Raw genomic sequence first — 1,081,801 nt, 5'->3', positions numbered from 1 at the left:
TTGTGGAAGGCGAAAGATAAGTTGTTAACAATAGGGCAAAGTCTTGTTGAACAGCAAAAATTATAAACTGCTTTAAATTTTTTGTCAAAAATGTTTACAACTTTGGTGTTAGGAGATTTGAGAATGTTTTGGAATTAACAAATTCAGCCTGGAAGATTTGACTTTCTCTGTGTCTAGCAGCTAAATATTTTTACTCCTGTAGAAAGATAATTACCTTTAAAACCATTGAAAATGAATCAGTGATGTGCTGGTGAGTGTTTAACAACAAACTCTATAGGGAAAATAAAAAAAGAGCACCCTGATTTGTAGCACTTACCCATTTCCATAGTTAAAATATGCTTACCATGGCTAAGTTCAAGCTATCAACATACTATTACTAAACATGGAGATACAAAGGGATGCATTATTTATATATTATTTCCGTATAAATAAAGGAGTATAGATACTAAGATGCTATAAATGCTTAGGAAGTGATAAATTCTGAGTATTTATGAACTTTGTTTTTAATGCAATTTTTGTGTTATATAATTTAATTTTTAATAATGGCCATGCTTACAAATTTGCTTTCAAAACTTCTGAAAATTTATGCTGGGCACGGTGGCTCACGCCTGTAATCCCAGCACTTTGAGAGGCCGAGCGGGGCGGATCATGAGGTCAGGAGATCGAGACCATCCTGGCTAACACAGTGAAACCCTGTCTCTACTAAAAATACAAAAAAATTAGCCGGGCATGGTGGCGGGCACCTGTAGTCCCAGCTACTCGGGAGGCTGAGGCAGGAGAATGGCATGAACCTGGGAGGTGGAGGTTGCAGTGAGCCAAGATTGCGCCACTGCACTCCAGCCTGGGCAACAGAGCGAGACTCCATCTCAAAAAAAAAAAAAAAAAAAAAAAAAAACTTCTGAAAATTTAACAATTAGTTCTCACAAGCTGGCACAAAACCTCTCCAGCACCACGCTTGATACCTTCATTCTACTTTTGGCTTCTCTGAGTTCACTTCCTCTCAGTTTGTTCACATCAATGTTACATGCTATTGATCTGTCTGCTTTGAGTACATCAAGATTGATTTGGACAGTGTCCCATTCTTTCATTGTCCCGAGTGATAGATAAGTTTGAAAATTCTCTAATAGACTAACTATATGAAAGACATTCATATGTTTACATTCATAAGAATAATTTCTTAATTAAAATTAATGGAAGGCTAGTGATAGAAATTTTAGGGATCATAGCAGAACAGTATGTAAATATTTTAGGCTGATGCAATTTCTTAGTAACCTGAAAACTACAATGACCACTTGGTCCTGAATCCAGAATCCAGATATCCTAATGCCATTGTCATATGACAGTCAAGTCATCCAATTTTTCTTCTGACATAAAACCAGATCTGAATTTATAATAGTCCAAACTCAATACTTATGATGATCGTACTGGGATTTCTTAAGTAAAGTGGTCTTTTAATAGATATATTATTTATTTGATTGAACTGATAAACTGAAAATGTCATCAAGGCTTTAAACATATAAAAGGTCTAATCTTAGATCTAGAAGGAATGTTGTTAGGTTATGGAGGTGAGTTGAGCTCTTTCTTTGGAAAAGACCGTGCTTTTATCATTACAGACATAGGAGGATATCTTTCTTTAACGTTGTCCAGAGGAAAATATTTAACAGTGTCTCTTGTTCAAGTTCAGGTAGTGAGCTTTATAAACTTTAGAAACCTATTTTTTTAATCATACCTTAGTCTGTCTTGCTACGTCTTATATTTCATAGCTTTCTGTCATTGGCAGAACTGACAAGCACTGGACACCACTATCCATGGTCCTAAAGCAAAGCCATTTCTTGAAGATTAATTAAGCTGCCCCCTACCCTTCCCTTTTCATGTTTAAAATAATTCAATCACTTCAACTTTTCCACAGAAATTTTATTTGCAACTTTCCCTCTGTGTAAACATTTTAATCTCTTTCCAACTAATTACATGGTGGGGTTTTATCAACCACCTCCACTCACCAACCCATATCAATTTATTTTGATGGCTGTAGTGGCATTTTACATTCGGGATTTCATGACTGGTAGCAACCTGCCGCCATAAAAAAATCTAAATCATCCCTTGAAGTGATTTATAACTGCATCTCCTCTTTTTTGCCTTTAAAACCTGAAAAGGAAACCTGGATCCTTGATGCTAGGATGCATCCGTCAGTAAAAAAATAACAGAAATAAGATTACTGGCAATAAACCCCAAAAGAGAATCTGCAGATTCCCTTACAATAATGGTAGTGATGATAATATCACCCAGGAAATGTTCTAATCCTATTGTTATTATAAATAATGATGCCATTTAATAAAGCAAGCTCTTAAATGAGCTTAGTCATTTATTAGCAACATATTTAATAGGATGATTCCTGTATTACAGGTCAGATTTGGTTTAATCTTGGCTCTGTCTTGATTGATAACTTGAACAACTCAATTCCATAAATGTTATTGAGCAACATATTAGGTAGAACAATATATGTGTACTACCAATAAAAAAGAAATATCTCCTGCCTTAAATGTATTCATGGTGCAGTAGGGCAGCTCAGTTAATTTCATTTCAAAGATTTGTAAAATGGGACTATGACTTTAGATTGCATGACCCCCTAGAGTCACTTTGAGCTTTACAAGTATTCAAGTTGAATAATATTGAACATCACTTATTCAATTTAATTTTATTATTTTTCACTGTTTACAAAGTATTATAGAAATGCACAAGTGTCTTTCACCAGCAATCTCATAACTGATAAGCTTGTGTCAACTTAAAATTTTTTCTAACCCTCAAAATCCTCGTGTCCCTCATTAGCAAAGTCAGAATGGTAATATCTGCTTGTCAGAGATGAAAATACCAGTGGAAATAATTTAGGCAAGCCCTGGCACATAGGAAAAGCAAAATAAACAAATAAAATAAATAAAGCCATTCTTTTCAGAAGAATGAAATAAGATAATTTATATAAACTACTTAGTACAGTGTTTGGTGCAAAGAAAGCTCTCAAATACAGGAGCTAAAATTAGTGAATTAGTATTGTTTTTATTTTAAACCACATACATTATCTAGTTTTCATGCATTTACTGAAGTTCATGAGGTAGAATTTTAATATATATTAAGTATTAGACTCATATAGGATAAGCTACATTTTCAAAATCACACAAATTCTCCTCTAAAAACACCTAAAATATAAGAAGACAAAAGGAAAAGTCAGGTTTAGGAAGAATATGACACTCCAATTATTGAGATGCAAAATCAGCTTGCTAATTAACCTCTAGACTCTGGACAACAAGAGTTTCATATGTAGTTACAGGCATGTGAGTATTATTATCGTCACTCCTTCAACAAATTTGTAAACACTAGCATGGACCATGTATTCTGCTGCTGGTGGAGATATAGTTAGCAATAACAAATCTATTTTCTACCTCCATTAAGCTGAAAGTCTAGTGAAGGAGAAATTTATTTGCCAAATGATTACTTCCAAATTACAACTGGGATCCAAGAAATGGTGTGTTAACAAAAGCAAAGGGGATTTGGCCAGCAGATGAAGAAATTTTCCCATGAGGAAGTGATGATTGGACGCCAAATTCAGTACAATGAATAGGAGCTGCTTTGATGGAGGGAGTTGCAGAGTTGTTTATGTCAAGCCGAGAGGACATAGTAGAAGGGAGCATATATGTGTACTAGCAAAAGGAAAATATGGCTAGAACAAGAAGGCAGAGGGTAAAGTGATGCAAAAAGAAACAGAGAATGTAAAGGGCCTAAAGGAATTCAGAGTACAAAATACATGCCTCTTGTTAAAAACCAGGGTTTAACATAAAAGCAATGAGAAACCACCTCCTATGGACTGAACTGTGTATCCTCAGATCATTTACTGAAGCCCTACCCCTTATTGTGATGGTACTTGGGGCCTTTAGGAGGTAGAGTTAGATGTGGTCATGAATGTGAGACCCTGATATGGTTTAGATCTGTGTTCCCGTTAAATTTCATGTTGACTTGTAGTCTTCACTTTGGAGGCAGTGCCTGGTGATTGGATCATGGAGGTGGATTTCTCATGAATGGCTTAACACCATTTCCTTGGTACTCTTCTAATAATTGTGAGTGAGTTCTCATTAGCTTTGGTTTTTTAAAAGCTTATAGCACCTCCCCCATTGATCTCTCTTACTCCTGATCTGGGCATGTAAAGTGTCTGCTCCTTTTTCACCTTCTGCAGTGATTGTAAATTTCCTGAGGCCTCCCCAGAAGCTGAGCAGATGCTAGCATCATGCTTCCTTTACAGCCTGCAGATCCATGAACCAATTAAACTAATTTTCTTTATAAATTATCCAGGCTCAGGTATTTCTTTATAGCAATGTGAGAATAAACTATTATAATGCAGAAAATCGGTATCGAGCAGTGGGGCATTGCTGTAAAGATACATGAAAATGTGGAAGAAATTTTAGAACTAGGTAATGGACAGAGGTAGAAAGAGTTTGGACAGCTCAAAAGAAGAAAGGAAGATGAGGGAAAGTCTGGAACTTCATAGAGCCTGGTTGAATGGTTGTGACCAAAATGCTAATAGTAATATTGACAGCAAAGGCCAAGCTGACTAAGTCTCAAATGGAAATGAGACACTTACTGGAAACTGCAGCAAAGTTCACTTTTGTTATGCCTTAGCAAAGAACTTGGCATCATTGAGCCCATGCCATAGCAATCTCTGGAACTTTCAACTGGAGAATGATGAATTAGGCTACCTGTTGGAAGAAATTCCTTTTTATATTTTATCTTTTTTTTTTTTTTTTGGGACAGAGTCTCACTCTGTTGCCGGGCTAGAGTGCAGTGGCATGATCTTGGCTCACTGCAACATCTGCCTCCCAGGTTCAAGCAATTCTCCTGCCTCAGCCTCCTGAGTAACTGGGACTACAGGTGCATGCCACCATGCCCAGCTAATTTTTGTATTTTTAGTAGAGACAGGGTTTCACCATGTTGGCCAGGATGATCTCAATCTCCTGACCTCGTGATCCACCTGCCTTGGCCTCCCAAAGTGCTGGGATTACGGGCATGAACCACTGCACCTCGCCAAATTTCTAAGCAGCAAAGCATTAAAGATTTGGCCTGGCTGCTTCTAACAACCTATGTCCATATGCATGAGCAAAGAAATTATCTGAAGTTGGAACTTATATTTAAAGGGGAAGCAGGGTATAAAAGTTTGAAAAATTTGCAGCACGGTCATGTGGTAGAAAGGAAAAGCCCATTTTCAGGAGAACTCAAGCCAGCTGCTGAGCATCCACTTGCTAGACAAATTTGCATAACTAAAGGATAGGGAAGTGCTGATAGTAAAAAAATTGGGAAAAAACCTTGAAGGCATTTCAGAGACATTCGTGGTAGCCCCTCCCATTACAGGCCAAGAGGCCTAGTGGGGAAGAATGGATTCTTGGGCCAGGGCCAGGCCCAGGGCTTCAAGGTCCTGTGCAGCTTCAGGACATGGCTCCTTGCATCCCAGATGCTCTAGCTCCAGCCATGGCTCAAAAGTTCCCAGGTACAGCTTGGGTTGCTGCTCCAGAGGGTGCAAGTGGTAAGCTTCGGCAGCTTCCACATGGTGTTAAGCTTGTGAGTGCACAGAGTATAAGAAGTGAAACTTGGGAGTTTCAGCCTAGATTTCAGAGGGTTTATGGAAAAGCCTGGGTGCCCAGACAGAAGCCTGCTGCAGGGGCAGAGCCCTCAGAACCTCTACCAGGATAGTTGTGAGGAGAAATGTATGCGATGTTGTTTGGCTCTGTGTCCCCACCCAAATCTCATGTTACATTGTAATTACCAAGGTTAGAAGAGGAACCTGGTGTGAAGTGATTGGATCATGGGGGCAGATTTCTCCTTTACTGTTCTCATAATAGTGAGTGAGTTCTCATAATATCTGATAGTTCAAAAGCGTGTGGCACTTCCCCCTTCCCCCTTTGCGTCCCTCTCTCTCTCTCCTGCCACCATGTAAATACATGCTATCTTCCCCTTCACACTTCCACCATGATTGTAAGTTTCCTGAGGTCTCCCAGCCATACTTCCCGTACAGCCTTCAGAACTGTAAGTCGATTAATCCTCTTTTCTTCATAAATTACCCAGTCTCAGTTAGTTATTTATAACAGTGTGAAAATAGACTAATACAGTGGGGTTGGAGCCCCCACACAGAGTCCCCATTGGGGAACTGCCTAGTGGAGCTGTGAGAAGAGGCCACTGTCCTCCAGACCCCAGAATGGTAAATCTATTGACAACTTGCACTATGCACCTGGAAAAGCTGCAAGCACTCAATGCTTTTAATTTTCATGCTCATAGGTGGAAAAGACTAGCCTTATCTCAGATGAGATTTTTGACTTCAGACTTTTCAATTAATGCTGAAATGATTTAAGCTTTGGAGGGATTATTGGAAAGACATGATACTGTTTTGCAATGTGAAAAGGACATGAGATTTGGGAGGGGCCAAGGATGGAATGATATGGTTTGGATCTCTGTCTCTACCAAATTTTATGTTGAATTATAATCCCCAGTGTTGGAGCTGGGGCCTGGTGGGAGGTGATTGAATGGTGGAAGTGTTTCTTATAAGTGGTTTATTACCATTCCCTTAATGCTGTTCTCATAATGAAATCTGGTTGTTTAAGAGCCTGTAGCACCTCCCCTTTCACTGTATTTCTTGCTCCTGCTCCAACCATGTGAAGTGTCTGCTCCCCCTTTACCTTCTGCCATGAATGTGAGTGTCCTGAGGCCTCCCCAGAAACAAAACAGATGCCAGCACCATGCTTCCTATATAGCCTGTGGAACCATGAGCCAATCAAATCTCTTTTCTTTTTAAATTACCCAGTCTCAGGTATTTCTTTGTAGCAATGCAAGAGTGAACAAATATAGACCCTAATGATGAGTTTATATGCTTTATAAGAAAAAGAAGAGAGAGAGAGAGATTGCTCTCCTTCTGTATTGGATATAGCAAGAAGGCAGCTATCTGCAAACCAGGAAGAAGATTATCACCAAGAACTGAACTGATTGGCATGTTGATCTTGGACTTTCCAGCCTCAAGAATTGGGAGAAATAAATGTCTGTTGTTTAAGCCATCAGGTCTATGGTATTTTATTATAGCAGCCCATGCAGACTACTATACCATCAAAAACTTTAATTGCTGGACATAAAAGGGATATGATCAACTTTGTATTTTGAAAAGTTCAAATTGGCTGGGAAGGGAAGAACAAGTTGGCATTTTTAATTGTATCATTCAGTGGAATCACTCCAACTACTATATTTGACCTTGTAAGTGATAGCATTGAAAATTACAAATGAGGACATTACCAGTGCTGATATTCTTCTCCCATCCTTAGAGCCTCTTATGACCCTAGTAATATAAAGAAAATAAAGGTCTTTATAGTTTGTTAATTCTTTTATTAACCTGTTGTATGGTAGGATTTTTCTCAAATTGGCTTCAAGGAAGATCTCAATGCCATAATATCTTTCCAAATTGTCTTGCAGTTCTCTCTACTGCCATCACCATCATTCATTTATTCATTCATCCAGCAAATGCATATTGAGTATCTATTATATGAACAATGTTCTAGGTGATGAGAATTTATTAGTAAATAAGAGACTGAATCTCTTCCTTCAATCAGATTACATTTTCATGAGAGTAAGGAGGCAATAAATAAAGAAAATAAGGTGAATCTCCGATTATAAATCTGTTAGATTATGGTTGGTACTGTGGATAAAAATGGAGGCGTGCCAGAGAGAAAGTATGTCAGAGAAACTTCACTAAGAAGATGGTATTTAAGCAAAGAGGAAAGGAGGATATCTTGAGAGAGTGTATTTTAGGGAAAAGAAAAAAACAATTAGAAAGGGCACCAGGTTGGGAAAATGTCAGAGGGGGCTAGTGTGACTGGAACAGAGTGAGTAAAACTTAGAATATAGAAGATGAGATCAGAGAGGTAATATAGGGTGGGGAATAGATTGCATAGATCTTAGAAAACACCCTTTCAGCTTCAGATTTCATAACTTACAGGCAAAGTCATGGAAGATTTTTAAGTAAATGTGTAGCATGAAGATTGGAATTTAATGTCATAACAGTTACTCTGGCTGCCAGATAAAGCAAAGAATGGGCTGGGTGCAGTGGCTCATGCCTGTAAACACAAAACTTTGGGGGGCTTATGTGGGAGAATCGCTTGAGCTCAGAGTTCAAAACCAGCAAGGACAGCATAGTGATACCCTGTCTCCACAAAATGTAAAAATGTAGCTGAGCATGCTAGTACACGCCTATAGTTGCAGCTACTTGGGAGGCTGAGGTGGGTGGATCATTTGATCTCAGGAGGTCAAGACTGCAGTGCACCATGACTGCACACTGCACTCCAGCCTGGGTGACAGAGTGGGACCCTGTCTCAAAAAAAAAATAAGTAAATGAAGCAAAGAATGGAATAAGTGCAATTATTTAGAAGGTGATTGCTATAATCCAGGTAACAGAAAATGGTTGCCTGAATTAGAGTGGGAGCAGCAGAATGGAAAGAATATTCACATTTGGAAATATTTTGACCATAGAGCCAACAGGATGTGCTGAGATTAGAAATAGAAGTTGAGATTTTAAAAAAATAATAATCTAAAATTTTTGACCTAAGCAACTAAAAAAAAAAATGGAGCTTCTATACAGAAATGGAGAAGATGTTGGAAAAACACACTCTATATGGGAAAGTTGAAGTTTGGTTTTGGACATATTAAGTCTGTGTGGTCAAAGTGGTGATTTTGAATAGATGATTGAATATATGAGCCTGGAGTTCAGAGAAGAAACTCATGTCAGAGATAAGAATTTGGGGATCCTCAGCTTTCGTAACTAACTGAGATTTCCAAGGGTGTGGGTGCAAACAAAGGAGAGGCCCTAAGCCTGAGTGATACATCATTTTGTGTTTTGTGAATAGGGAGATAATGAGGAATAAACAAAGAGTGTGGATGGGTTATCATTGTTTTTGGAGAATAATTAAGGAAGTGTTTTGCATTACATTCAAATGAAGAGTTTTAATCAAAAAGGAAAGAGTAATCAACTCTGTTAAAAATATATCAAAAAAGATAAGGGCAGAGAATTGACTTACCATACCCTGCAGTGAACCGGAGAGAAAGGCTTTAGAAATTTTTTCCTCAAGGAATTTGTTTATTTCTAGTGTTGTGGCCCTAGCCATTCCAGAATTCCCAGTAACTCTCACAAGAATAATTATGTCCTGATGTGTATGTTTCCAGAGTCCAACAATTAAATATTAAAAATGCCAGTAGTGGAACATATGCATTATTTGCCTTTATCTTATCTACACTGCTATTCAAAATGGGTTATAACTATTCTTCAACAAGAATGTGTTCAGACTCTCTCCTTGAGATAAGGACTCTCCATTATGTATTTTTTTTAACTTAGAGTGCAGAAGATAGTCATTATGATAAAAAACACTGAGTTTTAGGGGGAAAATGTCAGATTTGTAATTATATTACCAAGAAAGAGTAGAGAGGCAATGGTTAGAAATCCCGTACTATTCAAGCTCAAAATCCAGGAGAGTTGACCCTAATTGTATTTAAAGAGTCTCCTTTCAAAATAAACTAAACAGAGAGAACTCTAACAAAATGGGTTTAAAAAGATGCTTGCTTCTTTGCTTTCAAGTGAGGTGATATCTTAATTACCTAAATGGTGGATGTCAAGAATCTACTCTATGAGCACAAGCATAGAGTTACTACATTTACAGTGGAACCCATTCTTTTTGCTCCTTTAAGAGTTAGTTGCCTTTCAATCATGGAATCAAGGTGCTTGATCCATATCTCTGACTAGACCACATTGTAACTCTGAAATCTTGAGCATTATTTCTTAAACCACATGCACTCTAGTTTCCTTATGGATAAAAAGAGGATAATGTAATATCTATACTATCAGAATTTTATGAGGATCAAATACATGCAAAGCATGTAGAGCAATGCTTGGCCTAAGAAGTGGCTTATTGGAAGAGGACGCCAGAAATACACTGGAGGGTTCATGATTAGTACTTGGAAAGGTAAGGTTAGATAGGAAAAACAAAAATTACTGATGCTTTCACTGATGCTTAAACTGATGTTTTACACTGGCACTTAATCATACCGACCTCTCTTCAGTTGTGGTTAAGGAACTTACTGCATTTGGCCTGGTTTGGTGCGCACTAGGATGAGGCAGTTACTGGCAATAGTAAGATATTGCTACTAACTAGAAAGGCTCATTAGCAAATGATAGTATTCAAGGTAATAACAATCTTAACTTATATAATAGTCAAAAACCAGGAATCTGAGAAAACATGGGAGCTCAGAAGCTGGGCAAAGAACAGTACTAAGTAATAGGATATGAGTTATTTGAAAGACCGTGAAGACAGGTTTTTCTTTTTTTTTTTTTATTATACTTTAAGTTTTAGGGTACGTGTGCACAACGTGCAGGTTTGTTACATATGTATATATGTGCCATGTTGGTGTGCTGCACCCAGTAACTCGTTATTTAACATTAGGTATATCTCCAAATGCTATCCCTCCCACCTCCCCCCACCCCACAACAGGCCCTGGTGTGTGATGTTCCCCTTCCTGTGTCCATGTGTTCTCATTGTTCAATTCCCACCTATAAGTGAGAACATTCGGTGTTTGGTTTTTTGTCCTTGCGATAGTTTGCTGAGAATGATGGTTTCCAGCTTTCTCATGTCCCTACAAAGGACATGAACTCATCATTTTTTATGGCTGCATAGTATTCCATGGTGTTTATATGCCATATTTTCTTAATCCAGTCTATCATTGTTGGACATTTGGGTTGGTTCCAAGTCTTTGCTATTGTGAATAGTGCCGCAATAAACATACGTGTGCATGTGTCTTTATAGCAGCATGTTTTACAATCCTTTTTCTAACGTGTTGTAAGGTCTCAGCTGTAGGATTTTGGTTTAGAGGTATCACTGAAGCTTTTAAATGGTGGATGAAGAAGAGCAAGGCAGGGCTTTAAATTCTTTAACCGTCAAGACCTTGCTTCTGTTTTCCCATAGTTCTGGATACACAGTATTTAGCTTAAAAGACCCATCTTCCTTTTGTAAGCTACCGTTGCTCTATCAGCATCCTGGGTAACTTCAAAGAACATAGAAGAGGCTCAGTTTATTTTGTTTATTTGGAGCCATATGGTGTTTAGGATAAAATATGAGATTCAAATAAGACCACTGGAAGAAAATCTTAGAGAAAGGTCTAAGGTCAAACAAAACACAGCCATCTGAAATAAGACACTCTTTATGGGTTTCAGGTAAGAAAAACTCAGAAGTTCAGAAGGCACAAAGGCATCATCTCCCAAGAATAGTCTAACACAAGTGTGAGAGTGAATACACAGAATACACTGCTGAAGCTGATAGTGACTAACTCAACTGAGACTAAGTGCATAGTTAAGAAAAACATGGTTCTGCTGAAAGGAAAAATCTCCAGAAGGTAAGTGGAAGTAATCACGTCTTTGGTATGAGTGCGACATATTTTTAATCCACTATTTCAGGAAAAGAGATGTCTCTCCTTAATTTAACAATGTTTTTGTTATTGGATTAAATAATTTTTATTTTTAGGCATTTTTAATTACACAGAAACACCTATTTATATGCATAGTAACCTATACATTCTGCTAAAATTTAAAACTAGTATTAGTAAACTTTCCCAAGCAAATCATTATATAGGTAGAATAAGTATATATCTCTGCTTCACAGACGGTGAAAAAAAAGAAAGAATATAGTAGTAACAGTTTTATATTAATCTAGAGTCTTTTAACTGGTTTAAATATATTATACAAATTAACTCATTAAATCTGTAATATACCTTCAAATAAGGAAGCCAAGATTATTGTCACTCTTCTACAGCCAAAGTTACAAAGAGGCCAAATGCATCATCTAAGGTCATGTAATAAAATAAAACAGATTCCAGCTTAGTTGAATCATTCAATTAAGGTTACAAGAGATGGTGGTACTATTATTTAACAAAATGTCTTCTTTTCTTTTTCTTCCAAAATGATTACTTTTTGGGAGATTGATTTATTTTTCTTTATTATTCCAACAATCATGGCATGGCTGTTGCTTCATAGATATTTTCTAAAAGTCCTAGTGTGTGTGTGTGTGTGTGTGTGTGTGTGTGTGTGTAGTAGGAAGGAGAAACCCCTTATAAAAGTGAAATCAAAAATCATCATCTCTTTGTTATGCATCTGTACTATCTGCACAGATCTTCATGAGGTTCTTACAAGTTACTTTCAATAATGAGGAAATAAGAACATTAACCCAACTAGACACTTTATCTGCAAAGATGAGAGAACTGGTTTATTGGCATCAGTGATAGTGTCCGTTGGATAAATTTTTTGTCAAGGTTGAAAATATTGTTTATTTTTTAAAGTACTATATTGTAAACATATATAGGAATAAATAATGGTTTTTATTACTTTAAGTTCTAGGGTACATGTGCACAATGTACAGGTTTGTTACATATGTATACATGTGCCATGTTGGTGCGCTGCACCCATTAATTCGTCATTTACATTAGGTATATCTCCTAATGCTATCCCTCCTCTCTCCCCCCACCCCATGACAGGCCCCAGTGTGTGATGTTCCTCAATTTTAAAATGAAGTTATATGTATGAGATTTAATATCTAGAAAGATTATAAAACTAGCAAAAATTAAGAGCACATAATCAAGTATAGTTTTCAAAATATAATTGTGCTATTAAAATTTGGAAAGGTAAAATTCTGAACAATCCAGGAGAAAAGTGAAAAGTTGTTAGGTCAGAGCTTCATCCAGTGACACAGGGATACTCTAGGACCATCTCAGGCATCATCTATGATATTAACACGTCTTTTTTCCCTTGCTGAGTTCTTCGGTACCTGAGAGATTTCTTCTACTTTCTCACATTTCTAGATACAGAGGATTTAGCTTAAAGGCCCCATCCTCCTTTACTGAGTTGCCATGTTTCTATCAACATCCTTGAACAACTTCAAAAAATATGGAAGAATCTTAGGTGATTTTGGAGCCACATACTGTTCTTTATAAAATGAGAATCTGATTGCATACACATCCAAGATCATCCCATAGAGACACAAGCCGTAATAATGTTTCATTGATTTCCCAAATCCCCAACCAACTTTTGCATTTTTAATGGAAAAGCAGGTAGAGTTTCAGGTTTTGTTTATTCAGTTCCCTTATATAATCGCAATCACATTATCATCACAAAATCTATCATTATGGTAGTGAACAAACATATAATATATTAATAAATTACCTTGTGACTGGAGTGGTACAAAGCATTTTTCATCAAATATGTAATTTAATCCTTACCAATAATTCAAATGCATATGTTATTGTTACCATTTAACAGCTAAGCAAACTGAAGCTTTGAGAAATTAGATAACATGTCCAAGTTTACACAGTATAATGGCCAACACTTAGATATGACTCAGGCTGTTCCTATGTGCCATGCTCTATTCTAAGCACTTTATATATATATTAACTGATTTAATTCTCCCCTAAAATATGGAAAGATGAATCTAATGGCATAAAAATAATAGAAATAATATACTCATTTTAATATACTGATAGTAATAGTATTCAGGCTATCTATTCCCAGAGCCCATGGTCAGTTATGAATATTAATCATCATTGAATAGGCCATAATTGTAGATACACTGTAGGTTTTATGCCAAATTTATTAGATTTGAGACCCAATGAAGTGAAAAACTTATAGAAGAGGGGCCCTTAGTTATGCATGATTCTGATCCCAGTGCAGATCAAGAAAAGCATCCCTTTGGGAAGAACTTAGCTTCCAACACAGAGGAATATCCAGGAGTCCCAGGCACCAAGCACCACAGAAAAGAGCCTTTATATTCTATGGAGCTTATGAGGAACAGAGCACAAAATTTAAAAACATAACAGGACTCTAGCACCCCTGTGCTAGAACTCTTTAGGAGAATCTAGTGCCTGATGATCTGAGATAGAACACTTTCATCCCAAAACCATCCCCCACACCCCCATCCATGGAAAAATTGTCTTCCACAAAGCTGGTCCCTGGTGCCAAAAAGGTTGGGAACCACTGCTCTCGATTATATCATCACAGCATAAACTACATAATTTTTATCAGCATGCAACATATGGTAGGCACTGTCAACAACTTTATTCTAATTTAAGAATGGATACAACTTACACATGAACTTCCACAGAATGTCCAGTGGCTATCATTACACACAGAAAGTTATGTGGCCTCATCTGGCATCAGTGGGAAAAATCTCTGAGGCTTACCATAACCACAGCTAACAGGTATGGTAGAAGGATCTAGAAGAATCACTATTCCCATACCATATGTTACCATCTCTTCTTTAAACCCCAATGCTGCACAAATCATTGATTTTTAAAACTTTGCACATGGTTAGTGCAGAGATTAATCTCTGCACATGCCATTTTATTCTCTATACTCTGTCTCAAAGGAGTAGCTTCATGGACCTCTTAATGTTTTCATCAGTCTAGTTCAAAGAAATTTCCTTACTCACAGAAATCTTTCCACTGTTTGAAATTTTCATACTTTTTATTCTGGTTACTGGCCTAAGGAACATAACTCAAATTCCCAGAGTTGAGATGATTGAATCATTAGATTATGAGCCTGGTTAGGTGATTTCCTATAATCACTCAAATAAGCTCCTGAATCTCATTTCATCCCCTCATGGCCACCACAGCTAGGCTTGGAAGCTGACCCAAGAACTGCAAAAAACAGTCAATTGTGCTACTACTAGATTTATTAGATTATCAACATAAAAACCTCTTTAGTGTTGGCACTATGTGTTAATTGCTTAGTACATAAGCCTTAATGTCAAAAACAGATGGATAGATAGATGAAAGATAGATAGAATTAATAAGAAATCATAGGACTAGAGTAGATGCAGCATAGAAGCATAGAACGTTTAGGAAAGAATCAATATGGAATACTTTTCATATCCAAAACAAAGTCTTCTAGATTCTTTATACATCCTATTCAATGCTCATGTCAATGCTGTGAAGTCAGGAGTCAAGAGCCTGGTCATTGAATCATAGGACCAATACTTACTAGTGCTATGACTTTAAGCACGTTAACTAATCTCATTGTGCTTTCATTTCTTCCCCCTGGAAAATAAAGATAATAATGATACCTATCTCACAGGGTTATTACAATAGTACCTGGTTCATAGTAAGCATTATATATAAACATTAGTAACTTTAATTATGCTGAACTTAGCCAGTGATCACATAGAAAACGGTGATAAATCCTAGCCTAATTCCAAAGAACTAAATCTATAATGATCCAAAACCATTTTTCAAATTTAAGAATTTCCATTATCTTGCCTTATGCTATTCACTGACTATTTTTTCAACAAATATCAATAAGCACCTGTTATGTGCTAGGAACTGGAGACACATCACTTTAAAAAGAGAGGCAAATATTCCTTACCTTGGAAGGTGGTATATTCTAGCCAGTGTCCTCATAAAGGCAAACAATAATCATAATAAATAAATTAATTACATATTATATTGAACAGTGTGATAATTATAGAAAAAAGTAGAGCTAGGTGTGGAGTGGATAGGGTACAACTAACAATTTTAAATAGCATTATTAAGGAGTGTAATGTCAAAAAGATGGCAAAATAAGCGATCCTCCACTCATATCCCCCAGTAGCAATAATAATTTGACAGCCATCCATCAGTAAAAGTGCCTTTGTGGGAGGTTTAAGATCCAAGTAGGAGACTGCAAAACCCAGCAAATCCCAAGATCAAAAAGGGCTGTTTTGAGAGAGCAGATCTGCACCTAGGTGGTGAGCTCACCAGTCATAGTTCTGGCTATAGGTCCAGAAATGGTCTCCTCTACCTGTGGACTTTGCCACCGCACCATTTGGCCTTGATTTTTCCACGAGAATCATCTGCCAAGTGTTCTAAGAAGATATCTGCTCACCTTTGTCTTCAGTGACAGGCCTGCTAACTTCTATCTCCACTGTGGACCGTAAAGCATCTTGTGACCCAGCTTTAGCCCCTCTCATCTGTGGCCTAAAGTCAGTCCTTCCTGCTCAGGGACCCACCCAGTGACCCAGCAGGTGCTTACCCAGGGAAAATAGAGGGATCCTCACCCATCCATGCACATGGTGATAGGCTCACCCTCTGCAGATCCAATTGTGGGCCCTTAAGCAGATCCTTGTCCCACCATTAGCCCTACTAACCAAGGTCCTGGAGGCAGTCCAATCTGCCCGGGTACCAGATGGGATCAACACCTTCTTGATTTCATAGTTACAGGCCTGCCAACTATTGACACCACTGCAAACTCAATAGCAGCCACCTAGCTCCGTTCCTAGTAGACTGTGATCCAGAGGCAATCCCATTACCCTGGGGACCTGAAGAGGTCCCCAGACTGGCTTTGCCAGGTAAAAATCTCTTACAGACTGGATTTGGCAGATAAAGATCCAGTCTGTAAAGGTTGTAAGGGGAATTTGTTTTTTAAAATGCACAGACATCAATACATGGATCATGAAGAACAAAACAAATGATACTACCAGAGGAAACTGGTAAAGCTCCAGTAACTAAACCCAATGAAATGGAGATCTACAAATTGCCTGCAAAATAATAAAAAAAATTATTTTAAAGTAGCTCAATGAAATGCAAGCGAACACAGAAAACTAAACAAAATCAGAAAACAATGTGTTAGACAACTAAACAAAATCAGGAAACAATGTATGAATGAAATGACATGTTTAGTGAAGATATAGGAACCATACAAAATAACTAAAATAGAAATCCTAGAGCTGAAGAATACAATAATAGAACTAAATAATGTAACAGAGAGATTCAACAGAAGAGTCAGTCATGCAGACGAATCAGTTAACCCAAAGACAGGTCATTTGAAATTAGCCAATCAGAGGAGCAAAACTAAAAAAAAAGCATGAAAAGAGAGAAGAAAGCATAAGGGAGCTATGGGACACCATTAAGCAAAAAAATGTATGAATTATTAGAATTTCAAAAAGAGACGACAGAGAGTATGAGTAATAAAGCTTACTTAAAGAAATGAAGACAAAAAATGTGACAAATCTAGGGAGGAATATGGACATCAAGATTCATAAAGCACAAAGTATCTCAAGTAAGATTAACCCAAAGGAGGTACTCTGAGGTATATTATAATCAAATTTTCAAAGGTATAAGAAACAATATTAAAAGCAGCAAGAGAAAAGAGATTTATTACATACAAGGAAACTTGCATAAGGCAATCAGTGAATTTGTCAATAGAAACTGTGCAGACCAAAAAGAAGTAGAATGAGATATTCAAAGTGCTAGAAGAAAAGGAAACTATTCTAACCAAAGATACTCTACTCAGCAAAGCTGTTATTCAGAAATGGAGAGGTGAAGACATTCCTAAATTTAAAAAGAAAAGCTGAGGGAGTTCATCATCACTTGACCAACCTTACAAGAAATACTAAAGAGAGTTATTCAAATTAAAATCAAAGGACACTAAGTAACAACATGAAAATATAAAACTTACTGCTAAAGGTAAACATGTAGTCAAATTCAGAATACTTTCATACTGTAATAGTGGTACATAAATTATTTTAAACTCTAATTTAAAAATCAGAAGACAAAAGTACTAAACATAACTGTATCTACAATAATTTGTTAATGGATACACACTATAAAAATCAAATTGTGACATCAAAAACACAAAATGGTGTGAGAAGTAAAAGTGTAGATTTTTATATGCAATCAAAGTTATTATTGGCTTAAAAACTGTTAGAAATAGTAGACAAAATCAGTAAAGTGCAGAAATAATTCAATATACAAAAGCCAATTATATTTTATATACTAAAACGCTATTTGAAAATTTAATTAAAAAATGATGTAATCTACAATAGCATCAAAAATTCTTAGGAATAAATTTAACCAAGGACATGAAAGATCTGTATATTAAAACCCATAATACATTAATGAAAGAAACTGAAGAAGATACAAATAAATGGAAAGACATTCTGTATTCATGAATTTGAAAAATTAATATTGTTAAAATGTCCATACTATCCAAAGCTGTCTACAAATTCAATGCAATCCCTATCAAAATCCCAGTGACATTTTACACAGAAAAAGAAAAATCATTTCTAAAATTCATATAGAACCACAAAAGACTCTGAATAGAAAGGCCATCCTGAGAAACAACAAAGCTATTTTCCAACTTTATTTACAAAGCTATAGAACAGCATAATAGTGGCATGAAACAGACAGACACATAGTCCAACAGAACGGACCAGAGAACCTAGAAATAAACCCACACATATATAGTAAACTAATCACTGATGAAATTTTCCAGAATACACAATTGGGAAAGAATATTCTCTTTAATACATACTCTTGGGAAAACTGAATATTCACATGCAAAATAATAAAACCAGATTCTATCTTAGTCCATTATGTGTTGCCATAAAAGAATACCTGAGGCTGGAAAATTTATAAAGAAAATAGGTTTATTTGGCTCACAGTTCTGTAGGCTGCACAAGAGGCATGGTGCCAGCATCTGCTTAGCGTCTGGTAAGGGACTTTGGGTGGTTCCACTCATGGCAGAAGGTGAAGAGGAGCTGGCTTGTGTAGAGATCACATGGCGAGAAAAGAAGCCAGAGAGTGAGGGAAGGTGCTAGACTCTTTTTAACAACTCAGCTCTGTAGAGAATTTCCATGGGAACTAATAAAGCAAGAACTGAGTCCCCCTCCTCCCAGGGAGGGCATTAATCTATTCATGGAGAATCCACCCCCATTACCCAAACACCTTCCATTAGGCCTCACTTCCAACAGTGGAGATCAAATTTCAATAGGACATTTGAAGGGAACACACATCCAAATTATAGCAGACTCTATCTTACACTCTGTACAAAAAAAATAAAATAAAATAACTAGAAATGGCTTACAGACTTAAATGTAAGATCTGAAATTATAACCCTCCTAGAAGAAAACATAGGGGTAAGATTCTTTGACATTAGTGTTGGCAATAATTTTTTGGATATGACACCAGAAGCATAGGCAAGAAAAGAAAAAATAAAAAAGAATGAGACTACATCAATTTAAAATGTTTTTGCACAGAAAAGGAAATAATCAATAAAATACAAAGGCAACCTACAGAGTGATAGAAAATATTTTCAAACCAGATATCTGATAAGGGGCTAATATTCAAAATATACAAAGAACTCATGTAATTCAACAGCAAAAAACCTAACAACACAATAATAAATTGGTCAAAGAACCTGAATACACATGTTTCCAAGGAAGACATACAAATGGTCAACAGATGTAAGAAAAGGTGTCTAACATCACTAATCATCAGAGAAATGCAGGTCAATACCTCAATGAGATATAACCTCACACCTGTTAACAAGGCTACTCTCAGAAAGACAAGGGATAAGGGCCGAGTGCGGTGGCTCACGCCTGTAATCCCAGCACTTTGGGAGACTGAGGCAGGAAGATCACAAGGTCAGGAGTTCGAGACCAGCCTGGCCAATATGGTGAAACTCCAGTCTCTATTAAAAATACAAAAAAAAAATTGCTTGAACCCAGGAGGTGGAGATTGCAGTGAGCCAAGATCACTCTAGCCTGGGAGACAGAGCAAGACTCTGTTTCCAAAAAAAAAAGCGATAACAAGTGCCAGGGGTGATATGAAAAGAAGGGAAACCTTGCATACTGATAGTGAGAATGCAAATTTGTACAGCCATTATGGAAAATAGTATGGAGGTTCCACAAGAAATTAAAACTAGAACTGTCCACAATTGGACAATCCTATTTCAGGTTTATATCCAAAAGAAATTAAATCAGTATCTTGAAGAGATGTCTGTTCTCCCATGTTCATTGCAGCATTATTCACAATAGACAAAAGATGAGAACAACCTGTGTTCGTCAATGGATGAATGGATACAGAAAAAGGGGTGTGTGTGTGTGTGTGTGTGTGTGTGTGTGTGTACACATATATATTGAATATTATTCAGCCATAAAGAAGAAAATAAATCCTGTAATTTTGGACATCACAGATGAAACCGGAAGACATTACACTAAGTGAAGTAAGCCAATTGCAGAAAGACAAATATTGTAGGATCTCACTTATATGTGAAATCTTAAAAAATGGAACTTATAGAAGCAGAGAGTGGAATAGTGGTTGCCAAGAGCTGGGGTGAGGGAAATGGGGAGATGTTTGTCAAAGAATATAAATTTTCCATTGTAATATAGGATGTATAAGTTCTGGGGATCTAAGGTACAGCATGACAACTATGGTTAAGAATACTGTAGTTTATAGTTAAGAATATGTGAAATTTGCTAAAAGAATAGATCTTAAGTGTCCTCACCAAATACACACACACACACACAAACACACAAACACACACACACACACACACTGGAAACTATATCAGGTGAGGGGTGTGTTCATTAACTTGATTGTGGTAAATGTTTCACAATGTATACTTATGTAAAATCACTTTGCATATATATAATTTTTGTCAATTATACTTCAATAAAGCTGGCTGGAACAAGTACACACACACACAGACACACACACATACACACACACACACACACACACATCTCCAATGCTGGAAAAAACACTGTGATGAAGATAATTTTTTTTCAGTGAAGCTTATTTTTCATTCAAACTTCTGTGTAGCAAATAATAAGAGCTCCAATTAATGATGTTATCTAAAATTTGAAGAAGCAAAAGATATCTGTCTGCCTGTTATAGCTGTAATTTAGAATTAAATGATTCTGAATTTGAGTGCTAGCTCCAAAACTGCTGTAGTGTGAGGCCTTGGGGAAGTCTTTGAACCTCAGTTCTTTCGTCCATAAAGGGAGATAATAACATCTACAGTGAGGAGTTGCTAAGAGGATTAAATAAGATAATTTATATGAAGTGATTTTCTCAGTGCTCATTAAGTGCTTTCTCACTGACTACACTTAATGATACCTTGTGTAGGATGCTCACAATGGTGTATTTTATGATCTCTAAATTTAGGGAATTTAGAGTTTATTATTTAAAGCCCAGTGTCTCATGTGTGAGAGTATATTACTTGCCTTTACACATTAATGAAAAGAAAAGATGTATTTACTTCTGGACAAAGGATTAGAGTCTGAAATCCAGCTTAAAGCTCTTGTAGAAAGAACATGTTGTGACTCTTACCCCATCCCCAAGAGCCTGACACTTTGCAACAAAAACTCAAGAGTAGGAATCCATGAGCTGAACCCTTCTTATAAGCCATGCATTGGTGTATCCTTTGCATACATATTTGCATTCCTAAATTTAGGCTTTGTTTTAATGTAGAGCCCATCCAACGGAGGACTGGTTTTATCATGGCCACCATTTACAGTAGTTTTCACTGTGTCCTACACTTTCCTTTGGAAAAAGTGCAACTTGATTTCTATAGAGAACAACAGAGAAAATGAAGTTTGCTTATATGAAATCTGAAACATATGCCTTGTGTGCTCACTGTGTGGGGAGATTGGGCACTAAAGGCTTTCTTCTAAAAGCTCTCTAATAAAAATATAAAGTCCTTTACTCACCTGGGGATACAAACCACAGCTAATAAATGGAATTGGATTCGAGTACTCTACTCGAGACAGAGGATAGTGACCGTCTCCAAATGACTCTACATTGTATCCTTTATTACCTAAATTACACACCAGTTAACTCCCAAATGAAACAATATTTGTTGTAAGGTGGGGCATCCAGATCCTATTTGTGCACCAAGTTTTAATTTTGGTTGAGATTTTAATTAGATTTCTTAGGCATCTCTATTTTACCATAGACATTTTAATCAAAGTACTTTTCCTTCCTCATTTATTTGTAGTAGGTCTTCAGTGTTTTCTCACTACAATAAATAATTATTGTAGAATGGCCACAAATAGTGAACATGCAATATACCTGACAAATTGCTACTCTGGAAATCCAGCAGGACATCCCCACTCTAAGTCATGTGTTAATTTCCTCAATGTAAGAGAGATATTTGTATTTTATGTTGTCATGTGCAATTAAAGATTATGTATCACAGGAGGGTGGCAGGCTTGTTGAAGAGGCAAAACATTACATTTGTTAAGCAGTCATTATGCCTCAGGCATTATGCTTGGCACTTTATAAATACAGACTCCTTCAATATTGTGAGGTAAATAACATGAGCCTAATGTCAATTTAGAGAGGTTAAACTTTTACACAGAGCAACAAATTGCTTATCCTGAGTTTTGAACTACTTGGACTGGCTCCAATAAATTCGTCTTGTACTGTAAGAGAATAACTCTGCCACTCTGACTTGTGTATATAGTTTTATTTTTTTAGTTAAAATATTGAACAATTGTGACAGAGCTAACTTTTTTTTAGTGTTTGAAGGATTTGAGTTTAACTATAATGTGCTCAGGAGTTAGGTAGACTACACATTACATATGTGCACATACATACTTTTGTTTTAGGGATCCTAAGGCAACAGCCTGCCACTCACACAATGGTAAGTCACATCATTTGCTGGTTTTAAATTCTCATCAATTGCATATCACACCATTAATAATACACTTTTTAAAATCACTTCTACCTCATTTTTTTATTGTGATAAAATACATATCATATAAAATTTATTATTTTAACCATTTAAAGTTTTTAATTCAGTGGCATTATGTACATTCAAAATATTGTGTAACCATCACCACTGTCTGGTTCCAGAACTTCTTCATTTCCCCAGAAAGAAATCTCACATCCATTAAGCAGTCACTCCCCATTTTCCTAACTCCTCAGCTCCTGGAAACCACTAATCTACTTTCTGTTTCTATTGATTTGCCAACCCTGGATATTTCATATAAATGAAATCGTAAAAAACATGGCTTCTGTGGCTAGCTTCTTTCACTTAGTATAGTGTTTTCAAGGATTATCCATGTTGTACCATGTATTGGCATTTCATTCTTTTTTATTGATGAAGAATATTCCATTTGTATTAGTAAGATTTCGTTGCTATAAAAAAACCTGAGACTGGGTGATTTATAAAGAAAAGACATTTATTTGCCTCACAGTCCTGTAGGCTGTACAAGCAGCATGGTGTCAGCATCTGCTTCTGAGGCCTTCAGAAACTTACACTCATGTTGGAAAGCAAAATGAGAGCTGACATACCACATGGCAAGAGAGGGAGCAAGAGGCAGAGGAAGAGGTCCCAGACTCCCTTTAAACAACCAACTCTTGCAGAACATACTCATCACCAAGAGGATGGTGCTAAGCCATTCATGAGGGATCCAGCCCCATGGACCAACATCTCCCACTAGGCCACACCTCCAACACTAAGGGTCATATTTCAACATGAGATTTGGAGAGGGTGCACATTCAAACATTATCGCCATTGTGTAGATATACCATTTTGTTTATTCATTTATCATTTGATGGGCATTTAAGAAGGAAAATATAAAAACTGTACATTAAATTTGTATATCAACTGAAAGATTCATCCACCTCTTCGAAAGGCTGAAATATGGTAAAACATAAATCTCAAAATTGAAGAAGTGGGGTCATTTACTAAAAACATTCTGTTCAAGCTGTGTCCTTCTGTATGTTATTTTACAGGATTGAATCAGAAACTAAGCTTAGTGGCTCCTCTAATAAGTTTTGGGTTTATTGGTTAAACAACACTGTATTTGTTTTTGTGTAAAAAAAAAAACTTTAAGGAAAAGTTAGCAAATAAATGAGATAAGTTTCTGCTTTCTTGTCATCTCTAACAAGATTTTAATAATTATAGGAAAGACAAAGACTTGTATGTTCATTCTAGATGTCAGAAAAATGCTGATTTAGTCTGCATTCCTGATACAAATTATAAAGTATATAAAATTAAAATGGACATCCTACTTACACATGAATGTTCATAGCAGCATTCTTCATAATAGTCCAACCTGGAAACCATCCAAATATTCATCAACAGGGGAATGGATGAACGAATTGTGCTATGTCCATACAATACACTACTCAGAAATAAGAATGCCCAAGCTATTGACACATGCATGGATGGATCTCAAAATAATTATGCTGAATAAAGATAGTCAGATAAGTGCACACTATATGATTCCATTCATACATAACTCTGGAAAATACAAGCTAATCTATAGTAGCACAAAGTAGATCAATGGTTGTTTGCTAAGGAAGCAGGAGGAGCAAGAGGGAGGGATTACTAAAAAGAACAAGAAAATGTTGGGAGTGATGACTATTTTCTATCCTGATTGTGGTAACAGTTTCACAGAAATATAAATAAGTCAAAATTAGAAAATTTTATGTTTTAAATATGTACAGTTTATCATAACTCAATTATACCTCAAGGCTATTTTTAAATGCATGTTACTAAATAATTGTATAAATTAATGAGTGCAAGTACCAAATTCATGCCTACTAATGACATTCAGGCAGAAAAAAATTAAAATAAGTCATTACTATTAGCAATAAAAGGGGTCAGGATGGCTAGCATTTAGTATTTTTAATACTTGGCAACAGGGCTCCATCCTACTAGCTATGCTGAGGGAAACAGTTTCAGTTATACACAATCTGGTAATAGGATCATCTAGTAATGACTAAGAGCCTATGTTTTGGCCCTCAAATTTTAACCATAACCTTACCAAAAACATACACACACTTGGTTCCTCCACAGAGATATGAAAAAAATGGCAAGACAGATAGGTATGTATTCATTTCATAAGCAGATTAAAGCTAGCAAGCACTCCGAAGCTGGAAGCAGTCCTATTGTTACACTGCTAAACATGTCACACACCTGGCTAAGTCATGTGGGTGTCGACAACTCGGTTAATGCCAATTCTTTATGGACAGGCTGACCAGGAAGAAAATGCATAATCTCTATGTATAATGACAGAAAAGTGATCAACAAAACAAATTAACACTAAACATAGGCCTAAAATTTTCTGGTTTTGTCTATCCTAAGCCATAGTATCTCAAATATAATAGTCAAGTATGCAGATTACATAGATAACTAAAAGGTTTCCTTGGCATGTGACTTTGGCAGGAACACAAAAGCATTTCCTGAAAGTGGAGACATTCTATTTAGAATCATATATACTTAGAATCATATTCTATTTAGAATCATGTGTACTTAGAATCACTGTTTATGGGACAGAGCCTCAGACAAGAAACTTAAGCCAACTTTATGTGTTCCTACCCAAAATTCCAGTTATTTATCACATAGAAAAGTGGGTTATTAACACTCGTAGCAAATGATACAAGTCTGACCAATATAAAATAATGTTTTGTGTCCCATTCATTTGGATACCCTGGTACCTAGTTCCTTTTATGATGTCTGCTTATGCATTAGAACCTCTAGTATGGTCATTTGTTTTTAGTTATTTCCTGTTAATTCACAGAACGACTGTGTGCTGTTACAGCACTGTTTCTTCAATTTGAGTATTTTAAACCCATGCTGACTTCAATGCCTTAATTCTCTTTCATGATTAGAATTACCTTCACATTCCATGATCTCTCACCTCAGTTTCCTCTGCATGTGTGTGTGCACACACACACAGGCACACAACTTCAAAGTGAATATTCACTTTTTGCTTCAAGTCTTCATGCAAACCCATTGCCTATTGGACAGAAACATGGAAATATTGATGCACAATACCTGTTTGTACAACTTCATTAACTGTTCCCCATGCAATAATAGCTCAGGGAGTTTCTGCTTAATCACTTCATGCCTAAGATGATGTGAATTTTTCAAGGCTGAGCAGAAATCTCCACTACATAGTAGAGATGAGGATGCTGAATGTGCTCATGTGCATCTTCCAGAGAGTAATTTTCTCTCAGTGCTGGATCCCAATCTTCTGATTGTGTCTCACAGATAAATTTTCTCTCAGTGCTGGGTCCCAATCTTCTGATTGTGTCTCACAGATAGAAAGTGTGCTTCTTCCTACGTGTTCCAAAGGGAATTTTTAAAACCCATGTCAACCAAAAGACATAATAAATGGAAAATATTATCTCGGGTTTCCAATGGCATTGCCTTTTTATTTCCATTTGCTTTGGTAATTGGAAGGTAGAACAGATGGTGACAATCTCATTGAATATGTTGTGCCCATTATAATAGCCCATTCTGCCAAGTGATTGTTCATGAGCAAAGGATGTATTATAAAGGACTGTTGCTTTCAGAAACATGATGAGCTCAGTGGGATGGACGATTATGCAGGGGGTAGAGTGGGTGGTTTATGGCCCTTAGATAGAGCTGTTTTGTAAAATTAATGACACCTGTTGCAATTCACAGATGAGCAAATGGAGACATAAAAGTGAGCAAGTGGATTTGACTAGGTTGTTAGCACCAACTCTAGCATGAAAAAGCTCTCAGGCGCTTCGCCAATGAGGCTAACCTTTCCCAAAATAGTGCCCTATTTCTGGCCCTGCCTGAAGCCCAAGAAGAACAACTGCAAACTATGTATATGCCTCATATTTGGAAAGGCCTTGCCAGGCGTGGTGGCTCACGCCTGTAATCCCAGCACTTTGGGAGGCCAAGGCAGGCACATCACCTGAGGTCAGGAGTTCGAGACCAGCCTGGCCAGCATGGTGAAACTCCATCTCTACTAAATTACAAAAATTAGCTGGGCATGATGGTGTGTGCCTGTAATCCCAGCTGCCCAGGAGGCTGAGACAGGAGAACCTCTGGAACCGGGGAGGCAGAGACTGCAGTGAGCAGAGATTATGCCACTGCACTCCAGCCTGGGTGACAGAGCAAGGCTCAATCTCAAAAAAGGAACAAAAAACAAAAAAACAAGAAAAGCCATGAGAAGCAAGTTCAACCATAGGCAGCATCTGTACAAAATATAAATGGAAATGGTTTTGTTCTGAATAATGCAATCACTTCAGAATCAGACAACAGGTAGTTGCTGAAATAGCTCTCATTCTACAGCTTTCTAGATCTACTAACTCTTTGTAAAAATCATCTGCAATTATTTTAGCAAAGACAATAACTTCAGATGAAATTGATATAATACATAAAATGCCACAGGTAAATGAAAATCAAGGTGCGTGTAAATACTATGCCTCTGTACAATTTCCAGTTTGTTGGGAGTCTTATAGAGACTTAATCAAGCATTCAGGTTCTATTCAGTAATGTGGCATTCATTATCAATTTATAGTTTTGAATTTTCAAGACAGGCAATCAAGAAGCTGCTTATTCCCTTCTGGATGTTTTGCACATCATTGGAATAAGCAAAAACAAAACGAGAGAGAGAGAGGCTTAACAGAATTCTGCTGGTGTGTGTAAAAGAAACCAGACCTTTTAAGAAAATACCATTCAAATCCTAAAAAACAACAAAATAACAATAAGATTCTACTTCTCAGTAAATATTTGCTTGAAACTTATTTGTATTGTTTATGTTTCCATTAAATGTAAGCTGTGATTCTCTGCATTTTTTTAGCCTGTCTTTTCTTAATGAAATCAAATCTTTTTTCCATTACATATCCAAGCTTACAAGAAGTTCCTCTTTTTAAATAGAACTGAACACATATTTAATTTGTATTTATTTTTATTATACAAACAGTGCATGCCTACTAAATAAACATGAGACCACAAAGAAAAAGAAAACACAGGCAAGAATTTATGGAAATCTGTCCATGTTAATATTTTGATGTAGCTTTCCGGTTTTAAAATCACTATATAATATTTTAAAATCACAACGGGGATACAACTCTGAATGCTTTATTTTGTAATTAATTGATAACACACTTTGTAAATTAATTTTTTAAATGGTTGGATATTTTATTGATTACCAAAATGTTTAAAACATTCCCTATATTTGTGAACATTCAGGTTGTTTCTAAATGTTTTGATATTATAAATAATATTCTGATAGAGAATTTTCTACAGTCATTTATAGCACAACTATTTATTTAGAAAAAATTTCAAATTTAGACTCTATATTAACAAGCATGGTTTCATTTTACACCATATTAGCAGTTTAGGAAAGCTATTATGGGTATTACAGGGTTTGTTAAATACTTGTTAATTTGATAGGCAAAAATATTATCTCATTTAATTTAAATTTCTTTGATTACTATGAGATGGAGTATTTTTTCATTTATTTGTAATGTACTTTTATTTCCTCTTTTATGAATTGTTCAGGTCCTTTGTATATGTATCTATTAGAGACTTTCAACTCTATTCCTTTTGTGAGTCTTCTCTACAGTGGAAATGGACTGTCATACTTCATGTATTTTTTATTCCTAACTTATTGTCTTCTTTTTGTTTATTTTTTTCTGGGAAAAGCTTTAACCTCCATGTACATAAATGTTAGTCTTTTCTTTTGTCACCTATTCTGTGGCTTTAAAGCTTAGGAAGTCTTTGCTAGTGCCCATATTCAGAAGCTCAATAGTTGTTGAAAAGATCATGTGCATTATTTTCATGTATTTAATGCTTTAATCCATTCAAAATTTATATTTTGTAATAAGGTATAGAAACCGAAATTGATTAACTTTCCTATAAATGTTAACCAACTTCTCTATCACCAGCTATTGGATAATTTTTTTTCTTTGTCACTGACTGGACATCCATAAAAATATGCACATACATATACACACACATAAAACATGCACATACATACATCCATTATGAAGGTAATTTATTTATGTTTCCTTCACGCAATGAGAATCGCTCCAACAGAAGGTTTATCTTATCATATCTTAAGGTATTACCAGAGCTGAGACTTCTGTCAGAGTGCTGTATATACTTAGTCAGCCTGCTCAATACCACCTAAGTGAATTTTATCAGAGGTCATCACTTCCTTTTAGGCCCTGCATATTAGAACTGCTCACTACCTAACCCACTTGAGTCAGTTCCTTAGTCCCAACCATGTTATGTGTGTTCTCAGCTATCTCCCATTAATTTTCAGCAATGTTTGCCTCTGAAGTAGTGTCACACCTTCCAAATGACTCCCCCAAAACAACATACAGACTCAGAGACTTAGAAACACAAATATAGACAGCCATTGACTCCAGAAAGAAACCCAAGACTATTTATTTTCCCGTTCATCCATCACAATGTGTCTCTATTTTCTATTCCCTTATAGCAAGACTTCACTTTCTACTTTCCCAATTATCTGTTACCATATCAAACCAAACTGCTTTGAGGCTGACCCTACACATGCTATCAGAGGCTGCTATATCTGGCATATTATTTTTCAATTGCTGTTTGAACAAATTTCCACAAACTGTAGGCTTACTGACCTAAAACAAAATAAATGTATTCTCTCACAGTTCTGGAAGACAGACGTCTGAACTGGGTTTCACTAGTCTTAAATCAAGGTGTCAAAAATGGCTGCTTTCCTTTGAAGCTCTAGAAAAAAAAATTCATTTTCTTTCTTTTCCCAGCTTTAGAGACTACTTGGTTCCTTGGTTCATATTACCTGGCTTCATGTTCAGAGGCAGCTCTGTAGCATCTTCAAATCTCTCTCTGACTCTCCTGCCTACTTTTACTTAAAAGGACCCTGTGAATCAATTGGACCTACCTGGCTAGTGGAGAATAATCTTTCCACCTCAGTATCTTAAATAACCCTTTTGTCATGCAAAATAACATATTCTCAGGTTCCATGGTATATTAGTCTGTTCTTACTTTGCTGTAAAGAAATACCTGAGACTGTGTCATTTACAAAGAAAAGAGGTTTTTTGCACTTGCGATAGTTTGCTGAGAATGATGGTTTCCAGCTTCATCCATGTCCCTACAAAGGACATGAACTCATCTTTTTTATGGCTGCATAGTATTCCATGGTGTATATGTGCCACATTTTCTTAATCCAGTCTATCATTGTTGAACATTTGGATTGGTTCCAAGTCTTTGCTATTGTGAATAGTGCCATAATAAACATACGAGTGCATGTCTTCACAGCAGCATGATTTATATTCCTTTGGGTATATACTCAGCAATGGGATTGCTGGGTCAAATGGTATTTCTAGTTCTAGATCCCTGACCAAACACCTCATGTTCTCACTCATAGGTGGGAATTGAACAATGAGAACACCTGGACACAGGAAGGGGAACTTCACACACCAGGGCCTGGTGTGGGGTGGGAGGAGCAGGGAGGGATAGCATTAGAAGATATACCTAATGTAAATGACGAGTTAATGGGTGCAGCACACCAACATGGCACATGTATACATATGTAACAAACCTGCAAGTGCACATGTACCCTAGAACTTAAAGTATAATAAAAAAAATAAAAAATAAATAAAAAAAGAGGTTTAATCAGTTCACAGTTCCAAGTCTATGCAGGAAGCATGATGCTGGCCTCTGCTTAGCTTCTGAGGAGGCCTCATGAAACTTGCAATCATGGTGGAAGATGAAAGAGGAGCAAACCATCTCACATGACTGGAGCAGGAGCAGGAGAGTAAGGGGGGAGGCACCACAAACTTTTAAACAACCAGATCTTGTGAGACTCACTCACTATCATGAGGTTAGTACCAAGAGAGGATGGTACCAAACCATTCATGAGAAATCTGTCCCCATGATCAAATCACTTCCCACCAGGCTGATATGGTTTGGCTCTGTGTCCCCATCCAAATCTCATCTTGAATTATGTTCCCATAATTCCCACCTGTTGTGGGAGGGACATGATGGGAGATAATTTGAATCATGAGGGCAGTTTCCCCCATATTGTTCTTGTGGTAACGAATAAGTCTCACAACATCTGATGGTTTTATCAGGAGTTTCCACTTTTAAATCTTCTTCATTCTTCTCTTGCTGCCACCATGTAAGAAGTGCATTTCACCTCCTGCCATGATTCTGAGGCCTCTCCAGTCATGTGGAACTGTAGGTCCAATTAAACTTCTTTTTGTTCCCAGTTTCAGGTATTTCTCTATCAGCAGCGTGAAAATGAACTAACACACAGGCCCACCTACAATATGGGGGATTACAATTTGACATGAAATTTGGTGGTGACACAGGTCTAAACCATATCACAGGGTTTGTGATGTGCAAATTTTAGGGGCCATTAGGGTTACTAATTGAGGCAAATAATGACCCCATAGAGTTGGAGATTTCAGTGCTAAGATAGGATCGGATAGGATCAGTGTGGTAATAATTAAGTGTGTATGTGTGTGCTGCATGGGTGTTTTGGCCCAAGTTATTTATTTATTTATTTATTTTGAGACAAAGTCTCACTCGTTCACCCAGGCTGGAGTGCAGTGGCACGATCTGGACTCACTGCAACCTCTGCCTCCTGGATTCAAGTCATTCTCGAGCCCCAGTTTCCCAAAGAGTAGCTGGGATTATAGGCGTGTACCACTATGCCTGACTAATTTTTGTATTTTTAGTAGAGACGGGGTTTCTCCCTGCTGGTTGGGCTGTTCTTGACCTCCTGGCTTCATGTGATCTGCGCCCCCCTCAGCCTTCCAAAGTGTTGGGATTATAGGCGTGAGCCACCATGCCCAGCCTTCCCAACTCATTCTTTCATAATTCTTCATTTCCTTATTCAGGGGAGAGAACATAAAATGTGTTTAATCAACTGTTCACTGAGAACAAAGTGTCTGATTTCCATCCCTGACTGAGTCTTAGTGCCTAGCAAGCTGTTTAATAACAACTCTGTGCCTCTGTTTTCTCATATATAAAATGGTGACAATAATAGTGTCTATCTCATAGGCTCATTGTGTCCATAAAGTAAACTAATACATATAGAGAGCTTAGAGAAAATTCCTAATATGTAGAAATGTTCAAGAAAAATTAACCCTATCATCATCATTGTCCTTATTGTTATTTGCTCGTTTCACTTAATACATATCTTGAGTCCCAGGTTACATGCATTTTGTTTTAAATATCTCAAAATCTAGAAAAAGAAACAGACACATAAATAAATAACTCAGTAACAAACTATATTTTGCTAAAGTTGAAACATTTACAGACACACAGAAAGCTGAGCAACCTATTCTTCTATAGAGGCTCCTATAGTGGTGAGGGTGAGGGATAGAGGAAATCTTCAATAAAGATGTGCCACTTTAGTTATATATTGAGTAACATGTAGGAGTCTGAAGGATGAAGAATTTAATATATGGTTAAGTCTTCTTCCTCAGCATAATCAATTTGAATCTTCACTGGCTTACAAAACACTTGGATTTTTTTTAGCCTTGATGCTGATACTGTATGCAGTGGGAGAGAGACATAATATATAACATAATAAAAGTGCTGTGTGAGACAAAGTTTACATCCTCAAAACAATGACGGTATATATGCCAGGACACTTATTTGGGAATAATAAAAGATAATCTGGGGGAACAAGCTTTAATTTGCATAGAATGTTAAAAGAACTATTTCACAGTATCCAGATGAAGTCTTTCATTCTATAGATAAAGAGATTGAGAGCTAGGTTTATTTAAGCCCACAGCTGTTAGGAGGAGAATGAGGAATCAAATTCTGATCATGTGACAAATGATAAGAACTCTTTGGGAAAGATTTGTACCTTAAGCTTTAACAAGTTTTCTTCCCTTCTTTCCATTTTTGAGCTATATAATACATGCCTCTGATGCAACTTTATTTATCAGTTAAGAATAACTACTTTTCTGATGGCCTAATGAGGAGTTCTGTACTTTCAATATTGAGAATTTTTGTCTCATAACTTAATGACTGATAATAAGTATTGGGTGTGCATGCTCAAAGAATGAAACATTCTTTGATTCACATCTCACAAGAGACTGTGTGGTATTATCAACATCTTATTATAAATTTTATTTAAAATAACATTTTATCAAGATATTTTTTAAGAAAAAACAAACTTAAAACAATTAAATAACTTGTTCAAAATTATGTTACTAGTAACTAGGGGAGCCAGGATTTGAACACATTTGCTTGTTTGAAGCACTGTGACCTTACTACTTTTGTGTGTTTTTTTTGTTTGTTTGTTTGTTTTACAGCGTCTCACTCTGTCGCCAGGCTGGAGTGCAGTGGTGCTATCTCAGCTCACTGCAACCTCCGCCTCATAGGTTCAAGCAATTCTCCCACCTCAGCATCCCAAGTAGCTGCAACTACAGGCATGCACCACCACACCCAGCTAATTTTTGTATTTTTAGTAGAGACTGGGTTTCACCATGTTGGCCAGGATGGTCTTGATCTCTTGACCTTGTGATCCACCTGCCTCGGCCTCCCAAAGTGCTGGGATTACAGATGTGAACCACCACGCCAGGCCGGTCTTATTTTTTAAATTCACATTCTTCCAACGTTTACTTGGATTCTGGAGATAAGAACACCATTAACTAAACTTTGTTGATTCTCTGAAAAAGTGGCCACATTTTTCAGCAATTTCCAAGACAGAAGCACTCCTCAGAAGAAATTTAAGTCAAGTGAGAGACCAAGGAAAACAATGATTAATATACTCTTCATTTGAAGATGCAATCAGTATCTTCTACCAATCTGCACTCTAGAGAGATATAGTTGGAGGAACATGGTGCAGACTGGCCAACAAAAGCCCTCGTGGAACAAAAGTCATGTCACCAACCATCTCCAACAGCTTTTCAAATAGGTTCACCTTTGAGAACTAATTGAAGTTTTGTTTGGGCTTGGAATTGGGGGCAACAAAAACCTTTCTAGATTTGCTGATAATTTTTAAGGCACAATGCTTGCTAAAGACTTTCAGTGGAATTTAATTATCACTTCCCCTGAGCCCCTTAGTAATATTTGCCCCCAAAAGGCACAATAAGAGCAGTATTATTTCACATTAATTCATTATATTTCTTTCTGTAGTTAGTTCTGTTTTTCCCAAGCCATTCTTTTTTATGGTCTCTCAGTTTGATCTGGAAAATTACTAAGAATACTGGTAAAATTTCTGTATTTATTGTAACTTTTCTTCTTAGAGCAGGTATATCCTAAATTATTATGTCTGTATATGTTAGAATATTTATCATTGCAGTTAGGGAAAGACCAAAGAGGAGTGTGATTGCTGCCATTCAATATTTGAAGGTCTGTCGTATGAAAAGGAAACATATACCAGTTCTTAAATTGGTAGCAAAATAGGTGGGAGAATAGAATCTTAAGAGGTCAGGCAGTGAGGCTGTGCAATGTGGAGGCAGATTTCAGGTCAAGTGAAGAAAGTACTTTCTAACAAGAAACACTAATCTAAAATCAAATGGACTTCTTTATAAGGTAGGCAATGAGCCTTTCTTCATAAGATGTGTGCAGGCATAGGAGGAAAGATTGCTTGCTGGGAATGATACAGACGGTATTCCTACACTGGTAAGAGATTAGAACAAGTGACATTTAGAGTTCTTTCGGCTCTGGGATTATGAATCTATGTAATAAAATATTTATAGTAAAAAGACATTGATATCTAAAATGTAACTAGCATATCCAAAATATGGATGATAATATATAGATGGTAAGTTACTGAATTAAGGATTTGCTGATTAAGGAATAAATAGACAATTGATAATTTCTCATATGATGGCTTTAAAGGATATAGGCATAAATGAGTAACTTTTAGAAAAGTGGTTTTTATTTTCCTCCTTTCTAAGTAATAGAGCCAGGCAATATGTTGAGAAACTTTTTGATTTTTATTTTTAAATCCCTTTGTTTGTTCCTGGAAGCTCCCTTGGAAATAGTGAAAAGGAAGAAGACAAATCTAAGTGGTCACTGAATTTACCATACCAAGTTTTTATGTTGCTACCAGCCAGTTATTCATACCAAAGCTATTTAGAAAAAATTTAGAATTGGAAACTAGGCCCTCTCCACTGCTCTTCCTAACACACAATAAGCTATCTATTGCTGTATAATAAAACACCCCAAAACTTCATGGCTTAAAAAATAGGTGTATTTAACTCACACTACAATTTGAATTGGACTTAGCTAGTTTATATTAGACTCTCTCGCTAAGGTCAGCTGCCAACCAGCTAAGTTTCTCTGCTTATGGAAGTTGGCTGACTGTCAATTTGTCATGGAAGCAATAGGCCATGTGTCTCTTATTATCCAGCAGACTAGTCCAAGCTTGTTCACATGGTGGTGGTGGCAGATTTCTAAAGGCAGCAAGAGAACACAAACACCAAAGTCCATGCACTTCTAAATCCTCTGCTTCACCACAGTTGCTATTATCTCATTGGTTAAAGCAAGTTTTGTGGGTTGAATTATGCCCCCTCACCAAAATTCATATGCTGAAGTTCTAATGCCTGAGTACTTCAGAATGTGACTTTATTTGGAAGTAAGGTCATTGAAGATATAATTAATTAAGATGAGGTCATACTGGAATAGGGTAGGCCCTTAATCCAATATGATTAGCATCCTAATGGAAAGGGGAAATTTGAAGACATATGTGCATACAGAGAGAATACTATGTTAAAATTATAGTAATGCTGCCATGAATCAAGGAACTACCTGAAGCTGTGAGCCAGGCCTGGAAGAGATTCTTCCCTAAGCCCCTTTAGAGAGAGCACGGCCCTGCTGACATCTTGATCTCAAAATTCTAGGCTCCAGAATAGTGCAATAATAAATTTCTGGTGTTTAAACCACTCAGTTTGTGGTACCCTCTTACAACAGTCCTAGGAAACTAATGCAGCAAGTCACATACCAAGCCCAGAGTCAGGATGGGAGTTGACTATCTAAGGGCATGGATACAGGAAAGCGTAAGAAAATTGGGAACCAATTCACAATAAAAAACCACACAGAGTAAGTAGGTAAGACAATAGAAGACCATCCCCAGTATATACAACTAAAAATGTACATTTAAATTGCCGAGTTTTTAAATAATTATCAGTCCTGGGCAACAAGAGCAAAACTCCGTCTCAAATAATAATAATAATAATAATAATTATCAGTCATTACTCTGTGTTGCTATGCTATCAATTTGACACACAGGTTCATTTGTTCATTATCCTTTTGAATTTTAGAGATCAGGTTTTAAAAATTTTGTTTCAGAATTATGTAAATTATTTACACTGTCCCAAATTTAAATATAGAAAACAAAGTACATTCATAGAATTTTAACTTTTCTGGCTGTTCCTACTCTGGAGGCGGATTTGATCTATAGATTGTTAACATACAAGAATTCTTTCCTTCTTTATACCTAACTTGATAATAGCCCATATCATACTGAATTGTAATTTTTTAATGTGTTTGTGTATCTTTTCTTATAGGCTCTTCAATAGCAGAAATAGTGTCTTATTTTTCTCTCTGTCCTCAGTACGTAGCTCAAATTTTTATTCATTTCATTATTTATAAGTTAAGAAAATGTTTATTTAGTCCCTGCAATATGCTAGATCTTGGGGATATGATCATGAAAAAGACAGACAATGCTCTTGTACTTTCAAAGCCTAAATTCTCACAGGAAAGGCAGACCTTAACAGGATAACCATGATAAAGTGTGATAAATATTACAGAAGAGAACAAATGTGCTCTATAAATGTTTATTCAAATTAATATTGCTTTGCTGCCAAAATATTGCTTGGATAATTCTCATTATTTTACTTCTATAAGCCTATTATTTGACCTGGAACTTGAAATTATGAGTCTGGCTGAATTTGTGTGTGCCAAATTTCCTAATTTTTTTTCTCCCTATTGAACTGACGATGACCAATCACACAATTGTTGTTGTGAGGAGCAGAGCAAATGACACTTTCTGCAGTGTTGCTACACAGGTCAATCACATGTAAGCAGCAGAAGGAATGTCAGATTAGATGGCAACAAGGGGCGAGAGTAATAAACATAGACATTAACCAAAAAAGCCTGTACCATTCAACCGATTAAGTCTGTTTATTTCATGTAGGAGGAGCCCAAGTGCCTTCAGTCACAGGAGTTAATTGCGAATGAGAGCTAAGCGAGATTCTTCCATTATTCATGGACACACATCAGTAACAAGCAATTATTGCACTGGGTTATAGGGGTGCAGTTGACATTGAACATGAAAGCAGATGTCTTTATATGAACCTATACAATATCCAAAAGAAGATAACATAAGTGTCTAATTACCAGCCATTGCATTCAATCTGCATACCCCAGCAGTGTAATCCAGCATTTCTCAATTCTGGCTGCACATTAAAATCACCTGGAATGCTTGAAAGAAAATCATGGCCCACCCTGCAAAGACTCTGATTTAATTGGCCTCAGGTAGGGCCAGAGCGTCATGTTTTTTAAAAGCGCTCAGCGAGACCCTCCCATGTGCAACCAAGGAGAACAACCAGCAGGCATTTGAAATCACCTTTAGATAAAAACGAGTGGAATCTTATTAATATGTATTTAACCTCTTTGTCATTTGTATTACAATGATAGTAAACCAAAAATCCCACTGGGGGTCTTTGCTGGAGTCAGGACTCATGAATAGGAACAGGACTTTTATTGTTAACTGATTCTGCAACTTCATGGAAGTTATTCTGCCTATAAGCTTCTTAATTTCCTTGTCTGTAAAAAGGAGTCTTTGGTCTAGATCAGAGAGACAAAGATAAATGTTTACAGAGAGTACAACAGCGAAACACAAAGATTAAGAGTATGGGCTTCAGAGTTAGGTGGTCTGTATTCAAATGCCTACTTGCTTTGATACTTACTACCTATATGAGCTTGGTCAAGTGACTTAATTTCTTTCCACCTTAGTTTTCACTTCTATAAAATGGAAATATTTATACTACCTCACAGTGTGAATGTTAAATGAGTTGATATATGTGAAGTACTCAGAACAAAGCTTAGCTATTGTTGGTTTTGTCATTTGCCCAGTAGTATATACAGCTTGTAAGCACAAGCTATAGATATAAATTTCTGTTGTGCCAAGCCATGATGGTTTAAGGTGGTTTAAGATGGTTTAATTGTTTTATTCATTCCCTCAACATAACTTTCTGTTTTTATATATATATAAATATATATATTTAAATATATAAAAATATATAAAATATATATATAAATATATATAATATATAACTGTAAAAATATAAATATATTTTTATATATACACACATATAAACACACATACACACACACTTCTCAGCAGATTATGATGATTATGATGATTAAACAGTATAGGTAAAACACTTAGAACACTGGCAAATAGCAAAAATTGCTTAATAATTGAGCTTAATAACTCAATAAATAGCACCTATATTATTATTAATTGTAAGGCAAAGCAGGTAAAATTACTATTTCAAATGGCAGGAAGGTTCACAAGCTATCTAAAAAGGGGAGCTAATACTCAGCTTTAATTAATTTTTGCCATATCAGATCTTATGATCTTTTTCCAAAATAGAAAAGACTTACTGAAATACCTGGATTTAAAAATTGGCAACTAAATAAAAAATTGTAAACTAGTGTGAAACCAACATGTCTGATGTTATCAGTTTGCAATGTCTAGTCTAAATTGTTTATGCAACCCTTTTAGCTGCAGCAACACTTGGTTTCAGTTCTTAAATCTTTTCAAATTGCATACACAGTGATTCTCAAAGTGTGGTCCCTGGGACAGCATTACTTAAGAACTTGTTAGAAATGCAAAATCGTGGGCTTCACTCCAGACCTTCTGAATCAGAAACTCTGGGGGTGGGGCCCAATAATCTCTTTTTTAACAAGCTCTCGGGAAAATTCAGATACTTATTCAACCACTGAATCACTAGTGTTGTAGAAAGAGCATGGACTTTGAAAGAAATTCAAACTCTGTAACACATCTATGTAACTCAGTAATTATGCAACCTTGGTCAAGTTGGATGAGATAAACTTGAGGTCAGCTTTATAATAAACCACAAAATCATTAGGAAGAATAAACAAATTGATCCTTTCAATTTGGCCCCTTGTTTCTATTTCCATGAAGAAAAGTTTCAATATTTCCTCCTCTTATTTGCTTACTTTTAGGAGAATAATTCTGTCAAATAAAATGTTCAACTGTAGCATTCTAGGAGTCCAGTTCAATGCAGTTCACACTACATCGACAGAATCTCTCTAAAAAAAGAAACTTTATCCTGTGACAAATAGGTAGGGATAGTTAGACATCAAATGTATCCTGGAAAACTGTCAAGACTCCACAGTAGTTAAGTGCTGGTACTTTGGCTTGTCTCATTCCAGACTCTTATTTATAGTGGATTTCCACCTGTGATTATTAGACTTTTTATCTGTGGACGCACACATCACTTTTCCTCTTTTCTCTTCTTACTTTGTGGAAAAAATCTTGTTTTGTTTTATTTTGTTTCAAACTCTAAAGTAGTAAACCAGTGAACTTATTCAGCTAGTAATTTAGACCTTTATATTGGCACATAAAGAAAGATAAAGACAAAAAATAACTGTGAAAGCCTAGACCATATAGATGATACAAGTAAAATGGAAGAAATCACACTAATTTTCCCTTTCAGTCCTGACTTCCCTCAGCCTGCTGCTTTTGAGAGAAGAGACACACAATGAGTTAGAGGGCAATGAAGGAATTAGGAACACAGATACTTAGGGTTGCAAAAAGCTAGGAGTCATCTAGTCCTATCATTTCCAAATGTAAATATACTATCAGAATGAACTGAAAAGAGGTCTATTTTTAAGAAAAAATACAGATCTGATTAACAGTTCAAATCTACAAAATCATAGACTATTAAATTGGAACTTTAGAATCTGAATATTGTTTTTGAGCTCTGATACAATGGGTTCATATTTAGAAACCAACAGTCTAGTTATTCGTGCTTACTTAATGCTTGAACTCCAGCAAGCAGTTTTCCAATTATCATTTTAATTGTCTCAGGGAGAACTAACTACCAAGATGGCAACGTGATTTTATGCTTATAAATGTTGGTTCTAAGCCAGACTGCCTGGTTCTACATCCTGGCTTTGCCACTGTAGCTGCATTTGTTTATCTCTCTCGTTAATTTTTTTTGCATATCTAATATCCAATCATCTATTAACATCAGGTGAAATTTGAAGAGGTAGAATTCTGGGCCTCTCCCTACTGTGGAAGTTGATGGAAGGCCAGGAAGTCCTGTAAGCAAGGTCATGTGACCTAAGTTTAGGTAATCAGTCAGATGTTCCTTCCTGAGATTGCCAATAAAAACGAGGTAAGGATACTCCTACAGCTGGCATCCCATGGAATTACAGTGAAATCAGTGGTGATGACTCCAGTATGAGTTCTATCCACTGATTCAGTGGCCTGACTTTAGCTGTTTCAGCTGCTGCCCCATTTTCCAAACTCATTTTCTAGTCTTCTCATGTGTTCTTTGTGTTATCTCATGCCTTTCAATAAACTCTTTTTCAGCTTAAGTTGGCTAGAATTAGAATGTAAGTATGTCATTTGGAATAGTAAATAAAAATTGTTATTCACAAAGAGAGAAAAAGGAGGGGGGCTTCTGGTTTAATTCCTTCTGTTATCATTCAGAAAGAATTAATTTTTAATGACTATTCCATTAGCAATTGTCCTCCCATTGGGAATTTGCATATATGGAGTTTCAGGAAACTCTGTCTAAAACCCCACCAGGAAAAAGGAGACTCAGTTCAAATGGCTCTCTACCAATCTCTTTCACCATTTTTAAGAAGCTTAATTCTGTAGGACAGGCCTGTTATTCCCACCAGAGTTTCTCTATATTAAATTTATAGTGCCTCATACTTTGAAATACAAATTTGAGACTGTACTGCTTTGAGCACTGCAATAAAGTTTAGGTTATAGTGCTGAAGCCTATCAGTAAAAATTATAGCCGGTCCACCTTCCTGTAGCAAGTCAGGGACAATATAAACTATGAAACAACACAGTAAAGCCTCAATGTACATAGCTTTGATAAGCCACAAATGCATGTAGAGGGCCTGATGATGTGGGTAGAATAAAATGGTGACAATAGAAATATGTTCAGGCTTCCTAAAATTAACTCGTCTATATTCTAGGACAATACTGTGTATGTGAAGAAGTTTAGTATTTACTGTCTGAGAGTCAGTTATTTATTGAGGTTGGGATAAAGTGAGAATATTTGTCCCCTAAAGGAATAAAGGGTATCATAAAACCATCTCTCACCCCATGCAATACCTAATTTGTCCCTGGTAGTCAATGAAAACATAGCTGAGTCTACTGCATTTTAGTTAATTCCCTTAGTAAATTCAAGGTCATTGCTTGGGTTATGGGAAATATTTATTTTTTTACTGACAATGTGGCACAGAATAAGTTCTTCACTAGATGCTGCTTGAACTCTTTAGCAAAAGCTTCACTTTGGCATCAGGACTCGGGTGCTGAGTCTCATTAAGATAGTCAAGAATTGTTCTGGCAGTTCAGGATAACAGTGAGATTCGAGGCATCATGAGGATGGACCCTGCTGTGCAAACAGCAAGCAGGACCAATTCAGCTCTTCCAAAAAGCCTATAGTAAAATTGAAAGTGCAAGATAAGAGCATTCTAGCCTTTCAGAGTAGAAGTTCAAATAGGGTTGGAAGTCAAAGAAAGTCAAAGAAAAAAGCTCATTATAAAAATCTATACCCCTTAGGTGATGCTTTTGTATACATTCATCAGCTGCATACAATATTTAATTAAATGTGTTCTCTCACCTCTAGCTATTTTTATACTAAATTAAAACTGCAGTAGGAGAGTAAAACCTGTGGAATTAATTTAGGACCCTTATTCAGGGAACTATGTGTTACATAAAGTTAAGTACTGGTAAGACATTCTGATACAGAAAGTCCTTGTCATATGGAAGAACTCATGGGCAGTTCAGAAATCTGTGGGGCTACTAGAGATCACAGTCCAGAATATGATAAAAGGATTCAGCCCTAGGGTAAGGACAAACATAAGGAGAGGGGTATAGCCTCACATAATGATGAAAATAGTGTCAATGAGCCTAACTCTTGCTGCACTTGTCCCTCAGGGACAATTTCCCATCTCACCTGAGCTACATATTATGTTCTTGCTATGTATCACCTTAGCAAATTGTAATTCCCAGATAACTCAGATTATTTTGTTATTTTAAAAATTTTATCTCAACTTCCTCTAATGAAGGTAGGGATTACATATACAGTATTCCGCTCTCGTATTCCTAGTGTTTATCACAATTTCTTGTCCTTCATAGATACTCAGAAAACTACTGAAGAAAGGAAAGGCAAAAAAGAAGGAAGGGAGGAAGGAAGGAAGAGAAAGAGGAAGAGGAAGAGGAAAAGGAAAAGGGAAAGGAAAAGGAAAGGGAAAGGGGGAATTTAGACCATATCTAGGTCTGGAGTCAGCATCAGAAAAGCCCAGAAATCAGTAGGTTTTAAAGAGGCAAGATAAGTAGGTGCATGTAGCAATACATAGAAAGGCAGCCTACAATATAGTGATTTGGTTGCAGAATATGGTCATTGCTAAGATTAAAAAAGAATATTTTCAGGGCCTGTCAAGGATAATGAGAAAGAAATTCAATCTTCAAAAGCAAAATGGGTAAGACAATGCCTGTAAGTGACATAAACAATAAGATAGAAGAACAAATATTTGAATAAGAACATGGGGGTAGGATGCAGAATAAGACAAAGGTAAAGGATAATGTTTTCATTTCCAAGATATTTTATTTTTCATATCATTGAATCAACTCACTCCATTTTCAGTTATTAAAGGCATTAGTTACACATAATAAAATTCACAATTGAGAACGTCTGTTCTTCAAGATATTCTCTTAAGAAAATGATAAGATCAGACAATGATCAGAGAATTTACTTGAGAATCACTTACTTGATAAAGGCTTGGTATTCAGAATATATATAAAAAAATTTCTAAAATTAAGAAATAAAAAATGATCCAATGAACAATGGTCAAAATTTGCACAGACACTTCTTCAAAGATATATTGATAGCAAACAAGCACATGACAAGAGGTCCGTCATCATCAAGTCATATAATGCAAAACAGAAACACAATGAAATGCCATTATACAACTACTGGATTGTCTGAAACTAAAAAAATTGACCATACCATGTACTGACTAGGCTGTAGAACAATTAGAATTCTCATACAATACTGGTGTTAATATATCTCACAAAAATTTGAAAACCTATTTGATAATTTCTTTTTTTTTTTTTTTTTTTTTTTGGAGACAGAGTCTCGCTCTGTCACCCAGGCTGGAGCACAGTGGCACAATCTTGGCTTACTGCAAGCTCCGCCTCTCGGGTTCACATTATTCTCCTGCCTCAGCCTCCCGAGTAGCTGGGACTACAGGTGCCCACCACCATGCCCGGCTAATTTTTTTGTATTTTTAGTAGAGACAGGGTTTGACTGTGTTAGCCAGGATGGTCTCGATCTCCTGACCTCGTGATCCGCCCGCCTCAGCCTCCCAAAGTGCTGGGATTATAGGCGTGAGCTACCATACCCGGCATGACAATTTCTTAAAAGGTTAAACAGACATATGACTTAGCCATTCCACTTTTAGGTATTTACCTATAAGAGATCAACATATACATAAATATCCATAGCAACTTTATTTGTAATCATCAAACAGTGGAAACAATCAAATGTCCTCTAACTGGTGAATGAGAATAATAATCCTGATAAATCTATTTAAAGGATTATTACTGAGTGATAAAAATAAACTATTGATACACAATACAAATCTCAAAATAATTGTGCTGAGTAGAAAAGCTCAGCAAAAATAATATGTATTGTATAATTTCATTTTTATAAAGCTCTAGAAAATGCAATGTAGTCTATAGTGATAGAAAGATCAGTATTTGTCTGAAGATGGGGGAAGGGGCAGGAAGAGCCATGGGTGGGTCTGTTGGAGGGATGGGGGTGGGGTGCAGTGATGGATATATTTGTTATCTTGACCATATTGATGATTTTATGAAGATACACACATATATATAAAAAACATCAAATTGGACACTTTAAATATTTACAGTTTATTTTATGTCAATTATACCTCAATGAAGGTGTTAGAAAATACAAATAACAGGAAACAAATTAAAGGAAGAAATACGTTAAGTAATAAATACGTTTTTTACCACTGCTTCTTATGAATACTAAGGGTTTGATCTATTGTCCCTCTGCTGTTCAAAAGAATTGTGTTTTCTCAACTTACATGCTGCTTTGATTGTCAGGGCATGTAGTACCTCAGTGAATACTGGCAATTGTATCTATTCCTGCTATAAGGCTATGGCTATTATAACCTCTTATTGACTGAAATGTCAGGTCTCTACTTATTTTAAAATTTTTACAATACTTCTGATTAGTTTGTTCTGATATCCCTATATAGAAATACTAAAATATATTTGGTCATAATCTTAAATATGTTTCTTTGCAATGTGTTAGAGGAAAATGAAATCAGATTTATTACTCTAATAAGTATTAATTTATTCTAGGTTGTAAAATACGTTATAATATACTTTGCATTAATAGGGATATAGATTCATTTGTCTACAGTAATTAAGAGTAAAAAGAGTAGAAATTAACACTAAAGTGTTGGTCCATTTTGTGCTGCTGTAACAGAATATCATGGGCTGGTTAATTTATAAAGAATAGGATTTTTTTTTCTTCTCACAGTTCTGGGGACTGAAAGTCCAAGATCAAGTCACTAGCATCTTATCAAGATGCCTTGATCTTGCTGTGTCCTCACATGGTGGAAGGCAGAAGGGATGAAAGGTGTCAAACTCTGTGTAGTCACGCAGTAAACGAACAGAAGAGAAAGAATACATGCTCTCAAGTCCCTTTTATACCCTAATTAATTCATTCTTAAGCACCTCCTATTAAGCCTCGCCTCCTAACACTGTTGCACTGGGGATTGAGTTTCCAACACATTAATTTTGGGAATACATTCAAACCATAGCAGTAAGTAACAGATTCTTGGGCTAATAGCATTTAAACAGTAAAAGTTAGGGTCTTTAAATAATAATAGAAGGGTGTTAATACTTTCTGATGAATAGTAAAGTTTTTAGTTACTTAATTTTGCAAACTAAAAAATGTAATGAGATTAAATTCCAAAGGCAAGGACCCTTATATTAACATAAAGCTGAGCTGTAAAAGACTGCAGTACAACTTTTTCAGTCTCTCCTTCATTGTCCTGTTTCTTTAAAGAAGGCAGCAGCTTGATTGTGGAAGGGTGTGTTTATGTTTTGCTTACTTCAGAGTGTTAACTTTTTGTTGAACTCTAGATCCCATCATATGTGCCTACACTGGTGAGAAAAATGCAAATACTTTTAATCCCATTCCTCCAAGAAAGAGAATAAATTATGCTAAAGCAAACATAAAATGTTGTGGAACTAGACAATCAGTTCAGATACAACCACCAGGAGTGAATTGGAGGGCACAACTTAGATCAATTAAATTTGTGGTGGTGAAGAATACAGAATTAAAGATAACTGCCTGGATTTGAATCCTGATATTAGTATGTATTAGCAGTGTAAGCTTTGAGAAGTTAACTAAGCCTTCTATTTTCTTAATTTTCTCATTTAAATGATGTTAATATTTCCTACCTTATAAAGGTTTTGTGAAAATTAAGTGACATGACCCTATTATTTTATTTAACAAACACTTGTATGCCTATTATGTACTAAAAGGTGTTTATGCACTTTATGAATATGAACTTATATCAGCCTCATACTGCTTATAAAGCACGTACAATAGTGCATGACATAAACTACTTAATAAATAGCATCTTGTATCTTTTTGAGTGCACAGACTCATTTCAGAAAATTCAGAAAGTACATAAACTTGTAAGGAAGGACAAAAAAATTCATACAATCATAAATTCAAAGAAGCCATTGTACATATTTAGGCATATTTTCTTAATCTTTTCCTTTATTGTTAAAAGAAATTCTGCTCATACATTTTTTAACATTTTATCATGCATTTGATCATTACTTTTTTTTAATACTTTTAGTTAATTTTAATATACTTTATTTTTAAAAGCAGTTTTAGGTTTACAGAATAATTGAGCAGATGGCACAGAGATTTCCCACGTACTCCTTCTCTCATAGGAACTGCCTCCCATATGAGAGGGTTTTATCTGTTACAATCTAGGAATCTAAATTGACAAATTATTGCCCAAAGTCCATGGTTTACATTAGGGTTCACGCTTGGTGTTTTACATTCTATGTATTGTGATAAATATATTTTGACATTTATCCACCATTAGAGTATCATTTAGAATAGTTTCACTGCCCTAAATTGCTATGTAGTATTGCATGGTATAGATACCAGGTGTGGTTTTTTTTTTTTTTTTTTTTTTTTTTTTAACCACTCATCTGTGAACAACATCTGGATTGTTTTCAGTTTGGGGCTATGATGAATAAATCTGCTATGAACAATTGTACACGTTTTATTTACATAAGATTACATTTATCTGGATAAGTGCCCATAATCATAATCACTGGATTGTATAGAAGTTATGTATTTAGTTTTTTAAGAAATTGTCAAACTGTTTTTCACATAGTGATTGTATCATTTTTACATTTCCATCAGGAATATATGAGTTATCCAGTTTCTCTGCATCATCACCAGCACTTGGTGTTTTCACTATTCTAAAAACTTTTTCATCATTCTGATATGTATGTAGTGATATCTTATTATTGTTTTACTTTACATTTGTCTAATGGCTAATTTAGATAAATGGTGTGTGTGTCTGTGTGTGTGTGTGTGTGTGTGTGTGTGTGTGTGTTTCCACCTATAAATCTATGAACTCTTCAATTGAGTTGCTTGCCTGTTTTTTATGATTTGTTTGCTTTTTCTATAGTTGAGCCTTGAGTAGTATATATATTCAAGATTCTAATTCATTGTCAAGTATGTGATTTAGGAATATTTTCTCCTCAACTATGTAGTTTGTATTTTAAAATTGGGTCTTTCATATAGCAAATCTTTTTAATATTTCTAGAGTCAAATTTGTCCATTTTTTTCTATTATGGATTGCAATTTTGGTCTCAAGTCTTATTAATCCTTGCATAACCTAAGTTCCTGACAATTTTCTTCTGCCTTTGTGTTTTTTTTTCTTTAAGTTTTACAGTATGTATGACTTAGGTCAAGGCTGAACACACAGTCTTGATTATTATAGCTATATAATAGTTCTTGAAATCGCTTAGGCTGATTTCTTCTACTTTATTCTTTTTTCAAAATTAATGCAGCTATTCTAGTTTATTTAATTTTCATATAAATTTTAAAGTAATATTCATAGTCACAACAGACTTTCTGGGATTTCAATAGGATTTGAACTACATCTGTATATCAGTTAGGGGTGATTTCACATCTATACTATGTTGAGTCTTCAAATCCATGAACATGGTCTACACCTAAATTTTTTTTAGAACTCATTTGATTTCTCTCATCAGCATTTAGCAGTTTTCAGCATCAAAGTCCTACATATGATTTGTTAGTTTTACATCTAAGTATTTCTCTCTCTGATTTTTAGCAACTGTATTTTTAGTTTTTGTGTGCACATGTTCATTGCCAGTATATAGAAATGCAATTGATTTTATCTTGTATCATGGATCTTGGGGAATTTTGGAGATTCCTTGGGATTTTATATGTCGACAATCCTGTCATCTGCAAATAAGAACAATTTATTTCCTCCTTTTTAAAATGAATACCTTTTCCCCTCTCTGTTCTTACCCTTTTAAAGTGGTTAGAAGTTTCAGCACTTTGCAGAATAACAGTGGTTGGAGTGGACATCCTTGCCTTTTCCAGATATTAGAGAGAAATTATTCAGTCTTTTGCCATTTAGTACAATTTTAGCTTTAGCTACTCATTATCACGTTGAAGAATTTCCCTGTTTCTAGTTTCCAGGGATTTTTTTTTAAATCATGAATATGCATTGAGTTTTATCTAATGCTTTTACTGCATTGATTGATATAATCATGCCTATTAATATGGTGGATTACACTGATTGATTTTCAAATGTTACCACACTTGTATCTCTGTAATAAACACTACTCCATCATAATATATATTTTCTTTATATATTGATAAATCCTGTTTGCTAATATATATATGTGTATATATATATGTGTGTATATATATATGTGTGTGTATATATATGTGTGTGTGTATATATATATGTGTGTGTATATATATGTGTGTGTGTGTGTGTGTATATATATATATATATATATATATATATATAATTTTTTTTTTGAGACGGAGTCTAACTCTGTTGCCCAGGCTGGAGTGCAGTGGCGCGATCTCAGCTCACTTTAAGCTCCGCCTCCCGGGTTCCCGCCATTCTCCTGCCCCAGCCTCCGGAGTAGCTGGGACTGCAGGCACCTGCCACTACGCCTGGCTAATTTTTTTTTATATTTTTAGTAGAGACGGGGTGTCGACTGTGTTAGCCAGGATGATCTCGATCTCCTGACTTCGTGATCCTCCTGCCTCAGCCTCCCAAAGTGCTGGGATTATAGGCGTGAGCCACCATGCCTGGCCTGCTAATATTTATAATTTTTGAATCTATATTTGAGAGGAATATTGTTATATATTTTTCTTTCATTTTGTTTTGTTGTACTGCCGCTGTTTTGGTGTTGGGCTAATAATAGCTTCATAAGATAGAACTGGAAAAGAGTGTAAAATTTGTGTTTTCCTTTTTTTTTTTTTGAGACATGGTCTCACTCTGTTGCCCAGGCTGGGATGGAGTGGCATGATTTCCTCCTTTATAAAGTTTGTAAGTGTAACCATCTGGGCCTGGAGAGTTCTCTTTTTTAAAAAAAGAAAACTGTCTATATTTTCTGCTCATTGATTTGTCTAATATTGACAGTGGGGTATTAAAGTCTCCCACTATTATTGTGTGGGAGTCTAAGTCTCTTTGTAGGTCTCTAAGAACTTGTTTTATGAATGTGGGTGCTCCTGTATTGGGTGTATATATATTTAGGATAGTTAGCTCTTCTTCTTGCATTGATCCCTTTACCATCATGTAAAGCCCTTCTTTATATCTTTTGATCTTTGTCGGTTTAAAGTTTGTTTTATCAGAGACTAAGATTGCAACCCCTGTTTTTTTTTTTTTTGCTTTTCATTTGCTTGGTAAATATTCCTCCATCCCTTTATTTTGAGCCTATGCATGTCTTTGCACGTGAGATGGGTCTCCTGAATACAGCACACCGATAGGTCTTGACACTTTATCCAATTTGCCAGTCTGCCTTTTATTTGGGGCATTTAGCCCATTTACATTTAAGGTTAATATTGTTATGTGTGAATTGGATCCTGTCGTTATGATGCTAGGTGGTTATTTTGCCTGTTAGTTGATGCAGTTTCTTTGTAGTGTCAATGGTCTTTACAATTTGGTATGTTTTTGCATGGCTGGTACCAGTTGTTGCTTTCCATGATTAGTGCTTCCTCCAGGAGCTCTTGTAAGGCAGGCCTGATGGTTACAAAATCTCTCAGCATTTGCTTGTCTGTAAAGAATTTTATTTCTCCTTCACTTATGAATCTTAGTTTGGCTGGATATGAAATTCTGGGTTGAAAATTCTTTTCTTTAAGAATGTTTAATATTGGCACTGACTCTCTTCTGGCTTGTAGGGATTTTGCAGAGAAATCCGCTGTTAGTCTGATGGGCTTCCCTTTGTGGGTAACCCAACCTTTCTCTCTGGCTACCCTTAACATTTTTTCCCTCATTTCAACCTTGGTGAATCTGATGATTATGTGCCTTGGGGTTGCTCTTCTCAAGGATTGTATTTGTGGTATGTGTATTTCCGGTATCTGTATTTCCTGAATTTGAATGTTGGCCTACCTTGCTAGGTTGGGGAAGTTCTCCTGGATAATATCCTGAAGTGTGTTTCCAACTTGGTTCCATTCTCCCCGTCACTATCAGGTATACCAATCAAACATAGATTTGGTCTTTTCACATAGTCCTAGATTTCTTGGAAGCTTTGTTCATTCCTTTTCATTCTTTTTTCTCTAATCTTGTCTTCACACTTTATTTCATTAAGTTGATCTTCAATCTCTGATATCCTTTCTTCCACTCGATTGATTCAGCTATTGATACTTGTGTATGCTTCACAAAGTTCTCGTGCTGTGTTTTTCAGTTCCTTCAGGTCATACTCAGCTCTGGACCAAGCAGACCTAATAGACATCTACAGAACTCTCTACCCTAAATCAACAGAATATGCATTCTTCTCAGTACTACATTGCACTTATTCTAAAATTGACCACATAATTGGAAGTAAAACACTCCTCAGCCAATGCTAAAGAACGGAAATCATAGCAAACTGTCTCTCAGACTACAGTGCAATCAAATTAGAACTCAGGATTAAGAAACTCATTCAAAACCTCACAAGTACATGGAAACTGAACAACCTGGTCCTGAATGACTACTGGGTAAATAACAAAATGAAGGCAGAAATAAAGATGTTCCTTGAAACCAATGAAAAGAAAGACACAACATACCAGAATCTCTGGGACACATTTAAAGCAGCGTGGAGAGGGAGATTTATAGCACCAAATTCCCACAAGAGAAAGCAGGAAAGATATAAAATCAACACGCTAACATCACAATATAAAGAACTACAGAAGCAAGAGCAAACAAATTCAAAAGCTAGCAGAAGGCAAGAAATAACTAAGATCAGAGCAGAACTCAAGGAAATAGAGATACGAAAAACCCTTCAAAAAATCAATGAATCCAGGAGCTGTTTTTTTTTTAAAAGATCAACAAAATACATAGACCACTAGCCAGACTAATAAAGAAGAAAAGAGAGAAGAATCAAATAGATGCAATAAAAAGTGATAAAGGGGATAGCACCACCCATCCCACAGAAATACAAACTATAATCGGAGAATTCTATGAACACCTCTACACAAATAAACTAGAAAACTCTAGAAGAAATGGATAAATTCCTGGACACATACACCCTCCCAAGGCTAAACCAGGAAGAAGTTGAATCCCTGAATAGACCAATAACAAGTTCATAAATTGAGCCAGGGCAGCAATTAATAGCCTACCAACCAAAAAAGTCCAGGACCAGATGAATTCAAGGCTGAATTCTACCAGAGCTACAAAGAGGAACTGTTACCATTCCTTCTGAAACTATTCTAAACAATGGAGAAAGAAAGAATCCTTCCAATTCATTTTATGAGGCCTGCATCATCCTGATACCAAAACATGGCAGAGACACAGTAAAAAAAGAAAATTTCAGGCCAGTATCCCTGATGAACCCCGATGTGAAAAGCCTCAATAAAATACTGGCAAACTGAATCCAGCAGCACATCAAAATCTTATCCACCACTATCAAGTCGGCTTCATCCCTAGGATGCAAGGCTGGCTTAACATATGAAAATCAATAAATGTAATCCATCACATAAACAGAACAAATGACAAAAACCACATGATTATCTCAGCAGATGCAGAAAAGGCCTTCAACAAAATTCAACACCCCTTCATGCTAAAAACTCTCAATAAACTAGGCATTGATGGAATGCATTTCAAAATAATAAGAGCTATTTATGACAGACCCACAGCCAGTATCATACTGAATGGGCAAAAGATGGAAGCATTCTCTTTGAAAACTGGCACAAGACAAGGACGCCCTCTCTCACTGCTCCTATTCAACATAGTATTGAAAGTTCTGGCCAGGGTGATCAGGCAAAAGAAATAAATAAAGGGTATTCAGTTAGGAAAGGAGGAAGTCAAATTGTCTCTGTTTGCAGATGACATGTTTGTTGATTTAGAAAACCCCATTGACTCAGCCCAAAATCTCCTTCAGCTGATAAGCAACTTCAGCATAGTCTCAGGATACAAAATCAATGTGCAAAAATCACAAGCATTCCTATATAGCAATAACAGACAAACAGAAAGCCAAATCATGAGTGAACTCCCATTCACAATTGCTACAAAGATAATAAAATACCTAGGAATACAACTTAAAAGGGATGTGAAGGACCTCCTCAAGGAGAACTACAAACCACTGCTCAGGGAAATAAGAAAGGCCACAACCAAACGAAAAAACATTCCATGCTCATGGATAGGAAGAATCAATATGGTGAAAATGGCCATACTGCCCAAAGTAATTTATAGATTCAGTGATGTCCCTATCAAGCTACCATTGACTCTCTTCACAGAATTAGAAAACCCTACTTTAAATTTCATATGGAAACAAAAAAGGGCCCACAATCCTAATCAAAATAACAAAGCTGGAGGCATCACACTACCTGACTTCAAATTACACTACAAGGCTACAGTAACCAAAATAGCATAGTACTGGTATCAAAACAGATATATAGATCAATGGAACAGAACAGAGGTCTCAGCAATAACACCACACATCTAAAACCACCTGATTTTTGACAAACCTGACAAAAACAAGGAATGGGGAAAGGATCCCCTATTTAATAAATGGTGTTGGGAAAAGTGGCTAGCCATATGCAGAAAACTGAAACTGGACCACTTCCATACATCTTATACAAAAATCAACTCAAGATGGATTAAAGGGTTAAATGTAAGACCTGAAAAACCCTGGAAGAAAACCTAGGCAATACTGTTCAGGACATGAGCATGGGCAAAGACTTCATGACTAAAACATAAAAAGCAATGGGAACAAAAGCCAAAATTGACCAATGGGCTCTAAATAAACTAAAGAGCTTCTGCACAGCAAAAGAAACTATCATCAGTGTGAAAAGGCAACCTACAGAATGGGAGAAAATTTTTGCAATCTATCCATCTGACAAAAGGCTAATATCCAGAATCTACAGAGAACTTAAACAAATTTACAAGAAAAAAACCAACAACCCCATCAAAAAATGGATGAATGATATGATCAGACTCTTCTCAAAAGAATACATTTATGGAGCCAACAAACATATCAAAAAAGCTCATCATTACTGGTCATTAGAGAAGTGGAAGTCAAAACCGCAATGAGATACCATCTCAAGCCAGTCAGAATGGCGATCATTAAAAAGTCAAGAAACAACAGATGCTGGAGAGGATGTGGAGAAATAGGAATGCTTTTATACTGTTGATGGGAGTGTAAATTAGTTCAACAATTGTGAAAGACAGTGTGGCAATTCCTCAAGGATCTAGAACCAGAAATACCATTTGACCCAGAAATCCCATTACTGGGTATATACCCAAAGGATTATAAATCATTCTACTATAAAGACACATGCAAACTTACGTTTATTGTGGCACTCTTCACAATAGCAAAGACTTGGAACCAACCCAAATGCAATGACAGGCTGGATAAAGAAAATGTGGCACATATACACCTTAGTATACTATGCAGCCATAAAAAGGACGAGTTCATGTCCTTTGCAGGGATATGGATGAAGCTGGAAACCATCATTCTCAGCAAACTAACACAAGAACAGAAAACAAAACATCACATGTTCTCACTCATAAGTGGGAGCTGAACAATGAGAATACATGGACACAGGAAGGGGAACATCACTCACCAGGGCCTGTCGGGGGTGGGGGGCTAGGGGATGGATAGCATTAGGAGAAATACCTAATTTAGATGACAGGTTGATGGGTGCAGCAAACCACCATGGCACGTGTATACCTATGTAACAAACCTTCATGTTCTGCACATGTACCCCAGAACTTAAAGTATAATAATCAAAACAATTAAAATAAATAAATATTGTAGAAGACATTGGCTTGGGGCCTACATTGTTCATTCAAGAAAACAGTAAATTTCAGCTCAAGGCTAGAGATAATTAACAAAAACAACAAGAGAAAACTCTGTCATTTCAGTTCAGTGATGGGCAATTTGTGATTTCCAAGGTTTGATCAGTTTCATCCAAGTTTTCAAACGTACTTTTTATTCTTTTTTATTCTTGTCACCTTTTAGATCTGGGCAAGGCCCATAGTAATATCACCTATTTCAATCCTGATATTGGTAAATTGTATCTTCTCTCTTTTTCTTTTACCAGTCTTGCTAGAGGTTTGCCAATTTTATTGATATTTTCAAATTAACAGCTTCTCATTTCACTTATTTTCTCTATGTTTTTGTTTTAAATTTCATTGAATTCTGCTCTTATTATTCTTTTTTTCTGTCTGCCCGCTTTAGGTTTATTTGTTCTTTATTTCCAGGTTCTATAGGTAGAAATTCGGATTATTCGTTTGAGCCTTTTCTCTTTTTCTAATGTAAGCCTTTGGTGTTATAAATTTCATTCTTGTTATTGTTTTAGACAAGCTCCACAACTGTGATTATGTTTGCTTTTTCCACATAAGATTTCATTATTCTATCACTGATTTCAAAATATTTTCTTTGTGTTTAGTTTTCAGAAGTTTGTCTTACTGTATCCTGGTGTAGGTTTCTTTGGCTTATCTAATTTGGATTTATGTCAGTTTTTTAGTGTCTGAGCCTTTTTTACATTGTTTTAGTTTAGTTTTTTATTTTTATTTTTTCTCTTTTCTTTGTATGCTCAGATTGGCTAATTTTTACTCTGTTTTTAAATTTACTTATTATTTTCCCTGTCTTCTGTCTACTGCTATTGAGCCCATCCATTGAATTTTTTATTTTGGTAGTTATATTTTTCAGTTCTAGTATTTCATAATTTTTAAAAAAATATGTTTTCTATACACTTATTGAGACTTTCTATTTCTTCGCTAAGGTTTTCTGTTTGTCTTTTGTTTCTTTTTACTTGCTTCAAACATATTTGTAAAGCTTATTAAAATATATTTTATGATGGTATATTTAAAATATTTGTCAGACAATTCTAACACCTTTGTGTTGGCATCTATTGTTTATCTTTTTTCATTCAGATTGAGATTTTTCTGGTTCTTGGTATAAGAAATTTTTTAAATTAAAACATGGGCATTGGGGTATTATATTATGAGGCTTTGTATATTATTTAAACATTCTGCTTTAGCTGGTCTCTTTTGCCCTGCTTCACCATAGGAATAAAGTACCACTTTGTTACTGCCAGGTGGGGTTAAAGTACAAGTTCTTCACCTGGCCTTTATGAACACCTAAGGAGAGTTGGAGCTTCTCAGTACTAGTGGGCAGGGATGGGAGCTCCAGCTCACCACTATGCCTTTGCTGATATCACCCTGGCTGTGAGAGGTAGAAGTGCCTCATTACTCCTTCTCAAATCTCATCTTCTGATAACACAGTGGGAGTGACCTTGTTACCACCAAGCATTGCTGAAAATTTTGATTTTCCATTATACCTTCTTACACCACCCCAGCGGTCCAGAGAGGGTATGGAAGTCCAGGCTCCCCACACTGTTTCCACTAATATTATAGGACAAAGGTGTCCTCCTTGTTGACCATCAGGGATGAAAGTACATTCCCACTGGACTTCCCTGAGACCATCCTAGCAGTGGGAAGGTGGCATTTCATGATATGTTAGCAAAGTTGGAAGTCTACACTCTTCACCCAGCTTTTGCTCATTGGGCTGAGGGTAGGGCCATAGATTTTGTTATTTTAAGGGTGTATATTGTTTTTTCCTTATTTTTTAAATATAATGCATACAAATGGTTGAAAATACAATCATTTATATTTTCAACCATTTGTATGCATTATATTTAAAAATTAATTCATAGTCCCACCATTCATAGACAATATACAACACTTCCATTATATCTTGTCTGCCTGTTCCTGTTTGTATACATTTGTTTTCACATATTGTTAAGAAACTGATGAGATTTTAATAATATTAATGCAGCATTACAATGCCCCAAATATTTAAAGCAACAGAGTCTCACACTAGGATAACACCCAACTAACAAGTGTAGTCCAATCACTGTCTGCATCTCTGTGCTAGCACAATTGAAAATTGATATATGGTGAGAGAAGTAGGAGAAAAGGAAAAGAAGAAAAGATTTGCCTCTTATGCAGAAGGAGATAAATGCCTTCCCATTGTCAGTACCCTACATATAACTAAGATGATATTATTTATTCAATATCATGTTCTCCTTATTCACATACCATTATAGCACATATTTTTCTACATCAATAAAACTGTTTATAACATAATTTTAATAGGTACATAATATTTTAATGTACAAGTACATTAATTTTTATATTCTATTATTAGTATAGTTTGTTATGAGATTTGTCTATTGTTTATAATACTATAATAAACATTCTTATAACTATATATTTTTCCCCAATTTGGGAATACTTTATGATAATCATTTGGAAGTGGAATTACTGGGTCAAAGAGTAGGAATTTTGTCATGATTTTTCATGTTTGCCAAATTATATTTCATAAACATTCCACCATTTTATAGTCTCACAAATAGCATCTGACAGCATGTTTTAAGCTATATTTTTTTTTACCAGAAATGAATGTTGTCATTTTTTTAAAAAAAATAGCTAATTTGTTAGGCAAAAAGCAAATGTTTCTTATCTATGTGGCATTTATTAAATCAAAAGCAAGATTGTGAGAGTGGGAGAATATGATTGTGTGTGTGTGTGCGTGTGTTCCTTTTATCTTATTTCTACTTCTCTGAGCTATCCTTTACATGTTTTCATGTTGTGATTTTTTTTGTTTGATATATACAGGATCTTTTTCTATTAAATATTAATCTTAAATTTTGGCAAATAGTATCTCTTATGATTTGTTTTTTAGTGAGACTCAAACTTTTAAAGATATTTTCTTATTCATGGACATTTCACTTTTGTGTTTTGAAAGACTCATTTTTTTTTCTTTGGTAGTTCTTCCATTGCTTGTCTGCATGCAGAATTCTCCATATGGAAAAAAAAAACCTAAATCATTTTTTATTTTTTCAAATGTTTAATGATTTTTTTAAATGAAAATTTTGAAGTACTGAATTTCAAATGTTTTGTCACTAGGATCATTTTGCCCTTTAAAAGTTATTGAGGACTTCAGAGAGCCTATGTTTATATGAGTTATACCTTGCCATGTATATTATATTAGAAATTAAAGGTGAGACATTTTACAATTACATTTTGGCAATACTTTTAAAATAATTTTGTTGTTAAACTGTTTTAAAAGTATTGCTAAATAATAATAACTTACTACATTAACATAATTAATGTATTTGTAAGGAAAAATAGCTACATTTTTAAAACAAAAACAATTTTTGAGACAGGGAATATTACTTTACCTTTTTGCAAATCTCTTCAATATCTAACTTAATAGAAAACAGCTGGATTTTCATACTGTTTCTGCATTCAATTTGTCATGATAGCTTGTTTTGATCAAAGTCAGTGAAACATATCTGGTTTCACAAAGATACGTAGTTGGAAAAGTGCGCAGTATTCGTATGGCCTTTTCAGAAAATGTTGGATATTTTTCTTGATGCTACAGCAAAACTCGGCAAGTCAGTTTTTCTTTTTCTTTTTTCTTTTTTTTTTTTTTTTTGAGATGGAGTCTCGCTCTGCCCTGTCACCTAGGCTGGAGTGCAGTGGCGTGATCTTGGCTCACTTCAATCTCCACCTCCCAGGTTCAAGCTATTCTCCTGCCTCAGCCTCCCGAGTAGCTGGGATTACAGGCATGTGCCACCATGCCTGTCTAATTTTTGTATTTTTAGTAGAGACAGGGTTTCACCATGTTGGCCAGGCTGGTCTCAAACTCCTGACCTCATGATCTGCCTGTCTCGGCCTCCCAAAGTGCTGGGATTACAGACATGAGCAACCGCACCCGGCCAGGATCTGAAGCCATATCAATTAACTTTCCATATTGTTACATTAAAAGCTATTAGTTTTTCTTGCACTTTTAATGAATTATTCACTCACGCATGATTTGGAAACATAATGCATTACTTATTTGGAAAAATATTGATCACTGAACTATCCAGATCTTCCAAGTTTTGACACCATTAATTACACAATATTAAAAGATCACAATCACTAAATTATCATGGATCTCAGAAAAATCTTTAGGTGTCTGGGCACTATCAGGCTTATGTTGGTAGATAACAAGTTTTCCAAAATTCTAATTTTTGCTTGAAAGCTCAGATTTTTTAATTGGCAAAACACATGGCCAGTTGTTTTCCTTGATGTGACAGGCTCAATTTATTCATTAGCCATAGTTTGTCTGCCATTTTTTCTTAGAAGTAAAAATGGTGTTTTGTGAAAAAAGCAGCTAGTTCCACCTCCAACTCAGATATACAATTTTCTTCAAAATCAACATTATACTTCTACATGGGACAGAGCATTTTTTGCATATTTTCCATTTTGTCACACAGGATATTAGAAAGTTTTATTAAAAGGTCAATATCAAAGAAAATTAACAATTTTTATGGTTTTGTCAAGGACATTCTTAGGTAAAGCTGGTTTTATTTTCCTGATGGCATATGGCAGTAATGATCACAATGAATACTAGTGTAGCATACCAGCCTTTTTGCCTGCTATTGTTTTTGCACCATCAGCACAAATGTCAACTTAGTGGGAAAAATTCTACAACAATCTTTATCATTGTAATATTTTTTTAATCTCATTGACTCCTCAAAAGAGTTTTAGAGACCTCCACGTTTCAAATAACCACAATTTGAGAACTGCTGCTTTAAACTACTTGAATTTTTTTATTCTATTATTTTCTTGGAAGAGTGCAATATTTTTCTTTTTTTCAGAATACTTTACCAGTTTTTTGTGCATTACAAGTAATTTATTAAATATATATAGAGAGAGGGAGTTAGAGAGTTTTTTTATTCATCACTAATTGATTTGCTCACTATTCTACTAGCAGTATTACACTTTTGATTATTTACCTATTAATATGTTTTAAAATCTAGTGAGGCAAGAATTTATTAATAATTTTTATTTTTAAAAATGCCAAAAGTGGTTTATCATGCTTAATCACCCAAGAAAAATTAAAAGTTTTTTAATGCCCACAAAACAATTCAAATTGAGTTAAATTGATTTTTGCATAAGAAAATATTTCAACCTTATAGTTTTCCATAGGTATAGTTTTTATTAATTAAGTATAAATAAACTTAAAAATTAGCTTGACATTAATTTGAAATGTTGTAATACTTGATTCTTTCCTAGGATGATTGCTTTCTCTTTGTATAAGTCTATCATTATACCTTTTAATAAGTAGCTGTAGTTTTCAACATACAATTCTTACATAATTTATATTGCTGTTATTATTTGGATTTTTCTGTGCTATTTTTATGATTATCATTATTTCTTTTATTTCTCTACTGCTAGTGTGTAATAAAGACTTTTTGGTTTTGTTCCTGATTTTTAAATGTAGATTCTGTTTCAGTCATGATATTGAAAATCTTACTATTTGTCCTCATATTGGTTTTATTAAGTTTTATAAGAAGGCAATTAAATCTACAAGGCTAATGCTGTTATTTTAGAAAAGTTATTTGAGAAAAAAAGATAATTTTGTCTGCTACTTGTTTCATACCTTACTTGACTTTTTAAAGCATATAACCGTCTTTTTGTTTGTTTGTTTGTTTGTTTGTGATTGTCTTTTTTTTATTATACTTTCAGTTTTAGGGTACATGTGCACAACATGCAGGTTAGTTACATATGTATACATGTGCCATGTTGGTGTGCTGCACCCAGTAACTCGACATTTAACATTAGGTATATCTCCAAATGCTATCCCTCCCCCCTCCCCCCACCCCACAACAGGCCCCGGTGTGTGATGTTCCCCTTCCTGTGTCCATGTGTTCTCATTGTTCAGTTCCCACCTATGAGTGAGAACATGCGGTGTTTGGTTTTTTGTCCTTGTGATAGTTTGCTGAGAATGATGGTTTCCAGCTTCATCCATGTCCCTACAAAGGACATGAAATCATCATTTTTTATGGCTCCATAGTATTCCATGGTGTATTTGTGCCATGTTTTCTTAATCCAGTCTATCATTGTTGGATATTTGGGTTGGTTCCAAGTCTTTGCTATTGTGAATAGTGCCGCAATAAACATACGTGTGCATGTGTCTTTATAGCAGCATGATTTATAATCCTTTGGGTATATACCCAGTAATGGGATGGCTGGGTCAAATGGTATTTCTAGTTCTAGATCCCTGAGGAATCTGACTTCCACAATGGTTGGACTAGTTTACAGTCCCGCCAACAGTGTAAAAGTGTTCCTATTTCTCTACATCCTCTCCAGCACCTGTTGTTTCCTGACTTTTTAATGATCGCCATTCTAACTGGTGTGAGATGGTATCTCATTGTGGTTTTGATTTGCATTTCTCTGATGGCCAGTGATGATGAGCATTTTTTCATGTGTCTTTTGGCTGCATAAATGTCTCCTTTTGAGAAGTGTCTGTTCATATCCTTTGCCCACTTTTTGATGGGGTTGTTTTTTCTTGTGAATTTGTTTGAGTTCATTGTAGATTCTGGATATTAGCCCTTTGTCAGATGAGTAGATTGCAAAAATTTTCTCCCATTCTGTAGGTTTCCTGTTCACTCTGATGGTAGTTTCTTTTGCTGTGCAGAAGCTCTTTAGTTTAATTAGATCCATAAGATTGTTGTTCTGTGTGATTTTACTGAGAGACTCTCTAGGGTGCCATTATTAACTATGAGATTGATAGTTTGATAAAAAAATTAAACACTTTATTTCACTGTGGAAGTGTCTTCTGTCTAAAAGTAAAGATTTATATTGTTTTTAAAAATAATAAACAAAAAGAGTAAAGTATGTTTCTTGATACAGCCTGGTTAAATATTTACACTTTAAAGATAAAGAATCCCCCAAATATCCAAAGAAAAATAGGTTAATGTTAGATGAATCTCACATTTTTTCAATGCAACATAGTCTGAAGATGAAGAAGTTCCACTTTTAAAGCTACACAGCAAAATATGTGTGACTCCACAATTCTATACCTAGCTAAAAGGCTGCTTATGCCATTAGCAATGTCTTCTGAAAATGCAGCAGATATTTTCTAAATATCTTTTTAAATGTTTCTATTTTTAAATTTTATGATATATGTCTATTTCAGTGTAACACTACTTCTTTGCAAGTTTAGAGAAAATTATTTGAACTGTAGACTCTTTTTATGTTTCTGTAATTTTTTCCCTTCTGTATATAGTTACAAATCTCTGTTTGCCTTATAGTAGCTTACAGTGAACTAGAAGCTGAATTGTTTCTTGTATATAAGTCTGCTAAAATCTTTCACCTGCTGGATTCAGGTCAAAAGGGACATTTAGTCAATTATTAATGTGGAGAACCAACAACTTCAGAAGTAGAATAGCATGAATAATTTTCAAACAGGACCTTAACACTGGCCCCTACTCTGCTTAGAGTGGCTCTTTGTACCAAAAGCAAAGGCAAGTGCTCCTTCATGCCACTGGCAATATCCCAGTAAGAATAAGACAAGCAACGTGAAATCTAAGAGATGGATGAGATACAGCAATACCAAAGTCTACTTTCAACTTGAGTTCACACCTCTCTATTTAAGTGATGTCATTGAAGATGTGCCATGGCTGCTTACTATATACATCTTAGAAACACTCTACCTTGGGAGAGGAATCATGGACTAGTCTCCAGTGGATTTCTTCATTATTTTTATTGATACTACATTTAGCAATTTTTCATGTCTGGAATGAGCTCATCTCTGACTGTAAGCATTCTTGGTACAATATTTCTTCCAAGTGTAAGTATTATGTTTAATTAATTAGAACTATGATTGGAAAAGAGGCTGTAGAAAAAAATGTCATATTGTCCACAACTTTATATTTGACTTTTTGTACTGGAAACATATACCTTTCCTATGTTATTAAAATCTCTTTGTATATATCATTTCCATGTATATTTAAAGTTCCTTTCTACATGTAACAATAGGTGACTAATACTGCAACTTCTTTAGTTAAAATTCATCATAAGTTAAACAGAAATAGGAGCTGCAGGTAGAGGAATGACAACATAGTGATGAGTATATAACTTCTCAAAAAGAGACTGATATTGTTTTCATTTAATTTCTTTGTATATTTGTTTGCTTTGCTTTGTTTACCAGTGACATTGAATTCATCCCTGCAACTGTAGGATCTCCAGGGTTAGAGGCCTTGATTTCCAAATGAGTCCTGAGGCACCAGTGTCCTGTTGAATTATTAGCTATGGCTTCTGCCTACACACTGTACCCCCTTGTGTTCATGGACAAGCAGACAAGAATAGTCACTGTTTGGGCAAGTGTTATTGGCTTCGATTTTCAGAAGTTTGGGATACTGTTACACAATGGAGATAAGAGTGAATTTGTGAGGAATGCAGATGGTCTACTTGTTTGTCTCTTATGTTCCTTTGTCCAGTTTTTATTATAAATGCACTGTCACAGGAGCCCCAGGCTGAGAAAGGCATGATGACCAGGGGCTCAGGCCACTTAGGAATAGCAATAAGTGATCATAGCTAATAGAGCTAGTAGTTGAGAGTGAGGTACATTCAGACTAGTTGGCGGTGGAAAAGATGAAGGTATCAGTTGTGGTCTCAAGACCAAGTGCAGTTTCTTGGTTTGTTCTACTAACCTACCTCTTCTCAGTTTCCCCTCAATAAGAGAGGCTCATGGGAATCCTGGAGGAGCTAACTCCCCAAATACATGTGGAAAAACAGATCTGAGCAGTACAAAGTGTGGATTGTGGGAGAGATGCAGGATGTAACCCAGATCTCTCTTTAAACAAGGACCTGCTGCCAGCCTCAGGAACTATGGTCAACACAGAGTCTTCAGCTCTCAGCTCCTCCTCTTTAGCTTCAGAGAGTGATGCACCCCCAAATCACACCTTTCCTGTAGCAGCCTACATCTAGTGACTGCTGTAACTACTTACCATGAGTCAACTCTGAAAGGCAGGATTTATTCCAGGACTCCACGTTGGGATGACCAAGCTTTGTCTGGCTTGTATTGCAGTTTATAACTTCTCCCTTTGCTCAATGCTAATTCCGGCACTTTCCTTTCACAGTTATGGATTCCTAGTGAACAACTTGCACACGATTCCATCTCAATATACGCTTCTAGAAAACTCAGCCCTCAGTATCTTGTGCTGCCAAAGATATTTTCCATGCATTTTATCTTTGGCTACACTAATAGCTCTGTTTTTGTGAGAAGATTTGAGTGTATTAAAAAGCAATGCTTTTGCACAACTGCCATCTTGCCTCCTAGATTACCTGCCTTTGAATCCTTGCTCTTTCACTTGTTTTGGGATCACAGAGAATTTTGTTTGTTTTTCTAACATAGATGGAACATTTAAAAAAAAATATCGGCTGGGCGTGGTGGCTCACACTTGTAATCCCAGCACTTTGGGAGGCCAAGGCGGGTGGATTGGCTGAGGTCAGGAGTTCGAGACCAGTCTGGCCAACATGGTGAAACCCCGTCTCTACTAAAAATACAAAAAAATTAGCTGGGCATGGTGGCAGGCACCTGTAACCCCAGCTACTCAGGAGGCTGAGGCAGGAGAATTGCTTGAACCAGGGAGGAGTTTGCAGTGAGTCACAATCGTGCCACTGCACTCCAGCCTGGGCAACAGAGCGAGACTCCATCTAAAGAAAAAAAAAGCTAACACAAGGCCTTTGGGTAAACTAAATGAAATTGTGCATCTAAAGCACTTAGCTCAATCCTGGTAACTAGTAAACAATGAATCAGAATTATATCAGCAGTAGTAAGATAGCTGCAGTAGCAGCATGATCTTTCTGAGTTTCTATTACTTAACAAGTGCTTTATTTATTTATTTAGAGACAGGATCTTGCTCTATTATCCAGGCTGGAATGTAGTGACATCCTCATAGCTTACTGCAGCCTCTAACTCCTGGGTTTAAGAAATCCTCTCCTCCTCAGCCTTCTGATTAGCTGGAACTACAGATGTGTGCCAACATGTCTAGCCTAACAAGTGCTTTGGATACACTTACTCAGTTTTAAAGAGTCCTGTAAGACTTCAGATTTGGTTAATTGTCTATGATTATAGGTCTCTCTTATAAGTGGGAAAATTTGAAATCATATCTTTTTGACCCCAAGGTTAAGATTTTCTATTATACCAGGGATTGGCAAACTTTCTGTAAAGGGCCATATAGGAAATGTTTTAAGCTTTGTGTGCCAGAAGATCTGTCTTGTAAATAAGTACTCTACTAGGCTTTTAGAGAAGAATAGTAGTGATAAGACAACACATAAATAAATGAAGATGGCAGTCCTCCCATTAAACTTTATACCAACAAGCAACAGGCCATGTCTGCTTTATATTCTGATTCTTTTATAGGTACTTAGTTACCTAAGAACTTTGAGAATTTCCATAGAAAGAGAATGTCTCCATAAAAAGAGAGCTTATGATCTCTTAAAGAAATAAATGCAATTATATGTCACAATGAAATAATATCATAGTGTTGAGTAATGTTTGCTGATTCTAAATGTTGTAGAAGATTTCTGAAATAAATGATCCATGTAGAATAGTCATTACTGTTGAGATAGATTAATTGAGTATCAAAAAGAGTTGTTTGAAATAGGGAGAAAACAAAATATAAAGCAAGAGTTTGTATCTTGGGAAGAGGGAAAGAAAAAAAAGTTTACGTATGAGATTCAGAGAGACATAGATTACATCTTTGTTTTTGGGCTTCTTAGCTCTATGACACTGGATAAGTTATTCAGTCTTTTCAATTACCTCATCCATAAAGTTTGTGTAAATGCATTTAGGTCATAGAGTTGTAGTATGAAAGAAAAAAACATATTTCAGTAACTGGTTCAAATAGTTTTATTGATAAATTCCACACATCTTTTCTGAGTGTGTGTAATATGTCATACATTCTTAGTTGTTGGAGATATAGTAGTCAGCAAGAGAGAAAAATTCTGTATGGAGTATACATTCTAGGCCTCAATAAATGATTATATTTATGATCATCCAATTATTCTACTTTTACATTGAGATATAAAGCTAACGTGTTTAGCTTTATGTATAAGTACAAGAGTAGGAGTTTGGGATAAACAAACAATATAGAATCAGATATGAAATTGAGTGTTTTTGTGTAAGAAGTATAAAAATATGTTGGAATTAGCAGCTTAAACAGCATTATCAAACATACCCATATAAGCTATACAATATAAAAGAAGTTGTTTAGTACGACAGCCCTAATAATTTGTTGGAAACATTTGAGAATTAACATTGCATTATCAGAGAGATTAACATAGAAGTCTTGTTAACGTCATCCAGCCTGATGAGTTTTAGCTAAAAATGTCAAGAAATCTCAGAGATTATTGAGTAGAATGGTATGCTGTGAGCGTGCTTGTAACCTTTATAGGTGTCACAGTATAAGTGGGAAGACTTCAGGCAGAGTGTCTAATACCTTTTTCCAAAGCAGACATGCTATTCTGCCATCAGATGTTGTTGAGCATTAAACTACAAGATGCAGTTCTATTCAATTATGAATAGTAGCCATTCCCAGGGACAAGCTGATTTCTGTTCTTATCCCAATCTCTCTAAAAATCTACATGGGGGCAATTATTATTCAAATGATTATGCAACTAGTGAATACAACCAGAATTAGAATAGTTCTACCTAAACTGAGATTACACATCTAACCAAGCGTATTCTTTAATTTGCTTTTAACTTTGGAGGGACAGGGGCCGATGGGAGTGGTAAAAGTTGTAGTCATTCATGAACAAGTTTAGAAGTGCTCCTCCATAATATATTCCCATTAATTGTTTCATTTTAGACCTGAAAAGTATCAACTATTCAGGCCTAATTTACTATTTATTCATTTCTTTACTCATACATTTATTAAGCAACTGCTTATTGAGTACTTTTTATATACCAGTTCAGTTGTAGAGACTTGGATAAAGCAATGAACAAAATGGACAAAAATCCCTGCTCTTACTGAGCTGACATTTCCTTCCTTTCTCCTCTTCTTTACCCTTCTTCCTTTCTTCTTTTTTTCTTCATAGTTTTTTGTCTTCCCTATTAAAAAGCAATGCAGTTACTAAAATGAATACAAATAATATGGACATATTTAAATAAGTATATGAATAAAACATCTGCTTCCATTTAGGATATAGAAAACCAAAGAAGACCTTCACTCCTGTGTCAACCAAAAAAGCCTTGCAAAGGGAATACTTGCCAATTCATTCTATGAGGCTAGAATTGCCTTTATATTAAAGCCAGACAAAAACAATGTAGAAAAATAAACTACAAGCCAGTGTCCCTGATTAACATCATCAACAAAATATTAGCAAACCAAATACAATAGCTCATTAAAAGCATCATACACCATGACCAAGTAAGATTTATCCCTGGGATGCAAGGATGTTTCAACATATGCGGATTAGTCAATGTAATAAACCTCGTTAACTGAATGAATGATAAAAATTACATGTTCACTTCAATTAATGCAGAAAAAGCATTTAACAACATCAGCACTCTTTTATGATAAAACTCTCAACAAATTATAGAGGAAATTACCTCAACACAGTAAAGTTCATTTGTAAAAAAAAAAAAAAAAACCCACACAGCTAGCATCATATTCAATGATTTAAAGCTGAAAGCTTTTCCTCTAAGATCTTGAACAAGGCAAGAGTGCCCACTCTCACCTTTCATAGTCAACATAGTGCTAGAGGTCATAGCTAAATAATTTAGGCAAGAAAAAAAAGGCATCCAAATTAGAAAGGAAGAGGTAAAACTATCTTTGGTAGCAGATGACATACTTTAGAAAAATCAACATATTCCACACAAAAAACTAAACAAAAGCAAAACCTGTTAGAACTAAGAGCTGAACTCAGTAAAGTCATACAGTACAAAATCCAAATACAAAATCACTTTATTTCTGTACACTAACAATTACCTGTCCAAAAAGAAAATAAGAAAACAATTCAATTTGTAATAGTGTAATAGCATCAAAAATAATAAAATACTTAAGGATAAACTTAACTAAGGAGGTAGAAAGATTTGTACACTGGAAACTATAAAACATTGACCAAAAAAATTTAAAAGACATAAATAAATGGAAGACCATCCCAAGTTCATGGATTGAAAGAATAAATGTTGTTAAAATGTCTATCCTTCCTGTAGATTTGACAATCTGTAGATTTAACTTTAATAGTATTTTTTACAAAAATAGGAAAAAATATTAAATTCACTTGGAACTATAAAAATGCCCCAAATGGCCAAGGCAATTTCGAGCAAGAACAAAGCTAGAGGTGTCACACACCCGATTTTAAAACATATTATAAAGCTGCAGTAATTAAACTGGTATGGTACTGGTATAAAATAAAATACAATGCAATAAAACAAAATGAACCAGACATATAGACTAATGGAATAGTGGGTCTGGAAATAAACCTATGTGTGCATATAAGGTCAACTGATTTTCAAGAAGTATGTCAAGAATACAAAATAGTGGAAAAACCTGTCTCTTTCAAAAATGGTGTTGAGAGCCAGGCACTATGGCTTATACCTGTAATCCCAGCTACTTGGGAGGCTGAGGCAGGAGGATCATTGAAGTCCAGGAGTTCAAGATAGCAGTGAGCTATGATTGCACCACTGTACTTCAGCTTAGATGACAGAGTGAGACTTCATCTCTAAAAGTAAAAATAATGAATGATGTTGGGAAAGTTGGATATTTACATGCAAAAAAATATGGAATTGAAACTTACTGTCACACCACATACAAGAATCAACTCAAAATGAATTAAAGACTTAAAAATATAAAATCTGAAACAAAGAAACTCTTAGAAAAAAACATAGGGAATGAGCTTTTAGTCACTGAATTGGGCAATAATTTTTCAGGTATGATACCAAAAGTATGGGCAAGAACCCAAAAATAGACAAATAAGATTGCATCAAATTAAAAAGCTTCCACACACATATTGTTTTGTTTAACAAGCATTAAACAATTAATAAAACGAAAGGTAAACGTATGAAATGGGAGATAATATTTGCAGACCATAATCTGATAAGGAGTTGATATCCAAAACGTAAAAGAAACTGAAACAACTCAATAGCAAAAAACAAGCAAAATAGAAAAACAACCAGGTTAAAAAAAGGCAAAGTAACTAAATAGACATTTCTTCTAAAAAACATACAAATGGCCAAAGGGTATATTAAAAAGTGCTCAACATCATTAATTATCAGATAAATACATATCATATCCACAGTGAGATATCACTTCACATCTGTTAGGTTGGCTATTATTTTAATAAAGGACAAATATTGGAGAAGATACGGAAAAAAGAGAACTCTTGCACACTGTTGGTGGAAATAAATTAGTGCAACTACTATATGCAAAGTACTATATGGAGTTTCCTTTAAAAATTAAAGATTGAATTATGATTTGATCCAGCAATCCCTCTTCTCGGTATATATCCAAAGGAATTGAAGGATGGATCTTAAAACATATCTGCACTCCTGTGTTCATTGTAACATTATTCACTAGTCAAGATATGGAAACAACAAATGACTAAATGTCTATTGAAGAACAAATAAAGAAAATATGGTATATACATACAATGGAATATTATTCAGATTTTTTAAAGGAAATTTTGCCAGTTACAACAACACGGATGAAACTGTAAGACATTATATTAAGTGAAATAAGCTAGACACAAAAACACAAATACCACCTGATCTTACTTATAAGTAAAGAGTACAATAATCAAACACATAGAAGCAAAGGGTAGAATGGTGGTTGCCACAGGCTGGAGGAAGATGAAATCAGGAGATGTTAACCCAGGGTAAAAAGTTTCAGTTATGCAAAATAAATAAGTTCTGGAGATCTGTATAACATAAGGCAGAAAAAAGAGAAAAGTACAACAAAATAGAAAATATTTTTGTATGGGGTTAGTGAAGAGTGGTAGATGCAAAGAAGTTTGATGAACTAAATTCCCATGAGAAATAAGCTTCTCTTTGGTATGCTGGAAGTCCTTCAGCATTCATACTGGTAGTAGTGAATTCCTGGGTGGGTTCAGATTGGCAGATGAGTGAACCTGCCAAGATAAAGAGACTGAGCATGAGATTACAGAGTGGGCTATTGGGATGGACCAGTCCCTGGAAAATACCCAAACACAAAAATTAATCACTTAGCTCAACAATTCTTCCCTCAACAAACAAACACATCTTAACAAAATTTTGTTGGAGAAGTGGCTGTGAAAAGGGTTAAGGAAATCAGAAAGAAACCAGGTGCTTCGGCATATGTTTATAGTGCTTAGATTCAGATTCCCTGCCAGAACTGAATTTTAAAAGCACCAAAACTATCTGAAACTGAAGCTTATTTAATCCTTGCTAATGGCAGGTGTCCTCCAGGTGATTAAAACTGTGACCCAGCCCAGCTTGACTCAGTTCTAAGAAAAACCAGAATGAACAGACCCTCACCCTAACTATCACAAATCACAGGCTTACAGTCTCTTTGAAATAAAACAAAACAAAATGTCATACTCCAATCTTCACAATTATTTAATAAAAATAATGCCCATAATATAATAATGATAATATATACAAAGAAGCAGAAAAATTTGATCTATCATCAAAAGAAACACGGTAAGTGGAATCAGAAATTGGAAACCCAAATATACATCAACAGAATAAGGAAACAAACATAGTACATTTTCCCAATAGGATATTGCTAGCATTAAAAGGGAAAAACTAGGGTACCTATTTTATCATACATATAAAAACATTAATATACCTCAAAAACATTGTATTGAGCAAAACAAGCCACACACAGAAGAATACTTGCTGCATGGTTACATCCATGTAAAGTTTTAGAATAGGGTCTATTTTTGTTTCTGGAAATCAGAATAGTGGCTACTTCTTTGGGTAGAGGAGGATAGACTTACAGAAAAGTGACATGCAAGAACTTTCTGGGAAGATAGAAATATTATTTATCTTGCTTGGAATGTAGACTAGTGATGTTTATAAATTTGGCAAACTTTGCTAAAATGTGTATTAATGGAAGTTCCTTTCATTGTTTTTAAATGCCATTTCAATTTAGAATTTTAAATAAATCATATAGATATTAAACATAATTTAGAAATCAGTGCAAGTAAAATAGGTTTAGAAGAGCAGAAGCATAATACTGGAAAAAGATAGAATTCAGTTCACTCATAGGCTTTATCCTATCTAGTTGCTAAAGTTAAGTCACAAATTATTTTGAAAGTTGTGCTTCAACTCTGCCAACTCCTACTTAGAATACTACATTATGACTTGTAGATCTGAGAAAAGGCAGTACACACTTGACTGGCCTTGTTGGTGTACTCATGGGCATGCTCTGAATCTGAGGAATCTCCTCTCATTCCCATCATATCCTAAGTCTACATGGACTATAAGAGGTGGCCTCTCATCTGAATGGTCTTTCTCCTATGCTCTAATAGATACTTAATCATTTTCCCAAGGATGTCTCCATCCTCTTACATGTAATTCATTTTTTTTTCCAAAGCTCTTGCTGTTTCCAGGAACCACTGATAAAACAAGTTAAAAACGTGAACACTTCCACAGACTTTTCTTAGACTAGCTTTATCTATGGGTTCAAAAGAACAGTCCACAAATTGACTGAAAAATGGCAGAGAAAGGTTTTCATGTATGCAGATGGAAAACAAAAGTAAATTTTTACAAACTCGGTTTCCTCCAATGATAGAGGCAAGAGAAATAACATTGATGAAGCCTGTCTGGGCATCATGAACTACTCTACTAAATGTTTTAATACTGAAATTGCTATAGTTTTTAGTAGCAAGTAATAGAATCAATTTTTCTAGGTTGAGGAAAAATAAATATATTAATGGGCATTATTAGTTCATAAAATTATTAAAAGAGTTGGTGAAAAACACTCAAGTCTAACTTTTCAAGAATGATACTGCAGGATGAGGAAGCTGCCACCTCCTCAAACCGATGTAGAACTAAACTTCCTCTGATATTTTTTCGTGTTGGTCTGTAACCAACCGATTTCCTCCTGTAGTTCATCTCTAAATAAAAATCCTGAGTCAGAACTTTTCAAGGTATCTGATGTCTCTTTATGTTCTTAAAAAGCTTCTTTTTAAAAGTTTCGATTCAAGGCTGGTGGCAGCTTTTTACAGGCTGCCAATAGGAGTGTGGTGGCAGCAACTTATGGGTATGCCAAAGAAAATGGGACCATATGCCAAACTCTGGCGTGTGCAGCACCTACAGCTTGCCAGGGCAATGGCATAGGCTCTAGACAGAATTTTAATGTCCTGTCCCAGAAAGTAAGCAGCCCATTCCCACTTATTCCACGACATTGATTAGAAAAGAAGGGAGAGAGAAATTTAAAACCTTGAGGGGAGGAGCCAAGATGGCCAAATAGGAACAGCTCCCGTCTGCAGCTCCCAGCGCGAGTGACGCAGAAGATGGGTGATTTCTGCATTTCCATCTGAGGTACCGGGTTCATCTCACTAGGGAGTGCCAGACAGTGGGCGCAGGTCAGTGGGTGCACGCACCGTGTGCGAGCCGAAGCAGGGCGAGGCATTGCCTCACTCGGGAAACACAAAGGGGTCAGGGAGTTCCCTTTCCTAGTCAAAGAAAGGGGTGACAGATGGCACCTGGAAAATCGGGTCACTCCCACCCGAATACTGCACTTTTCCGACGGGCTTAAAAAACGGCGCACCACGAGATTATATCCCGCACCTGGCTCGAGGGGACCTACGCCCACGGAGTCTCGCTGATTGCTAGCACAGCAGTCTGAGATCAAACTGCAAGGTGGCAGCGAGGCTAGGGGAGGGGCGCCCGCCATTGCCCAGGCTTGCTTAGGTAAACAAAGCAGCCAGGAAGCTCCAACTGGGTGGAGCCCACCAGAGCTCAAGGAGGCCTGCCTGCCTCTGTAGACTCCACCTCTGGGGGCAGGGCACAGACAAACAAAAAGACAGCAGTAACCTCTGCAGACTTAAATGTCCCTGTCTGACAGCTTTGAAGAGAGCAGTGGTTCTCCCAGCATGCAGCTGGAGATCTGAGAACCGGCAGACTGCCTCCTCAAGTGGGTCCCTGATTCCTGACCCCCGAGCAGCCTAACTGGGAGGCACCCCCCAGCAGGGGCACACTGACACCTCACACCGCCGGGTACTCCAACAGACATGCAGCTGAGGGTCCTGTCTGTTAGAAGGAAAAGTAACAAACAGAAAGGACATCCACACCAAAAACCCATCTGTACATCACCATCATCAAAGACCAAAAGTAAAACCACAAAGATGGGGAAAAAACAGAACAGAAAAACTGGAAACTCTAAAAAGCAGAGCGCCTCTCCTCCTCCAAAGGAACGCAGTTCCTCACCAGCAATGGAACAAAGCTGGATGGAGAATGACTTTGACGAGCTGAGAGAAGAAGGCTTCAGAAGATCAAATTACTCTGAGCTATGAGAGGACGTTCAAACCAAAGGCAAAGAAGTTGAAAACTTTGAAAAAAATTTAGAAGAATGTATAACTAGAATAACCAATACAGAGAAGTGCTTAAAGGACCTGATGGAGCTGAAAGCCAAGGCTCGAGAACTACTTGAAGAATGCAGAAGCCTCAGGAGCCAATGCGATCAACTGGAAGAAAGGGTATCAGCAATGGAAGATGAAATGAATGAAATGAAGCGAGAAGGGAAGTTTAGAGAAATAAGAATAAAAAGAAATGAGCAAAGCCTCCAAGAAATATGGGACTATGTGAAAAGACCAAATCTACGTCTGATTGGTGTACCTGAAAGTGATGGGGAGAAAAGAACCAAGTTGGAAAACACTCTGCAGGATATTATCCAGGAGAACTTCCCCAATCTAGCAAGGCAGGCCAACGTTCAGATTCAGGAAATACAGAGAACGCCACAAAGATACTCCTCGAGAAGAGCAACTCCAAGACACATAATTGTCAGATTCACCAAAGTTGAAATGAAGGAAAAAATGTTAAGGGCAGCCAGAGAGAAAGGTCGGGTTACCCTCAAAGGGAAGCCCATCAGACTAACAGCGGATCTCTTGGCAGAAACCCTACAAGCCAGAAGAGAGTGAGGGCCACTATTCAACATTCGTAAAGAAAAGAATTTTCAATCCAGAATTTCATATCCAGCCAAACTAAGCTTCATAAGTGAAGGAGAAATAAAATACTTTACAGACAAGCAAATGCTGAGAGATTTTGTCACCACCAGGCCTGCCCTAAAAGAGCTCCTGAAGGAAGCACTAAACATGGAAAGGAACAACCGGTACCAGCCACTGCAAATCATGCCAAAATGTAAAGACCATCGAGACTAGGAAGAAACTGCATCAACTAACGAGCAAAATAACCAGCTAACATCATAATGACAGGATCAAATTCACACATAACATATTGACTTTAAATGTAAATGGACTAAATGCTCCAATTAAAAGACACAGACTGGCAAATTGGATAAAGAGTCAAGACCCATCAGTGTGCTGTATTCAGGAAACCCATCTCATGTGCAGAGACACACATAGGCTCACAATAAAAGGATGGAGGAAGATCTACCAAGCAAATGAAAACAAAAAAAGGCAGGGGTTGCAATCCTAGTCTCTGATAAAACAGACTTTAAACCAACAAAGATCAAAAGAGACAAAGAAGGCCATTACATAATGGTAAAGGGATCAATTCAACAAGAAGAGCTAACTATCCTAAATATATATGCACCTAATACAGGAGCACCCAGATTCATAAAGCAAGTCCTGAGTGACCTACAAAGAGACTTAGACTCCCACACATTAATAATGGGAGACTTTAACACCCCACTGTCAACATTAGACAGATCAACGAGACAGAAAGTCAACAAGGATACCCAGGAATTGAACTCAGCTCTGCACCAAGCGGATCTAATAGACATCTACAGAGCTCTCCACCCCAAATCAACAGAATATACATTTTTTTCAGCACCACACCACGCCTATTCCAGAATTGACCACATACTTGGAAGTAAAGATCTCCTCAGCAAATGTAAAAGAACAGAAATTATAACAAACTATCTCTCAGACCACAGTGCAATCAAACCAGAACTCAGGATTAAGAATCTCACTCAAAACCGCTCAACTACATGGAAACTGAACAACCTGCTCCTGAATGACTACTGGGTACATAACAAAATCAAGGCAGAAATAAAGATGTTCTTTGAAACCAATGAGAACAAAGACACAACATACCAGAATCTCTGGGACACATTCAAAGCAGTGTGTAGAGGGAAATTTATAGCACTAAATGCCCACAAGAGAAAGCAGGAAAGATCCAAAATTGACACCCTAACATCACAATTAAAAGAACTAGAAAAGCAAGACCAAACACATTCAAAATCTAGCAGAAGGCAAGAAATAATTAAAATCAGCACAGAACTGAAGGAAATAGAGACACAAAAAACCCTTCAAAAAATTAATGAATCCAGGAGCTGGTTTTTTGAAAGGATCAACAAAATAGATAGACTGCTAGCAAGACTAATAAAGAAAAAAAGAGAGAAGAATCAAATAGACACAATAAAAAATGATAAAGGGGATGTCACCACCGATCCCACAGAAATACAAACTACCATCAGAGAATACTAAAAACACCTCTACGCAAATAAACTAGAAAATCTAGAAGAAATGGATACATTCCTCCACACATACACTCTCCCAAGACTAAACCAGGAAGAAGTTGAGTCTCTGAATAGACCAATAACAGGATCTGAAATTGTGGCAATAATCAATAGCTTACCAACCAAAAAGAGTCCAGGACCAGATGGATTCACAGCCAAATTCTACCAGAGGTACAAGGAGGAACTGGTACCATTCCTTCTGAAATTATTCCAATCAATAGAAAAAGAGGGAATCCTCCCTAACTCATTTTATGAGGCCAGCATCATTCTGATACCAAAGCCTGGCAGAGACACAACCAAAAAAGAGAATTTTAGACCAATATCCTTGATGAACATTGATGCAAAAATCCTCAATAAAATACTGGCAAAACGAATGCAGCAGCACATCAGAAATTTATCCACCATGATCAAGTGGGCTTCATCCCTGGGATGAAAGGCTGGTTCAATATACGCAAATTAATAAATGTAATCCAGCATATAAACAGAGCCAAGGACAAAAACCACATGATTATCTCAATAGATGCAGAAAAGGCCTTTGACAAAATTCAACAACCTTTCAAGCTAAGAACTCTCAATAAATTAGGTATTGATGGGACGTATTTCAAAATAATAAGAGCTATCTATGACAAACCCACAGCCAATATCATACTGAATGGGCAAAAACTGGAAGCATTCCCTTTGAAAACTGGCACAAGACAGGGATGCCCTCTCCCACCACTCCTATTCAACATAGTGTTGGAAGTTCTGGCCAGGGCAATTAGGCAGGAGAAGGAAATAAAGGGTATTCAATTAAGAAAAGAGGAAGTCAAATTGTCCCTGTTTGCAGACGACATGATTGTATATCTAGAAAACCCCATTGTCTCAGCCCAAAATCTCCTTTAGCTGATAAGCAACTTCAGCAAAGTCTCAGGATACAAAATCAATGTACAAAAATCACAAGCATTCTTATACACCAACAACAGACAAACAGAGATCAAATCATGAGTGAAATCCCATTCACAATTGCTTCAAAGAGAATAAAATACCTAGGAATCCAACTTACAAGGGACGTGAAGGACCTCTTCAAGGAGAACTACAAACCACTGCTCAAGGAAATAAAAGAGGATACAAACAAATGGAAGAACATTCCATGCTCATGGGTAGGAAGAATCAATATCGTGAAAATGGCCATACTGCCCAAGGTAATTTACAGATTCAGTGCCATCCCCATCAAGCTACCAATGCCTTTCTTCACAGAATTGGAAAAAACTACTTTAAAGTTCATATGGAACCAAAAAAGAGCCCACATCACCGAGTCAATCCTAAGCCAAAAGAACAAAGCCGGAGGCATCACACTACCAGACTTCAAACTATACTACAAGGCTACAGTAACCAAAACAGCATGGTACTGGTACCAAAACAGAGATATAGATCAATGGAACAGAACAGAGCCCTCAGAAATAACACCACATATCTACATCTATCTGATCTTTGACAAACCTGAGAAAAACAAGCAATGGGGAAAGGATTCCCTATTTAATAAATGGTGCTGGGAAAACTGGCTAGCCATATGTAGAAAGCTGAAACTGGATCCCTCCCTTACACCTTGTACAAAAATCAATTCAAGATGGATTAAAGACTTAAACGTTAGACCTAAAGCCATAAAAACCCTAGAAGAAAACCTAGGCATTACCATTCAGGACATAGGCATGGGCAAGGACTTCATGTGTAAAACACCAAAAGCAATGGCAACAAAAGCCAAAATTGACAAATGGGATCTAATTAAACTAAAGAGCTTCTGCACAGCAAAAGAAACTACCATCAGAGTGAACAGGCAACCTACAAAATGGGAGAAAATTTTCACAACCTCCTCATCTGACAAAGGGCTAATATCCAGAATCTACAATGAACTCAAACAAATTTACAAGAAAAAAAAACAACCCCATCAAAAAGTGGGCAAAGGACATGAACAGACACTTCTCAAAAGAAGACATTTATGCAGCCAAAAAACACGTGAAAAAATGCTCATCATCACTGGCCATCAGAGAAATGCAAATCAAAACCACAATGAGATACCATCTCACACCAGTTAGAATGGCAATCATTAAAAAGTCAGGAAACAACAGGTGCTGGAGAGGATGTGGAGAAATAGGAACACTTTTACCCTGTTGGTGGGACTGTAAACTAGTTCAACCATTGTGGAAGTCAGTGTGGCGATTCCTCAGGGATCTAGAACTAGAAATACCATTTGACCCAGCCATCCCATTACTGGGTATATACCCAAACGACTATAAATCATGCTGCTATAAAGACACATGCACACGTATGTTTATTGCGGCACTATTCACAATAGCAAAGACTTGGAACCAACCCAAATGTCCAACAATGATAGACTGGATTAAGAAAATGTGGCACATATACACCATGGAATACTATGCAGCCATAAAAAATGATGAGTTCATGTCCTTTGTAGGGACATGGATGAAATTGGAAATCATCATTCTCAGTGAACTATGGCAAGAACTAAAAACCAAACACCGCATATTCTCACTCATAGGTGGGAATTGAACAATGAGATCACATGGACACAGGAAGGGGAACATCACACTCTGGGGACTGTTGTGGGGTTGTGGGGGTGGGGAGGGATAGCATTGGGAGATATACCTAATGCTAGATGACGAGTTAGTGGGTGCAGCGCACCAGCATGGCACATGTATACATATGTAACTAACCTGCACATTGTGCACATGTACCCTAAAACTTAAAGTATAATAATAAAAAAAAAGAAAATTAAAAAAAATAAATAAAAGTTTCACTATGTTTATTACTGTTATATATAGAAATAGAATTACTTTATATAAGTCTTGTATCTAATAACTTCGCTAAATACATTTATTTGTTTATAGATTGTTTTGAGTTTTCTAAATATGAAATCATATTGTCTACAACAAATCCTGGATGATTGTACCTTATGCTCACATGCTTGCATCCTAGTTTACAGGTAACCCAGGGAATATAATTTTGCTTTTCTTTTAATTCACCCTTGGAACGTGAGGATACATCGTGTATTAAAAGTACTAAAATATACAGAGCATGTTCAAAAGTCTCTGGGAAGATACATGTCTACTACAAATTGACTCTGAGGTTAAAATTAATATGCTGCAGAGCACACAGCTAGAAATGAATGAGAAAATATTTGAACTTAGGTCTGTTTATCTTGAAAGTTTATGTTCTTCTTGCGTTGTCTCCAGTTCATGTATGACTGAACTCTTTACTAACACACAATCCTGTGAGAAGAGCCAAAGGATTTCATCCTGCTCTTAAACGATGACATCTCTTTCAGATTTTCATCTATTGCTTATTGTCGTTAAAAAAAATGTTTTTTAATTAAAAGAAAGAACTGGTTTATGAATATTGGGGTCACTTTTTATTTTATTTCAAAGGCTCAAGCCCTAATAACTCAACAGAGTCTAGATGTACTAACTTTTCCCGTCCAAATTGAGACCTAATTGGGGCCTTTTTATCTATCTTCACTCTTAAAATGATTTTATTTCTTCAGTGGAGAAAGTAATGTTCATTTTCTAGACACATAATTGGACTGGCATAGTTCACACTAATGAGCTATTATAATCGAAAATTACCTTCTACACGACTGGTATTTCTGATTTTTTTTTTCAACTTTAACTCAAGTGTTGCAAAAACACTCTTTGGTATTATTTTAGTAACTAATAAGACTTCATTCGGAATTGGAACAAAGATCTAATTACTCAGTAAGCTACTTTCCTTTAATACTGATGCTTGATATCCCAAGCATATTTTGTTACCTAGAAAATATTTATATTATTGCATTGATTAAAAATAAAAATATATTCAAAATATTTACACAGAAACTCCTCACATGGGTCATTGTGTAAAACTCATGCATTAAAGAGCCTCATAATTTTTCTGAAAACAACTCTTTTCTTCAAGAGGGTTTGGTATCAGGTTTCTCCATATTAGGTAGAGTAAAATGTACAAAGAAAGATGGAGCAGGCCACTTCGGGGATGATCTTTGTATTTTATCTACTTTATGATGTGAATGATGTCTAGAAAGAAAAAGCTGAACTTCAGTCATAAGACAGAATTCATTTTATAGCTATACCACTTGTGTTCCTTTGAATAAGATGCTTAAAGTCCCCAAGTGTGTTTACTCATCTGGTAAATGAATGGCCTAAATCTATTCTCACTGTGAAGTTGGAGCAAAAGTGATTGTGCATATGAAAGTACTTTCTGGACTATAGAGAAAACATTGTGGATTGGAAGCGTGTGCTCCTAAAATTTTCTTCTCTCCAATATCATCTGGTTTTCCTGCTCCACTAGATCTTCAGAGAATGGGAGAGGGAAGGAAAATGGAAGGAAGGAAAGAAGGAAGGAAGGAAGGAAGCAAGCAAGCAAGGGAGGGCAGGCCCCATATTGACCTCATATTCCTCATCAGCTAACACTCATCACTGGCTACAACACCCTGGCCTGTTTGATATTTCGAACACACTGAGCATGATCTTCTTCTCAAAGTCATTGTTCCTAATAGCCCATCTTCCTGGATGTTTTTTTCTCACTACAATTTTCTGGCTAACGTTTCATCTAATTTAGGTTTCTGATTAATACTATTTCTTCATAGATACCTCCTGACAGTCAAATTTTAAAAAGCTCAACCCCATCACTCTCTACCAATTCTGCTTTATTTTACCTTCATACTTGTATCACCACCAGATATTGCATTATATATTATTATTTTTTTATTTTCTGTTTCCTCCATTAGACACTAAGCTCCACAGGTCATGGTATTTTTAAAAATTTTGTTTATTATTATATCTCTCAGTAGCTCAAATAACACTTGGCACATAGTTGGTACTTAATAAGCATTTATTGTTCATAGACCAAATTAATAGACTTTAAATACTGTAAGTTTTATATCACATTTTAGTTAGTGCCCTTGGTAAATGCTGGATATAGTTCAGTGTCAATTTATTTACTTATCTTTTTAAAACTTGATAATGAATACAATAATTGCAGTTTACTTAAAATGTCATGTAACAATGACAATTTGAATCTTGCTATGAGACTGCGTATAAAAATCACACAGTAGGAAAAAATCTTTCTCTCTGATTTTCAAAGGTGTTTGTTTGCTTGAGCACACTCAAAATTTGACTGTCTAGTTTCCCATCCTTCCCTGATTTGCTTAAATAACTAATTGATTGCTCCATGCCGAGGTGTTAATTCAGGGAGAGGTTAATGTCACCTCTCTTAGGAAACTATCTGTCTTTGGTAATGTTACCTCTCTTAGGTAACTAGCCAGCTAGCTAGGTAACTACCTCTCTTGAGTAACTAGGTAACTAGTTAGTTTCCTAAGAGAGGTAAAATTGCTGTGCCTTAATTTATTGCTCTATTCAGTGGTCCTCAACTTCACTACAAAGTGGAAACATTTAGAAAACTCTAATTAATTTTTTTATTTTTTAATTTCCCACACTACACTGATGTATATCTAGGGCACTTTAAAAAAATCTTCATTCCCAGGTTCTACCCCATACCAACTAAATCAGAATGTCTGAGAGTGGTGGCCATGTATCACCATTTTTTTTAATCCCCACATGAGTCTAAGGTACAGCCAAAGTTTGGGGGCCACTGTCTTCACCTAAATGAGTTGGGCGTTTCCATTGCCAAGAATTTGATGATCTGTGTTTCTGTTTTCTCCTAGAAATGTCAACTCTTCGACATATTCATGGTTTTCAAATAGCCAAACTCTTTCTCCTAGAAAGCACAGTGTTCACACAGAATATCCTGTGTTTCACTAAAATAAGATTTTATGGGCACACTCTGTTAGCTCTTGACTTCAGGCCTTAGTTCCCTGAATGGAGTCTCCTTCAAACCTCCACCTGTTTTTACCCATCTTTTAAAGCCTTGTACAAATGATACTTCTTTGATGTCTTCTTTGTCTATCAGAATTGATCTACCACATTTGATGCTGCCATTAATCTTTCTCTTGTTCCTCATTTATCACAATCTGGTACCCATTGCTAATTTGGATAGGTAACATTCCCTGGGCTGTGATTTAATCATGTTTTAAATCAGGGAGTTGAGATTTGAAGTTTCAAGATCCGAAGCTCTCTTCTGGCTCTAAACTGCTATTAGTTCTTATGTCCTGCACACTCTCCTAGGAAAAGCAGCTTTTGTCATCACCATGTATCTTGAGTTGTCACAGCACACCAGTTCTCAGCTGATAATTGCTTTTTGGTTTCTGAGCTGTGAAGAGTAGAACAATTCCACATATGTTTCATTTATCTTGAAAAATAGCAATAGTAATTGTGATAATATCTAATTTATGTATATAGGTATTCTCATATACACTACAGGAAAATTCACATGTATACACACACACACTAGTTATAGATATGTATATAGATATGTATACATAAACACACACACAAACACATACATCATATATTTACCATAAATATATATACACACCACTTGGCAACTCACGTGTGTGTGAAAGTGTATCACACACAAACACACAGGTATAACACATGGCAATCCACAAAGGATTTTTACCTGTGTTTTTTGTTTTATTCTACCCATCTCAACAACATAGTTAAGTAGGTGTACATTACACTGTCTTCCAGAAAAGCAAACTAAAATTCAAAAAACTCAAGTGATTTCCCAAGGCCTCATATTGACATGACAAGGCTTTGTCTAGAATGGATGTCATCTGCTTCCTTGGTTGAGGTTTCTTTCTATTCCACTAGAAGTGCCTCTGTATTTATAATACTATTAGAGAGTTAATGAGACATCCCCATGTTGTGGTCTACTGTACTTTATATTTTCTGTGGGTTTTTCTCAGAATTGGGAACCTAAAACTCAAGGTTTTAGAGCTCTGCTTATGTGTGACCAGTTGGAAGAAACGAAAGTCATTTTGCTCTCTGTGACCTCCATTTACTGATGAATAACTGAGCCAGGGGAAAGTGTCCTTCAGTGTTCTCGGACATATCAAGCATATCTGACACTAACTATTCTTCTTTGTCAGGCATTTCACAGCTTTGTGTCTCGGGAATACAAATTCTGTCATCCCTCACAGTGTCCCAACTGGGCAGTTTGTTTTCAAGTCGGCAGTAATGTAGATGTTTCCTAAAAGGATTTTGGGTAGGTACTGCTAATGGGAGGATATAAAACAGGAGGATATAATCCCTTGAACAATCAATTATTCTAATATTGGCTTGTAACACTTATCAATTGATCTTATATCTATTATTGCCACTCAGTAAAGGAGGATACTGAGGCCTCAGGGGTTAAATATCAGTCATAAGATCAATAATGGTAGAGTTAGGACAATTTCCCACATTTTCTTCAATTCAGTTGAAAAAAGAACAGTTAATTGCTCATTGCACCCTATTCCAATGGTGAAGAGGAACTCCTCCCCACCACCACCACTTTGCTATCTTTTGGGCTTAGAATTAAGTCTTTCAAGCAAGAACCTGGGCCACTCTAGATCTAAACACAACCCCAAATTCTCCCAAATCAAGAAATCTCAGTATAAGCAAGTGCTTTTGCATAATCTTAACTGCCATTTTTGTAATTTCCTTATTTTTTAAAGCTTTTTCTTTTGGGCAACGACTGGGTATAGGTGCATAGGCATTGTCTAAATGTTTATTGTTAAATATAGATGAGGATGAAGATGAGGATGTTACATGTGAATTTAAAGGGGTCAAATGAGAGAGGCTTGTGGTGATGGAACAGTTTTATGTCCCGATTGTGATTGTGATGATTACATGAATCTACATCTCTGATGAAAATGCATAGAATATAGACACACACACACACACACACACACATAAATAAATGAGTGCATATAAAACTTGTAAAATCTGAATAAAGGCAATGGATTACACCAATGTTAATTTTCTGGTTTGATATTGTAGTATAGTTATACAAAATGCTGCCACTGGAGGACATTGACTGACAAGTGCATAGGAACTCCCTGTACATTATTTTTATATCCTTCTGTGAATCTATAAATATTCCAGATTTAAAGTTTTAAAACATAGATGATAAACTAGAATTTTCAATGTAAAAAAATAAAATACAAGGAAACTGGATTGTCCTATTAAAGTGACATTTTTGCAGCACAACTTTCTGAGAAGGAAACCATGCAGACCTCAGTGATGTCTCCTTGTCATTAGGAGAATGGAGTTGATCTGTAGGGGATGGAGTTTTCAGCTTGAAAACTACTTTCAGTGTTGGGTTTTTTTGTTTGTTTGTTTTTGTCTTTGTTTTTGGCTCTGCTCAATAGTATAGAGCGTCATAACCAAACTGGCTAGGTTCAAATCCAGGCTGCTTATAAGCTATGCAACTTCAGGGAATTTTTGTTGCTTCCTTGCACTTCCATTTCTCCAACCATAAAATGAGGTTATAAATGTATACGTCTTATAGAGTTTTTGTGTGGTGTAAATAAGTTATATGTAAGATACTTGAGAGAATAACAAATGCATGTATATGTAAATATATGTAATGTGTTGAATGAAAGCTGTGATTATCGTTGTGTTAACTGTGTTCTACTGAGTAAAATGATATCATAGCATTTTAAATAGAAGAGTTAAGAAATTTTCTTTAGTGTTCAAGGAGTGTTCCTCTAACTTTACTGATACAGGAGATCTTCACTCCTGCATAGTCCTTCTAAGGCACTCTGGAGCTAAAACACATATTAAGGTAGAACATGTATTCAGATTTAAGAAGTGTCGGCTGGGCGCAGTGGCTCACTCCTGTAATCTCAGCACTTTGGGAGGCCAAGGCAGGCAGATCATGAGGTCAGGAGATTGAGACCATCCTGGCTAACATGGTGAAACCTCATCTCTACTAAAAAAAAAAAAAATACAAAATATTAGCCAGATGTGGTGGCACGCGCCTGTAGTCCCAGCTACTCAGGAGGCTGAGGCAGGATAATCACTTGAAACCAGGAGGCAGAAATTGCAGTGAGCCGAGGTCGAACCACTGCACTCCAGCCTGAGTAACAGAGGGAGCGAGACTCTGTCTTTAAAAAAAAAAAAAAAAAAAAAAAAAAAAGAAGTGCCAATTGGAAGTTGAACTTATCGGAAGACACCTACTTCATTTGCCCCTTTTTCTAGATAAAAGCATCTAAGTCTTTTTTAGGAGAACACTAAACATTGTCTTTATTTCCAATGAGATAATTTATAGAAATAATATGCATAAATAATTATATTCAAATTATAAAAGTATATATGTAATATTTTATTACAAAAATGAAAAATGTTAACACTTAATCAGGAAATAGTTGGTCTTGTATTAGCGAATGCTATTGAATAATACCTCTTTGGAAGAGGATATTGATTTATAAAGAAAAGCAATTGGAATTGAAAAATTTTCTTGGAGTATAGGCCTGGTAGAGGATAGAGAGATGCTGAAGTGCCCTGGAATGTTGCTGGGCATCCAGATGTGTTAAGGGGAGAATGTTGATATGCAAATTAATGGGCTTTGGATGGTAGAAGTCATATTTTTGGTGCAGAAGCATTGGCCTAAGACTCAAGGAATATGTTTTCAAATCCTCTATGCTGTCTATCCTTGATAAGAGACCTTAGATAAGTTATGTAACAACTTTCTGACTCAGTATTATTATCTGCATCATGGGAGCAATACCTAATCTACCTACCACATCTTGTTGTAAAATTCAAATAAAGCAATGAATTTGAATATGCTTCTTGGACTGTTGAGTATTTCTTTATAAGCTGGAACTTTAAAAAATTTTATTATAGATTCAGAAGGCATATGTGTAGGTTTATTACATGGGTATATTGCATAATGATGGGATTGGGCTTCTAGTGTACCACTCACCCAAATAGCAAACATTATACCTAAGAGGAAATATTTTTATCTTCACCTCTCTCCTATTCTTCCCACTTTTGAAGTCCCCAGTGTTTATTATGTCCATCTTTATGTCCATGTGTACCCATTGTTTAGGTCTTACCTATAGGTGAAAACCTACAGTATTTGATGTTCCATTTCTGAAATATTTCACCTAGATTAATGGCCTCCAGCTCAATCAGTGCTGCAAAGGACATGATTTTATTTTTTATTGCTGCATAGTATTCCATGGTGTACATATACCATATTTTATTTATTCAATCAATTGTTGATGAGGTTGGTTTCATGACTTTGCTATTGTGAACAGTACTGTAATAAGTATACAAGTGCAGCACTATTTTACATAAAGATTTCTTTTCCTTTGGGTAGATATCCAGAGGTGGGATTTCTGGGTGGAATGGCAGTTCTATTTTTCGTTCTTTGAGAAATCTCCATACTGTTACCATAGAGGTTGAACTAATTTACTTTCCTACCAATAGTGTATAAGAGTTGCCTTTTCTCCACATCCACTTAATCACTCACAGAAGTTTTCCTTCATATAACAGCTTAGGTGCCTGCATTACTCTGTGTGAGGACCCTTAATATTTATTTTCTTTATAAGTGACTTTAAAGATCTGTTCCTAATGATAATTACCTTATATTGCCAATTGGCTATATCAAGTGAATATTATCTACATGTATGTTCCAAATATATAAGCGAAAGATTTTATTTTGTAATCTCTTTTAACTTTCTCCAAGTCAGATAATGCTTATTCCCATTTCACAGACAGTGAAACCGATGTTCAGACACAGCAAGTTACCAATACTCATAGCTAATAAATGGTTCATTTGTGTTCTCATTAATCTGGCTGAAAATCCCATTACCTTCCCACTGTTCAATAAAGTAGAGGACATGTAGCTTTCCCTAGAGTCCCATCTTCGCTCAAGTTATCTCAAATCAAGCAATGATATCCTAGGGTACAATGGTACCTTCAAATATTACAAATATTATAATTAACAGACAGAATATAAAACAAATGCTTCACATGCCTAAAGGACTAAAATTCAGTTATGGTGCAAATTTAAAAAGAACCATGTAGGCAGACATCATCCTAAACAAATGTTAAATTACTATCACCAATAATAAGATATATCAATATCATGTACCCCTGATAAGCACTGAGAAGATCACAACACTACTTCTTTAGATTGTGCCAAAAATGTAAAAACTGAATCTAATCATGAGAAAACCTACACGTTGATAATATTCTACAAAATAGCTGACTATTACTCCTCAGAAGTGTCAGGTCATGAAAGACCAGGAAAGACTGACAAGCTGTCGCAGATTTCAATACATAAAAACTAAATGCAATGGGAATCTTAGATGGGATGCTAAAACATCAAAGGGAAATTAAAGGTAAACTAGTTTCAAAGATTTGAGTAAAGACTGTAGTTCTGTTAATACTCGTTTATCAATGTTAATTTTTTGGTTTCAGTAATTGTTCTCTTAATATGTAAAATGTTAATATTAGGGGAAGCTGGGTAAGGGATATATGAGAACTCTCTGGTACTTTCTCGACTTTTCTTTAAATCTATAATTATTTCAAAATAAGATTTAATACAAAGTATTAAAAATAAATTTAAATTATTGCCCTCATAAAAGAGGCCCAGAAGAGACCTCTGCCTCTTCCACCCTTTAAGGACACAACAAAAAGATGATTGTCTATGAACTAGGAAGAAGGCATTCACTAGACAATGGCACCTTATTTTGAACTTCCCAGTCTTCAGAACTGTGAAAAGGTTTCTTGTTTATAACTCACTCCATTTGTGGTATTTTCTTACAGCAGCCCAAACAGACTATGACTAAGATTAAACAAAGGAAGAAGGAAAAGAAAAGCTAGTGTGCATCTAGTGAAAATTCAGAAAACCCAAGAAAAAAAGAATAGATTTTAAAAAACAGCCAGAGGTTAAAAAACAAAAAACCATCATTCTCAGTAAACTATCGCAAGAACAAAAAACCAAACACCGCATATTCTCACTCATAGGTGGGAATTGAACAATGAGATCACATGGACACAGGAAGGGGAATATCACACTCTGGGGATTGGGGTGGGGAGGGTGGAGCGGGGAGGGATAGCATTGGGAGATATACCTAATGCTAGATGACGAGTTAGTGGGTGCAGCGCACCAGCATGGCACATGTATACATATGTAACTAACCTGCACAATGTGCACATGTACCCTAAAACTTAAAGTATAATTAAAATAATAATAATAATAATAGTAATAATAATTAAAAAAAATAAAATAAAATAAAATAAAATAAAAAACACCAGATAATAAATATTTTTCATTTTGTGGACCATAAAAAAATAAAATAAATAAATAAAATAAAATAAAATAAAAATAAAAATAAAGCAAAACAAAAAGATCACTTTCAAATAGACTGAGAGCTGATTTCCCAATAGTAAGAGTGGATGTGGATGTCACATAATATTTTAAAATATTTAATTGACAAATAAAAATCGATATATTTAAGGTGTACAATATAATCATTTGATATACATTATATAATGATAACCACAATCAAGTTAATTAACACATCTATCACCACCCAGTTAGCATTTTTGTCTTTGTGGTGAGGACACTTAAAATCTGCTCTTATTAAGTTTCAAGTAAACAGTACAGTATTATTAACTATAGCCACTATGCTGTACATTAGATCTCCAGAACGTATTCATCTTATTATTGAATATTTTTACCCTTTGACCAACATCTCTCCATTTCCCCACCCTCGAGTCCCTAGAAACCACTTACTCTCTACTTCTATGAATTCTGCATTTTTAGTTTTCATTTAACTCTTGCTTCATAATAAACTATCCCAAAACATAGTGATTTGAGAAACAACCACCATTTGATTATAGCACATAGTTGTTGTGGGTTAGGAACAGGAAGTTTGTGGGTTAGCAATAGTCTTCGATCTTTATGGTCCAGATGACTTCTCTCACATTCTTGATTTTTTTTTTTGAGTGAAGGTAGAACTGGAAAGCTGAGCTCATCCAGACCATACCTCACTCCATGTGGTCCTCGACTCTTTCCATGTGGTCTTTCTGGCAGGGTCGGAATATGTCCTCACATAAGCCCAGTGCTCAGAGACCATGACAGAGCCTCCAGTTTTATTAACTGCTCAGAACTGGAATGTCACTTCTACCATACTCTACTGAACAGAGCCATGCACAGACCAGCACACATTCAAAAAGAAAAATAAAATTTACTTCTCCATAGAATGAATATGAAAGAATTTGCAGCCATCTTCATTCTACCGCAGACTTCATCAAGCAAAAGTAATTTGATTCCGGATGGAAAGTCAAAGTTGTGAAAAGAAATCATGAACAAAAAACCTGATAACTGGATAAGTCTATAGGTATAACAATAATATGAAACAATGATAGTGTTGTTATGCATGTAGAAAAAGAAATAAAACTAAAATATATAACAAAAGACTATATAGCTAGGGAGGAGAGGAAAAGACTTAAAATATTTTGGAGTATTCTGTTTTATTCAAAAGAAAGAAAAACTTCAGATTAACAGGAGGTTTTTGTAAGTGAAGTATGTATATTAAAGATATCAGAGTAACTCCTAAAATTTAAAAAAACAGTTTGTATAGTTTCCAATAAGTAGATTGGAAAAGAAAAGGAATAAGAAGACTTCAAAAGAAAAGAAGAAAAAAGAGGAAATAGTAAAGATGGGACAAATAGAAAGCAGAAAGTAAGATAAAAAATAAATTCAACCATATCAATAATTACAATGAATGTAAATTAACTAGTTATGTTACTTTCCAAAATCTAACTACACGTTGTTTGTAAGAAACACAAATAAAACATAATAAAAATTGTAAAATAAAGACAAATAGCAATTTCATTTCCTCGTAATTGCAACATGCAGATAGAAAAATATACTTTCCAAAAAGATACAATTTATATTAACAATAAATATGTAAGCATTTTAGGAATAAGCCTAACAAAAGATGTGTAAAATGTTTACCAGGGTTCCACCATAAATTTTTAAAGACTTCAAAGAAGACCTAAATAATTGGAGAGCTTTATTATGTTGTTAAAATGTAAATCTCAAAATTTTGAATGTACAATTCTCCCGAATTGATTCCATATATCCCAATAAAAATTCCAAGATATTTGTTCTTGTTTGCTTATTTGTTTAACTTTCCAGGCAATCCTAAAATGTAAGTAAAAAATTAAAAGGCCAGGAAGAACCAAAAGACTTCTGAAAAAGAAGGAAAAGGTTATGGTTCAGAAAGTTATTCTTCCAAATATCACAACCTATAAAACATTAGTAATTATGACAATATGGCTGCACTAAGATAAGCCATAAAACACTACCAATAAAGTCTGATAGCAGATCCGCCATGCATGGAAACTTGATTTGTAATTTGCAGCCATCAAGCCGCAGCCGTAGATTTGCTTGCCTTAAGGGCTTAAGAAACCCAGGTGCTCTGAGCGTAACAGTCCTCAGGCCTCCACCTCTCCATTGGTTGGACCGAAAATGAGGCCATAGAATTTTGGGTGCTCCTGGGAAGACAATTCCACCTCCACTCCCCAATACTTATGCCCTAAGTATCAATCAGGGACCAGTCATTAAGACCAAACCTCCCTAGACGTTTAAAAAGAGGAAATTTAACAGAAGTGCTTACAAAGACATTAGAAGGACTGAAAGAGTCCAAATCTCAAACTATAATTTCTCCACAATAGCAAAAACAAAACAACATCAAAAAGGTTTGTGTGTCCTGAAACATTGTCCATCATAGTAAGTGGCACCTGACCATCCAGCTGCTGAGGCCAAAATCCTCAGAGTCATCCTTGCCTCCTCTTGTTCTTTCATGCCTCACATCACATCCATGGCAGACAGCTGTTGAGGTTCCTACAGAATTTTTCCAGAATTCACACAATTCTCCCCATGTCCTCTGCTACCTCCCTCACTGACTTTCACCATCTTTTTCACTCACTGTATTCCCTGCCTCTGCCCCGCCCACCTATGCTGTGTTCCCCACACTGCACCCAGAGAGACTGAGTAGCGTAGATATTAACGCTATCTACTCAATACTTTCAGTTCTCCCTCCAGCATATGGTGGGATTGTTCATCCCGCCCCGTCGAAGCCTACATAGCCATTCATTTATGTTGACCAACGGAATGTGAATGGAAGAGATATGATCACTTCTAGATGGATGGAAGCTCTAATGGCTGGCACAGGTTTGACCAGTCTTTCTATTTTCTGCCTGTCATGGGAACAAGTAGCATTCCCAACGGTATCTACTCTGTCACTGGATTATGAAGGAAAGAGAATGTGGAGCAGAGTCCCCAGCTGACTTGCAATGAATGTGTAACATCGGGAAAAATAACCTTCATGGTTTTAGGCCACAGAGACTTCGTGATTATTTACTGCTAAATTATAACATACGTGATTGACACAAATTGATCAATAGAGTGATCCTTTGAAAATGTAATTCATATTATGTCATACTTTGGATGCCTTCTGTCCAATATGTTCGGCCCCATATTCCCGAACTCACCTTCTATCTGCTGTTTCTGAACTCACCTTCTATCTGCTGTTTGTTCACCCTCTCCGGATAGGCTAGCCTTCTCAACACCTCAGGCACATTTCTGACTCAGCGATTTTGCTGTTACTCTTCCCTCTAGCTGAATTTTTTTCCCAGATATTCACATAATGAACATAATAATAATTAACTTGCTTCAAATTTTTGCTCTAATGGTAGGTACCTTCTTGGTAAGGCTTTTCATAATAATACTGTTTTTAAAAATGCCACCCCAACCCCACATTTCATATTCTGCTTCTCTTTTTGTTTTCTGATCCCCATTTGACATTTAAATTTTGTTTGTATTTTTTTGGTGTTATCTTTCTCCCGCAACTAAAGTGAATGAATGATCTATTAGAGTAGAAATTTTAATCTAGTTTGTTTCCTCCAGATCCCTAGCCCGTTTCATGGTGCCAGCTACATATTAGCCACTCAGTAAATATTAGCTGAATGAATGAATGGCATAGATGGCCCTGGAGGTAAGGGAAGAAATATGCATTTATAATGAATGATGCTAGGTCAAATGATTGTGCATATGAACTAGAAAATGAAATTGGACCCATACTTCATATGACATACAAAATCATTTCTAAGCAGATAAAAAATTAAATCTGAAAGGCAAAAGTATTCCATTTTAGAAGTCAGTATCAAAGAAATTTTATGGGAAATATTTTATATACATGATAAAGAACAAAGCATAAAGAAATTACTGAAAAATTTATTTATGACAAAAAGCCTCTGTCAAATATAATACCACACAAAACATAAGCAGATAAGTGAAAAATAGAAAGAATTTTGTCATTGTCATGTTAAACTAATAAGAATAACATGAACAACTTAGTAGAAAAATAGTTAAATAGCAGGCACTTCAATAAAGTGGAAACTCAAATAAATAACATGCAAAGGTGTACTCCTCTTCATAAGTAATCAGGCAAATGCAAATTAAAGCCGCAGTATTATTCCCTTTTACATACTCTAGATGTGCAAAATATCAATATCTGACAATATCAAGCATCAGTAACAGTGTAGAAAACTTGAAATAGTGCACACTTTAAAAATAATTTGGCAATATCTAGAAAAGTTAAAGATGTAAATACTGTATGATTCCACAATTCCACATATATAACCGATAATATATTAATATATTTTACACAAATATATAAATATAACTAATAATCTATCAATATCTCTACCTACATTGATAGGTAAACTCATATATAGAGATCCATGTAGAAGTTTATATATAGTAAGATTATTCACAACAAAACTGTAGAGAAATAGGAACAATCCAAATGTCCGTTGACTGGAAATGATAAATAAATTGTGGCACGTTTATGTAACAGAATCATACACAGTAATGAAAATAAATAAATTATAGCTATAAGTATCAACATGGATAAATATTACAAATATGCTATAGAGGAAAATACATAAATCACTAAAAATCCACATAGTATTATTTCATTTACACATGATACAAAAACATTTAAAGTAAACAATACGTTGTTTAAACACAAAACTGAGTATACCGATTACTTCTGATGGGAGAGAAAATAGGACAAAACATGGGAGGAGCAGACAGGAAATTTCAAGATAAATGTTTTTGTTTCTGTGGATTTTTTTTCCTTAAAATATGTGGCTGGTATATGGGTATTTTGTTGTTACTTTCTAGAATATCCATATATATTTTTTTTAAATATTATTTCATATCTACTTAACATTTAATAAAAATATTTTAAAATATCTTTGCAGTGAAGCTTTTTGAGAATCCTATATGTATTTGCCATGCTAACAAACAAAACGCCATTTGATTATCCATTTGTTTCATATCTCTTTGGGCAGCTTGAAACTGTGCCACTCAGCATTATAAACTGCAAGTAAAGCCCTTTTGAGAAAGGCAACAAATCAGAAATGCAAAATGCCATCACTGATTAATTTATGAAAACGAAGTTTTCAGTCTACAGGAACCAGGGGCAAAATGAAACAATAACTCACCAGGGGGCTGTGAGCCCTGAAGTGTAGTGCTTGGCCATGTGTAACTCTTTATCACTCCAGGTCTCAAATCTGAATGATATCAATCATCCTGCTTGCCAGGGCACCAACTGAATATAAATTGGCCTTTCTGGGCATCAATAGGCCTCCTTCTGCCAAGTAATTTGATAGTTCTTTTATTTTAAAACACTTAGAACGGATTATAGAATGAAAGCACACACTTCGGAGCCATTTAGAAAAATCAATTCAAGCCACACTTAACGACAAAGAAAAATCCTTCTGTTCTTTCTGGTGACATATTACTCAATAGAATAGTCCCATGGAGATGCAAATACTTACACAAGGTAAATTTAGACAGCAATGTAATTGTTAATGCGTGTGTCATGACTTAATATTTGTACACGCTGAACCTTCACATTTACTGCGAATGCTCAAAATGTTTTTGTAACCCTGGTTTAGATGTAGGTCCTCAAATCTTTGAGTAAATTTCTAAAGTTTAGGGGTGAATTTTTCTGTTTTTTAGAAAATGTCAAATGTCTTTTGAATCCAAAGTTCACAGAATTAGGTGAGTTTTCAAGGGCAGGAAGTCCTGATTTGGCATGCAAGAGATAGCTTTGGGGAGAAATCAGTCTTGTCTCTCTGAATGGATCATGAAGTGTCACTGATACCAGTTCCCTGCAACAGGGTAGAAAATCTAGACTTCAGATTCAAGTTTCTTTGGGAATCGAGACTTATTTACAAGATTCACTTACTAGCTCTGGAAAAACAAAGTTACTGAACTCCTCTAGATCTCAACTAACTCTCCTGAAAGGATAGTCACAACTACCTTAAAAGGTTGTTACAACAATTAAAAAATATATATGGTTTCTAATATTTTCAGTAAGTGGCAAGTAAATGTAAAATAAAAACATTAAGAGCAAATCAAATTCTGAGATCTCAGATTTAGACAATATTGAGTAAGTACATGAACTTTGGAGTCAGATACACCTAAATCACAGATTCTCTATTTCCTAGATATATAATTTTTATCATTTTCAGAAAACTATTTAACATGATAAAGATTTCTCAACTGAAACATGGAGAAATGATAGTATTTCCTCATGCACTTTACTAATAATCATGTAGATGTTTAGTATTAAAATTTAATTGGCAGTAAATTTAAATGACATAGAAATTTTTTCAAATTTAGCTCTTACCTCAATATAAATAAGGTAAATGACTTCAAGCAGAATGACGTCGGAGCCCCAGGCATGAACATGCAGGCTTTCCTTCATAGCTTTACTAGAGCACACAACACAGAAGTTAAAGAGTGTGTTCTCTGGATTCAAACCACCCAGGATTGAATCTCTGCTCTGTTACCTTTACAAGCTGTATGAACTCAGGCAAGATATTTAAATTCTCTGTGGGTTTTCTTACCCTGAAGGGTACATATGGGTGTTGAGGGCCTAAAGCTTAAAAAATTTGGAAGGTATCTTTTAAGAAAATGAATACAAAATTACAACTATGAAAATAGGTCTCTGATTTTGATATTTCAATTTTATTAATTCTAGATTAAATTTGCCTCTGAAATCTTACAGGGTTGTTGAGGAATCAGATATATGTAAATTATTTTTTTGAAAAACTTTTGCTTGAAAAAAAAGCTGATGCTATTTATTCTTTTTTCCCCCAGGTTTATTTGGCATAATTGACAAATTAAAATAGTATATTGTTACGATGTACAACGTGATATTTTGATATATGTATACATTGTGATTACCACAATAAACCTATTTAACATATCGAACGTATCACCTCACATAGTCATTCATTTCTGTGTGAGAGTGTGTGTGTGTGTGTGTGTGTGTGGTGAGAATGTTTATGATATAATCTTTTAACGAATTTCAAATATAGAATACATTATTATTAACTACAGTCACCATACTGTATAATAAATCTCCAGAATTTATTCTAACTGAAACTTTGTATACCCTTTGACCAATGCATCCTCAACCTCCTCTTTCCCCAGATCCTGGCAACCACTATCCTACTTTCTACTGCTATGAGTTAGACTTTTAGATTCCATATATATGTAAGATGAGGAAATATTTATCTTTCTGTGGCTGGCTAATTTCACATAGCATAATTCCCTCCAGGTTTATCCATTTTGTCACAAATGACAGAATTTATGTAAAATGTTTTGAACAGTGCCTGGCACAGTGATCACTATGTAAGTGCTTGTAATTTTTTCTGTCTCAGTTCCATAGATATATATCCTTCACTCCATAAAAAAAGCTCATAAGTAGAAAAGAGGAAATAAGTCTGTTTTTTCTTACCTATTTTATAAATCTCAGATTATCATGGAGTGTTAAACAGCTGGTTAAGTCCAGGATATTACTAATCATGGCCAGATGCTGAAGACATAAAAAACATGTGCACACAAGAATAAGAAAAAATTCAAGAACATCCCGGGGCAAGTGCCATTGTGAAGACTCTCCCTTTTCCCATTATGGTTATGGTGTTTGGTGGAAAGTCCAGGGAAAGTATTGTGCCTCACTCAGACTAGCCTAGTCTGTGCTCAGTGGAAAAAAAGTGAGTTCACTTTTTGGTTTCACACCTCTCCTCACCCCAACTCATCCCCAACCTGGCCCCACTCCCATGGTTAATCAGCACACCTAAGGTGCAGATTTGACCAAATAAATTTGTCTCACAATGTCCTGCTTATCATTAACTTCATGCTTTCTTCTATTAATTGCACTTTATTTACACAGAGGCAACTAGAAGTGATGATTAATACATAACCCCTCGTTGCATAATTAACAGCACTAAAGAAGAGAGTAAACTTCTATGTCAAGGCTTTGTAAAACCATTAGGTCATGTGTTTTTATCATTTTTATCTAACTAGAATAAAAGTGCCCCATCTGTTTATCAAAATATTGAGGCTAAAAAGCAAAATAATAATAATCATCATCATCTAATTTGCCTCTATCAGCTTTCAAGTACAAAATCTATAACTGAATGGATACACGTTTTTTAGATGTTCCTGAGATTTACCAAAATTTTTGGTCTATCAGAACTGACATTCTTTACTAACTATAACTCCAAAGCACAGGATAGAGACTGGACCAGTTTTCTGAATGGGCTTTGTAAGCATTCTTTTCACAGAAGCTCAGTCCTCATTCAGGAATAACAGGGTTGTCCAATCTAATTAAATGCAATTTACTCTCCCATGTGACATTTCTGGCATGGTCATGGCTATTAAATTGGATTATCCAATTAGATCTTGGTGAAAATGAAGATAGATTTTTTTAATTGAAACTTTACAAATAACCACATTATTATGGAAAGTAAATTGATTTAATAAAGGCCCAGATAGTTTTGTAGACAGGGCCAATCAAAATGTGCTTTTATTTTCTACAGAATTATCATTCTGAAGTTCTCTTAAATTAATTAGCTGAGAATATGCATTACAATTCCTAATAGAACATTTTTTTTCTGAATTCCGAGGGATCCGTTGAAATAAGTTTCAAGGAATTTTATTTGTTTGCACAAGTATATTCAGCTATATTGAGGTTCAAAGATAAGTAAAGATGAATAAAAAGAGATTTTTCTCTTAGGTCTATCAAACAATAGAACCATACTACACTACAAACCATATGCAAAATTAAGAATACAACTGTATTTCTTTCATTAGTTTACCTCAGTTCAACAAAATTAATGCCAATTTGTGAAGGCATATTAAAACACTAAATTGAATACAAAAATACCAAATGAAAAAAATGTAAAGCTGGAATAGGGTAATCAGAGTTAAAATACTCTTACATCATTTAATGCTTAGATGTATAGAAAAGATATTAATTTTAGGCTGTAAAATCAAGTATAAGTAAAATTTCAAAGATAACTTCTTAAAACAAAAGCAGAGATAGTAGGAAGACAGGAAAGAAAAATAAATAAAGAAAAGTCATTAAAACAATACATAGCAAGAAATAGAAAAAAAACACAGAAAAGGCAAGACAAAAAAATAGTCAAAATGCTGTCTATGAATTAGGGGTTAAGACATGGGAACTCGAATGAGAAGACTTAATACAAATCTAATTACAGTCTTAGAATTAAAAGACAGAGAAAAATCATCCAGATATGCATATAATGATAATATATAATTGCTCTAACTTTTCTTAGACAGTGCTGATTGACAGAACATTTCATCATGTCAGAAAATTTTATTGGACAGCATTGGGTCTAGTCAGAAATACTTGCTGTACCAAGTATGTGTACCAAGAAGTTTACACAAAATTGTTTGTAGTAAAGCTATCAAACATACATCAGAAGCAAATAACCTCAAATATCCATCTGCAGAAGGGATATATATTGTGGATGATACAAACAATATAATAGTAAACAAATATTGAAAATGAAAGATAATCAGCTACAAGTATCAGTATGAGAGACTCCCATGATAATATTGAGTTAAAAAGTGCATTGCAAATAATATATACAGTATGATATAATTTATATAAAGCTAGAACACATACAAAACTAACCAGCACATAGTTCAGTGATTTCTCAAAGTAATAATAAATACAAAACCCAGAATAGCATCTCATAACTTGATAAGAAAGGGTGATCAAAAAGGGAAATCAAATCAGAAAAGGATATTCAATGTAAATAGTTTTCTTTTTCTTATTCTGTATTGTGTGCACAGTGTTTATGATTCTTTGTACCTTATGTATACAACATTATGAATAGTTACCTATAGAATATTTTATTATTAAAAATGGTGCTTGTTTTAGTCTTTTTAGTGAGTATGCCTTGAATATATCTTATTTAACTTTGATGTGAGCTTTTTCAAACAGATGTTATAAATAAAATATTTTAGAGTAGTTTTTATACTTTTAACTTTTAAAAAATCAGAGCAAGAGTTAAAACTTACCAAATTATTTTTTAATAATCAATTGGGATATTTATTGCTTGACCTATTTTCATGATTTAGATTCCAAAATAATAAGTCATATTTGCAATTCAGTGGTTAATCCTACTTTTTTTTGGTAAATTATTCTCTTGATGCACTGTTGGATTTGATCCACTAGCATTTTATTCTGAATACTCATAAGTCTCTTTGATCCACAGTTTTCTTTTATGTGCCATCTTTATAATGTTTTGAAATTATTTATACTTGCTTCATGAAGTGAATTGAGTGGCTTTACATCTCTCATATTTTCTGGAAAAAATAGATTTATATAGCATGGAAATTGGCTATCACAAGTCTGAAAGACTGCAAAATAAAAACATCTTACCCCAAAAGGCTTTTAGAAATAATTCTTCGATAACCTTCGAAATATTGTGCATGAGTATTCAAAGATTCAGTTTTCAACTTGACCCTATTTTGTTAATTTATATGAATAGATTAATGGGAAAAATATCACTTAGTTGAGATTCATTCAGTCATAATGCACAGATTAAATAATTTTACCTCCTTTTTATAGCTTCATTCCCCTATCAGTGATTTATTTTTATTTGTGTATTATTTTTTCTTTTCTTTTTTAGATTTGCCAGAAGTATATATATTTGAATATTGTCTCCAAAGAGCCAGATCTCAAATATGTTTAACAGTTCAGCTATTTTAGTAGTCTGTTTTATAAGGAATATAGTTCTCCTTTTGTCTTTATTTCCTTTTATTTAATATTGGCAAACTAGACCAAGATCATGTGAATAGTGGACCTGAGCAGACTTGTGTTGAACTAGTATTTGTAAAAGAACCAAGCTGAAGAAAAAAACTGAGATAGAAAGCTATATTTGGACAATTAAAGCCAATACCCAGAAATAGGTACCAATTCTAGGGGTGCCGGCAGAATCTGGGGAAACTTATGACAGGAGGCTAAGGCAGCAGCTAGTGAGGTGGGTATACTAAAGCCCTATCTGCAGCACCAAATTCCGATGTGGTGCTATGTGGAGAAATTTGGAGTAGAGAGGCTTCTACCTTCTTTCCTCTTTGGGACTCCGAAGGTTGATAATTTTTTTCTTTTGAATATTTGGGGGCAACTGCTTCAGAATAAATACAAAGTCATTAGACACAGAAAGAAACAATATTAATACTTTTTATTTGCTCCCATATGGCATAAATTTTAATGTGTGGCTTCTCAGACTTTAATGTGTATACAGATCACCTTAGCCTCTTGTTAAAATGCAAGTTCTGATTCAGTTGTTCTAGGTAGGGAGCTTCAATTTCTACATTTCACACAAGTTCCTACATGATGTGAGTGAATCTGGAAGCACACCTTTTGAGTTGCAAGGGCAACTCAAAGGGCATTATCTTAGTGTATTTGTGCTGATATAACAAAATTTGAGACTATGTAATATATAAATAATATAAATTATTTTTCACAGTTCTGGAGACTGACAAATCGAAGATCAAGCCACCAGCAAGTTCAACATCTGGTGAAGGCCCTGTCTCCATTTCCAAAATGGTGCTTTGAATGCTGTGTCCCTCACATGGCAAAGAAGATGGAAGAGTGAACAAGGGACCTAGCTGGTTCCCTTCAGGCCTTTTATCGGGCACTAATCACAACCATGACGGTGAAGCTCTTAGGGATTAGTCACCTCCAAAGGCCCCAGCTTTTAATACTGATGCATTAGGGATTAAGTTTCATCATGGATTTTGGAAGGGACACAATCATTCAAGCCATAGCCCACATAGATGTGATTTCAACATTCCTGTACGCCTCATGGTGGAAGTCAAAGACAGCTGAGGGCCTGGGTGGGACAACCTTCCTTCTTGGTGGCCACAGTGAGAGTGAAATGAGCCAATGCTGAGAGCTACCAGTTGTGCCCTTCAAGTTAGAAACCAAATGAGAGTCACTGGCAAACTTCAAGGGTCTGAATTGCCAGTGAATCCTGAGGGGAGGTGGGCCATGAAGGAGAGATGGTGGAGCATCCAAGGAGTGCTTATCCTAGAAGAGAGAATGGACAAAGACTGCCATCATCTTCTGGCTTTAGAAAAACGCAACAATAATAATAGAATTTCTCAAGAAATATCTCAAGATGTCAGAGAGAGTAAGGGTGGGGAAGAGCTCATTTGAGAAAAATTTTGTCATTGATAGAGTATTTATGAAAAAGAGACTCTTCTGTCAAATGAGATCATTGGTAGGTTTAAAGTTCAAGTATTCTCACTGCTCCTCAGCAGCCTGTATATGTGTGTTTGCAGGTGGGCAGGGCTGATGAGAAGGACCATTAGATCAGCTGCAGAAAACGAAGAAGTCAGGGCTGATATGTTCACTAGGCATCATGGACAGAGTGCTTGGGACCTAGAGGACATTGAGTCTCACAAAAAAGTTTATTTTTAATAATAAGAGAAACATTAACCTGTAAGGTCAAAGATTACATTTGTCTTTATACCAATGAAGTTATAAAATATAATTTTCAATATGTGTTTATAGAAGAAGGGGGTAACAAAGGCAAAAGCACGTACAGCATACGAAAGTCACAGTGTGGCCCTCAAAGAAGTTACATTGTCTTTACGTACATAGGTTGTAATGTGACAAAAAGTGGGTGGTAATGGAGAAATGGTTCATGTCATTCTCACAATTTACAAAAATATTATTTTACTACCCCATTTTATAAATCATGTCTTGGAAAGGGTCATACATCCAGTAAGTTGTGAAGCTAAGATTTGGTTCTGATTCTCTACAACTAAGCCTAAGCACAGAAGCACAGAGAGAAACCTCTTGTTTCTGAGAGGCTTCTATCAGGCCTGGGGTAAGGTAACTGACACTAATTATGTGCATCACTTTGAACATCTGCATACAGCTGCCAGCTGCTCCTGACCCTTGTCAAATGCTCCTAAGAAGGACTTAATTAAGTGGATTTGTGGTTCTTCTAGCTTAATCTCTGGCCTGAATCTGCCACCAACTTGCTCCTAACAGTTGCGTTTTGCTTTTTAATACTTTAGCTTCTGCTTCCAGTTTGATATCCCCCAAAAGCCCTTTATCTCTATATTATTAGGAAATGTTCATTTGATGAATTCATTATTATTTATTGTACGGTAGCAAAGAGTTTCTTTCTAACTTTCTGAAAGAACCAAAATGAAAGTTTCAGTCCTTCAACCTATTTGTTGAAGAAAACTGAAGCTCAGAGTGAACGTTGTTATAATTAATCAAACTCACCTATTCCAAACTCTCTATCTTTACTTACCCAGCCTTCCCACAACCTTCCCCCCCAACACATCCTTACCACCAGCTTCTAAGGTTCTAGGGTAACACAAATTAAGAGAGAAAGCTTGAGAAACATTTTACTGTTTTTTTTGCTTCCTTGATAGAAAAAAGGTAAAGTGACAAACTAAACTTGTATTGAAGTTTCACAAGGATTTTAGTAAGTATTAAAATTACAGTGAATTTCAGTATCAAATATTTACATCTGTATAATCAGTGAATTCAAAACTTAGAAGCATACAACTACAGCCAGTTATTTGACTTTTAATTCTCCTAGGCACATCTGGTGTGGCCAAGGACTGAATCTGGGCTTGCTCATGTGACTGGTCAACTTATGGGATAGATAGAAGCTGGCTGGTTCCAAACGTCCCCACTCACACATCTGCCAGTTGACTTGCTCTCAGCAGAGATGATGGGTGTAACTGGGTCACAGATCACATGACTCTCATCATCTCACCAGCTAGCCCATACTTGTTTACATGGTGGCATGAAGCTCAAAAGGCAGCAAAAGAGGAAAAGCCTAAGTGTAAAAATGTCAGACATCTGCTTGCATCTTATTTGCTAAACCGCTGCTTGCATCCTATTTGCTATTGTCCCATTGCAGTAAACAAGTCACGTAGCCAAACCAGAGCTGGCAAATCTGTGAATTCTGTAAGGTCATGGGTATTAGCAGGAATTAACAAATTAAAGGCTGACATACAACAAAGTATCATATTTTCCAAGCAACCCTCCCATTCTTGCTCTTCCCAACATAACAGTACCCATCCCAGGGCCATGGGTAGTGACAACATTGTCAAAGGGGCTTGGAATCTTACACCTTCATAGAGCCAATGATTCTTCCTCTTGGCTCATATATAAAATCAGAAATATCTAAAATTCTGTAATAGAAATAGTGGAGATATGTGTTCACATTTTCAGTTCACCTACTTTTCAGAAACTTTCATTGATTTTATGTTTGAATGCATGTTTGTTTAACAGAGATTTTAAATCAATCATGCTGAGTGAGTATGTGTGAGTGACTAGAGAGTAAACACTCTGTCCAGAATAGTTTTATTGTTGGAAATTCAGTGACATAGGAGCAGTAGCAGATAAAAGGGTTTTTATGCTGTTCATTGCATATTGGGTCAACATATATAGATGTAGTGAGACTGGATTAAGTATCAATCCCTTCTCTGACATAAGCAAGAGCTGTAGCCCAAGGTTTGTGGTTTCAGAAGGCACTAACCCATTGACTCCCAGCCCTGAATGACCATTTCAGCACTATATCTGGATTAATTGTCTTAGACCAGTGGTTCTCAAATTTTTTGGTAACTGGACCCCTTGAAATTCTTAAAAGTTATTAAAAATCATAAAAATAAATTTATTATTATACCAGAAAAAATTAAATACTTTTTAAATATTTATTAATTCATTTAAGAAATTATAAAACCTTTACATGTTAACATAAACAATATCAAACATTTTTATTAAAATATATTTTCCAAAACTAAAAAAATTAGCAAAAATTAGTGGCATTGTTTTACATTTTTTCAAATATCTTTAATGTCTGACTTATTGGAAGACCCAGATTCTCATATCTGCTTCTGTATTCCATCTGTTGTGATATCACTTGCCATGCAGTATCTGGAAAATTCCACTGTGTACTTGTAAGAGGATGAAAGTAAACAAGACAAATAACATATGAACATTATTATGAAAGTAATACTGATGGTGCAGACCCCTTGAGAAGATTTGAGACACCCAGGGGTCCAGGACCACACTTTGCACACTATGGATGTGTGGCAGGTTTCCTAGGAACTCTGTAGGAGGCTAACTTCTGTTTCTCCAGGAAGGCTGCCTGAGATCAGTCTTGGACAAATTAATCCTGAATAGAAGAAAGGCTAGTGTATTAGTCTGTTCTCAAGCTGCTAATAAAGACATACCAGTGACTGGGTAATTTATAAAGGAAAGGCGGTTGAATTGACTCATACTTCCACATGGCTGAGAGGCCTCACAATGATGGAGGAAGCAAAGGAGGAGCAAGAACACATCTTACATGGTGGCAGGCAAGAAAGCTTGAGTAGAGGAACTCTACTTTATGAAACCAGCAGATCTTGTAAGACTTATTCACTACCACAAGAGCAGCATGGGAAAGACCCACCCCCATGATTCAATTACCTCCCACTGGGTCCATCCAGTGACATGTGGGAATTATAGGAGCTACAATTCAAGATGAGATTTGGGTGGGGTATACAGCTGAATCATATCATTCTGCCCCTGGCCCCTCCCAAATCTCATTTCCTCACATTTCAAAACCACCCATGCCTTCCCAACAGTCCCCCAAAGTCTTAACACATTTCAGCATTAACTCAAAAGTCCACAGTCCAAAGTTTCATCTAAGACAAGGCAAGTCCTTTCTGCCTATGAGACTGAAAAATCAAAAGCAAGTTAGTTATTTTCTAGATACAATGGGGGTGCAGACATTGGGTAAATAAACCCTTTCCAAATGGGAGAAATTGGCCAAAGCAAGGGGGGAACAGGCCCCATGAAAGTCCAAAATCTAGCAGGGCAGTCAAATCTTAAAGCTCCAAAATGATCTCCCTTGACTCTGTGTCTCACATGCAGGGCACACTGATGCAAAAGGTGGGTTCTCATGGTCTTGGGCACCTCCACACCTGTGGCTTTGCAAGGCACAACCTCCCTCCTGGCTGCTTTCATGGGCTGACATTAAGTGTCTGTGGCTTTTCCAGGTGCACGGTGCAAGCTGTTGGTGGATCTACCATTTTTGGGTCTGGAGGACGATGGCCCTCTTCTCACAGCTCCACTAGGCAGTGCCCCAGTGGGGACTCTGTGTGGGGGCTTGCACCCACATTTTCCTTCCTCACTGCCCTAGCACAGGTTCTCCATGAGGACTCAGCCCTGCAGCACACCTCTGCCTGGACATCCAGGCATTTTCATACATCCTCTGAAATTTGGGCTGATGTTCCCAAATCTCAGTTCTTGACTTCTGTGTACCCACAGGCCCAATGCCATTTGTAAGCCACCAAGGCTTGGGGTTTGCACTCTCTGAAGCAATGGCCTGAACTCTATGTTGGCCCTTTTAGCCACAGCTGGAATGCAGGAAACCAAGTCCCAAGTTGGTACAAAGCAGCAACTCCCTGGGCCTGGCCCACAAAACTGTTTTTTCCTCCTAGGCCACCTGGCTTGTGATGGGAGGGGCTGCTGTGAAGACCTATGACATGTCCTGGAGAAATTTTCCCCATTGTCTTGGCAATTAACATTTGGCTCCTCGTTACTTATGCAAATTTCTACAGTGGGCTTGAATTTCTTCTCAGAAAATGGGTTTTTCTTTTCTAATGCATTGTCAGTCTGCAAAGTTTCTGAACTTTTATGCTTTGCTCCCCTTTTAAACACAAGTTCCCATTCCAAACCATATCTTTGTGAATACATAAAACTAAATACTCTTAACAGTACCCGAGTTACCTCTTGAATACTTTGCTGCTTAGAAATTTCTTTTGCCAGATTCCCTAACTCATCTCTTTCAAGTTCAATATTCCACAAATCTCTAGGGCAGGGGCAAAATGCACCAGTCTGTTTGCTAAAACATAGCAAGAGTCACCTTTCCTACAGTTTCCAACAAGTTCCTCATCTCATCTCCATCTGAGACCACCTCAGTTTGGACTTTATTATCCATATCGCTATCAGCATTTTGGTCAAAGTCATTCAACAAGTCTCTAGGAAGTTCCAAACTTTCCCACATCTTTCTATCTTCTTCTGAGCCCTCCAAATTGGTCCAACCTCTGCCTGTTACTGAGTTCCAAAGTCGCTTCCATATTTTCAGGTATCTTTACAGCAGCCACACTCTACTGGTACCAATTTATTGTATTAGTCCATTCTCACACTGCTAATAAAGACATATCTGGGACTCGGTAATTTATAAAGGAAAGGTGGTATAATTGACTCATAATTCCACATGTCTGAGAGGCCTCGCAATGATGGCAAAAGGCAAAGAAGGAGCGAGGACACATCTTACACAGTAGCTGGCAAGAGAGCTTCTGTAGGGGAACTCCCCTATAAAACCATCAGATCCCATGAGACTTACTCATTATCACAAGAACAGCATGGAAAAGACCTGCCATCATGATTCACTTAGCTCCCACCAGGTCTCTCCCCCAGCACATAAGAATTATGGGAGCTGCAATTCAAGATGAGATATGAGTGGGGACACAGCCAAACCATATCAGATAAATTATGCAGATGTATGGTTTTTCAATGTCACCCATTACAAAAAAATATAGGTAGAGATAGAGGTGGAAAGATATAGAATATTTGAAGGTTTTTTTAAAAAAAAATATGTTTCACTTAAAATCCTACATAGTGAATGCTTTCTATATAACTGTTAGTATTATTTTACAAAAGTAGTGACTTGATCAGGATCCCACAGTCATTTAGTGGCATGGCCAGAATTACGACTTAGATTTCCTGATTGGCTAAACAAGCACTCATTTATTTATTTTATTTTTCTTTCCTGTAAAGGCAATCAAACCATAACAATCATGTTTAGGAGTTTTCCTGAGCCCAATCTTAATTGTTACATAAAGTTGGAATAATTGCTACCCACGTCTGCTACTGCAGCATGCAATCGAGAGGAAACCTCTGGAGATAGAATGGCATAATTTATTAGAGCCTCTCTACTTCTCAGACCCTCTTTTTTTTTATATTTAAGATGCAGATAATAATAGTAAATGCTTAGGATTGTTGTGAGGAAAGTACTGAGCACAATGGTCATATTCACTGAACCTGCTTTAAAAGATTATTTTCTTCCTATCCCTAAAAATTTAATACTATCATGCCTGAATATCCTGAATTATATCCAAGCTCATTAGCACTATTATGTATCTAGAATAAATTCATGTCCATGACAAAATAGAAGCAAGAACAATCAAGAAAACAAATTCAAAACACAAGTTCTCTGTAGGGTTGAAAGGAATTCAGAGAGAAGTTGTCTCTGTTCCTGAGGCACATGAGTGAGTTTTAGTTTTTTTGCAAAATGAGAATTTCTTACATATAGCCAGAGGAGGGAAGGGTATATGTTCAGCTTATGTGGGAGACAAATATTGTGAATTCCAAGCAAATCAGGCTTCCTAAATCTCTATGAGGTCAGAGAAATCTCCTCTGCTTATTTCTTAGTTGGGTCTAAACTTATAGATCATGCATTGTTTGCACATTTTATTTAAAATCATGTTACATTACAGATCATTGGACTAGCTGGAAAGTTTATTGGATACAAGGAGAAGCAAATGATAGTGAAGAGGAGGGAACTAATGTTTTAGAACACCTATCTTCCACTAGGCACTTTTTTAAAAAAAGAAGCTACCCAACAAATTTCATTTAGAATTCTGCAAGGTAGATGTTATTTTTGTCAAATTGCAGATGTGAAAGTGAAACTCAGATGTTAAGTAATTTGCCCAAGGCCCCAGATACAGCCTTTCTGGATTATATTCTTGTGCTTATTCCATCTTACCTCTTTGCTTCTGGGCATGATAGATACTTGCAAATCAGTGAAGGGTAGTCATGAAAGGAGAAATACGATTCATCTGTTGGCCTTAAGGGATGAAAAACTGAGGCACTCAAGTTTCAACATATTGAGAAAGAGATTTCTACTTAATATAAGGAAGAGCTTTCTCACAGACTAGTTAAAAACAGAATGGAACATTTTAAGAGGTAAACATGAGCCACTAAATAGTCCACTGGTGACAGGGATATAAATTAACACCTTCTGATAATGAGTCAGGAGAGAATAAATAGGAAAAATAATGTATTTTTTTAAAACCTTCTAATTCAGAGATTTTATTTCTAAAAATAGCTAATTTTTCCATGAAACTTTTTTTTCACTCCTTCCACTCATATTCTGTTAATGTCCTCTCTTTTTGTTCTGAATTATTTGAGAACAACAGGATTCACCCTTAAGATATGGAAATGCAGGTATAGTCCCATGCTTTGGAGGCTGAGAAATTAAGAAGTGGTATTATTTCTGAGGGACAATTGGTCTTAAAATGTAAAGCAAACCAATAATGACGAAATCTGCATAGTATTACTATTTGTTTCAAATTGGCTAAACTTACATTTTAAAAATAATTGCATTGACATATAATTCACTTATCATACAATTCATCCATTTAAAGGAAACACTTCAGTGCCTTTTAGTATATTCACAAGAATTGTTCATCCATCATCACAATCAATTTAGAACATTTCATTAGCTCAAGAAGAACCCTGCAGTCATTAGCCGTCACCCATGAATTCCTTCATCCCAGCAAACATAAACAATACATAGTCTACTTTCTATCTTTATAGATTTGCCTATTCTGGAAATTTCATAGAAATGAAATCAATAAAATAGATAGTCCTTTGTGACTGTTTTTTTTCACTTGGCCTATTCTTTTTAGTTTATCCATGTTGTAGCATGCATCAGTGCTTCATTTCTTTTTTATTGCTGAGTAAAATTCCATTGTATGGAATTATATGTTATTTATCCATTCATCAATTGACACAATTGAGTTGTTTTCAGATTTTGGTCTTTATGAATAATGCTGCCATAAACATTTGTGCCAGGTTTTTGTATGAACATGTACCTTCGTTTATCTTGTGTATATTTATATGAGAGGATTCACTGGCCATACAGTAGCTCTATGTTTAACCACTTGAGGAACTCCCAGAAGTTTTCCAAAGAAGCTGCTTCATTTTACACTCCACCAACAATGTTTGAGGATTTCAGTTCCTTCATGTTCTCACCAACACATGTTATTATCTGTCTTTTTTATTACGGCTCTGCCAGTGAGTGGGAAGTCGCATCTCACAGTTTGGATTTATATTTCCCTGATGGCTAATGATGTTGAGCATTTTTTTTTTTTTTTTTGAGATAGAGTCTTGCTCTGTCACCGAGGCTGGAGTACAGTGGTGCAACCTCAGCTCACTGCAACCTCCGCCTCCTCGGTTCAAGCAATTCTCCTGCCTCAGCCCCTTGAGTAGCTGGGATTACAGGTGCCCGCCACCAAGCCTGGCTAATTTTTGAATTTTTAATAGAGGCCAGGTTTCACCATGTTGGCCATGCTGGACTTGAGCTGCTGGCCTCAAGTGATCCTGTTGAGCATAATTTTATGCACATATTTTTATGCATATATTGGCCACTTGTATATCTTCTTTGGAGAAATATCTATCCAAGCCCTTTGTTCATTTTTAATTGGGTTGTCTTTTGATTATTGAAGTATAATAGTTCTTTATATATTCTAGATCCAAACCCTTATAAAATACATGACAACCAATTTCATCCATTCTGTGAATTGTTTTTTTCCTTTATTAATGGTGTCCTTTAAGGCATAGAAGCTTTTAATTTAGCACTGTCAAGTTTATCTAATCCTTTTGTTGCTTGTGTTTTTGGTCATATCAAGAAATCTTTGCTTACTCTAGAGTCACAAAGATTTAATCTATGATGTTTTCTAAGAGTTGCATAGTTTTAGATATTAAAATTAGGCATTTGATTCATTTTTAGTTAATTTCTGTATGTGTTGTGGTATATAGATTTAAGTTCATTCTTTTGCAAATAGGCATTGTCCCAGCATCTTTTGTTGAAACAAATGTTCTTTTCTCATTAAATTTTCTTGGCACCTTTATTAAAAATAAATTGAGTTCAGGCACTGTGGCTCATGCATATAATCTCACCATTTTGGGAGGCTGAGGTGAGAGGATCACTTGAGCTGAAGCATTTAAAACTAGCCTGGCCAACATAGCGAGGCCTCATCTCTACTAATAAATTTTTAAAAAAATTATCCAGGTGTGGTGATGCACAACTGTAGTCTCAGCTATTTGAGAGTCTGAGGCAGGATCACTTGAGCTGAGGAGATCAAGGCTGCAGTTAGCTATGATCATGGCACTGCACTCCAGCCTGGACAACAGAGTAAGTCCTGTATAAAAAAAAGGAAAAAATAAAAAAAAGAAGAAGAAGAAAGAAGAAAAGGAAGGAAGAAGAGAGAGGAAGAAAGAAAGGAGAGAAAGGAGGAGGAAAGAAAGAGAGAAAGGGAAGGCAAGGAAATGAAAGGAAAATCAATTGATTGTAAATGTTAGAGTTTATTTTTTGGTTCTGAATTCTCTGCCAGTGCCACACTGTCTTGATTACTGTAGTTTTGTAGTAAGTTTTGAAAACAGAAAGTGTAGTGCTACATCTTTGTTTCTTCTTTTCCAAGATTGTTTGGCTATTCTGGGTCCCTGGAATTCCCCTATTAATTTCAGGATCAGCTTGTCAATTCTTGTAAAGAAGTCATCTGGGACTTTGACAGGAATTAAATTGAACCTTTAGATCAGTTTTAGGGAGTATTGCTGTCTTAACAAGACTGAGTCTTCTAATCCATGTACAGAGGGTGTCTTTCCATTTCTTTAGGTCTTCCTTCATTTCTTCAACAATGTCCACACTTTTTTTGTTAATCTTATTTCTAAGTATTTTATTCTTTTTAACACAATTCTAAATGGAATTTCATTTCTTAATTTCAATTCTGGTCTGCTGCTGTTTGCCAATGTATAAAAGTGTAAATGATTTTGTATATTTAACTTTTATCCTGCAATCTTGCTGAACTCATTTATTCTACTTTTTTCAGTGAAGTTTAATAATTTTCTGTATACAATATTTGCCATTTTAAAATACAGATAGTTTTATTAATTTCTTTCTAACCTTGATGCTTTTTATTCCATTTTATTGCTTATCTTCCCTGGCTTGAACCTATAATACAATGTAATAGAAATGGTGAGTAGATATCCTTATCTTGTTCCTGATCTCAGGGAAACAGCAACCTTTTACTATTAAGTATGTTGTTAGCTCTGGTTTTCTTGTAGATACCTTTTATCAGATTGGGGAATTTTTTTTTTTCTGTTCCAAGATTGTTAAGTGTTTTTATTAGGCTAAATTTTGTCAGATACTTATTCTGTATCTTTTGAGATGACCACATAGTTCTTGTCCTTTATTCTACCGACGTGGTATGTTACACTGATTTATTTTGTGATATTACATCAACCTTGCATTCCTAAGACAGAACTCACATGATCATGGTGTATAATCCTTTTTATATATTGCTAGGTTCAATTTTCTGGCATTTTTTGAGGGCTTTTGCATCTGTATTCATAAGAGTAAACTTATAATACACATTGTGACACTGAAGAAAATTATAGATGGAAAATTATCATATCATATCATATCATATCATTATCTTTGGCATATGGTCTAAGCTGATTCAGTTTATACAAATGAAACTCAAGTCACTTCATAAAGCTAGTCCTCAAGAATGATTTAGAGGGGACTTTTTCTAAGATAATTAACTAAATTGCACCCCAGCCCCATGGCCTATGTTTTAGGATTCTTTAGAATGAGAAACTGCTCTGCAGATAGATATGGGGTATAGCCATCTGGTGATGACAAAGACAGAGAAGGAAAATAATTAAAAGCACAAACTCTTTGACTAAAACATCTAGATTAGAATCCTGGAGTTTATAACTAATAGTTATCTAACACTGGGAAATTTACTCAGCCTTTAAGTTTTCAGTTTCCTTACTTGTAATCTGAGGATAATAATTAAACTCAATTCATGGTTTTGTTGAAAAGAATTAAACTTTTAAGAACAGTGCCATATATATTAAGAATTTAATAACTCCTAGTGCATATATGACACAAGTCAAACTACCTGGATCACTTGTGACCTTTTAATCTCAAATAACCTGGGAACTAGATTTGGGAGACTTGGAAGTACATGGAAGAATTACGGAATATGTATCCAGAAAGGGTCCTTGTAGTTAGGCAAATTCAATCCCATTATAATAAATATGGGGAGACTGAGGCCTAAAACAGGAAATAATATGCCCCAGATAACACAAGCTTGTCACAGAGCTGGGATAAAGATTCACAGTCTTTGACTTTTGGGATGCCCCATTTATTAATATCTTTATATCTGTGGTCTCTAATTGTGTATCTTAAGCCAAACTATCCTTCCTAATTTTAATACACTCATTAAAAATTAAAATAAATCATATTTAAGCAGTGTTGTTGGAAATTTCTTAGGGTCTCCTGGCTTGACAGATAGTAGAAAATATGTGCTTTCTTATGAAATAAATCTAGACAGGAAGCCTGGTTTTGCTACGTAAGAACTGTATGACATTTTAGCAATTTATCTAGCTTCTCTAATTCCTGATTTCCTCAGCTATAAATTAGTAAACCCTAATATATATGTTCCTCAAATATTTCCTCAGAGGATTAACACATACTAATATAAGTATTTAACACAATGACTAACATGAAAAAATTGCTTTTTGTTTTGTTACTTTTGCTATTTTTTAATCTATTCCTACATTTGCTATTTTTAATCTATCTCTTTTTTTGTTGTTGTTTTGTTTCATAGTCCTTTTTTTTTACAATCCCAATCTGCCTTTTAGACACAGTGCTTGCTATTAATCTCCCCTCTCAATTTCTCAACTTTCCTTCAAAATTTTGGGGAAGCTTCACTTTTTCTACTGTCTTCACTCTGGTTAATCTTCCAGCCTCCCTAAGATGATTCATACTGTGAGATGACCAACTGACTGGTGCTTTGACTAACCACTTTCAGCATTTTATAGTAAAATGTCAATGTCATGGAGAAAGTAAGACACCAGTCATAAAATTAAGCACCTTTGTTTTACCTCGGCTAAGTCTATGAAAGGAGAGATAATTATATCATTGGGTGGTCTCTATTCAATTTATTAATAAAGGTGGTTCTTCACAATGCTTCTGCTTCCATGGTAATCTTGTAAAAATAAATTGAATTTTACTCCTTTTCTTCAATCAGCTATGGTGCAGATGGTTATTTAATTCCAATTATTTTTTTTCCAGGGAGATGATCCAGTTAGATCTCAGCTGTTTCCTGTGTCATTAAAAGAACCTCTACCTTTTTCATGCCTCTCTTTTGCATAACTGCCTTGAGCATGATCAAGGGTCATTCTGTCTAACACTTCACCTGCATTGCATTGAGGGGTGATGTAATTCTCAGGCTTATAGACTTGCTTGCTCAGGGCTTCCTTTTTTGGCTGTGGTTATTGAAGTTGGGGTATGCTGGAGATGGATATATATATATATAGACACACACACATATATACTAAAATTTATTTTAAAATTATGTATTAAAATTTATGTTCAAATTATATATACATCTATATATATGTAAAATTTTAAAATAAAACTCAAGTAACGTGATCTCTAATTCAGAACTGTTCCATTCCTGACTAGGTGAACTGATAAAACTTCAAAGATCAGTCGAAGTTGAAAAAAGAAAAAAAAAAAAAAAAAAAAAACTTCATTTTGCCGGGTCAGGTTTCCCAGAAAGTGACTTCCAGACATCAAGTTGTAGAAAGCAAAGAGAAACATTAATGAGCAGGCCTGAAGCCCACATGCTGCTGATTGGGATCTCATGCAGTATCAACTTAATTGCACACATCTGGTTTGCTACCGGATCCCACAAGCCTTTCCAAATTAAATAAAGATGATGATTTACTTTAATCATAAATAGCTAAATATGTAAATAATTGTGGAAGGATTCTTGATGGTAATGGAGGTAAAATCACCAGAGAAGCAGAAAAGACTTAGTAATAACTGAGAGTTTTAAGAGAATTAAACCTTTATCTAGCGAAATTTAAAATTTGGCTGAATACACAATTGACTTCCTTCACTGGAGAGATAAAATCCACAAAGAAAGGGCAAGAAAATCCACAAAGAAAGGTTCAAAAGCAAATGCAAAGATATTTTATCTTTGGGAATATTTTGTTCAAAGCGATAGCTGACTTAGAATAAGCATCAGTTCACAGCCGCATCTGCGACCTAGGAGAAAGGGTAAGGGCTTTGCCACTGTCACAGCTCTGGCTGTGTGACTGCAGACAATTCCCTGAACCCTCTGAGACTGAGCTGTCTCATGTTTTACCTGGACACAAATAATTCCTAGCTCAAGTGATTATTTTTGAGACCTGCACAATTAAGACAGCAAGTCTTCAACAAATGTTTGCTTCTTCCATCTTATCTCATTAACCTCCTTCGAGACCAATCTTCTCCAAAGAAAATACAGCAACTTCTTCAGGTCAACACAGCATTCTCTCCTTCATTTATGCCCAAAATATTATAAAGGTCCCACTGAGAGTGAGGCCCTGTGCTCAGTGCTGTTTAAAAGAATAAAATAAAATATATCTGTGTTGGAAGCACATGTAATTGTAGACAGATATGCTGGCAACCAAATTTCATTTAATTCATCATTCATTTAGAATTTATAGAGTTGCTGCTATATATCATCACTTTTCTAAGCATTAAATATTGAGCAGTGAGCAAACAGCCCAACGACCCTGCCTTCATGGAGTTTACATTCTAACTTGGGGACAGACAAAAAATAAAATACGTAAGTAAATAATATACAGAAGGTGACAAATGCTAGGGAGAAGGAAGGATAAGGCAGGGAAGGGAAATAAAGACACAGTTTTTAAATAGTCAAGGAAGGCCACCTTGAAGTGTTGAGACTTAAGGAGAATTAAAGGAGGTGAGGAGACAGGTCATGCTGATCTGAGGAGAAGCATTCCAGGCAGTGGGATAAATCTATGGAAGGAACTTGAGTAGAAATGTGCCTGAAGCATTCTAGGAATAGCAGGAGTTCAGTGTGGCTGGAGCAGAATAAACAGGGTTTAGAGTGGAGGAATAATAGGAGAAAACACCTGAGCCATGACTGGGGTCCAGAATATCTACAGCCTTAAAGACCATTATTGGGGGTTTGGCTGCTACTCTGAGTGAAATGGTGACCCACTGAAGAATTTTCAGGATAAAAATGTCTGACTTATGTTTTAACAGTCTCATTCTGGCTGCTGTGTGACAAACAGACTATAAATAAACCAGGATGAAAACAGAGAGACCAGTTAGGAGGCTGTTGCAGTAATTCTGGTGGTGGCTTAAAAGCATCACTATCATGAGATTAAAAGGTTTGGTTAGATTACAGATGAAATTAATGTGGAGAGTGAGAGAATTGAGGAAGAATTTAAATGCTTTGGTCTAAACAACTTCTAAGCATTGGATTGTCATTGATTGAAATAGGGAAGACTGTAGGGAAAATGGGTAAAAACAAAAAGAGGGTAACTATGATGAGTTCAGTTTTTAACCTATTAACTAATGTTAAAATATTTATATATATATATATATATATACAGTGATATGTGTAGGATGTATAAGGATGCAAGCAAAAAAATAAAGTAAACTTTTTGGGTCAGAAAAAGCAAACTTTTATTGAGTAGTTTTCTTAATGAAAGTCATTCTAAATTAAATCCACTCTTAGTTTTAGATTTCATCAAACACATTCTTTTTCTTTTAGAACCCCACCTCCCAGCCAATCTGACCTTACATTTAATTCAAGGTCTTCAGCATAAAGCCATCCTATATCTCCTCTTTTTCTAAATTCCTATACAATTGCCCTTCACTCTGCACTCCTAGAACACATAACCCAGAAATTGATTTAAATCTTCTTTGCTAGTATTTATTTTCTTAGAGCCTTCACTAGTAATTTCTTGTATCCAATATTACCCTCCGACCTAAGGCTTCTTGAGAGCCAGAGCATGTATTCCATATCTTTTCCAACTTTTTGGTGTCCCCTTGCAGTCCTCTTGTCAATGGTTTTGTTTTATACCAGGCATGTAGCATATATCACAGAGGAAAAGGGAGTCAAACAGGACACCACTTTCTGCAATTATCTGGCCTCTCCTCATGTTTCTCTCGCTCAGGTCTTGGTTGGGCATCGTGGCTGCCGTTGTGCGTCAGTAGTGAAAGCTGCACACTGGCCATGCTCTTCAGTCATCCTTAGCCAACAGCTGCAGAGTAGCAACTCCAGTAGAGCCATCATACTATACCACAGGGTATAGGATCTGGCTGCCACTTACCATCTGGCTGGAATGCAGGACAAACAACTCGCTGGGATAAGTATTTTGATCAACGGGAGACAGCAGATGGGAGGAATCCGGAAAGATACACTCTCTATTTCTTCCTGCCTCTAATGACCTGTTTTGAAGCAGCTTCTCAGCACAACAGTCCAGAAATCATTCCAAATGACCTGGATATAGGCACTGGCCAAGAAACCAGCTGATTTTCTGAGAGTACTGAAGTATAATACATGTCAATGCATGACAGGCTCTGAGGAATTCTACCATTGTAAGACTTCTTTAATCTTAAATAACCCAGAATTTTCCAAACTTATAGGACTACTGGACTGTGAAAAGCATTTACACAACATCTAATATTACCCTGAAACACACATTTTGGAAAATGTTGCATTAAATTACTCCCGAGAGTCACAGCCTAACCATATGAGAGGAATAGTCTGGAGCCTCCACCACATTCCTGGGTCCTAGACTCCCCTTGTTCCTTGCTGCCTGACAGCCACTCTGCAGGAAGAGACAGCTGGGCAGGAAAAGTATGGGCCGGCCTCGGCCATGCTGAGAGATGACCAATGATGACTTTGTATGGGAGACACAGAATGGTGTATAATGCTCATCCTGGGTGGCAAAAAAAGGAAGAAGAGTGAAACATTCTATATGAGAGCTTATATTCCCCATGCTGGGATTCCAGACCATGATATCTTGGCCATGTGTCCTCCCAATCTTGTAATTAGACTACTCACTGTGGTTCAAATCACCCTCACACTTCTTGGTCTCAAAAACTGGGGCAGCTCTGTATGTGGCTGTAAATGTGGCAACTGCAGATGAAACAGACAGCAACATTTTTCGGCAGGCAAAATCTGCCAGTTTGGGTCATGGATCATAACCCTCACAATGGTATAATAATTAGCCTCTTGGTGTTTCACTTAAGTAGTCCCTTTCTCTTTGTGTGTTAAGCATTATTTCATATTCTATTATCAGTATCTGTTTGCATTTGGTGCAGTTGTTTCATTATTAATGTAAAGGAGCAACTCAGAATGTCATGATTAATTTTAATGTAGAACTTCCTTCTGTAAATAATTGATGAGAAAGATGATCAGAGCAGTACCAAGTCAAGAACTGATATTTTTTCTGTCAACTCTTATCTTCTCAGTTGCACTCATTTTGAAATCCCCTCTGAGAACCTTCATTTAGTTGCAGATGTTTTGTATTCCCCAACTTCTTGTCACTTAGTTCTTTGGTTATAAGGCTACAAATCCTGTGATCACTTCATAAAGAAAAGAAAACACTACTTTCTCCATTTTTCTCCAACTATTTATAGGAAGAAAACCTGAGGCAGCAGAAATAAAGTTATTTCTATCCTCCTGGGATGCTGAGACCAGTGACAAATGAGTTAGGAGAAATCTAAGGAAGGAAAAACAACTTACTTGTATATAACACATTACACAGAGATTTTAAAATTAAAAACTAAAATGCCAGATCTCATATCTCAGTAAATCGTAAAATACATCTTTTACTCTTCCTCTCTTCTTGGCCATCCCCCTTTTTCTGCTGAATTCGTAATCACTGACACATGTTCTTCTTCTAGGATGTCTAGTATAGGATCTGGGCATCACTGTAAAAAGAAAAAAGGAGATTGTCAGCTTCTCAGTGACACTTGGCGTGACATCCTACAAGTGCATAATTTCACGTTTCTGATAGAAGAGCGAAGTGGGTAAGGAGTCAGGAGCCACACTCTTCAGGAGCCAGTGATGGGAATGGCCCAAGAGGCTGTAAAAGACAACTGCAATAGCCTTGCCCGGGCTTCCTGGTACACATATGTCTCACTTGCCATTGGATCTTTCAGTTTGGTCAGGGCCTCCTTGGGGCTCCCTTGGTCCTCATCTTGGAAATTAGCCCTTCTTGGCTATCCAAACTTCCTTGTCCACAGAGCTTCTAAAATCCTTGAAATTTCCAATGTGATAACACAACAAAAGTGAAAGGAGCATGAGCATCTTTTGTTATTTATAACAAGCCATTTCCAATGACATTAGAATTAATGTTAATGTGTTGACTATTGGAAAGTCCCTAGACAACCGTAAAATGTGGGCTGGTTGCCAGGGAAACCAACAATGTGATTAGAGAGTTGGAACTATTATCCCCCAATCTCCTCCTACCAAGGAAGCAAGAGGGATGGGACATTGACTTGGTTATTACTGGGTACTGATTTATCAATCATGTCTACATTATAAAGCCTCTTTAGAAACCCCAAATGGCAGGGTTTGGAGAGCTTCTGAGTTGATGGTAAACGTGTGGAGATGCTGGAAGAGTGACGAGCCTGGAGAGGGCATGGAAACTCTGCACCTTGTCCCATATACTTTGCCTGTTCCATCTTGCTGTTCCTGAGCTATATTCTTTTATAAAAATCAGGTAAATAAATATGAGAAAAGTGTTTCCTTCATTTCTGTGAGCAATTCTAGCCAATGATCAAACCTGAGAAGAAGGTCATGGGAACCTCTGATTTATAGCCCATCAGTCAGAAGTACAGATGGCAACCTGCACTTGGAACTGGCATCTGAAGTAGAAGCAGCTTTGTGGGATTGAGCCCTTCACCTGTGTGATCCAATGTTCTTGTCAGGTAGCTAGTGTCAGTCAGAATTGATTTAAATTGCGGGACACTCTCTGTCTTCAAGAAGTGGAGTATCCCTCAGTGTGGGAAAAACCCGGTGTCAGAAGTGAAGTATTGAGAATAGTCATAGAGAGAAAATAGAAGTTTTCCTTTCACAGGAATAAAAGAGAAAAATTAGGTTCATAGTAATTATACACTGATGTTGATGTTGAACAGAGGAAATTACTTACCAGGTAGGGATTAAACCTCACTTTTCTTTGGCCTTGGATCTGTGTGCAAAGATTAATTCTCCCTTGCATCTTCATCCTTGCCTCAGCATTCTTCTAGACCTATTCATATTATCTGTGAGGAGCCCAGCTCTAGGCCAGAATCTTATGTGCCATCCTTCAGGGCTGACCACAGGCGATCACAAAGACTTTGCCTGGCAGGCCTCATGAGGGGAAGCTGCCCTCCCCACACCAAACTCCATACCACACAGTCAGTGCATTGCAGCTTTCTGAAGGGAGTTTCTCAGGCCCCCAGGCCAGTTCTGCTGGTATAAATTGCTACATTTCTAAGCCAGGTGCCTTCATTTTGAGGTCTCCTCACTAGGGGTCTTGGCTATAGTGCTTCTAAGGCATCTCCACCAAGATCACCATATCAGGGGCCTTGACCTAGACATTTTTCTTCACTCTGACTCAGTCCTGCTCCTAGACCTTTATCCTGTCCTTCCCCGGGCCTCCTGAGTCTCTAGAAAAACAGAAGCCTTTTGTTTGGTGCCCTTGGCAGTGAGATGAGTCCCTTCCAGCCCCCCACACACTTCATGTCCTCTGACCATTACTCAGTTCCTTTTCATGGGGAAAAATTGAATGCTGAAGAGTCAGTAAGTTTTTCTTTGTCTTCTGCCTTTATTCACAGTAAGTAAATAAAGCTTAATTGTTACATTCTGTTGGATTCTTGTCCTAATTGACCACGTTTACACCGTGACAAATTAGCACAGTAAGCAAGATGGTAATTCACCGCCATGTCTTTGTTTCTTAAGAGACAGGATCTTCCTATGTCACCCAGGCTGGAGTGCAGTCGTTATTCACAGGTGTGATCATGGGTCACTGCAGCCTCAAACTCCTGGGCTCAAGCAATCCTCCTACCTCAGCCTCCTGAGTAGCTGGGACTACAGGAGTGTGCTACTATGCCCAGTTTCATGTCATTTTGAAAGAGAAAAATGCCACAGTATTCCACAAAACATTTCACCAAAGGGTCTTGGGAGTGCTAGTGGATTCCATGGCCACCATGCCAGCCATGCCAGTGGGTCTTGGGGAGTGCTAGCAAATTGTTTACAGACACTTTTCAGTTCAGAGGGAACCAGTGGTCCTTCAGCGAGTCAAATTAGAAATCCAGCAAAAGAGCTCTAAGAAAACTAGGAAAGCAGATCGATCATCACTGCTCATGGTTCTCAGACAGAGACCAGAAACTGTTACGCTAAGTTGTGTACAGTAACTATTGTTAACTCTAAGCCAGTGCCTGGTGCTGATAACAATGCCCTGCAGCTCAGAAGGTTGTCAAGACTCATGCCTTCAGTGAAAAATAGATAAATAAATAAAAGAGAGCTTTAGAATTGCTTTGCTTAGTGCCCCAGAGACCTTGGAAATGTGGTTAGTTCACCTACGGAGATATTTTATTAAATTTAGTGAAAGAAAGTGGCACCTTGTGTGTTATGTTTGTACATATCCCCTCCTCAGAATGCCTTGATAGCAGCCATTATCAAGACAGCAGAATTTGAGCAGCAGCAGCAGTGGCAGTGACCAGGGTAGCACAATCTCTGTGTTGTCCAGCAACTGGAAGGACCCTTGGTGTGCTCACTCAAGCTCCATGGTATGATGGAGAGGATGCTCCCCTTGAGGCTCCCAGTGCATTTCTCCTCAAAGATTGACCAGCAGAGAGAGGGGAGAGAGAGAGAGAGAGAGAAATGTAAGAGAGACAACTGGGCTCTCCCCACCCAAACTCCAGTTCCACCATAGTGCCAGCAGTGCTAGTTTTGGGCAGGAAATTTCCACTGTCCAGCCACGGGCTCCTGGGTGCCACCACCCCTTGTGGAAGCTGGGGCTGCACCCAAACCAGCCCACCCTGAAGTACCCTGGGAGTCTCATGTGACAAACAGCTCTCTGCCTCAAGCCTGCTGGTCCTCCTAGTTCTTCATTCCCCCATTCCAGAAAATTAATGTTCAGATACTGGGCCATAGGTGTGGGAGTTCCAATGGGCAGCCATGTCAGAGTCTGCATGGTGATGGCCTCTGTGATTGACACAAGTTCTAGTCCTTTTGTTCCACCAAATGAGCCTGGAGATAAGTCAGAGAGTCTGCCAACCTTGAAATGGACCTCTCAGCCTCCACAAATAAACAAGACTAGGGGTTAGGCTGAGGTCCCTCTTTCCCCAGATGGGAAACCACATGCCCTGTGCCAGGGTCAGAGTTCAATGGGGAGGTGGAGGAGAATGCACTTCTTTAGTTTTTGGGATGCTGGTGCTCAAGTTTACTGTAATTGCCACATCCCCTGGCACTAGGATGAGAAGAAAAGTGTTCTTGGGTGTTGGATCTGAGATCACCACCACCAGGACCCTTGCCCAGGCTCAGCTATTCATGAGTTTCTTTGGGCCCCTGTAAACCTCCATTGTGGTCCCCTTTGCTGAATGGTTTATTGGTTCAGATGTATTATCTATGTGCATTCTTGTTTACCTTCACCTCTAAGCCCTGATAGAAATAGCTGTCATTAGGGCCATTTTGCTGGGGCATGTGGAAAACCATGAACCTACCTGACTCATAGTCTGTGGCTAATGGATTGGAAAAAAAAATAATAAACCTCTCTGTGGGGATAAGACATTTGGATGAAAATGGGCTCTACTCCTAATAGGCTTATTGTTACATATGTGGATGCTCAATATGAAGGTTCCTATGCTAACGGGAATATAACCACTGAGGAGATTGTGTGTGTCAGTAAAGCTTAGAGACTGAATTGTTTTCCATGGTTGAGCAAGTAGATTTGAAAACAGTTGCCTCCTGGATACACAAGAGGATGGGACATGGAAATATAGACACTGTCCTAGACTGGACCTACATCCATAGACTGTCATTGTCATCAGAAAATGTCAAAACAGCATGGGAAAGCTATCCTATTTGCCAGACCCTGGCCGAGGTGAAAAATACTGCCCATGGATAGATCCCTTGAGCCAACGGGTCAATACCCTAATGTTCAGCTCATGTGAGTCTATAAAGGGGTAGCCCATGCATCTCACTTGGACCATCTCTAAAGTATCACAGTATAGAGATGAAGGTCCTTCAGTCCTCACCATAAACAATACAAAGCTTTGCCTTGGCAGGCCTCATGGGAGGAAGCTGCCTCCTCACCCTAGAGTTGGTACACAGCCAATGATTGCAGCTTTCTGGAGGAAGTTGTGGTTAAGGACTCATCTCTCCAAGCCAGCTGTGTTCATTTGCACATTCACACTCTAGCCTGGGCCCTTCCTTTTGCAGCGCTCCTCATCAGAGGCCCTTTCTGAGACACTTTTCTCACTCCGACTCAGTACTTTTTCACTCCTACCCCTTCCCCATCTTCCCTCTACCGCGATTCTAGGTTCGTGAAAAGACAAGAGCTTTTTTGGTGCTCCTCAACAGTGAGACCATCCGCGTCCCACACCAGTCTGTGCTCCATGTCATCTGACCCCCTCTCAGTGTTGTTCTGTAGGGAAAAAGTGTTTTGAGGAGCAAGTGTTCTTTTTCTTTTGCCTCTTGCCTATGCTGTAGATGTGAGTAAAGGCATGATTGTTACTCTCAGTTTGCCTTGTTCTAATTTACCACCACAATACACCTGATTGCACAACAATTTGTTCCTGGTTTACAGCCCCTACTAGTCAAGATGAGAAAGTATTTTATTTGAAGGGATAAATGTAAACAAATTTTTTTAAATAAACATAAATTTATCGAGTAACTATAATTGTCCAGACACTGAAAAATACTGTGAATTTATCAGTGACAAATTAGACATTACCAGAGTGATACAAGACGAGGAAAGAGTCAATTATAACCAAAGCAAATAAGCCATCTGGCAAGGAAAAATAGGGACTCTGCAGTGGGATACAAAATGGACTTGGGGGATAAAAATGCCTCCAGGATAAAGTAATATCTGCTTAAAGCTGAGAGAAGAGGGAGGTAGGGTGGCATAGTGAGAAGATGGTTAGTTTTCTGGGCAGGGAGAAAAGTGGGTGTGTAAAGTGCAACACGAAAACATGACATTTTATAGAACTAAAATATGTGTTTTGTACCTTTGTTGATTTTATTTATTATAAAATATCCTTTTATCTTGATGTGTATAGCTGGAACATAAAATACAAGAAAGAAATCAATGAAAGCTAAAAGAACTGAATATGAACAGATAGGGTCTATATGAGGAAACATTAAACGGAATTCAAGATTTTAGTGTGATATTTCAATCCATACTGTCACAAAGCCACAGAATCAAAGACACTAAATATTTTAGAATATGTTATCTTATTTGAGCCTCACAACTTCTTTTAAAGAATGATAATATAGGAAATTGTGTGACACATTCTTACAGAGACAAAAAATTAGGAATCCAACAAAATGCGTGACCCACATGCCCTACCCACAGTCACACAACTTGTAAATATTTGAGCTGGGAATCCAGCTCAAAACTCCATATTTCAAAGCTAGTTTTTATCAACTGATTTACATTAGGTTGAGTTCCCAAAGTCTGATACTAGCCTGGGGAGATCCTCTGATTTCTGAGAGAAAAGGACAATTTTGCCAGATTCATTTAATGTCACTAATTCCAAAGGAAACACATAACACTATTATGAAAACTGTGGATTATCTTCTGATGAGGGTAGATAAGACATACTCAAAGTCTCAATCATCCCATCTCATGTCCAGTGCCACAGTTGGTTACATTCTCTACATTTTTGCAAAATCTCAGGAGTTCCCATTGGACTATTAGGAATAGACTTGATTACCCGAGTACTGCTTACACCTCCTCTTCCCCAATAGCTGGGCTACTAGAGTGTGATTACTTAATCTCTCTGGGTCTACAAGAATAGAGTTAAAATTAATAATGTGTTATCAAAAAGTCATCAGCTATTTGCAAATTCAGTAAGACCTACTTAGAAGGCAGGCAGAACAGTCAAGGGCAGTGGCCTTCAAATTTTTGTCTATGACTTATAGTAAGAAAGTTATCTTAAATCCAATAGGCACACATAATTATAATGCTAGTAGTAGTAGTAGCAGAAAAAATGAAAAATAGCAATGATAACGGTAACTTATATGTAGAAAAACGTATGAGTATTTATGTGTCAGGCACCATACTAAGTGCTTTGTATACATTAACTCCTTAAATTTTCTCGATAACTTCATGTGGTTTGTCACTATTATTAACTCTAATTTACAGATAATGAACAGGTTTGAGCCACGGAGAAGTAAAGTAAGTTACAAAAGCACAAGCAGATGGCTAATGGCAGATGCAGCATTAGAAGCCATTTAATCTGGCTCCAAAGTTTGTGTTCTCAGCATTTATGTGATGTTGTTTCCAACCATACCCTCTCTACATACACCAAATTTTATAGAAAACAACTTATACTACTACGTGTAATGCATTTGATATTTGATATTTTCTACCTAGAATTTTTTAATGCAAGTTGAAATGCACTGAATTAATTTCATAACCAATCAGGTTCCCTGTACAATGCATGCAAATGAATAGTGCTCTCTGGAATTGTGCAGTGCACTGCAGTGACCCTGGCACAAATGAGTGGACACTTGAAGTTTATACAATTCTTGCTTTATATTTCAAAAGTTCAGCTTCAGAATAATACAGATCTCATGTACACTACCAATTTAACTATGTCATATTTCTATGACCTTAAGACATTCATTGTTAAGTCACATTTTTATGAGAATTTATCCCATAGGTTTAAGATAATTAAATAAAATAATGCAGTTTAAAAATCTAGTAGAAAACCTCAGCTATATTAATTCTTTAAAATGGGAGTGGATTTTATATTCTTTTTTACCTTTATGTGACATGATCTTGATTTAATTAATTCCAACAGGCAATTCTGAGATTAGAAAAGGCAAAAGATAGAAGGGGCTACCTTGGGATCTGCTCTAACATGTTTTGAAGCACAGATTGTACAGCTACACGATGAGCTATTTTTGGTGAATTCAAGCATTAGGTGAGGGTGGATTTGGACTAGAGACTCTGAAGGTATCAGTAAATTAGTGATTACTCTAACTGGCCCAACGTCCACCGGCATCCTCAGCCATTAGTGACATTTGATGCAAATTGTGCAGTATTCTGTGTCCTCTTGTCTTGCTGAATGTTGGACAGCTCCACTAGCACAAGAATGAACTGGATCCATCAGGCAATGTTAAGAGATGGGAGCTATTTTTAGACTTGATTATGTGATCCAAGTGCAAGTTCAGCCACTACAGTGTTTAGTGGGTGAGACTGAGAAGATCTTTAGCAAATATCAGATTCCGTTTTCTCATATGTAATGTAAGATATGTCAAAACTCCACAGGGCTTTTATAGGAATTTACAGGTAGTAATTATTAAACACAAGGAAACTGAGATAACAAGAGATTAATTAGTCTTCCAAGATTAGAGAGCTTGTAAAACAACAGTTCTTTAGAAAATATTTATTGAATACCTGGTAGGTATCAGCCACTGTGCCTGCCAAATAGTAGCTAGTTAATAAAGTTTCTTCTCCTCCCCTTCATTGGAACAATCCTCTAAATTGCAGCAGGGATGTGAGCTTTTTAAGTGTCTTATGCTTAAAAGACCTTATGCAGTGGAAAATCAGGTGGCAGACTTCCAAACTTCAGGCTCTGGACTGCATTTATATCAGAATGTTCCTGGAGTTCTAATTAGAAGGAAACTTTTTCATCGGTCATTATTCTGCTTAGTTAAAAAACATAGAGGATTGTGCTTCAATGTGGATTTTATATAAAATGACCCTATGGAATTTTTCTAAAATAATTGTCAGATTTTTTTTAGGTAGATGGCAAAATTTTGTAACTTAAGATTCCACTCAGGTTTATTTTTCCCTTTTCAAAAACCGTATGTATCTAAACAAAGAGTGATACAGTGTGTGAAAATTAAGCCTTTCATAACATTTTGTGCAAAGAAATGTTCATCACATCTGCATTGATAATGGCAAAGCACTGGAATAATTTATGTGTCCAACAATAAATGATTAATTAAATAATGGTATGTTTTATTATGCTCCTGGTACATTCAAGATAATCACTAAATATTAGTTGAATAAACATATAAATACTTAAAGACACATAAAAGTTGCTTTTCATGTCTGATTTTTTTTTTTTCTTTCTTTCAGGACGGAGCCTCGTTCTGTCTCCCAGGCTGGAGTGCAGTGGCCTGATCTGGGCTAACTGAAACCTCCGCCTTCCAGGTTCAATCGATTCTCCCGCCTCAGCCTCCCAAGTAGCTGGGATTACAGGCACCCACCACCATGCCCGGCTAATTTTTTGTATTTTTAGTGGAGATGAAGTTTCACCAAGTTGGCCAGGCTGGTTTCAAACTCCTGACCTCAAATGATGTTCCTGCTTTGGCCTCCCAAAATGCTGGAATTACAGGTGTAAGCCACTGTGCCCAGACTCATGTCTGAATTTTTAAAGGAAAACAGAACTATCTAAAACTGAAATTTGTTTTACATTATGTATTGTCGAATGTGTCTGTGTATGTATGTATATATATATATATATATATATATATACTATAATATGCAGGTGTATATAGGTCTAGGTGGTAAGTATTATGGGTGCTTTTATATCTTTATTTGGGCTTTGCAGATTTTTAATTTTCCTACCATGAATATTTATATTTGATATAAAGAAAAATTGCAGTATAAAAAAAGGGTACCTTCAAAAAAAAATCCACTGAAAGGTCTCACCAGCTTGTTTATTCTACACAGTATTTTATAAAGCATTAAAAAATGGCTTAACTTTACATTATAAAACATATTTATGGACTTTCCCCCCAGCTTTATTGAGATAAAGTTGACAGAAAAAATGTATGTATTTGTTGTGTACAACATGATATTTTGGTATATGTACACATTATGAAACTTTTCGTTTTAAGGCATAAGATGTGACAACATTAGACCTATTTTACCACCCTCTGTAACACTCTTCTGTGCCTTAAGCCAGCTCCTTTACCTTATTTGTCTGGCACCTATAGGTCATGACCCCCACTGACCTTCAATAACTATTCGGAGATCCAGAAATTATGCTATTTGAATCCCGCGGTTCAAATTTATCTACAGCAACAACAAAAAATAGTATTTCAGCTTACAAATATGCTACTTGGCTTAGGTTATTAAATACTTAATGAATGCCTACTATGAGCTAAGTAGTGAACTAGAGGGCATTGCTATGGTGAATAAATGAGGACTTCTACCTTTGAGAGAATTAAGGTCTAATCAAAGAGATAAAAAGACATATAGGCAATTTTAATTTAATGTGATAAGTGAATGTAATTAGGGTACACAGGATGCTACACGAACATAGCAGAAGTCCATGGTAGGGATTCAAAATAGTCTTACTAAAAGAGAAGATGCTGAAGTTAAATCTTGAATAATCATACACAACCAAGTGAAAATAAGTGGGAAAACATTTTGCAACCAAGAGGGCTTCAAAATGTATTATTCAACATAAACAACCATCCCATGGCAGGCATGCGGTTTAGAGGGAAAAACTAAACTTTGTGAGACTCCTGACCCATTAATGTTTTATTCCCATTTAATGTGAAATATCAGGATCAGCCACAGAATTCAGAAGGAAAAGAAGATACAGACAGCCACAAGGTGCCTAGACAGTCTACATGAGAAAGAAGATGGGGTGTTGTCATCTCAGAGCCCGACTTCCCCACATAGAAGTGAGATAAGAGCATTAGTTACTGATGCCACCCAGGTTATTTCTATCCACTATTTTCTGAGGTTTGCAGAATCATCAATGATGGGATATGTAATTAAACCCCAGTTTCACATGGCTGAGGGTGGCTCCACCAAGTCATGATCATACTGGACACTGCAGCCTTCAGAGAAAAAGTTCCAAAGTAGGAAGAGCTTTGACTCACCTTGCTTTATCTCTCATACATAGGAGGCTGTCTTGCACAGGGTAGGTTCTATGTAGAGTAGTAAACGTTTGTTAAATAAATGGGTGACTGAACAAATGAATTATAAGGCTGATACCAAACAATAATGATTGAGAAATTATCAGGCACTGTGTTTCTCAGTGAAATGGAATGGAATTCCCAATAGATGTTAATAAATGCTAACTAGGAGAGAAATGCCAGGTAGGGTGGAGAGGCGCTAAGAAAGAGAAACTCAACTTCATGGTCCTATGAATTAGCTGGTTTGGGGGAAAAAAAAAACTCTATTAAACAGATTTCAATACATTTTTATTGTAGGAAAATTTGAAAATCTAAATTATGCTTTACACAGTGTTTTGAAAAGTTATTAAACAAACAAACCCTATTTTAAAGAGCAGCTTGAGGGGATGCTGATCTTCAAAACACAAATGCTTACTGTCTATGGAATTTTGTCCTCTAGGTCAGTGCTTCCCATGCATAATTTTGTATATGAATCAACTAGGAATTTTGTTAAAATGCAAATTCTTGTTAAGTAGGTCTGGTGTGAGACCTAAAATTCTTCTTGTCTAACAACTTCTTCAGTTACGCACATGCTGTCATGCTCAAAGAGTCAATTAGCCCTCTGAATAGCCAAAGAAGACAGAAAGAGAATCAAAGATCTCTCCCAATTGGGCCAATGTTGGTGCTGTTTACTGAGATGGAAAGTTCTAATTGAGATATAGGCATGAGGGGAGAAACAGCTTTACTTTAAGCATATTGACTTTGAGCCTTAGATGCCCATAGGAGACTTTGTGGTAGTGGTTAGATATAGGACCTAGTCCAGTGAGACTAAGACTGGAGCTACGTATTCAAAAGTCAATGGCCTTACGATTATATTAAACCATAGTTCTGGATATAAACTATGAATAGAGGGTAGATTAAGAAGGGGTTTGCAAATTAACAGCTTAGGCACTCTGACTTTTATAGAGCGAGGAGAGCAGGAGGTGGCAGCAATGAAGAATAAGAACAGATCAATGAGAATGAAGGAAAACTAAGAGATTTGTTGTGGTGTCCTGAAATCTAAGACCATGGAAGCATTTCAAGTAAGGTATGATCTACTATCTCAAATACTGCTGAAGACAAATGATTGTTGCATTTGGCAAGATTGAAGATGTTGCTGATCACATTAGTTATTTATTGCTGCCTACAAAGTACCTTAAAATCGACTTGTCTAAAACAAGAAGCATTTATTATTTTGCATAGTTTCTGAGGGTCAGACACTTGGGAGCGGTTCAGTTGGGTGCTTCTGACTCAGGGTCTGTCATTACGTTGCAATTTAGTTATTGGCTGGAGCTGTAGCCTTGTGAAGTTTCTCCAAGGAGGGTCTCATATGATGCTCACTTGCATGGCTATTGGCAAGCCTTTGTTCCTTGCTGCCTGTGGACCTGAATCTTCAGTTCCTCACTATATGAGTAGCTTTCCATGGGCTGTCTGAATGTTCTCTCAGTGTGGTATCTCAGAATGAGAAAATCCAAGAGAGAAAGAGAGAACACAAGTGCCGAAAATGGAAACTGCAGTCTTTATAATCCAATCTCAGAAGCGGCATGCCATCACTTCCACCATGTGCTGTTAATCACACAGAACAAACTTAGTACAGTACAGAAGAGAACATGGGGATACACAATAGCAGGATGTAGGGATCATGAAGGACCATTGTGCAGGCTGCTGGCTACCACAGTGACTTTCCCAGACCTCTTTGGTGTGATATTGGATACTAAAACCTAACTAGGTTATGATGAATAGAGAATGAGAAGTGAGGCAGTAGAGATAAATAATATGAATCTTATGATAAATAAATCTTATGAAGTTCTACAGAACTGGGAAGTGGAATAAAGGAGGGTAGCTGGAAGAGGACATGGAATCAAGGGGGATATGTTTTCTCTTTCTTTAGTGTCCTTAGTGGTGTTTATCCTGTAGAGCAAATTTTGGAGGTTTGAAATTCGAAGAATGAATAGACGTTTCAGAGAGTGCTGGATTTGGACATAAAAGTGCTTTTCCAATGTGAAAGAAATCAGCAGCTTTTCATCCATTAGGTTTTACTACTATTCATTCCCAAAGAGAAAATTTAGTTTTGTCCATAGATGCTTCTTCTGTACAGAAGATCTACGTCTGTCTTGGCAGGCATAGCCTTGCCATGATCATCAGTTTTAGATGAGAACATTAATCGTACCCTCAGCAGTATTAGTTGCCATAGCACATGGCTTTTTATTTATCTTGCAATACAACCTCCCACTTATTTATCTTCCAATGTTTTTTCATAAGTGCATTTCAGACCTACTATGGCTCAGTTTCCAAAATGTGACAAAAAGCACAATTTATGATGTGTTGATAAAATGCTATGCAGTTCATCCATTCTCTTCAATCATTGACAGAAACACATTAAACTCATCTGAAAAGCTTTTAAAAACATCTTTTTTGTGTGGGATTCACCCATAGAGGTTATGATTTAACTTGTATGGGATCCTGTGTGCTCATCAGTATTTTTAAAAACACCTCAAATCTTTCTAATGTTCATTCAGAGCAATAACCACTGGTCTAAATCATGTATTATCTACCTCTGTTCTGAGATGAATCCTCACAGTCTTATTCTTTGGCTGCATCATGTCATTCAACCGCAATTTCTCTTGGATTAGAACTATGTGTTTTAATGTGTTTATAACTAGCATGATAGCTGATAGCCTATAGTGAGAAGCATTACGTGAAACAATCCTTTGAAACTTATCCTGTGATTAGAATAGACATTCCTTTTGTATTTGGAAAAGATAACTGTTGGGTACTGAGCTTAATACCTGGATGATGTAATAATACGTACAACAAACCCCCATGACAATGTTTATCTATGTAACAAACCTTCACATCTACCTCCAAACCTAAAAAAAATAATAAAAAAATAAAAACCTCATGGGAGAAATTATGTCCTCTTTGATATCAGGTAAAAGTTGCTTTACTGGCCTAACTGGTTCATATTCTATTTTGGCCACTGTGAGCCATGTGAATAATAATGTTTCTTTATGACCACTACTTGCTAGAAAGCTTGGAGCCAACTTTGCTATCCATCTAATGCAAGTGAAGAGTAAACTATTACTGTATTAAATTCATTTTTGATCCCACCATAATTTTTCATCTTCCATTTCCTTGTTTCATTTCATTTTTCTATTTGAAAGTTCCTGCATCCACTAAACTGCTTGCACTATTTTACCTATCTTAAGTCCTTTGAGAACAAGGTGGGCTATTGCTTGATTTTAATTCAAACAAATTGATAAATGAACTAAAGGCATATTAATCTAAATAGAAGGTTCTATTTTGGGCATTATGAGTTAAACTATCTGATTTGACATTCTTCTTTTCATATGAATAATAGCTATCCTTTGACCTCAGAAAGAAACTTGGATGACTTAGGTGTCTCTAAATTTTCAAGTCTCTAGTTGCTTTGAAAGCTCAACTACACCAGCATTGCAGAAAAAAGAGAAAACATGTGACCCAAGATAGTCTACTTCAAAATTTTTTTGACCCTTATCTTTCCTTTGTGCCGTTCCATGGATGTTTCTACATTAGAAAATCTATTTTCCATTTTTAATAGGATGGAATATTATAAGCAAGAAATAAGCCTAGTAGAGATATAAATCTTTTCTATTTTATGAATGCTTAACATATCTGCTGTTTCCTTTTGCTCAGGGGAGTTTTCTCTCAGAAGCTAATTTTTTAATCTGATCCTAATCCAATTTAATCAGACTATCTGGAATGAAGACTTTGGTTTAAATCTGTTTCATATTAATGTGATGAAATAACTGGCTTATCATCAGGTTTCCAAGCAAAGTAGCCAATATGGATGGAGAGCACTGAGTTGCTTTAGATAATTTAATTATAAAGCATAGCAAGTGTGTATGTACATGGTAGTGGGGAGTGGCTGGTGGAGCACTTAGGCCAGCATTTTCTGTGTTCTGACAGTATGTTAACACGGATCACTGAAAAAGTCTACACTCTCAAGGTAAACAAAATAACATCGTATTCCAGGAAGTTTTAACATCTGTGTTTATATAACATGTCTCTGAGATATGCCTAGTTGAATATAAGGAGTCATGGGAAAAGCAAGCCACAGTCTTATGTCCTAAAAATCTTCCAGAATTGAGGAACAAATTTCTCACCCTGAATTCCATTCTGGCTTTTTGGCAGAATCAAAGGTTGCCTGGCTGGGCAGTTGAGTTTAGCGAATGAGGAGGGAATCTCTTACCGTGTATCATCTGACTAGTACCTGCCAAGAAAGCTGTGTTTTCCTTTTCTAATTGCCAACCTTTCCTCGTTTCTCCCTGCTTTTGTTGCTCCCAGCTTTCCCCAGCTGTGCCTATTGCAAGATTCCAAGTGCTCTCAACCATTGTGATATTTGGTGTGTGATGAACATTTATAAAGGCTGCCAAGTACTTCTGGAGAATGCTGAGAGCTTCCAGAGGGTGTCAGAAGCTTCCAGAACTATGAAGCAAGGAGACACTCTAACTTAAAATTTCATCCTCTATCTTATCCAGGAGTGGGCAAATTTCTTCTATTAATATTAAAATGACATCCGCAAGCTTATCTATGTTTTCATATTTGTCCTGTAACAAAGAGGAGTAGTTAGTTCCCTGTGTTTTCTGTTAACGATTTACCATTTTAATGCCCATTTCAACTTTGCCTGTCCAAATGTCTCATTTTCCATACATTTTATGTGTTTATTAATTATGTATACTTTTTCAATTCACTTTTGAAATTGTACAATTCTTTTATAGTTATAACCTATGCTACTTTTACACATTTTTATATGCAATTAACATCCCCAATGAGCGCAATTCCATTTTGGAAAAATGGCCAGGGCAAAAATCAGTAGATATATGTTAAGTTGGTAATGATCTTATAATCATGGCTCATCTTATAATAACTATCTATTAATTTCCTTTCCCCCTTAAGAAGTATTTTCTATTTGCAAAAAATAAAGTTAAAGGACACATGTGGAACTAAGTAGTAGAGTTTTGATTACTTAAACAATGATATACAACTGTATCCTCCCTTGAATATAACTCACTGGAAATACAATTAACGTTATTCTATTTATTTTCTTAGTTAATATGAGTGATATTCAAGTGTCAAGGTAATGACCAACTTTCCCAGATAGACGTGGTAATTTTTTGGTCAGGGAATGACTTTTTGCTAAGGCAGCATTTGACCTACATCCTGAATAATGGACAGAAGCCAGCCGTACAAAATCTGGGTAAAGAGCATTCCAACTGGATGGAACCATTACGTCAAAGGCCATTAGATGGGTCAGAGTTTTCTTCCAGGTGGTCTGGGAGGAAGATTGGAGGTTTGCAAACAAGGACAGATGGGTAGATGACATTGGAAGGGGACCAGATGTTATAGAGAAGTAAAAGCCATGGGAATAAGTTTTTATTTTATCCTACTAGCCAAGGAAAGCCACAGGCAGTTACGGTTTTCTCTCCAAGAGACTCAAAATATGAACCCATTATTTAGAGTCCCATCAGAAGACAGAAATATTAAGTAAGTATATCATCACCATTTAGCTCAGGTGACAGTTTTGTTAATTGTGATGCCACTGCATGCCATGCATTACTGGCACCCATTTTCCATTGGCAAAGGCTCAGCTCTACATTCAAATTCAAAGATATTCCCAAACAAATCTGCAAGTCTGGTCTTGCATTATCTGTTTTTTGGTACCAATTTCTATAGCTGTGAGGGGAGATAGAAATCACACCAGCAATTTTAATGAAAATGATTTACTACAAAGAATTGTTAACTAGTTATAACGTTAACCAGATGACTAACGTTAAAAGTTAATTTTAAGGCAACAATTACCAGAAGAAGCTATCCTGATTGGACTGGGCAACAAAGGCCAAAGGTTGCACTTTGTAAAGCCTGGAAGAGGGACCACTTGGAGCTGAAACTCAGAACTCTGAGGAGGCTCTATTGCATGACTGGTGCTTGGAGAAGAGTGATTTCAAGAGGGGCTCTGTGGGCCTGAAACCGTGACCTCTGAGGATGGAAGTCCAGATATCTGGTATGGACATTTTTGAAAAGGATCACTAAGGTGATTTCTGTGAGTGTTGGAAATACCACAAACTGGTCTCAGTGGCTCCTATGAGAAACAACTGCTGCTGCGCAGGTGAAGAAGCATTGATGGGGTGATGACCACAAGAACAGAAAGCAGAAAGAAACCCTGTAGGAAATAAAACAGACAGGAGCAAATCTATTCTTCCTTCAGCTTTGCAGTATCTCTCCTGCAGAAATGTGGTTTTCAGAGTCTAAGTTCCACAATCACAAAGCAGAGTACAGAAGGTGCTGAATGACAGAAATGTATTAACTGCCCCAGGAGTGCAGTGCAGGACAAATCAGTGCAGCAGATGAGAGATGTCCACTGTGGTCCTTCACTGCCGAAGCTAAGAGTCTAGATATCTCACCCCACATTACTTGACTACTGTCCTTTTAAGCCTCCCAAGCCCCAGAGACTTCAGAGTTATGGATTGACCCACCCCAACAATTCATATCTTTTTCAAAGGCATTTCTACTTATGCTGAGCTTTCTCCCAGCACTATGGAAACCAGGTCATCCAGACAAAGAAAGCCTGAGCAATGACTGGTCACAGAGTGGCCCTAACACCAAAGAAGGGTCTTCCCTCCTGTCTAGCAGCTCCCATTACCGCTGATTGTCAGTTTATTAGATTAGAGCTGTTGTACTGACTGCTAATCAGAAAATATTTGATTAAGCCTCAGGTGGTATTTTTATGTAATTAACTCAGGCACCTAACAACTGACTCTTCTTTACCTTTGAAGAAAATCTGATAATACATGTTTCCTTACAGGAGGCCTGGGGGCTGCTGGGAATTTCAGTTCTGACCAAAGCCAATTTGCATGCTTATAGGTGCATGTATTACAATTAGCACAACGTGCTCTGTCTTTGGTCGACATTTAATATCGGCACACATGGATACAGCTATAAGAGCTCTAACTGTTCTAAACCTAGATTGACTTTGTCTTGAGGGGCCAGAGGATCAGATGCAACAGTGTCCGTAAGAAATTTCTCAGAGGTCCCTGTGGCATTATAAAGTACAAGCCAATTACTGATTTACAAAATTGGTATCTCTATATACAGCTTCCTAAGTGGAAATAAAAGAGAGGAGGCAAACATATACAGGGCCCTTACTCTTTATCAGAATATAAGCCTGTTATTTTACATATGTTTTTTATCTTTAAAGAAACTCAAAAATAGGCAATGTTTTCCAAAAGAAAAGCCTAAGTTAGTTTACCCTTAGGTTTACCCAGAAAAGACGTGTGGAGCCAGGAATTCAAGTTCGACTGACCAAAGAATCTCACAGTTTTGTTTTGTTTACAACATCATGCTACCTACCCTGAATGGTGAGGTGAGCATGGGCATACAAATTGTTAAGAGATATCACACACAGTGTGGATACTTGTCTTGGGTATTATTTTTCTTCAGACCTCAACAACTTTTTAAGGAAAAAACCCCAGCAGACCAGATAAAAGTCCTTGGCTACGTGTGAGATGACTCAGTAGTTTACCTATTTTCTTTGTTATTTTTTTTGAACCACAACAGAACTTTCACTATAAGTGATTTTCCTCTATTAGTTATTTCAACCTGATATGTTGCTAAATTCTTAATTTAGAGGAGGCACAATTGCATTCTGAATGCAGGTGTGAGCTGTGGTTGGAGAAACACCTGGACCAACAATGCCTGTTACTTGCAATGATGCACTAGTTTCAGCTGATTTTCCATGCTGCTCACAGGTAAAGTCTATATTCAATTTGCAAGGCTTCTCTCCACTCTGCACTGATAAGGAGGCCTGTGATTTAATCTAACGGGATAAGCAAAAGGTCTTCATGCCACAGATTAGAAATACAGCTTCTTTAAAGGATTGGGGAACTCAAAAGATAACCACCCTGAAATCTCCCTCTGCACAAGGTGCCAAGACAGCAGCAAGCTTTCCGAGGATTTGCAAAGGTAAGCCCAGCCCAAAGCTTTCATCAGGATAGGGGTGGACATAGACAGAGTGGGGGTAGGTGGACGTAACAAGCTTACTTTTTCAATGTTTTCAAAAGGAAACCACTAAACATGAAGTGATACAATAACAAAGCTTCATTTCTGTTTGTAGATTATGTTTTGCACACATTTTTCTTGTGTCTCCTTCAAAATCTCCCTGTATTTTGGAGATTTTACAGTTAGAGACTTAACTGTGGAAAACAGGAAACCAAACTGCTCTCAAAAGCAGTGTGCGATAACCGACAGAGCTCAAACCCACGGACCAGGAGACACAGCTTCTTGTGTTTTCTAAATATCTTAACTATTAAAAAAAAAAAAACCTTCAGATATATGATTTTATTTGATCTTCACAGAAATCCTGAGACGTAGTCAGAGAATAGATGATTATCATCATCTATAGATTAAAAAAAACCATGAAATTCACAGATTATGACTAGAGCAGATCTATTCAATGGCAAAACTAAATTGAATCCAGAACCCCTGACCCATGCCTTTTCCCTTTTGCTAAGCTTCCTGAAGGTGAAAAATATTGTCATCAAAAACATCATTACATCGATAGCTACAAGGTGTTCAGAGCTCACAAGCAAAGGATTATTCAAAGCACTTTCTATAGGGCCTCATTTAAGCTTTACAACAGTATATACATATAGGGTTGCTTAATTACAAAAACATACAAAAGAAAACTGGTTAAAATATGGCAATGCAGAGCTGGAACCAGAAAGCTCTTGAAGCAGAGAGGCTTATTCTTATAGAACAGTGGTAAAAGAAATAGAGTTTGGGCCGGGTGTGGTGGCTCACGTCTGCAACCCCAGCACTTTGTGGGGCCAAGGTAGGCAGATCACAAGGTCAGGAGTTCAAGACCAGCCTGGCCAACTTAGTGAAACCCCGTCTCTACTAAAAATACAAAAATTAGCCGGACATGGTGGTGTGTGCCTGTAATCCCAACTACTCGGGAGGCTGACGCAGGAGAATTGGTTGAACCTGGGAGGCGGAGATTGCAGTGAGCTGAGATAGCGCCATTGCACTCCAGCCTGAGCGACAGTGCGAGACTCTGGCTCGGAAAAAAAAAAAAAAGAAATAGAGTTTGGCATCAGACAGTAAGGGTAGTGACCATAAGTATCTCTGTTTGAATATGCTTCATATGTTGCCTATGTACTGTTAATACACACAATCCAAAAGATACCAACAAGAAATGTAAATATGTATGTGACTATTGGGCAGTGGTGTACCAAAGGTAGGAATGGGAGATTTGGTGGAAACAGTTTTCTCTGGAGGAAAGGAATATTTTATCACTGACTTTGAATTTGTTTAGGATGTCTGGTATATTGTGATAATGAAAAGTACTTTTAGTCAATTTTATTGTCATTTGTAAATGATCTATAAACAAAGCATCCTCTTATTGCGCTGGGGTGCAACACTTTCCCACCTCCCTTTGGTGTAACACTGTGGTCAGGTGTCCCTCAGCTCCTTCTTCAGACATCCATTTTTGGAATTGCTTGTCATCCAGTTATCTCAGCTGTGGTCATGATCACATAATATCAACACATATATTTAAGAGAGAGGGACTGTATCTGAGTCTTTAGAAAAAAGTGTAGCTAGACTAAAAATAATCAGCATCTCTACAAAGCTTTCTGGTGAGGAAAAGACAATTGGCTCAGGTAAGTTCACAACTGCGCATCATCAAGCAAAGTACTTAAAACAGAATTCAGGTTCTAAGTCTGTATTCCTAAGGCCTAGGCTGCATGGTATTCATTAAGTACCAGTTGCTTGTGAGATTCCTCAATTTCCTTAATTTTTCAGGGTCTTAGTTTTCACCCATATAAGGCAATATTATTATTAATACCAAGTGTCTTACATGTCTCACAAAAATTAGGTAAAATAAAGGAAAAATTCCAACATGAGGAATGAAATTTTTAATGGTTCTTGACCAAGAGACTTTTTTTCTTTAGTTTGTGCATTCTTAGGTCAATGGCTGGATCAAGAGACCAAGAGACTTTTTTCCTTTAGTTTGTGCATTCTTAGGTCAATGGCTGGATTGATGGAACTGATGGGACAAGGCTGATGTCTCACCACTGCCGAGGTCATTTGCTACTTCTATACACATTTGCAAATTAATACTTCAACGTTTCTCTATTTTCTGAGCAGGTATATAACACAAAGAAATATTGGGTCTCTTTAATTAAAATAACTTTCCAGAAATACATTCATAAAGCATTAGAAATCTAGATAAGTATTTTTAAGCCAATACATATATACCCTTTTATTCCCCATACTAGGGTAGAGAGATAGGAAATTCGCTAATGCTAAGGAGAAGAAACGTATTCACATTCAACTCATTTATAAATGATTTTTAGAAATTTTTAGAACTCATTGAATTTGAAAAGACAGGACACATTTATACGTCATTTTTTTCACTTACTCCACAGAGCCTGCCCGAATAGTAACTAAAAACTACCTTTAGAGAAAGAGAGAGCATCACTCCAAAAAAACAAAGAAACAAAATAATACACATTGCCCTGTGCACTCCAGTACATTGGAAATGATTAAGTTACAAAAATGGACACCACTGACTTATTCCCAAATTCAAGAGGAAAGTGTATACTATTTCTCCGTTAAGTGTGATATTAACTGCAGTTTTTTTAGAGACAGAGTCTCACTCCTCACTCTGTTGCCCAGGCTGGAGTGAAGTGGCACTATCTCAGCTCACTGCAACCTCGGCATCCCGGGTTCTAGCAATTCTCCTGCCTCAGCCTCCTGAGTAGCTGGGACTACAAGCGCTTGCTGCCATGCCTGGCTAATTTTTTGTGTTGTCTATTTTAGCAGAGATGGGGTTTCACTGTGTTGCCCAGGCTGGTCCCGAATTCCTGAGCTCTGGCAATCCGCCTGCCTCGGCCTTCCAAAGTGCTAGGATTACAGGCGTGAGCCACCGCACCCGGCCCTGCTGTAGGTTTTTAAAATACGTATTTTTAATCAGATTAAAGAACTTCCCATTTAGTTCAAGCTTCCTGAGAGTTGGTTTTTTTCGTTTGTTGGTTTGTTTGTCTGTTTTTAGTTATGAAAGTGTATTGAATTTTATGTTCAAAGTTTCTTCTGAGTAGACTGAGATGACAATATACTTTTTCCCATTTCTTTTGCTATTAATATAGTAAATTGTGCTATTTTAAAATGTTACACTAATCTTACATTCTGGGAATAAACGAGTCTTAGTCATTATGTATAAGTCCTTTTACATATTCCAGAATTTCATATGTAACATTTTAAGACTTTTGTCTAAGTTTTAACTTAGATAAATAATTTTTTTATTTTTATGTTTTAGTATACTTTAAGTTCTAGTGTACAGGTGCACAACGTGCAGGTTTGTTACATATGTATAAATGTGCCATGTTGGTGTGCTGCACCCATTAACTCGTCATTTACATTGGGTATATCTCCTAATGCTATCCCTCCCCACTCCCCCCACCCCAAGACAGGCCCCAGTGTGTGATGTTCCCCACCCCGTGTCCAGTATTCTCACTGTTCAATTCCCACCTATGAGTGAGAACATGTGGTGGTTGGTTTTCTGTCCTTGAGATTGTTTGCTGAGAATGATGGTTTCCAGCTTCATCCATGTCCCTACAAAGGACACGAACTCATCCTTTTTTATGGCTGCATAGTATTCCATGGTGTATATGTGCCACATTTTCTTAATCCAGTCTATCATTGATGGACATTTGGGTTGCTTCCAAGTCTTTGCCATTGTGAGTAGTGCTGCAATAGACATACATGCGTGTGTCTTTATAGCAGCATGATCTATAATCCTTTGGGTATATACCCAGTAATGGGATGGCTGGGTCAAATGGTATTTCTAGTTCTAGATCCTTGAGGAATCACCACACTGACTTCCACAATGGTTGAACTAGTTTACAGTCCCACAACAGTGTAAGTGTTCCTATTTCTCCACATCCTCTGTAGCACCTGTTGTTTCCTGACTTTTTAATGATCACCGTTCTAACTGGTGTGAGATGGTATCTCATTGTGGTTTTGATTTGCATTTCTCTGATGGCCAGTGATGGTGAGCATTTTTTCATGTGTCTGTTGGCTGCATAAATGTCTTCTTTTGAGAAGTGTCTGTTCATATCCTTTGCCCACTTTTTGATGGGGTGGTTTGATTTTTTTCTTGTAAATTTGTTTAAGTTCTTTGTAAATTCTCGATACTAGCCCTTTGTCAGATGAGTAGATTGCAAAAATTTTCTCCCATTCTGTAGGTTACCTGTTCACTCTGACGGTAGTTTCCTTTGCTGTGCAGAAGCTCTTTTAGTTTAATTAGATCCAATTTCTCAATTTTGACTTTTGTTGCCATTGCTTTGGTGTTTTAGGCATAAATGAAGTCCTTGCCCATGCCTATGTCCTGAATGGTATGCCTAGGTTTTCTTCTAGGGTTTTTATGGTTTTAGGTCTAACATTTAAGTCTTTAATCCATCTTGAATTAATTTTTGTGTAAGGTATAAGGAAGGGATCCAGTTTCAGCTTTCTACCTATGGCTAGCCAGTTTTCCCAGCACCATTGATTAAATAGGGAATCCTTTCCCCATTTCTTGTTTTTGTCAGGTTTGTCAAAGATCAGATGGTTATAGATGTGTGGTATTATTTCTGAGGGCTCTGTTGTGTTCCATTGGTCTATATCTCTGTTTTGGGACCGGTACTGTGCTGTTTTGGTTACTGTAGTCTTGTAGTATAGTTTGAAGTCAGGTAGCATGATGCCTCCAGCTTTGTTCTTTTGGCTTAGGATTGTCTTGGCAATGTGGGCTCTTTTTTGGTTCCATATGAACTTTAAAGTAGTTTTTTCCAATTCTGTGAAGAAAGTCATTGGTAGCTTGATGGGGATGGCATTGAATCTATAAATTACCTTGGGCAGTATGGCCATTTTCATGATATTGATTCTTCCTACCCATGAGCATGGAATGTTCTTCCATTTGTTCGTGTCCTCTTTTATTTCATTGAGCAGTGGTTTGTAATTCTCCTTGAAGAGGTCCTTCACATCCCTTGTAAGTTGGATTCCCAGGTATTTTATTTTCTTTGAAGCAATTGTGAATGGGAGTTCACTCATGATTTGGCTCTCTGTCTGTTACTGGTGTATAAGAATGCTTGTGATTTTTGCACATTGATTTTGTATCCTGAGACTTTGCTGAAGTTGCTTATCAACTTAAGGAGATTTTGGGCTGAGATGATGGGGTTTTCTAAATATACAATCATGTCATCTGCAAACAGGGACAATTTGACTTCCTCTTTTCCTAATTGAATATCCTTTATTTCTTTCTCCTGCCTGATTGCCCTGGCCAGAACTTCCAATACTATGTTGAATAGGAGTGGTAAGAGAGGGCATCCCTGTCTTGTCCCAGTTTTCAAAGGGAATGCTTCCACTTTTTGCCCAATCAGTATGATATTGGCTGTGGGTTTGTCATAAATAGCTCTTATTATTTTGAGATATGTCCCATTAATACCTAATTTATTGAGAGTTTTTAGCATGAAGTGCTGTTGAATTTTGTCCAAGGCCTGCATTTATTGAGATAATCATGTAGTTTTTGTCTTTGGTTCTGTTTATATGATGGATTACATTTTTTGATTTGCATATGTTGAACCGGCCTTGCTTCTCAGGGATGAAGCCCACTTGATCATGGTGGATAAGCTTTTTGATATGCTGCTGGATTCGTTTTGCCAGTATTTTACTGAGGATTTTTGCGTCGATGTTCATCAGGGATATCCTGGCAATATAGGTTCATGATGATATGTCATATTTTGATCGTTTCTTTAAAAATATTTTACAATTCTTTATTATTTTCTTCCATTTTGTTATTTCTTGGGCAATTTAAAAGTATTTTTGCTTTAATTTTAAAGTTTTGAAACTTTTTTCTTTCTCATTAATTTCTAGTTTCATTTCACTGTGATCAGAAAACATATTCTATTATTTCATCCTGAAAATCTCTTAAGGGTTTATTTGTCACATTTTAGTCTATTTTAATAAATATTCGCTATAATGATTATTGAACACCTAAATTTATAATGATAAATTTCATAAGTGATATATGGCTGTTTCAGACTCTTGTGCTCCTCAATTAGGTTATTAAGCAGAAAATCAGTCAAAATGTGTAGCACTATAACTTACAAGATGAGTCTTTATACCAAGAGTTACAGCAGTTCTCTCAATCTTGAATAATTCTTTGTTGTCAGTGTTGTCCTGTGTTTTTAGAGGCCGTTCTTGTCCTCTGCCCATTAAGGGGCAGTGGCAGTCCCCCAGGTGCTAGTGTATAAACTAAAAATGTCTTCAGATATTGGCAAATATTCCCTAAGGAATGAAATCACCTCCAACTGAGACCACTGAGCTATAAAAAGAAACATATTCATTTATAAAACCAGTGTACCTATTCAGATATGTATTTATTATGAAATAGTTTTGGTTTCATTGTACAAGTATGGCTGAATACTGTTTCTGGCTGAAGACATTTACAATAATATTTGCATGATGGGGCAAAGTAATAAAATAAACATTAATTAAAAGCATTTTTCATCATAAACAAGCTTTATTTAGAATTCAAAATAAAGTAAAAAGTTTCATAGGAATAGCTCTTGATCTCCAAATAAAAATGAATGCTATAAAATAAGACTCCCGAGAGAGAGAAAGAGGACTTTGTTGAAACTAAACATTAGAATAAACCTGAATGTGCAGTGCATTTCTCTATTTCAAGTTTTCCTGAAGGATTTGGCCCTCTGTAAGCAAAACATTCATAGTAAGTTTATGAACAAATTAAAAGCCTGATTGTACTAGCATATATTGAATTGCAAGGAATATAAGCAATCTCTAAACTACTAAGCAATGTCTGTATCACTTTGGTAATATGTCTTAAGCCTCCTTCTTGTGGTCCAGTGTTTAAAAAAAAAAAAAGAAAGCATCTGATTTATATTCAAATGCTGATTAGATGATATACAACATTTGAAAATGCTCCAATAGCTATGACACTTCAAACAAATGCAAGAAATTCATGTGTCATGAGTGGGAACCATGTGATACGTACTATTCCATATTCCATGCCAATGCAGATATCAGTGTTCAACATGGCACTGCTTTCCCACTGAACCTAGATGTATCTTCAGAATATTTTCCATGGAAGAATTCAGGAAGCTACCGCCAGTAAATCAGAGCAAGAAAATTTGTCCTTCATAAATCCCTGCATAAAGCCCTTGGATTCTTCTCTTCATATTTTACCTTTAATCATTTATCCAGTGGTATTCAAGAGGAATCAAGGAGAAAGGAAGGGCATCTCTTTACTGTTTTCAACGACATGGATTATCTACATGAAGACACAAAGTGGACCTCCAGGTTGGTATGACTGTGTTTAGGAACTCTGTTCTGAACATACAGCTACCACAACTGGGGAGTAAACTATCCACTCTCCTGGTGAGAGGCTAAAATATTTCCAAAATCCAAAATAACCTTCCTAGCTGTTTCAGTTGTGGATGCCCAGCCATGGAGACACCTGTTTATCTTGGCACAAGTGGATTGTATAGTCCAGATCACACAAAATAATCCATTTTATAAATAGAATCAACGGCAAAATGTATGCAGACTCAGAGCACCTCCCGAAGGAAGAAAGAAAAATGCTGTTGGAGGAGTGACTCAGACATGAGTACATCTAGGTAGCTTCTCCTGACAGAATGTCAACTCTATGAAAGGAAGGAGTGGGAGGAAAATCATAATTAAAGAAGAGAGACAAAGCGAAAATTGAAGTTTTGCTCCAAAATCAGCACTGTCTTTATTCAAGAACCATTTTAAAGTAACATTCTTGTATCTTGATATTTCCTTCTATTATTTTTCTATGGATAATTTTCCTTTTTCAAGAAATACAAGCCCAGAAAATAGCTTATATTTTTTCACTGAAATGACAAATTGATAAGAACCCCAGAGTGTTCTTCAATGTTGTGAGGTAAAAAACAATTATGCATTATTCCAAAATAACTGCAGCAGCTAAAAATTGGGGACGCAATACCCAAATGACTGTGGAAAATAAACGGAGAGAATTGAGAACTTTTTAATGTGGAGTTTGTAGCCTGAGCTCAAGTTGTAAATATCAGCAAATGTTCTACCATGCTTCACAGCGTTCCTCTAGTGCAATTTGTTTAGTGCTTCGAGATATGAGACAGCCATATATTTTACTCTCACTGCTAGTAGCCAATTTGCAAGAAAGCAAGTAATATAAAAATGGCTATTTACTCTGTTCAAAGTGGTACAGTCCATTATCACTCTCCACTGATGTCGTTACAAGGATAGCAAATCAATAATCAGTTCTCATTCCCTAACTCAGTAAACCAGCTGCTTCCATTATTGTAAACCATGCTCAGTTTGGATACAACCTTTACTGCCATGCTAGCAGCTGATTCATTTGACAAGACCACAGGCATCACCACAGGAAAATTATTCCTTAATTACCTTTCTCTAACATTTAAATGGTTAAGTGCTAGGGAATTTCTTTGCAATGGGAGAAACCAAAATAGCAAGATGTTGTAAATATATCAACCAAGTGAAAGACTTTGTCTAAATTGTTAAATTACAGAGTCCATCTTGCACAGCTTTTCTTGAATTAAGATTGCTCAAGTAAACATTGGCTCTATCTGGGAAACCTGAGTTAGATATTTCATCACAGCCTTTAAAAAACATTGCTTTCAGAGCAAACATTGAGATCCACTGCAAAATCCTGAAAAGTGAGATGGAAATTGTGGACATGTTGCAGGTTAAAAATTCAATGGCCCCAAGCTCAAGTGTATGCAGTATAACTCTTTGTTTTAAATGTCAGTTTAATTGTTAATTCCAAGCCTCCATTGCACCTGATATAGAAAATGTCATATATTAACTTCCAAGTAGATTCACTAAAATTCTATTTTCTTAATTTACATTTTAAATTTTGTCACTCTCTCTCCCCAAGCCCGATCTTCCCCCTTTTCTCCCAGCATTGTATAGTAAGTTCTGGAGAGGCGAACACAAATGTTGAAGGATGATGTCTATTCCAATCTTATCTATTTCTGTTTTATGCTAGGATCTTTTGAGATTTTTATTTGCCCTTATTTTGTTTCAAGTGTGTTCCCTTTAAGCAGGCAATGCACAAAGATAAAGATACAGAGGCACAGAATGGGCCAACCTTTGTTATTTCTTTTAAAGTTCCATATTTTATTTCAGGTTCTCTTTCTGGCCTGCGGGTTTCCTCTTTCTGCTAACTTCTGTGCTCCCTTCCATAGGCACGGGAAGAATTGGCTGCTATTTTGTGTTGCTTTGGGACTGCAGGTGGTTCCAGAACAGAGCAAACCTTCACCCTGTCTTTATCAGCCCTTGCAGCCATCTCTGCTCTATTGCTTTCACATTAGTGTGACACAAGAGACATTGGAAAAGCTTCTGACTGCCAGAGTTCCAGACATGACCAGGGAGGCACAAGTACTCTTTTTACTAAGATTCGCAGGCTATCTTTGGAATACAGACAGACCAACTAGCACTTGCCTCTTATCCAGTTGCTTTTCTATTTCCAGCTCATGGAATCTATTCCTGGTTAGGTATGGAGCAGGAAAAAAAAGGACAAAACCTAAGTTTGTATGACCATGTGTCCATCTTAATATTTCCTGATTTATAACTGGCCCAAGGCTTTTGTCTTGGAAATCAAGAAGTTGCAATATTTATTCTAAAACTAATAATATTTAGATACTAGGTGCTCTTCTACCTTGTTACATTAAAGGGTCAGAGAAGCACTCGGTATATAGGGAATGTGAGAAAGAGAAAGCTATTTGATACTTAGATTCCTGCCTCAGGGAGAGTAAGATATAGTTGGTCACTTCTGTGTGACTTTGCAGAACAATGAATAGACCTATCTTACAGTATTTATTATACTCAATCAGAACCAAATATTTTTTCTTTCAATTTTGTCCCTGATGAGATTTTAACTACTTTTTTACTACAGTAATGCATACATTTAATTTACATATAAATTACTCCAAAGCTGTCATTTATTTTGGGGGAGGATAAAACATAATCTTTATTTACAATAAAAATATACGCTGAGATCATAGCATAAAAATGTATAGTTGAATGATTATAGAATGAATCTTTAATAACCACTACCAAATCAAGATTAGAATGACACAATTATCCTAGAGACCCTAATGTCCCCCTGAGTACCCTTCCTGAACACAATCACCTCCCTCAATTTATAAGCATATTAGGGTCAGGCATGGTGGCTAATTCCTGTAATCTCAGCACTTTGGGAGACTGAGGCAGATGGATCACTTGAGCCCAGGAGTTTGAGACCAGCCTGGGCAACATAGGGAGACCTCGTCTCTACAAAAAATACAAAAATTAGCCAGGCATAGTGGTGTGTGCCCATAGTCCCAGCTACTTGGGAGGCTAATGTAGGAGAATCACCTTAGCCCAGGAAGGTCAAGGCTGCAGTGAGCCGTTAAAGCAGGCACTGCACTTCAGCCTGTGCAACAGAGTGAGACCCTGTTTTTTAATATACCTATATATATATTAAATTTATATATCCATATTGATTTTATATATGTATATATGCATTCATATATGCATATTGATTTTAAAGATAATTTTATCTCAGTACACACACAGTAATTTCAGTTTTGCGTATTTTGAACTTTATGTAGATAGAATAATTCTGTATGTTTCATTTTAAGTCTTTTGTTCAAATTTATGTTCTTAAGCATAACTATGTTGTGTGCAGCTGCATTCATTCATTTTTGTTGATGTGTAGAATTTCACTTTATAAAACCATATTACATTGATTTTTATCCACTCTAGTCTTGATGGACCGTCATTGCATTTCCAGCAATGCTGCTATTAATATTCCTGTACAGGTACTTTGGTCTACATAAGCACACATTTCTCTAGCATAAATATCTAATACTAAAATGTCTTGATCATTGAGTATATAGATTGTGAATACCACAAGATAATGCCAAATGAATTTTTATGAAGTTGTAAAAATTTAGACTCCCAGCTGGAGTGTATGATTGTTTCTATAACCTCAAACATCTCTTGGTATTTGTCAGGTCGTAAAGTTTTGCCAATCTGGTGGGGCAAAGTTATCACTTTATGTGGCTTTAATCTGAAATTTTCTGATTACTAATCATGTTGAGTCCCCTTTTATATGTGTAAAGGTCATTGACTTTCATCATAAGTAAAATCCCTGTTCAACGTTCTTACTTTTTCTTTTGGGTTTCCTTTTCTTAATGGATTATAAAATGTCTATGAATTTTGAGTACAGGCCCTTTTGCTGATTATAAGTATTGCTACCTGTCTTTTCACATTGTTATCATGTCTTACAATGAGGAAAATTTTATTTGTAATATGGCCATGTGTATTCATTTCTTTTTCTATGGGTGGTGTTTTTATAGCTTGTCTCCTAAGATATTAAGATATTCTCATATAGTCACATTTGCTTTTTGATCTATCTGGAATTTACCTTTGTTTATGATGTATGGTGGTAGATCAATTTTGTCTTTTTTTCCATACAAATTCCAATTTCTTCAACACTGTATGTTGAGAGTTCATGTCTGCCATTTCTATGTAATGTCATCTTTGTGAAAATTTGGATCCATCTATAAGTGTGTCAATTTCTGGGCTTGCTATTTTCTATTAGCTTATTTATCAGCATCACATTGTCTTTATTACTATTGCTTTATAATAATGGCATCTGAGAAAGCAAGTCTCTCACTTTATTATTTTCATTAGCTATAATTATTATATTCTTGAGCCGTATACTTTATTTTTTGAATCATACTCAAAAAATTAGAATTATCTTGCCAATATACTAAAATATTTGCAGAGTCTGAATGGGATAACATAGATGTCTTATACTAATTTGGGCAAAAACAATAACATTAAAATACTGGCTCTTTATATCTGTGAACGTAGTATATCTCTAACTTTGGGTCTTTTTTCAGTAAAATTGTATTATTACCCCTGGAAAATTTTCACAACTTTTGTTGTCCTTATTACTAGCTAATTCATAAGTTTTGATGGTGCAATAAGTTGTTTTTATTTATTTATTATGTATTTGTGGCTGGACAGTAGGATTAAAATTTATTTTTTATTTTGATTTAATATTCAGCAACTGTGAATAACTCTCAATCAATAATTTCACTAATCTTCTAATAATTTATAACAACTTGGCTGGGCGTGGCGGCTCACACCTGTCATCCCAGTGCTTTGGAAGACTGAAGTGGGCAAATTACTTGAGCCCAGGAGTTCAAGACCAGCCTGGGCAACATAGCAAAACCCCTTCTCTACAAAAATTCGCCAGGTGCAATGGTGTGCATCTGCAGTCCCAGCTACAGGGAGGCTTAGGTGGGAGGACTACTTGAGGCTTCAGTGAGCCATGATTAGGCCACTGCATTTCAGCCTGGGTGACATTATTTCCAAAAAAGTAACAATTTATTTAATGATTTATCTCTTTCAATAATTTACAGGTTCTTTAGGATTTTCCATGACCACAATCATATTAACTAAAATTATAATTTATTTATTTATTTTTTATTTCTTTGAGACAGAGTCTCACTCTGTCACCCAAGCTGGAGTGCAGTGGTGTGATCTCAACTCACTGCAACCTCCACCTCCCAGGTTCAAGCGATTCTCCTACCTCAGCCTCCTGAGTAGCTGGGATTACAGAAGTGTACCACCATGCCTGGATAATTTTTGTATTTTTAGTAGAGATGGGGTTTCACCATGTTGACCAGTCTGGTGTCGAACTCCTGGCATCAAGGGATCCATCTACCTCAGTCTCCCAAAGTGCTGGGATTATAGCCATGAGCCACTATGCTTGGCCTGATAATAATTTTGTGTACTTTTTTTCTAATTCTTATACTTTAATATCATCTTAATGATTTATATCTTCTAACAGTTTATCTTCAGATCCTTTTGGATTTTGTATGAATACAATCATATCAAAAATTTTGATAATTTTATGTATGTTTTTTCTAATTCTTATACTTTAATGTTATTTTCTCCCTAGTTTGAGTCTAAGACTTTAGATTAAAAAAACATGAAAAAATGCTCACCATCACTGGCCATCAGAGAAATGCAACTCAAAACCACAATGAGATACCATCTCACACCAGTTAGAATGGCAATCATTAAAAAGTCAGGAAACAGGTGCTGGAGAGGATGTGGAGAAATAGGAACACTTTTACACTGTTGGTGGGACTGTCAACTAGTTCAACCATTGTGGAAGTCAGCGTGGTGATTCCTCAGGGATCTAGAACTAGAAATACCATTTGACCCAGCCATCCCATTACTGGGCATATACCCGAAGGACTATAAATCATGCTGCTATAAAGACACATGCACATGTATGTTTGTTGTGGCACTATTCACAATAGCAAAGGCTTAGAACCAACCCAAATGTCCAACAATGATAGACTGGATTAAGAAAATGTGGCACATATACACCATGGAATACTATGCAACCATAAAAAATGATGAGTTCATGTCCTTTGTAGGGACATGGATGAAACTGGAAATCATCATTCTCAGTAAACCATCGCAAAGACAAAAAACCAAACACCACATGTTCTCACTCATAGGTGGGAATTGAACAATGAGAACACATGGACACAGGAAGGGGAACATCACACTCTGGGGACTGTTGTGGGGTGGGGGGAGAGGGGAGGGATAGCATTAGGAGATATACCTAATGCTAAATGACAATTTAATGGGTGCAGCACACCAGCATGGCACATGTATACATATGTAACTAACCTGCACATTGTGCACATGTACCCTAAAACTTAAAGTATAAAAAAAAAAACTAAATAGAAGTGATAATCGTAGATATCATTGCCATGTTCTTGGTCCCAAAGGGAAACAAATTCCAATATTTCACCTTTTAATATTATGTCTGCTGTACTTCTTTTACCAAAAATCTTTATCAGATTAGTGAAATTCCCTTTTATTCTTAGTTTCATGCTTTCTTTTAATGTGAAGGAATCTTTACTGTTTTCAAGCAATTTTTCTGCCTCTATTAAGATAGTTTTTCTCCTTTATTTTTTAATTTTCTTTATTTTTTATTTTTATTTCAACAGTTTTTGAGGTACAGGTGGTTTATAGTTACATAGATAAGTTGTTTTGTGGTGATTTCTGAGATTTTTGGTGCATCCCTGACCCAAGCAGTGTACACTGTACCCAATATGTAGCTTTTTATTCCTCGTCCCTCTCCCAGCCTTCTCCTCCAAGTCCCCAAAGTCCATTATATCATTCTTATGCCTTTGCATCCTCATAGCTTAGCTACCACTCATGAATGAGAAACTATGATATTTGGTTTTCCATTCCGGAGTTACTTCACTTAGAATAATGGCCTCTAACTCCATCCAAGTTGCTGTATAAAACATTATTTTGTTTCTTTTTATGGCTGAATAGTAGTCCATGGTTTATAATACACCACAATTTCTTTATCCACTTACTGGTTGATGTGCACTTAGGTTGGTTTCATATCTTTGCTATTTGCAAATTGTGCTGCTATAAACATGCCCATGCATGTGTCTTTTTCATATAGTGACTTCTTTGCCTTTGGGTGGATACCCTGTAGTGGGATTGCTAGATTGAATAGTAGTTCTATTTTTAGTTCTTTAAGGAATCTCTATACTATTTTCCATAGTAGTTGTACTAATTTACATTCCCACCAGCAATGGCAATGTAAAAGCGTTCGCTTCTTGCCACATCCACACCAACATCTGTTGATTTTTGATATTTTAATTATAGTCATTCTTGCAGGAGTAAGTTAGTAATCTCATTGTGGTTTTAACTATCTCCCTGGTAATTAGTGATATTGAGCAATTTTTTCCTATGTTTGTTGGCTATTTGTATATCTTCTTTTGAGAATTTTCTATTCATGTCCTTAGTCCACTTTTTGATGGGATTATTCGTTTTTATCTTGCTGACTTATTTGCGTTCCTTGTAGATTCTGGATATTAGTCCTTTGTTGGATGCATAGTTTGCAAATATTTTCTGCTATTCTGTGAGTTGTCTGTTGATTATTTTTTTTGCTGTGCAAAAACTTCTTAGTTTAGTTAGGTCTCATTTTTTAATTTTTGTTTTTGTTGCATTTGCTTTGGGGGTCTTAGTTATGAATTCTTTGCTTCAGCCAATGTCTAGAAGAGTTTTTCAGATGTTATCTTCTAGGATTTTTGTGGTCCCAGGGCTTAGCTTTTAAGTCTTTTATCCATCTTGACTTGATTTTTGTATAGGGTGAGATACGAGGATCCAGTTTCATCCTTCTATATCTAACTTGCCAGTTATCCCAGCACAATTTATTGAATAATGTGTCCTTTCCCCAGTTTATGTTTTTGTGTCCTTTGTCCAAGTTGGCTGTAAGTATTTGGCTTTAGGTCTGGGTTCTCTATTCTGTTCCCTTGGTCTACGTGCCTATTTTTATACTAGTGCCATGCTGTTTTGGTAACTATAGCCTTGTAGTATAATACCAAGTCATGTAATGTGATGCCTCCAGATTTGTTACTTTTGCTTTAGTATTTCTTTGGGTATGTAGGCTCTTTTTGATTCCATATGAATTTTATGATTGCTTTTTCTAGTTCTGTGGAAAAATCATGGTGGTATTTTGATGGGAATTGCATTGAAAATGTAGGTTGCTTTTGGCAGTGTCGCCATTTTCACAATATTGATTCTTCCCATCCATGAGCATGAGATGTGTTTCCATTTGTTTGTGTCATCTGTGGTTTATCTTAACAGTGTTTTGTAGTTTTTCTTGTAGAGATCTTTCACATTTTTGGTTAAGTATATTCCTAAGTTTTTTTCTTTTGTTTTTGCAGCTGTTGTCAAAGGGATTGAGTTCTTGATTTTTTTCACAGCTTGGTCATTGTTGGTGTATAGCAGTGATACTGATTTTTGTACCTTGATTTTGTATACTGAGACTTTACTGAATTCATTTTTCAGATCTAGGAGCTATATGGATGAGTGTTTAGGATTTTCTAGGTATACGATCATATCATCAGTGAACAGTGACAGTTTGACTTCCTCTTTTCCAGTTTGGATGCCATTTATTTCTTTCTCTTGTCTGATTGCTCTGGCCAGGACTTCCAGTACTATGTTGAATAGAAGTGGTGAAAGTGGGCATCCTTGCTTGTTCCAGTTATCAGGGAGAATGCTTTCAACTTTTCTGCATTCAATATAATGTTGGCTGTGGTTTTTTAACAGATGGCTTTTATTACTTTGAGCTAAGTCACTACTATGTCTATTTTACTGAGGGTTTTTATTATAAAGGGATGCTGGATTTATCAAATGCTCTTTCTGTACCTAAGTTTTTCTCCTTTAATCTGTAAATATAATTATTTATATCAATATATCTGTTGCAGTCAAATGTGTTTCACTGTTGAGAAATTAATCTTAGATATGATCTATTATTATTTTCACATTTCTGGATTCTGTTTGCTAATGTTATGTTTACAATTGTTTATGAGTGAGCATGTCCCTTTAAATTTTTATAATGTCAATATTGGGTTTCAATGTCACTATACTAGTCTCACACACTTTCTGGGATTATTTTTTAAAGAATTTATATATGATTAAAATTATTTCTCTCTTGAATGCTTTGGAGAGTTTCCTAATGAAACCAAGTAGGCTTAGAGTTAGTTTTAGTTTTAGAAATAATTTTAACATGAATTCTACATTTTAAGAAAATATAAAATACTTACATAATATTTTTAATGTAGGCTCATTTTATCTAAATTTTTAATTTAATAGTTTATAGGACTTTGTAATAGACTTTTCTTACTGTACCATCTTTTCTGATGTCATTTCTTTTTCTTTTCTGATGACAACTACATGTGCCTTTTCAACTCTTCCCTGTCCCTACCATAGTCAATCTAATCAGAGATTTAACGATTTCATTAGCCTTTTAAAATAGCTGTTCACTGCACTGATCCTTTCAAGTAAATGTTTATTTTATTTTTGTTTGCTTGTTTTCAACATTTTGATTATTATTTCCTTCCTTCTGATTTTCACAAGTTTGCTTCGATATTGTTTCTAACTTCTCGAGATGGGGTCTTACCTTGTTGTACTAGTTTGTTTTCATGCTGCCAATAAAGACATACCCAAGACTGGGTAATTTATAAAGAAAAAGTGGTTTGATGGACTCACAGTTTCACATGGCTGGTGAGGCCTCACAATCATGGCAGAAAATGAAGGAGGAACAAAGGCATGTCTTACATGGCAGCAGACAAGAGAGAGCTATGCAAGGGAACTCCCATTTATAAAACCATCAGATATCATGAGACTTATTCATTACCACAGGAACAATATGGAGGAACTGTCCCCATGATTCAATTATCTCTACCTGGCCCCTCCCTTGACACACAGGGATTATTACAATTCAAGTTGAGATTTGGGTGGGGACACAGCTAAACCATATCGTTCTGCCCTTGACTGTTCCCAAATCTCATGTCCTCACATTTCAAAACCAATCATGCCTTCTCAACAGTCCCCCAAAATCTTAACTCATTTCAGCATTAACTCAAAAGTCCACAGTTCAAAGTCTCATCTGAGACCAGGCAAATCACTTCCCCTTATGAGCCTTTAAAATCAAAAGCAAGTTAGTTACTTCCTAGATACAATGGGGATATAGGCATTGGGTAAATATACCCATTCAAAATGGGAGAAATTTGCCAAAATGAAGGGGCTACCGGCCCCATGAAATTCTGAAATCCAATAGGGCAGTCATTAAACTATAAAGTTCCAAAATGATCTCCTTTGACTCCAAGTCTCACATCCAGGTCATGCTGATGTGAAAGGTGGGTTCCTATGGTTTTGGGAAGCTCTGCCCCTGTGGCTTTGCAGGGTACAACCCCCCTCCTGGCTGCTTTCCCAGGCTGGTGTCAAGTCTTTGCAGCTTTTCCGGGCACATGGTGCAAGCTGTTGGTGGATCTGCCATTCTGGAGTCTGGAGGATGGTGGCCCTCTTCTCACAACTCCACCAGGCAGTTCCCTAGTAGGGACTCTGTGTGGGGACTCCAACCCCACATTTCCCTTCTGCACCACCCTAGCAAAGTTCTCCATGAGGGCTGTGCCCCTGCAGCAGACTTTTGCCTGGACATCCAGGAGTTTTCATACATCCTCTGAAATCTAGGTGGAGGTTCTCAAACCTCAATTCTTGACTTCTGTGCACCCACAGTCCCAACACCACATGTAAACATGTAAATGTCCAAGGCTTGAGGCTTATACTTTCTGAAGCAATGACCTGAGCTGTACTTTGGCCCATTTTAGCCATGGCTGGAGCATCTGGGATGCAGGGCACCAAATCCAAAGGTTGCACACAGCAGGGGGTACCTGGATCCAGCCCAGAAACCCATTTTTCCCCTCTAGGCCTCCAGGCCTATGATGGGAGCAGCTGCTGGCAAGGTCCCTGACATGCCCTGGAAACATTTTCCCCATTGTCTTGGTGATTAGCATTTGGCTCCTCATTACTTATGCCAATTTCTGTAGCTGGCTTGAATATTCTTCCCTAGAAAATGGGTTTTCTTTTCTACTGCACTGTCTATCTGCAAATTTTTCAAACTTTTACACTCTGTCACCTCTTGAATGCTTTGCCACTTAGAAATTTCTTCCACCAGATACCCCAAATCATCTCTCTCAAGTTCAAAGTTCCACAGATCTCTAGGCCAGGGGCAAAACGCCACCAGCCTCTTTGCACAGCAAGAGTGACCTTTACTCCAGTTCCCAACAAGTTCCTCATCTCCACCTGAGACCACCTCAGCCTGGATTTTATTGTTCATATCACTACCAGCATTTTGGTTAAACCCATTCAACAAGTCTCTAGAAAGTTCCAAACTTTTTCACATCTTCCTGTCTTCTGAGACCTCCAAGTCTCTAGGAACTTCCACAAATTTTCCACATTTTTCTGTCTTCTTCAGAGACCTCCAAACTGTTCCAGTGTCTGCCTTTTACCCAGTTCCAAATTTGCTTCCACATTTTCAGGTATCTTTACAAGCAGCACTCCACTACCTGGTACCAATTTACTGTAATTAATAATCTGTTTTCATGCTGCCAGTAGACATACCCAAGCCTGGGTAATTTATAAAGAAAAAGAGGTTTAATGGACTCACAGTTTCACATTTCTGGGGAGGCCTCATAATCATCGTGGAAAGTGCAGGAGGAACAAAGGCATGTTTTACGTGGCAGCAGGCAAGAGAAAGCTTGTGCAAGGGTACTCCCATTTATAAAACCATCAGATCTCATGAGACTTATTCACTACCATGAGAACAGTATGGGGAAACCACCCCCATGATTCGATTAGCTCCACCTTGCCCCACCCTTGACACATGGGGATTATTACAATTCAAGGTGAGATGGAGACACAGCCAATCCATATCACTTGTTAAATTTAGTATTTTTCCTTTTAATGTATAAAAGTGTGGTTACAATTTTTTCTCTACTACAATTGCTACATCCCACAAATCTTAAGATGCAGTTTTTTCTTTAAGTTCAGATTTTTTAAATAATATTTTAACCTATGTGCTATTTAGAAATATCTCTCTCTCTCTCTCTCTCTTTTTTTTTTTTTTTTTTTTTTTTTTTTTTTTTTTTTTTTTTTTTAAGACGGAGTCTCGCTCTGTTGCCAGGCTGGAGTGCAGTGGCACGATGTTGGCTCACTGCAATCTCCGCTTCCCAGGTTCAAGCCATTCTCCTGCCTCAGACTCCTGAGTAGCTGGGATTACAGGCACGTGCCACCATGCCCAGCTGATTTGTATATTTTTAGTAGAGACGGGGTTTCACCAAGTTGGCCAGGATGGTCTCAATCTCCGGACCTTGTGATCCGCCCACCTTGGCCTCCCAGAGTGCTGGAATTACAGGCATGAACCACTGCGCCTGGCCTAGATAATTTACCAACACACAGGACTGCTTTATAAGTTGATTTTTAATTTAATTACATGGTGTTCAGATGATATACCATGTATGCATCTAATCTTTTCAAAACCTGTTGTCACTCGATTTACATATCAGACTATGGTCTATTTTCATAAATACCTTGTGTGTTCTTAAAAAAATATGCAATGTGAGGTTTTGGGTTAGATGTTTTGGGGAATGATGTTTTAAAAACGCCCTTCATTTAGGTCATTTTTTTGTCTAACCTAAGCCTTTTGTGCTTGTTGCTGCATCTAATTTAAATGTTCTTCCCTCACACATTTGCATGACTGACTACCTCACTTCACTCTGGCCTCTCCTTAAAGATGGTCACCTTAGAAAGATCATCCCTTACCATCCCATCCAAAGATACATCTCCTCTCTCATCTCCCTTTACTCTGTGTTATTTTCCTGAATGCACTTATTTATACCTGAGATTACATTATATATCTATTTGTTTATTTTGTTAATTTTCCTGAAAGGTAACCATCTAGAGGTAAGAACTGGTCTTGCTTACTGTGCTATCCTTAGCACTTAGAAGAATATCACATATTACTACAGTGCCCAATAAATATGGGTTAAATTATTAAACCAATTATTTAAATATAATGCTCAAAAGAGAACTCAGCAAATGTATATGTAGGACCCTTACTGTCATTGTTTTCTTCCAATAAATTCAGCAGTGCCCATGTAGGCCACTGGTAGGCCTAGAGGATGGATAAGAATGGAACAAGAACTGGAAAATAAGAGGACCCCTGAAGAAACCTGCTTAAAGCAGGTATTCAATCAATAGTTGCTGTCTGAATTAAACAAAATTAGGGGAAAAAAGTGTAAAACCAAAAGGAAAGAAAGGGAGAACAACAGGAAAGATTAAGTTGTAAATTGAACAGGAGGTGACTGATAGAGAACACGTGTCTCTACTCTTTTTTTTTTTTTTTTTCCTGGCCTGGCTCTGTCATTCAGACTGGAGCACAGTGGTGCAATCATATTCACTGTACCCTTGAACTCATGGGCTCAAGGGATGCTCCCACCTCAGCCTCCTGGGTAGCTAGGACCACAGGCATGTTATTTTTATTTTTGCTTTTTATTTTTTGGTGGAGGAACCTGAATTATTTCTTCCCATTTACCTGCTACCTCCCAAGAAAGAATAAATTACTTATTATTAGCCAATACAGAAAAAAAGCTGGGTGCTTGCAGAACTCAGCTCCTTCTCTCCTCCTTGAATTTTGACATTGGTCTTCCCACAGAGGATGTGCCTCTTACCCTCCTCCTCTATGTGTTACATTTCACAGTGGCAGGCACTACTTTTGTAGGAGGAGAGCTGCTATTGTCCAATGCTAGGTGGATAAATCTATTTAATTCTGGAGATCTATTTTATGAAGTCCACTGTTGCTGCACGCCCAAGTCGCATTCTCTACATCGCTCTATCTATAATAATATAACTTTTTAAAAAATCTCTATTTTCTTAATTTCTTTGTTATCTCTGTTGCTTCTAAAATAAGGCACAGAAGAGATATGTCCAATTATTACAGATACCTATAACATAGTTTCACTGATATAAGGTATTTCTTTCAAGCAAGACTTTTACAATGACAGAAACTATGGGTTTTTATAGAAAGAAAACCAGTCTGAGGAAACTGAGGGAGAAAAGAAAGTTTAGAAATTAATCCAATTTGCCATGTAAGATTTTTGTCATTCCATTATTCAATTATGTCAAATGTCCTCAAGCTTTCTAGACAGGCAAAAGGAAATGTAGAGATGCAGCAATTGCTCAGCAAATTTTGAATGAAAGGGAAAAAGATGTCATGCTAAAGGTGTCAGAAGGATTTACTGGAACAAATTACTGCTGAGGCTTGAGCTCAAAGTTGTCTTCAGAGATAGCCTATATTCTTAAATAAGTGTGATATCCTTCAGAGAAGCTTATGACCAGCTGCACTGGAGAAGACCCTAGTGAACTCAGAGCCATTAAAGAAAGGCTGATCTATAACAGTTTAGATGAACACAACTAGAATTGAAAGGTCCTGAAAGTAAAATGAGAAAGGACAACATCAGGTCATGGTCCAGGGTAATGCAATGCTAATGAGGAAATTGGGTAGGAAGTCTACTTCATGCAGATTTTTTGAATTGAGGCAATTCGTGGCAACACCAAAGGTGACAATCAAAAGTGTAAAAGTAGCCAAATACTATTTTTTTTTTCAGGGATAAGATGGGTTCCCTTTATGGGAATATTATCTTAGACATTCTGGGGTCTTTGAAATACGGCAGAAATTGTTGAAGTGGTAGCAAACCCTGTGTCTAAATATGTAAATAAATCATCAATCATCCAATAACAGACACTTCTCACTCTTACTGTGTGCCATAGTTTTCTTACTAAATATATGCTTAACTGAAATGTTGCATGGATTGTCTTTTTTTCAATAAGATAAAACAAATCAATTCTACAATAAATAATGATGCTTCGGGGGAGTCTAATTTAGAAGTTATTGAGGGAAAATACATAAAGACCTTATGGACACAGAGTATCTAACTGTGGTATTAAAAGTGAGATTTAACTTCCTTAGGTCATTAAGTTCTAACAAAGGTACTTTGTCCATTAGAGCTTCTATAAGAAAATATCATAAACTCAGTGGCTTATCAACCACAGACATTTCTCACAGATGTGGAATCTGGGAAGTCCAAAATCAGGGCACTGGCCAACTCAGTGTCCAGTGAGTTCCTGGTTCATGGGTGGCACCTTCTTGTTGTGTTCTCATTTGGTGGAAGGGGCAAACAAGCTCTCTTGAGCGTATTTTATAAGGACTATAGGACGCTATCCAATTTATGAGGTCTCTGCTCTCTTGGCCTACTGACCTCTCAAAAGGCCCCATCCCCTAATCCCATCACCTTGGGGGTTAGGGCTTCAACATATGAATTTTATGGGGAAACAAACATTCAGACCTTAACAGCTACCATTTCCCTTTTCTCTTTTTTTTAACTTACATCAATGCCACATGTTACCAGCTGTTATCCAAGGGACAGGTGATCCTATCTCTTTCAAGAGTATGCATATCTGTATTCTGTTGCCAATCAGATCTCCTAAAATAGATGTTTGATTTTTAGGAGTTGTGGGCAATATCTGCAGTTTAATTACAAATCAGTCTAAGAATAGAAAATGGAATTGCAGATCAATCAAATAGAGAATGAGCTTCTGGGGCAAACTGGCCTATGAGCTATTTGTAAAACCAGTCCTTGAATTTTCCAAGAATGCTTTTTCTCCTGGCTCCTAGGAAGGTTGAAATAAAGGGAGAAGTTAGTAGAAGATTGAAAAGTAGAGGGAGGGTAGAAATTATTGTCCCTCTGCCTTGAGCAATGTTCTTAATAATGGTTGTGCTTCCCCTGTGGCTCGAGCTCCCACCCTGCTTCAGCCTTGGCCATGACTCTGGTTTCTGTGCTTTGATAGCACTACCTCCTTGTCATTCCTCTCAAGACTTCCAGCTGCAGCTTATCTCTGGATTAGCTCCTTCTGTTTAGCATCAGAGCTCTTCCAACACGTGTGGTACTAATCCCTTGTATTAAATTCCCTCTGCTTGATTATATCTAACATTGTTCTGTTTTTTCTCACTAGACCCAACCCCAAACATTCAGTGATGAGAATAAAAGGCAGAAGTGTAGTTGAGTAACTTAGTAAACAAACAGGTGAACAGAAAAAAAAAACCCCATAATTTAAAAATTATATTCTAGTACAAACAGTAAATGCATGATTAGCTCAGTTGGGGAGTTGGAGGTTAACTCACCAGCAGGGTCAAATCCCAGCCCTGCCTCTTAAGAACTCTGCAACCCTAGGGAAATTATCAATAGTTAAACTCTCTGCTTCAGTTTCCTCATTAGAAGAATGGTATTTAAAATAGTAACATTGTCATATGCTTATTCTGCACATTAAGGAAATTATAACTATCATAAAGGAAATTATCAGTAATGCCTAGGTCACAGAAAGTAACAAGTGTTCTAATAACCCCTCTACTTCTTTAGTGTCTTGGTAATACTTAGAATTTTCTTGACCATTCTAGGGTTATTTAAGCTGTTTACAGACTTAAAAGTTATCTTCTAAAGTAAGGAACTTCTACTGAACTGATAGATGAAGATATGGATGAGTAAATTAAATAATTATATGAATGAATAGAACAGTGCAGAAAAGAATGAATGAATAAACGAATGCCTAAAACTTACACATTAAAGGTGAAATAAATGGATGAATTCCCTGTCCACAGAGACTATGTTAAGAGTCCAATTATTTCATACAATTCACTCTTTTTCTTAATCCTCAGAGGGAGACTGGAAAGAGGATTATATGCACCCAATCTACTCACACTTTTTTTGGATATTTAAACTTTTGCTCTTTTTTCCAGTTATTCCACTCCCTTAAAGATACACCCTCTAAATTCACTGACACCATTCTATTGCAGCCTTAATAGCTTTCAAAACCAAAAGTAGCAAGAACAGGAGGATAGAAGCCAATGTAGGAAAAATGTATCGTAAGGATTGTAATCAGAGAAGTTCTTGGTCAATGTTTTTTCTGGGATCACCTGTTCTCTGTGCCACCCCTGCCCCACCCCCAATAATGCTGCTATTTCTCCAAGTATATTTGACTCGCCGCTCTGTAGATGTCTTGGTTCCTTTATTCCAGAAGACCTAACACAAAATTGCAGAGTTTCTAAAACCTCTGTGGCAGGTGCTAAAGGATCAGGAGTTGTCAATGCTGAAATATTTTTTTCCTATGTTTAACTTCAGAATTGGATTATCAAAATATTTTCTCTGCTCATTATTTCATTGTTTCATGCTTTGCCCTACAGGACCCTTTAAAACTTGGCCCCAACTCCCTCATTAAACTACTTCTTACTATTTTCCCCTAGCTCTTATTTCACCAGGATATCAGTATGAAATTACCTACAGGCATCATACCGTATCACTCCTCCATGAATTTCTTAAGCTTTTCTCATTTTCTGGAACACTATTTACCACAGCCTTCCTTTAAATATTTCCATCTCAATTTAGGCCTCCTGAGGCTTTCTCTAACAACTTTTCCCTTCAAAGTGTGGGTCACGTGCTTTTCCTTTTTACTTTCTTAGCATCTTATAGTGAACTCTATCACAAATTTTAACACATTATCCTAAAATTCATAGTCTATAACCCCTTATAAATGTTAAGCTCCTCAAGGACAAGGACTAGTATTATTTCATTCTCATTTTTTAACTTTTAAGTTTAGGGGTATAATTGCAGATTTGTTACACAAGTAAACTTGTGTCATGGGGATTTGTGGTACAGATTATTTGATCACCTAGGTATGAAGACTAATACCCATTCGTTATTTTTTCTGATCCCCTCCCTTCTCTGAAAGGCCCCTGTGTATGTTCCCCTCTATGTGTCCATGCATTCTCATCATTTAGCTCCCACTTACAAGTGAGAACATGTGGTATTTGGTATTTGGTATTCTCTTCCCTGACTGACACACAGTGGGTGCATAAGAAATACTTTTGTCCTGAAACCAGTTCAACATGTATGCTATATAATTTAACCTGAGAGATTCATTCTAGAATTTTTTTCTTATAATATATATAATTTAAGCAATTGTTTTTGTTTTTATTCTACATTGGTTTTGGTATAAATCATCTAGATAATTGTATCTGGAAAAGATAATTGCAGCATCTCATACCTGCTGTTTTAATGTTATGTTAGTTCCTTCCTCTCCCTAAAAATCAAATTATAATGTCTATACTTTATCTAATTGGATTCTTGATGTTTCCCTTCCCTGGGAATAGGCAGAAGAATCATTTGTCTATTCTTCGGCATAAGACAGTAAGTGTTAGTATCCGGGTGAAGAAGAGATGGCCCACCTGTTTCAGTCACTCACAGGGATCTTTTTTAGTAAGATTTCATTCTGAACACCCGGATTTGTTTTTTTTTTAGTATTTCTATGAGATATAGTTCAGTCATGGGCAGTGAGTAAATACTGATTGATTTGTCTTGACTGGGCAACTACAAAAAAGACCACTTGACAGCTCACATGGCTGGGACCAGTTGTAGATTTGGGGAAGCCATGCAAGAAGGGGACATGTGAGCCACTCTACTCCAAGTCTTCTCTATGGTTTGAAAAGTTCGTTTTGTCTCCCTCTCTTTTTTTAAGTGAATTTTATTGTGTATAGTGGAGGTTTACAACATGATGTTATAGAATACATATAGATTGCAAAATGGTTACTATATTGAAGCAGATTAACAAATCCATCATCTCACACAGTTTTTTGGTGACAAGAGCAGCTAAAATCTACTTATCTAACAAAAATTTCTAATGTAATACAATTTTTTAACCATAGTTCTCATGTTGCACATTAGATCTCTAGACCTGTTCACTCTACATATCTGTTTGTTTCCTTTGACTTACATCTCCCCATTTCATGCCCACCCCCACTTCGTAACCACTGTTTTATGATTTGTGTGTATTCGATCTTCTTTAAAACACATTCCACATATAAGTGAGATCATGCAATATATTTCTTCTATATCTAGTTTATTTCACTTAACACAATGTCCTCTAGGTCCACTCATGTTGTGGCAAATGGCAAGATCTGCTTTTTTTAAGGCTGAATAATATTTTATTATATAATATATATATAATACCTAAATATATATTATATTTTCTTTATTCATTCATCTATTGATGGGCACTTAGGTTGTTTTCATATCTTGACTATTGTGAAAATGCTGCTGTGAGCATGGAAGTGCAGATACCTTTACAAAATAATGATTTTTATATCCTTTGGATATAAATCCAGAAGTAGGACTGCTGAGTCATTTAGTAGTTCTATTTTTAATTTCTTTAAGTAACTGCATACTATTTTCCATAATTCTGTGCTAGTCTACATTCCTACCAACCATATACTAACTTTCTGTTTTCTCCACTCCCTTGCCAACATTTGTTAACTCTTATCTTGTATGTAATAGTCATTCAGATGGGTGTGAGGTGATATTTCAGAGTGGTTTTAATTTGTATTTACCTATGATTAGTGATATTGATCACTTTTACATATATCTGTTGGCCATTTTTATGTATTCTTTGGAGAAATGTCTGTTCAGGTCCTCTGCCCATTTTTAAATCAAGTTATTTGCCTTTTATTATTTTAATAATGCCACCAAATATATTGTTTATCCAGACATTCCCTCCATTTCTTAACTCTGCAGAGGAATAGGGTATTCTGCATGTACATTTTATGGTAAAGTGTTTCTTCTCTTGCAGGTTTTCCAAGGGAAACAATACCCAGCCTTTTTAGCCACCTAATATTTTATTTATTAGAGCAAATGACTTCAAATTACCTGACTTGTATTTGCCACTGAATTTCAGTCTTTTAGCCAGTAGATAATAATTACCTACTTGCATGCAACTACGTACCTATAACATAACTTTTTATCATCATTCCACTTGCCTATACAGCCTGACAGCAGAATTCAAGTGCTGAACAATTACATAATTTACCCAGCTTGTTAGAAGTTCTTTTATCTTTTTAAAACTACCTGCCACACCCTAAGTGCCCTCATATGTTGCTCATTCATCTCCTTGGAGGGAAACAAAAGCATAAGATATGTGTTTGTTTGATGGCTCATCAATACAGCTAAGATATTAAGATATTTTGGATTCTGAAGAAGAGCAGAGCCCAATCCTTTGCCAGCTACTTATGTAGCTGCTTTAGGAAATGAGACAAGAGGGAGTAGAGCATCTTAAGAGGTAAAAACATCAAAAAAGACTCCTAATAATAACCCATTCATTTAGCATCTGTAAGGCTTATGTACTTAATAAAGTATCTCTTTTTAAAAAAATTCCATTTTAAAAAATGGTACATGTGCAGGTTTTTGATAAAGATGTATTGCATAGTGCTGAGGTTTGGGGCTTCTATTGATCTGGTTACTCAGATAGTGAACATAGTGCCCAATGGGAAGCTTTTCAGCCCTTGCCTCTCTCCTTCCCTCCATTGGAGTCGCCAGTGCCTACTATTCTCATTTCATAAAGTATCTCTTAATTTTGTAAAAGCCCCTCAAGATACATAGTTTTTACTGCTTGTTTTAATAAACAAAAATTTTGACACTCTAGCAGGTTAGTAACTTGTTCACAGTTGACCCAACTAAGAGGTAATGTAACTGAGATTCAAACCCAGGTCTGTCTGGCTCCAAGACTTGTGCTCTTTCCACTTTAAGTTTGTTCTCATTCTTCTTCCCCTTGCCACTGTATTCTCCAGCCTCTATGGTACATGTGACTTTATTCATATGGTACAAGTGGCTTTATTCATATGCCACACTGTGGCATCAAAATAATATCCTGTGACCTCATCCCATGCTCCAAACTCTCCTATTACACACCTATTACATTAAAACTGTGCAAAACAGTTAACTCAGCACCAACAGTCAAATCACAACCAATGTCATTTATTCATTTCTGAGATTGAGGACCCCCAACCTCCTACAGACCTGCTGACTGCCCCTGACGATGCTCCTAGATCTCCAGGACTGTTGAGCGAGTCTGCTTCCAATTGCATTGATACCACAATCAGTCACTGTTCATATGCTGCTTCACAGAGATCTTTCAAAGTAGCTTATAGAGTCTTTGTCCTAAAAATTAGCAACATGAATCCCTAGCCTTCAGAGTTGCTTTTTTTTTTTAATGGAAATGTGTTGTATTAAATCAGTGCAATGCTGTGTATTGTATCCTTTCATATGGAAAGAATGTCATTCCTCCAAATGCCTGGAAAATTGTTTTCTGTACCTTGGTGCTCTTAAATAACATTGTCAAAAAGAAATGCTCAGTAAAATAAGCATTCAATATCTAGCATAAAGATAAGTTAGTAAGTCATTGAAGAAATAAGCATGATCCATAGGCAGTTGGTTTCTTCACATTGAAGAAAGTTCATTGAAAAAGAAATGCGCAGGTGCTTAGACAGGAAGTTCTCAGGACAGTCTCCATAAATCCAACCATCTTTTGGTGTTGTGCTCCAAAGCTTGAGCTAAATACAGGGGTTTGTTTTACTAGCTTGAAGCCACTGCATACTGTCTGTTCCTCACTTTTGCTATTTCACATTACGTGGGCTGTTCACAAAGGCCAGTAAGGCCCTTTTTCTTTATCCTAGTTCTGTAGATTCACTCCTAAATTTTGTCTTTTTTATAATATATAATTTTTTCATGCTCTAAACTGTGGACATTTTTAGTAGTTATGTCCATTATGGAGTCGGAGTGATTTCTCATATTTTCTAAGACTGCTATGTAAAGCGACTAGAAAGATAAATCTCTCCATTGAAAAGCAGTGTAATTGAACCATCTAGATCCAGAGTAGGGAGGCAGATGATGAACAAGCTTCTGCCAGGCACTGGACAGCTGGATGCATTTCACAGCTCACAGTGCAACCCTGTTCCTGAGAACAAAGGAAGAGTCACAAGTCTGTGAGAAAGCAGTAGCAGGATGGCTTCAGACAGCTGAATATAATTACCCATCTTATCCAGAATGTGAAAGTGAAAATTAACAGCTGTTGAATCATGAACTAAGAGAATCCTTCTAGCCATGCATGTGCCAGGCACATACTATTTCATCAAATGCAACATAGCAAAGTCCTATCTAGAATTATAGTAAAAATGGTGGTCCCTCAAGAACCAGAATGTATCTCAGATCTTCTGCAACCCAGTCCAGACCACTTATCTTGACAAAAAGACCTGCTCTAATCTTCACTCATGCTACCTTATTCACCATGCATACTCTCTTCTTTAGCCTAGTTCTTCCATTTCTCTGCCTTCTTATTTCAAGGAAAGTCTTCTTGTTTGTAGTATTTTAAGGCAACCTCAAGTCTTCCTCTTGAAATCTTTTCTGGCTATTCCATATAGCTTTAGCTTCAGAATCGCAAAACCTCTGCCCGCAGCTGTATAAGGCAAGGTCATTTGCCCATTTCCTCATCAGTAAAATGTGGACTATTGTCTCCAACTTTTAGAATTGCTGTAGGCATGGATTGATGCAACATTTGTGTAATGTTAAGTACAATTTCTGTCAAGTAGTAGAGTAGTTCTATATTAGCTTTTTCCCCTCAGCTCTTAGAACACAGAACCGGGGTGAGTTGCCCATTAAACATTGATTTGATAATTAATTGAAATGTAGTTGTTAGCCTAGGGTCTGTTTCCTGAATACAAAATTACCACATTTCTTCAAAATGCCCAGAGATGAATTATTTGCAACTCTTTTTGCATGAAATGAAGGGAGTCATGAGTAAATCTAAATGATAAACTATAGTAATAAATCTAATTGTACAATTAAGAGATGACAACTGATATGGTATAATACCATCAGGTATGCTAGGGAAATTTATTCTTATCTTGGTAGGCAAAGGGAGATATTTGCAACATATACATAATGCTAAAAGAGCATCCATCTCAAGCTTTGTTTGGAATACTGTTAAGTATGAGGCCAGCTTGAAATCGACTTTCAAAGTAGAATTCATAAAGTTGTATGGGTCTCATTGAAATTCCAGATAAATATTTGATTGACTATTTTTCTGTTGTGTAGTCAGAATCTGTTTTTTTGTTTTTTGTTTTTTGTTTTTTTTTGCTGTGTGTATATGTGTTTAAGACAGAGTCTTGTTCTGTCACTCAGGCTGGAGTGTGGTGGCACAATCACTGCTCACTGTAACCTCCAATTCCTAGCCCCAGAGATCTTCCCACCTTAGCCTTCAGAGTAGCTGGAGCATAGGTGTGCACCACCACCACCGGTTATTTATTTATTCATTCATTCATTCATTCATTCATTCTTTGGTAAAGACAAGTTCTCACTATGTTGCCCAGGCTGGTCTCCACCTCCTGGTCTCAAGAGATCCTCCAGCCTCAGCCTTCTGAAGTAAAAAACACCTTGTTTGAAATGAAGTGGTATTCGCTTCTTAATTTTTTATAATTCCCTCCTAACTCCATCCAGGGTTTTAATCCTTTGAGACCTTCAATTCAATTTTTTTTCTAGAGAAAAATTCAGTATTTAGAAGTTATTGTATATGTGTGTTTTGTACACTTTGAATATCAGGGCATCTTTTCTATATGAGAATGAGAATTATATAGACATGTATCTAGTCCAGTGTATAAGTAAGGCTTATATTGTAGAGAAAAGAAGAATTAGAACTCTTTATTACATAATCGCATTAAATTAAGATTTTTTAGGCTTTCTTGATCAATCAATGTTTTGTCAGCTAAATGATGCCCCCTGACATAAATTTATAAGTCCGTGTCCAAATCCCCAGAACCTGTGAATGTTACCTTATTTGGAAAAAGTGTCTTTACAGATATAATTAAGTTAAGCATATTGAAATGAGGAGGTAATATTGGATTATTTAGTGGGCCCCAAATCCCATAGCAATTGTCCTTATAGGAGACACACAGAGAAGAGAAGCAGACAATGTGACCACAGTGGCAGAAATCAGAGTAATGGGGCCACAAGCCAAGGATTACCTGGAGCCATCTGAAGCTGAAAGATGTAAGGAAGTATTTTTCCCTAGAGCCTCTTGGAGGGATCATAGCCCTGCTGACACCTTGATTTCAGACTTCCAGACTCCAGAACTGTGAGAGAATAAATCTCTTGTTTTAAGACACCAGGTGTATTATAATATGTTAACAGCAGCCACAGGAAACACAAGCTACTCTTAATTTTGATGCTCTCCACATTACATAGGGAGTCTGTTTTCACTCTCTTTAATCACAAATTTTTTTAGGTCTGCTGTACCTGTATTTATTCTCTGCATCTTTTCTTATATGCTGAATAACAAAAATGAATGATGAGCACTCCTTTCTCAGTTGGACTGCAGCTACCAAGATGCTCTGTTATTGTTATGAAGAGGGTATTCTGGGCTTTTCTTTCTTTACCTCTCCAGGTGATGCCCCAAGAGCCTGCCAGCAGCTCCTTATGCTTTCCATTGACTCTGTCTACCTGGACTTCCCCGGTCTCCTTTGCTTTGTCTGGTTGTGAATCAGAGTGAGGCTGGAGCGGGGAAGATCTTGGGTCCAACTGTCATGTTCTTTCAACAAACTGCCATAAAATTTAATCATCATCAGTACACCTATGACAATTAATCCATAGTTGTTGTCTGGACAATGCACAGTTCAGGTAACAAATAAGACATTTCAATCTTAAACCTTTTGAATGAGTACATCCTACAAACATATCATTTGTTTCAGAAATGGAAATATTTATGGTGGCTGATGATGCCTTCTAACAGTAAGGTAGGATGCTGATGTTCCACTCACTTGAGAAGCAAGTGTTCTCCTTCTGGTAGAAATGAACTAATTACTAGAAATACCCACATTCATACTTTGCTGAAAACACAAAACACTGAATAAATTCTGGGGATTAGGTACCAGTAAGTGCCATATAATTACAGTGAATGAAAAATGGGGGAAGAGTGCAGTTAGGATAAGGAGCAGAGCAATTGATCTATTGACCTATAAAATTTGGAGTATTAGGTATCTTCTAGACTTTCCAGTGGCCCTAAACCAGGTCTGTGACAAATTGATCCCATGGGTCATATCAATCCATAGATGTGTTTTGTATGGTATGAATTTATTCTTTCAAACCTGGATGAAAAATGTAAAACTCATATCACACATTAAAATTCAAATTTATGCCTTTTTTTGAAAAATTAGAAAGTGCAGGAATACTGAGTCCACATTCTCAACTGGCAATAATCAGCTAACAATCAATGGAGACCTTTGAGGTATGCATTCTTATTGATGTTGCAGTTTTCATCACTCCCTCCATTAGGGACTTCTTTAAATCGCATTGTCCCCTATAATTTGGTATGTTAAAATCTGTTCAAAGCCTCTGTAACTCTGATTTCTAGTTTAGTTGCCTATTCATTAAATAAGTCATTTTCAAATGTCATATATGAAATTAGGTAAAAAAAAAAAATCCCTAGGAATGCCTTGTACACAAGGAATCAGTTCTTTTTCCAATATTATTGAAGGTGATTTGATTTTGCATTTAAAAGAAACATTACCATTTCCCACACTTAAATTCATTTTGCTCATTACATTATTGAAACAACAGTGCTAAAATATTATAAAAGTATGTAAATGTCCCTCTTAACGTTGTGCATTTTTTTATCATATGAGATTGGCATATCAACTGCCATTTAATCTAGATAAATGTTAATTTCCATGTGTTTAAATGTTTCTGATATTTGGCTTCTCAGTTCCTAAAATATTGATTTGCTGCCTCAAAAATAAACCTTTTATTTTTTAAAAAATTAATAACTCCATGTATTGAAAGGTTGCTGGAAATTATATAAATATCTTTTTTTTTCTGGTAACCTAAATTATTTCCACCCAAAAGCTTTGCATTATATGGTGGACCCCAACTTGGAGAGCTGACTACTACATTCTAGTGCTGTTGTAATAGTGGGGGTAGTTGTTACTGTCTCTAGACTAATGAAACAGATTCTCTTCTTCCTCTCTGTTTCCTTATCCCAGTTTGAAACTATAGTATAGGATGACATCACAGTATTGAACTAGACAACTGATTATGATTGCAAAGGGCAAGAACTAAGAAATCAAATGAGGGTACTGAAGAGGCAGCAAATAAGTGTAAAGGCTCTATTTTTTGGTAAGCATTCTTTGAATTTATTTATGGGCATATTATGTCATCTTTTTATTGCTTTATGATAACTCAATCTAGATATTAAATTTCTAATGGAAAAGATGATGTATTTTTCTTCTTATATTCTTGCTAGGTACGTAACAGGAATTCTGTAATGTTTACTGAATAGTAATTAAATATGAATTAATTCAAAGCTAAAAAGCAGATTGTATAAACATGTAAGTCCCTGAAAGAGTGGGTAAATAAATGTATAATTGTTTAATAGGTTCCCATTGATCTCAGAATGAACATGGGACTGGCTATATTAGGACTATGGGCTGCAACATCTGCTCCAGCCTTCCTCTTCAGCCTTGTATCATTTGTCCCTTCACTTACTGGCTTCTGGCTCCACTGATGACCTTCAACACACCATACTTCTTTCCACCTTGCAGTCCTTATGCACTTATTTCTCTTGCCTGGAAAAGTATTTCCATAGCACTTTGTATGTATGGCTCTTTCCCATTCTCCTGGTCGCAGCTTGCCTATTACCCCCTTAGAAAGCTCTTCCTTGGTCACCTCACCCTATATCTAGTGAGATTATCCAGTTCCTCCCCAATTTATCACTTCACAATTTTTTTCCTATTATTAATATAGTAGTTATATTTCTCAATTATTTTCTAGCTTATTGTCAGTCTTTTACATACGAGGCTGCAAAAGCCATAAAGAGTAATTTTTGTCTTATTCATCTCTGAATTTGCAGAGCCTGCCACACTACCACTGAATTAATAAATAGTAAAGGGTGAATGAACAACAAAATCATAAAACAGGCTATACATATTACCTCTTAATGCCAGATTCTATTGTATTCTGAGGAGTGTGTGTGTGTGTGTTTTCTAATCCTAAGAAAAGAAATAGTTGCCTTTGGAAAATGTTTTTATTTTCCCTCAGTTATTTTCCTATAAAGCATAAAGTTGGGTGATTGGGTAGATGGCTCATTGCTATTATGGGTTTAGATATGCTATATGGTCTTTAAATACAAATGTTTCACATAACCCGTTACCAGAATTTTAATAAAGCAAAGTCACAGTCAGATGGGACATAGAACAAAGACAATAACAAATACTACACCTCATCCAAGATTGTCTTTTAATGTCATCCATTCAAAAGGAGTTTAAAAAGCTCACTTGGGATTGAAATGTGGAAACACATTTGGAATTCTTAGCAGAATGGCACAGGGAAAAAAGGTGTGGGTTGGGTGGTAGTTATAGGTCATCTATGACTAATTAGTTGTTAACTCTGGGCAAGTCACTTAACCACTCTGAGTGCTGATTTCCTTTTTTGTAGAAGTTAAGGTGAAGAAATAGGTCAGTGGCTTTCCAGCTGTGCGCCGTTGAAAGTTGTGAGCTGTGGTGGAGTGTGTGAAGGTATTCCAGTTCCAACACCCACACCAATCAGAAAAACTCTGCTTTTAGCCAATTTCCACATTGAAGGACTGAATACATTCTGATTTTTAAAATGAGTCTCATGCTTAAGAATATTTGAAAACCACTAGAGTGGGTTTCCAATATCATAAATTTTTGATACTATGAAAAATTATGAATTCAATATTTGAAAGACTTAATTGAAAACCCACTATATGGAAGGCACTATGCTAAATACTGGTAGATGAAGACTGTACCCAATTAGTATATAATCTAACCTATAGCCTGCAGCCATATGTTTGTAACCACAATTCAAAGAAAATGTATTTTAAAAGTTCATATCAGTACATAAGCACAGATCTATAAAGTTCAGAATTGGGGAAGTTCTGGGAATGAGTGTATATGTGTGTGTGTGTGTGTGTGTGTGTGTGTGTGTGTGTGTATTTACATATATATGTTATGTATGAGTAGATTTAAATATAAATGTATTGTAGGATGCATGAATATAGATTCATATGTAGTATATATAACAAATATACAATGTTATATATAACATATATATACACACATATATTCATATGCAACCTGGCTGTAACAAATGAGGCAAAATTGTGTTCATTAGATATGTGTCTAGTTAATGTGTGGAACTTTCATCTTTCCTCATATTCCACTGAATCACAATGCTTTTATGCTATTAATAATGAGATTTAACACGAGGTCATAGTTCACCAATCCCTGACATATTCAGTCACAAATAATTCTTGTAAATGTCTTTGTTTTTTTCCAACAAAAATTGAAAAGATTTTTTTTAATTGTTGTAAATTTTTCAAAAAATATTATTAAAATTCTCTTCAAGGTTTCATTTAGGGAATTAAAACAGAGATGTGTTCCAATTTACCATATTAGTCTTTGTCAAATGTAGTATTTAAACTGCTGTTATCATAATTCAATACATAAAATTGATTTTATGTAATGAACTTCATCTTCACAAAAAAAATTGGGTATCATTTCCACTGGACAAATACCAATGAATAATAGTTGTCTAAGCATGTAATTTTAAATTAATAATTTGGCTAAAATTTGATATTTAAATTTTTTTAGCATGACTGACTTAACTAGTCAGGTCTTTTTTTAAGTTGTGGAGTGAATGAGAATCCAAAAACCAACTTAATTCAGAGTAATGATGAATTCAAGAGCTGTGGGTATCACAAACCACTGAGATGTGATTTACCTGAAACTATAACCAAGCTTGAATTCTCAGCTCAGATATAATGTCATTTGAGCATTTATTCATTTTGTAAAACTTAATAACTGCCAATTCTTAAAAATATGGTATTGGCTCAAGTGGAAACATTCACTGTTCCAAAATAACTTCTGAGCATACAAATAGATTATCTTAAAGGTGTCTCCTTCATGTATATGAGAGGCAATGTAGTTTAGTAGAAAAAAGCACGGAACAGGAATTAGGAGACTTGATTACCAATCCCAACACACTGTAAATCAACAAATTAGTTGACTGGAACTCCTTAATTCACACTTCTGTAATATAGGGACAATACTTCTGACATGTACTATGATTATAACTTTATTAGTAACTAACTGGGATGCTTTATAAAGGATCAAGTACTACATAAATCTGACACAAAGGTAATTTTGCTTTCAAAGCCAAGAAAAGCTTTAAACATTGCTGCTTCTAAATTGCAGGTTAAATTTTTTGTATTTTTATTTTTTTATTTTTGCAAGAGAGACAAGAATTCTCTTTAAAATTATTCTTTGATTATGTTTTTGGCCCTTCCCCTCTTTGTCATACTTGGCTTCAGCCTGTTTAAGCTGAATGAGTAGGCATTTAAGAAGGTTCAGCACTATGAAATGTATGTATAATGCGACTGGACTCTACATACATATTTTCATCAAAACATTTTACAGGGATCTCAGCACTAAGTATGCAGTAGATGGGACAAAAGTCACAACAGGCAACTTTATTTTAGAATTTGATCCATAAATCAACAAAATAAATAAAAGGAGCTGAGTCTCTCTCTATTATGTTAGTACACAAAATAAACCAAAAAATACATCAACATTTACCATGAGATCATTTAAATGTATTTGCAAATGATCTGATAAGGGAAACATGATTTACAACACGGGAAACTTCTTTTAACAACCATTGACTTAAATGCACGGCACTGTAGGTCACCTAGACTAGGTTAGCAAGAATGAGCAAAGTGGTAGGTCCAAAAGGCAACCTCCAAACACCGTCCTCAGGTGGAAACTTTGGCAATTATCTGTGGTTAAAAAAACAAAACAAACAAAAAAACCAAACTACCGATTCCTATCCTTAATCACGTTGGATGGTCATTTCGTCCATTCTTCTGCGTTGAGTCCACTGTAAATACTTCAATTATTTTGAAGACACTCAAAATCCACAGAACAACAGACTCTTCCATTCTGTACATCAAAGAAACATGTGTTAGCCAGTTGAGACATGGAATATAAATTAGCAGTCTGCAATTTTTATACTCAAAACAACTTTCAGCATTTTGAGACAAACTTCAAGAAGGCTATAAAAAATGACTAGAAAAAAATGCTAGGAAAAAAACTAGAGAAAGAGTAGAAAGAAAGGAAGGACTGACAGACCCTCCAGGGTACTGCTCACTGGGATTCTGCTAGCAGTTCAATTTCACACATCACCTGCACTCAATCCCTGCTTGGGAGGCCTCCCTGGGATTTCCAACTTTTCACATGACCTGTTTGCTGTACTTATTCCAAGCGAGATTCTTTCCAAAAATAAATCCCTAAAAGATAGCAATTTGTCATTTAAGAAGCTATTTGAAAGTACCCCCAACAATCTTCAGGCAAGTCCAAGATGGGGTCCAGTAAGGTTTGCATAAAATCTCTCATGGTGACTATGAAGGGGATAGTGCATAGTTAGGTATATAAATACTTATAAATTCATTAAAAATTTTATGTACTAATGTAAATATACCTTTATAATTCCACATAATTATCAAATAAGTAACAGAGGTCTCCCTGTGTCCTGGTCATTTAGTTCTCTGGGACTGAAGGTACAGATGGGACCATGGACCTTTTTCTATATGAGGTCTGATAGTATCCTTTTTCTACTGGGGCTACATCTTAAGATGATACTTTCCCAGAAAAAAAAAATCTACATTTATAACAGCATAAAGAGGCAAGTTGGGAAGCTTCCACTGATGCTTGAAGCTGAGCCAGGGTTTGATGGGACCAAGTAGGCTCCTAGTTTTAACATGTTTAATCATGGGAATCTTAAACAGATATTTTGGCAGATATTTGACACTAACTAATGATTGTTCCAAATCAGCTACCACTCCAGCTCTTCATGAGCTTTGAAGGGAGAGAATGGTCAGTTTTTTAGTCTTAATGACACATGAGGATGTCTCATGAAAACCCCTCCAAAAAGACAGGGAAATAATCACTGTTAATGAAATGCTGTAGCAAGAGCTGCAGGTCCCCACCTTAGGCACTCTGATAATTAAACAAAGCAAAACAACTTGAGAGGACTTTTTTCCCCTAACATTGACAGTTTAATAAAAGAACTTAGAAACTTTTCCAGGATGAAAGGAAGTTGACTGGTTTCCTTCCTTCCTCCCTCTTTCCCTCCCTCCCTTCCTTCCTTCTTTTCTTTCTACTTCCCTTCCTTGTTCTTTCCCTTTCTTTCTTTTCTTTTTATTTAATATGCATGTCAAAAGAGCCTAAGTTAGTCATAATTAAGCCAAGAATCACTTGTCAAAATTATGTAGTTCAAAGGCAGGAGCAATTCTTTTATTTCATGCTCATTTGGAATTTGCCTTTTTACAGGGTGCAGCTATGATAATATTCATACATATTAAATTCCTATGAGAAGTAAATGTATGCCAGAGTTTCCACCATGTCCATTGAACCTGTGTATTCAGAAACATCAGGAGTGGACCTCCTGCAAGTGTTCTCTGGCAATTGTTCAAGGCTTCAATATCCGCAGAACATCCAATTACCTTGCATTTACAGGTTGTGCAGGGAGATCCAGCCATCGTCCACACTGAGCCACTAAGCCGTGAAACACCATAGCTGTCCAGGCAAGTTTTTCTGATGTCATAGGTGATGTTATCAGCTAGGCAGGGGTCACTGACACAGCGGGGACAACATTCCCCTTCTAAGATAGCTGTATACTCACAGCTCAAGTTGGGGCAAGTGAGTGGCCAGCAATCTACCTCTCCTTCCTGTAGAGGAAAAGCAAAAAATGTCTCATTATTGTTCCTATGCATAATTTTATTCCCAAAGTCATAGAAGGGGAAAGAGAGCACAGTAATTCTCATCACTGAATATTTCTAGTTGACACCATTGAGGATAAAGTACACTTCCTCCTTGAAGACCTACTACAGGTCTCACTTCTTTCAGAATGCTTTTGCTGATCATCTATACTGCAGGACATAGAAAGAGCTAGGTGAGCTTCTTTGTGTGCCAAGCACAGCCTATAATTATTTTAACATGATACTTATATCATAATTAGCACAATTCCACATTAAGTTTTGAGCTTTCAGACTTTCTGCTTGTTACTTTCTCTCCATCATGTTTAGCACAGTTTTGGTCAATAAAGGCTAATAAATAAATTATAAGGTACTGTCTAGTATATAAAGAGCAATTAATTTCTCTTAAGTTCAAAAGCAGAACCTGAAGCACTGTAATATTTCAATCAAATTTAAAGTTAAGATTGGGCAATGTCAAGATAACCATTTCAGAATGGTTTTGAATATAACATGTGACCACTGAACTTTCTAGATTGCAGTTCAAATGGAGCTTTTGTGTGTCTCAGCATCTGGCATCTGTGGCTTCATTGAGCTGCCCACAATAAAACTATTTCACTATGCATCCTCTTCCTCTGCTATCATGAATTATAATCTATGGCATAATACCTTACAATATATGGCAACTTATTTAATTGTTCAGTCATCTCCATAAGACTGTGGGCTTTGTGTAGGTATAGGCCATGTTTATCTTGCTCACTGTTACGTCATACAAAGTTTGGCACATGAAAAGTCTTGAATATTTATTAAGTATGACCCACAGTATTCTCAAGTAATTCATAAGTTATGTGTTTAACAGCTTCAATTTTCCTGAGAAATATTCATCTTAGGGGCTAGGATGGAAGAGGATACACTTTTGAAATTCTATCTATGAAAATTTCATGCATCAAATTAATACTAATTCTTCTGGATGCCTGATGATTAGCTTCTTGGAAAAGAAATGCAATTTGCCAGTCTCATAGGGAAACTAATTCTACAGTTGTATTGACTTTTTTTGTCCTTGGGTGGGAGTTTTAAAAAATGACTACAATTTTTATTTATCTGAGTCATGCTTCTCAGTCATAGGAGTGATTAAGAAAGACATATTCTGTTAAGATTATCTGCACATTCACCTGAAGATTTAAAAAAATCTGATGGAAATTTAGAGCATAATTTATCTGAATACTTGTTTTCATACAGTACCCATAAAATGAGAATCATTCATGTCAGCAAATGTTAAATTACGGACACACAGCTAATAGTTTCCATTACCAATCAACTCAGAATGTTCCATAGTTGTGACTTTACATATGGGACATCACATTCCATGACAATGTGTCCTAGAAGTCTTCCCACTGCTAGAAATCTTTGTGATATAATTTGAAACTGAAAGAACCAGGTCAAGAAATTAAGCCTTTTCTCTGGACTTTCTCAAATCTAATTATACCATTAGTAGCCCTATATTAATATTTATAACAACCTTCATTTTTTCCTTTTTAAACATGTAGTATCTGAAAAGATTTTTCAAGGTAGGAAGTATTAACAATAGTTACTACCATACACTAAGTACCTTCTCTAAGCCAAGTACTGTATTTGTCCTTCTTACATATCTTGTAATCTTTGTAACAGCCCATTCTTTCCCTCAGAGGTACTCACATACCTGTGTCCACTTGAGGGCCAGAATAGTCAGTAAAATGCTAGGACTTGCCCAAGGTAATCATTTTAAGCTAGTATGTGGGAGGACCACATTTAGATTCTAGGTCTCTATGATTAAATCTCTGATATTTCTACTATGTTTTGTTACCTCTTATATTGAAATCTTTAAGGGTTATGGCACAGAAATGAGAGATTTAGCTCTGTCAGGACTACAAGCACTAGTCAAGGTTTTGAAAGCTTCCTTTCTTGCAGAGATTTTTCTTGATCTTGATTTCTTTTTAGTAATAGCTGTAAACTGTCATTGTTTGGGTCAAATCTGTCCCATAAATATGTGCTTTTTACTTTGTACAGTATTTCAAATACAACCTGAATATCTTTAGGAAGAGAACATGACCCTTAGCCACAGGCCCCACAGAGCTCCCTGTATAGTATTATGAAAAACTGGGAACTAGGTCCCACAGACAACTGAATTTGTAACCTCTTTCAGAGTAAAGGCTCAACACCTTATAAAGGAAGCCAACATACCAGACACCGACACTGCTGACAGCTATGGGTCCAATTGTCTCCACTTCGATACAGCTTGTGACCATTTTGGTCTAAACATTGACTTGTGACTCTGGTGTCACATTCTGGGCAACAGAATAGGTCAGCACTTGGATTCTGGCAATCACAAGCTGTCCGTCGGCAGAATATCTTGCCATCCTGTTTAGAAATGAAGTTAAGGAGGTTTCATCATTTAGGACATGATGGACAGCTACACTAAGAGAAATGAACTTCTTGGATGTTTGGTCACCCCCTGGCCACCTCTCATTCTGTTCAAAACTGAAGCACACATGTGTGTTCACACAAACACACCCTTTCTTTCCCTGATTTTGCTTGCAGAGCAGAAAAAATAAAAATAGGAACATTTTTAAGTTTAACAAAAAGTCAACATGTTTTTTGAAAATCTTTTTCAAAGGGGTTCTTAAAAATCGTATTTCTAAGTAAGAATTATAAGTAAGCAGCTAAAAATGCATATATGATCAATAAGTCATTTGAGTGGAAAATCATGCTCCTGTATTTCCATGCTACCACTTAACATATTCAAATACATTCATCTAACTATATCCCTGTCCCAACCGTGAAAGGAAGTCTGATTATGCCCTTTATACAGAAAATTAACGTAGACCCAGAGAGGCTAAACCACTTATCCAAGATGACATAGTTAGGTAGTGGTTCTCCAAGCAGCACCACCAATTGTTATGGTCTCAAAATATTCTTTGGCAAGATCGCCTTAAAGTTGTGTACTACAGGGGTGTATAATAAGGTGCCTCTTTCCACCTTATGGCAGTTCCCCATATTGTAAGCACAGTACAATTTTTGAAGTATTGTCTTTGAGGATTCATAGCTATAAAAAATTGAAAGTCAGCAGCACTTAAGCAGTAAGAGTAAACATTTTGCAGCATGTCTTTTTTTTATGTCTGTTGCTTACAGTAATTTCTTAAACAATGTTCTTCATTGCTGAAAATTTAAGGTAAGACCTGTCTGTCATCACCATTCATGCTAATAACTAATTTGCTGAATATTTTAAAAAACCAAAGAGTCTCAGGGCTGCAAGTTACCTTAAAGAACATATAACCAAGCCTCCTGACCTACAGTTGAGGTCATATTCAACTGCTGAAGTGCTTGAGGCTCTCAGTCTTGGATTCATCACTATGGAGAGAATTCAGTGTGCATCTCTGTACATGTTATAATGTAAAAAATCAGACTTCTCATTACTTCTATCCATTGACCCGAATCCATACCTTCAGTAATAACAGAACTCCAAACACTTTGTCATGTTTCAATTCTTCAGTTTTTAGAAGACAGCTCTTATGTACTCACTGAGATGTTTCATCTCTGGGTAAACACCTCTAACTTCTTGACCAGTCCCCATCATTTATAATCCTTTCACTGTCATAGTTGCCTTCTCTTTCAATGGTTTTAAGTATATATCATCATCATCATCATCATCATCATCATCATCATCATATTCTACCATGTATTTAATACTTATCTTGTGTCATGCATTGTGCAGAGGCATTTACATGCATGATCACATTTAATCCTGATAATTTGTGGAATGCGAATGTATCTCTCTATTTCTCAAATGAGGTAGCTGAGAGAGAACTAAATAGAATTATTCAGCAATGGTCTTTGAAGAAAGAGTGAATTGAATTTAATGCTCACCTTGTTTTAAGTGTTGTAGTTTCTTTAATGCAGGCTTTTTTTTCAATAAAGTCATGTGCCACACAATGAAATTTTGGTCACTGACATACTACACATACAAAAGGTGGTCTTATATAATTTTAATGAAGCTGAAAAATTCCTGTCACCTAGTGACATCGCAGCCATTATGTAATGCACTGTATTACTCATGCATGTGTTTGTAATGATGCCTGTATAAACAAGCCTACTGAGCTGCCAGTTGTATAAAAATATACACCTACAGTCATTTATAGTACATACTGCTTGATAATGATAATAAATGGCTAGGTTACTGGTTTATGTATTTAGTATACTATCTTTTTTAATCATTATTTTAGAATGTATTCTTCCTACTTATAAAAAAAAAAAAGAGATAACTAAAACAGCCTCAGGCAAGTCCTCAGGAGGTATTCCAGAAGAAGGCATTGTTATCATAAGAGATGATAGCTCTGTGCGTGTTATTGTCCCTGAAGACCTTCAAGTGGGACAAGACATGGAGGAAAATATGGAGGTGAAAGACAGTGATATTGATAATCCTGACCCTGTGGAGACCTAGGTTAAGGTGTGTTTTTGTGTGCCGGTTTGAAAAAAATGTTTAATAAGTTTTAAAAAATTAGAAAAAGCTTATAGAATAAGAATATAAAGAAAGTATTTTGTACTGCTGTACAATGTGTTTGTGTTTTAAACTAAGTGTTATTACACAAGAGTCAAAAAGTTACAAAAATTAAAAAGTTTATAAAGTAAAAAGTTACAATAAGCTAAGGTTAATTTATTGAAGAAAAAAAATCTTTTTCAAAATTTAGTGTAGCCTAAGTATACAAGGTTCATAAAGGTACAGAAGTGCACAGTAATATCCTAGGCCTTCACATGCACCCAACATTCACTCACTGACTCACCTACCATAACTGCTAGTCCCGTAAGCTCCATTCATGGTAAGTGTTCTATACAGGTATACCATTTTTTGTCTTTTATATGTATTGTTATTGTACCTTTTCTACGTTTGGATATACAAATACTCACCACTGTGTTACAATTGCCTACAATACTAAATATAGTATCATGCTGTCCAGGTTTATAGCCTAGAAGCAATAGACTATACCAAATAGCCTAGGTGTGTAGCAAGCTATTCCATCTAGGTTTGTTTAAATATACTCTATGATGTTGATACAGTGATGAAAAAGCCTAATGACTCATTTCTTAGAATGTATCCCTGTCATTAAGTGATGCATGACTGTATTTACTTCTTTGACTATGCCATAGTGTTGGCTAATATTGAGCTTAATGAAGACTAAAACCTCATTAAGCCTTATCTCATCTTGGGCAGTTGGCTGTTTAGGGGCAGCAAGTATACAACTTGATGTTTATCTCTGTTGCATTTCATATTGTTAGATCTATTTCATCTCTTCTTCCTGTCACAATGCTTTGCAAATGTTATTTATGTCATTTACTATAGCTCACCGTCCTTCACAGCTTAGTGACATCTGAAAACTTGATGGACTTGCCCTCAGGGTCTTTATCTACTTTATCCACAACAACGCTGAATAATCAGACAGGACTTGCTGAGATGTTTTGTGTCAGCTAAAGTGGAAACCTTAAAAGCTTTATATTCTTTAAGGAGAATGGAAAGGAGACATGCCAGCTACATATATAACAACAGGTTGAAAAATGTATCGTGTGCATTGGCTCTTTTACTATACAAATAACAAGAAATCATAGTGTTCCAAAAATATCAAGAGATGAAAGATTATACACACACACATATACATTTGCATGTGTATGCAAACATGTGTATATAGAGAGCAAGCAAGAGACTCTATATTTTAGCAAGTGAATTCAATCAGAGAATCCAGCTAGTCAGGACAAGGAAGTGTCCTGATCCTAGGAATTTCCCAACAATAGGCCTTTGGTTTACAGCTCATATACCATTATTTTAACTCAGTAATATATTTTGCTTGTGTCACCATGGCCCCAAATGACTCCCTGAAGACTTACTTTAACCAACAAAAACTAAGCAAAGTAATGATAGCTACAACACAAAACCATTTGATCAGCTCAGCTTCCAATGGCACACTATCACTCTTCCCAAGTGTAGAAGGATCATGCCTTAGGAACCAGCATGTCTGTGTCTGTGGCTGGCATCAAACAAAAGGATAAATTCTTTCAGAAAAGGTCGCTGCACAACAGGCTATGAGACTCAATAAGAATGTCAGTTTTCTTCCTATGTGCTGATTAAAAGAATGAATAAGAATAAATGGATAGCCTCCAGGGTTAGTGCAAAATAAAGCAATTTCATATCTCATCAATTATGTGAAAATGCCAAATAGGCCCCTCTTAGCTTCTAACGTGTTTCAGAACAATGGCAATGTTCACTTTGCCTTTGAATTACAGGGTAACTGTCAAGAAAATCATTTTTAATAATGAAAATGTCACAGGTGACTCCATTAATACAATGAGAATGCCATTATAAAACATCAGCTCACAGAGCACAATCACACTAGAAACTAAATTTGGGGAGAGTATGGAGCTCACTGATGATAAGTAATCCTTTTATCAGAGATCTTTGAGGCTGTTTCCAGAGCTTGATCTCTATCCTAACTTGGGTGGTTTGAACAATCCCTACTTATATGCCAAAGATGTATTTTTGCAATCTTCTGCCACAGAAGCTGTTTTGATGCAATTTTATACTGCAAGTTCAATGATAAGCAATTAATAATTATTCTAATATTTAAATTGCTTCTGAATTTTAAAAAGCAGGGAAATAAAGTTTCCTATCTGGTAAAAAAAATACATTTTTTCTTATGCCATAAAAATATTATAGGTTTTTTGCTATTAATTACAAATTTTAATATGGAATAGTCAGTATTTCAGTAATATTTCAGTATTTCAGTCAATATATCAGTAAATACTGATATATTTACTCCAGATTACATAATATCACTCATTTTTTTTCTGCCATAGAGTTTTGAAACTTTTAAATCAAGAAGGTGGACGTAGGTCAGATTATTTCTGTAAAACAGTAATATAAACTTTGGGTTGGAAAACGGATGCCCACGGTACAAATTCAACCTGATGCCTGTTTTTGTAAATGAAGTGTTATTGGAACACAAGTTCCCTTGTTCATTTACATTTTGTCTGTGGGTCTTTTTCACACTGCAATGGCAGAATTGAGTATTTGGGACAGAAGCTTTATGGTCTACAAAACATGAAATATTTACAACATGACTCTTTAAAGAAAAAAACCTTGCTGATGCCTGATATAGACTATGAAATTAGGGTTGGTAATCTAGACGCACCTATTCTACTTTCTCACACACAAATTGAGCTGTGATTTCCAATCTTTTTACAAAGTATTAATTTTGCCTTCAGGTCACAGCCCACAAACTGGTCTCTTAGTCCTAACACCTGGGGTAGAAACACATTTAGCAGTCATTTTATCCAGTTATCTCATTTTAATGAAGAGGAAACCAAGCCCAGAGAGGCAAATGCCTTTTCCATGTAGAAAACTAATAACAAAACAGAAACTTATCCCTAACCTGAACTTTCATAACAATGATTTTCCACTGTGATGCACCTTTTGTATCGTGAGGAGGCTAGGGGATAGGAAAAACTAATTTTAGATAAAGTGATATCAGAAGTATTCTTGGGGCAAAAGTTTTCAAAGTGGCAGTCCTCAAACCAGCAGCATTACCATCTCCTGGGAACTACTGAAAAATGCAAATTCTTGCACCCCACCCCAGATCTACTGAACCAGAAAATACTGAGGGTAGAGCCAGTGATCAAAGTTTCACAAGCCCTGCAGGTGATTCTGGTGCAAAGCTTCAAAATCATGGAGAAAAAACATCACCCAGTCAGATGGGGAGGTAGCATGGTGTAACGTTCAAGCTCCTGCAAGGTCAAAACAGGGTTTTGAACACTACCACAGGGGAAAGAGTCAGGGAAATAGAAAGAGACGCCCTGTTCCTTTACAGGACCCCTAGAGTTTTGAGTGCCAAATGAAACCTACCAATAAGTTCCTCTTTCCAAGGAAAAGAAACACAATCTTACAGCTTGCACAGCTAACTCCAACCATCAAAACCACCACAGACAGGAAAATATTTATAATGCTGCTAGTTGGGTTCAAAGAGCAAGGCAAAGCATTTTTATGAGCAGTTTGCTGGAATTCAGAAAGTTTGCTTCTATCCTGGCCCCAGGCACAGACCAGACTGTTCCCTGGCTTCTTCCTGTGAGTAAGTCCTATTCTTAGGAAGGCAGAACCAGTATGCTGACTGCTCCTTGTGGATCAGATTCTTTCCTCCTTGCCAGAAAGAGATACATGAGTTCTTGAGAGTGTCGCTGGCATGACCATCTTCAGTTTCTGGGAATAGGTTTACATAAACCAGATCAGATGGCCATGATTCCAGACAATCTCATGAAAAAGGTCTTCTTCACTTTGACTTTCCTTTCCACGGTAATTCATCCCTGACTTTATTATAACATGGAATACTGTTATACCATAAATACTGGCTATTTATGGTATCCCTTTCCCTACTCATCTCTAAACCCCAGAAAAACTCAAGAACTAACACTGCTCAAGTCTTTAGTATTACTTTGTTTTCACGATGAAGGCTACTCACATTTTTTAACTGCAAGAAATCATAGAAACACTATCTGGCCTTCATAGTTCGCTCTCTTCCTCCCACTAGATTATCCAGTTACTACTCAAAATAGTATAGGTATAAGTGTACATGTAGGTATAGATGTAGTAGTATACAAGCCCAACTTGCAGACCCTGGTTCTTACTCTTATGTAATGGCACCTGAATCCTGTTCACCTGAGAAAATGGGCAGCTATGTCTCAAACATGCTACTCAGGAGCTTTTTTTTGCCCAGAGAATAGGGAAGACATTACCACAGACACTAAGTCTCTAGCATCATCAGTCATCAGGACCCATTTTTCACTTCTGCATTTTCTCCCATTAGATGTTACTTCTCTATCCCTCTTTCAGGTTTTCATCTTTACTCCTCTGAACCTTTACCTCAGCCTAAGTGATTTCTTTCTAGTTAGCTTCTATCTGCTCAGGTCATCCATCATGCTGTCAATCAGACCTTGACTGGGCCCTGCCAATTCCAAACGTAAAATCTCTTACGATCATTTGCTGCCCACAGGATGAAGTCTAAATCCCGTGGCCTGGCTCTGTCTTCAGCCTTAATCTCCTGGCTCATCATAATCTCCTGGCTCATCAGTGACTATACCCTTCTTATACTCTTTTTGTTCCTGATATTTTGAGCTCATGATTCACTTCATATTTCTAACACAACATATATTCTTACACTTCCTCATCTTTGTTCTTACAGTTCCCTCTTGTTTGGGATTCACCTTCCCCTACATCTCTACTTGATTAAATTCCTCATCCTTTAAGGGCCCCTTCAAAGATCACCTCCTCTGTGAAAGGCTTTCCGTATTCACTTCTGCATCTTCCCAGAGTAGAGCATTCAGTCGTCCCTCAGTATCTCTGGGGGATTGGTTCAAGGACCTCTGCACAGATACCAGGATCTGCAGATGTTCAAGTCCCTTATAAAATGGCATAGTATTTGCATATAACTGCATAGTATTGCAAACCACCTATGCATATCCTCCCATATACTTTAAATCATCTCTAGATTACTAATAATACCTAATAGGGTAAAAATGAAATATTTATATTTTTAATTTAAATTTGCATTATCTTTGTTTTTTAAATACTTTTGATCTGGGGTTGGTTGAATCCAAGAATGTGGAACCAACAAATACAGAGGGCAGACTATGCTTCCCCTTTCTGTGTTCCCACAGCAAATTGTTCATAGCTCTACCATATATGACAAGTGGTTAGTTGTTTGTGTATCCATTTTCATCTTCATCTCCATGATCTGCAACATAAACACAACTACTCACACTAAAATACTACATTTCCTAGAAACGAATAAGCTGGGGACGTCTCTACCTTCCCATGTAGCACAGGCTGAAAATAAAGATGTCTTCCTAAAGTCCTAGACAAATTTATGAATGGAAGAGCCACAGATGGGTATCTATGAAAAGACGCTGGGCTGTAACCAAGATTTATGGATCAATCCCAGAGAGACAACCACTTTTCATCTGGGTTCCTGTGGTCTAAATAATGCTGGAGGGACATAAGTTTTAAGCTGTGCAGCAATCTTTCTGTACCTAATTAACTAGGTGTCTAAAGATGCACAAAAACATTGTCACTGCCAAGGAAGTACATAGAATCTAAACAAAAGCCCAAATCCATTTATGCTAGCCTAGCTTCATCATTGAACTCTATTCATCTGTGGACATGTTTCAAGGCCTTTTTATCAATTACCATGAAACACTAGCAGCTAAGCTGGTGTACTGACTCTCAAAGGGGAAAGTAGCCTTTTAAAAATTTTAACTCTATTTCCTTCAGCAGTAAGTCTTGACCTTTTGTTGGTTTGTGTAATTCTGCTGTTGCATAATTTGACGGCATTTAAATCTGAAACATCAAGGATATGATTGAAAAGATAGTACTTTATATCCCAACCTTGATTTTATTACTTAGCTTCCAAGATGATGCCATTATAGTCACCCATTTGGATGTGTAAGTATTGGAGGTATTTCTTATCAAATTGAATTGAAACAGAGCATTTTCAACTTCAAATAATAGAAACAAGGAGGGCCACAAACAGTTCATTTTATAATGGTGACTTACAGAATCTGATTTAGGATGCTTAATTCAGCTCCTAAACCAGGCTGTCTTCCCCCTCCACAACCTCTGGGAAACTGTGCTATAAATGGGCAATGAGTACATGTAGAACACAAACAAACAAAAGATTTATGTACAGAAATCTGCCTGTACTTTATTCAGAAATTGCAGTGCTTTGCAGTGAAGGTGCATCATATTAACAAAATTAGATTACAAGAATTGCTCATCCCCTGTGGAAATTTCAGTCTAATTCTCATAAGACTTTGGAAACACTTCAGGATTCAAAACAGAAGAAATCAATATACGTTGCTTGGATTATTAATACAGTTAATTAAAGAAGCTCTGGGAAATTTTCAATGATTAGTAAGTTCCCTGCTTCATCATGGCTTAAATAAAACAAAAACTGAAAGAAGAATTTTACTCTCATACTAATCAAGACTCCACTAATGTCCTTTGCCTATTCCAGGGACTGGGGACCTAGAAAGCCCAAAAAGGATGTGAGGATATGTAATGATCATCCTCAAAAGTTTAATAACACAATAGTTTCTTGAAATGACCTAGCAAAGAATTCACCCCCATTCTGCTGGCTGAATGGGAGACCTAATTACCATCCTCTTCCATGAGGAATTATGGAAATATTCTAACCCACAATGAGATTTGTCTTCTCTTAAAAATTTTTGCCCTTTGAGTCAGCACCATGTGGTTAAATATTATACTTAATAACTTCAAAACCCCTTGAAGGAATGTCTCACCAGTCACTTACATACAAGGAAGTACATGGAATCTAGTTGAAAGTCAAAAGTCTGAGTTGAAAGTCTGAGCTCAGTCAAGTTAGATTACCAGTTACCTAACTGGTTTTAAATATACCAATAAATATCATCGTAGAGTGTTACAAGACATCTGACAAGATGGAAAAACTATGAACTTTGAGCCAAGCAAGTGGAGTTCAAGTCACAGCTTAGACATTTATATCTTTAACATTTAGGGCAAGTTACTTTATCCCATGGAAATTCAGTTTCATTGTCTTTCAAAGTAGTGCTGTAAGAAGTAAACATGATGCAGCTTTTTTGAATTATAGGGTGGCTGAAATATAGCAGGTGCTCCAATAAGGGAAAACAAACCTAGATTGGAGTGTGGGAAACTAGGTTTATGTGAAAGGGGAAAAAATAGGTGTTGGGGGTAATGATCTAGCACTTGATAATGTGGCCCTCCTAACTAGGTGGCCCCAGGTCTGTGGATGTGTGGCAGATGAAGGCAAGTGGATGAACTGGATGATTTCTTAAGGCTCATTTCAGCTCTGTTTCAGCAGACTGGGAATTTATCAGGAGACTTGGCTAAGAGGCTACTAAGCAAGTAATTTATCTTGGTTCCCATGCACATAAAGCTCAAGATTAAATAGTCCCATCCCAACAGACATAGACATACCAGGCAAGAGCTACAGTAGAGCAATAACAAAGGAAAATAAATAGGCAAGATCAATAAAAGAAGAAATAAAGCACAAAGAGATCAAACAGTTTAATAGACCCATTTTGCAAAGCATAAAGCAAAACCAAATGATGACAGAATTTTATTTTCATAAGCATTAAGCTCACTTTCCAACAACTTAATATAAGGAATGGCCCAGCACTGAGAATAACAAAGAAGACATCAATTTCTAAGAGGCCTCATACTATCATTATCATTTGTTCAAAATGAAAATCCACCTGTCTCAGCACTGGATGCAAGTCTGTTGGCCTTGCTTTTCTAGATGATGTCATAAAGTGAGCAAGTTCATGCAGGTGGTTATTTTAGGCAAAGAGTAGTTTTAATCAGCAAGTTTGTATAAGCGTGGGATGAGGGCTCATTAAAACTCTCACCCAACCAACCTTAAAAGCACTGTAGGCTTTCAGTGGGAGGACTATCATTGGCTTTTCTACCCTGCTTCGCCTTCCCTGCAGTTCCTTCTCAATCTCATACCTCACTTTCCACTAAGAACACAATCAATTCAAAGCAGGCTTCCCTACCCCTTAGCATCATCATTAGCTGTAATGTAGATAAGAACAGGAGAAGCCTGTTCAGGAACTACAGTCAACAGCAAGAGGGAGAGAGCTGGGGAGGTAGAAAAGTGAGGGAAGAAGAGAAAGAACAGTTTCAATTTCTGCTGCACCACATCAGCCTCACCTTGCAGGAGCAGACAGAACACCTGTCTTCTTTCAAGGTCCACACCTGGCCATTGTGCTTCAGCCCCCCTTCATGAGGACAGTCACCAGAGCAGGAGGGCCCAGAGGGGCAGAGACAGTCAAAGCCCCCTGCCAGGTTGATGCAGGCAGAATCGTTCCAACAGGTGTGAGTTCTTAAGGCACATTCATCAATGTCTGCAATATAGGAAGCACAGAAGCTTAGAATCTAGCCAAGGGAACTTAGAGAACAAACAACCATCATTTGCAGTAGCATTAACTAACATCATCGACCATTTACCTTGTGCTAGGTACTGCCAAGCTGTTCACATGTATTATCTCATTTACACTGCAAGTCAGTTCTGCTCTGTGTGGGAGATCTGTCCTTATTCCTATTCTGCAAATAATGAAGCTGAGGTTCATAACTTAAATAACATGACCACTGTCATAGAGCTAGTAAGTGGCTGATCTGAGACCCAAATCTACAGCTAGCTCCCAGACTCTAATTACTAAAATATCCAGTAGCAGTTAGCAAGTTCTTTTAGGATATTCTTAAGAACGATTTCATCCAGAGGCCATAAACACTGTTAATTCATTAACAGTATGCACACACCACCATGGAGATCTGAGTCTTTTAGAAAAGATGTGAATGTATTAGCCACTGAGTAGGAACAAGTGGGCAATTTGGGCAACCTTGAGACAATCAGATTGCTCCTAGATCCTACCACCAAAGTTGAAGGAAGTGGGAACAATTCTTGATAGGTGTCTTTTATAGTCAAAGTCTTACTATCCTTATGGCCAGCAGAATATTTGCCCGTGCATAAAAAATAATTGCTATATGGATGGATGCTGATGAAAGACATAAATATATTGTCCTGCTCTTTATTGACAGCCAACAATGGAATAAAAACATAAATCCAGTCGGCCGATTCTGACATTTAAAGCTTGAGCGACCTTAACAACATCTCAAACACAAACCTGTCCAACCCTGGCTTAAGTCCTTCCCCAAAAGGCAATCCATTACCTTGCAAAATACCTGACTCCACCTTTGGATAACTCTTTTGGAAATGTCTCCCTTAAATTGAGATGAAATATACTACCGAGTAACTTCTACTCATTTGTAGAAGTACTGATACTTAGTGTCTGAGGCCATTGAATAAGTGTCTACTAGTCTACTTGGTTTTGGTTTACCTGCTATGCACAAGTTTCTTTGCACATGGTGCAATACAAAGCAGATGACATTAAGAAATTCTAATAATATTTCTAGAAGTTACTTTTTTCCAAGATCTAATTTTTGGCTTTGTCTTACCAATTTTAGCTTTAGTCAAGACATTTCATTAGTGAACAATGATTTCTCCTTTGAAAATTATAGAAAAGATCCCAAATTATGATGCCTGTATGGTAAGTCAACTAAAATCAAGCCTCACTATATCTCCTCACTGTTACTAGTCATGCCCATCCCATTCTCAGTGTATTTCTATTTGAACATATGGTGCTCCTTTCATATAGCCTCTCTTATCTCTTCAATCTTCTTTCAATTCTCTTATTCTTCTCAACTAAAAGGAGTTTTAAATGTGGGAGTCTGGTGACCAATGTTTGAAACCAAGCTCTTACTTTTTAGTTGAGTGCTTACCATGTATTAGTCATTTTACACGTAACAGTTATATATTCTTTGACATGTTACTTTGTTTTTCTCTCATTTATCTTCTATATACACTATACCCACTCAATGTATGGTCTTCCAAAAATTTTAAACCCAGCATAGCATATAAATGCCATCTAATACTGCAATTGTTATCTCTTGTCCCCTCCCTTTTCATTCAAAAGCAGTGAATACAAAATTTCAGTTAAATAGAAGGAATAAATTCAAGAAGCTCTATTGTCAAACATGATGACTGTAGTTAATAACAAGGTATTGTATGCTTGAAAATTGAGAATATTTTTGTCACAAAAAAGTAAGTGTATAAGGTAATATATATATATATATTATGTAGCTTGATTATTTAGCCATTCCAGAATGTATTCCTATTTCAAAACATCATGTTGTACACCATAAATATATATAAAATGTATTTGTCAACTGATTTTTTTTTAAAAAGCAACGGGAGATCCACAAAGAGGCCATATTGTTTCCTATGAAACAACTGTGTCTTAGAACATGCTTTCTTTTATTATGAGAGTACTCTCTCTCTTTCCCTACTTTTTCTTGTCCTATAGGGAATGAGGTGAGGTATCAATCAATTAATTGATAAGCACTTTCCTTCCTGTACTACTTTCACTCCTACGCAGTCTTAAAAATTCAGGTTAAGCCTCACCATCTCTTATATGGCAAGACAGTCACTACAGATTTTTTGCTTTCTCTGTACCTTATACACAATTCTATCCTGCATTCCTCTCTCAGGAGTTACGTGTTTAACTTGTCTACCTCCAGAGAGAGTGAGCTCATTGAGGGCAGACACTAAATTTTATTTTTCTTTCTCTTCCCAGTGCTGAGTATAACAGAATACTATATGGATATTCGATGTATTTATTCCATTTAACTTTCTTAGGAAATCCACAGACTGAGACTATTATAATGCCTACTTTGCCAAAACTCGGTCTTTAGAGTGTTCAACAAGCATAAGGCATAATCACAACCCTGCCCTTCAGGGAACACATTTTGTTGTTGAGTTCTCATCTGTGAAGGCCCTTGGGTCTAATTTAAAGTAGAAAAAATACAGCAAATTAGCAACCACATTGAAGAAGGGGCAATGCCCTGCCCCTTCCCCAGGAAAAAACTTTTATTTTCTGTCAAATGCTTGAGAACAAGGGCAGAGGAAGCATTAACAAATGGCTCCAGAAATTGTCTGGAAGTATAACTTCAACCCATCCACCACCAGTGGCTACAAAAGGGTTGGTAATTTATGGCTTTCTCTAAAAAATATCTACATTGACAACTAATGCCCAGCTATATTATGCTTTTAAAATATTTGGTTATTTTGCATTTACAAAGTTGCAAATATATTGGTAGTGATTTTCTCTCATAAATTAAGAAGGCTGAGCATAAAGATAAACATACCTATTGTGCACAATAAAAGCAGGGCGCAAAACCAGGATTTGCTTTCACTTCTCCAGAATGAAAAGATTTCACAGTTGAATATAGGACCATATTGCCTACAGAGTTCCATGTAATTGCTTTACTTATGACACAGAAATCTAATTCTGTTTCCATGCAATTTAGCAGATTTATGGAAAGCCAGATGTTAGCAATTATGGAAACCAACATTATTCATATTCTTAGTAATACAGACCTGTTTGCTCTGCACAAAGCCAACTTAATCTATTATACATATCCCAAGGCAGCCAACGGGAAGAGGCACCCTATTTACATATTGCAACTGTTGTTCTCTGCTGAGCAAACACAAAGTTATTCACCCGTGAGACTTACCCAAATCATCAGACAGGCCTCCCAATGACAAACAGGCAATGAAAGAAAAATTACACGAAGTATTTGAGTATTTCGTACTCAAATCTATTATCATTAGAATGTACTTGTTTTTCTTATTGTAAATAATGGCTGGCTGTGATCTCTCTGTGTTTCTTCTTATAAATTCATTATTTAAATGCTTCATGCTCGAATGAAATATTTTTTCAATAAAATTCCATGGCTAAGCTTGCATTAGAACTAATTTTCTTGCATTAACATTTTCACAATTTCTGAAAGCTGTTATTATTGTACTCAGTTTTGCTCTTTAAAACAATCTAGTTGTGCCAAGTCAATCTGCTTTCATCTTTGATGTGAGGTTTTTAGGTTACTTGGGCATGTAAGAAAATAGAATTCAGAGATGTTTATAACAGCAGCAATCAAACCAATCCTAAACTAGCTGCAAACAATTTTCCTACCCTTCAAGCCAAATGGCTCTGCAGAAATTTTTAATAGCATAACCACTGTATTAGTACTTGCCTCAGGAGCTAATACTTCTACAGGTTGATTTCAGAAATCAAAGTAAACATTTTACCAACAGTTTGGTAACAGGTCAAAGCAGTGAACTTTTTCATTACCCCATATTCCTCTTTCTTGAATAACTTTGACAGCACATCTAGTCTTATTTTCAAACTCAAAACAGGTGATGTGTCAGAAACAAAAGTTTACCCAGCGTTTGAATATACAGCTGTGTGTGTGTGTTCCTACCTGGAAATCATTATGAGTGGCTCAGAAATGAGAACAGAGCTTGGGGGTTCATTAATGACAGACAGTCTAGAGAACAGATCCCTCTCCAATATCTAAAGCAGTATTGCTTTTTTTACAGTGGCAGAGAGAAAATTATGGGGGAAAATATACACACTACACGTTAGCAAAATAAGTAAAATAAGTAGCGAATCTGAAGTCTGATGTAACTTGCAAAATAAAAGGCTAATGAAATTTTAACCTGCACAATAAATTTCAAATCCAGGCTAAGCGGTGGCAGCCATGCTCTATCATGTGCTGGCCATACCACACTTGGATATTGTGTTCCCTTTAGCACACAGACTATGAAGAATGAGGTTGACACAGTTAGAACACATCAGAAGAGATCCATTAGCGTGATGAGGAGCTCAAACTCATCTCACTTTGGCAAAACACAGGATGTTCAGCCTGAAAAGACAAAGACTAAAGGAAGAGATAAGTTAGAGATAGCTTCATCTATTTGAGATGCTGCTATGTATCTTTTAGGAAGAATTTTCAATACCCCTTTAGCATTAACTCTTCACTCACTGTTCCAGCCCCAAACCTTTCCTGAGTCAGGAAGAAACCCTTTCCTATGGTGTTCCCTTGTTTGGTGTATAATTTTCTTACTCTGCAATGACTCTTCCCCTTTCTTTTAATTAAGGAGACTCTCTTTTGACAAAGGAAAAATATAACACTGTTTTGGCTCACTATTTCCTTGATCCAGATTTTATTTCCTAGTATCTACAATTAGCAACTATCCGCATTTACTCATTTTCATTCTCTCCTGAATGTGTGCAAGCTTCCGTGGGACCCTCTTCTCGAAGGCTAAATCTTGAAGTCTCTCATAACCACTAGTTTGCAAAATCATCACCCTTGCTTAAAAAGTATTATAACAAATATTGTTATTGATTATTTCAGTCTAAGAGCTCTCTCTGTGACCCTTCTGGAATATAATATTGCCCTCTTCATCCTATTATCTCTTCATTATCTAGTCACTAGTACTCATCAATGAATAAATGAATTCCCTGCATATTTATTTAACATCTACTCTATGCCATTAACATCTACTCTATGCCAGATACACTGCTAAGTGCTGGAGATACAATGGGCAAAGAAGCCAGATATGGCCCTGTAAGTATTGACTTTATAGTTGTCTCTCATTTTAAAAAAATATTTGTATATCCTAAGTTTCCACGTCTGGTCCTTGTTTCTCTTTCTCCTTAGTGGAAGAAGTATAGCATACCAATTGAAAGCTTAACCTTTGTAATCCAGAAACTGCGGATACCAGTTTGCCTGGCACTGAGGGAGTTCCTGAGATAGCTGACTTTCAGTGCTAAAACTGAGAAAGTTCCAGCCCCATAGGGACAAGTGAGTCAACTCTGTCCCAGTCCATCCCTGCAATTTATTAGTTGTACGACTCTAAAAATTTACCTAACATCTCTGAGTCTTGGTCCCATTATGTAGAAAAATGTAGATAAAAATATACTCCATAGAATCATTTGGGTAAATACATAACGATATGCTTGTCATGTAATAATTGCTCAAAAATGATTAGTCACTATTATTGTTGGTCTTGTTCCTATTGTTTCTATAATTTTTCTCTCATACATTTAATCTCATTTAATGAATTTCACTCTCCCATCTCTTCAGGACAGATACTCAAATATACTCAAATCTGTACCACCACTCCTGATCTCTTATGATGCAACCAGCCCACACATTCATCGATTTGCCAAGGATTTCCACGTGAATTCTGATTCTCACATGAATTCACATGGTTTTGATTAGTACATTGGCTAGCCATACCCAGAAATGTTAACATTAAAAGCTTTCTCTGAGCCTTAATCTGATGTTAAGTGAAACATGTTGAAAAACATAATTTTCTTACACTCCATGAACTTGCTTTGGTCACTAATTACATTTTATTTATAGGATGTACAAATTTAGGTGTTTTACTGTAGACGAAGAAAAGTTTCTTCTAAATTAATCAAGTTGGTTTACTTTCTGCTATGAACAAGTCATACTTCTTTAACCAGTGATTAAATCTGCTTAAAATCAATACAGTTCTGACCAGCAGAGAGAATAAATAAAAAATCCATAAATACTGAAATACTTGCTGTTTAAACAGAGTTTTACTGCACAGAGGCTACAGTATTGATGTCAACAACCCACGATTTATATGTTTTTACATATCTGCTTATGAGTAGGAGGGTGGTTTGTATTATTGCTGCAGTCTACTAAATGACTAATACCCAGCTATACACACTGTATTGTTATAGCCATTATATTGTTTAATGTCTTTAACAAAATTTCATCCTTTGCTGAAAAGAATTACTTTCCCTGTATTTTAATTTTATGCTGCCTATGTTGGCTTTATGTTTTCTTGTATGCTTAGCTGTAAGCATTCTATCTTTTCTATCTTCCTTACCCATTCACATTTGTAAGATTCTGGTCTTATCTTTATGTCTCTCATAGCAGCTTTTACAGTGTCTTTCACCTAATAAGAAATGCATAAACATTTGTTAAGTTTAGATTTGGTGGAGCTGTGGTTGAAAAAGAACCCTTGCTTTTGGATGGCCCCAGGCTTCTCTTTGGTAAAATTTAGGAGCTATATAAAATGTTTTCTAAGATCTTGTCCATTTCCAATTTGATATGATTACTTTTCACCTCTGTAAGGCTGAGCTTGTAATTCAAGTTTTAGAATATGAGTGGTGACAGAATAAGAGCAGGTTAGAGGTGAAGGAAAGAACTAGTTTTGGGATAACAAATGCATTTCTTAGAATTAAACAGTTCTCTTGGACATTCCATAATTATTGAAACATTTCTGCTCTCCCTTAATGAGTATTTACAAGCAAGTGCCAATGAGAGGAAGCAACAAAGGAAGAAGTATGTTTTTCCTGTCTGCACTGAAGCCTTGGCAATGTAATCCTCGGTGACAAATACACATGGGGAATCCAGCCAAGGTGAAAACCAAAACTAACTCTCTATTTTGACAGATCATTCTCTCAAGCAAGTTCTCAGATGAGGAATTATTTCTTCTCTCTTCTGTGCCAAGGAAAGGTCTTAGTCACAGGGAGGTTACAAAGTAATTTCATTCACTACAAGAAGCATTCTGCAATTTACACAGAAGTCAAAGGTCTAAAAACATTGTCAATACAGCAATTCTCAAACCAGGTTTTAATGTAAACAAAGGAGGGTCAGATTACAGGAGCTAAGAATTCCAAGTCCTTTCATGCATATTATTTATTATTTCCTTTCACTGCCCTGTGTATTGTAGTTCCAAACTTCTAAGGGGAAGTCAAGGCTTTTCCAAAAACTATGCCCTAGTAGGGGAGTTAAGACATTGATCAAGGACAGTAATTTGAACCACCATTCCAAGAAGGGCAGCATCTGCAGAGAAGAAAAACAAGCTAATTAATGAAGCTTTATTTGATCTCATGGTGTCTTTTCTTGGAAGATTTTATCCCTTTGAATCTTGATCCTCTCTTCATATTTCTTCTATAAAATGCTAAACAAACAACTGGTTCGGTAAAATAGCTCTGGGGCTGCCCCCTAATTTGAAAGGAAGATTCTCTGAAAAGATCTGTAAGGCTTTTCTGGGGACAAGGGAAAAGGAAGCACAGAGTAGGAGACTTGAGTCCACTGCTCTAGACTTTGGAGGATCAAATTCTCTTTATTTTAAATTTGTCTTTTTTTTCTGTGTTTCTTACCCTAAGGGAGGTAAAATCATATAAGCCAAACTAAGTTGGTTTCCAAGGAAAACCAAAGTAGGTCACTAACAAAGATCCTATCCATGACTGAACACTAGTCAGACTCCTCTGAGCAGACTCTCTGATAAATGATTTTGTCTACTCCATTCACCAACCCTCATTAAAAGACTCAAACAAACATTAACTTTTTTATTATTATTATTATACTTTAAGTTTTAGGGTACATGTGCACAATGTGCAGGTTAGTTACATATGTATACATGTGCAATGCTGGTGTGCTGTACCCATTAACTCGTCATTTAGCATTAGGTATATCTCCTAATGCTATCCCTCCCCCCTCCCCCCACCCCACAACAGTCCCCAGAGAGTGATGTTCCCCTTCCTGTGTCCATGTGTTCTCATTGTTCAATTCCCACCTATGAGTGAGAATATGCAGTGTTTGGTTTTTTGTTCTTGCGATAGTTTACTGAGAATGATGATTTCCAATTTCATCCATGTCCCTACAAAGGACATGAACTCATCATTTTTTATGGCTGCATAGTATTCCATGGTGTATATGTGCCACATTTTCTTAATCCAGTCTATCATTGTTGGACATTTGGGTTGGTTCCAAGTCTTTGCTATTGTGAATAGTGCCGCAATAAACATACGTGTGCATGTGTCTTTAAAGCAGCATGATTTATGGTCCTTTGGGTATATACCCAGTAATGGGATGGCTGGGTCAAATGGTATTTCTAGTTCTAGATCCCTGAGGAATCACCACACTGACTTCCACAATGGTTGAACTGGTTTACAGTCCCACCAACAGTGTAAAAGTGTTCCTATTTCTCCACATCCTTTCCAGCACCTGTTGTTTGCTGACTTTTTAATGATTGCCATTCTAACTGGTGTGAGATGGTATCTCATTGCGGTTTTGATTTGCATTTCTCTGATGGCCAGTGATGGTGAGCATTTTTTCATGTGTTTTTTGGCTGCATAAATGTCTTCTTTTGAGAAGTGTCTGTTCATGTCCTTACAGCCAATATCATACTGAATGGGCAAAAACTGGAAGCATTCCCTTTGAAAACTGGCACAAGACAGGGATGCCTTCTCTCACCATTCCTATTCAACATAGTGTTGGAAATTCTGGCCAAGGCAATTAGGCAGGAGAATGAAATAAAGGGTATTCAATTAGGAAAAGAGGAAGTCAAATTGTCCCTGTTTGCAGATGACATGATTGTATATGTAGAAAACCCTATGGTCTCAGTCCAAAATCTCCTTAAGCTGATAAGCAACTTCAGCAAAGTCTCAGGATACAAAATCAATGTGCAAAAATCACAAGCATTCTTATACACCAATAACAGACAAACAGAGAGCCAAATCATGAGTGAACTCCCATTCACAATTGCTTCAAAGAGAATAAAATACCTAGGAATCCAACTTACAAGGGATGTGAAGGACCTGTTCAAGGAGAACTACAAACCACTGCTCCATGAAATAAAAGAGGATAAAACCAAATGGAAGAACATTCCATGCTCATGGGTAGGAAGAATCAACATCGTGAAAATGGCCATACTGCCCAAGGTAATTTATAGATTCAATGCCATCCCCATCAAGCTACCAATGACTTTCTTCACAGAATTGGAAAAAACTACTTTAAAGTTCATATGGAACCAAAAAAGAGCCTGCATTGCCAAGACAATCCTAAGCCAAAAGAACAAAGCTGGAGGCATCACGCTACCTGACTTCAAACTACACTACAAGGCTACAGTAACCAAAACAGCATGGTACTGGTACCAAAACAGACATATAGATCAATGGAACAGAACAGAGCCCTCAGAAATAATGCCTCATATCTACAACTATCTGATCTTTGACAAACCTAAGAAAAACAAGCAATGGGGAAAGGATTCCCTATTTAATAAATGGTGCTGGGAAAACTGGCTAGCCATATGTAGAAAGCTGAAACTGGATCCCTTCCTTACACCTTATACAAAAATGAATTCAAGATGGATTAAAGACTTAAACATTAGACCTAAAAGCATAAAAACCCTAGAAGAAAACCTAGGTATTACCATTCAGGACATAGGCACGGGCAAGGACTTCAGGTCTAAAACACCAAAAGCAATGGCAACAAAAGCCAAAATTGACAAACGGGACCTAATTAAAATAAAGAGCTTCTGCACAGCAAAAGAAACTACCATCAGAGTGAACAGGCAACCTACAAAATGGGAGAAAATTTTTGCAACCTACTCATCTGACAAAGGGCTAATATCCAGAATCTACAATGAACTCAAACACTAACATTTTTTCTAATGACTCAAGGTCACATCACTAGGATGGGAATTCCAAACCCCAAAAGTTTCTGCCTGGAAAAGGTAAAGGCTGCCAAAATAATTTACTGTTTATTTCAGCCAACACTTGAAAATAGGACCCCTCTCCTAGTCTCTGTGGAGGAGTTGAGTCTAACTTCCCTAAGTGCCACTTAACAAATTCAGATGGGCTTCATGGGAAAAACCTACCCTTTCAGCTTTTTGTAAATTCCACTTTCCTGACTCATGTTGAAGCCCCTGCCTCACTCTTTTTCCACTCTTTTATTCACCCTCTAAAACACCCAGTCATTTCTGCACAAATTGAAGTTCATTTCTGTTTACATTGGGCCCTCTTCCCTATTGCAATAATTTATTAGGGATTAAAATCTGTTCTTAACACTTTAGTGTCCACCTTTGGCAATCTTTCATATTACGTTTTTAAAATCTTTAATACTGCTGGTATCTTTAATGCCACTCAGGGTGCCAGATTACAAATAAAAAGATTCTGGCAGTTCATCCCTGGTTGAGCCCAGCTTATTAGGATAAATTACAGATGGGGGCCAATGTACTCATTAATAAGAAAAATGACTGCACTGAGAGTCTCTTTATAAATTCACTTTTCAGCAAATGTTGATTTGCTGTGTCAGACACCGTTCTAGGAATTGGGAATATGACAGCAAGTAAAACAGACACAATTCGTTCTCTTGGAAGGTTAAGACAATAGGAGGAAACAAACAACAGAATCATGTATCTTTCATGTATCTTCCTCAAGAACCTGCAGATGGTTTGCTATCCTGGCCACCCTAGGTACTTTTATTGAGTTATGATTGATTAACACATTTTGATATAACAGAGATTTATCTTTTTGTTATGCATAATAACAATACCTTAGTAAACTCTTATACATTATACTCTTTAGAATTTTCAAAACCATTTCAAACTCATGATCTAATTTGTCCTTGCAAAATACTCAGAATGTTTGTATCAACATCATTGCCACTTAACCAAACTGAGAGTCACTTAAATGATCACTGCTTCTCAAACATTTCTACCAAAGTTATCTCCATGGCAAAAAGAGTGAACACTCACTTGGAATCTTGGATATTCATAAACCCTGTTATGTATTAGTATAGAATATATTTGAAGTTTTATATTTCTATTTTAAAAATTATTTTTGTCTTCTAGTTAATAATATAGTCAGGATTGTTTATATAGAAATCATATTTTCCTGAAACCATGGAGTACAGTAAAATTCCTTTCCTGCTTTTGTGTTATCTTGTATGCAGCAGCATGCTTTCAGCAATGCTAGGACCCCAGTGTAAGAGGTATAGAAAGAGTAACAAAGGGTCAAGTAACTTGCCCTGGGCCAGCCACACAACTAGAATTCTTTTGTCAGGACACAAATGCAGGCATCCTAACTTAAAGCCAGGCTTGTCCCACCTCATAACCAATGGTTGACTCCCAATTCTGTAGAATACAAACACAGTAACCTTATGCAAAGACTAGATGGTAAATCTCTGATATGGTTTGGCTCTGGGTCCCTACCCAAATCTCGTCTTGTAGCTCCCATAATTCCCACATGTTGTGGGAGATAAATGAATCATGGAGATGGTTTCCCCCAGACTGTTCTCATGGTAGTGAATAGGTCTCACAAGAACTGATGGTTTTATAAGGGGTTTCCGCTTTCACTTCTCTCTCATTCTCTCTCTCACCTATTGAGAAGTAAGATGTGCCTTCTGCCTTCCACCGTGATTTTGAGGCCTCCCCAGCCATGTGGAACTGTGAGTTCTCCATTAAACCTCTGTCTTTTGGAATTGCCCCAGTCTTGGGTATGTCTTTATCAGCAGTGTGAAAACAAACTAATACAATCTCCAACATGACAACCTATACATTGATTCTCCAAATATTAATGATACTTAATATTTATAAAAGGCAATGATAAAATGATTAAATCATGCCTCTATCTAAAAACCATTACAATTTATTGGAGTAGATAGACTCTTTGCCATTTACCCCATAATGCCACTTATTCACTCCTCTGCATTTCCACTACCTGGACCATTTATTACAATGGCACCATACTGTTTGCTCTGCCATGGTCTCTTCCTCAAAGAGAAGCTAAATGAATAGTTTGATAATGCTACTCTCATTATCTTGAGGATTTTTTTTTAGCAGGAAAATGATCCAGTTTCAGTTGCGCCATGATTGTATATTTAGGAATCGGTAGAAACTTGTATTTGAATCCAACTCTTACTTACATGTGTCCCCAAACAGTTTTAGGCAGTCATTTTCACAATTTCTCAGCTGAGAAATTGCTACTCACTACGTGGCAATGAGAAAATTCAGACCTCACTGTTCTTCAGTTTGTCTATCTATAAAGCAGGAAGTCATACCAAACTTGAAGGTTCATTATGAGAATTTTAGGACAAATTTAACACATAGTAGTTGCTTGATAATGATTATGTTCAATAGCTGGCTAATTCTGAGGGCCTCACTTTTTCAGAAGAAAGTCATTTGAAGCAAAAGGAACAGCAGAAACAGGTGCAGAAAATCACATTGATAGACTTATGATAGAGTATCTGAAATTTTATGGGAAGTACTACTACATTTGCGTAATTATGTGTCATATTAAAAATTGTGACTTCTTTACAAATGATCACATTTTCACAACAATATTATATAACACTGATATTATGAAACAAAATTCAAAACTTGCAACTCCTCAGCTTAGAACACACTACCCTTCACAATCTGGTCTCCACCTCTATTGAAAGGCTGTGGTCTAATTATTCCTCACCTAAGTCAAACCCATATAGGGTTTGTGGATGAAGCACGTGCTTCATCTACACTGGAAATCTCACCATCCTTGGAACGCAATTAGATTCCTTTCATGACCACATCTATAATCAGGCTGCTGTCACGTCCTGGAACAGATCCTTTAATGAGTAGTTCGCCTGGAAAAAATCCTTCTCATTCAATAGACCTGGTGCAAATATATTTTCTGTGAAAGATTACCATATACATTGCCATCCCCAAATATCCCCACTCCATGAGAAGTTAGTTGCTTTTTTCTTAGAGTCTTTTATGTTTTACTGATTTATAATGTAGCTGGTCCACAATACAACCTCCCCAAATCCTTGTCCACTTCCACTGTCCCCACTCCAGACTGGAAAGACTGTGTCATATTCCTCTCTGTATGCCTAAGACTTAGTACAGGAACTAACACTGACCAGACCCTCTCAATGAATGTTCCTTTAACAAATGACTAGTGATTTTATGCTGACACTGCTTTAATTGGTCTGAATACTATAGTTTAATATTCCCTGCTCATAAACCCACAGGTAAATATTTCACAGCAGCTTGAGTAATCTCAGGGTAAGAACAAAAAACTATTCAATATTCATTTCAAAGAAATTGTAGATAATTGTATTAGTCCATTTTCATGCCACTAATAAAGAAATACCTGAAACTGCGTAATTTACAAAGAAAAGAGGTTTAATTGACTCACAGTTCCACATGGCTGGGGAGGCCTCACCATCATGATGAAGGCAAAGGAAGAGCAAAGGCACCTCTTACATGGCGGCAGGCAATAGAGTGTGTGCAGGGGAACTGCCCTTTATAAAACCGTCAGATCTTGTGAGACTGATTCTATATTATGAGAGTAGCAGGGAAAACCCTCCCCCATGATTCAGTTACCTCCCACTGGTTCCCTCCCATGACACATGGGGATTATTGAAGCTACAATTCAAAATGAGATTTGGGTGGGGACATGGCCAAACCATATCAATGATGATCTCTGAATTGCTGTTTAGACATGATCTTTGGCTCTAACACATTCAAGCCAGGAGTTTCTGTAATGAAACAATTGCTCACACTGAGCCTCAAAAAGGCAGGAAGCTGAAACTACATGGAATTCAATATCAAGGAGTGCTCAGAAACTGACAAAGGAAAGCAGTGAATCTCCCCTGAGACTGAATTATAAATCTTCAGGAAGAAAATACTTATAAGTTAAATCAGAGTCAGAGTGGTAACTGGAAACATTGAGGCCGGATCCTGGTATTTCAACAGTGGTTCTCACATTGTTAGTGGCCAAGATCCCAGGAAAAACTATGGTTCCATTTCCTCCAGAAGATGTAGGCACAGATGTATACACAAGCTTGCATACAGTTTCAGAGTGTTCTGAGGGCTTTCAGTGAAAACCCCAAGGCAGTATTTTCAAAATTCAGTGAGCTTCAGAATCAACCAATGAGAGCTCTCATTAAAACACAGATCACTAGGCCCTTACCCACAGAGCTGCTGATTCAGAAGGTCTAGAGAGTGTGGTACAGAATTTGCATTTCTAACAAGTTCCCAGGCGACTCCCATGATGCTGGTCTGAGGATCATACTTCTAAAATTACTGCCTGAAGCTACAAGGGGCACTGAGTTCACAGGAAGTAATAGGATCTGAGGAAAACCTATTTTTCAGAAATGCCCCCTCTCATTCTGTTTTCACTCAGTTGAGACTGCCAGCTATTCAGGAAGAAAGAAAAAAGACATTTAAAACTTATGAAGAACAATTTGCTTATCAACTTCAAGGTCTTGTTCAGAAAACTAAAAAGCTTCTCCTGTTGCTTGTTTTCCAAAAAATGTCAGGTTCACAGTGAGGAAAGGACCCTAAAACCATAACCACACTACAAAGCACCTTTTTAGGGGAACGTATTAATCTTTTCCTTGTGTATTACCCAACTCTTACTCTTCAAGTTCCAGCTCTCCAATAAAGTCTCAAAGTCCCCAACCCATGTCTTCCTTTCTCAGCACTCCCACCAGGCCAATTCACAGAATACAAAATTGTCATCCAGCACTTGTGAAATCCTGCTTCACAATCCTTTTTTATCCCCAAAGGCTTCTGGGACTTTGAGGTCCTGTCGTCTGAGACATCACATAACCAACTCTTTAGTTTATCAGAGTGGAAAGGAGAGCAACCTCGTAAATGTCATTTTAAAAAATAGAGATTAGCTTGACAATGTGGAAAGAAGACAAAATATCTGTGTAAAAAAGAAATATGTTTGTCAAAAACATTATGACTGGGAACATTTAACTTAGGGACCAACCAGCTATACCTCAATAAACCACTAGAACGTCACTCAATAATCAACAGTTGTTTTGAGTAATTCACATTTTTAGTGACCACATTTTAAAAAAGTAATACACAAATAGACATATATTGGAAGGATATCCTTACACCAAAGTTAAGATAGTAGAAACATTCTGATAGTTATAGAGCAAGTAGTGTATGCAATCATTTTTTGCCACAGAACGGAAAAAAAAAACCTCATCTGAAACAGCTCATTATTCAATGATACTGAGCAAATAAGGTTTTCTATAAATTCCTAGAATAGGAATTTATATTCATTCTCAAGTTTTCAATTAGTGTGTTTTATAATAATAGAAACCAAATCCATAAGATGCCCAGGAGAGGAAAGGGTTATATGACCAAATACATTTAGAACATTCATAATATAAAGTACAGGCTCTTTGTCCATTAAATAGAGATCATAAATATTTCTACCTGGTGGAGTTGTTTTGAGGATAAAGTGAGTAAAGAAATGTCAAGCTCTTAGAAGAGCACCTAGAACATGAAGTAATTAATCTTAGATATTAATATTTACTTTTATTATTATACCTATAAAATACCTAAACCCTTCCATCCTTCAGGTCGAATCAGCCCCAAGAATTCTGTTATGACTGTTCTTTGATATTCTCTAATCACTTTCTTCCCTAATTACCTATATATTTTATAGCATTGACCCCATATTTTAAAGTATAACCTATATCAGAAGGCTGTTGGTTGTTTTATGTAAGCTGATTATTTTTGTCTTCAACATGGAATTTAAAAGTCCCTATGGTATAAATTTTCTGCATCCTACCTACCACCTAGCTTAGTGCTAAAACCACTGTAGGATATTTTTAAGGATATAATACTTATAATAACATCCCAATACTTGTGAAGGTTTTTGTAAGTTTTCTAATTTTTCTCCTTATCATTACTGCCCATGTGAACTTCACCTGAACTAGAATTGCAATTCCCCTGGCTCCCCATATGCCTGTATTGCTTCATGTCATGGTCCAAAGTTGTAGTTTTTTTCTTTTTCTTTATGACTAGTCATAGTTGCCATTAGGAAGATATTCAAAAGACTGAGAATGAAAAGATAATAGACAGGTTCATAATGGCTTACAGGACAGACCCTACTGCTCATCTGAGGTTCTGTTAGACTAACTCCCAGAAATGTTTAGAAACTCCTAGAAAGTACACATAGAAAACAACTTATAGGCTTGCTCTGTCAGCCCAGCTAGGCTGTGGGTAATGAATGAACCTTGGGTTCATGCCCGAGTCTAGTGTAATGCACTCTATTTTGATGTTACTTTGTGAAGTGATTATCATCGAAACGGAGGAGGTGCGCTTGTCTTCCCAGAGAAGTCTCTAAAATGTATCCAATTTAGCCCACATGCTAAATAGCTTCAGGCTTATCTATGTATGGCAGGACTAGAAAAGGAGCAGGCAAGCTTCCAGAGGGTCTGATGAGATTCATTTCTCACCTGATTTATCATCTGCCACTGTGTGTCCACTGTAAGGTCCTTTCTGGGGGACCCAGAAGAGCTTTCTTTTCTATTAGATGTTGCAAAATGTTCTTAACCTCTCCATTCTGCACCCTGATAATACTGATCTTTTTCCATATCCATTCCATACTGAGGTGGTGTCTGGGTCTTGGTCTCTCTGTCCATCTGAAACTTTTAATGACATGTGGCAATTTTGTGTCATGCAACTGAGGCCCTCTGATTCCCAAAATCATGCTTGCATTTACTTCATATTGATTCCTTACAGTTCCATGGTTAAGTGGCATCTGCCTTAAGCAAGGCTCTTCAATAATACAGAATTTAGTACTTTGATAAAACTGTGTGTAAAGCTCTTTGGAAACAACAATTTTGAAGTAATGAGACCACACTAAATATTATCAAAGAAAGGTGGCATGCTATTTAACCAAAAAATATCTTATGTGTAGGGTGGGTCTTATTGTTTAGCATAGAGAGAAAATCCATGAGTGTTCTGGGATTAGTGTCTCTGCCTTGTCTCTTAAACTTTCTTAGTCTGAAATACCCTGGTCCACTAAGGTGCTTTTCCACCCTGACATGTCTCTTCCCTGGAATAGAAAAAACAGCACACTTGAGACTTTACTTCTTGACGATTATGAATGAAACCTCCTTTTAAATTAGAATAATTTATATACTCATGTTTCCCATTTTGCTCTGACTGCCAGGATATTTATGAACATCTTTGATAACTATCATTGGTTAATATAATTTCTTTATTTTTCAAATATTTGTATTTTAAATAACTCTTGAACATGTGATCTTTGTATATACTATTCTAATTGCTTTTAAGAGGCAGTGCATAATAAATAAGTACATTTAAAAAATTGGTTTAAAAATCTGCCGATCATTTTCTCATTCTCTTTATCACCCACCCTTTCTTTCCTTTTTCTTCTCTGGATTTACATCACCAGAAATGCAAAGAAGGTAATGACATCAGTGGATATCCCAGTAGTAGTATTATCAAGGCTGAGGTGCTTTCACATTAACTGTCAAAAACATGTCGCGTAGTTATCCTGCCCATCGCTCAGAAGGATGGCCCCAGAACACATCCCTTGAGTCCAGTGAATAAAATAAGTCCCTAGTGCTCATCACACAGAGATAATATTGTAACTGTCCATCTGGGTCTCATCTGTTTTCTCTCATGCTCCCTTTTTTTGTATTTTCAATCTCCAACTGCTCTGGCTAACATCTCCTCTACCTATGAGCCCATCACTGTTCTCCTCCCTTCCAGAAAGCAGTGCAGTGTGAACATATTAAGAACAGAAGCTTTGGGATCAAACACACCTGGATTATGGCTTCTGTGTGCCATTTATCAGCTGCGGAATTTGGGACAAGTTCTCTTCGTCCTCGAGCTCACATTTTCTTCACCTTTACAATGGGGATAGTAAGAGGGCTTTCCTCCTATGGTCATTGTGAAATTAAATTAGAAAATACATGAAATTTCCTGGTTCTGTGTCTAGCACATCATGTAGTTGTTCGGTTAATGAAAATAACATCTATTGCCTGCTTAAAACCTAAGTGCTGAATGCTTCTTTCCCTTGTTTGCTCACTTAATTGTCACGATTACTCCACAGCAACCCGTATGAGGTTGATGCTTTTGTAAATTGCTGAGAGCAGTGTCTGGCACAAAGTAAAACTCTCAATAAATGTTATCTCTTATTAGTATTACTGTTATTGTTTTCATGTGACAGGTGAGGGAACTGAGGTGAAGGGAGGTTAAATGTTGACTATCATATAATACTTGTCAGGAAATTTGCATATAAAAACACATATTAGAAAAAGTTCCATTGTAAGTATTATCTTAATGCACACTAAGAAAACTAAGGCTTTGAAAGGTTAAATATCTTTCTAAATGCTGCTCAGCTAGAAAGAGGCCGATTTCGGACTGAATCTAGGCTTAATGTCCTTAAAACCCCTCTCCATTACATCACAGTATTGCCTGCAAAGGCTTCATAGCTCCCCTCCCCTTCAGTGAGGTTTGTCACTGAGAGCATTTTTACAGATAGAGCACCTCCAGGTTCTACCCCTTTTTATCGCCACTCCTATGAAAAACAGGCACTGAGCAGAAGCAGTCAAAGCAAAATCATTCTTAGGCCATTTCAATTATTCCTGACACATCCACCAGATAAAATGGAAATTTCTTTCCCAAGGGATTTCAGCGGAACATTTTTGGTTGTTTCATATTGCTTTGCATGGTGACCATGGTTTCAGCAGTACTCTGAGAAGTAAATCCTCACTGTGCCATTTACAGTGGCCTGAGAGCAGGCTCCAGAGTCTAGGAAACTGCTTCACCCAACTAAGTGCTATAAAGCAGATAACAATGGAAGGCCAACAGGTATTCAGTCCCGTAAGAATAGCTGTATGTCATCTTGGAGTGTGTCTCCAGCAACAACATGGGCTTTCTTGTGAATGAAACATTTTATATGATAGGTAAAAATAACACAACCAATACAATTTAATTCAACATTAATTGATAAAAATCTATCAAAAAACACCTAAATTGTACTGTAGGTGATAAAGACGTAATTAAGAACACAAGTCTAATCTGCTAAAGTCTATAAAAGAATGGCAAATAAACGGCTATGAAGACAAATAAGAGGGGAGAAATTTTTATTCTTATTATTAGAAGAACTGAATGTCAGTAGTTCTCTACATTGGCCAAATTGTCTCTCTAATAATCACTTGTAGTCTTTTTTTAAATGACTTCATGAAATAAGCCAGTGATATGGTTTGGATTTGTGTCTCCACCCAAAGCTCATGTCAAATTGTAATCTCCAGTGTTGGAGGAGGGGCCTGGTAGGATGTGATTCAATCATGGGAGTAGATGTTCCCCTGGCTGTTCTCATGATGGTGAGTGGGTTCTCATGAGATCTGGTTGTTGAAAAGTACATAGTACCTCCCCCCTTCACTCTCTTCCTCCAGCTCCAGCCATGTAGGACATGTCTGGTTCCCCTTTACCTTCCCCCATGATTGTAAGTTTCCTGAGGCCTCCCCAGCCATGCTTCCTGTACAGCCTGTAGAACCATGAACCAGTTAAATCTCTTTTCTTTATAAATTACCCAGTCTCAGGAAGTTCCTTATAGTAGTGCGAGAACAGACTAATACAGCCAGGCACCGAAAGGTAAATATTTCATGTTCTCACTCATGTGTAGGAGCTAAAAAAATTGATTTGATGGAGGTAGGGAAAATGATCAATACCAGCGACTGGGAAGGGTGTGCAGGTTGGGGAATGAGTGTTAAAGAGAGGTTGGTCAATGGGTTCAAACATACAGTTAGATAGAAGGAGTAAGTTACAATGTTTGAGAGCAGAGTAGGGTGATTATAATTAACAACAATGTACTATATATTTCAAAATAGCTGGAAAACAGGACTCGTATTTTTCCCAACACATAGAAATGATAAATACTCAAGGTGATAGACACCTCAAATACCCTGACTTGATCATTACACATTCTGTGGTTGTAACAAAATATCACATATACCCCATAAATATGCAAAAATATTATGAATTTATAAAAAATACACTTAAACAAATTTTAGAAAATGGTGTCAATCTAGGTCCCACACCAGACCAACTGAATATGAATCTTCAGGATGTGTGATGTCCCGTCACAGGCATTTTTAAAAAGCTACTGATATGGACAGGAGACAGGGAAATACTGGGTAGAAGAGGGCAGCTCCCTGGCAAAGGGAGCCCTAAATGGGCTAAATGGCCCTAAATGGCCCTAAATGGGAACAGGCATTCCTGTTTTCGCAACCAAAAGTTGCCTTTTGGCCCACCACACCCTATCGGTATCCTGTACCCAGGATTCTGTACACCCTATGGGCTATCTATGGGTATCCTGTACCCATAGAAACCCCAAACCCCAGGCTCCACAAGCAGATGAGCAGACGAACAGAAGAGCAGCAGAGGAGAGAAGAGAAGGAGCATCTGAATGTCTAGAGGAGTTTGGCTGGGGACACTCAGAGAGGAGTGTCTGGCTGCTGGACAGTCAAACTCCAGGGGAAGATCGTCTTCCCAGTCCATCCCCTTTCCAGCTCCGCATCCATCCCACTGAGAGCCACCTCCACCACTCAATAAAATCCCACATTCACCATCCTTCAAGTCCGTGTGTAATATGATTTTTCCTGGACACCAGACAAGAGCTTGAGATACAGAAAGCCGTCACACTGGCCCTCTGTCCTTGTGAAAAGGCAGAGGGTACAATGAGCCATTTACTGCCTGTACACAGCAAAGCTAACAGAACATAGTGTAACACACACCCACTTGGGCTTTAGGAGTTTCAGGCACCCATCCCTAGATATTATTGTGGGGCCAGAGCCCAAAAGTGCTTGCCCCAGCTCCTGCACATCTGTATACTCTCCCTCCCATAAGGAGTTTGGGAGCACATGGCAGGTGATCAGACAAGCCACATCTTTGTCACAAGTCCTACTAAGGGGGTCAGGGAACTCTGCCGTTTCACTACTCCAGTGAATCTACCATGACACAGTTTTGAGAATCCCTGCTTTACAGAGTAAGACTTCATCAGGATTTTAACTAATGGAAATGGGGCTATGGGGATAGTCAGGGAAAAGCACACAAGCAAAGGAGTAGAGGAAAGAGAATGCAGGATTTAGGAAGAGCAGAATAAGAATTTGAGTAGTCTCCAGTATCCATGCAAAGTATATGAGAGAACAAAGGAAAATAAAGTTTCATTTGTGGGAGCAATATTGTGGAAACTGATTGACATTCCGAGGAGTCTGAATCTTATTTTTAAAATATGCAAAGTACTGCTGCTTATACATGCCATTGTTAATTATATATTAGTTCTTCTCATTTCTAAATGACCCAGATAACTATGCCTAGACAAAAAAGCAATTGCTCACAACTTCTATATTAAAACTGAGAATCACTGACTCCTACCACTGCATCAAAACACAGAGTGCATTGTACCCTACAGTGCCAACAAATCACTGTCATTATCATCTTCTGCAAATATTAATTTACAAATTTTTGTGTACTATTTTCTCCTGGCATTATAAAGATATACAAGTTAAAGAGAGACAGACAAAGAGAGAGACAGAGAGAGAGACAGAAGAGACTAACTCTGATAAGCTCTTCAAGAATAGTGACTCTATCTGCCTCTGCAATACTAGGACTGGCCATTTCTTCAATCATATGTTACACTTTAAGAGAAAAAGGCAAATCTTAAACATTTCTTCTCATAAAATAAGAAATCTTGCAAGCATGCTGTTCTTTATGATATCAATATTATTCAAGCTTACAATAATGGATAAAATCAGTAGTGAAGGTGCTATTATCCTCATCTGACAAAAAGTGACATAGAGTGACATGAGACTATTCTTCTAAAAGCCTAAACTGATACATTTTAGATGATAACATATGCCATTGTCTGAAGAAAAAAACATAGCTGAGTATATGCTACAAACCACTTTTAAAAAAAATTGTAAGGGTTATTTTAGATGCTGATATTTCTTTTAAATGTAAGCATTAGTGGTTGATATTATTTAGGGTTTATTCAGATGTGCTCATTTTCAGTGCTATTAAGCTATGTTATTAAGATCCAGAGTACGTCAGGTCATTAATCCTTCAAGAACTGACATCTTAACTTGTTCATAACCATATTCCCAGAAGACTCAAGGCAGTGCTGGTATGATGGTTGTTCTCAATAAACATTTTTTTAAATAAAAGACTCATGGTTTTGTGATATTTAACATCTCATGTCATGCACCACAATCTACACCACACAACTAGTTATATCAAACAAAATAGAAAATAAATCTGATTTGATACAGTTTTGAACATCCATGCCTTCAATCATTTGACATACATGCATTGAATGCCTTCTCTTTGACTATATTATCTTAGGGGCTGCGAGTACAGTAGTAAAAGGCAAACAAGGTCTCTGCCCTCAAACAACTTGTTTGAGGCAAGAGAATATTACACACATGTGCATGTGAATACAAATGCTAAAAAGATATAAAAGTATTATAACAAAGTGAGTAGGGAAGGATTATTTCAGAGAAAAGCCAGGGAGGGTCTCCATGAAGAAGCAACATTTGTCTGAGACCTAATAACATGGCAGCCATACAACAAGAGAGGTGTTGAGAGCTCCAGACAGAGAGAACAGTAAAGGCAAAGGCCCTGAAATTGGAATGAGCTTTTTGTCATGTTCAAGGCATGAAAAGATCAAAAAGCCTTATATATATAGGAAATGAGTCCAAGAAGCAGGCAGGAACAATATCATCTAAAACCATGAAGGCCATATAAAGTTAGAAATTTATTTTACACTCATTGGGAAGGCATTAGAAGGCCATAAGAAGAAAGTGTCATTATCTGACTTACATAGTTGTTTGCCCAAGAAATATTCTGAACCAACAGAGTACTCCCAACTACCACAGAAATAACTAAGTGAGGGTCAGATTTCTGTCCTGATGAAGGATCATTTACAAATGTTTTCCCAAAAGTGTGGAAATAAAAAGAAATTCAGACTACTACCCAAATTAAAAATGCCACTAATCCAATGACTCCAACTCCAAGGAGTCCAGTTCACTGACATTTTCCTTTGCAAAACAGGGATCAGGTTGTAGATGAAGAAAGACGCTCCTTGAGAGTGCAGGAATTTTACCGCATCCTTCAGACATGCCACTCAGCATGTTAGAGAGAAATGAGCACCAGGACAGGTGCCAGAGACATTTATGAGGGTGATAGGGCTCTACAGGTAACATTGAAACAAGAGGCATAAACTGAAACTATTCCTACATGTTCTCTTGACCTAGGTCTGATCCTCAACTTGTATCCAAACCAGTTATGTGGCTGGGAATGAGGTGTCACCTTTCTGAGAGTGAGTGTCTTTATTGATCACATGATATGATTGAATTTTCACATTTATTAAACAACAACCACCAAAGGGCCTCACTGAAGAAACAGAAGAAAAAAGCCCATTCGCTGCTCAATAGTCTAGTCAGAGAGCAAATATATTGTACAAGTGAAGCTACTGAAACATACACCAAGGAAAAAGATAGATCTAGAGTTAGCAGAAGAAAGGAGTGACAAGTCTTTGGAAGGCATCAAAGAATACTTCATGGGGACTTGGTGAAACGTGAGCTAAATTTAGGAAAATGAAATTCATATGTGAATCATCATGTTTCATCCCAGCCAGAGGGACAACGTATATAAAGGCAGAGAAGTGTGCAGTCCCATGGCAGGTCCAAACAGTTATAAAATTGGTTTAACTATATTGAATACACATAGACACAAAGATAGGAACAAAAGATACTGAGGACTGCCTGAGGAGGGAAGAAAGGGGAAGGGTATGGTTTGGAAGGCTACCTATTGTGTACTATGCTCACTACCTTGGTGACAGGATCATCTGTACACCAAGCCTCAGCAATGTGCAGTTTACCCAGGGAAGAAACCTGCACATGAATCCCTTGAACTTAAAAGTAGAAAAAATAATAAATAAAATTGGCTTAACTAGCTGGTCTCTAAGGTCCTTTGTGCACTAAAAAATCTAAGAGTCTCCCCTTTTAATGATGTCAAATATTATCTGTAAAAATTAAAATTTTCTTTTAGCCACCATGCTTAATGTCATATGTTAATATTCCATTTTCATTCCTCAACAATAGCCATTTGACCTGTTCCTATTCATATAACATTGATTTACAATGAGCTGCATATGTACAGAAGTACCTGGCAGTATGTAAAGGAAAAGAAATATGAACAGAGTATGGGGTAGAATGCTGAATACACAGTGACATTTAAAATAATAGCTAACATTTCTTGAACATTTAACAGATATTAACTCAATTATCACAACACTCATCTCAAAAACATATAAACATTATTTCAATTTCACAGATGAGATAGCTGAAATACAGACTGGATAAAAATGTACCCATGGTAAATGACTTAGAAGCAGCAGAGCTAGAATTTGACTGCCAACATCTGGTCCAAAAGTCCATACTTTTAGTAACTATACTGCATGCCTCTCAACAATAATGTCAAGACTATGGGGGATAATTCATGCCACGTGGCCATTGTTCTGTAATTCATCTTTGCTTTACATCAACATCAGTGGAGAAGTTGAAAAAACACTGACTATATCTCAGCAGCAGCCTTTAGAAAAAAAACAATATACCCTAAGCAGAGAAAACAAATATTCAAAATCAAATTCCCACTTTCTAATTCAGCAAGCTAAACTTTGGGAGCCCAAGGTCAGAATGCTTGGCCCCTAGGTTGGTCCAAATCAGCATTAAGAATTCAACTGAGGTGACACAACATGAAAGAATTGGATTGGCTAAGGTTCTCATGGAAACAGTTATGTTTTTGATCAGTTGTTCGGATTTCATGAAAGTTGTAAGGTCTTGAAGGTGAATAACTCCATCTGCTAATTTCCCGTGTTCAGTATTTAACAGAACCACAAGAAGAGACCCAATAAAGCAGACTTTTCAAGAGATGATGGTGGCGGTAATAGCAACAATAATGTTAATGCAACTATATCATATATGTGCATCAATTCAAATCTTGCAATTTTTAAATAGGTGGTATTCTTGTTTAATCTTAATATATGTATCTTGTTATCCTCATTTTTACATATACACAGATGAAGGATTAGAGACTATAGTGACTCTTGCAGTATAAGAGATGAGATTCAAACTAAACTTTCTTAATCTAAATCCAGTATCCAGTATTATTTAACATTTCCTCATCTCTACAGTTGCCTCCCAAACTGTCAAAAATTTCAGCAAGTCATCACGGTTTTCCTTAGAAAGAATTAAGAAGACTAAGGTTTTCCTTAGAACAAAGCCATAACATATAGACCCAGGTTTTGTTCCTCTGTCACAGTTTCTATATAAAAATTCTAGCACCCCACTTTGCATGATCCCTGGCCTAATCCCTGAATTGTAGAGGGAGAAAATTTGAAAACTGATGCATTTAACCAATGAATGGTCATATTTTAACACTGGGAGCTGAACAGAGTACCAAAGCAAGCCACACCTCCTGCAAAGGTCCAAGCAGTTGGAGGGCATGCCTGAAAGCTGCTTACCAATACAGGACTCCCCGGACAGTGAATAGGTCCCATCGTCATGGAAACCGCTTCTGCACTCACAGTGGTACCACCCTGGCAGGTTAACGCAGCGGGAATGGTTGTGGCACTCAATGATTCCCTCTGAACATTCATCAATATCTGCCTCAGAGAAAAACACAAGCCCACCAGGATATTAATTTCTTTTGACACTAACCTTTCAGGAAATGCCTAAAACATGCTCATGTCAACATATCAATTAAAACTGTTTAGTCACCTACAATGAAAGTCACTGGAAGAAGCAAATCCCATATTTTCCAGAATTCAAATGAATTGAAAGCTTCATTCTTGGATGTTTTCTCTCATATTGAACAATGAATGAGAGCTTATGGTCACAAAAAAATCCTAACTCAAAAGCTGTGTTGTCTCTGAATAACTAGGTTGAGGGTGTTTGGCACAGTTTTGGTATTGGGTGTATATGACTTTTTTTTTGGATTAAAAATTTCTAAATTGGCAATTCCAGATTTTATGGTGTGTCCTTTGAAAATTTTTATGAACAAATAAGTTCAGGACACTCTGGATTAAATATTATTAAACTGATTTTTTTAAATGACAGCCCCAGAGACTTGTCATAATTATATGTCCTGCAAAGCTTTGAGATAAGATTGATAATACACACTGTTTCCGAAATTTATTTAGCTAATAATTACCTTTTCTTGGGATACCTTTAATATCTTGCAAAACTAGTGTTGTGGGGAACACAGTTTGGGAACTATCGTTCTATTTCTTTTAAAACTATGGATTGATTATGCTAGTCCATCAGAGATTCTCATTCTTCAATCATTCTTGAGGAAAGGAAGTCTCCTAGGCTTTTTTTGTTTATTTGTTTGTTTTTGTCTAGGCTCTGGCTTTTTAGAATCACCAAATACCCGGTTCATGTATAGATTTTCTAGCACAAAGCCTTGCCTCTGCACTGAAGGAGATTGACACCATTGCAGAAAACAGAGTTGCCAATTTTTAAACCGGGTTCAGTTCATTGTAACAGAATTTCTCCAAGTAATTATTTCTTAGAATGTAGCTACTGCTGCCTGGGAATCTTCTTTGACTTGTCTTGGAAATATCTGAAATATGGGACTCATATGAATATAAATTTAATTAACATTGGAATCTAACCCATAATGAACAAAATGTACTTTGCAATTTCTTTTAACAGGGCCTATAAGAAGCATCAGTTCAGGGGCAATCAGCTACCATTGGTTCTATTATCTTGACAAGTCCCATGTTGTGCACCGGGCTGTTAATTTAGTTTGAAACTGGGTAATGTCATCTCAAGGCATTCTGGCCAAGTAAAGAGAGAAAAGGTGTAGTTCCTCATACTGTGCAACTCCAACTCAATGGTCACCTTCTTCTTCTGTAGCATGTATTGTTCAGCCCATTAAATCTTTTCACATACATCATCCCTTAGACTTCTAAATGCCCTCAGTCCCTAGGGCCTAATATTTGTATAGGATCTTCAGATATTGCAGTTAGGCTGTGTGTGTTTATTATAAATTCCCAGAAAATAAATTTCCAATCACCATGTAGATTGTCATACCTCAAATTTTACAGGTCCAGGTTCTCTGGGACATATGTTGGATCACTAAAAACTTTAAAACTTCAAGTAGAGAAATGACTAAGGGCTGTGGCTCCTGGAGGGAAAGGGCTTATTCTAAATAACACAATCAGCCCACTGCTTTTTGAATACCAGGCAAGAGACACACATATAAACAGACGGCTGATTATAGAGATGACTTCTCTATGTTAGGCTGAAGGATAACTCTCTGTAACAAAGCAGCAACCAATTCTACCTCTGACATTTATTTCCAAAGCTCTCAGAAAAACCAGTCATGATTAACACAGACCCTGTTGCCTACAGGCTGTGGACAATACTTTAGGTAATAGCCATGGTTAGCGTTTTGGGAAATCAGGAGATACACAAATAGAAGCATCTCAACCAAAGCAATCATATGTCCTGGTTTGCCTGGAAAAGTCCTAGTTTATATCTACTTCCCTTTTACTCTCAAAACACCTGAGTTTGGAGGATAAATTATCTGATCAAATAAAGTAACTCCTTCAGCCCTAAATTCAATAGAACATTTCTAGGAAGAACAGAAGTGTTGAATGATGTGCAAATACTTTTTCAATTCACAGATATTTCTATTCCCAAAATGAAACGATAAGGAGTTTCCATGATTCAGCAGGGCAGAAGTTATCTGTATAGCACAGGAGTCTTTCAAAAGCAGTGAAGACAATCAGACAGTTACACATCTACAACTTCCCCAGGGACACTAGGGAATCCCTGGCTTGCATGGGAAATGAGAAAGTAGTGGAGAAGCCCATTTTGCCTGACAACTGTACTTTTCACAGACGATTCCAGAAACTCACTGGAAATAATCAGGTTCACATCACATGCTGGTGCCTAGGCTGTACATTTCTGTTCTCTGTGCAAGGTCTATAATTAAAGCCAGAAAATTCATTTTTATGTACCATATTGTACTTGAGAGGGGCTCACGTTTTCACTGTGTTCCTAACACTGGCTTTCTTCTGTGTAGGTAGTCACAGTAGTATATAAAGCAACCATCACAGACCCAAATATAGAAAACACTTGGAGGCTTTTCAGCAACACTTTGGGGAATTTACAAATTATAAATGATGGTTTCTTCCCAAGCTAGGTTGTGGCTGCCTTTGTCCTCAGAGGCAAAGATTTGTTTCTCCCAGTCAGCACTCCCTACAGGCAAACAAACAAGACAGAAGCTCTAAGTTCACTACAGAATCAACTCTCATTCAAGGAATTCTGATAAATTACTGTGAGCCTGGCTGGCTGCACTCACAATGTGTCAACCATCCCAAAGGAAACAAACAAAAAGTCACCTTTCCTCCTACAGAAAGTCCTAAAATCTTGTTTAAATCTCAGTTTAATCCAGCACAGAGCTGAAAATGTGAACAAGGAAACAAGAGAAGCTGGGGGATTGTTGAGTGAGATACTATGGAGTATTCATTTCTGTATCCTCAGAGTCAAATGTCGACAACACAATAACTAACATATGGCCTGGGTCACACAGCTTACAAATGGTGAAATACAGTTCAAAACTAGCTAGAACTAGTTTTTGTCACAACTATCATATCTTGTTGACAAATCAAGAAAGGATTATTTACAGAAAGATAATACATTTATTCAATTCTGTAAATATCTGTTGAGCTAAAAATATGTGCAAGGATTATTTTTGTGTTGTGTTCAATGCAAAAATGGATGAAACATGACTCCAAAAATCCAGGAGCTCATAATCAAAGGGAAGAACTATATACGTATATGTGTGTGTGTGTTTGTGTTTTGTATTTCATACTAATAGTTAAAGTTTCAAACAACCACCAATATCACCAACTCCCTCCCCTAGTAACTCAGTATCTGTACACACATCTATTTTAGTACTTATCTTGTCCTATCACAGTGATTTCCTTTTAGTGTCTATCACTCAAATGCAAATTTTCCAAGAAAACAGACAACATTTTATGCAGGTTTACCTTGCTAGGGATACCTGGAAGTGGGAGTACCAAGCAATTTGAAAGTGCCCAATACAAGTCCCTGGGAATGAATGTATGAAAAAATAAATGACTGGTAGATTGAATGAAAGGAAAAATTAACCAAGGCTATAATGGAGATTTTCAAAATACCCCAAGATTTCCTGGTGTTTGCAAGTCACAAACTACAATGTCAATTCATAAAACTAAAGAAAAAGTAAATTTAATATTTACATGTTATTTTCCTCTAAAAGACATTATGTAGTTTCTATTTAATACTTTGCTTCTACCTCTAATCTTTAGATATTTTAAGTGGGCAAAATAGGTAACAAAAAAGTTATAATTGCAATGGTGTTATTAGGAGTAATTTTAATCATGATTATAATTATAATAATTATAACAATTTCTATAATTGTTGCAATGAAAAGTCCTACGTGTGCCATGAATTTTTCATTTACAATGAGAAACAGACGAATACCCAAGGTTTGTTTTCATAAAATGTATCCTAAGCAATACCTTTAATCCTTTTGGGGCATATGGTGAATTTCCTAGAGAAAGCAATTTGCAAACAAATCCTTGAATTCCTGTAAAATCCATCTCTTGAGCTGGATGGATCTCTTCCTCCATCTAATCTCTTTCCTATTGGATTTGCAATTTGACAATTTATAAAACCAATAAAGGTTTTCTCAAAGCTTATTTTCAAAGAGGTACTTTCGTATTTCATACTAATAGTTAAAGCTTGCACTGAAGTAGTGGCTCAGGTTGTGGATAGATTATACCTTTCCTAAGAGTTTTTAGGGTGATATTGAGTCATGAGAAAAACTTTGATATTTTCATTCATTCAACAAAAGTTTATTGAGCACCCACCATGTGCTAGTACATTTGCCCCATATACTAAGCACTGTATTATATCCTCTGATGCAGACATAGAGAGATAAGGTCTCTGCCCTCCAGATACATAGAGTCTAGGGGGCAAATAGAATGTAAAAGAAAAATAAACTGTTGTTATAAATATAGACTTTAGAGACAAACATGACTTCAAATTCCTGCTTAATAATGCACTAATAATTATTTAGATTTCACAAGTCTTTGTTTTCTAATCTGTAGGTTGAGAATGATAAAATCAAACATCATGTGACTGTTAAACAAAAAAAGACTCTTAAGCACAGTCTGGATATTAACTTTGGACTAAATATTACTGCTATAAAACAGAAGACAGAATAAGTTGATTCTGAAAATAAAAATATATATAATAATATCAACTTGCAATCAGGAAACTGGTTAGGACTAAGAGATTATTTCTGGAACCTTAAAAATAATCATTTGGATTTTGAGACAAGTGTAACCTTGTTAAGCATTCAGGAATAGAATCTATAAATCTATAATACATGCCTCATAAAGATTTAGATTCTCTTGGTCACCAAAAAACTTCACATAAGTTTAAGGAAGTAAAATCAGCAACATAAATTGTCACAAGTACAGCAAACACAAACCTGCTTATTTTCTGCTATTTGCTGAATGCCAGAATTGTACTGAACATAACATGCAAAGACCCTGAGGCAGAAACAGGCTAGTTCTTCTATCTCTTGTTTCTCTTGGGTTCTTAGGGATGTGCCTGGAGCATGCTTCCTTTGAAGATATGTAAGGTCATGTGGCTGAGCTCTAGTTGCAGAGTTAGAAGTGATATAATTTCAATATGGGTCATAAAAATGCCTAATATGATCCTCCAGAATATTTCTACCTGCTCACTACAGGCCAATTTCCAGGAAAACCTTGGAAATCACGTATTGAAAATAGTACAACATTTTTCTGCCTGGCTTCCTGCAAGGCTATGTAGACCAGGGCCCTTCCACAGACCTGAAACTGTCATAGGCTATTTAGGTGAGTAAGAAATATATTTCTATTTTATTGAGCCATTACTGCTTGGAGTTGCTTTTTATTGCTAGCCAGCATTTCCTAATTATTATGAGAGACCCTTTTCCATATTCAGGGAAAAGACTGTGCTCAGGTTAGAACTCATACTGATGCAATATCTAAAAATAAAAACAGAAACAAGCAAACAAGGAAAAAAACCCAGCACTAATCACAGATTACGTAGGCAGCTAAAGGAGTGGAAGAAGTTTTTTGCTAAAAGTCAAGAGTCAAGATAACACATAAAACAAGACAAAGCTTTGTAGTTAGATATGTTTGAGTTTGAATTCTGATTCTGTTACATGACTTTGACTTTGAGCAAGTTATTTATCTTTTTTGAGCTTCACTTTCTTTGGCTTTTAAATGATAACATAACTGTCTTAGTCCATTCTGTGTTGCTATAACAGAATACCTGAGATTGAGTAATTTATGAAGAAAAAAGATTTATTTTGCTCATGATCCTGGTGACTGAAAAGTCCAAGATTAGGTAGCTGCATTTGGTGGTGGTCTCAGCCTGCTTCAAGTCATTGTGGAAAAAAAAAAAGGGGGGGGGGGTGGGTATGTGCAAAGAGATCACATGGCAAGAGAGGAAACAAGAGAGAGAAACTGATGAACCAGACTCCATGGGAGCTAATCGATTCCTGCCAGAGAGAACTCATTCACCCTCACGGGAGGGCATCACTCTGTGCATGAGGGCTATGCCTCCATGACCCAAACACCTCCTACTCGGCCCCCCTCCTAACACTCCACACTGGAGATCAAAATCAGCATGAATTTTGGTGGGAACAAATCACATCTAAACCACAGCAATTACCTATGCCATAATGCTGTTGTTTTAAAGATTGAATGAGATCAATCTAAAAACTACAAATCCAGGTAGACATTCATTAGGCAAGTGATATTTATCGTTCTGTAACTTATAATCCCCACATTCCAAGACAGTCCAAATCTCCAGGCTTCAGTTCCTTCTGTGTAAAATGAAAGGACTGTGCATTTATGGCCTCTATTAGTGTGATGGTTCATATTGAGTGTCAATTTGATTGGACTGAAGGATGCAAAGTATTGTTCCTGGGTGTGTCTGTGAGGGTGTTGCCAAAGGAGATTAACATTTGAGTCAATAGACTGGGAGAGGCAGACCCACCCTCAATCTGGGTGAGCACCATCTAATCAGCTTCCAGAGCAGCTAGGATAAAAGCAGGCAGAGGAACGTGGAAGGACTAGACTGGCCTGAATCTTCTGGCCTCCATCTTTCTCCTGTGCTGGATGCTTCCTGCCCTCAAATATCAGACTCCAAGCTCTTCAGCTTTTGGACTCTTGGACCTAAACCAGAGATTTGCCAGGGACTCTCAGGGTTTCAGCCATAGGCTGAAGGCTGCACTATCAAATTCCCTACTTTTGAGGTTTTGAGACTTGGACTGGCTTCTTGGCTCCTCAGTTTGCAGATGGCCTATTGTGGGACTTTAGCTTGTGATCATGTGAGTCAATTCTCCTAATAAACTCCCATTCATATATTCATCTATCCTATTAGTTCTGTCCCTTTAGAGAACCCTGACTAATACAGATTTTGGTACTGAGAGTGGGGTGCTGCTGTAAAGGTGCCCAGAAATGTGGAAATGATTTTGGAACTGGGTAACAGGCAGATGTTGTAACACTTTGGAGGGCTCAAAAGAAGATAGGAAAATGTGGGAAAGTTTGGAACTTTCTAGAGACTCGGGATGCTCAGAAGACAGGAAGATACGGGAAAGTTTGAAACTTCCTAGAGACTGATTAAAGGGCTTTGACCAAAATGCTGATAGTGATATGGACAATAAAGTCCAGGCTGAGGTGGTCTCAGATGCAGATTAGGAACTTTTGGGAACTGGATTAAAGGTCACTTTTGCTACACAAAGAGACTGGCAGCATTTTTGCCCCTGCCCTAGAGATCTGTGGAACTTTGAACTTGAGAGAGATGATTTAGGGTATCTGGTGGAAGAAATTTCTAAGCAGCAAAGTATTCAAGAGGAAGCAGAGCATAAAAGTTTGAAAAATTTGCAGCCTAATGGTGCAGTAGAAGAGAAGACCCCATTTTCTGGGAAGAAATTCAAGCAGGCAGCAGAAATTTGCATAAGTAATGAGCCAAATGCTAATCACCAAGAGAATGAAGAAAATGTTTCTGGGGCATGTCAGAGACCTTCCCAGCAGCTCCTCCCATCACAGGCCTGGAGGCCTAGGAGGGAAAAGTGGTTTTTGGGGCTGAGTCCAGGGCCCCTCTGCTGTGTGCAGCTTCAGGACTTGGTGCCCTGCATCCCAGCTGCTGTATCCCAGGCTAAAAGGGGCCAGTGTATAGCTCAGGCCATGGTTTCAGAGGGGGCAAGCTCTAACCCTTAACAGCTTCAATGTGGTGTTGAGCCTGTGGGTGCCCAGAAGTCAAGAATTGAGGTTTGGGAACCATCGCCTAGATTTCAGAGGATGTACGGAAATGCCTGGATGTCCAGGTAGAAATTTGCTACAGGGGCAGAGCCTTCATGAAGAACCTCTGCTAGGGCAGTAAAAAAGGAAAATGTGGGATTGGAGCCCCCATACAGACTCCCCACTGAGGTACTGCCTAGTAGAGCTAGCTGTGAGAAGAGGGCCACCATCCTCCAGACCCCAGAATGGTAGATCCACTGACAGCTTGCAACACACATCTGCAAAAGTTGCAGACACTCAATGCCAACCCTTGAAAGCAGCTAGTGGAGAGGGGTGTACCCTGCAAAGCCACAGTGGCGGAGTTGTCCAAGGCTGTGGGAACCCAATTCTTCCATCAGTGTGACCTGGATGTGAGACATGGAGTCAAAGGAGATTATTTTGGACCTTTAAGATTTAATTACTGCCTCATTGGATTTCAGACTTGTGTGGGGCCTGTAGTCTCTTTGTTTTGGCCATTTCTCCCACATTAGTGTATTTACCCACTACCTGTACTCCCACTGTATCTAGGAGGTAAGTAACTTGCTTTGGATTTTACAGACTCATAGGTGGAAGAGGCTTGCCTTGTGTCAGATGAGACTTTGGACTTTAGACTTCTGAGTTAATGCTGAAATGAGTTAAGACTTTGGGGGACTGTTGGAAAGGCATGATTGGTTTTGAAATGTGAGAACATGAGATTTGGGAGGGGTCAGGGCAGAATGATAGGGGCAGAAATCTCACCTTGGATTGTAGTAATCCCCATGTATCAAGGGTGGGGCCAGGTGGAGATAAAATAATCATGGAGTCAGTTTTACCATATTGTTCTTGTGGTAGTGAATAAGTCTCATGAGATCTGATGGTTTTTATAAATGGGAGTTCCCCTGCACAAGCTCTCTTCTCTCCACCATGTGAGACTTGACTTTTCTTCTCATTCACCTTCTGCCATGATTGTGAGGCCTCCCCAGCCATGTGGAACTGTGAGTCAATTAAACCTCTTTCCTTTCTAAATTACCCAGTCTCAGATATGTCTTTATTAGCAGCATGAGAAGAAACAAAAACAGCTACTTTTAATATTCTAGAATATGGGAGACCTTAGCTTTGGGCTCATAGCTTCTTCTGCTGCTAACCAGCTGAATGACTGCTAAAAGGTTTAAGGAACCTCTTTGTACCTCGGGTTCTTCATTAGGCAAATGGCAATTTTAAAAATACAAATTTTGTCTGCCTCACAAACAAGTTCCAATAAGGTATGAACAATCTCCGCAAAGTCAACTGATTGTCTCATAAAATATCTGGTGATGTCATTATTGCTGTTTCTTCTTTGTAAGTCCTTATTAGTAACTAGTTTTTGTGTATTAATCTGAAAGGTACCTGCTATTAACAGTGAAGTCAGTAGTATTGACAATATAGCTCTCTAACTTTCTTCAGTGACTCTGCACAAAACAATCCATTTCTTCCTGGATATGGCCTTCTAATTTTATCTCTGAAGCCTTTCTGTATTTTCTCTAACAAACTGTGCTCAAATTCTTCCTAAAAGAACCCATCTGTTAACATTTCAACTCTCACCTTTATTCTGGAAACTCTCTGATCTATATCTCTAAGCTGACCTCTAACACAAACTCAGAAACGCATTTACTATTGCCTATGGATTTGCAAATCTCATAGGTCTCTTCATTTCAAACTTATTCTGCCCAAAGCTTTACATGACACATGTGTTTCTATGTACCAAATTCATTTTCCTCCCCAGCACTCCTTCCTCACTGTCATTCCTCATAACCAATGAACAAAACTATTGAAATTTGACTGCTATGAAACTTGAAGATTTTAAAAACATGGAACTAAATCTTATTCACTCCAAGACTGAAAATCCTATGATTCTGTGATTTTTAAAAATATCCTGCTCCTCTAGTAATTACAAATGATTCTTATTGTAAAAATCTCCTATCAGGCATTCAAAGCACAAACAATTTGACCTCACTTTGACTATCAATTTGCCTTTATTTCTCAAAATTCTTCATCATAAAACCTTTGCACTCTCTCGAGTGGTTGCTTTACATACCCACCTATTCCATATTCCATTGAATTTGAGGCTTCCCGCCCTGCAAGTGATTGTTTTTAAATTAAAATCCAAGCACAAATCTTAATTCCACCAAGAAGTCCTCTTTCTTTTCTCTGAATTCCTATAGTGTTTAACAGTTCTACCACCCCATTTAATTCTGACATACATTCTATTTTAGAATATTCTACGATTCTTACAGTTTCTCTATTAAATAGGAAGAATTTTTGAACTTCCATATATTAATAATTTACTACGTGTCAGGTTCTCTGACAAGTGCTTTATATTCACAACTCCATTTGATCTTCAGAATGCCTCTGAGATCATTTGAATTGCTCTAATTTTACTGAAAATGGAGGTGTACATGTTTAAATAACATACCCACAGTAAAACATCTGGAAAGTGACAGAGTGGGGATTTAAACCAAGGTCTACTTAACTCCCAAATACATACATTTAATCATTATACTATACAGCCTCTTGTACACTTGGGGGAATACATAGGACTTTGAAGAAACTATTAAAAATATGTTCAAAATGTAAAGAAAAAACATACTGAGTTGAATAGTGAACAGATTTCTGCTACCAACCAAGGTATAGTAGCAGGGATTTAATTTGTTGTCTCATCTGAAACAAACAGGAACAAATGCATACATATACATATACGTATGTATATATGTTCTCATATATATATACACACACACACATATGAAAAAAGTTTTCAAGATACTGGAAATTAGATAACTAAGAAAGTGATCCCCAAGAGACATAAAACAAATGATAAGAGTGCTACAAGTATCCTAGTTTACTACCTTGAGAGAGGTCCAGGCCATGGTAGAAGGAAGAAAACCCATGAGGAGCCTAGTTAACTACCTGGTTTGAGGATACAAAGATGGGAATATAGGAAGACCAAGGCAAGCAGAGGTTATAAAGCAGAGTATTGGAGAGGAGATAGCTGAACAGAGAGGTAATTTTGAAGTTCTGCAGAGAATACCAGTCAGGTAATCAGCAAAGTGCTAATCAGAAAATAAGTGTGATGAAATTATCCAAAGCTGAAGAAAGACCACCAAAATGTATTAGAGGTAATAGAGCCTGGTGCTTACACAGGAAGAGGAACAGTGCATGCTTCCAAAAAGCAGACTGGGGAATCTCATAGGCATTGGATAATATTGGATCTACAATATATATTTAAAAAAATGCAAAATAGTAGACCCAAACCCAACCATATCAATATTTACAATAAATGTATATTTATTAAACACTTAAAGGCAAAGATTGTCAGACTAGTAAAAAGCAATACCCAATTTTTGCTGGATACAAACGATGTATTTGATACAGAAGCACAAACAAGTTAAACTAGAAGTATGGGGAAAGATATTCCATGTAGACATAAATGATAAGAAAACTAGAATAGCTATATTGGTTTCAGAAAAAAACAGGATTCAGCCGGGTGCAGTAGCTCACACCTGTAATCCCAGCTCTTTGGGATGCCGAGGCGGGCGGATCACGAGGTCAGGAGATCAAGCCCATCCTGGCTAACATGGTGAAACCCCGTTTCTACTAAAAATATACAAAAAAATCAGCCGGGCGTGGTGGTGGGCGCCTGTAGTCCCAGCTACTCGGGAGCCTGAGGTAGGAGAATGGCGTGAACCCGGGAGGCAGAGCTTGCATGAAGTGAGCCAAGATCGAGCCACTGCACTCCAGCCTGGGTGACAGAGCGAGACTCCGTCTCAAAAAAAAAAAAAAAAAAAAAAAAGAAAAGAAAAAAATAGGATTCAAGATAAAGAAAATGTGCAAAGATAAAAAAGGTATTTCATAAAAAGAATGAATTGGCCAAGAAGATATAACACTCAAATATATAGATTTGAAAATTTTCTTTGTATAAATTTATGGGGTACAAGTATAACTTTGTTACCTGGCAATATTACATAGTGGAGAAGTCAGGGCTTCTCGTGTGTCCATCACGGGATGTACATGTACCCAGTTAAGTAATTTCTCATCATCCACCTCCCCTCCCACCCCGCACACCTTCAGAGTCTCCATTTACTATCATTTCACATTGTACGTTCATGTGTACACATTATTTAGCTCCCACTTACAAGTGAGAACATGTGGCATTTGTCTTTCTATGTCTGACTTGTTTAACTTAGGACAATGGCCTCCAGTTTCATCTATGTTGCTGCAAAAGATATGACTTCATTTTTTACGGCTAAATAGCATTCCATTGTGTATATCTAACACATTTTCTTTATCTAATCACCTGTTGATGCACAGTTAGGTTGATTCCCTATTGTCATTATTGCGAATAGTACTTAAATTAAAAGATGATTGCAGGTTTGTTTGTTTTTTTTTTTTTTGAGACGGAGTCTCTCTCTGTCACCCAGGCTGGAGTGCAGTGGCACCATCTTGGCTCACTGCAAGCTCCGCCTCCCGGGTTCATGCCATTCTCCTGCCTCAGCCTCCCCAGCAGCTGGGACTACAGGCAGGTATCTTTTTGATATAATGGCTTTTTTCCTTTGGGCACAACAGAGTGAAGAGACAGTCTGCAGAATGGAAGAAAATATTTGCAAGCCATGGATCTGACAGGAAACGAATATCCGGAATTTATAAGGAACACAAACAACCCAACAACTAATCAAACAATCTCACTAATAAGTAGGCAAAAGATATGAATATACATTTTTCAAAAGTAGACATATGAATGACCAAAAGTATATGAAAAGATGCTCATGGCTATTAATCATCAGAGAAATTCAAATTAAACCACAAGATATCATTTTACACCAATCAGAATGGCTATTATTAATAAGACAAAAATTAACAAATGTTGGCAAGGATTCAGAGAAAAGGAACACTTATACACTGTTGATGGGAATGTAAATTAGAACAGCCTCTATGAAAAACACTAGAACTAAAAATAAAACTACAATTTGATCCAGCAATTGATATATAATTTTTAATGGCAAAACTTCAAAACACATGAAATGATAATAAAAGAACCAAAAGGAAAAAAATACAAATCTAGAGATTTTAACCTCTATTTCAGCAATTGATACACCAAAAAAAATCACCAATATAGAAGACATGAACAATATTGGCATTTCTTGAACATTATACCCAATCACTGTAGCATAAACAGTTTTTACAAGTGCGTGTGGAATGTTGACCAAGATGGAAAAAATCCTTGTTCATAAAACAATCCCCCCAAAATTCAAAAGCTTGAAATCTTACAGAGTGTGTTTTCTGGTCCCAACAGAATTAAACAGATATCAAATCAAAATACGATATTTAGAAAAGGTACAAATATTTGGAAATTACACCAGTTCCAAAAGCCAATGAATTAAAGAAGAAACTACAAGGAAAATATAAAATATTTAGGACTGAATGATATTATTAAACAACAGGCTACAATCTGTGGGAACCAGTTAAAGCAGTGCCTAGAAACAAATGTGTAGCTGTAATACTTACATTCAAAAGAGAGAAAAGTATAAAGCCATAACTTTAGATCTGTAAGAAACCAGTAAAAGTCAGGTACATAGATTTTTACCCTACATCTGGTCCTACCCCCAGAATAGGGTATGTGAGATAGGATTAGTACCAACATAAGGGTAACCATAGGACTCTATTGAACTGAAAGAAATATTTCTAAATTTGCCCTGAGGCAGGATAGCCAGATGCATTTATTTTTAAATTAGAAACAAATGAGAGACCAAAAAATGTTTCTGCACATCAAAACCAAAGGAAGGAGTCAAGGACAAATGTTGGAGGAGTGGTCAGGGAATACAGATCTGGGAGAATAGAAATTAGGTCAGCATGAGGTAAGGAGCAGGTGCATGGGGAGGGGCCGGGGCTGAGCACTTGAATCTTAAGCGGGTGCTGATGCACCTTTAGACACTGGGCCCTCTGTTGTAAGTGACACCTTAACCCTGCTTACCTCTCCTCTCCCAAAAGAAACATATTGGCTCACAAAATGTACAAGTGTTGGGGCTCTAGACTCTATGGGATCCATGCAACTAAGCAATATTATCAGGATTTAGGCTCCCTCTGTATCTCCACTCTTATCATCATCATATTACCACCCCTATAGGCCAGAACCTCTTCATGTAATGGCCTCCAGATGTTCTAGGCAAACATCATTTTAAATCTGTCAAAGGGAGAGATTCTTATCAATAGTACTGGCACAAATCTAGGATTTGAGCCGCATTCATCTTGATTTGGTTACATGATGAGTCCTGAAGTAGTTACTGGGTTCATGTCTGGTTACCAGCCCACCCCTAGAGCAAGAGGTAAAATCAGCACTACTTGAGATATCTTAAACTGAGAATTTAGAAGGGGTTGTTCCTCAGAAACTATTGGAATGCCCTTACTAGGATAGGAACTGAATTCTGGTGAGACAAAATCCACAGATGTCCCTTAGGCCTCTTTTTATGTCAGTCCTACGGCATATTGTGAGATGGATGTATTGGCGGAAGAAATCATGCTACTTTGACAGCGTGTGTGTTTTCCTTTGGAATGCTCCTCTGTCTAAAGGGCACCTTCCATATCTCTCTTCTCCTATTAGTGCCAGATCAAAGTTGTTGTTGTTGTTGTTTTTCCCAAAGCGATTGATATGGGTATTTATTGTTGTCAAGAAGGTAAATTAAAAAGGTGTCAATGTCATCTTATGAACTATGTATGAAAGATACCTCTGAGGATTCTGGGAAAATAGCAGAGGAGTCAGCACCAGGAATCTCTCTCCCAACCTGGACTATAATTACACTGGCAGAATCTGCCTGATATAACAATTTTAGGACTCTGGAGTCTATTTGAAGGCTTGCAACTTCCAGGGGAAGGCTTCCAGGTACGTTTCAGTCAATTTTAGCCAGTAGAGTGGTAGCGGCTGTACATTCCCCATCCTTCATCCTGGGGGCAGGCACCATACAGATTTTGTCTTTCTGCTCTACCCTGAGTGATACACCTTCCACCTCCCACACATTCACTTTCAATTAGAAGAACCTTGACTTGCTTGCATAAAGAGTATTGCCCTCTTAATCTAAAAAAAAAAACAAAAAACAAAACAAAACAAACAAACAAACAAACAAAAGGAAGCCTATCTCCTAGCCCAAGGGGTAAATCACTGTTGGTCTCAATCAGTGGTTCTCAAACAGTGGTCCTCAGACTAGCACCATTAACATCAGCAGGAAACATATTATAAATGAAAATTATCTGGTCCCACACAACATACTAAATTAGAAATTCTGGGGGTAGAACCCAGTAGTCTGTATTTAAACAAGCTTGCCAGAATCATCTGAGAACTCTACTTTGAGAACCACATATCTATAATAATAATGGAATTTTCATCCTTTTTCCCAGTGATCTGTCTAGATAAGGGCATGTGACCAAGTTCTTGCTAATGAGAAGTAAGGAGAAGTCTGCTGGAGATGGAGTGGCAGTGGGGTTGACTTTCATGGTTAAATGACAGAATTCCTACTATGTTCATTCTGTGTAGTCAGCTGGCTGGAGAACGTGAGGACTAGAGAGATACAGCCTTCTTTAGTTTATGGGAAAAATTCCAATTAAATCACAGAAATACCAAACTAGGCCTTTGATGTCATTGAGCTGCTGAACCAACCCTGGAGCTACATATTGCCAGAATTCATGTCATGAGAGAGAATTAAAGACTTTATTATTAAGTCACAATTACTTGAGATTTCTATTACTTCCAGCCAAAATAAATTCAACCAATGGAATATTTTTATCTCTATTTTACAGCTAAAGGAAACAAGTCTGAAAGATATTAAATAATTTCCATAAGGCAACATATCTAGTTACATGGTATTCTAAGTTTTAGGCTTGCTTTTCTCTGAATACAAAACTTTATGAGGCTACTCTACCTCTCAGTAGATCACACTGTCACTCCCACCAAACTACAAGCCTGGTGGTGGCCAGGGAGCAAAGGGACTACGTTTCACTTCTTCCCTTATGCCATTATATCTAATCCTTAGTTGCTTTATGAACTTAAGAATTCTATTCTGAATGATGCTTTATTTTCCGGCTTAAAAGGAGGAATACAATTTGATTTTTAATTTATTCTTCATGATGTTAAACCTATCCCTTTAAAGACAGGTCCACATTTTTTACTTTGAGTATTCCAATAGTCTGCATTATTCATATTAGAGGTATTTATGCAGACATGATCAATAAGATAATTCACCTCCAAATGAAACAAGGAGGCTTCAGCCCTGAATGAGAACTGAAGAATTTAAGTAAGTCAATCCTTTAGAGAGCTTCACCATATTTCTGTCATCATCTGATTACACCCAGAGAAAAATTCTTTCATGTTGTGTAAAGGGCAGACAAGTAACCATCATAATGAAAAAGTTATTTTGGAAAAAAAAAGCTTTTGTCAAATTCACAAAGTTTTATCATTGTGCTTCTGAAAGGGGGAAAATCAGCACCTTTTTTTTTTTTTCTTCAGTGAGTTGGGGAAGAAATTAAGATGAGAAAATTCAAGAACTCTTAACAGATAGAAGCACTAGGGTTTATGATTCCCAAAGAGCATTTATGCCGTTTTGTCTGCTTGTGGCTCCATAGCATCCTGGATGCACTTGGCTTAAAAATATCTTTACAGAACTCATGCTGCTCACCATGGATCCAGAGTCAGAGCTGGTCTCATGAAGAAGCATCTGCGACTTGAAAAGGTTGGAGCCAGGACCAAGTAACAAGTGGAAACAAAGGGACTGAATCATTTCTCACTGAATAAACCTAACCATATATCTTGAAAAACCACTTTAGTATGTAGAGAAGAAAGACTGTTGAGAGGGTAGATTATGTGATGGAGATCAATCAGAAATGACTTAAAGGATAATGTCATTGCCCATGACCATTTGCTGTATATCCCTTTTTAGTGCCCATGGAAAAACAACTCTTTTCTATGGTGTGGGTTAGCCATAGTGATACTGGTTATGACTAAGAACGTCTAAATCCCACATGCTTAGAAATCATTGAATCATAGAGGCACAGAGGATTGACATGTCTATACGCTACCATATTCAAGGTCATACATTCCGAAGATTACAGAATCCAGGCAAGCAATCTAAATGAGTGATGTAGCCCAGGTGTTGGTAAACTAGAGAGCGTACATGTTCTGCCCAAGGGGAACAGCTATTATGTAGCTCCAAAAATGTTACCATGCCTTGCTGGAATCCCAGAAAAGATCATTACTATACCCAGTCGAAGGTTTATTCACCGTCTGTCTAATTGGTTACAAGGTTGGTTTTATTTATTTGTTTGAAAATGTCATTTAGACCAACGCTGTGCAGGGCAGGACACATAAAACATAGTTTTCATTGAACTTGAGCTTTCAGTTGCAAATTCTGAGCCCAAAACCACTCTTCTACATGTAGAAAAGTTGAGGTCCCCATGAGAGAGGTGATTTGCCTAAGGTTTCCTAGGTAATAGGACAAATACTTAACAGCATATACCATGAATCAATTCAACAGCTGTTTAAAGAATACAATGGTGGCTGGGCGCGGTAGCTCATGCCTCTAATCCCAGCACTTTGGGGGCTGAGGCAGGTGGATCACTTGAGGTCAGGAGTTTGAAACCAGCCTGGCCAACATGGTGAAACCCCGTCTCTACTAAAAATACAAAAATTAGCCTGGTGTGGTGGTGGGCGCCCTGGGAGGCTGAGGTAGAAGAATTGCTTGACCCTGGGAGACGGAGGTTGCACTGGGCCGAGATCATGCCACTGCACTTCAGCCTGGGCAACAGAGCGAGACTCCGTCTCAAAAAAAAAAAAATACCAATGCCAAATCGCTAGATATATTTAAAAGAAGAGTGTGTGTGTCTGTGTGTGTGTGTGTGTGTGTATGTGTGTGTGTGTGTGATTGACAGACCATGTATACAACAGTGATCCTATAAGAGTATAATATATTTTTACTGTACCTTTTCTATCTTTAGATATGTTTAGATATACAGATACTCACAATCATGTTACAATTGCCTATAGTATTCAGTACAGTAACATGCTGTATAGGTGTGTAGCTTAGGAGCAATAGGCTGTACCACATAGCCTACGTGTGTAGTAGGGTAGACCATCTAGATTTGTGTAAGTGTACTCTCTGATGTTTGCACAAGGACGAAATGGCCTAATGATGCATTTCTTAAAATGTATCCCTGTTGTTAAGCAATGGGTAACTACACATACACACACACACAAGATACACACACGTGTACAGGCATCTATCACCTAACATATGCCCACTCAAATATTCTGCTAGATGCTAAAATTATAAATAAGGAAGAGGATGAATAGTTTTTTCAATGCCTATTAAGTACTCAGATACTATGTTTTAGTCACCATAGCAACCCTGATAAGTACAACTTACTTTCTCCATTTTATAGATTAGAACACTAGGAGTATATGTCACCCTCCCAAGGCCACAGAATGGTGCATGATGGACCTGGGATTCAAGTTCAGGTCTGTCTAATGCCAAACACTCTGTTCTTCTATAAGCAAAGTTGCCCCTTTCTTCCACCTTCTTCTGTGAGACCATAAGTAACCACACATGGCTTCTGCCCTCGGGGATCTCACAGTCTGCTGTGGGAGGAAGATGTAGAAACAAGTATGTCTCCAGGAGAAATGCAGTGTGAATAATACTGAGAAGCAACAGCATTGCTGAGAAGACACCCAGGGCCAGCTCTGCATGAAGCTACTCGTTCAGCTCATTAGAGCTTCATTTGCTCTACCTCCTCAACTTGTAGTGAGCAAAGTTCAGCTGCCAACTTCCTCCTTGCAATCTCTAGACAATGTTCTGGCTTCAAAATCAAAGTCAGATCATGGAGTCCTTAAGAGAGTCTTTTTGATGTGAAATGCTGTGCCTTGGAGGCTTAGCAATAACAACTATCCCTTAGGGCAGGTGCAGCATGGAACCGTAATGGATGTGCTATCATACAATATCTTTATTGATCCTCACATTCCACAGTGAATTAGGCACTTTAAGGTTCAAATTCTCCCTTCAAACATTATGAAACTGAGGCCCAAAGAGAAAATGGCTCAAAGTGGAGAAGTCCAGATGGGGTCTTCTGCCTCTGAGCTCTATGTTCTTTATAACATAATATGCTAGGTATTCAGGTACTGGGGGATGGAGAAGAAAGTTAGTGGCAGGTAGCAAGAGGAAGGCCCCCCACAGAGAATTAGTTAAACATGTTGCAGTGGGATTTGATTCTAGTTGATGATATCTGCTTCCTCTTCATCTGCTGAACTTTTACTTTTCCTATGTCTTTTTTCTTTCAGTAATTTTCAATAAGCTACTCCCATCTGTCCCCTCCTATCATTTTCCCATGACTTATGCCAAAGACTGAGATTTTCAGAAAGAAGTAGAAGCACAACAGTCAGAGAAGTCTACAGATTGTTTCTATTGAGGACCACATGAAGGTCTGTACTGTAAAAATCATGCACATGTTTACATATAATTAAAAGCAAATAGTAAAAGGGAATTATTAAGTACTTTGTGTCAACACAAAAGTGCCAAGAAATAGGAAAGTCATTTTCAGATACTTTCGCCATTTGTTCATTGCTTTACCCTCAATTTTACCACCTACCCGCCCTACCTGCAAGCTATAAGAAACCCCTCTAAGAAGGATTCTATCACCCATTGCCATCGCTGTGACCATTAGTATCACCTACCCCACCCAACTCCTGGCTTCTCAATAATGACATTGGCAAAGGAACAAATACATTGGAAGCCAGTCCTCAATAATACAGGACAGGACTGTACACTGTAAAAGAATAGTTTCTCAATCCATAAGGCAGGGCTTTCTTGTCACAAAGAAAACTGTCCAAACCCCTGTGACAGATGTATTCCCACAGCCTTAGCATAGATGACCCAAACAGTCTGCCCCCTGGCCAGAAACAGCCCACACACATTGTGTGATTTCGTTTGGCACAGGGGAGCTATATTTAAATATTGAATCAGATGCCAACATTAAGAATCTGGATGCCTGGCATCTCTAAAAAAAACAAAAAAGAGATTAATCTGGCAACCTTCAATTCATGTTGCCACATGGGTACAACTGGCAGAACATGAGGAGCAGGTGCTGCCTTTAGGTGGCGCATGGACTCTCCGCTGCAGAGCAGTCCATATCTGGCTCACTTTACTCATACTTGACAGATTTAGAATTCTGAATCTGTGACATCTGCCCTCATATTGACAAGGGCAACAAAATTTCTAAATTCTTTGGCTGGCACACCTCTAACATTATAATTATGTTTAGCATGGAACTCCAACATCTTCATTTTTATATGCCAAATATACACAAAATTTGGAATTAAAAATTATAAGGCAAATATTTTAAATCAATTTAAATTGACAATGTTAAATTGTTATTTGTTAATTTTACAAAACTATTTTCTTTAATGTATTATTTTGATATTTGCAAAATGATGGAATATGTTAGATTCTGAAAATCTTGCTTTGAATTGTGTAACATTTTCTGTGCTAACTAAATGACACTGCCAGGTCAATCATTTGCAATCGAGTTGTTTTGAATTAAAGATTAATCAAGTTTTATGTTTTTGCTTTTGATAAGATAAATACCAATATAGCTGGAAATGCTAATATTTCAATACCAGCATTGGTATGCTCAGTCCTAGGCACAATGCCTGGAATCCCAGGCAGGGGTGGGTGTCTCATCATCACTCTAACATACTCACCAGGGGGGCTCAGGCTCTAAGACACGTATTTTGAGTCAAATTGAACCAAACTCAAGTTCTGGCTCTGTTCCTTAATTGGCTATGGAACCATGTATTTTATATTTCAGTCTCAGTTTCTTCATCACTAAAATAAGAGAAATAATCGCTATATCTCCATGATACTTAAATTAGATAATGCCTGGAAGTTGATTATTGGTTTCAGATTTCAGAGTCCATGCTCAATACTTGACAACTTTTATTATCCTAAATATTATTAATTTCATTCTATTTTAGCTTAGTTAACAAAACAACAATCTCTGACTGACTCAGAGTTTCAAGCATGTCTTTGAGAAAACTAGGCCTATTTTGCAGTTCCTCCTTTTCCATCTGTATGTAAATATATATACTTTAATTTGAAAAAGATATATTTCCGTTAATAGAATCACAAATAATAGTTATTATAGTCTGGCAAAAGTATTTTTTTCTGATATCAAGCCACCAATGTGTCTCTCTCACACACACAGATGTACACATACACACATTCACTGAGGAATGACTTCTTTGCAAAAGAGCAAATCCATATTATTTTTGGAAAAAAATAAACACACTTATAAGAGAAGAACAGTTTGCATTTGGCTTTTCTTCCCCTTACTCAGGTATTATTTCACAGGCATTAATTTTTCCTGTGGTGTTGACTACAATTCACTGAGTAAAATGGTGCTGGAGGGTAGTGAATTACAAATCAGAACCTAATTGAACAGCAGGAATAGACTGATTGGCATTGACAAGTACCTCTTCTGTGCAACTTCAGTAGGGCTGCCTGGGGTCCCAAACCATAGCTGACTGTGGCCTTGCTGCTTAAGAATAAACTTGATGTCCAATCACCTTGACTACTGGCTTTGATTAGGGAAATAGGTGCCATTAACCCCACTCTTTAAATCCAAAATGGTCAAATGTATTTTTCATTTTTAACCCATCAAATATCTGCTGAGCATTAGCTACCTGCCAGGAAACATGTTCAAGCATTGGCGGTAATAGGTTCGGTTAGGTGGAATGTCAACAGGCTTCGTTGGTTTATATCTGTTGCATATTTCTTTTTTTTTTTCTAGTCATGTAGCTTTTATTTTCACACAATTTGGGATGGCATTTTATAGATCTGTTCTTTACTGCCTATGTGGCTTTTCATTCTTCATCCTTGTCTCCCTTGTCTTTGAAATAAAGATAATCGATCTTGCCTTGTAGACTATTTGTGACTATTAAATAAGACTTATTCTACTACTATTTGTAGTAGGTGAATATACACGTTGGTTTTCATTTCCCCCTTTCTTACTAGGGGCACAAAGTTGAATTAGACCCTCTCCTGGCTCTCAGTAGTACATTTTCCTTGAGGGAGACAAGCACATATATAATTACAATATAAGAAAATATTATAATATCACTATATATCAAGCACTGTAAGTATAAAATCAAAGCTATATTGTCATTCTCCCTAATAATAAAATATGCAATAAAATCCTTGGATGACATACTCCCTGATAACATGATTTCATTATAATGTGACTTCTGAGTGTCAGTTAGTCTCATACTCTGTCTTGTCCTAATTATCTAACAGAGGTGGGATAAGGTGTTTATCTTTGGGGGAGATAGAAAGAGAAGAAAAGGCAAGGCCAGCATTAAACAGGAGGCTGGCCTGCTTCAGGAAAGACAATGGGCCCCATGTGCTCAATATTCTCTTAGCTCACTCTTCTGGGATCATTTCAGCTAAAGAGGTACCAACTCACAAGGGTATTTCTGGAACAGCTGCCATGTTCCAGCTAAGACAGGAACAAGAGGTGTTCTCAACATGCCATTGAGGCTTGAGGACCATCGCCACCAGGTGGCACCAAATAGGCAGCAAGAATGGGGTGGATCTGGGCCCTGGATCTGACTCAAGTAGGCAGGCTCATTCCAATTATGTCCTCTTTGTTATGATGTCAGCTTGCATCTTACACAATACAGTATTTTAGTCCCGTATTGTCCATATGTGGGTTCTATTGTGTTTAGATTTTAGTAGGAGCTTTGAACAATATTATGACTCCCTATAAGATCTAGACTGTCCTCATGCTTTTTCTCATCCCATACCATTCTTCCCTGAGCTCATTACACTCCAGACATTCTGGCCTTCTCAAATCCATCATCTGTGTTGGAGCCTTTGCATGAGCCTTTGCATCTACCTGTGTTGTGTTCTTAATATATAATCCTTCTTTTATTTAGCTCGCAGTTCAAATGCCACAGTCTGAAAAAATTTTCTTTGACCACCATTTTTGAAGTAGCTTTATCTTTTCAGCCTCCCTAATCCATTACCTTGCTTCCTTTTCTTCCTAGCATTAACCAGTATTTGAGATGATCCAGCATATATCTTTATTGTCTCTCTTCCTTCACTGCACTGTAAACCCAGGAGGCCAGGGACCTTATCTTTCTCATCCAACATCATGTCTCCATAACACTCCAGATTGCCGTTGGTGAGAATGGCAGGCTTAGTGGAGGGCGCTTCTCTGGAGCATTACTTACCCCTTGCTGAGGCAAATAAAATAAGCCAAATAGTAACTCTTTCTCGAGGAAAAGTACAAATAAGAAAGTTGTAGGAAACTAGGATGGGTTAGAGGAAGTAAACATGAGATTATTACAGGAAGTAAAGAGAGATTATTACAAATGTATTATTACATTATATATTTGCTAGAATATATTGGAGATAACATCTCAGTAATAATAGTGATTAACAACAATAACACAACACCTAGCACACACTCTGCCAAGCACTCTTCTAAGTGCTTTACAAGAATTAGCTTACTTAATCCTCTCAACAACCTGATGGAATAGCTACTATTATTAGCCTTATTTTACAGATGAGGAGACAGTCTCAGAGAAGTTTGAACCTGACCAAAATCATACAGCTGGAAATTGAAGGAGCTGAGATTTTAACATTGATAATCTGTCTCCATTATCTTAAATAAAACTACAACTTCAATTTTAATCATTGAAATAACATACATATAAAAGTTATTCTTTTAAAAAGGAGAGATAAAGAATAGCCAAGGTGGTCTTAGCTAAAAGAGATAACTATGAGTGACCACTAAGGAAGAGGATGGGTCACATATTATAGAAGAAGATCATGCACAGAGTGGTCCAAAGGACAGTAAATATAGAGTAGATGTCAGTGGTGGATAAGGAACTCTTAATAGAGTTCAAAACCTCAATCTGGGAAAAAAGGGACCTCAGTCACAGGTATACCTTTTCATGCTACAGGAATTCATATCACAGTGCAAACATATACTGCCAGGCTGGATCATAACATTTTGGAAGATTTGGGTAGGAGCAAAGACATTACCATTTGTTCCCCCACATTGTATCTAGGTTCAGCTCTCAACAAATGTTTATTTTTCAGCCCAACCGGAGAATGCATGAGAGAGGAAAGACTGATACCAGGAAAAAGGACTAGACTGAACTTTCCTTCATGCTTCCACAGAATTCAAGCAGTGAACAGAAATAAAAATTTGCCCAGTTCTGCTTTAAGAAAATGCTCTACAAATTCCACAGAGCACTTCTAAATTGCATTTGGATTCTGTGCTCCCCTCCAGCATGATTATTCATGATGTTTGTTGAATACAGCCACTATTCTCTGCCTCTATGCACATTCATAAACATGATTTCTAAAAGCCATCCATTATGGATTATGATCTATACTTGGAAACAAGATGTGGCTGGCCAATCGTGCATTCACCAACATTACAGAATCATGTAAAGTCCTCCCCGCCTACCCTACAGTCCTGAAGAGGTCTTGCCATTCAACTCAAGTGCCGAAGATGTTAATTAGGCCTTAGCCCCCAGGTATTTCAGTGAGCTTTTCAGTTCGTGGGTTATCACCATGTACATGCACCTACTGCCTCTCCTAACAGATAAAACTCAAGGATTAAAAATATAAATGGTAATAGTTGGAATCCTCTGCAGTTTGGGATTAATTTTAATCATCATCAGGGCAATGATAATACTAGTAATTCTTTATTGCTCACCTACACATATATTTGTCATTTTTATGAAATGTTAAAGCAATCCAAAAAAGTGTAAAGGATACTATAATATAGGCAACAATATCTGTCATCTAGTTAAATAGATAAATAATTACTAAGTAATCAAAGACGTCTTTTCATGTCTATCTGATGACATCTTCCTAGAATTAGCCAGTATTTTGACTGTAGTTTTATCATTCCTGTGTATTTCTTTATGTATGAATCCCTAAATAACATATAGTGTAATTTTACCTTTTAAAATGATATAAATAGCATCAAGCTGCACACAAAACTTTGTAACTTTCTTATTTCATTTGTTATTTTGATATTTACCCATCTTGAAAAAAAGTAAGCCTAATTTGTTCATTTCCAGTGCTGTTTATTATTTTATCCTACCTTTGATGGAAATTTAGCTTTCTGATATTTGCAATCACAATCAACAAAGCTATGAACAATCCTGCTCATATGTTCTTTTATACATGCACAAGAGTTTCCCAAGTATATTCCTAGAAGTAGAACTGTTGGGTCAGAGATTATGTGCACAGTCAACTCTACCAAACTAGAAAATAATTCTTCAAAATGCCTATAATTTATGCCCCAACGAAAAAGTATACATTTTTTTCTGTTGCTCCATGCTTTGTCAATAGTCGCTATTGTCAGAAATTTTAGTTTTTGCCACTACAGTGGGTGTGAGATAGTAACCCTATGTAGTTTTATTCAGATATTCCTGATTACTAGTAAAACATCTTTCTATATATTTATTGATTTTCTTGTTTCTGTAATTATGTTTGTAATTTTACCCACTTAATTTGTTTTACTATTTATGTAGATTTTTAAAATGTATTTGTATATTTTATATACTCTCCAATCATGTAGCTTCTGTTTTCACTTTTGTTGGAAGGCAGCAGTTTTCTTTGAGGGACATAAGGTAATTTCTGCTAATGTTGAATAATTTTCATCATTTTTTGTTGTATATGTTTTTCAAAACAGTTATAGATTAAGCCTTTATTTAACTAAATATGATGCTTGATATAGGTGTTTGGTAGAAGTCCTATATCTAACATTTTTTTTTCTTTAACATAGTTGATTTTTTTGGAAATATTTTTCTATTTGAGATGATTCTTCATATTTTGTTCTTATATCATTAAACATAAGGAATTACACTGGTACATTAGCTACTCTTAAGACATTCTAGGAATTCCTTAGATAAAAGCAACATGTTCACAATATTTTTTTAAATAATCATTTTAGGTTGTTTTGCTAATATTTGTTCAGATAAGTTTTTAAATAACATATATTGAACTGTAATTTTCCGATTGACTTTGACTAGTTTCGTAGCTGTTTATATTAACTACATTAAGTGAAATTGAGAAATATGTCCCCTTTTTATTTTCTGCAATGTTTTGTAAATATCAATATACATTTCCTCATTGTTTCACTGACCTTGCTCATACTTATCTGCGCATCAGTTTTGAATAGCTATGTGTAGGTGAGTACTGATTTTTAACTACCTGAAAAATTTAATTGTTGTGTATCTACACAATATTTTATTTCTTTTTGACTCATTTTTGATAAATTATATTTTTCTAGTTATTTGTCTATTTCCTTAAATTTTCAAAATTTAACATACATTATTTATTTTATTTTCAGAAACATTTGTTGTATCTGTACTTTAGTCCCCCTTGTTACTACTAATAATGATAATTTGTGCCTTGTCTCTTTCTCCTATTAGTGCTACCAGGATTTTGTTTATATTATAAATATTTTCAAAGAAATAACTTCTGCAGGCCAGTTGTGGTAGCTCACACCTGTAATCCCAGCACTTTGGGAGGCTGAGGCAGGCAGGTGGATCACGAGGTCAGGAGTTCAAGACCAGCCTGGGCAATATGGTGAAACCCTCATCTCTACTAAAGATACAAAAATTAGCCAGGCGTAGTGGTGCACACCTGTAGTCTCAGCTACTTGGGAGGCTGAGGCAGGAGAATCGCTGGAACCCGGCAGGTAGAGGTTGCACTGAGCTGAGATCACGCCGCCGCACTCCAGCCTGGTGACAGAGTGAGACTCCGTCTCAAAAAAAAAAAAGAAAAGAAAAGAAAAAACTTTTGCTTTTAATAACTCTCTGGTATATTTTTATTTTTTATTTCTCATTTTCTTTACTTTCATTATCGCCTTTATTTTTTTCTTTTTTATTCAGTTTGTTTTATTCAGTGGTTCTTTTCCTAACTGCATACATTCTATGCTTTGCTCATTAAATAAAGTCTTTCTTCTATGCTCACAAAATATTTAAGGTACCTCAAAAAAGCAATGTAAGCTCTATTCAACAGATTTTGATTACTGAAGTATCTATTTGAATCCAACATTTCCATTTTCTAAAGGCTTGGACATGTTATTGTCATTTATTATATTTCTTCCACTCAAATTATTTAAAGTCTTTAAATGAAAGATTGTTTTCCATGGGGCTACATCTGTAGGATCCTGTTGAGACCTGAGTTGGTAAAAGAATAAGCTTTTGTTGCTGCCAAATGTCACAAGAGGCTAAAACCTTAAAGTCACTTATTTTCGTATTTAGGTTCTTCCAGGTCACAAAAGCAAGGTAAATGCAAAGATTATTTTCTTAATATGATTTTTATATGAAAGGAAGATATTCAATGAAGAAGAAAAAACTGTGAAACACAAAGTATGTTCAGGATGTCTCAGGCATTGTGATTTGATTGAAGGAGTTCAGCAGTCTTGAGTTTGAATTCTGACATTCCTTCTTCCAAAGTGTGATCTTGAGCAAGTTTCTAATACTTGTTTTACTCTGAGCCTCATTGTTTGTGTCTAAAATTTGGAGAACACATTACATGGATAGTGTGATGATTAAATATACAAGTATGAGCCCACAGAGTTCCTTGAAATAATATGCATCCAATATATGATGTAATAAGTCCTGTCCTTTATTTTTCTACTTTTTCCTTAGGCAAGATACAATGACAGACCAGAAATGAAAGGACTCCTAGGTCCCTTCTAGGAGGAAAGGCCCAGAAGGTCTATTGTCTCTCTGGCTATGGCCCTAAAACCATGATATTTATTCAACCAATACTATCTTCTCCATGCTAGGCAATAAAGGAGAGGGTCATATGCTCAGACACATTAGAGTGGGCCTAATAGCTCTCTAGGGGTTAAGAACATAGTGGATTTAGGCTGGTAGGTATTTTGAGATAATAATAGTAATAATAACTATTATATGTGCTTTGCACATGTTATCTTATTTATTCCCACCATAAACCACATAAATTGTTGGCCCCATGTCCCATTTTCAGATGAGGAAACTGAAGCCCCAAGTCACACAGTGAGAATATGTCAAAACTGAATGAAGGCCATTTTATTCCAGATTCTACTTCAATATTCTTAAAAGACAGCTCCAACTAAAGAGCACAGAGTCATTATACTGTATTATTTTCTTAAGTGCCTTTGGGACCAATTAGGCCATAAAGTCATAAACACATCATTACAACCATGAATGAGCACCATGACTTGGGGCAGTGGTAAGCCTGTAAATTGTTGGGTAGGTCTGAGATATTATTGTGCTGAACAGCAGCTGAACTGTGACTCTGCGGGTCTGTATCACCAAGATCGGTTGTCTTAAGTTTCTTGACAATGTCAGAATAAACTCATAAATTCAGAAAATGGTAGTCAAATTGACAATTCTTTAAAGGATAGTAATACAACCCACATTGGATGCTGGCCTTTTAACAATATCATTATTTTAAGATAGGATACTTAAATTGTGAAAATGCGTTTTTAACAAACACACTAGAATGATTTTTTAAATCAGTTTTCAGCCTGTTTTACCACATTAGGGTATCATATTATGAGACTCTGACATGCTGGTGGCTCTGAACTAAACAGATATTTTGGGTTTTGGTGTATGCACCCAGGAGAAAACTCAGAATTCCAACTTCCATTCATTCATCAATCATTTAGTGAGAGGCTCCTATAAATAAAAACTGGGCACAGAAGATATATGAAGAAAAAGCATGGGCCTACAACTGAGACTCTGTAGTCTACTGGAGAAAATGTAGACAAATAATTACAACAATATTCCAAGTGTTATAGCAGAGGGGATGATTAAAGTTGCTTTAGAAGAGCAGGGAGCTACTATTAGATAAAGATGAGAATTAAGGAAATTCCATAGGAAAGATATCTCAATTGAACCTTGAAAAGCAAGTCGAATTTTATCAGACAAAGCTAAAAGATGACTCTAGGTATAGGAAATATCACATGCAAAAAACCTTGATGCAGGATAAAATACAGTGTTCAGGAAACATTGAAGTATTTGGTGTAGCTGTAGCACAGGGCTTATGGAGGAGTAGGGTGAGGAAGAGATGAGTTTATAAAGTACAGTGGGACCACTCAATGAAAGGACTTAAGATTTAAGTCCTCCTAAAGTTTAGTCACCATCCAGTAGATAATGGGAAATCACTGTTTTTTTTCAGAAGCAGTAAGGCATAATTACATTTCTGTTTTGAAAAGATCACTCTGGAGACAAGAGTCCATGTGTTCCTCTATTCCATGTAGTTTTGATAAATTTATAGATTAGTAGCTTGTATTATATTTAGGTTAACTCTTATAGGTAGGATTACTGCATAGATAAGTAATGGTTTTCTGAGGCACTATCTTGGGAACATTCTGAGACCTAATCAGGAATTAACAGAAAATAAATGCCAAATTGGATTCATAATTTATTGTGGTAGCAGCATGGCTTTTGTAAGATATATGCCATTCCGGGCTTCACATGATACCCACAGCAATGAAGAAGTAAACATAACTTTTCTAGGGGATGATTTAAAACAAATATTTCACTTCATTCAAACTAAACAATAAAAAAGGGGGAAAATGTTTGGGGTATTTATTGTGTAGGATGTGTTGCAATGAGCTTTAAACATGACTTTTAGCTAGAATACCCTTAACTCTGAATCCACCATATTGACATAATCACAGGAAGAGATACCAAGGGTGATATCCATAGAGTGCAGGAGAAGAGGGGTTAGAGTGGCAGCAAGGATCTAGTGACAGCCTGGGGAAGAGACAAGACTGAAAATCTGAGCATGCCTTCGAATTCTCTGCTTCGAGCTAGTGAATGGATGAGTTTAAAATAAATACACTGAAATCAAATATAGAGTAGTATACATTCTCCCTGGAAGCCACAGGAAAAGCAGGAAAATTACCAAATGTATGTAATCAGGAGCAAGATAGGAATGAAGACCTTAAGAAATTTTAAAAACCAAGTTTCCCAAAGCCTATTATAGGTAAATTGTGGTAAGCATCAAGTTAATTAAGACAAAATTACAAAGGCACCCTGTGAATTTATTCAATTATGTACAAAAAAAGGAGTCAGATCATAGGAAAAGCTGTGTGAGTAGAGGGGAGTAAATAGATCTTGTAATCAAAAGACTTAAGTTCCAACTCCTCCTCCACTGTTTACTAACCTTTCTGAGCTTCCACATGTACATCCAAGAACATAAAATTATAATCTCTGCATGGTGCTAATGTGAGGATCAAATGAGATAATGAACGTGAATGGATTTGTAAACTACAAAGCCCTTGACAAATATAAGGTATTATCATGATCGTATTGTCACAATAAAAGTTAAATGCACTCAGAAAAAGCACCCTAGCTTCCAATTATTCTGTCGGAATATTTATTAGACACTTATGTGCCAGTCTGTTGCAGTAAGCCCTGGAGAGCAAACAAGGTCCCTGCTCTCGCAGACCTCTTTCATGGAGCCAGCATTCTCACCACTAGAAAGAGAGAAAGAAAATCAAAAGTTATTCACTAATTTGTGTGGTTTGGGGAAGAGAAAAATCTCTGTTGAGAATCAGCTCAATAGTTCCTGGATCTAGCACTGGACAAGGGATGCAATAGGTTTCTCCCAGTGATATCATAGTAATTATTAGATCAAGGTTGGAACTAATGAAACATTGTGTGTGAAGAGGGTTTGAGGATCAATTACTGTATTTAAAAAAAAAAAGCCAAGTGTTGCAGCTATGAAACAGCTCATAATTAGGGACTAGGCTAGGCAAGCAAAGAATAGTATATGGAGACTCAGGTACACTGCAGCACAGTCTGATGCAGCCATTATTTGCAGGGTCTTGCTGACTGAGAATAGCCTCTAAATGACTGGATTTATACCCAGCGACCCAGCTACTCAAACTGGGAAGCAATGTAAATAATTACCTATTACCTAGAGCTGCTCTGAAAGACACAGGACAAATATTATTCTCTGTACTTGGTATATGCTATATCATTGTACTTTAATAGCAACCCCAAGAAGGATTAGTATTACCATTTCAAAGATGAGGAAATTGAGGCTCACATAGATAGGAGAACTTGCCCAAGAAAAATAGCAAAAGTGAGACAGAACAAGACTCAAACCCAGAATTCTTGGTTCTTTTATTTAATGAGAAACACATTTGGCTTATTTGATTTTTGTCCTAGCGCGTCTTAACATTGGTCTAGTCACATGATTTATAGCTTACAACTGGACTGGTTGATATGTATAGATTCAATTTACTCTTTTAACAGATAGCATAACACTGAACTTCTTTTCATACTTATGCCTGCCTCTTTCAATATCCGATTTACTTATCAAGATTTACTGTGTATGTTCTGTCTTTGCGAACAAAGTATACAAAGGAAATTATTAGGCTGGGTGCAGTGGCTCACGCTTGTAGTCCCGGCACTTTGGGAGGCCAAGGCAGGCAGATTACCTGAGGTCAGGAGTTCGAGACCAGCCTGACCAACATGGAGAAACCCCGTCTCTACTAAAAATACAAAATTAGCCAGGCATGGTGGCACATGCCTGTATCCCAGCTACTCGGGAGGTTGAGGCAGGAGAATCACTTGAACCCGGGAGGCGGAAGTTGTGGTGAGCCTAGATCATGCCATTGCACTCCAGCCTGGGCAACAAGAACAAAATTCCATCTCAAAAAAGTAAATACATAAATAAAAATTTTTTAAAAAATAAAAAAGATAGGAAATTATTATTCTATAAACTTTATGTACAGTAATTAGCTTTCCATGGATCTGCCTGAGGATGAAAACCATTCACAATTGCTTCATTTGTTTTACCTTTTTGAGTAGTCACAATGATGTGTGTATAACCAGAATGGGCCACTGTGATACATCTACTTGCCACATGAATCCTAAAGCTAAAAACTGTCTGAAAGGCAGGTAGTAGGACAACCACAATGACAACTGTGAAGAACAACATACTAAAAGTCCAATAGATATATTTTTGGCACAACTTCTTTCAATATAAAGTTGAATAAAGTTGAAAAAGATTCTGATAAAATCAGAAATACCTAGAGCGCTTAGCTTCCTTAGGGCCATGGGTAAATGCTGATGGTAATGAGTTGTCTGAGTCATGCAGAGAAAGTTCCTAACAATCAGGAGTGTAATAAATGCAAACACCAAAATTGTAAAACAAATTTTTACTTTCTGCAGCATTTTGCAATGAAAAGATCACGGGTTTTGGAGCCAGAAAATCTTACTTGAACTCTGTTGCTACCTTGTCATGTGGCAACAAATCCTTAGTTTTCCCACATAAACCAGTGTCAGGCACTCAACAGAAGTCTCTCAATCAAGACTATTTATTTACTTATCCAGGTTAGGAGTCTACTACCCTATACTGCTCACTCATTCATTTGTCCATTCTGTGTGGATTTTAATCATACAATCTTTTACCTCCATTATTTATAATACTATCAAGAGAGTGGCACCTGTAGGAAATGAGTCAACCATAAATCTTCAGAGGTCACTAGGATTTGCCTTCTAAGCCTTCAGCAAATTCTGTTCCTGACAATACATATGAGCAAGGACAGAGGATTTCAAAGCTATGGTAACTACTTGCCAAAGACAGAGACAGAAGTATAGATGAGCTTTGGCCAGGGGTGGTAATAGAACAGATTAAACTTTAAGAACTTGGGAGAAAAGTGCAAAATGCCAGAGAAGGGGCAAGGCCAGCAAAAGGAACTATACAACATAAACAAATACATTGGCTCCCAGATACTTTTTTAGAAATAATGCTTGTTCTAGTTCCTCCACTTACCCCATCACAAACAGATCACTCCTGTGAATAGTGAATGAAGCCCATATAGAAGAAAACCTACTCCATTGCATTATCAGCTGCAAAGTAATAAGCTGCAAAGCGTTTTTGTCATTCATGACATATTTGTAGTAATTAGAACAGATGGGATAAACCAGTTTAAATCCCAATAATGCACATATTATTGCCCACAGTTGATTGTACATTTCTTTGTCCAGTTCATTGTTGATGACTCAAATAATGAGGTCTCCTGCTACTTTGACTCACTGCATAGGACATGCAGATGAGATGGAATAACAGTTGTCACAATGTTCTCCCCATCAATACCAAGAAAAAACATGCTAATGTGAAATCTTAAACACAGTATCCAAGGAGTGTGAGCTAAGCTTCAGATGACAAACACTGGGTCACATGTGAAACGCCTACCCCAGCAATTTACCAGTATGAACTCACACATCTTCAATTGCTTTTCAGATTGAATAAGAACAAAAAGGATAGGGTAAGAGAACAAATATCTGTTACTTGTTCAGAAAAGACAAAAGATTTGCATCCCATGGAAAAGTTTCTGAGATATCTTTAGCAGTAATAAAATTCACTGAATTAACATGGTTAGGGGCGCATACACACATACAGACACATTTAAAGACCTGTAGATTATGCATGTTGGCAAAGTCATACTTTCAGGGACAATTTACATTAAGATATTATTATGTGATAATATTCACAGACAGTAAGTACTACAAAACACACTCTCTACCACCATCAGGATAGTCACTGGCAATGGTAGCCCCCTACAATCAGTAAAATACCTAAATACTCTGGATATCAGAACACAGCATAGGGGAAAAAACAATTCTGAAATAAAAGTTGGAAAATATGAGTTTGAGTCTTACACTTAACAACGGCAAGTATGATGTTGGACATCAGTTTCCTTCCTCTTACAATGGAGAAAACAATGACTTATTTGCAGAGTAGGAATAAAGTTCAAATGAGGTAACATATCTGAAAACAGATTGTAAAACAAACTTTACGAAGGGTTTGTAAATACAATCTCTCAACTACACTTTCCATCAACACTAAAAAGCACAGTATTATGTCACTGCTAATAATAAGGATAAATTATAACAGAGACAACCTGGATAAAAAGCCATGTCACGTATAAAGCTCTGGGTGCTGAAAATAAAATGTATACAGATCTCAGAGACAAGCAAATTGAATTGTTGGGAACTGTAGGTCAAACTGATTATAAATATTGTGGTGAAATAAAATATTAAAGTCATAAAGGACAAATAATAAATTGGATGTTTCTAAATACAAGCTCACATCTTGCACGGAGAGCTAACAACCTGGAGGTACATAATCATTAGATCTCATAAACTGATTTAGTACTTACAGAGAATTTAGAAATAATCTAAGATTATTTATAAAATTTATTACAGAAAATATTTTTGGGGCCAAACAGTAAAATCCATTGTGGCATAAATAAGAACTCTCATGACAGATGAAATTCCTAATTCTATGAAGTGTTGAAAGTGTTATGTTTTTACTAAGTAGTTACAGATAATCAAGCTAGTGAACTTATCTGGTGAACTAGAGGCTACAAAAGGAAGACAAGATTTTTCTGTCATGCTGACATGGTAGTTTTTTAAAAAATTGATTCACTTAATATTTTTCAGATGATCAAAATAATAAATTCTCATTATAGAAAATTTGGAATAAAAGACTCCAGAAAGATAAAGCTTAAACGTATCCTTTTTACTGCCTCTTTCCACTCCAATCCAACTATCTATTCCTTCTCTTGAGAAAGTCTGGCTATGGCAACTTCACAGGTCCTAGAAGATGTCAGCAAGCTATGCCAGTATCTAAAGCTGAAATTTAAGTTGTTGACATATACTCTTATCCAGAGTTTGAAATGTAATAAGACTGGTGTTAGACAGCCCTGGGCTAAGGATGCAACACAGTGATTACTGGCAACCTTGGCACTCAAAAGAAGAAAGCCTTTACTAAACCTGTGAAAATGACCTTGTGCACACTTGCTATTCCTTTCCCAGAGAGTCATGACAAAACTGAATTGGATTAAATCCTCTCTCCCTAAGGGCAGAAGAATTCTTATCTTTATAGTAGAGTTGACCAATACAGAGAGCCTTCCTCCTGGAAAGAAAACTTACAACTTGCCACAACTCATAGTATCTCTGGTTATAGAAGCAGAGGCAGCTGGACATTCCAGTTGATGAATTTTAATTCTGTGAAAAGGCCAAGAAGAAACTTTGGAGGAAAAATAATATGGACAATTTTACCAAACACCAAATGACAAAGTTTTTCAAAAATATAGTAAATAAAATAATGTGTTATTGATGCATGAATAGCAAATAAACCAACAAAGCAATGTGGAAAATCTGAAAAATAGGCATATATATGAGTGTGAAAATAATAGAAGCATTATCAGTGGAGTAAAGATGGACTAGTCAAATAGATTGAACAAATAGCTCCTCTGACAGAATAATAACAAAAATAGATTCTTATTTCACACAATATATAGAAGTAAATTTTACAATGTATTACAGAGTTTAATAACATACAAAAAATTGTATAAAACTCAGGAAAAAAGTGAAATAATATCTTAATGATCCATGTAATAAAGGATGTCTGAAATATAAGGCAGACACAAAAATTAACCAAAAGAGGAAAAAAAGCATTAATAGTGTAACAAACATGTAACAAAGATATTTGCATGAATGATAAAAAAATGAATATTCAGTGTCTAATTATAAACTCTGTAATTCTACAGGAAAAATGTTAATGAATGATACAGTATAAATATGGGCAGAAAATATGCACTGGAAATAAACAGAATGATCAATAAATAAATTAAAAGATGTTTAACCTCTCTACTAATTAGGGAAAGGCAAATAAACACAAAAGAGGCCAGTTCACATAGGTCAGGTTGAAAAGTGTAAAACGTCAGCCTGCACCAAGCAGCAGTGAAAATATGTAGAAAAGCAACTCTCCTACAATGGTATAAATGGGTAAATCTCTTCACAGAATAATTTTTTGATATCTAATAAAATTGAATATAGTCCTATCCTGTGATGAAATAATTTCACCTCTTGATATATACCCTAAAGAAATTCCTGCAAATATGTACAAAGAAACTTCTGTAAGAATATTAATTGAGACATTATTTGTATTAAAAATGGAAACAATTTAAACGTTGATCACTAGAAGAATGAAAACTAAATCAATCTTGTCTTCTTCAAATAGAATACTATATAGTACTTAAAAAAATTATCAGAACTATGTATGTATCAATATGTGTCTCTTTAAGAAACACAACTGAGTGAAAAACCAATGGTAGAAAAGTACATGATTACTTATTTATAAAATTTAAATACAAACAAAAATTATATGTGTGTCTGTATATATATATATATGTATATATATATATAATATGTTTATGGATGTGTAGCAAAATAATTAAAACATGGGTGAAATGGAGGCATGTCAATTTTTATAATTATTTATGTAATTATCACCAGGGAGGAAAATGTAGAAGGAATAGAGTCAAGAAAGAATATAAAAAGAATTTAGATTTTATTCAAATCTACAATATTCCAATTATTAGTAAAAATAATTTTGGTGCAAATGTAGAGAAATATTGAATATTTACTAAAATAATTCTAGTGTAAAGGCATCTGTAATATTTTCCTGTGTACTTTTCTGCCTGGCTGTATTATTTCATTGAACTGTGAAATAAGACAAATTGAAAATAAAGAGCCAAAATGTATCAGGGAATGCAAAGTAACAGACAAAGAAGGAGTAGTAATATTGATATCAGACCAGTTGAAATTTAGGAAAAAAGACACAGGGTATAATAAAATGGAAATAATATGTCAAGGCCTGAAACAAATATATCACAGGTATAAACTTGTATACAATATACAGCAAAGCAGCTAATTACAAAGAGTGAATACTCATGAATTCAAGTAGAATCTGACATAAATTATTGTTGAAAATGTTATACCCCCTACAGAACTGGATAGATCTAAATGTATAGGAAGAAAAAAACACAAAAACTGGAGTTTATGTATAATATATGATATTTGATTTATATTTATAACCTATAAACCAAGCATATTTTTTTTCTTTGAGGGGTATGAAAGTGATCCTGCCTTTGCTCACAAACAAAATATTAAAATATTTTAAAACAGATATTTCATAATTTACATTAACTAACGCAATTAAATGATAAATAACTGACTTCATAATTATTTAATAACAATTATTCACCTGAAATTAAGAAAGACTTTCTTAATCAAGTTCTGGATCATAAGAGAGTCAAACAAAAATAATATGCTATCCAGAAAATAGTAAAAAGTTGAAGACCTTATAACAAAAACTGGGATATGACCAGAGGAAAAGATCTGCACTGAAATGACAATATTTGGTCTACTTTTTTTAAAAATATTTTTTGTAACTATACTTCAAGTTCTAGGGTACATGTGCACAACGTGCAGGTTTGTTACATATGTATACATGTGCCATGTTGGTGTGCTTCACCCATTAACTCGTCATTTACATTAGGTATATCTCCTAATGCTATCCCTCCCCCCTCCCCCCACCCCAGCCATCCCATTACTGGGTATATACCCAAAGGATTATAAATCATGCTGCTATAAAGACACATGCACACGTATGCTTATTGCGGCACTATTCACAATAGCAAAGACTTGGAAGCAACCCAAAATGTCCAACAATGATAGACTGGATTAAGAAAATGTGGCACATATACACCATGGAATACTATGCAGCCATAAAAAATGATGAGTTCATGTCCTTTGTAGGGACATAGATGAAGCTGGAAACCATCATTCTCAGCAAACTATTGCAAGGACAAAAAAACCAAACACTGCATGTCCTCACTCATAGGTGGGAATTGAACAATGAGAACGCTTAGACACAGGAATGGTTTACTTCTTAATAAGTTAAAAACAATTTGAAATGAAACAAGAAAGTAGGGAGAGAATAAATTTGAAAGCTAAAATGTATAAAGTAGAAATACAAAGAAAAGAACAGGCTGGGCGCTGTGGCTCACGCCTGTAACCCAGCACTTTGGGAGGGTGAGGCAAGTGGATCACGAGGTCAGGAGAACGAGATCATCCTGGCTAACACGGTGAAACCCCGTCTCTACTAAAAATACAAAAAATTAGCTGGGGGTGGTGGCACGCGCCTGTAGTCCCAGCTACTCGGGAGGCTGAGGCAGGAGAATCGCTTGAACCCAAGAGGCGAAGGTTGCAATGAGCTGAGACCATGCCACTGCACTCCAGCCTGGGTGACAGAGTGAGACTCCTCTCAAGAAAAAAAAAAAAAAAAACAAGAGAAGAATAAAAATATGTTTAAATTGTACCTATTGAAAAAAGAAACTCCTATAAGAATAATTAAGAAATGCAAAGGAGGAGCAAAAATCTGTTAAACAAGAAATAGAAAAAGAAACATAATTATAGACATTAAAAGATTAAAATAATTATATGGGAATGCAATGATAATATGTGGTAACTGGCTTCTAAACCTAAGGGAAATGTATAGTTTTTCAAAAAATATAAATTACTACAACTGTGCATATAAGAAGTACAAATTTTGAGAAGGACACATAATCATAAAAAAGCTCAAAAATGAAAAATTAATCTATCATTTTCAAGGTCTTCAGGGTCACGTGACCTTATAGCCAAGTCTAAATTTTGAAAAGCAATTAATATAACTTACACATTTTCAAAATAGAAAGCAATAACAAGTTCTAAATTATTTTTAAAGTGGACCCACTTGGTACAGATAATAGACAACAAAGTCACAGAGCAGCTCATATATGACAATATATTTATAATTCTAAATAAAATATTAATATAGTATGCAGAAACATCAAGAAAAGAGACAACCCGTTTTTAATGTGCAGAGAATCTAACAGACATTTCTCCAAAGAAGATGTACAAATGGCCAATAAGCATATACAAAGATATTCAACTTAATTAGTCATCAGGAAAATGCAAATCAAAAATAAAAGGAGGTACCACAGCATACCCACCAGGACAACTTGAATCAAAAAGTGAGATAATAACAAGTATAGGTAAGGATGTAGAGAAACTTGAATACTCATCCATTGCTGGTGGGCGTGTAAAATTATGCAGCCACTGTGCAAAACTGTTTGGTAGTTTCTTAGAAAGTTAAAAATAGAATTACGGTATGATCCATCAATCCCACTCCTAAGTATACACACCCAAGAGAATTACAAATATATATTCAAACAAATACTGGTACATAATATTAGTAGTGGATTTACTCATAATAGTCAAAAAGTAGAAACAACCCTAATGTCTATAAACTGATGACTGTTTAAACAAATGTGGTGTACCTGTAAAATAGAATATTATTCGGCCATAAAAAGGAATCAGGTACTGATACATGCTATAACATGAGTGAACCTGAAAAACACTACGCTCAGTGAAAGATGTCAGACACAAAAGGCCATAGATTGTATTGTTTCATTAATATAAAATATTCAAAATAGGCAAATCCATGCTGACAGAAAGTAGCTTAGTGTTGCTTGTGGTTAGGGGAAAGGGATTACGCGGAGTGATTGCTTAATGAGTACGGAGTTTCTTTGGTGGGTGATGAAATGTTTTAAAATTAGCTATTGGCAATGGTTGCAAAGATCTTTGAAAAACTGATTTACTCATATGTTTTACATGGGTTAAATGTATGATATTTGAAATATATCTCAATAAAGCTATTCATGAGAGTTTTTAAACAGAAGAATACCAAGAGAAAAACCATACTGTAACCTAGTAGGATGATCAAGTGATGAAAAAGATGGCTCTACATCACTAATTTTTCTAAAAAAGAATAAATATTGATGTATGATGGGAGAAAAGTCAATAGGAACAACTTTTTTGACTTGTTTTTTTCAATGAAAACAATGTTTATAAGATTTATCTACGTTGTTTGAACTGTTGATTTGTTTACAATACTGTATAATATTACATTGCATGAATATTTCACAATTTGTTATTTTCAAATTATTGCAGTTATAAAAATTACTGTTGATACATGTCATCCTCATGTCTCTTGGTTCATATATATATGAATATCTTTTGAGTATACATTTAGGAGTAGAATAAGTTGCTGAGTCACGCACATATATATTTCCCAAAATATATAGTATAATACCATGTTCATAAAGCTCAAAAAATAGTAAAATGTATTATAACATATTTGTTGAAATACACACATGTGTGTGCTAAAATTACATATTTTAAAATGTGAAGGAATAATAAATATGCAATTCTGGAAAAATTTTGCCTCCAAGGATAAGTGACAAAAGGGGATGAAATAAGGGAGTAGCACTAGGATAACTTCAAAATTATGAGTAATTTCTTTTATTTTGAAATTGGATGACTTGTTAGTGAGTGTTCATTTTTATGTCTCCTAATATGTGTTTATGCGTTACAAGTGCTCTTTTGAAAGAATAATACATTAAACAGTTTATAAAACAATAGATGTTTACGAAACACTTGATAAAATTTGTTAATTCTTCCAAACAAAAATTTTTTGTAAAATAGAAACATTAGATCACTACTTAACGTGCCAAGACCTACCTACTAAAAATTATTAAATACATTTTTGTTAATACTATATGTAAATGGCTTTGGTAAAAATCAATATCACACACCTGAAAATATATTGCTTAGCTACAGAAACACTGGTTATGAAAAATATATGTACAATAATGATTATTGGGGTGTTGTTTGTGCTGAGAAAAAAATAAAAAGTGAATGCCTATTAATAAGGGAAAGGAGTAAATTGTGATAGATCCACACCACGGCATATCAATATTTTACTGATACAAAATATTTTACATATTTATAGGGTATGAGTGAATGTTTGTTACATGCATAGAATGTATAATGATCAAGTTAGAATATTTGTGGTATCTATCACCTACACTATTTGTCATTTCTTTATGTTGGTAACATTTCAAGTCCTCTCTTCAAACTTCTTTTAAATACATAATACATTCTTGCTAACTATAGTCACCCTATCTGCTGTCAAATATTGGGGCATATTTCTTCTACGTAACTATATGTTTGTATTCACTAATCAACCTTTCTTAATCTGCTTCCCATCCCACCCATAGACACTTCACATCCTCTAGTATCTATCATTCTATACTCTATCTCCAGAAGATCAATTTTTTTTTTTTTAGCTCCTACACATAAGTGAGAATATGTGGTATCTAATTTTCTGTGCCTGGCTTGTCTCACTTAACATAATGACCTACAGTTCCATCCATGTTGTTTCAAATTACATGATTTCATTCTTTTCTATGGAGAAATAGTACTTCATAGTGTATACATGCCACATTTACTTTATTCATTTGTCTGTCAATGGACACTTAGGTTGATTCCCTATCTTTGCTATTGTGAATAGTTAAGTGCTAAATATGCACATGTAGGTATCTTTTTGATATCCTGATTTATTTTCTTTTGGATAAATACCCCGTAGTGGGCTGGCTGTATCATATGGTGGTTCTGCTTTTAGGTTTTTGAGGAAAGTGTACTGTTCTCCATAGTGGTTTTACTAATTTACATTCCCACCCACAGTGTATGAGTTCCCTTTTCTCTGCATACTCACTATCATCTGTTGCTTTTTGTCTTTTTAATAATAGCCATTCTAACTGGAGTAAGATAAGATGACACTTTATTGTGATTTTGATTTTCATTTCATGATGCTTAGTGATATTGAGCATTTTTTCATACATCTCTTGGCCATTTGTATGTCTTCTTTTGAGAAATGTCTATTATGGGCTTAGCCAACTTCTTTTATTATTATTATTATTATACTTTAAGTTTTAGGGTACATGTGCACAATGTGCACGTTAGTTACATATGTATACATGTGTCATGCTGGTGTGCTGTACCCATTAACTCGTCATTTAACATTAGGTATATCTCCTAATGCTATCCCTCCCCCCTCCCCCCACCCCACAACAGTCCCCAGAGTGTGATGTTCCCCTTCCTATGTCCATGTGTTCTCATTGTTCAATTCCCACCTATGAGTGAGAACATGCAGTGTTTGGTTTTTTGTCCTTGCGATAGTTTACTGAGAATGATGATTTCCAGTTTCATCCATGTCCCTACAAAGGACATGAACTCATCTTTTTTATGGCTGCATAGTATTCCATGGTGTATATGTGCCACATTTTCTTAATCCAGTCTATCATTGTTGGACATTTGGGTTGGTTCCAAGTCTTTGCTATTGTGAATAGTGCCGCAATAAACATACGTGTGCATGTGTCCTTATAGCAGCATGATTTATAGTCCTTTGGGTATATACCCAGTAAATGGGATGGCTGGGTCAAATGGTATTTCTAGTTCTAGATCCCTGAGGAATCACCACACTGACTTCCACAATGGTTGAACTAGTTTACAGTCCCACCAACAGTGTAAAAGTGTTCCTATTTCTCCACATCCTCTCCAGCACCTGTTGTTTCCTGACTTTTTAATGATTGCCATTCTAACTGGTGTGAGATGGTATCTCACTGTGGATTTGATTTGCATTTCTCTGATGGCCAGTGATGGTGAGCATTTTTTCATGTGTTTTTTGGTTGCATAAATGTCTTCTTTTGAGAAGTGTCTGTTCATTTCCTTCACCCACTTTTTGATGGGATTGTTTGTTTTTTCCTTGTAAATTAGTTTGAGTTCATTGTAGATTCTGGATATTAGCCCTTTGTCAGATGAGTAGGTTGCGAAAGTGAACTCCCATTCACAGTTGCTTCAAAGAGAATAAAATACCTAGGAATCCAACTTACAAGGGAAGTGAAGGACCTTTTCAGGGAGAACTACAAACCACTGCTCAATGAAATAAAAGAGGATACAAACAAATGGAAGAACATTCCATGCTCATGGGTAGGAAGAATCAATATCGTGAAAATGGCCATACTGCCCAAGGTAATTTATAGATTCAGTGCCATCCCCATCAAGCTACCAATGACTTTCTTCAGAGAATTGGAAAAAACTACTTTAAAGTTCATATGGAACCAAAAAAGAGCCCACATCGCCAAGACAATCCTAAGCCAAAAGAACAAAGCTGGAGACATCATGCTACCTGACTTCAAACTATACTACAAAGCTACAGTAACCCAAACAGCATGGTACTGGTACCAAAACAGAGATATAGATCAATGGAACAGAACAGAGCCCTCAGAAATAGCGCCGCTTATCTACAACTATCTGATCTTTGACAAACCTGAGAAAAACAAGCAATGGGGAAAGGATTCCCTATTTAATAAATGGTGCTGGGAAAACTGGCTAGCCATATGTAGAGAGCTGAAACTGGATCCCTTCCTTATACCTTATACAAAAATTAATTCAAGATGGATTAAAGACTTAAACGTTAGACCTAAAACCATAGAAACCCTAGAAGAAAATCTAGGCATTAGCATTCAGGACATAGGCATGGGCAAGGACTTCATGTCTAAAACACCAAAAGCAATGGCAACAAAAGCCAAAATTGACAAATGGGATCTAACTAAACTAAAGAGCTTCTGCACAGCAAAAGAAACTACCATCAGAGTGAACAGGCAACCTACAAAATGGGAGGCAACTTTTTAATGGGACTATTTGTTATATTATTGTTGAGTTGTTTGAGTTCCTTGAATATTCTGAATGTTAGTCCCTTGGATAGACAGTTTGCAAATAGTTTCTCCCATTCAACAGATTGTCTTTCACTCTGTTGATTGTTTCTTTTGCTGTATAGAAGCTTTTCAGTTTAACATAGTCCCATTTGTCTATTTTTGTTATAGTTGTCTGTGCTGTTGCGGTCTTAGCCATGAAATCTTTTCTTAGACTGACATTTTGATGTGTTTTCCTTATGTTTTTTATAGCAGTTTTATAGTTTCAGGTCTTATGTTTAAGTCCTTAATTGATCTTGAGTTTATTTTTGTATGTGGGGTGAAATGGGTATCTAGTTTCATTCTTTTGCATATGGATATCCAATTTTCCCAGCACCATTTATTGAGGACCGTGTTCTTTCCTCAGTATATATTCTTGGTGCCTTTATTAAAAATCAGTTGGCTGTAAATACATGGATTTATTTCTGGCCTTTCTATTCTGTTCCATTGTCCTATGTGTCTGTGTTTACAACAAAACCATGCTGTTTTGGTTACTATAGCCTTGTAATATATTTTGAAGTTAGGTAGTGTGATGCTTCTAGCTTTGTTCTTTTTGTTCAAGATTGCTTTGGCTATTCTGGCTTTTTTTTTTTTTTTTTTTGGTTCCATACACATTTTAGAATTGATTTTTTGAATTCTGTGAAAAATGACATTGGTATTTCGATAGGGATTGAATTGAATCTGTATATTTCTTTGGACAGTATGGCCATTATAATAATATTAATTCTTCTGATCTATAAGCATGTAATGTCTTTCAATTTGTTTGTGTCCTCTTCAATTTCTTTCATCAGTGTTTCGCAGTTTTCCTTACAGATATCTTTTCCTCATTGGTAAAATTAATTCCTGAGTATATATTTTTTGGAGCTATTGTAAATAAAATTGCTTTCTTGATTTTTTTCCTCTGCTAGTTCATCATTGTTGTATAGAAATGCTACTGATTTTTGTATATTAATTTTCTCTCCTACAGCTTTACTGAATATATCAAATGTAGGAGATTTTTTTGTGGTGTCTTTAGGTTTTTCTAGATGTTAGATCTTATCAGCAGACAGAGAAAATCTGACTTCCTCTCTTCTGATGTGGATATTTTTTTTCTTTTTCTTGTCTGATTGTTTTGCTGAGGGCTCCCAGTACTATGATAAATAGGATTGATGTAAGTGGGCATCTTTGTCTTGTTACAGATCTCGGAAGAAAAATTTTCAGCTTTTCCCCACTCACTATGATGTAAGTCAGCTGTGGGTTTGTCATATATGGCATGATTATTTTGAGGTATGTTCCTTCTATTCCTAGATGTTGAGAGTTTTTATCACAAAGGGATGTTACATTTTATCAAATGATTTTTCTGTGTCTATTGAGATGATCATTTGGTTTTTGTCCTTCATTCTGCTGATGTGATGTAACATGTTTATTGATTTGCATATGTTGAATCATCCTTGCAGTCCTGGTGTAAATCCCACTTGGTCATGGTGTATTTTCCTTTTCACGTACTGTTGGATTCAGCTTGCTAGTATTATTCTGTGGAAGATTTTTACATCTAATTTCATCAGGGATATTGGCCTATAGTTTTCTTTTTTGGATGTATCCTTGTCTGGTTTTGATATCAGGGTAATGTTGGCCTCAGATAACAAGTTAGGGAGAGTTCCCTTTTCTTCTGTTTTTTTTTTTTTTTTTTTTTTTTTTTTGAAATACTTTCAGGAAGATTGGTGTTAGTTCTCTACACATTTAGCAGACTTCAGCTGTGAATCCACCAGGTCCTGGGCTTTTGTTAGGAGACTTTATATTACTGATTCAATCTGACTACTCATTATTGGTCTGTTCAGGTTTCTATTTCTTCCTCATTCAGTCTTGGTAGGTTGTATGTTTCCAGGAATTTATCCATTTCCTCTATGTTTTGGGGTTTGTTAGTGTATAACTGTTCACAATAGTCTTTGATGATCTTTTGTATTTCTGTGCTATCACTTGTAAAGTCTCCTTTTTCATTTCTGATTTTTTTTCTTTGGATTTTCTCTTCTCTTGGTTAGTCTAGTGAGTGGTTTTTCAATTTTGTTCCTTTTTAAAGAACGAGCTATTCATTGATTCTTTATATTTAAGTCTGTATTTCATTTAGTTCTTCTCTGATCTTTATTATTTAAATGATCTAATTTCCTTCTGCTAATTTTGTGCTTGGTGTGTTCTTGCTTTTCCAGTTCCTTAAGGTGCATCATTAGGTTATTATTTGAAATCTTTCTTTTTTTTTGATGTAGGCATTTATTGCTATATAATTTTCTCTTAGCACTGCCTTTGCTGTATCCCACAGGTTTTGGTATGTTATTTTCCCATTGTCACGTTTTAAAGGCATTTTTTGATTTCCATCTTAATTTCTTCATTGACCCAATGGTTGTTTAGGAATACGTTGTTTAATTTCTTTGTATTTGTATACTTTTCAAAGTTCCTCTTGGTATTGATTTCTAGTTTTCTTCCACTGTGGTCTGCTGACTGCTGCCACCACAGGGACCCGAAGACTGGCCCACCTGGTATCCTAGTCCTCAGCAAAACTTCACCACAGCCTCCACTAGTAACCATACCCTAAGCCCCTGAGGAAATTGCAGATATCACCAATGCTGCTTATAGGCCAGGAAATCATACAAAGACTGAACTACTGCACAAATCCAGAATCAAAGCTGAAGGCCCCACCCACCAACAACATATCTACATCTTCAGCAAAAAGCCTTCTCCTATGAAAGCAAGTTCAAAAAAATAGAAGAAGTTTATTTCTTTTTTTTTTTAATTGGTTGAGAATTTTTGTGTTGCCTAACATACGGTCTATCCTGGAGAATGTTCTATTTGTTAATGAGACGAATGTATACTCTGTAGTTGTTCAATAAAATGTTCTGTAAATGTCTGTCAGATCCACTTGGTCTAAAGTCCAATTTAAATCCATGATTTCATTGTCAATTTTCTGTCTAGAGAATCTGTCTAATGGTGAGAATAGGCTTTTAAAGTATTTCTGAACTGAAGTCAGTTTCTCTCTTTAGATCTAGTAATATTTGCTTTATGAATCTGGGTGTTCCAGTGTTGTATGTATATATATTTAGAATTGTTATGTTCTATTTTTGCATTGATTCTTTTATCATTATGTAATGATATTCTCTGACTTTTTTACATTGTTTTTGATGTAAAGTCTGTTTTATCTGAAATAAGTATAGCTACTCCTCCCGGTTGTTAGCTTCTGTTTGAGTGGAATATCTTTTTTGATCCTTTTATTTTCAGTTTACTTGTGTCCTTACAGGTAAAGTGCATTTCTAATAGGTAGCATATAGTTGGATTATAGCTTTTTAAAATCCATTCAGCCAATCTATATATTTTAAGTGCAGAATTTAATCCATTTAAATTCGAGGTTATTAATGATCTGTCAGGGTTTTTGTCATATTGTTCATTGTTTTCTGGTTGTATGTTCTTTGTTCATTTCTTTTTATCTTATTATTTGTCATTGTGATTTGGTGATTTTCTGTAGTGGAACCACTTGAGCCCTTCCTCTTTCTCATTTGTGTGTATGGTTTACCTGTCAGTATTACAGTTTTATGAGTTTTCATGTTGGTAAATGTTTTTTTGCTTCCAGGTGTAGGGCTCCCTTAATCAATTTTAGTAGGGCTCATCTTGTGGTGATAAATTCCCTAAGCATTTGCTTCTCTGGGAAAGACTTTATCCCTCACTTATGAAGGGTAATTTTACTGGATATATTATCCTTCTCTGTCAGTTTATTCTTTCAGCACATTGAATATGTCATCTCATTCTCTCCTGCATTGTGCTGAGAAATCCCCAGTTAGTCTGATGGTGGTTCCTCTATAGGTGACTAGATGCTTTTCTCTTGCTGTTTTTAGAACTCTCTTTTTCTTTGGCTTTAGACAGTTTGACTATAATGTGTCACAGAGAAGACCTTTATGGAGTTTTGTCAGTTTGGTGATCTTTGATCTTCCTATATCTGGATATCTAAATCTTTTGCCTGACTTGTGGTTTCCATCCATTATTTCATTAATAGGTTTTGGAACCCCTTCATTATCTCTTTGTCCATGGAGACATTGATAATTTCAATAATCAGTTGGTTTATGGTGTCCCAAACACCACAAAGTCTTTGTTCATTCTTTTCTAGGCCTTTTTATTTTTGTCTGACTAGATTATTTCAAAAGACTTGTCTTCAACTATTGAGATTCTTTCTTCTGCTTGATCTAGACTATTATCAAAGTTTCCAAATGTATTTATTTCATTCAATGATTTCTTCAGTTCCAAGATTTCTGCTTCTTTTTAAAAATATCCATCCCTTTGGTAATTTTTAAATTCATATCCTGAATTGTTTTTTATATTCTCTGTATCATTTTTCAGAATTCTCTTGTGTCTCATTTGGGCTTCTTTAAAATCAGTATTTTGAATTCTTTATCCAAAATTTTATGAATTTCTGATTGGGATCCATTGCCAGAGAATTACTGTGTCTCTTTCCAAGTGTCATATTTCCTTTCTTTTCCATGTTTTTGGTTTCCTTATGCTGACATCTGCATAGCTTGTATAACAGTCACTTCTATTTTTTTGAACTTGCTTTCATAGGAGAAGGCTTTTTGCTGAAGATGTAGATATGTTGTTGGTGGGTGGGGCCTTCAGCTTTGATTCTGGATTTGTGCAGTAGTTCAGTCTTTGTATGATTTCCTGGCCTATAAGCAGCATTGGTGATATCTGCAATTTCCTCAGTGGCTTAGGGTATGGTTACTAGTGGAGGCTGTGGTGAAGTTTTGCTGAGGACTAGGATACCAGGTGGGCCAGTCTTCGGGTCCCTGTGGTGGCAGCAGTCAGCTGAGCATGCCTGTCTGTGAGCTCCAGAGTGGTGTATGGTGAGTCTAGTGTTCGTAAGTCCAGGCAGGTTGATTCTTGGGCTTCCAGGTAGCTTGCTTGGATGTTGGTAGTATCAGGAATGGTCCAGAAATTTGGGTGGGTTTTAGGGCCCCTGGTCTATGGGTATTTTGTGGGCAATGGCAGAAGTAGTGGTGAGGCAACCCACCGGAACCCCAGTGGTCCACGGTGATGTTGGCGGTGGCTGTGATGGGCTGGTCAGGGCATCCCTGTGGCCTGCAAGTGGCTTGTACAGGTAGGTACTAGCTGTGGCAGTATCAGCAGTTGGGTTGGCATAACCTCAAACCCTGGGAAAAGTGTTTAGGTGCCAACACATGTGGATTGGGCTGGGCAATCTGCAGGCGCCTGGATGTCATGCTTAAGTATTGTGGGGGTGGGACCAGGACAGCAGGCTTGTCCTCAGGCCTTCTGGTAGGATGTTCTGGCACTGTCTGTAATAGGCAGGAATGGGATGGTCCCCAGATTATTGGCAGAATGTTCAGGTGGGTGCAGTGGTGACTGTGCTGCAGACTGGCCTCCAGGGAGGGCGGGGCCACTCTCAGTGGGAGCAGCTTAAGCAGGCATTTGTAGAACTTGTGATTTTCTCCCACCTCGGTCCTACAGCAGCTCGCAAGCAGAGGCGGTAGTATTTGTACTTGGAATGTACGACATTGCCTAGCTTCCCTTCTCCCTTCCTGGTCTGGCAGTGGCAACAGCAGTGTTGAACCCAGTGGAGGACACAGTCCTCTAAGGGCTGTGAACTTGGACTGGTGCAGGATTGGAGGCCTGCCACTGAGGAGGATGGGGGCCACTCTCAGTGGGAGGAGAATAGGCAGACAGCTATGGGGCCTGTGATTTCCTCACATCTTGGTCCCACAACAGCTCACAGCAGTGGGAGAGGTGAGATTTGTCTTTAGGGTGGATGAAAGTGCCTGGCTTCCCCTCTTTCTCCTTGGTAGTCTTTGAGGGCTGAGCTCTCAGAATGGCACTATGTTGCAGCTGCTCAGGGTTTGGAAATCTGTGGGACTGTGTGAATTCCTTTTCTGAAGCTTGGCACAATCACTAGGCAGCTGCCTATATTAGTCTCAAGGCTGTGAGGCTTGAGGAGCTTTTCCATGGCTAGGATTATACATGGCAAGTATATGAAACCCTGACGTCACTCACTCACCCTTTCCTTATGTCCAGGAGCTTCTCCCAGTTCCTAGTCAGTCCTGGCCAACCAGCCTGCCTATTTCCCTCTCCTTTGCTTTCAGTGTTTCTGGTCACTTCTTGGTTATATTCCAGTGTTCTCTCCTAGGAAATCTATGTGAACTGTGACTGTCTACTTGCTTTTTTGTTTCCTCTCCATGGAAGACATGTGTACTAACTGCATGTAAGGAGTCATATTTCTGAAATCATTTAATACCATCAAAACAAATCAGTCTGTTGATTTGGAGAATATATCCTATGAAATTGAGATGTTTGTAAGTCAAAGCAGTTGAAAATTGACAATTTCAAATGATTTCTATAATTTTATATTTATTCATACATATATGTACATATGTAATGTACATATGTATATATAACACATATATATGTATATATGGATATGTATGCATATCATCTACTATACACAAATATACATATCCATATATGTATACATACATAAACACAAGCCTACATATATATTCTTATGAGTGTGCATTTGTAAATTTATATATTAGGTGGTTACATGGGGAGTTGGTTAAATTACATGAAGATGTGGAAGAATAAATGTAAGGGGAGAGGTAAGGAGAAAAAAAATTGAATAAAGTTGAGCACCATAAAGCAATGTAAATACCTTTATTGTAAAAGTGTATAGTATATGTCAATATTTTTTAAAAAGATGATGCATATAAGAACGGTCACCAAAATGGTGGTGGTTTCTCGGGGCATAAGGAGATGAATTTCACCTTTTTCCTTAGGTGTTTATGTTGCTTAAATTTATTGTGTCAGCAATTTTTTTTTGTTTGTTTTAGGAAAAACAGCAATAGGGACATTTCATTATAAAACAAAAACTATGGAAAGTTTGGAAATTTATACAAAAAAATATAGCATGGGAAAAAAATTATCCTTAAGTTCCGCTACTCAAGACAACCACTATTAACGCTGGCTAAATACTTAGGATATTTTATATAATGAGGTCACATTTGACATATATATATATATATATATATATATATATATATATATATATGTTAAGTAAAATAGGATACCCAAATAATGGGATATTGTTTGGTTATTGGAATATTGGGTGGTTATAACCACCCAAATAATGGAATATTTTATATATATATATATATGTGTGTGTGTGTGTGTTTGTATATGTATATATATACTATATATAATTTCATTTTTCTTTTGGATGGGTATAATAACCACACAATATTCCATTATTTGGGTATCCTATTTTACTTAATTACACCTTATGCTAAATACTTGTTTACTTCTATTTGTTCACTCTTTGAACTAATTACTAATAGCATAATTCATATTTTATATAAAAATATTTGTTTATATTTCACACTATTTTCTAGGCATCCTCTTTAAATTAAGCTTTTACACTGACTCCAAAGGTGTAAAGATTTTCAAAAATCTTGATACATATTGCAAAACTGTTTTACTAGCATTTTTAATTGCTAAACGAACAGGATAATTACTGCAGATAACATCATTCTTGATTCAGACAATGACAATATTAAAATCATTGGATTTGGGAGATCTAGACCTACATTTAACCCTGTGTAGCAGTTCATTTAGTTAGCTTGTTGAAGACGTACTTTGCAGGAAGCATATATTGACAGGTACTGCAAACAAGAAAATGTATCCTTTTTGGGGAGTATATTGTATGTGTACAGAACACATTAGCTTTACCTGGAAGCAGTTCTGTCGACTATATTCATGGTAAAGTGATTCGGTCTCTAGGTAGTTGAGCAATTGAAGTGCTTAAGCATTAACAAAAGGATAATTTTATCTTATTTTCAGACACTTAAATAATCTGGCCTTGACTTGCACCATCAATACAGAGCAGCTATACTATACTATAAGTACCTGTTGGAATTGCCTAACATACTTAATGTTGGAAAGGCAGTGCCAGGCACTCTTATACTATTAAGATTATAGAGGCCTAATGGATCACTCCACCGCACTCCAGCCTGGGCGACAGAGCAAGACTATGTCTCAAAAAAGAAAAAAAAAATTATAGAGGCCTAATGGTAATAATAGTAGAGTAAACCACTATTAATCAAATGGGCCCCATAAATCCATCACATCAATTTTCAGGTATATAAATGTTCTATGACAGTTATTTTGTTTTGTTTCAATTTTAATGCTAATCATTTACAAATACCATGTTCCTTGGGGGGAAAAACAAACAAACAAACAAACAAAAGGAAAGGCACTGTCACAGTTTTTCTTTTTTTCTTTTTTTTTTTTTTAAGCTCTCCAGGAAATTCTCATATACGGCCATGATTGAGGGCCACTGAGTTCCACCACTGGAGAGTGAGTAATCTGCCCTCAAAGAGTTCAGTGTCTAGTAAACAGAAGTCACCCAGTTCCCACTGGGAAATTTCTCCAACAACCATCACCACTACTGTAATTTTTATTAAGACAGCTAGCATTTGTCATCTATTAGTACATGTCATGTACGTCAACTCTAGCAGTAGAATATTATCTCTGCTTTGCAAAAGCTAAGAGTGAAATGTAGTCGACATGTGTAATTCTGGGTGACCAGCATCCAAATTTGGGAAAAATCCTATGATAAGTGGAGGTATGGCATGCTAACAGCCTGTTGGGAACAGATATTCCCTCTCTAGTACCATGGCCCCTAGAGTGTAGGGCATATGACTTAAGAACAACTAATCAGATACTCCTACCCAGAACTTTTGGGGAATGACATAAAAGCGTGGGGTCTGTTGGAGATTACTCAACACTACAGTGGAGTCCACAGTCCATTAGAGCAGTAAGTGTTTAATTGCAGCAAAATTGGTGTGATGCCTTATGCAAAGCATTCCTTTGCCTTGCCTACTCTGGTTTCTGCTACAGCTTAATTTTTAATCTTTCTGTCAATTCTATAAACTAGTCATCTCACTTGTTAATTCCTTTTTGCTTAAATTTATCCAAAGTAGATTTCTATTATTTATCAAAATGAACTCTGACTAGTATACAAAGAACAGGGAGGGGAATTATAAACTATGCTCAAGGTCACCCATCTAGTAAGTGGTAGATTGAATTCAAACCTGGTTCTGATTCCTATAAGAACCTAAAAGCAGGGCCTGCTTTGCCTCCAATCAAGATAACTAAGCCAATACCCGTAAAATTCTTACCTCTACCAGCGGAGCTATGGCATACTCTTTGTGTAAATGAGTTCTTTTTTTCAGATACTTGTCACACATTCAATGGGAGTCAGTTCTGTTTTGGGCATTGTGGGGCTAGCCCAGATTGCCAGGCAATCCTACAGTCAGCAGCAGATGCTGTGAAATTGCCTAAAGTCCACGAGGCACAGCAGTCTCAACAATGTCCAGCCATCAGCCATCCAGATGCTGTCTCTGACAAGTAAACATGCAGGGGCATTTTCTTCTTGACTCCAGCTTTAATATCTATTCTCATCAGCAATAGGAATCTGTTTCATTTACTTGTGCTCTTAGGAAATATCTAGCAGGTCTTGAGAGAATTATAAGGGTGTGTTTCCACTTTAATGCAACCCTTACATTACTCTCTCTGCTACTAACATCAATCATCCTTGAAGACCATTATTAAGTCATGCTGCAATCTTCACTTGCCCAGATTAAAGAATCCATCTCCTCTAACCCTTTCTCAGAGGAATGACCTCATGGAACTTTCATCATTTCACTGCTCTTTTCTGAGCTCTCCACAGTCATTAAGTTTTGTATGAATAGAAATGATGAATAATTTTATGAGCCCTTTATGAAGCTGTCTTTGTAGGCTTGCCCTATAAGCTCTTTGAATCGGGAGAGACTTTACCTGTGGGTCATTCACATTAGAGGAACATTATTTAATATTTAATACAGTTTGATTCTGCATTAAACATCATTTATTGAGCACTTATTATGTGCTACACAGTATTCTAGGAAACTTTCACATGTCCTGTCATTAAATATGTACAATGGCCTTTGGAGAAAGGCATTGTAAAGCCCTCCATTTTATTGAGGAATAAACTGAGGTAAAGTGACTAGTAATCCGGTTAAGTGACTAGTGATTTAGCCAAGACTATATACATATAGTCATAAACCAGAAAAGAAGTTGTGAGAAAGAGATAAAAGGCAAAACAGTAAAAACTAGTTCAGGGGTATTTCCCCAACCATTCAGACCACCCCACTTGGTTTATTAGGGACATATTGAGCACAAAATTAAAATGAAGCATTCTGAGGGGAACAGGATGCCATAACATTATTAACTGCCTGAAAGGCTTCTTTGCCCCTCTCTGGCACAACTGGTTAGGCACATCTACTTACTAATGAGCAGTTTCTGGTGGTGGGAAGAGCAGTCGCTTTCCCATTGCACATGCAGAGGAGCTTAAATCAAACATTCATTGAAGAAAAATCCAGTTAGTTTTCACTAGCCAAAGAGGTCTGAAAGCTATTTTAGCTTAAAGCAGAAATTACTGCCTAGGATTTTTTTGGTCAGATAAGTGTGACAATTTAGCATATCCGTGGCCGACACTGTGAAGCTGAATGAACAGCCTAATAGCTTCACTTCTGAAAGGATCTGCCAGGTTGTGAGACAGTCAGGTTCTTTTCAGACAGGGAAATTGCCCTTCTTCCCTATCCACTTTGACCAGGTCCTGCTGCTGTAACTTCTCACTTGGCTGATTTTCATTTCTACCTGAATAAGAACAGAGAGACAATTTGTGGGATAATCTGCCCTTATCCCCAATTTAATAAGAATGAAAACAAAACTAGCCCCAGGGATTACAAGTTAAAGGTTCACTGATTCCAAAGCTAATAGTAAAAGCATCAGGAAAACTTCTCATTATACTTAAACAGAGAGTCAATCATTAGACATTTCCTGTATTCCAAAGTCTCCTATGATGTCCTAGTTAAATTTGAGAGACACGAAAATAATAGAGAATTTTATATGAGAAGTTTTCAGATCAATTATATTGTTCCAATATAAATTCTGTTTACTTCTGAGCAAGAGAAAGAGAGCTTGATAAGAAGACTACTAGTCAGGGAAAGGAAAGTAGAGCAGAGTCACAGAAACCATATCAGATAAGGAAAAGATGAATGACTTAGAGCTGTTTATCTCGAGGAAAAAAAGACAAGACTGTGGACACTGGTGATGGTGCAAAACCGGAAGGAGAATTTGAAGTTTATCACTTTGTAAAGTTTTAATTTTTGTGGGTACATAGTAGTTTTGTGTATTTATATGGTACATGAGATATTTTGACACAGACATACGATGTGTAATAATCACAACAGGACAAATGGGATATTCATCACCCCAAGCATTTCTCCTTTCTTTATGTAACTAACAATCCAAATATACACTTTTAGTTATTTTTAAATGTACTGTGAATTACTGTTGACTTTAGTCACCCTTTTATGCTATCAAATTATAGATCTTATTAATTTTATCTAAATGTATTTTTGTACCCATTAACCACTTCCCTCCTACCCACTACCTTTCCCAGCCCCTGGTAACCATCCTTCTACTTTTCATCTCTATTAGTTAACTGTTTAAATTTGTAGTTCCTCAAAATAAGTGAGAATATGAGAAGTTTGCCTTTGTGTGCCTGGCTTATTTCATTTAACATAATGACCTCTAGTTCTATCCATGTTGTTGCAAATGATGGGATATTACTTTTTTTTATGGCTGAATGCTATTTCAGTATATATAGGTACCACATTTTCTTTATCCATTCATCTGTTGATGGACATTTAGGTTGCTTCCAAATCTCGGCTATTGTGAATAGTGTACAATAAACATAGGAGTGTAGATATCTCTTTGATGGACAGATTTCCTTCCTTTTGAGTATATACCCAGAAGTGGGATTGCTAGACAATATGGTAGCTCAATTTTTACTTTTTGACGAGCTTCCAAACTGTTCTTCATAGTGGTTGCACTACTTTACATTCCCACTAATGGAGAAAGAAGGTTCTCCTTTCTCCACATCCTTGCCAGGAGTTGTTATACCCTGTCTTTTGGATAAAAGCCATTTAACTGGGGTGAGATGATATATCGTTATAGTTTTGATTTGCATTATTCTGATGATCAATATTGAGCACCTTTTTACATGCCTGTTTGCTATTTGTACATCTTCTTTTGAGAAATACTTATTCAGATCTTTTGGCCATTTTTAAATCAGATTATCAGTTTTTTTTTTTCTTATAGGGTTGTTTGAGCTCCTATATATTCTATTTATTTATCCTTTGTCAGATGGATAGTTTGTAAATACTTTCTCCAGTTCTGTGGGTTCCCTATTCACTTTGTTGACTGTTTCCTTTGCTGTGCAAAAGTCCTTTTTTTTTTTTTAACTTGGTGTGACCCCATTTCTCTAATTTTACTTTGATTGTCTGTGCTTGTGGGGTATTACTCAAGAAATCTTTGCCCAGGCCAAAGTCCTGGAAAGCTTCCCCAATGTTTTCTTTTAGGAGTTTCATAATTTGAGGTCTTAGATTTAAGCCCTCAATCCATGTTGATTTTATTACCTGCATTTGATTTTACAGGCTCCCAGGGAGAAGGGACTTGCCTTGTCTCCAATGAGACTTTGTACTTAAACTATTGAGTTAATGCTGGAATAAGTTAAGACTTTGTGGGACTGTTGAGAAGGCATGATTGGTTTTGAAATGTGAAAAGGACATGAGATTTGGGAGAGACCAGGGGCAGAATGATATGGTTTGGCCTTCTGTCCCCATCCAAATCTCATCTTGAATTTTAATCCCCATGTGTCGAGGGAGGGACCTGGTGAGAGGTTATTAGATCATAGGGATCATTTTCCCCATGCTGTTCTCTTGATAGTGAGGGATTTATCAGGAGATCTGATGGTTTAAAAGTGGCAGTTTTCCCTGCACTCTTTCTCCTGCCACCTTGTGAAGAAAGTGCTTGCTTTTCCTTCACCTTCCACCATGCTTAGAATTTTCCTGGGGCCTCCCCAGCAATGAGGAACTGAGTCAATTAAACCTCTTTCTTTTATAAGTTACCCATTTTCTGGTAGTATCTTTATAGCAGTGTGAAAATGGACTAATACAGATGCATTTTTCTATATGTCAATTACATTTTTCAACTCCAGAATTTCTGCTTCTTTTTATTATAATTTCTTATAATTTTTATAATTTTATTTATTATAATTTATTTATTATTATAAATAACTTTATTATAATTTTTATTTATATAATTTATCTGATAGGAATCTTAATTCACTCTCTGTATTATCTTGAATTTCACTGAGTTTCCTCAAAACAGCTATTTTGAAATCTCTATCTGAAAGGTCACGTATCTTAGGATTTGTTCCTGGTGCCTTACTTAGTTTGTGTGGTGAGGTCATGTTTTCCTGGATAGTCTTGATGCTTGTGGATGTTCATTGTTTTTGGGCAGAGTTAGGTATTTATTATATTCTTCATAGTTTAGGCTTATTTGTACCCATCCTTCCTGAGAAGGCTTTCCAGGTATTTGAAGGGACTGGGGTGTTGTGGTCTAAGTTTTTGGTAACTGCACCTATATTTGCAATGGTAGGCACTCTAAACCCAGTAATGCTATGGCTCTTGCAGATTCATAGAGGTACCACCTTGCTTGCCTTGGATAAGATCTGAAAAAATTTCCTGAATTATAAGGCAGAGACTCTTATTCTCTTCCCTTACTTTGTCCCAAATAAATTGAGTCTCTCTCTCTCTCTGTGCTAAGCTCCCAGGAGCTGGAATGTGGGCATCAGGACTCTGCTTGGTGCCCTATCTTACTGTGGCTGAACCAGTATCCACATTACAAGGCAAAGTCCTCTTTACCTTTCCCTCTCCTTTCCTCAAGCAAAGGCAAAGAGTCTCTCCTGGAGCTGTGAGTTGTACTGTCTGGGCTTGGGGGAGGGGTGGTGCAAGCACTCCCTTGGCCACCAAGCTGGTGTCTCACTACATCACATGTCCCACTAGTCCACTTGCTCTGAGCCTAGCAAAGCACAAGAAGTTGCCCTGGAATTGCAGTCCTTGTAGCCTAGATTGCATTTCAAGTTTATTTAGGACACCAGAGATCTTTAGCCTGTGGTGGGGAGCCTTGCCAGAACTCAGGTTCTGACTGCTGGGATGGACGTTTCCCCTCTCGCTAGAGCTGCACCAAGTGTTCCCTCCATGAACACCAGCTGTGTTCTGCCTAGTGTTGCCTGCTGCTGTGACAGGGCAGCACTGTGTTTTAGTGCAAAGTCCCACAATCATTGTGCTCTCCCTTCCCTAAGTACATTCAAATTCTCTCTTTGCACTATGCCGCTACCACCTGGGGATGAGGGACGGGTGGCATTAGCAATTCAAGACTGTCTTTCCTACACTCTTCCTCTTTCAGTGCCTTTTTCAGTAATATGAAGTTAAAACTAGGTACTGTGATCACTCACAGTGATTTTTGGTTCTTATGAAGGTTCCTCCTTTTGTTCAATTTGCTATTCTTGCAGGGATGATTATTGGTGGAGGCTTCTATTCGGCTATCTTGCTCCATTTCTCTATCATTTTTAAAATCAAAGTCAGTGCCCATGATATCAACATATTATCATAAAAAGATAATTATCTTTTAGAGAAGTGACATTCCTTGTACTCCATCCAGTCTATTTTCTGGTGTGTCTTTCTAGAGGTCCATGAAAGGACAGGCACAGATTGAGCAGTGCCAAATCATTCAGTGAGTATGCTACCCTCTATTGATTTTCCTTTTCATCTTTCTGGTAATGAAGAGAATATCTCAGTTCTCTAACACTTCTTAATAATCCTTGTTAAGAAAGACAATGAGAAAGGCCCATATTAATAGGAATAAATCAGGCACAGCTAAAATTAATAAGTTTATTTTCTATAGTATATATATTTTTACAGAATAACCTTCTGTTTAATGCAAATGATATTGGTTTTCTATTTTTTGGTAATGATAACAAGTATCCTGGTTAAGTAAGTTAATTTAAGTACAAAGGTAGAGTTCAATTGAAGAAAAATTATGAGTAATTAACTGTACATGTACAACTCAGATGATGTCATGAATGTATCAGGATTTTAAGGTATCATTTGAATAAATTTCATAAATACTTGAGTAATAGAAGTACTAAGAAAGTAAAGCAAAGAATCATAAAATCTCAAAGTTGAAGATCCGTAAGAGGTCACTGAATCCTGGCTTCTATCCAGTATGAAATTCTGGATTCTACCCAAAATCATACCAAACAGCTACAAGCCACAGCTTAGACATTTCCACTTACAAAAAGCTGTCTTATCAACTACTCAACTTTTGCTATGCTAACAAACAAATCCAACATTTTTCAATGGATTTCACCAGTAACAACAAAACATTTGTTCTTGCACATATTATGTGAAGGCTTCAAGTAATCTCATTCTTTGCTCCAGATCCACTGTAAATCTGCTCTACATGACCCATTCATAACCTCACGATGAGAGAGCAGCCCCTTTGTACAATGCACTGCTTCTTGAAGCAGGGAGGAATCAAACTCAAAGCTCCTTTTTGGATGCAACCTATATCTTGTTCACTCATAGGGGATTGGCCAGAGCAAGTCACATGGCCAGTCCTGACAATGATGCCTACAGGGGGCACTATAAGTTATGTGACAAGGAATGTGGCTGTTTAATCCTCCTATAGGAGTGGAAAGGAAAACAAGAGCTATGAACAACATTACAATATACTACAGAACCGTTTAGGCTGGGGACATGTGGCACATAAATAACATTTTCTCAGCAGGGTGCAACTTCAGACATCAATACTTCCAATTAAAATGACACTGAGATAAAGCTCTGTCATGCCTCCACATAATTAAAAAAAGCATAGATAAAATAAATAAAAGTTCTTTCATGGAAGTTGTGTTATAACCAATGTTAACATAAGGCAAAGGAAAAATTTAGGGCATTAAGTTAGATTTTGCTTTTAGCTTTTTTTTCCTTTTGTTTTTCGCATATGCAGGATATAAGGCTGATGAAAATATCAGAAAGAGTATGGAGACTCACTATAGGGATTTATGTGACATTGAAAGGATCCCTTTCCACTCTGGGTCTCTCTCTAAGATGCCTTCCAGTTCTGATACGCATTGAACTAAGATAAGCGATGCAACAAAAGCTTGGTCAAATAACTAGGAAGAGAGAGACAGACAGAAAGACAGAGAACCATTGCTAGTATTATTTATACCAGTTAAAGTTAGTATATTTTATGCATTAATGATTACTATGTGTAGTAGACTCCCTGCAATTAGTCTACAGAAGATGACAACACAGATTAGGTTTTACTGAAATGGGAAGTGAGAAAAACAAATACCTAATTATAACAGAGGCATTGTGGAAAAAAAGATTGTGCTTATGTAAAACTCTCTACAATACAAGGGAAGCATTTACTAGAGCATGCTCTTCAAAGTAATTTTGGTGCAGTGAAAGGGACAGGGGTACAAATCCTCAGCTGCTTCAGTTATTAGACTGGCAACCTTGCATAAATTTTCAACCTCTCTTGAATATAATATGCTCCTCTGTAAAATGGAGATAACAATATTTTCCTCTATTTTAATAAATATTTATTAAATGCCTACTATGTGCTGAATATTGTTCTTGGCTTTGGGAATTCAGCAGCAAGCAAGATAAAAGTCCCTGTTCTCTTGATTTTTATCTTATAAAGGGAACACAGACAGCTAAAATCAGTGGTGGGAGATCTACATTAAACCAGGTAATAAGGGAAGGGCTCTCTGAGTGAAGACTCTATTAAAAGAGAGTGAGAACCACAGGGCTCTCTGGGGGATGAATTCCCCAATCAGAAAATACGGGAAATCCAAAAACTTTGAGGAAGGAATAAAGGTGTTATTTTAAGTAAAGAAAGTTAATGTGAGTAAAATAATTTAAGGAATGAGGACAGTCACAGGAGATGAGGGGAAAGAGGAAAGCAAGCAGAGGTCAGATTATGCAGAATCTCATAGGCCCAGATTGAGATCACATCTTAGTGTCAGTGAAATGATAAACCAGAAGACAGTTTTGTGCAGGAGAAATATCTTAGAAATAGTACCTCGTACGTAACAGTACTTAGGAAATATTAACTTTTCCTTCTCTTATTCCTCTTATGGTAAAGTAGTACATTATTTTAGATTATCTGAACAGACACCTTGAAGCATGAATCTGTTGGAACCTAAAGACTTGTGGAAATTTTAACGGATATTTTGTTCTCTTTAACACAGAGAGGTAGTGGAGTTATGCAATTCCCTGGTGTGACTCCAATATTGCAATATACTACGGGGTGTCCCACGTAAGCCTTAGAATTTCCTCCTATATTATTCATCTTCCAAAAAACTGAACTGATCGCATACAAATTATCTTGCCCACAATAGCTTGATCCTACCTAGATTTTATTGTGCCCAGTAACATTTCACTAAGGGAATGCCAAGTTAGCTATGGGGACAGTTATCTCTGTTCTGAGGGAATATTTGAAGTATCCCTTCCTTCCCTCAAACAAAAACAGGTGCCCTCATCATTGAAATTGTCTGTGTAGAATTAGGGTCACTTCTTAGAAACTCCTCGTTAAAATATGAACAGGTAATCTTAAATGAATGAAATAATATAAGAATGACATTTTTGTGTGTGGACAAATCAATAGATTGGCCAGTTGTTCACCTAGATGGTGGTTAAGATCCATTCAATACAGAACAAATGAGTTTGATTTGGGAAAATAGATGAAAAAAGAATCTCAAGAGGTTTAAGGGTTGCTGGCCTAGAGATCCAGAGGCTTGTAGAGGAAATAAAGGAAATGACAGAAACACAAGATTTCTCATCTTTATTTGCCTCTGCATTCTTCTACCTGGAATGTTGCCCTCACCCCTCCAACACTCCTATCTTTTTAAAGGTGGAGTACAAATGCTGCTACAGTCATGAAGCTTCCCTGATTCTCTAGCAGGAAGAATATATTTTCTGATCTTCTATAGGCTTATCTGTGCATCTTTTATAGCACTGAGCACTTCCCACCTTGGATTTTAGTTCCTACTTTCCTGTTTTCTCTCCCCTAATATTATAAAAATAGCTTGAGGTAGAGACTAGGTATGATTAATCTTTGTGTCTCCATTCTCTAAATCTGGGCACTTTAAATAATGTTTTACCTATGGTAGGCATCCAATAACTGATAATCACATAGATGGCTTAAATAGAAGGAAAGAAGGAAGGAAAGAAGAGGAAGGGAAGGAAAGGGAAGGGAAGGGAAGGCAAGGGGAGGGAAGGGGACGAGTGAGTGAATTATTAGGAACATTTCCTATTTGATTGTTTCTACCTAGACACTTGTGTCATCTCAGCAGATATCAACAGCATAGATTTCCCAGGCTGGCCAAGGAAAGAAAAGAAAAAAATAAGTATGTAGTTTTTTTCTAGGAATTGCTCCCTAATTAGTATTTTCATACTAGCCTACTTGATTTGATTCAAATATTAGACTAATCCTTCTTTCTCCCTCAGCATAATGAGATAACAAGACACGTAACAAGTAGAAAAAGGTTTTATTTTCCAAGAGGCATCTTAGAACATGCTCTCAGTAGTTAACTGCAAACCTGGTAGCGGGTAAAGGCCAGGGAGTGATTCATGACTCAATAACAATAGAATGAGTAATGTGCTTAGTGGCATGAGTTAAAATAATGTTGTAGTGCTCCAAATCTTTAAAGTTCAACAACTCAGGTTAAGAGAAAGCAAGCAAACAGCATCTCGGGTATCTGGATGTACAATCAAACAAATGATGAACTGAGCTGGAGGCAGAGGAGGGTTTGCTCATTAGAAAAGAAGAATGAATTTAATTTTTCCAGAGACTGGAGGTATTTGCTGAACAGTGAGCCACAGCTGGGTAGAGAAGTTTAAAACAAACAAACAAACAAACAAACAAACAAAACAAAACAGAAAGCAAATCTTGTGTCTTTCTTCTGGGAGCTTAGACAGCTCAAAGGTCACCAGGAAAAAGAAAAATGCCATTCTTGCTCCATATTGACTCTAATACTAAAGTCCCTCCTGAAATTGAACTCAATTGAACTTCATGATCTTCAGAAACAGGCTAAAATAATGTACTGTACCTTGTTTCTTTTTTATTTGTTGATCAGAGTCAATATGTAATGTGAAACAAATAATTTCATTTTTATATATCAGTTGCAGCTTTCTGTACACAATTAGAAGCCAAAATATACTGGCTTTTCACATGTGTATGCATGCATGTATGCATAATAAGCATGTCTGTATGTGCATGTATTTGTTCAGTGAATTGATAAAGAGCATGAACTTAGGAGTCAACAGAACTTATTTAGTATCTCATGTTTGCATCTTTATGTCTTTTGACCTTGGACAAGTCCTAAACTCTCCAAGCCTTACTTTCTTCATTTCTTTAATGGAAATAGAAGTGGCACTACTTCATCACTGAATTGTTATAATTACTAAATGGGGTAAGAAATTTAAAGTGCTTATCACAGTAAACAAACAATAAATGTTAGCTTTTATAATTATATTGTTATATAATTCACTTAATCTTTGAAACTATTTTCAGTTATTTAAAGTCTCTATCATTTAAAGAAAATATCATGCTGCTGACATTTATTTACAAAAATTTCCAGTTCATCAGCTAGAAAAGATGGCTTGTTAGGATGAATCAGAAAAGAACATATTTCTAAATAGTTTTATTAAAGCATGTTCTAGTGGTCAAGACAGAAAATGTGGCAAGCCTAATAATTTTATCTTGGGCTAAATTTTATTCCCATCCTCCAAGCTACTTTTTCTTAACCTCCTCACTTTATTTCCAAGCCTATTTTTTTTTCCAAATAGAGAAAGACTGCTGAAAAGAGGGCAAAAGAGTGAGTGGAAAACAATATGATTCATGTATGGGACCATTTCTTCTTGTCGTTTTATGACCACAAGGATTGACAAACCCTAAAAAATGGCAAAGGGATAAATCTGGAAAGAAGTCCTTTGAAGGCTTTTGCAGCCTTAAGCAGACATGCTGTGGTCTTAAAAGGATTGAGTATAATGCTTTCAAAATATGATGATAAGGATTGATGACAATATTTATAAGTGACTATTATGTAAAAAATAGCTTATTAACTATTTTATATCCATTGTTGTGTTTACCCAACAACCATGGTGAAGATACCACTATTTTTACCATTTTACAAATGAGAAAATTGATTCTCAGAGAGTTTAAATCCTTTGTCCAGAGGACATGGCAGTAAATGCTAGTGCAGGACCTGAGCTCTAGAACTGAGTTCCAAACTGCTGCACAGTGCATCCTATGAATCAGGAACTTGCAGCAAATATGTCCTGAGGTTCTACTCTGCTAGATGCTGGCAATATCAAGATGACTAAGGCATGGCTTCTGTCCTTGAGGTGTTCACAGCTTAATACAGGAGAGAAACACATGAATGTCAGTGCAATGTGGTAAGCTCTGGTTGCAGATATGCACAGACTACCAAGTGAACATACAGAAGAGGCACCATCAGTGGCTTGGAGCTATCAGGGAAATGTTCTAGAAGAGGTGATTAATGTTGGAGCTAAGTTTGCAAAGAGCAGGGGAACATGTACATATCAGGCATTTAAAATGATGAAGACAAAAATGTTTTGAAAAAGTATATTGGGAAACATGTTTGAATGGTGAAATACAAATTTAAGGTAAGAGAAGGCAAGAAATGATATTGGATAAGAGGTAAGGACCAGATCATAGAGAACCTAAAATGTTACACTAAGGATATCAGACTTTGCTCTCTCGAGTCTAAGCAAAGGGAGCCATTGATGTTTTTAATTAGAAAAGTATTTGAATTTTAGATACATTTTCTGAAGAAAGTTTGAGCTCTTAGCATGATTACTTTGTACCAATTTTGCAACCTTGATCATGTTTCTGCATATATCTTTACCTCAATTCTTTGAGAATACCTACACCTCGTAAGGTAGTGGTAAGAATTAAATGAGTTCATAAAGAAAACTACATATATAAGTACCTGGCATAGAGTAATTGTTAATTACTATTGAAGCTTGGATATCATTAATCAAGTTTCATTCTTCATTATACTTTTCAGAGAAAGAATCCAAAGAAAAAATAGTAAGTGTCATCAGCAGTAACATTTGCATTTGGTGTGTCCCAATCCAATTTAACAAGGGGAAAAAGCTAGCAATCTGAAAGTACACAAATAGAGATTTAATCTCTTTCTAAACACGTAGTGCTACTTATACTTGTACAATGTTGTGGATTCAAGATACTACAACCCACCACCCTCGACTCCATAGCATCCCTTGCTTATCTCAAACATAATACGCTTCTATTGAATTATCACCATTGTTGCATTTGCCTATACCTTTTCCTGGACTTTGAGCAATTTGAAATCACATTCCTTATCTTTGCCTCCCTAAACTTAGCAAAATTTGTGGCATATAGATGGTCTTTAATTCCTATTAATTCAATGAGTTTAATTAAATGCAAGTGAAGGAGAAGAAAAAAGGAAGTCCATTTTGATAGGCTATGTCCAAAACTGCAAAGAGCTATGGCAAAGACAATTATAGAGAGCAGAACTGGGCTAGTAAAAATCTCTCTGACTTCCCCTGAAATTATGAAATTCTAAGGCTGGAAGAAAACCCAAGAGCAATTTTCCACTGAGGCTATAGAACTTTCTGTTTAGGTGGGGATGGGTACTCCTGCAAGACTTTTTCTTGCAAGTGGAGATCAGCCCAGTCTTATTCACTTCTAGGGCTCATACAAAATCCACCAGAGAAGCAAAACAAAACAAAAAAGTCCCTCAAAACTAGAATGGTCTTGTGATTGCAAGGGATTTGGTCTTTCAGTCGTCCTACTCTACTTAGATGTTATGTTAGTCCTGAAAAACAAATGCATGTGTTTTCATAGAAAGTAGGCAGGCCCCTGAAATTTTCATATTTTTAAAAATAATCTGATGGATCTGTCTTCCTATCTCTATTAGGATAGAGGTCCTTGGCATTTCAAGGATATGTCTGTTCTTCTTGCTCATGGATGAATTGAATCTGGCAAAACAAAACAAAACAAAACAAAAAACAAACAAAAAAAACACCCAGAATTTCCAACAGAAAAATATCTCAAGTGTCTAAAGGCAGAGTAGCACTATTTCAGATCTGACTCGCCTCTTCCCTGTCATGCTAGGCAGAGTTCCTCAGGAGAACCTTGGCTCATTCTTAAGTGTGGCCTGTCTACTGTGTTCTGCAAACCTGCTTTCAGATGAAAGGCAATAAAGAACCTGTCTCTGGGTGAACATATGCCTCCTTTATCTTACCTACAAGGCATCATGGCTCCTGGCTCCTCTACACCCCATCCACTTCCCAGGTGTAACTTCTGAGCTAAAGAGGGCTTTCGAATTTTATCAATCTTGATCCCTTTAGGTATGGTCATAGGTTCTACCTAACCCACTTCATTTTTTTTCACTTTCCAGTCAGATAATAACTTGTTATTGAAATGACAAACAAAAATTTGCCACTGTAGAAGCAAATTGGAGATTGGGCAAGGCATGCTCATACCTTTTTTTAACAATAGAGGTACAGATAATTCACACTGTAATGGGAATGCAATAATTTTAAAGTCTTTTTATTGCCAACTTATTGGCTCAAAATAATACTATTAAAAATGAGAATCATTACATAACGTTAGGCAGAAAACAATCGCACAAGAAACAAAACTGATATTAATATAACTAAGGATGCATAATTAAGAATAGAAAATAACAGTAATTAAAAGCCATAAGCAACTTAAAACACTTTTAATGTTTGGGTAACAAAGCATCCTTTCCCCAAATTCTAAGAATAAATTCTAAGAATTTTGTCTGTGTCAGCTGAGTTTTTCAACATGGCCAGACCATTGATGGTAGCAAAATATCCTGTGGAATAATAAACTGAATCTTCAATAAACTTGAAGAGAATTGGTGAATTTTATAATTAAAATGCCAGATATTAGTAATCCTTAATATTTTAATACATTAATTACAAATGGCCTTTTATGCAACTGAGAATATTTCCATTGTTAGTCATTTTATTCTTAGTCTACTAAGAAGCTCACTGAGGGGGTTCAGATATATTTTGAGAATCTCAGTCCCAAAGCCATATTTACTGAAGCCCTAAAGCTTGCAAGGGGTCTTAGAGAAAAATAGAGTAGGTTGTAGAAAATTCTTGTTTCTTCTCAGCTTTTCCCAGAGCAACTATGCTTTCATCACCCACAAATTCAGGAGTTCCAAGGGATTCTCATTCACCTATTGCAGCGGTTCACCATCTAATCACACCCCATGCTCCCTGTTACGAGCACTTTGTAATACCTTCTTTAGCACCCTGAAACAACATTTTAATATAAACTTCCTATATACATAATCTTGAAAAATCATCATAAACCTTAAATATAAACTATATAAGGAAATGAATTTATATTAAAATAATGCATACTCAGTATGTAAAAGGCTGAGCATGGCTACCTTAAAAAAACATAATAAAGCAGTTAGATTCTTACCCTTGGCAAGTTTAGATTTAAGTCAATAGGACAACATTAAACTGACATAGTGCCAACACTTTTTCTTACAGTTGATATTTTTAAAGACATAAATATGCACTTCCATGTCTATATTGTAATGACCAGGAATGCAACTCCTGCAACTGCAGGACAATAAATATATAATTGTATTAGAGCCACAAATAACACAAGTAGCACTGTCAGCAGTGTATAATTTTCCTAGGTAAAACATTATTGACTCATTGAGTTCCCATAAAATTTTGAGATAGGTACTATTGCTATCTCCAATTTACAGCTGAGGAAACTGAGACACAGAGTGGCTGAGTACCTTGTCTTAAGTCATACACAGTTAGTAAGTATGGGATCTGCAATTCAAAGCCAGGCTGCCTGACTCCAGAATCCTTGCTTTTAACCTTTTTGTTCTCTCTCTTGGTAAACAAGTCCTGATGAAGCTCCTAACAACAACAATAACCAAAGTCTACTCTTCCTTCAATTATCCCAGTTGTTGCATGTCTGGAAAATACAGTGTATATCAAAACTGTGAAATTAATACTCCATGTCACATATAAAATAGAGTTGGGTTCTAGACTCAGATTTTTACAAATTTCTTTTTCACTGACATGAATGTCTGGGGAGATATTCATATCCGTCATATGAGATACGGGACAAGTCTTCAACATCTAGGCATCTAGGACCATCCTTCACATTGCAGCATACCTGACATCCCTGGCCACTGTCCACTAAATGACAATTGTACCCCCACTAGTCACTACAACCATAGCTTTCCAAAACTTCTCCTAGTGGGAGGTTCTCCTGCTGTCATTAGTACCCAAACTCTGTTGATTGGAGCCTCAGAGAACATTTTATTCTATACTCAAATTCAACAAGAGGCACTCTGCTTTTATCCATTTTATGCACTGGGGTCCCAGGCAAGATTTTGTCTGGAAAAATAAAAGCTTTTGCTATTTTTTAAAAAAAGTTTTAAAACTATTGCTCCAGAGTAGGATTCATTGCTCATCTCTTTCCACTGAGCACAATGGAAATACCTGTTTGCACTTCCTACCATCTGCTCCCACCTTGTTTCTCTCTGGGTGAGCACACTGCTAATGCCCCAGTCATCTGTCACAAGAAAGAGTTGGAGTGACAGACTGCTGGCTTAGCCAGAGAACTCTGCTCCTTGTGCTGGTAGCTGTTTCCTTGTCCTGACTGATGCCCACTCGACCTGTATGTCCCTCTAGACCTATCCCTTATGAATCCAGCTAGTAGGGTGCCATGTCTAGTCGCCAGACCTCACTAGTCCTCCGCAATGCTGAAAGACTGCCCTGTCACCAGGGCTTCAGGTAGAGGGCAATGCATTGTGCTGGAAGGAAAAATAAGTCGGCTATTGCTAATAGAGTCTTAAACTTGGAGTCAGGAGACACAATTCTCTGCCACTAATTAGCTATGTGGCCTTCAGCAAATTCCTCCCCCTCTCTAGGTTTCAGTTCCTTCATGTATAAAATGAGAAGGCTATGTTTCAGGATTCTAAGAGCGCTTTGCATCTCTGGCTCTCTTCATGTCTTGGATCCCTACAGTTGACTGCAGTTAGAAAGGTAGTGTGTATAGCTTCAAGGCAAGGTCAATTGCACAGCCAGCTGAAGACGCATAAGAAATACTTCTCTGGTGCTATGGCTTAGATTTTTTTAATGTTCAAGTAAGTTACCAGGGTTATTCTGACCTCTTTAAAGCATCAGCAGGAGATGGCAGCTCAAGGGAATGAATGGAATGGTATGAACAATAGCAGTGATAACAATGCTTTCAGGAAAATGTGTTTTAGAATGAGCTTTTGCCTGGATTTTATTGTGTACTTATCCACTACATCCTCCTTGGTCCTTTTCTCTTCAGAAAATAACTTGTCTGTGAGGTTGCCCAAGGAATAATAATTTTTAAAAAGGTGAATGAATGAGGGTCTGAGAGAAAGAGAAAAAAACTAGGGCAGAAAGAATTTTATAAGGTGACGATTGATATGCCATGTGTTGCTTCTCAGAAAGAAAATGAAAATGCTATAGTAAATTCTGGAAAGATGCCAAATGCTATTGTCAGGAAATAGATTAGAGAACTTCACACCAAATTAGGGGCCAAGCTCCCAGTGAATTATTAGCAGGTTGCATAGTAAAAAGAGCCCAGAGCTGAAAACAAGAAGCTTCCTATTTGAGTTCTAGGTTAGTCTCTTACTAATTGGGTGACTTTGTGCAAAGCTCATAATTTATTTTTAGCTGCCAATACTTTGTATCATAATTCCTTTCCCAATTTAAATATTATTAAGAGTCTAATATCTGAAATAGATAAAAGGAGAGCAACTCTAGGGCCCCTGCTTCTTCCTGCCCACTGCTTTCTGTGATGGCCCCTATATCACCTCCTCAAGAATCTTAAGGATATTTGAATACCATCAGATTACATCCTCCCTAAGGTCTCTTTCCAAGGTATTCCTTCGTGTACTCACCAAACATTTACTGGGAGCCTCATTGTATCAGACTCTCTACTAGGCATTGGGTATACAAGATAACATCATACCTGCCTTTCAAAGTTTTGTGCAATATTTACCAAATAGCTTTCTAAGTATTATCTGCTTTTTCAGCAGAGTGCTTCCAGAAAATGACTGTGAAGGCCAGTGAATGGCAGTATTTCTAAAACGTCATATTTCTTCATATAAATTATTAAACTGGTGTCTGGTTTATACATTAGTCTCCTGATACTAATGTGATCTCATCACTAAAAGAGTATGGTGACTAATAATGAATTTCAGATTTTGCAAGTCTATGAAGAACTTAGGTCATGGTGAAACCACTCTAGTAGTTAAAGGGACACAACTAGCTTAACATGGGACTTGGCAGGGTCTCAATGCAGCCAGCCTCAACATCCATATTTAATAATCTTTTATAAAGTGGTCCAGTGGTCCCCAACATTTTGTGGTGAACATTTTTAGATACAAAAAAACTATTTTTTCCTCATGAAATTTATTTCCCACAGAATTTAAGTGATCAAGATAGATAATGAAACTCAGTAATGTCATTTTGTGTCCAAAGAAAAGAATAACTACAGACTGTTATTTCCTGAGCCTCCTCAACTGGCTCTATGCTATTACTCTGAATTTTTTTTTTTTTTTTTTTGCCACGGACATATTCATAGAATAGTTGTCTAAGTAAAAAGTAGATTGTACTAAAGAAGCAATATATATTTGGAAACATATTGGGACCTGTTAAAAAGGTAGTTTAATTACTTTGTGAAATGTGTTAGTAAATGTGGCAGTTTAAAAACATAGCCACAATTTTTTGACACTTTCCAGAAAAAGAGGGGAGTATATTTTATCCACTATTGAGTCTGGGCAGGCTGTGACCACATTGACCGTTTAAATATGGTTAGAAGTGAGTATATTTGATTTCCAAAGCTAGGTCATAAAGGCCACACAGCTTCCACCTTGTTCACTGGAACATTTGAATTTGGAGCCCTGCCCACCAGGTAATAAATTCAAATACCCTTAGGCGACCATGCTTTGAGGAAGCCCAAATGACATGAGGATACCATGGATATTTGCTCTGTTCCAGAGTGTCAGCTGAGCCCAGCGCTTAAATCATCCCAGCCCAGTTTTCAGATGTGTTAGTAAAAAAGTCTTCCGAGGATTCCAGCTTCAGCCATTCAAGTCACATCCAGGTTAGAGTCTTCCAGCTGGAGTCTTTCCATCTGAGTCCCTAGATCTCATGGAAAAGAGACAAGCCACCTCTAGTTGGCCTTGTCTGAATTCTTTACCCGAAGAGCTGTGAACGTAATTCTAGGGTCATTGTCTTATGCCACTAAGTAGTGAGTGGTTTGTTATACAGCAATAGATAAAACAGGTAACCAGATACACCAGATGAGGTCTTGATTAGGTACCCTCTCAGTGACAGATGTAGTTCTTATCCTTTAGCTTAGGAATGCAGAAATCTTATTAGGGGATACTCTGTCAAACTACAGAGAGAAGACAAATCTGGTTTGGAAACAAGGAACCTTTGCAAAGTTGTCCATGAGCTAGGAATTCAGTCCCTGAAGAACAGCAAATATACTTTTAGATTTAAATAAGGAGTCTAGAGCTGAGAAACACAGATTGAGTGGTCCCACAATCATCTGCATATTCTTTGACCCTGATTGATGAGGCAGCCTGAGGTGAGGCTATAGTTCAATATGGTCGAATATTAATTTGCACAAATAAATTCATTTAAATTGAAACCATCAGATGGCCAACTCTCCAAACACCACCAGATACTTTAAACTAGATCTAAGACAGCTCACCTCTCTAATTTTACAAAGTGCTGGAGGTGGGAGCCAACAATCACCCAGACAAGAGAACAGATTTTCCTCTTTTGGCATATTGCTAATCTAGTCTCACCACTGGATAGAGACACCATAACTCAGAAGACAGAGGAGAGGCTCCTGGATCCAGTCTCTGTGGTAAAATTTAGGTATTTTTGATAGGTTTTAGAGAATGATTCAGCAAATTTATTCTTAATGAATATTTCAAGGAACCTATTTTGAAACTACGATGCTTTCCTGGCCACATTTTTTTCTTGGTGTTCCTTTTGCCTTGACAAGTCCTGCTTAAATGGTATCCAAACTGCCATTACAGTCAAACACAGGTGCTTCTGGCAACTTTTGAGAATTTATTTTTCTATGGAGATAGGAGAAGAGGAGAGGCATCCAGCAGACTACTCAAAATTTGAACAAGTTTTGGACTCAGGAAATATGCACAATTGCTTATTTTTCTACGTTAGACTCTTGGAAACCTGTGAGCAAAATAGACCTCCTTGACTCTCAGAAGTCATCACCTCCGACTGAGAAACCCATATCCTGGAGCTGCAGGATGAACAAGGGTTCAAAGAGAAACCTGTATGAGGCCAGTAAATCAACCCTGGAGAAAAAATGGGGTGATGGATTTCACAGTGGCTTGCCTTCCCATCCAAATATCCTCTCTAGATAATACAGTTTCCTCTGTTTAATAAAATATAAACCCATTGCTTAACATCATATGGTTCCCACCTCCCAATAGGGGAGACTTCTTAACCCTAAAGAAAATGCCACATTGTAGAGGGGGGAAAGAAAACAATCTATTTTAACCATCCTACCTTAAACTCCCAAAACCATAAATCCTGCTAAAATAGGACATTGCATTTAAAAGCTACTTGGGCTAAGCTAAGGAGCAAGCACTGCCCATTGGTATCCATGATGAAGTAGTTAGTATATCCCTTGACATATAAGAATTTTAAAATTTCAAATGAAATGTAGCAATGTCTGCTGCCTTCCTAGTTATATTTATTTGGCCTAGTATGCTCTTCTTTATTTAATTCTAGTTGTATGAGACTACAGTTTGAATAGATTTCCATGTCTTGATTTAATGAAAATTTCCCATTTAAACCAAAAGGTCCATCCTATTATTGGTCTTTTAAACTCAGCAGGCTTACCTACACACAAGACCATGAATGAGAGATAAAAGCAAGCCACAGACAGTATCCAGCAGTCTAGAAAAATGCTTCAGACTTCTCCCAGTTTATTTTCGGATCACTGCTCTTGCATTTGGCTCTGCTTCTTTGGTTTCCTAACTCTATTCCCTGGCTTCCACATTGGCTCCTGGACCTTTGGAATATGCCACTCCATGGGGGCTGTTTTGTAGTTTCCAGGTCTTTACTTTCCATTTGGTATTCACTGAACCACACTAGCTGATTAAACCCTAGAATAGTTAGCATTGTGACTACAGAAACTGGCTGTGGAGCCAGACTGCCTGTCTTTACAGCATCTTCCACTGCTTCTTAGCCTTGTGAGCTTAGGCAAGATGCTTAAACTCTCTGTGCCTTCATTTCCTTAACTTCAAAATGGTGTTGATGATAATACTGGCCTTCAAAGTTGTTGTAAGAATTAAGGGAGATTTTATAGTTAAAGTCTATAGTACAGAACTTAACTCATAGTGAGCACTTAATAAAAATCAGCTGCTATTGCTAATTCTGACCGACCAACAATGGGAGGGGAATTTGGAGACCTTCTGTTAATGTTTCCTAAAGTTTTCTACAGCACTCTAATTTCTTAAGGGATTAATATTTTTTATAGGGGAGAAAGACCTGGCATAAAGCATGTTAGGAAATGCTAGGTTAAAGTCAATCAAAATGATTTCTTAATATCGAACTGCTCAGAACCTTTCTTATAAAATAGGTTGTCCCTGCTCCTTGAGGTAGAAACAAGGTAGAAACTACTAATAAGTGGTGGGTCCAAAATTCAAACCCAGGGCTGTTGCCTCTACCCAGTCCTCATTCACTGACTTCTTGTATCACTGAGCGCTTCTCCTAACAATTTGGAGTGTTTTACTCTCTGAAATAATTAGTGAGCTATGAGTTGCTTCTCTGTTTCATAAGTGATTGTTATCAATTATGGAATTATTAACACCCCTTCCCATCTGCCTCTAATTTCCAGCTAAGAATGTTAATTAAAACACAAATCCATCCAAGAATTTGGGGAATTTATTACTGAAGATGTTTACCAATGACTCTAGTAAATTTATTCAGTAAATAACAGATATTGATCTCACATTTCACTACATGTCAATAATTCTTCCTGTAGAAAATTATATTACCCCAATCACAATGTGAGGGAGCTAGGGGTGTTTCCTTTCCCCAGTGATTTATCTCGTTCACCTATTTGCCTCAGAACTAATATATATTTTCAGATTTTTATATACATCTCACTGACATGCAAGCTAATGAAGAGACGGTGTACCACCTCAATGGCCTTACTAAGTTATTGGAGCAGAAAATAGAAATAGGCTAGTTACAGAACTTGAGACTTTAGGATTCTAGCAACCAGATGCCTACCTCTACACCATGGAGGGCTAAGAATTGGAGAAAATAGCCAAATTTATCCCCAGTTTATTCTTAAAATCAATGCTCTCGCATTTATAAGGAGTACTATTTAAGAGTAGTTCCCCCACACCAAGCTGCTTTATTATACCCAATTCATGTCAGAAAAGAAACCTGGCACCATAGCTACCTCAAGCCAACGATTCTTTGGCAAGTGGCAGCTAATCACCTCCAATAACCAAGGCAGAATTAGCTTCAAAAGTCATCATAAAGCTTTTTCCATGTTTTGCAATTTGAGTGCTGAGAAAAGGCTGCAGGCTCTTAACATTGCTAGGGTTCTCAGACTGCTTAGGGCTTAGTTAGCTCTGTCCCAGGGCACCTTAGGATAGTCATTATGAGTCATATCCTTTATTCCTGTCACTCTCATTCACTGGACTGAACACTAGTTCTTCCAATCAACAAACATTTACCTGATGCTTGTCCATTTATTTTTTTTCTGTGCATTTTCCCATCATGTTCTTTTGTCCATTTCTGGTCTTCTTTACAAATACTTTCCATTATACTCTCTGCAACCTATGTTCCAAAGTAAACAACCCCTATCCCATCACATCCTCCACCTCTTCACAGAATCCCTCTATCTCCTGCTCTGGCCACATTAATAAAGCCTTTTATTTGTCTATGAGGTTAGATAAGTGGGCATTCAGCATTAACTGTGCATCAGACAATGTTCTGAACATAAGAATATAACCTGCTTCTTCTCCAAGAAAATCCTTCTCTCTATACTCCAATGTCATAAAGTCCATGGCCATTATCCCTGTGCCCTTTGCTGATTGTAGATCTTTAGTTCATTGGTCTGCATACAAAGCCCTTTCATCCTTTGAAGTTGAAGTCATCCCACTTTACCACCTCTCCTCTACCTCACATTTTCATCATTTAGAGATTTTCTAGATGAAGAAGATCTTCATTTTCATCTACTAAGCAATTTGAAACATGCTTCACAGTCTTCCTCTGCTTCTGGTTTCTGTCATCATAGGAATGATTTAGTCATTCATTTTTTCACAGATGTTTAGATAGCTCATCTTACTATCTGACCATATATATAACATCAAAGTCCTCAATCTCTTCCAGGACAACAGATTGTATCAACTTTCCAATTCAGTCCTTCTCACTATGCCCCTGACCCAGCAAGTACTGCAGTTCCTCCCTCTATTCTTTTTTTTATCCTTTACTTCACCTCCCTATAAAACAAAAACCCAATGTTCCATATTAAACTTAGATCCATTCAGCTTCATTTATTGCCAACATCTTCAAAGTTTTCAAATCCTACTTTTTTTTTTTTTGCTAGTGAACACACTGTAACTTTTCATTAATGTAACCCTCTCTCTTTTTTTCTCCTGAACCATGGCAGGTTACTTCATTTATAGCACATGGTTTTGTGAACTGGTGGACCTACAAGTAAGTAATGTTAATAAGACCCTCAGTACCATTAAACCAACTCTTTCATCCTGTTTCTGGTCAAGTCCCCTCAATGTCCCCACAGTGACTACCCTATACATTTTAAGTCCCTCCTTCCCAATGTTGCTCCACTCCTCTCTCAGCAGAAGGCTCACGACTGGACTGTGAATTGGGTATGAATCTCACATCCACCATTTTCTAGAGTGTGTAAAACTTTGAGTATGGTTCTTCTTTGCTGTGCCTTGGTTTGCTTATCTAAAATACTGTGATTATTAAAAACATGGAATAAAAACTGACACAAAATTATCTCTAAATATTAATATTGTGAGTTCCTGAAAATGATGATGGTGATGGTGATGAAGGATTTGCTGTTCATTTAACAGAAAAAAATTCTCTTCATTCCTTTCCCCATATCTACAAATATCCTTCCATTTCTTCATTCATTTAGGTAGAGATGATACTGCACCTAAAACTAACCCTTCGATCACTGTAGTTATCTAGAACCCTTAAGTCAAGGCTGAGGCATTGCTCAGTTTTCTAATGTTCTTCTACTAATTTCTGTATCTTTTCTTTAAATCTTTATTTTTTAGTTTTCAACATTTAGATTACACTCTGCATTCAGCTTTTTTGTTTCTCATTTTTTCACTCAAAATATATTACAAGAACATTTTCTCCAATAATTTGAAAGTCTTTCTTTGAAAATAACATTTACAATGGTTGTGACTACTCTGTGAATACACCATAATTTATTTAATTGTGCCTTCTTTGTTCAGCATAAAGATTGTTTCCTTTTTTCCTTATTATAAATGATTCTGTGATTATTATCTTTGTACATAAATCTTTATCTACATCTCTGATTATATCTACAGGGTGGAATTCTATATGTAGACTTACAGGGTCAAACACTATATTTTTCAGGCTCTTTACACACATTATCAAATTGCTTTTCAGAAAGATTATACCAATTTATACACCCACTAGCTGTGTATGAAAGAGATAGTCTTACCATATCTACACTGTCATTAACAATATTTCCTGCTAAATTTTCAACTCTTCCCTCTCTACTGGTTCTTACAAGGAGGCTAAAAATATATTTAAGTGTTTTACCTACTAAAAACAATAATTTTCTCCCAGTGTCTCTCTTCGGATACCATCTTATCCTTCTTCTCTTCACAGCCAGATTTCCTGGAGAGTGATTAGTCTTTGGCCTTGGTCTCCATCACCTGATCTTCCTATTGTCATCTCAATTAGTCTTTTACCTCGCCACTTATCAAATGTCACCTCTGACCTTCTAACTACAAAGCCCAGCAGATTCTTCTTGTCATTTTCCACACATTACCTTTATGTATGTATCACTGTTAAATATTTCTAGAAATTCTCACTTTCTTTGGCTCCTATGACAATTTTCTTTTTGTTTTTCTCAGTCTTCTTTATTTTTTCCCCAAGGCTACTTAGTATTCCATCTTTTATTCCTTCTCACATTTCTTCTGGATTATTTAATCTGCATTAATGACTTTGGCAACAACCTGTGGTTGATAAATCTCCAAACTCTATTTTAGTACAACTTCTTCCATAAACCGTAGCAAATTATGTAAAATGTCCACTGGATTTCTCTAAGTGGATATTCTCAGGAATTAAAGGCCTAAAAATTCTGAAATTAAATTTACTCCATACCCACCAAGCCTTCTACTCTAGTATTGACAATTTTGGTGAAGAGCACTGCTATCTCTGCCTGTGTTTCAGAAAGAAATCTAGAAGTAATGCATTTACCTCACTGTTCTTAATGAACAGTCAATAAAATCTCACAAAATAATGTTTAATACCTCACAAAAAATTCTTGCAAACTTTTCAGTCCTATCTCTAACAACACCTCTTATCTCCACAACACTCTGAATTCTTTCCATTTAACTTTTCTTCTAGATTACAAAGCACAGAAACCTGACTCATGTCTCTACGACTTTTCATTTTGTTTTCCCATAATATTCCATCAACACCACACATTTCACCAACCCACCCAGCCAAGAACTATTAAATTTTTAGAATCAGAAACATGAACAATATTCTAATCAAGATTTCCTGCTTGCTCAGGTAGAACTGGCCATTCTTTCTGCTGTGCTTGAAATTCAACACTTACATATCCCTTCCTACTCAGTTCTAGAAGACTTCTTTAAATTTATTTATTTACACATTTTCCTCAGCTATATTGCCAAACCTTTAATGGAAGTATTATGTCAGGGTGGTGTGTGTGTGTGTGTATTTCCAGGGAATTTCTTAAGGGATATAGAATTTATCTCAGCTTTCTGAAATCAACATATCAAATTAAAAGTGTTTGTATCTTAGAAAAAAAACACCTCATTTATAAACTTCTCTTTTTTGGTCTGGTTACACCATCTCATGGAAAATAGTTGTTCATCTCTGTCTGCATCACATATATTTCTGTTGAAATTACCACCATGTTTCTCTTTGGTCTCCACCTGCACCCTTTCAACATTTCTGCTACAAGCCCTGCCTTATTTCGTAGTATTTTTTAATCTGTATAGTAGGCTGGCTCCTTGAGGACAAGTTCTTTAAAGCCTAGCATAATAGATTCTCAATAAATATTTGTTGAGAAAGATGAATGTTAGAAATTATAACAGAAGATCAATATAATGAAACTATTATCAAAATCTACTGAGGAAATATTTCCATTCCATCCAAAAAAAAATACTTTTTCACTAAACAAAAAAATAATAAAATCCCCAACAATTTATAAAATAACTGTTTTAGGCTATAGAAAACAGACAGTGTATGATAGTGATCCCTAAGAGATGAGAAATGAGGAAGTACATCGTGCAGTTTTGTACAGCATACTGCTTATATTCTCTGTAATGGATGAAAACCCAAGCAGGAAATTAGGCAGTTCAGATGACAGATCAGTGAAAGTGCAGACACAGCAATAGAATCTGACCACAATGAAGCAAAGAGAGGGAAAAATGAAGTCTCAGAAACATATAGAATAATATCAAGCAATACAACATACAAATAATTTGAGTCCCAAGCAAAAGAAGAAAGAGTAAAAGGGCCAGGCATCGCCTGTAATCCCAGCACTTTGGGAGGCTGAGGCAGGTGGATCACCTGAGGCCAGGAGTTCGAGACCAGACTAGCCAACATGGCAAAACCCTGTCTGTATAAAAAATACAAATAATTAGCCAGGCTTGGTGGCACGTGCCTGTAGTCCCAGCTACTCACTCGGGAGGCTGAGACAGGAGAAATGCTGGACCTGGGAGGCAGAGGTTGTAGTGAGCCGAGATCATGCCACTGCACTCCAGCATGGGCGACAAAGCGAGACTCCACCTCAAAAACAAAACAAAACTTAAAAAAAAAAAAAGAAAAGAAAGAAGAAAGTAAGAAAAGAAAAGAAAAAGTAAAAGGGGGTCAAAAAACAACTCATTTGAAGAAACAATAGCTAAATTATGGCTGGCATCTTTCCAAAGATGAGCAAAACCATAACATCATATACCTAAGAAACTCAACAAATTCCAAGAGGAAGACCATAAAGAAAACCCTAACAAAGCACATCTTAATCAAAATGGATGAAAACCAGGGATTAACAAAATAATCTCAAAAAGTTTGCTGGGCATGGTTGTCCTCGCCTATAATTCCAAACTTTGGGAAGCCAAGGTGGGAGGGTTGCTTAAGCCCAGGAGTTCAAGACCAGCCTGAGAAACATAGCTAAACTCTGTCTATACAAAAACATTTTAAAAATTAACCAAGTGTGGTGACATGCACCTGTAGTCCCAGCTACTTGGGAGGCTGAAGCAGGAGGATCACTTGCTCCCAGGAGTTCAAGGCTGCAGTGAGTCATGACCATGCCAACACACTCCAGCTTAGATGACAGGTAAGGCCGTGTCTCTCTCTCTCTCATTAAAAAAAAAAAAAAAAAGAATAAAAGAAAAAAAAAAGGAAATAGCCACCAGATAAAAAAAAGTCACATTATGTAAAATGTGATCAAATGACTATGATATTCTCCATAGAAAATATTTAAACAAGAAAGGTGAGAGAAAATTTTAAACTACTGAAAGAAAAACTGTAAAACTATAATTTGACATCCAGTGAGAATATATTTTCATAAGAAATGTGTAATAAAGACCTTTGCAAGCAAACAAAAGCTAAGAAAATTAGTCATCAACACACTTAAAGAACACTGAAAGTTTATGGAAGTTCTTCACACAGAATAAATTTGGATCTACGACAAAAAGATTAAAGAGTTCTAGAAATAGTAAATATGTGAGTAAATACAAAACACACTGTTATGGACTAAATATCTGTGTTCTCCCAAATTCATGTGTTGAAGCCTTAACTCCCATTGTGATGGTATTAGAAGATGGGGTTGTTGGGAAGTAACTAGGTTTAGATGATGTCACGAAGGTGAAGACCCCATGGTGAAATTAGTGTCCCTTTAAGAAGAGGAACAATGACCAGAGCTATTTCTCTATCATATGAGGACACAGAAAGAAGGAAACCCGCTGCAGCTGAGGAATGGGGCCTTTACAGTAATCAAATCTGCCTTAAACTTGATCTTGGACTTTCCAGCCTCTAGAATTGTGACAAATAAATGTCTGTCATTTAAACCACTCAGTCTATGGTATTTTGTTACAGCAGCCCTAGCTAAGAGATGTATTCTTTTTCATTTTTAACTTTTAAAAGATAATCTTGTATTTAAAATAAAACTAATAATATATGTTAGAGTTTATAAGATATGGAGAAATGAAATATATGAGAAAAACAGCAGAGAGGCTAGAATGGGGGAAAGATAAATTTACTGTTTTATAAAGAACCTATAAATCATGCTGCTATAAAGCCACATGCACACGTATGTTTATTGCGGCATTATTCACAATAGCAAAGACTTGGAACCAACCCAAATGTCCAACAATGATAGACTGGATTAAGAAAATGTGGCATATATACACCATGGAATACTATGCAGCCATAAAAAATGATGAGTTCATGTCCTTTGTAGGGACATGGATGAAATTGGAAATCATCATTCTCAGTAAACTATCGCAAGAACAAAAAACCAAACACCGCATATTCTCACTCATAGGTGGGAATTGAACAATGAGATCACATGGACACAGGAAGGGGAATATCACCCTCTGGGGACTGTGGTGGGGTGGGGGGAGGGGGGAAGGATAGCATTGGGAGATATACCTAATGCTAGATGACAAGTTAGTGGGTGCAGCGCACCAGCATGGCACATGTATACATATGTAACTAACCTGCACAATGTGCACATGTACCCTAAAACTTAAAGTAAAGTAAAGTATAATAATAAAAAAAAAAGAACCTATGATCAAGTTCTTACACTAAATCTAAAACAGTTTAATGTTATTTGTAGGTAGCTAAAGATGTGTATTGTAAACCCTGGCACAAAATCTAAAAAAAAAAAAAAGGGAAAGAAAACACAAAAGAGTTATAGCTAACAAGCTAATAGTGAAGATAAAATGGAATCATAAAATACAACTCTAAAGAAGGTGGGAAAAAAGGGAAAAAGAAATGAAGAACAGATGGTGTAAATAAAATTTAAGCAGCAATAAGGTAGATTTAAACCCAACTATATAAATAATTTTATTAAATGCAAATAGCCTAACCATTCCAATTAAAAGGCCTAGATTGTGAGATGGAATAAAAGAAAAAAAAACAAGACCTAATTACATGCCATTTAAGTAAGCCATGTAAATACAAAGACACGAAGTTTAAAGATATGGAGACATAAAATGTATACTAAAAATAGCAGAGAGGCTAGATGTGAAAAGATATACCATGCATACAGTAATGAAAGTAAGGCTAGAGTAACTTTAGTAATATCAAAGTAGACTTCAGGACAAGGAATAGGAATGGGTATTAGATAATTATCAGAGGTCAATTAATAAAGAAGTCATAAAAATCCTAAATGCACATGTACATAACAAAGATTCAAAGTATGTGAAGCAATAACTGATAAAACCTAAAGAAGAAATGGACAAATCTACAATTATAGTAGGATATTTTAAGACTGTTCTATCAGCAGTTGTTAGAGCAAGTAGAAAATAAATGAGCAATAATATGGAAGACTTGAACAACACTATTGACCAAAATATCCTTATTGACATTTAGAAAATCTTCCTCCAAAAATTTTCTTGAGGTGCATGTAAACAATTTTCAGTAAATATTAAATGATTTAAATCATACAGAGAATGTTCTATGACAAAAGCAAATTAAAATGAAAATTAAAAATAGAACTATAACTGGAATATTTCCAAATATTAAGAAATTTTTAAATCCTACAATATAATTCACTAATAAAAGAGAAAGCTACAAGTAAAATTATAAAATTTGTTCAAATTAAATAAAAATAAAGATATAAAATACAAACATCTGTGGGATATTGTGAGACCAGTGATTAAAAGGTAATTTATAGTACTGAGTGCTAATATAGTAAAAAAGAAATATTTTAATCAATGATCTAAGCTACTACCTTAAGGAGCTTTAAAAAGAAGAAAAACTTATACACAAAGTACACTGTAGGAAGGAAATAGTAAAGATAAGATTAGCAGTCAATAATATAGGAAATGAATAACCAATAGACAAAAATCAATGATTTCAAAATCTGCTCCCTTGAAAATGTCCATAAAATTAATAAACTTCTAGACAGAATTATAAGAAGAAAAGAAAGAGCACACAGATTACAACTACATATTTCAGACACATAAAATGAATAATCAGGGAATATAATAAAAAACTGTATGTCAATAAATTAAACAACATTGATCAAGTGAACAAACTCCTTGAAAGAATATAGCTACAAAAGTCATTCAGGGAAAAAATAGAAAACTTCAACTTCTTATCAAAAGAAAGTAATGGGACATGTTTTACCCACCTACCACAACCAAAACACCTGGGCAAAATACATGAAAGGATGCTTTTCAAGACATTAGACACCAGACAGTGAATGATAATGAGTTTGTATGCTTTGATATTTTTCATCTTTCAAAAAAAGAAATTTCTCACCTGAGAGATATTGTGAGGTGAGATTTTATATGTGAAAATCTCTAAGATAACAGGTACCACAATCAATGTTTCCTTCCTCTCTCCTTCTCTTTTCTTTTCTGACAATAATTAACTTTCATATGCCAAAATAATTTAAAGGCACTAAATTATTTGTGAGACTGCGAAAGTGTTCCCCAGAATAGTTCAGGTCTAAAACTAGTACTGAACGAAATTTAAAACAATATTTTGATTGTGTTGCCTTATTTCTTAAACACACATACACACCACAAAGCCATTCCAATTTTAATGATGTACTAGATTCCCAGGTTCATCCTTCCATCTCTTCTTCCCTCCCTCCCTCCTGTTTAAGCTAAATAAGTCAAAGTTCTTTGACCATTGTCTCGCCATGACCAACCAAACTTGGGTAATTAAGTAACTTTTAAGAATAATTTTATTTCATAGGGAAGAAAAGCAGTCTCTGAAGCCTCCATTGGTTCCAAACATTTTAGCATTTGTCAGGTTAAATCAAAATATGTGTCACTCTCTTTCAGTCTACATTTAATCATTATATTACATTAATCAGTCTACATTTAATAAATATAATTTAAAATGTAAATTCCTGATTCTATTTCTCAGGAACCTTTTTCATTTCTTTCTGGGACTGAACATAAATGAAATTATGAAATTAATTATTTGAATGCAGCCTCAGAAGAAAAGCCTCCTTGTAATCTGGCTCCAGGTATTTTATAATACTCCATATATTTGGATAATTGTCTCCAGGAAAAAACCCAGGTTTTGGAATTGTAAAGTTCTGAGACTAAATCTAACACTTAATAGTTTTCTGAATTGCTGAACCAATCCCAGTCTCAGGTCCATAATCTGCAAACAACACATCAGCCCTGCTATGTTATTCAAAAGATTAAATCAGAAGAGCCTAATGAAGTGCTTAACACAATGTGTGGCACAAAACCTCTCCTCTGTCCTTGCCTCTCAATTTCTTTTTTCTTTTTCTTTTTTCTTTTTTTTTTCTTTTTTTTTTTTTTTTTAGACGGAGTCTATCTCTGTCGCCCAGGCTGGAGTGCAGCGGCGCGATCTCGGCTTACTGCAAGCTCAGCCTGCCGGGTTCACGCCGTTCTCCTGCCTCAGCCTCCTGAGTAGCTGGGACTACAGGCGCCCACCATCACACCCGGCTTTTTTGTATTTTTAGTAGAGACGGGGTTTCACCGTGTTAGCCAGGATGGTCTCCATCTCCTGACCTCATGATCCGCCCGCCTCGGCCTCCCAAAGTGCTGGGATTACAGGCGTGAGCCACCGCACCCGGCCTGCCCCTCCATTTCTTTCTAAAAATATATGTGCAGTTATTTAATAAAATGTATGCATTTCAGTAAGCAATATATACTCATTAAAAAAACAGAAAAAAATATTATATTAATGTTAAGAAAGGGACTATTCAAAATATTTTATTAGCAATAATAGAGGTAGAAGTGAGTCATACTGTATGCAGTTCCACCCTTCCTTTCCTGTCTGTCCAGATTCGGCTTTCTTCCAAATTCATCATATACATTTCAAATGAACGTGGTGATGTTTCAGGAAGAAATCTGTATGTACAATAACTTTGTGCAACAGTATATTTTCTATTTTTAAATTGTACTTTCAAAGTTGTTAAGATTTCTAAGACATGATTCCATCATTTCTAATTTTCATCCAGATTGCAATTAGTATCATCATATGGCGTATCAATTATACAACGTTATACCTCAGCAGCATAAATCACAACTCTAGCTGCAGCTATAAATATCAGTCTTCAAACTGTGTGTACATTTTCAAAATACACTACAGCAGCCTGATTCTAGAAGGCTTTCCTTTTAAATTGTTTTGTTGTCTGTTTTCCGCTGTTTAAGACTTTGCAGAAAATTTATTGAAAATCCCCCACACATATTTCCAGAGTGATTACAATGACATTATAATAAAAAAGAGAATGACACAGATGGCTCAGTTCTTTCTGAGTTTTGCTATCAGATTAAAAGAGTTTATTTGGAAGGATGAATTTTATTTTGTAAAAATGAATGAACAATAATAAAATGACAATAAATTTCTACTTTTCTACTAATCTTTCAGAAGTAACCTAAAGCTGCATCATTACTAGCCATTTTCATTAGTGTTAACAGGTCACCAACTAGGCAAGCTAGGAATTTGTTTTGATAACTTTCAAAAGAATGAAATAATTTTTAACAAGAAAAACAAAGAGGGCTAACTCTACCTTATTCCAAGGTTATCAACCTACTGTGATACACTCATGTGGTACTAGTTTAAAGATGAACAAACAGATCAACAGAAAATAATAATCCAGAAATAGATTTACTTATATAGGGACAAGTGATGTTTGACAAGGGTGCAAAGGCAGTTCAATAGAGAAAGGTTGGTCTTCTCAACAAATCTTGGTAGAACAAGTGGTAGCCACATGCAACAGAACAATAAAACATCTTTGATCTATATCTTTCCCCAGCTGCAAAAATGAACTCAAAATGAATCATAGACTTAAACATTAAACCTAAAACTAAAATTTCTAAGGCAAAACACTGGAGAAACTCATCATGATTGTGGATTGGTCAAACATTTCTTAGATACAACACAAAAACATAATCTATAAAAGAATAAAAATAGCTTTATCAAAATTAAAACTTCTGCTCTTCAAAGAAACTGTTAAAAATAAAAAGACAAGCCACAAAGCTACAAAATCTGCAGATATTTTCATATGTCAAATATCAGAATTTTATCAAAATCTATAATAACCTCTCAAAAGTCAATAAAAAGAAAACAACTCCATTTTTATAACAATGAGAAGAGTTGCAAAGGAACTTTATAATATTAGACATATGGATGGCAAATAAGCATATGGAAGAATGTCAAACATTATTGGCCATTAGAAAAGTGTAGATTTCAGCCACAAACAAAAAATGAGATCTTACTAGGTATCTCTTAGAACAGCTAAAATTACAAAGACTGACTGTACCCCAGGTTGACATAGATAAGGAGGAAATGGAACTCATACACTGCTGGTGGGAATGCAAAATAGTGTAATCAATTTCGAAAACAGTTTGGAAGCTCCTTTAAAAGTTAAATATTCACCTGCCATATACATGATGTAGCCATTTCACTACTGGGTACCCAAGAGAGGGAATAAAAGCACATGTCAATATAAACAGTTATTAATACTCGTAGCAGATTTATTAGTAATGGACAAAAACTGGAAACAACAAATGTCTATTTAGAGGTGAATATTTTGACAAATTGATATAGCCATACAATGGAATACTATTTGGTATTAAAAAGTAATAAGCTATCGATAGAAGCAAAACATATACAATCTAGAATAATTATTCTAAATGAAAAATGTCTGATAAAATAGGAGTATACTTTGTAAGATTCCATTTATATAATACTATAAAATAGTGTAGTGAGAAAAAGGAAATCAGTGTTTGTCATTTGGAAGTGACAGGGAAGAGTGGGCGAGCAAATTATAAAAATGGATGAGGAAATTTTAGGATTGCTTGATATTTTCATCATCGTGATTGTGCTGATGGTTTCATGGGTGCATACCCACATAAAAACTTATCAAATTGTAAACCTGAAATGGGTACAGTTTTTCTATGTCAGTTAGACCTAACCAAAGTGCTAAAAATATTATATATGTACACCACATGTGTGTTTACTTAGGTGAACTTTGTACCTGTATTTAATCTATATTATGCAGCACTTAATAATTAAAAATTAATTTTATTAATGAGAAACTCTTAAGATATAATTTTAACGTAGTTAGCAAGTTGAAAATATACAGAATCACTGGGTAGAACAAAATGTGAAGAAAACACAAAGAAAATATGAGGAAAAGCAATCAGCAGTAGCATAAAAAAATTTTAATATCAGTAAGATATCAGGAGAGGGTTGCAGTAAGATGGCTGAATAGAAGTCTCCACTGATAGTCCTCCCCACAGGAACACCAAATTTGACAACTACCCACACACAAAAAAACACCTGCATAAGAACCAAAAAGCAAGTGAGAAATCACAGTACCTGATTTTAACTTAGTACTGTTGAAAGAGGCACTGAAGAGGGTAGAAAAGACAGTTTTGAATTGCTAATGCCTCCACTCATCAACTCCCTGGCAGTGGCTACGTGGTTCAGAGAGAATCTGTGCGTTTGGGAGAAGGAGAGAAAAGCGATTGTGAGAATTCAGTGCTGCCAACACTGGGCAGAACTCAGATGGCACCCATGGAAAGAGCATTTAGATTAGCCCAGCCAAAGAAGAAATGCTCATTGCAGTGGTCAGAACTGGGAAGCACTGGCACTGCAGGCTACAGTGCTCTGGGGTCCTAAATATACTTGATGTGCTGTCTAGGCCACAAGGACTGAAACTCCTGGGCAAGTCCTAGTGTTGTAATGGACTCACAGCCAGAGGACTTGGGGGGTATGCAACCTCCCAAGTAAGATACAAGCCAGGCAAGTAAGACACAAGCCAGGGTGGCTAAGGGGTTTTCTTGCATCACCCTTCCCCCAACCACAGGCAATGTAACTCGTAGCTCTGAAAGAGATCTCTTCCTTCTACTAGAGGAGAGGAGAGGGAAGAGAAAAGTCGACTTTGTCTTGCAATTTGGATACCAGCTCAGCCTCAGTAGGATAGGGCATTGGGCAGAGTTGTGTAGGCCCTATTCCAGGTGGACCCAGTCCTGGCATTATTCATCACCTGCTGATTTAAGAGCCCATGGCCCTGAATAATCAGCAGAAGTAACCAGGTAGTACATGCTATGGGCCTTGAGTGAGATTCTGAGACATGCTGGCTTCAGGTATGACTCAGCACATACACAGCTATAGTGGCTACAGAGAGAAACCCTTTCTGCTTGAGAAAAGGTGAGGGAAGAATAAAGGGGACTTTGTCCTGAAGCTTAGGAAAAAGCTCAGCCACAGTGGAAAAGAGCAAAAGGGGCTCTAGGGTTCCCCAATTCCAGTCCTTGGCTCTGGGATGACATTTCCGGACATTCCCTGGGCCAGAGGGGAGCCCACTGCTCTGAAGGGTGAATCCCAGGCATAGCAGTATTCACCATAAGCTGACTGAAGAGCCCTTGGGTCTTAAGTGAGCATCAGCAGTACTCAGCCAATACTACTTGTGGGCCTGTATTGGTGGCAGACATGGGAAGAGACACTTCTGCCTGGGTAAACAGGAGGAAAGAATAGGAAAAACTCTGTCTTGTGGTTTCAGGGTCAGCTTAAACGCAGTAGAATAGAGCAACAAGTAGAATTCTGGGGTTTCTGACTCTGGGCCCTGGCTCCCAGACGGCATCTCTGGACCAAGCTGGGACATGGTAGAACTCATCACCCTGAAAGGAAGGAACAAGACTGGCTGGCCTCACAATGTGCTGATTGTGGAGCCCCAAGGCTTTGAACCAACATAGGTGGTAGCCCAGTAGTGGTTACAGTGAGCCTTGGGCAAGACCCAGTGCTGTGCTGGCTTCAGGTATGACCCAGTGAAGTCCCAGTGGTGCTGGCTACCCCTAACTCAGCTCCAGTCAGCTCAGCAGACCCTGTTTTGTGGGGAGAAAGTAAGGGAAGAGAACTAAGTGGTTCCTTTGTGAGTCTACAAGAACTACAGCATTACTGGACTTGGGGTGATCCCTAATGCAGATATGGCTACATTGACAAAAAACTTAGATTATAATACCCAAGGCCTTGTGAATACTTCAAAAGCCTTCCCAAAAAGGATGGGTAGTAACAAGCCCAGACTGTGAAGACTACAGTAAGTACCTAACTCTTCTATGACTAGACACTGATGAACACACACAGCATAAAATGGTCCAGGAAAACATAACTTCACCAAAAGAACTGAATAAGGCACCAGGGAAAAATCCCAGAGAGACAGAGATATGTGAACTTTCTGACAGAAAATTCAAAATACCTGTTTTGAGGAAATTCAAAGAAATTCAGGATAACACAGAGAAAGTATTCAGAATCATATAAAGTAAACAAATAAATTGAAATAATTTTAAAAAATCAAGCAGAAATTCTGGAGTTGAAAAATGCAATTAACATACTGAAGAATGCATCAGAGTCTCTTAATAGCAGAATTGGTCAAGCAGAAGAAAGAATTAGCTTGAAGACAGGCTGTTTGAAAATACACACTCAGAGGAGACTAAAGAAAAAAAATTAAAAAGAAAAAAGTATACAAGATCTAGAAAATAGTCTCAAAAGGGCAAATCTAAGAGTCATTGGACATAAAGATGAAGTAGAGAGATTAATAGGGGTAGAATGTTTATTCAAAGAGATAATAACAGAGAAATTCCCAAATCTATTCAGGAGAAAGTATCATAACATATTTAAAGTGCTGAAGAAAACAACAAGACACTTTTATCTTAGAATAGTATATCCTGCAAAAATATCCTTTAAACATGAAGGAAAAATAAATGTTTTCCAGACAGCAAAAGCTGAAAACACCAGCAACACCAGACCTGTCCTACAAGAAATGCTAAAGGGAGTACTTCAGTCTGAAAGAAAAGGATATTAATAAGCAATATGAAATCACCTAAAGGTACAGAACTCACTGGTATAGGCCGGGCGCTGTGGCTCACGCCTATAATCCCAGTGCTTTCAGAGGCCAAGGTGGGTGGATCACCTGAGGTCAGGAGTTCGAGACCAGCCTCAACATGGAGAAAACACACATCTACTAAAAATACTAAAAATACAAAATTAGCCAGGCATGGTGGTGCATGCCTGTAATCCCAGCTACTCGGGAGGCTGAAGCAGGAAAATTGCTTGAACCTGGGAGGCGGAGGTTGTGGTGAGCCGAGATCACGCTATTGCACTCCAGCCTGGGCAGCAAGAGCGAAATTCCATCTCAAAAAAACCCAAAAAAACAAAAACAAAAACAAGAACAAAAACAAAAAACAAAACAAAACAAACAAAAAAAACCAACTCACTGGTATAGCAGTAAGTACAGGGAAAACACAGGATATTATAACACTGCTATTGTGGTGTGTAAACTACTAATATTTTAAGTTAAAAGATAAAGACATGAACCTATAAAATAATAACTAGAACAGTTTTTGTAGAAGACATAGACAGTACAATAAGATATGAATACAAACAATAAGACGTTAAAAAATGGGGAGACAAAGTATAGACATTTATTAGTTTTATTTTTGCTTGTTTCTTTATGTAATCAGTGTTAAGTTGTCATCAGTTTAAAATAATGGGTTATAAGGTATTATTTGTAAACCTCATGGTAATCTCAAATCTAAAAATGTACAATGTATACCTAAAATTAAAAAGCAATAAATTAAAACACACTACCAGAGAAAATCACATACACTAAAAGGAAGACAGGAAGGGAGGGAAAAGGTACAGATAATAGAAAGAACAAATAAGAGCTAGTACTGGATAGCACAACAGGGTGAGTATAATCAATAATAATTGTACATTTTAAAATAACTAGAAGAGTATAATTGGATAATTTGTAACAAAAAGGATAAATGCTTGAGATGATGAATACTCCATTTATCCTGGTGTGATTATCACACATTGTATGTCTGAATCAAAATATTCCATATACCCCGTAAGTATATATCCCTACTATGTATCCACAAAAACTAAATGTTTTAAAAAAATCAATAAGATGGATTATTTTATAGCCAGGAAAAATAATTTCTAATCTAATTTCAATTGTACTATTAGCAAAGACTCAAAATAATGCTAATATCCAAAGTTGATAATGTGTTCAAACAGGCTGGGTAGGAATATCAGTAAGTATAAATCCTGAGAAAAACAGTTTTGCTATGTATAATTATACCCTTAAACTTGTGCATATCAAGAAATAATTTCACTTCCAGAAATTGTACCTGAGAATAGTCAATAAATGTGCAAAGATGAAATATATGTATTTCATCTTTGATCATTATTTGATCATGGCAGTTCTTCTTAAAGTGGTAATCAGCCCAATTATCCTTCTGTGTTCACCAGTGAGACACTGCCTAGGATAATGACAAATGTAGGTCTATTGTCTAAAATATACATTCATAATACCCTGTTAAGTGAAAAATGTTAAAACTCTTTAGAGTATAATCTCATTTTTAATTTTAAAATGTGGTGTCAATGTATACACACTGGAAGAATATTGAGAGGAGTTTGTATACATACATACAGAGAGAAAATGTCTTAGTTATATATATAAACTGTTAACTTGAATTATCTCTAGTTAGTGGAAAAAGTGATTATTGTTTTCCTTCTTATAATGTAATAGTATCTTATTGTTTTATAATGAAACTGTAGCATATTTTATAATCAGAAAAAAAATTAACCTACTTTTCTTTTTTTTTTCTTTTTCTTTGAGACAGAGTCTCGCTCTGTCTCCAGGCTAGAGTGCAGTAGAGTGCAGGGTGTAATCTCGTCTTACTGCAACCTCTGCCTCCTGGGTTCAAGTAATTCTCCTGTCTCAGCCTCCCGAGTAGCTGGGACTACAGGCACACATACCACCACACCCAAGTGGTCAGGCTGATCTCGAACTCCTGACCTCAGGTGATCCACCTGCCTCAGCATCGCAAAGTGCTGGGATTACAGGCATGAGCCCAACAGCCAACCTACTTCCATTTTAAAGGAAATAATAAAAACAATAAACTCCCATTTCCATTTTGAAAAAAAAATAAAAGCAAAGACAAAGTAGCCTCAATTTTATGGATATTATTTTTTTTTCTCACCAGAAGCTCTTTATCTAAACATCCTGCACTCATTCAATAATATACAAATTTAAAATCATTCAAGCCTTAGCCAGTCTACTTAACTTATAGTCAGTGCACACAAAGAAAGTGCTATGGTTTAAATAAATCCACCTAAAGTTCATGTGTTGGAAACTAATCCTCAATGCAACAGAGGTGGGATCTTCAAGAGTTGACTAGGTCATGAGAGTTCTGCCCTCCTGAATGAAAATTTGCCATAATCACAGGAATGGTTGGTTATTCAGAAATTGGGCTCCTCATAAAACGATGAGTTTGGTCTAACTTTTTTTTCTCCCTTTGACCTACAAGCTTGCTTGCTCTTTTACTATGTTAAGACACAGCAAGAAAACCCTCACTGGATATGTCCCGTCAATCTTGGATCTTGGACTTCTCAGCCTCCAGAACTGTGAGCCAAATAAATGTCCTTTTTTTGTAAATTACCCTGTATGTAGTATTCTGTTATAGCAGCAAAACATGGAATAAAATAGGGAATGTAGAATGAATGCAAAAAAAAAAAAAAAAAAAAAAAAGGAAAGATAGCAAACATTTCCATTTACAAGGAATAGTAAAGCTAATTGCACCCAATTTCCATCTCAGGGTCTCAAATTGTTAATGTCATGATGCATATTCATTGTGTTTACACTTTTGGCCTTGCCCCTCACTTAGGTAAACTCTCCAAAATGGTGCTGTATTATTGTTAAGTAGTGCTTCAGCTCCAATTCCAGTCTTCATTAGATAGTGGCTCTTTCATTCCTGTGCTGACAGCATACTTTTATTATATATCTCTGAAAATGTGAGCTGCATCTACAGAACCTAGCAAAGTTCCATGCACATAAGAAGTGCTCAAGTAACATAAGTGAAATAACTTAATATGTTGAATATTTTATTGACTATATCTAAATGCCCCCTAAATTTAATTGAAATACTTGATACAAGTAAACTACCTTGAATAATTGAATTTATTATTTAATTATGGTTAATTTAGTCTGGCTTCCTTCCTGCTGACCTATCCTTTAGATCCACAAGTATTTCTTGGGTGTCTCCTCTGAAGAATTTGCAGTGCCAGGTGGTGGAAAATTAACAGTGGTTGAGATGAACAGAGACCACGTAACCATAAGCCGTATTTTCTACCGTTTAACATACACACAAACCAATATTTGGCCAAAGTTAACACAAGGTTGATATATAGAATTCCAGGAGCAGGGTTCTGAATCACAATCTTAGGCAACTGAGGTTGCTAATCTTAGGTAAATCTACTTCTTAACAATAGATTTACCTAAACTGACACCTGAGAAATGAATAGGCATTAACTGAGTAAAGAAGGTGATTAGGTAAATGCTGTAAATTATTTTAAACATCAGTCTACTATATTTCTCTATTGTACTAAATAAACAAAAGTTAATATTTTTTGATGACTTAGGATCAGAGTAAAGAACTCAAAGGTGGACTTACATCATAGGAACCTATAAGTATTTTTATTTTAGTTAGTTATTTTGATTAAGTTATTTTGCTGCATTTAAAAGTATCTATCTGGAGGATGATAAAAGTAACATATCAATATTTCTTGGGTAAATATATATTCCATGAAGTCAGGCTCTTGTTAATCAAATTTTTACCTTATCCATGAAAGAAACAAGGTCAAAATAAATTTGGTACAGGATTATCTGTTTAGCCAAGGCATTTAATATAACACCATAGTGAAGATATACTACCTACTGATGTCAGACCTTATCAACCCAACAATTTATAAAGAAAGATAATTAACATTTATAAATAAATTAAAGTGTCAAACTCTCAACATACATTTTTTTCAATTTTTCATTGCCACCCTAAGAAGCAGGTACCTTTACCTGCATTTTAGAGCTAGAAAACCATAGCTTGAGAGTTTTGTTTAAAATCTAGATCTTTCTAATGAAAGTGTTACAATATCATACAGCCTTTAATGATTATGCATATAATATTAGCACAGAATATTGTGAAAATATTGTACAAAGTAGTACAAGCCATGATCCCTACACAATAGAACTGTGCAATACAAGTGGGAAGATAAAACCCATCAAAAGACAGTTCGGAACATACCATATCATAGAACACACACACACACACACACACACACACACACACACACACACACACACACACGTCACAGCCTCAGAGTAAAGAATATATGGCTGTTCAGAATTATCCTGAAAAAATATTATAAATAGAAATGATGTCAAAGGTTGACACTTTTTAAAAAGGCAAAACAAGGAGGACATTTGAGATAGAAGAAATAAAGACAGCCAAAGTTTGGAATGGAGAATCAAATTGTGTTCTGGAGAATAGCCCCAGTTCTGTGTTGGTGTCAGAAATGATCCCAGTAGTTGAGATGTAGGAGGTAAGATTAAAGAGGTTTAATAATAAAGGAGTTTCAAACATTTGCAAAAACACAGCAGGCTCTGTAGAATTGTGAACTAAATATAAATAACACCTACATTTCTTTCTTTTCATACGTTTTACAGATATTCAATAACATACTCAGGTAAATGTAGTTGTTAGAGGTAAAAGTCTTTAATATAATTCTGGTCTATAAGCAATAAATAAAAGTTGCAGACTTTTCTCAGGCAGGTTTGCAATCATGGCATTCTAGCACTCTGCAAAAAGTACTCTCACAAATGGAATTAATATCTTTGTTCCTACCCAATACCAAGGCCTTTTATTCCTCCCCATTCTCCTTGACTATGTGGCACTGGGTGCTGATTGTCACTGCCTCCTTCTTAGCACACGAATTCTTCAGCTTCCAAGACATCTCACCAGTGAATTAATAAATGTTTTCATACCCATTTTTTCCAGACACTAACAACGCTCCTTCAGTAGGTAGTACATCTTCACTATGATGTTATATTAATGCCTTGGCTAAACTGATTGATAAGCCTGCACTAAATTTATTTTGACATTGTTTCTTTCTTGGATATAGTGAAAATTTAATTGACAAGAGCCTGACTTCACGGAATATAAATTTACCCAGAAAATATTGCTGTGTTACTTTTATCATCACCTAAATAAATACTTTTAAATGCAGATAAATACTTTAATTAACTAACTAAAATAAAAATACCTTTAGGTTGCTATGATGTAAGTCCACCTTTGAGTTATTTGCTCTGACCCTAAGTCATCAAAAAAAAAAAACTTACTTTTGTTTACTTACTACAATAAAGACAGAAAGTAGGCTGATGTTTAAAATAACTTAGAGCATTGACCCAATCACCTTCTTTACTCAGTTAGTGCCTATTCATTCCTCAGGTGTTAGTTTAGGTAAATCTACTATAAGAAGCTTTTTTTCAGTTGCCTAAGATTGTGATTCAGAACCCTGATCCTGGAATTCTATGAATTAACTTTGTATTAACCTTGGCCAAATATTGGTTTTTCTGTATGTAATAGTAGATAATATGGTTTATGGTATTCTCCTTTATTTTAGTCATGCCTTTCCTTGGTAGAATAAAAGCTCCCAAAAGGCAGGTAATATTTCTCATTATTTTCTTTATCTGCAAGAATGTCTGGCTTTGTGATCTAAATATTTTATTAGTTGGTAGATAGTGAGGCAGCTAAGCAATGTAATATAGTAAGAGTTTGGAAAAAAATGGTGCTAGAAATGGCCATCAATGAGTGTTCTCAGGTAAATTCCAGAAGGAAGATAAGATCTAGTAAAATTTGTACTTCCTTAAAGAATTAAATAGATGAAAACTCTATGCGGATCACACTCAACATCTAAAACCCTAAACTTGAAACATGGCGTGAAGCTGGGATGCTCATTGACTTGGCTGTATTACTTACTAATACAGGAAGGCACTGTATTAGTAAGAAATGATCCCAAAAGCAGAAGCCTAGGCTCTGAAGTCATGAATTAATTTTGTATGCTTTAATCCATTTAATGCTGATCAAGTCATCACAGTGACAGCTTGACCTATTATCCTTGACCCTCTAAGCCAGTTCACCTGCCTTTGCTCTTGCCATATGACTCCCATCTGTAGACACTGTTCCAGTCAGTGATCCGAGATTAATCTGCTTCTGCATAATCAGAAGACATTAAATATTTTATAATGCCCAGAACCAACTCACCCAGTTCTTGGCCCTGCATTTTCCTTGTTCTCTGGGTACAGTCTAGATTAAAATCTGTCTTGTCCTTCTCTGTGCTTTATAACATCCAAGATTTGGATTCTATCTGTATAACTGAAGACTGGAAGTTTGGTTAGCATCTTACTACCTGTGTAAATATTCACTGACTTTCTGTTTCTGTGTCCTAGTATTTCTCTGACTCTTAGGTCTAGTTATTTTTAGTTGACTTGTCTATAGCCTAGTATTCTGCTTGTGGATTGTTCCTGTTTTCTCAAACACCCACCTTCACCTTTTATGTCACACCTCTATTACCTGCAGTTTGGTCTGTGTCCTACCTCAACTCTAAGCTTTACCTGATGGGATTACCTCTAAGTTTTAATTTCACCCATTGTGGCTTGCCTCTCATGAGTCAACCTCACATGCCTATGGTATATTAGGACAAAAAAATGCATTTTTGACTTCCTTTGAATCCAGTCATTATCACTGATGTTACCAACAAAAATTTGAGTGGAACAAGTAAAAGGAAGCATCAACCAGTCATAACTTCCTCACACAAAATTATTGAGGCATAGAAAAAAACAGAAATCCCAGAACTGTAAAATTCAATGTCTGAAAATAAAAATACAATTGACAGCCTTACCAGTAGTCTAAAACAAGCAGAAGAAAGAAATTCTGAACTTGAGCCAGGGATTTTAAAATAACCCAGACAAAAAATAACTATATAAAGAAATGAAGAAAGCCTGCATGACATATGCAATATGATCAAGTGAAGAAATATTCAAATTTTGAGAGTCCTTGATGGAGAAGAAATGTGAACAGGCATAAAAAACCTATTTAATGAAATAACAGTTGAAAATTTCCCAATTCCTATAAGAGATATAGACATTCAGATACAGAAAGCTCAACAATCCCCAAGTAGTTTCAAAACAAAAAGTTCTCTCTGAGTCACAGTTCGGTCAAACTGTAACATTCAAAGAGAAAAAAGTAGCAACGAAGGCCATCAAGTCACATAGAAAACAATACCTATCAGACTAACAATGTATTTTTCAGCAGAAACCAGGAGAGGATGGTATAATATATTCAAAGTGCTGAAACAAAGAAACAAACAAACAAAAAAACTGTCATGTAAGAATACTGCACCAGTAAAGCTATCCTTCAGAAATGAAAAATAAACTCTATTCCAGATGAGCAAAACTGAGGGAAATTATTATCAATAGAGTGGCACTACAGAAAAATGCCAAAGGAAAATCTGCATCTGGAATTGAAAGGATGATATTTTCCGTCATAAATCACACAGAAAGTATAAAACTCACTGTTAGATACACAAATAGGAAAGAGAAAGGAATCGAACTTTATAAATTTTGCTCACTACCCAAATCAGAAAAATAAACATTAAGAGATAAAGCAACAAAACATACACAAAACACTTCAGAAACCAACTAGTGAAAGGACAGAAGTAACTTTTCACCTATCACTAACAACCTTGAATGCAAATAATTTAAGTTTTCCAACTAAAAGATATAGACTAGCTAAACTGATTTTAAAAAAAGACCCAAATATGCTGCCTACAAGAAACTCACTTCACTTGTAAGTATAGACTGAAAAGGAAGAAACAGAAAGAGATATACCATACAAATGGAAAACAAAATCATGCATAAAAAACAATTTTATCAGACAAAATAAACTGGATGTCAATAAACATGAAAAGAGATGAAGCTCAGCCAGGCACAGTGGCCCATGCCTGTAATCCCAGCATTTTGGGAGGCCAAGGTGAGGGGATCAATTGAGGTCGGGAGTTCGAGACCAGAGTGACCAACATGGAGAAACCCCATCTCTACTAAAAATACAAAATTAGCCAGGTGTGGTGGTGCAGGCCTGTAATTCCAGCTACTCAAGAGGCTGAGGCAGGAGAATCACTTGAACCCAGGAGGCGGAGGTTGCGGTGAGCCGAGATCGCACCATTGCACTCCAGCCTGGGTAACAAGAGTGAAACTTCATCTCAAAAAAAAGTCATTATACAATGAAAATGTGATCAATTCAGCAAGAGAATATAACAACTGTAAATATATATGAACTGAAGAATGGAGTATGCAGATAAATATTTAAAGCAAATATCATTAGAACTAAAGAGAAAGATAGAGCCCAATACAATAGTTAGAAACTTCAACATTCCACTTTGATCATTGGGCAGACCATCTAGATGAAAAATCATCCAAGAAATATTGAATTAAAACTTCACTATAGATCAAAAGGCCTTAACAGATATTTGCAGAACATTTTACCCAAAAGCTACAGAATACACATTCTTTCCATCAGCACATGGAATATTATGCATGATAGACCATATATTAGGTCATAAAACAAGACTTAAAATTTTTAAAAAATTTAAATCATATCAAGTACCTTCTCAGATCATCATGGAATAAAACTAGAAATCAATGAAAGAGTAACTCTGAAAACTGTGCAAATAAAGGGAAATTAAATAATATGCTTCCAAACAACTAGTGGCTCAGTGAAAAAATTAAGAAGCAAAAAAAATTCTTGAAATCAATAAAAATGGAAACATAACATACCAAAACCAATGGGACACAGAAAAAGCAGCACTAATAGCAATAACTGTCTATTTTATAAAAGTTGAAAGATTTCAAATAACCTAGCAATGCACCTCAAGGAACCAGAAAAGCAAGAACAAATCTGACCCAAAATAGGTAGAGGAAAAATAATGAATATCAGAGCAGAAATAAACTAAATAGATACTTAAAATATATTTAAAAATAAACAAAATGAAAATTTGTGTTTTTGAAAAGATAAATTTGACAAATCATTAGTTAAGCTAAGAAAAAAAGAGAGAAGACCCAAATAAATAAAATCAGAAATGAAATAAGAGACATTACAAATGATACTATAGAAAAACAAATGATCATTAGAGACTATTAGGAACACCTATATGCCAACAAATTAGAAAACCTATGGGGAATATATATATTCCTGGATGTGTAACTGAACAAGATTAAATAAGGAAGAAGGCTGAGCACAGTGGTTCATGCCTGTAATCCCAGCACTTCAGGAGGCTGAGGCGGGCTGACCACGAGGTCAAGATTTTGAGACCATCCTGACCAACATGGTGAAACCCCATCTCTACCAAAAATACAAAAATTAGCTGGACGTGGTGGCGCACACCTGTAGTCCCACCTACTTGGGATGCTGAGGCAGGAGAATCACTTGAACCCGAGGCAGAGGTTGCAGTGAGCCAGGATCATGCCACTGTACTCTAGCCTGGCAACAGAGTGAGACTCCGTGTCTAAATAAATAAATACATAAGAAAGAAAGAAAGAAAAAATCTGAACTTACCAATAACACATAATGAGATTGAATCAGTAATAAAAGTCTCCTAAAAAAAGAAATGCCTGGCACTGATTGCTTTACTATGAATTCTATTAAAATTTAAAAAATGAATTAACACAATTTTTCTTATACTATTCTAAAGATTGAAGAGAAGGGAATTTTTCTTAACTCATTCTATGAAGCCAGCATTACCATTATACCAACATCAGACATGGACACACATACACACACACACAAACACACACACACACAAAGTACAGACCAATATTTCTGATGAAAACACATGCAAAACATGCAACAAATTACTAGCAAACCAAACCCAGCAATACACCAACATATAATACACCATGATCAAATGGGATTTATCCCAAGAATACAAGAAGGGTTCAACTTATGCAAATCAATAATGTGATCAACAGAATGAAGAACATCACATCAACAGAATGAAGAACAAAAATCATATAATCATCTCAATTCATACAGAAAAAGCATACAATAAAAGCTAACATCTCTTCATGGTAAAAAAAAACAAAAAACAAAAAACAAAAAACGATAAAAGCTAACATCTCTTCATGGTAAAAAAAAAACAAAAAACAAAAAACAATAAAAGCTAACATCTCTTCATGGTAAAAAACAAACAAACAAACAAAAAACTCAACAAAGTGCTACTGAAGGAATGTGCACAAACACAATACAATCCATATATGACAAACCCACAACTAGTATCATCCTGAGTGTGGAAATGCTAAAAAAACCTTTCCTCTAATTGCTGGAAGAAGATAGAATGCCCACTTTCACCACTCTTATTTATCATAAGAATAAGATAGGACCAGAAGTCCTATCCAGAGAAAATAGCCTAGAGAAAAAAAATACAGTGCATGGAAACTGGAAAAGCAGAATTCCCTCTTTACTGATGACATAATCTTATACATAGAAAACCCCACAAACCCACAAAAAAACCCTCTTAGAAGTAATCAACAAATTCGGTAAAGTTACAGAGTAGAAAATCAACCCACAAATCTTAGTAGTATTTATATACACCAATAATTAACTAGGTAAAAGCATAATTTTAAAAAATTCCATACAAAAATATACAGCTACAAAAATTAAAATAACTAAGAATAAATGTAACCAAGGAAGTAAAAGACTTCTGCAATAAAAACTACAAAATGTTGATGAAATAAATTGAAGAGGACACAAAAAAATGGAATAGGACAGTTAATATTATTAAAATAACCATATTTCAGAAAGCAATCTACAAATTCAATGCAATACCCATCAAAATACCAATAACATTCTTTATGAAAGCAGAAAAAAAATCTTAAAATTCATATGGGACCAAAAAACATTTGGTTTCTTGACAATAGTCAAAGCAATGCTGAGCAAAAAGAACAAAGTTGGAGGCATCACACTACCTGACTTCAAAGTATATTACAAAGCTGTAGTAAACAAAACAGTGCAGTATTATTATAAAAATAGAAAAATAGATCAATGAAACAGAATAAAGAACCCAGAAATAAATCCATGTATTAACAATCATCTGATTTTAGACAAAGACACCAAGAATATATATTGGGTAAAGGGCACCCTGTTCAATAAATGCAGCTAGGAAAACTGAATATCCACATCAAGAACAATGAAACTAGAGCCCCATATCTCACCATATGCAAAAATCAACTAAAAATGAATTAAAGACTTAAATGTAAAACCTGAAACTATAAAACCTACTAGAAGAATTATAAGGAAATGCTTCAGAACATTGGTCTTGGTACAGATTTTATGGGTAAGATTTTAGAAGTACAGGCAACAAAAACAAAAATAGGCAAATGGGGCTATATCAATCAAAAAAATCTCCTGTATAGCAAAGGAACAATCACCAGAGTGAAGACACAACCTGTAGAATAAAAGAAAATATTTGAAAACTTAACCTGACAAGAGATTAATATCCAGAATATACAAGGACCACAAACGTCTCAACAGCAAAGACCATATAATCCCATTAAAAAATGGGCAAATGATTTGAGTAAACATGTTTCAAAATAAGACATACAAATGGCCTGCTGGGCGTGGTGGCTCACAACTGTAATCTCAGCACTTTGGGAGGCCGAGGCGGGCAGGTCACCTGAGGCCGGGAGTTCGAGACCAGCCTGATCAACATGGAGAAACCCCATCTCTACTAAAAGTTCAAAATTAGCTGGGCATGGTGGCCCATGCATGTAATCCCAACTACTACGGAGGCTGAGGCAGGAGAATCACTTGAACCTAGGAGGTGGAGGTTGTGGTGAGCCGAGATCAAGCCATTGCACTCCAGCCTGGGCAACAAGAGTGTAACTCTGTCTCAAAAACAACAACAAAAAATAAAAACAAATTCCATCAGACATATAAAAACATGCTCAACATCACTAATCATCACCAAAATAAAAACAAAAAACCATAATAAGGTCTCATCATACCCCAGTTAGAATGGCTGTTATCAAAAACACAAAAAATAACGTATACTGTTGACGGTGCAGAGAAAAGGGAACTCATACACACTGTTGGTGCAAATGTAAATTAATACAGCCATTATTGAAAACAGCATGTAGATTTCTCAAAAAACTAAAAATAAAACTACCTATGACCCAGCATTCCCAATACTGGGTATTTATCCAAAGGAAATAAAATCATTATAACAAAGAGATACCAACAACCCCATGTTTATTGCAGCACTATTTACAATAGCCACCATTACGTAATAACCCCACATGCCCATCAGCAGATGAATGGATACAGAAAATGTGGCATATATACACAATGGAATACTATTTAGCCATAACAATGAAATCCTGTCATTTGTGGCAATATGGATGAGCCTAGAGAATATTAATATGAAGTGAAATAAGTCAGGCATGGAAAGATAAGTCAGGTATGGAAAGATTAGCATCACATGTTCTCACTCATATATGGGAGCTAAAAGAATGAGTTCATAGAAGCAGAGAGTAAAATTATGGTCATTATAGGCTGGGAAAGGGAAGAGGGAGGGAAGGATAGGCAGAGGTTGGTTAATGAATGCAAAGTTACAGCTAGATGGGAGAAATAACTTCTAGTGTGTTGTACCACTGTAGGCTGAATACAGTTAGCAATCATTTAGTGTATATTTTCAAAAAGCCAGAAGACAGAATTTTGAATGTTCACAACACAAATGATTAATGTTTGAAATCATGGATATGCTAATTACCCTGATTTGATCATTACACATTGTATACATGTATCAAAATATCTCTCTATATACCATAAATAAGTATAATTATTATGTGTGAACTAAACAAATATTAAGATACTTCATAAATTTATCCCTTCCTCATAAAATTACCAAATTCAGAATAGATCTCTATTTCCTTCCAATCTCCCCAGGTCACTTAACACAAGATCCAATCCCGTGACAATCCATACCCCAAAACTTTCTTATCAAAGTACCTACTATTATCAAAAATGTACAATATCCCTTTTTGCAGGAAGTAATAAACTCAACTTTATTTGACTGTAAGTGTATCCTGGGGTCCTTTAGCTAGTGAGCATTAACATTTGTTAGGATTTCAGTCAAATTTTGTGAGGTTTAGGGTGGAGAATCAATAAATTAATGGCTTGAAGACCCAATAATGACAAGCATTTTCACTACAGGTTTCACAAAGAAAAGCTAGTATAATAAGAACTAATATTATCTTAGTATGTGATATTCATTTTGCTTTTTATTTTCATAGCTATCTTTAGGGACATCATAAAAACCTTGTCTTCACTGTCATTAAAACAAACCAAACAGCTGAAAAGTCAAAAAATCAATCAGTAAATATGTATAGTATGTGCTATTATATTCTCTAGGATACACAGAAAAAAAAAGGAATCCTGGATGGTCCTTACTCTAAAGAAATTTATGGTCCACTTGAGCCAGAACTAAAATGACTTTCATTTTAATCTTGAGAGTTTGCTATATGCTATACACTGTTATAATTGCCTCATATAAGATCTTATTCATTCATACATTTCTACACAGAAGAAGCAAGATTATCCCAATTTTCTAGCTGAGTACATTGAGTTGCAGAGCAGTAAGGAAAATAGCCCTGAATCACACATCCAGCTAGTAAAGATGAGTTCAACATAAAAACTCAAGTAGTTTGAATTCAGAGCGCACATACATGCTTAACTTTACTCCTGTTGAGAAACAGCTAACAGCACAAGGCACAACAGAGTTGAGCATAAAAAAAAGCGTAGAAGCAGGTTAAGCAAAATGGTAAAGGCAGAAAGGAGAAAGAGCAAAACAGTCGTGGCCACTCAAGGAATGGGATGAACCACTGGGGCCAACACAAACGGAGACTACTTCCAACTCTGTGAAAACTGCAGCAGATCTGAATGGTAGTGTATGGATACATTAATTTTGTGAAAACTAGACCCCTTACTTTCCAACCTTATCATGGCAAATCTACATACAATGTCAAAATTTTAACTCCTATCTTAGAAACCTAACAATTAGAGCTGACTTTTGAGTGTCTTCTATTCATATAGTCAATAAACATTTATTGAGCTCCTACAAAGTGCTAGACATTATTCAAGGTACTTGGGAAATATTAGTGAACAAAACAAATTAACAGATCTACCTTAGTGAAATTTACAAGCTGACAGCAAGAGAGAATCAGTATACAATAATGACAATAAATAGATGATATAGAACTTTGGAAAGGAAAAGGATTTTTGTAAAAAGGAAAATAAAGGAAAGGTCTTGCAGATCGTGGGTGTCTGGGATGAGGTAGAGGGACAGTTATTAAATATATCATCAGTGCAGACCTCTTTGAGAAGGTGAAATGGGACCATAAATGAAGTGAGAGAAGGGAGGAAGTGAGTAAATCAGCCAAGTAGATGTCAGCAGAAATAAAGCAGGTATCTCAAACATCCTTCTGAATCAATATCATCATAAATTATGATATGATTAGCTCCATAATGTCAAAAAATTAGGTTAGACGTGTTTTGAATTGGGAAGTCACCCAAAGATTTTTTTTCTTTGTACAGTTTTCCCCTAATCATTTGCTTGTTTTAAAATTTATTGAATATCTACTATATTCTAGACCATAATTATAAAGAATACAGAAATGAAAAGAATTTGAGAGCTATACTAAAGTTGCTTGGTCTGGTAGGGGAGGGCTGGTCATAAAAACATAGTGACAGTTAGTAAAACACAAATACGAACACATTGCTGCAGTTGGGACAAACATACTCCTGGAGTTAGGCAACATTCCTGTTGCATTATGCTACAGATCAAGGTGTTTTCTATCTTACCATTTCTGGCTGTCTAAAGTGCTTGAAGCCTGAGTGGTGAATCCATCTCACCCTGCGAATCATTTCCTATGATCTAAGAGGCCCTGCACTACATCTCAGAAGGCCAAGATTCTATTTGAGGGGATTAAATGCGTATCTGAGGTGGTACAAGAGCACTTCATCAAACAAACAAACAATAGTTCCCTAAAGCCAGTTTGCTTAGTGCTGAATTATAAAAATTAAACTAAACTAACAAATTAAAGATTTGGTATAGAGATTTTTAGATAAAATGGCTAAAGTGTCTCAGCTTTCCAATTTACATAAACTAGAAAAAAGATGCTTATAAGATTTCAAAGGATCCTTGTTATTCAGAAGATGCTACAAATTGTACATATATTATACAATCATATAGAAAGAGTCTTTAGCCAAAATAAATAAAACTTAAAACATATTCAAAATGTCAAAATATAAAATAACCAAAGGGGTGCAAACAAAATATCAAAAGGTAGATTTTAAGTAAGCTTTTAATTAGAAAGGTAAATTGAGTGTTGTCAGATTAACAGACAGAGTAGCTAGACAGGTGTTACATTTATTTGCAATACCAATAGCTTAATATCTTTGGCCTTCCATGTACTTGCTTATGGATTCACATTATTTGCTGCTAAACACAAAGGAAGACTAATATCTGTGGAAATGAATGAAAGAGGTGAACATATAACAAGTATCTGAGATGTTTCAAGTTCCGTATAGAAATTGTCTTTGTTATTTAATCTTCACCACAACCCTCTAAGATATTTAGAGGCTATTCTTATACCATTTTACATAGAGACACCAAAGGATTAAAGTAGATAAGTGCTAGGGTCCTTTCCTGCCTTTAAAGAGCTGATGTCCCTCTGAGGTTTTAGTGTTCCTGGCAAAAAAATGCTCTCTGAACTCTTGTGAACCCACATCTCAAAGAGACTAAGGTTGTCAATTTATGTTATAGACAAGGGACTTTCCTGCTCACTGCCTCTTTTAACCTGTAAATATGTAAAGGCTTTGTCATCAATCCAGCCAGGCAAGGGAGAATGCACCATAATATATTTTTCTCCTCAAAAGTGATTTCCAAATCATCTGGCATTTGAATTTCAAAGCTGATGCAGCTCAGAATGTGTGGGTTTGGAACAGCAAACTTGCTTGAAATACCAAGTCATATTTTTGTCATGCACTGCATTGAAGGTGGGGTGTTTACAGCCAAGACAGGATTGAAGCCCCTTTGCCCAACATAGCTTCTGTCTATAATAGAATATCTTCCAAATTCATACACAGATTTTAATAAAGTCAAACTTTGCCCCCAATGAGTTTAAAAGCTAAAATAGGAAATTCAGGTTCAAGCCCTTGATTGATTGAAAATCAGTTAAAACATTTGAATCATATTTCATTCCTCCCAACTTGTCAATGTTACTTTAATATTTAAGCCCATGAGTTTTACATAATTGTCTTAGAGATGTTTTAAAACACTTTTGACTTTTCAGTTTAATTTCAAGTGTTTTAAAATTACTATTTCAGTGAACAAAGCAATCAAACTATTAAACCATTTTTTACATGAATAAATTAAAAACATTTCCTGTGAATGTAAATGTAGAATTCACATTAGTGCCTTAAAAATGCTATGTCATTAGGAATTTTAGGATCAGAGAATCAAAATGAAAAGGTCTATTATTTAAAGCCTCAAGTGTTGGCTATGAATCATACACTGCAATATGGAGGCTCAAAAGGAAAGTGGCTATCAGGCCATTACTACCCACATACAAAATGCCATTAGCAATGCTAAATGGATCCTGCACACCTCGATGTGATAATTCTTAGATTATCCATAGATTATTACAACCAAGAAAGTCACTTGATGTTGCTGCCTTTCACACTTTCCAGAACTCCTAGGTCACCTAACAATACATGTGCTTTAATAGCTTTAGGGCTATATTTTATCATTTGAGAATTAGACACATTTAATTCTCTTTCTTCCTTCTTTGGCTCTTTTCTGATGATAATCACCAAGCCTCTCCTAAACAGCAGCAAGTCACCTGTGAAAGGTGGTCATTATAGTTCCTGTAGAAAAGCAAACAAACAAATTCTAAGTCATAAGCTATAAAAATGAAAACCTTGTTGAGGTTTTTCTTTTGAGTAAAGCAAGACAATAATTTCAAATTAATCTGAAACATTTTATAAAAAATAAATTGAGAGTTGCAGGGAAGTGGAAGAAATGAATATCCCCGGAATGTGTATCAGTCAATAACCAAATCCAAACCTTTTACTCAAATAAAAGTAACAATAATAACTTTATCGACACTATCTCAAATAAATTTATGATTTCAGAGTTATGAAGGCTACCAGAAAACCCTTTTGTTTTACTCCTTTTCCAGAAAATTATTTGTACTAATGCTGATTAATTTTACTTTTCATAGATGACCACACTCTGCTTATTCTGCTTAAGAACTCTAAGAAAATGGAGGCCATCAGATGTTAGCCTTGGTGTGTTCTCTCTCCACCTCAGAATATAATTAATAGCTCTCTATTAACCCTCCCTTCCTTCCCTCTTAAATAAGTTTCAACTAGAAAATCTGTCCACAGCCAGCTGATTGACATTCCCTACGTGTTCTCTGAAAAATCCATATTATTTTAACTTTGGGGCAGTTTCTTTTAGTGTGTCTTTGATCATAGGCACAAACACACTAGCCTTGTCTATTCAGCTTCAGGATCAGCTGCTTGAGAGCACAAACCAAGTTAGACTCATCAGTGAAACCTGCCATCCCTCACAGAGCACCTCACACAGAGTATTGTGCAAACTATGTATTCAGAACATTACTGGGAAGTTGCAGTGGCTTTTATTTTTCTGCAAGGCACTAGTTTTTGGGTGTGACTGAAAGTCTATTAGGTTAGGAGTGGCTGAGATCAGTAGTCAGAAACTGACCTATTTTACTTCTTGGGTTTCTTTTACCTATAAAATTATGCCATTCAACAGGAAAAGAAACCAACATTTTTGTGTGTATGTTTGTGTGTGTGGAGAATGGGGTCTCACTATGTTGCCCAAGGTGTCTCAAACTCCTGGGTTCAAGCTATCTTATCACCTCTCCCTCCCTAAGTGTTGGAGGATTACAGGTTTGAGCCACCATGTCCAGCCTTAACATTTTTTAGCACTTACTATACATATCAGAGAAAGCTGAATATCTTCATGTATGTTTAATTGTTATATTCCCTTAGAGTGAAATAGTTCTGAGGTTTTCATGATTGAAGTTTAGAGGGAGATAGCAATATCCCAAGTTTTCAAAGTTGAAGTTCGCTGTAAAAAATCTGGATTATTGTTCAGCAAATATACAACAAAGACTTTCCCCTTTCCCTGTTAGAAGTGCATCTGTCCTCATCTGTGCTACATTTTGTTACATCAACTTGATGGAGATTGAGAATTACATAGTCCAGAATCCCCTTTACTGTTAGGTTTTATGTTACAGTTGCCAAAACAAAAATGAAGTTTTGCAAGATTTGGAAGGTGGAGAAATGCAGAACCCTTATTCTTGGAAGGCTGTTGTGATGAGACATAGCGACATGAAAAAATGCAGAGATGCCTAACAGCTTGTCCTCACTCTCCCCTGTTTCATGCTGACTTTGTTTTCCACCTGCTGCCCCTACTGCCCAGCAGCATCTCCAGGCCCACGCACCACCAGCTGCCTGGCTGTGGACTGACTGAAGTGGTAATTACATGGGGGCAACAGCTTTCACAGGAATACCCTAGAGGCTTCGTCTTCATAGTTCCACTCCTGAAGCCTTCTGTGCTTGCAATTTCAGATTCTCCCATAAGCTCCATATTATTCACCCCATGCCAGTGCTCCAGATGGACTATGTCGTAATTCTCTTGGATCTTCTGACACCCCTCTTCCAGATCTTCATTGACCAAGCCCCTCCCATACGTGCACAAGATCAATTTCCTATAATAAAATCCTTATTACCATAATATTTACAATAGCTCATTTTTTTCTGACTGCACCCTGCCTGATACACACCCTATTGATGTTTGTCTTGACCATGTTGTACTTGTGACTGAGATAACCAATTCAGTGATTCAGCTGTAGAATCAACCTACCTAATGCAATAGGAAGGAGCTTGCTTAAAAGTGTGCATAATTACATAATATACATTGAAGCTTTGAAGGTAAGAGAATGTATGTGCCTATGCAGAGATATGAAATTTGTCATAGTATGTCTCCTCAAGAATATTTCAAATACCCACTTTTCATGAAAGTCTTTAAAATATCTTCTTTCTCAAATTAACCTGTGATTTATGATGCTCATAAAAGTCCTAATAATGATTATGCATTCATTCATTTTTCAGCCAGAATTTCATTTATTCAGCCACTATATATTGTATGTCAAGTATTGTATCAGGGTCTGGGATATAATGATGAATGAGACACAGAACAAACCCCAGTAGATTATGTGCCAACCACATGCTACTGAGCATGTACTGTGAATGTCAAGCTAAGGGACTAGTGCAGGAAACAATATCATAAGCAGATATTTAACATTAATATGTGTCAAGTCCAGTGAAAAACTTATAGAGTAGAATCATTTAAAAAAGGAAGAATGAATTCCACCAGTAAACAAAAGGGTTTTCTCCTCTCCAATCTCATTGTTTCTTTTTGTGTATTTCTAATCCTACACAATAGATAAACAGAGTTTAAAAATGTCAAATCTTCCCACTTCTGACTTCCAGTCCCTAAAAGCCAGCATATTTCACTCTTTTAGCTACATTTTCTTGGCATTTACCTCCACATTTATAAACAGCTTTCTTATACTGCTCGTTTCTTGATTTTTCTAATTTTTTAACATTTTCTATTGTCTCCCTTGTTTGGAAAATGAAGATACTTCTTTTTAAATTCTCTGCTACTAGTATGTCCCAACATTATCACAAACAAACTCTAAATAACGTTCCTCAAAAATATCTTTATCTTTGTATTAGTTTTCTATTGTTTTGTAGCAAATTACTACAAACTTAATACAACACAAATCTATCACCTTACAGTAGGTCAGAATTCTAAAATAGATTGGCAGGCCTGTGATACTTCTCGGGGCTCTATAGCACAATTGGTTTCCTTGCTTTTTCCAGCTTTGAAAGCCTGCCTGCATTCCTTGGTTCACTACCCTTTCTAGCAAAGGCATCACTCAGACCTTTGCTTCTGTGTTCACATTTTCTCTGACTCCAGTGCTCTTGTGTCTCACTTATAATGACCCTAAAATTACATTAGGTCCACCCTGATAATTCAGAAAAACTGTCTCATCTCAAGGTCCTGAATTAATTCAAAGTTATTTTTGCTAAGGAAGGTAATATAGTCACAGGTTTGAGGACATTTGGGGAAGAACATTAGCCTCCAACCATTTTCATAACTGATTGATACCTACCTAGGTATGGAACTGTATTTTTTTTTGGCTATTCACAGTACCTTGAAATTCTATATGAATTTTAGGATAGGCTTTTCTTTCTGCAACAAAAGACTTTGGGAATTTGTTGAGTCATTGGGATTGCTTTGAATCTGTAGATTGGGATTTTATTGAGTCATTGAGTTTGCTTTGAATCCGTAGATTGCTTTGGGTAGTATGCTTGTATTCCAGGAATAAATCCCACTTGGTCATGTTATATAATCCTTTTAATAGGCTTTTGAATTAATTTTGCTAGTATTTTTTTGAGGATGTTTGCATTAACATTCATAAGTGATACTGGTTTGTAGTTGTCTTGTAATGGCTTGGTCTGGCTTTGGTATCAAAGTACTCCTGGCCTCATAGAACAAGTTAAGAAGTTATCCCTTCTTTTCAATTTTTTGGAAAAGCTTGATTTTGTCATGTTATTTCTGTAAATGTTTGGTAGAATTCATCAGAGAAGCCATCAGGTCCAGTGCTTTACTTTGTTGGGAGATTTTTGATTACTGATTCTATCTCATTTGTTATAGGTTTATTCAGATTTTCTAATTCTTCATGATTTAGTCTTTGCAAGTTTTGTGTTTCTAGCAATTGTCCATTTTGTCCTCATTACCAAATTAGATAGCATACCGTACTCATTTTTTTGTTTTTGTTTTCTGTTTTTTGTTTGTTTGTTTTTGAGATAGAGTCTTGCTCTGTTGCCCAGGCTGGAGTTCAGTGGTGAGGTCTCAGCTCACTGCAACCTCTGTCTCCCAGGTTCAAGCGATTCTTCTGCCTCAGCCTCCCAAGTAGCTGTGATAACAGGTGCCTGACACCACATCTGGCTAATTCTTGTATTTTTAGTGGAGATGGGGTTTCACCATGTTGGCCAGGCTGGTCTTGAACTCCTGACCTCAAGTGATCCGCCGGCCTCAGCCTCCCAAAGTGCTGGTATTACAAGCGTGAGACACCGTGCCTGGCCCGCTGGCATACAGTACTCTCCTATAATCCTCTTTATTTCTATTAAATTGGTAGTAATGTCCCCACTTCCAATTCTGATTTTAGTAATTTGATTACTCTATCTTTTTCTTAGTCAATTTACTAAATGTTTGTCAATTTTGTTGATCTTTCTGAAAAATCAACTTTTGATTTCATTGATTTTTTCTATTGCTTTTCTATTCTTTATTTTATTTTTGCTCTAATCTTTATTATTTTCATCCTTTTGCTAGCCTTTGGTTTAGTTACTCTTTCTAGCTCCTGAAGTTATAAAGTTAGGTTGTTGGATTGAGATCTTTCGCACTTTTCTGTGTAAATATTAAATTTATAGCTCTAAATTTTCCCCCTAGCTTTCAGCACATGCTGTAACTTTGGGTGTGTTATGCTTTTGTTTTCATTCATCTCTAAGCATTTTCTAATCTCCCTTGTGATTTCTTCCTTGATCCAGTGATTATTTTAAAACGTCCTGTTTATCTTCTACCAATTTGTAATTTTTCCAGTTTTCCTTCTGGTATTCATTTCTGACTTCATCCTGTTGTAGACGGGAAAAATACACTGTATAGCATTTATCTCTTTAAATGTTGAGACTTAATTTGGGCATAATATATGGTCTATCCTAGAGAATATCTCATTTGCACTTGAGAAAAATGTGTATTCTTTTGTTGTTGAGTAAAGTGTCGTGCACGTGTCTTTTAAGTCTAATGTGTTTATTGTGTTATTCAAGTCTCTCTCCTTACTTATCTTCATTCTGGTGGTATTATCCTTTACTGAGAGTGGGGTATGAAAGTCTCCAATCATGATTTTAGAAATACCTATTTCTTCTTATAATTCTGTCACTTTTGTTTTATTTATTTTTGTTTTTTATTATTGTTTAAATGTTTGTAATTATTATATATTCATGTTATATTGAAACTTTTATTAACATATAATATCTTTCTTTACCTTTTATAATTTTTTTTATGAAGTCTCTCTCTGTCGCCAGGCTGGAATGCAGTGGTGCAATCTCAGCTCACTGCAACCTCCATCTCCTGGGTTCAAGCGATTCTCCTGCCTCAGCCTCCCGAGTAGCTGGGACTACAGGTGCACACCACCACACCCAGCTAATTTTTTTTTTGTATTTTTAGTGGAGATGGGGTTTCACCATGTTGGCGAGGATGGTCTCCATCTCTTGACCTCATGAACCGCCCACCTTGGCCTCCCAAAGTGCTGGGTTTACAGGCGTGAGCCACTGCGCTTGGGCACCTTTTATAAAATTTTTAAACTTAGAGTCTATTTTTTATATTAGTATAGCAACCCATGTTCACTTTTTTTTACTATGAGCGTGGAATATCTTTTTCCATATTTTCACTTTTAACCTATCTTTGGATCTATAATGAGTCTCTTGTAGACAGTGCATAGCTGGATCATGTTTTGTTTAAAAAACCCATTCTGCCCATCTCTATCTCTTGATTGGAGAGATTAATCTAGTTACATTCAATGTAATTACTGCTAAGAAGGGACTTATTTCTTTCATTCTCTTATTTGTTTCCTATATGACTTTAATTTTTTTTGTCCCTGATATTCTATATTACTGTGTTTTGTTTTAGTTACTCTTTTTGTAGTTTAGGGTATTAATTCCCTTCTTATTTCTTTTTGTGTATATGCTACAACAACTTTGTGGTTACTATAAGTATTACATTTAACATCCTAAACTTTTAGCACTCTGAGTTAAATTTACACCAGCTTCACTCCAATAACATAAAAAAACTTTTTTATTTACAGCTTCCTCCTCACTTTTTTCAATTACATCTTTGTGCATTGTGTTAATAAATATACTAATAATTGTTCTTGTTAAATTCATTAGTCTCTTAAATTGTGTAAAATAAAATTATGTATTATGTCTAAAACCAAAGTTATAATACTACCTTTTAGCTTATAATAGTTTTTCTTTTATGTATTAGTCTCTTAAATCATGTAAAATTAAAAAATGGAGTTACAAATTGTTACAATAATACTAGCTTTTATAATTGCCCATATATTTACCTTTATTGAGATCTTTATTTCTTCATGGAGTTTTGCATTACATTCTAGTATATTTTTATTTCATCATGTAAGACTTCCTTTAAGATTTCCTGCAGGGCAGGGTAGGTCTAGTGGTACTGAACTCTCTTTGTCTCTCTTCTTCTCTCTCTCTTGCACGTGTACATACACGTGCGTGTGTACACACACACACACACACACACACACACATATGTGTAAATGTCTTAATTTCCTCCTCACTTATGAAGGTTGGTTTTTTCCAGACAGTGAATTCTTGGTTGACAGTTACTTTTTTTTCTTTTAGCACTTTGAATATATCAGGCCCCTACACAATGGCCTCCAAAGTTTTGGTGAAAAATCTGCTGATAATCTTGTTGAGGATTCCTCACATGTGATGAGTCACTTCTCTCTTGCCGCTTTCCAGATTATCTTTGTTTTGGGGTTTTGACGGTTTGATTATAATGTATCTCAGTTTGGGTATGTCAGGTCATCTTACTTAGAGGTCATTAAGCTTTGTGGATATAGTTTTATTCATGTCTTTTATCAAACTTGGGGAGTTTTTGGCCATTATTGCTTTAAATAATCTCTCTGCTCCTTTTTCTCTCTCGTCTGCTTGTGGGACTCCCACAATGTGAAAGCTGGCTCTTTAAATCTCCTGGAAGTTGTTTTAGTGGGAGAAGGAGTAGCTTACAGTAATGCTGTGGGGTGGGGACGTGAGGGGGTGGTGGAGAAGGGCTTACAACAATGGCTTCCTGCCTTTGTATCTCTACCTGCAAAATCAGAAGCAGCGATAGTAATCTGAACACAAATCTCTGATATCTGGAGGACAGGATCTTTATTGCCCAGCATGGCTCCTGCAAGCTTCATCCAATATGCTCCAGGAACACATGCATGTGCCACAGAGTTGAGGTGGGTAGGGGATGGGTTGCTACCTCCAGATAAGAGCTGAAATTGGCTAAAATTAAGGGTGGTTTATTGTTCAAGGCTTCCCCTGGACACTGCAAGCCTTGGAATAGACTCCAGAGTTTCAAAATAGTTACGTCAGAAAGATTTGGCCAGTGTAATCATTGTTTAGGTGAAGAGGCAGATTCCTGGTGCTACCTATTCCACTACCTTATACCATGCTAATGTGTACCATATTTTTCTAATCTTCAAATCTTCTTCTGTATTTTTTGAATGCTTCTTTTCATGACATCCTGTTATTGTTTCATAAATACAATGTGTTTTCATTTCTGCAAATACTACGGCCTTTTCCTTGGCATTTTCTTCTGTCTACATTGTCTCTCTTTTTCTGAGTTTCTTTTATCCATTTTGATTGCTTTGTCTCATTTATCTTGTAGCCTTTACTGATTATTTTGTTGCTGAATATTCAAATTCTAGTACCTAAGGGTCTTTTATTTTGAAGTCATCAATTTCCTCAGGGAGGAATTTTCCAATCACCCTCTTGAAAAGTGCCAGACTGCCAAATAAAGGAGTGGAATGGGATACTGCCATTTTGAAGACTGTCTTACACTTACACTTCCTTATATACTCTCACCCTGCTTTTTGTTGTGTCTGGTGCTTCCATATCTGGACCCACTCTAATACAATTTTTTATAAGAGCAAACCTCCAGTCTTCTGATGACAGGGAAGATGTAGCTTCTGTCTGAAAGGGGACCTGGGAGTCTAATTACTCTTCAGAGAAATTTTCATGCCGTCTTCCTCTTTTCGTTCCTATACTTGATCTCATTTTTGGAGGTATTTTATGGTGCCAATTCCCAGGTCTTTCCAAGTTTCTTTCTCAGTAACTCTGCAGATACTTAACTTTTATTTTTCTCTAATCTACTGTCAGTTTCCATTTATTGACATGTTTTGCATTTTCCATTTTCAGCCACTATCACCTCCTTTCCTCTTCTTTTCATATTTGTACATTTACATCATTTTTACAACTCCTTTACTATCATTTATATCATTTTTGTTCCTTTTATGGGGACTTAGGAAGCAAAAGTAAGTGGATTTGTTTAATCTACCATGTTTAACTTAAGTCTTCTCTCATTTAATGTACTATTAAGTGAGTAGTGCAATATTGCAAATATACCTTCATTTGTAGAAGACTATGAGGCTTAATGACTTGTTATGCGACAAAGTTGAGATAAGCTTAATAACTACATTTTCAATAGCATGCATTTCATTGATTTATTCAACATGCACTTGAATGGACCAAGTGTGCAATATGTTTTTGTATCCATTCAAACACACGTACACACACACACACCCACACGCACCTCTAAGTATTGTATTAATATGGCAAGTGTAATATGGGAACACAGAGGCAGATAAGATGAACTCAGCAAGCAATAAAAAAATAGGATTATAACAAATTGTCAATAAGTGACCAGAAATTAAAAATAATTGGAACAGCATGGCAAATGCATGGCAGTGGAAAAGAGCTTTGTATAAGTATCAGGAATAAAAGACATGATATGATCTGTACTTCATGAAAGACAAATTTCTCCTAAACCGTATGAATTAATTTCTCTATCATATTTCAAATTTATATACTTGATATCTTCTATGTGTACTTTTACTTGAATATTGCACCTTTCTCTTCATCGAAGTGACAGCTGATGGCTTTTCTCTCAAATGGTTGGGAAAGATTATATTTTGAAGTCATATTATAAATAGTGCATTAAGCTAATTGCTACAGTGGAAACTGTTTCTCCTTGGGACCAGTAATAAGAAATATTCAAAGAAGAGTGTCATGTTCCTCAGAGAATTTTGGTACATGCCGTTGATGACAACAGTTGCTGTAAAGATTTATGAGAAAAGCTGAATTTATGACTGATTGGACTCTATTTCCGTGACCCCTAAAAGTCTCTTCTATCTACAACTTAGAAGTTTCTTTTTCCTAATGTGCAGGCTAGCATTATTACACAAAAATGTGACGGTTTCCATAATAACTGATGAGGAAACAGTTGATAGAATTTTTTTTCCAATTTAATATGGCAATTTCAGAACTTGCAACGGTTTCTTGAAGGATAAAAGATCAGTTTGGGATTTTTCATCATAGCTCCCCACTTCTCTCACTAATTTTTACCTTTACCAGGATTTGATGCCACTGTTTTATGCTTTGGGCTGAAATGCTAGCTCTCAAGTATAAGAGACTTGGTCAAAGGTCGTGCATTACAGAGCAGTGTAAGTAACCAAAGGAACACAGCCCCCAATTTTCTTCTTCACTCATCCAGACTTCCTGAAACAGGCAAATGTGAACAAGTGTCATTAAGGGGGTGGCAGAAGTGGGTGAGCGTAGAGACCCTCCCTCTCTGCTCTTGTGATTATGCATCGATAATTTTAGGCTAGTCATGCTGTAGTAATAAACAACCTCAACATCTCTGCTTTTTACAATGATAATTCTCATTCACTTTACGTGCTCATGAAGATTGGATGCAAGTGTGCTCTAAACCTCTTCACTCTGAAATCCACACATAAGGAATGGTCTGTATTTTGGACACGCTATCTTCAAGGCACAGATTTTTAAAAAGGAGGTAGCTGAACTATGCAATGGCTTTAAAGCTTCTTATCAGAAATTATACAAGTTACTTCTACTTATATTTTATTGGCCAAAGCAAGTCATTAGGCAAGCTTGATGTTATCAGGGTGGGAAGTATATTTCTTCAATGGGAAAGTATTAATAAGTGGTGGTTTAGAGACCTGAAAGGAAAAGACCCATAAAAAAGAGAAGGCAAAACTTTTGAACAGCAATTAGCACTGTGCTAATATGTGCTCAGTACACATGTGCAGTTTGATGAATGGAACTCTGCCACCCCAAATTCCATTTACATCTACACATTCTATTTTGATTTATTTATTTTAATTAATCCCTCAATTGTTACAGTGACTACATAGGCAAAGTAGTAGATACTACTATAGTTACTACTACTAAGGCAAATCAGTAGATAAGTTGACCAAGATCATATAGCCATCAAGGCCTGAAATGTTGCCTACCTGGTTTCAAAAGCCATTCTTCCACAGCTCCCTTAGCTTCTATCCAAATAACTTACTGAAGCATAAACATATTCATCTGCACGACAGCTTCATGTCTTCTACCACCATCCCCAGAAGCAGAAACCCTATTTTTCTCAGTACTGTATTTCTAGCAACCCATCCCACAGAGTATAACATAAGCCAGTGTTCAGTAAACCCCTGTTGAATAAGTGAAAGTTCAACTGACTAATTAAAGCTGAAAAAAGCATTTCTCATATATATAAAAATAATAACGCCTAGCTCATAGGACTATTTTGAGGATTCATTTAGCCAGTGTATGTAAAGAATTTGCATAGTGCTTGGGACATGGTGAGCCTCTAAATTAATGGTGATTAAAAAGAAGAAAAGTCCCCAGGTGCAGATACTGTTGAGCTGGATGGGATTTGGAGAAGATAGACTTGTTTTGTTTTGTTTCATTTTGTGTTTTTCAAAGAAAACACCATGGGTAAAGGATGTGAGGTGCGACTAATAGGGAGTGAAGTAGGACCCACCTTAGAAGTGGGACTCATAGGGAGGCCTGACCCTAGTAAAAAATCAAATATAAGAGTTAGAATAGGCTCAGGTAATGGGGATGAGAAGGAAGTTGCTTTTGACAATCATCTACTGCTGAAGATCACTAATCAAACTTTTCTAATCTATTAACTACTTTCCTGCATTTTAAATGTTGACCATATCAACTTTATGTGGTAAAATCATTCTGATTCATAACATCTCTATTAGGTACATCACAGATGATTTACTAGTAAAAAGGAAAAAAACCCACAGGGTCATGTTTGAGAGACAAACAAGCTATCCTTCTTTAAATCTGGAAACCCCTTAAACGATGAATCTGAATTGAAAAAAAAAATCAGAAACATTTTTAATACATAAATCTGTAAATACATGAAAAATATAAACAACTTTGAATAATGAATAAAAAGATTCCTAGTAACTTCTGAGTAAATACCACCAAAAAGGTAAGAAATGCAGCACCTCATTAATGGAAACTGGGATATGGTATACTGCACTATCAAAATGAAAATGACAATAATTATTATTATAAAGTAAAGAAGAAGGTAGAAATAAAAGGGAGAGGAGAAGAGGTAGACAAACAAGAGCAAGAACAAGAAGCAGCAGCAAACACTCGGATAACACAGAATACATTCTAGGTCCTGTGCTAAGTCCTTTATACATGTCCACACATTTAATAGTATATATTATACTGTTTAGGTGCATGAAGTTGTAGCCATGCTGCCTTGGTTTGTGTCCCCACTGACACCAGTTGTGGACTTCGGGCAAATTATTTAATTTTGTACTCCTCCAGTTTTCTCATCCACTAAAAAAAATAAACTTATATTTGTGAGGATTACATAGGTTAATCATCATCATGAACTTGAGACAGGATATAAATTAAATAAAATTCAATTTACCCAATTGTTTTCCTGACTCAACTAAATATTGAAGGAAAACAAAGGACCTAGAATTTTTCCATATGTGTCACTGCAAATGAAGATGGGTCAAGCTGCCCATAAGTTGCTTCTAGTGCCATTCCCTGTTAGAATAACCTGTCACCAGCTCCATCATATTAGATGTATGATTCTGAAGACCCAATTGCTGTTACATGTGTTTTTTGCATGTGTTTTAGCAGTGGTTGGAAATCCTTTAAAAATCACCATATTAACATCTTCCAGATTAAAAGTAAAGAGGAAGTAGTGAAAATAGAGAATCTATTTATCTGTCATCTCAACTTTCTTCAAAGAATTCTAGTCTTGTTTTATAGAATTTGGAAAAGATATTTGCAACCGAAGGCCAACATTTCCCCATTTCTTTCTCCTCATTTTCCTTAGTTGATGACTAATTAATGCAGGAAGCACAGGTTCAGGAGCTAAATGTCTTTGAAGGGGAAATGAATGCCCTTACAGGCTACCATTTATGAAGCCAGTCTCCTCACTAATTATTAAGGAGGCAGCCTCACCCAAGGTTACAGCATTAAATTATCCCATCCAAGGTAGTATTTAATTTAGCACATCACCCTTCTATGAATATCATTTTTAAAAACTCTGTCTTTTCTTAAATTACTCCCAAGTCTGAGCAAAGTAGATCAATTACAGTCAAGAGGTGGGTAGGAAAACAGACAACAATCTTTGCTCTCAGCACAGAATCATCAAGCACTTGAAAACACCTTATGTAGCGTTCTATTTTCTCTCTGAAGAAAGATATTTCCTTCCTAGAGTGTTACAGCAGCAGGGCCTCCAGGAGACCAAAACAATGCATACTTCAATTGTCGCAAGAGACATCATTTCTTTGCAGGCACACAGCATTAAAAGTTGTTTTATCAAGAAGCTTCCCTCCGTCCTCTCCCAACTCCTCTTGAAGATGGAGAACATGCTGAATTTTAAGGACTATGGAAATAACAGTCCCTGATGAATGGAACCTAATTAATGACAATTAAAGTGTCATTTGGCATACATCCCTGAGTTTCAAACACCTGGTTCCTGCTTCTGCTTTCTAGCACCAGTGCCAGAGAATGGAAAACCCCCAGCCCTTCTCCTTTTGCTTAACCTCTTAAGTTTAAGCAAAAGGAAGGGAAACATGGTGTAATCCTCTCTTGCAAATTAAGTGATTAAAAACCCCAGCCTGGGTACTCAGCTGTCATCAATTAAAGAGACGCCACAGTGACAGTTACTATCCAGGACAATTCCTGTAAAAATAGAAAAAATAGGGGGGAAATGAAAGGAAATGAATGATAAGCAAAACAAACAAACACAAGAAACAATGATCTATAAACTGGCATCATCACTACATTTTTAATCTAGATGCATACAGATCAACAAGAAGAGAAAGTTGTCAATCAAACTGCCAAAAATGAGATGGTCTGGTGTTATCAACCTCATACTGAGAAATTCAATCCTTTTAAGTCTGGAAAAGAGGCATTTACCCTACCCTGCCTAAATCACTAGTTTTCCTCCAAGGCAACTGGCTTCAAGGTAGTCACCACAGGCTGTGCACCTCTGGACACGGCTGACAAGCAAAGGCACAGTTACCCAGCTTTCTCTAATGGCCCTGGTCTTTCTTTTATAAGTTGCTAAGTGCAAGAGCAGGGGAAGGTGAAGGAAATGATGCTCAATTTGTGCTTTCAGAGATAAGAGTTTCTCAGACAAGTTCAGCTTCCTCAGTCAAAGCTCCAACTCACTCTAGTTTCAGGTAGTTTAACAGCCCTGCAGGAGTGAATAGCATAAACTTGGTATGGTTAACTGAGTAATTCAAGAGGTGCCTCAGGGATTATCGTGGCTCTTTAGTTGTCTTCTTTTCCTGCTTATGCTTTTTTTGGGAGGGAGGGGGGTGCATCTCTTTATTCTTTAATGCCTCATTCTAATGTTGAACAAAGCAAAGGAGATAGAAATTGTCCTAGTAAATGTAGTTGCCTATTAGAAGCTTGAGGAGGGAAGGTGGGAAGAAGGGAAGTCCTGCATTGAAACAGGTTGAAACTATTCCGGGATTATCTGGGGGTTCCCCTTACCCAAAGCAACTGACATTAGGAGATTTGATTATCAAATGCCCATTGCACATAGCCGCATTCCCCTTCCCTAAAATGTACTTAGAAACCCAAATGATGCAGTGAAAATCATAATCAGAAGAAAACATTATATTTTATAATTATGAACAATCTGAAGATTTCTTTTTATTAAAACAAGAAGAACTTAAGAGAAGAGAATGGTTTAGCAGGTATAATATAAACCCTCATGAATACAGGTAGTACACCGGAGGGAGAGTCCATTTGCCGTATCAGTGACTCTTAGGCTGTGATCCAGGAATGCCCACAAGTCAATGAAGAGACTTTCTATGGTCACTAAAAATCCCTTTCTCATTCTCAAAATGTTCATAATGTATATACACATATGCAAATATTTTTGAAGATATTATTCACAACTTCCATTAACTTCCAAAAATGCTGTGTGTATGTTTGAATAAAAAAGAGTAAAACCAAAACACCCTGCATAGCACATCATGTTGCTATAAGTACCATCAGTTCCATCAGTTCTTTCTTTCTTGACCCACCCTCTCCCCCACTCTTCTTCCATAAAAATATTGGAATTACCTTCATTTCCAAAGACCTCTTACCAGGCCCAGCAGCAGAGAACCTCTACTACATCTTTCACCTGTATCAAGCTCATTAGACATGTAATTAGCCTTTCTGGGTAATAATCACAGTAGCTCAAGTTCATGAATTCCTTTCTCCCTAGTCTTTAATTCTAGGTGAGTTTGTGTTGTAAGGCTTCAGAAATACCAGCCTGTCATTAAATGCAGGGCTGTAAAGATTTTACTACCATTGTGAACAACAAAAAAATCTTGATCATTCTATTATTTCCTCTATATGAGGAATATAAACCAGAATGTTGTTTACATGCTTCCACTGATGCCCCCTGCCTCCTGACAGCTGATGAAATATGGCCTGCATTTTACCTCTGGAAGGATTGATTCAAATTGTGACAGGTCATGGGGTGAAATTAATGTTGAGATCTTGCCATACCCTCAAAAATATTTTTCTACATCAGAGAAATTGCTTTGCTATTCCACACAGATGACATACAAGTAAGATTTGAGGAGAAGGGGTGACCATGCAGTTGGGCCACCTTGGAACAGGTGTGCAAACAGACACAGGCTAAAATAAGGACAGAACCTGAAGCCAGGTGTCAGAAGGTCTAGGTTCCTATTTCCGTATTCTTAGTAACCCATGTGAGGCCTTAGGCAAGGCACAGAACCTCTGTGGAAATCAGATTTTGTGAAAGTAAGATGAGGGAATAGGATTTGATTAGAGATTTCTTTAAGCTCGTCTTTCAAAGCAGCCACACTTTTTTTTCAAAATTATTTCTAGAACCATGAAAGTGAAGCATCTAAGATGGATAATGGGGTAGATGCTGAAGCCCACATTTACTATATCTCCCCCCCACCCCCAGCACCCTTGAGTGTCATTTTTCCACGATGCAGTTGCAAAACTACCATAAGAGGAGGTCCAGATTGTCCATCCAGATTTGACATCCTGGGTTATGGTTTATCTCGCATCTCCATCATCCCTCAGAATTCTGGATGACTCAGCAGGGCTGAACATCTGTCACATCGTGATACTGATACTGAGAACCGTGGCAGTGAGCCACAGAAAAGGTATCAGGTGCCTTCTGAATTGGCAATCAAGGGTTTTTTGTTGTTGTTGTTTAATAAAGTTTCTCATATGTTTTGCTACTGTATGAATTTCCTATTAGCCAAAGTGTTGGAATACCTAACACCACATTCCATACATGTCGTTGAGACTAGAGAGTGTGCCATAATCAGGGGCCAGAATTACTTCCCAGGATGACTGCAGAACTGGAGGCTTTCTTCAGATACCCTGGGATACCTCTGGTTGGCTAAGGGTTGCAATGTGAGGGTTGCAAATGGGACTCATGAGACTTTCTGCAGCTGGCAAGCTGCAGGCCTCTGCCTTACCCAAATGCCACCATGTCACCCTCCCTTCCCCAGGCCAGGAGTTATACTTAAGGGGTTAGATTCTATCCACTGAGTTTATAGTAGGTTATTCTCATTTCTCTATTTCTGGAATTTTCACAGCCCAAAACTTCAAAGGAGGTAAACTTCTCTGAGACTGATGTAAATTTTCTTCCTGATACTTCATGTTCCGTAGACACACTTCCCTCTAAACAAAAAGTACAAATGTTCAACATCTAACTCTGGTCTTAATGCACTAAGCATGGACATCATGATTAGAAAAACATGGGTTCAAATCTTGGTTCTGTCATTTATTAACTGGGTGATTTTGCATAATTCAGTTTCTGTAAGTTTCAGTTTCTTTGCCTATAAAATGACAAATCCTAGGAAGCTCATCTGAGTATTGAAGCAGATAGGGATGAAAACTCTTGGTTCACTGCCTGGCATTTAGTAGGCATTTATAAATTATAGCTCCTATTATTTAATTACAAAATCATTTATGTCCTATCTATAAATTTGCTAAATTCACCCCAAACAAAATCATTATCATGTTTCTAATTTCCAGACTGAGTTAAAAACAGGAAAAAATATCTCTAACAGAATTTTTTATAACTATAATTTCAGAGAAAATAACTAAATGAGGAAAATATCCTATTATTTTTCCATCAATTAATCTGTTTTGAAAACAAAGAGTGATATTTTCCTTGAATTTGAGAATGCCTAAACATTTGATACTTTATTGCAAACTTGCCAGCACTGTACTTCAAACTCTGTCATCACAAATTTATGTCTCCTACTATGGCCTGGGGTGAACAGAACTCACACACAAAAGTCTAGGATACCATGTATTATTGACAAAGCAACAGGATGAGAAAGGTCATCAGTACAAACCTCCAAATCATTCAGCAAGGTCTATCAAACTGCTTTTCAGTAAAAATCTCACAGCCAACACTTAAAGTCCTAACAAGGCACTGTCTGACTTATTCACACCTTCATTGAACCTCATAGTTGTGCCATGATTTGATCTACTGAATCAAATCTACTGAATCATTCACCTCACCTGAATCATTTATCTCACCTGAATCATACCTCATTGAATCTCGTCTTTTTAAAAAAAGTAATATTTGTCCATTGTAGATATGCTTGCATTAATTTTCTCTTTTGAAAAATACTGCATTAGAAAATCATTTATCTTGATCACTGAGTTTTTTTGGCAACCTCTTAGATTTTACCTGAGGTAAGGGTCTCACTCATCTCACTGTAGTTTCAGTGCAACTGCAGACCTCAAATAACTTTTTCACACAAACACCCACTAAATATTTTTACTCCTCCAGCCTTTCGTTAGAGTGTATTATTTATTATTATTGCCATTATTGTTATTGATAGACACACATTAATATAGAGGTGTGACCACTTAAGCCATTGCATGAAAACAAACACTCCTCCAGGTTGTAGTTTCAACACAGGATTTCCAGAGAACTGTACAACAAAGTAAAACCCACAGGCATGTTTGCAGAGCCCCAGTGAAACCACAAAGTGGTGTTTTCTCTCATTCTCTTTCTATATATGGCAGGATTCCAACACTTCCTTTTTCTTGAATGCCTACTCTATGATGGACATTACACTAGAGAACTTTATAAGTATCTCACTTAATTCTCCCAACCTTGAAAATTAGATACTACTTCTTTACTTCCAGATGAGGAAAATGAGGAGTCAAAAGTGCTATATCTCCCTTGAGGTTATGATTCAAAATTGTGTGGTTACCAGTATTTGAACTTGTGGAATCTGACTCCCAAATTGGTGCTACTTCTATCACATCTGGTATATTAAGGGAAACAAACTGGCCAGGCTATATTCTCTTCAGAAGATATCACCATATGAACCATCTGTTGGGGGTGGGGGAAGAAATTCTGAGTTTATATTAAGCTAATTCCCTTCACACCTAAATTGCCATTTATCAGCCACCAGCCATAGCGTCTAATTCCACAGAAACGGCACACGCCGTATGCTCCAGTGCAGAGTAGGCAGTTCACCAGGCACACTACACCACAGAGACTTCATGGCAGGCAACCTTGTATCAAATATTCTCTCCACTGAGATAAGGAGACGCAAATCATTTTTGTGATCAAACAGCAGGAAGCTTTTAAATAGGTAGAGATTACATATTACATCTTATTGCTGAAAATCTCAATAAAGATACCATAAACAGAAATCCACACATATAACAAATCACATTTAACTGTGGTTGGTATCTGATTTATGTTAGGTTATAAATTATTGAATTGTGTGAATATGGTGCTGGAAAGGAGCCCAGAAAAGGAAATGTAAAAAAGAATAAAAAATATAAAAGATGGGGAAAAACAATCCTCTCCTCTCCATCTTTTTCTCTTCTCTCCTCTGCTTTCCCTACTCGCCTTCCTCCTCAGAGAGTTTTAAGCAAAACCTGATGGAACTTGAAATTTACTCAGAATGTATTCCCTCAGTTGGCAATGTACTTTCGAAATAACTAAAGGTTTCTCAGTTTACAGTAGAGTGGAAATGAAATGAATGGCACAGGTAGTGAATACTTGATGCACTGTAGACATTAATCATCTTGGTCTCTCAAACAGGTTTGTTTTTTTGTGTCTACATGATGGAACAGTGAAAAAGGGAAAGTAATTTACATTTCCACTGTGTCAGGAAAAACAATGTCCCACTTAAAAAAGAAGGGGGAAAACACTGCAATGCAGAAAATAGTTAAGAACATTGAAAAGGCAAGATTGTTTTGTTTTTCAAATATTCTTCTGAAATGTGTGATTATTGTGAAAATTATTTTTAACATAAATAAAATCTTAATGAAACAATATCCTAAATTAAAAAAATTTAAACTCATTTTTGTATTGTTTCTCTTTCTTCCTGCCTTTCATTAATTATTTCTTGCATTCTTTCATTTTTTGTTTTCTCATCGTCATGCATATGTTTGTGTGTGAGAGAGTGGCAAACAATATAGTATTCCAAATGTCAAGCTATGATCTGTAAGAAGGCGACAGATTGCATCTAGACCAGTGTCTGCTCACCTAAGGTAAAATCTGACCAGTTTATATGGGGAATAAATGTGATGTCAATGTAATAGCCTTATAATTTCGAGACGGAAAATCTATACTCACGTTAAAACAGGTGTGATAGCCTGAATTTTAGGTTCTTTAACAGGGTAATTGCAATTTTTATTTTTTAATTTTTATTTATTTTTTATTTTATTATTATTATACTTTAAGTTTTAGGGTACATGTGCACAATATGCAGGATAGTTACATATGTATACATGTGCCATACTGGTGTGCTGCACCCATTAACTCGTCATTTAGCATTAGGTATATCTCCTAATGCTATCCCTCCCCGCTCCCCCAACCCCACAACAGTCCTCAGAGTGTGATGTTCCCCTTCCTGTGTCCATGTGTTCTCATTGTTCAATTCCCACCTATGAGTGAGAACATGCAGTGTTTGGTTTTTTGTCATTGTGATAGTTTACTGAGAATGATGATTTCCAATTTCATCCATGTCCCTACAAAGGACATGAACTCATCATTTTTTATGGCTATATAGTATTCCATGGTGTATATGTGCCACATTTTCTTAATCCAATCTATCATTGTTGGACATTTGGGTTGGTTCCAAGTCTTTGCTATTGATAATAGTGCCGCAATAAACATACGTGTGCATGTTTCTTTATAGCAGCATGATTTATAGTCCTTTGGGTATATGCCCAGTAATGGGATGGCTGGGTCAAATGGTATTTCTAGTTCTAGATCCCTGAGGAATCGCCACACTGACTTCCACAATGGTTGAACTAGTTTGCAGTCCCACCAACAGTGTAAATGTGTTCCTATTTCTCCACATCCTCTCCAGCACCTGTTGTTTCCTGACTTTTTAATGATTGCCATTCTAATTGGTGTGAGATGGTATCTCATTGTGGTTTTGATTTGCATTTCTCTGATGGCCAGTGATGGTGAGCATTTTTTCATGTGTTTTTTGGCTGCATAAATGTCTTCTTCTGAGAAGTGTCTGTTCATGTCCTTTGCCCACTTTTTTGGACATAGGCATGGGCAAAGACTTCATGTCTAAAACACCAAAAGCAATGGCAACAAAAGCCAAAATTGACAAATGGGATCTAATTAAACTAAAGAGCTTCTGCACAGCAAAAGAAACTACCATCAGAGTGAACAGGCAACCTACAAAATGGGAGAAAATTTTCGCAACCTACTCATCTGACAAAGGGCTAATATCCAGAATCTACAATGAACTCAAACAAATTTTCAGGTAATTGCAATTTTTAATGATCCAGTATCTATATGTCTGTAAGTAGAGCTTCTAGGAAAACTATAGCAAAAGAACTCAAAGCCCTAAAGCAATTGGCCTCCTTTTCTTTGTAGTCTGAAGCAGTGCCCTGGCCTAAGAAAATGGAGAATCAGGAGACAGGAAGATCTCAGCAAAAACTCTGGAACTCTCTCTACAGCTGTAATGGAAGAGTTATGCTGAGTCCCAGGCAAGGTATCTGGTAGGAAGAGTGGGAGTAGTTAGAAGCTCCTATGAGATGGGAGCTACTATAATGAGAATGCCAGTTGAATTTCATTTTGCATGGTAACTCCAATCACTTGGGAGTGGCTTCCTTGACTTCATGTTAAGTGAGGAAGCATTCTGGGCAAGTACCTGGGATCTCAAGAAAGAGAGCTATGATCAACTCATGCTGCTCTCCATGAGCACAATAATCATATACACACCAAGCACTTGCCACCCCTCTATGTGCAACTGACAAATCTCCATATCACAATAAAAGAAAGGGAAGCTCTATTAGAAACATATAAGAAGCATATTATAGGGGTTCCAAGGAGAAAGAGATGCCATTCAGCTGGAAGAATCAGGAAATACTTTATGGAGTATGAGAGTATTTGAAATGGACCATAGAGAGTTGATAGGATCTCAGTTGGCAAAGAAAAGGAAAATTTTTTTTAGATAAAGGATACTGTAGAAACAAAACCATAGAAGCAGCAATGTTTGAGGACTATTCGAAGAAATAATTAGTAACTTTGTTTCATCAGAGGGCAAGGGAAGTGGGTGAGAGGGATGAGAGATGAGGTAAAAAAAAAAAAAAGGTAATTTGGAGAGATACTAGATAAGGTATTGACGGCTGGTATAAAAACATATTACTGGTCTTGGTAGGTAATAGAGAGACATTGAATAATTATAAGGAGTAGAGTTAAGTAACTAGAGTTGGGCTGTGGAATAAACTTGGTAAATAATTCATATACTAAATTTGAAGGAGTTGTGTTTACAGGCAATAGGGAGACTGGCCAAATGACTATAACCTAGGGGTACTGAGAGGTGAGCTAATGTTAGAAAGATAATATTTCTTTTTGTTTGTTTGTTTTTTGAGACAGGGTCTCACTCTGGTGCCCAGGCTGGAGTGCAGTTGTGCAATCAAGGCTTACTGAAGCCTCAACCTCCCAGGCTCAAGTGATACTTCCACCTCAGCCTCCTGAGTAGTTAGGACTACAGGCATGCGCCATCATGCCTGGCTAACTTTGGTATTTTTGGTAGAGACAGGGTTTCACCATGTTGCCCAGGCTGGTCTTGAGCTCCTGGGCTCAAGTGATCTGCCCACTTTGGCCTCCCAAAGTGCTGGGATTACAGGTATGAGCCACCATGACCTGCCAGAAAGATAGTATTTCAAGACAGAATTCAGATAATTTATTGGATACTAACAATCAAACATAAATAAGTTAAACTACAGCTTCACTCAAATTCTCACTCATACGTGGAAGCTAAAAACATTGATTTCATAAAAGTAGTTTTCAGAGGCTAGGAAGGATAGGAGGGTGAAGAGAGGTTGGTTAATGAATATAAACATACAGTTGGGTAGAAGGAATAAGTTCTGGTGTTTCACAGCACAGTAGAGTGACTATAGTTAACAATAATTTACTGTATATTTCAAAATAACTAGAAGATTTTGAAATATTCTCCACACAAAGATAGGAAACATATTTGAGGTGAGGGATACCCTAAATACTCTGATATGATTATTACACACTGTATGCATGTGTCAGAATATCACATGTACCCCAGAAATCTTTATTATGTATCAATAAAAATAAATAGGAATAGAGACTCAGCTTTTGAGCCTGAATGATAAAAACTAGCACTAACAGAAATAGGAGATACATTTGTAGGATGGCTAAATGTCTAATTCTGAAGTTAGATGTAGTTCTAAATTACCTTGGACAAGAAGCTCAATTTATCTTAACTGCATTATATCACCTGTACAAAGAATATAATCCTTATTTCATTTTATGTTTTGAGATTGAAAGTTAAGGTAAAGCACTAGGTAGTATCATAACTGGGAGACAATAATCATTCAGTAATCTACTTCTTCTGGTAATTATTATTATTGGAAAATTCAGGAAAAGCAATCCCTCAATTGGGGATAATTTGGTTGTAAAGAATAAAATACCACTTAAAAATTCAAGAGACAGTATGATTAATCAAAAACACGTACAGAACTTTCAACAAGCCCAATGACTGCCCCCTAAATTCTATATAAAAGCAAGTGACTGAAGAACAGCAAGAATAAAATCATTCAGCCCAGTATTGCTAATCTGCCTAGGAACTAAACAATCATAAAGAAATTTTTTATCTCTCTCTCTCTTTCATTGTCTTCTCCCTTCTCCTGTTGAAGATTAGCTTCCTTTACAAAGTTTTTATTTCTGTTTCTCTATGAATTTTGTTTGTCTGGAATCCACTCTGTTCCTATCTGTGTATGGACTTACAAATGGAGGGGCCAATACAACCTTATTGGCTCAGTCTATGAATTGTGGTTTTAAATCCCTGGAAATCAGAATTCAGTTTCCCCAACATGTGTCCAGTGTCCATTCTGGCCTAGCAAGCATCTTCCCAGGTATCAGGACTAATGTAGTTAAAAGTTCACCATTCCTGGATATTGCAAGGGGCAGGCTTGCAAAGAAAGGAAAGGTTGGGGGAAGGAAAATAATGGCCATTTTTAGTAGAAGGAATTAATGTAGGATGAGGAAAGATGATGTGTCCATCTTTCACCAGGTCAAGGGTCTTTCAACACATTGAGAAATCAATTTTAAAGCAGCATGTGGAGCTAGAGTTTGGAAAGGATTAGTTCCAAGAATATAGACTGGTGAGTCATCTGCTTAGGAGGTGATAATTGATGCTGCAGAGGAGCTAATGAAAATGCTACAGAAGGAAATAGTACAAGAACAGAACTGTTTGTTTTGGCCAACTTTCTTATGGCCCAGAATCTGATTTCTCGTATTAACTTCATAGGAAACATTTCCATTGACCTCAGTTACCTCAGGGCACAGCCATTTGTATTCTGTTAGCACAGAACACAGTGACAAATCTGAAATAATAAACACAACAGAAAAAATTGGAATCCTGTTTCTTTTTACAACAGGTAAAACAAAACTGCAAAACAGATGAACCAAAGCCAAAATACTCTTATATTCTTTACAAAATTGGTGGAGTCATGCATTTTTGTCATTGCTGGGATGCTGAACAAGCCATCATTGAAATGCACAGTGTCAAAGCTAAGAGGAAAGAATGAAGCCAAGGAGCAGCAACAAAACCTAGTGCATCAAAGTGGCTTATGTGATTGAAAAAGAGCTTGGTGGGCCCAGGTGGTCTACAAGTGGAACCACCCAGCCATCGGAAGCCATAACCAAAAGTGCCCTTAGAGATCATAAAGCTAGGAATCTTCATAGAATTTTAACCCCAAACCTTTCTTCAAACACAGGCTTACTTGCCTTGCCTTTATTACAGATATGAAAAGACAGAGCAGCTATGCTGAAGTGGGAGTGGAGGACCTAGAATAGGTAATCTGTCCTAGTATCTCACCCTAAGTGAATAGTAAGGGGACTTCTCTGAGAAGCAGAAATTAAAAACACTGAGAGTCTGATCCCCTTGGGACCACTGAGGAAAGCCCCCAGGGCTGATATTCAGGAGACCTAGGTACAGATCCTAGCAGTAATGCTGAGCTTCAGATAACCAGCTTCAATTTGTTGTACAAGTAAAACAAATTTTAATCCCAGTTCTGGACCATATTAGTTACATGTTGAGTGCCTAAAATTTCTAATTTTCATGATTATTATTTCTATGTTACATGGGATTATTATGATGATTCAGTAGCAAAAAGTATCATTTTACAGTGCCTAGCATCACAGTAAGCCCTTTGGAAAGGGGAAGTTATAATTCCTCTTACTCCTTGAGCAAGTCACAATATCTTTAGGCTTCAGTTTTCTTGTATTTTGAGAAATCAGGACTAGGTGAACCCAAATCAAAATCTAGAAATCTATGAAGCAAAACTGGAGAAGGTAAATCAGAAAATTCAGTCTTACTTTAATTGCTTTCTTATGGGCCACATACTCTAAAGTTCCTTCTAATGCCTTTGAACTGTATTAGTCTGCCCCTAAATTCCATATAAAAGCAACTGACTGAAGGACAGCAAGAATAAAATCACTCAGCCAGTTCATTTTGAGTGTGTGACCTACTGTGGGTCCAGTAAAAGGAAAATATAAGTATAGGCAAATGTGGTAGGAAAATGAATGTACTGAGATATTGTTTGCAATCTTCCTTATATTTCCCCCTTTACTTCTTCCAAAAATAGCCAGGCTGTTTCTAAAGTGCAGGCCTGAGACACAAAGTTGCTTGACTGTCACATGTGTTTTGTGAGACTGAAGTTCAACAATGAGATTGAATTTATGAATCGGTGTGCGTGGTGGCGGGGGGAATATCCAGTGGTTTTGATTGCGGGGGGGGGGGTTCAGGAATGACAGAGATATTTTCCGCCACATTGATCAAGGGTTAGAGGAGGATACAGTCCATAAGTCACGGAACGCTCTAGCTGCTCATTCTTAACATCCCAAAAAAGGACAGAGCTGGAATTGATGGAGATAGCTAAATAGTGTGCTTCAGGAGACAGGACTCAGAAATGGGGATCCCAGCTTTGTAAAGACTCCCACTTTCTGTGTCCAGGTAGATGCTGTTGTTTCTGCATGCCCAACATCCATTCTTCCTTTTTTTTCTGATAACATTCTTGACTTTCCATCAAAGACTGCTCTCTCCTTCACTTCCTGTTGTTCATACAGAATTATCTATTACTGCTGTTTAATCCAATTAGTGCAGTGAGAGCCAATTAAAGGCACATTTTTTTTTTTTTTTGAAGAGCTACAGAGGTCTTTTATATTCACTAGAAGAACCAGGATGTAAGGATGGGTGCCTGGGATGGCAGGCAGCCAACATTTCACCATGGGGCATGAAACTCATCCAGATATGAAAGACAGGGTCATAACGTTGTTTGAGCACCTTTATCTAGCTGTGTCCTAAGATCAGGCTACTATCCAGGACTTTTCAATAATGTGAAAAATAGTTACTATTTTTGTTTAAGATAGGTTGGATTGGATTTCTGTCACTTGTAAAGCCTTCAGATTTAAGAGTCCCTGAAGGTTTGGTCTATGAGCTTCCCAGCACTGACACAGGTAGACTATATGACATGCTTAATTGCTTTGTGCCCCATGAGACCTCAGATATTAATAAAACTCCAGAAAAGAACCCCCTTCAATACAGTAAAGATTGAATTCCTACCAGTCTCTAAAATAGGGGCTCTGCATAGGGTTATAATCTAAGATAATGAAAATAGAGTATGTGGCTTTTCCTGTACATTCAAAACAATTTTATACAATGTAACATCCACCTCAGCAGCAAACAGTGCCCTCCATAGGAGGTCAGCTACCTTTTACTTGATGGTTTTTGTGGCTTCCCTACAGTTATTGACAAGAGTCACAGCCCAGTTCTTCAGGTACTGACCAATATCAAGGAGGTCAGCTAGCTCTTAGCTGCTCTCACCTTTGCAAGGTTACCCAATTAAAAGAGAATGGCAATATTCAGCTCTGTTTCAGGGCTACTTTAGCAGCAAATGGGAAGTGTTCAGACACTTCAATAGGCTTCATATGCTCCTAATAGAAGACTAAGATCTTTCTTTCTCTTAGGTTAAGGACTGTACTTCAAACTACCTTTCACATCATAGGAGATAAAGCTTATTTACTCGAATAGAATGGTAGAGACTAAGGTACCAAGGACTTGTTCTTGAACAAAAGGTGAATTTTGTTTAAAAAAAAAAAAAAAGAAAAGGATCTAGATTTCTACCAAGCATTAGTTAGAATACTCCACAGTTCTAATTTTCTTTCTTAACTCTGCTTTTCTTTCCTTATGATCATACTTGGCAATCTGGTTATGGAGTGATGATGAATGGCCATTTTATAAAAACATCTGGCTACTCAAGCAATGGCTGACACAGCATAAATTTGTGAAACTGCCTGAAATTTCACCATTGGAAAACCAGCATTTCATGCCAAAATTGTCATCTCTAAATTTCCTCTGTAAAACGCAAATATTATGGGTGGGTCTCTTGCTTTAAATCTTCAATGTTTTCCTACAGATGATAATTTCAGGTTACTTTCTTTCCCAAGTTGAGAAGAGTGTGAGGAAAAGGGTGTACTCAAAGTATAGAAAGAGATCAAAGTAGAATCATTCTAGAGTGTAATTGTCAAACTTCATCTGGATAAAAATTGTAAAATGGGTTGACGCCAGGAAAGTTAGATGCGAAACCAGGAGTTACAATGGCTGCTTCTTGACAACTGCAAGGACGGACTAGAAGGCAAGCTGAATTACCTAAGTGTGCATCTGTTCCTTGAGACTCCAGCTATAAATATTTCATGCTGATATCCAGATTTGAAGACTTTTCTAAGATTTAAATGAAAGCGGCTTTTCCTGTTTTTAATAAATTAAATCAAAGGAGAGGGGTGGAAACTGTATTTAAAAATATTCTCTGTTCAAGCACAGTTCTATATCTACATTGTTGCATTTACTCCTCACTACAATTTTGTAAAGTAGAGGTTATTATCTCATTTCATACCTTAGGCTCAGAAAAATCACATGAGTTTGCAAACATCACAGTCATTGGCAGGCAGAGACAGGATTCATATCCAGGATGCCTGGCTTGAAACTCATATTCCTGGTGCTTCCTCATGTTACCTACTGCAAGGTCAAACATGCTTTCTTATCCTATGAATAGCTTAAGCCAGAAATGCTAATGAGTCTGCCTTACTTTCTCTAACCATTAAGTTTCAGTGATACATGTTTCCACCTGCCAGATACAGTCTCACTGATCCTTGGAGCAGATCTGAGATGATGAACCAACCCTGCCTCATTTTTGTGTCAGTTTGCACTTTTTGGCTAGTGTCACTACAGGAAACGTGTTATAACTTAACTAAATTGCTGATGTTAGTAGGATGCAGGACAAATACCAAATGCCCTTCACAGTTCTCACGTGGGCTTTAGTTTGTCAAGTAAGCGATTTTCATTTAAGAATTTAGAGAAAAATGCCATTTCATATTTCTCAAAGTAACAAATAAAGTCTTCCCAATTGCTCCTTTTAATTATCTGTTTCTTACATTGTACCTGGATAGCTTTATGGTTTCCAGGAGACTTATATCACCAAGATATATATTTTTCTTCCCAAGGAACTTAGGCTGAAGAACTTATACCATAATTCAATAAAAAAAATCTTATGTTTTCATAGAAAAGACACTTTGTATGTTCTATTAAGATTGTTTTATAGCACGTGGTATTTCAGCTTTAACAGCCAACATTACAGAAAGGGTTGTATAATTTAAAGTAGCAAGAAAGGAATAGAGCCTAAATGGGGTGCTTCTCTTTGCCACATTCTTTCTATAGCTCTGTGACATTCAAATACATACTGTGAAATTTGTCTTTGCTGCCATCACTGGTGTATGAAATGTGTTATTTTCTGTGTAACTGACACAGGCCAGATCAGAGTATCCCCCTTCCCTGGCTCCTCTCTTCCATTCCCTGTCCTCCTATGCCTTCTAAGCCTAGTGCTGTGCCCTGGCACCCTGGCAATGAGCTGTGGACAAGGATCACTAACTATGAAGCAGGTGGGCATACAGAGGGAGAAGAGCCAAATTCAGTACAATCATATAGGATGAATTATGCCAAAGGGTGACGTATTCGTGAAACTGAAATTCTCTTTTATTTGTGGCACAGACAAGACATAAGCGCATGCTGATTTATCTTTTTAATGTAGTCTGGCTTGGGCAGAGCAGAAATGAAAGTTTCTCTAGGCTCAAGAAATGGGTAAAGACATTGAGAACATCACATGTTTATCAACTTTCAAGATTACGTTAAACAGGTAGGAGAACGTGAATATACAAGATGGTAGAATTATGACCCTGGCAGCCTGGAGTTGTGGGTCAAATTCAAAAGTGGAAGTTAAATGGGAATAAATGTAATGTTCCTCACTTCCTGAGAAGCTGTCACATAGCGTTTCCTAATTGGCTCTAAAATAGAGACCTAGGACCAATAGCTGAATTATAAAAAGGCAGATTTCATCAGAAAATAAGAAATGATTATAAACATTTAATAAAATTGGATGCTTCTGTGACAGTTAATTCTTTTCATAGAATGCAAACAACAACAACAGACTAGAATGAATTGATAAGAAAACAAGCTTTTGAGGAGAGTGGGGATGGGGTAGGAAACGCATCAGAGAGGATCTAATATTCATCTTCAATTCTGAGATTCTGGGAAGGATTCTGTGACACAAACTATGGTTTTGTGACGGTTGACTTTCTTGAAGAGTGAAAATTAAGGGAAAAACAGAATTAAAAGTTATTTTAAAGTGGTATACAATCATAGAGTAGTTCACCAATAATGCATAGTATACAGAAATAATCTTTTATATTTGCATACACATCCCATCTATAGATCCTAAACTAGTTAGTAATGCTACATTAAAGTAGCTAGGAGGAAAAATCGACTTTCCCAGGTCAGGGTGTCAGTAATGTTATTTTCTTGAGTTAACATCAGCGTTCTTATCAACTTCCATTATCAACATCATCATTATCTTCCATCAGCAGCATCGCCGTTATTTTCCATCATCGGTATCATAGCTTTCACAAATGAGAGATGTATTGCACAGTAAAAGACAGTAGAGTACAGGCTCTGCAGCTAGATTGCTTAAATTCAAGCCCTAGGTCTGCCGTATTCCACCCATATAAACTTGGGTTAAATTACTTAGTCTCTCTTTGTTTTAGTTCCCTTATCTGTAAAATGGAGAAATTAGTAATATATGCTTAAATCAGCAAACACATGTGAAAGCACTTAAATCTGCATCTGGTATATAATGTTCAATACATTTTGGCTATTATTTTTATTTATATTTTAAAAAATTATTTAGCAATGATTCCCTAACTTGACAGGTGAAGAAGCTAAGAACCAAACATGTTATGAAAGTTGCTTAATGATACACATTAATGTTGAAATAACAATTCAAAGGTGTTCCTGTGTCTGGTCCTAAATCTTATGCATTTCTTGGCTACTTAATTTAAGCTAACACATTGCAATACCTAAATAGCAACTGAAGCGATTGTCAACCACCGACACAACTTGACAAAATGCCTAGATACTAGTAATGAACCCAAACACCCAATTCATTGCTTCCTCCCTACTCATCAGTCACAAAGTTGAATCTACTTGTAGATATACAACTGACCTTAAATTGATATTTTATATTCCATTACCATATTCCATTACCACCCTTGTAATGCTTTATTTTCCTTGGCCCTTTGCAGCTAAACGTCAAGAGAAGTGTTTGGAGATACAGTGGGTTACATCTGCTGAGCTCGTCTAATATTTTTTTTTTCTTTCTTCAGAAGAGACATGGCTGTTCTTACCACCAAAAGACAAATCTGAATATTGTAACAACCATTCTGAGTACTGTCACTAACTGCCACTGAATAACTGGATTACCTGGGAATTGTTAGTTTCAATTAGTTCTATGAAAATCATTGACTGGCTTTAAATTCACTTAAAAGTGTAAAGAACTGGAAGCAAAGAGAAATAGGGAAATGGCCACATGAGGCAGGAATGGAATAGAAATAACCTTTTAAATCAGGAAGATATTAATATGAAGTAAAAACAAAAGTAGATTTTTAAGCATTATACAAAGGAACTTAAAATTCAATTCTGTTCAGAGGCCATTTACTGAGCATCTGCCAGACATTGTAAAGACCAGCTGATCATTGGTAGGAACAGAATCTCTGTTCTAATGAGATCTTGTGCTCCTTCTAACTGCCCTCCTCACTCAAACTCTCTGAGGTCTTATCTGGGCCCTTGCTTTTTTGCCTGGGAAGAGTCTACTTTGATCCTCCTCCTGACTTCATTCTTTCCAAACCTAATTTATGCTCCCTCTTGGATCTTTTTTCTCACCAAGACAAAAGTGTCTACTCCCATGGCTCCAGAAACTTTCTATAAAGCTGGACTCATGCACATTTATGAATCACCCAACAGAAGAGCTGACGGAGTGAATCACACAAGGTTTTCAGATTGCCAGAATAGGAGGAACAATACGTGTCATATTTTTTAATGAACATTTAAAGATACAGAGAGCCTCAGGGGACACACTTTGTACCAACGTTCAGAGAATGATGCTTGGAACTATGGTGCCCATCTATAAAGCCACCTATGGGCATGCCAGTGGAGGACACCACCCTCAGGTGAGTAAGCCAAAAAGTCCTTTATTTTCACTAGTATAATCTCGTTCATAAATTAAAAATGGTTTATGATTCATTAACAAAGTTAAAAAATACAGGTTGATTCTTGGTAATTGCAAATACATATTTTAAATTTATATAATATATAAATATACTATTTTTAATATGTAGATCTTAGTTCATTTAGCCTGATATAACAAAATATCGTAGACTAGGTAGCTTATTTCTCACAATTCTGGCGACAGAAGAGTCCAAGATCAAGGTTCAAGCAGATTCGGTATCTGGTGAGAGCTTTGTCTTCTCACTCTAACCTCACATGGTGGAAGGAAAAGAAGTCTCCCTTGGGCCTCTAATATAAGGGCAGTTGTCACAATTTCAAAGGTCTTTTTAGAAAGGCACTAATCATATCCAAAAGTGACCTATTCACTTCCCAGAGGCCTTATCTTCTAGTACTATCCCTTTGAGGGTGAAAATTTAAACACATACATTTTAGGGAAACATAAACATTCAAACCATATCAAGGTATAATTTTAAATGATTTAAAATGTGATAGAGCACACATGGCTATAAAACCTATTTGTGTAATTATAAAATATTTAATATAGATACATGTTTGTGATATAATTTATATGTGTTTTATATGACTTAAAATAATACAATATGTATTTTTCACTGACAAAAATTTAGAAGTGTACGTACACGGAAATACTAGGTGGAAGTAAATAGAGTAATATACATATTTCCTCTTTTAGTATAAAGACTGAGTAATTTTAATTTTCTTTTTTGCTTTTCCATATTTTCCCATTTTTTACAATAAAAATATACTACTTTTTAAATTAATTTTTTAAATGACAAAAATCAATGGAAGCTTTAAGAGGTACCAAAAAATTATGAATCTATTCATGCCTGATGCTCAGTCTTCACATGTTATATATTAATATGCTAATTATTTAAAGAACAATAAATCATTGATGTACTTTGCATGGCAATAAAAAGTTAGCATAGTCTTTACAGCTATATGATTCCTCGTGTGTCTTATAAAATGCTACAGCCCTGGAAAGAAGAGAACTTTTTGTAAAGAAAGTGATACATTAAAAACTTACTACAAACATAGTTAAGAAGAAACTTTTGACACATTATTTCATGATAGAAAGATGATAATGTCCTCAACTCTGCTACTATTTAATATTTTTCTCATATATACTCCTTAAAATCATCAGGGAAAAGATAGGAACTCATCCCTCTACATCTGATGTTAATACAAATAAGTACAATCCCACCTAGCTTTCAAACCAAATTAGTCAGCTTTACCACAGTGTTACGTACAGTCTCATGCTGCAATTTTTTTTTTATGGCATTCTCTCTGTCTGGAATGTCACTTCTCCAGTTTGAGTTAGATATGTCTAAATCATTCCTTAATGTTCCGTACACATGCCTTTCATTCATGACAATTTTCCTGATCCTTTCTCCAATCCTCAGAAACAGAAGCAATACTTTTTCTAAAACCCTACCAAAGATCTAAACCTCTCATACAGAGTTTATCACTTTTAAATCATGCATTAATAATTATTTATGTGCCTCTCTTATCTCCCCTAATGCTCCTAATATGCACTTGTTTTAAATTATCTTTGTACTTGGCAAGTACTCAGAAACCATTGACGTGACAAACGAATACATGTGGGTTCTGCAATTCATAAATGGCCCTGTGGCCAGATCTTGTATTTCCTTAGTCCTTCCTTTATCAATCTTCTGTCTTGCTGAGATAAAACCTGTGTCTGCTCTTGTGTCTAGCATTCTGAAACCATTTGTTATTCACTAAATTAACCATAGATTCTTTTATATTTTTTGCCACGAGTTTCCTGAGCTTCAACATATTATTTTATATGTGAATGAATTAAGAAATCATATAAATGTGGGTGAATTCAGTTGCTGGCACTGGAAAATTAGAAAATGCTTGCCTTCAAAGCTCCTGTCCTACGAGATTAGTGCCCTGTAGATTTTTTACTTTAGGAGAAAGGTAACAATGTAAGTGATGAGCAAGTTCACAGGGTATGGTTTACTCAATTATTGATGCTTTGATGACAAGGCATTGGGGCAAAAATTCATTTATTTGATGAAGGAAGTTCCATTGCCAGGTATATAGAAGTGAAAACTGCCTCAGCCAGAAGTTGCAACCACTTGCTACTGGAATTGAAGAAGGTATTGACATTTTAAGTCTGCATGAATTGACTTGGTCTCTCTAGGTTACATGTCATCCCAGCTAATGTTGATCTTTTTTTGTTTTTTTGTTTGTTTTATTTTTCTAATCAATAAATTCTCACACTTGGTTGATTTTTTTTGGATTGATGTTGCTTTTTTGTTGTTTTTTTCAGGCTCCATCTTTGAGACACAATCGAGGAGTTTTTTTCAGAGAGGCCAATGTAATTTCCACTGATGTCAAAAAGTAGAATTATGCTTTTAATATTTAATGTTTCTCAAGGTTCTACACTCTGTGGCATAACTTGTGTTATTTCCTGTATACTAGTAAATAATAGAGAAATTACTATTACTAGAATAATAGAAGCGATTCCACTGTATCATGAAGAAATTTCTTTATGATCACCAATGCCATTTTAGTGGGTGAAGTGAGCCTTGGAAACTGAATCATTTAAACAGAAGTTAGAAATATTTCTTAAGTCTTTTGCCCCAGGGACCAAAACAGGACTTTCTTTCCATGTGTTTTATTTGGCCAAATATAGATGTAAAAGTTAGAAGAAACTTGTTATGAGTTCTCTAAAATCATTTCATAATCTGCTTGATCTCTCCCAGAAGGGATACTTGACTTTCCTAAATGTGATTAAGTTTCAGTTCAAACCACCTCACCTTATTACAAACACAGAATTCTTCTTAACTCAGGATCTCATTTGGAGAAGCTTGAGAAATTCTGACTAGTTTCAAAGAGAGGGCAGATATGGTGAGGCTAAAGCTGTCAGTCACCCCAGGCAGCTCTTCTCAGTATTAATCTTCTAGATTTCTCCTTCCTAACTTGTTGCTTTCCAATACAGCTGTCCTTTTTAATCATTTTTCTATTTCTTAATGGTTTTCTGTACACTTTTCATAGGTAATTTGTCCATGCTAGCTATTAACAAATAGAACTGTGAAATTTACTTTCAGTCTCTCAAATCCATTTAATATCCCTTGTATATACCTCTCCAAGATATCCTCATCAATCTAAACAATCACATACTATCTGAGTCCCACTACAATTGGTAGCCTATTAACCTACATATAAGAAACTAGTGATTCTGGCTCCTTCTGGGTAGGAGAACTTGTAGCTCGTGGACAAATATAAAGATTTTCAATGTATATCCTTAACTAAGCTTATAGAATATCTGAATATTCTAGCATGCATAAGTGTTAACTCTTGAAGATGTTAATATTTAAATTTTAAAACATGATGACTCAGGATTCTACCCTTAGTGACACTAGTAGAGACTGACATTATGAAATTATGTAATTTCAGCTATGTGTTTATTAGCTAATGTGTCTCCCTTCCAGAGACCCATCATCAATTAACCCAGATACAATACACACCTCCTTAAGATAATGTTTTTTTTGGAAACTGTAGACAACAAATTCTGTTCACATACTTTATATACAAGGACAATTCTGCTAATAAGAGCTGCATATAAAACATGCCTCTGGGTCCAGTCTGTCTTGGACAAGCCCCTAGAACTCTAAAGAATGGAACACACACACACACGGCCATATATATACACACATATATAGGGCTATATACATACATATATATGTATACATTTATGTGTATATATACCTTACATGAGTTCTGTATATATTATTTATGGTAATATTCTATGAGAGATACTATAACATAGCTGGGGAAAATAAACATATAAATCTTAGAAGCAGGCTCCCTGGGTTTGAATCCTACTGTCCTGTGCTTATTAGCACTTAAAGTTATGTAATTTTCTTACATTTTCTAGGTTTCAGGATTTTTTAAATAGCAAATTGGAGATAAGAATAATGTCTAATCCTATAGGATGAGTGTAAGAAGTAAAGGAGTTAACTTATGTGAAGTACTTGGAGCCATCCTGGCACAGGCAATATACTCAGTAAGTGATTGACCTTTTGCCTATGTGTGCCCTTGCGTATATCTGATTTCCGTTTCTAATAATTACCATTATAACTTCATCCAGTCTGCTCTACTGCCCCCAGGCCTTGGTAGAATTCTAACTACTGATCACATTTTCAAAATTAAAGAAGCTCTTCCAATACCCAGACCTGAGAGGACTTCCCATAGTCAAAGGTACTACCAGAAAAGGATATAAAAGTACCTGCCAATCTTCTCAACCACCTAGCACGTTAACACTAACCACCCATATTTAAAAGTGGAAGTCAACTATTTCATAGTCAGTCATCTTTCAAAAGTTCCCCTCATGCTCTACTGCTCTACCCATCATTTCCCAATCTTAATCTCAGGATATATTAGAGTATTTTCATGAGTTTCTAATCTATCTACTGTACTAGAAAATAAGCACATCTGAGAGTTAGAGCAATGCTTTCCTGTCTTTTTAACACTAGCCAAATGCAGGTCACTAAATCCCTGTTTTTTGACTATTAGGCACAGAACAAATACATTATAAAGTACATTTTATTTAAAAATAACTTTATTTCTATAGTCAGAAAGCTTTGCTCTTATCTAAATAAATTGCTCATCAGCCACAGAATTTTTTTTAGCTTTACTGTTTTCTATTCAGCGTTGTTTGCAGTTTAACTACTTTTTTCATTGAACAAAGTGTATTTAATTGTAATTACCCTTCCCAAATTTAATTTTGCTCTTCTGTGCCCACAGCTATCAAAGCTTTTGACCCCCTGGTCTTTCTACACTATTTCTCAGTTCTCCCTGGTATTTGTAACTTCCACAAAGGACCATCTGCAGATTTAATTAACTTGTTGAATTCTCTTTCCAGATCATTAATGAAGTTGTTAAATAAGACTGATCTCAGAGCTCATCTCTGTGGCATCTTGATGGTCCTTCAACCCCAATTATGCACTATATTTCCCTTTACCATTTCCCATTTCCCCTTATTTACATTCCATTGGTCGTATTTTAAACCATTGAAAGCTCACGTCCAAATCACTTGAAATTATATTTCACATAAAATTTCATGTGAAATAGCTCTTGCTTAAAAAAAAAAAAATTCTGACTTAACTATCTTTAGTGGAATGGCAGTTTATAGTCCCAATTTCCCATAACATCCTGCAAATTTAAAAGAATAATTCAAACATTTAATATCTTAAATAATGCTCTATTGGTCTTTGAAATTAGATAAATACTCTACTTCCAAAGGGGAAATGTCTATCTTTGCAGAAAGTCTCTGTTGATAAATTTTTGTAAAGAGTAAATGTCATGCAGTATAAAATAAAATTGTATTCATTCCATTAACCTTTTTTCTTTGAAAGTGGATGACATTTTATATCATATGACTATCTTTATGGTCAGTTATATTATTATTGTATATAAGTTATCACAATGACCAGGACTTCTTGTGACTTTTTATCTATGGGAAAGAAACAGTTTCAGAACTAAGGGGCTAGCTTTTGGTTAAAGATACTGGCTTAAATAATCATATTTACCCCTACTTTTCCCCTCAAACTCTAACGAGATAATACTAAAGACAAATTATAAAGGATATAAACCCTCTTGGGTAAAGCACACAGGAGAAATGATAAAAGTAACATAATTTTGGAATCTAGAAAAGAGGTGGATGAATGATAACTCACTTAGAAGACAGGAGAAAATGACTCATAGCCTGGAGTGGAGAAAGCCAAGAAGCAACTTATTGCATAGGACTCAGTAATTGGTGGCATCAAGTATCTCTGAAACTATGGGGAACAGTGAAGCTAAAATAGGAAAATTAATTGGAAGCTAGATTAAAAAGCAGTTAGATTCCTCAGAGCTGTTTCCTTACCCCAGCCAGGCTACTGCCTTTCTTTTGCCCCAGCAAACACTAGAGATTTAGTCTCAGCAGAGGGTACCACAAAGGTCAGAACATAGTTGAGAGCAGAAATACTATACTGAGACAGGGGTATTAATTAAAAATTTACAAACTGAATTTTACAATCTTTTGTCTTATTCTTCCGACCTGACTCTCAGAATGCTAGCAATCAAGTTTAATTGCTCCAGAAATTTAATTAATTTATAGGATTGATTTCTAGGAAACAGAAAGACTCTTCCCTACAAGATCTGAATGGTTCAAAAGAATGAACCTAAAATCATTGACATCAGCATCCCACATAGGTAAACTGAGCTTTAAATCAACTTTTCATAAGTGGCACTCTGAAAAATCAGCAGATAACCAAGGACTACTGAATGTTTAAGAAAAGGTGAAGATAAGGGAAAAATGCATGCACCTGTATGTAGTCCCAGTTTCTCCAGAGGTTGAGGTGAGAAGATCACGTGAGCCCGGCTGCAGTGAGCCATTACTGCATTACCGCACTCCAGACTGGGTAGGGTGAGACCCTGTCTCAAAAACATTCAGAAAGCAATAATGAAACAGGGTAGCTACATTGAATGAATAACTCAATTAATTTGGAAGATAATGTTGATGAAATGTCTCCTCCATCACCCCACAAAAAGAAAAAAATAATAATAAAAAGAAAAATATGAAAAGTAAGGCAGAAGTAATAACACAATTAGAAAAGAAATCTGAAAGGTTTGACACCCAAATAATAAGAGTTCCAAAAATAAAGAACAGAGAAGATGTAGGGGACATTTTTTTAAGTCCCAGAAATGAAACCAGGGATTTTTAAGTTGAAAGGTTTTTCAAAGTCTCCAGCCCACTGATTTAACAATAGATGCTCACAAAGCCACATCATCATCAAATTTCCTGAGGATGAAAAAACGGCCACAGTTTCTCAGAGAGAGAAAGGTAGAGTTTATATAAATTAACAAGAATAGGACAATATTAAGTTTCTCAAAAGTTGTACTAAAAAATGTGACAACACACTTAATCCTACAATATTCTGATGAAAAATGTTTTATATAACCTAGAATTCTATACCCGTTCAAACTATCAATTAAGTAGAAAGGAAGAATAAAAACATTTTCAGATGTGCAACATTTGAACAACTTAGTTTCTATGCACCCTTCCTCAAGAAGTTAATTGAAAATCTGTTCTATAAAGATAGGGGTATAATCCAGAAAAGGATAAATACAAAGGATTCAGGAACAGGAGATTCAACAACAAAAAAGAGATGATGTTGAAAAAAAACCTCATGGAAACAGTTGTGTTGTAGACAGAAAGAGCTTCCAGTATAGAATGAAGTGGGCAGAATGTTCTGGAAAAATTTATTTCATGGAATTAACATTATAAAATATCAAATACATGTAAATGTATTGGGAGGACATTATTATTAGCAGAGAATCTGAGGTTGACCCAACATTGAGTGAATGAAAAACTGAACAAACAGCAATAACAAAATTAGGTAATCATTAAATCCAGAGAAAGCAAACATTTGTGTAATAAAGAAGTAATAATAGCCAACTTCATAGCTCACCTATAAATATTGCTTACATATACATAATAAGGTAAACACTGAATACTGATCTAATATACAGAATAGAGAAATGGGAAGTGTTTGGGTGCGTGCGCACGTGTGTGTGTGTGTGTGTGTGTGTGTGTTCATCCACACACACTGTGGATGAGCGGTCGAAAAAAGAACTCCTCATCTTCCATGGTGGGAAGTCAATAGGTAACATCTAAAACTGAAAAAACTCTAGAAATAGTAATGTAAATATATTATTTATTATTATTATTATTATTATCATTGTTATTATAGAGATGGGAAAGAAAATGTTTGACTCTGGAATAGAATAGGAGCAAGGAGCTATAGCCAATCTTATAGAACTATTTGACTTTTTAAAACTTTGTGCTTTCAAAAAGAACAGGTAGCACAATAAATAAAAGGGCCAAATTCTTAAATAGGTACTTTACAAGCCAGTATAACCAAATGATCAATAAGCATATATGTTCCACTAGGTAAGTCATTCAGTGAAGTACAAGTTAAAACTATAATGTAATTACCACACTACCAGTATGGCTAAAATGAAAAAGGCAGGTAATAAGTAAGTACTGACAAAATTACAATGCAATTGGAATTCTCATTTATTGTTATTAGGAATATAAATGGGTATAACAACTTTGGGAAACTGGGCAGTATCTACTAAAACTACACCTAAGCATGCCCAGCAATTCTATTCCTAGATATATAGGTATATAGAAATACATACATATGGTCACCCAAGGACATATACAAGAATAGTTATTGCAGCAAAATAGCCCAAACTGGAAACAACCCATATGTCCAACAATGAAATGGATTAATACATTTTGGGATATCCACAAAATAAAATACTATTCCACAGTGAGAAATAACAAATTACAACCAATTCACAGCATGAATAAATCTTACAAATTTAATGTTGAACAAAAGGATCTGGACACAAACAGGCCTTATAGTCTGATTCGATTTGTACAACATTTAAAAACAGGAAAACTGACCTGGAGTGTTGGAAGCCAGGAGAGTGGTTCCTCTTGGTGTGCTTTTCTATATACATATCATAGTTTTCAAAAGTTTGTTAACTTTTTGTGAGTTTTCCAGACCTGCTTTTCCCTCTTTCTGTACTCTTAGAATTATTTCAAGGCTTGAGAGCAGCCTTAAGGAAGGGAGAGCAGAATGTGACATTTACTAATCCAAAGTTTTACTGAATAATGATTCTGCTAAAGGTTATAAGAATTGAGGAGAGAAAGACAGAGTGACTTAAATTTAAAAGCATAAATTATTTTTCAGGAATACTTTCAACAATGCAGATATTTAATAACTTAGAAAACCAGAAACTGCCTATTTTGCCATAGATGGACATCCCAGTCTCAAACCTAACAAACAGCTGTGTGATTATTAACATGTTACCTCTTTCAAGCCTCAGTTTCCTCACCTATAAGAGAGAATAATAAGGGCATAGATCCTATAATCCATTTAAGTACTACAATGGTGGCTGGCACAGACCCATCTGAAAAATACTAGCTATTGATATATTGATAGACTGAAGAGTATGATAAGGTTCTCTGCTTAGATAACCAGCAAATGGGGGACTAGTAACTATTAAAACATGAAAATACGAGTGTAGTGTTCCTGTCATTGGAATGTACTTACTTGACTTAAAAATAAGTTTTCCTTGAAAAAAAGAAAGATGACAGTGTTCAACCAGGGAAGGATCTATAGGTATACATGAAACTAATTTTAGATGCCTATTCAGAAATTTCCAAACTGTTGGTACAGTAGATATCTGAGAACATCTTTCCGGAAATGTTATTTCCCTCTGGGTTTTAAAATTGTATTTCTCTGGGGATGTATTACACCATACCTTAACATGTGGGGATTTTTTAGGATAATGCATAATTATTCATCCCTGTTGAAGAAAGAGGCATCATTGAGAAGCTCATGTTGCTTTCATTCTACTTCAAGTTCAAAGCTTGGAGCAGTGGAACTGAATGATTCATATTAGAATGAACTTACATGAATTATTTAACCTATATGAATGTATTTCTTTGTGGGTAATACGGGAATTAAACTTACTTGACACTGTTTTGTTGAGATGCTGCAAAGAGAAAATGTCTTTGAAAGTGTCTGTGACTATAAAGAACTATAGAAATATTAGCTATGACTGATAAAATTGTTCTTGTTCTCAAATACAGAAGCTCTAGATAACAGTTTGTACCCTATGACTCTTCACTACCTACTAATTTATATTACCTACTGTTTGCTAATTAGACTTTCTCTAATTTTTATAACAATATTGGGAGATACAGATTGAGAAGTTATATAACTTGATCAAGGTCACATGGTGAGTGGCAAAAAATGCCCAGCTCAAAAAGGCATATTGTGACCCCACTGCCCCGATGTAGAAATGCCCTGTGGCTACAGGTATTACAATGTCATCTTTCTGACACTTTCAATATAAAACCTCCATATTAATGATTTGGCCCAAGAAAAATGAACACCTCTGTAGAAGGAAGGCTGAAGGCAGTATGGCATACCAGAAAAAAAAAAAAACATAGAATTTTAAACACCAGACAAGAATTTAAGTTCCAGCTGTCCCCTTGTTCTTAGCTTTACAAACATAAGCAATTTCTTTAACCTCTTAGCCTCAATTTTCTCATCTGTAAAATCAGGATGATGACAGTAATATAATCCTCATTAAATTGTTATGAGATTTTTTAAAAAGATAATATAGTGCCTGGAAAAATGCACTAGACACTTTAAAGATCTGCACTAATATAAAATATTACTATTATAGCAATCCCTTACAAGGAAGAGTGTATTAACCTAAGAATGATGAAGAAAGTCTCTCAGAATATCGATGTGGTGTAGATGGTATATAGGGTTACTATAGTAACACACTCAGAATTCAGAGTTCAATTGAGAAAAAACACAGAAGATATGAGCTCTTGCAGTTGTCAAAACTTTTGTTGTATTCAGCCTTGCTTTTGTGAGAAGAGTGGTAAAGGAAGTTTTTAAAAGCCTGAGCTTTGAGGCACAAAGAGCTGTTCAAATCACAGCTCTGACACCTCCTAATCCTATAATCTTGTCCGTACTACCTTACCAGTACATAATCTCAGTTTACCCAATAAATTAGAATAATCATTGATTCATTCATTCAATAAATATTTCTTGAGTGCAAACTGAGTTCCAGGGACTGTTCCAAGAGCTGGGCTGTAGCAGCAAACACTGACAAAAAAATCTCTGCATTCATGGTGGGTGACCATCAAGTGGGAGGAAGAGACAATACACAAGATAGATTAGTGATACTTTTAGTGTCTTTAATGGTGAAAAGTGCAATAGAAAAAATGAACAGCAGGGAAATTAGGTGCTATTATCTGGGAGAAGATTCAGTATTGCAATTTTAATGGAATGGTAGAAAATGCCTTACTAATGAGTGACATTTAAATAGAGACCTAAAAGCAGGTTAAGAAATGAATCCTGGATATATATGGAGGAAAAACACCCCAGAAAGAGAGAACACTAGGTGCAAACGCCCTGAGGTATTGCTGATATGTTTAAAACATGGTCGGGGGAAGGGATGTAAAAATATGTGGTGAAATTAGACGAGCAATGTGGGGTGAAGGATGTTGGTCAATGCTCACCTTCTGGATTATGAAGATTAAGTGGCATACATCAATCCTGTAGCACAAAGTCTAGCTTAAATGAAGGTCTAGCCTAAACATTAAATAAGAGCTATGTCGTTTAAATGGTTCCTTCACCATTCTGACTCTAATTTTCAGAGACTAGGGAAGTATTGGTACTGTGAAAGACACTGGGAAAAATATATGTACAAAAATAAATGTAAACATCTCCAAAAGGCGAAGGCATAGAATTTATGGAGAACATACAAGTGAATGCAGTATTTCCACATAGCTGGAGACCAAGCATCTGGAAAAATGTCAGCCTTGCCCTTCAGTGTTAGCATCATTTTACTGAAACAGAGTACCATAATAATTTGCTGACAGTAGATTTAAAAGTGCTTAATAGTGCAGTCCGCAGTTCTTTAACCATTCCAATCAGATGGTCTGCTCCAAAAGAAACTGCTGGGCAATTTAAGAACCAGGAAAATACTATATCTGGCCATGCTTATCTGATCAGGAATGTTCTATGAAAGCCTGCAGCTTTGTCTATGGAAGGAAGTGGGGACTCACTTATCTTCCTGAAATGAACCATCTAGTTTATGAATATCAAGGTTTTTTTAAAAAAAGATGTTAATGCTTCTGTCATTCAGAACATGATACGCAAATCCAACATGTCCTCATTTATGTTTCCTATAATTAACACCTTGGAATGGGAAGAATGGCACCAGCAGGAAAGGAACAAAAGAAAAATAGTGTTTCAGTTTGGAGACACTCTGGGTTAATAATTACTACATAGATTTAGTAATACTTTGAAGGGTTTTTTTTTGGCGGGGGTGGGGGTGATTAGAAAGGGAAGTTAAACAAATGTTGGTTGTAATACAGGGATGGGTGGTAAGAAGAGATGGAAGAGAAAACAAGTAAACATGAAATTAAATGTAATACATTTTATGAAGGAAAAACCAAGTTGATATGGAGTGCACTGGAGGGAACCTAATCTTGAGCAAGGAGTCTGAAAAGTATCTTGGAAGAAAAGCTTACAATCTATGTGAGAAAATAGGAAAAGATGGGGACTGGATATTATGGGAAGGAGAAGGAAACTAGAGAAAGAAAATCCAAAGAGTTCCAGCTAGAGCAATACCATGGACAGAGGCAGATTGTTGCTTTGATAAAATCTGACAATGTTTAGTGCAGGAGGAATATTGATTAAAAGTTAAAATGGAAAAGCTACTCGGAGCGAGTCATTGATGCTACTGTAAGAAGGTTGGTGTTTATAATGAAAGCACTGGAAACCATTTAAGTTTTTTCAGCAGAGAAAACATTTGATTATATTTATATTTTATAAGGATTATACCGGCTGCAATGCCGGAAGAACATTTCTGTGAGGGAGGAGTAAGACTGGGGACTTGAAGACTTGTGTTCTGAAATCATTTCAGGCGTAAAACAAATATGAGTGGTTTATACTAGGAGGTAGGATGGAGGGGAAAAAAAAGATGCACTGTAGTGATTGATTGAATGGAAAAGTGAGGGAGAAGGAGACATCAAGGATAACTCTGGCTACATATGATCCAAAAATATCAGGAATGCAGGCATGTGATTGACGACAATATTTTTTTATCCTTCCCAAGACGTATCATAACAGTATTGTGGCTTTAGAGACTAATACGAAACTAAAAGAGCTTCTTCTTGTTAAATTGTCTGCTTTTTCAGTAAATGTTTCACACAGTTCCTATGTGCTAGGTACTACCCTGGTCTCCGGAAATATAATGGCAAAGACAGAACCCCTGCCCTTCTGGAGTTTATTTTCTGGCTGGGCAGTGAAGCCATACGAAAAGTACTATTGTGTCAGAGAGTGATAAAGGCTCCGAAGAACAATAACACAGCAATGGGAAGGAGGAAATGTATTATTTTAGATAGGGGTCAGGGCCTGTCTGAGGAGGTAATGCTTGTGCAGAAACGTTTTTCATAGGAGGGAGGCGACAGTGAAAATATCTGAGGGAAGAACATTCCAAGCAAACAAAGCAGTAAGGAAAATATGATGTGAGTTAGTTGAAAGTAAATACATTAAAAAATTGTAATAAAATAATTTTTAAAAAGTAAGGAAAACATAACTGACATGTTTTATGAAAATGAAGAAGACATTGGAACCAACCCAAATGTCCAACAATGATAGACTGGATTAAGAAAATGTGTCACATATACACCATGGAATACTATGCAGCCATAAAAAATGATGAGTTCATGTCCTTTGTAGGGACATGGATGAAAATGGAAATCATCATTCTCAGTAAACTATCGCAAGAACAAAAAACCAAACACCGCATATTCTCACTCATAGGTGGGAATTGAACAATGAAAACACAAGGACACAGGAAGGGGAACATCACACTCTGGGGACTGTTGTGGGGTGGGGAGAGGCGGGAGGGATAGCACTGGGAGATATACCTAATGCTAGATGACGAGTTAGTGGGTGCAGCGCACCAGCATGGCACATGTATACCTATGTAACTAACCTGCACATTTTGCACATGTACCCTAAAACTTAAAGTATAATAATAAATAAATAAATGTAAAAAAAAAAGAAAATCAAGAAGACAATTATGGCCAGAAAAAGGGGATAAAAAGTGAGGGAGAGCACAGTGAATGGTGAGGACAAACAAATTTAATAGGCAGGTGGGCCCAGAGTAACTAGGGCCTTATAGGCCATTGTAATAATTTTGACTTTTACGCAGTGAAAATGGGGAGCTATAAAGAATGTGAAGCAGAGGAATGACAAGATATAACTTAGGTTTCAATAATGTCCCCTTGGCTACTATGTTAAAAAGAGACTACAGGTGCATAACAGTGGAAGGAGGATGAGTTAGAGGTTTTATGCCATCATCTAGATTAGAGATGATGATGTTGTCATGTAAAAGGGTGATAGCAGTGGAGATCATATGAAGTTGGGATTTAAGATATATTTTAAAAGTTAAGCCAAAGAATTTGAATGTGCAGTGCAAAATAAAGAAATCACAGATGATTTCAAGACCTCAGCCCAGAGAATGTGAAAGATTATAGTTTGCCATCAAATATAATGAAAGAAGACTTAGAAGAAGCAATATGAGTCTATGGCCATACCACCCTTAACATGCCCGATCTTGTCTGATCTTGAGAAGCCAAAGGGTCGGGCCTGGTTGGTACTGATTAGTTAGTAATATTGGGTATTGTAAAAAAAGCATTTTGAGGGGGGAAAATCAGGACTATTCTGGATTACTGGAAACACTCAATAACTAATTTTTCTATTCTTTTTATTAATATCATACTTATGTATAAATATATATACAGATATATTTATATATATATATACATATATAAATCTGTAGGTGTGTAATAGTCAGAAAGAGTATTCCAAACAAAAGCTCAGAGGTTTGAAAAATTAAGGTGCATTTCAGTGACTTGAAGTAGTTTAGAATGGGCTGCAGTTTAAGATTTCTTTAAGGAGAAGTAGGAGATAAAGCTGGAGAGGTAGGAAGAGGCCCAATTATGGAAGTCTTTAGATATTATGTAAGTTGGACTTTATCTTTTAAGCACTGAGGAGGTCCTGAAGTGTTTTTCTTAGTAAGATATTCTTTAATAAAATAATCTTCCAGGATCTCCCCTCATGGACTCAACCTATTTAGCTGAAATTGCTGCCACCCATAGATAACTTCAAGGTCTCTCTTAAACTGGAAAATGCTTTAAAACCACGTTAGCCCAAAAAAACCGAATACTGCTTATCGTTTCAGACACTACCATAATAAATGCATAGACCTTGCTGTTTGATTAATCAATTCATCATACTTTGTATCTAAGTGAATATTTTCAGGAACTACTTTTTCTGATCATTCAGTCAGTCCTACTAGGAGCAAATGATGCAAATCATAAGAGTTACATTCCTTCTGAGTTAGGCTATTGGCTTCAATTAGCCTTTTTCCACATGATTTACAGTGCAGTGCATATTCTTGGATACAAAGACTTATGGCTAGTTACTAGGGAAAGTTTGTAACTTCTGGGCTCCAGTTGCTCACGGTTTCACAGAAAGCTAGATTTTCTTCCTATTTATCCTTTGTGTTTAAAGTTACAGTGGTGTTTGTATTTCCCAGGATATAGGATTAAAAATGAGGATATGAACCAAACTCTTGACTTTCACAGTTCAGTAGTGTGTGCTTGCTTGGTGAGAAGCAGGATCTGCTTGTCATTTAGTCAAGAATTATTTTCTGCATTACTAAATAGGCAAGGTAATCTCTAACAGCTTTTATTTATTTGACAGAGAATGCCAATCTATTTAAAAGACTAGCTCCCTTCATTAATGGTAAAGTTACAAAGGGCCCTATGGAAAGGTGGACTGACAAAGCTATTTGAAATAGACCAAAATTTCTATTCTATTCTTGTTAATGACATTTCTTCCCCCATTCTTGATATAATATACTTTAACTTAGGTGTCTTTTCAATAAGGTTTGAATTGAAGTGATTACAACTTGAGATCTATAAAATCAAAAGAATGGACCATGTGAAATTGAGGGTCCTTGTCTATACTTATTCATTTATTCATTTATCAAATGTTTACTGAATTCAAATGTAATGTAACAAGATATAAAAATCTGATTTTTCCCATGCCAGAGTTTTGATAGACAATAATGTAATAGTTGTTAAGGATTTCTACGTCCCAAAGTTGGGTACTAAACTATGTTTGCAACACTTGTAAAAATCAGTTGTGCCTGCATTAACCATTAGTCACCTTCCACATATTTGGATGATTACTCCCATTTTACATGGAAAAGCTGAGGTTGTCCCTATTCACATTGCTGATGAGTAGTGGAATCGGAGAATAGAATCCAGGTTTCCTGATGCCAAATTGAGAATTAGAATGTTTGCCTTTCTTCAATTTGAGGAATCAACGAAGAACTAAGAAAATATTTGTAGAAGGATAAGTGGGTAGCCTTTTGAATGAGATCTCAACTCTTCCTATGTACAGAGTCACCCATGCTATCAATAATACAGTGAGAACTTGCTGTTAAATCTTCAATTTTAACTCCAAGAGATGAGAAGTAAACAATAGCAAAAAAAAAAAAAAAAAAAAAAAAAAAAAATCCCTTCCAGGGACCATACCCAAGTTAAACATGCCACTATTCCAGGTGCTGAATCAGCTCAGTCTTTCCCCAGAGCAGAACTCTGTTGCATAAATTAACTTTTGTTAGCTTGATAAGATGTTACATAAAATGTTTGTGGGAACAGAGAGAATAGAGCTGGAAAGATGATACAAATAAAATCACTTTACACTTGAATTGTACAGTGAGAGGTTGTAAGAACTGATAGAAGAATGAGAGAGACTTCAGTAGCAAAAGATAAATATAAGACATGGCTTTACTGTTTACCTGCTGAGTATCCTTGGGCAAGCAGCCTATTATTTCTGAGTCTCAATTTTATCCCCTGGTTAATTAAAGTTATCACTAGCTACAATTTCTAGACACTGTGTTCCAGGCTTTCTACCAGGTATTTTAAGTACAATATCTCATTTAATCTCACAATAAAATTATGAAGTAAGTAATATCAACATCTCTTTTCTTTTTTTAGTGGCAAACCGACACTTAGAAACGTTAAGTAAATCTGATCCAGTGTTACAGAGCTGGGTAAATAGTGGCAGCTTAACTAAAACTAAGGTAGTGTGACTTCAGAGATTGTGCTCTTCACCCCTTTTTTGTTTACTCTTTTCCTGTCTTAGGCACAAAAATGTTGAAAGGAATATGTAAAACAATGCAAATGATCAAATAAGAGATTATGGCTCATTACTCACAGGAAAACATAATTTACTTTACCTCCTGTATAATCTGTTAAGTTTAATTGCCCTTGGGCACAGACAAAATGATCACGAGGTAGCAGATTATAAAGCAAAGTGTATGAAATTTGGATTCAGCAATACACGGGTTAGAATCTCAACTTGACTACTGACTGGCTGAATGACACTTATACATGTCCTCATATATGTCCAAAAGGATAAAAGTAACTCCCTCACAGGAAATAATAAATGCAAAATTTGGGGCTTACAATAGATGTATAGTAGATTAATGTAAATTTCACTTCACAGAGGCAGATTTAGTATCAAAACTCAGGCCTCTGATCATCAATACAGTACTCTTTTCAGTATACTAGACTGCATCTTTATTTTCTCGTCCAAATTCTTGTTTGTGAAAAAAAGGCATTGATGTTTCCAGTTAATTGAAATGACTTGAAAATGTGCTGTTTGTCTGGACAATGAGAGTAAAAACAGCTGGAGATATTTTTCCATATGTCTGCAACCTGGAAAGATGAAAATCCTTGCAGGATCAAGGACAGGGTTGTGAAATAGCTTCAAGTGACTCTAAGAACTGTGTGTCAACCCCATTTTTCATCCAAGGGAAGTATGCTGGATCTTTAGCAGAGATGTCATTCAAGAAAGAAGAAAAACATTGAGTGGGTAGAACTGAAGAGATGAAAGGGGTTACTGAACAGGGCAAGACTTCTCAGCTGCTCCAAACATGATCACATTCTCTCAGTCTTAGCAGGTTTAAGCTCCTCTCATCTTCTAGTTTGATGCCTCTCTTCTGCCATTCTTAATTTCTGGAAACATCCAGGACAGGAAATTCTTCAAACCATATTCACATTTACCTGACTTTAATAGAATTTTAAAAGAGCATTTGCAACCCTCCTTTTACTAGTGGGTTTAACTAAATGGGCAATGCAGAGAAACCTCAAATCCTCATATTTCTCTTTTTCAATGATGCCATAGAAGCCCTGCTTACTCCTTTCTGAGCATCAGGCACAAGAAAAGAAGCAACGTTGATGATAGAAGTTGCCATTTACTGAGCAAGTAATCATGTGCCAGACAACCTGAGAAAGCTCAAATTGAGAAAAGTTAAATAATTCTCCTGTCTGCTATGGATGTAAAGATGTACTTTTGCATTCATTCTCCCCCCAGATGCCCTTGCCACAGTCCTGTGATAACTGGAGAGGAAATAGAATAAATATTGTATTCTCTGTTATGGGAGGGGAATAAGTATTCACCTTCTTAAAAATTCTTAAAATCTCCCCCAGTAACAGGGATGGGTAAAGCAGTTACCAATAGATGGATGCTGATAGGGATCTCTCAAAATACAGGCAAGATATAAAATATGAAAGAGCACAGAAGTCTTTGTTTCTGATCATTCTTTTTACCTGGTAAATTGACAATATACTTCAGGCAAACTATTACTCTCTGTCTACATACCTGCAAGTCCGCGGGGCACAGAAAAGAGAGTAGAATAAATTTTTCTGCAAAATTTTTCCTTTAGAAAAGGTTCAAAAAATCACAAGTAACTAAGAAAAATTTTGACTGTTATGTTCTCTTTATTTTAAGCTTTTAAAAATCATTTGTTATTACAAACATAATTTAAATGTATTATTTTGAAAATTGGAAAATCATATAAGCAAAACAGGAGAAAATCACTCAAAATTATATTGTGAATGAACAAAGCTGTTCAAAGTTGTTTGCTTTTTACCGATATCCCTAAATATTCTTGATCAGATACTTACTATATTTCAAAAACACTTGGATACTGTGAGAGGTTCAAAGCTTATGAGAGTTTATTTAATAATAGTTACAGTAAATGAACCTATTTCTGAACAAATGTGGAGGAGAAAGTCAAGGTCTGCTATTTTTATAGCATCAGCATATTTTTTCCAATTATTTTATACTAGACTGTGTTCTAGCCTACAACTTGGGTAGTTGTGTCCAGTTCTCAGTCTGATTCACAAATCACTGGTTATAGATACCTGATATCTACACAATTGTATTTATACACTCTATAATTCATATAATATACAATGTGGAAATGTAGTATAATTGGCAGGCTTGTCTGTACCACTATAAATAAATAACTTGATTTACAGCCCAGTCCAATTTCCTACCAAAAAAACTGATTAATTGAGTGGCTTTGTAATACAGAAAGCATTTCAGTGCAAATTCTCCTTAAAATGTACAAGTGTTGGCCGGGCACACTTTGGGAGGCTGAGGCAGGTGGATCTCATTAGGCCAGGAGTTTGAGACCCTCCTGACCAACATGGCAAAACCCCATCTCTACTAAAAATACAAAAATTAGCTGGGTGTGGTGGAGAACATCTGTAATCCCAGCTACTCGGGAGGCTGAGGCACAAGAATCGCTTGAACCCAGGAGGTGGAGGATGCTGTGAGCCAAGATCACATCACTGCACTCCAGCCAGGGCGATGGAGTGAGACTCTGTCTCAAAAAAAAAAAAAAAAAATGTACAAGTGTGTGTGTCTAAGTCTTACACCATAAGAGAAATTCTTTCATTATTACATACATTTAAATTTTTCTTCTAAGAAAGAGGATAAGTATACTATCTTCCTTTAGGAGAACACAAGGTTTGGAGTCACATGTTCCTTGGGTGGAGTTGGAGAATCATGTTTATTCCACCATTGAGAGAGGGTGAACATAGAGTAGGCTGAGTTTCCATACCAACCTGGTTCCTAAGACTGTAAGAAGGTGTGCCTCTCATAGCACATGATGGATATCATCCAGTCTCTGGCTCTTGAATGGTTAAGCATTTTCTAATCACAGTAAACCCTAAGTACTTCTAAAAATGTTCAAGAGATTATTAAGTGTTTTTCTTGTCAAAAAAAGCTTATAATTTTCATATTATTATCAAATAACACTGAGACATGATTATCTATAATATATATATATATATATATACATATATATGCATATTTTTTAAAAAGACTTTTTAAAATGCTACATCTAGACCACGAGTTCTTAATGGGATGAAATTTTGTCTCCCAGGGGATATTTGGCAACGTCTGGAGAATTTTTCCTTAATTTTACTAGAGACTTTTTAAAAGCTTTATTTAATTTTGAATGCTCTCACCACAAAGAAACGACAAAGGTTTAAGGTGATAGGTATGAAAACATTTTTGATGGTCACAGCTGGAGGTGTACTGCTAATTACATTTCATGGATAAAGTCCAGGGATGATGTTAAACATCCTACAATGCATAAGACAGCCCTCCACAATAAAGAATTATCTGAACTAAAATGTCAATAGTGTCTTCTAGGTTAAGAAATCCTGATCTATGACATTACAACCAGATCCCACAGAAATACAAAAGATCCGCACAGGCTATTATGAACACCACTACATACACAAACTAGCAAATCTAGAGGAAATGGATGAATTCCTGGAAACACATTATCTCCCAATACTGAATCAGAGAGAAATTGAAATGCTGAATAGACCAATATCAAGTTCCAAAACTGAATTTATAATAAAATTCTACCATGCAAAAATGCCCTGGACCAGATGGATTCACAGTCAAATTCTACTAGACATACAAAGAGCTGACCAATTCTACTAAAACTATTCCAAAAAATCAAAAAAAGGGACTCTTCCCTAACTCATTCTACAAAGACAGCATCACCCTAATAGCAAAACCTGACAAAGGTACAATGATAAAAGAAAACTAAAGGCCATTGTGCCTGATGAACATAGCTGCAAAAATTCTCAATAAAATACTAGCAAACTGCATTCAACAGGATATGAAAAAGTTAACTCACCATGATGAGATAAGCTTCATTCCTGGGATGTGAAGTTGGTTCAACAAATACAAATCAATAAATGTTATTCAATACATAAACAGAATTAAAAATGAAAACCATATGATTATCTCCATAGATGCAGAAAATGCTTTTGATAAAATCCAATATCTCTTCATGATGAAAACTCTCAACAGACTAGCCATTGTAGGAACACACCTCAAAATAATAGGAGCCATCTATGACAAATCCACAGCCAACATCATACTGAATGGGCAAAAACTGGAAGCATTCCCCTTGAGAACTGGAACAAGACAAAGATATTCACTCTCACCACTCCTATTCAACATAGTATTGGAGGTGCTAACCAGAGCAATATGGCAAGAGGAAGAAATAAAAGGCAACCTATTAGGAAAAGAAGAAGTCAAACTGTCTCTCTCCATGCACAATACAATCCTATATCTAGAAAGTCCTAAAGACTACCAAAAGGCTTCTGGAGTTGATAAATGACTTCAGTAAAGTTTCAGGATAGAAAATCAATGTATAAAAATTAGTATCATTTCTATACACCAATAACGTTCAAACTGACAGCCAAATCAAGAACACAATTCCATTTACAATAGCCACACAAAAATATACCTCGAAATACATCTAACCAAGGAGGTGAAATACTTCTACAAGGAGAACTACAAAGCACTGCTATAATAAATCATAGATGACACAAACAAATGGAAAAACATTCCATGCTCATGGATTGGAAGAATCAATATCATTAAAATGGCCATACTGCCCAAAGCAACCTACAAAATTCAGTGTTTTTCCTATCAAACTGCTGATACAAGTTTTCACTGAACCAGAAAAAAATATTCTAAAATTCATTTGGAACCGAAACAAAAAGACTGCATAGCAAAGCAATGCTAAGCATAAGGAACAAAGCTAGAGGCATCACACACTACCTGACAACAAACTATATTATATGGCTACAATAACCAAAACAGCATGGTACTTGTAAAAAAAGACAGAGAGACCAATGGAACAGAACAGAGAACCCAGAAATAAAGCTGCACACCCACAGCCATCTGATCTTCAATAAAGTTGACAAAAATAAGCAGTGGGAAAAAGACTCCCTATTCAATAAATGGTGCTGAGATAGCTGGCTAGCCATATGCACAAGAATAAAACTGGACTCCTACCTTTCACCATATACAAAAAATTAACTCAAGATGGATTAAAGAATTAAATATAAGACCTCAAACTGTAGAATCCTATAAAAAAATCTAGAAAACACCACTATGGACATCAGCCTTAGGAAAGAATTTATGCCTAACTCTTCATAAGCAATTGCAACAAAAACAAAAATTGACAAGTAGGACTTAATTCAACTAAAGAGCTTCTTCACAGCAAAATAAACTATCAACAGAGTAAGCAGACAACCTACAGAATGGGAGAAAATCTTCACAAACTATGCTTCCAACAAAGGCCTAATATTCAGAATATATAAGGAACATAAGCAATTCAACAAGCAAAAACAGATAACTCCATTGACAAGAGACATGAACAAACACTTCTCAAAAGATGACAGACATACAAGCAGCCAACAAATATATAAAATAATGCTCAACATTACTAATCATTGGAGAAATAAAAATCAAAATCACAGTGAAATACCATCTCACACCAGTCAGAATGGCTATTATTAAAAAGTCAAAAAACAACAGATGCTGGTGAGGCTGCAGAGAAAAGGGAACACTTATACATTGTTGGTGGGAATGTAAATTAGTTTAGCTACTGTGTAAAGCAGTTTGGAGATATCTCAAAGAACTTAAAACTACTATTTGATCCAGCAATCCCATTACTGTATATATACCCAAAATAAAACAAATCTTTCTACCAAAAAGACACATGCACTCACATGTTCGTTGCAGCACTATTCACAGTAGACATTCACAAATATATAGAATCAATCTAAGTGCTCAATAGTGGAGTGGATAAAGAAAATATGGTACATATACACCATGGAATACTAAACAGTAATAAAAGAATGAAATCATGTCCTTTGCAGACACATGGATGAAATTGGAAGCCATTATTTTAAGTCAATTAACACAGGAACAGAAAACCAAGTACCTCATGTTCTCACTAATAAGTGGGAGCGAAGCATTAGGTAAATATGGACATAAAGATGGCGATGATAGAAACTGGGAACGACTAGAGTGGGAAAGGAGGGGGCAAAGGCTGAAAAACTAACTATTGAGTACTGTTCTCAGTACCTAAGTGACAGGATTACTCATCCTATATCTAGGATTTTATTGCATCATGCAGTATACACAGGTGAGAAACCTGTTCATGTAACTCCTGAATCTAAAATAAAAGTTGAAAAAAGGATTAAGAACACACATTAGGATCAACCTACATTCACATCCATAAACTCCTGCCTTCTTCCTTCTTCTCTGTTTGGATGTGCAAGTCCACACCTGCATGTGCACACACAGAAGACCATACACACACACACACACACACACACACACACACACACACACAGACACACACAGTCAGTTCCACACAGCCTGGTAGCTGAATCCCAGTTTGTGGCTGTTCAACGTCAGATAAGTAAACAATATATCCTGTTCCATGATCAAGAGTACAAGATGTAGGGAGTCAAAGACTAAAACCAGAAAATTTCAAGGGAAGTTTGAGAGGTATGGAAAAGGTTCCAAAGCAAGGAGTTTAAAATCAGAGCCAAGGTTTGAGAATAAGTAACAGGGTTCACAGTGTGGTGGTTTTAAAATATGCCCACAAATACTTTGACAATCGTTTTTTTAAGAGGTGGTGCCTCATTCCTCTCTCCTTGAGTGTGGGCTAGAGTGAGTCTCCTCTAAGGAACAGAACGTGGCCAACGTGAACAGCATTTGATTGAGTCACAAAAAGCATTACAGCTTCCTCCTTGCTTTCACTCTCTTTCTCATCACTTGACGTGCAGGATTCCAGTGGCCATGTTATAAGGCCTCTCACGTAGCCTGTGGAGAGGCCCACAAAATGAAAAACTGAGGCCTCCTGCCAATCGCCACATGAGTGAGCCATCTTGGAAACAGACTCCCCAACCTTCAGACAATCACTGGCCCAGTCAACATCTTGACTGCAATCTCATAAAAGTCCCTGAGCTAGAACCACTCAGCTAAGCTGCTCTCAAATTTCAAACCATAGAAACTATGAGATAATAAACATTTGTTGTTTAAAGCCACTAAAAAAAAATAGAAAAAAGTACCAAATAGAAAACTTAGTCTTACATACTTCTTAGAGGGTGATTTTCTGCTGTTTTGTGGCAGTTAACATATCTCTGGATTTAGTGTAGCTCTTTGATTTTACATGTGAAAATTCTCTAGGAGGACTTTGTGTTGTTTCATGCTGTTTTGTAGGTGGCTACATTACATCCGTGTGGCATTCTGTCCTTTTAGTTCTTAGCCAGGTTGAGAAGAGAGCATTCACCAGCAGCCCTTTTCCATCCTAAGAGTGGCAAAACTACTCCTCTTACTGATTCTTCACTCATCTTTCTCTTTACACATCTCCATGCTAATTGTAAAACCAAATCAAACTAAGCACACAGAGAAGGAAGTTGAAGGGTAGGAGAAGAACTAGAATTATACGTTGTTTAGAAACCAAAGGAGGCAAAGTGTTTGCTTAAGGGGGGTTATGAAAAGTTTAAGGTTACTGAAATGTCATCAATGGAAAGTAAATGCAGAGTTGTTCATCTGTGTGTTACATACCAAACACAAGTGGGATTATTAACATCAGACAGGAATTTTCTTTAACAAATTATTTAACTGATTTTACTAAGTGTACTTGAATTTTGAAAGGCTGAATATTGCAAGCAATGAATAAAACCAGTAACTAGGGGGATAAGAGAACATGCTTCAGACTAAACATAAGTGGATTCTATATAGCTCAAATGGGACCATTTACTTAGTCTTAAAATTAAAACAAATCAAATGAAAGATTTAGTGTAATCATGCCACAAGACATTCACAATTCATTTGCATTTTTCCTTTGGCACTATGAGTCTCAAGGCATCTAGCACAACTATTTGAAGGCAAATAGACTTATTTAATGTTTATTGCTAATGATCAACATGACAAAATAACTCAGACAAGATAATGGCACAGATTTTCAGTGTTTAGCCTATAATTTATTTAGATCCCTTGCACACAACTGACTGAAAACTATGTACTCTATTCATTCCATGAAAAATCTGATAGAATTTGAGTATTGGCCAATATTAAGTGGAATGACTTTGCTACAGATGAAGTATAGCATTAAATGCAGAGAAATCTTGTTTTATTGTATTTTTTCCCTTTATGATGACTGTGCAAGAGTTCAAGAATATGCAATTCTCCATGTCAACTTTAATATTTACATAGGGACCCATGCTTGCCTATCTCTGTCTAACTTTTTCCCTGGTCTTGATTTTCTCCTTTATATTTTTCTGACTTCACATTACAAACCAGACTGTAAGCACTGATGCAATCACCCACTTACTCAGCAGAGAAAAGGACAAAGGACAAATCAAGAAGGCATGAGACACCATAATCAATTCCTCCTGGTCTGCTACTGATCACAGGCCCTGGTCTAAGGTAATGTTTCCCTCCAGTTATTTCTAATGTAAAAAAATAAGAATGTTACAGTAGTTGCTATGGTTAAATATCCTGAGGTGCTTGGTGAAAATGCAGATTCGTGAAACCACCCCCTGATATTCCATCTAGTTTGGAGAGGTGGCCCAAGAATATGTATTTTAATAAAAAATCCATCTAGTATCCTTGAAAAACCCATGCAAGGTTTGATAACACAGGCTTTGTGAGATACAACTGTGTTTTATTCTCAGTTCTAATAATTGCATAAGTTACTTACACCAGCTAAATTTTAGTTTGATTACATATAAGAGTAATAATATCTAACTCCTTTGTTTAATCTTAAAATATTCATTTAAAAATCCTAACAATTATTGCAAATAAATGACATATCATTAGTAGTAGTATTCATGATTATTGGCATCATTATTACCATTCTTTCCCCATTAATTCTGTGTATTCAGTTTAGGGAAATACAGCAGTTCTACAGGAAGCAGTAAGAATCTTTTAGTTTTTGTTTTTTTTTTCATTTTAAAAAACCTACTTAAAATTAAATGTAGTTCAGTAAAGACATGTGTCCTAAGCTACCCTTAAGTTTCTTTGCTTTTAGCAAGAATTCTTTAGCTCTATGTGGTAATTCTCTTGCGCTGCGCAAAGGTAGTACATGGTTCTTTCATATGTTTTTTTTAAGAAAAAACAGTTATTATTTGTTATATTTTTATTTGTTGATAATGTCACAAAATATAGAAACAGTGGTGCAAATATTGTTCACTGACTTCCTTACTGAACAATTTTAGTTACCTTTTGGCATGTCTTTAAAAGGATTAGACTGCCTCATAAATATACAGGCAGTGCAATATAACAGGTTGGTCAGGGTGAGAAATAATAAATGGGCACATAAAAAAATGTTATCTAAATTCAGAAGCTTCTAAACATGAAGGAAAGGAAACAAGAACTTTGCTTATATCTCTGGCACCAGATGAAGACACCTCCCCCGTCATGTAATAGTAAGGATAATAAATGCGACATCCTATTTCCATTTTTCTGTGCTATGATATGAAAAGCAGTAAGTGTGACATTCCAGAGCCAGAACAAAAACACAATGCAGTGATTTTACCCTAACAAAACACATGGAAGAACAAACTGAAATATTCACTTTTACGTGTCATAAACCCCTTGTTTGCACTGACACATACATTGGCATTGAACATCAAATTTCACTTATACACAAATAGGAGGGCTTCTCCAATCAATAAGAGTTGGATTTCACCAAACAGTGCCAAATGTAAACACAACATTTATTGCAAATAGAAAGTTGCACATAATGTAATCTTACTTACGCTAATTGGCTTATATTATCAGGTCTATGAATGATAATGTTCCTAATAAACCAATATTAGAATAAAATCTCAAGCACACCAATAAACCTGCTGCTGGAATTATTTAATGTGGTTTTACGCAAGGAGCATGTGCTGCTAATTTAGATTCCGTTGACACAGCAGATTGTTATAATTCTAATAACTGTGTGTGATGCTACCCAGTAGATGATAAGTGAGGCAGGTCAGTTCATCAGGCTTTATCTCTAATTAGCACTAAAAATGCACACTGAGCTATAGCAGAGAAAATACTTGACCTTGCTAAAATTAAATCGTTGGAGGGAAGGCGAATGAAGCTCTATTTTCAGAGAGTGGGAGGCTTTTAAGCAAGGTACCCACTTTGGGAGAGCTCCATCCACCGTCACAACACAATGTATCAAGTCAACCCACAGTATTATTTCTAAAGAAAGAGCTGTTATTCTTTCTGAATCAATCTTTCTACCAATCTTTGTCCCTATCCCCCATAAAACAAGCTAGATTACCTTTCTCGCAGTGGCTTCCTGTGAATCCAGATGGACAGACACATTTGTTGGGAGCCACACACGTTCCACCGTATCTGCAGCCCTCTTCACAGAAAGCTGTTGCAAGAGAACAAAGTATTTATCTTAGATAAAATGCAATAGATAAATTCACGGTAAACAGCAGGAGCACTGAAGCAATTCTTTCTTTGTTGCATAGGGAATACACATCTGTATTGATACATTTAAAAATTCCATACAGAAAAAGAAATAAATGTAATAATACCTATTTCACTGGTTTATATGAAATCAACTGAAATAACAGATGTAAAATGTTTAGCATAGGGCTGGCATGCGCTAAATGGTAGCTAGTAGTAACCGCTATAACTTTTACTCTCATTTATACATTTGAAATCAAATAGAATAAATTGAGTAACTAGGAAGGGTAGGGTCAGGATGAAGGTAAAGGCCTTTCTAATGTTCACTATTTTGTAACCTAATCTTTTCCACTATACATCTCTTATGACAATAAAAACTTTTATGTTCTTTAAAAAAGATTTCTGATAGTCCATATAGCTTAATATTTATAATATAAATGTAACTAATCATTTACATTTGAATATATAAGCTGTTTCCAATATTTTGGTAATAAAAACAATGCCTTGTCTTAATAGCTAAAATGCTTAGCACAACCTGAACTATTCCTTTATGAAAAATGCCTCAGTGTGGAAATGCTGGTCCCAAGGGTATGGATTTTTAGGTTTTCTTGATAAGCATTGCAAAGCTATTCTTACTCCTTCCCAGTGCTATGCTGTCAGCCTTCCCAGACCAGGTTAGTTCCCGTTAGTACATACTTGCATAGCATAAAATAGCTCCATGAACCTCTCCATTGCAATAGTAAATACAATTGTAAATTTACATATAATTTATTACCATCCCCTGCTTTATCAACTGAACTGTAAGACCCATAAGAATAAGTAGCATAATTGTTTTTACTCACCACTGTATTGTAGCCTCAGTATGTATTCACATAGCAGATGCTCAAAACTGATTTGTTAGATGAATTAATCTACATTTTACAGGTTGTTCTGATAGTAAAACTCTCATTCTAACAATTCTGCAACTCTTCCATCCAGTTAATTTAATATCAAACCTTGCTGGATAACCAAGAATTTAGAGTACTAAACGTGCAAAATTTCTCATTAATGAAGATATTGCAACTGTTAACCCTGAGTTTATTTTATTCACAAGAAAGATAGGTGAGCAAATGTTTTAAATTTTAATTGTAGTTTGAAAAAGTCACCCTAGAAAAATGTCATGGTTATATTTTGCCATGCTCACTCAAAATTAATATGAGTGTAACTTCAAAAGCCACATGATGTGTTCAGAAAGCTGAACACTATTCCAAATACGTAGAACCCCTCACAATATTGTTGTTTTCCACATTATTTAATATCCCTTGAATGATTTAACATTTCATAGCTTCAGCAATTAATTTCAACTTCCTCTGCCTCTGCCAAAGGATAGTGTGTACCTTAGAATTCAAACATCATCTCCTGTTTCTAGCATCTTAGAACACTTCGCCTATGCAAAAAAAAAAAAAAAAAAAATAGTACCTACCATGGTAAGTTCATCACAGAAAACGAAATATATAAAATACACATGTAGAGATGGAGGTAAAATCTCTTGTCCCAAAAATTATACCTTGTGGGCTGTGGTGACTGACATTTCAAAGAACAGTAAAGTGTTTTTGCAAGCTAAAAATAACAGATGGAAAGCCAGTAAGAAAAAGTTTTAAGTAGCACCAAAAGAAGGCAGGGCTTGAAAAGAGAAGGTTCAGCTTGGGTTTCTTTAGTGCAGAGTTGAAACTGCACTTCATCTAAGTTTTGCAGACCTGGTTAGGAGACTTGATGCTGTTTCATCGTAGGTATATGCGTTTGATTTACTCAGTCTTTAAGTAGAAATGATGATACAGTGGAGGGTTTTATGAGGAGAGCACGAGATGTCTGTGATGTTCTAAGGATGTGCAGATATTAGAATAAACAGAGTAGTACGATGATTAAATAAGTTAACATTTACAAAGAACTTAAAATGGTGTTCGGCACATAGTGTTATATAAATATCCTGTTAAATAAAATTAGCTGATAACAGAATTGTTATGACTGTGAAACACGGACACGGACCAGGAACAAATTGTCTAATATCCAGACAATATAAACCTGATACTAGAATACAATGTAATCATCATCATACAAGGTGTTCACCTTCACCAAGATGGGCTTAAGACATACCTTTTCATTTATGCTTGATTTGTTTCCTAACAAGGGTAGTTTTCATTCTTTTCATGGAGGTATCTGATAGGTATATTGTTCTTATTACAGAAATGGTGAACTGGAGGCTCTGAAATCAAGTGCCCTAAGGCTGCATAGGTAGAAAGTAGCAGAGACAAGATTCAAGTGAAGACATCTTTGCCTTCGAAATCTTACCCCTTCCTTGTTTGTTACAGTGTGGGTTAATCTACAATCCGGTGTTCACAAAGGCAGGTTTATTTTATTTTTAAAATAGTTCCATAAGGGCTAAGGGAACTGACTAAAAGTTAAAAGAAAAAAAAAAAAAACCAATGCCTAAATTGCACATGTCGCATTAAAGGATAGGGATGAAGAGCTATTCAAGTTCATGTACCTATTATCTAATTTCTATTTTTGCCTGAGACTAGTCACATTTCTCCCAATCTAGGCACACATTATTTTTAATGATCTTTATCTGAAATAACCAAGAAATCATTCCCTAGTTGAACCTTAGACAATATACCAAAGTAATTTCAACACAAAGCAAATAAAGAAGGGATATGTCATCAAAAACATAAAATACTTTGTGGAAATTAAGATCAATTCAAGCTTTCTTTGAATATGTAATAAAATATCAGAAATACTGATGTATCTTAGTCTAAAGATTGTGCACGGATTATTCATATATGGACAGGCTCTTCTTGATTGACTATGAACTCAGCATTTCAATGAAAAGGACTCTGATATGCAGAGGACTGGTAATTTGCACAGCATTATTTAGTTGATGGCAGAAGCAAAACAAGGAGCTGGGTCACCGCTACATTGCCTTTCCAGTTTGTGAGGAGATGGGCTGGCAGAAATTATATGGTCCTAATTCTGGCTCTATATTTATTAACTGTATGAACTACAGCAAATCATTCCACTCCTCTGTGCCTCAGTTTTCTCAAGAAAAAAAGCAGCTGAGGATAATAATAACACTCATGCTGGGGGGATTAAATTAAGTTACCAATGTATACCCACACAGCATAAGGCACAGCCAATGGAATGTGCTCACGAACTGGATGTGATTGTTGTTATTTATCACCAGGACTCTGCTTTTCCAGATAACGGTACAGTTATGAACCAGTTTATGTTCTAGATTCTAAAGATGCTGCAGTAAGACGGCAAAGATCCCTGTGCCACGGAGCTTATTCTTTAGTGAGGACTCCTCGTCACTCCTTCCTTAACTTAGTGCCCTTTGTAATATCGTGTGGTTTGCAATGCAACTTAGAATCATAGCTCCTTTGAAAACTCAGAGAAACTCAGGTACCATGGATATGTGACTTCATATGTTGGTACTTCTTCAACTGCTACCCAGATTCTGAAGTGTGGCAAAAATAGATTGTGTGTGTGTGTGTGTGTGTGTGTGTGTGTGTGTGTGTGTAGTAAGATAAACCTGAATCTGTCATTATAGTGCCATTTGTTATTAACTTGCTGCACTGGAGGAGATGTTAGATTGGATCAACTGTAAAATGGTATGCTTCTAATATTGAAAGAACTCTTTTCATTGTGCAAGAAAATAAAATCACAAAATTCATATTTGAGAGAGGTTCAATCCACAGAAAGAGTACTTTTTTTATATTAAAATATAAAATATTCTCAGCATGTAAAATAAAATGTGGGTATTAAGGGGAACAAAATGAGAAGGTGGGTTTGCAGATGCCAGGTTTGTGGATGTCCAGTACCATCACCATGTACTCAATTCAACAAAAGCAGTTCTACACTAATAAAAAGTAATAGCCCTTCACTTTCTAAACACTTCTCATAATCTTCTTAAAGTTTATTGACATATATTTAGTTCCTAGGGACACCCTGAAATCCTGAAACAGTAAGTAAACATACAAATTTCAACACCATCTGTTAGAAGGTAAACCTTTTCTTCCTTCCTAGTTTCCTTGAGGAAGAATTTTCCTTGAGGCAGCATTTTCCTGAAGCTAATTTCTGACCTCTGCCTGCTGACTTTGCTCATTCTACCCCATGGAGGTGGAGGGATTTATTTTGTTGGTAAATTTGAGAAAGATAAATATCAGGATGATGCTGCTCAAGTGGAAGAGGCAGAAGGATGGTTTGGGAAGCTCTATGTGCTTCGATGCGACAATTGTTGCATTTCCAGCTTTATTTTGGGTAGCATGTTAGTAGGTATGAATTATATTATTAAAAATAACTGTTTAAATAAATAAAAGCTGGCCCCTATAGACAGTGATTACAAGGTGTCAGGAACCAAAGGTTATAATTAATTTGACCATGTCTGCCTAAAATCCAAAATGGGAAGGAAATCATTAAAATCTGGTCATGTTCAGCAAAGGACCATGCCTGCCATTCTTCTTTCTTGAGAATGAGCTGACTTCAGACATTATCAGTTTTCCTTACTTCTTTAATGACACTTTCCTCTCTGGAACTCAGCGGATAAGTCGGCCTTCTTCTGTGTTCATTTTTATCAAGCCAGCTCAGTTTACAAACAGAAACTCATTTCTCCAACCCAGCTCTGTAAATAATAAGGGTGATATCATCACCTTTACATTTGCTTTTTGGTTTCATTCCTCACCTTGTTCAGAGCATATTTATCAAACGCCCCTCAAACATTTTTGGTTGTCACAAGATGAAGGGAGGAACAATGTGGTCCTATTACTTGGTGAGTCGAGACCATGAATGTTTAAACATCCTACAATGCACAGGACAGCCCTATATGACAAAGAATGATCTGGCCCAAAATGTCAATAGTGGTGATGTTGAGAAATTCTGCCCCAACTTTACACAATTAAGTTGATGAAGTGTCTTCAGGAGCAAAATTGTATTATTTTAATCCTGTTTTCCATTCCTCCCCCCTCAACCTCTCCCCCAAAATAGTTTAAAATATCGAGGAAAGATAAGAGTAAAAATCAGTAACATGGCCAGTTGAATATAAAAACAAACATCCAGAAGTCTACAATACTTGCTTTTCATATTATCATTCTCTTCTAAAGCACAGAGTATATTACAAAATTTAATTATTTACTTCAAAAATCACTTTTGACACTATCAGTTACTATATACGTTTGTATCAGCAGTTCCAGTAGCCATTTCCACTGTCCTTTCAACAGTAATCATAATAATAATGACAGCAATACTAATGGTAAATTCTGTTTGTTGAAAACTTATCAAATGCCAGGCACTGCAGTAAAGCCTGATATCATAATTCCATTTCATCCTTACAGTAACACTGTCGATTAATCATATTATACTCACTGCCAGATGAGAAAGCTGGCTTAGATAAGCTAAATAAGTTATCGAAGTTTGCACCACTGCACAGTGGCATCCTGGGTTTCAAGCCCAGAGTCTTAACCACATCACTAAGCTTTCTCCGTTTAGGGCTCTACCACCTACTATGCGCAGATAATGTACTGGGTGTTGGGAAGTCTACAACTAGTCATGAAAATTGTCCCCATCCCCAAGAATCTCATAGTGGAATAGCAGAGAGAAAGGCATATAAAACCAAGCATAATAAAATGTGATAAATGCTACTGCAGTAGCACGAACACAGTGTTGAAAGAACAAAGAGGAGAAAATGATTAACTATGCCCGGTGGACTGATGCAAAGCTGCGCAAAACAGCTAGCATTTGAGATGGGCCTGGAAGAATGAATGGGCTTTTTGCCAGGTGAAGTACAGGAAAAGAGACATTTCAGGTCAAAGTTTTGTCCTGAGGAAAGGTACTTAATAGAAGAAAATGAAAAGGTGTTTATAACTCACACTGAGGTGAGAGGCTGAATATTTAAAAAGAATGCAGTAAGCCATTCAGAGAAGCAGGAGCATTTTAGAATCTGTGAACCATCCCCTTCACCTTCTCATCTCCCTGCTACCTCTTGGATTTGTTGGTTACCTTAAGGCACAATCATTTACCACCTACATATCTGCATACAGACTTTTGCCCTGTCTATTATTTGAGTTAGTCAGTTTAAGACTATGCATTGCTAACTTTAGAAGAATATGAAATAAAATTTTTATTAAAGACCTTTATATGCACATATAAACAGAAACATAAAATGTATTCTTAGTATGTATAATGCATTCTGATATTTTCTACTCTATTGTACTCTATTCTATATCATTTATAAAGTGCGGCTACGATCCAATGACTTGTTTTTGCAATCCACTAAAACTGAAGTTTAAAAACCACTTGTTTACCCTTTTAGTCCATAGCATTTTGTGATAGGATAGGGGAATGAAGTCTTTTTTTTTTTTTTTTTTTTTTTTTTTGAGACAGAGTCTTGCTGTGTCTCCCAGGCTGGAATGCCATGGTGTGATCTCGGCTCACTGCAACCTCTGTCTCATGGGTTCATGCCATTCTACTGCCTCGGCCTCCCGAGTAGCTAGGATTATAGGCACCCGCCACCACGCCCAGCTAATTTTTTTGTATTTTTAGTAGAGATGGGGTTTCACCATGTTAGCCAGGATGGTCTCGATCTCCTGACCTTGTGATCCACCCACCTCGGCCTCCCAAAGTGCTGGGATTACAGGCGTGAGCCACCACGCCTGGCCTGAAGTCTTTTACATTACTCCTGAAATCTTCAAATTGAGATGTTGCTCTTAGTTTTAGAAATATTTATATAAGAAAATGTCTACAAGTGCTATCTTCCATGAATGTAGGTATAACAGAGACAATATGGCCTCCACAGGTGAAAATATTTATTATCCAGGCCTCTGCAGAAAATCTCTACTATAGAGGATAAATTAGATGGGAGAGGCATGGGTTGAGGAGACAGATAATGCATTCCTCTGCATTTCATTTTTGGCCAGTGTATATGCTTCTCTAACCAGACTGTGAGATTCTTAGGGACTAAGATCACATTTTTTGCAATTCTGAATTCCTGTATATCATCTTGAACCTGTGTGATAATAAACATGTATTTGTTATTGAAGTAAATTTATTATATGAGAAAATAAAAATTTTGAGAGGATAGTCTTATAGTAACTATATCATAATATTTGAGATAAACATTTAAAGTCAGATCAATCCAGCTTAAAATATCAAGAGATTCTGGGGAAGATGGCGGATAGGAGACAAAGCTAACATGTAGCTCCCACATGTATGGACAGAACAGCATTTGGAGACTCACACCATGATCTTTTGTTCCAAGAACCACTGCAGAAACATACCAGGAAAACTGAAGGAATTCACCAATCCTTTGAAAGAAGCAAATTCTGTGAAACAGGTGAAAAACTGTGAGTGCCCAAAATGTGAAAGGGGGAAAAACCTACCTCTGAACACACATCTCCACTTGGCAATCTGAAAATCCAGATCACCAAAGAAGGATTTTACCTTACCTAGAGATGAAATGGGTTTAGGGAGTCGCAAGAAATTTGAAAGTACAAGTAGCACAGGAAGTACCTTGAACATACTCCCAGCCTCCAACTTGAGCCCCAGGAAGCCATCCCTTCACTATATCTCACAGGGGACCTCGGGGCAGGCAACCAGTGGAATTGGGAAAGGGTCTTGGGGCAAAGGAAGCTCTCACCTGAAATTGGCAGTGGTTTTGACTGGGTACAAATTTTCTTGAGTGAAGTCTGGGGGATGTGGGAGCATCTGTAGATAGGAGCTTTCTCAGAAGAGTAGCTCATGGCCTGGGGCAAGGCCTGAGCAGAGCACTGCGGGAGTGAGACTGGTCTCGCCAACTGTATGGGAGCTGGGTGAGACCTCTCGCTATCCCCCACTTCCCTGATGAACCATATAACACAGCAGAGGTGGCCAAGATCCCCTCTGGAACATAACCCCATTGACCTGAGGACCATTCCCCCATTCTCCACTGTGGCTGCAGCAAGCCCCACCCAAGGAGAGTCTGAGCCAAGACTTGCGTAAGCCTCCCCCACCTGATAATATTTATCTACCCACCCTGGTAGCCTAACACAAAAGACAATCTCTTGGGAGTTTTATGGCCCATCCCTTTGCCTGAGAAACCAAAATACTTACCCTGGCCATCTTAGGGCAAGCTTAGAGCCCCCTACTACTACCGCAGCTAATTCTCTCTTGAAAGTACCACCTCTTGGCTGGAGGCCAACCAACTCCATTATAGCAATTCAGGACAGAATAACTCTGATCTCAGAAAGAAGAAGACGACACCTAATTCCAATGCCCACAACATCTTGGCTAACCAGAAGTCGTAAGGGTGTCTATGTGACAACTTCACTGCTAGTATAACCAGCATTCAAGAAAGCTAGCACACTAAACATATCCACAACCAAGGACCCTCATAGAGTCTACTTCACTTCCCTGTCACATCTAACAGAGTAGGTGCTGGTATCCATGGCTGGAAGATTTGAAGACCGATTACATCACAGGACTTTTGCAGACCCCCTCTACCACCAGCCTGGAGCATGGTAGCTCTGCTGGGTGGCTAGAACCAAAAGAGCCATAACAATTACTGCAGTCCAGCTCTCAGGAAGTCCCATCTCTGGGGAAAGTGGGAGAGCATTATATCAGGGGATCATCCTCTGGCACAAGAGAATCTGAACAGCAGGCCTTGAGTTTCAGACCTCTCCACTGAATTCGTCCACTCAAATGAAAAAACAAAAAAAGAAAAGTAAAATAATTCTGGTAATATGACAAAACAGGGCTCTACAACACTCCTCAAAATCACACCAGTTCCCTAGCAATGGAGCCAAACCCAGAAGAAGTCTCTGAATTGCTAGATAAAGAATTTGAAAGGTTGATTATTAAGCTACTCAAAGAAATACCAGAGAAAGGTGAAAACCAACTTAAAGAAATTAAAAAACAGTATAGGATATGGGTGAAAAATTCCTCAGATAAATAGATATCATAAAGGAAAAACAATCACAACTTCTAGAAATGAAAGGAATACTTAGAGAAATACAAAATTCAGTGGAAACATTCAACAATAGACTAGAACAAGTAGAAGAAGGAGCTTCAGAGCTAAAAGGCAAGGCTTTCAAATTAACCCACTAAGACAAAGACAAAGAAAAAAGAATAAAAACATGAACAAAGCCTCCAAGAAATGTGGGATTCTGTTAAATGGGCAAACATAAGGATAATTGGTGTTCCTGAAGAAGAAGAAAAATCTGAAAGTTTGGAAAACTTATTTGAGAGAATAATAGAGGAAAACTTCCCTGGTCTTACTAGAGATCTAGACATCCAAATGTGATAAGCTCAAAGAACACCTGGAAAATTCATCACAAAAAGACCATCACATAGGCATGCAGTCATTAGTTTATCTAATGTCAGGACAAAGGAAAGAATCTTAAGAGGTGTGAGACAAAAGTATCAGTTAACCTATAAAGGAAAATCTATCAGATTAATAGCAGACGTCTCAGCAGAAACCTTACAAGCAAGAAGGGATTGGGGTCTCATCTTCAGTTTCCTGAAACTAAAAAAAAAAAAAAAAAAAAAAAAAAATTGTCACACAAGGAATTTGTATCTAGCAAAGCTAGTTTCATAAATGAAGGAGAAATAAAACATTTTTAACACAAACAAACGCTGAGAGAATTCACCACTACCAAGCCAGCATTACAAGAAATGGTAAAAGGAGTTCTAAATCTTGAAACAAAACTTCAAAATATACAAAAAAAGAAACTCCTTAAAGCATACATTTCACAGGACTTGTAAAAGAATAACACAGTGGGGGAAAAAGAACAAGGTATAAAGGCACCAACTAGCATGATGAATAGAACAGTACCTCACATCTCAATATTAGCGTTGAATGTAAATGGCGTAAATGCCCCACTTAAAAAGATGCAGAATGGCAGAATGGATAGAAGTCCACCAAACAAGTATCTGCTGTCTTCAAGAGACTCACCTAACACATAAAGACTTAAGGGAATGGAGCAGATAAAGATATTCTGTGCAAATGGACACCAAAAGTGAGCAGGAGTAGCTATTATTATGTCAGACAAAACAGACTTTAAAGCAATAACAATTAAAACAAAGAGGAACATTATATAAAGATGAAGGATCAAACAGGAAAATACATATGCACCTAATACTGGAGCTCCCAAATTTACAAAACAATTACTACTAGACCTAAGAAATAAGGTAGATGGCAACTTAATAATAGTGGGAAACTTCAATACCCCACTAACAGCACTAGACAGATTATCAAGATGGAAAGTCAACAAAGAAAAAATAGACTTAAACTATACCCTAGAACAAATGGACTTAACAGATATTTACAGAGCATTCTACCCAACAACTGTATAATATACATTCTTTTCTTCAATACATGAAACATTGTCTAAAATAGACCATATGATAGGCCACAAAACAAGTTTCAATACATTTTTAAAAATTGAAATTATATCAAGTATCCTCTCAGACCCCAGTGGAATAAAACTGGAAGTCAACTCCAAAGGAACCCCCAAAACTATACAAATACATAGAAATTAAATAATCTGCTCTTGAATTATCTTTGGGTCAACAAAGAAATCAAGATGGAAATTTAAATTTTTTTTGAGTTGAATGATAATGGTGACACAACGTAACAGAATCTCTAGGATACAGCAAAAGCAATGCTAAGAGTAACGTTCACAGCATTAAATGCCTACATCAAAAAGTCTGAAAGAGCACAAATAGATGATCTAAGATCACACTTCAAGGAACTAGAGAAACAAGGAGAAAACCAAGCCAAAATGCAGCAGCAGAAAAGAAATAACAAAGATCAGAGCAGAACTAAATGAAATTGAAACAAAGAAATCAATACAAAAGATAAATAAAATAAAATGCTGGTTCTTGAAAAGATAAACAAAATTGATAGAACATTAGTGATATTAACCAAGAAAGAAGAGAGGAGGTCCAAATAAGCTCAATTAGAAATGAAACAAGAAATATTACGACGATACCACAGAAATACAAAAGATCATTCAAGGTTACTGTGAACACCTAATGCACACAAACTAAAAAATCTAGAGGAGATGGATAAGTTCCTGGAAATATACACCCCTCTCAGATTAAATCAGGATGAAATAGAACAAACCAATAACAATTAGTGAGATTGAAACAGTAATTTTAAAATTGCCAACAAAAAAAGTCCAGGACCAGATGGATTCACAGCTGACTTCTATTAGACATTGAAAGAAGAATTGGTACCAATCTCACTGAAACTATTCCAAAAGACAAAGAGGGAATCCTCCCTAAATTATTTTATGAAGCCAGTATTACCCTAATTCCAAAACCAGTAAAGGACATAACAAAAAAACAAAACTGCAGAACAATATCCCTGGTGAACATAGATGCATACATCTTCAATAAAATACTAGCATACATCTTCAACAAAATACTAGCTAACAGAATCCAACAGCATATCAAAAAGATAATACACCATTATCAAGTGGGTTTCATACCAAGGATGTAGGGATGGTTTAACATACACAAGTCAATAAATGTGATATATCACATAAACAGAATTAAAAGCAAAAATCATAGGATCATCTCAATAGATGCAGAAAAATTATCTGACAAAATTCAGTGTGACTTTATGATTAAAACCTTCAGCAAAATTTACATAGAAGGAACATACCTCAAGGTAATAAAAAATCAATCTATGACAAACCCATACCCAACATTACACTCAAAAGGGAAATGTTGAAAGCATTCCCCTTGAGAACTGGAACACGACAAGAATGCCCAGTTTTACCACTTCTATTCAACATAGTGCCGGAAGTCCTAGCTAGACCAATCAAACAAGAGAAAGAAATAAAGGGCATCCAAATCAGTAAAGAGGAAGTCAAATTGTTGCTGTTTGCCAATTGTATACCTAGAAAACCTTAAAAACTCATCCAAAAAGCTCCTAGATCTGATAAATGAGTTCAGTCAAGTTTAAAGATACAATGTACACAAATCAGTAGCACTGGTACATATCAACAATGCCCAAGCTGAGAAACAAATCAAGAACTCAATCCCCTTTACAACAGCTGCAACAACAACAACAACAACAACAACAAAAAGGCCGGGCACGGTGGGTCACGCCTGTAATCCCACCACTTTGGGAGGCTGAGGCAGGCGGATCACCCGAGGTCAGGAGTTCAAGACCAGCCTGACCAATATGGCAAAACCCCATCTCTACTAAAAATCCAAAAAAAAAAAAAAAAAAAAAAATTATCAGGGCATGGTGGCATGTGTCTGTAATCCCAGCTACTCAGGAGGCTGAGGCAGGAGAATCGCTTGAACCTGGGAGCAGAGGTTGCAGTGAGCGGAGATCATGCCACTGCACTCCAGCCTGGGAGACAGTGCAAGACTCTGCCTCAAAAAAAACAAAACAAAACAAAAAAAACCTTACAAATATACCACCTAGCCCCAAGGAGGTGAAAGACCTCTACAAGAAAAACTACAAAACATTGCTGAAAGAAATTATAGATGACACAAACAAATGGAGACACATCCTATGCTCATGGATGAGTAGAATCAATATTGTGAAAATCACATACTGCCAAAAGTAATCTACAGATTCAATGTGATTCCCATCGAAGGACCATCATCATTCTTCACAGAGCTAGAAAAAGCAATCCTAAAATTCATATAGAACCGAAAAAGACCCCACATAGTCAAAGCAATACTAAGCAAAAAGAACAAATCTGGAGGCATCACACTACCCAACTTCAAACTATGCTACAAGGCTATAGTTATCAAAACAGCGTGATACTAGTATAAAAATAGGCATGTAGACCAATGGAACAGAATAGAGAAAGCAGAAATAACACCAAATACTTATAGTCAAGTGATCTTCTACAAAGCAAACAAAAACATAAACTGGGGAAACGACACCCTATTCAACGAATGGTGCTGGGATAACTGGCAGGCCATGTGGAGAAGAATAAAACTGGATCCTTATCTCTCACCTTATACAAAAATCAACTCAAGATGGATCAAAGACTTAAAGCTAAGACTTGAAACCTAAAAATTCTAGAAGATAACATCAGTAAAACTCTTCTAGTTGTTGGCTTAGGCAAAGAGTTAATTACCAAGAGCGCAAAAGCAAATGCAACAATAACAAACATAAATAGATAGGACTTAATTAAACTAAAAAGCTTCTGCACAGCAAAAGAAATAATCAGCAAACAGACAACCCACAGAACAGGAGAAAATATTCACTAACTATGGACAACAAAGGACTACTATCCAGACTCTTCAAGGAACTCAAATAAGTCAGCAAGAAAAAACAAATAATCCTTTAAAAAGTGGGCTAAGGACATGAATGGACAATTCTCAAAATAAGATATACAAATGGCCAACGAATATACAAAAAAATTCTCAACATCACTAATTATCAGGGAAATGCAAATTAAAACCACAATGAGCTACCTCACTCCTGCAAGAATGGCCATAAATAAAAAGTAAAAAAACAATAAAGATGTTGGCATGGATGTGGTGAGAAGGAACACTTTTACACTGCTGGTGAGAATACAAACTATTACAACCACTATAGAAAACAGTATGGAGATTCCTTAAAGAACTAAAAGTAGAGAACTACCATTTGACCCAGCAATCCCACTACAGGGTATCTACCCGGAGGAAAAGAAGTCACTTTATGAAAAAGACACCTGCGCACACATGTTTAGAGCAGCACAATTCACAATTGCAAAAATATGGAACCAGCCTAAATGCCCATCAACCAATGTGTGAATAAAGAAAATGTGGTATATATACAGCATGGAATAATACTCAGCCATAAAAAGGAATGAAGAAATGGCATTTGCAGCAACCTACATGGAGTTGGAGACCATTATTCTAAGTGAAGTAACTCAGGAATGGAAAACCAAATATCGTATGTTCTCACTGATAAGTGGGAGCTAAGCTGTGAGGACAGAAAGGCCTAAGAATAATACAATGGACTTTGGGGATGCAGGATGAAGGAGGGAGCGGTTCAAGGGATAAAAGACTACACATTGGGTAAAGTGTACACTGCTTGGGTGATGGGTGAACCAGAACCTCAGTAATTACCACTAAAGATCGTATCCATGTAACCAAAAACCCTGTTCCCCAAAAACTATTTTAATAAACAAATTAATTGTAAAATATTATCAAGCATCTACTATGCGCTACAGTATTATTATATGCTCTAGTAATATAGATCCTGTTCTCCAGGATCTTTGAGTCTAAAACAGTGTTTGCGCGGAGGACAATGCCCCCCATTTGCAGGAGATATTTAGTAATGTCTGGTGACACTCTCAGTTATCCCAGTTGGATGTCACAACTGCTACTAGTGGGTCTACTGGTGAGCAGAAACCAGAGATGTTGCTAAATATCTTACAGGTTAGCAGTACAGGACAGTCCTGCAACAAAGAATTATCTAGCTCCCTATCTCAACAGTGTCAAAGGTGAAAAAAGGCAGACAGTCCTTCATTCAGTCATTCAATAAATATATATTGTGCACCCTCTCTGTACCAGAGATTACTCAGAACCAGGGCTCAAGTAGTTAACAGAACAGATAAAAATATTTCTGATGGGTTTACATTCTCATAGAGAAGAGACAGAATAAATAAATGTTTATATTCTTATGGAGAAGAGACAGGTAAAATAAATGTGAGACATAGGATATTAGATGATAGCAAGTGATAGGAGAAAAAGCAGACACAGTGTGGGAAGTGTGTCAGTGGGGAAGGTTGCAATTAAATAGGGTGACATATAACGGGTGATCACTGAAAAGAGATCATTTGAGTAGAGACCTAAAGGGGAAAAGAGTGAGCCATGAAATTATCAAGCAAAGAATGTTCCAGGCAAAGGTTACAGCAAGTGCAAAGGCCCCAAGGAATGAAGTGTGCAGATCACGTAGTGACTTAGAGATCCAAGCAATACTGCCTGTACAAGTCAAGAGGAGGTGCCAAGAAGGAAAACTCTTCTGACCAGAAGGTCAAGAATGGCTCCATAGAACTGATGCTGAATTTGAAAAAGTTTTTATGAATTTAAACTCTCCAGAATGTAGAAATGAAAGATTTATTAAAAGGAAGGGCAATTCAACAGATAATCACCAAGAACTTAGGAGTGAGGAGTATTTAATCCTAACCTTGTGGTCAATCATGGACACATTTTCCAAAACAACTCAAGTACCTGAGTACTTCTTCCATACAGCCTTTGGCTTAGTAAAAGCATGATTCTAGAAACAGATCTATCTTCTAGTCCTGGTTTCACTTCTTATTTGCTGACTGATTTTGCCAAATTGCTTAATCTCTATGAAGTATCACCTTCCTTATCTGTATAATCAGGTCAATAAGGGAACCTGTATCATACTGGTAAAACTGGAATTAAATGAGGTAGTGCATGTAAAGCACTTGGCATAGTGCCCACCCATAGTGAGTGCTCAAAATGGTGAGCACTTTTTAAATATATCAGCCCCGTTTTCTCTAGGTTAATTCATATAGCAGAGAATTTTCTTCTCAAATATCAAAAACTCTTTGCAGTCTGCCTCTCACTAACTGGTGCACACATCAGTGTCAGACTTTGAGAGCTTGTTGGGCACTGGAATCAACAGCAAGGAAAATGATGGGACATTAAGACAAAAAGGTATGAAGAGGAATAGAATAAAAGATGATGTTCACATTTTAACATGCAAAATTCAAGAAATTAATTCAGGACTCCCTAGGACACTAAAGCAACATCAAATTATATCTTTGCAGTAAAACCTCTGAAAGCAGTTCAAAATTTGGCATTCAACATTTACAGGAGCACTAGGAAATGGGAGCCTGAAAGGGCTATCTGTGAAAAGCAGTTGAAGAGAAAGCCCCAGGTAAGAAGGTCAGAAGGTTTCCTATTACACTGCTATATCAGAGCCAACGCTTATATTAGCCCTGGAGGTCACAGTCTAGAGACTTTTAAAGAGATAAATTCCAGCAAACTCTCCCAGGTAAAAGCATTCTGCAACTTTATATAACTGCATGGAATTACATGTTAAATCTTGAAAGAAATACGAATCCAACCTGCAGTGATAGTAGCTGGGTAATTCGGGTGGACCAGAGTTCTCAAGAGAGCTTCTTTGTTTCCCATCTCCAACCTGAAACCTGAACAACTTCTCAGATTTGTAAAGCATTTTCTGCTTTTGTTTAAAAAGCACTTCACAATAATCTTAAAAGGTAATTTGTAATTATATCTGCATTCTGGAGTTGGGGAAGCTGAAAGGAGAAAAGTTAGATAGCTAGCCCGGAGAAAGTTAATTATGAGGCTGAGACTAAATTCCAGGTGCTGGGATTCTAGTCACACCCAGGATTCAGCAGAACATCAGGTGCCTGAGAAGCAATGCCAGTTTCACCCAATGAGAGAAACCTGGTTTGAAGTTTTAACTAAGTGAAGCGGGAAGGAGAGGAGAGTAGAAAGAAGGAGGGAGGAAAAGAGGAATAATACAAACAATAAATAAAGAAAAGAAAAAACCATCATATCTCGCAACTTAGCCATCATATCCTGCAGACAATACTGTCCCTGCCCCTAACCCCACCCCTTCAAATACTTAACACATGCAGAGACTTGGTCTTTCAGACAATGGGCTCCTGGATGTGGGGAGCCTCGCACAAATCTCACATATGCCATTTTCTAGCTATGTGACATTGGGCTCATCTAGAAACTGCGGTAAGACTTATCTTCTTTTTGACAAAATAAAATGTTAAAACAGCACCTTCTTTATATAGTTGTTGTGAGGAATAATGTAACCACAGGTCCAGCGTTAAGTTTCAGCTGCTTCAAAGGTACTAATTATTGTTGACATCATTGGTTTATTAGACACATACATGTGGGGAAAGCCATCTTGGGAAAAATACACTGATGTGAGAAATTAAGGCAAATGAAACCCTAATTTATGGGGTTAACAGTCTGTCATATGTATTTTGTTGAAAATTTACTACTTTTAATTCCATGTTTGAAGAGCTCAACCAAGGAAGTAAGCATTAGAATTATTAATTATCATTTTTAGAAAATAAAGAATTCAAAAGAGCTCTGCTTGCTGTAGAATTCAAAAGCATATATTCGACCTTTCTTTGGCTGCCTTCAAAGTCAAAACCCAGGGTCCTCTTAAGCGAGCGTGTCTGATTAATAGCTGCTTTCATGCTGCACACAGCCGCTGGCACTGGAGCCCAGCGATCTGCCTTTCTAGATGTTTAGCTATATCTCATCTACAACATGGGCTGCCCTTGTTCTTGTGCTAATGTTATTTTTGAAAGGTTTAAGCTCAAATCCCTCAAAATGTATTTCTAATTTATAGGCAGCATGGTGGAGGTAAAAGCATAGTCTGTGGAAAAACAGACAAATCTGGATTTAATCACCACCTGTGTGACCTTCAGCAAGTTACCTCCTCTGTGCCTCAGTTTCCTCACTTGTGAAATGAATACCTCTTCTTCAAGTTGGGATGAAGTTTAAATGACAAGGGAAATATGAAAGTAAGTGCCTCATACCTCAAAGATTTTTACTTTCCACTGTTCACCAGTAGCAAGTTCTATAGCCTTATCCAACTAGGTATAGTTCCTCAATCATGCTGAATTTGCTTTTTTTACCCATCTGTTTAGTCCACATGATACTGGCCATGAAGGGATCAAGCAAGATGCCTTGTCTGACTATTTCCTGAGGGTGCTATAATGAAGTTTCCATAATGTTCATCTTTCTGCCCAACTGGAGAGCTATTCTCAACTCAGACTCTCAGCTGGAAAGGAATCTACTCATGTCCTCATGTTGAGATCTTTAAAGTGCTTCTCCCATATCCACAGTATGCAGAAAACATGGAATCTCATTAGTGTATTATGATCAAAACAAAGAAAGGACAGGCACAGAGTACCCAGGTAAGAGGGACAAAAAGAAGTGGCATCTCACGGCTTCATCCAACATTTGCAGAGTACACAGGAGAGAAGCAAAGTTTCCCAGAGAAATCATTTAATAACATTTGGGCCTCAAGGACTATATTCTTTCTTTCTGTAAGAGTAATAAGAATTAAGGACAAGAGAGCTCACGTAAGAAAAGCAGTTTGCAATAGAAACTAGCCTATGGGGGATAAGAACATCACTGAACAGGATCCAAAATTGATCAAACCTGTTATTAAAGCCACACCAATTAAGGGCCATCCCCAATTTATTTGTGTGTATTTTTCGTGAGAAGAAATGAGGAATTAATATCAGACCCCACTGCAGCCTTTGTAATCTGTTTTAAGTAATATTGCACTTAAAATTTATTGAGTTTTTCCTAATAAAGCATGGACCCAGAAATTCTCATCAAACATTTTGAATGCTTCTATGAATTTCCCAGTTAAAAAAAATCTTCTATGTATTGTTCATCCATCCATTCAAAAACTATCAATCAAAATACTACTATGTGCCAAGTACTCTCCTAAGCACTTAACAATAACAATGATCAAAACAGATAATGTTCCTGGTCATATGCAACTTATCCTCTAGTGGAGAAAAATATAAACTAAACAAATAAATACACAATAATCCAAATTATAGTAAGCGATACGGGAAAAACTAAAGCAGGGTAAAGGAGATAAGAAATATTGGTAGAGGGGTTACTATTTATTTAGGATGATCACAAAAGGCCTAATAAACTGACATTTTGGCACAAACATAAAGGAAGACCGAGAACAGGCCAGGCAGATGGTGTGGTGATGAGTACTCTAGACAAAGAGAATAGCTTAGCATAAAGGCTTCATGGAGGACCATACTTAGTATGTCCAGGAATTGCAAAAAGGCCAAGTGAGTCAGAGGCTGAGTTGTAGGAGACGGTAACAGAAAATTCATAAAGCATCAGTTCTCCTACGGTCATTAGGATGTTTAAAGACTTTATTTTATTGTTCTGAACGCAATTAAGAAGCATTGGAAGATTTTGTGCTACAGAATGACATTATGTTACTTAGGTTTCAATAGACGCTCTCTCTGACTAACGTGTTAAGAAAAATAGAACTTGGGCTGGCATAAGCAATGGTGAATGCAAATAAACTAGTTAAAAGCTATTACAATAATTCAGGAGAGAAATTTATGGTCCCCTCAATCAGTGTGATGGAAGTGGAGATGTGAGAGAAGACAATAATCTATGTACTACAGAGATCCACAGAAGGTAGACCACATAGTAGAGATCAGATCTTTGTCCGGAGTAGACAAAACTGGGTGAGCAGCATATCTCTTTCCTTCCACCTATAGAATTAGAAATTTAAAAAGTTTCTTTTTTTTTTTTTTACTGGAAATAATATGGACTGCATTTACACTTACTTTTTTCTGCCTGCAATTATTTTTCCCATTAGTAAATCAGGTAACTCTCACTTGACCTGCAAATCTCAGCTGAAATGTTCCCTGAACTGGGAGGCCTTGTAATTACCTGATGACCATCTCCAGTCCCAGACCTCCAGTCTAGCTTAAAGACCTGTATTAGCTTCCCAGAGTCGCCATATCCAAATTACCACAGACTTGGTGACTTAAACCAACAAAAAAAATATTCACTCAGTTTGAAATCAAGGTGTCGGCTGGATAGGTTCACATTGGAGGATCTGAAGGAAAATCTGTTCCATGTGCTCTGTCCTAGCTTCTGGTGGCTGCTAGCAGTTCTTGATATTCCTTGGCTTGTAGCATTATAACTCCAATCTCTGCCTTCATCTTTATGTGACTTTCCTCTAGGTGCTCTGTGTCGAATTGCCCTCTCATTTTCCTTATTACTGATATCATTTATACCAATCCAATTATACCAGTAATTGGATTTAGGACCCATGCTAAATCCAAGATGATACCATCTTAAGATCTTTAACTTAACTACACCGGTAAAGGTCCTATTCCCAAATAAGGTCACGTTAATAAGTAATGAGGGTTAGGACTTGGACATATTTTTTTAGGTCCACTATTCAACCCAGTACAGAGTCCCTCCTGTATTCCTCCAGGGAATCTTTGTTGTACTCATATAACATTTATCAAACTGTCCTATAATTGTCTTCCCACTGATCTGTTTAGCCTAATAGATTCTTGAGCTTCTGAAACATACAGATGGTGTCTTTCAACTCTCTGTCTCCAGTTCCAAGCAAAATTCCTGCACATAATACATAATCAATCACTCCTTATTGAATAAATTAATTACAAATCCCAGAGTAAACTTAAAAAACCAGCAGAGTTAGCGAGTCTCACCAGGCCATTTAAACCTGCCAGAAGAGTCACTCAGGTGTTTTCACCTAATGTTGGCCTTTTATAAATGCTTTGGCTTCTATTTTGTTCTTCAACAGAATGGAATGCACAGGATGAAATTATAAACATATGCATTGGGCAATGAAGTTTTTTTCCTTTTGGATTCTTAACTATATGGACAATGGTATTTGTTAAATATTAGTGGTTATTAAAGTTTTTTTTTTTTAAAAAGATCTTGCTCAGTAGTTAAATCATTTTTCTCTTCTTTTATTAGCCATTACTAGTGCTGTTAGTTTCCATTTGATGATTCTCAAAATTGGGATCAGGAACTTCCAACATCCAGAATAATACCATATCCAATAGTTATACCCAAGAATTACTGGCATTAAGAAAGACTATCAAAGCAGTGAGCATGAGAGAAAATGTCTAAATAATTAAATAAAGTGAATCAAAATATCATCCAAAAATGTTTTAATTCTGTCTCAAATCAGAAAAAAATGGATGTGATGATCACTGGATATAAAAGTTTGAAGCCTCCCAAGCATGACTGCTGAGGTGTCCTATCATCTATCAGATTTTTAAAAATTATTGGCTATGTTGGACAGCAAGTAAAAGGTCTAAGTCTTAATTATTTTAAGAGGTGCACAGTTAATTGAAATGATTACAATATAGTAGATTGTGAAACATTTAATAAAAGGCCATATCAAATTATATTCATAATATTGGCTTCATAGGGCATTATTGTAATAAGATACAGCCATATTGAGGACACATGGACCTATCTAGGATCTCAGACTTATGTTCACTACAGTAGGTCACCAAGCTAAACTATAATGCAGCAATGTACTGCAACCTACACTGTAGCATTTGCACAAGCAGCAAAGATATAAAGGTCTCTCTATCCACAGACAATATAACATATACATTCCCAAACTCAAGTGATCAAAATCAGTCTCTTCCTCTGATTCACTGCTTTAAAAAAAAAAGGACACTATTTTACTAGGAAAACACAATAGACTGAGTTCTGTATTATTTTTTCAAAATAAAGGCATTTCAGAGTGACAGAAAGCATTGTAGATTTAAAATTAAAACCAATAACCATAACACCATGAATTTTCAAAACCATTTTCTGGGGTTTTCAGCAAAGTCTTTTTTGAATGCAGTACATTCCCTGAGCAGTTTTTCATGCTGATAAAACTAAGGTTGATGCTCCCAATACTTGCCAAATAGACTCAGGCAGGTGTTTGTGAATTACATTTCCCTGCAACTATATAGACCATGGATAGGCTAACTATTGTCATACATGTTAATGCTTTTCCAGCTTCCATAAAATAATATCACTGATGAGTGGCACATTTCAACTCCTACAGCTGTCTAAGGCATCACACATATACCAGTTGCCTTAAAAGCAAGAATTTTTTTTTCCTCTTGTTATTTTCTCTTTCCATTCACCCAAGAGTTGTAGCTCTAATACAGAATCATCCTCTGTGATTCTACCCAGGCACATGGTTGCCAAATGACCTTTTGTGCTTTCCTCTACATCTCATTAGTGTTGGTTCAGACACACCTGATTTCCTGTTATTTCACTCCTCTGCATAAAGACCTGTGAAGGCTCTTCGTAATTACTTAAAGAAGTGTTTCTTGACATGATATATGAAGCCATTCATAATCTGACCCCAGCCCAACTTTCCTAAAGTTTCTCTTAATGTTTTCCATATATGTTACCTAATTGTTTGATAAACAAAATTCTCCTCCAGAAAGTTTCCTAGTATTTCACATGACTGTTCACTCTGTAATTCCTTCCCCATTTATCAATTCAGCCTTCAAGACTTAGTAGTCCTATGGGGATTTTTCCAGGCCCAGATAAAATAAGTCATTTTTTGCTCCATGCTACCACAACCCCTTGCTGGTATCAAAGCCCTTTAAAAATGCATTTAGCATGTAGCATGTGCCAGGTAATGTACTAAACATTTTAACACTGTTTTTTTTCTTTTCTTTTAACCCCACCCCAAAATGCCATAAGGTAGGTGCTATTTTTATCCAAACATTATAAATCAAGAAATAAATGCTTAAATATCTTATCAAATTTATATAGCTCATGAATGGTAAAGCACCAGACACATTTTATTAAAATTATTGGTTTACATGTACTTTACTTTTATTCCAGCTTACAAAAGAGAAAGAGCCCTAAAATCCTCATTTCTGTATCTCCCCTAGAGCTCAGCACAGGGTCCGGTACACATAAGTAAGTGAATACCACATGTTCAGTGACTAACTAAAAGGATGTCAAATTCAAAGAACATTCTTTGTTCTAATATATTCTACCATATTTTTACATTTCATCTTATATCCAAAGTCTTCACTCTACTGAGGAAATAGAAGTAAGGTTTGGGAAATAGCCTGAGCATGCCTCTACCTCCTAATGTTATCTTAATGATTCTATCTAGAAAGCCATATCTTATATTAAATAGAAAAAATTATTCTGGAAGACATTGCAACCCAAGTTGCACAACAATAATTCACCCTGTCTTGGAGCTTCTAGCCACATCAGGTCACAACACTCCTTGTCCTGTCATATCCTTGTTAGCTCAGCCTTTTCAGTTCCAAAGCTTTATCCTCCATTCTCTTTCCAGCTCCTAAGATTGGCAACCTTCTTTTGAACTACTTACTTCAAATCAGACATGCGCCCCTTTTCTGGACACAATTTGGTCCCTTGGCTCCACATACTACCAATGCCAATATAAGGCACCGGTGGTTACCTTCCACTGGCTCCCAGGACTCTGCCTGGAAAAATCTGCACTTGACTCAGCTCCAAACTTTCAAGAAGGGTGACTAAATGGATAGAAATTCTTACTAATAATAATGACTCAGTGTTTAATTTTATATATGTCCATAATTTGTTAAAAGATAAAATTGAAGATCTTAAGAAAAATGACACCTCTAGTAAATGTCCTGTTATGGTTTCTTTTGTTGTTGTTGTTTGTTTGTTTTAGGCAGAGTTTTGCTCTTGTTGCCCAGCCTGGAGTACAATGGCGCAGTCTTGGCTCACTGCAACCTCTGCCTCCCAGGTTCAAGCGATTCTCCTGCCTCAGCCTCCCAGGTAGCTGGGATTACAGGCATGCACCACCACACTCGGCTAATTTTTTGTATTTAGTAGAGATGGGGTTTCACCATGTTGGTCAGGCTGGTCTCAAACTCCCGACCTCAGGTGATCCACCTACCTCAGCCTCCCGAAGTGCTGGGATGACAGGCATGAGCCACCAAGACCAGCCCCGTTATGATTTTATTCTTCAAACAAGCCAAACTCTTTTCCACTTTAGGGCCTTTACACTTGTTGTTCCCTTTGACTAGAACACTCACCTCCAAGTTGTTCACATAGCTCATAGCATCACTTCATTCTCTTCTCCACTCAAATGTCAACTCCTCGGAAATGCCTTGCATGACCTAGGATTTCTTAAACAACACCACTGCCACTCTGTGCCTTTACCCTGCTTTGTCTTCCCTCACAGCACTTGTCTCTCCATGATGTTCAAGTGTCAGCAACAGCAGCAGCAGCATTGTTAAGTTTATAGAGCACATAACTTTTGCCAAAGATTGTCTTAAGCACTTTATATGGATCAGGCATATAATCTCCTAAACTAGCTTAACATTTGGTTATTATTATTGTATGCCACGTTATAATAAGAGGCTATAGAGGTTCTGTAAGTTACCCCAAGATCATCTACATAGTAAATGGCTTTTGAGTAGAGTTAGAAGGTGAAGTAGGAGTTTTTCAAGTAAGTGAGAGAGCAAGGCATTTTAGCAGTGAACATGGCATAGGCATTTTAGTGTGTGTAGTGAATATTTTGTGATTTTTTCCTGTTAAGCATCTATGCTTCATTAATAGTCACACATTATATATCATATATATTATATATTTAATTTGATATTATAAATTGATATTATATCATATAATTAATATATATTTGATACAGCATATATATCAAATATCATACATTATATATTATATTTATCATATATATTATTATATCAAATACCACATATTATTATATATCATATATAATAAATTATATATAATTTATTTAATATTTTAAATTTAATAATTGAATTATATTGATATAATTTATTTCAGGAATCCCTCTTACCCTTTCTCTCCATTTATATGGCTTGGGTACAGTTGGCTGCATGTCCCAGTTCCAAGAATGGAAGTATATAACTCAATCAATTCAAAGAGAATTTTTTCTTGATGCTATTGTGGGGTTGGGGCTGGTGGGAAGTACTCTTGATTCAATGGAATTCACTAGCTAATATAATTCTGGACCCAGCAGTGGCCATCTTTTCTTCTTCTTGTTAGAACCTGCCTGAGAACAAAGTCTAATGCAGAAAAATTCAGATAGAAGGAAAGAGGAGAGAGACAGAGGAAGAGAGAGATGTTTCCTCACACTAATTTGGAAGTCTTGAGTCCAGCCATGCTTGCTCTATCCCTGGATTTTTAGTTTCAGGAACCAAAAAATCCAAGGTGATCTTAAGCCAGTTTGACTTAGGTTTGCAACAGTTCTCAGAGAAACACATTTTACTAATATGGCACAAAAGCAGGCTATCATGTATTTGGGAACTTCAACTAATAGTATTGGTGGAATCTAAAGTGCTAAGAAAAAGTTATAGGACATGAGGTTTGAGGCAGAAGCACACTGTGATTGCAAGTAGGTAAAAGCTGATATGAAGGTGCCAGTTATTCCTATTGCTGGTCGTGCAGATCTCATACATAAGGCTGTAAGTTCTGTGAAAAATTCAAAGCACACAAACAGTGATATTGAAGAAACTGCTCTGGAACATGAAAAACTCATTTGGGAAAAGACATCTTCTATCTTTAGGAAGATGATTTATTTTACAGCAGTCAGCGAAGTCGTGCTACTGCAGAGGTTATGCAGCATTAATATTGCATGTTATAGTAGACAAGGCATAGTCCAATAGCATGAAACATAATGTCTTGGGATGATACTAGGACCTGTGGTCAGAAGATCTGTTTTCATGTCCCAGCATCTTTCCCTGAGCATACACCCACTAAGTGACTGAGGAAAAGTCACTTGACACTCATGAAATGGAGAGAATGGCCCCTGCTCTGTCAACTTCACAGCTTTGGAGATGTCTAAATAAGATATGGATATGCAAATGCTTTGAAAATAGTAAAGCTTTGAGAAAATGTTCATTAATGTTAATGTTGTCAGAAGGTGGGGATAGGGTACACTTAAACACTCATTTTGTGTGTGACATTGAGCAACTCATTAAACCCTTGGGATTTCAGTTTATTTCCTTCTAAGAAGGGATTGGACTTAATGGTGTTCAGTGTTCCTTCAAACTATAACATTATTTCAGTCATTCCCTAAATCTTCCTTTGCAGAAGAGGCAAATAGCCCAAATTAACAAAGTGACTAATTGGAATTTTTCCAGAAGGCTAAACCAAGCTACTTCTGGGCTCAATCACAGGTAAATCCCACAGTCAGCAGCACCTACAGCTACAACATGAATCACAGAAGCAGAAATCCCAGTGTTAACTCTGAGCCATAAATGGGTTCAATTTGCATAAACTATTCAGTTTAATAAAGCAGTTAGTTTATTGTGCATTCTTTGGGAAAGACTTCAATAAAAATTATTAAAATTAAAGGATTAAATTACAAGGAAAATTCACTTAGTGTTGACACATTTTTTTTTTTCCTGGAGAAGCAGAATAATTAAGGTGCTCATAAAACAACAACTATCATTGCAGAGCATTTTCACAGCCAAAAATTGCTTTGAAGTTCACTGAAACACTAATAAGGCAGGCAGGTATAATCCCCATTGTAAAGATAGAAAAACCGATGCGTTGGCTATCACTTGATTCACAGCCAAAACACAGAGTTAACAGGTAGAACAGCTGGAATTTGAAGGTTGAGTCTTTTGACTTCCAATTCTCTTTCTATTAGGTTATATTTCCTCTTTATACCATCTATCCCAGACTTACAATTAAATACCACTGCTATTCCTTTTATGTTATGCACATACAGGATACTGCTGAGTTTTTAAACAGAGAAAAAAAAAAGAAAATTGTTATGAGAGGCCTAGAACAGCTGAATGTTATTCAGCTGAGTTCACATGAGTTTGCTGTCTGGGTTTACACAACCAAATACACATTAAATAATACTATAGCTTCTACACCAGATTTCAAGCCCAGTGCCCACATGTATGACTGACAGAACTCAATTAGTACTGCTCTCTGCTGCCTGATTTCTTAGTGACACCAAGTTATCTCAGCATGTTATGGCTGCTGAAATCTCTCTACCAGCTCCTGCTGCAATTGAGTATTGATTGAAAAATTCTATTACTGTACTTAGTTACACAGCTTTCAATAAACAGTTCACAGACAACACTGGCTGGTTTCAAGGAAAGCCACAACATTTGAGGGCAATAGGATACCCGAGAAAATTAGAAGCCTTAGATGCTCAGACAGAATGCGCAGATCTCTGTGTTAGAATGTGACCTGGTAATTTAGTATGTACTGATTTGCTTCTGTTCTTCAAATGGGGCACATCTGCTTGGTACAAAATTAAAAATGTTCAACAGCAACCTGATTATACTTCAAATAAAAGCAAGAATAAAAACAAGAATCAGCACCTGGCACATGATGATTTGGAGGGCATAGTACACTCCCAGTTCAATTAACATTGATTGAGCCCCTCCTTTAACACAGACACTGAGCTAGGTGCTACAGAATCTAAGAAAGATAAGAGGATCCCCATCCTCAAGAGGCTTAGATTAGGGGTTGGCAACCTACAACCCACTGGAGAAATCCACCCTGCCATCTATTTTTTTGTAAGTAAACTATTGGAACCACAGTGAAGCTCATTAATTTACATATTGTCTTTGGCTGTTTTTGTGTTACAAAGGCAAAACTGGGTAATTTTGATGAAGACCATATGCTACACAAAGCTAAAATATCTAATACCTGGTTCTTTACAGAAGAAGTTTGCCCACCCATGGCCTAGACTGTTGTGGCAGCAACAGACACTAATGGATGATTTGAAGGCAATGTCCTAAATTCCTGATAATCAGATCACAGAGTAATTAAAAAAACATTAAGGAAGGGTACCTAAGCTTTCCAAAGGCTGCCAAGAGGAAGTGATGCATGAGCTGTGTCTAAGAGATTGAGCAGAGTAGGCTAGGTGAAGAAAGATAAGGAAAGAGAGGGAGGCTGCAAAGCAGATGATCCTGCACAAGCCAAAGTGCAGACTCGTTGAGCAACGAGATCATGAATCATATACATTTGTGAAAATGCATCCTGCATAGAAGCAGCTGAATTATATAAGTCTTAAGAGGAAGACAGGGCTTTGGACATGAAGAATCTTGTATGCCATGCTGGGGAGTCTGGACTTTATTTGTATGGAATGGCAATTAGAGTAAACAAAGGAATAATATAGTCAAATTTATATTTTGAATAGAGCTTTCTTGGTGCAAAGAGCAGTATCTATTGCAAGAGACAAAACCAAAAGCTGTTAGACTTAGGAGGCAGTTGAATAGTCCAAGCGACAGGTCTCTGGGGCCTAGGCTGTGGTTGTGGTGAGCTTTCCATTCAACAGTATTAAAAGAAGAACAACAAAGAGGAAGATGTGCTTCCTGGAGGAATTTCCTTATAAATGATGCTAACCAAAAACACAGTCAACATTTCTGCATCTGATATAAAGAGTAATGGAAAATCACTGTAAGGAATGTTCAGTGGATACTGAATGTAATAAGAAAAAGAAGAGAAAGGTAACCAGTAGCTCAGCATTTGTTTGGCACCAGACACAATGCTAAGTTCCTCACATGCATACTATTCTCTTTCTTTCTCTTTCTCTCTCTCTCTCTCTCTCTCTCCCTCTTCCTTCCTTTCCTATCTCTTTCTTTTCTTTTTCTTTTTCTTTTTTTTTTTTTTTTAAAGACAGTCTCTCTCTGTCATCCAGGCTGGAGTGCAGTGGCATGATCATGGCTCACTCCAGCCTCGACTACCTGGGCTCAAGTGATTCTCCCTCCTTAGTCTCCCAGGTAGCTGTAACTACAGGCACATGCCACCATGCCTGCTAATTTGTTTATAATGTGTAGAAATGTGGTCTTGCTATGTTGCCCAGGCTGGTCTCGAACTCCTGGCCTCAAGTGACCCCCCCCCCCACTTAAGCCTCTCAAAGCACTGGGATTACAGGCACAAGCCACCATGCCCAGCAGTATTTAAGTCTTTCTATTGCTATAAACAGATAAGTAAATGCTATTGCACCCATGTTAAAGTGAAAGAAGGGATATCCCTTGAGATTATGTAAAGTGCTTAGTAGGGAGCCTGGGACATGACAGGTGCTCAAAAAGTTTTGGCATCTTTCCTTACAGGAATGTTTGAAAAAATTATCCTTCCTGGATCCAACCAGGAATGAGGGTTTTATCATTCAACAGATGTTTTTTATATACCTTCTCTCACCCAGGCTTTCTGTAGGCACTCCACATACAGTGAAGACAATGGTATTACAGAAGTTACAGTCCATGGTATTGCTATCGACAACTCATTTAGGTTAGTGAAGCTATATTATGGAAGCAAAAATCATTTAGAGAGTTTGAGTCAATCCATATATTAATAACTCATACACATAAACAAGTTTATGTGAACCACTAACAGTGGAAATGTTTAGAAAACGTGAACAAGAAAAATGAGATCTCAATTGATTTCTTCTCCAAAAAAAATGTATTATTACATATAAAGATTTCTTTAAAGGAACTCTAAAAGCTCTAAGGCTCTAAATTTCAAGTGAAGTTTTCTTGCTCTTTCTTTGAAACCAGTATAGATTATACACAAGTTAAGAAAGTGAGTTTTAAGACTTGGTTCCTCATTTAGCATAGTGTGATGTGTGAATAAGCAGTTAATAAACGCCTTTTGATAGATGTAATGGCTTGGTCTGGGGAACAGTTTCAGCTACTGGCCATGCGCTCTTAGCTGGAGAAATTATCCTTCTTTACCCTCCAGTATCAATTCACTCCCGATTAATATAATTCATCACATATACTCCAGACTCCTACAGTCATAAACACTAATTACTTTGAATTACCAACATGAGGCTTTGTTTACAAATGCCTGAGTTTCCTATTTGGAATGATTCCCCTTTGCCTGCCACACACTCATGTGTAAGAATTAAAAAATATGTACAGAATACGCCAAATATGAACTCTTGCTTTTTGGTGATATGAGGAAAACACAGAGATAGAATAGAATTTCTCATAGTCAATAGTTTGTTTTGTAGTTCTGGAGGCTTATGGTGTAACTCTCCCTTTCCTGAACTCTATCACAATGTAGATGTCAAACCTGCAACATTCTGCCTTTGCTGATTTCTAGTGGTCTTACGAATTAGATTAGTCTTGCTGAACACTGTAGGCGTTTTCAAGAAGAGGACATATCATATTTCTTTTTATCAGTCAGTGCTCAACCCAGGTCTAACTACACACTTATTTTTAAATAGGAATAAAGGCTATATTAGCTTATATTTCCAGGGAAACAGAGCTGAGGACAATTTTGAATGCTTACTCATTATAGGGGGGCAGAGATGGAGTTGTCACAATCCAATGACAGCAAGAATAAGAGAATGTGAGAAGTATGGTAGAGAAATAGGTACGTTGATTTACTAGTGTTGCCATAACAAAGTACCACAAATTTGGTGCTAAACAGCATAAATTTACTGTCTCACAGTTCTAGAGGCTAGAAGTCTAAGATCAAGGTGTCAACAGGGTTGGTTCCTTCTGAAGGCTACAAAGGAGGGCCATTTTCATGCATCTCTCCCATCTTCACAATCTTTGGCATTCCTTAGCTTGTAGAAATATCACCCCAATATTTGCCTTCATCTTCAAATGGAGTGTTCTCTCTCTCTCTCATTCTCTCTCATTCTGTGTGTGTGTGTGTGTGTGTGTGTGTGTGTGTGTGTGTGTAACCCGTCATAAAGGGTTAGGTGCCCACCCTACCCTACTCCACTATGCCCTCATCTTAACTAATTATATCTGCAATGACCTTATTTCCAAGTAAAGTCCCATTCTGATACACATTGGGTTACGAGTTCAACACATAAATTTAATTCAACTCATAAAAGTAGGTAAAGCTGGCTGGGCGCGGTGGCTCACGCCTGTAATCCCAGCACTTTGGGAGGCCAAGGCAGGCGAATCACAAGGTCAGGAGATCGAGACCATCTTGGCTAACACTGTGAAACACCATCTCTACTAAAAATACAAAAAATTAGCCAGGTATGGCGGTGGGCGCCTGTAGTCCCAGCTACTCGGGAGGCTGAGGTGGGAGAATGGCATGAACCTGGGGGGCAGAGCTTGCAGTGAGCCAAGATCGCGCCATTGCACTCCAGCCTGGGCGACAGAGTGAGACTCCGTCTCAAAAACAAAAACAAAAGCAAAAACAAAAAGTAGGTAAAGCAAAAATAATAACCTTGTGTATGATGAGCTGGCTAAAGCTTTCCAAGAAAGTAGCAATGGTTTCTTGGTTAAATAGGATAACTCAGGAAAGCCACTGTAGAGCCTCTGCATCTCTGAACAGTTTCTAAGATGGGAGGAAGACAGAACAATTCATGGTCTGTCTCCTTATGACTCCTGTATTCCCTTAAAGTTTGCCTCACGGAGCATTTACTGCCCTGCAACTCCAGTTGATGTTAGCCAGCCCCTGTGGAGCTTTTGGGGAAGCTGGGGCCTCTATAGGTCTAGTCAGGTTGGACTTGGACATGGAAACTGCTGCAGCTTCTGCCAGAGCTAGCATGATGAAGGTGGCCCTAAAGCCTGGCACTTGAGCCCAGAAAGGTGGTAGAATTAGTACATTCTTATTGGTAGCTACAATTTTGATTGTGGGAATGGCAGAAGCCATTGTTCAGCAGTTCCAGCCAGGAAACAGAGCAAGTCACCAAGGACCAGCGGACCCTGATTGCCTGGAGAGGTGCCTAAACTAGGTCTGGTAAACATGAATTTTAAAAACCAGGAAACATAATTATCAGTATTGGCACTGACACGATGAAAAGAAATGTACCAGTTTGGAGAGTTAGCTATAGTGAGTGTATTTGTTTCCTTGGGCTACCATAAGAAACTTAATGTCTTAAACAACAGAAATTCATTGTCTCACAGTTCTATAGGCTGAAGTCTGAAATCAAGCTGTTGTCAGTGCTCTGTTCCCTTTGAAGGCTCTAAGGGAGAAACTTTCCTTGACTCTTCTTAGCTTCTAGTGGTGGTAAGCCATCAGTATCCTTTGGCTTTCAGTTGTGTAACTCCAATCTCTGCCTTTACCTTTATACGGTTGTCTTGCTATGTGTACCTGCCTTCACAGGGAGAATTCCTCTTCTTATAATGGATTAGGGACATCTTCATGATTTTATATGAACTTAATTACATCTGCAGTTACATCCCTATTCCACATACAGTCACATTCTTAGGTACCAAATGTTAGAACTTTGACAATATTTTTGAGGGGACACAATTTAGCCCAGAACAGTGGGGATTAGAATAGGGCTTCAGAACTGGATTCAGCGCTGATTAATTATTTGATCTTAGGTATGTATTTAAATCTATTTAGACTGGAGATTCCATCTTTTTAAAATGAGATTAGTGGCTCTTAATGTTTATAGGTGGACCCTTCTCCATAAAAATGCATAGAACCAAATACACACAAATGTTTCTGGGGATTCACAGGCTTCCTAAAGCCCATCCCTGGATCACTGAGACCAATCTCTGCTCCTCTTGAAACTTTGCAAAGTTACAGTCTTGTCATTTACTTCCATGCTTTATAAACATTTTGCTCAAGTTTTATGAGCCTTTCCAAGTCCTGCTGCAGGGATAGCTCCCTTCAGACATTGAACAAAAAAAAAGGAAATGTTTGTTTCCTCCGTGCAAGACAATTCATGCCAGTAGTTTCAAGGGATGAATGATGTTGGCTATTTTATGAGGATTCAGAGTGTCTCTGTTCCTATAAGTCTGGGGTAAATCCTCATGAAACAAAAGAGTAGTCGCCATCTGTACCCACCCTGGAAACCCTGGAAACTCTGGGGTCAATAACCTTTTCAGGAACATTTATAGATCTGGGCCTTCTCTAGAATAGAAAATCTCACACATTTTAGGCTATACAGAGAATCCCATGTCCATCCAGCAAAGTCTGAGAACCTCTGACACGATGCACATACCCAGTTAAAGTGTGTGTGATGGGCAACCATATGTATTTTCTCCAAGGTTCTCCATTTGTGATTGTCCTCTCTAAAGCAGAAGGATTACACTTTCTTTACCTGTTTAACATGTGCTCACAGTGCTCTGATTTGCATTTAGCAAGCACTGTTGAGTGTAGAACAATATTCAATCAATTCCCACAGCACAACACCTGTCGAAATTGCATGACACCGGCATTTTATTTTTACATTGCATTGTCATTATATCTGTACATCACATCTCTCTCACAGGACGGAAAGCAACTTGAAGTTAGGAATCATGTTTGACTCTTACATATTGCTCAACTTAGAAACAACCTGTCACAGAATAGCAGGACTAGGGCAAGAAAAGCACCTAGGGCACACAGTTTAGGATGCATTCACCCTTAGGGTCATGCAAGTATTCTATAGGATAGATGTATAATTTGTTAAATAGTGGCTAAATGCAAAAGAAATACAAAAAGGTGAAGAAAGACCAGCACTGAAAGAAAGAAAGAAAGAAAGAAAGAAAGAAAGAAAGAAAGAAAGAAAAGAAAGAAAGAAAGAAAGAAGGAAAGCAAGAAAGAAAGAAGGAAAGAAAGAAAGAAAGAAAGAAAGAAAGAAAGAAAGAAAGAAAGAAAGAAAGAAAGAAAGGAAAGAAAGAAAAGAATGAAAAGCGGGAAAGGGAAAAGCAGGGTGCCAGCAGGAAGGAGGGTAGAAATAATTCGTGGGTCAGAGACATCATTCTCTAAATAATCACTTGTTCTTTTACATATTTCTCAGTTTCCCTTGTAGCTGGCCTGGGCCATGTGACTAATTCTAGCCAATGGGCTATGAGCAGAAGTGACAGGGGCCATGTAAGAGCTCCTGTATGCTGTCTAGCCTTCTTTTCTGTTGTTGCAGTGATCTTGGAAGACATATTTTCCATTTGGCATAGCTATAAAATGGAAGAGCAAGATCCAAAGCATATCAGATTTTATGTGAGCAAGAAATACACTTTTATAGAATAAGCTACTGAGATTGGGTGATTTACCATTAGAACAACATAGTTTTTCTATCCTGATTAATACAAGGACATATCAAATGTGATGGATGGAATTATGTGGACTTTTGTTCCTACATTATTTTTCATCATAGAAGAAAAAACAAAAAGAACCCAGTTTATTATGATAGTAAATTATATAGACTGACTAGTACACCCCAGGCCCCTCCATTTTGGTTCCATTTTCAGGAAATACTGCACTCTGTACTCTCAAGCTAAGTACCTTGAAAACTGTCATTTCATTAAGAAAAGCCTAACTAGCTGCCTATTTCTACTTGCATGAAGAATTCTTTCCATTTCAACAATTTACAGAAAAGTTCTTTCTTACAACATCATCTGTTCAAATGGTCACATATTGTTTAACTGAGCATAATATTTGCTGAGATTTCACATGCAAAATTGGTCTCAAATTCAACCCAGGTATCTCTTTATTTAAGCATTATTCTCTCAGCATCTCAATAAGATTCTCAAAGGGAATAACTTTTATTTCCTGTGATTTCTAGAATTTAAGTTGTTCTTCCAATACTTCTTTAATATAATAACTTCAGTAATTAGAATTTTTAAAGGGCCAACTGAGTACAGCAGTGAAAAACAGACAGTAAAACTAAAAAAAGAAGAGTTCAAATACAAAGCATTTCATTCTGATTTCTGTTTAATGTGTGTGTGTGTGTGTATATATATATATATATATATATACACACACATATGAAGCAGTAAGTGTCATGCCAAGAGCAACATGTTAGAAGAAAAAGACCTGAATTCTAGTGTAGCCTTTGTCTGTTCAATTAACTTTATGATCTTGAGCAAATCCACTGTTTGGTCCTTCTTTTTTTTGTGGGGGCAGATAATTTTGAGAAAACCAGGTTAGACTGGAAAGCAAAGTGGAAACAACCTAGATTCTGAATAGAACAGTACTGGGTATAAAACCTAACTTGCCCACTTGTTGACTTTGTCTTGGGCAAGCCACAAATTTCTACAAACCTCAAGTGATTCACTGTTAACAATGGGTACAAACGTATGGAGAGTTGTGAGCTTCAATAAGATACTGTATATAAAAAGGCTTAGCACAGTTCCTGGCTAACAGTAAACACTAAGTATTTGTGTTTCTGTAAGTTCTACATAGATGCAGGATGTTGTTCTTATTACTCATATATACATAAAAAGGTTCTAGTTTAATGTCTAAGGGCAGGTTTAATGTCATAGCCTGAGAAAGTTTACGAAAAAAACACTGAGGCTTTGACATCTCAATAACAGTTTTTATAATAAACTAAGGTTGTATATAAATAATGTTGAAAAATTTTATATGTATTGAATAGTGTACCTTAATTAATGCTATATAAATGTCCATTGTTGATTTCGCATGAAATTAAGACTAAAACAGATTTGTAGTAAACTATGTTAAGGCCTAATATTTATACAGAACTAAAGCAAACTTTGCTTAAGAATGGCAGGCTTTGGTGTCTATTGCCTCTGTCTTTTGGGCTGGGCTGAACATGCAAACAGAGATGATTTATAAAACATGTTAAGGCCATCAGTCAATTGGCTCTCTCATCCATTAAGATGTACTTGGCATCATATACAAAACATAATGGCTTGACCAAAATTTTACTTGCTAACTGAATGTTGTGTACAAATGGATTTGCGTTTTTAGAGGGTGGGGAAAGGACCTAATAATGTCATAAGCTTTATTTGACTGTCTTCAGGTAGACAACTTCCCAGATGCCCTGACAGTGGGGATCCATCTGCTTCTGAAAGATCCCCTGTGAAGGGAATGTTTTAATTTCCATTGGCAGATAACAAATAAAAGGCATTGGAAATTTCACACCCAGATGAAGGGTGATGCTTAATCCAAAGTGATTTATGGCTTGAGCCACACGATTATTATTGACAATTCCTTGATTAGATCTTTGGCATTTTCCTCAGTCATAGCTTTTTCCCACTCTAAATAAAATAGGATAAGAAAAAACTCAGGTACTGACACAAGTAATAGGAAAGTGAGAAAAATAGAGAGAGAGAGAGGAAATAGTTAAAGTCAAATTGATTGCATAAGGATATTTGTCCTTTTCTAGCTCTTGATGTAACTGCAAAAAATATTTAGAAATATCTATAGGAAATATCTCAGGATAGAATTAAAATAGAATGAATAAAATTCAGAACACTTTTAAGTGATTCAGGCATTTAAAATGCTATTTTAAAACATTTCAACTTTTATGTTTTGAAATATCTTCCATATTATGAGTTTTAAAGGGTAATAAGTGGTCTTTTTTTCCTTAATTGAATTTGATTCCACTTTTGGAGCCTCTTCAAATGGCTTAATGTGTTCAGAGAGGACACCATGCCTCTAATTCTGTTGACGCAAAGAGATTTTTTTTAAACTGTGAAACAATGGATAACCAAAACAACATGTTTGCTAATCCTGCTCTGGGACAGCTAGGCATTTTATCTGTTTTTTTCTCTTCCTCTTTCTGCTCCCTCAGTACCTGCTCTCAATCTCCTTCTCCAGCTGCCTCAGCAGATACAGCATATTGACATACAATATATTGATGGATTAACCCAGCTCCTGGTAAAGCATCTACACAATTGCAGTTACTCAACGACACAGTCGCCAGAACATTGTATGAAAACTAATAAAATGGTTAAAATTCTCAGAAGACACAAATAGGCAGCCAAATTAAGATACCAGAAAATTGTAGGCGTGAGGGTATGTATTCCATACATATTTTTGAATTCTACAAAGATATAATAGAAATAGAAAGAAAGAGAGAGGGACTTAGAAATAGGGGAAAACAGAGAGACAGAGACAGGTCTCTTACACAGTCCTTTAGGAGAATAGTGACCACAGAAATTCTTTAGGTGGGGGTATTATCTTAGCATACTCTATTATGAATATAATGTTTGTCTAATCAGACAAACTGTAGCCTGTGGCCTGTTTTCGTAAGGGCTTTGTGACTTAATTTTTTTTAGATATAAAATATTTTTAAAACTTACCAACAAGGCATTTTGGTAAGAAGAATTGTTCCATTTTGCCTATTGGCTCAAAAAGCCTAAAATATTACTGTCTTTCTCTTTACCAAAATAGTTTTAGACTCCTGGCCTCCAATATTTACCACCCATAATATCTGCACTTCTCCTTTGTAGCATTCATTATACCTATGTTCTTTTTATGCTCTAATGTTTGTCTATTCTTCTACACACGTTCCTTGAAGGTAGGAATAAGTTCTATGGTTTTTACATATCAATGTCCTCAGTACCAAACACAGTGCTTAAGACATAGAAATCACTCAACAATGATTTAATTTAAAAATTAATAAATGAATGAACTCCAATGCACATGCAGAAATTTCTATGGCCCTTAAGTAATTGTGTGTTCCAACCCAAAAATGGACATTAAAGAAGAAGGGACCTGCCCCAAATCTCACGACTCAGCAGTGGAGAAAAAGGAATTTCAATTCAGTGATACCAACTCCAATTCCAGTAAAATTCTACCACAGACTTCCTTTGAGCAAACAAGAAAAGAGCCAATTTTGTGTGACCTGGTTTAAACATATGTGCATGGAGAATAGATAAGCCAGGGACAGCAGTCACTTACTGGACAAGGAAAAGTGACACAATCACTACTAGGTCTCCTTTTCCTCCTCATCACTTTCCCCAGCCAAATGCTTCAATGCTTTAGTGAATCTCTTTACAAAGTCCAGGAGCTGAATATAGACGACAACCCATGGTGACAGTAAATGGAAAGAGATGTATCGATGGGAACCATGTGATGAAACTAAATACACACATATGTGTATACATACATATGGAAGAAAGTTTGAAAGCACATAATCCACATTATGCTATTTAATTTATTACAAAGAAAGCAAAGGCTAGATCATATGACTTCATCCTTGTCTACTCAAACTGCATCTTCATCTTTTAATCTTTCTATTTCTATTTCTATAATCACAACAATGATGGTGGCCGTAGTGATGATATGGCAAGAATGGTTTACCTACATTGTCTGATTTCACCTTAACCGTAACCTAGAAAGAAAGGAAGTAAATGATAGAATTCAAAACTAGGTCTTTCTGACTGCAAGTCTGGCCATGGTATCCATTGTCTTAAATGAGAAACACCCACTTTGGATGCTGCTTTGCCCTTTAGTCTTTACATCCTAGTCCTTATGTCCTCATTTTCATTTTTATTGGTTTTAAGCAAATTTTACCTTTTAAAAGGAAGCACACAGTATTATCTGTCTTAATCTTATATCACCCAAGAATGACCTTAAGTCCATGGAACAAAATTGATATACATGAATTCTAAAATAATGAAAAATGACATTCAACCACTTTCCTGTGATATGCACTTATTGATTTATTTATACCACATCATTTTCTACAAGTTGTTTAAAGAAATTTAGAATAAAAGACACACAAAACCATCTTATAACTTATACCAAAAATAATCTCAGTAGACTGAATATTAATTATAAAAAGTGAAGCCCCTCAAACACCCATGAAAGAAATTCTAGGAAAATGTTTGTTCTCTAGTTGGAAGAAATTATTAAAAAAATAATTTCAGTTATATAAAAATTAAAATATGGAAATCATAAAACTGTAAAATAATTTAAAAGTGAATGACACAAAGGAAAATATTGTTAGCTAATACAACAGACAAAAATCAAAATTTTGAATTTTTAAGGAGCTTGGTCAAATAAGAAAAACACAAAGCCACAAAAATCAAAGACAGGACTTCCACTTCTTCCCATGAAGATTTAGTTTGTATGAGACTATACCTTCTACCATAAGCAATCATAATTGTATAAAATATATAAAACAACTGTTTTCAGACATCAAACAAGGAGTAGCAAAGGATATAATGACACATAGAAGGGATACAAATAAAGGGATCCCCAAGATTGCCTCAACTTTGTGTCTGCAGGTATATTCTAGAAAAATGGCATAGGATAAGCAACTCTAAACAGGGCACAGTACTCTTGCTGCAATCAGGAGACAATGATTAGAGTTTGAAGAAGCCAAGGTGACTGGAATTAAGGGGGCAGAGTACCTAACAGGAGGAAACTGTACAGAGAACACTTTGGAAATCTCCATAGGAGCCCCCTTGGACCTTTGAACGCAAAGCAGTGCATCCTTAGAATAATACACAGAAAAGCCAGTCAAAGAATAACCAATGGGGCATTATGACAAGAACGTATGGAAGCTTAATAAGTCTGGGAGACATTAAAGTTCTGATCAGTAAGAGCTGAGAGTCCAGTTGAATACTTGAGTAATTCAATAGAGACCTCAGAAAGACCATCTATAGAAATAGTTCTAGAACTAACTGAGCCCTAGGGTAAAGTCTATATTAGACTGACACGAACCAAACTTAGAAGGAAGCCTCAACATGCCACAAGGGGAAAGAGCGCCAAAGAGCTCCTCAAAATCACTGATTTTATTTAGAAAAGAGAGTGGGGAAGTTCAAGCTTTAGGGCATTCTCAAAAACCAGGAAGATTTCAACAATAAGCAATTAAGAGAAGGCTGATACCTCCATAAGAGCAATAAACTAAACCACAAGTCAGCTAGTTTATCAGAGTGAACTGGGAAAGAGACAGCAATAAAGAGACCTCCTGTGGTTAGAACATACTTCAAAGCCTGGCCTCAAAAAACTTCTGCAAAGAGGTCTGAAATTAATTGGATCAGATTGTAGGGTAATTTATTTCCCACAGCATTGTCCAAAACAATAAAGTGACTGACTGAAAATTAGCAAACACTAATACCTGAGTGTATTACCAGTAGAGTCAGGCAGTTTACCAGCAAGACCAAAGAAGGGAAGAGTCAAGGATAGTTCTGAGAAAACTACTGTCTCCCAGAGTGACTGTGAGCATGCCAAAGCCTGCATCCTCTGAGGAACAACATCAGAGGCTTTACACTGCTTTACACTGCCAGTGTCACTAAATTTATTCAGCCAAGTCACTAAACAAATAAGCATGCAAACAAATAAAAGATAAGAAAAAGCAGTTTTAGGGAAGGGGACACTGCTACATTATATTATCTAAAATGCCTACTGTTCTAAAAAAAAGGGAAACATGCAAATAAACAGGAAAGTATAACTCATGCACAGAAAAATAAAAATAAAAAGCAGACAACAAGAGGTGCCATGAGAAGGACTAGATATGAACATGACAAAGACTCTAAAGCAACTACAATAAATATGTTCAAAGTACTAAAGAAAAATATGCTTAGAGAGGTTAAGGAAGATATGAGGGCAATATCTCATCAAATAAAAAATAAGAATTATTTTTACAAGAATCTAATGGAAATTCTGCAGTAGGAAACTAATATAACTGAAATGAAAAATGTACTAGAGGGTCTCAAAAACTGATTTGAGTGGGTAGAAGAATCAGCTAACCTGGAGACAGACGAATAAAGATTATGCAATCTGAACAACAGAAAAGCAATGAAGAAAAATTTTAAAAGTTTCAGAGATATGAAGACCACCATTAATTGTACCAATATATGCAAAATTGGGGTGCCAGAAGAAGAGAAAAAACAGAAAGGAACAAAAATATTTTTAATAAATAATGGTTAATACTTTGCAAATTTCACAGAAAGAATTGACACATCCAAGAAGCTCAAAAAAATTCCAAGTAAGATAAACACAGATATACACCCAGACACATCATAGTAAAAATGTTGAAAGTAAAATACAAAGAGAAAATCAGGAAAACAGCAAAGGAAAAATGACTTATTATACATAAAAGAATCCCAGGCAGATTAACAACTGACATCTCACCAGAAACAGTGGAGGCCAGAATATAGTGAGATGACATGCATATTCAAAGTGCTGAAAGAATAAAACTAACAAATTTCTCATTCCCAGAAAAACTATCTTTCAAAAATGAAGAAAAAAAGAGCCATTTTCAGAGGAACAAAATTGACAGAATTTGTTGCTAGTAAAGGCACTTGCAATAACTATTAAAAGAATTTCTTCAGTCTAAAACCAACTGACCCCCAAATGGAATTCTATTCCACATGGTGTGAGGGAGGAGAAGCACAAGTAAAGGTAATTAAGCAATTTTTAAAGACAGTATAAATGCATATTTTCCTTTTTTCTCTTAACATGTTTTAAATGGAATTGCATAATATGATGTGTATGCATTTGTATTGTTAAGCCTATAACATATGTAAATATCTATACTTAACAACATATGTAAATATTTATACTTGCCACACAAAGAAGGTAGTTAGGAGCAAAGCTATATTGAAGTAGGGAGAATATATTAATTGGTTACCGAGATCCACAGGAAAAAAGGAAGAGAACCAACAATGGTAAATAAGAAGTTTACTATGACAAAATTTACAAACATATAATTTATTTTCTTCTCTCAGCTACTTTAAAAGACATTAAGCTATATATAGAAATAATTATTGTAATTCATTATTGGGTTTATAACATATAGATGTAACATGTACAGTATAACAACAGTGGCACAAAGAAGAAGAGAAAACAGAACTATGTGAGAATAACATCTCTATAGATCACTGGTATTAAATTACTATTAATCTGACATAGATTCTCATTAGGTACATATGGTAAGCCCTAGAGGAATGATTTACAAAAATTACCCAAGACATCTAGTAAAAAAGGATCATTAAAGTAATTAAAACATTACACAAAAAAGCATTTACCTAATGCCAAAGTATACAGTGTACTTTAAAAAGGCTTATATGTATACTTTAAAAAGTGGGTTTAAAAAGAAGGATAATTTATACTGTATATAGAATTCATGCTAAGTGAGTAGATTCTAGTTGCTATTACAATATTTAACTATATGAGATGATGAATATGTTAATTTGCTTCACTATAATCACCTTTTCACATCTATAGTGTTTTAGTCCATTCTCACACTGCTAATAAAGGCATACTCAAGACTGGGTAATTTATAGTGGAAAGAAGTTTAATTGACTCACAGTTCAGCATGATTAGGGAGGTCTCATGAAACTTACAACCATGGTGGAAGGGGAAACAAGCAATCCTTCTTCACATGGCAGCAGCAAGGAGAAATACTGAGCAAAAGGGGGAAAAGCCCCTTATAAAACCATCCTGTGAGAACTCACTAACTGTCATGAGAACAGCATGAGGGTAACTGCCCTCATGATTAAATTACCTCCCACTGGGTCCCTCTTACAACATGTGGAGATTATGGAAACTACAAGATGAGATTTGGGTAAGGATACAGATGAACCATATCATTCTGCTTCTGGACCCTCCCAAATCTCAAGTTCTCATGTTTTGTAACATAATCATGCCTTTCCCAATAGTTCTCCAAAGTCTTAACTCATTTCAGCATTAGCCCAAAAGTCCAAGTCCATAGTCTTATCTGATACAAGGCAAGTCTCTTCTGCCTATGAGCCTGTAAAATCAAAAGTAAGATAGTTACCTCCTAGATATAATAGAGGTATGGGCATTGGGTAAATACACCCATTAAAAATGGGAGAAATTGGCCAAAACAAAGGGGCTACAGGCCTCATGCAAGTTTGAAATCCAATAGGGCAGTCATTAAACCTTAAAGTTTCAAAATGATGTCTTTTGACTCCATGTCTCACATCCAGGTCATGCTGATGCAAGAGGTGGGCTCCCATAGTCTTGGGCAGCTCTGCCTCTGTGGCTTTGCAGGGTATAGCTCCCCTCCTGGATGCTTTCATGAGCTGGTGTTGAGTGTCTGCAGTTTTTCCAGGGGTATGGTGCAAGCTGTTGGTGGATATACCATTCTGGAGTCAGGAGAACGGTGGCCCTCTTCTCACAGCTCCACCAGGCAGTGCCCCAGTGGGAACTCTGTGTGGAGGCTCCAACCTTACATTTCTCTTCCACACTGCCATAGGAGAGGTTCTCCATGAGGGTTCTACCCCTACAGCATACTTCTGCCTGGACATCCAGGTGTTTCCATACATCCTCTGAAATCTAGGCGGAAGTTCCCAAACCTCAATTCTTGACTTCTGTGCACCTACAGGCTCAACACCACGTGTAAGCTGCCAAGGCTGAAGGCTTGCACCCTCTAAAGCAACAGCCTGAACTGTACATCGGCCCCTTTTAGCCCTGGCTACAACTGAAACATCTAGGACATAGGACAACCTGTCCCAAGCTGCATAGAGCAGTGAGGCCATAGGTCCAGCCCATAAAACAATTTTTTCCTCCTAAGCCTCCAGGCCTGTGATGGGAGGGGTTGCCATGAAGGTCTCTGATAACCCCTGGAGACATTTTCCCCATTGTCTTGCTAATTAACACTTGGGCCCTCATTACTTGTGCAAATTTCTGCAGCCAGCTTGAATTTCTCCACAGAAAATAGGGTTTTCTTTTCTAACACATCATCACATTGTAAATCATCCAAACATTTATGCTCTGCTTCCTCTTGAACACTTTCCTGCTTAGAAATTTCTTCCCCAGATACCCTAAATCATCTCTCCCGAGTTCAAAGTTCCACAGATCTCCAGGGCAGATGCAAAATGCCACCAGTCTCTTTGCATAGCAAGAGTAACCTTTACTCCAGTTCCCAACAAGTTCCTCATCTCCATCCGAGACCACCTCAGTATGGACTTCATTGTCCATATCATTACTAGCATTTTGGTCAAAGCCATTCAAGAAGTCTCTAGGAAGTTCCAAACTTTCCCACATCTTTCTATCTTCTTCTGAGACCTCCAAACTTTTCCAACCCCTTCCTGTTACCCAGTTCCAAAGTCACTTCCACATTTTTGGGTATCTTTCCAGTGGTGCCCCACTACACAGTACAAATTTACTGTATTAGTCTGTTCTCATGCTGCTAAGAAAGACACACTGGAGACTAGGTAATTTATAAAGGAAAGAGGTTTAATTGACTCACAGTTCAGCATGACTGGGGAGGCCTCAGGAAACTTACAATCATGGTGGAAGGGGAAGGAAACACATCCTTCTTCACATGGCAGCAGCAATAAGAAGTGCCAAGCAAAATGGGGAAAAGCCCCTTATAAAACCATCAGATTTTTTTTTTTATACTTTAAGTTTTAGGGTACATGTGCACAATGTGCAGGTTAGTTACATATGTATACATGTGCCATGTTGGTGTGCTGCACCCAGTAACTCGTCATTTAACATTAGGTATATCTCCAAATGCTATCCCTCCCCCCTTCCTACACCCCACAACAGTCCCCCCCACAAAAAAAAAAAAAAAACATCAGATCTCATGAGAACTCACTGTCACAAGAACAGCATAAGGGTAACTGCCTCTATGATTAAATAACCTCCCACCAGTTCCCTCCCACAACATGTCAGGATTATGGGAACCACATTCAAGATGAGATTTGGATGGGGACACAGCCAAACCATATCATATAGGTATCCATAATATCATGTCCTATACTTTAATACACACAATGAAACTCATTTAAAAACAAAAGGACACAAGACGTAGAAAACAAAAAGTAAAATGGCAGGCATAAATCCAATCCAACTATTTAAATAACATTAAATGCAAATAGATTAACCATCCAATCATAAGACAGAGATATTCAGTCTGCATTTTTTTTCAAAGCCAGAAGACAAAGAATGACATGTTTTAAGTCTTAAGAAAAAAAAGTAGTCTATAATTCTATAATCAGTGAAAATATTTAAAAATGTAGGCAAAAGACAGAATTTTTCAGACAGTAAAAACTGAGGGACATTACCACCAGCAAATTTGCACCCTATTAAATGAAGTTCTTCAGGTAGAAGGAAATGATATCAGACAGAAATTTGGATCCAAACAAAAAAATAAAGATCGCTAGGGATGGTAAATATGTGACCAAATGTAGAAGATATTTTTAACTTTTTAAAAATTAACTATTAAAATTTTTTTAAATCATGTATTTGAGAGTTTATAACATGCATAAATTTAAAATGTGTAACAATGAAGACACAGACATTGGACCAGGGAAATTAAAATTTACCCTTTTAAATATTTTAGTTTAAACATGAACAAAAATCCTATTATTTGAAGTTTGTCTCTGATGAGTTTAAGTGAAATACCGCAAATCGTTGAGCAACCATTGGAAAAACAAAAAAAGAAGACATACAGCCAATAAGCCAATAGTGTAGATAAAGTGGAATAGTAAAAACTATTCTGTTCATCCAAAAAGAAGGCAAAAAAAATGAGTAACAAAAGGAACAAGGAATAAGTGGAACAAATAGAAAAAAAAAAATAGCAAAATGGTAGATATAAAGCCAAAAAGAGAATTAGTGTAAGAGTGTTCATTTAAGCTTTACTCAAAATAGCCCAAAAAAAAAAAAAAAAAAAAAAAAAAAAAAAACTAGGATTAACACAAATATCCGTGGTGGATAAACAAATTGTGGGTCTATTCATATAATTAAATACTACTCAGCAATAAAATGGGATAAACTACTGATATACCCAACCATGAGAATAAACCTCAAAAACATACTGGATGAAAGAAACTTGTCAAAAAGAGTTTTATATTATGTTATTACATTTATATGAAGTTCTAGGACAGGAAAAATTATTGTGAAAGAAATCAGATCAGTTGTTGCCTGTGGCTGAGAATTGATGGACAGTGATTGACTGAAAAGCAGCACAAGGGAATTTTCTGAGATAATAGTAATAATTTATATCTTTATAGTGATGAGATTAAACAATTGAATACACTTTTCATAGCTTGTTTAAAAGTACACTTGTGATTTACGTATTTCACTGTATGCAATTTTGCCTCAAAAAATTAAATGAGCAAAATAAGTTAATATTAAAAAAATGCAAAGGACCAGTATAGAAATGGGGAAAAAAATCAATCTTATTAGCAATGAAAAGGTTCACCTTAAAAAATGGAATATTATTTTTGTACCCCAAAATAGGCACACAAATTTAGAAGAAAGGGTGGCAAAACAAGAATTCTCATGCCACACTGGTAAGAAACTAAATTGGTGTAGCCTTAGTGGAAATCCTTTGGTCTAAATTATTGTTTCCAATGATCTATTTAGAGGAAATAAATCAGAGATGTTGACAAAGCTTAAGGTAAAAAATCCTCTGAAGCATTATTTATAATCAGGTAACATCAGAAACAACCTAAATGTTTAATAAATTCTAACAAAAACAAGTCAGAAAACAGAATTATATATTCAGTCTGACAAAACACGATATAAGAGAGATTAAAGTAGTCATACTACAAGGGAATCAACAATAGTACTTTATCTGAGTGATGGAATTATCGGTGCATTTGTACTTTTTTGTATTTTAAGAATTTCCTCCAAGGTGTTTTATTCCAAGAAGAAAAGGAAACCCCTATTTAAGACACACAGAAGGACTAATAAGGAGAAAGTCAGAGTCAACTTGCAAAAAATAAAATACAAATATGCTATAAAACAAAGATGGGGGGAGGTTGGAAAGTAAGGATGATTCTAAAACACTCAGGAGACAGAGAAGAAAGGGGAAACACAAACACATAACTCTCTTTTTAAACAAGGAGAAAGAAATGCATTTCTCAGTGAAGAGTCAGTGTTTTCAAGACCTTACTCTATAACATCAGTTCTCTTTCCTCTTCCTTCTGGGCCTCACCTATTCTCTCTTCCCTCTTCTGTTACTTGTGGAATGAAGAGAGAACAATCATATTTTGAGTGATCTCTGTTCTCTAGCACCTTGGCAAGGAAGTACCAGTTCAATATTTCCATTGAACGGTAAGGTGCTTGAGAGCAGCCTTTGTACTTACTAAATCCTTTCTCCTAAGATTCCCATCATACTGCCTGGAACCTACAGGCACTTACAAAACATCAATGTTGACTGAAAAATCACTAATCTGTTTCAAGGAAGTTGCCACTAGGGTTTCTTTAGGAAGCAGGTATTTGTATCAGCATCACAGTATCTGAAGAAAATGTAGAACAAATATTAGAAGAAAATGTAAAATCTCTTGAGGAAAATCAACAGTACTCCTTTTATGAGAATCAAGATAGAATCTGCTAACTTTATTTTCAATTTTTATCCAATAATTTTTGAAACACTTAATAAGATAATTCTCCATGAAAGGCCCAAAGAGATGCAAATATAAGGGAAAATAAAATAGAGTCAAAAGCTCTTTTGTCCGAATCCCAGCTCTGCCATTTACTAGCTAAATGAATTGGGAAAAAAATTTCTTGAGCTTTTAAGTCTGGAATCCTCATCTTCAAAATGGGGTAATAATGACTGTCTCATAGGGTTGCAGTGAGGAAAAAATAAAACAATGCTAGCAAAGTATCCAGCACCATGACTGGCACATGGGTAGTTTATTACACTCCTAAATTAATGAAATGTTAATCCTTCCCCTTAGGAGCTTACTATTTGGCAAAAGATGTCAACATTTACATAAGAAATGGCCATCCAAAGCAGGAAGTGAGGTAAGAGCAAGTTGCTTGAGAATGAAAGAAAGGAGAGATTATTTTTAGCTTGGAGTTAGGGGGTGGACAGTAAACACCTAATATCATTCAACATATTTTTGCTCAACCCTGATTCTGTGAGGGAGCGTTATGCCTTCTGGGGTACAGTAGGGGGCAGATAGAGTCTTTATCTTCAGTGGAACCTGTATGTCACTGGAAGGTATCAGATAACAAACACAGATAAAAATAAATAAGAAAAATTCAGATGGTAAAAAGTGTTGTAAAATAAAAGAGGGTAACATGACAAAGACGGGAAGCTAGTTCAGTGAAGTGTTTCAGAAAAGGCTTTTTTTGAGGTGACATTTTAGTTAAGAGCTAGATGAAGAGGGCAGCCATCTTGGAGACATGTCAGAGGTAAAATGGAAGGTGTTATCAGAAGTAAATAACCCTGGTTAAAGTGGAAAACCCAATAGATATAAATATTTTACTACATTTATAGGTTTTCCTAGGTCACTAAGAAATGGGGCAAAAATTAAATGATGCCCATCACTAATGGAAGCAGAAGAGAACACCAGAAATTAAGTATTCATGTAGATTTGGCTAAATGACCACTTTCTTCTCCCCTGTCCTTATTATTAGCTTCCCAAGCAATAAATTAGAGTTCCTGTCAGGAAATACTTCATGAAGAGAACCATCAGCGAGCTTTAAACACACTGTTCTGTCTCACAATGTGATGTAGTCACTGTCTGAGATCCCCTAGTGTTTAGAGCTTTCAGCCTCAGTTTAAAAATTTGTTACATTCCCACAATAATTTCTCCATCAAGTGAAAGAGAGACCAACCAGATAATAATAAAGCCACTTCAAAAGCTGCAAGTACTCTACTTCATTGTTTTGTACAGACGAATATGGGTGATTATTTTTTCTCTCCAGTTAAACTCCATGCATTAGAGAATTTTAAAGAGCCCTTTGATGACTGAGTGAAGCAGTTTTATTCCAGGCTGAATTGGCCGATCACTTTTTTATACAACAATGGCTTGTGCTTCTATCCTAAGGGGGCACTTTCAATTCACTTAAAGGATAGCAGAGGGTCTAATGGCATCATGGAGGCAAAGCAGGAAATTGGGAGAAATTGCTTGCCTAGTCAAAGAGGGAGGAATGAACACCCCAGAGGGCAATGGGGCATTTGCTCAGAAGTCTGAGGAATAAATATGTATATTTTTGTTAATCTTCTAAAGCAAGCAGGAGGCAAACATGGCTTGACCTTGAGAAACTCTTCCTGGAAGTCTGGTTTCATGGAACCAGGCTCAGCTAGTGGGTTATTAAATGTATATGAAATCAATTTATTGGATCACAGTCAACACTTGCACAAAAATGAAACATAGTAGACTAGACCAGACTAGAATGGAATACCATAGAGTATTTCAGAGTATATAAGTAATAGCATTTTATACCATTTTCTGATGTGTGTGTATGTGTGTGTGCTTTTGTACTGACTCACAATGTAAAATTTATTTTTTATTATTATTGGTTATAGTCAACAAAATTAAAATCTACTCTTGTAGGAGATACCACATCTTGAAGAGGACAAATGGGTGTATGCCCTCCAATCTCAGGGCATACACCAACTAAACTCATAAACTCAGAATCACAGAGCATCTGATTTAGAAGGAACCATAGATGCCATTTAATTTTGTCTCACAGATGGGGAAATAAGCTAAAGAAGTGAAATTACATTCCCCAAATGACAAGGGGCCCAAGACATGAAGCAGGGTCTTTTAACTCATAGTCTAGTGCTCTGCATTACACTATAAAGTCAGAGCTTAAAATTGGAAAGGGATTGTTCTGAGTTGTCCACGCATTTCCTGTCATTGCAAAACAGGAGAGTTGTCTTAGACTTTAGGAGCACAGAATCCATCATTCCATGGGATCATCCTGGCCCACACATCTCCCAGAAAGTAAGCACAGTCTGATTTATTTGGAATTCATCTATTTATTTCAATCTCTCCTATCTTTCCCAGAGACTACTTCAAGATGAGACTCCAGGAGTTGGTGTTTAGAAACAATAGAGTATAGAAGTTAACAGTTCAGATATTACAGTGACATAAATCTAGATTCAAATCCTGCTGGACTATAAACCCTGTGAGGGCAGAGCCCTGCCCACTTTGTTGACTGCTGTATTCTCAATACCTTACACCATGTGTGGGACTGTGCAGGAGATTGATGCATGTTTGTTCAAAGAAAGAAGATAAAGAAAAGGAGTCCTGGTTCTGCCACTTATCAGCTGTGTGGCCTGGACAAGTGATTTCACATCTCCAGCTGCAGCTTTCTTATCTATAAAATGGAAGTAATGGAAATACTCATAGAGTTATTTATAGGATCAAGTGAGAGAGCTGGAATTTAGTACAATTTTCAGCACGTAGCAAATATCAGTGTCTGTTATTATAATAAGCTCTCTCCTATTCTATATCAGTTATTTTTTACTTTTAACCAGTAGAACTCTTATTTTTTAAGATAACATTTATATGAGATAAAAAGAGAAAACTTGTCTGGCATGCTGCTGGTTGACCTCCTCCCCTGCCCACCACTCCGCGCAGCCCCCCACCCTCTAGCAATGCCCCCACTTCAATCACCTCTGAGGGATCTCAGAGTTAATCAGAATTCTGCATGAAAATCACTCCCCTGGGCCATGATCTTTCCCTCTTCCTGGCAGGATTACTGCTGAGGGTGAGATGGATTGCTGATGCTGGGTAGGAAATGAAGGCCCACAATGAGCACCTGTCAGCACCAAGCAATTACAAATCTCCTGGGAGACAGCATCCCATTGCTCATGTACAGCACCAAAGGTGCATTTTCAGAGCCAGGGAATTTCAGAGTTGCAGAAAATATCATGTCCTGTGATGGAAGACAATGGATGAAGAAAGAGTTCTAAAACAAATCCTAGAACCTGTGGAAATTAATGTCAAAGTCATGTGCAAATCTACTAAATTTCTAGAATGTATTGATTGCCCCACATGTAACAGCTTCCTCCAGGCACACATTTGCATATGGAAATGTGCAATGCTTTTCATTCATTCTCATTTCTTTCTTAATGTTAAATTAACTTGGTCAATAAACCACAGGAAGTATTACTTGAAATTTGACTTTGATCACTATTAACATAAAATATTTAAATGTGCATAGAAAGCATATTTCAGGGGTCTCATCCTGGACAGCAGCAAGTGGAATGGAAAATCAGAATTCCCTGTCAGGTAAAGGAAATAAGCTTTTAGAGCTGATGTCTAGCTGGCAATGAGACCAAATGGAACCAAATGTGGGGGCTTTCGCTATTTGGAAGAGTCAGAGATTCTAAGAGAGCAATTAAGAGCCTCAGCCCTGATGGAATAAACAGCAATTCCAGCCAACCACTTTAGTACAGTGTCTTCATCTGTCAAATAGGAATCACACCATCCACTTTTCAGGGGCATTGTGAGGACAAGATAACATATAAGAAAGTGCATTGAGTTCCTTGCCAGGACAGCACCATATTCACACCAAATATTTTCAATATTTATTCTGATACTTCATCACTGTCTCAGTGCAGCTGTTAGTGCCTCTCTATCACGGTGATGTAAATGCACAATGTTATGTTTAAAGTATTTTAATAAAAGATTAAAGGCTTCCATCTCTTCCCATGATCTCTCGAGCAGTTTTCTGAAGAGTTTAGCATTTGATTTCCAGAGGAAAAACAAAAATAATTATTATTATTATAAACAATACACAGTGACACAGGCTCACATTCAAGTAGATCTGCTTTGAACAGGACCTGAGCCAGTGTTTTGAGCAACCATATAACTGTTATCAGCAGGAGAAGAAGAAAAAGGGATGAACCATCCCACTGAAACATGGCAGCAAGGCTCTGGCAGGCATAGAAGTAGCTGGAGTGATGTAGAAGGTATGAAGTCCCGTGATCTACTGGATAAACACTTTTGCAGGGATTTTGAGGTATATCCCCAATTCCTATACTCTCCCTCCACCCATCAGCCTTCATACTCTCCTATACTCTCTGCTTCTTGTTGAATTTCATAAGCCGGCACAAATAAAAAGGTACAGTCCTAGCTCTCATGGAGTTTAGAGTCTAAAGCAGGTCATAAGGCTGACAGATTTAACAGTTATCAGTGCTTTGATGAGCTGAACCTTCCACATTACCTATATCAATTCTGTTCAGTAAATGTATTTTTAGTAGAGACGGGGTTTCACCGTGTTAGCCAGGATGATCTCAATCTCCTGACCTCATGATCCACCTGCCTCGGCCTCCCAAAGTGCTGGGATTACAGGCATGAGCCACCGCACCTAGCCCAAGAGTTTGTTTTTGAATAGTTTCCGGCTGGGCGCGGTGACACACGCTTGTAATCCCAGCACTTTGAAAGGCAGAGGCGGGCAGATCACTTGAGTCCAGGAGTTCAAGACCAGCCTGATCAACATGTTAAAAACCTGTCTCTACTAAAAATATATATATATATATATATATAAATTTAGCTGGGCATGGTGGCTCATGCCTGTAATCCCAGCACTTTGGAAGGTCAAGGCAGGTGGATCATTTGAGGCCAGGAGTTTGAGACCAACCTGGCCAACATGGTGAAAACCTGTCTGTACTGAAAAATAAAAAATAATAAAATAAAAATTAGCCGTGCATAGTGGTGCACACCTCTAATTCCAGCTACTTGGGAGGCTGAGGCACGCAAATTGTTTGAACCCAGAAGGTGGAAGTTGCAGTGAGCCGAGATCATGTCACTGCACTCCAGCCTGGGTGACATAGCAAGACTCTGTCTCAAAAACACAAAATAAAATAATATGTATACATACATATACACACACACACACACACACACACATATTGCTGAGATGTCACTCTTAGTAGTTAAACGAGGCTCTACTTAGAATATTCTAATTTGAGGAATCATATTTACATGCATATAAGTAATAATGAAGAAACAAGTAACACAATGTTCTAAGCAAGCTCATTACAAGTATTACCTCATTTAATCCAAAGAAGAGCCTTATAAAGTAATTCCATTTCACAGATGAATACACTGAGGGACAAAAAGCCTAGCCATTTACTATGGTTAGTCACACAGCTCGGAAGAACTAGAGTCGGGATTTTAACTCACCCCATCTGACTCTAGGGCAAGTACTCTTAACGATTTTGATTTACTCCTAGCAGAAATAAAGCAAAGTAGGAACACAACAGAAAGAAAAAATGTCTTATTAGGAAAATTAACCCATCACTTATTTCTGTATCTATTTAATAAACATTTATTGAATACCTACTATGTGTTGAAAGTTGGGAAGGCTAAGATATATTACAAGCATTCTGCTCTGGAGTTTGCACACTAGTGAAGAAGATAAATAAATGTTTAATTGATAAACTGGTTATATTAAAAAATAGAGGTATTATGAGGGTGAGGTCCTTCCTGAAAGAAGGAGTTCTCGAGTGGGGCCGGAAGTATGGATAAGACATATATGGTCTGATAGAGCAATAATAACTTTGTTTCAAAGAAGTTACAAAGGTAGCAACTTTGGAAAGATGGAGAAGCCCCTAGAAATGATTTTCTGGGAAGAGGTAAACTATTCTGTGTCCTTCAAACACACAACTTCTGGAAATTACTGGCCATGGCCCCATCCTAAATCACTGCTTCCCTGACCTCAAAGGGCAGATGGTGTCTACTGGATTAAGAACATGAATTACATACTGTCCTATCTCTGCACACCAATGTCAGGTTTGACTTGATTTATGTTTCCTTAATTTTATAAGAAATTCTCTTTACAGTACAGGAGAAAGAGCATGCTATGCTATAGAATCCAGTCAAGGTCAGGGAAACAAATTAATATCCTTATAGGCTGTAGAGGGTAACAGGAACTTTGAAGTCTTAAATTGTTCACAATTGACATATACCACCATAAATCTTCCAGGATTAATAGCTGTCTTCTGGAAATGATAGCCTTCATTTGAAAGCACATAGAGGCACCATGTCTTACCCCATAAGAAATACATATTTTAGAATTCAAGCAACACATAGGATTTTTCTTTCAAGATACGGATAATTTTTACTTAACTTACATGGTTACATAATAATAATATTAGAATTCTGAGGAAGTTTATAATCAAATGATCTAATCTTTTGGATTTATAATCTATTGAGCAGAAGCCCAGAGACTATAAATGCCTTGTCCAGGGTCAGAACTCATTGTTACAGTCACACAAATCACAAACATTTAGAAAAAGTAAACTCTGTGCTCAAAAATCAAGGCCTTTACTTTTTGACATCTGGTTTTGCTAATGTTTCCTCTGCCTGAAATGCCTTCTTTCCTATACCACTCACTTTCTATGTCCATACTTATCTATATGCTGTCAAATGCCGCAAGGAAGGGTCTGCGCTGTCCTGAGGAACATATAAAATATCCTCCTTGGCAGCCAGAAGAGTGCCTTCCACCTAGAATGCTTAGTGTGAGTGCCACAGAGAGATAAAATATGTAAGGCAGAAACTCTCACCAATCCCTGGTGGCAGTGTGAATTACACAAACCTGAAAAGTAAATAGCAAAATTTGTACTAATAATCCCACCTTGATGAATATATCCTAAGGAAAAAATCTATAACAATGAAACAACAAGGAAGCTTTATGTGCCAGGATGATCACAGCAGCATTATTAATAAGTGGAAGGAGAAATAAACCCTAGAAACAGTCCTTTACTTCAGTAAGAGAAAGATTAAGTAAATTTTAATTTATGCAATCAATGGAATAGTATATAGCTACTACAATTATGTTTACGAAGAGTTTTGGAAATAGTAATGTAGTGGCTAAGAGCATAAATTCTTGCTCTAGTCTCAGCTTCTCTACTTAAAATAAACACTATATATGTGTTAATTATTATGATTCTTATTATCAATTCTAGTATTTATACTAACCTAGGACAATAAAATGTTTACATTAGATGAAATATATTAACTAGAATAAAGTGTTATGTAAGAAAATGATAATTACATTATGATCATAATCATACCTACATAATATAAAAACTCATATCAGGATAATAATGTATGTGTTCCCACCCCAGCCTTTGTGCTTATGAATCGTTTTCATTATAGTCTGAAGGCCCACCCCTTTCCCTGCCTCTTCCCCAGCTCTACCTCCAGGAGGAAGCCCTACCCACAAGAGACTCTGAGCATCATTCTCTTTGCTGTCAGTGAGGAGCAGCTGCCAGCATTTTTCCTGAGAATGACCCAGCAGAAATGCCACCTGCTAGAATCTTAAAAGTTTCCCCACTTACATCTGACCCATTTTTAGGGAGACAATTCTCTATTCAGTAATCTGGGATACTGTTGAGTCCCCAGGATCAGAGGGGGCACTCTGGACACCACAGAAGTATGATTGGAGGTGGGGACACCTGACCATGTTGAGACTAGATGAAGCCAGTTTGAGATTTCTTACTAAGACAGAGCATGGCACCCCTGTGACTGGAACTCCACCATAACTGTGACACTAAATGTGAAGAAAAGATTGGAAGGAAATATACCAACACGTAAGCAGTGATATTATCCTTTGAGTGATTTGGCTTCCTTCTTTTTAAGTGTTTTCAAAAATTGTTCAACTGACTACATTTTAATTTTAATAATGGGAGAAAAATTAACTTTTTAAATGTGTAAAAACCAAGCCTATCATCTCGTGTTTTAAAAAAGCTTTGACGGTGTGATGTCAAATAAAAGTCATAACTTGACAGTGTTTTCATGTTATAAATTTTCTTTAAAAAGTCCCCTGGGTATTAGCAGCTTTAAAAATCAGGGATTTAGCTGTGGTGATGGAAGGGATTCAAGCTGTGGATGACACAAAGGGGAGAGAAAGCTGGCATATTGAGGATATTACTATAAGTCAACATATTTTTGACAAATTGATATTCACAAACTGTCCCAAAAATACGTTCTGAGAAACACTAGACCTTATAGAAGGAGAAGAAAACTTATGGAAAGAATATAAAGTAATAGGTAAAAAGTAATATTTGTAACTAAATCTTAGCTTTTAAAACACTCCATAGCCAAAAAACAAAGCAAACACACACACACACACACACACACACACTCACACCACCACCACCACCACCACCACCAACACATTCAAATAAAGTCATTCCTTTCACTGACTCACTGGACAACAGTTTTAAAGCTCTGCAATATGTTTGGAGGGAAAATAAATCCAGCACCAAACACATTGGGGGAAAATGCTGTTGATTATATCCTAGTTTGAAAGTGACTAACTCTGCAGGGGAAACAATCACAAGGTTCTAAATATTCTCCATAAATGTGGCAATCATTCAGAAAGGAGGTATCAAGACCTTAGCAAATCTCCAAGATTCAAGAACACTTTTGAAAAAAACATAACTGAGCTTACTAATGCAGTGATCTGAGAAATTTCAGTGACCTTCATCAGACATTTGTTAAGCATTACCTTAAGCAGAGTGACTGAGAGACAAAGCCTGGCTTGTTTGCCACATCCAATCTTTCACCAAGTTCTGTCCATTCTTTAACCTAAACCCATCCTGAATCTGGTGCACTGCTTTCCTTGGCCACTGTCTCTATACTATTCCAATCGACCCTTGTGTCTTAACTGGGTCACTGAACTAAGCAAGATCATGTAGCTAGGAGCATAGATTCTGGTTCCAATCTCAGTTCACCACTTACAGTTCTGTGACACATAGTTTAATAAACTATAAAAGGTTTCTCTTATCTATTTCTGACTTTTCCACCTGTTTATGTTTGCACTATATACAAAAGTGTTTATAGTTAAGGCAGTTTGTGTACTGGTTAAGAGCTCTCAGCCAGGCATGGTGGCTCATGCCTGTAATCCCAGCACTTTGGGAGGCCAAGGCAGACGGATCACCTGAGGTCAGGAGTTCAAGACCTGCCTGGCCAACATGGAGACACGCCAACTCTACTAAAAATACAAAAATTATCTGGGTGTGGTGGTGGACTCCTGTAATCCCAGCTATTTGGGAGGCTGAGGCAGAAGAATCATTTGAACCCAGGAGGTGGAGGTTGCAGTGAGCTGATATTGCGCCACTGCACTCCAGCCTGGGCGTCAGAGTGAGATTTGTCTCAAAAAAAAAAAGCCCTCTTGCTGTATCCACTGCACTTTCTTCCAGTCCATCGAGCCATCAGCCAATAATCTTTCCAAAGGTAAATCTAAAATGTCAGCTCACCTTAACCACTTCAATGGCTTCCCATTACTCTTAAGTATAAGGCTAAATTTTATATATACAAAGTACCTGTCCTCTGCCTGTTTCACAGGCCATAATAACTTCTTCTGCTTTTCGTACTCCAGGCATGCTGAGTATTCTTTCAGATCCTCAAATACTGGCTGCATAAGGGCAGGGACCATGTCTAGGTTTGCTCATCATTTTATATCCAGCATCCTGTAGAGTACCTAAAAATGCTGCTCTTGGTAATAACAGCTAACATTTATTAAGCCTTTACTGTGTCTCAGATGTTATGCTAAAGTGCCTTATTTCTACTATCTCATTATACTCTCACCACAGTTCTATGGCATCATTACTAATAGTATTCACATTTCACAGATGAAGAGCAAGAAGTCTAAAAAGATCAATAAACTTGCTCAACATTGCAGAGTTATTAAAAGCTATGGTTTAAATATTTGTCTCCTCTGAAACTCATTTTGAAACTTAATCCCCAATGTAACAGTATTGGAAGTGGGGTATTTAAAAGTGATTGGGCCATGAATGGATCAACCCATTTGTGTTAGGTCATTCTTGCATTGCTGTAAAGAAATACCTGACACTGGGTAATTTATAAGAAAAGAGGTTTAACTGGGTCTCGGTTCTGCAGGCTGTATAGGAAGCACAGCAGCATCTGCTCCTGGGGAGGCCTCAGGGAGCTATTAATCATGGTGGAGGTAAAGCCAGAATAGGCACTTCACATGGCAAAAGCAGGAGCAAGTGGGGGTCGCGGGGGGGGGGGGGGGGGCAGAGTGTAGGTTCCATACACTTTTAAACAACCAGATCTCGCAAGAACTTACTATCACAAGAACAGCACAAAGTGGATGGTGCTAAACTGTTCACAAGATATCCACTGCCATGATGCAATCACCTCTCACCAGGCCCCTCCTCCAATACTAGGGATTACAATTCAATATGAGATTTGGAGGGGAATATATCAAGGGTTAATGAAGTAATGGATTAATGGGTTATCACAGGAGTGAGTCTTATAAAGGCCAGGTTTGGCTGTTTCTCAAAAGCCTCTTACCATGTGATGCCCTGCACTACCTAGAGCTGCTGCTGTGAGCCCCCACCAGCAAGAAGGCCCTCACCAGATGCAGCCCTTTGACCTTGGACTTCCCAGCCTCTAGAACTGTAAGAAGTATATTGGTTTCCTTTATAAACTACCTAGTATCAGGTATCCAGTCATAGAAAGAGAAAATGGACTAAGACAGTAGGTGACAGTGGGGATTTAAACCTTGGAAAGCAGACTCTGGAGCTTGTGCCTCAGTCACTGTAACAGGCGCTCTAGAAGTGTTTGTTGAATGCCTAATTGGATAACTCCCTATTTTCGGAGTGCTAATGACTTGATTCTCAAGCCTAAAAGATCCCAATCAGTGTATCATCAAAATTGAGAATTATCCCATGTCAATGGTCTTTGGATTTGCCTAAAAATAGTCAAAGCCAAAAAAGTTAAAGACATGGAAACAAAACATGCATTACAGAGAATCTAAGGTCATCTTGCTGATAGATTCAACAGATCACACTCACTCTAAGCTCTTCTATCTTTCTCATTGAATTTGATGCTTTTTAAGAGAAGAGATCATGCCTCATTCACCTTTATAAATCCTAAATGACAGCTGACAAGGGATCTGTCTCATGATTTTTATTATTTTATTATTTTATTTTATTTTATTTTATTTTATTTTGAGACGGGGAGTGCAGTGGCATGATCTTGGCTCATTGCAATCTCTTCCTCTCAGGTTCAAGGGATTCTTGCACCTCAGCCTCCCAAGTAGCTGGGATTACAGGTGGGAGACTATTGCTATAAAAGGGTTACTTATGTGGAGGAAAGACATCCCCTGATCTCCCTCTCCTCTGAGAGGTGAGTAAGAGGAGATGGCTTCATTAAATGCAGTGACATTTAGGTTTATAAAACTGCAGTGCCATACTTCATATTTTAATAAACTATAAAATGTTTTTTATCCATTCCTGTCTATTTCACTTATCCATATTTTCATTGCATGCAAAGGTATGTGTAGTTGTGGCAATTCTGTGTACTGGGCAAGAACATGTACTTGTGCATTGCTGAGACTTAATCTACAGACTTACATTTGTCACTGAAGGGACAGTTTACTTCAATCCTCTAACCTTCTGTGTGCTAGTCTGAGAAAAGAGAATACTCATACCTCCCTCAAAGATGTAAGAATGAAATGAGAAAATGTAAGGTACTGAAGCCAGTGTCTGGCAGGTAATCAGGGTGTGATTGATGGCAGTTGCTATTTTCCTCCTTCTAATCAATGTTATTAAATTATTTTTCTGGATAGTTAGTTAATTTGGAAAGCAATGTGTTAACTTAAATTTGGACAAAGTAATCATTCCAAAAATAAAGAAAAAACTATCATACAAAAAAAAAAATCCTTTCTAAAAGAGCCATCATACACTGGAATAGAGCTCTTCCGGGTAGTTGCTAAGAGTAGGGACTCACCAGTCAAACTAGCTGGATTCATACCCACGCTCTAACTCTCATTAGTTGTGTGGACTAAGCAAGTTACTTAACCAATCTACACCTCAGTTTACTTACTGCCTTAGTTCATTCACACTGTTATAACAAAATACCATACACAGAGTAACTTACAAACAATAAAAATTGAATTCTCTGGAGGCTGGGAAATCCAAAATCAAGGTGCTGGCAGATTCAGTGTCTGGTAAGGGCCTACTTTTTTGGTTCACAGATGGTGCTTTCTTGATGTGTCCTTGCATGGTGGAAGGACCTAACTAGTTCTCTTTTATGAAGGCACTAATCCCACTGTTGAAAAGGCACCAAGCTTATAACCTAATCACATCCCAAAGATCCTGCCTTCTAATACAATAATATTTGTGATTATGTTTCAACATATTTATTTTGAGAGGAGACAGGCACAGACATTCAGACAATAGTACCATGTATAAAATGAAATAATAATACCTCTGAGTTTGAGAGAATTAACTGAGACAATATGTAAAGTAGCTGGCACATATAGTAGGTGCTCAATAAATGCTAGCTGATATTTTCATGGGCATTAGAAGAAATTATTTGACCTCTTTTTATGAAAATGTTCAGCATTATCCATTATGAAGGATAGGTTCAACATGCTCTAGAGACAGTCCCAATTCTTGCATTAAAAGTTAATTGAGGCATTAATAGTCACACTTTATTTTAGAGGTTCTTAAACAGGATCCCGGCTACACAGTGGCAGGTTGTTAATATTTGTGTAAAAAGAGATAAAAATTATGTATTTGATTTTATGCAAATATAAAAAAGCAGTTCCCAAAATACATATGCCTTCAAAGCCCCAAATATACGTATGTAAACAAGAAGGACAAATTGGGCAAAATAATGCACTTATTTTCCCAGGCATGTGAAATACACACTTTAGTAAAAAGGTAATTAAACCTACCTATCAGTACAGAGTAACAAAATAATCGCCTTAAAGACATATATTCCACACAGATTTATGCTGTCTTTCTGTTCTAATATAATTTTATAACATTTAGTTTACAAAAATTGACTAAAGAGATATTTAGTATATTGCTTTGCAATGCAACATTTAATTTTATAGCATGGGTAATGCATTTCTTTTTACAAATGTATCAGTTTCCTGACAGCATCAATAAGCTGCTTCAGAGTCATTAAACACTATGAGAAGCCAGTAAAGCTACAGATTTTGTTACTGAAACGCACAGATTAATTTTCAGCTCATAAAGCCAGTACATGGGTTACTTGCTTGGTGTCTGCTGCCCATATACCGAAGCTTGAAAAGAAAGCTCAGTCAACTTGAATGACAGATTATATTCAAATTAAAACCTTTCAATGAATTCTCAGCACCCATCAGATACAGATGAATATATCTAACATGCACTCAGGTCTCTGCAGGATCTAGCCCACATTACCTTCTGAGACTTCTCCCCTTCCACTCCAACATGGAAAGTTCCTCCCATCTCTGAACCTGCATAGCATCAACAAGCTGATTCCATTCTATACATAGCCTATAACAACATTTTCTGCTTGGACACCATCTTTCCAAATCGCATCCTGTGTTAGATTTCTATAATGCAACATCAACCTCACAGATGATCAAAAGGAATGTCAGCAAATTTTGATACCTTCTTAGTTCAACCTGTGATTTCCTCATGATGGCCTTCCTTGACCCAGGAGCTAGGTCAAGTTTATAATCATACACTCAATATTACTTCACAGTATGTACCACAATTGTCCTATTATGTGAAATGATACATCTTCTGACTAGATTACCAATATTAGGAGGACCGAAACCATGTTTGTTTTTGCTTTACATTGCCAACCATGATGCTTGACACATAGCAGCCACTCAGTGAATATTTGCTGAGTGAAATTTATATTACTCCTTGCATAGCACTAAATGTCAAGGTAATACCGTAATTATCAGCATGTCTGGATATTAATCACAGTGATAGTCAATGTTAGTATTATTTATTAGGATTGATGTAAAAGAAAGCACACATGTTTCAGGGCCAGGTAGATCTGGTTTCAAATCTGAGTTCTGCCACATACTAGTTCTACATAGGCTTAACAAGTAAATAGTTATTTTGAACCTCATTCTTCTTATCTATTATTTTAAATTAAATAGCTGTTTTCTCATATAGTTCTTTTGAGGTTAAAAAATAATTCATCTAATGTACTTATCAGAACTCCCTACATATTCTATTAAGTAGAAATGCCTTTATGTGAAGACTAAGAAGTTGTATCTGCCATGCCTATCCTATCTAAAATAAACTACATCATTAAGATCATAAGTCTTATGGTTTAGCTGTGTCCCCACCAAAATCTCACCTTGAATTGTAACTCCCACAATTCCCACATCATGGGAGGAACCCAGGGGGAGGTGACTGAATTAATGGGGTGCGTCTTTCCTGCACTGTTCTCATGATAGTGAATGAGTCTCACAAGATCTGATGGTTTCAAAACTGGGACTTTCCCTGTACAAGCTCTCTCTTTGCCTGACGCCATCCATATAAGACGTGACTTACTCCTCCTTGCCTTCTGCCGTGATTGTGAGGCCTCCCCAGCCATGTGGAACTGTAACTCCATTAAGCCTCTTTTCCTTCCCAGTCTCAGGTATGTCTTTATCAGTAGCATGAAAATGGACTAATACAATAAGCAACATTAGAATACCGACTGGAATGAAGAATAAGTTAGTATTTGTAAAGTGAAAGATTAAAAATAACTTACAATTTCTAAAAGTTCCCATCCACTCATTCAATTTGGAAGGGGTAAGGTAAACTCATTTTAAGGAATATTTGTTTTCACATCATTTCTTATTGTGGAAGTAGAGTTTGAATAATAAAAAGCAGGAAAGTCAAGCATTTTAAAAATCATTCTAAGAAATGATAGAAAGTTTATTCATATTCAGGAAATATATATATATATTATATATATATACATATATATATATATATATACATATATATATATATATATACATATATATATTTAGAGTGGGTTTTTTTAATAGGCTTTAAGAGGCATACATAGAGTAATAAAACCAGCTTTGGAGTTTGACCTGAATCAAACTGCTTGTTATGTGACCTTAATAACATTAACTTTCTCTGTCCAGCTGATTCTTTAATAAAATAGGGACAATACCCTTACTATACAAAATAAATGTAAAACTTAAATGAAAGCATATGCTAAATGTCTAAAATGATGTCTGGCTCAAATAAGTGTTTCCCAAAAATGATAACTACTTGGGTTTAGCTGAAAGTTAACACCACCCAGGAACTTTGCTTTTTTTTCAAGGCATTTTAGAGCCTTCTTGCTCCTAAACTCTTTTCCTTTTGATAAAATTCCTATAATGTAATAGCAACCCCATGGGATGATCAAAAGGAACATGTTTGACATACTGTATGTGAGTGGTTCAAGGAGGAAATTAAGCACTTTACTATGTGTATAATTAGAAATAATGTCAGTGGCTTATGATCCTATCACAAGATAATGTAATAAGGAAATGGTTTCCCACAGCTAGATAAACTTCAAAGTAAAGTTGAAGAATTGATAGTGAATTGGGGGAGGAGGGAGAGAAGATGAAAGTAGAATTTTGGAGGAATGAAATTTAAAAATTGAGATCCTGATCATCCCTTCAAAAACATCTTTCTCCCTAGAACAGACAGTAATCTTGGAAATTAAACCATAAGCTCCATGATAAAAGAATAAGACACTTATTGATTATTCCTTATAGATTATGCTGCTTTCATCACATTTTCATTCCTATATACTCCTTAAACATATTTCTTTAAATTGAGAAAGAAATGCAGAGTCTTACAGTCCAGAGGAGTCCCCTCTTATGACCTATTACCCAGCCTTCTCAGAGGGAGTGGAGAGGCTAAATATGCTCTTGTTCTCAGCAGCTTGCTTCCTTGATGTCTTAGCTCAGAAACCAGATTTTCAAATCTAGTGAGTTTTCTTTAACAGTTTCTACATTTAGCAACATGGTTATCTTTAATAGCTTTCTACTATGATACACTATAGCCTCCTTCGCATACATTATCTCTCTTAAGGTTCACAGCAACCCCACGAGGTATTTCCTATTACTATCCTTATTGATAAAGACACTGAGAGTCAGAGCAGTTGAGTAATTTGCTAAAGGTTACCCAGTGATAAGTGGCAAAGCCGGCGTTCCAACCTAGAGCTATGTGATTCCACATGAGTCAGGCTTTTTCCTGTATGTAAGTAATCATACTTAGCATTTTGTTCCATATGACCAATTTAGTTTGGCTCCTATTCATGACAAATGGCCCTAAATCTTTCTGAGGTGCAATAAAAACAAAGAACTTTACTCAATAATTTTTAAAAAATTAACTCTGAGTACAAGGTTACTTGTTTTTTTACTTGCTAATTAAAATTTGACCTTGGGTTCATATTGAACTGTGGCTCAATCTGCTTGCTTAAAGTAAGGGTTCATATAGGCCTCTCTTTTGAAAGAGTATAAATAAATTTTGCCTGTTATCTTAGAATAAAGCTAGGGAGATGTGTCACTACTATATTTTGTCAAGGTAAAGACCATGGAACCAGTTTGTGTCCTGGGTCCATTTTTAAGGATCTGGTTAGATCTCTACTCCATTGGGCAGAATATCCAGAATATCCTTAACATCCTGGATATTCAGAACAAAATCCAGAAAGAAACCATGCTTGGCTGAGTTTAAAAATGATAATACATTTATTATGAGCCATTGCTCTTTGGAGAGGTATTTTCCTGTGTGTGAGTGTACCGGTAAATATGTAGGTGTGTGTTTGGGAATAAGTGTAGAATAAAGAAAGAAGAAATTGCCCTTTTTTTCTTTTTTTTCTGTTACATAAATTTACTTTTATCTTATCAATACACATGTACAAAAACATACACACACACACACAAACACACACACATCCAGGGTTAGCTGCAAATGGATTAAATTATTGGACTATTTCATCTACAGTAAATCAGATATAATCTTATTACAGCTGCATGAATACTACCATCTGTTAAATTTTAATTAGTCAAAGAGCTGTCGATGTTGACAGCCATGACACCTGCAAGAGGAAAACGGTGTCCCCTGATGCAGGGTCACCAAGGCTCATTACAGCACAGCAATAATGCAGGACAAAATTAACAGTGTCTATTTTTAGAGCAAATATCCAGACATAAATAAATTACTTAAATGAATAGGAAATCATGGAAAAAGGCACGCTATTGACTCAATACCCTAATTCTTCATAAAACAAACATATAATTCAAGAATCTAATTCCAATTAATGGCATGAGGTAAGACTGAAAGAATTCAGACCCCTTTTATGCCTGCTGACCTTAGCTCCTATTGCATCTTAAATGTTATTACATTCTATGCTCATGATGGCAAAGTTGGGAGACAGCATCCCTGCTAATGAAAAACTTTCACAAACTCAGGTGGAAAAAAATATTCTTCTCTTTCACGTACAGTGTAATAACCTTGTGCTCATAATTTTGGATAGTTTCCGTGTACCTTGATCTGGCATGAATCCAACTGCAGAGTAGAACCTATGATAAATGAGGGAATGAGCTTTCTCATTTATTAGGTGAAGTTGATGAGAGTTTCATCTGAGTAAAGGTCACTGAAAAGAGAGAACTGAGGCTGTTAATTTTAAAGGGATAATTGCTCTCAGAACACCCAATGAGAAAGAAAATAAAAACATCGACATACTGCAATTAGTGCAGAGGTTCCTAGTATATGTGGAAAACAGATGTTTCTTGAACTTTCCATCATCATTATTATTATACTTCAGTAAGAATCAGAAAAGAGGTGCTTGTGCACTCATGAGCAAGTCGTGAACTAGCTTATGCAGTTTATTCTTTTATTTTCAGCTCTACTTTCTAACATGATTTATTGGGAGCACCTTTACTCTACCAGATGTTCCATTTAATTGATCCACTCTTATAGATGAAATGACCCGTCATGTCAGTAGATTGACCAACTGTTCCAATAAATTGATTAATTGTTTCAGTATATTGACAATTTGGCTTGACTGAGACTTGGCTTTTTGTGTACGTAGAATTCTGAGTGTGATATCCAAATGAAAAACACCAGGCTCCAAAAGATAAAATATCCAATGGCATGAGCAGGCATTTCAGAGAAGAGCAAACAACTGGCTAATAAATATAATCTCAACCTCAGTAATACTAATCTATAAAAACACTAACAAGTGCCAATTTTAACCAAATTGGCATACAGAATTGATGCAAAAATAATTTATATCCTTTGATCCAGTAATTTCACTGCGAGTATGGGCTCTCTGGAGAACGATCCTTAATACAGAGAAAAAACAAACAGTGCAGAAAGATATTGATTGTAGTGGTAATTATGATTATGAAAATTTGAAATCTTAAATGTCCAAAAGTGTATAAAGCTTTTATATAGTTTTGTAATTGTTCAAAATAGAATAATATGCAGCTATTTTAAAAGGATTATGAAATGCTTGTAACAAATGTAATATATATATAGAATCTATACTGTCTAGATATGTAGTGTACATATATATAGAATCTATACTGTCTAGATATGTAGTGTACATATATATAGAATCTATACTGTCTAGATATGTAGTATACACTACTAGATATGTAGTTTGGTAGCCTCTGTTCATTCACAACATCGCCTTGTAGCATCAGTCTTTTGACTTGCTATTTATCATATTCTTTTTATGTTTTGGAAGCACACTTTTGAAAAACACACTGCTGCATTTCACTTGCTAGAATGGCAATTATGATTAATTTGGATGCATTTATGCTTGTCACCCATCAGGCATCAAACGATACTCTAAGTACCCTTAGAATCTATGTGCTTCTCAAGTCTTTTACAGTGTAACAATCCTCTAAATAGCAGACTTTTACTGCTAAATTAAATTTAAAATTCAATTACCATAAATAAGGACGAACACATCTGCATCTGCACATTTTTCTCACTGAGCTCAGAGTACAATATCACTTCTTATTTCTTTGATGGCTCTTGTCATTTCCCAAGAAAGATTGACCATACATTTGAGCATAAAGTTAAATGACACTTTCAAATACAATTAAGCCTCAAGGGTTGTTTCTTAGAATCAACCATTGCACTCCTAGAATTTTGGTCCACTAACAAGTCCTGGAGATAAAACTAGCTTTCTATCACCTAACAAAATCTGGACTCTTTCATATAACATGGAAGACCCTCTTAATTGTGCATCCTGCCTACAGTCCCATCTTCTTTTATTGTTTCCCCACAGAAATAAAAATCATTCTAATACCAGTACACCAATGTCTTCTTGTTTCTTGTTACATCATATTTTCTATCCTTACTTCCTATCTTCTCCTCCCACTCCCATCTTCCTTTAAAAAGTGTGCATCATATTATTTATTAGGAGTCTCCCATGTGCCTGGAAATTTTGGTGGCACTGGTATTTGCACCCTACTGCAGGGGAAATGGAAGAAACAATATAGAATAATTAAGTCGATGATACAGAATATTAGGTGATATATACTCTTTAAAAAAATACAACAGGGCAAGACAAAATAGGAGTGCAGAAGATTTACAATGTAAGCTGTCAGGAAAATATAAGCTCTAAATTACCATAGAAATGTAGGCTGTAGACTCCTATGCTTTAAAGGAGAGAGAGAGAAAAAAAAAAACAGACAAAAGAAGCTGATTTGTACAGGATAACATATTAGTTGGTTCAGCCCTAAGGACTGGAACTCAAGTGTCCTGAACACTATTCCAATCCTTTTCCCACTGCAATCCTTTCCCCACTGCATCACTTCTGTGTCACACAGTGGTAGAGACAATAGACTTCGGAGTCAAAGGGACCAGGGTTCAAGCCCTGTCTCTGACTCCTGAGAAAGTAACAATTCCTAAGACTTTGTTATCTAGGTAATGAAGATAATTACAGTACATATACAAAGGCATCTACAGAGATAAAAGGAAATAATACATAGGACGCATTTAGACAGTGTGTGGAATAGTCTAAGTACATGTTAAATGGCATGGTGGTTTTTCTTTGGCTTTGTATCTCATTAGAATACCCGACACTTGTATTATAACCATGATCAGTAAGTTCTGCTTAGAAATTAAAATTAAATGAGCATGTGACCATTCAAAATGGTTTGAATGATGGTTTCCCCGAAATTCATGTTGCAAATTAATCCCCAGTGCAAGAGTATTAAGAGGAGTGGCCACTGGGAGGTGATTAATTCTGCCCCATGAATAGGATTAGCACACTTATAAAAGGGCTCAAGGTTAAAGAGAGGACTCTTTTGCCCTTTTGCCTTCCACCATGTGAGGACGCAGTGATTATCCCCTCCAGTGGACTCAGCAATGAGGCACCACCTTGGAGGCAGAGATCAAGCTTTCTCCAGCACCTTGATCCTGGGTTTCCCAGCCTCCTAAACTGTAAGAAACATGTTTCTGTTTTCTTATAGTTTCAACCTGAGTGATGGACGCTTAGGTTGATTCCACAACTTTGCTATCGTGAATAGTGCTGTGATAAACATACAAGTGCATGTATCTTTTTGGTATATTGATTTCTTTTCCTTTGAGTAACTACGCAGAAGTGAGATTGCTGAATAGAATGGTAGTTCTAGTTTTAGATCTTTGAGAAATCTCCACGCTGTTTTCTATAGAGGTTGTACTAATTTACATTCCCACTAACAGTGCATAAGAGTTATATTTTCTCCACATCCTCATGGAGAGGGAATCATACATAAGGCTACAGTCAGATGGAAACCCATTAGGCTTTTTGACTTTTTAATAATAGCAATTCTGACTAGGGTAAGATAATATCTCATTGTGGTTATAATTTGCATTTCTCTGATGATTAGTGGTGACCATTTTTTCACATACCTGTTAGCAATTTGTATGTCTTCTTTTGAAAAACATCAGCCTTCTAAAAAAACAATTTGCAATATATCTTAAAGTATACATTTTATCTACAAACATGCATTCATATGTTTTAGATAACCAGCTGGTAGCATATTTTCTCCTAGACACTAAGCACCTTGAGGGAACGGCCCATGTCTTACACTGTTATTTATTTGTTTCTATTTATCTATCTATATATGTATGTATGTGTATAGATAGACAGAAGATAGATATAGATATAGATATAGATATAGATATAGATATAGATATAGAGCAAAAGAGAGATATGGGGTCTTGCTCTTGTGCCCAGGTTGGCATGAAGCAGCATGATCATGGCTTGCTCTATTCTCAAATACCAGGGCCCCAGTGATCCTCCCGCTTCAGTCTCTTGAGTTCCTAGGACCACAGGCATGTGCTGCCATGCCAAGCTATTTTTTTTTTTAATTTTTTTGTAGAGATAGGGTCTCACTATACTGCCCAGGCTGATCTCAAACTCCTCACATCAAGTGATCCTCCCACCTAGGCCTTCCAAAATGCTGAAATTCCAGGCATGAATCACTGTGCCTAGCCCCCATTCTCCTTTTTGTTTTCTCCCACAGAACCTAGAGCAGTGTTTCACTCACAGGAAAAAAACCAACAAATGTCTAATCAGCACATGAGTTAATAAATATCTGGTGCCTTAGTCTATCTTTAATTACTGAGAAGAGGGCCCTGATATTCTACAAAAGAGGAAACCATTCCCCTACATTTCTATCTAAAGGCAGAAGCCAAAATAATAATATTATAGGTATGGGTTGGTTCCATAAATGAGCCCACCTTTCATGTAGATTCTTTTTTAAGTTTAATTTCATAACTGGCCATATGAATTACTCTGAGGTAATAACATCATCAAATGTAATTCATGCTGAGCTTGATAACCATTTGCACATTAGAACATGGTTTTCTGGAAGCTTCCTTGTCAGAATCCATCTATCATTCAGTAAGAAATTCTGTCTAACATAATGGTGGTTTAGAAGTCACATGGAGGAAAACAAGAGACACCTCAGCCAAGTAGTACCAACTACTAGCCATGACAGTGAAGGCATCTGGGAGGCCTCAGGCTGTGATGGGCTTCTATCTGACTGCAACCTCACATATAATTCCAGTCAACAACATATGGAACAGAAGAACCACCCAGCTGAGCCTGGTCAACCCACGAATCATGAGAAATCATAAATTTTTGTTGTTTAAAGCCACAACACTTTGGGTTGGTTTTATATGTAGCAGTAGATAACTAAAACAGAGGAGAAGATGAGCAAGTGAACAGATCATGGGCTTAAGAGCCAAGCATGGAACCTATACTGCCTCTGCCACTTGCCAGTTTTGAGATATCTTCACCTATTGCAGAACATATTAGTACCTCAATTTCTTCATTGATGGAGTAAATAATGACACCTGCCTTACAGAATTGCTGTGAGGATTAAAAGAAATAATGCTACATTATTAAATATCCCCCAAATCCTTAGCTATCATTGTGAGCATTAGAAATAATATGGAGTTTTGTTGCCTTCTGTTGGCTTTTGTACAAAAGCAAAATTTGACAAATGGGATCTAATTAAACTAAAGAGCTTCTGCACAGCAAAAGAAACTACCATCAGAGTGAATGGTTAACCTACAGAATGGGAGAAAATTTTTACAATCTACCCATCTGACAAAGGGATAATATCCAGAAACTACCAAGAACTTAAGCAAATTTACAAGAAAAAATCAAATAACCCCATCAAAAAGTGGGCAAAGGATATGAACAGACACTTCTCAAAAGAAGACATTTGTGCAGCCAAAAGACACATGAAAAAATGCTCATCATCACTGGTCATCAGAGAAATGAAAATGAAAACCACAATGAGATACCATTGCATGCCAGTTAGAATGGCGATCATTAAAAAGTCCTGAAACAATAGGTGCTGGAGAGGATGTGGAGAAATAGGAATGCTTTTACACTGTTGGTGGGACTGTAAACTAGTTCAACCATTGTGGAAGACAGTGTGGCGATTCCTCAAGGATCTAAAACTAGAAATACCATTTGACCCAGCCATCCCATTACTGGGTATATACCCAAAGGATTATAAATCATGCTGCTATAAAGACACATGCACACGTATGTTTATTGTGGCACTATTCACAATAGCAAAGACTTGGAACCAACTCAAATGTCCATCAATGACAGACTGGATTAAGAAAATGTGGCACATATACACCATGGAATAATATGCAGTCATAAAAAAGATGAGTTCATGTTCTTTGTGGGGACGTGGATGAAGCTGGAAACCATCATTCTCAGCAAACTATCGCAAGGACAGAAAACCAAACACTGCATGTTCTCACTCATAGGTGGGAATTGAACAATGAGAACACTTGGACACAGGATGGGGAACATCACACATTGGGGCCTGTTGTGGGGTGGGGAGAGGGATAGCATTAGGAGATATACCTAATGTAAAGACAAGTTAATGGGTACAGCATGCCAACATGGGACATGTATACATATGTAACCAACCTGCACGTTGTGCCCGTGTACCCTAGAGCTTAAAGTATAATAATTAAAAAAAGAAATAATATGGAGTTAATTTGAAAATGTTATTGGTGCGAATCTCATTCAGTAGTCCAACCTGAACTGCATTGTGTCATTATTTCTCACCTTCCCCCAAGCTTCTACCAGACTCACACATGAGAAAAGTGTTAGAAGAAGAGAAAATGGAAAAGCCTCTATTTTGGACTGCTAGAGCCCACTATAGCCTCCTGAGTACCCTCCTCCTAACCTCTACTCTCATTTTCCAATGATGGTCCCTCATCCACACAGCAGCCAAAGTGATCTGTCTAAAGGTATAAACCACTTCTCATCACTCTTCAGCTTATTAAAAAACCCATGTCCTAGCCCAGAAATGTGAATAAACCTAAAGCCCTTTTTCTGGCCTCCAGGTCCTACCTCACTTGTCCCTACCTTCCTTTTTCATTTCATTACCTTCCTCCTTCTCCTCTGTAATATTCTCTCAAGCCAGAAAAGTATTCTTGCTTCTTTAAACATCCTGAGCTCATCCCTGACTCACAGCTTTGCCTTTGCTGTTCCTTCAACATTCACATGTCTCCCTGGCATCATTCAGAGAACACCTCAGATGCTATCTTAGAGAAGTCTTCTCTAAGCAGCTAATGCAGCCCATGCCCTCAGTCCTCTTACCACCAGGGGTTTTCAGTCACAACAGCTGTTTTGTTTTGTTTTGTTTTCCTTTCTTCCTAGCACTTAGAATTTGAAATAATATTCATTATTTGTGTGTTTACGTGATCATTGTCTAATTTCTCTACGAAAGTCACAAGAGGTCGGGGTTTCTGTCCTGTTTATTACTTAAGCTGCTTTGCCTATAGCAGAGGTTCACCAATTATGGCCTGCAGGCTTATTTAGTATGGCATGGGAGCAAATGATGGCTCATATTTTTGTATAGTTGAAAAACAAATTAAAGAAAATATTACATGTTATATAAAAGTATTCAAAATATAAATTACAATGTCCATAAATAAAGTCTTCTTAGAGGACAGCCACTTATTAGTCTACATATTATCTATGGCTCCTATTGCTTTCAGATGTCAAAGTTAAATAGTTGCGATGAAGACCATAAAGTCTACAGTGCCTAAAATGTTTACTATCTGACCCTTTACATATGCACAGATTGCTCACCCTGACCTAAAACAGTGTCTAACTTATTACAGGTGACCAATCTACCAATTTATATGGGTCCAAAAAATAAACACACACACACACACACACACACACACACACACACACACACACACACACACATATAAGACAATAAAATGTTGAAATTTCCCAGGACCCAGACACAGGCAATATCTAATCAGGACTACTTTTTCCCATGAAAAGTCAATTAAGCACAAGTTTCTGGCTGGGTGATTGAAGGTGTTCCAGGTTCTTTACTCTCCTCCAAATGTACTGTGATCCTGGAAGGAGCAGAATGCAATGGAAGGAGCAGAATGCGATGTCTGCATTCTCATCAAGTGATCTAATTGATCCACACACAGAGAAAAGCTAAATGAACAGGACTGAAAATGCTGCAAAAATTAAACACAGATTTCTTAATAAAGCTGAAAATAGCTTAATAAAACTGAAAATAGTCTCCTGGCATCCCAAGGCATGTTTATTTCTGTTTAAATAGATGACTTCCCATAGACTGTTATCAACTCAGTGGGGATCCTGGGAGAGAAGTACTTTCCTCCTCCTGTGAATTTTAAGCTTTTTCCAATGAAATCCAGCCACAGACTGTAAAAAGCATCTGCCAATCTGTATAAAAACTATAACCATGGTCAAGTAATGCTAGTAACTTCAGTTGCCCACTTCTGGAGTGCTCTAGACAAATACAAAATAGCCTCACAGGAGAGAGAAGATGGAGAGCAGATAATCTTTTTTCGGGGGAAAGGTGATTTCTTGGGAAAAGATGAGGAAAGTATCAGGTAGAAGAGTGACAGGGTCATTTTCACTGGAAATGTTGTTGTTGCTGCTGCTGCTGCTGTTTATTTACTTGAACCTGAGGGGCATGCAAATATTTTGACCATTTCCTGATGGCACCGAATGGTCCAGATGGTATACATCCTGCTACTACTGCAGAAAAGTGGTAATGGGAATTACCATAGACCCTGGGCAGAAACTGGCCTATTGGTGGCTTCTCAGAGCTCTTGGCAAGAGTAGATTATGCCACCTGCTCTAGGAAGGCTGACTAAGGAGGGTGATGGATAAGATTTCAGCAGAAACTCCTGCAGGCTCCTTGAAAGAAAGCACATCAATTCTCAGACCTACTACTTCCAGAAAGAGTAAGAGATCAAAACGGTGTCAGAGAGGTGAGCTCACTCTGGAGCTGAGCACCAAAGAAGGGAAGATGAGATCCATTTCACTACTAAGGAGACATCTGAGAAGAGAAGAAATAAATAAGAAGTGAACTGAAAATAACAAATTGATAAAACATGAGCTCAGAGAAACTGACATTGAGATAGAATCATGACAAAGAATAGAAAAGGTTTGCAGAGCTACTGATGGTGCTGGGAACTAGCTTAAGGAAAATAATAAATCCTAATCACAAGAATTAGAACCAACCACAGTGAGATTTTGAATCAGGTTAATTAACCAATGTAAAGAGTATCATTGAAACAAAAACATTTCATAGAAAAATCAGCTGTTCACCTTAAATCTTGAAAATCTTTCCATATAGATTAAAAACATAATCAGGGCAGACTTTTTGGGGTAAAATGAGTTCAACAATAATTATAGGGTACAAAATAAAAAATGATGGAGGAAAAAGTAAAAGGTTTGCATGTCAAGCAATGGGCAGGTGATGGCAGCCCTCTCAGCCCTATTTTGCTCTCCTCTTCTCTCCTCTCTCTTTCTCTTTCTCTACTCCCTCCCTCCTTCTGTCCCTCATCCTAAACTTTGTCAAGGCTCATCTGAGACAGGAGTTACTCTGGAGAGGTTACTATGATTTCCCTTCCCCGCCTCTGTCCTCTCATAGATCCTGCTTATACCTCCATTACAATACTTATTATGCTCCATTATAATTGCCTGATTATTGTTGATTCTCTCAGCCCTGTGGGCTCCTTGAGAGAAAGCACAACAATTTTCAGAGCTGCAGTCTCAGTGCTTGCACAGTTTATGGCTCAAAGCAAGTATTCAATGGAAGACAAAGAACATTGAGAGACAAGTAAAGGAGTCAAAGAATGAATGGATGAGGTTACTGAGTATACACAGATCTTGCTGCTGGTAAAAATAAAACAGATCAAAATAACTTAATTCTATCACAACCTGCACACTGGAAAAGGATGAATCCAGAGGCTTTTCTTACCTTGGAGAAAACAGTTCATTTAATCATGAGGTTTTTCAACATCTTTTTCTGAAGCTTATCATAAAGTGACACTGTACACCTTCAACAGAAATTACATGTTTTATAAATTTAAAATATCAAAACTAGATGAAGTACCATAGGTGTGCTCTAGTACCAGCCTTAAGTAGTTAAACATAACTTCATTTGAAATTCCTTGTCTATGACCATATCACCCTGAATGTAGCCTATCTTGTCTTAAATTCCTTTGCATTTCTTTCCATAATACTATCGATATGTCCAGAAACCCTGGCTTCTTCCTTTGCTATTATAGATTTCTTTGCAATAACTTCAAAATCTCCTTTGATCCCTTTTCCCACAGAATGCTGCAGATAGGAGAAAATGTAAATGCCTACATAGAAATAAATTCCAAATATAATTAAAATAATTATTTTTTTAAATTAATGACAACATCTAAAGAATGAAAAAAAATTCTAGACCAACTTGAATAACTTTAAGGAATATATTAAATAAATATCTGTATAATATTTGATTTATGGGTTCAGTTATTAGGCATAGCTATATTAAGTATATCATTTCATGGACTATATTATATATTAGTATAGAAATATTATCTTTTCTTTACTATAAAAATATTAAATAATTTTATTTAATTTCTTCCCATGAATCTTGACCTAAAGGATTTCCCCAACCCAGAGCCACTTTTCAAGTTCTCTCAGATTTTCCAAATTCATCACCATTCCATCTGTCTAAGTTGTTTGAGATAAAGCACTTTTTGAATCTGTATTTGATGCCTTTTCCAGCAAAGTCACACGAATCCAACTGCATAGTATCAGCGCTTCTTCCTTCCCCATTTGTCTAATAGGTCTGTATTTGTGATCTTTACAATGTAACCAAACACTGAACTGTGTTATTAAGTGTTTTGTATGGTTATCAGTATTTACATTTGTATTTTTTCAAGATTTACTGAAGTATAATTGATAATTTTAAATTCCATATATTTAAAGTATACAACTTGATGATTAGAGATATATATATATACATATAATGCAGAATTGTCATCACAATCAAGCTAATTAAACAATGACATTCAATATTTGCAATTGTGAGACTACGCTCCCAGGAATAATAACTAATTATTTGTTGAGAGGGGGTTTTTTGGTCTTTTTTTAAAATTTATTCTCCAGATAATTTCAATTAAAATCATAAGCTGGCATAGATAATGTCATTTTTTCTCCCCAAAATAGTTTCTTGTGTTCAAAATAACAGAACTGGGATAATACCCGGTATTATGAGAACATTTATAAGGATTTGAATTTAAGGCATTTCCTTTTTATGAGGGATAGAAAGGAAAAAAGTAGTAACCTTGTGTTTAGACATATACAATATTTTCTCTCTCTTTTGTGGCAACATTTATTCATTTACATCTATTGTGTATGCACTAAATTTGGCATTAACTGTAGCAAACCAGATGCTTAAACTGATCAGAGCCCATATGAGAGTCTTCATCAGTAGACTGTTTTTACTCAGGCTGAATTGGTTTTTAAGTATTTGCAAAATTGGTAACAAGACATTCCAATTTTTTAACTGCCTTTGTGAAGTTAAGTCATTTTTTTCCACTTCAAATATGTCTCTTTTCTCTTTTCCTTGCATTTCCTGGAGCAATCACAGTAGCTTCCCATATCAGTGTAAGCAAATTCATTTTGATGTGAAGAACAATTTACCACACTGAGTTCCAATGTTATGCAAGTTGTCAGGGAAACTCCAAGGACCAAGTGCCTCCCTTCAAAAAATGTCTAGCTCCTTAATCAGCTTCCTGCAGAAATTATGCGTATTCCCAACTGAGCCTTTAGTGATGTCACCTTTTCGCAACTGCTGTAATGACCCAGAACTGGCTACATTTCTTACAAATCCTCTTCTTACTTGCAAAATTCTTTGTGTCTACTCCATATCATTATTTTAGCAATTCTTTTGTTTCAATAGCACATCATTCCTGTTTTAAGTGTTCTCTCTTTTTGTCTGTCATTACTCTAAGGAAATAAGTTGACTATTTGATTTACCATTCTTGAAATGTCATCTGTCTTCAATATTTGATGCTTGGTTCTGGTACCAAATGATCTCGTTTGTCTGGATAGTCTTCCTTTTTCGTTCACAAATATCTAGTTAATCCAACATTTTGAGAGATAGCTTTAGTAGTATGGTTATACTCCAGTGCCCTGGGCTGGGTTTTAATCCTGGTTCCCTACTTACTATCTGTAATTGACCTTGAGCAAGTCAGTGAGCTGGTCTGTGCTTCAGGTTCTTTATCAACATAATGGGTGAATGTGAGAATTAAATTTATTAATATTTGTAAACCAATTACAACCATACCTGACATATGGTAAGTATTTTTAAAAGTCAGAAATGGCATTTCCTACAGGTCACATCAGGAGATAGCTGTGGAATAACAGAACGAAAACTTCATCTGAAATCAGAAGATGTGGATTCTCATTCTGTCTCAGCTATGTAGTAGTTGTGAGATTGAGGCAACTGACTTTGCCTTCTTGGGCTTCAGCTTTTGCAAAACTGAGCTTTCTTTACATTTCTTAAATTCTGTGAGTCTATAGTATTTTTTTCAAAAGCAGATATTGATCTGTCGCTGAAACCTAGTCCACTTTCACATAAATGTGTGAAAATTCACAATGTACAAACACTCATGACCATTTAAATCCTTGGGTTTTAGAGCCAAACCCTTTGACTTTTAAAGGTGGCCTCAACTCCTGTTAGTTGTGTGACCTCAGGTAAATTTCTTAACACCTTTGTCCCTCAGTTTTCTCAACCATAAAATCAGGATTACAATAATAATCATCAGATTAGGTCGATACGAAAATAAATAAATACAAATCATGTAGAACAACATATGACATCATAAACTCAATAATGCATAATAACTATAATCACTATTATCTTCAATCCAATTTGCCATGCAATTAATTACCAGATTGCACCAACCATATGTAAGGCACTGTGCTGGGTAATACAAGGTCCAGAATGTTGATTGAATATGTTTCCTACTCTCAAGGTACATATGATTCATTAAGGCTAAACTCAAGTAGATGTCCAATTAATACAAGACAAAATGTGAAATAAAGAAGTTCAAATTTGAGACTAGTTCGACAACTTTTTAAATAGTCCTTGAGATGGTATAAGCACAGAATAAACTAGATGAATGAAGGGAACCAACAAAGGGTACACTATGGGGACAGAAGTGGCAGGTAGTGAAGCTAAAGATGTAGGAGGGAAACAGTCAAGGCTGATAACAGTTGCCTCTGATTAAGCAATGCCCATGTGACTGGCACTGTGTTAACAGTTTTTTGCCATTTTTATATACTTCATTTTATTACTTTTTTAAATTATACTTTAAGTGCTAGGATACATGTGCAGAACATACCAGTTTGTTACATAAGTATACACGTGGAATAGTGGTTTGCTGCACTCATCAACTCATCTACATTAGTTATTTCTCCTATTGCTATCCCTCCCCTAGTCCCCCACTCTCCAAGAAGCTTCAGTGTGTAATGTTGCCCTCCCTGTTTCCATGTGTTTTCATTGTTCAACTTCCAATTATGAGTGAGATCATGTGGTGTTTGGTTTTCTGTTCTTGTGTTAGTTTGCTGAGAATTATGGTTTCCAGCTTTATGCATGTCCTGGCAAAGGACATGAACCCATCTTTTTCATGGCTGCATAGTATTCCATGGTGTGTATGTGCCACATTTTCTTTATCCAGTCTATCACTGATGCACAGTTGGGTTGGCTCCAAGTCTTTGCTATTGTGGACAGTGCTGCAATAAACACACATGTGCATGTGTCTTTATAGTAGAATGACTTACAAACCTTTAAGTATATACCCAGTAATGGCATTGCTGGGTCAAATGGTATTTCTGGTTCTAGATCCTTGAGGAATCACCACACTGTCTTCCACAATGGTTGAACTAGTTTACACTCCCACCAACAGTGTAAAAGCATTCCTATTTCTCCACATCCTCTCCAGCATCTGTTGTCTCCTGACTTTTTAATGATCGTCATTGTAACTGGCATGAGATAGTATCTCACTGTGATCTTGATTTGTATTTCTCTAATGACCAGTGATGATGAGTTTTTTTCATATGTTTGTTAGCTGCATGTCTTCTTTTGAGAAGTGTCTGTTGATATCCTTCACCCACTTTTTGATGGGGTTTTTTGTTGTTTGTTTTTTTTCTTGTAAATTTGTTTAAGTTCCTTGTAGATTCTGGATATTAGCCCTTTGTCAGATGGATAGATTGCAAAAATTTTCTCCCATTCTGTAGGTTGCCTGTTCACTCCGATGATAGTTTCTTATGCTGTGCAGAAGCTCTTCAGTTTATTTAGATCCCATTTGTCTATTTGGGCTTTTGTTGCCATTGTTTTTGGTGTTTGAGTCATGAAGACTTTGCCCATGCCTATGTCCTGAATGGTATTGCCTAGGTTTTCTTCTAGGGTTTTTATGGTTTTAGGTCTTATATTTAAGCCTTTAATCCATCTTAATTTTTGTATAAGGTGTAAGGAAGGGGTCCAGTTTCAGTTTTCTGCATATGGCTAGCCAGTTTTCCCAATAGCATTTATTAAATAGGGAATCCTTTCCCCATGGCTTATGTCAGGTTTGTCAAAAATCAGATGGTTGTAGATGTGTAGCATTATGAGCATTTCTGAGGCCTCTGTTCTGTTCCATTGGTCTATATATCTGTTTTGGTATCAGTACCATGATGTTTTGGTTACTGTAGGCTTGCAGTATAGTTTGAAGTCAGGTACCATGATGCCTCCAGCTTTGTTCTTTTTGCTTAGGATTGTCTTGTCTATGCAGGCTCCTTTTTGGTTCCATATAAAATTTAAATTTGTTTTTTTCTAACTCTGTGAAGAAAGTCAATGGTAGCTTTATGGGGAGAGCATTGAATCTATAAATTACTTTAGGCAGTATGGCCATTTTCACGATACTGATTCTTCCTATCCATGAGCATGGAATGTTTTTGCATTTGTTTGTGTCCTCTCTTATTTCTTTGAGCAGTAGTTTGTAGTTCTCCTGGAAGAGGTCCTTCACATCCCTCATAAGTTGTATTCCTAGGTATTTTATTCTCTTGGTAGCAATTGTGAATAGGAGTTGACTCATGATTTTGCACTGTTTGTCTATTACTGGTGTATAGTAATGCTTGTGATTTTTGCACATTGATTTTCTATCCTGAGACTTTGCTGAAGCTGATTATCAGGTAGGTTAAGGAGATTTTGGGCTGACAGGATAGGGTGTTCTAAATATACAATCATGTCATCTGCAAACAGAGACAATTTGACTTCCTCTCTTTCTATTTGAATACACTTTATTTCTTTCTCTTGCCTCATTGCCCTGGCCAGAACTTCCAATACTGTGTTGAATAGGAATGTTGAGAGAGGGCATCCTTGTCCTGTGTGGTTTTCAAAGGGAATGCTTCCGGCTTTTACCCATTCGGTATGATATTGGCTGTGGGTTTGTCATAAATAGCTCTTATTATTTTGAGACACGTTCCATCAATACCTAGTTTATTGAGAGTTTTTAGCATGAAGGGGTGTTGAGTTTTGTCAAAGGCCTTTTCTGCATCTATTGAGATAATCATGTGGTTTTTATCATCAGTTCTGTTTATCTGATGGGTTACGTTTTTTGATTTGTGTATGTTGAACCAGGCTTGCATCCCAGGGATGAAGCTGACTTGATCTTGGTGGATAAACTTTTTGATGTGCTGCTGGATTTGGTTTGCCAGTATTTTACTGAGGATTTCTGCACTGATGTTCATCAGGGAATACTGGCATGAAATATTCTTTTTTTGTTGTTGTATCTCTGCCAGGTTTTGGTATCAGGATGATGCTGGCCCCATAAAATGAGTTAGGGAGGAGTTCCTATTTTTCTATTGTTTGGAAAAGTTTCAGAAGGAATGGTACTAACTCCTCTTTGTCCCTATGGTAGAACTGGGCTGTGAATCTATCTAGTCTTGGGCTTTTTCTGGCTGGTAGTCTATTAATTATCATCTCAATTTCAGAACTTATTATTGATCTATTCTGCTTTCTTCCATGGGCATTTAGTGCTATAAATTTCCCTCTAAACACTGCTTTAGCTGTGTCCCAGAGATTCTGGTACGTTGTGTCTTTGCTCTCATTGGTTTCAAAAAACTTGTTTCTGCCTTAATTTCATTATATCGTTAATAATGATATCCTGTCTTCCACTTGATCAATTCGGCTATTGATACTTGTGTGTGCTTCACAAAGTTCTCCTGCTATGTTCTTCAGCTCCATCAGGTCATTTATGTTCTTCTCTGAACTGGTTATTCTGGTTAGCAATTCCTCTAGCCATTTTTCAATGTTCTTAGCTTCCTTGCTTTGGGTTAGAACATGCTCCTTTAGCTCAGAGAGTTTGCTGTTACCCACCTTCTGAAGAATACTTCTGTCAATTCATGAAACTCATTCTCTGTCCAGTTTCGTTCCCTTACTGGAGAGGAGCTGTGATGCTTTGGGGGAGAAGAGGCATTCTTGTTTTTGGAATTTTCAGCCTTTTTGCACTGGTTTTTCCTCATCTTCATGGATTTATCTACCTTTGGTTTTTTATGTTGGTGATCTTCGGATGGGGTTTCTGTGTGGATGTCCTTTTTGTTGATGTTGATGCTATTCCTTTCTGTTAGTTTTCCTTGTAACAGTCAGGCCCCTCTGCAGCAGGTCTGCTGGAGTTTGCTGAAGGTCCACTCCAGACCCTGTTTCCCTGGGTATCACCAGCAGAGGCTGCAGAACAGCAAAGACTGTTGCCTGTTCCTTCCTCTGGAAGCTTTGCCCCAGAGGGGCACCTGCCATATGCCAGCCAGAGCTTTCCTGTATGAGGTGTCTCTCAACCCCTCCTGGGATGTGTCTCCCAGTCTGGAGGCACAGGGGTCAGGGACCCACTTGAGGAGGCAGTCTGTCCCTTAGCAGAGGTTGAGAACTGTGCTGGGAGAACCACTGCTCTCTTCAGAGCCAGCAGGAAGGAATATTTATTTATTTATTTATTTATTTATTTATTTATCTATTTATTTTATTTATTTATTTATTTTTTGAGATGGCGTCTTGCTCTGTCACCCAGGCTGGAGTGCGGTGGCGCAATCTTGGCTCACTGCAAGCTCCACCTCCCGGGTTCACGCCATTCTCCTGCCTCAGCCTCCCAAGTAGCTGGGACTACAGGCACCCACCACCACGCCCAGCTAATTTTTTGTATTTTTAGTAGAGACGGGGTTTCACCGTGTTAGACAGGATGGTCTCGATCTCCTGACCTCGTGATCCGCCCACCTCGGCCTCCCAAAGTGCTGGGATTACAGGCGTGAGCCACCGCGTCCAGCCCGGAATATTTAAATCTGCTTAAGCTGCACCCACAGATGCCCCTTCCCCCAGGTGCTATGTCCGAGGGAGATGGGAATTTTATCTATAAACCCCTGACTGGGGCTGCTTCCTTTCTTTTAGAGATGCTACTCCCAGAGAGGAGGAATCTAGAGAGGCAGTCTGGCTAAGTGGCTTTTCGGAGCTGTGGTAGGCTCCACCCAGTTTGAACTTCCTGGCAGCTTTGTTTACACTGTGAGGGGAAAATTGCCTACTCAAGCCTCAGTAATGGCGGATGCCCCTCCCTCCACCAAGCTCAAGCATTCCAGGTTGACTTCAGACTGCTGTGCTGGCAGTGGATCTTAGCTTCTTGGGCTCCGTAGGGGTGGAATCCAATGAGCTAGACCACCTGGCTCCCTGGCTTCAGCCTTTTCCAGGAGAGTGAATGGTTCTGTCTTGCTGGCATTCCAGGTGCCACTGGAGTATGAAAAAAAACTCCTTCAGTTAGCTCCCTGTCTGCCCAAACTGCCACCCAGTTTTGTGCTTGAAACCCAGGGCCTGGTGATACAGGCACCCAAGGGAATCTCCTGGTCTGCAAGTTGCGAAGACCATGGGAAAAGCATAGTATCTGGGTCAGAATGCACTGTTCCTCACGGCACAGTCCCTCATGGCTTCCCTTGGCTAGGGGAGGGAGTTCCCTGACCCCTTGCACTTCCCAGGTGAGGAACCGCCCCACCCTGCTTTGGCTCACCCTCCGTGGGCTGCACCCACTGTCTAATCAGTCCCAATGAGATGAGCCAGGTATTTTAGTTGGAAATGCAGAAATCACCCGCCTTCTGCATTGATCTTGCTGGGAGCCACACACTGGAGCTGTTTTTATTGGGCCATCTTGCCCAAGAGTTTTAAATACATTTTCATGGTGGTAGAGCATGTTTCCAAAAATGGTCACATCAATAGTGCTCCTCACCTATGTGCCCCTTTGTAATGTGACCCTGTCATTCTCTCATCAAGAGTCAGAATTTGTTCCCCCATTCTTATATCTGGTCTACCCTATTATTGCCTAATTTGATCAACAGAATATAGTAGAAAGGGCATTAAGCAACTTTCATGTCTGAGCCTTAAGAGGTCTACAGCCTTGGTCTTCACTTCTTAGAACACTCCTTCTTAGAACCCAGGTGCCATTGCTGTGAGGAGATCAAAATACCACATACCACATACGACAACCAGGTGGAGAAAAATGGAGGCCCCCTGACTGACAATCATTAGTAGCAACTGCCAGCCATGTGAATGAGGTGATTCTGGAGCTCTTAGCCATCCTACTGCTGATAAGAAGAACCCCCCGACTAATCTACATAATCATGACAAATAATTGCTGGTCATTCGAACTCACTAATGTTTGGATAGTTTGTTTTACAGCAATAGACAACCAAAACAATCTTACTTAATTTTGACAACAATCCCATGAAGGTACACATTTACCTTTATTGCACAGATAAGCAACTAGAAATCAGAGAGGTTAAGCAACTTATCCAATGTCACACTGCTCCTGTGTGGCAGAGTTGGGATGAATGTCAGTCAGCTATTAAATCTGAATGACTGAGTAATTTGTAAGACCAGTAACCAAAACAAATCTGTAAAGAGAAGGAGTAATTTAGAGAAAAATCAGACAACTTGTTGATGCCATTTTTTATAACACCAGAATTGTAAACAAAGCACAGTAAACTGATAAAGGCTAAGATGAAATTATCCAACAAATGCAGTACAGACATTTTCTCAGGAAACAGAGGCAGCCTGCCAACCAACTGTTTTACTGACTTGAGGGCTTTAGTCTTCTTTAGAGAGGAGTAATTTTGTAAGATAGTTTCATAGACTGAAGTCAGACAAGAGCATTTTGCAATAGATTAGCTCTTCCAGTTCCCTACTCCTAAGCCATTAGGAGTAAGCCCTTCCTTCCTTTCTTTCCTTCCCTTCCTTCCTTCCTTTCATTCCTTCCCTTCCTTCCTTCCTCTTTCCTTCCCTCTTTTTTCCTTCTCCCTTCCTTATTTCCTTCTTTCCTTCCTTCCCTTATTTTTTCTTTCTTTCCTTCCTTCTTTCCTTCCCTTATTTCTTTTCTTCCTTCCTTCTATTCTCTTCTTTTCTTTAGAGTGAGTATGAACTAAGAGCCTGTCCCTATCCTAGGTTCTGATGCTATAGTGATGAATGACTTCACTCCTATTGCCAAGGGATGCATTGTACAGTAAAGTTAACGAGGGATGGTGGGGATAAAACATGTAATCACAATCAGAGAAATAAATACTAGATAGTGTATATAGAGAGCTGTGGCAGGGGACACTGAGAGTTACCCCCTCAATCTCAGCAAAAAATGGGAAGAGGGGTAAAAAGATAAGACTCCCCAAAAAAGGTGATGATTAAGTTGAGTCCTGAAGCATGAGGAGAAATTCATCTAATGAAGAAGAAAGGAACCAAGACTGTATACAAAGGCCTGATCTAGAGAGAATAGATGGTCCTTTAACAATAAATTCTGTTATAGTCTTGTTGGAATGCCACATTGCATTGATATTGGAATGAGGGTGGGGGGACAGACATGGTGAACCTGAGGAAGGGAAAATGAGGCCAGAACATTAGATGGTTTTCATGCTATGCTCCACTGCCTTTCTTTTACAGAAAAAATGAAGCCTTTGAATAAAGGTTTTAAGTAAGAAAGGGACATGATCTCTTTGCCTGTCAGAAAGATCATGCTGGATGCATTGTGAAAATAGATTGAACAGGGCTAAACTACAGGCAAGACATCAGTTAGGAAGCTATACTTGCAGTAAGAGAAATTAGGAAGTTACCAATGATAAGAAAAGCTAATGAGGAAGAAGGTGTTGGTGAAAAAAAAGAGGGGTTGCCAGATTCAAGAAATAAAAAGGAGCTAGAATAAGGAGACTTGATGAATCAGCAGATATGATTTGCTTTTCTATTTAAAAGTTGGCCGCAAACCAAAAATCTATAATGAATTAATAAAATTCACTCAGTTCTATTCAGAATTATCTTTTAGAATGGTATATTCTGTGTAATAAGGAATATAATAATTTCTAAAATACACTAAGCACTTATAGGCACAACAACACAGGTTTTACGTGAATTTTCTCCGTCTTTCCAACAACCCTATAAGGCAGGTACAGTTATCACACTTTACAGATAAAAAAGTGTAGCGGTATCAACCATAACACTCATATTTTGGTTGATTCAACAAACATGTATTCCATGCATTATGTACCAGCCATTATGTTACAGACTACAAAGGACAAGGAAAGAAAACACGTGGAGCTTACCCTAGAGATGTTCATATCTAAGTGAGAGCATCTAACAGTGGAAATGAAAAATTTTACTATGGTGTACTAGGTGTCACTGCAGCAGTCTGGTCCAAGAATTGCAATGGGATTCTGAAAATGACCATCTTTAACAGATAGAGAAATTTTAACTGAAGTGTATCATAAACCCCCATTGCTAAATAGAAGCCAACAACTGGGCCACTGTCTTTTGTTAAGCTGATTGTGCCATAAATAAATCCTTGTCATCATAAAAAAGAGTGGTACGAGTGGATAGTATGGGTTAAAGTAAGATCAGTTAGCGTGGCATTGGAGGTGCAGGGGGCCATCTGGCTAAAATCCGCCCCTTGCTCCACTTGAAAAGAACATGCCTTTGGTGCACGTCTAGATCAGCCCAGAGGTGGGCACCATTTGGGCTAGTGGCAGCCCTGGACAGTGACATGTCTAATGGCCAGTAAAGTGACTATCAGGGTCATTTTATACATAGACTCTTTCCTGTTTGCCTTATTCTTCAAGAAAGACTTCTAGATAGGGTTTCAGGTAGTCACTTTCTTTTCAGACTAAATCCTCTCAAACTAGCTTTCAGTTGTCCAAATCCTGGCCCTGACTTTATGCCCAATTAGGAAAGGTTAGACCAAGGTAATATGATTAAGGCAGAGCCTGGTGGAAACTGTAAGAAACTTTCTATGGTCTAAGTGTCTTTAACTTGTGACCTATTAACCAGGCAGAGATCCAAAGGTAATAGGCGAGACACACATTTCCACAATGTAGAATTCATTATTTTTCTCTGTCTCATTTCTATCTACAGGCCTTTCCTACTGATAAAACTACTGTAAGTTTTTACAGTCATTGTGTTTTTAATTTCCTAATTAAGTAACAATTTCCAAGCACCAATAAAGTTATTTTAGTTTGTCTCCCAACTATAACTTTAAAAAATACTACAAATAAAATAGGATAAAGTGACAGTAAACATTTAGCTCAGTGCTTTTTGTTTTCTTTTGTTTTGTTTTATACACACATTCTTTCTTTGAAAGATTGAAAGTAAACCGTAAAAGACTGTGAAACACTGACCAAAGAGTTTACAATCGATAGTTCTCTGTTTCGCAAAATGTTGTGGGTCTAGTGCCTGTTAACTGGGGTTTTGACCTCTACACTCTTGAGTCCAGCTGGAAGAATTCAAGAATCCCCTTTCCAGAAGAGCTGCAGTGCCTAAAAATGTTCATGTGTGAAACAGAACACTGGAGAAAATTCCTAACGTAAAGGTCATAAATAAGACCATAGGAAAGATGGGCTATCTAGGAAGGAGTGGAAGCATTCTATGTCAGCTCTGCTGTATGTTGTCCTATTTATTAGAAAAGTTACAATGTATATTTTTTAGGCAAAGTTTATTGCACTAATTAACTCATTAACGACCTCTAGAGAGAAGCCAGGCTTCTCTGCAGGCTGGTTTGCTGAATGTTAATGACCAAGATAAAGAGAAAATCAGTGTGCCAAGCTCTGGGAAAGCCCCAGGACTCCACAAACAGCTCTGATTTATTCAGTATATAATATCGTAGAGAAGGGAGAATTGTGGACTAAAATAGATAAGAATGTCCTCAATTCATTTAGATAAAATTGTCCTCAATTTAAACAAAAAATTTTTATGGCATTTCAATTTAATGGGAAAAAAATCAGTTTTGGTTCACACAGGCCCCCACCCTGCCCTGCTTGTGAATTAAAGGATAAGCTGGTTTCTTGTGGAGTCTGCAGTAGCTAAGCTGGCTAGGGTTTTTAAAGCAGAAAGAGTGGAGGTAACAAGTAGGACAGGACAGACTTTGAGGGATAGCTTAGCCTCCAAGGCACAGAACAATTAATTGACATTTCAAATGTGGTCTATGATGTTTTGAATGATGTCCAATGTGGTACCCTGGCCTCCAAGGTCTGCAGTGTGGACACTTTTGTTGTCCAAGGATGCCAAGACTGCAGTATTAATGTGGGTGGCATAGGAGTGGAGTTTGAGGTAATCCAGCATGATACAAATTGCCAGCAGCATGGCGGTAGGGTTTGCCAGATTTGTATTGACTAAATTGTCACATTGCCTTGAAGCTGTCTCAAACACTGCATACATATAGACATAGTTGGCTCCAGGCACAAGGCCTGCCCCACCAATCAAACCTGTGCAGACACTGTTGATAACATTGCCATAAAGACTGAGCATTACCATGACATCAAACTGTTGGGGCTGGGATACTCACTGCATTGTGGCATTCTCCACAATCATGTCTTCTAAGGTGAGCTGAGGATAGCGGGATGCCACCTCCCCCACAGCACTGGAGGAAGAGACCATCTCCCAGTTTCGTGATGTTGACCTTGTGCACAGCCATCACTTTTTTGCATCCCATCTTCTGGGCCAGCTGGAAGGCATATTCAGCAATGCACAAAGACTTGGCCTTAGTCATGATCTTTAGGCTCTCTGTCACTCCTTTCACACTCTCATGCTCCAGATTGCTATACTCACCCTCTGTGTTTTCCCAAACAACTAGGATGTCTACATCTTTGTGCCAGGTCTCCACGTTTGGCAAATTTTTTAAATGAATGACACTGGCATAGAGATCTAGGGTGGTATGCAACATGTTGTTGAAGGATTTGTATGATGGTGGCAGGGTGTCGTCAGTTTTAACGCTACTCTTCAAAGCCACACGGTTTCAATGAACTGCCATGATGGCATTATGAATTTCCTCTTCATGTGAGGCAGAGGTGGAGGTCACTGACATTCCCTCAAAGTCCACAGGCACACACACATGTCTGAACATAATCTTGACAGGCAGCATAAGTTCAGTCCCAGTGCCATCTCCAGGAATCATAGTCACTGTGTGCTGCCCACCACACTTCGCTGATGGAGGAATTGTGTGAGAAAAAGAGAAGCTTCTCAGGGGGATCTCACAGCCAAGTAAAATATCCCAGGAGTAGCCAAGAATGGTAGGTTGGAAAATTGCCTTCACAGAGCCACTGGCTACTGTCAGCATCTTCAATACCAAAATCATGAAGTTGAGATCTATTCAATTGTGTGAAAAGCTGTGCTCTTTCTCTGGCTTTGAACTAGCTTCCTTGGGTGGAATTCTGGACCCATGATTCTTGCTTGGGTCATAATTCTCTCTCCTTCCTTGTGTTCTATTTCACAGACATTCTACTTTGTGAGAGAGATAGCTAGACAGATGATGTAATGTGTTATATAGTAGAAAATACAACTATTTTGGATCTAGATAATAATTCACTAGACAAATTCAGTGTGTGAAACTCTGTATCACATGCTTTTAAAAACACAGACTTTATTTTTAGAGCAGTGTTAGGGTCACAGCGAAATTGAGTGGAGGGTACAAACATGTCCTGTTTTCTCTTGGTCCAAAATAAGCACAACCTCTTCCACTACCAAAATCCCACACGAGAGTGCTCAATTTGTTCTATCTTATTTTTTAATTTTTTAAAAAATATTTATTTTTAATTTTTGTGGGTACAATAGTGTGTGTATGTATTTATAGATTGCTATGAGACATTTCGATACAGGCATGCAATGCATAATAATCACATGAGGGTAAATGGGATATCCATCACCTCAAACATTTATCTTTTATATATAATCCAACTACACTCATTTAGTTATTTAAAAATGTACACAAATTATTATTGACTACAGTCACTCTGTTGTGCTAGTGAATACTAGGTCTTATTCATTCTTTCTAGTTTTTGTACCCATTAACCATCCCCACCTCCCCCACACTCCCCCACTATCCTTCCCAGCTTCTTTCACTATCCTTTACTTTCTATCTCCATGAGTCCAATTATTTGAATTTTTAGCTCCCACAAATAAGTAAGAACATACACAATTTGTCATTCTGTGCCTGGCTTATTTCACTTAACATAATGACCTCCAGTTCTATTCATGTTGTTGCAAATGATAGGATCTCATTCTTTTTTATGGCTGAATAGTACTCCATTGTGTATAAGTACCTCATTTTCTTTGTCTATTCATTTCTTTATGGACACTTACATTGCTTCAATATCTTGGCTATTGTGACTAGTGCTGAGACAAACATGAGAGTACACATATATTTTCTATGCACTGATTTCCTTTCTTTCAGGTATATACCTAGCAGTGGGATTGCTAGATGCTATGGTGGCTCTATTTTCAGTTTTCTGAGGAACTTCCAAACTGTTCTCCATAGTGGTCAGATTAATTTACATTCCCACCAACAGTGTTGGGTGTTCCCTTTTCTCTACACCCTTGCCGGCATCTTATTGCTGATCTTTTGCATATAAGCCTTTTTTTTTTTTTTTTTTTTGAGACAGAGTCTCACTGTGTTGCCCCTGCTGGAGTGCATGGTATGATGTCAGCTCACTACAACCTCCACCTCTCAAGCTCAAGCGATTCCCGTGCCTCAGCCTAAACGCTGTTTCTATTAAAACCACAAAAATTAGCCAGGTGTGGTGGTATATAAGTCATTTTAACTGGCCTGAGATTATATCTTATTGTAGTTTTGATTTGCATTTCTCTGATGATCAGTGATGAACACCTTTTCATATGCTTGTTTGCCATTTGTATGTCTTCTTTTGAGAAACGTCTATTCAGATCTTTTGCTCATTTTTAATTAGATTGTTAGATTTTTTTTTCCTATAGAGTTGTTTGAGATCCTTATATATTCTGGTTATTAATCTCTTGTCAGATAGATAGTTGGCAAAATATTTTCTCCCATCTGTAGGTTGTCTTTCACTTTGTGGACTATTTCCTTTGCTGTGAAGAAGCTTTTTAACTTAATGTGATCCCATTTGCCCACTTTTGCTTTTGTTGTCTATGCGTGTAAATTATTACACAAGAAGAATTTTTGCCCAGGCAAATATCCAGGAGACTTCCTCTGATGTTTTTGTGTAGTAGTTTCATAGTTTGAGGTCTTAGATTTAAGTCTAATCCATTTTTATTTATTTTTGTATATGACGAGAGATAGGCATCTCCTAGATGTAGCACCTTAATGGTCTTAGATGAGATCCGGAAGAATTATCTGGATTACCATGCAGAGACTCTTCTTCTCTTTCCTTACTTTCTCCCAAACAAATGGAGTCTCTCTCTCTCTCTGGATCTGGGGGTGGAGTGACACAAGTACCCCTGTGGCTACCACCACTGGAACTATGCTGGGTCAGTCCTTAAGCCATCAAAGCACTGGGCCTTGTCCAAGGTCTGCTGTAACCACTAACTGGCTACCCCCTAAGTTCACTCAAGGCCCTGGGTCTACAATCTGTGGATAGTGAAGCCAGCCAGGCTTGCATCCTTCTCTTCAGGGAAGCAAGTTCCTCCAGGCCCTGGTTGGGTACAGAGGTGCCATCCAGGAGCCAGGGACTGGAGTCAGAAACCTTAGAAGTCTACCTGGTATTCTATTGTATTGCAATTGAACTGGCACTCAAATCATAAGACACAGTCCCTCCAACCCTTCCCTCCCGTTTCCACAGGCAGAGGAGCCTCACCTCACAGCCACTATTACCATAAGCCTCTTTAGTCAGCAGGTGAAGGGTCTTTCTAAGACTGGGTCCTTACCTTCATGGCAGCAGGTTCCCTTCTGGCTCGGGGGGTGTCCAGAAATGATGTTCAGGAGCTGGGGCATGGCAAGGGGGCCTTATGACTCTGACTGTGACTGGTGCCTATCCTACTGTGACTGAGCTGGTATCCAAGATGGAAGACAAAGTCCTCCCCACTCTTCCCTCTCCTCAAGCAGAAGAAAGGGGTCTCCTTGGGAACTGTAAGCTGTGCAGCCTGGGGTTGGAGGAGGGACGGTGCAAGCACTCCCTTAGCTGGCCTGGCTGGTGTCTCAATAGGTTGCCTGTTCTCCAGGTCCACTGGCTCTGAGTCCAGTTCAGGACTAGGACATGCCTAGGAGTTGTAATCCCTGTGGCCTAGACTGTTTAGAGCCTAGGCTTTGGAACCTTAAATAATGTTTATTATTAACTTAAATTGTTATTTATTAAACTTAAAATTGTTACTTAATTGGAACTTAAATTGTTATTTAAGTTTATTAAACTTAAATAAACATTATTTAACGCCCCATAGCATTTTAGCCCGCTTTGCTGAGGCTTGCAGTAACTCAAGTTCTGACTGTTGGGATGGTGATTCTCCTCTGGCTAGGGCTGGTTTAAATACTCCCTCCGTGGGCTGGTGTTACTAAAGTTCAGCCCAGTTTTGTCTTCTGCTGTGACAAGGCAGAATTGAGTTCAATGCAATATCTCAGAATCACTATGCTCTCCCCCTCCCACAAATGCACAGATTCTCTCTTCATGTCACATGGCTCCTGCTGAGTGATGGGGAAAAGGTGGCATCAGTGATTCAACACTGTCTTTCCTACCCTCTTCAATACCTCTTTCAGTGGTATGAAGTTAAAATCAGGTACTGTGAATGCTCACCTGATTTTTGGTTCTTATGAAAGTGTGTTTTTGCACAGATAATTGTTAAATTGTTGACCATGTAGGTGGAACGATTGGTACAGCCTTCTATTTGGCCGTCTTGCTCTGCCATTCTCCATTTTTTATAACCAATGAACCAACACTGATGCATCAGTATCAACCAAAGTCCATAGTTTACATTAGGTTTCACTCTTGGTATTTTACATTGTACAGGTTTGGACCAATGTATAATGATAGGTATCCACCATTGTAGTATCATTACAGAGTAGTTTCACTGCCTTAAAAATCCTCTATTTGAGCACCTTTTATCTCTCCCTTCCCCCAACCTCTGGAATCCCCTGAAGATTTTACTGTCTTCATAGTTTTGCCTTTTTCATCATGTCATATAAGTGAAATCACATGTGACATTTGCAGATCGGCTTCTGTCACCTAGTATTGTGCATTTACGTTTCCTCCGTTTCTTTTCATGGCTTGATAGTTCATTTCTTTTTGGCATAGAACAATATTCCATTGTCTAGATGTAACAAAGTTTATCCTTTCAACTCCTGGAAGACATTTTTATTGCTTCCAAGTTTGGGTGGTTATGAATAAAGCTGCTCTAAACAATCTGTTTGCAGGTTTTGGTGAGGACAGAGTTTACAACTCATTTGGAAAAATACCAAGAAGCACAATTGCTGTATCGCATGGTAAGAACATGCTTAGCTTTGTGAGAAACTGCTTTTTTCCAAAGTGATGGTAGAGTTCCTGGTGCTTCATAACCTTTTGAGGATTTGGTGCTGTTAGTGTGTCAGATTTTGGCCATTCCAATAGGTGTGTAGTGTATGTCACTGTTGTTTTAGTTTGTAGTTCCTTAATAACATAAAATGTTGAGCATCTTCTCATATGTTTATTAGCTACCTAGTGAGGTGTCTGTTAGGTCTTTGCCCATTTTTTAATCAGGTTGTTCATTTGCTTTTTGTCAGTTTAAAGAGTTCTTTGTATATTTCGGACAACAGTCCTTTATCAGATGTGTCTTTTGCAACTATTTTCTCCCACTCAATGACTTGCCTTCTCACTTTCTTGACAGTGTCTTTTCTAGAACAAACGTTACAAATTTAATGAATTTCATATTATTATTCTTTCATGAACTGTTCCCTTGACTGTATCTAAAAAATAATTGCCATACTATAGGTCACCTAGAATTTCTCCTGTTATCTTCTAGGAGTTCGAGTTTTTCATTTTCATTACCATTTATGATCCATTTTGATTTATTTTTACTAGAGTTTTAAGATCTGTGTCTACATTTATCAATTTATTTTGGCATGTGGATGTAGTTTTTCTAGCACCATTTGCTGAGATGACAATTTTCCTTCATGATATTGTGTTTGCTCCTTTGTCTAAGATCAGTTGACTATATTACTATAGATCTATTTCTGGCTCTCTAGTCTCTTGCATTGACTTGTTTGTCTATTCTTCATCAGTACTACACTGTTTTGATTACTGTAGCTTCATAGTAAGTCTTCACATCTGGTAGTGTCAATTCTTCACCTTTGTTCTCCTTTAGTACTCTGTTGGTTATTCTGAGTCTTTGTCTGTCCATATAAACTTTGGAATCAGTTTATCAATATCCACAAAGTAACTCCCTACGATTTTTATTGGGATTGCATAAAATCTTGAATCAAATTTGGTAGAACTGACATCCTAACAATATTGAGTCTTCCTATCCATAAACATGGATTATCTCTCTATTTAGTTCTTTGATTTTTTTTAAACTGAGTTTTATAGTTTTCCTCTTATAGATCTCGTCCATGTTTTGTTAGATTTAAATCTAAGTATATCATTTTGGGGTTGCTAATATAACCGGCATTGTTTTTAATTTTAAATTTCACTTGTTCATTGCCAGTATACAGAAAAAACTATCGACTTTTGTACATTAACCTTATATTCTGCCACTATGCTATAGTCACTTACTAGTTTCAGAAGGGATTTTTTAATTGATTTTTTAAAAAATTTCTACTTAGATAATCATGGTATGTAAAAGCAAATGCAGTTTTATTTCTTTCTTTCCAGTAACTACACCTTTTATTTTATTTTCTTAATACATTAGCTATGATTTAGAATACTATGCTAAGAAAAAAACAGTGGTAAGAGGGGATATACTTGCCTTCTTCCTAATTTGGCAGCAAATCTTGTAGTTTCTCATTATTGTGTGACATTGCTGTAGGGTTTTTGTATATGTTCTTTATCAAGTTGAGGAAGTTCGCTTCTATTATTCCTTGTTTACTGAGGGTTTTTATCAATGATAGGTGTTGGATTTTGTCAAATGCTTTTTCTTTCTTTTTTTTTTATTATACTTCAAGTTTTAGGGTACATGTGCACAACGTGCAGGTTAGTTACATATGCATACATGTGCCATGTTGGTGTGCTGCACCCAGCAACTCGTCATTTAACATTAGGTATATCTCCTAATGCTATCCCTCCCCCTTCCCTCACCCCACAACAGGCCCCGGTGTGTGATGTTCCTATTCCTGTGTCCGTGTGTTCTCATTGTTCAATTCCCACCTATGACTGAGAACACGCAGTGTTTGGTTTTTTGTCCTTGCAACAGTTTGCTGAGGATGATGGTTTCCAGCTTCATCCACGTCCCTAAAAAGGACAAGAACTCATCCTTTTTTATGGATGCATAGTATTCCATGGTATATACGTGCCACATTTTCTTAATCCAGTCTATCACTGATGGGTATTTGGCTTGGTTCCAAGTTTTTGCTATTATGAATAGTGCCGCAATAAACATACATGTGCATGTGTCTTTATAGCAGCAAGATTTATAATCCTTTGGGTATATACCCAGTAATGGGATGGCTGGGTCAAATGGTATTTCTAGTTCTAGATCCCTGAGGAATCGCCACACTGACTTCCACAATGGTTGAACTAGTTTACAGTCCCACCAACAGGGTAAAAGTGTTCCTATTTCTCCACATCCTCTCCAGCACCTGTTGTTTCCTGACTTTTTAATGATTGCCATTCTAGCTGGTGTGAGATGGTATCTCATTGTAGTTTTGATTTGCATTTCTCTGATGGCCAGTGATGATGAGCATTTTTTCATGTGTCTTTTGGCTGCATAAATGTCTTCTTTTGAGAAGTGTCTGTTCATATCCTTCACCCACTTTTTGATGGGGCTGTTTGTTTTTTTCTTGTAGATTTGTTTGAGTTCATTGTAGATTCTGGATATTAGCCCTTTGTCAGATGAGTAGATTGCAAAAATTTTCTCCCATTCTGTAGGTTGCCTGTTCACTCTGATGGTAGTTTCTTTTGCTGTGCAGAAGCTCTTTAGTTTAATTAGATCCCATTTGTCAATTTTGGCTTTTGTTGCCATTGCTTTTGGTGTTTTAGACATGAAGTCCTTGCCCATGCCTATGTCCTGAATGGTATTGCCTAGGTTTTCTTCTAGGGTTTTTATGGTTTTAGGTCTAACATTTAAGTCTTTAATCCATCTTGAATTAATTTTTGTATAAGATGTAAGGAAGGGATCCAGTTTCAGCTTTCTACGTATGGCTAGCCAGTTTCCCCAGCGCCATTGATTAAACAGGGAATCCTTTCCCCATTGCTTGTTTTTGTCAGGTTTGTCAAAGATCAGATGGTTGTAGATATGTGGCATTATTTCTGAGGGCTCCGTTCTGTTCCATTGGTCTATATCTCTGTTTTGGCACCAGTACCATGCTGTTTTGGTTACTGTAGCCTTGTAGTATAGTTTGAAGTCAGGTAGTGTGATGCCTCCAGCTTTGTTCTTTTGGCTTAGGATTGACTTGGCAATGCAGGCTCTTTTTTGGTTCCATATGAACTTTAAAGTAGTTTTTTCCAATTCTGTGAAGAAAGTCATTGGTAGCTTGATGGTGATGGCACTGAATCTATAAATTACCTTGGGCAGTATGGCCATTTTCACGATATTGATTCTTCCTACCAATGAGCATGGAATGTTCTTCCATTTCTCTGTATCCTCTTTTATTTCATTGAGCAGTGGTTTGTAGTTCTCCTGGAAAAGGTCCTTCACGTCCCTTGCAAGTTGGATTCCTAGGTATTTTATTCTCTTTGAAGCAATTGTGAATGGGAGTTCACTCATGATTTGGCTCTCTGTCTGTTATTGGTGTATAAGAATGCTTGTGATTTTTGCACATTGATTTTGTATCCTGAGACTTTGCTGAAGTTGCCTATCAGCTTAAGGAGATTTTGGGTTGAGACGATGGGGTTTTCTAAATATACAATCATGTCATCTGCAAACAGGGACAATTTGACTTCCTCTTTTCCTAATTGAATACCCTTTATTTCCTTCTCCTGCCTGATTGCCCTGGCCAGAACTTCCAATACTATGTTGAATAGGAGTGGTGAGAGACGGCATCCCTGTCTTGTGCCAGTTTTCAAAGGGAATGCTTCCAGTTTTTGCCTATTCAGTATGATATTGGCTGTGGATTTGTCATAGATAGCTCTTATTATTTTGAGATATGTCCAATCAATACATAATTTATTGAGAGTTTCTAGGATGAAGCGTTGTTGAATTTTGTCAAAGGCCTTTTCTGCATCTACTGAGATAATCATATGGTTTTTGTCATTGGTTCTGTTTATATGCTGGATTACATTTATTGATTTGCGTATGTTGAACCAGCCTTGCATCCCAGAGATGAAGCCCACTTGATCATATTGAATAAGCTTCTTGATGTGCTGCTGGATTTGGTTTGCCAGTATTTTATTGAGGATTTTTGCATTGATGTTCATCAGGCATATTGGTCTAAAATTCTCTTTTTTTGTTGTGTCTCTGCCAGGCTTTGGTATCAGGATGATGCTGGCCTCATAAAATGAGCTAGGGAGGATTCCCTCTTTTTCTATTGATTGGAACAGTTTCAGAAGGAATGGTACCAGCTCCTCCTTGTACCTCTGGTAGAATTCGGCTGTGAATCCATCTGGTCCTGGACTTTTTTTGGTTGGTAAGCTATTAATTATTGCCTCAATTTCAGAGCCTGTTATTGGTCTATTCAGAGATTCAACTTCTTCCTGGTTTAGTCTCAGGAGGGTGTATGTGTCTAGGAATTTATCCATTTCTTCTAGATTTTCTAGTTTATTTGCGTAGAGGTGTTTATAGCATTCTCTGATGGTAGTTTGTATTTCTGTGGGTTCGGTGGTGATATCCCCTTTATCATTTTTTATTGCGTCTATTTGATTCTTCTCTCCTTTCTTCTTTATTAGTCTGCTAGCAGTCTATGAATTTTGTTGATCTTTTCAAAAAACCAGCTCCTGGATTCATTGATTTTTTGAAGGGTTTTTTTGTGTGTCCATCTCCTTCAGTTCTGCTCTGATCTTAGTTATTTCTTGCCTTCTGCTAGCTTTTGAATGTGTTCGCTCTTGCTTCCCTAGTTCTTTTAATTGTGATGTTAGGGTATCAATTTTAGATCTTTCTTGCTTTCTCTTGTGGGCATTTAGTGCTATAAATTTCCCTCTCCAAACTGCTTTGAATGTGTCCCAGAGATTCTGGTATGTTGTGTCTTTGTTCTCACTGGTTTCCAAGAACATCTTTATTTCTGCCTTCATTTCGTTACGTACCCAGTAGTCATTCAGGAACAGGTTGTTCAGTTTCCATGTAGTTGAGCGGTTTTGAGTGAGTTTCTTAATCCTGAGTTCTAGTTTGATTGCACTGTGGCCTGAGAGACAGTTTGTTATAATTTTTGTTCTTTTACATTCGCTGAGGAGTGCTTTACTTCCAACTAAGTGGTCAATTTTGGAATAAGTGCAATGTGGTGTTGAGACGAATGTATATTCTGTTGATTTGGGGTGGAAAGTTCTGTAGATGTCTATTAGGTCCGCTTGGTGCAGAGCTGAGTTCAATTCGTGGATATCGTTGTTAATTTTCTGTCTTGTTGATCTGTCTAATGTTGACAGTGGGGTGTTAAAGTCTCCCATTGTTATTGTGTGGGAGTCTAAGTCTCTTTGTAGGTCTCTAAGGACTTGCTTTGTGAATCTGGGTGCTCCTGTATTGGGTGCATATATATTTAGGATAGTTAGCTCTTCTTGTTGAATTGATCCTTTTACCATTATGTAATGGACTTGTCTCTTTTGATCTTTCTTGGTTTAAAGTCTGTTTTATCAGAGACTAGGATTGCAACCCCTGCTTTTTTTTGTTTTCCATTTGATTGGTAGATCTTCCTCCATCCTTTTATTTTGAGCCTATGTGTGTCTCTGCACGTGAGATGGGTTTCCTGAATACAGCACACTGATGGGTCTGGACTCTTTATCCAATTTGCCAGTCTGAGTCTTTTAATTGGAGCATTTAGTCCATTTACATTTAAGGTTAATATCGTTATGTGTGAATTTGATCCTGTCATTATGATGTTAGCTGGTTATTTTGCTCGTTAGTTGATGCAGTTTCTTCCTAGCCTCGATAGTCTTTACAATTTGGCATGTTTTTGCAGTGGCTGGTACTGGTTGTTCCTTTCTATGTTTAGTGCTTCCTTCAGGAGCTCTTTCAGGGCAGGCCTGGTGGTGACAAAATCTCTCAGCATTTGCTTGTCTGTAAAGGATTTTATTTCTCCTTCACTTATGAAGCTTAGTTTGGCTGGATATGAAATTCTGGGTTGAAAATTCTTTTCTTTAAGAATGTTGAATATTGGCCCCACTCTCCTCTGGCTTGTAGAGTTTCTGCCGAGAGATCAGCTGTTAGTCTGATGGGTTTCCCTTTGTGGGTAACCCGACCTTTCTCTCTGGCTGCCCTTAACATTTTTTCCTTCATTTCAACTTTGGTGAATCTGACAATTGTGTGTCTTGGAGTTGCTCTTCTCGAGGAGCATCTTTGTGGTGTTCTCTGTCTTTCCTGAATTTGAATGTTGGCCTGCCTTGCTAGATTGGGGAAGTTCTCCTGGATAATACCCTGCAAAGTGTTTTCCAACTTGGTTCCTTTCTCCCTGTCACTTTCAGATACACCAATCAGACGTAGATTTGGTCTTTTCACATAGTCCCATATTTCTTGGAGGCTTTGTTCGTTTCTTTTTATTCTTTTTTCTTTAAACTTCTCTTCTCGCTTCATTTCATTTATCTCATCTTCCATCACTGATACCCTTTCTTGCAGTTGACTGAATCAGCTACTGAGGCTTGTGCATTCATCACGTAGTTCGCATGCCTTGGTTTTCAGCTCCATCAGGTCCTTTAAGGACTTCTCTGTATTGGTTATTCTAGTTAGCCATTCGTCTAATTTTTTTTCAAGATTTTTAACTTCTTTGCCATGGGTTTGAACTTCCTCCTGTAGCTCGGAGTAGTTTGATCGTCTGAAGCCTTCTTCTCTCAACTCGTCAAAGTCATTCTCCGTCCAGCTTTGTTCCATTGCTGGTGAGGAGCTGCATTCCTTTGGAGGAGAAGAGGTGCTCTACTTTTTAGAGTTTCCAGTTTTTCTGCTCTGTTTTTTCCCCATCTTTGTGGTTTTATCTACCTTTGGTCTTTGATGATGGTGACGTACAGATGGGTTTTTGGTGTGGATGTCCTTTCTGTTTGTTAGTTTTCCTTCTAACAGTCAGGAACCTCAGCTGCAGGTCTGTTGGAGTTTGCTGGAGGTCCCCTCCAGGCCCTCTTTGCCTGAGTATCAGCAGTGGAGGCTGCAGAACAGCAGATATTGGTGAACAGCAGATGTTGCTGCCTGATCGTTCCTCTGGAAGTTTTGTGTGAGAGGAGTACCAGGCCGTGTGAGGTGTCAGTCTGCCCCTACTTGGGGGTGCCTCCCAGTTAGGCTACTCGGGTGTCAGAGACCCACTTGAGGAGGCAGTCTGTCCATTCTCAGATGTCCAGCTGCGTGCTGGGAGAACCACTACTCTCTTCAAGGCTGTCAGACAGGGACATTTAAGTCTGCAGAGGATTCTGCTGACTTTTCTTTGGCTGTGCCTTGCCCCTAGAGGTAGAGTCTACAGAGGCAGGCAGGCCTCCTTGAGCTGCGGTGGGCTCCACCCAGTTCGAGCTTCCCAGCTGCTTTGTTTATCTACTCAAGCCTTGGCAATGGCAGGCGCCCCCTCCCCCGGCCTCACTGCTGCCTTGCAGTTTGATCTCAGACTGCTGTGCTAGCAATGAGTGAGACTCCATGGGCGTAGGGCCCTCCGAGCCAGGGGTGGGATATAATCTCCTGGTGTGCCATTTGCTAAGACTGTTGGAAAAGTGCAGTATTAGGGTGGGAGTGACCTGATTTTCCAGGTGCTGTCTGTCACCCCTTTCTTTGACTAGGAAAGGGAATTCCCTGACCCCTTGCGCTTCCTGGGTGAGGCGATGCCTTGCCCTGCTTCGGCTCATGCTCGGTGCACTGCACCCACTGTCCTGCACCCACTTTCCGACACTCCCCAGTGAGATGAACCCAGTACCTCAGTTGGAAATGCAGAAATCACCCATCTTCTGCATCGCTCATGCTGGGAACTGTGGACTGGAGCTGTTCCTATTCAGCCATCTTGGCTCCACACTGTCAAATGCTTTTTCTGCATCTATTGTTATGATCATGTGATTTTTCTTCTTTAGCCTTTTGATGTGCTGAACACATCAATTCAAATGATTTTCAAATGTTGAACCAGTCTTGCCTTACCTGGGATAATATACACCGCCTGGTTATGGTGTATTTTTTTAAATAACTGTCGGAGTCAATTCACTAATATTTTGTTGAGAATTTTTGCATCTATGTTCATGAGAAATACCAGGCTATAGTTTTCTTTTCTTGTGATGTTTTTGTCTGGTTTTAGTATTAGAGTAATGTTGGCCTCACAAAGAATTTGGAAGTATTCCCAATGCTTCTGTATTCTGGAAGAGATTGTGGAGAATTTGTATAATTTCTTTCATAAATGTTTGGTAGAATTCACCAGTGAACCCATCTGGGCCTGGTGCTTCTGTTTGAAACTGTTATTAATTATTGGTTCAATTTCTGTAATAGATATAGGCCTATTCAGATAATCTATGTCTTCTTCTGTGAGAATTATCTTTCAAGAAATTGGTTCATTTTACATAGGTTATCAAATTTTGGGCATAGAGAGTTGTTCATAATATTGCTGTATAACCTTTTAATGTCCATGAGACTACAGTGATATCCTCTTTTTCATTACTGATATTAGTGATTTGTCTTCCTTCTTTTTTGTCTTAGCCTGACTGGAGGTTCATCAATTTTGTTGATCTTTTCAAAGAACTAGGTTTTATTTTTGTTAATTTTCTCTATTGATTTCCTGTTTTCAATTTCATTGATTTTGGCACTAATTTTTATTATATGTTTTCTCCTGCTTATTTTGGATCTAATTTTTTTCTAGTTTCCTAAGGTGGAAGCTTGGATCATTACTCTCCAATCTTTCTTTTGTTCTAATATGTGCATTCAATGCTAAGCACAGCCTTCCCTGCAAATTTTGAAAAATTTTATCTTATTTTTATTTAGTTTAAAATATTTTTAATTTCTTTTGAGATTTCTGTTTTGACCCATAGGTTACTTAAAAGTGTGTTGTTTAATCCCCAATAATTTTGGAGTTCTCCAGCTGTTATTGATTTCCATTTTAATTCTATTGTGGCATGAATGCAGATATTGTATGATAATTTCTGTTCTTTTAAATGTGCTAAGGTCTGCTTTATGACCCAGAACATGGTTTATTTTGATGAATGTTCCATGTGAGCTTGAGAAGAATGTGTGTTGTGCTGTCACTGAATGATGTAGTTCATAGATGTCAATTATATCCAGTTGATTAATGTGGTATTATTGCTATGTCCTTAAGAATTTTCTGCCAGCAGACTCTGTTTATTTCAGAAAGAGGAGTGTCTAATTGTCAAACTATATTAGTGAATTCATCTGTTTCTCTTTCTAGTTTGGTCAGTTTTTACTCATGTATTTTGAGGTTCTCATGTTAGGCACATACACAAAAAGATTGTGTATATCTTTTTGGAGAATTAACCCTTTTAAAATTATGTAATGCCCATTTATCCCTGATAATTTTTCTTGCTTTGAAGTCTGTTGTGTCAGAAATTAATATAGCTATTCTGATTTCATTTTAGTATTAGCATGATATATATTTCTTCTTCCATTTGCTTTTAATCTGTATATTTTTTAATAAAGTGAGTATTTTGTAGACAGCACGTAGTTGGGTCTTGTCTTTTGATCCACTCTGATATTCTGTATCTTTTAATTGGTATATTTAGACCACTGATTGTTGACACAAGTGACACTACTATATTTATTACTGCTTTCTTTTCACTACCTGTGTCCTTGCTTCTATTTTAGTCTTCCAATCTTTGTCTTCTTTTTGAGGTTTTCATTAATCATTTTATGATATTCTATTTTTCTTTTTTCTTAGCATAGCAATATACTTTTTTTTAAACAAAAAGCGATTGCCACAGAGTTTTCAATATACATTTATAATTAATCCCAGCATACCCTTAGATAATACTATACTACTTCATAGAGAGTACAAGAACCTTATGATAACAAAAGAAGCCTAATTCTCTCTCCCATCACTGTATCATTGCTGTCATTCATTTCACTTTTATATAAGAGTATATAATCGAATACATTGTTGCTATGATTTTGAACAAACTGTTATCTGTTAGATCAATTAATGATAAGGGAAAAGTTTTAATTTTAATTTTGCTAATTCTTTCGCTGATGCTCTTTCTTTCTTTATGTAGATCCATGATTTGAACTATATGATTTTCCTCTTCTATGAAGACCTTCAACATTTCTTGTAAGGTAGGTCTGCTTGGCACAAAACCCTCAATTTTTGTTGTCTGAAAATGGCTTTATGTCTCCTCTACTTTTGAAGGATAATTTCACTGGGTGCAGCATTCTAAGTTGCTTTTTTTCCCTCAACACTTACATATTTCATACCTTTCTCTTCTTGTTTGCATGATTTCTAAGAAATCAGTGGTAATTCTCTTTGGTCTTCTAGGTAAGAATTTTTTTTTCTCCTGAATTTCTTCAAGAATTTTTATCTTTGGTTTTCTGCAGTTCGAATAGGATATGCCTCTGTGTGTGTGTGTGTGAGAGAGAGAGAGAGAGAGAGAGAGAGGGATTTGGCAATTTGGCATTTATCCTGCTTGGTTTTCTCTGAGCTTCCTGAATACATGGTTTGTTGTCTGACATTAATGTTAGAAAATTCTCAGTCATTATTGTTTCCCATATTCCTATTGTTTCTTTTTGTTTTCTTCTTCTGATATTCCCACTATATGCATTTACACATTCTATGGTGGTCCCACAGTTCTTTGGCTTTTTGTTTTGTTTTGTTTTTTTCTCAGTTTTCTTTTTCTTTGTTTTTCCATTTTAGAAGTTTCCATTAATATATCTTCAAGCTCAGAGATTTTTTTTCCTCAGCCATGTAAAGTTTACTAATTAGCACAAAAAAGGCATTTTTCATGTCTGCTACAGATTTTTTCTTCTGTAGCATTTCTTTTCAATCCTTTCTTAGAATTTCCATCTCTCTGATTACATTGACCATCTGTTCTTACATTCTGTCTACTTTATCCATTAGAATCCTTTTCATGTTAACCATACCTGTTTTAAATTCCAGGTCTACTCCCAATATTCCTGCCACATCTGAGTCTGGTTTTTATACTTGCTCTATGTTTTAAAACTGTGCTTTCTCCTTTTAGTATCCCTTGCCATTTTTTCTTGATAACCAGACATGACATGATGTATTATGTAAAAGGGACTGTAATAAACAGACCTTTTGTAATGTGGTGGGAAGTTGTTGAGGGGTTAGCATTCTATATGATTAGGTCTCATTCTTTCATTAAGACTGTGCCTCTGAACTATGAATTTCACAAGTGCTTCTCCATCTCCACCCCACAAGACTCAGGTGGGACAGGTTGGTTAGAGTGGGCTGGAGCTGTGAATTTTTCTTCCCCCATGTGGAAGGCTAGGAGGTGGCTGGAGTTGGGTATTTCCTTTCCCCTAGATTGGGTAGGCTCTGATAAAAACCCCTACAGTTCAGGCTGTGCTAAATAAAATAGTTCCTCTTAAAGGCAGGTTTTGTTAAGAACAGAATGCTCTGGCATATGTCCACATGGTTTCTTCTCTTCTCCTCCTGCCAGAAGCATAGGGGAATTTTTCATTCTTAGAAGCTGGTCAAGCTCCTGGATGTAAAGCTCACAAAAGTGTGAGGGCCTCTCTATCGCCATCCTCCGACCCTATGGAGTTTTAAACACTCACATTAGTCTATAAGCCTAAAGCAATTAATCAGTTATATTTCAGGTTTCCCTACCCTGGTCCTGGTTCCCACATAAGTTTCAGTTTGGAGTTTTTCTTCCTTAAGTTCTTTGTTTCTGCCTGTCTGTCTTTCCAGTTTGGGGGGCAGCAGTTTTCCCTGTGACCTAACTTCACTAAATTTTCTAACTAAAAGACAAAGGATGGCTAAATAGATTAAAAACAAGACCTAACTATATGCTGTCTATGAGAAACTCACTTCACCTATAATGACACACATTTACTGAAAGTGAAGGAATGGAGAAAATCATTTCATGCAAATGAAAACCAAAACAGAGCAGGAGGAGCTACATTTATATCAGATAAAATAAACTTTAAGTCAGAAACTGGTAGGACATCCACATAAAGATGCCCAGTAGGTGGCTTAATAAATGACTGCAGCCCTGGATAAGTTATTGTGGGTGATGATATCGATTCAAGAGTCATCAACATATGGACAAGAGTTAAATACAAAAGAGTATATAAAATAGCCTAGAGCAGAGGTTTTCAACTTTTCTTCTGCTATGACAGATGTGAATGACATTCATATGAGACACACTCCCAGGAACATACTCAGACTGTAATGAAAACCAAACACACACACTTACAAACAAAAGTAGTTGGCCAAATAAAGCAAAGAACTCCCAAACTGTTTTTATAGATCATACTCGCAAAAGCATTTTACTACCAAAGGATCAGTAAAATCACATATTTAATTATCTTAAAACATCATTTCTTGGAGAGAAAAAAATGCATATATGGTTAATCTAACATAAAAACTATTTTGAACTATATTTTGAAGACTAAATTCAAACCCCCACAGGTAATACAAGGAAATAAAAATGTATTACTAGTAATTTTTAAATTATCATTTTATCATTAAAAAGTATAGTGAGTAGTATTTCTATTTATTCATGATATTATTATAAGTAACATTATTGCACACACTATTTGAATGATCACTTTGTCTTTGATTTGGAGATTGTAAGGACAGCCTCATTCTCATTTCTATACCATGAGGATGTAGATGCATATACATTTTCTTCATCTCTCTTTGTTATTAAAAATGTGCCCATGGATAAATCAAGAAAAGAAACATACCTATAAATCCACAGTTTATAGACTATAATATTTCAAAATTGTTATAACTCTTAATGACACATCAATAATCATAGTTCATGGATGTTTTCAGCAAATATAAAATAGGCTAAGAATTATGAGAAATTCACTTACAGCTAACTCTAATTCCATGTTTTCACACACAAGTAGGTACACACTATTGAAAAATAAATGCATAAGTGTGACATTCTTATAATGGTAAATTTGAGGTGAGTCTAATTAATTAAAAATTTAAAATTTTCACAAATCCTTATAACAATTCTTATGAGTGAGTAGTTTTGACACGTGCTATAACTGATCGTGATCCTGTAATGTGTCATGCCACTAAGATCAAGAGGACTAGGCTAGGAAGAGGACTGTAGAGAAAGCACAGAAAAATGATGATGACAAAACCGGGGACCACCAATATTTAAACTGTCAAAAGAAGATGACAAGATAATTAGCTGGAATGTAGAAAAAGAGAGAGAGAAGGGTGTCACAGAAGCCAAGAGAAGTGCAACATTCAAAGGATAAAGGGTCAACGTGTCAAAATCCTGTTGAAAGGTAAGTAAAGTTAGAAATGGCAATGATGGAGTCATTGATAAGCTTCATGGGCCCACGTAGATTACTGGTTAAAAGCATGAGCTGCAGAGCCAAATGTCTGCCATGTGCAACCTCTGTAGCCTGTGCAAGGTTCCTGATATCTTTTGGAGCTTATATTCAAGTGGGAACAAATAGCAGAGAGTAAAAATAGGTAGATAGATGATTGATGGACAGACAAGCAACACACAAGTGAACATTTTAATGTCAGGGAAAAAAATACTATGAAACAAATATAAAACCTACTGCCTTCACAGAGGTTACATTCTAAGCCGAGTTAAAAAAAAAATACCTAAATGGAATGCGAACTGCCAGTTCATGCTAAATGGTTCCAGAGTGACCTCACTGGGTTGTGGAAGTGCATAGATGAACTGACTGCGTATCTGGACTAGGAGGGTTAGGGAATCATCCAATCTTAAGGAGGGGCTAGTAGCAGGTAAGTGCAGAGGAAGGGAGAGGATTTTTGACACAGAGGCAAAACTGAAAGGTCTGTGGGGTACACTAAGCATTCCTGTTTGGCTGAAAGGAAGGATTTATGTAGAAAAATATTGACCAAAAAATAGGGAAAGTAAATTGGGGTCAGAGGGTAGAGGGCCTTGAATGAAAAACTAAGAATTTGTAGAATACCCTTAGCGTGGTACACAGACATTAAAGAATTTCTGAAATAAAAATACAAGGCTCAGAAAGATACTACCTTAAAAAGGAAAATATGAACTTCAGAAAAGAGAGAGAGACAGTAAAGTTTTAAGAACCCAAGACTATTTTATACCAAAGATTTGCCTTAATGCAAACAGAAACTTTAAAACATGCACACAGACACACATACTCTTCAAGAAAGCTCTTGAGACTTATTGGATGTTGTCCTAGAGAACCAATGATTATAAACATTGTTTTATTTACTTTTTTTTCTAAAAAGAATCAATACAGAGATACTTAATTTGTTCCATTTTCTCTATTGCACAATTAATGCAATTTCTCACCTGTCATGCCATCACTATTTAATAACCACAGAAGAGCTGACAGATGGCAGAAAACTGTGGAGAGCCAGATTTAAAGGATTCTAGAAATGTCCTTGCTGTTTTCCAAAAGAGAATACACATTATATAATACCAAATCCACTGTAGCCCTTGTTTGAGGAAGTGATACCCCTATTTTTACACTAAGAAGAGCCTTCTGAATATAGTTTTTATTTAGTAAAAGAAAAACATCTTCCTTTGCAAAGAAAGTATTAAGGAGGGGGTGAATAGTTCACATTATTCATGCTGAATTTTTTTGGTTTTTGGCTGAAATAGAGGTGTTTATAGTCTACTCACGAAAGTGATGTTTAAGCAGCAAAAGTTAGCCTTTCTTGAAAAGATGACAGGTGAAGACTCAAGATTACAGGTAAATTAGAAATTGGAAACAGCTTATCTTTTATCTTCCCTTCTAACTAAACATTACAGCCACATGAACAACTCTATTAAATACTTTTCTATTACCTAAGGCCTTTACTATGCCACTCTAAATTATCTTTCTCCCTATCTAGGAGGATTGTGTCCTTCCAAGAACTATTCATATGTTTTATTATTATTTTTCTTCAACTGCTCTCTATTTTGGAGGCTTTCTTTTTAAATAGGATAAAGCAAGAGAATCTCTTTGTGCTAATAATGAAAGGATACATGAGTCAATGAAGTGCTCTCTGGTAAAAGTATCTGTTTTAGTTCAACACACGCACGCACACACACACACACTCCACAACTGTTGTCACCAGCTCAGGCAACCATACACTGAGTTTTCCCCAAAAGTCTCTATTTCAATTAGCCCCAAATTCATAGTCTGCTATAAGGTACACTCCACATTTGTTAAACCACTGTGACCCAATTCCTATAGTAAGGTTATTATAATAACTAAAAGATCTAGAAATTAGTGGGGGCTTTCAGAAGCCAGATATTTTAGCCAAGTAGTTTAGCCCTGGTCAATATTACAAAGTAGATATAATTGTACAAACTATACATATCTGAAAATATTCTCAAAAAGATTCCCTCCAGCCTTCCCATCTCCTGCTGGCAAATGTTCTTCCTTCATTCCAGATACAACATGGCCTCCACTGGGCACCATATTCAAGGCTTGTGCAGGATGACACTTTATCTCCATCTGCAAAATGCAACTACAAGACAGCTGTTATTCTAATCACTTCATAGATAAGGAAAGTGAGATGCCAAAAAGATTAATAACTCAAAGTCAGCAGAAGATTCAATCTCGGTCTCTTCCTCCTAAGCCTGTGCTCTTTTTCCCTATATCATGCTGCTTTTCTTCTCCTGTGCTTTTATATGTCTCTAGGTGCTACATTCCCCCTCCCACCCCTATTCCTAAGGAGGGAAGGATGAGACAGACAGACACACAAACACACACACACACACACACACACACCCCATTGTAGACTTTCAGACATCTAACAGAGAAGCTGGTAATTAGGCAAAACAAAAAAATTCTCTATAAACAAGTTTCCAAATAAACATGGTTGGCTAAATGCACATAATTTCATCTGCTCCTTCTTGAAATTTCATTAAAGTTATATATTTAAGAGCTTTTTTTCCATTTTTTAAGGATTATATACCTATAAAGGCTGTGAGAATTGTAACTCAACAAAATTTTGAAAACTTAGAAGCAGATGAAGGAGTGATGACTGCTTTCTCAGATCTGAAAAAGCTGAATTCAAACACTCAGTGAGAAAAGCCAAGAAACAATTTGTTTTGCACCATGGGATTTAAGAGGCTCAGGAATTAACACCACCAGATACTTCTGACAATGGCAGCTAAATATAGGATGAAAGTCTCCTTAAAAACTAGGTATACACCTGGTTCCTCTTCCCATTCTGCCCAGTTAGATGACTGCCTCTCCACCAGCCTAGAAAAAGATGGGAGATTTATTTTCTGCACTATGGAACACCACACACAACTGAATGCAGATTCCATATTGAATACCGGGAAATCAGTGAAAGTGTATATGGCAATCAGAATGCTGAAAGATGGCTTTTATTGCCTGGGCAGGAATTTTGAAGAATATTTTCTAAGGAAACAAACAAACTAAAAATACTTAAATTGACAATCAGGTGTTTCCTGAGAGAATGAATGGCTCGCCGTTACCCCACATTGAATTTAATCATTAACAATCACATCTCCAGTTGCACAGAGCTTTCGATTAGTGTTTTATTGCAGAGCTCTTAAGTATGAGTGGAAAGCCGGGTTAAACATTTGAGGGAGGCTTCTAACATAAAAGACAAAAGCCACAGCAAATTTGTAGACAAACCCAAGAAGAAGGATGTGAGAACTCCATTAACAGAACACTTCATTATCACTATCCCTTGATTACTCACCATGATTAATGTCCTAAGAGTGAAAGGACACCATGTTCATGAAACAGAGTATGCTATGAGAAAACACAGGAAGAGAAAAAGCAGTCTTGAAACATAAAAGAGGACAACAGAAATGAAAAGGGTTACAAGATAAAGTGAACGAAGTCTCCAGATATTAGAAGAAAATGACAAATATATGTAAAATAAGAAGACAAGTATAAAAATTGAAAAATCAGAAAGTCCAGCATCAAAATAACAGGAAAGCTAGAAAAAGAAAGAGAAGACCAAGGAAAAAGGAGTAAGAGTACAGGAGAAGTCACCAAAGATATCATGTCAGAACATTTACAGACTTAAATGTTATGAATATCTAGATTGAAAAAGTCCACTGAGTGACCAACAGGATGAAGAAAATGTATACCAATATCATCATGAAATTTAAAACAATGGATTTCAAAACCAAAGATAAAAAGTCAGAATAGCATTGGGCTTCTCAAATTCCATACAGGAACCTAGGATACAATGGAACAATGCTTTCAGAATCCTGAGGAAGGAACAATGATTTACAAACAGAAATACAATACCTTTTCAAATTGCCAGTCAAGAGTGAAGGTATAATTATTTTTAAAATGTATATGTTTTGTTTGCCATGTGCCAGATAGTTTTCTTAGCAATTTGTAAATATTAACTCACTTCATAAGACAGTTATCAGAGCAGAAATTTCTCAAAACCTCATCTCCCATGTAGTCTTTCTCAGGTAATTAATGGAGAACCAAGCCAGAGCGGTCAACTAAGAAAAGTAAGCACAGTACATAGGAACGGGGCTCTCACCCGACAGAGAGGCAAAAAGGACCCCAGAGTCATGGTACAGATATATTCCCAGGACATTCACTACACAGTGAACCTGGAAATCAACCAAACTGTGGGGGAGATTTATTCCAGAACATAAAAGAGTTAATGTCTTAGAGGGTATTTATACAACTAGAGGGAGTTTGAGGATTAATTATGATAATACCATAGTAAACTAAATAATAAGATTAATAAATTAGATGATTCTTAATGACAAGAGGAACGAAGAGCTATGCAAGAAAGAAAATCAAGTATATTCCATGATTAGATTATCAATAGCACACGCACAATCGTAATAACATAAACGATACTAACCTAACGAGAAGATATGTGGAGAGGTGTGTAAAAAAATGAAAACTTAAAAATATCACAAAGTAGCAAAGAAATGTGCTATTTAAAGATCTGAACGAAAACACCAATTGAATCTGTTAAAAGCATTGAAAGTGGTTGCCTCTAGGGATAGGAAATAGGGAACTGTTTCCAAGGGATTAATCTTCCCTATAAAACTTTCTAGAACTGTTTAGTTCTTTAAACTACATGTATGTAGAGACTTGAAATTACAAAATAATTTCTCAGTGTTCATAAACAGATTTTTCCTTTGAGGCAGTACTGCATAAAGGTTAAAAATTAGCAGATTGCTTGGGTTTAATCCTGGCTCTTTCATTAATAGCTACTTGACCTTGGGCAAATTCTTTAATCGCTCTCTGCCTCTGTTTCCTCTTGTGTAAATGCAGGTAGGTAATAGTATCTTCCTCACAGAGTTTTGTGAGGGCTAAATATATGCAATTTGAACAGTGCCTAGCTCAACATGAAGTTTATGATCATAATTAGTCGTACAAATGGAATATTTGAGGGTATTTTAGGTCCATCTAAATAATAAAAGAAATAAAACTAAAGCAACAGGACATGTAGAGGGGAACAACACACTGGAGCCTTTCAAAGGATGGAAAGGGGAAGGAGGGAGAGGATCAGGAAAAATAACTAATGGGTACTATGCTTAATATCTGAGTGATGAAATAATCTTACAACAAACCTCCATGACACAAGTTTACCTATGCAACAAACCTGCACTTGTACCCCTGACCTTGAAATAAAAGTAAAAAAAAAAAAGGCCATTTCATTTTATTTTCACCCAAATTATCTATACTGGCCCAAAATTATGATTTAAAAATGTCGAGGAACCAGCAGACTAACATTCTAAGTAGCAATGATTTATTAAGCAACCCTTTGATAACTGAATACAGTTGCTAACTATGATCACTTACTGAATTTCTATTCAATAAGGTATAGAGGGTTCTTTAATATTACCTCCACTTAAAGAATATTTATAGCCCTTAATATTCTAACCTCCCTCCACTTAATAATTTCAGAAATTGATAGAAAGTATTAATATGTCTTCTAAAGGAAAAATGAATTAACTTCCATGTATAATTCTCTCCTTACCAAAAAAAAATATTTAAAAAGCTGTCTTCATATTTTGTGAGCTCTGGCTAATTTTTTAATATTTGTAAAGCCAATATGAGTATAAGTTAAAATTTATTCTTCTTCAGTATGCCAAGAAAAAAGGAGAGGCTCCTCAATAACCCTCAAGACATAATGTCATTTTCTCTCCTGTGGATGAAGACTCTCTATCTGCTGAATATTTATTAGTCTGCTGGGTCACCTGCTAGAAAACAGACAATTCTCCAGCAACTTCAAACACTCTTCTTCACTGAACTACAGTTTGGTATGAGACGTCAAAGGATAAGAATGTGCATACCTAAATGGTCAAATGAAGATGAATGTTCCATATGGCTTTTGCCCCATACTGCCCAAGACTGTGTTAAAAACTAAATACATCAGGATGCTCTAAGCCACTGAAGAGCCATGTTTGCCAGTCACATTATACTGGGCTTCTCTGGTTATACAAAGGGACACCTAATGAAGATATTCTGTTGATATAAAAGCAGTCTCATGGACAGTAATCTTTCTATATCCTTAGGCAGCCACAATACTGCCTGTCAAATATAATTACCAGCAGAAGAACAGAAAACTAACACTTACCTATTACCTTGTTAACATGTCCACAATGAGCCAATATGAAATGAACATAATAATGGTGTCATTTGTGGGGAAAAGCCTGAGAGACATGGTTTATAGTGCTCACCAAGGTCTGAATGTCAGAAAGAATATTATGTGATAAGACTATTTTAACATGCAAATATAATGGGCCAGGTTTTCCGTTTGGTTTCCTGCTATATCCACCACATCTAGAATAGTATTTGGTACTCAATAAATATCTGTTCACTTAATGAATTGAGAACTATGCTGAGTTGTACTTTAAAGGTGATTTATTAATAAAATATTTGGTGGTAATTTTGAGTGTACATAAATCACATCTCAAATTTATTGCTCACATATGACCCTACTCTAAAACATGATTAGAACAACTCTATTTAAATTCAACTTAAATGCAAATCTGCTTAACAGGGTGAATTGCTTCAGTCATAAAGACTGGGTTCCCAAAAGCTATGCAAGCTAATTCTTGAAAAAAAGTCATTTTTGAAAACACAGAATAAAAAAGAAAAAGGTCTATGGACTATAGTGGTCTAGAGAAACTCCGACTTAGTATTTTGCATCTTCTTTTTTTTCTCTGTAAAACACCAGTGTAAGCATGTCACTTTTGTGTTTTAGATGGATTTAGGTCCAAAATTCTTAGTAGGGCATTCAAGGCTTCCTGGCTACCGACCCCAGTCTGTCTATTGCAGCACTCTTCTTGGAACTCTTTTCATCTGCTGTCCACTCACATTGCAACTCAGCACCATCACATGATATCCTGTTCTCCAAAAGGCTGAAAAATTGTATTTCCATAACTTTACTCATGCTATTCCTCTGCCCCAAAAGTCTACCCCTCATATCCATTTGGCAAAGTCCCACTTGTCCTTTGAAATTCCCAAGGAAATAAGGCCACTTCTCTAAAGCCTTCCCTGACCCCCTAATTATAGCAAACCACTCCCATTATGCTTTATAATAATGGCTCCCTTAAAGCACAATAGAATTGTACAGTTATCAAACGTTTCTCCATCTAGATTATAACATCCTCAAGGGTGGAGATGGTGTCTCATTCATGCTGAGTCTCCAAAATCTAGTACAGTATTTCTTATACAATAAATGCCCAACAAGTGTTTTTAGGTGTTACCTCAGCCATTTTTGCACTGCCCCCCTCCCGCTTCTATAGGAACAATATAAAGCATTCTTTGTCAAAGACAAAATTTACCTTAGGTTTATAGTCTTCTTGTCTTAGGGACGTTCTATTTTTGCTGGTCTGACTACTGGCCTACATTTGACCCTGTGACTATACTGTTCCTGGTTCTCTATTTCCTAAGCTTGGATCCAACTCTTGCTTCTCTAAACAATTCCATTAGTAATAATTATGGCTACCATTTTCTGAACCTCTATCTCTGCCTATGCTTCACAAATTTTCTCACTTAATCTCTAAGCAACTCATGAGATTATAAAAATGGATTCATAAAGTGTAAGTATGATGGTTAATTTTATGTGTCAGCTTGACTAGGTTATGAGATGCCCGGATATTTGGTCAAACATTATTCTGAGTGTTTCTGTGAGCGTGTTTTTTTGATGAGAATAACATTTTGAATCAGTAGACTGAATAAAGCAGATTGCCCTCCATTACCTAGGTGGGCCATATCTAATCAGTTGAAGGGCTGAATAGGCAAAAAGCTAACCTTCCTACAAATAAGAAAATTCTCCTGCCTGCCTTTCTTCAAACTAGTACAACAGCTCTGCAAATTTAGGACTTGCCAGCCTTCATAATTGCATGAGACAATTTCTTATATTATGTAATAAATACATAATATCATAATTATTAACCATAAAATATGTTGATTTTATATACATTCTATTACTTCTGTTTCTCTGGAGAATCCTAATTAATACTTTACCAAGACAACAGTGCTAATTAGCTACAGAACTAGAATTTCAATTGAGGTCTGTTTCCACAGTCCATGCTTCAGCAAACACCATCCATAGGATGTTATCAAGAAACAGCTTTTCTTCTGGCTCTGACACTGGAGGAAAAGATTTTCCCTTGTCCTCAAATGAAATCTTGGCCTTCAGCAAGTCACATAACATTTTTTTCTCACTCTCAGATAACAGCAAGTCCTGTGGACAAATGTCCAGCCCCAGATAAGAATCCAAACCTTAAACTTGCTTCAACATCTGATTTTAACTTCTTCTCCACTTCGGGCGTCTCCTGTAGTTGAGCACTTACAGTGAGACAAAGAGTCATGGTCCTTTCTCTCTTCCCACCAATGTGTCTCCCTCTTCCCCACGTTGCTTTTTGTTTTCTTCTGCCAGGATCAGATTGAGGAAAAGAGACTAGGAGAAAGGGATGTATCTTGCTGGTTGGTACATTTGTCACTTAGGGTAGGATGCTCTGGTGGCAGATGAACAGTTGTGGACACTGTCATGGATAATCCCCTCCTACCATTAAACTGGCATGAGCAACAGCTCTCATTCAGGTGGCCACTTTAGCCACAACTCCTGGTTCTCTTTCAATCCATTTGTATTCTCACTGTACTATTGCTTCTTTCAAGCAACATTCTTGACAAAGAATGTTGTCAAGAATGTCCAGTCCAGCATACTGGCCATGGGGAAACATCTATGACTCCTCTAACAGTTTGTTGGAATGTTCAGGAGTTCACCTTTACTTCCCCTCCAAATCAGTTCATCAGTGTGTCTCTCTGACATACTAGGTTGTCTCAAGAGGGGCTCAGATTCCAGTTTATTGTATCACCAAACTTCATACAACATAGATGAGGCTCTCCAAGTGATCTGATTGAAGATCTCCCAGGCCTGATCAAAAGGAAGGTGCAAGTCCACTTGCAGATGAAAATGTGAGGCTCACAGGACAGATTCCTCTAGATAAAGTATTATCATAAAATCCTAACTACATTTCCTTGAAATTTCCAAATCCTTGAAATAGATGAGGAGCTCAACATCATGAAACTAGCTTTAAAATATCTACTTCAGAATGCCCACTTAGTGGTGTGGCATCTCACTTTGAAACTGCACATAAATTGTATCCCAGGGCCACACTGGAACATGAAGAGTTCTATTCTAATATATTCTTACAGTTGACACTGTTCGTCCCTCCCCTACATCTCCTTGGGTCTTACCATTTTGACACACACCTGCCTGACTTCCCACTGCCAGCAACTGCATCTCTGAGACTGAGGGGAAGCTCTAGGAACTAGTGCTAGGAAATTAATTTTCCTGTGGAGCAGCTACGTAGCAGTGACATACTGCCTGAGTGAGATAAATTTGGGTCACATTTTCCCAAAATTTCCTACCAGGATTGGGTTCCTGCTGTGCACAGCTGTAACCCACTTCACTTGAATGAAGTACCCAACACTGGATGTCTTGCCTTTCCTGTCTCACTTGCCCATTGCCCTATACCCGTGCTTCCGGTGCTCACCTCCCAGATACAATCTATGAGCTCAAATCCTTTTCTCACAGTCTTCTGGGAGAGCCAGACACTCACACTCTTAATCATTCTTCTGCATTGTCATTGTCCTTGCCTCCACAGTTGCACCCAGAGCAAGAACTTTGAAAGACAGACACTATGTGAGTAGTCACATACCTACTGTGATGGCAACAGCCTCCACATCTTAACAAAAGTGAGCATTTTTAGGTCACTGGCAGTTTGCCAACATGAACACAGCTGACCCCAAGAAGTCAGGATGAGACCTGCTATATAATTCCAGGTAAAGAAGCAGTCAAAGCACAATGATGACCTTAAGCTACTTATGACGTGAGGCCAAAGAAAAATGCCAGTGCTAGTAGATCCAAGAGCAGATCTGCCTTCCAGATCTTAATTGTTGCCACTTGATTTGTTTTCTACCTGGCTTCAGACTCAGATCAGTAGCTCTTCAGTTCTGTTAACTACACAGTGCAGAAATAAATCCACTAAATGTAGCATTTATGTGCTCAAGTCAAGTTGCCCCAATCTTTATGTCTATCTTTAGTTCTCAGAGAGAGCAAATATACATTATATAAAGATTGCTCAGTAGAGGTAAAAATTACATATCATATAGGTACAAAGTGAAAGAACCTTGGAAAAATAAATGTCACAAACATGAATGGTCGTGTTGGACATCCATTCACTGAATGCTCTTTATGGACCAGATGGTATGCTAGGCAATGAAGGTAAGAAAGATATTAGGTCTGTTCTTAAGAGAATCACAGCCTGGGAGGGGAGACAGCTACATAAAGACACAATATGATATATATACCGAGTGTTAGAATGAAGGTAAGAATTGTCTGCAATGGGAGGAGAAAGGAAGAAACATGTTTGAGCGCTAAAGGAATTTAAAAAGAAACATTTTCTTAAAAAGTTGAAACCCAGAGAAAATTCCAAGCAGAAATACCAGCAAGTACAAAAGTATGAAAATAGACAAAGCAAGAGGTGTTCCCCATTAGAAGTGGAAGTGAGAAGAGTAAAAAGTGAATCTGGATAGGTAGGCACAAGCTAATGAGACCTGAATGAATTGGGTATGTCTGAAACTTTATTTTTTCTAGCATATTTCTATAATCAAATATAAAAATAGAAGAAATATAATCTGCAATCAGGAAATGCAATAATTAAATTGTGTTAGGAAATGGAAAGGAAGAGGAGACACAGGCTGATTACTGTAGAAATGTATGACATGTAACTTCTTTAGCAGTACATCTTCATTTCCAGCTTTCGAGCTATACTGAAGTTGTTTTTTTCTCCCCCAGATGTTTGCCTGAATGCAATCTTGCCAAATTGCATTCTAATTCTTCCTCCAAAGCTAGTGCACACAAGATATTTTTCTAAGAAAGTTCTGAGTTTAGTGGTTAGCTCTGTAGTAGATGATTCAAGCAGAAAAGCCTATTTGCCTTACAATATATCCTGGGGGTTTCTTAAGGAGAGTTTCTCTGCTTTTCCATCACTAAAAGAACAACACAATTACTTTCCTGGGAAACAGAAATTTAAAGAACACAGGTTATCAACAATCTTAAGAAAGCTGAGATGTCAGATTCAGAAGTTCAGCTTCTGTGGACAGACAAGATAAATGTCAACCTCAGCTTAACCTCCGGGGGGGAAGATGTTGTCACCCGAATAGTTCTTTTAAGACCACTCCACCCAGGGTTAAGGATATTCTCACTTGGCTCCATTAAAGGCCTCAGGACAGGGCATGGGACACCTAGTCTCTTTGTTGTTAATTTGGAGAGTGCATTCTACCCTGTAAATTAGCTCATCCTAGCCCAGCATGTCTGTCATTTCAGATCATTACCATTCCCTCTGCTCCCTCTCATGTCACACAAAGGTGAAAGAATATGCTTCTGGAAGGCAATTCAATGAGTGTTTGAAGGCTGTGGGGCTTGCTCAGCTGCTCTCAAATGTCTCTGAACTCCATGCAACCACACTGTATCCCCTCAGTGGCCATCTCGGCACAGCTGGGCTTTTTCAGAAATGGCTGTGAAATGTACTGTGAAAAGAAGAGAGAGCAAAACTCTACTTAATAGCAAATAGAAAGCTCACCAACTAGATCAGTTCAGCTTGGTCTTTTCATCAATGTTCACCAGTGTATCTGCCACCTGAACCGCCAAGGACTTACTAACAAACACAAGCCTGGCCAGAGATTTTTGAAAATGGCTGGTAGACAAACACGAATTTCCAGGCAGTTCCACAGATCTCAGCTCCCTCGGGCATGTGTATGTTAACTCTCCTGCTGTCCAATTTCAAATCTCCTTTCTGACCCATCCCCTTTTCTCCATGAAGTCTTTTTTTCGTATAAATTGAGCAAATGTTACCTTAACATTAACCTTTCTCATGATACTTAATTTATGCCTTTGTTTGCTGGGCATTGAATTTTTTAAGCCACCTATTAATTCATTCTGATGGTGCAATTTCCATAATGTAATTTCTTTGGTAGAGAGGAAATGGCTTTTTTCTATCATCATATTTTCTTCAGGTACCATTATGAATGTTCTATTTAGTCTTGCAATTAGTCTTATACTTAACATATGCTGACTTCACAGAGACACATTTATTATTTTCATTGCCTAATGCTATGAAAAGAAATTCTTGGTGTAGATCAGTAGCCTATATTTTTCAGGCAATTTTGATAATTGAATGACCAGGCATATGGAGAAGGAGTAAGCTCCATATACATGCTATGCTCTTCCCTGCAACTGATCCACAGTGTTCCTTTACATGGATTTTCTTTCTCTTTTTCACCACATGTCCCTCTGCAAACCTCTGACTTTGTTTATCTGTCTCATATCTGCATCCCCTCAGTAGTCAACTTAAAAATAACTTCTTCAAACCTTCCTAGTCCTTCAAATTTAAACTAAGAGGTTGAGGTTCCTCCTTTCTCCATTGGAGTATATCCACACTACATTGTTTAATTGCCTTGATTTGCTTGTTTATAGCCCTCACAAAATTATAATCTCTTCAATGGCAGAAGCTGTGTTTTTTTGTTTTGTTTTAACCGTCACATCCCTGCCTTTAGACATCTAATATATCCTTGGCTGACTGACTATTATAGAGTGAATTATAGAATGATCACATGTTCTATCCCAATTTGTCTAATATGGAACTGGCTGTTTTGCCAATGAAACCAGTAATAGCTCACTCCCAAAAGTATCACAAGTTGGATTAATATATATGGTTGCCTTTATGAGCAATACATTGGAAGAAGAATATATTCCATATTCAGAGAATCTGCATTTGAATCTGAGCTCTAGTATGTCTTTGTAGTATGACCTTGAGCAAGTTACTTCCCTTCTTTAATCCCAGTTTCATCATCTATAAAACAAGGTTGAAGACAGTATTTACCTAAAGGGTTATTCTTAGAAACATTGGAAAATGACACAGTGGAAATTACTTTGAGAACAGGCAAATTGCTATGTAAATCATAATTACCACTCTATCACTACAGTATTAGTATATACAGCAGTATATACAGACAGATAAAAATAGCCATGAAACTAACAAAATAGTCTAGAAAGACATCATGGAATAAAGAAAAGATTTCCAAGAATTAAAGAACTTGGGTTCTCAGCCTCATTCTTTCATTAAGAGGTTATAGGTATGTCCTTCCCCCAGGGCATCCTGACCTTTAAATAGGAGAGATGATCCCTAAAGGTCATTCTAGCTCTAAAATGCCTGGTTGTCTACAAATGAGGTGTTTTCCACCATTTCTTGATAACCCTTAACCACAGAGACATTTGATTACTTACAACAATGTAAATTTTATAAATTTACTCAACTATAAATACTTCAAAGTAAAGTATAGACTAGGCTACCTCAACTATTAGCAGTTGTACACTCCAAGACCATGAATTACTAAGTTGTAAAGTTATTAATCAGGGGTAGGTGCTGAGAGGCCACAGAATGCAAAACCATGTTTAAGTTTAAGTAATAGAAAGCTGCCTTCGAAGAGATTAGAATCTAATATTTGAGACTTTTGTGTTATTCTTAATGACCTTCTTACTTATCCTGAGTGTTTTCCTTCTTTGGATAGCTCTACTAAAAGATTAAACATATAAATGAAAGCAAAACCTCAAACTCCACGTTTGATCAGAGTATGAGAAGCTTCCATTTTAGTTCCATTTCTGATTAATTCCCAATTATAAATTCATTACAGAGGGACTTGATAGCTTTTGACTAAATTTAGCAAGGGATATCAAAATATATCTGAGCTCATTTTGAGGTTCAAACTGCTATCCTAAAAAGTATAACATGCCATAATTTTTCAGATGAAAATACCTTCCTTTAGCTGCATGAGATTTGAAAGAAACTTACGCATGGTCAAACGGGAGTGTCAGGCACAACTTGGTGTCAAGTCTCTGGTCTGTGCTTCTGGATCCCTGATCTAGCTCCATTTTTTATCCCATTCCATGGATCAAACCTGACCTAAGGCACAGGTATACCTGCCCCCAAAACCAATGTTACAATAGGAAAACCAATTGGATCTACCCATTTTACTCAGTGTTTCTTCCTTGGTCCCTATTCTCAAGATCCTAGTTACCTAGCCTCTGTAACATACCAGTGAAAAGAAAATGAACTTTGAAGTCAGACCTGAGTTCGAATCTTGTTTCTGCCATTTACTAACTGTGTGACTATTGGTAGCTACTAAGTCTCTGTTGTCTCATCTATAAATAGAATAATGAATGTCCTTTGGAGATTTAGCAAGAATTAAATGGAGCAGTGTGTGTAAACATGTGACACAGTCTTGCGTGTAAACACTCCATATGTGTCCATTAATTTCTGTGTGTGCCTGTGTGCATTCAATGAACACAACCCTGTTCTTTCATGAACATTAATCTTGTTCTTGCCCTTGATTTTCCGGTAGTCTGAAGCTCTATCATTGAAGTTGTTCCAGAACTTCATCTTAGTGTATGTAACATAACTACTCACTTACAGACCATCTTGAAGCCAAAATCTGCTTGGTTCATTGAATATTTCCAACTCCAAAGTCTTCTTCATGGTGATCCATTCCATCGCCTTGAACCTCCTCATGTCATTGCCAAAGTTTACCTGGACTATGATCATTAATTATTGATTCCCTTGGACCCTGGATTTGCCCACCAGAATGAGCACTGCCTGGTGGTAACTTCAGCTTCCTTACATCCTGATCATTTGTCCCTAAATATTCCTACCTGGTGGATCTAGTGCTGCCCTGTCCCATGAAAGTGGTCTGCACTTGCTGTTGATGGCGGGTGGAGGTGGGGGGCTGGGAGAGAGTGTAGTATGTTACTGGAACTAAATTGTCTCTAACTTCATGTGATTATATTTGACTAAGGAGGGTTAGGCTAGTTAATAATGTATAAGATTATGGATTTATATGCTTGGATCTTCAATTGCATATTTGCATGATGTTCTATGCAACTATACAATGATGATTTTTAAAGAGTCTCCTTTTATATTGGGGGAATAGAGGATCTGAATGCCCTCACCTCAGAAATTCTGTGACTAATCTCTGGGTGCTTAAGTCAGACCCTGACACTGTCCATCACATACTGTCATACAGGTATCTAGATAATGTAGGCATGCTGTTTTTTAAAAAGTAAGTGTCCTTAGCAGTAATTAAACAGATCTAAGTGGTAAACTCTTATAGATGCTTTCATGCTTAAAGTCTCAGTATATCTCAAAAACCTCCATTTTTATATCTGATAATGCTTTTTTATATATGCCTGATAAATGGCATTTACATTTGAACTAGACCTCAGATTCCTCATTTAAGCATTCAGAACCGAGGACTCAAAAGGAAAAGAGAATGCCACAAGAACGTAGTGGGGCTTAGTGACTGAGCCAGGACGAAAACCCAGTCCATATGGTTTACAAATTCAAGAGCTTCCCAACCAGAGTGTCAAGAATAGGGTAAGGTATGCTGAGCTACTGATCCCCTCAAACCAGCCTGGCCACCTTTAGCAGTGAGAAGCCTCATCTATTTATTTCCATGTACCTATCAAACATTATAATTTATATGTGTATCATAATATAAAAAGGTTTGGGATTCACTTATTTCTCTTTATTCCCAACATTTATAATCTGCAATGTCAAGGAATAGAGTGTTTTGCTCAAGATAATACAATTTATGGAATGATCTGAATTAGAGTCACTGGTTTAATCTTACCCAAAGGTTGACTCTTTTGAGTTTGTTTGTGTTCTAAATTCCTATCAGCCAAAGACAAAATATGACAACTTTCCTTATCTATCTAGGTGATTAGGCTATAGGCCTTCAAATCCAGCTGGCAGCTGATAAGAAATCAAAACACCATTCTGAAGAAGAGGAAAAAGATATTTCAATTCCAACAGCCAGGAGCAAGGAAGAGCCCTGCAGGTTTTCAGGATGGTGTAAATGATGCAAAGTGGTGGCTGTGTCATAGCCCTAAACTGAAAGGCCCCCGAGTGGAGTGGAGAGGAGAAAAGTACCTAAAAAGCCCACATATGCATTCATACAATAAGTAACTGTTACTTAGAGATCACTGCAAATCAGGTTTATGTTAAATAACTGCAAATTACTCCTCTACACAGATCCCTGTCTGAATCTTTTAATATGTGAAGATGCTTTTTGAGTAGGATCTGAATTAACTTTCCCAGTACTCAAAGAATGAACCCTTATGACACTTTTAAATAGTTGCTGGTTTGTTGCCAACCACATTAGCAAAAGTACTGGTTACTAAGTAAAAAATATTTTAAGACTAAATTACAGTAAACATGAAAGCTCCACAGTTTAAACCCAATATAAATCAACCATATCCAATTATCAAGTTAAAACAAAGAATATTAACTCCTGAAAGCTGAAAGCAAGATTTTTTAAAAAACATCACCAATGGGTATTTTAGACTTTTGCAGTTTTTTGTCCAAATCTTCTTGATATTGTGAACTGTACCCCTTCCAGTTTAGTTTCTTCTGGACTTTCCTTACTTAACTGACAGTTACCTTTTAAAATTTGCACACATTATGATTAAAATTGGGCCTCTACTGTGATGATTCCTATTTCCTCTCATGTTTTAAAGTGCAAACTAACATTCAAGTGAACATTAGCATCAAGTAATGCAGACATTTGTATGCATTTCCTTGATTCAATTTGTGACCTTACCAGTTTTGAATTGGAATTGCACCATTTCGTAGATAAAGGAAACTAAGTATATTGCTGCACTTTTAAGTTTTCAAAATAGTGTTTAAAAATTGCATTGTTTTTATTTTTTTTAAACTCAGTTTAAAAAGACAAAATGTTCTTTCAAAAGAGGCATCTAAATGTGTTCCTAATTTTGTATATGGGCTTAGGTTTTGTAACCAATAAAAAAAGCTGCTATCAAATATGAAAAAAAAAATAAGTAACTGTTTTAGTGAATAAGAAAAAAAAACCTTCTTTCAAGAATATATCTGTTGAAATTGATAATAATGTGGTCATGCCTGAGGGAAAAATGCATAGGTTTTGTAGTCAAACCTACTAATTATTCTTCCATCTAAAACACTGTCTTCCCTTTGGCTTAATAATAAGAACCTTGATCACCAGATTTGCATAATCTCTACACCAAATATATCTCACCCTCATAAAAATACAATGATTTTCCCATTAGGATATGAAGGATTCTTACTGCTTTTCTTCACATAGAAGCTGAGTTACCCTACAAGCAGTTAGTGCTTTGTTAAAAAATGACAGAAACTGATTAAATGGGGTTAAGCAAAACTAGGGGGTGGTCCTGACTTCAGGCAGGGCTGGGTATAGAGGCCCCCCAGCAACAGTATCATCAGGATCTGGTTCAACCTTATCCCTTTATTCAGTTCTCTCTGTTGGCTTCCTCCTCAGACAGCCTCTTCCCTGTCATCATGTTCTTCCAGATTCCCTCCCACAGTAGAAAAATGAGACTCATTGTCCAATATTACCAGGATAAAAAACAAAAACAAACCTACTTTGATTGGCTTGTGTAACAGGACAAATCCTGAACCAGTCCTTGTGGCCAGGAAAATGCACTGTTATAATGGTCTTAAAGAAAAGTTATGAGTTCCAATGCTAAATCCATATGGACTGAAAGCGAGCACGGGTGGGTCCCAGAAGGAAATCGAGAAACATTTAGCAGCAGGGTAAAAGAACGCTGGGTGGCAAAAAGTAACAGATGTCCTATTCTCCACTTGAGCTGTCCTTGTTTCCTCACCACCTACTTTCTCCTCAATTCTCTGTAATCCAGTTTCTACAGCTATCATTCCCCAGACTCTACCTCAGGAACCACCATTTGAAGGCTGAGACTAATCTAAACAGTGGCCACAAACCTCTGATTTCTTGCCATCACCCAAAATGCAGTCCATCCCTATATCCACCTCAATTCAAACTTACAATCAGATACTGCACTTCCTCTCTCCTGCTTTGTTTTGTCTTGTTATGTTGTTTCTTTTCTTTTCTTTTCTTTTTTTTTTTTGACAGGCTCTCACTGTCACTCAGGCTGGAGTGCAGTGGCATGATCTCGGATCACTGCAGCTTCGACATCCTGGGCTTAAGCAATCCTCCCATGTCAGCCTCCTGAGTAGCTGGGACCACAAGGTGCGTGCCACCACATCCAGCTAATTTTTTGTATTTTGGTAGAGATGGAGTTTTGTCATGTTGCTCAGGTTGGTCTTGAACTCCTGAGCTCAAGCCATCCACCAGCCCTGGCCTGCCAAAAGGCTGGAATTACAGGCGTGAGCCACTGCACCCGGCCTCCTGCTCTTTTTTGTACCAGAGATACTGGCTATAACTTTTAAAATTTCTGCCAATGGGAATGAAATTTCTCTATACCTCCATCTCTTCAGAGAATGCTTCCTCCACCGTCCATATGATGGATTGCATATAAAATGGTGGTCCCATAAGATTATAAGGAAGCTGAAAAATTATAATGGAGCTGAAAAATTCCTATTGGTCATAATGTCGTAGCCCAGTGCATCAATCACATGTTTGTGGTGATGCTGGTGTAAACAAACCTACTGTGCTGCCAATCATATAACGGTATAGCATATACAATTATATACAGTACATAAGAGTTGATAGTGACAAACAGCTATGTTACTGGTTTATGTCTTTACTGTGCTATTGTTTTTAATCATTGTTGTATAGTCCCACTTACATATTTTAAAAAGTTAACCACAAAATACCCCACGTAGGTCCTTCAGGAGATATTCCAGAATAAGGCACTGTTACCATTGGAGATGACACCTCCATGCGTGCTATTGCCCCTGAAGACCCTCTAACGGGACAAAAGTTGGAGGTGGAAGACAGTGATACTGATGATTCTGACCCTGTGTGATGTGTGTGTTTTTGTCTTCATTTTAAACAAAAAACCTCAAAAGGTTAAAAAAAAATTAAAAATAGACAAAAGCTTATAGAATAAGGCTATAAAGAAATTAGTTTACAGAGATGTACAATGTGTTTTTTAAGCTAAGTGTTATTGCAAACCAGTCAAAAAGATTTTAAAATATAAAGGTTTATAAAGTAAAAAAGGTATAATAAGCTAAAGTTAATTTATTATTGAAGAAAAATATTTTAATAAATGTAGCGTTGCCAAAGTGTACAGTGTATATACAGCCTACCATAGTGTACAGCAATGTCCTAGGCCTTCACATTCACTCAACCACTCACTCACTGACTCACCCAGGGCAACTTCCAGTCCTGCAAGCTCCAGTCATGGTAAGTGCCCTATATAGGTGTACCACTCTTTATCTTTTATACCACATTTTTACTGTGTTTAGATATTGATATGGTTTGGCTGTGTCCCCACCCAAATCTCATTTTGAATTGTAGCTACCATAATTCCCACATGTTGTGGGAGGGACCCAGTAGGAGATAATTGAATCATGGGGGCGGTTCCCCCATACTGTTCTTGTGATAGTGAATAAATCTCGCAAGAGCTGATGATTTTATAAGAGATTTCTCCTCTCTGGCTTGCCACCATGTAAGGTGTGCCTTTTGCCTTTTGCCATGATTGTGAGGCCTCCTCAGCCACGTGGAATTGTGAGTCCATTAAACCTCTTTTTCTTTATAAATTACCCAGTCTCGGGTATGTCTCTATCAGCAGCATGAAAACAGACTAATACAAATATGTTCAGATAGACAAATATTACCATTGTGTTATAATTGCCTCAAATATTAAGTACAGTAACATGCTATATAGGCTTGTAGCCTAGAAAAAATAGGCCATATCGTAGAGTCTAGGTATGTAGTAAGCTATACCATCTAGGTTTGTGTAAGTACACTGTATTATATACATATAACAACAAAATCGCCTAAGGACACATTTCTCAGAACATATCTCCATCATTAAGTAATACATGACTATAATTAGATCCATGTCCATGCTCGAAATGTCTGTATCCTTTACAGCTCTTTCCATTCCATGGAAAGCTTTGGCATTCTCCAAGCTTGCTAATGCTGATATCTACACACATGACAATTTCAGTGTTACATAAACCTTTTCTTGACATCTAACCTCCACTCTAGCCTAAACTACATAGCTGATTGCCTCAGACATCCTTTCTGCACCTCAGTTTGCTCACATATAATATGGAGACAATACTTCTGCCTTCTTCATAGAAAACTGGTATGATTTAAATGAGATACATGCTGTAAAGTTCTTAGCCCAGTGCCTGACATATAGACGCTCAATATATATTAGCTGTTATTACTGTCATATGGGTGGGCTTGCAGGTATATGGTCATACTTTACTATATCTGTATTATTTCAACATTCTTTGAGTCAAAAAAAAACAATTTGTATTAAATGGAATAATTTGAATCTGGTGGACCAGATGATTGCTGTCACTATTCTGATGCCCAAAGACACATCCAAACAGAGACTGAATCTAAAGTGCCTGTGCATTGAGCAGGATCCTTATTTATTGACTCTTAATTTTCTTAGTACAGCTTAAAACCTTCCCCTTCATAACATAAATACCTAAAGGTAAGTCTAAGAGAAAGGTATTTTGTAATTACTGAGTTCCTACTATGTGCCAAGCAGTCAAAATAGGTAATTTCACTTAATCCTCACAACTATTTTATTGCATGTTTTCCTCAATGAACATTTACTAAATAACCCATACATGATAAGCTTTGGGACACAAAGATGACAAGGATACATTGTCCGCCTGCCTACGCCAGTGAGGGAAACAGATTAAGCAAATTAACAAGTACAGTGCAGTGTGAATAAATGCCAGGACAGAGAGTGATATTCTGGACACAGAGTAGAGGTGAAAACAAACTGCCTTAAGGAGGTAAAACCTGAACTTCATTTTGAACGACAAGGAAAAGCCAAATAAAAATGAGAGAAAAGATATTTCCTTCCAACTGAGGACACAACAGCTAAGAATTTACTGTGTACAAGCACTGTGCCAAGCACTTTATTTATTTCTCATCTCATTCTTATAACCTGAGGAAGCAGGTTCACAGAAGCTTGTGTAACTTCCAAGGCCACAGAAATTGCCAAGAGCTAGAGCCCAGCTTTGAATACAGGCAACTGACTCCAAAGCCTCATGCATTTAACCACTGAGCTATTTCACAGCAGGGAAGAAGGGAAGACTTGGAAAACTATGAGTAGTTTTAGTTTGACTAAAATACAGGTTTTGTGTGGGGGAAAAGGAAATGAGGCTACAGAGGCAGGTGAGAACTAAATTAGGAATGGCCTGTGTATCCCACTAAGAAGTGCTAATTCCATCCTCAATGTAACATGTAAGAAGGATGCATGGCAGGATCTTAAGCATGGAGTCATAAGGTAGATAGATAGATACCTAATGGCAACAATTTATATGCCAGGATGTGCCCTAAGCAGTACACTCCATTTAATCTTAAAAACAATCCATGGAGATAGACACAATTATTATCCCCAGTTGTAAAAGTGAGGCACAGAGAAGTTAAGTGACTAGCCCAAGATGGCACACTAGCTAAGTAGAAGAGCCAAACTTCCAACCAAGCAGTCTAGCTCCAGAAACCGTGACCTTCACCACTCAGTCACCTTGCTTGCAGGTAGAACACGGACAATCTCTCTGGCTCCACCTATGTGCTAGATGAATTTGAGAGTATCTATCCTGGAAGAGACAGGCAACATGGGAAGACAATATTCTTCAGGCAAGAGAGCAAACTCAGAGAAGTGAGGAGACTTTGCCCCAGATCAGACATGTGCCAGAGTTGGGATTTGAGTCCAAGAGTGTCATATTCAAAAGTCCTTAAATTTATAATGTTTGGGGATGTGTACTGCTAATTCAATTTCTATAAAATTATTCCAAATTCTAAATTATCTTGGTCTACATTGAGATTTTATTCTCTGTACATTCAGCATTCAAGTATGATCCCACTAAGTGCTGTGCTTAAGCATGTCAGAAAATTATCCACAAATTGCCATGTTTCCCTATCCTCAAGAATGCATGGGCTCTTCTCTGTCTAATGGCTGTAAGAGAGCCTGCAGAGCATGTCACTATTTAAAGTTAATAAGCATCAGCACAGTGAGCAGATCATTATGAAAATCATTATGTCTGCTCTCTCATGAACTGTTTTTAATATGAAATTGATCTTAAAATGCAACGAAAGTAAATGCTATAGATTTGTTGTGTTCTTTTTTCTCCTACTCTCTTATCTTAGTAAAATTTGAAGTTTAATGAATGTTACTCATTTCTATTCAATATCTGACTTTATGGTGAAGTTCCATCCAGAGACAGGAAATGTTATGCTGTAGAAGGAATGAGGTATTCTCAACCTCTGGTATATGGATTCCAGCTACCTGTCTGCTTAATAAATGCTACAATGTTGCATCCCACCAAAAGCCAGACTTGGGCTGCTCAACATAACAAAAAAAATAATGGAAAGTACCATTTCATTTTAAGGGTGCCCTGCTGCCTCTCCAGAGATCACCCCTTTGTGTGCTTAAGGGTGCAGATTAAAGAGTGTGCCTTTTTTTTTAATTAATTTAAACCTACACTGAAAGTTTTACAATGGCTATGGTAGCCACTAACCACAGGTGGCTGCTGAGCACTTGAAATGTCGCTAGTCTGAACTGAGATGTGTCTAACCTGTGTCTAGTATCTTTCTTATGGCAGCTTCTAAAAAATTTTAAATCACATATGTGGTTCACATTATCTTTCAGTTGAACAGTACTGTTCTAGAGCCTTTACGTCTTCTACTAATCTCATAGCATTCACGTGTTATGTGCATGTGCGCATTTTGCTTTGTTTTGGTAAAGATACAGCGAGTCCTCTTCCAAGAAATTCATTACAATTTGCTTTCCTTCTACAAATACAGTCTTCAAAGAGGTAACTTAAGTGAAGATACCAAGACTCAGTTTTCTTATCTGTAAAACAGAGTTTGCCCACTAGACCCCAAAGATTGTTTCCTAGCTTTAAGCAGTCTAGGAGGCTGAGTCAAAATCATTTTCTACCTCATCTAGTTACATGTGCAAAAACGGCCTATGCTTCAGAAAGATATGAAAAATTCCTCATCTACACATGCACTTATTTAAGCAAAGTATTCATTTTATGGAATTTTAATATTCTACCTACAAGAAGTATACCTTAGATTCGTTCATTATTCCTAATAAAAATCTAAAATAAATTATAAACTGTTAATAGATATGAATACTTGATTTTTTGCCATATCCCTGCCTAGTATCTTTCAGAATATACCACATTAAAAATGGCATCATCCTCAAATGAGTAGGGTGATAGAAAAACACAGCCTGAGGGAATTCACATATCATTCTCTGTTGCAAGTTTAAAAAGGACAAATTCCCAAGTTGGGGGAAAAATGATCACTAACAACAGGAAGGGAACTGTCATATGGACAAGTGGGAATCAGTTATGTAAGTAATAGGATTATGAAAGGTCCAGAGCTCAGGTGGAGTGTTATTCTATTATGTCACTAGAAGTTTCACTCAAAAGATATTTAATGATTGAGTTCCTTGTACTACTTCAAGTGACCCATAAAGCAGTTTCTCAATTTTCCTTAAAACTGGCAGCATCAGAGGCTTAGATAAAAAGCAACTGTCTTTAATTTGATTGAAGCCAGAGAAAAGTGGTGATGACACGGTTGGAAGGGATGAGTTTACTCAAACAGAGAGTTATTTAAACTCTGGATATTCACAGTAATTTTTACGTGTAGGCCTACAAGAGATCTTTACAGTGTATCAGGCAGAATCCATTTCAGAAATACATGAGGTTTATTTTCTACAAACAATAATGCAGCTAATTTTATTCATGTAGCATTTTATTTACAACAGCAGTGTAGCAGAGGCTGCTGGAACCAAACAATATCTGTGTTCTCCCCTGCTTCCTGGGCACACATAGCTTCTGTTTTATTGTTCGGTGTGGCCATGGACTGAGTTCTGGCCAATTCAATGCAAGACAAAAGTGATAGGTGCTGCTTTCATAATGGTCCCTAAAAACCTCTCGTGTTTGACCTTTTATTCTTTTCCCATCTTCTGACGGAGTGGTAAGGATTCTGAAAACCAAGAGGTTAGAGACACAAGATAGAAAGTGACTGTATTCCTGAATCACTGTGACACACAACCACTCTCACCATTAGCTGTTAATGAGAAATAAATAATATTGTGTTGGACCCACTGAAGTTTTGGAGTTTATCTGTTACAGCATCTACCATCATTTACTTATCTTTAACAAGCAGTTTCTCATGTGTTCATCATTTTACCGTAAACATTTTCTCACTTAGGAGCTGAGAGTGAGAAAAAAATTTGAAAATGCCATCATATCTATTCACAGACAAGGAAATGTGAAACAATAGGTCATTTGACTGGTTTATTCTCACAGGACAAGGTGTAACACACATGTCCTTGGAAGTAAACGTCTAGCTGTAAATGACACAATTAGGCAAAAAAAAAAAAAAAAATAGAAACAGACATCGAATTCAGTCGAACCAGAAGATGGCTGTGTTTTAAAGATGAAACACAGCTGAATGAACTCTACTATAAGCATATCTAACTTTATTGCAGAAAGCAAACAGAGTGGCATGCATAGGGCTGAAATGAAAAAAACAAACACATAATTCTGTTTGGGGTAGAAATAAGTAGAAATGTGAAAACAGGCAAGTGAGAACCACACACATTCTACTGGTCAGTCCTAGTTAAACATTCCACCAATATCTGATGGCAGAAAGACTACAGTTAGCACTACCCCCAAATTATGCTGACACTTGTACATTATTTGTAAATATTTTTAAATTTATCCTTTGTTGCCTTAAAAAAGACCTGAGTCAAGAGAAGCCTCTTGAAGCATCTGGACCAAGCAGACCCAGTAACAGTACTTGGCGTAAGCCTAAGCTAGTTTACATAACATAACAGCCATTAAAAGGTAACAGATCTATTTAAGCTAACCTTGCCTTACAATATGGCACCCAACCAGGTGAGACAGTTCTTTGGCTCTATTTAAGGCAAATACTCTGCCCATAACCTGAGCTGATGTGGACATATCAACTAGAGCTGGCTGCCATTCTATAATAGTACCAGCTGTTGAATACTGTGAATATTTTGCAAATAACTGCTACCCAAAACAGATCATAATCCAGTAGATAGCCTACATATTGACAATGAAATATTTCAGTAATGTTTCCTAAAGTCTCCTGGTCCATTGAGAATTGTTACTAAGGAAAGGAAAACAATCTTATTCTGATTGCTTGAGAGAAAGTCAATGTTTGGTAGCCTGTTTTAAAATAAAACTGACTGATATATGTATACGGCTTTGCTAATCTTATGGGTCATTTCAGATGTGACAATTATGGTTAACAAACATCTATGTAACTCAGCAAAGTGCAACCTGGAAATGCACTCAAAAGAATCAGCACTTGTCTAAGTGTCAGATTTCCACTCCCTCTGAGATACAAGCTGATCTGATTTAACATGTTTCCCTTAAGCCTCTAGGGATGTAGTTACTGTCTACTGGGCTGCAAACTTTAAAAGGTAAGCGCTGACTTTGGAAAGTGATGGAAAGTGTTTTAAGCGCATCCAATAGACTCCCCCCTCCCCCCCCCCACTAGAAAGGCACTTGAAGGAAAGGAATATTAAAGGCTAGGACAAGACTACGTCAAGGTGCACCTTGTTAAGCCAAAAGAACGCAATCCATATATTGTATCTTGTGCCACAAAAGTCCCTTTGCCTTGCCCCAATCTTGTTAATGTACTATTGCTGGGTTCAAGACTGAAAATACAGCTTCTGTGTCTACTTGCAGTCCTTTATCAAACTGATGAGCATAAATGTCTCTAGGTAACTTAGATGAGATAATTAGTTTTATTCTCTAGTTTGAGACATATTTTTCAAAGAAAACACTATCAGACCTTTAAGCGTAACCTTCTCTGGGCCTAAATACTCTTCCTTCTCTTAGAACTAAATTGGAATTAAGAAGTTCCCCCTCCCACTTCAGGATTATAACTAATACCCCCACATCTAAATTTAGTATCAGTATTTGTTGGTAAGCATTTTTATGACAGAGATTTTGCAAAACAATTTGAAGTTATTTTAACATTGCCTAACACTGCAGTTAATAATCATGTTAACAGTACTGCCAATCTACTTTTACAAACAATATGAACAGTTCATCTAAAATACGTAGCATTTCTGGGGGTGGAATAGTGAGGATGGGAGAAAGTCCTTATCATTTATCTTCTCCAGACTTCAGGAGGGAATGGTAGAGGAATGATTGCTCTGAATTTCTTTGCTTTTGTACCCAAGTAATAGCTTTTGCCCTTATGAGGAGGAATGTCTATGTGGCAAGCATGATGAAGATTGGTTCATGTTTGCCAGAGACCATGGCTCCAGCAAGGCACAAGCCATTCCTTTTCTTGGACCTCCCACACTCATATGTGATCCCCAAAACTTCCCATTTCTACATTATCAGCAGAGCAAATATCTCAATAGGTCTCTGCATCACCTGTTCCACCTTCTCCTACAACTGAGAAGTGAGAAGATGCCAGCCCTGCAGTGGGGTCTGATGGTCCCAGAGAGCCAAGAACCATCTATCTTGGTTCACTTGATTCAAGAGAACAAAGATAGATGTGGGACTGTGATTCCCACACTGTCCCATATCTATCCCCTACTGAGTCAAATGTGTAGAAGTGGAGAAAAAAGTAATGATACCTCATACCTCCAACAAGCAGTGGTAGGGTACTATTCCATTTTTCTGGAACAAAGTGATCCTGAGTTTATTTATGGCTAAAACTTAAATGGCCTACAGAGAAATGTATTCCATGCTGCTTCAGGCTACATATTAGAATACTGATCTGAGTCTCACGAATGTTTCCCACTGGTCACAACTAGGCCAGCACACATATGAAAAGACAATGTCTACTCAAGAGCACATGCCACACTTGGGTGGGTAGATGTATATGGCAGTATCTTGGATCATAAAGTTTGAATTATTGATTTTTATTTTTTCCAACAAATAGTGAGACGATCCATCCCTGTTATAGGTATGATGGGAAATATAGTAATGTATACAACATATGTTAAAAAGGCAATGAGTGCATTAAATAAGGACACAAAATGACTATCATATGCATAAATAGGTGTGTATTATATACATAATGTTTATGAAGTACCACAGAGCAAGAAACACCATAGGTTCTAAGAGAGATGTAATGATATCAGGGAAGATGGTAAGGAGAAAAATTTCAGTGGATTTTTCATCGTGCTAATAATAATATTGACAATTGCTAATGTCTACTGAGCAACTACTGTGTTCCAAACACTAACCTAAGTATCATAAGTGTATTATCTCATTTAATTTTTACAGTCACGTGAAGTAACTACCCTTATGGTTCTCCTTTAAAGATAAAGAAACTAAGGTTTAGAGAAATAAGCTTATGTGTTGAGGTATGTTCTTTTACAATCACCTTTCACAGGTGAAGAAAATTGAATTTTTCAACAATTTAGTCACTTGCTGAAGTCACATAGCTAGTAAACAGAAATATCAAAATTTGAACCCAATGTGTCTTCCTCCAAAGCCCATGCACCTAATGGTTATAATAGAATTCTCTATCAGCAACAACTCTTACAACAGCCTCTTCAGTTTTCCATCTTAGTTAAGAATTGGGTCTTCTGCCACCCACTCAGCAGAGGCCATATTTTTCTTTATAATTCTTTGAACCTCAGAAAAAGAGGGTGAATACTTTTTGTTTCCCATTTTCATTTCAAGACTACTTCCCTTTCCTCCAGCAAAGCCCCTTTCTCCTTTGAAGCTCATTTTGCCACATCCCCCAACCTGTGCCTCTCCACTACGACCTCTCATTTATTAAAGTGTCTCTTCTCTGGTCATCCTTCTCAGTGATTTCAGCATCAGTCCTAACATCATTCTTCAATATATGACTGCATTTAATATTTTATTGAGAAAATAGAAGTTATCATATTATAATATCTCATCTTTGCACCATCAAATCCACAGCCTCCAAAATTCTACATCTACTTTTTTTTAGGGCAATATTCCATGGAGAGATGATCATGGGTTAAACTAAAGCAAAGTTATGGAAATGAAAAGAAATAGTTGTATTTGTGATATTCTGAAGGGAAACATGATAGACTTGTTGATGTGTTGATGACAAATCTGAGAGAGAGAAATCAAAGAAAATACTTAAGATTGTTTTATCTGAGCAACCTGGTCAATGGTAATCCCATTGTTTAAGATGGGCAAGAAGTAGAAATGAGAAGTCTACTATGTGAAGAAGGAATCAAGGATCCTGTTTGGTTGTGCTAGGTTTGAGATACCTGTAAGGGATCCAAGTGGACATTTCAAGTACGTGATTGATTACATAACTCTGGAGAAATCAGGGAAGAGGTTGGGACTGAAGATATAAATTTAGTAGTCATTAGCATATAGATGGTATTTAAAGCTGTTATATTTGGACACAATTACCTAGGCAAAGAAAAAGAGAGAGAAAATGTTGAGCCAGTACAGCATTTACTGACTATAAAGAAGAATCCATCAAATAATCAGAGGAGGTACCTGAGACAGAAGGAAACCCAGGAGAATATAAGGATCTCTGAAATAAAATGTTTACAGAACAAAGGAAAGATTGATGATTTTAAATGCTTCAGAGAGGTTTAGTTCCATTCAGACTATAGTCTGATCATTGGACTACCTTTGTCTTTTTCCAGTTAGATAACCAGAGCCTAGCATAGTGCCTGGCCCATCATAAGTACACAATCAATATTTGTTCAATAACTTCTATGATGACTGCCTTGATTTATAAATTCATTCCGGCAAGTAAAAAATATTTAATGATATTACACGTGGGCATTCTAACAAGAGAAAAAAAGATCGAATTATAAAACTAAAGAGAAGAGGCACATGTAAGAAAGAAAGACTCATTCAGTTTTGTGGAAAAGGGATACTTGAAAATAAATCTAGAACCATGTTTTAGAGTCCTTTTGTAAAGAGCCTTGAATATCTTGGAATGTTGATCATCCCAAAGAGACTTAATCAGAAAATTAAATGCCCGGGGTACTATACAGAACTAAGTAACAAGAAGAATTACAGAAAATGTATGTTGTTTCTTTCTACCTTGATAACATTATTGCAGATCCTACAGTCTCAAGGTACAGGTAGTTGCCCAATTTGAATGTTCTGGAGAATGAGTGGGGTGGCTCAGCCATAGTCCTGTGCCTTGCCCTCCTGGGAACTAATTCCAGGTTCCCATGGACAAGAAATACATTAATAGCTGAAGGCTGTATCATAACAGATCTCAGGAAAAGGGGTAAAAAGCTATAATAAAATATTTGGCCAATATATCAGTAAAGATCAGCCTGTAGATGTTTTACAGATTTGAAGGATGTGAAATGGCCAATCTGCAGTCCCTAAGTCATGTAGTAAAACTTTGTTTACATTAGCCTTTCTTCAAATGGCAAACTATAGGCAAAAGTATGTTTCTTCCAGGTGGCTGGCAGGCCTTCTTTTATTTCTTAACGTGTGTTTAGTAACTTGTCATGTCCCCCATGTTGTCTTGACCGTCCAGCATGTTCAGTGCCTCCCAGCTCTAAACCTAGCTCATATTATAATTGCAGAATAACTGAATGAGTCTAAAAAGGGTCAATAAAGAAGATTTTCAAACAGACATTATGCAAAAAGGAAGCTAGACTTAGCCTAATTATTGCCTCTCAAATTAGGCCAAAGGATTTTATCATTTCTGGTATAACTATATTTAGTGTCTATAGGACTTTCAGCATCTATAGGCATTAAACATAAAATAGAATAAATTTTCTGTATGCAACAGACAATGTCTTTGAACTTAAATAGCAGGTCCACTGATGATTTTCCAAAACATTAAAATATGTAATACATAAAAATTTGCTTCACAATTTTAATTTGTCTTTGATTTTTCAGAATAATGGTGTAGATTCTGCAGTAATTAATACACCAAGCTACAAGAGCAGGTTGATTTGCATTAAATCAACTGGTCAATTCTCATTTTGCATCTATGTATTTACTGAGCATCCATTATGCACAAGGTTTTGTGTGGTAAAGGCTGAAATATAAACAGCTAAGTTTAACAAGACATAATACATTGAATACTACAAGCAAAATTCAGAGGACAAACAATTTATTCTGACTCAGAAGATCAAGGAAAAATGGGATTTGAGCTGGACTGTGAGGGATGAATAGGATTTCAGTTGGAAGAAGAGAGGATAGAATTAAGCACTCCAGTATAATAAATGATCCCAAGGAGAGGGAAAGGGCCCATGAAATCATCCATCTGGCCTGGTCTGTTGGGAGAATGATTAGTTAACTCTCAGGTGTGACTGGCAAGGTAATGGGGAAAGATGATATCATAAGAGATGAGGTTCAAACTATTCATATGGGACTACATGTCACAGGGCCTTGAGTGCCTTGCTAATAAGTTTAGACTTCATTCAAAAGAAAATAGATTAAGAGAAAAAAAATTGTATGTTTTTCCATTATTCTGTAGCCCACTCCTTCAGTCTATGTCCATTTAAGCATGACATTAAGGCTCTGCATACTCTTGACAAACTAATTCTTACCATTGTATGTTAAAAATTTGTATCCCTGTGTTAAGAGCACTTTGTGATAACTCCTTAAACTTAATTAAAAGGGATTTTTGTCATCCATGTTCACATCAATCTTGTCTTTACGCTTATGATTTATGGTCAAATCATCTAATAGTTCTAAAGAAATTCGAAAGTCAAATTTCTTATATAGTAACATCACCTGGTCCAGTTATTTCAATATGACCCTTAAGAGAAGCTTAAACACTACCAAAGATATACCTCCCCGCTCCATCAGTCTCTATAGGTGGGAAATTTTAACTGGCTCTAATTATAATGAGCATAGTCCACACTTGCTGCAAAGATTCTTCTGATTGATTGAGTCCGACCCTAAGCCACCTCTAATCTACCTGTTTTCTGACTTTATAAATCAATCCTATGTGGGGTACAGTCTCAAATCCTTTCTTAAACTGTTATGAAATTGCTCTATAACCAGAGGAGCACTCTTAGAAATATGCTTACAATCCTCCCGTTTTTCAATATGAATGTGTTTTTACAGATGGACCTGGCCCTAATTGAGCCAAACCATCCCCTGATATCAGACAGTCTTGCCCCTCATCATTCTTTCCAATATTTTGTCTAAATAAAGGCACCTAAGGGCAGACTTTTAGATTGGCACCTTCCTGAATTCTTCCTCATTACATTAACCATGTTTCAAAACTATGTCTAGAGTGCTGTAAGTACTTTTGCCAAAGGCTTCCTATTCCACTTGCTTCTTCAAACTCCCCAAATTTCATCTTCTCCGATTCACAGCCCAGTAGTTTATAAAGTTTATTATCCTTGGTGATACCTTACTATAATAACTTACCTTTCTATTCTCCCTCTCCCTCTCCCTTTCTCTCATATTGCCTGTGAGCCTCTGAAAAACAACTTTGTACATGTGAGATGTCTATTTGACTTATTTAATTCAGGATTGTTTACATCTTTAGCATGATCTGTCACATTACTCTTTCTGTCTATATCAAACCTCTGGCCTTCTGCTTCTGGCTTTCTGTGTTTTCCTTGTACACAGTTTATCCAGCAACTCATCAAACAGAAACTTCCAGGAAGCAGCTTGTCTGCACATGCACTCAATGCAAACATACTCATAATGAATGGTTTCAGAGCACTACAGGATTCTGGAGAGCCTTAAAATAAAGATTTCACCTATGTTCCTGGAGTTTCTACAGTGACCTGAATTTTACTGTAGTGATTTTCTTTGAAAGGCAGTCAACGTTAAAGTTGGTTTGAAGATATCTTGAGAGAAGGGGAGATACTTGATTCAACTTCCCTGTCCCACGCCCAATCATGGTGCACTGGTCAGGGAGTGAGAAACCCCAAAGTTGGTGGGCCACATGAATATACCAAGTGGCAAGATGGGCCTGAAGCTCCTACAGGGTTAACATTCACCCCAAAAATATCCCCAAGCCTAAAGAAGCAACATTAAATAGCAACTACAAAACTCCACGACAGGAGAAGAGAGAGATCATGGGAAAATTTCAAAGCTTTGTATTTCAGTATCTTTAATTTGCAAGTTTTTCCTGCTTTTCGAACTAGGAGCCCATGCTTGCATTTTTCTCTGGGTTCTGCAAGTTACATAGCCAGTTTGCCAGTGGATTTCTATTACTTGCAACCAAAGGAATCCTAACTAATGCATATGCTTTACACATAGCTCTGTATTTTGGGTAATTCTTTTCAAGCCTCTTTCACGCGAGATAATACCATTTTGTAAATGTTCCGTTGGGTTGGAAGAATTTGTTAAAATCTTTCCCCAACACTAAATGGTGAAATCCCTGGGGACTTGTCTTATTTATTTTTGCTCTTTTGGTGCCCAGACACAGAATTCACACTCACTGTATGTTTTATAAATAAATGTTAATATTATCAGTCATTAAGACAAGAATGCTTTCAAAGATCACCACATCCTATCCAGAGCTAATGACAGATAAGAGAGAAGACATAGTCTATCAGCTGCATATTGACAACTGCCTAGTGAAAGCTCACTTTCTGTTTTGGCATTAATGCAGGACTGGGAAAGCAGATAAACACTCTGCTGCTGATAAGCCTAACCTTCATGTCAGGTAATGCAAATCTGACTTGAAACTGTTTGCAAGCATTTTGTCCATTTAAACTCAAATGCCAAACTATTAAGCAAAACATATTGTATAGTTTCAGAATGACTTTAGTCTATTTATTAAATATGTGAGCAATTTTTAAAAAAATTCTAGGTTATCATTGTATGCTCTCTTCCCTTTCTATTTTCTCTTTAGTTTCTAGTTAGAATACAATGTGTGAGGGAGAGAGTTAAATGATAAACAGCCAAGAGAGGAGGAGGAAATAAAAAGAGAAGGAAAAGGAGGAGGACAAAGAAAAGGAGGAAAGGGAGGGAAAAAACTAAAAGCAGTTCCACTAGTTGAGTTAAATCAGATTCAACTACGTCTTACTTAAAATTTACTTGTGAAATAGAATAATGGCATCAACTTCTCAAGATTATGGTGGGAACTAAATGAGATAACATATATATGAATACACACATCAAGGTGTCTTGCACATACTTAATGAGAGTTTTTGTAGCTGAACAAGTATTTTCCATCCAAAAGAAGAAAAGACGCCTTACATGGGCATCGACCACCACGGAAACCCATCTGAGAGAATTCACACCAATTAGTATTGTTTCAGAAACTGATGTCTTATGTAATGCTTATAAAAAGGCATGTTAACTATTTACTTCTAACCAGATTTAGTCAAGTCTATGAACAATACCATGTCTGCCTAGAAAAGCTTTTCTATATTTAACACTTAAAAAGACTTAGTTCTGCTGAGAGCAGTGCCTCATGCCTGGAATCCCAGCCGTTTGGGAGGCTGAAGCAGGCAAATCACTTGAGGTCAGGAGTTGGAAACCAGCCTGGCCAACGTGGTGAAACCCCATCTCTATTAAAAATACAAAAATTAGCTGGGCATGGTGGGGCACATCTGCAACCCCAGCTTCTCAGTAGCTGAGGCAGGATAATCGCTTGAAGCCGGGAGGCAGAGGTTACAATGAGCTGAGATCAAGCCACTGCACTCCAGTCTGGGTGACAGAGCAAGACCCTGTCTCAAAAAAATAAAAAGTGAAAATAAAAAAGACTTAGTTCAAGTTGTCTGGTTATTCTTGTCCAACTCCCACTGTAAATGTTTCAGTTACAAGGTGGCAAAGTTAACTATAAAATATATGCCCTGAAATTGAGACACAAATTTGGTTATTTCAGGCAGAAGGCCATAAACTGCCAACCTCCTCCTCCTCTTTCTTCTTCTTTATTATAAGGCTAATACTAGTCTTTAGTTTGTATAGCATTTTACAGTTTAAAACACCAAATATAAATTCCGTTAGTGATTCTATGCAATAATACTGTTAGATAAATAGGGAAAGTAATACTAATCAATTTTTTTTTTTTTTTTTGAGATGGAGTGTTGCTCTGTCCCCCAGGCTGGAGTGCAGTAGCATGATCTCGGCTCACTGCAACCTCTGCCTCCCAGGTTCGAGCAATTCGCCTGCCTCAGCCTCCCGAGTAGCTGGGATTACAGGTGGACACCACCACGCCCAGCTAATTTATATATATATATATATATTTTTTTTTTTTTATTTTTTTTTAGTAGAGATGGAGTTTTGTCATGTTGGCCAGGCTGGTCTAGAACTCCTGACCCTCAGGTGATCCACCCGCCGCAGCCTCCCAAAGTGCTGGGATCAGGTGTGATCCACTGCGCCTGGCCTTAACCAAATTTTAATATGTAAAAATATAGAAGTTACAATTCACCAGTAATGAAAGCCAGTGTAAAGAACCAGTAGTGAAAGAAGGTGTGAAGAGTACAAGCTCTTTATCCAATTGTTCAACTATACCACATTGCTTTCCCATGCAGCATTTATAAAACACAAGACTTTTCCTTACTGAGGTCAACACAATTGATTATGACAATCACTTTAAGAAAATTATTTTCCCTAATTCATAACTTTCAAGGGAAGATATGTTTCCCCTCACAGTCTGCGGACATCAGGAACATTATTTAAACTCATATTTTTTCACAGCTGGACTTACAAAATTCTACGAAGGTGAAACCACCACTTATCACAATGGCAAGAGAGGACTCGGCAAATACAAACTCACTGGACAAGGGCAATTAATATTATTTTATGAGGTAACATAATTCTGAAAAAAAGTGCATTAAAATCCCTATGTTGCTCCTCAGATTTATAGCACTAGCATGCAGGTACCAGCAGTGGGCTTGATAATCCCTGGAATTACATTAACGTTTTTGTTTCCTTGTTTTGCTTTGGAAATTTCCTTAGCCTTTTAAAAAAGCTGAGCACTAGTTTATTTGCTTCAGGGTACTTTAGAAAAAATACGCACAAATATTCACATATAAAAGACCACTGGAAGAAGTGCAAATAACATGGAGTTCATAGCAATAAGTGAATTTTCTTTTTTCACACACACATGGGCAATAAGGTGACTAGTTTGCATGTTTCCAGTCTTTATGTATTTACATAAATATGTATATAGATATTTATAAATATTAACTTAGATATTTGATGATACTATATTGTTCTGAACTTGAATTTATTTTATTTTTTCTCAAAAATATGTAGGGTATCTTTCAATGTGATGTGTACATGTATGTATGTGTTTGTGTGTGCGTGCGTGTACATACAAATGTTTAGAGTTTTAAACCATAGCATTCTGCTCTATAAAATTCATATGCCAAGATAAATTTAATCATTCCAAGACTGATGGATATTTTGGTTGTTTCCAGTTTTCAGTGAATATAAACAGTGCTGCAAAAAAAATTCTATGCACATTTCCCCCTCTTCATGAACCTGTGCTTTTTTAGAATAAATTTCAAGAGGTAAAATTGATGGAATCAGTAGAATACGTACTTTGAATGTTGATAAATTTTGTCAAATTGCTGTTAAAAAAAAATGAGTTTTACCAATTTACACTCATAGTCATGTATTAGGCTTTCTGCTTACCTCACCTTAACCAACACAGAATAAAATTGATCTTTTAAAATTCTTCCCCAATCCAATCCATAAATATAGTGACTTAGTCGTTGTAAATTATTTTTCACTCATTACCAGCATTTCATCCCTGCAGAGGAATACTGACAATGTGTTTACTATGTATCTTTGGGCAAGTTATTTAACCTCTCTGTGTCTCAATCTTATCACTTCTAAAATAAGGATAATAATACCTACCTCATAGGATGTCTTTTGTTTTCTTGTTCATGTTGCCTATTTTTTCGTTATGATTGTGCCTTTCCTCTTTGGTGATTTGGTGAATTAACACATAGTGAACAAGCACCTACCGTGTGCAAGTCACACTCTAAATGCCAGGGACAATGGGGGGAGAAGATCAAGTGTTCACTGTCATGGAGCTTACATTCTAGTGGGGAGGCAGATAATATCTAAACACCAGGGACAGTGGGGGGACAAGACCAAGTGTTCACTGTCATGGAGCTTACATCCTAGTGGGGAGGCAGATAACACAGAGATAAGCAAACACATAAACCTGTGATGTTCTGTCAGGTTGTTTGTGAAGAAAAAAATCAAGCCTGGTGTGGGCTAAGAAGTACTAAGCGTACTATTTTAGATAGGGTGGTCAAAGAACATTTCTGTGATGAGGAGACATTTGAGTAGAGACATGAAAGAAATGAGCATTGTGGCTGAGGCAACAACAATGCTGAAGGAATAACAGGGACCCAGTAGGCTGAGGTAAAGGGATTCAGGGTGAGAGGAAAGAGAGGTGTCAGCTGTGAGGAGCCAGGGACCAGATGCTGAATGCCCTCATAAGCCAGAAGGAGGAATTTTATTTTTATTCTAAATGCTAAGGGAAGCCAGGGCGCTGGCCTCTGAATTGATAAACTGCTCCCAGACGCTGAGCAAGGCTAAAACTGTAAGTTTCCTACCCAAGCAGATACCTCAAGTGTGGACAGAAACAGTGTCCACTTGCCCTTGGGGAAAATCTCACAGGAAAGAAAAGCCAATATCCGCAATCCAAGCTTCCCTCACAAACTCATGCCAACAGGCAAAGCTGAACAGAGCCATCAAGTTATGTAACTGTGTCCCTGACCCATACCTATACCTTTTTCTTTCAACTCCAAAGCTAAACCTGAAGCATTTTTCTTTTTCCCTGACGCACAGTACCCTTGCCAGTTGATAAACCAGGAGCAGGAACCCTGGCTGTGTTCCACCAAGAGTTACCAAGAAGGTCCGACGCACAAGTGCCAAGAGCCCAGGCAGAATGGCTGCTCACAACTCAACACTAAGGCGGCAAGCCTACCTCTGCAGATGGTCCCGTTCCCCACGTAGCCCGGTTTGCAGGTGCAGCTGTGTCCCTGGACAGTGTTGGTGCAGATGGCATTCTCATCACAGTTGTGCTGGCCGCTGCCACATTCATCGTGTTCTGTTTCCAGGGTGAGAGAAAAAGAGAAATACTTTTTCTTAAGTTGGAATTACTGGTATTGGGAAATGTAGCTGGAATTCACCAAATAAGAATGACAGTGACTACCACTTGTCAGTACCTTACTATGCGCCTAAAAGTTCCTGTTGAAATCTAAACTCTGAAAGAAAGATGTTATTATCCCTACTTTGCAGGTAAAGAAACAGTATCAGAGAAGTCAAACAACTCCTGTCCGTCACACAATTGGTAAGTGCTGCACTAAGGCCGTTGTTTCTTCCACCTTCTAAAAAGGTTTTCACAGAGATTCCAAGGTAATGGTTCTTAGTAGGGGGAATTTTGCACTGCCTCATCCTGCAAACATTTGATATGTCAGAGGGTGTTTTTGGTTGCCATGATTGGGAACAGGAAGTGATACTGAAATCTAGGGAATAAAGGCCAGGAATGCTGCTAAGCATTGTACAATGTGCAGAAGAGCTCAAAACAACAAAGAACTAGCCAGCCTAAAATGTCCACAATGCTGAAAAACATCCACAATTGGAAACCTTCCCCTCAGGTTACAAAAAAGAGGAGAGGAAAGGAGGGGAGGGCAGGGGAGGGGAGGGAGGGGAGGGAAGGAGGGGTGGGAGGGGAGGGAAGGAGAGGGGAGGGGAGGGGAGAGGGGAAAAGAAACAAACCTATATGAGAGATTGCATGGCTTCTTTAGAACAAAGAGGATAAAACTGCAGAGAAAGGCTGGTGAATATAGCCTAGCAAAGGAGAATTTCCCAAAAAAATTTTTGAAGGAGTACCACTGGTCACAGGGAAGGCTGGCGAGCACAGGATTGTGCTGAGAGTAGGAAAAGGATTTACTCTGAGGCCTCTGTTTAAGGGCCTTCAGCAGTTTAATTTTCCATATAGCCCACTTTCATAGGGTTCAGAATCTAACCTCTGCGTATCTGCCTGCCATGTAGTGATATGGGTTATATATATTCAGATAGCTGTGGCATCCTTGACCCACAGGACATGGAGGGAAACCGATCTAACCCTAGAAAACAGATGAAAAGATTCCAAGTTAGAAACTAAGGTTTCATAGATAACTATAATTTCCTCTCACACTCAGCAAGTTAACGGAGTTACCCAAATGACTCCTCTATAACTAAACAATATGGCAAAGTTTATATCCTTTATTCCTTTTTAACATCTGCTAGCATAACTTCTCACAAATTTTAAGAAGAAAAATCCAGTAGGGCCATTCAAATCATAAATAGTTATAAAACAAGAATAGAAATTCCAGTTAGAAACCTCAAGGAAATAACACTAATTGGAACAAAACAAAAAATTCAATATAGTTTGTTAAGTGAATTATTCAACCAATGTACCAATCATTTGAAAAACCATCAATCTTCATTTATTTTTATTTTAAATTTCCTAATGGGGACCCAGTAATGAGAAAGGTTAAATCCTACAAAATAGGACTGTTTTCATCACACACACACAACAGAGGTAGGGCACACACATGCATCTGATTGTTGATTTAATAGTTGAATTTTCCAAATAAAATTTTTATTTAGGCCTTAAGACCAACCCAAACTGTCAGCAAGAAATGTGCACAGGTTAGCAAACGGTGAGAAAAGAAGATAAGATTTCTGAGGACACACTTCAAGTCTGTGCTTAAGTCATCTCCGGCACACTCCAGAAACAGTATACCCTTGTGCATGTCCACTCGAATTTACAAACCTATCAAGTACCTAGTATTTGCAGGTGCAATAGCAGACAAGGTTAGAAACATAAAAAAGTCTAAGGATTCAGACTTATACTCCAAGAGTTTTCAGCCTCCTTCTTTAAATTCATTTAATAAATAATTATTATGTTCTGTACTGGGAATACAAAGATGAGTAGATAATGGTCTTTGCTAGCCTGAACGTTTTAATAGGGGTAACTAACCGGAACACAGAAGATAAGTGATAAGAGTTATAAGTAGTTGACCTTTTATTTTATCATACAAAAGGAACATATTTTAGAATGAAAGGGTGCTCTACTAATAATTACACTGGGATAACAAGCATAACTCAGAATGACCCAGGCAAACTAGCATGTGTGGTCATGCTAGATAAGAGGAATAAAGATAAGCTAGACTGAGAGTTCATTGGAGGGAAGAAATTCCTTCTAATGGAGAGAAGAGAAAAGTCCTCTTGCAAAAGGTAATATTTTAAATAATCTTTCACAAATGATCAAGGTTTCTCAATTAGAGTTGCTCACGCAGACTTAAGTATGGAGAAAGGTATGGTTCTGTGCAGCATTCCAAAAGCCTGGTCTATCCTTCCCTACCAGGTCTTATCTTCCAATATTCTTGAAGTAAATCTTTTTCTCTAATGAGGTGGCATCTTTGCTGTCCTACAAATGTACGAGTTTGTTTCTACCTCTCTAGTTTTTCATGTTGTTTCGTTGACCCACAATACTCTCTCACAATGTAGTTGGTTTATCTGCCTTTGCCTGGCTTCAGACACCACTTCAAACCCATACTCTTACCATGTTCATGAAGGCTTACACACTTTTTCTCTAGACCATGAATTTCATCTATCTTAGAACTTTTATAAAATTTAATATCTTTACCTCTTTGGAGGCAATGATATCATAATATATTGTGATGATATTTGCAAATTTTGTCATTAATGCCATAATTGACTTTGAGGAGAGGAATTGTAGCATATTTTCCACAACCTTCACTTTATCTATTAATATCTTCCATAATGTTATTGAACCTAGAGAATGCCAAGCACTGAAGTCAATATTTTAGGCATATTATACCATTTAATTCTCCCAGCAATTAAATGAAGTAAGTTTGCTCATTTTACAATGAAGAAACTTAGACAACAGTACTTTATATAACTTTCCTAAGATCATAGAACTGGTAAGTAGAGAAACTCAGATTGTGAATGTAGACATTAGATGAACAAACATGTCACTACTGAGCAGTTGCAAGTTAATTTGGATGTGGCTGAAACTAAACCATGAAATGTGGAAATGATATCATAATGCCAACAACGAACTGTCTTCCTGTATTTTTGCCCCCAATTCCTACTGGGATCTCCTACATACTTACTGAGAATAGATGACCTATTCCCAAAGAACAAAGGCCATAGAACTTCCACATTTCATTTTCTTTAGTCATGCCCAAGTTTTCAAAATGACCAGCACCTTCAAAACTGTGTTTAATAGAGACAGCCAAAGAAAATACCATTTTCTTCTATAAATATCACATTCCTTTCCAGTTGCCAAGGATGCTGCAAAAGATATGACAAGTGATTGCGAAAGACGGACTGGCATAGAGGTTAAGAGTATGAACTCCAAAGTCACCGGCCTAGTTTAGAAGATCCTGGTTTGCCAATTGCAAGGTATGTCTACTTAAGTAAGTTACCCAACCTCTCTGTCTTAGATTCCTCATTGTAAAATGTGGACAATGATAGAACCTATCACTTGGGATTGTTTTGAGAATTAAATTAATTAATATAGGTAGAAAATTTATGACAGCATGTTACAGCTGGTAAGTGCTCCACAAGTGTTAGGTATTTGATTGTCATTGCTGCTGCTGCTACTATTACTACTACTACTACTAATTCTACTAATATTGCTGCGACAATTACTTGTGGGCAGACTTAATCATAGGATGGTGGTTACAACTGAATTGAGACAGATGTTATCAAGATGATTAAATAGAGGTGTCCAGCACTCACCTCCCTGACAAAGGACCACAACAACCAGTAGATAACCACAAATCAAACAGAGTATTTAAGGAAGAATACTGGGATTCAGTAGAGAAGTTATGAAGACCTTTTAGGGTACAGAAACTTAAAAAGGCATTACAGAGAGAAAAGCAAAGCACCCGGTATCAATTTGTTTCAAGCCAAGAGGAACTCCCATTGTGGGAAAAAAGAAAGTGGGAGATTGCCAGCAGCCATATTCTCACCATGGACACCAACAATTCTAGGTACAGAAGAGCCTCACAGCCCTTACAGGCCCTGATCCCAGCATAGGGAGCATTTGGAGTCCAAGCAACTTCATATTTCCTGAGAGGGAAAACACACTGAGTCCTTTGCACTCCCCTGGATCCAGGATGCTGAAGCACAATACCATTTTAAGAGCAGAGCTGCCACCAGAATGTATCCATTCATAGGATCCAGTAGTCCCTGCATGTCCATATTCCTGGGGTCCTGCTGCCATCCCACCACATACACCCAGAAGGTTGCAGCATCGTGACATGAGATGGACACAGAAATGATACCATTACCATAGCATCTGAGCCTGTGTAGCACCCTATATCCCATGGGACAGGCAATTCAGCACAGCAAAGAGGCTTACCCCAGGACAGAGGGAGCCAACACACAAAAGCAAATGAAGTCTATGAAATGACTGAAAATGAATTCAAAATAATGATCTTAAGGAGATTCAGCAAGAAACAAGAGAACACAGACATTTCAACAAAATCAGAAAAACAGTGCCTGATCTGAATGAGAAATTCAACAAAGAGATAGATATTGCAAAATAAAACCTTGCTTCAAAAGAAATCTTGAAAGAGAACAATTCAATGAATGAAATAAAACTTTAATTGAGAATGTCAATAATAGGCTAGTTCAAGCAGAATAATTTCTAAACTTGAAGACAGCTCTTTTGAAGAAACTCAGTCAGACAAAAATAAGAAGACATTTTAAAAGAATAAATTAAGCCTAAAAGGACATATGGGCCACCATTAAGTAAACAAATATGTGAATTTTGGAAGTTCTAAGAAGAAAAGATGGGAAATGGCATAGAAAACCTATTTTTAAAAAATAGCCATAGGCTGGGCATGGTGGCACATACCTATAATCCCAGCACTTTGGGAGGCTGAGACAGGAGGATAGCTTGGAGTTTGAGACCAGAGTGAGGAAGATGGTGATGTGCCATATCTACCAAAAAAAAAAAAAATCTGGGTATGGTGGCATACAACTGTGGTCATAACTTCACAGGAGGATCACTTGAGCCCAGGAGGTCAAGGTTGCAGGGAACCATGTTCATGCCACTGCACTCCAGCTTGGGCGATAGACAGAGACCTTGCCTCAAAAAATAATAATAATAAAATAAAAATATTAGCTAAAAACTTCCCAATACTTAGGAGAGATATGACCATCCAGATTTAGAAAGCTAAAAGCCCCCAAATAAATGTAACCCAAGAAGGTCCTTGCCAAGGCACATTATAGTCAAACTTTCAAAAGGCAAAGATAAAGACGGAATGCTAAAAACTGAGAGGAAAACATCAAATCACATATAAGGATATGCCATCAGACTAACAGCAGATTTTCCAGCAGAAACCTGCAGGCCAGGAAAGAATGGTATGATACATTTAAAGTGATGAAAGAAAAAACAAATGCCACCAAAGAAACCTATACACAGAAAAACTAACCTTCAGAAATGATGGAGAAACAAAGTCTATCTCAGACAAGCAAAAACTGAAGAAATTCATCACCAGTAGACCTGATCTACGAGAAAAGCTTAACAAAGTCCTACATCAGGAAGTGTAGGGCAATATATATTTTTTGAGTCATATACTTTCATGAAAGTAGTACTCATGTATAACTCACTGGTAGAGCAGATAAACAAATACAAAGAGAATGGGATCACACATTACTATTACAGAAAACCACCAAACCACAAAAATAAACAATAAGAGAAGAAGAAAGGAGCAAAGGGTATAAAAAACAACCAGAAAACAATTAACAAAATAAGAGGAGTAAGTACTCATCTATCAATATAAACCTCAAATATTAATGGTTTTGATTTCCCAGTTAAAATATATGGACGGGCTGAATGGATTTTTTGTAAGACCCAACTACCTGAAGTTCATAAGAAACTAATATTGCCTGTAAAAACACACACCATCTAAAAGTAAAGGGATAAAAAATATATTCCACACAAATAGATATCAAAAGTGAGCAGAAGTAGCTATGTTTATATCAGAAGAAATAGATATTAAGTAAAAAAAAGAAAAAAGAAAGACAAAGAATCTCATTATATAATGATAAGGGAATCAATTCAGCAAGTATATATAACAATTGTAAATACACATGCATCCAGCACTGGAGGACCCAAATTCATAAAGCAAATGTTACTACATCTGAAGAGAGAAAGAGAAAGAGAGAGAGAGAGAGAAGAGATTCCAATACAATAATGATAGGGGGCTTGAACAACCCACTCTCAGCATTAGATAGATCATCTAGACAGAACATCAACAAAAAAAGATTGGATTTGAACTGGACTTTAGGCCAAATAGACATAAAAGACATTTCCAGAACAATATATCCAACGACAAAGCATACATTCTTCTCATCAGCACATAGAACATTCTCTAGGATAGAACATATGTTAGATCACAAGAGTCTAAACAAATTTCCAAAAATTAAAATCATATCAAGTTTCTTCACAGACCACAATGGAACAAAACTAGAAATCAATACCAAGAGGAACTTTGAAAATTATATAAAAACATGGAATATAAACAAGTTTCAGGAACCCAGTGGTTCCTGAATGACCACTGGGTCAATGAAGAAATTAAGATGGAAATCATAAAAATTCTTGAAACAAAGGAAAACAGAAACACAATATACCAAAACCTCTGGGGCAAAGTAAAACCAGTATTAAAAGGCAAGTTTATAGCAATAAAAGCTGACATAAAAATAATAGAAAGATTTCAAATAAGCAATCTAATGATGCACCTCAAGTGATTTCAAAAGCAAGAGCCAACCAAACCCAAAATTAGTAGAAGGAAAGAAATAATAAAGATCAGAGCAGAACTAAACTGAATGGAGACTTAAACAATACAAAAGATCAGCCAGGTGTGGTGGCTCACGCCTGTAATCCCAGCACTTTGGGAGGCCGAGGCAGGCAGATCATGAGGTCAGGAGATCGAGACCATCCTGGCTAACATGGTGAAACCCCGTCTCTACTAAAAAAAAAAAATACAAAAAAATACAAAAAATTAGCCAGGTGTGGTGGCAGGTGCCTGTAGTCCCAGCTACTCGGGAGGCTGAGGCAGGAGAATGGTGTGAACCTGGGAGGCAGAGCTTGCAGTGAGCCAAGATCGCACCACTGCCATCCAGCCTCGGCGACAGAGCAAGACTCTCTCAAAAAACAAACAAAAACAAAACAAACAAACAAAATACAAAAGATCAAAGAAACAAAAAGCTTGTTTTTTGAAAAGATAAACAAAATCAACAAACCTTTCGCTAGACTAAGGAAAAATAAGAAAAGACCTAGGTAAATAAAATCAAGAAACTGAAAATGAGAGACATTACAACTAATACTACAGAAATATAAAGAATCATTCAACTAGGCCGGATACAGTGGTTGATGTCTGTAATCCCAGCACTTTGGGAGTTCTGAGGCAGGCAGATTGCTTGAGCCCAGGAGTTAGAGACCAGCCTGAGAAACATGGTGAAATACCACCTCTATAAAAACTACAAAAATTATCCAGGTATGGTGGCCCACACCAGCAGTTCCAACTACTCGGGAGGCTGAGGTGGGAGGATTTCTTGAGCCTGGGAGGTCAAGGCTGCAGTGAGCCCTGATCATGCCACTTCACTCCACCCTGGGCAACAGAGTGAGACCTTGCCTGAACAACAACAAAAAAATCATTAGACACTATTATGATAGCTATATGCCAACAAACTGGAAAACCTAGAGCAAATAGATGAATTTCTGGACACAGGTAACCTATCAATTTTAAAGCAGAAAGAAATAGGAAAACTGGACAGACCAATAACAAGTAAAGAGATTGAAACAGTAACAAAAAAATCTCCCAGCAAAGAAAACCCTGGGAATGGATGCCTTCACTGATGAATTCTATCAAACTTTTAGAAAATAATTAACTACCAATTCTTCTAAATTATTACAAAAACTGAAGAGGTGGTAATTCTTCCTAACTTATTGTACAAGTCCAGTATTACCCTGATACTAAAATCAGACAAAAACATTACAAAGAAAGCAAATTAAAGGCCAATATCCCTGATTAATACAGATGCAAAAATCCTCGACCAAATACTAGCAAACTGAATACAACAGTACAACACAAAGATTATACACCATGATCAAGTAGTAATTACCTTGGAGATGCAAGGATGCTTCAACATACTCAAATCAATAAATGTGAGACATAAATCACAACATTGTCCAATCAACAGAATGGACAAAAACCATATTATCATCTCAATAGATGCAGAGAAAGCATTTGGTAAAATTCAACATCACTTCATGATAAAAACTCTCAATGAATTAGGCATAGAATCAGCATACCCAGACACAATAAAGACCATATAGGCAAGCCCATAGCTGACATCATACTGAATCAGAAAAAGCCAAAATATATTTTCCCTAAGAACTAGAACAAGACAAAGATAACAACTTTTAGCACTGCTAGTCAACATAGTACTCAAAGTTCTGGCCAGAGCAATTAGACAAGGGAAATAAATAAAGGGAATCCACATAGGAAAAAAGGAAGTCAAATTGCCCTCTTTGCAGACGATATAATATTATATATTGAAAAACCCAAAAGCTCCACCAAAAAGAAATCTCAGAACTAATAAACAAATTCAGTAAAGTTGCAGGATACAAAATTAACACATAAAAATGGGTACATTTCTATACATCAGCAACAAACTAGCTGAAAAAGAAATCAAGAATGCAAATGCATTTACAATAGCTACAAAAAAAACACCTAGGAATAAATTTAACCAAGGAGGTGAGAGATCTCTATAATAAAGACTACAAAACATTGATAAAAGAAACTAAAGAGGACACACAAAAATGTAAAACTATTCCATGTTCATGAATTGAAAGAATTAATATTGTTAAACAAACCATACTCTTCAAAGTGATCTACAGATTCAATGCAATAGCTATTAATGACATGTTGATATCAATATCAATGAAATTCTTCACAGAAATAGAAAAAAAGCCTAAAACTTGAGGAACCATAAAAGATCCCAAATAGCCAAAAAGCAGAACTGAGCAAAAATGATAAAGCTGAAGACATCACACTACCTGACTTCAAAATATACTACAAAGCTATGGTAACCAAAACAGCATGATACTGGCATAAAAACAGATACCCAGGCCGATTGAACATAATAGAGAACCCAATAATAAATTCATGTATTTACAGCTGATATGGCTTGGATTTGTGTCCCTGCCCAAACCTCATGTCGAATTGTAAACCTCAGTGTTGGAGGCAGAACCTGGTGGGAGGTGACTCAATCATGGGGACAGATTTCCCAATTGCTGTTCTCATGATAGTGAGTTCTCATGACATCTGGTTGTTTAAAAGTGTGTAGCACCTCCTCTTTGCTCTCTTCCTCCTGTTCCTGTCTTGCAAGTTGTGCCTCCATCTCTTCACCTTCCACTATGACCATAAGTTTCCTAAGGTTTCTGAAGCCATGCTTCCTGTACAGCCTGCAGAACTGAGAGTCAATGAAACCTCTTTTCTTTATAAATTACCAGTCTCAGGTAGTTCTTAATAGCAATGTGAGAGCAGACTAATAAAACAGCCAACTGATTTTTGACAAAAGTGCCAGCAACTTACATTGGAGAAAGGACAACCTCTTCCTTAAATGATGCTGGGAAAACTGGATATTCATAATGCAGAAAAATGAAATTAGACCCCTATTTCTCACTATATACAAAAATCAACTCAAAGTAGATTAAATATTTAAATGTGAGACCTAAATTAATAAAACTACTAGAAGAAAACATAGGGAAAATGCTTTAGGACATTGATATGGGCAGAGATTTTAGGGTAAGACTTCAAAAGTACAGGCAACAAAACTAAAAATAGGTGAGTGGAATTATATTAAACTAAAGTGCTTCTGCACAGGGAAAGAAACAACAGAGTATAGAGACAACCTACGAAATGGGGCAATAGGTTTTCAAGCTATCATGTGACAAGGGATTAATATCCAGAATATACAAGGAACTCAAATAATTTAACAGCACAAAAGCAAATAACCCAAAATAAAAATTGGCAAATAATCTGAACACTCACTTTTTAAAAGCAGGCAGCAATATGGACAACAAAGATATTTTTAAAATGCTCAACATCATTAATCATCAAGGAAATGAAAATCAAAAGTACAGTGAGATATTATCTCACCCCAGTTAAAATGGCCTATATCGAAAAGATAGGCACTAACAGATGCCAGTGCGGACGGAGAGAAAAGAGAACTCATACAATGTTGGTGGAATATAAATTAGTACAACCCTTATCAAAAACAGTATGGGTGTTTCTTAAACTAAAAATAGAACCACTGTGTGATCCAGCAATCTCACTACTGTGTTTATCTAAAGGAATAAAAATCTATATATTGAAGAGATATTTGCACCCCCATATTTACTGCAGCATTATTCACAATAGCCAACATACGGAATCAACCTAAGTGTCCATCAATACAAGAATGGATTCAAAATGTGTCATGTATACACAATGGAATACTACAAAGTAATAAAAAGAATAAAATCCTGCCATTAGTGGCAACATCGATGAGCTTTGAAGACATTATGTTACATAAAATAAGTCATGCACAGAAAGATGAATACCATGTATTCTCACTCATACTTGGGACTTTAAAAATTTGAGTTCACAAAAGTATAGTGTAGACTTGTGGTTATGAGAAGCTGGAAAAGATAGTAGATAGAGGAGGATACAGAGAGGTTGATTAGGAGACAGAAAATTATAGCTAAAGAATAAGTTGTAGTGTTCTATAACACTGTAGGGTAATTATGGTTACCCCTGGGGTAACTTATTGCATATTTTTAAATACTGGAAAATAGAATTTTGAATTTTCCTAACACAAAGAAATGATAAATATTTGAGGTGATGGGTAAGCTAATTACTCTGATTTGATCATTACTCATTGTATTCATGTATTTAAATGTCATTCTGTATCTTATAAATATGTACACTTACTACATGTCAATTTTTAAAAAAATTTAAAAATTGATCGAGAAATCTTTCTCTTTCTTTTACAGCTAATAGTTCAGGCAGAATGGTTGTGAACAGATAGGCATTTGAAGCAAATTAAATTAGAATGCCTCTTTGCAGGTCCAAAGAAATATTTGCTTAGAATCAATTATAGTCCCCAGGAAATAAGACTATGGATTAGAAAGGTGAAAAATACACATTTAGGATGGATGTATAACCTAAGTTTGGCTATAGTATATTTGAAATATCCAACTTATCAGGACAAAAAATGATGATTGTCACACCAAGCTATTTCTTCACTGATTATAATAATAATGATCATAACAATACTTTAACTAATATTCAAGCACTAATTAAACAGTCATTATCACATAGTTCCTTTCTTCTTCCTTCTCATTTCCTGTCCATGGAAAGTCTCAGGAAGGCTCTAATAAATCCAACCCTGTAACAGTGACTCTGGCGTCAGTAGCCATGATCAATTGACACATTGCTGTCCTTAGTAAACCAATCAGGACCCAAACGACTACCTGACAAACATTTCTACTGTGGCTACAAATGCCCCACGTTTGGGGGTCTGCTGGCTTGTGGCTTTATTTTGTTCAAAGTAACCTTTTACATATCTTAAAAAATTGTAACAATGACTGGACTAGGACATGACAAGCAGATTTTATCTATCAGTAACATTTTATAGATGAAGAAATTAGGAGTTGAAGCATGTAAGGCACTTTTCCTATAAGCACATAAATATCAATAATAGGTTGTACTTCTGAAACTCAAACTACCCTCTCCTCATTCCATCTCCTACAGTCTTTCTAAAAGTCCACTTTACTATGTCATCCAAAAGAATTGCTACAATGTTGGCCACAGTGTAGGTAATTTTTTACTTAAAAAAATTACAGATTCACAGGAAGTTGCAAAAGAAGAAAGAAGACTCCTATGTACCCTTCACCCAGCTTCCCCCAATGTACCTTTCACTCAGCTTCCCACAATGTACCTTTCCCCTAGCTTCCCCCAATGTACCCTTTGCCTACCTTTCCCCAATGTATTATCTCGTTCTCACACTGCTGATAAAGACATATCTCAGACTGCATAATTGATAAAGTAAAGTAGTTTTATTGACTCACAGTTAAACGTGGCTCAGGAGGCCTCAGGAAACTTACAGTCATGGAGAAGGGGAAGCAAACATGTCCTTCTTTATATGGTGGTTGTAAGAAGTACAGGGTGAAGGAGGGGGGAATAGCCCCTTATGAAACCATCAGATCTCGTGGGAACTCACTCACTATCACAAGAGCAGCATGGAGGTAACTACCCTCATGACTAAATTACTTCCCACTGGGTCCCTCCTACAACACATAGGCATTATGGGAACTACAATTCAGGGTGAGATTTGGGTGGGAAAACAGCCAAACCATATCATTCTGCTCCTGACTTCTCCCAAATCTCATGCCTTCTCATTTCAAAATACAATCATGCCTTGCCAACAGTCCCCCAAAGTCCTAACTCATTCTAGCACTAACCCAAAACCCAAAGTCCAAGGTATCATCTGAGACAAGGCAAGTCCCTTCTGCCTATAAGCCTGCAAAATCAAAAGCAAGTTATTTATTTCTTAGATACAATGGGGGTACAGGCATTGGGCAAATATACGTGCTCCAAATGAAAGAAATTGGCCAAAACAAAGGGGCCACAGTTTCCATGCAAGTCCAAAATCCAATAGGGCAGTCATTAAAACCTTTAAGTTCCAAAATGATGTCCCTTGACTCCATGTCTCACATCCAGGGCATGCTGATGCAAGAGGTGGGCTGCCATGGTGTTGAGCAGCTCCAGCCCTGTGGCTTTGCAAGGTACAGCACCCTCTCCCAGCTGCTTTCATGAGCTGGTTTTGGGTGTCTGCAACTTTTCCAGGCACACAGTGCAAGCTGTCAGTGGATCTACCATTCTGGGATCTGAAGGATGGTGGCCCACTTCTCATAGCTCCACTAAGCAGTACCCCAGTGAGGACTCCGTGTGGGGGCTCCAACCCCACATTTCCCTTCTGCACTTCCCTAGCAGAGATTCTCCATGAGGCCTCTGCCTCTGCAGCAGACTTCTGCCTGGACAACCAAGCATTTCCATATATCCTCTGAAATCTAGGTGGAGGTTCCCAAACCTCAATTCTTGACTTCTGTGCACCTACAGGCTTAACACTACATGGAAGCTGTCAAATTTAGGGGCTTGCACCCTCAGAAGTAATGGGAAAAGCTGTACCCTGGCCTCTTTTAGCCATAGTTGGAGCATCAGGAACAAAGTCCTGAGGCTGTACACAGAGGGGAGGCCCTGGACCTGGCCCAGGAAACCATTTTTCCCTCCTAGGCCTCTGGCTCTGTGATAGGAGGGGTTGCAATGAAAGTCTCTGACATGCCCTGGAGACATTTTTCCCATTGCCTTGGTGATTAACACTCAGCCCCTTATTACTTATGCAAATTTCTGCAGTGGGCTTGAATTTCTCCCCAGAAAGTCAGTTTTCTTTTCTATTACATTGTCAGGCTGCAAATTATCCAAACTTTCATGCTCTGCTTTCTCTTGAATGCTTTGCTACTTAGAAATTCCTTCCACAAATCACCCTAAATCATCTCTCTCAAGTTCAAAGTTCCAAAGATCTCTAGGGCAGAGGCAAAATGCTGCCAGTCTCTTTGCTGAAGCATTACAAGAATCACCTTTACTCCAGCTGCCAACCAGTTCCTAATTTCCATCTGAGACCACCTCAACCTGGACTTCATTTTCTATATCACTATCAGCATTTGGTCAAAGTCATTCAACAAGTCTCTAGGAAGTTCCAAACTTTCCCATAGTTTCCAATCTTCTTCTAAGCCCTCTAAACTGTTCCAATCTCTGCCTGTTACCCAGTTCCAAAGTCACTTCCACATTTTTGGGTATCCTTATACCAGCACCTCACTCTCTACACCAATTTACTGGATTAGTTCAGTCTCACACTGCTAATAAAGAACTAGCTGGGACTAGGTAATTTATAAAGGAAAGAAGTTTAATTTACTCACAGTTCAGTATGGCTGAGAAGGCCTCAGGAAACTTATAATCATGGCAGAAGAAGAAGCAAACATGTCCTTCTTTACATGGTGGCCACAAGGAGAAGTGAGAGAAAAGGGTGGGGAAATAGCCCTTTATAAAACCATCAGATCTCATGAGAATGCACTCACTATCATGAGAACAGCATAGAGATAACCACCCTCATGATTCAATTACCTTACACTGGGTCCCTCCCACGACATGTGGAGATTATGGGAATGACAATTCAAGATGAGATTTGGGTGGGGACACAGCCAAACCATATCAGCATCCTATATACCTATAGTACAATATCAAAATCAGAAGATTGACATTAGCATGTTACTGTTAACTAGTCTACAAATATAATTTAGTTTATACCATTTTAATTTATATTCATTTATGCATGTATGTATTATGTATGTGTATAGTTCTATGCAATATTATCTCATGTAAAATTCACAAAACCACCAACACAATCTCTTTTTATTTGCACCCACTCAACCTTTCCCACCCACCCGCCCTAATACTGTCAACCACTAACCTGTTCTCCATATCTATAGTTTCTCATTTAAAGAATGTACAAGTATTTTGTGAACATACATTTTTACATTTCTAGGATAAATATCCGAAAGTGTGATTGCAGGGTCATCTGGTAAGAACATGTTTAGTTTCCAAGAAAACTACCAAATGATTTTCTAGAATGGCTGTAATTTTACATTCTCATCAGCAATGTCTGAATGATCGTTTCTCCATACCCTAACTGACACCTGATGTTGTCACTATTTTTTGTTTTAGCTATTCTGATGGGTGTATAGAAATAATGCATTATGTTTTTAATTTATATTGTGCTAACTGCCAATGGTGTTGAGTATATCTTCACTCGCCATCTGTATCTACACTTTAATAAAATATTTGTTCATGTCTTTTGCCCATTTTATAACTGGATTGATTTTTTACTGTTAAGTTTTGAGAATTCTTCATATTTACATATAGGTTGAGCATTTTAAATCTGGAAATCGAAAATCTGAATTGCTCCAAAATTCAAAACATTTTGAGTGCTGACACGATTGTCAAAGTATGCTCCCTGGAGCATTTCGGATTTCAAATTTTTGGATTTAGGATGTTCAACAGATAAGGATAATGAAAATATTCCAAATTCTGAAAAAGTCTGAAATCTGAAACTCTTCTGGTCCAGAAATTTCAGATAAAAGATACTCACCCTGTATAAGGCCTTTATTGGATATGGGATTTGCCAATATTTTCTCACAGCCTGCAGTTTGTATTTTCATTCTATCACAGTCTTTCACAATGCAAAAGTTTTAATTTTCATGACAATGAATTAATCATTTCTTAGTTTATATATAGTGCTTTTAATGTAATGTCCAAGAACTCTTCTCTAACCTTAGGTTCCAAAGATATTCTCCTAATTTTTCCAATAGTTTTATATTTTTACATTTAAACCCATGATACATTTGAGTTAATTTTTGATAAGGTATAAGGTTTAGGTTGGGATTAATTTTTTTGCCTATGCACACCCAGTGACTCCAGTGCCATGTGTTCAAAAGGCTGTTTCTCCATTGAATTGTGTTAATAACTTTGTCAAAACCAATTTGTTATATTTGTATTTGTCTGTTTCTGGGGTCTCTATTCTGTTCTATTGATCTTTGTGTCTATTCCCCTGCCAATACTACGCTGTCTTGAATATAGTATCTATAAAGAAATCCTTAATATTCAATTCAAAATTATTCAATTCAAATTTCAATTCAAAATTCAATTCAATTGATTCAATTGATTCAATTCAATTCAATTCAATTCAATTGATTCAGTCGATTCAATTCAATTGATTCAATTGATTACAGTATCTATAAAAAAATCCTTAATATTCAATTCAAAATTATTCAATTCAAAATTATTTTAGCTATTCTAGTTCTTTTGCACTTCTACCCAAATTTCAGATTAAGCTTGTTGGAATTTTTTTAGGAATTATGTTAAACTTTACAGATCAACTTATGGAGAATTGACATCTTTACTATATTGAGTCATCTAATCCATGGATACAGTATGCCTCTCCATTTACTTATATAATATTTTATTCCTTCCATTAGTGTTTTTTTAAATGTTAAGCATACAGATCCTATAAATGTTTTGTTAGACTTTTAACTAGATATTTCATTTTCTTAGGCATTTCATTTTACTTTGGAGCAATTATATATGATAGTAGGTGCTTAATTCTAGTTTCTACACATCAGTTACTAGTATATAGGAATAAAATTAATTTTCTGTATTGATCTTGTAACTTGAGACTTTGATGAACTCATTTATTAGTTCTACAACATTTTTATAATTTCTTGACATTTTCTACATAGAAAATTATGCCTTCTGTAAATAGATACAGCTTGATTTGTTCTTTTCCAATCTGCAAGCTTATTTCTTTTTGCTGCCTTATTGTTTTGGCTAAAACTTCCAGTGCTATGTTGCCCAAGAGTGGTAAGTGCAGACATCACTGCTTTGTTGCCAAATTTAGGAGAAAAGCATTCAGTCTTTCACCACGAAGTATAATGTTAGCCCCACCTTATACCACCTTGTCAATGCTGGGTGGAGGTAGAGCTCCAGTTCCCTGATGGGCTGCACTAACAATGGATTTGGGAGAAAGTGAGGGCCAAATAGCCCTGCCTTGCACTGCCTTATTGAGTCTCCATGTTTCTGCATGGAAGTGGTGGCTCAGCTCCCTGCTGAACTCCAGTGACTTTACTTCAGTAGAGGAATCTCAGCACCAACTGCTTCTACTAAGCAGTTTTTTATTGCCACAGGATTGGAGTAGGGTTATGTCCAGGCGATTTTTAGTTGTAAGAGGAAGAACCTAGAAGGACTGGGACTGCTCTAACTGAGTTGGAACCAAAAGACTCTAGTGTATTTAATTTTTCAGAAATTAGTCACTTTTCTCCTTTGCTTCTTTTCTAAACAGCAATAATAATTTGAATTTTTCATGAGTAACATTTATTATGCTCATACTATATGAGCCAGATACTGTTGAAGTGCATTATATCATCCATATCAATTAAGTATTATTGTCATCCCTATTTTCTAAATGAATAAATGGGGACAGGGAGGTTGTATATGGCCTAATATTATATTAATATGATGGTAGATTCAAACCAGGGTAGCCACTATCAAACTATGTCAGAAGAAGCAGAACCATGGTTCACACCTGTAATCCCAACACTTTGGGAGGCCAAGGTGGGTGGATAACTTGAGGTCAGGAGTTTGAGACCAGCCTGGCCAACATGGTGAAACCCCATCTCTACTAAAAATACAAAAATTAGCCAGGTGTGGTGGCATACTCTTGTAATCTCAGCTACTCAGGAAGCTGAGGCACGAGAATCATTTGAACCCAGGAGGCAGAGGTTGTAGTGAGCTGGGATCACACCACTACACTCCAGCCTAGGCGACAGAGAGAGACTCCATCTCAAAAACAAAAAAACCAAACAAACAAAAAAAATAGAAGCAGCAGAACCGTGCAGTTATTATTCATTCTTGATACCTCCTTCTCCCTTAATCTCTTGTAATCAATCCATCACCAAGTCTTGCTAATTTTTCTTCCTAAGTATCTCTCAAACTCATTTGCACATTTCCACTTCCATTGCCATTCCGCTTATCCAAGTTATCAACATCTCTCACTTGGGCTATTGCTATAGCTTCCCAATGCATCTCCTCACATTCCCCATTGCCCACCTGCAATTTATTTTTCATACTGCACTTACAGCAATCTTTTAGGAATTCAAGTCTTATCATTTTGCCACACCTGGCCAAAGCTCTTCAGATACTTCCCATTGGTCTTAAAATGCAGACAAACATTATTAACATTACTCTCAGCCCAGTATGCTCTTGCCTTTACCTACGTGCCCAGCATGATTTTGCTCCATTCCCCTTCTTGTCTGCTAAGCTGCAAGCACAATGGCTTTGTCTCCTGCCTCAAAAGTTCCTTTTTACCTCTCATCATAAGCATTTTCATATGCTCTTCCCTCTTCATCCTACGTAATATCCGCTTATCCTTGAGATCTCAAGTATGTCTTCACCTTCTCAGAGAAAGAACTTTTAATTTCCTTGAGTGAGGCAATTTCCCCTGTAACATTCTTATATAATATCCAATATATTTCCTTCATAGGACTAATCACATTTATAATTTACATTTATTAGTGTATTATGAAAGTCTTTCTTCTCACTAGAGCACAAATCTCTTAATAGAAACCACATATTTCTTTTCTTTATCTCCAGCCCATAGCTGGGCTTCTAAAATTTAGTAAGTGCCTAATACAAATACCCCTTTATAAAAGAAAGAAAGGAAAGAAGGAAGAAATGATGGAAGGCAGAAAAGAAGGTAGGACAGAGATAAAAAGCTTTGGTATCAGAAGCTGTAGACAGGTCAAGAAGAACTAAGACCCCCCAGAAAGGTAACTGAATTGGGGATCTGGAAGGAACTCTAAAGAGAAGAGCTTAAAAATGAAATACAACCAGGTAAAGACATGTTGATATCCCCATTTATTTATCACAGTGATTTTGTGGGTGGAGAAAATAATACCGAGGCTTCAGAGGCTTTCTTTGAAGCAAGGCATTTCTTTTGCAAAAAATTGTTGAAGACACACAGTAAGAGAAAACATTTGCAAATCATGTATCTTAAAAGGGACTTGAATCTAGAATATATAAAGAACTTTTAGCAAGCAATAATTAAAATATAACCCAATTAGAAAGGGGGAAAAGTATTTAAACAGTCTTTTTCCCCAAAGAAGATACAGAAATGGCTAAGAGGCACATGAAAAGATTCTCAACATCATTAACAATTAGGGAAATCTAATGCAAAGCCACAATGAGATACCACTTCACACCCACTAGAATGCCTAAAATAAAAAGGATAGATAACAATAAGTTGGCAAGAAATGGAGGAATTGGAGCCCTTGGATATTGCTCGTGGAAGTGTAAAATATTTCTGTCTCTATGGAAATTAGTTTGGCAGTTCCTCAAACAAACACAGGGTTACCACATCATCCAGCAATTCCACTTGTAGGTATACACTCAAGAGAAGTGAAAACATAAATCCACACAAAGACCTGTACACAGATACTCATAGCAGTATTATTCATAATATCCAAAAGATTAAAACAACCTAAATGTCCATGAACTAATCAATGCATGAAGAAAATGCAGCATATCCATGCAATTGAATACTATTCACCAATAAAACAAAATACTGACAGATGCTTCAACAGGTTTCATAGACGAACCTCAAAATCACTATGCTAAACAAAAGAAACCAGTCAAAAAAGATATAATTATATAATCCTATTTATATAAAATGTCCAGAATAAGCATATGTATAGAAGCAGAATGTAAATTAGTAGTTATCAAGGGTTAAGCTCAGCAGAATGGGTAATGATTATTAAGGAGTATCAGTTTCTTTGAGGTGATAGAAACATTCTACATGACCATTGCATAAAACCAAAGTTAAAACAAATAGCTTCGCTTCTTTTTTTTATTCTAGTTGTGGATATTCCTATCGGACTAGGTGACTTAAAAGAAACCTTGAAACATTGGACCACAGTTAAGAAATGTTCTAAAACCAGATTATGATAATTGCTGTGCAACTCTGAAAATACACTTAAGATAATCAAATTCTATACTTTAATGGGGTAAAACTTATACTATGTAAATTATATCTTAACAAACTGTTAAAAATTATTAAGGAGAAAGTTCTGAAATAAGTTAACACATTTGTTCTCTGTCCATATGTTAAGAAGGGGATGTAAAAACTCATCAAAAGTTATACTTAGACAAAATATTCTTCCAAGAATGGGAGTTAGAAATGGTAGTTATTTTGATAAAAATCCCAGGTATATGCCATATTTCCTTAATTGAAAAAAACCATTTATTTGATAGTAATATGGGGGTAAGAAGTAATTATGTATTTTATATATATATATATATAATATATACATATGTACCATTTATTTTATAGTTAATGTGGGGTTAAGAAGTAATTATGTATAACACATATCTAGGAACAAGATGGTTCCTAGAATGTAAAATCTGAAAATCTGTGCTTTAGGCTGAAAGACATGTTATTTATAATACAACACAGTTCTTGAGTTCAAACAGCATTTTTCTAAGTCAAAATAAATATAAATCTAAACCCGTTATGTGCCAGAATCGATAACTAAATCTCATTCATTATTGGACTCCTTTGTGCCCAGTAGGATCCCACTACAGTTCTGGGGGTATTAGACAAAAGTTTTGGGGAGGGCTATCTGGTCTTCACAATGGTTACTATCTAGCCCAAAAAGTTATTGGAGGTCAAAAGCCCTGCTGATTCTCTGCTAAGCTCAGGTGCTGAGATCTTTGCCAAGGGCAGAAACTTTAGTATTGGAGATCTGAGTCTTTGGGTATACAGAAAATTCTATTACCCTTGGTGGAACTACCCCCACTCTGGCTGTAAACCACTTTAAGAGCTTATAGATTCTTAAATCTTTCTTCGGGCTATAACTACTTCAGCTTGGACCACTTTTACATCCCCAGACATCAACCTCTGTAATCCTAACTCCCTCTAGATGATTCAGTCTCTTGGAAAGTGTGTATTAACTCTGCCCCAGTAACAGAGGGCTTGATTTTCCAGGACTGGAAGCTGCTCTTGACTCAAAACCCTAAATAAGGATATGGGAAGAAAGGATAGAGGTGCAGAGAGGAAAGTGGGGAGGAGGGGTAGAGGGGAAATAGCTTCCTCCTTTCTAGTAACTCTACAGTAGCAATAAATAAAACACAAAGTAGTAATTCAATCAAGTGCTTTTCTATTTGGATATATAAATTATGTATTAAATATGACATATTATATATAATATATATCCATCATTTATATATAATTGTGCATAAATAGAAAAAGTCTATAAAATGCATGTTAAAATATTGACAGTAATTTACACTAGTGTTGAAGAGAAGATAAACGGGAGTTATGCATACTATGTATTTTACTCATTTTGCACTTTTGAATGTTTTATAATACGTATCTTTTATTACTAAAGAATAGACGGTTTTTATTGTGTTTTGTTTTAAGAAAAAAGAAAATAAAAGGGTAGATGTAGGTCAGAGGATACAAAGTAACAAATATGTAAGATGAACAAGTCTAGAGATCTAATGTACAACATGAGGGGGACTATAGGTAATCAAATAAAATTGTACTGTATTTGAGATTCCTGCTAAATAAATAGATTTTAGCTCTTCTTGCCACAAAAACAAAACAAAAAAAAGAATGGGTAAGTATATGAGATGATGGACATGTTAAATGCTTCACTATTGTAACCTTTTTATGATCTATGTGTATCCCATAACATCATGTTGTATAACTTATACACAACAAAATTTATTTTTAAAAAAAGAAAGAAAATGGATTCCAGATGTATCTAAGACTGAATGGAAAAGACAAAGCTTTGGCAGCAGATAGACCTAGATACAAATCCCAGCACTGTCACTTAGGAGAGGTTTGGCAAACTCTTTGTGGTCCAGTTGGTGTGTGTGAGTAAAATACAGACAATGATACCATGACTAAAGAGTAAAAACTTGGCATAGTTGGCTTAGTCTTTTGTTCCTCAGATCTGAACAGATTCTGCTAAAGAGGAGATTCTCAAGACCATTGATATAATGAGTGTTCATAGGAAGAAACTTTGTAGAGCATCTAGTTTCATTATTTGTACATAAAGTAGTAGGAACTCCAAAAATGGCAGAGACTATCCCACTGACACTATTACCATCATCAACATCATCACAGTGTGATGTGGGTCTGTTTCTAATGAAGCCTTCCCTAAAACTTCCAGGAAGATTTTATTAGATTCATTACTCTCCTCTATGTGCCTTAGGAATATAGAGTTCATGGCATCCTGCAAAGAGAAAGAACCTCAGTTCAAATCCAGCTTTGTCACCTGCTCACTTTGTGACCTTAGAAAGCATACTTGATGTCTCTGAGCCTCTGAGTTGTCACCTGAAAATGTGAGCAATAAGATCCACCACACAGAGCTGCTGGGAAGATTAGCAAAAGAGACTACGCAAAAAAGTGTCCAGTAGCACACCAGGCAAGTAATACAGATTCAGTGAATCTTAGTTTTGTTCCAGAGAGATCATTTAGAAATGCATTATTAAACTACAAAATTAATGAAGAGCTTAACTGTGGTCCAATGTTTCAAGGTTTCTTTTAAGTCACCTAGTCCAATAGGAATACCCACAACTAGAATAAAAGAAAGAAGTGAAGCTGTTTGTTTTAACTTGGGTTTTATGTAATGGTCACGTAGGCATCCCCACAGTGTCCTTTTTGCTGAGGCCCTTTGTCTCTCTACTGTGAAGAGAGTGGCTTGTGATTCTTTTGGTTTCACAGATACCTAGAGGAGTTCTGAAGACAAGTGTCTAAAGATGAAACATGGTAGGAAAAATAATGCTGGGTTAATCTTTTTCTTTATCACAGAAGTTTGCCCTCTCCTTCAGGGAGTCTCAGTATGAACATGTTGTTCTTTCCCTTTCTGAAATAAGATGAGGGACAAAAAAAGCAAAAGGAACTTGAGAGAAAGACTGACAAAGGGGAAAAATCTCTTTTCCTCCCCCTTCATCAGTGGTTGTGGCTCCCTGTCCAGATGCTTTGAGGCTCAGTCAACTATGAGATTCCAAAGAAAAGGCAGTGGGGAGGGGTAGGTAGAATCAAAGAGAAACACAGAACTCTGAAAATGTGCTATCCCTATTATCCTGCTTTTCAATGTATCTTCATATTCCTATTGAATTATTCATTCCCACCCATATTTGGTTGAACAGTACCACCCCCAAATTTGTATACACCAAGAACCTCTGAATGTGACATTATTTGTGAATAAAGTCTCACCAGATATAATTTGTTAAAATGAGGTCATATGGGATTAGTATGGGCCCTAAATCCAATGACTGGTGTCTTTATAAGAGCAGAAGGCACACTGTGATACACAGAGTGGATCAGGCCATGTCAGGACATAGGCAGAGATTGGACCGATGCTACCACAAGTCAAGGCATACCAGGAGCCACCAGAAGGTGGAAGAGGCAAGGAAGTATTCTCCCTGAGAGCCTTTGGAGAGAGTATGACCTGTTGACCCCTTAATTTTTGATTCTGATCTCCAAAATTGTCAGAGAAAAAGATTCTGTTGTTTTAAGCCATGGAGTGTATGACAATTTGTTATAGAAGCCCTAGGAAAATATTATAATCAAATTTTTGTATAATTTTTCACACCATAAAGTACCGAGAGGACAGTGAGGGCCCAAGTCCTAATGACCTTTACTGTTTTCTAAAAAAGATACCCTAAAAGATAGAGGGAAGAGGCCTGGGCATATATGTCCATAATGAAATTATTTAACTATCTTTGGCAGGTAAGGGGAAGAATAAGGGTTTTAGAGACAGACACACTGCATTTAAATCAGAGCTCCAACATGAGACAGCAGTAAAATATCAGTACATTTCTCACATCTGAGCCCCCATTTCCCCATATTTAAAGCACAGAGACAACCATCTACTTTGTTGAGGAATGGTATTAAGAAAAATATAAACTGGACGGCTATTTGGGCAGACAGCGAGCTTGCTGCAGGAGTTTCTTTTTTCATATCCCAGTGGCACCTGGAACACCGGCAAGACAGAACTGTTGACTCCACTAGAAAGGGGGCTGAAGCCAGGGAGCCAAGTGCTCAGTGGATCCCACCCTCACAGAGCCCAGCAAGCTAAGGGCAACTGGGTTGAAATTCTCGCTGCCAGCACGGCGGTCTGAAGTCCACCTGGGATGCTCAAGCTTGGTGGGGGGAATGCCGTCTGCCATTACTGAGGCTTTGGTAGGTGGTTTTAGGTTTTACCCTCACGGTGTAAACAAAGCCGCAGGGAAGTTCCAACTGGGTGGAGCCCTCTGCAGCTCAGCAAAGCCACTGTAGCCAGACTGCCTCTTTAGATTCCTCCTCTCTAGGCAGGGCATCTCTGAAAAAAAGGCAGCAGCCCCAGTCGTGGGCTTAAAGATAAAACCCCCATCTCCCTGGGACAGAGCCCCTGGGAGAAGGGGTGGCTGTGGGCGCATCTTCAACAGACTTCAATGTGCCTGCCTGATGGCTGCTGAAGAGAGCAGCAAATCTCCCAGCACAGCGTTCGAGCTCTGCTAAGGGTCAGACTGCCTCCTCAAGTGGGTCCCTGACCCCCATGTCTCCTGACTGGGAGACACATCCCAGCAGGGGCTGAAAGACACCTCATACAGGAGATCTCTGGCTGGCATATGTTGGGTACCCCTCTGGGACGAAGCTTCCAGAGGAAGGAACACGCAGCAATCTTTGCTGTTCTGCAGCGTCTGCTGGTGATACCCAGGCAAACAGGGTCTGGAGTGGACCTCCAGCAAACTCTAGCAAACCTGCAGCAGAGGGGCCTGTTAGAAGGAAAATTAACAAACAGAAAGGATTAGCACCAAATCAACAAAAATGACGTCGCTCAGAAACCCCATCCAAAGGTCTCCAACATCAAAGAACAAAGGTAGATAAATACACAAAGATGGGGGAGAAACCAGCGTAAAAAGACTGAAAATTCCAGAAAAAAAGAACTCCTCTTCTTCTCCAAAGGATCACAACTCCTCACCAGCAAGGGAACAAAACTGGACAGAGAATGAGTTTGACAAATTCAGAGAAGTAGGCTTCAGAAGGTGGATAATAACAAACTCCTCCGAGCTAAAGGAGCATGTTCTACCCCAATGCAAGGAAGCTAAGAATCTTGAAAAAAGGTTAGAGGAATTGCTAACTAGAATAACCAATTTAGAGAAGAACATAAATGACCTGATGGAGCTGAAAAACACAGCATGAGAACATCCTGAAGCATACATTGGTATCAATAGCTGAATAGATCAAGCAGAAGAAAGGATATCAGAGATTGAAGATCAACTTAATGAAATAAAGCGTGAAGACAAGATTAGAGAAAAAAGAATGAAAAGGAACGAATAAAGCCTCCAAGAAATACGGGACTGTGTGAAAAAACTAAATCTACATTTGATTGGTGTACCTGAAAGTGACAGGGGAATGGAACCAAGTTGGAAAACACTCTGCAGGATATTATCCAGGAGAACTTCCCCAACCTAGCAAGACAGACCAACATTCAAATTCAGGAAATACAGAGACCACCACAAAAATACTCTTCGAGAAGAGCAACCCCAAGACACATAATTGTCAGATTCACCAAGGATGAAATGAAGGAAAAAATGTTAAGGGCAGCCAGAGAGTAAGGTCGGGTTACCCACAAAGGGAAGCCCATCAGACTAACTGTGGATCTCTCTAAAGAAACCCTACAAGCTAGAAGAGAGTGGGGGCCAATATTCAACATTCTTAGAGAAACAAATTTTCAACCCAGAAGATCATCTCCAGCCAAACTAAGCTTCATAAGCAAAGGAGAAATAAAATACTTTACAGACAGGCAAATGCTGACAGATTTTGTCACCACCAGACCGGCCTTACAAGAGTTCCTGAAGGAAGCACTAAACATGAAAAGGAACCAGTAGCAGCCACTGCAAAAACATATCAAATTGTAAAGGCCATCAACACTATGAAGAAACTACATCATCTAACAGGAAAAATACCCATCTAGCATCATAACAACAGGATCAAATTCACACATAACAGTATTATCCTTAAATGTAAATGGGCTAAATGCCCCAATTAAAAGACACAGACTGGCAAATTGGATAAAGTCAAGACCCATCAGTGTGCTGTATTCAGGAGACCCATCACATGTGCAAAGACACACATAGGCTCAAAATAAAAGGATGGAGGAATATTTACCACGCAAATTGAAAGCCAAAAAAAAAAAAAAAAAAAGCAAGGGTTGCAATTCTAGACGGATAACAAAGATCAAAAGAGACACAGAAGGGCATTACATAATGGTAATGGGATCAATGCAACAAGAAGAGCTAACTTTCCTAAATATATATGCACTCAATACAGGAGCACCCAGATTCAAAAAGCAAGTTCTCTGAGACCTACAAAGAGACTTAGACTCCCACCCAATAATAGTGGGAGACTTTAACACCTCACTGTCCATATTAGACAGATCAATGAGACAGAAAATTAACAAGGATATTCAGGACTTGAACTCAGCTCTGGACCAAGGGGACCTAAAAGACATCTACAGAACTCTCCACCTCAGATCAACAGAATATACATTTTTCTCAGCACCACATCACATTTATTCTAAAATTGACCACATAACTGGAAGTAAAACACTCCTCAGCAAATGCAAAAGAACGGAAGTCGTAACAGTCTCTCAGACCACTGTGCAATCAAACTAGAACTCAGGAATAAGAAACTCACTCAAAACTGCACGACTACATGGAGACTGAACAACCTGCTACCGAATGACTACTGGGTAAATAATGAAATTAAGGCAGAAATAAATAAGTTCTTTGAAACCAATAAGAACAAAGACACAACATACCAGAATCTCTGGGACACAGCTAAAGCAGTGTTTAGAGGGAAATTTATACCACTAAATGCCCACAAGGTAAAGCAGGAAAGATCTAAAATGACACCCTAGCATCACAATTAAATGAACTAGAGAAGCAAGAGCAAACAAATCCAAAAGCTAGCAGAAGATGAGAAATAACTAAGATCAGAGCAGAACTGAAGGAGTTAGAGACAGGAAAAACTCTTCAGAAAATCAATGAATCCAGGAGGTGGTTTTTTGAAAAGATCAACAAAATAGATATACCACTAGCCAGACTAATAAAGAAGAAATGAGAGAAGAATTAAATAGATGCAATAAGAAATGATAAAGGGGATATCACCACTGATCCCACAGAAATACAGTCTACCATCAGAGAATACTATAAACACCTCTATGCAAATAAACTAGAAAATCTAGAAGAAATAGATAAATTCCTGGACATATATACCTCCTAAGTCTAAATCAGGAAGAAGTTTAATCCCTGAATAAACCAATAACAAGTTCTGAAATTGAAGCAGTAATTAATAGCCTACCAACCAAAAAAAGTCCAGGACCAGACGGATTCACAGCCAAATTCTACCAGAGGTACAAAGAGGAGCTGGTACCATTCCTTCTGGAACTATTCCAAACAACAGAAAAAGAGGGAATCCTCTCTAACTCATTTTATGAGGCCAATGTCCTCCTGACACCAAACCTGGCAGAGATACAACAAAAAAAGAAAATTTCAGGCCAATATCTCTGACGAACATCAATGAGAAAAGCCTCAAGAAAATACTGGCAAACCGAATCCGGCAGCACATCAAAAAGCTTATCCACGACGATCAAGTCGGCTTCACCCCTGGGATACAAGGCTGGTTCAACATACACAAATCAATAAACGTAATCCATCACATAAAGAGAACCAATGACAAAAACCACGTGATTATCTCAATAGATTCAGAAAAGGCCTTCGACAAAATTCAATACCCCTTCATGCTAAAAACTCTCAATAAACTAGGTATTGACAGACTGTATCTCAAAATAATAAGAGCTATTTATGACAAACCTACAGCCAACATCATACTGAATGGGCAAAAGCTGGAAGCATTCCCTTTGAAAACTGGCACAAGACAGGGATGCCCTCTCTGACCACTCCTATTCGACATAGTATTGGAAGTTCTGGCCAGGGCAATCAGGCAAGAGAAAGAAATAAAAGGTATTCAAATAGGAAGAGAGGAAGTCAAATAGTCTCGGTTTACAGATGACATGACTGTATATTTAGAAAACCCCAACATCTCTGCCCAAAACCTCCTTAAGCTGATAAACAACTTCTGCAAAGTCTCAGAATATAAAATCAATGTGCAAAAATCACAAGCATTACTATACGCCAATAATAGACAGAGAGCCAAATCATGAGTGAACTACCATTCACAATTGCTAGAAAGAGAATAAAATACCTAGGAATACAACTTACAAGAGATGTGAAGGACCTCTTCAAGGAGAACTACAAACCGCTACTCAAGGAAATACGAGAGGACATAAACTAATGGAAAACATTTCATGGTCATGAATGGGAAAACTCAATATTGTGAAAATGGCCACACTGCCCATAGTAATTTATAGATTCAGTGCTATCCCCATCAAGCTATCATTGACTTTCTTCACAGAATTAGAAAAAACTACTTTAAATTTCATATGGAACCAAAAAACAGCCCGCATGGACAAGACAATCCTAAGCAAAAAGAACAAAGCTGGAAGCATCACGCTACCTGACCTCAAACTATACTACAAGGCTACAGTAACCAAAACAGCATGGTACTGGTACCAAAACAGATATATAGACCAATGGAACAGAACAGAGGCCTCAGAAATAATGCCACACATCTACAACCATCTGATCTTTGATAAACCTGACAAAAGCAATGGGGAAAGAATACTCTATTTAATAAATGGTGTTGGGTAAACTGGCTAGCCGTATGTAGAAAACTAAAACTGGACCCCCTTCCTTACACCTTATACAAACATTAACTCAAGATGGATTAAAGACTTAAACTTAAGACCTAAAACCATAAAAACCCTAGAAGAAAACCTAGGCAATACCATTCAAGACACAGGCATGGGCAAAGACTTCGTGACTAAAACACCAAAAGCAATGGCAACAAAAGCCAAAGTTGACAAATGGGATCTAATTAAACTAAATTGCTTCTGCACAGCAAAAGAAACTATCATCAGGGTGAACAGGCAACCTACAGAATGGGAGAAAATTTTTGCAATCTACCCATTTGATGAGGGGCTAATATCTAGAATCTATAAAGAACTTCAACAAATTTACAAGAAAAAAAATCAAAAAGTGAGCGAAGGATATGAACAGACACTTCTCAAAAGAAGACATTTATGTGGCCAACAAACATGAAAAAAAGCTCATCATCACTCGTCATTAGAGAAATGCAAATCAAAACCACAATGAGATACCATCTCATTCCAGTTAGAATGACAATCATTAAAAAGTCAGGAAACAACAGATGCTGGAGAGGATGTGGAGAAATAGGAATGCTTTTACACTGTTGATGGGAGTATAAATTAGTTCAACCATTGTGGAAGACAGTGTGGCGATTCCTCAAGGATCTAGAACTAGAAATACCATTTGATCCAGCAATCCCATTACTGGGTATATACCCAAAGGACTGTAAATCATTCTACTATAAAGATACATGCACATGTATGTTCATTGCAGCACTGTTCACAATAACAAAGACTTGGAACCAACCCAAATGCCCATCAATGATAGACTGGATAAAGAAAATGTGACACATATACACCATGGAATACTATGCGGCCATAAAACGGATGGGTTCACGTCATTTGCAGGGACATGGATGAAGCTGTAAACCGTCATTCTCAGCAAACTAACACAAGAACAGAAAACCAAACACCGCATGTTCTCACTCATAAGCGGGAGTTGAACAATGAGAACACATGGACACGGGGAAGGGAACATCACACAACAGGGCCTATTGGGGGGTGGGGGGCTGGGGAGGGATAGCATTAGGAGAAATACCTAATGTAGATGACAGGTTGATGGGTGCAGCAAACCACCATGGCACATGTATACCTATGTAACAAACCTGCACGTTCTGCACATGTACCCCAACACTTGAAGTATAATTAAAAAAAAGAAAAATATGGTTTTCAAGTTTTGCACAGTAACCAATATATCACAGATTCTTCATAATTGATAGCTTTTTTCTAACTAGCCAGACTCAAACTACAAAAGATAGAAAACTAGAAAAGATATGACAAGCCAACTACCAAAGGGAATGCCACCCTGGAAATATAAAACTATGTACTTACTGAGATTGCAAGAGTCTTAAAAGAATCTGTTTTTGCTGCCTCAAACATCTGATGAGTTTTCCTGGGAATGTGTATTAAAAATAAAGCCCCTGGAGCTTAGGAAGTTATTAGGTTTTCCCAGCCACATGTCCTGGAGGGTACTCTGTCTTGGTTGACTACCCAAAAGTTGTTGTTGCCCTTTTTCCTCTTTGTTGCTAACAGAGTCTACCTACAGAGTTGGCTAGGAGCCCAATGGATTTAAGGTAAGTGTGCTAGGAGATGTCCATGATTGATTCCTTCCATAAATGAAGAGGAAGAATAAAAGAAAGAATAAGAAGAGGGGTAGTAAGAAGAACAAGATAAATATATCATGATAATTGTATGGCCCTCTCTCTGCCCTTGAGTTTGCCTATTTTTTTCCCAGACCAGATGTAAAAAGAATAGATACAAAACTGACTTTAACCATGTACTAGTACAAGAAATACAATGGTGAAGACAGACACTGGCCCTGCCTTGCTAGATCCTACAATCTAGAGACAAAAATAGGCCATTCTAATCCCAGATAACAAATGCTAGGACAAGAGGTAGGCATGGTGCATGGTGCCATAATAATTCAAAGCAGAAGAACATAATCCAGGTGAAGGGTCAGAAGGGACTTTCTGGAGGAAGTGACCCTTCATGAAAGGATTGTATAGGAGTTAGCCAAGCAAAATGAGGCAGAGGATAGACTTTGAAAATAAATGCTGATTTCCAAATGCCAAAGCAACACCAGATCTCACACAGTGAGTCACTGCACTAAGGTGATAAATCTATGAACATTGCTCCAGTGAAACATGGGATGGAAATGCAGGACAGAGCAAATAACCCCGTTTATAAACAAAATGTGTACACTATGGGCCAATGTTGCTTTTCAAAGGAAAATTAAGCTTCCTGACAGCAGTCTGACGCACCTGTCTCTCTCTACCAGTGATTGAGCTCGTGATGTTCACAGGTAGTAACAAATATCATTTTCTTCACTGTGTCTGTGGCAGATTTTCCAAAAATGGACATCATAATATCTCCCAGTCCCTATGCTGTTTTTCAGTGTAACCTTGCCCTCCTTCATCAAGGGGTCAAATCTAATTGCCCTCCGTTTGAATCTGGACTGGCCTTAGAAATGTGTTTGTAACCGACAGAATGTGGCTGTGTTACTTCTAAGGCTAGGTGAGAAGTCTGGCAGCTTCTGAACACTCATTGTCTGGATGCTTCAGCTCGGGCCACTGCTTCTCAGAACCCAGCTTCCACACTGTAAAAAGCCAAGAACATGTGGAGAGGCACATGGAGTGCTCTAGTTGATAGCCCCAGCTGAGTCCAGCCTTGGAGGAATATCAACCCAGGAGCCTGACATATGTGGAAAGAAACCTTCAGTTGATTCCATTTCCCAGCTTTAAAAGTGCCCTCAGCACTTGAAGTTTTCCCCACTGAGGTCCGGATATCAAAGAGATACAAGCCATCCCTGCGGGGCTCTATCTGAATTATTGACCCACAGAATTTATGAGCACAGTAAAATGGCGGTTGTTTGATACCAATAAGTTTGAGGTAGTCATTACATAGCAATAGATGCAACTGATACAATCAGGATGATATCCCTAGCTCCAAGCTCAGGGTATGATATGAAACAGAAGTTCAGTGAGATCTTGTGAAACTGGGTTGAAATGAAAGTTAAAGCACCTAGAAAGACTCTCTGTTTGTTCCTCTGAGACAGTCTCCCATCGTTAAAGTGAGGTGTATTAAAGGATGCCTCACTATTTATCAGTTGCCTCACACTGCCTTTACTCAGTAGTCTTCAGTTATCACTTAATATAGACCCTAAAATAAATCCCAAGAAGGGGCAATTTTGCAGTATTCAAAATATATTTTCATCAACATCAACTCAGTAATTGCCCTGGGAACTTCAATGCATCTGTTGATAGCACTGTCAAAAGCTGTCACCAAATTCTACATCCAGTTCCTCTGGCTGAGGCTGTCTAACAGCCTATTAACAACAGAGGAAGTAGAAAATCATACCAAGAAAGCTACAGTTTTTTTTTTTTTTTTTTGGTTGTTTGTTTCTTTCTGGAGAATCTACAGGAACCCAGAAGCATAGGAAACAAGATTTTGTTCTCCCTAGAGAAAGTACAGTGATTACAAATCTGAGCTCTGGACATATAATCCTGAGTTAAAATCTCAGCTCTGCTACTTAATGACTGTGAACTTACTCATGTTTTTATGTGTTATCTGTCATACTGTTTCTCCTTTAGTTAAAAAAAAAAAAAGACTGGCTTAAGAATTAAATAAGACCGGTTGGGTGAGGTGGCTGACGCCTGTAATCCCAGCACTTTGGGAGGCTGAGGCAGGCGGATCACAAGGTCAGGAGTTTGAGACCACCCTAGCCAATATGGTGTATGGTGAAACCCCATCTCTAATAAAAATACAAAAATTAGCCGGGCATGGTGGCAGGTGCCTGTAGTCCCAGCTACTTGGGAGGCTGAGGCAGGAGAATTGCTTGAACCTGGGAGGTGGATGTTGCAGTGAGCCAAGATGGCACCACTACACTCCAGCTTGGGCAACAGAGTGAGAAAAAAAAAAAAAAAAGAAAAGAAAAGAAAGAAAAAGAATTAAATAACACCATGGGTATTTGAAGTTATTCAAATATTTGTGATGTACCTCTTAAGTGCCTGTGCTATTCTAAGTCCAGAAAACAAAATGGTGAACAAATGAAACAAATCTCCTGCTGTAATACAGCTCACATTCTAGCAGGAGAGACAAACAATAAATAAATATGTAAAGTAACATGTAATATGTAATTAAGGGTAGTGATCAGTAATATGGAAAAATAAAGCAGAGAAAGGGGATGGAGAGTGATGAGGTTACTAAAATAGATAGAGAGGCCTGGGGAAGGTTTTCTGAGGACACATAAATGAAGACTTAGATGAAATGCAGAAATAAACCATACGATTATCCTGGGGTGTTCCCAGGATAATTCTAGCAACCCTCTAGCATTCTAGCCAGAGGAATGCCAAGACAAAGGCTTAAGGTGGGAAAAAGAAGAGCAAGAAGGCCTGGGAAGCAGAAGTGGAGTGAGAAAATGGGATTAAGGTAGGAAATGGTATCTCCAAGGTGGCCATAGGTGAAATCAGGTAGGTCCTTTTAAGCCATCTGGATTATATTCTAAGTACGGTAGGAAGCCACTGGTGGACTTTCCGTCAACCTCTGTAAGAATTGCTTAGCACTGTGCCTGGCATATCACAGCACATGCTCAGCAAGTGGCTGGGCTGTCACATTATTATGGACTAGGGCCAAAACAGGACAGCAGAAACACATTCTTCACCAGCAACACTAAGTCCAACCTCCACTTATGTAGCAAATGTTAAGGTCAGAGTGTACAACTTGCAGGCTACAAGCAGGGCTGACAATTCAGATCATACACACAAGATGTAGAAACAATAAAACCAAATAACCCTAAAGAAATGTCAAGTATTCTGCTTTGACTCAGACTACATGACTTCGTTCTTCAGGAAAATCCAAGGTGGGAGGTAATAACACTTCATGCTGAAAAATAGTATTACTTGCCTATGGCTGAGCCACTGAATAAACTGTGAGCTTGTTGAGGCAATTACCAGCCCTTGCTTCGGTGCTCGGCCCCAGGACCTAGAGCTGTATTGTCCAGTATGGCAGCCACTAGCCTCATGTGGCCATTGAGCCCTTCAAATATGGCTTGCATGGATTGAGATGTGCTATGGGTATAAGATATACACTGAATTTCAAAGACTTAGTTCCAAAAAGAAGAATGTAAAATATCTCATTAATAATATTTATACTGACTACATATTGAAATAATATTTGGATATATTACATTAGGTTAAAAATACTTTAAAATTTAACTGCCCTTTTTTTTTTTTTTTTTTTTTACTTTTCTTAATGTGGCTAACAGAAAATTATATCTGTATCTTGCATTATGTATCTATTGGACTCTGCAGAGCAGGTGTGAAGTAAATGTGGGAAGGAAGAAAATGAAAGAATAGGAATATCTCTAAGATTTTTGCAATCTTAATTAGAGGTGGAAAATGGGGTTTATCTTGAAAGTCAGATCCGATTTTCTGATAGTGGTTGCCCCAGCCTACTGTATTAGAAAGGACTTGAGACCAAACTCAGGTTCACTGAAGAGACTCCTTTATGATTATAATTTATAAGGTTTGACATTGGACACCAGAGGCAACCATGACAGCCTTCGTACAATGTATTGCTTATTCTCATATGGGAATAATAATAATAGCAATAATTTCTTAAGCATGTATTTTTTACTGGGCATGTGCTGAACATTTATTCTTGCTGGACCTTTCCCATAGACAATTTTATTTTTCACAACAACCTTGAAAGGTAATAATTTTTTTCCCAGTGAAAAATGAAGCTCAGAGACATTAGTTTCCTAAATTAATAAAGAAAAGTCCAAGAATTAAACCCAGCATAACATCTCCCCGACGCTCACACTCTAGTCCTAACCTGCTATGAACAGGCATTACCTCTTGATAACAAAAATTGTTGGCTGGGATGCTCATTGCTAGCATGGACCCCTGTAATCTGCTTACTCCCCAGTGGTTGGTGTATGCCCTAGTTCTAGACTCGGGTCTGTGCTAAGCACCTTTTGCATATGATACAGTTGTATCCATGGAGTGCATCCTCAACAGTTTACCCCATCTTAGAAAGTTGATCAAATCAGTGGTTCTCAAACTTTCATATGCATGAGCATCATATGGAAGGCTTATTAAAATGCAGATTTCTGGGCCTTACCCCTAAAAAGTTGCTGATTCGGTAGGTCTTGCTTAGGGCCTGAGGATTTGGATTTCTAATAAGTTCCCAAGTGATGCTGATATTGCTGATCTAGGAGCCACACTTTGAGAATCCAGAGTGTGGACTAGCACCCCAGTCTTCTTGGCCACATATTAAATCATCTGGGGAATTTTTTAAAATGAACCAATGCCCAGCCCTAGACCAGACCAGATCAACTAAATCAGAATCTCTATGGGGGGGTCCAGACATATGCATTTTAAAAATCTCTTCCAGAAAGAAATGAAGGTTGAGGACCACTGAGCAACCCGGTCCTCCTTTCTAGCTGTTCCAAAAGATAAAATTGGGAAAAAACAACCAAGCCCATTCCAGTCAGAAGCCAAGCCTTGATTGATTCATTGTGGATAAGCACCAACTTTAGGGCTGTGTTAGAACCCGGAGGTGAAGAGGTAGATGTCAGCATGGGTGCTAGAGAGTCTGGAGGCTACAGGGTAGGCCTCCAGAAGGCAGAGACAGAGTCCCTAGAAATGCCATCTGGTAACTGATATTATGAGAATCCATGAGTCTGTCCTTTAGAGATATTTTAACAGCGACTAAAGGTCAATATGAGTTCCATCACTGTCATTTCCTTCATAGCTGGAAAATCTTCCAATGTGAAGGACACTAACATTATAATCATTATCTGGCTCAACAGAAATAAAATTTGATGGAATAAGGATGATCCACATCTGTGAGACTCCTCAAAGATGAAACCCATTGCAACTAGCATCGAATCCTCTGAAATCTACAAAGATAAGAATTTCAAGTGTAAACATTGTGAAATATTTTCTCCATCAAAGTGAGACAAACCCTAGGAATCTAAAAATCAGATACTGACTTCTCCCTTTGCAGTGCCAACAATGAAACCAGCAGACAATCTCTAAAACTTTCTTTTTATCCCTGTCACTCAAAAGGAAAAATCAAGAACATCAAATGAAATGACTTATCTGTGAAATTTTTTGGTGTTTGGTAACTTTGCAGAATCACAAATCAAAACTTCCCAGCATCTCCTAGTCACAAACTTCCCTAAGCATTTCCACTTTAAATGTACTTATAAAATTATTTTTTTCCTCTATAAATACATTTTATCCTCTTTTTCAAAGCTTCTTTATTGCCTGATGGCTATGTGAAGATGCTGACTGGTTCTAAAATGCAAATAAATTTTAAATATTTATTGATTTTATTTTTCAAGATGCCAGTGACAAAATGCCTTATATATATGCTGTTATCTCTGCATGGTCTGCATTCAGACACAGTCCTTCTCCAGTTCTTGAAAAATTACCCAGTTTCCACACATTTGCTGTATCATCTCAGGAGGTTCTTGCGTGCTTTATTTCTGATTGACCTAAGAGTATCAAAACTGCTGAACATTACAAATGTAAAGTTTTCTGTCCTATTCCAACCTCTTCGACAGGAACCGCATTCTTGGGCAAAACAGATCAACTATTTGCAACATTAAAAATTACCCCATTTACCTACTCAATCTAAATTTTTGGATTTTCGCATATTAGTAGTCAAATAACCAGATTTCCCCCCTCACCTATCCTGCAATACCTCACGTTTAAAAGAATAGGAGAAATAACAAAAAGTAAACTGTCAAGTTATGGATTAGAGTCACAGTCATTTTAACCACTACATTTTGTAAATGGTTTTCACTTCTTAGTGATAAATGGCTTTAAAACAATCATTAAAAGCTCTACAAAAACCCCAGTCATTAAAGACTCCACGATGTCCGCCTTCCTCTTTCTCTCGACACTGGAAAATGGATGAGCACATTTTGTGGTAAGTTTGCCCCAGTGGGGAGTTGAAACATCTCAAATGCTTGGTCCAGTGTGACCTCTATTGACTAGACTAATTGTATGCCCAGAAAAAAGTGGCCACATTCCTTCCTTTAGCATTCTGTTTAAGTTTCTTCTATGCCCTGGTATAGAATTTAAACAAACCTCTACTTCTTAAAATTTCCATAGGAAGCATGAATTTGAAAAATCTGTCACTACAAAACATGCCCTTTGACTGTGCCCAAGAGTCAACTGAAAAATAAGATGATGAAAACAATATATCTGTTAATATAACAGTGCATATTGCCATATGTTTATGAAAATGAAAATAGTGATAAGCAATTACAGTAATAGCCTAATGCTCACTTTTCATTGCATACACATACACTTACTGACCTCAGTAAAGGAATACTTCAAACAGTGAGACAAATAAATCTTAATTTTATCTGCCTGAATTTACTTATTTAAATGCATAATCAATCAAAATTAATGATAAATATTTGAAATGCTTAATCATTAGCATACAGAACAATAAGAACTTCGCCATCTCACTTACTAAAAATTAATACACCGTTTAAAATATTCAAAATGTGTTTTAGAGGAGCTCTGATAATTATATCCTGGCCAAATATGTGATTCTTCCACTTTATCTTTAGTTCAATTAAATAAATATTATTGTGCTTACATTCAGACATTATAAGCAAAGGCTGCAATTAAAAGATAACACACATCCCTGCCATATGAAATAAAGAACCATAATTATTACCACATAAGTAGGAAATATAAGTGCTATAAAAATAGAATATCTTAAAAGAAAGAACTTACTACTCAGTACCAGTCATTGGAATTAATATTATCTATTACCCCAACACTATTTTTCTACAATCAGCTGATGACTCAAGTGTTGAATTTTTATATCTTTCACATATTATCTAATAAGTCCATTTGGAATGTGTAAGCTAAATTATAACAAGAAGTTATATTTGAATAATGCTTTAGTTAAAATATAAAAGTTAAAACATAATTTCATTTGCTTTTCACATCAACTTTATAAGAAAGGCAGGAAGTTACTCGTGTCCTCATTTTGTCTGAAACCATAATCCAAGTTTCCTAACTTCTTGTTCAAATACCTAAATGTCTCGTCCAAAGATTGAGTCTTACCAAGAGTAGGCCAAATGCTCTGCACAAAAATGGATATCTTAAAACAATCTCCATAGGAGGAAAGTGCTGTTATAATCCTTATTTTACAAAATGAGAAAACTGAAGCATCAAGACATAAATATCGCTATTTTAGTTTCCTATTGCTGCTGTAACAAATTACCAAAAATAGTGCCTTATAGCAACATGAATTCATTGTCTTCCACTTTTGGAGGTCTGAAGTCCAAAATGGGTCTCACTGGGCTAAAAAGGTACTGGCAGTGTTGTTTTCTTTTGGCGGACTTCTAGGGAATATCTCTTTTGTTTTGTTTTTTGACTTCTCCAGCTTCTAGAGGCTGCCTGCATTCTTTGGCTTGTGACTTAATGTCTGCCTTTTCAAAGCCAGCAACATTGAGCCACGTCCTTCTCATGCTGCTATATGCGTGGTTCTCTCTTTCTTGCTTTCCTCTTTCACTTGTAAGGACTCCTGTGACTAAATTGATCCCACCCAGAAATCCAGGACAATATAACTATCTCAGGGTCAGCTGATTAGCAACCTTAATTCCATCTGAAACTTTAATTCTCCTTTTCAACCTAATATATTAACAGGTTTTAGGGATTCATATATGGAAAGGAGGAATTATTTTGCCTACCACAGTAACACATAGCTAGAAAGCAGCACAGCTAAGACTTGAACATGGCCTTGTCTGATTCCAAAGCCCACCCATGCTCTCAAACCACCCTATTACACTGCCACCTTGCAATATGCCCAACATTACATACAAAATCTTCCCTGCTAGGGAGGCAGAAAGCACCATCTCAGAACTCTATGACCTCTCTCATTGTCTACTTGAATTGGCAAGGCTGAATAAACTGAGGCAACATAATAGATAAGAGTTAATGATTGGGCTATAATCTCTTTCTCCAGCTTCTGGGAATGCTTGAGGAAAATTTGACACCCAGTTGCACTTTTTGCAATATCAAGTGAGAAAATATAATCTTTAGAGATAAATGAGGGTCTTATTAGGGTTGTCATATACTGATTACATTTCCAGGGCTGTCCCTGAGCATCCTGTATTTAGTTGTCAGAATATCTGATCACTTATGCCTGCAGCGACACTTAAGAATGGGAACTGAGCATACTCTCCTGCAACATGCTAGGAAATTCTCAAGGATTTTAAGATGAAGGAGCATAGACACTGCAGCTTCCTTGGGCTGATGTGACCCAATCTAGGGTCAGTTCCTATCCCTTGGAACTAAAACAAATACCAGACTATGAGGGGACACCAGTGTCTGGATGACTAAGGCCTTATGATGCTCCTAGTTGTGAATTCCAGTATTCCCATTTTACATTCTTTCTGTTTGCTTGTTTGTTTTTTGTTTTGGAGACAGAGTCTCACTCTATCGCCCAGGCTGGAGTGCAGTGGTGCGATCTCTGCTCACTATTACCTCCACCTCCTGGATTCAAGCAATTCTCCTGCTTCAGCCTCCAGAGTAGCTGGGATTACAGGCATCCACCAGCATGCCCAGCTAATTTTTGTATTTTAGACGAGACAGGATTTCGCCATGTTGGTCAGGCTGGTCTCAAACTCCTGACCTCAGGTGATCCACCCACCTCGGCCTCCCAAAGTGCTGGGATTACAGGCATGAGCCACCGCACCCTGCCTGCATCTTTTCTTAAATCTAAATAAACTCTCTGGGTGAAACTTGTGTCTTGTGAATTGAATTGACAAAACAAACTAGAAACCAAGACCTGTTTGTTGTCTTGTTCATCCAATGACTGAATGTCTTTCCACAATCCACAGAAAAGCCATTCTTAGGGCTCCAGTTTCAATACTGCTAAATGTGATAAGCAAACATCTGTATTAAACTCAGCAACAAAATATCTTTTTTCTTACATTTCAATAGTTACAACATCCTTTGTAGATCAATAATAAAACCAAAGGACTTAGACCTTAACTGAGGCAAACTTATAAAAACTAAAATATTTCTGTATCCCAAGTAATATTTAATTCTTATAGTACCAGAGTACATTAAATAAAAAAAAAAAAAAAAGGAAGAAACAACAGACAACTAAAATATTTCAGGGTAACTGGCACCCACTAATCTTAAGAAAGGTGATACAAGTAAATTACTCTTGCTCAACAAACTGAGTAGATATTCTCTCTATAATATATAAAAATAATTATACATGCACATGCCTTGTCTAAAGTATAGGTAACCTTGAGAGCAGGTTGCCATGTCTTTTTGATTTTTATATTTAGTACAGTGCATTGTGAAAGACTGTGTGCAATGTGTCTTAAATGAACAAAGATATGTAAATGTAGGAGTCTTAATAGTTTCTAGAGCTACTAGGTAATTATAAAATAAATAAACCTAGGAATAAACAATTTGAACAATAATGTTCCAAACTTTAGAAGCAATTTGACAATATCAAGGCAAATTAAAGATGCACATAACAGAAGGAGACTTATGCCAGTACATTAATTCCAACATTCTTTGTAATTGTAAAAACTAGTCATCAGGAAAAAGGATAAGTAAATTGTGAACTATTCATACAATGGATTACTGTATCATAATTAAAATGAAGAGCTACATATGTGAGCAGGGATAAATCTCAATGACATTGAGTGACAAATGCAAGTGGCAGTTGAATATATACATTATGATATAATTGTATAAAGTTAAAAGCATTTCAAACAATACTATACAAATTGGTTTTAAATATAGGGACATAGAGTAGCAGCATAAAACATGCGTGAAAATGATAAGTATCAAATGCAAAGAAAGGAAGACGGTATATATGACAACATGTTAAGATTTGATAGGATTCAATGATGGGTCCAATATGGTCACATTATACTTTAAATTTTCCTATATGTTTGTAAGTTTGTGAATATTATTAAAAGGAAAATGCTTATAGTGTCACAAAGATTTATACTGGAAAGAATTCTAAAAATATTCAAAATGAAGTGTCCTAGGTTACACAGCCAGACACTTCAGAGCAGGTAAATGGAAACTCTGATGCTAAAACCAAGTTTCTCTAATTTGCACATCTGTTCTTTATCCACTGTGCCTCACTGTATATTTTGCATTGCTTCTATTTTTGGTTCTTTTTAAATAAATTTTTTTTATTTAATTAGAAAAATGTCAGTACAACAATTCCTTCACTTCTAAATAACAGCCTTGTGGACTTAAGGGTTGTAAATTTCAAGACTGTGAGAATGAGTAAAGAAAAGTGAGAGAAAAAAGCCATAGGGCCCTGAAAGTCTTTACATGTCCAAGCTGGAAGGAATCATTTCACTGATATTGCCAACACATAAACCTGCTATGGGAGCCAAACACATTTGCAGAGTTGTGGATAAAGGGCTGGGGTGCAGTTATTCTTAATGGAGATGATGGCCATCTGTCTCACCCCTCAAATGTCAGCCTAAATTCCAACCAGAATCATGAGAACTGTCCCAGCCCCAGGCACAGTGACTGAGGAGAAAAAGCTAGTTCACCTGCTTCCCCAAGATGATACTGACTGTAGGAAAAGAACAGAAGCAAAAAATGTATTCATTTACCATTAGATTTCTTCAGTGATTTTTACCTTTCCCCTTCATCTTCCCCAAAGGGATGATGCAATTCTTTTTTTATAGTCCAGAACCCAAATCAGTTCTAAAAGTAAAGGGAAGGAAACTAACACATATTGAGCTCTCCTTTCAGATGTTCAAGAGGTATTTCCTTGTTTCAGTTTCATAGACACCCTTTGAAACAGGTATCATCAATTACCTGCCTATTATACAGAAAAGAAATTGAGGTTCTAAAAGTCAGATAAGATTTCCAAGTTTATACATCTACTAAAGTGCATGATATCTACCTAAAATCCTTATTTGTTTATTTTTGTTAACTACATGCTGCTCTAAAAGTCTATAATCTGTGTCAATTCATGTCCTCTTTCAGGTCCTCAGCTTTTTAATCTGAAAATTGGGTAGATTAGAATAGCCTATCTTGAACATTCTATGATTCTCTGAATAAAGTGACCCTGTAAGGGCAGACACAGGATGTCTATTCACATAGACAACTTGGACAGAAGAGGTCAGAAGAGAGCCTGAGACAAATCATAGAGTGACAATAATAGACAAGTAATAGAGTCAGCACCCTTGCCCAGAGACACTGCATGAAATTTAAAAATAAATAGGCAAAAATTTGAAAGGGAGGTATTAATTGCTTAATAGACCAGTCAATGTGGTCTTTGAGAATGGCCATGTCATTAAGGATGAATTTATCATTTTAAGTGTTACTTTGATTTTATGCCTCCTGAGTTCAGAAACCTCAAATCAAATCTCATCTTCTTAGCAATTACCTTAGCACCATCTTCCACCCTTTTCTAGCCAGCTATTCTAATTACCAAAAGGAAAACTAGTTAATCTATCTAACTTCAAACTTTCAGACATCTTGTCTCTCTTCTGTTCATGTTCTCCTGTCTTCTTTCCATAAAGTCATGTCACTTTTCTCTGTCAAAGACCAGCTTCTGGCTCGCTTCTGTCAAGTCTTCCCTTGACTAACCCCAATAGGATCCAGTGACTTTTAATTATTTCAAACTTCTCTTATCTCTTTAGTGCAAATGGACAAAAAAAAGACTTTTAAATTATATTTCTGTCATGTGCTAAATATTCCGCCAAAGCCTTAATAAGTGAAATCACGTGAGTCACACTTAATCCTGTCAAGCGGAATATTATTATTTCTATTTCACCAATGACAGAAATGACAGTCAGCAATATTAAAGTGACTTGTCCAAAGTCACACATTTGGAAAACTAGAATTGACAACCAAATCAACCTGGATCTAAATTCCAAACAAATGACTTTCTGTACTCAGAACAGATTGAGGGTTTGTAGAAATGCAGCTTTTTGTTTATTTTTCCCTTTCTCCTACATGGTATCAAACAATCCACTACTTATTCATTTCCCTCTATTTAGAAAATTTTAGACCTCCCCAGTGCCAGCAAGGCTTGCATTGCTGGATGTTCCAGTGATATAAAAATGAGACTGATTTTCCTCCAGTAAATAACATTAATGTTGATCAAGAATATTGGACATAAGACCAAACATATTAGCCTTTCCTTGAAACCAACTGCACTATGTCAAGACACAAAACTGTGCAGCTCTGGTTACCACAGCTCAATAAAGGCTTAACAAGCCTTGGAGAGGGTCCAGAGATGAGCAATTAAAATATCCTAAGAGATGGAAAGAGATGTCTTAGACGAACAAACTAAAATCAGTCAAGACCTATAAGTTTACCAATATAAAGACTGAGAACTAATGGATTCTGAGTCTGGGTAAAAACAAGTAGATAGAGAGAATATGAACACACATATACTCACTGTCACTGACATTTGCCATTTTTTGGCCATCCAGCATCCATTTCCTCTTCTAACAGGTGTCAAGGTCCCTTACAGGGAACTGCATATGCTTCACTGGTGTATATACTGTGGTGGAATCCAGAAACTCCCTCCTACTACAGGGTCTCAGTGAATGGGGCCCTTCTTTTAACATGTCCAGTAAAATAATGGAGAAGTCACATGACCTAAGATCAGCCATCATGTGACCTAAGCTCAGTGAATCAGACTTTTCCTTTCATTCAATTTTGACTCTTGAGAGACAGAGAAATAAGAAGCCAGAGGATATGGTGGTTAGATGTATCCAGCTAACCATTCCTTCTATGAGATCTTTCCTTCCTTTCTGCATCCTGGCCCTTAGGAGCCTCCTTGGTTTCAGTCCCTTTCTACACAAGTTTCATCATCCTACCAATAAGTTCTGTGAGCTCCTGATAGCCTTGCAATAAGCCCCTTTTTGTTTAAATTAGAGTCATTTGCAGATGCCTCTTTCCTAATAGATAAGAAATACTCATCAAAGGCCAGATAAGGTGCTAAAAGTCAATCCATTTTACTAGAACTTAGTAAGCAAGGTGCAGGTTAAAAGCTAGAGGAGAGAGAATTTATGTATGACAGACACTGCACTAAGAGCTTTATACCCATTATCACATTTAGTCACAACAACCCTGTGAGCTGGGAAGCAGGATCTCAATTTTGAAAACTAAAACCGAGGCTTAGGAAGGTTAACTAGCTTGCCCATGGTAAGTAGTAAAAAAACGATAGGGCCAGGTGCAGTGGCTCACGCCTGTAATCCCAGCACTTTGGGAGGCCGAGGCGGGTGGATCACCTGAGGTCAGAAGTGTAAGACCAGCCTGGTCAACATGGTGGAACTCCGTCTCTACTAAATATACAAAAATTAGCCGGGTGTGGTGGCGGGCACCTGTAATCCCAGCTATTCGAGAGGCTGAGGCAGGAGAATCGCTTCAACCTGGGAGGCAGAGGTTGCAGTGAGCTGAGATGCACCACTATGCTCCAGCCTGGGCAACAAGAGCGAAATTTCACCTCAAAAAAAAAAAAAAAAAAAGATACTGGAATTAAATACAAGTATGTTCCTAGTCAAATTATAAAGAATTCAAAATAGAAACAAATGTGATTTGGGCTGTTTATTTATAACATTAGTAGCAGACATCAAGAGAGAAAACATTCTTTTACAATATGTTTGAATTATCCTGTCAGCCCTAAGGATGGATGGATAGGTTAATGGAAGGATGGAAGTATAGATGGATGGATGGATGGGAAGATGGACAAGTGAAGAGATGGGAGGAAAACACACTAAAAGATGACAGACAATTGGTTAAGCTCAAGGAAGGGCAATTCTTATGCGATTGGCTGTTAAAGCATCAGTAATTATCGGTGCTAACAACAAAATACTGTATCTGAAGTTGCCGTTTGAAAATGTAACACATATTTACATTGCATATCAATTTTTTTAATATTATATTTAGAAGGATGAGGAAATTCACAAGTTGATTCACTATTTGATGGCTTCAAACTTTCCATTTCAATAATTAGAACTTAAGGCAAAAATCTACATTTTCTAGAAAACACGATTTCACTTCAATCAAAACTCCTCGTTAAAAACAGAGGACATTCATTTTATTATGGTAAAACATATCATAAATTAAATGCTTTTGTAGGAAAACTAGTATTCTTTTATAGTATGGGCTTTTCTTCAGAGACATTGACTTACATCTTGAAAAATGAGTCTGTTTTCGACTGACACATTTGAAACACAATTTAGCATGCCTGGCTGGGTGTGATGGCTCATGCCTGTAATCCCAGCACTTTGGGAGGCCAAGGCAGGTGGATCACTTGGGGTCAGAAGTTTGAGACCAGCCTGGCCAACATTGCGAAACCCCATCTCTACTAAAAATACAGAATTTAGCCGGTCATGGTGGGCACCTTCCTGTAATCTCAGCTACTCAGGAGGTTGAGGGAGGAGAATCGCTTGAACCCAGGAGGCGGAGGTTGCAGTGAGCTGAGATGGTGCCACTGCACTCCAGCCTGGGTGAAAAAGCAAGACTCCATCTCAAAAACAAAACAAAACAAAACAAACAATAAACAAACAATTTGCATGCCAATGAACTAAGAAAAAAGAGGAGGACATAGAATGGGGTAGGAGGGAATGTGGGATATTGATTATAACCAATCACTTCATTTTACAAAAGAGGAAACTGAAGGCCAATGAAGTTAAGTGACTTCTCCAAGCTCACACACCAGTTGCTAGCCAACTTGGGGTTCCCAGTCACACGTTCCTGGTTTAGGAATGGTGCTACTGCCTCTATATCGCATTGCCCTTCACTACACCTAGAAAACATACTATGGGCCAACATGTAAGAAAACAGGCAAATTTATTCTTTCCACCTATGAGCCCCCAAAAATGATCATAGTAACGGAAACGCAGATTTTTTTCCTTTTGTTTCAGACTAGTGAAGCTATTTCCCTTTACCCTCCCTCAATCTCACTTGTTCAGAGATGTGACTCATTTTCTAACCCTGTTCAACTCAACACTACATTCCAATCACCTGATTCCAATCACATTATTAAAATAAAGTAATATCTGTTGGGTCGGCATGGTTCCCACTAGTTATATTCATTATCCTTTGACAGGTAACACGGGGGATCAAAATGCTGCCATCCAACTGGGAAACATCCTTGAAATACGAGTGAAAATCTCAACCTGCGTTTTATAGGCCAGAGCTCTGCTGATGGAATGCTATCAAACAGATCGATGCCTGCATTTCCTTAATTAATGATAATCTCACCAGGGGAGGGGGAGTAGATATTGTTTTAATCTTTGTAAAACTTTTCTGCAAACACTGGAGCTCTCTTGAGCATTCACAGGGATAGAGCAAGCCCTTCTCCTGAATAATATTCTCATTCGCAAGCTTTATTTGTTCAGCTGACCCTATGAATAGATGTTCTGAAACCTGTAAAAGTAATTTTAAAAGAAAATCTACATTTAAATGTTTCTAATATCACTTCAGCAACAATCATTTATTATGCACCTCCTATGTGCCTTGCACTAAGCTGGCCCTTGAAAAAGGCTTAAGTCAGAACTGGTTTGAGAGAGTCCATAATTTGTTGGGAGAGACAGATCATGTTCATAAAAAACGTATAAGATTATATTATACTGAGGTAATAAAATTCTCCAATAGCACATTATTTTTTCATAAATCTTGAACATACTTTTCTATTTGGAAATTTGGTTTAAGGTCAATCCCAGCTTTGTGGTGCTGGGACTGGAACTGTAAACACCACATCTTTATTTTGCCAGCCGTTCCCTCTCAGGCTCTGCCCATATGGGTGAAAGAGGAGAACTGCAAAGCTTCAGAATGAAGACAGGACTTCATCCTTCTTGTTTGTTCCCTTTTAGCTTCTTCTTGTAAGTATCATCCTAGCAATGATTCTTCAGTCCAACAGCAACAATTTTCTTTCCAGTAGCAGTACTTGGTTCCCATTTGCCGTTTTCCCAACATTTGAAGAGCAATGTTTATGGCACCCTCAGATAACAATATCAGCTGGCCAGCCTCTCTTTACCTTCCTCTGGTAGCCCCCATCCTATTATACCATTTTTCTATGCTCAGAGACTCTAGCACCTGGGAAGCCTCTTTTCCTCTAAATATTAATAATTCCAACCTCTTCCTCCTGTTTCCCTAGCCCTAGGTAGCTGCTTCCTGAAAAGGCTATTTCTGTGATACCTGAAAAGTCTACTTCTGTGATAACTTTATGCTCTTTTCGTATTATAAGTTCTTTAATATGTAGTTATATTAAATTCTCTCTTATAAAATAATTTGTGTGGTTACTGTCTCCTGACTGAACCATGACTGATTACAAAGTTCAATGGAGCCCATTTTCTTTCTTTTTTTTTTTTTTTCTTTTTGAGACGGAGTCTCACTCTGTCACCCAGGCTGCAGTGCAGTGGCGTGATCTCGGTTCACTGCAACCTCCACCTCCCAGGATCAAGTGATTCTCCTGCCTCAGCCTCTCTGAGTAGCTGAGATTACAGACACCTGACACCACATCCGGCTAATTTTTGTATTTTTAGTAGAGACGGGGTTTCGCTATGTTGGCCAGGCTGCTCTCGAACTCATGACCTCAAGTGATCCACCTGCCTTGGCCTCCCAAAGTGCTGGGATTACAGGCAGGAGCCACCGTGCCCAGCTGGAGCTCATTTTCTTAAGAGCACAGGCTCTGGCTGGCGTCTGCTAGAATTTGAATCTCAGCTCCACCATCTGGTAGCTGTGATAAAGTTAAAAGGGAAGTTAGCTCACCTCTCTGTGTCTCTGTATTCTTATCTATTACATTGGGATAATAACAGTATTTACTTCATTAGATAGTTGTGAGAATTAAATAAGTCAATATATGTAAAGTCTTAGAATAATGCCAAATCTACAGAAACACTATTAAAAATTCAGCTACTGTTCTCACAGAGTGAACCACATATACTCAGAAGCCAGCATGTCTTCTTCAGTACACTAGTAGAAAAAATAATAATAATGACAATTAAGGTGTTGTATTTTCTATTAATTAAATGAAGATTTAAGGTTTCTGCAATTTTTCTGCAGTCCATTTAAGAAAGTGGAAAAATTTAGCCTGCGATAATAGAGAGAAAAGAAATGTTAACAAAATTAAGTGTGAACATTTCCCATCTCTAATATCATAAAAATTCAAACTTCTTACTGAATGTATAGTTCAGAGACAGCAAACAAGAGGCATAATTTCCCAGCTGTTTCCTTAAATCAGTACATATTGCTAATGTGAAATAGTGATGTAAGGAAAAGAGGAGCTTTGCAGTTGAAATGGGATTCCAATCTCATTTCTGCCATGCCCCACCTCTGAGACTGTGGCAAATTACTAACTCTTTAAAGCCATATAGCTGTTATGAAGTAGGCATTCAATAAACAGCAGCTTTTTTTTCTCCTTTCAATAAATATCCCCTGAGTAAATCCACTTGCCTAGTATCACTTTGTATTATAGGTTGGTGCAAAAGTAATAGCGATTTTCACCATGAGTAGCGGTTTTCACCATGAGTAGTGGCAAAAACTGCAATTACTTTTGCATCAACCTAAACCTGAATATTTCATCTGCTTTTCCCCCATAAATACAATATAAATGTATTACTCATCTTCACATGTCAGCCAAATGAAAGCCAGCAAAATCTCAATGATGACAAATAAATTAGGTTTCAAAGGTCTAAAAATTGTTCTAGCTCCTGCTATGTTACCTTGCAGGGAGAGAGCAAGAGTATCCAGTTCACCAAAGAAATGTGAACTTTAATGGGGAAGTATAGGCACTTCGAGCATCCTCATTTTTAGAAAAAAAATTCTTTGACATGGTGTTTACTTTGCCTAGTATATCAATGGTGAGATGGGGAAAAATAGAAATAGGATTCAGGATTCACCTAGAAAAACGTAGTTTTCTAGGCAGAGAACATTTTTTTTTTTGAAACAAGATATTAAGGAAATCCATGGAGAAAGATTTCTTTAAAAGAGTTGGATGTTCAGACAAAAAGTTTGCTGGGCTGCTTCTACATGACCTGACCAAGCCAGAGAGCCCCTAAACCTTGCCCCAGTAAAGGAACAGGGAAACTCACCAGAAACAAGAAGGCAGTACAGAATACATAGCTAAGGAACTTCTATGATAAAATGTAGAGAAAGTACGAGGCCAATGTGTTTGCTGCTCAGCTAAAGGAAGAACAAAAATCTCCCTTCAAATTGAACCCTAAATGGCTTCCAGCTGTAAATAAATAGAAATAGATGATTTATTTCTACTTTATTTGCCAACTCATTTCTCTTTCACAGAAAGAAAAATTGTCTACTCTTGATCTTAAAGCATTTTCTGATTGTTCAGAATTCATGTCACAGGCCAAAAGAGAATCTCTGTGTAAATTATCTGATAAAAATCATGAGCAGCAGCATGCCAAACAGAATCAGGCACAAATTAGTAATTCCACATCAGAACATATTTCAGTCATGTAAAAAATTTGTTTTCCAATTAACACCCGCTGATTTGCACACCAAAAGGAAGCATCAACTGTAATCTCAGCTTTGAAAGCAACCGCAGAGTTTGTTCTTCTTCCAGACGATAAGATATAAATAAAAGATTATGTAATACAGGTTAATTTAATTATATAAGAACAGCAAAATGACATTGCCTAATGTATATTTATACTAGGTTGTCTCCTAAATAATTTGTCTGCAAACTATGGCATGGGGGGCAAATCCAGAGCCCCCCGCCCACCCTGCCCCCAACTAAATTCAGTCCTCTAGCCAGCTCTTTGTGTAAGTAAAGTTTTATTGAATTACAGCCAGACCCATTTGTTTACATATATTCTGTGGCTGCCTTCCTGCTGCTAACACACTTGAGTAGTTGCTACCCAGACAGTATGACCTATGAAACCTAAAATATTTACTTGCTAGACCTTTACAAAAAAAAAAAAAAAAAAAAAAAAAGTGTGTTGATTTCTGTCCTAAACCTTTGCACAAATACTTCCCTATATTTTGGTTAAAAACATAAATCAGGTAAGACCACTCCTAACTCAAACTATGTGCAAAATGTAGCTCCAGGAAGCAAATAAAAGACTATTCACTGAGTATTCTCTTTATGTCAAGTCTCAGTATTGTCACGTGGTGTCTAGAAATTTGGATGGAGTATATTTTTCTTGCTCTTTGATTTTGTTCTTAGCCAAGTGACTTGATTTAGCCAATAGATGTTAATAGATTTGACATAAGCAAAGACTTAAAATGTGTTTTTATATATTTTGGCGCTTGTCTTGCACTTTCCTTTGCCATACTAAAAACATGCCTGTGCTCACCTGCTATCACAAGTTGGATGAGAATACACTAGCCAACTCACATCATGAAGCACAGCCACCTCTGCCAACCTGCAAATCCTTGAGAATAAATGAGTTTTTTTAAGCCATTGAGTTTTGAGATGATTTATTACATATGACTATTGTGGCAATAACTAACTAGTACATAATCAAACCACTCTCTCATTGTGTTTCAAAACCTTCCAAATATATTATTTCCTCTACACGAAATTTCTGCTAGACCACTTGCCTAAAATATTCTCTCTTCACTACTTTCTATTCAAAATATTTTATGTTTTCAGAATCTAGCTCCAGCCCAACTTTTCCATGGAGAAGCTGTCAGCTGTTTATCTGATAATGAGCAAGACTGTTACTGAACTCCTATATTTCTTGAAGGTTAGAACCCATGGACAATAAATTAATTGTTCTATAAATCAGTAGTTGCCAGTTTGGAAGAACCGAGGTCATTCGAAAAAGTTTTTTAAGTGCCAGTAATACTATGCCCCTTTCCTATCCCCTGTTCAGTCAGATTACAGATTCTCAGCTTTCACAAACCTCAGCCATGCATAATATCAAAGCCATTCTTTCCCATCTCTGAGAACCACATGGGTTACCTTCCAGTTTTTGTCTAATCATAAAAACCTCCATTTTCATTTACTCAAAAATATCCTTTAAGTTGAATCTTTTTTAAAATTTTATTTAACTAAATGCACCTAACAGAAAAACTTTTTTTTTTTTTTAAGACAAGTTCTCACTCTGTCCCCAAGGCTGGAGTGCAGTAGTGTGGTCTCGGCTCACTGCAACCTTGATCTCTTGGGCTCAGGCCATCCTCTCATCTCCGCCTCCTGAGTAGCTGGGGCTCCAGGCAGAAGTCATACCTAGCTAATTTTTAAAATTTTTGTAGAGATGAGGTTTCACTATATTGCCTGGGCTGGTCTCAAACTCCTAGGCTCAAGCAGTCCTCCAGCATCAGCCTCCCAAAGCGCTGAGATTACAGGTGTGAGCTACGATTCCCACCCAAAGAATTTTATAATTGAAAAAGAAATAAATTTCTCATTATGACTGTTGTAAAACTATTAAATAAACCCCTAGCAAAGTGTCCTTAAGATAATCCAGCACACTACCTGCACTTTTTGGGGAAGGGAAGAGTGTTCTGGGATATTCTACAGTTAATTTCATCTGTTCAATTAGATTACAAATTCCTTGAAGATGAGGATCAAGTCTCATTAAATATTTAGTGATTAGCAGCCTCAGGTGAGGCCAAGAAAACAGAAACATTGTGGAAAAAGCAAAGAAATCCCTATTAGAAAAACAGGGCCATAAAAATCTAGTAGTACTTCTTTTACTAGATCACTAATTTTAGGTAATTCATATTAGTGTCTAAGAAAGAAATAACTTTGCAAAGCAAAGAAAACAATTAACAGAGTGAAGAGACAACCGACAGATCTGGAGAAAAATATGTACAAATTGTACATCAGATATGAGAGTAATATTCAAAGTATATAAGAAACTCAAAGTACTCCATAAAAAGAAAACAAATAACCTGATTTTTAAAATGAGCAAAGCACCTGCATAGAAGTGTTTCAAAAAAGACACACAAATGGCCAAGAGATACATTTTTAAAAGTTCAACATCATGAATCACCAGAGAAATACAAATTAAAATCACAATGAGACATTACCTCACACCTGTTAGAACGATTATAAAAAAAATGAAAGGTAACATGTATTGGTGAGGATGTGAAGAAAAGGGAATGGGTGCACACTGTTGGTAGGAATGTAAATTAGTACAGCCATTATAAAAAGACAGTATGGAGGTCCCTCCAAAAACTAAGAATAAAATTACCATGTGATTCAGCAATCTCACTACTGAGCATATACCCAAAGGAATTGAAATCATTATGTCAAAGACATGTCTACACTTGCATGTGCATTTCAGTATTATTCACTGTTTATTATTTCCAAGCTATGGAAACAACCAGGGTGCCCATCAACAGACGACTAGATAAAGAAAATGTGGTACATATACACAATAGAATACTCTTCGGCCTTAAACAAGTAAGAAATGTTGTCATTTGTGACAACATGGATGAAGCTAGATGACATTATGCTAAGTGAAATAAGCCAGGCACCTAAAGGCAAATACTGCATGATCTCACATCTATGTGGAATCTAAAAAAGTCAAACTCATAGATGTAGGGAGTAAAACGGTGGTTACCAGGGGCTGAAAGATGGCAGGGGGTAGATAGAAAAAGGGGAGATATTGGTCAAAATGTACAAAGCTTCAGTTAGACAAAAAAATCAGTTCTGGTCATCTATTGCATAGCATGGCGACTATAGTTCATAATAATGTGTATTTCTAAATTCCTCAAAATAGTAGATTTTCTCTACCATTTTGTTCTCACCACAAAGAAGGGATACGTATGCGAGATGATAGATATGTTAATTAGCCTGATTTGATCATCCCATAATGTATACATGTATTGAGACATCATTGTAATCCACAAATATACACAATTATTTTTTGTAAATTAAAAATAAAAATTAAAAAAACTGAAGAACTCGACTTGACCAAATAACATGTTATCACTCCTTAAATCAGGAGTGCATTAACATCCCTTAACATCAGTTTGGGGTGCAATAACAAAATACAAAATACCACAGACTGAATGGCTTAAATAATAGATATGAAGTTTCATCAAGAACCCATATTATCAGAAATTCACATTTCTGTCACCACCTAAACTTTGATTGATGACAACATAGAGAAGAGAGGACCCATGCTCACTCTACATCTATTGGATGTGACGCAAACGTAGGCAAAGTGCATAAGGACACCTGGCTCACCTCCTTCTCTTGTGTAAAGAATCCTTCAGTTTTTCCCTTAATTTTGTGAGATAATTTCAATGGAATCAAATTTTAAGGCCTAAAAATGCTATAGTGACTATTCAATAGCAATCACTAATTGGTTCAAGCCTGCCAGTATGGCCTTAGTAGGAAACTGTCACACAATAAACCTCAGGTGGGCCAGACTGGGCTCATAGGCAGCTTTCTGTACTCCCCCTGCCCATGATGTAGAAATATAACTGCCATCACTTTCCAATAATCCCATGCGAGTAAGACAAGAGGGCTCTGGAAATAAATGTCTCCTCAATCATTACAATCTCACTACCTTGGGAACAATTTCAGCTCTCTTCATTGGAGAGACAAATTTTACTTCACTAAGGTGGAATTCAAAACAAAGTGAGGTTCTTGGTATTTTGAGCAGGATGGTTCAGAAAGTTGATGGCGACAGAAACATTCATGACATCTCCACTTAGGAAGCACTTTCTACATACCAGGTATTGCACTGTTTTATATGCATTAGCTTATTTAATCCTCACAGCAACGCATGAAGAAGATGAAGAAATCCAGAGTCTACTCTCTAAATATTTAGGCCCAGAGTTTGCAGGAAGGAAATAGTAGGGTATTCTAATAGGGGAAAAGAAGGACTTTTAGCAGAAAAGCCCCTGAACCTGGAGTAAACATGGCAGACAAGGTAAAGATTGTTTGCCATGAAGGAAAACACAGACATCTAGGTTAGATAAGCAAGAAGGATTGGTCAACTAAAGATCCTAAATGCCCACATTGTAAGGCAAAATTGGACGGCACAAAGCCTCAACTTTTTCATTGACTATGACAGCACTCATCTCAGATAGGAGGTATTTTAAAATTAGGCTCCAAAATTTAAATGTGCACAAAGACAAAACATCGTTGTTTTGATAAAAAGTGACAGTCGCATTGTCATGATGATCTGAAGCTTCTTCTATACTGTAGCATCGGAGCTGCCAATTAACATTTAATCATTCTGTTTGTAGAGTCGTGAAACAGAAAGACTGATACCTATGTAGCAACCCATTTGTACCTTAAAGATGAGAAATTCATAGATTTAAACCCAACACTGTCACACATTATTCCAGTGGATTACTATTAAGTTCTAAATTGGACCAATTAAGGATATTTTCTACCTGATTAAAATTCATCATGAATTTGAATAACAACAGGAAATATTTACAGTGATTAAGTATGCTTTGCCAGAAATCCCTTCTCATATTACTTAGTATCAAGATATAACATATGTGCATTCACAATAAAATCAAGCTCTAACATTGACTCTCGAGTTAGAAAAAAAGAGAGAGAGCAAACATGAAATTGAAGAATGGTTAGAATTGAAAATTCAGCCATGCAGAAAGGCCCAGACACCAAACAAACAAGAAGATCCCATCTATTGGTGTTAATGCGGTTACTGGCTCACAAACCCACTCAGAATGCAGAATTGACGGGAAACAGCTAAGAAAATAGGATATTTCTTTTGGAAATGAAAGAAGGTCAGAATTACGCTGCTACTAATTTTAGACAGCAATTCAGTAAATTTAAGTCTCATATTTTAGCCTGGAGTAGAATTATTTCTACTGGAGCCAGTTTTCAACATTGTTTTAGGTCATGTTTGTCCTGGCCTGCCCTGTTTGTATGGGAGATGAGCAACATGTGATTCACGACTACTCATAATTAAGGTACAGAAATTTAGAGTGCTTTACTTATTGAATGTCAATAAGAATGAACTCAAGGTTATCCCAATCATAAAGTCCCTCTCATTTGCTCATATTTCAGTTATGGAGAGGGAATGACAGAAGTGGAGTTAGATTATAGGAATTAATTACACAAAACCTGCTGCCTTTCTTATCTCTTCTGCAGCCATATTATAGCTAATCTGAGCATTCCCAGGGAATTAATGCATCATGTGAATTATGACACAAAAATGACTAAGAATAGTGGGTCTAAAGCAGTCTCAAACCAGGATGAATTATCACTTCTTCCTCCTCCTTCCCTCCTTCACAATGTCCCATACTCCCACATGTCCTTCCATAACTGTAGCAGTTTTTCTTTTTTCCACCATCCTCATTGTCTGTCCCTCACTTCTACTGTTCAAGATAGAGGATATATTTAACCAACTACCTTATCATTTGAAATGAAAAATAGTGGGCTAGACCATCTGATTATTTCAATTTTATATATCAAGGTCAATAGCTCCTTTTTAGTTATTGACTATGTACACACTCACCACTATAAGTGCTACTAGGTGCTATGGAGAATGGGGGAAAAAGCTTAAAATGTTAGAAGACATAGTTTTTTGTAAGCTACCACATATATTTTGTGGGAAATATAGAATTTAGTAAGCAGGGAGAGTTTGGTAATGTTGCCATACATCCCAGTTTGCCTGGGACAGAATCAGTTACTTGTATATTAGTTATCTAATAGCAGTATCTCTCACTTTCAGCAGTGACTCAGTTTGGATGAAAAATATATGACCACTCTACACAGTGGTGAAGGTTACATCTCTTGGATTAAAATATTGGCTCCAGTTCCTCTTGGCCAGATAACCCTGGACATGTTCCTTAACCTCTCAAACCTTCAGTTTCCTTGTCTGCAAAGCAGGGAGAACAATAGCATTTAGTTGCTACTGGAATTGTTTGTAAGGATTAAATAAATTAATGCATATAAAGCATTTAGAAAAGTACCTAGCATATAGCCACTGCCATAATTATTATTATCATTTAGGACAGAGATTAGGTATCATCTAATCTAAGAAAACTCCTGAAATCTGTCCTCAACCCAAACAAAGACCTCCACACTAGGTCAGGTCTTCCACTGAATTCCTGTAGCAACACACAGACAGTCACAGACACACACAGACACACAGACACACACACACACATACCTCTACATATCAAGCAATAATCAAGTCAATTCATACTTATGAAATGCCACCCACCATATGTCAGGCACAATGCCAAGCACTGTCCCCATCTGTTCATGTGCTTGCCTCTTCTTGAAGACAGAGATTGTGTCCTATCATTTCATTCAGTACCTAGTTTGCTCTCAAATAACTGTTGAACTAAACTGAAGGCAAGAAAGAAGGCTATCACTGCCTTTCCCTGGAGTAGTGAGGAAAGTCTTCATGAAAAAGGTGGGTATTAAAGTTTAAGAGTGTTCTGATAGGAAAGAAAAAGTATCATTCTCCCTGTGGCAAAGTACATAAGCTGTTAAATTAGAAAAAAAGAATGTGAAAGTGCTTGGTAAATCTGATAGCCCTGTGCATTCCTAATTATAAGCAAAGCAGAGAACTAGGAGTTAGATTGATATTGCCAGAAAATGTGCCAGAGTCTATAATTTGCCTCTTCCCTCACTGGCCTCTACAGTCAAGCTTGAAATTTACCCCCTTTGCCTCCTACCGTCACGTAACTCTTTTAAATGAGGATGCCTGGAGCAGTGTGTGTCTCATACCAAAGACCTGTTCTGTACATATATTTCTGAGAAGTTGTAGGTAAATCAAATTTTTGCAAGTCCAGTTGAAATTGAAATGCATAGGGAGAGCTAGCTATTTAGGGATATCCCATAGTGAGATCTATTGTAAAGTGAATTCAATATATTAATAGAGCAACTCAAACTCTTTTATTCCTATTGTTTCTAAACCTAGGTTTTCAGAGATAAAGTTCTATAAATCAAAGTAGCATCACACACATACACACACACACACACACAGACAGACACACACCTGCCAAAGAGTGAAGTCTTACAAGATCCATGAAAGGCCTACATTTAAAAAATACCCATTTTCCTCCACTTCTTTACCCAAAATATCTAGGTTAAGCTAAACTGCATTTAAAAAGGAATTATATAAGAGTTACATCTGAAAATGTGTGCAAAATGTCTCATTCCTGAAAATGCAGATAGAGTATTTGGCATAGTGTGTGGCATACGGTAAATACTCCATAAATGGTCTTATTTGTAGAAGTATCATTGTTGAATACAGAGACTAGAGAAAAAAAAATAATTAAAAATAGCCCATGGGATTAATCCCTCGGAGAAGGTAGTGGTATACACTCAGGACTAGATATGTAAACAAAACTATTTTGGGGATAATACCTGGAATAATGGCTATTTTCTCAAAGTCAGCAAAGGGGAATAGAGACTGATTTAAAGCTGGGATCAACTGCATGATCACGGAGAAGGAGCATGCTATCAACGGAAATTCAGCCCTGCAAAGTCACATTTCACTAGACCTTGGGCCTGGCTGGTTAAATGTGGGTTTAAACCCAACCAACCCACAGGCTGATACACGAAGCCAGAAATCATAGAGAAAACCACTCTGTGCTAACAAGCTTGAGCTAAAACGTAGCAATTCCTTGGTCTACTGATGTGGTTTTGTCCTGCAGAATTACTAGTAGTTAGAATCTAAAGAAGGAGACTAGAATTTTAGATTTGGAAGGAGCTGAGGAGACATATAGGCCAGATGAGATGTTAATGACCCTGTGGCGTTCAATAGGTAGATCCAAAAAATACCCTTTGCGGTGCAGTTTTTAAAACGCCCTTCTTGGATTTTCACAGTAGCTAAATGTTAGAGACAAATTTGAAACACAATTGTTTGGGCCTTTGAAAACCAGATAATCATAAGTACATTTCATCAGGTTCAAAGAAAGTTCAGAAACATGAAAATGTAATTTCAATTGCAAAAGTCATAAGAAGAATACTTTATTTTCATTACAATAAAAACATCTTACTAAGAAAAGATCAGTGCAAATGAAATAATAACAAAGAATTAAGGGCAACTGATTTAATTTGGTTCAAAAATGGGAGAAGAGACTAAGGGAGAAGCATTAGAAACCCAAATTCACACCCTGCAGCCCCAGAAGAGCACTGTAGTATTGAATTTAATATAGGGAATTTCCATTCTGGACCCTAAGAAATATCTTACAGTAATAAAGTAGGTTTCTTGAGGACAAAGTACAACAGCATCTATATCCTAATTCAGAAATGCAAAGGAGCCCAAGCTTCAGTGGCTTTAGATTATAAGACAAAAGTTAGAATAAGAAAACTAGTTGTCTGAGAGTTGTAAGCAGCTTATATAAATATCCGAAAATAGAGAAAATCCATATGGTATTAAAATGCTAATAACATAGAAACACTCGCAGTTTGTTAAGTGAAACAGCAATTTACAAAAGGGTCTATCACAGTTTCGTTAAAAAATATACAGACATGTTTATTTTGTGCATAGACAAGGATAAAAGTATATGTACCAAAATGTTAACAATTATTATTTCTTGTCGTGAGATTACAGATGAATTTTGCTCTCTTCTTCTTCTTTGTGTGTGTATGTGTGTGTGTATAATTATATATAGTACACAAGTTCCACAGTAAACTCATTTTTTGAGATAAGAAAAAATATCTAAAACAATGGGGCTAAAATGGGTACCCTTTGTTAGGAGTTCTACAGGAACTGATATCAAAGTTTAGTGAAATCATTATGTCAGCAGATGAGAAAATGTAGAAAACATGATGTTTCAGAATATTAGGAAAACATCTAGAGGACAGCCGTAAGGCAAAGGCTGGATATGTACGTATTCACTGATGAAAAACAACCTAACCTAAATCTTCATTAATAGGCTGTACCTGCATGTAGGATGGTCTCTAAAAACAGTTATGTGCCCAAAGCTTGCCATGTTTATCACAGAATCAATAATTTATATGAAGATACCTATTTTATAATGATCAGATCTACAAATGATAGATAACATGTTAGTAAAAAGAAAAAGGGTAAGTTAATAGAACATAAATCAAGAAGGATTATAGCAAGCCAAGAAAATGGAGTCAAGTGCCATGAAATGCAGTCATATATAGATAAATGTAAATTTTTTCACTTGTTTTATAAAAACAATTGTACATATACTTTATATAGAGTGACAGATATATATATATATAATACAGTATATATATAAACTACAGTATATATATAATACAGTATATATATATACTGGAAAGACACATTTGTATGTTTACATGGATGGATAGACAGCTACTGACACTCATTCAACAAAGTATTTGTAAGGAAGCTTACAAAAGTGCATATAGTTTTTTAAAAGGCAATATTATATATTAGGTAAATGTGACAGAAAACATGCTTAAATTTTTTTGGAGGAAAAATAGCAATATATTGTGGTATAAAACTGGGATACATAAAGTGGATCAGCCTTTACTCCTGGTTGGATTTTAAATTATGTCTTCAAGATGTGTGTGTCCCTGTATCTCTGTCTTGTCTCTACTTGCCACTGCTTCTAGTTGTACATCAGCCAAATTCTCTCATCACAGCCTCATAGACAAGCAATATAAGAGAGAGCTACATGAAAGAAAATATGCAGTCCAAGGCCCATACCCTTGTAGTTATGAACCAAGAGGACAAGAAATTTTCCCAACACGTTCGACAGATGAGTTTTGGGATTATTCTAATTCACCTGCTTAGATCACATCCCAGTCATGTATTGAAGGAGTCATGGAACAAAGTGGACCTGAAGGGTGGTTTTGCCTCCACATCCTTTTGTTCAAAGAACTTGGACTCCAAGAGGCTGGGTTCAGGCTCAGGGATGTGGTCTGTGCTGATGACAACCCTGTCCACATCTGAGTGCTCAAAAGCCTGAGGAGCCCGCATTGCACTGTCCCTGTCCCCTACAAAGAGAGGGCTCTTGGTCCAGCCGCACTTCCTCCTGCCATAAAAGGCATCGGTGGACGACCTGGGGACATCTGCCAGTGCTGGGTGACATGGCAACTCTTCCTGGGGGGACTCTGGGGTGCAAGCACTTGCATCGGGCTCAGCAGGCTGATTCTGTCCCACTCTCCGGGTGCCCGGCAGGAGGGACTCCACCGCCACCTCAATGCCTAGGAGTCAGACTGGTCACATGACTACTTCTGTGCCAAAAGATGACCAAGGAATTATGATTTACAGTCCCATTAGGTACATATGGAGTAAGGAAGGGGTTTGCCTAAACATACTAAGAGAAAGAATATGGGAAAGAATGCATGCAAAATAAAGCTCCAATTAGCATAGCTCATCATAGAATAGAAAATCACAAATCAAATCTTATATTTTAATGTTGAAAGGAAAATATGGGTAGGAGAATAGTCAAGCCAACAGTAACATCAGCAACAGAAATGTATACCCTGGAGTTCTGCATAGGTATTACATGTGAACAAAAAAATAGATCTAAGCTTCCTAAGAGTCAAATGAAAATGAGAAACATGGTTACCAGATACACAACATTATAAAATAAGAACATGCTGTTCTTTCTAGCAAGTTCCAGCTTTTCTTTATTTTATACTGAAACATGGGAAATACTTCTCCCTTAGGTCTTTAGAATAAAACAGGAGAGTACCCTGTGTGGAACCCTAAACAACATCCATCCTTAAACATATACCTACAAACAAATTTCACTTGGTTGTTCCCTCTTACATCCCTCCGTGTTGGTCACCATGATCCCTATAAACATTACTCCAGTTATCTGGCAAGATTAAAAGGTATAATTTACAGTATTTGGAATGATGGGTAGACTGAATATCCTTCAGGCAATCCCGGGTTTCTGATAAGAATTATGCAATAGTAGCATCAAGCTTTTATCTCTCCTTAGGGTTCAGACAGCAGATACACTGCATCACCAATACAGAATTGAGTCATATGCACTGACAAATAATTAGGAAGAAGGTAGCAATAAAGTCCTCTCGTAGGACTGAAGAAGTTTAACCAATGCAAATACCTAAATGGCCACCTGATCTCACAAAATCTTCTTCAGAGAAACAATTCTGTGCCTGTTACAACAGAGAAAGATGAGGCATTGAAAATATGCATAATTTTACAAGTTGATGGCCATGCAGCTTAACAACAGCACCTGGGGGAAAAAAAACTTATGAGCTTTAACTGGCCATAGGTTTAATCTGAATCAGTAACTCAGAGATTTTAGGAGGATTAAGAAAATTGCAATCTCTAAAATAAGGCAGGGAAGGTCTCGCCCAATGAACAGTGAATGATATTGTGTGTATCACTGAACACAACTGAAAACAGACAAACTGGACCATGTTAATGGATGAGTCACTAGGATGGTGAGGAAGTATTAGATAAAATCTTGTTAGATAAAAAATAGATGAAGAAGTTAGGGAAAGGTAAAGAGAAGAGGTGACACAGAAAGGGAGGAGGATGTGATAGCTGACTTCAACAACTTGAAAGAATATTATACATAAATTGGATTCCAAGGAATACACCTAGCATCAGCATATCTGAATTACAGTGAGATGATATTTTTTAACTCAATAAAAAAAAAGGAAGAGCATTCTAATAGTCACGGATACCCAAAGGTGGAATGGAATGCCTGGAGGAGATAGTAAATTCCATGTCACCTGGGTTGTTAAGGCAGAAATTGGATGCCCATTTATCAGAGATGACCTTTTAATTTCCTTCCAACACAGTGATTTTTATGGCTTTAGGAGACCATTCACTTATTACTTTACAAATACTTAAACACCAATTGTGTTCTAGATATTTTCTTATATAGTGAGAATCGAGTATGGAATAAGATTGACATGATCTCCCCCCACCATTCATAAAGCTTAAAATCCTTGAGAAAATAATAAATAAATGTGCAAGTCAATGAGCAAACTATTACAGATTCTGGTGAGTACTCTAAAGGAAATAAATAGAACAATGAAAAGTACCTAAGGTGAGAAAAAGGGTGCATGGAGGCATATTTGGTTTTCTGTAGGTAAGTGGTCAAAAGAAGAGCACATTAAAATGGTGATTTTAAGCTGTGATCTAAAGAAAAAGAAAGAGCTAGCCATGTGAAACAATGGGGAAAGAGACTTCCAAGCAGAGGGAATAGCTTGTGCAAATGTGGCCTGAATCAAGAAAGAGCTCAGTGTGTCCAAGGAATGAAAAGAAGACCAACATAACTGGAGAATACTGAACAAGGGAGGAGACTCATACTCCAGAAGGTCGGTGGCAGGAAGAGACACCTGGTATTCTTGAGTGCAACTATAATAAGGTATTCGTCAATTGCCAACCTCATGACTGATCCTCATGATTAGGAGGATTAAGAGAACTGCAGTATCTAAAGTAAGGCAGGAAAAGTTCCCTATTTCTTAACATATCTCAAATTTTTCATCCTTGATATTTGGGAAGAACTGACCTAATCTCCATCAGAGTGAGCCTTAACTGCTTAAGCCAACCAGGGCTCAAGCCAACCACAATGTTCCATCCCATTGTCTAAAGTTATTGCCAAAAAAAACAGTACCCAAGTCAGGTCTATATAGGCCAAGAACACAATCCTGGCACTGTGGTTTGAATTGTTCCAGGAGAAGAGTCTCTCTTGTCTCTTAGGACCTAAAACTGAAAAGTATGTGGCTTCTCACAGACATTCTCAGACCACAAATGGAGGTTATGCTTGAGACTGGGGCAACACTATATAATGAAAGCCAATACATGTAGAAAAATAATGCTGGTCCTGATAATATTGATTCACTAGGTCAATCCGCTCTGAAAATGAACCTTATGTATGTATATTATGTCTGGACTTTTCAGTTGCTTGAGTCAATGTTTTTCCTCCATTGTTTAAGGAACTTGAGTTCTTTCCTGTTACTCAGTATATAAAGAACCCTAATAAATATACAGTGTAGGGTGTTTCAACTTTATCCTACGAACAAAGAAAGCTAGTAAGGACTTTTAAGCTTGGGAAGAAGTTATCTCATTGGCATTTTTGTTTTTTGAATTACTCTAAATGTCATTGTCTTTTAATAACAAAAGGCCATGTTTTTACATTTAGTGAGTGGTCAACTAGCATTTTATTTGTTTCTTCATCTGTACATTTATTATTTGTTTTAGATTGTCACATGCTCTTTTTTCCTTTCATTTTCTTTCATTTGATCAAAAGTTTCGGCCTTAGCCTCTACATGGATTATGGTACTATTTATAGAAATAGGAAATACTAGAGAAAAGACAGATTTTTTGTGCGCTTCTAAGTCTCTTTTTTATTATTTTATTTTTTATTTTTGTGGGTACATTGTAGGTGTATATATTTATGGGTTACATGAGATAATTTTGGCATAGACAAGCAATGAGTACTAATCACATCAGGGTAAATAGGGTATCCATCATGACAAGCATTTATTCTTTGTGTTTCAAACAATCCAATTACGCTGTTTTAGTCATTTTTAACTTTTAAAATTTAGTCATTTTAAATTAATTTGTAAATGTGATTAATTTTTAAAAGTGATTTTTAAATGTAAATGTAAATTATTTTTTACTGTAGTCACTCTGTTGTGTAAGCAAATACTACATCTTATTTATTCTTTCCAACTACTTTTTTGTACCCATTAATATAACCATCCCCTTTTCTCACCCCCACTCCTCCAACTACCCTTCCCAGCCCCTGGTATCCATCCTTCTACTCCCTATCTTCATGGGTTCACTTGTTTTAATGTTTAGCTTCCACAAATTAGTGAGAATATGTCATGTTTGTCTTTCTGTGCCTGACTTATTTCACTTAACATAATGACCTCCAGCTCCATCCATGTTGTTGCAAATAACAAGATCTTGGGCCAGGCACGGTGGCTTACCCCTGTAATCCCAGCACTTTGGGAGGTCAAGGCAGGTGGCTTACTTGAGGTCAGGAATTCAACACTAGCCTGACCAATATGGTGAAACCCCGTCTCTACTAAAATTACAAAAATCAGCCGGGTGTTGTAGTGGGCACCCAGCTACTCGGGAGGCTGAGGCAGGAGAATTGCTTGAACCCAGGAGGCAGAGGTTGCAGTGACCCAAGATCATGCCATTGCATTCCAGCCTGGGTGACAGAGTGAGACTCAATCTCAAAAAAAAAAAAAAAAAAAAAAGATCTCATTGTTTTTTATGGCTAAAGAGTACTCCAGAGTGTATTTGTTCCACATTTTCTTTATCCATTTGTTTGTTGACAGACACTTAGGTATCTTCCAAATCTTGGCTATTGTGAATAGTGTAGCAATAAACATGAGAGTGAAGATATCGCTTCAATACAGCGACTTCCTTTCTTTCAGGTATACACCTAGGGGTGGGATTGCAGAATCATATAGTAACTCTGTTTTTAGTTTTTTTGAGGAACCTCCAAACTGAGAACAGAGAGATTTGAGGGCAAGTCAAGAGTTCATTTATTGAAAAGGTAACTCCGGAATGCTCATTTGATATTCAGGCAGAATTGTCAAGTTGCCTCTTAGATTCAGAAGGTTGGATCCTAAGGGGGAGTTGAAGACTAGATACAAAAATTCTGAAGTCATCAGCATGTAGAGTATTTAAAATTTGGGCCTACCTGAGATGACTAGGGTATAGACGTTTCTACTATTAATCCAAGGAATGGACAAATTCCAGGCCATAGACCTCAGCAGTTTCTAAGGAAGAACAGAAAACCATAGGACATACCATAGGCAGTCAAAGTGAAGATCACTATAGAGAAGTGTCAGCTTCCTCTGCGAATGGCACCATGAGGTCATGAGCTGGGAAATACTGTAAAACTTTCTGGATTCAACCTTTCAAGATTAATAACAATAACTCAACATGAATAATTAGACGTGTTTTATCTACAAAATGCTGTCAATCAAAACAAATTGATGGTAAATCATTTAAAATAAATAATCAAGTCTCTATGAGAAGGAATGTCAGTGAGAAAGTAATTGAATTGAAAGGAAATAAAAAGAAAATAAAGAAGATACTGGTGAAGAATATTTATTAAAAATGTTATCATCTAGAGAAAAAGCAGGCAATTAAATGTAGGTATTTACATTTAATTACTACATCTCCCATGAAGTGGCTTCATAAAGGAAACAGAGTCAAAGTCTTTAAAATGAGGCACAAATCAGAGGATTTTTGTTCTCCTTCAATCTTCTTGACAAGAATGTAACACAGGAGAAGACTCTGGGTGCTCTCAAGAAGAATTGTACTTTCCTTGACCTTACTCTATTTTTAAAAGCCAAAACAACTAATGCATTTTATAACACTATGATTTCTTTCAGAAGTGGGACAAGTGAAACTCTTTCCATAATAGATTAAAAATGTAGTATCTAGTGTGTATAACACTAAAGGCAGGAGAAAACAGGACTTAGCCAATAAATGTCACTTTGGCTAATTAGGTCAATAAAGGAACAAACACCCCACAGTTATCTAGGTACCTTAAGTGGACATTTAAAGTCTAAGATTAGCTTGTTGAGGGTGAATAGAAATGTTTGTACAGAATTGAGACTCACACAGTTGTCCTGGTATTCCACTAACTTCTTCTAACTTAGCCATCTTATCCTCTTAAATTTCACAAGGTAATTAAAGAACTTTGTTTCTCAAGCTTCCTACCAAGTCAAGAGGGTGCAGAGAAAACAATGAAAAAACCCATATATAAAAACAATGCACAGTTTACATCTATTTGAAATCAGCTACTGTAATAGTCTGCCAGAGCTGCCAAACCAAACACCACAGACTTAAACAACAGAAACTTATATTCCCACAGTTCTGGAGGCTAGACATTTAAGATCAAGGTGCGCACAGGTTTGGTTTCTGAGGCTTCTCTCCTTGACTCGCACACTGCTGCCTTCTCTCTGTTCTTATATGACTTTTTTCTCTATGGGCATACAGTCCTGGTGTATCTTCCTTTTCTTATAAACACACCAATCTTATTGCATTAGGGCCTCACCCTTATGAATGTTAGAGACTGCATCTTTACCCACCCCCCTCAAAATTCATATATTGAAGCCTTAACCCCCAATGTGATGGTATTTGGTAGCAGGGCCTTTGGGAGACAACTAGGTTTAGATGAGGTCGAGAAGCTGAAACTTTCATGATGAAATTAATGCCCTTATAAGAAGAGAAAGAGACACCAGAACTTCTAACATCTGAGGACACAGAAAAAGGCAGGCCAAGAAGAGAACCCTCATCAGAAACCAAATCTGCTGGCAGCTTTATCATGGACTTCCTGACCCCCAGAACTATGAGAAATAAATTTGTGTTAAGTCACCCAGTATACAGTATTTTATTATGACAGCCCAAGATGATGAATACAACTTCATTTAACCTTAAGTACCTCCCTAAATACTGTATCTCCAAATATAGTTACATTGGGGATTAGGGATTCAAACTATGGCTTTAGGGTAACACAATTCCACCCACTATAGCCACCAAAAGCGTAGCTGCCAAACCCATCTTAACTACCATTGATTTACTTCTGACTATCATCATCCTTCCTCCAGACTATTCTAAAAGCTTTTTAAAACAATCTGTCTCTAGATCATCTTCCCGCCATGCTCCACCCATTCTCAACAAGACTGTAAAAGCATTGTGTTTTAAACTAAATTCTGAAGGATGAGATCCTAGCACAGTGGTAAACCCCATTATGACCTGAGTCTGCCTGTCTTCCCATCTTCATTTCCTGCCACTCCCTTTTGACAGCTCATACTCCTCTGACACCAATTTACTTGAAATTACCCTAACATTCCCCATGTGAACTTGTGTTTGAATGACCAGTGTTTCCAAATTTCTCAAGCACCTGCTCTTTGTTCAAAACTCAGGCATCGGTGTCATTAACTTAGTAAAGTCTCACAGTCTCATAGACAGGTTTAATCCCTCCTTTCTCAGTGCAATCATTTAAAATTATACCAATTTTTATTATTATACTTTCACAGTATTACATGTCTCCCTTCCTAACTATAAACATCTTGGGTATATACCAGCTGTGATTTAAGTCTTTCTGCATTTCATGTTTCAATTAAATTGTTGTATTGAATTATTTAAAACATATAATTACACAAAGAGTGTATACCGAACAAATTCATAAACTAGTGATTGTTGTCCATAGTATGCAAAAGGTGGCAAATACATAAACAGTCTCCGGCTCTGTTTATTCTCTGTATGAGACACCACCCAGCCCCATCACCGCCAATAATTCTGTGAGTAATATCTAACAGGTTGAAGATCTTGAAGGTCACACTCTACCAATTTCATTTAGAAACTAATTCCAAGCCCTATGCATTCTTGGGGGCATAGCTTCATCCTTTTCTTCTATGACATAGGAACTATTCAGAATCTTAAAACCTGGTCATATCTGGAACAAGATAAATGAACACATACACTATACCACTCTAAGACAAACAAACTGACCAGTAAAATCCATTTTGCAGGGATGTATCTTCAAATACGTTAATCTAGTTAACTAATACAGTAGATTTCCTGACCTCTTGTTTCTCCCACTTATACTGAGAGGCACTCAATCCCAATCCTTGCTCCACTTAGCTGCATCCTCTCTCCACCCAACTTACATTACAGTAAAGTCAAACAACAACAAAACAAAGAAAAATGCTGAGTTAAATGTCAACATAAAGATTATGTTCCCAGGCCGGGCGCAGTGGCTCACGCCTGTAATCCCAGCACTTTGAGAGGCCAAGGAGGGCAGATCATGAGGTCAGGGGATTGAGACCATCCTGGTCAACATGGTGAAATCCCGTCTCTACTAAACATACAAAACTTAGCTGGGCCTGGTGGCTCATGCCTATAGTTCTAGCTACTCAGGAGGCTGAGGCAGGAAAATCACTTGAACCTGGGAGGTGGAGGGTGAAGTGAGCTGAGATTGCACCACTGCACTCCAGCCTGGGCAACAGAGCAAGACTCTGTCTCAAAAAAAAAAAAAAAAAAAAAAAAGATTATGTTCCCAGAGAAAAGATTGGAGAGGGAACTTTTACTGTACTATCCAATATGGCAGCCATTAGCCACATGTGAAATTAGTCATGTGAAATGGGGTTAATCCAAATTTAAGATGTGCTATAAGTATAAAATACATACCAGCTTTCAGACTTGGTGAAAAAATTATATAATATCTCAATAATTCTATATTAATAAAAAGTTGAAATGATATTTAGGATATAGTAGATTAAATAAAATGTACTATTAAAATTAATTTTACCTTTTCTTACTTTAAAAAATTTGGTTAATAAAATTTTTAAATTATACACACACATATAATTATATTTGGTCAGTCCTGTCTTACAGAACCTGATGGGACAGAGGAAAGAAGAGATGGCAGCAGTTCTATTTTTTTATTTATTTTTTGAGACAGAATCTCATTCTGTCACCCAGGCTGGAATGCAGTGGCATGATCTCGGCTCACTGAAACCTCCTCCTCCCAGGCTCAAGCAGTTCTCCTGACTCAGCCTCCCGAGTAGCTGGGATTACCGGCGTGCGCCACTACACCCAGCTAAGTTTTGTATTTTTAGTAGAGACAGGTTTTGCTATGTTGGCCAGGCTAGTCTTGAACTCCTGGCCTCAAATGATCTGCCTGTCTCAGCCTCCCAAGGTGCTGGTATTATGGACATGAGCCACCATGCCCAGCTGATGATGGCAGTTCTAAATGACAGAGAAATGATGACCAAAAGAAATAAATAATAGCCCAGATGCAAGGGAAGAGATTCTTTGATCACAGAGGGTCAGAAAGCAGAGTGGAAGGTGCTTTGAGATGAGCTCTTCGTGGTATTGTTCCTGATACTTTTTAGTTTATCTTAAATATTTCTAAATGAATTTTTAAAATGTTACTAATACTAATAAATGTGTGTGTGTGTGTGTGTGTGTGTGTGTGTGTGTGTGTGTGTATAAAGGCTAGCAAGAGGTTAAAACCATAGTTAAGGTAACAAGTCCATAAGAACTCTACATGTTTAAATTAAGTAAGTTATTTAAAATCAGAATGTTAGGACTAAAAAGACCTATATCTTAAAGAGATTGCAGTATTACATGCAGGGAGTAAAAAAAGGTGACCTTACCATTTGTAGCTGAGCTAAAACAGAATGTGAATTAGGTAACGAATACTGTGGAAATAGTAATGTATAAGTTTCCTTTGTTTCCATGAAACACATTATTAGCCTAGGTTCTTTTGCCTTGAAATAGAATATCCATTGCTCAAAACTTGCTAAAATATTCAAAAATAAATTATTTTTTATGAAAGCTCCATTTGTTTCCTTTAAACAAAAGGAAATTTCAAATGTTATGATTACACACATGCAGATATAAGCGCCAGTTGTAGAATATCAGAAAAATACAAAATGCTAATGGATTCCAGAGTCTAACATAGCTAGGAAAATCTTGTCTCCTTTTTACTATTATGCAGGAACAAAAGGGCACACAATGAAATTAAAACATACCCCACACTGAACAGGGATTTAAAATAAAAACTCCTTTCTATTCTGAATAATTAACCTAGAGAACACCATGTCGGATGGTATCTTTACAAATAGTAGACATTTCAAACAATACCCAGGCATTTTGACAGGTTCTAAAAAAAAATATTAGCTAAGAAAAATGTCTTCAAATGATGAATAGAAAATAGTTCCCAGAGGAGGACACCTCGGTGTTTCCCACATGGCACAACGCTGCAGTTTTTGATACTTTAAATTACCCCCTGAAGCTTTCACTTGTCCTCAATTTTACAAAGGCACAGAGGCAGACCTACATATGCTCTCTTTGTATTCTTTGAGTAGATAAATGTGCTTATCCTTAATAAAATCCAAATGTGGTTTTCTCTAAAAACAGAAAAGAAATGTGGTTGCTCTTTGAGTTACATGCAGATTAGCTATTGGGACAAGAGGCGCCTGGGGAAACTGTTAAAACCTTTAAGAATCACGAACGGACATTCTGGTTGTTAGGTCTTGGGACACATCTGGTCCTGAGAGTTGGTCACAGCTAAATAGAACAGATGAAGAAGGTCTGAATCCTAAAACTGAACATAGTAGGTGGCTCAGCTAAGAGGGATATGGACCCTATTACAAGCAAGGGGAGAACAGATAGTGGGTGGTGTGTTTGACTTTTGTGTTTCAACCGGTCAGCCACTACACATTCTCACTTTTTGACATTTATCTCAAGATTTGTTAGCAGTATAGCCCCACTTTGCAGTGTAGATTCCAAAGAGAACAAATATTTCCTCTCCCTACACCCAGATAGCTAGAACATGGATATGTGACTTCAGCACACAAAATCAGATGCCTTCTGCCAGGATCTTTAGCTCTTGGGAAGTGGTATGAAGGCATTGGTCAATCAGACATTATCCGCTGCAATAGACATTTGTATTTGCAACTTTGGTGACAGATGCTGATTTCCCAGAGTTGGCAAAATCAGATGCACAGTGGCAAGTATTCAAGTGCAGCAGCAGCATCCTAATAAGATCATTCCTAAGGCAGGATCTTAGATGTGCATTTATTTCCTTGTTGCATACCTCCTATCATACCTATATCAATATCCTCCAATACTTCTATTTTCTGCTTAAATTTATCATGATCAGGCATATTAAGCTAACCCCACTGGAGAACTGAGGAGGATGTATGATTTAAAGATCCAAGTAGGCAGCTTCACAGAATCTGGTCAACAAGCTCACGGATCCAAGACCTAGGTCCAAGTCTAAGATCTAAGTCCTATGATTGACTGGTTAGAAAAAGGCTGGAGTTCAGTTCTAGAGAACATGGAATAATTGATAAGTTATCGATATGGACACTCTGGCAGAGAAGCAAGGACCCAACAGAGCTAAGATTGAGTTAGGATCTTGGTCTCAATAATAAGAAAGTCATTAGAACTGAAACACGAGATCAAAAGCAGATCGGCAGCATTATGCATGCTATATTAAATAGCAGAAAAACAGGCCAATCATTATGTGACCTTAGACAAGTCAAACAACCTCTCAATTCCTCAAAAATACTCCTACAATATGTCTGAATTCAGAAAACAAAGGAGATAATATATAAAAAACTAAGCTTCTTGAAAAGAGAAAAAAAATAACAGAAAGGTAAGATTTTATTACTCTATAATAAATAACCAAATATGAATTTAATAAAGGCAGCTGAACAAAATAAAACTGCTTGCCCACTCAGTCCTACTTAAAGGAAGTCCATACTTAGAGAAATTTTGAATGAAATGTAGATATGATATGAAGGCTGAAAAATTATTTCCCAAATACAGACAAAAACTATGCTACAGTAGGATGTGTTCCCAAGTTGGAGACTCTAAGACTTCACAAGGTAAGATGAAGAATCAAAGGGTAAAGATATAGAATGTAAAAGTGGAAAGATCACATCTAACATTCAAATGATTATGTATTTATGTAAAGTAAAATTGGAAAACAATAATAGATAACACTGTCATATACAATAGCAAGGTACCATTTTAAGTACGAAATTAATCCTCTCATTTAAGCCTCACAACTTGTATTACGGTTCTCTAGAGAGACAGGACTAATAGGATAGAGGTATATATGAAAGGGAGTTTATTGAGGAGTATTGACTCACATGATCACAAAGCGAAGTCCCACAACAGACCGTCTGCAAGCTGAGGAGCAAGGAAGCCAGTCCGAGCCCCAAAATCTCAAAAGTAGGGAAGTGAAGCCTTCAGTCTCTGGCCAAAGGCCCAAGAGGCCCTGGCTAAACAATAGTGGAAGTCCAAGAGTCCAAGGCTGAAGAACTAGAAGTCTGATGTTCAAGGGCTGGAAGCATCTAGTGTGGGAGAAAGTTGGAGGCCAGAAGACTTAGCGAGTCTAGTCCTTCCACGTTCCTCTGCCTGCTTTTATCCTAGCCACACTGGCAGATGATTAGATGGTGCCCACCCAGACTGAAGATGGGTCTGCATCTCCCAGTCCACTGACTCAAATGCTAATTTCCTTTGGAAACACCCTCACAGACACACTCAGGAACAATACTTTGCATCCTTCAATCCAATGAAGCTGATACTTAATATTAACCATTATACAACTCATATAAGCTATATGCAATCTTTACAACTATGCTGTATGGTTAGACTAGTGTTATACTCATTTTACAGATAAGAAAACTGAGGCATAGAGAGGTTAAACTAATCACCAAAGGCAAGATGTTGCATGGAAGATCTATACCCTGGCAGCCTGACTCCAGAGTTTATGTTCTAAACTACTATGTCATATTGCTTCTCAAAGAAGAAAAAATATTATTGAAGAGATGCCAGAAATAGGAATTCAAAATTGAACAACTAACATATATAATCAATTTAAGACTGCAGTTTTCATTTGAGGCAGAGACAATTTGCTTTCTCATGGCTCAGCAAGAACTGCTATACCAAGAATTATAAAGATAAGTGCGTGTACTATGTCAATCATCAGGGTGTAATTCTCAAAAATGCATAGAAGCTGATGGTACACATTTTAATTCATTCAACAAATATTGAATACTTGCTTTCATACACAATGCTTGTTGTAATATGCTTGTATAATTTTCCATTACAAATAAATATATCTAATACTACATGTTCTATTTATGTGAGGAAGAAAATGAAATACTGTAGAGATAATCAGATTGAGTGAGTCAGCAAGGACAAGCATAATATCATTCTAAGGCAAATATTTAAAAATACATGGGGATGTTTCATTTCTTTAATTTGGTGTGTGTATATATATATGTACACACACACACACACACACACATATATATATATACATACACATTCATATATATGTACGTGTATATATATACACATATTTTTGAGTCAGACTCTCGCTCTGTTGCCCAGGCTAAAATTGCAGTGGCACAATCTCAGCTCACTGCAGCCTCCGCCTCCTGGGTTACAGCGATTCTCATGCCTCAGCCTCCCAAGTAGCTGAGATTACAGGTGCCTGCCACCACATCTGGCTAATTTTTTTTTTTTTTGTATTTTTAGTAGAGGCGGGGTTCCACCATGTTGTCCAGGCTAGTCTCAAACTCCTTGCCTCAAGTGATCCACTTGCCTCAGCCTCTCAAAGTGCTGGGGTTACAGGCATGAGCCACCGCATCTGGCCTAATTTGGTATATATTAATAGCTGCTCTAATGATTTTACCCTTAAGTCTCAGCATTATACTAAACGATTTCAATGTCCCTATGAATGACCTGCTGACTAATGTACTTTCAAAGTTTTGACCTCGACAAAAATAACAATCTTCACCTTCTTTCTGCTTCAGTGTCATCCTCTCATAATCACCTGCTGGGTACTGCCATCTCTTTGAAGTAATCCACATCAGGAATCTTCAATCCAGTACCCTGGTCCCTGACTACAATTTTCTCCCCTTCCAGGTGTCTACCTCCCTTACTCAAACTACACCTGCTCTTCAAACTACAGACTCCTCTCTCATCTCCTTTTTCCTTGTTTCTGACTATTTAGCCTAGATGAGCTCCACTGTCCATCACTTAAACTCTTGTCTCCCTAACCGACACACCTCCCTTTGCCCAGCCAAAGCCCAGTTCTGTTGTTAACCTTCTCTACTCTGGCAGAGGCAACTGTGCCCTGCTGGAGCAAAATCATTTCCTCAGGCAGACTGGTTTTGCTTAAAACGTATGATTTCCAATTCCATCTGGATCTTCAAAACTTCAAATTAATCTTTAAAAAAAAATTTCCTTCCTTCTAGGATGCTGTGTTTTCTGCAGCTTCAGTCACATGTTCACTCTCTTTAAATCTTCATCCTCCTTCATTTTTAACAGATGCCCTCAGGTTCCACTGGGACCCATTAATAAGTGGCTAGTAGCATAAACACCATCAGCATCCTGCCCCCTGTCCCAACTACAAACTTCCATCTCATTGGGATACCCATCATCTCCTACTTCATTATGACTCCTAGGGTGAAAAAGTCCTGTTTTATTCAAGACCTGTGCTCGCCATGTGGGCTAAGTAATCTATATGCTATTCAAGTCTTTCCTTGGTCTTCAGCCTCTGCGCTGTTAATAAAATCTTGTCTTCACCTAAAGGTATTCTCAAGTCTCTCCCTTTCCAATCAGTCACAACCTCTCCTCCCTCTCCCCAACTCCATATCCTTCCCTTGCTACCATCTATTACCTCATTTCCTTCCACCCAAGCATTTTGAAAAATTGACTTACACTTGCTATCTTCACTTCCTAATCACTCATTCACCATTTAATATAAAGCCCTCTGACTTCTGTCCCCTCTCCCCAGCATTTTCTTGGCAAGGGTCACAATGCACTCCTAAATACCAAACCAAGGGGGGTTTTACAACACTGTTACTTGATCTCTCAGTTCTGTTCTCTCCCTGTCTCTGAAAACTTGTCTCCTTCATTTCAAGAAAATAATGTTTCTGTTGTTTTTCCTACCTCTTAACTACTTCTCAGTTTCCTTGGCTACATACTTTTCCTTAAACACTGATTTACCTAGAGTTCTATTCTCTCTTCTCTTCAAAGGTAAATTCATATATTTCCAAATTTATAATTGACACTCTTATCTTCACAACATCCAAATATACATCTCTACACTCAGTGCCTCAGAGTTTCAGACACATCCATTTACCCAATCCTTAGACATTTCCATTAGGGTTTCTAAAGTTTGGACCCAATCTGTCCAAACTGAACAAATGACTTGTACCACTCCCATGACCAGATTCTCCTTTGCTTAGAAACCTCTTGGTTAGTAATACCATCATCCACCCAGCCCCCTGAGTCAAAGCCTGAAAATGATTTTCTGATGATTTTCACACATATGCTCCCAAATCCAACAATCTCTAGGAACTGCATCCTCTACCTTATATCAAATCTACCCTCTCTTTCTTCACTGTCTTCAGACCACTGTCTCTTACCAGAAGTAATGCATTCACCTTTCATGTGAGTTTTCTGCGCCTAACCTCACCCACAAAAAACCCTAGACCAACTTGCTTACAACCCAGTCCTATAAATTGTATACCACACAATACAAGCTTGTTTATGCCATGGCCTATGTTAACTCGTATTATCTATGCTCATCACGTCCTTCTTTCACATTTTGTGTACTAACAACATAGAATTCTACATATTTTTCCCAAATTAATTTTTAAAGGCCCACATGATAAATTCCATTTTCACTGCTTGGGATACCCATCTCATGATTGCCTGGTTTATTTGCTGTCATCCTACATAATCCAGCTTAATATCTCCTCCTTCCAGGAAGGCTTGCTTTGTTCCTTCTTCCTTTCTACATTAATCTCTCCTCCTTCATGACTATTTAAGAAACTTGTCTATTTTTATATTTTTGTCCTTATCACCTTAAAAGAGAATCTATAATTTAACATGTATACATCACCCATTGGACTTCTGCTCCTTAAGGGAAAAAGACTGTGGTTTATTCATCTCTGGAGTCTCATAACTTAGCATAAAGTCTGGCAGATAATAATCAATTAATAAATGTTTAATGGATTGAATGGAATTGGATTTCACAGTTCAGTTTTGCTTTTCAGAGATAGTTGCATATATAGATTTCCCCTGCCATGTCAAGTCCCAGACCAATCATTTTTCAGCCCAGATTTAATATCACCATCCTCCAGGGTAAGAAAATATTCTCTGAGATGTGTGTATTTACTTTTGATCATCATATATTTCAGTAGATCTATAAATGGGGTCTTGAAAATAATCTATCCCACTGCCACCATTAAGAGAGGTAGCAATTCATTATACAAACTTCACAAAACATCAACATTTTATCCATAACTGGTCTCAGCTCAATCAAACCTTTCAGCACAAGCCACAGAGCCACCAGGCCTGTTTCTTGGGTAGTCTAATCCCATTTTCACATCTCTTTTCATCTTGTCCATTAAATGGGAAGAGAGAAATAAAACATGAGTTTTTGCCACACATGGGCTCTTTAACGCTGCCCAGTGTATGGTTCTTAATTTTAGTGGATTTTAAAAACCTCAATTAATCAATGGCTGTCTCCAGGGGTTGGGAATAGGATTCCTCATGGGTAAGAACACGTTCTCCACTTCTAAAGAGAAATAACTAGCACAGTGTGGTAGAAAGGGCATGACTTGGAAGTCAGACAATCCTAGATATCCTTCTTATTAGTGTATAATCTTTGGTAACTGACATTAACCTCTGAGCTTCAATTTCCCTCACTGGTAAAAGGAGAATAACATCTACCTCACTGACTTCTTATAAGTGTGATAAATACACTTGATCTTAGCCAAAAGGCCAAGAGTGATAGTAAGTGTGATAAATAAAGAGATATAATGTATTAAATTATTTAGCAGAGTACTGGGAACTATAAGTGCCCTTCCTTTCCCTTAGTTCCATTTCCCCAACGCCCTCTTGATGATGAGCTCCATCACGGCAAACATTCTGTGTCTGCTTTATTCATGCTGCATCCCCAGTGCCTAGTACAGTGCCTGTTACACAGCAAGTGCTTAATAAATAATTTATTTAATGAAATAAATGATTTTTCTTACAACTCTGTTCTACACGCCCCCATAAAAGAAATCTTAGTTTACTCCCAGCCACACTGATGTCATCTCACATACACAAATACACACTCACACATGCACGCACATACACACCACTAACTCAGACACAAGGCCCCAAACTGAGCTTCTCATTTCTGAAAGCCTGTCTGCCCACCTCAGATAGGCTTAATGAATGGTCCATCTGGTTAAATCAAAAATGTCTATTTAACACACTAGCAATTTTATGATTTATAAAATGCCTGATGAAAACACAATTGCATTTTAAATGCCTAGACTAAAATCCATCTACTCTAAGAACGTTAAGAGGGACATAAAAAGACCCAACCAGCTATATGCCATCTGCATAAACAGGAAGGAAACATCTTATGAATTCCAGAAGAATAATTTTAAAAGGTTATTCTTAGGTGCTAAGAGGTGATGTAAATGAAAATTATAGAAAACAAATCTAGAATAAAATCAGACTCTTCTGTGAGAAAGTCAATGTAAATGCAGAAAAACAGGAAAACAGTTGAGATCAAATTTCTGAAATCATTCAGGATATAATTAGGAAAAAGCCTCTGGAAATAGCTCAAAAGAAAAGAATACAAAGATGAAGTATCTCCATCCTGAAATATTTCATTTTCATGGTCATTCTTAGAAAGAAAAAAAATCCATAATTTTCTATATGTATATTTTTGTTTAATTAAAAAGAAACTCATATGAGGGAATTCTCATTTTAAAGACCATCTCTACAATTGTCAATTGCAGAGACAAGAGCTGAGTATGATAAAATGAAAATGCTAATAACTTGACATCTAACAGTCTGCTGTATTATCAGGATTCATCAAGGTCAACATTATTATAGGCCTCAGCTTTGCCCTTTCCTTCCGCCCAATCCCCAATACCCGCAAAACCTTTTTGACAAGAAAACAAATGCAGACTGAATTTTTCAAAAACATACTTGAAATGATGTCTTTTGGTCAAAATTGAAGCTGTCTTTGCTGGTTCAACATTTAGTATGCACCTCATTTTAAGCAATGGAGGTGGAACTTTAATCAATGTCAAGCAAAAACATATCACCTGTCAAAATACTACGCTGGGAAAGGTTGGCAGACATGAAGGTGGCGAGGAGAGAATTGGGATCAGGAAATAGATTAAAAGTACACACTTTTCACACTCAATCACACTGATGCTACCATTGTTGGACAACAAATGCTTTGCACAAACAAAAAGCCATCAGCCCCTCCACCCCCTGCATTCCATTGCTGGAAAACATACCGAACTGTGACATGGTATAGCAGGACATTAGAAGTTGATTTGTCCATGTCCTTCAGGAGTAGCCTAAACACTCTGATATTCCAGGACTATTAAATCTAGTACTTCACCTTCAGGGAGGATTAGTGTCCATACTTACCTCTATATTGTCAGCCAGTGTTACAGTCAAGATTTGAAGAGGCAAAAGACCTCTGTTTGGAACAAAGAAATCAGACAGGCCAAATGGATGGAGATAGATGTTTCAATAAAGTGATACCTCCAGACATATCTTACTTTGTGTAATACTTCAACATGGAGTGAATGCTTGGGGCTATTCATTTGACTTTTGCCAAAACATTGTGCATTAGTAATAGTAATGGTAATTCTAAATCAACTGATACAGAAAGCACAGCTTAGAAAGGTTAAGCAAATTCATCAAGATTTCATCTTTAACCAATAACTTTTATTGAGAGCTTACTCTATGCTAGGAACTGTGCTAAGATATTTTATATGCATTATCCCATTTAATCTTTAAAGCAAACACATGAGGCAGAAACACTAATGGCATTCCAAATTTCAGATGTGGAAACTGAGGCTCACAGAAGAGAAGTAATTTAACCAAGGTCATTACATAGGATGAATGGCTGAAGTACTCCACAAGATACACTTCAAATTTACACACGTCACCACGCGCACCATCAACACGCAGCATGCACACACAAATACACACATCATTCATACCACACACACTCCATACATACATGCACACACCTATTTGTAAGTTGCGATCAGAAGTCCCTGGGATGCCACCTTCATGCTGCTTTATGAAGGGTAAGTCTTTGTAATTTGGTAAAGGATCCTGGTTTTCAAACCAAAGACATGCAGAAATGATGTAGGGAAAATAAACAAACAACAAATGAAGCAGCAATGTATGTTCCTCTAGACCAGTGAAACAGAGCCTAGCTACACAGCTAGGCCACAGGGTATTCAACCTGGGTGCTCTGGGAAAAATACCTGATATGGTTTGGCACTGTGTCCCTACCCAAATCTCACATCAAATTATGATCTTCAGTCTTGAAGAAGGGGCCTTTTGGGAGGTGACTGGATCACAGGGGTGGATTTCCCCTTGCTGATTTCATGATAGTGAGTGAGTTCTCATGAGATCTGGTTGTTTAAAAGTGGGTAGCACTTCCTCCTTTGCCCTCTCTCTCTCCAGCTTCACCATGTGAAGAAGGTGCTTATTTCCCCTTTGCCCTTCCACCATGATTATAAGTCTCCTGAGGACTCCCCCACCATGCTTCCTGTACAGCCTGTGGAAATGTGAGTTGATTAAACCTCCTTTCTTCATAAATTACCCAGTATCAGGTAGTTCTTTATAGCAGTGTGAGAATGAACTAATACAATACCTAATTCTGGGTCTCACTCCAGACAAATTAAATTAGAATATTTGGGTGAAAGAGTAGTGTGCTGTCCCTCAGCAATTAAAAAATTGCCCACCCCAGATGATTCAAATGTACAGACAAGATTGAGAACAATGCCATCTGCTTTCCAGGCATACTTTTATCTCAGTGTCCTATTGCCCAGGCCATGAACGGCATTAACCAACCAGTGCGGCAAAAGTAACAGTCAGGGCTCACCCACCCCCACTGCCTTCACATTACCAGTCCCTCATGCCCTTCTTATGGCTCTTAGCAATTGAAGAGGATTAATGAGAACTTGGCCAAGGGACACTCTGCATGGTGGCCTCCAAGCACAGCTAAAGCCATAAAACTGAAGCAAACAAGGAATCCATTACAGTCAACAGGTCAGAGCCTGAAGCCCCTCTGCCCCCCTGCCAGTCTGTGAAGCCCTTTTCTTAGCAGCACTTTGAGTAATATACGGTGGATGCTTTACAACTGTGCAACCATAGATAGAAGAAAGCAAGGCAAGACCAGATCTTGACTGTGCAGACCCACATGTGCTGACCACAAGCTTTCCTCCTTTCAGTTCAAGGAACTCCTGTGACATCTCTGTAGCCTAAGCATCCACCATTAGGCCTCACTATGCTCCAGTGAAACTCATTCCCACTGCCACAGGACTTTTGCAATTGTTGTTCCCTCTGCTTGAAATACTCTCCTCCTCGGTTTTTGCACGGCTGTTTCTTTCCAGTTCTCCAGATATCAACTCAAAAGCCACCGCCTTCAAAGAGCCTTCCCTAATCAACTAATCTAATATGGTCCCTCCCTAACCCTAGTTATTTACAGCTTCACTCTGTTTTGTTTCCGTCATAGTGTTTGTCATTCACTGGTACTTTTTAAATTATTATGGTTATTATTCCTACCTGAAATTGCCATACGTGCAGTAAACAAGAAAACCTGTTTACTTTCTCTTTTCACTACCTAGAATATAAGCTCCATGAGAACGGAAATTCTGTGCATCCCATTTATTTACGCCTATTGGGCCAGTGACAGCACCTGGTATACAGCACGTATTCAGTAAATGTTTGACTACATGAAAAAACAAATGAAGACTGTTTGATATGGTTTGGCTGTGTCCCCATCCAAATCTCACCTTGAATTACAATAATCCCCATGTGTCAACGGTGGGGTCAGGTGGAGATAAATGAATCATGTGGGGCAGGGGAGGGGATTCCCCCATACTCTTCCATGGTAGTGAATAAGTCTCACGACATCTGATGGTTTCATAAATGGGAGTTTCCCTTCACAAGCACTCTCTTGCCTGCTACCATGTAAAATGTGACTTTGCTCCTCCTTTGCCTTCCACCATGATTGTGAGGCCTCCCCAGCCACATGGAACTGTGAGCCAATTAAACATCTTTCCTTTATAAATAACCCAGTCTTGGGTATGTCTTTATTAGCAGCATGAGCCCAGACTAATACACCATTCCTTCAGATTTTAGGAAATCCAATAAAGGACTTATAAACCTACATGATACAGTTAGAGGGGATGTATCTAATACTAAGATATAGATTTAAGACTCCTCAGCAGCCAGGCCATCAACAGAGCAGAGTCAAACTCACATCCATGGGATGGCAAAGCCTGGGCTTTTAACAATAATATGGTTATATTTTGCGGTCTCCCTTCATAAATAAAACTAAAGTTAAAGACCAGAACTGCAACAAAAAACCTATAATTTTCCCTGATACTCTTTTCTGCAGGCTGTGAGTGATGTTAGAAAGAGACAGAGTAGGGAAGAAAAAACCCTAGCAAAACCCAATAGATAAACAAAGTATCAATGAGCCCTTAGTTTTCCATATGCAGAATTTATGTTCCAGGACCACAATGTGGCCCCTAAGGTAATGTAATATAACGAATTATGTTATCACTGGGCCTATCATGCATACAAATTTTAAAAAGAAAACCTTTCTGCTACAACTCAGAAACTCAAGGTCTTCTATTTTGGCAATTTCTCGGCAGAAAGAAAATATCTCAAGTAAAATTCTCCCTGGTCCCCAATCCAATTTACTGGCTCCTTACAGATGAATCAGTGTGAAAGGTGTGCAGGGGGGTTGTTTCCTCTAATTAACTTTCAGTGGGTGAAAAGTACACTAATAGCCCACAGGGAGAAGTTGATCCCACGCTGTTCATCAGCAACTCAAGGAACTGATTGAAGTAAGGCTCATAAACCCTGTTAAGTGATATCCACCAAAAGCAGAGGCAGCTTGACTTCAAAAATAAAACCATCAGTCTCGTCCTTTCCTTCCATGAATCTATCACCTGAAGGAACACATGCTTTTCCTGATAAAACCCTGCTATTCCCATTCTTCTGACTGAAATACCAGTCTCTCCCAGTATCCACCCTCCCCCCGGCGACCTCTCATGATCTATTAAAATCACTGCAGGGCCAGGTGAGGTTGTGCAATTTCTGAGAAGCCTTCTTCATTCATATGCACAACCACAACCAAATATTGAATATGCCTTGGTTCTATAATGGGTTTTGGCATTTGATCAAGAGCTATCTGGAATTATTTTTTCTGAATGGTTTATGTGTTCATATCTTTATCCCTTTACAACAGTATTTCAGGTTCTTTGACAACAGAGATGCTGTCAAGCTCTTTCTGTATTCCTCTGTGGCACACACACTTAAGATACTCGTCAAACGGTACTAGGAATGCTAACATAGCTGGCCTGCCCCAGGGAGGCCCAAGAGGGATAAATCCTTGTCAGTAGAGGCCTTAACTTGAAGACTATTGCCTGCGTAGCTTAACTTTCCATTAGGGTACCTCTGCTAATGCCAAACTAATCCAAAGCAACTACTTTTCTAAGATATCTAAAAAATAAAAAGATATCTTTTCTTTTCTTTTTTTTTTTTTTTTTTTTTTTTTTTTTGAGACGGAGTTTCACTCTTGTTGCCCAGGCTGGGGTGCAATGGTGCCATCTCAGCTCACCACAACCTCCACCTCCCGGGTTCAAGCAATTCTCCTGCCTCAGCCTCCTGAGTAGCTGGGATTACAGGCATGCACCACCACACCCGGCTAATTTTGTATTTTTAGTAGAGATGGATGGGTTTTCTCCATATTGGTCAGGCTGGTCTCGAACTCCTGACCTCAGGTGATCCACCCACCTCGGCCTCCCAAAATGCTGGGATTACAGGCGGGAGCCACCATGCCCAGCCTATATCTCATACAAAGGTATTTACCACTAAATGCAGAGCCACTTATGACAGCAGAGGGTTCTGGCTCAGGAAATCTGGGCCCCAGCTTGTGTCTTCGAAGCAGAGCTAAGATAGCTGTGTATTTCTCCTATGCTATAACCCCTAAACACAATTCCTTCAGTATATTCCCAGAAGTATTTATTCGTAAAATTCTCCAAGAAAACAAATTTGGGGAATGCGGCACATTACATCTCCCACAGAGAGATTCAAAATGTTCCTTAGCTAGCAAAGGCTCTGAGAAAACTCTCAGCAAATAAATCTGTTTAATTTTGTTCAGCTCCTCATTTCCCCATTAATTTAAGCATGAGAACTGTTTTTCAAATAACAGCTATTAAATCCCCCACGGAACTACTATCACTCTCACTAAAAGGGGTTCTAAGGAAATTTCTTCAGTACCACTTTTAGAAGCCTAATGCATCGGAATCTCTCAGTGCCATGATGTGAGAAGTGATACTTTACTCTTCTTTTGAGAAGGAGTCTGGCTCTGTCACCCACGCTGGAGCGCAGTGGTGCAATCTTGGCTCACTGCAACCTCTGCCTCCTGGGTTCAAGCAATTCTCCTGTCTCAGCCTCCCAAGTGGCTGGGACTACAGTCACACGCCACCGCACACAGCTAATTTTTGTATTTTTAGCAGAGACAGGGTTTCACTATATTGGTCAGGCTGGTCTCGAACTCCTGACCTCAGATGATCCCCCCCACCTTGGCCTGCAAAAGTGCTGGGATTACAGGCATGAGTCACCGCACCCGGCCAAAGTGATACTCATCTAGATGATAAAAGTGAGTTGCATTTTCTTCCCGTTCTGTTTACTGTTTGGTTATGGGAACTGGTGGTTCTCCATTTATTTGCCATCCACCCACCTCACTCTCATAGCTATACTCTACCTTTTCTGTCCTGCACTGTATCCCTGGAGGGCCCTGTTGGCTGGCTTCCAGATAAAGGGCAGGAGGAGAGAGAAGTAGGAGTAATTCTTCCCAGTTTCTTCCCTCCTAGTTTGGTGTCACTCTTACGACCACAGCTATGAGGTGATAAAGGCGACTATAATGACAGCTCTCACCAAGCCTCCTCAGCTCCATGACCCCGGCTCTCTCTGGCCTCTGGCACCACTATTTCTTCCCCTCATCCTTTCAGACCTAAAGATGGGAAAGGCTTCCTGATGAAATTAGCACTGTTTATCTCATCCTTCTTTTTTATATCCTTAATCCCACTTATGCCTCTGTAAGTGGCCCTTTATCATTGGTCATTTTTTTTTTTAACTATTCAGGAATAAAATGTTTTTTTTCTTCTGTCAGATTCTGATTGGTAGAGCAGAGAATGGCACTGATACTAGTGCTTTCTGTGCACCAGACACTACACAGAAGATTTTATACACATTACATAATTTAATCCTCACAACAGCCTTTGATGATAAATATTATTATCACCATTTTACCAACGAGTAGGATGAAACTTACAGGCATGAAATAGCTTCCTTCACTTATATTGTCCAAGGGAGGCAGAAGCAGATTCAGTCTGAGGGCACACAGTCTCTCAACCAATACGTCTTGCAAACCTACTTTGTTCTAGGCCCTGGGCTAAACCCTGAAGATAGAATGAGGGAAAGACATAAAAGAAGTAGAGAAGAAACAGAAGTAGACCCCTGAGGTTGTGAAAGAAAATTCCTTCACCCTTGACATTTAATGTTGGAATACAAAAATTAACACACGTGCTACTCCTGGTACTTCTGGCCCACGACCCTGATACTGACTTTGCTTCTGAGGACTAAGTTAACAGAGGGCAGGTTTCACTATAAAGGTTAAGGACGGGCCCCCAGAACCCAGTCATCTTTTTCTTGGGCATGTCTTACTAAAAATGTCTAAGACATGTGGAAGAGATCAAGCTTATTTGACTCTTTCATTGTAAATCATACAATTGGATAATCAAGAGATAGCAGCAGCAGCACCATCAGTCTATGTATCCTAAATCCAAAGGTTAATTGTGGTATTTCCTTTCTACATCTGATATCTGGTTAATTTAAACAATACCAACCCACATCTTTCTATCTCAATTATTTGAATCAGCTCTTTCCTTCTACCACATACCAATTCCATTTTAAATGATTATAATAGTAGCTATTATTTGCCAAGCCATTAGCAAATGTCAGGTACCTAATCAGTTTACATTGCTAAGAACTGGGGCTCTAGATGTGGCCTGTCTAGGTTTATAAACCAATTCTACCACTTATAAGTTGGATAAATTATTTAACCTAAGTCTTAATTTCTCCATTTGTAAAATGGGAATAATAATACCTACTCACTGAATTGTTATGACAATTAAATTAGATATTCTATACGAAACACTGCCTTGTGTGCTTGGCACACAAGAAATGATAATAGTAGTAATAATAATAAACAACACATATAGCTATATAGCACTGACTATGTACCTGGCATTTTTCCAAGCGCTTTACATGTGCCAACTCATTTAATCATCACAACAACCCTATGTGGTAGTATTGTTATTTTTAAGTTTTGTGACTGAGGAAACTGAGGTGCAAAGAGGTTAAAATGATTTGCCCCAAGGTACATGCCAATATGTGATGATTCCCATCAGATCTGCCTGATTCCAGAGCCTGAGATAAAGAGCACCATGAAACAGCATTTTAGAACTTCCTTGTCATGGGAAACCCTACCTCATCTCTGGGTTTCAGAGTCTGTCAGCCTTTCTCTCCCTGGATCTCCAATTACAGCATACCCTGCCACTCAAACTACTGTTCATGCTTAGCATTCTATTCATGCCTGTTATTCAGTGTCTTCTACCTGCAGTAACTACTACCTTCATTTCCTATCACGCTCTTGAGACAGTCACGCTAAAAGCAGCAGACTCTAGTGCAAAAATATCTACTTGTCTTCATTCCTAGGAACATTTCCCTGGGGATAAGGCCCCAGTGACAGAGTAGAAAGGAAAAACTGCCACATAAAAGATAGGGTGCTCCTGCTAACAAAACCTTTATCTCCTGTCTCTTCCTCTCTCTCTCTATTACGGACAAATTTGAAAACCTAAAGCTTTATATGCATTGTTTTGTAAGAGCTTATTCATCCAGGTTTAGCCTCCAACACAAAAACAGATGCAGGGATGTAAACATGCATGCATATTTCACATACCTCAAATTAGTTGACTCAATCAGAATGCAACTGTCCTTAGATACAAATGTGTAAGAAAAACAGTGGTTTACTTCTAACTTCCACTCAGCAGGAGCTTGTCCTAAGGTGTTCCATAGCATCATCCCCTCAGCCCATCACTTGGCCCACCTGAGGCTTCCTGCAGACAATAACATTGCAATGCACTTGACTTGCTGTTTCCCTTACACAGTCCCCATTTTCTAAACTAACACCTTCTCCCCAGAAACTCTCCAGAAACTAATGCTCCACCATCGTTCCTTTTCTCACTTGTTTTTAGGTATCATTTTGGGATGTTATGTGTGTTTTTCCTTCCAAATCAGACTTTATACTTAACCCATTCCTGTTTTTCTGGTTCTGTTCCTCATTTTTGCTTCCCTTCCTTCACCTCCTGTTACTGGTGGCCCCATGGTCCATCTCCCAGCTCCTTGTTCTTACATTAGTCTTGACACAGACTTCTTTTACCTGGTTAATAAAGCAGGTCTTTTATCTTTCAAGTCTCATCTTCTGCTCTAAGTTGAAACATTGATGGGTATTCATCTTGCCGGGACTTTATAATGGAGAATCTGTCTACAGGGAGCTTCTTGGAAAGAAAAATAACCAATGGTCACCATGAGATTTCCTGACTTACTACTGCACAACCATAGAAACCCAATGCCCCATGTAAGATTTACATAAATTCCAGTGAGTTAGGGCTCAGGTATATAATTTGAATGAATTCATTCAGCCAATGGATAGTTCTACTGTTTAATGAAGTGATATATTTATGTTTGAAGAAGAGGGCCTTACAGCCCCACTATGCCAACTTAACAAATTGAACATGGGACATCCTTGTTCCTACAAGTCCTTTGGCTACTCCACCAAGGACTTTTCGCTAGCTATTTCACCCCATATAATGCCCGAGCTTCACATCATCTCCTTGACTACCCTCTCCTTTCCCCTTTCTTTCCTCCTTCTCCATCACCTACAAACTCCTATTTATTTCTATGACAGAGTACTCTAACTATACCTTGATTCTCTCAATTTCATTCATTTGGCTTATTATTGTCCCAAGCAAAAATTCCTAAGAAGAATTCTCCTGCAAGCTATTATGATAATAAAAAGTTCATCCTGCTGCACACAGTTTAGCCAAAACTGTTCATGAATTCCAGTGAGTTACAGCAAAGTAGTCTTTGCCTCTTGCCTTTCATGGTAAACACAAACACAAAAAGGCAACTAGTAAAGGTGTAAAATGGGAGTTTGGCCTGGAGACTCACGTGCATACAGTCACTCCTTAAATCCTTACCCAGATGCACTTCTCCCTACATCCCACTTGGGTTGCCCTTTTGAGAATATTTGTTCATCAGCATATATTTCTACTTCATTTTACTTACATATAAGTTGGGACATAGAAGGAGGAGCTACACTCAGTTGCCACCTGCCTAGAAATAGTCTTAATTGTGCCATACCGTGCGTCTGTTTCATAGGGCCTATGTATCCATTAGGATTAGGTTCAGCAACACAAAATAGTGATCCTTTTAGTTATCTCATGATTCAAGATGGCTGCTGGGCTTTGATCATTGTGTCCTTTTGCAGATGAGAAGACGGAGGCAACAGAGGAAGGATGACAAAGAGACTCCAGGGTGAACTTTCAGGAACAATCCCCCAAACCACACCACAGAATTGGGATAACAAGGAAAACTCAGCTTCTGCCACCATCAGGAGGCTGTAGAATCACAAAGCTTCTATTACTTCAGAACCACACTACCTCGGCCATGATCTGGAAGGTGTCAAGTCACAAGGCCTGCAAATAAAGCAGGAAGCTGACACCATGCCTCTGCCGTGATTTAAGCCCGCAAAATGGAAACCTCTGTCCCATCCTATTTTTATATATAACTCAGTTCCTTGTCAAAGCTACCAACAATTTATCTATTTAGAAGACCCTAAGTCATACTTGGGACCCAGATAGCAAGGGAATTTGAGAAATGTGGATCTAGTCATCCCAGACTCTGTAGAACAACAGGAAGGCATGCCTGCAGGCACTGGAATCAGTATTGAATGGACCAGTCCACAGTGCCTGCCATCCCAGGATAATGCTGTGGATAGTTCATTACCACCAAGGCATGTTTCTTGAGAGGAGCAGAAAGGCTCATCCTAACAGGAAATTTCTGTTGATCAGCAGACGCCCCCAGCTGGTAGAATTTTATAGGGATGGAAGAGACAGGTCTGAAATTTGGTTTCAGAGCATATGACTTTTGAGTCATGACTTTACTCAAGATTGATAGGAGAGAGATACAGAAATAAAAAGGAGAGGCCAGGTGTGGTGGCTCATGCCTATAATCCCAGCACTTTGGGAGGCCGAAGCAGATGGATCACCTGAGGTCAGGAGTTCGAGACCAGCCTGGCCAACATGGCAAAACACCATCTGTACTAAAAATACCAAAATTAGCTGAGCATGGTGGCAGGCACCTGTAATCCCAGCTACTCCGGAGGCTTAGGAAGGAGAATTGCTTGAACCCAGGAGGTGGAGGTTGCAGTGAGCCGAGATCATGCCATTGCAATCCAGCCTGGGCGACAGGAGCAAAACTCCACCTCAAATAAATAAATAAATAAATAAATAAATAAATAAATAAATAAAAAGGATAGAGGAGGAGGGTATACAATGGTAATACCACTGTTCTCTGCGTTCCTAAGTGCTTGAAGTTTGCCCTGTGCTTTAAGCTACTGCTGTTTCCTTAATCACCTCCTTTTATCATTCCTCTTGGATTTATAAGGCTCATATACTACCATCAATTTATCTTCAGATTTCTTACTTAAAATCCACTGAAGCATAATTTATCTTGACCACATCTCTAGTAGAGATGGGACTACTAGGGTAGGGAGGAACTGGTTTTTATTATGTGAGGCACACAGAGGTTAACTGGCTCACCCAAGATCACACAGTGAAACAGAAGGATAAAAAACAAATAGGAAACGCCAATTCATTGTATGTGATTGCCAAAGAAATCTTCCAGCTCTAGATGCTTAGAGAAAACCTACAGAGCTGAGGGAAGGTGGCTTGCTTCAGATTGTGTCCTGAAGGAACAATTAACTGAATATCAAAGACTAAAAGTTTTCCAGTGAGATTCTTTCTTTTAATATTCTATTTCTTTTGCACTTGAGATCTCAAATTTGATTGTCAAGATCACTTAGTTTAATCAAGCAAGATTTCTTTCTGCAAATACATTATGTGTGCAATGGATGTGCATATGGGTACAAGCTGGAATAAAATTGAGTCTCTAATTTCTCAAAACCATAAAATTGACCATTTTTCATCTGTAAAAACTAAATCTTCCAGAGCACTTCATTTCTTGCTATACTGGGACACAGGCAGACTACTTTGCAGGGTCTATAAAAATAATCATTCAGGTATTTTCCACAATGTCAATAACCAAGATAATTCTGACACATAATTTGGAAAAAAACTCAACCAGAGTCTGATGATCAGGGTTTAATTCCCAGTACTGTCACTAACTTCATAACCTTGGAGCAAGTTAACCCCATGGGCCTGTTTATTATTCATTAAAATAAGGATGACAGCTAGATGACGATTAATTTCCTAACTTTAAAACCTCCAATTGAAGAAAGGTTTTCTATAAAGAGCTAGCAATATATTAAAAATCAGAATCTAAACAATTTTAATTCCCATTTCTCTTTTTTATGATATGACCTAAACAAAAAATATATAATTGGATAAATTTTACCATGTCAGACCTTAGAAGATAAAACAAATTGCCTTAGAGTTAATTCATTGCAGACTTTCAGAACTGTGACCAAAGCCTCATCCAAAGCTAGTGATGGTCAAGAGAGATGACCTTCAGAATACTCTTCCAAAGCTTCTGTGTACTGAAGTAATAATAAGAGCAATTTTAAAAGCAGTTATTAAACTCCAGTGCATCTAACAGTTCCAATACAATTACATATGTGATCTCATTAAACTCTCACATTTGTATTCCCATCCTATAGCACACAGCACATGATTGTAATATACATAATTAATTTCCCTCGGTAGGTATTAGGCTTTGTACAACATGTGATCTTACTGGTTTAAAAGAGTTTTGTTGTTCTCTCCCTGTTATCCATTTGGTTTTCATTTTATAAATATCCTGATTTTCATTAGGGTGCCCACACACATAGCCCAGGTGCTTTGAGATATTTCAAGTCCAACCCAGGCTCTTGGGATGGAGCATGTGATTAAGCTTCAGCGAATCAGTGTATCTGCCAGTCACGGTGTTTAGTTCAGAAGTGAGTATACAAGCTGGGGAGCTCCTGAAAAAGGAGCTTTCTAGCACTTCTGATAGAGTTTCTCAGAGATCATTATCTGTTTCCCCAGATATGAAAGATAATGTTGTTCTTGACACTCATCTCAAATCCACAGAGAGATCCCAGGAGGCTTAGCATAAAGCTGAATCATAGGAAAAAAATGGGAACAAAGGAAAGGTCTCAGGTCCTTGATGACATCCTTGTGTTGCTGTGCCAACCCAGTCCCCAAACTGCCTGACCTCCAGACTTATGTGCACATGGGCCAACAAAGCTTCCTTATTGTTTATTTTGAGCTGGATTTTTGGTTACTTGCAACTGAATATATCTTTAGCATCTACCACAGTACCCAGGACATTGAATATTTGCTGGTCATATTTACTGATCACCTACAATGTGAACAAATGTTTATCAAGTGCCTACCATGTACCAGGCACCATTCTAGTGTCTAGGATATGGATTGAAGAAAAGCAACAAACATTCATGCCCTCACAGAGCTTACAAATTTTCTAGTGGAAGAGACAGATCATGATTAAGGTAAATGAGTAAAGTATGTAATGTGGTGGATAGTGATAAGTTGTAAGAAGGGAAAACTAACAGAGAGAGGAGAAAGCAAGTGACAGTAGGGACTGAACATTTGGAAAGATGGCCAGGGAAGCTCCACTGAAATGGAGACCTTTGCCAGAGGCCTGAAGGAAGTAAGGGAGCCAGCTATGCAGATGTGAGGGGAAGTGCTTTCCAGGCACCGGGAAAAGCAAGTGTCCCTGAGTTAGGATGGATAACTAGAGACTGAATTGATGGTACTATTTTAGGCTTCACCAGTCATGGCAGCACATTTAGAAAACAGCAAAGGCAAGTGAGAAAATGGGCAGGAAAAGAAAAAGACCACACTCTTACTTTCCAAAGAAGGTCCTCTTCCCTACTTTAAGATGGTATTTTGGGTGGCAGAAGTAAGATGGACCTGCTCTCTTTGATTCTTCACAAGCCATCTCTGCATTACCTAGAGGTTATTACACACCAAACTTTTGTTAGAAGCATGAGCCCTCAATACGTTCCACTTGTATTATTCTTACAAAACTACTCCAATGAGGACATTGCATGACAAACTCCATCTTCATTAGTTGAATTAACTAAAATAGAGTCAGATATTTTATGGACTATGACGAGCTGGATGCTAGATCCATTGTAATCCAGAGCTTTGGCACAAGAGCAGACAAACAGAAATTCCTTACACTAACACTTCACAAAGAGGAAGGACCCCTCCATGAGTCACGGTTTCAAACAGAAACTATCATTCTTCCTAATTAAAATTCAGAGATTCCTGACTTGATTGTTATTTGAACAATCAAGTTATTTGATTAAAATAACTTTAATTTTAAAAATTAAAAATGTTTTTAAATTGCTGTCACTGATAAATCACACCTATTCACAGTTGGATTTCATACTTTGTTTATTGACATCTCAAACCCAGCATGACCCAAGAAGCCTTCAGGTCTCCTTTTAAATATTTTTCCAGCAAGGTAGGGGGCAGACTTTGTTTTCAGGAGAAAAATTCACAACAGGCTCTGCACCCAAAACAATATTTAGGTCAAAACAAACCATGTGTTCACTTTTTATTTTCTTGTTGACGTGTCTCTGAGTGATAGATGGTTTGTCTCAGTTTGTGCCCTGGCACAGAAAGCATATCTCTACAAATGCACAGGCTATTGCTGTGGAAATGAACATGAGGTAATAAATATATCATTATGAGTGTCATCATATCTAGTAGGTGGGTAATGATGGAACTTCACATTTAGAATCTTTCCAGAGATTTATAAAACATTAACTTAGTAATCCCCGCAATGCCCTAGGAAGGAAAAGAGGGATTTTATACCAGTTTTGCAGATGGAGAGACTGAGAGAGCAATTATGAGATTTCCCCAAGAGCACCGAGGGAATAAGAATTAAATGCCATTTTGCAGAGCTCTCAAACCCAGATTTAGCTGCACAAATAATGCCATCAGGTTCTCTCCACCCTCAGAAAACACCTTTGCCAAACAAAGTGCTGAGAATGTGAGAGAGCAATAAAGTGTACACTACATTTCAAAGGTCCCTCCAGGGAGAAACCTTACGTTTCTATTTACATAGGGTAGCGCTGGTTTTCGTGGTTTCTGAAAGATGGAGAAAGACATTATGTTACAGAAAATGTACTGAATGAAAAGATCGAGCCAGTGCATTCACAGGCATGGATCTCTCCAAGTATATTTAACTTTAACAATAGACCCCCTCTTCCGGCTTGGACCTTTTAACCCTTCCTTCTAGCCTAAGAAGAAAATGTTTCCTCTTCTTCCACAAAGCCAGCTCCTCCACCTGTATGCTGCCTGCCTGAAATGATGCCTTAAGCATCTTTATTCTGCTTTCCCATCTAGCCTTCAAGTATTCTTCATCCTAACAGTTGGCCTGAGGAGGACAAAATATCTTTCACTTGACCTTGCTGTCTTCATCAGGTTTTTCTCCAATTCTTTCTAATCCTTTGACTGCCAAAACCCTCCAAATTCTACCCGCTATCCAACTTTCTATCAAAATGTCTCTTTTTAAATCCTGTTATTAGAGACAGCAATGATTCTCCTCTTTGGAATACTGCCAATGACTCTCTTCTTGCCAAATACAATGGAATTTTCAGTGCCTTCACCCTCCTGAGCCTGTATGATCCTCTAGCAGTACCGCCAACCACCAACTCTTTCTGCCTCTTATTTCCATTTTATAATCTCTTAATTTTATTGCCACTTTTACTACTGCTTCTTCCACCTCCAGGTCTCTACATGGGGTTCTCCTCCAGGACACTGGTCGTATACCCTTTTCTCTAAACACTTTTTCATCCTTATTTACTTATCTGTATCAGGATGATTCACATCTCTATTTCAAATATCTAACTCTTCCATGTAATCCAGTCCAGTATTTCCATTCACTTATAAGATGAATTCACCATGAATTTAAAGGAAGGAAGAGAAAATCTCCACTGCTTTCTTTACCACATGCCTCCTCCTTCTCTCTTCTGTAAGAGTTGGGCATACCAATCAGATTGAGTTAGATTCCATAACAGTAATTGGTCTACATTAATACAGGTAGAATGACTGCCTTTAAGGATACGCCTAGCCAACTCACCTTCTCTTCTCTTCTTTACTGGTGAGACTGGGTATTTTGGTCCAAATCCATACAATTTCATTTGACTGGTGAAGAAAACATCCACTTAAACTTGTGACTAAATTGCTTACTGCAGACCATTTTTTACAATAGTCTTGTACTCTAAAAAAAAGTGGACACCAACCCAAATGATGATGATGATGATGAAGATGATAACAGTAACAATGACAGTCTTTTTAAATTGCTCCAAACCACAGGGGACTGTTCCTACTTTTAACTTCTTTTGCACTTAGAGATAGTAATACAGTGTAGCAAATTATTTGCAAATGACTCAGTTTGTAATAGATTTGTCTCCTCACTTAAATATTAAGTACCTTATGGACAGAGTCATTTCCTGTGCCACCTCTTTGAACTCAACAATACCCAACTACCCTTACTCTACCTCAACAATTTCTATATTGGAAATATAGGAAATGCTACTAAATACATAGATTACTGAACTACTGATGTCACCAATAGTGACTATCCTACCACTGCTATAGTTGAATAAGCTTTTAATGGCTTCTCAAAACATTCATAATTATATCTAAACCCCTTACCATGGCCCACATGGCCCTACATGACCTGGTCTCCCCTTATTACTCCAACCTCATTACCCACCCCCCTCACAACAGGCATGGCTGCCTTCTGTCTTTTCCTCACACATACCAAGCTCAGTCCTTCTTTGGCAACATAGCATTTGGTATTCCCTCTGAATGAAATGTTCTCACAGAACTTTTCAGGGCTCATACTATCCCCTTATTCAGATTTTCACTCAAATAGGCTACTGCCTCACTAGATCTTCCCCTACGGCCCTATGTAATTTAGCCCTCTGGATCACACCAATAATTTCCTAATCCTTTACCCTGTTTTGGTTTTCTTCGCAGCACTTATAACAACTGAAATAATAAGTATTTTTAAATAGCTATTTCCCCATGTAGAATATAAACTCCACAATGGCAGAGACCAAATCCTGGGGGCTCACGTGCTAGAATACAGAAACAGTTTCAGATATGAAAGTGAAACACCAAGTTTAGGGACCAAAAATTGATAAATATTCTCAAAAGAATATTTTTAATATTTTACTTCAAATCTATATAACCATATGAAAATACATAAAGTTACATGAGAGAGAAAAATGATCTAATATTTATTGAGCAACTACTATGTTGTAGGTATTACTAGATATATAGAATGTTGTTATATGTTTTAGTTGCTGATTCTATATGCTATAATTCCATTAAGCATTTTATATTTCTTAGCTCACATATCCCTCATATTATGTCATGATAAAGGAGCAGCTATTGTTATCATTCCTGTTTTTCAAATAAGGAAACAGGCTCAGATGGGTTAAAGTGACTTGCTGTAAGTCACATGAGTTGTAGAACTAAGACACAAATTCAGGTCTCTTTGGTTCCAAAGTTGGGCTCAAGTGCATCATGAATTGCATCCTCCATTTAGTTGGTAAATCTGGTCATATAAACAAAACGCCTCCTGAATCATCTTCCTCAGTTTTCTGGGTATCTGTACTGCACCAGACAATTACACACTTCTCTGCCTGAGTTCTTCATGAGTTAACATCCATAGGACATGTCTATCTATACCTAAGAAATATAATCATCATCATACCTAAGAGGATATATATTTTTTCCTTCCTAAAATGCAAGGAAGCCACAAATGGATGCTGTCATAAAAGCTATAAATAGATTGCTCTTATGATCTACATGTTCCCAACAACCAAGGAACTCTGTGAGTTTAAGAGAAAGCAGTAAATATCACAATGATAAAGGTGATAGCGTGCTTTTCCCCACTTTTAAGCAATACTGTGATTCCATGTTCAACATTAAGTGAAAAACAAAAATAACAGAAATTATAATAATAGTAACAGTGACTCTAGCATGTTTTGCACACCTATTATATGCTAGGCATTCGGTCTTTTACACTGATTATTTAATACTTAAAACCACCCTATGTTATAAATACTAATATTATGCACATTATACAAATGAGAGATTAAACTTCAGCAAAGTTAAGTAATTCATACAAGTGCATTAAGCTAGTAAACATGGTTCTGCTGGCTCCGAAATGCTATTCAGTCATACCTCCAATACTCAATCATTTGGACTTTACATTTCAAAGCACGCTCTATTTAATAGATTACTGTGGGTTGCATATACGCCTCTCTCAAATGATACTTAAAACTGTGCCAAAAGGCTTCCTCTACCCATGCCAACTGCATAGATCAGATGTTCTAACCAAGCACAAAGGACAGGGATTCTGTCTCTTCCATCTACCCTCAGTGCACAAAAGAGAATCTGAAGCACAGTAAATTAAAAAATATTTGCTGTGGAATAAGTGATTATCAGAACTGTTAAAATCAGGAATTTGAAAGCAAAGATGCCAAAGGAGCATAGACGAGTTTGGTTAAGAGTGTGTCATCCTTTCAAGAGCTCTCATCCCCAGTGAAGGCTAAAGGCCATCACACCAAAGAGAAGATGCCTAAACAGGCCTTGGATCTTTCTTCCTCTATGCTTTGACTCCTTCCTGTCCTTCCACTGAGGAAGACTCTCCTATCCTTATAGTCCCAACAACAACAACAATAAGGACAAAACCCTATTTCACAGCTCCAGAGATACCAACTCAAAGAAGCTTTCTTTGGTCATCCTAGCCTGAGTGCTGCCTTTCTTCTGACCTCCTTGGTCATTCACACCACTTAGAATCATAGACTTTCAGAAGCACTAAAACAGAAGTCTCCACTCTCACTTTGCCAAAGAAGAATGACAATAGTCATGTAAAGTGTCTTCCCCAAAGTCATAAAACTCGCCATATCAAAGCGGAGACTTGAATGCAGGTCTTCTGGCATTTAGTTCCCACTCTTTTCATGATCCTGATGGCAGCTGCGGCCTGTCTGAAAGTGGTTGCTGCAAAGACATCAGCTGCAGTGGAGGAGGCATGGCTGGGGCTACGTGCCCCATGGAGCCTGCAAGAGCTGGGAACAGGCAGAAGCCCTGCCCACTTCTGAGTTGGTGGGGTAGGAGCCCCACCCTCCAGGTGCAGCTGCAGCCACCCAGCCACAGTTGTGAACCCGGGCCTCCGTTTGCTCTCAGGGCCTAGGAAGCCCCTGTACCCCTGAAGGCTTGGAAGTGCTTGCTCTCAAAGCCCATCCCCCACCCCCCCACCAAGCCCCATCCCCCAACAACTGCCCCACACCACCCCTGCTCCCGAGTCCTGCTCTGATTTTGGAGCAAAGTTGAGGCCAAACCTGGGTGCTTTTGCATCCTGACCAGGTGAGCGAGGGCTCAGGGCAGCACTGACACACCAGTCCCATGCTACCTTGGGGCCCCTTCTGGACTTTGGGCACTGATGAGCATGGGAAGGAGGCCAGAGGGATGCTGAGGATGGCTGGGTGGGGGCCTGCAGGCACCCCTCAGCAGGAACAGCCTGGGTGCCAGGGACAGCAGGTTGATGGTGGCAAGAGGCAGACAGGCTCCTGGGTGGGAAGTGGTGGGTCCCTGGTGAAGCCTCACCTTCAAACCAGGACAGTCTGAAGCCTGGGGGCTGGGCTGTCAGTTCTGCCAACTGGAATGAAAACTTTCGGTGCTTTATCTTGGCCCATCCATGGACCTATCAGCATGTACTTCCTCCCTTCTGGAGCCTATAAAAATTCAAACTCAGCCAGACTCAAAGAGAGAGGTCAGGACTACTAGCTGTGGGAAGGAGCTACTCACTTTGGGTCTCTTCATCAAGATGACCTGCCTGAGGAAAGAAGCTACCCACCACAGGTCTTCTCTTAAGCTGGACACTTGTTGGGATGACCTGACTGTGGAAAGGTCATCTTCCATCTATCCTCACTTCCGTCTAAGACCCGCACTATGGGTCTCCTCTCCACTGAGGGCCAGATACTCATTGGGATGACCTGCCTGCAGAAAGGATCTACCTACTTCGGGTCTCCTGAGAGCTGTTCTGTCACTCAATAAAGCTCCTCTTCACCTTGCTCACCCTCCAGTTTTCTGCATACTTCATTCATCCTGGATGCGGGACAAGAAATTGGGACCCATCAAATGGCAGGACTGAAAGAGCAGCAACGCAAACAGGGTTTAAACATGCACTGAACCCCCTCTAACACTCCCCTCCCCCACCCCACTGCTCACCATGTCAAGAAGGAAAGAAGAGCTTCGACCCTTCAGGGAGCCCAGATTTAGGGGCTCCCCGAGCCAGGGCTGTAGCATCTTCTTTGGGGCTCTGTGGTTCCTGGCATTTCCAAGCTTTTGGGCACCAACGTATTCCCCTTGTTCAGGTGCCTGCAGTGGAAGCCACTTGTGGTACATCTGGTCCAGCCGCAGCCTCACACGGAGCTAGCACCTGTGCCAGCAGCTGCTTGCCCCACCAAAGCAGCCAGCATGCCTGGCTGTGTGCAGTGCCTGGACTGTGTGCTCACTTGCTCACACATCCCTCACCGCTCTGTACCTGGCTCACCCTTGACAGATGTGGGATCCAAGCCAGTAGTATAAGCTAAGCACAGCCTGCTGGGCCAAGAGGATGGAACGAGCCCAATGGGCCTGAGCAATACTTAGACGGGAGGCTCCGTCAGCCACAGAGGTTTCCAGCTGGTGAGGCAACACCCCAAGGATCCCGTGACAATCCCACATTACCCTCCCCATTGCCCTGTGTGTGTGCACGCGTGCATATACAAATACACACACAGACATGCACACACACACACACACACACAAAATACAGGCTAATCCTTGAGGAAAGGCACAACTGGAACCTGTTATCATTGCACCATGAGCCTCTATGTTACTGCCTTGGCTCTGTGGGCACCAGTTTAAACAAACAGCATAGTCAATGCCAGAGGGGTGATATTTGCCAACAAGTGTTCAAAAGCGTGTATGAAACTCAGCATGACAAGAACTTCAAAGGGGAGACCAGCTGTCCATCCTGTACCTGTGTCTCCAGTTTTCCCTCAGAAATCTCCTGATGTGCAAAGGAAGGTTCTTTGATCACTTGTGTGACAATTCCAAGTCACAAGTCAATAGTGGTTAATAAAACATCATTATGGCCTGAGTCAGTATGCAAAAGTTACATGCAATATTCAGCAAAACAAACACCACCAAAGAAATATGTCAAAATGATGTTCACACATTCTTTTAAAACATCTGTTCAAAAGTTTTAAGTGTAAAACTAAAAGGGACCCTTACAATAAAGTTTTATGAATCAAACAAAATTGCAATGCTCCAAATGATTATAGATGTATATTTAAGCCTCCCTCCCCCAAAACAAAAAAACAAAAAAGGAACAAGTAAGTACATATCATTGTAGCAAGCACTGTGGATGAAGAGATGAAAGGCCATGAATCTTGGCTTCAAAGACGTCAGCACTTAATGGTACTTCTAAAAGTCCATTTATAATCCAAAAATCTCCTGCTGCAGATGATGACTGAGGCCTAAAGAGTTAAAATGACTTGCCTGAGGCTATGTAGTATGTTAGTCTGGATTAAAATAGTCTCTCTAATACCCAATACCAAATGCTTTCCTCTCTACCGCATTTCCTTGCCAAATATTCAGCATTCATGGTGAATGCTGACACAAATGATTTGCTTAATAGGTGGATAATAACATTGCTTCTAAACATAAATAATCCAAACAACTATATCCAGAGTCTACCTTCTTAATTATTGTTATAGATAATATAAATTAAATCATTATTATTATTATCCTCATATTAGAGATGATTTTCAGAAGTGAACAAACGGGTAGGTGGCATTGTTAGGTGTGCATGCACATCCTAGTTGCAAGAGGCAAAAGTTCCAGCATTAGGCATCCTGACATCTCCCCCCACCACATCAGCATGCATGTCCCCAGATACTCAGTGTGGTAGTCTAGTCCACATCTATTTAGGTTGAAAATCAATTATATGATGTCATAAAATATCCTCAGATAATCTCGTCTTCTGAAAAAAGCTGCACAGCCCACTAATGCCCACCAGTCTATTACCTGTTGCTCAGCAGCCCAATTAGGGACCGTGACAAGATGACACCATTAGGTCTGTGCATTTCATACATGCAGTCCTCACTCTCCTTCTAGCTACAGAAACAAAGCCCATGGATTTCAAAGCCCCAAAGAACATACTGCCAACTAACAAATACAAAATACTGACCTTCGCACAAGAGCCTGTGGGTGTTTGGGGACCAATTGCAAATGTATTTGTCCTCCAAAAGGTCATGGCTCTAATATTCTTTTCTTATCTGAATTATTTATCAACAGCAGGGAAAATGTAATACCATAGATGTAACAAGAAAGAAAAAAAGCAAGCCTCTTTCAACTCCCTGGTTGCTTAGAGATATTTCTGTCCCTGACTCTAGAGTTGCCATGTTTACCCTGTAGATTTAGATGTGGAGGCCTTGTTATCAGACATGGGACATGGGTACTGAATTTCCTAAATGCTGTGTGTGAAGTGCCCCACCCAAAACTCTGTTCCTCTTCTAGAAGGGATACTGTCCAGGTAATCACCATTAAGTCCTTGCTTTCCATTTATAGAAAAAAATTAGTAAAACCTTATTAGATCCCATAGCCAGACTTCTATCGTCCTCATCTCTTAGGAAGACAGCCATGACCCAGAATCTGTGAAAGGAGTCTCTGAGGCTGTAAAACCCATGCACTTCATTCCACAAGACAGTACTAGAGATACTCACAGGATAGAGAAGGGCTGATTGGAGTTTACTGATTTAACAAGCATCCATACCTAATCCTAAGTCATCGAGCAGATGACTATTTGAAATTTTATTCCATAAACTTAAAAAAAATTAAATTAAAATAAAAAGGTGGATGCCTGACATTATCTGAAAAACTCTCCTCTGTGATCCTTTCATATACCTATGGTAGTAAAGAAATTAGACCTACTGCATTTGCATAACTTACTAATGGGAAGAGATCTTTCCCCTGGTGGCATTTTTTCCCCAATGTTTTAGTTGAAGTAAAATATAAATAATATAAACATAACATAATGGTTACTCTCTTAACCATTTTTCAGTGCACAATTCAGTGGTATTAAGCACATTTATATTGTACAGCCATCACCACCATCCATCTCCAAAACTCTTTTCATCTTGTAAAACTAATGCCCTATACCCATTAACAATAACTTTCCATGCCCCCATTGCTCCAGCCTGTGGCAACCACCATTTTACATTTTGTCTCTATGAATTTGATTACTCCAGGTACTTCATATAAGTGGAATCATGCAGTGTTTGTCTATTTCTGACTGGCTTATCTTCCTTAGGATGATGTTCTCTAGTCTCATCCACATTATAGCATGTATCAGAATTTCCTACCTTTTTAAAACGGAATAATATTCCATTATATGTCTGTATCACATTTTGCATATCCATTCATTCATTGATGGATACTTGAGTTACTTCCACACTTTATTGTCAATAATGCTGCCATGAATATGAGTGTGCAAATATCTCTTCAAGACCCTACTTTCAATTCTTTTGGGTATATACCCATAAGTGGAATCGCCAGATCATTTAATTCTATTTTCTATTTTTTTCTATTTTTAATTTTTGATGAACCACCAAACTATTTTCCATGGTGGCTACACCATGTTTACGTGCTCGCCAACAGTGCACGAGGGTTCCAGTTCCTCCACATCCTCACCAATACCTGTTATTTTCTGTTTCATGGCATTAAGTCTCTCATTTAGACCATTATTAGATTCACCCATAAATAACAACACACACACACATACACACAATAATGAAACAAATGTAAACGGTAAAGAAAACAAGATTTAAGGAGAAAAGCTATAATAATCCACCAAAGAATAGAGTCAAGAGGAAAAGGGAGCTAGAAGAATAGTCAAAATAAAATAAATCTTGTCCAAGTAGAGGTTGAATAAATTCAGAACTCCAGCTGGTTTGAGAGCTAAGCATGACAACATGTGAGTGCTACTTTGTAACTTGTCAGTTTTCTAAATCCTAAAAATAGATAGAGGGCACTAGTCTCTGGTATCCCTCCTGGGTTTGGCTCCAAAGCTGTAAGCTGTTCCAACCTGTCCTAAAAAATAAACAGTTTGCTTGAGGCCAAGAAAAGCATTACAGGGTAAATCTTGACTTGATTCCCTCCCCTGTACTGTATACCACTCAGCCTGGGTGGCCGTGATGTAACAGTCATTTACTACCACACTCCCCTGGCTGGGACAATAATTGTTCCTTCATCCCCCTCTCACACTGATAGTAAGGGATAAGGTCTGCCTCTTCTAATCAATGCCGCATTTTTATTATAACCAATTAAATGGACGATCTGCTTGAGGGTGACATAGCTCTCCTAATGAGAAAAAATACTAAAGATTTTGATGATTCACAAGTAAGATTTCTCCAGGCACATTTCTTCAACACTTCCTCAAAATTCAGAATCAAATGGCTTTAATCTGAAGATATTTCTGATGCCTTATATGTCTCTAACATCCCAGCTATTTGAAACTCCTAATACTTTAATACTTTCCCTATAGTCTGCTTATCAACGAGAATGGGAAAATAAACGCCAAAAGGGGGGAAAAATGCTAATTCATCTAGGGAATACTCTTCAAATTTTAAAGGACAAATAATTCAGTAAGAAAATACAAATATGAAAGCCACATCTCATAAATGAGGCAAAGACTCACTTTAGAGCACCACTGTCTAGTTACAACGTGCTTTTCTGTAAAATAATTATGTGGGGTCCTTAAAACATCACGATATTTATTAAGATTACAGAGCTCTTTAACCTCCTATTTTTCCCTAAAATGTCCCTAAATAGAAAACATCAGACAAACTAAGATGCTCCCCTCCAGGAGTCCGTAAGCATGCATAGTCCCTGTGTTGGGCTGGTTGAGTTTTTGTTCTGTGACGCACTCTTTGTCCAAACTGAGGAAAAACAATGATCATCATGATAATACAGAAAGAAAAAAAATGCATGCATCTGTTAAAAACAAATGAAGACAGAGAGGCAACTGGATGTTAATACTTCTCTAATGTAGTAACAGCTATGATAAGATGTCCATATGAGAGAATATTTTTAACCATAAACAAGTATATCTTTCAAATAATCTTATAATTTGGGCAATGCTTATGAAATAAGTAAAAAGAAAAAATTGAATATTGATCATTAGTGTGATTTCCACAATGTAGACTACAAATGCAGGCATTGAAAACAGACATAAGATAAATACTCCTAAATGCAAAATGTTAATAGAGGTTGTCGTCATTTTCCTCCTCCTCCCTGTCCTCCCCCTCCTCCTCTTCCTCCTCTTCTTCTTCCTCTTCCTCTTCTTCCTCTTCCTCCTCTTCCTCTTCTTCTTCTCGGATCATAGCTCACTGAATCCTTGAACTACTAGGCTCAAGCAATCCTCTTCCTCAGCTTCATGAGTAGCTGGGACTACAGGCCCATGTCATAATGCCTGGCTAATTACACCTGGCTAATTTTTTAAATTTTTTTCTTTTGTAGAGACAGATTGCTGCTATGTTGACCAGGCTGGTTTTGAATGCCTAGCCTCAATGATTCTCCCACTTAGGCCACCCAAAGTGCTGAGATTATGGGTGTGAGCCACCATATATAGCCTATTTTCTTCTTATTCTTCTAAATTTCTTAATGTTACTATAGTATTAATATACTATTTTTATAACTAGAAAAACCCTTTTTATAATTGTATTAAACTTGCTATTTTCTTTACCTGTCTCTCTGTGTGTTGCGAATTCCCTCTAAGGAAATTTCCTGAGTGCCAAAGACTCCATCCTTGTGTCCAACCTAGACCAGTCTTCTCTTGAAAACAATTTGTCCTATGACCACCCTTAAGGAATAACTAGATGCCAGCCAGCAGAACTGATAAATGCCAAAAAGTGTTTGCAGTTTAATGGGCTTCCCTTCTCAGGGAACAAAGTTAAATTTTTAAAGGGAGCTAACAGAGCACATTCCAAAGCTCTGTTCTACAGCAACTCACAAACTAATGACTCTAGGAAGGTGATATTTCTCTTGACTTAAAGGAATGTATTCCTTGGTAGTTATAAACTCTGTTTTGAAGTCCACTTTACACTACATCATCTCCTTGTTAACTCATGAGCCTAAAGCATCTGATTCTAGGCTCATCTTCCCAGTCTGAACACTGTCTACACAGCCTGGGCTTCTCAAGGCAAGCGGCTTTCCAAATGTATCTTAAGGTGCCCTGTTATTCTTTTAAGTGCTTTAAGAGCTACTTAGTAAGGTGAGGGAGAAAAAGGAAATATGGTGAACAGGTCTTAGGGCTTCAATATTGAGTACCACCTAGGACTCAGTCATTGGGTTGGGCTTTCTTTCACATGATCAAACCTTAAAACCCAATCGTCTTTCTTGGTGTTATAAACTGAGGCATGGAGCACTTAAAGAATCTGCCCAAGACTCCAAAGCTTGTAAGAGGCAGAGCTGCGGGTTAAATATGGGTTCACTTGGTCACAAGCCCAAGCTATTTCTTTCTTTCTAACAATGGCTATTGCTTGCTGAACACATCGCATTAGCATTTTATTTATTTATTTATTTATTATCTCAATAGGTTTTTGGACAACAGTAGGTGCTTGCTTACGTGAATAGGTTCTTCAGTGGTGATTTCTGAGATTTTGGTCTGAATGCACCCGATCTTGTCTGCATTCGCATTTTAAAGACATTTTCAAAAGAGCTCTGATGGAGGTTATATTTGAGCTTCTGGAGTTAACACAGCCTGCTATCCTATCCTATCTTTGAGCCTATGGAGTTACAATGTCGACTTTCCTATCTCTGCCTCACCACCAACTAGCCTACAGCTGTAGACAAGTTCCTCAACCTCCCACACCTTAACATAGATTCCTCATGTGTAGAGGTAGTAATTGCTAACAGTTATTGAGCGTTTACTCTATGCTGAGCTCTCTTCCAAGCACTTTACAAATATTCTCTCATTCACTCCTTGTAAGATTCTAGAAGGAAGATGTGCCCATTTCTCTGAAGATGATTTGAGTTGGTGCTATGAATAAATACCCTACTTGGGGCAGAAACCCAGGCCTGGCTGATTCAGAGCCCTGTGTTCTTTCCATTTCTACACAGGTAACCTCCAGTTCACATTGTAGATCAATAAAAATGGAGATGGATCTATTTCTCAAGCAACAGGCACAATTACTTCTCAATGCACTCCCACCTAACATCAAATTCAAACCCTTTCAGACACCCGTGGAAGGATAGAAAACATTTCCTCTCCACCAGTTAGTAATAAATGTCCTTTCTCCCAGTACCAATGCTCTTTCCCATAGCATTTAATGCCTGTAACTCACAATTTAGAACTCAGTTATATGCCTGATAAAATTATTCTACTTAAATGTAAATTTTATGTCTCCCAAAGAGACCACAATCTCCTAGAGGTCAGAAACCATATCTTACAGAATCATAGAATTAGAAAAGTAATAGTTTGTAAAATAATCCTTTTTTTTTAAGAAGCTGAACTCTTTCAAAAGAAAGATTATTTAGAATCCAAGTTATTCTGACTGAAAACCATTGAGCTAGTTAAACCTTAATCTTTCAAAGTCCAAGAAAAATGTTGACATGATAACTTTCAGTGAGCTGGTGGTAGGGGGAAGACCGGAATGTATGTTCCCTGATTCTCATTCAGTGGTTGCTTTCCTATGGAAATACTGGGTCTTTTCAGGCTCCCCTTAGTATCTCTCTTTGTCTTGGCCCTGATCCAGAAAAATCTGGACCAACTGCCTTGTTTCTGAAAACCCTTCATAGAAAGCTTATGAGAGGTAGTGTGGTAGGACTCCACTATCAGATCAGCTGCCAGGAAGAACACAGCATCTGAAATGTCTGAATGTTTTTATTCCCCCAAAACTCATGTTAAAATCTTAACCCCTAGGGTGATGGTATTAGGAAGTGGGGCCTTGGGAGTGATTAGGTTATTAGTGCCCTTATAAAGGAGACCCCAGGAAGATTTCTCACCCCTTTCATCATGTGAGCACACAGTAAGAAAACATCATCTGGCCAGGCACAGTGGCTCACCCCTGTAATCCCAGCACTTTGGGAGGCTGAGGCAGGCAGATCACCTGAGGTTGGGAGTTCAAGACCAACCTGACCAATATGGAGAAACCCTGTCTGTACTAAAAATACAAAATTAGCTGGGTGTGGTGGTGCATGCCTGTAATCCCAGCTACTTGGGAGGCTGAGGCAGGAGAATCGCTTGAACCCGGAAGGTGGAGGTTGCAGTGAGCCGAGATCGCACCATTGCACTCTAGCCTGGGCATCAAGAGCGAAATCTGTCTCAAAAAAAAAAAAAAAATCATCTGTGAGGAACAGGCCCTCACCAGACACCTAATCTGCAGGCACCTTGATCTTGAAATTCTTAGCTTCCAGAACTGTGAGAAAGAAATTCCTATTGTTTATAAGCTACCCAGTGTCAGGTATTTCATTACAGCTGCCTGAATTAAGACAGCACCATAATTGCAAGTGGCCTTCAGTTGCCATATTGGCCATGCAGATTCTCCAGGAACATGAAGCAAAGCCATTGCTTTTAATCACTTTAGTTCAGAACTATAATCTGTGTCATAAAAGATGAAAGACATTATCCCTACCAGGTCATAAATATATATTTTTTTAATTTACTGAGGTAACATTTAGGAGACTTCGGGGGGAAAAAAACTCAATGTCACCTTTGTCTAGCATTTTCTGCTTTCTAATATTTTAATAACACTTTTCTCATAATAATATGTATATAGGTTCATTGTCTTATATTTCTTTCTACAGAAAATTTAGAAAATATATAGAGTATAAAGAAAAAGTATCATGTTTAACCATTCACTCAGAGATACCCTCTGTTCTCTGTTTATTTGGGAAGGAGTGTGAGGATATTTCCTGTCTGTGTTTCTATGTGTCTGTGCTTGCATGTGTATGTGCATATGTATTCATACATATTTTTTATTATTTGAAGTGAAAAATAAAATACATACTTGCTTAAATCATGTTAGATGATGAGACTTTTCCATTGACACATAATATTCTTTTAAACATTATTTTAATATGCATTATGTTCCACTATATGGATTTATTGTCATTTATTTAATCGAATTTCCATGAGTTTATATTTACGCTGCTTCCAGTTTTTTTCTTACAAATAATAAATGGAATAAATGGCCACAATGAAAGTCTTCTTACATAAATAATTGTGACTGATTGTTTTCTTAGGATAAGTTACTATAAATAAACATTTCTAGGCCTTTGGCTATAAACCGTCAAGTTAGCCTCAAGAAAGGTTGTATCAATTTACATTCTCATCAGTGATATATGAAAGTGCTGAATTCCTGAACCTTCTCCAGAAAAGAGTGATTGACATATATGTCTATCTATATATGTGTATCCATATATCTACACACAGATAGTCACACACATAAATTTAGTATAACTGCTATCTAATTTTCATTTTAATTTGCATTTCTTTTTATTAATCCTAAGCTTGAAACATGTTTTCAAAGCTGTTAATATACTCTAACAATTGTGGATCTACACATACATGGAAACGCACACACACACACACACACACACACACACACACGCAGGCACACACATCTTCCTTGACAAAGAAACCCACATTTTGTTTAGATGTAAGTTATCCAAGTACTACAAAAGAAGCTGGGATCTGCCCAAGCCTCAGGGGATAAATCTTGATTCTATTTATCTTTCTAAGGTATATTTTATGAATAGGTAGGTCAAACTATTTTTGTTAATGAGACATGACAATAAATCTGTTGAGGTTTTTAATAAAGTTACTCTTATTTTTAAAAAGGGACTGTGAAAAGGGAAATCTCTTTTCCCTTCTGACTCTGGGACATGGTTAAGTCAGGATTTGATGCTTGGAGTAACTTCACCATTTTGAGATCTTGAGGGGAGCTAGATCAAGTTCCAAAACTATCATACTGAAAATAACCAAGTAAAAAGTTAGAAAGAATCTGTTCCACTGAGGATTTCATGGAGCAGCTGAATTAACTATTTCTGAAAAACCTGTCCGCACAGTCATTGTTTTATGTGAGAATTTGTCATTTAAGCCAGTTGAGTCATTTGATGTTATTCTGTTTTTTTTTAATTCTTTCAGCTAAACTCACTCAAACTGATATACGTACGCTGTGTCACTTTATCCTTTAACAACTCTGTGAGGATGTACAGTGAATACTGATGAAGAAGCAGAGAATTTAAATAGCTTTCTGATTCACAGAGTAAATAAGTGACATAATCAAAGCTTGCAACCAGTAGAATTTATACACTAGACTTTAACCATGAGAATTTATAGCTTTCATTTTGGCCAAAGAATAGTTAGTATATATTCTCAATTATCTTAGCAAAAGAAAAAATCTTAAGGCACTTCACTATACTTCTAAAAAGTACAGAAATAACAATAGACAGATAGATTAAATAGATAGATAGATAGATATGCATGTACCATGTCTTTACGATAGAAATAAAGAATATAAGATAAAACACTGGTTGTTAAAGAGAAATGTCCATTCATTGTATGACCTGAATGTGGATAGAGTGGAGCTGCAAGACCAGCCTCAACAATTTTGTAAGCGCTAAAGCATCCTTAATGAAACTCCTTTATGAGAAAGCCTTATTGTGATTCTGAATGCACAAATCTAACAATAGAGTGTACAGAAATATTAACAAGGCTTTTATGATGAATTTGGGTCAAGGGCAACACAGTACTTAATAGGTTTGTTCACAAACACCCTAGGGGCAAGCTCCATCATTGATCCTGGTTGTTCTGCAACAGCCAAAGTGGTTCAGGTCCTTTATAACACATGTAGGAATAAAAAGGAACTCCCACTTAAACCCAACAAAACAATCAAACACTAGACATGTCTTTCAGACTTATTTTCATCATGAAATTTCAAGGTAAATGAGCTTTGATAGTCTCCCTAAGATATATGTGCTGGATTTAATAAACCCTAACATTATTTTAACACTACTATCACTAAATGAAATAAATATGTGGTCTTTGGCTTTTCCAGTACTACATATGGAAAACTAAAATTGGTCTGGAAAAACAAACTTTCGATGAATTTTTATACTATAATCCCTCTTTAGAGGGACCTCTTAATTTTTTTCTGTTTCGTTCTTTTATTGACTTCATTTTTTGTGTATGTGACAGGTAGAGAAGTCCAGTCACAAAAGTGTTTGTGCAAGTGATGAAAGTTTCTATAATTTCTTCAATTCAACTTGAATGGTTGTGAGCTCCTATTCTTCTGAGATAGTGGGGTCACTGAAATGTCTCAGTCATTTTAAGTGTTCCCCACTTCCATCAGGCTCTATCATGGCTCTAGAGGACCCCCAATAACCAAGGCATTGGCACAGAAGAAGCTGCCTAATCCTCAGCCCATGGAACACAAAGTCACCATAGATATGCTCCATTTGTCTTTAGGGCGCTTTCAGGCAATGCAGCAGCAATGTCACAGTTAAAGATTCAACATCTTCCCATGAGGCCCCATCTATAGAGATACCTCACAGTCATTGTCTATCCAGCGTCTTATACATCTCAGAGTGCAGCTTTGGAAGCAGGACCCCTCCTCCAGGAACCATCCAAGTCCCTGCTTCATGACTTCCTGAACTCCACATTTCTCACCACCAGTTCTATGGAATCTTTTTTCTCATCTACAAAATACAGTGGGCAATTCATATCCCTTCCCATTTCCCTCTGATATTCTCTCCATACTCCAACCCTCTCTGTTCTTCTGCTCTATGCTAAAGCAGTGGCTCTTGACCTTGACTGGACATTAGAATTACTTTTAAACAAGCCCACCAAAGCTGGGTCCCAACCCCAGAACAGCCAAAAATCAAAATCTCTGGGGATAGATCCCAGATTCCAAGTGATTCAACCCTGAGGTGAGAATTGGGAATCTCTGCCATAAAGAATTAGGATTTTGGAATCCTGCTTTTGGTACAGTAGCATTCCTCCTCTGAGGGCGTAGGGAAGGAGGGTTACAGAGCCAATTATCTATTTATATGAAAGGAAGAAAAAAAGAGAGAAATTCCAGCCATACAAATGAAAACAACAGATAAATAACTATCATCAGACCTTCTAGGTTGGTTTTGAAATATGCAAAAGTAGTAGCACATGCTTTATTTTGACTTTTCTTGTTCAATATATCAATAAATAGTTTCTGGTTATCTTTAACAAGCAAAAAGTAGCTTTGCATTCTATAAAGCATTTCATAGAGCATATTTTTACTAAAGTAAAATAGTCTAGAGGCCTGTGACCTGTTTCATTCTTATAAATGTATCACCTCTGCTGAGACTGAAAGCCAAGCAATTGTCCTGTAACTTGTCCCTTAATGCTGCCACACAGCCTACGGTAAACAAGGACAAGCATTCTGACACAAGTACATGGTATGGGCCTGAAAGATAATGATGATCCGTGGAAAATTTGCCATTTTGCTCAATCAGGTTGCGGAATGTTCTGTTTTAGTTCCATTTCATGTGGCTCTGCTAAATGAGAAAATATCAGATATCTCATATTTGAAAATATTCTCTATTTCATCAATATAATTGACCAAAATTATAATAAAATTTCATCAAAAATATTTGTATAGTTCATCATGGGAGTAAAGCATATTCCAGAGACCTAGCCTGACATTTCTAACAACTAACTATTACTTTTAAGGCATTTAAACTGTTGTCTAATCTCTTTTCATTATAGTGTACTTAATTCAAACCATTAAATTAATAGGCTATTATATCTAAGTCTTTAAGTTTTCTCTATTTCAAACATAAACTTCCTTTAAGGTTTCTTCCATGCCAATATCAAGAAAATAAAAATCCTTTTAGCAAGGTAATAGAGATCACATGGGATATTTGTTATCTCACTTGTTCCCTTTATTTCTTACCTTCATGGGAAGCTTTTGGCATAAAAATGAATGCCTACCCGTTACTGTGAAGTATCTGTCTTATCGCTGCATGCTTTTGTTGTAAATCACAAATATCCTCCTTTAAAACTGCCTGCGTATCTAATGATAATGTCTTATCAAACAGCCAGAAACACGGGGAGTTTAGTTGGGGATAAATGAAAGTCAGAGGCCAATAAATCAAGCTGGTTGACTATTCCAAAAACCAAAAGCATACGGGGGAGAGAAGAAAAACCCCTCCTCCCTGTAACACCTCCATTTCAGGGACCTCTTCCAGTTTCAAAATTCATAAAAGAGCAAGAGCAACTAAGGGATCTCTTACAAGAAACAACGCAATTTCAATCCACACGAAAATTCCAAGGCTAAAAACTCCCCCAAGGGTCAAAGGCCAAATGTTTTAGATTTCACCCTTTCAAAGGCCAAGGGAGACTTCCCTACAAAAAAGTACAGAGCTCCATATATAACACATACTCATGTCAGGGAAACCCCAGTCCCCAGGGAGGTAAAGATTAAGTTACAGCACACTTTTAAGCTCTAGATAATTATTCTCAATGTTGAACTCTTGGAGCTTTATTATCCCATATATATAATCCTTTTTTTTTTTTTTTCAATTTTTAGCAAGAAAAATGTTGGGTAAGAGCTAAAGTTTCCTGTTCTGTGTAATGCATTGCCTTTCTCCTCCATCATGCTTAGCATCCACTGTCTCAGGTGTAGTCTTCTGAAAGGACCATGGCTGTCAGCACAGAATTGGGAAAGACTAGTTTGGTTTTCCTTCTTTAAAACTTGTCAAGTAGTAATAACTACCACAGGGTGAAACATCCAATACTAAACTAAACTACTAAGATTTCAAAGAGGGATTGATTTGGCAAGCAATATTTTTGATGGTGAATGAACATTTGAGTTTTCTCATTTGAAGATATTGCCTAATTAACAAACCATGAACCCCTTGGCACAGACATTATTTTTTAATAATCTTGGTGACTATCTTTTATAACACTTGTGACAGACACTAACTGAATATTTCATACATAGTAAAATAATTAATTAATCAATCATCCAATAAATCAATGAATCACCAAAGCTGATATATCTTCTTTAACTTTAGGCTTCCTATTTTTGGTTGAATAGAATTTTTCAGTATGACTACTGACTTCTAAAAACTGAGTAGCAAAGCTAAATGACATAAAACAGCAAAAGAAAGGAAAAAAATATGACCTTGACATGGTTATAAAACCAGCTGAACAGCGTCAGCAGGTACTGATTGATTTGAGAAGAGACTAGAATGGTCTTTGGAAATAAGGAATGTCAATAATGGAAATGCTATATCAGGATCCGGAGTCAAATAAAGGAATGCCTTTAGGCCTGTCAATTTCTCCCAACAAATAATCATCTGGCAATGAAACATTTGAAAAGACATTTTATAGTGGCAGATATCTATCATACACCTCATTTATTACACAGGCAAATGACCACTAAGGGAAGGAAGTCTTCTTTGCCTATAAAAAATGGCAGAGGTTATGGGTGGGGACATAATATATCTTGGAGAGTACAGAGCACGTTTGGTCTAACAAGCTTATTTTCAGGACACAAAATAAATGTCAGCATTCCAAAGACTCAAGCTTACTATGAAAGCGTCTAATGAAGGTCCTTGAATCTGGCCTAGAGGCTCTCCTCCTGTCTCCTGTCTCCCATCCATATTCCCCATTGTAAATCCCTAACATAGTATAGTCATTGCATGCTAGCATGCCTCAGTCAATTCCCACAGCCCCCCATTGCTTTCAGAAAACATTTCAAACACTTCATCTTGGCAATCAAGGGCCATTTTTCATTGTATTTTGCTTGCATTTCTATCATAGCACTTAATACAATGTGCCTAATATTGTAATTAATTTTTGAGAATACCTACATAGCTTATGAACTGCTGTTGAAAAAAGGTTATCCTAATCAACAGCTACTCATGTCAAAATAAACCATATTTGTTGGCAATCTGTTAGTATCACTCACTATATAGGCATGGGTACCATTTGCCAAATGTTTCTGGTCCTCTACCATTCCAGGCATGAGGTAGGACAGTATTTTCTCATCCCTTTGTGGATGGATGGAACTAGTGATTAGTTCTAGTCAATGAGTTATAAGTAGATGTGATTTGTGTCACTTCCTGGTCAGAACATTTAATGGCTGATGGAGGGCCTCCAGGATCTCTTTTCCCTGTCTTGATGATTGGAAATGTTCACTATAGTGACCATTCCAACAGCTTGCATCCCAAAGTGAATATGGTATGCAGAACGCCTCTGTTGATCAGAGATAGACAAATAGCATAAGCAAAAAATAAAATTTATCTTAAGTCACTTATATTTAGAACATCCAATAGAATGTTCTGAACATCCTACAGAACATCCTATCCTTACTGATAAAAGTGCTATGATAAATACTTTCACATATATTAGTTGACGTTCACTATAACCTGTGGGTACGACAGATGTGAGCAATATTTTATAAATGAGGTTTTCAAAAGTGAAAAATTTGCCCAAAGTCAAGTAGCTTTATGCATTATTTCATTCAACAAATGTTTATTGAGCACTGCTTTGTGCCAGGTAATGTTCTAAGTAGTCAAGGTATAGTAGAGAACAAAAGGAAAAAGGCCCCTGCTCTCAAGAGTTTACATTCTAGTGGAAAGAGACAGATAAAAGAATCATTTATACATAAGAAAATTCCAGATAATAATATGTATTACTCAGAGAACTAAAATCAGGTGGTATGACAGAAAACAACAGAGTGGCTATTTATATTGATCATGGAAAGCCTCTCTGAGGCTTAGGCTAAGAGGTAAATGAGAAGAGAGCTCAATACACAAATATCAAGAGGAAAAAGACTTCCATAAAAGGGCAATAGCTCATGCAAAGGTCTTAACAAACAGAAACAAGCTTGTTACATGGAGAAAAAGACAAAGGTCAGCATGGCCATGTCATAATGGACAAGGAAAGAAACGGTAAAAGACAGAAGGGAAAGAAGGAAAACTATATAGGGTTATATATTGAAATAAGAAACAGGGATTTGATTTTCCATGTAATGAGACACTAGATCAAAGTTTTAAGTAGAGTTGTATGATTTCTCTTTTTAAAAAAATTGCTCTGTCTGCTATGTGAAGAATGGGTTATGATGGAACAAGACTGGAACAGAAAGTCCAATGTGATGGCCATGGCTGAAGTCCACTAAGATGGTAATAGGTGATATAGACAGAAGTGGATGGACTTAGGACAAGACGTAAAGGGTAGCATCAACAAGACAGATGCATGGATTGAAATTGGAGGGGTGATCAAGTGTAACCCCTGGGGAGAGGAAGGAGTTATCTCTACATTTTTGGCTAGAAAAATTGGGTAAATGGTGCTTTTGCTGGAATGGGAGAAGTTGGGAGAGAAGGAGGTTTGTAGAAGTGGAAAGAAATCAAGTTCTGTCTTATCCATGTTAAGCATGAAATTCCTACTAAGCATCTATGTGTACATGTCAAGTTGAATATATAATTCAGAAGTTCAGAAAAAAGATTGGAACTGGAGCGATACATTTAGGAGTTGTTGACATAAAGATACTATTAAAGCTCTAAGATTGATGAAGGCATCTAAAAAGAACCTATAGGTAAACAGGGGAAGGGGACCAGGATAGAACCGGAGGGTACTCTAACCTTTCAGAAGTCAGCAGCACAAGAATAGCTGGGGACATTGGGCAAGAGTGACAAGTGACAAAGAGGGAAAACCAGGAAATAGGATGGCACAAAAGCCAAGAAAACATGTGCTTTAAAGAGCAAGGTGTGGTCAGCCCTGCTAAATGCTGCTGAGATAAGAACACTGGCTTTAGCAAAACAGAGTTCATAAATGGCCTTGATAAATGTATCCTCTGCAGAATGGTGAGTATGGAAGTCTGACTGGAGAGAGGTGAGGAGCATATGTGAGCTGAATAAATGTAAGGTGAGGACAATAACCACAGGCAAATTAAGAAGTTTTGTTGTGAGGAAAAGCAGAAAAATAGGGAAGCAGGTTGAAAGAAATCTGGGATCAAAGGAAGGCTTTTTAAAGAAAAAAAAACCTCACCTATTTTGTGACCTATGAAAATCCACAGTCCTCATCAAGATTTCTGAAATTCCTGAGAGGAGGCAGTGATGATAATGATGTGTGTGTATATTAGTAAGTGTATGTTGGTGGGGGCAGCAGAAAGAACTGTAACAATGGTTACTTGATAATGGTTACCTCTGTGGTCCCCACATCCTAAATGCACTGGTATCCTTTCTGTTGTCCACCATGTGAACTTACATTCTAATAGGGGAGGGAGGGCGGTTCTCATGAGGCATTCAGGGTGGGAAGACTTTATTGAAGATTTGAGGGTAAGAAGGAAAACTCACATAGCATACTGTATGGCAAAACAATAAAAAAAAACTCACATAAAATATTTCTTCTCTTAAAAATCCTTTCAGCTATCCTACTATTGGGTGGTTTTCACCAGCCCTCTGTCCTCCACAGCACCCAACCTTCTGTTCTCTGACTGGTTCCTCTCCCCTCCTTTCTTTCTCTCTTTTGTTCTGTCTTTTGTGTTCCCTCTTAGGCACACACACAACAAAACAAAAAAGCGTGTGTGTGTGTGTGTGTGTGTGTGTGTGTGTGTGTGTGTGTGTTTGATGTAGACTTTTCCTGCAGAGCCTTACTCTTTCCTGTGTAGGGGGGAGAAGGGCACTTGGGTGCCCACTGATACCCACACTGTTACCTTTTATTCCAAACCACATAGTTCCCTTTCTAAAAGTAATTGTGGAGCCAGTTCTTAAGATAACACATTTTCCATCTTGTTCCATATATAAACCACCAGACAGAGCGCCTATCCTATTAAGGCATTCGACAAGTGCCAGCTCTTGCCTTCCTTTCTCAGTGAGGAAATCCGAGCAAAGTCAAGCATTCTGGTAGAATTTCAACAAGGTCTTCCACACAGCAGGGCTTTAATTAATGTTTATTAAGTTGCATAATATGGTGCTCTTGGGCTAGGAGGATATTCACTGCCTTCTTCTAATCTTAGGGTTAAAAGACGTTAAGAGCCACATTTAGTATTAAGAACAGATTGATAGGCCCTGTAACTTTACAGCTTTTTAGAAAGTGTTTGTTTATTGGTCCGAAAAAGTTTTGATCCTTTAAAACACTGAAATCCTAGCGCACTATGTTTATGCAGTCTCTCTCTTCTTTTCCTAAGAGTATTAATTATAATATGTAAAAGACAGATAAGTGAGATGTGACTTTATGTGGTCCTCAGAAACCTGTGTCAATCTGAACTCTCCAGCCCTTCACCCAAAGAATAGTAACTTATAAATAGACATCACTGGCAAAGAAATTTGGACATACTAACATGTGCCCTTAACTTTTGCAACTTTTTGCACTTCTGAAAAGGTCATTCAGAAAAAAAAAGTACATTAAAAATAGCGGTATTATATTCTGAGTAAAGAATCCACTTTTTATATACCAACGTGATTGGAACAAAGAGAAAGATGCAGACATCAGGAAAAGTTACAACATGATTGAAATCTTGGGTTCAAGGGACCCTTTTCTTATAACTTACAGATTTAGTATTTAAACACATTTGGTCCAAGAGAAGAAAAACTTGGAATCTTCTACCACCCTTATCCAATTTACTGTTCATGTCTGTATGTACATGATTGAAAATATACTGGAAAGCCAAACCAAATGCCCCATAAAACCAGCGCTACTCCAACAGAGTCAGTGACCACTGTAGTGCTAAGGGATATAGAAAGAGGTGGGACACAGACAACAAGCATATATTAATTAAATACAGTTTCGACCAGCTCCCATATACCTAAACTTTGACCACCAAGTACTCCCTGTCACCTCTTTAAATTTAATCCTTGTCTTTCCCAGTGGGAACAAAGTACATTTTCTTATCTACAAAAACACCTCATCATGATGCAACGAAAATAATTGATACTTTCTATTTTTAGAACTAGTATATCTAACTCCCTCAGTGTTACTATTGGCAACTGGGACTTCAGTTTCAAATCACACACCCATGTATGCAAGCACACACACAGAGGCAGAAATATTGGGAGTGGAAATCAATTATGCAGATAATTTATTTATTATTGCTTTTTTCTCAAAAGGTGGGGTGAAGTAATAAAGAGAAGAACTATTTAGATAAAAATAGTACTTTGTGCACTAGGAATTAAACATAATAACACAGACATGGTGCAGAGAATGGATGAATTAAAAAAACAACACTGCTTCTTAAAGCTCACCTGTACAAGAGAAGTCATCCACACGAATGTATCCTGGGACACAGTCACAGCGATATAACCCAGGAAGGTTGACACACACAGTATTGGCATGACAGTAATGCATCTTAGCTGCACACTCATCAATATCTGAAGGAAAAAAAATAAGTAAGATCATGGTTAGCAAAATAATGGAACAACAGTGTAATCATTTTGCAGATAAATTAAAAAAGATAAATGTCCATAGAAGCCAAGAGAAAAAGTAACATGCATTAAACACAAAAGCTTAGGTGAAAATTCAGCTTGGTACGTTAGATCCCATCCTGAGCTGAAAGTGTTTCCAGAACGATGCATGGTGAGACAAAACAGGTAAGAGCCCAAGAAGTATGAAGAATGAATTTACAACTATTAGTTTCTTACCAAGGAGAATACTCTTTTTAAATGTCCAAATTCAAGGAGTTCTGTGTCCACTAAGTCGATATCAATGAATATTTATTAGGTGTCCACAGTACATGGTATAGCTTTTATCAGAGGGATCAAGGGAATCCAGCCCCTCTCTGCTTGTATGTCTTACTAAGACATGCTTCAATTCAAACGCTACAAAATGATGGTGTAGCTAGTTTCTCCCATGTTGTACTATGAATATAGACAACTGCTGTTGCCTGATGCAAATTAATGTCTCTCATCCTTTGACCTGGAGCTCCTCCCCATGTGATAGAATAATGGGCTGATTCAACAAAAAGTCTTGTTCTTTTTGGGATGGAGTTCAGAGCATCACCTGCTTTCTCATAAAAGTTCGTGATAGGGATTAAAATAACCTACAACCTTAAGCACAGAGTTTAGCCTTTTCTGGAGATTGTTTTCAAAAACAGATTTATGTTCCTTTTACTCAGACTGCTTGTGTGTGATGGTTAGAGAAAGAAGGACATGAGTACATCATGGGAATCCAAGACAGAAAATGTGAGCTCTAGTTCTGGTTCTGCTGATTAATAGTCTATGACTTGCATTCAACTACTCTGGGTCCAAGTATCCTCATCATTTTGTCCCAATGGTCAATTCTGAACCCAATGTTTTATATCTGTAAAGATATTATCTAATTCAATCCATATGCAATCCCATGAGCAAAATACAAACACTACTCCCGTTTTATAGTCTAGAAAACTGGGGCTTAGAGAAGTTAAATATCTGGCATAAAGTCATCCTGTTAGAACACGCTAGACCTGGGATTTGAATTCAGAAGTTATTTACTATTATTTACTTCATGAAAGCTTCTTGAAAATGGTGATTAGTCAAATACAGTATTTCTATTACAATAATCATTAGAGCTTTAATATTATTAATGTACAGAAACCGAGGATAAAAATGGCTACATTGAGTCACTAGGAAACTCATTAATCTATTTATCTTAAAAGAAAAGTAAGTTGATTTATTTCCTAATAAAATATATTGAAATAACATCAGATTCTTTTCAGAGCTAAAGATCTGACAGCCTATAAATAAAAGTTATTGCGAGGTCATTGAGATCTAAGAAGGAGACCCACAGTTAGCAAGACTTTCATAACCATGAAATAAGAACAAAACACCAGAAATCAGTGAAATAACTCAGGCAATCAACTTCCTGCAGGCCAACCACAGAGGTTGCTTCCTGGGGAACTCAACTTCCACCAAGAATCCTGATGAAGGCAAGGAATTATTACAGTCAGACCACTGGAATCCAAGAGATGGAAAACTAAAAGAAGGAGTCATAGAGTAGTATGGTGACATTAAGATTTTGGAAGTGATTTAGTTATTGTTGCTTATAAGGTCTTTGGTAGGACGATGAAAGGTTGGGTGAAAATAGGCATAACAAGTGAGAGGCTGGAAACAAGAAGAGAAGCCAGGTATTAGAGAGGGCTGCTTGACATTAGTGTGTTGTTCATAAAATATTACCAGTTTTCCACTCTCTGGGCACATAGCACAATTGTATTTCCCCATCCTTTTCAAATTTAAGCATGGTTTAAATTAATCTCATGATTGATCATGAAATCTGAGTGGAAGCATATCACTTCTAAGTGGAAAGATTAAGAGCCAGCATCCAGCTTACCACATTTTCTTGTTTCTGCCTTGTAACCCATGGAAGCAAAGACATGGAGACTCTTTCAACCTGGGCCCCCAAGTGAGGAGCAAGCCACCATATACCTGTTGCATAAGCAAGCACCATATACCTGTTGCATGAGCTAGAAATATGCCTTTGTTGACTTAAGCCACCATGCCTTCCCTGATTGGTGCAGAGAATGACTACAAAAGTTATCTCAAGAAAGGATATAATTACGCTTCATCTTGAAAGATGAGCAAGAATTCATCAGGTAGAGAATGAAGGTAGGGAAACTATAGAGGCTAAAGTTTTTGTCTGTCAAGTTAGAAATGGAAAGCATCATTTAGTCATGTACATTCAAAGAACATTAATTAGGCTTCTACTAAGCCCAGAGGCGGACTGATGAACAAAATGCCACATAGACCTCGCAGACAGGCAAGGCATTGAGCAAAATGTGTAATAAATTCTACCAAGGATGTGAGATCTTTCAACAAGAGGAATTTGACCTACTCTGAGAGAGTCAGAGAAGGATTCTCTCTGGTAGTGATGGTTCATCTGAGACATGAAACAGAAGTGAAACAGGCCAAGGGAAGAGCAATAACCTACCAGACAGAAAAGAATGTTTGAGAAGACTTAATTACAAAAAGGAGCTTTGCGTATTTGAAATGAAACTGGAAAAATAAGCTTGGGCCAGATTCTTTGTGGACATTAGTGTGCTGTTCATAAAATATTACCAGTTTTAGATTCCGGCAGGCCTTGCAGGCCGTGTGAAGGAGCTCAGACTTTCATCAGGGTAGTAACACAATTCAATTTCTCTGTTTTAAAAATATCACTCTGGCTGTAGTGAAGAGAATTGATTGGAGCAGAGTACGCTGAAGGCTAAATCACATTGGTATTTTACTCACAGAGATACAGCCACACTGAACTCCATCTCACTCTGCTGGGATGCCCAGCCATCCTTTAAGATGAGAAACTAGTCAGGACTTGCCTTAGAGGCAATTCAATCTTCAGCCCATGGGCCACAGCTGCCAGCCAGCCTGCTGACTGCAATGAATGTTTCCCTGTCATGGACCCTTGTCAACACCTTCCAGAGAAACCTCCTGGCTCATTTTTCTTAGGCCATCACCAAGCTGCTGAGAGGCCTCTGCCTCATCTAGATTTGAAGGAGTTACTTGGCTATAACAAGCTTATTTTGAGTCAAGCCAGCCAAGCTATTTCTTTGTTTCATAAGATTCCAAGGCCCTGAATAAAAATATTTTCAAAAATCAAACAAGGGATGGTTAGAAAACCCCAGTGAGAATTTTTTACATGGATTTAATCCAACCCTTGCTCTCTACATGTCATTGAGACTCTGTGCCCACACGTCCCTGATGCTCTGCTGATGTGTTTTTGAGTAGGTTTTCAGTTTATACCATTATTAATTTCAGCTCTTGCATATCTAATAATTTCCTGGTACTAGTCCAGAGAAAGCACTGAAATAAAGATGAAAAGTTGATGAATGTACCAGAAAATTAAAATGTCACAATCTTGCCTTCATTGCTTATTCTTCATCATGTAACCACCAGATATAAAAGCTATCTTGTGGTAAAAATGGTGGGGAGAAGAGAGAGAAAGTGAAGTGGAGTACTCCAGCTGATTCTCTTGAAACAAGAAGATAAAAGAAAGAAAGAAATTGGCAACTCTCACGGTTTTGGGATGGGAACAGAGGATGGAATGGCAACACGTTTGCCAAAGGATTGCCTCTCCATCCTCAGGGAAACACACAACCCAGAAGACAGTTTCAATAGGATTCAAGGGTGTATCAAAAGCAAATCTGATTATAAACGGAGTAAAAAAGGAATTAACATCTTTAGAGAGCTGGGCTATCCTGAGAAAACAATCTTCAGAAATAGCGAATGATTGAGATTTTATAAATTTTATAGATGAGTCTAGGACAAAGGCTGCTTTTTGTTCACAGAAAAAAGGCTCTGAAGGGTATTGAATAATTACAAAACAAAAATCATAACTCCCTAATGAAAGAACAAACTGACATTTAAAGAGAGAAATTGAGTTGGACCAAAGCAATTAGTATGCTAACCACAGACTTGAAATGCAGTCTGACCTTTGCCCAGGTGGTGACAGTACTCTGCCTGAAGCAGATATCTTGAGCAATGGTCATATTCATCCAGAAGCCAGGAGACAAGAAGAGGCTAAGCCTGAAGCTGAATCTCAGAGTGGAAGTTGAACATACACAAATCCATGTTCACGCTAAAAATTTGAATCAGTCCAGAAAGCTTTACTAGGAAGAACCACAGTTAACCTGACATGTACTGGAAGGACGAACTATTTTAAAAGCACATTTTTGGGCACAGGCTGATACCCATATTCTAAGAGTCTAATAGTACGTACCTTATAAAGGAAAACTAGGAACAGCCCCTGGCAATTGGTAAATACCCAAAAAATAGATGCTGTTTTTTAGGTATCAGACACTATGCTAGATACTTTATATGGAGCATCTCATCCTTCCATTTATCTTGACTCCTCGTGGTAGGTATCTCCATGCCACGAAACTGAGGCTCGGAGGTTATCAGGTGACTTCACTTGCCCAAGTACAAAATCAGTAAGCATAGAAACCTGGGTCTGGATCCAAACAATATGACCACAAAGTTGTCATTGTTCTCACTGTGCCAGTTTTAGCACTCAATAACATTTTGATGCTATGATTATGTTCGCTGTAGCTGATGTTTATGACTGTGATTATGTTAGATGCATCATGATGTGTATGGAAACAAATAGATCTCCAAATTCTATATCCGTGTGCAAGGCCATTCATGAATTTGTTCTGGCATTACATTCTCTGTTAAAATGGCAATTCTGCTCCGTGCATCACTGCTTCCTTGGCTCTTTTAAATCAAATCCTTATACTTTCACACTTTAGGCTCCAGTGACCCAAGGCCCCAAAACAGACAGAAGCATTTTGCTCCCAGCTGGAACTCACAGACTGACACAGCGTCTACTCATAACGCTTGAGACTATGGAATTAGAAAAGAGTAACAAAGAGTCCTAAGGTTTTTATTATTAACTATTGTTAGAGAAACATCTATAAACCCCATTGCAGCATATATCATCTTGAGTATAATGGGGCTTAAATTGCAATTCTTTCATATAAATTGCTTGTCGCTTTTGAAATATTAGAGCTCATTTTCTGGTGGTCTTTTGAGGTAATAAAAATACATGATTTACATCCCTCCCCAGGATGGTGAAATAGTTTGTTTTTGTTTTAAAAGGTGTACTTATGGACTGTAAAATGAAACTTGATGTGGCATAATGATTCTTCATGTATCACCAGGTTCCATCTGCATAAGAGTTCAGAACAAACACAGACTCAAATTTGGCATCATCATCATTAAATTAGAAGGCAGGGCCTGGGTAACCGATAGAAGCGATGCAAAGAATTCTCTTAATAAAATGATATGATCTACTCAGACTTCTTCCATAAACATTTACTAGAAAAAGAACCCAGGGAGGGATATACTTAGGAGGGGAAAAGGCATTCCCCACTCCCTGTGTACATTTAAAAAGGAAAGAAGATCAACAGCTCTTGAGAACATGTTTTTGGTCAAGCACTGTGTGCCTCTCATCTCATTGCTCCTAACCATCCCAGGGATTGACATCGGATACTACGTGTAGAGTGCCTAAAATTTCAACCAAGGTTCTTATGACTCCAAAGAGGATAGTTGTTCCACACTAACTGTTGGACAAAGAACACTGGATTGACAGTTAAGAGTCAAGTTCTATTCTTGCTTTTTCATTTAGCTAACTGTGGCACTGGGCAAGTCACTTTTCTTCTCAAGACCTTGGTTTTTCCCACGTATACATTCAGGGAGTTGGACCAGAAACCCTTTAGCCAACCATCACTTCTAAAGTTCTTGACACATTCAGGTATTTTGTCCACATCATACAAGCCTGCTTCTGGAGCAGCTTCTCTTGGGCCACCCCCTCTTTTTGCAAGAGGAGCTTGCAGATGTTCCAGATGCCTTTCCCAAGATACAGGTCCAGGAAAATACTATCTAGATGACCCGAGCCCCCACACTATTTCTTGATAGCTGTGTCAACTGCGTTGACATCTCCCCTGAAAACTAAGAGCAACTAGGGTGAACAAGCAGATATCCACACAAAAGCATAGCTCTTGGCAAGTTCTTCATGGACTGGTAAGATAACTTGCAGAGCAATTTTATCAGACTTGAACCTACTGACTTTGCAGAGATCATGAGCTATAAAAACACAGTGGTGTTGGCTAACTGGTTGGTATATTAGAACAATCACTACTTTCCCTTTGTGTCATACTGATTTTTTTTTAATTGGGCCTATTATCTCTGATTTGAACTTATAAAAATCCAGTGAGGTTTTAGGGCAGTGAAAATACTCTTTATGATACTGTAATGGTGGATTCAGGTTATTATATATTTGTCCAAACCCAAAAAATATACAACACCACGAGTGAACCCTAAATGTATATTACGGACTTTGTGTAATTATAACATGTCAGTGAAGGTCCATCAATTGTAACAAATGTTCCACTCAGGTGAGGGATATTGATAACGGATAACAGCAGGAGGTATATGGGCAATCTCTGTGCTTTCAGTTTTGCTATGAGCGTAGAACTGCTCTAAAAATACTTTTAAAATTAAAAACAATAAAAACATCGAGGCACACAAGATGTAAATTATTCTTCCCTTTTTCAGATGAGAAAGTAAAGACCCAGAGAAAATTTCCAACTTGCCCAAAGGAACACAGATAATCATTGCACTGGGAATAGAATCAAAGTCTTCTAATTCTGAAATTAGTGCTTTACTCAATGTTCCATGTTTTTCTATAATTATAGCGTCCTCCCTAAAGCAAGGGGGGAAAAACAAATGCCTATAGAACCTAGGAATATAAATCAAATACCTACAGAAGTCAGGTAAAAAAATATATATGCAAACCATGTCCTTTCCACAAAGAAATCAAGTCTTTCTTATTTTTCTTAACACAGAAAGCCAGCTATCTCTCTCTCTCTCTTTCTTTTCCTCTTTCTCATTTTCCTACTCCAAGAACAATGGAATGGATCTCTTTTATAAGAGAAAAAACACGATGCAAGGCCAATGGTAATAAAAAGTGACACTTAACCCCAGTGGCAGAAAAACAATAGGAAGAGTGTGGACTGTAGAAAACTGTAGCTCTAGTGAAATAGTACCAGGAAGGTGTGATAAGAAACAGTGCTTATATAGTATTTTCTATGCACCAGGAAGTTTTAAGTGCTTTAAATGGATTAACTCATTTAATATTCACACTCTATGAGGTGCATATTAGAATCATCCTCATGTTACAGATGAGGAAATAGAGGCATAGAAACATGCAGTAAATTGTCTAAGGTCACATAGCTAGGAAGCAGACCTGGACTGCCAGGAGAGGAGTTCAGGCAGCACAACTCCACAGTCTGTATTGCCTCTCAGGAATTGTGGGCTAGGTCTCTGATCTTTTTAGAGAAGGTGAAAATCTTAGCATTATTTTTTAAATATTGGCTTCATATTTTTCTCCAAACATTTTGAACCAAGCAAAACATAGCTATCTATCAGATTTAATCCATGGAGGTCTGTGCCTTAAGGCATGTTATCACAAGGAGCATTAGTGAGCCAAGAGGAGAGAGAAACAGAGAGAAAGAAGAAAGATGAAAGGAAGAAAGAGAGGGAGGGAGGAAAGAAGGGAGGGAGGGAGGGAATGAGGGAGGGAAGGAAGGGGGAAGAATAAAGAGGAGAGGAGAGGAGAGAGGAAGGGGAGGGGGAGGGGAGAGAGGGAAGGGAGGGGAGAGAGGGGAAGGGAGGGAAGGGGAGAGGAGGGAAGGGGAAGGTTGGGGAGGGGAGGGGAGGGGAGAGGTAATGATATAGGAGTTAGGAAGAAATTATTTAGGCAGATAGTGAGGGTAAGGAAGTCCTTGGTAAGATTTTCCTTTTAATGAAAAGCAGCACCAAAATCAATTTCTTTTCTAACAAAGAGCAACCCATAAAATCGAGCTGCAGACACAGATAAGCAAGCTGGAAGCTTGCACGGGCAAATGCTGGCAGCTGTGCCAATAGGAAAAGGCTATCCGGGCCCTAGGCATGTCCAACATGGTGGCTCCATCTTCTCCTTTCTTTGTCAACCACATTCACAGTAGGGAGCAGGCAACATGGCAATGGCCAGGTAGAGACCCTATTTGCATAATAAAAGATTAAGGTGGGGTGGCCAGCTTCCTTGAGTGTGACGTAAACACCACATCTGGTTCAACCAGTCTTTTGGCCCTATGTAAATCAGACACTGTCTCATCAAGCCTGTCTATAAAACACTGTGCACTTTGCCTTGGGCAGAAATTCCCACTTTGGTGGCCCTCTCTCTCTCTGCAGGAGAGAGAGCTATTTCTCTTTTCTCTTTCTTTTGCCTATTAAACCTCCACTCTTAACCCCACTCCACGTGTGTCTGTGTCCTTGATTTCCTTGGCATGAGGCAACAAACCTTGGGTATTTACCCCAGACAATGATGCTGCTTCAGTAAGACAATCTAGGGAGATGCCTAGATAACTGCTATGAACTGAACTGTGTCCCCCCCAAATTCATATGTGGAAGCCCTACCTCACAATATGTTGGTATTTAGAGATGGTGCCCTTAGGAGATAATTAGGATTAGATGAGGTCATGAGGGTGAGGCCTTCACAATGGGATTAGTGCCCTTATAAGAACAGACATATAGTGCTCTCTTTCTGAAGACACAAGGAAAAGGCAAGTCAGAGAGAGCATTCATGAGACCCTGACCATGCTGGCGCCCAGACTATCAGCCTCCAGAGATGTGAGAAAATAACATTTGTTGTGCAAGCCATCTAGTCTATGGTATTTTGTTATGGCAGCTTGAGCTGACTAATAATGATAACATAACACTTTACATTTCTCAGGTGCCCAGTGAAATGAATTTTAACATCATCTTCTAACATATGCGTCAAGCAGATGTGTTGATTACCAGATCAAATATTTTCAGATTAAAAATTCAAACGACATTTTGGTCATCCCATGTATGGTAAAGAAGTCTTCTTCAACAAGGTTACATACACCATGAAATACAAATTAGAGTGTTGGATTGCTGACATTTTTCAAGTATTTTCCACATGTAGCTATGTTAAATATTTGGGAATTCATGCTAAGTCATTTTTATTTCCCCTTGCTAGGCTCAATTTCAGAATCAAACACTGTCATAAAGTAACATATCTTTTTGTGCCCCTGGGAATCACAGCATACGAATTTCTAGCTGGCACTGGAAAGGCATCATAAGACAACACCCCATGACTTTCTTCCCAACCTGGTATTTCTGACTTTTGAGGGTGTCCATAAAACTGATGTTAAATGTCCACACGGAAAGAAACACATTGAGTGAAGGGTGATCAATTCAGTCTTGGCCTTAGGATGTGCCTCAGCCTACCTCAATCTGTCAGGGTGTGAACTCTGCTTCAACTGATGGTACCAACAAACCCAGTGAGTGCTTCCAAAAAGGTCCAATGGACTTAAGACTTTTCAGTCCATTGGGCTTATCAAAGAACACCCTAGAAATGTAAAAGCTACTATCGTCTTTTGGATTCCCTGAAATTGGAAAAGGAAATTCAAAAAATATTGAGAGGCTACCAAATGCTATAGGCCGTAAAGTTTCCAAATGTCAGTGGGATGTGGTCTCTGCCTTCACAGAAGCTGTATCAATCCAGCAGAGAGGCAGTCACAAGAACATGAACTTTGTAAAAACAATAAAATTTCTACAAGAGAAAGAAGAGGCTAATTCCGTTGAAAGAGACTGGGGAAGGAATCCCCCAGAAAATAATAATTGTTTTGAGTCTTGAAAATGCAAGAAAGATGCCTTCATAAAACATTGATGGTCTTTCCTATCTCTCTGATTCCATTAGCTAGCTACTCTTGTTTTGCAAAGATAAAGAAAATTCAGTCAAGAGTAAACAAGATGTAAGAGTGCAATACTACCAGCAAAGCTGTCTATATCCTCTTTATCTCTGATTGTACCTTTTTATATAATAATAGGTACCATTTATTAACCACCACTTTATGCCAAGCATAGTTTTAAGCATTTTGCATGTATCAATTCATTTCACCTTTACAAGTACCACACAGGTAGGTATTATTAACATTTTTACCTTATGGAGGCTCAAGAGATTAACTAGCAGGAAGGTGACCTCTGGGGAATTTTAGCCCCTGGCATCTACTCTGTTGTGCCTCTCTACAAGGCAAACTTAGCTTCCCCTTTAAAAGTATTCACATTTCTTGGTTAATTCGATAGCAATTTCCCACAGTTACTTGGTCAAATTATTCATTCACCCCTCCCCTCAAGCAGTCAAAATAGAGTGAACAGGCTTTAGGCCTTTAAAAATAAATGATTTGGTGCCAGAGGTTTAGATCTGATTCACTACAGGATCAAATTAACCAATGATTAAACACCAGACTGAATTACACAAACAAACAAGGGCCTGTGGACCTATGAGCAGGTAGTTAATGAACACAACCTCGGTTCATTAAAAACATTTTGTCCTCTACCACCTGTATGATGAATGATGATCAGCTAAATGTACTCAAGAAGACTAGTTACGTTACTTTTTCATGTATTTCGCCATGTAGAGAGTCCTTAGATGAAATAAGCTTCTTTAACTGAAATCAACCTTATTCCCAATTCCAAATTCTTATATATGTGACTATATCTATGACCTTATTATGAAAACCATAAACTACTGAAGCTGGTTCTTAAAAAATCACTAAGTCCAGACTCCTATGCAATGTGATTGTTGAGACAAAAATGAATGGATGGGGAAAGAAGAGAAAACAATTTTAAATGCATAATAATTATTCATATTATCACTGAAAACACAACCCAAAGGTGGAACGGAAAACACCATGCAAAAGGTGGGAAGTAGGAGAGAATCTGGTGCCCATAATGTCCAGTGGATTTTAAGTCATTTTTTAAGTGAAAGAACTCTGTTAAAAATAACAACAGGTAACATTTGTATAACATTTTGCAAGTGCCAGGTGCTGTCCTATATTATTAACTCATTTAATCCTCATAATAACCCTTTGAAGTAGGTATTGTTTTTTAGCATCCCAAGTCTACAGATAAAGAAATTGAGACATGGAGACTAAGCAACTAGTCTAAGGTCATACAGCAGGTAAGGGGCAGAGCCAAACAAAAATCCAGGCAGACCTGGCTCCTAATGTGGTGCTTCTAACCTCTACACCATGCAGTCTCAACTAGAGTGACATTACCTCTAAGGGGGTGAAAAACTGGGTCTAGAGGTGGTAGTAATGGTGGTGATATTAGATATTATAAAGGTCTGTGGTTCCCCAAAGGGCCATGCTCATGAACAGATAGTGTATCTCTGGTAATAAAATTTCATGGGACAGGGATAAGGTAAAAATGTTTAAAAGACTCCTTAGGGAAGCAATAATTTTTTAACAAAAAGGTTAAGAAACATTGTACTTTGGCCGGGTGTGGTGGCTCATGCCAGTCATTCCAGCACTTTGGGAGGCTGAGGTGGGTGGATCACCAGAGGTCAGAAGTTCGAGACTAGCCTGGACAACATGGTGAAACCCCGTTTCTACTAAAAACACAAAAATTAGCTGGTCACAGTGGCAAGCACCTGTAATCCCAGCCACTCAGGAGGCTGAGGCAGATTAATCGCTCAAACTCGGGAGGCCAAGATCACGCCACTGCTCTGCACTACAGCCTGGATGACAAGAGCAAAACTCCATCTCAAAAAGAAAGAAAGAAAGAAAGAAACGTGGGATCTAATTAAACTAAAGAGCTTCTGCACAGCAAAATAAACTACCATCAGAGTGAACAGGCAACCTACAGAATGGGAGAAAATTGTTGCAATCTACTCATCTGACAAAGGGCTAATATCCAGAATCTACAATGAACTCAAACAAACTTACAAGAAAAAAACAAACAACCCCATCAAAAAGTGGGCGAAGGATATGAACAGACACTTCTCAAAAGAAGACATTTATGCAGCCAAAAGACACATGAAAAAATGCTCATCATCACTGGCCATCAGAGAAATGCAAATCAAAACCACAATGAGATACCATCTCACACCAGTTAGAATGGCGATCATTAAAAAGTCAGGAAACAACAGGTGCTGGAGAGGATGTGGAGAAATAGGAACACTTTTACACTGTTGTTGGGACTGTAAACTAGTTCAACCATTGTGGAAGTCAGTGTGGCATTTCCTCAGGGATCTAGAATTAGAAATACCATTTGACCCAGCCATCCCATTACTGGGTATATACCCAAAGGATTATAAATCATGCTGCTATAAAGACACATGCACACATATGTTTATTGCGGTACTATTCACAATAGCAAAGACCTGGAACCAACCCTTATGTCCAACAATGATAGACTGGATTAAGAAAATGTGGCACATATACACCATGGAATACTATGCAGCCATAAAAAATGACGAGTTCATGTCCTTTGTAGGGACATGGATGAAGCTGGAAACCATCATTCTCAGCAAACTATCACAAGGACAAAATCCAAACACCGCATATTCTCACTCATAGGTGGGAATCGAACAATGAGAACACATGGACACAGGAAGGGGAACATCGCACACTGGGGCCTGCTGTGGGGTTGGGGGAGTGGGGAGGGATAGCATTTGGAGATATACCTAATGTTAAATAACAAGTTACTGGGTGCAGCACACCAACATGGCACATGTATACATATGTAACTAGCCTGCACGTTGTGCACATGTACTCTAAAACTTAAAGTATAATTAAAAAAAAGAAAGAAAGAAAGAAAGAAACATTGTACTTTGCTATACTGTCTCTATCTGGAATAATACCTAACTTGGAAGAACAATATATAAAATAGAATTAAGCAAAGCTGCTATGGTATAGCAGAGTCTTGGGCCCTCTATATGTGGTTGGGATTAGAACAAGCCACCTTTTGGCTGTTGTGAATAATGCTGCAACATTGGTGTACAAGTATCTCCTCAAGTGTCTGCTTTCAGTTCCTTGGAGTATATGTCTACAAATGGAATTGTTGGATCATATGGTAATTCCATGTTTAGGCTTTTGAGAAACCGCTAAGCTGTTTTCCATATTGTGGTTCCACCATAAATTTGAGGTTTCCAGGAGCTGGGAGATTTCAAGAGCTGAAGGGAGAAAAGATTGGACAGTCGATGCTTAATGAGCACAGAGTTTCTGTATCCAGTGATAAAAAAGCTTTGAAAATAGCGATGATTGTTGCACAACATTGTGAATGTAATTAATGCCACTGAACTGTACACTTAAAATGGCTAAAATGGAGGCCGAGCATGGTGGATGATGCCTGTAATCCTAGCACTTTGGGAAGCCTAGGCGGGAGGATTGCCTGAGCTCAGGATTTAGACACCAGCCTGGGCAACGTGGCGAAACCCTGTCTCTACTAAAAATACAAAAAATTATCCAGGCGTGGTGCTGCATGTCTCTAATCCCAGCTATTCAGGAGTCTGAGGCATGAGAATCAGTTGAACCCGGGAAGTGGAGGTTGCAGTGAGCCAAGACTGTGACATTGTACTCCAGCCTGGGCAACAAAGCAATACTCTGTGTCTCAAAAAAAAAAAGGGCTAAAATGGCAAATTTTATGTTCTATACATTTTAGCACAATTTGTAAAATACTGTAATATACTGAAATCCCATTGATTTGTACCCTTTAAATGGGTAAATTGCCTAGTATGTGAGTTATATCTCAGTAAAGTTGTTGAAAAATAAAAAGGGTACCAATCCCAGGCCTGTATTTCTTTTCACTCAGAGGACAAGAAAACAGGCATGCCCCTGAGTAGCTGAATGTCACATAGCTGGAAAGAAAAAAATGTGACAAATAGTTCAAATGCCAGATTTTCTACCTATTAGTGTTACTGTGGGAAAGTTCCCTAAGATTTCTGAACTTGGGTTTCCACATCTGAGGAACACAGGGTTGTTGTGAAGATCCAGTGAGCTGGTGCACATAATATACCTTGCACCACGTCTTATGCCTCAATACATGTCTCAAGCTGCTGCCTCTCATTTTTTTGGTTCAAAGGAAGCCATTCTTGACAGGTTACTGGGCTTTGCTAGCCAGCCTTGGGGACCTAAGCGAAAGCCAGCGTCTCCTCAAGTTGGTGTTGCCACCCGTCAGTGATTACCCTGACTCATCCACCGAGCCAGCCAATGCCCCTTGACTGTCCCTTCACAAGATGAGATGAGAGAGGCATTCTCTTCCTCCATGGACTGCTGCTCCCTGCTGACAACCCCAGGGCTGCTGCCTCCTGCTCAGGCAAACTGACTTTTCCTTTTCCCTGCCTGAGCCCAGCTGCTATTCCTTGGACTATGCCATGGGATGACAGCTGATCCGTGTGTGTGTGTGTGTGTTTGTGTGTGTGTGTGTGTGTGTGTGTGTGTGTGTGTGTGTGTTGTTCAGTGTCTTTTTCCAATAAATTGTGAAAGAAATTAAAACTCCTAAGTTTAAAAAAACTCAGAATTTATGCCTTTTGAGTGGAAACCTTCTTTAGGAGTAGCAAAATAAAAGAGACTTGAATAAATAAAAGGCTGATAACAAAGATGAATTGGTCGTCCTACATTAGGTAAAGGAAACGAGTTTTTGGAAAAATACAATTAAAATACACAAATATAATAATAATAATAATTTTCTGAAGGTTAAAAAATGCTGAGATCACTCCTTTTAGATATATGTTGATGTCTAACTCAGAGACATGCCTGAGAGTTACAAACAAATTTTAGAATTTTAGGATACACAAACACACACATACACGAGAGGCAGACAGAGAGAGAGAGAAGGGTAGAGGGTAGCAAAGGAATTGGGGGGTATTTATTATCAAATGCTGATCTAAAAAGTTTTACTGGGGGAAAAACCTGGAGTAAAAAAATGGGCCAGAGTTCAATCAATGACAGCTTCTTCTTCCTCACACACCTGTGACCCTGGAGCACCTGCTTCAACATAAAGACCTTCAACAAAGTGGTACCATCAGGGAAAAAGTCCCACTGGAAATTTCCACTGGTCTTTCCAAATACTACTCTACTGTTTTGGGTGGGGTAGGACAGAGCCAGGTAGGTGTTTTCACTATGAGTTTCTGAGGGTGAGAGTGTTTACCTGAGTCCTACACAAGCCCTTAGATATTCACCTGCTCTTAGGAGCTCAGCTGCCCAGGAGCTATGCTGGGCGATGAGGTTACAGAGATTAGGCAGGCTTGGCCATGCCTTTCACCGTTAATAAGAAGAGACAGAGGTAAAAATAAAGGACCCTGACATGTACGAAATATGCATGGAACTGTCACAAGAAGGTGATAAGTAATCCTATCTAGAAAAGGTCGTGACACAAGATGTCATAAAAGATGGATAAAGGAGAAGGTAAGAAATGGAAAAGAAAAGAATACCTGGAAAAATAATTACCATAGAAAAGACACAGGGCATGAAGAAGCCCCACCCATGAATGTGACTTCACAGAATTGGAAGCTGGTGTTAGGAACCAGAACTTAGCTGTGGCATAAGGAAGGTCAGATCCAGGCAGACCTTGAATGTCTTTAGAGTGTAAACTTCATCCTGAGGACAATGGGGATATATGCTCTGCATGAAACTACAAACTGATCAGGGTAGCTTTTTTTTTTTTTTTGGAGTTGGGAGGGAGATTTTTAAAAATGTTTTTCTTTCTTTCTTAAAAAACACAAATGAGATATGTGCATTTGAGAGCAGTGTTTTCTTGACTGCTTAGTTCACTGTTCTATGCCTCTGAATGAATGCATAAACTAATATACAATTATTTAAGTTTTTAAGCTAGGAAATGACATGATAACTCATGCAGTTTTAACACATTGTAAGACAAAATAAATCTTTCTGAGTTTCTCTTCAAAGGATTTAGCCTGTTAACTTCCTTATCCTTTGTTCTCAAACTCAACTTTCTTATTCTTCCTTGCCCCTAGTTGCTGTAAACAGCCTACCCTGCTTCCCGTCAGCTCTAATCAATAACTCACATCTGTTCCCTCGGCTACCTGTACCCATTGTTCCCCCGAAATTGCACATCTCACACACTCCACCTCTGTACCTCACATCCCCCTCCCCCAGTACATTTAGGAAAATATGTACAAGTAGCCAGTTGGGTCAGTTCAGATTGTGCAGTCCATCCCCAGCCCATAGGGAGGGACAAAGAGATAAGGACTGCGTCCAGGATATAAAAACCCCCTGGTGTCCTTTGTTCTCTGTGCTCTTGCAATCTTGACTGATGCGAGTGGCACCCTTCTGCAGAAATACATTGCCTTGCTGAGAGAATTAAACTTTTGCCTGAGTGCTGGTTTTACTTCACGGCACCAAGCATTTATTCCTGGAGCATTTTATATCCAACAATGTCATTTTGAAAGCAGGATGAAGGGTAAATCTGACAGTCAGCAGAGCATCGGTGACTACGTTAAGAACAGTACAAGTAGAATGAACGTAGAAATCTGGCTGCAGCGAGTTGATGAGTGGAGTGAGAGTGTGCAAAAACTTTGGGCTGAAAGATTCTACCTGGAGGTTAGTCTGAATTTATGATTTTAGGAGTAGAGTAGTTAAGCAATGGCAAGGTCAAGAGCATTAGGAAGGCCAGGGGTGGTGGCTCGTGCCTGTAATCCCAGCACTTTGGGAGGCCAAGGAAGGAGGATTACTCAAACCCAGGAGTTGAAGACCAGCCAGGACAACACAACAAAACCCGTCTCTACAAATAATAATAATACAAAAACTTAGCCAGGTGTGGTGGCGTGTACCTGTAGTCCCAGCTACCTAGGAGGCTGAGGTGGGAGAATCACTTACAGGAGGTCAAGGCTATAGTGAGCCATGATTGTGCCACTGGGTGACAGAGTGAGACCCCGTATCAAAAAAGAGAAAAAACAAACAAAAGAGCATATGGAAGTGGTATGGAGTGAAGATGATTGTAGTCCCCAAAATAGAAATCTTCAAGGCTGGACTTCTGCCTAGAATGATGGTACAGTTTATGATAGAGATAAAGCCTGAGCAGGTAGGTGCCAAAGACCTCAACAAATGAGGGGGAGTGGCCAGGAGATTTGTCACTGACAGCAATTAGAAGGGATAACAGGTGTTATAAGCAGATGGCTGGGGCTTCAGAAGAGAAAGGGTTTTGTATGAGGAAGGAAGAAATTACTCTAGATGCAGCAAAGCTGTCTTTGGAAAAGTTGATGCTGCTTCTGGGAGAAAATACAACCTCCACTCAGAGAGCTGTAGGAGAGCTGTATCCCCAAAGGAATTCAAAAAGGCTGAGAGACAGAGGGACATTCTGTGAAGAGTTCAATGAGGATGTAGGGGACGTTTTTTTACAATGCAATAAGGTTTCCAAAGAACACAGTGTGGTGGGTGGGAAAAGAACAGGCAGAGAGAAGAATCAGCTCCTAGGACACACAAAAATAGAACCGGACATTGGCGCTAGAAGAGGGTAAGTCATAAAAAGGCCTGGTGATCTGGGTAGTGGGCAAAGGCAACTGATATGGCTTGGCTATGTCCCCACCCAACTTGCATCCTCAATTCTCACATGTTGTGGGAGAGACTGTTGGGAGGTAATTGAATCATGGGGGCAAGACTTTCCCTTGCTGTTCTCATGACAGTGAATAAGTCTTATGAGATCTGATGGTTTTAAAGAGGAGTTCCCCTACACGAGCTCTCTCTTTGCCTGCTGCCATCCATGTAAGATGTGACTGCCTGGGTGCAGTGGCTCACATCTATAATCCCAGCATTTTGGGAGGCTGAGGCGGGTGGATTACCTGAGGTCAGGAGTTCAAGACCAGCCTGACCAACATGCTGAAACCTCATCTCTACTAAAAATACAAAAGTAGTTGGGCATGGTGGTGCATGCCTGTAATCCCAGCCACTTGGGAGGCTGAGGCAGGAGAATCACTTGAACCCAGGAGGTGGAGGCTGTAGTGAGCTGAGACTGTGCCATTGCACTCCAGCCTGGGCAACAAGAACAAAACTCTGTCTTGAAAAAAAAAGAAAAAAGACGTGACTTACTCCTCATTGCCTTCTGCCATGATTGTGAGGCCTCCCCAGCCATATGGAACTGTAAGTCCAATTAAACCTCTTTCTTTTTTAAATTGCCCAGTCTCTGGTATGTCTTTCTCAGCAGCATGAAAACAAACTAATACAGTAAAATGGTACCAGTAGAGTGGGGCACTGCTGAAAAGATACCCAAAAATGTGGAAGCGACTTTGGAACTGGGTTACAGGCAGAGGGTGGAACAATTTGCAGGGCTCGGAAGAAGACAGGAAAATGTAGAAAGGTCAGAACTTCCTAGGGACCTGTTGAATGGCTTTGATGAAAAGCCTGATAGCGATATGGACAATAAGGTTCAGGCTGAGGTGGTCTCAGATGGAGATGAGGAACTTGTTGGGAACTGGAGCAAAGGTGACTCTTGTTATGTTTTAGCAAAGAGACTGGGAGCATTTTGCCCCTGCCCTAGAGATGTGTGGAACTTTGAACTTGACAGAGATGATTTAGGGTATCCAGTGGAAGAAATTTCTAAGCAGCAAAGCATTCAAGAGGTGACTTGGCTGCTGCTAAAGGCATTGAGTTTTATAAGGGAAGCAGAGCATAAAAGTTCAGAAAATTTGCAGCCCGAAAATGTGATAGAAAAGAAAAACCCATTTTCTGAAGAGAAATTCAAGCCAGCTGCAGAAATTTGCATAAGTAATGAGGAGCCAAATGTTAATCCCCAAGACAATGGGGAGAATATCTCCAGGGCATGTCAGAAGTCTTCACAGCAACCCCTTCCATCACAGGCCCAGTGGCCTAGAAGAAAATGGTTTTGTGGGCCAGGCCCAGGGTCTTCGTGCTATGTGCAGCCTAGGGACTTGGTGACCTGTGTCCCAGCCTTCTTCAGCCACCGATGAAAGAAGCCAACATAGAGTTCAGGCCATGGTTTCAGAGGGTGAAAGCTCCAAGCCTTGACAGCTTCCACATGGTGTTAAGCTTGCTAGAATTGAGGTTTGGGAAACTCCACCTAGATTTCATAAGATGTATGGAAATGCCTGGATGCTCATGCAGAAGTTTGCTGCAGGGGCAGGACACTCATGGAGAGCCTCTGCTAGGGCGGTGTGGAAGGGAAATATGGGGCTGGAGCCCCCACACAGAGACCCTACTGGGGTACTGCCTAGTGGGGCTGTGAGAAGAGCGCCACACCATCCTCCAGACCCCAGAACAGTAGATCCACCAACAGCTTGCACTATGTGCCTGGAAAAGATGCAGACACTCAATGCCAGCCTGTGAAAGCAGCCTGGAGGGAGGCTGTACCCTGCAAAGCCACAGGGTCAGAGCTGCCCAAAACCATGGGAACCCACCTCTTTCATCTGCATGACCTGGATGTGAGACATGGAGTCCAAGGAGATCACTTTGGAATTTTAAGATTTGACTGCCCTGATGAATTTCAGACTTCCATGGGGCCTGTAGCCCCTTTGCTTTGGCCAATTTCTTCCATTTGGAGTGGCTGTATTTACCCAATCCCGTACCCCCATTGAATCTAGGAAGTAACTAACCTGCTTTTGATTTTACAGACTCATTAGTGAAAGGACTTGTCTTGTCTCAGATGAGACTTTCGACTGTGGACTTTTGAGTTAATGCTAAAATGAGTTAAGACTCTGGGGGACTGTTGGGAATGCATGACTGGTTTTGAAATACAAGGACATGGGATTTGGGAGGGTACAGGGGTGGAATGATATGATTTGGCTGTTTCCCCAACCAAATCTCATCTCGAATTCCCATGTGTTGTGTGAAGGACCCAGTGGGAGGTAATTGAATCATGGGGGCAAGTCTTTCCCATGCAGTTCTCATGATAGCGAATAAATCTCATGAGATCTGATGGTTTTAAAAACAGAAGTTCCACTGCACAAGCTCTCTCTTTTTGCCTGCTGCCATCCATGTAAGACGTGACTTGCTCCTCATTGCCTTCCGCTATGATTATGAGGCTTCCCCAGCTACATGGAACTGTGATTCGAATTAAATCTCTTTCTTTTGTAAATTGCCCAGTCTCTCGTATGTCTTTATCAGCAGCATGAAAGCAAACTAATACAGTAACAGAGATGGCTGTATGGCTACAGGAGGCTCAGGAGAGGATCTGAGGCAATATGAAAGGCCTGACGAACCTGGCAGTGTATGGTTCAGTTGACAAGTACAATCTTTGTTGGGGACCAAATTGAATGCTAGAGAGTTGGCCAAAGAAGAAGTACAACTAGTAGTGACTGCATCATGATAACAAAAAAATAAAAATAAAAAAAATCAATCAATCAGTAGGACTCTGCCCAAATGGCAAAGATGGACTTTGTGGGTTACCAGAATAATCCCTACAGTTTGTCATCTTGCATCTCAGTCTGGGGCCCTGGCTTCAGTGGTATGTTTCCCCAAGTTCACACAGGCTCATGAAAGCTGACTCTGCACATGTCTTCCCAAATCCACAGTCAGTGATTTCACATTGGCCTGTTGATGGAAATATTTACACCAAAGAAATCAATAAACTACAAATCGGGCTTTTCCTCCTCCCACCCCTGAACCAATGGTAAACATTCAGTAGCTCTCCACTGCCTGCCTAGCCCTGTTCCTGTTGCTCACAGAAAACAAGACTTGTATACCAGACTCCAAGCTGACTCTTCTCTGCTCTGATCCCGCCAGACCACCTAGAAGAGAATTGTCTGTTCACCTAGATTTCTGCGTTCATCTGCATCTAGATTCTCCTTTACATGCTATCATCCTAGAGCTATCCCTAGGCCTTCTAGGTCCCAAAGCCTCCCAACTACTTCCCATCAGCAAGTTCTCTAGCTCTCAGGTCTCCACATAATATTAACCATAGATAAGTAGACTTTGATGTAGATTCAGCTTCTGTACCTTGCTATGTAATAACATTGCACACATTCATTTTGTCTGTTTCCTTTTCTACAAATGGCTATTTTGTAGAAATACCCTCACTGGATTTTTTTGACAGCAAATTGATCAGGTATGTAAATTTCCTAGAGCTGTACCTAAAATGCAGATGGGCCTCAATTTTTCTCCTCTCTAGGGGGCATATATTATCATCATCATCATTATCATTTTAGGAAATACACAGTTTCTTTCTGCACATTTCCCACGTGCCAGACATTGTTCTACACCCTTTACATGTATTAACTCATTTAATTCTCACTAGAACCTCATGTAATAGTATCTTTATTCATTCCATTTTACAGATGGGAAAAACTAAGGCACAGAATAGTTAAGTAACTTGCTTAAGACTGTACAGCCAAAACCTACTAGATCCAGGTCTAATGCTAGTCAGCCAGCTACAGGGTGCTGACCCTTAACCACTGAGCTATTGTCCCTATAGACACTGTTCCCACTGTCCTTCTACTAACCATGAATATTTTCAGTCTACCTAACTTGCCCTTCTAATCCAAGCTGCTATTGACCAAAATCCTGAACTACTTACTGAGTCCTATTGACAGATTTGAACCAAGAAAATGAAAAAGCCATCCAGTAGATATTATGTGTTTTAAAAAAATCACATCACCTTGGAATACTCGGTGCCATTTCTCATCCTGTTCCTTCCATCTGGGATGCTCTACTCACCTGTTCCTTGAGCAAATATATTCTCATCCTTCAAAATCCATCTTGAGATTCACTCCACAAAAAAGTTCTGCCTTCCCATCCTCCATCCTTACACTAGGCCCCCTATGGTACCTTGTACACGTCCTTGACTTAGGGCCTACCCTGAGAGAAGAATCACCATCCCTTCTCAGTTTTTATGAAGTTAAATTCTGTAAAGTTCAATTATATTGTCATTGTCATTGTGCATGCATCTACTTCAATGGCCTGAATTTTTTTTAAACACAGGGGATGTCTTACATTTCTGTATCTTTAACCCTCAGCACACATGGAATCTAGTATCGAATGTGGGCTGAATAACATTTAAAAACAAATGACTAAGGACAAATAATTGGATGAATGGATGGATAGCTGGATAAACAAACACAGCAATGGATAAGACGTATGGTGAATATGTTATATATTAAAATCAAAATCAAAATTAGAAGCATGGTGAGATAACAGTAGACCCTAGAATGATCATTTTCCCTATTTGCCTAGTCTGTTAGTTGAAAATGCATTAAAAATTTAAAAATATCTGCTCTCTAAAGTTGAAAATGAATTTTCAGATTATCATCCATTTTATCCATGTTTCCATGCATTCGCTGTTGGCTTAGAAATAACTTTATTCGCTGAGTCCCCGTTCTCACATAACTGAGTTATTTAAACCAGAGTTATATAAAGGCCAGTTTTTAACTAGCTGGAAATTCCTCAAGGCATTCTTTATAATGCTCAAAAAATGTTCTGAGGTCTTTATCTAGGCTGTTTAAATAGAGGGGGTAAAATCTACCAGATAATGTTATATATTTCCCAGCTCCAGAAAAGATCTTCAGAGAAGGGGATATTTATCATTGAGGAGATACTGAGCCAGAAATGGACCTCCTGATGTTGCCTGAGGCAAAATCTATGTCATATAAAAATAGCTACAGTTTATTAAACACCTATTATGTGCCAGAAAATGTGTATTCATCATCTTTAATCTACATGATTCTGCAAGGCATTTTTTATTTTTCAGAAAAGGAAACTAAGGTTTGAAAAGTTAAGTTTCCTAGGCTCTTATGCTTAGCACATGGCAGAGCCAGGGTTGAAATCCAAGTCTATTTTGTTTTGACACTCCAGGCTCTTTCAGTTATATGATATCCATAAAGAGATTATATCCAATAATAGGACAGTTGATTAAGAAAAATCATATATGTCCTATATCTGGGTAAAGCTCTCATTTGCCTCCCAAGGAGCTGGAGGTTTTGCCTCAATTCAAATCTCACCTAACAGAAAGAATCCCCCATCAGCCTTACTCATGAAGGTATTTGTTAAGATCCACATAAAAATAAGTGAAAAGTAAGCAGGTCGAGGTAGCCAAAGTTTAAGCAGACCTCTCTGCATTTATGGCATTGTTCTCAACCCTCCTAATTTGTCTTGCTCAATATACCAGGTCTTTCCATGAGCTCAACGTCACACAGCTGCAAAGTGACAGAGCCGAGCCCAAATCTCAAACCCCTGACCCCAAGTTCACTGCTGCTTGTTAGAAATACATGGCCACACCATGAACATAAATGCTTTTTTTAATAGAGCCAAAATAGCTCTGTTAGAACTAGAGAAATAAACACTGAACAGGCAAATAGGGAGAACCCCAATGCCTTTTTCTATTATGTATGATCCACATCATGGCTGTACTATATTTTGCTTACCCTCCTAGAGATGAGTGTTAACCATAATTTTGTGGCTAACACCCTCACCATCAACAACAACAAATGAGGTCGTTGAATACTGGAAAGATGAACTAGCCTTTATAAACCCAGCTGAGACCAATGTTTCTGGGCCATTTAACACCCATTCTTTGACCATTCCTCTTCTTTGTAGACTCTATTTATTTTCTGTATTATTGTACATCTCAAACTACAGGAAGTGGCAAAATGGAAACTAATCTCCAATAAGAGATGAAGATAGCTCACAAATACACCATGGTCCATAGGAAGCCCTGCCTCTCTCCTCCACTATAGCTAGTAAGAAATCACTGAGAAACTGCCTGCCATGGCAGACCCTCACTTTCAAATAAGCACCATACGAAAGCCTAACCACAATAAAAGCACCTCGTTTGCCCGCACTTGTTCCAGGAAATGGCCAACCACAGAAAGTCCTCCATCCCTAAGATTGAACAATCCTTCCTCTTTTGAAATATCCCCAAATGGCTAGCTTGCTCCCTAGCCATCAACCAAGGACTACCAATATTCCTAAAGATGAATGAGAAAGTCTCCTCTGCGTCCTAAAATCGCACCCTATAGAATGATTGCCAATCAGAGACTGCCTCAATCTTTCCTCTTTTAATTCTATAAAACTTACTCTCCTTTCTGATATCTTTGCAGCTTGCAGAAACAAATAACGGCAGATGGATTACCTTGCCACAAGTTTACGAATAAACAGCCTTTGTTAATTTTGTCTTGGTCTTTGATTTGTTTCCGACAAAATTTATATAGTTAGCCGTACAAATATGCATCCTACTGAGGGGGGTTTGTTTCATTATATATAGCCCACCATTGCTGTCCATAAGAAACCATTCAAAGAGAGAAGACATGCACCACAGGGGAGAAGACATTCATCCACAATTATTTTTCCTTCTAATCTAATTGATAATTTTATGTAATGCTATTTAAATGTTTGGATGAATTTCAAGGGATTAGCACTTTGGTTAGTTTTCATAAAAGCTTTTCACTCACCTTGGAGAATGAAAAATGAGACAAATTAATGTAATTAAACCAATTTCCACTTGGCTACTACATGATTCACTTTTGTAAGCCATTACATCTGATTCCTCTATTGGCTCAGGATAGACACTGAATTATTATACTGAAAAATAAGTAATTCTTGTCTTAGCCTTGCTTTACTCTAAGCAATTATGCTAAAATAGCACTCAGCATTTTTATCTATGTCCCATCCCCCATTCATGAGGGGCCACAGTAGGGAGGCTTCACTTCTCTCTTTTTTATGTCTAATACTCTTATACTGGCTGTGTCCTGTCTCTGTGCTGTGATATTGACTAGCCTCTCTTAAAATTCACATAGATGCTATCTTCAAATGATAAATCGTAGCAGGCTACCCATATAATTGATCTCAAATTCCCCATGACCCCAACAACCTTTAGCTGTGGCATTTTGAAGGACTTCGTACCTCTTTGAAAAATTAAATGCTGATGAAAATTCTGATGGGGTATGTCTCACTCTACCTATGTTTCAAATCTCCCAAAGAGTATGAACATTGCCCTCTATAACCATTTTGAAGATACACTTTAAAAAAATTAGACGTGAGGTATGAATAGCAGTTCGTGGTAAGAAACTAATACTTTCTCACTTCGCAGCTAAAAAAAAGTCACTTGACCTGTATAGGCAGCATAAGATTACATGCAGTATAAGATGGTGTGTAAAGTTAAGAAAAAAATGATTTGTTGCTATCAATACAAATCTGTTGAATTTGTCTGACTTATGTGTATAATTTACCCAAGAAGAGCCCAAATGTGGTGATAGAAAGGACATATATGGGTTTTGGAGCCAAAGGCAGGTTTGAGTCTGGACTCACTAGATTTGTTGTTTTAAGAAAATAACTTCTCAGAGCCTCAGTTCCCTATTTTCCTCATGTGAAACTCTAACTGTACTTTGCATAGTAATTATGATAATGAGAAAAAAACCATTGTGAAACACAGATCCAGCAATACAGAGGCACTCTGTCAATATCAGTTTACTTCTATCACGATTATTATTTTGCCCAAACTGCTGCTATGTATCTTTTGAAGCACATTCTCTATGTCCCGGAGGGTATGGTCGTGGTCATCTATAAACTCCTATGGCCAGGTACATAAAATCTAGAACAATAGCCTTTATTGAAGCTACAAAATTTATTCAGTGATACACACACACACACACACACACACACACACACACACACACACACACAGAGCTACTGGGACTCACAGAAAACAAGCTGTCATCATAGAAGACTGATAGACAATTTGCTTTGGGGAATTAGGGATGGCAAACTTTAAAATCTGCACTATGACAGGGATTAGCAGTTTTCTTATAAAGGGCCAGATAGTAACAGTCTTTCTGGAACACGTCTCTGACACAACTGCCCAATTATGCCACTGTAGCATAAAAATAGCCATAGGTAATGCATAAGCAAGTAAGTGTGGCTATGTTCCAATCAAACCTGATTTACAAAAACAATCAGCTATATAACTAATACATATCAATTTTTTAAAAAACCGTCAGGAGGCCAGGTTTGGTACATGGGCCATAATTTGCTGACTCCTAATCTAAAGGGAAACAATTCGCCTGGACTCAATATCTCATACTCCCTCCTTCCTGCTGCATTTCAGCTGACCCTGGTGTTTAAAGCACCTTATGTCCCAAACAACTTCCCAGGACATCAGGTTTTGAACATTCATAAATGATATTAGAGAAAAGCAAAGAAGTTCTTACTGGCCTTAACATAATAATTTCTCATTCACATATAATAATATTTGTCAGTATGATAATAGAAAAATAGAGAATAAAGATCTCTTTCCATAAATTTTGGCATTCTGCTATAATTTGCAACTCTAGTAACTAGCAAAATATTTTTTTTTTTCTTTTCAGATCACACCAGCATTAAATTCCTTAGTCAAAACCTAAGGCGACTCAAACAAAAAAATTTTCTTAAAAAGTTCCAGGATATGAACATAAAATTTCCTCTTCCTATCTTGTTCTTCACTTGAAGTTTGGTGAAAATTTTGATTCTACTTGTTTTGCTCTTGACAATGAAATAAAAGGAACATTTTCATTCTGCTACCTCCAATGTCAAAGATAAGTTTTATATGTAGTTAAAACCATTCCACTGGGCCAGGAGTGGCGCCTTACGCCTGTAATCCCAGCACTTTGGGCGGCCGAGGCGTGCGGATCACGAGGTCAGGAGATCGAGACCATCCTGGCTAACACGGTGAAACCCTGTCTCTACTAAAAAATACGAAAAATTAGCCAGGCGTGGTGACACACGCCTGTAGTCCCAGCTACTCTGGAGGCTGAGGCAGGAGAATCACTTGAACCTTGAACTGGGGAGGGGGAGGTTGCAGTGAGCCGAGATCGTTCCACTGCACTGCAGCCTGGGCGACAGAGTGAGACTCCGTCTCAAAAAAAAAAAAAAAAAAAAAGATCCATTAAGACTCAACAGTCTACTTGTTATTCATTCTTTTTCTCTTCTATTCAAGGTTTTTTCTATCTGCCTTTCAAATCAGAAGCTCTTTATCTGAAAGTCACACTGAGTTTTATCTTCAGTTAGAACCTATTTTAGGGTAAAAGTTGATAAAGGGTTAATGAATTATTATGAAAGGAAATGAAAGCTTCTAGGATCAACAATGATGAAGTAAGAAGTTCCCACGTGTAACTGGGTACATCAAGCTTTCCGTTTAAGTTAATCCAACGACAGAAGCCAATAGGTGATTGTTGCTGGTGGTGGGTGAAGATTCCGGTATCAGACTCAGCCCAAATTTTATCTTTTAGCTACTATATTGATGACCTGAAAAGACTTCTACCAATGCTACCTACCCCACACGTAAAGATAATATTTAGTAAATGAAAATACTAGTGCTTTTAGTATCCTGCAAAAACAAAATCTTCTTATTCTAAAATAGTTCATGTGCCCAAACAGAAAGTAAAAACTTTGTTTAATGTCACTAGGTTCAATGTTTGAAAATCAAGAGGCTGAAAAAAAAAGATACAGAACACTCTCCTTTCTTTCTAAATCATTTGCCATTTTCCTTTCCTTAGGAATATTCACTCCAATTACTGAGAACAAAACAGATCTGGTCAGGTGTTAGGGTATGACACAGCCCCTGCCTACAAGGGATGAGGGCAAGGTACCTGTCATACGTGGAATTTACAGAGTTTCCTGGTTCATTCAATTTATTTATTCATCCAATAGGCAGTTACTAAGTACCTATTGCATTCTGAAAAATGGAGAATGGAGAGATGAGCCCTTCAGAAGCTCACGGGTGTGAAAACATAAACTCCAACAGCTTGATGGTGTTCCTGCTTCAACTCATTCCTCAAAGTTCACTCTTCCCACAGCCTGAGCCACTTTTGTGAAATACATAAATCAGGTCATACCCCTCTCTTCCTTAAAATGCTCCTTTGCTTTCCCGTTACATTTAGAATAAAATCCATTTTTTCTTCTGGTTCTTCTACGACCTGTCCCATGTTTCCTATCACCTTGCCTGTCCTGTCCCCTATTCTACTCTAACAATGCCAAATTTCTATCTGTTCTTTGAATGTTTCAAATTCCTTCTTGCATTGGGGCATTTGTTGTTGTCCCCTGACTAGAAAATCGTTTTTTGTTTTTTGGTTTTTTTTTAATAGACAAAGTCTCACCCAGGCTGCAGTGCAGTGGTGTGATCATGGTTCACTGTAACGTTGAACTCCTGGGCTCAAGTGATCTTCCTACCTGAGCCTTCTGAGTAGCTGAGTCTACAAATATGGGCCACCAAAACTGGCTAATTTTTTAAGATTTTTCTGTAGAGGTGGGGCCTCATTAGTTGCTCAGGCTGATCTCAAACTTGGGGCCTCAAGTGATCCTCCCAACTTAGCCTCCCAAAGTACTGGTATTATAGGTGTGAGACACTGTGCCCAGACTAAAATAAACTTTGACCAAAGCTAGTCCCTTTTATGTCTCAACTCAAAAGTCACCTCTACCTTTTACATCATCCTGAAAGTATGGAGTTCATTTATTCACTTTTTATTTGTCACCTATTTCTTCCACTAGCATGTGGGTTCCATGACAGTGTGGCTCATTGTGCCCCCCAATACTCAGAATAATGTTGAACATATTATAGGTACTCAATAAATATTTAGATGAATAGCTAAACATGTAAACACAGAAATAATAGTTAACATTTATTTAATTTTAGGTGCCAGATATTGTTATAAATATATTGTATGAATTATCACCTTTAATTCCTACACCATAAAAGATAAGTATGTCTTACCCCCATTGTATAACTGAGGAAACTACATATTATGTGGTCAAGTTCTAGTCCAGGGTCACTCTGCTAATAAATGGCAAAGCTAGGATTCAATACCAGGTAGTCTAATTCTGGAGGATGTGCGCTTAACCATTATCACACTGAAAAAGGAAAATCCTGGACAGTGTATTTTTAATGTCTCTGGGTCTATGCACAGCTTGCCACTAAGCTCTCCCAACTATAGTATTGTGAGAGGGGGTAGAAACATAAGACACAAACGCACAGTGGTTGCGCTATCAAGACAAAGGGAACTAAACACAGTAAGATGACTGGCAATTCCACTACTGATAAACCACAGACTAATAAATGGCACTCATCCGGAAATGCCCCTGGTGCCTCTATTCTCTTGGTATGCCCCTAGAGTTAGCCCTGCAAACCACCATTTCACCCAGGGCCAGAGAAGTCCTTGATCGTAATGTGGAGAGCGAGACTCTCATCTCTGACCTACTGAGCCCAGAGCCAACTTCATAAATCAATAAATCAAGCGATCACTATAAGAGTTAACATCTATTGGACAAAATACTATGTTTAGAAAGTATTCATTATCTCATTTTATGCTATCAGCAATCATATGCAGTAGGTGCCATTATAATCACTCTATTATTAGATAAAGAAATTGCTGGTTGAATGGCATATTGGTCTATTTTACAGCAATTAAACAGCCAGAAAAACTAGAAAATGGAGATGATGCATACATAAACTATCTTTGACACTAACATTGATGCACATATGTCCAGGACCTCAGTGTTCAGGAGAAGCTCAGGACATAGCATCACTATTATCTGCAACGGCAATCGTGGACAAACAAGGGAAACAAAGCATCTCTTACTTACAATATTTCAATGTCATCTGCCTGAAAATCACCATAATAACAATATAAACCTGCAGTAATTACAATGAGAACGCTCACTGTAGTCATCCACAAGAGCTCCCTGGGGTAGTGCCAAGTGCAGCCTACACCATCATGATCATGTCCCTGCCAAGTCATTTCTATTTTATAAGGCTCCTTGTATATTTCTTAATGAAATCCCAAAATACGATTACAAAAATGGTAATAACTTTTGCCTTATATAAATTAACACTTTTAACATAATAGTGCATTTTCATTTTGTCATTGGCAAGACAATAATAAAAGTATTTAATGTGTTTTAATTTATATGATACTACATGCAGTGAGGGACAGTAATAAGACCCAAGTTTAAAGTTGAATGACAGATGAACACTTTCAATACTCTCAGAATGTCTCTGTAGTTCAGGTATAAGCTGACAGGGACATATACATACTCTAAACTAAGATACAGCCCAGATCTAGTTTATTTTTTAAACTTCAATGTCTTCCCAGTGGCTGACAAGCAAAGGCTAGATGTTATTTTAGCATTCAAGATCTGTGTGAATGGTCCTTCCACTCACCCTGTGATAGGGCTTGAATCCTATCACAATTTGTATTGTAACTGCCAACAAGAATTGTTCTGAGAAGCAGTGTGTAACCTGTTAACACTGGCACCATAAGGAATACAGCTAGCAGTGTGACCTCGAGCAAGTCACTTGTTTCTCCAAGCCTCCTTTTCTTCCGTAAGGCTCTTATAAAAGGAAATTTAGCAGTAAAGTTTGGGAAGACTGGTCCTTGACTGGGCAAAACACCCCTATACCCTCTGACCTCAGACCATTTGATGCCATATGAGTAACACACACCCAGCAATCTGCTACGGGCTATCTTTTGTCTACCACACTTCTGATCATTTTCCTCCAATGGCCCCGTGGTTGACACCTTTGATATTTTTTACCTACCAATGGCCCCATAAAAACACATACTGACTTAATTCTTATGTATGGACTTGCTCCTTTCTCTCTACTTCAGCCAAGAGCTGGCCACATGCCTACTCTTGCTGACTAGCCTGGAGATTCAGAGACCTCTATCTGAATATTCATTATTCAAGCCGCAGGCTCTAGCTGACCAACATAGTCTATCCACTGTACTCTGCATTCTTATTAATCCAATTTCCTGAGCCACTTCTCTACTAAAAGTCAGGCTACAGGAAAAATAAAGAGTAGCAAATAGTAACAATAATTTAATTTCTACCTAGCACTATGCTGTATGTTTTCGCACCTTAAATAAGGATTTTTAAATGCAGACGTTGGGTAGGGTGAAGCATTTCAGTTGAAGAAGATATGAGAACAAAGAAGACTAAGACACAGAGTGAGAATATAGAGCTTGTGTAGGAAAAATTAACTGTTTTTTTGGGGGGAGGGGAATCATGTACATAAATGGAATAGACAGAGATAAGTCTGAGAAAAAATAGCATAGGAACCAGATCCTAGAGGCTTTCAAATGCTAGAGCAAGATCTGGCCTTTGTTGGGAAGAGAAGACTTTGAAGTTTAAACCACGAACTTCCTGGATTTGGGCTGTATTTTAGAAAAATGAATTTAACAGTATAGAGAGGATGGATTGGAGAGAAAGAACTAGCAGTGCTTGTTTTTATGCAGATCGTCATGGGAAAATTGTCATATAATGACACGGTCTCTCTCTGCATCTTTGATTACTATGATTAACTGATAAGAGACTAGTAGGTATTCTGCAGTTGCTGAGAAATGTATGTAAATATGCTATTTCCATAGAATCACCTTGGTGCTTTTCTAAATTAATCTGTACTTTCAGAGAAAATGATTTTTTCCTGTAGTGCATCCCCATCAACAGCATCATAAAATAGTGTGTATAAAATCCTGTTCACCTGAATGGAGCCCTCTAGGAGTTCAGGATGCAGCCCCAACAAGCATGTCCTAATTCAGCTGCCTAAACCAAGACTCCCTTTGATGCCGAGTGCCAGGAAAAGAAATGATCGCCATTGTAAAGAATTCAGCTGTAATTTTCAAGGTCCCCAGAGGCAATACAGGTGAAGTATTAAGCTACAATAGTTCAAGTTGCTGTTAGGAAGAAAATGGTACATTTTTGTGAGAGAGTATGGCGTAGTGTTTCAGAGTATAGGCTCTAAAGCCAAGTGGCCTGCGTCTAAATCTCAGTTCCCCCATCTGAGTAAATTATTTAACTTCTTTAAGGGCTATAGTAGTTCCTGTCTCATAAGATCATTTGAAAAATAAATGAGATAACCTTCATAAGTCCCTGAACACACAGTTAGTATTCACATGATTTAATTTATACTTTTTACGAAGATCACTCTGGCTGCATTAGATTGGATGAGTAGAAGGAGAGATATGGAGAGCAGAAAGGAGGGTATTTAACTAGTTCACAAAAGAGATCATAGCAGTTTGAACATGGGTAAAATTATATGAATTTGAGACACATTTTCCAGAGAAACTAGACAAGACTTGCTAGATGAAGTCAAGAATGACTCTCATGCTTCCAGTGTTCAAATTGGAGGGACGGTGCTATAATAAGCTGAGATAGTAAAGACTGCCAGAGATATATTTAGAGTAGAAAGTTAGAAGTTGAGTTTAAGACACACTATTTTGTGAGCTGAAATAGTAATTGGGCATTTGGATACAAATTCAGACCTCAAAGAAAAGATATGGGCTGGAGATGTTGATCTGTGATCACCTTCGTTTATAGGGGGGAAAAAAAGGAAAAGAGAAACCAGGTTGGAAGCCTAGAAAACTTCAACATATTTAGTTTAGATAGAACAGGAGCCTGCAAAGATTATTAAAAAAGGGTAATTAGAAAGGTGGCAAGGGAAACAATAGAATGTGTTACCACAGAAAAGAGAAGAAAGTGTCTCAAGAAGGGGGTTGGTGATTGACAAAGGTCAAATGCTACTGAGACATCAAATAAGGTGACAGCAGTGATATGTCTCCTGGAGCTGCCAACATTAAGTCAGAGAAGAGTGATAAGGCTGGAAATGGAATTGGAACAGTTTATGGAATGGATGTGGATAAAGAATTGACAACAATCTACAGAGCCAATTCTAAGAAAATGACTTGAAAGGTCATATGGATGGGAGGAGGATGTGGGTGACAGAGCAAGATCCTGTTTAAAAAAAAAGGCTCAAAGAAGAACAAGTTAAAATAATAAGGTACCATTTTATCTCTGTGTGTGTGTGCGTGTGTGTGTGTGTGTATGTAATATATATCAGATTGGCAAAGATCATATAATCCAACACTACTTTGTTGGCGAGGATGTAAAGAAAGATGTACTATCATATGTTACTATTAGAAATGTAAATTGCTACAAATTCTTTGGAAGGCAAGTTGGAAATATCTATCAAAATTTAAAATGTACATACCTTTGACATAGTAATCCACTTACAAGATTATTTTTCTACAGATAAACATATGCATGTACCATGTGCACAGATAGGTACAAGTTTATTCACTGAAATGTTCTTTTTGGAAGTAAACCTGGAAAAAACCTAAAAGATTCACCAATAGTGATCTGTTTAAATAAATCATGCCACAGCCACACTAAGAATACAATATAGGCATAGAAAGATATAATATGATTCTATATGTTGCACACATGAGACTATATCCAACATACTAAGTGAAAAAGGAGGTATTTAACAATATATAATATGCCTCTAGTTTATAAATAAAAAGGGTTATATGCATAAATCTATACGTACATATTTTCCGAATATTCATGCCAGATCATGAAAAGGACATCCAAGAAACAAGAAAAGTAATTATTTCTACACAGGGCTGTTGGTGGTCTGAGATAGCAAGAGGTAGCTATATTAACACATTTCATTCAATAATCTCTTTTACAAGTTAAATTTTTATGACGTGCTGTATTGCTTTTTAAAAATAAAGCCATTATATTTAATTGAAATGAAAAAATAAGACATAGACAAATACTTTAAAGGTATAGGAATATAATGGGAATTCATTGAGGTAATACTGTAAAGCACTTAGCACAGTGTCTAGGACATTTCAAACCCTTAATAAAAATATTTACTGTCATTATGATTGTAATTATTACCTTGTTTTAATGTAGTAATGAATCACACATCAGTATGTTCAAAACCAAGGTCATCATTTTCTCTACCAATCCTCTATTCCCCTCCTCATCCAGAAATCACTTTCAAAAAGTACCACCCACATCACTAAGAAACTTTATTATCTTCTACTGTAAGTGGCATTCATAGCACTTTAGCAACTGACAACTGCCCCTTTCAATTTTCCTTAACTTTATTTCCAATAACTTACCTTCTGTTCTAGGCAGTGCTATAGAGCACACTTCCTGGAATGACAAAATATGCAAAGATATGAATTTATTTCAAAATATAGTTTTGGCCATGTGGAAGTTTGGCATATAGTGCTGTGTTTATTCCCATATATTCTAGTAATTCTAAATAATTTGTTACTCATGTTTTATTCTTTCTTTGAACAATTTGTTATTTAGGAGGTTTACTTTACTAGACGTTTCTCAGTAGTTGTGGTTTCTTGGTTTGTGGAAACTTTTGTCATTCTTTCAGAGTTTTACTGTGTATAGCCAAATAATTCCTGGTTTACAAACATGACTAGTGTTTTCTACTATCATTGTTGGTAATATTCCATGAACACTTGAAAAATAGGAATATTCTCTATAGGGTACAAATTTTGAGATATATGTGGTAATTCACCTTTATGAATTATTTAATCCTTATTCTTGTATTTATTTTCTGTGTCGCTTGTTACAAACTGAGAACGGTGCATTAAAATCTGCCACTGCAAGTCTGTTTCTGCCAATCTTCCTTGCTTAAGATATTTGCTTTATGTGTTTTCATGTTTTATTAGTAAACACAGATTCATATCTATGATGTCTATATGATGAAGTTTACCTTTCATCAATATTAAGTGTCTAGTCACTCACAATTCTTTCAAGGTTTTTTCCCTTGAATTCTATTTTTACAGATATTAACATTACCTCCACTGCATTCTTTCTGTTCAGAATTGCTTTACATTTGCCCAATTCTGGATTTTTTTTTTTTAGTTATCAGTCTTATAACTTAATGTTGTTGATTTTTAAAATACAAATGCATAGTTTTTGCTTTATAAGTGGGAAGCTAAACCATTTATACTTAATTATACCATATAGTTAATATTTTATTATTTTATATTTGACATTCTATATTGTAGGCTGCCCTGTTATCTTTTAAAAATCTATATGTTTTATTAAGAGGACTACGATTAGTTTGCTTGTACCTGATGTGGTGATTTGGAAAACTAATCTATCTTTAATTCTACTAGAATTTACTTTTAAGATTTTCAACACCTAAATCTTATCTGCCTCCCCACCTTCTCTCATATATTGCAGGTATGACATAATATATACATACACACATACCCATGCAGTATGCATGTATATATGTGTGTATCTCTGTGTGTATGTTGGTATGTGAGAATATAGAGACATATAGATAGTTGTAGAGCAATATATCACTTCAGACTCACATGTGAAATATAAAATTTAATATGCATTCATTTTCCCTTGCGGTTGCACCATGACTGCCTATTTCCTATGGAACATTTTTCTCTTTAGATTTATATTTTCTTTTTAATGTGTTCTGCCTTAGTAGTTAATTTATGTAAAACAATTATTTTAATTCTCTTCTATGAGCAACTGGCTTTGATATTCTTTTCTGTGTCTTTAATGAAGTGATTATTCTTGGGGTCTTTATTTTAAATTACCTGCTGGTATGTGGAGTGCCTTATTCAATGTGTTTTTTGAACTCTTAAACTTTTTATTATCATCATATAGAAAGAAAAATTTGGCTGGATATGTATTTATTGAATCACATAATTTTCTCCATTAAAATGTAGTAGCATTTATCTTTTATGTTTTGATTTCTTTTGCAGAGAAAAGCTCTGGGATGCACTAGATTTTTGTTTCTTTGAGGTTATACTTTTCATTCTTTTATCCTCCTCTATAGAATTTTGTATCCTTGAAAAAAATTATCTTTGAAAAAATCATAAGGACGTAATTAGGTGTAACACTCTATTATTGTTACCTGGAGCCTTGTGTTCTACAGATGAATGTATGGTTCTGCTTTATAAAATGTTATTATATAATTTACTAATCTATATTTTGGTATGTTTCATTTGAGAAACACTGCTGTGGTTGTATCTTACCTGCTACCTTCAGACTCATCTTTTCTGTCTTTCTTTCCCTCTGCTTTCTAAGACAACTTCTTAATTTTGAATTATTTACCATTAGTTCTATTTTGTAATATGTTATTTATTTATGTTACAGTATGGGAATTTTAATTCTTCTTTTTTTTTTTTTCCTGAGACAGAGTCTCACTCTGTCGCCCAGGCTGAAGTGCGGTGATGCAATCTTGGCTCACTGCAACCTCCGTCTCCCAGGTTCAAGTGATTCTTGTGCTTCAGCCTCCCGAGTAGCTGGGATTACAGGCACGTGCCACCACGCCAGGGTAATTTTTGTATTTTTAGTAGAGACAGGGTTTCACCATGTTGGCCAGGCTGGTCTCGAACTCCTGACCTCAAGTGATCCACCTGCCTCGCCCTCCCAAAGTGCTGTGATTACAGGCGTGAGCCACCATTCCTGGCCCTAATTCTGCTCTTGAATTTTCAATATTCTTGTGGTGGTTTCTTCCTCTCAGTCAAGATGCCTATCATCTCAGATTATTGACTTTTTATGGCTTATTGGCTTTTTATAGCATTCTGATATCTCTTTGTGATATATATCTTTATTTCCTATCATAATGAGATAGCATCTTAAATTGCCTTTTGTTGCCTGTAAAGCATCATTTACAAGAGTATGCATTTCCTCTATGTCTTTAGAATAATATTGTCATGTTACTCAGGTGAATTTTTAAATTAGCTCATTTATTTTCCTTTTTATGCATCTTTAAAGAAACAGAGAGCAACTCGGTGTGAATGACCCTTTTTATCACTACTTTTATTCCCTTGCATGCTATTATTTGCCCTTTCCATACTTAAAATGGGAAGGTGGGTTGACATGTGTCTTAGTTCATTGTGTTGCTATAAAGAAATACCTGAGACTCGGTAATTTATAAAGAAAAGAGGTTTATTTGGCTCGTGGTTCTGCAGGCTATACAGAAGCATAGGTTGGCATCTGCAACTGGTGAGGATCTCAGACTGCTCCCACTCATGGCAGGAGGGGAAGGGGATTCAGCGTGTACAGAGATCACACAGTGAGAGAGAAAGAAGCAAGCAGAGAGAGAGAAAGATGGGGAGGTGCCAGGCTCTTTCTAACAACCAGCTCTCATGGAAACTAATAAAGCAAGAATTCACTCATTACCAAGAGGACAGCACCAAGGCATTCATGCGCTATCTGCCCCCTTTACCCAAACACCTCCAATTAGGCCCTACCTCCAACACTGGGGATCAAATTTCAACATGAGTTTTCAGGGCACAAGCATCCAAATTATAGCAACATGAATAAACCTTTGCTCACTCATCAAATACAGCTCCGCTGGCTAGAGATAACGTATTCTCTTACCTCCACTGCCTGGCTCTGTGAGTCTGAGAAGGATTTTTGTCCTAGGAAACTGAGAGAGTTTAACTTCCTTCTTTAACCAAATTCAGCCAATGAAAAGCCATAATTCCTAACACATGTACTATTTCCAGGTCACTTTCTCCATCAGCCTTGCCTCCACCACTGTGTGTGAAATAACCACAGATCCCAACAACGTCCCAAACCTTGTTTACAGTTACAGGCTCTAGTGGATGAAAGTGAGGGGCCAATGAAGAGGAACTGAGGGGAAACCCTGACTCCATCCACCTAGAATGTGGTATCCGTGTTACACAGGGTCAGCCCCATTTCTGGTTGATGTGGAATCTCATTCATCCTAAACACTGAAGGCGTTGAGCCTGCTTCCAATCCTTTTCTATTAACTGTGCCAATCACATACAGAGAATAAAAGACCGTTTCCACAGCTGTTTTTCAATCCAACTCAATAAAACTTCCCTCAGACTCTGGAAAACTGTTTTAGTCATCCTTAGTTAACAGTTAAAATGTCCAGTTATGTATGTGTTTGTATGTGTTTATAAAAATTTGCTCAGAATCAATAAAATTCCAAGAGATTCATAGTTAGAGGTTCTAATAGATTCCAACAATTATTCCTACTGTTCTAAGACCAGGTTTATCTCCTGACCATGCTCAATAACTATACTTCTTCTGAACTCTGTACCCCATGACCGATTATAGAAAAATAAAAGGAGAAAATTGCTGGAAATTTACATTCTTATGAATTCAAGAGTAAAGTGAGTTGAAAACACTGTAGAGCTGAGATCTTGTCAAAGACTGATCTTAGGCCAGGTCTGGTGGCTCACGCCTGTAATCCCAGCACTTTAGGAGGATCACTTGAGCATAGGTGTTTGAGACAAGCCTAAGCAAACATAATGGAACCCCATGTCTCTGCAAGAAAACAATTAAAAATTATCCAGGCTGAGGTGGGAGAATCACTTGAGCCCAGGAGTTCAAGGCAGTAGTGAGACATTATTGTACCATTGTAGTGTATCACTGCACTCCAGCCTGGGTGACAGAGTGAGACCCTGTCTCAAAAAACAAACAAACAAACAAAGACTGATCTGAGAATGAACCACTCATGGTTACCTCAAGCATGAAGCTCCTGCCTCTTCCTTGTGATATTATAGTAAAAACAGGCATGTGTAAATAAAGAGTATTCAGAGTGTAGCAATATATGTACTTCTTATCAACCCACCTTTAAGGAAGATACATGGAGGTATGAAGAAGGGTCTGTGCAACAAACAAGGGATAGATCACAACACAGATTGTCTTTAATTGCAGATTTAAAAGGTACTAAATTCCGATATTCAGGAGTTTCTTGGGTGTAGTATACCTATTGTTGCTCCTGCTGAATTTGGCTATGTTGAATTTCATAAATAATCTGAAAGTCTAAATATTTTATGCCTCTTGCCATTTCCCTAATCTCTGAATAAAAATGAGCCCTACACAGGAAAGAGGGAAGTGAGCCCACAGGTGTCACTATCCATCTAGTCGGTCAAATGAAACTGACATAATCCTAGACTATTGAATTAGTTCTCTACCCATGCAAAATTAATTTTTAAAATCTGTTAATTCAACCTCAGAGAATTCTCTGAATTTCTCTCTACATCTTAGCCTCACACATCCGTACAGACTTCATTCATTGACACTACTGAAAATCAGATCTCTTTGTTTCCCAATGGGAGTATATAAGAGCCTCCTGCTAGTCTTTCTCCAGGGGTTCTCAGGCTTGACTGCACATCAGAATTATCCTGAAACCTTTTTTAAAAAAAGTTGCTGTATGGATGAACTTTGTGGTATATAAATTATATCTAAGTAAGTCTGCTTTAAAAAAAAAACACATGTGTAAATTCCACCCAAGGCTAATTAAATCAGTATCTCTGGAGGACTGAACCTAGCATTATAATTTTTTTAAACATCACAAATGATTCTAGAGAGCAGTTAGAGTTATGAATCACTACTCTAGTCTCATACATCAGCAGCATCCAAACCTGGATTACCAGAATTGCCTGTGAAACTCTTTGAAATGTAGAAACCTCTATATTATATATAATACAGTTTCTACAACCTCTGCCTACCACAGCCCCCAACTTCTGACTCATTAGATCTGAGTTACTGTTAAAAAAATGTTTTAATTAAATTTAACAAATACCACCTAGATGATTCTGCTGATTATCAGCTGGGTACCACAGCATTACAACAGGCTGTCCATCTGAGAATTCTGCTGCCTCTCAAATGTTAAAGTGTGTACAAATGATCCAGGAGTCTCGTTAATATGCAGAATCTGATTCAGTAGGTCTGGGAGGGTACTCAGATTATGTATTTTTAATAGAATCCCAGTTTATGCTGATGTTACTGGTCCCAGAACCACATCTTGAGTCGCAAGAATCTTATTCTCTTAGAAATGTAATTTGACACGAGAACTCATCCTCAACCAATAAGGCTTAAAGACTCTGACTTTTCCAGCCTTCCTCTAGTTTTCCAGTATATAATTCCAATTTTTAAAAAATTTCTGACTACTTGACATTCAACACCTATTGGAATGAGGTAGTTTCCTATATTCTTTAGCTTAAATCTTTTTTGTTGTTGTTGTTTGCCTAAAAGAAGCCTCTTTAAAACTACCTCCATTCTCTTTGTACATTTCTAAACAGATAATTGAAAAATTTATTCATTTTCTATTTATAGCACTCGAATTAATTGGTTGAATCTAGCAACCGAAGTAACGTTTAGAAATATATTACTAAAATGTAAAATAATGAAACAACTCAACTACTTTTAATGTTTTCATTTTACTTCCTTCAAATCTCATTGCAAATGCTACTTCCTCCAGGAAGCCTTCCCTGACTGTGCTTGTTCATAATAACATTTGGTTCTGTGAGCTTGTATTACCTTCAGACCCCACCAAGTAGTCTTTGATCACATACAGCTGTGATGCCATACATGGGCTTTAAGCATCAAGGTCTTGCCCTACCCATGAAGACATGCAGATTCAAAGGTCTGGCATTTCTTTGGCTCAACACTAAGCCATTACACAAGGACTCAACTTGAAAATCAACTCATTCGTTAGATAAGTTGTACTTGCTGACGTCCATATATATCCAACCATAGATTCCCAAAATTGTCAGACCACAATGGACCCAAAATTGGTGTATACCTGTATTTTTCCTTCTTCCATTCAGCAAACTGACCCAAGCCATCCTGGAACGTGTACCCTCTGATTTTTTCTTTAAAATCTCCAGGCACTGAGACTCTAGATGGATCCCAAGTAATCTACTCAAAGATGACCCATGATGGTTACCAAAGATTATTTACAAAATGCTAGAGCTGATGAAAGTTTGTCATCTGCCTCCAAGGTAATCAGATCAAACAGACTCAACATAATTTCCAGGTTTTGAGAGGCTCTATTCCAAGACATCTTCTACCAAATTGACGAGACACCTACAATGCCAGCAACAGAGAAAAAGGAGGGAGGTGGTCTAGGAGAGGGTTCAGGGATCTTGCTATTATAAACGATGGGGAAATGAAGGAAGAAAGAGCAAGCTAGATTAAAAGGTCAGGGACACATTTCTGCGTGTTGTGTGTTCGAGCAGGAAGCAGAACACATGTTAATGAAATATGGGCTACAGCTGTATTGCTGACTAAAATGTACACATATGGCTAATGGCACATATTCTGAATAATCAACAGAAAAAGAAATGTTTTGCTTCTAAGACAACAAAATTAGGGCATGTTATTCCTTACTGATACTGCCTGAGGCAGCCAAGTCTCATTATAGCTTTGAAGCATACGTTCTTCACTTCTTTTTCAGTTCCTCTTTACTGATTTCTCTGGCATGAACAGTAGTTTTGCTTCTCTGTATAAATCTTTGCCAAGCTTTATATGCTGGGTTTTGTTACAACTTAACCACCTATCTTTAGTCTGTCATGTCTTATTTCTCCTATCCCTATAAAGAATTGTTACTGTGCTATATTCCTCATAGAAAATGCCAAGAACTTGCAGCATGAAGAATGCTCTTATACAATGAACTATTGATGTTTAAAATGAAAATGGAATTCAAGACTGAGTTCTGCAGCTGGGGAGAAAAAATAACTTATCTGAGAATTGTAAATAAAACCCAGAGATCACCTTATACAGGACAATAATAGTGAAAGAACTGTGTGGTGTGTAGCTTCCATATTTCAACTTGGATTGTTCTTTCCTTCAAATAATAATAGAGTAATTTATAAGCACTCAGCAATTCTATTTCGGGCCATTGCGCTTGTGCTTAATAATACCCACATTTATTGCTTTGATTATTATATGCCATTTGGCTATTAGCAACATAAGCTACCCAAAAGTTCACCTGCCACATTAGAAACTTGAATGGCTTGCACAACAAAGCTAAACAAGTTAATAGACCAGGTCTTGATAAATATATCTTAGTTGCTAGTTTAAATTTATTCTCTTCTGCATATATTGTTGACAAGGCAACCTAATCCCCATGATAATGAGAAAATTGTGGCTTCCAAATTTTTGCTTCTCATGGGCTTCTGCTACCAAATTGGGCAGCATAATGAAGACCCTGATCATTGTTGTGAGACAAAGTGAGTCATCAGAGATCAAAGAAACTAAGCCTGAAGGAAGGTAAATACATTCACTCAAAGATACTCTCATTATTTAAAGGAAGGAAATAGAAATGCTTCCTGGAGTGATCATCTCATTAAGACACCTATTCAGCCAAAAGGACTCAAAGAACTTTCCATCCTCTCCCCTCTTAGAGCCGAGCTTTGATTCCTGATGTCTGCATCCATGAACCACCTGCTGCTTCCAGGAGCCACTCAACAGTCTGGAAACACAGCTTGCAAGAGAGGGAGACTGGAAGTCAGATTATTCTCAAAGTTTGGCCTTGTGAAATAAGACATGGCCAGAGACTGTTTTGTCCAAAGCTACACTGATGATATGAAAAGGGCATTGAAGTTTAGGAGGCTGCCTTCGGAAATGTCATTTTAAACATATCCAGTCTTCCAGCCGCAAAATATTCTTTGTAGTTTTTCAAAATTTATTTCAAAAGATGTAGTAACTTAATGATAATGATACAACAACTACCATTATTATTATTGCCATCTTTACTATTTATTGAGAGGCCAATATGTGCCAGACATGTTGCCAACTGCTTAAGATGCATTATCCATTAATTTTCTTTTGTAATATTTACTGAGTGTATGCTATGGGCACTGGAGTTACTGCAATGTTTAAACCAGAGGTGATCCCTTCTCCAAAGAGAGTATGCAATTCTGGCTTATTAATTTATTTATCATCACAACAAACTTACTAGTGAGGTGTTACTATTTATATTTTGCAAATAATAAAACTGAGGCCCCAAATTTGCCCAAGATTACACAGCGAATGGGGCAGGATTTAAAACCAAGTCACCCTGACTGCAAAACTACACTCTTAACCTCATAGCTATGGTGATGTTCTGAGATTCTGAGGCAAACCTGGACTATATGAAGTAGGAGGGCTAAAAACAAGGTTAGCACTTAAAATGCTTAGCGTCTTTACAATGGGAGATGTGTTTGTCAGTTTTTAAGTAAGCATGATAAGTAGTGCTCCCTGTTGTCAGAATAAGGGAGAGAAAAAGTATTTTTCTGATATTTTCGATCTGGCAAGAGGGATAGTTGACCTGGCTAAGGTCACTCATACTTAAAGATGCTTTTTAAGGCATCTTTAGGCTCAAATCTCAGACAATGATTCTCAGATTTTATGAGACGCTAACTTGAATGTCATGGTTGCTCTGCAACTCATCATGAACTATTGAAACATTATACTCAAATAATACTGTGCTGAATGGTATATGCTCGGCTCACACAAGACTCTGGAAAAGGCAAGAAATAGCAGGTGCCAAAATTAAGAAAAAGCATGGATGCAAACCTAGAAAATAAGCACACTCTCTGTATTAATGTATTTTTTTGCAAATTAGGAAAAATATTGTTCAATTTCAGTAGCAGAATCCTCATGGAGCCCCTGGAACAGCAATAAGATTTACTGCTATTGAATCAGCCCCAACATCTGGTTTTCTAATTCCTTTTAGCTCTTACTTTAGTCTCTGAGAAGCCAACCTTATAATACCATTTGGAGAGTATAAAAAACTCTAGATTAAAGTTCATCCAGGATCCTCAAACACCAAGTCTACTAATTTTAAAACCTTCATTTCTTTATAAGGGCAGTTTAACTCCTGAAATTTTCTACCTCTATTAAATGAGAAAACCTCCAAGGAGACAAGATATGTATAGATACTAGTGTACATCCAGCTGCCTTTGAGTTTTCTTCTCATTTAATTTAGTACAAGGCTCCACATTGAAATCACTGTCAGCATATGTTTGGCATTAGGCTACTTCAAAAAAAAAAACAGCCTTGGAGTGACTCAGTAAGTAGGTTAGTCGAGGTGTGAGATGAGCAAACCCGTCATTTCAGGCAAGGAAACTATTTTGTCCCTCCAATATACGTTATCACATGGTTCCTGACAGCATCATTATTATCTATGAGCGTCTATCTATTTGAAAGAAGGGAAGGAATGAAAGTAAGGATTTATAGCGCACTTACTGTGTGTTGGACATTGTGTCCACACATTTCAACTATTTAAAGCTTAAAGAAGCTCAGAGAGGTTACATGGCTTTCCCAAACAGGATCACACAGATAGCAAGTGGTGAAATTGACAGGGGAGCCTGGCCTCCTGCCTGCAAAATCCATATTTTTCTAGTCTACACCACCGGCCCTTAATCAGTGATTCCCACCCTACAGTATCACAATCATTTCAGTCAAGAAAGATACTAAAATTCTACAAATAATACTTCAAACCAAAAATCTAGTTAATTTTAAACATAATTTTAAATATATATGTCACACAATGCTTTGTATGGAAGAGTAGCTTTAATTAGATGACATCAGGTCAAACAGCTTCACAAAAGGGTGGGACTTACTGGACTAAATGCATAGATTTTACTCCCCATGTTGCTTCCCTTCCATTCCTCCTCCCTCCAGAGTGCCAGTCCCTCTATTAAGTCAGGTGCCAGCCATCAGTAGTGTCCAAAGACTCTACTTATTGATGTCTTTAAGTGGTGTTGACAACTTATAGAAGCTCTCACTGTAAATGGATGATACTGTGAGTAACAATTTTCCATGCAATAAACCATTCAAAAGAGTTGAAGAACAAACATGTCTGTTTTCTTTCTTTTTTATTTTTTCTAACTTTTATGTTAAGTTCAAGGGTACATGTGCAGGACGTGCAGCTTTGTTACATAGGTAAATGTGTGTCCTGGTGGTTTGCTGCACAGATCATCCCATCACCAAGGTATTAAGCCCTGTATCCATTAGCTATTCTTCCTGTGTCCAAATTCTAAGGCCTTCTGTTCGTGCCAAATGGACACAGACATTCACTACTTTCAAATCCAAATTACAAGAGCCAAATGGAGTGTTTCCACAAGAAAGAAAATTCTGAATGAAAAGCAGTGTCTGGTTGTATTCTGTAGGATTTGAGTCCAAAGAAATGTGGACTCCAAAGGAATGTGTACATTTATGTATACACCCATGTTTAGAGCTAATCCATTCCCTTTGTCACTGCCTTAATTTAGGGGCTCCCCAGGCCCCGAAAGCCTCATTTATTTAATACATATTAAGCACTCTCCAAGGCCCTGAAGATTTCCTTCAGGCAAACTTTAGGTATTCAAAAGGTAGTTCTGCTCAATTAATTCAGCCCCAAGTATTTATTCAATGCACCTCTAGCCACACTGCACAGCTATTGGAGGCACTTGGGATCCTGAATCTAATCGTCAATAGCAAACAATCTGCATTATCGGTGGACTGGCCTTTTTGCTCAGCAGCCCCGCCCACTGGCTGCACCCATTTATCTCTGCGTACAAATGTGTTTTCAAGTATTATGTGTGTTTTCAGTGTGTATGTGTGTGTTGAAGGGCAAAGAGAAGTGAGAAGAGAGTAAGAATCAGACTAATATAGCAAGTTCCTATTCCATGTCTACATTTATTCCAGGCCACTCAGTGGATTCTAATTCTTATAGAATTATCCGTTGTTTATCTAATGAAGTGGAAAGAGTAGACTTGACTCAGATGGTCCTACTTTAAATTCTGACTCTACTATTTATTAACTCCATGGTCTTGGGCAAATTAGTTAAGCCTTTTATGTTTATTTCTAAAATGGAGAGAATGTTGTGATGATTAAATGAGGTAATATATGTAAAAGGTATAAAACTGAACATACCACATGATATGCACTCCAGAAATGTTAGCCATCATTTATATCAATAGGGCCCCTTCTTGCACAAAGACCTCCATTCATCCAGGCACAGGGTCTAGGATACATCCAAAGGCCACTAGACACCAGAATGAATACATCTCCATCTATGAGAAAAATGTACTTAAAGCAACAAATCTGTTAAAGAATATAGTTCTAGAATAGAGGTCTTTTTTTTTTTTTTTTTTTTTTTTTTTGAGATGGCATCTCACTCTGTTGCCCAGGCTGGAGTGCAGTGATGCAATCTCGGCTCACTACAACCTCCGCCTCCCGAGTTCAAGTTATTTTCCCGCCTCGACCTCCCAGGTAGCTGGGATTGCAGGTGTGTGCCACCACACCCGGCTAATTTTTATATTTTTAGTAGAGACCAGGTTTCACCATGTTGGCTAGGCTGGTCTTGAACTCCTGACCTCAAGTGATCCATCCACCTTGGCCTCCCAAAGTGCTGGGATTACAGGCGTGAGCCACCATGCCCGGCCTAGAATAGAGTTCTAAACAAAGTGACAAATCTGTTAAAGAATATAGATTATACTATTTTAGAAATATATCTTATTCATGGTATATACTAAGCCAATGCTCTCCAAAGCATTTTGCAATTCACCTGCAGTTAGTTTTCAGACTCCTTCGTTAACACATCTTTTTCCCCAAGGAAAGAGAACTTCCTCTCTGTAAAATTTCTTCATTAGTTTTTCCTTTGGTCAAAAACATTTCTGAAGATATTCCTCTGAGCACTGTGAGTTGTCTTCCTCCCAGCATACAGGCCTCGGAAGAGCAAGCCTTACTCTAATTAGAGACAGTAGTGTTACATCCCAGACTGGGCCAGTGAGATTTTTGAACACTACTTTAAAATGCAAGACTTTAAAAAAAAATCATGTTTGCAAAATTAGAAGGTTTTAACTCTCCCAAGCAGTCAGAATCTAGGACATTTGACTTCAGCGCTGTCCAGAAATTTCTCCTAATCATTTCCTTTCCTTGTACTTGTTAGGAACTCTTATGTTTAAAAGTTACAACTTCACCACAAATTCCCCTTTCAGATTTGAAAGCAAAGCAACAAAAATGAAGCACAAAAATAATAATTATAAATATACTTTCATGAAGCTAATTCCTTACTGTGAAGGGAGAAAAGGTAAAAAGAAATAGCAATATAGGAAGGAATATATGTGTCAGATGGTCTCACTTGCTGTCTCCTTCACACCTTAATAAAAGGTAACTCCAAGAGGGTAGGAACTCTATTTATTTATTTATTTATTTATTTATTTACTTTTTAAATTTTTTTGCAATGGAGTCTCGCTCTGTCGCTCAGGCTGGATTGCAGTGGTGCAATCTTGGCTCACTACAACCCCTGCCTCCTGGGTTCAAGCGACCCTCCTGCCTCAGCCTCCCAAGTAGCTGGGATTACAAGCGTGCACCATCACACCCAGCTAACTTTTGTATTTTTAGTAGAGACAAGGTTTCACCATGTTGCTGAGCCAGGCTGGTTTCTAATTCGTGACCTCAAGTGATCTGCCCACCTCAGCCTCCCAAAGTGCTGAGATTACAGTCATGAGCCACCACACTGGACCTGGAACTCTTTTATTCAGTGTTATATATACTCAGTACCTAGAATACTTCCTGAAAGATAGGCATTCTAATAAATATGCATTGAATGAATGATAGCAACCTTTATTTCACAGATTAGTGAGCTGATGAACACAGAGAGAAATAAATTAACTTGCCCAAAGTACGCAGAGAAAGGAAAAGCTGTGGATTGAAAAGTCTAAATCCCTAGTCCATATTTTTGGTTGTTTCCTTTTGTACTTTTTTATGTTGTATTTAAAACAAAAATAAAGGCCAAAAAATCATCCTGCTACCAACTCCACTAATACAGTAAGAGAAGAAAGTAAAATACTTATCACAGGCAACTATCCATGCAAAGTGTGAGATGATCACGTGAGGAAGGCAATTTCAGTGCTGACTGTTAAGATTTTCTATCACAGCAATGAAAATGGTGTACTAAGAGAACAGGGAGACACAATGTCTTTGTGAAGAGATTGGCAGCTTGAAGTAAGGTAAAGAGAAAAAGGTGTCATCATTCATCACTCAAATATCCATCTGAAAAGCCTTTTGTTTCATTACTAGCAAGGACTCCAAAGCAAATGGGCACAAAAGAACAATCAAATCTGATGAACCGTATTCATTTAAAAGTGAAACTAAGAATACCACTCAGGAATAGGCTGCAAATCAGATAAATTGTAATATTCAAAATTACAACTGAATTAGGAACATGTAGGGTAGACATGGGTGAGTTCCCCTACAAAGGAACAAGTATTTATAAATGGTCCTAGCAAGTCCATTCTGATGAACAAGGGGAAAATAACTCGATCTTTAAAAATTCTAGTTTGATTTTTCTTAACTATTTCCTCTTTCTTGTGTAGCACATACAATATCAGAACATTTAATCTCAAAAGCACTTATTCAATTGAATACAGAAAAGACATTTCTTTGCATATTCATTGCAAAATCTTTTGCCATTTTATAGTAACTAAAAGTGAATTCAGAGTTAAAATGAGCAGTGTCCCCTTAGAATTATTTACTCCACAGTTGACATCTAGCCCTGTGTAATATAGCTAGGACTAGAGTTCTCTTTGAATGCAACGCATGCAATCCAATGCCAGGTTACCAGGAAAATAAAAAGAGAATCCATTATCAAGGGTGGTAAAAACAAAATCAATGTTTTGTGTCTTTTTTTCAGCCTCTTAATAATTCTATAGACATCCTCACTGAATCAGAGTGGAAAATAGTTCCACAATGACATAAACAGACCGTATTATAGCAAATCGAGTCAAGGAGCAAAATCATCCAATCATTCTAGCAAGTTCAAGATAAGTTGTACAAGAAACAGAAGGTAACTTCTGAAAAATGAATGTAGAAATTATATAACAAACCCTAGGACATGGTAAACACTTGGATTTCTCTAAAATCCTGCCTTTATGAAGCTAGTGAAAACCAGATCCTTTTAAAGGTCCCTCTCAGACAACACAGCTTTCTAACTGTTCTCGGGGTATCCAGAGTCATTTAATCCATTAGGCTTATGAGCCTATAAGGTTTTTAGGAGCCTATAAAAACCTTAGAGACTTGTATAAAAGAAAGTATGTGCTCAAAAATGCAAAAAGAAGATGACATAATCAGACATAATCAATATTAAGATGTGTTGATTTGTCTACACAATGTACCACTGTATCATTAAACTCTACATTGTTAAAAATTACAAATTGTAAAAAATATGTTTACATCTGAAATCAACTTGTAGGTCAGATTTTCTCACTTAAGTATGCATAATGATTGCTGAGGAATCAAAGTGATTTGTGAATTAAATGGGTAATCCAGGTCAAATAATTTCACAAGCAAAATTATTAAACTGCTTTACAATTTTTATAGCAAAATTGTTATTTAATAGGAGATGTGGGTGTGTTTTAATGTCTAATATGAAATGACATGGGTCATCTAACTTAAGAGCACTTAATACCTACAAGGAGTTTAAATGCTACCTCTCCACCCCCCACCCTCCACTCTTCCCCACTTTCCCATCCTTCCTCCATAGAACCTCCAGAGTGACTTTTATAATATGCTAATATAATCAGGCCACTCAGCTTATACTCTTCAGCAGCTTTCCATTGCACACAGGATAAAATCTGAACTTTTTACCATAGCCTAGAAGACATCCAGTACCCAGTCTTACCTTGGACTACTCAACCCCTCAGTTTTCAATTTCGGAGGAAATCCTATCGGCTCTAGCTTCAAAACATATCCAAAACCTGACCGACTGTCACCCCCTCCTCTCTTAACACCCTGTTCTGAACTACTATCATCTCGCTCCTGGAAAATGACAACTGCCTCAAAACTAGTATTCCTTCTATTCTTGTTTGTTATAGTCCGTTTTTACCACAGCAGCCTGTGTAAATTTATTAAAGAGGAAGTTAGTGCCATTCTCCAAATGGAAGAGTTCACTCAGAAAAAAGTCAAAGACTACACAATGGCCTATGAGTCCCTACACCATCTGGCCCCTTGCTGCCTCTATTTCTCTCCTCTCCCACTGTCTTCCCTGGTTCTGGTTACAAGGGCCTTCTAGCTGTTTCCTGACTATGACAGAAACATACCTGCCTTCAGCCCTTTGCACTGGCTATTTCCTTGACTAAAACATTCTTCTCCATGATTGCTGCAAGGCTAACTCCATCACTTCCTTCAAGTCTTTGCTTCAGTGCCACTCTCCTAGAAGATCTACACTGAACAGTGTATTACAAATTACAACCCACAGTTTGCCAATCACACCACACCAACACTGACAATCTGTTTTATTTTTGCTTTCTCCCATAGCACCAACTTCAAATAGTTTTTATAATTGATTTATTAGTTAGTTTGTTTATTGTTGTCTGTGTCACCTGCTGGAATGTAAGGTTCAAGAACAGGAATGTTTGATATTCACTAATATATCTGAAGTGTCTAGAAAAATGCGGCACAATAAACATTAGTTAAATGGTGAATTCGTCTTTTTGCTCTTCTCACACTGCACTTTTCAGTCTGTTGTGTTACAAAGAATTTGTCTGGTCTTTGTTTCAGGCTCCTGGCACAGAGCTTCTAAAATCCTTGAAATTTCTCAAGTAATATAAGTGTGTCTTTGTTATATATGAGCCTCCTGTATCACACATGTGTTTATGCTAATGAAATAACTCATGGTGGACCCCTAGATAATGTCAGGATTGGGGCTGGTCACCAAAAAGAAGAAGCCTATAATTAGAGGGTTGGGATTTTGAAGCAATTTGACCTCCAGGGAGAGAAGGGGGACTAGAGATTGAGTTCAACTAAATGGTCAGTGATTCAATCAACCATGCCTGTGTAATAAAACTCCAATAAAACCTCTGGACACCGAAGCTCAGCAGAGCTTCCTGGTTGGTGAACACCTCAGTGTGCCAGGAGGTTGATGCGCCCTGATTCCAGGGGAAGAAGCCATGGAAGCTCTGTGCTAGGGCCTCTCCCAGAACTCACCTTCTGTGTCTCATCATTTAACTGTTCCTGATTTGTATTCTTCTTAACAAAACTATAAGCAGCTGGGCCCAGTGGCTCACATTTGTAATCCTAGCACTTCAGGAGTCTGAGGCAGGGGGATCACTGGAGCTCAGGAGTTCAAGACCAGCCTGGCCAACATGGTGAAACCTCATCTCTCCTAAAAATACATATACACATACACACACACACACATTAGCTGGGCTTGGTGGCATACGTTTGTAATCCCAGCTACTTGGAAGGCTAAGGGATGAGAATTGCTTGAACCCAGGAGGCAGAGGTTGCAGTGAGCTGAGATTGTGCCAATGCACCCCAGTCTGGGCGACAGAGTGAGACTCTGTCTAAAAAATAAATAAATAAATAAATAAATAAACAAACAAACAAAAAAGGAAAACTATAATCATAACTGTAGAACTTGCCTGAATTCTGTGATTTGTTCCCATGAATTATCAAGCCCAGGGAAGGCCATAAGAATCCCCAGATTTATAGTCAGTTAGTATGAAAGGAGGGCAGTCTTGCCGTGGAATGTGCCCTTTAGCTTGTAGGATCAATGGTAATTCCAGGGGGTTAGTGCCAGAACTGAATTGCAGTATACCAATTGATGTTGGAATATAGTCCCTCAAACACTAAAGGCAAATGAACCAAAGTTCACTCCTTCTACCTTTTGGTTTATAACTAGTTCATGAAACAGAAAAGAAAGTTTAGCCAAAAGCTTTCTAGTTAATAGATTTATTAATAACTGGATTGACAACTGTGGCTTAGATCTAAGGGAGAATGGAAGCTTCTAGTCTTCTCATACTTCTAGATCAGCACTACTCAAAAGAAATATAAGCCTCAAATCTGAACCACCTATGTAATTTTAAGTTTTTCAGTAATCACCGTTAACAAATTCAAAAGGGTAAAGCTAATGTTCATTATATATTTTATGTAACCAACTATGTCTTAGATATTAGCCTAAGTTATAATCAACACTAAAAAATTATTAATGATTTTACTTTTTCACATTAATTTATGAAAATGTAGTGTGCATTTCACACTTATAACACATCTCAAATTCGACTAACCACATTTCAAGTGCTATCAATAACCACAGTGGTAAGTGGCCACCATATTGGATGCATAGTTCTAAACATTTGAAACTACCTTGGGGAAAAATAGACCAACCAGTTGCAAGTAGACAATCTGGAGAATGTATGGTCTGAGGCAAGTCCTGCCTAACTCACTCCCTTCAAGGAGAGAGAATAGAAAGACTAAGGCTGAGTTGGAGGAAGAATGAGAGTTCAGCTAATTGAAAAGAACACAGACCATTCCTAAAGAGATTTACCTCATCTAATAAAACATGGCTCAGTTAATGTCTCAGACTCTTACCAGTCTAATTGGAGACGTGAGTGAGAAAGAAGCATAAATGCTCCCACCTCCAGTTCTCTGGAGGAGAAGCAAAAATGGACTTTTGCTTCTCTACCACCGACAGCAAAATCCGAAGTATCAGCGAAGACTATCTCCCTTTCTCTCACTCTAAGGCCTTTGCAAATGTTAATGACAGTTCATGTTTCTTGAGCACAGCACCAAATTGAGCAATGTAAGAAATACATTTTAATCTAATCCTTATAGCAAATCCCTTTTTCAGATGGGTAGACAAAAGTATAATGAGGTTAAATACCTTGTCCAAGGCTAGCTAGTCAAAAGTGGATCTGGCCCCAAAGTCTAACTTCCTAACTAAAACTTTACAGTGGAACAGCTTTCTCCTTCTTTTTTATCTGGTCAACTCCTGTGTACCCTTCAAAGTTCTACTGAAATATCACTTCCTCAGTGAAGTCTTCCCTGATCTCTTTGATAAAGCCAATCCTACTGTCACTCCACTCCAGTCAATTCTATTTCATTATTCTGGTTGATTTAGTGTTTTATCATGACTTGAAATCATTTTACACACACACATACACTCCTTACTTATGTGTTTGCCTACTGTCTGGCTCCACCAGAATATAAACTCCATGTGAACTCAGGCTTTATCTGTCTTGTTTACTGTTGTATCCCCAGGATTTAAATCTGTGGTTAATGCACAGTAGGAAGAACTAACACTTCTACCAGCAGATTTAGGCTGGTTGTTAGGCTTTGCAATATCAAAGTCCCTTTAGGCATAAAAAAGAAAGGGTGGGGCCAGGCGTGGTGGCTCACGCCTGTAATCCCAGCACTTTGGGATGCCGAGGCAGGCGGATCATGGGGTCAGGAGTTCAAGTCCTGCCTGACCAATAGGGTGAAACCCCATCTCTACTAAAAAATATAAAAATTAGCCAGGCATAGTGGTGCACACCTGTAATCCCAGCTACTCAGGAGGCTGAGCATGCCTGTAATCCCAGCTACTCAGAAGGCTGAGGCAGGAGAATCACTTGAACCTGGGAGGCGAAGGTTGCAGTGAGCGGAGATCATGCCATTGCACTCCAGCCTGGGCAACAAAGTGAGACTCTGTCTCAAAACAAAAACGAAATCAAAAACAAAAACAAAGGTGGAGGATGTCCACAAACACAAGTGCTTTCAGAGATAATGGAGCTAGTCCTAGACAATTCAAGAATTTTCTTCTTTTGTACTCTACTTCTCCCAACTCTCTGGCTCATTATTTGCTACATAATGGAATGCTGATATCAATAATATAACATTTTACCAGATGTCAGCAAGTATAATGAGAACTAGGTTGCAATGTTATATAGAAACATACACACACACAAAGACAATCCCCCATAATAATGATGGCATAGCTAAGGCACATATTCACAGGAAGCAAATGACTGAACTTATTAATTAACAACAACAGCTAACGTTTTTAAGTGTTTACAGGCTATTAACATGCATAGTTTGATTTAATAATCACAACAATCCTATGAAGGAAATAAAATTTTCATAATACAGAAGGAGAAATCGAGACTCATAGAGGTTAAGTGACTTGCCCAGTGTCCCAAAGATAATAAGTAGCAGAGTCAAGATTCAAGACCAGGCTGTGGGAGTTCAGAGCCATAGCTGTGCCAAGTGAGGCTACAGCTACAGATACAGCTTGTAGAAATGAATGGTGACAGCATGGTCTTCCTAGCAGAAGCAGAGAGTGACACCAAGGTCCTATTTACCTAATTAATGTGCCTAACCCCATGTGGTTCATTAGCATAAGGCACGCTACTATGGCTAGTGTGCTGGGTCCAGGCAGATGGGCTCTTGAGAAAATAAGAGCTTTTTAATAAATTTGACCAGTTTCTTGTTACTAGACATTGTTTCAAGACTTTCTCTAGTTTAAATAATAGAGAGAAATATATTGGCATATTTATGCACAACCATAATCACAAGATGTCATAAGATGAACTGATTTTTTTAATTTAAGGACATAGCTCCAACCTCTGACTCAGCAAAAGCCTATTCTACTTAATTCCAGTAGCAGCAAAGGAAGATGCAGTAGCGAAAGGCAAACCTGTTTACTCATCCCCATGCTCTGTTATTCCTGGGGTCCTATAGGGCATAGAAGAGATGACTACTGTCCTACAGAGTAGGGGAATTAAGTCATATTACGTTAATCACTTTCAGACCCTAGTGTATATCCGAAAGTAAAAAGCTCTTAATTTCTCCAAATTGGTAAAATACCAATTTTTCTATGGCTTGGTGAAATAAAATATTATACCAGGGTAATTAATACTTTCTTATTGGGATGCCTTTTGGTATCATCAGGACTAAAATCCAAGAGAAGAGCAAAGATTCTTCTTGGGGAGTAAGGGTGAAGGCTACATTTAAGAAAGGCTTTCTTAGAATGGATTCAGAATGAAGTATGAAAAGCAGCTGGAAAAATCCCAAGGTTCCGGTCAGCAAAGGCAGCAAATGTTCACTGAGTACTGACTATGAGTTAGGTACATTTTTTATCTGCAGATACAAATTTGAAAAAAAAAAAAACAAAACAAAACTTGTTCTGTGCCCTCAGGAAGCTTGGAAACTCAAAGTGTAGATGTAGAGATGGAGAGTTAAGAAAATGCAACTGCCATAAAAAAGGTGAAACATATGTAAACCTCTGTTCTACCATAAAGAAGGGTACCATTTGTGCTGAGCCCTGAAGGATAAGCAGGATTTCACAATTCATCCTGTGCCCAGTATATTATTAAGTGTTGAGAATGTAAAGGCCAATGGTACTCAAACAGAGAAGATCAGAAAAAAATGATGATTGGCCACCAAAGGTGGCTCTGAGTCCATATTCAATGCAATTTTATTTTCCACTTGCACAGAAATCATGAATCTCATCCTGGAACTTGACACAAAACCAAAAAGATAACAATAAAAAGATGAAAGAAATTAGGTTCTATAAATCTGTGGGAAGTCCCACAGCTAAGCTAGTCCCTCTGACACTCAATGCAAGACCAAGTGCCCTCATCAAAATTAGATGTCACATTTCCATAAGATATTCTAGAGTGCTAAAGCCCTGTTTATATAAATAATACATCACTACATGTCAGTTAATTATATCTCCCCCAAAACCCACAGAAAATGCACTTGGCACTGTGGAGAAAGAAAAAGTTCATGTTAGATCTAGAAGATCACCCTTCTTTACTAGTAGGGGATAAACACAAATATCATCACCATTAGAGTTTTGCCAATCAGGGGCTTAAGTGTCACTCTGCAAGCAAGATAAAATGCTACAAAGTCTCCCACCCCATTTCCATAATACATCTAAATGCACAGTGTGAAACAAGAAATGACATTAAGTGTGCTTACTAATAACAGCAAAGGAGAACAACGATTTAATTTAAACAAGCTAAACCAAACATTTGTTTCACTTAGAGCTTGGAATATGTCATTTCATTAAATCATGTTTTCATTTCAAAAGATGACTGTCAGACTCAAACTATTTTATTATAATTGAAGGAGGATATAAAGACAATACATTTTTAGGCAAAGTAATTCAAAATGTATTCTAATTTTAAAAAATTGTAATGAACTTATGAATCTGTATGCCTAAACCAGAAACCAAATTTGTACAGATTTGTTTCATATGCCTTCCATGGTCCCATACCCATACAATTGTCTTTCTATCCATCAGTCTATCAGTTATATATTATGAGAGCTCTGCCCACTGGTGAGTATTAAAATCTCCTTAGCCTTGTACACAGTGACATTTTTTATATTTCTGGAACTTTCTATGGCCTAGATTTCAAGCTGAAACTCAACCTCCTCTTCTGAAAGATGGCAAACAATTGACATAGCAGGTTTTAATCAACAAACTCTGCCTATAGGAGAAAGCATAAGAAAAAAATAATAACAGTTTCTTTAAACCATGTAAGCATGTTTGGAAATAATTCTAGTATTAATTTTTTCCTAGCATAAAACTAATTTATGGTCATTATAGAAAAGTTAAAAATCACAGATAGGCAAAATTTTAAAAACTATCCATAATCTATAGTCAGTTTTTATATTTTGGGGATACATTTTTAAGTACTGGTATAATTTTTTAAAATAGGAATTTAATTAAACACCCATCTGCAGCTTGTGTTTTGTATACATAATAATATACCAAATATTCATTTCTTTTCATTGCATATTTTCTATATTATTATTTTAAATACTACTTTTTAATTGTATGGATATAGACTAATACATTTGACCAGTTTCTTGTTGTTAAACATTGTTTCAAGACTTTTTCTATTTTAAATAATAGGTAGATAAATATATTGATATATTTACAAACAAGCATAATCACTCCTAAAGATAAATTCCTAAGAGTAAAATTGCTGGCTCAGAGGATATGCAACATTTTAAGACACTTGATGAAACTGACAAATTTCTCTGGTAAAAAAAGTAGTTCCCATCCACTTCCCAAAAGAAAAGTGAGAGGGTGTCCTTTTTCCTGCTGGTGTGATCTTTACCTAATCTTGTCTTATTCGATAGATGAAAAATGCATCTAATCATTTTAGTTTGCATATATTTGATTAGCAGAGAAATTTAACAGTTTTCAATGGGCCATTTATGTCTTATGAAATGCCTTCTTATGTGTTTTGTTTTGCCCCATTTTTAAAATTTACATGTTTACCTTTTTTCTTATTGATTTGACAAAGTTCTTAATATATTAAGCATACACTCACTCATATATATGGCAAGTTTGTTATCTTTTGTTTTTCAAGCCTTCAAACTTTAAAACTCATAAACCCCTTTTCTTATCCTTTTTCTCCTAGAAATTTCTTCATTTTTTTTGTTTTTGCTACCCAAATATTTTTACAGTGGAAATCACTGTCATAATACAGGCTGTAGCTAGAAGCCAAACATGGTTTTCAATCATATTTCTGCCACTTACTCCCTGTGTAATTTCAGGAAGTAATTCAGGATCCCAGAGCTTCAGTTTCCTTATCTGTGCTAGATAATCTCTAATATACTTTCATGTTCTAAAATTCAGTACTTCTATGAATTGGCAAATATGGAAGTTTTCATTTGATGTGCATTTATGTTTACAGGAACATTTATTTTAAGTTTTAATAAAAAATGAAATGTAATGTAATGGAGAAAAGAGCTTGCTAAAGTAATTGATTTGTTAAAAGAATAAGCTTTCTGTCCAGCGAGAAAACATGTGTCTCAAATGAATGTTCCTTTAAAAGGTAGATTTTCCAGAAGACTGTATTATAACAACCACAGTTTGTTAGTGTTCCTAAAATGTTCCCTGAAATTTACATAATCCTCCCTCATTTTTTTAGATGACAACACTGAGGTCAGAAAGGGAAGGTGACTTAATAAGGAGTTAGATGAAGAGTAAAACAGGGACCCAAACCTCCTCACTTCTGAGGGGAAGTCTTTCTGCTACAGTACCTCTTTACCCTGAGATCCCAACTATAATCAGTTTGACTTCTAAAAGTTAGCAAATAAGGTATCATTGTTTGCCAATATCATAATGCCATGGATAATACGATGTCATATTATTCTTGGAAGGGACTTTCATGAGGGGAATGCCCAAGAAGCAATGTAGCTCAGCCTTTAGGAGCCAGGGCTATTGAACTGCTGCCCTGCTTCATTCAGTCTGACTCTATCCCTACTGTCTCTGTGATCTGGGCAAATTACTGGACCTCTCTCACTTCAGCTTTTCTATCCTCAAATAGAGGATATCCTCATCAGCATGTTGTGAAGATTAAATGCATTAATCCATGATGAGTGTCTGGCCCAGAGCCTAGACCACTGATAGTGCTCAGTAACTGTTAGCAGTTGGTAATACATTGACCTAGATATTATAATACTCCAAAGTATACAGAGTGGAAGTCAATATTGCTGTTTAGCCCTCCTTTCCCATCCTCATTATTACCAGAAGTAAAAAAGGATTATTTGAATAACCAAAAAAGCATTTTTAAATGATTTTTACTGAGCTTCTGTGGTATGTTCAACACAGTCCTTAACTGTATAGGAATAGAAAATGAAAGGAACAGTCCATGACCCAGTGTTTTGCCTTGAGAGGCATCCCTGACCCACCTCTCCCACCTTGGCCATGTTTAACCAATCCCTCCTGGGTACTCCCTCCATTCAGTATGAGATGAGTCAAAAAATAAAACCGTCGGTCAATATCTTTCCTAAATAAAACCAACAATCAATTAGAACAGATAACAGAAGAAAGAAGGTTTCTATTCATATTAGTGAACCAGATGCTCAAAGACACAGTAACAGATTTATAAAGAATTATGTAAGGTCTATAAAAAGAAAATAAGCTTCAAAATTTTATTAAGGGATATAGAAGTTGACTTGCAAAAGAGGGATACTGTGTTCACATAAAAGCGTTAGCACTCTCAAAACTATTTATAAATCTAATGCAATTCCAATTAAAATGTATATTTGAAATTTGATACAACTATTAGGAACACCTAGAAAAATCAATAAAAAAGAAGAATAAAACAATTTTTAAAGGAAAAAGAGAGAAAAATTAAAATTGAAAATAAGCTGAGCTAAAAATATGTATAACCTGATGATAAAAACACAGCATAATGCTACAAAAACTAAAATGCTGACTTAGGTATACATAATTTTTTCCATATAATAAAAGACATTTTAAATTAGCAATAAAATTAGGATTATTTAATAAGTAGTTCTGGTACATTTGATCAACTATTTGAGAAAAAAATAATAACATTAGACACCTACCTCACACCATAAGGCAAGGTAAGCCACAACTAAACAATTAATTCTTTAAAATTAAACTATAAAATTGTATAGAAATTAAAAATAGTCTACCAGTGAGGACTGACTTTCAAATTATAAAAGCAAGGAAAGAAGCAAGATGATAAAGATTTTAAGGGTATGACATAAATCAAAAATGTCTGACAATTCATGAACACCATTAAAGAAAATTAAGAGGCAAATTATAAACTTAGGAAATAACTGACCATCTTTTAAGCCATAAAAATAAAAAAGACTAAGATGAATATACAAGTAGAAAAATGAGCAAAGGACATCAATTTGCAATTCACAGAAGAAATAAAATGCATAATATGCATACAAAAATGTTTAACATATTAGCAATAAAAATAATGTAAGTTAAAACAAAAATGGGCTCTCGCTTGTTTACCTACCAAATTAACAAAGTCAAAAACTATAATATTAGTGAAGACAATCCGGTAGGGCTAATAGCACTTATCTATGCTGTGGAATATAAATGGTTACACACTTTTTTGAGGACAAATTAGGTTTATCAGCTGAGGTTTAAGAAGAACCTTAAAATGATAGAATCCATTTTCTTTAGCCATTCCAAGTACTGTAAGAAAAATAATAAATATACTCACAAAAATATATATACAAGATAATCACAACACTGTGTTTAAACAATATTAAACATTAGATAACTATAGTACATAAAAGATAGAATGCAAGAAATCATTAAAAATTATGGTTTCAATATTTAAGGTTGAAGAATATATTATTACTATTTGAAAAAGAATGTTGGCAAATAGTAACTACACTGTTATCCTAACTTTGTAAAAAGAAAAATATTTATATTACAGAGAAAGGGTAAGAGAGAGAGAAAAAAAGAGAGGGAAACACACAGGCAGAAATTGGAAGAGTTCAAATCAAAATGTTAACTATGGTTTATCTCTAGGTAATAGGATTATGGATGGTTTTATTTCATTTTTAAGATTTTTCTACATTCCAACTTTTCTGTAATGAAAATGTATTGCTTCTGAAATCATGGAAAGCAATCATGTTTTGAAAGATACGTAGGAAGAACCTACAAAATAGTGAATGGGGAAAAAAACTAAGTTCTTTATTGCTGTTGTTATTCTTATTGTTTAGATTTCATATAAGCAGAAATTGATTTTGACCAAGAATCTGGTTTATCAGAGAGACACATTCGCTCCAGAAAGGCACCCTGCAGCCTGAAGGAGATCTAGTGTAAACATGGACACATATACAAAGAAAAGCAATTTTGCCAAACAATTATGTTTTAGGGAAACCTTCCCAGGCCTGACAATTTCTCCAGCTCCATCTGTTTTTGACTGATGGAGACTGTGGCAGGATGCTCTTGAAAGTGACAGAAAAGACTGAAAGAAAAGCTGATGGTTTTTTCCCTTCACTGTATGGGACTCAGGAAGGTTTTCCTAGCACCATCTGCTACTTCTAAGCTAACACTGAGGATGCAGTACTGAGTGCATCCCTCTGTGTTCCCTGAGGAGGGCTCCTGCCCTGAAGTCTTCAAGGCTCTTGAAGAAAGCTCAAAGCTGTAAGAGTGCAATTAAGTTCAAAATGGGTCATCCTGAGTTCATGTCCTTTGCAGAGACATGGATGAAGCTGGAAACCATCATTCTCAGCAAACTAACACAAGAACAGAAAACCAAACACCGCATGTTCTCACTTATAAGTGGGAGTTGAACAATGAAAACACATGGACACAGGGAAGGGAACATCACACACTGGGGCCTGTCACAGGGTGGGGGGCTAGGGGAGGGATAGCATTAGGAGAAATACCTAATGTAGATGACAGGTTGATGGGTGCAACAAACCACCATGGCACACGTATACCTATGTAACAAACCTGCACATTCTGTACACGTATCCCAGAACTTAAAGTATAATAATAAAAACAATGGGTCATCCTAACACAGACCAGTTCCAGCTTTACCCACTGTTCAGGTTGGGACGGGAGCCCTCCTGCAAATGGGCTCCAGACAGCTGACATTCTGCTTCAGTGGGTGGTCTAATATCAAACACAGAGTGTCTATCTCCCTTCAAGCTGCCTGGTGTCTCTGCCACAAGCCTCAGTGACCCAAACTCTCTTCCCTTATCTACAAATTCCCCACCTGATTTGGTCCTGCCTACCATTCCAACTTCATCTTTTATCTCCACCTCCCACTCCCTCGACTCACCCACAGACACTGGACTCCTTGTTTCTTCAGACAGGCCAAGCTTGTACCTGTCTTGGGGCCTTTGCATCCGTATCCCCTCTGAAGTGGATTGCTCTACTGCAAGGTTTGATGTGGGGGCTTCTCCTCACTCAGACCTCAGCAACCTCATCAGTGACCAAACTAAATGCACCAGTCCTCTCGCCCACTCACTCTCCAGAGTCCCAAATATAACCCACTTTATTTCCTTCACAGCACAGCTGGAGATTTCCTTCCTCACTATTTCTTCATACCTGGAACTGTAGCTGGCATATAGAAGATTACTCGATAAATGTTTATTGATTGACTCACTACATTCATAAATTATTGGCTATACTCCCAACATATATGAAGAATGTTACCATTCTTACCACCTCTGTTGCTACCATGTGGTCCAAGATACCATCATCTCTTCTTGGATTTTTCTAGGAGCCTCCTAAGTGATCTGCCTGCCTCCCCGCTTGCCACACTGATCCTGTTTAAATGTAAGTGAGATCATGTGACTGTTCAGTTCAGACTCTTCTGTGGTCCCAACTTCACCCAAAGCAAAAGCAAAAGGTCTTACAATGATGTACAAGACCTTGGAGATCCTGCCTACCCTAATCTCTACTTCACATCCCACTTTCCCCCATCTCACCACACTCCAGACATAATGGTCTCCTGGTTGTTCATTCTTGTCTTGTGGCATTTGTACTGGCTATTTCTTCAGCCTGAAACACCCTTCTCCAGATACCTACATAGCTCACTCACTCTATGCAGGTCTGTTTTTGGCTACCTTCTCAGTGAGGAACACCCTACTAAAAATCGTACGCTTCCCACTACCAGCATTTCCCGTCTCCCTGACTCTGCTGTATTTTTCTCATCCACACTTGTCATCTTCTAACATACTATACAATGTACTTATCTATTATGTTTATTTTCTATTTACTCTTGCTAGGATGTAATCCCCACAAAAGCAGGGATTTTTCTCAGTCTTTTGTCACTGTTACAGCCCCCTCCCTGGCCCCTAGAACCATGCCTGATGCATTGTAGGTTCTCAATTTTTGTTGAATGAATGAAAGAATGTGCCAGGAGAAGAGAGAAAACAAGTATTTATTTTGGCAGCACTGGTGCTAGACATGCAGTGAAGATCACTTCCTTATCCCCCACCACTCCTAGCCCTGGAATCTACAAATGAAAAGTGTCATGTCCCATAGATGGGAGGCCATAGTTACACGGATGCTAATAACAATCCAACCACTGGATTTCTTTTATTATTATTATTATTTTTCTCAGTTTTCTCAGGTTTTATTACTTTTCTCAAGTTTTTGGGGAACAGGTGGTGTTTAGTTACATTAATAAGTCCTTTAGTGGTAGCTTCTGAGATTTTGGTGCACATATCACCCGAGCAGTGTACACGTACCCAATGTATAGTCTTTTATCCCTGAGCCCCCTCCCACCATTTCTCCTGAGTTCCAAAAGTCCATTGTATACTTCTTATGCCTTTGTGTCCTCATAGCTTAGCTCCCATTTACAAGTGAGAACATATAGTGTTTGGTTTTCCATTCCTGAGTTACTTCACTTAAGAATAATGGTCTCCAACTCCATCCAGGTTGCTGTGAATGCTATTATTTCATTCCTTTTTATGGCTGAGTAGTATTCCATGGTATATGTATGCCACATTTTCTTTATCTACTAGTTGATTAAGGGGCATTTGGGCTGGTTCCATATTTTGTAATTGTGAATTGGGTTGCTATGAACATGTATGTCAAGTATCTTTTTTGTATAAGTACTTTCTTTCCTCTGAGTAGACAACCACCGGGTTTCGAGCATTGGGTGCAGAGTCCAGGAAGTGAGAAAGGTGTCTATATGAGGCTCCTGACCCTGGGATCCGTTTCCATTGGAAAGCCATCAACCTCAGCAGCTAGGACAACCTCGGGGAGCCAGTAAGGTGGTGAGGAATTGTAAGAAGTAGCCTCCTGAACCCCAGATCTATAGAGACACAGCCACTTGGCTATCTAGAATAGATCTCAGAATTACAGAGTATCAGAATCAGGTGGAATCTTTGTGGTCCTAGAGTCTAACCTCCTTACTATACAGATGAGAAAACTAAGTCCCAGAGAGTTTAGGAGGCTGAGGTGACCCTGGTATTTCTTCATCCTAGTTAAAGAAGAAGACAGACATTAACAGAGAAAACATTTTTAAAAATCATTTATCTTTAGAAGTAGTTCTTACTGACCCTGAACCAAGCCTTGTAGGCTGATCCAGGATATGGGTCTGAATATTTATGTGTCATAGAAGATTTAGAAATAATTTCTCTTCTCCGAGTCAGATAACACTGTATATTTTAATTCTTCCAGTCATTTCAGAGCCTGTGCTATCTAACATTCATATGACACCTTATTAAATCAACTTCCTTCAAAAAAAAAAGCCAATTTAAAATAGATTGTCTCAAAAATTACATTTATATAATTTATGAGTTTTAAGTAATCTCTATTCAGATTGTCACTTCCAGGAATCTGATTAAAATTATTAGTTTACTGAAGAAAGATTGAAGCTGTTAAAAAAAAGTGGGGGGCGGGGATGGGTTTGCAAGTTTTCCTTTTTCAGTTTCTTCACATACCTCTAATATCACAATGCTAAATAAAACCATACATATTATCTCATGTGCTAAGAAGGAGTGGGGCAAGCCAAGTTAATAATACTGCTGACAAAGGCAGATAATTATATCTTATATTTTTTATTCATCGCCTCTGAAAGCTTTTAAGATGCAGCATTAGCCATCACCAGTGATTGATGTCTACATCTGCGTTTGCTTGTGGCATCAGTTGTCAAACTAACGCTTAATTAACATATATATGTTTCCCAATTTAACTTTTAAAGCATTGAATTCAGGCCTGCAATAGGCCACAAATTAATGGCACGAATTAATTAACCTGAAGTCAGGAGTTCGGGACCAGACTGACCAATATGGTGAAACACCGTCTCTACTAAAAATACAAAAATTAGCCAGGAGTGGTGGCATGCACCTGTAGTCCCAGCTACTCAGGAGGCTGAGACAGGAGAATCGCTTGAACCTGGGAGATGGAGGTTGCAGGGAGCTGAGATGATGCCACAGCACTCCAGCCTGGGTGACAGAGAGAGACTTCATCTCAAAAAAAAAAAAAAGTTATTGAGTCAATATCTCACTCTGAGGCAGCAGACTCTAAAGATACACCCTATGGCAGTGGCCCTGGTTAGCAAAGAAGGTGTTTATGTGCAGTTCCACACATTTAATCAAATGCAATCTAGTTCTCATCTTGGGGGTAATTTGCTCTATGTTCCTTAATGACAGACCTTACAAGTTTCTGGCATCATCTAGAAGCCAAATCAACTAAAGTTGGCTAAAAGAGATGTAATTTCTTTGGGAGAGAGAAAAATTTGAAAACTCTTACAATGGGGTGGCTGCTCAGGAGAAGTTTCAAAAACAAAATCAAAAGCACGTTGAAAAGGGTAACAGTAAAGCTTCCTTTAATAACTGCAGGGGCTTTATGGCCTAGCTCCCTTATAAAGGCCTGAAACATTTATTCCTTCCGATTCTGGAAGTGTGGGTAACTGACAGCTTTCAGCTGAGTCTCTTTCTGGGAATTTCCCTTAGTGGAGAAGAGCTGCCTCTGTCGGAATAGGATTACCAGAATTATGTCTCCTTCCTAGGGGGTACATCCAATGACTAGCGTCTGCCAGGTTGATGTGATCCATTTATTTCAATGCAGGACAACTCAGCTGAGCCATACCAGCATCAGAGCTTCCTGTGGAACTGGCTGAGGGTTTTATTGTGACTGCATGGCAGTTCAACTTCTCTATTTTCCTGCTCTGTTTCTTCCATTTTTTTCACAGATATCGATCTTGAGAAGACCCCCCAATAAATTCCTGCATGCTAGTCTCCAAGTCAGAGTGTGCTTTCTGGGGAAGCACATCTTAGAGACTCTCAGCAGCACTGAGCTCTGTCTTGCCAGCTGGAACAATAAAGGGCAGCAAGCATGGAGGGAAGCCATGGCATAACAGGACAATGCCAACAGAGGAAAATGAGAGAAGCCAGCGGAGGCGTGGACATTCCATGTGCATGGAAGGGAAGGGAGGGAAGTGAGAGCCTAAGAATCGTAAGGTAGTTGGTAAACAGTGCTAAGCATGCTTATGGCTGTCTCCCTGTGGTTTGCATAGCCCCCGGAAAGCAAGAATCATCTTTGTTTACAACAAGAAAAGGTCAAGCCTAAGTCACAGGTGCCAGAAAATTAAAAGGAACCCAGCAGGTTAAAAACTCCTCTCCTGTAAGAGGGAGGATGAGAAGCAAGGGAACATGGTTACATTATCCAAGAGAGGATTGTAAAAGGAACAAAGACATCAACAGAGTGAAGGAAGCAAAGAGACAGATCATCATAATTAGGAATGCAAATGAGGATTTCACAGAAGACCCAAAGGTATGAAAAACACTTTCACTTTTTTAAATGAATATGAAAATTCTGAGGAAACAGATAACTTCCTAGGAAACATGACCATAGATTGACCCAGAAGTATAAAACGTGAGTAGATCAAAAAGTGTACAATAAATGGGAAAAGACATCTAGCAATTATTTTCAAAAAAAGCTCCAGATCTCTTTTCACCAGAAAGTTGTTTCAAACTTCAAAACTACCAATAGCTCCTATATTCTATTAGTATCCTGAGTTAAGGAAAAAAAAATGGATGTTTCCTAATAAGTCATAACTGGGTCTACTCTAGGGTGGGTAAAAGAGTCAGAAACAGAACACAGAAAGTAGTACCCAACTGTACAAGAAATGCCTTATAGGGCAATTCAGTGTGGAACTGCCATCAGCATAAGGGTGTAAAGGCAAAAGACCTCAGCTCTGGGCCTCCCTGACTTGAAGCATTCACCTTCTACGTGATGCGCTGGTTACCTAGTTTTTGGCACACTTCTCTGAAGAATTAGAGATGCTGGGGAGCAGTGTCCATTCGCTCACATCCTCAGCTGCTGTACACCTTTTAGACTGCATGTTAGCTGGTTCACGAAACAAACCAAGTAGAAGTAACATTAAACTAATTGTGAGTTATCATTCTTGAACCTAAACTAGCCCTCTGAAGTCTGGCTAAACATTTCCTGGCCCATTTTATATGTTAGCATAAACTTGGTACTAAAACCTAATACAATAACACGAAAGAATCAGAAAGATAGCTCCAAGATAAAAGCCAGTTCTGGTGTAAAATACTAGGAAACAGTATTTAAGAAATTTAGAAATTCTAGAAATTGTACATCTGAAATGTTAAATAAATTGTATACTACTACTAACTAAGTAGGCATTTGTTCAGTAATGCAAAATGGCTTGACATTAGAAAAGCTATTAGCATATTACATGACATCAAGAAGTCATTTATTAATAGCCATTAGGTTCATCTAATACATGCCTAAAGTCAATGTGGTAAAATTTGACACCAATTATTATAAAATTGTATTATAAAAAAGTATTTCCATTAAATTATAAACAAAAAAACGGGGGGATGCATACTATCATTTTTTCAAACATGAGCTACCATCAGAAAGTTCTGGCTGACAAACATATATAGCAACTGAAAAGAAAGGGATATAATTGGTAATTTTTTGCAGAAAGTAGGTGTTTTGTTTTGTTTTATCTAGACTTCCCAAGAGCAACATTTCTCATACTTAAATTCACAGAAGCCTAAAAGTTCATGGGTATGTTATCAGGGATCCTCCAGTCTCCAACAGTGATTCTATACTTGTATCTTTATTCCTCTAATCATCTGAAAAACAAATATAAGCTTTTAACAAATCTAGAGTAAATAGCCCAGGTGCTGGGGCTCACACCTGTAATCCCAACACTTTGAGGGGCCAAGGTGAGAGTATCACTTGAGCCCAAGTATTCAAGACCAGCCTGGGCAACAGAAGGAAACCCCATCTCTACAAAAAAAAAAAAAAGTTTAAAAATTAGCCAGGCATGGTGGTACATGGCTATACTCCCAGCTGCTTGGGAGGCTGAGGTGGGAGAATGCCTTGAGCCTGGGAAGTCAAAGCTGTAGTGAGCTGTATTCACACCACACCACTGCACTCCAGCCTGGGTGACAGAGTGAGACCCTGCCTCAATATAAATAAATAAATAAATAAATAAATAAATAAATAAATAATTGAGTAAATAAATGGGCAAAGCTGCATTTGGCCTGCAGGCCAAGAATAATTATAGTTGTGAATGTCACTTGATTGGGACACAATTGCTCCTAAGTATTACTGTTTTAATCACTGAGTATTGATAAGAAAAGAACAAAGTCGGACATAACATAAATTTTGCATTTTCATCAAGTAATGATATAAACGAAGGTCTTGCAGTGATGGGAAAAGAGGAAACCAGAGAGAGAATTGAGCCTGCACAGAACACATTATAGTTGAGGCATGCTAAACCCAATCTAGGCTGAAACAGTCAGTACACAGCCATACCAAAAGCACTGGTTTGAATTCAGCCAAATAATGGTAGTAAGAACATATATGATAAGTGCTGTTAACTTGATGTTGATTAGTTTTGTGGTTTATGATTAAAAGCCACCAGAATAAGAAGTGTACTCTTAGTTATAAGTTTTACATTTTAGAAATATTCTTCTTATTATCTCAAAAATAATTTAAATTGTCAGGTTGCTCAAAACATTTTTTCTCTTTAAAAATTGGTCTATACCTTACAGAGACTTAAAAACACTGCCTTAGAGAATGAATTAAAATGCCATTAATACTCACAAAAGAGTTCAGTAATAAAGACAGATATAAAGTAAATATACAGAAATCAATAGCATCCTTAAATGCCTGCAATAAAATGGTACAAAATACAATGGAAAAAGATAATCACCATATTAGCAGCACAACAAACGATAACCAGAAATAACATTAACAAGAAATATTCAGAGAGGACATATGTGTGTGTTGGGGGGATTATAAAACTTTACCTAGAGACTCAAGAGTATTTGAATACGTGGAAAGGCATTTATGACTAAACTAAAGAATGTTTAAAAGGCAGTTATTCTGAAATTTAATTATATGTTTAATTTAATTTCAATTAGAGTCCATATAGGATTATTACTGAAATGTGGCTATGTTAGTCTGGAAGACTGCAATGGTGAAAACAGCCAAGAAAATTTAGCAAAGGTAAGAAATGAGGAGGTGGTCAAGAACAGAAAAGTTCTAAAATAAAATTAACATAAATTAATTAAGTACATTAAACAGGTATCTTTCCAGCAGAGCTTCTTGGAGCTTTCTATATGCTAATATAAACTATTATGCTAATACAGATTGTGAGGAAGAAGGTGATAGAATAGTATGCAGTGTTTACCAAGTGTATTTGAACATGAAACTCTTCTCTATAAAACATTTCCTATGTATATAATTTCTGTATGCCACAGAACAATTTGAAAAACACTCAAAATACTACTATGAAAAAGTCTCCCTGGACTCTCAGTTTCTTGACCTTGTCACCTTCAACACTCTCTTCCCTCAAACCACTTCAGACATTCACAACTTTATTCACACCCTCGCCTTATCATAACCAGAAACTGTGCTAGCTCCAACCATCTCACCTAAAACCTTTTACGATTCAAAATACTATCTCTTAGGCTCTCAACTCACTTTCATTGTTTAGCCTCTGCCACATTTCTCACTCATAGAGGATACCAATCCGTTAATCTATTTACTTTCTCACTATTCATCAGCCTGCCCTCCTGCCTTTACTTGCCCTGGATAATCTTTCTTTTTAATCATTTTCCTAAGCTCAACTCCCTTGGCCATCTGTTTTCCGATGTACTTGCCCAGGCTAAACTCTAAACTTTTTTGAACTCAACTTTCTACTTTTCTGTGCTTTCACACAACTAACTGAAGCAAGTTCACACAACCAGCTGTGTAGAGTGTCAGAGGGACATTACTACATATTCCTTTTAGCCCCTCTTCCCCATCTCTGAGACTAGTCAAACCTTCTCTTACCTTCAGAGGCCGCAGATGTATACTTTACAGCTCTCATTTGATAATCCCACTTCACAGAGAAACCACACTGTCTAATATAGAAACACTCTCATCCTCCAACCATCAAATCAACACTCCTACCTGCATCCATCTTTTACTTCTTGTTAAGAAAAAAAGGCATGTCCATTCCCCTATCAGTGGGCAGTTTCCCCACTTGACCCCTAGATGTTAAGCCACTTGCTCCTAAAAGGTCCCCTCCTTCCTACTTCAAACATCTCTATTGGATCTTTCCCATTCACTTATATACATGCTCTGGTATCGCTCATCTTAAAACATCAACATGCATACACATAACCAAACAACAGCAAAACAAATTTCCATTTGTCCCCTGATCTGCCCTTTCTGATCCATTTTTCTGCTACTACGCCAAACTTCTCAAATGCGTTGCTTAACATGCTTTCTCCACATTCTTACTTTTAATTCACTCTTCCTTTCTGGCAGCTTTCTGCCCTCACCACTCCTATGAAAACTGCTTCAACAAGGTCACCAGCAACAGACCTCCTGATAAGTAAAATACAGTAGATATGTTTCTGATCTCCTAATGTATCTCAGCAGCATTTGACAGAATTAACTCCTCCTTCTTAAAATCCCTTCCTGCTGCTGCTTTCTTGCTAAAGGCACCTTCTATCACCCTGGGCACAATGTATCCATCCTCTTTGTTGGCTTCTCCATCTGCACCCTAACTCTAAACTTCAAGCATCCTCAGGATTTGATCTGAGCCCTATCATTCTCTCTGCCAATCTCAAGCATTTTTATGGTTTCAAATGTCATTTATATCCTGATAACTCCCAGGATATATCTCCAGTAGCAGATATCTTTGAACTTAAGACTTAATGTGTCCAACCTTCTACTGCTTATCTCCACTTATGTATTTCACAGATATCTGAAAAAGAACATGGTCCAAATAGAAATCTTGCAATTTCCCTTCTCAAAGTGACTCCATTATCTGCGGTTACTAAAGCCAGAAACCCTGGAGTGATCCCTGACTCCTCCCTCTCCTTTACCCTACTATATTCAATTCAGAAACGAGTACCATGCATTTAACTTCAATAAATATATCTCAAACTCATTCACTTTCCTTTATCTTCACAGCAACCACCCAATCTCCATCCTCTCTCACTGGAGAAGCTTCCCTGGCATTCCTGCTTTCGCTATTGCCTCCTCCAATAGATTCACCAAAAACCAGTCGTTGGATCACATAAAAATCTAAATCACATGTTACATCTCTGCTTAGAATCCTTTACTAGTAAACTCTTACACTTAGAAAAATTGAATATTCCTTAACATAGCCCATGGACCTTTCATAACGTGAACCCTTACATGGACATCATGGTGGAGGCACATCATGACCTGCCTCTGTCTCCCTTTCTCTCTCAGCAAAAGCCACACTCCCTAGAACACACCATGTTCTTTCTAACCTTAAGGACTTTACATCTAGCATGTATTAAAATCTGTCCATTTGTTTCTTTTCTCATTTAATATCCATCTCCCACCCAGAATATAACTTTCACAAGTTCAGAGCCAGAGCTTTTCAATCTCTTTACTGTTATATCCCCTGCAATGAACACAGATGCCTGGGCCCAGTCATAGTAGGTGCACAATAAATACTTTTAAAGTTGGTGAATGAATAGCAGTACTCTCATTGCCCACACCAGCTCTTTCTCCCCAAATGGGACTGGCAAATTTTCTTGCATCCATCTTCAGTTGTTTTAAAAATATATTTTTTCATAGCCATGCCCCCTTTTCCACCACTATGAGTTATTAATAGCACCGTAAGCAATTTTCAGTGTGCTTATTGCAATTCCAGAAGATGCTTCAATGTACAGATCTGCAATTGCTATTCATTCTATGTCCTCAATTTATGAAAAGACATGTTGATTCACTAAAAATAAAAAAAAATAGGCATTTCAAATGAAATGAAATCTCACAAAGCATATTCTGTATCATACAGCTACTGCCATGGTAATAAGCCAAATACGGTAAAATACAGTTTCAAACAGAGCTGGAACACACAGCTTGGAATTTATGTTGGAAACAGCTCCCTGACCTCCCATTTACCTCAGATGTTTTCAAACGTCATCACCTGCAAGTCCTCAGGTCAGTATGGCAAAGTACTGGCTCTCACCACCAAGAGATGACAAGAAGGTAGCTACAGTAAGGAAGCCACTGTCTCCAGAATGGGTTTCCATTTCAGGCACCTGGTGCTGAGACAACTTCTGGCTTCTCTGTCATCTGAGGCCCCAGCTTTTGGCTGGGTGATGTAGGTGATGTGCTGTTTGGACTAGCACCATAATTGACTCTTTCAATGGATACTGCTCCACAGCAATACTGTGCTCCGTAATACCTGTGAATATTCATTTTCTTAGCCCCTTGTCCTGTTGCCTCTCAAACCTTATCTTCCCTGTGGGCTGCTGCTCATGAGCATAGTAGTATGGCCCATAGCACTATGGCCCACTGCCCTGAAAATGGTTCCACAGGACATTAATAATACATAGATGTTTCCAGGATCTATGAATCCCATACAACAATATATTTTGACAATAGCCTTAACATTTTCATTTAAGCATATTCTGGATTGTTTTGATGAATTCTTTATAACTGAATACTGCCATGCAATTTTTATGCCCATTTTTGTTTTTCGTTTATAATACATTGTGTTAAGAGGTTATATTTTAAGTATTGTTAGCAAATGAGAAAAAACGTAAAAGTAGACTTGATTCATAAATGATGTATTCAAGCTAAATGAAGGCAAGATGGTATTTACAGCATGCTTCTCAAAAGAAGACTTAGCGATGGTTCAAATATAGCAAGAAGAGAAACATGAATCACCATGCCACATGTGGCGGTGCACACACCAGCCCCAAAGAACCTGTACCTTAGAATCCACGCTTCACACACACTGCCAGTGCTGACTTCACTTCAGCAAAACACCATCCTTGGTCATGTTAAATCATTGTAATTAATTTGAATTGTATTCGACTGTAGTTTTGTTTACAGTTACCTAGTAACTTTCTTTGTAGTTGTGTAAGACCCATAATTATTAGCACTATACACCTGATTTTGTTTGTACATATTTAAGGACTATTAGAATAAACATAACTAAATCAAGGTCTAGGTTTTCTTGTCCATTTTCCACTTTTAAAACTTTGTGAATAATGGTCTAGTATAAAAACCTTGAATTTTTGAATCAGACCCAGGTGAGCTCAAATCCCACTTCTGCAAGCAACTGGAACTATGGTCTTACAGAGCAACTTACACATTCTCTTGGAACCACATTTTCTCCAGAGTGGTTGTGAGCATCATGAAAGGTGATAAGGTAATATATACTAACCACCCAACCTATAGCTGGTGAGAAATAAAACTCAGTTACCTTTCACGTGACTCTCTGACTTTTTGCTATAAAAAAGTAGCCTAAAAATTGAACTCAATATCCATGGAATGTTCATCCATTAATGCCATGATATTATATTTATATTAACTATTTTTATTAACAATTAACTATGTTGTGTTAACTCAAAGCGACTACGCAAGGTAAGGCATTACCTTATTGACGTGGAAGATTAGTTTTAAAGCAGTGGAGAGACTTGCTGAGAGTCATGCAGTGATACATGATAGTGCGGCTTGGACTTTCCACCAAGCCTTCTCAGTCAAGTGCCATTGTTCTCTTCACTGTACTATGTCAAATTATGACCAAAGGAATCATTCTCTAAATTCTTTCAACATAATCGTATATTGTAGCTTGCTTATAGATGTAAGAAAGGGCCTATTTCATAAATAATGTATTAAAGATATTTATAAAATAGGAGAAAGTTGACAAAGGAAAGCTGGAAAGCCACAGCAGGTGACATTGCTTTTAAAGCAAGGACACTGATTACTGACCTTGACAATCTCATTTTTTCCTCTGCTCTCCCTTAATCATTCCTCGTACAATGGTATCCTTTTAGAATTTTAAGGTCTATTATGATTCATGCTACAAACAGGATGTGTAATAGCTTTATAAATTATATTAGGTCAGCGAACAGTTATTTTTTTCTAACAATCCAAGATAATATGAGTAATAAGTGGTTTAAACATTTGCCATGAAAACTACTGAAATTGGATGAACTACTCATTCTGGTCTTTTTAATCTAAGATTGGCTATGAGGACCAAAGAAGTCAAAGACTGGCTAATGATACTGATGGAGAAAATCCAGTGTCCAAGCAGACATAAAAAATCTCTATTAAGAGTAAACCAGCTCCTTCTTTGTGCTCATATCAGGAAGGGTCCGAGCCAGGACTACCAACAAATCCATGACTTAAAGAGCACAAGATGATAGAGGCAGGAATATAGGCACAGGTATAAATATTAGAGAGATACAAGGCTTTGATGCACGATAATACATTTGCATACAACTACTTAATTAATACAGCAATTTCCTCAAAATGTAAACAAAGATGAGTAAAAAGATGTTTATCAACTCATACATATAATAGGAAAAAATGTAAAGCAAAGTAAATGTTCAAAGAAGTAGAATATTTATATATTTTATTCTCTTTGTGATAGGATATTGTTCAACCATTCAATTGATGTTTACAAGTAATTCTAATGAAATAGTTTTTTCACATGATGCCTAGTATTAAATTTACACACACACACATATATAGTGTGTGTGTGTAATAATTTCAACCTGTAAAAAAAAATTATATGAGGGCACAAGAAAAAAAAAGCCGGGAAAAAATACCAATATTAGTGATAATTTTAGGCTGGTGAGATTAGGAGGAAATATATTTTTATTTATATTTTATCTGTATTTTCCACCATGTTCAAAATAATCATGTTACTTTTGTATTGGTAAAAAAGTTAAATTATACAATTTCTACAAAGTTATTAAGATTTATTGCATCCATTGCAACAAAATTGAGCTCCTTCAAAAGAGGGCTTTGTAACACCAAAAGCCAAGAAAGGTGTGGGTTAATAGAATAAGGGCATTAGAGATATATATCAGCTCCAGAATGACCTCAAACTGCCTTTGGGAATTCCTACCCTCCAATTTTATTCATTTTAGATAAGAATTTTTCTCTCTGTTAGTTCCTAAATGGGGACTCAATAAAGGCAAACCTGCCATATTATTGCACCTTTTTGTTTTATACAATGAAAATTGTACCAGTTGGCAATAATAATATTGAAGATGTTTACCAGAAACCTTGGTACGCATCTTCCCCAGAATACTGAATTTTGCTCCATCTAGAAAATCAATGAGCAGTGGTAACTTTTTCTTTAGGGGTCATATATAAAACTTTTCTGTGACAGAGTAAACATAAACTTTAAAAAGAAAAATTCCTGGCCAGGTGTGGTGGCTCACGCCTGTAATCCCAGCACTTTGGGAGGCCAAGGCAGGTGGATCACCTGAGGTCAGGAGTTTAAGACCAGCCTAGCCAACATGGTGAAACCCCGTCTCTACTCAAAATACAAAAATTAGCCAGGTGTTGTGATACATGCTTGTAATCCCATCTACTTGGGAGGCTGAGACAGGAGAATTGCTTGAACCCAGGAGGCAGAGGTTGCAGTGAGCCGAGATTGCACCAGTGCACTCCAGCCCGGGAGACAGCAGAGCAAGACTCTGTCTCGGAGAAAAAAAAAAGAAAAAGAAAAATTCCTGGAGTCATTCTTATCTCAAACTCTTCCCCTTTCCCTTAAACATAGCTCCTTCAAATTCACCTCTGACCTTACATTTATCTCCCACTAGTGTCACTTCAACCCCTTATCACCCCCTTGATCTTTTTGATCCTTCTTCATCCTCTAACCCAGTGTTACTCAAAGTGGTTAGTCTGAGTACTTTTTCCTACAGTCCACAGGATAAGGAGTTCACATCAGAATGTAAGTCAGCACTCACTACTTCCTTCAAAGAGAAAGTCTTGCTAGAAAGAACACAATGCAAACAGACAAATGAACAAAAAAATCATCTGAAATAAACAGCATGCTTAGTGACATAGTTGATTTACAGTCTAGAGCAAAGTCTTTTTCTTGTCATAAACTAGTAACACACATTTGCAGGCCAGCATTGGTCCACAGGCCACACTGTTGAGTTGAGCTAATCTACCCCTCCCCACTCTCTCCAAAATTATATCTCAGTGTGTTCAGATCATGATAAATGCAATGGAGAAAATAAAACAGGGCCACAGCACAGAGAGAGTAGTAAGAGACCAGGATGGTCAGGAAAGATTTCTATTGGCAGTGGCGTTTGAGTTGGTAAGAAAAACTTAGCCAAGCAAATATCAGAAAATAAGCCAGCAGTGCTAACCCTTCCCTGTTTACCTCAGTCCAAATATAGTTATATACTTCTCTTTCTAGTAGAAGTTACCCTTGGCCTTCTGTTTCTGTATCATATAGTTGTTTTTCTTGTGTTAGCATCTAATTTACATATGCATTTTTAAATGGAGAGTCATAGAAAACATATTGACTAGTTATAACCAATAGACTCATCAAACCAAGATTATCTTTCCAAATACAACCAAAAACACATAAAACAACAAAAGCATTTATGATCTATTGCCTCACTGATTGAATCTCATTATTATCTTCCAGGCCTTTTGTACAGTTGCAATAAGGCAATATGACCTTCACAACATGGACTCGTGGCTCATATATTAATAATCCTTTGTGCCCTGATGCAGCTGGGAGAATGGATGCTTGCAGTTCGCTTATAAGCCAGGTATGTTAAACCCTAACTATAAACACATAAACAGCATTCAGTTGCCAATACATAGTATCATGTTTCATCTATTTTTTTCCTGAATTTAATGGCCCATGAAAGGAACATTTTTACATTCCTGTTCTGTTATTTAACAACCAACAAACATCTCTCTTCATGCCCAGCAAGAAAATCTACCAATACCTGTCCACAATAAAGAAATTAATCAGTCAAAAAGAACTGGGGACACTTCCATTTCCAGCAATAAGGCAGAATACATGTCCTGAAAACTGCGTATTACAAAACAGTAATGTTGGATAAAATATAGCAAACCCTTCTTCAGATGACTCTCTGAGCTTGTAAGAATTTAAGGGAAGTTTGCAGGGGTCAAAAAAAGGAGGGAGGGACTGAAAAGAGAGATATAAGTGGTTGCTGCCCAAATAACTGTTTGGAGCTGTTTACCAATCTCTATAACCAGGTTTCGATGACTGTTTGGGAAAGCAGAGAAGGATTTAGATTTTCTCAAAATGGAAAATTAAATCCTTAAATAAAGCTGGGGCTCTATGCATATGCAATGTATGCATATAAAAAACTAGGCATACATCGGGGAACATGTGGACTAAAAATTTATCTGCCCACCAGAAAAGGGAGATGGATAATGAGGAATATGTCTTCCTTGTATATATAAAAATATCCCCTAGAATTGTATAAGCACAGGCCTACACTGACAGTTTCAAGGTCAAATTTATTTATTTGTGTAGAGTGAGATAGCCATTTCCAAAAAATTAACATAGAGTGGCCCAAGGTTAGCAGTTCCCAAATGCACTTAGAAGAAGCCAAAGCAAAGCTCTCTAGACCTGCACTATCCAGTAAGGTGGGTAAATTCACATTTTTAATTAATTAAAATTAAATTAAGTTACAAAATTGGCTTCTCACATTAGCCACATTTCAGGAGCTCAATAATCACATGTGGCTAGTGGCTACTATTAATGAACCCTGAAGATATAAAACATTTTCATCACCGTGGAAATTTCTATTAAACAGTACTGGTACTTGCAGGTACATCCTTAATCCAGGCTTCACAGGATCCCTATGATAATTGCTGCTGAAAATAAGTTCACAATCCAAAATTACTACTAGATGAATAAGAAAAAAAGACACTATGAGTGAAAGTAAGTAGAACATGAGTAAACAGTGAAATAAGACTAATAATAACATTAGATAATAGTATTATCTAATACGTGTCATAAAAATAAATGTTTTTCATGTTTTTAAAAATTTAACATGGACTAAAAATACAACAAAGGAAAAAGATCCTATCAAAGGAAACCAGAAAACAAAATTTTAAACTAACAGAATTTCTAGAAGTGTGTGTGTTTGTGTGTGTGAGTGTGTGTGTGTGAGACAGAGAGAGAGAGAGATCACTGAAATTATGAATTCAGTGACTAAAGGAAGAATTCATTAACTGGCAGAGAGATCTAAATAAATTTCCAAGAGTGCAGCAGAGGAAAATGGAAAGTGTGGAAATCAGGATTGAGAGACTTCAAAGGCAGAATGCAAGTCTAATTGGAGTTCCAAGGAAGAGAAAATAGAGAATATGGGAAAGAGATAATACTTGAAGAACACCATGCTGTTTTGGTTACTGTAGCCCTGTAATATAGTTTGCAGTCAGTGTGATGCCTCCAGCTTTGTCCTTTTTGCTTAGGATTGCCTTGGCTATTTGGCTGTTTTTTGGTTCCATATAAATTTTAAAATAGTTTTCTCTAGCTCTGTGAAGGATGTCGTTGGTAGTTTGATAGGAGTAGCACTGAATCTATAAACTGCTTTGGGCAGTATGACCATTTTAATGATATTAATTCTTCTATTTATGAGCATGAGATGTTTTTCCATTTGTTTATGTCATCTTTGATTTACTTGAGCAGTGTTTTGTAGTTTCCTCATAGAGATCTTTCACCTCCCTGGTTAGCTGTATTCCTAGGTATTTTATTTTTTGTGTGGCAATTGTGAATAAGACTGCATTCCTGATTTGGCTGTCAGCTTGACTGTTGTTGGTGCATAGTAACGTTAATTTTTTTGCACATTTATTTTGTATCCTGAGACTTTGCTGAAGTTGTTTATCAGCTTAAGAAGCTTTTGGGCTGAGACTACGGGGTTTTCTACTTACAAGATCATGTAGTCTGCAAACAAGGATAGTTTGACTTCCTCCCTTCCTATTTGAATGCCCTTTTATATCTTTCTCTTGCCTGATTACTCTGGCCAAGACTTCCAATACTATGTTGAATAGGAGTTGTGAGAGAGGGCATCCCTTGTCTTGTGCCAGTTTTCAAGGGAAATGCTTCCAGCTTTTGCCCATTCAGTATGATGTTGGCTGTGGGTTTGTCATAGATGGCTCCTATCATTTTGAAGTATGTTCCTTCGATACCCAGTTTATAGAGACTTTTTAACATGAGGGGTGTTGAATTTTATTGAAAGCTTTTTCTGCATCTATTGAGATAATCATGTGCCTTTTGTCTTTGGTTCTATTTATGTGATGAATCACATTTATTGATTCACATATGTTGAACCAAGCTTGCGTTCGAGGGAAAAAGCCTACTTGATCGTGGTGAATAAGCTTTCTGATGTGCTGCTGGATTCATTTGCCAGTTTTATTTTTTTTTTTTTTTTAGGATTTTTGCGTCAATGTTCATCAAGGATATTGGCCTGAAGTTTTATTTTTTTTGTTGTGTCTCTACCAGGTTTTGGTATTAGGATGATGCTGGCCTCATAGCATGTTAGAGAAGAGTCCTTCCTCCTCGATTTTTGGAATAGTTTCAGTGGGAATAGTATCAGCTCTTCTTTGTACATCTGGTAGAATTTAGCTGTGAATCTGTCTGATCCTGGGCTTGTTTCTGGTTGGTAGGCTACTTATTACTGACTCAATTTCAGAGTTCATGATTAGTCTATTCAGGGATTCAATTTCTTCCTGGGTCAGTCTTGGGAGGGTGTATGTGTCCAGGAATGTATCCAGTTCTTCTACATTTTCCAGTTTATATATATAGACTCCTCTAATGGTTGTTTGTAGTTCTGTGGGGTCAGTGGTATTATCCCCCTTATTACTTCTGATTGTGTTTATTTGAATCTTCTCTCTTTTCTTCTTTATTAGTCTAGCTAGCAGTCTATTTTCCTGAGTTTTTTCAAAGAATGAGTTTCTGGATTCATTGATCTTTTAAATTTTTTTGTGTCTCAATCTCCTTCAGTTCAGCTCTGATCTTGGTTATTTCTTGTCGTCTGCTAGCTTTGGGATTTGTTTGACCTTGGTTCTCTGGTTCTGTTTGTTGTGATGTTAGGTTAACTTGAGATCTTTCTAGCTTTTTGATGTGGGCATTTAGTGGTATAAATTTCCCTCTTAGCTCTGGTCTGTGTCCCAGAGATTCTAGTATGTTGTATCCTTATTCTCATTAGTTTCAAAGAACTTTTTAACTTTTGCCTTAATTTCATTATTTACCCAAAAGCTATTCAGGAGCATATTATTAAATTTCCATGTAACTGTATGGTTTTGAGTAAATTTCATAGTATTGATTTCTAATTTGATTGCACTGTAGTCCAAGAGATTGTTTGTTATGATTTCAGGTCTTTCGCATTTGCTCAGGAGTGTTTTACTTCCAATGATGTGATCAATTTTAGAGTATGTGCCATGTGGCAATGAGAAGAATGTATATTCTGTTATTTTTGGGTAGAGAGTTCTGTGGTTGATTTGATCCAGTGCTCAGTTCAGGTCCTGAACAGACACACAGACCAATGGAACAGAATACAGAACCCAGAAATAAGGCCACGTACCTATAACTATCTGATCTTTCACAAACGTGACAAAAACAAGCAATGGAGGAAGGATTCCCACTTCAATAAATGGTGCTGGATAACTGGGAAGCCATGGGCAGAAGAATGAAGCTAGATCCCCTCCTTACACCATATATAAAAATTAACTCAAGATTAATTAAAGACTTAAATGTAAAACCCAAATCTATAAAAACCCGCAAGGCAACGTAGGCAACACCATTCTGGACATAGGAATGGGCAAAGGTTTCATAATGAAGACACCAAAAGCAACTGCAATAAAAACAAAAATTGACAAACTGAATCTAATAAAACTAAAGTGCTCAACATCACTGATCATTAAAGAAATGCAAATCAAAACCACAATGAGATACCATCTCATGTCAGTCAAAATGGCTATCATTAAAAAGTCCAAAAAACAACAGATGCTGGCGAGGTTGTGGAGAAAAAGGAATGCTTATACAGGGTTAGTAGAAGTTAAATCAGTTTCACCATTGTGGAAGACAGTATGGTGATTCCTCAAAGACAAAAAACAGAAATACCATTCGACCCAGCAATTCTATTACTGGGTATATACCCAAAGGAATATAAATTGTTCTATATTAAAGACACATGCACGTGTATACTCATTGCAGCACTATTTTCAATAGCAAAAGACATGGAATCAACCAAAATGCCCATCGATGGTAGACTGGATTAAAAAAATATATGGTACATATACACTATGGAATACTATGCAGCCATAAAAAAAGAATGATATCATGTCCTTGGCAAAGACATGGATGCAGCTGGAGGCCACTATCCTTAGAAAACTAATAAAGAAACAGAAAATCAAATACCACATGTTTTCATTTATAAGTGAAAGCTAAATGATGAGAACAAATGGACACATAGAGGGTAACTACAGACACTAGAGCCTACTTGGAGGTGGAGGGTGGGAGGAGGGAAAGGATCAGAAAAAATAACTATTGAGTACTATATATCAAACTTGCACATTTACCCCTAAACTTAAAATAGAAGTTAAATTTAAAAAAATACTTGGAGAATAGCTGAAAATTTTCCAGATTTTATGACAATCACCAATCTTCAAATTCAAGAAATTATTACCAGGCAGAATTAATACAAAGTAACCCACACCTGGATAAATCATAATAAAGCAGCAGATCACCAAAGCAAAAGAGATGATCATCCAGGTAATCAGGGTAAAAAGCATCATCTACAAAGGAATATCAAGGTCCACATTAGCAGACTTCACACCAAGAGAGCCAAAAGACCATGGGATTATGCCTGTAATCTTAGAATTAAACACTAAGATAAATCATTATTTAAAAATAAAAGTGAAATAGTCATTTTCAAATAAAGAAAAAACAAATGTGTTCACCACTAACAGTTCTCACTAAAGAAACTTCTCACAGATGCAACAGTTATATCAAAGGAAAGCAAGCCAGGAAGAAAGATTGAGATTAGGAAAGAATGATGAGCAAAGCCTACATGGATAAATCACATCAACATGACTGTGCAGTATAATAATATAAATAACAATTGATTTCGGTAGTAACAAAACAAATTAGAACTAAAAGTCTGGAAAAAGTAACAAGAAAGACAAAGAGATGTTTGGACTTAAAACATCCTACATCGGCTGGGTACAGTGGCTCATGCCTGTATCCAAGCACTTTGAGAGGCTGGGGCGGGTGAATCACAAGTTCAGGAGTTTGAGACCAGCCTGGCCAACATGGTGAAACCCTGTCTCTACTAAAAATACAAAAAATTAGCCAGGCATGGTGCCAGGCACCTGTAATCCCAGCTACCTGGGAGGCTGAGGCAAGAGAATCAGTTGAACCCGGGAGGTGGAAGTTGCAGTGAGCTGAGACGTGCCACTGCACTCCAGCCTGGGCAACAGAGTGAGATTCTGTCTAAAAACAACAACAACAAAAACAACAACAAAAATTCTACATAAAGTCTATAAGGAAAACAAAAATATATTTAGATTTTGTTAAGGTAAGTCTGAATGTTAAAACTTGAAGGGTAGCAACCCACAATAAAGAAATAAAGGATACAACTTCAAAGCCAGTGAAGTTATAAAGACATGCTGAGAATGACAGACTCCTGGGGGAGTAGGGGCAATGCACTGGAGCCGAAGTACAATGCCTGACCTAGATTAATAATTAACACATAAAGAGGTATTTCTTAAAATAGATGGTAGCCACACGGATTGTTTTCAATTTTGTTTATTTTATCATTATTATTATTATTATTATTATTATTATTATTATTATTTTGACATGGAGTCTCACTCTGTCGCCCAGGCTGGCGTGCAGGAGCGCAATCTTGGCTCACTGCAACCTCCGCCTCCCAGGTTCAAGCGATTCTCTCACCTCAGCCTCTTAAGTAGCTGGAACTACAGGCATGCACCACAATGCTCAGCTAATTTTTGTATTTTTAGTAGAGACAGGGGTTTCTTCATGTTGGCTGATCTCGCACTCCTGACCTCAGGTGATCCGCCTGCCTCGCCCTTCCAAAGTGCTGGGATTACAGGCGTGAGCCACCATGCCCGGCCCAATTTTATTTTTTGTATCTTACCATCTGTTTAAAATCATTTATTTATAATAAATTAAAACAAAAAGTAATATGCCCCACTTAAAAAAAAATCTGCTACACTAAGAAATGTTAAGAAAAATCTTAAAAGAGTAAAGTGTTCTAAAATTTACAAAGTGCTATTATTTTCACTGCCTCACAACTGGAAAAAGAAAGACAAGTTCCATATTCTTCCTTTTGCAAATGAGGAAGGGAAACAGGCAGAGTGGTGAACCACCTTCCTTAATATCACACAACTAAGAAGTATCAGAATGTGTTCTCAATCTGTCTCCTAAACTCTGATACAATTTCTTACAGTGCACAATGCTGCTACCTTGCATCTGTCAATAAATCCAAAGAATAAATTACAGAATTAGCAAGTCTCATAGAAATGGCATTATACCTGAAAAGAATTCTGAACATTAACATAAGAATTACTCAAAGGGAACAGTCAGGGATTTAAACAAGATTTATATACAAGGATGTTCACTGAAGCATTATTTATAAGAATGGAAATTGAAAATGATCTAAATATGTAACAGCAGGGAAGTGCACAGAACGGTCTATCTGTACAGTGCAATGTTACCTAGTCATTATAATTAATTTTCTAAAAGAATATGAAATAGCTGAGAAGTATGCTAATGATAGAATATTAAGAAAGAATATTATATTGAAAGTATAATACCCTTTTTATTCAAATATAGATGGTAATGTAAAAATTAAGAAAAGCCGTGCACAATGGCACAGTCCCAGCTACTTGGGAGGCTGGGGCCAGAGAATTGCCTGAGCCCAGGAGTTAGAATCCAGCCTGGGCAACACAGCAGAACCCTGTTCCTAAACCAGAAATAAAACCTTTTTTAAAATTAAGAATGATAATAGAATACATGCATAGTAAAACCCTGGAAGGAAATATGCCAAATATCAATAGTAATTATAGCTACGATGGAGGGGTTCAAATTATTGGTGATTTTTGTCTTTATTCTCTAAATGAACACATTGCTACTGTAATCTAAATTTAAAAAAATTAACAAATAAGTTTTAGAACATCTTTTTTGCAAAAGCATTGCCAACTTTGAATATCTCCCTCCCCTACAAGGTTAAATAAGTAAAAAAAAAAAAAAAAAAAATACAAGAAAATAACATAAGAAAATAAATCAAAGATGAAAATAAAACATCTCTGAAATTGAATTATATGAGGCAATGGCCTGGTTAGTTCTCATTGTCACTGGGTCCTAATCAAATAAGTTAACTGGCCTCCAATATGTAACTGAAAATCAAATACAAGACTCCAGTTACCCAAGTTTCTGGTTTAACAGCATTAGCTGAATATCAAAAAGGCTGCCCAAGGAAGGCACCTCAGCCAAGACATTTCATGTATAACTGCTGTCTGTACGACTAAAAGGTCAAATGGCTCTCAAAAAGTGCAAACTACCCATACAGAGATATATCATATCTTCTCAATGTGACAAGGCTTTAACCTGAACCAGGAAGAATCAGGGACCCTTCCTGGCCATCTACAGTTCCTACATCCGACATGCAAGGCCAGTAACAATTTTCTCATACAAGATGCCTGTTTCACCAAGTCTTTTCTGCTGACCCCTAAAGAAATATCTAACGTAATTTTAAAGTTCAATTCACAAGCTAACATCCAATACTACAGGCTGTCACTTTCCCAAACTTGTGCAGATCTATCATCTAATATATCGTGATGAGCTTCCAATCACTTCATTTACTTCTGTACTGGCAATCTCTCAAGTACCCATTCAGCAGGTCACTCTAGAGGTCTTGCTGATGATGGAGAAATTTTAAGATCTTCAATCTTGTTTTCAGGTATAATGCGCCTGCCATCAAAATAAAAGTGGTTAATGGTTTTCCCATTTCTTTTCCATTACAGAAATAGATGAATGGAGAGAAGATTGAAAGAGGATTGGAGAGGATTGAAAGCTGGACGCTAGTACAGTAGGTGGTTCTTGCCTTTATTTAAATCAAATGTTCTTCCATGCCCTTTATTCAACCCCTCTCCTGTTCTCTTCTTCTTCTCCTGCTTGTACTTGGGACTATGAACCCAAATCCAAGACTTATGGCAGCAAATTGGTCAAGGAAAAAATGTTTGGAAAATCAGATTAATCTAGTTGAAGTCATTAAAATGGAGTTTTCAGAGACAACCCTAGCAGGTCAGGCATTTGCACAGGGATTCACACCTCAATTACGTTTTCATAGTGCATTTGTGTGATCACAGTGATGGTGACGGTGGTGGTGGTGGTGATGATAACAGGATTGTGAGGGAGAGGAGGAGATGTTGAGGAAGAAATTATGAGTTGGAAGACTCAGCAAACATAAACCTATGACACAACAAAACAAGTGTGTTACACAGACACCAAATTGACGAAAGATAAAAATCAAAGGAAGACAGTATAGACGTTGTAATGTGACGTTTAAATTAACTTCATAAATTGAACTTTATGATAGGAAATTTAAGCTTGTTAAAGTGAACTAAATATGGCCTAAGAAGAACTCCATACTTCTGTATTTGAGTCCTTGTGTCATTTGTTGAGGACAAAACCCCTTTCTCTTCCCCCTTTAATGAATACGATTAAAGTATAGCAGAGCAAGCACATCCTTACCACCCAAACAAGACGGTTACAAAGAAGCAAAAATCTGTGTACTTCTCTGCTTGGTTTCAGAAACATTAAAGTCAACACTTACAAATCTACAATACAGAGAATTGGAAAGGAGCAGTAACTGGCTCAGGTGATTCCAATTTAACTTATGTTGTAACAGCTTAGGCAGGGAATCTGTTTCTACTAAATTCCAGAAACCACCAGAGGGAAAGAGCAGAGTTAGGGGTTATAAACTTTTAAGGGCAATATACAAATAAAATAATAATAACTTGAGAGCTTTTTAAATTAAGAGAAATAAAAACTGCCCAGCTAATTTGCTTTTAAAATAAATCATTAGAGACATACAATTCCTCAATAAACACTGCAAACAGCACAAAATAAACCTTATCTCTTACTCTGGCCAAAGGGAGAAATAAGAAAAGGGAAAGAAAAAAGTAGACAAATATAAATCAAAGAAGAAAGGTAACGTTAAAAAAGAAAGAGGTAGAGAGAGCATGGATACAACTGATAGGGGAAAATGGGAGAGAAGTGCAGCAAAAGAGAATAAAATCAGACTGGGACAGTTGTAGTAGATTCTTGGGGAAATATATTAATTAAACTGCTTTGGCAATCCTAGCTTTTCATTTCGTCAGTGGGCATTACCTGTTATCACTGCACTTTGAAATGCCAATTTAGGTCTTCAGCATGGAGTCACTGATTTAAAGCCCCTGTTTTGTAAATGTTTTCTTAGCTCTGAATGGGTCAGATTTTCTCTGGCCAAAGTGCATTAAGCCTGCAAGAGGTAATTATTCTCTTCCCACCCAGCCCAGAGGTGGCTTAAAGCAGAGGTTCTCAATCCTGGCTGCATGTTAGAATCACCGGGAGAGCATTAAAATAAAATGCTGATGTGCTATTTTCTCTGGACTAATTAAATTAAAATATCCAAGGAACAGCCCCAAACAAGGACATCTTATGTGCTAGGTGACACTCTTACATCCCTTCAGAAATATAGAATGGCTTCTAGGGTGTGGGTACACAAGATTTTTACATGGTTACATTTTGTTTTTACTCTATTTTCAGCTCGTTCTTCAGCGAACAAAGTTTCTGAGAACTGAGTATGGGGACATATTCTTGCTGCAGACTTGAATACACCTAACTTTTTATAAAATGTGTGCATGAGTTAGACTCCAGAAAAAAACACACACTGCAGCAGCAGCAATTCAGCATTGCATGAAGCACAGCTCAGCTTCACTATCTTCTCCACTGCCAGGCCCACCCAGCAATACAACTCCTTGTAGTGCCTTTTAACTGAACATTTTTGTTCAACAATGAACTGTTCCAGATTGTTAAGGTTTCAGGGAAACTAAACTGCATTTTGCTAAAAATCAAAACAAGAAGAAAAAGTCCTTCAGGAACTGTAAACAGTCAGAAATTATTTTTAAAACGGCCCTTCCCCACTGGTCTTATTTGAAGAATCCCAGAACCTAAGAGGTGGTTATTGCTGAGATCTGCCAACTCTGAGAGAGCCAAAGCATTATTTGTATATAATCCCATCAACATCCTTGAGAGATACCTGCAGTGAAGAAAAACAAGCATGAAGATCAGTGTCAACTATGGCCTAATGTGAAGATTCACAAAGAGGATCTCTAGGAATGGACTTCATGTAATTATGGATTTGTTTATTCTGGCAGCTTGGAATCTTGTTTCATTTACCTTTGTTAATAATCACTAGTGTATCACTAGCTGGCAATAAAAAAACATCCAGGATCATAAAAACTAGATAGAAAACCAGAAATAGAGATGAAACCACTAAACTAAACTAAACTAAACTAAACTAAACTAAACTAAACTAAACTAAACTAAACTAGGCTTTTCCCAGATTAACCACAGGAACTCCCTTTTTGATGATCCAAGTAGAGGTGCCCTGTGAGACAGACTGGCATTCTGTCTCATGGCAGAGTTATTGCCTTGCCAGAACTAGAACAAAGTGTTTAGCACTTTTCATATAAATTTCATTTAAAATGAATTTTTGTCCTAAACCTTGCTTTATCTACTTCCTTTAATGCTCAGTGAGAGGAAAATAAATGCTAGCATTGATTCTACCCCTTCTCCCAAGGAATGCTTGTTAATCTTTCCCAGGATGCTGGGAAATGCCATGTCATAGCCCACAGGAAGGAAAAGCCCAAGAAGCCTAAAATTGCCTGTATTTCTAAGAAGGGCTGGGGTGGAAAATCTGGGCTGGCATACAAAAGCCAGCAGAATGTAATTGTTTGTGAGGTTATGCAGACCTATGTCATACTTAGCTGTGTGACCTTGAGCAAAATACTTAATCTCTCAAGCTCATGTTTCTCATCTATAAAGGATGTTTGGTAAGATTACTTAACTCAAAGGATCACGGTGAATATTTTACAATTTAATAATGAATGTAGACTGCTCAACACAATGCCTTACACAAAGTAAATACACAATTTATTCATTCATTCAACAAACACTGAATGAGTGCATAGAATATTCCAGGCAATGTTCTATAGTGACTGGGACAACCAACGCAACAGGCAAAAATCCCTGCTTTTATACTACTTGCCATCTATTGTTCATAAACTGGATAGTATTTTAGACAGTGATGATTGCTGTGGAGACTATATAAGAGAGAAGGGGGATGGCGAATGGGAATCATATGCTATTTAAACAGAGTAGCCAGCAAAGACCATACTGATTCAGTGAAATGTGAGTAAAAAACTGAAGAGGTGAGGGAATGAGCCATGCAGAGTAATTTCAAAGGCCCAAATGGAGAAGCCTGTCTGCTGTGTTGGCAGGTCAGCACAGAGGCCAGCATGGAGGCTAAGCATGGGGAGAATCAGGAGGAGACAGGATCAGGGAGGTAAGGGCATCGCTCACTAGGTAGGGCTTCCAAGCTTTGCTTTTACACTGAGTGAACTGGGAAGCAGCTGAAAAGGTCTAGGAAGAAGAATAACATGATCTGATTTACAATTTAACAGGACCATATTAGGAGTGGTTTGCAAAAGAGATTGGGCAGAAACAGAGAGAAGAGTTAAGAGACTAATGCAATAACAGAGGTGAAAGTTTATGGGGGCTTAAACAAGATGATGACAATAAAAATGCGAAGATGTGACCAGATAGAGTCTAAATGTATTTTGCAGGGAGTCAACAGGATTTACTAATGAATTGAAATTGCAATGGAAGAAACAGAAATTAAGAATGACTCCAGAGGTTTCAGCCTAAGCAACTGGAATAATTGCCTTTAATTGATGGGAAAGACTAAAGAAGATGCAGGTTTGGGGAGGGCAAGTTGTTGGGGAATAACTGGAGCTCATTTTGGGACATGTTAAATTTTGCATTCATTTTCAACGTCAAGTGGAGATATAAAGCAATCAGTAAAATATCAGTCTAGGCTGAAATCAGATGTAAACATGGGCATCACTTCTACATAGATGCTATCTAAAACCACAGAACAAGATCAGATCACGAAGGGAGTGAGTATAAACAGAAAGAAAAGTCCATGAAGAGAGTCCTGGGACATTTTAATGTTTAGAACTCAGGCAAGTGAGGAGAAACCAGCAAAGAGAGAATTAGAGGAAATCCAGGATATATACATAATGTAAACTTCCTATACATTAAATTTGTTCACCTAATTATGCAGGTAGCCATGCATCTATTCATCTAGTATAGCAAAACAAGTTAAGAAAATGGGCTCTAGAATGAGATTAACCTGAATTCAAATCCAGATTCCCTCACTTACCAGCTCTGAGACCCTGGGAAGTTACTTAACCTTGCTGTCCCTGCTTTCTTGAACTATGAAATAAGGAGAATAGCACCAACCTTACAGAATTGTGAGAATTAAGTGAAGTTTCGTATCTAAAGCATAAGGCTTGGTATACCAAAAGCTCAATAGAGAATGCTATGGTTTTTATAATTATTATTCAAGTACTTTTTGAGCACCTGTAATGGATGCACAAATAACCATGTCAGGTACAGGGAAGCGGATTCTACCTCAGAAGGATAACAACCTAACCAACAATAAAAGATACATAAAAATTTCAAAAAACATTATACAGACCATGGTCCCCAAGACAAGCTCTTTGAGGACAGTGACATTTTCTGTATGGTTTATACAATATCTTTAGGGAGTGGGACATGGCACAGAGCTGGCTTGCAAGTGTTTCATGAATGAATGAATCAGATTGAGATGAAGAAACACTTTCAGTTTGTAGCAGAAAGAGATTACTGGGAGTTGAAACGGACAGAGGACATTTCATTCACAAGACAGGAAGAAAAGTTTTAGGTAATTCTTTTTCATGCAATGAACCATAATGTACATAAATAGGAAAGGTGGAAGAATAGTCTGAATTATAAGAAACTATAGCCTTGGAAATTATTGAATAAACCCTGGAAACTAAATAGATAGAAGGAAGATCATTTTTGCTGCTGTGTCTTGTTTTAGACAAGTTTATTTTGTTTCATGTTTTTCACTGATAGAATGCAAGCCTTTTCATGAGAGATAACACAAATAAAAGCTAAATGTCACTGAGCTCTTACTATGCCAGGCATTCTTGTAAGCAATTTATATCCAGTTACTCCTCAAAATAATCCTTTAAGATAGATATTACTCCCGCTTGATAGAAGAAGTTTGAACAATAAATTTTAACTAACACTTCAAAGTGGTAGAATTGGAACTGATACATATGTGAGACCATAACTATTACAGCGCTTCCTATGGGGACCATATGAGTCCAGGAGCCAAAATACTGACAGATTTTCAAAGACTCTTTTGGGTAAACAAAGCCATAAAACAGACAATGTAGTCAAATTAATGATAAAAATAATAGTCAAGATCACTCCTCTGGCTTACTTGATTTTAAGTAAATCAATGTAGAAGGTATTTTCTAAGTTGGTTTGGTAGTTCAGATATTTGTGAATGAAGTAAATAAATGAACGAAACCAGTGCATTCCTAAAATTTCCTCAATTTCTGAATGACCTGGTGTTTCCACATTCTGGAACATCAAAACTTATCTAGGCCTTCTTTTCTTCTCTATAAAGAATAGGAATTGTTATTACTTTTGAGAAGTAAATCGCTATCTTTTTTGTAGCAAGGCTTTTGTAAGAAGCTTTCTTACAAAAGGAAGGATTTTGGAAGGATTTCTAAGAAACATTTGCATCTGTTTTGGTAGAATAGTTTCTATGCAACACTGCAATGTCTTAGAGCAATGCTTAGTGATTATTAATATATGTAAAAAATGAAAAAGTAAAATATGGTACACTGAAACCCATTGATTCAAATGAGCCAAAAGACATATGCATTTGTTTTCCCCAAAATGAAAGACCAGGACAATGACACCACACCAGGCACCTGTGCACATGCAGGTGGGGGCTGGAGCCAGTAGATGTCATACATTGTCTTTATTAGCATGTTCCACACTATATTACTCCACAAGCCAAGCAGGGCTGCACACTGCCTACTTTCTAAGTAGTAAGACATGCAGGAAGTTGTTTTCTAGGTAGGGAGTATTCCCCCACCAGTCTATTAAATTTGCAGTTTCATACACTAAAAAAAAAATTTAGCAGCATTGAATAGTTTCTGATTTGAAAAATAATAAATATGCACATTAGAATATTTAGAAAATATAAGTAAACACACACACACAAATTAAAATGAAAGTCATATTGCCGCTACCCAGTGATAACCCCTTAGATTCACATAATTTTGAATCAAAATATAAGTCATTTGGAGAGATAATAGAGCTGTGGCTGGCTGTATTGTTTCTGTTGGTACTCTTTTCGCATTACTATAAAGTCATTTTGTGACTTTTTTAAGGTACTAAGGCTTAGTCACAATTCTTCATTTTACAATGAGAAAACTAAGGTTCAAAGGAGAAGAATGGCTGGCTGAAGAACACACACTGCTTGGCTCTGGAAAGAACTTAACCGCTGACATTTTAACTCCTGTGCTAACCTTCCAAGGCAATATCCCACTGTTCTATCTCTATGGCTTTGGGTCTTTATAGTGTTTTGCTTTTCAAATTTCCCTATAAATTTGAAATACCCTATTAAGCTTTGGGTTAGAAAATTTCAGTGAGTATTCTTCCCAGATGCAGGCCCTTCGAGGGAACCATAGAGCACTAATGAGTAAGATATCACCCTAGTCCTCAGTTCAGCCCCACTCCTCATGTGGCCCTTCTTTCCTATCACAGCCCCTAGGGTCCTGCCTGTTTCCCTTTAATATCTTGAACTCTACCATCATCCCCTTTCTTTTGGAGTTAGTAATCATCATATCAACAATTGATTGACTGCTTAATATATGGCAGGTGCCATACTATACATACATAATCTAATTTAACCCTTATGATAACTTTGTGTTCAGTTTATTATCTCTATTTTCTAGAGATAGAAATATAGGAGGCATGTTGCCAAGGTCACAAAAAAGTAAATGATGAACTCAGACTTGAAACTAGGATTGTCCAACTCTCAACTCTCTCTCCTCCTGTCTGGATACTGAGAAAGATGAACTCTTCCAAGTTCTTGCCATCAAGGCTGTTCTTGAAATCCTTTTAGCGTCAAGAGTTTTACTGTAGATCACTCTGGGGAAATTGGAAAGAGAAAATTAAAGCAACTGATGCAACTTTGGACTTAGTCCCATTTTCAAGGTTTAGCAACCCAATTTAGTAGCTGTGTAACCTGACCTTTGGTAAATTACTTGAACTTCTGAGCCTAATTTCCTTTTATGCAATTACAAAGTTTTGAGCATCTCCCCCAAAACTAGAGTACCTATACAATTTACCATTAGAATCAGTAGAGTTTGAAAGTGAAACAGGGTTCTGTTAATAATTTTGGTGGTACAACAGGTGTGAAACAGGAGTTGCCTGAGCAAATCAGTACCTATGGTCCTTTAAAGGTAACGCCAAAGAACCTGCCACATGGTCCAGCATACAATTTTAGGGTTTCAACATTTTAGAATCCTTTCTTTTCCATATACATGAAGCATCAAATAGCATAGTGGTTTTCAACTAGGAATAATTTTGCCAACCAGGGGAAATTTTGCTTCCCAGGGAATATTTGGCAATACGTGGAGATATTTTTGGTTGTCACAACTGGGGCAGGGGATGTGACTGGCATCTAGTGGGAAGAGGTCAAAGATGATGCTAAACATCCTACAATGTACAGGACAAGCCCCTACAACAAGAATTATTAATGCCCAATGGCAACAATGCCAAGGTAGAGATTTGGTGAAACTGTATTCTTCAACGCCAGAGTAGAAGACATGGTAGAGAAAGTCTGCTGCCAAGGACGCAAGTTCAATTTGCTTCTCACAGTTTAATTGAGGGTCAGCCCAAACATGAAGCTAATGAAATCAGCCCATTTGGAATTCAAGAGAAATGGAACATTATTTTGATAGTTTAATTACTATAAACAGATTTGCAAATGGGCCTATCACCACCGTGAAATCATCTCACATCTCAGAGACAACTTGCTATGCAAGAAAACAAGAGGCCAAGTACCATGTACATAATGCAATTTGCATGCATTCAAAGAACAGCAGTTCATGTGCAATTTACACAGGTGCTTCTCTAAAGATATGAAACTATAATTAGCAATAATAAAGCTTTCATCTGACTTGCCTTCCCTAAGACGTGCTCTGATAATGAAAATAAGTTTAATGTTTTAAGCCCCATGCCTAAAATAAAGCAACTATTTGGGGGAACCAAAGTTCCTTGAAAGAGAATGAGCAATTATCCACAACTCTATGGGCCATAGTTAATTGATCATTCATGGCATTTTCACACTCGCAGATAAACATGAAAGAGATATTGAAGTTTTAAAGCTCTCTTCATATTCACACCCCACCCCCACCCCCAGCCCCATCAAGCCAAGCTTCAGTATTCATTGTTGCATTCAGAGTATGCAGCTTGGCTCAGGAGACTGGCTGTAAGACTGAATATGTAAACTCATATTTATCTCAACTCTTAAGGCAAATATAGTTCATAAAAATACAGTTGCAAGCAAAACATCATCTCTGTTTCTCTGTGGAAAGAACATTTGGTAGTTGTGAAAGTCTAAAAACTACAGTAAAGAGATTTTAACTCTGTGTGTGTGTGTGTGTGTGTGTGTGTGTGTGTGTGTTCTAAGTTTCTTTCTGCTCTATCAGCTGGCCCCTCCTTACCAGGAAGGATTTTTTCCTGATTATCGTGAGAGTGAACCAGTTCAAACAACTCCACAGATCACTGCTATTTGGTACAATACAATGTCCAGCTGGCCAGCTGCATGAGCTCTTAAGATTAGTGGTTGTTTATGGGCTTCCTACAGTGGTGTCTCTTCTGAGCAGGAAAGGGAATGAAAGGCACCTGTTCAGAGACCCTCCCACACAAAGATGTATTTTCTGACATAAATCTATGTATCCAGGCAGAAAAAGTGGAGAGGGGCAAGAAGGAGTGATGTCTTCCAGCTACTGCAGATGAGGGAGAGGAATACAAAGTGATACCAGTTGGGGAGACAGAGCAGCTTAGATGTGCAGAAGCTTCAAGAAATAGCACATCTTGGGTTAGGCTAATAAGGAGAAGTTTCTACTTTCAACTTTTCCTGATCTGCTTTGTCATCTTTTAAAAACTAACCTTCCAAAAAAAGAAAAAAAAACAAAACTAACTTTCTTCTCAGATGGCTTCAGATAGAATTAATCATTCCAATCTGGTGCCACCATAGTAGAGCATATACGGTTCTATTACACTCGTTGGACTATATAGTAACAAATTTACTTATTGCCTGTGAGTTCACTTAGAGCACTTGTGATTTCCCACTGCTCAACGCTGTGTCTGGCATGAAGCAAGGCATGAAATAAAGCTTTGACCAATTAAAGTAAAATGGTATGAGAACCACACAATAATGTTGTGTTGGTATGCTATTGTTCTGAAGTATAGTCAATTACGTAATGGTTAACAGCTGCTAAGCACTTACTAAGTGCCAAGTACCATTCAAGGTGCTTATTAATTGGCATATAGTATTTTTATTTGTGCATATTAATTGACATATAACCATATAAGATGAATACTCATATCTCCATTGTATAGTTTAGTTAGCTAAGGCATAGAGAATTTCCTATGGGTCACATAGCTAGTAAATGACAGGTAAGGATTCAAAGTAGACATTCTAGCTGCAAAGTCTAAATTCTTAACTATTAGCAAATATTGATAACAAGAGATTTCCAAGGAAACTGAACAGAGAAGAATCTAACAGTGGTTGATGTAAGTGCAGGGCTTATTAGGCTAGAAACCTGAAGCAGAATTCAGGTGGGCCCAGGGGCTAAGCTAAGCCATTCAGGGTGCTCATCACCTCCTCAGAGTTCTCTGCATCCTAATGCAGCTCATCCTGCTTGGCCCTGGAACTCTGGGACAGGGTTAAATAAGATACATCATTGTGTCTCAACCACAGCAGTATTGGGATTTGAGATCAGATCATTTGTTGTTGTTGGGAGCTTCTCTTGTGCTTGTAGAATGTTCAGCAGCATTGGTGGCCTCTACCCATCAGATGCCAGGAGCACTCCCTCCTTCCCCTGTGGTTGAAACAGGAAAAAATGTCTTCAGACATTTTCATATGTCCCCTGAAAGGTAAAATTGCCCCCAGTTGAGAACCAATAAGATACACATAGCCCCTAATTCGACAAGAATGCCTCGCAGAGTGCAGAATGACTCTACTCTTTTCTACCATCAGAGTATACCATACTGTGCCTGGAATGACCCTTCTTGGGCCACATATACTTGTGCATTCTTTCCCGACTGGATGTCAGCAGGATAAGATGCAGTATTAAAGTTCAGCTGTGTTTTATTCACTGCTTGGGATCCAATGTTCCTATGTAAAAGCTCACTCATTTAGAGAAAAAGAAATACTACCTCTAGGTTTGCCCTAGAATTAGGAAATTTAATCAGACTAACACACCCTAGGAGGTAAGAAGAGCAATTATAATCATTTCCATTTAAAAGAGCATGAACATGAAGCTCAGAAAGGTTAAGTATTTGTCCAAAATCACAAAGCTAGTTCATGTTAGAGCTAGAGCTCAAGCCCAGACCCTTTTATCTCAAACTCTATTATATCTCCCTGCCATCCGCAGGGGAGTAGAGCTTTCAAAAGACCAATTAAAGCAGAAAGATAGGCGAAAACTTCCCAACTGCAATCTGATGACTAAATCATCTTGAGTGGAGTGGGAGATGTCCAAACATTAGGAATACTTAAAATGAAGTAGAACACAGAGCTGAATAGGAAGCAGCCTCTGCAGATGAGAAATGAATAAGGATCCTGCCACATAGCATCCATCTCTAACTCATACCATTTGGTAAATAATAGATCTAAGCATTCCTGCAGTAAACCCACTCGCTAAAAATTTCCAAGTGCAGCTGAACAATCACTGAAAATATACATCTTCTCTTGCACCAGCTTGTGGGGAAACAACAGGACATTACCCACTGGCCTCACGTTGACATGGGCACCCAGGACCTCTTTTGCCAGCAGGAGGTCATAATCTAATGTGCCTACCACATTGAAAGAAACAGCAGTGACAACGGCCAGACTGACAGAGAGGAAAATAGCTCTGTCTCTCTCTCTGAAGAATTAGATATTCTCCTAATCAGGATGATCAAAACCAAACATCTGACACTGCTGTAGCCACAACAGCAGTAAGTTTGTTCCCAGTCACTATCAGTCTAACAGATCACTCTTCGTGCCCACTGGCCAAAATGTTGCTTGAAGTTCCATAAACTGCAGCACAGCTCTTACAGGATGACAGAATCTGTAACAGCATGGCCTCTAATTCCCACGGCTAAGTGTACTCCTTTGAAAGTTATAAGGCCTATGTTAGTATTAAAGTGTTTGATCATTCATTCATTGAACATGTATTATTGAAACCTATTCTATCCTAGTTTCCGGGCTAGAAATGCCAAGAGAAATAAGAAAGGATTCTCTTCCCAAACATCCTGCATAATTAAAGAAAATACAAATACACAAATATGTAATTGAATATGTCAATCAAGCCTGATAAATAAGGCTGAAATACAGCAGGATCAAAGAGGACTCTCCAAATGCGACAAATTGTGCCTAGGATCTCAGAGGCGTGGATGAAAGATAGAAAGTTCTCCCCAGCAGATGGAATAGCAACAGCAAAGACACAGAAGTGTGAAATACTAGAGCAAGTTTTGGGTTCCTTTTGAAGTTCAGTAGGGCTACAGCAGAGGCTGTGAGTAGATAAGTCATCAATCATGGTAGACTTCATTCTTTCATTCCAACAAGCTGATTTCCACTTCCCCTCATAGATAAGGATGATAGAAAGATGGGGAGCTCCTCGTGATAAGAAGACAGACATGATCAAGTTTGCATTTAGAAATAGTATTCCTCTAATAAAATAAGGAATGGATATATTATGCAAGCAAGACTGAGAGTAGAGAAGGCTCCCAATAAGGGTGTATAGAATAGAATGGAGCTCATATTCCAGTAGCGGACACAAAATATTAAGAAGTATATAATATGTTCAAAGAGCTTCAGGTATGTTTGTTTTTCAGTTAATTCTCTGAAGCCGGTACCATAATTCTCTGCATTAAACTGATGAGAACATTGCACCACTCAGGGTATGGCTAGAAAAACAGAAGCCACTCCATGTATTACAGGTATAAAAAATAGGTAATTAGAGATAATCATAACATTGGGAAGAACTAGGAACACAAAAGCTGGGAAGCAGCCACCAGCAATCCTAGGCTGTAGGCAGCAACAAAGTCACTTATTTTAAGAACTCACTAGCAAGCCTCTAAAAGTTTTAAGAATCTCCAGGAAGCTTCTACCACTGTTTAGAGCTACAGCAGCAAACAAGTCATTCTCAAGAGTTTCTTGGGAAATGACTGTGGCTGTCACATTTGCCCAGGTGTCTGGCTGCAACAGCTTCTGGAGAATGGTGGCTCCTCCTTTCCTGCCTCCCAACATTTGTGCCAGTGCCCGTCATTGGCTATCTCTAACACGAAATCATATAGGGAAAGAAATGCTGGGAAAGTGTTCCTGTTTCTCTGCAATATGATGCAGAAGGGACCTTTAGAAGGGAATGGTGGTGATGATGCCAGGTGGATAACATGGAATCCAGCATAAAAATTGAGGCAAAGGAAATTTAGATGACTTTCCCAAGAACACCTAGGAATTGAGACCAGAGAAATTAAATAATTTGCCCAGGGTAACATAGCTCATAAAAAGTGGAGCCAGGATTTTGGACTTTGCAGTCATATTACAATGCTTACCAATTTTACCACTATGTTGATATGGGAAGTTAGGGGGAAAAAAGAGAGTAAACTCCTGAAAGGTTTCAAGTTGGAAAATGACCTTAGGTGCTATTAAGTTTAGAATAGGTACAATCATGTACCAAGTAGAGATGTGGCCTGAAGGTGGAAATGATCAATATACAGGTGGGAAAGGGGTCACCGGAGGTTTAACAAGGATAGGACATGTGGCAGTAACCTGCATGTAGCATAGGAGTTTATCGGCTGGTGGGTGCAGAGTGGGAGACTATAGCAGGGAAAGGTAATTTGAGGTAAGAACACATTGTGTATAAAGGCACCAAGAGGTGACTGGGCATGATTTGTTACAGGAACTGTGATATCTTCACTATGGCTAGAACAAAGGGTACGTGTGGGTAAGAATGGAGAAAGAGACTAGAAAGGTGGTGGAACTAAATCATGGCAAACCTGAGGTGCCCTGCTTGGGAGTTTGGGGAGCTACTGACTGTATGAAGCATGAAAAGTTCATATTTATAAAAATCACTCAGCCAAATGCATCAGAGGCCTAAGAAAAAGTAAGTAGTATGTTCACTTATTTGATTTATCCCAAAGCTTCTCTAGTTAATTTATCTTCACCTATTGAAAGGGAGAAAGTGAATGAATTAAGCCAAAGCTGATTTGTCATTTAAAACAAAGCATGTTATTACACTCACCTTGCCCTGAATGATCCTGTCGGTCCTAACACACAAGAGAGGAAGAAAGGTAAGGCTTCGGATATATTCGTTATCTGCTATCCATCCATTAGTGTCCAATAATGCCGATAAGCACCACAATGGCAGTCGCTTCTCATTGCAGGACCCACAAGCTCACTTTCTGCCAATACCAGACGCACAAAAGGCAAACGCTACAAGACCCTACAGCTTAGCCCTCGGACACAAAAGCTCTACACATTGCATTCACACAAACCAGGACTAAATGGTCATTTATAAAGCAAAACAGTCACCCAGAAACGGTCACAATGCAAGGATGATTAGCAGGAGGCTTGTGGGAATGGAGCATATACTGTGTTGACAACAGGACGTGCCTGGCTTATGAGGGGCAATGGCATGTTTTAACTTAAATGCAATGTTAACACCTGTAAAGGAGAGTCATTTAGAGGGAAAGCACAGATGGGACTCTGGAATTGATTCTTAGTGGGAGGGAAAGGAGAAAGAACTAGAGGAGGGAAAAAAAAGTCTTGAAAATGGGCCCTACACTCCATTACCAAACAAAGGTGTTTCAGAAGCTGCTGACCTTTCCACAATGGCATTGATCCAGCCACAGGGGGAAACAAAGCTGCAAATAAAATAAAGTCACCTCAGTATAACAGCTTAAAGCAAATTGTGAAAAGAAGAAAGAAGTTGACCTTGAAAGGCAAATACATTGTCAGGCCAACACCACCTGGACAGGCATTTTTAACCAAGGTCACTCTAAGGTAGGAACCACTATGAGCACAGGGAAAAGGGTACTGATTTACAGAGCAAGTCATGAGCCCACGTATCAAGTAATCACAGCAATAATTTCAACGGCGAGGACGAATCTCTGCTTTTCCTCCCTCTTCTGGGCTTTTCATTGACAACCTTGCTTCATTCACACTTGGTTCTCTAGCGGCTTGTTCATTCTTTGTACAGGCATCCCAGTCATGTATGAAACTAATATATTCATCAAACTCCTGATGTTAAAGCTGCAAGAAAATTGAGCACTACACTCACAGAATAAGGGGAAAAGGAAGAAGAAAGAAAACAGAAAGAAGACGTGTCAAAAGACAGTTACCTTAAGAAAAAGAGAATTGACATGACAAGAAAAGATCCAGAGATCTAAAAAAATGAACAAAGTTCAAGTCAGTGAACAAGTGTGTTCAGTGATAAGTGAAAATCAAGAAAAAGAAAATATCTGATAAATACAATGGGGAAGTTCAGCTGACGAAAACAAGAGCCAAAATCAAGACTATTTTTCTCAGAAGTACTTTAAGAGGTTCATCATAATGAAATAACCACAACAAGGGCAGGGAGACTATAACTTTGCTTGAATATTAATTTCATCATATATGTTGATTATAAGATTTCAAGTTAATTAAATTGGATAAACAAACTAATTACATTCCCCATCCAATATTCTTCGTTTATTCAATCAACATTATTGGGCAGCTAACATAGCACCATGTTAGACACTGGGTTTACAAATATGTATAAAACATAGTGTCAGCCCTCCAAGAGTTCACAGTACCCTCAGATTACAGCAATTTGCAGGCAAATAATTACAGAAATATAAGTGCTGAAACCAGGAGGTAAGCAGGCATTGAGTTATGGGTTTATCAACCCTGTGAATATGAAACCTATATTCGTTTTGTAACCTAGTTTTGGTTAGGAAAAGTTCAGACTCTCTGAGGAATGCCAGCATTACTGGGCTGAGAAAGTGGTACATTCAACTACATTTCTTCATTAAGCTGTCTTAGAAAGGATCTTTCCCAGTTAGTTTTCAAACAGAATTTACAGTGTGAACAGGGAGAAAAGAAAAGGAAAAGAAAGCAAGCTTGGCTCTACCCCAAGAATTTCTATTTTAGAACATAGGAAGACCTGCAGGGCACATGGCTTGATGCAATCTGCCAAGTGGAAGCATCGAGTCATAGTCAAAGGCAGTAAGAGTGCAGGCCACCCCTACTCAGAATCCCAGTTGCCTATTACATCAAATCCAACTGAATCATTGAGTTGACTTAGTTGAGTCAAACTTAAAATCCCTGTCAGAAGAGTCAACTGAAACAGCCTCCATTTGCCAAAGCTGGAACAATTAGAGAAACAAAATAAAGCAGTATTGTATTATAACCCTAAGTGTAAAATAAATATCAATGAGTCTTCCTCCTCAATACACATAACCCCAGCCTAATTATAAGAAAAAAATCAGACAAATCCAAACTGAGGGATATTCTAAAAAAATACCTGACCAGTACTCTTCAATATTGTCAAAATCATGAAAAGCAAAGACACTGTCACAGGCAAGGAAAGCCTAAGGAAACATAATGACTAAATATAAGTGGTAGCCCGAATGGGATACCGAACAGATAAAGGACAATAGGCAAAAACTAAGGAAATCTGAATAAAGGTATAGACTTTAGTTAAACACAGTGTATTAACATTGGTTCATTAATTGTAACTAAGTACTGTACTAAGCTTATGTAAAATGTTAATAGTAAGGAAGACTGCAAGCTCTGTACACATCTTCACAATTTTTCTGTGACTCTGAAACTGTTCTAAAATAAGAAGCTCATTAAAAAAGAGAGAAAGAGGGGAAATACATCCTTAGCAGATAACGTAGGACCCATTTATTCCTCAGCAGTCCATTTAGGCAGCTGCCATAGGCAGGTGATATCTTCTGGCTGGTTACTTCCTTGGATGCCTTGTCCATAGCCCAGTGCTGCAGCTCTCCATTTTCACCACTTGCCTCAATATTTGGAGCCAAATTGGCCCCTCTCAACCATCTCCAAGCAGCTCTAATCTTCCTGGAGCACTATTTCCTATACCCTGTGGCCAGAATGAGGGCCTGACTCAAGTGTCCATTCCAACACAGGGCATAAGCCAGCAGGTCCCAGCGGGTGGCCAAAGTTCTGCTTATGAGGTCAAAAAGAGGGCCACGATGAAATTGCCTTTGCAAAAAATTAGAACAGTGATAAAATTGTGACAGTAAAAGAGATCTGACCTAACTGACTCAATCTTGCCTTTAACCTCCAAGCTGCCCTTTGTTCATTCTTGGGCTTAGGCCAAAGTAACTTGGGCAGAAATTTAATTTATAAGTTAACTTTGAAACAAAGATGATAACAGCCCTTCTCCAAAACAAATCCTTTCTTTTCTTGGAGACCAGACCACCTTTGTAAAAACAAACAAAACAGCCACAAGATTAGAAATTACGGCTCAGGATTCATGAAGCCAGAGGGCACAGGATTACTAATCCCCCCAATTGCTCCTAGAGATAACATCACTACTATAAAGCCTAAGATTGGTGTTTGAGGTATTTTTCAGACCCTGCATTCTGATGGATCAGATGGCATCATTCAGACTCGTAAATGGACTCATCTGATCTTGTGGCCCCTACCCAGGAACTGACTCTGTACAAGAGGACAGCTTCATCTCCCTATGATTTCATCCCTGACCCAACCAATTAGCATTTGCCATTCCCAACCTCTCTGCCCACCAGACTATCTTTAAAAACTCTAGCCTCCAAATTTTCAGGGAGGTTAATTTGAGTAATAATAAAACTCCAGCCTCATTTTTAGCGAACTGTATGTATATTAGACTCTTTCTCTATTGCAATTCCCCTGTCTTGATAAATTGGCATATCTGGACAGTGGGCAAGAGGTTCTCATCAGGCAGTTACAATGGGAGAGACCAAGGATCATAGCTTGTCCTAATAGATGCCAGCCACTCCCATGCAGGATGGGGGTGAGCAGGTTTCTGATGACCCTAATTTCAAGACAATGGCCCTAACTGGGGAGAAAGGGAGGTCATGAAAGAAGAAAACTGTGTGGTCTTGAATGGAAGGCTGGCAGGGAGAACAACTCTGAATGTTGAACACAGACAATATCTAACATATGCTCTCAAGGTTGGAATAAACAAAGCAAACCATATGAAGATGTGCAAGGCCAGGATGCTGTAAAAAACAGAGCATTCTGGATGGAGCAGAGCACTCTCCTTACTGTAGTGCGGCAGCAACTGAAAAGTAGAGCGGCTGCAGTGGGGCTCAACTTGGGGGTGGCCTATGTTATTCGACATTGGGTTGGACTCTTAATATGGAAGCCAGAGAAAACACAGGTCTTAACCCAAAAAGTGCTCTCAGCATGGTGCCCAGAAGCTCTTAGCGCAGTGGTTGGCACCCTAGAGGGGCACAGAAAATAGTTTTCTACACTTCACATTACGGTGATGAATACAGTGATAGAAATAACTCCAGAAGTTGAACATGAAAATAAACACTGGTTTTATGCCTATTTGTGGAATGCTTATTTAATAGTTTATTGGATGTTCATTATGCACTAAGTGGTGGAGGCGAGGAACAAAAGATCAGTGAGAGGGAGCTCACAGGCCTGTGGAAAAGGTAGACAACAATCAATTAACTATACACATGAGTGTGTTCACTAAGAACCTAAAAGAAATACTCTGCATGTGCAGTAGGCACAAAGATGGAAACCTAAGATCTCCGTTCATGGAAGGACTTGCTGCCCAACTGCAGAGAGTGTAATCAGCCGACATTCCCCAGCTGTCAGTTCTTTCAGGGTCCACTTCAGCTCCAGAGAGATGCCTGGTCTGAGGACACAATCTCCCCAGGGCAGTCTGCATCTGGCAAGGGGAGCCGGGTGGAGGTATAAAGGTGTAAGGGTCTGGTTATTTTGGTCCAACATAGGAAACTCAGGTACAGTATTTGTTACTGATCTTTGTCATGCCAGAATTATAATTTCTTCCTCTTCTCTCTCTGCTTAATCCTGCTTCCTCCCCTTTCCTTTCATAGGTGTTGATCACTAATAAATATTTTGCACCCCTAATGCCATCTCAGCCATATCTGCTTCCAGAGAATCCAACTTGTAACAGGAAGAAAGGGACTTGTCAATGAAAATGAATAACAAATAACTCTGGGCTAGACCAGGAGATCCAGAAAGACTTCATCATAGAGGATATTCTTGGGTTGATTTCTGCATTTGATTAGATTTTAAGGAAGCAAAGATAGGGGAAATAAAATTGCCAGCTGGGAATTAAATACATAAAATCCACATACAATGTGTGAGATTAACCATCTGGGGAAATAAAGCTAGAAAATGTCTGTAAATGTTTGACTGAGGAAACCAGGAACATTGAAACCCCCAATCAAGGTGATTTGGGAGTAATTTCAAGGAAGGAGAAGTGCAGTATGATTGTAATTTACTAAGCAGAAGGAAGTCTAATCAATGGCATTGTACCCTGTTTAGAGACAGACTGAACAGAAAGGGGGCTGGGCAGCCCAAGGTAGAACAGTACTTTACAAGGTGACACAGCTCAAGACTGGGGAAGCTAAGGGCAGTTTGCTGTTTTCTAATTATCTGGGGCAGGGAAAGGGAGTATTTTTGCCTGCCTTAAAAATTCCCTAGTAAAAAATGTTCCTAGTCAAGCTTTACGGCACCTCACTTTTCAAAAGAGCCCCTCAGCTTTACTCCCTATTTAGCCTATTTTTAAGGTGTATAGTTCTAGGCACTTTAAATGTATTTTATTGTTCACCCTCACTTTCTAGACAGCGAGTATTACCACTTTGATTTTGAGGAAGAAGGAAACCAGGGTCCTAAATTGTAAATTAACGTGTCTTCAGTCAGCTGTTAGGTCAAAGAATGGAGATTTTGCACACTGGTCTATTATGCCCCAGGCATTGGGGTTTATAACTGCAAGCTCATTCCTTTCAAACCTCACCTGAAGCTTCCAGTTGATCCTAGCTCTATTGTATTAGAACTTGGAAAGAGAAGGAGACAGGCAGGGAGGGTGGAGCAAGGGGTAGTTAGCAAGCTGAATCCTCACTATAAGAGAAAGGCAATAGATAATAAATAAAATTGTATAAAATATAGCAATACAAGCACATTATTAGAAGAAAAGAATGGAAGTAAACAGTAGAAGCAACTTAAGAAGAAACTTCTTAGGGGAGGAATAGGGAGGAGTGAGCAGTAGACTGCTGTTTTTCATCACAAGCCATGTAACACATATCATATTAATACATGAATTATATGAATTAAACAATGCTCTACTAAGAGAAAAATGTTTGTGTGGTACAGTCTGAGAGAGATGCAGTCAATCCATTCCTATAAATCCTTCACACCACCATTCCTGGGTTAAGCCAGAATAGCAAACAGCCACATCCCACAGCACAGGGAGAAGATTAGCAAGTTGGCAGGGCCCGTAACAGTGGGTGGGGGGAGGGGGAGGGGGTGCTGATGGTTGCTCAAAAACTGCCACCCCTTGACTCTGTTTGCATGTTGTTGTGATGTACTAACCAGCCTACCAGAACCCACTGCTATTAAACCTTCCTCTGAGCACACGCTCGTTAAGGAAGCTTCTGACCATTTTTTCCTTCCCTTCAAGGTGAGAATATCCTAGTCTGAGATAAATGTCTGACCTGCCTGACAGTTACTGTAAATTACTGAATTGACATTCTGAGATATCATATATAATCAAGTTCTACGGGCATGTCAAATATAATCCTGTCCCTAAGAGACGGAACTCTTCTCAGCAAACTGGCAAAATCAGATTTCTGAGGCAGCAAGACACAGACCCTGGGTAGTCGTGATTTCAAGCAGAAGAAATGCCACGTTGCATGTGAGCTCTGGGTAACCAATTATGCACCCTTGTGCCTGTGATACCCTCTGCCTCACTGTGAGCCACAGATGTGTCCTATGAGAACTTACAGGGTCAAATTTGGATTTGGGTTTTATTACTCTCCTCATCAGCAGTGAGCACCACGAACACAAGCAATGCATCTTTTCCTCTTTATATCCTCAGCACTTTGCATGCCATCTAACAAACAGAAGACCTTCAATTACTGTTAGCTGAATGGATGAATGAATAAATGAACAAGTGATACTAATTGCCATGAGGCTACATAGAAGTTGATGTGAAACAACATAGGGATGGATCAATGCCGAGGAGAATGCTCAATCAGGTGAATTAATGTTCCAGGAATTATGCTGGAGGCAGCCGTGAATCAGAGATGAGCATCCTTGGGTCCCATGAAAAGTGGCTGTCATGATTCCAACAGTAAATTGCAGCACAACAGTTTCACACATACCAAATAAACACAGGTCCATGGACATCAAGGTGTTTATAAACATTCATGTCCCACCAATCAAATTGCCACAGTTGCCCTCTCCCTGATGAACCTGATTGGATCCCGTTGGAGACTCTACCTTACTTGACACACTGAATGCTGCAGTTGATGGAACCTCGAAACCAACAGTATTTTAGAAGCTTCTTCTTCTCCTCCATGTTAAATTCTACTTTCCCTTACCTGTTAAATTACTTTTGTTAAATTACTCACTGTTAAATCATAATTGCATGTTAATGAGTTACTAGAAGAGCTGGTACTATGATACAAAAGAAAGTTATCTCTGCCCCAGACCCCACAGAGAAACCTCTGGACTTCACCTGCCCCTCATTCTTGCCTGGGATACATGTGAGGATGGGTATAGGTCTCCCAAAAAGCTAACCTTTCCCTATAATTATCTCTCCCACACCACACTTCTGTCCATAGCTTTTCTCCTTATTAGTTCTTTATACACATTTTTCATTACTTACCCATTCATTCATTGACTCAATAAACATGTTTTTCAGCACCTACTATGATTCTAAAAATTACTATAATACAGCGCCTGTCCCAGTCTGACTAGATCCCATATATTAGAAAGAAATCTGAAACATTCAGACATTAAGAAAAAATGTCCTAGTATCCCTTTACTTAGAATCATGCAGACAAAATACTTAGATATTTTAGTCAATAAATAAATATTCATTGAATCTTTCTACTAAATAATTAGCATCAATTTAGCCTTCATAATAGAAAGGATTTAAGATGTAGTTTGTATTCAGCTACACTTAAGGTATAGCTGAAAATACGTTAAATATTTTCAATGAAGTAGGTTAGACAAGTCTGCACATATGAAACAATAAAGAGTAATGTAAGAAGTTCCAAAATGTGTGATCAGTCTGTAATTATTTGGGGATTCAGAGATATAATTATTGTAGGAGATGAGAGCTAGCGAGTCCAACCTCTTTTACCAAGTAGTTAAAGGCAAGTTACTTCACTTCTGTAAGCAACCATTTACCCTACCATAAATTGAGGAGTCTGAATTAAATGATTTATAAAATCACTCTGAGCTCTGAATTCCTTGATATGTCTCTAGGACAAATCACAGAAAGCTTCAGGTTGAGGCATTAACTTCATCTGAGCCTTTGCAAATTAACAAATGTGGATATTTCTATTCATATTGACATCTTTAGCTATGTATCTGAGGTGTTACAAAAATCATCTTATGTAAGTGGGCCATACCTTAACTTCAAAATGTCTTTTTTGTAAGTGGGCATCTAAATCCGATTATCATTGTTCTTTGAGAATGGAAGGATGTGTTAAAATTACTCACTGTTAAGTCATAATTGCATAGCACCTACAATTGCAAGTAAGTGTGAATGTACAGGTGTCCCTCCTACACAAACCCATCACCGAGACACCAAAAGGATGGAATCTGGCTGCCTTGTTTCTAACAAAAAAAGAAATCTTAGAGTGAGAAGAGAATGCCAGTGAGGAAGGCTAACAGAGAGTGTAAGATATGCATGCAAAAAGCTCCAGGCAAGGGTTTCAGCAGTTCCTGCAGAGAGCGGCCCCAGGCTAAGACTAACTTTCATCCCAATCATTTCTGCAGTTTCTCACTGCATGCCTGATGTGCGTGTCTGTCTGTGTGTGTGTGTGTGTGTGTGTGTCTGTGTGTGTGTACATACACATACACATTGGTTGTGAATGCCCCAATCCTATCAATGTCACATGTTATTATGTCTTCTGCAGAGGAGAGATCACTAAAAACTGACATTTGTAGCAAGTTTAAAGGTTCTAGTGATTTCAGAAATGCCTACCCTCAACACTGAAAACAAAATGTATAACCAGACAATAAGAGGATAAGGGAAAGATGTGAGGTGCAGTTGACTGCTTTCTCTTGTCTCCCTACTTATGAGACAGGATGGAGGATTAAGTCTGGAATAGAATCCTTCCTTGCTCAAGAGAACAGGCCTATTCTTGTGACTGTTCTAATCATAGGAATAAAGCAGGGTCAGCCAACATTTGCTTCTAGATTGTTATATATAAATATATCAATATATCACCAGCTACCCCTCCAACAGGTAGATATCCATACAAAGTTAACTTCGATCTTTATTTTGTGCTTTGCATTCTAAGGTATTCACCATGTTAAAGGTTGCTAGAGATGATGTTTATTTCACTCTAAGACCAAAGAATTTCCTTTGGCCCAGCCTGCCCGCTTCCCTGTGGGGTTGTCAGAGACAACAGTCTTGTAAAGGGTAATACCAAGTGGAAAGTATTGTATCACAGTGGTCAAAACTCCAACGCCAAGCTCTCAGATAAACATGATGTAGTTGAAGCTTTCAACCCTGAGAGGCGTTGGGGGTCTTATCCCTCTTCAGCCAGCTGCAAAAAGAGACCGTGTCACTGAAACTTATAAGCGCCAAGGGGAAAGAAAAAACAAAAAGGGATTCGAGAGACTGACTATGCATGCTGCCATTCTGAGTCTTAGAGATTCCAGGCAAAGCATTTGATAAAAATGTTTTTTGAATACCACCAGGAAAATAACATACAGAAGAAATCCTGTCTTAATATGTTTTCTGTTGCTATAACAGAATACCACAGACTGGGTAATTAATAAGAAAAAGAAATTTACTTTTTACAGTTCTAGAGTCTGAAAAGTCCAAGGTTAAGGGACTATATCTGGGGAAGACAGCATTACTGCATTATAACGTGGCAGAAGGCATCGCATGGTGAGAGGGCAAGAGCATATCAGATCGGGTCCCTCTTCCCCTTCTTATAGAGCCACCAGTCCCATCATGGGATCCCCCATCCTAATTCTAATACCTTCCAAAGCCTCCACCTCTAAATATCATCAACATCTAAATTTGGGGATTAAGCTTTCAACACATAAAATTTGGGGGACACATTCAAATCATAGCAGACCCACACATTCAAACCATAGCAGATCTCATCCTGGAACTTCACTAGATGCTAAGTATATATTTTTTTCTCATTTAATTTCCCACTCCCCCCCCCAAATCTATGAAATTATCAATTATATCTATTTAATGGATAAGAAACTGTGATTAAAGGAGATGAAGTGAGTTGCTCAAGGCCACTAATAACTGACACAGGTGGGATTCAAACCTCAGTTGGTCTAAGTCCAAAGCCTATGTGATTGCTACTTTGCTATACCAGTGACAGAAGAGATGTTCCTAATATTTTGAAAAGGCATTAACCAAGAATAAGTATACCGTGGTGGCACCCACCACTCTGGTTTGTATTTCTAAAGAATCCATCACGGTTACGTTTGCCACTGCAAATTAAAGTCATTTGAACTGTGATGATTCAAGCAAGTGTGCACAGACAATATTAAAAATGAAATGCCATTGTGAGTTAATGAGACATCAGAAAGCTTTTAACCTCAGGCTGCAAAACTGTGTTGTTAATGCCAATGCTCATGAACACAGTCTTTATCAACAAGAGAAGAGATTGGAAATACATGCTACCCATTTATAAAGACAAGAGCCAGAAGGTAGCAAAATGCCAGCAATCAAGCAGCAGCACCCCTGTGCTGTGAGCTGGGCTCTAAATGCCACCAGTCTGGTGAACCAACAATGTTCCTTCCCTGGCAAAAACCCTGCCACTGTCCAGTCTGAACAGCCACAGGGTGGAAATGTAGCCTGAGATAAAACCACATTCACTCTGTTGCATTAGCCTCTAAGTCAAAAAGAGTGAAATCTGTGATGTTACCTAATTTGTAAACACAGAAACAAAACATGTAATTGTCTACAATGCTCTGGACATAATACAATATTAATTTTAAGTGGCTTAAATGAGAAGTAGAAGTAAACCTCACTTTAAACCATATTGTGGAAAATCATCATATCGATGTTTTTAACCACTCATGTTGGTAAATATAATAATGAAACACAAGTTGATAAGAATGACATGCCTACAGAGTTATTATTCTGAATATGAGCTCTCCCTTTTCAGGGCTATAGCTAAAACAAATATAAGAAATTAAATTTAGTACATTCTTATTCCAGGACACACCCTAAATGGTTTTTGGATGGATGTTATCCTAATTAAATTCCTGATATAAGCCTGTTTTCTCATTATTTGCTTCCAAAAGACAGGTATAGAAAAAATTAACTAGTTGAGGTGTTCCACAAAGGTAGCTATGGTTCCTAGGCTTTGAGGTTTAGCAGACTAGTAACACTTCAAAAAATTATTTTTAATAATATATGTCTTACAAATTGCAGCCAATGTTCCTTTGGACACACGATTTTTTAATATACTATATGCTGCCACTCTAATTTTATTTTAAAAGGGGACATTTTAGCACACACACACACAAGGATGGCCCTTCATCTTAACATAATCTTAGCACTATACATTAATGTATCTTAGCATTATTTAAAAAACTTCACTTTTATTACTCTTATCTCACTTAATCATGGACATATAAAATTATCCAACTACTAGCAATCCATACCTGGTATCTGAAAACCTCCCTGTGGAGACCAAGGCATGTGGACTGATGCCCGGATGGGTGGAAAACTCAATTTCTCATTAGATAACATTAAATATGGCTTCTCTGATTCTGTGCCTTCCTATAGAAACAGTGATAATCACAACTCCCTCATGGGGATGATATTAGAATCATAATCGAGCAAGACAATAAACAAAAATACTTTATAATTTAAAATATTATAAAAATGTTTATTATAATGTATAATATTAGCTAAACTAGACTGACTCTAATTAATTAGTTTTTATTAACCACTTCAATTACTGCATTTTGAACATCTACTACATGCCAGTACACATAATAAGCATTAGGGACATAAAGATGAATACAGCTATTCCCCGCCACTCAAACTCACAGCACAGCCAGGGAGAGTCACAGAAATAACTAAAATAACTAAACCTTAGTACCACAAGTACTATAAAGTGCATAGGAACACAGATGGGACAACAATCTATTCTGCAAGATGGATCAAAGGGCATTAGTGATGCATGGATGAATAAAAGTTTCCCAGGCAGAGAAGTTGAGGAAGAGATTCAAGGGCAATGGAAAGTGCAAGAAAATCTGTATGAGTCCTCTATTTTTCTCACATTCATCACTCCACAATTATCTAGAAGAATATTCATCTGTATATTATATTTAGTACTTCTCAACTTTGAGAATTTGAATCTACAAAGTTTAGAGGTACTGAACTTCAATAATTTATGGATAATGCAAAAGGTAATCTAAACTTAAAGTATAATAATAATAAAATAAAAAAATTAAAAAAAGGTAATCTAGCATTAGTGCTCACAGTTTGTTTCTTGGAGTCAGAGACCCTCAGAGAGGAGGACCTTGGATCCAACTCATCCTGCAGCTTACCAAGTGACAAAATCTCTTCCAGCTTCCCTGACACAGGTCCATAGGTCTCTGTACCAAAAACAGCAGGGCAAAACAGAGTATAGAGAAGGAGACAGGGTCCCAGCTCTTTCATTTACAGGCCCCATGACTATGGGCAAGACATTTTTTTCTCTTCAAGCTTTTGTCTCTGTACCACAAAATAAAGAGTTTGCACTAGATGACCTCTAATACTTCTGCAAGCCTAAACTTTTCAGGATGTCCAAAGCACAAGATTTATGTGACCTAGCAAAAAAACTGGCATTTTAGTAACCATTGCATTGTTGATGCACTTTGAGTTTGTTCTTTGCATTGTATATCTTGATTCAGAGGTAGTTGTTCACCAATTATTTCCCCACTCTGTCAAGAAACCAGAGATCTAATCATTAAGCTAAATGGGAAAAACAACACATTTTTTCAGAAAAGAAGTTATATGTTTATAGGCATGATTTGCAGGAAAAGCTAAAGACTGAGCATCCTGAAGTTGGAGACTATATCTAAATTAGTTTATTCCCAAATTTATTCCGCACAGATCCTGGAACATAGGAAATGCTCAGCAAATGTTTATTCAATAGAAAATGCTTATTCAATTAATTATCAATTAGATGAGAAGAGATCGCACATTTAAAAATACAAAAAAGAAATCAATTCCACTAATGGATGAAATATTAATTTAATATTAATTCTATTAGTAGTTAAAAAATATAATCATGTTAAGGATTCAGTGCAAAACCCAAGAAGAAGAGGAATTGGGGGAATTAAGATAAATTCTTAGCATTCATGGATGCTCCTAGAATAGCCAAAGTTTGCTGAAAATAATTCACTGCAAGTGAAATTGTCAGGAGACAGAGTGTGACAACTGCAGGTGGAAATAGGATTGGCAGAAGAACAAGTTTAAGGACACTGTGCCTCACCAAGGTGACTTATAAGAAGAGGAAATTTTTCCACTGGCTTAGATCCACAATACATGAGGCAATTCTCTCAGTAAAGCAGAACCCTAGACAAGAGAACCTCTTTCTGCCATATTTTTTGGATGGAGCAGGGTAGACTGTTGTTGGATGGAATGTAGAGGCAGGTTTAATGCAGGCCCATGGAGACTTTTCTGGCTGAGGAAGTCCCTAAGTGTAGCTAACCCTTGCTCTGCAGTATCCTATCTATCTTTATTTTTCTGATTAAAGCTTTCTAATAAAACAGAAAGTAGTAATCTGTCCAGACAAACAGAAAGACTTTCCAATCTACCATTCACCTACCCAAGCCCAACCCCACTAACAGCATTTCCCTGCTATAGGCATAATATTTACCAAAGACGGAATAGTCAGAATGTCCAAATATCTGCACAGACTTTCCTTTTACAAAAGGAATGTAGGTAACTGTTATAATATATTCTTGCTCAGCTTTGATATTCTTCTAGTCTAAAGCCTTTTATGGCTTCGATATGTAGATTCTCCTCTGAAATGCTAGCTGTAGAGATGCTGAAATGGCTGTGAAATATATGGAGAGGCAGTTTGCCATTCCCAGTACCCATAGAGGTACACTGCTTGAATCTCTCTTCAAGAAAGACCTTGCTACTCAGTTGTGAAAAGTATAGTTAGCCAACAGACTTCATGTGCATTAGCCCTGGAATCCACTACAGTGGCATCAGAGCTGAGGTTCTTCAACCAATGACTGAGTATTACAGGGGTACTAAGGCTGGGCCATTTTGCCCAACATGGGACTCTAACAGACACTCTTCATTCAAATGGCCCCTTAGCCTGCTGCCTACGGCTGTTTCCATCAGCTCTCACTCTTCAGATTGGCAAGTGGTGAGTCAGATAGTGAACAGTCTTCCCCTAGCTCCAGGAAATGTGCAATTTCTCCAGAGCATCCTTGAGGCTGTTCTCGCTAGGCTTAAGAGGAAGACAGAATCCACCTCTCCCCCTTCCAATGTGGGAGCTCCCCGTTGATTGCCCAAGACTTTGTAAGATTCACATTTGGTCTGAGGCTCTCTTATTTTCTCTATTTTGCTTCTTTCTTTCCTCTTCATTTTTCATAGGCATTCCCCTCTTTCTTAATAAACCATCTGCCCCTCTAGCTCGGTCTCAGCATCCGCTTCCCAGAGAACCCAAATAACACACCAGGGATATCTGGAATGTAACTCCAGTGGGGGTGCAGATCCTTTCCATTCATGCCCCTTAGCCTGCTGCCCAGGGCTGCTTCCATCAGCTGTCACTCTTCAGGTTGGCAAGTGGTGAGTCAGACATCAGTGAACGGTCTTCCCCTAGCTCTGGGAAATGCACAACTTCTCCAGAGCATCCTTGAGGCTGTTCTCACTAGGCTTAAGCGGAAGACAGAATCCACCTCTCCCCTTTCCAATGTGGGAAAAAGTGGGAACAACTTAACAACTTTGTCCAAATAAATGTTTTATTTAATCCTCAGCTCCCCTCATACCTTTCCAACCACTTAATAGAATAAAGTGAGAAGTCAGGAGTTCTTACCACAGGATAATAATAAATACAATAATAATAATGATGGGATAGGAGAAAACTTTGGAAGGTGATTGATACAGCTATGGCCTTGAAGATGCTACTCTTTTCATGAGTGTATACTCATCCCCAAAATATGGACAGTTTTACATTTCAATCACACTTTAGTTTAAGAAAAGAGAGTTCTTTGTGAGCCCTGCTTACATGGCCCAGCATTTCCAGTTTGGAATGGGGGAGTATCATCTGATCTTGGAAGCTAAGCAGGGTCAGGCCTGGTTAGTACTTGGATGGGAGACCTCCTGGGAATACCGGGTGCTGTAGGCTGTCTACGACCATAACACCCTGAATGTGCCTGATCTTGTCTGGAATGGGGGAGTAGAGTGTCCACCTGCTATTCTGTTCTACGCATGTGGGCTTCCACCCATGGGACAGAAAGAGTACTATTTTAACATCCTGCTGCATAAAGAATATTTAACTTCAGAAATGTCTATCAAAAGCCTCATCTTCTGCTGTATCTTGCAGAAAAGCAATTAATTTGATCTATATAAATCCCGGTCAAATGTACTCCATTGAGATAAATTGGAGGCATTATATCACTCTTTTCCATGGAGTCTCCTCACTTCAGGAAAATCATGAGACTTTGAAAGTGACTTAAAGCTGGCTTTGTCTTTCCTAGGTTTTCCTTTTGCTTTTTTAAAAGTGCATTATGTCATGTCCTAACTGCTAGATTGGGAATCTGATTTCGTCAGAGGATTCTGGGTAAAGATCAACAGACAACAATAGCTCTGGGAAATTTTAACTCTGGGTTCCGAAAAGATTATTTGAATGACAAAGTTCATAAAGGTTCCCTTAAGTAGGTAATACACAAACACTTTATAATGATCTTGAATCTCACCACCCTCTGACACAGTAAACTGGATTAAGATTCTTTTTTTTTTTATTATACTTTAAGTTTTAGGGTACATGTGCACATTGTGTAGGTTAGTTACATATGTATACATGTGCCGTGCTGGTGCGATTAAGATTCTTATTCAAGGTCAAACAATAGCTAAGAATGTCAGCTAAGTAGAAAAGTTTTCCAAGGCCAGATCCACATCTTTCACTGTGATTTAGTCAATCATTGCCAACACCTTTTGTTCAACTCCATTTATTTACCCTTGGTGGATCTGAGGAACATCATCTATTAGTGCTCTGAGACATCCCCATCCAAAGACACACACACACACACAACCTTCATATGACCTTTCAACTAATCAAATATAATTAGCAAACATGCTCTGGAGTATCGATGTCCTTTACAGGGCAGGTGGCAGATTAGAGCTAAAACTTTAACACCATAATGAAGAAAACAACAACAGAAGCTACCTTAATTGACTGAAGCTGAGAGACATTTCCAGTTAAAACAGCTGAAAATTCAAATCAAGAGAAGTCCATACCTTTTAAAGTTGGAAGACTCAAGCGAAGTTGGGGCTTTTTTTTTTTTGCAAGGGTACCAAAGGTTTTATATAATGAACTTTTTAGAAAACAAGGTCTGGAAGATACATATGAGGGGATAGGCTACTAATTTTGAGGGTGAATTCAATGGATGCTCCTCAACTTCCCCTAAAGACTCATACTCATGCTTTGGAAATAAAAAACAGCATGTGATCAAAGGAAATTCAAACTGGTCACACATTTTTAGTAGGAAAGTCTAAGGAATAAGTTGAGTCTCTTAGGTAGGACTCTTTCTGCCCAATGAGTGGAAGCCCACATTCACGGAACAGAACAACAGGTGGTTGTCACCATTTAAAATGTCATACACCACATAGAGTGCAGCCAGGGTCCTAAGAACTAGCATGTAGAACAAAAGCAAAGCTATGGACAGACTGAGGTGAGGATGAGACAGTAGCATCACATTAAAGCTTAATGGAGTCCCAAATCTTAGATAGGAGCCAAGAATGATGGGCAATGTGGCAAACAAAGAAGCAAAGGAACTAAACAGAAGGTTGTGGTATCTCTTTTACGTACAGAATTCTGCCATGACAGGGTTTCTGAGAGTCTTACAGGCTTGGAACCTTAACCCCAGCATTTGATATCCATCATTGACTTAGCATGGGGATGTGGCAAATAATGTAAAACATCACAAACCACCATATACACCAAACTTGGACTCTATGAGTCTTTTTTGCAAACCTGAACTTAGCCAAATGTGTGATAGAACTCTCATTTAATTTTGTCCAAGTTGCATTTGCTGCTTTTCAAGTAATGGTAGAAGTCACCCTTCGTCTGATTCCTATTGAAAATGTATATTTCATTTTAAGAAAGGCTGAGTTTACAGAAAGAAGGAAGAGCTCCATAAAAGCAATTTTTACATGAATGTAAGAGGACATGCAATTTTCATCATCCCTGGCATTATATAGATTGAATTTAATCCAATCTCATCTTCTACAGAAGCATACACAGGCAGCAGTTCTCAAGCTCACTCATTAAACTGTGGAGTTAATAATGCTGACCAGCAGGAAGATGGAAGACAGCCGATGTTTTCCTACTGGTCAACATTATTGACCAAGCCAAAGCTGTTAAATTAGCTGCTGCTTTGGCTTAACAGTTCTCAAGATGCATTTTGTGTCAAGGTGCTTACACACCTAGGAGAGATGATAAATTTGGATAATAACAGAACTGGAGGTATATAGAGATGGTGTAGGACTATTTATAAGGTGTTTAATGAAAATTGTCACCATCCTCACTGTGGAAAAAAAAATTGTAAACTAAGAGTACAAAAATATATCTTAGCAAAAGAAACTTCAGAAGGGGTAACAAACAAAATTCAGCTATGGCTAAAACAAAATGAAAAAAAGCTTATGTTATCTAAACTAAATGCAGAATATCCTGCACTCTGAGGGAAAATTAATCTATCAGGAGTGTTAGAAAATCAACATTTTTCTCTCTCTTTTGTAATATCTGCATGGCTATTTACTAAATAGCTATTTATTGAAAACAGGGCTATAAGTAAAACAATGAAAATACACATATATACATACACAAAGAAATATGAGAGTTTTTCACTTCTTAATATTCTTATAATTTTTAAAATATTCTAAAAATCTCAGGAGATGGAAAATGTTAACAATTTTAAGAAGATTGTAACAAGAAATATAATAGTTTGCATTTTGCTTGTTGCTTGTGGGCTTGTCCATAGGTACAAAGAATTTAATTTTTTATTTTTATTCATTTTTTGTTTGTTTGTTTGTTTAGAGATAGGGTCTTGGTCTATCACCCAGGCTGGAATGCAATGGTGTGATCATGGCTCACTGAAATTTAGAACTCCTGGGCTCAAGTGATTCTCCTGCTTCAGCCTGCTGAGCAGCTAAGACTACAGGCACACCATCACACCCAGCTAATTTGTTAATTTCTTGTAGAGACAGGGTCTTGCTATGTTACCCAGGCTGGTCCTGAACTCCTGGGCTCAAGCAATGCTCAAAATGCTGAGATTACAGGCGTAAGCCACCGTGCCTGATCCCAAATAATTTATTTTAAATAAACTTTCTACGTGGGAATAATTTTACACACACAAAAAAGTTGTAAAGATAGTACAGACAGCTCCTGAATACCTCTACCACAGTTTCCCCTTATATTAACATCTTATATACCATGGTGAGTTTGTCAAAACTAAGAAACCAACATTGATTGGCACATCACTATTACCTAAACTCCAAATTATATTCATATTCCACAGATTTTTTTCACTAATGCCCTTATTCTGTTCCACAATCCCCACCAATGATAACATGCTACATTTAGCATCATTCTCTTTTTCAGCCTGACTTGGGGTGATAGAATCTGATCCCAGTGCTCTGGAATGGCTGTAACATACAGACGAACCACTGAGTTACTGTATCTTGTCCTTTAGCTTTTTTATGATGCCTAATGTTTAGTCTTACCATGTCTCACCCATACTACTGACATGGTGATAGGAAACTTAAACTCTTAAATCCAAAGCACTCACCACCTTTCAATAGTCATTGAATTGGAAACCAACAAATATTATTGTACCATTTGGTTATAGTCATACATTGTATTTATTAGTAGACAAATTTTGTGAAATACACTTTGATGTGTTTTTCCTCTTAATCATCTAGTTGTTACAGTGTTGTTTTTTTCTTCCCTTATAGCTTCTCTCATCTTTAGGATAAAGTTTTTTTGCAAAAGCAAAATGGACGATATGCTCATGGGGTAGGGAAAAAGAAGAAATATGATGTAGGAGAAGTTCCTAAAATATAGGAAAAGGAAGTTGAAGCCATTCCAGTGGAGGATATGGAGGTGGGGGAGATTCAGAGAGGATGTAAGGAGAACAAAGGTGTTAAGGACCTAATACCTCCAACTGTTCAGTTTTACGGAGATGGGTAAATCGGGAAGATAAAAACCCTAGAGAGGGCAGAGGAGGATTAAAGAACAAAGAATTTGCTACTCAATTTGCTGTCTGGAAGTCTAGAAGGAGAGCCTCTAAAGATGGACTCCCATGCCCACAGAAAAAAGTTGTAATTTAACAGAAATGGGGATGTGGCATATCCAGGGTCCCTGAACTCCTGATATGGGAAGAAAGGGATCCAGAGTTTCCCATCCCCACCATGAGAAGCTTACTGAGTATCCAGCTGCTGAGGTCACCAGGGAAGAGTCACAGGGTGAGATACAGATGATTTCAAGGTGGACCGCCCAGGCAGGTGAGCAAATGGAAGCTGAAATTAGGTCCTGGAGAATCAGTAGCCCCAGTGACAGCAGAGGTGGGAGCATAGTGGTTAAGATAGAAAGGCTTCCTGGCAGCACTCATCATGCATGGAAACCCATGCTAGGCTACAGCAAGAACAAAGACTATCACCCAAAGACTGGGTAAGAGGAATTACATCAGTCACTCCAGTCCTCTGACAGAACATGCAAGTACTATCTTGAGCATAAGGGAAAGAGGAGGTCTCCAAAAGCTGTGAGGAAGCTTTAAACTTTGAATAAGCTGAATACTTAGCTTACCTAAATGAGCTGAGTCCATCCAAACAACAGTTTTAAGTTAAGTGAGATCCAAGGACCTATAATCACACAGGTCCTCCTTTTATTAAGAACAGGGAATGAGAATGAGATCATACTGAAGAAAATAAATTCTTATACATTAAATGGCAGGGTAATAATTTCAACCCTGATACCTGAAGACTAATACATTAAGTAAAAATAAACCCCTGTAGAATGAGCACAAAATGTTTCTCTTCTTTTGTCCTTTAATCCAAATCTCGTTCATTCTTCAGCCCTTGCCTTCTTCATGAAACTTCCATCTAGTTCAGTGCCCAGTGACCTAACTTTTCTCTGAATTCCTCCCTAACTTAAATTCCGTAGCATTCCAGTGAGCCAGATTAGCTCTAAGGAGGTGATTTACAGAAGATAGAGATCATGTCTTACTCTTTTTTGATATCCCACACTGCCCAGCATGAAACAGAGCAGCACATAAATATGTGTTGATTGACTTATTGATTGATACACAATAAGGCAAAGAAAGCTGGTTGAAGGGAAATAACAAAGGGGAAGAACTGAGTTGAGAACTGGAGCCACTCTTCTCTTCTGGGATGTAGAAATGTGAAGCAATTTATAGACGCTGATTTTTTTTTTTAATGGAGTCTCGCTCTGCTGCTCAGGCTGGAGTGCAGTGGTGCGATCTCTGCTCACTGTAACCTCCGCTTCCTGGGGTCAAGCAATTCTCCTGCCTCAGCCTCCGGAGTGGCTGGGATTACAGGCATGCGCCACCACGTGCGGCTAATTTTTTATATTTTTAGTAGAGACGGGGTTTCACCATGCTGGCACCATGCTCAAACTCCTGACCTCGTGATCTGCCCGCCTCAGCCTCCCAAAGTGCTGGGATTACAGGTGTGAGCCACCGCGCCCAGCCAGAAGCTGATTTTTTTATTGCTTCTTCTAACTCTTAGTTATTTACAGCTACTAAAATTAGTTAACTATTAATCACAAGAAAAGGATGAGCAAAGTTAATTCCTCTGGACAAGTCACACACACTATACCTAATGTGATCAATTTTCTCTGCAGCAATTAGGAGTAAAAAAAAAACCAGAAAATTAAGTCTGTTAGATATCTGCCTCCTTTTGAAGCTTGCAATTCTAAAACAAAATAACATCATGCAGGTGAGGAGTAGAAAGAGAAAAAAAGTTTCCACCAGGGTATCTCTCCTGTTGCCACTTGAAGACTGCAAGGTGAGGGTGGTGGAAATATGAAAATGGCTAAAATCCATGTCTAACATGGGCTGTTAAAACAAGACCTGATTGTCTCAAGGTGGAATTTGTTAGAAACAATAATTATTTATGACATTTTATTGCAACAGCCTCCAAAGCATATGGTTACCTTATTAGAAATTAAAATTCATTTTCATATAAATCTCAGCAGGATATTACACTAAAATAACTAGAGTAACTCCAGGGGACAACAAATAATTCTAGTTTAGCTCTTCTAAGGCCTGGCACTTGTAATATAAAATGTAAGTACAATGGCATATTTGGAAAATGTAAGCAATCTATCTACTGCAAGCATGAGGATAAATATTATATATTCACCACTTTGGGGACATATGTAATTTACATTTTCCCTACAAATTTCCACTCCTTGGTTTTACATTTTCCAACTTAAAAAAACTTTTTATTCATTAGCAATTTATTTGTTGTTCTTTCTTGTTTTTAATTGTGGATGTCAAAGTATAGCTTTTAGCTGATTGACTTTCTGCTCTTTGAATCATAGTAAACAATACATCAGATTATAAAAATTGGCATGCTATTGTGAGCCAGTAGAAGCACTGATCACTACAGATATTTCTAACTGTTATGTCTAACATAAGATTCATCAAATTTCTTTTACCGCAGCTTTGACTGCTCAGAGAATCTTCATGTTTTTTCATGACAATACTCAGTGCTTATTTTCAAAACTGGCCTGCTGAGTTTGTACCATGATTGTTTTTGATAGTGTGCTGTATGGGGAGGAAATAGGTGTATGTGTTTTCAAACCTGGCATTCAAATCCTAACTAATAATGGCTTAAAAGCTAATATAAGGCCCTGAACCTGTTTATGCTATAGAAATGCACAAAAGTAAAATAGATTTCTTAAAAGTTGTCCTAATTAGCTAGAACATTATTTTGTAAGCTAGATAGGGATTACATGATTACCACAGTTTATCTTTGCATTTCTATCTTTGAAAATATAAAGGAATATTAGAATCATATTTGTCATCAAATATTATTGAGGATGCATAAAATGGTAATGCCTGATTCGTACTGATTTTTTTTTTTTTTTTTTTGGCAACAAAGACAATGCAGTCAGCTCTCTGTATCCATGGGTCCCCCATCCCCCGATCCATGGATTCAACCAACTGCAGGTCAAAAATATTGGGGAAAAAAATTGATGTTTGTGTCTGTATTGAATATGTACAGACATTTTTCTTGTCATTATTCCTGAAACAATGCAGTATAATAACTATTTACAAAGTATTTACATTTTATTAAGTATTATCAGTAATCTAGAGATGATTTAAAGTACACAGGAGGATATGCATAGGTTATATGCAAATACTATCCATTTTATGTCCAAGACTTGAACATCCGTGGACTTTGGTGTCCTTGAGGGGGTCCTGAAACCAATCCCCCACAGACACTGAGGGATGAATGTACATTTTACTATATTCATTAAGACTCTGTTCACTGACCAAGCTAATGGACACTAGCCCAAATCACTCCATGGCCATCATGTCTAATTAAGAAGTGATGGGATGCTTCCAACAAAAGCCTTACCATCAAATTTACCACAGCCCATTTCTGTGTGTTCATGTAGTCAACAAACAAGTATTGAGCACCAGTGATAAACTAGTTATAGTATCCCCTGCCCACAAGGAACCCATTGTGGTGAATGATGTGTCACTCAGCAATCATGACATCATGATTATGTTAGGTGGAATTATAATGAGTAGATGATATAAAATGAAACTTAGTAGAGAAAATCTAAGTCTGCCTGGGGAGTCAAGGAAAATTTCAAGGAGATAGCTTCTAAATCGAGCCATGAATATCATGTAAGAGTTTGCCAGGCATACAAAGTAAGGATGGCATTCTAGACAGGTGGAAACTCACTTCATTAAAAGAGGAAAGTATGACAAGGCAATGATTGCCACAAACCGCCTAACACAAAGCTTCTAGAAGGTGGTCAAAAATGCCACTTTTGCACTTTGGGAGGCCAAGGCGGGCGGATCACGAGGTCAAGAGATTGAGACCATCCTGGCCAACATGGTGAAACCCCGTCTCTACTTAAAAATACAAAATTAGCCAGGTGTGGTGGCGCATGCCTGTAATCCCAGCTACTCAGGAGGCTGAGGCAGGAGAATGGTTTGAACCCAGGAGGTGGAGGTTGCAGTGAGCCAAGATCGCACCATTGCACTCCAGCCTCGGTAACAGGAGAGAAACTCTGTTTCAAAAAAAAAAAAAAAAAAAAAATGCCACTTTTGCCTAGGGAAGTAGCAGTCATTCCAATCCAATGGCAACAGCCCTGGACATTGGTTAGAAGACAAAGTTTATGCTCCAGGCAGTACCAATTACTCTTCACCTGACCTTGACCCATTCAAGGCCAGAGAAGGGAAAAGACTCTCCCAAGGCTACAGACTTATAAATGACAAAAAACTATGAACAGAACTAGAACCCACCTTCTTAACTTCTCTGGATCTCCTTTCCTAATCTACAAAACGAGCAGGTTTGAAATAATTTCCAAAGGTCCCTACAGGCTAAATTTCCACAAGCTAAAATTGAAAACAGAACCAACAACAACAACAAAATACCCAAAAACGTTCAATCCTCTGGCAGACTGCAAATCCTAGCATCCAGCATCCTGGACAGCAGTGAAATATGTAACGAATTCATTTTGAAGGACTGCACAGAAATTAAAAGCATGGATTAAGCAAGAAACTTAGAAACCCAGTCCTCTTTGTTAGGTATGCATTCAGTAATTGAGATCACATTTAAATTGAAACAGTCTCCTGGCCTGGCCTCCCCATCTTAGAAGCCCTGTTTACAGAGTTGCCCCAGAAATTGTTCTTACTTATGTATTAAGCAGCCTGTATCTCTGAATTAATAACCTTGCATGTAAATATCTTTGTCTTCCTAAAAACATTATTGAGTTAAATACAAATATTTTCAACTTTTTTTTTTTTTTTTTTTTGCATGCTACACTGGCTTTGAAAGAACCAAAGAAGGAGAGGGGTTGTTATGCCCTTTCTGTACAATACCTGTCACCTTGGGAATGTGATTCTCCTCAAGTACAACACTTCTGGGAGAATGCAGAATAAGAGATGAGTTTAATTTCCTTCTGCCAAATTAACTTCCTCTGCTGCTGCAAGTAACATGCATAATGATAAGCCTGGAGAATGGAAAGTCAGTGTGGACTAGCGAGTATCGTTCCCAGAGCAGGTTCCAGTTCAAAAGCAGCCACACCTAAAGGCAGGCAGGATCAGCGCCAGGAGGCATTGACTGAGGCATGTGCCATTTGATGCAAACAAACGACCAATCCGAGGCACGTCCCAATGTGCTGGCCTGGCCAGACATGCCTTCTCCATTGTTGTTTTATTGTTATGTAGGGGAAAGAGCAATGAATTTTGGAATCAGACCAATCTGGATTTTAATTCTAGCCCAAGATCTAGCTGAACTGAGCATGTGACTTGCCTATGGCAGGGCCTCCATTTACTCCTCCTTAAAATGGGAATAAGGTCACCTATTGCACATAATTGGTACAAAAATTAAATAAGAGCATATTATTAATTTTAGAAGGCACTCAATAAGGGTTGACATATGTTGTCTCTCCCTTTTTGAAAATCCACCTTAGAAATCTCAGTGGCAGTAAAACAGTGGACTTCTACAACTCTGCCCAGTCCCTGATCTGCTGGAACAAAGACAATGCATTACAACAAAAATCTCAGTCTCCAGAAATGTTGGTGTCAGAGGCAGGAATAATGAGACAGGGAAATGCAGTCCAGGGCATGTGTTCCCTTAGTAGGCAAGACTTTGCTCCCCTTGTGATGGCACATGGCTCTAGGCTCTCATCAGATCATGGTGTCTGAATACTTCCTTAGGATAATCCCCATCCTAGGAATCAGAGGCCATCTGAAAATGCTGGACCTGTTGGGCAAACACCAGAGTTGGTTTTCAAGATCAGGACTGGGTCAGGAGAATAGTGAGCTGTGGAATCCAGGAGTGGAAACCACCAGAAGATACCCACAGAGCATGGCTAAGGAAGCACCTGGGGTCAAGAGCCAGAGAAGCCAGTGCAATTGGATGTTGAGCAGGACTTCTCCCCAGAGCCAGAATTAGTATCAAAGCTGAGGATGAAATGAAGCCAAGTACTCAAATCCTAAAGAAAGTTAAAAAAACAATTAGGTGCCAGACACCATCTCCAAGTGTTGCTATCTAAATCATTACAACTCCATCCCCTCGCCTATGCATAGAAGCAAAAATGACAGCTCAGGGAGAAAGGATAATGTGGTATGAGTCACTAGCTCAGAAGGAATGCTTTGACCTTCTAAGAGATTGGAGGTGCCAGCAAGAACAGGCTGAGATGCCATTCCTCAGCTGGGTATCTATTATGCAATGAAACTACCAATGTCTGTGTCTGAGCATGGAGAGAAAAATGCTGGAGAAAAATGGCAGAAAAATGACAAAAAGAGTTCAACAGCAGAATAATCTCTTGGTACTGGCATGTCCTGGTACTGCCATGTCAAGAATGTATGTTTTCTATGGTCAAGTGGGCACTGTGAAAGGTAACTAGCCTTGAGCCACTTTGCCAAGGCCACATCCAAAATAGTTACCGGTTGGGTGAGGAGACTTCAGCAGTAAGAGGCTACAGAGGCACGCTATTAAGAAAAGGATCTAAAAAGGAGGAGTGATTAGATATGAGGCCAGGCCAGAATGAATCTCCCTGTTAGGGACACGTGCAAAGGGATGGTCATACAGGACCTGCCACAGACCTTACTGACCCATGAAAGGGCAAATATTTGCAGGCCCAAGGCAAGGCAAAACTGAAAAACCAAACTGTACTCCCCCCATATTGCAAGCCCTCAGGCCAAAGCTTGGACAGTGCTAAAAGGAGGAAAAAGAAAGAGCTTTAAATTGGGTATGAAACTGAAGTCGCAAACTAGACTGGAATTTCTTTTTTTTTTTTTTTGAGACGGAGTCTCACTCTGTCTCCCAGGCTGGAGTGCAGTGGCGCGATCTCGGCTCACTGCAAGCTCTGCCTCCCGGGTTCATGCCATTCTTCTGCCTCAGCCTCCTGAGTAGCTGGGACTACAGGCGCCCGCCACCATGCCCAGCTAATTTTCTTTTAAATATTTTTAGTAGAGACAGGGTTTCACCGTGTTAGCCAGGATGGTCTCCATCTCCTGACCTCGTGTTCCACCCACCTCGGCCTCCCAAAGTGCTGTGATTACAGGTGTGAGCCACCACACCCGGCCTAGACTGGAATTTCTATAAACAGAAGTCACTAAAAAGCTATGGAATCTGCCTATGATGTTGTCAAGGGAATAGTTGAGGGCAGTTATTGAAGAAAAATAAAACTGCTTCATGCTTTATACCCCAGCTAATTTCAGACTGTTCAATTAATCAGTTATGCCAAATTCTGCTGTCAAGTATGAAATGAGGTCAAGACCTGAAAAGAAAATCAAAGTCAAGAAGATAAGGTAATGGAACAGAAAGGGTAACAAGAGAATGGGAGAAGGACCTGGAGAAGTCAAAGCAGTCTCAATACCCTGGCCTTTTATGTAATGATCACCCTTTTTTGTATTCATAACCTTTCTGCGTGAATAGACAGGCCTGATTTTCCAGCCCAGAATTGGGAACATGCTAATACCCAAGAATGGAGCCCATCTGCCTTACCCACTGCAAACAAACTGCTGGGATAGAAGCCCCTATTCAGAGAACCCCAAGCCTCACGTGTTCCACAGGGGATTAGGACCAGAGATCACAAACTCTTCCTCTTCAGAAACTGAGGAAAACAGTGAAGAAAGAGCATTCTGCATCACGAAGACTTGGATTTGTACCCAACTCTGCCACTTATTGGCTATATGAGTATAGGCAAGTGGCTTAACCTTGCTGTCTTTCACCAATACCACCAAGGGACACTATTGTTACAGATGGGAAAACTGAGGTCAAGAGAGGTTAAGCACCTTGCAAGAATTAGCATCAAATAGTTAGCTAGTGGAGGAGTCAAGAGGAGAACTCAGATATGTCCAACTCTAAAGCTGTCTTTGGTACCAAGGTGAGAAAATAGCAAACCTCGGCCGGGCACGGTGGCTCATACCTATAATCTCAGCACTTTGGGAGGCTGAGGCAAGGCGGATCACGAGGTCAGGAGATCGAGACCATCCTGGCTAACATGGTGAAACCCCATCTCTACTAAAAATAAAAAAAAAATAGGTGTGGTGGCGGGCGCCTGTCGTCTCAGCTACTCAGGAGGCTGAGGCAGGAGAATGGCGTGAACCCGGGAGGCGGAGCTTGCAGTGAGTCAAGATCATGCCACTGCACTCCAGCCTGGGTGACAGCGTCTCAAAAAAAAAAAGAAAAGAACAAACCTCTCTAAAGTGTCCTGACAACCCAGTAAGAAGAAAATACTTTCAAATATATACATACATATATGTATATAGATAGATATGTATATATACACACATATATGTACATGTGTATATATAGATATATATACACACATATATGTACATGTGTATATATAGATATATATACACACATATGTACATGTGTATATATAGATATGTATATATATACACATATATATGTACGTGTGTATATATAGAGATATGTATATTTGTGCCATTATCTACAAGCAGATGGTAATAGGTCTTGTGGAATTAAATTTACACTTATTATTCACCATGATAGGTCATTCAATTCTGATTCAGATGATGAACTTCTACCCAGAAGAAGGGCTCTTAGTATATGAAGTACAGTCCATCCCTATGTGATAAAATAGCAGAAAAGGCAAAGGGGAATTTATTGCATTAAGGAAACACTATTTCCTTAAATGATATGAAATTTCAACTACCAAATAGCAGATTGAAGATACCACAACATATTTAAGTTCTGAAGTAGAAGTTGTAAGTGTAGCATGACTCAGAACGCTGAGCACAGGGATGGTTTAGTTGTTGTAAACACAGGAAAATCCCAATGTTTTTTGTGTTAGTTTTCTTTTCTATTAACTAGGAATCAATATATCACGGTTTTAAGAACCAACAAATTATTCCACAAAATACTCTGCGAGCTGAAGAAGGTAAGAATTTCATTATAATATTAAAATGTGTTAAACATTGTTTCAATCCTTTATGTATATTAATTTGTTCTCAGAGCAATGGTATGATGTAAGTACTATTGTTATCCTCATTATACTGATAGAAAAAAAATGAGGTACAACGAAATTTAAGTTTCTGATATGGTTTGGCTATGTCCCCACCCAAATCTCATCTTGAACTGTAGTTCCCATAATTTCCAGGTATTCTGGGAGGGACCCGGTGGGAGGTAATTGAATCATCGGAGTGGTTACCTCCATGCTGTTCTCGTGATAGTGAGTTCTCACAAAATATGATGGTTTTATAAGGGGTTTTTGCCTCCATTTCGCTCTGCACTTCTCCTTGCTGCCACCATGTGAAGAAGGACATGTTTGCTTCCCCTTCCATCATGATTGTAAGTTTCCTGAGGCCTCCCCAGCCGTGCAGAACTATGAGTCAATTAAAACCTCTTTCCTTTATAAATTACTCAGTCTCAGGTATTTCTTCAGAGCAGCATGAAAACAGACTAATAAAGTTCCCCAACATCCATAGCTAGTAACTTGTAGAGAAGGGATTTTAACCTGAGCAATATCTCTCCAGAGCCCATGATGTGTAGGTTTTGATTAGATAAGAATAAGTACATCCAAGGTTAAGTTAGTTAAGGATGGTTTCAAAGGGGGAATAAGAAATAAAATAGGATCAGTGTAGAGTAAAATCTACCCAAGTTAAAATGGCTTTGGCCTTTTTCAATAGAATTAGGCAATGTTTCAGCCTTATGGGGTTTCCTTCTTATCTATTAAAAAAAGCCATTTTGATTATTGGCTCCCATATGCCAGGGGTGTACCAGGCAAAATTGCATTAGATATTCTGAAGTTTTTAGTTTTCTTCTGAAATAATTCTTTAAAATATATAATTCTTCAACCCAGTTAAATAATAACAAATATTATGACTGTTGAAATTTATTTACATAGAAAATGCTTTCTTACATATTATGTAAGTGAAGATTATAAAATTGACGTAGGGGAGCGACCTGGTGATAACTGCATTCCCTAATTTTCTTAAAGAGTGCTATATTTTCCCATCATTGTAGTTGAAAGCATGTACAATGATACAAATATTGACAGTCACTTGTTTTATTCATGTGGGCTTAAGAAGGGTAAGAAAAAAAAAAGGTGCCCAAATGTCTAGAACAGTGATTCTAAAAGCATGTTCCTGACCTCAGAAATACGGGAAGGATGCTGTGTCTTCTGGGAACTTGTTAGAAATGCCAAATTATCAAGCCCTACCTGAGACCTAATGAATCAGAAACTCTAAGGGTGGGGCCCAGGCACCTGGGTCCAAGTGATTTTGATGCACATGGAAATTTGTGAACCACCAGCATCTGGTAAAACTGATCCTCTGGGGCCTTGTGCAGGTGCTAAAGATTTCAGTTGCCAAGGGTGCACAAGGAAAAGGTCAATAAGACAAGCATCTCCAAATTGGAGGTGAAGGTGACAATGGCCAGCTGAAAAATGCAATCTTTCTTAACAACGCCTTTCACTCCACATCTGGAACATGGGCAGATCTGTCATGGGAGAGAACGGGACCTGGAATACAACTGCAAATGTGAAAGGAGGGTCCTGAGGCTCTGAAAAGTCCTGATCTAACATATTCTCTTTTGAGACTAACTTGAAGTATTGCCTAGTCTGCTCTGCTGAAGGCTCCCTGGCTTGTAAAGAGGGCTGGGTGTATCACAAAAGGGAGCGGAGGGTAGCATGGCAAACTGGAGGCTGCAGACTCTGCCAACAGGCATCAAATTAAAGTCTCCAAAGTGCCTGTGAGCCAAAAAAAAACAAACTTCATATCAAGTGTAGCTCATAGCATGCCAACTTTGGGCTTCTAATTCTAACTTCTTCATTGCGAAGACAGAAACTGGTCAATGAGGTGAAGTCCATTAGTAAAGCCTCACAAGACAGTGACAGCAGTAGCCTAGCTCTGAATCCAAAAGACTCCTTCTTCCCAGGAAATGTCATAATTTTTGTGCATGGATAATGTGAATCTTGCAACTAACCAAGGTTCTTCTTCTGCTCCATAAAAAAAGTACAGCACAATTTCACTAATTATATAAGACTTGTGGCCAAGAAATTCAGATAAAAATTCTCCCCTGCTTTGACTTTTGGCCAGTTTATCTAAACTAGCATGGGTTTATTCTTCAGATAAAGGAAAAGACTCTAATCTTCTTCTAATCTTCTTCCCCCCACTTCCCAAAATACAGGAAACTGAAAAATTAGAGATTCAAAAGGGCCCAACATTCTCTGAGAGATGCCCTCAGTCCCTCATCTGTGGGTTCTTATGGCACCATACCCAACTCTGCACATTGCCCTCATCACACAGCTTTATGATTTATTTAATTAGCTGTCCATACGCCCAAGCTGAGAGCAGCAGTCATAGATTTTCCATAACTGTATATCATTTCTAAAATCTCCCTAGTTCTACTTACCACTCAGCAAAGTTGAATATAGACAGATATTCAAAAATAAAAATGATAGCTATATTTTATTGAGTACTAACTGTGGGTTAGGGTTTGTGCAGATAAACTAAGAAAACATATATAAAGTTTTATCTTTCTAGCTAGCCATGATTTCACTGACTACTGGAATTTTACCTTAAAATTCATTTCTACTGCTTTACTGTACTTGCATATTCTTGTAAATAGAGTAAAATAGTAGAAATGAATTTTCTACTATTCAAAGAATAGTAACCACTTCAAATTCTAGGAAATGAGGCGAGATATATCTAACAACAGGTAAATTAACTTGACCCAGTTTAATCATTCTGTAAGTTGACCAGGTGAATCACATCCAAAAAAATTATTTTACATATTTTTCAGCAAACAAAGTTGACCCAATCAACCTGAAACATTTTGGGAATCAATGTAACTGAGAGGAAACCACTAACTTGGTCAGACCAATGTGGATTTTTAAAATTCATTGAAACTTGGTTTAAATCAAAGAGGGTCCAAGTAGAAATGCTATTTGGGGACTCTAAGAAGAAATTTAATCATCTAGTCTTAGCGACCAAAGCGAGTTAATGTACCTTCAAAATAAGCCAATTACTCCCTTCTCTCTGCAAATGACCCATCATCATAAATGTTGGTCATTAAGGTGCCATATGATTCTGCAGAGACCACCAAGAGGACACAGGATGGTGATGACTCATCACTAATGAACTGAACAGCATCCAGTAGGAGTCATGCAGATGCCCGGCCAGGTTAAAGGAGGAGATGGCCGTAAAGGCTAGGAAAAATGTAAAGAAAGAGCTTCCCAACATTTGTGAAACATAACCTATTCTATTCTAAGTGGGGATTGGAAGGATGGGAGGAAAGAAGAAAGGGAATGAATTACATCAGACAAGCCCATACTAGGTAGTGAACTACATTATCTCATTTGATTCCAACCTATGCAGTAGAATTACTAACCCTTTTTGCAGATCAGAGAACTGAGAATCCAGACAATTCAAGTAACTGACTCAAAGTCAGGTAGCAATTAAGAAGTAAAGCCAAGATACGGACTCAGATCTGTTTGGCTTCAGAGATCTTCCATTTTCAGTAAAATAACAGCTGAGATTCAAATATTTATTACTTACATAATATATGTATCAAACAGTTTATTAGGTGCTAGAGATACAATGTTCATGGGGAAAATGTCCAGAATCATTGAGAAATCCTACAAACAAATATAAAATTAGCATTGTGAGGGTACAAAAAAGGAGAGATACATGATCCTAGGAGAATGCATATTGGAAATTACACTGGAACTGGGCAGGGAAGTTAACTGAGAAGGTGGTAACTAACCTGAGATCTGAAAAAAAAGATAGACGATAACTAAGTGAAGCTAGTAAGGAGTAGGGGAAGAATGCTGCAGGAAGAGGGACTAGAAGATATGTTACTGAGGGATGGCTAATGTGAATGGAGACAAAGAGGCAGCATGGTGCAAAATGAGATCAGAAGGCAGAGAGATCCTGAAGGTTCCTGTGGTCTGTGATAAGGATCCATCTTGTTCCTTACAGCAATGAGAAACTGTGCACCAAGGCCACGAGGGCAAAATGTTCAGTTTTGCATTGTGAAAGATTACTCTGTGTACAACATCCAAAACCAATTAAAGAGAGCTAGAATGAAGGAAGTGAAGAGGCCACCACCAACGTTGAGATGAGAAACATGAAACGCTGGGTCTAAAGGATGTCAAAACATGTGGAGGGGAGTTGATGATTTGAAAAGATACTCAGTAGATAAAAACAAGTGAGTCTGGTAATCGACTGGACTTTAGGGTGAAAAAGAGGAAAGCATTAAGAATGTCTCCTAAATATGTGACTATGTAATGGGAGGGTTGGTGCTATCACTCACAGATAGAGGAAACACTGAAAGAAGAGCAGGTGTTCAGGGCAGAGATCATACATCTTTAAAACATGAAGTTTAGACAAGTGGTCTGAGCTGGGGGGTGTAGTATATAACTGTGTTAGTAAACCACTTATCAGAGTTATGGCACTGGTATAGATGGGTTGGGGATGGGGGATGGGGAGTTAGCAGAGGCCAATGTCTGGGATCAAGCCTTAAGGCACTCCATCATCTGTTGTCTGAGGAAAGGAAAGCGAGCCAAGAGGTGGCACAAATTCCAGAGTGACATATCACAATAAAGTGTGTTTTAAGAAGGTGCAAATGGAGTGTGAATTAAGTTTAGAATGCTATTGAGGATACTGATACAGAACTATAAACAGCGAATACTTGCAGGTCCCCAGAGGCTCAATAACTTGCCACAGTCACAAAACTTAACAGGAGCCAAACCAAGATTGGAACCCAAGTCTTACTGATCTGAAGGTCTCTTTCCACTGTATTATGCTGAAAACAATGAAAATCAGATCTTAAAATAACGTAATAAATAGATCTGACCACACTCTAATAAAAGAGATATCTGAAAAATATTTACCAAAACAAAGGTAAATTTGTTGGAGGTTTTCCACAAAGATCCCAAATCATTAACCATAGAAATCATTCAAGTAGTAAGCTCTACGCTTTTAAGATTCTTTAACAAAAATTCCCTATACAAACAACTTTTTAGAAACTGTAAATCACATTGGCATAATTCTTAAACTCTCCCAGGGCACTTTTACAACTGCTATTAAAATTCTGTCTTTAATATGAGGAGAGAGAGACTTTGCTTACGGTTCTACATTTACTGACAATATGGCCTTGGCCAAGTCACTTGATCCTCCTCTTCTACAAAATGAAGGGGCTAAATAATACTGAAGACATCATATGAATAACATCCTATATCTCACTACAAGCACTGTGGCATCTCATAGCGGATGAACATCATTACTACCATTGAACAGGTGAGGCAACTAAGGAACCTGGGGTTTTGATCACATAGCCAGATAGCAGCAAATAGGGACCTAAATTGGGTCTCCTAAATCTCAGTTCAGTGTTTGCTCCACATAATCATTCTCAATCATATCATCATTTTACAGGTCCCTCATCTGCAAAACTGAAAGACGTCAGAGTAAAAGATAGCTATTGGTTTTTCCTACCCATAAACTATCCCCTCACTTCTAATACAACACCCTCAGTTTCATTTGAGCAGGCATCTCTACCCTACTCTCAGTCACATGGTTTGAGTGAACGTGAATTCTCATCCTCACTTTCCAGGCATGGGACTGTGTTTCAGGACTGGCTACTCACTATGTTACAGATTCTTGGATACCTGAGTTGTTTGGGGCCAAGACTTGGACCCCCACAGACTCATCAATTCTCTGACACTTGCTAGATCCACTGGGATTACTTAGTTAAGAAGACAAGCTTCAAGATGATGGTAGCAGTTGAACCAATCTGCCTGTGAATAAAATCAACAAAAGTCAGAAGGAGAAAGAGAGAGAAAGAGAGAGAGAGAGAGAGAGAGAGAAAGAGAGAGAGCCCTGGTGACATTGTTTGAGCCTTGGTGACATTGTTTGAGCCCTGAATCCAGCTTTGCCTGAAGGCTACTCCTGAAATTTCAGTTACTTGAAGCCATATATTTTCTCTGCTTAAGCCATGTTGAATTTGATTTTCTACCATTTGCATATCAAAGAATCCTGATCAGCACAATTGGCCCTTTTATATACCAACACGAGTTCCTTATTTTAATGAATCTACCACACATCTACACTTTCTTAGCTTATTGATATAAGAGAAATCAGAAGGTGACAAATAGAAATAGGGCCAAGGCAAATGTTTTAGGCTTAACTGCACTTGTCAAAGATCTAATGATTTTTGCAAACTATTCACAAAATTGAGAAACAGCCCCCAGTATGGCTCTGCTCTGCTCAGAAGATTAGGAGTGCATAGTGGGCACTGTTAATAATCATAGTTAAAGTAGGAACTTTACATCACTTCATATCCTACCACTGTCCTATATGTAATTTATGTTCTAGATATAGTCAACTTTTCAAATGTATTTTGCCATCATATCATCTCCTGCTCAGTCTAGAAACTCTTTTCTGTCATACCCACATACCTTTGATGGGGCCTGAGATACCAACAGACTTATGATTCCTACTAAAATTATTTAGCCAACTTCTACAAACTCTTCTAAAAGCACTTTTAAAATGAAAAAAATTAAGAATTTGATAAATAAAGTTGTCAAAATACATATGCCTTTCCTTCTGTCTGGCATCCTTTTTTCTCCCTATTTGTCTGGCAAAATACTTCAAAATTCAGTTTTAAGTGCCTTGCATGGTGGATTCCACATACAGCTGTCACAGTTTAGCTGTGATAACAAACAATCCCAACATTTCAGTAGTTTAAAACAACAAAGTCCATTTAACTCATGTTATATGACTATTACATGTCAGCAAGTGGGCTCAGATTACTGAAAGCCTCAGGAACCTAGGCTGACAAAACAGTCCTTTTCTCAGATTGCTGGCTGGAAGGAATTTTGGAGGTATTGCTCACTGACTCACTGCTCTGGCTTGGAAGCAACACACATTGCTTCTGTTCATAACTCCTTGGCCAGAACTACAAGTCCCATGGCAAACACATTAGTGCCCAGAAGGGGATAGAATCAAAAATATTTGGTGCACTGCTTAACAGCTGCACATCAGAATCCCAGGGCCTTGGACTCCCTGGGTTACCCAGTGGTCAGACTATGGGGTAGGGCATTAGCAAAGCAAAGAGAGACAGAGAGAGGAGATAGACAGAATTTTAGAGATAAATTGATATGCAATATTGTCAAGTTACTATCTTAAAAAATTCAGAACTGTATAGAACTTATTTAGGCTTATTTCTACATTTTATTTTCAAAAATACTGAATTACTTATGGGCTCTCCCAAAAGTTTGAGATACACCACAAACCTTTCAGTGGTTCAGGTCTCTAAAGATTCAACTCTGACTCTAGGTCCAGAAGAGGTCTTAGAGAAGAGTGAATTTTTGCAGAATTCATCAGGAAACTGCAGCTCACCACATTCAAGAACCACAGGGACAAAAGAATAGGTATAATGGGCCAATCTAAATTCCAATCTTAGTCCTAATTCTTCTGGAATCTATATGTTCATCTTTAAAAATGAAGATTGTGAAATCTACTGCATAGTCCCCTATGACCATTAAATAAAATAATATACGTAAACGCACCCAACACAATGTCTGCTGTGTAAGAGGGATTCAGGAAACGTTAACCTCCTTCCTCCTTTGTAGTCTTAGTACCTAGCACAGTATCTGAGAACAAGAGATGCTCGATAAATTCAGACAATAAAAGGAAAAGAGGAAGGAAAGTCAACTTTTCAAACTTTTAAAAAACTTTAGTGATTCAAATATGTCTACTTTAAGTCATTGAGTATTTAGAAAAATGCATCCTGACCAATGTACCATGTACAATACTAAGTGCTAGTATTTTACTAGCAACAGTGAATAAGATCTCATCCCTGACCTTAAGAAGGTCCTGTTCTTCCTTTGTTGCATGTCACTTCAAGGAAAAAAGCCAAAATGATAAATGGGGTACAGAAATAACCTCCAAAACCGTGCCCTGGAGCACACACAACTACAGGCAAGAAGCCTCAACCTGGTCATGTAAATCTAACATTGTAAATGAAGAGGCTCAGAAGCAATACCTACTGTTAGCCTGGTGGCCCCATGAGTATTCCTAGTCACCAAGAAGAAATTCAACAATGAACACGGCCTATCACTCTAAGAGCAGAAAGAGGATTCAAGAATTTAAAGATTTCAACAACAAAGGGGGAATTTAAGAGTTCCAAGATTTTCTCCTCAGATACTCAAAAATTCCAATTAGGCAGAATACGCCATTCTCTGAGTACATCATTAATCAGTTTGAACGTGTTTTCCATTATTTCCAACTTTACAGTGCTGGTTTAAAGCAGGTATTATTTCAGAGCAAAGATTATTTCATTGTTTTGGGAACATCATAAAACATGCTATTTACATGGAAGATAACATGGGGGTAGGCCCAGTAGCATGATTTATTCTAACATAAAACACACACGTGTGCACACACAAACACACACACACTGACATATCTTCCATTCAAGAAAAGTTTAATTTATAGTTTTTTAAGGTTTTAGCAGTTCAGGTTTCCTTTTATGATAGCATGGTTACCAAATATGCTTTGTTTTTTCATTTCTAAAAAAAAGTCACAGATTTATTATGTTCAGCTCCTTACTAAATGAGCTGAAGGGAGATTTATAAAGCAAATAAATGGAAAGATTTACAGTTTCTTCCTCACAGCAGCTAAAAATTATGGAAAAGCTCATTGACCTTTCAAGAGAAGAACTTGGTTCAGTCGACCAAAAACTAAGGGCACTTAAGAGCTTTCCAATTAATCCTTTAATTTAAACCCTTTGTCTTTCTCCAGTAAATATGCTGGGGGGCCTGCAAAATCCTATCCACTCATTTTCAAGTGTAACTACCTGTGGCCACTGCAAACAGCATGTCCCATCACACTAAGCAGTAAGCATCAATAATGTTGATAATAATTAGAAAAGGAGGGAATTGGGAGATTAGAAAGAGAGGAGACCTAGAGCAGTAACGTGGGAGAATCTGATTTTGCAGGGTAACCTAAAAAGAAAGAAAAGAAGCTGAGGGAGAGGACTCCTGCATCTTGAAGGGAGAAGGAAGGGGATGAGAATCCGAAGGTTGCTAAGGACAGGTTTATTACAGACAGGGCCAGGTTAAGTATTCTGCTAAATTCTATCCTGAAGTTCTCCATAGGGGAGAAATTTGGAAGGGGATTGTGGAAGCATGCCTGAATCTATGGGAGACTAATTCCTTATCTATGCTGACCTAAAATTGTAAAATAAGAGTTGCCCAAATGTCTTCTATCTAAGATACACAAATTATGTTCCCTCAGGACCCATAAAGAGAGTAAATATAAACAGGCAAAATCCCTCATTTAGACTCTGATATTTGGTCTTTGTTGTGTGTGTGTGCTTTTTTTTTCATGAAGACAAATATAATATTGGATTAGGATTGAAGGCATGTCATTTATTTATTAACAGTATAAACTTGGGTAAATCGTTAATTCTCTTGGATCTTTGGTTTTATGGGAATAATAGTAATACCTAGCTTCGCGGTGACTATCATAGAGTACATGCTGAGGAAATACTGGCTGTCGACAACAGCAGCAACATTGTCATCTTTTGTCAACCACGACTGAATCAGAACAAGACAAATGAGATGGTTTGTTACAGAAACAACTGGATTCAGTATAAAAAGATACAAGTTTAAGTATGTGTGAGCCTCAATTCCCTCTTACAAAGATGAAAACTAGGATTGTAGAATCAAAGCTCTAACTCTACTACTTAACTTCCTAGGTAAGCTTAGGGTGAGTCTCAATTCTCTCTTACAAAGATGAGAAATAGCATTGCAGAATCAGAGCTCTAACTCCACTACTTAACTAGCTAGATGACCTCAGGCAAGTCTCTCAACTTTCCTTAGTCTCAGTTTCCTCACATGTAGAATGAGAATAACAATATTTTACTGGAGTATAATAGCAAAAACCATGTAAGGTACTTAGAATATAAACATAGAAGTTGTACTGATAAATATTAGCAGCAACAACAACTAGGATTTATTTATTCACTTATGCACTCAACAATTATTTACCAAGTAGCTGCTATGTGCCAGGCAAGGCTGGTTATTAGAGAGTCAACAGTGAATGAAGCAGACAAAAATCTCTGACATCTTGGAGCCTGCTCTCCATGCTAATAAGAGTGTCTTATGCACTTAAGTATTTATTTAATAATTTGAGTATGTTTTAAGAGAGGACAGCATGAAAAAAGTCCTAATCTGGACTAAGATTTAATTTGCCAGCCGGGTGCAGTGGCTCACGCCTGTAATCCCAGCATTTTGGGAGGCCCAGGAGAGTGGATCATGAGGTCAGGAGATCGAGACCATCCTGGCTAACATGGTGAAACCCTGTCTCTAGTAAAATACAAAAAAATTAGCAGGGCGTGGTGGCAGATGCCTGTAGTCCCAGCTACTCAGGAGGCTGAGGCAGGAGAATGGTGTGAACCCGAGAGGCGGAGCTTGCAGTGAGGCGATATGGCACCACTGCACTCCAGCCTGGGTGACAGAGCGAGACTCTGTCTCAAAAAAAAAAAAAAAAAATAGATTTAATTTGCCTGAATCTTGGACATGTCACTTTACCTCTCTGGGCCCTAGTTTCCTCAACTATAAAATACCCTAAGGAAAAAAAATCCCTAAATTATGAGAGTTTATAGGATACTAAGGAAACAATATATATTAAAGCACTTCATAAATTAAAATGCCTTATACAAATATTTGTTATTGTCATATTTATTCTAGCTATACACGGGCTTAATGGCCACATATTCAGAAACATCATACCCAAACTTTACCCAAAGAGGAAAGCAAAATGACGAACCATTCTCTTCTTAATTATGATTCAAAAAAAAAAAATTTGCACACAGGTTCAGTAAATTATGGAAGAGAAACAACAGGTTTTGTAGGAGTTTGCGTTAAAGAAAACAAACTTTCATAACTCACTACAGTTACCATAAAAAAAATCCTGCCACTTATAATATAAATATACAGAGATTTTTAGGAATTCCCAGATTTGTAAATATTACTAAAGCTTATAATTATGTAGTAAAAGCCATTAAGGAGCATTTTTGAAAATATGATCCACAGAATTCTGGTTTTATGGAATGATATTAAGTTTCATGTGTGAATTACAATAATTCCATGTACAAGTAAGTTAAACAGATGCTATGTTAAACACAGTTTGCAGTGAGCTTTTCAAAGCCATTATATGCAAATTTGATATCTGGTATGTAAAATGTTCTAAACATATTTGAACAAGGAAACATTTTCCCTCTCTTCTTAGGAAAAATGGAATAAACTTTAAGAAATGTAAGTAAACACAGCTGAAACATTTAAGTTACCCCTTTGAATTTTCAACAAGAGGCATTCAATACTCAGTGACAGTGGAGAATCACAAAGCCCAAAGTTGGGTTGGGATCTAGATATCAAATGGTCTGCTTGTCACTCAGTAGCCAGTTACATTCTGATTGTGTTTTGGCCAATTACTACACGTCATGGGCATTCATTGTCTATACTGAAATTTATTACAAATTATGTTCAAAAGTCAAAGTAAAAAATCAACCTGAACATTACATGTATATATATACACACACATATCTGTACATATATATGTACAGATATAAACATATATATGTACAGATATAATGTGTGTATATATATACATGTGTGTACATGTGTATACATAATACATATATGTACAGATATGTGTATATATAAATGTAATGTATATAATACATATATGTACAGATATATGTATATATAAATGTAATGTATATAATACATATATGTACAGATATAATGTATATATAATACACATATATGTACAGATATAATATATATAATGTATATATAATGTACATATATGTACACATATATGTACATATATGTGTGTTTATATAATACACATATATGTATATATAATACACATGTATGTGTATATATAATACACATATATGTATATATAATACACATATGTACATATATAATACATATATAATATGTATATCATATAATACATATATAATATGTATATCATATAATACATATATAATATGTATATTATATAATACATACATTATATAATACATATATAATATGTATATTATATAATACATACATTATATAATACATATATAATATGTATATTATATAATACATACATTATATAATACATATATGTATTATATCTACATATGTGTATATATAATACATTATATCTACATATGTGTATATAATACATTATATCTGTACATATATGTATATATAATACATAATATATTGAATATATATTAAATAATATATAATATATTGAATATGTAGCTATATCCATGAAGAATAAGAAATATCTATTTTGAAGCTATACCAGAACTAATCATACAATAAACAGTGGATTTCAATGGCCTTCTCAGTGAGGGGCAAGCTGTTACCACTGGACTGGAGAAGAATGGATGATATACATTTAGATGTGTTAAAGAACACAAAAAGGAAGCCCCAGCCGGGTGCGGTGGTTCATGCCTGCAATCCCAGCACTTTGGGAGACCAAGGAGGGTGGATCATGTGAGGTCAGGAGTTCGAGACCAGCCTGACCAACATGGTGAAACCCCATCTCTACTAAAAAAAAAATAAACAAAAATTAGCCAGGCATGGTGGCGGGCACCTATAGTCCCAGCTACTTCGGAAGCTGAGGCAGGAGAATCGCTTGAACCTGGGAGGTGGAGTTTGCAGTGAGCTGAGAGCATGCACTGCACTCCAGCATGAGTGACAGAGCAAGACTCCATCTGAAAAGAGAAGAAAAAAGGCCCGGATTTTTATCACCTATGGAAATAATGTTAATGAATAACAGTGAATAACCTTTCACTAAAAATGAGTTGCAATTTGTCGAAGTTGATTTAGGAAAAAAATCCACTTCCTGGAAGTAGATTGAGGCATCAGGTTGTAGAAAGTATTAAAACCATTTATCTTTTTTAAATTTAAGCATTTCTAAGTTTACATTAAGCAGATTCCCTTTGACTGTCTATACCCCAGACCAATAGAGATACTGAAGCCTTCAGTGTAAGAGAAATCACCCAGTCTGCTATAGATTTCCAGAAGAGCAGCCCAGAAGGGAGAGCTAACTAAAGATTTTTGACAATCCTGAGAAATGCTATTCATCATAGCTTATGAGAAGTTGTGAAAGGATGCTCTGTTTACCCTCCGCACCAAAAAATGCTGAGTTGGTGTATCAGAAAAACAAATTCAGAGAAAATATTATTTCTGTGAAAGAAATCTGCAAAAGTCTAGAACTGGAGAAAATGGACAACTAACCAAATGTATCCTGGGGAAAAAAAAAAAGATAACAGGAATCAATTGGAGTTATTTTTCCTCTGGATCGTCTTATAGGGCCATGAATTATTTCTGATGTCAGACGGGCCTGAGATTAAATCCTGACTCTGTCATATAGTGTGTGACAAGCCTTGGTTTATTTATTGACCAATTACAGACAGGACTGAGCAAGATGACAGGTATTAAGACCTGATTAGCACAATGCCTGACACAAATGTTAGTTTTCCTTTTTTAGCAAGAAAAACTTATCAAACACCTCGGAGTGTCCCACCTCATACCACCAGCTGTTCATTTATTCAACGAATACTTACTGAGCACCCACTCTGTTCCAGGAACTGTCCGAGGTGCTAGGGAAAAAACAATCTGCAAAACAGGCAACAATCCCAGTCTTCATAAGGCTTACATTCTGGCACTTGTAAAGAGAATGCTCATTTCCATTCCTTCCTCCCGAGCCTAAACAAGTAAACTTATTCCTTTTTCAGTCAAATGCAACACATGACTTCACACAATGCTGGAAGCATCAACACGTGAACTATAATCTATCTGACAAACCAAGTTTCTTTAGCTGGGCTCAGAAAGTTCCCATTAGAGTTTTGAGGAGCCAGGTGTCAGCATCAAAAGACAAAATTCAGCATTCGGCAGTAGCAGGAAAAGTGATAAAGATCCAGAAATGAATGGGAAAAGTCCCTGAATCTCTATAGCAGCTCCTTAGAAACTGTTAGCTAGCACTGGGCTTTCTGTAAATCCTTTCAATCCTAAAAGGAGGACACGAGGTTTCTTATAAAGATGTGCAAGCTGTAACTGGAACACATTTCAAGGTGGCTTTTTCCAACTTAAAATTGGAAAGAAATTAACAAGATATATCTATGAGATGCCAAATGTCAGTGGGAAGAATCCATAGAGCACTAAAGTTTATCCATGGAATCACATTCTTCTACCTTCATTTATTCATCAGTTCATTCAGAAAGTAACTAGTATATTACAGGTGCTAGGCTGCGGATATAAAGATGAATCAGAAACAGCTCTGGCCTTTGAATAGCTCTTAACCTAAAAAATATGTTAAGAAAAAGTAACGAAGAGGCTGGACGCAGTGGCTCATGCCTGTAATCCCAACACTTTGGGAGGCCGAGGCAGGTGGATCACCTGAGGTCAGGAGTTTGAGACCAGCCTGGCCAACATGGAGAAACCCCATCTCTTCTAAAAATACAAAATTAGCCAGGGGTGGTGGTGCATGCCTATAATCCCAGCTACTCAGGAGGCTGAGGCCGGAGAATCATTTGAACCCAGGAGGTGGAGGTTGCAGTGAGCCGAGATTGTGCCATTGCACTCCAGCCTGGGCAACAAGAACAAAACTCTGTCTCAAAAAAAAAAAAAAAAAAAAAAAAGTAATGAAGATCCTGTTTGATAGGCACTCTAATAAGGTTTGACAAAGTGCTACTAGAACCCAGAGGAGGAAGCCTCAAAGTCAGCCATTAGAGTTTGATTTGATAAAGATGAAATAGCCAGTGATTCTAAATTCATTTTTCATACAATATCCAATCTACTCCTCACACCCAATCAATGGATCCTATGGGTTTCACCTCCTGCCCACATTTTCCATGTCCACCATTGCATCTTGTCTGGACTGCAGCAGCAGACTAACAACTGATGTCCCTGATTTGCTGCTACCTTCTGTCCCCCACTGAAACCAGAAAGATTTTTCAGAAATACAAACTGGATCTTATCACCTCTTTTAAAAATCTCATCAACATTTCATTTCCTACTGAATCCAAATTTCACAAGGCCTACAATGCCTCCCAATTCTTTTTCTCTCTGCGCTCAACACTCTCAATCTCCCACACTGAGCTCCAAACACACTAAATGCTCTTTTGCTTTTTGGTAACTCCAGGTTTTCAGTCACACTGCTCCAAACTCGTACATCAACCTCCTCCCTTCTCAGCCTCCCTCTAGTTTCTAATTCTATCTCATGCTACGGTCTCAGTGTGAATTTCCTATACCACCCCACACTTCTCCATCAGACATCCAGCATTCATCATAGTCACTGTAGTCCTGATCTTTCAACCCACCCCCTCTTGACTGGTATCTTTCCTGCTAACTCCAAGAATTAGCCCTCCCCTTCCTAACTACTCATTGACACACACCCTGAACAATATGTTTTAGGACTTACTTATATCTTATTGAACTTTATTATATTCAAATTTAACTAACACCTATTGTGTGCTGGATTCTGCCTTAAATCTTTTCATTCCCCTTAGTTCTTATAGCAATTTATTTTTATTTTAATTTTTTATTTTACTTTAAGTTCTGGGATATATGTACAGGTCGTGCAGGTTGGTTACATAGGTATACATATGCCATGGTGGTTTGCTGCATTTATCAACCCATCGTCTAGGTTTTAAGCCCTGCATGCATTAGGTATTTGTCCTAATGCTCTCCCTCCCCTTGCCCCCCACCCCGCTCCCCAGCAGGCCCCAGTGTCTGTTGTTCCCCTCCCTGTGCTCATGTGTTCTCATTGTTCAACTCCCACTTATGAGTGAGAACATGCGGTGTTTGGTTTTCTGTTCCTGTGTTAGTTTGTTGAGGATGATGGCTTCCAGCTTCATCCATGTCCCTGCAAAGGACATGCTCTCATTCTTTTATGTGGCTGCATAGTATTCCATGGGCTATATGTGCTACATTTTCTTTATAGCAATTCTTTAAAAAGACTACTTAGATAAGTATTAGCACACTAATTTTACAAAGGGAAAATGATGAGAGATGAAGTTCCCTGCTTAAGTTCACAAAACAATGATAAAGCCAGGATTTCTAAGCCAGGTACCCCAAATCTAAATCTAAACTTTCCACTAAACCTGTGTTATTCTTCTCTAATTGTTTACCCAGGCAAGCTTCGCCAGGAAGCTGAGTCACGGCAGGCAGTAACATACCAGCTGCAATAACAAGAGTACAATAAAAACTGAGTGAGTTCAATTCTCATTTCTGTCTGGATATTAGGTTTCTTAGAGATAGTTGAAAGGTATTATTTTTAAATAACCAAAAAAGTTTAAAGCGACTACATTTCTATTTCCATTTAAAGCTCTAAAACTTGGACTTGTCCCTGAAAAGCAGGGACGTTTTTCCCTTCTGTTTTTTTCTTCTTCTCTTCCTTCTTTTTGCTACATAAAAATGCTAAGCACTATAAATAACATAATTTATGCATAATGTCTTTCAAGGAGATATGCTAAAGTCCTAAAATATTATTAAGTGAGCCAAAAAAATGTCTCAGCATGATTTTTTAAGGTGAAGGTACATCACTAAAAAATAATGTAAGGCCATACACATAGGCTTGGCTTCTGGGCACCATCCAGCCACAAGCAGAGCAAGATAGATTCACCTGGAAAAATGCCAGGTATCTGAGTTATCAGAGGGAAGACATGATCAAGAATCAGATGCAGCCTGACTGCGAGAGTTTGGGGACAGACACAAAGCAAGGCCATGCAAGTTCATTCTTATGACCTCAACGATGCTTTATCTCCTTCTTACCCATCATAGCCATGTTTGAAAATTCATCGAGACAACAACTATTTCATTGAGGATGAGATGAAAATAAGCATAAATAAAAGTTCTAATTTTTTTTTCCATAACCCAATGGATCCAGTTTTGCACCCACTGTGATACCAGCATCCTATATGTGTATATACTGGCCCACAAAAAAAAAAATTTAGACTTCTTAGCACATTCAAAATGCTTTTCCCCATCCAACTATCAACCATATCTTTACTCTCATCTCCTACCAAAATCCTTTGGTCCAGCCATGTCAAACTTCTCACTTTGAGCTTTTGTATCTGCTGATCCCCCTACTGAGAATGGCCTTCCTGCATACCTCTTCTTGCAGAACATCTTATTCTTAAGAACTCCGTTCAAATGTCACTTCCTCTGGGCAGCCTGTGCTGACTCCTATTGGCAGAATGTATTGCTCTCACCATTGTATTCCTACAACACTATTTAAATCCTAGGATAGAACAAATCCTATTGTAATTTTCTTATCTGATACAAGGCTCTTTTCCCCCTTTTAAACTGTTAAGCTCCTTGAGGATACGATCTATGGCTTAATCATCTTTAGCCAACACAAGACCCAGCCACAATAGATGGTCAATTAATTTTCACTTAAAGAATGAGACAAGACTCTGGGCCTGACCCTTTCCTTTATGCCTTTCGTAGGGCTGCAGTGTACAACCTTGCAGACTTTATACTGCATAATTCCAGCAGCTGCCACTCACCTAGACAACTACATAAATGATGCCCCATGGAGTTGTACAACACAGAAGCCCCACTTTTATAAAGCCCACAATGACTCTACACAAACTATGGCTCAATATACATGTTGGTAGATATATCTCTATGTTCAGAGTACGGATGGATGGATGGATGGATGGATGGATGGATGGATGGATGGACAGAGAGATAGATTAGATATTTATATACGCCATGAAGATCTAAAGACCTGTGTTCTAGTGTTCTAGAACAAATACTGCCAATGACTAAAATAATATTGTTGGTATAATAATGCATGATAATATAATTATAAATAATGTTACAATACATAGCTATGCTGCTTTAGCCTTTGCAAAATGCTTTCACATTCAATATCTTATTTAGCTTCCACAACCAATTGGTAAAGTAAGGCCTTTATTTTGGCCTTGTTGAAAAGTCCTGTTTAGATCATGAAAGAAACCAAAACACACAAGAATTGGGTGACTCTCCAATGTTACCCGGCTGCTAAATGATAGAGTCAGGATCCATCAAAATCTTCTTGTCCCTATTTCAATGTTTTTTGCTTTGTTCTTTACTACATCACTCCCCTGAGAGTTGTCAGGGGAAAAAAATGGAGGGAAGAAAAATGTTAGAAAACAGAAATATTTGAGGATAGCTGACCACCAAGACCAACTCCCAGGCAGAGACAATCTGCTTAGTCCTCTAAGCAGTTCTATCTTCCATGTTCACATTACTTTAATTTTTACTTTCTTTTGCTATGTTGCTTGGAATTTAATGGTTTGAAGACTCTCTTAATTATAAAGCATCCTCTTTAAAGAATACATTTACCTCTGGTAGTGTTAGCTGGATATCAATCATTTACAAATGTGTGTAAGCTTGTTCCATGAATTGCTTTCTTTCTAGCACAAAACTCAGAACTGCAGCACAGGGGAAACTGTGAATTTTGCTTGGAGAGAAAGGAGATGGGTCACCTTGAGACATAAGGAATATTGAGGATAGAATAAATCCAAATGAGATGATACAGTGGGGGGCACAGGGAAGCCTGGAGATGATACAACAGGAAAGTGAAAAGGGCATGGTTAAGTAGTCAAATCCTATCTGGTCTCCAAGTGAGCAAGCTTCAGCACAATCAACTGAAGCTAGAACTCATTTATGGGAAAAAGGAAATAAATAAAAAGTAAAACGCTTATAATTAATGAGGAGATTTTTTTCATTAAATAACTGGAAAAGCTGGCAAGATCAAAAAGCCACTCACCAAAACAGATTTTTCTTTCCTCCTGGGAACACAGCTAGACGAAATTTACCAACCCCTCTTGCAGTTAGATAGAGCCACCATCTGAGTTCTGGCCAGTGAAATGTGAACAGCCCTGGCCCATAAAAACCTCCCACTGGTAACCTTCCATTCTTTTCCCCTTCCCTGGTGACCTTGAGAGGCACATACTGCCCATGCTAGGACCACAAGAGGAAAGGAGCCAGGGTCCCTGAATCATGGTTTTGAGGGGAGCCACGTGTTAAGCTGGAACATCCATTTGAAAATCTATAGAAAACCAATTTTCTATAAACAGCTGATAAAATGATTTTTTGAAAAACCATTATCTTTTTATCAAAATGAAGGGACAGCTACCCTCTTGTCATGTAGTGAAGGAAAGGCATTCCGTAGCAAATAAAGGCAGTGACGTTCATATGAAATAAAGTTAACACACAGCGTTTCACCATTACATGAACTGAGTATTAGCAAAAGTGGGCAGAAGCAGCCCCTGACCTACAGACTCTGCACTTTAAAAAGCAGCCCTTGAGCAATGCTAGTAAAATGAACTTGACATAAGAAAACAGTGTCAGATACAGAAAAGCACTGTCTTCCTTCCTTCCTTCCTTCCTTTCTTTCTTTAAGCAAATGTTTGTGTGTCTATAATGTACCATGCACTATTTTAGGTGCTAGAGATAGTGAATAAAATAAAATTGCTGCCCTCATGCAGTTTATATTCCAAAGGGTCAGATAATAAAACTTTAAACAGAAAAACACACATAAGAAAACAACACAATTTCAAAGAATAAGTGCTACAAAGAAAATACATTAAATCAAATTCAAATGGTATAGGGGGTAACTGATGATAGCAGCAGAGCTAATTTAGCCAGCGTGGTTAGGAGAGATCTTTCTAAAGAAGTGGCATTTGAACTACATATTGAACAAGGCCTGGAAAGCAGATTTGGAAAGATCTGAGTGAAGGGCCTCCCAGGTTGAGGAAAGAACTACTGCACAGGCCTATTGGAGGGATGCAAAGAATTCCAGTGTGATGGGAAAAGAGTAAACACTGGAGAGAGTGAAACAAGATGAATTTGGAGAAGTAGGCAGGTTCCAGTTCACATAGGGCCTGACACAGGACCAAATTTGGGTATTATTCTAAGAGGCATGGGAGCTATGAGACAAATTTCAACAGGAGAGTAGCATAATCTGCTTACACTTAAAAAGCTCACTTTAAATATGTTTGAAGATGGACTATGGTGGGCAAGAGTGGATGCTACTGGGATCACTAGCCAAAAGATAAAGGAAGCTTGGTCTAGGGTGGTAGTGGTGAAGACAGCAAGACATGAGTGAATTTGTGATTAATTTTGGAGGTAAAGCTAACAGGACTTTCTGATGTAGCAGATGTTGGGGATAAAGAAAAGAGTGGAATCAAGGATGATGTCTATGTCTTATGACCTGAGCAACTAAGTGGATGTACCCTTACCCGAAATTGGGAGAAAAGTACCTGATTCTCTGTTTTCAACACCCTGGAACTCAGGATATCTTTGTAGTACAATACTTCAGCTACATGAAGATCGTGGTGCTACATAGATCATGATGTTCACACATTTTATAAAATGCAAAATATTTAAATGTAAAAAATGTAAAAAAAAAAAGTTACCTAAGTATTGGAATAATTAGAAGCATAATTAAGCAAACTAGCCCATTTCTCCTATACAATCTCTTAACTAAGAATTTGCAGGGTCTTGTTTCCACAGAAGTTCATTCACACGAGTCTCTGTGTCTAGTAAATACCTATGCCCTGGGCTTCTATGAACTGGCCTGAAAACCTAATCAATGCCTACACCACTTCTGTCACAAAGAAATAACTAAAATTTCTGCATATATCTTGCAAATAAATTTTTGAAGCATGAAGCGTGGTAAAAAATAAATAAAATAAAACAAAACAAAAACAAAACAGTGCTATTTGAAGTTCCATCCTGACCATTGCCCCGGTTAGTTTGACTGGGGTTCATTCCTAAGGGCAGAGCTTAGGAATTTACCCCTTCTTTTAACCCTAGGTGAAATAACCAGGATTTGAATTTGAACTTTATTTTTCTTTGTGTTATACTTTCAAGAAGAAAATCGTGTGTGTGTCGGGGCAGGGGGCGGCAGGGGGTGGGGAGGTGATGGTTAAGAAGATTTCAAGTGGGTAGGAGAGCAGGAATAGATGCACTTTGGCTAAGTAGCCTAGGAAATAACAAAGCAGAGGCAGAGAAAAGCCAGGCCCAGGAACAAGGCTCAGCTGCATCTCCTGCTGGGAGGAAGATGACATGTTAGTTATCCAGAACAAAGCAAAGGCTAGGAATCTCTGTGCCTTGGAAAGGGGAGGTGGGGATTGACAGATACCTGGGTACTGGAAGATCTCTCCATTAGTGAGGCAGGCTAATGAGAAAACAGAAAAGAAAGATACCCCAAGGTATTCTTATCTCAAGCATTCTGAATATCTGGAAATAAATGGGAGCAGGAACTAAGAATTAAGGTTTTGCTGACAATGACCAATCAGAAGAGGCTTTTGATCTCTACTATGGTTTGAATGTTTGTCCCCTCCAAAATTCATGTTGAAATTTAGTCACCATTGTAACAATATTAAGAAGTGGAACTTTTAAGAGGTGATTAGGACATGATGGCTCTGCCCTCATATAAAAAGGCCAGTTCTGCCCCCTCTTGCCCACTTCTTGCTCTTCTGCCTTTCACCTGTGATGATGAATCAAAAGGGCCCTCACCAGATGCTGGCACCTTCATTTTGGACTTCTTAGCCTCCAGCACCATGAGAAAATAAATTTCCATTCTTTGTAAATTACCCAGCCTCAGGTGTTCTGTTACAGCGGCATGAACGAACTAAAGCAATGCTTTGCTGTCTAAAGTAGAGCTTTAGGAGACTGAAGCCCACACTTGAGAAGAAACTGGGCTATGTAGATCATGATGTTCACACATTTTATAAAATGCAAAATATTTAAATGTAAAAGAAGTTACCTAAATATTGGATAATTAGAAGTGTAATTAAGTAAACTAGCCCATTTCCTCTACACAATCTCTTAATTAAGAATTTGCAGGATCTTGTTTCTATAGAAGTGCATTTACATTAGTCTCCATGTCTAGTAAGTATCTACCCACTTAGGTATTCTGTGGGCTGCGTTCTGTTTGAACTCTGATCTCTCTACCACTTTCCCAGCCTCTTACCATTCTAAGGGTCAGACCCTTCACCACCACCTCTAGTCATATGAAAGAAGTTATAAATCACCTTGCTAATCAGCTGCTCTGTTTCAGACATGTCAGTTTTGTTACATGAAATTACTAAATTCATACCAATTCAGGTCATTTTTTTCCAAAATATTTCCTTGAATACAATTCCACTTGTGTTTTTCCAAGGAAGGAATGAGTTCACCTATACATTATTAGGCTTAGTGCCCCACTGCTAACAATATGCACCTGGAAGAATTGATGAACCCTAGTCCTTCCATCTAAATGTATTCTCCCCTGCTACCTGCCAATTTGGTCTCTTTCTCTTTCTCAAAGTATTGGTCTCAATGAGCACACACTCCTGCAAATTCCAAGAAAGATCCTCATAAACATTAATGATTTAAGTAAATAATAATGGTAATAATAACTGTGATCTATTCAATATTTAGTGAATACCAGACAATTTGCTAAATTTCTGACATGCACTGTTTCATTATCATCTTAATTGGGAAATCCATTTACCATGTTGAATTTGGCATGACAAAACATTGCTTTATAACTTGTGGTCTGTAAAAAATCTGTTGCTTGGCAGCAGTGCCAGAGCAAACTCCTGATGACTCAACAATTTGTACCTTGGTAACTCTCAATGCTTGCTCTATTAAAAACTGCTTTCAGTTGTTAGCTCTGAATTTTGGTATCCTTCTGAACCCACAAGAGTTGGATCCATTAATTCAGGGAGACATATCGTAGGCTTACGCTATTACGCACAAGGTAGCATAACTCCCCACCCCCAAATCCTACCAATGTCAGTGGCATACAAGATTATTTCTCACTCATGCCACATACCCATCACCTGTCAGTTGTCACACGGTTCCATGTCATCTTCATTCTGGGATGTCAGCTAAAGGAGAAGCCCTGACCTGGAACATTGCCAGTTTTTGTTTCAGAGAGAAAAGAGAACGATGTGGAATTCTGCAAAAGCTCCTTGAGGTTCTACTCTGAAACTACATGTCACGTCCACTCACATTTCATTAGCCAAAACTGATGTCGGCAAAATCGGGAGGGCAACCAACATTTTGAACACTAGCACAGTATTGGAACAGTGTGGGTAGTGGAAGAAGAGGGAGCATTTAAGTCAGGCAGAAAGCTCTAGAGTAGAAATGAGTTGAGGATCATCTTTTTACTTCATTTCTCTGAATCCTCTTGTCTGTACTCATAAAATGGAGTTAATGTGGCCAATGCCGCAACTTTCTCAAAGATTCATTGTAACGTTCAAAAAGTGTAACATATATAAAAGGAGTTTGAAAAATTTAAAACACTCTGCAAGTAAAAGGTATTATCATTTAATGTTAATTGTAGTGCTTTCCACACCTGACAGATGGCATGATGTGTATGATATTACATTGTTCTTTATGCTTCTAAGTAACTTTTTATCACAGAAAGAAAAAGTTTATGAGACTCTATCTAGGTAGACTCCAAATTCAAGAACTAAGATCATGAGTAGGGCCCCTATTGCTATACTTTCCTCAGACACTACTCCTAATGCATCAGAAACTACTTAAGACCAACCTGTTGAAAATGTCATTAAAAAAGGAAAAAGCCTCAGCCGACAAGATTCCTAAAACATTAAAATCCAACTAGAGCAGTTTTCAAAATGGAGAATGCTCCTCCTGGAGTCAGAAAAGGCAAAATGAAACAGCCTCCTGTGAATTGTATCATAGCTGACAAAAGGTCTTATTATCTTCTATTGATTGGCCAGGAGTTCAGCTATCTTCTCTACGGCAGTTTCTACGACAATCTCTACAGAGCAGGAGCCAATATGCCACCTCTCTGCTTCTACCTTAGGAAGTTAAGAAAATTGAAAGCCTTTGGTGCTTCCTTTTCCACTGAGAGCCTGAACAGGCTTTTCAAGATGGCCTGGACAATGTGTGTAATATTTTGTTTTAATTTGCAAGCCAGTCTTGTTCACTGTGGTTTTTATCGTATGAGTCATTTTCATCCCATTTACTCAGAGTAAAAATAACTTGCTTCAAGCAGCTCATAAGTATTTACTTCTTTCTAGGCTGTGGAGAGACAACGAATGAAGCCTCAGAGAGTCTCTGTTCCTAGGAGGGCATTTGGCCATCTGTAAGCTTGTCTACCCGATCACTTCAAAGGGCAATTCTTAGGAGAGAGCTGGGGAAATGGCCTGCATGACCATTTATCTCATTTAATTCATCTAAATGTAATCATAAAAGAATGGTTGCTAAAACCCTATTTTATTGAATAGGGTTAAAACCCTATTTTGTTGTAACCAGCAAAGCTCTTTTGGTTTCAGGAAGACAAACCTCTCCTCCAGCTCCAGGGAATAAACACAATTAGCCCAAAGCAGTGATGGCCATCTCATTCTCCTTTCTCAAACATCGGTCTAGAAGTGTGTGTGTGGTGAGGATAGAAGTGGTGTAACCTGGGTCTGAAAAATAACACAGGGGAAGTCTTCTGCATGTGGTTATGGTGGTAATAGGGGTAGAGTTGGGGAATGACTTTCTACGAAGGACTTTCTTTGAGCATAAAATGACAGAACCTCACACAGACAAGGTTTTTAAGCCCTGCCCCTTCCTCTCTTCCTTGCTTAGGATGCTGCTGTGAGGGTACCATTCTTAGAGCTATGGAAGTCATCATGCAATCACGGAAACATAGGCCCAAAGATCAAAGTTCAAATGCTGAAGATGGCAGAAGGAATGCGAGAAAGGCATCTGCTCTAAATGTTGGCATTCACTCTACTGGGTTCTCTGTGCCTCCCAGCCGGATGCCCAGTATTTGACCCCTGCTTTAACCCATGAGCTATGTTCCTACATGCTAGGAGGGGTCCAATGTTTAGCCATTTCTCCTTAGGTGCTATCCTTCTCTCCAAGAACACATCCCCTGGAGCTTATGGAAAGTCTCCATACAACAAGGAAATGACTGAAGCCCAGTCACATTGCCATTACCCAACCGCAATAGCACCACAATGCATACTGGCCTAAGGCCAGGCTCATACACTGAGCTAAACAGGAGCATGCCCAAGAAAACAGTGATTCAGACCTAAAATCCACTCAGCATTATAAAATAAGGCCTCATAGAGAAAGATCAGGTTGATACTGCAGATGGCTCCTCATGGAGCCAGTCTTTTGTAATAAAAAATGACATCAATGAGAAATGAATCAAAGAATCCCAAACAGCATTAGCACCAGCAGTTTTGTCTCATATTCTGCTGGGTCTCAATAGAGAAGTGGGGTCAGGAATGGTGGCTATGCTGATTTCAACAAACAACTAAAAGGTCTGCCAGTGGCGTAATCAGGATTCACATTGTTTTTGAGGTTTCTTCTATCATTTTTATAATTGTTCGACGTCTATCCCTGCATATAGGAAAAGGTAAGAAGGTAAATATTTTAGACCATTATGTGGCTTACAGGATTTTTCCATGGTAAATAGTGGGAATACTCACATTTTTAATTCTTAAAATTACTTAAATTTTCTGATAGAAAATAGCATAAGGGAAGATCTAAACATAAATATTAATATGAAGTATTGAAATTGATACTCCCATCACCCCAAATTAACAAATAACTAAGATGTATTAAAGGGCAGATGAAAAGGTTCATAAGCAAAGGGACAGTTTCATTCTCCCAAGTGACATGTCTCCTTAAAACTTCAAATCCATAAAACAAGCCAAAAAAACAGTGAAAAATAAGAAGACAAAATTATTATATATTATTAGAATATATTGTTAATAAAAATTATGGTAGTAACAAAGAAAGTCTTCCAGAAGAAATGAAAAAAACAGAGGGTTCCTACAAGGTACTGGTCTCTAGTAGTAATAAGATATATCCTCTTGATAACTAGAGGTCTTTAGTCAAAGCCAAAAAGTTAAGCAGGGATTAACAATATATAGTCATTCCTGGGTATATGCAGGGAATTGGTTCTAGGCCCCTGTGTATACCCAAATCTACACACACTCAAATCCCAAAGTAGGCTCTGCAGAATCCACTCTATAGGAAAAGATGGCTCTCCCATATAGGCAGGTTTTGCATCCCATGAATTCTGTATTTTTGACTTGTGTCTTGTTGAAAAAAAATCCATGTATAAGTCAGCATGCAAAGTTTAAACCCGTGTTGTTCGAGGGTCAACTATGAGATAGAGAATAGAAAGAATTTACCATTACTATCATCAGTTAATACTGTCTTTACCTTTAGAATACCTGACCTATCTGAGAGCCAGACCACTTAGAGGAAAGTGACCAGGAATTTGCAGCATTCATTGAAGACAACTACCCAAATCATCATGGTGCAAGGTATTATTAATGAAGACAGCAGGAATAATTGGAATCAGAACAAACAGAAAAATAGCCCAGCCATCACTTTGCTTATTAAAGCTTTTGCAAACTGATGGAAGGGAGCCATGAGCACGTTGGAAATGGATGGGCTCAGATATTATGGTACTATACATACAGACCAGGTCGAACTAACTCCCACTCCTCTGGCATGTTAAGGTAATAGATATATGCAATGCTCACCACTAGCAGGTTGCAGTACTAAGCCTGAAAAAACGGTGCTCTCTTAAGACGGAGGAGTTGCTTTCTCTAGAGCAGAAATGTGGGTCATTGATGCTTGAGGCCACCATCCCACTGTAATGGCATCAGCCCATGTGCCAAAGTTATGAGTCCCTCCATTACTGTGACTTTTAGTAGAGATTGGGAATTGGCAATGCATGAACCAGTCACGAAGAAACCCACTAAAAAGAATAAAAACCTGATCTTGTCAGGTCAAGGAGACAGCAGCCTAGTATGAGTTAATGTCAAAGTATCATTTGAAAACAGAAACCACCCTGTACATTTAATTAAATATGAAGATGGCAATCTCATCAAATAAGAAAACAGAATATGATGTGTCTATGGTTGATCTAGTGATTGTTATGTGCACAGCAGCAGAACATGGGATTTGATATGTCCCTGTTGCCTTTGCTTCTTTGCCGTGCTTCATAACGACCTTCAAAGGTCTTGCTTTCTCATGCTACTGAGCAGCATGGATAAACCAGGAGAACAGAGAACCCTCAGCAATTGATATGATTTCTTATAGGATTGCATAGGACCACAGCCAAGTGATAGTTTTCACTCTTTAACCACATCTACCAGGCATACACTTCTCAGTCAACCTCTCACAAGTGACTTCATTAAATAGCTTACTTACCTTCACAGTAGGCAGAGTCTCCCTGGACAGAGATGTAACCACTCTTGCACTCACAAGTAGCTTTTGTATTCCAGTTTTTGCACTCTGAGTTTTCACCACATTTAGGTCCTTCTGCACAAAAGTTATGACCTAGAAAAAACAAATAAAAACGTACATCAGAAAAGGAGGAAATAAAGTAACTCCCCAAAATAAAGTATGTAACATTTTTTATTATATGTCACTATGCAGGAAAATACACTTTGGCAGTATGCACGGATAAACTGGATAGGAAAGTGGCAGAATAGATATAGGAAACTTTGGGCTGTCCAAGGCGTAAGAGGCTTTCCCCCACCCATACTCAAATTTGCTGAGGCTGTTCCTACCTGAATGCTTTTATCCATGCTGATCCTGCATCCTCTTCTCACTACATTCTTACATGACTACTCTTTTTATAATTTTGTTTTCTTGTAAAATTTATAATACAAAGAGTAATAAAATTAATATATATGAATATATAAAATAAAATGAATACAACCAGATTATCAAAACTCCTTAATTGTACCTCCCCAATGAATCTCCCTCCCAGCCACTAGAGATAACTATCCTCAATTTTGAGCTAATCACTCCCTTGCAGCTTTTTATAGCTTTACTTCATATTTGTGTTTATGCCTAAACAATATACCATTTAGCTTTGCCCATTTTAAACTCCATATGAGGGAAATCTTACTGTATATATCTTCTATGGTATGCTTTTTTAAAAAATATTTCATATCCATAGGTTTTGGGGAACAGGTGGTGTCTTGTTACATAAGTTCTTTAGCGGTGATTTGTGAGATTTTGGTGCACATATCACCCAAGTAGTATACTCTGCATCCAATTTGTAGTCTTTTATCTTTCAACCCCAGGCACCTTTCCCCCTAAATTCCTAAAGTCTATGATGTCATTCTTATGCCTTTGCATCCTCATAGCCTAACTCCCACTTATGAATGTGAACATATGAGGGTTGGTTTTCTATTCCTGGGTTACTTCACTGAGAGTAATAGTCTCCAATCTCACCCAGCTTGCTGTGAATGCCACTAATTCATTCCTTTTTATTGCTGAGTAGTATTCCATCATCTATATCACAGTTTCTTTATCCACTCTGATTGATGGGCATTTGGGTTGGTTCCATGTCTTTGCAATTGTGAATTGTGCTGCTATCAACATGCACGTGCAAGTGTCTTTTTCGTATAATGAGTTCTTTTCCTCTAGGTAGATACCCAGTAGTGGGAATGCTGGATCAAATTCTACTTTTAGTTCTACTTTTAGTTCTTTCAGGAATCTCCACACTGTTTTCCATGGTGGTCGTGCTAGTTTACATTCCCACCAGCAGTGAAGAAGTGCTCCCTGTTCACCACATCCACGCCAACATCCATTTTATTTTTAGTATACTATGGTGTGCTTTTCTCTATTCATCCATGTGAATGCCTTTAGCTATGGGTTCATTCATTCAACAAAGGATTTAGAATATTATATAAACTTAGCTGACAAAGCAGGAGGATCAGCACCAATTTTGAAAGACATTCCAGTGAGTAAAATGCCATCGGACTGTACTTTTAAACACATTGGGAAACAAAAATAATTTGTGTGACTCATTTATTGCAATATTCGCTTAATGGCCATAGTCTGGAACCGAACCCACAATATCTCCAGGGTATGCCTATACCATGGATGGACATTTGAGCTATTTGCGGGTTTTCACTGAGAAACAAAGCTGCTAAAAAACCTTCTTAAACATGCTTCCTGGGGCATATTCTCTAGCCACATGTTCAACATTTTCTTAGCTTAACAGTCTTTCTTGTTCCCTGCTACTTCTTCCAAGAAATTTTTCTTCCTAATATAGCCTTTAGAAGTTCCTTCAGTATCTTTTGATAGTGACTGTGCTCAATTTCAATTTGTCTAAATGTGTCTTTAGACTATCTTCATACTTAAAAAATAGTTTTACTGGGTATACGGTTATTTTATCTCAACATTTTAAAAATGTCATTCCATGTTTTCTGGCTTCTATTATTGCTGCTGAGTCACTTATTAATCTAATAGTCATTCCTTTACATGTGGCAACCCCTTTCTCTGTGGATGCTTTTAAGATCTTTTTTATTTGTGTGTTAGCTTGGGTTTTGTTGTTATTTTGAGACAGAGTCTCACTCTGTTGCCCAGGTTGGAGTGCGGTGGCACAATCGTTGCTCTTTGCAGCCTCGGCCTCATGGGCTAAAGTGATCCTCCCACCTCGGCAACTGAGTAGCTGGGACTAGAGGTGCGTGCCACCAGGCCCAGCTAATTTTTTTTTTGGAGAGATGAAGTCTCACTATGTTGCCCAGGCTTGTCTCAAACTCCTAGGCTCAAGCGATTTCCCCACCTCGGCCTCCCAAAGTCCTGAGATTACAGGCATGAGCCACCACACCCAGCCTTGTTGGGGTTTGTTTGTTTTGTATTTTTCAGTTTTAATCTAAGATATGTAGGTATAAATGTATTTTTATTTAGGATTTGGGGAGATTCTTGAATCTGAAAGATGATGAAATCTTTCATCATTTTGGAAAATTCTTAGATATTCTCTCTTCAAACATTCCCTTTCCACGTTTTTCTCTATTTTGTCTTTGTGGAATTCCAATTAGATAAATGTTCTTTCTTCTCAAGCTCTCATCTGTGTTATTTAGACTTGCTTTCATATCTTCTGTTTCTTTTCCTTTATGGTGAATTCTGCATCATTTTGAGATGTATCTTTCAGTTTATTAATTCTGTCTTGAGGTGTGTTATATTCTCTTTCAGTCACCCACATCATTTTTAATTTCACTTACTGTATTTTTATTTTTAGAATCCTATTTGATTCTTTTTCAGTCTGCTTAGTCAAATTTGATAGTCTCTTATTCTTTCATTTTTTTAAATTTCCTTTTTAAAAAATGTCTTTAAACATGTTACATATAAATATTTTATATTGATAATTCTAATATCTTCAGGCTTTGCACATCTAATTTTGCCATTTGTTGTTTATGCTGAATAGCATGCATGATAGCTTATTCTCTTGTGTTTTGAGTTATTCTTTTATCTGTAAGCTCGTATTTTTTGGAATTTAATGTGTGAGATTTGAGGTTTTGGTTTTTAAACTGCATTTCTTCAGAGAGGATTTGTGTTTCCTTCTGTCAGGGGTCTGAGGGAACTATCAACCCAAGATGACTTTCAACTACATTTTTGTCTTAGTGCTTGAAGGTTGAGCCACACAGGTGGAATAAAGTCTAGCCCTAAGCTTTTAGGAATGCAAGATTTTCTCCTCTAGACCTCCATCTAGAGTCAAGACTGACAGGCAAGTCTCTTTGGGCAGAGTGGATTTTTCCTAGTTCACCCATGGAGGGATTCACCCTTTAAGGTTCTTGATTTATGTTTCTCATACTAGCCCCAGGATGTCTCCTGTCTGCTTACACAGTGTCCACTAGAAGCCATATTTTAAACCACCAGAGACTCGAAATTGCACTCAGGGCAAACGTCAACTCCACTGTACTTGCTTATTTCAATGGAATCACCCTCTTTCTATATTCTGGTCTCCAGTTGTTTTTTTTCTCCCCCTTACTGCCATCTCCACCAAATGTTCCAGAAAGTTGTTTCTATATTAGGCAGCATTTTAGATGAACTAGAAGGAATAGGTAACATCTACCATAAAATTTGAGAAGTTCAAATATGATAAAGTATATAAAGATGCTTTATCATCTTTAAATCAGTACTTTTAGTAAACAATAATTATGCTATATCACATACTGTGTTCTCACAGAAAACAATGGATCTAGAAGTCAGGAGATCGAATTTATAATTTAGGATCTGCAGCTAACAAACAGTATAAATCACTTTGCTTTTCTAGGTATGCATATGGCGAACGGATGAGATTAGTAATTTTTTTTTTTTTTTTTTGAGATGGAGTCTCGCTCTGTTGCCCAGGCTGGAGTGCAGTGGCGTGATCTCAGCTCACTGCAAGCTCTGCCTCCCGGGTTCATGCCATTCTCCTGCCTCAGCTTCCCAAGTAGCCGGGACTACGGGCGCCCGCCACCATGCCCGGCTAATTTTTTGTATTTTTAGTAGAGACGGGGTTTCACCGTGATAGCCAGGACAGTCTCAATCTCCTGACCTCGTGATCTACCCGCCTCGGCCTCCCAAAGTGCTGGGATTAGAGGCGTGAGCCACCGCACCCAGCCTGAAATTAGTAATTTTTAAACTGTGTTCCTCAGGGCCCTAGGCACAGATGAGTTGTTATACAGGGTTCAAGTCCTCTGCCTCTGATTCAAATAGAATAATCTTTTATATTTTTGACATATTGACCATGGTTGTTTTGTTTTGTTTTGAGACGAAGTCTCACTCTGTCACCCAAGCTGGAGTGCAGTGGCGTGATCTCAGCTCACTGCAAACCCCACCTCCCGGGTTCAAGCGATTCTCCTGCCTCAGCCTCCAGAGTAGCTGGGACTACAGGCGTGTACCACCATGCCGGGCTAATTTTTGTATTTTTAGTAGAGATGGGGTTTCACTATGTTGGCCAGGCTGGTCTCTAACTCCTGACCTCATGATCCAGCCACCTCAGCCTCCCAAAGTGCTGGGATTATAAGCATGAGCCATCGTGCCTGGCCCATACTGATCATGTTAATTACAGTTCCTGGCTTAAAAATATGGAAATCACTCCACTAGATAAAGTCAAGTTAATTCCTTTCAGTGATAACATTCTAGAATTATTTTTGAAATAAAATTTTAAACCAACAATATTTGGAGAATTTATTCTGAAAGATAATAATATTGTTATTAAATAATAATGATAAGTTTCATGCACTTATAATATGCCTGGCATGCTAGGTGTTTTAAATGGGAATAATAATATATACCTTTTAATATGTTGTTGAGAAACTTAAATGGGCTAATCCATGTAAGGCACTTGAAACAGTTCCTTATACCTGTTAAAGAGGTCAGTCAATGGTGGCCACTAATAATGATGATGATATTTTCAACAATCATGACTAAAGTTCAAAATAACTTAATGCTGTTATCCTCAACTTCAAGATAAAAAGTACAAATTCACAAATCTCTAGGTAGTTAGTGGAAATGCCAGGGTTCTAAATAATGTCTGGCTAACTCCAAAGCCCATGTGCTTCTCACTATGTCATATATCCTCTCAGATAGCAAAACCTGGTTATGAAAAGTGAAAGAGGTAGCCACTCCTTGGGACATTAGAGAGTAGATGCATAGGCCTAGATGAGTTACATCCAGCCTCACTACTTATGACCTGTTAACTGGTGATTGCCTCAGTCAAAAATCAGAGCAAGAGTCTAACTGGCTGGAAATCTGAAACCTCTGACAGTTGACAACACTTCTATAAGGGCTTGAGAGGCTTACAATAATCATTAAAACTAGCAGTGCTTGATGTTTTTTCCTACCAAAGGGGTACTTTTAGGCATCACGTGTCTCTCTTCCAGAGGAGGAGCCTGGACTTCACTTCCCATGTCTGAATTGATCAATAATTAGATTAAATGGTCACATTTTCCTTCATTAGGAAGCTTGACTCAACGGCACATGTGCATCCTTTATCACACGTATTCCTTGTCTGTGTTTCTTTTCTCTTTCTTTCCAGTAGACTTTAACTGTCCTTTTCTTTCCACATGCATCTGACAGCCTGGAACAAAGCCCTTCAAACAGTGTTGATTTTCCAATGCATATGTTTCTATTAAGCATGTACCATGTCAAATCATGATGCCCGGAGTTGAGTAAATTGTATTTCAAGGACAGTGAAGGGCCGGTGAGACAAACTCACCTTCAGGTCAAATCCACTTTGATTATGCCTAACCATTCTTCTCAAAAATGTGTTTTTTAAATTAATGGAGGCCTTTATTCAAGCAATATTCATTCCATGCCCACTTACCTTTCTGCACAAGTGAGTGAATAGTCATTCACTCAATATTTATGGGGCCTCTACTCTGTGGGCTGCAGCACCACATAATTATCTGGAGACACTTCAAAAATGTTTAAGATATTCTCTGCCCGCAGGGAAATTATAATCCCTAAGGGGCAATAAACCACCTATGGCCTCAATCAAGGCAATCTTTGTTAAGTCAGATGTGAGCAGGAAAAAATGTCATAGTGTTTCAGAGAAGGATAAATCATTTCAAGATAACAAAAAACTGTAATAGGTAGAAACTTGATAGGAGCAGGACACAGATCCTAGTGGGAGAAATGGAATGACAACCAAAGAGGAAGAAGAAAGAACAAGGAGTAAGTTTGGAGAACCCCAAATAATCTGCTACAGATGTAATAACAGCAATAATTAACATTTATTGAACACATACTATGTGCTAGGCACTTGGCTAAGTGTTTTACATACATTATCCCATAAAATTACATACATTATCCCATAAAATTGTTATAAGAGTTTATAACAATTATATGAAGCTGAATTATTATCCCCATTTTACAGATGTGGCAACTGAAGTTAGAGGAAGGCAGTGAACTTGTGGAAGGTACACAGAGCCATAGTCCGACTGAGGCTGGAATTCTTAATCACTGTCCTCTTCCACTGTCCTCCTAAGAACAGCAAATTTTAAGCACCTAGCACATGTGCAGGCATTATACCAGACAATAGGAATACAGCAAAAAATACCATAAACATGTCCGCATTCATCCTACATTCTAGCAGGGGTGACTGTCTTTGAGCATTGGGTTACAAGGGGATATCATGATGGAGAGGGGCAAGGTGCTCTAGGAATGTATGCAGAGAAGAAACCTAACACAATGTTTTAAAGAAGAGATTTGAAGGATGAATGAGGTTGGCTGGACAAAGAATAAGAGTTCCAAATGCTTACAGCAGCATGGGCCCGTGATATGTACAAAGAAATTAATGAAAGAAAATGTAAATGTTGGGGTCACACTTTCTCCTCTGGTTGGAAGCAGCCTAAAATTTGGATGCAGTGGTGGTCCTGTATCGAGCTCTGTTGCCATGAATGACCAGTAACACTAGTAAAATGATTTACTTTCATTAAATTCATTAGCCTAATCTGCATATAATAAGCTCTGCCTATTACACTGAGGCCCCCCCACACTGCCACTCTCCAAATCCCACTTTATGTTGTTTATAGTTATCAAGGAATCATCACTGATTCTGCTTAATCTCTTGCTTTTGCAGCCAATGATAGACATACATCGTTATGATTCACTCCCGTAACTTCTTCCACAGCAAGGAATACATGGGTCACTAATAGTTCCTCAATCTCCTGCCCCTAAAGTATACCCCAGCAGGTCAGGCAGGTTACCTTTGAAATTATATACCTGGACAATCTCAAAGTGCACTCCAGAGTCCTCTATTCTAAAATCTTAGAACGTCAATACCTCTCATATTCACTACTGCTTACCCAACCTTGAAATTCACGTAAGGAGCAATGGTATAGTGAGGGCAGCATATTCCATGTGCCTCAGATGTACAGTCAGGTCCACCCATGGACTGGTTAAGAAGGATATGGCCAAAGGGTCTTTTATGAGAACTGGATGCCTTTATGTACTCCACAATCAATACACATAACACAGGAGAAGCCTGGGCTCTTGAAAGTGAGAATAATCCTTAAGCTTTTGTGGACAGAAGGTAGGGCCATCAGGACAGGCCTAATAGAGACTGAACTCCCGACTCTCACAGGTTCTAGCTTAGAAAGCAATTGGTTTCTTCCACAGTAGTCAACATTTAAGGGTCTTCCCTTAAGGTCTGAGGCAGCCTAGCCTTAGTGTCAGGTTTTCTCTCTGGGAAAATGTGCCTCCTTTTGGAAGCTTCATAGACCTTGATCCACTGTAGCACGTTTAGGACCATGAATTCATTTACTCACTAAGACTATCCTCTGTTCCCAGCCCCAACAGTTGAGCATATAGCCCTGTCTTTCCAGTCCACTTTAGCCCACAGTTGATGGCATTTTGATCAGATCTCATCTATCAATATGCAGAGGAACTGGTCCATCTGTGAACTGCCAGTTCCTCTATTTAGGCACTAGTTTACACTCTCATTAAGTGCCTTTTTCTCAGGTCTCTTTTCTTCTCAAATTCCCTGAAATCCTTTCTCTAAAACCATTTCAATTATAAATTCACCCAAAACAATGAGGAAGACTGGGTGGGAGGAAAATCATTTGATGCCAAGACTCTTAGGGAGGGTTTAATTGAAGGACATAAAATCTTTAACAGTACAAATAATCTCAACTAATTTCCGTCCAGGCCAGATGACAAGGCAAGTGAGCCTGAATTAAAATTACAGATAAACGCATTTGGAACAGATGTCGGAAAGAACTTTTTCCCAACACTAGAAGTCATAAACATGCAGCAAAATCCTCCAACGTCATTGGCAACATTAAAGATACAATTAGAGCTGATTACCAGGGGAATAAAACCCTGAGGAGTATGTCAAGAATTCCGGGATGGGTCAAATGATGGGTCTGTTTTCCTGGAGTGGTCCTGAGAATACATGGTCAATATTGTTGACATTTTTTTTTTTTCATCCTTTAACTGAGAGCACCAGAAATTCACGAGCAGTCTTTTTCTGCTGGGTCTATATTGATGCTTTTATTACTTCTTCCCAGGCAGGAGCCCAGATGTTATTCCAGTGCACACTCCCCTTCTCCACCTAATGGCCTCACACTTCAAGTGGTCAGGCTCCTGCTACATCCATTACCTCAAGGTAAAGAGGAGGGTAAATGAATTTCATGTTGCCAGCACAAACTGTCCTGAGGTATCAGAGAAAAGCTGCAGTGGTGATTAAGGATGTTCTGGGTGGTGCTGTTGTGTGACTGAGACCATGAGTCCCACAAACTACAAAGTGGCCTCTCCCCGCCAGTATCCATCACCTTGATTCCCTTTGCGTGTTTCTTCCCTACCAATTCTATAGTTCTTCTCCTATGGGTGTCCCAGCTGCTCCAACAGCCCTGTGGATTAAACCCCCTGTTTACTTGGTTATATTCATTTTTCCCTAAAAGACAAGGGAATTAGTTACAGCATTTGACATGACACAAAATTTGAAGAGGCAAGGTATCTGAGCCCCTAGCTTGGAGACCAGTTTGTTGATACAGTGAACACCATAAGTCAGTCAGAACCTGTTCTTACTAACTTTAAAGTCTTAGGTTTAATTCAAACAAAGAAAAAAAATCAAATGTAAAGATGTAGCCTGTATCTTCCATCTTGATTAGTCAATAATTGTGGGGTGGGGGACAGTAACCATATGAGAAAATTTGGTAAGACTAAGTTAAAAAAAAATTAACTTCATAATCAAGCTAGCAAGCTATAACTTGAGGAAATAAGTTATAACTCAGAAAAATGGGTTTTAACCTTATTTCATATGTAAAATATATAAAGCCTATCAGCTAGTGCTGAAAATAATGTCATTCATTCATTAACATGACAATGACAGTGAGCAAAATCCACTCTCTGGAAGTTTTCTCAAATTCCCAGTCTAGGCCTCCCCAGGTAAGGTGACTCATCAGAGTCCTAAAGAAAATAAACCTTGGAAAACTTCAAATTCTCCAGGCAGGCATGAGAAAGGTTTTGACTTAGACTTCTGAGGAATGATACCGTCATAGGGTAATTTCTCTCAGACTAATGACCGGATGGTCACAGTAAGAGAGAGATGATAAATATGCTAATTGAAAGGCCTTCGGTGCAGGTGTTGAAAGGCCACAGCCACTTTGGTTTTTGTAATCAACAACATCAGGGTGGCAGAAGCAGTACAGCTATAGCATACCACAGTGCTCATTTCCTAAAATACACACTTCAGCTCATCTCAGTCCCACCTCTCTGCTTCCTTGCTGCCAACCAGTCTGTGGACAATCAGTCCACAAAGCAAACGATGCTGCTGCCTTTCCATATGCAGGATACAAATTACTTTACATAGAAATTGAGTGTTTCTCGACTTTTCATTACTTTCTGTTTCAGAGAAGGGGAGAAGGGGAGGAGGCAAGAAGAACCAAATAATTTGCTTTAGAAGTCCACTGGGCTTTTCAGGTCTTGTCAGAATAGTAATTGTCCAACCCCCTTCTCCTGTGAGTCCACTCAGAAATGCAGAGGAAAAGGCAAAAATAAGAAGAAAAGTATTTCTCACAAAATTGTGAGAGATGATTATGTTACTTTTAAAGACGGAATTAAGAGATGTGGAGCAAAATTCATGGGGGGCTTAGTTCAAGATGACAGACTTTTGAACTCATCTGTATTGCTCTTTGTTAATTGTCATTTAAATTGCAGGGTTTCATGAAAAAGAGACATCTCACTAAATATGCCTTTCATTTCCTGATTGCCTGATGGGAAGAGCAGGCCCTAGCATGTGGACAAGTGGGCTGGATGTTCTGGGATTCTCTCTGCTGTGGGTCAGCAAGAAGGAAGAAGGTTATGATAGTAGATGTTTCTGAAAAGGGCCTCAGTGAACAATGCTGCCTCCTTTACTTCAGAGTCTGACTCTGAGATGGGAGTAATATAGAAGAAATCCAAATGGTTAATTCACCTACCTCCCGGGAAAACACCCTCCCACCACCTCTTTTCTGAAGACATGCTCTAGTTCCTGTCCAAATGTAGAGCAGTCAAAGAGCATAAAATAACTTTCTCACACACACATACCTCCAAAGAAAACTATTAGCTTCCAAGTAAAAGAGCTGGCTGTTTCCTGGCTGAGAAGGAACTGGTATGAAAAAGAAAGCCCTTGATTTCATAGACGGGCCCTGCCTAAGATCAAATCTATGAAGTCTTCCTCCTGCCTCCCACTCTTCCCTCAAAGTTGAGTCAGGTTTGGTAAATGCCACTGCTTGCTAGCAACGGGAACCTTGTATGTCTGCTTCTTGTCAATGAGATGTCACATCTCTCAGCATCTTCATTGGTAATGGACACATTCCAGACAAGTGCTAACAGAAGCAGTGGCACCTGTTCTATTGTAAATTGGGTCAGGGCAATGAAATCCCTCCTGAATTTCTGTGGCCTAATTAATGATTCTGCTCTAATGAAACCATAAATCAGAAAGGATTTACATAAACTGAGTCTCACTTGGCACCCCAACAAATAGCAAGTGATGAATTTTGCATTAAATTATAAGACCTACCTAACCATTCTATCTAACCAATAAATGCATCACTCTGAAAATTCCACTCAATCTTTAGGTATTTCCAAAACATACCAGCTGCAGATAATATAGCCATGAAAGCAGATAAATCAAGGAAGATATTCTGATGTCATAGTTAGCCTATCACTAATTCTAGGGGCCATTTCTGGCTATCAACACACTAAATTTTCCTAAGAATTTTACCAAAGCCCAGAGCTCTCATGACCAAACACAGAAAGCCTAAGCTGAAAACATGCAATGGTGAAACATACAACATTTTCATACACCAGAAGGTGCTAAGGGAGGGGTCAACAGTTACAGGCTGCCACCTGTTTTTGTAAATAAAGTTTCATTGGAACATGGTCACACCCATTTATATACCTATGATCTATGTTGCTTTCTTGCTAACTTTCTTCTGTTAGTTGTAACAGAAACCTCTTGTCGGCAAAGTCAAAAATATTTATTTTGTAACCCTTTATAAAGAATTTTTGCCACCCCTCTGCTACAGAAAAGATAGGAAAAAAAAAGCAAAATATGAGGTTACCTGAGCTAAATTGCTATGCTGCAGGGACCTCCTTAACTCTGGAAGCTTCAAAGCTCAGATTAAAAGGATATCACTTACTGGGTATTTGAGAATCTGAAGTATTTATGGTAGATATAGTTTTAAAATAATACCTATGAGTTTAACTGTTTTTTTTTTTTTTTTTTTTTTAAGATTTTGAACAAATCCTAGGATCTCCTAATTCATCTAATTCTGCTTGGGTGAGAAGCTGCAGAGAGGAAGTGATACTTGAGCTGGGTTTTAAGACATAGGAATCAATTTAAGAGGCCGTGAAGGGAAAGGGGGAGGGAATATGAAGAGAATTTGGTTAATGGGTACAAAAATACAGTTAGATAAAAGGAATTTATTGGATAGTACAGTAAGGTAATTATACTTAACAATAAACTATTGTCTTTTTCAAAATAGATAGAAGAATTGTAATGTTCCCAACACAAAGATCAATTTTGAGGTGATGGATATCTCAATTACCCTGATTTGATTACACATTGTATACATGTATCAAAAGATCACATGTACACCCAAAATATGCACAACTATTATATAACAATTGAAAAATAAAAATAGGCTGGGCATGGTGGCTCATGCCTGTACTCCCAACACCTTGGGAGGCCAAGACAGGAGAATTGCTTGAGGCCAAGAGTTCAAGGACAACCTGGGCAACATAGCAAGACCCAGTCTCTAAAAAAAAAATAAATAAATAAAAATTAGTTGGGTGTGATGGTGTATGCCTGTGAAGTCCCAGCTACTTGGGAGGCTTAGGCAGGAGGATTGCTTGGGCCCAGGAGTTCAAGGTTACAGTGAGCTATGATCGTACCACTGCTCTCCAGCCTGAGTGACAGAGCGAGACTCTAACTCTAAACTAATAATAATAATAAATAAAAATTTAAATAAAGAATAAATTTTGGGATGAAGGCAATTCCAGGAAGATGAAGCAAAACCATTTCTGCCCAATAATTAATTAGCAACCAAGTGTTATTTATCTGATGCATTTTTCCTTGCAGGGAGTAAAAATGTTGCATAACAATCTAACCTATGAGTAAGGATTCACCATACATCATTCTCTACCAGAGTATGGGAACTGGCCCAACAAGACGGAGCTGAAAAGAATGCTTCCCAATCTCACTCATGAGAAAAATGTAATAATGATGATAATGGTTATTATTATAAGAACTAACATTAGCATTATTATAGGAACTATCATTTATTGAACATTTGTCACATGCTAGGCATGATGGTAGGTGCTTATGCATTATCCCATTTAATCTTCACAGCAGTCTTACAAAGTAGATACTATTATTATCCTCATTTTATAATTGAGGAGACTATGACTGAGAGAGGTAAATAGGATATGCAACTTTTTAAGGAGCAGCGCACAGAGTTTTGGACCCATGTTATTATCATACTATTCATTAAAATCTCATGCCCCAGAAGACCAGCCCCAGCCTCACCCCACGCATGGCCCACCACCAAGCCCACTTACCTCTACAGACACGGCAGCACTGATTCTCAGGAAGAATGTGATCCTTTTCTGAGCAGTTCAAAGGAGGACACATTTCTGTAATTTTTACTAAAACTCCACCCTGGAAGCCAAATATTAGGGAAAGAAAAAGATGTTCACATTTTTAGTCAATGGAACAAACTTATAATGTTCTTTGTTAATAGCCTGCAGTGATAACAACATACAATAATTAATACTCCCAGGGATTCCACTAAAAACGATAATGCCACAAATTAAATTAATGAGACCCCTGGAATATAAGGTAAATTTCCCTTTCTATATCCTAAAAGCCTCAAATTCAACAGTTTTGAAGTATCTTCTATGGAGCAGAAGGATTCTAACAGCAATGCACTGATAAAAGTCTAACAATCGACTCTTGGTCCGGTGGGGCCTAATTTATAACATTTCCTAATTTCTATGATGTAAATACTCCAGTGATGGCTGATTTTGAGCTACTAACATGGTATCACTGAAAGCAATGTTCAGAAGTTATGTATAATTGAGCTTATGTGAGCTCTGGCATGCCCCTGGATAACAGGCTTTGTGAACCCAGTGATAGACAGCAAATCTTCCTTGCTCTTAATGAATTCTCAGTTTGGATGGAGGGAGGAATAAAGCCTCATAAACTAGAAACCACAAAACATACAGCACAGCATAAGCCTAAAAATGGGCTCTAATAAAAGTATTATAATGTGTCATAGAATAATAATTAACTCTGCTCAGGTGGGGAGAAATTATGAAGACACCAGCTTTGAGGGAACTTGATTAGTGGAATAAAGGAAGAAGGGACTTTCCTGGCAAAGAGCTGAAAAGAGCCAAGGCATGTAGGCAGGAATGAACTGAAAGAGGATCAGTTAGCTGAGCATTAGATTTTCCCTAGATATAAAATCACTTACAATAACGTGTGTAATATTCAGAAGGTGAATCTTTATGACCTTACTTCATCCAAGGTCTTTTTGGTTGACATTACTAGCATCTGTATTTAGTATGATGCCAATTTGTAAAAATTATTCCATTAATTACTATTTTTTTAAAAATGCTGAGAGTTCCTTATTTTATCTAAAACATTTACTTTTTCTCTCCCATTTTTAAGGGGATGCTTAAGTCAACCAGGAAGCAAGCTCAAGAAGAGGCATCTCATTTAAGGCCAAAAGGTAGTTCCCAACACAGGTGGAAGAATAGGATGAAGGTGTATAGTCAAGAAGGGTGCAGGAGAGACTGAGTTTTCCGTCTTCATGAGACCGTCATCCCAGTGGTTCCACATTTCTCTGGTTTGGCAAGAACTCCCACTATATCAGGAATACCCATTCTTAAATTGGAACAGTAACATAATTGTATATGTCAAATATAAATTTCCAACTGCTCATCTTTTGGATTATTTGCACCATGGCTTCCTCTCCTTTCTCAGAATTTCCAGTCCAGACAGGCCAGCCTCTGGCATTCTTAGTCTTGTCTTTTCTTCTCCTTTTATCTTTATTCCCAATCTTTCCCAAGGTAACTCTTAACTTTCTCCTGACTATCTTACAATTGTCCCTAAGACCTGAGAATCGATCCTGCTACTCACTCTGCCCCACTTTGCAACTGCACTTCATTTTTAATCCTCAATCCAGACCATGATGGGTGGTATCTAACCTCAAAAATTAGCTCCAGTCCTAAGGCAAGTGTCCCTACCTGATGTGCCTTACTTTCTACAACAGGGAATCAAACCAGTTATTACCAATCAATGGAAGTTAGTAACCTTACTATCAGCAGCTAAATGTAGAGGAAATCACAATGCTGAATTACTTACCATTATTGCCTCTAAGTCTATCCTTCAATATTAATATATTTATTCATGATCTGCTGCCTCCTGGCATAAATAAGAGTGGCTGACACTGTTGAATCCTTTTGTCAGCTCTATGTGCGCACCTCTAGGTTTATCAATGCTTTGCTGCAACTGGCTCACCTCTGTCACTCTCAGAGCACTGCCCTTGGGCAATGGAGCCATTTTGCCCATGCAGAGAGCCGGAAGTTACATGCAAGTTCTACAACTCCCATGCGTATGACCCAAAGCCAGTGAATGAATGGTATGGGATATTCTTTACCTCGAAGAGAGACAATCTCTAGGGTAAAATGTATGCTCCAGAGCCCATGGTGGGATTACGGTATGTTTGACCTTTCATCTAAAATTGTACCTCTTCTCAGTTTCTTCCCCTTCTCCATCTGGCATCCCCCACACCCTCACTGGTTTCTCCTGGGGGCACTACCTTAATAAATCACTTGTACTGAAATCCTTAGCTCAGGGTTCGCTTCTGGGAGAACCCAAACTAAGACAATTAAAATAAATTTCACTCTTGCTGTCAAAAATCAAACTGTTAAAAGATTATCTCTAGGTGGTGAGATTCGGGAGTGATTCCCATTTTCTTCCTTACATTTTCCCCTCTATATTCCAAATTGTATAAGTATATATTTTTGTAAAAACAAAATATTAAAAATGCTACAGAAGATTTTTTAAAAATAATCATTCACAAATCTTCTATTTTTATAAAAAGGGTTTGCTTCGCTGATTAAATCAGTCACCAGTTCTAATCAACCTTTAACATATTTAATGAGTAAGATCATAATCCCAAATATTTAAATGGAGACAAACCTTTTTGCATGAATTTGAAAAATAATATGAACTGTGATTACCATTGCATAAGTGCCACCAAATCCATTTAATCCAGCTACATAATTAGGCACAAACCTTTTATAGCTTTATTTTCAAACCTATCTCTAGTAAGAAGTACCTGATAATTAACATTTTAAGTCTTTCTGATTATAGTATGTTATTTTATGACCCCTGGAGTTCTGCGCTGGTGGAAAAATACAATTCCTTTTTTCTTTCTCATTTAGAGTGGCTTTCTCCATGTCATTGGTCAAATACATACACTTTCAAGTTCTGTACTAACCATTGTGCACTAACCTGAATTTCTAACAACATATAAAACTTACAACTTCAAGTAAAAAATTGTTGCTAGGATAAAGAAATTCTGCAGAAAAGCAATAATTGGGCAAAATTAATAAGACTGCTAGGAGAGTTTATTCATGTTGATTTTTTTTTAAAAATTATGTTAATTCCTGGAAACACTTGGTGAAAATATTTGAAACAAGAGTTTGTTTTTTGACTAATTGGTGTTGCTGAAGCTTTAAAATGATCCCAGGAAAATGAAAATGGGTGGATCTCCAGGCATCCTTTTGTCAACTGAATGACAGAATATCAAAAATTATTTTAGCAATTATTTCCTTAGTCCTCCCAAGGATAATACTTCATAATACCATTTTAGATGCCTAAGAGGAAGTTTAATTTATTGCATACAACAGATTCCATAGGGCATTAGTGCTTACATCTTGAGAAAAGCTGCCTGGGAGAAATAAGAGGCCCTTTGATCCTATACCCATTACCCTCACTCTCTGCTGACAATATCCATTAACTATGTCCCAAAGCTCTTCCATGGCCTTTTATAAATGCTACCTTTATCAAGGGAATCAATGGGCCATAGCCTGACCAATCTGATATTCTCAGATAGACTGAAAAATGATCAAACAATCCTTCTCAATCTACCCCTCTAAAATTCAGAATTGAGAATTATTTCCAAGTCAGTCTAACAATAACAGGAGTGGCAGTAGACAGGCTAAGAGAGGAGACTGTGGGGCCAAACCACACAGGTTCTGATCCCAGCTGGCTCACTCACTACCTATGTGGCCTTGTTCTTCTGTGCCTCGATTTTCACATCTGGGTATTACCTTCTGCACAGAATTATTATGAGGTTTCAGTGAGATAAATATGGTTTTTTGTTTTGTTGGGTTTTTTTTTTGAAATGGGGTCTTGTACTGTCACTAGGCTGGAGTGCAGTGGCGCAATCTCAGCTCACTGCCACCTCCGCCTCCTGGGTTCAAGCGATTCCCCTGCCTCAGCCTCCCAAGTAGCTGGGATTACAGGCATGTGCCACCATGCCCGGCTAATTTTTTGTATTTTAGTAGAGACAGGGTTTTACCATGTTGGCCAAGATGGTCTCAATCTCCTGACCTCGTGATCCACCCACCTCAGCCTCCCAAAGTGCTGACCCGCATGCCCGGCCGAGATAAATATGTTTTAGATGCTTTAAATTGTGCCTGGAAGATAATAAGTGCTCAAGAAATATTAAAAATTATTGTCAATAACTCTTTCTTGTATACAAAGTAATTAGTAAATAACTATAGAAAGACAATAAATGGAAAAATAACTTTTTTGCACAGAATAAAATTATTCACATGCACTCACACATGCACACACACACTACCTGTGCAAGAGAATAATCTGTCTGCCCCAACTTCTTTCTAAATTATTAAAAAAAAAAAAAACAGTAAAAGATGAACCCAAGTGTGTAGAGCAACTGCAATGTGCCAGTAATAGTAGTAAGTGATATTTAAATAAGCTGGCATTCAAATCCATGCCCATATCTTCTAAAGGTCTCAAATGGTGTCTGCCTGGCTCCTCTTTGATAATAGACATTGAATCATAATAGTGACCCTTGCTAGAGTCACCCACAGCTTCCATTCAAAATGGAAAAGGATTTGCTAATTTTAAGTGTTATGGCTGATTCTGGGACCATCACCACAGTGAGCAAAATTGCCTTTAATCATCCCAGCTTTCCCTGAAGTCAAAGACAAAAGCAACAATTTTAGAATCCAACTGTTTTCCCTTCCTAGAAGTAAAACAATGTTCAGAGAGAATGGTATCTGTCTTAAATTCAAGAAGGACATGTATGGTCATATGGAATAACAAAAATAGCTCACATTTATTGAGGATGGTCTTTGTGGTAAGCACTCTACTAAGTTCTCCATGTGTTTTATCTCATTTAATCTACACAACATCCTTGTGTGATAATGTGCCAGCTATAGGTTATTGACCACCCCACCTGCTCCCCTACTCCCCTACTCCCCTACTCCCAACCCTGGGAGCCTCCTTGTCAGTCAAGAGATCATTAAAGCCCTTGTTGTCACACCATCCTTGCCCCTGCCACAGAGTGGAGAGCCCCTACACCCAGTACCCACTGATGCAGAGAGACCACCACACCTGCATGCCCACCAGACCACCTGGACTCATGGAATCTCTGGCATTCCCAGCAGCAGCCAAGAGGGCAAGAATGGGAATCAAAATAGGGAGGTTCAAGGAAGCTAACCTTTAGGGTACAGTCTGGCCAATGAGAGACAGAATATAGGGAATGTCTTTCCTTCCCAGCTCTCCATAAAGAACAAAATTCAAGCTCTTCTTGTATTAGTATCTCCTTGAGTGCTTCTGCAAAGTCTCTAAATGCCTCATTCTTTTCAATCTTTAAAACACATTCCTGTCTTTTTTCCAAGAGGTGTGTTGAAAAGAAAATGAAACAATGTAAGTAAGAGCACTTGCGAGGATGGTCTTTTCTGAGACACAGTGATTTCTGTCACCTTCTCAGGAGATGCCTCACAAAGCCAGCTGTGCTTTGTTGTGGGGTTCTGACTTTTCTGTGATGCACCATCTTGTACTTGCTCTCCTGCCTTTCCTTCCATACTTCCTTCTGTCTGTGCCTCACTCTTGCATTCCTAGGACTATACCCTTCCCCTTCCTCTATCCACGCCCATGACCACCAAAGAATAAATAAATAAAGCATCAACACAAATACCTAGGCCTCGCGTTCTATTTTCTAGAAATCAGGATCAGATAGGTAAGAAGTGTTGCTATTCTGACTAGTGTGTCCCAGCTAATGTTAGGCAGAAAAGGAATAGGTTTGACAGTTCGGCACAAGGCACTAGGCAAAATGTTCCACATTCCTCCAGGGCTGGTGATTATGCCTATAATTGTCTTCCGTTATGTTGCAGTGGGAATGGTGAGGAGAAAAAAAAATATCATGTAGGAGGAAGTAATAATCTCAAGTTATGTTCTCCAACCCAGCTCTTACTGGAACCCAATGGGGGAAAAGAACGCAAGGAACTCTGAACTTCACTAACAGCTAGGTAAAATTTCAGGATTTAAACCCAGATCCACCTGACTGCAGATTTTGACCTTTCAACCACAATGCTATATTGTAAGAGTAATTAGACTCACCCTCTTATCCTCCAGAGGGAAGAAGTAAAGCCACTGGACAGAAGTTACAGGGGGGTAGATTTTCACCCAATTAAAGGAATTCTCTGATTCCTAATGTTTTCCAGCCATGGAAATCCACTAACCTATTAGTTTAGTAACTTCCCATTATGATATGTTGGAGGTGGGTTTTGTTTTGTTTTGTTTTACTTTTTTTTGAGATGGCGTCTCACTCTGTCGCCCAGGCTGTAGTGCAGTGGCACAATCTCAGCTCACTGCAACCTCCGCCTCCCGGGTTCAAGCAATTCTCCTGCCTCTGCCTCCCGAGTAGCTGGGATTACAGGCATGCACCATCATGCCCAGCTAATTTTTGTATTTTTGGGAGAGACAGAGTTTCACCATGTTGTCCAGACTGGTCTTGAACTCCTGACCTCAGATGATCTGCCCACCTCAGCCTCTCAAAAGTGCTGGGATTACAGGCATAAGCCACCACGCCTGGCTGGAGGTGGGTATTTTTAAGTAGAAAATTATATCACAAAGTCTTATTATGACAGCTGGTCTCCAAAGATGCCTGTCTACCTAATGAATCATGCCTCCTGGTATTCATGCCCTTGTATTGTCTGCCTCTACAATAAATCTGGCCTGGGCCTCTATAGCCTTTAGAATGCAGAATGATGTTCCCGTTTCGGAGACCAGTTTATAAGAAATACTGGCGCTTTCACCTTGGTCTTTGGAAAGCTTATTCTGGGAGAAGCTGGCCAGCATGTGAGAAATCCCTGAGACCACCATGGTACAAAGAAGCCCAAGGGGCCAGGTGCAGTGGCTCACACCTGTAATCCCACCACTTTGGGAGGCCGAGGCAGGTGGATCATGAGATTAGGAGTTCAAGACCAGCCTGGCCAACAACCCGTCTCTACTAAAAATACAAAAATTAGCTGGGTGTGGTGGCGCAGCTCTTAATTCCAGCTACTCAGGAGGCTAAGGCAGAAGAATTGCTTGAACCTGGGAGGCAGAGGTTGCAGTGAGCCGAGATTGTGCTACTGCACTCCAGCCTGGGAGACAGAGCGAGACCCGGTCTAAAAAAAAAAAGAAGCCCAAGGTAGCCATGTCTAGGGGTTGCAGAGAACAAGGCACACTCACACACATACAGAGAGAGAGAGAGAGGGACGGAGGGAGGGAGGAAGGGAGGGAGAGAGAGAGCGAGCACACCAGACAGAGACACAGAGAGAAGTCTCTTTCTATTCATCTTTGTTGAGGTGCTAGACAGAAAAGTAAAGAAGCCATCTTTGATAGCCAGCCATGTCAAGCCTTCATAGGATTCTAGCTGCAGCAGCCACCAGATTGCAATTGCATGTGCGAACCCAAGTGAGAATCATTAAGCTGAGCCCATTCAACCCATGCAACCATGAGAAATAATCATAAAATACAGAAATAATCCTAAAATACTAAGTTTTAGAGAGTTTGTGTAGATAGCCAAAGTACAATCAAACTCAACATGCCTAAACCTGGCCCCATTTGCTCTTCACTCCCTCCTCACCCACAAAACATGTTCCTCCTCCTGAATGTTCCTCTTCCTGCACCAGTATCTCGTCATCACCTAATGAAGAGAGCATTTATCACATTTTGGCTTCTTCTGATCCAGTCTCCCTTCCCATGAGTACCACAGTGTTCTCTTGGGGAATTTTTTCTCCATTGCATGCTGTCTTAATGGGGTGATAATTCCAGGTAACTGGCTCCTTACACAGAGGATAAAGGGGTCGAATTCTTCCCCATCCTGAACAATCAGAGCTTGGACATATGATCCAAACTTTGCTAATCATATGTCCTTTCTCCAAACTTTAAATCTTGTATAAGTGACTCCAGGACAGTAGAAATGATTGAAAGTCACTCATCACAGCAGCAATGTGCTTGCCGGGATCCCCGCTACTAGGTCATTGCTATGGTTTCTGCTTCCTAACTTCTGGGACTCTTTGGTCTCTATCTAGTATCAAGCCTGGTCTGGCCTTCTGAGGATTCTGTGAGTCCCCCAATATCATTTCAATAACATTGTCATTTTTACCTACGTTAGCCAGGGGAGGTTTTGGCTACTTGGGAAAACAGAAACTGGTATTCCCTGCAACTCTACCAGGAACCTGGACATCATCTGGGTTTCTCCTCTCCATCATATTAGCCTTCCCCAAACCCAATCACTCGAGTCCTTTCAATTCCATTTTTTAAATAGCTCTTGAATCTCTTTTCCTGTACATCTTCACTATCACTGCCTTCAATCATAACCTTAGGTCATTTCTTACAATTATTCAAATTAATCTGGTGCTCCTCCAATCACTCCTCCCATTGCAATCACAGTGACCTTTGGAAATGCACAGCTGCTCGTGACATACACACGTGCATGCACACACACACACACACACACACAGAGAGAGAGAGAGAGAGAGAGAGAGAGAGAGACAGAGAGAGAAGAGAGAGCTTCAATGAATTCTCATCTCCATTAAGATCAAGTCCAAACTAGGTCCATTGTCACCTGTTCTGTCTAACTGTCCAGGTTCATCTCTCATCACTCTCCCACATGAGCTCTAGAACTTCACCCAAGTCAAATTATTTGCAGGTCCCTAAGTAAAACCTGCTCCCTTTATTGCTTTAGGCATTTATAAGTGCAATTCCTTCTGTTTGGAACGTGCCTTCTCCCTCATCTACCTAGGAAGCAATTATTGGTTAAGTAATCACTCACCCAAATACCTGCATGGCTGGCTCCCACACCTTACCCAAAATGTAATTTTGGAACAAAATTACATCTCAGAGAGATCTTCTCAGTCCACCCATCCCCAACTCAGACCTCTCTATTCCTTCAGCCTACTTCATACTTTTATAGAATTTGGCATTATATTATACGTTTGTTTAATTCTTACTGTCTCTCTCCCTCACTAGACTGCAAGTTCTATAAAGACAGTGACTTTGTTTTGTTCACTGTTGTATATCCAGAACCTACTATAATGCTGTCATACAGCATTTGCTTAATGCATTTTTGTCGAATGATTATTGAATGAGATCTATGATCTTATACATCTTATTTCAAGTAATGCATGGGAGGGGCAGGCAGGAGGAAGAGGCATTTTTAACAGTATATCAGCCCTCTGGGAGTAGAGTTAGTATTATCATAACTAGCATTACAGACTGATTCCCCTAATACCAACTCAAAACCCTTTCGCAGGGCCACCCACCAGCCTCCCTAACTAATAACAGCTGTTAGTTCTTTCTCCTCTCACATCCTTGCCTTAATAGCTTCTTCCAAGGCTACCTGATCCACAGCTGACCACAAGCTAACCACATAAATGGCCTGGCTGGATCCTCGCCATCATGTAATCCAACCCACCGCAGAGAGTTCCACCCCTCGGGGCCCTATCCAGGCCAATATGCCCCACTCAAGAACCTCATCTAAAGCCCACACATCTATCTATTCATTTTCCAGAAGTGATAGGGACCATAAAATTAACACTTACTCGGCATTCCCGACAGCTCTTGGTTAAAATCCGCTGGCCTTCTGCAAGAACTTTTCCTCCATAGATACATTTTGCTGTAATAAAACATAAAAATGGGTCAGACAGTCCTGCTGTGCCACAAAATGACCTCAGAGGTACCTTCTAACTCCAATAGATTCCACAGAAACCTAGATTCTCTGCTTCTGAGCAATACAAATCTCTTTGTCTAAAGTGAAAGGAATTGTGTGGAGGATAACCCTTAAATCTCCCAGGCAGACCTCATCATGATTGTGTTTGCCTGGCCTTTACAGCCAGGATATACAATTATTTCAATGTTACAGTTGCCAAAGGAACTAGAGAATGAACTGATGTAGTAAGAAGCTAAAACAAGAAAGAACTGGTGGCAATCGCTGTGGAGTACAGTTAGCAGTAGCTTTGATTCAGACACTCCAGCTAAAATGAACTGGGTGAAAGGGGACTCACATATATTCCATTCCTCAGAACCTCAGCCACAATGGAGAAGGACACCATTTCTTCTTCCTTGTGATCATGGGAGTGGGCGTGAGAAATACACATGTGAGACAAGTGAGAAATACAAGGAAAGCCTGTAAAGTGCTAGATCAATGCACTAGAGAGAATGCCTTTGGAAAGGTGAGTTCAAAAGGCTGCCAGGAAGGGCAGCGGGGGTGAACTTGTAGAAAATTTCAAAGAGAAACATAAACGGAGCTCCTACCACTCAATTTAGATTGCACTGAAACTCATTTCTTGACTTAACTGGCTGACTCACTTTTAAGCAAGTACAGCATATGTCAATTTGATATGATCCTAATATAACACCACCAAATTCTCCATCCACTTCAACAGGAAAAAAAGAAGCAAGTATCTGGTCACTCCCTCTCCTGCCCTGATGAGGACCCTTCTAGCCCCAGCTCTAGGAGGAACAGAAGCAATAATACGCACTCTAAGAGATCTCACCCACTAATTCGGTGTTGGTCTTATAGAACCACCTCACCTTTCAGAGCCTCTATATCTGTATCTGCTAAAAATGGGCTGATTAAATCTGGTGGTTTACTAGTTATAAAACCCTCTGATTCTCACGGGATGCTCAGTTATTCTTCATTCAAATAATATTCTAGTGTTACTAAAGGGCAGGCAACATGCTAACTGGTAATATAGTGTTGCAAGAACCAAAGCTTTCTTCTCATGGAGCTTACAATCAGGGAAATAGACAGTAATTACATAATAACATCAGTGAATGTATAATTACTAAGTGAGGCAAGTGCTGTGTTTGCAGATAAAGAACCTAGACCCCCTTCGATGTTGAGGGGCAAGATCTGAAAGGCAAAGAGGATGACCAGGTGAGAAATGGGGCTTTCATTCCTCCCTTCCAATAAAACAAACAGTAGTCATCTAGTCCATTTTAGCCACAGGAAGAAGAAAGTCCAGGGACATGCCTAAGTTAACGTCATACCCTGTAGTGGATGCTGTGGTACATGGAGATCCACTTCCATGAGCAAAGGATACATTCTTACAACTGCTGTGACAGTTGGCAACTAACGGCTCTCCCCTGAATGGAGATCTAAGACTTGTATAGGGCTGTAGAGAGCCACCTTGCCCAAGGTGAAGTTCTCTTGATGGGTGAACATGGTACACAGTCCTGGCCCCCTTTCTCCAACTGAGGACAACTCCGAAGGGCCATTCCAGCTCCAAAGCTCCCTGTAGGAATGAGTTCGGCATTTGCTGTAACCACTGCAGCTTAACTTCTCCTTCTGCCCAATTCTTCTTCCTTCACCACCTCATTCCTATCCCAGAATTGATCCTGAGAGCACTTCCTAATAAAGTACATGTAAATCTCTATGTCAAAGTCTGTTTCCCCTCAGAACCTGACCTGCAGCAACCTCACTCCCCACCCAAATATGTTCCACTCCTGTATTCTCCTCTCAGTGAATGGCAATGGCATGGGTATCCATCCCAGCTCCCACACCCTAGTGCCTGGCAACCTTCTAACCTCTCCCTCTTACACAACTCCATGTCCAATCAGTGTCCAAATCCTATCAATGTCCCCTTCTTAAGTTTCTCAAGTCAACCTCCTCCTCTCCATTCCTCACCCTCTGCCCCCAGACACTGTCTTTGTTCAGGCTGTCGTCATCCCTCTTCTTCAGTACCACCACAACTTCCTAGCTCTCTCATGTTCTAGTCTCAATCTTCACCAGTCCTTCCCCATAAAACAGTCAGACACATATTTTTTAAGTGCAAACATGAGGCCCTGCTTGAAATCAGGGTCCCTAAAGCTCTCAGAATAAAGTCCAAAATCCTTAGTTCAGCAAACAAGGCCATTCATGAGGCTTCTTATCTCCCAAGGTTCACAGCCCACCATTTCCCGTGATTTCATTCACCCTACAAAACATCCACACCTCCACATATGTTCTAGCCATGCTTTATCTCTCACTTCCGGGCCTTACATATACCGTTCTCTTTCTCAGAAACACGTGCAGAGCACCCCATCCACCTTCCACTGGCAGCCTCCCACCCTATACACCCATGAGCTTCCGCTTAGGGCTGACTTCCCTCAGAACTTGTTCTTACCCTTTAACACTGGTTAATCGTCCTCACTTTTTTATTCTATTGTACTTTGAACCTAATCCCAACAGAATATATATCACATGACATCCTAATTTCCCATTTAATTGTACACCCCACCATGTCCCTGCTGCTAATTGCAACCCCCATGAGGGTAGGGAAAATGTCTATAATTTTATCTCCAGCCCAAAGCCCCATGCCTTAGGATTTATTGAGAGTAATAATAATTTTCCAATTAATGAGCCTCTAGTAGGTGGCAAAAAACAGTCAAATTTCTTGATCCACAGATAAGAGTTATTTCTGGCATTCAATACAACTTCAAACATTAGAAGTAGAGACCAAAAAAATGGAGAATTAATATAATTGTCTGGATAGGTCCTTTCCTCCCTTCAGTAAACAAAAATCTATCCCTGATCATCTTTTATGCCTCAATTTTGTAGATAAATCAGTTGACCATGACTCGTTGGTCCTAATGAGAGCTAGATTTCCCAGTGTACTTGCATGGAGAGACCACACCTCCAAGGTCTGGAATTCCTGTCTAATAAATTCCCACACTCCCAAATGTGCCTGCTGCCAACTTGGCAAGGCAGCTTGTTCCAAAGTGACAGTTCTGCTAAGTGCACTGTTGTCAAATCTGCCATCTGCTTCTTGGCCCAAGCTGTGAAGCGAAGAAATAGACATTTTTTCTTCCTTTGCCCCTTGCCACTCCCACAATGGTATTAACACATTTGATCACCTGCCTTAAGGCACTTGTCCAAATCCTCTCTTCCCCTTTGACAGGCTCATCCCAAAACTCCTAATCTGGAGATAAAAATGCCTCATTGTTTACATTCACACCACACATGGAGACACATCCACCCCTCGAATCCACCAGTCTCTTATAAAAATTAAATGTCCACTGAACTTTATGTACTCACATAGCAGGGTGCTTTGGTGCTGGTGAATGAGATCAACATATTACTGCACGCCTCAACCATCTGCAATTTGGCACTAGTGCAGAATGTATGTATCTATGAAATTATCTTAGGATGACTTTCAGGATCACCACTGGAGGTCACAAGAATTTCTCCTGCTTTCTCATACTCATCCTCACTTCTCTGACAACAGCCCTCCTTCCCTGCCACTGCATTCCTATGCCTAATATCAGCCCTTATTATCCAACCTCTTGATCTATAGCCAAAAGGCTTATTTTTTATGTCTGAGGAAATTCAAGCATAAGGTGAGTCAGGCTCTGGTGCGTTTGGCTGGGGCATTTGGGACTCCATTCGAACATCTTTCAGGGTGATTAGAAATGTAAATGGATACCTAAAGCTCTTCATATCACACTGGTGACATGCAAACTAGAATATTTCACAGTGCCCAAACACAAAATTGAAACCTAGCACCAACACACACTTCTCCATTATGTCAGAAACAAAATGTACTGAGGATATAAAGAGTTATGCAGCTGTATCTTTTTGCACCGACAGACACCTGGCCCTTCAATTTTGACCTTGATTTTTCTGGTGCAATGATTGGACAATTTTGCCATTTGGGTGCACACTGAATAAACAATTGACAAGTACAGCTTGACATCCCTGTCAGATGTGGATACAAGGTTTCCCTATCTTTATTTAGGTATTTGTACCCTGCACACACTCCAGCCATCCCTTGGTACTCAGCGGCCTAGAATGTCAAAATCAGCACACTGTTTTACACTTTAAAGGAGAGTGGCAGATCAGAGAGACTGAACACCCAAAGATCCTTCCTCCCTCAGTGAGCTAATTCACAGCCTTGGCTTCAGATACCACCTCTATGAGCAAGACACCCACATCAAACTAGTTGTACCTCAGGCATCTCTAACTCAAACATGTCAAACGGAATGTATTGCTCCCCATACTGCTTTCTCCACCTGTCTTATTTCTGTTAATCACACCGTGAGTCTCCCACAGGCTCTTGTTCAAAACCTGGCAATTTCTCCCTTACAGACGCTCTGTCCCTGATCCATTTGTCTCATGCAAAACAATACCTGTGGAGTATCTCTAATGTGCCAGCTCCTTTGGCTGTCACCCACATCCTTCCCTTCCTTTGCATCTTCCCAGGCTGTGCCTGCCTGCCAGCCTCAACACCTCCACCTGGAATATGCCCAAGTCCCATATCCCCCACCACCTCCAGCTCTCTTGATGCAGTAGCCTTTCTAAAAGCACATCTTTGATTATGCCACAACTCTGCATTAAAACCTTGATTGCAGTACCAAAACCAACACTGGTTTATTTCCATGATTTTGTGTATGCAATTCCCTCTGGCAGTTATGTTCTTACCTACTTTGTACACTTGGAAAACTCCTCTTCATTTGTCAATACCCCGCTCAGCTGTTACCTATGACGTTTTCCTAACACACACATACATATGTACATTTCAGATGGAGTTAATCACTCCCTTCTCTGTGTGACTTCTGTGTCTTCCATAGTGTTCATGTGAAATAATATTCTTTATTGTAACAGAGATCTCTCTGGAGAACAATGGTTAGAGCCAACAGGTCAAGAGCATCCCACTGGGTTCTGAAGCCAGACTGCCAGGGCTTTATTTTGGCTCCCCCAAAACTGGGAGACCTTGGACAAGTTACTTCTCCTCTCTGTTTCACCTCCTCATGTGTAAAATGGGGATAATAGCGGACCCTACCACTTAAAGTTGTTGGAAGAATTAAATGAATACATATAAAATGGTTAAACACAGTGCCTGTCAGAGTAAATGATCCATACGTGTCCACTGTTGCCCCCAGAACTGACAAAGTGTTTGGCAGAAGGACCTCGGTAGGGATTACTGAATGGCTTCATTGGGATACAATCTTCATCATCCATCCGCAACTCACGTTTGCAGCTCTATTTCAACCTCTCACCTACATAAATCCTGTGTTATCATCAAACACACTATTCCCCTTTCCCTCTTTCACTCTTATTCCTTCACACATACTGTTTTGCATAGAAGAAATATTTTTTTCTCCATCTTCCTCCCTCCTTCCTATCTCTGGTAGATCTCAAATCTGTCTACCAAAATAATACAGATTTCAGGATGTTGATGCCTGGAGATTGTGATTATGTAGGTCTAGGTGGAGCCCTGGAAACCTCCAAGTTTAAGAAGTTCACCAAAGGATTTTAATGTGCAAATAGGTATATTAAATATGCCTTGAATAGTGCAGACACCCAACAAGTGTTTGAGGAATGAAACTCCCTCACTATTTTCGGTACCGCCATGGATGCTTAGATAAATTTCTTCCCTATTTCCAAACAGACGCCCTCATCTGTAAGTGCTGCAGTTCCCAAGGCCAAGAGAAGTCCGTGAACACTCAGTGAGTGAGCAGACAACACAATCTGCTTTTACATATTGGCTCATTTTGCCTTTGTCATAGCCCTACCTTTACCTGGTGTCCCTAGAATACTACCCCACCTAAAGTCAGAGAGAAGCTTGGGAATTTTTCTTTAAATTCACATATAAGAAATTTACTTCAGGCAGCTCCACAAAAAAAATGAAAAAAAATCAAAATAAGGAACCAAACCAAGGAAAAACATGGTATTCAGGAAACAGTAGTTTCACTTATATCCCTCACAACATTAAATGTGAATGGATTAAATGATCCAATCCAAACAATACAATCCAGACTGTCAGACTGGATTAAAAAACAAGATTTGACTATAAGTTATTCATACAAGATACAATTTTTTCTTTGTCTTTTTTTATATTTTATTATTATTTTTTAACTGACAAAAGGTATGCATATTTACGGTCTACAGCATGATATTTTGAAATACGTAGGCACTGTGGTATGGCTAAGAACTAACTAACATATGCATTACCTCACATACTTATATTTAAAAGGGACAACCAAAGTAAATATACTCTACCATGTTTCTGATGTGAAGACATTGGAAACATCTAGAAATTCCACTGATTAGTGTTAGAACTCTGCTCTAGCAATCCTCATTCTCTTCTTCTCCACCCCACTGCTTAACCCACAAAAGTCAACTTCTAGAAGGTTCAAAATATTTAACTTGGCTCCATGTCCTCCGGGAAGCATCCCAGGCCTTCCCCCGGTATTCTCCCCCTCCCTCCCAGGCCATTCTTCTGTACTCCAACACATGCCTAATGTTAGTGCACTTACAGTTCCAGACACTGTAAACCACGTCTCTACCTTGAAAGTGAGCTCCTCTAAAGCAGGGAAGGATCCCTCATCATTATTCCAGGCATCAGTACTCAGTAATCACCTAATGCATATTTCTATTAAAAACTAGTGAGAAATGAAAGCCCTCCAGCCCAGAAGTTCTCAACCTTTTAATTACCAGAGGTGCCTTGTATCATTTCTTTTTAAGTTTGTCTAGAATAGTGTTTTAATAATTTATTTGTATTCCCACTTTATTAAACTCTGAACACATCAAACTACCAATCAGAGCTGTGAGAAAATTAGTGCTACCTAACTAAATTGCTATGAATTCCATGCAAAGGGAAAAAAAAAAAAAAAACTGATGTTTTAGTTAGTGTGTGTATCAACATTTTAATAAAATTGAGTTATTTTCTGAAATAATTTTAAAAACCTAAAACTATCAAACAAATTAGCACAAAGAAAAATGACCGTCCCACACACGTCTAGTGAGAGGGCAATTTAACTGTATGTATCCAGGGCCTTGAAAATGTTCATCTTTGGCCCAGTAATTCTGGCCTGAAGAATTCTATTTTCAGGAAATATAAAATACAAAAATATACAAAAATGTGTTTTCTATACAAAACATGTTATTTAAGCGTGCTTTATAATAGTGAAAAGTGGGAAACAATCTAGATATCAATGACTTGGGACTGGTTAAAAAAAAGTTATGCAACAGCCAAACAATGGGAAACAATGAAGCTCATGAAAATGACATTTATGCAGAAGTTTTTAAAACATAATAATATATTTAAGTGACAATGGCAAGTTAACAGACTAGAATAAAAAATTGCCCACACAATACAACCTCAACTGCACACAAAATGTAATTTTTCTTAAAAAAAGGACACATCCACTAAAATTTCAAGAGTGTTTCTAAGTGGAGCTATTATGGGTGAACTTTCCATCTTGATCTTTATGATTCTCTGTGTTTTCAAAATGTTAAGCCAAAAGCACAGTGCTTTTATAATTTTAAAAAAACGTCAAAAAGTTAAGACACAAACCTGCCGAAGGACTCATTACTTCCATGTCCAAACAACAACTTTCAAGAGATGGCATTCAGAGATCTATGCAGGAACTCTAAATAATAGACTAAAACATCTCACATTTTTTAATACATCCCTAATAGCCTTTTTTTTTTTTTCTTTTTTTTTTTTGAGACAGACTCACTCTGTTGCCCAGGCTGGAGTGCAGTGGCGCGATCTCAGCTCACTGCAACCTCTGCCTCCCGGGTTCAAGCAATTCTCCTGCCTCAGCCTCCAGAATAGCTGGAATTACAGGTGCCCACCACCACACCCAGCTAATTTTTGTATTTTTAGTAGAGACGGGATTTCGCCATGTTGGCCAGGCTGGTCTCAAACTCCTGACCTCAGGTGATCCGACGGCCTCGGCCTCCCAAAGTGCTGGGATTAGAAGCGTGAGCCACTGTGCTTGGCCCCTAATAGTTTTTCAACTTCTTCTGCTGAAGAATGTCAAGAATAAAAACAAATAATCTGTACCTACTAACAACTCTCTCCATCATGGGATCAAACTATAATTCAATATCCAGACACTTGAGCTGCCTATATTGCCAGACATGACTTCCAAAAGTTCTTGAAACAGAAATAAGAAAGTTCTTCTCTTTAGAGCAACTCCAAGTACATCCCCCAGAGCAATGGGTGCAGTGTGCCAACCATAAAAAAAAAAAAAAGGAAGATTACAAAGTTCCTTTTTGAAAAGTTCAACAATTATTTGGGCTGCTGCAACCCACTTTCACTGCTATTCCCACTTTCAGTGTCATAATAGGTGACATGCTGTTCCTGGCAGAATGATAGACCACTGTGCTTTGAAGGCTACTGACATTGGTGTGTTTCTTTTGGTAAATAAATGACCTTGAAAATTATCCATAGCACACATTTCTGACCAGAACTCTCCTTTTCTGTAGAGGACCATATGGACTGATAAAAAGGCTATGGGCTTTGTAGTCAACAGAACTAGTTTTCTGTCTCACCTCTGCCACTCACCAGCCTCATGATTTTCGTAAGCTAATATCCCTAAGCCTCAGCTTCCTGTAAAATAGGGATAATAATAATACCTCCCTAAAGAGTTGCTGTGAGAATTCACTAAGCTAGTAGATTTAAAGCATCCAGCACAGTATATGGAACATACCACATGTTCTAAACGACAGCTTCAGTATTTTAACTGAATTTCATCCGGAAGTTCCTAACAAAGGCCTCTTAATAAGAGGAGAATCTAGCCAAAACCTCAGAAAGCCAAAATACAGAATTTGGCCTTTAACTTGATCATTTAGAATGAGGGGACTAAAGCCTATGGAGCTTTGGAGTTGTAAATTCACAGATCAGCCTCACCCACTTGTTGGACAAGTGACTTAATCCCTGTGAACACACGTTCCTTCCACATAGAATGAAAGAAGAATAGTAATTACAGGTGATGTGAGGATTTAAAAAAAAAAATAGCCCATGTTAAGTGTCTGCCACATTGCAAGTGATTAAAATATTGTGGCTCTTCTTACCATATATTTAATGTTACATCAACTGCCAATGTTTCATTTCATCAATGTCAATCAGTTGAGTCCAGAAAAACAGGGAAAATAAATAAATAAATCTCAAAACACAGACAGCCAGTCTGACCCTCAGTCAGTACTTACGTCGGCAGACCTTACAGCACTGGCCAGCAATGTGCACTGGGAGGGAGTCTGGGGAGCAATTGAGAGGGGGACAGGACATCCTTCGGCATTCCACGGCACCACTCTGAGGAAGGAAGGACATGGAACATAATCTCAGAAGTATCCTTTGATAGCTCCTGTTGTGGAGATCATTGAAATCTCATCCCAGAAACCTCATCAGGGAAACAGAAGCAGTATTCGAATTCCCAGTCCACTCCAGGACCACAGATGAAGTGTTTTCTCCGGCCCGAATGACCTGTACCACCTCAATTACTTTTCTGAAATACATCACTGGTTTCATCCTACCTGCCCATGTGTGCTAACTAGATTATGCAGAAAACAAAAAGTCTATTTTTATAAGAACATAAATAACACATTTGCAGACTCTGTCAATCATTTCTGAGGCTCTAACAATCTGTTTTGTATTTTCCTAGACAAACAATGGCATTCTTCAGATATTTATCAAGTAATTTCAACTGGACAGGGTTTCCATACTAATTTTTGGAGGGGGATGTTGTAATTCACTGAAACAGATGAAGGGATATACAAATAATGGATATCCTCACACTGACAGTGAGTCAGGGAGGAAATGCCTTGCAATTATTTGAAACAGGTGATGGATACACTTTGCAAAAGACAATAAAAACATGTAGAAAATAATTAAACTCCCCTTTTAAAGTTATTCTGGTTGTGAATAAGGATAACCATTAGGTTGTTTGAAAATCAAAGGAGTCCCTTCTTTCCACTATATCCCAACCTTCAAACTCCAAACATTGCCTATTAAATCAAATTAGGGTGTGTTGGCAAGGGAAAGCAGATTTTAATTTCCAAGTATTCATATAAGACATGACACTCTTCCAGCATTGCTTCACAATTGCTCGTATGGCTAGTGGGTGCTAGGTAAAAACCTAACAATTCTCAGAGTTAATATTATTTATTAAAGAACCAGGTTACACTCTAATTATCAAACCTCTCCCCTTAAAACTGTTTTTACTGTATTTATTTACAAAGAGGCTTACTTTGCAAGTGCAGTTCCTGCAATGGTCACCATCTACCCAAGAGTCTTGATCTCGATAGAGCAGTCCACTCACTTGACAAGTCTTCTCACAATGACAGTTTTCCAATTGACTAAGTCTTGTCTCTGCATAATTTAGCTGCAAACAAGAGTTACTGAATGTAATTTCTGTAATTCAATTGCATCATCCTAACAAAGCTAATAGCAACAAGAAAAAAAATCCTTCTGAGAAGAGAAAAAAATGCTCAGAGCAGTTCACTGATTCTTAGCATTATCTGTTTTTTGTTTTTTTTATTTTTTTTACACAAGGTGGAATCACTCTAAATTGAAGAAATATTGGCTGTCATGGTCTAATGAATACCAAATGAGACATTAAACTGTAACTCAGGAACCTCATGGGTGTTCATAAATGTGTGTGCTTTCCATTCAAGCCCACACAAAAACACTCATAATGAATGTGTTCTCAAGGACTCATTATGATGTTTACAGGCGATCTAATCAGGAACTCCGAGGCACTTACATTTATCTCCCACTATCCTCTCTATGTTCTTCACACACTAACTAGAATGTCGTGGTTTACAAACTAGGAAGTCACTGCCTTCTGTCTGATGAAAAATTCTGGAGAGCTGGGGTCAGAAAAAAAGAAAAGTCGTAAGCGGATCCCCCAAACAGAATGCCCCAGGAATTCACTTTTGTGCTTAGAAGAAGGACAGGAAAAGTAACCAAAACCCCAGGTAAGATCAGAATTTTGTAAAATAACCTTTTTTATTTTTCTAGGCCACCCAGTCATTGCCAATAATCACAGAGTCTTAGACTCTCCTGCTGGAAAGGGATTATAAAGCTTGAATATCCTCACAAGAAACCTCAAGTGATTATCTAGCCTTTGTACATCTCCAGTGGAGGAACATGTATTATCTTCCAAGGAAAGCCACTTTTCTCAGTTAGCTCTCTTGTTTGAAACATTTTTCATGGTTTTGGCTGTGAAATCTTTCTTTTTTTCCTGCCATACCTAGGTTTTCATTGTAATCCATCCTGAGCAAACCTAATCTTCAAGCATTTGAGGTTATCCTGTCGTCTTGACCACACTTGGCACCACCAGGTTCCCTTAACAGCTCCTCATGATATGATTCCAAGCCTCTCTTCTGATCACTTTTCATACAGCCTACTCCAGTTTACCTTCAAAAATATGGTGCAAAAAAACCCTAAATACAGCACTTTGATATGATCTGTCTACTGTCACATCCACACGAAAGAGTAACTCAACCTAGTAGTGATATTACTCTTCCTTTCCTTTCCCTTACATAGAGACCACCATGATTGAAAAACAAGTATCGTTTCCTAGAAAATTATCTGAGTTTCTCTTTTCCTTCTCAATCATGTTTATCCTTTCATGTCTTAAGTACTTTCCCCATACAGGAGATCAATTCAACCTTTGATCTAACTAAGATTATTTTGAGCCACTATTTTAGACATAATAGATAAACCTAGGGAATGACTTCCACCATCTTTCTACATTAACTATGGTTCCATTTCATACACCTTCCTCTGACTTACTCATACCAGAACTACTCTCTGGAAATGGAATCCACATGTAATTCTAACCTTTGTTTTTGTCATTTATTTCATCCTCTTCCTCCAAGCTTTTGGAATTTCTCAAGAAAATTTACCCCTTGTCTGCCTTTTGTGGGTGGTAGCAAAGGGTAGAAAAAACAAAAAATAGGATCTTAGACCAACCACCATGCACCATGAGCAGCCCCTAAAGAACTAAGAGTTGACGCTGCCTGAAATATTAGCTTCCTATCACTCCTTCTAATATGCATGATCTTCTAAAAATCCATGTTTCATTTAAAACTCCAGCCTAGGTCAAGTGCAGTGACTCACACCTATAATCCCAGCACTTTGGGAGGCCAAGACGAGCAGATGACCCAAGGTCAGGAGTTTGAGACCAACCCAGCCAACATGGCGAAACCCTGTCTCCACTACAAATACAAAAAAAAAAAAAAAAAAAGCCGGGTGTGGTAGCGGGTACCACCAGCTACTCTGGAGGCTGAGACATGAGAATCTCTTGAACCTGGGAGGCAGAGGTTGCAGCAGGCCAAGATCATGCCAGTGCACTCCAGCCTGGGCAACAGAGCGATACTCCATCTCAATAAATAAATAAATTAATACAACAAAACTCCAGCCTAATCATAGAGTTTATAGAATCTATGATAATTAAGTTATTTGGCAATGCTTTAGGAAACGGATAAAATACACTGCTGAGTTTGGTGATACTCTTGGACACTGAGGGATGATGGCATATGGTTTGGCCACTTGCAGATACCAAAATCTGAAAATCTTCAAGTCCTTTATATAAAATAGTATAGTTTGCATATAACGTATGCACATCCTCCTATACACTTTAAGTCATCTCTAGATAACTTATAATAAGTAATACAATGTCTAAACATCAATTCATTCACATGGATTCAATGCAGTACTCGGTACATGGAAAATTCAAGTTTTACTCTCTGTAACTTTTTGGAATTTTTTTCTGAGTATTGTTGGTCCATGGTTGGTTGAATCCACAGATGTGGAACCTCAATAGAAAGAAAGTAACAACTTATCACTTATCTTTACTTCATTTCCATAGCCCCAGTAGTTCCTACACAAGGCAGTAACAGATATATGACCTTGGATTGAACAACAGAGTTGAACCAGATCTGCATTCCTCCTAAAAGGGTCTCAGAATTGTGTACCTTTGTGAGAGGACCCATACGTGCCTTACTCTGAAAATCTGGAACAATTCTGGTGTCTATATCACTCCAAGAAGGGAACTTCTTAAGGACTAAATGGCCCAAAAGGCAACTCTATATCTATCTGAGCTTTCTTAAAATCCAGGAGCTTGCCTAAGGGAAATAGTGGCAATTTCTAGCACTGTCCCACAAAGCTGAGCTGTGCTCACCTACAAAACTCAATTCCAAAGAAAATGTCAGTTTTAATATAATGAATGCTATTCTCAAGGCTGATTTTGTTTCCCTTCTGAATGTGGTTTTTATTTTTAATATTTGTAGCCTTTTCTGACAACATTGAGAAGTCCTATTGTCTGTAATAATAAGAGCACACCAAATAGACACAAAGGCAAAGGGATGTTAAGGCAAAAAGCTAATTTTTCAAAGAACTTCATGTAACCTCTTGCCTTCCCTTTTACTCCTGCTAAATCCTAAAACGGCAATAAAGGAGACAAACAACTGTGAATCAAAAAATGAATTGCATTTTCTGTCACTGGTATTAGCATGCTGAATTTATACACATTCATTTTCAAAAGCTATTTCTATACTACCTGACACTTTCTCTAAGATTGTCTGCAGATTCGAAATAGATACGGTATCACATCTACATCTCTATTCTGTCTACCTCTTGTTTATGCATTTATCTAAGCAACCATGGACCAAATCATTTATTCTGAACTCTACATAATGAAAGATAGACAGCAGAGGCCTTTTTTATCATCAGAGGTCAATGAACAGATCTAAGTACATTAGTTGTGTGGTGGATTGCTTCTTTTCTTTGAAATACCATTTACTTGGCATTTGCTATATGAAAGGAAAAAAGAAGCTTCTATTGTTAAACATTTAAGCTTAATCAAAAAATCATTATTGAATTCCTCAAAACAATGAAAGTCTCAAAATTAAAGATGTCACAAGCTTAAATGCCACTCCAAGTGTCGCTTGATTTGCATACATAGATTTGTCAAATATTTAAACAGAAGTAATCAAGAAAGTCCCAGTCTTCAGTATCTCTTCTTTCTGAGATTGAAGTCAGAATGGGATTACAGTGCAGTTGGGATCTGATAGCAGGACAGAGTCTGACCCTATCACAATGTTCCCAGCAGGTAGGTAGTTCCCACAATGTCAAAACCACCTGAGAGAACCTTGAGAGTAAGCCAGGGGAGTGGCTGATGCTTGTAGATCACTAAGGGAAATGTAGGAGGACAAAAAAGGTTTATTACTTGAGGTAGCAGCCCCATCTCTTCTCTGCCTTAAAAAAAGTATAGTTTTGCCAAAATGCCAGAATTCCTCAAGAGAGCTCTTATCTACCCTGACCTCTGTCACCTGAATGTGAGTGCAGGCTGCTCCCATGATCAAGCAAGGGCACAGTCACTTGCCAGCATGCCTAACCCTAAAAGGAGAAAAGGATCAATGAGCTCTCCTACACAGACCCCTGGGCTGATCTGGTATCTACATCTGTTTGGTTCTGACTTTGACTACCAATTCCTCTCTAGCTTATACACGGAGCTTCTTCTCTGGAAGGGCTCCAGGGTTTCCACCTCGACCCAAGAGGAAGGACTTCCTGCTGTTTTCCAGGACTCCTAGACTAGGGTCTTGACAGCAATGCACAGGCTCTACCAGACTTTGTGATTTCAAGTCACTGGGGAAGATGTGCATTTTCTTAAGGACCATTTTCTCTAAGGAACCATCATCCCACCATGGTTGTCTATATTTTCTAGGTTTAAGAGTATAAACAGCAGCAGCCACCACCTATTGAATGACATTTGTGTGCCGTGCAACAAACCTCATTTGCCTGGGCTCACGGAATCTTTACAAGAGCAGGAATAATTGTCACCATTTTACATATGGGGAAACAGATGCTGAAACAAGTCGAATAACTTACTCAAAGCTATAAATATCCAAGGAAATTATAAAATAGTGACTCAGAATCATATCAGCCTGACTTTAAAGCCCATTCTCTATCTCCACTATGACCTATATGACTGTCTACCCATCTTAATCGGAACTGCTGGACAACTCAAATCAAAACTCCAAAAATTACCTCCAGCCCTATTAACTGAATTCTGCCACAATCGGCCTATTTAATTAAAAATAAAGACTGGGCCCAGATAAATTTAGTGCCATAGAATTCTTTTTGCATCTGCGAACCATATTCAACTTCAAGTTTGCCTGACATTTCCAGACTCCATCTCCTTCCACCTGCCAAAAAAGTGAGTTACATTTTCGCCTCCACCAAGACGGCAGACTACATACCCTGAAGGACTTCACCAACTGAACCAACTAAACTGCTGTATTCAATATATAAATAAAAACTTTTGAAAATTGTCACAGAGCTAATACAAAAGGAAGAAACAAAGTCACAGAGGCCAAAACAAAGTGACTGCAGGGATCCCAGGAAATAAGTGAGCACCAAAGACAACAACATCCTGAAGATTTTTGATGCAATGTAGAGCCCCTGAGCTTCCACCCTGATGGTTGCACAGGGTATAGGGGGACAGAGTTGGGGAAAAGTATCTTCCCAAGATGGGTACCTTAAAGCAAACCCCTATATAAAGATTTGGCCTAACATGAGATACCCTCAGTGTTAGAGTGAACAAAAAGAAGGAGGCTTGCTCAAGGCACAGAAAGAAAACTTTCATGTTCAGACCTTGGCACCAGCTAGAAGGAAAAAAAAATCTTCCTTGAAAATCCTTAAAGAATCCTTTCCTGAGACTTCACCTGGCCTTTCCTAGGTGTAGCAGTCTGATTCTGAGCAATCTGGTTTGAAAATACTTAAGTAAATAATGTCAAATAATTTTCACTATTTCCAAGGAAAACAAGCAGCTCATAGCCAAAAGCGTGCATTAAGAGACACTGTTCTTAAAAAAAAAAAAAAAACACACACAATAAAAAAGAGACCTTGCTCTTGCCATAACCTTCTTCTTTGAAAAGTTACTACAAGTTCTATGTTCACACATTTCATTCCAAACAGGTATGATCTGAAAACTTTAGTTCAGCTCAATAAAATGATCAAACATTCATTTCTCTTTTCCTTTCTTTTTTATTTGCTCTTTCTTGGTAATATCTCCATCCTCCTGCCAGTGGATGGTGAGGGTTAGAAAGAGTAATATTACTCCCTATTTATAGCTTTTATCTCTCTTCTTAACCCTTTCTTGTCAAACCATGAACTTTCTCAGCCATGATTCAACTTTCAGGATCTAACTACCTGAGTTTAGGTCCCAGCTCTGCCATCTACTCTCTTAGGAAAAGTTATCAGACCTTCCTGGACCTCAGTCATCTCATCTGTAAAGCAGACTAATGAATTAAAGCAAGCTCAAAGGATTGTGGTAAAGATTAAAGTGACAGGGGATATAAAAGCTTAAGCATTTTAACTAATACATAGTAAATGCTTGTATTACTGACTTTTCCATTTCTTTTAGATCAATGGTTGACAAACTAAGGCCAGTGGACCAAATCTGGCCCTCTACTTACTTTTGTATGTCCTATAAGCTAAGAATGGTTCTTATAGTTTTCAATAGTTATAATTTAAATTATTATACTTAAATGAACTAAGTCTACACATAATATCCTTGATTTTGCCTCTTGGCTTGCAAGGCCCAAAATTTACTAGCTGGTCCTTTACAGAAAAAGTTTGCCAATGCTTATTCTAGATGATCATAGATTTCAAATTACACAGCAAAGATGGAAGTACTCAGTTTTCAAATTGTAATTCTATATACTGTTTGGAAGGAACAGACCTAAAAATCTGCCAAAGTGCCAAAGGGAGGTTTAGAAGATGGATTAAAAAATTTGCTGTTTGCAACTGCCCACAATTAAATACCTACCTCACAAAGGCCCATTTTACACAATAACGTTTTGAGAATAGAGCTCTCTGTGGCTCCTAGATGATGTGTGGCTAAAAAGAGAAAAATGACATTCTCTGCAATGGGAAAGAATGAGAAAGCAAACGACGCCCTCGAAGCTGGAGAATGAAGAACCACAATCACCTGAGACAGAGTGGCATGTTTCTTGTTCCAAAACTTTGGTAGCATGCTAAAATATAATTAACAGTATTGAGATCAAGCTGCTCCAGACAATATGAAATAAAAGCCTCTCTATAACACAAGCTGGGAAGGTAAATAATCACCTGCGTTTCACATTCCCACTATACTCTGAAGCGAAAAGCTAATGCTTCAGATCTGGGCCTCAGTCTCAATTGTTTTCTTACAAAAGTTTTCCATCTCTCCTTTCCAGACAAAAAGGGGTTTGCCTTAGCCAAAAACCCAGTTTGAAATAGAAACATTGTCTTCAGCAGCACAATCCATGGGTCCAAACTATAGCCTTATCTTGCAAACACTTATCTACCCACCAATTTTTTTGCACATGCCATGGCTGATGGTAGGGAGCAGTCTTAGCTGCAGGTACAATAGGATTAATGTATCATTTTCATTGTTATTAAAATTCTTCTTTTGCAGAGTATAATGTCTCTTAGGCCCAACCTAATTCTTTCTTCGCCCTAGGCTGGAACTCATGTCCACAACTGATTGGTATCATAACAACAGCATTAGCCATATTTTCTATATTTTCAGTGTCTTTTTCAACAAGGCTCAGGGCTTTTCATTATGAATATACACTTTATGAATATATATTAAAGCCCTTAGTTGTTTACACATTTGGCTCCGCCACTCAGTATGAACATATCTAGGGTAGAAAGCGTGTCTTTTTCACTATTGCCTCTTTGTGCCTAACACAGTGCCCAGCAAACGGCAGGTCCTCAAAAGATGCTTGTTAAGTGGATGATGGAATGGAGAGGAGGAAAAGGTGCGGAATTATAAAACCGAAGGTGTTGAAAGGCAAACTTTGCCTCCTTTGCTATTTAACTCAGGACCAGCCTTGAAATAAATTATACATTAAAAATGTAATATAATGCCTTCTTTTGACAGTAATCTGTTCCTAACAATAGCTATTTTGCCCCTTCCGATTACTGGCAATTATTCTTACATCCAAAATGCATTAGCTTATAAGAGCAGTGGCTCTGACCATAGATCATCTTACAGTGTTACTACTTTAATAGCCAATAGGAAAATTCCTTTTCCACTCCCATGGAATCTACAGTGATACATATTGCCTCTTGCTTCCAAGCATTTTTCAAGTAAACATTATGATACAGCTTAATAGCATCAAAGACAGGAATGGTTATGTTTACTATTGGTAGTCCTATTTTGAGTAAGAATAAAACATTTTTGTAGTAACATATAGCAGATGCCGAGGCTAAAAATGTTTCCATTATAACATATCACTCCAAATTCCAGATAGGACAGAAAAAGAAATGAAACATCACAAATGAAATTTAGATACCTACTTTTGCAGTCATCTTGGCCAAAAGCTCTTGTAAATCCATTATTCCTTGCACCAGGCTTAAGAAATCACTGCAGGTTGGGCAAGCTCAATAAAGAAAATATAAAACATATATATTTATATTGTGCTAATATAAGAAATAAAATTTTAAAACAGTAGATACGTGACTATGTAGAAGAGTTTTTGGGGTTTTTTTGGTTGACATTGCTTTGAAATTTGAGTGAAATCACAGAGGATTTCAGGTCTGGATCTTTTCCTACTTTAATAAGCAAAAAGAAAGGAACAGGAAAAAGGCATTGTTAACTAAAAAGAAAGGCAACATGACATTTTAAAGTTAAAATTAAACTCTCATTTTTATAGGGAGGTAACTTAAAAAATGTGAAGTATCATAGAAGAAGAAAAAGTAAACTCTCATCCAGGTCAAGAATCTTAAGGAATAGTTTTTAAAAATATATATTAAACATATCTTTCTATATCCACCTATAGAATCTGCTAATGTAACCCTCTTCTTTTCAAATTTTAGTTCAATAAATGATATGGGTTGGCTGCATCCCCACTCAAATCTCATCTTGAATTGTAGCTCCCATAATTCCCACATGTGGGAGGGACCCAGTTGGAAATAATTGAATCATGAAGGCAGTTACTCCCATACTATTCTTATGGTAGTGAATAAGTCTCACAAGATCTGATGGTTTTATAAGGGGTTTCACCTTTCACTTGGCTCTCATTCTCTTTGGCTGCCACCATGTAAGATGTGACTTTGCTCCTGTTTTGCCTTCCACTATGATTGCGAGGCCTCCCCATCCATGTGGAACTGTGAGTCAATTAAACCTCTTTCCTTTATAAATTACCCAGTCTAGGGTATGTCTTTATCAGCAGTGAGAAAACGGATTAATACAATAAATGATACATATTTTTTTAAAGACACAGAATTATATAATGTAGATAATAAGTTCTCTTTCACTATCTCCAGCACCTCAGAAGTCAACACTGTAAACAATTTGGGTCTATCTTTCCAGATGTGTTTCTCTGATACAATCAACAAGTTATATAATATATCACAATGCTTTAAGTTGCTACTTACTGTGATTTAGATTTGGACACTGTGTTATATATCCATTCGGCATAAAGATGATCTTCCCATCTTGGATGATCCCCTTGATAATAGAAGAGACAGGTGGCAATCAAGATTACAGTCACCAGCTCAAATGTCCCCTATGCAATCACATACTCTTGGCAGGTCAGATTATTTTTCAACAAAATTGATTCATTCAAAGGGTGAGCTGGCCTTAGTATATACTGAACTACTCTAAAGCATCCTACTTTAGGAATCTCAAATTGTACATTTATGTGGAGAAAGCTCCAATTAGTTACCACTAGTTAATGCCAATTATAGATTATAACACCAAAGACACATCAGTAAAAAGCACTGATTCAATAAAAATTCTCCTTAATGCCCTAATCATCCTGGAATATTAAATATTGCTGATTTACAGGATTTTTTTAAAGTGGGAAGAAATATAATAGAAACATATTACGCTAAAATTTTTCTACTGATTCATTTAGCGAAGGAAATAAAATTAGACATTGGGAAAATTCCATAACAATCCTTGCTCTTCAACTAATTGAGTAACATGAGTCTTTGTTGATGAGTCTTAAGAGTAAAAGGTGGTCTTTTAATTCTGTAATTCAGTCTGGAAGAATAGCTCAAATTTAAGAAAGTCATCAGGGCTGTCATCTCTCAATGAAAATATTGACTTGACTTTTGAATTTTTCAAGTTGAATTTCAAGATTCTGTTGTTAGGGTTTTTTCTGATTTGATGGCAGAGATATTACAGAACAGATGGAAGATGTAGAAGCTGGTTCAGAATACTGAGCTTATTCTATAAATAAAATATAGACTTAAGAGAGTGCTGCAAGTCTTTCAGAGGGAGTAACATTTAACATATATGTGCTTATCTTCTAAACAGCAGAAGGCAATCAGCAAATGCAGTTTTTGGCTTATTATTTCAAGAAAAAAATATTAATTGGAAATATTAATAGAAATAACAGGATCACAGCACCTCTTCCACAGAATTATATGTTTATTAACCTCTTCCTCTTCAAGGATGATGCAGTGTTTGCGATTATGAGAGAAGACAGCCTCCCCATGGGGAAGAAGTTTCTGCCACTGCTCCTCAATATTAATTCATAATCTCTTGCAGAGGAATACCAGGGAGCAATTAATGGAGCACAATCTAAATGAATTAACTTCTCTCTGGGATGAGATTACTCAGTCTTTCAAAGCAAATTAACTCTTTGAGAGGCTATCACACCTTCAAGCACATGTGGCAATTTGAGACAAGCATGGATTAGAAGTCAGGGAACCTGGTTTCAAGTTCTGGATCTGTCTCCAGCTAACTGCACAGACTTAGGCAATAAGTTAGCCACCTTCTATGAGCCCCAGTTGCTTCATCTGGAAAAGAAGTGCTAGATGAAAAACCTAAAGATCCACCCAGCACTCATGTTCTAGGTCAATGAAACAGGCCTCCAAACTGAAATTGTCACATTTTAGACATCTATGCTTTCATTACTTTTCAAATAATAATAATAATAATAAAAGAATGTAAACAGACAAAACTATAGATTTCCATCTTATGGATTTCCTGGAACATGGAAAAATTCAGCGCTAAAACAGAGGCTCCTAGGCAAACCAGGACAGCTGGTTACCCCAGGCGATGCAGAATTGGTGGAAGTATATGTACAGAAAAGGATAGGATCCATACCTGTTCATCAGAAGACCCTAGATTATTTTTATTTTTATCATCCATGGAAAAGGGTACCCAGAATCCTGGAGCACATGTGTCATGGTGTTAAATACCTTTCCAAAACCAAACTGAAAACTCATTTTAAAATAATACCCCATCCCGCTAATCCTAAAGCAAGAAAATACAGCACACAGCAGTTTTCCTTTTCCTTTTCAAGTGATCTTACTCATTTTAGTGACATTATGATTTACAAATCACCTGCTCTCACACCTTTCCTCTATGGGCATCTCTCCTTACTTCCCTGTCTTTCCACTTTTAATCTGTGGTACCTGCGTGTGTATGTTACATAGATCATTAGGTGAAGGTCAATGATGTTGACTTGAACAAAAAACAGAAATAAAAGCTGACAGCTTCCCAATGCTCATTAACACAAAAACCCAAAGCACTTGGTATTTTTTATAAGGAAAGGTCATAGAGGTGAGCCCACATACTGGCATGAAAATGTGTTCTTACCAAATGAATCAAGATGGGAATGTTAATTTATTTGAATGGTTGTAAGTCAATGCTGGATTAAAAGAAAAGTGGTGATACCCTACAGATACCACTTATAATCTAAAGATGTCTGAGTGCATGTGTGTGTATGCATGTGACTACACACATTTATGTATATCCCAGCACCTTCCCCAGAATAAGAATCAGAAGGTCTGGCATTAAATTGCTATATGGACAATTTACTGCCAGGACATTTGCTGATAAAAGAAGCATTTGCTAAGCATGTAGTTTCCTTCATAAAACTACAAAAGGGATTTTATAATGCATAAAACTACAAAGGAGCTCAATCAGCCTTATTCCTCTCAAAAAAAAAAAAAAAAAATATATATATATATATATCATCTATGAGGATTTCCACAGATGAAAATGTGCCTTTCAGCACTACAACTTCTCCCAAAGGAGATAAGGGATAAAAAGACAAAATTTTTATTATTTCTCCTCATTTAACTCTAAATGTATCTACATTTAACTGAAAAATGCAACTCTATCTGGGCCTGTATTAGCTGACCTCATTTGATCTCCTTTTTTCAGACATATGCTTTATTTCATATTATTCATTTTGGCAGTGTTTCTCAAACTTCAAGTTCCTGAGAATCACCTTGAGTATCTGCTTAACATTCAGATTCTTGTGTCAACCCAAAGGATCCTGTTTCAGTAGGATTGGAGTGGGCCCAGGAATATTCATTTTTTAAACAAAACCTCTTCCAGATGATTCTGATGAATGGTAAAAGGACCTCACTTTGAAAAATTCTGCTTTATTGTCAACCATTTGCTTCTTTTGGAGCAAGAGCATTTACTCATTAAAAGTTCACAATGGTTAAAATTATTGCATCCAACTCATATATAAATAGAGTAAAATCTTACTGATTTGGAACTGAATAAAACCCAACAGAATTACTAGACTGTATTATAAACACCAAAGATAATAGATTTTCATCTTAGTATCCCCTGAAGTTCCTATTGTAGTAGATTTCACATAGTAAACACAATAAATATTCTAAAGCATCAAATTATTGAAAACTATGAATTATACAATACTGAACCACATAATTTTGAGCACAGTTAGGATCTGTGAAGATCATGTGGGGCAATAGTTTTTAATTTAGGGTATATATCAGAATTTTGGAAGAGGTTGAAAGAACAGTCATGACTATTTTGAAAACTGTCTGAGGTCATTTTGATACTTTCCATAAGAACTACTTATCTAGGACCAGATTACCTGGTCATATGACCTATGAGAAATTTAAGGCTTTGATACTCTAAGTAGCTTTTCTAAAGGATACCTTAATCCTAGGCTATATACTACAGGGCTACTAACTCTTGAAAACCAAAAATAAAGTTCTAAGCCCCCAACCATCTGAATGAACCCCCTTCTCTCCGCCAAGGGCATTCCAGAGTTAACCCGGAAATCTAGTTCAGACCATGATGGAAAAGGAGTTGAACATGCTTCATTAAACCTCTCCAGCATTTACATCAACACAGACCTTAAGTCTAATGATACACATTTACAATATATTCTCCCTGAAGCCTGCTATTTAGAGGCTTCATCTGCATGATAAAAGCTTCTTCTCCACAACCCCTTATCAGAACCCAGACATTCTTTACTACTGATAACGCTTTCAACCAATAGCCGATCAGAAAAATTTTAAATCTACCTATGACCTGGAAGCTGCCACCCTTCTGGTTGTCCTACCCTTCCAGATCAAACCAATGTAAATCTTACATGTACTGATGGAGGTATTATGTCTCCCTAAGATGTATAAAGCAAGGTATACATGAGGACCACCTTGGGCACATGTCCTCAGGACCTCCTGAAGTTGTGTCATGGGTGCATCCTTAACCTTGGCAAAATAAACTTTTCTAAATTGATTGAGACTTGTTTATCATTAGCTAGAGACAGATCCAGACACTTTTCGATTAACACTCCAAAACCAGTGCTGGGTCACTACAATATGCTGTAGGTAAAAATATATAATTTAAGGGATCCCCTTAACATGAACCAACAACATGTTGCTACAAAGAGGTCTTGTTATCAAAATGAGATTTTATCTTGATTGCCTTAATAGATAGATACCAATCAAACATGCAAAACTATTTGTATTAGATAATAATAATTTGCTAAGACAGTTTTTCAGTGCTAGAAAACAGAAGTCTTTTTAGGTAGCCTAATATTCTTCCCCCCATCCCCCCGCCCCCCGTAATCTTATTTACACTATTAATTTGCTAAACAATCCATTTTCTTATTGTTAGTGTAATGATGAACCTCAGCTGATCTGAGGCCTTAAATAAATCCCTAAGGTGCAGAGCCCAAAATTAATAAGCTTACTATTTAGTACGGATGGACGGCAGAAAAATGGATTTTTTTTCCTTTTGTTTAATCCACCTGTTGCCACCCTGTACCTCCTGCTGTCAGCTCACCATGCACTGAAAAATAAATTTGCACCAGGTACATTGTATATTATGGATTTTTAATGTTTAGGGAACTAATGCCCATTATTTCTATTATTCCTAGAACGTTTCTCATTTTGCATTAAGAAATATAGAAAGATGCAATTAAAAAATTAGAAAATTATCCAATTAGGTCCCTCTTGTGTATGGAATAACTAAGATTAAGCAAGCTCTTCTAAACATGCAGAGCTTTCTGATACAAACAAAAGCAGCTTCACCACCAAACAAATGCTAATTCTTTTTTAACGCTCTTATTTCCCTGCAGATCTCTGTTTACATTGAAGAAAATGGTTCTATTTTTTTGTATGCTAAAATACTGAAACAAATTGCTTTGAAAGAGAGAGGAAAAAGGGGTGGGAGAGTTTCCTGCTGGGCATGTAAATATATGGATGAAGATGTGTTCTGTTTATAAACTGGCAGGGACTCAAGCTTTGGAAACAGGCTAACAAAAAGTAGGACCTGTAAACTCACAGGGAGGGTTTTCAAAATGCAACCAATCATGTACTTCTGCCCTGAAGACGTTAATAAAATATTCCAGCATGCAAAACCGCCAAGAAAGACACTTGTCGACTTTCATTATGATCAATAAAAACTGTCAGCTCATTAGCATATCATTAGCTGTCCTGCTGTTTCCAAAGTCTTAATGCACAGAAATATTAATCTTCAAATGTGTAAGATTCCCCAGTTCTGTGACTTTGACTTTCTGCATGAAAGGAAAAATAAGAATTAAAGATGGGAGGCATCCAATATAGCTTCTTTTTCAATGTGCCTATAAACATATGTTTACCATCTGTGGAATTATGGGAAGCAGCTGAGGTAAAAACGACAGCTGTGGAATTTTTAAAAAGTTGTAATCAATTTCACTTCCCAGTGACACCTCAGCTGTTAGAGGAGACAGTGATGTCCAGGTAAGGGAAAGGTTTCAGACCCAAGTTCACCAGACAGACACAGAGACAGAGAAACAAAGACAGGAGAGCCTTGGCCTCTGTGAAAGGCTTTGGAATGAAGTCTCCCTGAGGCCTCAACTATTTAGAAACTGTCAGAACACTCAACCCCTGAAGCATCCTTATAACTTATTTTGGTTCACCTCGGCTCATTTTTTTATTTTTCACCCTCTGAAATTGTAACAGCATAATCAGCTCAGAATGCATCAAAGGGAAATTGAGTGGGTAATCAACCATCCTGATAATGAAAATCTATGACAATCAGAAGATTCAGATAAGCCTATCACTACTGGCCAGCTTTTCTCAAATGGATGCTGTTTTGAAGTGAAAAAATTCCCAGCTTGTGTTCTGTGTCTCAGACAGGAATTACCTAATGCTAGAGGCTTATGTACCAGGCACCAAGCAAGTGATTCCATCCTCTGCTATTTAATCAGCAGCACTTTTTTTTGCACTATCCACAAGGATCCACCAGGGTCCAGAAATTAGGTTTGACAAGTGAGGAGCTTTTGCTTTTACTTTGCCTATAAAGGCAACATAATAATATTTAAAATAGAGAATAATGTTATTTTAACCTGAAAGCACATCACAAGCATTTTTAGTTCTGGAGCAATTCAGCAGATGTGGTTGTTGAATCCATGAGGCAGCATGTACAAGATAAATATTAAAAGCCTGGAGCTATGCTGACTCTCACCTGAGAAGTGGCTGCCTCTTTTTCAGGGAGATTTTTGTAGTGTTGAATTGATCAAGAGGTAATTTCTGTAATGAGACACTGACATATTTCCCCTACCCCAGCCATTTCTTCTCATAAAAGGATGGCCAGAAGCACTGCCTGGCATCCAGGATTCTAAGGAGAAGATGAGTTTTGAAAGCTGCCCCATGGAAAGTATCTTTGTAATGAGCCATTCCATGAGGCCACTCCTATTAGGAAGCAAGAAGAACCGCCTTGCTCTCTAGGAAGATGGACTGGGTGAAATTGCCATCACCTTTTGATGTTTCCACTGGGATCACCTATTCTTTGAAGCTGGAAACCCAGAAAAAGACAAATTCTGTCTCCTGATGGTACTTGGTGTACCACATGTAAATATCATGTCTCCTTAATCAACACAGTGGTAACTGTGGAAACACAGGGTAAGCCCTTAATAAATATTTGTTGAATGAAGGAGCAAAGACTTTGAAATCATAAAGACCTGGGTCTAAATCCCATTTCCATCACTTCTGGGCTATATAAGGTTGGCAACTTACTTAATCTGAGTCCAATTGCCTGACCTACACAATGGGGATAAAAATCACTAACTTAGTAGGATTTCTCTGAAGGTGAAATGTAATTAACTGAGATACTATATGCAGGGCCAAAGTCTGTAACATAGGAAGTATTCAATAACTGTTGGTTCTGTCCTCTACATTCCCATAACCCACCTCTGCAGCAAAATGATTGTCCAAGTCTCTGAATGTTCTTTGTGTTATCTGTCTGTACCAGGTATTTGAGCTCAAGCACAAAGTTCTTTATATCTACAGAGAATCATACACTCATCAAGCTGGAATAGATAATAGGAAGAACTGTTCTCTCTCTCTTAATCATATCCTCATAACTAAAACAGAAATTCCTAAAAGACAGGAAGAGTGCCTTCATTTCTACAGTATACAGTTAAACATACAGGGAGCATTAAATGCCAAGAAATGCATTTTTATGTGCTTAAATACTAAAAAGGGATGGAGACATGTGTTACAAATGTACTATGTGCAAGTTGCTTTTAATACATATTCTTATATAATCTGCATTTCCTTCAGGAAAGACATCTCTGGAACTTTACAAATAAGAAGATAAATTCATAACTGGTACATTCATTCATTAACAGTATATTGTCTGCCAGTTATGTACCTGGTACTTCTAAGCACTTGCTGAATGAGAGCTAGTTCTGACCCTGGTGAAGCCTACAATCTAGAAAGACCAATGATGAACAAATAAACACCCACATAAACTATACTTAGAACCTGCTACATAATTTGCAGAGTCCCTTGTTCAAAATTTACTAAACAATTGAAGAGGGCAACAGCAGGGCAGTAATCTAATCACAGGACCTTTCTAAGCACGGCCCCCCTGGGACTGCTCAGGTTGATGGCCCATGAAGCCAGCCCTGCCTACACTCTCAAACTGTGGTGAGTGCGGGGCCGGAAATGGAGATGTTTCAGTTGGAAAGTATGTGATAGAATGATTGCAAATTGATTCCCCATTTGTACTCACACATTTTGAACAGTGACTTTGTACACCCTCACTTCAAGAGGGGGAGTCTGTTTCCCCATCCCTTAAGTCTGGGGCTAGTCTTGTGACTTGCTTTGATCAGTAAAGCACTGTGGAAGTGATGGTGTGCCAGTTCCCAGCCTAGGCCTCAAGGGTCTTGTGAACATCTACTCTACCTTGAAACATTGCCGAGCACCACGGGAACAAGCCCAGGCTGGCCTGTTAGATAATGAAAGACACATGGTCCAGTCGTCAACATTGCCCCAGCCAGGAGTTAATCACCATGGCACTGAGACTATCCCAGTTAAGTCAGCCTTTGGCCAACTCCACCAGCCAGCTACAGGCATATGAGTAAATCTAGAGGGGATCAACCAAGACCGATCCTTATCAACACAATTTTTGAGCAGACCTGTGAGCTTACTGACATAAGCCCCTGAGTTTTGGGGGTTTGTTGTGCAGCAATAGCTAACCGATATATGCAGTAATGGTGACGGACCTGCAAAGAGAGGGTGCTCCAGGAAAATATCCTGCACATGTACCCTAGCACTTAAAATACAAATTATAATTAATTTAGAAAAATAAAGAAGACAACATTTCAAACAACCGAATGAAAACTGTCCTGGGCACAAGCAGGTGAAAAGGCCCTGTTATGTTCAAGGAACTGTAAAAAGAGTAGTGTGGCTGAGGCATGGTGGGCAGAAGAGAAAATGGCATGAGAGAAGGTTGCAGAGGACAGCAAGGACCAGATCTTACGCTGGTTTGACATGCAATAGAGAGTCACTAAAAGAATTTAAGCAAGAGAGTAACTTCATTGGCTTCAAAAAGCAAAGCAACACAAGTTCAACAGCTATAATAAAGAGGTATGTTCAGGATTCAAACTCAGATCTCCATCCCTTGAAACCAAGATTCTTCTTCCCGGCCCTGGAGTTCTTGTTATGTTTCTGTCTAAAGCATGTCTCAGAACCAGCAGCATCACCATCACCTGGCAGCTTGTTAGAAATGAAAAGATTTGGGTCCCAACCTAGGTCCACTGAATCAGACTTTGGAAATAGGACCAAGCTACCTGTTTTGTTTTGTTTTTTTAAAATTTTCCATTATAAACATTTTAAGTGCACAATTCAGTGGCATTAAATACATTCACAGTGTTATGCAACCATCACCACTATTAATCAAACTTTTCTATTGCCTCAACAAAAACTCTGTAACCATTAAGCAATAACTCCCATGACTCCCGCCACCATCCCCTGTTAACCATTAATTTACTTTCTGTCTCAATAAATTTGCCTATTTTTGATATTTCATATAAGTGGAATTAAAGAATAGTTGTCCTTTTGTGCATGGTTCCTTCACATAGCATAGTTTTTAGGGCTTATCCACACTGTAGTACGTATCAGAACTTCATTCCTTTCTTATGGATGAATAATATCCCACTGGATACATATACCAAGTTTTCTTTATCCATTCATACATGGGTAGACATTTGGCTTCATTCCATCTTTTGTGTATTTTGAATAAGGCTGCAGTGAACACTGACATACAAGTGTCTGTTTGAGTCCCTGTTTTCAATTCTTTTACCTATAAACCTAGGAGAGGAATTGCTGGATTACATGTAATTCTGTGTTTAAATTTTTGAGGAACCAACAAACTGTTTTCCACAGCAGCTGCGTGATTTTATTTTTTAACTTTTTTAATCAAAATTTTATTTTTACTTTAAATTTTATTTTTAAATTTTACTTTAAGTTCCAGGATACATGTGCAGAATGTGCAGGTTTGTTACATAGGTATACGTGTGCCATGGGGGCTTGATGTATTATTGACCTGTCCTCTAAATTCCCTCCCCTTTCCCCCATCCCGCAACAGGCCCCAGTGTGTGATGTTCCCCTCTCTGTGCCCATGTGTTCTCATTGTTCAACTCCCACTTATGAGTGAGAACATGTGGTGTTTGGTTTTCTCCTTCTGTGTTAGTTTGCTGAAGATGATGGCTTCCAGCTTCATCCATGTCCCTGCAAAGAACATGATCATGTCCCTTTTTATGGCTGTGTAGTACTCCCTGGTGTATATGTACCACATTTTCTTTATCAAATAGTCTATCATTGTTGAGAATTTGGGTTAGTTCCATGTCTTTGCTATTGTGAATAGTGCTGTAATAAACATACGTGTGCATGTGTCTTTTCAGCAGATTGACTTATATTCCTTTGGCTATATACCCAGCAATGGGATTCCTGGGTCAAATGGTATTTCTGGTTTTATATCTTTGAAGAATTGCCATACTGTCTTCCACAATGGTTGAACTAATTTACATTCCCACCAATAGCATAAAAATGTTCGTATTTCTCCACAGCCTCACCAGGATCTATTGTTTCTTGCCTTTTTAATAATCGCCATTCTGACTGGCGTAAGATGGTATCTCATTATCATTTTGATTTGCATTTCTCTGATGATCAGTGATGTTTAACTCTTTTTCATACGTTTTTTGGCCGTGTAAATGTCTTCCTTTGAGAAGTGTCTGTTCATCTCTTTTGCCCACTTTGTGATGAAGTTTTTCTCATAAATATGTTTAAGTTCCTTGTAAATTCTGGATATTAGACTTTTGTCAGTAAGTAGACTGCAAAAATTTTCTCCCACTCTGTTGGATGCCTGTTCACTCTGATGATAGTTTCTTTTGCTGTGCAGAAGCTCTTTAGTTTAATTACATCCCATTTGTCAATTTTGGATTCTGTTCCAATTGCTTTTGGTATTTTCATCAAGCTACATGATTTTATATTTCCACCAGCAATATACAAGAGTTCCAAATTTTCCACAACCTCACCAACACTTATTTTCCCCTTATTTTCTAATAGGATGGGAATTTTATTTAAAAATTATAACTGGTGGGGTATGAAGTGATATATTATTGGAGGTTTAATTTGAATTTTCCTAATGACTAAAGATGTTGAGTATCTTTTCATGTGCTTATTGGCCATTTGTATATCTTCTTTGGAGAAATGTGTATTCAGATCATTTGCCCATTTTTCAGTTGGGTTGTCATTTTGTTCAGTTATAGGAGTACTTTGTATACTCTGGACATTAAATTTTTATAAGATACATAATTTAAAAATACTTTCTTCCTTTTTTTGGTTTTGTTTTCACATCCTTAATAATCTCTTTTGATGAAGAAATTTTTTTTTTTTTTTTTTGAGATGGAGTCACAGAATCCATTGTAAAATGCAAGCCCATAGATATTTACCTCTACTTTTTATTCTAAGATTTAGTGGTTGTAGCTATTATATTTAGAATGTTAGTTGATTTTGAGATCATTTTTATATGTGGTGTGAAGTAGGGGGTCTAACTTCTATACATAGAATCATGGCATCTGTGAGTAGAGATAGTTTTACTTCTTTTCCAATTTGAATGCATTTACTTATTTTTCTTGCCCATTTGCACTGGCTAGAAATTCCAGTACAGTGTTAAATAGCAGTGGTGATATCTTTGCCTTGTTCCTGATTTTAAGAGGAAAACTTTGAGTCTTTCACTATTGAGTATAATGCTAGCTCTGAGTTTTTCATTAATGCCCTTTATTACGTTAAGAAAGTTTCCACATGTTGCTCATTTTCTTAGTGTTTTTATCATGACAAGATATTGGATTTTGTCAGATGCGTTTTCTGTGTCAATTGAGATGATCCTGTAGGGCTTTTTTTCCTTTATTCTATTAATGTGGCATATAATATTGCTTGACTTTTCTTATGTTAAACCATTCTCCTGGGATAAATCCCACTTGGGCATAGTGCATAATCCTTTTAATACACTGTTGGATTCAGTTCATTTGTATTTTGTTGAGAAATGTTGCCTCTACATTCATAAGAGATACTGGTCTGTAATTTTCTTTGCTTATGATGTCCTTATCTGCTTTGGTATTATAGTAATTCTGACCTCATAGAATGAGTTAGGAAATGTTTCTCCACTTCAATTTTTTGGAAGAGTTTAAGAAGGATTGATGTTCATTCTTGTTTGAATGTTTGTTGCAATTCACCAGTGAAGCCATCTGGTCCCAGACTTTACTTGATTGAGAGATTTTTGTTACCAGTTCAAACACTTTACTTATTATAAGTCTCTTCAGATTTTCTAATTCTTCATGATCCGGTCTTCTTCATGATCCAGTCCTGGTTGGTTATGTGTTTCTAGGAATTTGTCCATTTCATCTAGGTTATCTAATTTGTTTTCATATAATTATTCATAGTCTTCTATTTTAATCCTTTTAATTTCTGTAAGGTCAGTAGTAATGACCCTACTTTAAATATGACAACCCATTGCCTTCTGGTCTCCATGGTTTCTGATGATAAATTTACTGCTAATCTCATGAAGAAGTCCTTGTATTTGACAGTCATGTCTTGCTTTCTGCTCTCAAGATTCTCTTTGCGTTTATCTTTTGATGGTTTTATCATAACGTGTCTCAGTGTGGATACCTTTGAGTTTATCTTACTTACAGTTTGCTAAACTTCTTGGATACATAGATTCATATATTTCATCAAATGTTAAAAGTTTTAACCATTATTGTTCCAAATTTTCTTTCCAGTACTTTCTATCTTCTCCATCTGAGACACCCCCGGTGCATACATTAGTCTATTTGATAATGTCCTACAGATAGATCCCTCAGGCCTTGTTCATTTTTCTTTATTCATTTTTCTTTTTGCTCCACAGCCTTGTTAATTTCAATGATCTTATCTTTAAGTTCCATTACTCATTCTTCAGCCTGCTCAAATCTTCTCTTGCATCCCTCTAGTAAGTGTTTTATTCCAGTTGTACTTCTCAGCTGCAGAGTATCTGTTTGGTTCCTTTTTATAATTTATATCTCTTCATTGATATTCTCATTTTTTTATACATCATTTTCGTGACTTATTTCTTTATCCATGTTTTCATCTAGCTCTTTAAGCACATTAGAGACAGTTATTTTAAAGTCTGTACAGTAAGTTCAACATCTGTGCTTCCTCAGGAATAGTTTCTATTCATTTATTTTGTTCCTTTGAATGACAATACTTTCCTCTTTCTTTGTTTGCCTGTGACTTTATTTGAACACTGAACATTTGGATGTTATAATGTATTAACACTGGAGAACAGATCTGCCCCTTTACTGGGGTTTGCTGAGTTTTGTTTTTCTTTGTTTTTTATTGTTGAATACTACAGTAGTCCATTTCTTTAGTGGCTTACCAAACTATTTTTGCAGAGACTGTATTTCTAGTCATGTGTAGTAACTGAAATCTCTGTTCCTAATCTTATGTTATAAAGTATTTTGGGCCAGGCAAGGTGGCTCACACCTGTAATCCCAACACTCTGATAGGCTGTGGAAAGAGGATTGCTGGAGGCCAGGAGTTTGAGACCTGCCTGGGCAACACAGTGAGACTTTGTCTCTGTGAAAAAAAAAAAAAAAAATTAAAAATTAGCCAGGCATGGTCACATGTGCCTGTAGTCCTAGCTTCTTAGGAAGCTAAAATGGGATGATTACACGAGCCCAGGAGGTCAAGGCTGCAGTGAGCCATGATCATATCATTGTCCTCCAGCTTGGGCAACAGAATGAGACCCTGTCTCAAAAGAAGAAAAAAGAAAGAAAGAAAAAAAAACTTAAAAAAAAATTTTGACAGGGATTTCCTTGAATGTCAGCAACCAAAAACAAGAAAGAGAGAGAGACTCCTCCAACCTTTGCAGATTTTCTCCGTGCTGGGACCCTCCTTCAACACTTAGCCAGGCTTACACTGATCCTAGGGATCAGCCAAAGATGAAAGCTTTGGGTGTTCTCAAGTCTTTTCTGACCTTACCTCTTGCCCTAGGCATGCATATGGCTTTCTAAATTCCTTGAACACACAGGTGATTTTGAATGTTCTAATTGTCCAAAGAAACCCTTTTTCCAGCATTTTCTCTTTGCTTTACATGATCTACTATATGTCTCAACCATACTCTTTGGCCCCAGGCAGACACATGGTGTTTGTTAGATTTGAAATGTTTTCTTAAATTAACACATAATAATTGTACCTATGTATTGGGTACATTTGATATTTGGTACGTGCATACAATATATAATGATCATATCAGGATAATTGGGATAACTGTCACTTCAAACATTAGTTATTTATTCGTGTTGGGAACATTCCAAATCTTCTCTTGTAGCTATTTTGAAATATGCAATAAATCAATGCCTGCCACTTTTTTCTTTTTTTTTTTATTTATTTATTATACTTTAAGTTTTAGGGTACATGTGCACATTGTGCAGGTTAGTTACATATGTATGCATGTGCCATGCTGGTGCGCTGCACCCACTAACTCGTTCTGAGTTACAAGTACCTTTTATCAGTTCTTCACATAGTCCCAGATAGTTAGAATAGATATGCAAAATAATTTGTGAATAAGGTCTGCTCTGCTCACTCCACAACCAGAGACTGTTGTCCTACACTAGGAACATGGGCTGAAATCTTTCAGGACTGCCACTGGGTTATAAATGGTATGGTACAAAAGGCAAGTAAACATGCCTCACAGCTTTCCTACTGTTTTAAGGTTGCCTTTTTCTTGATTCAGCATTCACTCGGTTGCTATAAACCTCTGACTATTTTCCTAAGTTCCAACAAAGTTGGTTCTGACAATTTCTGCTTGTTTTTCAGTGTTTCTGTCGAGAAACAGCAGCTTCAGGTTTTCTACTCTAACATTTTGTTGACATCCAGCTACTTGTGTTTTAACAAGCCTTCCAGGATATTTGTATGCAATCTAAAGTTAGAGAACAACTAATCTAAAAAGTCACTAATTAGAAGCTAATTACTGACCATATGTTAGATTTGTGGGCTCCTTATAGAGATAAGGCAAAACCATAATCTAGGCCATCAACACATATTTCCTGTATGTCAGTGCACTCAAATTTGAGCCTTCAAACTGAATAAATCAAAACCAATAAGAAGGTTGTGAAAAAAATGTGTCAGTTCTTAGACCCTACTGTTCAGATTCTCAATGAGGAGGTCTAAGTGTACACAATAATTTGATTTTTAAAGTCTTCTAATATGATTTTAATGTCTTTTCAGGACTGAGAACCAGTCATTGCCCTTCATTACAGATCCAGGACCCACAAGAAAAGGAGAGCTTCACCAGGAAGTAACTAGCTACAGAACAAGACACACCATTGCATTGAATGTGAGTTCAGTTTTAAACTGAGACACTTGGATGAATTTCTGTTCATTCTTGGAAACATGGCAAAATTATATACATATACATATATACACACACACATATATACATATATTCACATATATATGTGGATTATCACCCTGAAAAAGTATGCCATTTTAAACATTTTGAATATTTATGATGTACAAAACAACATATAGCAAACACTTGAGAAATAAAATATCCTCAATATAGTTGAAGTCTTCTGGGTTCACAACCCTAATAAAACTCCCATTTCCTCCTCTCAGAAGTAAACTATTCTAAATTTAGTGTTTATCACTTCTATGCATTTTTCTTTGTATATATATGGATGTATCAATAAGCTGTATATGGAATTATCTTGCATTTTGAAATATATACATGATTTAATACTGTAATTTTATCCTTCTGCTAGCTTTTTCATTTAAAATTACTTTAGCAATTCATCAATTTTTGTTCAATTTCACTGATTTTTATGTTTCTATGTCTCTACTACAACGTATTTAAACATTCTCCTATTGATGGACAATTAGGTTTTTTCCAAGTTTTTGAAATTACCAAAACAAAAAAAAAAGTCCTGTGATGATGCTTATACATATATACCTGGGTATATGACCAAGAGTTTCTTCAACGTTTATACCAAAGAGTTGGGCTCCTATGTCCAAATGTATGCACATTACAAGGATCCCCAAATTTCCCTCTCTATTGGTTCCACCAATTCAAGTTTCCAACACAATGGGTAAGAATCCATTGCTCAATGACTTCCCCTACACATAGCATTGTCAGATGGTTTTTCACTTTTGCCAGGCTAATGGGTGAAGAAATGGTTTTTCATAATGGTTTTAATTTGCATTTCCAAGATAACTAGTGAACTTGAATTACTTTCAATATGTTCACTGGTTATTTATGTTTTCTACTTTGGAAAACCATCCTTCTATATCTTTTGTCTGACTTCCTATTGAGTTAAAAAAAAAAGGTTTCTTATTGATTTGCAGCATTTCTTCAATGAATACTTTTTTTTTGCTAATTGTTGTCAAGATCTTCCTTGATGTATTGTCACACTTTTTAGAATTTTATGCAGTAAACCCATCAGTATTTTCTTTAAGGACTTGTGCATTTTTTTATCTTGTCTAAGAACTTCTCTATCCTGACTGAGATCGTGAAGATATGTTCTTATGTTGTCTTCTAAACCTTTCAACATTGAGCTTTCAGTTAGGTATTTAATTCAATTGTACTTGTAAGTGATTTTTATGTATGGGGTCCAGGTATATATTTGAAGCTTTTCCTTATACTGTACACAAAAATCAATTACATCACTCAATGTCTGTGTCTATAATATATATATAATGTTTTTAAATAACTGATTTTCCTAACCATGTATTGATGAATCCATCCTTTCCTCATTGGTCAGGAATGCCACATCAGTTATGTGTCAAGTTTCCAAGTTTCCACACATGACGAAAGGGTCATTTCTGGCCTCTCCATTCTGATCTCTTGGTTCATGTGCTGATTAATGCAGTGATATCACACTCTGCTGATTGCTATAACTTTACAATAAGCCTTCACATCTGGATGGCTAAGTCCCTTCCTTTTTCTCCCTCAGAAAATGTCTTAGTTATTCTTGGCCTCTGGTCTTCCCTAAAAATTTTAGCATCAGCTTGTCAGAGTCCATCAGGAAAAAAAAAAAAATCCTCTTGGGAACTGATTACAAGTTCATTGACCCTAGAGAGCAATGTGGAAGAAGCAGACGTTTTTATTATTTTAAGCCTTCTTCTCCAAGAACATAGCGTACTTCTCCCCAGTTAGGTCTTCAGTGGTTTTTCATAAAATTTCATAATTTTCTTTATAGGTGTCATGTATATATTTTATTTGATTTGTTCCTATTTGATTCACCTTTTGATATTATAAATAAAATATTTAATTGCAGTTTTTGTTATTGCTGTTGCAGCTGCCACTGTGCTGCTTTTGCTCAGCAATGCAATTGATCTTATCTTTGGCTTTACATCTAGTACTCTTTCTGAACTCTCTTGCTAATTCTAATAATTTGGTGATCATTTTTTATATATAGGCAATATATAAGTTAATAACTACTTTTTAAATTATAATCCTTAAGATTTTTACTTATTTTGCTGGTAAGAACCTCCAGTACAATGTTGAATAGAAACACTGATAATAGTCATTCTTGTGTGGTTCCTGATTTTAACAGGAATTCTCTTAATATTTAAACCGTAAGTATGATATTTGATGTATGTTTACTTCATGTACTTTTATCAATTTAATGAAGTTTCCTTCTATTTCTAGTTTGCTAAGAATTTTTAATGAGTCAGTATTGAATTTCTTCTAGTGCCTTTTCTGCCTCTTGAGAAGACCATTGGATTTTTTTCTCCTTTAATGTAGTCAATTTCATTAAGAAATTTTCTGAAGATAAAAACAAATTTTCACTATTGAAATAATCAACTTGTTCTCTCTCACACACCCAGACACACACGCATACATACACTCTGCTAATAAACAGGTTGCTAATAATATTTTGTTTAAATTTTTTAATCTAATCTGTTCAAAAGTAAATTGGCTTAAGCAATTCCCTTCTCATACGGTCCTTGTCTACTCTGCAAATCAAGGTGACCTATGCTCATAAAATTAGATGAGTGGTATTCTCATTTATTCTCCTCTCTGGAAGAGTTTATTTAAGATTGGAATTATTTCCTTGGATGTGTGCTACAACTCCCCTGTAAAACTGTGTGAGCCTCGTGGTTATTTGGTGGAGGGACATGGTAGACTGCCAGAATGATCCCAGTCCTTTGCTCCTCACTGTGTCCATACCTTGTGCAATGTGAATTTGTAGCATATCCCATCAAAAGGTCAAATCTATTTCCAGTACACTTGAATCTAAGCTGGGCTTGTAACTTGCTTTGGCCAATATAATGAAGCAAAGTAATCTAGTGCAAGTTTCAAGCCTAGGCCTCAAAAGGCCATGCACATTTCTGCTCTGACTCTTGAAACTTTATTCCATGATCATGTAAACTAGTTTGGGCTAGACTTCTGGAAATCGAGAGGCCACATGAAGCAGAGATGAGCCATACCAGCTAAGGCCATTCAAGGCCTAGTACAACTAGGCCCCAGAAACCCCAGCAGCTGATCAAAGATGCACAAATGAACCCATGGAGAATAAAATCCAGCAAAGTAAGCCCAGCTCAAATTGCTAATGCACAAAATTGTGAGGTAAATAAAGGCTGTTGTTTTAAGCCATTAAGCTTTGTTTTGATTTGCTGTATATCAAAAGCTAACTGGTACAATAGACTTTCAATCATAAACTCATCACTTTAATGAAGCTAAGACTACCATAGTTATTTGAAGTCCATTTTGGCGATTCATGTAGCTTTAGAAAACTGTCCATTTTTCTCTAATTTTCCATTTTATTGGCATAAAGTTGTTAACAAATGGTTACTACTGTTTTAATTTTTGCAGCATTTATTGTTATATGCTTTTTTTATTTCTAATATATTTATGCCTTCTCTCATTTTCTTCTTGCTCAAACTTCCCAGTGTATTTTCAAATGATCAAATTTTGGCTTTCTTGATCTTGCCTATTATACCCTACTCATTATTTTATGAATTTCTGTTCTTACGATTTCATGCTTACTATTTCATTCCTTTTACTTTCTTTGTATACATTCTGTTGTTCTTTTTCTAACTTCCCTATTTGGATGTTTAACTCATTAAATATCTACCTTTTCCAATACAAGCATTTAAAGATAAATACTGCTAAGAATTGCTTTAGCTGCATCTCACAAATTGTGATATTTATTATCTTTCTGAGTTAGTTATTAACTTATACTATTATTTTCCCCCAGACTGATTAGTTACTTTAAATGATACTGTTTATATTGCCAAACATACAAAGGTGGGAGGTTAGTTATCTTTTCACTATTTATTTCTAACGTAACTGCACTGTCATCAGAGAATATGGTCTATGTATCATTTTTTGTAATTTGTGGAGATTTCCTTTTTATGGACTTTTATGTAGTTAATTTTCACAAAGATTCCATGTGCTAGATGTGTTCATTGTTGGTAGAGTGTGTATGTGTGTGTGTATATATATATAGCCATTAAACTTGTTAAGTATGTTTAAATCCATACGCTTACTAACTTTTCTGCTAGCTTGATCTATAAGTTATTGCGAGAAGTATGTTAAATATCACTCAGTATGATGGCAAATGTATCCATTTTCCCTCTAATTACCTACTATGCATATATGTTTAGTAAACATTTTTATTAAAGAATAACATATATACAGATAGTTACACAAATCATAAAAGTACATATTGATGAATTAACTTGACATAAACACTGTGCAAGTGCCACCTAGATCTGTAAATAAAACTAGGAGACTTCCCTAGTTTTATTTATAGATTTGTGAAAGCAAATATTATTTACTTGTGAAAGCAAAAATATGGAATCACCCTAAGTGTTCATCAATGAATGAATGAATAAAGAAAATGTGATATATACAAATGGTAAACAAACATATGAAAAAATACTCACATCACTAATTATCAGGGAAATGCAAATTAAAACCACAGTGAAATAGCATCTTAGTCCTGCAAGAATGGTCATAATTTAAAAAAAAAAAAAATAGATGTTGACGTGGATGTGGTGAAAAGAGAACACTTTTTTTTTTATTATACTTTAAGTTTTAGGGTACATGTGCACAATGTGCAGGTTTGTTACATATATATATATGTGCCATGTTGGTGTGCTGTACCCAGTAACTCATCATTTAACATTAGGTATATCTCCTAATGCTATCCCTCCCCCTTCCCCCCACCCCATGACAGGCCCTGGTGTGTGATATTCCCCTTCCTGTGTCCATGTGTTGTCATTGTTCAATTCCCCCTTATGAGTGAGAACATGCAGTGTTTGGTTTTTTGTCCTCGCAATAGTTTACTGAGAATGATGGTTTCCAGCTTCATCCATGTCCCTACAAAGGACATGAACTCATCCTTTTTTATGGCTGCATGGTATTCCACGGTGTATATGTGCCACGTTTTCTTAATCCAGTCTATCATTGTTGGACATTTGGGGTGGTTCCAAGTCTTTGCTATTGTGAATAGTGCTGCGATAAACATATGTGTGCATGTGCCTTTATAATAGCATGATTTATAATCCTTTGGGTATATACCCAGTAATGGGATGGCTGGGTCAAATGGTATTTCTAGTTCTAGATCCCTGAGGAATCACCACACTGACTTTCACAATGGCTGAACTAGTTTACGGTCCCACCAACAGTGTAAAAGTGTTCCCATTTCTACACATCCTCTCCAGCACCTGTGTTGTTTCCTGACTTTTTAATGATCGCCATACTAACTGGTGTGAGATGGTATCTCATTGTGGTTTTGATTTGCATTTCTCTGATGGCCAGGGATGATGAGCATTTTTTCATGTGTCTTTTGGCTGCATAAATGTCTTCTTTTAAGAAGTGTCTATCCATATACTTTGCCCACTTGTTGATGGGGTTGTTTGTTTTTTTCTTGTAAATTTGTTTGAGTTCATTGTAGATTCTGGATATTAGCCCTTTGTCAGATGAGTAGATTGCAAAAATTTTCTCCCATTCTGTAGGTTTCCTGTTCACTCTGATGGTAGTTTCTTTTGCTGTGCAGAAGCTCTTTAGTTTAATTAGATCCCATTTGTCAATTTTGGCTTTTGTTGCCATTGCTTTTGGTGTTTTAGACATGAAGTCCTTGCCCATGCCTATGTCCTTCCTGAATGGTATTGCCTAGGTTTTCTTCTAGGGTTTTTATGGTTTTAGGTCTAACATTTAAATATTTAATCCATCTTGAATTAATTTTTGTATAAGGTGTAAGGAAGGGATCCAGTTTCAGCTTTCTACATATGGCTAGCCAGTTTTCCCAGCACCATTTATTAAATAGGGAATCCTTTCCCCATTTCTTATTTTTGTCAGGTTTGTCAAAAATCAGATAGTTGTAGATATGTGGCATTATTTCTGAGGGCTCTGTTCTGTTCCATTAGTCTATATCTCTGTTTTGGTAACAGTACCATGCTGTTTTGGTTACTGTAGCTTTGTAGTATAGTTTGAAGTCAGGTAGCATGATGCCTCCAGCTTTGGTCTTTTGGCTTAGGATTGACTTGGCAATGCGGGCTCTTTTTTAGTTCCATAGGAACTTTAAAGTAGTTTTTTCCAATTCTGTGAAGAAAGGCATTGGTAGCTTGATGGGGATGGCACTGAATCTATAAATTACCTTGGGCAATATGGCCATTTTCATGATATTGATTCTTCCTACCCATGAGCATGGAATGTTCTTCCATTTGTTTGTATCCTCTTTTATTTCATTGAGCAGTGGTTTGTAGTTCTCCTTGAAGAGGTCCTTCACATCCCTTGTAAGTTGGATTCCTAGGTATTTTATTCTCTTTGAAGCAATTGTGAATGGGAGTTCACTCATGATTTGGCTCTCTGTTTGTCTGTTATTGGTGTATAAGAATGCTTGTGATTTCTGCACACTGATTTTGTATCCTGAGACTTTGCTGAAGTTGTTTATCAGCTTAAGGAGATTCTGGGCTGAGATGATGGGGTTTTCTAGATATACAATCATGTCGTCTGCAAACAGGGACAATTTGACTAAAAAGGGAACACTTTTACACTGCTGGTGTGAATGTAAACTATTAACCCCTATGGAAAACAGTATGGAGATTCTTTAAAGAACCAAAAGTGGAAATACCATTTGATCCAGCAATCCCACTACTGGGTATCTACCAAGAAGAAAAGAAGTCATTATATGAAAAAGACATACACACGGTTATAGCAGCACAATTCTCAATTGCAAAGACACGGAACCAGCCTAAATGTCCATCAACCAATGAATGGATAAAGAAATTGTGGCATGTATATATAAATACTACTCAGCCATAAAAGGAAATGAAATAATGGCATTCACAGCAACCTGAATGAAACTGGAGACCATTATTCTAAGTGAAGCAACTCAGGAATGGAAAACCAAATATTGTATGTTCTCACTTATAAGTGGGAGCTAAGCTATGAGGGCACAAAGGTATAAGAATGACAGAAGGGATCCTGGGGACTTAGGTGAAAGGGTGAGAGAGGGTGAGGGATAAAAGACTACATGTTGGGTACTGTGTACACCACTCGGGTGATGAGTGCACCAAAAATCTCACAAATCACCACTAAAGAATTTATCTATGTAACAAAAAACCACCTGTGCCCCAAAAACTAGTGAAATTTTTTTAAAAATATAAAAAATAAACACCAAATCATAGAATTTAAAAAAAAGAAAATGTGGCCTATATACACAATGAAATACTATTCAGCCAAAAAAAGAAAATGAACTCATGTCATTTGCAGCAACACGGATGGAACTGGAGGTCATTATCTTAAGTGAAATAAGCCAGGCATAAAAAAGGCAAGTATCTGGCCAGGCGCAGTGGCTCAGGCCTGTAATCCCAGCACTTTGGGAGGCCGAGGTGGGTGGATCACGAGGTCAGGAGTTCAAGACCAGCCTGGCCAAGACAGTGAAACCCCGTCTCTACTAAAAATACAAAAAAATTAGCCGGGCATGGTGGCACACACCTGTAATCCCAGCTCCTCCAGAGGCTGAGGCAGAGAAATGCTTAAACCTGGAGGGGCGGAGGTTGCAGTGAGCCAAGATCGCGCCACTGCACTCCAGCCTGGGCAACAGAGCGAGACTCCGTCTCAAAAAAAAAAAAAAAAAAAGGCAAATATCACATGTTCTCACTTATATGTGGGAGCTAAAAAATTTGAATACACAGCTAGAGAGTGGAAAGATAGAGAGCGGAAAGACAGATAACAGAGACTGGGAAGGGTGAATGGGGTACATGGAGCAAGGATGAAGAGAAGCTGGTTAAAGGGTACATATACACAGTAGGACAGAAGGAATAATTTCTTTTTTTTTTTTTTTTTTTTTTTTTTTTTTTTTTTTTTTTTTTGAGACGGAGTCTCGCTCTGTCGCCCAGGCTGGAGTGCAGTGGCGGGATCTCGGCTCACTGCAAGCTCCGCCTCCCGGGTTCACGCCATTCTCCTGCCTCAGCCTCCCAAGTAGCTGGGACTACAGGCGCCCGCCACTACGCCCGGCTAATTTTTTTGTATTTTTAGTAGAGACGGGGTTTCACCGTTTTAGCCGGGATGGTCTCGATCTCCTGACCTCGTGATCCGCCCGCCTCGGCCTCCCAAAGTGCTGGGATTACAGGCGTGAGCCACCGCGCCCGGCCAGAGGGAATAATTTCAATGTTTGATAGCAGAGTAGGTTGACTATACTTAACAAAAATGTATTATACTCAGGCAATGGACACCCTAAATACGTTGACTTGATCACTATACGTTATATACATATAACAACATTTACATGTACCCCACAAATTTATGCAAATCTTAAAAATTCTGTGCATGCCTTTTAGTGTATACAAATGCATATCTCTATTAGACATTAGGTACCTAGAGTATTCTTTCTTGGTCATAGGACATATATATGTCCATTTTATTAACCATACTAACAAACAGCTTTCCTTAGTACTTAAATCAATTTCATTCCCACCAGCAGTGAATGAAGGCTCCAGTTGTTCCACATCCTTGCAAATACATGGTATGGTCTGTGTTTTTAATTTGACCCATTCTGATGGATATTCAGTAGCATCTCAGTATGGCTTTACTTTCCCTGATGACTAATCATATTGATACCATCCCCTTTGTTTACTGGCCTTTTGGACATTCCCTTTTGTGAAGTGCCTGGTAGCATTTTTCTCAAATGTTTTTATTGGATAGACTTTTCATTATTGATGTAAAGGGGTCCTTTATACAGCTTGGATAAAAGGCCTTTGTGGGACACAACTACTTTGAATAGCTCCTCCTATTCCTTGACATGCCTTTTTACTCTCTTAGTCATCTATTTTGATGAGAAAAGTTCCAAATTTTAATATATTCCAATGGATCAGTCTTTTCCTTTATAGTTATTATTTCTTACATCTTATTTAAAAAGTATTTTTCCTACATCGAGGTCATAAAGTATTCTCCTACATTATCTTTTATAAGCTTTGTCAGTTTAACTTTTTGATCTATAGCCCACTTGGAATTGATTTTGCATTATCAGTTGTGTGAAACAGGGTCAGGATTAGTGCTTTCCCCATGGGGATATTCAGTTGACCCAGCACACTGTAGTGAGTAGGCCATCCATGCCTGCTATTCTGCCAGGCTACAACATACAGTTTGAGATTATGTTATTCAGTACATACATCTTTAAAATAGCTTATTATTATGTGGTGACCTTTTTGGCCTTGCAGTTTGAAATCAGCAGTTTCTCCAGCCTTCTCATGTTTAGTTTGGCCTATTTTTCTTTTTTTTTTTTTTTTAACTACCTCACTATCAACATTTATGAGTCCTTATTTTTTATTGTTTCACTGTAAGCAATATACAACAGGCTTTGGGTTTTATGAATTCAATATAATACTCTTATTTTTCATTCTAAGTGTAAATCACTTAAATTGATAATAACAATTGTGAAATGGAATTATATATGGTATCTTATATTAAATATTTCTCTTCTTACCTTATTTTGGGTTGATGAGGCTTAAAAAAAATCCCCTTTTCTCTTATACTTAAATGTCAGAGTTTGGGAGTTAAACATGATTTCTATTATTTTGATATTGTTTTAATTCTAACATGTAGACTTAAAGTCTAAAGTTAATCAGTTTCTCCATTCTTTTTCTGACCACTTAGAACACTTGAAATCAGGCCTTAGAACACTTTAAATCAGATCACCTTTACTAACATTTTATTGCTGTCAATATTTTTTTAATTTTAATTTTAATTATTTTTTTATTTATTAAAAAAAAAAACACGGGATACATGTGCAGAGTGTGCAGGTTTGTGACATAGGACATGTGTCATGGTGGTTCGCTGCACCCATTGATCCATCCTCTAAATTCCCTCCCCTCACCCCTCACCCCCCAACAGGCCCTGGGGTATGTTGTTCCCCTCTCTGTATCCATGTGTTCTTAATGTTAAACTCCCACTTATGAGTAAGAACATGCAGTGTTTGGTTTTCTGTTCCTGTGTTGGTTTGCTGAGGATGATGGCTTCCAGCTTCACCCATGTCTCTGCAAAGGACATGATCTCATTCCTTTTCATGGCTGTGTAGTATGCCATGGTGTTTATGTACCACATTTTCTTTAGTCTAACATTGATGAGCATTTGGGTTAGTTCCACGTCTTTGCTATTGTGAATAGTGCTGCAATAAACATACATGTACATGTGTCTGTTTTTTTTTTTTTTTTTTTGAGACACAGTCTCTCTCTGTCACCCAGGCTGGAGTACAATGGCACAATCTCAGCTCACTGCAACCTCCACCTCATGGGTTCAAGCGATTCTCCTGTCTCAGCCTCCCAAGTAGCTGAGATTACTGGCGCGTGCCGCCACACCCGGCTAAGTTTTGTATTTTTAGTAGAGACAGGGTTTCACCATGTTGGTCAGGCTGGTCTTGAACTCCTGACCTCATGATCCACCCACCTCGGCCTCCCAAAGTGCTGGGATTACAGGTGTGAGCCACCGTGTCTGGCCTGAGCCACTGCGCCCGGCCGCATGTGTCTTCACAGTAGAATGATTTATATTCCTTTGTGTATACACTCAGTAATGGAACTGCTGGGTCAAATGGTGTTTCCGGTCATAGATCCTTAAGGAATCACCATACTATCGTCCACAATGGTTGAACTAATTTGCATTCCCACCAACAGTGTAAAAGGATTCCTATTTCTCCACAGCCTCACATAGGATCTATTGTTTCTTGCCTTTTTAATAATCACCATTCCGACTGGTATGAGATGGTATCTCATTGTGGTTTTGGTTTGCATTTCTCTGATAATCAGTTCTGGTACATTGTCTCTTTGTTCTCATTGGTTTCAAAGAACTTCTTGATTTCTGCCTTAATTTCATTATTTACTCAGGAGTAATTCAGGAGCACATTGTTCAGATTTCATGAAATTGTGCGGTTTTGAGCGAGTTTCTTAATCCTGAGTTCTAATTTGATCGCACCGTGATCTGAGAGACGGTTTGTTATGATTTCAGTTCTTTTGCATTTGCTGAGGAGTGTTTTATGTCCAATTATGTGGTTGATTTTAGAATAAGAGTCATGTGGCACTGAGAAGAATGTATATTCTGTTGATTTGGGGTGGAGAGTTCTGTAGACATCTACTAGGTCCACTTGATGCAAAGCGGAGTTCAAGTCCTGAATATCCTTGTTAATTTTCTGTCTCGTTGATCTGTCTAATATTGACAGTGGGGTGTTAAAGTCTCTCACTATTATTATGTGGGAGTCTAAGTCTCTTTGTAGGTCTCTAAGAACTTGCTTTATGAATCTGGGTGCTCCTGTATTGGGTGCATATATGTATTTAGGATAGTTATCTCTTCTTGTTGAATTGATCCCTTTACCATTATGTAATGCCCTTCTTTGTCTTTTTTTATCTTTGTCGGTTTAAAGTCTGTTTTGTCAGAGACTAGGATTCCAACCCCTGCCTTTTTTTGCCTTCCATTTGCTTGGTAAATTTTCCTCCATCCCTTTATTTTGAGCCTGTGTGTGTCTTTGCATGTAAGATGGATCTCCTGAATACAGCATACCGATTGGTCTTGACTCCTTATCCAATTTGCCAGTCTGTGTCTTTTAATTGGGGCACTTAGCCCATTTACATTTAAGGTTAGTATTGTTATGTGTGAATTTGATCCTGTCATCATGATGTTATTTGGTTATTTTGCACACTAGTTGATGCAGTTTCTTTGTAGTGTCATTGGTCTTTATATTTTGGTGTGTTTTTGCAGTGGCTGGTACCAGTTTTTCCTTTCCATATTTATTGTTTCTTTCAGCAGCTCTTGCAGGGCAGGCCTGGTGGTAACAAAATCCCTCAGCATTTGCTTGTCTGGAAAGAATTTTATTTCTCATTCTCTTATGAAGTTTACTTTGGCTGGATATGAAATTCTGGGTTGAAAATTCTTTTCTTTAAGAATGTTGAATATTGGCCCCCAATCTCTTCTGGCTTACAGAGTTTCTGCTAAGAGGTCCACTGTTAGTCTGATGGGCTTCCCTTTGTAGGTGACTTGGTCTTTCTCTCTGGCTGCCCTTAACAGTTTTTTTCCTTCATTTCAACCTTCGTGAAGCTGATGATCATGTGTCTTGGGGTTGATCTTCTCGTAGAGTATCTTAATGGTGTTCTTTGTATTTCCTGAATTTGCATGTTGGCCTGTCTTGCTAGGATGGGGAGGTTCTCCTGGATAATATCCTGAAGTGTGTTTTCCAGCTCGTTTCCATTCTCCCTGTCTCCTTCTGGTACTCCAGTCAATGGTAGGTTCGGTCTTTTTATGAAGTCCCATATTTCTTGGAGGCTTTGTTCATTCCTTTTCATTCTCTTTTCTTTATTCTTTTCTGCATCTTTTTTCAGTAAGGTGGTCTTCAAACTCTAATGTCCTTTTTTCTGCTTGGTCAATTCAGCTATTGATACTTGTGTATGCTTCACAAAGTTCTTCTGCCATGTTTTTCAGTTCCATCACGTTGTTCATATTCCTCTCTAAGCTGGTTATTCTGGTTAGCAATTCCTTTAACCTCTTATCAAGGTTCTTAGCTTCCTTGCATTGGGTTAGAACATGCTCCTTTAACTCAGAGGAGTTTGTTATTACCCACCTTCTGAAGCCTGCTTCTGTCAATTTGTCCATCTGATCCTCCATCCAGTTCTGTGCCCTTGATGGAGAGACATTGAAATCATTTGGAGAAGAGGCACTCTGGCCTTTTGGGTTTTCAGAATTTTTTCATTGATTCTTTCTCATCTTCGTGAGTTTGTCTAGTTTCAGTCTTTGAGGCTGCTGACCTTTGGATGGGGTTTTTGTGGGGGCCTTTTGTTGTCATTGATGATGCTGTTGCTGTTACTTTCTGCTTGTCTTTATTTCAATAGTCAGGTCTCTCTTCTGTAGGGCTGCTGCAGTTTGCTGGGGATTCACTTCAGGCCCTGTTCACCTGCTTCACTCCCATGCCTGGAGATGTCACTTAAGGAGGCTGGAGAACAGCAGAGTTGGATTCCTGCTCCTTCTGGGACCTCTGACCTCGAACGACACCAAACTGATGCCAGTAGGATTGCTCCTGTATAGGGTGCTTGACAACCCCTGTTGGAGGGTCTCACTCAGTTGGGTGGCACAGGGAGCAGGACCTGTTTAATGAGGCATTTTGGCCATTGGTGGAGCGGGTGTGCTTTGCTGGGGGGAAACCTACTCGTCTAGACTGCCCGGATTCTTCAGAATTACCAAGACAAGAGGCTAAGTCTGCTGGTCCACACAGACTGTGGCCACCTCTCCCGCTAGGGGCTCAGGCCCAGGGAAATCCGAATTCTGTCCCTGAGTCTCCGGCTGGAGTTACTGGAAATCTGCCTCCCTTGGCTGCAGGGAGGGGGCTCCCCTTTCCCGTGTGGCTCTCAGATGGGCCGTCGCACCGCACTGTTCCTCCTTCTCTCCATGAGTCACGCCAGCCTTCTAGTCAATTTTGATGACAGAACCCGGATATTTTGGTTGATGGTGAAGGATTCCATTGTCAATATTTTTAATATTATTTTTCTAAAATTAAGCATTATTATATTTTAATCAAACAAGGATAATGGCAATCATTCAGAATAATAATCACTGAGATTTGTGCATACTGTCAACATGCATTTGCTCTCCAATTCTTCTTGCACTGTATGTCTTCCTTCCAGGAAGTTTTTTAAATGAAGATCTATTGGTTATAAACTGAGAGTTTCATTTCTCTACTAATGTCTTTATGTCACACTCATTCTCAAATGACAATTAAGCTTGGTATATACTACTACATTTGAAAGTTATTTTCTCTCAAAACTTGGAAAACACTTTTTCTACTGTCTTTTGACTTCTGCTTTTACTGTTTAAAAACCAGCTGTTCAGTTTGTTATCCTTTTGTGAAAAATTTGTGTTTTGTCACTGGCTATTTTTAAGATCTTCTCTGTGTCTTTGGAGTTCTGCTATTCTGCCAGTATATCTAAGTGTGGCTGTCTATTTATCTTGATTTGTATAATAGGTTGCTGATGTGGCCAAAAAAAATTCTTCCCTCCTTGCATCCATATCCTTGCAATGTGATATCATGGAGCAGCCCTTCAAGAGATGAAGTCTATTTATTTACATTTTGACTCTGGAGTTGGCCATATGACTTGCTTTGGGCAATAAAACATTAGCAAATGTGATCAAGCAAACAAAGCCTTGAAAATATTAGTACTTTAGGGATTGCACTCTTCCGATACTTGGAATCCCAGGGATGACATGTAAATAAGCTGAGCTAGGCCATTGGAGATGAGAGACCATGTGAGGACAACTGAGGAACAAGAGTCAACAGCCAGCCAACCCCCAGAGAGGTGAAGAGGCTCTCAGATCATCCTGCCACCTGCTAGCATGCCAATTAACCACAGACATGGGAGACAGCCTAACAAGTATCAGCTTAGCCAGGTCAAAGCAGAAAAAAATTGGTTTTTGAGCTAAATAAAATGGCTGTTCTGATGCCTCTATGTTTTCTATGATTTCTATGTGAAATCAACAACATATACTTTTATTTCATTGTTCTTTCAGTAATGAGAATTAATGTCTTTTATTAAGTTTAGAAAATTCTTACCCGTTATACTTATAATAGTGCCCATAACCTTTATCTCTGTTTACTATCTGGAATTTTCAAATATATATGCATATATAGACATAATATATTCTTTATTATCTTCCTTAATTTTTAAATATATGTATATTATAATAATATACATATCTAAGAAGCTATCTATCTCAGCTATCTAAGAAGCCACTTAGAAAACATAGAGGCATCAGAACAGCCATTTTATATAGATATGCATACATATTCACACATATTAAACAGATACGTAAACTTTTTTTATATACATGTATCTGTTCTATATTTTAACCTCCTTCCTATTTTCTTCTCTTTATCTCTGAAGCACTACTATTAGTTTAATTATTTTAACAATATTTTCCATTTCACAAATGCTCTTCCTACCTGTGTCTAATCTGTTTAGCAGGTTCACTGAGGTTTTTGGTTTTTGTTTCTTTTTTAACTTCAACAACTGTATCTTTCATTTTTGGAAGTGCTTTTTAGTTCAACTATCTCTGGGCCTATTTATTATCTCTAGTCATCATACATTCTTTATTATTTTGATTCTTCAAACATTTTAAACAGAAGTTTTTTAAAAAATTAAAAAAAAATTCTTTACCTGCTAATTTCATTTTCTGTAGCCCTGTGAGGACTAACTGAGCATTTTTTTGTTTCTTTCCACTGTCATTCGTGATGGCTTTAGAGCTCCTATTTTATGGACTTAATCTGTGGGCATCCTTTGAGGTCTACATCAAAAGTGACTTTCTCCAAAGATAATTTGTATTTTCTTCATCAGGACTCCCAAGGTACCTAATCCAGGGCCACTTTAATATACTTTATTGAGCTTCATGGGTAAAGTAAATCTGGGTGTCAAGTCTGCAACCCTTCAAGTGCTGTGGTTTACTAGTTCTCTGGGAAGTATTATTTTTTCTCATCTGGAGATGAGATGCAGACAGGATAGTTTCTGGATTGCCTCCTTCTGCTAGATAGTGGACTGGCTTTACCTTAAAAATTTCCATTCCAACACTCAGTCACGCATGGGATCTAAGTAATTTCTCCCATCCCACACAGACGGTTGAAATTTAAAGCTCTAACTGAAATTTTCATAGATTGCTGGTGGGAATGCAAAAACTGGCACAGCTGCTTTGAAAAATGGTTTAGCAGTTGCCTGTGAATTTAAACATACACTTAATATACAACCCAGTAAGCCCACACCTACACACTTACCTAAGTGAAATCAAAACCGCTGTTCACACAAAAACCTGTATGCAAATGTTTATAGTGGTTCTATTCATAATTGTTCCAAACTGGAAATAACCCAGATGTCCATCAACTGAAGAATGGACAAACAAAATATGATACATTCATACAACAGAACTGGAATACTACTCAGCAATAGAAAACAATGAACCACTGATACACACAACAACTTGGTGAATCTCAACATAGAAACTTATGTAAATACACACACACACATAAATGATTCCATTTATATAACATTCTGGTAAAGACAAAACTACAGGGTCAGAAAACAGACCAGTGGTTGCTAAAGGCTTCGGGTGAGGAGAAGGGTTTAATACAAAGGGGGATGGAAATTTTTGGAGATAAAGAAATGGTTCTTTATCTCAATTACAATGATGATTATAATACAGTGTAGATTTTCCAAAACTTGTGACACTGTACATTAAATGGAATGAATTTTCCTGTATGTAAATTACATCTTACTTTTTTTTGGTATTATTTTATTATACTTTAAGTTCTAGGGTACATGTGCACAACGTGCAGGTTTGTTACCTTGGTATACATGTGCCATGTTGGTTTGCTGCACCCATCAACCCGTCATTTACATTAGTTATTTCTCCTAATGCTATCTCTCTCCCAGCCCCAGTGTATGATGTTCCCCACCCTGTGTCCATGTGTTCTCATTGTTCAACTCCCACCTGTGAGTGAGAACATGCGGAATTACACCTTAATTTTTTAAAAATAAAAAAGAAGGAACCTAAGGCTCTAAGTTCTGGTACTGATACCCCTCTGGCTTTCTCTCCCCTCCATATATTTGGTCCCCAAGGAATTCCTTTCGTATAAGTACAATGCTGAATTTTAAAATATTTTTGTGGTATTTTATCGAGCATTATAGTCATTTTGAAGCAGAAGGATTTTTAGAATATCTAGTCTGCCATATTGCCAGAAGCAAAAGTGTGTCATTCTTTCAAAGAACAAGACTGTCTTAAAATTTCATGGTATTTTTAAGTTTTTAAATTTATTTTATCACTGTATCCTTATGTTTCTGTGAAGTATAATAATGCAGTTTTTTTAAAAAAAATTTTGGATGTAGGGGGTACACACGCAGGTTTGTTACATGGGTATACTGCATGATGTTGAGGTTTAGGCTATGGATGGTCCAGTCACTCAGGTAGTGAGCATGGTACCAAATAGTTTTTCAGCCCATGGCTCCCTCTCTCCCTCCCACCTCTAGTAGTCCACAGTGTCTACTGCTCCCATCTTTGTGTCCATGTGTATTCAGTGTTTAGCTCCCACTTATAAGTGAGAATATGCAGTATTTGGTTTTCTGTTCCCAGTAATGCAATTAAACCAAAGCTCAAGGAAGCAGAGATGTATTTTTCATATCTAGACATCTACTCTAAACTGAATTAACATATAATCTGAGAAGGGAAACCAGTTTGAAGATTATCGTAAATCCTTCAGAATTGGGAGGTCAACATTTTGAGGATCATTTGCCTTCTGGATCATCCATCCCTGGCAGCAGAGTGAACTGGATAACCTTGGGCAAGTCACTTAACTCTCTGCCTGGTTTCAAAGCACCTACTTCACAAATTACTGTGACAAGTAAACCAGTTTATTCATGTCAAGCACATAAAAAAGCATGTGTCACAAAGTAAGTGTTCAATAAACATTAGTAGCTATTATGCCATGCCCTTCCCACTAATGTAATTATAAACACGGCTCCAATAAATAACACAGAAAACTGAGCATCGCCTATATATATACTTCAATAAAAAGAACGTTAGTGCTTACTTTGAATAAGCCATGCTTTTGGTTGCGCTGGCCAAGCCATAAATTGATTCCTGGGGGAAGGTTGGTATCTGGAGGGTCTATCACACGCTCATAAATCCTGTAAAGGCAAAGAACACAGTTACTAATAGAGAGGCTCAAAGCAGAACCAAAAGGTGCATATGCTGTTTGAAGTATGCATGCCATTAGCTGCTGTATGAAGAGAAGCCAATATGTGGCACACTTTACATGACAGATAACATGAATGTAGAGATCTAACACTTGGACACATCATCTGGGCCCCTCCTGCTTTTGTCTCCCTTTTGGCAGGGGAGGGAGGAAGAAGGTGACATTTTTGAGTGTCCACTCTGAGCAATGAACTGCCCACAAACTCTGTGGGGAAAGTGGTTTGATACGCATGTTATAGGTGCGAAAGCTCAGATTTAGGAATCATAAATGAGTTAACCAAGTGAAGACAGCAGTGAGTAGTAGAGTTGGGATAAGAACTCTTATCTGCCTGGCTCTAAAGCCACTGTACTTTCCTTTGCACCCTGCTATTCTCCGACTTCGGTTTCTTTAGGTCCTACTCATTTCTGCAGTAACCTGAGAGAACCCTTTAAACAAGTAGATTGCAGCTGCCTAGATGATCATGTTTTTAGTCTACAGAACTACACAGCTTAAGTCATCGTCCAACCAACAAATATTTATTGAACACTTTTTATGCTCTAAGCTCCACACTAAGCAACAGAAAATAGAGCAAGAAACCAGACACACAAGGTCCCACTCTCATGGAGGAAAAGTAAGATAAAAATTCTATATATGAAGAAAATCCTCATCTGATCCATACAGGCACATAACTAATACAGAAGATGTCAGAGCCCTACCTAGGATCTTTGAAGTTTCTAGCAGAGCCTACCGAACAATTAATGTCTCAGTTATTCCATCCTACCAAGGTCCGGTTAGTTGGTCCCAAATCTTTTTATTCGTGCCCTCTTTAGAAATAGTCCCTGCAACCACCCACTGATCACGAGCTTCCAACCTCACCCCGGGCAAGTACCTCTCAGCATTGGATGCTCAGAAGATTCTGGGTGGGATGAAACACAGTGATCTGTAAACGAGAACTATGTCCATTTCTTGCTTTCCTGAGTCCTCGCTGAGGACTGAGCAACGGCTGCGGAATCATTCCTAGGTGTGTCCAGAGGTACGGACAGCTCATCACTCCTCCCTGCTGTGATGGAGCTGACTGCCTCCTGCCAGAGGGCGATGTATTCCTCCGGTGGTTCTCACAAGGAAAGTGCAGAAGAACTGAAAGACTGTCCACTTGTGTCAAGGAAAGTGAGTGATGGTGAGCCTGCTGCAGTTGGGAGCTGTCGCGCTGCAGTCTTATATCTTAGCTGCACAGTCCATTACTCTACTATTCCCCACTGGAAACCTGCTGTTTCCTAATACATGCAAGGTTTTCAGCTGGCAAAGCTCCAAGCACATCAGGTCTTTCTCTACTAATTATCCTTCCATTATAAGTGGACACTCAAAACATAATCAGGAAAAAATAAGTTTTCCTAAAAAGAAGACAGAATGTGTTTTCTTTACAGGAATCTAACCTTTTTTGTATCTTAGAATGAACGATTTTAGACGAAACTATTTGTCAAAACTGCCTTAACACAGGAGCATGATACACACTTCCTTTAAAATTTTTTCTCCTAACATTAGTGGAAAAACTAGACACAAGGCAAATTTACAACTTAAGAGATATGCATAAGTTATAGATCAGCTTGAAAGAATTTACTACAGTCATTAAGTGTGATGAATATGCAAGTTATGAAACAAGGGAAAGTATATACAAAATATTTTTCACTGGAAAAAAGGGAATGCAAAATTATTTATGCCCTATAGAGATAATGAGGCACAAATGATGTTCAATGTTGGTAAATACCAAAAGAGGCCAGGGAGAAATGGAAATCACTGTATTTGGGTGACGAGGCAGAAGCATGATTTCTATAAGGCTATTTTACTAATAAATTGAAAATGTTGAACCATTTACCTTAAGCTCAATTTTAACAACTTTGCCTCTGTCACAGTTAGACGAGCTTTCGATTCAAAAGTTTATTTTATGTATTCAATAGGCTAGAAGATAAGCTCCAATGAGCAGAGTAGGCCCTTAATCAATATTTATTAAATGCATGAATTAATGAAGGAAAAAACAATCAAAGAGATTAACTTCCTATCCTACCTTATCTTGCAAAGCATAATAGCTCCGTGTGCCTTAGAAATAGTTGAAGAAGCAAACATCTGAGGCCCACTATCACCAGCTAAAGCAGGGTGACCCAGGGCACATGTGTCAAAGTGGTGTTCTCATTTCCCATGTCATACAGCCCCCACAAAGACACCATCCTGATGCCAAGGAAGCTCTGCCGGATGCTGCCTTCCTGGCAGCCCTGCCAAATCTGTTCCAAGAGGCAGTCTGCATTAGGGAATTCTGTGCAGCAGGTGGAATCAACAAACTGGATACAGATGTATCAACATGAAGAGAGTTTAAAAACAGTATTTTTTTTAAAAAGAAAACTTGCTGAGGAGGGAGGAGGAAATCTAATCATGAAGAAACATCAGATAAACCTCAATTGAAAGACAGTCCACAAAATAACTGCTTGTGGTCTTTAAAATGTCAATGTCATGAAAAATAAAGAAAGGCTGAACAACAGTTGGAGATTAAAAGAGAGACTTTAAAAAGACATAAAAGCTATACGCAAGATGGGATCCTGGATTAGATGCTAGGGCAGGGGGAAATAATCCCATAAAGGACATTATTGGGAAAATTGGGAAAATTTGAATAAGATCTGTAAATTATGTAATAGTATTTTATTGATACTCAATTTCCTGATTTTGCTAACTGGGCAGTATATACTTAAGTGAAAGTCTTGTTCTTAGGAAATAGGCACTGAAGTATTTAGGGGTAGAGGGTCATGATGTTTACAACTTAACTCTCAAAGGGTTCAAAATAACAATACTGTTTGTATATATAAGTATACACATCTATGAATACACGCTTTCTCTTCCTTCCAAATAATGCAGAATCTGGGCAAATATGATTGTTCCTTGTATCACTCCTATAAGTTTTCTGTGAGCTTAAAGTTATATTAACATTAACAGTTTAAAAAATAGAGAAAAAACCAACAAGGTCCATAATGTATGTAAACTAAAAATTCACACATGCAAAACAATGTTATCGATTAGCTAAGGATACGCACAGAATTTTCCTATCACAGGCCTGGTGGGAATGGTGAGGCAAGAAAAAAGTGAATGAATGAAACAAGAAATGTGCACGGCACAGACTAATGCTGATAACACAAACTAAGAAATTGAATTATCACATTCCTACACGTACCCCTATAGAAGGGGAGCTATACATGCCAGCCAAAGTAAAATCAGAATCTTAGCACAAAGGCTGCTGGTCCCTGAGGGACAGTTTGGGTGGACTGGATCATGTAAAAAGGCAGGTAGGGCACAGTGATCTGTCACTTAAATCTGGCGTCACCCAAGTCAACTAAAATGAAAGTCACAGCTAATATAGTGAACTCCTTGCTCTCCAGTGTGGTAAGGAAACTGAGCTTTCTGATATATAGGGTACTCTGGTTAACGAGGTTTCCTTCACATCAGCAAATAGCTGATTGCCTGCAATGTGTATGACACTGTGCTGTGCTGTGCTGGCTATGGGGATACATACAGGCAAATTTAGAATGGCCAATTTCTTGTCTTTAGATCTAATGCCTGAGACAGACACATGCATGGACACACCTTATAATTCAATGCATTAAATTCAATGTTTCCTGGAAGCAGAAAGGGAAAAAAAAAACAAAACAGAATTCTGCCTGCCATAGTCAGAGAAAACTTTCCAAAGGAGACACTACACTGAGTTTTGAATGAAGAATAAAGTGGAGCTGAAAGAGCAGACATAACAGCCAGCACTTATACAACACTTAATGTGTGCCGACATTGTGTATTGAGGGCTTCTATATGTTAATTTACTAAATCCTCATAACAACACCCTCAGGTGGGTGTTCTTGGCTTAGCAAGGTCAAATAACTCGTCCTTGGTTAAGCAGCTTGTGAGTGACACCGCTGGGATTTGAAATCAGATCCTATAGTCTGTACTATTGACCACCTTGCCCTACTGCCTCTCTAGACAAGCAATGAAGGGCAGTTTCAGCCACAAAAGCCCCATCCAAGCTACTATTTATCAAAGAGTTAAAATACAGGAAAACAAAAACAGTAAATAATTTGGTAGAACTTTTAAATCAACACTGAACAAAAGAGGACATGATTAATATATCCTGGGATGTCCTGCTGTCACAGACAGGTTCTTTATTTCCTAATAGAGCAACGTGAAAACCTAACTCATTCAAATAAAGTAAAATTCCTAACTAGGCTTACTTATCAGAAGGAAAAGGGGAAACAAGTTCATGTATCAAAGCTTGAAGGCAAGACTGGTCAGCTCTCCTGGAACCCACTTTGTTTTCCTCCCAGATTCACAGCTCTACTACACTTCCCAGCCTCCCTTGAAGTTGAGTGTGGCTATGGAATGGAAGTGGAAAGGTTGTGCCCCACTTCTAAGCCTGCCCCTCCACCCCACCGAAAAATAATTTAAAAACTCCCTCAGGTATCTTCCATGCTGTCTCTTTCCCTTTATCTCTTTTCTCTTTCTCCCTTTCAGCTGCCTGGAGAAAACTCTGAGGGCTAAGGGGTGGACAGAGCTACAAGACCGAGAATCTTGAATCCCTAAAGGATGACATCAAAGGCCACTTGTCAGCTAGACACACCCAACTGGACTCTATTTAAATGAGAAATAAAATTCAGCTATTTTAAGCCACTGAGATGGAGAGGATATTCTGAAGTTGTGACTAGTATAATTTACCCTAAAAAATATACCGCACTGAAAAACAGAAAGGTTACTGTTGCCTTTTTCACGCCCACAAAGCCAAGAAGTATCTTAGATAGTGTGGTGTAGCAAAAACAACATAAATTTGGGATTAAACATGTTTGGGTTCGTATCGCAGTTCCGCAGTCTACTAAATGCATGACTTTAATCAAGTAATTTAATTTCTCTGTATTTCAATTTCCTCATTTAAAACATAAGGATATTACTGTTAACTGTATGGATTGTCATGAGGATTAAACAAAATACATTACATGCCCTTGGCACTTAGTCTGTGCTGACATTGTGTAAGTCTCATGGGTACCTAAGAATGTGGAGCTGCACAGGTCATGTGACCCAGTCCAGCCTACTTGCTGTAGCTCTCACCAAATGGACCCACTGAGATGGGAAGTCTCAATATCTTAGATGCTTACTTATGCTTTGAATTTACAGTTAAAAGAAATGACATCACTGTGACAGGGAATTTAAGGGTTTGATATTTCAATGTTACAATGCAAGAACTCATTGTCTATTTTTGCCATACATTTCGACAATTATCAAAATTTAAGTCTTAGGTTTCTTTTTTCCCTTTATAAACTTTAAAGCTAGAACAAGCTAATATGTAACAGAAAAAAAAATTCATTTCTGTTGCTGTTTAATCTGATATTATGGAGAAAACTGATGATCTATTTAGATACTAAACTTTGCATTAAAACAGAATTTTTCGATAAAGTATACTTTCTATGAATCCTAAAACTTCAGTATTTTTATTATTGTTGTTTTAAAGTATCATTTTTTTCAGCTTTCTTTAACTCTTTTTGGCCATAAATCGTAAACTTTTCTATGTAAATTACTCAAAATTCTAAGTAAATATCTTATTTCTTTTACATTCTTCCAAAAATGTAATTCTTTGACATTTATAAAAGTTTTATTTTTGTGGAAAGTTAATCATAAACTCACATAAGATTGGAAATAGGCTCAGGCAACAGGAAGAGATGGAAGAAACATTTTATAAGATTGTGTGCTTAAACACACTATCACCAAACCCCCGCCCCACCTGACACCCACACACACACCTGGCCATCAGTTAGCTTTTCTGAGTAAAATACGGCAGCACACTACTCTTAACACTTTCACCCAGTCCGGTAGTAAGCATTTTCCCTAGTCAATTTGGGACATTTAATTGGATTTAGCCAATTTATGAAGAATGTTTCTGGGAAAATGAAAACAGCAGTAAGCAGAGGCCCTATTTTTAAGTTCTCATCCAGGACTACCCTTACATTATACATTCTTTCTTTATATATTATTTTTATACATTCTAACCACCCTATATGTTGGTTATTTCCTGGTCTCTCAGAACCTCCCCATTTGGACGATCCATTCAGACGCATTCCTCAGCTCTTCAGCATGTGACACGGTAGCTTCCATGACCCACAGGGGTCTTCAAGACTCTGGTAGTGGCTGGGCCTGCCTTCCTAGATCACCTGGCTAAGGAAGGAGGAAATAGCTTTCCTAGTACCCTTGGGCCCATCATATCCATCCTGAAGTTGTGTGTGTACTTCCTGACTGCTGCTACCACCAATTATCTTCCGGGTCTGGAGGAAATGGAACACTGACCACAGCATTCCTGTACCTGCTTAGATATCTCCTGCACTAGACACCCTCCCTAAGCACCCTATATAAAGTAACTCCTAACCACCTGGTCAGTCTCCATCACTTAGCTTGTTTTACCCAGCACACTGTAAGCACCTTAAGATAAGGAGCCTCGTCTGTCTTTTTCAAGTCAGCATTTCTACTATCTGGAAGAGAACCTAGCCAAATTCAGATACTGAATGAATAAATGAATGAAAGTTCCCTGACTGTATTCAGAACAGGAGAACTACAGTCAGATAGCTATAAAAGTCCTACTATGGCAAAGCTTTATGATGAGCAATTTGCAAAAATTAATAATCCTGACTGAGAAAAATAGTCAAATGTGACACTTTACATTATGCTGATAATCATGAGATCCATGAAGTCAATAAAGATGAGTGAAATGTAATAACCCTTTTCAAGTGTTCTCCTCCACCATCAATACCTTTTGAGATTTATACAAGAAGCACCAAAGAAAGAACAAGATAAACTCCTCTCACTGTCTCTCACCCGGAAAAGAGATAGAGATAGAAAATTTGAATCTATCAGGCAGACAACTCACTAACAGAGAAATCAGAGAGATGTATTTCAGAAAGAGCAGGAAAAGCAGTCGACAACTTGAAAATTAATTAGATCAAATGGCATCTTTTTTTTTTTTTTTTTTTTGAGACGGGGTCTCTCTCTGTCCCCCAGGCTGAAGTGCAGTGCCGCGATCTCGGCTCACTGCAAGCTCCACCTCACGGGTTCACACCATTTCCTGCCTCAGCCTCCCGAGTAGCTGGGACCACAGGCACCCGCCACCATGCCCAGCTAATTTTTTGTATTTTTAGTAGAGATGGGTTTTCACCGTGTTAGCCAGGATGGTCTCGATCTCCTGACCTCATGATCCACCCGCCTCAGCCTCCCAAAGTGCTGGGATTACAGGTGTGAGCCACCGCGCCCGGCCCAAATGGCATGTTTTTTGAAAAGCACATGATTTACTGCTTAATCTGATTATGTTGTAATCAGTCTAAATGTATCACATTCCTATAGGCTATCAGATGCAAACAACGCATTTACTCTCCAACCATCAAAAATTTACCCTTTCTTTGGGCTGAAGAACACCCACTTCCCATTAGACATGAGTCTCAGGCTTTGTATTCACTTGAGCCTTTACAAGGTGCTACCTATTAAGCTGTACGGGGAGAATTATAGGAATTTTGCATGCCACTAGTATCGATCAATATTTTAAAGTGTAAGTGTCTCATTTCTAATATAATACCATGTAAAATTAAACATCTAGTCAAATGTAAAACCTGCTTGAGAGGACAAGGCAAAGAGTAACTGCCACACTCCTTGTCAAAGTCAATCATTGAATCAAGGGCTCACATTAGGAATTTTCTTCCCAAGGTGTAACCTCTCTTAATTTGTGACTTTGGTTTAAAACACTCTCCCTAACAAGTGTATTGTCTGCTTAAAAGACTAGTCTATATTCTGTGAAGAACTTGATTTTCTCATTAATAGATAAAACCCTCAGAGCTAAACACAAAGCAGTGTGGTGGTTCAACAACACTACTTATGAAGAAATACTGGATTTTTATTTACCTGGATAAAGGAAGGTTTTTGAAGAGACTCCACAGTACCTTTCCTAATTATATAAAAGAATGAATTTCCAGTGTAAATCATGTGAATTGACATGTATTATGCCACTGTTCAATAAGACAATATGAAGCCCAAATGAGACAGTAAATGAAGAGATTTATCTTGGGCTTTGCCAAGAATTGAAGAGAAGCTCTCATGCTCTTGCTGAAGAGAAAAGTTGGAATGACCTTCCTTAGTTATACAGAGCCTCATCTTTACTGCCTTTTAGCTGGCATTAGTGAATATCAAGGTGCTCCTTGGAGAAATTTTCCTATACAGAACATAAGTTCATTCCCATCCATTTTTCCCTGCCCAATATGGTAATGGGTGACCTTGCACATGAAGCTAAGCCCCTCTTTTGGCCTTATGCTAAGGGGACATAACAGACCCTTTCCCCTCTTAGCCTCATAAGAAAAATGTGAGAATTGTAACTTTCTTGAGCCCCACTAGAAAAGCAAAAGTCATGATGTCATCAGCATTATTTCTGACACCAACAAATATTCAGCATTCAGTCCATAGGTTGTTATACTCTTCAGAGCAGGTCCTCAAAGTTTACTGACTGTGACAGGGGGTTTTGCCAATTGTGTACACTGATGAGCTATCTGGGTTTTTTGTTTGTTTGTTTTGTTTTGTTTTGTTTTTGAGATGGAGTCTCCCTCTGTCCCCCAGGCTGTAGTGCAGTGGCGCGATCTCAGCTCTGCAAGCTCTGCCTTCCAGGTTCACGCCATTCTCCTGCCTCAGCCTCCCAAGTAGCTGGGACTACAGGCACCCGCCACTGCGCCCAGCTAATTTTTTTGTATTTTTAGTAGAGACCGGGTTTCACCGTGTTAGCCAGGATGGTCTCAATCTCCTGACCTCGAGATCCACCGCCTCGGCCTCCCAAAGTGCTGGGATTACAGGCATGAGCCACCGTGCCCGGCGATGAACTATCTGTTGAATTCCATATCAGGCTGCCTGGATGTTGTTAATTAACTGCTCACATGGAACACACAGCACACAGGGCTGAAACCAGGACATGAAAGGAATGGCCCAAAGAGGAACTCTGTAGTCTCCTCCTGCCAATCTGTTTAACAAATCCAGATGACACTCAGAAAATGACAAAATTGAAAAATGCACCTCAGGCATTATATCAGAAAACACAGACTGTAATGGGAAGAGAGACTATGGGGATGAATACAGTATGCCCCCAACAGGTAAGGATTGAATTCCAAGCTAAATCCACATAGAGCATGGGAAGAAGGGCTATAACAAGGCTCAGCAGGTTCCTTAACAACTGTCTGTAAATACAAACGCAAACAAAAAAGAGAAGGCACACAGTTGAAGTCTGCAAGGAGATGCCTTTGCTGTGATAAATGAGAAGTCAGAAGTGTTCAAATGAGATCAGCAAACACTGTGGGAGGGGGTTTGAGAGCAGGGTGTCAACACCCTTCACAGAGAGGAGAGAGGTCTTCTCAGAGATCAAGCCTGCGTGTGACCTGCTTCATCCCCTTAGGAAACCCTTGTCACGTTCATGCTTTTTCTTGCCCAGCAACTGAATTTCACTGTTTTCTTTTTCTCTCCTCATCTGGATCTCTAATGATAATAAGGGTGCTTTTTCTTCTTAACCATATTTTATGTCCTTAATATCACTCTTTCACTACTTCTTACCAACCCTTCTCTCTGCTTAAAATTCACGATCCAGATATCATTCTGAGATGATTGTGATTATGTACCAGGGTCAAATAACCAGATCATATAAGACTGTCCTCACTAGTATTTGTATCTGTGATTTGACAAAATAATAGAAAGTATGCTTCATTGTTTATTTTTAATTTTTTAAAATTTTTGTGAGTACTTAGTAGGTGTATATATCCACGGGATACATGAGATGTTTTGATATAGGCATGCAAAGAGACAGGGTCTCAAACTCTTGGGTTCAAGCAATTCTCCCACCTCAGCCTCCCAAGTAGCTGGGACTATAGGTGCATGCTACTATACCTGGCTAGAATATAGGCTTCTTAAACATGCTGGAAAATTTGAAGCTGGTGTGATGGTTTCAATCATGACAGATTTAGCACAACACTATCAGGATTAAAAGAGATATTAATAGGCAGGAATTAGGGCCAAATCAGATGAAATTTCACACGGAAAAATGAAAAGGGTCCAAAGTTAGGGTAAATATGCTGCTTAAAAACAGAATGTGAGATCTAAGGGTAAACAGAAATACATATTAAAAAAATTAAAATAAAATAAAATAAACACCTTTTTGGTCAACAGCGAGCTAAGATCAGCTGTCAAAAAGGATGTTGTGATCTTAAAGTGTACCATGAGACGAAAGTAATTATCTCATTTTATTCTGAGTCAATCTGTCCAGAGATAATCGCATTTAGTTCTAGGAACTTCTCAGATAATAAACAGACATACTTCAGAAGGAATCAGAAAAGATTGTGAGGGCATTGTGAGACAAATCAAGTGATGAACAGTTGAAGGAACAGAGATGTTCTGTCTGAAGAAGTAAAGATTAGGGAGGCCATAATAAGGTCTTCAAGTATTTGGAAGACCATCGTGTAGAAGAGGAATTGAACTTGCTCTGTGCAGCACCAAGAGGGAAAATTGATACCAACAGGTGGAAGCTATAAGGAGGCACTTTGAGCTCAAGATAGAGAAAATTTTCTAGCAGTCAGAACTATAGTATACAGAGGGAAGGGGCACTCCTGGAAGGCAGTGAACTTCCAGTCTCTGAAGGGTGTTTCAGCAGATGATGAAGGACAATTAGCCTCAAACTCAGAGAGATGGAGAGGCACTGTCTCAAAATTTATAAGAGCTGCCTTTGAGTTAGCACCTCCTATAGGCCAAAAGTTTACAGACTTTATAATCCTTTCAATAACCCTAAAAGACAAGCATTGCTATACTCAATTGACAGATGTTCACAGAGATGAAGTGACTCGACTAAATACTATTCAGTAAATGGTGAATTCTAAATTCAAATCCAGGTGTAAACTTCTGCCATGCCACACTGGCTAAAAACCCTCAATTAATTCTGCTATTAAAAAGTCTAGGCCGGGCGAGGTGGCTCATACCTGTAATCCCACCACTTTGGGAGGCTGAGGTGGGTGGATCACCTGAGGTCAGGAGTTCAAGACCAGCCTGATCAATATGATGAAACCTCGACTCTACTAAAAATACAAAAATTAGCCGGGTGTGTTGGCATGTGCCTATAATCCCAGCTACTCGGGAGTCTGAGGCAGGAGAATCGCTTAAACCCAGGAGGCGGAGGTTGCAGTGAGCCGTGATCGTGCCATTGCACTCCAGCCTGGGCAACAAGAGGGAAACTCTGTCTCAAAAAAAAAGTCTAAACTCAGACCGGGTTCAATGGCTCATGCCTGCAATCCCAGCACTTTGGGAGGCCAAGGAGGGAGGATTGCTCGAACCCAGGAGTTCAAGACCAGCCTGGGTAACATAGGAAGACCCACATCTCTACAAAAAATAAAAAAGTTAGCTGGGCATGGTGGTGTGTGCCTGTAGCCCAAGCTACTGGGGAGGCTGAAACAGGAAGATCCCTTGAGCCTGGGGGGTCGAGGCTGCGGTGAGCTGTGACTGCACCGATGGACTGCCTGGGCAACAGAGTGAGACCCTGTCTCAAAAAAAAAAAAAAAAAGTCAAATATTCAACCAGTGGGTTACACAAACAGCATCAGCCAGGGAAAGATCATCAGACTAGAGCCAGAAAATTCCCATTTGTGTCTTACCTTTACTTTTATGTTTTGTGACTTGGGACAAGTTACTAAACCTCTCTGAGTCCTTTGTTTCTTCATCCGTAAACCTTTAATAACAACATCTACCACACAGGATTTTCCGTGTAAGCACAAAACAGATCATCTGCTCTGTAAAAGTACTTTGTAAAGTCTAAAATGCTTTTCACAAACAGAACATTATTAATGTTTTTAGGTGAGATCAATGCCTTTATCTTCACAGAATAATCTAAAAGACATTTTAGTTTGAAATATTTTCAGACAAAATACCAAAAACCTCATTGAAGCCACTTGGCTCAACTGGTTAGAACATAGTATCTAGTGTTAGCTTCACAATTTCTATAAAAGAGGTGCTTAAAAGCCACAATCTTATAGGAAGAGAGGGGAGCATTAACCTGTGAAATCACTCCCTAGATGGCGCCATTGAGGTTACATCAAGGCCACAGTCGTCGGTCCCATCTTTTCCAGAGGTTCAGAGCAAAATGTGCTGCTCCTAGTGTTCAATTATACCCCAGGCTGGCTGCCTCCAAAACACTTGCTGATGCTCACAAATGGGTGATAATTTAGTGCAAACCCATATTATTATTCACCTAGATGAAGATTTAGGTGTTAGTTTCCAGTGATAATAAATCAAAAGCCTGCTGCTCACATAAAACAGACATTGGTAACCAGGACTCTCAGGGTTGGAAAGGACATTGAAGGTCTTCTGATCCAACCACTATCTGCTACTTGTTATATTAATATGTAAGAATCCAAAAGCCATCTGTCATTCAGTGAGCATGTGTGACATCCTCATGTACTAGTTTAAAGCTTCCCAGAGCAAATGAATGTCTCTCTAAAGGCCTGATGATTGACCATTCCCAAACAACCCATACAAAATATATCAGGGACTAGCAGTTATGGTAAGGAACACAGGAATTATTTTGCTCCCTCTCCATGAAGTCTTTGTACAGCATAGACTACACACACACACACACACACACACACACACACACACACACACCTCAAACACTGGCATCTCCACATTCAAGCAGGGATTAGTATTCTTTGACTTTCTGACTCTTTCAGGACTTTGGAAACCACCAAAGGTCTCTTGGCAATTCCCAAACTTTACTAGGCAGTAGGATAGCCTCATAAGCTTTTCAAAAATACAAATTCATAAGCCCCTCACGAAATCAGACTTATAGGTGCCAGCCTGGCCCCATGTGGCTCATACCTGTAAGCCCAGCACTTTGGGAAGCCAAGGTGGGCAGATCACTTGAGCCCAGGAATTCTAGACCAGCCTGAGCAACATGGCAAAACATCATCTCTACAAGAAATATAAAAATTAGCTAGGCACGGTGGCAGGTACCTGTGGTCCCAGTAACCCAGGAGGCTGAGGTGGGAGCGGGAGAATCACCTGAGCCCAGGGAGGCTGAGGCTACAGTGAGCCCAGATTGTGCCACTGCACTCCAGCCTAGGCAACAGAGTGAGACCATGTCTCCAAAAAAAAAAAAAAAAAAATCTCTGATAGAGGACTCATTTGGTATTATCTGCCCTTGAGCAGCAGAGTCAGGCTTGGCTGGGAGCTCCTGCCCCAGCCACAGGATATAGCTCCAAGCAAGCCTATGATGGAAGTAGTTGGGCCTCTTCTTTTTTTTTTTTTTTTTTTTTTTTGAGACGGAGTCTTTCTCTGTCGCCCAGGCTGGAATGCAGTGGCACGATCTTGGCTCACTGCAAGCTCCGCCTCCCAGGTTCATGCCATTCTCCCACCTCAGCCTCCTGAGTAGCTGGGACTACAGGCACCTGCCACCACGCCCGGATAACTTTTTGTATTTTTAGTAGAGACGGGGTTTCACCATGTTAGCCAGGATGGTTTTGATCTCCTGACCTCGTGATCTGCCCGCCTCGGCCTCCCAAAGTGCTGGGATTACAGGTGTGAGCCACCACGCCCAGCAGGGCCTCTTCTTAAAGCATCTCCGAGGCAAAGTAAGAGGCATAGGGAGGGGATTTTCCTCTGCAGGACAGTTTCTAGAGGTTTTTCTACATGAATAAAAAAAAAATGAGAAAGTAGTACAAATAAAAGAAAAATTCCTGCAGTGTCCCACCATTTTGCAAAGCATTATAAAGAAATGAAAGAGTTCTCCTGACTATGACCATTAATAATAGTTGTTTGGATGATGGATGAATAGACAGATTAGATAGATTAGATAGATAGATACATAGATAGATAATATATAGGCAGACACCAGTAAATTTATTTTGAAAATAATATTATATCCCTGTCCTCTTAGAGACTGCATTATAGGGCAGATGAACAGCAAAACAAATGACTTTATTTATTATAAAATTAAGGCGAGCTGAATATTCTCCATGTGTCCCAGCCAGATACACTCTCCACCCCTCTTTGCCTGGCTTTGGGCCACAGGAGACTGACCTGTATCAAAAGTTCCTCTCCTTTTGGTTCCACTTGGTTTCAGTCAAAGGGAAGTACTAGCAGGAGGGCAGGAAGGGATTCAGGTTGGAGTACTAATTAATTAATATATTAAGGGCATAGCACAGTATTAGCTGAATAATGGTAGCTACTTCTATTAAGAACAAAAACAAAAAGTGAAGAAGGTCCCTAACTACCAAGCGGTGCTTTTTTTACTCTTTCTCTCAGCTGCTGTCTACAATCTTCCCAATATAAATGTGCCAATACAAACTTGATTGTTTTTTAATAATGTTTACAGAGAGGATAACTTGTGTGCCTTGACTTCTGCTTTGTAGCAAGCACACCGAATTATTCATTTAGTTTGGGGCTCTTTCTTTTAAAAAGCAATCATCATCTTCTTGAAAGAAATTTTTATTTTTTCCAGCTATCAGTCCTGTCAGACTTTAGAAGTTCACAATCATGGAAGAAGAGCAAAGCAATTTAGATAAAATTTCCTGTTCTGAAGGAAGACTTTTGTTATTAAATGTGAGGCATTCAATAGTAACTGCCAGCTGTTTAATCAAAAAGTTATTGTTCATTGTGGAAGAAAAATTGAAGTTTGGAAAACAATGGGCTACAAGCTCGGAAAGTGTCTGATGAAGTTCCAAATCCTTTTCAAACTCCAACTCATCATTTAAACTATAATGGCCCATGTCTGGTAAGGTACTTCATGGATGATAATAAGAAAATCACTGAGATGACTGAGATCTCCCATCCTCTCTTTAATTATCTCCTTTCTTGGTGGCCCCTTCATGTTCAGGTTACAGAATATAAATTAGTTGCCAGAGATGTCTCAAATAAGCCTATTATTAAGGACACACAGGCGACTCCTTTAATTTCCAAGACCAAATGAATGATAAAATAAAAATTAAAAAGGTGAGAGAATTCGAAGAAGGAAAAAAACTGCATAGTAGTGAGACAAAGTTTTGAAGAAAACTAATGGGTAAAGAATAAACCCAAGAGTTAGAGACTGCTATTCTAAATTCTGGACTTAACCACTGAACTTGGGATGTAGCCTTAGACAAATCATTTCCTTTTCCTGGATTATTTCCTTACCTCTTACATAAAGAAAATGATGCCTGCCCTACTTACCTATTTATGTTGAGGCTCAATGAGGCCATGAACAGTAACTGCTTTGAAAATGTCACCAATACAAACATAAACAGGCATAAGTGAAGTGATACTGAGTCACCTGAATGTTTACTGATTTTCCACATCTTTCCATTGATCCAGCTACATCCTTTTCCTTATGTCCATTCCATGAGATAATCTGGTAACCTTTTAGTAACCTCACCTTCTTTGCTCAAGGTATTCAAGTTGATTTCTGTTACTTACAACTAGAGCATCCTAACTAACACAAAAGTATGCAGGAAGATACGCTATAAGGCAAGCAATTCTAAACTCAGATGAAGCACTATGATAAGTCTTGGCATGACCACTCAGCAGTACACATAAAGATAACAATTCTGTTCTTCTCACCATACCTGGTACTTACCTTACTTACACCCTGTGATGTAATCAGCATTTTATAGATTTAGGGCAACTGAAAAGCAGAAACCAGCTCTTATTTGCCTTGGTATCCCCAGTACCTAAAGCAGCTCATGTCACAAAATATATGCTCAAGAATAGTTCTCATTTCACCTATTTTTGCACTTATGCACTCAAATTGTATCCATCTGATCAGTTCCTGTACACAGCCATCTCCCTACAACTGTACAATGTTGATCAAATGGATGAACTGGCTCAGTTGTCTCTGCCTCTTACATAGATTAATTGTCCATCAGCACTTTGAATACTAGGTTGATGAAAAGGTTGAAATGCAAATTTTCATTTGAAAGAGGATGTTTGGAATAGCTGAAGAATTACTCAAGTAAATGCCATACATTTCCATGCATAAATGAAAATTTCTATGCACATTCCCCTAGTCTCTTTAACCTCTCCTCCTCCCTTTATATAGATATCATAAACAATGCTCTCTCTCTCTCAGTAACATATAACTGACTGGGCATTACTAGGCACTTAATACTAACACACTCAAGAAACATCAGTTAAGTAAACAAATGAATAAATGAACTACTTGATGAAATCTAAGGCCTTATGAGCCTCTCCACTTCACTTTACAGAAACTGAATTGCTAATTATTTGCAATTCCCAAAAGTTTCATATACTCTTTTGCTTCCAACCGCTGGACCCTTGGTTCCAGACACCTTCCTAGCACTTCACTGGCTATATAATACACCAACACTTAACTCAGCTGTCAAACAGGGAACTGCTTCCCACTCAATCTTTCCTCGAGTTTTCTTGAAAATGCTACTTTTGCCTTGTTTTGTACATTGCTGTCAAAATGTCTGATGGCAACCTGAATTTTTTTCCTTTGTGAGGTCTTTTTGCCTTAAGATCATGAAATTTCTTCTCTTTTATATAAAATTTAATACTTTTATGAGGATATATCTCAGAGTTTATTTTACAGATTGATTTTCCCAGATTTATAATGGACCTACTCAATATGTATATTTGGGTTTTCTTTTATTTCCTTGCATTGCGATTTTTAATAGCTTTATTGAAATATAATTATTTCATTTACTCATTCATATAATTCATGTACAATTCACCCATTTAAGCTATATATTTCAATGTTTTTGATATATAACATTAATTTTTTAAATTGTGATGTTTATAACAAAAAATTACCATTTCACCATTTTTAATTGTACAATTCAGTAACATTAATTACATTCACAATGTTATGCAATTATCACCACTATCTATTTCCTTAACTTTTTATCATCCCAAACAGAAACCCTATAACCATTAAGCAATAACTTTCCATTCACCCTCCCCCCAGCACTTGAAAACCTCTAATTTACTTTCTGTCTCTATGAATGCTCCTATTCTAGATATTTCATATAGATGAAATCTTATAATATTTGTCCTTTTGTGACTGGCTTATTTCACTTAGCACGTGAGAATATGATGGCTTGGGAGTCATGGAGGTCTGGGTTTCAATCCCACCTCTAACATGCCTCCTGCTTCTAGGACCTTAAACAGGTTAAACCTCCCTGATCCTACTGTCTCAAAGTCAAAATGGAAATGAAGATGCCTTAAAAACATCTGCTCTCACATCACACAGGATTGTTCTGAAGGTCAAATGAGATGCTATATGTAAACCCCTGACACACTGTAAACAACTGATAAATATTATTCGGTCCTTTTCGACATCCTCTTTCTTCTCTTCCACCCTCCCTCTATTTCTCTGTGTTTACCTAAGTATATATGAGTGAGGGTAAAATAAATAAATGTCTCATTCACAATTTAGAAATTTTAAAAATGGAATTTTGAGACTCTTTCTAATATCCAACCAAATAAGTCAGCCAAGCAACCAACGAATATTTGATTGGTTGCTCCTCTGTATCCAAAGTGTGCAGGTACTGGAGTAGAAGGATCTCAAGAGACATGTGATTATTTTCTCTTAATTAAATAACCTTTTGGCATAGGCAGAAACAAATAAAAATAAGAAGGAAAGTTATTCCTCCATATGCACACCGTATGCTCTTAAACACAAATACTATGCATCCTTCAAGCCCAACTCTATGCAAACTAATAATAATTTGAGGATACCCAGAGATCAGCAAGTTCAAACTCCTCATTTTGCAAATGATGCCCAGAAAACGGAAGTTCTTTCAAACATCACCACAGAGTTGAATAGCAAGACAAAAGCTGGAACGCAAGTCTTCTCATCCACTGGCCAGGATTCACTGAATTTTCGTTCATAAACGTTTCCTCCTCTTTCTCCTCCTCCTTATCCTACTACTGCTGCTAACAATAATAATAATTAACATTTGCTGACTGCTTACTATGTGCCCAGCTGCTTTCCATGCATTACTTCAGTTAAACCCATGACGTAGAGTCAATCATCATCTTTTTTTTAATGAGAAAACTGTGGCCCAAATAACTGAAGCAAAAGGAAACCATTGAGAAATTAGGGATCTGAATATAAACACAGCCTTTCTCTTAAACCTCTGTTCATTCTACTTTCCCCTCATTTCCACTGGAAGTCAAGTCTCCCATTTTCTAATCCTATAACAGTTGATCTGTGCCTTTGCTTCTTTTGGGGCCCTGAGTATTTAATGTCTTGGAGTTGTGGGTTTATGTCCATTGCCCCAAAGTTGTGGAAAGATATTAGACGTTAGATGTGAGCTCCTTAAAGACCCAGAATTCTGTCTTGTGCCCAACATAGCCAGCTATGCATAGTAATCCTTCTCTCATTTATTCATTCAACAAATATTGTTGAATGTCCACTCTGTGCCAGGCATTTAGCCAAGTGCTTGGAACTCAGCATTAAAATAAGTTCGAGGAGCTGATTTCCTTATTGGAGGCAAGGGTTACAGGTAGGAAAGAATGAGAGACATCATAAAATTGTAAACAGGTAACTGATCAAGATAATTTTACACAATGAATAGTCCTTCAAAGACAATAAAAGAAGATGAGGTGATTGACGTGATAAAGAGTCATCTGCTAGAGGGGGTGCCACCTCCCTCCAGAAGCTCATGCACAAGGCCTTCCAAGGAAATTTCCAATATAAATGCCATGGCCATTTCCTTTTAGCAACAAGTGTCAGATTATCCAGACACAAATAACAGGATTTACTCTTGCCAATACTGTATTCTGTGAATGTTGAAAAACAAAAGGCCAGAAATTGGCCTTTTCATCTGTTTCTCAGCACCATTTTGACAGCTTCCTCCTTTTGGACCACATAACTTTATTTTCCAAAGGCCTTACCAGAGAGTCCATCTTACCAGAGTCTAATGTCATCCCTACATAATTTGTCTGTAATTAGAGGAGCTCTCATCTGTTTTCCAGATGAGTTGGACCTGTGGGCTAAGGTGAATAGAACAGGCGGTCCTGTGGCCTCAGCTTTGGAGGGTATTTTGTTAGGTCCTGTTCTCCTGCCAGATGTGCTTCTCATTGGCTGTGCTGAGGAGCAGGTGAGGATGCAGAGTCCCATCTGGGGACCTGAATGCTCTAGCCTCAAAGCCTTCTGCTTTCCCCAATTCCCACTTCAAGCTCCTTGCGCATCACAGAGATGGTAACTCCTCCTTTGTGCACAGTACATTACAGTTTACATAACATTTGTACACTCTTTGTCTTCTTCCTTGAAGGCAGGGGGCAGGAGGGTGGTATAGACAGAAGCAAGAATGACTGCCATCCCCATTTTACTGAAAAGAAACCCAAGATTCAAGGGAGTTGAGAAATACACCCAAGAGCACACAGCTAGGAAGTGGTGAAGCCAGAGAGTGAGCCAGGGTTTCTGACTTAGGATGTGTAACAGTCAGGGTCCTGTGGGAAACTCAGTATACTGTACTTTGGTCATTTGCAAAGAGAATAATAGATTAAACGGCATTGTTTACAGAAGTACAGGCAAGGAGTACATAAACTGTGAGGGATGGTGGCACCTCACAGTGTGTAAAAAGAAGATGGGAAAAGCTCTTCCCTTTCTGGCATTAAAGAGCAAGGAAGCCAAAAAGAACCACCTAATAGGGCCTGTGGCTTTCAGTCAAAGGTCACAGCCAGCCCAAGGTGACCCCACAGTGAAGAAGACAGGGGAATAGATACCTTCTCCTCCTCCCTTCCCCTGCCTGTTCTTCCTAATAAAATTCAAAAAAAATCCAGATGGCAAAGAAGCCCACAGATGCAGCCCATGCAGGTCAGCCTGCTCAGACACAGTAGAGTGAAGGGAGGGGAGAGAATGTTTCCCGAGAAGCCAATAGAAGATACTCAGCTCAGACTCCAAGGCTTTTCCAGCATCCCACCCGGCCTCCCACTTGAGGGATTATTGCAGGTGATACCTGAGCACACCCTCTTTTGAAGGAGGTGACATTTTGGTTAATCCTAGTGATTTTTCATCTTACAAATACTGGGTCACCTTTTTCATGTGGTGTTTAGCAGGAATGAGCTTTACAGCAAGCCTCAGTCATATAATTTGTGCATTTAACAGCTTCGTGGATCCTGCAAAAGTTGTATTCGTCTTCATCTCTAGAAACTGAAATCTAGATTTCAGAGCTCCTACAAGTGAAGCCTTAAGCTCAACTGCAGATAGAGATTTCCACTGCTGCATAGCTCTAACTCCAGAGAGGTCCAGAGCAACCCCCCAAAACTGTCATGGATCCAACTTGCAGTTAAAGGAGGGCAGGAAAATAAAAATATCAGTGTGTATCAAAAAGTCAAGGTCAAGGAGACTAGTAAAGCAAAGGTCAGAATCTCCCCTGAGGTCAGGAAGGGCTGTCCTGCCAATGAGGATGTTGTACAGGAGGACTGGCAGGAGCAGCCAGGAAGCTCTGAAGTCAGTAAACAGGGAAGGAATCCAAGCAAGTTGCCAAACTGAGTCAGTATCAAAATCTAGGGATTGGTGAACTAAAAAGGCAAGAGCTGACAGGATCAGGAGATAAAAGTAAGTGTGAAGTCAGGCTTGGGTAAAAGCTGCAATCAGGCTCTGGCTTAGCTGGGCCTGCCATGGCCCTTTATGTATAAGGAAGACCTGTGTTGAAAGGGCCTTTGAGAAGGCAGCAGCAACAGGCAGACAGGTAGAGGCCAGGTTTCCGAAAGTGAAGGCCAACAAGATTGACCCCTGCCAATTGGGACGATGGCCTATGGAGGCAGGAGGCACTCTGGCCTCTCAGACCCACTCATACTCTTTCCCCTCTTTGATCAAGGCCCTGGGTCTTTTGAAGATGCCCTGATGGCAGGAACAGCCATGTATCAAAATGATAAGGAGATGTCGGTCAAAGGATATATAATTACAGTTAGACTGTAGGAGTAAGTTCACAAGATCTATAGTATGGCATGGTGACTAGAATTAATGAAGTATCTTGCAGTCTTCGAAAAATGCAAAGAGAAGAGATGTTGTGTTCTTACCACAAAATTTATTACTATGTGAGAGAATGCATCTGTTAATTAGCTAGTTCTAACCATTCCACAATGTATATATATTTCAAACAGCCTGCTCTACACAATAAATACATACAATTTTCTATTTAAAAAATTTTTTTAATTGTTAAAAAATGACTCTCGAAATAAAAAAATTCTCTCCCTCTCCCTCTCCCCACAGTCTCCCTCTCCCTCTCTTTCCACGGTCTCCCTCTGATGCCCAGCCGAGGCTGGGCTGTGCTGCTGCCATCTCGGCTCACTGCAGCCTCCCTGCCTGATTCTCCTGCCTCAGCCTGCCGAGTGCCTGCGATTGCAGGCGCGCGCCGCCACGCCTGACTGGTTTTCGTATTTTTTTGGTGGAGACGGGGTTTCACTGTGTTGGCCGGGCTGGTCTCCAGCTCCTAACCGCGAGTGATCCGCCAGCTTCCGCCTCCTGAGGTGCCGGGATTGCAGACGGAGTCTCGTTCACTCAGTGCTCAATGTTGCCCAGGCTGGAGTGCAGTGGCGTGATCTCGGCTAGCTATGGCCTCCACCTCCCAGCCGCCTGCCTTGGCCTCCCAGAGTGCGGAGATTACAGCCTCTGCCCGGTCACCACCCCGTCTGGGAAGTGAGGAGCGTCTCTGCCTGGCTGCCCATCGTCTGGGAAGTGAGGAGCACCTCTGCCCGGCTGCCCAGTCTGGGAGGTGAGGACCGCCTCTTCCCGGCCGCCATCCCGTCTGAGAAGTGAGGAGCGTCTCTGCCCGGCTGCCCATCGTCTGGGATGTGAGGAGCACCTCTGCCCGGCCGCGACCCCGTCTGGGAGGTGAGGAGCGTCTCTGCCCGGCCGCCCCGTCTGAGAAGTGAGGAGCCCCTCCGCCCAGCAGCCACCCCTTCTGGGAAGTGAGGAGCGTCTCCGCCTGGCAGCCACCCCGTCCAGGAGGGAGGTGGGGGGCAGCCCCCGCCCGGCCAGCCGCCCCGTCCGGGAGGGAGGTGGAGAACAGCCCCTGCCTGGCCAGCTGCCCCGTCCGGGAGGGAGGTGGGGGGTCAGCCCCCGCCCAGCCAGCCGCCCCATCCGGGAGGGAGGTGGGGGGCGCCTCTGCCCGGCTGCGGCCCCGTCCGGGAGGTGAGGGGCGCCTCTGCCCGGCCACCCCTTCTGGGAAGTGAGGAGCCCCTCTGCCCGGCCACCACCCCATCTAGGAGGTGTACCCAACAGCTCACTGAGAACGGGCCATGATGACGATGGCGGTTTTTGTGAAATAGAAAAGGGGGAAAGGTGGGCAAAAGAGAAATCAGATTGTTGCTGTGTCTGTGTAGAAAGAAGTAGACATGGGAGACTTCATTTTGTTCTGTACTAAGAAAAATTCTTCTGCCTTGGGATGCTGTTGATCTATGACCTTACCCCCAACCCTGTGCTCTCTGAAACATGTGCTGTGTCCACCCAGGGTTAAATGGATTAAGGGCGGTGCAAGATGTGCTTTGTTGAACAGATGCTTGAAGGCAGCATGCTCGTTGAGAGTCATCGCCACTCCCTAATCTCAAGTACGCAGGGACACAAACACTGCGGAAGGCCAGGGTCCTCTGCCTAGGAAAGCCAGAGACCTTTGTTCACTTGTTTATCTGCTGACCTTCCCTCCACTATTGTCCTATGACCCTGCCAAATCCTCTGCGAGAAACACCCAAGAATGATCAATAAAAAAAAAAAAAAAAAAAAAAAGCAGCAGCTCAAAAGATTTTTAGGGCAGTGAAACTATTCTGTACGTTACTATGATGCTGTATAGATGACACGATACCTTTGTTAAAACCCACAAATGTACAATACCAAGAATGAACCCTAATGTAAATTATGGACTTTGGGTGGTAATAATGTGTCATAGTAGATTCATCAGTTGTAACAAAGTACCACTCTTGTGCTTTGATGTTGACAGAAAGGGAAGCTTGTGCGTGTGTAGTGACGGGGTATATGGAAACTCTCCGTACTTCCTGTTCAATTTTGCTATGCCAAAACAGAACTAAAATTGCTTAAAAAAAAATGACTCTTGAATAACCAGATACTGGTATTAGCTTCTGTATTTTGTCCTTCAGTTCACTTCTGCTTTTCTCAGATGAGAAAGAATCATAGTCAGATTTAGCATCCGAATCATCATGATGGCACATATTAAACACTTACTTACCAGACACAGTGCTAATTTTCCAGAGAAAAGCATCTAGAAACAATGCCAAGGAAGGCAGAATCAAAGGACACATAGGGTGTCCCTCCTGCATGTCACTTCTGAGCTACTGACTCATCCCAGGCACGGCTTTATCTAAACTTCTAAAGTAAACATTATATATCCTTATAGTTTCAGCCACTGTTATTAGCAACCAGGAGTGTCCTATTTGATCTAAATGCACTGTCACATTTAATTCTCACAATCACTTGAGGGAGGTACTCTGTCCCCATCTTATGATTGAGACTTAGAAAAGCTAAGTAACTTGGCAAGGGTAGCACATCTAGTGGCAGAGCCAGACTTGAAATTCAGTTCTGCCCAACTCCAAAAGCTCATGCTCGGAACCACTAAACTACACTGTCTCTCATTGTGCTCACCTGATGTCTAACCCTGGCCAGCACTAGCTCCATTTCAGCCACACAAAATAAGATTTAGCATTATGACCCTGCTCAGAGCACCTGACCCTCATCACAAACCCAGTTCAATCTTGTTACTCCCATCTCAGTGCAGGATAATTGCCGTGGTCTCACCTAGCTATGCAGCTGAGACAGGACATGCTGATTCAAGGGCAGGGGCTCTTGGCTCCCTGCCCTGTTTCTATAGTCACTGCTGTGTGACAGGAAAGAGAGATGTATTGTAGCCCAAAGCAGGAGGCTAGAGGCTTGCAGGTGAGTACTGCTCCACACACTACCAAGGGACAAAGCAGTCCCAGGCTACCCTGCAAGAAACAAAGCAGCCTCATTCCTCCTGAATATGTTCCCGCTGCAGATCAATAGTGAATCAGGCTGATATTCCGTTAAATGAAAACGCAAGTTGAAGAATAATATGTACAATGCTATATCATTATGGAGAAAAAAAATGTGTTTGTGTATGCAAAGAAAATATCTGAAGAACAGAAATAAAACTGCTAATAATGACCACTTCTGTGCAATACGATTAAGGGCAGGGCAATGGGTATTGTATATCTTTAAATACTTTGCACCTTACATAATTTTTAAAAATTAAAGAAAAACACATCCATTGATCTTCACACTAAGGCTACACCAATATAGCCTGGGAGTCATGAAACCCTGCCCAAAGAGGTTAGTCTAATGGGCTTGAATGAGGCCCTTACTGTGAGCTTCAAATTTTATGAAACAGATCCACAGAATTTAAAGATGGAGATATGTCCTGTGCAGGCAAAACACAAGTACCCAACTCTGTTTGTTCTCCAGCAGGGGCACACATCCCTTCACCCCACCTGTGATCAGTTTATGTTTGTACTCTATCTGTAAATCACCTTCTCCTCCACTCCTTCATGCCTGCCAGAGCTCCCGCTGACACAGGCCACATGTAAATTCAACTTGAGAGCAAGGCACGGTTCACCTTGTGCTGTTAATCAGACCAGGAAATCACCAAAAGCCTTATATAAATTAACTGCCTCCCTGAGAAAGAGAACAATACTCAAAAGTTCAAAGCAAAAACTGCTAGGATTACTTCGTCTTCACCTTTCCTTGTGCCTGATATTCATAAAGCACACTGAAAGTTACAGCACACATCCACATGCAGGCCCTCATTTGAACCTCATGATACCCCCTGTACAGGTGGACTGAGTAGAAATGATGCCTACACAGATGAGGAGACTGAGGCAAAGAAATAACAATTCACTAATGAAGCCATCGAGAATGTGAGGATCAGTGGCCACAAGCTAGGAATCCAGACCCCTAGAGAAGCTTTGCCATTTATTCATTCATTCAGGTATTTGCAAATATTTGCTGATTACCTATTAGGTGGCAGCTCTATGATTGGCATTTGTGAAACAATGGTGAGCTCATAGGGTGCTTACAGCCCATAGGAAAGGCAGACATCAATCAAATGATCAAAAATTACTGTGTTGAAAAGCAAACACTATTTTATGGTAAAAGTGTAAAACACAAGAGGCCCCTTTCTTTTAGCCTGAAAATTAAGGATGTATAAGAGTGAACTTGACATCCTAGAAACAGCATTGTGAAGAGAGGTTCTGTGGCTTAAGTGAATATGATACCTCTAAAGAACTCAAAATCAGAAAAAGGCAGAAACCAATGCAAGGAGAAACTACAGAAGGAAACGTGGACTAGACTATACACAATTTTTGTAAGCTATATTAAGGATTGTGACCTTTATCCTAAAGCTTATCAGAGGCTATTAAACAAGCGTAATTGTGTGTTGGAGTGGGTAGGGAATAGGATGACCAGGTTTGCAGTGTTAAGTCATTATGTATCAACCTAATGTCCATGAAAAATTGCCATCCATGAAAATTACTCAGAATTCAATATGTTCGCCTACCTCCTGTGCTCTCTTATTAGTTCCTGCAGGCTCTAGTACATATCTAATTAGGTGCCAATAAAAGAAGCAATAACGACAAATGCCCTCCTAAATGGGGGTCTCCTACTGCCCAACCCTTGATTTCACCACCAGTAGTTTATAATGAGACCTTCAATTGCAAAGTCCCCTTAAAGAATACAGAGAATTTGTCACCTTGAGGTAGCGAATATCAAAATTTATATTGGAGCAGTGTAAAACCACATACGTAACACTGGAGACTAGTGTAACGTCTACTCCACATTTGAAGAAATGGCTGAATGGCTCATTTGCAGTCAGTCGTGATGTAAGATTATGTCCCTGGCCATTACACATCAGCATCGAGACCCACACAAGGCATACAAATCTTACAAGGACAATGGGCCGTATCTCTGTAGTGTTGAAGTCATGAACCTATCAATACTTCAAATTCCAGGAAAGAGGGAGTCTTTGAATCTAAAAACAACACACATAAGCCTTCTAGCATCTAAAGACCAACTGATCAGCTATACTTGGAATTTATAACAAGGTGGATTTTGGCCTAACCAATGTCCGTGGAACCCCAAGTCTCTAGCTATGTCCAGTTCTTCACGGAAGCTGGAGGTGCATGCCAGGGCAAGCTGTCTGCAGCTGCTGTTGGAAGGGTGGTGCAGATCCAACAGTTTGAGACTTTGGTCACTTCAGTGTAGGTGTGGGCCTAGTCCACAATGCTTTGGAGCATGTCAACCTACAGCCGAAATGACGAAGCAGGCACAGGTACTAACAGGGGTAAATCACGTTCCTCAGGCAAAATGCAGGCTAATTTTTCATCTCTGGGTAATAATGCAGCCGCCAAGGCCTTCTGCCCTGGGCAATGGTACACCTTATCAGTTCCCCATGGTTCTTTTGGATCCTGTACCTGTGCCAAAGTCACAGGGGAGCTTCTAATAGGCCACACAGACAGTACACATGTGCCCTGGAGGAGGATCCCTTCCTTGGCCATTCCCCTACAAACGGTTAATTGTGGAGGCCACACATTAAATACCCAAGGAGTACCATGTAAGTTATACTGCAGTCCCTCCCCACCCCCAGGGGGCTATGATAGCCAACCATCTGCAAACAGCGGCTTGGAGAGTTTATGGATAAGATTAGGTTTTCTGTTCCCTCTGCCTTCAGGGGTGTTGGAGCAGGCAACAACAGATCATCATTGTCCTCATACCTGGTTGGAGAAGGTCATCCTTCCTGTCACAGATCCAGCCATATGGCCTGGTCCTACATGGGTTGGTGACTAACTAGCTAATTCTGTAACTCTTAGGTGATTTACCAAAAGGTTAAACCTTGATAAATTGCTCAGCTATCGGTGCAGATTACCATAGGTATTACTTCCTTGGTGATCATCATCCATATTGCCCTGAGTTCAGCTCATTAGCTACTTTGCCAACACTTGGTATCAAACTTTATAGTGTCAGTACTAGGCTGGACTGCAACAGCAGTCCAGGTAGCAGCAGTGCTCTGGCTAGACCTATCTGTATACTATGCCTCATCAGAAATAGGGGGGTGCACTTCCTTAAACGGTGATGGCTCAGGGTCTAGGGGTACCTCAGGCTCCATGGCCTTATCTTGCATTAGGACTACAGGCTTCAATATCTCTTGTAACTCTGCTGCTAAGGGACTTGTAGAGTACTTCACTGCTCTAAGTAGGTGTCCCACTTTGCTAAAGTGGATGTCTGTGCTGTCCCAGCCTGTGGGGTTGTTACCCATGAATGCACCCATCCTGCTATTGGGTAAGCTGTGCACATGACAACTGTAGCCCGTCCTGTTACGTTCTTACGAGCCTGAAGGGCAGCATATGCAGTTACTAACTGCATCTTTATCAAGGAATACTGGAGCTTGGCTCCCTTCCATAGTTGCGACCCAAAGCCTACTGGTGTATTCAGTGCTCCATGCACCGCTATAGGCCCTAACTGAAACTATCTGTGGTCACATGCACATCACGTTTAAATGGACACCCCTGGCTAACTACCCGTAGGGCTTGTGTCTGCTGAATTGCCTGCTGGCTGCCAGAAAGACTCTCTCACCTGCATCATCTCAATCCCAGGCATAAGGAGCACTGTCACTTCTAAACCTGGGCAGCGTCCTGCAGAGACTGAGCATGTACTTCCCACAGTGCAGTCAGAAACACCCATCCAACTCTGCCGGTGAAGATGCGTTCCTTCTTGGTGCTGTGTCCTTCCAGCTGCTTCAGTGCTTTCTCCACACTCACAGGAGACCTGCCCACTGCCTCTCACATTTCCACTGGGGATCATCAAAGCAGCACCACTGCCACTGGGTACCACAGCCCATGCTGAGGTCACATAGCCGAGCTGGGAGCCTCGGGGCTGAAGAACCACTCACCTTCTCCTGCCAGCTATGCCAAATGTCATGCCAGATATTAGGTTGCAGCCCATGCTGAGGTTCGAGGGGAGTGAGTGGATGGGTGGTGAATGGCTGAAAGAACACTCGGGGGGCTATAGGCAGGTGAAATACGGTTTTATTCAGCGACTCTCTCATCAGCAGCTCTCTCACACTGTTTGCCTTTATCTCGGCTGCCTGCTCTGGTTCTGCAGCTCCTGCCGCTCCCATGCTTACAGCTGCATTCCCTGGCCTGCAAGGCTGGCTCTCCCTTATACGGCCAACAGCTTCCCTCTCTCCCTCTGGATGCATGCTGTATGCACAGCATCAGCAGGGCAGTTATACCTTTTACAAACAATAATAGCGATGAGCCTTCCCATGTTATGGCTGTGATTATATAACAAGTGGAGTTATGCACCTGTACTCCAAACTCACTGAGTCACTCTGGCCCAGATGTCTGCCTCAGCCTATTCTTGACCAAAGCACATCCATGTACCTTACACTTAGCATCTCAAAACCTCCCATCTATAAGATGCAATCACATCCATCTCACAGAGCTATAAAGATCAAGTGAATGTATCAATCATCTCTAGAGAAACATAAGACACTAACCTCAACTCACTAATGATTAAGCAAAAATTCTACATTTTCCTTAGCGTGGTGTTATGCTTCTGAGGCTAAAATGTCAAAGAATACAAGAAATTTGAATCAGCATTTCCCCAGCCTCTTTCTTGCTTGTACTTCAGCCAAAAACAGCATCAGACCTGGAAAGCAGATATTAGCAAAAGTACATGGAAGGATTAGTCAGTCAACTGCTTTGCTGAGGATATACCAGGACTAATCACAGCCTAGGGCTGTTTACCTCCAATGATAATAAAATTCCATTCTGGGTAATACAGGCATTCTAGGTGTCCCAAAGAAGCCAGCTGATGGCCACAACTTGAAGCTTGTTAGTTCAAATGTGTGAAATTTGCTGTCAGAAAAGTGACACCCTCAGACTAATAGACTCTAATGAGTAGGGATGCGACATGGCATTCCTGAGGGAGAGTTAGAGACACCATTACACAAGCCCTTTAAAGAGAAGAGAAATTATTTCCACTCTAATTGCCAATGAAAACCCTCAGGTGTGGGTCCAGGCACATTAGCTGGCTGGCTCTGCAACTCTACAACCCTTGCTGGCAGAAACACTCACAACAAACTAAAAAGGATAATCTGGAGAGAAAAGTCACCTAGATTTGGGGTTTGTGCAGGAAAAAGAGTGCACAGAAACATTTTCCGTGCAAGCCTCTTCATCCTCACATCCTAACCCCAATATACCACCTAAAAGAGGAATAGCTGAGCAGATGCAGCTATAAATCTGTTTTCTTGTGTCCAACAGCTCTGGCTGCTATTATTTATAACATTAGTTTAATTAAAGTTTCCAAGGAGATAGATGAATCTTGTTACAGTAGTATAGAAAATCCGTTCTTTTCAACGACATCAGCATCCCTGATCTATCTGGAAAACTAATGCACTGTTTGGAATTCTTTGTTTTGTTTTTGTTTTTGTTTTTTCAATTAAAAAGTCCTCATGGCTCATGCATTTTTTATCCCCAATGATCTTTTCCAACAAGTGAAGCATAAAAGGAACAGAGAAAACTAATATATGAATGTGTATATGTTTTTTTCAAACAGAGTTTCACCAGGTGTATTGTTCTGGTTTACTTTCTTTCCTTGCTTTTCTCTTTAAAAAATAACCATGCATATCCATCAAAAATAGAGTAAAATTACAACAATTAAGATGCAAGCATCAATATTTTTCCTATCAGAAAATATATTTTTCTCTTGCAGCCTATTTTCCCCCTCCATTCATCTATATAGACCCATGTCCATGTAATACAATGACAACATGAGATGTGACTGAAGGCAGGTAGATGAAATCACTATGAGTTGGAAATGAAGTCTTATTTTCCTCTCTATTCTAACACATCTCAGGCCTCATGTATGCAACAAAATGCTTTCTTTTTAATCCACTCCTCGCCTCAGGTAGCCAACAAACCATCAGATAAAGGAAAGAGTCTATTGTATTTTTTCCCAGTTCTTTCTATTTGCAAACTTGAAAGCCCAGGAGTGCAAGTGGATGGAGAAAAATGCAGATCACTCTCTCATCTTCCATTTCAATTAATCCTTTCACCTTCTATCTCTCTTTGCCATTGAGGCAATCGTTAACGAAAGGCATATTTAAACCCACCAGAAAAAAAAAAAAAAGAAAAAGTTGAAGGTTCTTAAAAATTAGAAATAGGTCTGCTACTGATGTTAATAGAACATAGGACAAGGTTAACTTGGAATCCACCTAGCGAGGTTGATATGAATACGCCACAGGGTACATAGCATGAGTAGAAATGTGGGGGCTAAGTCAGAATGAGATATCCAACACTGTAATGGTCAGGCTGCCTTAGCAATTAAGCAGACACTCTCTATTTTGCCTGAAAATCTCATTTTGAAAGTATTATATTGGCCATCTATATCTTTAACATTAACTCTATTTCCTGTTATTTAAATCTCTGTGACTTAGCAGCATCCAAGGCTTCTTTTACTTCAGCATTCAGAGGATGTATGTCTTTCACAGCACAACTATCCATCATCTGCTTGCTACTGTGCACTGCCCTCTGTCTTGTAGGTCACCGAGCTACCAAGGCCTCCATGGCCAGAAAAGCCTGCATCCCACACAGGCTGTCCACTGTCACATGTCTGAGGCAGAGAACTCAGGAAGAAAGAGCACAAGGTGGAGAGAAGAAAAGGCCAGCATCCATTAGCATCCAAAAGTACATATTCAGTATCTACTCCAGCAAGTGATTTAAAAAAGAAAAAGAGAGAGTGAGCATCCAGGAGAAGTGGGCTTTGGTCTTTGCTCATCAGCAGCATGTTGCACTGCCAACTCACATATAAATTCAGATGACTGCAAACCCCTGTAGGTCCACTACAGAAGTGGCACTTTGAAAAGGACAAGCTAAGTTGCTCTCCATGGTGCTAAAGGGGGAGGGGAATGCAAGCCCTGAAATAAGACTTGTGATGAGATAGAATCAGGAGGTACACCCAGAAGGGTAGAGGTGGAAGAAGACTTAAAAGTCATCTAGTCCTAGCCCCACATTTTATACTTAGGAAGCTAAAGCCCAGAGACAGTAAAGGACTTGGACTTGCCCAGGGTAATACCAATTTCTTTCAGTTCAAGTTTTCAGTCAAGAGAATTTTTGAGCTAAAAAGCCAGACTTTCAAAGTAGAGAGGCAAATAGTACATATTTTGCTCATCCATGTGGGCTTTAGGACATCCAGAAAATTAGAGCAAATGAGTTCCCTCATTTGTAAAGTCAAAACTTTACATCCTTTCATAAAAGCCATGATAATTTTGCCTCATGAGTGGTGGGGAGTAAGTTTCTGAACCACTCCTCACAGGAATAAAAAGGGAAAGTGGGCATGTCACTTTCTCAAAGCCCTGCCAGGATCAACAAAAAATCTTACACAGGAGGAGGTGTTTCCTTCCCCACTCTGCCTCAGTTACAAATTTTTAAAGTGATTCTATTGGTGTAAAAAGCATGCAATACTGTGCTGCACTACAGACCAGAGAACTCAAAGACAAACTACTGGCAAACCTTGCTTAGGATCTGGAAAGTAGAATAACCTCAGAAATCTCACATTGTTCAGTGAATCTACATTACACATTATGTCCTGAATCCATGGGATATAAGCCACTATTTTTACAGAGGTAAAAATTTGACTAAATGTTACCCATTTTCAGTACAATATATTAAAACCTTCTCTATATGATGGTATACATCTGTTGTGCTTAATGATGTTATATGTTCATACAGAAGCTTAACATTTTCAGAGGATTTGGCCTATACCCTCTAGCTAAATTCCTACCACAACCCTATGGTAGAAGAATTCATATTACTGCCATTTTACAGATGCAAGCGCAGTTTCTGGCATATGAATGAGTGAATGAATGAATGAATGAGAAAATTAGACATAGATTTCTTGCTTTCACACTCCTGCATCGTTACATAAAAATCACATTTTATAAATGGCAAAACCAAGACTAGGGTCCAAAATATGTTTCCATCTAGATTAAACCACGGAGCGCAAATGCTTCAAATATGAAACATGGAAGACAAATCTTTCCTTTTCCTCTCCTTTCCCACACTTCCTTCTCTGTCTCTCCCTACAGACCTTCCCTCACTACCAACTCGATACTACTTACCCATACATGGTTTTCTCTCACCACACTAGAATTGGCACTGTTATGCCTGTGAGATAAACCTTGTTCTAAGCCTGACTCATGTGACTGGTACAGAATCAGATTCAGATCACATAATGGTGAAACTATAAAGCTGTAGAGATTGTCATGCATTTTCACCTAGGCTGGTAAGAAATTGAGAGGTTACTCCAAGTCCCCCAGGAGCTTCCCCTACTGTGATCTCCCAGACCTGATTGCCTCTACCAGGAATCTAGCAATACATCATATACTGACTGCCTTACCACATCTCTTACCTTGTGCTGTTACTTAAATTTACACATGAATATGTCCTATCTTCCTAGCTTGCTTCCCATCTCTTCCTAGACAACCTGAAGCTGCTTTGTTAGTTTGACATGAGGCATATGCTAGCTTCCAATTTTATTTTAATTAATTTTGATAATGAGTTGTGCTCTTGTATTTCTGTTTATGAAGCAAAGAACATATCAGTTGGAGAACCAGGAGATTGAGAGTCTCAGCCTGGCTCTCTTGAAAGCTGAGACCTTTGATAGTCATCTCTTAATTTCCCTCCGCATACTACAGCAGATATGCTTGTATAAAACCAATGTCATGCATTATACTTGTGATTTAACCACCTCAAAAAATACAAGGTTAAATAATATGTTGGTAAGTAGTTGTGGCGCTCTCTAGAAGGAAGATGCCATATCAACAGATTTCATTATGAAAAGTCTACACATATAAACAGATGCTCACATCCTGAAATTACTCTGAAATTTTAGATAGAAACCTTAAATTACTGACTCATTCATTGATTTGTAGCAAGTTTAGTTTTGGATTCTGCATGCTTTTCAAGATCAGTTGTATGCAAAAATTGGATGTGCTCTATGGATAATAAATAGCATGTGTTAAAAGTAAAAGATAAGTATGTTTAGTCTAGTCTAGACTAATCACTTGTTAACTCTCTGTCAAGGTGACAATCGGGCTGCAGATGTGTGTGTATGTGCCATACACATTTGAACAAGTCTGAAAAAATAAGAGCTAAGTTGAAATGTGATAGACTGCACTTAAGAGCTGAATTTTTCCAGCAATGAGGCATAAGGAGGTTAACACAGGGTAGGGATGCCGGCATATTACAAAAAGTGCTGGCCAAAGGCTGGGTGAATTAAAAGCCATCCATCTCTTAGCTGCTGAGGAGCTCAGCTCCACTGTCACTTCAGGACCAAGATGCTGGGAGTTCACTGTTTCCAGTTCTTTCCACTGTTCAGCTGCCATTGCGAGTTATCAAATCAGCCTGCTTACAGGGCTCCTGTCTGCATCCAGGCTTCCTCTGATACCCAGGGACTAGGCCCAATCACTGTGAGGGGCTCTGGTGGTTTCAGAACGAAGTTAAAATGACTAAATGAATAAGCCAAGAACTTCCTGGTGGCAAGGACTCTTATTTCCTTGTATCCTACACAGCCTGGCAGAGATAGTGTACCCAATAAATAAATTTGATGGGCTGAATGAAAATTAAAAGTTACAAATAAAGAGAAGGAAATAAAATTCATTTTGTTGTGAAAGGGAAAGGTTGCTTATGCACTGAATCCCAGATGTTGGTGGATTCTGTCCTTTGAGTAATAGAGACAGGCTGTAAAGTGAGCTGAGAAGGGAGAGGGTGAATCTAAGGAAGGTTTCTTCAGGTTCCATTCCAGGCTTTGTTGCCAACTCTTAATATAAAAGGTAGCCGGAGAAAAACCCAAGGCAATGGAGATAATCAGTCTCCCCACCCAACTGAATGGTTCCTTCTATGTTTCTAGCTTGAGGTAATCTGCTATCCACACATCAGGAACTTCTAACTAAGCCCAGCTAAACAGCTGAAACAAGGAGAAAAGTGTCTCCGTAGCAAGCAGAAAGTGTTGAACTACCAACTAAAATAGCGTTTGCTTTTCTTGTGACAATTTGTACAATTAGGTCTGAAAAAGCTGTTCCTCAATTCTGACCTAAAAAAATAATGTGCGAAATCCTGCCACATTAATATTCCTCAGAGCAATGGAATTATCTGGGAAATTTCTTCTCGATTTTAGAGTTCTCATGGTCCCTGAACCTTCTGTAGTATCTCTCCCTTGGGAAGACTCCCTGGTGTGGTTGTGACCTTGTCTTTGGCAGTACATGTCATTAGCACACTATGGAGGTGACCTGGAGGGTGGGTTAGACTAAGGTTTTGGAGATAGTTTCAGACTCAAAGTTTGGGTTATATGCTTATTATATTATGTGATTGACACCTAGTTATTTATCTTGAGCTTTTCTATTTCCAAATATGCAAAATGCATCTAGTAAAACTGTCCCCATATGGTTATCCTAAGGAATACTATTACTAGAACATTACCTGGCCTATAGTAGAGGCTCAATAAATGTATATCCCTTCTCCAGCACCAAAGTAAAGGGTTCCATCAATTAGATTTCACATCTTTCCAAGCAGCTCCCAGGATTAGCAATATAAGACATGTGGCAGGGAAATATTAGAAAGGAACAAACTGCTCACATTGAATCTTGGCCTTCCCTCATGTACCAAATAAAGTGTCAATGGTCCCCACTATTGGGCTAAATAGCTTAGTAGTAGCTAGATGCAGACACTCATAGGTCAAACTTGGGTCCAAATCCTGGTGCTGCCATTTATTAGTAGCAGGGTTACAGACAAATATATAACCTCAGTTTCCTCATCTTAAAAAGAGGAAAAACTAATAGAATGAGTATGGAATAAGTTAATCTATGTAAAGTACTCAGCACTGTGCCTAGCACAATCAACATCAAATGTTATCTAACATCATCTCCTTTCATACTCTAATCAGCAGAACACTACTGGGTGAGAGGTTGAGAAAAACTCTAAGAGTAACAGGGATCAAAAAATAAGAATCACAAAGTAGTAATGGATAGCTGAAATTCACTCTCTGTGAGGGTGGCTGAGACTAAAAGTGATAGAACCAGCATCTTGATATATGGGACAGAGCTTCTGCTACTGTAAAGTTGGCAAGTTCTGGCTGGGAAGAAACTTGTGAAGAAGGTAAAGTTTGTTTCGTGCATTAGACACTACCCTCTCCTTAATCCTTTTCTCCTTCTTACCCTCCTTCAGGTAACTGGTCTTCCACGACTTCATTTATTTGTTGTAGCCCAGCCTCTCCACCAAATTCCTTCCCCTCTTTCTAAACCAGTGGTTTGGAAATGCCAGTCCATTCACCAAGGGTAGACTGCCCGCATGGAACCTATATGGAGGGCTTGTTAAAAATATTGCTTCTCAGGTTCCGCCCTCGGGGAATCTAATCCAGTAGGTCAGAGGCAAAGCCTGGTTATCCATTTTTTTAATATGTTCCCCAGGTAATTCTTAGGTATAGTCAGATTTTGGAACCATGTTTCTAGCCTTTTCCTACATGAAAATCAAAATTTACTTTTCTTATGACCAGTCTTTGGGTCCATTTTTTCTCCTGACCTACCTGAAAAATGTATTTGTGTTTAGAGTCTACGAATCATTAACTAGCAGCAACTTCATAAGTTTTCCCTCCAAGATCTTACATAAAGGACATGTTATGCCACAAGCCAAAGTATGAAAAATATTAAGAAAACAGAAGGAATATTTGGAATACCCTCAGTCAATTCTTTATAAATGGCAATGACTCTAAAGAATACTGTGAACTACAGATCTCCTATCCTCTTCTCACTCTCCTGGTAGAGAGGTCATGGTTTCCATGAAGGACATACAGAGTATGAAAGTTTGAAGGCAGGGTCAAAGAGCTGCCATTGATATGCAGAGTAAATAACAACAACCACCACAAATGTAGACTGAGCACTGAAGGCCAAGCACCACCTAAGAACTGCTCCAGAGAGAAGAATGTCAGGAAACAGAGTAAAACTCTTAGAAGGAAGAAACAAAAAACTGCATAGCAAGAAAACAGCAGTATCTCCAGGACTCTTAAGTTGGAAATTACGAAACTAGGGTTTTGTGGCCTCTTTCTGTCCTGTGGCTTAGAAGGACAAGCAGGGCTCTTCCTCTGCAATCCCATTTAGACAGCATGTGGGTGGTAGGTCACAGTGGGTCATAGGAGTGTTGCCGGACAGGCCACTTTAATTCTAGAGAATTGAAGGGGGCAATGAGCTCTTGAAAGTGAAAATGGATATAGCAGCTAAGCATTGGCTTTATCCAGGCTGCCCAGCCCCAGTCTGCAGTGTACAAAGGAGCTAGTGGTTTCTATGGAAACTCTGTCCAGACATATTTATTATATCTGGTGGAAACCACAATTCTTCAGAAGTCTAAAAAGCACCTTAAATAGGTCATATCAAAATGGACCAAGACTCACCTCAAGATGGCAAACCTTCCCTTGAGCCTGACAACAGTTCCCTGCCCTTCCAACTCTTCTAAAAGAGACTGCAGAGCTAGAGTGGCAGGCATATTCAAGCATCTCCTCATGAGAAATGCGGTCTGAAGCTGACTGACCTTGGAATATCTCTCCTCTTGATGGTTTTTGGAAGGGAGGCTATCCCCAATATGCCTGTTCTTTATCCTGGGTTCAAGGGAGCAAGCCTTGTGTGGCTGAAAAGTCATTTTAACTTTGATGGCATCATTAATGAGAATCAACAATGCATGGGCACTGCTCAGAATGCAAAAAAAAACTCTGTAATTGGACTCGGGTCACTATCCATAAGGATCTTCAGTGGGTTATGGAGAGATAAAAACTTTCCCCTTGAACACCATTATCCAGCTGTCCAGCCATAAATGATCCAATAGAAACCAATGGACTCCCTCATTCTTCAATTTTCATTAAACCTGGCTCCAGTGACAGACAAGGGAGACAACATTTCCATCCCACCCCAACCCAAAACCTCCTGTGAAACCCCCTGGTCCCACCATCCCCTGACAAGCTGGAAGGCTCATTCCTCTGGAGAAAATACCTGGCATCAATTCCAAAAGGCTCAGAGAACAGCCTCTTTAAGAAGCCTCCATTTGGAAAAGATATTTAAGCAAAGGTGAGCTTGATGAAGTGAAATAGAATTAGCTGCTTCAGTGGCACAGGCTTCTCAGATTCATTCCAGGGTAGACAAGCTTATTCGCTTCCCAGTGGAACGAACTCAACAACAATACATCACCGTTAACTGTGATCACAGCTCCATGGAATTCCAGCCAGTGCCTGGAGCACACTGAGGTGCACTTACTATTTCCCAATCTGCAATCAACCTTTTGTACATTTGCTCCTAATCACGGGATACAGTTTCATCTTAATGAACTGTTTTCTTATCATATTACAGTTGGTCATTTCAGCATGCCTAAGGTCCCATTTGGTAGGTTAAATTACAATTAGGGTCCCTTGGTGTTTGTTTCCTGGCAAGTCTTGAAGGAATTTGATATTTTTTCCCCTTTTCCATTGCTTGATTTCAAGGGCAGAATCAGCAACACTCAAAGACAAAGAAATACCTGTTACAGTCGACATGGAGCAGGAGATGAGAGGCGCTAACTGACAGTGCAACCTTGTGCCATTGTCCATCTGCCATGCGGTAAGGAAGTGCCTCTGTCCTTGGCTTCCCATTGTGTATGTAGTGATACCGAATCTCATCCCTCAGGCCACTGCTCTCCAGTTCAAAATAGCTGTATGTAAAGGAACAAACATTTGTTTTATTTTAGTTCTGGATATCACAGCCATCATCAATCCCTCAACCCCTTACTACCAGGTCTCTCACAATCTAAAATTAGCTAAACATGGCACAAAGAGCCAAGACCTCAAGTCAATTCACTGTAGGACACCCAATGAATCTATTGTCTGAGAACCCTCGTGGCAACATCTTGAGCCTCTGAAACAGAGATCAATTGGTCCACCATGAGGTAACAAGCCACAGCTAATTAGCAAAACTCAGTGCAGTGTTTCTTAAATACTTCAAAGTACAAATCAGAACCCTCATTCCATGAATGTCTAAAACAGGCCATTCATGTGGAATGGATCTATTGATGGTTATTTTCAGAACTATTATCTTTACCTTTTCAAGAATTAAAGGGAAATGGAAGTCATGTTGGACATCAGGGATTGAAATACATTGTCAGAATGAAAAGATTAGTCTTTTTTCTTCTCTGTAGACAAAAAGATATAATTGAATAACAATTCCTAGATAATGAGTAGGGGAGAAAAGGTTGAAGCTAGTCACATAGGAATTAGTATTTCAAATTATCAGAGAATGAAATATGCAATTAAGTTTTTTCTTTTCCAGGATTATGATCCTGTTTTTCAAACCCATAAGAAATTCTTAGCCTTACCACTGTGGTCTGCACTTCAGTCATAAAATGCTACAAGCAACTTTGGGACACTCCTCAGGCACACAACAGGGCTAGTACTTTCACAGGTGCCAAAACTATTTTGTTTCCTATGCCTCTCTTCTGAAATGTGTCATTGTCATCAACGTTGGGCCTGATCTCACTGCCAGGGCTTGCACTAGGTATTTCACATATACTAATTTATCACTCAAAAAACCTGAGACTGGTATTATCTTTTTTAAAAAACTTAAAAACTGAGATTAAGGATTAAACATACCCAAACCAGACTTAAACTTAGATCTAAATTTGACAGTGTATGCACTTTCTGCCAGTTTGTTGCCCATCCCAGAGGCATGATGACAAAGTGGTGAGGATAGCCTCACCAGGCACTAACTCCAACAACTCATTCATATGGTCAACTCCAGAGCGATTAGCCTAGACAGGTAACTAGGCTTAACCCCTAGATTTGGAAGGGCCTGCTGCTTCTATTCTAATCCACTGAGCTGGCTAACCCCACAAGCCAAAGGGTATTTAATCTAAAAGACAAAATGCATCTTCTATGAGGAATGAAATGAATATATCAGGAAACTCAGCGTCTATTGTGCCTGAATCCCAAAAGTCATGCCAAAGAACAAATACATATTTCTTGCTCATCTTTCACAGATCTTTCCAAAGTAAACAGTGAAGGGCAAGCAGAGAGTCAAGACCAGCCTCTGACCCACCTCATTTGCACCAGTACAAAGAATCATGCCCAAGGTCATAAACTAAAAGAGGTTATTTATACCATAGCAGCCAGCTTCTAGGCCCAGGTTCATACTTATTAGTAATAATTTATGTAATACATACTTTATAAGACTGCACAAAAGGAAATGCTTTAACAAAGAAGACATTTATTTTAAGGGAATTCTCCAGTTTCTTCTAAGTTGTTAGAACACTGAAGAATCAAACAATCGGAGAACTTAGAGGTCAAGAAGATGTTACAGACTATTGGCCATTCATTAATTCATTCAATATGTCTTTACTGAACACATAATGAAAAACTAAAAAGGGGTTTAAAATATATATCCCATGTCTGAAGGTGCTTTGTGAACTAGTGAAGAAGGAAGTAAAATATGTCCCTCCCCACGGCCCCCCCAAAAAAAGGGTGAAAAATGGCCTAAAAGGAACAAATGAGGAGGCAAGAAAAGTCATTTAATGAATGATTGTCATGTGCCAGGAATATGGCAAGTGCTTTCATAGACATCATCTTTTTAATTTCTTTAAGGTAGATTTCATTATCCCTATTTTATAGATGATCAAAGATATTAAGTATCTTGCCCAAGACCATTTAGCACCTGTATAGAAATGCACCACGAGCTTATATTTGAGATCCTACCAGGATTCACACATCATGAGAAATCTCTCAATTACTTTACTTTGACCAATAAGCAATTACTTGGGGAAGGGACATGACCTTGAAAGGGCTTCAATCAATGACAATTAGAAATACTCACAGAAGTCACCTGCTGGAATCATTAAAGAGGGAGGCAAATACATTTAACCAGATTTCATCATTATTCTTGGGGTTGTGGCCTCATTGAGCAAGTGTTCAATGTATTATAAACAGATCTCTTAAAGATCACTTTATAAAGCACTGGAGTCAGTGATTACATTGGGGTAATCACAAATATATAGCTAGGAGAAAAGAAGTCTGTCCTAATGTCAGGCAAATGATACTTTTATCTTAGACTAAAGTTTCTGGCCACATCCTGCACATATTCAAAAAGTGCTGCATCTCATGCAACTTGGATGAAAATCAAGATGATATATTTTTGAAAACACATGTCAGATAACTGCTGAAGCAGCCTTAGCAATAATAAAAACACTGGATGGCTAAGTGACATCTGGATAAAATTCTTTCATGAGGGCTAGGAGGAAAATAAGGCAATATTTCCAGGCAGTAATGCTCTACAAATAAAGATGTGAGGCAACTCTGAGCAGAAAGTCATTTGGCCTGATGGGATTTGGCTGTAGCCTGGAGGGAAGACTCATGTTTTCTAGTAGAACCTTGTGACTCAGGGTGGTCTGTAGAACACCAATAGCAGCATCACCTGTGGAAATTCAGATTATTGGGATAACCCCAAGGTCTACTGCAGCAGAATCTGTATTCCAACAAAACTCCCAGATGATTCATGTTCTATGTTTACATCTGTGTTTAAGAAGCACTATAGTAGTATGCCAGGTGTTGCCTTACTTCCTGGCCAGCTGGTCTTGATGAAGGGAGCAGAAGTCTGACGCTACGAGCAAGTGAATAGGAGCCACGTGGCGCTGCCAGGTAGAAGGAGGACACTGGAAGTGACAGTAGGCTGATCTAGTGAGCAATCTACCCCTCACCAGTCCTCATTCTTCAGGACTCAGGTGTATTGGGGTCTTTTCAAGAGTCTCTGGGGAGGGCAGCTGTATAAATGATAAAATTATAAGCCAGATTTTGTAAGCAAAAGATTTTGCAAGCCCTTAGCCTTGGACCTCAGCCAAGTGTGTTGTTCCAACAAACTGCCTTCGCTCCCAGAAAAGTCTGCTCATCCTGCAAATATCGGAAAACAGCAGTGATATTCCCTCTTCTGTTTCAAGCCAAGCTTCCCTGGCTCCTTCCTTTATACTCCCATCTCCATCTAAACTATGAGCCCCTCCTGGACAAGGATTCTGCCTTCTTCCTCTTTGCAGCCTTCCCCATGTTGGTCACCATGCGCTAGGCATGGTCAAATGAATCAATTTTCCACTTAAATACAGCATCCAGGAATAAAGGCACTTGTACAGATGTGGTCTAATGCAAAGTACAGTGACACTATCACCTGCTTTGCTCTGAGCTGTGCACAACTACGCCTACACTGACTTTCCCATCAACTAACACCCCAAGACCTTGAACACAAAATGTTATGAAGGCAAATCTTTTCCAACCTGTATTTACTTAGCTGAATTCTGTAAGCCCAGGCCTTTGCTTAAGTGCAAGGTAGACCCTACCCAGAATCAACATGCATAATTCCTCAAAGGTCCACCCTTGGGTATCAGGTACAATCAGTATTATCATGAACTGAAGTCGATTTTCATGAGACTATCTGAATTCCTTAGTAGATCTGGAAATAAATTCAGGAACAATAATTCTAAAAATATAGGTAGATAAAGATCAATCAAGTTATTTTTATTAAAATTTTTATCATTTTCCCCAAAATTGATACCAAAGTATCCTATTTTGAGATTACATACATAATATTAAAATATATAATATAATTTTATATTTATATATTTATAATAAAATTTTATATTCATATATTTATATAAAATTTTATATTTATATAATATATAAAATATATTATATTTTATATATAGAACAGAAGGGCTAGATATATTCAAAATGTTAAAGTGATTATTGCTGGATGAATTAGGTGGCTTCTGTGTACAAGAGTGAAAACAGTAAAAGTTAATTTTAGATAGCATCCAGCACTAAATCACAAGTAAAGGTAAAACATTTCTTAGAAAAGGTCTCTTTTCCAGTTATTCTACAAGGATATATACTAGCTATTCAGAGAAATATATCACACCCAAAGAGCTCCAGAGTTAGTGCAGTACCTGCTTACATTCCAACAATGATTTTTCTGTGGCCCTGAACAAACCATTGCTTCCTAGGAGTCTGGGTGGGGAGGTCAAAGCAAAATGGATTTGGGAAACAAGAAGATACCCTTTCCCAGCGTGTACCCCTAGCAGGACTCTCCAGATAGAGAGAAACCCAGGCAGGTGTCCAGCTACTTTCTATAAAAGGAATAAGCCACCACATATAGAGAGAGAGTACCTGGGTAGATCATTTCCACAAATCCTGGAAAATCCTAAAGATGATGAAAAAAATAAGTTTCCCAGCATAGTGCCTACAATTTTGTAAGACCTCAATAAAGGGTAACTCTATTTTTATGGGCAATAATAATAACTATGATAACAAAAACAATATAGCTAACATTATTTATGTAATAATAGCTAATACTTAGTGAGTACTAATCATTACTAGGAGAACTGCCTTTAGGTCTGTATATTTCATATCAAAATAATTCCTACCACAAACCTGTAAGATATTTTACTTGTTTTAACAAATATTTCTATAGTAGTGACTATGGGCCAGGCACTAGTCTGCAAATATTTACTCATGTAATCCTCGTAACAACCTTAAAAATTACCAACTATTATCATCCCTATTTTATAAAAGATGAAACCAAAGTACAGAAAGATTAAATAACTTGCCCAACTTTGTATGGGTAGATAAGAACAGATTCAGGATTTAAACAAAAGCAGTCTAGTTCCAGGCTCACTAGGTACAGTGGCATGATCACATCAGAGTCAGAGGACAAAACAGTTCAAGTGAACTCAGGCAGCCTCCATTCATGGTTCTCATGATGCCCTCAGTCTAGGTATGCTGCCAAGTCAGACTACTGCAGACCCAGGTGCCAGCCCTCATTCTTTATGCTAATCTCATCACTCTGGAAAGAAATGCTACAGTTGTTCATGCTGAAGCTCTTTTTTTTTTTTTTTAAACGGAGTCTCACTCTGTTGCCCAGGCTGTAGTGGCACCATCTTGGCTCACTGCAACCTCCACCTCCCATGTTCAAGCCATTCTTCTGGCTCAGCCTCCTGAGTAGCTGGGATTACAGGCACCCCACCACCATGCCTGGTTAATTTTTGTATTTTTAGTAGAGACAGGGTTTCACCATTTTGGCCAGGCTGGTCTCGAACTCCTGACCTCAAGTGATCCGCCCACCTCGGCCTCCCAAACTGCTGGGATTAGAGGCATGAGCCACCGCACCCAGCCCATGCTGAAGCTCCTGTCTCTTTCCTGGTCCTAAGTCCACTGTTTGGCTAATAAAGAGATTAAGCCAACAACACAAGGCAGGTATACCGTGCCCCACCTTAGACCAGGGGTCTCAATGGCTATGTGTCCTGAAAAAGAGGCAGTACCACAGCTTTTAAGTAAATAGTAGTGGGACTACTGAAGCTTGAGTTGCAATCTTAAACCTGCCAGACAAACCATGTAATTTTTGGCACATCATGTCCCTGCCCCTCTGTGTCTCAGTTTTTTAATGTGTCTTAAATAAACTAATTATATCTGATCCGCAAAGCCCTAGGATTCCTCAAAAGGCTCTTAGAGTGTATGGCAGAGGGAAAAGATGAGGCCTATAACCTTTTTTAACCAGAGCAACTTCACTGCCATCTATTACATAAATTGGAGTTTCCTGTAAGATTTCCTCTGGCTAAAAGAGATCCACCTCCAAAAATAGTTTTAAACTATTGAACTAAATAATTTTTAAAGTCCAGCTCAGGTCTAAATTCCTAGAATTCTTATGCTAATTTGCATCTGATTGGTCAATTCGTTTCATTCTATTCCTGATATTATGTCAGCATTCAGGCTCCTGACTCCTTATCAGCCTGGAGGAGAGAGGAAGGAGAGGTAAGTGTAGCAGATGTAGCCAATATCTATACCCCGCCTTCTCCCTGGGCACTGGGCACATACTAAAATATATTCCCCAGTTCCCTTGAATCTAGGAGGGACCACATGAGTAGCTGTCACCAAAAAAAAAAAAAAAAAACATGAGCAGAGGTGCTGTGTATTATGTCCAGGCCAAAACAGTTAAGAGAGGATGTGCCTTATCCACACAAGTAGCAGACGTCCAGTGGAGAATTCTGAGGCCTTATTGGGTGGTGGCACCATATGGTGGAAAAAGTCTGGGTCTATAAATGACTTCATGGAGCAGAGATACCTTTCCTCACGCAGATTAACATTGAACTGGGAAGTAAACAAAAATAAACTTTTACTGATAATAACCAGTGAAATTTAGAGATTACTAGTCTACCTTGAGTCAGTAAAGAGAGGTACAGAAACATGAAACCGAAGAAAGGCAAAAAGAAGAAGTGCTGAAAAGTAACAATGGGCACAAGTTATTGCTAGTCTATAAGTAAAAAGAAATGGCAGCAGGCATGAACACTGTCATCTCCTGTCCTGTGTATCACAGATAACCTGAATTACATGGCTTAATATTCTGTTGGGAAAACTGTATTTTGAGACACAATATCTCCCATCTGGCATACTCTTCTACAATGCGAATTTCACATTCCTTACCTTGAAAGGTGGGAACTGTGTCTCCTCCCCTTGAACCTGGATGAACTTGTAAGTACTTTAAGGGCAAAAGTAATGCTTGGTGAATTCCATAAATGTAAAAATGCAGTTTCTGTCTTGTTTACCAGAACACTTGTGCTTTAATCCCTAAGTCACCTTGTAAGAAGTCCAACTACCCTGAGGCCACCTTGCTGTGAGGAAGTCCAGACCGTACTGGGGAGGTGGCATGTAGGTGCTTTAGTTGACAACCCCAACTGGGATCCCAGCCAACAGCCATTATAAACACCAGCTTTATGAGTGAAAACACCTCCAGCTGGCCTGCCCAGCTGTCCACTCTTCTCACTGAAGCCACAAAAGTGGTAGAATAGAGATAAGCCATCTTTTCTGGGCTCTGTCCAAATTCCTGATCCACAGAAACTGTGAGCAAAAGTTTTGGGGTAGTTTTTTTTATACATCAATAGAAACTGGAACACTCTAACTTCAGGTATACAGATTTTTATTATACCTTTAAAAATAAAAACTATAACTTAAGTATGTTTCTACTAAATGCCTGGGTCATTGGCCAGATAACCAAATCTCAAAATGTTGATTTTCTGCTTATAAATAGCACCACAGATATATAACTATACATTTTCTTTTAACTTATAAAAATGGAATTCTACCAAAAATGTAATTTAATATAAATAAACCATTATATGTTTTAAAATACATGGTTTTCAGAAGCTACTTAAAGAAATAAATACCTTAGGACTACTTTGATACCTTTCTCATTAATCTATTATTTTTCTTGTATCAAACCCAAACATTTTGGCCTCAAGCCTCTTGTTTACACAAATGGAAGTGGCCCCGTTGGTGGTTCTTTCACAAATCAGATATCTTTGGGTTCCAGGTCCATGTGCCCTTTAAGGCTACAGAGCTATTTGACTAAACTAAAGTCCTGATTTTCCCAGACAAACTTCTGGTACTCTCAACTTCTGTTTCCTTTATTCAGAGCAATATGGAAACAGAATATATACCAGAAAAAAATATGCCAGATGTAAAGAGGCTTCAGAACCCAGATATCTTGTGATCAATCCCTCCCCTCTGCCATTCAATCCATGTGTGAATGTGGGCAGGACACAGCATTTCCCTAAGCCTTCTTTTCTTCATCTAGTTGAAAATAAACATCTACTTCACAGATTTCTTTTGAGAATAAAATGACATACGTTTGTAAATTGCCTTACAAACTGCCTAGTATCCAACACTGATTATGATTTCCCTTCATCTTTCTATATACATGAAAATTAACTGCCTTACAAAGGTGTGATGCTGCTGAAAGCATACGCATTCTGCCTTTTCTTAGAAAGAAGTGCTTTTCTGTCTCTCCCTTTCTCTTGTTTAGACTAGACCTGGTGATTTTTACTTGTAGTTGTAAAGTTACATATTAGTTCTGTACTCAATCCTCTTAGCAAACATATAGCAAGAGATTAATCGTGACAGCAATTACAAACTGCCTTTGTTATTGAAAATAAAACACTCACTGTTAAATGAAATGTAAAATTCAGGCTCTTTATGCCCATTCAAAACTGTTCTATTACACTCTTTAAAAATCCACATGGTATTAGCCATGCTGTATTTAACAAAGTAAAGGCTGGCTTCTAAATTCCCTAGAGAACCAGGAAAAATACATGAAACTTCAGGCAAGTTAAGATAGAAAAATAAAATTAGTGGCAGAATACACTTTAAAAAAAAAATAAGCTAATTTAGCAGGACAAGGGGAGAGGAATCATTTGGTTTTGATTGTCAAGGCCTGCAAATAAAGTCAAATAAAAACATTTATTAAGCAACCAAGCCGAAGGCACTAAGCTTGGAATTGCACAACTGCATCTTAAGACTAAGGTATAACTTTGGATCTCCAGGAACTCAAAATTAAGATGTTTATGAATAGCAAGATTTAGGAAATAGGCACTAAATATATAGTGGTGGTTGTAGTTGTAGTGGTAATGGTAATTGTACTAATGACCAAAACATATGTAGCACTTTCTATACTTGTTTCTAAATTTTATCTAAAATGCTTAAAGAAGAAATATTATTGTTCCCAAACAAGAAATATAATCTTCAGTTTTCTAAATTTTTTTATTTCTATTGTTGAGAAATAAACTGATATATCTATAAAGGTACTCAGTGAAAAATTTCCCTCCCATCCTGTACCCAGTCTTCTCAGTATCCAACAACCCTCATAGGCAACTAGTGTTGGCGTCCCATGTATTTGTACAAAGTTTTTTATGATAAACTCTTTTACAATAGTTTTATATTTGCAGAAAATTACAAAAATAGAGTTTCCACATAGCCCACACCCAGTCTGCCCTATTAAGAACCAATATTAATAGATTATTAACCAAGTCTATATTTTATTTAGATTTTCTTAGTTTTCACCTAATACCCTTTTTAGGTTCCACACTCTTATCTAGGATGCTACGATACATTTGTTTGTCATGCCTCCTCAGGCTCCTTATAGCTGTGCCAGTTCAGACTTGCCTTGTTTTTTTATGACCTTGACGGTTTTGAGGAGTACTGGCCAGATATTTGGTAAAATATCTGACAATTGGGATTTGTCTAATTTTTCTCATAATTATACTAGGGTTGTCACTTTTGGGGAGGAATGCCATAGAAGTAATGTGCAATTCTCACAGTATCGTATCTAAGAATGCATTCTACTACATGACATCACTATTGATGTTACTATCAGGGTTCATCTCCCTGGCTAAGTGTTGGTCAGTTTTCTCTGTTATAAAAATACTCTTCCCCCTACCAGTTTTATACTGTCCTCTTTGGAAGGAAGACACCCTGTGGAGCTCACACTTAAGGAGTGGGGAGTTATATTCCACCTCCTTGAGGATGGAATATTGAAATGAAAAGATTCATTTTACATAAATTACTTAGAATTTTACTGCATGGGAGATTTATCTATTCTCATTTATTTATTTATTCAAACACTTATTATATCAGTGTAGACTCATGGGTTATCATTTTTTACTTTGGGTTACAATCCAACACTGTTTATTTTTTTGCTCAAATTGTTCCAGCTTTAGCTGTTGGACGTTTTTCAGCTAGTTTCTTTGATTTACTCCCATCATGTTTCTTGTTTTGTTTTATTTTGTTTTGAGCATTTCCTTACTTTCTAGTACTACAAGATGCTCAAGGCTCATCTTATATATTTCCTGACCCAATCCTAAAATCAACCATCTCTCCAAGGAAGGCTTGTTCCTTCTACTGGAGAATGGTATGCGAAATCAAGATTTGGCCACTATGTGTGCTCATGGCTACAAGGTATTGCTGCTTCTGAGCTCTCTCAGCCAACAGAACAAAGAAATATATGTGTGTGTATAACAATCAGTATATATACACATATCTATAAATATTTCTATAAATATTTCTATATGTATCTATTTGTATCTAAAGTAAGCTAAACATGAATTCATACTGATGTCTTAAACTCTAATCTGTTATCACATAGATAATTCTAGTCTCTGTCTCATGCTTATCTGTAATCTCCCATGATCTACCATCAATTTACTTAATTAATTATTCACTTTCTGTATACACGTATAGTGGTTTTAATATCATTAACCAATACCCTCAGGTAAACAACTTTATCAACTCAAGTGAAGTGTCTATATACAGTTCCTTCCGCCTTTAGTCCTACATACGCCATTAATTTCCAAAGTTCCGGAAGTCAGCTCCTATTTCCCCAATCCCCGTTGTTGAGGTTATTTCACACATTTATAATACAGTTAGATATTCTGTTACATTCTGAATTCCATCCTGGGATCTCTTAACTTCCTAAATGATTTTTTTAAATATGTACACATTGAGGTTTACTCTCTGTGCTGTAAGGTTCTGTGGCTTTTGACATATGCATAGTGTCATGTGTCCACCATTACAGAATTACACCCAATAGTTCCACTGCCTAAAAAATTCCTCTGTTTTTCACCTATTTAGCTCTCCCCTAACTCCCAAAGCCCTGGAAATCATTAATCTGTTTGTTATCTTTTTTTAATCTTTTTTTTGGCTTTTTCCAGAGTGTCATATAAATGGAATGATACAGTATTCAGCCTTTTCAGATTGGGTTCTTTCACTTAGTAACATGCATTAAAGATTCATCCAAATAGGATCAGCCATAAAAAAAAAAGTTTCACCTGTGTCTTTGCATGGCTTAATCATGCGTTGTTTTTTTTTATAGCTGAGTAATACTTCATCATATACATGTACCACAGTTTATCCATTTACTTATTGAAGGACTTGGTTGCTTCCTGTTTGCAGGATTTTTTGTGAAAATACATTTTCAAATCAACTGAGTAAATACCTAGAAGTGCAATTCCTTGATTTTGTGATAAGACTATGTTTAGCTTTGTAAGAAACTGCCAAACTGTCTTCCAAAGGGGCCGCACTACATTACACTCAGACCAGCAATAAACAAGGATTCCTGTTGCTATTCATTCCCACCAGCAATTGGTATTGTTGGGGTTTTTTTTTTTTTTTGGATTTTACCCATTCTAATTGGTGTGTAATGGTATATCATTGTTTTAATTAGCATTTCCCTAATGATAAATGATATTGAGCATTGTAATATGCTTATTTCCTATTCACATATCTTCTTTAGTAAGATGTCTATTCAGATATTTTGCCTATTTTTAAAAATTGGTTTGTTTACTTATTGTTGAGTTTACTTATTGTTGAGTTTCAATTGTTCTTATATATGTTGGATATAAATCCTTCCTCAAATGTGTGTTTTTCAAATATTTCTCCCAATCTATAACTTGTTTTTTTAATCTCTTAATAATCTTTCTGGTAGAGCAGAAGGCTTAAGGTTTAATAAAAATCTAACTTAACAACTTTTTCTTCCATGGATCATACTATTCATGTTGTACCTAAAAGCTCATCACTGAACCGAAAGTTATGTAGATTTTCTCCTATGTTTTCTTTTAGGATTTTTACAGTTTTGCATTTTACAGTAAAGTACATAATCTATTTTGAGTTAATTTATGTAAAAGGCATAGGGTCTTTGTCCAGTTAATTCTTTTGAATACGAATGTCCCATTGTGCAAGCATCATTTTTTAGGAAGAAAAGAACGTTTTTTCCAAAGGTTTCTTATGCTATGAAAGCAAGTATAAACATACTATTTTGTCCCACCTCTTTAACACAAATGGTAGCAGAGTATTCTCACTGTTCCATACTTTTTTCAATTAATGTAATAAGAAAACTTTCTTATACACAGAGCATTTTCTTTATTTTTACTGTTTTCAATTTGATACATATTCTCCCACTCAAAATTAAAATCACTCACTTATCTACAACACAAATTCAAATTACAACTAGGTAAAGGCCCATTTTCTCAAGGCTAAGCCAGGCTTACATACTGTGAAAGCAAGATTGAAAATCATATATGCAAAGAAGGCACTAAGTGTAAAGATAAGTAAGCAACAAGCACTTACTTAATACAAAGTATGCCTCTTGTCAAAGAATTTACATGTCACTCGATAAAATAAAAACTTACGGAAAGATAGACAACAATACATCCTTGACCTTTAAAACGAGGAGAGGAGATCCAATCTTGAACGGTGATGTGAGAACGTTTCAAAAAGAAGCTAGATGTAGAAGAATGACCTAAACTGGAGTGAGATGGGTAAGAGAAGTGCTTCAGGAGTGGGGAAAATGTAAAAACATGGAGGAAGAAATGTGTCTGGCATGCTCAGGCAACAAAGAAAGAAGAGGTATGAACAGCACTGACGATGTACACAAACAGATCAGAGGAGTTGTGAAGCAACAGAAAGGTAAGTTGGGGCTAGATTCATAGAACCAACCACTGACATATGGCCCTTTTCCTACAGCCTAGCAGTTCTCAAACCATTTTATGTTAGGACTGATAGGCAGGTAATGTTCAAACACTCCCACGGGTGTCACCAGTTATGCAAAATTTGTTTTCTTACCTCTAACTCCAGTCCTTTCTCCACTTCTCAGAAAGTGCATCATATCAGTGGCTCTATGGACCCTGACTCCACTCTAATAAGTTAGGGTGGGTTTTTTTTGTTTGTTTTTTGTTTTTTTTTTTGAGACGGAGTCTCTCTGTTGCCCAGGCTGGAGTTCAGTGGCGTGATCTCAGCTCACTGCAAACTCTGCCTCCTGGGTTCACACCATTCTCCTGCCTCAGCCTCCCTAGTAGCTGGGACTACAGGTGCCCGCCACCACACCCAGCTAATTTTTTTGTATGTTTAGTAGAGATGGGGTTTCACCATGTTAGCCAGGAGGGTGCTTTTTTACATAAATAAATCACAAATTTATATCTCCAGTCTAGACCTGTCTTCTGAACTGCTTACTTGCATAACCAACTACCTACTCAACATCTCTCCCGGAATACCCCAAACTCAATACTCGCAACACATAACTCCTAATTCTTTCCCCAAAACCTGGGCCTCATCCATTATATCCTATATCAGAACAGAAGCTAAAAACCTAAGCATTGTCTTTGACACCTTTCTCTCCCCAGCACCTGATGTGCACACCATCAGCAAGTTCTATCGCTTCTGTTCCAAAGTATCTACCACATTTATCCATTCCAAATCTCCTTCACAGCTATCATCCTTATCTTATCCACCAACATCTACTACTAGCAACTATATAGATTCCTATCAGGTCTCACCGAATCCACGCCGGCCCATTCCAATCTATTCTACAGACAAAGTTACCTTTTTAAAACAAGAATCCAATCATATTATCGACTTCTTCCAAGCACCCCCACTTCCAAGCTTAAAATCCATCAGTGTCTTCTTATTACTATTGAGCTCAAGCCTAGAAGTCTTAGGCATGCGCTTCAGGAAACTACATGCTTTAGCCCCTGCCTATCTTTCCAGTGTCAGCTTTCTCACTCTCTATCTTGCCCTCTACACACCAACGTTCTTTCAAGTCTTCAAACATACCACGATCCCTCCCACTACAATGCACTTGCTCCAACTACCTGGAAGGCTCTTATCCCATTATTTCCCTAGCTAACTTCTACTCATTCAGCTCTCACTTTAAATGTCACCTCCCCAGGAAGTCCATTGACTTGCACTCCCCACCACCACATAGGGTTTTTTTAAATAAGAATATGCTCCTTTCCTTCACAGCTATCTCTGTACTTAAATATTTTTCTCATTATTTTGTTAACATCTGTCTCCCACTGGATAAGCTTTAGGAACACATGGACTATATCTGTTTTTCTCACCATGTTATCTTCAGAGCCTAGCATAACACTTAGCATACTTGTAGTGACTTAATAAATATTTTTGGAATAAATGAATAAATATAGTAATATCTGGTTTGTAGTAACAGTAACAAATTACAGGTGGCATGCCTTAGTGCTGATTGTGATACAACAAAGGGTTGTGACATTGCAGTTCACAGTCACTCTTATAGAAAACAAGTTACTCATCAAGGAGATAATTCAGTAAAAGCACCATTTAAATAATAATAATAATAATAATGGCTAACATTTATCAAGTCTTACCACATACCACTTTAGTTATTACTTTATATACAATATTGAAGTAAATTCTTGGAACAACCCTCTAGAAGGAGGTACTATTATCATCTTCATTTAATTAGTGAAGAAAGCAAGTCAGAGAGAAGTTAAATGATGACCAAAGACACAAAACTAGGACAATGATGCCTAAGCCAGGCCCTCTTGGAAGAAAGAACTATAAGAATCAACACAGACCACTCTGTCCCATAACTGAAATTTCCACTACCCATAAGAGTCACTGGGAAGGCTGACATCATTAGCAGAGCGTTCAGTGGGATATGAGGCCAGCCACCATGAGCTGGAAATGAACTACCCTTAACAGAACCAACATGGAACCCTCCTTTGTTCCTGGTGCTGACGGCTCCACAGTACTGGAGGATGAGAGTGGGGGTTGTAGGAAACGTGTTCTAGTGGCTGCTTCTGTTAGGAAGACTTGAGCTCTCAATAAATATAGTAAGATAAATTTTATGGTAAAGTACTTATCATAACTAGCATGCTATAAGAACTCAATAAATGTCAGCTATTATTATTGTCATCATTATTTAAATGTTAATTTTCCTGAATTGCCTCCTTGATAAGAAACTTTTATTTTCTACAGTGATTCTCAGCTTCTATGTCAAGGCAGTTTGATGTATCACCATCATCTGTGAGATGTGCCATATGTAATTTATTACTGCTAATAAAAGCCAGAGGTTCATTAAGGTATTCATTCATTTATTTCAAAAATATTAAGTCTCTACAATTTGCTAGGTGCTTTGCTAGGTTCTAAAGACACAATGATGAACAAAAACAGATATGATCCATGTGTTCACAGAGCTTACAATCCAGTGGGAGACAGATGTTAACAAAATAATCACACTAATAAATGTAAAATTGAAAACGGATAAGTACCGCGAGAGAACAGAACATGGTTCTGTGACAAAGCCTGGTTCAGTTTAAGTCACACTGGGATAAAGCAACCCAGCATGAAAAGCCCAGGCTAAACATGAGCATTGTGAAGAGTCTCATAAAAGTGTACGGTCACTAAGAAGAACAGTGCTTAGGAATGAGCTTAGAAGATGCAGCCCAGATGGGCCTAAGTGGTAACGGTCATTCATAGTGAGACACTGAAACAGGTGAGGGCTATGTAGTAAATATCTCAGGGGGCCATTAGTAAGACCAGTGTAGCAAGCTCCCACCCAGCCCACTTGCTATTACAGGAGCCTCCTCCACACCCAGTATCACTGCTAGTGGAAATAATGACTAAACATTCCCACCCCCTACGCTGAATTCCCTGTTCCCTCCTCAGGAGAGGACACCTGGATCAGGTGAATTCATCTATAAAATCTATTTGCCTAGAGCTAATATATGTAAGTGAACATTTGCCTAAAGCAGCTCTATCTGAAACCAAATTTGACAAAAACCAATTTACCTTCCTATCACATGTGAATTCTTATAAATTTCACAAACATGAATTTTTATGTTAATAGTACTATTAGGGGAAATTACCATTAAGTAAACTGGCCGTTAGGTAAATTGATTTTAGAATCATTTATTTTGGGCAAACTTGAAACACCTAAGCCCAATCTGCAGCAGTTCAAAAAAGTAGATGAGATGGCTCTGTGTCATAGGGCTTTCTCTCACTGTCAATAAAACCCTAGAAAGCTAATATATCCAGGGTCCCCCCCACCTTCCAAAACAACTAGTGGGCTTCAAAATTAATCAACTTATCCTGTGCTACCATAATTCCTGTTATGTTCTTCATCTCCACAATGTCCACTAAGAGCTGAAAGAGCTTCCTGGCCACCATCATCATGAAGCTGCCTTTATCAAATTTTTGATAAGCTCAATTCATTCAGGTATCAAGAAGGCAGAGCCATTGTAAACACTTTAAAAGTGTTCCTCGAACGTGAAGGTGCACATGAGTCAACTTGTCAAAATGCAGGCTCTGATTCAGAAGGTCTGCTGGGGTCTGAGATATGGCATTTCTAGTAAGCCCCAGGTGATGGTCTTGCTGCTGGTTTGCAGGCCACACCATGAGCAGCAAGGTCTTACAAGATGAGTACGATTGTTAAGATGTGCAGGTTGAACTGGAGATGAAATTTCCTAGATATTAGAAGGTATTCTTCTCTGATCTTGGACATAAGAATGCAAGAAGATATCAGAAACTTACTCACATGTTCAGTGGAGTTTGAAACAGTGACGCAAACTTTCTCTGAGAGAGTTTGCCAAACAATGACTCTCAAACACTAAGAAAGCTTCAAAAGTCAAGTTCCCTAAAAAGGTGATTGCTATGATTGGATATGGTTTGTCCCCACCAAAACTCATGTTGAAATTTGATCTCCAGTGTGGTGGTGTTGGGGGGTGGGGCCTAGTGGGAAGTGTTTGGATCATATGGGTGTATCTCTCATAAATGAATGGGTGCCTTTCACATAGTAGTGAGTTCTCGCTATCCTGAGACTGGAAAAGTTCTCACAGGAACAGATTAGTGATGGATTTGTGATAGAATAATTGTTTTCCACATAAGGAATTTTACAAATCACATAAAATATATCCCTGTCTACCTTGGAAATGCATTCTTAAGAAAAGAGTTCCCCTCTTTTTATTACACCAAGAGTCTACAAAAGCTATTTCAGGAGTCAGGTGTGGTGACATGCCTGTAATCCCAGCACTTTGGGAGTCTGAGGCAGGCAGATCATCTCAGGTCATGACTTCAATACCAGCCTGGCCAACATGGTGAAACCCTGTCTCTACTAAAAATACAAAAAATTAGCCAGGAGTGTTGGCACACACCTGTAATCCCAGCTACTTGGGAGGCTGAGGCAGGAGAGTTGCTTGAACCCAGGAGGCAGAGGGCAGAAGAGAGAGCAAAAAGAAGACCAGGTATTACTGAGGTGTTGCTCTCCATTCTTTCTCCTTCTTCCATAAACAGACCCACAGGAACACACCTTCTCACTTCAGTGATTCAAAAGCAGTTTCTCAGTTGAGGGCTGGAAAAAAACTTTTTTTTTTTTTTGAGATGGTGTCTCACTCTGTCACCAGTCTGGGTCTTGGCTCACTACAACCTCCATCTCCCAAGTTCAAGCAATTCTCCTGCCTCAGCCTCCCAAGTAGCTGAGATTACAGGCACGCACCACCATACCCAGCTAATTTTTGTATTTTTAGTAGAGACAGGGTTTCACCATGTTTGCCAGGATGGTGTCGATCTCTTGACCTCGTGGTCCACCTGCCTCAGCCTCCCAAGGTGGGGGGATTACAGGCATGAGCCACTGCGCCCAGCCAAAATCCTTTACTACTAATTTCTTTAATTACAAAATGAAAAATAAGAACTTCACAGTGAAGAATCCTGGCAGGCTCCACCTTAACCAAGCAATCAAGGATAATATCATCAGTAATAAGATATATCAATATAAGGAATCCTTTCACGTGATGCACAGAGAAAAAGCAACATCATTTCTATGGTATCCTTGCCAAAAAAAAATAATAATAACTTAATCATGAGGAAATGTCAGAAACTCAAACTAAGGGCCATTCTACAAAATAACTGGCCATACTCTTCAAAAGTGTCAAAGTCATGAAGATAGGAAAGTCTGACAAATTGTAACATTTTTGAGATTAAGAAGAAATAGCAACTAAATGAAATGTGGGCTGGACAAGATCCTGAAACAGAAAAAATCCTATATTCATTAAAAAAAAACCTGGCAAAATTCAAACAAGATGTGGAATTTGATTAATAGTCCTGCAGCAGGCCAGGTGCAGTGGCTCACACCTGTAATCCCAACACTTTGAGAGGCCGAGGCAGGTGGATCATGAGGTCAGGCATTGGAGACCAGCCTGGCCAAGATAGTGAAACCTCTTCTCTACTAAAAAATACAAAAATTAGCCAGGTGTGGTGGCGGGTGCCTGTAATCTCAGCTACTCAGGAGGCTGAAGCAGGAGAATTGCTTGAACCTGAGAGGTGGAGGTTGCAGTGAGCCGCGATTGCACCACTGCACTCTAGCGTGGGCAACAGAACAAGACTCCGTCTCAAAAAAAAAAAAAAAAAAAAATAGTCCTGCAGCAAGGTCAATTTCCTGATTTTCATAATTTTATCATGGTTACGTAAGATGTTAATATTAGAGGAAACTGGGTGAGAGATATACAAGACTTGCTGTATCATTTTTGCAACTTCCTAAAATTAATGTAAAAGAAAAAGTTAAAAAAATAAATCACTGTCTTCTCTCCTAAGAGGCCTAGCCAAGGAAGCCAAACCAGTGATCGACATCCCAATGGAAAAATGTATTTTATCTTTTGGACTTGCAAAAAAGGAAAGACTGGATCCTCTGGACTTTCTCTTTTGAATCATAGTTTTTTCCCAATAAAATCTTGGCTCATGGTTCTCATCTTCCTCACGGATTGAGTTATTCTTATAATAAATTAACAGAAGCCATCCATTCACCCAGGTTAGAATTGTGAAATCCACCTTCTACCTGTCACAGTTGCAGAAAAATGAAAACTTAAGAACAGATAGAAAGTGAGACACTAAAACTGACTGAAAAGAAAAAACAAATGATGAGCATAAAACAGCATTAAAAATATTGAGTTCTCCTGTCCTACGTGAGACTGGGTGGACATCTCAGAGTGGGAAGGCCAGAAGGCAGGCAGAAGTCAGAATATAGTAGATCATGAATTACTGGGTAAGAGGAACCCCAAGACAGTTCCACAAATCCCTTACCTGCAGCGATCCCAAACAAGAATTGAGCATGAACAAGCTCCCTAGGTTAAATTTTAGAAAAGTGCTAGGAAAATGGCTCCTCATACCAATCATTAAGGTAATGACAAACTTGAGAGTTTTTTCAATTATTAACTCTCTTCTGGGTTTCTAGTGTTTGCAAGTTATATGTGGAGACTACATTTCAAATATGGCTAATTTTAATAGATATTCCAAGAGTAGAACATGCAAGATTAACAAGATATTCAGAATATCTCATTTAAATCATGCCCTTTAAACTTAGGACAGAAAGCGTGGGATCTAAATAATAATAACATTTGACAATTATTGAGTGCCTATGTGCCAGACATTGTCTTAAATCCTTAAAGTATGCCCATTGGGCAGATATGATTATACCTAGTTTACAGATGAAGAAGCTGAAGTTCAAAGATATAAAGTCATCCAAGAAAATACAACCAGTAAGTGGTAGATCCAAGATAGAAACCCAAGTTTATATAATACTAAAGATGCCCTTTCTGCTCCATGACACTATGTCTAGGATGTTGTAAAGGAAATGAAGTTTCTAGCACCAATAAAGAGATGCTGAGGCTGTTGGGAGTAGGTAGCATAGAGTCAACAGCGGTTAGCAGTCTCCCTTTGGGACTAAGATATTTTTAATCTATGGTGCCCATCACAACAGAAGGAAGTCACTTAAACAGTTTTGCACAACCTCATCACTCCCCCACAGAGAATATTGTGTTTTTAAAAATAAGATAGTACACATTAACTTAGGGTGGAAGAAAATCATAACCAATTTACTTTTCTTCTTGGCACAGAGCTAGGACTCATTTCCCAGCCTTTCTTGCTAATAATACTAGGTGTGGCCATATGCTTGAGTTCCGGACAATGAAATGTCAGCAGAAGTAATTGATACATGTGTACTGCTTCCAAGGCTGACCCTAAACCTCCTACATGCAATCCTCTTTCTGGTTGCTGGAATAAAGACAACCCTCAGAAACACCTGGAATACCACATGTTGAAGATGGAAGAATGACGAAGTGGACAGAGTCTAGGCCTCTAACTTTCCACTAGAAGAAGAGCTTCCCAGGACAGATACCTAGCCAGAAACACCTGAATTGGTCTTTTATGTGAGCAACATATAAATATGGTACATCCCTAGCTAAAACCGTCAATGAGAAATAGTTCCTAATTATAAGCCTTGAAAATCCCTCCAAGCCATACAGAAAGAAAGACTTACTTTCTCCTGCTTCATTTGATAACACAATAATGAGCACTGACAGTATCTACAGAGCTTTGGCACAAGAATAAAAACATAAGTTTACTTTGACACTGGTCACTCAGGCTCTTCCAATCATAGTATAAGGGGGTCCATGGAATTGGAAATTAGACATTAATGTTCGTGTCTTGGCAGGCACTATTAGAATCCCCATCTTAACACATGAAAATATTTCGACTCAGATAAACCAAGCCATGGTTCTTTCCGCACTCCTATTGCAAAACCAGGGCTGTGTCTTGGCAATTCCAGCATAAACCTCTCAAAGGTATTATAGTTAAACTAACTGCCAGTGAGCAATAGAGCCAGATCTGACACTCAGGTCTTCTGGGTGAATGTGTTATCGCATATCGAAAACAATTAACACACAAAAGTATACCTTCAGCAAATGTTAGTTCCCTTCCCTTCAACTCAGCTAAATATAATCTCTCTACTGACGTCCAGTCTGTCTCACTCCTCCATGCAAAGGTCTTGTTCACCTGAACAAGCAAATTTAAGATGTATCAGGCAAATACCGAGATTAGTTCCACTAAGGCTGATTCTTGCTTGGAGGGGTTTTTATGGCAATAACTTCAGGGAAGGCCAGCTTCTATAGGTCAGCCTTTGGGTGATTTTCCTGAAGGGGTGTCAATCCCCCAGCCGGTTCCTAATCCAGAATTGTGCAATAAAAAATAATTAACCAGAGAGGAGTGTCCAGAGAGGAGTTCAGGACCCTGTGAGTGAAAATCTGAAGAATGTTGGAGGCAGAGAATGCCAGCTGTCCCCTGGTGTGCACTCTCCCCTTTCCTTTAGTAATTGAATCTTAGTGAAGCACACGGCCATCTAGAATAAAGGTCACATTCACCATCTTCCTTACAGCTAGGCGTGGTCATGAGATTAAGCTCTCACCAGTGGGACATGAGTGAAAGTAATGCATGTAAGGAGAATGCTCTTGACTTCTTCTTGTTCTCCTTCATGCTGGCATAGTGAGGTAATGGGACTGAATCATCAAGGACTACAGGCAGAGGGCCATAATATAGAAGAACCTAGTTTCTCGGTCCTGTAAAGTTGTCACATAAACTCTGGACTACTATATTAGTCCATTCTCATGCTGCTAATAAAGACGTACCCGAGACTGGGTAATTTATAAAAGAAAGAGGTTTGAAACACAGTTCAGCATGGCTGGGGAGGCCTCAGGAAACTTATGATCATGATGGAAAAAGCAGCAAACACATCCTTCTTCACATGGTGGTAGGAAGAAGAAGTGCAGAGCAAAGTGGGGAAAGCCCCTTATAAAACTATCAGATCTTGTGAGAACTCACTCACTATCACAAGAACAGCATGGGGGACCACCTCCATTATCTAATCACCTCCCACAAGGTCCCTCTCCAAACACATGGGAATTACAATTCAAGATGAGATTTGGGTGGGGACATAGAGCCGGACCATATCATTCCACCCCTGGCCCCTCCCAGGTTTGAAATGTGTTTCTCACATTTCAAAACACAAATATGCCTTCCCAACAGTTCCCCAAAGTCTTAACTTATTTCAGCATTTGCCCAAAAGTCCAAGTCCATATTCTTATCTGAGATAATGTAAGTTCCTTCCACCTATGAGCCTGTACAATGAAAAGCAAGTTAGTTACTTCCTAGATACAATGGAGGTACAGGTATTGGCTTAATACACCCATTCCAAAGGGAGAAATTAGCAAAAACAAAGAGGCTGCAGGCCCATGCAAGTTCGAAATCCAATGAGGCAATAATCAAATCTTAAAGCTCCAAAATAATCTCCTTTGACTCCATGTCTCACATCCAGGTCACACAGATGCAAGAGGTGGACTCCCATGGCCTTGGGCAACTCTGCCCCTGTGGCTTTTCAGGGTACAGTTCCCTTCCCAGCTGCTTTAATGGGCAGGCATTGAGTATCTGCAACTTTTCCAGGTTCATGGCACAAGATGTCGGTAGATCTACCATTCTGGGGTCTGGAGGACAGTTGCCCTCTTCTCACATCTCTACTAGGCAGTGACCCAGTGGGGATTGTGTGTGGAGGCTCTGACTCTACATTTCCTTTCTGTACTGCCCTAGCAGAGGTTCTCTATGAGAGTTTTGTCCGTACAGCAAACTGTGCTTGGATAAGCAGGCATTGCCATACAGCCTCTGAAATCTAGGCAGAGGTTCCCAAACATCAATTTTTGACCTCTGTGGACCTACAGGCCCAACACCACATAAAGTCTGCCAAGACTTGGGGCTTGCACCCTCTGAAGCAATGGCCTGGCTCAGGGAACCATTTTTCTTTCCTAGGCCTCTGGACCTGTGATGGGAGTGGCTGCTGCTAAGGTCTCTGACATGCCCTGGAGACATTTTCCATATTGTCTTAGTGATTAACATTCGGCTGCTTGTTACTTATGCAAATGTCTGCAGCTGGTTTGAATTTCTCCCCAAAATGGATTTTTTCTATCGCATTGTCAGTCTACAAACTTTCCAAACTTTTATGTTCTGCTTCCTCTTGAATTCTTTGCTGCTTAGAAATTTCTTCTGCCAGATATCCTAAATTATCTCTTTCAAATTCAAAGTTTCACAGATCTCTAGGGCAGAGGCAAAATACCAACAGTCTATTTGCTAAAGCATAACAAGAGTCATATTTGCTCCATTTCCCAACAAGTTCCTCATCTCTGTTTGAGACCATCCCAGCCTCGACTTCATTGTCCATATTACTATCAGCATTTTGGGCAAAGCCATTCAACAATTCTCTAGGAAGTTCTAAACTTTCCCACATCTTCCTGTCTTCTGGGCCCTCCAAGTGTCTAGGAAGTTCCAAACTTTACCACATTTTCCTATCTTCTTCTGAGCCCTCCAAACTGTTCCAACCCCTGCCTGTTACTCAGTTTCAAAGTTGCTTCCACATTTTCAGGTATCCTTATGGCAGCAACCCACTCCTGGCACCAATTTACTGTAGTAGTCTGTTCTCACACTGCTAATGAAGACATACTTGAGACTGTGTAATTTATAAAGGGAAGAGGTTTAATTAATTCACAGTTCAGCTTGGCTGGGAAGTCCCCAGGAAACTTGCATTCATGGCAGAAGGAGAAGCAAATACGTCCTTCTTCACATGGCAGCAGGAATAAGAAGCACAGAGCGAAGTGGGGGAAAGCCCCTTATAAAGCCAGCAGATCTCATAGAACACATTCACTATCATGAGAACAGCATGGGGGGAATCACCTCCATGATCTAATCACCTCCCACCAGGTCCCTCTCCCAACACATGGGATTACAATTTGGATTACAGCTCAAGATGAGATTTGGGTGAGGATGCACAGCCAGACCATATTAACTACCCACATTCAAACTGCTGCATGAAAGAGTATTACCCTTCCATCTTGTTTAAATCATTGTTGTTTGAGTATTTGCTTCAGTAGTCACTCCTGTATCCTAACCAATTTAGATTGTGTGAGGCTTTCTTCGGGGCAGGTGCAGGGGCATTTCTGAAGGATTTCCATGAGCCTTGGCTCGCCTTCCACCACTGGTTGGGTGGCTGTTTCCTCTCTATGGCCTTTTTGAGAGAGGGCATACAGTATAGCTACCCTCCTGTGATTCCCACATACTTGGCAGAGTATTTGCATTAGAATCACCTGGAAACTTATTTAAAACTGACATTCCCAGACCAAATTCCCAAGCACTCAGATTCAGGAGATTTTATAACAATTTCCGAATTTTATATTTAAAAGCTCTCCAAGCAATTAAAATATTCAGCCATGTCTTCTGTGCCTTCTGAAGTCCAAGGGGATTTGGCTGCATGTGTGGAAAAAGACTCAATGTTTCCATGTGACCCTCCCTGCAGTCCTACTGCTGCTGCCCCTTCCAGACTGATATGGTTTGACCCTGTGTCCCCACCCAAATCTCACCTTGAATTGTACTCCCATATTTCCCACATGTTGTGGGAGAGACCCAGTGGGAGATCATTGAATCATGGCGACAGTTTCGCCCATACTGTTCTAGTGGTGGTAGATATAAGTCTCACGAGATCTGATGGTTTTATCAGGAGTTTCTGCTTTTGCATCTTCCTCATTCTCTCTGCCTGCTACCATTCATGTAAGATGCAGCTCGATCCTCCTTGCCTTCCACCATAATGAGAGGCTTCCCCAGCCATGTGGAACTGTAAGTCCAATTAAACTTCTTTCTTTTGTAAATTGCCCAGTCTCAGGTATGCCTTTATCAGCAGCTGGAAAACAGACTAATATACAGACCTTGTATTTTCTGCTGTTTACTGTACTGTTTTCCTTCATGGTTCATTTATGACCCTTGTCACTGGCAGAACTGTTCTCTTCAGCTTTCCAAGCCAAGCTCTTAGGTGTACCACCAGAGCTCATGCTCCCCACTGCAAACTACACTTACTTTAGACCTCTTTACTCCCCACTGCATCATTCATTCATTCAGTCTATCTTACTACAAGACCAAGGTCTTTAAGCAAAGCTGAGCACATAAGACTTCCAATGATCTTACCACCTCCAATCTTCCAGCGTTCTCTCCAACCTTTACCTCCCCATCCTGCACTGGTAACCACTGTTCCTGGTGACTGGAATGTTTTTCTACTCCTGGACACCTGGCAAATCATACCCACTCTTCAAGACTCACCTACATCATCCACATGAAGGACTGTAAGAACTACCTTGCTACCCCTGACACTGGTGAACTGTCAAAATCTGCCAAAAATCAAGCTCCACAATTTTCATTTTAAACAGATGAATCTATTAAAACATCTCTGAGGTGTTTCACCCACCCACACCTGCAGGCCCTGGGCATACCTGCCCCAAGAATGACTCTTGCTCTACAAAAGGCTTCCTGTCTCCGAAGAAAAAAAAAGTTTGTCGCATTCATTCAACCAAAATATACTAGGCATTTATGCTATATCAAGCCCTGCCAGGAAATGAAGGTAGAAAATTTGATCATCTGATTGCTAATGGCTTCCATCTGCTATACCATCTATTTGATTTCTTTCTGTGAGGACTTAATGTCTATTACCCAAGTGCTCTCTGAGTCCTGATTATGCCAGTTTACCAAGCCATTCCCTTGAGCTTACCTCTTCAACTTCTGCGTGTCTCCTGGAGTCTGTCTGCCTGGTTTCCAACCTACTATTTTGCCTATGAGTCATTCTCGTATATGCCCCCTGACCCTCAGTCTACTCTTCACTGCTAGTTATCATCTGCTCCTGTCCACTCCTAGACTGACTTGGGGACACTCAGGGACCCAGTATGAACTTAACTAAACACAGTGGCCTGATTAAGCACTTTAATATCCTTGGTAGAAGCCTTTCAGAAGAAAAGAGAAAAATGGAAAAGAACTGGACGTAGTACTACTGCCTACCCAGTGGGAACTAGAGAGAGGCCCTCAGCTAATCTCTTTGAGGGTATTAAATAAGAGCTTTCTGATGGCTCTTCTTCATTTGCTAAGCAAGTGCTCCCCAGTAACATACAAATGAACAAGAGAGAAGCCCTGGTACTCAGATTAAGCAATATGTGAATCACTACAGAACCCAGGCTGAGCCTGTTGGTATGTAAGTTATTGCTGCCCTTTTCAAAAATTTAATTAAAGTGTTTGAACATTATCTCACTTTAAAGATCTAGCTGCTGAGGCTCTATTAAAATTCCAATGTGTCAGAGTGAGAAAAAGCCCCAAGTGGAGATCTAACTTCATCCTGAGTTTTAAACATATGAAAACAGTTGGACATATTATAATCATAACAAGTCCTTTTGGAGATGGACATTATTACCCTACAATCAATTCAAGATGTTTTACAATCCCTCTGCCAGCATGTGAAATCCCTGTGTACTTCATATAAGGAGCTGGTTATGAGCTGATAATGTCACTGCAGAAGAATGAATACATCCACACCTTCCTCAACCTCATCATAATCATACTTAAGCTCAATCAGGCACTTGACACATCTTACTGTAGTGTAGGAGCCTGAGAGCAAGCTGCTCAGTGGTAAACTCTCCCAGAAATTAAGCTGGATAGTAATTTGTATTCTAGAGACAGGTAGAGGAAGGAGAAGGGTGGAGGAGGGAAAGGAGTAATGCATCGTGCCTTTGTCTTTGATATCATGACCATAATCGTTCCCTCCCTCCACCTACCTCTGCAACCCACAACTTCTCCACCTGGTAAACTCTGACTCATGCTTCAAGTCCCAGTTTAAATGCCATCTCCTCTATAAAGCCTCCCTTGACTTTCCCTGGAAGGGTTAATGGCTTCCTTCTCTTCCTGCTTCTCAATAGGGCAAATATTGATGGGGCATCTACAAGGTGCCATGCATTGTTCAAAGTGCTTGGGATATAGCAGTGAACAAGCCAAATAAAGTTTCTGCACTTGAGTTGTTTATCTAACAGAAAAGAGAAAGAAACAAAATAAATATATATTGTTAGGTGACAAGTTTATAAAACATAAATCAGGGTAATGGGGATATAGCATGGCAGGGGCAGAGAAGGGGCTACGCTAGAGACAGCTATCAAGGAAGGCTCTCTAATAAGGTGTAAATCTGTGAAAGGAGGTCTGAATAAGTAATCAATGAGTCCTATGAGGAAAAGGGTATTCTATTCTTTGACAAGAGAAATAGGTACAAAGGGCTTGGGGCAGGGTAAGAGGAAGCTGGACATGCCTGTGAACAACAGGGAGGCCACTGTGGCTGAGCTCAGTGACAATGTAGTAGGGGCAGGAGATGAAGTCAGAAGGGCAGGAAAGAGCCAGATCTCACAGAAACACAGCCTTGGTAAGGACTTTGGATTTTATTATGAATTAGTGGAGAAGAAATTTAAGAGTGCTAACCAAAGGAGTGACATGATATTACTCATTTCTTTTGTAACACATATTATGGTGTGCTGTAACTGTTGAGTGACCTGCCTCTCACAAGGGTACATCTCAATCTCCCCAGCTCCTAGCACAGCACCTAGTTTATAATAGGTATTTAATAACATTTTAGAGAAGAAAAGAGCAGAATGGGTGTAAACCGGCCACAGGCCTCCAGAGCATACAGGACTGTCTGCCTTCCACTAATATTTGTCAGGGAAGGATTAGCCTCATACATTCTGTATATACCTGTGGTTACCTTATGTCAGGCTTTCAAAACATCACTGTTCTCCAAGCACAAGAATAAGCAACTATTCTAGTCTCCCAGAAACAACAAAGCATTAAGAGTTGTCACTGAAAAATGCTGCTTAACATTCCTGTAACCAGAAATTTGGGGCCATAAAACCAGCCTTCAAAACTGATATAGGGTCCAAGTTCCATTGTCACTACAGTCTAGATTGAGAACCTTATCTCACTCTCCAGTAAGACTTACTAAAGATCCTCCTGAAGTCTGCCTGAAAGGAGCTCAAGGAATCAAGCGGATCATCTCTTTGTCCCTTAGGCACCATACAACTACAGTTAATAGTGCTTTATGTCCCCAGAGTCCTCTGAAAGATGAAAAATGAAACTATTTTTAACCCCTGGAGTTGCTGTACTTACCATATTTCAAATCCTTTGCAAAAAAGTGGGTAAAGATATTGACAAATTCTCATGGCTTTCTTCAAGTTTTAAGGTGCCTGAATTTCAACCAGATATAACCCACCCATTTCTGGGGTCTACACTGGCTTAAAGAAGGGGAACTTATCGATAAAGGCTGAATGTTATATTTTTCATTTACTGGACAGCTCAGAGGTTATTTATCTTACCCTCATCTGAAACTTTTAGACAATTTTAAAAGTCTCATGTAACAATTTAGAAACAGACATTGCAGTTGTCCAGCCCCCTTTCTGCCTCTGAATCTTGACAAGTAGAGAGCTCCCACACATTGCCCTCAGTGGACCACAGGCCCAAGTGGGCACTGGACATCTTTGCAGCATGTAAACAACGGCCTTTTTCAGGAGATGTTTTATTACTGACCTCAGAAAGACAAAGTACAGGTACCAATCATGAATGCAACACTGTAATTGGGTTAAACGCCACCAAGCCTTTCCTCTCACTGACTGTTCTCTGACAACCTCACCTGTTCCACTATGTTCAGGGGTCCAAGACTCTGCCGCTTTTATCTAGACTGAAAGTCCATCATGGCCTCGAATCAATGCTGTACATGCAGCATTTTCCAGTGTTTGTTAGCACGCTAGGTCAAATAAATGGCATTAAAAATACCACCAAAGCACTGCATGATAAAAGTAAGTTTGGGAAATGCTGGGTAAGTAAGTTTAAAGAGCCAGTAAAATATACTGTTTAAGAAAATGTGCTGAGGAGCCAGATACCTGGGTTTGACTCTGAGATCCATCACTTTACTAGCTGGGTGACTCTTGGCAAAGCAGCCAACAATCTGTGCTTCAGTTTCCTCATCTGTGATGCGAGGGTAATAATACCTTACTGTTTTGTACAGATTAAATGCCACCACACATTTGAAGTACCTAGCACAGGGACTAATACTTTATGACATGATTTGAAGAGCTCTCAATATGCTAATATTTATTGTGATTTTCCAAGAAAGAGAGTCATGCTTCCCAAATGTATTTAATCTTATAACTCTTCTTTTCTAAGGGCGGCTTACATGCCCAGTGGCCCTTGGGACCCATTTGGGAAGCTCCCCAAGCTAGACAATGATAAGTGCCCTAAGTCAGGCTAGAATTACATCAATCTCAACATATCCAACTCAGCAAAACTGTAATTACTACCATGAAGTAATACTAAAGGTAAGAGATGAGAAATGATATTTAAAGATAACTCACCAGTTCAAATATTAAATGTCTTCCCAATCTGATTTCAAAATCTTCAAATTTTGTTTTGCATTGTGGCTCTGCCATTTTCTATCTGTATGACTTTGGACAAACTACTCAATTTCTCTGAATAGCAGTTTCCTGATTCCGAAGACAAAAAAAAAAAAAAAAAAAAAAAGCAGGGGTTGCTTCTCTTATATGGGATGAAACAGACTTCAAACCAACCACATTAAAAAAGGACAAAGAAAGACGTTACGTATGCTGAAAAGTTCAATTCAACAGGAAGACTTACTTATAATAAATAGATATGCACCCAAAAATGGAGCACCCAGATTCACAAAACAAGTGCTTTTAGAGCTACAAAAAGACTTAGAAAGTCACACATAATAGTTGGGGACTTCACTCCACTGATAGTATTAGATCACTGAAAAAGAAAACTAACAAAGAAATACTAGACATAAATTCAACACTTGACTGATTGAAACTAATAGACATCTATAGAATACTCCATCCATCAAACACAGAATATACATTTTTCTCATCTGCACGTGAGACATTCTCTAAGATCAACCACATGCTTTTCCATAAAGCAAGTCATACCAATGATACTCTCGGACCACAGTGAAATAAAAATAGAAATCAATACCAAGAAGATTTCTTAAAATCATACAACTACATGGAAATTAAACAACTAGTTCCTGAATGACTTTTGAATAAACAATTAAAACAAGGCAGAAATCAAAAAAAAAATCTTTAAAACAGAGACACAACATATCAAAATATCTGGGAGGAAGCAAAAGCAGTATAAAGAGGAAATGTCTACACCAAGAAGTTAGAAAGACCTCAAATCAACAATTAACATAACAGCTAGAGGAATAGAAAAGCGACAACAAACTAACCCCAAAGCAAGCAGAAGAAAATAAGTAACTAAAATCAGGAGAGAACTAAAGGAAATTGAGATCCAGGAATCCATACAAAGGATCAACAAAACCAAAGATTGGATTTTTGAAAGGATAAAGAAGATTGATAGACTGCTAGCTACACTAACAAGGAAAAAAAAGAGAAGATCCAAATAAGCACAAACAGAAATCACAAGGGTGACATAACAACTGATATCAAAGAAATACAAAAGATCCTCAGAGACTATTATGAACACCTTTATGCACACGAACTCGAAAATCTAGAGGAAATGGATAAATTCCTGGATACACACAACTTCCCAGGATTGAATTAGGAAGAAATTGAAATCCTGAACAGACCAACATCAAGATCTGAAATTTAGTCAGTAAAAAAATTACCAAGCAAAAAAAAGCCCTAGACCAGACAGACTTACTGCCAAATTCTACCAAACATACAAAGAAGAGTTGGTACCAATTCTACTGAAACTATTCCAAAAACTAGAGTAGGAAGGACTCCTCCCTAACTCATTCTAAGAAGTCAACATCACCCTGATACCAACATCTGGCAAAGACACAACAAAAAATGAAAACTACAGGCCAATATCACTGATGAACATAGATGTAAAAATTCTCAACAAAAAACTAGTAAACTGAAACCAGAAGCACATCAAGAACTTGATTCTTCATGATCAAGTGAGCTTTAATCCTGAGATGCAGTTGTTTCAATGCATGCAAATCAACAAATGTGATTTAACACATAAACAAAACTAAAAACAAAAATCATATGATCATCTCAATAGACGTAGCAAAGGCTTTTGGTAAACTCCAATATCTCTTCATAATGAAAACCTTTAACAAGCTAGACATGGAAAAAAATATACATCAAAGTAATAAGAGCCATCTATGACAAACCAACAGCCAACAACATTCTGAACAGGTAAACACTGGAGGTATTCCCTTTAAGAACTGGAATAAGACAAGGATGCCCATGCTTACCACTCCTATTCAACATAAGACTGGAAGTTCTAGCCAGAGCAATCTAGCAACAGAAATAAATAAAAAGCATCCAAATATGAAAAGAAGGATTTAAATTCTTTGTTGACAACACGATTCCATACCTAGAAATCCCTAAAGACTCCACTAAAAGACTCCTATAACTGATAAATGACTTCAGTAAACTTTCAGGATACAAAATCAATGTACAAAAATCAGCAGCATTTCTATATACCAATAATGTTCAAACTGAGAGCCAAATCAAGAACTAAATCTCATTTACAATAGCCACAAAAATATAAAATACCTAGGAATAAGTCTAACCAAAACGAAAGATCTCTACATGGACAACTATAAAACACTGTTAAAAGAAATCATAGATGACACAAACAAACGGAAAAACATTCCATGCTCATGGATTGAAGAATCAACATTGTTTAAATGGCCACATTGCCCAAAGCAATCTACAGATTCAACGCTATTCCTAACAAACGACCAATGTCATTTTTAACAGAATTGAAAAAAATTACTAAAATTCATATGGAACCAAAAAGGCCCAAATAGCCAAAACAATACTAAGCAAAAAGAACAAAGCTGAAGGCATCACATTACCTGATTTCAAACTATGCTATAAGACTATAGTAATAAAAACAACAAGGTACTGGTACAAAAACAGACACATAAACTAATGGAACAGAATGGAGACCCTGAAAATGAAACCACACACCTACAATCATCTGATCTTTGGTAAAGTTGACAAAAATAAGCAATGGGGAAAGGGCTCCCCATTCAATAAATGTTGCCAGGAAAAATGACTAGGCATATGCTGAAGAATGACACAGGACCCCTACATTTTACCATATATAAAAATTAACTTAAGATGGATTAAGGACTTAAAAGTAGGACCTCAAATTATAAAATTCCTAGAAGAAAATCTAGGAAATACCATTCTGGACATCGACTTTGGCAAAGAATTTATGGCTAAGACCCCAAATGCAATTGTAACAAAAACAAAAATTAACAAGTGGGACCTAACTAAACTAAAGAGCATCTGCACAGCAAGATAAACTATTAACAGCGTAAAAGACAACCTACAGAATGGGAGAAAATATTTGCAAACTATGTATCTAACAATGGTCTAATAACTACAATCTACAAGGGACTTAAATCAACAAGCCAAAAACAACCCCATTTAAGAAATGGGCAAAGGACACGTACAGAAACTTCTTAAAAGAAGACATGCGAGTGGCCAAAAAACATAAGCAAAAATGCTCCACATCACTAATCATTAGAGAAATGCAAACCACAGGCAGGCACGGTGGCTTATGCTTGTAATCCCAGCACTTTGGGAGGCTGAGGCGGGTGGATCACCTGAGGTCAGGAGTTTGAGGCCAGCCTGACCAACATCAAATCTGTCTCTACTAAAACTACAAAACCCTGTCTCTACTAAAAATACAAAAATTAGCCAGGTGTGGTGGCAGGCACCTGTAATCCCAGCTACTTGGGAGGCTGAGGCAGGAGAATCACTTGAACCCGGGAGGTGGAGGTTGCAGTGAGTGGAGATTACACCACTGCACTCCAGCCTGGGCGACAGAGAGAGACTTTGTCTCAAACAAAAAAACAAACAAACAAAAAGCAGAGAGAGAAATGCAAACCAAAACCACAATGGGCCCATCTCACACTAATCAGAATGGCCACTATTAAAAAGTCAAAAAAATAATAGATGCTGGCAAGGTTGTAGAGAAAAGAGAACATTTACACACTACTGGTGAGAACGTAAAGAATGTAAATCAGTTCAGTCACTGTGTAAAGCAGTTTGGCGATTTCTCAAAAAACCTAAAACAGAACTACCATTTGACTCAGCAATCCCTTTACTGGGTATATATCCAAACAAAAACAAATCTTTCTAACAAAAAGACACATGAGCTCACAAGTTTATTACAGCACTAGTCACAACAGCAAAGACATAGAATCAATCTAGGTGCCCACCAACAGTGGACTGGATAAAGAAAATGTGGTACATAAACGCCACGGAATACTACGCAGACATAAAAAAAAGAATGAAATTACGTCCTTTATAGCAACATGGACGTAGCTGAAGGACGTTATCCTAAGTGAATTAACACAAGAATAGAAAACCAAACACTGCATGTTCTCACTTATAAGTGGGAGCCGAACATTGGGTACATATGGACACAAAGATGAGAACAATAGATAGTGGGGACTATTTAGAGCGGTGGGAGGGTGGAGGCAAGGGCTGAAAAACTTCCTAGTAGGTACTGTGCTCAGCACCTGGGTGACAGGATCAGTTGTACTCCAAACCTCAGCATCACACAATATGCCAATGTAGCACACCTGCACATATAGACCATGAACCTAAAATAAATGTTGAAATTTTAGGCTGGGTGTGGTGGCTCACGCCTGTAATCCCAGCACTTTGGGAGGCCGAGGCGGGCGGATCACGAGGTCAGGAGATCGAGACCATCCTGGCTAACACGGTGAAACCCCATCTCTACTAAAAATGCAAAAATTAGCCGGGCGTGGCGGTGTGCGCCTGTAGTCCCAACTACTCGGGAGGCTGAGGCAGGAGAATGGCATGAACCCGGGAGGTGGAGCTTGCAGTGAGCCGAGATCGCACCACTGCACTCCAGCCTGGGTGGCAGAGCAAGACTCCATCTCTACAAAAAAATAAATAAATAAATAAATAAATTTATTTATAAATAACAAAATAAATAAATTAAATTAATAAAAGTTGAAATTTTAAAAAATACCTACATATCTTGGTTGTGATAAAGACAAAATTAGAGAATGAAGGTAAAATTATTAATAGATACTAAGGATCAATCAAATTCACTTCCCTTTTCATTATGTCTCAAGAGAAGTGCAAATTCACCCTGAAAGCTGATACCACTTAAGGGTACACAGACCAACAGCTCCAGTTTTTAGCTCAAGATTCATCTGTGAACAATGCTGGAGTAAAAAGGCACAAAATGAATTCATTTTCTCTTTTTAACAAATACATAATCATGTTTTGAATGCTGGAAATAGCTAAGGAGCATTCCCACCTCTTGTTGGTTTGAATCAAGATAAACTCAAGACACTGAATATATAATACTCAGAAAGAGATAAATTATTCCATATTCCCAAAGCTGAGAGCTGAGTACCCAGAATCAAATCGGAGCAGAACTAAAAGAGACAAATGAGCCAGCAATGGTTTTTTTTTATCACGTCCTCTTCAAACTCATCATGTATATCTACTAACTATTTCTACAGGGCCAATTCTGCTAAACCTACAATGACTATACAGACTTTCAAGGAAAGTTATTCTAGGATAATGTATTGTCCTATTTTCCAGTTAGTGAACAACACATCCCAAGGATTCCATGATTTCAGAGACTAAACCCAATCTTCTGGATTAAGAATTATCTCTAACGTCAGCCTAAAATTATTTATCAGAGTATATGTTCCCCAGACTCTGACTTTAGAAAATATGGTCACCCATGGTCATAAGAAAAATGAAATGTCCTTGGAGTAACCTGCAGAAAACAATATAATGAAGCTTCAAAAATAAGCTCTGTTTTGAAGGTGTGATACATGGAATCAATTTAGCTTTCAGCTAGTTCCATCTCTTTCCTCTGCTATTTCTTTTTTTTTTTTTTTTTTTTTTTTTTTTTTTTTTTTTTTTTGAGACGGAGTCTCGCTGTCGCCCAGGCTGGAGTGCAGTGGCTCAATCCCGGCTCACTGCAGGCTCCGCCCCCTGGGGTTCACGCCATTCTCCTGCCTCAGCCTCCCGAGTAGCTGGGACTACAGGCGCCCGCCACCTCGCCCGGCTAATTTTTTGTATTTTTAGTACAGACGGGGTTTCACCGTGTTAGCCAGGATGGTCTCGATCTCCTGACCTCGTGATCCGCCCGCCTCGGCCTCCCAAAGTGCTGGGATTACAGGCGTGAGCCACCGCGCCCGGCCCCTCTGCTATTTCTTTTAGGTACAATTTGAAGAGTACCTAATCCAAACCATGATTTCTGAACTGACCTCCTCCTTTAATTAACAACATAAATGCCAGCATGCTAAATTAATTATTTGCACAACTACCTAAGAGCTCTCTCTAAAAATAACCATCTTAGCATGTTGCTTTACTGTATAAAGAAGAATTAATACCAATTCATGTCAAAATATTTTTTAAAAAACTGAATTAGAGGGAATTCTTCCAAACTCATTCTATGAGGCCAGCATTACACTGACAAAGCCAGAAAAGGATACACATATACAAAATAACAAAAGCAAAAACAATAACATAAACTACAGACCCATATCCCTGATGAATATAGACACAAAAATTCTCAACAAAATACTGTCAAAGAGAGTGCAACAGTACATCAAAAAAGATCCTTCACCATTATCAAGTAGGATTCATCCCAGGGATGCAAGGATGGTTCACCATGTGAAACACAATAAGCATAATGCAGCACATGAGCAGAATGGAGGAAAAAAAAATATGATCATCTCAATAGATGCAGAAAACGTGTTTTATAACATTTAACACTCCTTTATGTTGAAAATTCTCAACAAATTAGGTATAGAAGGTATATACCTCAACATAATAAAGGTCATATATAACAAATTCACAGCTAATATCATACACAATGAGGAAAAGCAGAAAGCTTTCTCTCTACAATCTGGAACAAGATAATCTGGACAATCTATCACCACTTTTGTTGAACATATTACTGGAAGTCCTAGCCTAAATAATAAGGCAAAATAAAGAAATAAAGAGCATCCAAGCTAAAACAGAGAAAATTAAATTGTCCTTGTTTGCAGACAACATAATTTTATATATATTATATAAAACCTCAGAGACATCACCACAAAAACTATAAGAACTAATAAATTTGATAAGGTCTCAGGCTATAAAATCAACAGGCAAAATTAGTAACACTTCCATATGCCAATAATTGATTATTTGAAAAAGAAATCAAGAAAGCAATCCAATTTACAATAACTACCAAAAATATTACCCAGAAGAAAAGTTAACCAAGGGGGTAAAAGAACTCTACAATGAAAACTATAAAACATTGATGACAGAAATTGAAAAGGACACAAAAAAATGGAAGGACAAATTTCATTAATTGGAAGACTTAATATTGTTTAAATGTCCATACTACTTAAAGTAATCTACAGATTCCATGCAATCCCTATCAAAATACTAAGGACATTCTTCACAGACATAGAAAAAAAAATCCTAAAATTAATATGGAACCTCAAAAAATCTCAAATAGCCAAAACAATCTTGAGCAAAAAGAAAGCTAGAGGCATCACACTACCTCACTTCAAAACATACTACAAAGATATGATAACCAAAACAACATGATACTGGCATAAAAACAGACATGCAACAATGGAAAAGGATTTGAAACAAAGGTGTTGAGTAAACACAATGGAGACAGGACAGTCTCTTCAATAAATGATGCTGGAAAAACTGGATACCCAAATGCAAAATAATAAAATTAGACCGTTATTTCTTAACGTATACAATAACTAACTCAAAATGGGCCAAAGACAGAAGACCCAAACTATGAAACTACTAAAAGAAAACACGTGAGAAATCTCCATGACAGTGGTCAAGGCAAGGATTTTTTGGATAAAAGCTCAAAAGCATAATCAATAAAAGCAAACAGACAAATAGGATTGTATCAAACTAAAGCCTTCTGCACATCAAAGGAAACAATCAACAGAGCAAAGAGCCTATAAAATGAAAGAATATATTTGCAAACTATACATCTGATAAGGGGTTAATATAAAAAATATATAAGAAACTACAAAAACTCATTTAAAAAAAAAACCCAGTTACTTCTACAGTGCTGGTGGGAATGGAAACTAGTAATGCTGCTATAGAAAAGAGTGTGGAGATTCCTTAAAGAACTAAAAGTAGAACTACCATTTGATCCAGCAATCCCACTACTGGGTATCTACCCAGAGGAAAAGAGGTCATTATACAAAAAAGAAACTTGCACATGCATGTTTATAGCAGCACAATTAGCAATTGCAAAATCATGGAACCAACCCAAATGCCCATCAATCAACAAATGGATAAAGAAACTATGGTATATATATTATGGAATATTACTCAGCCATAAAAAGGAATGAATTAACAGCATTTGCAGTGATCTGGATGAGATTGGAGACTATTATTCTAAGTAAAGTAACTCAGAATGGAAAACCAAACATCATACGTTCTCACTGATATGTGGGAGCTAAGCTATGAGGATGCAAAGGCATAAGAATAATACAATGGACTTTGCGGACTTGGGGAGACGAGTGAGAGGGGGTGAGGGATAAAAGACAGCAAATATGGTGCAGTGTATACTGCTCAGGTAATGGGTGCACCAAAATCTCACAAATCACCACTAAAGAACTTACTCATGTAACCAAATACCACCTGTACCCCAATAACTTATGGAAAAATAAAAATAAATAAAATAAATGAAAAATGTTTTAAAGCCCAGTTAACAAATAGGCAAAAGACCTGAGTAGACATTTCTCAAATTTGCATACAAATGGCTAACAGATATATGAAAAAAAAAAGAGCTTGACATCACTAATCATCAGGGAAATACAAATTAAAACTACAATGAGATACAATGGATACTCTCAAAAAATTAAAAGATAGCAAGTGCTGGCAAGGATGTGGAGAAAAAGGAATCCTCACACACTACTGGTGGGAATGCAAATTAGTACAGCCATCATGGAAAACAGTATGGAGGTTCCTCAAAAAACTAAAAATATAACTACCATATGATCCGGCAATCCCGCTACTGAGTACATATACAAAGGAAATGAAATCAGTATGTCAAAGAGATATCTGCACTCCCATATAGCATTATTCACAATAGCCAAGATATGGAATCAGTATAAATGTCCATCAATGAATAAATGTGTTTAAAATATGTGGTATATACACACAATGGAATAGTATTCAACCATAAAAAAAGAATAAAATTCTGTCATTTGTGGCAACTTAGAGGAACCTGAAAGACATTAAGTGAAATAAGCCTGGTAGACAGAGACAAATACAGCATGATCTCACTTACATGTAGAATCTAAAAAGCTGTTCACAGAGAAGTAGAGAGTAGAAGAGTGGTTACCAGATTATGGGAAAAGGAGAAGCAAGGAGAGAGGGAAAGAGATTGGTCAACTTTTACAAAGCTACAACTAGATACGAAGAACAAGTTCCGGTGTTCTATTTTATAGTTGGATAACTAAACTTAACAATAATGTATTGTATATTTCAAAATAGCTAGAAGAGGTTTTTGAATGTTCTCATCACAAAGAAATTATAAATGTTTAAGATGATTGATATGCTAATCACCCTGGTTTGATAATTACATAATGTATACATATATCGAAACATCACATTGTACCCCGTAAATATGTACAATTATGTGCCAACCATACTTTTTTAAAAAGGATTTTAAAAATATTTGTTGATTCAGTTAGAATATCAATAATAAAACTACTTAAACAAAAACACTTCACCAACACCCAAACCCCTATTCACTGGTAAAAATCTCCAAGTGCCCTTCCAATCCTATTTCAAATTCTTCAGGAGGAGGTGAAGCAAGATGACCGAATAGAAGCCTACAACAATTATCTTCCCTGCAGTAACACCAAATTTAATAGCTATCTACACACACACAAAAAAGCATCTTTATAAAAACCCAAAATCAGGTGACCAATCACAGTACCTGGTTTTAACTTCATATCACTGAAAGAGGCACTGAAGAAGGTAGGAAAGACAGTCTTGAATTGCTGACCCCATCCCTCCCTCAGCCCCCAGCAGCAGCCACATAGCAAAAAGAATCTGTGCACTAAGGAGAGAGGGAGTACAATGATTGTGGGACTTTGCATTGGAACTCAGCGCTGCCAACGGGCAGAATTCAGCCAATGCCCACAGTGAGAGCATTTAGTCAAGCTCTAGCTAGAAGGGAATCCCCAATCCCAATGGTCAGAATCTGAGTTTCAGCAAGCCTCACCACCATGGGTTAAAGTCTCTGGGTTCCTAAATAAACCTGAAAGGCAGTCTAAGCCACAAGGACTGCAACTCGTAGGCAAGTCCTAATACTGTGCTGCACTCAGAGCCAGCTAACCTGGGGGCCATGTGACCTAGTTAGACACCAGCTAGTGTGGCCAAGGGAGTGCTTGCACCAGCCCTCCCCCAACCCCAGGCAGTGCAGCTCACAGCTCCAAGAAAGACTGCTTCCTTCTGCTTCAGGAGAGGAAATGGAAGAGTGAAGAGGACTTTGTCTTGCAACTTGGATACCAGCTCAGTCACAGTAGGATAGGACACCAGGCAGAGTCCTGAGGCCCCCATTCCAGGCCCTAGCTCGCAGATGACATTTCTAGATATACCTTGGGCCAGAGGGGAACCTGCTGACTTGAAATAAAGGACCGAATCCAGGCAGTATTCATCACCTGCTGACTAAAGAGCCCACGGACCCTGGATGAGCCTTGGATGAGACTCTGAGACATGCTGGCTTCAGGCATGACCCAGCACATTCACAGCTATGAGGAGAGACTCCTACTACTTGAGAAAAGCAGAGGAAAGAGTAAAAAGGATTTTGTCTTACAGCTTAGGTACCAGCTTGGCCACAGTGGGATAGAGCACCAAGCAGGCTATTGGGGTCCCCAATTCCAGGCTGTGGCTCTTAGATGGCATTTCTGGAACTAAGCTGGGCCAGAGAGAAGCCCATTGCCCTGAAGGATGAGTCCCAGGCCAAGCAGCATTTACCACAAGCTGACTGAAGAGACTTTGGGCCTTAAGGGAACATCAGTGGTAGCCTGGCACTACTTCCATGGGCCTGTGGTGGTGGTGGACAGAGGAAAAGATTCCTCCACCTGGGAAAAGGGGAAGGAAAACTGGGACGATTCTTTGTCTTACATTATGGGTGCCAGCTCAGTCACAGGTAGATAATGCACTAGGTAGATTTCTAAGGTTTCTGACTCCAGGCCCTGGCTCCCAGATGGAATCTCTGGACCCACCCAGGGCCCAGGGGAACTTGCTGCACAGAAGGGAAGAACACAAACCTGGCTGGCTGCACCACCTGCTGAATGCAGAGCCCTAGGGCCTTCAGCAAACATAGGCAGCAGACAGGTAGCGGTTATAGTAGGCCTTGGGCAAGACCCAGTGTTGTGCTGGCTTCATTCTGACTCAACATAGTCCCAGTGGTGGTGACCACAGGGTGCTGTGTCTCCCCACCCACAGCCTCAGAACAGAGAGAGAGAGACTCTGTTTTTTGGGGGAGAAAATAAGGGAAGAGAACAAGAGTCTCAGCCTGGCAATCCAGAGAATTCTCCAGATCTCATCCAAAACCACCAAGGTGGTACCTCTATGAGTCTGCAAGAACTAAAGCATTACTGTGTTTAGGGTGCCTCCTAATGCAGATTCAGCTACAGTGAACAAAAACATAGATCACAACACCCAAGTCCCTTCAAATACCTGGAAAGCCTTCACAAAAGCATAGGTACAATCAAGCCCAGACTGTGAAGACTACAATAAATACCTTCAATGCCCAGGAACTGAGGAATAATCACAAGCATCAGGACCATCCATGAAAACATGACCCCAACAAAAAAAAAAAAAACTAAATAATGCACCAAGGATCAAACCCAGAGTGATAGAGATATGTGACCTTGCAGACAGAATTCGAAATAGTTGTTTTAAGGAAAGTCAAAGAAATTGAAGATAACGCAGAGAAGGAATTCAGAATCCTATCAGATTAATTTAACAAAGATTGAAATAAGAATCAAACAGAAATTCTGGAGTTGAAAAATTTAATTAACATACTGAAGAATGCATCAAAGTATTTTAATAGCAGAATTGATCAAGGAGAAGAAACAATTAGTGAACTTGAAGACAGGGTATTTGAAAAGACAGAGCCAGAGGAGACAAATAAATAAATAAATAAATAAAACACTATGAAGCACACCTACAAGATCTAGAAAATAGCTTCGAAAGGGCAAATCTATGAGTTATTGGCCTTAAAGGGGAGGTAAAGAGAAAGGTAGGGGGAGAAAGTTTACTCAAAGGGATAATAACAAGGAGCTTCCCAAATCTAGAGGAAGTTGTCAATATTTAAGTACAAGAAGGTTACAGAACACCAAGCAAATTTAACTGAAAGAAGACAACCTCAAGGCATTTAGTAATCAAACCCCCAAAGGTCAAGGATAAAGAAAGGATCCTAAAGGCAACAAGAGAAAAGAAACAAACATACAATGGAGCTCCAATACATCTGGCAGCAGACTTTTCAGTGGAAACCTTACTGGCCACGAGACAGAAGTATGACATATTTAAAGTGTTGAAGGAAAAAATCTTTTATTCTGGAATAGTATATCTGGCAAACACAAACACAAACACACACACACACACACACACACACACACACAAATGCTTCACACATGAAGGAGAAATAATGGCTTTCCCAGATAAACACTGAGGGACTTCATAAGCACCAGAACTGTCCTATAAGAAATGCTAAAGGGAGTTCTTCAATCTGATAAAAAAAAAAAAAAAGGACATTAATAAGCAGTAAGTAATCACTGAAGGTACAAAACTCTCTGGTATTAGTAAGTACACAAAAAAACACAGGATATTATAATATTGGAATTGTGGTCAGTAAACTACTTATAATTTAAGTAGAAAAACAAAAACATGAACCAAGCAAAACTAATAACTATAACAACTTTTCAAAACAGAAACAGTACAATAAGATATAAATAAAACAAAGCAAGATAAAAAGTGAGAGGATGAAGTTAAAGTGCAGTTTTTATTACTTTTCATTTGCTTGTTTGTTTATGTACTCGGTGTTAAGTTGTGATCAGCTTAAAATAATGCGTTGGCCAGGCACGGTGGCTCACGCCTGTAATCCCAGCACTTTGGGAGGCCAAGGCAGGTGGATCACGAGGTCAGGAGATCAAGACCATCCTGGCTAACACGGTGAAATGCCATCTCTACTAAAAATACAAAAAATTAGCTGGGCATGGTGGTGGGCACCTGTAGTCCCAGCTGCTCGGGAGGCATGAACCTGGGAGGCGGAGCCTGCAGCGAGCCAAGATCTCACCACTGCACCCCAGCCTGGGTAATAGAGCGAGACTCCATCTCAAAAAATAATAATAATTAAAATAAAATAATGGGTTATAAGACATTATTTGCAAATCTAAAAACACAGCAGATACACACAAAAAATTAAAAGCAAGAAATTAAAACATACCACCAGAGAAAACCACCTTCACTAAAAGGAAGACAGGAAAAAAAGAAAGATGAAAGAGAATAGCACAAAACAACTAGAAAATAAATAACAAATGGCAGGAACACAGTTAATGATGCTTATTTATCATTAACATTGAATGTGAATGGACTAAACTCTTTATTCAAAAGACATGAAGTGTCTGGCTGAGTTGTAAAAACAAAAACAGAAGCAAACAAAAACCAAGACCCAACAATCTGTTGCCTACAAGAAACACACTTCACCTATAAAGACACACATAGACTGAAAATAAAGGAATGGAAAAAGATATTCCATGCCAATGGAAACCAGAAAAGAACAGGAGCAGCTATAGTTATATCAGATAAAATACATTTTAAGGCAAAAACTATAAAAAAGACAAAGAAGTTTATTATATAATGATAAAGATTAAGCAAGAGAATATAACAATTGTAAATATACATGCACCCAACACTGGAACACCCAGATGTGTAAAGCAAATATTATTAGACCTAAAAACAAAGAGAGATCTCAATAAAATAATAATTGAAGACTTGAACACCGTACTTTCAGACAGATCATTCAGATAGAAATCAACAAAGAAAACATTGGACTTAGTCTGCTCTATAGACCAAATAGACCTAATAGATTTTTACAGAACATTTCATCCAAAGGCTGCAGAATACATATGCTTCTCCTCAGCACATGGATAATTCTTAAGGGTAGACTATATAACAGACAACAAAACAAGTCTTAAAACATTCAAAAAAGCTGAAATAACATGAAGTATCTTCTCTTCCCAAGATGGAAAAAAATTAGAAATCAGTAACAAGAGGAATTATGGAAACTATACAAACACATGGAAATTAAACAATAGGCTCCTAAATGACCAATGGATCAACAGATTAAGAATAAAATTGCCTGTATTCCCAGCACTTTGGGAGGCTGAGGCAGGTGCATCACTTGATGTCAGGAGTTCAAGACCAGCCTGGCCAACATGGCGAAACCCCATCTCTATTAAAAATACAAAAATTAGCCAGATGTGGTGGCACGTGCCTGTAGTCTCAGCTACTTGAGAGGCCAAGGCAGGAGACTTGCTTGAACTCAGGAGGCAGAGGTTGCAGTGAGCTGAAATCGCACCACTGCACTCCAGCCTGGGTGACAGAGCAAGACTCCATCTCAAAAATGGATAAACAATTAAGAATAAAATTGAAAAAAATTTTTGAAACAAATGATAATGGACACACAGCATACCAAAACCTACATGATACAGCAAAAGCAGTAGCAAAAAGGAAGTTTATAGCTATAAGCACCAATGTATTAGTAAGGGTTCTCTAGAGGGGCAGAACTAATGGAATATATATATATATGTTTATTAAATATTAACTCACACAATCATCAGGTATCACAATAGGCTGTCTGCAGGCTAAGGAGCAAGGAGAGTCAGTCCGAGTTCCAAAGCTGAAGAAACTGGGAGTCCGATGTTCGAGGGCAGGAAGCATCCAGCACAAGAGAAAGATGTAGGCTGGGAGGCTAGGCCAGTCTCTCTTTTCACATTTTTCTGCCTGCTCATATTCTAGCCATGCTGGCAGCTGATTAGACTGTGCCCACCCAGATTAAGGGTGGGTCTGCCTTTGCCACCCCACTGACTCTAATGTTAATCTCCTTTGGCAACACCCTCATAGACACACCCAGGATCAATACTTTGAATCTTTCAATCCAATCAAGTTGACACTCGGTATTAACCATCAAAACCAACATCAAAAGAAAAAAATAGAAAAATTTCAAATAAACAACTTAATGATGCATCTTAAAGAACTAGAAAAGCAAGACCAAACCAAACTCAAAGTTAGTAGATGTAAAGAAATAATAAAGGTCAGAGCAGAAACCAATGAAATTGAAACGAAGAAACAATACAAAAGATCAATGAAAGAAGAAGTTCGTTTTTGAAAGGATAAACAAAACTGACAAATCTTTAGCCAGATTAATTGAGAAAAAAGAGATAACAAATAAAATCAGAGACGAAATAGGAGACATTACAACTGATACTACAGAAATTCAAAGGATCATTAGAGGCTGCTATATGCCAATAAATTTGAACACCTAGAAGAAATGGATAAATTCCTAGACAGATACAACCTCCCAAGATTGAACCATGAAGAAACCCAAAATATGAACAGACCAATGATATGTAATGAGATACAAGATGTAATGAAAAATCTCCCAGCAGAGAAAAGTCCAGGATCCAATGGCTTCACTGCTGAATTTTGCCAAACATTTTAAAAAAAACTAATACCAATCCTACTCAAACTATCCTGAAAAATAGAGGAGGGAATTTTTCCAAACTCATTATATCAGGGCAGCATTACCCTAATACCAAAACCAAAGACATGTAAAAAAATAAAGAAAATTACAGGCCAATATCACTGATGAACATTGTTGCAAAAAATCCTCAACAAAATACTAGCAAACTAAATTCAGCAATACATTAAAAAGATCATTCATCATGACCAAATGAAATTTATCCCAAGTATGCACAGATGGTTCAGCATACATAAATCAACCAATGTGATACATCATATCAACAGAATGAAGGAAAAAATTATACAATCACTTCACTTGATGCTGAAAATAATTTGATCAAATTCAACATCCCTTCATGATAAAAACCCTCAAATAACTAGGGATAGAAGGAACATTTATCTCAACACAATAAAAGCCATGTATGAAAGACCCATAGCTATCATAGTACTGAATGGGAAAAAACTGAAAGCTTTTGCTCCAGTATCTGGAACATGAGAAGGATGTTCACCTTCACCACTGTTATTCAACATAGTACTGTAAGTCCTAGCTACAGCAATTAGACAAGAGAAAGAAACAAACGATATACAATTTGGAAAGGATTAAGTCAAATTATCCTTGTTTACAGATGATATAATCTTATATTTGGAAAAACCTAAAGGATCCACAAAAAGATTAGAACTGATAAACAAATTCAGTAAACTTGTAGGATACAAAAAAAAAAACAGCATTTCTGTACACCAACAATGAACGATCTGAAAAAGAAATCAAGAAAGTAATTTCATTTACATCAGATACAAAAAGAAAATACTTAGGAATTAACCAAAAAAGTGAAAGATCTCTATACAGAAAACTTGAAAACATTGATAAAAGAATGTGAAGAGGACAAACACACACAAATGGAAAAACATTCCACATTCATGGATTGGAAGAATTAATATTGTTAAAATGTCCACACTACCCAAAGCAATCTACAAATTCAATGTAGTAACTCCTATAAAAAATACCAATGACCCTCTTCACAGAAATAGAAAAAAAAATCCTAAACTTTATATGGAATTACAAAAGACCCAGAATAGCCAAAGCTATCCTGAGCAAAAAGAAAACTGGAGGAATCACATTACCTGACTTCAAATTATACTACAGAGCTATAGTAACCCAAATGGCATGGCACTGGCATAAAAACAGACACATAGACCAATGGAACAGAATAGAGAACACAAGAACAAATTCATACATCTACAGGAAACTCATTTTCTATGAAGGTGCCAGGAACATGCATTTGGGAAAGAAAGGACAGTCTCTTCAATAAACGATGCTGGGAAAACTGGACCAGCAGATGCAGAAGAATGAAACTAGACCCCTATCTCTTGCCATATACAATAATCAAATCAAAATGCATTAAAGACTTAAGCCTAAAACCTCAAACTATTAAACTACTAAAAGAAAACATTGGGGAAACTCTCTAGGGACATTAGACTGAGCAAATATTTCTTGAGTACTACCCTACAAGCATAGGCAACCAAAGTAAAAACGGATAAATGGGATTACATAAAGTTAAAAAACCTCTTTACGGAAAAGGGAAACAATCAACAAAGTGAAGAGACAACCCACATAAAGGGAGAAAATATTTGCAAACTACCCATCTGACAAAGGATGAATAACCAGAATATGTAAGGAGCTCAAACAACTCTATGGGGAAAAAATCTAATAATTTGATTTAAAAATGGGCAAAAGGTCTGAAAGGGCAAAATCTTCAGATGGGGCTTTGCATTCTGGCTCTGCCATTTTGTATCTGTATAACCTTGAGAGGGAGTCAAAATCTTCAGTGGCTACAGGGGCCAGGCAGCATCTTACATGACAGAAGTAGGCTAGAAGTCTAACGTATTTTTTAAAAAACAAGCTACCTTTTAAGTCCCTTTATTTTTCTTCTTTGAATAAAGAAATGAGTTTAAGAATTTCACTTTTCTCCTAACTTTACATTCATTAAAAAGGAAACCACACAGCAGCAATTGACACATGACCTTATGGTGATGGGAAGACAACTGAGAGAACTAGGGACTGTGGCAATCTGAAAAATACATACCTATTTTTGATGAGAAGGTGGAAAGCTGGATTTTTTAGACCAAATCACTTCAATTTTCAAATGTTGGAAACTAACTCATGGTTTGTTTGTTTTTTTTAATTGTGGAAGGATACTGTGGAAGCCATCACAACCAAGGAAAGCCCTTCTACAAGCCAACTATGGCCTGCAGTTTCAACATTTAGTCACTGCTTATTAACAAATCCAGACAGGATGCCTATCACTCTCAATATCATCAGCCCCATCTCTTTGCAGTTCCTGCCCTGCAGGCTGCATTTTCCAGCCACGGGCACATCCTCATCGTTTCTCATTCCCACACACCACCTACTTCCCCCACTTTTGTGCTGCACCCATCTTAGAGATGAGGCTCTCCACCTCTCAGGAGAGGCTATTATTGGCAAGACAGCCTACAAAACAGGAGAAAATATTCACAAACTCTGCATCTAACAGAGGTCTAATATCCAGAATCTACAAGGAACTTAAATACATCAACAAGCAAAAAACAAATAATCCAATTTAAAAATGGACAAAAGACAGGAATAGACAATCCCAAAAGAAGACATACAAGCAGCCAACAAATATATATTAAAAGTCAACATCACTAATAATCAGAGAAGTGAAAAATCAAAACCACAATGAAATACCATCTCATACCCTTCAGAATGCCTATTATTTTTTAAATGTCAAAAATAACAGATGCTGGTGAGACTGTGGAGAAAAGGACATGTCTATATGCTGTCAGTGGGAATGTAAATTAGTTTAATCACTTTGGAAAGCATTTTGGAGATTTCTCAAAGAACTTAGAACTACCATTTGAACCAGCAATCCCACTAGCATTCAAAGGAAAAGAATTCATTCTATCGAAAGGACACATACACTAGTATGTTCATCACAGTGCCATTCACAATAGCAAAGACATGGAATCAACCTAGGTGCCCATCAATGGTGGATTGGATAAAGAAAATCTAGTACGTATACACCATGGGATACTACGCAGCCATTGAAAAGAACAAAATCATGTCCTTGGCAGCACCATGAATACAGCTGGGGGCCATGATCCTAAGTGAATTAACACAAGAACAGAAAACCAAATATTGCATGTTCTTACTTATAAGTGGGAACAAAACATTGAATACACATAGACATAAAGGTGAGCAAAACAGACACTGGGGACTACTAGAAGGAGGAAGGAGAGAGGGGGATATGGGCTAAAAAAACTACCTATTGGATAGTATGCTCACCACATGGGTGATGGGACCATCTGTATCCCAAAGTCATTCATATCTCCATATCCCTCAGCATCATGCAGTATAACAGTGTAACAACTCTGTGCATGTACTCCCTGAATCTAAAAATAATAGTAATAATACATACATACATACATACATACACACATACATACTTCTGGCTGTCTCCAGATGAACTGATAATGCTTCAAATGGTGAACTACCAATTCACTCCTACCAAAGTATTATTATTATTTATAATCAAGTCAATCAATAAGAAGGGGGAAAGGAGAACTAAAATGTCCTTTAGAAAAAAAGTGTGTGCATTTGCTCTAAAAAATGTAATTGTTATAGTTTTATAAATTATGAAATTTGGATTTCCAAGGAACACTATGGATGGATGGGTAGACTTCCTTTGCACATAGCCTGCACTTAGTAAGTAACTGTTGTCCTGAAATAATATGGCCTTGTATAAATATCACACTTTGTCATGATACACGGTCTCTCACACTGTGAAATCATCAAGGAAGCTATTGCTGTCAGCATCTCCTCATCTAAAACCACTCCCTTTCATCACCCTCAACTAACAAAGTTTTAAATGCACTAGCTCTTGGTCTGTCTCCTAAACATACCAAACTGGATCCTTCACAGAGTCTTTGTACTTACTGTCTCAGCTATCTGGGACACTCATCTTTCTGATTTTTTCATAGCTGCCTCTTTTTTAGATTGAGGACAAACGTCCTATCTTCATAAAGCCCTCTCCAGCTTCTCTTCTCTACTGACCTATCCCTCATCCCTCTGTTTTATTTTCTTCCATGACGTTTATCATTAGGTTTAATTTTGTCCGTATTTATCATCTGACTCACCCCACTAGAATAAAAGCTCCCTGAGGACAGGCCCCTTACACACCTTCGCTGCTAAAGAATCCACCAATGTTCCTAGCCCACAGATAAGTGTCCAAAGCAGATTAGTATCTGATGAATAATTAATGAACTATAATTTGACAGAGAAGTAAACTGAGGTCCAGGGAGGACCTGTCTGGTCTCATGGATATTCATTGACAAAGCAGAGCCTTGAGTCCAGGTCTTCTGACTCCTGGCCCAGAATCACTGTCATTGCACCACCCTCACCAATGTTCTGACAGCCTGAGGTGCCTTTCACCCAGAAATCAGCAAGTCAGGAGTTAAATCTATCTTTCATCAGCAACAACATTCTGTCCACATTTCTCACCACAGAACCAAATGAACGAATGCATGTTACCCAGAAATGCAAGTGTTTCACAACTAATTCCAAAGGATGTCAAAGAAGAGTTTTTTTAAATTCTCTAGGAGAATTCCATTGAGCTTAAATGATTTTATGCAAAAATATTAATGAAATTGTGAATTTATACTAAAAAAGTAAAGGTTAATGGCTACATTAGCTGTTTTTTCATTTCTCAAACACTAGGCAATCCAAAATCTAACATGCACATATACAAGCAAGAGCAATTTGCCCAAAGTATTATATTCTATTGCTATGATACTTCTTGGCTTCAATTAAGGTCAAAAGTCATCTGAACAGCTTCATTTCTTCTGACGAAGATTTAAATTTTACTTAATTAGTGTGTTGCAGAAAACATCCTCATTTTCTGGACATCAGATCCTTCCACTCATTTTCATTTCTGCCTGAAAATTGCTACTTCCCAATGCACACCATAGCCTAACTGTCCATCCTCAAGTATACATCCTTTAAACGTTTCCTTGAAGCTATGTCTACACTGTGCTAGGCATAAAGATAAAAATGATGGAATCTCAGAATCCAGATGTCTTGTCTCCTAGCATTTGGCAGCATCTCTAGATGGCCCACATTTTCAGCTTTTAACCATTTACTGGAAAATACATCCCATCTATTATTACTCCTTTCTACTTTTCTGTATTTGTGGTAATTTATTCAACTGAAAACTTGGACAAAGTAAATGCAAAGAATTGGCCATATGACACACACAGCACAATGATTAAAGAAAAAAGCTATTCACCACCCCACTCTATCTGCCCAGGGCACACTAACTTCCAGTAGCACAAGCCAGAACCCTGGGCATCACCCTTGACTCCTCCTTCTCTATCCCCTAATATAGAACTACATCCAGTCTACTCCAGAATTAACTTCCCTCAATTGGCACCACCATTATCTGAAATAGTGCAGGATTCTGTCCTCTTATCTAGGATCTCGATTCTAGAATACTGCAGCAACCTCCTGTCTTTTTTTTTTTTTTTTTTTTTTGAGATGGAGTCTCGCTCTGTCGCCCAGGCTGGAGTGCAGTGCCGCGATCTCGGCTCACTGCAAGCTCCACCTCCCAGGTTCACGCCATTCTCCTGCCTCAGCCTCCGAAGTAGCTGGGACTACAGGCGCCCGCCACCACGCCCACCTAATTTTTTTTGTATTTTTAGTAGAGACTGGATTTCACCGTGTTAGCCAGGATGGTCTCGATCTCCTGACTTCGTGATCTACCCGCCTCAGCCTCCCAAAGTGCTGGGATTACAGGCGCGAGCCACCGCGCCCGGCCAGCAACCTCCTGTCTTTATGTCTCCAATTTTGCCCCCTCCATGCCATTCTCCACTAAGCAGCCAGTGTGGTCTTTCTAAAGTACCACCCTAATCATGCCACCAAGCCTGTGCTTATATCCTTTCCATGGCTCCCAATGCCCTGGGCCTAAAGGCTAAACCATTACGCATTGCTTACAAACCTATTCACAATCTGGCCTCTTGCCTGCCTCCCCAGGTTTATTTCTTGACACACCTTGCCTCTTCCTTACCTATGCTTTCTCCACTCTCCAATAATAAATTTTTCTTCAGTTCTTTTAATGCACTGTCATCCCTCATCTCTCACCTCTTTGCTCATGCTGCATTCAGAACCCTCTTCCATTCATCTTGGCTGATATCTGCTTATCCTTCTATTTAACATATTAAGCATAACTCTTGGTGGAAAGAATTTCTGACTCCTTTTGGTCGAGGTAGGGTGCCTTGCTCCCTGTATTCCTCCTATCAGGGCACTAACAATACTTGGCAGTGTTTCTTTGACTGTCTCCACTCTTGTATGTCTCACAATTGTAGCCCAGCATCTATGACCACACAGTATTTGATAGTTTTGCATTGTTATCTCCAGAATGATGCTGACAAGACAGCTTACGGTCTACTCGGATCATAGTCCTAACTCTAAAGACTCTCTAATCATAGACACCCAATATTTGTTTGAAGTGTGGAGACTTGCTTGCATACTTCAAAAGCAGGATAGATTTTTTAGGGCAAGTCTCCAATTTGCTCCCTTCATTCCCAAATGAAAGTAATTTAATAATTGAAAATATCTACTTTATAATAATATAAGCCAATGTTGTATCTCATTGAGGAAAGAATTACCCAAGGAGAAAGTTACATGGCTTCAACAAACCATGTAACATACTTCTGGAATTTTCTCCCCTTTCCTCCTACCCTACATTCTGATATTCTTCAATCAATTTTATAAAAGTTCAAAATAATTTAAATATGAGCTTAAGTCATCTGTAATTAAGAAGGTAAACATGCTTTTTTAGGAATTACAGAATGCATTCCATTTGGGCAATTCATTGTTTTAGATTATCTATAACAACATCTTGATGTGAAAAGCTAATTACTATTTCAAATGGTGGGACGGTCCCAACATCTACCTTCTTCCCTTATGAAGAATTTTAGGAAGAAGTAGGAAATATCTAAAGCAGCCATGAGGACAGGAAGAAAAATGACATTTACTGAGAGCCTTGATATACGAGATGTATGAGGAACTGCTCTTGTTTAATCCTTCCAATAACTCTATGATGTGGTAATCAATGGATACCTTCACTTTACCTAGAAGAACCCTGAGTCTGAGGTAAATTAAAGATAACTGCAAACGCTCAAACATCTAGCAATTGATAGATCCAGGAAATGAACCCAAGTCTACTTGGCATCACAGTAGAAAGTTATTTCCACCATGAGAGCTCAGAAAACTGAAGAGTATCTTTTGAAAAACAAAAATTTTGTTTAAAAAAAAAAGGAGATGCCTTCTTAGGAAGCCAAAAATGTCTTCTTCATCTCCTCAGAAAAGGATTCCATGGGAAGCTTTTTCTTAGAACCCTAGCTTTCAACTTCCCATCTAATTGTGCTTCAACTTAATTTTATCTATCATTTAGAAATAAAATTAAAAAACAGAAGATTTACCATTATATCTTATAGAGTTACATATACTGGCAGAGTGTTCAATTAGATTTAATCTGCATTAATTAAGCTTTCCATTTTAACAAAGCTCTATATTAACACATTTGAATCCGAAAAAATAAACATTAAATCTGCAATGTCATTAAGATAGTTCAGCAAGACAGACTCATCTTTGTTGCTCTGCTAATGCACTCTATTGCTACTGTAAAAAATAATTTTATCACATTAGAAATATACATTGGAATTAATAACAGAGTACCCATTCCATTACATAAAAGAGCCTATTTCAATTACTACCTCCAGGTACATTTTTAATAGTCTTTATATTTCAGTTTTCTGTTTCGTTTTATCTGCCCACTTAAGATATCCATGGGAACTCAATTGGCTCAGTTACCTAGGGAGTTTCCAGATACTGCTTTGCCAAGAAGTTCACTCCTCGTTTAAAGAAACACAAACTCCCAAGAGTTCTAACTCTGGCTACTGGGTTCCCACCAGGTGAGAGAGATGTCTGCCTTTGGCCAGAAGGGAACTCAGCCACTGAATGAAGTCTTCTAATTCAATAATGGCTGTGCCTGAGAGTAGCCCGAAGCCTAGCAGAGATTGGAAACAGTGATTTCCAAAACAGTAAATGAAGTTTCTCTGGTTGACAGCTTTGGAAAAGGCAGGGGCATGATTACTTCCTGTGGTGCTCATGATGATTAGGGAAGGTGATCAGATCCAGAATGCTGTTCCCTCATTGTGCTTCATCAGCAAAGATGACTTTTAACTGAAAATCGAACATTACCAGGTTTGGGTGATAGTCATTATTTTCCTTTAATCACCGAACTGGGGGTGGTGTGTGGGATGACTATTTTCTCATCTGGCCACTCCTCAGCACCCTGTCTCCCCTCAGCATCAAATTTCCATCTAGATAACATCGTCATTATCAGTATCATCAGCATCATCATCATTATGGCTTTTTTATTGAGTTTCTTTTGTATGCCAAGCACTATGCTAGGTATTTTACAAATACTAATCCTCAGAAAAATCACCAGGTATTATCAATTCAGCCTCCAGATGCCAAAACCTTTGCCCCCTTCACTATCCTGCACAGCCTCCCATGTGTAGCACACCCAGGGCAATACCTTTGTCTGGTACAATGTATTCCATGTGAACCTTTGAAACTAGTCATGAAAATTCTGAGCAGCTCTAACTGGAGATGAAGAAGACAAATCCTTTTTTCATTTAAAATGTGTTTATTGAGTGCATACTATGTGCTTGAGATTATTACCTGGAGAAACCCCTATTTGAGGCAGTCTGTTACCTATGCTATTTCCACGTATTTGGGTTCAGACTCAATAGGTAACACCTCAACCAATCAAGACAGAGACTGCCTAATGTTTCCAATATCCATGTTCTCTCATCCTTGGCACAATGCTAGGCTGAATTTCCCAGTACTGTTCAATGAAATGGGATACAGATTATACATGACATTTTCAGCCTGACCCTTAAACCTATCCAAGGAGACTATGAAAAAATGATAATTACAATACCTACGATGCTTACATAATTACAATAGGAGCCATTAACCTACTTCTCTCAGACTGTCATGGATTGAGCAATCAATCAGTTAATCAATACACATAGAAGTTAAATAACACAACTCAAAGTTGCTACATATAAAGTCATATGTCTGTATTTATCTATACATTTTCAAAAGCAATCCATTATTTTTAAATGTATCAAAAATATTGAGCATGTGAAAGATCACCAGGAAAAAAAATTCTGCAACTCAAAAATCTAAAAATCTGACGCACATATTTTATGCCCTCAATTAACAATAAAACCAGAAATCACCCATTAAGCATTTTTAATTTAATCACTTTGGAATATTTAAACACTGCTTTAACCAGGGTTAAAGAGGAAGCCAAAATGAAATTAAGAGCTATAGAAAAGTACAGAAAATAAAAACACTATATAGCAATATCAGTGGGCTGTATTCAAAGCAATATTCACAAGGAAACATAAAACCATCAGTGGTTTTACCAGTAAACAGAAAATACTGAAGACAAATGAACTAAACATGGAAGAAGCTAGTAAAAATACCAACAAGATAATCCAACATAAGGTAAGAAGTAGGAATCAATGAATTTGAAATGAAAAACAGTCCACTTGATCAATAAAACTAAGAACTGTTTCATTTAAAAGATCAATAAATTACATGATCCCATGATGAGCCTGGCCAAGAAAAGAAGAAAACACACATATCACACATTAGAAATAAAATGAGATAAAAATCACAAATATAAAAATTTTATTAAGTAAAAGAGACTATAACGTCCAACTACTTGCCAAAAAAATCCCAATATCAATGAAATATAGGATTCTTAAAAACATAAATTGATCCCAAGAAGAGCTCAAAAGTAATTAGATAGAAACCATACCACAAAAGAAGTGGAAAATGAACATTTCAATAATAAAATATTTTCCAGCTTCCCCAAGACCAAATTATCAGCCTAAATATTTTTTGTACTTTTCAGCCCAAATATTTTCTATACAAAATATTTTCTGTCCTTTTCTAATTATGTTTACATGTAATTATTTACATCTAATTACATTTGCATCTATTTTCAGGCTCATTCTATCAGAAACACTTGTAGAAAAGATACAATGTATATTTTTTAAATAGTCTAGCACATAAAAAATTCAAAAAGCCTTGAATTAACTCAAATACACAGAAAAATCTATGGCATCTCACTTATTAATGTATTAAAACATTTAAATGTTTAATAAGTTTAAAGTATTTAAAACAATGCCTATAATTCTTCAGTGCTTAAACTAATGTAGTTACTACTACTGCTTTTATTAATATTGCTATTGCTATCATTATTTAATGATACAAAGATCCTAACTAAAGCATTAGTTAATGTAAGTTTATTCAAGGATTTCAGAAATAGCTCAACATTATAGATTCTATTAATGTAATTACTTATGTTAATAGATAAAAGGGGGCAGACACAAAAGTATCTCAAAATGCACACTGAAAAGATATTTAATAAAATATAACAGCTATTCTTTTTTAATCTTTCAGTAAAATAGGAATAAAATTAGATTTCCTTTACATGATGACTAGATAGATAAAGACAGATAGAAACAGTGATAGATATTAGAAAGTACTACTAGACAGTTTATTAAACAGAGGACCTTATTAAAGTTGGAAAGAAAAAAGGATTATCTGTTGCCCTCTTCCTGACTTTAATGAACACCTTTGATTTGTTCATATATTATTTACCACTATTATGGAGATTCCAGACCATATCATAAAACAAGAAAAAGAAATCGCTAATATAAATATTGAAATTGAAGAAAGGAAAAATTTTCAATATTTTCAGCTTACACAATTATATACCTAACAAGTCAAAGGGGATCATCTAAAAAAAATTAATGTTTGGCACGTGGTATGCAATCAGCAAATGTTAGCTTAAAAAAGCTATTCAATATAGCTTAAAAATCAGCTAAAACTCAAAAGAAAGATATCAAAATCATATTAAAACATGGAAAGAAAGCAAGCTGCAGACCAATACCTCACTTATGGATATAGATACAAAAGTCCTCAACAATATACTATCAAATCGAATCCATAAAATAGAAAAAGGATTATGGAACATAGCCAAGTGGAATTTATCCCAGGAATGCAAGTTTGGTATAGCTTTCTGAAAATCAGTTAGTATAATACACTACATCAACAGAATAAAAGATTAAAACTATGTTATCATCTCAGTAGATATAGAAATAGCATGTGAAGAAATTCAACACCCTTCATAACAGAAACACTAACCAAACTAGGAATAGAAAGAGACTTCTCCAATATGATAAAGAACACCTACAAATAGAAAAAAAAAAAAAAAAACCTCCAGACTGGTGAAGAGTACCTGTGAAAATCCACACAGCTGACATACTTCAAGGTGAAAACTGAAAGCTTTCCCTTTAAAATCAGAAACAATACAAAGATATCTGCTCACCATTTCTATTCAACATTGTACTGGAAGTTCTGGCCAGGGCAATTTGGTATAAAAATGAACTAACAGGCAGCAGGTAGGACAGGAAGACATAAAACAATCTCCATTTGGAGATGACATAATCTTATATGGAAAAATTCTAAGGAATTCACTAGAAACTATTAGAACTAATCAATAAGCTTACCAAGGTTGCAGGATGCAAAGTAATAGGCAAAAATTAATTTCCTTTCTATACAGTAGCAATGAGCAACCAAAAATTGAAATTAAGAAAATTATTCCATGTATGATAGCATAAAAAAATACACCTAGGAATAAATTAACAAAAGCCACGAAAATCTTAGATTTTGAAAACAAACAAAAAAAATTGAAAGAAATGAAAGACGACCTGAGAAAGTAGAAAGACACCCCATGTTCAGGAATCAAATTATTTGACATTGTTTTGATGGCAATGCTTCCTCAGACTGACGACCTACAGATTCAATACAATCTCTATCAAAATCTCAACTGACTTATTTGCGGAAACTGACAAGCTGGTCCTAAAATTCATATGAAAATCCAAGGGAAATAGAATAACCAAAACAATCTTGAAAAGAAGAACAAACTTGGAAGATTCATCAATTTCCAAACTTACTACAAAACTGCAATAATCAAACAGCACTTCCATATGGATAAACATATAGATCAATGAAATAGAAGTAATGATAGTAGCGGCAGGCTGTCTGGAGCAGCCGCTACCATCACACCAGGTGCAGCAGGGAGGCGTGGCCAGGCCTGCAGGCTTTGTGGAGCCACTGGGAGCCTTGAAAAAGCAGAAGCCCCGCCCCTTCCAAGTTGGGGTAGAAGTTCCCCAGGCATAGCTGCAGCCGCCCACTTGCAGCTACAGACCCAGGCCTCCTGCCCCGTAGAGCAGGCAGGAGCAGGGCCCAAGTCATGGCTGCAGATCTAGACCTCCCACTCCACAGAGCAGGTAGGAGTCCTACCTCGCTGGGCTCAGCTGCAGCTGCCCAAACTGTGGCTGCAGACCCAGGCCTCCTGTTTCACCAAGCAGGCAAGAGCCCCAACCCTTCCCTTCACAGCTGCAGCTGTGGGCCCACGCATCCCTGCACTCTTGGAGACCTGGGAAGGACCCCACTGCACTTGTAGGCTCAGAAATGCCTGCTCCTACTGCCTGGCTTCTGTCTGAAATAAGCACCTGCACCAATCTTTGAGCAAAGTCGGGGCCGAGTTCCGGCACTGTCACAGCCTGGCTGGGTGTGCACATACTCAGGGCAGTGCTGACACACCAGCCCTCTGCCACCTTAGCCCTCTCTGGATTTTGGGCACCAATGAGCATAGGAGGGAAGCTGAGGTGAGGCTGAAGTCAGCTCAGCATTTGCCTGCAGGTATCCCTTGGCACCTGCAGTCTGGGCACCATGAATGTCAGCAGGAGGTAGACAGTTCCTGGGTGGAAGTGGCTGGCTCCCCAGTGAGGCTTCGCCTTCAGGCCAGGGAGGGCCTGATGGCTGCCAGTGCCACAGACAGGAATGGGAACTTGTAGTGCCTTTTCGAGGCCTATCCATGGCTGCCCATGGGCCAACTGGCATGCACTTCCTCCCCTCTGAGGCCCATATAAGCCCCAGGCTCAGCCAGAGCTGAGCAGACATCAGAAGGACCAGCTGCAGAGAGGAGCTACCCAATCCAGGGCCTCCTCTCTGCTGAAACTTAAGCAGACATCAGGATAACCCGCTGCAGAGAGAAGCCACCCACTCTAGGGCCTCCTCTCTGCTGAGAGCTGCAGAGACAACAGCAGGACCTGCCTGCAGAGAGGAGCTTCCTACTCCAGGGTCTCCTCTCTATTAGGAGCTGAACACCTGTTGGGACACCCTGGCTGAGGAAAGGAGCTACTCCTGTGGAAGACTGAACTGTTCTATTGCTCAATAAAGCTTCTCTTCATCTTGCTCACTCTCCACTTGTCTGTGTACCTCATTCTTCCTGGTTGCAGGACAAGAACTTGGGACTCACTGAATGAGGCTAAAAAAGATGTAACACAAACAGGACTGAAACATTCTCCTTGCTTGCCACATTGGGGGCAAAGAGGAGAGAAGAGAAGAGCTGCAGCCCTTTGGGGAGCACAGACCTGGGCTCCCCGAGCCAGGGCTGTGACTCCCTCTTTGGGGCCTTGCAGTTCCTGGTGTCTCCAAGCTTCCAGGTGCCACCGTGTTCCCCGGTGCTGGTGGAAGCTGCTTGAGGTGTACCTGGTCCAGCCACAACCTCACAGAGAGTTGGTAACCCTGCCGGTACCTGGAGCTGCCCACCCCGTGGCAGCAGCCGGTGTATCTGAATGTGCAGGGGCCAGACCCCTTGCTCACTCACACACCCCTTGCTGCTCCATGCCTGACTCCCATCTCCCTTGGAGGCATGACACCTAGGCCAGTACCATGAGCTGAGTGCAGCCTGCCAGGCCGAGTGGGTAGAACGAGCCCAGTGGGCCCTAGCAAAACTCGGGCAAAGGCACCACCAGCCACAGGTTTCTGGTCAGAAAAGCAACACCCCAAAGATTCCATAGCAGTAAGAGACCAGAAATAAGCCCTCATATTTATGGTCAATTGATCTTCAACAGGGTGCCAATACAATTCACTGGAAGAAAAGCAGTCTTCAACAAGTGGTGAAGAAACAATTGGATATTCATATGCAAAAGAATAAAGTTGGACCCCTACCTCACATGATATATAAAAACTAACTCAAAATACATCTAAGAGATAAATGTGAGAGCTAAGCCTATAAAACTTTTAGAAGAAAGTAACTCAAAATATATCTAAGAGATAAATGTAAGAGCTAAACCTATAAAACTTTTAGAAGAAAACATAGGAGTAACTCTTCATTACTTTGAATTAGGCAAAAATATGACATCAGAATCACAAAAAATAAAAAATAAAAAAAAATTGGACATCATCAAATTTTAAAACCTTTGTGCTTAAAGGACACCACCAAGAAAATGAAAAGATCGCCCACAGAATGGGGGAAAAAACTGTAAATCATAAGTGACTGCCTCTAAAACATACATGATTATTACAAATCAATGATAGAAAGACAAAGAATCCAATTAAATGTGGGCAAATTATCTGAATATACATTTCTCCAAAGATACACAAATCGTCAATAAGCTTATGAAAAGATACTCAACATCATTTAGCCATCAAGCAAATGCAACTCAAAACCACAGTAAGGTATCACTCCATACACATTAGAATGTCTATCATCAAAAAGAAAGATAATAACTAGTGTTGACAAGGATGTGGAAAAATCGAAACCCTCAAACGCTGCTTCGGGGAATGTAAAACAGTGTAGTCACTTTGGACAAGTCTGGCAGTTCCTCAAACAGTTAAACAGAGTTTCCATCTGATCCAGCAATTCCAGTCCTAGTCATATACCCAAGGAAATAAAAACATGTCCACACAATAGCTTGTACATAAATGTTCATAGCAGCATTATTCATAATAGCCAAGAGTGGAAACAATTCAAATGTCCACCAACTGATAAATGGATATCTATAATGTATTATATCCAAACAATGTAACATTATTCTGCAATAAAAAGAAGTGAACTACTGACATAAGCTACAATATGAATGAACCTCGAAAGCATTATTCTAAGTTAGAGAAGCCAGTCAAAAAGGGATACACAGTGTATGATTTCACTTATATGAAATAACCAAAATAGGCAAATCTACAGAGACAGAAAGTAGATTAGTGGTTGCCTAAGGCTTGGGAGCTTATGGGGAAATTGTGGGTGACAGCTAAAAGGTATGGGATTTCTTTTGAGGGTAATGAGCATTTCTAAAATTGATTGTGGTGATGAATGCACAATTCTGTGATTATACTAAAAGCTACTGAATTATAAAAATAAAAAATTATCTAGGAATCTAATAATGCCCATCACATCCCAATTGTTTCAAATACTTATTTAACTTATCTTCATCACTAGTAATACAATCAGAATCACATAAGGGAGAATCACAAAAAGAACCTGGGTGTCTGATTTTTAAGCCAACAATCTATCTACCACATACCTGGATCTTCTGCTATTGAATAAAGAAAAGCCCCAAATCCTTGGTCAACTTATATACGTGGTCAAATGTCCATGCCAAATTTCTACAGGATAATTTGCTCCTCTAGATACTTTTATCCTGGTAAATAATAAAAGTAACCTGAAAATTATGAAAGATTCTCACTTATTGCAGATGGGAACATTTGGCGAGGGGAGGAGAGTTATAATGAATAGACTAATTTCTAAATATATGCCATTATATATTCTTCTCTATTTTCTTACATTCCAGTCTCCTTAAGTAGATCTTCTCTACTAGAGTAGAAACCAGGTTTTCTCTATTACCCCCAGCCATTACATTACAAATCCACAGTCTTTCATACCTTGCCTTGTCAGACTACACACACATGGAACAGGGCATCATAAAGTCCAGAGGGAGAGGGGATCTAGTATCTACTTCTTCATATTTATTTTGTTTAGCAGTCAGGATCTGAGGTTTGAGATTTTTCGTACTTGTCTTTCATGGTGCCTGCTTGGCTCTCTTGCAAGTGTACTTTCCTTCCTTCCTTTTTTTTTTTTTTTTTTTTTTTTGAGACGGAGTCTCGCTCTTTCGCCTAGGCTGGAGTGCAGTGGCGCCATCTCGGCTCACGGCAAGCTCCACCTCCCGGGTTCATACCATTCTCCTGCCTCAGCCTCCCAAGTAGCTGGGACTACAGGCGCCCGCCACCATGCCCGGCTAATTTTTTGTATTTTTAGTAGAGACGGGGTTTCACCGTGTTAGCCAGGATGGTCTCGATCTCCTGACCTTGTGATATGCCCACCTTGGCCTCCCAAAGTGCTGGGATTACAGGTGTAAACCACCGCGCCTGGCCTCTAAAGCTTTTTAATAAACTTTCACTCCTGCTTTAAAACTTGCCTCGGTCTCTCCTTCTGCCTTATGCCCCTCAGATAAATTTTTCTTCTGAGGACACAAGAAGAAAATCCATATGGGTCTTGCTGTAGACCCATATGGATTTGCCCCCAGTAACATATTTTGGTGGCATGTAACTTGGATACCCTCCACTGCCAACACACTTTGGTGTCTTGTGACTCAGATAATTTCTACTGCTAATATACTTTGGTGCTGTGTGACTCAGATATATTCCCTAGTGGTAAGAGACCTCTATGCCTCACCTTCTTTGGCTAAAGGCATTCAACCCCTGTACACGGTTTTCTTCTCCCCCCGCCTTTTTTTTTCTTTTTTTTTTTGAGATGGGGTTTTGCTCTTGTTGCCCAGGCTGGTGTGCGATGGTGCAATCTTGGCTCACTGCAACCTCAGCCTCCTGAGTTCAAGCGATTCTCCTGCCTCAGCCTCCCGAGTAGCTGGGATTACAGGCATGCACTACCACACCCAGCTAATTTTTGTATTTTAAGTGGAGACGGGGTTTCACCATGTCGGTCAGCTGGTCTTGAACTCCTGACCTCAGGTGATCCGCCCTTCTTGGCCTCCCAAAGTGCCGGGATTACAGGCATGAGCCACAGTGCCCAGCCTCTTCTCCCTTTCTCAAAAAAAAAAAAAAAAAATTCTGAAGTTTTTCTATTACAATGAAAAATGATCAAATGACTCTCCTATCAATCATCCTTGGGCTCTATTAGAAACCTACTAGGGATATAAAAGACAGCCTCACATGGCAACAAAAAAGTTTTTTTAAAACCTTTCCTATTGAAAAAAAAATCCAAAAGAGAAACCCTGCAAATACAGTTTCAAAACACACTTAGACAAGGAGAATAAATGTATATGTGTCAAGGGATGGCCACTCACCATGCACAATCCTTTTTCTTCCTTAGAGCAGCCCGGGAAAATAGATTATTACACACATTTTACAGACAAGGAAATTGAAGTTCCAAGACATTGAAGAGCTGGTGTCACAAAGCTAGAACTGGAACTCCAGCCTCCATCAGACTGACTCTGAAACCTGTGCTCTTTCTAATATAATAGCAACTGTTTCACATGCTTCTCACCTGCTGTGGGAAGCTCTCCTCTGCATTCATTGAGAAGTATCTCAAGATCTACCTCCTACTTTGGGCATTTGTATAACCCTCATACCAAAGAAGCATTCACACCCAACCCCACAAGGCCAATAGGGCAAGGTAGGGTTGTGAAGCTGAGACTTGCCTTGACACTCAATCCTTGGAAAATGAGAACCTATACCTTTCTCCAGCATACAGAACACCTTTGAACGAACCCATATCTCTCACAGACATGTACATCACCTTGCTTTCTCTGGGCTGACCCAGAACAGCCAGATTGTAATGACAACACCCCCACAAAATGATCAGGGTCCATCACCACGCTTTGAGGCTGAGAACAAACAACCATTAAAGACAAAACTGTTGATCCTTACAACTACCAAAAGTCTGCATAGAAAGAGCCTCTGTTCCAGCCAAATTGGTCTGTTTGCTGCTCCCACTCCCAAAATTGCATTTCTCTATATTTCTTCACCTCTGTGACTGTGCACACTGTTCCTTCTGTTTGATGTAACACCCTTCTTCCCTTACCTGCTGGAATTCTGCCTGTGCTTCAAGAGCACTCTCTCTGTATGGTCTTCCTCAACCACTAACCTAATGCATTTAATTCAGTGAACTTAACACATTTATGTAATTTTGAAATTAGCTCCATACTTCATTGTAACACCAATCTACTATTTCTTTATTATTGACTCTTTTTTATTCTTCAGCTTTTTGTGTGGTTATGCCTTGTTTCCTGCATTGCCAAACTCCACCATACATGCTTAGAAGATTTTGTTCCTTTGATTTCTCCACAAAACCTCGCATGGCACCTAGAACAGAGTAGGTGCTTCATAAATATTTTCAGTGGACTAATACAGAGGAACCCAGTATTAAAAAATAAAATTGTTTAGGTTACCTAATGATTATTAATTTGAATTCAATGATTGAGTGATCTTTCTTAAACTTAAAACCCATTGCCTAGGGGACTTCAGTACAAGTTTTTAACATGGCATTGAAGCTTTGCGATGATCTGGCTTCTACCTACCTCTATAATACCAGCCCCATCGCCCACCCCAAACTCTCATCCCTTCCCCATACACACTTTTATGTTCCAACGACTTACCTACCCATGTGTTGCTTCTTAAAATCATAGCAACCTCTTTCTGAAATGTTATTCTTCCATCCCTTACTCCTTCGCATTCAGCATGTAGAATACTCACATTTTTTTCCTTATACAACTATCTTCTTTTCCAAAGCATTTCTTGGCTACCACAACACTTAGCAGAATGACTGCTCTTACCTTTATTTCCTGATTACAACCTTCTGGCATTGCATCTTCAATACTTTATTATATTTATTTGTCTATCTTCCCTACTAGCTTATGTGATCTTTGCGATGAAGATCATACACTATTCACCTTAATATTCCCAGTGTCAAGTATAATCCCCACATAAACACACTGTAAATGTTTATTGAAGGTTGTTAAACATAACTAACTAACTTGCTTGATGACTAAATATGACAGAATGTGATTTTATTCAAAGTCTACCAGAAGACAGACGAGAAAGATACTCATGATTGGTCCTTGGAGAGCAAACAAGAAAGCCACTTTGACCAAAGTAAATTCTTAATGCAAAGTAAATTCATGAATGTGTTCAACAGAAATGAGGCCTCAGTTAGATGAAAGTTTTCATGGGGCTACAAACTCTAAATCCCAAGACATTTTGTATAACCCATTAACTCTAAGGAGATTTTCAAAAGCAGAAAGAGCTTTCTTACCTGTGCTCCAGTTCTCGAATGGACAGTATCACTCCTGAAGTGGATGGCTTCTGCTGTACAGTGGCCAAAATGGTGAATTCACTCTTGTTCCGGAACAGCTGAATTAATTTCTCACTCACATGAGGAGCTGCATGGATCTCTCTTTCTATGTCTAGGAATCAAGAAGAAAAGCAGGAGGAAACAGGAGAGGAGAAGAGGAAGGAGAAGGAGTAGAGAAGAAATATAGGAGAAAGAGGAGAGGGGAGATGAGAAGGAAGAGGAAAAAAGATCCATGGTTAAAAATGTCATGTCCAAAGAATCCAGATTGCAAGTTTCATTTTCCTCTTCTGTCAATAGTTTTCATTTTCAGGCACCATTCCCCACTCCCTACAGCTGCATTCATTCAATGCAAATCCCGGAAATGCTGTCTCTGTCACCATGCCCACTTGTCACTTTGACAAGTTCCCAATTGGCCAGACAGTGATTTTCTGGCAGGAATTTTGACGGGACGCTGAGCAATTCAGTTTGCTGCAAACAGATTAGGTTGCTGTAAATAAGGTGAGAGGTAGTCGGATAAATGTGGTCCTAAATTCAGAGAATCTTGGGATAATAAGACCCAAATGCCACTCAGCATCCTCCAATTTCACTTTTTCCATGGACACAGCTTCCTTCTCCCCACAATGGATATAGGAAACCTGTCCTTGCTTTGTACCTAGCAGATATTTACTAGCACTAATAATGCCAGACAACTCTGCCTTTGCTTAACGAATAAATACAAGGCATGCTCATGCTCCACACCCGTGCCTGGAATTTCTCCATAAGCATGCAATGGATGACTTTCCTCATGAAATATTTATTGAAGTTGAGGCCGATTCAGCAGGCCTAGAGGTGTGTGATTCCAGCTAATCCTGCTCCTAGACAAGAATGTTTCTTTCTCCAATATCAGCATAACAAGAGACATCCATCACTTCATACCCAGACTCACCCTTGTCATGATAAACTGGGTGTTATCTCATTATTTTACACTACATTTTTCTGGCATCAGAAAGGGGCACTAAGGGAGCAAAGTTAGAGAAGATTATTCAGAGGATGATAAATGAACATTAGAAGTGTGTTTGGTGACCTCCTCTCACATCCTGACCATCTCCTCTGACTGCAAGATAACTACATGGTTATTTCTCCAGGACTACATGGGAAGCCCTTGAAAAACATAGAACTTCAAATGCTGCACTGCCCAAGCAATATCACAGACTGGTATACGGACCTTGAAGAATCTCATCCTAAAGAATGGCTTCTGAATAAGATATCCTTCAATTCTTGACCTCGGGCCTCAGTCCCCTCATCTGCAAAATGAGGGGGTAGACTAGGTGATCTCTTAGAACCTTCCCACCTTAGCCTTCTATAATTTTTTGAATTGCTGCTTCAATTTTATAACACAGAAAAGAACAGCACAGTCTTTCCCATCTGCAAGTATCTAGGGTATGAATCGCAGAAAGCAATGTTTGTCCTCCACCATGGAGACACCCAACCCAGGCAGACCAGTCTACCAGTATAAAACCTACCTGCACAATAGTAGCAAGGCCTTCGCTACTTAATTCTTAAGTGGCATGCTGTCAGCTTTTATCAAGTGTTGAGAAAAGAGATAGCATCTTGAAAAATGCTTCTATGCCTTCTACAAAATCCCAGCCAAAGATATTCCAGATGACATTTAAAACCTATTAAATGTGTGAGCAAATCACTCTGTAAACTAAAGAGTATTAGAAAATGTTTGTTAATATTATTTTTATTATCATTATTATTTTTTTTTTTTTGAGATGAGGGTCTCACTCTGTCACCAGGTTGAAGTGCAGTGGCATGATCTCGGCTCACTGCAACCTCCACCTCCCGGGCTCAAGCGATCTCCCACTTCAGCCTCCCAAGTAGTTGGGACCACAGGTGTGTGCCACCATGCCCGCCTTTTTTTTTTTTTTTTTTTTTGTATTTTTGGTAGAGACAGGGTTTCCCCATGTTGCCCAGGCTGGTCTTGAACTCCTGAGCTCAGGGGATCCACCCACCTTGGCCTTCCAAAGTGCTGGGATTACAAGTGTGAGCCACTGCACCCTATTATCATTACTTCTAAGCAAAGATCATCTTAATAAATTTACCTACAAGTAATGCCAAAAAAAATTCAAGTCTTAAAATTAAGTTATATGTTTACTTTTTACTTTTTTCTTCTTTACTCATCAATTAGAAATCAACTGATTGGTAGCAGATGCCTGAATTTCAGGATTGTAAAGCTTGGGCCCAAAGAAAAGACAGCCATAAGCGATCAGCAATGCCTGCTGGAGGAAATGGATATGAATATCCTATCAGCTATGGGTATCGTCATCTCTCACTCAGTTCTCCCTGAGTGATATCATCCAACCCCATGGCCAATGGCCTCCAACTTTATATCTGCAGCCCTAACCTCTCCCTTATGCAGTAAATTCAAACGTTCACCTTCAAGCATTTCAAATTGTAATGTGCCTACAGTGAAGCCTGTTCTCTTCCCGCCACTCTCAATTTTCTCACAAAGGTCCCAGTCTTAGTAAACGGTCACACCCTGTTCCTCAAGTCAAAAAACTAGAAATTGCCCTTGATTTTTCCCTTTTCTCCACTCTCCATATCCAGTCTAAAAACAAGTTAAGTGGGCTCCCATGTCTGGAATCTGTCCACTTCTTCCCAACTTCACTCTTAAAACTCTTGCCCAAGCCACTATCATTGCTCCCTAGGGCACTTCCAATGATCTCCTTCCTGCTTCCATACTGCCTTCTTTTCACCATTCTTCACACTGTAGTTAACGTGCTCTTTTTAAACCCTAAGTCCGAGTCATTTCAGCCTCCTGCTTAAAATCCTCCAATGGCTTCCCATTGCTCATAGGATAAAATCCAGTCCCTTCAGCATGCCTGCAAAGTTGCACACAAACTGATTCTTGCCTGCCTTTCCCACCCCATTCACACTCTTCTCCTTGGTTACTAGAGGAGCACACCAGGCCCACTCCCACCTCAGATCTTCATGCTTGTCCCTCTGCCCACAGTGCTCTTCTCTCTCCTTTTCACGTCCCTGACTCCTTCTCCTTCAGCTTTCACTGTAAATGCAATCTTCTGGCCTCTCCAAGGCAGACTCTGCATTAATGTCTCTCTAATGCTCCAGTCTGGGTATTTTCTTCATTTGACTTGTCATAATATATGTATTGTAATCCATTTATTATTTGCTGATATTATTTATCACAGTCTTGTTTCAAGCTTGTTACCTCATATTATTTCCTTTCTTTTCCCACTAGACTGTAAGTTCCATGAGGGCAGGCATACTTATTTATCCATTGTTTTATCCACAATTCTTAGTGCCTGGCACAAAACAGGCATCCAATAAAGGTTTACTGAATTAATTAATGTATTTTCCATTTATTTTTCTCATTTATATTGTTACTTCAAGTAACCATATATATTATAGTCAGAAAGTAATATATCTTTTGGAAAACCAGGAGATAAATGGGTCCTTCTCAAATGCTCATGGCCATGAAAATTTATTGTAATGATGTTTGGTGCTAAATAAACCCCACTTCTTTGCAGGACACCCCCACTTAACAGTCTGATCTAGTCCTACCAAACTTCTGCTCACTCAATCCTCCAAGAAAATGAAACATTTCTTATGTTGACTTTTCTTATTTCTTTTTAAAAATGATTGGCACACTGAAGTAAAGAGACCCCATTAGCACTCACTAGAGTGAAATGTAAGAAACACCTGTTTTGATACACTGAGGCTTTATGTGCATTCTCACTCTCAGAGAAGCCCTTTCAAGTAAATTTTGACCATGATCCAGATGTTAAAAAAACACCAACAAAGTAATTCTATTTCTTACAATATGCAGGCAGAAACACTGGACAGGTTTCAAAGGACTGAGATCACTTTGAGTTTTGCAGATGACTAGCTGTGTGACTTTGGATAAAGTACCTTACCTCTCTGAACCTCACACTCTACATCTGAAAATTAAGACCACTAAATTCCATGATCTCCAAGTTCTTTCCTAGTCTTGACATTTCATTTCAGTTAATCACTTGATCCTGCTCATAGCTGCATAGCAAAAGAGAGCACTGAGAGCAAATTCCATCTATTAAGAAACCTAGATTCTACAATTTTTCTCCTCTGCTGATTTTCCAAATTAACATAAAACATAAAGTTGTCAACTCTTAAAAATAGTGATATGTCACCTACTTTGCAGCAGCCTGCTTTTTTCCTGGAGTTAAAAGAGCAACCAATGAAACCCAATTAATGGGAACCTATAGTGAATATTGTACTTCCATATTCAACCACTACAGTATGTATTTGCTGTATTACTTAAGAATATTCAATTCTGCTAGAGATAACAGGAAAAACAAATGGGACAGATAAAGCCCATAAGAAGTGCTAAATATAGAGAGCAAGTTAGAAACCTGTGAAACATGCTAAACATAGATTGAATACGTGGAACATAAGTGTGTTGAACACAGATAAAAAGGATTGAATAAGAGTGTTACTTACAAGTACAATGGGATGGGAGGACCAAGTCATAATGTGCGTATCATGCCACCTTCAGAATGACAGTCATGTCATCCCTAAACCAACACCCATCATTGACATCCATTTCATTTCCATTCTGGCCCCACATATACTATCCTTGAGAAATGCTAATAAAACCCATCACTGCTCACCAAATTAACTGGTGAATTACAGTTGTAGCCAGGATTACTTGCTTCTGAGTATTTCCAATAGAGGAAGCATGTGGGCTCTGGAAACCTCCCATTTGCTGAGCCCCCTCCCTTTTCGTTAACCTCAGCTCCAGTCCTCATAATCACACCATCATCAAAGAAGCTGATGCAGCAGAGAGAGAGAGAAAAAAAACAGAATATATGAGCAATGAATAACACAGGAACTGGGTGGGCTGGTGCTTCCCACTGCTCACACTCAATCCTACATGTGTTAACCTACTCCATCTCTTTCCCCTGTTTCCTCCTAGATATTTTAAACATGATTCAAGTATTTGAATTTAGTCTGTCCGTGAGGCTTTCCATTTTGTAACCCTGGGGGTGTACTTGGAGGCTACCATTGCATAAAGGTAGTTTCGCACACAACAACCACTTAAAGTGAATATTTCACATTTTTAAAACGGGGGAAAATGGCGTTCCAAATGCTCAGGTTTTGCATGTTCTAGTTAAGAAGTGCTAACTCAGCAGCAAGAGTGAAGTGCTTTTTCTTTCCCAGGATAAGACGGCTCTACCTAGTCATTTTTAAAGAAAGACTAAAAATGCTAATATGATGATTAAACATCAGCAAAAAAAAAAAAAAAAAAAAAAAAGTGCTGGGTGAAGGGAGGAGATTGGAGAAGGAAAGAAATTAAATGAGGTAAACACACACTCTTCTCTGCCTCAAATAGAAGCAACTTCATTTCCCTCTTCCCTGATGTATAGAGTGAGGATGGTGGTGAATTTCATTGTCAACAAGCATATACCTTGCTTCCCCTATGCCAGGCACTGTGGTTGGCACTGGGGAAATAAAAGTAAAAACACAGTTTCTGCCCTAGAGGATAGACACGTAAGCAAGACAGTTTCCTTATGACAATAGTTGCAGAATAGGGCAGTGCACAAAAAAACAGAGGAGGCCCATAGAGATTGGGGATAACATCATGGAGGATATAATTGAACCTGACTCTAAAAACATGAATAAGCACTTACTAGGCAGGAGAGAGGGAGAAGAGGGCACTCACTGCAGCAGCATCGTATGGCTGTGAACTCACGTGTTATACATTACCCTGGCATTTTTCTTTTTCTGCAAGTGTATCTCTTACTACAAGTTCAGCAGAGAAAGCATCTACTTAACCTAATATTGGAGCAAATTCTCAGGCCCCTGATTGGCCAAGGGGTACCACATTAGCACAAAGCAGACCAAGAGGCAGAATCCCCACCAGTTCACAGCGAAGAATCAGCAAATCAAGGTGGGAAAAGCAGCAGCAGCCAGAAACATATAAACAAAAAATGCACCAAGGCAGCCCGCCTCAGCCTTGACTGGTAGAGAATGCAGGCAACATTTCAGTAATTACACTGTGAACCTCAAAATATAGCAAACTCCTGATATAGACAGGCCACAACCTTCTAGCCTGAGTGCCACATAAGCTCATGGTAAGAATGGCCCCAAAAGGTAAAGCAACATTTCTTAATTTGAAATGACAGTTGGCTTTTCATTTCTGAATGTAGAGGAAATTTGTCAATTCAGAACTGCCAACCATCAGTGAGGCAATTTCTGGTTTTGGAGGATGGGAGGCACATGTCCCACTATTTGGTCTTGTGACCCTTCTTTAAGGATGTCAGATGTTATTGATCCAAGCAGCTTTCAAAAAAACAGAAGTCACTAGAAGACTCCCAGTTAACGTGTAAGGGACTTTCATCTCCACTAACAAGTTCACAATAATATTCCATTAAACCTCCATTTGTTCCAGAAGCCGGAATGAGAGAAATCAAACCTGTATATCTTATTACTGTGCCAAGGGCAGGGCTAATGCCCTGCACATGTCATCGCACTTACAATAACTTTAGAAGACATTATTATTATTATTCCTACTTTACAGATGACCAAACTAAAGCTTACAGAATTTAAATAATGTTCTAAAGGACACTGGGCTAGGAAGGCTTGGTGCTGAGATTTCAACCTGGAAAGCTGGTTCCATGAGCTACACTCTTAACTGTGTTACACCTGCTATTCACCAAAATGTGTGATCTCAGTGCTTGATATAAATCAAGGGTAAATCACCATGATACACCCAGTGCCTGGCACTTTTGTGTTCACTCAGGAAATATTTATTGAATAAATGAATGAACAATCTATTTGTACAACCCTTATGAGGTAAATACCAACACATCTCCATTTTACAGGTGAAGGAACTGAGGCACAGAGAGGTTTCATGACTTGCCCAAGGTCACATGACGAGTGGAGACAAAGCTGACTCTTGCCCCAGCAGAGTCGACTGTGATATTCCATGGCATTCAACTGATGCTTCTGCTTATTTTTCATCCTCCTCCCTTTCCTCTCCCCCACAGCCCACACTCCCGCATTCTAGCACCACAAGCCTAACTAATATCCCTTCTTCCCAGGGCCACGTTCCTACCCATTTTGGTACACTCCCATCTGCAGCAACCTGTCTTCTCTCCCTCCTTTTCTGATAACAGTTTAATTGCTACTCCTCAGACCAGTTTTCTCTGACCACCCCAGGCCAACTCAGGTTCCTGTCTTTATTTATCTTCATTGTACTTATCACAATTGTCAGAGATTATGTATAGAATCATTTACATGTGTAATCATTTTATTAAGTGATATATATATATAAAATTTTATTTTATTTTTATTTATTTTTTTGAGACAGTATCTCACTCTGTCACCCAGGCTGTTGCCCAGGCTGGATCGTGGTGTGATCTTGGCTCACTGCAACCTCCACCTCCCGGGTTCAAGCGATTCTCCTGCCTCAGCCTCCCAAGTAGCTGGGACTACAGGCGCCCATCACCACACCTGGCTAATTTTTGTATTTTTGGTAGAAGATGGGGTTTCGCCATGTTGCTCAGGCTGGTCTTGAACTCCTGGGCTCAGGTGATCCACCCACCTTGGCCTCCCAAAGTGCCGGGATTACAAGCATGAGCCACGGCCCCCAGCCAAGTGCTATATTTATTCCCCACTGGACTGTAAGTTCCATGAAGAATTGCCTACCAACATGTACACTACACCAAGCACAGTGCCTGGTACCTGGTTAAGCCTCAAATCTTTGTCACATTAATAAACTACATCTTGGCTCCAAAGTCTGGAACACAATATAAGAAAAAAAGGTTTACCAAATACACACAAATATAACCCAAACCTGTTGAGAAAAAGTACATTCAAGTAATGAGCTGCCTAAGGAATAATAAAGCCAGTTCAATGTCCCTAACTCCTCCATTAGGGGACTAAACCTAAGGCATCCTGTGACACATGGTATTAACCAATTTTTTGTAATTACTGTGCCATTCGATCAAAAGAGATTCTGGTACCCCCATAATTTTGCTAATTAGGTACTATAAGGCAGATGAGCTCTTCTTAAAAACATTTGACAATACTAGTAGGAAAATCAATGCATTCCCTGTTGCTAAGAAATTAAACATGTGTAGCCACTCCTCTTTAGGCTGCCTCTCCACACTGCCACCCACCAGCAATCAAGTCCCCTTATCCCCATCCCCCTCATCCCCATACCTCCCACCGCATCTCAGTGAGAAACACAGGAATAAAGAGAGAGTTAAAGTATGAATGCCAGCTCCATCTGAATCACAAGACAGGAGAACAAAAAGCAAAAAGAGTGGTGAAAAGATTTTTATAATACGATTAAGAGTGCATTATATAGTCAAGAAGCTATCCAATGGTAGAGAATGGCTAAGTAAATTAGGATATATACACCCCATGGAAAATTATATATTGTAATATAATGATATGAAAGGCATTGAAATAACATAGGAAATGTCCAGCCAATACTCTGAAACAGGTATACAATAGTACATACAGCATCATACCAAGTCTATGGTAACATAAAATTTATTTTGTGATGCATAGCAGATAGATAGGCATGGCCTTCAATTTTGTCAGCAATTGGGAGCTAACATGGGTGAAATTTTTCCTCTTTCCACATGTCTGAATTTTCCAAATCTTCTCTGAGAGTTATTGTAAGAAAAAAAACTACAATGTTTATGCTAAAATATATGAGCTCATCATAGAAATGGGAGAAACAAGAAGGACATCCTACAAAAGAAGAAAATAAGCACCAATCACCTTGCTTTCAGTCCCACAATTGTGTATCCTTAAATCAGTGAGGACAACAGGGTTTTTTTTTCTTTTTTTTTGGCAATAACTGACCAGCAACCCTCCTCAGGTGCCATTTTAATACACACTGATTGTCAAGAATCTGAGAACCCCAAGGTGTACTCATCACATAGTGTACAAAACTCTAAGCACCAAAGGTTGCTGGGTGCAAGCAAGAACATCAGTTCCAGCAAGAGATGCTCTCGATGTTCTTATAAAGACATGAGGGCAGTCCTTGCCCTGCCCTCTGCTAACCACCCATCCGCTCATTTATTCATTTGTTCATTCATTCTTAACTTTAAAAACCCTTACTGAGCATTCCCTGAACCAGCACTGTGGACAAAAAACTAAGACACACCTTCTATTCATGAAGATCTAAAAGTCTAGTAATAAAGACACAAACAAAAGTGAATGGATCCTGCTCAGCTTTTCAGTTCAGAGATATAAGAAAAGTAGAGCCAGGCATGGTAGCATATGCCTGTAATCTCAGCTACTCAGGAAGCTGAGACGGAGGATAACATGAGCCCAGGAATTCTAGTCTATCCTGAGGAACATAGTGAGAAAGACCCTATCTCTAAGAAGAAAGAAAGGAAAAGAAAAGAAAGAGAAGGAGGAAAGAAGAGAGAGAAAGAAAGGAGAGAGAGGAGAGAAGGAAAGAAAAAAAGAAAGGAGAGGAAGGGAGGGAGGAAAAAAGGAAGGAAGGGAAAGAAAGGAAGGAGAGAAGAGAAGATGGGAGAGGGGGAGGAAAGGAAGGAAGGAAGGGAAGGAGGGAGGGAAAGTAAGTGGACTGGATGGGAGGGGAGGGGATGGGAGGGGAGGGGAGAGGGAGGGATGGAGGAAAGAAGGGAGGGACGGAGGGAGGGAGGGAGAAAGGAAGGGAGGGAGGAAGGGAGGGAAGGGGACAGGAGGGGAGGGAAGGGGACAGGAGGGGAGGGGAGGGGACAGGAGGGGAGGGGAGGGAGGAAAAAAGGAACGGAGGGAAGGAAAGGAGAGAGAGAAGAGAAGAAAGAGAGAGGGGAAAAAAAGGTCATGTTTAGGTCATGTCATCATAGGTCTGAAATCACCTGGAGCAGGACCAGAGAGTGAGTCCCTCATCAGGGACTTAATCTTCCAGGTAAGAGGCAATGTAGGGTAGTGGTTAAGAGCTCAGGCTCTGAAGCCTCACTGTTTGGTTAAGATTCCAGTTTCAAGCCGGGCGTGGTGGCTCACGCATGTAATCCCAGCACTTTGGGAGGCTGAGGCAGGCAGATCACTTAAGGTCAGGAGTTCAAGACCAGCCTGGCCAACATTGCAAAACCCCATCTCTACTAAAAATACAAAAATTAGTCAGGCCTGGTGGCATGTACCTGTAATCCCAGCAACTTGGGAGGCTAAGGCAGGAGAATCACTTGAACCTGGGAGGAGGAAGTTGTAATAAGCCAAGGTGGCGCCACTGCACTCCAGCCTGGGTGACAGAGAGCCAGACTCCATCTTAAAAAAAAAAAAGAAAAAAAAAATCCAATTTCACATCTTATCAAGTATATAACCTTGGATAATTTAATCTCTCTGTGCCTCAGCTTCCTCATTTTTACAAATGAGAATAAAACCACATCTACCCATGGGGATAGTATAAAGATTAAATCAATAAGTACATGTTAAACTCTCAAAACTGTCTTCCACATAAGCAGCACATGACATCTGTTAGCTTATTTGGTATACAGCCAGGACAGGCCCTGGGTCCTGTAGGATGGGTGGGGTACCAAGCTATGGCAGCAGCCACCATGCCAAAAGAACCCTGGTGCTGCAGCTGGGGCTGAAGTAAAGGTCACACTGATGGTTGGTTATGGTGGCCCAGCAGGAGAGCATTGAGCAGGTGAGCAGGGGTTGCCAGCCAGGGTTGGAGGCATGGTTAGTGGTCAGTTCTAACTCTTTTCTGTTAAAACAAAAATTGAAAATTGGGCAGAGACTATGGGACTTCCAGCCACTCCAATCTAAGTCCAGCCAGCCAATTTCCAAACAGTTCTGAATTTTTTATTTTTGCTAGATGTCAAGCTAAGGACTTTATATATGCTAATTTAATCCTCATAGCAGCCTAGTGGTGTCAGCATTGCTATCTCCATTTTACAGATGAGATACAAAAAGTTAAAACGTGTTCTACTAACTAGTCTAGCTGGAATTCAAACCCAGATCTGTCTAAAGCCAATCATAAGGCACCACTGTCCCTCAGCACCATCTATTGGCTCAGACAAACCAGTGTTTGAATCCCAGCTCTGCCAAGTACCTGCTGTAAGACCTTAGGTAGCTGTTTTCCTTCCTTCATCCTTGAGTTGCCTCATCTGTAACACTCACCTTCCAGGGTTCAGGAATGAATGAATGAATGAATGAATGAATGAAAAGTGCCTAATATTTAGGTAATAGGCACCTTATGACATTTCTGAGATGCTTTAAAAAAATGCCCATATCTAGACATTAAAGTCAGGACTTTAACATTTTCTAAGCATATTCATATACATGATAGTATTTCAAATTCATAAAACCAATTAAATGGGCATTAATAGCCTCACTTTAAAGATGAAGAATCTGTGGTTTATAGAAAATAAGTGACTTATCCAAGATCTCACCTCTAGCAAGTAGCAGAGATGTGTCTCTGACTCCAACTTTGTAGCTTATTGTGTATATTTCTGTTTGGCTTCCCTAGTCCCCAACACGAGAGCATCATTACTTCTCTACTCCAATGCTATGCCTCCCCTACGTAGCAACACTCCTCCTCCCAGAGTCTAAACTACTCTGTATATTAAGGGTGTCATCTCTAGCCTGCTTTAAAAGTTTGGTGGGCTGATCTAATTATAATTCATTCCCTTTTGTGCACGGTCCTAATTCTCAGGCATGAAAGAGACATTTTTAAATGCTGTATTGGCCCTGACCTTGCCACATCTACTCAGATTCAATAGTAAACAGTAGGGCATCATGTTCAACTGCCAAGCTCTGTAATTTATGATTATTCATTATAAATCATTTTTACATGTTACTTCAAATGCTGTTTTTCAAGAATAAAAATCTGCCTGCATTGAAAGGCACAGTGATTTTAATATGCAAACCTCCTACAGAGATGATGTCTCATTTTAATTATTGTTTCGGTTTAATGGGTTTTCATTAAATTAGAGGATGGAGCAATTACTAGGGTGAACAGCTAATGTTTCAAAGGTAAGCTCCTGTGGCTCCGCGGGCAAAAAGACAGTTGTGGCACACAGAAGCAGAAAGACACACTCTTCTGAATAAGCTTGTATTAAGCCTGACAGAAAACAGCACCAGATAGATTTTTCCCCAGCTTCAAAATAGAGCTGGCATCCCCTCTCTATGATACGCAAACAGCTCTAAGAGTATCTTTAGAACTTAGAGGTATCTTGGGGTATCTTAATCATATGACTTTTCTATCAGGAATCTAGGCTTCCCCGTCATCAGACTAGAAAGTGCTTTTAAAAGTCCATAGCCTGCAAAGCGATATGTCAAACCACAGGAAAATACTCCTGAAGAAATTGTCTTCTCTCACACACAAGTAATTTAGTTGGTTTAGTGGATTAATGTCTGACTTCCCACCCCTGGGAAATTGGTCCAACTTCAGCATAGGATGCAATGACCAAAATCTTATTAATTAGCAAACTGTCAGAGGCTCAGTGAGAAATGACTTTGGTGGCCTCAGCAATATTTCACCCCAGAAACTGCACAGATTTGACACTCAGGGACCAACAGGGCAGCATTACCTCAGATGGAGGCAAAGGAATTAATGAGAAGTAGGAAAGGAGTGGAGAGTGAGAAGTAAAGTTGGCTTTATTGGGGTCCCAGAGGTCAGTGGTGAGGGACATGACTCAGTACTTGGGGAGGGGGACCCTCTGCATTGCAGAAGCCTGCACTTGGGGAGATGGAGGGGGCTTAGTAAGCTTCAAATATGTAATTTCTTCTCTCCAGTTGAGCCCAAGGAGAGAGCCGGGGGGAAGCTAGAGGGGTCTTTCCAGAAACAACTGTGCAGGTTGTTTCTGGAAAGACCCCTCTGTCCAGTGCAGATCTGGCTACAATGTGTGCCAAATAAATAATACAGGAGCCTCTCACCTTGCTATCAGAAGGAGGGGAAAAATTATTTTCCACAGCAGCCAGGAGTCATGAAGCAATGTCAGTCCCTGATGAACCAGCAGGAACTAAGTGATGAATAGCTACCCTCATGCTCACCACCACCCCACCCTCCCAGCTGGTATTTCTGACAGGAATAATAATTCAGAGCTCCTCAATATAATGCTTTCTTTTCAGCTCCTTTATTTCCACTGTCCTAAAAAGCACATCATCAGCTCTTAGATCACATGCATTAATCTAATTACATGCCTTGTTAGCTAATTAGTTCCAGAGTCACTGCTGAGGAGGTCTCCCTCACTATTTATCTATCTGTGTTGGCCACAGGGTGTTTGTGCATTCAGGTTCCTGGGGAAACTATGCAATTATCAGCCTTCAACCTTGTGCTCAGGAAGGACAGTGAGGCTTTCCGGACAGGAAACAGGTCACCTGAAACTCCAGGCTTTGAACAGAAGCTCCAAGAAATGTGTGCATCTGTCCAGAAAAGGGGCTATGGATGTGGTGGATTTTTTTCCTTTGGCAGACTTGCTGTTTTTCTTTAAAAATGGACCTCCTCTTTAGAGATGTTATTCTGACTGTATTAAACATTAATGTCCCCCCTTAAAATGAATCACTGGAAATGCCACTTGCTCCTTGAGCTCACGGCCTGTTGCTATCTGGCTGCAGGATCTTTCTCAACCAATTTCCCACCTCAAACCCTTCCAAATGAGAGCCATAACTGAGGGCTAAAATGATAATCCTCATTTACTGAAGCTTTTTTAAAAGAAATGAAAATGTCAATTTGGGGGAAAATTGGTCTTTGATCATTGTTGCAAATAATTTGGTTCTTGCGTGTCCTAGGGTAAGAACATTGAATCTGTTTCGATAAATTATTCCTTCAGTGTATTAAATAAAGACTTTGTGATAATTCATTTCAAAGGATGCTGGTAGGCTCCCACGCAGTCTTTTCTACTTGGGTATCATCTAACTTAGACAACAGATATTCTTTTCAGCTCCCTGAACCACCCATACCAAGAGTAGTTGTAAGTTCATCCTTGTGCAACCCCAATTAGAGTACTTGTCAGATCTCAGAGCGCAAGACATGGGAAGGGTCTGAAGCACAGCCAGGCACAAGTGGGGGGCTCCGTGGGGACAACATCTCAACCCTTCTCCCTCCCAGAGTTCCAGCCATCTCCGTGCCTATCCAAGCCCTGCGCATCTCTCAAGGCCCAACCCAATTCCTCTAACTCCATGAAGTTCTAGCACCCCAGCTGAGGGTGATTTTCCTCCTCGAATCCAAAATTCAATCACTCACCCATTCAAAGATGTATTTGTGGAGTATGTTCTCTGTGCCAGGCTCTGTACTGTGGTGATTAAGATGGACTCAGTCTGGAGAGAAATATCTGGCCAGTATTTTTAGCTGCACTGACCAATACCACCCACTCTTACAAATCTTATTCTCTACATTGTGCCAAAGTTAATGGCCAGACGGTGGCCTGACCACTAAGTGAACCCTTGGTAACTTCCCAAACAGTCGTGCTCTGCCTCCTTTTGAAACATTCTGCCCTTTTGACACTGCATTCTTCCTGTTGTCCTCCTACCTCCGGGGCTGTCTAGAGGCTCCTTTATTGTGCACTCCTCTGCCTTCTGTCTTACTTGTCAGAGTGCCTCAAAGAACATTCATCCATCAGCAAGCCCTGAGCTCCATTTCCACTGTGACCCCCAATCTTCTTGACTAGAATATTGCATCAGCCCCTCACTGTCAGTTTGCCTCCACTTGTCTCTCCTCGCCTCCCCTCCTGTCCCCTCTCCTCATTTCCCCTTTCCTCTTAGTCTTTGTCGTTTTCTCTCTCTATCCCATGTAGCAATCAGAAAATCAGGAAGATCCTTTTCAAACTTAAATCACATTACCTCAATCCCTTACTTAAAGTCCTCAAAGAGTTGCTTTATTAGTTTCTTATGGCTGTTGTGACAAATTACTGCAACCCTAGAGGCTTAAGGCAACACAATTTTATTATATTACAGTTCTGGAGGTCAGATGTCTGAAACAGGTTTCACAGGACAAAAACCAAGATGGGGGCACGGCCATACTCCCTCTGGAAGCTCTAGGGGAGACTGTTTCCTTGCCTTTTTCAGCTTCCCTTGGGTCGTGTCTTCTTCCTCCATCTCCAACACAAGCAGCATAGAATCTTATGATCTCTCTCTGCTTCCATCTTCACATCACTTTTCTATCCGATCCTCATGTCTTTCTCTTATGAGAACCCTTGTGATTACACAGGCCCCACCTGGAATCCAGGATAATCTTCTCACCTCAAGACCCTTAACTTAATCACATCTGCAAAGTCCCTTTTACCATTTGAAGTAATATAGTCACAGGTTATGGAGATTAGAATGTGGCCATCACTGGGAAGGAGGGCAGCATTATCCAGCTCTCCACACTGCCCATTATGATTTGAATAAAACCCTAACTCCTTGCCATGGCCTGAAAGGCCCTGGCTATGCTCTCTGGCCTCCTTTGGTAGCTTCACCCACATGGGCCATCCTTGTGCCCTTTAAACTTGTTTGATCCAAGGGGCCTTTTGGCTGGCTGTTTCAAGAACAAGGGCTTCGGAGCACAACAGCCTGGATTCAACTCTCAGCTTACTGGACCTATACATAACCTTGGCCAAGTGATTTAACCTCTATTTTCCTTTCTGTGGCTCATAATACCTATCTCCTTTGCACAATTGTTATAAGGATTAAATGAGCTCATGAATATAAAGAATTTAGAATAGTACCTAGCATATGAAGTGTTCGTCATTAATAATGTGAGTGATTATTAATAATAATATTATCTTTGCATGGCTGGCTCCTTCATTTAGGCTTCAGCTCAAACGTCACCTCTGCGGGGAAGCCTTCCCCAATGTAAAGTCAACTCTCCCCCTAAGTCTCTCTCTCTCTCTTTCTCTCTCCAGTATAGCTCTTATATTTCCTTCATAGTATATATTACAATCTAAAGTTACTCATTTATTAGTATACTTGTTTACTGTGATTGGCCATTGGCCATCTTTGCTAGAATATAGGCTTCATGTAGACAGGGACTGTCTTTTCTCTGCTGCATCCTTAACACTCAGAACAGTGCCTGTCACATGATGTGCAATAAATATTTGTTGAGTGCATGAATGAATGAATGAATGAATGAATGAATATGATATATTGCTGGTTCCCTCTTCACTGTACCTAGGCCAATAGCCCCTCAAGGACAGGGTGTCTGTCATACTCTTACATAATCAAGACCCAGTGAGAGGTGAAGCCAGCTAGACTTCCTGGGTCGAGTGGGGACTTGGAGAACTTTTCTGTCTAGCTAAAGGATTGTAAATGCACCAATCAGCACTCTGTAAAAATGCACCAATCAGCGCTCTATGTCTAGCTAAAGTATTGTAAATGCACCAATCAGCACTCTGTAAAAACGTCCCAATCAGTGCTCCGTGTCTAGCTAAAGGATTGTAAACACAACCATCAGCACTCTGTAAAATGAACCAATGAGCAATCTGTAAAATGAACTAATCAGCAGGACGTGGGTGGGGACAAATAAGGAAATAAAAGCTGGCCACCCCAGCCAGCAGCAGCAACCCACTCAGCTCCCCTTCCATGCTGTGGAAGCTTTGTTCTTTCGCTCTTCACAATAAATCTTGCTGCTGCTCACTCTTTGGGTCCATGTCACCTTTAAGAGCTGTTACACTCACCGCGAAGGTCCGCAGCTTCATTCTTGAAGTCAGCAAGACCAAGAACCCACCTGAAGGAACCAACAACAGACACACCAGGACAGTGGCTGGCACACAGCAGCATAACAGACTATCGTGATTGATCAATATGTCAACAGCAGCCGTGCCCAGTGGCTCACACCTGTAATCCCAGCAGTCTGGGAGGCCAAGGCAGGCAGATCACTTGAGGCCAGGAGTTCAAGACCAGCCTGGCCAACACAGTGAAACCCCATCTTTACTAAAAATACAAAAAATTAACTGGGCGTGGTGGTGCACGCCTGTAATCCCAGCTACTTGGGAGGCTGAGGCAGGAGAATCACTTGAACCCAAGAGGCAGAGGCAGCAGTAAGCCAAGATTGTGCCACTGCACTTCAGCCTGGGCAACAGAATGAGGCTCTGTCTGAAACAAAAAAAAAAAAAAAATATGTCAATAGGAAATAGGATTTAAAGCCTCCTTTAAAGGTAAGTGCTCAAAATAAGAAATGATTTTTCTCCATCCAGTCAAAGATTGAGAGAGAAGGGATGCCAAAGTACATGTTGACAAAAGAGAGATTCAAAGCAGGACCCCAGGAAGTTGCTCTCTCAACCTTGCCCTGTCCCCATTACACACTAGAGGGTTTAGATAGTTCTTTAATCATGGTGAGATCTTCTGTTTAAATGAAATACCAAAAAAGGATGCTGTGGCAAAATTATACATAAAATATGTGGCTAAAAGCCAGTTGGTGGGGAAAACCTTGCCACGCCCTGAATGCCAACCACCTTGTGTCTTTCCTTTCCAATAAAACAAGCAGCTCATGCCCAGTCAGATGAGGACCTTCCTCTTTGAGGCACTATCTGGTTGCACTCCCTGCTTTCACCCTGCCTGCAGTTTAGAGTAGAAATGACATGACTTCACATGAAAATAGTTGCTCCTCTCACTGCTATAAAGTGCTGCACTATTACTGCCATCCAGCCCAGTGTTTGGGCTTTGACAGGGGGCCCAGGGAAGGGTCATTCTCGACATCAATCCTGAAGTATGGAGATGTCTACCTACACCTTCCTCACTCCCTTGAATAGCTTAGGTGCAGCTTACCTGTGCTTACAGCTCCTGGTACATACTTGTGTCACAACTGATTACGTATGCCACTGCCTTGTTCAAAACCCTTCAATGACCCCAATTGCCTCTAAGACAAAATCCAATCCTCCTAAAATATGGAGTTATTATTTAATGGATATAGCATTTCAGTTTTGCAAAATAAAAAAGTTCTGGAGAGCTGTTATACACCATGAATATACTTAACACTGCTGGAATGCACACTTGGAAATGGTAACAGTGGTCAATTTTATGTTGTGTGTTTTTTTATCTGCAATTAAAAATGCAAATTTAATAAAAATTGAATCCCCTTAATATGACCAACAAAACTCTACACAATGTACTCCTATAGACCTCACCAGGCCCAACTCCCACCTCACCTCTTCCCTCCTTCTTGGCCTCCTTCTTGGCCCTTCTTTAGATTCCACCAACTAATACACAAGCTCCTTCCTGCCTTAGGGTCTCCGGTCAGGCCATTATTTTGCCTGAAACACACTTTCGCCCACTCCATACCTGGTTACCTGCCATTCATCACTCAGGCTTCAGCTGAAACGTCATTTCCCTAGACCCCAGCCCCCAGCTAAAGCAGGCCTCCTGGTCTATGTTAATTACCATACCACAGCTTTTCCTTCTTTGGGCTTATCCTAGTGTGAGGCTGCATGGAAGCTCACCACTGTGCTGTGGTGTCTGGTGCCACACATAGCACAAAGAGCAGGTACTGAAGGACATTGGAGAAATGGATGGATGGATGACTGGTAATCCATTGGTAATCCTTGGTAATCCCTTCTGAACCTGTATGAACCTAGAAAATTAAGCCTTTCTGAAGCTATCTGTACGTTGTCCCTAAACCTACCATGCAAGTACAATGCCTACAGTATACAGTAGCATTAGAATTTCTCCTGTATCTGCCTCATTTTATTTTTTTTTTTTAACAAAGACAGGGTCTTGCTCTGTCACCCAGGCTAGAGTGCAATAGCATGTTCATAGCTCACTGCAGCCTTGAACTCCTGGGATTAAGCAATCCTCCTACCTCAGCCTCCGAAGTAGCTGGGACTATGGTCATCTGTCATCCTGCCTGGCTAATTTTTTAAATTTTGTAGAGACATCTTGCTATGTTGCTTAGTCTGGTGTTGAACCCCTGACCTCAAGTGATCCTCCTGCCTTGGCTTCCCAAAGTGCTGGGATTACAGGCATGAGTCATCCTTCCCAGCCCTCATTCCAATTTAAACAGCAGCCCCCAGTTCTCATTCCTTGATTGGAGATTTTGGTCAACAAGATCAACAAATACCTGACTCTCACGTGTAGTTTCCTTCCCCCTCAGCCTTTTGTGAACACAGACTCAACATCTCACCTTTTCCTCCTCCCAACTCCCTCCAGCTGAGCAGTTCTCAGCACTCACTGTGCATCAGAATCACCTGGGTAACATTTTTTAAATGTGATTTTCAGTCTGCACCCTGAGAGACTCAAAAAAAAAAAAAAAGGTCTGGGGTGTAGGCCAGGTGTCAATATTTATTTATTTGTTTCAAATAAACATGATGGGCAGTCACAGCTGAGAACTGGTGTCCCAGCCTCAGGTCTTGGTATCTTGGTGACTATCCTGGCTCCAGGTCAAAAGTAGCATACTGACCAGCCTCAGGCCAGATGCAGCCTCAGCATGTTGGTGTAGCTCCCAGTGTTACTCACCCAACCCACCATATTTCACCAAGTCCACAGTGCCATAGATTATAAAATACACCATCATTTGACATACCCTAAGAAATAAACAAAAAGCTGTTGATTATAAGAGACACCATAATTGTAACACATATGTAATTTATTACATAATTATACCAATTGCCTATAAGGCAAAATCCAATCCTACCCTAAAATATAGTTATTATTTAATGGATATAGCATTTCAGTTTGCAAAATAAAAAAGTTCTGGATAGCTGTTATGTGAATAAGTGTGTGTGCCTTGGAATCAGTGAAATACAGCATAAAAATTGAAACATTTCATATAAAAATTCAAATCTCCATTAAAAAATTAGATGACCTGGCAACGCAGAGCCCATATTCCCACAGGCAACAGTGCAGTGAATGCAGAGTTGAAGAAATGCAGCTCATGGCACAATGTTGCCAGTTGGCTGCATTACCTTGCCAGTGCACATCACTCAGCTGTTACCTGGCTGGCCCCCTATGCACCTGGGATTGAAGACCCTCCCCAGCACATCTCTAACTTATGCTAATACTACACACACTCACCCAGGCCCCACACAAACCCCCTCCATTCCTGCCCTTCCAGGTTCTTCCCAGCCCCTCTAGGCTCGCCAGCCTCACCCTGGTGCTTCTCAGCTGGCCTGCCAGGGCCTGAGTTACAGGTGTCACTGTAGTATGAGTCCCTCAGCCCTCGCTGTGGCTCGGCAGAGCACTTTTGGCATAAAAACAGTCCCTTCTCTTTCCTTCCGTGTAATGTACAAATACAGCCATTTTCCTTATGTGTCATGATATGAAAAAGGTCACAGAACGTGGTCCAGTGTTGAAGTAGAATTGGGGATCAGAAGATCTGGGATGCACCATCAGTCCTGCCACTTAGTATCTGGGTGATATTTAATACTCCAACACTAATATCTGGGTGGTCATTTAATCCCTCTGAATCTTGGTGTCTCCTTCATAAAGTGGTGACTAATGAGAATATTTCTATCCCAGAATCCACACAACAAATATTAACACATGTGATCATGCACATGACCAGTTTTGAAAATGTCGCTCTCACTTTCCTCCATGCCTGAGTGCCAGGGTAGGACAACCCCATGCAGGCTGGGTACATGCGGTGGCTACAGTGGGAGGGCTTGCTCTTACCACGCTTCTCAAATAGCTTACAACCCAGCAGTGAGAATGGGTGGATAGACCCCAGCAGGACAAAGATAAACCCTGAGTAAATAAATACCTCACGCCGAATCCCCAGGGAGGAGAGAGGCCATGAGCATATGGATGGTGTGGGTGATAGGTGTCTCCGGGTAAGTTAGTCAATAAATGAGGAGTCACTAAGCCCTGCATCCACAGAGAAAGCCATGGAACAACAGTTGGGCTTTTTTGTCTTTCCAGTAAGGTTGGCGTATCTTTTTTTAAAGTGTTTCGGCTTACTTTTAAAAATTCATGATGTAAACCAACAGGACGAGTGTCTTTCTTCAACCCCGTGCTGCTGTCCCACAACATCTGTAGGTGCAGGTATACTTTTAAGTTTTTCCTGCCACTATTCCCTCAAGTCCCCCCATACCAGGCATACCAAATGATCCAGACCCCATGTTCTCTAAAAAAGACAAAAATGTAAAAAACAGGAAAGCAATATTTTGATCAACCACAGAATAATAATGTGAGCGTGAGAAATGCAAAGATGCCTGTCAACGTTTCTATTTATGTGTAACGATGGCTGTAGCCCTCTCCTTAATTACGCTCTTATTCACCATACGCATGGAGTCTGTCACTGTGGGTATGGGTGTGACTGAGACTCCAACCAGCATAAATACATGCCACACACCCAGTCGTTCCATGCAACTTTTTCAAATGAATTATCGGGGAGATTTAAAAATTCTTCAAAAATGTCAAAATAATAACTATTTTATCTTTTTTATGCCCTAATTATGATTTGAAGCTTTGCTTTTCTTATTTCATCCAGGCACACCACAACTCATGAATAAAATATGACAAGTTTGATAGCAGCCATTGGAGAGGGTTCATCCGTAACCGCAGACGTGCTCAGTGTACAAAGAGCTTTTGTATTCCAACAGCCTTTGTTTCTGGGACAGGCTTTTATCTAAAAGAAGGACCACGTGTGTTCTCTCATCTCTCCTGTCTCCCTCGCAATACCCCACAATCCCTGCCTTCAGCACAACACCTGAACCGTGTTTACTTTGTCTTTTAATGAGCACATTTCTAAACAATTAGGGAACAAATAAAAAACCAAAGGGCACTCTGCTCCATATGAACCTGGCTTGAAACAACACATCAAACAATTGACTCTAAGAGACATGGTCAGACCACAGACTAATCCACAAAGTGGGCAACTTTACATCGGAAAAATCACTCATGTGATGGTGCCCACCTGGAAAGATATTTAAGGCACTCACAAGGTTCTCTCCCGAGAAGTTTCCTTTTCTTAGCAAAGGCTACCAGGTCCCTTCAAAGTTCAGACTCTCGTATGTCTTTCAAAGAAATAAATGTGAAAAGGAAAAGGAAATAATGTGTGGCTCTGCAAAACCATCAACATTTATCAAATGGCCCCAGGGATATCAGACTTCAAGTTTCGAGGTTTTATTTTTTTAAAGCAAACCTATAAGCATCTTGTTTTATCACACATGCAAAACCAGCTAGCTTCCAAGATCCCTTCCAAATACATTTTCTCCCAGAGTTTGTTTCAAAATATGTAAAAGCAAGAAGACATTTTAAAGTCATTCCTTCGCTAAAACTTGAAGAACTGAGTCAAGATTTAGATCTCCTGGACTGAGCATTTGCCAAACTTCCCAAGTTGTGGGTTTGTTTGTGGAGCTTTACAAACAAATCTAAGATTAAGCTGAGACTACAAAATATTTCTGACATTCCTCAAGAAAATGAACCCTGGTATTCTCAAGAAAAGCAGAATGCAAAAAGCTTGAAGCGTATGTTGTATTTTCATAAGTTTACTGTGCAGATGCACACTGGTAACTATTTCTGAAGACTGCAACTCCACATTTTTTTTCTCTTCACCCAGGTAGTGCAGGTGCTCCAAGACGCCAGGTAGCCTTGAACTGTGACTGCTTGTATCCACTAGAACAAGTCTTAAGCCCAAGTGACTGGCTACTGTATTGAGGCTATAGTTCCTGAGGGGGTGAGTTTAGTCACATTGTCTAACCTAATGTCATGTTATGTTAAACTGCACCTTACCATTGACACTTCATGACAACAGGCAACCCAACAGTGGTTATGTGCAGATGCAAAATAAAATTCTTCCTCCTCCACCACCTCACAACCTCAAACACACTCTCATGCCAGACATGCCTGCAGTTTGGACAGCAAGATGAGTCTGAATCTTTGGCAGATAAATAAGGCAGCAGCTTGAACACTCATGAAAAAGAGCTAATTTTTATACCCGCGGGACAGCACACAATAGCGGCTTTTGGCACTCTGAGAAGCTGCGCATTTAGAGATGTTGGGCCGAGTTTTCCTTCCACCAGACCCGATTTTCCAAAGGGGCCAAGTGAGACCTGGGAATCTGGCAGTGGCATTTAAATCTTTAACAGACACAGTCAAATGGGATTAGGCACCATACTTCAGATTTAGTGGTAAAAATAAAGTAGAAAGATAAAAAGATTTCCAAACTAGCTGAATGTATGCCTATACCAATCTTGCTTGAAATCCTAAGAAATCTTATTTTTATTTCAAAGAATCCCAGATGGAAATCTCAAGGTCTTGCCTGATAGATCTAGGAGCTGACATCCATCACCGTAAGCCCTAATTAATCATTCCCTCTCTGTCCTCCACTGGCTGGACACACTCCATGTGCCTTCTTCCATCCATGCCCTTGAGGACAGAGAAACTACAACAGTCATTAGATTCACTTTTCCCAGAAAAAGTCTAGGGGCTCATGGTCTGGAACATAAAACTATTAGTAATCTGCATTTGTGCCAGTACCAGTGTGTACCCAAATGTCTCTTGGGCTCTCCTTTCACAACTCTAAAGCTGGCTGATCAGTGGCATCCTGGACACAGACTGAGTAGCAGAGAATTGGACCAGCCACACTAGTTAAGTCAACCAAAAGGATGAGTTAAACACACTTGAGAACAACATTACGGCTACATACACTCCAGCTGAAATCTTTCACTGATGGTGCAAAAATGTTGGCATTTCTCCAATCTAGTGTCAATCTCCTCTTTTCATTTGCCTAAGAGGGCATGGTGGCCAGCTAAGTTGAGGCCCAGTGCTATAGCTGTAAGCAACCTACCTCCCAACCCACACCATATAGCCGCTATATGTTCTGAGACCTTTGTTTGGCATCTGGGGAGAGGAAAGGGAGTGTTTCTCTTTTTTCATTATGATAGTAGCCTGTAGGGAGAGAATGAAGTATCTCTCTCTCCTCCCCAGGCCTTTGGGCAGGGTTGGAGCCACTATGTTTAGAGGTATAAGAACACACAGGAGACAGGATAGTTCCTTAAGAGATTCTGTGGATTCTGGGCAAAGCAGGGATAGAGTCCAGGAAACAAAGTGTGGTGTAATTGGAGTAAGAGTCCTTCTGGACCCAGGAACACTCTGCTCCCCCAGAGGGCTGGATTCTGGTCAAAGTGGGGAGGACACCTCTGTCTCCAACAGTATCTCTAAAGACCTGCATCTCTGGAGGCCAATCAGGCGCAGCACCCTGGACAGAGGTGGTGATTTAGAGAGGATTCTATCAGCCCTGGCAATGACAAACCTCCTCCAGCAGCTTCTTGAACTGGCCAGAGTTGAGAAGAGAGAACAACCTGCCCAGTGGTGGATGAAGCTGTCGGACTGAGTGGTGAGATGCCCTAGAAGGAACCCCAGAAAGACTTAGATTCCTGAGATGACGCACAAAACACGAGAGGTTATGCTTGGACAGAATGATGCAAGAATAGATGTTTTATGGTTATTAGCAATACTGTAGTTCCATTGGTATTCACGGGTTTGTGAATCCTGGTGACACTGAGTCTCACAACAAACCATTAGCAGCATTAAGTAGAAGTGTACAGCATTTCAATGTGATCTTCTTCTTCCACGTGGACCATGGATCCTTTCAATGTCTGAGACTCCAGGTCAGCCCTATAGGAGAGTGTTGAGCCAAGGCTCTATGGAAAAGTTAATTACAAGAAGCAAATACCAAAATACTCCCAAATTTTAAATGTGTAGTTCATAAAGGGAGGCAGGTTAATGTAAGAGTTGAGTTAAAAGCAATGGAGATACATTTAGATAAAAGCAAGAGGAAAGTAGAGGAAGACAGAGTTTGTCAGGCAGGTCCACATTTGGGACTTAGCTACACTGCTTAACAGCTGCATAATTTTTCTGAGCCTCAAGTTCCTCATCTGTAAGATGGGATAAAATTCTCTATCTCACAGATTTTCGTGGTATATGGTAGGCTCAACGAACATCAGTTCCTTCTCATCTTTCCCTTCATTCTCCCAACCTTAGGTACTTCCACCAATTTTTTAAGTACTTATTACCTAGAAAATAGAAGAACAAAATGTTACAGATTCTTATTAATAGAAGAGACTCTAAAACAGTCATCCTCAACTGAGTTTTGCCCCCAGGGGACATCTGGCAATGTCTTGAGACATTTATCATTCCCACCACTTAGGGGCACTACTGTAATCTAGTGAGTAGCAGTCAAGAATACTGCTAAACATCTACAATGCACAGGATAGCTCCCCACAACAAAGAATTATCTAGCCTCAAATGTCAAGTACCAACACTAAGAAATCTGGCCTGAGAGGACCTCTAACCATCTTCCCACTACTTTGGGAATTCTCTCTACAATAACTCTGAGGGATTGTTTTCCTGGCTTTGGTTTGAACATTTTCAGGGACAGGCACTCACTACCCCTGATACAACCTCTCTCTATTGTCAGTTGGTTCTAACTCAAAATGCCTCTCCTTAGCTTAGCATACACTAAGGGTCAGTAGGATAGGAAGAACTTAGAATCAGGAGCGTGATGTAGTGGAAGATGAGAAAAGTGGTTTGGAGCCAGATTCATGGAAGTTCTCAAATGTCATGCTAAGGAGTTTGGATTTATTAGGCCACAGGACACATTCTGAATCAGGCGACACCATGATGGGTCTCGTGGGAGGACAATGCCTGCCACAGCTTAGAGTATGACCTGGAGAAGAGGGAGATTAGTGACAGTATAAGGGGATATCAGGGTGAAGGGATGTTTTGAATTTTAGGAGGCAGGGACAGAATTCCATCACCCCAAAATTCGTATGTTGAAGCCCTCAATATGATGGTATTTGGAGACAAGGCCTTTGGAAGGTAATTAGGTTAGACAAAGCCGTCGTGATGGAATAAGTGCCCTTACAAGAAGAGACCAGGGAGCTTGGCCCCTCTCTCTCTGCCATGTGAAGATAGAGCAAGGAGGAGGCTATCTGCAAACCAGGGGGAAGGTTCTCACCAGAACCTGACCATGCTGAAACCCTAATCTTGGACTTCTCAGCCTCTAAAACTGTTAAATTTCTGTTGTTTAAGCCATCAAGTTCTATGATTTGTTATGGCAGCCTAAGCTGACTAAGACAGCATGTTAAGAGGAAATAGAAGGAACATACCAAAATTGCAAAAAAAGGAGAACATGGCTCTCAAATCAGGTTTTGGAGGCAGGAGATTCCATGGGCTTAGGTAAAATCGGTTTAGAAAGGAAGACAATCACATGGCTCTCAGAGGCTGAGCCTAAAGGATGAGAAGAGAGGTGATGACGGTGGAATTCCAGAGGAAAAAAGAGTTAAGGAAACTCATTTCACATAACCTAAATTTTTACTGAGATAAAGGCAAGGTTATGGGCAGTAAAAGAGTGAGCCAAATAAGAAAAATGGAAAGGTTTGAAACAGATGCTCTGGTATGTATATAGGGTCAGAAAGCATTTGGGATATATAAGCACCAAAGGAAGATAATAAGAGTCCAGCTAAAGCTGGCTAATAGAAATTTGAAAGGCTGTAAGCAGCTGAGTCTCACCATTCCTACTGAGCATGGATGGTGGAATTTACCCAAGGTGGGGGATTATAGTAAGGCAGCCAGGAGAAGTCTCTCTATACCCAGTGATGGGGTAGGAAGATAAAACTGAGTGAATTCTGATTGGGGTGATAAAAAATTTTGGAAATAGTGGTGATTATTGCACAACATTGTGAATGTAATTAATGTCACTGAATGGTACATATATATATGGTATCACAATTTTAAAATTATATTTAAAAAAAAAAAACTAAGTGTAAAGGAAAATGAAGCCAGAGAAAAGAGAAAGGGGAAGAAAGAAAGGAGTTACAGAGAAAAAAAGTTGGGAGAGAAAGAAGAAAGAGAAGGAAGGATGGAGGTAAAGCTGGGATATCCTTCCCCAACATCTATCTCTATCACCACCACCAGAGTCTGTTCTCTTCCAGTCTGAACAGTCTTAGTTCCTCCAATATACTAGTGATATGGTGTTCATACATCTCACCCTGGTCCATGCAATTCCTCTGGACTTTACCAGTTTGTGAATTTTCCTCGTAAAATGCATTGCCCAGAACTGAATACGAGCTCCACTATGGAGTCTAGTGCAATGGTTCTTAACTAGAGGCATTTCCCCCCTCTCTCAGGGATATGTGGCAGTATCTGGAAATATTTTGGTTGCCACATCTGGGGGAACCTACCGGCAGTGAGTGGGTGGAGGCCCGGGATGCTGTTAATGCACAAAGCATAAGATAGACCCCATCAAAAAAGAATTTTCTGGCCTGGTGTGGTGGCTCACGCCTGTAATCCCAGCACTTTCGGAGGCCAAGGTGGGCGGATCACGAGGTCAGGAGATCCAGACCATCCTGGCTAGCATGGTGAAACCCTGTCTCTACTAAAAAAAAAAAAAAAAAAAAAAAAAATTACAAAAAATTAGCCCGGCGCCATCTCAGGTGCCTATAAGTCCCAGCTACTCAGGAGGCTGAGGCAGGAGAATGGCGTGAACCCAGGAGGCGGAGCTTTCAGTGAGCCTAGATAGCACCACTGCACTCCAGCCTGGGCGAAAGAGTGAGACTCCATCTCAAAAAAATAAATAAATAAAAAAGGAATTATCTGACCTAAAATATCAGTAACTCTGCTCTAGTGCAACTATCATCTCCCATGATCTGGACATTATGTCCCTATTCAGGTGGCCTAAGATAGATGACATAGACTCCTCTGGATCATATTGAACTTGACTCGATTAAACAATGCAGGTCTGGCCAGGCGCGGTGGCTCACGCCTGTAATCCCAGCACTTTGGGGGGCCGAGGCAGGCGGATCACGAGGTCAGGAGATCGAGACCACGGTGAAACCCCGTCTCCACTAAAAATACAAAAAATTAGCCGGGTGTGGTGGCGGGCACCTGTAGTCCCAGCTACTCGGGAGGCTGAGGCAGGAAAATGGCATGAACCCGGCAGGCAGAGCTTGCAGTGAGCCGAGATCACGCCACTGCACTCCAGCCTGGGAGACAGAGCGAGACTCCGTCTCATAAAAAAAAAAAAAAAAAAAAAAAAAAAAAAAAAAAAAAAAAAACCGCAGGTCTGGCTGGGCGTGGTGGCTCATGCCTATAATCCCAGCACTTTGGGATGCCAAGGTGGGTGGATCACCTGAGGTCAGGAGTTCAATACCAGCCTGGCCAACATGGTGAAACCCCATCTCTACTAAAAATAGAAAAATTAGCCAGGCCTGGTGGCTCATGCCTGTAATCTCAGTTACTCGGGAGGCTGAGGCAGGAGAATCGCTTGAACCCAGGAGACAGAGGTTGCAGTGAGCTGAGATCGTGCCACTGTACTCCAGCTTGGGTAACAGCCAGATTCTGTCTCAAAAAAAAAAAAACAAAAACAAAAACAAAAAAAAACAAAAACCCACACAGGTCTTTTTTACATGAAATGCTCTCAAGTTTGGCTTGTTGTTGTACAGCTGAGGTGTTAGACCCCTTGGAAGAACTTTATATTAACCCCTATGAAATTCCATCCTTTCAGTTTTGGTTTCTGGTTACAGTCCATGGAGATAATGAAATGAGAGGCTTGGTTCTAACATTCAGTGAAGGAGCAATTTCTCTCAGCTCTTCATTACTTCCAGCAGCAGCTCCCAAATAGGCGACTACAACTGGATCCAGGATGCTGGTGATTGGCAGCATTCTCTCAGCTAGTTTTCTGCCTGCTTCAGTCAAAATGAGCTGGGTTTTTACCTGAGCACTCAGGTGAGAGCAGCCCTCTAAGTAACAGCGCCCCCTATCATACTTCCCGCACATCTTACTGCCGGGTACCACAGCTTCTTCCCTCCCCTGCAGGGAAAAGGAGGGAGCAGAAACGGCTGATGATGAGTCAGGCCAGATATGTACATGTATGTGGCTTGGGGTTGGGGAAGTTGTTTCTCAACCACTCTCTGTATAATGCGAAATATTTGAATTGAATAAAACAGCATTAAGAGTGTGGTTCTTCTATTTTTGTCAGCAGAGCTATATGGACCTGAACTTTTCACTAAGTCTAAAAGACAATCAAATCCACAGGCTAACATTAAGGCTCCAGTCTATGATCTCCAAATGACAAATCTTCAGAGAGAAAATTACAGAAATGAGATTCACTGTAATTTTGAAAATTGAATTCTTATGTTACGATTGTTTGTGTTATATCCATTACATTATTTTATTTTAATGTCAGTATAAGGCAGCCAAATTTCCTTTCTTGGAACTGTCTTTTCTTATGACATCATATACTTTTTTAAATATTAAAATGTCATATCTTAGTAAAATGTTAGTGAAATGAATAGATCACAGTTAATATATGTACATCCTTCCTTGGCAAAAATAAAAAGTTGGAGACCCTGCATAATTTCCTAAATAATTTTTTCTACAATTTTCCAAGACTGTGAAACCCAAAATTCTAGGAGCAGGTGACCTAAACATTTGACAAATACAACTGTGACGTGTTCGTGCAAGTTGCTGATGAGAAATGTCAGCCCAGAAATTATATATACAAACCACATAGCATGGCCCTAGGGTTCATCCTTCAGGTCAACATCAATTCATGAATCAACATTCTTAGGATATGTTTGTTCAGTAAACTATAAATCTGCCTAACTATATTATCAACACGCTCACATTTAACTGTCTTATTTCTGAGACACTGTTAAAGGCCCTACTGAAATCAAAGTCAACTTGTCTGTGAGATAGCAATAGATAACTTAGTCCAGAACCTGGAGGTACTTGAATTTATTTTTCCTGCTTGTCATGTACTCCCTCTTTTTTGGTAGCTACACAGTGATTTTCCTCTGGAGATCCACCACTCACCCACTTTCAGCCCATATGATGCAGGTGTTCACTCCACCCTGCAACTCTATGGGTAGGCATGGGGTTCAGGTCTGGTCCATCAACACCGTCCATCCTCTTGACCACATATTTGGCTTAAGGATGTGTATATGCCCCATGACAAACCAATGAGACACAGTTCCAGAAGTTTTGTTCTGCTTATTGATGAAAACAAAACAAAACAAAACAAAGCAAACAACTTGAGTAGCATCTTCCAACTGGAATTCCTGAGAAAATATGATATAAGCCTGGGATCCTAGGGACCACTTTGCTCCTATGGGGACAGCCTGCCTAAATATAGCCAGCCCAAGACAGAGTGGAGCAAAGAGATGGAGAGAAAGTGAGATTAAGCCATGATGACATCATTGGAGCACCTTATTCCAGGAGGATGCAGGTTACATCCAACACTAACTTTAATAACAAGAGCTAATTAATTTCTCCCTTTTACTTAAGCCATTTTGAATTGGCTATTGATCTTTTAGACTTGGCCCTGGTTTTTAAAGAGGTGGTGGCCTAATGAAGGAGACCGGCACCTAAAAATACAAATTACAAGAAAATATGTAGTTAGAGCTAGACTCAAATGTGATTAATGTAGGGGCACAAAGACCAAACTGAACTGATTCCACCTTCCAGGGTTCAAAAAGCCATGAGGAAAAAAAATATGACATATGAGTGTATTCTTGAACTAGCTCCAGCAGAGTGAATCATTTCTAATGTTACCATCTGTTTAATTTCTTTAATTCAGAATTTTACCAAGAAGAGATATTAAGATCACTAGGCTCTGCTATCCTATGCTTTTTGGAATACAAAATTTCTCCATTAAAAATAATAAGGACAGATAGCATAGAAGCCATTAGCACATCCCTCACTCTCCTTGATTTTTCTAAGATTATAGCATAGAAGTTGGATGACCAAAACTAAATTTGTTCTGTTTCTTTGGATGAGATTCATCTGGGCTCAGGATTAGAAATTGTTTAAAGCACATTGAGGCCCTCTTCCTGTTATAACCAAATTAGGGCTTAATTTTTTCTTTCTCCTGTTTGCTTTATACTGTACTGTATTAAGACCATTCTTCCGGAAGGAAAAATTGAATCAAATAAGGAAAAGTGTGTGTGTGTGTCATCTGTTAATGTTATAGCTTCTATTTCAAGCACAGCACCCATTTTTTCCTTTTTCTTCTACTTCACCCAGACATAGTTAATGATAAGATCTTAAAATTATGGTAATTTCTGATACGTGGGCCATATACAAAATTTTCTGCTTCAAGGACAATAATTTGAGTGAAAAGTAATGTTGTGGTCTCACCAGTTATAACTTTATTTTACAGAGAAAATTCTCAAAGAAAAGTCAGTTTTTCTTTGCCATCTTTACAAACCATGTTTATAAATTTTTGCCCTCTTACAGCTCCTACTGTTGAAATGACTACTTCCAAAGCTGACTTGAACTAGAGTTGGTGCCAGGTTTTCTCAACAGATGCAAAAAAGACACTTGACAAAATGCACCATTCTTAAGGATTTTATGTATTTATTTATTTATTTAGAGATGGAGTTTCACTCTTGTTGCTGAGGCTGGAGTGCAATGGTGCGATCCTGGCTCACCGCAACCTCCACCTCCTGGGTTCAAGTGATTCTCCTGCCTCAGCCTCCCAAGTAGCTGGGATTACAGGCATGCACCACCACGCCCAGCTAATTTTGTATTTTTAGTAGAGATGGGGTTTCTCCATGTTGGTCAGGCTGGTCTCGAACTCCCAACCTCAGGTGATCCGCCTGCCTCGGCCTCCCAAACTGCTGGGATTATAGGTGTGAGCCACCACACCTGGCCAAGGATTTTATTTTTTAAATCTCTCAGCAAAGTAGGAATACATGACAACTCATTCTGATACAGGGCATCTACAAAAAAATCTACAGGTAACATCAGACTTGATGAAATATTGAATGCTTTCAACTAAAATTGGAATAAAAATATTCAGCATCATTTCTATTTACCACTGTACTGTAAGTACTGATCAGTGCAATAAGGCAAGAAAAGAAATAAAAGATAAAAGATGAGAAAAGTAAGACTGCTATTGTTTACAGATGACAACACTGTAAATGAAGAAAACCTTATAGAATCTGCCACATTAAAAAAGAAAAAAACTACCAAAATCAGTGGATTCAGCAGAATTTCAAGATGAATGGCCAATATATAAAAGTTAATTGCAATTCTATGAAATAGTAATAAACAATAAAAATGAAAGTTAAGTGTAATACCATTTAAATTAGCATTAAAAATCTAATATTAAAAAATAAATCCAACAAAAAGCTGGCCATGGTGATTAACGTCTGTAATCCCAATGACTCAGAAGGCTGAGGCAGGAGGATTGCTTGAGGCCAGGAGCTCAAAACCAGCCTGAGCAACACAGCAAGACTTCATCTCTAAAAAGAGTTTTTTTTTTTTTTTTTTAACTTAGCCAGGCATGGTGGCATGTGTCTGTAGTCCCAGCTACTAAGAAGGCTGGAGTGGGAGCATCACTTGAGCCCAGGAGTTCAAGGCTCCAGTAAGCCATGGTCATGCCATCACACTCCGGCCTGGGCAACAGAGTGAGACCCCAACTCCAAAAGAAAAAGAATAAATCCAACAGAAAATGTGCAACATCTCTACACTAAAAACTACAAAACAATGCTGAGAGATATTAAAGAAACCTAAATTGATGGAATGATAGACAATGTTGATGGATTGAGTCATGGAAAACTCAATATTGTATTAGTATTAAAAATATTTTTAAGATGTGCATTATCCAAAATTGATGCATAGATTTAATGCAATCCAAATCAAAATACCAGCAAAATTTTTTAAAGAAATTGACAACTTATTTTAAAATGTAAATTAAAATGAAAAGAACCTAGAAGAGAAAAGCAGTCATAAAAAAAAAAAAGTTGGAATTCTTCTACTGCCTGATTTCAGTATTTACCATAAAACTGCAGTAATAGCAAAGTGTGGTATTAGCATAAGGATAAGCTATAGATCAGCGGAATAGAAATAGATTCATATATACACACACACACACAAACACACACACACACACATAGACAAATAATTTTTGACAAAGTCAATGAAATAGGAAAAGTCTTTTCAACACATAGTGCCAGAACATCTGGGGAGCTGTGTTTTAAAAGCTGAACCCCAACCATTATTTTATATCACACACAAAAATTAATTCCAGGCTGGGCATGGTGTCTCACGCCTGTAATCCCAACACTTTGGGAGGCTAAATTAGGTGGATTCCTTGAGATCAGGAGTTAAAGACCAGCCTGAGCAACATTGTGAAACCCCATCTCTACAAAAAATACAAAAAATTAGCCAGGTGTGGTGGTGTGCACCTGTATTCCTAGCTACTGGGGAGGTTGAGACGGGAGGATCACCTGAGCCCAAGAATTCAAGGGTACAGTGAGCCATGATCTTGCCATTGCAGCCAGCCTGAGTGACGTGACAGAATGAGAACCCTGTCTCAAAATGATAAAATAATAATAATAATAATAATAATAATTCCGAGGTACATTATATACTAAACATAAAAGCCATAAATTTCTACAAGATAAAATTTCTTCATGGCTTTAAAGTAGGAAATGATGTCTTAGAAAAGACACAAAAAGCCACAAAAGAAAAAATATATATACTGGGCTTCATCAAAATTTAACATTTCTGTTCATGAGAAATACCAGCAAGAATATGAATAGATAAGCCAGAGACTGTAAGAAAAGTACCTGCAATGCATCTATCTGAAAAAGAACTTGCAGCCAGAATAAAGAACTCCTACAAGTCCATTTTTTAAATAATAATAATGAAGAAAAGACTTTAATGGACCCTGCACTGAGACATAGGAATAAAAACAAAACACACGTGAAAAGATGCTAAACATCATTAGTCATCGGGGAAATACAAATTTAAACCACAAAGAGATAATACTAAATATACGTTTGAATGGCTAAAATCAAAGGGACTGACAATACTGAATGTTGGAGAATATAGCAACTGCAACTCCTATACATTAATGATAGGATTGTAAAATAAATAACCACTTTGGAGAACTCGTTGGCGGTTTCTTATAAAGTTACATCTACTCTCTGTCCCAGCAATTCCACTCCTAAATATTTACCCAAAATAAATAATATTTTCATACAATGGAAAACTAGCTGACAATAAAAATAAGCCACTGATATATGCAACATGGCTACATCTAAAAATTTTATGTTGAGAAAAATGAAAGCAAATACAAAAAGTATAGTGAATAGTAGTATTCTATTCATCTAAAGTTCAAGGACAGGCAAAGCTAAATAGTGGGGGGTAGATGAAGTGTCAGGAAGGGATAATAAAAATATTTTTATTTAGAGGGTGATGGTTTTATGGGTGTATAAAATTATAAAAACTCATCAATAACAGTTAATATCTACTCATTTTATTGTATGCTAATTACACCTTAATTTTATGTTATTTTATTTAGTTATTTTTGAGAAAGGGTCTTTCTCTGTCACCCAAGCTGAAGCGTGGTGGCATGAACACAGCTTACTGCAGCCTCAACCTCCTAGGCTCAAGCATTCCTCCTACCTCAGCCTCCCAAGTAGCTTGGTCCACAAGCACATACCACTATGCCTGGATAATTTTTTTTAATGTTTTGTAGAGATGAGGTCTCATTGTGTTACCCAGGCTTGTCTTGAACTCCTGGGCTCAAGCATCCACCGACCTTGACCTCCCAAAGTGCTGGGATTACAGACGTGAGACACAGTACACAACCTATACCTTAATTTTTAAAAGAGAAAAAATATGAAAACATTGAACTTTTTTGCTCTTTTACAAAACGTGCTAGTAATTTCTCGCCCGCCATAGTCCCAGCTGTTCACTATACTGTGTGACATCCCCTGCTTTCTTCCATCCCTGCCCTAAAAGCTAACTGTACAAAGAATTATCACTCAACCAAGATCAAACAGCCCTAGAATAGCTGCATTACTTATAATCATTTAACGTCTGTTTCTATCACTGGATTATAAATCCCATGAGAGTAGAGGTTTTGTCTGCTTTGTTCTCCATTCTAACCCTATTGCTTAAAACAATTCCTAGGGTATAACAGCCCCTCAGTAAATATATGTCAAAATATGGATGGATGGATGGATGGATGGATGGATGGATGGATGGATGGATGGGTGGCTGGGTGGATGGATGGATGGATGGATGGATGGATGATAGAATATGCTCCAATACGCAATTGCAAAGACATGGAACCAACCTAAGTGCCCATCAACTGATGAGTGGATAAAGAAAATTATATATATACACGCATATACTATGGAATACTATTTAGCCATAAAAAGAACAAAATAATGTCTTTTACAGCAACTTGAATGGAGCCGGAGGCCAATGTTCTAAGTGAAGTAACTCAGGAATGGAAAATCAAAATACCATGAGTTCTTACTTATAAGTGAGAGATAAGCTATGGGTATGCAAAGGCATACAAAATTTATAATAAATTTTGGAGACTGAGAAGGCAGAAGGGTGGGAAGGGGAATAAGGAATTAAAAAAACTACATACTGGGTACAATGTACACTACTCAGATGATGGGTACACTAAAATCTCTGACTTTACCACTGTACAATTAATCCACGTAACCAAAAACTACTTTGTATCCCAAAAGCTACTGAAATAAATAAATTTTATAGATACTTAAGCTAATTGAGTGTTGGCAGTTACTTGCAGACAAAATATCTAAAATGTACCCAAGAGGCATGAGGGAATATGAGGTATTCAAGGAATCAAAAGGACCTCAATGTGGCTGGAGTACAGGAAGCAGGGAGGTGAGTGGTAAGACACTGCTGGACATGTAGACAGAAACCATATCACAAAGACCACCTAATGATTCTTAGGTGGTCTATCCTAGGTGCAACACTAAGTCATTAAGGGAATACTGGGTTTCCTAATTCCACTGCAGATGGAGCAAGAGGACAAAAATTTTGGCTATAGAATGAAGGTTTTGCATCTGAACTGACATGTTGGAGGGCTAACTCTTAGTAGAAGCTCACCCCTCTTTAGCTATGGCAAGGGTAAAGAAAGTAATTGGAGCTTTGCAATCCAACCCATCAGAAAGCCACTAAGAATACAAATTTCCCCACCTCCCCAGCCAGCTTTTCCTTCATTCAGTGATGCCAACAGACAGAACAAATGAAGACACATAGCTTGAGGACATGCAGTTCCCAACTATAGCTCAAGCAAGGGAAACCATACACAGCTGCCATGCTCAAGAAGGCCTAAAACTTACAAACTCAGGTTTTTCCTCTGATACTCAGATCACTTGTATCCCCATATAATCCCATGACCTCAAGTGCTGCCCTCTGCAATAAATGCCTTCTGCTATGATGTGAACATTTGTCACCTCCAAAACGCATGTTGAAATTTAATTTCCAAGATTGACATATTGAGAGGTGGGGCCTTTAGGAAGTGACTAGGTGATAAGGGTTCTGCTTTCATGAATAGATTAATCCATTTATGGATGTATAGATGCAGTCTTCAACCTTGGACTTAGCCTCCATAACTGAAGAAATAAATTACTTTTCTTTATAATTTACTCAGTTTCAGAAATTCTGTTATAATCAACAGAAAATGGACTAAGACATCTGAATTCCATCTCAGTTCCTTCTCTCTTTTGAATGAAAGGGTGCCAAACTGAATAGCTCTTCCTTTTCATCATGCCTAGATGACCTAGTTATCTTGCTGACCAAGACATGTTCCTCTTGCTGAAGAAATCATGTTTAGATGCATATTTCAAAAGATTCAGCACATTCTGTTTCCACTAATAAAATGTATCGTACAAAATATTCCCAAACATGCAAAACCATACATTGATATATCTTTATACACAGATACATTGCCCACACAGACTACTTAACATTTTCTCACTATTTAAATAATTCAATTGCCTTCCTGGTCAGCACAACCCATCACTCTGAGGCAATACTCAAAAATTATTATATGTGCCAGGTGTTCTATAAAAAGGAAGTCAGGCATGTAATTGTGAACAAGACATATCTGTGAGCCAAAGGGGAGCAGACCAATAATCAGCTAACTGCAGTCACCACCAGGGACTTCTCCTTTCGAGGGCAAAGAAAATGAAAGGGTTTTATCAGCCTGGAATAGTGTGCACAAGTTGTTAACTTCAGCCATGGGAATGGCACAAAAGTCTTTTCAAGGTTGTTTCCAGCCTTCAGGATATAATGGTGTAGAACCAGGAACAAACTACCTGGGAAGCTGTGTATCGTACACATCCTGGATTTCCACTTACCAAAACCACTACAGAGAAATAAACAATGTAAAAACTGGTGAGTGTACTGAGAAAACAGTCTAAAAATGATCTAGAACATATCTTGTAAATAAGATTTCACCTTCAATGTCCTTTATCTGAAAATCACACTTGGCAAAAACAATAGGATGAGAAAAGGGCAATGTTCAATTCCACGTGTGTGTGTGTGTGTGTGTGTGTGTGTGTGTGTGTGTGTGAAATCTGTCACAATTCCACTTTTAAATAATCATAACCACTATCTATTAAGTGGCTCTGTATGCCACATACTTCGATGCTTTTCTACATATGTGAAGGGAGGACAATATTAATATCTCCATCTTACAGATTAGAAGTCTGAGGTTGGAGTGGTTAAGTTACTTGCCTAAGATTACTGACCTAGTAAGTGGGGAGAAGGATTTGAACCCAAATCTGTCTGACTCCAAATCACATCTTTCCACTCATCCATGTCACCTTAGAGTTCTTGAAAAACTTGGAGATTTTTGTGTAATGATTCCAAAGAACTTCATTCTATGAACTATAGTAAGAAGTAAGGTCAAAGGTCCAGCAGACCCTGTGCTTCTCCCTCTGCCAACAGACACTGTCAAAAGATAGGGAGTATCTGCAACCACAGTCCAGGTGACTACAGAAGTCTTCCCTCACCCAAAAGACATGGATTCTAGTGGGGCTCTGTCACTGTTTGGCTCCTCAGTGTCTCAGTTTCCCCCCTTTTAAATAGGATAATTTCTCTCCTTGCTCACCTATCTTCTTATTAGTTAAATAATTAGAGTTAACAGACTTTAGACAGGTAAGAAATTCTTTTTCCTTGCAAAGATATTTTCACTTTACATGGAGGTCCAGCACAGAGAAGCAGAAAGAACACTAAGCTCAGAGTCAGAGGACAAGAATAAAATATTTCATAGTTCAGCCATTACTTCCTATGTGTTCTTGGACAAGTCATTTCCCTGCTTTGAGCCTCAATGTCCTCATCTAGAAGATTATGGCATTGCACCAGATCAATCACCCTTCAAATGTGGCCCACACCCAGTGGTAGACCATAAGGGTTGTCTTGATGGGTCTAAACTGGATGGAAAAACAAAGCTCCTTTTATTAATTGCATGAGTAAATGGCATCCCATTTCAAGGTGCTATTTTGTATACAGCCAAAGATTACTTACTAGTAACCTACTAAGTAGGTTACTGTAATTTGTTAACAGTCAACTAAAATTAATGTGCTTTTAGTTTATTCAGGACTCAACTACTTAGCAACATTCAAAGTTCCTACTGTGTATGAACATGTGCAGATGGTGGTAAAGCCCGCAATTTTGAGGAAGAACACACTAATGTCAGTGCTATCTTCAGTTGATCATGGCTTTCGATTGCTGTTATGATTGCTTATAAATTGATGTTAATAAGCTCCATAATTATCCATTTAGATTGTAATGGGTCATTTGGTTAATTCTACCATGTGTGGTGATACATACTTGGATCAATGTGTGAGACTTATAATTTTCAATAGTTGGGCTTTAAGGCATATAAAAATTAGATGGCTGGACAAAAAACAAATATTTACTGATCACCTATTATGTGACAAGTTCTGTTCCAGGCACTGGAACACTTCTGTGAACAAGATAACATCCTGTCGTTCAAAATTGTACATTCTAGCAGAAGACTACAGACAATAAACACATGAACAAAACAAGTAAATGAAGTGATACCTGGTTTCAAAAAAAGGGTGATGGAAAAGATAAAATAGGGTAATGTGGTAGAGAGAAGGCTTCTTCAGCCAAGGCAAAGGTCCTCAAAGATGTCTCTAAGGAGGTAACACATAAGTCATAAACTAAATAATGAGTGGCAGACTTGTGAAGATCTGGGCAACTGTATTCCAGGCAGAGGGAACAGTAAGGAAAAGAGCTTCTGAGGCAGGAACAAGCTTGGAGTATCATGGTCTGGACTGTCATTCAGCAAATATATTCCCTCCCTACTCCCACTGTGGACAGAACATATTACCATGGCCCCTGATGTTGAGTTTGACCGTATGAATTTACTTTGGCCAATGGAGCATAAATAGATGTGATATATGCAAAGGCTTAAAACATGCTGTGCAATAGGCTTGCCCTCCTGGGCTACCGCCTTGCAAAGAAAAGAGTCTGCCCTGAGTATGTGCTGCCCCATCATTCTGGGCTCCAGAAGGACCACCTATGGAGCAGATTTGAGCTTAAACTACTATAAAGAGCCAAGCCCAACAACTTAAAGCTGAACTCCCAGTCAAGCTCAGCCTAGATTAGCTGATTCCGTCAACTTGCAGTCCTATAAAAGAGAGAATAAATGCTTACCAATGTATGCTCCTGAGTTTTAGAGTAGTGTGTTATACAGCAATAGCTGACTGATATAGCATGTTCAGACAGTGAGAAGACTGGTCTGATTATGACAAGCAAGGATGATAAATAGTATAATAATATGGATGAGATAGAAAGGAGTCAGATAAGGTAAAACTTTACAACTTTAAAAGTCTTTAGTTTGCACTTCATTTTAATCATAGTGGTAAGTCACTGGACAGTTTTCAGCATAAGAGTGTTGCCTGTAGGATGGACTAGAGTGGAGCGTAAGTGGAGGACAGGATACCAGTTAGGAGGCTATTGTGATTTTCTAAGCAAGAAATGATAGTAGCTTGGAATAAGATTGTGGCTATGGACACAGTGAGATGTGATCTAATTGAAGATATATTTTTGGAGGTAGAGGAGATGGTACTAATCAATAGACTAGATGAGGAACATAAACATAACAGTGTTCAAGAATGGCCCCTAAATCTTGGGCCTGAGTAACTGAGTAGATGATGGAGCTGTTTAGTGAGATAGAAAAGGCTTAGGATTGGGGCAAGAAGATGTCCAGAGTGGTGAGGAGAGTGGATAGTTTTGGCATACCATGTTTGAGATGCTAGCTTGCCAGTTAGATATTTAACTCTGCCTTTCAGGGAAGTGGTGTGAGTTAGAAATATAAATCTAAGTGTCATCAGTGTACAGATGATATTTGGAGCCATGTGACCAGAGAGCACCTGAAGAGGTGGAGAAGATGAGACAGAGCTCAGAGCAATATTTGAAGATACAGAAGCTGAGGACAAGCCAGCAAAGGTTACAGGGAAATAAGGGTCTGTGGGGTAAGAGGAAAGCAGGCAAGGACTGAAGCAGGATACCTAGAGAAGACTCAAGGCTCAAATTTGATTCATTCCTAGCTTTAGGTGATGGCTAAAGAAGATATACAACTAATTACAAAAGAAAATAAAGAAAAGACCAGGAAAAGTAAACAGTAATCTCATTGTTACAACAACTCATGTCTAGAAAGTAGGGTTGGGTTTGGCAGATAAGCGATGAGTCTTGTTCCCTGCACAAATAGGTTTTAGTCAGAAAAGTTTCAGAGTCACTGGATTTTTTTTTTTAAGACAGAGTCTCACTCTATCACACAGGCTAGAGTACAGTGGCACGATCTTGGCTCACTGCAGCCACCACCCCCCGGGTTCAAGGATTGTCCCACCTCAGTCTCCCAAGTAGCTAGGATTACAGGTGTGCGCCATCACACCTGGCTAATCTTTGTATTTTTAGTGGAGATGGCGAGATCACCATGTTGGCCAGGCTGATCTCGAACTCCTGACCTTAAGTGATACACCTGCCTAGGCCTCCCAAAGTGCTGGGATTACAGGTGTGAGCTCCCGTGCCCACCCAGAGTCACTGGATTTAATAGTTTCTACAAGCCCTTTGAGCTTTCTAGAGTCTTTGAATACAGATTGGTTAGAAGCTACATTAGCTCAGTGTAGATTACCTGATGTATATATCTATTGAAAATGTGCACACAGAAACATTCTAGGTGAAAGAATAGAATATAAAGGAAGAGCTCTTCCCTCCCCTACCTGCCACAGCTCTTCCACCTCCAAAAAGCACTGCTATGGGTTAGGGATATCAAGGGGCAGAAGGCGGTGATATGGTTTGGCTGTGTCCTCACTCAAATCTCATCTTGAATTGTAGCTCCCATAATTCCCACATGTCATGGGAGGGACCCAGTAGGAGGTCATTGAATCACGGGGGTGGGTCTTTCCCATGCTGTTCTTGTGATAGTGAATAAGTCTCATGAGATCTGATGGTTTTACAAAGAGGAGTTCTCCTGCACACGCTCTCTTGCCTGCTGTCATGTAAGACATGACTTTGCTTCTCATTCACCTTCTGCCATGATTGTGAGGCCTCCTAGCCACATGGAACTGTGAGTCTATTAAACATCTTTTCTTTATAAATTACCCAGTCTCAGATATGTGTTTATTAGCAGTGTGAGAACAGACTACTACAGATGGAGTTTTCAGTGTGCTATAAGGGGAGGTAATGAGTAGACCCATGGGAGCCAAGATCCCTGAGTCTCGAGGAAAGGCATTATAATTTCTGCTCTTGCTTGGAAAGATTTCAGTCATTTTCCTCTTGGTTTCCCCCTACTACCTCTTTGAACTCTCCTCCTTACCTATAACCATTACAGTAAGACATAGCACAGCACTTTCCCCAGCTTGGGAGGATGTGTCCGCCACAGCACTTCATTCCCAACAGAGCCAAGCAAGAGCCTGGCTGATGCCTAGGTGTAAACAACAGTCTCCTCTTGGAAAAAGAAGCCCTTCTTACTGCAAAGTCCTCCTCAATAGAGGAATGCACCAGAGCATGGAGAAAAGCCCCAGCTAGTAATAACAATGCTCCTTCGCTGGTTTCTTGTCCTCTAACCCTTTGTTGCTCAAAGTATGGTCCATAGACCTGCAGCATCAGTGTCTTCTGGGAACTTGTTAGAAATGCAGAATGCCTAATCTCCTGAATCAGAATCCATGTGTTATCAAGATCCCCGAAAGGTTCATATACACATTAAAGTTTAAGAAGCATGACTCCATCATATATTTCCCTTAGGACTTTGCAGGAAGGGGTGGCTAACTGAGCACAGAATTACGTATTCATCAGTTCCCCTGACAAATACTCCATCTAATCTCTGTGGAAACACGGTCCCAGAATTCTGAAAATTGAGAGAAGTTTATAAAGACTTGGAGTGTTCCATCGTAGAATTAACCTTGATGGGTTTGGGTGACTCATCTACATTTTCTTTGAAGTACCCAGTACCACTAGCAATCCCTCTTTAAGGAAGGAAGCTCTAATCTCTGAAAAGTTCTTAGGATTATTCACAGAGATGAAAAGAAACACCATGATGTTCTTGGTGGCTTGACAGGGAAGATTCTAAAATGTCTCTGCCCTTTTTATCCTAATCAGGAATATTAAATAAGTCCTGATTATGCTTGTAGGCTTCAGAGACCTGGAGGTCAGTTTAATCACAATGGAAAAATGTCATCATCTGTGAGCAGTTAGAGATGAATAGAAGCCCTTCTGCCAGGTGACACAGTATGACACTTTCTTAAGTTGAGATAGGAGAAAAGACAAATGGCAATAGCATAAGCCCGGGGTCTAGGAGGGAAAGCTAAATGGTCTGTATTTGGGACGTGGATTAAGAATCAGACATGCATCAAGGCAGAGGGAAAAACACTATGAGGGGCGAGAAGGCTCCAGGAATTCACATGTGCACAGAAAGCTACTATTTGAACTTTAGAATGAGAACATCAGAAACCCAGGGAGGATTAGAAGCAGCTTAAAAATTGGTTTTGTTCTTAAAGTTAAAACGGGGGATGGGGTGGGGGAGGGGCCAGAAAGAAGTAAAGGAGAGGAGAAAACTCAGAACCAGAAAACATGTCAGTTCAGAGAAGGAACTGAAAAAGCAGGTTGAAGCCCTTTTAAAAAAGTTAAATCTGCAGAAAGCAGAAAGGGAACATCAGAAGGAACAGAAAATAAAACATTAGAGCTGGGCATGGTGGTGCCCAGCTGTAGTACCAGCTACTCAGGAGGCTGAGGCAGGAGGATCACTTGGGCCCAGGAGTTTGAATCCAGCCTAGGCAACATAGCAAGATACTGTCTCTACAAAAAATAAAATTAAGATAAAATGAAAAGAAAATGAAAATAAAATATTAGAAAAAGTAGATTTGAATTTCTTTGTTGCAACCAAGGAGGTACTAGAAAAAGAATATTTCTGACATCACTGATATTCCTGTCATCATCATGACAACATTAAGAAAAGTTATTTAAGGCTAAAGAAATCAAATGCTGCAACTTGGGACACCAGCATCAGCAGCAATCTGTTAAGGGGACTCTCCATTGAGGATCAAGGAGGGAAGGATTCCTAGATCTAAGGGACTCCAGGGCCAGGGGCAACCATGGAAGTTGCAGTGCCCTCAATGGTATTACAAGGCTGAGAAAGCTTCAGGATTCTTCAGGTTTGGAAAATGCCCCAAAGGAGAGGAGCAAGAGCCTGGGACCGGGGAAATGCAAGGCCAATTACAAAGTCCCCTGTCCTAAACATGGGGTTCCTGCTCCCAGAGATGGCAGGGACTGCTCAGTCTGTCTTCATCCAGGAAGACCTTCTCCTTTCCTAGTTTGAGGAGTGACAGTAAAGTGCAGGGTACGATCAAGAGTGTGGACTAGGAAGCCAGGTAGCCAGGACCAGTTCTGCCAATTCCAAGCAAGTGACCCTTTGAAAAATGAGGACAGTAATAGTGTACATCTCAGGGGGTTGTTATAAGCATTGAGTGGGCTAGAAAAGTGCCCAGCATGTGGTCTGCACTCAATAAGTGTTGGCTATTCTTCCCTCACTGAAATGTAAATTCCACCAGAACAGAGATTATTTGTTACTGCTATAACTTAGGCACAAGAATAGTATGTGGCAAATGGCAGTGACTCAATAAATATTTGTTGAGTGAATAAATAGTTCCCTCTCTGAATCTTCCTCCTGGTATAACGATGGCGCTTGAGGGTAAAGTATCTTGGTTATTGTCTCTTTGTTTTGTTGCATGTCTCTGAGTGACTCCTTTAAAAACCGTGCTTCCAGACCACTTGAGTTTTCTAGGCCATTTCACTACTTCCTTTCTCATGCTACCCCCTACAGTATATTAAGCACATCCTCTTGTGAACCCTGCAGAAAGTGAGAAGAGGTCACTTTGTCTCTCTGCCCAGGGAATGGCAGTGCGGGAACATGTCCATTAACATGACTGGCAATTTATCCAGCTGAATCCCACCCAAATCCCATTGCAGGTCACTTGAGCAAGGACCTCCATCCCTTTCACTTTCTGAGGATTCTCAGAAGACACTGTCAAGGGAAAGACAGAAATGGTGAAGTGCTTTTACCATGCCACAGCTCCCACTCTCTCTATCGTGACAGAAAATGTAAATACAGGCAGACAGCGGCTGGATTATTGTCTGCTGGGAACATTTAAAGAGCAACAAAGCACAGCAGGAAAGCAAGAGACAGTATTCATTTAATGTTGAGCATTTGGCTCCCAAGATGCAACCTGACAACGTGGTGTGCATCCTGCCCATCTGCAAATACAGCACAAAGAACATAGTAACATTGACGGTTCATCATTTCACTTTCACTCAAGGGCTCTGTCCTCTGCAGGCCTCACTGGACAATGTCAACGGGCCCTGGAAGGTGCTGCCAAACCACCACGATTTTAGCAGAGCTCTGCTGATCAACGTTGCCGTGTTCCCTGCTCTTTGTCAGGCAGTGCGTCCAACAGAGCTTTCTACAAGGACAGCTGTGCTGTCCAACACAGTAGCCAATACAGCATGATTACTGAGCACTTGAAATGTAGCTAGTGCAAATAAGGACCTGAATTTTTAACTTTTATTTTAATCAATTTAAATTTAAATAGCCACATGTAGCTTGCGGCAATTATATAGGACAACTCAGCTCTAAGGTGCTAAAAGAGCCCTACTTGTATCTCTGCTCCCAGTTCTAACACCTCAATGACTTGCTTGCTCCTCCAACAGGAAACACACCTTTAAGAAATACATTAAGCAAAGTCTGACTCCACTTCCTGGGGTTAAAGACCAAGTACACTGCCATCTCTGAGGAATAAAGAAATAGGTCCCATCTTTCAAATCTGGCTTCTCGTCCTCTAGCAGGAAAAGTTCTTCCCCAGGCATTACCTCATTGGTGATTCACAATACCCTGGGAAATAGATATTTCCTCCTACACTTTACATGTGGGGACATGATCCAAGGTCAAGAAGCTAGTCCTGCCTAAGCTGGGACTTGAATCCAGGTCCAAGTCCAGAACCTGGGCTATTATTCAATTCCATCAGAAAAGAATGAAGAAAAGAAAGAAAAAGTCTTTTTGAAAACATCAAATTTTCTAACGTGAACACAAACAGCAAAGTGACCCAGATTTTGATCCACAGTAGCTCAAACCAGTCTCTCCCAGGACCCTGCATCTAAGCTGAAGTGCTCCTGCTTAAAACCATCAGTGATTCCCCATCATCTGCACTCCCTGTGCCCCAGCAAGCCAGCAAACCCAGTGACCTGACAGCACCTCAATGCCTGTTCCATTCATCCACTCAGTCCCTCAGCACTGTGCACTCCTGTGTGCCAGGCTCTCTGTAAAGCACTGCATCTCTGCTCAGAATGCCTCCTGCCAGCCTCTCAACCTGATGAAAATCCCCCCACCCACCAGGGCTTGGAGTATCCTCTTCTGGGATGCTTACCTGGAAAACACACGTGCACAGCTGTGCACACGCACACACCCTCTAGCTCTCAGCAGAAATATTGGCTGTGATCTTACAATCTTCTATGCTACATTTTCTCACACTGTGTCATAGATGATAGATGATTCTGGGTGTTTTTCACTACTTCGTTTACTTAACGAATACTATACCAATAACTGGGATATAGCAGTGAACATCACAACTTAAAGGAAGCTAAACTCAGGGCCCTTATATCTAGTATGGAAGAATAACATTAAACAAATCCACGTATAAACATAAACTATAATTCCTGATCGTTCCAACTCTGAGCATTGCACAGTGCCTAGGTAATAGTAGTTCTCAGTAAATTTGATTTTTTCTCCACTTTAAATTTTTGTACTTGGAATATTTATCATAGTATCTTGTAGAATATTCTTTGGAAATAATAATAATGTTAATAGTAGAGACTGTAACCAATAATATTACCATTATGGAATAATACAACTAATAATAATGCTAGTAGTAGGAGATGTATAATAATAATAATGCTAACTATGGCTGACACTTAAGCATGATGTTTCAATCACTTGCTAATCTCTCTGCAGGCACTGTATTCCTTAATCCTTACCACAGTACTATGAGGTACACACTACTATTATCTACCTGTTTTACACATGTAAACTGAGGCACAACACATTAAAAAAACTGACTCAGGGTCACATTCTTTTTGAGCATTATCATGTATTCATGGATTTTTTTGTAGCAAGTTATTTTTATCAATTATAATAATTGTTGCTTTTTTATAATTAAATTGTTCCACATTGACCAATGGGAGCCCTTTCAGTTTACCTCTTGGCCCTTTTTTGCTCTAACTCAGATATATCTGAAAACAGATACCCCAGAGCCACCTTGATGTACCCCTGTTCCAAATTTTGTAATCAGTTCTACCCAGGGAGCTCTGGTTATTTTTAAAGGAGAATAACAATAACAAACTGGGGGGCAGGATTCACACCAGGCTATCAGACTCCAGAGCCTATGTGAGCTCTAGAATGAGGAGAAATAATAAAAATAAGAGCAGGTAAGTAAAAAATAAATAAATAACGTAGGGAAGAAGGCTACACAGGACTGGAGAGGAGAGGTATAGAAAAGAGGAAAGGGGGGCAAGCACGGTGGCTCACATCTGTAATCCCAGCACTTTGGGAGGCCGAGGCAGGCAGATCATGAGGTCAGGAGTTTGAGACCAGCCTGGACAACATGGTGAAACCCCGTATCTATAAAAAACACAAAAATTAGCCAGGCATGGTGGCACATGCCTGTAATCCCAGCTACTCGGGAGGCTGAGGCAGGAGAATTGCTTGAACCAGGGAGGAAGAGGTTGTAGTGAGCTGAGATCACACCACTGCACTCCAGTCTGGGTGACAGAGCAAGACTCTGTCTCAAAAAAATGAAAGGAGAGAGGAAGGGAGGGGGAGGGGAGGAGGGTAGGGGTCCAGAAATTATCAACTTTTCCTTTAAACATTTTAGAAATATATCCCTTGTTATGGTGAAAATAAAGAACTTCATGATTTAAAAAATAAGTACAGAATGTTTGATGAAGTAAATAAAGTAATGCTGTATTTTAGACAATGGACAATAAAGAGCAGGCCTGAGAAATTCCACAGACCAAGCAGACCACCATCTTCTCTGAATGAGAAACTCCAAGATGATTCTTGAACTTAAAGATTATCCTAAACCATGATGACAGGGGCCAGCTTTGACGCTGGGCTAAATGCCTAACTTTTTACCCCAGTGAGGGCAGCGTAGGCATCTATGCTTGCCTCACTTGTGCACTGACAGGTTGCTCTGCTCGGCCAGGGGCTTCCTGTGGCTGCTGGGGCAAGAGGAGTAGCCCATATAGGAGAAGCTCTAACTGTCTTTCTCCTGCCCTGCCCTCTCACCTGCCCACCGTGAGTGTTTGGAGAGCATGTGAGAAGGCATGCTCTAGCCAATCACATGGCCTCATTTATTTTCCTCTTTTCACACATTCTTCTCTCACTCAAACCTTCACCCCCCACTTGCCCTCAGTGGATGACCTCACTTCTTATTTCACTAAGAATAGAGGCAGAACTAGCTCATCTTTGCATCTTCAAGTATACTAACCTCATAAATCCATATTCATTATCCTCTCCCTTTCCTCCTGATGCCAAGGATCAGCTTACCCTGCTCCTAAAATGAGTCCCCTCACTCACATATGGCATCCCGGCCCCTCTCTCCTATTCAAGGATTTCCTTCCTGCAATTAGCAACCCCTCTACTGCATCATACTTTACAGACTCTACTACAGGACCCCTGCCCACTTTCAAATATGTTATAATATCTCTGACCTTAAGAAAAAACTCCCCTTCCAAAACAAAAACTCCCTAAACCCAAAGTCAGCATTCAGCTACTGCTCTTTGTCACTGTACCTTTTTATCTAACCCCATAAACAGCTGGCTATACTTGTCTCTGTTTCTTTACCATCCTTTCTCTTTTAACCTTACTTCAAACAAGGTTTCATGCTGGCCACTCCATTGAAACTGTTCCAGTCAAGGCTGCAAAAAGATCCTTGATATGGTTTGGCTCTGTCCCCACCCAAATCTCATCTTGAATTGTAGTTTCCATAATCCCCACATATTGTAGGAGGGACCTGGTTGGAGGTAATTTAATCATGCGGGCAGTTACCCCCATGCTGCTGTTCTCATGATAGTGAGTAAGTTCTCACAAGACATAATGGTTTTATAAGGGGCTTTTTCCCCTCTGCTTGGCACTTCTCCTTCCTGTCATCATGTGAAGAAGAACATGTTTGCTTCTCCTTCTGTCATGATTGTAAGTTTCCTGAGGCCTCCCAGCCATGCAAAAACGTGAGTCAATTAAACCTCTTTCCTTTATAAATTACCCAGTCTTGGGTAGTTCTTTATAGTAGCATGAGAATGGACTAATAAAATCCTCATCTTTCCCAAGCCATTGGACAATTTTTAGTCCTCATCTCCGTCAACCCTCAGCAGCATTTGACCCGACTGCTCACCACCTTAAACTCTTAGCATCCATTGCAAAACACTTTCTGAGTTTTTCTTTGAAGTTCCAAATTGGTTCTTCTTAGTAACCTTTGCTGGCTCCTTCTTCTCTTCCTAATACTAATTGCTAGAGATCCCGGGATCAGTCTAGGCCTCCTCTCTATCTCACTCCCCAGTACTTAATTTCAGTTACCACCAGAATTGGTTGGAGGAATTATTAAAACTTATCTAGACCCCACCCCCAAAGTTTCTAATTCAGTAATTCTAGGGAGAAGCCTGAGAAATTGGATTTCTAACAAATCCCCAGGGGCCACTGCTGCTGTTGTTGCTCCAAGAACCACACTTTAAGAGATGCTGCCCTAAATAATCTTATCACCACCTTGGCCTCAAATATCACACTTGTGCTGATGAACTCCAGAAATACACCTCCAGCCCAATCTCTCCTCTGAACCCTGGACTTGTTTGACCTAATGCCTTCCTGACATCTCCCTGTGGACATCTAATGGATTTCTCAAATCTAACATGACCTTAGATGACTGAATGATATCAGCACCTCCCCTAGTCTTTCCAATGGTAATACCACAAATGCAGTCTTGATTCCTCAGGATCCCTCATACTCCATATCCAATCCATCACATCCAATCCATCCTGTTGTCTCTACCTATAAAATATATATATCCCAAATCTGAATACTTCTCACCATATCCTTCATGATGATCCTCATCGGAGCCATCATCTCACCTGGATTCCTGCACCTCTCCTCCTATCTGGTCTCTCTAGTTACATTCTTCACCTTATACACAAAAGCAGCCAGTCATATTTCAAAAATACTAATCATAGATCATTGTCCTGCTCAAAATCCTCCAACTGCTTCCCACCCATGGAAAACAAAATCTAAATTTCTCTCCATAACCTCTAAGGCCCAATATGATCTGTCTCCTGCTTACCTCTCTGACATTAACTCCTGCTACTCCCAATTCTCACCTTCTCTACTTTAGTCACCATGATCTTCTACATTTTCCTCAAACTCACCAAGCTTGGAGCCTTCATACTTGCTGTTTCATCTACCCAGGATGTCCTTCTCCTGGAGTAGGAAATGGCTTCTTCCATCACCTCAGGTAGGTCTCTGCCCTAATATTAACTCCTTCTTGAGGACTTTTCTAAGCATTTCATCTAAAAACATCCCTATCACCTGTACTCTGTTGCTTTCCTTTATTTTACTTCATAGCACTTGTCACTAACAGAGTCTTATTATATATTTATTTGTCTACTGGTTAATTGACTGTCTACGCTAGAATGCAAAGTCCATGAGGGCAAAGACTGTCCCTTTTCTTGTTATAGTCCCATCACCTAAAACAATAACTAGTAAAGAGTAGACACTCAAAATTTTGTTGATTGAATAAATGAACGAATGGCCTTTGTCTCTATTCAACATTATCTTGTAATTTATTTGTTCATGTGTTTGTTTTCTCTCTCTTCTGATTTTATGCAACCTTCATAAGGGAATTTATTCTCTTGGTCATTGCTGTAGCCTCAATGACTGCACAGTGGTAGGTACTCAACAAATACATAAGGAAAAAATAAACTTCTACATATGGACCACTCTTACCATTAGAATTTCCCACTACACCTGGGGACTTTTTTATTTCTTCTTGTCCCCATCCTCTCCTCTGCTGATTCTACTTCCTATCCTCATCTGTTCCTGCTTCTCCCAGCCTAAGCTCCTAATCTAGGTTCTCTTTAGGCATGGTCCAGCTTGAGCTCAGACTATGCTCTGAATTTGCAGTTGTCCTGGAGAACTTCCCAAGCACTTACAGGTTAATTTCTACTACTGATGAACCATCTTGACCTACATCAATTAGATGTCACTTCTAGGAAGCAAATACATTAGGCCAAGTACCTAAGGAGACCGCTAAATTGTAGCTGAATGTTAGAAGATACAGTGCTCTTCTGTCAGAGCAACAGATGTAGGAGAGAACAAAGACTCTCAAAACCTATGGAAGGAAGATAGAGGAAGAGGGATGGCAGGGAGGAAGAGGAAGCGGGGAGCTAACACACTTGGATAGCAGCCATATACCAGGCCCTTTGATTTACATTATTTCATTTAGGTCCAACTATCCCTATTTTACAATCGAACAAATTGAGACTTAGAAAGGTTAAATAACCTGTTTAAGTTTACCCAGCTGGAAAATAACAAAGCGAGGGTTTGAATCCACTAGAATGTAAGTTCTGTAAATGTAGAGACTAGCCTTTGTGTTCCCCACTGTATCACCAGAACCTGGAATGGTACCTGGCATTTCAATAAATGACTTACAAAAGAATTAATGAATGAACTCAGGTCTAAATGATACAAAAGCCCATGCCTCCCCGCCGACAATAAGCTCCAAAACCGGGTACTTAAAACTTTGTACAGCTAAGCTCTAACCTAACTTTCCAGGATTTTCTCTCTGTCTTGCCACATGAACTCATTACTCATGTCAAACTGGCATCTACACTGTCCCTTGACAGCATATCCCCTGCTGCCTCATATGCCTTCCCCCACTTCTCAGCCTTTCCCAGCCATACTCACTTTTCCCCTCTTGCTGCAAATCCTCCAGGATCCTGCCAGCCCCAAATGATCTCCAAATCCTCAGACCTCCAACAGCACTCACCACCTGGGAGTCATTCAGGCACACCATTAATGCTCATTATCTTTACACATATATCTGTATTTCCTCCCCAGCTAGACTCTGCTGGTAGTTACCTTATCAGAAAAACAACAGTAGGACCCCAAACTATTAGTGCAGAACAAAAGGACAAAAATCCATGCAGTAAAAGAGGCAACTGAGGCCATGAAAAGCTGAAGTGAGGATTAAAGATGGAGCTTAACACAGGAGGAACTCAAATATTCTCTCCCATTTATTCAGATTCATGAAGCATAAGAACAAAGAGGGAATGGGCAGGAAGAAAGGGCAAAGTTCTATCTAGGTCTCAGGTGGTAGCAAGTGGGCCCAGTGTAAATCAGATCACCCATTCCTCCAGAATACCTCCTCCTTCCACCGAGGGAAAGGACTCGGAAAATGATGACTAGTGAGAAAAAAAAGACTCCAAAACCCTGAACAAGCCCAGCAGAAAGCTAGGCAAGTCCTAGAAAGGATGGGTCCCAGAGGACTCCATTAGAGGAGCCTCATTGTGAAATGCTTCTCTAGAAAAGTTGGTTTAGAGAGCACACCAGTGATTTTGCATGAAGGGAAGTCTTTTACTCAGAGAGTCTTCTAAGACAGCTGAGGACAAAGCCAACGTGTTTACCCACACATATGCACATCCTTACCACATGTATCTGCGCACACCTGCTCCCACTACAAATGGCAACAGCTGCCATTTACTCAATACTTGCTAATCCCGGACATATGCTTAGCATTTTTTATACATGGTTTTTATTTTCATCCTTATAGTAACCCTGTGAGGTGGTTATTATTATTCTGACTTGACAGATAAGAAAACTGATGTGCAGAGAGGTAAGTTACCTAACCTACCCGGCTTGTGAATTGTAAGTCTGGAATTCAAACCCACGTCTTAATTACTATGCACACATAATCCCAACAGCCTCATACTCAGGCACATCCCCACACTCATGCCCATGCAGACACATGGGTATTGAGCATCTGCACATTTACACTTACAGAGCCATAGGCATGCACTCACACACACAATTCCACCTTTAATGCACACACTCACAGTGACGCCCCCTCTAACCTAAGCTACCTAACCTAGCTCCAGTTCTTTATTGCTAGAAGCAAAGGTTCCTACTCTCTCCCCTTCTTTCATTCAGCCACAGGCATCAGCCAAGTAAACCCAACATAATAATTTCCTATGTGGTCTTAATTTGTGCAACAGAACCTCAGCAGGTAATTTCCAAAGTGCTTTAAGCCCACTAAAGCCTTGCAGCTTGTCAAGGTGTCAAGACATTCACAGAGTATCTGAAGCCCTGGGTGCCCCATATAAGTGCAGACCTCCTCAGGTGTCTGCAGAACTGTGTTTCTCAAGGTGAACAGCAATGTTAAGTAGTGTAGGTGTCAAATGCCCCTTTTGGAGCTGCAGCTGAAATTATCATAGAATCCTGACTCATACATACCGATTAACTCTCCACTGGCTTCTGGACACCAGGAAAATAAAGTGCATTTAGAATCACAGAAAAGAACAATGACCAAAGAAAATCTTCAGAGATCTATGTATCCTTCCCCTAATCTCAGTCAAAATTATTCAAGACATATCCAGATCTGGCTGCTTTGAAAATGTAATCCCTCCCTCAGTAGCCACTTTGAAGTTAGGAAGTTCTTCCTTGGGTATAAACTATACTCCTCATCCAGCCTCTGTGAAGTCAGGGAAAACTGCCTGCCATCATCTTTGTCTTACACATTCAGGTATCCACTAGGAAGCATGCCATCCTCAGTCTGCTGCTCTCAAGGTTAAATGATCCCAAACCTTGCTGGCTTTCACCCTGAAGCACAGACTTCTGTTCAAAGCAGCGGTCACAGTCACACACCATTCGTGGGTACAAATCAAAGCTGGGGGAATGGACCAACCACTGCTTGCCTCTGTTTCCTCTACTATGGTAGGAGTGCACCATAGCAAGATGAGCCAAGCCCAAGGTGTGGTATCAAAGAGGTCTAGGTTCAAGTACCGATTCTGCCATTTAACCTCTCTGGGTATTGGCTTTCTCATGTGAAAAAGAAGACTGCTATGAGAATGAAATACAATGGACTTAAATTTGTGACAGACTGCACACATCTTTGGGAATATGATGCAAAAATAGACCCTTTCCCCAGTAAAATGCATACACACACAAAATTTACATGCAATTTCAGGCAGTTTACAGGCTCACTGATGCTTCTCCATGGACTGTTAAGATCTCTAAGATACAACAGGTGTCTCTTAGACAAGCACAATACTGTTAGCTGCTAATTTAACAGTATAATATTAATAATCTTTTACATATTTGCTTATTTTCCAACTATACTTTCATATCTTAAAGGACAGGAATCAAACTTGGATCTGCCTGTAATTCACAGTTCCTACATGGTACCTTGCAGTTAGTGAGCCATTAGTCCTCTTTGATTATTTGTTTCAACGGGGAAGCTGTGTCTAAGGTCCTATATGATTAAGCGAAGCCAAGTGTCCTCCTTGGAAATTCATCTTCTCTCTACATTTCGAAGCTACAGCCAATCCACTGGAGCTCAAGCCAGAGATGGAACAGCTGCTTTCCCTTTCCCTTGGCCCAGACTAACACAGTCATTCCATCTATCAGACATCCTGAGTGCATCCAATTTCCTCCCCATTGGCTCAGCTCCACAGACAGCTTGCCTTCCCAACCGCCACAGCAGAAGAGAGCATAAAGTCAGGCAAAAGAAGTGACTCACAGTTATTCTCTCCTAGTACTCCATTACTGTGTGGAAATACCTGCCCAGCACTAGATATAAGGGAGGTCTTTAACCATGGAGATAGGTGAGTGGATGAATGGATGGATAGATGAAAGGATGGATGGATGAAGATGAGATAGAATTAAACTAGCAATCTATCAACATATTCAAATTAATAAATGTAATTCACCACACAAACAGAATTTTTAAAATCATATGATCTCAATATATACAGAAAAAGCTTTCCATAAAATCCAACATCCCTTTATGATAAAAACCCTCAAGAAACTAGGTATCAAAGGGACATAACTCAAAATAATAAAAGCCATCTATGACAAATCCATAACCAACATCATACTGAATGGGCAAAAACTAGAAGCATTCCCCTTGAGAACTGTCACAAGATAATAAAGCTCACTCTCACCACTCCTGTTCAACATAGTATTGGAAGTGCTAGCTAGAGCAATCAGACAAGAGAAAAAAATAAGAGGCATCTAAATAGGTCAAAAAAGAAGTTAAACTATCTCTTCACTGACAATACAATTCTATATCTAGGAAACCCTAAAAACACTGCCAAAAGGATATAAGAGCTAATAAACTGTTTCAGCAAGCTTTCATGACACAAAATCAATGTTAAAAAAAAATCAGTAGCATTTTTATATACCAATAATGTTCAAGCTGAGAGCCAATTCAAGAATGTAATCCCACTTATAATAGCCATAAAAAAAATAAAATACCTAGCAATACAGCTAGCCAAGGAGGTGAAAGATTTCTACAAGGAGGACTGCAAAACAGTTAAAGGAAATCATAGATGACACAAAGATTTGAAAAAGTATTCCATTCTTTTGGATTGCAAGAATCAACATCATTAACATGGCCATACTGCCCAGAGCAATCTACAGATTCAACACTATTCATATCAAATAACCAATGTCATTTTTCACAGAATTAGGAAAAACTATGATGAAATTCACATGGAACCAAAAATAGAGCCCCATAGTCAAAGCAATCCTAAGCAAAAAGAACAAAGCCAGAAACATCACATTACCTCACTTCAAACTATGAGACTACAGTAACCAAAACAGCATGATACTGGTACAAAAACAGACACATAGACCAAGAGAACAGAATAGAGAACCCAGAAATAAAGCCACAAATCTACAGCCATCTAATTATTAACAAAGTTGAAAAAAAAAAATAAGCAATGAAGAAAGGATTTCCTATTCAATAAATGATGATGAGATAGCTGACTAGCCACATGCAGAATGAAATCAGACACCTACCTTTCACTATTTACAAAAATTAACTCAATATTGATTAAAGATTTAAATGTAAGACATCAAACTATATGAATCATGGAAGAAAGCCTAGGAAACACCATTCTCGACATTGACCTTGAAAAGTAAGAATTTATGACTAAGTCCTAAAATGCAATTACAACAAAAACAAAAATTGACAAGTAGAAGCTAATTAAACTAAAGAGCTTCTGCACAGCAAAAGAAACTATCAACAGAGTAAACAGACAATTTACAGAACAGGAGACAATATTCACAACCTATGCATCCAACAAAGGTCTAAGATCCAGAATCTATTAGGAACTTAAACAACTGAACAGGCAAAAAACAAATAACCCCATTAAAAAACACATAAAAGACGTGAACAAACACTCCTCGAAAAGATACATAGAAACGGCCAACAAACATATGAAAAAATGCTCAGCATGACTAATCATTAAAGAAATGCAAATCAAAACCACAATAAAATAGCATCTCATACCAGTTAGAATAACTATTATTAAACAGCCAAAAAACAACAAATGCTAGTTAGGCTGTGGAGAAAAATGGAACACTTATACACTGTTGGTGGGAATGTAAATTAGTGCAATCACTGTGGAAAGCAGTTAGGAGATTTCTCAAAGAATTTAAAACAAAACTACCATTTGAGGTTCCGGGAAAACTGGCTAGCCATATGTAGAAAGCTGAAACTGGATCCCTTCCTTACACCTTATACAAAAATTAATTCAAGATGGATTAAAGACTTAAATGTTAGACCTAAAACCATAAAAACCCTAGAAGAAAACCTAGGCAATACCATTCAGGACATAGGCATGGGCAAGGGCTTCATGACTAAAATACCAAAAGCAATGGCAACAAAAGCCAAAATTGACAAATGGGATCTAATTAAACTACAGAGTTTCTGCACAGCAAAAGAAACTACCATCAGAGTGAACAGGCAACCTACAGAATGGGAGAAAATTTTACAATCTACCCATCTGACAAAGGGCTAATATCCAGAATCTACAATGAACGCCAACAAATTTACAAGAAAAAATCAAACAACCCCATCAAAAAGTGGGCAAAGTATATGAACAGACACTTCTCAAAAGAAGACATTTATGCAGCCAACAGATAAATGAAAAAATGCTCATCATCACTGGCAATCACAGAAATGCAAATCAAAACCACAATGAGATACCATCTCACACCAGTTAAAATGGCGATCATTAAAAAGTTAGGAAACAACAGGTGCTGGAGAGGATGTGGAGAAATAGGAACACTTTTACACTGTTGGTGAGACTGTAAACTAGTTCAACCATTGTGGAAGACAGTGTGGAGATTCCTCTAGGATCTAGAACTAGAAGTACCATTTGACCCAGCCATCCCATTACTGGGTATATACCCAAAGGATTATAAATCATGCTACTATAAAGACACATGCACACAGAGGTTTATTGCGGCACTATTCACAATAGCAAAAACTTGGAACCAACCCAAATGTCCATCAATGATAGACTGGATTAAGCAAATGTGGCACATATACACCATGGAATACTATGCAGCCATAAAAAAAGATGAGTTCATGTCCTTTGCAGGGACATGGATGAAGCTGGAAACCATCATTCTAAGCAAACTATCACAAGGACAGAAAACCAAACACTGCATGTTCTCACTCATAGGTGGGAACTGAACAATGAGAACACTTGGACACAGGGCAGGGAACATCACACATGGAGGCCTGTCATGGGGTGGGGGGATGGGGGAGGGACAGCATTAGGAGAAATACCTAATGTAAATGATGAGTTGATGGGTGCAGCAAACCAACATGGCACATGTATACCTATGTAACAAACCTGCACATTGTGCACATGTACCCTAGAACTTAAAGTATAATTTAAAAAATAAAAGAAAAAAATATTGGTGATTGTATTAACATAATATTGAGTGTTTTTTTTTTAAAGCAGGAACAAAGATTTTTCTACTGTGGGGTTCAACTTGTGTAAAGTTCAATACTATGCAAAACTAATCGATGATAGAAGTCAGATTATGGTTATCTTTTCCGGTGCTAGTGACTAGGGTGCTGGTATATTGTATTTCTTAGTCCAGAGACTGACTATACAGTTGTATTCACTTTGCATAAACCCAGCAAGTTGTAAACTTATAATTTGTACACATTTCTTTATGATTATGTCTCAATAAAATATTTTTAATAAAAAAACTACCATTTGATGCAACAATCCCATTGCTGGGTATATATCCCAAAAAAAATCATTCTACCAAAAGACATATGTGCTTGCATGTTCATCACAGTGCTATTCCCAATGGCAAAGACATGGACTAAACCTAGGTGCCCATCAGTGGTAAATTAGATAAGGAAAGTGTGGTATATATGTGCCATGGAATATTATGCAGTCATAAAAAAGACCGAAATCATGTCCTTTGCAGCAACATGGATGCAGCTGGAGGCCACTATCCTACATGTATTAACAAAGGAACAGAAAACAAAATACTCCATGTTCTCACAACTGGGAGCTAAACATTGGGAAACATGGACATAAAGATGGCAACAATAGACACTGAGGACTACTAGAGTGGGGAAGGAGGAAGAAAGAGTTGAAAAACTAACTTTTGGGTACTATGCTCACTACTTGGATGATGGGATCATTCATACTTCAAACCTCAGCATCACACAATATACCTAGGTAACAAACCTGCACATGGACCCCCTGAATCTAAAATAAATGTTGGAAAAATAAACAAAAACTAGCAACCTAGAGATCAGAAAACATCAAAACTAATTCCTAGTACGACCTGGATTCTAATTTTTATTCTGCAATTAACAAGCTGTATAACTCTAAATAAAACTTTTTCCAAATTAGCACCTATTTCCTCACATATAAAGTGAGAAAATGGGGCTTAAAAGGTAAGTATGTTTATATAAAACCCCAGATTCATGCATTTTCTTTGCTTTCAAGCCAGAGAGCACCCTCTCATTAGCTTACACAATTCCCACGGTGATCCAGCAGATTGCTGCCGCCACATCACCACAGACTTACAGCCTGCCTTGGAGACTGTACTCAGATACTCCTGTTGCTCACATGCCTGCTCTGATGGTTCCTCACCTACTTTCATGCCATCTCTGGGGCTTCCCTGATGCCACTGACACAGGAAATATCTCAGAACTCATATGGCATCCAGGCACATGCAACCTGGAAGTCTGGGGAAGTGGATGTTTCATGTAGGAAATTTGGAACAATAGTAGTTGGGAGTCAACAGATGAATTTTTCTCCCTTCCTCCCTTACTGCATGAACTGTTTGGAGATGCTGTGACTACATATGGTGTCTTTAAAAACATCCTGGAGACAGATATAATTTGGCTCTGTGTCCCCACCCAAATCTCATCTCAAATTATAATCCCCACATGTTGAGGGAGGTGATTGGATTATGTGGGCAGTTTAGTGAGTTCTTATGAGAGCTGATGGTTTTAAAGTGTGGCACTTCCTCATTCTCTTTCTCTCCTGCCAACATGTAAGACGTGCCTTGCTTCCCCTTTGCCTTCTACCATGATTGTAAGTTTCCTGAAACTTCCCCAGTCATTCAGAACTGTGAGTCAATTAAACCTTTCTTTATAAATTACCCAGTGTCAGGTAGTATCTTTGTAACAGTGTAAGAATGGACTAATACATATAATTGGTACCGGCAGAGTGGGGTACTGCTATAAAGATAAACTGAAAATGTGGAAGGGACTTTGGAACTGGGTAATGGGAAGATGTTAGAACAGTTTAGAGGGCTCAGAAGAAAAAAAGAAGATGTGGGAAAGTTTGGAATGTCCTAGAGACTCGTTGAATGGTTTTGACCAAATGCTGATAATGATATGGACAATGAAGTCCAGGCCGAGGTGGTCTCGGATGGAGATGAAGAACTTGCTGTGAACTGGAATAAAGGTCACTCATGCTATGCTTTAGCAAAGAGACTGGTGGCATTTTCCCCTGCCCTAGGAATCTATGGGACTTTCAGCTTGAGTGAGATGATTTAGGGTACCTGGTGGAAGAAATTTCTAACCAGCGAAGCATTTAAGAGGTGACCTGTCTTATTCTGAAAGCATTCAGTTATATATGCTCACGAAGAGATGGTCTGAAATTGGAACTTAGGCTTAAAAGGGAAGCAGACTATATAAGTTTGGAAAATTTGCAGCCTGACCATGTGGTAGAAAAGAAAAACCCATTTTCTGGGGAGAAGTTCAAGCTGGCTGCAGAAATTTGCATAAGTAACAAGGAGCTGAATGTTAACTGCCAAGATAATGGGAAACATGTCTCCACAGCATTGCAGAGATCTTCAAGGCAACCCCTTCCATCACAGGCCCAAGGCCTAGGAGGGAAAAATGGCTTCATAGGCCAGGCCCAGGGCCCAGCTGCTCTGTGCAGCCTCAGGACATGGCACACTGCCTTCCAGCTTCTCGGTGCAGCCTCAGGACATGGCACCCTGCCTTCCAGCTGCTCCAGCTCCAGCAGTGGCTAAAAGGGACCAAGGTACAGCTTGAGCTGTGGCCTCAGAGGGTGCAAGCCCCAAGCCCTGGCAGTTTCCATGTGGTGTTGGGCATGTGGGTGTGCAGAAGTCAAGAGCTGAGGTTTGGGAACCTCCACCTAGATTTCAGAGGATATATGGAAACACCTGGATGTACAGGTAGAATTCTACTGCAGGGGCAGAGCCCTCACGGAAAACCTCTGCTAGGCCAGTGTGGAAGGAAAATGTGGGGTTGGAGCCCCCCCCCACAGAGTCCCCACTGGGGCACTGCCTAATGGAGCTATGGAAGAGGGCCACCATTCTCTAGATGCCAGAATGATAGATCCAGCAACAGGTTACCACTGTGTGCTTGGAAAAGCCACAGGCACTCAACACCAACCTATGAAAGCAGCTCTGGGGGCTGTACCCTCCAGAGCTTCACGGGTGCAGCTGCCCAAGGCCCTGGGAACCCACCTGTTGTATCAGCATGCCCTGAATGTGAGTCATGAAGTCAAAGGAGATTACTCTGGAGCTTTAAGATTTACTGAGGGCCCTTTAGGATTCTGGACTTGGAGGAGGCCTGTGGCCCCTGTGTTTTGGCCAATGTCTCCCATTTGGAATGGGAACATTTACCCAATGCCTGCACCCCTACTGTATGTTGGGAGTAACTAATTTGTTTTTTATTTTACAGGCTCATAGGGAGAAGGGACTTGCCTTATCTCAGATGATACTTTGGACTTAGATTTTTGAGTTAATGCTGGACTGAGTTAAGACTTTACAGAACAGTTAGGAAGGCATGATTGATTTTGAAATGTGAAAAGGACATGAGATTTGGGAGGGGCCAGGGGCAGAATGATATGGTTTGGTTCTGTATTCCCACCCAAATCTCATCTTGAATGGTAATCCCCACATGTCAGGGGAGGCGACTGGATCATGGGGGCAGTTTCTCTCATGCTGTTCTCATGATAATGAGTGAGTTCTTATGAGAGCTGATAGTTTTAAAGTGTGGCGTTTCCTCATTCTCTCTCTCTCCTGCTGTTATGTAAGATGTGCCTTGCTTCCCCTTCACCTTCCACCATAATTGTAACTTTCCTGAGGCCACCCCAGCCAAGCAAAACTGTGAGTCAAATAAACCTCCTTTCTTTATAAATTACCCAGTCTCAGGTAGTATCTTTATAGCAGTGTGAGAATAGACTGATACAGAGACTGAGTAATCAACTTGCCAGGCAACTATGGCTTGCTTGGTAATGAACTCTCTTGTATTTGTTCTCCCTCCTTCTCTGCTTTATTTCTCTGACTCTGGCTTCTTCGGCTTGCACTTCTTAATAAGGGTTAGTGTAGAAAATGATTGTCTCATATTTATTGTGTTCTCACTGTGAGCCTGCCACTGTGCTAAAAGCTTTACATGTATCACCTCAGCTAACTACAATGAGAATAATTACCATTTATTGAGGATTTATCACAAGCATTGGCGTAAATGTTTTAAATCACTAAATCCTGTAATAACCCTACAAAATGTGTACTAGTATTATCTCAATGTGACAGATGAGGAAACTGAAGTATACATAACCAAGTTGCCCAATTCCATACAACTACTGTGTAAAGAGATATTACTCAAAATATTACTGTGAGGTGGATGACACTGCTGTTCCCTTTGAGAGGTGAGGAATGGAGACTCAGGGCCGGGCATGGTGGCTCATGCCTGTAATCCCAGCACTTTGGAAGGCTGAGGCAAGTAGATCACTTGAGGTCAGGAGTTCAAGACCAGCCTGGCCAACACAGCAAAATCACGTCTCTACTAAAAATACAAAAATTAGCTGGGTGTTGTGGCACACACCTGTAATCCCAGCTACTTGGGAGGCTGAGGCGGGAGGATCACTTGAACCTGGGAGATGCAGGTGCAGTGAGTTGAGATCCACACCACTGCATTCCAGCCTGGGTGATGGAGCAAGACTTTGTCTCAAAAAAAAAAAAAAAAAAAGAGAGACTCAGAAAGGTCAAGTAACATGACAAAATTTACACAGCTACTAAGTGGCAGAGCTGCAACTTGAAGTCCTGGAATACAAAGCCTGCACCAACTATCCGCCCTCCCCCTCTGCCAAGAACTCTTCAAACCCTCACATGTTAACCTGTTAAGCATCTGATAAAGGATAGATTCTTCTGGTGTTAACTACAGTTAGATCTCTGTGCCAAAGCCAAAGTCCTTCTCTTTACCCTTTGCCCTAGTCTTCCCACTCACCTAGTGTCAAGTCATTAAACTCTGTCTACTATCTCCCCGAACTTTTCTAAAAACATTAAAATATTATATTATGCTAGACTGTGACCAACAGTGCTCACAAATATTTGCTGCCCCTCCCTAGAGGAGAATTGTACTTTCCATCTCCTTTAACTTAAGGCTTGGCGATAAGACTTACTTTGGCCAATGAAATTTGAGCAGAATTGACACATATCATTTCTGAGCAGTAGCTTTAAATGCCAGTAGATGCTTCACCTTTCTTATTTTCCCACAATTTGCCACAGCAACAGCAAGCCTCCTTATAGCAGTTGCATGAATCCCAGGGGGTGAAAAATGTGAAGGAGAAAGGTAGGCAATTCATGATGAACATGTATTACAAGCAAGAAATAAACTCTTGATATTGTATGTCACTGAGATTTGAGGGTTGTTGCAACAACATCCAGTCTTCCTGTTGATACAAAATTCGTACAGGAAGTGTGAGGTACTACCATAACAACACAACAACAAACAAATAAATATATATATATATAAACAAAATATATATATAAACAAAATATATATATACACTATATATATATATATACACAAAATATATATCTATATCTCATTGGTTTCTGGAGCCATGCAGTGGGCAGAAAGGAGACTGTATTGTTGGAAGCTAGACTGATTTTGATTCATACTTCACAAGGATGAAACATTTGCTAAAGCTGTCATCCTAAATAAATTGGAAGAGGAAAATGTACCTGATGAGCTTGGAAAACAGAAAGTAGTGTGTCTTGGTTACTATTGGCTGCATCAGACAAAGACCAGGAGAAAAAGATGTGTTATGCACTGAACTGTGTCCCCCCAAAAATTCATATGTTGAAGTCCTAATCTCCAATTCCTCAGAATGTTACTTTGTTTAGAGATAGGGCCTTACAGAGGTAATGAAGCTAAAATGAGGTTGGTAGGGTGAGCTCTAACCCAGTATGACTGGTATCCTTATAAAAAGAAGAAATTTGAACATAGAGATCCACTTAGAGGGAAAATGATTTGAAGAGACATAGAGAGAAGACAGCCATCTACAAGCCAGGGAGAGAGCCCCATAACAGACCCTTCCCTCACAGCCCTCAGAAGGAACCAACTCCACCAATACCTTGATTTTGGACTCCTAGCATCCAAAAATGGAAAGAAAAAATTCTGTTTTCTAAGCCACCTAGTCAACAGTACTTTGCTAGAGCAGCCCTTGCAAACTAATACAAGATAAGAACAGAAAAGAGGCTGGGCACAGTGGCTCATGTCTGTAATCCCAGCACTTTGGGAGGCTGAGGCAGGCAGATCACAAGGTCAGGAGTTCAAGACCAGCCTGGCCAGCATGGTGAAACCCTGTCTCTACTAAAAATACAAAAAATTAAACGTGTATGGTGGCGCACGCCTGTAGTCCCAGCTACTCGGGAGGCTGAGGCAGGAGAATCGCTTGAACCCTGCAGGCAGAGGTTGCAGTGAGCTGAGATCGCACCACTGCACTCACTCCAGCCTGGGTGACAGAGCAAGACTCCATCTCAAAAGAAAAAAAAAAAAAACAGGAATGAACTGGCCACCTTATAAATGAAAATGAAAGGAAATAGAGTCCAGAAATTCCAGAGCTTGTAGTATCAAAAGCAACAACGTTTTCTCATCTCCAGCAATAAAAGATAAACCTGAAAAAGGCTTTGGGCAGGCCAATTAAATCTCAGCCTTGAAAACAAAACAAAAAAACTCAGCCTTGAGGCAAGGATTAAGTCAAGGAAATAGATGTCCCACCCATTGTTAAAGCATCTGAACAAATTAAGGTAGTACCAGTGAATCTTTTCAGTTGGACGAGATAAAGAAAAGTGACTAACAGTCTGGTTTTTCCATTAAATCCTGATAGGTTTGTGGTACTCAAAATTAATTGTGAGTATGGTTCCTGGTACATACCATGGCTGATTGGAATTAAATAGATGATAAAAATCACCAAGTTTCACTCTTATTTCATAGCCAAACAGTCACACTATCTTAGACTAAAAGAGTCAATGATTGTTTAGGAAATAAAATAATCCTCATGCTTCCAACCTCTATGGGTAAAGAGTGGACTGACAGAGTTTTTCAAGACTATAATGGAAAAAGAAGGACCCCAAGAAAGTGAAACCATAAGCCATGGAAAACAATGAACTAGAGATCTGTTTCCAGGGAGCTAAAGAACATGCTCAACTTTTAAGGTAAGGATCCTTGTAATGTCTGTTCCATTAAATCACAAATTTTTTCTAGAAGTAACTATTGTGTATCCTCCATTCTTCCTTTTTCCAAAACTATGTGTGTGTGTGTGTGTGTGTGTGTGTGTGTGTTTTTAATAGTATATTTAAATATTCTGGCCTTGTTCTGACAATGAATATTTAATATGAGAAGCAGATAATTTGCTTTTTTCCTTCATGAATACCTGAAGCAAGAGAATCAAATAAATACCTAGAGAAAGACACATCACAGGATCCTGGGCTATGATCCTATTGCCATGATTAGATGGGACATTTGTTTGTCCTCCCTAGAGAAAGGCCAGAAGAGAGTGTATTTTCTCAATCAAAAAGAGATTGAACCAAATATTTGTGATGAGAAGAAAAGACTACAATAAACTTTATTATCATTCACAAATGTTTGTTGTCTTTTCCTAGGGGAGGCCACTTCCTTGCTTAGCCATGGAACTTGCTTTAAGCAAAAGGGATACACTTCTAGAAGATGCTTTCGAGGCCAGCTCCTGCTTCATCATGCTCTCTTTTCCTTCTGTCAGAACACCAGCAAAGTTCTACATAAAGGCTGCCCTGTCAGCTTGCTCCAGGAGTCCCAGATGTCCCATAATGAACACGTAAAGAAATCAGCCCTTGGTACTAGCTACAGTGCAATCCAGCCTATATGGAATGATACAACCATAAATTCCCTCCTCTTTGAAAGATCCAAGCCGATATTCCTTCTGCCTCATCAACATTTGGCCCCTCGTTCTCCTCATCGTACTGGGGCTGAGTTCTAGAGCCTTAAGTTCTAGAATCCAGACTAACGAAGATTACAGATATGAAAAACACTATGCACAGAAATCCAGTCTGAAGACTAGCAATACATTTTGCCAGGAGCTCATAGCTTACCTTGAAGAAATGTTTTAGGTTTGACACCTAAAAGAGGAAGACCCTTGAGAGCAAGGGTAATGACTGCCTTCTTCAAAGCTATATCCCAGTACCCAGTACTGTGCCTAGCACATAGCTGATGCTCAGTGAAAGAAAAAATATTTTAATCTATTAAATAAAAAAAAAAAAAAATGAATAAATAAACCCTGACCCTAAACAGGCCATCCTATCTGCTTGTTGGTTTCTCCCCATATGCTATGCATGCCATTTCATCTTTTAAAATTCTGATACTGTTTTTCTAGAATGGCACTACCCAATAAAGCAGCCACTGGCCACATGTGGCTACTTAAATTTAAATTTAAAATCCAGCTTCTCAGTTGCACTAGTCACATTTTAACTACTCAATAGCCACGTGTGGCTTGTGACTATAGGATTGGGTAGTGTAGCTATAGATCTTTTCCATCATCACAGAAAGTTCTATTGGATAATGCTGCTCTGGAATAACCAATTTCATTTTTAGAAGCAGAAAGTGACCTTGGTTATTTAATTCAACCCTCTCCTTTTATAGATAGTAATGAAATTTAATGGTAATGAACATAAGGACATAAATGTGAGTCCAAAAAACTAACTGCATGAGCTCAAGAAGGGAGAAGTCAGAGATTAGCAGGAACAAGTGAAAAACAAACAAACCTCTTTGGGGTTTTGGTCCACAATAAGTTTACTACAAGTTAATATTGTGACAGGGGCTACACTAACACCAACATATGCACTTGCATTGAGTGTCACACATTGTGCTGGGTACTGATTTATGATGGAAGACAAAACAAGTAGAGTTTATGGAGTTATTTATTATTTACTGGGGGACAAAAATTAAAGGAGACCAAAAAAATATGTAATTTCAATTTATGAAAAGAACTCTGAATGACTAAACAGGAAGTAGTGATTGATAACAAAATGGGGAACCCTCAAAGGTAAGACAGTCCTTAAGAAAGTAACATTTAAGTTAAAAAGAGACGATGAGTAAGAGCCAGATACAGAAAAACAAACAAGCTGCCTAAGTTCAAACCCCAGTCAAGACTCTGACTTGCTGTTTAATCTTGGGCAAGGTGTTTAACTTCCTCACTTCATTTTTCCCATTTGTAAATAGAACCTCTATTTATAAGGAACAGAAACTTTTGTTGTAAAGTTCCTTGTGTAAAGGAACTGTGTAAAGACAAAGAGGTCTTCCAGGCAAAAGGCAAGCAGAAATGGTGGCATGAGTCAGGGAAAATCTTGGAGTATTCAGGCAACCAAAATGTGGCCAGCATGACTGAAGTGATTTAGGTGGGACAAACGTAAGACCATTGCATTAAACCAAATTTAGTCTTCCTTCAAATTACTTATAACAGAGCAGTCCAAAAATATTATTTGCTGCCTCACAATGTAGTATTATCTCCATCATTGGGATGACCAGGCATAGGATTGGACTAATGAGTTGTTGGATAATTAAGGATTTCCTAAAGAATTCTGTGGTAAGGTATGTGCCATAAGAATTTAAAAGCCATGAACAAGGAGGTATGCATGAAGATGTATATTGCAGTATTGTTTGTCAAAAATCTGAACCAAGCCAAGTTTTCATCAATAGCAAATGAATGAATACATTGTGGTATTATGCAGTAGTTCAAACTAATGAACTAGATCTAAATGTGTTCAAAAGAAAAATGGAGAGTGAAATGATAAGTTTCAGAGGAATCCATTTGTATTATGCCATTTAGATAATTTTGTAAACCGCATAAGGCAACAGTTAACACTCACTGAGTGTTTGCTACATACCCAATGCTGTTCTAATACATTATATTAACTAATTTGCTTAATCCACAGAACAATACTATGAAATAGACACTCTATTTACAAATGGTAAAAATGAAGTGAAGAAGTTAAGGAAATTGCCCAAGATTACACAGCTAGTAAGAGTCATAGCTAGGATTTGAATGTAGGCAGTCTGTCCCCAAAGGCTTCACATTTTGCCACTAGACATAAGCCCTCTCTACTATCTATCTTGTATATGGACACATACAAACGTGGTAATATGTAAGCATGCACACATACATACACACGTACATGGACATGGATCGAATGCTTTCAATCACATTAATAGTGACATCTGGCAAGGTTGATAAAGGAAAGGAACCAGGAGGGGAACTTCCATTTATTTTGCAATTATTTTTTGTTAAAGATCGAGGCAAATATGAAAAAATGTGAAGATGTGTTGATTCTGAGAGACAGCTACAGGGTTGTTGCTAATAGCATCCTTTGTGCTTGTGTGTATTTTTATTTTGTTTTGTAAAATAGTTCCTTGTCAAGCTATATAGCCATTTGACTGAGAGCTAAGGCCAGGAAAAGTTAAGTGATATACCCAGGGGTCAATAGTGAAGGCTAGAGCTTGGGTCCCCAGGCACGTGGCCCCATGCCTGCTCTGCTAGCCCATGCTGCCAGGCAGTTTCTGTGCCCGATTTTTTTAACAGACTGTAAGCATGAGACTGGAGCCAGCCTAGCTTATCACTACATGTGCTTTATTTCATACATTGGCTGCATTCACAGAAAGTTGTATTTAAGTAAAATATTTGCATATCGAATCTTTTTTTCACTTACATTTTAATTTTAGAGATGTGTTCCCACAGAAAATAATTTAGCCCCAATATGTAAAGATAAATCCTAATTAGAATCAGAACATTCATGAAAGACAGTGTAGTCAATACAGATCTAATTCTCCTACAATGCTTTCTCAAGAAAGCCCATGTCAAATATCCACAAAGGCTACATTGAAATAGCTGCCTATTAAATTGTGGCCCCATGGTTAATTCAGATGTTCTTGCAGATTCTCTTTAAGCAGACAAAAAGACTACCAGATACTCAACTCTAGGTATTCAGCAGCCTCCTCTGAGTGAAAGGATCATCAAAATTCCATTAAATGGAATTCACCAACTGACAAGACAACCATCTGTCCTGGTTAATTTAAAATACCTGTCAAAAGACACATTGGCAGATGTCCTCTGGTGTCTCTTAAGAGAAGCTGTATTTCTGTCAGGTTGCACTTATTTATTCCTTTCCACTTTCGTGAAGTAGGGGAAACATGCATAAGGTGGAGTGAGTCTAAGCCACAGGCTCCACAGGCATAGTCTCCTGAGTTCAAATCCTATGTCTGCCATAACAGCTAATGTGTGATCACAAATGAGTTACCGGAACCTCCTGGGTCTCAATTTCCTCATCTGGATAAAAAATATAAAAATAGTACCTGTATAGGAAGGCTGACAGAAGGATTAAATTATAAATTTTAGGTATTTGAAATCATTCTTTAAAAAAAAAAAAAAACAAAAACCCAGCTCAAATGGCAGTCATCCATCCTCACTAGGAATTAAGCGCAATATATAATTTTTTTTTTCTCACTCTGTCCCCAGGCTGGCATGCAATGGCGCGATGTCAACTCACTGCAAGCTCCACCTCCTGGGTTCACGCCATTCTCCTGCCTCAGGGTCCCGAGTAGCTGGGACTACAGGCGCCCGCCACCACGCCCAGCTAATTTTTTTTTTATTTTTAGTAGAGACGGGGTTTCACCATGTTAGCCAGGATGGTCTCGATCTCCTGACCTCGTGATCCGCCCGCCTTGGCCTCCCGAAGTACTGGGATTACAGGCGTGAGCCACCGCTCCCGTCCTATAATTTCAAATATATGCTTCTTGAGAGAAAACAAAGCAGAAATATTTTCCTGATTTAAATGCACGAATTTTCTTAACTTATATAAGGTGAACGTACTCTACACTTACTTATTTGCCTTTTGTCTTTGATTTCTTCACTGTTATATCCCTCATGCTTTAAAAAGTGCCTAGCACATGGTAGGAAATTGCTAGGTATTTAATTTTAAAAGTATATTTTCTAATAAATACTCTTAATAATAACATTAATTAATATTTAATTTTCTTTTTCTCATTAGCCAGGTGTGGTGGCACATGCCTGTGGGTCCTAGCCACTCAGGAGACTGAGGTGGAAGGATCACCTGAGCCTGGGAGGTCGAGGCTGCAGTGAGCTGGCAACATGCCACTGCACTGCAGCCTGGGTTAGAGAGTGAGACCCTGCCTCAAAAAAAAATTAAAAATAAAAAAACACATCAGGGCCAGGCATGATGGTTCACGCCTGTAATCCCAGCACTTAGGGAGGCTGAGGCGGGCAGGTCACCTGAGGTCAGGAGTTTGAGACCAGCCTGTCTAACATGGTGAAACTCTGTCTCTACTAAAACTACAAAAAAAAAAATGCCGGGCGTGGTGGCGTGATCCTGTAGTTCCAGCTACTCAGGAGGCTGAGGCAGGAGAACTGCTTGAGCCTGGGAGGTAGAGGTTGCAGTGAGCTGAGAAGGCACCACTGAACTCCAGCCTGGGTGACAAGAGCAAAACTCCAACTCAAAAAAAAAAAAAAAAAAAAAAAAAATCGGGGAGATAGCAGATAGGAGACAGGGGAGGTAGCTCCCACTTCGAATGACAGAACAGTGTGTGGAGACTCACACCATGAACTTTTGCTTGAAGAACCACCACAGAAACATACCAGAAAAAAACAAAAGAATGCATTGATCCTTTGAAAGAAGTGGCACACGAAGCAAACTCTGGGAGACAGACAAAAAACTGAGTTCCCGAAGGGTGAGAGGGGAAAAACCGGCCTCCAAACATACATGCAAACTGAGGAATCTGAATATCCAGATCTCAGGAGAAAGATTTAAACTTACCTAGAGCTGAAACAAATTTAGGGAGCTGCACAAAATAAAAAATAGAAGCAGCAGCAGGAAGAGCCTTCTAGGCACTCCCAATCTCCAGCTGAAATCCAGGGAAGCCATCCCTTATTATAATTATAGGCATCCTTAAAGAAGGCAATGAGTAGAACTGGGGAGGGGTCACAAGGTGAACCAAGCTTCCAAATGAAATCTGTAATAATTTCAACTGGACACAAATTTTCTTGAGTAAAATCTGGGGGGTGGCCAGGAACTGCTGCAGATATGAGCACAGGAGCTGCTGACCACAATGTGGGCAGACAGGGAGGGGGCAAGGCCTGAAAGCCATGTTTTCTTTCTCAGTGGGAACTTTATGACCTGGGCAAGATCTGAACAGGGGGCACTGCAGGAGCAAGACCAGCCTCACCAACTGCGTGGGTGTTGGGTGAGACCTTTCACTACCAGCTATCCCCCACTTCCCTGGTGAACTATATGACACAGAAGAGGCAGCCATAATCCCCTCTGAAACATAACCCCATTGGCCTGAGAACCACCGCCCCTCTACCAGCCCTCACAGTGGCTGCAGCAAGCCCCACCCAAGAAGAGTCTGAGCCCAGACCTGCCTAAATCTTCCCCCACCTGATGGTATTTCTCTACCAACCCTGGTAGCTGAACACAAAAGACAGACACTCCGGAGCTTTGTAGACCTGCCCATCAATCACCTGAGAAACCAGAATACTTACCCTGGTCAACTTAGGGCAAGCTTATATCCCCCTACTACCACAGCTGATGCTCTCTTGAAAGCGCCACCTCCTGGCTGGAGGCCAACCAACTCAGGCCATTAAAGCAACTCATGATGGAATAATCCTGCTCCCAGGAAAGAGAAAACAACAGGTAATTCCACTGCCTGCAACATCCTAGCTAACCAGAGGTCCTGTCTGTCCATGTGACAGCTTCACTGTTAACTAGCATTCGAGAAAGTAAGCACACTAAACATATTTACAACCAAGGACTCCCATAGAGTCTATTTTACTCCCCTGCCACCTCCACCAGAGCAGGTGCTGGTATCCACAGCTGGGAGACCTGAAGATGGATCATATCACAGGACTTGTTGCAAACATTCTCCAGCACCAGCCTAGAGCCTGGTAGCCCCACTGGATGGCTAAAACCCGAAGAGCAATAACAATCACTGTAGTCTAGCTCTCAGTAAGCCCCATCCGTAGTGAAAGTGGGAGAGCACCACATCAAGGGATCACCCCATGGGACAAGAGAATCTGAACAGCAGGCCTTTAGTTGCAGACCTCTCTACTGGATTACTCTACCCAAAAGAGAAGGAACCAAAAAAGTAATTCTGATAACATGACAAAACAGGTTCTATAACACCCCCAAAAGATCACACTAGCTCCCCAGCAATGGATCCAAACCAAGAAGAAATCTGAATTGTCAGATAAATTCAGAAGGTTGATTATTAAGCTACTCAAAGTTCAGAAGGTTGATTATTAAGCTACTCAAGGAGATGCCAGAGAAAGGTGAAAACCAAGTTAAAGAAATTTTAAAAAACAATGCAGGCTATGGATGAAAAATTATCCAGAGAAATAGATACCATAAAAAAAATTATAATTTCTGGAAATGAAAGACACACTTAAAGAAATACAAAACACAAGGGAAAGTTTCAACAATAGACTAGAACAAGTAGAAGAAAGATCTTCAGAGCTCAAAGACAAGGCTTTTGAATTAACCCAATCAGATAAAAACAAAGAAAAAATAATTTTTAAAAAATTAACAAAGCCTCCAAAATATATGGGAATATGTTATATGACCAAATCTAAGAATAATTGGTGCTCCTGAGGAGAAAGAAAAATCTAAAAGTTTGGAACACATATTTGAGGGAATAATTGAGGAAAACCTCACTGGCCTTACTAAAGATCTAGACAGCTAGACAAGAAGCTCAAAGAACTAAAGATCTAGACATCTAGATCTAGGCATCTTACTAAAGATCTAGAAATTTAGACAAGAAGCTCAAAGAACACTTGGGAAATTCATTGCAAAATGATCTTCACCTACGCACACAGTCATCAGGTTATCTAAAGTCAAGATGAAGTAAAGAATTTTAAGAGCTGTGAGACAAAAGCATCAAGTAACCTATAAAGGAAAACCTATCAGATTAACAGCTGATTTCTTAGCAGAAACTTTTCAAGCCAAAAGGGGTTGGGGTCCTATCTTTAGTCTCCTGAAAAAAAATAATTATCAGCCAAGAATTTTCCAGCAAAACTAAGCTTCATAAATGAAGAAGAGATAAAGTCTTTTTCAGACAAAAAAAAAATTGCTTAGAGAATTTGCCAGTACCAAGCCAGCACTACAAGAAATGCTAAAAGGAGTTCTAAATCTTGAAATAAAACCTCAAAATACACCAAAATAGAACCTCCGTGAAACATAAATCTCACAGGACCTATAAAACAATAACACAATGAGAAAAAAATACAAGGTACTTAGGCAACAACATGATGAATAGAACAGTACCTCACATCTCAAAACTAACATTGAATTGAATGGCCTAAATGCTTGACTTAAAAAATACAGAATGACAGAATGAATAAAAATCTACCAACCAAGTATCCACTGTTTGAGAGACTCATCTAACACCTAAGGACTCACACTAACTAAAGGTAAAGGGGTGGAAAAAGCTCATAATAGGGACACAACTTTTCAAAACCTCTGGGATACAGCAAAAGTGGTTCTAGGAGGAAAGTTCATAGCATTAAATGCCTACATCAAAAAGTCTGCAGGAGCACAAATAGAATATCTAAGGTCACACCCCAGGGAACTAGAGAAACAAGAACAAACCAAACCTAAACTCAGAAAAAGAAAATAAATAACAAAGATCAGAGTAGAACTAAAACAAATTGAAACAAAAAAATACAAAAAAAATAAATAAAACAAAAAGCTGATTCTTTGAAAAGATAAACACAATAAAGAAACCATTAGTAAGGTTAACCAAGAAAAGAAGAGAGAAGATCCAAATAAGCTCAATTAGAAATGAAACAGGAGATATTACAACTGACACCATAGAAATTCAAAAGATCATTCAAGGCTACTGTGAACACCTTTGCTCACACAAACTAGAAAATCTAGAGGAGATGGATAAAATCCAACCCTCCTAGATTAAATCAGGAAGAAATAGAAACTGAAGAGACCAATAACAAGTAGCAAGATTGAAACAGTAATTAAAAAAAAACTGCCAACAAAAAACACTCCAGGACCAGACGCATTCACAGCTAAACTCTATCAAACATTCAAAGAAGAATTAATATTAATCTTACTAAAACTATTCCAAAGGATGGCATTCTCCCTAAATCATTCTGTGAAACCAGTGTCACCCTAATACCAAAACCAGGAAAGGACATAACAAAAAAGAAAACTACAGACCAATATCCCTGATGAACACAGATGCAAAAATCCTCAACAAAATACTAGCTAACTGAATCCAACAGCATATCAAAAAGATATCACACCATGTTCTAGTGGGTTTCATACCAGGGATGGAGGGATGGTTTAACATACGCAAGTCAACAAATGTGCTACATCACACAGACAATTAGAAACAAATATATGATCATCTGAATACATGCAGAAAAAGCATTTGACAAAATCTAGCATCACTTTATGATTAAAAACCTCAGCGAAACTGGCATAGAAGGGACATACCTCAAGGTAATAAAAGCCTTCTATGACAAACCCACCACCTACATTATACTGAATGGGAGAAAAGTTGAAAGCATTTCCCCTGAGATCTGGAACAAGACAAGGATATTCACTTTCACCACTTCTATGCAACATAGTACTGGAAGTCCTAGCCAGAGCAATCAGACAAGAGAAAGAAATAAACGGCATCCAAATCTGTAAAGTGGAAGACAAACTGTTGCTGTTCACTGAAGATATGATCGTATATCTAGGGAACCCTAAATACTCATCCAAAAAGCTCCTAAATCTGACAAATGAATTCAGTAAAGATTCAGGATACAAAATCAATGTACACAAATCAGTAGCACTGACATACACCAACAATGACAAAGCTGAGAATCAAATCAAGAACTCAATCCCTTTTACATCAGCTGCAAAAAATAAGAATAATAATAAAATATTAATAATATACCTAACCAAGGACGTGAAAAATCTATATGAGGAAAACTACAAAACACTATTGAAAGAAATTATTGATGACACAAACAAGTGGAAATACATCCCACACTTACGGATGGGTAGAATCAATATTGTGAAAATGACCTTAGTGCCAAAAGCAATCTACAGATGCAATGCAATTCCCATCAAAATACCATCAAAATTCTTCACAGAACTAGAAAAAAGAATCCTAAAATTCCTATGGAACCAAGAAATACTCCATGCAGCCAAAGCAAGACTAAACAAAAAGAACAAATTTGAAGGCATCACATTACTCAACTTCAAATTGTACTACAAGGCTATAGTTAACAAAACAGCATGGTACTGGTATAAAAATAGTCACATAGACCAATGGAACAGAATAGAGAACCCAGAAATTAAAGCCAAATACTTACAGCCAACTAATCTTCAACAAAGCAAACAAAAATACAAAGTAGGGAAAGAATACCCTATTAAACAAATGGTGCTGGGATAATTGGCAAGCCCCAGGTCGAATAATGAAACTGGATCCTCGTCTCTCTCCTTAGACAAAAATCAACTCAAGATGGGTCAGACTTAAATCTAAGACCGGAAACCATAAAAATTCTAGAAGATAACATCAGAAAAACTCTTCGAGACAAGGGGTCCCCAACCCCTTGTCAGGAACCGGGCCACACAGCAGCAGGTGAGCAGTAAAGAAGCAAGCATTACCACCTGAGTTCTGCCACCTATCAGATCAGCAGCAGCATTAGATTCTCATAGGAGCATGACCCCTATTGTGAACTGTGCATGCAAGGAATCTAGGTTGTGTGCTCCTTTTAAGAATCTAATGCCTGATGATCTGAGGTGAAACAGCTTCATCCTGAAACCATCGCCTGCCCCCACCACAGTCCATGGAAATATTGTCTTCCATGCAACTGGTCCCTGGTGCCAAAAAGTTTGCGGACCACTGTTCCAGACATTCGCTTAGACATGGACTTCATGACCAAGAATCTGAAAGCAAATGCAACAAAAAATAAATGGATGGGACCTAATTAAACTAAAAAACTTCTGCACAGCAAAAGAAATAACCAGCAGAGTAAACAGACAACCAAAAGAGTGGGAGAAAATATTCACAAATTATGCATCTGACAAAGAACTAATATCCAGACTCTACAAGGAACTCAAGCAAATCAGCAAGAAAAAAAGCAAATAATACCATCAAAAAGTAAGCAAAGGACATGAATAGACAATTCTCAAAAGAAGATATACAAATGGCCAAAAAACATTAAAAAAAAAATGTTCAGGGAGGTTCCAAGATGGCTGAACAGGAAGAGCTCCAGTCCACAGTTCCCAGCATGAGTGACCCAGAAGACGGGTGATTTCTGCATTTCCAACTGCGGTACCCAGTTCATCTCACTGGGGCTTGTCAGACAGTGGGTGCAACCCAAGGAGTGTGAGCCGAAGCAGGGCGGGGCATCGCCTCACCCGGGAAGTGCAAGGGATCGGGGAATTCCCTTTCCTAGCCAAGGGAAGCCATGACAGATGGTACCTGGAAAATCGGGACACTCCCACCCTAATACTGTGCTTTCCAACAGTCTTAGCAAGAAGCACATTAGGAGATTATATCCTGTGCCTGGTTCAGAGAGTCCCACGCCCACACAGCCTCACTCACCACTAGCACAGCAGTCTGAGATCAAACTGCAAAGCAGCAGCGAGGCTGGGAGAGGGGCGCTCACCATTGCTGAGGCTTAAGTAGGTAAACAAAGCAGCCGGGAAGCTCCAACTGGGTGGAGCCCACTGCAGCTCAGGCAGGCCTGCCTGCCCCTGTATACTCCAGCTCTGGGGGCAGGGCATAGCTGAAGAAAAGGCAGCAGAAAGTTCTGCAGACTTAAACGTCCCTGTCTGACAGCTTTGAAGAAAGTAGTTGTTCTCCCAGCATGGAGTTTGAGATCTGAGAATGGACAGACTGCCTCCTCAAGTGGGTCCCAGATCCCTGAGTAGCCTAACCGACTGACACCTCTTACAGCCAGGTGCCCCTCTGAGACAAAGCTTCCAGAGGAAGGATCAGACAGCAACATCTGCCGTTCTGCAATACTTGCTATTCTGCAGCCTCTACTGGTGAAACCCAGGCAAACAGGGTCTGGAATGGACCTCCAGCAAACTCCAACAGACCTGCAGCTGAGGGTCCTGACTGTTAGAAGGAAAACTAACAAACAGAAAGGACATCCACACCAAAACCCAATCTGTACATCACCATCATCAAAGACCAAAGGTAGATAAAACCACAAAGATGGAGAGAAACCAGAGAAGGAAAGCTGAAAATTCTCAAAATCAGAGCGCCTCTTCTCCTCCAAAGGAATGCAGCTCCTTGCCAGCAATGGAACAAAGCTGAGCAGATAATGATTTTGACGAGTTGAGGGAAGAAGACTTCAGACGATTGGTAATAACAAACTTCTCTGAGCTAAAGGAGGAAGTTCAAACCCATCACAAAGAGGCTAAAAACCTTGAAAAAAGATTAGATGAATGGCTAACTAAAATAAACAGCACCAAGAAGACCTTAAATGACCTGATAGAGCTGAACACCATGGCAGGAGAACTACGTGACAAACGCACAAGCTTCAGTAGCCAATTCGACCAAGTGGAACAAAGGGTATCAGTGATTGAAGACCAAATGAATGAAATGAAGCGAGAAGAGAAGTTTAGAGAAAAAAGAGTAAAATGAACAAAGCCTCCAAGAAATATGGGACTATGTGAAAAGACCAAGTCTACATCTGATTGGTGTACCTAAAAATGATGGGGAGAGTGGAACCAAGTTGGAAAATACTCTTCAGGAGAACTTCCCCAACCTAACAAGGCAGGCCAACATTCAAATTCAGGAAATACAGAGAACGCCACAAAGATACTCCTTGAGAAGAGCAACTCCAAGACACATAATTGTCAGATTCACCAAAGGTGAAATGAAGGAAAAAATATTAAGGACAGCCAGAGAGAAAGGTTGGGTTACCCACAAAGGGAAGCCCATCAGACTAAGAGAGGATCTCTCAGCAGAAACTCTACAAGTCAGAAAAAAGTGGGGGCCAATATTCAACATTCCTTTTTTTTTTATTTTGTTATTATTATAAGTTTTAGGGTACATGTGCACAACGTGCAGGTTTGTTACATATGTATACATGTGCCATGTTGGTGTGCTGCACCCACTAACTCATCATTTAGCATTAGGTATATCTCCTAATGCTATCCCTCCCCCCTCCCCCCCAACCCCACAACAGTCCCCAGTGTGTGATGTTCCCCTTCCTGTGTCCATGTGTTCTCATTGTTCAATCCCCACCTCTGAGTAAAAACATGCGGTGTTTGGTTTTTTGTCCTTGTGATAGTTTGCTGAGAATGATGGTTTCCAGCTTCATCCATGTCCCTACAAAGGACATGAACTCATCATTTTTTATGGCTGCATAGTATTCCATGGTGTATATATGCCACATTTTCTTATATCCAGTCTATCATTCTTGAACATTAGGGTTGGTTCCAACTCTTTGCTATTGTGAATAGTGCCACAATAAACATATGTGTGCATGTGTCTTTATAGCAGCATGATTTATAGTCCTTTGGGTATATAACCCAGTAATGGGATGGCTGGGTCAAACGGTATTTCTAGTTCTAGATCCTTGAGGAATCGCCACACTGTCTTCCACAATGGTTGAACTAGTTTACAGCCCCACCAACAGTGTAAAAGTGTTCCTATTTCTCCACATCCTCTGCAGCACCTGTTGTTTCTTGACTTTTTAATAATCGCCATTCTAACTGGTGTGAGACGGTATCTCATTGTGGTTTTCATTTGCATTTCTCTGATGGCCAGTCATGATGAGCATTTTTTCACGTGTCTTTTGGCTGCATAAATGTCTTCTTATGAGAAGTGTCTGTTCATATACTTTGCCCACTTTTTGATGGGGTTGTTTGATTTTTTCTTGTAAATTTGTTGGCGTTCATTGTAGATTCTGGATATTAGCCCTTTGTCAGATGAGTAGGTTGCAAAAATTTTCTCCCATTCTGTAGGTTGCCTGTTCACTCTGATGGTAGTTTCTTTTGCTGTGCAGAAGCTCTTTAGTTTAATTAGATCCCATTTGTCAATTTTGGCTTTTGTTGCCATTGCTTTTGGTGTTTTAGACAGGAAGTCCTTGCCCACGCCTATGTCCTGAATGGTATTGCCTAGGTTTTCTTCTAGGGTTTTTATGGTTTTAGGTCTAACATTTAAGTCTTTAATCCATCTTAAATTCATTTTTGTATAAGGTGTAAGGAAGGGATCCAGTTTCAGCTTTCTACATATGGCTAGCCAGTTTTCCCAGCACCATTTATTAAATAGGGAATCCTTTCCCCATCGCTTGTTTTTGTCAGGTTTGTCAAAGATCAGATGGTTGTAGATATGCGGCATTATTTCTGAGGGCTCTGTTCTGTTCCATTGGTCTATATCTCTGTTTTGGTACCAGTACCATGCTGTTTTGGTTACTGTAGCCTTGTAGCATATAGTTTGAAGTCAGGTAGCGTGATGCATCCAGCTTTGTTCTTTTGGCTTAGGATTGACTTGGCAATGTGGGCTCTTTTTTGGTTCCATATGAACTTTAAAGTAGTTTTTTCCATTTCTGTGAAGAAAGCCATTGGTAGCTTGATGGGGATGTCATTCAATCTGTAAATCACCTTGGGCAGTATGGCCATTTTCACGATATTGATTCTTCCTACCCGTGAGCATGGAATGTTCTTCCATTTGTTTGTATCCTCTTTTATTTCATTGAGCAGTGGTTTGTAGTTCTCCTTGAAGCGGTCCTTCACATCCCTTGTAAATTGGATTCCTAGGTATTTTATTCTCTTTGAAGCAATTGTGAATGGGAGTTCACTCATGATTTGGCTCTCTGTTTGTCTGTTATTGGTGTATAAGAATGTCTGTGAATTTTTGCATATTGATTTTGTATCTTGACATTCTTAAAGAATTTTCAACCCAGAATTTCATATCCAGCCAAACTAAGCTTCGTAAGTGAAGGAGAAATAAAATCCTTTACAGACAAGTAAATGCTGAGAGATTTTGTCACCACCAGGCCTGACTTACAAGAGCTCCTGAAGGAAGCACTGAACATGGAAAGGAACAACTGGTACCAGCCACTGCAAAAACATGCCAAACTCTAAAGACCATCAAGGCTAGGAAGAAACTGCATCAACTAACAAGCAAAATAACCAGCTAACATCATAATGACAGGATCAAATTCACACATACTAATATTGACCTTAAATCTAAATGGGCTAAATGCTCCAATTAAAAGACACAGACTGGCAAATTGGATAAAGAGTCAAGACCCATCAGTGTGCTGTGTTCAGGAGACCCATCTCACCAGCAGAGACACACATAGGCTCAAAATAAAAGGATGGAGGAAGATCTGCCAAGCAAATGGAAAACAAAAAAAAGCAAGGGTTGCAATCCTAGTCTCTGATAAAACAGACTTTAAACCAACAAAGATCAAAAGAGACAAAGAAGGCCATTACATAATGGTAAAGGGATCAATTCAACAAGAAGAGCTAATGATCCTAAATACATATGCACCCAATACAGCAGCTCCCAGATTCATAAAGCAAGACCTTAGAGACCTACAAAGAGACTTAGACTCTCACACAATAATAATGGGAGACATTAACACCCCACTGTCAACATTACACAGATCAGCAAGACAGAGAGTTAACAAGGATACCCGGGAATTGAACTCAGCTCTACACCAAGCGGACCTAATAGACATCTACAGAACTCTCCACCCCAAATCAACAGAATATACATTCTTCTCAGCACCACATCACACTTATTCCAAAATTGACCACATAGTTGGAAGTAAAGCAATCCTCAGCAAATGTAAAAGAATAGAAATTATAACACACTGTCTCTCAGACCACAGTGCAATCAAACTAGAACTCAGGATTTAGAAACTCACTCAAAACCACTCAACTACATGGAAACTGAACAACCTGCTCCTGAATGACTTTCGGGTACATAAGGAAATGAAGGCAGAAATAAAGATGTTCTCTGAAACCAGTGAGAACAAAGACACAACATACCAGAATCTCTGGGACACATTTAAAGCAGTGTGTAGAGAGAAATTTATAGCACTAAATGCCTACAAGAGAAAGCAGGAAAGATCTAAAATTGACACCCTAACATCACAGTTAAAAGAACTAGAGAAGCAAGAGCAAACACATTCAACAGCTAGCAGAAGGCAAGAAATAACTAAGATCAGAGCAAAACTGAAGGAGATAGAGACACAAAAGAAAACCTTCAAAAAAACCAATGAATCCGGGAGCTGGTTTTTTGAAAAGATCAACAAAATTCATAGACTGCTAGCAAGATTAATAAAGAAGAAAAGAGAGAAGAATCAAATAGACGCAATAAAAAATGATAAAGGGGATATCACCACCGATCCCACAGAAATACAAACTACCATCAGAGAATACTATAAACACCTCTACATAAATGAACTAGAAAATCTAGAAGAAACGGATAAATTCCTCGACACATACACCCTCCCAACACTAAACCAGGAAGTTCAATCCCTGAATAGACCAGTAACAGGCTCTGAAATTGAGGCAATAAGTAATAGCCTACCAGCCAAAAAAAGTCCAGCACCAGACAGATTCACAGCTGAATTCTAACAGAGGTACAAGCAAGAGCTGGTACCATTCCTTCTGAAACTATTTCAATCAATAGAAAAAAGAGGGAATCCTCCCTAACTCACTTTATAAGGCCAGCATCATCCAAAGCCTGGCAGAGACACAACAAAAAAAGAGAATTTTAGACCACTATGCCTGATGAACATCAATGCAAAAATCCTCAATAAAATGCTGGCAAACCAAATCCAGCAGCACCTCAAAAAGCTTATCCACCATGATGAAGTGGGCTTCATCCCTGGGATGCATGGCTGCTTCAACATACACAAATCAATAAACGTAATCCATCATATAAAGAGAACCAAAGACAAAAACTACATGATTTCTCAATAGATGCAGAAAAGGCCTTTGTCAAAATTCAACAGCGCTTCATGCTAAAATCTCTCAATAAATTAGGTATTGATGGGACGTATCTCAAAATAATAAGAGCTTTTTATGACAAACCCACAACCAATATCATACTGAATGGGCAAAAACTGGAAGCATTCCGTTTGAAAACTGGCACAAGAGAGGGATGCCCTCTCTCACCACTCCTATTCAACATAGTGTTGGAAGTTCTGGCCAGGGCAATCACGCAGGAGAAGGAAATAAAGGGTATTCAGTTAGGAAAAGAGGAAGTCAAATTGTCCCTGTTTGCAGATGACATGATTGTATATTTAGAAAACCCCATTGTCTCAGCCCAAAATCTCCTTAAGCTGATAAGCAACTTCAGCAAAGTCTCAGGATACAAAATCAATGTGCAAAAATCACAAGCATTCTTATACACCAATAACAGACAAACAGAGAGCCAAATCATGAGTGAACTCCTATTCATAATTGCTTCAAAGAGAATAAAATACCTAGGAATCCAATTTACAAGGGATGTGAAGGACCTCTTCAAGGAGGACTACAAACCACTGCTCAATGAAACAAAAGAGGACACAAACAAATGGAAGAACATTCCATGCTCATGGATAGGAAACTCAGTATCATGAAAATGGCCATACTGCCCAAGGTAATTTATAGATTCAATGCCATCCCCATCAAGCTACCAATGACTTTCTTCACAGAATTGGAAAAAAACTACTTTAAAGTTCATATGGAATCAAAAAAGAGCCTGCATTGCCAAGACAATTCTGAGCCAAAAGAACAAAACTGGAGGCATCATGCTACCTTACTTCAAACTATACTACAAGGCTACAGTAACCAAAACAGCATGGTACTGGTACCAAAACAGAGATATAGACCAATGGAACAGAACAGAGCCCTCAGAAATAATACCGCACATCTACAACCATCTGATCTTTGACAAACCTGACAAAAACAAGCAATGGGGAAAGGATTCCCCATTTAATAAATGGTGCTGGGAAAACTGGCTAGCCATATGTAGAAAGCTGAAACTGGATCCCTTCCTTACACCTTATACAAAAATGAATTCAAGATGGATTAAAGACTTAAATGTTAGACCTAAAACCATAAAAACCCTAGAAGAAAACCTATGCATCACCATTCAGGACATAGGCATGGGCAAGGACTTCATGTCTAAAACACCAAAAGCAATGGCAACAAAAGCCAAAGTTGACAAATGGGATCTAATTAAACTAAAGAGCTTCTGCACAGCAAAAGAAACTACCATCAGAGTGAACAGGCAACCTACAGAATGGGAGAAAATTTTACAGTCTACCCAACTGACAAAGGGCTAATATCCAGAATCTACAAAGAACTTAAACAAACTTACAAGAAAAAATCAAACAACCCCATCAAAAAGTGGGCAAAGTATATGAACAGACACTTCTCAAAAGAAGACATTTATGCAGCCAAAAGACACATGAAAAAATGCTCATCATGACTGAGCATCAGAGAAATGCAAATCAAAACCACAATGAGATACCATCTCACACCAGTTAGAATGGCAATTATTAAAAAGACAAGAAACAACAGGTGCTGCAGAGGATGTGGAGAAATAGGAACACTTTTACACTGTTGGTGGGGCTGTAAACTAGTCCAACCATTGTGGAAGACAGTGTGGCGATTCCTCAAGGATCTAGAACTAGAAATACCATTTGACCCAGCCATCCCATTACTGAGTACATACCCAAAGGACTATAAATCATGCTGCTATAAAGACACATGCACACGTATGTTTATTGTGGCACTATTCACAATAGCAAAGACTTGGAACTGACCCAAATGTCCATCAGTGATAGATTGGGTTAAGAAAATGTGGCACATATACACCATGGAATACTAGGCAGCCATAAAAAAGGATAAGTTCATGTCCTTTGTAGGGACATGGATGAAACTGGAAACCATCATTCTCAGCAAACTATCACAAGGACAGAAAACCAAACACCGCATGTTCTTACTCAGAGGTGGGAATTGAACAATGAGAGCACTTGGACACAGGGTGGGGAACATCAGAAACTGGGGCCTGTTGTGGGGTGGGGGAAGGGGGGACAGATAGCATTAGGATATATACCTAATGTAAATGACGAGTTAATGGGTGCCGCACACCAACATGGCACATGTATACACATGTAACAAACCTGCATGTTGTGCACATGTATCCTAGAAGTATAATAAAAAAAATTTTATTGAAATATATATATTTTTTTTTCTTTGTCTTTTTTGAGATGGAGTCTCACTCTGTTGCTCAGGCTGGAATGCAGTGGCACTACCTTGGATCACTGCAACCTCTGCTTCCCAGGTTCAAGCAATTCTCCTGCCTCAGCCTCCCGAGTAGCTAGGACTACAGGCACGTGCCACCATGCCTGGCTAATTTTTGTATTTTTAGTAGAGACGGGGTTTCACTATATTGGCCAGGCTGTTCTTGAACTCCTGACCTCATGATCCACCTGCCTTGGCTTCCCAAAGTGCTGGGATTACAGACATGAGACACTGCACCCAGCCTATTGAAATACATATTATCCATTTAACATATATTTTGTTTTTTAAGCTCTGTTTTGTTTTTGTTTTTGTTTTTTCTAAAAACAGTTCTGTAATGAAGCTTGCTTTGTCAAGGACTATGTTGACTGATAATGAAAGCATCATTTTATAAAAAAAAAGTTCTACGTCCCTAATTATCAGGGAAATGAAAATTAAAACCACAATGAGATACCACCTTACTCCTGCAAGAATGGCCATAGTTTAAAAACTAAAAAATTATAGGTGTTGGCATGGATGTGATAAAAAAGGGAACACTTTTACACTGCTGGTAAGAATGTAAACCAGTACAACCACTATGGAAAACAGTATGGAGATTCCTTAAAGAACTAAAGTAGAACTACCATTTGATCCAGCAATTCCACTATTGGGTATCTACCCAGAGGAAAAGTCATTATATAAAAAAGAAACTTGCACATGCATGTTTATAGCAGCGCAATCAGCAATTGCAAAAATATGGAGCCAGCCTAAATGCCCATCTACCAATGAGTAGATAAAGAAAATGTGTGGCCAGGCACAGTGGCTCACGCCTGTAATCCCAGCACTTTGGGAGGCCAAGGTGGGCAGATCATGAGGTCAGGAGTTTGAGATCAGCCTGGCCAATATGGTGAAACTCCATCTCTACTAAAATACACAAATTAGTTGGGCATGGTGGCGTGCACCTGTAGTCCCAGCTGCTGGGGAGGCTAAGGCAGAGGAGTCGTTTGAACCCAGGAGGTAGAGGTTGCAGTGAGCGGAGATCGCACCACTGCACTCCAGCCTGAGTGACAGAGCGAGACTCCATCTCAAAAAAAAAGAAAAAGAAAAAGAAAATGTGGTGTATACATATATATACCTTGGAATACTACTCAGCCATAAAGAGGAAAGAAATAATGGCATTCACAGCAACATGGATGGAGTTGGAGACCGTTATTCTTTTTTGTTTGTTTTGTTTTTTTTGTTTGTTTTTGAGACAGAGTCTTGCTCTGTTGCCCAGGCTGGAGTACAGTGGTACGATCTCCACTATCTACAACCTCCGCCTCCTGGGTTCAAGCAATTCTCCTGCCTCAACCTCCCGAGTAGCTAGGGCTACAGATGTGCGCCACCATGCCCAGCTAATTTTTGTATTTTTAGTAGAGACAGGGTTTCACCATGTTGGCCAGGCTGGTCTCAAACTCCTGACCTCAGGTGATCTGCCCACCTCGGCCTCCCAAAGTACTGGGATTACAGGCATGAGCCACCACGCCCAGTTTGGAGACCGTTATTCTAAATGAAGTAACTCAGGAATGGAAAACCAAATATTGTATAACTTATAAGTGGGAGCTATGCTATGAGAATGCAAAGGAAAAGAATAATATAATGGACTTCGGGGACTTGTGGGGAAGGGTAGGAATGGGGTGAGGGATTAAAAAGCTACACATTAGGTACAGTGTACACTACCCAGGTCATGGGTGCACCAAAATCTCAGAAAGCACCACTAAATAACTTATCCATGTAACCAAAAACCACCTGTTCCCCAAAAACTATTGAAAGAAATTTTAATATGAATGTCTTTTTCTCACACCATGAATTTAAGTTATCTAAATTAATCCTTAAAAATATCTTCTACCTTGGACATTATCATTATTATTCAATGTCTGAAGAGGCAACACATTTAAGAGATGAAGCAATTTGCCCAAGGTTAATTTGTTCAGATGAAATTGGCCCATATAGCTAAATAGTTTCTAAAATAATTCTTATGATTTTGCATTCTCTGCTGTCTCTCTCCATCTCTGCTTTCCTTAATGTACTATTTGATGGCAGAAGGAGCATGACTGAGAGAAGAGATTTTAGTGCAGACGGTAGAAGTGGACAGATTTGGAGAATAAACACAGTTTATTTGCTCTACGATAATCACAAAGCCATTTAATGATTTTCCAGAATAAGCCAGTGCAGGTGTTAATTTGCCCCAGAGAGAGATTTGAAAAACCACTCCACTCTCACGGCTAGCTTGAGCTTTTATTTGGCAAGAGCAAAAACACTTCTATTTGGGAGACACTGGTATGTGAATTGAATCACTCGGCTAATTGATTAAATGCAAAGTTATACTAAATCACTCCACTCAAAGTAAGGTTGACTAGTAAATGCTCCCTGAGGTAATTAGTGACTAGGCTCATCCAATCAACAGAAAAAACAATTCAGACTTGGGCAACAGTGGGTGGCAGGAAATCTGGAAGATCGGCATTTAACAAACCCTTTGGGTAATTCCATCTTACTCAGATTTTCTGAGCATTAACAGCTATAGCTCAAACCTCAAGCACGGTTTTGTGAAAATGGTTACACATGGGCAGTGTTCCTATGAAAAAGAAACCACATATTTAACTCCTGTACATCTTCCAAGGTCTGTTCAGGTGCCACCTCCCCCAAAGACCATTTCCCAGGTCATCCAGTAAGAAATTTCTTTCTTGAACACTCTTAAGACTTTATCCACACTTGACGGCAAGCCAGTTCTCTTTTATTCTGAATTAGGGTGCCAGAGGTCATATTTGCCCTTCTGAACTGTAACGTAGTTGAGGCTGAGATCTTTACCTTATTCATCTAGGTCTTCCACAACATGTAGCTCAAAGCCTAGAAGGCAAACAGGTGCTAAATTCCTGAATCTTCCCCTGGAAGCAGCTACATTAGCCTTTGTTCTATCTTGTTACATAAAACAAGCTACTTGAAAGATACTATCTATTCTTCCTTTAGAAACTCTTTTGAAGCAGAACTCCTGAAAGGTAGCACTTTCCTGGCAGGAAAAAAAAAAAAAAAAGCAACATATTAAAGAATTTGCACTCATGCATATTCTAATTCACTTTTATAAATGAACCACCGATGACACATCCTCCCAACTACTTAACACTAAGACACTGTCAGTCAAGGAGAAGTATAGTTTCAAACTCTCAGATCTCCTCTGAGTACCACTCAAAGCAAAGCAGAGGTGTTCCAAAATGATTTTTGAAAATCTAATGCTGGTGTTTAGAATAGTTTTCAACTTAAATATCTGTGCCAGCCTTACCCATAGACACTCATTCTTTTCCCGGCACCATCGCTAATTTGTTGCTAAATTTGGTCTAAAGTTGCCTCCTTGTAAGTTTGGCCTAGAGGTTTTTCTATACATAGTGAACTGAAACCTAACTGGATGTGTAAACAGACTGTAACATACTCTTAAACCAATCATTGAGTTTTAGCCAACCAAAGGCAGCCAACTGTTTAAACAGTGTTTAAATAAAGCAAATGCCAAGCTATAAACAATTCAGCTATTTCCATACCTCACTTTTGTTTTATGTATATCACTTTCTTTTTTCTGTCTGTAAATCCTCTCCAACCACGTGACAGTACTAGACTTATTCTGGTTGTTTGGAGTTGAGGAGGGTGGCTGTTCAATTCACAAATTATTCTTTGCTTAAACTTCATTAAATGTAATTTTTCTAAAGTTATTGTGACAGTGTCAGATGACAAAAAATAAATGGTAAGATGTAGACCAAAAAAATTGAGTAGTATTTTTATTACTTCATAATCAGGCACAAACAAAACATAAGTCCACTCCTTACAACCTATAATAGGTTAAAAAATGAAAAACATTACCAAAGGCTTTCCCTCTTCTAGATAGACATCATTTATTAGGTCCCTTTTGGCATAGTTTAAAATAAATGTGGCAATAATGTTAAATATATCCCTCTGCAGCAAAAGCAGTGTTAAGAAGAAGGCTTATAGCACTAAAGGCCTACCTTAAAAAGTTAGAAAGATCTCACATCAATGATCTAACATCACACCCAGAGTAACAAGACAAAAATGACCCCAAACCTAGTGTTTTTCACTCCTAGAAAAAGAAAAAACTAACCCCAAAGCTAGCAGAAGAAAATAAATAACTAAAATAAGAGCAGAACTGAAAGAAATTAAGACTCAAAAGTCCACCCAAAGAATCAATGAAACCAAAAGTTGGGTATTTGAAAGTATAAACAAGATCAATAGAGCACTAGCTAGATTAACAAGGAAAAAAGAATATCCAAAAAAGCACAATCAGAAACAACAAAGGTGACATTTCAACCAATCCCCCAGAAATACAAAAGATCCTCAGAGACTACTATACACATCTCTATGCACACAAACCAGAAAATCTATCCAGAAATGGATAAATTCCTGGAAACACGTAACTTCTCATGATTGAACCAAGAAGGAATTGAACCCCTGAACAAACCAATATCAACTTCTGAGATTGAATAAGTAATTTTAAAAAATCCTATCTACCAAAAAAAAAGCCCAGGCCAGATGGATTCACAGCCAAATTCTACCAGATGTACAAAGAAAAGCTGGTACCAATTCCACTGAAACTATTGTGAAAAATTGAAGAGGGAGGACTCCTTCCTAACTCATTCTACGAAGCCAGCATCACCCTGTTATCAAAAAACAAAGACACAATGAAAAACTAAAACTATAAGCCAACATCCCTACCCTAATGAACATAGACACAAAATTCTTCAACAAAATACGAGCAAACAGAATCCAGTAGCACATCAAAAAGTTAATTCATCATGATCAAGTAGGGATGTAATCAACATACACAAATCAATAAATGTCATTCACCACATAAAGAAAACTAAAACAGAAACCATATGATCATCCAAATAGGCACAGAAAAAGCTTTTGATAAAATCCAACGTCTCTTTATGATAAAAACCCTCAAGAAACTAAACATCAAAGGAACATACCTCAAAATAATAAAAGTCATCTATGCAAACCCATAGCCACCATCGTATTGGACAGGCAAAAGCTGGGAGCATTCCCCTTGAGAAATGGAACAGGCAAAGATGTCTACTTTCACCACTCCTATTCAACACAGTACTGGAAGTGCTAGTCAGACCAATTAGGCAACAGGAAGACATTAAAGGCATCCAAATAGGAAAAGAAAAAGTCCAAATATCCCTCTTCACTGATGATATGATTCTCTACCTAGAAAACCCTGAAGACTATGCCAAAAGGTTCCTGGAACTCATAAACGACTTCAGTAAACTTTCAGGAGAGAAAATCAATGTATAAAAATCAGTAACATTTTTATATAACAGTAACGTTCAAGCTGAGAGCCAAGTCAAGGACACAGTCCCATTTATAATATATGCACAAAAAAATAAAATACCTAGAAACACACCTAACAATGGAGGTGAAAGCTCTCTACAAGGAGAACTATAAAACACTGCTAAAGGAAACTATAGATGACACAAGTAAATGAAGAAACGTTCCATGTTCATGGATTAGAAGAATCACTATCATTAAAATGACCATATAATCCAAAGCAATCTATGGATTCAACACAACTCCTATAAAACTACCAATGTCATTTTTCATAGAATTAAAAAAAAACCTACACTAAAATGTATGTGGATCCAAAAAAGAGCTGACATAACCAAAACAATCTTAAGCAGAAAGAGCATTACCCCACAGAAACATCACATTACCCCACTTCTATATTTTCTATTACCAAACTATACTATAAGGCTACAGTAACCTACAGTAAACAGCATGGTATTAGTACAAAAACAAGCACATAGACCAATAGAACAGAATAGAGAATCCAGAAATAAAACCACACGCCTACAACCATCTGATCTTTACTAAATGGACAAAGATAAGTGATGGGGAAAGGACCCCCTATTCAATAAATGGTGCTGGGATAACTGACCAGCCATATACAGAAGAATGAAAATAGACTCCTGTCTCTCACTATATGCAAAAATTAACTCAAGATGGATTAAAGATTTAAATATAAGACCTCAAACTATAAAAATCCTAGAAGAAAACCCAGAAAATACCATTCTGGACAACAGCTTTGACAAAGAATTTATGGCTAGTACCTCAAAAGCAATCACAAGAAAAACAAAAATTAACAAGGAGGACCTAGGCTTCAGATGATCAAACTACTCCGAGCTACAGGAGGAAATTCAAACCAAAGGCAAAGAAGTTGAAAACTTTGAAAAAAATTTAGACGAATGTATAACTAGAATAACCAATACAGAGAAGTGCTTAAAGGAGCTGATGGAGCTGAAAGCCAAGGCTTGAGAACTATGTGAAGAATGCAGAGCCTCAGGAGCCCATGCAATCAACTGGAAGAGAGGGTATCAGTGATGGAAGATGAAACGAATGAAATGAAGCGAGAAGGGAAGTTTAGAGAAAAAAGAATAAAAAGAAACGAACAAAGCCTCCAAGAAATATGGGACTATGTGAAAAGACCAAATCTGCGTCTGATTGGTGTACCTGAAAGTGACGGGGAGAATGGAACCAAGTTGGAAAACACTCTGCAGGATACTATCCAAGAGAACTTCCCCAATCTAGCAAGGCAGGCCAACATTCAGATTCAGGAAATACAGAGAACGCCACAAAGATACTCCTCGAGAAGAGCAACTCCAAGACACATAATTGTCAGATTCACCAAAGTTGAAATGAAGGAAAAAATGTTAAGGGCAGCCAGAGAGAAAGGTCGGGTTACCCTCAAAGGGAAGCCCATCAGACTAACAGCGGATCTCTCGGCAGAAACTCTACAAGCCAGAAAAGAGTGGGGGCCAATATTCAACGTTCTTAAAGAAAAGAATTTTCAACCCAGAATTTCATATCCAGCCAAACTAAGCTTCATAAGTGAAGGAGAAATAAAATACTTTACAGACAAGCAAATGCTGAGAGATTTTGTCAACCCAGGCCTGCCCTAAAAGAGCTCCTGAAGGAAGCACTAAATGTGGAAAGGCACAACCGGTACCAGCTGCTGCAAAATCATGCCAAAATGTAAAGACCATCGAGACTAGGAAGAAACTGCATCAACTAACAAGCAAAATAACCAGCTAACATCATAATGACAGGATCAAATTCACATACGACAATATTAGCTTTAAATGTAAATGGACTAAATGCTCCAGTTAAAAGACACAGACTGGCAAGTTGGATAAAGAGTCAAGACCCATCAGTGTGCTGTATTCAGGAAACCCATCTCACGTGCAGAGACACACATAGGCTCAAAATAAAAGGATGGAGGAAGATCTACCAAGCAAATGGAAAACAAAAAAAGGCAGGGGTTGCAATCCTAGTCTCTGATAAAACAGACTTTAAACCAACAAAGATCAAAAGAGACAAAGAAGGCCATTATATAATGGTAAAGGGATCAATTCAACAAGAAGAGCTAACTATCCTAAATATATATGCACCCAATACAGGAGCACCCAGATTCATAAAGCAAGTCCTGAATGACCCACAAAGAGACTTAGACTCCCACGCATTAATAATGGGAGACTTTAACACCCCACTGTCAACATTAGACAGATCAACGAGACAGAAAGTTAACAAGTATACCCGGGAATTGAACTCAGCTCTGCACTAAGCGGACCTAATAGACATCTACAGAACTTTCCACCCCAAATCAACAAAATATACATTCTTCTCAGCACCACATCACACTTATTCCAAAATTGACCACATAGTTGGAAGTAAAGCACTCCTCAGCAAATGTAAAAGAACAGAAACTATAACAAACTGTCTCTCAGACCACAGTGTAATCAAACTAGAACTCAGGATTAAGAAACTCACTCAAAACCACTCAACTACATGGAAACTGAACAACCTGCTCCTGAATGACTACTGGGTACATAAGGAAATGAAGGCAGAAATAAAGATGTTCTTTGAAACCAACGAGAACAAAGACACAACATACCAGAATCTCTGGGACACATTCAAAGCAGTGTGGAGAGGGAAATTTATAGCACTAAATGCCCACAAGAGAAAGCAGGAAAGACCCAAAATTGACACCCTAACATCACAATTAAAAGAACTAGAGAAGCAAGAGCAAACACATTCAAAAGCTAGCAGAAGGCAAGAAATAAATAAAATCAGAGCAGAACTGAAGGAAATAGAGACAAAAAAAAACCCTTCAAAAAATTAATGAATCCAGGAGCTGGTTTTTTGAAAGGATCAACAAAATTCATAAACTGCTAGCAAGACTAATAAAGAAAAAAAGAGAGAAGAATCAAATAGACACAATAAAAAATGATAAAGGGGATATCACCACCGATCCCACAGAAATACAAACTACCATCAGAGAATACTACAAACACCTCTATGCAAATAAACTAGAAAATCTAGAAGAAATGGATAAATTCCTCGACACATACACTCTCCCAAGACTAAACCAGGAAGAAGTTGAATCTCTGAATAGACCAATAACAGGATCTGAAATTGTGGCAATAATCAATACCTTACCAACCAAAAAGAGTCCAGGACCCGATGGATTCATGGCCGAATTCTACCAGAGGTACAAGGAGGAACTGGTACCATTCCTTCTGAAACTATTCCAATCAATAGAAAAAGAGGGAATCCTCCCTAACTCGTTTTATGAGGCCAGCATCATCCTGATACCAAAGCCGGTCAGAGACACAACCAAAAAAGAGAATTTTAGACCAATATCCTTGATGGACATTGATGCAAAAATCCTCAATAAAATACTGGCAAACCAAATCCAGCAGCACATCAAAAAGCTTATCCACCATGATCAAGTTGGCTTCATCCCTGGGATGCAAGGCTGGTTCAATATATGCAAATCAATAAATGTAATCCAGCATACAAACAGAACCAAAGACAAAAACCACACGATTATCTCAATAAATGCAAAAAAGGCCTTCAACAAAATTCAACAACCCTTCATGCTAAAAACGCTCAATAAATTAGGTATTGATGGGACGTATCTCAAAATAATAAGAGCTATCTATGACAAACCCACAGCCAATATCATACTGAATGGGCAAAAACTGGAAGCATTCTGTTTGAAAACTGGTACAAGACAGGGATGCCCTCTCTCACCACTCCTATTCAACATAGTGTTGGAAGTTCTGGCCAGGGCAATCAGGCAGGAGAAGGAAATAAAGGGTATTCAATTAGGAAAAGAGGAAGTCAAATTTTCCCTGTTTGCAGATGACATGATTGCATATCTAGAAAACGCCATTGTCTCAGCCCAAAATCTCCTTAAGCTGATAAGCAACTTCAGCAAAGTCTCAGGATACAAAATCAATGTACAAAAATCACAAGCATTCTTATACACCAATAACAGACAAACAGAGAACCAAATCATGAGTGAACTCCCATTCACAATTGCTTCAAAGAGAATAAAATACTTAGGAATCCAACTTAAAAGGGACGTGAAGGACCTCTTCAAGGAGAACTACAAACCACTGCTCAATGAAACAAAAGAGGACACAAACAAATGGAAGAACATTCCATGCTCATGGGTAGGAAGAATCAATATCGTGAAAATGGCCATACTGCCCAAGGTAATTTACAGATTCAATGCCATCCCCATCAAGCTACCAATGACTTTCTTCACAGAATTGGAAAAAACTACTTTAAAGTTCATATGGAACCAAAAAAGAGCCCACATCGCCAAGTCAATCCTAAGCCAAAAGAACAAAGCTGGAGGCATCATGCTACCTGACTTCAAACTATGCTACAAGGCTACGGTAACCAAAACAGCATGGTACTGGTACCAAAACAGAGATATAGATCAATGGAACAGAACAGAGCCCTCAGAAAGAACGCCACATATCTACAACTATCTGATCTTTGACAAACCTGAGAAAAACAAGCAATGGGGAAAGGATTCCCTATTTAATAAATGGTGCTGGGAAAACTGGCTAGCCATATGTAGAAAGCTGAAACTGGATCCCTTCCTTACACCTTATACAAAAATTAATTCAAGATGGATTAAAGACTTAAACATTAGACCTAAAACCATAAAAACCCTAGAAGAAAACCCAGGCATCACCATTCAGGACATAGGCATGGGCAAGGACTTCATGTCTAAAACACCAAAAGCAATGGCAACAAAAGCCAAAGTTGACAAATGGGATCTAATTAAACTAAAGAGCTTCTGCACAGCAAAAGAAACTACCATCAGAGTGAACAGGCAACCTACAGAATGGGAGAAAATTTTCACAACCTACTCATCTGACAAAGGGCTAATATCCAGAATCTGCAATGAACTCCAACAAATTCACAAGAAAAAAACAACCCCATCAAAAAGTGGGCAAAGGATATGAACAGACACTTCTCAAAAGAAGACATTTATGCAGCCAGAAGACACATGAAAAAATGCTCATCATCACTGGCCATCAGAGAAATGCAAATCAAAACCACAATGAGATACCATCTCACACCAGTTAGAATGGCTATCATTAAAAAGTCAGGAAACAACAGGTGCTGGAGAGGATGTGGAGAAATAGGAACACTTTTACACTGTTGGTGGGACTGTAAACTAGTTCAACCATTGTGGAAGTCAGTGTGGCGATTCCTCAGGGATCTAGAACTAGAAATACCATTTGACCCAGCCATCCCATTACTGAGTATATACCCAAAGGACTATAAATCATGCTGCTATAAAGACACACGCACACGTATGTTTATTGCGGCACTATTCACAATAGCAAAGACTTGGAACCAACCCAAATGTCCAACAATGATAGACTGGATTAAGAAAATGTGGCACATATACACCATGGAATACTATGCAGCCATAAAAAATGATGAGTTCATGTCCTTTGTGGGGACATGAATGCAATTGGAAATCATCATTCTCAGTAAACTATCGCAAGGACAAAAAACCAAACACCGCATGTTCTCACTCATAGATGGGAATTGAACAATGAGAACACATGGACACAGGAAGGGGAACATCACACTCTGGGGACTGTTGTGGGGTGGGGGGAGGGGGGAGGGATAGCATTAGGAGATATGCCTAATGCTAAATGATGAGTTAATGGGTGCAGCACACCAGCATGACACATGTATACCTATGTAACTAACCAGCACATTGTGCACATGTACCCTAAAACTTAAAGTATAATAATAATAAAAAATAAAAAATAAAAAAAGGGCTTCTGCATAGTAAAAGAAGACTATCAACAGAGTAAACAGGCAGCATACACAATGAGAGAAAATATTTGCAAACTATGCATCCAACAAAGGTCTAAGACCAGAATCTATAAGGAACTTAAACAATTGAACAAGCAAAAACCAAATAACAATATTAAAAAGTGAGCAAATGACATGAACAAACACTTTTCAAAAGAAGAAAGAAGACATATAAGCGGCCAATAAGCATATGAAAAAACGCTCCACATCACTCATCATTAGAGAGATGCAAATCCAAACCACAAAGAGATACCATCTCACACCTGTCAGAATGGCTATTACTAAAGAGTCAAAATACAATGGATGTTCAAAAGAGTCAAAATACACCAGATGTTCGTGAGGCTGCAGAGAAAAGGAAACACTTATACACTGTTGGTGGGAATGTGAATGAGTGCAGCCAGTCTGGAAAGCAGTTTGGAGATTTCTCAAAGAACTGAAACAGAACCACCATTGACTCACAATCCCATCACTGGGTATATAATACATATATCCAAAAGTAAATAAATCATTCTACCAAAAAACACATGTACTCGTATGTTTGTTGCAGCACTATTCACAATAGCAAAGACATGCAATCAATCTAGGTGGCCATTAATGGTGGATTGGATAAAGAAAATGTGGTATATATGTATATACCAAGGAATATCACACAGCCATAAAAAGAAACAATGAAATCATGTTCTTTGCAGCAACATGGATGCAGCTGGAGGCCATTATCCTAAGCAAATTAATGCAGAAACAGAAAATCAAATACTACAGGTTCTCACTTATAAGTGGGAGCTAAACATTGGATAAACATGAACATAAAGATGGCAGCTACAGACACTGGGAACTACGAGAGGGGGAAGATATTGATGGGTAAGGGTTGAAAAACCACTGGGTACTATCCTTACTACCTGGGTAACCAGATCAATTATACACCAAACCTCAGCATCACACAATATACCCAAGTAACAAATCTGCACATGTACCCTCTGAATCTAAAATAAAAGTTGAAATTATTTTTAAAAGCAAAGAGAAAACTTTTTTAATTTAAAAAATAAAAAAAAAGTTCTCTCTCATAGTAGCCTCTATAACAAATTCTACTACGAAAACTATGGTTACACAATGGACTTCTTTAAATTCTCTTACTAAAAGTATACTAAATAAAATAAATAATTTACTTTAAATTGCATACTTATTAAACAGGAAAAAAAATCTGTATGGTTAGTGATACTTCTTGTTACACATTAAGCATTATAGGGATTCAATTATACGAGATTAATAAAACAGACTACTTAGTTAAAACAAATAGTCTGTCTAACTTATTCTTTGACCTATTTAATTTTAGTTAGAGAAGGCCAGGCATGGTGGCTCATGCCTGTAATCCCAGAACTTTGGGAGGCCGAAGTGGACAGATCAGTTGAGGTCAGGAGTTCGAGACCAGCCTGGCCAACATGGTGAAACCCTGTCTCTACTAAAAATACAAAAAATTAGCTGGGTGTGGTAGTGAGCACCTGTAATCCCAGCTACTCAGGAGGCTGAGGTAGGAGAATCGCTTGAACCCAGGAGGCGGAGGTTGCAGTGAGCAGAGACTGTGCCACTGCACTACAACTTGGGTGACAGAGCAAAACTGTCACGGAAAAAAAAAAAAATTTAGTTTAGTTCATAAAGACCTTAACCAAAAAACATACTCCATATTCTTAACATTATCTTCCTAATATTCATAATACCAATCTCCCTGGCATACTACATTCTCCCAAAAATTGTAAATGTTTATACATAGCCATTCATAAAATGTCAAATAGTCTGTCTTCTACTGAAACTACAAAAACTCAATAAACAAAAATACATAGTCATAAAGACACCACATGACATATGACATACTGAGACCAAAAATTCAAAATAATAACAAAAATAGCACTGAAGTCCTTAGTTTTGGTCACACTCATCTACATTAATATCTGACCATTATTACACATTGTATGCCTATATCAAAATATTCAATACCACATGTAATAATGTACTCATAAAAATTAAATAATAAGAAAAAATCTCACTAAAAGAATTATTAAAATTACGAGAGGCCTTCTTTTAGACAAAACTCATATACTAGTCCCCAAGAGACCAGATCAGATCAAACCAAAATGAAGTCACTCATACTAAATATAACATAATCAAACTAAAAATTTGAAAAAAAAAAAAAGAGAGAGAGAGAGATCCCAAAACAGACCAGATGTTTTTTTCTCTCCTGAAAACAGGAGATTCCAGCATAAAAGGGACCCCTCTACTCTAACCTCTATTAAAAAAAAAAAAAAACTGAAGCCCCTATACACACATGTTCTACTATTTCCCAGTGATATTTGAGACCAACTAAATATATTTACAATAATGACAGAGTCACTTCAATGCCTAGAGTTTTGGTCAGCTTCTCTACTTGGAGAGGGCACTGAAAGGGGAGAATTGTTAAATTAAGTTTAGCCTAAAGCTTCCTCCTTGTAAATTCCACCTGAAAGTTTCTCCATACATAGTAAACTGTAACCTAACTGGGTGGTGTAAACAGACTGTAACCTACTCATATTGATCACCGAGTTTCAGCCACAGTGGCCAAATGTTCGAACAAGGCAAATGCCAAGCTACAACAAATTCAGCTGTTTGTGTACCACACCTCCTTCCATTTTTTGTACATCACTTTCCCTTTTTTGTCCATAAATCCTCTCCAACCACCCGGCAGTGACAGTCTCTCTGAACCTATTCTGGTTCCGGGGGCTGCCTGATTCACGAATCATTCTTTGCTCAATTAAATTCTGTTAAATTTAATTTGTCTAAAGTTTTTCTTTTAACACCCTAAAAAAATTTATTTCAAGCAAGAAGAAAATAAAAATCTTACTTACTCAATTCTTTGTGCTCTACAAAGACAGCAGTAACAAAGATAACTCAAAAGCTGGCTAGCCCCAAAATAAATGCTACCAGGCTTTGCAATTGGTACTGTAGAAATGTTCCCAGTTAAGTGAGGTTTCTATTTAAATGTATCGATATTATTAACAGGCTAGCACTGAAATGAAGGTTTTCATTCTCTGAACACACAATTCACAGCTGGACATCAGATGGTGAAATATTAGGAGAAATAAAAATAAATGAAGGAAAGAATAATGAACTGTTTTTTTTTTACACTTTGCACTTTTGAAGTGCTTTCCCATATGTAGTCATTGAATTCTTATCAGTCTTTTTATTCGTCCCATTTCCAGACAAGGAAACTGAGGCTTGAATACATTAAGAGACGTATCCACTGTCACCCTTAAATACTGCCTCAAAATACTTCCATTTACTCATTGATAAAAGGGGGTAATAATAGTACCTATTTTATATCATAGTAGTGAGGATGAAATAAATTAAAACAAAAAATGCTGATTTTAATCTTCTGCCCTTCCCCAGTCTTCTGCTTTTTCCACTATCCTAATCTACTTCTGGGTTAAAATCTGACATCAATAATGCATAAGGCAGATGATACACATGAGGGAAAAAAAGCCAAAGCTATACCCTATTACTTTAAAATGTATAGACTCAAGTTTAACGAGAGCTCACCACCAAGTACTGTTCGAGCACTTTGTATGTATTATTTCACCCTCACTACAACCATATATAGTAGGCACTATTATTACCCCCACCTTATCAGTGAGTAAATGGAAGTACTTTGAGATGGAGAGCTTAAGTAGCTTGATAGTTGCTATCATACATTAACCTTAAAGTACAGGATTTTTGAAGTCTGCCTATATTAACAGAGCTGTGGTGAAACAGTAAAATTTCTGAGCATCTCCAGATCTGTACTGTCTAATATGGTAACCCCTAGCCACAAAAAGCAACTGAGCACATGAAATATGGCTAGTGTGGCTGAGGAAATGAATTTTCAATTTTGCATAATTTTAATTAATTTTAATTTAGATTTATAGTGAATATTTGATGAAACTACAGTTTTCAAGACACTAGCCATCAGTCAATGAAGGGCAGTGATCCTTCAGAGACGGGATACAAAAGAGATGAGCCCTATAATTACCATAGCTTACTGCTCTGAGGGAGTTTCCAGGCATAGCATAGGAAGGCAGAACTCAGGCAATCTCCTTGAGTTGAGGAGAGAAAGCTGAAGTCTGGGGAGACCAAGGCACCTAGATTTCACAGGACAGTATACACAAGAGAAGATAGCAGCACAAAGACGGAAACACAGATCTACCCAAAATCAGTATTCAGCTGAGTACTGACCTGTGCATACATGTTAGAAAATTACCCAAGGACAGGAAAGACCCACCCAAAAGGCAACAGTATCCAGCATACACGAGGGCCAGAAATAGTACCTATTTCCACCAGTCAAACTGGAAAATCCCATGACTTATCAGTCACTGGGTAGAGTACGCTGAAGGATCTTGCCTCAGTGATGGTAAATAATTAGTTCTACCCTAACTACTAGCACTAGCACTTCTCTGGGCCCATCTAACAAACCTTTAAAGTAGGATCTAAAAGAATTGAATTGTGTCCCAGTTACTAGAACAAAACTCAAAGGTATTTATAAAAATACACAAAAGCTCAGTACCAAAGACGGTAAAATTCACAATGACTGGCCATTAATCAAAAATTAAGAGGCATGCAAGGAAGAAGTAATGAGGAGAAAAATCAGTCAATCAAAATTGGCCCAGCACTGATACAATTATTAGAATTTTCGATTAACAACATTAAAACAGTTATTAGAACTGTATTCATATATTCAAAGAGTTAGGTAGAGACATGGAAGATTTTTTACACAGTCAAACTGAACTTACAGAGTTAAAGCTACAATATATGAGGTAAAAAATACACTAAGTGATAGTAATGACAGATAATACAGAAGTTTCGTAACCTTGAAGGCATAACAATGGAAATGATCAAAAATTATACACAGAGAGAAAAAAGAATAATGTTTTAAATTTTTTTAATTTAATTTTTAGTCTTTTTAAAATAATTTTTGTTTTATTTTTTGTAGAGATGAGGGTCTCACTATGTTGCCCAGGCTGGTCTTGAATTCCTGGACTCAAGCAATCCTCCTGCCTCAAACCTCCCAAAGTATTGGGATTACAGGTGTGAGCCCCCATACCTGGCCTTAGTAAATATTTTAAATAAATATAATATCAATTAGTTATGGAACACCTTTAAGCAGTCAAATATATACATGTAATTGTAGTCACTACAGAAAAAAAAAAAAAAGAACGAACAGAAAAAATATTTGAAGACATAATGGCCAAATTTTTCCCAAGTTCAGTAGATCTCATATGCAAGAAACATGACAAAAACCACACCAGGGACATCATAATAAAATAGCTCAAAATCAGTGATAAAGAGAAAGTCTTAAAAGCAGGGAAAAATACTTGTCTCCAGAGGGACAAAAATATAATAACAACAGACTTCTTGTTGGAAACAATATAAGTGAAAAGACATCTTTAAAGAATGGGGACAAAAACCTGTCGGCACAGAATTTTATACTTAGCAAAGATATATTTCAAAAATAAAAGCAAAATAAAGACTTTTGCAGATGTACAAAATCTAAAAGAATTCATCACCAGCAGACCTGCACTATAAGAAATATTAGTGAAGAAAGAAATGTTAAATGTTAAAGAAAGTCCTTCAGGCAGGATGAAAATAATATCGGGTGGAAATATAAAGTTACACAAAAGAACAAAGAACACAGAAAACAGAAACGGCAAGAGCACAGACACAGATGGGAAAAATAGACACTGAGGACTACTTCCAGCGGGAGAGTGGGAGGGAGTTTGTGGGCTGAAACACTACCTATAGGGAATTATGCTCACTACCTGGGTGATGGGATCGTTTGTATACCAAACCTCAGCAACACATAATTTACCCATATAACAAATCTGGACAGGTACCCCCTGAACCTAAAACAAAAGTTGGGGAAAAAAAGAAACTACATGAGTTAAACGTATAATTGATTTTATTATCTAAATCTGCTTAAAAGATAATTGACTCATTAAATAAAAATAACAATGTAGTCAGGAGTTTATAAACTAAATAGCAAAACAAAGAGTTATAGCTAATAAGCCAACAAAGATAAAACAAAATTGTAAAAAATATTCAATTAATCCAAAAGAAGACATAAAGAGGGGAAAGGGAACAAAGAATACATGGAACAGGTAGGAAACAAATCACGAGAAGATAGATTTAAATATAATCATGTCAATAATCACATTAAATGTAAATAGTCTAAATACGCTGATGAAAAAACACAAATTATTTTATTGGTTTAAATAAAAAGTTAGCCTCCAACTATATATTGCCTGTAAGAAAAGCACTTTACATGCTGCAATATGTATAAATCTCAAAATACCCATAATGAGTAAAAGAATCCAGACCAAAAAAGCACATACTGTATGATTCTATTTATATAAAATTCTAGAAAATGCAAATTAGTGTATAGTCACAGAAAGCAGATCAATAATTGCCTAGAAGTGGAGGTTGGGAGAGGTAAGTGGGAGGAATTATAAAAGAAAAAAGGTAAACTTTTTGGGTGATAACTATGTTCATTTTTCTTGATTGTGATGATGGCTGCACAGGTATATTTGTATATTAAAATTACCAAGTTGTATATTTTGAATACACAGTTTATTATAATATAATTATACCTCAATAAACCTGTTTAATTTTTTAATCTAATAATTGTCTGTACAGAATAATTTGATGAATCTACGTTTTTAACTTTAAATTTTATGAAATCAACATACATATCAATTACTACAAATTAAAAATTTAGCATGCAAATCGGAATGTGTTTTAAGTGTAAAATACCAATTAATTTTGAAGGCCTTGTTTTTTAAAAAAAGTAAAATATCTTATTAATATATTTTTGGGTTGACCATACGTTGAAATAATATTTTTTATATGTTGGGTTAAATAAAATATATAATTACTTTTATCTGTTTCTTTTTACTTTTTTAATGTGGCTCTTACAGATGTTACAATTAAAGATGCAGCGCACAATACATTTCGATTGGACCATACTGCACTAGAAAAAGGAAGATTTAATTGTAGTACTCAGGAAACATCATTATGTTCATATTTATGCCCAACAATGCTTAGCCATTCTATGATAGAATAATGGGCCCCAAAAGATATTCATATTTTAATCCCCAGAACCTGTTAATATGTCAACTTATATGGCAAAAAAAGATTTTGCAGATGTGATTAAATTATGAATCTTGAGATGAGAATACTTAGATTACCTGGGTGGTTCCAACATAATCACAAGATTTCTTATAAGGGAAAATGGAAGGCAGAAGGTCAATATCAGAGAAGATAATATGATGACAGAATCAAAGAGAAGGAAATGTGACAACAGAAGTCGACCTTGGACTGATGCAGCCATGAGCCAAGGAATGTGGCAATTTCTGGAAGCTCCAACAGGCAATGAACTGAATGAATATTCAGTAGAGCTTCCAGAAAGAACACAGCCCTACTAACACCTTGGTTTTAGCCCCATAAATCTCTTTTTTGAACTTATGACCTCTAGAAGTATAAGATAATAAATTTATTTTAAGTCACTAAATTTGTAGAAATTTGTTATAGCACCAGTAAGAAACCAATGCAAACTTTAGGTAACTGGAAGTGGGGTGCTGCTGTAACAAATACCTAAAAATGTGGAAGAGGCTTCGGCATTGGATAATAGGCTGGAAAATTTTTAAGGAGCTTGGTAGAAAAGGCCAGTTGCCTTCAACAGGGAGTTAAAAATAAATATAGATGTTAAAAGTGGTCCCAGCAAAGACATAAAAGGAAATGAGGGACATATTATTGAATGAATACCCAAAGATGGAGGATCCTTGTTACATGATGCCAGAAAGCTTATCTGCATTTTGTCCTGTAGTTATGTGGAAAGTAAAATAAACTTGGATATTTAGGTGAGGAGATTTCCAAGCAAAGTGTTGAAGTTACAGTCTGATTTCTTCTTGCTATTTATGGCAAAATGTGAGAGAAAAGTAAGGGATTGAGAGAAGAGCTGTTAAGCAAAAAGGAGTCAGGACTTGATAATTCAGAGAGTTCTCAGCCTATCCAGATTGCAAAACACAATAAAAGGAGACACACTATCAGGAAAGCCTGCTCTAGAGCCACGTTGTGGTTAAACAACTTTTTGAGAGTGCCTTGGAAGGATCAAAAGATCAAAATATTCAATCACCTAGAGGCCTCTTTGTAGAGATCAGTATGTGAATCATGGATTCCCTTCAGCCATCTCAGTAGTAGTCAGGAATAGAGACAGCATTATCTAGGACAGATCTGTGGATAAGCTGCTTGTCTAGTGGACAGGAGACCTTCAAGATTCTTGAGAATACTATACCAACAGAAACCCTGCCAATTTGGACTGAAGAAGACTGAGAGAGGACACAATGAAAGATGTCTGACAAACCACCAAAACTTTACAGGCAGGAAACAAGCTGATTAAACTACTCAACTGCAAACAAATGCTATCCTTCATGAAAAATGAACGATGTCTCAGAGGAATGAGCCACAAGCCAGAAGACAGAGCCAAAACCAAAGAGGATTATTTCTAAGACTTGAACCCAACGGAGTTTGCACTGCTGAATTTCACAATTGTCTGGGACCAGTGACTCCTTTCTTCTTTCCATTTCCTTCCTTTGGAACAGAAATATCTATAACTGGTATCTTATGCCTGTCCCGCCATTGTATTTTGGAAGCAGATTACCTGTTTTCCAGTTTCATAAGACCACAATAAAGAGAAATTTTTCCCCCAAAATGGATTATACCCACTGTCTCACCCATATCTGATTTAGATTACTTAATGAGATGTAGAATTTTTCAGCTGAGATTAAGGGAGATTTCAATCTTTGAGTTGTTGCTATGATGGATTAAGACTTTTTGAGATACTGCGATGGGGTGAATGTATTTTGCATGTGGGACAGACATGAATCCTTGGGATCTAGAGGGCAGACTTTGTGGCAAACAAAATAATGGCTCCCCAAAAATGTCCAGGTGCTAATTGACAGAATCTATAATTATGTTACCTTACATGACAGAAGGGATTTGCAGATGTGATTAAGTTACTGATATTGAGATGGGGGAGATTATCCTGAATTTCTAGGTGAGCCGAATATAATCACAGGGGATATAAGCGAAAGGCCTTCTCTGTCAAAGTTCCATAAAAAAGTTACTCTTCCCACCAAAGAAGCTGAAAATCCCTCCCAGTTGTTGTAGCCGGGCAGACAACACAGAGATGGTTGCCAAAACAGAGAATGCACAGATTAGAAAGTAGAGTTCCAGCCCAGGGGACCTACACTTGTGGAATGAATAGTAGTAACTAAAGCAAGCAGTAAGTTTTTTATAAGGTACATAGTACAAAAGAAATTTTAATTCCATTCAAAATGTTTATTGATCACCTACTGTGTTTCATGCACAGTAGGTGGCCCTGAGGATCTAGGAGTATCTAGGTCAGCAGGACTCCTGCCCTCTTGAAGCTTACAGACCAGCCAGGTTTCCATAGCAACTTTGTTTATAAAGTATCAGCATGAGTTGTTGCTATGATGGATTAAGACTCAGATCAAGAAAGGTATGGACTCTCAACAGTGACTGGCCAGATATAGCACAATGCAAAAACAAAGTAATTCAGTCTACCCTTTTAACCATGCCCAGCTTACATACTTCACCAATTCATTAGTAAGGAGTAAGTGAAAATTAGTATGTCCATAGTCTTGTTACATATAATTACATAATAACTCTAGATTTGCTACATATCACTAACAAGTCTTAAGTTATCTGCACTGTAAATATGTAAATCTCATTCTATTATGTTGGTTCAGCCATGCTAAAATAATCCTTTTGTTATCATCATAAAAGGCTGAGTTAAAAGAACCCTGCCAGACATTTTCGTAGAGGAATATCCAGGCTGCCTTACTATGGTATCTGGTCAGTTCATTTCCCTGTTTAAACCTCTACAAAGGCCCCACTTCTCTGAGAGTAAAGCACAAAGCTGTTAAGTGGCCTATGGGCAAGAGTAATACTTAAAACAGGTAACAAAAAGTACATGGCATCCCACCTATCAAAATGGACACTGACCATAAATCATCAGTACACCCAAACCCACACATATCAGCAGAATATCAGCTCTGACAACAGGGTCCCATGTAACCTAGTCTCTGTCTACCCCTCTAGACATTCACCACCCTTCCGCCATGCGAAAGTCTTTTTGTTGGCTTTTGCCTTACCTTTATATATACTATTTCCTCTATTCAGAATGCTGTGAGACCCCATCCCTTCCTATACCAGGCTTTTTATCCATTTTTTAAGTATCTGTTGACCTATCACTTTGCTGATTTGAATATCTGTGTCCCACCAAAATTCATATTAAAACTTAATCCCTAGTGCATTAAGAGGTGGGGCCTTTAGACAGTGATTAAATTATGAAGTCTTTGCCCTTGTGAATGGATTAGTGTCTTTAGAAAGGAAACTAGCTAGTTATTTTTCTGCCTTTCCATCCCTTCCACCATTTGAGGACACAGCATTCCACAGGACACAGTAACAAGGCATCATCTTGGAAGCAGACAGAGCCAGCCCCCACTAAGTACCAAATCTGCTGATGCCTTATTCTTGGACTTCACAGCCTCCAGAATTGTGAGAAACACCATGCTTCTAAGAACCACACCATGTTTTCTCTATAAATGCTTGCTGAATGATTTAATGAATTGTGGTCCCGCTTATAGTGGGCAGAACTGAGTAAGCTCTACCTCAAGGAGAATGCAGCCATAAGTTTTCCTCTGTTCTTATGGCCTATCCACTAGATGAAAGATGTAAATATAGGTATAGGTGTAAGTACAGGCAAAGATATTGATAACAGCTAGAGAAATGTCCTGTAACAATAATATAGATGGTCAATGGCTTTCAAGTATGTTATAAATCCATCCCACTTTAGATCCTCACCAAAATCAAGGAAATATTTCACTGCCAAACCAAATATTTTACCACCATGATCTCTAATGCCTCCCTCCTGCCCTCAGAATAATACCCCCTGCATATCTAAACACTCAAGACAGCAACACAAGAGAAATAGCAAAGGCGATCTCCAGACAAACACACAACAAATGAGCACTCCCCAGACAGACCCTCCTCCCCAACCTCTGCCACCATGCAAGAAAGGAGGTGCCTTTACCTTGAAATAAAAATGCTTTGCTGGCATTGTGCATTCCAGACACCTGAGCAACTCCAAGGGTGGTGTTCACAAGGTCAAGCTCGGTGACGATATCCATCTGAAGGTCAGGGTCCATCCCAAAGCCCACCACTGGAAAGGAACAAAGAGTTGTTTGGGCTTAAAATGCAGACTGTTACTAGCATTCAGAGGTTACAGAGTCGGGGAGTGGCAGGGAATACAAGGAAGCCAATGATGAGTGCTTGGAGAGTCTTTGTCTATGGAGGGAAAAGAAAAGCAAATCTTTGCTCCCTTACCCCGCTAATACTGTAGTTTCTTTGTTCCTTCCCCCAACCCCACCCCCAATTATGGATTGATAATTTCTTATCCAAAACTCCTGGGGTTAAATATAGTTCAGAATTCAGAAGGTGCCATGTGTTAGAAAGGTAATATGGCCTATATACTACATTTTATGTAACATTTTTAGCAAAGTCTAACTCAGAACCCCATAATCAAGTACAACATTTCTGAAGCAAAAAGTATGACATACTTCTCTAATTGGCATAAATAAAGATTATAAATAGGTTGATATCAGTTTAGATCAAGTCTTGCCATGAAATGAGTTCAACTCAGGATAGGTTTTGCTGTCAGATGAGTTATGAAGAAACTGGGTTTCCAAGCTTTATAGAGGTGGTGACTGCGGATACAAGATTGTGGCCCTGATCCACCTGCCTCAGAGACTGATGCAGTAGCAAAATCTGACCCACCACCACCAGTAAACACCTCCACAAAGTGTTCCCTAATTAATCAGTCACAATCACCTGTGTTAAGGAGGAAAAAAGTGGAAAAGGACCCTGTCCCTGTTGAAGAAGGGTGGCAGAGGGACTGGCCAGGAAGGAGAATCCCTGGAATAATGGATATATATTTCCATCCAAGGGGATTCCTGGATGGAAAGCCAGATACCCTGATAACTCTTTTTAGAGAACCTTAATGCAGAGAAATACAGCCGTGAGCCTCCTCTTCCCTTGTTTGAGAAAGACAAATCCCTAAAGATGCCTCTCACCCATGGGGTGCTCTGAGCAATGATTCATTCATGATTGCAAAGTGATTTCCAACTATATGTATTAATAAGGCTAGTGATCACTCTAAGGGGCTATGTTTAAGCCATTCATAAAGGCTGTGTCTATCTACACATACCATCTCAATAGTGCAATTTTGACTGTGCTGTTGGAAATGTTTTAATCAGCAACAGCTGTCAACTCTCATCTGATGGTAATGCAGTCACTGAGACAAGATTTGGAGGGCTTGTACCCACTGCGTGAATGTTCACCGGGACATCATAAGCTATCACCACCTCACCTGTCCTCCCACCTTAACCCCTGGTCCTACAGCCTTGGAGAAGGAAATCTACTCTTTCCTTACTCTTTTCCTGTTAGGAAACAGGACCTGCTAGGCTTCTGTCAACAGACGGTTGGTCAGGAAGGCCTCTTTAGAGCTGAAACCGGTTATTGCCAAGGCAGACAAAATGTCTATAACTGCCTTCTCAGTTTCTATCAGACTTCCCCTTGTCCCCTGAACTGAAGATTTAAGTTTTCCCCTTCCAGTTGACCCAAAGATGTCTTCCTTCCATTCACTCTGCATTCATTCATTTCATAATTTTTTCAACAGGTATTACTGAGTGCTTACTATATAGCACACACATGGAGCTCGCATTCCTGTGGGTTAGGTTGGGGGAGGGCAAAAAATAAACAAATGAATAAGATAATCTGAGATGGCAATAAACACCATGAAGAAAATAGAGTAATGGGATAGAAAGCAACTTGGATGGGGGGGTCCTACTTTAGAAAGGGGGGTTGAAAAGTTTCTTTCAAGCTGAAACTTGAATGACTAGAAAAGGCAAGATGGGAGGAAGCTTTCCACATGCAGAGAAGGGTGCATGCAAACGAGGAACAAACTGGGAGTGTCCTAAGAACAGAAAAAAGGCTAGCATGGCAGAAACTGAATGGGCCAGGGGTAGAGAAGTAGAAAATGAGGCCACCCAGGCACGGTGGCTCACACCTGTAATTCTAACACTTTGGGAGGCTGAGGCAGGAGGACTGTTTGAGCTCAGGAGTTTGAGGCCAGCCTGGGCAACATAGGGAGACCATGTCTCTACAAAAAGATCAAAAAATTAGCCGGGCATGGTGGCGTACACCTATGGTCCCAGTTAATTAGGAGGATCACCTGCACCCAGGAAGCAGATCCTGCAGCACCACTGCACTCCAGCCTGGGTGCCAGAGTGAAACTCTGTATCAAAAAAAAAGAAAAGAAAAGAAAAAAGAAGAGAGGCCAAAGTGGGAGAGAGAGAAGGGCCAGATCATATAAGCCCTGTGACCCAAAAGGAGCTTGGATGTTATTCTAATTCTGAGATATAATTGGAGGGTTCTAAGGTTTATGCTTAAGGGCAGAAATTAAATTTCAGGGGACCTCCAAGTTGGTGTTTCTCTGGCCAGGAATTTGGAATGTGGTCTGGGGAACGTGCCCTTCACCAGACGCAAGAAGAAGGAAGCACCCCTGTCGCCCAAGTGCCTTTCACAGGCCTGGACAGATGGCAGGCAGGCTCTCAACTTAAGACCTGATTATCTAATGAGTTGATGCATGATCAATACTTTGGGTGCAATGAACTCTGAGCAATATGCATATCTGGGGATAGTATGAGATGACGGATGACATGCAAGCCCAGGAAACTTTCCAAAAGGACAGTGGTTGACTGAACATTGGCCTTAAATCTTTACCCCTCTCATATCCACAGCCTTTACTGAGTGGCTTTGCAGTTCCTTCCACTACAATGGGAGTAAACCTCCCCATCTCTTGATTTTGAGGCAAGCCATGTAACTTGTTTTGGCCATTGGGATGTTAGTAACATTATTCAGGCAGCGACTTGAATATGCTTGTGCAGTGGGGTTTGTTCTCGTCTACTTCCACATCATGATAAGAACATGTCCCGGCTGGTCCACTGGTCCAAGGAGACCTAGACATGTGGAGCGGGCAGCCTACCTGAGTTTGAAACCAAGCCCAGCCAAATGCAGCCTAGATAAGCCAACCCCAAACACAATTTACAGATATGTGAACCAAAATCAATGGTTTGCTTTAAGCCACTGAGTTTGGGGTTATTTGTTATACAAAATTATTATGACAATATTGACCGATGCAGGGACTAAAGACCTTCTACGATGGCATCCTTAAGACGCTCAAATCTCCCAGACTAAGAGCCCTGCAATTAATTGGGCAAGGCTTCAACCACCCAAACAAACTCTGTAGAACTAGCAGAACACCCCAATGGTATCCTTGAATCCCCACCCCCAAATGAGAACACAGTGCCCTCAATCCAGAAAGTATTGTGGAAACAACACTAAACTGAGATCCAGTTTCAGTCCAGTCTCTTCCCTCTACTAACCCTGTGCCCTTAAGAAAAGCATTCATTTATCAAGCCTCAGTTTCCTCATCCATAAAATAGGAACGTTAATACCTGCCTCCCTGAAGGGATTGCTGAAGCAGAGACTTCAGAACTCTAGTTCTCCATATCAGCGATAACACGGGTGGCTTCATATCTTCTGCTGTAGGAAATTTCATGTTTTGGGTTACCGTGTGTAAAAAGATACTGGTACCTGTTACACCAGACTCATGAGGACTCGGGGAAACTATATTCACACTTCAACAGCTCCATCTGGCACATAGGTGGTGCCCAGCTGGGGGTTGTTTCATCTGTCTTTAATAAGACCAGTTCTCCAGACCACTCCAGCTCCCTGGTCCTCAATTCCACTGGAATCATAAAAAAGGTACAGATGGCCCCTTTCCTCCCAGCCCTTATCCATGCCCAAGTGACTTAGAAGGGCCTCTCACGCTGGGTTTGCTAGTAAAATCCATATATGACATGTATATTCGCTCCCCAACTCCCTGCCCGCAACTCAAAAGTGAAGGAGCTTCTCTGGCTTTAAGATAAGTGTATTGCTTTTATTATGAAAACACCTCATAAAAACAGAGCCAAAAAAAGAGAAATCAATTAGGCTTCTGGATAGTTTTCTTCTCTGCCTTTAATTGGTCCCCACCAGGATGAAAATGCCTCGTGCCCATAGCAGGATGTATAAAGGATAGCATTTTGCATACTGCCTAGGGAATCAGAAAACCTATTAATAAGGCAGCATTGACATGGGCTGTCTTGAACCTTATGTAGTGTGAGTGTGGTCTCATAAAAAAAAAAAATGTATTGTTTCTGCTTCTTGTCCAAGCATGGAGCTCCTGCCCTTTCCTAGGAAACTCAATTAAAGTTCTCTACTTTGGACATAACGGCTCTACAAATGGCTAAAATTGGGAATTACAATTAAGCAAGATGAAAAGCTCCTGGGGAAGAAATATTTTAAAAACCTGGAAGGCAGCATGTCAATGTCACAGAGGCACTTGAGGCCTGACTAGGATTCAGAAACTCCACCCTAACAAAGATACCTGCTGCTACTGCTGCTATTGGCTGCTCCTCACCCCCACCCAGGGAATGCTCGGGCCCACAGCCCACTCAGTTCACCTTTGGGGTCCCAGACATAGGCTTTCCAGCAAATCCTCCTGGGTCTGGCTGACTTTAAATTTACTCCTGCTCATTGTCCATGGTGGAAGCTGTTTTCCTCTGGACCATGCAGACTAAAAAAATGCTCCAAGAGCTCATTTAACCACAGAATTTCACAACCACTTAATCAGGTTTGGGCCCCTGGGCACCTACGAAGGTCCTTAATACCCCAAAAGCAATTTTCTTGAAGAATATGCTCTATGCCTGTTCCAAGCTGGCCAGTATTTTCCATGATCCTTGGAGGCTGGGGGCTCATGTTCACAGTTCCATTATTCAATTCATAATTAATGATCCACCTGAGAGTTCCTTCCAAAAGAAAATCTCTTGGCCAGGCGCAGTGGCTCACACCTGTAATCTCAGCACTTTGGGAAGCCGAGGCGGGCAGATCACCTGAGGTCAGGAGTTCGAGACCAGCCTGACCAATATGAAGAAACTCCATCTCTACTAAAAATACAAAATTAGCTAGGCGTGGTGGTGCATGCCTGTAATCCCAGCTACTCGGGGGGGGGGGGGGGGGCTGAGGCAGGAGAATCACTTAAACCCAGGAGGCAGAGGTTGTGGTGAGCCGAGATCATGTCGCTGCACTCCAGCCTGGGCAACAAGAGCAAAACTCCATCTCAAAAAAAAAAAAAAAAATTCTCTCCTTTCCAGCAGGTGGCAGCAAAAGACATTCACTTGGTCAGTAGGGGCTTTGCAGGTGTAGGTACTCCCTTCACCCTCTGCCCTGGTGACCAAAACAAACTGGAAAGCAATGTGGGAATAATTATTGAGTTTTCAATTATTCACACTGCCAAAGCATTGGTGAAAACTCATAGAGATAGTGTGTTATTACTGCTATTATTGTAGCCTTCTAAATTTTCATTATTAGTGATGTACCTGAAAATCTCTGAATTATTTCTCAACCAGAAATAACAAGAACTGGAGAATGGCACCTCCCGTCTTGACTCCACTTTGCACTCTAAAACAAGTTCTCTGAACAAGGCAGATTTAAGCAGCTCCTCATGACACCTATCATTAGATCTTTTCATATGCAACTGTGTCTGCACTGCAGTCTTGCTTTAATTAAAATGTGCCTGATATCATCTACTCAGTTCCATTAAAAGCCGGTGATATCTGAGCAGCTCACTAAGTGAACCACATGTTTATTTCATCTAGGACTGTTAACAGCCCAGACAACAATTGTCCCACTTGACAAAGAAACTTTCAACGCAGCTGTTTGGATGCTGATAATCACAAGCCAGCCTTTGTTACCTAAGAAGAGGGTGGATGGATGATGTGGAAATGATTTCTGCACAGAATCAGAGGGCTGCCTCCAGAAAGCTACCGCTTATACCCTCTCAAGCTACAAGATACTTTAAGTGTACAAATTGAGAGGTAATTCCCCCGTCTCTCTGATTCTTCCGATAATGTGTGTAGAAGAAATATGCGGCCTCTAGTGTTCAAATAGTGCCAAGTGACATTGAGAACCCAAGCTCCCTAGGCAACAGCCACAACCAGTGGGTCAGATCCTTCCATGCTTCCCTGCCTTTGCTGAATCTGCTCCCTCTGCCAAGAATGCCTTCCCACTTTGTCCACCTGGAAAACTCCCTAGAAAGCCTTGAAGGTACATCTCTCAAATCCCTGACCACCACTCCTCCCTAGAATTAATTCAAACTGTCTCTCCTCCACATTTCCTTAATACAAACTTATACTCCTACCTCTCCACCACCCCCCCCATCAATCTGTAAAATTAAAATGCCTGCCAGTTTCTATCTAGATTCCCAGCTGAGCTTTAAGTTCCTAGAAGTCAAGGACTGTCATTTCCTCTTTGCATAAGAAATCCTGGCACCCAGCAAGACATCGTTTGTTGAATGAGTAAAGACATGAATGAATCTTCCCCTACAACGAAATTTTTACAAGATTTAAAGGGGATTGGAAGTGGAAAGAGGGAAAATACCTGTTCTTAAAGACCCCTTCCACAAGCAATGAACCCTGAAACACGTTCCATTCCGTGATAAGGGTACTTTGGCGACTTTTCAAAGGAGTAATGAGAACAAAGGATTTAGGCATATTCCGTAGTGATGTGCACTTAGGGATGTGAACTCACTAACGGGTTGCCCCCTCCCTACCTAGCTTCTTCCTGTCTGCGGTTCCTCTGTAAGATGTCCACGAGCACCAGACTCTCGCGCTCAGAGCCAGTAGCCCACGCTCTGCACTAGTCTTGCCTGTCCTGATCTTCCTGGGGTGCGCGCACTCCTTCAGCGTGTCCTGGTTTTAAAAGACTAACCCATCCGGATGGGCCTGAACTCAAGAAGCAACTATTCTAAGCTAGACTGAGCCTTGGCGTCTCCGCAGCCTGGGAAGCTCGGATAGAGGTAAGGAACGGAATGGGAGGTTTCTTTTGTCCCTTGAGAAATCCATATTCAACATTCTTAACCAGACGAAAGCCGCTGCCTGCTCAGTCCTGGGGAAGTGGGAAGGGCCCTCTGAAAGCTCCTAGACGCTAGATCTTCCAGCGGGCTAACTGCCAAAGAGGGGCGCCTGGGCGCAAGCGGAGGGAACTTTTGAGCCAACCAAGTGCAGACGCCCCTTCTTAGCCCTCTCCAGATGAACTTGCTCTTTGGCCTAGAGAGAAGGCCACGCCTCTAAAGAAGGAAATAAGGATGGTAAAGGGGGGAGAATAAAGGGAAAGGGAATGACCACACAGATTCTGGGGTGCAGCGCGTACGGAGGATGGCTGGGTAGGATTGCAAACCTCCGACACTCCCCCCAGTTGACAGGCCCTATTTTTGCCAATTTCCTACATCTCACCCCACCTCACCTCACCCCAGTCTCCCCGCATCTACTACTAGCTCTTTGAAGAAGGCGGCTGCAAGCCAGTCTCCGAACCCCAGGGGACTTTTGGGCAAGGGAGCCGGTGGAAGCAGAAGGAAGAAGATGCGCTGAGAGTCCTCACAACTGCGTCTCCGGAGGCAGAACGAAGTGGGGACTTCAGACAATCAAGCGTCATCCTTGCTCCCCCCTCCCCACACGGAACCCTGCGATTATGGCAAGAGAAAACTGGTTTGAGCTTGAGAAAATTTCCCCAGATTGTCTCCACTGCTCTATTTCCCTCAGATAATTGTTCGCCCAGCCCTTGGGAGCAAAGACAGGCGGAGGAGAATACTCCTGGAGTTCTCCTGGGTAGTCAGGAAGGCACAGGAGGAGATCGCGGGATCCCAGGGTTCTCCCGCAGCTCTCTGCCCTCGCCGCACCGCGCCCTCCCGGGCCCCGGCCGCGCCCGCCAGCCGGAAGCGCTCCCTCTGCGGGTGCGACTCCCGCAGCTACCCCTTCCCAGCCTGGCGGGGGTCGGCGAGAGTGGTTTCCACAGCACCTTACAAGTTCGGGAACTCGGGGCACGCGGGCCCGCCCTGCTGCGGGTTTCGACTCCCTGGGACGGAAAGCCGGTTACTAGCAGCAAGAGGGTGCGCCTACTCGGCCGCGCCCCTCACTCCTGCGCCCCTGAGGCCGGGTCCCCTGAGAAGGGGCACTCAACGGGGACATCTTCAAGCCCGTGAGTCCCTATTTTCACCCTGTCACTCCGAGCAGGGCAAAGAGATCCCAGGAACCGGTCCACGCTACCGCCGTTCCCCAGACCAGCGCAAAGCTCGGCTCCAGGTCTCCCCACGCCGCCGTGGTCTGTGGGCACCCCCATTTCCCGGATCCCTCTAACCGCCACAGTCATGCTTACCTGTCCTGGCAGTGCACACACAGAACCACACAACTAAAATCAAATCCATCGGCATCGCTCTCGAGGGTCCCCGCCTAGCAGGGGGCACCGAAGCTAGGTGGAAGCAAATGAGCCTGGATCCTGAGGCGCGCCTGGCTTGGAGCCGCCAAACTTGCTAGCGGGCGGCGGGGGAGGTGGCTCGGCAGCGCCGGGTGCTGCGCTCGCATATGCGCCCGGGAAGGCAGCCCCGGCCGCCCCGCCCCCAGCCCGCCCCCCACCGCTGGCGCGGCGGCGGCGGCGTGGGGCTCGGGGCCCGGCCCCCCGCTGCGGCTGCGTTCGTCTGGGAGCCCGGGCAGGAGCGCGGGGTTTGGCTACTGTGGCTTGTTGCGCTCCCCACTGGGGGCCGATTCCGTTCGCCTCCTTCGCCCGCAGAACTGCGAGGATCTGGACTGCAGGCGCCGCAGCCGCTATCACCCGGAGCACCGAAGTCGGAGTCCCAGGACCTGCGGCCGAAACGAGAGAGCGGGAGGCGCACGGCGCCCCCACGGCTTCACGCGCTCCAGCCCCTCCGAGCCGCAGTCGCCAATGTTGCCCTCTTTACTTCCGCACCGCGGTGGGGGCTGCCGAAGTTGCCACAGTTCATCCCCGCCGAGTCGAAAAGCCGCCGAGCCCTCGCGGGTGGGTATTTTTCCTCGGGGGAACCCAGACCGAGGCGGCGCCACCGAGCGCGCACGGACCCCCTCGGAAAACAATTACTCGGGATTCGCTCTGTCAACTGGGTGGGGAGGGACCTGAGGGGGATGATGGCTGAGTCCCTGCTCACCGCCTGTACCTTCTGTCTCCTCTCTCCTGTTGAACCCCTATGACTGAGTACTCTCTTTGTGGGTGCAGGAAGAGGGCGCTGAGGTGGGGGTGCAGAAAAGGGGTCCTCGAGGCGGAGCGAGCTGTGGTTGGGGTTTGGGAAGTCTATTTGCAAACCTTCTCATTCTGCAGGGCAGATGCTGCCACATAGGGGTAATTCCTAACCATCTTTTTTTCTTTCTTGCGTGATTTTCTTAATGGTATTATCAAAAGCCCACTCTTCTTTCATAGTCACATTTTGGCCCCATGTGCAATTCCTCCGGGACCTCCACCTTCTTTTCCCTCTCCCACCACAACATTCTCTGGAGAGAAAAGCTGGGCTGGGCTTTGTTTTCTACTTGCCGGCAAGAAGAGAATGGGTCCTCTCCCCTCTATGCGACCCTTTCAGGACCTGACCTTCCCTATGAAGATCCCCCAAATTTAAGACTTCTGTCCCACTTCCTATTTGTCCTACTAACACCTAGGAACGTTATTTATAACTGGATATGTAGAGTCATGAAATCTGAAATGACAGCCTCTGATTTATACCAAATGAACTCCACTTAGCTTGCTCAGTCTTCCCACTCTCTCTGAAGCCCCCGCTCCCCCTCACCAGCAGTACTCCTTTGATATTCACAACAGGGATCCCAGAGGAGTCCAAGGAAACCTCAGAACAGCCGTCCCTCGTTTCCTGGAAACCAATTCCAACGTTTCAGAATCCTCTTCACTAATAAGAACGTGCCCTTCTCACTTGCACCCACTTTCACTTCCTATATCCTTAACCCCTACACAACTTTGACCCCAGGAGCCCCAGTGAAGTTCACCAAATCAGCGCAGCTTATTAAGAGAGAAGGCTTTACTAGCATGCTGTTCTGGTCTCTGCCCTATTTTTCTGGATATTTCTGTGTGCAAGCCACTGTCCCATTTGGCCCTTTATGTTGTGGTCCTTTGGCAGATGAAAAAGAAAGTGAACAAGCAGGTAAATTCCAGCTCAAGAAGTCTACTGCACAATCCAGAAGTTGAGCTGAATGATTAAGAGGTAAACTGATGTCAGCTGACTCCAACTCAGATTCGGCTAAGACCCAAAGGAAATCTGTCTGCCTTGACTCTGTATTTTCACTAACAGAGTCCACGTGTTTTTCCTTCCACCCGGAGCGTGTTGCATTTAAAGCTAACATTAAAATCACACATCTTGAAGAGAATAGGATTTCCCAAGTCTTGTTGGGCCTTGTGGACAAGGACACCATACACCATGTTGTATTATAAGAGCCATTTCCTGTCTCTCCTCTGCAGTCTTTAAGTACACCTCAGCAGGAACAGCCTTGAGTTGCTTTGGACTGTTGTTTCCAAGGCCCTTTTATTGATTTCAGAAAGCCCAGAATCCTTAAAAGTACAGTGACCCCAGCAAGGGGAAAAGGTGGTCTGGGTAAGATCTTCAGAGCTCTCTATCTTTAAAGTCTCTGTGTAATTAGCTGGTCCTGTGGGATGGGACTTTTAGCTTGTTCCATTAAAAAATAAAGCAAGACATATGTTCTGTCATAGCTTTGCAGCATAACATCCATTAACAGTAACAAGAGTTAATCTCAACAAGGTCATAAATCTTTTCTAGATAACTAAGTACTGCAATCTCCTCCTATAAGTGCAACCCTTGAGTGGGGATTTTGAGTGTGTAGGTCTGTTAAGCTAAGGTGACCTTCATAGAATGGGCCCAGCAAGTTTCTCTAGTGACAATGAAGGGACACATGGCTATGTATGTACTTGGTGGTGGAATGTTACAGTGAGACCTGTGTTCGGTGGAAGCCACACTGAAACATCTTACCTGATGCCAGATCCCAAGTCCACCCTCCCCTTCAGGATGGCCTACCTCCATGGGTTCTTCAGGAGCCAGTAGTTGTCTTTGATTATCCCTCTGCCTCTTCTTCCTGACCTCTAAATGTTGGAGAGCCCCAGGACTCACTCCTCAACCCTTCCCTTCCCGCCACACTCCCTCCCTATTAAGCTCATCCCACCTCATGGATTTAAATATCTGTGCAGGGATGACTCTCAAATATGCATCTCTATCCCCAGCCTCTATTTTGAACCCCAGGCCTACATCTCTAACTACCTATTAGACATCTTGAATATAATATGGCCACATCATCAAAATTAAAAACATTTGCACTTCAAAGTACACCATCAATGAAGTAAAAAAAACAACCGATGGAAAAGTATCTTTGCAAGACATATCTGATTGGAACTTGTATCTACTAAAAAACTATTACAACTAGATAATACAAGACAATAAAAGGTCCAATTTGCAAATAGGCAAAAGATCTGAATAGATATTACTCCAAAGTATATATACAAGCGGCCAATAAAGACATGAGAAGATGTTCGACATCATTAGCCATCTGGGAAATGCAAGTCAAAACTACAGTGAGATATCACTTCACATCCACTAGGACGGCTAGAATAAAATAGATAATAAATGTTGGTGAGGATGTGGAGAAATTGGAACTCATATACTGCTAGTTAGAATGTAAAGTGTTCTTTAAACAGTTAAACATAGAGTTGCTGTACAGCAACTCTATCCCTAATATCCACACAAGGTAAATGAAAACATATGTCCATATACTAACTTGTACATAAATGTTTAGAGCATTATTCAAAATAGCCAAAAAGTAGGAACAACCTAAATGTCCATTGACAAATAAGTGGATAAATAAAATGTGGTATGCCTATATAATGGAATATTATTCAGCAATAAAAAGACATGAAGCATTGACACATACTACAACATTGACCTTGAAAACCTCACACTAAGTGAAAAAAAGCCTGTCACAAGGGACCATATATTATACAATTTCATTTCTATGAAAAGTCAGGAGGCAAATATATAGAGACAAAACATCTGATTAGTGGTTGTCTAGGGCTTGGGGCCAGGGAGGTAGGATTAGGGGGTAATGGCTCAAAAGTGTAGGGGCTATTTTTGAGGTAATGAAAAGGCTCTAAATTTGATTGTGGTGATGGATGTAAAACTCTCACATATATTCACAATATAGTAAAAACCATTGAATTGTATACTTTAAATGGGTGGATTGTATGGTATGTGAATTATATCTCAAGCTGTTTTTTAAAATACTTTAATGATCATGACAAAAAATTGTAATATGGCCAACTAAGGACTTTTGACTTTTCCCTTGTCTTAAATTTCCACTGCTGACTTCTACGGACATGGCATGAGCCTTCACCAAGTGCTCCAGCTACATAACCCAGGGTCATCCTTGACTTGCTTGCCCTTAGCCCCCACACACAAGGCATCAAGCCCTGTCAGTATACCTTAAAGAAAAATCCCCAGTCAAATTTCTCTTCTCACCAGGTCTCCTCCCACCTTCCTCCAACCCATCATTATCTCTCCCATAGCCTACAGCTATAGACTCTCAATGCTTCTCTCTGCCTCCATTCTTGCCCCGTATAATTCAGTCACCTCCACCTTCAGCAGTCATAGTCTGTGTTTTGTAACATGTATCATATCACACTCCCTTGCTCAAAACTCCTCCTGGAGTTTTCCATCATATTTTAGTAAAATCCAAACATCTTATATCACCCCTGCTTCTCCTCCCAGGTCCCTCTCTCCCCATTCTCCCCCTAACTCACTCCAGTGTTTCTTGTTCCTTAAACATTCCAAGTTCATACCATCCTCATGATCTTTGCACTTGCTGTCCCCTCTACCTGGAAGGTTCACTTTTCACTGACTCAAATCTCGTCTCAATGTCAGCTCTTTGAGGAGACCTTGCCTAAAGAAGCTTCTCACTTTACTCCCAACATTCTCTGCCTCCTTACCCTGCTTTATTTTTTAGAGTGCTTGTTATTGTCTAAAATAATATGATTTATATGTTTACTTATTCGTTCTGTCCCCCCCACACACACAATATAATGCAAGCTCCACAAGAATAGGAATTTTGTCTTTCTTGTTCACCAACGTATATTTCCACCTAGAACAGTGCCTAGCACATTTTAGGAGCTCATTAAATGTTGTTGAATGAATGAATCAATGCATGTTCTGCCAGGAAGCAGCATGGAGAATGAACTCTTCTCATTGGCTGTCAGCATGGCAACAGTCAGAAGGCCTTGTCTCTCTGTCCCCCAGAGTTGCTCCACTGCTGACTCTATGTGGGGCAGCAGACCCCATAGAGGAAGAGTAAGAAGGACTCCTTTTTAGTATCCAAACTAAACGTGCAAGCTAAAAGCAGTTCCAAGCATGAGAAACCCTCTATTGTATTTACTGCCTAATGAATTCCCCTCCCGAAGCCACTCTTCTTTGTCCAAACAGCCTTTCAACTATCTTCACAACTACCTTCACATTGTGGACACATAATAAGTTTATACAACTTATTATAAACATAATAAGTTTATTTTATAATAAGTTTATACAACTTATTATAAACACAATAAGTTTATAAAACAGGAGGAAATGAGAAAGTAGCACTGTGACAGATTGGATTCTATACCTTCCCTCTGCTCTAAAGAATAAGTTGAAGTCCTAACCCCTGGTACCTGTGAATGTGAGCTTATTTGGAAATTGGGTTTTTGCAGATGTAATAACTTAAGATGAGGTCGTTAGTATAGGCCCTAATGCGGTGTGACTGATATCCTTATAAGAGAAAAATACCATGGGAAGACAGAGACACAGGGAGAATGCCATGTGACCATGGATGCAGAGATTATAGTGTTGTAGTAGCTGTGCTATGGTTTGACTATTTGTCCCCTGCAAAAATTATGTTGAAGTTTAACTCCCGTGTGGCAGTATTGAAAGAGCCTCTAAGAGGTGATCAGATC

General features: G+C 38.0%; 1 protein-coding gene, 2 long non-coding RNA genes and 3 pseudogenes across 6 annotated transcripts, besides 8 other annotated features; 4 read left to right on the top strand and 2 right to left on the bottom strand.

Moving 5' to 3' along the window:
• On the bottom strand, positions 170,257–1,076,392 carry NELL1 (neural EGFL like 1). 4 transcript variants are annotated; one of them, NM_001288713.1, is made up of 21 exons: positions 1,076,165–1,076,392; positions 1,071,371–1,071,454; positions 1,067,883–1,068,011; positions 962,113–962,263; positions 898,190–898,360; positions 860,403–860,499; positions 827,689–827,761; positions 826,609–826,691; positions 818,501–818,635; positions 817,464–817,566; positions 808,084–808,157; positions 798,508–798,607; positions 785,383–785,511; positions 632,229–632,354; positions 516,489–516,611; positions 374,995–375,090; positions 211,429–211,569; positions 185,561–185,754; positions 175,003–175,179; positions 172,534–172,758; positions 170,257–170,971 (listed from the first exon to the last, which is right to left on the bottom strand). In NM_001288713.1, exons 1-21 carry the CDS (start codon positions 1,076,217–1,076,219, stop codon positions 170,921–170,923), a joined length of 2,517 nt encoding a protein of 838 aa, NP_001275642.1. In that variant the 5' UTR covers positions 1,076,220–1,076,392; the 3' UTR covers positions 170,257–170,920. The 4 variants fall into 4 exon arrangements, with proteins under 4 accessions (NP_001275642.1, NP_006148.2, NP_963845.1 ...); NM_006157.5 differs by lacking the exon at positions 1,071,371–1,071,454 and having other exon boundaries at positions 1,076,165–1,076,357; NM_201551.2 differs by lacking the exons at positions 211,429–211,569; positions 1,071,371–1,071,454.
• Positions 192,089–192,258: an enhancer, noted in NCBI's record as "experimental_20421 CRE fragment used in MPRA reporter constructs". NCBI's record gives its function as "activates a minimal promoter by MPRAs in K562 erythroleukemia cells, with activity observed for the non-introgressed 11:21575316 variant allele {active_cell/tissue: K562}" and the evidence as "EXISTENCE:reporter gene assay evidence [ECO:0000049][PMID:34662402]".
• Positions 213,785–213,954: an enhancer, noted in NCBI's record as "experimental_20387 CRE fragment used in MPRA reporter constructs". NCBI's record gives its function as "activates a minimal promoter by MPRAs in K562 erythroleukemia cells, with activity observed for both the introgressed and non-introgressed 11:21553620 variant alleles {active_cell/tissue: K562}" and the evidence as "EXISTENCE:reporter gene assay evidence [ECO:0000049][PMID:34662402]".
• On the top strand, positions 362,034–362,142 carry RNA5SP337 (RNA, 5S ribosomal pseudogene 337; annotated as a pseudogene).
• Positions 389,211–389,380: an enhancer, noted in NCBI's record as "experimental_20249 CRE fragment used in MPRA reporter constructs". NCBI's record gives its function as "activates a minimal promoter by MPRAs in K562 erythroleukemia cells, with activity observed for both the introgressed and non-introgressed 11:21378194 variant alleles {active_cell/tissue: K562}" and the evidence as "EXISTENCE:reporter gene assay evidence [ECO:0000049][PMID:34662402]".
• Positions 412,959–413,128: an enhancer, noted in NCBI's record as "experimental_20242 CRE fragment used in MPRA reporter constructs". NCBI's record gives its function as "activates a minimal promoter by MPRAs in K562 erythroleukemia cells, with activity observed for both the introgressed and non-introgressed 11:21354446 variant alleles {active_cell/tissue: K562}" and the evidence as "EXISTENCE:reporter gene assay evidence [ECO:0000049][PMID:34662402]".
• Positions 455,875–456,374: an enhancer, noted in NCBI's record as "H3K27ac hESC enhancer chr11:21311115-21311614 (GRCh37/hg19 assembly coordinates)". NCBI's record gives its function as "activates a minimal SCP1, AML or CMV promoter by ChIP-STARR-seq in naive H9 embryonic stem cells {active_cell/tissue: H9 hESC(naive)}" and the evidence as "EXISTENCE:reporter gene assay evidence [ECO:0000049][PMID:30033119]".
• Positions 461,004–462,162, bottom strand: LOC100631258 (isocitrate dehydrogenase (NAD(+)) 3 non-catalytic subunit gamma pseudogene; annotated as a pseudogene).
• NELL1-AS1 (NELL1 antisense RNA 1) lies at positions 483,376–485,937 on the top strand. The gene is made up of 2 exons (NR_199070.1): positions 483,376–483,405; positions 485,193–485,937. It is a non-coding gene; the product is annotated as an NELL1 antisense RNA 1 (long non-coding RNA).
• RNA5SP336 (RNA, 5S ribosomal pseudogene 336) lies at positions 744,946–745,062 on the top strand (annotated as a pseudogene).
• Positions 779,004–779,570: an enhancer, noted in NCBI's record as "OCT4-NANOG hESC enhancer chr11:20987919-20988485 (GRCh37/hg19 assembly coordinates)". NCBI's record gives its function as "activates a minimal SCP1, AML or CMV promoter by ChIP-STARR-seq in naive H9 embryonic stem cells {active_cell/tissue: H9 hESC(naive)}" and the evidence as "EXISTENCE:reporter gene assay evidence [ECO:0000049][PMID:30033119]".
• Positions 819,147–865,312, top strand: LOC105376585 (uncharacterized). Its single transcript, XR_931106.3, has 3 exons — positions 819,147–819,230; positions 842,572–842,680; positions 865,086–865,312. It is a non-coding gene; the product is annotated as an uncharacterized LOC105376585 (long non-coding RNA).
• Positions 864,284–864,796: an enhancer, noted in NCBI's record as "OCT4-NANOG-H3K27ac hESC enhancer chr11:20902693-20903205 (GRCh37/hg19 assembly coordinates)". NCBI's record gives its function as "activates a minimal SCP1, AML or CMV promoter by ChIP-STARR-seq in primed H9 embryonic stem cells {active_cell/tissue: H9 hESC(primed)}" and the evidence as "EXISTENCE:reporter gene assay evidence [ECO:0000049][PMID:30033119]".
• Positions 979,641–979,851: a silencer, noted in NCBI's record as "fragment chr11:20787638-20787848 (GRCh37/hg19 assembly coordinates)". NCBI's record gives its function as "represses an EF-1alpha promoter that drives an FKBP-Casp9 reporter gene in an ReSE screen in HepG2 liver carcinoma cells {active_cell/tissue: HepG2}" and the evidence as "EXISTENCE:reporter gene assay evidence [ECO:0000049][PMID:32094911]".

This window comes from Homo sapiens, chromosome 11 (genome assembly GCF_000001405.40).
Source record: "Homo sapiens chromosome 11, GRCh38.p14 Primary Assembly".
In the NCBI taxonomy this organism is placed as follows: Eukaryota; Metazoa; Chordata; class Mammalia; order Primates; family Hominidae; genus Homo; species Homo sapiens.
This window is presented reverse-complemented; position numbering and strand designations above follow the sequence as displayed.

Excerpts from the sequence above, each read along its gene's own strand:
- NELL1 (NM_001288713.1), bottom strand. The coding sequence starts at position 1,076,219 with ATGCCGATGGATTTGATTTTAGTTGTGTGGTTCTGTGTGTGCACTGCC. Across the intron at positions 962,264-1,067,882 it reads CAAAGCATTTTTATTTCAAG|ACATAGAAAGAGAGATCCAT; the intron begins GTAAAGGCACCT and ends CTTGATTCCTAG. Across the intron at positions 826,692-827,688 it reads GTGTCCAAATCTAAATCACA|CTTGCCCAACCTGCAGTGAT; the intron begins GTAAGTAGCAAC and ends TTCTTTATTGAG.